The sequence below is a fragment of the Gorilla gorilla genome, chromosome 2 (assembly GCF_029281585.2).
Source record: "Gorilla gorilla gorilla isolate KB3781 chromosome 2, NHGRI_mGorGor1-v2.1_pri, whole genome shotgun sequence".
Taxonomy (NCBI): Eukaryota; Metazoa; Chordata; class Mammalia; order Primates; family Hominidae; genus Gorilla; species Gorilla gorilla.
Window position 1 is genome coordinate 77,828,685 of NC_086017.1, and position 1,033,562 is coordinate 78,862,246.

The 1,033,562-nt window shown below is 38.7% G+C and overlaps 3 protein-coding genes, 3 long non-coding RNA genes and 2 pseudogenes across 11 annotated transcripts; 5 read left to right on the plus strand and 3 right to left on the minus strand.

Moving 5' to 3' along the window:
- The first annotated feature begins 44,039 nt into the window (after positions 1–44,039).
- On the plus strand, positions 44,040–587,503 carry TAFA1 (TAFA chemokine like family member 1). 2 transcript variants are annotated; one of them, XM_004035862.5, is made up of 5 exons: positions 44,040–44,494; positions 46,418–46,538; positions 459,050–459,190; positions 580,648–580,772; positions 586,368–587,503. In XM_004035862.5, exons 2-5 carry the CDS (start codon positions 46,421–46,423, stop codon positions 586,383–586,385), a joined length of 402 nt encoding a protein of 133 aa, XP_004035910.1. In that variant the 5' UTR covers positions 44,040–44,494; positions 46,418–46,420; the 3' UTR covers positions 586,386–587,503. The 2 variants fall into 2 exon arrangements, with proteins under 2 accessions (XP_004035910.1, XP_018878421.1); XM_019022876.4 differs by having other exon boundaries at positions 44,104–44,494; positions 459,053–459,190.
- Positions 185,777–186,567, plus strand: LOC101129256 (COP9 signalosome complex subunit 8-like). The gene has a single exon (XM_055383412.2). The coding sequence runs from the start codon at positions 185,810–185,812 to the stop codon at positions 186,437–186,439; it is 630 nt and encodes a 209-aa protein (XP_055239387.2). The 5' UTR covers positions 185,777–185,809; the 3' UTR covers positions 186,440–186,567.
- Positions 287,172–291,517, plus strand: LOC134758061 (uncharacterized). 2 transcript variants are annotated; one of them, XR_010132867.1, is made up of 4 exons: positions 287,172–287,431; positions 287,915–288,052; positions 288,288–288,360; positions 291,347–291,517. It is a non-coding gene; the product is annotated as an uncharacterized lncRNA (long non-coding RNA). The 2 variants fall into 2 exon arrangements; XR_010132866.1 differs by having other exon boundaries at positions 287,172–288,052.
- Positions 587,504–675,642: 88,139 nt separating the features above from the next.
- On the minus strand, positions 675,643–676,210 carry LOC101130210 (large ribosomal subunit protein uL10-like; annotated as a pseudogene).
- Positions 676,211–695,749: 19,539 nt separating this feature from the next.
- Positions 695,750–696,638, plus strand: LOC109026108 (large ribosomal subunit protein uL6-like; annotated as a pseudogene).
- Positions 696,639–699,608: 2,970 nt separating this feature from the next.
- Positions 699,609–703,872, minus strand: LOC129532312 (uncharacterized). Its single transcript, XR_008677995.1, has 3 exons — positions 703,807–703,872; positions 701,159–701,290; positions 699,609–699,634 (listed from the first exon to the last, which is right to left on the minus strand). It is a non-coding gene; the product is annotated as an uncharacterized lncRNA (long non-coding RNA).
- Positions 703,873–788,712: 84,840 nt separating this feature from the next.
- Positions 788,713–991,513, minus strand: TAFA4 (TAFA chemokine like family member 4). 4 transcript variants are annotated; one of them, XM_019023142.4, is made up of 6 exons: positions 991,285–991,513; positions 944,171–944,306; positions 939,728–939,843; positions 810,086–810,241; positions 796,332–796,456; positions 788,713–790,351 (listed from the first exon to the last, which is right to left on the minus strand). In XM_019023142.4, the coding sequence occupies exons 2-6, from the start codon at positions 944,182–944,184 to the stop codon at positions 790,340–790,342; spliced, it is 423 nt and encodes a 140-aa protein (XP_018878687.1). In that variant the 5' UTR covers positions 944,185–944,306; positions 991,285–991,513; the 3' UTR covers positions 788,713–790,339. The 4 variants fall into 4 exon arrangements, with proteins under 4 accessions (XP_018878687.1, XP_055239338.1, XP_018878686.1 ...); XM_055383363.2 differs by having other exon boundaries at positions 796,373–796,456; positions 991,203–991,513; XM_019023141.4 differs by having other exon boundaries at positions 991,203–991,513.
- On the plus strand, positions 815,715–828,468 carry LOC109026171 (uncharacterized). Its single transcript, XR_002005127.2, has 3 exons — positions 815,715–815,783; positions 826,266–826,340; positions 828,120–828,468. It is a non-coding gene; the product is annotated as an uncharacterized lncRNA (long non-coding RNA).
- Positions 991,514–1,033,562: the final 42,049 nt, after the last annotated feature.

A 1,033,562-nucleotide genomic window follows, 5' to 3' on the forward strand; every position in this document is an offset into this window, starting at 1 on the left:
ATTCAGGATATAGGCATGGGCAAAGACTTCATGATGAAAACCCTAAAAGCAATTGTAACAAAAGCCAAAATTAACAAATGGGATATAATTAAACTAAAGAGCTTCTGCACAGCAAAGAAACTAGCATCAGAGTGATCAGGCAACATACAGAATGGGAGAAAATGTTTGCAATCTACCCATCTGACAAAGGTCTAATATCCAGAATCTACAAGGAACTTAAACAAATTTACAAGAAAAAAGTAACCCCATCAAAAAGAGGGCAAAGGATATGAACAGAAACTTCTCAAAAGGAGAGATTTATCCAGCCAACAAACATGAAAAAAAGCTCAACATCACTGATCACTAAAGAAATGCAAATCAAAGCCACAATGAGATACCATCTCACACCAGTCAAAATGCGATTATTAAAAAGTCAAGAAACAATAGATGCTGGCGAGGCTGTGGAGAAATAGTAATGGTTTTACACTGTTGGTGGGAGTGTAAATTAGTTCAACCATTGTGGAAGACAATGTGGTGATTCCTCAAGGATCTAGAACCAGAAATACCATTTGACCCAGCAATCCCATTACTGGGTATGTACCCAAAGGAATATAAATCATTCTACTATGAAGTCACATGCACGTGTATGTTCATTGCAGCACTGTTTACAATAGCAAAGACATGGAACCAACCCAAATGCCCATCAATTATAGACTGGATAAAGAAAATGTGGCACATATACACCATGGAATACTATATAGCCCTAAAGAAGAATGAGCTCATGTCCTTTGCAGGGACATGGATGAAGCTGGAGGCCATCATCCTCAGCAAACTAACACAGGCACAGAAGACCAGGAACCTCATGTTCTCACTCATAAGTGGGAGTTGAACAGAGAACACATGGACACAGGGAGGGGAACAAAAAACACCAGGGCCTGTCAGGGGGTGGAGAGCAAGGCGAAGTAGAGCATTAGGACAAATAGCTAATGCATGCAGGGCTTAAAACCTAGATGATGGTTGATAGATGCAGCAAACCACCATAGCACATATATACCGATGTAATAAACCTGTATGTTCTACATACGTATCCGGAACTTAAAGTAAAATAAAAACAAACACACAAAAACAATCCGATCCTGTCATTTGCATCAATGTGGATGGGACTGGAGGTCATTACGTTAAATGAAATAGGCCAGGCATGGAAAGACAAACTTTGCATACTCTCACTTATTGTGGGAGGTAAAAATTAAAACAATTGAACTCATGGAGATAGGGAGTAAAGGGATGATTCCCAGCGCCTGGGACAGGTAGTGGTGGTGCTTGGTGGGGGGAATGGGGATGGTTAATGGTTACAAAAACATAGTTAGAAAGAATGAATAAGATCTCATATTTGATAGCACAACAGCGTGACTATAGTCAATAATAATTTAATTATATATTTAAAAATAACTAAAAGAGTATAACAGGATTGTTTGTCACACAAAGGATCAATGCTCAAGTTGATGGATACCCCCATTTGCCCTGATGTAATTTTTATGTACTGAATGACTATCAAAATAACTCATGTATACACTTACTATGTATCCGAATTTTTTTTAATTTAAAATATTATTAGACACAAAAATCATTTACTGAAAGTAAATCTCAACTCACTAGGAAGATATAATTCTAAATATGTATGTACTTTATGAAATAGTCTCAACCTACATAAAGCAAAAATTGCTACAACTACAGAAAGAATCTGACAAATCTAACTTCACAGTAGGAGATTTACAGAACTTCATGCTTTACTGAAAAGTCTGTCAGTTATCCATCTCATTAGAATTGCCTGTTTTGTTAATCTTTTTAATAGTGCTGATTCCTTAAAATGGGCTGAGTCTTTCTCTTTGGCCTAGATCATGGTAAGATTTTATGAAATTATCACATTGGTTTAAGAAGAATGTGGCTTAGCTAGTTGATAGGCACAAGACATAACTCTAAACATGTATGTACTTCAAAAAATAGTCTTCTATAGATTCAGGCTTATTAATTATATCATTCAAACTTTGTAAAACTTAGCTTTATAAATTTCTTTTTTCAAACCAAGAAAACACCAGATTTTGATGGCTTTATAGGATATTCTACAAAACTTGATGGAACAAATCATTGCAATTTTATAAAAATTCTTTCACAAGATACAAAAAAGGGACACTATCACATAATTTCATTCTATGATCCAAAATGGAAATAAGAAGTGATCTTACTCATAAATATAAATGCAAAGATATTACCCCAAATATTAGAAAAATAAAATTCAGCAATCTGTTTTAGAAAAATAAAGTTCAGCAATCTGCACAAAGGGTAATGTGCCAAAACTAAGCTGAATTTATTCCAAAAATTCACAAGTGAGTTAAAGTTTATTCATGTAATTTCCACATTAATGTATTTAAGGATTAAAACAACATGATTTCAACAGATGTCAGACAAGCACTTAACAAACTCCACATTTATTTGTGATGAAACTTTTAGCAAATTATGAATAAAAGGAAATTTCTTTAATCTATTAAAGAGTACCAAAAAACTCCTACAGTAAACATAATTCTTAATAGTAAAACATTAAAAGTATTATCTTTAAAACTTCAAACAAGGCAAGGATGCTTATTTTTACTACTGCTATCCAACATTATGGTGCAGGTCCCAGCCAGTGCAGCATGGAAAGAAAGAGGAAAAAATGTAAAATATGGAAAGGAAAAAAACCATGCTTTTATCATTTTTTTGGCATGTGATTGTCCATACAGAAAATTGAAAGATCTCTCTCTCTCTCTCTCTCTCTCTCTCCCTATATATATATATATACACATATATAAGATATATACATAGTAGATATATATATATGTATTTCTATAAAATGTAGATATCTATATATATACATGTATATATCTATATATATGTCAAAATAATAGAGGGTAGAGAGGTGGATGGTTGTAACACCAGCAGTCCAAAATTGCATTTATATACACTAACCAAAAATTTATGAAACATAATTTTGAGAAGGTAATATTATATTAGCAGCAAAGTATGTATGGTACTTAGGAATAAATTTAGCAGTAAATGTGCAAAACGTGGAGAAATATAGTACTTTATTACTTTATTTAAAAATATAAACAATAAAAATTATTATTTTATGAATACAAAGGCTTAATACTGTAAAGATATTAATTCTTCCCTGTTGATCTAGAGATTAAATGAATTTTTAATCACAATCCAGACATTTAAGACATGATTTATAAGCTGATTTTATATTTTAATGGAAGATCAAATGACCAGGAATAGTCAAGAGACTTCTGAAAAAACAAAACAAAACAAAACAAAGGGAGGAAGGTGAAAGGTCTAGCTTTACCACATAAGAACAACTATAATAAAGTTACAATAATTTGCCCAGAATAGTGTGGTAGGCAAATTGGCCATTGAAACAGACTCAAGATCCTAAAAAGAAATCCACACTTATAAGGCGCCTTAATATGTGATGGTTGCTTTGTGAATTAATAAAAGAAAAATGAACATTTTAGTAAGCGGTATTGGAAAAATGTATTATCCCAAAACAAACAAAAAATCCCAAACAATAAAATCAATAAAATTAAATCCCTGCCTCACATCCATAAGCAAAGTCAGTATCTGATAAATTAAAAACATTTAAATGTGAAGACAAGTCTTTAAAACTTCATAAGGTAATATACAGGGTACCTTCACAGCTTTAAGATGTAAAAAATTTTTACAACACAAAAATTCCTAACCATCGTATTTGTTTTCTGTGGCTGCTATAACAAATTACCACAAACTAGGTGGCTTACAACGTAGAAATTTCTTCTCTCACATTTCAGGAGGCTGCAAGTCAGAGGTCATGGTGTCAGCAGGCTCATGCTCCCTCTGAATATCTAGGGAAGTCCTTCCTTGCCTCTGCAGCTTCTGGTGTTTGCTGGCAGTCTTTAGCATTCCTTGGCTTACAGCCGCACCATTCCAATGTCTTCTTTCTTTGTCACATGGCTGTCTTCCCTGTGTCTCCTCTGTCTCTGTGTCTGAATTTCTCTCTTCTTATAACAGAACAACAGTGTTTTGATTTGGGGTCCACCCTAATCCCGTGTGACCTGTATCAACCCTATTCCAAATAAGGTCACATCCACGGATTCTGGTGGACATGAATTTTGGGGGGACACTATTCAAACTAGTATAAGCATTGTATTAGTTTGTTTTTATGCTGCTAATAAAGACCTACCCGAGACTGGGAAGAAAAAGAGGTTTAATTGGACTGATAGTTCCACATGGATGGGGAGGACTCACAATTATGGTGGGAGGAAAAATGCACTTTTTACATGACAGTGGCAAGAGAAAATGAGGAAGATGGAAAAGCAGAAACACCTGATAAAACCATCAGGTCTCATGAGACTTATTCACTACCATAAGAACAGTATGGGGGACACTGCCCCCATGATTCGAATTATTTCCCACTAGGTCCCTCCCACAACATGTGGGAATTATGGGAGTACAATTCAAGATGAGATTTGGGTGGTGACACAGAGCCAAACCATATCAACCATTAAGGAAAAGATTGACAAATTCTTTCGCTATTTACCATGAAGAGAATAAAAAGACAAGCCATAAACTGAGAGAAAATATTAATGCTATATATATATAATGAAAAAATTTATGTGAATATACTGTATAAACAGACACATAACTGATATGACTCAATAAGGAAGATAATGCAATAGGAAAATTGGCAAGGGTCATCAGCAAGCAGTTCACAGAAGAGAAAACATGTTTGATGAATTACCTTATGAAAATGTGCTAAGCCTTTGTGGTAAGCAGAGAAATGGAAACTAAGAATACAATAAAATATTTTTTTACTTTCCTTAAATTATGGAGTCTGACAATAACAAGGATGGCTGAAGATTTAGCATAATGGGAAATCTCATGCATTACTAGTGGATTGTTCATAGAAGCATTACTTATGATGGCAAAACATTAAAAGCAAACCAACATTCATTGGTAAGATAACTGATGTATTGCGATATATTCATTAACTGTACTATTTTTACACACAAATAAAAAATAAATTAACTGTAGATACAAGTGACAGCACAGTTGAGCAAAACTATTTGATACAGACATGTATGATCAATCTATCCTTAACAAAAAGCAAGAGAATGACAAATATAAAATTCAAGATAGTGGTTACCTTCAGCGAGGAGTCAGGAAGTTGAGCCAGAGAAGGATCATGTGAGGATATTGGTAATAGTCTAGTTCTTTGGTGGTAGATTTTTATGTGTTTATTTTATTAGGCATTACCATGTGGATGTGTGCTATGAATGGTTGTGTATAGCAAATATTCCATGATATAAATAAAAAATATATTTTAAATGTCATGATATGGGAACCCAGATATATTCAACACTCTGAAACTAGCCCCATTTTAATTGCAGTATTGATGAACAAGGATTTAAGTCGTCAATAGAATGTACTGACAAAACTTGTGCTCAAATCTGGACTCGACCATTGACTAACTGTGGGATATTGGTAAATTTTCTTAACTTCTCTTTGCTTTGGTTTTCTCATCTATAAAACTAGGATAAAAATGGACCTTGCTTTACAGGGTTGTTATGAAAATCGTATAAAACAATGGGGATAAAGTTCTTCATAACAATTGCTTGAACACGCAGTAAGCACCTAGTGAATGTGATGTATGTAGATTAGACAGAGGCCTGAAATGTACTTAGGCAAGTGCTCTCTTGCCCATCTGTCATTGCCCTGAAAAGGCCTTGCTCCCAGGTAGCTGCTGCCCCTTTTGCCTGGGTTCTAGAATGAACACACATGAGCCCAGCCCGCACTGAGGATCTAAGCCCAAGTGAGCTTGCAGTTTGAAACAGAGCTGCCTGCCTGAGCCCAGACTCAATTAACAAATCCCCAGCTGATATGCTGGTTGAAAAATTGAGAATAAATAATTGTGTTAAGCCTATGAGTCTTAGAGCATTTTGTTTATAAAAGTAGTTGACCAATACATGAGCTGCTATTATTGTTATAATAATTATTGTTTATATTAAAGATAACAAAGATAGTTGCTCTTGGGTCTGCAATGTTTATCTCATGCCCACTGGTTGTAAATAAACTGATTGTTTAATGCCTCAAAACATGGAGAACTTTCCATTTCTATCTTGAGCAACTGCCATAAGCATAAATGGCTTACTCACATCAGCTTCATCCCTCCCATATCTCCAGAACACACTGGCTTGTATCAGCTCTGCTTCAGCACACACTGCCATTGTGAAAAAGACCTGAGCACAGAGGAGAGACACGCTATCCCTAGTTTAGTGGAGTCAGTTGTGTAACTTGATGTTCAACATCAATATTATGAATGCCTCTTTTTGTTGTTAGAACACTGTACAGTCCATAAACCACTCATTCACCTATTGTCCTATTGATCTGCACTGCAATCTTCCCGATAGCCATGGTCAGGATTATGCTGCCTCCTGTGTAATAAAAAGCCCTAATCTTTCAGCAGTTATAGTGACTTGCCAAAGGCCACAAAGCTTGTACAGTACAAAAGGACTCAAATCTACAACTTCTAATGCCAAACCCTGGCTTACTTTCACTGCCTCATGGATGCCTCTTAATGCTCACAATTTTCTTTCTCAAGAATAGACAATTTTCAATGAATTGGGTCACCAACAGTTTGGGCCAGTCTCTTATGTGACCCTGGTGTCACAGGAAATGTGCTACCACATACATAGCGGCATTCTGTCATTCCTCTGTCAGACGCTGGAACTCATACAAATACACAAATTCTAAAACATTGACAGTGGCTTCTGGAACTCTTAGTCTTTGCTGGTTTCTCAAACTGTTTTTGGTTAGAAGATTCGAAGGTTGGGGAGCAGATGGAGTAGGGACAGATCCTTATCTAAGGTACTTGGAAATATCTGAACCCAAACTATCCAATGCATTAATACAAGATTACAGAATCAAGAAACCAAGGCCTGTTTCCATAGACTCGTTTGTAAATTCAGATATCATGTGAAATAAATTGACAAATGAATTTAATGTGTTTTCTTTAAAACTTCTGCACAACCAGTAAGAACGTAAGGGAAGCTTTCCAAAGTATTGCCTCGGTTTATGACACAAGATGTCCTTGTGTGTAAAATTCTTTTAAATAGTTGCCTAGATTTTTAATAATACACTTTATTTTTATCAAATAAAGCTGTGAGTTTCTGAACACTTCCTCTTTGGGAGAAAACTGGGTTCAATAATTTAGCATCGGAGTAAAGCACTGGGCATTTGTCTGTCTGGGTTATAATCTCAATTCCACCACCTACTGGTTCTGTGACTTCGGACAAGATGCCTCAGATTTCTAAACCCCAAGTTTCTCATCTATAAATTGGGACAATTAATAAGACTTTTCTCATAGGTTTTTATGAGGATTAAACTAGGCAATTCATATACAGTGCTTAGAAAAACAGCTGGTATAGTTGAAGGTCAAATCCTAGCAATTTAGTAGTAATTGTTCCTCAAATTATTAGGAATTAGCTGGATATGATTTTTGGCAGGTGATTTCATTTTTGTCATTGCTTCATCAGAGCGCTATAGTGTGTTTATTGCTTTATCTGAGTATTATGTGATGGTTAAAGAAGTTGTGCTTAAATCAGATTTTTGAGGTTTCAGACTGCATGGGCAAGAAACAGAACATTTTTAGGCTCTAGTGTCTTATTTTAAAAAAATACTGAAAAATAAGAGCATCCACCCCATAGTATCATTCATAAGGTAAAGTGAGAAAATGGATGGCAAGCCCTTAGAAGAACGCCTGGAACACGCAAATTCCATAGTGACAAAACAACAGCAAGGGAGTTAGAATAAAGACCCAAAGTCTGTTATCTTTGTCTCCATTGGTCTCAAGGTGTTGACTTTGTAAACCTCTAACAAGAATATTTTAAACTCAAGTCTGTGACATCTTTGTGCTGTTAGTTGCCAGTCCCTGGGTTGTCAGTCTCTGGCTTGTGTTGGGTTGCTCCACCTGCCTTTGGCTTTGGGCCCTTTCTCCCTAAAGGGGCATGTTTGGAGCTGAGCCAGAGTCCATATACTCACAGTGGGCACCACAGCTCACAGCTGCTGCCAGTGTGTTGCCCGGAACACACTCTCCTTGAGAGAGCTTCTCCAAGTTGTCATCCCAGTAGTGTTTGGAGTAGAAGATGTCCCTTTTTCCAGCATTAGGCTACATTTCTGACAATTCCAAAAACCCATTTCCGCACAGCCCTGGTGCCAGCCCAGCCAGAATTTATCAACTCCAATCCCTTATCCATTCCTGCAATACTTCTATCTTTCACCCCAGGCTGTAAAAATCCAGGCCTATCCATATTTAAAGGTCTAGTCAGAACATTTCTTGCTTCACAGCTAATCAGAAATTCTCTCTTTTATTGAAACCTCTCATCACACTTAAAAAAGAATAAATCTAAGCTCTCTGTCATGACCTGAAAGTCTTTTTCTGCCTCTCTGATTCTGTTTCCTTCTTCATGTGTGTTCTTCAGTCACACAAATCCTTTGTATGTTCTTTGGACTTTCCAAGTTCATTATCAAGTATAGCATTTGCTGTTTACCATGCTTGGAAAACTTGCTTCCAAAATCATCGCTTGGTTGGGTGTATTTTTTTCAGTTTTGAATCCTTTCCCCTCCATCAAACAACAACAACAACAACAACAACAACAGCACAACTCACTTTCCAGTCAATCTTGACTGGGGTTCTTGACTAGGGGTGCTGCCCCCACCCTCAACTGGGGGACATTAGGCAATCTCTGGAGACATTCTTAATTTTCACAACAACATAGTACTAGAAGCACTATCAAGAGCAATTAGACAAGAAAAATAAATGAAGATATCTAAATTGGAAAAGAAAAAGTAAAATTGTCTCTATTTGCAGATGACATGATCCTATATATAGAAAACCCCAAAGACTCCACCAAAAAACTTCTATATCTAATAAATGAATTCATTAAAGTTGTGAAACATAAAATCAACATACAAAAAAATCCATGACATTTCTATTTGCAAATATCAACCTACCTGAAAAAGAAATCAAGAAACACTCCCATCACTCCCATTTATGATAGTATCAAAAAGACTTCAAAATAAATTTAACTAAGGAGATGAAAGACCTATAAACTGGATACTATAAAACATTGATGTCGTTGTTGTTTTAAATCAACAATATATACTCTCTGCTTTACCTTGACTAATAAAGATAAACCTTTTTAAAAAGCTTTAAAAAAACTAGTTAATTCAGATTTTTCTCTCATGAACTTATGCGTGACTTTACTCTCACCAAGGATGAATGCTAACTACAATTTACTTCTTTAGCTGTATGCTTTTCCAAAATTCTTTAAACACTTTCTAGCATATTCTAACATAAAATCATATATTCTTACTTGGAAGAACACTTTGTATTTGTGATAAACCAGTCTAGAATAAATGAATTGTTATTAATCCAACTAATGACAGTAACTAATTAATTCACCTGTTTTTTCTAACAATTTCCTGATAAAATGTTTTCTTATCTGTTTTTTAACACAAATGTTGATATAATGATTTACTATGATAATATAGTTAACACAACTTTTTCCTTGTATATATTTTTTTATACCTCCTGGAAATATAAACCTATGTTCTTCATGCTTATCTCCTTTATCTCTTGACAATTTTTTAGAACCAAAGACCTGATTTTGGTGACTAAGTGAAATAAAAAGAAACCATTAAGCAAATTTAATAATAATAATAATTATTATTATTGCTCACTGCAACCTCTCCCTCCTGGGTTCAAGGGATTCTCCTGGCTCAGCCTCCCAAATAGCTGGGACAGGCATGTGCCACCATGCCTGGCTAATTTTTGTATTTTTAATAGAGACGGGGTTTCACCATGTTGGCCAGGCTGGTCTCAAACTCCTGATCTCAGGTGATCTGCCCACCTTGGCCTTCTAAAGTGCTGGGATTACACGTGTGAGACACCGTGTCCAGCCAAATTTAATATTATGTAACTGTTGGTGATTCTACTTTTAATCATTTTATAATTTACTTATTTAGGCAAAGTCCTATTTTTTAGAAATCTTTTCCTATAGAAATGTTTTTAATATAGATTTTAGTTCAAAAAGAGCAACAATGCTGACAATATAATCATCATCAACATTAACTCAATAGCAATTATAGTTACCATTCCTTATGTCACATCCTTCTCTACAAATTCAATGAAAATATTTTATTTAATCCTCAGAACAACAGTGGAGAGAAGACAGGACAATTTGGAGAAAATGAGATATATGAATTTTAAGTGACTTATGCAAACTAAGGCTTGATCCTAGGCCTTCTGTCTCTGCCAAGTATTCCTTTCCTCCCTTGCGCAATCCCAACACTTGTGGAACCCAAACTTATCACCTGTAACAAGCATTAATTTCTATACAAACTGGAGATACCTCATTGAACAATTCTTGAGTCTCAAAAGAGAAGTAAATCTATGATTTTCATGGATTAACCTATTGTTGTATCTTAGGCTTTAGTCACAGTTTTGCTATACCTAGATTTTTGCTATCCAACATGGTAGTCACTAATTACATGTGGCTGTTGAGCACTTGAAATGTGAGTAGTCTGAATTGAGATGTGGTGTAAGTATCAAATACATACTGGATTTCAAAAACTTAGTATAAGAAGAAGAATGTACTAAAAATCTTCTGTACAGCAAAGAAAACAGTCAACAGAGGAAGTGAAAATCCATGGAATGGGAGAATACATTTGTAAACCATGTGTCTGATAATGAGCTAATATCAAAAATATGTAGGGAACTTAATTAAGCAACTCAATAGCAAGCAAACAAATAATTTGATTATAATGGACAAGGGACCTGCATAGTCATTTCTCAAAAGGAGACATACAAGTGGCCAAAAAGTATATGAAAAAATATTCAACATCACTAATCACCAGAGAAATGCAAATCAAAATCACAACTGTTAGAATGGCTATTATCAAAATGGCAAAAGTTAACAAGGGGTGCTGAGGTTGTAAAGAAAAGGAAACCCTTGCATACTGTTGTTGGGAATGTAAATTACTATAGCACTTATGGAAAACAATATGGAGGTTTCTCAAAAACTTAAAAATAGAACTATCATATTATACAGCAATCCCACTACTGGGTATACATCCAAAGGAAATGAAATCAGTATGCCAAAGAGATACCTGCACTCCCATGTTCATTAAAGCATTTTTCACAATAGCCAAAGTATGGAATCAACCTAAGTGTCTATCAGTGGATGAATGGCTAAAGAAAATGTGGTACACATACACAATGGAATACTCTTCAACCATACAAAAGAAGGAAATTCTGTCATCTGTGACAACATAAATGAACCTGGAGGACATTAGGTTAAGTGAAATAACCTAGCACAGAAAGACAAATATCACGTGATCTCACTTGTATATGGAATCTAAAAAAGTTGAGCTCATAGAAGCAGACAGTAGAATGGTGGTCACCAGGTTGGAGGGTGAGATTACGGAGATGTTGGTTAAAGAATAAAAAGTTCCAGTAAGATAGGAGGAATAAGTTCAAGAGATCTGTTGTATAACATGGTGACTACAGTTAATAGCAATGTATTTCATCTTTGCAAATCACTGAGATAGTAGATTTTGTGTTCTCACCACAAAAAATAAGTATGTGAGGTAATGCTTATGTTAATTAGTATGATTTAGCCATTCCATAACATATACAAACATTTCAAAACATCATGTTGTACAGAATAAACATACAATTTTTATTTCTCAGTTATAAATTAACTTATTTTATTTATTTATTTATTTATTTTTATTTTTTGAGATGGAGTCTTGCTCTGTTGCCCAGGCTGGAGTGCTGTGGTGAGATCTTGGCTCACTTCAACCTCTGCCTCCTAAGTTCAAGTGATTTTCCTGCTTCAGCCTCCCAAGTAGTTGGGACTATAGGCGCATGACACCACATTTGGCTAATTTTTGTATTTTTAGTAGAGATGAGATTTCACCATATTGGCCAAGCTGGTCTGGAACTCCGGGCCTCAAGTGATCTGCTCACCTCTGCCTCCCAAAGTGCTAGGATTACAGGTTCACAGGTGTGAACCACCGTGCCCAGCCAAGTAATTAATTTTTAAAAAGGAATGTAAAATATCTCTTTAATAATTTGTAATATTCATTATACATGGAAATGAAAATATTTGGGATGTAATGTGTTTAACATACCATTATAACTAATTTTACCTGTTTTTAAACATTCTTATAATGTGGGTTACTAGAGAATATGGAATAATATACATGGTTCACATGCATGCCTCACATTCTGTTTTTATTCAACAGCTCTGTCCTAGAGTTTTTAATCTTTCTTGGGCGTAGTTCCTGATTTTACTCTTTATTTAATATGTTTTCCCTTTCAAAATGATTGAAACTTTTCTGCCAGTACTTAAGCCTCATTATCACATAATCATGTGTTTATTTCCTATATTTGGCACTTGACACTTTAATCTAGACCCTGTTATGCTAAACACATAACTTAAAAAATTTTATAAGACCTTTTTAGATATTCAAAATTACTTTCAAGTTAGAATTTCAAGTGTATTCTTAAGAAAAAGAAAAGGACAAAGTATAAAGGCAGAGGGAGAGGGCATAGCACAAGTCAATTTTATCCTGCAGGGAGAGCACTTAAAGTAAAATTTTATCGAATAATTACACTGGGAAATTCTGCTTGAGTTTCCCCATGTACTGTGTGCCTATGTGTGTGTATTAGAGTCTTTCAAGGATCAGATGAGTTAATAAGCATAAAACACATAGAACAGTGTTTGCCATTGAATAAACAACAAATATTAGCTTTTATTTTATTATAAGAATAATACCTCACAGATCAATATATTTCCAAATGATCTATGGCCACAATAGAACTTAATAGCTAATATGGGAGTGATTATTAATAAAAGACAGTTGTAACATAGAAATAATAAATATTTGAAGTGATGCTTGCCCTAAATCCTCTGATGCTTGCCCTAAATCCTCGGAGTTGAACATTGCACATATGCACGTAACAAATTATCACATGGACCCCATAACTAGGTACAAATATGTATCACTAAAAAATAAAATAAAATAATATTCTCCGCATCCCATCAGTCACTCTCCCCTATCTGCCTTACCCAACTTCACAGCCCTTTCCCCCACCTGACATGTTTCTATACATTTGTTTGTCATTGGTCTGCCCACCAGAATGTAAGCTGCCTGAGGGCAGGATCTTTGTTTGGCTTCTTGTTGAATCCTCTGAGCCTAGAATAACACCTGACAGAGTAGGTAGTCCCATAGGGGTCTGTTAAATAAACTGTGGACAAATAAAAAAATGTTTAAAGAGAGTTGTAGAAACATATTTCAATGCAATTCTCTCTTTCTGTATCCTTTCACTTAACTATCCCTTCAATTTTACAACCATGCACTTTATATTTCTATTGTTCTTAGTATTGCAAAATTGTACCACTGAAGGGGAAATAATACAGTATTATCTAGTCAAACTTCCTTACTTAACAGATGAAAAAGATGCCACCCAAAGAAGTTAAGTAACAGGTCTTGTTCTAAAATAGTTATTTAAGAGATGGAAGAGTGATAGTGGCATTTTATCAAGCAATTGCCATCAGCCAGCACTATATACAAGCTTTGAAGACAGTATCTCATTTAGTCCCCATAACAAGTGATTAAGAGAAATACTGCTTCTTCTTGCATGACACAAGTGGGAAAATGGAAACTGGAAGGGATTGGGTTAGTTGTCTAAGGTTGCACATCAGGCAGGCTAAGAGTTGGGGTATAAACTGGAGTTTGATTCCAAAGTTGTGGGCTTCACACTGTGTTTTTGCTGTTTTTCTTACTAGTTTTGTTTTGTTTTTAAAGTAAAGTGATACAATAAGGGAATTACAAAGTAACCGTTCAGCCTCTCTTTTGGTTAGTCTTGGATGAATGTGAATTGAAGGCGTCTGTCAGATCTAGACTCTCTTTGTTAGCAAATGCCAAGAAGGAAAGGAGGCAGCCCATTTCATGGTTATAAAGCCCAGAGCAAAGACCCCAGGGAGGCCCTTGATGTGTTCAGTTTCAGTGGGAATAAACATAAAGGATGAGGAATTAACTGAGTTATGACGGACAAAATATACAGACACTCTTCCTTGAGGGACATGTAAATTGATTCAAGGAGCAAACAGGGAGAGTATGTGAAATGGACTGTAAAAATGACTCTGTGCTTCTTCTCTGTCTAGAGATATCAGAGATTAACTTTTCTCTCACAACAGAATCATCAAGTTATCAAACACATTTAAGAGTCTTTATTCTGACAGAACCAGTGTTAATAAATTAAAATAACTTTAAAATTGGGTAAAAGAAAGTTGAAATTATGTAATTGCTTGTTCATTGAATGAAAAAAATGATTTCTTATTTATTATTAAGCTGTTTTAAAGTTTGTCTTAAGTAATTTACCTAAAGTAGTATGAGATCTATGGGGCTTAATGTTTTGAACAGTGAAATTTGATTTGGAAATGATATGAATTCCGTGGATCTTTCTTGCTGGAAAATAAAACACTCACAAACATATAAATCACCCAACCCTAAACTGAGGGAGATAGAGGTAAAATGGAAGATGAACGAAGTTTATTCAAACCCAAATATTGTTTCTAAATTACTGGATAATATAGTTCCAGAAAATTCACATGAAAAAAGGCCACTCCTGGTAAGAATGAGTATATTAATTTCCTGTTGTTATTGTAACAAATTACCCCAAATTTAGTGGTATAAAAAAAGGACTGGTTCTATTACAGTTCTGTATACCAGAAGTCTCACTCTAAAAATCAAGATGCCAACAGGGCTACGTTCCTTCTGGAGGCTTCAGAGGATAATCTATTTCCTTGAGGTTGCCAGCTTCTGGAGGCTGCCTGCATTCCATGTCTTCTGGCCCCTTCCTCTACCTTAAAGGCCAGCAGAATAGCATCTTCAAATCTCTCCCTCTAACTTTCACACTGTCTTCTGCCTTCCTTTTCCATTTATCAGAACCTGGAGGCAGTCATCCTTCATCTCAAAGTCACAATCTCTTTGTGCTGTCTTCTCTGTGTTCAACTTTTCCCCATTCTTTTCTTCCCAGGTCCTCTGTCATCAAGTCTTGGTAGTCACAGGTCCTGCTTTAGACTAACATTGTTCTCATTTCTATAACTTACCATTTTATTGGACTCAATTATCACCTAAGAGGCATTCTTCAGCAGGAAACACATTTATCTGAGATAAAGTAAGTTTTGTCATCTGTCCTCTTGAGACTTTGGTTATTTTACAATCTTGCAACAACGCTGCTAGATCCTTCTTCTGCATGATAGTTGTGTGTCATCACTGGTATTGTTCCTTCCAGCCTGTCCATCAAATTTCTATTATTCAGAATTACCTGGCTTAATTCTAGTTCTCCACTTCCATTTTGGCATGTGTATAGATGCCTACAATATCTGTGTGCATACAGATACACATCATATCTTGGATGCCTACTGATGCTCACAATATATGGGTATGTGTATATACACATATATACACATACGTATATATGCATATAACTATATGTAATTCATGGATGTAAATATTTAGCAAGAACACACTCACTTAAGAGAAGAATAGTATCCAGTACTTGTGCTGTATGTTCAGAAAGATTTGAAGATGAATTACATGGAACCAGCTATGATGGAATTATGTAGATAGTTTCCTCAAAAGAGGACCATTTTCTGTGTATAAATACTAAACTTTGGTCTCTGGGACCCAGACATGTCTCACTGAAAGAAGGTAAATCTTATTACAAAATAATGGGAATGTTTAATCACCAGGAGTCAGCTCGTAGAAGAACTGCTGTCTTCTGTTTAAATGAATCATGACTGGTGAGTTAATGGTAGACGCTAAACGTTATTTTACCACATATTTTATCACTTAATATAAACCACATTGTGAAAGAAATAAGCCTATCAGCATTATATTCAGACCGAATAAATGGTAATCTTTCCCAGTGAAGTTTGGTAAATAATTTAATAAATCTTCTACTAGAATCTCATGAAATTTCAAGTAAACCAGTAGACTTTCAGTTTAGCTGTTTAGTACTCATAATGAATCCTTAATGTCTAACAGCATCTACTGTTTACATTTGCCTGATGTCTCTAAAACATTATGAGATGAAACGATTTTTTTCTGTTCCTTGGTGTATGGCTGTCATAGAATTAAAGTGTTTCATGAATTTCATATTTGAGTGAATGACTTCCATTCTTCAGCCTCTTGTGGGAAAGAAGAAATAGGTGGCGCTTCATTTAATAGTATACTGTCTTGTCTAGATTGAATTTGTTACGAATTGCATGGTTCTCAATTGTACTCTCATGCATCCTTAAAACAAACCACAAATTCTGTGGGACTCATATTTTGTTCTTTGCTGAACACTAAGAGTATATAAATGATGATTTAAGGGCCATGTAACTGAAGTTGGTATAAGGCTACAAACAGTATGTTAATTTTCCTTAGTAACATAAAAGAAAGCTTGTTTTGAATATCCTTAAAAGTTTAATAAGAGTTCCTTTCAAGGCACTATAGAAATGCAGCTCCACAGAAAAATAAGTATGTATCCATTAGCTTTTGCTAAAATGTACCCAGATTTCCAATTACAAAATTCTTGTAAAGCCAATGATTTCCTCCTTTCAGAATCACTTAAAACAAGTGGGAAGAATTATATTGTTATTCAAACAGGGAACATTTGTGTATATAGAATGGATTTCCGTCTAAACTTAGGAGATTGCCAAACTTAAAAATTATTCCATTTGAACGCTTTGGAAAATTTAACAGGAGTCAAAAGAGCACAGAGGAGGGAGTTAACTGGCTGAGCTCTGTGGATCAATTGATCAATAACCTTTTCTGTGAACTCAGATCACCAGGTTCATTCAGCAAATCTCTACTGAGGTCCTATTAGGGCTAGACTTTGTTCTGGGTACTAAGGATGCAATACTGGCCATGTTAGATAATGTCTCTGACTCAGTGGTATTTACCTTCTTCTGCTGAAGAAACAGACAACACTCATAAATAAACACTCATAAGTAAATTGACATGTAATATACTGTTAGATGATTACTTTTAAGTGCTACCAGGAAAAATAAAACAAGGGTAGGGCTGGAAATGATAGGAGTGTGACTGAATTGCCCTGGGTTTAATTTTCCTCACAAGCTTTGTTATTTCAATGAGCATGAGAGTTTAAAGCAGCTTCTAAAAATACGTAAGGTACAGAATAATTACATAAATATTAGAGGGAGTTTGATATAAGGTTAGAAAAAACGATTACATTCCAGGGTTAAATTCAATCACAGACCTATAGACTTTAAAGTCTGGTATAGTTGCTAGAAAGAGGTCGTAGACTTGACCCTAAACCTCCTATAAGCCAAAGCAAAAAGGAGTATCCGACTGTTTAAGACTGGCTATGTCTAAAACATGGATACTGTGGAGGTGTTTATGAGAGGAACATTTTGCCTAAACAGAGACCTAGAATGATTTTCCTGTATGGAGCAGATAACATGAGATAGAGTGAGTGACTCTTCGATGCCCCTCAAAGAAGTTCGGCAGTTCATCACTTAAGACTAGATCAACAAAAGCAATTAAAGATCTACTGTCTCTTCAGAATTGTTTATGTTCTCTTGGTTGGTCTTACTTTTTTGTGTATGCTGTGGGGAGATGTCCTAGACCCTTTTGAGAATTTAATGAAAGCCATGGCCCTTATCCCTAGAAAAATCCAATTATATATGTCCACCTATAATTTGACATACTGCATCAGGGGTATCAACGAGGCTGTGAAGACCACGCAAAAGTCCTAAGATGTCCATTCCCTCTTACTATACTATCATAAAAATACAGAAACATGTTTTTCACACAATCCTCCCTAAATATTCGTGTGACTGTATTCTTCTTAAGTAATGAGTTGCAAAGAATTCACTGTTGTAGGCACTAATTATTTTTTTAAAAAGCAAAATCTCATGTGCAAATATTTTTTGGCCAGTTGTTAACAGAACCATATGCTTTAAAAATCAAAGCCACCTAAGAAAAATTAAGGGACTAAACAAGACACTAGCATCTCTGAAAGTATGTTAATACGCTGGACAAGCCAACTCATATCACATCCAAGTCCATCAGCATTTATGTCTACAATTTCTAGCTGTCTACTTTTCCTTTCTCTTCTATTTTATTCAATACTTTTGTAGTTTTAAGTAACATAGAAAAGATTTTTTGCGACAGCGTGTATGTCTGTTTCTCAGTATGATTTTATATCTTAGAAAATTAACTTAGCTACCTAACTAATAGAGTGAAATTGAAAACAGTTTCACAAAACCTCTTTAGTTAAGCCATAACTGAAACTCAAATCACGGAGACATATACCAAGAACAGAGAAGAAAGTAGTAATAATCTAGGTGGATAAATATTTTAATTGCCAGGTATCAGTTTTTTACAGTTTGGTTGGCATCATTAAGAAGATTTCATGTAATTTCACCTACCAGGACTCCTTTTACCACACCCACAACATTTACCCACTTAGCCTAAACAAAATTAAATAAATTAGAATAAAAATGCTTGTTGTGACACTATATAACTTTACGCATTATTTTTCAGCAGTTTCTTTTCCATTCTCTTCTTGTTTCTCCATTCTCTCTACCTTGGCATTCAAAACCTTTATTGGAAGCTGAGAGAGCAGAGGTTATGGGAGTCATTAGTTACCACGAAAGAGAAGTGAAGTCTCTGCATGAGGCACACACATCTTTGGTGTCCAAGTGGTTCTGAAGTCATGAATTGCAAACACCTGCCTCTGTTTTAGAGCCCTGCAATGGTGACACCTAGCAGGAGAGAAAAATTCTCTTTTAAGAAATAATTCCCTTTAATGTGAATTTCTTTTCAGACACATGTCCACAAACACTTGTTTTTTATGAGTGGATCTTGTGACATAGAGTAGGTGTGTTTCTTGAAAGTTCAATAGCCATGAGACCTTTCTAACTTGAGTTTTGTTTACCCAGGGAATTTAATTAGATTTTCAGAAAATTTTTTATTTGTGACTTGCTGGTGTACTGATCATTGTTTAAGAGAATCATAAAGCCAGCATATGGTGAAAGACTTATGTATGTATGTATAAATTTAATGTAAAATATTTCTGAAAAGTATAGTGTTATATCCAAATAGTTCTTTAGTTGGCAGCACTAAATGAGATAACTCTATGTGTATTTCTGCTGAGAAAGCAGATTTTTCATTTGGACCCTCTCTAATCCTGAAAAAGTACACTTATTTTTTTCTTACTAAATTGAGATTGTTCTCCTTTTCTGTTGTCATTATATGTTAAATAAAGGAGTTGAAGAATTGGTGGGGGTGAGGGTGGGGAGAGAATCATAAACCATAATGAAATAAGTATATCCTTAAGGCTACTGGTCCAGGAATATTCTCTAGGGTTGCCCATGTGTGAAGCAGCTTGTGGCAAATCAATGCCTGAGATTCAAGGTGTCTTCTCTACGACTTTTTGTTTGAGCATGTATTTGGAACATAGTGTTTGTTCTCTTGGTATAGTAAAGTGTTATGACTTAATCTGTCCAATCATTAGTTTGATTGTCATAAAATGGGGATAAAAATATTGCCTGTGGCATTAAGTGGTGGCAAGACCCAATGAAGGATGCACGCAAAACACACGGTACAGGGTTGTTGCTCAACGTCAGCGCCCAACAGTGCTGGCTGTCATGATATGGTGATGATAGCTTTTCTCTCTCAATTGGAAAAGGCATAGATTTCTCTTTGTACCTAAGTTCTCATGCTTTGAAGAATAGCGTCCTTTCTCAGTGATGACCTTCAATTTTACATACATAATTTAGCAGATTTTATTTGTGTGTGTATGTGGTCTACCTGGATTACACACCAGCTGCTGATGTGTTGGAGGGTTCCTATGATGGTAAGGTCATCCCACATCAAATGCCCCCAGTATCTTTCTGCTCTTCTGCCTCAAGACTTCTTCCCAAGCCATGAGTAGTGTTCATATGCAAAGAAGATAATACCCGGGGTGAATCCCAATCACTGGAGGATGAGAGTCTATGGATAAATGTCCCAGTCTCTGGCTTTTGAAGGGACCATTCTGAAACACGTTCATTATGGTTCTTAGACATTCCCCAGTGGGAATGAGCCTAGTTGCTTATAGTCATCACCAGTTCAGTGATGCAGCTGTCTTGGCTTTTTCTCCTTCCTTCCCTCCTGCCACCCAGAATTATCTCTCAAATAAATTACTCTAGACTTTCAGATCTTTGTGAAGGAATCCAACTTGATATGAAGAACATAACCAATATTATCACTCAAATCATCACATATATTCTCTCCAAAATTGGTGAAAATTCATCCAGACATTTTTCATGTGATGCAGTAACAGTAGACAAGCTGACAGAAGTCTAATTTTATTTATATAGCCAATCCATAAACCTAAATACTGTCCCTTGAAATTATTTATGGGCCTCTGCATGTCAAATGTATTGTTAGTAAAACAAAAACAAAAAGAAAAAAGGCCACTTAGATATCCTAAGGGTGCTTACTACTTAATCCTTTTAATCTTTCCATGGAAGAAAAAAAAATCCTATTTATAGTGTCAATTATATCCTCACTTGTCTATTTTTTAGTTTAGGGCATTGGGACAACTCCTGTGATTCATGATCACTTCTGTTCATCATTTCAATGCAAGTGATCAGAAATAAAGAGTATCTTGATTTAGAGTTTAAAAGGTCAAATTACAGTTGTCTAAGACCCGTCAGGAAAACCAGTTTGTGTTGTTTTATTAGCATTTTTATTATATCCCATGCCTGTCTTTCTGTCTGTCTATCTTGGTCTATTATAAACACTTAACTTTTTTCTTTTAGGGGCATGCATAAGGTTAGTATTAGGTTGCTGCAAAAATTATTGCGGTTTTTGCCATTGAAAGTAACGGCAAAAACCGCAATAACTTTTGCACCAACCTAATAGTTATTTTTCAGAGAGAAAACTAATTAAGATGAGGACTCATGTGACCTGATACTCTCCTTATGGACATTTAGCATGCAACAATAATCCCTGAAGGGATAAATCTTAACCAATATGACTTTAATCATGCAAACTAATAAATAGCTTTCAGGTTGGATTGAGCTAGAAGACATGTTGATTTGGTCCACATAGTGATAACAATGTTTCACATTTGAATTGCTCGTGATTTAAAGATCCAGGTGTTTTAGGCTGGGCGCGGTGGCTCACACCTGTAATCCTAGCACTTTGGGAGGCTGAGGCAGGCAGATCACAAGGTCAGGAGTTCGAGACCAGCCAGGCCAACATGGTAAAACCCCATCTCTACTAAAAATACAAAAATTAGCTGGGCGTGGTGGCGCGAGTCTGTAGTGCCAGCTACGCGGGAAGCTGAGGCAGGAGAATTGCTTGAACCTGGGAGGTGGAGGTTGCAGTGAGCTGAGATTGCATCATTGCACTCTAGCTCTGGACGACAGAGCAAGACTCTATCTCAAGAGAAAAAAGAAATCCAGGTGTTTTAAATACCAACAACAACAATGAGTATTTTGAGCTTCTGAAATGGATTGTGTAACAAACCTGGGTCTCTATTCTTGCATTGCATGCATAGCACAGCCTGGAGCTGAGTACCAGTTGCTTTTTATTTGGAGGTTGCCACTACCCTCTCCTAGCTTGAACCTTCTTGGTCCTTGGCTTTGTTTTCTTTGCCTTTTACCTGCTTCACTCATTGATGCTACTAACCTAGCCTCAAAAGGAATTTGAATTTTAATCTCAGTGTTAATATCCTAGAAGACGTGCATTAAAATAACTTTCCTCTTTTAAAGCCAAAATAAATATAGGGCAAAATGGTACAATTTAAATTAGTTAATTCTTGAATTTACTGAGCCCTTCATGACTTGATCCAAATAAAAGTGAAGGGTCCAAACTCCCTTAGTTTACTGATGTGGAAACTGAGAAACAGAGAAGTTTTTTTTTTTTTTCTGAAACACAATATTTGTACATTGTTATAGGATATATTTGATATGTCTTTACATGCATAGACTGTACAATGATCCAGTCAGGGTATGTAGGGTATTTATCACTTCAAGTATTTATCATTTCTATGTTTTGTGAATCTTTTGAGTATTCTCTTTTAGCTATTTTGAAATATACAATACTTCCTTGTTAATGATAGTCACCCTATGCTGCTATCAAACATTAAAAATTACTCCTTCTAACTATATATTTGTAGCTATTAATCAACCTCTGTTTTTCACCCCCCACCCATACACCCTTCACAGCCTCTGGTATCTATCATTCTACTCTCTACCTCCATGAGATCAACTTAGAGAAATTAAGTTTTGCTTATAGTCACATCACTAATGATACAGTATGTCTGTTCTGAAGTGGTCTAAGTAAGACTTGGAAGATGCTTCACTTTTTATGTTGAAGTAGAAAGGTCCTAAGCTATGTCTTCCATGAAGATTTTGGTTATTTAAACAAAATATCCTTTTTTTGAAAAACTAAGGTATTTGTAAAACCCAAATTATAAAATTTTGAATTCCTTTCAAACAGGCAAGACCTAAAACCATGATGTTTTTGAATGGATCTGAGTAGATTTTATGAGCATATTGCCAAGATGATAGATCAATGGGAAGGTGGGAGCACACACAGAATGAAAGGGAAATGTAATAGAAATCAAATACTTTCAAAAAGCTTGAATGCATTGTTCTCTTCTAAATATCCCTTTTCCTGTCATTATTAATCTTGGTATTTTGCTTTATTCTTCATATTTGGGAATTTCTTCTACTGTGAGAACTGGGTTTTATATAAAAAGATAATATATATTCTATTTTAGGACCTTCTTAAAGGTCACCCTGTGAATGATCTGAGAACTTTACCAGAGCATGCGCATTAGAGTCCTCATTAGCTACTCAAACAAAAGCTCTTAAAATTCACGGGATTCTGAGTTGGTGTGAGGGTGGAATGAAAAGACCCTTTTTTTCCCCTTCAAAAGCAAGCCAGGCAATCAACTCCAGGGGATGCCTACAGGGCCCATTAAAAATTTCAAGATGTGACATGAGCTTGATTGCAAAATTGGCGACACATGGAGGGGAAGCCAGTGAGCCTCAGAAGCAATATAATGCCTATGAAGTAAATGTTCTTCTCTAAGCATGCCAAGCTTTCAAGGCACCAGGGAAGTCAAATCTCTTATTTACATATTTGTTTTCTGTGAACAAACCCAATTGCTCCTCCCTGCTCCCGAAATACTCTGGGTCACAGGCAACGCATACTTGCTCATGTCTACTTTTTAGTAGATCCTTCACATTATGCACTTTTTGTTGCAATAATCTCACAACTCGACTGTGCCTCCACTCTTCACCCCTTACAGTATATTCTCAACCCAAATAGTTTCCTGCTGAAAAGGAAGTCACATTGTGTTGCTCCTCTGCTCTAACCCTCAGAAATATTTTAGCCAACTCAGAACAAAGGCCTACGCCCTTAGGATGGCCTTCAGCAGTGGTTCCCAAAGTGTGGTCCCTGGATCTGCAAGATCAGTATCCCCTGGGAAGCTGTTAGACATGCATTGTCTCAGGCCCTGCCCCAGATCTGCTGAACCAGAAACACTGAGGGTGAGCTGAGCCCAGAAATCAGTATTTTAACAAGTCACCCGGGTAATTATGATGCCGAGTTTCAGTTTGAACACTGCTGTGTTAGAAGACCATTGGTATTTGTGTCACATTTACCCTTTCGCTTCATTGACTGCTCTTCTTCTCACACTACCCCAGCCACTCTGACCTCTGTGCTCAGTACATGCCTACCTCAGGGACTTAGGATTTTTTATTCCCTCTCCCCCAGATAGCTACATGCTCTGAAGTCTCTTGTCCCTGAATAATGATGTCTCTGCTCATACACCTGTTTGTTCATTCATTTATTCAACAAATATTTGCATATCTAAATGTTGGGCTCTAGGCTACAAGCTTGGGTTGTAAGACTAGGTCTCTGAACTTTGGGTATTTGCACTGTAAAAATGGGTTAAATATAAGCGATGACCATTGCATCACAGCCATTCTTTTGATTTGGCAAGGACTGCTTGAGTTATTTTTGTACCTACCCTCACCAACTTCAGGTCTTTTCTCAGATGCCATCCTCACAGATGAGGCCTCCTTGCCCACTATATTAAGCTTCCTAGGGCTGCTGTTACAAGTGCCACCAACCACGGGTCTTAGGAAACAAGAGATATTTCTTCTCCCACAGTTCTGAAGGCTAGAAAAATCCAGGTGCCAGCAGGGCTGTACTCCCTCTGAGACTCTAGGTAGAATCCTTCCTTTCCTCTTCCTAGCTTCTGGTGACAGCCAGACATCCTTGGTGTTCCTTGGCTTGTCTCTGTATCCTTCTAGTCTCTGCCTCTGTTGTCGTGGTGCTCTCCCAGTGTGTCTTCACCCTATCTTCTTAGAAGGACACCAGTCATTTTGGTTTCAGAGCCCACTCTACTCCAGTATAGCCTTATCGTAGCTAGCTACATCTTCAACAAATCTGTTTCCAAATATCACATTCTGAGGCACTGGAAAATAGGATGTCAATAAACGTTTTCTTAATGGGGGCGCACATGTAACCTATAATTCCCACCCTATTTAAAATTGTACCTTGCCCTCCGCGTGGCATACCCCGCTTCTTCTGTGTTCTGTTTCTCTTCTTGCTGCTTGTGACCTCCCAACACACTCTATGTTTTACTTCTCCATTTGGCTTCCTGTCAGGCTCCCTCCACTGGAATTTAAATTTCATAAGGGCCAGGATTCTTGTCCCTTTCATTTTCATACCCACAAAATCCATAGCTTTTAGAATATACCTGGCACACAGTGGCTCCATATATATTTGTTGAATGAATGAAAATGATAGATCACTAACAATATCATTTAGTTGTTCAGAAGTCTGATTAATTTAAAGCACAAAAAGCACTCTCTATTTTTTAATTTTTTATTTTTTATGCCCGGGAGGCTAAGTACAGAGAGAGTATTATGACGGTGCCACCTGAGAAAAGTTAAATTTATTCTAAAATAAATGGTAAGCTTCTTGGTGGAAGGGGTTTTCTTTTTTTGTTGGTTTTTTTTTTTTTTTTTTTTTTTTTTTTCTTGAGACGGAGTCTGGCTCTGTCGCCCAGGCTGGAGTGCGGTGGTGCAATCTCGGCTCACTGCAAGCTCCGCCTCCCGAGTTCATGCCATTCTCCTGCCTCAGCCTCCTGAGTAGCTGGGACTACAGGCGCCCACCACCACGCCTGGCTAATTTTTTTGGGTTTTTAATAGAGACGGGGTTTCACCGTGTTAGCCAGGATGGTCTCGAGCACCTGACCCCGTGATCCACCTGCCTCTGCCTCCCAAAGTGCTGGGATTACAGGCGTGAGCCACCACGCTGGACGGACTTTCTATCAGGGAAAGACCCAAGGGAAGTTTTGTTTCTGGGGATATTTACGGATAACTGAACTGGCACCCAGGGATCAGGAAAGAACTGGTATCAGAAGTATCATTGGTCAAAGCAAGACAGAGTAAAAGGCTCTCCCATTGCAGTTTCTTGTCCCTGGGTAATGAAGTCTCTGTTCATACACTTGTTCATTTATTCAACAAATATGTGTATATCTAAATGTTGAACTCTGCGCTACAAGCTTGGGATATAAGACTAGGTCTGTGATCTTCTGGAATTTCCCCGGTAGAAAGAGGTTCAATATAAGTGACGATAGCCACTCTTCATTTGGCAAGGACTGCTTGAACTATCTCTGTACCTACCCCAAAGAGAATCAGCTTCTTTTTACCCAGTCTAGGCACAAAATAATACAGATATTTAGTGGCCAAGTGGGAAGTCACCAAAACGGAGGACTGGATTGGAATTTCAAAGGTAAGTCTGCTATTGATCAGTAAGGATGCTAGAGTCAGTGCTCAAGCATCCTGCTGAGCCATGGAATTAAATGAAGGTGCTGTTTAGTGAAGGTTAGAAGCTTATACCCAAGTTTGCATTTCTGTTCTGCTATTTATGAGACGTATGACTTCGGAAAAGGTACCTAACCTATCTGAGGCTGTTTTCTCATCTATAAAATAGCATTAATCTTTCAGTATTGTGTGATTAACACAGATAAAAAATATAAGGTTTAGCACAGTGGGAGGTCCACAGTAAGCACTCAATAAGTTGGTATTCAAGAGAAACATAAATCCAGATGGTATACTTAAGAGTTTGGTGGATCTTGGCTTCTCTTTCAGGGCATCATGGGACAGAAAAAAATGGAGTTATGAAAACAATGTGAGCCAGATTCTGGAAATGGGAACACCCACACAAATCAAGAGGCAGACAATGGTGTCAGGAACATAGGAAAAATTGCAAACTTCTCATGTATTTATTTTTAGGGAGGTTGCCTACGTTTTATCAGTTATGAATCTCGGATGGCAAATTTAAGGCAAGTTTCATAAAACACTTTGGGAAAGTTAACCATAATATTAAAGCATGAGGTTTCATCCCAGTATTGTTAAAATTAGGCAGAATGGCTTGGGAGGCCGTTCTCTTTAGCAGCTCGCTTAACCATGCTGCTTAGAAAAGATGGCAGTGAATTGAAACTGAAAGGCAAACTGTGCTCTCACCATCTGTCTTGAAAGAAGTATGATATGGTTGTCATTCAGACTGTTTGGAAGGGAAAACCATTTATAAGTTTCTCCAGCCCTGGATTGAGCACTCTGGACAGAGTTGGATCCAAACTATAAAAAAATTCTTCCTAAGGTTATTTCCAAGGCTTCCATTTCAATAGCAATGCTTTCATAATCAGGCTTAAGCCATCCATTGACTTAAATTACTTTATGAGACTGGATTAATTAAAATGCTCAAGATAAGAAAACCCCATCTATCTCCCTTTCCTACTTATCCTGTTCTTCCCCCACGGATCATCAAAATTTGGATAGTGTGTTGAGGGCTACTCAAATTGTCAGGAAATAACAATTGTGATTAACATGATGGCTTTAGAAAAGTTGCATCTGTAGCGACAATCAGATTTTACACTGGGAGAACAATTGCACATGATTAAAAATTCTGCACCTACACAAACAAAGTGTCATTTTCTAGAGCAAAGATGTCCTTGTACTTTAGAGACTGAGACAAGGAAGGAATGAAGTCCACATCCCCTCCTGCCCCCTTTGCTAGACTCTTCAGCATGCTGTCAAGGTATCAGTTTGCTGGCCCACTTCTGACTAAACAGAAGGATCTTTTCATACAGGTAAGGTATTTCATATGCATTTTTCCACTCTGGAAACACGAGCGGTGGCCTCTTTAGGTCAGATATATAGGTCTACATTATGGATGGCACACAGTGCCTGCTTTTATAAGCTGATTACCGATCTGTCCTTGCTTACCCTAGAGCAGAGAAGATGTTCAATCCAAATAAGCATCTTTCAGCTAAATGACCTTTGCTCAGCCTTACTCTCTTTAGAACTTCACCTGTCTACAGCACTGGATGAAACTAGGTTTAATATCTATTCAGTCATTCCTTAAGCATTAGATGTTTACATTTCAAGCAATACAGAATAATTCTGCTTTGTTGCTAGTACTGGGGGTGGGGGAGATACTATTTTATGAGGATAAATAACTTGACTTAGAATATTTCTACCTTTTGTAACAGTGTGCTGTATTTTAAGTTCAAATGAAACGTTTTATAGACTCATCACAGCTGGTGGCTGGAAGTGACTATTGGGCAATCACTCCATACCATCCTCTTCTTAAAAATTACAAGCTTAATTGTCCTACCCATGGTTCCTAAGTGGAGAATCATAAGCCACAGAATTAAGAAAAATGTTTAACAAGTGGCCCAGTGGGAGAAGAATAGAGTTCTTTAAAGAATGACTAGGAGAGAAGGTCTTTCTATGTGGTACCTGAAAGACAATTTCAAGCCCCTACGAATAAGTAGTATTATTATTGCTTTTACTATATATTAGGCACGATGCTGTAAGGTACCTGGAAGAAGAAGATAAACATTTTTTGGGAGCTTTGAGGACAGTTTCTATCCTGTGGAATTGAGTACTTCTCATTAGCAAAATTGTAGGCCAAATTTCTTCCTCTCAGTCTTCTCTTTTAGATCCTCCCAGGCCAGTTTTGGAGCACCTGCCCACCCCTACCCTCAACTGCATTTCGTGGAATCCATTTTTTGCTACAGGCATCATTTACCTCTCCCCGTGCCAGCAGCTCCTGGCCGCCTTTCCCCTGTTTGTATGTCTTGCTCCTGTTTCTAAATCTGTTCACCATTAACATCTTCATGGAGTTTATCTTATTTGTTGAATGAGACACTGTTTGTTTTAGTGAATGTAATTTGACTGAAAGAATTCCAGTTAAGGTAGAAATGTGGTTGCTGATAGGACCCGGAGAAATTTCATAGAAATCAGGGGCAGGAAATACTATAATGCCTGGGCCTTGTGGGAGACAGAACTGGAAAATGAGTCTGGATTTAAACAGGTCTGGGAGCCTCAACAGACATGGAGTCCACTGGCTTCATTCGAATGCTTTGTCATCATTATGCTTCTGTAGGCTTTTATGTGTCCTTCATTTTGGGCCCTGCAACCAACCCATCCACTGTCTTACAATCCCAAATCCAAATTCCTTGGAAGCAAATCCACTGGACTGCCTCATCTTTTCCCATTATTTCCCAGGTCATCAAACAGCCCATCAGATGCACTTGGGTCGAGCTGCATTGAGGGGAGAGTAAGAAGGAAGAGTCTCACACAGACACACACACACACAGACACAGATACACACACACACATACACACACACACACACGGAGCATCCAAGGCTGTGGCCTCTGACAGATAGTTTGAGAAAGGGGAGTGGTGTATCCTCTAATATAAGGTCTTAAGATAAGATAAAGGCCCGGGGACCTTTATGGAATAGCTAATATGTTATCTCAGCAAAGTAGTGTTTGAAAGGGAGTAAAGAGCTAAGGTTGATTTTCACTTATATTCAAATCGTATTGAAACATCATCTCCTATTTTTCCCAGGGTCAATTCCTGACAGCAGTTTGAAAGTAGAAGACTTAATACACATATTCTTATGTGTGTGTGTGTGTGTGTGTGTGTGTCGAGAGAAAGCATATGGACACTATTGCAGCGACAACAGAAGAGAAAGTAGTATGGACTTTTCGTGCTAGAGGAGATTTTAGAGATCTGCCGGCCCAACCCACACATTTTACACATGAAGAAATCCGCACTCATAAAATTTAGATGGCTAACTTAAGGGTGTACAGCTATTAAGTGGCAGAACAGAGACTCGGATCTCAGATCTCAGGCAGAACAAAGCTCAGATCCCCAATCCATTGAGCTTCACAACCCAGCTCTATTATATTTTTGTCTCCAGAAAGAAAGTCTTTATTATTAGGTTGGTGCAAAAGTAATTGCGGTTTTTACCATTAAAACTGCAAAAACTGCAATTACTTGTGCACTGACCTATAATTGAAGCAAGCCCAAATATATATCATGCTTTGTCACTGCATGATTGCTTATTATCTTTTAGTTCTCACCTCAAAGGTTAGTACCCCAAAGGGCTGCTTGACCACTACCTACAGTCATTTCCACTCCTTGTTCCCCAGGTTTTCCATGATACCATTCTTTTCTTACATTCAGGTCACATGCCCCAATCTTTAATCACCTTGTGCATTTGTGTCCTCATTTTACTCTTCCAGTAAAATATGAGGCTCCATGAAGGTAAAGATTGTTTCTCTTCTTCATGTCTGCATCCCTAGCTCCTGTAATCATGCCCAGCATATTGTAGGAGCACCTAAATAAACAGTCATGCCTGTGTACATTTAATACATATGAATATTAAAATAATAAGTGGTTGGAGAGAACACATAAAATCTTCTTGGCTGTATATACTTCCTAATTACTGACAGCATACACAGTTTAATATCTCTGTGCTATTACATTTCTCTAAAGATCCCCATATATTTTTGTGTGCTGTGTCATAATTTCAAGCTAAAACAAAACCTGGAATTCATAGCAAAGGGAACCAGCAACATCTGATTGAGATGTGATTTTACCTGTGTGGGTGTATTCCACATAACTGTGAGTGTGCTCATAACAGAGAGTAACTTGGCTTAGAGATGCTGCATCCCAAATATCCTCTTTGTTTGTGACTCTTACTTTGTCCTGTCACTTTGTTTGTGACTTGTGACTTTGTCCTGTGACTCTGACGGTAAGAATTGTTCATTCTTATTTCTGGCTCTTGGCAGCCTACAGATGCTTCCTGTTAGTGCTCCTGGCAGGTTACTGATGGGGCCTGTTGTTTATTGCCCTATCTATCAAGTCCTATTTATTTTTAAAATAAACTTTAAGTATACTGTAAACTCCCTTCACAAACAAATTTTTCCTCCTCTTTTACACTTGACAAGCCTCTAAAAGGAATAGTAACTCTGTCTCATAAATATTTGAACCTGAACCTTTTAGGAAAGAAGTATACTTAAGCTACTCAAAAGCAGGAAAGGTCTCTTTCTGAAACCTCCCTTCTAACTACTCACTTCTCTCTTCCTCTTCAATCTCTCTCTCACTTTTTTTTTGCATTATCTTATCCCAACTTTTATACTGCTCCCTTATCCCACTGCAGACCCAATTCTCTGGTCAAAACTGCTGTCCATATCTTTATTAAGTATTGCTTATATAATGTAAATGTCTTTATTAAAAATATTAAAGGGCTTACTATTTCCAAGCTCATCAAACCCAAGTGTTTTACATCTCTTGCTTAGTCCTACATCACGTAAATTTACTATTTTATTCAATCATCTAACACAAAGCTGATGAGAAAAGACGTTGACATGGTAAAACAAAACAAAAAATGTCTTGGGGTTTAGATTCATACTGACTTGGGTTCAATTTTAACACTACTACTTATTAACTGACAGCCTTGAGGAAGTCTCCTAACTTCTCTTACTATGCTTTCTCATTGGAAAAGTGAACACTAATAATACCCATTTGAGTACAGATTCATGGTTGTGATAATTAATTTGAGGTGTCAACTTGATTGGATTAAGGAATACTTTGGAAGCTGGAAAGTATTACTTCTGGTTGTGTCTGTGAGGCTTCCAGAGGAGACTGGTGCATGAATCAGTGGACTGAGTGGGGAAGATCCACCCTCAATGTGGGTGGGCACTATCCAATTGGCTGGGGGCCCAGATAGAACAAAAAAGGAGAGAAAAAGATTTCCTTTCTGTCTCTCCTAGAGCTAGGACATTCTTCTCCTCCTGTCCTTGGACATCAGAACCCCAGGCTCTCCAGCCTTTGGACTTCAGGACTTACACAAGCAACCTGCTGGGTTCTTAGGCCTTTGGCCTTGTACTGAGACTTACACCATCAGCTTCCCTGGTCCTGAGACTTTTGGACTTGGATTGAGCCACGCTACTGGCATCCTAGGATCTCCAGCTTGTAGACAGCCTGTCGTGGGACTTCACAGCCTCCATAACTATGTGAGCCAATTTCCCTAATAAATCTCCTCATATGTCTATCTATGTCTATATCTATACCTATATCTATATCATCTATCTATATCTATAAACTATCAATATATCTATATCCTATTGGTTCTGTTTCTCTGGAGAACCCTGACTAATGCCCTGGCATTCTCTAAATATTTACAGCTTTTGTCTTTCTAAGCACATGGTAGCATTACATTCCACCAGTACTTTTCAGTTTAGGAATGGTTAAATGATTTGTTTTGACTAATGAAATGTGAGTGGAAGGGATGTGTTTCACTAGTGGACAGACATTTTTAGAGACAGTGTGTGATTTACAATGGTCCCTTCCCCCAATGAGGCAAATATGAAAACATATGGAGAAAGCTTTCATTATCCTGGGATCTTGGCTGTTTACAATAGGCAAATCCTCCTATTGACCCCCACTGGATATGCAGCATGAGCTATTGGGGTTGCTTGTTATTACAGCAAACATTTTTGTATCCTAACTGAAACATCTATTTGGCAAGGTTGTTTGGAGGATGAGTGACAATATACTTAGAGAGGCAACACAGTGCCACTATGCAGTCAATCAATGGTATCTGTCATCATCAGGAACGTTATCATTGTTAGCATTGTTATTTTGTTAGATTTATTTCTATCCTGCGTTTTGTCTTTATTCCCATTATCTTATTGTGCTTTAATGTTTACATTTCTTGCCCTTCACTAAATTATAAAATCTTTGAGAAGGACGGCATACTTCATGTGCCCTCAGTCAGGAATAACCCATTAGATATGGTATCCATTCCAACAATTTTACTGTTGTAGCCTGAATGCAAGTATACATAAATACATAAACAAATGGGCATGTTTGTATTCCAGTAAAACTTAATTTATAAAAACAGAAGGCAAACCATAGTCTGTAACCTTCATTTAGACTCTTCTTATCCTTCTCCCTCCTTCTCTCGCTCCATCTTCAACTTTCTTTTGTGGGTATGATTGTATTCTCTGCTTCCCCAGGTAACCTTTTTCCTCAAATATAAAAGTAGCCACCACTATAAAGGAAGTAAATCCCCTCCTCCCCTGTGTTCTTCCTTTGGTAATGTGCCCACACTTGAGCCAATCTCTGCTGACAGAGCATGGGAATTCCTGAGTGGTCAGGCTTGAGTCATGTGACCAACCTGATGATCAGAGAATGGTCTGTGATTGATGAATCTTTCGAAGCCATCAGGGGTGCAGATGGAAGAAAGTAAGATGCCTGGTAGACACAACAGGGGGCTTCTTACAAGCTCGTTTCTCCTACACATGCAGAGAAATAAGAAAGAACCTAGTTCACAGGACCATCCTTAACAAATATATATTGGGTAGTAGGTTTGATACTTCATAGCCAATTTCCCTGGATATTCTTCAAAGGCTTCCTGTGGGATCTGCAAACAAAAGCGTTAGCTTGTATTTCTGATGGATTGGTTGTGAGAGGTAGGAAATACAGCAAATGAAGAAACGAAGAAGACTCTTAAGTTTCTGGCCGAAGCGCCTGGGTGAGTGGAGGTACCATATATTTAGATGGTTAGAATTCATTTCCTAAACTGTAAGGCAGAAGCAGCAATATGGATACTCCCCAGTTGGCTTGTAAGTATTTTCCAATGATCTGGGAAAACGTACCAAACTTTACAAAAGCTAATAAACAAAGTAATATAATGTTACATGAGTCAGGACTCCCTGGAAACTATCCAAATTCCTCTCTGTAATATGGGGGAATGCCTGAAAATTCCTAATGTGAAATACCATACTACAGGGGGAAAAATAAACACCTTATTCTTGCTATTCCTGGCCACATAAGGTCTGTGTAAAGGGCTTTACTGGCTGCCGTAGATATGTGTTGGGCACTCAAAAACTGAGTCAGTTTAGTATACCAGTACATCTTCTATTTTTACTTTGCTCAGAAAATCTGATGAAATTATACAAATCCCTGAAATCTAATATTTTTATGTGATAAGATTGTGTAAGAGGAGGGGGTGGAAGAGAAGTTTGGAAAATGTGGTAACAGATGGCAAGTGGGCTCAGGCACATAGCGTTCCTATATATAGGGGAGGGGACAATCTGGTTAATCAAGGGGAGGGGGAGCACTTTCAAATTTAGAGTCAAGTATTTTATATATTCAGCAACATCATTTAGTGAAGCAGCCTAGCCGGGTAGAATTTTTAATTTTTTTCTTGGTTGGGGGTGAGCTGTGTGATATATATTTTCAACAGTTTTCCATATTCTTTCATGATGTCTACATTTAACAATCAAATTGTATCTATAAGTTTTGGGTGTGTCTGTTGAGAGAGGGCTGAGACTATATATTTCTAGAGAGAGTTCATTCCAAGGAAATTTACATTTCAAAAATTAGGGTCATTACAACTAATTTAACAAGAATGGAAAATTAAAGTGAATGTTCACAATGAAGATGTCTTTATAGTTCAGTAGAATGAGCAGTGAGCTGGCAATGAGGACACTTGAGTTCCAGGCCCAGCTCTAGGTAATACAGTCCCAGGTAGACTGTGTTGCCTTACACAAAGCACTTCAGCTCTTTGAATCTTAGTCTGTTTATTTTTAAACTGAGAGTCCAGATTAAATTATCTATAGGATAATCTTGGTTTTATATTTCCATTGTTATAGGCTGTGTTAGTGCTCAGTTAGTTAGAATGCTTTTGATTCCAAGTAACAACAGAAAGCCCAACTGAAGCTGTCTTAATTCATCACAGGGAAAGCCTAGTGTTGAGTGGACTTTCGGATTGGTTTGATTCAAAAAAGGACAATTCCCCAGCTTGTTTACTCTTCTTTCCAGGGTGTCGGCCTCATCCTGACAGGTTGGTGGCTCTTCAGGATCTGAAAATATCAGTTAATGACTCCTGGTTAATGTCATGCTTTTTTATACAACTCTGGATGAAAAGAGAAAATCACTTTCTGAGGCTGTCTTAGACAAGTGAGGAAATGTCTTTTAGAAGATCCCTGAAAACTTGTCCTTGCATGACTTTGGCCCAAACTGACTTTTGTTCACATCTGTGATCATGTCAAGGGAATGGGGCTACCGTGAACTATAGGAAAGACTTCTGGAACCAGCGGTTAGCTTGGCAGGGAGATTGTGGTTACGTAAGTGAAAATCAAGAAGGATCATAAGTAATGGAAGCAACCATGAAATCTACCAAACATGGCTTTGAACACTTAAGTTTCATATGATCTACACAGTTAAATATGAACTAGAAAAAAAAACAAATTAATGAAATGGAGGTTTTATATGGTAGCTATTATCGTACCAAGCACATAGTAAGCATTCAACAAAGATGTCTACCTTAGGCTAACCTTAAATCTGTTAAACACGGAGAACATATCTCTCAGTTGGCAACTAAATAACAAGAAATTGCAGGTATTTGGGGGGTTGTCATAGTGACCAGAGGCCTTCTGCTGTACATTTTTGTTTTAATGCAGTGGTTTTCAAACTTGGTTGCAAATTGGAACCACTTAGGGAGCTTTGAAAAACGCTATTGCTTGAGTCCCATCTCCAGAGTTCCTGATTTGATTGATCTGGGTGGGGGCCAGGGCATTTAGAGTTTTAAAAACTCTCCAGATTATTGTAACTTACTGCCAAGATTGAGGATTTCTGGCTTAGGGACTCCAAACATGAGCATGCATGTGAGGTGTGTTCTCATCCCCTCTTCCCTTGAACTCCCTTTTATAATTCTCTTTTTCTCTACTCTAAACTTGTAACTGTTAGATTCTTCTCCCTGAGCTGGGACTCCCAGAGATACCACATGTTCTCCATTACACTATGACAAAAACCTGAATGTGAGGGTGGAAACCAAGAGTAGGGAAGGCGTACTGTCAATAGGGTGTGTTAGAAGAAGGGGACAAAGGGGTGGAGAAAAGAAGAAGTGATGCAAAAAGCATTTTCCTCTGGCACTAGGATGAGGTTGGAGATGCACATTTAGGCACTCTCAGACTCAGATTCCCACACAAACACCCATACACATACAGACACATCATCTGAAATTCTTCCCAGCCTCCTCCCTGCTCAGCCCACTGCCAACCGCTTGCTTAGAATCTTGCTGCAAATTCATAAAACACCTAAGACATGAATAAATGAGAAGTGACTGTGTATTCATTCATTCACACATTCATGTATTCATATGTTCTATAAATATTGATTAGGCACCTACTATGTGCCAGGTACATTGCCAGATGGTGAGTGAACAGTGATAAATAAAACAGGAGCTTATAGCACATTAAAGTCCTTAAATCTGGAAAGGGTTTGGAGTGTATGAAGCAGGGAAATGATTATCTTCTTCACCAGTAATTAAGTTCTAGTCTCCGTACCTCATTTGTTGAGTGAGTCCTTGGTAAACGAATGACTGCCCAAATGAATTAGTGAGAAAAGACCAGAGTGACTGGAGCATGGTGCATGTGCAGGTGTTTAGGGAAAAGTGGAATAATATTAGGTTGGAAATAGGTGTGGATATCAGTACATGCTGGATCTAGTTTTTTAAAAATCAGACATTATATTATGTGTATTGGGAAATAATTACATATTTTCAAGAAAGGAGTGATATGGTCGGAGAAAGTATCCCTGAAATCAGGGGGGATAAAGAAAGGGCTATCTGGGAAAATAATAAAATAGAAAAATGTTTCTGAAAGAGAGAACAGAATGTGCAAAAGCTTTGAGTCCAGAATGGTATAATATGGCTGGGTGTGGTGAGTCATGCCTGCAATCCCAGCACTTTGGGAAGCCAAGGTGGGCAGATCACTTGAGGCCAGGAGTTCGAGACCAGCCTGGCCAACATGATGAAACCCCATCTCTACTAAAAATACAAAAATTAGCCGGGTGTGATGGTCTGTGCCTGTAATCCCAGCTATTCAGGAGGCTGAGGGACGAGAATTCCCTGAACTTGGGAGGCAGAGGTTGCAGTGAGCCAAGGTCACTGCACTTCAGCTTGGGCAACAGAGCTAAACTCCACCTCAAAAAAAAAAAAAAAGAAAAAAAAAAGAAAAAAAAGAATGGTATAATATGTTTGAGGAGCTGAAAGGCACTATGTTACTTTGCCTAATTATATGGACATAAAAGATAGTCTAGTGGAGAGACAATAATAGAGAAATATGGCACAGAACAATAGATGCTACAGCAAGTGCAGTTGACAGAATCTATGGGAGTGTAGAGGAGGGGTCTCTAACTTAGACTTGGGAGGCCAAGAGAAACTCAATAGAGAATGACATCAAGAACCTAATCTGGAAAAGCAAGCTGAGTTAGGAAAAAGGAAGGGGAAGGGAAATGGTAGGTAGAAATGAAAGACAGTGCAAGGATTTTTCAAATAGAAAGAATGTTTCAATAGAATTCTATACTTTTGCACATTCAAAGGTATAGAGAAGTGAGAAAACATCTTACAATTCTGGGCAAAATGTTAATTACACCAAATAAATCAAATTTAATTTTAAAACTTTATAGAGATTTATGGTATACCAGATACACTGATATGCATCTAACAATGATCTTTTGAAGCAGGTATCAGTGAGGTAACTTACGTGAAGTTACATAGAATCCAACAGCTAGTAAGAGGTAGAGCTGAAATAGACTCAAGCAGTTTGACTCCAGAGTTCATTATCTCATTCCTGCTGTTAGATTGCCTCTCTGACTACATTAAAAAATAAATAAATAAAAGGAGAAAGACCCAAAGAGATATAGATTAAAATATATATATTTCTATTTTCCTGTGTTTTCTACTATTTCTGGAAATTGTCTAGTTCACATAATTAAAAACTCAAGCCAGACAAAAGAGAATAATCAGCTATATTAACAGTAAGCCAAAGACTTCTATTCTTCAGAAATTTACTTAAAGGCAAATCAGATATAAACCTAGGAAGTCAAGAAAAGTTAATAGGACTTAAGCCCACACCAAGAAAATAAGATATATGTATGATTACTTTTTTTTTGTAGTTAACCACTGACACTATGTAGGATCCTATAGAAAAAGAAAGGCATTCCTGTTTTTAATTTTTTGTTTCATGTAGTAAAAGATTTACTACCACAAAAGTAAAATCAACCACAATTAACAAGCAGTGAATGGATGTTGAATATTTCAAGAAACAAAAGTACAATACTTTAGATTGGTTAAGTGGATTAAGAGCACCATTAGAGGACTGACATGAAAAATGTGATATTTTGAGGGAAAGTATAATAAAATATAAAAAATACAATGAAAAATCATAAAACATAAAAAACATATATTAAACAAAAAAATTAAACAAAAAAAACCATATATTAAATTACAATTTTTTTTAAAAAACAACAGCACCAAATAGGCATGTTTGGAAAAGTGTTAGAAGTATGTACACTTAAATGTGAATACTGGTAACATTTGTGTGATAGATTATAGATGACTTTTAAAATTTTTAGTTTAGATCTTATCTACCTTTTAACATGTGAATACATTGTTTTATAAGTAGGAAGAAATTATAAAACATATCAAAATCCTTTAGTCCTAAAAGTACATGTGAAAGCTTTGCTAGCCTTAGTCAACATTATTATGCCCTCAATATTCATTCTCCTTTTCCATTATCCTAATTCTCCTTTAAGTCCCACCCTCCCCCACTGCATTCATCTCTTTTGGGGGATGCTCTCCTGAGTTAGGGATGTGGCATGTACTGTAGTTCTAAGCCCAACAATGTGATCTTTCCCCCTGGTGAAGGTCACTGGCTTAAGGAGGGGCAAGTGACCCAAGTTAAACTAATGAGGCATGACAAGTAGTTTGCTGGAGGAAGCTAGGAATAAATAATCCTTGCTCATGTGAGAAAAACCCAAAACAATCCTTTCTCTTGTTCCTATGTGGATGAGGAAGCACGTAGCCCAGGCAGCCATTGGCAGCCATGTTTCAGCCATGAGGAGACACCTGCCTTAGAATGAATAGAAATCCTGGAAGGCAGAGAGAGTTGGAAATAAGCTAGTTCTTTCATGGGTTAGTGGAATTGCTGATCAAACCCACCTGCAAGTTAGTGCCGCCTGTGGGCTATCAACCCATAGGAAACCATACATCTTCTTTATTATTTACTCCAGTTTGAATTTTGTGTATGCATGTTTGTTTTCCTGTTAATTGTAACCAAACACATCCTACTTCTTTCTTTCTATGCTATTTTCATCCTGGAAGGTTACTATCAGGTAATTAAAGATCTTTCTTCTAGCTTACTAAAAATTATTCAAAATCACAGGTTTTATTTTCCTTGACCTGGCTGGTGTATTCTAGAATTGTGCTGTCCAATACAGTAGCTATCAACCAAATGTGGCTATTTAAATTTAAAATAGTTAAAATTAAATAGAATTAAAAATTCAGTTTCTTGGTTGCACTTGTGACATTTCAAATGCTTAATAGCTACATGTCAATAGTGGCTACCATATTAGCCAGCAGAAATAAAGAACATCTTCAACACTGCAGAAAGTTCTACTGAATAGTGCTCTCTCTCTCTCTCTCTCTCTCTCTCTCTCTCATTCTCTCCATCCCTCTCTCTCTCTCTCTCTCTGTGTGTGTGTGTGTGTATGTGTGTGTCTACGTTGGAGGGAGGGGAAGCATACAAAAGAGCAACATTAGATTGGGAAAGTTGTGTTCTAACATCATCTATGCTAGTTAATTTACCACGTTCCCTTGAGTAAGCCTCTTCCCCTTTCTTAGGTCTTCATCTTTCTTCTAAAAGTAAGAGGCTAGTCTAGAAGATTTTGGGGGTCTCTTCTAGGTCCAATATACTGAAATTTTAAGTGCTTTCTTTTGACTTTTAACATCTGTAAACTTTTTTTATTCTCCAGGGATCAGCTGTGAGCTCTACCATCAGATCATATTGGATATCAAATATTGAGAACCAGGGTAGAAAATTCAGGACAGTTTCATTTTTTTTTCTTCTAGCAAAAAAAATCCAACACAAATTTAGTGGCAAGTTGGCATTGTTTTAAATGGTGTACAGGCCAGTTTCCTTTACTTAGTGTCATTGCAATAGACTAACACAGGACAAGGTGGTCACCCTTATTTCTTTCCTTTCTGTTTTTTTTTTGAGATCGAGTTTCTCATCACTCAGGCTGGAGTGCAATGGTGATCTCAGCTCACTGCAACCTCTGCCTCCGGGGTTCAAGCAATTCTCCTGTTTCAGCCTCCTGAGTAGTTGGGATTACAGGCACCTGCCACCATACCTAGCTAATTTTCATATTTTTAGTAGAGACAGGGTTTCACCATGTTTTCCAGGCTTGTCTTGAACTCCTGACCTCAGGCCATGCGCCCGCTTCGGCCTCCCAAAGTGCTGGGATTCTAGGCGTGAGCCACCGTGCCTGGTCAAAGCTACTTATTTCTGTAAAGGCAGCTCATTATGCATGCTATCCTGATGGTGAATTAGTATTTTATTTTTGATTCATTTATTATTATTCATTTAGTCATTCAAGCATTTTATTGTCTACTATATACCAGGCAGTATGTTAGACTCTGAAGTTGCAGCAGTGACCAATATGCGTGTCCTCCGTGCCGTCATGGTGATTCTTGTAAGGAGATAAAGCAGGCATTAAACAAATAATTCCAGAAATAGCTATTAACACTTGTATTTAAGATTCTAGAGGTGCTGTAACAAGGGATATAAGGGGACATAGCACAATGACCTGATCTTGTCTGGAGTACTAGAGAAGGCTTTGGAAAGAAAGTTTCTCCATCCTATTCAAGGATCCAAGAGAAGAGTCTAGTAGAAGCCAAGAATTAGAACATTTGTAAGAGATGAGGCTAGAGAAGTAGGTGGGTCAGTTCATGCAGAGCCTTGTCAACCATGGACATAAGATTTGGACTTTATTTTAAATGCAATGGGAAACTATTGAAAGGTTTTTAAGTAACGGGAGTGACATAATCATCATGTGTCTTAAATATGCTCCCTCAAGATGCAGAGTCGGGGAGACACAGGTGGGAGGTACATACTCCAAGACAAGTATACTTGCTATAGTTCAGGTAAAAGATGATGGTAGCCTGGATGAGGGTAGTTGAATGGAGAGGGAGAAAGTGGATGGATTTGAGGCATAAACAGGAAGTAGAATTAATAGGTGGTAGTGACTGATTGGATGCAGAAGTTTATGGGGAGGGACATGGCCAGAAGTGTCTTCATTTCTGGCTTAAACTATTGTGTTGTTGAATGGCCATTGGAATTGAGTAGCTTTGGGGGATCTGATATTAAATCAGCTATGGATTTGAAAGTTTTATAAACCAAAAAAACATATTATTGTTTTTATTATTGCCAAAGCAATCATTTTCATGACCTTTATATGCTTCTGATATATGTTCATATCCTTGCAAAAAAAAAGAGACTACTTTGTTCCTATAAAAATATATATGTATTGCTTTGATTAGAGAAAAGGAGGTGAAGCTGGTGGGATTTCAACTTTCTCTCAGTCCTAAAAGGAGAATAAAGAATAAAGAAATGAGAAGCGTAAGAACAAAAGAAATGACCTTATTCTTTCTTTTTCTTCTGCCTGGAAGACAGACAAGATAAGCAATGAGGAATTATAGTTGATAAAGTAATTGTAGAGATAGGCTGCTGGAGGCGAAAAATGAGACTCCTACATGAAGGTTATCTTTTTTTCCAGCCTAAGAAAAATCTTGTCTCCCATTTTCTTTTTCTTACAGTTACTGAAAATTCTGCCTTACGGATCCAGATTCGAGTTATAGTATTGAATATTGCCAGTTTGATAGAAAATGATTTAGCCTCTTTTTCCAACTGTGTGCATTCCTTGTTGCTACTAAGGATTTTTATTCTTTCTTAAGCAGTAGTTGGGTTTTATTTTGTTGTGTGTTTTTTTTTTTTTTGGTTGCTGCTTTTGTTTGTTTGGTGTTTACCTTGTGAATGCTTTGTATTTTTAAGACATAGTTGTGATTATTGATGTGTATAATGCTCTCCTCATGGCCTAGTGCAGTGCATGGAACATAAAAATTCAATTAATAAGTGAATTACAAGATAAAGTTTTCATCAGTCAGTATAGACTAGATGATGCTGCAATAACAAATAACTCTTAAGTTGCAATTGCTTAAACAAAAAACTATTTCTTATTCACTAGGTAGATCCATTAAGGATTGGTAGGGGAAGAGGAGGCCTCTGCTCAAGGACTGAGGCTGATAGTGCAACTTGTCCCTACTTCAAAGGCAAGAAGAGATCTGAGGGTGTCACTTCAGCAATTAAATGCTCTATTGCTTGCGGAAATGACATCAGTTCTAATGACACCTCATTGGCTGAACCTTATGGCATACCCAACCCTAAAGGGATCAGGAAGTGCAATCCTATCATGGTCAGAAGGTGGAAAGGCTCAACTTCTCTGAAAAAATGTGAGAGTAGTTTTGCTTTGAGTTGGGAGAATACACTAAATGGCCTCAAAGATCAATATATGTTGATTCTTACATTATTAGGACAAATGATCATTGGCTGCAATGCAATGGACTGCAAGGTATTTGGAAGAAAAAAATAGAACTATGCTAATATTCTTGCTTCATTACATGCATTTAGAATGATAGTTAAGGTGAGTCTTTATTCCAGTATTTTTTTCTTAATTTTCAGCAATGCCTATCTGAATGCCTTGAATGTAATCCATTAGGTGGTCGATTAAATTGAATTATGGAAGTAACTATCTTGACCCTTATTTTAATCTCTAGAAATGAAAAACATAATGGTTACAGGTTTTCAAAATAGTAGCCTTTATTAGCAAAGGTGAACTTCCTTTTAATTTTAATTCATTAGCATAGCAAAACCACAACCAACAACAATCACGGGGCAAAAGCTATCTTGTATACTTCTATATTTCAAATGCCTGGTGTAATATGTACCTCTAGAAAGAATGAATAATCATTTTTTGAGACTATCTTAATGTTAAAGAAATAAGAAAATATAATCGTTATTTTTTTTGGATTTTTTTTCCATTAAATATTTTATCCCACTGTTTAAGAATGCACTCTTGAGCCAAATCATTTGGGCTTGAAATCTGCTCTGTCTTTTACTACCACACAACCTTGTGCACGTTCTTTAACCTTCCTGTCTCCTCTCACATTCCCCATCTGTGAAACAGAGATAATAATAATAATACTTATCTTATGGGGTTGGTAAAAAGAATTAAATTAGACTTTACAAGACATACTATAGAATGTGCTAGCATCTGGTGAAGGTTTGATAAACATTACCTGCTGCCACTGCTGTTATTATTTTTTTATCTTGATGCTGTACAGTCAGTGTAAACTTTCTGTACATACTCATGAACAACAATAATGAGGCACAGATGTAAAACACGCAACACCAACTAGAACTTTGACATTTTTAACTAATTTTTAACTGTGAGATTAATATTTACTATTACTTAGAAATCTGTTTAGAGGTAAGATTTAGTGAACAGTTGTTATGTTACAAAGAGCTATTATGTGTGTTTTGTGCAATGTGAAAGACCAATTGGCAAGATTGACAAGTCTGAAGGATCCCTAACTCTCTCACTGTGTGTAACATGAGAAAACAGAATCACTTGCAAAGATGTGCAGCAGCACTGGACCTTCTTTATTGTGCCTCTGAAAGGCAAGAGAGTATTCTGGGGAATTTCAAAATGTTTCCAAGGAAGGAATATTATGAGAACTACCTTGATTTTGAAAACACCATAAAAGACTAGACAGTATCATCTATAACAGTGGGGATCTCATCAATCACGTTTTCTGCTTTGTTCCCAGGCACCTAACACATAGTAGGTGCTTTATAAGTGATTTGTGAAATAACTGAGGGTATTTCAGAGAATTATTACCAGCACAATCTATAAATGAAAACTAGGTCATCTTGGATTCATCATTGAAATTTAGGCAAAATTATACTGTATTTCTGAAGAAGAAAGGGTTCAAACCATGGTAAGAGAAACAAGATGTTGAACTTCTGAGTGTTTTCCCTCCCCACCCCAGCATGTTATTCGAAGGAGAGGAAAAATTTTTAAAAAAAGAGCTGTGAGCATATTTCTTCTTTTAGTGCTGAAAATAACATATTTTTGTTTATTAAACATGTTCAAAAAGTTCAGAAGGTTTTTATTGGACTTATGCATATACGCATCTATGTCCTATTCCAGATAAATTCTAGTCTCCTATTTAACTGCTGAAACAACCAGCAGACCTAAATTAGTATAAACCTGACAATATTTGTGGTTAACTTACTGGTAAAAAGAACATTAAGAGGTAAGAAACGGCTTATATTTCACTTTCCCATTTACTGTTAGAAGTCTAACTCCCACTAATACTATCAGTATTTTGCAGAATGCTTTTTTCTTGTTTCTCCTTCCCTCTTTACTCTTTTGTTAAATCAATGGTATCAGTAGGACTTCTAACGTAATAAATCAGGCAATATAATGTTAAAGCGCTGCTTGAGTTGTTGAAGAGTTAGTGGGCAGATATTACAATTCACTGTAGCTGTAATAGAGGGTAATGTCACTTTAAGACATGTGATACTTTAGAGCGGAGGGATGTATTGAAACAGACTACTGCTACTTACAGCACCGTATAGCAGCCCTGCTCCTACATTTTGCTGCCTTACTCTGCCCCGAATGCACTGGAGTGGGGATGGTCCATCGGCAACTATAAACTGATTCTCATCAGGAAACTGCACATTATCTCCCCATCACTTCAAAGGTCTCGTCAGGCAGAGGTGACGCCAGGAGATGATTTAAAGGTGAAAATGACAAGGTTTCCACCCCTCAAACCTTGGCTCCTTTTCTGACAATACAGTCTGAATGAACCCGATGTCTTTTTTTTACTGTGGAAATAGGATCGGAAGAGAGTAACATTTTTTTTTTTTTAATCCTGATAAAGAAGATTGTTGGGAAGCTCTTTGAAAAAAAATTTTAAATTGTGGCACAGATGGATTTTAAAAAGTGTTAGATCTTTCCAATGAACACTAATAGAGTACTCTGCTCTTGGCTGGATTTTTCAGGTAAGAAGCATCTTTAAGGGTTTAAGATTCAGAAAGCAGATCTGAAACATATCCAGGCGTATCTAGAGAACTGTGCAAGGCTGAATGCTTTATTTGGGGAAGACACTTAATAACATTGAGACAACCCCTTGGTAAAGGAGCAAGCAGTGAGAGTGACATGCAGGAGGTTTGGAAGTAATGCAGAGAATTTAAAAAAGTTAAATTAAAAAATATATATTGCAAGCATAAAGTCACAGTAATCCTTTTGAGTGGTAGGATCTATATGGGTGAAGAAATGAGCAAGAGAAAGCAGTCATTGAAAAACTATTAAGTTTTGGTTGTGGCAGGATTTTTTTTTCAAGTTTGGATGAATTTCCAGTACATTTTAACTGCAATTCACAAGCAGTAAATACATCCACAGTCACCTCTGTTTTGTCTTTCTGTAATTTGCAGGGTATTCTGAAAAAGTCCCCAAATACATTCATTTTAGGTTTCACAGGAGGGGTGTTGCTATTTATTTCCACTGAAGAGAATGCATGTTTGTTATCCCAATAGTTCTGAAAACAATAAGGCAAAGTATGTTGTATACAAAAGTAAACAGTGGGCAGTGAAACTAATTAGAAAGTGAATGCTCCATGTGAATCACAGACTTAGGCATGAATAGCACCAAGATGTTGAAAATAATGTTTTCCTGCTTTGCACTTAATTATAGTTGTCACCATTTGTCTATTATAGTCCTAAAATCCTTCCAAGACTGCATCTCTCTGCTAAAATCCACAAATTAGCGTGCATTATGTGCATACATATGATGTATATTTTTGTTTTCTGAACATCAGTTTTTAATAAAGAACCAATTTTCATGAATAAAGAAGCCAGGCTGGGAGGTTACTAGCACATTTTCAACGTATAGTTGAGATTTTTGAAGGGTATGATTTGACAGTGAAAAGGAAAAGAAAGAAAGAAATCTTCTTCCAAAGCCCTCTCTGCCTAACAGAAAAGCATACAGTTAACTGGATTCTTGTGTAGAAAATGCTTCCCTATCACTGGCTGAGTAAGGACGGTGCTTCAAGTTTGATTAATTTGGCAATATTAAATGCAGCATAAGGTGTTGTTTGAGAAATTGGACAATATATAGCGCAGCTGAGCCTTTGTAGTTCCTAAGATCCTCGTAGGTGCAGATAAGACTGTCAAAGTTTCAGCACCCGAGAAAAGGTACATATTCATCCATAAATATATATGCCACCTGTATATGCATATTCATCAATGATATACAACAAAAGCTACAATGGAATCTTACGAGGCTAAGCAATATTGCAAATTATGGCTTGCTCTAGGATAGAAGCATAGGTGTTGCATCTGAAACTCATTCTGGCTAAACACAATCCCTTCTGATTCTTAGGTCCAGTCAAAAGGATCGGTTCTATCAGGAGATTACAACATGCCTCTGAGAAATGATTACTTAGTTTAGAAGACAGCATTGCAATTAAAAATTCATGACTGTAGAATTAAAAAAAAAAAAAGAACCCACTCTTTCCTTCCAGGCTTATGTCAGACTTGCAATGAAGTTAGAATGAACAGGAGGAGTCTGCAGCTTTTCAGTGCCTGGGATAACTATAGTTTAAAGATCATTGTGTAAAATAGGATTTTTAGTCAGCATGCATTGTTTTAAACTGACTAACTGACAGTCTAAAACTTTATTTTTGCATTTTGCCAATCCTTGGAGTTTTGTTTTGCAGAATTAAGAAAAAAATGAATGTATGATCATCTGAAAAGGGCTTTCCCTCAATCCCACTTCATGGCATGACCTCTGCTGGATCATTAGTTCTAGCCAGAGAAGTAGCAAAGGAACATGACGTCTGAGACCTCCCTTCCCTCATCAGTGGGGCTGACTGAGCTGGGGGCTTGAAGCCGGAGGTAACCTTTCCTGTCGAATGTTCTCTTTAGAGAATGGCAATGGTCTCTGCGATGTCCTGGGTCCTGTATTTGTGGATAAGTGCTTGTGCAATGCTACTCTGCCATGGATCCCTTCAGCACACTTTCCAGCAGCATCACCTGCACAGACCAGGTAAGTCAGGAGCTGGCTCCACTGCAGCCTCCTCCAGTCTTACCACTATTTCCTTAACAGATGGTTGAATGCAAGTGACATAAAGTGCTACAGTGTGGGCAGCTTGCCTTTGAATTCCAAGACATATTGTTGGCTGGATGCTTTGGGGGAAGGGGAGTGTGCCAAAATGTCTTGGAGGTATTTCTATTAATTTCTCAGAAAAGGTGTGTTTTTCTAAGTGTCACCCCACCTGCTTCTACACACCTTGAAAAGTAGAAATCATCTGTTTTTGGATGCTTTGGCCAATAGCAGAATATTCTGCAAAAGGTGGAATAACTTTCAAGACTTGAGGATTTTACCTACTATAATCTTGGTCTGTATGTGGCTAAGAATTTTGTGGGGGCATAGTCCCCAGACTAACTTTGGAAGCAAGTTGTCAGTGAAAAAGAAATTAAAAAGTAACTTACTATTTCTTGTCTGGTTTAATGTGCCTTCTTTCCTTTCTCCCTTCCTTCACTTTCTGTTCTTCCGGTATGCTCAGTGGCATTTTTCCCTCTCTTTTGGCAGTTTCAGGGACGAAGTCCCTCCCACCTGATTTTTGTTTTGTTTTGTTTTGTTTTTCCTATATTGAATTTTTAGTTCCGGACGCATTTTGCTTTCTTCCTCTTAATGTTCAAGGTATATTTCTCACCCTTCCACGGCCTCGCTCTTCATTCTGGATTTTGCTCTCCTTCTTTGCCTCTCCAGCTTTCTCATTACAGTCCCTCCCAGCTCGATTGTCCTTACCATCCCCGGTTCTTGGAAAAATTTCCTTCCATTTTCTGTTCAGTATCAGCCTTCGCATCCTTCTACTACCCACCCCGCCTTCACCCTCCACCCCACCTCCCTCCCTCCCCTCCCTTCCTCTCCCGCGACGGTCAAGTTTGTTCTCTGGGGACCAGTTGCGCGCCCAAGTTTCTGATGCTCAGTTCTGAAGTGCTCCCAGCCCTCCACCCGCCTCTCCAAATCCCATCAATGGCCTCCTCCCCCCATCCGTCGAGCTTCCTCCTGCTGCGCGGTCCAGCGTCTACGCCCTCGCCTTTCCCTGGCTCCTCAGTCGGCCTGGACACCGATACTAGGCTCTTCTGTACAGCCCTCCAGCAATACCTTCCGGGGCCCCGCTTGCTGCCTCCTGGGGCTCAGCTTCCCTGCTGGGGGCAGGCATGTCAGAGCGCGGATGCAGCCCAGGGTCCTCCCGCGCGCCTGCACCAGGCTGCAGCGAGCGCGCAAGCCTGCTGGGTGCTGGAACTCGGGCCGCCCCGGGAGAAGCGGGAGGGGGGGGTTGGCTTGTGCTGGGGGCTGAGGCTGGGGGCTGTTTCTGGGCCCTGCCACCCTGTTTCCCCAAGCCCTGGTCTGAGAGAGAAGGCGAGGGGGCGCTGGTGCCCCTGCAGGTGGGCAGGGAAACCGCCCTCTTCAGAACGCGCTTGTATTTCTGCATCCTGTGTCCTGAGCCTGGCGCGGGAACCGCCACTCAAACCCTCAGTGCAGCCGAGATGGAGGGAAAACAAAAGTGAATTTGAGATTCCCACATTACCTCCAATCACTTAATCACAATTTGTTCTGGCACAAATGTCTTTCACTTGTTACATGGTCATAAATAATAAACAGTGCGGAACATCTGCGTTCGTTGTGATGCTCAAGAATAAGAATTCATAATAAGAACAACTATTACGTGTATGTTTTAGGCAGGGCTCTGAGGATTAGTTCACACTGTTCAGTTTAATCCTTATGCAAGTGGGTGTAATTTCTCCCCTTTCGCCCAGGAAACAGAAGCTGTGAAAGGTTAGGTAGCTTGTCTGAGGCCACACAGGGAATAGCTGCCATTGGAAGTCAAATCAGCATGATTCACCGCCAGAGCCTGTGTCCTCAGGAGGCGAAAATGCCTCTCGGTGCACCGAGTGACCATGCCAAATAGCTTCTTTGAGGAAGTGTGAGCCCCTTCATATAATTTTTGAAAACTTTCTTTATGTCAATACTTGGTCCAATCTGAACTGCACACCCATTCTGAGAGGTGGCCATGGCAGAACTAGTGAGTGGCACGTGGTTGAGGGGGGAAGGCAGGGCTCGGGGCTGGCCACCTGAGTCTCTGTCACTTAAGGTTAGTGACATAACCTTGGGCAACTGACTTTTCTGCTCTCATTCCCCATTTATAGATATGGTGGTGGTGGAGGTGAGGTGGGGTGTAAATATAATAAAAATAACTTTGAATAAGTCTTTTGTAAGCTGTAAAGTTCTTCACAAATATCGGGAATTACTGATGTCCCCCCTTAATAGACTGTAAACCCACAAGCCAGGGATGTTTGGTGAATAAAGTTTTGCTGTTCACACAGCTAATAATCCACATAGCCAAGGCAACAACTCTTTTTTTTCTCTTGCTATTGTTTTGTTAACCATGTGGTACATGGCTAGAATATACTACCAATGCTATGTGCCTTATTTTACTCTGTGCGTATAATCATGAAATAGATACAGTACCATTTGTAACAAGCTTTCACATAGTTGTCTCTGTTAATCAGTGAATATATGGAGTTTTTCGTTGGGGGTTATGTATAATAAGTAAACTTACGTCTTTATAGGGCTTATTATTAAAATACCATATTTTAAAACTGAGAATCACATATTAGGTTCTGGCTGAAATTAAACTCAATCTTTGTTTTCTCCATTTTCTTCCTTAGAATTTGTGTCTTATCAACCAATGCGTGGTTGATCTGTGTGTCAAATACCCCAAGAAACTGCAGCACTGAAACCAATTTTGACCCCAAGTGCTAATACATCTGAGACCCATTTCAGCTTTATTGTTGAAATGAAGAAACTATAAATATCCCTTCCTAGATGCAAAATGATTAAAATGATATTAAACTTAACATCCAATAGTTCTATGTAATACATTTATTCAACTTTCCTTGGTTTTTGACAATAGCTGCAAAGATTAAAGTGATAGATCTTGGTCATAGCCATATTCTAGATTATTCCAGTGAGACTCTTTAATACAATCTTTTGATTTTAAGAATAAAAATATGCTTTTATTTTGGATGAGAGTTGTGACGTTTTCCCTTGTAGGTCTTAAATCTCCAGGGACACTAATGAAATGTGTATAAAAACAAGATAGAAATCAGGGCCAGTTATCTGTGACAATCCACCCCCAAATGAACAAATAAATAAATAAATTGCTGGATAAATGAGCAAAAAGGAAAAACATAATCTCATTTTCTCAAATCGGTTAAAACAAGTGACATGATGAGAAAAAAATGAGACACCCGCAGACCCTGAGCTCTGCCACATTTGCCTAAGCTTGAAAAATCACCTCTTTCATAAAGCAAGAGCAGGCAGACTCCGCGTGCATACCAAGTATCTGGGAAATGTGGAAAATGACAAATCTTTCACTCAGAGCCTTGAATGGAAGGAGAGTGAAAGCTTTACAGCTGATTCCTCACCTGCTTAGGAATGGCTCCCCCCAATCCCCTCCTTCTGTTCCCCAGCCTCTTACGGGCACTTTGGCTGTTCCTTGCATGGTGATATTGATGGTATTCAGACAGCAAACAGCCAATTTCAGTCTCTCAAGAAATAATCCACTACACTGACAGATGAGTGGAATTTGACGTGATGTCCCTCTCGTTCAGATTGCCTCACCTGGATGGCACCAGCCAGCCAGGGTCCTTTAGGGGAAATGGTTAGAGACTTGGGCCAATTTCTGCTGTCATAACATGAAATCGAGACCATGTTTTTGTGAGGCCGTGAATTTGTGATTTGTCTTCTCAATGCAGTGGGTTTGTACACAAACAGAATGAGAATATGTTAACTAGAAAACTGACTGATTTTAATGTATTCATCTGCAGTCCCTAACTACTTCCTATTTTTCATATTTATAGTATTAGGAATGCACCATTTATTTTCAGTTACTCACTATTTAAGGAAGATTAAAACAGTCAATCAAATGAAAGTGAATTTTAAAATTACACCAATGAGTAAAATGTGCTGTAGATTAACAGATTTGTAATTTCAATAATTTAATATTTGGCTGGATCAAGTTTTTATTTGGGGAATGATGTAGGAAATTACCCTAACAACTTGAAGAATACTTGCGCTTCTTTTTTATTTTTCATTATAAAGCTATAGACAGGACATTTAGTTGTAAAAAGACACACTAAAAAATGAAAACTCAAAAGTGGTGTTCAATTGTTTCAGGTAATTATAAAATAGACACCTCAACTCTTTATAATCACCAGGTTTTTTTGTGTAACGGGTAAAAAAAGATTGAATGGTTTTTGCCAATTGTAATTTTCTGTTTTAGGATGAGATTTTCCCCTTGTGGATATATGAATTAGGACAGCAATTTTGATAGTTACTTAATTTTGAATGTGTGTGTGTGGGGGTGGTGGTGGGGGGGGGGGTTGGTGTCCTTGAAACTTAGTAAAATATAAATCATCTCAAAATTATTTAGCAAGAAAAGATCCTTGGGATTCTTCAGTAATTTTAAATTATATAGATAAATTACATGAGACAAGAAGTTTTAAAGTGCCTAATGAATCATTTATTCCTGAGTCACTGCTATTTTATCGACAGGGGTGTACGGAAATGATATATAAAAAGATTACTCTGAATAGAGTTGTCTGTGTAATTTATACTTGACCTGATTTAAAGCTATATTAAGCAAACTATGTGTGTTAGATATATTCATTTTTGCCTTGATTATTACATACTGAACATCACCTTCCATTTTAAAGTATGATATTTTTGTTAAAATATTAAAAAGCATTTTTGTATGCCTTATACTTATTTTTACCTTACTATTCAATATTACTTTATTGAAAGCTGCTCTAAGAATATGCAGTAGAATACCAGAGTACATTACAATAAAGGGTTGTTTTATAACTGTAATATAAAAGAAATAGTGGGAACAACTATGGTAGCATATTGGCTCTTTAAGAATGCGTACCAGTGCTAGGCTGCTAAATATAGCGAATTGGCCTAAGGATTGGAGCAGACAGGTTGTTACTCGTGCAAGCTGGTGCTTAGTGATAATCCATCGATCATCTGATTGATCATATTGACCTCATCGCAGAGTCAGGGTGCAGCTATTGATATTTGATCAGACCCTATAATATCAAAGCCAAGTAGAGATGCAAATAAATATTTCCTGCTGATCTTATGAACTTATAAGAAAATTATTACAATGCTATAAAAACTCTTACTTACGTAAGCTGAAACCTATGGTTTCAACTCCTAGTTAGGGAAAATAGATGTTATACCACACTGCAAACAAAAATATTTAGAAATGGCAAAAATGAAGATTAGCCTTTAATTGTTAATTTCTTAAAGTTTACTTAAGAAGTCAATTTGAACTCTTTTAAACATTCTTTCAATTTTAAACTTTGTGAGAAAGTATCAAAGCTTAACTGGATAAACTGGCATGCCATTTTTGATAACAATTTAGTAACATCTCCCAAAATGTAAAATGTGCAAATTCTGACACTTCCATTTCCAGGTGCTTATACTAAGAAAATTATTAGACAAATGTGAAAAGATGTATGTTATGCTGTAGTTATTGCAACAATGGTTTTAATGGCAAAAAATTGGAGAGGAGTTTCATCTCCGTCAAAAGGGGATTGGTAAAATAAATCATAGCACATCCACACAATGGGATTTGATGTAGCCATTACAAGGGATGAGAATATGTCTATCTACCCATGAGGAAAAATGCCCATGTTACATTGCTGAGTGGAGAAAACAAGGAACAGAATACTCTGCTTCAAAATAATTTTGGAGAGAAGAATCATATTTGCACATACATAAAAATGTCAAAAAGGATATAAACATCCTTTCTACAGTGGTAGTTAAATCTGGTGAGAAGACTAGAATGACTTGAACTTTTAACTTCCTATAATTTTTATTTTTTGGATTCATTTTTGGAATGAACATATATTGCTTTTTATCAAAAAGCTTAAAATATTAGTGAGAGAGTTTCAATGGTAAAATTAGAAAGATACCAAACCATGTTTCCAGTTTAAGAAAAAAGAAGGGAGAATAAGTAGGAAAATATCATGAAGCCCTTTTCCTTTTAAGGGTCTTAATCCAGTAAAATGTCTAGGCCAGCATTTCAGCATTATACTTCATGAAACACTGTCTTCTCAAGATACTCCTTGGACAAAAGTGTCCACTGTTTGTTATGTTTTCCTCCTGGAGATTTGCAGTGCTTGTAAGTATATGAAAGTTCTGGAAAGATTTGCATGTAAGAAATCTGATTTTGTTTAACTAAAATTTTCCAGACACTTTTTGTTTGGACAGCATCTACCATACCTATTCAGATTACATGCCTTGAGAAGCATGGGCCAAGATAATTCTGGAATCCTCTGTTGTTCATCTTTTTATCTCTCACTTCTACTGAGTTGACACATACTAGGTTCTCAGAAAATACTTGTTTAATTACTAAGGAAAGGAGGAATGAAGATTTTGGTGGAATCTTAAACTGTTCCTTAGTTGTTACTACTTGTGTGTGAGTGTGTGTGTACATACGGATGTATGTGCATTTTTGTGTGTGTGTTTATAATTTCGAGATTTCTCAAATGGAGAGTGTCATAAACATTGTATTGTCAGCATAACATACATGTATTATGTGTGTATCTTTATGTAGATATTTGAGTCTATTCAATTTTGACAGCTACTCCATTCAAAATAATTCAAAGACTATACTTACAAATGTAGTAAAAAATTAAATCCCTAAGGTTTTCAGTCACAGGTTTGGGGATTTTTCTCCTCTATAAGTTTAGAAAAGATTATAGGAGTTGTCTTGAGGGACTGAAGAGGAGGCTTCACTTGGCAAATAGGGAAAGGACTTTTACTTTCCAAATCTTTTGATATCAAGAGAAAAAGTCACTTTGCCTTTGTAGCAGAGAGAAAATAACACCAGACAAGCACTTTTTCCTTTCTTGGGGAATAAAGAGAAGAAGAATTTTGTTTAAAATTTGTATAACCTAATTGAATTCCCCAAAGATAATACCCTCAAAGCACTTAGGGAACTCTGTTGGCCCATTATTTCTTTCTCTTTTCCCAACTTCATATAATAAAGGTCCAAAAAAGAAAAGAAAAATGATATTATCACAGGGTTTCTCCAAGAAGAGGATAGGAATGCTGAGGGATCTGCCTATTCATTAAGCAGATCTTTCTTTAACGCAGGGAAGGAGGCAAACCAAGCTGTTCTCTGAGTCTGCAAGGGAGGAAGACCTCGCACATCCTTAGGTGTGGCATTGTTCTACTGATGTAATTACCAGCATTTACCTTTACTATGCAGTTACTAGACCTTCTTTTCTAGGTGGGCTTTCATATCACACAAGAATAAATCCAAGCTGAATCTGTATACATTCAGAGGACTTTTCTTATTTTCCACTTTTGTGGATGAAGAATGGACCAATTGACTCACATACTTTCAAGTGAATACAGAATGTCAGCTCCTAGATTTAGATAAGCTAATACACAGGCAGGGGGTAAAGCACCTCATTGTTCCTGAAATTAACAGTATACTGCATTAGGATCAGCAGGCCAGCAGGTCTTACTTCTCATTGAATTAATATTGGGTATGTATTCAATAATTATTTATTGATCAACCTAGCTTTAGCCGAGTGAGAACTTTACACTCTTTAAAATTCAAAAAGTGGTAGAAAAACATCACATTAAGCCTTTTTAAAAAATATCAAATGGTAATGAGGAAAGAGCACCAGAGTAGGAGTCAGAGGCTGGAGCTTTCAAGATCTCCTTTAAGTTGTCAAATTGCAAAGCTCCAGATGAGAGGGCGGGAAGGAATTCAACAATTTTCATGTTGTACCTGGTAGCTCCAAGAGGGGGATCCCTGTGTTCCATAAACAGTGAAGTATATTCTGCCAAATAAGTTTTAAACTACCCAAGGAACTGGTTTATTAACTTTATCTATTTGACATAGCAGGATTCAAAATTACCTTTTCTTATGTAAAAAAGCATTCTGCTAAAACTATTTGAAAACTTTGTGGATGATTTCATAGGTAGGCAAAGCAAACACCATCATGGACCAGGCAGGTGACAAAATGATGGGTCAGATATTAGGAAATGCTGAATATTGCAAGGCAAGCCAGAAATCTAAAAATTGATGTGTAATTTTCTTACCTTGGGAATGTCAGGTGGGCCAAATAAATCAAGACTGATGGCTCTATCCTACCTGCAGGCTGTCAGTGCATAACCTCAGACAAGACTACCTCCAACTCTAACATTTTATGATTTCTAATGATTTTATCAAATATCTTTATGCAAGCAGAGTAGAGAGAGAAGCGAGGGAAGTGGAATCAAAAGGGGATGTTCTGTGCACATGTGTTTTGACCTACTTTAAAAATATGCCCATGGTGTAGTCCTATACTGAGTTGTACCCAGCAGACTAAAACACTGTGTCTGTAAGCTAAATGGTATTACTGGGGCTCTGGTAAACAGCTTTGATATAATGAAGACAATAGTCGATTCAATAGCCTCATTAGAATCTCAGCTAAAAATCAATTAATTTTCTTTCTTTCTTTTTTCTTTCTTTCTTTTTTTTTTTTTTGAGACATAGTTTTGCTCTTGTTGCCTAGGCTGGAGTGCAATGGCACGCTCTCGGCTCACTGCAACCTCTGCCTCCCAGGTTCAAGCGATTCTCATGCCTTAGCCTCCTGAGTAGCTGGGACTACAGGCACATGCCACCACGCCCAGCTAATTTTTATATTTTTAGTAGAGACGAGGGTTTCACCATGTTGGCCAGGCTGGTCTCAAACCTCTGACCTCAGGTGATCCGCCCACTTAGGCCTCCCAACGTGCTGGGATTATAGGCGTGAGCCACCATGCCCAGCCTAATTTTCTTCTTGATTATGGTTGGGAAAAAATAGTAATCAGCAAATCTAGTAAAACAGAAGCATCAAGCAGCATAGAGATGCATATCTTAATTTAATACTTTATGAAAATTCTCCATATCTAGTCTGCAGCCCACTAGTGAGTTATAAATTTATCTTGAAACCCAAGGTTCTCTTTTGGGAAAATGATTTATGATATCATATATATTCATTTTGTCTATGAATAAAGGCTACTTATTAGTAAAACAACTGAGTTATCATTTTGCTATAAATTACATGTTAACTAATGTTTACTGAACTTCCTTAATTCAGTATTCTTTAACTGGCTGCCAGCTCTTGGAAACATTGCAAAGTTTCTGTATGCAAAGAATTAGAATTCATGCAATGTGGAGAAGGATAATTTGTTATCAGTGTGTCATGAGTATTGTCTTGAGTTGTTAGTGATTTTCAATTGCTGTGGTCCTTGTTTTTTAATTATAAATTAGTAGTGGTTTAGTTTCATCATTATCAATTAAGTTTGCTGTGGATGATTGGGTTAACCCTGTAGTCTGTAATGATGGATATTTACATATTTTGGATTTTAAATTTGCTGAAGACTAGACTTTAAGACATTGCTTAATTGTGGTTCAGAAAATATTTTATCTATATTCCTATTGCTAAAACATGTATAGTCATATGCTGCATAACGATGAATGGCTTATACCACAGTGGTCCCATAAGATTATAACACCATATTTTTACCATACCTTTTCTAGGTTTAGTTAGGCTTTTTAAACTTTTGCTTTAGGTTCAGAGGTACATATGCAGGTTTGTTATATAGGTAAACTCGTGTCATGGGGTTTGTTGTACAGATTATTTCATCACTTAGGTACTAGAGTTAGGTTTAAATACACAAATACTTATCGTTGTGCTACAATTTCCTACAACATTCAGTACCCTAATGTGCTATACAGCTTGTAGCTTAGGAGCAATAATCTATATCATATAGCCTAGGTGGGTACTAGTCTATCTCATCTAGGTCTGTGTAAGTACACTCTGATGTTCACACAATGACAAAATCACCTAATGATGTATTTCTCAGAACATATCCCTGTTGTTAAGCAATACATGACTGTATTTGTAATTATCTTAAAATTTGCTTGTATGGTGATGTATGGCGACATTGTTGGTGACGTTCACTGCCTGCAAACCTCTGCAACATATTCTCATGACCCATAATATTTATCTTTTATTTTTTGGTTCATAGGGCATCATTTTATAATATAAGAGCATGTTAACAGGTCTTTCTTATTGTATGAAAAATAATTTGTGATTCATACAAATTTCCTTCTAAGTATTTATTACTTAAGCACTTTTCCACTGGAAAGTGAAGACAGGAATTAGATATTTCAACTACTGAGTGTGCTGTGGTCAAGGAAAGTTTGAACACCACTGTTCTATAGAGAAATGGTAACTAGAGGTCAGCCCTTTATAAAAATTGTGACTTTAAAAATATGTGGCATAGCAAAAAGTATAAATAAATCAATAAATCCCCTATTCTGAAATAAAATGATAAGGTATAAGACATGAGTACATGTCACTTGGAAGCTTCCCGGATGGGGGTCTTATTAAAATGAATTGGTTTTGTAGCTTTTTACATCTCTTTATCTGATGAACATGCAAGATGCCACCTACTGAACAGGTGCTTGAGAATCTAGGTCACTGGGTGAACATTTGTAGGGCAACACTTTTGACAGTTGCTTGCAGGATTGTTTAGAAGTAAGAGCAAATTTATGGCATGCATGTTGCCAATCTCCAGACTTCTATCTATCACCAGCTTAGGTTAATCAGTCACAGCAGTTGCTCCCACAGAGCCTAGATGTGATTTTAGAATCTTTTTCAATCTTTCTCCAGGCACTCCCTGTCAACTGATTGACACTGGCATGCAAGTTGAGAGTCATTGACCATCCCTTATGTGGGTTAATTTGCTAACCATCTTCAGAGTATCTCTTCTATCCAAAAAATGTGTGCCATGAAGTTTTTTTCATTAAAAAAGAAGAAAATGACCTAAGTTTAATTAAATCAAATTTGAATTTAAAGAGCCACATGGGTCCAATAGCTACTGTTTAAGATAGTGCAGCTATCTTAGTTGACAGTTCTGTCAACTTCTGAGAGTTGAAAAACTTACTTTGTATTACCTCCAGAAAGTTTTGAGTCCTCGCCTGATTCTTCTCTAACTCTGTGTCTAAGATGCAAAGCTGCTTGTGTTATGGGTCATAACTGAATAGGGTACTATGTAATCATAAAGCAGGAAGCAATTCATTCTGAGCAGAGAAGATTTGGGAAGCCCTCATAAAGGAGGTGATTTTGTGTTGGACTTTGAAGGTTGGGTAGGAAGTCAGCTAGAAGGAACAGAATGGTGGTTTATTTAACACAAAGGAACAGAACAAGTAAAGACTTAGAGACAGGTAAGGGTAAAAGGATGGGGTAGCAGACCTTGATGGCTAGAGGCCCTGCACTAGTTAGAGAAACTTTTGTATCATTCCAATTGAAGGGAAAACAAGATTTTATTTCTTAATTACTTAGTTTTACAATCTCAAGGCTGCCTTGTCAGTGTACACTGATGATCACAGATGGAGATGGATGGAAAGAGCCCCAGTGTCACGATGAGAGTCTCTATGGAACACAAGTCAGCCAATTATCAAAGACGTGGCAACCATATTCTGGCCAGACTCTCTGAGCCCTGTGGGGCCTTTCACACCTTTGAATTATTGTTATCTTTGTGCAATGAAAGACAAGATGTGTCATAACTGTTGATTTCAAACATCTGGTTATTGTATTAAAGGAAGCTGCATAACTCTAACTCAAACCTAAGATAGTAATTATTTTTAACTTACAACAAACTTAATATTTATATCCAACAAATGGTTTATTGCACCTCCTAGGGGCGGAGGACTACAGTTACCTAGTAGTAATAGAAATGACACTTTACTATAGTCCCTGGTTTAACTTTGATTTCCCTACCACATCACAAGCTATGTGAGGGTAAGGAACCCAGCAGTCTGACAATGCCTGAAACAGTGTGGCACACAGTGAGGGCCAAATAAATACTTGCTAAATGAAGGAACGATCTTAAGCATTTGATATTTTAGTTAAACCTCACAATATCCTCATGAGGTAGAGCATCTTCCCATTTTTCTAATCACAAAAATGTAAAAGAATATGTTAATGGATTTGTTTAAGGTCACCTAGCTTGGGAGGGCAAGTTGGGAGTTTTGCCAGCTTCTGAATAATGGCTCGATTTACTGAGTGCTTGCTGTATACAAGCCTTAACATGGGATGTTTCTTATGATATGACATTTGGTCTGAACCAAAACCCTACGTAGATGGTACTGTTATTCCCATTTGTACAAAACATTGCAAAATGTGCTTAATAAGTATAAACATAAAAGGAAAACTTAGGTTGTGTAACAATTCTCAGTCAGGTTTCCATTACAAACAAGTACTACTTTTAGGAATATCAGCAATCTACTCTTGGTCAATTGAAATTAAATAACAAATTTCTATGTTGAGGAGCATTGTTCTACATTAGCCAGGCATCTGTTTCTTGGGCAGTTAGCTTGTTGTATATCATGTAATAGTTTTGAGTACTGCAGCTGAATAATGCTTGATTCGTAATTTCCCTATGCATACAGGCCTGGCTGAAAGCATGGTTTTTTCCTTTCTGGATTAACAGTGCCTAATTTTCAAGCATTTTTTACAGAGTTATTGTTTCCCAATAAATTCTTTTAGACTCCATAGACCCTTTTGTGCCCCAGTCAGGGAAGCAGCAGCATAGGATAAATCTACATTTATTAGACTTGCTCTTAGTGTAGATTTTTTGGTTTACTTAAAATGAAGTTATAAATCATTCACACTGGAAAAGAATGCTCTCCAACTGCAATTTAACTTTTTCATAAGATTGTTTGGCATTTATCATGTTGAGACTTTATAAATTATCTAGAATATTGTATAATGGGTTGACCTTTCTGGTAAGTGATTTGATCATTTGCAGCAGTGTCTTTTTGCTAAAATATACAATATGCTGTCTTTCAAATAAAACTTGCTAGACCCATAGCCTAATAACATGTTAGGTAGAAATTGCCTATATAATCAGACCTGAAATTTCCCTTTCCAATTCTTGTCATCATCAAAAACAAACAACAACAACAACAACAAAAACAACACCCCTCTGTTCCAAAGATAGCCCCCGGCCAGTGATGGCAAATTCCTGACACACAGCCCATTCTTCCTATGATTTTGCTCTAGCAGACATTGCTGATCAATTACTATATGCTTTGTGTTTGAACCCAGATTCAACCTCTGAATCCTTCCAAGCACAGTATAGTTCTCCAGTCATTGAGTAATTAAATGAGACAGGAATAAATTCAGAAACAACCAGAATAACTCCTCTTGGAAGAATCATCATCCAGCACTACTATATGTCACATACTGGGCTAAGTGCCCTACATGGACTTACTTGTTTTGTTTTGAGATGAAACATGTTGTCTGTTCCTGGGACAGGCTGTTCTTTTATGCAATTCAGTTGTCCCATCAAAATGGGCCACGTAGCATCTACTTACATCTTTGGAAATTGGGCAAAGAGTTGATTTGCTTGCAGGTCTTTTACCTGCCTTCACCCTCTTTGCTACCAGTGACTCTGGGTCTGAGGAGTCTGCAGGGACAGGGGAAACTTGGTATACTAGGCCAACCGGGAGTTTACATCCCATCTCTATCATTATTACACTTATTTGCTCCAAGCGTGGGCAAGTCAGTGTAACTTTCTCTGCCTCACCCATAGAGTGGGGTTTTATAAAATCCCTACCTTGCCAGCTTAAGTAAGACATAGTGATAATGTGTATTCTGTAAGAAATAGAGACAATGTTTGTCCTACACTTGCCATATAGTAGGTGTTTAGGACATGATATCTTCTTATATTTTATGTAAATATGTGAATGTCAGAGCAAGGATGGAGGCGATAAACTGCCTACTACTAACCTGTATGCTGATAATATTTTATTATATGAAAAGATGCACATAGAAGTTTTACAACTTGGACTTATTTACTCACCTATTATCACACCTGAGTCTTCTGATAATAAAATCCATGTACTCATCACAGTACATGATATAGATTTTTATGGTTAATCTCTACTATGGAATACATAATAGTTGGCCACATGTTCTAAGTCAATATAAACAGGTCAATGCTTATTGTATCCTTCCTTCCAAAAGTACATTGTGTATGTAATTACAGGTGGAGGTGGTCTAGTTAAGAAGTTTAGTGGTGTCTGACCGGGAGCAGTGGCTCACACCTGTAATCCCAGCACTTTGGGAGGCTGATGAGGGTGGATCACCTGAGGTCAGGAGTTTGGGACCAGCCTGGCCAACATGGTGAAACCCCATCTCTACTAAAAATACAAAAATCAGCCAGACATGGTGGCATGTGCCTGTAATCCCAGCTACTCGGGAGGCTGAGATGGGAGAATTGCTTGAACCTGGGAGGCAGAGGCTTCAGTGAGCCAAGATCGTGCCACTGCACTCCAGCCTAGTCAACAGAACAAGACCCTGTCTCAAAAAAAAAAAAAAAAAAAAAAGTAGTTTAGTGGTGTCTGGTGTCTGTGTGGTGTCACTAATAGGGAAGTTTGATTAATTAATGAAGATACCTGACCAATAACTCCGTAAAGGGAAATAATCCAAAAGTTAGCACTGGTGTTTTGTGACCCTCAGACTGGATTATAATCATGCTATAATTCTATTAAAAGAGCTACTAGTCAGCTGAAATCTTACAGTGTGTATCCACACTTCTTGGGATGTTTGTTTCTTTTCAATAATTGTGTTGTTCTTACAATAATCCATCACCCTTTTATTATAGGATTCAGTCACTAAAGGAAGAAATCCAGGCATATTCTAATAAACACAATGGTAGCTAAATGTCCATCCCAAGGTATCATATGTGTGTTTCATCTATACTGCTGTATGTACCCTGTATTTTCTACTCTGAATACAAAATGACATCTATGTGTATTAAGAATTACAGAACTAACAAGGTGTGTAATATTTTGAGTTCTAGCAAGAAAGAAAAGAAGAAGGAAAAAAAGAAGTTATCAATAGTCAGTATCTTATGATTTAAGACTCCAGGGAATGTGAGCTAGTGTGAGAGAGTATCCTATATAGTTAAAACCATGGATTAAAGACATTATAAGATGATGGTAAATTTGCAATTAGTGTTTCAGGGTCTCCTAAGAATTTGTACACAACAGGCACTAGCTCTCTACTGAAGAGGGCAAAAACCATATAGAAGCCTTACCAAGTGCTTTGATCAAACTTTATTATCTTTTTTTACTGTCCTCATTAACATACTTCAAAAACGCTGTTAAGTATTTCTGGCAAGCAGAGCATCAGAGTAATTTTACAGTAGTGTAAAGGATTTATTAATTATAATCTTTTCATGAGTCTATTTATATTCAATTGTGACATTAATAGGTTGCCAAAACAAACTAGATTTAATTGTATTTAATTAAATTGTTGAAAATCAGTAAGGGTAGTTTAGTATTATTGTAAGCAGAAAACCCTATTGATGTACTTGTTTATGTGAATAGGATCTGGTGTAAAGTTCTTTCTACAGGATACAGTATTATTCATCAACAGGAAACAATATAAAAATGCTAATTCAAGAAAGTTGTCATCGTAGTAGAACATTTGGAGGCAGAAGCATCAGATGGTATTTCTAAACTTATATCCAGTGTTAGGTAAATGAAGTGGGGTTCCTGACAGGACAGACATTCTTGTCTTTTTACTATGGCCCCTGGGTAGCTCCAATACTATCTGTCCATCCTTCTTTCCTTTCTTGGAGGGGCTGTTGGTGGGGGGAAGGGTCTAAGACACAGGTCAAAGTTTCAGTGAAAAGTAGTGCTTCAAATATCACCTGAAGAAGTAGGAATGGGTTATGCCAAGAGTAAGGGATGGAATTTGAGTAGCGAAGAATTCTAGGCAAAGTAACTAACATTGTCTTTAGTCAGGAGGCAGAATGTGAGAAAACCAGAATTAGAGAAAATCAGAAGAATATAAGGGAAAATGCATTGGTTTATCATGAATTAATGCATGTAAATGCATTGAGGGTAGGAGAAGACAAAGTGGAAGCTGGCTTTGAAAAAAATAGCACTTTTCTCCTTCAATTATGTCTAAGATTTTTATATATATATATAATATATAATATATTATATATTATATATAATATATAATATATTATATATTATATATAATATATAATATATTATATATTATATATAATATATAATATATTATATATTATATATATAATATATACAATATATTATATATTATATATATTATATATATAATATATAATTATATAATTATATAATATAATTATATAATATATATAATATATATAAAGACAGCATATATTATTATATATTATATATTATATATATATAAAATTAAGATTTGTATTAAGTGTTTACTATGTGCCTGCCCCTGTGCTAATCATTCTATATTATTTCATTAATCCTTATATTTACCACTGTGAGAAAGTTACTCTTGTTTTTTCTTTTTTTACTTTGTACCAGTGAAGGAAATCAGGCTCAGAGAGGTTAAATAACTTGTTCAAAGTGCACAGTTAGTAAGTGGTAAAGCCAGTATTTGAACTGGGGTAACCTGATTCCAGATCCTATGCTGTTATAGACTACAACACAGAAATTTTCTCTGCCAGTATCATTAGTTTTGTTTGTGATGGACAGCGTTAAGATGGAAGTAAATGTGTGTCAGGATATGCTAGGTGATGCTATGGTAACCAATCAGCCCCATATCTTTATGCATACTTCTTTCTTGCTCATGCCACTGTCTGTCAAGGTTGACTGGGGGCTGTGCTCTACATTGTCTTCAATCCAGAATTCAGAGCAGCATCTTTTTGAAACAGTGTTGTTCACCATGGCAGAAAAAGGAGAGTTTTGTAGGTTCAACATCAAATAAATGCCTTGACTTGGAAGTAACTTGCATCACAACTCACTGGCTAGACTTTGTCGTATGGCTTAATCCGGTAGCAAGGGGCCATGAAGTACAGTTCTACCATGTTCCCAGAAGGCAGACAGCAAGAGCTATTTGTTGAACAGCATTCATGATATGGCCACAAAATACCTTAGTGGTTAGAAAATGATATTTTCTTTGTGATGGTACTCTTTCATTCTTAGATATCCAAGCTTAGATATCTTAGCTTATTTCAGTATTTGTTGAATACTGAAATATCCAATGTTGTATCAGTTTACTCAGTCTATAAAGAAGGCAAAAGTGTAGATTTGAGAAGGGAATAATCCGGTGTGTGAATCAAAAAAATAACATGACATCAAGCTTATTTTGTTTTATTTACATATAGCTGACTTTTGAATGAATTGTCATATGGCCCAACTCCTCATTTAAGTAAAAATGAAGCAAACCTTTGAGGCTATGGAAATTTCTTTCCTTTTCTCCATCAAATCTCTTCACCATAGCAAATACCTAAGGGTCTTGCTTGCTTACTCTCTCCTGCCCTCTCTCCACCTTCTCATTTGTGAATCTAATCTGTGAACTGATTCCCAGTTTTAAGAAGAATTGCCACCTTGGAATAAAAGGTCAAAGCATTCAATACTACACTGTCTGGAATGCTGCTGTTTGCTTCAGATGAAACTTTTATAGAGCATATTCAGTAAGTAGGTGATATTTTTATATTATCCTAAGTATTTTTTATTCTCCTTATTTTTACTTCCAGAACTGTATCATTTTTAGTAATAAATCAGTTATGGATCAAATGCATCCATTTGTCATGGATGAATGCCTATACATGCCTTGATGATGACAGGAAACAAAACCTTGTAAGGGTGGATGCTGGCTTTGGAAGAAAAAGATTAATGAAGCTGGGAAAACAGTGATAGCAGGGGACATTGCAATTTTAGGTGTTAAATGACTTATTTTCAAACCCTACGAGTATGGCAATATTTTTCCTCTCCCCCTTCCTTTAATTAAACATTCTTGTAGTGCAGAGTGACCCCAGCTGAAGAAAAATTGTGTTAGGGAAAGTTAGGCTTCCTAAGCGCTGTTATTTAATAAACCATTTTTCTTATTAGCTAAAATATTTGCCTTGATGGGCAGAGTACATTGTGAGGCCAAAATAAGAGAAGAAAAAATGGGAAGGCTAGCCTGGTTTACCAATACTTCTGTGTCACAAACGTCATTACCAAGTGCTGCTTTCTTGTTGATGGTTCAGGAAGATGGCATTTACGTATCAGGTTTAGTTTTGTGAAACTTGGCTTTAATCTCTGACCTCCCATCCCTTAGGGGCAGAATAAGGCTGAGGCAATTATTCTGTCAAGATTTTAAAGGACTCTCTAGACCATCTCCTTAATGCACACACACACACACACACACACACACACACACAATTATACATTGTTAAGGTATTTAACAATCATATTTCGGAAATAAAGAGTTGGAAGTTGCCTTAGCAACCATGAAGACTGTGCTTTCATTGGACACTTCATTTGCCTCAAAACCTCCTCTGTCAAGTGGTTGTTGATTTACTGGTTGGATTTTCTGCCATATTGTTTTGGGGCATACTGAAATTGGGGATGACTCCTTTCTCTGGCCTGGGCAAAATGTTTTTAATTATAAAACAGATCTTCCCTATTCCCCATACCTCTTCCATCCATACCTTTCTTCATTGCAGTGAATAGCAACTCCATCTTTTCCATTCCTCACTCACATCGAAAACCTAGGAATTGCCAACTACTGTCTTCAGATTTTACATTCCATTCTTCTCAGATTTTACATTAAATTTATTGGAAAAGCTATCTTTCTCTAACTTCATGATATATTCAGACTCCAACCACTTCCCACCACCTCTATTGCTGTCACCCTGGGCCGAGCCACAACTTCCTCTAGGTGGATTATAGGGGAAGCCTAGGGTGGTCTCTTGCTTTCACCTTTGCCACAGTCTATATTCTACAATCTATATTTTTCACACAGCAGGCAGGTGGTGAGGTTAAAAAGTTAGTCAGGTCTTGTCAGTCATCTGTTCCAAACCCACACACAGTGGTTTCATTATTTCAGGGTAAGAGTCAAAGTCCTTGCAAAGGGCCCTAATAATATGCCCTCAGCTTTTACCCCCATTATCTCCACAGCATCTTCTCCTACTTCACTCTTCTTTGCTCACTCTCCTTTATCCACAATGGGCTCCTTGCTGGCCCTTCAAAGATAGGCACACATCTGTATTCTTTGGCTCTTTCTCTGTTTGGAATGCTCTTCCCCAGATGTCTACGTGATATACGTTCTCCCTGCTCCAAGTCTCTGCTCAGATATCACCTCCTCTGTGAGGTCTTCCCTTACCACTTTATTGATTTTAATTTCACCCTCATCTCAGAACTGCACATCTCCATTCTCCTGGTCTATTTTTGCAGTAGCATTTGCTGCCTTTCACCTTACTATAACTCACTTACTTATCAAACTTGTTGTCTCCCTCCACAAGAATGTAAGTTCCACAAACGCAGGGATTGTCATCAGTTTTGATCCCTGATATGTCAGAGGGCAAAAAGAAGGCTCTTAATAAATATTTGCTGACTAAATGAATGAATAAATAAAAGAAAAATGTCAGGACCACATGAGATAGAGACCATTCCTTTTATTTCCTATCAAATCTAACATAAGTATTTACATAATTCCTCCACAGCCTTCAGCTCTTTGCTAAAAATGAAATTCTTCCCTTGCTTCAGAGGCCCTGGTCCCCTGAACTGCATGACTCTTTGGTTATGGGAGTGAGGGCAGGGGTTGGCCTACAGACAAATCCTTGTGAAGATGGGGTGACTGGTCCAGCAGCGGGGGAATGAAAGATCTTTGCTGCTAAGGCTGATATTATGGCCAATGGAGAAATTCCATCCCCACCGGGAGGGTCCATTTTCTCCCAATCGCCTAACAGAAATCCAAATGGCAAGTTACTATGATTTTCAAACACAGAAGAATTTTATAGAGAGACTTTTCAGATTTAAATATCCTTTTCTTCTGATGTAATAATAATACCCAAAACTTATGGAGCCTTTATCATGTACCGTGCCCTATCCTAAGCACTGCGACCCACACCCATGTATATACATCTGTATATATTATTTAACCCTGACAATGACCTGAGGAGGTAGGAACTTTTATTATCCCAGTTTTTCAGATGAGGAGATAGAAACTCAAAGTAAATTTCCCAAAGTCTCACAGCTAGTAAAGGACAGAGCTAGGATTCAAACCCAGGCAGTCTCAGTCTGCAGTCTGTGCTCCTAACTACTGTCCTGTATGTTCACTTCTATGTACCTTGTTTCTGAAAAAGAGTACACAGTTACCTCAGGAGGTTGTATTAATTCATTCTTGCATTGCTATAAAGAAATATCTGAGCCTGGATAATTTATATAGGAAAGAGTTTTAATTGGTTCAGGGTTCTGCAGGCTATATAGGAAGCACAGTGGTTTCTGCTTCTGGGGAGGCCCCAGGAAGCTTCCAATCATGGCAGAAGGCAAAGGGGAAGCAGGCATTTCACATGGCTGGAGTGGGAGGAAGAGAGAGAGGGGGGAGGTGGCACACACTTTTAAAGAATCCAAAACTGACTATCATGACAATGGTACCAAGCAGGGATGGTATTAAACCACGAGAAACCACCTGCATGATCCAGTCACCTCCCACCAGGCCCCACCTGCAACACTGGGAATTGCAATTGAATATGAGATTAACGTGGGACTTCATGGTGGGCCCTTTTCTGAGAGTCTTCTCTAAGACATGAGAGGTTTACTGCCTTTTGAGGTAGACTATTTCAATACTGGAGAGTTGAAATTAGACTTTTCTCCCAATATTTAGCAGAATCCTGAGGACACTGGGGCTAGGGAAGATGTGGATTGTTTCTATTTTTGTGGCAGGTTGCAGAGCCAGCCATCTCTCAGTGAAGAGCCATTTAGTTGCAAAGGCAGTTCCTATGTTATTCCTGGACTGTCCCTTTTCCAGGCTAATTGTTTGTCATTGGAAATGGCTCAGCTGTGGCCTAAGACATGGCTGGCATTTGTGGAACCCCGATATTTATTTGAACAACTCAAGGTCACAATAGGCAGCTGTATCAGCCCTGCCAACTTGGATTGAATCTGCCATCAGTGAAAACCCCCAGGTCTATTTCACACATGCCACCGTGAAGTCACATCTCCTTGTCTCTGTTTTCACAGCTTGCTATTTGATCCTAAGTGTGGACTTTAAATTTGTCTCTGTTATTTTCTATCATGTTAGATTTCAATCTTCCTTCCGTCTTCTTGGAAACTTTGAAAATGTCATTTCTGTCATCTCATATATTAACTAGGGTTCTCAGCTTAATGTTTTTGAATGAATAAAGAAACCTACAAGTTAACACTTAATAAATTAATTCCCAAACATGAATTGAGGATTCCATGTTCCAGGAATGATGATATCATGCTAACGTTTCATCGCTTTGTGAACTGAAGAGGGTTTTTGGCTTCTTACATATGTAACCTAAGAGATGGAAATCCCAAGAAAAATATTTGGAAAGATAGACACTCTGGGATAGTTTATTCTACAGCAGTATAGTTCAATAGAAATATGATGGACTTGGGGAGGCTGAGGCGGGTGGACCACTTGAGGCCAGGAGTTCAAGACCAGCCTGGCCAACATGGTGAAACCCCGTCTCTACAAAAAATACAAAAATTAGCCAGGTGTGGTGGCACATGCCTGTAATCCCAGCTACCCAGGAAGGTGAGGCAGGAGAATCGCTTGAGCCTGAAAGGTGGAGGTTGCAATGAGCCAACATCATGCCACTGCACTCCAGCCTGGGTGACAGAGCGAGACTCTGTCTCAAAAAACAAACAAAACAAAACAAAACAAAAAAGTATTTATATATAGCTGCATCTATAATTTAAAATTTTCTAGCTAGCCACATATAAAGAAGTTGAACAAAAAGATGAAAATAATTTAAATATTATTTTTAACCCAAAATACTTTATTGGTCTTCTATGACTGCTGTAACAAGTTACCACAAACTGGGTGGCTTAAAGCAATAGAAATTTTTTCTCTCATGGTTCTGGAGAACAGAAATCCCAGACATGAAATCAAGGTGTCAGCAGGGCTACGCTCCCATGGGAGGCTCTAGAGAAAAATCCCTTCTTTGCTTCTTCCAGATTCTTGTGGATGCTGACTTGTGGATTGACTTGTGGCTGCCATATCACTCCAATCTTGGCCTCCATTGTCATGTTACCTGTTCATCTTCTGTCTGTCAAATCTCCCTCAGCCTCACTTTTTTTTTTTTAAATTTTTTTTTTTTATTTTTTTGAGATAGGGTTTCACTCTGTTGCCCAGGCGGGAATGCAGTGACACAATCATGTCTCACTGCAGGCTGAAACTCCCCAGGCTCGGGTGATTCTTTCTCCACAGCCTCCTGAGTAGCTGAGACTACAAGCTCATGCCATCACACCTGGCTGATGTTTGTATTTTTTGTAGAGATGGGGTTTTGCCATTTGCCCAGGCTGTTCTCAAACTCCTGAGCTGAAGCTATCCACTTACCTTGGATTTCTCAAAGTGCTGGGATTAGACGCATGAGCCACCATGACCAGCTAGCCTCACTCTTAACAGAAAACTTGTCATTGGATTTAAGGCCACCTAGATAATCAAAGGTAAGCTCCTTCTCTCAAGATTCTCTATCACATTTTTTTTAACCACATAAGGTAATATTCACTTGTTTACCATATAAGGTAGTACTGATAAGTTCTAGGGATTAGGACATGGACACATCTTTCTGGAGGCTATCAGCCCACTACAATTATGTCTACATGTAATCAGTATAAAGAATTATTAATGAGATAGTTTACTTTTTTTTCTGTAACAAGTCTTTGAAATCTGGTGTGTGTTTAACACTGACAGCACATCTCAATTCAGATGCTCGATTTTTCTTGAAAATACTTGATCTGCGTTTAGATTTTATAAAATGTACAGTTATAAACATTGATTAACATACTTGAGTTGTTTCAATCTTATTTAAAAGTGTTCCAGTAAGTAAATCAAACATCAGTTCTAAAATTTAAGTTAAATAAATCAGTAAAAATTAAAAATTCATTTCTTTAGTCTCACTAGCCACATTTCAAGTGAAGCCTGGGACGTCCTTGTACAGTGGCCAGTGGCTACTGTCTTATACTCTGCCATGATGCAAATGTAAAGCCCACTTCAATTATAGCATATGAACTATAATACATAAAGTAGCGGATGTACTCTTACGTAATAATGCCTAGACTTTAAGTAGCATTAAGTTTGGTAATTTATTCTGAAAGTATTTTGAATGCCCTCAGGAGCCAAGACCTGTAAATATGGCAATAAACAAAATCAACATGGTCTCAACCTCATGGGGTTTTCTGTCTGAATGCACGTTAGTTTCGTTACCTTGCCTAAGCCTCAGCTGTCAGAAATTGGTATGGGACGATAGTTAAGAAAACCACTGGGCAAATATATCTGAAAATGCCTGGGTAAGAAGCCTGCTTAGTCTGTAGAGATCCTATGATCAGAACCTCAGTAGAACCTGGTGTTCAACCTTCTGTCAAGTGTAAGCTGAATTCCCATCTAAATAACTTTTCTTCAGGATATTAACTTGATGTTTTGTAAGATGAAGAAATTAGAGAATATACTTAAAATATCATGAGAATAAAGATAAATGGAAATAAAATGGATGACATTATTAATAATGGCAAACAGTAATATCACAACAGTAAAACACATTATAAAAATAAAACCAGTTCATGCTTTAAAAATTTTTCTTTTCACCAGCACACACGTGATGGATTTTTTTTTTTTTCTACTTTAAGTTCTGAGATACCTGTGCAGAATGTGCAGGTTTGTTACATAAGTATATATATATGTGCTGTGGTGGTTTCCTGCACCCATCAACCCGTCATCTACATTAGGTATTTCTTCTAATGCTATCCTTCCCCTAACCCCCCACCAGCCGACAGGCCCCAGTGTGTGATGTTCCCCTCCTTGTGTCCATGTATTCTCATTGTTCAACTCCCACTTATGAGTGAGAACATGCAGTGTTTGGTTTTCTGTTCCTGTGTTAGTTTGCTGAGAATGATGGTTTCCAGCTTCATCCATGTCCCTGCAAAGGACATGAACTCATCTATTTTTATGGCTGCATAGTATTCCATGGTGTATGTGTACCACATTTTCTTTACCCAGTCTATCATTGGTGGGCATTTGGGTTGGTTCCAAGTCTTTGCTATTGTGAACAGTGCTGCAGTAAACCTGTGTGTATGTGTCTTTATAGTAGAATGATTTATAACCCTTTGGGTATATACTCCACTTGATGGAATTTTAAGCCATCTATCTATCTCTCATACAATATATTTTGCCTGAGAGGTTTCCCAGATAAGATGCTGTTGGTTTGCTCCTTGTAGCAATGTACCCTTAGGAATAGAAAGGATGTCCCCTTTTTAGTGGTTTTAGAGAGACCACAAGTCAGCTTACTTACTACTTTACAAGAGTTTAGACTCATTACCAGAAAGAATTGTACCAACAAAAAAGAAATATCATGGATTTTGAGATGATCAAGCTTCTAAAATATGTTGCTACTCTTTGGCTATTATACATCAGTTTCAAGTTTTGGGATTGTTTCCTATGTTAACTTAGCAGTTCTTATTCAGAATCAATTCTCAGCCAATTTTTAGAAAACAAAAATCCTTATGGAAGAGAAGAGACCTGAAGGTTTGAGTCGATAATGTTTTAATACAATCATTATTATAAAAAGATAAATATTCAGTATGGATTGGGGCCTGAATTTATTTGTATTGAGAAATTGATGTTGAATTCATTTCCTTATGGGGCATCTGGTGACCAATCTTATATCCCATCTGGGTTCTTATTTCATTCTACAAACATTTATGTGGGGTGCTGTGCTAGCACTTACAGGTGCCAAAGGAGAAGATGAATCAAAGGATACTTTATCGCAAAGCACTCGGAAATAGTGGGCAGTGCTTATAAATGAAAAATAATATAAGGCAAGAAGTATGTGCTGAGTAAAGGTGTGAGGAAGAAGAAAGAATAATCATTCCAATCTAGAAGGACTGGGAAAGACCTCGTTTGTGGAGGAGATGGCGGGGAGAAAGATGAAAATCATCACTTCCATTTGCTGAAATGTTCCTATGTGGCAGGCTTGCCATAAATCCCAAAGCCTAGCAGAGTGGCCGGTAATTAAAAAGGATGATTAATACATGAAACAAGCAAGTTTAAAAATTTTGTTTAAAAAATTTTAGGCTTCATTGTGTGAACATCCATCCCAAAATAACCCAGACATACACTATTTGTCAGAAGGTTGGATTGGATGACTTGTATCTTCTATTATTTTTTCCATGGCTTCATTTTCTGTTCAAATCTAGATATTGCTTGAATCATATCCCATTGTGATAAACCAAGCCAGAATCATTGGGACACGTTTTTTAATAGTTAATCTGTAAATTGTACAGATTTGAATCTTCTTATAGTTTTTCCTTCTCTAAGCTGCAGTGTTTACCTATTTACGTATTGAGTGCACTGACATCTCAGTCTTGACATTTTTATATTCTCTGAGATTTCTTTGCATTTTTAATCTTAAATCTTAAATGTCATGTAGGTACCTTCATGTTTTTTTCAGACCATTTTGGTTTTTGGCTGCTTGATCTTTGAGAACTAAGTAACAGCTTATCTGGTCTGTATGAGATTCATTAGTTGAAGCTCTCAAAAGACTTGTTTTTTTAAAACAATGCCTTAAAATATAGACAAACATTTTCTCTAGATGAGCAAGTGTACTAAAGTATGGAGAAGAAATGTGAAAGAAATGTACTAAAATTATCAAATGTTGGTATATTTAGTCTACCCTTGTTTTGATTTCATCACTTCTCTCCTCTTTCCCTCTGACTCTCATGCCATATAAATTCTGGGCATCCAGCCCTCACCCAGAGCTCATTTCAACTCACTCACATATCCAAAAGAAACACCACTGTGATGGCAAAAATTTTAGAAGAAAGTAGGACTTTGTTGACAGACTCTTGTAGAGGTAGTGCAAAAAGAATTACATCCTAGAACACAGAGTGAGAATTTGCTGAAATTCTCCTGTCCATATCTCAGTCTGTGTCATCTTCCATGTTCATCCAGACTCCAAACCACTCCTTTCCCACTGCCTGGTTCCACTTCCCTTCCCACTCCTCCTTCTCTCTGGCTCTGCTTTTTCCCTCGCAGACTCCTGTGTCTGTTTCCTTCAGTGGAACCTCAAGCCGTTTCTTGTACAGAAATCATTTCATCTTGAGCTTCACCCTCATATCATCCTGTCCAGGAAAACAAAAGGATCTTCCTTAGGACCTACAGAGCTAAGAGTCTGGGGGAAAGTCAAAATGTGTGAACTAATGATTTGCTCTTGTGCTTTTCAGTTCTTTTCAATTCTTTTCAGTACTTGCTTCCTACTCCTGCTCAACTTGTTTCTTCTTGTCACCTCCCAATTCCTCATTCTCTTCCTTCCTATGTATGATATCCTTTCATTTCCCCCAAAATTAAGTCAGAAGCAAGAACATTTATATATAAATGGTTGAAGGAAAATATATATACTCAACAGTCACTTAGGAAGGTAATACCTAGTTGTGAAACACAATAAAGAAAAAGTGGTCAAATTGCCTTCAATTTTCCACAGAAATAGATAACATCTCTTGTAATTTTCCACGTTTTTCCATCGACCTAGTTGCTATTTCATTGTATAAAAGTGAGCACTCGTATTTTTCTGTACCTGAGCTTTCATACTCACTTCCTTTTCTGCCAACTTGCTCAGCTGTTTCGATCTTCACCTTCTGTCTGTCCTCACAGTCGGGGATTATACTTTGACTTTCAACACCTGACATATCTGGAACATTCTACCTCAAAAAAGTCATTTATCTTTATATCCTTTAGGAGCATTGGATTATAAAGGTTGTACTTTTTCATTTTATTTTGTATGTTTTTTAAGGGCATTCACAATGCAAGCATTTAGCTTCTGACATTGATATTTTCTTTGCATTATGCTAGACATTTATCTTTTAAACAAGAACATTCTCCATCCAATTTCAATACCTCCTCTGAGAGCATTGTACTTTTATATGCATGTAAGCCAATGAGATATGACAAATATCAGTTTGTGATTTGCTGGATTAAGTCATGCTAGATATTTACTTATTAAGGAATAGATAGAATGAAAAAACTTAGCATATGAAGTATTTTTTAAAGCAGACAGTATTTCTTCTTTTCTGTAGGAAGAGGAACTGGAATATATGTTTTCCCTATCAAAAAATCCTTATTAGAGGACATCATTATCTGCTTATAAATGCTGGAAATACAATTTACAACCTCCTTTGTATCAAACATGATGAACAAATAGACACATCATTTGATATCCCATATCACCTTTCACTTAGGAGTTTGGTGTACTTTTCAGATCAGTTCATTTGGAAGAAATATGGACAGGTTACAGGATCACTGTGAAATAAATGAGAGCATAATCACACTGTAAGGAAGCAAAGCTGTATAGACCGGAGCAAAGATCTTCATTGTGAAATCGCTCTTCACCTTTGACCTACAAACTAGAGACAGTGGTGTCTTCTGCAGGTACAACATTGCCTACTTGCTACCCATAACCACCTCCAGTGTCCATGACCTAATTTATAGATTAAGCTAAATAAATAGTACCTTGGACTTGTGAAAGAAAATATGACCCATGTGATTTTAGCATGAAAGGAGACTGAGAGCCCCTGGAATGCTTCCTTTACTTGCTATAGGATGCTGTTAACTACGATGATAATGACAAATGTAAACATAACAGCTAACATGAGACACTTATTCTGTGCCAGGCACTACTCTAGTCTCCTTGTTTGTATAAATTCATTTGATCCTCACCATAAACCTATAACGTACTACCATTACTAACTTCATTTTACTTAAGAGGAACCTGCAGCACAGCTCTTCATAACTTGCCCAGTAGTGTCACACACTTAGCAAGTAAGGGAGAAGGATTTGAGCCCAAGCAGTCTGATTTCAGACTTCATACTCTTCAATGTTAGCTTAAATGGACTGTATTATGACCTAGCTTTCAGCAGGAAGCATAAACCAGTGTCTTTACAAAATGCTGATTTCTGCTTTAGTACTTGTCTTCCTTTGAGTGGACAGTGAAGAAATTGCTATTGCCCTTTCATGTCCTTGCTTGGTGAGGAGGAACATTTTCTGTTCCACAGTGTAGGGACTCTTCTGTCCTTGTCTACCTGACAGTTTGGAGGAGAAAGATACTGGGAACACTATAGATTGGGGAGGACAGGAATTCTGAGATGAATTTTGGGCTGGACACATGTGCTGGTAAATGTGATACTATTTTAGAAAGGGGAAATTTTAAAATTTCACACTCCAAACCAGATATATTATCTATTGGTTATTGGTTATGCATTCATCCTTATATAGTGGTGCCCAGTTGGGTGGCATCTTAGGGCTTGCTCACAAATTCTTCTAATTTCCACCTGAAGATCCTGGCTTTGGGTCACCTGCCCAATATTTACAGATAGGGCTGCTCATCCAGTGGACTTTTATATTTCCCCTACTTTACCATGTCACCACTTTGGCCTTTTAAAAAAGTCAATAATTGTAATTTATTTCCCAGATCTTGCCTCATCTCAGATTTATTTTTAAGAAACAAAGCACCCCTCTGATTTATGATCTATAATTAGACTTTTATTTCCAGAGATCTGTGGGCCAGGCCAGCCTGTGGTCCTATCAGCTCAATGACTGCTGTTTCTCACACGCAATGTTGAGGCATCTCTCACTCAGCACAAACCTATTTTGCTAATAGTCATATACTCCGTCTTCTCAAACCCAAGGTTCTGTGTATATTCCCTCATACTTTTCCTTAGGTTGATTAAATATTTAATATATTTGGTTAAAAAAACCTCTCCATTTTTAGTATATCATTAATACTAACTTATTTTATAACATTATACATGATTATTATCTGTTTAAGATCTCACCTTCTATTTCCAAGTATCTCATCTAAAAAATTCCGATTAGAATGGCAAAAATAAAAAAATTCCTGACAATGCCAAGTGCTAACGAGGATGTGAAACAATTGTATGGGAACAAAAAATGACACAAGCACTTCAGAAAACTGGAAGTTTCTTATCAAATTAAACATACATTTACTTTACGATGCAGAAATCCCACTTCTGAGTATTCGCCCAAAAGAAATGCAACTTATGTTCACACAAAAAACGTGTGTGAATATTAATAGAAGCGCTATTCAATCACGGAACTGAAGACACTCCAAATGTCCTTTAATGGGTTGGATAGATAAACAAACTGGTGCAGCCACGCAATGTAATGGCAATAAAATGGAACAAACTACAGAAACATGCAGCAACAGGGCCGAATCTCAATTGCATTAGTGCTGAGTGAAAGCAGCCAGACAAAAAACCACATGATTCCACTTATGTGCATTCTGGAAAAGGCAAAAAAGGGATAGAAAACTGATTAGTGGTGTCCAGGGGCTAAGGTTGAGGGTAGGCATTGACTACAAAGAGTCAGTTTAAGGAAATTCTGGTGGGAAGGTGAAGGAAATGCTCCACATGTTGGGATACTGGCTGTAGTTACATGGCTGTGAATTTGTTGAAACTCATGAAACAGTTCACCAAAAAGAAGGAATTTTACAGCCAGGCACGGTGTCTCACGCCAGTAATTCTAGCACTTTGGGAGGCCGAGGTGGGCGGATCACAAGGTCAGCAGTTCTAGACTACTCTGACCAAAATGGTGAAACCCCATCTCTACTAAAAATACAAAAGTTAGCCATGCATGGTGGTGCGCACCTGTAATCCCAGCTACTCAGGAGGCTGAGGCAGGAGAATCGCTTGAACCCGGAAGGTGGAGGTTGCAGTGAGCCAAGACTGTGCCACTGCACTCCAGCCTTGGCGACAGAGCGAGACTCTGTCAAAAAAAAAAAAAAAAAAAGGAATTTTACTGTAAGTAAATTTTAAAATAGTGAATAAAATATACAACAAAAAGATCCCCTGGCATCATTTATAAGTTGATTGCATGTTTTGCCTAAAGTCGTAGAGCCTGTCACTTCTCTTTCAAGTTGAGGAAAACTCTCTCTGAGCCCACCAATTCCTGGATGTCAAGTTTGGCTACAGGTGACCTTCAGAGAAGGCTTGGTAAATCCATGTGAGGTTAGACTAGTTGCACAATTACTGGTGAAGGTGGGTCCCTTAACTCTCTCCTATTTATCTATCTGCCCTGCCCCCAAATCTTGGCCACTTTCTAATAAATATTACAGCTTGAAGGCTACTCTGTGGATCTCCAAAGAGATACTGACTTCAAGGGCAATTCCTCTCATTTCGTTGCCAGTATGGTTCCAGGAGCCCAGAACACTTAATAGTAAAGCCATTTCTTCAAATAAGGAAAACCTTGTCTTAGCCATTCTGAGATCAATGGGATTTTGAATACTTTCTTGCCACATTGATATTCATTTGTTTTTTCATTTGTACAATCATTCACTTATTGAGCACTTATCTAACACTTATTAAATGCTAAGTCCCTCACCAGGAACTAATTCCTGCTCTCTGAAACCCATAGTCTAGTGGAGCAGACAAATACGTGATTGTTAGCTGTCTCACGATAATTGCAGCCATGACATAGAGCTATGAGGAGACATAGCTTTGGAGAGGTCAGGGAAGAATGTAGAAATAATGGTAGCTGTGCTAAGTCTTGAAGAATGAGTGCACTTGTTTCCAGGCGGAGAAGGGTAGGAGAAGGGTGCTCCAGACAGAAGAAAGAACAAGTAGAAAGGCAATGGGCATGAACGAGCACAGTGTGTCTAGAGAAACTTGAGGAGTGCAGAACTGCAGGTGGGTGACCTATGAAGGGGCTTTTGTCTGGAGATGACGCCAAAGAGGCAAGGACCAGATGTGCAGGGCCTTGTGTATCATGTCGAAGAATTTGTACTTCTATCTTAGAAGCCTGTAATGAAGCATCCACAAACCATGGGTCCTATATGACCCTCCCCAAGCCCACAGTCTTGCTTCAGGTGGAAATATTAGAAAGTTACCTTCTTGTTGCTGCTTTTAAAAAATGTCTAGGTGTTAATATTTTATGTCTAAACTACAGTTTCCATTTTTTTCCAATGACATTCTTTTACTCAATAAAGTAGGCAATCCATTTTGGAAGAAATACAGTTCAGTAAAATGACTTTCAGTTTTAGTGGAAAAAAAATCAGCCTATAAATATTTTAATCTTTTCTTCTGGTATGTGGAAGGGGTCTTTCTCAGTGGTTTCTGCAGGGAAGAGAAACAGTAAGATTTGCATTTTAGAGAGATCACTCCAGAGGCAATGTGGAGAGAGAAGGTCTCTGGCAAGATGCATTCTACTGCTCTGAAGGCCCAATTTAAGCAAATCCTTTTAAAGCATCTTTTGGCCAGACAGGACAACAGGAAGAAAACATATTTTCACGGCATGCCATTTTATGCAAGTGGGAATGCAATCCAAAGAAAATTGTGTGCGTGCTCTCTCTCTCTGAAACAGAGAAATGAAGAAAAGAAAGACAAAGAAAACCACGAGACACCTTTCCATAGATTGCATAAAAGCCTGATGGTATTTAAATTATTATATTGTAAATGATTCTCTGCTGATTGTACCATTAACAGACCACAGATAGAAGCATTAGGAAATCACAGGGCGATGCTGAATTTTGTCTACAGTATGTGTAGTTTAATGGACTGTCTTGCCTTGTAGAATTCTTTATCGTATTTTATCATAATTTTAATGACTCTCATTGTTATATTTCAGAACAATGAGTCTGAAAAATCTTCCTTATGATTTTTTAGTGAGTCGCTTTGGGAAGGTGATGACCAAGAAGAAAGTTGGAAAAATTGAGACAGATTATCAAAACCTTTAGAAAGTCAAGATTTTGTGTTCCAGGAATCTTTAGTCAATGTTGGTGGGAAGGTGTAGTTTCAGGGTAACCAATCAGGAATTCTGTATCGAGGTCAGTGTAACAGTTTGTCCAGTGCTTTGCAGAACCTGTCTTCTTTCCTGGACAGTAAGCTGTCTGAGGCTGGAAGCCACGTTCCTCTCTGCTCACAGCTGAATCCACAGTACATGGCACAGAGCCCGAACTCTAGCAGGAGCTCAGTGAATGTCAAGTGGGTGTATAAATGATGCCTGCATGGCTGCAGTATTAATCTATAGAATCTAGGGTTCAGGGTAGTCACATTTGCTGAATTATAAGCAGTTTAAAGTAGAAGCTATTGTTTAAAAAAAAACTTTAAAAAAACTATGCAGGGGTCAATACTCGTCAGAAAAGCAATGACATTAAAAGTAGGAAGATAAACAACAACCCTAATTTCTTAGAGATGTTTAGCCAAGGTGTTTTTGAATTCATTTCACTACAAAGAGATCATTGCTGTTACTATTTCATTATGTAACCTCTCATCTTGTTTACAATGCATAACTCTATGTGAGCGTTTATTTTCATAAAAAGGGATGCTATTGTATGTTCAGTTCAGTAGCCTATTTTTTCTACTAATCTATCACCCATATCTGCGTTTTAACTCATATGTGACTTTCACTGTACATGATCCTGCTTCAGTATCTTCCTTCTCTAGTACACTATAAACTCCAAGTGGGCAGGGGCTGTGTCTCTCTTGTCCTCTGTCTACATCCAAGCCCTGCCATCTGCTGGTCCCCATATCAGCACTAGTTGATCGATGGCTACTGTTTTGTTTGTATTAATTGCATAGTTTCTTATTCTCTGAATATAGCATAATTCATTTGCTTAATCTTCTATTGTTGAAATCTTAGACTTTAAAAAATGTTTTTCTCCAGGGTATTCATAGATGATTTTATTAATCATATTAATCTTAGCAATTATGCATATTTCTAATTGTTTTAGTAATTATTATAGAATAATACATGAATATAATCACCATATAAAAGTGGAAACCTTATGGATAAGGGACAAGTACTCTTTAACAATCAACTTTCTGTGCAAGGAGAGTCATAATAATCAGTTTGAGTCTTTTTAGGTCATTTCTAGGCTTTTATATAATATATATGCACTAAGAAAATGTATGCTATTGTACATGTGTATATTTTATACAATTGATATTATGTCATTCTTATTATTCTACACATTTCTCTCCAGTCAAAGATTGTGTAGCATTTCATCTTATAGATCTCCTATGATAGACAATCTCTTATATTTCTTACTATTTTAAACCATGAACAGCCGCATTACCCCAGATGCAGACCTTGAAACAAGGATTTCAGTCAGGTAGTTTACTTGGAGGTCATTGATGATCTCCGGAGATACAAGTGGGCAAATGAGACAGGGAAGGGAAAGCAACCAATACGTGTTGCTTCCATAAGTGAGTTGCTGATGCAGACAACTGAGACTCAGTTTTGCTGGGGCTTTCTGGGGGACTGTGAAGGACATACCTCAGAGAAGTCCCATTGGAGGGGTGAATAAACCAGGGTATTAACCCGCCAACTCCAGCACATTGGCTGGGGATGCTCCCAGGGCTAATCACTCCATACATTTCTGATCTGCCCTGTGGGTGGGCCAAACACATCCCTGCATTTATGTTCATAGAAAGTCCTCCAGCAGTCACAGACATGCACAGTAGGAAGCTGCTGGTATGTGGAACGACGCCTTCTGATAGGATATGGACAAGACATTGAGGGCATCTGCTATAACATTGTTTTGTGTTTATGGCTATATTTTAATAAATATTTTGGGGATGATATTCAGATTATTCTTTTAACATTTGTAACTGGACCTTACATCTTGGCTTGCCGTGTTTCTTGAGAAAAACACTATTGCAAGGCAATCTTACTCACCTGCTCCATCGTTCAGTCACTTGAAACTGCTCCTACTCCCTTTAAGCCTCCCCTCCTGCTGAGCCAGCCAATCACCTTAACACTCTCTTACTGTCCCATAAACAAAAGAAGTCTGTCTCTCTGTAACCTTCTCTCAAGGGAGGGTCACTACTCCTATAGGTGGGGTTCAACTGAGTACAGTCAAGAAACCTAGTCTCTGATTTAATGACTCTGAAGCTCTAATGTAAACTCTGTGTCCAAGAAAGTGCCTATATTAATACTGACTAAAGAGAATGTAATTTTTCCTGGTGCTCTGGTGGTGGGACTAATGATCTACACTTATTTCGAGAAGGTTGTTATGGTTTCCTCTAGTCCAGTGGCTCAGGAGGTGTGGTCATCATACCAGCAGCATCAACATCACCTGGAACCTGTTAGAGTCGCACATTCCTGATTCCTTCCTTCCCCTTTCTGCCAGACCTACTAATTCAAATTCTCTGGAAGTGAGACCCAGCAATCTGTTTAAAAAAGCCATTCAGGAGATTTTGATGAACACTAATGTTTGAGAATCACTGTTCTAGTCTTTTATAATTTACATTTATCCCAATTATTTTGTTCAACCAATTTTTACAAAATAAAAAGTTTTGAGCAAAGTAGTAAATTCCTTTCCATTTCAAAACTTTTTTTCTTTAATAACACATACATTGCCAATGAAGATTCCAGTGCTCTCAGTCCCTGCACATTCATGGATTATGCAACTCTAAGATACGTAACATTGTTTTGAAAATTGCATTAAGACAGTGCCTCTCTTCTGCCAAACATCAAAGATTATTGCAAATGTACACATTAATTATCGTATTTGCAATTAATATGGCTAATAATTATAAAGGCATGTGCCTTGCTGTAAATAAAGACATAATCCAAAAACAACAAAAAAAATCCCTTTTATTCCAGTTGCTCTTCCTCCACCTTGTATGATTGTTTACATTCCCGAAAGACTCTGTGTTGAGATTCTTTTACATAAACATATCCTTCTTGCATGTAAAATGACCTGATTAGAAATAATGGAACCAACAAATTTGGGTTACCAAAATTCAGTTTTTGTACTTTCCAAGAGTTTACGCATGGATTAAAGTTAGAGGACACACATATATGCCGTTGAGTTGCAATGGAAACATTCTTACTGAGAACAGTATGCCAATCATATAGCCTATTTCATGCGTCTTTGCTCCATCCCTGTAAAGGACAGATTTTTTTTTTTCTCCCATTTTCCTGATAGGGATAACTCAAAGTGGAGAAGCTTAGAAACTGAACCTGGGTTGAAAAGGTTTGGAAACTAATACTTTGTTCATTTTTTCCATTCAGGTATTGAAAACTCTTTATTGAGTGTCTACTATGTTAGGCATTGTGCTAGGTGCTGGAGCTGTGTGGAGAAACGGGACAGTCAGCCAGAGCTTTCGGTCTAGAATGGGCAAAAGCTATGTTCTCTAGGACTTTTCCCACTATAAACCAGAGTTTTCTCAATTTCTTCACCTGTGATTCGAATGTATTTTATCTACAGTAAAAGATAAAATTTGAGTTATGCTGGTGAAGGAAGGGCATAGAGGACCCAGCAAGGTATGGCTTGTGGAACACAGTTCTTTATTTCCTATTTGATCTCTTGGTTCTTCACATACCATGGCTTGAAAATCATGGACCTAGAGTAGAGATTGCAAACATATCTTACAAAGAGCTTTGGCTGGACACCATCAGTGCTGTTATCATATCGTTCAACAATTTTGCATTATTTGCCAATAGTTTTAAAATATAAAAAAATCCAGATTTTCTACTTTAGTGGGAAAATTGACAGACCTGGCCACAATGAGCCTTCTTTTTCTCATAACTGACCTCCATTCTTCATAGACTCCTCACCCCTCCACTTTCAGTTTTTTCCTACCCTAATTTGCATTACCTGCCTTGAGCCTGTAGGGTACTGTATTTATAGACACAACTTTATATTTGGGAAACTAAACAATATAGAATTTCCCCAGTGTTTGAGACCATAATAATTCTTTACATTTGTCTAGTGATTACATCCTTGTGCATTATACCTAGCAGATATTGTTTTCAATTTTGATCAATGAAAACATTAAACTTTATATATTGCTGGGCATGGTGGCTCATGCCTGTAATCCCAGCACTTTGGGAGGCCAAGGTGGATGGTCAGGAGTTCAAGACCAGCTTGACCAACATGGTGTAGCCCTGTCTCTACTAAATTCAAAAAATTAGCTTGGTGTGGTGGCACATGCCTGTAATCCCAGCTACTTGGGAGGCTGAGGCAGGAGAATCTCTTGAACCTGGGAGGTGGAGGTTGCAGTGAGCCAAGATTGTGCCATTGCACTCCAGACTGGGCAACAAAAGCAAAACTCCATCTCAAACACACAAATAAAAACTTTATGTATTATATTTAAATAGAGCACCAACTATAGCTGTGCGTAGTCTATGTGTTTATGCGCTAATTTTCATGACATATCTTAGAATGGTAGTATTTTTGCTACTGTTTTATAGTTGACAGGCACAGAGGCTGGTGACTCCAGTTCAGTTCCTCAAACCTTCAAGCACACATTAATTTTCATTTTAATCACCATTTAAATTGTGCCATTCTTTTTTTTTTTTTTTTTTTTTTTTTTTTGAGACGGGGTCTTGCTCTGTAACCCAGGCTGGAGTGCAGTGGCACGGTCTCGGCTCACTGCAACCTCTGCCTCACGGGTTCAAGCAATTCTGCCTCAGCCTCGCAAGTAGTTGGGATTACAGGTGCCTGCCACCATGCTCGGCTAATTTTTGTATTTTTAGTAGAGACGGGGTTTCACCATGTTAGCCTGGCTGGTCCTCAGGTGATCTGCCTGCCTCGGCCTCCCAAAGTGCTGGGATTACAGGTGTGAGCCACTGTGCCCAGCCTATATTATGCCATTCTGAGTTTGTATGTTAACAGAAAGAGAGTACACTGCTTTATGTAAAAAACTGACAGGTGCTTGCCTTTTGCTTCACTCTTTGTTGAGTGATTCTGGTGCTACTTACTTAAAGTAGAAAGTGGTGATACTGGAAGGAGAAAAGGGACTGTTAAAATTGTCTTTGCAATAATTTATTATTTTTGTTCTTTATAAGCCACCTAGGTCCCCTGAGCCTCTGAGTTTTTCTATAAGGGATGGAAGAAGACTTGTTTTAAAAAAATAATTGAAAGATTAACTTGCTTAATTAATTTCCTTTAAAAGTAAAGAACTATGCAAATAGAATAAGGAATACTGCTCAGTTTCAAAGAAATTGCTCACGAATCTTTATTTTTAGCTATATATATATATATATATATATATATATATATATATATATATATGACATGTATTTTCAAGATAGATGATTAAAAGATCAGCCAGACCAAAACACATAATCATTTAGTCTATTTCAGAAACTAATTTCACTTAATATATATCAGAATTCTTCAAAGTAGTTCAATTTTGCTTTTGCTACTGAAGAAAAAATCTGAAGGCACACATGAGAAATAAAGAAGTGAGTCCATTATTCATAGAATTTTCTATGAGTTCTTTTTCTCTGGCATCTAAAAGTGAGGCTGGACTTTTGCCTTTTTTCCCTCTGAATTCTAAAAGAGGCTAAGGCTGCTTGCAGGATTTAAACATTTTTTCTCTCCTAGATTTCTTTCTTCCCAGGTCATTTTCCAGGCTCTTGGATGTTGCTTGCCAGAGTCAAAACCTGCCTGTGTTGTTGCTGAAGGCATTTATTTTGAAGTGGGCTATTTCTAGGAATGCATGTAGGAGTCTTCAAGAAAAATTCATTTCTGTTTTTTTTTAACGTATTTTTTATTATACTTTAATTTCTAGGGTACATGTGCACAATGTGCAGGTTTGTTACATATGTATACATGTAAAAAATAAAAAGAAAGAAAAATTCATTTCTGTTTTCTGACCTAGAACCCCCTACCCATTATCCCAGCCAACCTTTTCCACTCAGACAAAAAGGCTAGGAAAATCACAGTCCTCAATTTTAGGATTCTACTCTTTGAAGACCCAAGTCTGGTACCATGTTTCACAAACATACTGTGTCCTTAGATTTGGATGGGAACCCTTTCTATTACTTCGTTCTTTTGTTCCTTCATTCTTCTTTCCTAATTCAACTTCTCTCCTAGTTCAGACTCTTAAAGGATTATGAACTTCTCCCTTGCAGGACTTACTGCAATTATAGTGTTACATTTATTTTTAACTCTTCAATTAATATCTTGCTTTTATCTCTGGCATTTTAACTCAATGATGATAGGGACTTTTGTTCTTTTATGGTTTGTCACTGAAACCCTAGTGCCTTACAAAATGATGATTACATATCTGTTGAGTGAAAACGTGGTAAGCAGCTTGTGTTGTCCATTTTTATGGCTCTTTGTTTTGCTCAGAAAAAAGTCTGAACTTTCTGCAGTGACCTAAGAGGCCCTGGATAATCCTGCCTCCAGTCACCTCCCTGACTTCACCTCCTGCTGCTTTCCCTCTTGGCTGTTTCACTCCAGCCTGGGCCTGGGTTCTCCCATGGTTTAAGGAAACAGATATATTCTCTTCATTCAAGACACTGAAAACGATTTCATCGTTTTACATTGATATATTGACATTGATAGTCAAATAGGAGATGAAAGTAGAGAGAGAGAAAGTGTGCTACTAAAGAATGAACATGGAATTTTAGAATTTTAGAATTGGGCCAGAATTCAAATTATGGTCCAGCCACTTGCTAGGTGTTAGACCTTGGGCAAGTTTCAAAATTTTTCTGGGTCTCTTCTCCCAGTCTTTAAGATGGGAATGATAATACTGTTGTTGCAGAAATGTTGTGAGGATTGGACATAAAGTGGCAAAATTACTGACATAGAGAAGTTACTTGATAGTAGTTATTATCACATGTTCATCGTAATTGTATGAATCGTCTATTGCTGTGTGGAAAGATACCCACAGGAACTCAGGGCTTAAATAGTAGCATTTTCCTTTTCTGCAGGCTTCTGTGGGTTGACTGGGGGCACCTCAGCTGATCTCAGCTGGCTCACTTATACAACTAGGAGTGTGCTGATCTTGGCTGGGAGTTTCTGCTGCGAGTCGTGGGGCCAGTTAGCTGAGGTCTGGGTCTGCTCCTTGTGTCTCATTCTCTGGCCTAGGTAGAAGGGCATTAGCTATCCAAATGGAGCTCTTCTCATGGCAATGGCAGAGGAGCAATAGGGGAAAAATAATACAAGAGACCTCTTAAGACCTAGGCTTGAAACTGGCACAATGTACCTATCCCTATAATCCATCGGCCAAATAAAGTCGTATGTGCGAGTCCAATGTTTAGAGGTGGGGCATTACATTTTCTTTGTTAGATAGACTACAAAGGTATCCGGCAAAAGATAAGAATACAGGAAGAGCTGAAGGACTGGGACCAATAATGTAATCCACCATAGTTAGTATTATAGAAAATTAGATACATAGTCAGGAAATCTGGGCTCTTCTGCCTTTACCACAAATTGTGCGGCCTTGGGAAGCTCCTCCTGTAAGCCTTGGTTTCAACATCTGTAGAATGATGAGATTCTGCTACTAGATGTATGGCCAATGGGCTTGGTCTTGAGACTTGAGTCCTAGTATGGAGTGACTGGGAATAGTCACCTTGCATTTTTAAGGACAAATATGGTACTGGGCTTGATTGATTATGTCTAGCGTGGGCACTGGGGAAGGGAGTGGTGGCACAGATGATGTGTATGTATTATTCTGTGACTAGATGGTTTCTTTAGTCCTTTTCCACTCTTTAATCATTCATTTCGTTATTTTTCAAGTTTTATTCCATTTTGAAAATTAACAAAGGGAACATTCTTAGGCTGAGGACACTTTGTACTTTTGAAAAGACTTTATTCATAAGTGACTATGAGCTGTAAATAATCTGAAGTAGCATTCTAGTGATATTGTCATAAATTAATACTAAAGTTTTGGGAATTAGCTTAGTGACATGTTTTAATTAATTTGCCCCCCTGGAAGTATCTTTCCCCTAATAGGTTTACAGCTCCTCTTAGATTTACAGTAATTCCTTCATTTTTCTCTTATCTCCATTATTTATGTAAGCCATATTCCCACTGAGGATACTTACTTTTGCAACTGCAGTGTTGGATGGAATATAGTGATTCTGGCAGCGGTTTTCAGGATTTGAAACAAATCCATTTTTTAATTTAGTTTCTGTACTACATGAAAAATCGGAACACAGGTCTAGATGATTTTTTTTGTATTGCTGCCTATATTGATAAGGTTATATTTAGGTGACTCTGATTGTAGGAATATAAAATAATTTATCCTTAAAGCAAAGACATAGTTAACCAGACTTCTAAATGTATTATTATTTCATTAATTCCAGAAAATACTTAATTTCAACTTTATTAAAGAATTTTTCCATGATGAATACACTCTCTCACAATTGTGCTGCTAAGTTTGCAATGGTACATTTTCAACTTTTTAAACAAATGGTTGGCTGTAGGAATCCCAGAAATAAATCAGCAAAATTGTCCAGTTAGGGTCCAACTGTCTTATTGTTAAGATCAATGTTTGATAAGTTGATTCTTTGATGATAAATATTGATTGAGTGCTTACTGAGTTCAAGCATCATGATAAGGGTCATTCATGGATTATCTCATTTAATTCACATAACACTTTATATGGTGGGTAGGCCAACTGAACTTATAAGTAGATAGAGATTTGGAGAGGTTAAGTAACTTATTTGGCTAGACAGTCAGCTATTGATAGAGTTAGGACTTGAACACAGCCTCCAGTCATCCCCAGAGACCTAGCTCTACATCCTGAATGGTACTGTACATGCTGCTGTACTGTGTCTAAGATAAGGTTAAACCTGATGATATTAGTTTATCCTGGCAAGTATTATAGTATCACATAAGGCATATTGATTTTTTAAAAAACCAAGTATGTACCTCTTGCATCAGAAGTTGTTAGAAATATGCAAGCACTGTGTTTAATATTTGAATAAAGCTTTTGCTTCATTCATTATCTTAATGTGATATCTATGAAAAACTGTTTTAATATTGAAAGTAGTCGAGCTTTATCTGCTCAACTGTTCTCATCCCCATGAGGGTAGGCAAGCTACAGATGCTACACATATTATCTTTATAAAGCACCGACAGTGAGAGCAGTTTTTCTTTCTTTAGACAAGTCTAGGATCTTATGTGGGGACAATAGCACATCTTTCAGCTTGGGAAACTTTTATACAGATTCAAAATATCCTTCTTCAGATGTTGACGTAGACCCACATACCTGGCCCCAGATATGAAATAATTCTGGAACAACCTTCCAGTTGAAATAAAGCTCACATAAAATATGAGAAAAATGCATAAATTCAAGAAGGGGCTCACCACAAAGGGATGGCATAGCAGCCAACTGAATTTTCACAGAAGGGAAAGTTTATTTTATATGGGTAGCAGCCACTTTTGATGAAGATGGGAAGCCCTCACCTCTGAAATGAACCAGAATTAATGGGATCTATTCTTTCTTTTGGAAATGCCACATAATTTCACTGGATCCAGCTGTCAAGGAGAAACACCCTTCTCTGTTAACAGTTGAGTGGATTGATTACACTATTTGGCTATAAGGAATAGAGACTCAAGTTATTGTAAGTAATGAAGGGGAGGGATATATTGGCAATATTTACATCTATGGAACCCAGGAGCACAACAACCTGACCTGAAGAAGACACCTGCCAATATAATCACCCAATAGACACAACAACTTTTGCCATTAAAAGTAATGGCAAAAATCACAATTACTTTTGCACCAACCTAATAGATATGATAGCTGTAGATACTTCAGAAATTTCAGAAGCTTCTGACTCCATCACTCTCCTACGAGAGAGGGAGACTCAATCACTGCAAGGGCCTTCCAGGTTATGCGAATGGATGAAGTTGGCCACATGCTTGTAAGGGATGATGCTTAGAGCTGCAGTAACCATCTTCTGAGCAAGAGGAGGAACCCAAGCTTAACTGCAGAGAAATCAACCAAGAGCCTAGACATCATGGAATCCTGAAGGTAACAAACCCCAGAACTGCCTGTTTCCTTTCTTCCTGCTTTATGAAATGTAAGTGCTGTTAGTTGAGTACTCTGTTTCTGACAAGTGGAATCATTCTTATACTCCCTCTGCAAATCATTAATATTAAACAATATAATATCTATGATTATAAGTATGTATTAGGGAAAATAGACATATGTGGGCTTCATGAATATTGAAGATGGGCTTATGGCAGAGCTGTCACGTATAGTTGGAGGGATATTTTCAAATTAGAAAAAATTTGTGGGTACGTAGTAGGTAAATATATTCATGGGGTACATGAGATATTTTGATATGGGCATACAATGCATAATAATCACATCAGGATAAATGAGGCATCTATCACCACAAACATTTATTCTTTGTGTTACAAATAATCCAATTATACCCTTTAATTATTTTCAAATATGTAATATATTATTCTCAACTGTTGTTATTCTGTTGTACTGTCAAACACTAGATCTTATTCATTTTCCCTTTCCATATTTTTGTACACATCAACTATCCCTAGTTTCCCCTTCTCCCCCCACTAGCCTTCCCAGCCTCTGGTAATCATCATTCTACTCTCTATCTCCATTAAATCAATTGTTTTAATTTTTTCAGCTCCCACAAATAAGTGAGAATATGTGAAGTTTGTCTTTCTTTGCCTGGCTTATTTCATTTAACATAATAACCTCCCATTCCATTGATGTTGCTGCAAATGACAAAATCTCATTCTTTTTAATGGCTGAATAGTACTCTATTGTGCATATGTACCACATTTTAAAACATCTATTCATCTGTTGATGTACACTGACGTTTCTCTCAAATCTTGGCTATTGTGAATAATGGTGCAGTTAACATGGATGTGCAGATATCTCTTTGATATACTGGTTTCTTTTCTTTGGGGCATATACCTAGCAGTGGGATTACTGAATCATACGGAAGCTCTATTTTTAGTTTTTTGTGGAACCCCTGAGCTGTTCTCCATAGTGATTGTGCTAATTTACATTATAGCTGGGCACATTTTTTACTGCACATTTCTAGGGGGATACCAATCATAGCCTACAATGTATAACTATATGCAGTGGCCTTGGCTTGATTACTCACTTTCTCTAAGACTGCTGAAGTTCTTAGAAATTTCCTTTTTTACAACTCATAGGCTATTAAAAGGAAATAAACTCTAAATCTTTGCCTACGGTGTCTAGAGTGTCTATTGAAGAAAGGCTTTTCTCCTTGGGGAGCAGCTCTTGCTCAGCCACCAGGTATCTATGTGACAGGCAGAATGATTTCAGTGCCTCTCATTGTATGAGGATTGTGGGCTGCAGACGAAGAATTATGGTAGCTGTCTATCAATCAAGTGTGTGGGCTTTTTTAATCCCTAAAGAAAAGAGAGTGATTATTTGTTTGTTTTCCAACACTGAAGAGGAGAAGAAATGTGATTTGTGTTGCTGGGCACACATGAATTCTGCATCTCAGTAATGGAACCTGGACAGAATTGTACTACTATCAGGCCTGGGGAAATGGTAGCCCTGATAGGTTACTTGGAGTTGGAGGGAATATTTCCCAGTTGAGGCTGGTAGTGGAGCACAAGCAAAGGAAGTGTACAGATGTTAATTTCTATGACTGGAGAGAGGAAAGTTTCCCTCTGTCCCTCTCACTTGTCTGGCAACACAGAAATTGACTGCCATCATAACAGAAGCTCTGTCCTTTTTAGGTGTTGAGGGGAAGGAGCAGGGAGAGAGCATTTTCTGCATATTTTTTTTCCACCCTCAAATGGCTTTCATCCCACTCTGAATAAACTCCCAAAGATGGTGTTCATGATTATGTGTTTATCCTGCTTTGTAGAGAAAGGGGAACAGTAATACTCAGATACTCCCATAAATGGCTGTTCTGTGGGAGTGGTTTGGATAAGAATGTGGACTCTGGAGCTAGATGTCCTGGCTCACATCTCCAATTACTAGTTTTGTGACTTTGTGCAGGTTACATAACCTCTCTGGGCCTTAGTTTTCTTGCCTGTAAAAATGGTGTATCGTAGTTTTAATTCCCTCAGAAACAGACTCTGAAACAAGAATTCAACTATAAATAGTTCCTTTGGAAGGTGATGCCAGGAAACATAGATTGGAAAGTGAGGAATTACAGTAGGGAAGAAGGAAAAACCATTGAAGGATGTATTAGCAAACCAGTTACCACTGTGAGGACGTGGGTACTCAAGAGAGTATAGAAGAGCCCCTGTGCAATGTATCACCCTCAGAGTCTTTGAAGGCTGCATATGGGCCATTTACGTTATGGCACTTGCCACTTGTCCTGTGTTTGCATCCAATGTGCTCATAAGGCGAGGAAATAGTCCTCAGGGTGTAGAAGTGAATGCTGAGGGGATTTGGCTGGGGATTTGGGCTGGGCACCACCATCGTCTGCTATGGCACGTAATGATACTTCACTGAGTTATTGGGAAGATTAAATGAGTTTGCTGATAGGAATGTGTACAAAAATACCTGAAATATAGTAAGCCCTACCTCTGTGCTGGCTGCCTTTCCTATTGTCCTCAGCAGAGCCTTATGGGTAAGAGCCTCGATCCCAAATAGGGCTGGATTCAAGTTCTGGCTCTGCCACTTACCATTTAATGGGCCAGATTTTCAGCTTCTAAAGCAAGGGTCAGCCATTGACTAACTTTTCCTGTAAAAGTCCAGAGAATAATTATATGTCATCTTAGCCAGCCCTGCTGTCATGACTGCTCAACTTACCTTTTTAGTGTGAAAGCAACCCAAGACAATATGTAAATGAATGGTTGTGGCTGCTTTCCAGTAAAACTTGATTTGCTAAAACAGGTGGTGGGCTGGATTTGACCCACCAGCCATTGTTTGGCCCATAAGCCAAAGTATCTTTTCCTTTACAGCCGCATAATGTGAGAACAAACAGTGTTTACTTCTCCGCATAGATACTAAAAGTACAGTCTATGTCAACCTGCCTGGTATTGTATCTCAGCTTGATGACTTTCTACTTTGGCAACTATATGCACACATTTATTATTGTTAACCATCAGTTTTCTCATCTGTAAAATAGGGATGATAAATATACCTGGCTCATAGGGTTGTTGGGGGAGATGGACTGCATAGGCTAATCCATATGCTAGGCTTAGAGTATGTGGATTACAGAAGAAGTGAATGAATGTTTCTATTATATTCATTTCAATTTCTACTATTATTGTGCTTTCTTCCTGGCAGAACTCACTGCAATTCTATTGGAGAGAAGACAACAGAATAGTTCTTAAGATTCTTACTAAGAATCAGATCTGGCAGAGATATTTACTAGTTAAAATTGAATAACCTATTAGAACTGCATGGATTCAGATCAGTGGTTATTAACCAGGGGCAATTTTGCCACCTAGGGGATATTTGACAAAGTCTAGGAGGTTCTTTGGATTGTCCTAACTAGGGAAGAGTGGGCTACTGGCATGTCATGGGTAGAGGTCCGTAAAATCTAAAAATCCTTTAATACAGGACAGTTCTGTACAATAAAGGCTTACCTGGCTCAAAATGACATTAGTTTTCAGGTTAAGAAACTCTCGTTTTGCTTGTATATATCACTTCTGAACTTTTACCCTCTAATATATGGCACTGTTTATATCGTAGTATTTCACATGATTTGCAAATTATCATCATGATTTCTCTGACTCACAGGCTTTGAAAAGATGTATGGAAATATTTTGTCAAGATAAGTCAATTTAGGTGAGAATTTTTTTTTTAACACCACTATCATTTAAAAAATACACCAGGTAGCTAGCTGACAAAACTACATAATTAATTTTCTTCTAAAATAATTTTAAATGTTGGAGAGTCTTTTTAAGAATACAAATGACATTCTTTGCATTCTATAATTTCTATGAATATAGGACAATTTGAGAAGATAAAGGACAGACTCCAGAATTCCTCATCTTTGTTGTAATTTAAGGAAGTCTTTTTTTCCATAAGTTACTAAGGTGTCTCTGTCAATGAAAAGTGTGCAAAGCTATTATTTACACCTGTTTGACTCTCAATATTATGACTTCATGATTTTTGAAATGGAATATCCCCATTCAAAAGGCTTTCTGTACTGAATTTCACCACACTGGAGTGATTGTTAATAGCTCTTTGCTGTCAAGAAACCACCATGACCTCTTCTTTCTCTTATTTTCTAAGTATTGAGATCTTCTCTCAACTTGAGAGATGAATTTGCTAGAGAACTTTTATTAAACAATGGCCCTAAACAGGCCATCTGCATCAAACCATCCCTTCTCAATGGCACTCTTTTTTGTTTTGGTACTCAAATTTCACCTAGACATCCCCAGGTTCCTGTGACTACTCTGAGTCCTCCAATGTCCTCACAATGTTTTTAAATCCTCCTCTAGCCCATGTGGAACTTTGGACTCATTAAAGAAAGAAATCCACTGAGAAGATATATCTCATAAACTAGGACACAGAACTCTGATTGGGAGCTCTTGATCAGCGAACAACTTACACTCTTACTTGGCATTTCTGAAAGTTTTATACTGTAGCTAGGTTTGTCCCCTGGCTTTACATCCTATTTGGACATCTTCATTCACTTTATTTGTTAATTCATTTGTTCATTTCTTCACTCACCAGCAAATATTTATTGTTTCCATTATGTGCCTGGCACGATATTGAATAAGACAACATCCTCTATCTGACTCACTTATGAATATTGTGTCTAGTGTTAAGGGATAATTTTCAAAAAGGTAAAATCATGACTCCCACAAATACAACATGAACACATGTCAAAGATTTATGTGACTTACTAATTAATAAGGGGAACAGGAAGAGTTTATAATTGGTTCAAATGATAACTGGATTTACAAAGATTTATAATCTCTACTGGACAATATTCATTTTCACTGCCGCAAGCAGGAATAATTTGCCTTGCATTGGACAGGAAATGTTTACTTCACTGACACCATCAGCAATTTAACTTCTTTCTCCTGAAAGACAATCAAAAGTGTGTGTGTACCCAGTGAAATCAGATTACCCCTGGAGTATCTGTTAAACTTCATCCAGCATTCTATAGCAGTCATTTCTGGTCCATTTCAAAGTCTTCACGACGTTTTCTAACACTGGCACAGACAATTTTCAAATATGAACATTGCAGATATGATGAGTGCAATGGCAGAAATAAAGTAGTGTGTTGGGAAACAGAGTAGTTGGTGGGGGTGGGGACTTCTTTAGATGGAGGAGCCAAGGAGAACTCCCCTGATGATTTTTTAGTTTTACTCCCCATAGGTTGCCTATTTAAATCTTAACAGATGTGATAAAGACCTTAATCTACATGTGACAAATGTTGGCATTTAAGTCATGAGCATGAACTACCTGTAGAGTCTGATGGTACTTTTTCTAGTGGGAATGGAAACAAAATCAGGTCTACCTACTAGATACTCTCTTTACATTTCTCCTCCAAAACCTTGGCATCTGTATTTTAATGTATCTATTTACTTTTATGCAGGCGATGGAATCTGCCTCTGCTCTTCATTTTGATAACATTGCATTTCACAGTAATTTGTGGGATGTAGAGACACTCAAATGGCAAATTAAGCTTCCAGCAAAGCAGAGCCACAAAAAAATGAGAAATTGGTTCCTTGGAAAATAGTTTTAGATTTTATTTTATTATTTTTTAGAGATAGGGTCTCGCTCTGTCACCTAGGCTGAAGTGCAGTGATGCAATCATAGCTCACTGCAGCCTTGAACTTCCGGGCTCAAGCCATCCTCCTGCCTCAGCCTCCCAAGTAGCTCAGACTATAAGCAAGCACCATCTCACTTGGCTAATTTTAAAATTTTTTTGTAGAGATGAGGTCTTACTATATTGCCCAGGCTGATCTTGAACTTCCAGCCTCAAGTGATCCTCCTACCTTGGCTTCTCAAAGCACTGGGATTACAAGCATGAGCCACCATGACTGACCTATTTTTACATTTTAAAAAGTATCATAATAGCCATCAGAGAAATCACAAGTTTTCTGGACTCCCCTTCACAGATATGAAGTTTTAATTTTTATTTGCACTTGCAATTGGCAAACTATGTTGCTATAGTTTGGATGCTTGTCCCTTCCAAATTTCACATTGAAATGTGATCCCCAGTGTTGGAAGATGAGGCCTAGTGGGAGGGGCTTGGGTCATGGAGATGGACCTCTTGTGAGTAGATGAATGTCTTCCCTTTGGGAGCCAGGGGTCAGGGGAGTAGGGGGGGTAGTGAGTGAGTTCCCACTCTATTAGTTCCCACCATAGCTAGCTGTTAAAAGGAGCCTGGCACCTCCCCTCCTCTCTGTCCATGTGATCTCTTCACTCCAGCTCCCCTTCACCTTCTGTTGTGAGTGGAAGCAGCCTGAGGCCCTTATTAGATGCCCAATCTTCTAGGCAACATAACTACAAGCCAAATAAACCTTTTTCTTTATAAATTATATATTTCTTTATAAATACCCAGACTTAGGTATTCCTTTATAGCAATACAAAATAGACTAAGAAGACATGTGGCCTGTGGACCAAATCTGATGTGCTGTTTTTGTGAATAAAGTTTTCTTGAGACACAGGTACACTCATTCATTACATATTGTCCATGGCTGCTTTCACACTACAACAGCAGAGGTGAATAGTCATAGCACATACTGTATGGCCTACAAGGCCTAAACTGTTTACTATCTGGTGCTTTACAGGCAAAGCTTTGCCAACCTCTGAGTTTAATTGATTGGGGTTAATATTATTAATTCATTTTTTTATTCATCTATTTAACAGACAGTTAACAAGTAGCTACCATTTGCCAGACACTATTTTAAGATCTAAGGTTATAGCACTAGTTACGTTATTAGACAAGTTGATGATCCTCAATTTCTTAATCTAGTACTACATATGTTTATCTTTTATTTATTTGGGGTAGACTATGCTCTGAAGTTTTTATAATGAGATATGTACCTCTATGCCTTGGTTTAGGGTCTCCCACAAGCAGACCTTCAGGCAGTTGTTTTGGTGGAAGCATCTTATTTGGATGGTAAGAAAACACGACCAGGAGTGGGGAAGTATGAAAGGAAAGGGAGGGCAGTCAAAAAAGAGTTAATTACCAAGCCACTTGCCATAGTACGCGATAGAAACTTAATCCCCTGAAGAAACTCTGGGAAATCTGTAAAGCACACAACTCAGAAACACCTCACCTAAGGGCTGAGGAGCAGAGGAATTTATAATCCAACTCTTAAGTGTCATCGGTAGATACTCATGTGTGTGTATGTGTGCGGGGGGCAAGAGGTGGGGTGGTTTGATTCTTTGTTTGCCTTGTATGGTGAGTGCCTCCATATCAATAAACTCCATTACCCAGCACTATATTTTGCTCCCTTCCCCTACCCCAAGGGTACAGAACTCTCAAAGTTCACTGCCACACCTGTTTTCCTAGTTTCGGTAGCTACCTATTAACCAGAACTTGAAACACGGTTATTAAATAATTCTTTACTTCTTGAAGCAGAGTAAGTGCTTCCTTACTCAAGCCACGTTAGAACGTGGGGACAGATCTTGAGGAAGGCAAGTATCATCTCCCAAGGCTGCCTCCTAGGTGAAGCTTCTGCTTGGTCTCCCAGCAAGGAAAGGATGCTATATTCTAAGAATAAGATGTAGATAACTTCTGAAGTCTCAGAGGGTTAAGGAGAATCTGAGAGTTCAAGAGTCTGGAGTGCATTTACCCAGATGTCCCTCTCCCTGGACATATCTCAGGGTTTCCCATCTTCTTTATCTATGCTCTGCCTTAGAATGTTGGCTGGGGCTGTTGCTTCAACACTCTAGACAGATCTCTCACATCAGGTCCTAGCCCCGATTTTCAGCCTGATCTTTTCTCTGCCTGCAGAAGATGAGAGTCTCTTTAAATGATGCCGGAGAGGCCTCTGGCTTTCCATACTGAACCCTGGGTTGGTGTTCAGCTCACTTGAGCCTGTCATTTTCTTCTTTCAGCTCATTGATGGTACTTGGCCCAACTATCCAATTCCACAATCTTTCAAATGGCCAATGCCACCCTATCTCTCAAGTGCTAGAGAAATTGCATAAGCTAGTGCATCCTCTTCCAGCTGTGACCCATCCCAATTCAATCTTAGGTAAGAGTCTCAGCAGTTATGATTTCATAGCACACCATTCCACTCGTGACTAGCAATGGTAATTTTGTTGCCATTTTGCTAGTTTCTAGCTGCAAAGACCAATTCTAGAGATTTGTTTCCTAGGACCACTTTGAGTTCCAGCCTAAGTTCTCAGGTTTTAGTACTGAAAGTCACACATCCTGAAAAGCTACAAGTTCTAGGCAAATTTGAAATGCTTTTCCTAGGACTGTCTTGGTTTTAAAATTGCAAGTCCCATGTCCCAGGAACACCCTCTGTCCTTACCAAACCAGATGGGTGGTCACCCAAGTTTCAACTGTGTAATTACTCCAGAATTAGATCCTGAGATAGATCCAGGTTTATTTTGGAGATGCAAAACGCTTTAATATGATACAGTGAAGATAAGACAGCCAATCAATCAAAGAAACATTATTAAGCCAGATATCACAGTGAGCAACCAGAGCTTAATCCCATGGGAAACTCCGGGAAATAGGGCAAAACACATGCTTCAGAAATTTCCCAGTAGAGAAGCAAGGGTGTGGGAGATTTACATGCCAATTTCTGAGAGTCATTGGCGAAGGGCTACTCCTACAGGGTTTTAAATTCCAGGCACTTTCAGCCTGCTGGCCATGAATAGTATGGTTTGATTGTAGTTCCAAGAAAAAAAGCAAATTCTGGCTTAAGTATGCAGACATTGGCAGCAGGAATTTGGTGGGAGACACTGAGGGGTCTGGATGAGACGAGTAGGGAAAATTAGCATTTGTTACTGCTCATCCCTTGCAATACCCAGATCCATTTGTGACCCATGTTAAGTTGACATCATCATAGTAAGGGAGTGGCTGACTGGTCACGACTTATTACAGGAGTTTTTATGGGAAAAGCTACAATTCTGCCCATCATCTCTCTTCTCTAACACACGTTTTAGGTTCCTCTGCCCTTGGCCAGCAATTCGATTTCCCCAGTGAGGGCAGAGCATCCTCTCCTGAACCCGAATCAATGTATATTTCACCCTCTTGAATTGGGAGCCAGGAATAGAAACTCATAGTTTGTAGATTTGGCAGTGTGATAATTCAAATGCTGTCTAATGGTCCATAGTTAGAGATATTTCAGTTATCTATGTTATGGGGCCGAATCTCATCACTTGAAACTGAACTCCTGTATTCACCCTAGGCCAGCTCCTTCTCATCAGTGTTGAAAAGAGGTGATCCTATGTATTTTCTTCATCCCTCTATTGCACATCACATTAATCATTTTACTGCATTAATGAGACAATATCAATTTCAATCCTTCATTTAAATATGGAACTTCATCTCAGGAAATATGCTAAGGTGGAAGCAATCTGCTTCCTTTCCCTTTTTATACATTAGAAACAATTTTTTAATTGTAATTTTATAACTTGGTCATTGCAGTGTGTGATATGCAAAATAAGGGCTCTCCCTAAAGATGTGCATATCCCAATCCACAGAACCTGTGAATGGGTTACACAGCAAAAGGGACTTTGCAGGTGTTTTTAAATTAAGGATCTTGGTATGGGAAGATTATCCTGGACTACCTGAGTGGATTCAATGTAATTACAAGAATTCTTGTAAGTGGAAGATACAGCCTCCAGTGAGAGTCAGAAAAGGAAATGTGACGACAGAAGCAGTGGGTGGAATGATGCAATGGTTGGTTTGAAGACAGAGGAAGTGGTCATGAACCAAGTGATGTGGGTGGCTTCTAGAAGCTGGAGAAGGCAAACAATGGATTCTCCCCTAGAACCTTCAGAAGGAGTGCAGCCCTGCTGACACCTTAATTTAAGCCACCTGAAATGCATTTCAGACTTCTGATCTCACTGCAAGGTAATACATTTTTGTATTTTAAACCACTAAGTTCATGGTAGTTTGCTACTGCAGCAATAAGAAACTAATCACAGGTGTAAAGGATGACAATCATCTTTGCAGCTGAAGTGGAAGCAGTGATGTCTCTACTTCTGCTGGAACTATAGTATAGATGCTGATAATCTAGTTAGTGAAATCAAGTTCACAGCTCTATCACTTACTCACTATGTGGCCTTGAGAAAGTTATGCAACAACTTTAAGGCTTGGTTTCCTCATCTGTAAGATGGGGGAAATAAAGATTTGTATCTTATATTGTTGTTATAAGCATTGAGCAAGATAATTTAGAAAATGCATTTAAGAGAGTTCTCAGTACATAATAACAGCTCAAAAACATTGACTATTATTGCAACATAACAATAATGATCTTTATTTTGTGATGATCTCAGTTTATAAGGTGTTCTCACATATTGGTGTTTAAGCTTGAATCAATTCTGTAAGATCGTTTTCCCCTTCTCTCTCTTACCATTTCCCAGATAGACACATAGAGTCCTGGGGAAGATAATGAATGTTCACAAGATCTCTGAGTTATTAATAGACATAGCTGAGATTGACTTCTCAGTTTTTCACTCCTGAGTCAATTTTGAAAATATAATAAGTTTCTAAATTCCAGAGGTAAAGAAAAAAATGTTCTTAAAACAATACACAAAGCCACACACATTTAGTAATGTCTCTCAGAAAACAACTGGCTGCTGCTTGTTGAACAGAGTTGTATATTGATACCTGTTTTCAGACGTGTAAAAGCTATAGTTTTATTATTTTTAAATGAATAGTCCATAGAAAAAGGCTTGTATAATGTTTTCTATGGCTGCTGTATCTTTGGGTTCAGTCCATAACTATTTACAAAGATGAGCTCTGGTGGCAAGGCAAAAAAGGGTTGTAAATTGGGAGGTTTCAGGATCAGAAGCCCCCCAGTGATTGCTGAAGATGAGACCAAACTGTGGAGATATTTGCTATTATATATAAAATTCCCACATGATAATGAGTAATAAGTTATTTTTTCTATCACTTTCATGGTATAAATGATATCAAAGCACTTTCTTTACTGACTCTTCAAACTTTCTCCAGGAGCTGAGAAGACATATTGGAGAAAATTTGTGTGAACAGCCTGGAGAAGAAGACCATACAATTGGAGGACTATGACTTATATGTCATTTATAATAATAGTAGCAATAGCAAATGCTCGTTGGGTGCATGGAAAGTGCCAGGCACAGCGCTAATCACACACTAATCACACACATGCACGCACACACACACACACACACACACCAGAAATGTTATATATATATATATATGAAACATTTGTTCCTTATAACAACCCTGGAAAGTAGATTCTATTATTTGAATGCGTATATGAGGAAACTGAGACAGAAAGGCTAAGTAACCTCCTCAAGGTCACAGAGTTAGTAAATGGCAGAGATGGGAATTGAGCTCAGGGAGCCAGGCTGCAGAGCCTATATTCTACCCACTAATAAGCTACCCTGGAAGGAATAGTACACATCTCTGAGAGAGCAGAACACAGGACAGGTGGGTTTTGAGAGCAAGAGGGGGAATGCTGGGTAGAGAGTGCAGATGCAGGTAAGGGACCACAGCAGTATCTTGACCTCTACAGTAAGAAAGGGTCACTCAGTGTGTGTCTGCACAATGACAGAGGGGCCTGGGATATAGGGAGCCGATAATGAATAGTCTTTATCTAGTCCACAGTTTAGCCAAGGGCCAGCCCTAGCTAAATGAATTAAAGAATCAGAGAAAATAAGATCTTTTGTAAAAGCGTGCTTGTTTGATTTACTGACTCATTTGGGAATTATTAACCCAAGTGCCAGGGTGGAGTGAGCATAATTGTTTTTACTTAGAAGAGCACCTGAGCCTAAATTGCTGGGTGCAAATAAATCTATTCCTGGGAGGCAGCTGGGGAGCCCCCGCAGGCTTGTTCCTGGCCTCCTCCTCTGGGGGCTAGAGGAGCCAGCTAAGCACACGGCATTCTTTTGGCTGAAGTGAGCATTTACTCCTGAATGCTAAAGGGGCTTGCTCCATGTATAATCAAGGCTCACTGAAGGAAAAAAAAAACACACACACACACACAAAAAAAACTGGGAAGGAAATTTATTTTTGATGCCTCCATATTGTTCTCTGACTTATGTGCCTCATCACCTCAAAAGTCCACCATTGCAACTGTGTGTGTGTGTGTGTGTGTGTGTGTGTGTCTTTCAGAATCTCCCTTTTACCTCTGGGGATGTCAACTTCCTAAATTGCCAGTGCCCTCACAATTTTTCACAATCCCTGTCTTCCTCAGCCTTCTCCTGTGGCACCACCTCCACACAGCAGCTTCAATTACATGGTTTCCATGGGCAGAAACAAGCAAAGGCAGACACTGGCCATAAAACTGACTGATGCAACTTCAAGTTAGCCTGGGGCAGATATTTTTAAAGAACATTGTTTTAGGCCATAACACTTTACCTTGAAGGAGTGAAACTAGGCCGGTAGAATTTCAGGCAGAGAAGCGGACAGGTGTGTGGACTATTCTAGACCAGCAAATGAGATGGTGTGTCCTTCTCCAGAAATCCTTGCATCATGTTTTTACAGTAAGCTTCTTGTTTGCTTATGCATAACATTACTCTGGCCCCTGTGAATGTGGAGAAACTGGCCTCCATGTCTCTTGGGTCAGTCTCTGTTGAGCTGTGGGTCTTTGTCATGGATGTCAGGTACATATACCTTAGAGAAAAGATAAAAGAGTTGGAGGGGTGGGCTTGAGAGAGGCTGTATAATTTTATTGAGCAATATTTCTTCTTTAAATGGGCTTGTGGATAATTCAATTAGCTGGCTTTTGATTGCTCTTGTTAGTGGTTAGGCTCTATATAATGAAAATGTGGATTTGTTCAAGTCTCACCATCACAAACCAGCTTGTCAGGATGGATGATTCAACAGATCCACAGTGGGTGTGACATAGGTTCAAGTGTGTACTGACCATATTCCTCTTTAGCGTGTGTGTACTCTCTTTCTTGCTGGCTCTCTCTGGATCTCTTTCTCAGCTTTGTTTGGAGATGGAGCTAACAGTTGTAGAAAATAAATATCTGCCTAAACCGAGTGGACAGCAGCCAATGAGAATACTGTGAAACTTCCCTGTGGAAAGCTCCATGACATGGCATGTGCAAGTCTGTCTCTCTCATTGATGCTATATGCAGATGGTATATATCAGCTAGAAGACTTTGAAAAGGAGATTTATTAAGTGTCGGTTGAGAGTTGTGTTTTCATCTTGATTATGAAAATGATATATAATTTTAGAAACAATTATGGTGCTTGATAAATTTCTCTGTTTGTATAAACTTCCCATTTCAGGAATTCTACATGTAATTCAGTCTGTGTGTCCTGAGAGAAGTCCTGAGAAAGGAGACCGAGTGCATTCAGCATGCTAGAATGATTTCTCCATGAGAACAGGTTAAAAGGCATAGTGGGAATCAGTGCAGGGATACAAGATCTGAGTAGGAATGGCATATACATCCTCAGAATTAAAGAGGGTACAGGCAGGATGAAAATACACTTGTTTATCACATCACTGAAAGCTGGGAAGGGGAATTGCTTAAAGCTTGAAAGCAGTGATTTAAGACCAGAATCACAGGTGCATTTTGCATAGGTCATAAGCACTATTGATCATGTGCAGTGTCTTGAAAGGGAAGTAGATTCCAAAAAAGAGCAGATATGTACATGAAGAATAAAACTGTAGTTGACGATTAAAGGTACATTATGAACATTCAAGAAATATCTCTATTTTTGAGGATGAGGTCATCTTTCTCCACAAAACACCCTTCAGGAAAGGAGGGGGAGGTTGAACCACTGGTGCAGCATGGTTTCTCTTTTTTTTGTGTGCCCTGAATATATCACATTTATCCCTCATCAAAGAGAAATTTTTCTTTTTATTGGGAAATGTAGAAGTGATACCTCAAACGATACGGTTTTTGTTTCCAAAGACATGGTAGGGGGTTCAATGCTTCCAAAAAACATATACTAGATGTAAGTATATGGTATTTTATTTTAGATGCTATCAGTTGATCTTTTGCTACTACATTTCTAACAGCCAAAACCTCTTAGTGACTATCACCTATTTTTTTCTTTAATAATCTTATTTTTGTGTAGACTAAGTGGTCTCAAACCAAGCTATTTCTGGGGTTGGGAGGAGGTAGGTAATATAGACTATCAAGGTGAATGAAGGGCACCGCAACAGGGGATGGTGAGTACTGCAGGAAATTGGAGCTCCTATGCTTTTGTTAAGGGAGACTTCTGCTACTCAGTTTCAACCAGTAGTTGCCATATGGGGCTTCAGGCCCAATATTGTGATCCTAGGCAAATCTTTCAAAGAGATGCCACAAACATGGTCAAATAAGCAAAGTTTTTTTGTCATTTAAAATAATGCGCAGGCCCTGAAAGACTAGTTCATGACTTCTGGAGAATAATTTATTCTTGGGAAAGTGAACACCAAACAAATAAACAGCAAGAACAAAGCATGAACGAAACAAAAAGCAGGTTCTTGACCAAACCAATGAAAATAAAATCAACAAGGAATTGTGACTTCCTATACATATGCATGACCCTAGGGTTTTTCCAATGGAAAAATCTAAACCATAAGTTGAAATTCCTATTCTCTGCTAGCTGCACATCAAGAGTGGAGACAAATATTTCAGTTTGAAGTAGTAGGGGAGGATTCATAGAAGAGGTAATATTTGAATTATGAGTTGAAATTTGGATGTGGCTTGGTTAAGAGATAACCATAACGCAGAAGCAGTCCTCATGGGTTGAATGAAGGGAAGAAATGCTCCATGGTGGGGAAAGTTACCAATTCCTTTGCTGGGGAAATAGTAACACCAAAAGCTCTCAAAAGCAATTAGCTAAAAGCACTAGTTTTTGACAGTCTTCAGTGGCAGTCTTAAGTCTGAACTTTATCGTCTAACAGGTGGTTGCCAACTCAAATGCCCACAGGGGCCAGACACGTAACCTAAAAAGAAAAATGATTTTGGAGAATGGGACACTGTATCCAGATTTAAAAAACAGGCTCAGCTCCAGTGGATCCTTGCCACGTAGAAATGCAGCACCAGCATTGCCTATGAGAAGTTCGAAATCTGGGTTTTTATTTGCAAGTTAGAATTTTAAAATGTTGGCAGCAAATTCACATTAAAAAGGAAAAGTGTGAATCAAAGCTTATTTGAAATCCCATATGTAAAATAAACTCAGGGCTGCGGGTGATGAGTGCTGGAATTACCCAGGCCCCAGTCATTGAGCTACATGCTTTCCCTTCTTGAGCTAACAGTGGGTCTCATCTTAGAGAACGTTTTAAATACTACTGCTACTGGTAATAAGAAACCATTAAAGATGCAATAAATTTGGCATGCACCATAATTATACATATGTTTTAGAAAAAAAGTTTGCACATGGACAAGAAGTATAAAATGAAAATAGTTTTTGAAAGCAAAAATATTTTTAAAAGGTTACATTTCATAATTATAATGTAAAATTTAAGTTAGGGAAACATTGATTAAAAATATCTTTCTAGAGTCTTGTGACTTTGCCACCAATAGAAATCTCAGGTATTTTTATACTGCTGAAATGCAGATGGCTTGAAAAATCACTTAGGGTTCTTACTAGAGGTATTTTGAAATTACAGTCATTATTCAGACCTGCAGACCTGCAGTCAGATTATGTTCTTTAATGCATTAATAAAGAAGCATACATCTTATTATATCACACATTTTTAAAATGTTATTTCATTATAATTAGTTTTCTTTTTAATCCTTTACTTTATTTTAAAAGGGATGCATAGGCTTCACTGGACCACTAAAGGAGTCCATGGCACAAGAAAAGTTAGGAAGGCTGTTCGGAACCAGTGTAGCAGTAAATAAAAAGATTACCCACTCTGGCGATGCCAGAATTGCTTTTCTTTCCGAAGATTTCCTACCCCCAGGTAGGACTTTTTACCTTTCCAATGTGAGTTTCCTGTGGCTTACAGGAATTCAGCTGAAATCCTACATTGCTCTGCAACAGAATAAAAAACAAAACTTAATAAGTTGACAACTTAAAGAAAAATAAATTCAAATATGTAAAAGCAAAATAGGGGAGAACCGGCAGAATGCTGCTGTGTAGCAAACCCAAGTGGAGGGGTAAAAACATGATGAGGTGGGAAAGGAAGACGGCCAACCTGGATCACGTGAAAAACCAGCTGGGAGGACATGTTCTCCGAAAAAAGTAATGGGGATAGTTGATGAGGAGTCAGGAGGACTCTCTAGGCTCTTTTAGGAAAAATATCTTCTGAAGCATATTTTTTTTATTACCTGAACAGTGATGAAAGGACAAAGTTTCAATTTCCTAGGGAAATGCACTGGCTGTGACCAAATTAGTCCAGAATTTGCTATTATTTAAATGCAGTTTCTTGTATTTATTAAAATGAAGTGACTGTCATATTAAAATTGAAAACGAGCAGTTGCACATGCAAATTATTTCTAAAGTTCAACTGCTGCTAAATGAGACGCGGTGCTCCTAAACTTAGAAATGCTTAACATAAATTATGACCTAATTAACATTTGCATGGTAATCCGGACTTCCTACAGCTTATTCTGCTAATTAACACATGATAAATGAGCATATATTAATATTTTATTGTAACATAACTTGTCCAAGAAAGCTTCTTAACTCCTCAGAAAATATTTTGTGTTTTGTGTAATTTTTTTTGCCATTTTCTGCTTGAGAAGTATCCTATTGTGGTTTATGCCATTGTATAATATTAATGATAAAGTTGTCTTGTGTTGTAAATTTAATAAGATCAGCAAAGATGCAAGCTCTAGGAATCTTTTATCTTCATTTAAACTCTTTTCTTTATTCTTTCTGGGGAATATCAGCATTTTTGAGAAAAAAATAAACTAATTGCCTTGATATGTACATCTTAGCTAATTATCACTTTCCATGGTTGGTTGCCTCCCAGAGCTATGGGTTCATGAGTAAAGGTAGATCCATCAAGAAGAGCAAAATCATTTATAAGGCTATAGATTTTAAGCTTTGTAAGTGGTTTCATTTTGACTGTATATTCAGTTCGTGTCATCTGTTATCTAAATTGTAACAGCCCTCAAATTAGGGAGATCAGAACACTTCTACCTCTACAATAGACAGAGAGCGACTAACTATGTATGTCTATTATAACTTTAATTTTTATTGGGGCACAGCTTCTCAGTTTTGATTTGCTCTCCTGGTATATTGCAGGGGTTTTTGTTTGTTTTAATTTGTTTTACTTGGGATTTTCCAAGGATGACTGCAGAATACATTTTTATCTGATCACATAAATCAGAGTCTGTGATCTTTGAGGTCTGGGAGATTTTCTCAACTAGAATGAGAGCATCTTGCTATGATGGGCAATGTATTGGGTGTTTTGCAAGCACATTACAAGGGCACGTAATGAACGACTGAGAGGGTCCCAGTGTCTTCCCCTTTATGTTTAAAGAAACCCTTGAGGTTATTGAGCACTTTCCTGATGAATGCTTGAATCCTGTTCACAGCCTTCCAAACCTATTTCTATCAATGCGTTTTGACTTAGAACTCACAAGGGAGCCAGTGAAAGTGCTGGAGAGTACAAATTGTGAGTGGAGACATAGATGAATTTGTATATGTGTGTATATATACATAGGTAGATATAGAGATGACATATACATATGTGTATATACATAGATGTTTGTGTGTATGTGTATATACATATATATATATATACACACACACATTACATATGCCTCTATTGATCAATCTATCTATCTCTTTATTTTTATTAGCTAAAAATTGAAAATAACCCAAATGTTCATTGACAGGTAGATAGAGAAATAAATTGTGATATATCCATACAATAGGATGCTCACCAATAAAAACTAACGAACTATTGAAATGTGCAAAAACATGGATAAATGTCAAAATCATTATGCCAGACAAAAATATGTACATACTGTATGGTTTCACTTACATAAATGTGTAGAAAATACAAACAATAGTGATAGGAAGCAGATCAGTAGTTACTTGGGAGGGGGTTGGATAGAGATTATAAAGCAGCAGGCAGAAATTCTCTTGATTGTAGTGATGGTTTCACAGGTGAATGCATATGTCAAAATTTATCAAATCATACATGAAATATTTACATTTTATTATATATCAATAAAGCCGTATGTGTCATATATGTATGTACACATTTCTGTGTTGGTGAGTGTATTGTTTGTGTACTCTTTTTTTTGCCAACAAAGAATTCGTTGCATGAGAGCAGATAAGTTTATCTTTGGTCCAGTGCTATATTCCATCTTCTAGAATGTGCTTGGCACATAGTAGGAGCTTGATAAATATTTAGGAAATAAATAAATGCAAAGAAGGGATATACACCCCTCTGTAGATATATGTAAGCACTATGCTTCTGCTTTTAAATATGTGTCAGTCTAAAGAACATCACATCTTTTTCTCTATCTGAATGGTGCAGGAATGGTATATATCTCAGACGGTTCTAGAAAATATAAAATAATTTCAGGTTGCAAAGAACTGAGCAGTACCCAGGTTATACAGAATAACCAGGTAGAAGGAGAATTCTACTGTAGGTTGAGATACAGTAGATTAGCCAAATATTTCATGAGACGAGCTGACCATGAAGACATAATTTCTGATTTTCACAAGAGGAAACCTTCAGGTGATTCTGGGAATTATGGTAAGATTATAAAAGGCATCAAGAGGTAACAAAAAGCTGAGGCAGGATAACCTGGGACTAAGATCTGCTGAATTCAGGACAGAGAGGAAGATATACAAAATAGCTGGGAAGAACGTGAGGAGGGAACTCTGGGGTTTTTATAAGCTGATGCCTCTATTTCTCTGTCAGGGTGGGAGAGTGACAGATTTCCATAAGGCACAGGGGTTTTTAGGGGCAATTAAATAAAAATAGTCAATGCTGTAAAGTCTTTGACATGGTATCAAGCAAGATGGCCAACTCCATGTAGTCATAAACTTTCTCATTGGATTTGATTTTGGGCGACTGGCGTAGAGCCAGGCAGTAGGCTCTAACTGTCTCCATAATATTGGCCAGGATTCAAGTTGGAGGTCAACAATGAGATTAGTTTTCCTCAAATTAACCCCAAATCTACTTCCTTGTGACATCTACATTTTGGTCCTTGTTTTGCATTCCATGGCTATCCTAAATATGCCTAACGTAAGGATTTGCCTCTTTAATTGTCCCAGAGCATTTTTACGATCTTCTTAATCTTCTCCAGGTTAAACACTCCCATTCCTTCATCATTTTTTCATTAAATATATTCATAGTTTCTCACCAACTTTTCTGTTATTCACTCCATCATTTATTACTTCCCCAATGACCACAATAAACTGACTTTCTATTAAAAGTTTAATGTCCTTTTTCCTCCAGGAGTGGAGGCTCCATGAGAGTGAGGAATGTGGTTATTGTGTTTATTTAGTACATGGCTTGAGAGGTAATACAAGCACTTAGTTTTAGGAACTAGCATGCTCCTGCACGTGGTAGGCATTTACTATTTATTTGTAGAGGGAGTGGTTTTACAGGATTATTTTTACTGTGTTGTTATTGCAAGTTTTGAATTTGCATCCATTTTAACTGTAAATTGCTAAGCATTATGACCATCCGGTAGCCAACTTTTCTTCCTTCCTTCCTTCCTTCTATTCTTCCTTTTTCCTTTCCTTTCCTTCCATCCTTCCTTCCTTTATTCCCTCTTTCCTTCAATTCAACAAACATTTACTGATTGCCTATTCTTTGCTCAATCTAATGACACGATGTTGAATGAGACCCTGTCCCTACTGTCCAGGAGTAGTAGAAAGATTCATAAACAATTATAATAAGGAACAATACTTATTCTAATGAAGGAACTAGGAAATGCTTTACAAAAAAAAAAAAAAACAAAAAACAAAAACAAGACAAAAAAAAATGTTACTGTCGGCCTCCATAACACTTCTTGTTGCTTCTTTTGACATTTGCCATCCTTGCAATTCTCCACATGGCAGTAATGTCTTCAGCAACTCAAGAAAATAAGTCATAGCAGATCACCTGGCTTTGGGCATTGTTGACTAGAGATTAGGAATTAATACATGCTAAGCAAACACTTTTAACTTAAAAAAAGTTTCAAACTGACCATTAGATGAAAGATAAGTTAAATAACTGGTTTCAATAAGTGATACATATAAAATAAGACATACAGAAAGAGCAAGATTTCGAAGCTATGGGATATTATATTTAAGATGTCATTTTGTCTATCAAGGACTTTAATGCATTCCTCATGGGGTTAACTTTACTGTAGATCTTCTTTTCCAGAATAAGATACTTATTTCTAGCTCAGACGGATTTCTCTTGTTTATATTAGCTGGCTATTTCTGCTTTTCTGAGGCTTGAGACTTCATAGTATAACAGTGCTGATGGCTTTAAGCTTTTAAATCTTTAATCACCCTAATTCCTGTACTTGGGGTCATATTACTTAAGTAGGCGCCACTATCCTCAGGAATAGAACTGCTAAAATAAAAATATATCTGTATTTTTTCTTCCCCTGTGGTTTACCTAAGACAAACCCGAGAGAACATGGAACCGGAAAGCACAAACTTCTTATTTCCTTCAAAATTATTCTTTGACTGATCACAAAAGACCTCATGTGTTATGGTTCTAGTAGCGTGGTTTGTCATCTCTCTTCTACTTTTTTTCTTAGTAAATAGAAAATTCATTAGATCTTGTTTAGTCTTGTTCCTTTGTATCAGACAGTAATAACGATGGCCATAAAAACAACAGGGGCTAACATTTTGGAGCACTTATTATGTGAGAATTTGCGGACTAAGTACCATACATGCATTATCTGATTTAATCCCCATATTATTGTATGTTCATAGACTCTAATACAAAGGTTGTCAGTAACACAGGTTCCTGTGCTCTGCCCTTTGAGAGTTTAATTCAAGAGATCTGGGGGAGGTGCAGAGCTATGCATTTTTGGATGGTTTTAAGAAAAGGAGTAGCTGCAGTTTTTAATACATATGCTGGAACGTTGTAATGAAAGTGTTGCTAAGACTGGACTTCGGAAAATAATGGTTTGTATGCACCATAATGGATAAATCTCTGAGATGGTGTATTAGTCTATTTTCACACTGCTGATAAAGACATACCTGAGACTGGGTAATTTATACAGCAGAAAGGGTTTAAGGAACTTAGAGTTCCATGTGGCTGGGGAGGCCTTACAATCATGGCAGAAGCCAAGGAGGAACAAGTCACATTTTATGTGGATGGTGGCAGGCAAAGAGAGAGCTTGCGCAGGGAAACTCCCCCTTATAGAACCATCATATTTCGTAAGACTTATTTACTATCATGAGAACAGCACGGGAAAGACCTGCTCCCATGATTCAACCACCTCCCACTGGGTCCCTCCCACAACACAAGGGACTTGTGGGAGATACAGTTCAAGAGGACATTTGGGTGGGGACACAGCCAAACCATATCATTCCACCCCTCACCCCTCCCAAACTTCATCCTCACATTTCAAAACCAGCCATGCCTTCCCTCACAGTCTTAACTCATTTCGGCATTAACTCAAAAGTTCACAGTCCAAAGTCTCATCTGAGACAAGGCAAGTCCCTTCTGCCTATGAGCCTGTAAAATCAAAAGCAAGTTAGTTACTTCCTAGATACAATGAGGTTGTAGGCATTGGGTAAATACAGCCATTCCAAATGGTAGTAATTGGCCAAAACATAGGGGCTACAGGCCCCATGTAAGTCCAAAATACAGCAGGGCAGTCAAATCTTAAAGCTCCAAAATGATCTCCTTTGAATCCATGTCTCACATCGAGGTCACACTGATGCAAGAGGTGGGTTCCCATGGTCTTGGGCAGCTCCACCTCTGTGCCTTTGCAGGGTATGGTCTCCCTCCTGGCTTCTTTCACGGGCTGGCATTGAGTGTCTATGGCTTTTCCAGGTGCATGGTGCAAGGTGTCAGTGGCTCTACCATTCTGGGGACTGGGGGATGATTGCCATCTTCTCACAGATTCACTAAGCAGTGCCCCAGCAGAGACTCTGTGTGGGGGCTCTAACCCTACATTTCCCTTCCACACTGCATTAGCAGAGGTTCTCCATGACGGTCCCACCCTTACAGCAAACTTCTACCTGAATATCCAGGCATTTCTATACATCTTCTGAAATCTAGATGAGGTCCCCAAACCTCAGTTCTTGATGTCTGTGCAACTGCAGGCTCAACATCACATGGAAGCTGCTAAGACTTGGGACTTGCACCCTCTGAAGCCACAGCCCGAGCTATACCTTGGCCCATTTTAGCTGCAGTTGGAACAGCTGGGATGCAGGGCACCAAATCCCTAGGCTGCACACAGCAGGGGGCCCCTTGGCCAAGCCTAGGAAACCATCTTTTCCGCCTAGGCCAGTGATGGGAGGGGCTGTGATGGGAGGGGCTGCCATGAAGACCTCTGACATGCCCTGGAGACATTTTCCCCATTGTCTTGGGGATTAACATTCGGCTCCTAGTTACTTATGTAAATTTCTGCAGCCAGCTTGAATTTCTCCTCAGAGAATGAGATTTTCTTTTCTATTGCATTGTCAGGCTACACATTTTCTGAACTTTTATGCTCTGTTTCCCTTATAAAACTGAATGCCTTTAACAGCACCCAAGTCACCTCTTGAATGTTTTGCTGCTTAGAAATTTCTTCCTCCAGATACCCTAAATCATCTCTCTCAAGTTCAAAGTTCCACAAATCTCTAGGGCATGGGCAAAATGCCACCAGTCTCTTTGCTAAAATGTACCAAGTATCACCTTCTCCAGTTCCCCACAAGTTCTTCATTTCCATCTGATAACACCTTGGTCAGGATTTCATTGTCCATATCATTATCAGCATTTTGTTCAAAGCCATTCAACAAGTCTCTGGGGAGTTCCAAACTTCCCCACATTTTCTTGTCTTTTTCTGACCCCTCCAAACTGTTCCAGCCTCTGTTTGTTAACCAGTTCCAAATTCACTTCCACATTTTCAGGTACCTTTTCAGCAGTCCCCCATTCTCCTTGTCCCAATTTACTGTATTAGTCCATTTTTATACTGCTGAGACATGCCCAAGACTGAGTAATTTATACAGGAAAAAGGATTTAATGAACTTACAGTCCCATGTGGCTGAGGAGGCCTCTCAATCATGGCGGAAGCCAAGGAGGAGGAAGTCATACCTTATGTGGATGGCAGCAGGCAAAGAGAGAGCTTGTGCAGGGAAACGCCCCCTTACAGATGATATCTTGTGAGACTTTTTCACTATCATGAGAACAGCCTGGGAAAGACCTGCCCCCATGATTCAACAACCTCCCACCAGGTCCCTCCCAAACATGAGAATTGTGGGAGAGACAATTCAAGATGAGATTTGGGTGGGGACACAGCCAAACTATATCGGATGGAAATCACATCATCAGTGGGGAGAATGGGGTGATGGAGGGAAATCAGGGAAGGCTCACTGGAAGAGGTGTGGTATAGGAGTTTGAAACAGAACTCTGGAGCCAGGGAGCTCCAGCTCTTGTGCCAGCTCTGCCACTTGCTAGTTGTGCCACTTAGCATTTCTGTGCCTCAGTTTCCCCTCTGTATTAGGCTGTTCTTGCATTGCTACCAAGAAACACCAGAGGCTGGATAATTTATAAAGAAAAAAGATTTAATTGGCTCATGGTTCTGCAGACTTTACAGGAATCATGGTGATGGCAACTGCTTGGCTTCTGGGGAGGCCTCAGGAAGATTTTATTAACGGCAGAAGGCAAAGCGAGGAAGAGGCACATCACATGGTGAAATGACCAGATCTTAGGAGAACTCACTCGCTATCACAAAGATAGCACCAAGCCATGAGGGATCCGCCCCCATGTCCCAAACACCTCCCACCTGACCCCACCTCCAGTATTGGGAATTACAATTAGACATAAAATTTGGGTAAGGACAAATATCTAAACTATATCACCATCTATAAAATGAGAATAGCAATAGTATTTTATGCATATAGTCACTGCAATAATTAAATAGACCAATGCCTGTAATTTGCTTAGAACACTTCCAGGAACATTGTTAAGAGTGGTTTAATATTTTCTCTCTTTATATTTTTGTGGTTGGAGGATGTAATCCTTGAACTGAGGCTTACAGGGTGAGGAAGAGTCAGCCTAGTGAAGGACCAGATGTGGCAATAGCAGGTAGCCTCTGCGGCAGAGCAGATATCATGAGCAACAGCACAGATACGAGAAGCAGCCTCGTGTGGCTTGAGTGTGAAGTACGGGAAGTGAGGTTAGAGAAGTAGGTAGAGGTCAGGTTGTGAAGGTCCTTGAGTTTTATATCGTGAATTTTAAAGTGATGGAGAACCATTCCCAGGAGTTACAGAGGGTGGTGTTTTAGTTGTTTCCAGGGTAGAAATGTGGAAAATGGATTTGGGAAAAATAAGACCAGAGACAGGGTGACAAGTAAAGCAGACCTGCAGGAGTCCAGGTGACAGATGGGGAAGAGATAGGACAAGGATAGAAAGGATAGCCAAGAAACATTTAGGAGATAAAATAGGCACGTCCTGATTTTAAAGGGAGAGGTTAGGAAGAAGAGAGGGACGAAGAGCCAGGTTTCTGTTTTGGAATTAGGTGAATGGTGACACCACAGAGATAAAGCAGAATGGAGTTTTTACAGATTTAGTGAGTTCAGTTTTGGGCTGTGGAGTTTGTGACAACTGTGGGCTGTCCCCAGAGGGATGCCTACAGGCAGTTGGACATTATGGATCTGAAGTTTAGTGACTGGTTTTGTCTGAAGCTTGAAACACGTGATCTAGTAGAAACGAAAGCTCTGGGTAAACTGAAAAGAACACTACAAACATAAAGCATTCAGATCAGTGTTATTCGGTTCTTGTAGTCTTCAGCATTAATTAGTTTGTTAGAATACAAAGAACTCCAATGAAATTTACCTAAAAAGGAACAATGTACTCTTCCCCTGGCTCATTAGAAGGATTTCTGAAGAGAAAATTCTGTGTGCAATGACATGCATTTAAATTCCAGGCTTCCAAAGAAAATTTCAAGACAGGCTATCCTTATTCTTGGTTAATTAGAACATAAGTAGATAAACCAGCAGAAGAGACCTCCTTTGGGTAGGCTTTTCTGTTTTTTTGGGTTTCTTGGAGGATTACTTCTACCTAGGGCTTTGCTATACGAAGGTATTTTTATAGATTTACTGAACATAAGAGTTAGAGGCAACCTGATCTTACATGTTAGAAAGAAGAAATCCCTCGAGGTTGAGTGATTTACTCCAGGTTTCATCTTCAACACATGGCAGAGCCAGGCCCTAGCAAAGGTCCGCTGGACTAGAGCAATGGGCTTCTTCAGTGTTCTATGCTGATTCTTATTCTGCAGCATTAACAAATATATCCCCCACCTCCTAACTCTTTCTTTTTCCTCTTTATCTTGCTAAAGGGAACATAAACATAAGAATAAATATAGCACTATGAGGGTGGCCATGTTGTCTGGGAAAACTTTCCTCACCAGGACATAGCCTATTACTCTCAAGCTGTCCAATAAGGTTTAGTTGGAAAATTCTGTTGGGATTAAACTGTTTCCATATTTAAAAGATAAGTATTGCATCTCTATACACAATATTTTTTTTTCTCCAATGTATATTAGTTATACTGGTGGTGAGAATAGCACAGCAGTTGTAGTAGCAGCAGCCACAGCAGTGGTAGGAGTAGCTACAGTAGAAAGGCAGGGGTGGAGGTAGTAATGATGATGGTGATGGTGATGATGATATGTGTTTAGTGAGTGCTTAGAGCAGTGGTCTCCAACATTTTTGGCACCAGGAACAGGTTTTGTGGAAGACAGTTTTTCCAAGACCTGGGGTAGGTGGGGGGTATGGTTTCAGGATGATTCAAGCACATTACATTTATTGTGCACTTTATGTCTATTATTATTACATTATAATGTATAATGAATAATTATTAACTCACCATAATGTAGAATCAGTGGGAGGCCTGAGCTTGCTTTCCTGCAACTAGACAGTCCCATCTGTGGGTGATGGGAGACAGTGACAGATCATCAGGCATTAGATTCTCATAAGGATTGCACAATCTAGATCTCACACCTATGCAGTTCACAATAGAGTTCTTGCTCCTATGAGAATTTAATACCGCCACTGATCTGACAGGAGGTGGAGCTCAGGGCTTAATGTGAGTGACAGGGAGCTGCTGTAAATACAGACGAAAATTCACTTGCTCGCCTGCTGCTTACCTCCTACTGTGTGGTCCAGTTCCTGATAGGCTGTGGACTGGTACTTGTCCGTGGTCTGGGGATTGGGAACCCCTGCCTTAGAGGCTGTATAGAAGCTTAACAGAAAACTCTGATGCTCAAGTTCAAATTCCTGAGGTTGTATCCCAGTGTAACTATTTCCTGCTCTATGACCTTGGGCAAATATTAAACTTCTTGAAGTCTCAATTTCCTCATCAATAAAAAGAAGGAAAACAAAAGTGCCTACAGCAAAGGGATATGATGACACTAAAATGAAAAAGAAAAAAGTATATAAGGCTTCTGACAAAATTTGTAACCCTGACTGCGAGAGAGATTTGATTATTTACCTCCATTTTGCATATTAGGAAACAGAGACTCAGGGAGATGAAATAATCTCGAAGTCTATTTTATGGCAGAGCTGAAATTCATATCAGGTCTATCTGACTCTTGAGCTTGTCTCATAACCACCATATACATTTTCTTTGGATAAATTGCTTCAATTTTGAATCCTGAAAATTACTTCTTGAGTCTTGAAAAACAAGCTATTTAGGTCATTTTTGTGTTTGCCATTCCAGGATAGTTGTCAACATACAGAATGTTGCATTTCTGAATTCTCTGAAATTGTTGCAACAAGATGTTTCCATTGTAAAGAGTAGTCCTTTGGATCATGGATGATTAACCTTCCCCATGAACCTGGCAGGTGACGAAAGTGTACCTTTGGCTTGCAAGACTGAGGACCAGACAAAGTAGAATCACAGAAGACAGAGCCAGGGCCAATAGACACTGTTAGTGGAAAAGTGTCTGAAACTATAACTTTTGCCTATTTCTTTTGTATACAATATTGCATTGAGACTGGCCAGAGGTGGTGCCTACTTTGTACTGGTGGCATAGTGATTGCCTGACCTTCTGTATAGATATACTATTGGCACCAGGGGTAAAATAAGCTGCCTTTTGCCTTTCCATTGAAGCCTGTGACCTCTGAGATTCTGACTCTTACTCCTAGGCTAATAGACTATTTGTCACCTTCAGTGAGTTTCCTTCCCCTTTGTTCCTTTTCTATAAGCTGATTCAGAAACCAACTTGTAGTTTGTGATAAGAATATTGAAAACCTTACTATGATATTACATTCAACCCCACAAAGAAATTTTACTTCAGTGGAATTATAATGAATTGCTTTCATTTTACACCATTTTAAATCCCAATGACTTTAACAAGGGGGCTGTTGAAAGTAAATGCCACTTTATTACATATTGTGAAGAAGCAGCAATTAAGATGTTGTCTAAGTTAGTCAACTTTCTAACTTAGAATTTCCCAAGTGTCTCAAGTGGGTAGAAAAATGAAGCCAATGTCAACACTACTGGTGATGGACCAAGAACGACTATCTTTTTTTCTTTCCTTTTTTTTTTTTTTCCTTGGACAAGGTTTTGCTCTGTCACCCAGGCTAGAGTACAGTGGTACAATCTTGGCTCACTGCAGCTTTGACCTTCCAGGCTCAGGCCATCCTCCTTCCTCAGCCTCCCTACTGGCTGGGACTACAGGCACATGCCACCATGCCTAGCTAAGTTTTGCATTTTTCGTAGAGATGGGGTTTCACCATGTTTCCCAGGCTGGTCTTGAACTCCTGGGCTCAAGCAATCCTGCTGCCTTAGTCTCTCAAAGTGCTGGGATTACAGGCATTAGCCTCTGTGCCTGGCTGATCCACTATCTTTCATAGGAAAAAGAAATCCATCCCAATCATTTAGGAAAAATCTCCATCAGCAGAATCAAGTGAGCATCACAGAAATGTGATTTTTGTTGGGTTGTTCCACTGTTATTTAAGCATTCTTGGTGAAAGCTGAATGGAAAAGCAAGGACCTGAACCCAGTGTTTTTACTTGTGGTGTAGTAGTCTTTGAAGATGAGAGTCTGATAAAAGAGAATTCTAAAGTAGCCCACACAGAAGTCAACAAGCCAATAGGGGTTTTTCCATTGTTCCTACTTCTTTTTTTTTTTTGAATGTTTGTTTGTTTGTTTGTTTTAAATTATACTTTAAGTTTTAGGGTACATGTGCACATTGTGCAGGTTAGTTACATATGTATACATGTGCCACGCTGGTGTGCTGCACCCACTAACTCGTCATCTAGCATTAGGTATATCTCCCAGTGCTATCCCTCCCCCCTCCCCCCACCCCCCACCAGTCCCCACAGTGTGATATTCCCCTTCCTGTGTCCATGTGATCTCATTGTTCAATTCCCACCTATGAGTGAGAATATGCAGTGTTTGGTTTTTTGTTCTTGCGATAGTTTACTGAGAATGATGATTTCCAATTTCATCCATGTCCCTACAAAGGACATGAACTCATCATTTTTTATGGCTGTATGGTATTCCATGGTGTATATGTTCCACATTTTCTTAATCCAGGCTATCATTGTTGGACATTTGGGTTGGTTCCAAGTCTTTGCTATTGTGAATAATGCCGCAATAAACATACATGTGCATGTCTTTATAGCAGCATGATTTATAGTCCTTTGGGTATAGTCCTTATACCCAGTAATGGGATGGCTGGGTCAAATGGTATTTCCAGTCCTAGATCCCTGAGGAATCGCCACACTGACTTCCACAAGGGTTGAACTAGTTTACAGTCCCACCAACACTGTCAAAGTGTTCCTATTTCTCCACATCCTCTCCAGCACCTATTGTTTCCTGACTTTTTAATGATTGCCATTCTAACTGGTGTGAGATGGTATCTCATTGTGGTTTTGATTTGCATTTCTCTGATGGCCAGTGATGGTGAGCATTTTTTCATGTGCTTTTTGGCTGCATAAATGTCTTCTTTTGAGAAGTGTCTGTTCATGCCCTTTGCCCACTTTTTGATGGGGTTGTTTGTTTTTTTCTTGTAAATTTGTTTGAGTTCACTGTAGATTCTGGATATTAGCCCTTTGTCAGATGAGTAGGTTGCAAAAATTTTCTCCCATTTTGTAGGTTGCCTATTCACTCTGATGGTAGTTTCTTTTGCTGTGCAGAAGCTCTTTAGTTTAATTAGGTCCCATTTGTCAATTTTGTCTTTTGTTGCCATTGCTTTTGGTGTTTTAGACATGAAGTCCTCGCCCATGCCTATGCCCTGAATGGTAACGCCTAGGTTTTCTTCTAGGGTTTTTATGGTTTTAGGTCTAACGTATAAGTCTTTAATCCATCTTGAATTGATTTTTGTATAAGGTGTAAGGAAGAGATCCAGTTTCAGCTTTCTACATATGGCTAGCCAGTTTTCCCAGCACCATTTATTAAATAGGGAATCCTTTCCCCATTGCTTGTTTTTCTCAGGTTTGTCAAAGATCAGATAGTTGTAGATATGCGGTGTTATTTCTGAGGGCTCTGTTCTGTTCCATTGATCTGTATCTCTGTTTTGGTACCAGTACCATGCTGTTTTGGTTACTGTAGCCTTGTAGTATAGTTTGAAGTCAGGTAGCGTGATGCCTCCAGTTTTGTTCTTTTGGCTTAAGATTGACTTGGCGATGTGGGCTCTTTTTTGGTTCCATATGAACTTTAAAGTAGTTTTTTTCCAATTCTGTGAAGAAAGTCATTGGTAGCTTGATGGGGATGGCATTGAATCTATAAATTACCTTGGGCAGTATGGCCATTTTCACGATATTGATTCTTCCTACCCATGAGCATGGAATGTTCTTCCATTTCTTTGTATCCTCTTTTATTTCCTTGAGCAGTGGTTTGTAGTTCTCCTTGAAGAGGTCCTTCACATCCCTTGTAAGTTGGATTCCTAGGTATTTTATTCTCTTTGAAGCAATTGTGAATGGGAGTTCACTCATGATTTGGCTCTCTGTTTGTCTGTTATTGGTGTATAAGAATGCTTGTGATTTTTGTACATTGATTTTGTATCCTGAGACTTTGCTGAAGTTGCTTATCAGCTTAAGGAGATTTTGGGCTGAGACAATGGGGTTTTCTAGATATACAATCATGTCATCTGCAAAAAGGGACAATTTGACTTCCTCTTTTCCTAATTGAATACCCTTTATCTCCTTCTCCTGTCTGATTGCCCTGGCCAGAACTTCCAACATTATGTTGAATAGGAGTGGTGAGAGAGGGCATCCCTGTCTTGTGCCAGTTTTCAAAGGGAATGCTTCCAGTTTTTGCCCATTCGGTATGATATTGGCTGTGGGTTTGTCATAGATAGCTCTTATTATTTTGAAATACATCCCATCAATACCTAATTTATTGAAAGTTTTTAGCATGAAGGGTTGTTGAATTTTGTCAAAGGCTTTTTCTGCATCTGTTGAGATAATCATGTGGTTTTTGTCTTTGGTTCTGTTTATATGCTGGATTACATTTATTGATTTGCATATATTGAACCAGCCTTGCATCCCAGGGATGAAGCCCACTTGGTCATGGTGGATAAGCTTTTTGATGTGCTGCTGGATTCGTTTTGCCAGTATTTTATTGAGGATTTTTGCATCAATGTTCATCAAGGATATTGGTCTAAAATTCTCTTTTTTTGTTGTGTCTCTGCCTGGCTTTGGTATCAGAATGATGCTGGCCTCATAAAATGAGTTAGGGAGGATTCCCTCTTTCTCTGTTGATTGGAATAGTTTCAGAAGGAATGGTACCCGTTCCTCCTTGTACCTCTGGTAGAATTCGGCTGTAAATCCATCTGGTCCTGGACTCTTTTTGGTTGGTAAGCTATTGATTATTGCCACAATTTCAGATCCTGTTATTAGTCTATTCACAGATTCAACTTCTTCCTGGTTTAGTCTTGGGAGAGTGTATGTGTCCAGGAATTTATCCATTTCTTCTAGATTTTCTAGTTTATTTGCGTAGAGGTGTTTGTAGTATTCTCTGACGGTAGTTTGTATTTCTGTGGGATTGGTGGTGATATCCCATTTATCATTTTTTATTGCGTCTATTTGATTCTTCTCTCTTTTTTTCTTTATTAGTCTTGCTAGCGGTCTATCAATTTTGTTGATCCTTTCAAAAAACCAGCTCCTGGATTCATTAATTTTTTGAAGGGTTTTTTGTGTCTCTATTTCCTTCAGTTCTGCTCTGATTTTAGTTATTTCTTGCCTTCTGCTAGCTTTTGAATGTGTTTGCTCTTGCTTTTCTAGTTCTTTTAATTGTGATGTTAGGGTGTCAATTTTGGATCTTTCCTGCTTTCTCTTGTGGGCATTTAGTGCTATAAATTTCCCTCTACACACTGCTTTGAGTGCGTCCCAGAGATTCTGGTATGTTGGGTCTTTGTTCTCGTTGGTTTCAAAGAACATCTTTATTTCTGCCTTCATTTCGTTATGTACCCAGTAGTCATTCAGGAGCAGGTTGTTCAGTTTCCATGTAGTTGAGTGGTTTTGGGTGAGATTCTTAATCATGAGTTCTAGTTTGATTGCACTGTGGTCTGAGAGATAGTTTGTTATAATTTCTGTTCTTTTACATTTGCTGAGGAGAGCTTTACTTCCAAGTATGTGGTCAATTTTGGAATAGGTGTCGTGTGATGCTGAAAAAAATGTATATTCTGTTGATTTGAGGTGGAGAGTTCTGTAGATGTCTATTAGGTCCTCTTGGTGCAGAGCTGAGTTCAATTCCTGGGTATCCTTGTTGACTTTCTGTCTCGTTGATCTGTCTAATGTTGACAGTGGGGTGTTAAAGTCTCCCATTATTAATGTGTGGGAGTCTAAGTCTCTTTGTAGGTCACTCAGGACTTGCTTTATGAATCTTGGTGCTCCTGTATTGGGTGCATATATATTTAGGATAGTTAGCTCTTCTTGTTGAATTGATCCCTTTACCATTATGTAATGGCCTTCTTTGTCTCTTTTGATCTTTGTTGGTTTAAAGTCTGTTTTATCAGAGACTAGGATTGCAACCCCTGCCTTTTTTTGTTTTCCATTGGCTTGGTAGATCTTCCTCCATCCTTTTATTTTGAGCCTGTGTGTCTCTGCACATGAGATGCGTTTCCTGAATACAGCACACTGATGGGTCTTGACTCTTTATCCAATTTGCCAGTCTGTGTCTTTTAATTGGAGCATTTAGTCCATTTACATTTAAAGTTAATATTGTTATGTGTGAATTTGATCCTGTCATTATCATGTTAGCTGGTTATTTTGCTCGTTAGTTTATGCAGTTTCTTCCTAGTCTCGATGGTCTTTACATTTTGGCATGATTTTGCAGCGGCTGGTACCGGTTGTTCCTTTCCATGTTTAGTGCTTCCTTCAGGAGCTCTTTTAGGGCAGGCCTGGTGGTGACAAAATCTCTCAGCATTTGCTTGTCTGTAAAGCATTTTATTTCTCCTTCGCTTATGAAGCTTAGTTTGGCTGGATATGAAATTCTGGGTTGAAAATTCTTTTCTTTAAGAATGTTGAATATTGGCCCCCACTCTCTTCTGGCTTGTAGGGTTTCTGCCGAGAGATCCGCTGTTAGTCTGATGGCTTCCCTTTGAGGGTAACCGGACCTTTCTCTCTGGCTGCCCTTAACATTTTTTCCTTCATTTCAACTTTGGTGAATCTGACAATTATGTGTCTTGGAGTTGCTCTTCTCGAGGAGTATCTTTGTGGCGTTCTCTGTATTTCCTGAATCTGAACGTTGGCCTACCTTGCTAGATTGGGGAAGTTCTCCTGGATAATATCCTGCAGAGTGTTTTCCAACTTGGTTCCATTCTCCCCATCACTTTCAGGTACACCAATCAGACATAGATTTGGTCTTTTCACATAGTCCCATATTTCTTGGAGGCTTTGCTCATTTCTTTTTATTCTTTTTTCTCTAAACTTCCCTTCTTGCTTCATTTCATTCATTTCATCTTCCATCACTGATACCCTTTCGTCCAGTTGATCGCATCGGCTCCTGAGGCTTCTGCATTCTTCACGTAGTTCTCGAGCCTTGGTTTTCAGCTCCATCAGCTCCTTTAAGCACTTCTCTGTATTGGTTATTCTAGTTATACATTCTTCTAAATTTTTTTCAAAGTTTTCAACTTCTTTGCCTTTGGTTTGAATGTCCTCCTGTAGCTCAGAGTAATTTGATCGTCTGAAGCCTTCTTCTCTCAGCTCGTCAAAGTCATTCTCCATCCAGCTTTGTTCTGTTGCTGGTGAGGAACTGCATTCCTTTGGAGGAGGAGAAGCACTCTGCTTTTTAGAGTTTCCAGTTTTTCTGTTCTGTTTTTTCCCCATCTTTGTGGTTTTATCTACTTTTGGTCTTTGATAATGGTGATGTACAGATGGGTTTTTGGTGTGGATGTCCTTTCTGTTTGTTAGTTTTCCTTCTAACAGACAGGATCCTCAGTTGCAGGTCTGTTGGAATACCCTGCTGTGTGAGTTGTCAGTGTGCCCCTGTTGCGGGGGTGCCTCCCAGTTAGGCTGCTCGGGGGTCAGGGGTCAGGGACCCACTTGAGGAGGCAGTCTGCCCGTTCTTAGATCTCCAGCTGCGTACTGGGAGAACCACTGCTCTCATCAAAGCTGTCAGACAGGGACATTTAAGTCTGCAGAGGTTACTGCTGTCTTTTTGTTTGTCTGTGCCCTGCCCCCAGAGGTGGAGCCTACAGAGGCAGGCAAGCCTCCTTGAGCTGTGGTGGGCTCCACCTAGTTCGAGCTTCAGGGCTGCTTTGTTTACCTAAGCAAGCCTGGGCAATGGTGGGCGCCCCTCCCCCAGCCTCGCTGCCACCTTGCAGTTTGATCTCAGACTGCTGTGCTAGCAATCAGCGAGACTCCGTGGGCGTAGGACCCTCCGAGCCAGGTGCGGGATATAATCTCGTGGTGCGCTGTTTTTTAAGCCCGTCGGAAAAGCGCAGTATTCGGGTGGGAGTGACCCAATTTTCCAGTTGCCGTCCGTCACCCCTTTGTTTGACTCGGAAAGGGAACTCCCTGACCCCTTGCGCTTCTCAAGTGAGGCAATGCCTTGCCCTGCTTCGGCTCGCGCACAGTGCGTGCACCCACTGACCTGCGCCCACTGTCTGGCACTCCCTAGTGAGATGAACCCGGTACCTCAGATGGAAATGCAGAAATCACCGTCTTCTGCGTCGCTCACGCTGGGAGCTGTAGACTGGAGCTGTTCCTATTCGGCCATCTTGGCTCCTGCCCCCTGTTCCTACTTCCTAATTAATTTATTCCTCATTTTTTTCCTGAAGCAATTTATAGAAACCTTAAATATAAGAGGCACATCAGCATAGGGTTATAAGTCTGAATTTTGCTGTCTGACAGACATGAGGTCAGGTCCTAAAATATAACATTTTCTAGCTTTGTGACATCAAACAAATTATTAATCTCTCAAAGTCTTGTTTCCACAACTGTAAAATGGACAAATGCGTAGTACTTAAATTATTTTGGTTGTTTGAGCACTGAAAGAGTTTAAGTTAGTACCAAAGCAATTGCTATGCTGTTGCTGTTGATCATGATGATAACGATGATGATGATGAGTTTAGTTTTATATTGTGTTATAATACTTTGTTTATGTCTGCCTGTCACACTATACAGTGAGGGCCTTGAAGGGAGGAATGATTTGTATTTATGTTGTGTCTTTCAGAGACTGACACAGTTTCAGCTACTTTGGAGGCATCTAAAAATGTAAGACTAAATGGAAGGAAGTGGAGCTTCGGAGCTATCGAGTCCTGGTTGTCATTACTAATTATGCTGTTTGACATTGAGAAAGTCATTGCCTTCTTGGTTTATCCACTTCTCCATATACAAGGAGGAAGTATTCTACCTACCCTTTAGGGATGCTATAAGAATGTATTTAACATTTAATTGCAAATTGTACCTTAATTTGTGAAGGATTAATATTTAATATTAATGAAGTTCACAGCCTTCCATTTCACTCCTTTCTTTGTAGTTGCAAAGTACTCACCAGCATAATGGAGCCCGAATGGAAAAATGTGAGGGCTAGGTCTTATGTCATGCACATATCAAATGAGAGAGAGCTTCTAAAATCAGAGAAGGGCTCTATCCAGAAACAAAATACATTCTGGGCAGTAAGGAAATTAACTGAGACTATCAACTGCACCAAACCTTCAGCCCCAACCTATTAACTTCTAAGTAGTTAAATATTTTAGGTGATAATCACTTTTGCCTTTGTTTGAATTATCTGAATTTTAATTGCCTGTTTTCTATAGATTTTATGTGAAAAACATTTCAAGTAAAATAATACATTAAAAGGACGAGGGAAGAACACCACGAAGTGATCATTATGTGTGAACACTGAGATTATAGATGATTTCTTTGTTCTTCCTTATTCCAAACTTGGTTTAATTTAGCTCATTTAGTGGCATGGAACAGAGTCATTCAGACCAGCACAAGTGCATGGATGTTTATGGTCACTAGGCCGATGGGCTCTCTTGACAACCTGTGAACAGGCATTCTGACACCATTGTGGCTCATGGGAAATGGAGTTAAATGGGAAGCATCACTGCAGATCTGAGCAGTAGAAGATCCTGTATGCTCTGGCAATTCCCAGCTTCAGCTACTTTCTTGGTCTTGACTTCTTCTGGCATCTTTTCTTGCTTCTGGTCCGTTACCAACTAGCTGACATTCAGCCTTGATATTTTTTTTTCTCTCCCTCAGCTTCTGATTTTTCATGATCACTGCTTCTTCATAAGTGCAGTACATTCTCCACATATCTTGTTAGTGTCCCTCCCGACCTGTATATTACCACAGGAACCTCTTTTTTCTTTGCATGCATTCAAATTCAGACATCACTGCAAAGACTCTTCTTTCCATATTTCCCTATTTAAATGTCAGAGAGTGAAAATCTTAATGGCTCAGCTCATTCCTCTGTAAGCAATGCTATTCATGCCAGTATACCACGTGGGCTCCTGGCCAGCTAATTGGCTGGGTACCCTCAGTTCTGGAGGTGACCAAACACGTGATGTGATGGGTATAATACATGGCAGTCTAGGGCCATCCCTAAGTAAGGACTATGAGCTGGGAAATTTCCCTGATCGAGGAATATAGGTGTGGCAGGCACCTCTTTAGTGGAGTTGTTATGTTATTTTTATATGTGTAAAATATATATTTAGCACTGGAAATAGATTATTAGAAGAATTTTTTTCACATCCAGCTTAGAAAAGATAATAATTTCTCTTTATGTATGTCTTTGTTATATCAGTAGCTCTTTTCTGCCACATTTTTATGCTGCTGTGCCTTTCTTATATTATACCTTGTGCTTGGAAGATCAGTCCAAAAAATTTCTCTGCCAGGATGCTTCCAAAATTCAGGTTTCACCTCTAACTCTTAGTCTTGTTTCCTTTAAAAAATTAGTCCCCGGCTGGACATGGTGGCTCACGCCTGTAATCGCAGCAGTTTAGGAGACTGAGGCTGGTGGATCACCTGAGGTCAGGAGTTTGAGACCAGCCTGGCTAACATGGTGAAACCCCATCTCTACTAAAACATACAAAATTAGCTGGGCGCGGTGGCAGGTGGCTGTAATCCCAGCTACTTGGGAGGCTCAGGCAGGAGAATCGCTTGAAGCCGGGAGGTGGAGGTTGCAGCGAGCCGAGATAGCGCCACTGCACTCCAGCCTGGGAGACAGAGCAAGACTCCGTCTAAAAAAAACAAAAAAACAAAAAGTAGCCCCCATACTTCAGTGGGAATCGGCTGCGTTCTCTCGTATACTCTTTACTCTTTAGTTCTTTGTACTTTTGTTGCAGCACTTTGAAATATCTGTCCTTATGTTAGAGTCACTGCTGTATGTACTTTCCTCCCCATTGTAATGTGAACTCCAGGTCATAAAAATTTTGTCTCGTTATCCATGCATCAGTAGCACACTATAAACATGTGGGTTCAAATGAAACACTTTGGGGTTACAATATAGAAATGATAAAATGGACTCACAATAGGATTTCTCACCTACTGTGAGTCAGGGACTTTCTCACTTAACCCTTTTTATAATTCCTGAGAGTAAGGCATTGCTATCTTTATTTTATAAATAGTGGATAATAAGTCTAAAGTCAGTAACCATAAAGGGATTCTGTGGTTAAAGAAATCTGGAGACATTCAATTAAAGAAAGCTAACAGTTTTCTCTCCAACAGGACTTATCAAGGCCTTAATTGTGAAACACTCATTAGAAACCCCTAAGCATACAGAGTATGCAACATTTCCTAACTTATTTGATTATGATTACATATTTTGAGGAATAACTTGCAGGGTTAGTGCACAAAGGAGCACATTTTGAGCATGCCAAGGTGAATAATAATGCCTGAATTAGAGTGGGCATTTCAGTGATTCTCCTGGAGGTTAAATGTTACTGTAATATCAAACATGACAGTTTCTTGGTACATTGTCAAATATGGCTCTTGATGGTTATCATCACTCCTGATCTTCATAAGAGACTGAAGATCAACCTGCTGCCTTCCATAGAGCTTTGAAGTGGCTTTTATTTGTTTTTGATTTTTATCCACTCCAAAGAGTATATCTGCGTATTCCAATAATCCAAGTTCCTGTCACAAATTTAGAAATCACAGGAACTACCTAGCCACTCAGAGAGTAGGGAAAGGATATTCTTTAGCTGAGTGGGTTTTCAATCAGCTCCCTCAAAGTATACTCCCTTAGTATTCTTCTGAAGCGTTTCCCCAAATCTCTTTCCACAGTTCATGTAGTGAATCTGCAACACAATGTCCAGCCATGCCTGAACAGGTGTGCCCAACATGGAAGGTTCTAGCCACAGGTCTGGATCTTTATTGCAGAAGCTGAACACTCAGTAATTTTGGTGTTTTAGAAAGTCAACATCTGACGCTCGATGAGCCCACGATTCTCCCCTCTGCCCTGAAGGAATTGTCTCTGTTTACATGAGGTACAGCCCATTTGTAAATATTAATACTAAAATGGGCAGTTATTAACCAAGCATCTGGAAGTGGAGAATTACCTGATGTTCTGATGTGAGTAGTGGTCTATGAGGTAAACCACCTAAGGTCACTTCCTTTCCTTTCTCAAAGTAGACTAGGGTCACAGACACTTCCAGCATATTTTCCAGGTTATTGAGGGCATTTGGTCATTGAGCTTATCCAGTAAAGTGTCTAACCAGGGTCAGGTGTCAGTAACTGTGTAGAGTGCAGGGTATCTTTAGGGCTTCTTGGAGATGCAAGTGAATTTCTGGGCAGTCCTTTACAATTTGCAGAAGTTCTCTTCTTTCTCTTTGTCCTCTGATTTCAGCAGCATGTGTATTTTGTATGTCTCAATTGTCTGAGTTTTGGAAGCATCTCTGATTGTTGCATGTTAAAACAGCATTCTTACTTTGCATTTTCACTTATTCTTATAAACTTCTTATAGAACTGTATAAAAAACATTTTGACTATAATTTTTCCTTCTAATTTTAAAATCTATATCTGAATTACTGGGATATTTTAAAAGTATATTTATTCTATAATGAGAATGAAGGGAAAGGAAGATGAAATACCAAAACTTACCTTTAATGTAGTCTAAATGGTGATAGCAGCTTTTGCCAATAATAATGATTTTGAAATTGTCAGAGTTGTGGCCACACATCCTATTGTGATATAAACCTATTTTCCCAGACAGTGGACTAGTAGAGAGGCATTCTTTATGCTAACAGATAACAAAAGACTTTAGGTAGTGTTCTCTTAAATCATTTACAAAAAGAATCTTTCCCCTTGATCAGGACCATTGAGGTTAACATAGGATGTTAGAGCATTATTCTCCTTGCAACATCGTTTTATCAAAATGAAAAGGGTCTTCAACAAGACACCCCGCAAATCCCAAGACAATAATTACATTCTTGGGACTGGAAATCTTGCATGTTTGCAGACATTTTAGAGTTTGGCATTTGTGGCTTTTTGCACACTATGAAATATTTATGCATTGTTCAAATAACCTTGCTTAGTTACCATTGGATACCTACTGTTGTACAGGAATTGCATTTAGAAAGGAATAGAATCTGATTTATAAAATCTATAAAGCTCTCATACTCAGCTACTTCAGTAGAAATCCTTTTGAGACAATAGTTGAAAATGCTGGGAAATAGATGTTAATTTGGTTTGGGAAGTTTTTTGTTGGTGGTGGTAGTGAAAGAAAATAATTACTATCAATATTTTCACTCTCAGTTAGAGGACACGAGGTTGCCAATGAAATTTGACTATCTGTACCAGACATTTAAAAAATAATAATTAATGTTGATACAAGTAATTAATTTTATTAACACAAAAATATATACAAATAGATTATTTATAACTACCACCTACAGAAAACATTTTAGAAAATGTCCTCAGGATTTTTGTCTTTCTTCCCTCCCTTCCTTCCTCCCTCCCTCCCTCCGTCCTTCCTTCCTTCCTTCCTTCTTTCCTTCCTTCCTTCCATTCTTCCTTCTTCCTTCCCTCTCTCCCTCCCACCCTTCTTTCCTTTCTTCCGTTTGTCCATATATCCATCCATCCTTGTATTTAAAACATAGCATTATATTAAACATTAACTTTTCATAACCAACTTTTTAAATGAAGCAACATACTTTGAATGTTTTCCATACCAATAAATATACCTCTACTTTATGAGAATTTTATTTCATTTTGTGAATGTCCCCTGAATTATATATACAATCTCTTACTATTGGAATTTATATATTTAAAAAAATTTTTTCTATTATAGGCATTTCTGTATAAACATTATTTACTTATTTATTTATTCATTCAATAAACATTTATTGAGCTGATACTATGTGCCAGGTTCTGGGACTACAACCATGTTAGACACAGCTCATGTTTTTGTCTTTCTGTACTACTATGATAAATAAATAAAACAAGATCATTTACATTTAGTTTGAAGTAACAACATTTATTTTTGCTGTGACAGTCTTTATCATCAGTGAGAAGGTTAACACAGCTGGCTATTACTTCCCAAGGCTATTAAAATATTTTACATAAATAATACCATAATGTGGACTTGGAAATAATAATATGTACTCACAAAGCATCCATAGCCTATATTAATTTAGCTGAAAAATAATATAGCAATCATACTGTCAGACTGCCTCCACAGCCACAGTAAATTGGTGCTATCAGGCTCAGAATTTATTTTTTCATAGATTTTGGTTTTATTGATCATTTGTGGTTTTGACACATATAGAGGTTTCCGCTCAGAGCAACCAGGAAGGTGGAAACAGTGTGATATCACGTATAAAGCACTGGCTGAGAGCCAGGGATTTTCAGTATGAAACCAAGTTCAACTAATTATTAGCTACTTGACCTTTGGAGGTCATCAAATATTCCAAAGCTTCGGTTTCCTGCTCTGAAAATGAGAGCACAGTGCTGGATAATTTCTTAGTTTCTGTCAGTCTAGCAATTTTGAACCTGTGCGTTTTTCATTGTTTTTACTGGAAGTTAACAGTGAAATGGTCAAGGACCCTGTTATGAATATTGATTCCATCTGTCAAAGCCAAGCTGAGAGGTAGGGATGGCAAAACAACAAATACAATGAGAGCTCTGAGCCAAGGAGTGATTTGATATATAAAATTATAAAAGATTATCTTCACTATATGTGTTTGAATTCACTGTAGAAAGTCAAATGCAGAAGTGGAAAGACCAGCTGGAAGGCTATTACAGTTGACAAGGTGAGAGATTGTAGCAGTCTCACTGGAGATGGTGAGAAACGGCCACATTCTGGCTCTATGTAATGGTAGAGCTGATCGGACATGCTGGTAACTAGGATGTAGTGGGAGAGGGAAGGAGATGTTCAATATAACTCTACAGTTTTTGGCCCAATCAACTGGTTATATGGTAGCTGCCATTCACTGAGTGGAGTGTCCTGAGGTTTTCATGAGGATGAGTGGGGGAGGAGAGTCAACATTTAGGTTTTGCATGTGCTATGCTTGAGGCACCTGTTAGACATACAACTGGAAATGTTTGAATATGAAGCTGGATATGTGAGCCTGAAACTCAAGAGAAAGTTCAGGGCTACCAATTTAAATTTGGGAGTTCTCAGTATTGGCTAAGTGATCGTAAGGCAATTAATCTTGATATGCCTGAATTTACTTATTTGTAAAATTGAGGTAATACTTTTTGTGAAGTTTAAATGATATAATATGAATTTTATAAAATTTTCAGCACACTGGCTGTTATGTAGCAAGTAGATAATAAACATTAGCTGTTCCTCTTCATTACAATGATGGAAGTATAGGTGGACAGATTGGTGATTAATTAGTTAATAAACATGAACACTCTTTAAATCTAATTCAGAGGTTTGGACCGTCTTGGAAAAGACAGAAAATAAGTTTATCTGGTTTCAGTGTAGGGTATAAGAGAGAAGGCAAATACTAGACATTTATTTATATTAGTAGTTGGATGCATGCGGGTTATTAATTACACCTTCCAGGGAAACCCAAGCCATGAATTCCAGGGGAATATTATCATGGTTGACTCTGCCAACTCCAATCTTTGTGGTTGAAATGTGGTCCTGACCCCTCTTGCCTAGATGGAAATGTTAACTAGAAAAGCCTGTGTAGTTCCTGAGGCACTCAGAGAGAATCCTTTTTAATAATTCAGCCATCTGTATTTAGCTGGTCCCTCAATGTCTGGGCTAGGTCTTGTTAGGAATAAAGGATAAAATATTAAAGGGACAAATGTAAACAACACTGGCTTGAATTACAATTTCTAGTTTGAAAACATGTTCATGACTCACAGAGCTATTATACTTGTGATCTCTGAGAATGAAATTGGCTGGCTGACCTCCTAAGATTCCCTCTTAAACACGAAGTGAATATTTCACTATAATGACCAAGACTTTGCAGTTGAGGTTAGCAGCTTGAGCCCTTCTACTCACTAAGAATTCCTTCATTCGTTCAATCACCAAAGACGTGAAGAGCAATTAATGTGAGCCAGGCATCCAAATAGCTGAGAATTTCAGTGTTTTTGGAGTGGTGACAGCTGAGTTGTCATTGGTTAATAACCCAAGAGTGTTCTCTCCAACACATAAAACAAACAAATTCCTGCAAGATATGTTTCTGTCTTTTAGAATCAAACATTTATTTTGAGATGCTTACAGATTCACATGCACTTGTACAAAATAATATAGCGAGATCACGTGTACCCTTTACTCAGTTTCCTCTAATGGTACCATCCTGTAAAACTGTAGTATAATATCATGACCAGGATACTAACAATTCATTTTTACATTAAGATTTGGTATCATTAGAATTATAAATGTCAGATTGGAAACCACAACTCAAAACCACAAGACATGCAAAGACATCTTAGCCAGTGCTGTTTTTCCTGCTTTGTACCCCATGTTGTTCCCCTCCACCTGTGACTCTGTGGTTCTGGATAGGCATTCTGCATGTCTAGTGGTGTTTTGTGCCTCTCATTGGGGACATTCAGCTCATCAGTGATTCTTTGTTCAATGTTGACTGTCCTTTGTGACTATAACCTCAGAGAGCAAAAATTATACCTGCTATTTACTACTGTTTTTATGGAATCTGGCAAAGTGTCTGGCACTCAAAGAGGCTGGATGACTTTTACTTGGGTGAGAGAATCAATTAATCTGCCCAGCTGAGAGAAGTGCATTTCTGAAAGACGGGTCAGAGACAACCAGGAAGTTAGTGGTAATGCGGCTGAAAATCAATGTTAGTAAGACTTTTGCTTCTTTGAATCCAAATCTGTTATCTTCAGAAAGATTCCCAGCTAACAAAACAACCGAAATATTTATGTGTTCAGACACATGGGAAAAATATTATTTTTTAAAACAATCCAATCTGAGCTAAGTATTAGGAAAGCACTGAAATGTCTTGAAATCAAGTCTGAAGAAATAATCTGCTTCAGAATAGCTTTCTTGATGAGGAACACTTTTTCGTTGTCTAATGTTGTTCTAATCAGCTGGACAATCTTAGCTGAATGATTTACCCTATAAAATGACAATATAAGTTAGTATTTCCCTAAACCTTTCTTTTCATCACCAAGGACACCTACAGACTTCTCTCTGGGGATAATGGAACATTGAAAATTGGGCATTTTAAATAGGTTGGCAGTTATCTGAAACAAGTAGTCTAATAAAGAAGTGTGCCCTTATGGCTAGCCCTGAGAACAAATGGTATATCTTAAAGTTAGTATGTTTATTGTTTTTTCCATTGAAAAGTTTGGCTTTTTGGAGCACGAAATAGCTGGCTGACTTTCTATCCATTCTCACTTCTCCAGTGCTTTAAATCATAATATTTAACTTAATTATCAGTATCTGACTTGAGACCTTCCAAGACTCCTCAGTCTGCCAGGTGCTTTGTTTCTTGGCACTGAAAAGTCACTTGGTACAAAATAATGAGCAAGGCAAACATGGTATCTGACTTTATAGAGCTTATTTTCTAATATAAGGAACAGATCAAAATCAAGCAAGCAGATCAATGAATTATATACTCATTAATTTTGATAAACCACTACAAATGAATGAATGAATGAGCAAACTGAGGATGAAAAAAGCAGCCCTGAGAGGCAGGAGCCAGCCTCACACATGCAGTGGCCCATGTTCACCTGGCTAACCCAAACGATTTCACAGAACATCAATATCACACAAGACCACGATGAGATGCTGGGATCGAGACAAGAACTCTAATCATTTAAGAACACAGACAAAAGCATAAACATTTTCCAGACCACAAAAAATGACCAAGTATCTCCTATAACAGTTTGAATGACTGCTGGTTTCCTTAACAGTTTTCACCTTGTCCTGTGTTTTCATCTCCTAAGTAAGAATTATTAAGATACCCAGTCACAGAATTATCCCAGCTTCTAGACAACATCCAGTTCAAAGCAATGTCCCATTTCCTGGAATTATCTCCCAAATCACAAAACATAAGCCCAAATTCTGTAATAAGCCCTCTCTAATACCCAACTCACCTCAGTCCCAATGGCATCAGCTCTCCCTCATTGCAGCAAGTGAATAAACCCAACATTGTTCAAATTAAGGTGCATTTTTATTGGTATTTGGCTTGAGAGCATTAATGAATGAAACACACACCTTTTTTTTTTCTGATGCCTAAAGACTTTATCCCTGATTGAACTGCTGATTCTAGATTTGGGATAAAACCTGACAAAATGTAAATATACCTGAAGAGGAAAATAGCTCAGTCAACAGTGACTTGTTATAGAGAAAAAGTCAGAAAGATCTAGAAGCCTAAGTGGTATTTAGAGAAAAAGGTTCTGAGAAGGTGGAGGTCAGCACATATTCTTACATGCTTTGGGTGAAGGACGACTCCTTGGGAAGAAGCTATGAAGAACAGATACCAGTGTGGGGAGAGATTTCAACTTTTCAAGAAGAGTTTTAGACCAGTGATAAATGGACAAGAAAATAGGAAGGAAAGTGAGTCATGTTCTGCCAGTAAATTCCTCCTTCCATCTCAGGTAAATCTTTCATGGGGCTTATTAACCAGTTTTCATTAAAGAGTTTATAGGTACATTAGCAGGCAAAAGAACACTTCTTTCCAACAAACAGCTCTCAGAAGTCATAAACAGAAACTCCTAATATCTGGACACCCACCAGAATAGCAATCGCACTCCCCAAATGTACCAAAATAAAATCAGCAGCCTCCATGTGCATACAGAAGAAGGCAGGATAAATCATAATGGCTGAGTTAGTATCCCTTTAACCCAGAGACCAAGATGTACACACTACAACTCCGTTAGCTTTATTGTCTCTGCTGAACAAGGCTGGCTGGGAAAAACTTAATTTTAAGTATTTTATTACCTGCTAGTTTTAAACAGTCTCTTTCAGGTTAGCTCAGTTTCTTTTGGATACATAATCAGTCAGATTAATAAATGAAATTCACTTTATGTATGTTTATTTCCTCTCAAAAGTCTTCCCTGTCCTTCCTCAAAATCCTGGGTGGCATTAAACAAAGAAAAAAGCTTTCGTGTACTCTCAGTGATGGAGGAAAGAATGCTGGAGTGAGCGGTAGCTGGACTGTTACCTGGGCTCTTCTTGGCCTTCATTGAGTTTAATTCTTGTCCGGCCTGGTCACTGAGCCTCTTTCTGTATATGTCTCTCAAATTCACAGCTGATGAATGTGTTCTTCCCACCTAGGCTTTCCTTCCTACTTCCTCTTTCCTGTCCCATAACTTGGTCTAATTTCACTACCTTTGGGTCTGAGCCATGATGATGTTAAACTAGTTTCCATCCCCCTTATTTCAGCTCTGAGGAAGACCTTAAAAACTTCCCTAGCACACCCATGGCAGGCCCTTCTTGGTTCTTAAATTTCTACTACTATTTATTGTGCCTAAGAGATCCCAGAAACTTTTAGATCTTTCTTATATTATCCCAATCATCCCAATCTTTGCAGCACTGTGGTGGGATCTGGGGAGGTAGGTCAGTCTAATGGGTCACTTTCTGTCTGACTATGTGATGTGGCCATTTGTATTCTTCTGCAGCTGCTCCAGGTCAGAAGGTTGCACATTGCTAGTTGCATTCCCTCAGAGCTATAGGGGGAAAGCTGCTTATGGCATCCCATATCAATATATCTTGTGTTTTTATTACTCCCCCTGAGGATTGGCTACCAAAGTTGGATAAAGGTTGATGAAAACTAAGAATCCAAGTTTCTTATCACCTAGAAGCATTCTCTGTTTCCCCCTTAAATGAGAACTTACAGTATATTCTATCCTGAGTTTCCTCTACCCATGGCATATAGAAAAACCTCATAGATATAGTCACCAGGCCTGTGTCTTGATATGGAAAGGAAGTTTTTGCAATTTACATATATTTTTCTCTTTTTGACAATGCCTGACTGTCAAAACTATTTTCATGTTATGGACTCAAAATAAATCTAATCTGACAGTCAACATGTGTAAGGATTTTGTTATTGTAGAGGATGCCTGTTCTTTCTCTCAGGTGCTGAAACCCATTAGAGTGGGGGGTGGATGCCTAGGATACTGTGATTTAAGATGAATGAAAAATATAAAAAATATACCAGTTTAACATTTTCAAAAATATGATACCTAAAAAAACTCTAATTCCATCCATCATGATTTCCAACTTTGGTGGGTTTGTGGGTGTTGTTATTCTTCATCTTCTCTGAGCCAAAGAATCCTTCTCTGGCATCCTAAGTAATTTGTTTATTTATTGACTTTGTTACTTACTGTCTCACTTCCTCAATTAGAAGATGAGGTCCACAGGCAGGGCTCTTAGTCTATTATATTCCCGGAGGTATCTCCAGTTCCTGGAACACAGTAGGGACTTGTAACTATCTGTTAAAGGAAGGAATAAAAGAAACAGACTTTCCTATGTGCATTTTATGACAAATATTAAGAAAGTCAGATTTTGTTTGTATCTGAGAAAGTGGATTGTTAATAATATTTGCTGAAGAATGCTTAGAAAGTATCAATTAGGTGCTGAGGTTACAGTAGGGAACAGACATACTGAGCCAGTTCTCATGGAAGGATAGAAGGAGAGAGATCAATTTTTCTAATCCTAGCTCGGGCAAGTTATTTAACCCCCATGAGCCTCAGTATTCTCAAGTGTAAAATAGAGATATGGCCACCTACCCTATAGTGTTGTACTTATATCACAAGTACTGAGTGGATGTTAGTGTTCTTGCTGCTTCACTATCACAGGTGTTAACCTATAGGGTGATGTGAAATGTCAGAGAAGAGAAGGGAGAAAAAAGAAATTGAACACAAACTTGGTCCTCTATCATAACTGGAAGTTGCTTTAGCTCCTGTTGGTCATTTTTCTCTGATTAACAAGGAGTCATCTTATAGAATAACTGTTGGTAGTTCCAGAGAATTACTCCTATGGCAGACTATACAAGGTCACCCATCATGGAAATGGCCTGTGACCCTCTCAGAGGCCCTTAAGTGGCTTGATTTCAGGCAGGCAGCATTCTGGTTCTTTGTCTTCAAGCCAGAGAGATCTGATTGGCTTTTTTTCAAAGTGGGTTTACAGCTCCCTGGACACTCCTGTTCTTCCCACGTTTGATATAGCTCTTAGGTTCTAACCTCTGCCACTTACAAGTTCTCTCATTTCTGACATCCCATGAGATGCAATCCTTTGATCTTGATATCAGTTGAAATGGAAATATCTCTGAGTTTCATTTAAGTGGTGTCATTTAAAAAAACAGTTTTTATCAATTCAAAGAATGCTATTCGGAAATATTTTTGCAAAGAGATACCCTTGCTTCGTGCTATTCAAGCCTGTAGGCACTCAGACATAAAAAGCTTTCTATGCTGGTCCTGGAATATTGGGTTTTAATGTAATAGGTTTAATGTCTTATTGTTAAAATCAGGACCCACTTTCCATGGTGTTACGTCTTTATGCCGCAGAGATTTCACCCAAAAATTCTCATGATAGCCCTCACAGATTTTAAGAAATATTTAGCTTACCAAAACATGGGCTGAGGAAATATTTGTAAGACATGGTCCTCACCCTTAATCAGATTATCTGGTGATGATAATGATGATGGTGGTGATGATAGTGATGATAATAAAAGTAACAACCCTACTAATTGGTAACATTTATTGAGCACTTACTTACTGTGTCATCTCAGACACTGTGTTAAGCACTTTCCATGCATTAATTAGTTAATTTTAAGGAAGTATGTTTAACTTTAGTTGTTTATTTTTATTGATGCATAATATTTGTGTATATTTATTGGGTACACATAGTATTTTGTTACATGCATAGAATGTGTCATGATCAAGTTATGGTAGATAGGCTATCCATCACCAGAAGCATTTATCATTTCTATGTGTCGGGAACATTTCAAAACCTCTATTCTAGCTATTTTGAGATATGCAATACATTGTTTTTAACTGTTCTGTCTAACTGTGTTTGTACCCAATTAACCAACTTCTTTCCATTCTCCCCCTCCCACTCACACACACTTTCCATTCTACTGTCATTCTACTCTCTATCATTCTACTCTCTACCTCCTTGAGATTAAATTTTTTAGCTCTCACATATGAGTGAGAACATGCAATATTTGTCTTTCTGTGCCTGGCTTGTTTTACTTAACATAATGACCTCCAGTTCCATTCCCATTGCTTCACATGACAGGATTTCATTCTTTTTTATGGTCAAATAGTATTCCATTGTATATATGTACCACATTTTCTTTATTCATTCATCCATTGGTGGACACTTAGGTTGATTCCATATCTTTGCCATCCACATATTAATTAATTTAATCCTGGCAAAATTGCCCATGAATGAATGTTCTCATTTTACAGATCAGGAAACTGGTGTCAGAGAGGCTAAATGCCTTGCCAAGATAGTAGAGCTGACTTCAGAGAATTTCCTTTATTAAGAATGCTTTGGATACATCATCTTATTTTGTTCTTTCAACAATCCTGTAAGGTAGGAGCATTAGCTACATTTTTCCAGCTGGGGAAACTAAGGCTCGGAGAAGTTAGGTAACTTCTCCAAAGTCAGACAGCTTGTATTCACAGCCAAGCTGGGATATAGGACAACAAAGCCTGTACTCTTAAATTACAGGCTAAGTTAACACCTATTATAGAGGCATGATATCTAACAAGAAAGACATTGTCATTAACATGGAGTATGTCTAGATCATACACAAATACACATGCACACACACCCTGCACCTTAAGAGAATTAGAATCGCAAAGCACTTTTATATAGCTTAGAAGTGAGAGTTTGAGAAAGTTATTCTCAGAGGTAATGGTGGAAAGCAATCAGATAGATTGGAGAGTTTTTGAAAACACCTAATTGCCATCCAGCAGGTGTATACCCCTAGGCACCTTCAGCAGGTAAAATGGTATCTGGGGCCTGATTGAATATTTCTTTCACTAGGTGTTCCTTTCTGTCTACATTGTGCTTCTGTGAGCTGAGAGATTTAATAACAGATGCTCTGGGATGGTTCCTAAGCAAAAGAATTGTCTTTTGTCACTGTAGATGCATTTTCCGACCTTGTGTTCAACCATGAATATATCATAAGAGAAATGATCGCCTGACACACAAGCAATGGGAAGTGTAACCTGGGGTTGGGTTTCACGTGATTGTAATTACAGAATCTCAGCTTCATTAACATAGGTTTTTATACATGAAACTTTTTTTCTCATAGTAGCCCTTATTTGAAATGAACACCTTTCAGCTTCAAGGCCACAACAATTATGTTCAGGTTGAAGAGCAGTTTGTTTCTACTTATGTGAGAGTAAACAAAACAAGTTATTGTCTCTGTTTTCCTTCCCCATTTGTGTTTGGTTCTGTGTTTGCTGCATGGCACACCAATACTAAACACTTCTCATTTGTCGTAAAGTGAGCATTGGATGAAATGGCTCTATGCATAATATGGGTTTGTATTCTGTTGTCTCAAAGCAGTTATTTAGTGTTTTGAATCCATGTCGATTTAATGATCTTATTCATTCAATAAGATATGAGAGGAAGGAAGGCAACCATGTCCCCTGCCTGTATGTGGCTTATAGTCTGGCAGAAGGGTAAGGCAGGATATTTTGTCTATCTTGTTCACTGCTATGCCCAGTGCGTGCCTGGGACTTAGTGCTCAATAAATACTTGTTGAATGAGTGTATGCACAATAAAATAGATTAAGAGCTATGAAAGAAGGATTACTAGAGGACCATGGAAATGTACAGTGCTGGACTGATTTCCCGCAGGGAAGGGAATAAAGAGTTGAGGCAGACGCTCTCAGAAAGAGAATTCCCACAGCATGGCACAATAAAATATGGCCTCCATTGTCACGTAAATAAGAGTATAGATCCTACTTCCACATTTGCCAGGCCTGAAAGTGTTGGCAGGTTATTCCTCCCAAGCCTCAGGTTTCTCAAATGTGAAATAGAAAATTATGCATATGATGCTCTTGTTAGTGACCAGCACATGATGGACAGTCAATACCTGTAGCTACTGTTGACTGCAAAGAACCTGTTGTGGTCTCACTGTGCAGAATTATGTTATTCCTTTCAAATGAAACTTGCGGTAGATTCAGTGTTTTAACAGAATCGTGATGGAAGTCAATAATTGAATGCATCAAATGGGGGAAAAAAAGCACAACCTCTCAACTCGAGATATTTTAAGGTGTGACTGTTTTTTTTTTTTTTTTAAATGTTTCTGTTACATGCATCTAAATGACTGGTGTCTTCTTAAGAAGAGCAGAATTTTCTATTATGCTGTGCCACTTCTGTCTTTTGACTTGGGGGAAGTTGCTAGATCTCCCAGAGGTTCAGTTTCCAAAACCATAAAATGGAAAGAATAAAAGTAAATATATAAAGGCATTAACTTCTATATCTTAGTGAGTTTTTACTAGGCCTGTGTCTGCCTAGGGTCTTCTTTTTTGATTCATCTATTCACCAAATATTTAGTGGCCTCTGGTGATATGCAATGCATTGTGCCAGTTAAATGATGACATATCTGCTTGGAGGAGCAAAAGATAGGGTGGTGGGCGGAGATGGACTTATGCAAATTATTCCAATGGAGGGTAGTAAGTGCTATGGTAGAGGGAGATACAAATGCTATGAGCATATTACTAATAGCCAAAGCAATCCTAAGCAAAAAGAACAAGGAGGTATCACATTACCCAACTTCAAACTCTACTACAATGTTGCAGTAACTGGTACAACATGGTATGGGTACAAAAACAGATGTATAGACCAATGGAACAGAATACAGAACACAGAAATAAAGCTGCGCACCTACAACCATCTGATCTTCACCAAAGCAGACAAAAATAAGCCCTGGAGAAAATGACTGCCTATTCAATAGATGGTGCTGGGGTAGTTGGCAAACCTCATGCAGAGGGATAAAACTGAACTCCTACTTCTCACCATATACAAAAATTAACCCAAGATGAATTAAAGACTTAAATTTAGGACCTCAAACTGTAAAAATCCTATAAGAAAACTTAGGAAATAGCATTCCGGATATCAACCTTGGGAAAGAATTTACGACTAAGTTCTCAAAAGCAATTGTAGCAAAAATAAAAATTGACAAGTGGGACTCAATTAAACTAAAGAGCTTCTGCACAGCAAAAGAAAATATCAATAGAGTAAACAGATAACCTACAGAATGGGATAAAGTATTCACAAACTATGAATCTGAGGAAGGTCTAATATCCAGAATCTATCAGGAACTTAATTCAATAAGCAAAACCAAAATGACCCCGTTTAAAAGTGGGAAAAGGACATGAACAGACACTTCTCAAAAGAAGACATACAAATTGTCAACAAATATATGAAAAAAATGCTCAATATCACTAATCGTCAGAGAAATGTGAATCAAAATCACAATAAGCTACCATCTCACACCAATCAGAATGGCTATTATTAAAAAGTCAAAAACAACAGGTGCTGGTGAGTCTGTGGAGAACACTTATACACTCTTGGTGGGAAAATAAATTTGTTCAGCCACAGTGGAATGCTGTTTGGCAATTTCTCAAAGAACTAAAAACAGAGCTACCATTCAACCCAACAATCCCATTACTAGCTATAGACCCAAAGGAAGACAAATTGTTCTATGAAAAAGACACATGCACGTGTATGTTCATTGCAGCACTATTCACAATAGCAAAGACATATAATCAACATAGGTACCCATCAAGAATGGATTGGACAAAGAAAATTTGGTACATACACACCATGGAATACTACACAGCCATAAGAAAGAATGAAACCATGCCCTTTTCAGCAACATACATGCAGCTGGAGGCCACTGTCCTGAGCAAAATTAACACAGAAACAGAAAAGCAAATATCACATATTTTCACCTATAAGTGGGAGCTAAACATTAGGTACACATGGACATAAAGGTGGAAATAATAGACACTGGGGACAACTAGAAAGGGGAGGGAGGGAGAGGGACAAGGGCTGAAAATCTACCTATTGAGTAATATGCTTACTACCTAGATGATGGGATCAATCAGACCCAAACCTCAGCATCACTCAATATACCCAGGAAACAAACCTCCACGTACAATCCCTGAATATAAATTAAAAATTGAATTAAAAAAGCAAAAAAACCCAAAAGCTATAAACATGGAGAAAGGTCAGGCACAGTGGTTCATGCCTGTAATCCCAGCACTTAGGGAGGCTGAGGCAGGCAGATCATTTAAGGTTAGGAGTTCAAGACCAGCCTGGCCAACATGGTCAAACCCCGTCTCTACTAAAAATACAAAAATTAGCCGGGCATGGTGGCAGGGCCTGTAATGCTGGCTACTCGGGAGGCTGAGGCAGGACAATTGCTTGAACTTGAGAGGTGGAGGTTGCAGTGGGCCAAGAGCACTCCAGCCTGGGCAACAGAGGGTGTTGGTTTAGCATGGGACTGTCATGGTCACCGGATTGGTCTTTTGCTTTCTGAATCTCAATTCCAAATTTAGTGTCTGATACTGCTTGTCAATACGTCTTTCATGCATGTTTAGACTCCACTCAGCTCAATTCCATTCTAAGCACTCTTTTGTCATTTATCATTCAATGATTCCAGCTATCTATTGACCCAATATAGATCTATTAATCAATAAAGGCATATTTCCTGATATCTCTTTCAATAATTCAATAAAGGGATATTTTTTGAACATACCTTGTGTTTCAGATACTCTGCTCTGAAATCAGGAATGAATGAGATTTCATCCCTCTTCTTAAGAATCCTCCAGCCTAGGAAATGATGTAGGAAAGATACCCATTACGATAGCACAAGACAAAACATGATAAAGCCATCAGCAGGAACAAAAGGCGGGAAAACAATATATGTTGGCACACCTAGCCAGCATCGCATGTTTAGTTACCTGTTCATTCACTTTAGCCACTAGAGGTTTAGACACCTGTTTTGTTTTGTTTCGTTTTGGTGGGAGGTTGATTTCATTTAATTTTTATTTTAAGTTCAAGAGTACATGTGCAGGTTTGTTCCATAGGTAAACTTGTGTCATGGGGGTTTGTAGTAGAGAATATTTCATCACCCAGGTATTGAGCCTAGTACCCATTAGTTATTTTTCCTGATCATCTCCTTCTTCCCACCCTCCATCCTCTGATACGGACCCCTATTTTAGATATGGGAAATGGGAGAGGTCAGGCCCTCAAGGTAGGTGTGATTTCAAAGGCTTGAAGGTGTGATTTCTTTTTTTATTTTTATTTTTATTTTATTTTATATTTCTAAAATTTTATTATTATTAAATTTTAAGTTTTAGGGTACATGTGCACAACGTGCAGGTTTGTTACATATGTATACATGTGCCATGTTGGTGTGCTGCACCCATTAACTCATCATTTAGCATTAGGAACAAACCCAAATGTCCAACAATGATAGACTGGATTAAGAAAATGTGGCACATATATACCACGGAATACTATGCAGCCATAAAAAATGATGAGTTCATGTCCTTTGTAGGGACATGGATGAAGGTGTGATTTCAAAGGCTTTGAATGACAAGTCAAAAAGTTATTCAGAAGGAATAGCCTTCCATGTTTTGAAGAGGAAAGAGGAGCGCACAAGCAGTACTAAAAAGCAATACTTCCCATGTCTTGTGAGAAGACTGAGGCTGAGAAATGCAATGGAGAACTGAGACCATTGCTAGGTTCTATTGGAGATGGTTTCTCTTGGGAAGACTTCAGGTATTTTAGAGTGGAGTCATGTCATGGAGTGCTCTCCAAAAACTGGCAAATTCCTCCTATATCCAAGCAGAAATTTTCTTTACTTTTGGACAACTCCTGATGCTTGTGTGACCAGTTACTCCTTAAGCACATTTTTTGAGACCCATATTAACACAGATCTCAAAGTGGATGGTTACAGATAGAGAAAATTGCATGAAGAATGCTAAGTAGGTCTAGATTCTTCAAGGTGCGGTAGGGTCAGACCAATTTTTTAATCAAGTGTCTTGTCAAAAATAAAAATGCATTATAGATTTTGTTTCATTTTTTACAAGAATAAAGGTGAAGGTGTTAGAGTAGCTGATACCTTTTTGACATTTTGACTCTGGAAGTTATTATGCCTTTAGATTCAGTGGAAATGCTTCCTTTATTTCCTCTTATGCTAATTCATTTTAGGTAGAAACGTCAAGGTTGGCCTAATATGAGAGGCTGATGGCATCTCTTAACGTTTAAAAGTCTGTTAACTCTCCTACTATGAAAGTTCTAAAACCCCTGTCCAATTCTTTAAATACTCTGACTAAGATTTAAAAGCCTACTTTTTTACTACCATTTAATTATCTACTTCCCAGGTAACTGTGATATTACAATTTTGCAACTTTCTGTAGCTCTCTGTCCAACCATTCAATTATGTATATAGCAAGATTTTTACCCTACCATAATTAATAGAGGAACCAAGTAGAAACATTAATGTGAGTTAACCATTAAAATGCATAGAAGGCTGGCTCTCATTTTTTTTCCCATACTGAATTCCTGGAGTTTTACCCAGGGGTGAGGCTCAGGTCAGCACTCCTATAAAAACTTGTTGAACTTGCTGTTATATATTATGATTATTATAAGTTTATTGGTACATTTCTAAGTAGATAGGAAAAAGATGCCTGAACTTGCAGGTTATCTCTGCTTTTAACTTATTTTTACCATTGGCCAGGAGGCAAGTTATATAACCTCTTGGATTCTTAGATTTCTCTTCAATTAGTTACAGTCTGTACCACCTTTAGACCAGGCCAACTAGCCCTGGCACAAGGTCTTGGGCTTAAGCGTCCAGCTCTGGCTTTCTTGTGGTTGTGCTCCTATGAACTAAGAATGCTTGGGCCAAGGGCTGTGTCCATCCAGAACCAGTGTCCTCCTACCCAAATCATGTTCTGGGTACCGGAGACCCTAGGATTCTCAGCATAAGTGGCCCTGAATCTGTTTCCAGTTTCTTTTTTCCCTGAGTTTATTCGCTTAAGGTCAGAGAAGAATGCTGGGGGTGTGCATGCATGCATGGAGTGACCAACGACTACCCATTACCCAAGTTTGGAGATAAAGGGCTCTGGTGTCCAAAGTCATGTGTTCTGTTCCCTGCAGTGCAGGCTGGAGCCAGAGGTGAGGATGAGGGGAAGTGGGTTCAGAAGTTTCAATCTGTACTCTTGCTTCAGGCCCTGTGAGTGTTGAGGCAGATTTGCTTAGAACTGTTAATTCCCACCCTTTAGGAGAAAGTGCAGGGGAATTAGCTGCAGGCTGCAGGAAGGGCTGCCCCAACATATTTGAGGAGGAAGTGTTGTGTGGTAAGTGTGGTTAAAGATTTCCTTGTTTTTAAACATGCTTATTAATTATATGTCACAATAATTCCAGCCTTAGCCGTTCATTCCTAAGTTTAGACATTAAATTTTTGTTAAAATATGAATAATTATTAAAGGGGAAAATACATCTTTATTATTCAGCAGTACCAATTAACATATTTGTATGCATTTGTTTTATTAGCCAGTCACCTACCAATGCTCAGAGGAAAAGCCACAAGATTAGTATAATTCACTCATGTTGAATTAATAAGTGTCTGGAAGAGTATCAGAATTCCCTGAATCTGCTAAGCTTTTAAGCTTCAGCACTCTAATTGTCATCACCACCACTACAACCATCACCAGCACCAGCATCATCATCATCAAAATAATTAAATACCAGTAGCTAATACTCACTGAGCATTTGTTATGTGCCAGGCTCTGTCCTAAACACCTTAGATGGATCATAACCTTCAGTTCTCATTGAACCTGTGAAGTGGGTACTTTTATTACCTCATCACACAGATGATAAAAAAATGATGCACAGAGAATACAAATGATTTTCTCGAATCTCAGAGTTCCTACCTGTGAAGGTAGCATCAGGATTTGAACCCAGGTCTTCAGACAGCTTCTTCCCATTGACTTAAGTTTCCCACTTTATTTGCATGTGTCTTTCATCAGCCTGATTTACTAACTCATCCTTTATGTGTCTCCAGTGCATCACAGGAATTTAAAGTGTAATGTTAGATCATCTTGTGTATAATAATTAGTATTTATTGCTCTTATTATAATAACTCTCACATTCTGTACTCATGGCTACTTTATACTAGTCTGATTCTGGTCATTAAGAGGCAGAGAGGATTAAAAAAACTCAGATTAATATGGGTCTGTTGTGTTTATTTAGCTAACTACTAGGGTGATGAACTTAGATAAAATAATTACAAGGACAATTGTCTAAGAATTCTTACAACATTCAATTAAGTCTTTATTATCTTTTCAAGTGTATGATAAAATATAGAAATTTTAAATGTGGAAAATATATGTAAAAATTGTAAAATATATTAACAGAAAAATTTATTACTTTTTATTTATATAAAAACAATATTTGATTACTTTTATTGTGGTTAAAAATATCACATTCCTAGAATATATATAGTCTGCTTTAAATGGAATATATTGTCATTAAATTTTATTTATTTTTAAACAAATTACATTCAAATGAATTTTCTCTTTTTTGAGGGAGTGGAACTAAAGATCTGTAACTCTACACCAGGAATTGGCAAACTATAGCCTGGAAGCCAACTCTGGCCCAGAGCCTTTTATAAAGTTTTATTTATAAATAAATAAATGAAGTTTTATTTGAAGATGACCAAGCTCATTTGTTTACACGTTGTTTATGGCTGCTTTTGTACCATAACAGCAGAGTTGAATAGTTGTGATAGAGACCTTAGGGCATGCAAAGACTGAAATATTTACTATCTATCCTTTGTGGGAAAAAGTAGTTTGATGACACCTCCTCTAAACTATGTGTCTGTAGTAGTCTGCTTTTGCATTGCAATAAAAGAATACCTGAGACTGGGTAATTTATAAAGAAAAGAGGTTTATTTTGAGTCACGGTTCTGCAGGCTGTACAGGAAGCATGGTGCTGGCATCTGCATCTGGTTAAGGCCTCAGGAAGATTCCAGTCATGGTGGAAGCAAAGGGAGACCTGATGTATCATATGGTGAGAGCAGGAGCAAGAGAGAGCAAGGAGGTGCCTCACTCTTTTAAACAACCAGATCTCATGTGAATCTTCATAGGACGAGAACTCATTACTGTGAGAACAACACCAAGCCATTTATGAGGCACCTGCCCCATGATCCAAATACCTCCCACCAGACTCCACCTCCAACATTGGGGATCACATTTCAACATGAGATTTGGTGGGGACATTCAAAATATATCAGTGTCAAAACTAAAATATTGGTTGGCACACATTCCAGTAGTACCATAGAGTCCGCTAACATTTGAGACTTTGCAAATGGACAGAAACACAGTCGTGTCAAAATAATTTTTAGACTCTAAAATGTTCAGCCAGTTAAACAAACATGTTTTATTTTATTGTTACCAGAATTTGAAAAGTATCACAAAATCAAGGTGAGGTTATCTTAATCCTATGACTGCTCTTTAAGCAAACAATATGTTTTTCAAAATTGACCAAATAAAGCAAAAGAGATGAAAAACAACAACAACCATAGAAGGTATTGTGACGAAACACAGAATCAAGTATTTACTTTGTTTAATCTAAAGCAGAATTAAAATGGGAGAAGATAAATACCAAATTTCACGTGAGAAATACCTATTTTCTGCTAAGTAAACTTATTAAAAAAATACAGTCACACTTTTTTGCCACTAACAGAGGATCATTTGCAGAGGCTTGTCTCTATGTCTCTATTAAGGGGATACAGTGATGTTTTCCTACCTTGATTAGATTATTCAATAATTTCTTTGCAAGAGATTTCAGCTGCCTGCCTATGTAAACCAGGCCTAATCTATCAGGTATTCACAGGTTAATCCCTTAAAGACTTGTGGACAGGATATGTCAGAAACTGGTGTTGGCTTGAGAGACAGCCTACTGTAGGTAATGCAAGTGTTGCTTGGTAAATTTGATGAGCCTAATTCAACCACAATTTTCAATATCTAATATTTTATTCCCAGGTATGCTTGTTTAAAAGAAATTTTGAAATGCCAAAAGAAAGCCCTTCTATCTAACTTTCACACACAAAAATCACATGGTGATAAACACAAAAGTAGATTTCAAAAATGTTACTGGGACAATTTGGAATTCATATGCAAAAAAAAAGAACGAACGAAACCACAAACAAATACTTTAGCCATACTTCACATCATATACAAAGATTAACTTGAAATATATAAAATACTAAATATAAAATTAGAACTATGAAACTTTTAGGAAAGTGCTATCCAAGTGGAACACTGAACAGTCATGGAAGTGATCAGTGGCTGTTCTGTCCAGTGCAGTAGCCACCAGCCAAAGAGGCTATTGAGCCCTTGAAATGTGGTTAGTATAATTGAGGAACTAAAGTTTTAATTTAATTTGATTTGATTTAATTTAAATTTAAGGCACCATTTGTGACTGGTGATTGTTGTGTTGGACATCAGAGTTTTAGAAGAAATTATAGCTAATACATATTTGTAACTTGAGTAAGGCAACGATTTCTTAGGGTGAAAAAGAACAAACAATGAAAGATGAAAGATAAATTAAGCTTTATGAATACAAAAATCTTACGCTTTATAAAATACACTGTTAAGAAAGTGAAAAGGCAAGTCAATGGACTGGGAGAAAATGCTTACAATGAAATATCTGCTAAAGGATTTGTATTCAGAATTTACAAAACATTATCAGAATGCAATACTAAGAAAACCAAATGGGCAAATGATTTGAACATATACCTCAATAAAAAAATACAGAAAAAGGCAACTACACCCAAGAAAAAGTGTTCAACATCATTAGTCATTAGGGAAACTCAAATTAAAACTGCAAGATATAACATTATACCTCTAAAAGAATGGCTAAAATAAAGGGGAAAACCCCTAAACAACGTCAAATGCTGGCTAGTATGTGGAGCAGCTGAAACTCTCATACGTTGTTGGTAGGAATGCAAAGTGTCAAAACACCTTTGAAAAAGACTTTGGCAGTTTCTTATAAAGTAAAATACAGATTTACCATTATTACTAGCATTGTGCTGCAGCCAAACATTACCAGTTCATAGGAGCCAATCATGCACATCTATTTCTAACTCCACATTCAGTGATGCCATGTTGGGAGACTGAAATGGGTTAGAGTAGGAATATTTACACTGCAGGAACTGGCAAATGCTACAAATCAGAGACTGTTTTGGGGAAAGGGGAAGAGTCAACTATTAAATGTTTACCAGTAAAGCAATCCATATGGTCCAGCAATTCTAGTCCTAGTGAAATGAAAACATATTCATCCAGATACATGTACATTAATGTTAATAGCAGTTTCATTCATACTTGCCCCAAACTGGAAACAATGGAAATGTTTATTAACTGGTGAATGGATAAACAAATTGTATTACATTTATAAATGAAATATTGCTCAGCAACAAAATATAATGAACTACTGATATATGCAAAAGCACACACTCTCTTTCCTTTAAAAATAAAAGCACAAACATGAATGAAGCTAAATCTTTTCTTTGGGATCTGGTTCTACAGTATTTTCTTCTAATGTTTTCAATTGTCACAATTGTTTGGACCTGAAAGGTACTTCTGAACTGCCAAGCGAGCTATAGTTGCTATTAGTCCATCAAATGAATTTTAGAGATATGTCATATCTTTTATGAGACTAAAGAGCTTAGAATTCTCCCTCTCAATTAAGTTTCCAGGAGTGGCTGCATTTAATATGATTTCTGATACTCTGACATAGCACCAATTAACAGAGTCTAGTTTTAAATCCAAATTCAAAGAGCAAATGTCTTTTAGTACATAATTTAATGTCTATTCCAATTTACCACTTGTGTTTTTATTGATTTTACAGAGGCCCTTGGATGGTTCTGCCCTAGTCATTAGGGTACTAATTCTGTTAAATACTTGTTAAGAACTAAATTACCTACTCAGGCCAAACCCTGGTGATTCAATGCTATAATGTATGGGTGAGGAAGTGCAGAAAATGACAGGCTGATTGGATTTTGTTTTTCTAATCACATTATGTTCTAATATTTCTGACCAGGTTGTTTAAGGATTTTATAAAAATCACCTTTTACAGAAGTCACCTTTCACCTTTCATTATTGTATAACTTTATGAGAGAGATGTGTCAAATGGTATATAATAGCTTATTATTTTTGTCCTCTAAAGTGTTTATTTCATGTCAAAAAAGTAGAAACTTGTTAGATAAGAGCTGTGAGAACTCCTTTTGAATGCAACAAACTAGTTGAACTGAATTGTATTAAATATTATTTTTCTAATGCATCAATGGTCCCAAGACAAAAAAAAAGACAAAAATGTTTGTTTACATGAAGTAACTTTTCTCTATGAAATATTCAATGTAATAAAGCCAAGATAGTAGGAAAGATGTTTTATTTGAAGGTGTGTGTGTGTGTGTGTGTGTGCGCGTGTGTGTGTGTATAAAGTGGAATTAAGCATTATGACACACTCTAGCCACTGGCTACTGTGCCTACGGTATTAGGCTTGGGATTCCACAACATTTGTTGGTGAATGCCTTGGTATTAAGGTTCCTGGAAATCATTGCCAAACTAGACATGAAAAAATTAATCTAGAGAGCATGAAGCTTGACAAGCACATTAGTAATTTTTAACATCTGGAGAATACTGTCATTGCTGATTAGATGAAGGTATAAAAATATACCTAAATGAAATGTTCAAAACAAAATAGAATATGATTTTTAAAATTTCTGAGTAGCTGTTGTCTTTTATTATTATAAAAACATAGTATGTAAATGAAATACTAAAAACAGAGATCTAGAAGTAGAAAATAATAATATTTAACCAATCCCATTCCACTCTGTAGAGGTGACTTATACATATATATGTATATACAGAGAGATTTTAAAAATAAAAATTCTATCATATTGTCATATACTACACATTTTTTTCAATTGCTAATTTATCATTAACTTCTTCCATGAAAATACCTACAGATCTTCCTCAAGGCTGCATATAATGAAGCTCTAAATGTACTTAGCCAAAGCCCTGTTAATGAATAAAGTTTTTCTCTATTATGGTGTGCATTGTTGACTCGATTACTTGCTTGCTTCTGTGACAGTCCCTTTGGATAGGTTAGAAGCAGATTTTTGAGTTGAAAAGAAAAAAAGGTGTTTTCTTGAGAAGGAAATTGCATTATATTAAATTGGAGATTTGGAGTGAAGGCCATAGGAAGGCTGATGATTTATGTGTAAGATCCAGTGCTGTGTGTTCTCCATTTCAGCAATGTGGCATCATTGTGCGACATACTTTCATGTGTTATCTGTTCATATTGACTTGATTTTTTAATCAATTATGCCATTTTCAGGCACACTTCTTTAAATTGGAAAAAAAATATTTTCAGGTTATCTTTGAAGTTTAATTGCATGGAATAAAAAGAATATCAAAGTGGCAAATGCTATGTAAAAAATTAAATAGAGTAATGCACAAGAGCATTGGTAAAGGAGGAAGACTTTAGCTGAAATGATGAGTGAAGGCCTCTTAGAAGAGGTAATATTCCAGGAGAAACTGCATGACCAAGAGGAGGCTGCTCCTCTTGATTTATGAAGAAAGAGATTTACTAAGAAAATTGTTGTTGTTGTTGTTGTTTTTCAGATAAAGGAAACTATGAGTACAAATAAACTAAGGAAGGAACTAATTTGGTTTATTCATAGAACAAAAGTTATTTCAGTATGTCTAGAGAGAATGGTAGAGGCCAAACCGTGGAATGCCTTGAGTACCAGAATAAGAAGTCTGATGTTAGAAAAACAAAGTACTTCAAGTTCAATTGGAAGCTGTTAGAGACTTTTAAACTGCAGAGCCTCATAATATGATTCATGTGATTATGTGGCCAATTTTTATTATTTTTTCTTTTTTTCTTCAACTTTTAAGTTCTGGGATACATGTGCAGCATGTGCAGGTTTGCTACATAGGTAAACGTGTGCCATGGGGGTTTGCTGCACAGATCCACCCATCACCTTGTATTAAGCCCAGCATCCATTAGCTATTCTTTGCGATGATCTCCCCCAACTCCTCCCTCCAACAGGCTCCAGTGGGTGTTGTTTCCCCTACCATGTGTCCATGTGTTCTCATGGTTCAGCTCCCACTTAAGTGACAACACGTGGTGTTTGTTTTTCTGTTCCTGTTTTAGTTTGATCAGGATAATGGCTTCCAGCTCCTTCCATGTCTCTGCAAAGAACATGAGCTCATTCCTTTTTATGGCTGCATAGTAGTCCATGATGTATATGTACCACATTTTCTTTATCCAGTCTATCATTGATGGGCATTTGGGCTGATTTCATGTTTCTTCTATTGTGAATAGTGCTGCAATGAACATACACATCCATGTATCTTTATAATAGAATGATTTATATTCATTCCTTTGGGTATATACCCAGTATAGGATTGCTGGGTCAAATAGTATTTCTGCCTCCAGATATTCGAGGAATCGTATGTGGTTAATTTTAAACATTTGTTTAGTGAATGGATTAAGAAAGCCAAGAGTGGAAACCAGGAGGCAAGGTAGGACAATATTTAGGTCACACAATGCAGACTGAGAGCCATCATGCATTAAGAATGTATTCTGGAGGTAGGACCAGGAGGACTTGGTGATGAATTGCATGTACAATGTGGAAGAAAGAGATAAACTATGGCTATCTTCCTATCTAAAAGAGGCTGTTCTTTGGCATAAAAGTAATTTTGATAGCTCATAGTGCTTGGAAAATGAAAAAAAACTTGGAGTCCAGAGCCTACCATTGGTGGGTTCTATTATAAACCCTTTCTGCTTTGGTCTGGGATCCTGAAAGGTGGGTGGTTCCCTGGGAACAAGGATGAACCAAAGGTAAAGCAGACATCACAAAGACTTCATCACAGTAAGAGTTGTTTGAATGCCCCGCTCCTCCCAAATCTCAATCTCTAACACTAGAATTAATGTGATCTTGAGCTGCTAGGGCATAGCTGCCAAGCTGAAACAAAATGATAATCTTTCCTATAGAAATATAGGCTACCACTACAGATCAAATTGTTTTTTACAAGCAACATTTAAAATAAAATTTCCAAAACATAATCAAAGATAACCAGGTATAATATGCGGCTATTTCCTAGACCATATTTTGGGTAGGTGCGATCTACTAGTAGCTGACTTTTCAACCGAAATAATGGAAGCCAAAAGAACAATGAACTGATATTTTCAATGTTCCAAAAGAAAGAAAGCTGCCAACCATGAATTCTATGCCCAATAATAATAACCTTCAAAAAGGAGGGCAAAATAAATATATATATAGATGAAGAGTGAGTGATTTTTGACAATAATACCCAAAGTAAAAACTAAAGAAAGATCTTACAAACAGAAAAAGAATGTTCCCAGAGAGAAACTTAAAGAATTAAGAAGGGATTCAGAGTAAAATGGTAAATTAATTATGAATATAAATGACATAGGAGAATTAAAATATATAATACTTACAGCATAAACATCAGATTAATTGTGCAAAAGTGTTCTAAGTTTCTTGAAATTCTGAGGAAGAGGGTAAAAATAAAAACACTAATCATCATTAGATTATGCTAAGCTAAGAAAATATGTTTTAATCTTTAGGATAACAAATAAAATAATTTCAAAAAGTGTATTATAATTCTTAAAAAGAATAGTAGGAATAAATAATCCATGATACAAACATGAGAGAGAGAGAGAGAGAGAGAGAAGAAATGTAGGGCAGGACAAATTCTTGGTAGATTGTTAGGACATTAGTAGTATTCTTAGTAGATTGTTTACAAATACATTAATAATTGCATTAAATGCCCCAATTAAAAGCCAGTTATTTTTCAGATAGTTATTTCACTAAAAGAATAGGAAAAGATACTCCATAAAAACACTAACTGTTGGGTAATCAACGTCTGTTGCCTATTATCAGGAGTAGAAGTTCAAGCACTTCTGTCCATTGCATCTTGGTATCACAGTCACCAATGAAAATAACACAGTGAAGCACTGGATGAAAAAAAAATGCTTTACTCATATAGAGAAGAGACAGAGCAAGGCAAGCTTTAACAGTGGGCATCTGTTCCCTGTGGTCAGTGGGCCCCTCCCAACAAAACTCAAAAAAGGAATTACAGGACAGGACAATTATAGGACTGTCTAACTCATGAGTGTAGACGTAGAAATTCTAAACAAATAATTAGCGAATCGAATTCAGCTATGCATCCTGCTGAATGAGCTTATTCAGAAATTCAAAGTTGTTTAATGTTTCTTAATTTTTAAGGGTAATGTGCCACATTAATGGAATAAAAGAAGAAAATCATTTCAATTAATACAGAAAAAGTGTTTGATAAAATTCTTTCAGAGTTTAAAAGTTCTTACTAATCAACAAGAGAATTTCTTTAATCTAATACATTATATTGGCCAAAACCATAAATAGATATTATATTTAATGGTTAAATATTGACCCCCTCCCCATTCCCTTAGAGTCTGGGACTAACAAAAGATGCCTGCTATAAACATTATTTTTTAATGTTGTATCCTTGGCCCTAGATAGTTCAGTAATGCAAGAAAAAAATAAGGATTGGCAATGAAGAAATAATACATTCTTGACTGACAGATGTTAAAATAATTAATAGGTGATATTAGCAAGGTTGCTGAATAGGTAAATATAAAAATCAATTAAATTCCTATATGCCAAAAATAAACAGAAAAAAATGAATTAAAAATACCATTTATAATATTATCAAAATAATCAAATACTAAGAATACAATTATAAAAGATATGGAATGTTCCTATCAATAAAATGACAAAACATCATTTAAAGAAATGAAAAAGACCTAAACATAAATATATATTATATTCATAGACTGGAAGAAATTTAATCTTAAAGTTATCAATTATCCTCAAATTAATTTTTTAGATTACTTTTTATACTCAATGTTGGGTGTCAGTAACTTGACAGGTAGAATTTTAGAAATTGGTGAGCTGATTCTAAAATGTATATGGAAATACAAAGCCCTATTAATCAAGACACTCTTGAAAATCAACAATAAGCTGAGAGCAATTTTTCCCACCAGATCCCAAGATTTATTTGAACACTACAGTAACTAAGGCAGTGTTATGTTATTATGAGGACAGGCAAAGATTGCTATAGAACAGAATGGATTTCTGCAATAAACACGTACACATAAGGACACTTGATTCAAGAGAATGGTGGTGCTGCAGAGAAGTAGGAAAGTGATGATCTTTTCCATAAACGGTGCTGGGAAAATTGGAAACCCACATGGAAAAAGCAAACTTCACACCTGACTCACACCATATACAAAAATCAAATCCAGGTGAATCGAATACTTACATGTGAAAGGTAATACAGTAAATGATTGAAAATAAAATATGGGAGAATATAAGCTTGGATAGAGGAAGATTTTAATAAATAGGACTCAATATTATTCATTAATATTAATATCAACACATTTAGATACATTAAAACCTCTCTTCATTAAACGATTTCATAACGAAAATAGAAAGGTTCTCACGGCATGGAAGAAATATGAAATGCAAATAATCATCAAAAGGTTTGTATAAAGACCCTATGCAAGGTTCCTACAAAGTATTAAGAAAAAAAGAAACTCAATAGAAAAGCGGTTTGTAGATTAGTTGCAGTAGTGGCCCTGGCCATTCATTTCCTCCTTTATCCATACTTTTTGTGACTTTGCAGTAACTCTCATCACAAGGTAGAGTCTTGTGTAATTTGCTTTGGCCAGTAAAATGCAGCAGAAGTGACAGCGTGATAGTTTGGGGTGTAGTTTATTTTTTTATTTTTTTATTTTTTTTATGAGACAGAGTCTCACTCCGCCAACCAGGCTGGAGTGCAGTGGCACAGTCTCGGCTCACTGCAACCTCCGCCTCCTGGATTCAAACAATTATCATGTCTCAGCCTCCTGAGTAGCTGGAATTACAGGCACCCGCCACCATGCCCAACTAATTTTTGTATTTTTAGTAGAGACAGGGTTTCACCATGTTGGCCAGGCTGGTCTGGTACAGATCTCTCCGTGCCCTTAGATCTCTTGGATCCCAGATAGCCTACAGGAGGATGTAGGAGACGTGGCCTTGTCTTCCCCACAGCCCCATCCTAAACTGGCCAATTGCCAGACATGTGAGTGAGGCCATCCTAGACCATCCAGCCCCCATTCAGCCTGTATATGCCCCACAGACCAGTCACAATTAGCTAAACCTAGCCTAGAGCAGAAGAACTATGAGCTAAATAATGCTTATTGTTTTACATTACTAAGTTGTAGAATAGTTTGTCACTCAGCAACAGCTAAATGATAAAAATAGGCAAGGGTCTTAAAATAAGTTACTTCACAAAGGAACATATACAAGAGCCAATAAACTTATGAGATGATGCTCAATCTCATTGATCCTTAGGGAAACAAAAGTTCAATGAGATCGCTACCAGAATAGCTAAAATTAAAGCCTAACAATACCAAGTGCTAAAAACGATATGAGCAACTTCGATTTTTACATGATGCTAGTAAGAGTGTAAATTGGTATGAAACACTGACAAATACTTGCATTAGCTAATACAATTGAAAATGCAAACATTTTACAGACTAGCAATTTCAAATCTAGCTATGTGCATTTGTATACTAAGAAATATATATGAGTGTTCATATCAGTATTATTTATAATAGCCCTAAACTTAACACAACTTAAATGTCCATCAATTGTAAAATGGATAGTGATATACTCATATAATGGAATCCTATTCAACAGTGAAAAGGAAAAATTACAGTTAATTTTTCACTCACATGGTGAATATTGGGCAACAGAAGTCAGATTTAAAGAATGCATACTATATTATTCCAATTATATAATGCTTCAAAATAAACAAGGCAAGTAAGGCAAAAATAAACAGTAACATAATTTATAGTTCATAGAAGACAAATGTATGAAGAAAAACAAGGAAGTGGTAAGTAAAAATGTCAGAACCCCTGGTTACATTTAGAAGGGAAAGAGGAGATTATAATTGGGAAGGGACAACCAGGAGCCTTCTGGAACACTGGCAAAGTTTTATTTCTTTCCTTGAGTGGCAGTTACATGACAGTTTGCTATACGGTAATTAATTAGTTAGTGCACTTATGTTTTACGCACTTACTGTTAGCATGGTATATTCTATAATGAAACTGTTAAAGAGAGAGAGGCATCATGGGAGTTCAAGAGTGGCATTTGTGAATCTGTTGCTTACAACCCAATCAGCCCATTATTGCTTCCCGGATGATACCGCCACTATGTCATCTGTGAAGCAAAAAAATGGGTTGGCCAGGTAAGCGTTAAATCCTTCTTTATCATTTTGGGGTGTTAAGTGTAAAAGTAGAATGCTAGTACAATAGTTCTGGCATACAGACCAAATAATGAGCCCTAGGATTAGTGAAAAATGACTATTCTCACAATCATTTAATGTCTGTCATTTAATGGGACAGACATTTAATGACTGTCCCATTAGTCATTTAATGGGACAGGTTGAGGTTTTGATGTGATTTTGAGTAGCAACCCACATTAGCTAAGGTGCTCCTTAGAGTGCTTTGTTCCTTGCTCCCTGAACGGTCAGTCATGCCGGAGGTGTGGCCCTGTCTCTCAGTTTTGCAGACCGGTCAGCAGAAAACACAGCAGAATGCTAACCAGGAGATGCCTACACCTTATTGGTTTATTCCCATGTGCTGCTCCCCATCCTATTTTTTGTGTGTGTGACAAGACGATTGTTTATCTAATTCAAAGCCTGCTCAATGTAACTAGGGATGAATTAGAATTGCTTGTAATCCTTGTGTAACACATGTCCTGTTGTCACCACAAAACATTTCTGTAAAAATAAAATTTGGGGATGAACCACCCTCTAGTAATGATATGGAAGACCACCCTCCAATAAAAATATGTTAATGTGGGCTGGGCACGGTGGCTCACGCCTGTAATCCCAGCACTTTGGGAGGCCGAGGTGGGCGGATCACGAGGTCAGGAGAGCGAGACCATCCTGGCTAACAGGATGAAACCCCGTCTCTACTAAAAATACAAAAATTAGCCTGGCATGGTGGCGGGCGCCTGTAGTTCCAGCTACTCGGGAGGCTGAGGCAGGAGAACGGCATGAACCCAGGAGACGGAGCTTGCAGTGAGCCGAGATCGCGCCACGGCACTCCAGCCTGGGCGACAAAGCAAGATGCCGTCGCAAAAACAAACAAACAAACAAACAAAAAAATGTAAATCTGAGAAATCCTTAAAGATTAACATGATATTTATATTATACACATAAGGAAATTTTATTTGGGTTTCTTATATAAATAAAGTGTAAGTATCTCAATCAGCCATGCTACTTATAATGCACATATATGTTGGCCTTTGTATATTGAAGAAGCTAATTTATTTGTAGATCATTCATTCAACTTCGCTATTTCTCTGTTATTCTTTCAATGAAATTAACATTAACAATCTAATTATTCCCAACCATAGTTATAGAAACAAAGGTTGTTTGACCAGAGGTCTCACCTGGAGAACTTTTTAAAAAGTAATGCTCCCCAAGCTCTACCCTAGTTTCAGGTCATCAAAATTTGTCAATATCGCATGATACTGTTTTGTTTACCGATTTATCTTTGTCTGCTTGCCCCCTCATCTCTGCTAAAATATAAGCTTCATGAAAACAAGGACCTCCGGACCTAGTTCACCCTTGTCTTCCAAGGCACAGAACAAAGGTTGGCAACTATGACCTTTGGGCCAAATCCAGCCCACCTGCCTGGGTTTGTAAACAAAGTTGTATTGGAACACAGCATTGCCCATTGATTTACTTACTGTCTATGGCTGCTTTCATGCCACCATGCAAGTTGAGTAGTTGGTGACAGAGACCATCTGGCCTGCAAAACCTAAAATATTTACTGTCTGCCCCTTTACAGAAACCACGTGCTGATCTCTGATTTAGAAAATGGCTAGCGTAGAGTGGGCTCTCTACATGTGTTGAATGTTGAATGAATGAAATAATCATTTATTAGTGCCTCTCAGCAGCTCTCTTTTGCGCAGATAAGTTTCTTTTTCCATGTTATCCTTAATTAATTGTTTTATTACACTGTGGTCTCTTCTTGGAAACTTACTCCCCTCATTGCATTATTAAGTGCCCTTCATTTTCCCCTGGAGCCGGTCTGGGGTTTTGGTTATGCTAAAGTACAATGAGATATGGGAAGATATGAATCAATTTACGCGAAACTTCTCAGGAGCACATTAATTACATACTATGAGATTTTTTCCCAAGCTCTCTTTCATTCTCAGAGGAGTGGCAACAGTGTATCAGATTACAAGTTAAATGGAAAGCCAAGTTAATAAGGATGGGATGTGGTATATTAGAGTAGCGGGTATGATTTGCTATAATCCCCAACTGAATTTAATGATAGGTTATCAGCATTCAGGGATGAAGTACACTATCTTTCAATAGATAGCAAAAGCACAGTGAACTATTTCTACGTTTTTAATCCCGTTAACTCTCTATATAACCTTGGGCAGTGGGCCACTTCTGCAAATGATAGTTTCACAGTCTCTTCTTTAGTAACCAGAAAAATCTGGGTTAGGTGATGTTTATAGTTTATCGTAATTATATTGCTTTATAAATAGGGAACACAATAACAAATAGCCCGAAAGTATAGTGGAATCACAGCTTAATGTAAGTGTTATGTCTTAAAAATTTTCATTAATTTATAATGAAAGTTTTCATATAGTTAAAATTACCTTTGATCTTTATTTATGTGGCCAATACATTTTTTAAAATTGTGGTAAAATATGCACAGCATACAATTTACTACCATAACCATTTTTGAATGTACAGTTCACTAGTGTTAATTATATTCCCACTGTTGTGTGACCAATCTCCTGAGCTTGTCATCTTGCAAAACTGAAACTCTAGACCAGTGGTCCCCAACCTTCCTGGCACCAGGAACTGGTTTTGTTGAAAACAATTTTTTTCATGGACCGAGGGTGGGATGGTTTCAGGATGATTCAAGCGCATTACATTTATTGTGCACTTTATATTTCTATTATTATTACAATGTAATATATAATGAAATAATTATACAACTCACCATAATGTAGAATCAGTGGGAGCCCTGAGCTTGTTTTCCTGCAACTAGAGAGTCCCATCTGAAGGTGATGAAAGACAGTGACAGATCATCAGGCATTAGATTCTCAAGGAGCACACAACCTAGATCCCTCGCATGCGCAGTTCATAATAGGGTTCTCACTACCATAAGAATCTAATACTGCCACTGATCTCACAGGAGGTGGAGCTCAGGCTGTAATGCAAACCATGGGGAGCAGCTATAAATACAGATGAAGCTTCCCTTGCTCACCTGCCGCTCACCTCCTGCTGTATGGCCCGGTTCCTAACAGGTAACGGACTGGTACTGGTCTGTGACCCAGGGGTTAGGGACCCCTGCTCTATACCTTTCAACAACTCTCTATTTCCTCCTCTCTCCCAACCCCTGGCAACCACCATGCTACCTTCTGTTTCTATACATTCGACTACTGTAGACACTTCAAATAACTAGAATCATGCGGTATTTGTCTTTTTTGTGACTGACTTATTTCACGTAGCATAATGTACTCAAGATTCATCCATGTTGTTACATATAGCAAGATTTCCTTCCTTTTTTAGGCTGAATGATACACCATTGTGTGTATATAATGCATTTTACTTATCCATTCATCTGTTGATAGACATTTGGGTCACTTCCATCTGTGCATTATTGTGAATAATGCAGCTATGAACACAGATGTATAAATATTTTTTGAGATGCTGCTTTAATTCTTTTCGGTATATACACAGAAATGGAATTGCCAAATCGTATGGTAATTCTATTTTTAATTTTTTGAGGAATCACCATATTGTTTTCCACAGGGGCAACGTCATTTTTCATCCCCACCAACAGTGTACAAATGACACAATTTTTCCACATCCTTGCCAAAACTTATTTTCTGTTTTTTGTGTTTTTTTTGATAGTAGCCATACATATAAGGTAGTATCTCATTATGATTTTGATTTGCATTTCCATAATGATTACTAACATTGAGCATCTTTTCATGTGCTTATTGGCCATTTGTGTATCTTCTTTGGAGAAACATGTGTTCAAGTCTTTGCCTAATCTTTAATCAAGCTGTTTGGTTTTGTTGTTGCTGTTGTTGAACATTACGAGTATTTTATATATTCTGTCTATTAACTCTTTATCAGATACATGATTTACAAATATTTTCTCCCATTCCATACATTGCCTTTCCACTCTTGATTTTTTTCCTTTGGTACATATAAGTTTTTAATTTTGATGTAGTCTAATTTATCTACTTTTGCTTTTGTTGCTTGTGCTCTTGGTGTCATATCCAAGAAATCATTGCTAAAATCCAATGTCAAGAAGATTTCCCCTATTCTTTCTTCTGAGCTTTTAAGTTTAAGTCTTTGATCCACTTTTAATTAGTTTTTGTATATGGTATATGGTAAGTGTCCAACTTCGTTTTTTTTTTTTCTTTTTGCGTGTGGATATCCAGTTTTCTCAACACTATTTTTGGAATAGTTTGTTCTTTTCACATTGAATGATCTTGCACCCTTGTCAAAAATCATTTGAGCAGATATGTGAGGGCTTATTTCTGAGTGCTCTAATTTGTTCTATTGGTCTATATATCCATCTTTATGCCAGTACCACACTGTTTTTACCACTGTAGTTGTATAGTAATTAGTTTGAAACTAGGAAGTGTGGGACCGTCAACCTTTTTCCTCTTTTTCAAGATTGTTTTGGCTATTTGGGTTACCCATACATACCCTAGTGTCTTGCAACTCTATAAAGTAAATTTTAGGTATACTCCATACTCAAGTTTGAGAACTATTAACCTAGGTTAAAGTAAGGGGAAAAAAGGAGCATCCATATGCAAATGTCTGCTAGGTGTTTTCAGTCCATTCTTCCTTTAAGAGAACTATGAAATCCTTAAAAGTCAGAGCAGGGTAGGATGTGGGAGAGCAGTAAAAAATACTCAAGTGGTCCTGCTTACCTGCAAGATTTTGTCATTCGGTTTTCATAGTAAGCCTCCATATTTCATTTTCTTTCTTTCTTTCTTTTTTTTGAGACAGAGTCTCATTCTGTTGCCCAGGTTGGAGTGCACTGGTGCAATCTCAGTTCACTACAACCTCTGCTTCCTGGGTTCAAGTGATTCTCATGCCTCAGCCTCCCAAGTAGTTGGGATTACAGGTGTACAGCACTGCACCTGGCTAACTTTTACATTTTTAGTAGAGACGGAGTTTTGCCATGTTGGCCAGGCTGGTCTCGAACTCCTGATCTCAAGTGATCCACCCACCTCAGCTTCCCAAATTGCTGGGATTTCAGGTGTGAGCCACTGCACGTGGCCAACCTCTATATTTCTATGTAAATCTCTTGCTGTAGTGACAGGGTTACAGAGATGATACAGCCTCATCTTACCTGTGGTGAGGTTCACAAACTTAAAGAAAAGGGCCACATGAAGAGAAAGCACTACCTAACTTCATGTTTCTGTGCAACAGATATTTATTGTGTGCCTGCTGTTTTATGAAAGTTTATGGAAGAAGCATGTTTTCTCATGAGTCTTTGGGGATCGTTATTAGAAACCTATGGTAGGGGATCTCCTCAGGGGATTTCATTCTCCTAAAAAAATAAAGAGAACTGTCTGAAATACTAAAGGCATTAATATATTTTTCCCAGGTACCTATCACCTTTAGGAATGTGATGATTATTTCCAGTTTTTATGGACACATACCTGAGGAGGCTAATTAAAGACCATTTAAGAACTTCATACATGACTTAGATGGAGGCCTAAATCACAAATTCAATTCCTGTTTGGAATCAATAGTCTCTTCTTGCTTACAGTCGCTTTTTGTCTCAGCTCATGTCCATTACTGAGTCATCAGTATTGGGATGAAAAGCCAAAATATAGATTTCTCCAAGGAAAAGTATATTTTATTTCTCTTTACTCATAATGTTTCAGTGCAGGCTGAAAAATGCTTTTTTATAATGCATCTTATTCTAATTATTCACAGAACACATTTTAATTTAGACTTCTCAAATGTTGTACATTAATTGTGTGTGGTGTGTGTGTGTGTGTGTGTGTGTGTGTGTGTGTGTGTGTGTATACTATGTATATACTCCTAACCAGAGCTCCTATGAGTTAACTCAAGTCATTCTGGCTCAATAATTTTTAAATGATAGAGAGAAAATAAGACAATTTCCCTGTGTTTTTGAAAACCCTGGCAGAACTCATTATTCTGTGTCACTGGATCTTTCACATACACAAGCTTATTTTTGGTGTTCCAAGAAATCTGAAGTTCACTAACAAGGTTTTTGAAGAACACTCTTGAACTGAATGTACAGGCTGTAGTTGAATAAGAACAGAGTGTGTTTGGAGTGCAAATGAACCAGCTGGGATACTAAATTCTCATCGTGTCCCTAATTCAATAACATGAGTTTTTCTAATTCTTTTAAAATTATGTAGTGTTCATGGCTGAATATAAAAATACTAGTATATAAATGTACATAATTTACTATTTTGTTCAACATCATACCTTTGTCATCTAGATCTATCAAAACGTAGCATACACTGCCATTTATATCAATTGACAATGAATTCAAAGGGGGGTGTCCATCCCTTCCAAAGTTTAAGTGTGGTTCTTACTTAAAGTATCTGTAATTTTGCAGGCATCCTGGAATGAGTTCTGTAATGTTGCTGGGAGGAGGGAAGATTAATTGCAGGATGTTTATAACTATATTGAGGTATTTTGCATTCATTAATAATGCCAACTAATGTTTATAGAACACTCAATATACTCTCAAAACCAAGCACTCTGCTAGGCCCTTCATTGTATTGTTCTTTTACATTCACAGCTATCTCATGAGGTCGGTACTCTTTTTAACTCCATTTTACCAAGAAACAAATGGAGCTCTGAATCTGGGATTCAAACCTCATTCTGTCTAACTCAAGAGTCAAATTTTCATGATACTCTTCTCTGTCTAGGTCTCTGATATGACTGTTCTTTATATTTTTTTAATTCTGAGGCTTTCTATGTAATTTAACTTTCCTAATGATTTTGAGGATTTCCCATTCCAGCATATGGCCAGCATTTCATGTTCCCATTGGCAATGATACCAACACTAGGAGAAGTGACCCCTGCAATGTACAAATTTCAAAATGTTTATAAACACACTTGACCAGAAGAATGTTTTATCTTCTGTGTAATGCCAGTTATCAAACATTAAATAATCACATGTGTCCTAGAGGAAGTGAAGATTGAAAAAGAATCGCAAATGAAGACAATAGAATGAAAAGATTATATGGATCTAGATGTAAATGTGCAACTTAAGCAATCCACATGACAGGAACACTTAATCCTGTATCAGGAGAGAAAATGAGTTAAATATGAATTTAGGACCATATCCTAATGAAATTCAATGTCAAGATAAACCTAATAGTCTGTCATTGGCATACTTTACATTTGTTTTGTAAAAGGCAAAGCCTGAAAAAAAAGCAAGTTGCTTATAATCCCATAAATAGAACTTGAAATAAATAAGAAATTTATTTTTATATGAAAATTTCAGTTGCTTTTACCATAACTTGCTTCATGTCATTTCTGTATATGTGTGTATATATATATATGTATGTGTGTGTATGTGTGTGTGTATGTGTGTATTATACACCAGATTTTTACATTTTCATATGTGCATCTGTATTTTACATCTATATATATTAAATATGTATATGTTTTACACACACACATACACCATGTTTTCATGACTCATTAGGGAGAGGTGGCTAACCTACTAGAAAGAGCAGTAAAGAAAAAAAAAACCCTTTTTTTTCAAAAATCTGTCTGTAGATTTCTTCCTTCCTCCCTTCCTCCCTTCCTTCTTTTCCTCCCTACCCCAGACATTTCTTGCACAAACGTTTCCTCTTGCCTTAGGAAAATGCATGATTTCTCTCTTGATGACACTCCATCAAGCTCCTTCTTAGGTTCACATCCTTAGATGCTAAGATGCATTGTGAGTGCAGAAGAGTGGAGGAAAGTAGAGGCACTCACCAGGGAGAAGGGGCGACAGGAGCAGAGACTGGGCTGTTGCCTTCGGCATAGCATTTAAGGGCTTGGCAAAGGGTCCACTTGGTTTACATATTTCCCAAAGTACCTGGGGAGGAGGGATGTTGTCCAGTAAAAACACACGGATGAAGGACACTGAAGAGGAACATAGAGAGAATGGAAAACAGTCATTTCCTCTTGCGCAACTTTGCCCCAATGTAGAGGAGTCCTGCCTGAGATAACATAGAACTTTCCCTACTATATTGCCCAAGGAGACATATTTGCAGTGTTTGCAGTGACATGGGGTTGACATGTTTGCAGTGATCTCCAGTCTGGTAAGACTTTTTCACTTTTCTGAAAAGAGATGGTCTGCCCTTGATAGTTTTCATTAAATGGTGGAATCTATTTCATTCAGCATGATTTCATCTCTTCCCAGTTAACACAGTGGCTTGGTCTAAAGTTGCCTTTAGTAACCAACTGGTTTAACATTGTGTCCATGGGAAGTATTTCTAAATCCATGTGATTGTTCACCTGAATATGGTTTCAGATTGAATAATAAACTGGTTATTTGTCCCACTGCAATAAGCCACTTTTGCTTTCTGTAACCAGATGCTCTAGGAGGATATCTACCCTGATTTTATACTCTGACAAAGAACAACACTTTTTTTTCCAAAAAAAAAAAGCTTTCTTTTAATTCACTAGAAACTTTAGCTATCACTGTCCTTCAGTAATCTTGGGTTTTTAAAAAAGCTTCCTCAGGTCAGACCATTGGACTATGTTAGGTGTGAGGGTCTGGAGTCCTTTTAATGTTGAAATTTTTGAAGCGTTTGCTGATTTGATTATCTGTGTTAGCCTTCATGTATAGAGAGCTTGAGGGTTTCTTTTTTTTATTTGAAGTAAGTTAATGTTGCCTTCAGCTTAATTAATGAAAGTTTTAAATGTGCTGGCTGTAAGCCTTGTCACTCGATGGTAACAGGGATTTTATAATTATTGGGGGATAAAACATGACAGAAGCTTCTTCTATTTTCTTTCTGTCTGGTCTCACTGTTCTCAGCAGTTGATGCAGCTTTTTGTCACTCTGTACTTTCTGAGAAAACTTCCCAGCTAATATGGGAGTTATCAGATAACTTTACATGGTCTTCCTAGAGATGTCTGTATGTGGCCCATAAGGATGCTCAGTGGGTTACAATGTCTCTGAGACTGTATATAAAATTGTGTGATATGTGAATTTGTGAGGGAAGCCTACTCATAGCATTTTGTTCATTCTTAAATGGAATCATGAACATCTAAGTTAATAGTTTGGGCTCTTCCCATGCAAGTGTATGGTAGTGGGGAGAAATAATGATAATAGCCAGTGCTCTACTATGTTATTTCCACAGTGTCTTAAACACTGTACTATGGAATTTACACATATTATCTAATTAATTAGGCACTCTTTTGTGCCCATGTTGCAGAGAAGGAAACCAGTGCCTGGAGAATTTATGTGAGTCAGGATTTGAACCAAGTCAGTCTAGGTCCAGAGCCTGTGCTCCTAGCCCCTTGAGTGAACAGAGGTTCTGAAATCTGCTCATTCACTACCCACCTGTGACATGTCACTGTCCAAAAGGCAGAACTTCTGCTGTCTTAGAGCTTCTGTAAGTATGGGTAAGGGGGTAAAAATAAGGGGAGGCAGGTTAGAGTTGGGGTTTCCTTGGATAAGCTCTGCATTTTCTTTCAGTTTTGGAATAGAAGCAAACCAAATCATCATCCACTTGGCGTTGACCGAGACTCTTGTAATACCTGAATGTGCTCGAAATAGACATGAAAAGGATGCATATACTTGGAAGGTGGAAGAAATGCTCAGGTTTTCCTTTAGACCTAGAGGAGTAGAATGTAGTGAGCACAGAATCTGGATTCTGAGTTCATAGGTTTGAATCTTTATCCTGCATCCCACTGTCTGTTTCACCCTGGGTGAATTTCAGCACAGTACTTCTCTGTGCCTTAGTTGCCTTGTCTGTAAAGTTGGACTGATAATAATGGTACTTACGTTACTGAATTATTGTGAGGATGAAAAGGGCTGATATTCATAAAGCACTTAGAAGAGAGCCTGGTATGTAGCAAGAGCTACCTGTGCTGCTATTGTGAATTTTGCTATTATTATTATTACAAGTGCTACTGCTGCTTGTTGTTTTGAAAACTAACATTTAAAACTCTTCAAAAAGCGAAAGTGAATCTCACCACCAAATCTGTTTATTTGGTTTGTGGCTATGAGCTGAATGATATTCTAAATACACTGGTGAGAGACATGGCCCCTGCCTGGGGCCATTGTAATATCTGAGATGTGCAAGCCCTTTGTCTTATTAAGCTCACGTATGGAATCCTAGCATGGGGCCAGTCACTGAAAGCCCTGGAAGCAGGCTTAAATGCTTGTTAAAAGAATGATTGTGACTGTCTCTGGTGTCCTACATCACATCCCCTCAGCTTACCCCTCATTTTAGCCACTGCTGTGGTGGGCAGTGCTGTGGCAGCTCAGACTCACCTTATACATGTAGTGCCTGCCTCGGGGTTACTTCAATTATCTTTCTGCTTCAAGGCCTTTTTCAACACTGACTGAGTGTGCTTAGCCTGTGTGTAAGGGCAGCCCCAACGCAACCTTCACCAATGGAGATAAAGACTGGTAGGTAAATTATGCAGCCCCTCATCCTCCAGGTAGATGATTCTAGAAAGTGTTCCGCATGCTTCTCAGTGGCTCTGTGGATTCTCAGGAACCCCTGACGCCTGCAACAGAGGCCTTCAAAACACATCCATTAATTGATTTTGAACCTTAATTGTATCACTCTCTCTGCTCCTTCACTCCTGTCTCCTATAATCACCTTTCAGGTCCTTGTCTCAGGCTCTGGTTTCTGGGGACCCAAAGTAAGACATAAACTGCTCCAAAACCCTACTGATCAAACTGATGTCTTTGTGCAAATCTACTGTAAACTCCATTTGTCCTGTTCCATGCTGCCTCCCCAGAGCCTACCACAGCATCTGGCCACCCATAAGCATTGGCAAATGCTAGCTGAATGATGGAGTCCATGAGTGAATTAATAAACATGCTTCCTGGAACTTGATAATGAGAAGATCAGTAGGGTACTGCTCAATTGTACTTACTAAATGTGGCACCAGCAATGTGGTAAAGGATGTCAAAATCTTCCTTGGAGGGCTCTTATATCTTGCCAGTTTACATCTATCTTTGGTCCTGGCAAGTATTCAGTTTTCCCCCAAAATCTTGAAGAGAAAAAGTTGGCAAATTTGTTGATTCTCTATCTTTTCAAAAATGTGTATATTCCAAACATATAAATGTTTTATAAGTCAGCTACACTCATTGATCCTGTTATGGGCCCACCCCAGGTTTGGATAATAGATGAGGGTGAACTATTTGGTACACACCTTTCAAGAGGGAGCTTATGGAAAGATGCACAGTTAACATTACATCATGGGGCAATATTTGGGCACAATAAGGGAAGCTGGTATCAGAGGCACATCATGTTAGGTGGACATTCAATTGGCCACACATTTTACTTGCAAACATAACAACACAACAGGCCTCCTAGGCTGATTTGAGAATGTGGGATGCTCTTTCAATGTGTGGACACATACCCACTTTCAGTACACAAAGGTGATCTGCATGAACTCTTCAAGGCAATGGGTTCATAATTTCATCTTTTCTAGAGGAAAAGACTTAAGGTTTGGAGCATTTAATCTGCAGAATCTGATGAACTCAAGGTTTCCAGATACTGATTGAGAACAATTGATGTTACTATGTAGCCTGAAAAGATAAAATGCATACACTAGAGCTTCACTGCCAGAACAATTAGTGGAAACTGCAAACTCATGAGTAATCTTAGCTGACTTTTCACTCAATCAGAGCACAAGCAAAATTCACCAATCCAAATTATGGAGTTCCTGAGCAAGTCTGCCTCCTCTTGGTCACTGAAAAGGAGGGGGAGGTCTGTATAGATAAACTTTAAAAAGAGAATGAGTCTTGTTTAATGACTAATAATAAAATGTTAAGGTCATTGGCAATGTGTGAGAGAGAGAAAATGGACAAAGGGCAGAATATTTTAATTAAACTATCTAAAAGAGACTAAAGTGAACAGCACTAATGACTCAACCTTGCTGCCAGTAAAGCTTTTGTCTAATATCTTGCTAGCTTTCAAGCTGTTTTTGGTTATAATATTGTAATGTTGTTTGATTATAATGTTGTATAATACATTGAGTAGGTCTTGAAGATTTTGGCTAATGGGTTTGGGTGAAACATGGCACGGCTGCTGTTGTTGTGGACAAAGGTGACAGTGATCATGATGGTAGTGGTGGTAGTGATGGTAGTAGTGGATGATGGTGGAGGTGTTGGTATTGATGGTAGTGGTGGTGGTTATGATGGTAGTGGTGGTGGTGATCTTGGTGGTGGTTATGATGGTAGTCACGCTGGTGATCTTAGTGGTGGTGGTTATGATGGTAGTGGTGTAATGATGGTAGTGGTGGTGGTGATGTTGGTGGTGGTGATGGTAATGATGGTGGTGATGATGGTAGTGCTGGTGATGATAGTGGTGGTGGTGATGATGGTAGCGATGTGGTAATGGTAGTGGTGGTGATGATGGTAGTGATGGTGATGCTGATGACAGTGGTGGTGGTGGTGTGATGATGGTAGTGGTGGTGATGCTGATGGCAGTGGTGGTGGTGGTGATGATGGTGGTGGTGGTGGTGGTGGTGATGGTAGTGGTGGTGATGCTGATGACAGTGGTGGTGGTGGTGGTGGTGATGATGGTAGCGGTGGTGATGCTGATGGCAGTGGTGATGGTGGTGGTGGTGATGCTGATGGCAGTGGTGATGATGGTGGTGGCAATGCTGATGGCAGTGGTGGTGGTGATGCTGATGGTAGTGGTGGTGGTGGTGGTGATGGTAGTGGTGGTGATGCTGATGGCAGTGGTGGTGGTGGTGGTGGTGATGATGGTAGCGGTGGTGATGGTGGTGGTGGTGATGCTGATGGCAGTGGTCGTGGTGATGCTGATGGCAGTGGTGGTGGTGGTGGTGATGGTAGTGGTGGTGATGCTGATGGCAGTGGTGGTGGTGGTGGTGATGGTAGTGGTGGTGATGCTGATGGCAGTGGTGGTGGTGGTGGTGGTGATGATGGTAGCGGTGGTGATGCTGATGGCAGTGGTGATGGTGGTGGTGATGCTGATGGCAGTGGTGGTGGTGGTGATGATGGTGGTGGTGATGCTGATGGCAGTGGTGGTGGTGGTGATGCTTATGGCACTGGTTGTGGTGGTGGTGATGCTTATGGCACTGGTAGTGGTGGTGGTGATGCTAATGGCAGTGGTGATCGTGGTGGTGATGATGATGATATTGGTAGTAATAATGATAACTAGTGTTTATTGTGGTTCGGAAGCTCTACCTCTCCTTGAGTCCTCATAAACAGTCACTGATGTAGGGTAGGTATCATTATTATCATAATTGCTATTCAGGTTTTAAAACTGAAAGAACAAGCTTATAGGGGTCACACCATTAATGATCAGTGGAGCCAAGACTCAGACTCAGGCAGGCTTTCTCCAGAGGCTACACACTTAACTCCATGTAGTCTTTGTACTAATCTAACATCCTGCATCCCATTTTAAACTCATCATGATTAGAGGCCATCCAAATTCAGTTCTAAGCAAGACCATACATCCCACTGCTAAGGGACTTTAGAGTGTGATAAATAGGAAATTGTTCACAGATCCTGAGGTTAATGGCTATGAGGCAGGACTCCAACCACAACTTTATTAGCCAGGCAACAATTTCATTAAGTAGACAAGTAACTCACAAGGGGACTATGAACAAGCTGATGTTGTGTTTTAAAGGTCAAAAACTGATTTCCTGTAGATTTAACTAAGGCAAGAATAAGGTGTGATTTTAAATCAGAAGCTTGATTTGTAGTTAGAGCAGACTTCCCCACCAAAACATGCATAACTGTTGTATCTGATTGTCTGCCAAATTGTTATGATTGGTCCTCTCTGCTCTTCTCCCCACCTGATGCAATGTGGATATGCTCTGTGGAGAGGAAATATTTGGTACTTAAAGCAGGACTCTGGGAATCATTTAGCCATCAGCAACTAAGTCCTTATGTCTCCCTGGGATTCCAATTTTTCTCTTATTACTCAGGCTCAGCGAGTTAACTCCAAACTGAGTGCTTCCAGGAAACAAAGAAGAAAGAGAGAAAAGGAAGCCTTTACTCAAAACTGATTTCTAGAACAAGGTAGTGCTCCTAGATGAAATGAAAATTTCAGCTTTTATCCTCTGTCATTTAAACTGGACTAGATGTAAAATTACCTCAGTAGGTCATTTCTCTAAAAAAAAATCCCAACTTCTACAAATGATATTATACAAAGTGACAAGCTAGTCTAAACATTTCATAGGGGCTCCCCACTTGTCAGGAGTTGGGCCAAGTACTTGACTGGTGTTGTCCCATTTAATACTCATGACAAATCTAAGGGCGAGTGGGGCAGGAGGGGGATTGTTGTCTTCTGTCTGGTACAGATAAGTTAGCCAGAAATCAGAGAGGTTAAGCAGTTTGCCTTACATCAGACAGCTGGTAAGTGGTAAAGCCAGGATGTAAACCTTGTGACTGTCTTGTCTGTTCTCCGCTGCTACTTGCGGTTCGAATTAGAATAGAAGCCACACTAGTTGAAGGAATGCTACACCCAATCCCAGCATTTAAAAAGAGCTGTATTGTATAAAGGTTAGAAGTACACTTTTTGGTTACACATCTGTTGGATGAACTACTGCAAGATACTCAATCTCTTCAAGCTCCAGTTTTCTCATCTGTTAAATGGGGATCATCATTACTACCTCACAGGTTTCTTGTGTAGGTTGAGGGAGAAAACATCTCCAAGGTGTCTTTCATAAGCATCCCTTTCCATTTTATTCTGAGACCAATGTGTTATGTCTTGGACCTAGGCAAGATGCTGGTTCCATAACATGATAATTGTTCTTCAAGCATGGATAATTGTAAGTTACATATTATAACATATTATATATATATATATATTTTCCTTGATGGAAAATTTTCAATTTTAAAATTCAAAAGCCCTTGTGAAAGATCTCCTGGTGTGTCTCAATAATAGTGTTTCTCATCTCTGTAATACAGTGTTTGACATACTGGGTTCCATGGGAATTGTAACCACATGGCCTGAAAGAAAAAAGTTCCTTCTTGAAGTAAGTTTGAGAAATATAGCAGACTTGTTTTCCTTGTTCCTTTCCTTGTTATTTTCTTATTCATTGAAGACTCTCATATATGTTAGCTCATTAAAGGCTCTGATAAGTCCTGCAATATAGAAGCCTATATGTGTCTTTGACTATAAAACACTAATTTTCACACTTCTTTGAGCAAAATTTTATACACAGGTTTCAGTTTGGAAACTGGCACAAAGCCTTAAAGGCTTTTATTTTATTTAATACTAATTAATTAACTTCCCATGACAACCCTGCCAGGAAAACAGGGCAGGCATTGCCCTGGAATGAAGAGCCCAAAGGGTATCCGTGAAGGTAAAGAATTAGTGGACAGCATTGCAGCCATTCATTTAAGAAGCTAGGGCTGGAAGAAAACTACCTAAAATTATTTTTTGAATTGCTTTTTAACATAACCCATTAACTTTTTAATTATTTAATTCCAAGAATTTTAGGCACTAGAGCAGTTTGCTACGGACATTTGGGGCAGTGGAGCCTTTGGGTAAAAGGCAAATGTGGTTCTTTCTCCAAGATACAGCTCTAACCCTTTCATTTATTTCCATTTTTGCTGCTACCACACTCAACCAAACCTCCCAGGCTTCCACAGCAGTCTCCCAATTAGTTTCCTGTTTCTCATCTAATTCCATTGAATACCATTTCTCCACCCAGTAATCAAATTACTCTCCACAGCACAGCACCGTGCTCCCTTTCTTACAACCTTCTAAAAGCTTCTCTTTTCTTAGAATAAAATGCCAAGTTTGTGCCACTGCCTGCAAAGCCCTTTCTGTCTGGTTCTTTTCCACTTCTCCAACTTTTTTCTCATCTTACGTTCCCCTCCTACTACATTCCAGTTACATTTCCCTTCCTCGAGCACATCAGACTATTTTCTGCCTCAGGACCTTTGCACCTCTGGATCCATCTGCATGAAAGCCTCCCTTCTCACCATCAATTTGTAGGAATGGCTCCTTCCCATCCTGGACACCTTTGCTCAAATATTACCTTTCCGTTAGCTACCTCCCTGTCCTCCCTGGCTAGAGTCTCCTTATCCTTTTCTAGCTCATTGCACTGTCTCTTTCCTTGTTATTTTCTTGTTCATTCATTGGTGGGTGTGTCTGTGGTCTGCCTGCCCGGTGTCAAAGACAAGCTCCACGAAAACGGGGAGCTTTTTCGACTCCACCATTTCATCCTTAGTAACTGGGTAATGCATGGCATATAGTGGGCTCTTATTAAATATTTTAGGAAATAAGCACATAAGGAATGAGTGAATTGGTGAGTTATGTTCTCCCAGAGAGATTGCCTGCACCATATATAACTAGTCATGCATGTGACCTTTGAAACCATAGCTAGTAATGGCTATTTTTTGCACTTATCAGTGACTCTATTATAATTCCTCTCAGATCCCATATTTTCCCACGATCTGGGTAATGTGTAATACCCTCTTGCCATAATCATCTCTGAACACACAGACACACACACACGCATGCGCACACACACATAAGAGGAGAGCTGGGCTCTAAGGTGCTGTCAGAGCTGTTTAAGCTGGCCAATTAGTTGGCTTTTGTTCTCCCCAGAGGGAGGAAGAGCACCGTTTAATTACCTTCAAGTATTACCCTTCCTGCATCCTTATTTTTATTTTTAGACTCCCCACTGCCATGCTTCAGCTCTTCTTCAAACTGCTACTGTCCTTACTAGTGCTGCTCCCAAGTAGATTAAGCAAAGTTTTTAGCTGTTGCTGTGAGCTCTTACATCCACAAAGAATAAGCCCAGACCTTAGCTACTGAGCAGGCAGAGTCGGATGCTCTGTGAGCCCTGCTGCAGAGGGGCTGGGCTGCATACAGCCATCAGCGTTCAAGGCTCATGCCTTACAATCACTGTAGTATCCTGGCTAGAGTTCAGCTTTTAGAGCCCAAGAGCCTCGCTGGGAATCCTGGCTCTGCCATTTAGCAGACGTAGAATGGGGTATATTGCTTAGTTTCTGTGTCTCAGCTTTTTTACCTGTGAAATAGGAATGATCATATAAACTCCCTATTTTTTTAACCTTTTTTTTATTATTATGCTTTAAGTTCTGGGATACATGTACAGAACGTGCAGGTTTGTTACATAGGTATACACGTGCCATGGTGGTTTGCTGCACTCGTCAACCCGTCATCTACATTAGGTATTCCTCCTAATGCTATCCCTCCTCTAGCCCCTCATCCCCCGGACAGACCCAAGTGTGTGATGTTCCTCTCCCTGTGTCCATGTGTTTTCATTGTTCAACTTCCACTTATGAGTGAGAACAAGTGGTGTTTGGTTTTCTGTTCCTGTGTTAGTTTGCCGAGAATGATGGTTTCCAGCTTCATCCATGTCCCTGCAAAGGACATGAACTCATCGTTTTTATGGCTGCATAGTATTCCGTGGTGTATATGTACCACATTTTCTTTATCCAGTATATCATTGATGGACATTTGGGTTGGTTCCAAGTCTTTGCTATTGTGAACAGTGCTGCAATAAACATATGTGTGCATGTGTCTTTGTAGTAGAATGATTTATAATCCTTTGAGTATACCCAGTAATGGGATTGCTGGGTCAAATGGTATTTCTGGTTCTAGATCCTTGAGGAATCACCACACTGTCTTCCACAATGGTTGAACTAATTTACACTCCCACCAACAGTGTAAAGTGTTCCTATTTCTCCACATCCTCTCCAGCATCTGTTGTTTCCTATTTCTTAATGATCACCATTCTAACTGGCGTGAGATGGTATCTCACTGTGGTTTTGATTTGCATTTCTCTAATGACCAGTGATGATGAGCTTTTTTTCATATATTTGTTGGTGGCATAAATGTCTTCTTTTGAGAAGTGTCTGTTCATATTCTTCGCCCACTTTTTGATGGGGTCATTTGTTTTTTTCTTGTAAATTTGTTTAAGTTCTTTGTAGATTCTGGATATTAGCCCTTTTTCTGATGGATAGATTAGAAAACTTTTCTCCCATTCTGTAGGTCACCTGTTCACGCTGATGATAATTTATTTTGCTGTGCAGAAGCTCTTTAGTTTAATTAGATCCCATTTGTCAATTTTAGATTTTGTTGCCATTGCTTTTGGTGTTTTAGTCTTTGCTCATGCCTATGTCCTGAATGGTATTGCCTAGGTTTTCTGCTAGGGTTTTTATAGTTTTAGGTCTCATGTGTAAGCCTTTAATCCATCTTGAGTTAATTTTTGTACAAGGTGTAAGGAAGGGGTCCAGTTTCAGTTTTCTGCATATGGCTGCCACTTTTCCCAACACCATTTATGAAACAGGGAATCCTTCCCCCTTGCTTTTTTTTTGTCAGGTTTGTCAAAGATCAGATGGTTGCAGATGTATGTTGTTAGTTCTGAGGCCTCTGTTCTGTTCCATTGGTCTATATATCTCTTTTGGTACCAGTACCATGCTGTTTTGGTTACTGTAAACTTGTAGTATAGTTTGAAGTCAGGTAGCATGATGCCTCCAGCTTTGTTCCTTTTGCTTACAATTATGTTGGCTATATGGGCTCTTTTTTGGTTCCGTATGAAATTTAAAGTAGCTTTTTCTAGTTCTGTGAAGAAAGTCAATGGTAGCTTGATGGGGATAGCATTGAATCTATACATTACTTTGGGCAGTATGGCCATTTTCACAATATTTATTCTTCTGATCCATGAACATGGAATGTTTTTCCATTTGTTTGTGTCCTGTCTTATTTCCTCGAGCAGTGGTTTGTAGTTCTACTTGAAGAGGTCCTTCACATCCCTTGTAAGTTGGATTCCTAGGTATTTTATTCTCTTTTTAGCAATTGTGAATGGGAGTTCACTCATGATTTGGCTCTCTGTTTGCCTATTATTGGTGTATAGGAATGCTTTTGGTTTTTGCACATTGATTTTGTATCCAAACCCCAAAGGCAAACAACCAAACTGCCCTCACTAACAAAAGCTTGCTAGATATTAGGGAGCATGGCAGTCCATGGATGCCAAAGTGGCAGAGGACACAGTCTTTGCCCTCAAAAACCTTAGAAACTTGCCGAGGGGACATAATATCCATATGAAAAAGGGTAGTTCTAAGTAAAGATACAATTAATTGGACAGAGAGTTAAAGAAAGAGGGACTCACAAAAGATGAAGATATTTCTGAGGTCATAATGGTCAGGACTGGACCCTTGAAAAGTGTGGGAGTTGGACTGGACCTCAGAGTAGAGATAGGATTCAGCTGAAATGACAAGTGTGATGACAACTGGAAAAAAAAAAATGAGAAAAAAAAAAACAATGATTGATTGATTGGAGTCCTTGGCTAGAGAGGAAAGCCTTCTAGAATGGCCTGTGCAAAAGGGAAGAGTGAATATGCAAAGTGGGCACAAGAGTGGAAGGGAGATTGGAGATTTGATAGTGAATGGATTCAATGTTCTGAAGGTGAACAAGGACACAGTGAGTTCTGAAAGGAAAGGAGGTTAAATCAGGAGACCAACACTCAAGTCACATTCAAATTCTTAATAGGATAAGTTTCTAAAAGTACTGCCTGCGTGTGTGTGTGTATACATATTATATATATACACGTACATATGGTTGTTTCTTTGCCAACTGTAATTATTTAAAGATCCATATAGCTCCTTTGTTAGCCACTGACATTTAGACAGAGAAATTTAATTTTGGGTTCTTGCTTTCTTCAGGTTGAGGAACGGTTGGTTCTTACTGTCAGTCAGTGTCAGTGGCCTGCTGGAATCTGTCCAGGATACGTTTTCTTATAGTTAGAATATTTAAGTTGGGTTTAGCTTTAAAAAAAGCTGACATCCAGAAAGTTAGACTTTGCTCAGTGCTTCTTCTAAAATGGCCACTGTGTCAAGTAAACAAATACCTATCAACTCCATGCTATTTGTCTGGAAAAATTCTAGATGCTGGGGAGATATTAAAAGGAAATATAAGAGATAGGGTCTCTAGCCTCCAGGAGGTTACTGTCATTGGGAAGGTAAGGACATGAATCAGTTCCCTTTTCTTTCTTATTCAAACAATATGTAAGTTTCTGTTGAAACTAGTTTTGGCTTCATTTGAAAGAAACCCCAAATAATAGTGGCTTAAATAAGATAGAAGTTAATTTTTCTTTTACATAACATGATGCTTGAACTTCAAGCACTGTCTTTAGGCATGCAAAATTTCTTAGTATGTGATTTCTATCTTCTGGCTTGCTTTGTGATTATGACTTATTGCTCATTTTTCAGCCATTGGTGGCTAGGGAGGTGGTGTTCTAGATTGGAAGAACAAGGCAGGGGGAGAAGCAAAAAGGTCTCATTTCAGCCAAGTAAGACTCTTTTAAAAAGCTTTGCTGAATTACTTACATTCCACTGGCCACACATATCTGTAAGAGAGCCTGGAAAATGCAGTTTTTTTTAACTGGGCACGTTGCCACCTGTTAGTAAAGAGAAGGGAAAATCGATTTCGGGTAGTCATCAAACAACATCTACTGTAATACATCTCCAGGGTAGCTAGCTCTGGCCAAACAAAGCCTATAATTTCTTCTTTGACATTGTCCCAGGACTCAGTGGTAGGGCAGGCACATGCTTTGCATATCTGAGATCCTGCATTTGAATTTGGGAATTTCCTGATTTCCAGGCAGCATGGAAAAAGAAGCACACACTCTAGAGTCTACAAGACCCAGGTTCAAACCCCCAGGTTGGCTCTAGCACAATAGAATTAACTTGACAAGTTGCATAGCAGCTCCAAGCCTCTATTTTCTTGCTTGTAAACCACCATCTCATAGAGTTGCTTTGAGGATTAACGAAAATACCTAGCCTTGTGCTTGTAATACAATAGATGCTTAAGAAATATCAGTGGTATTTTTTGTATGCTCAAAGTTGGAAGTTGATCCTTTAAGGATTAAACCATTTTGGCTTTCTGAACAGCAGTTTGTTTAAACAGCTGTTACTGAATGACAATAGCCATTTTTTCATTTCTTTTAATTTATCAAAATTTCCCTTTTTCTTTTACATTTAAACAATGGTAGATATGATGCCAGATGTATGTTTCACACACATTTGGGGGGAGGTGAATCTTATGTGCATATAAATGTATTTCTTTTCATTAAAACCGGGGAAATTTTGCTGAAGTCTAATGAACAAGCCTAAATTTACTTACATATTCTTAAATAGTTCTCAGCCAGCAGAGAAAAACAGATTGAATTTCAGAAAGATTGACTTGCACATATTCTTCTGATTTTGACTCATAGCTCATTTCAAGAATGAGGGCAAATAGAATAGTTTTCTTTTTATCAGTCAATTACCAGTCAAAATTCTTCTGATTTTGACTGATAGCCTAGTTTCAAGAATGAGGGCAAACTAAGGCAACACATGATAGACCTATATTTCCTTCACACTGGCAGAGGTCAGGAGTCAGAATTCTATAAGTTTAAACCAATATAAGCAACCCGAAAACAGAAATGCTATATAGGAGGAGGAAAGGCTTTCAACAAAGCATTGTCATTAGGGTTCGGTTAAATATGGCACCCTGTGCATGCATTTGAAATATACATTGACTTAAATGCAAATAGTCAGGCTGAAGCTCTGCTGTAAAGTAAAGGTACACCCACAAAAGGACAGAGCCTTTTCTGGAGACCAGCAGAAATGTGGTTGTATTTATATTAGTGGGGACAGAAATTATGATCGCTCTGGGGCCGCTGCAGCCTTTCTGCTGACAAGTTGCATGCCACTGTTCCGTAGTGACTGTTCTTTACCTGGAAAGGCTTCTCCATGGCAACCCCTTCACAGGGCGCACTCGTTGCTTCTCTCTTTTTAAAATGAACACATTGGGAAGGAAGTGGAATATGTGTGTTTGAGTTCCTAAATGGAAAAAGGGAGGGAGTAACAGACACCAGGGAAAGCGCAGAAGATTTTTTTTTCCTTTTGCTTAATTTACCTCCTACTTCCATGGATATGGGTCAAAAAGAAGTGATTAAAATTCACTCTGTGCATTGGATTCTCTCTTCCATCAGTGTACATCTTGGAGAGACATGGTTTGGATCAATTAATCTGTATTGCAGTTGATACCAAGTTTTAGCCCAGTGGTTTGCTGCAATTTCAAAGGATACTTCAGTGTTCTTTTTACCTATTCATTAAGGACTGTCATCAGCCACTCAGACCCAAAGGATTTGGCTGAGGGAAAAATCTCAGAATAATTTTTCAAGAATATAAGTTTTTAAAAGAGAAGACTGAAAGCACCAGAATGATTTTCCTATTATGTCTGAGGAATATTGTTTTCTAAACTCTTTGCTCAAGATCCAGAAATAGGAGTACTTTATGGGAAAAATCTCTCTCCTGTTCTCACGGAATAAGTTAAGAGACTCCTCTAAACAGAAAAACAAAGCAAAACAAAAAAACCTCAAGCATTCAGTCACTTCAAACTATTTCATATAGATGTCCTGCTTTTTTTTTCTTTTCGTTCCCAAAGGTTCTATTTTTTGTTGTTCTTTCAATTTTATAATTAAAGAGCAAGCCTTGACAAGTGTTGACCTCCCTTCAATGTTTTGGCTTTCTTAAATAATTTATCCCATTGGATTATATTCAGAAAATGAGAGTTTGTCTTTAAGCTGAGAAAGTATGTTCTAAATTGCAGCATACCTGTGAGTAACAGCAGCAGTAAGAAGTGGGACCGTGCAATACTGCATGATAGAAAGTTCTAGAAACTTGATAGGTTCCTGGAGTACAGAAAACACAAATGAAACTAAGACTAGTAAATGTATAGATGCAGAGGTTTTCCCACTCTGAAATCTTACCTCTAGGTTTGAGTGAAGTAGAAACAGATGAAAGGAAAGATGCCTATCACACAAGTCATTGCCTTCATGTGGACGTCCTTTGAACCTGTGGTAGTGTTGGTCAGCTGTGGCCAGAAAGTGAACCATAAACAGTAAATCACAAGAGGCCTGTAAGGAAAGGCCCAAATAGGTCATCTTCACATCTGGCTGGCACTTAAACTTGATCTTTTCCCCATAAAAACTGTTGAGAGAAAAATAGCAATGTTATGCTAGTAGCCCTAAAGCACTAAAGATGTCCAGATCCATGCCTTGCTACTCCACAGTTACCTTTATGAAAAGTATTTTCTTATAGCCGAATATCCCAATTCTTTGTTACTACACATGACTAATCTTCGCTACTATTAAAAAAAAAAAAGTGGATTCAATGAGTAGATATTTACTTCCCGAAAATTAGGGCAAAGAATTTGAAAACGCCTAGTGGAATATATTTGTATATACCTAAGGTGAGAAAGCAGCCCATTAGGTCTCTTCCTACTTAACAATCATTGAGAGTTTCATAGTAGAGACATTTGCTGCTCAGTGAATATCCATGTTTTCCCCCATATTCTTCAGCCTCTCTGGAGTTGAGCAGAGCCATGTGATAAGAAGTGGCCAAGAGTAGAACTGATGTGCTATTTGTAGGCTGAAGCATTTAAGAGCTAGTGCAAGATCCCTTCAGATTTTAGGTGCCTCACCACGAGAAACATGTTGACATGGTGGAGCAACAAGGTAAAAGTCACCAGGAGCACTGCAATGAATACAGAGCTCTAGGAAAGTAACATATTGTACATCGGGTTTTGTGGCTTATGTTTAGTCAAAGATTCTGGGATTGTCTGTTACCACAGCACAGCTTCTTCTATCCTGACTAATAAACACGAAATGTTTGTTATCAAGGCTGATTTTCTTTAGCCATTTTGTTTAGTTTATGTAAAAGGTGGTGGAGCAATTTTTAAAACTGTGAGCTTTGGAATTAAGCAGAGATGGATTAGAATCCTAACTCCACCACTTACGAGCTGATGGAACATGAGACAAGTTATTTACTATCTTGGCCTCTGTTTCCTCATGTATAAGATGGAAACTCCGTCTACATGAGCAGTTTATATAAAATAACTAGTATAAAGCACTTAGCACAGAACTGAGCACATGGTGTGTATTCACTAATACTGGAAGTTGCCCTTGATGTTTGCTACTATTGATAGTTGGTTTTCATAACAGTAAGGTTGCCTTTAGTAAGGGACTAAATCATTACAAGTCTTTTCAGGGTAGAGTTAGGATATGTTTGACATTACTGGAAGTTGCCAGGAGTAGTGAAACTGAGGCTCTATAGGCCTCTGTCAAAGGGAGCAACTAAGAATGAACCAGCATATTGACAGTTCCTCTGCTTCGTTAATTACTGCCCTTGAGTGTGACCATGTAGAAACAGGCAGATTGTTTTTGTCCTATATCTTAGATGTGCCTTTGGAATTCTGGAAACACCAACATACTCTAATTAAGAAAATTCCATTAGGAAATGAATTTCTACTGCATTGTTATATCCATCATTATATACATAATATTTATTTATGTTATCTCTTGCAAACATTGACATACCAAATATCAGATCAATTAACTTTAGAAAGTAATTGTGTATTTAAATAGCAGTAAGAGGAGAAATACACACCACTGGAAGTTAGAGTTGGGAATAGGTTCCGTAGAGTGAACACTGTTTCAATAATATGTAGGAATGAATAATTCCCCACCTAACACCAATGTAATAATGTCTGTAAGCATTGCTTTTCTCTGTATAATTTGCCAAGAATTCAATGGAAAACAAGTAACATTATGGGGAAATATTGATTCACTTTGGGCACAGTGGGTCTTGTTATAATAAAGAAAGAGTCTGTGGCCATTTCTTTCCTTATTCTCTTCTTAAAAAAAAGAAGTAAATATATGGAATTGCTAATTATAATTGGGACACTTAGATTGCTTCCTTTTATAGAATGAACTAGGAGATTTCTTGGGCCTCAGCAATTTTTTCATGACTTGAATACCCTAAGGGCATGAAAAAGTTAAGATCATGTAATTATGCCAGCTTTAGTTTTTGCATTTTGATTAAGCCTTGAGTTTGTTACAGGAATCCCAAGCAATCAATAACAAGCCTCATCTTACTTATCTGAACTCATCTCCTGCTCTATTTCAACCCATGTCAATGTGGGAAACTGAGAATACAGTGGTTAAGAGTATAAGTTGTTTATTATTGGCTGGCTCTATGGCTTACTAGCTGTATGTGATATTGGGTAATGTCAAAGAACCTGTTTTGTTATCGGCAAAATGGAGATAATAATAGTACCTCATGGAGTGGTTGTTAAGACTAAATGAAATACTGGAGTGAGATTCTAAATATGTCAATAAATAGTAGATGTCACCCAAGTTGGCTTTCCTGTGGTTCGATGCAAGTTTCACTCTTGCATCTCAAACTGCAGTGAAGAATACATAGTGGGTTAATTGAGGTGGCCTCAGTTAATATGAGGTTTTAGCCTGTCATATCATCTATTCACAGCCTACGTGGGAGGGTAATTTGGTGACAACAGCACTTGACGTTGGTTATCAAAGTTGATTCAGAAAATACAGCAGGCTTTGGGGCCAATGCCTTTCTTCACTTACTGCATATAAAGGTGATCTGCTCCCAAAACTCCGAAGGAAGAAGCTTGGGCAGTTTTTCAGAGGTGGCTGAGTATGATGCTCTCTTACTAGAATCTGAAAACAAACCTCCTCCTCTGGAAAGATTAAGCTACTGCATTTTCCAATGAGGAATCATACGTTTTCCTCCTCAGTCATCTTGGATGATATCCTCTACATTTGGACTATACGTTTCTAAAAGAGGAAGTGCATGTATTACCAACTCTTCTCCCAGTGCAAACATTTTTTGAGTGCCTACCCTGCATGAGTCCTGGGCTGAGCACTTTCCTGCCACTTACTTGACTTCCAACTTTGGTCAAGTTCCTAAACTTCTTGTGCCACCATTTGTAAAATGAAGGTAATGATGGCTACCTCATGGAGTTGGGTATGAGAATTCAGTGCATTAAAGCACATAAAGCACTAAGACTAGGACACATTGAAGGTGCTCAGTGGCAATAGTCAGTATTAACCTTGTCTCTAATTTATAGAAGAGCAAATGGTCTCATGGGAGTTGAATAATTTGCCCAGGGCTTTACAGCCCACTATACCTACCTTCAAAATCTTGGCATTTAGCCCCTTTACTGCCCTGCTGCTTCCTATCATTCACTCTATACAACTAAGAATCCCAGGTGCTCTGCTGTCTTTAAAACCATGTATAATTTGTTAAAGTGACTTCAATGAGCTTAAAAAGAAACGTACCAAACCTGAGTTAGAGAACGACATGGCAGAAATTTTCTAGAATGAATACAAATTTCTGCTTGCCTATGAGGTTGTCAGACTGAATTTATACTTAAAGTACTGTACCTAAGCTAGTCTCCCCTTCTGGCATTAATAACCTCAGCTCTTTGGAGTCTAAGAATAACCAAACAGGTGCCACGGGTCAATGGTGGACAGCAGCTTGTGAGAATCTACTTTTCTCATGTAGTCAAACTGCTGCACAAGAAATAAGCAACATTTATGTGGCCCCTATGTCTAAGGTGGACACTTCTTTAATGAGATGTATATACCTCACAAGAATCTCCTTTCAGCCCAGCTATACATAATATACTCACAGTTCCAGGCCTTGTTCGCCTCAATTCCATAATCATCCTCATTATATGACAGGAGAGAAAGAAGTAGACAAACCCTTTATTAAGAGAGAGAACTCAGGTCGTCAGCAAGTGCAGTGGATGCTTCTGTTTTTGCCTAACTGACTTCTGTCTCTCCTTTTATTGATAACTCCTCTGCCCTTACAATCTACCCAGTTCTGGTGGGATGCCCACGGCCCAACTAGACACACGACCTAGGCCTGATCAAATCAGACTAAATCCTAATACCTATACCAGAGTTATTGAGAAAGATAAGTTTTGGTCTGCTGCCCTTGACAGTGAAAGGATGTAGGCTTGGAGCTCCTCAGGGCCACTGCTTCAGGGAACCTTGCTGACAGTGAAGCCAACACAGAAGAAAGCAAGGCCAAACACTGAAAGAGATAGAGTCCTGATTCTTCCTTTTGAATAATTGGATACCACCTGGCTTGAAGCTTTCCACTGTGCTTCTCATCTCTGATGAGGGTTGACAGGTGTCTTCCTATTTATTCCTTAAGGCAGCTTTGATTGACTTCAGTCATCTGCCACTGAAAAGAACCAGTTCAGCAAATTTTATCCTCATTCTAAGATGTTCTCCCTCCCAGGTCACTTTTAGCTTCTTGTGAGCACTTGGCATGTTGTGAATCTCCATCAGTAATCTCTGAAGAATCTGAAGTTACCAAACTCCTTGACTTTTGGTTTCTGCCCTTTTACCTCTAGCTTAGCGGAGTTACCTAGATCCCACATGGCATATTGGGGAAAGATAAAAAAGAATAGAGATTATCTCCAGGGTAGTTTTGTTCCATACATGAGGAAATGCTAATAACTAATGAAAAAAATTGCTTTGTTTCTCATTCAAGCTTCTCTAAATATCCAAAGGAAAATGTTAATATAAATCTCTATTGCATATGGGAAAAGTGAAACTTGGAGAAGTTAAAGTGCCCAAGATCACACAGTTAGTAGCTGGTATAACTAGGATTCAAAACCATGCGTCTTATTTGCATGTGATGGAAAGGCAAGCTGGGAACCTGCAACCTTCTGCATTTGAGGACGCCTTTCATCCAAACCCCCTGTGCTTTAGTGTGGCGCCCAGAGCTCCTCCTTCAATTCTGTTTCCATGGTGCACTGTGCATGTGCAGTCCTTGAACGTTCTTGCATTTGCTGGGGGTGGGAAGCCTTTCTCTAGATCTCAGCTTCAGATGCTGCCCACCCAGCCATCTGTGGCAACAGATTTGTGTGTTATCAATTAAAGTCTAAAGGAAGTTGGCAAAACCTCCTACTCTAACAGGGTGGGCTAAAGAAGTTCCTGTTAAAACAGAAATGGATTGTGTCTATGATAGTGGTAGTTGGTAGCTTTCCAAGAGCACTTTAAATACACCCCATGCCTTGAATTGCTCAGCTCTGAATCTCTAAGATATTCCTCTCAGAGGCAGCTCATTTCCATGGAGTGGACCGGTGCATAATTAAACAGGGTTGCCCTTCTGGAAAGCAAAGCAACATTCACAATTTGGAGAATCTGCTCCTGTGATTTTCACTTTGCGACTCACGTGGGAAATCGTTATTTATTTATTTTTTTAGTGTACAAAATTTTCATATATGTAACATGTCGTGCCCCACTTACAGTCACAAAAACTTCTTGGTTTCAATTGCTCTGGAAGACTCTTTAAGATGCCTCACCTAGGGAACTCCAAAATATCAAGTACACAAAATGGCCTTTAAGTTCAAGACAGAAAATCTCAAGTACATATTCCTTATTTAGTGAAAATCCATCTTGCTATTTTTACATAACTAGATGACTTAAAGTTTTAGATAGAGAAATATAAAACATTTTAAATACCCACTATGTGCTATTCCCTGTGGTAGGTCCTGGAAGAATAGAGATTAACCATATATACTTTCTACCCTCATGGCACTTACTGTCTAATAGCTAAGTAGGGATTTATGACAGTCGGGCCACACATACAAAAAATGGGTACTACATTGGCTTATGAAGAATTATGATTCTGAATCATAAGCAATTTAGTCCCATTACAGGATAGGCCCTTGTATTCTTAAACATCACATTATCCATCCTTCTACTAACACTCTGACAGCAATATACAAAGCACAATCGTCTCCCTTTCTCTCTTTTGCAAAATTTATCAACTTCAGCATATTTACTTTGGGGCCAGATAATTCCTTGTCGTGGGGACTGTTGTGTCCATTGTAGGGTTCTTAACATCATACTTGGCCTCAACCTACCAGATGCCAGTTATGACATCCCCAGTTATGACAACCAGAAGAGTCTTCGGACATGGCCAAGTGTTCCTTGGGTGGGGAAGAGAGTGGGAAAAATAACCCCTGGTTGAGAGCCACTGAGCCAAACCAAGAGTAACAGTAGTTGTTTTACAGATTCCCTAAAATAGAATGAATCTTGTTTTAAATTAATAGAGAAAGATGAGTCATTCCTGGAGACAAAGGAATGCACTAAATGACCTCCTAAGATCCCTGCCGATCCTAGAATTCCAGGGTACTTTTACCCATAACCTAGTTTGGTTCCTCTGTGTCCCTGTCCCTGTGGACCCTCATGACTGTGCCTGACAGGCAGCTGCATATCCAACATGCCCTTTATGTCAGCAGGAACCCTGGAGCAGTCTTTTTTTTTTTTCTTTCTTTTTTAAAGTACTTTTTGAGAAAACTTGGCAGAAACATTCTTTTTGAAAGAGGAAAAAAAGAAAACCCAAAAAACAAATTTAAGGGCTGTGGGAAAATAACTTTCTGTGCTCCTAGGTACCAGAACCGACCATTTGTTAGTATCGAGCGTCTGCTAAAGTGTGAAAAATTCTTGGAAGGCATTTTCTAAATTTTGTTATTGTTGTTTTATCCATTTATTTCTAGGAGCCCTTTCCTTTGCTGTATGTTGCCTGTCCATGTTGGGCTGGCCAACTGAGGTATGCACTGTCTTTTATTTTGAAGAACATACTATTTATCTGATGGTTGGGAAGGTGGCCGTACTGAAGTATAAGGAGCCCAGCATTTGAATGTTTTAAGACCTGACTTTTAATCTTATGACCATCACTTCCTGACTTTGAGATCTCAGGACTTCTGTGCTTTAATTCGTACTTAAAAAATGTGGATGGTAAAACTCTCCACTGAACAGCTGTGGGGACAAAACAAGATGGTAGCTATTTGTAGATTTCAAAATTGCTATGAAAATTATTTGTTAATATGATTGGACATTGTAATCATGTGGCAAATATTTGTTTCCCCATTGGCTACTTATGTAGAGTTTATTTAAAATTAGGCAAAACTAAGAATATGTTTCCTGGCCACACCTTTTATATCAATCTCTCTTCAAATGCGATTCCTGGACTCTTCTTTAATTTCCCACTTCAATAGTCCATCTTACAATTTTTTAACCTAGTTTTTCTGTAGTAAAAGTGCAGTTTTCAGAGTTCAACTTAGGGTCAAATCCCAGCTTCTGCTTCTTTTAACTCCAAACTCTTTGACTTTTAACCTGAGCACAATGTCTTTTACATTTACATTCCATTTCCTCATCAAAAAATTGGGGATAGTAATAGGTCATATCTTAGAGAGTTGTTGTGATGATAATATAAAATAATGACTATAAAGTGGCATCAAGATGCCTAGGCCCGGAGACCGGCTGTGAAGATGCCAGTGGCGGTGATGGCAGAAAGCACCTTTAGTTTCAAAAAGTTGCTGGATCAGTGCGAGAACCAGGAGCTCGAGGCCCCTGGAGGAATTGCTACACCCCCAGTGTATGGTCAGCGTCTAGCTTTATGTTTGCTCCATAATGACATGAATAATGCAAGATATCTTTGGAAAAGAATACCACCTGCTACAAAATCTGCAAATTCTGAACTTGGGGGAATTTGGTCAGTAGGACGAAGAATCTGGCAGAGAGATTTCCCTGGGATCGATACAACCATCAACGCTCACCAGTGGTCTGAGACAGTCCAGCCAATTATGGAAGCACTTAGAGATGCAACAAGGAGACACGCCTTTGCCCTGGTCTCTCAAGCATATACTTCAATCATCACTGATGATTTTGCAGCTTTTGTTGGACTTCCTATAGAAGAGGCTGTGAAAGGCTTATTAGAACAAGGATGGCAAGTTGATTCCACCACAAGAATGGTTCTGCCCAGAAAGCCAGTTGCAGGGGCCCTGGATATTTCCTTTAACAAGTTTATTCCCTTATCAGAGCCTGCTCCACTTCCCCCAATACCCAATGAACAGCAGTTAGCCAGACTGACGGATTATGTGGCTTTCCTTGAAAACTGATTTATCACTCTGAGTTCAAGATTCATCTTCAGGATCCTGTATACTGACAAATATAGAAATGTAAAGTTTGTATTTTCAATTTATTGGATGGCTTAAGCACCTCAGCATTCCTTACTATGTGATAAAATACATATAGAATAAAAAGAAAAAAGATGCCTAGGCCCTATGAAGTACACAAAAAGTATTAACTTGTACTGATAAAGCTGAATTCATTAAAGCTCCTGGACAAAATTGACGTAAAAAGCCTTCATCTTTCAAAGGGTATAGCCTCCATTTTGAAACAATTTCTTTGGTTTACACAACCCGGGGGACATGGTCCACCTCATGTTCTCTATCACTGCCCTCCCTGTCCCTCAAGCTTGTGCAACCACAACCCTGGATTTTATCAGTTTTTTCCATAGAATGTTAAAGATTTTCTACAGAAGGAACCTCTGTTGATACATTGGTAGAAGTTTCCTCAAAGTCAGAATGATGGAACTTTGGAAGAGCTTGAGAAAAACTGGGGTATTAGAGCACTGCTTCTTAAACTTTAACATGCGTATGACTGCCTTGGAATCCTGTCAAAATGCAGATTCTGGTTGAGTGGGTCTAAGATGGGGGACCCTGAGATTCTGCCATTCCTAACAAGCTCTCAGGGGTTCTGTTGAGGCTGGCGTAGGGACCACACTTTGTGTAGCAAGGTGTAGATGAGGAAGTTTGTCTTTATCTCATCTATCTTTAGATGCCGTCTTTCTCCTTAAGAGGTGCCTTTGACTCTTGATAAAGCTTAGATCCCACCAAAACATTCCTCCTCCTCTCCCAGCGTTCAGAGGCTAGTGTGGAACAAGAATCTCAGGAGATGTTCAACACCCAAAGGACTGTGGAATAAAAATAAGTTTGCCAAACACCATAAACCATAGTTCCCCATCTTGGAGACCCACATAATGCATGGATGTATTAAAGGCTCTGAAAAGTCCTGCTATTTTTTAAAAAACATGTTTCTTATGGTTTACTCTAGATTTCCCCTATAAGTAATCTACAAATATCTTAAGACTAGATCAGAATCTCATGGGTGGAACCCAGATTTCTGTAGTTCTTTAACTCTCCCCGGGTGATCCCAATTTATAACTGAGGTTGAGAGGTCTGCCAGGGTAAGCATAGGAAATTCTAACAGAACACACTTGGGGAAAATCCTACAGCTAAAATAGCTCATCTAATAACATTGTTTATTAGATGCTAAAGGTGATAATTTCTGAAGTGGTAAGCCTACATTTATACAACAGATTTGTTATTTGAAAAGACTTAAATGGCTTAAATCGGCTGGAAATTTGGAGATGCTGGAGCTGATAGATTTAGTGGAAAGAGAGAATAAGGACTTTAAAATACCTCTTGTGTGTGTATATATATGTGTGTGTGTGTGTGTGTGTGTGTGTGTATGTATATATATTCTATATATAATGATGTGTTGACATCTTAAAAAGAAACAAAAACTTTCTAGTTGGGGAGAGACTGCCTGTCCTAGAGATAATTGGTTCTTAGTGGACTCAGCCAGGAGCATACCCTTGTTATGGAAACTAAGTAATCCTGAGCCATACCTCCTTAACCTGGCCCATATACCCAGAAGGCAACACTCCTCTGCTTTAACCACTCCAGGGCCAGGTATCAGGCAACTAGGAGCCACTCTTATAGTTTAGAGCCAGCCAAATTATCCAAAAGAGTTGATCTTCAATAGTTTACCCACCCCTGCCTTTCCCAATAAAACTCCAAAAAAGGCTGCAAAATATCCCCACCTCCCAACTTTCTGCTCCTGCCTCTGCCTCTTGTCCAGCCTAGTGTCTCTCCCATGTGGCCTCATGCAACATGCCATGCCTTCAATCTCTAGGGCCTCTTAATATGTTAAGCTTGCTTTCCTGAGCCTCCCCTGTCTCCTCTAGTGGCCCCACCTGATTGACCGTCACATGAAAGAATATGAAACACTCCTCAAAACCACCCATGGCATTGAATGCATGTCTCTATCTGTGTCTACCACAGGCTCCAACCAGAGACAATTTTCTTGAAACACTTGAAAGATTTGAAGGCAAAACATTTTTTTTTGTAGCTCTATTGAACATGAATTCCATCCCTGGCTCTTTCTTCCGCTTAATGATAGGCTTTGAGCAAAGACATTGAACTTCTCTAGATTTCCTGATCCTTGTGTATAAAACAGGGCTCACACCTGCCCTGCCTACCTTTCAGACTTATTGTAAGCATTAAATGTGGCAGAGAAAACACACTTGGTAAAATGATGTGCCAAACACATATAAAATATAACATTATCTTTATTGTTGTGAGAGAAAAATGTTGCCTCAATTTCTGAGAAATAAATCAATTGTTTGGTGCCTTTGATTATATGCTACAGAAATTTGAGAAAAAGCAGGACTCTGCTTCTGCCAATGTTCTTGTCTTTGACCTCTGCTCAGAGTCTCAGTGCTAATTGGTTCTGTGTAGAAGAGGCAGGAGAAACTTTGTTACCTAGTTTGTCTAATTAATAGCCACAGATCAATTTGCTTGTCATTTTTTCTCTCATAGATTACTTGTTGTTTTTTGACTAATGGGTCCTATCTGAAGATGGCTACATATTGTGCCACAAATTTATCCTACCACTGGTAAACATATGACCTTTTGAGCTATTTGACGTAGCATAGCAGTCTGTATTTTGCAAGAAGCCTTATGTATTTAACCTCCTTCTCTCATATCATTTTGCATGAATGTATTCTGCCTGCAGAGGCCCTTATAAATGGGCAATAAGCTTTGACATGTGTTCAGATCAGTTTGGCTCAGAAAGTTTATTTTAAATTTACTATACATTTTCATTGTCTTGTCTTCCAAAATTTCAGTGATGGTAATTGTAACAGTTAACACCAGGCCCTTGATCTCATCTGTGCAATGACAGGTGTTTGAGAAAGTTCGTTCTGGGGAATGTCAGAGAGAATTCAGAAAAGCGTTTGGCCTGTGTCTCTGTAGCTTCTCAGCGCTGTCTCTGTCACATTCCATGCTGTGTTCAGCCTTCCTCCCAACTCCGGCAGCTTTCCAAAGCAGCCTCCTGATTCATCCTCATCAAGCAGCAGAGAAGCCCAGGTGCAGCTCTGCTCAGCCTTCTTTGGGGAGGCAGAGCTAAGGGTTATCCCTCCAAGGCACAGGACATCCCTTCATACAGGGATTTTTTATCAAGATTAAATTTATTCAAGTACAAGATGCTTTGTAAAAATCCAGTCTCCAATAATATCTACATCACTCTGAAATGGAATATAGAATAACAAAATGAATTTCTTTTTCAAAGAAGTGATAAGCCTGCCTTGGAATGTATACATAAAAGAAATTTTTAAATGATTAGCAATATTATTTTATTCTGCCTATTTGAGATACAACTGCTGCTATTATTATGTCTACTACTGACTGTAATACTGAGTGTGCCTGGAAGTAAGTTAAGCTGTTTGCACGCATTATCTCATTCCATCCTCCTGATGACCATATGTAGTAAGCAACGTTTTTTACCCTCAACTTATGGTTAAGAAAACTGAAGCTTGGAGATATTAATAGTTAAATTTTCCCTAAGTGCTTACTTGGGGTGAGCCATTACACTAGTCACTTTATGTGTATGAGGTCAATTAGTCTTAATTAACTAAAGTAAATATAGAAACTCTGTTAGTCACTAAGGCTATCCCATTTCACAGATAAATAAATTGAAATGAAGGCATAAGGTCTGTCTTAGTCTATTTTGTGTTGCTATAAAAGAATACCCGAGACTGGGCAATTTATAAAGAAAAAAAGCTTATTTGGCTCACAGTTCTGCAGAATGTACAAGAAGCATGGCACCAACATCTGCTTCTGATGAGGGTCTCAAGGAGCTTCCACTCATGGCTGAAGACAAAGGGGATCCAGTGTGTGGAGGCAAAGGGGATCCAGTGTGTGGAGACAGAGATCCCATGGCAAGAGAGGAAGTAAGAGAGAGGGGTGTCAGGCTGTAGTTTACAGCCAGCTGTTGTGGGAATGAATAGAGCAAGAACTCATTCATTACAACAAGGATGGTACCAAGCCCGCCAGGAGGGATTTGTCCCCATGACCCAAACACCTCGGATTAGACTCCACCTCCAGCTTTGGGATAAAATTTCAACATGATATTTGGGAGGACAAACTTCAAAACTTTAGCAGAGTCTTGAGAAACTTACCTCAGGATTCTAGATTTAGGAAGCAATGTCAAAAGAAGACCTAGCACGTGTGTTTCTAAAGGTTGTGTGCAAACTTTCTTCTATTGACAAGGAAATAGAAGTTAGAGGCATAGGACATGGAGCTGGGGGCTGGGTTGTCTGCAATACTTTCTTCCTTTATCTTAAGGTCCACCTCCACCTGAAAAGCTGTATTTATTTCATTTGAGATACTGCATAGGTAGTGAAGCAAGGTCTCTTGTGCTGAGAGGCAAATACTGTAATCATCTGCATGACTTGATTCTTTATTTCAGTAATATGAAAATTGTCAAATTATGGATGAATTATGGATGCTACAGATACCTGTAATTTGCTGCTGCAGTTTCGTAAACACATGCAGCTGCCTTTAATTTTGTTTTACCAGTCATGTAATTCATTAACACACACCTGCAGTTTCCTAAGATACAAAGACGAATGAAGCTGGTTTGCAGTTCCCACTCTTTGTGTTTCCTACACTTCTCTGTTTAATCGCCACACTCAGAGGTCGAGTAATTGGTTAAAAATAAATGCATCTCAAGGAGGAGCCTTGTGATTATCCTTGAAGAACATGCTCAAATTCCCACCTCAGCCATTGACTTAAATCATTGTTTTATCAGCCAAAGCCCAGGGCAGTTTGGAAATTAAGAAATTTGTAGAATTGATTTTCACTTTTTGCAACTGTTATGGCAACAAAGGCAAATCATTAAAAAATGGATTTTGGAGATAGCTGTTGGAGACTCCTTAACATGAGAGCCATGACTGGTACTAGTGGGTTCTTGCTGCTTCACCGAAAGGAATGTTAACCAAGGCCTCATCTGAGAAATGAGGTGTTACAAGATGGTACTGGCAGAAAGTACTTCTTTTAACCCTTCATTTACTTCTTTCTTTCTTTCCCGCCTATTGAAATTGATGAGCTAGGTTATTTCTGATTGCTTCCTCTCCTCACTGTCATGTCTGTAAAAAATTTTAAAATGTTTCTTTTCAGAAAAAAAAATCCTCATTTTTGCCAGCTTTTAAAAAACAAGATCTTCGGTAAAACCATAATAAGAAATAATAGTAATAGCTACTTTTGTTGAGCATCAGCCCTATGGCTAGCACTTTATTAAGAGTGTTGCACAGTCATTTTGTTGAGTCCTCAACACAACCTAATAACATTGGCTTTATTTTCCTCAATTTATACACTAGAAACTAGAATCTAAAAAACTAAGTGACTTGCTGACATGGGGCCTCTATGACTTAAACTCAGGATGGCCATCCTTCAAAAGTTGTATTTCACATAACAATGCCACATAGACTTATACCTCATACAGCTATCCTCTTGATTCCCTCTACACCTTTCACCATTAACATTCTCCTTTGTATACCCATAACTGTTACACAAGCTGCAACATATTTTGTAATACTATGCCAGTTCCATTGCCTTACTCACTTATGTATTTAAGCTATTGTTATTTAATGTACAAAAATGTTCAGTGTGAAGGCTAAAATTATATTGACAATGTCCTAAGTGGCTTTAGGCAAGATTATAAAGTAAGGTAGGCAGCTTTTCTTGGTATTTTCCTGTCCTTTGTATACCAGAACATTTATTAGGCTAAATATCTTAGTTTGCTGTGTGTTGCTATAATAGAATACACCAGACTTAGTAATTCATAAAGAAAAGAAATTTCTTGCTCACAGTTCTGGAGGCTGGGAAGTCCAGTATCAAGGTTCCAGGCAAGGGAGGGCCTTTGTGCTGAGTCATACCATGGTGGAAGGTAGAAGGGCAAAAAAGCTTGAGAACTGAGAAAAGGGAACCAAACTCACGATTTTCATCAGCAACTGACTCCAGCAATAACTAACTCACACCTAAGATAATTAACCCCCTTCTGTGATAATGACATTGATTCATTTATAAGGACAGATCCCTTATGATGTAATCACCATAATCAACACCGTTGCATTAGGGATTAAGTTTCCATCACATGAACTTTGGGGAACACATTCAAACTATGGAACTGAGGAATATAGCCTGCTTCCCCTGTTCTACACCAAAACTTATACATTCTATGTCTCATTGCTACAAAATCTTATATGCTACTGGATTCTAATTAGCAATGATTAGCTTATCTGAGAAGCTCATTCATGTAAATGAATTACCAATAGACATCATTTAATGGAGTTTTACTACATGATAGGCACTGTGGTAAATTCTTTATAAACATTATCTTACAAAGCCCTCTATGATGGCATTATCTTCATTTATAAGTTAGGGAGTTGAGGGACACAAAGATTAAGAAATTTGCCCAAAGAATAATTTTGTAGGCCTTAGAAGCAGGATTTGAAATTCATTTCTATATGACTCAGAGCCCTGAGTTCTGATCTTTTTGCCACAGCACTGTTTCTGAAAGTGTGTCTACCTGCATCAGAATCACCTAGGCTGTTTGTTGAGAATGCTGGTTTGTGGAACGTTCAAAAGACCTGCTAAGTCAGATTCTTTGGGTGCAGAGCTCAGGAATCTGCATTTTTTTTTTGCAGTTTTCCCAAACCTCCCAGACATCTATATAATTTTTAGTCATGTAAAAAGCTTATGACTTTTTGACAAGTTCCATAAGAAGTAAACACAGTGATAGTGCTGTAAAACCCTGGTGCAAGTCAGTGAGCAAGACAATTTTGACAGTCCAAAGTCAAAGATGACTGAATATACCACAGAAATCTGACCCTAATGCTGTCGGTTAAATTCAGTCCCATAATATGAAGACTTGATGCTTTTCGAGAAACCCAAATCAAAGTAGCTGAAGCTCAAAAGGCCATTAATTGCTCTTTTAAAATACAGCTAGATCTAGGTGCTCGACCATAATCATCACCGATACTTTTCTCTTCATGTTTTGGTTCACCTCTCCTCTGTGTTGGCTTTATTCTTAAGTAGCACTTCCAAAGTGGTGATGAGGTGGCCCCCACCATCTCCAGGCTTATATTCTGCCAGGTTTAAATTCCCAATGGAAAGAGTTCATCTTTCAGTGTAATTCCTTGAGAAGTCCTAGGGACTTGGGCCTGGGTAACTCCTCTCCGAACCAAGCAGAAATCAGCAGGGTGGCATGCCCTGGGCAAACTTGAATCTTTTCCAAAGTCTTGAAACTAGAGAGAGGAGGGAATGGAGAGTGGGACCAGCTGCTTATAAGCCACATGAACTGAGAGTAAGGGAGGCTTGGTCCCCAAAGGGAAGTTGAGTCTTAATAGTACAAGGAGAGGGAATGGATGTTGGGCAGACAAATCAATGAATGTCCTTCTCACTCATGAATGGACAAAATGAGTTACTCTTTTTGCTCATAGTCAAGCTATCATTTTCCCCTAGGTGACTATTGGTAGCATAATTTTCTCAGCAAATATTTTTAAATGATACAAAATCTAACACGATCCAGTGCTCAACCAGGTGTATCTATATATAGATCCAATAGCAAACTATTCACATCAGACCCAATTAGTGGAGTTAATAAAATTTATTTCCCAGATGCTTCAAATCACTGAAATGAATAAAGTTGTTTGTGACAGGTCACAGGACACTTTCAAGGACCAGTTAAAAAGTGCTGCAGTTTGGAGAGAGCTCTGAGGTCATGATTAGAAGCTGAGAAGGTGGTAGATGAGAGAGTGGAAAGAATAGGAATTTTGCTGGGAAAGCTGAAAGATGTGGATAGAAATGAGGATGTTTCTGAGCTGTCATTTGCAAAGCTCTCCTATGGCTTTGAAGGTCTTTGGAATTGAGCTCTCACAGACTCGTTTTATTTTATTTGTTCATGTTTTACTTATTGTAAACTGCCAGGAATTAGCATCACTTGTATTTGCAGAGAGAACTTCATGGGTTGGTTAAGATTCTTGTTTCCATCTGATGAATCCATGGTGTTCTCATGGCTAAGAGACAGCCACTCCAACCTTGACATTTTCCTTGAGCGAGAGAACCCTGTCATATGACTCCCCTGAATTAGTCATCAGAACAATCCATGGTAAGAAATACTTGCCTTTTTTCATTGCTATTGCCTACATGTTGCTTAGATTGCTGCGTGAAAAGTTCAGTTTTTATAATAAGAAAGCTATGCACAAACTTAAGTGTGAGTTTCCTTATATTCTGTTCCCCTTCAATCACTTTAATTCTGTTTTCTAACTCCCATCCTTTAGGGTTGATGAAAAATCCTATGTCAGGCCTTTTATTAGTAAGAGTAATTAATGCTAGCCAGCTTAATGAACAGCATCCAATTCTTAGTGGTTTAATAGCAAATTAATTTCTTAGTGTTGCCATTGTCTGATTGCTTATTTGGCAGGTGACTTTTCATTTGGTGTTCAGGGATCCTGGATCTGTCCATTTCTTTTTGCCAGTATTTTCTAAAACATCCTAAGATAACCCTCCTTCATCCTCTGCATCCAGTCAGCTAATAAGCAAAAAGAAAGAGCATGGCACATCACCTGAAGGGTTTTAGAGACCTAGAAATTGTCTACATCACTTTTTCCCATAATCCATTGGCCAGATCTACCTGCAAGATCCACCTGCAAGATCCCACCTTTACTGCAGGGAAAACTGATAAATGTAATTTCCCAGTGTACCTAAGCAGGAAAGTGGGTTTGGTGAGCATTCAGCCACCTCCTGCTACAATTATTACTGGGGCTTCCTTTTGCTTCTAGATTATAGTAAAATCTAGGGAACTTAGTTGCAAAGTGGAGCCTCTTTAGCTTATAATATTGCAGCTGGCAATCCTCTTGTTCCAAACTCCTGTTTCCTTGAGGCTCATGTGTCTCTTCTTTCATCCCCACATGGGAGTCCAGAGACCAGGTCCGCCTTTCTTAGAGAAGCCATATAGCCATCTGCTCAGTGTTCTTGCTAATACTCTAGGCTTTGCCAGGGAACACATGTGACTTTCCCTGTTCTGGGGGCCCTGCCTTGGGGGTAGTTCTCCTCTCCCTCAACTTGAACTTTTGTCATTTTCTTAAGTACACACACACACCCCACACTTCTATTCTCCCCAGTGCCCTTGGGACATTGTTTAACTTCTATTTTCTGCCCCCCACCAAACATAATGGAGGAAGAGAGCATAGAAAGGCTTGGCTACCATTCTGCAATGAAGATAGGGAAAAATACCAAGAGAAAAATACAAATCATAATTTTAAAATTTTGCCATAAATAAAAGTTGAGATGCATTGATTATATTGATTACTTATATCGGGGTTATGCCTTATCAACAACCCAGTTAATCAACAAACCAGTTACATCAGGCCCATGCCTTATCAACAAACCAGTCCTATGAGTTAAGTAACATTTCTCCCATTTTAAGATGTGGAAACTGAGACTTGAGTAAATTGTATTACTCATCTCTGGGCATACTCCTCATTAGGTGGCATTCATGACAAGAACCCACGTACAGCAGACTCCAAATCCTGGGTCATTAGCCAGTGCGTGACTCTGCAGTGCCTGGTCAGTGGGGAAGCTATAACTATGACAGTCTCAGTAGAAGGCTTGTCAACCCCCAGAACTGTGCAGCCTTAGCAGACAGGGATAGCACATTCGCATTTACCAAGCCTTTACCTTATGTCAGGTATTATGTTAGTCAGTTTGTAGATTCTGTCTTGCTTACTTTTTCCAGCATTAATATCATCCCTAACTTACAGATGAGGGTATGGAAGTTGAGTGAGGATATCACCTGCCCCGTTATTTCAGATGGAGCCATGTCTCAAACCCTAATCCCTGTGACTCCTTAGTTCACACTCTGTTCCACTCTCTTATGCCTTGTAGAAGTCCTGTCACTGTGTGGCCCAAAGGGAAGTGATTGTCCCTTGTGATCTATGAGCATCATAGCCACCCCTTTTAAAAGTCTTGGGCCACAAGTTGGAAATTAACAAATCATTCCATCCATAAAGGGAAAATGGAAAGTGCTTCACATGATACGTGAAGATTGAGTATGATCCAAACCTGAAGAAAATACTGATGGAAATCTTATTCATAATAATTTCTCTTCATTTCTTGTAAACCTCCATTATATCCCAGTTTCATGAAGTAATTGCAGGGTGTCAAACTTGAACAGCTTAAAGTTATATAATTAATTGCATTCAGCTTCAGTTACAATTACTAATTGATCCAAGCCTGCCAGCATAGCACCTGGCAGCAGTCAGGAACACAACAGCGGTTGCAGGCAGGTGGTTGCAATAATTAGGTTACTACTTTTTTTCCATCTTCGAGTACCAGGTGGTCCAAACCCCAGGGTCAAGCAGACTGTATTTGGCCCAAGGGTACCATTTCTGACATCTGAGTTCTTTTGAAGAAACTAAGTGCAGTGGCAGAATATACTAGCCCGGAACATGGTAAAAAAGCACAAGCACCAAACTGGGCTTACTGCAGCAGAATCAGGGAGGGAGGATCCAGCATCCTGAATAAGGTCTGGAGAAAGGGACAGACTCTTAAACCAGCAGTCAGGATATTTCTGAGATTTTGGCTTTCAGGCTAGCCCTTCTAACCAGGTATCTGGGAAATAAAAAGGAATGAGGATCCAAAAGCAGGCATGCAATCTAAATTTGTAAGCGACGCTGCCTGGTAGTCATAAGCATCAGATTGGAAATCAGGTAGAAGTTCTTGTTTGTCTGCTTGGTTGTTTTATTTTCTCCTGGGTCTGCTTCTTATTAAGTGAGATTTTAGGCAAACTACATGACTTTGCTAGGCCTCAGTTTCCTCATCTGCAAAATAGGAACAGATACTGTGGCTGCTGTGCCCACTAAATGAGTAAATGCATAAACATTGCTCAGCACATATTTGTAGGGCAATAAAATGATCCATTAATGTTAACCTGTTTTATCTGTATTGTATCTAGAAGGGAAAACAGTTCAGTGACCTACATTTTGAATTGGGTATTTAACAATGAATATAACTTTGAAATGATGAACAGAATCATTTTCATCTTTATAATATTAATAATAACTAATTTACTGAGTATGTGTTCTGTGCCAGGGAAAATAATAAGTCTTGTACTAGCTTTAATTAATGCCATCCTTATCTTTAATGTTGATATTAATATCCCTATTTTATAGATGAAAAACTGAGGCACAAAGAGGTTATGTTACTTCTCTGAGAGGAAATGAGGAAGATGAGTTAGAACTCAGATATCCTAATTCTGTCGCCAATAACCACTGTGCTTTACTGCCTTTATAAGCCCTGGGGAAAATGTTCTCACGTTCTTTCTGACAATATTAACAAACTTTTATATTTTAATGCCAGATTATCCTAGCCCAGCTCTTGTATTTTAGTTCAGATTGACTTAAACAATAACCGTGATATAGAAAACATGTTTGGAGCATATTCAGAAAGCTGGGAAAGCTATTATTATTATTATTTGTTACATTTATTTTTTATTTCATTGCTTTTCTCTATTTTTGTTTGCTGTCTTTGTGCTTACAACATGCTCTTGAGCATCCTGTAGAAATTCATGCTGAGGTCAATGTTAAGCGGCAGGTAGGAAACTTTTATAGGTCCATGATCTTAAATCAGAAAGCAGAACATTGCCAAGAGATATTAAAAATAATTGCAATAAAGATGATCACAGCTCTATCAAGAACATCTGATAAGTAAGCTTGTTATTTACTGGAAACTCATTTCTCCCAGCTGCTGTAAAGAGGAGGGGAAAAAGCCTTGCCTTTCTTGGAAGGCACAGGAGCAAACAGGAAAAAAAATACAGTTTTATTTTTAAACAGTTTTGAGTCTTTTCTGGAGATGTTTTCTAATCAATAGAAAAGACTAAGAAATCTTATGGTCTCATCTCCCAGGTTTTATGTTTCCCATTTATTTAACCAAGATAATAAAAACTCATATGTGGTCTCTTTAGTCATTCCCAAACAGGGCTGGCTTCTTCAGTTTATCTCCAAATAGCTCTGGCTACAAATTTCATTTCAGAACTGTTGTTAGCATTATCAACTGCTAGGTGGATAGACAGATATCACCTTTGGTTTTATTATTAACAAAAATAAGTCTACTTGGTTTGAAGGACTTGAGTTATAATAATGAAAAACTGTGTCTTGGTTTTTGGCTTATGAGGAAAAGCTGTGAGGTCTGGCCAACTTTCACATTTGAGTGCCTTTACTCTCAATCTATTCCCTCAGTCTTGGATTTAACAATCTATTCCCTCAGTCTAAGATCAATAGCTTTCTCTTAGAATGAGCGGAAATTAAAATCTGTGATGAGGCTTCACCCAACCCCCTTACAAAATCTGCCCCTGGAAAGCAACCCAAATATTGAGGCCCAGTCCAATGGCTCTGCTCGCCTTTTATTCGCCTGACAGTCCCAGATTGAGAGGAAATGGCCTTCAGATTTTGGCAAATCTTTTACACTGGCATTCATATTGTTGAAATTTCTCAGCCACATTTCCGATTCAGAAGTGCCTCCCCACTCTGTGATGTGGGTCCAGGCAGCTAGCTTCCCAGCAAGCTTTGGGAATCCCTACTTTCTTATTCATAACTCTGCAAGCAATGAATGTGTGCAGCATACGGTATAGTGAAAGGGCATTGCAGGTAGGGGCTGGTTTCAAATTCAACTTGTAAGGTGTAAGTTGTATGACTTGCTTATGAAGCTGATATACATTTCTCTTTATTGAATCTTGATGACATAGATACCAGATACATTGTGGCCATTTTTCATGTCAGCTTGGAGATGTCTGTGAGGTCTCATCAATCAAAAAGTCTTACCCAGTCAAGTTTTCAGGGTTAGGAAACGTTAGTCTTTATTCAGCTGAATATAAGGTACAGTCATTGGCTAGAATAGAGGGCTGTGCCATATGCAGAATACATCATTAAATGCTAGAGTTGTACTCTGAGAGGAGAAGGCCTCACTTTGTGATGACCTTAACATTTTTTGGATCCTTTGCCATTTGCATATTTCTTCTTTCTTTTACAAATATATGCCCTTGATTTCATGTAATTTAATTGAAATAAATGCAAGCTACAGCATCATATATGTATTTTGTGACAGAGGGCATTTTGCATATACTGAAGTAAAGAGAAATTTTTGTAGTTTGAATAGGGAAAATCTGCACCTCATATCAAAGTTAGACAAAGAAGATGGTGACTGAAGGAAGAAATGAAATCCCAAATGCTGGGGAAGGGCATGGCTTTTGTTCAATCTCCTATTCATTCAATATGCAATTACTGAATGCCAACCACATTACAAGCATTGTTCAGTTTGCTGGGGGCTGAGATAAGAAGGGTATGAATTTTAGTTTCGAAGAGCTCACAGTCTTGTCTTGAGAAAGAAAGGTTTGACAGACAGAAGGAAAGCCATGTGACTTGAAAGAACATGGGGAGGACTGGATAGAAGATGACAGCACACCACCTGCAGGGGTGAGGAGCCCCATTCTGAGATCAGGAGAGCTGATTCAAATCCCCTCATCGCCTGATTAGCAGTGAAATCCTATGCAAAATGCCTGAGTTGTTTCTTTATGTGAAAATGAGGCAGCTGGACCATGAGCCTATTAAAATTCCGCAAATTGTGCTCCTTGAAAAAAATAGTTCTTCGTGGTATTAACGGGAGACTTTGAGAGGCAAAACATGCCAGAACGTCTGTGGTCAAACAATTTAAGAAATTATTAGCAACACTTTCTGTAATTGAGTATCCCCATTTTTCTAAGAAAAGAGAATGAATTACTATTTTTTAAATTATTTTTTGTTCTTTTCTCTTCTCCACTTCCCCCTGCTCCCCTCTTCCTACTTAGTTTTTTAGAGATGCAAATAATAGCCTTTTACTTCCTCTTCACTGGACACTTCCTACAGGGCAAATTCCAGAACAGAACTCTCAACCACCAGGAGGTTGCCCCGAGAGATAACAGTTGATTTACAACCTTAAGTATGCCCACTACAAACTTTCTCCCACCTGGAAAGTTTTTGGCCACCATTAAAACCTATTTATGCCCATGAAGATACCAGCTCAGCTGCTCAGTAGATAAGGCACCAAACTAGCACATGGACCACCCCCACCTGCTCATTTCTATCACTATATAGTCGCCCCTTTTAAAATCATCCTCTTTCTGCTGCAAAATCGAAGCAGTCTTCTTAAGGGAAGAAGGCTGTACTTCTTCCCCTTAGCTAGCTTTGGAATAAAAAGTCACTTTTCTTTATACCAGACCTGGCTCTTGTTAATTGGACTCTGCAAGCATCAAGTGACCAAACCTGTGTTTAGATTACATTTCCTCTAATAGGCAGAGTGAATAAGTGTATAGTAGAAATGGAAAGCTCTTGGGCTTCTGCAAGGTCGGTGGTATCTTTACTTTATAGTGAGGGAAACTGTGACTGGAATAAATGAAGTAACTTGCCAGATAGCTAAGACAGCTAATTGTAGGGCCTCATAGAGCAGGAGTAAGTGTCCATTTTTTATAAAGGTACCAATAGTAAATATTTAAGGTTTTGTTGGCCATATATTCTTTGTTCTGTTGCAGCCACTCAACTCTGCAATGTAATATGAAAGAAGCCATAGATTATATTGTAAATGATGGACGTGGCTGTGTTTCAATAAAACTTTATTTGCAAAATCAGGCAGTGACTGGCTTTAGCAAGAGAGCCTTAGTGTGCCAACTCTTATAGTAGAGCATAATGGGCTTTGGAGTCAAACCGCCCATAAGATAATATCCCCAGATATGTCTTTTTCTGGCTAAGTGACTCTTCAGAAGATATTTAATCTCCCTATTCATCAGTTTCACATCTATAATGTGGGCATAATAATAGTATCCACCTCAGAGTTGTGAGAATTAAGTGTAACATCTCCAAAACAATTATAATAGCACCTAGCACTTAATCAATTCTTGTTTCATTAGCCATTTTTGGTAATACTCAGCAATTAATCAATTTCCCTACCATCACATAGTTATTAAAAAGTGGGGACAGGATTTCCATTCAGAGGGTCAGGGTCTGGAGCCTGTGCTTTTATCTGAACTCTACCTCCAATGCCCTCTCAGAGCTGGAGGCGAAAGGGTTTATGTCAGGTCTGGCTAACCGCAGAGCCCATGCTGCCTTGTCACAACTGGCCTTTCTGACCATACACTCAATGGATAATGGTCCACACACTCAATGATCACAGTGTGTAGATTTCAAGTGGGTCAAAATGCAAATACCCAGGGCGTTAAGTGTGTGGGTCACTATCCATTTAGATCCACATCTTAAAAGAAATCAGGACCATGCCTTTAATTGCTTTTGTTTGAAACTCTACATAACTATATTTACTATACATATATGTAATGCTATGATAATACTTTGATGTCAACACAATCTAAGTGTATTTCTCTGGATCTGTTAGGAAGCTACAAAAACAATGTTTACCTCTATCCCAAGGACATAAATTTTCCCATAGAAGGTATAATGCTATGATATGCTGAACCAAAAAAATTAGGCTTAAGATTAGGGATACTCACTATATGTAAATCTGTACTTAATCCTAAATTTTCTAGTTTCGAATTTCATCTGTGTACTTAACCTCCACTTCTACCACTGGATTTATGTTCTATTTTAAGAGGGTACAGTGGGGGTTCTCAAAGAGTAGTCTCCAAATTGGCAGTATCAGTATCTCTTGAAAATGATAAGAGATGTTAGACCTTGGGCCCCACCTCGGACCTGCTCGATTAGAAACTCTAGGGCCCAGAATTTGGTGATGGAATCCAGCAATGTAGGAGTTGTGTAAATCATTTTATAATATTTCTATCACTTGTATAGCACCTTACATTTTTCCAAAATACTTAAAAATATAATTCATTTTCAGCTTCAAAATAATCTTTAAGGTAGGCAGGATAGTAGGATGGAAATAAATGTTTGCTTATATCATTTTGCTAGTGAGAAAACTAGACAAGCATAGATCTTGATAGCAAAGCTAAGATTTCAGACTCAAACCCCATTTTGTTATTATTTTGAGTTCATATTTTTCCTCAAGCTGGGCCTTGTTTACTTATATTTAGTCTTATTGGCATGGAGACTTGATCATTTCTCCTTGATTAGTGTTCCCTGGTACCTTTTGGGTTTTACCTTCAGATTCATAATTATTAATTCTCTAGACCATGGGTCAGCAAAACTGCCCCACCACCAGTTTTCGCAAACTTTTTTTTGAAACACAGCCATGCTCATTTCTTTTTTATCAGCTGTGAGTGGCTGCTTTTACACTACAGCAGCAGAGCTGAAGAGTTGCAACAGAGGTTGTAGAGCCTATAGGTCACAAATTCTCTACTCTTTGGCTCTTTATAGAAAACATTTGCCAATTGCTGGTCTAGAAGCAATAGATTTCTCACATAAAGCCTGATAATAAATAGCAGAAGAGGGCCATTCAGTTTCCTAACTTTGACTTCAGGATCAAAGGCTCCTCAACTCTTCTTTGCACGTATTTCTCAGTGGTCTAGACCAGTGGTCCTCAACTTTTTGGCACCAGGAACTGGTTTTGTAGAAGAAAATTTTTCCACAGATGGGGTTGGGGGATGGTTTCAGGATGAAACTGTTCCACTTCAGATCATCAGGCATTAGTTAGATTCTCATAAAGAGTGTGCAGCCTTGATTGCTCACATGCACAGTTCACAATAGGGTTCAGGCTCCTATAAGAATGTAATGCGCGGCTGATCTGACATGAGGCAGAGCTCAGGCAGTCATGCTTACTTGCCTGCCGCTCACCTCCATGGACCAGTGCCTGTCTATGGCCCAGGGGTTGGGGACCCCTGGTCTGGACCACCCTGCTCATTAAGACTATAATTTTTTTCTACCATAACTGGTAAAACTAAGTTTACTCTCTCGCTCCTTCCCCTATGGCTCAATAGTGTGGACTTTATTATGACTATTAAATTATCTCAATTAAGTATTTTCTGGGAGTCCATTAACTGTGTGTTTGCCAATCTGACATAATAAAATTCTGAAAACACTTCAGGTGAAATATTTTAAGCCCAGACAAGAGGCAGAAAAGCAAATATAATATACTCTTGCCTCTCTGATTATGTTATCTGGAAAACCTAAAGTGCTTTCTAGTGCACTCTATGTCCAGACTCAGAAAGAGGAATGACAAAATTTTTAGATAAATTGGTTTGTGAAATATTTATGTGCACTTTAGTGGCATAGACAGGAGGTAATCTGTTTTGTATTGAATCAGCTTGGGACAGAAAAAAAAAGCACAATGTTAATGAGATTTTTTAAAACCACTTTTAAATTCATGTTGGCAAAAGACAAATAGTCAAGACTTTTAATTTCTATAAACTTAACAACTAGAGAACAAATAAAGCTTTATTAAATAAAAGTAAGTAGCTTTTCTTTCAAGGGCATAACAATTTATTTTTCTTTCTATGTAATCTTCCAAAGGACTACTCTTTTCTACATATTAATCATCCTTTTCCAGTGTGTTAGTTTGATTTTAACTAAGTACTGACAATGGTGAAAAATCACAGGGTGGCTCCAGCTTAGTACACTGGGTTAAGCCTGTGGTCTGGGAGTTAGCCAACATTATTTCCCTATAAGATATGCAATGTCCTTGCTGTATTACCTTTGGCCAATACTTGCTGTCTCCATTTCATCCACTGGTTCCACCCATATGTAGACATTAAACTGATTTTAGTGTCTGATGAAGTTGATGCTGCACTTTGAATGTGTTAGTTATTCTAGAAAAGTAGAGTAAAGGCTGAGTCCACCCTTAAGTCAAGACTTCAACCTTTGATTTCATTGATCTTCCCAAACGACGGTCAGATATGTTTGTGCTCCCATAGTGTTATGATGCTCCCATAGTTTTTTATACTTATTTATCTCTATCATGGCACAATTCACCCTGGACTGAAATTACTAGCTGTTTTGTTTGTATTCCCTTTTAAACTATGACATTTTTAAGGGTAGAAGCTGGATTTTGTTCATTACAGTATCCTAAGTACCTGGTTTGCCATCAGTACTAAATAACTTTCTGATGGATGAACTAATTAAAGAGACTTAATTTTTAACTAATAAACTGGAAGATCTACTAGAAGGATGGGAAGGAGCATGTAAGTAGACCGTGTAACCAGTCAAACTCTGCCAGGGAACTTGCTAAAGAACACACTTCCAGGACAAAAAGAAACTAAATCCCATCTAGACTTTTGCAGTTTAAACTCTTAGGTCTATAAATTGTGTAATCTCTTCAAAATTTTCTGAGCTGATCCTATATCCCAGTCTTCCCATTTGTGCAAAAACCCTCTTTCTGCTGACCACTGGCAAAATGCTTTAGCTTGGATTGCTGAATGTGTTTTTTTAACAGATATGCTAATCTCAGGAATGATGCATTTCAGCTCTAGCATCATTAAAATAATATCCCATTGCCATTCTGCAGTTCACTGCTGAGTCAGCACGTTTATTACAATCTCTCTCTTCCCGGGTTCCTAATTTGGCCATAAAAATTCACTCAGAGTAGAAACTTCACTTAAGTCTTGCCTCTGAATGGTATTTTTTCAAACAGAATCTCAAAGTAAGCTGTTTAATGTACATGAACTATTGTGGAATTCACACACACTCAAGTAGAATTCTGAAAAGGGCCTTTAAGGTGTTGTAACTTATGCTATCACCTGAAATACTGACACTTCATAGTGGTGTCATCAGGCAAGTTTTGAATAAATCCTTTTTTTCCCCCTTGGGTAATTGCCCTGGGTGTGTTCTGTAGAATATTCCCAGTTTTTGTAAACTCGACAAATTTTCATTTTTGCAGAATCTTTTCTTTTTCATTGCATTCTCCCTCCCATTTTTTATGCACCTTTGCTTTTACCCAGCTTTTGCCTCATGATCTCATCTACCACATTTGTTCCTTTTGCAACGTGTGTGTGTGTGTGTGTAGGAGGTAGTTACACGGGGAAATTAAAATCCAGTTCTTAGGGTTAGCTCTCAAGTTTTCACATATGATTACCCACTTTGTGGATTATCTATGATGTATTTTTCCTGCAATTCTACTTCCCCAATCCACTTGGAATGTAACCGAATTTATTCCTTTCTCTCATTCCAATACTCATTTAGTGGCTGTATAAACACCTCTGCATATCCTCTGAGATATATCATTTTAAGAATGTATTTCTCCCACCCCAACTCCCTAAAATATATTTAAATCCAATTACTTAAATGCTGTTATGTATATGCCTGTATTTTGAAGTCCATGAATCCTCTTCCTTCTATGTTGTGAATAAACAAAGAATAGCTGTTCATACATGAACTCTTTGCACAGTTGTTTAAGAAGGATAAAGTTCAGGCCAAGGGACAGCAACCCAAAAGAGAATCTGAAAATAAATGATAGCTCAGAAGTCCATGATGTTTTGTGCATGGAGAACTATCAACTGCTGGAATTTTAGAATCTCACCTTCTATCTGATGAGTGACTCTCTGTATCAACATCTCTAACAATGAAAAATGTTAGTAAATTTGCAACAATCTCTGTGGCATAAGGTGGGAACTCCCAAAACCTTTTCTTTCACCAGCAAAACTGCCTAATAAGCAACTCCCATGCACACAGATTCTGTCCCCTCCCAATTCTGTCTGAAGCCCTATATTTAGAGAAAGATTTCTTAGGGTTACACTTTGGTTTTGTCTCAGGAGAAATAATTGTCTAACATAGTTACCCAGCTTTTGAATATGAAGTGTATAGAAGCAGCTACAATAATAAGCTTAGATAATTTAATTCATTCCAGAACATTTGCTACATACCAGCTATTTTGCTCTACTCTGCAGATATAAAAGGCAAAGAAGGTATGGCTTCTACTCTCAAATTGCCTAACGTCCGTGTTGAAAAGCATAATTAACTAGCATCCTAGAGTAGAATTTAGTATTAAGGTAAAGGCTATTTATTTAACAAATATTTATTCATCAAGTGCTTTCTGTGTGCCAGGCACATTTCTAAGGCTGTGGGAATACAGTGATGAACTAAACAGACAAAACCCTCCCCTCTTGTCTAAAAGGAAAGATGGACAATACATGAGTAGTTAAGCTTAGAAGGCAAGTGGCTTCGTTTTGCTCACTGCTATATCCCCAGCATCTACTGCGGTGCCTGGCACATAGTATACACTCAAATATTTAGGAATGTGAATCAAATTAATCTAGTACAATATTTCCATATTTTAAATGGTCATGGAGGACTGAGAAGGGAATAGTTCATTCTGGCTACAAGAGCTAGAAAACTCCAGCCCAACCTTGAACGGTCTATAGGAAATTGAAAAGTGATGTGAGTAGACATAGCAATACCAGATCGAAGATAGAAAATTCTGCGCAAAGTCATAGAGGTATGAAAGGCATAGCACATTGCCAATACTGAAATTCAGTGTGGCCAGAGACCGGAGACTGAACAAGTAGGCTGAAACTTCATTGTTAAGGTCTTATTTGCAGGGACAAGATTTTGCTATCCTATGGACAATGGGGATACCTAAAAGTTTTAATCGTAGTGGGCCTTAAACCCATCTGCATTTCAGGTTCCCCCTTTCCTGAGCTACTTTTCTCCCCGTAGCTCTTTGTGTCTTCCTCCTTCCTATTAGTGCTTTCTTTTTCCTCTCACTTGTCAGGCAGTCTATCTTGCAATTATATTATCATGCGTTTGAGGCTCTTTCAGACTAGTCCCTTACAATGAGCAGAGTTAAGTCCTCTTTCCCCCTTATTTAGACAGTAACTAAATCATTTGCCATTTTGACACCCCTAGAAAGGTAAAGCTACCTCTGCAACAGCCAATGGGGTGTGTTGCACAGTGGATAAGAAGCCTGCAGCACAATTCGTACCATAAAGGAAGCCGGCAGAGTCTGACTCTTCACATTAAAAATTAACAGTGTGCAATATACAGCAAAGCCTGCCACACTCCTCCCTTGTGAAGCGCATAATGGGAGAGCACCCCTCCCTGGAGGATGGGAAGGGAACATTTTCGTACAGAGGTGCCAATTTAATCATCAGAAGAAAGTTCTGCTAATCGAATGGAGGGCAGAACTCTCAGGAAGAGGCTGGAGGTTTAATTGCCCATTTGTGAGTCCTGGAATCCCCTTATAGGCTTGTATAAGGGCCAGGGGAAGTACATCTGCCGTGAAGCCTTACCCAGTAGACATGCAGTAAATATCTTCTGAATGATAAATAGGATCAAGGATGTAAACTGGCCACCTCTGGCAGATGCTTCAGCAGTAAGAATATTCTCAATATTGTTGGTGGAGGCTTTAAGGTTTATAAAGGTTTTGCAAACGCTGCCTCTTTTCGTCTTTAGCACTATTCAGCACAAAACAGGAATTTTCACTATTTTTCAAATGAGCCTCAGGGAGGTTAAATGAGTCTCCCAAGGTCACTTGGCTGGTTAGTGTTGTGGTTGGGACATAAACTCAGGTTTGCTGGTGGGATGTTTCCTTTATGCTCTGAAAACGTAGCTCCCATACAGTAATACTCCAGTTCTCAAAGTTTTGTCAGATGACTGCTTCAGAATCACTGCATAAGAGTTAAAAATGCGGCCGAGCGCGGTGGCTCACGCCTGTAATCCCAGCACTTTGGGAGGCTGAGGCGGGCAGATCACGAGGTCAGGAGATGGAGACCATCCTGGCTAACATGGTGAAACCCCCGTCTCTGCTAAAAATACAAAAAATTGCCGGGCGTGGCGGCGTGCGCCTGTAGTCCCAGCTACTCGGGAGGCTGAGGCAGGAGAATGGCCTGGACCTGGGAGGCGGAGCTTGTAGTGAGCCGAGATCAAGCCACTGCATTCCAGCCTGGGTAACAGAGCGAGACTCCATCTAAAAAAAAAAAAAAAAAAAAAAAAAGAAAAAAAAGTTAAAAATGCAGAGATGGGGGCCTCAATCGATCAACCACACTACGTAGTAAGGAATCTGCATTTTTAAGGAATCTGCATTTTTAACAAGGGCACCAGGGACAAACAAGTTTGAGAACCACTGTACCAAAGAACACCTAACACAGGTTGAAATAGTTTAATAAAAGTTACAGAAGTCTAAATTACTCCCAAGATAGGGTGGAGGCTGCAGTGAGCCAAGATTGCATCACTGTACTCCAGCCTGTGCAACAGAGACATTGTCCCCCTACACCCAAAATATTAAATAAATAAATAAATAATTCCCAGGACAAAGCTTAAAAACAGGAGAACCCACGTGTTTTTTTTAAGAATCTGTGAAGACAACTTTGCACCTAAATGTAAAAGTCACTTTCAATGTCATTGTCCTGTGGTGGTGTCCTCTATTTGTTAATCAGTTTTGACTTCAAAATTTCCCATTTTTAGGGGCCACTGATAATTATATGAGTTTTGAAACTTTGGGTCTATTTATTTGTCCTAATAAGCTTCTTTTCAGATACTAAAAAAAAAAAAAAAAAAAAAAAAAAAAAAAGAAGGCTTGATTTGTTTTGCTCAACAGCAAATCACAGGAACCACTATCTCTTATGTTGGGTTCTATTCTTTCTAGCCCAGTGGCAATTACTGTAATTACAGTGAAACTTGATGAATAAATGTGTCTCTATGAATTTTAAAAATCTGAATATGTGCTATGAATCAAGTTCAACAGACTTAGTAATGATGGTGCAAATCATTCACTGAAATGTCAGAATGTGTATTTAGTAACCACATGTTAATTCTCCCTTGTATATTTACACATATGCCAGCTTTTAAAGCAAGTATTAATAATTGATAGCGATATAACTTTACATTTCTGAAAATAGTCATAATGTAGACCTCGACTGGTTATAAATAATGTCTTCTTAATTCTATTCCAGTCTAGGAGTTGAAATCCAGAAATGACTGTCTTTTCTTTAGATCCTGGTAGCAAATTATAATTGTGATGAATGCATTCTTGTACCAATGGTTTAGCTAAAAATTATTCCTGATTATTTTGGAGTTGTGTTGCTTGCCATGAGGTTGCAAGTCTATTTCTACACAAGGGGTCTAAATTTGCTTTTGACCTCAGCAATTCAAATGTGCATATTTTCTTTTTTATCTTAAGAATTTATTGGGACTAAAAAATAGACAATTGCTTTTTGATTTCTTATTTATAGCGAGGAGTCCCTCTCAGCCCAAAGTCGCTGTTCTGGAAGCTGGATGCAATTTCTACCTTCTCTGAACTTTTGAAGTATATTGTCTTTCTTTCATTTATAACACATCAGCTATCTATAGTAGTATTTTTGTTATTGGAATGCATGCCATTTCCTCTGGAAATAAATTTGCTATTCTTTAAGGAATGGTCATATTTATAAGTTTTTATATTCTAAACAGGGTCTTAGACAAAATAGATACTGTAGTAGTTAGCCTCCAGGATGTTCCCAAACGATTTATGTCTCCATATATCTGTGCCCCTCCCACACTGAATCAAGGCTGGTCTTGTATGACTGATTGAATATGCCAAATGTGATGATGTGCAACTTTCAAAGCTAAGTCATAAAAGGCACTGGAGCCTCTTCCTTACTCTCTTGGATCACTTGCTCTGGAGGGTACGGGCTGCTATGTCATGATGGCATTCAACCCTTTGATGATACCCAAGTTGAGAGGAACTGAGGCCCTTGAATAAAAGCTAGTGCCAAACTGCCAGCTCTGTGATTGAATCACCTTGGAAGTGAATCTTCTAGACCTAGTCAATATCTGATTACAAATGAGGAAACCTGAACTGGAGTCTCCTAACCAAACAAATTCTACTTCCTTTCCCACAGAAACCACGCAGCAATAGCTGCTTGATCACATATCCCTGAACATCTTATTTAGTAGATAGAACTTTATGTCCAACAAATGATAATCATTGCTTTAAGCTCATAAGTCTTAAGGAAGTTCATTACTCTGCAATAAATAATGAATGTAGAATTCTATGGCTAAAGGCAAGATTATAACAAATGAAAGTTCAAAATATTTGATGCACACCAAACTTCATGACAATGAATCTGTATCTCACTCTGTGGGTGATGTGAATATTTTTAGAGAAAAGTTACTTTTTAACTATGCATTACAAGAATAGTATATGGGTGAGGTAGAGAAAGGCAACTTCAATTTGGAGCAAATGTTTAAAAGATTGATGGCTGGGTGCCTTCAGCAGCTGGCCAGAAGATTTGATGTCCTTGTAATGACAAAGTTTGTTACTTACAGAAGAGGTAGAGAGATATTGGCAGTTTAGAAAGACCTTTCAAGAAACCCTTCCAGAATGATAGAATAAGTACTCCCCAAAATCTGCTTCTCCATAAAGGCAATGAGAACACTTGCAAAAGTCCTCAAATGTAAATTTCTAGAGCTCTGGAAATTAACTAAAGGCTTATAACAGTCTAAGGAGCACTTATTCAGAAAAAACATGAGTATCAGTAAGAAGAGCAAGATTTACGGAATTTTAGTGTGCCTTATTTTCATCACCCTGTCCTCAAATCTGCAGTATCCTTGAAAACCAATAGACTCACAACCGTGGTACTTGTTAGAAACCAACAGTCTAGCAGCCACTCAAGGGAAAAACAGTTTTGGGGCTCCCCAAAAGCCCTCTTCCCAGAAAATTTTTACTATTTTACTTATCCAGTGGCTCCCTATAAATGCCCAAAGTCCAGGGCTTGTTTTTATACAATCTGACTGAAATTTCTCTGTGCAAACAGCCCTATCCCCAGGGTGTTTTCCAAAAATAATCAATTGCAGTTGTTTAATGTTGCAGCTTTCTGAAGCAGCTGTACAAGTGGCATAAAAGGAGGCTGACCAAAATATTTTAAAGGAAAAACTGGGATATGAGATATCCATAGAGGCAGTTGAAATTCTCCAATATATTTCTGGGAATCCAGAAGGCAACATGCATGTGCAGGGCTGTGCTTATCCCCAGAAATAAACCGAAAATGCCCCAAGCTTTAATCTCTGACTGGCATTGAGGCTCAGCAAAGAGTAGGAAGTGAAGGCTAGGGCAGAGCTGTAAACTACCAGAGCATTGGAGGCATGCTCATAAACACACAGCCCCTCAACAGAGGCTGGGGGACTTATTGATTCAAGTCATTTAAGGAAATATTTGTTCAGTCACTGCCTGATCACTAAGCCAGTTAAGCAGAGATATAGAGACTTCTATGGATACAGGCTACACACACACACACACACACACACGTACACACACAAATATATACTTTACAGAATTCATCCAGGAAACTCATTAAGCCAACAAGCAGCAACAGCCAAAACAAGAACGAATAGCAACAATAAGCCCTGGGGAAGTATGATAGGCAGAATAATGCTCTCCCCAAAAGAAGCCCATGTGTTAATCCCTAGAACTTGTAAATTTATGTTACACGTTACATGGCAAGGAGGAATTCTGGTTGCTAGCAGCTGGATTTTAAATAGCAATATCATCTTGGATTATCTAGATGGGCCCAATGTAATCACAAAGGTTCTTTAAATGTGGAAGAGGGAGGTAAAAGAGTTAGTGTTGGAGTGATACAATGGGAGGAAGACTGAAATAGTCATTAATGACTTAGAAGATAGAATGGGCTGTGAGTGAAGGAAGGTAGACAGCCTCTAGAAGCTGGAAGACAAGAAAATAGATTGTTCTATAAAGCCTCCAGAAAGAAATGCAGTCCTTCTGACATAATATTAGCCTAGTGAGACACATTTTAGACTTATAATGAGCAGAACTTCAAAATAATAAATTTGTGTTGTTTTAAGTTACTAAATTTTGGTGATTTGTTTCACAGCAATAGAAATGTAATAAGGGGTGAAGGAGGATCTGATTTTCAGAGCGTCCAGATTATATATTTTAAAAGTCCACTACCAAAAAAGAAACATATGGCCCGTACACAGGAAAAGAAGCCAATCAATAGAAGCTATCTCTCAGGAAGATGTATGTTGGACTTACTATACAAAGACTTTAAGCAATTACAAATATGTTTAAGGGACTAAAATTACCTCTAAAGAATTGTGGAGAGTATGACAGCAATGTCTTGCCAAATACAAATTGTCAATAAAGAGACACTAAAAAGAGCCAAATACAGATTCTAGAGTTGAAAATTACAAAAACTGTAATGAAAAAAAAATCAATGGCAAATCAAGTAGCTACTGGAGGGGACGAAAGAAGAAAAACATTAACAAACTTAAAGATAGGTCAATTGAGATTGTCCAGTTCAAGCAAAATGAAGAAAACAAAATGAGGAAAAATGAACAGAACAATGTGTGTGTTTAAACCTTAGGATCCCATCAAGTGTACCATTATATAGATGACTGAGTCTAGAAGGAGAGAAGAGAGAGAAAGGGGAAGAAAAAAATTTGAAGAAATAATAGTCTAAGTCTTCCCAAATTTGATGACAAATATTAATCTACAGATTGAAGCAGTTCAATGAATTCCAACTAAGATAAACTCAATAAAACTCACACCTATATAAGTCATAGCCAAACTGTTGAAGAACAAAGACAGAATCTTGAGAGCAACAGAGAAACATGACTTATCACATGCAAAGGCTCCCCAATAAGACTAACAGATGACTTTTCACCAGAAATTATGGAGGCTAGGCATATGAAAAGATGCTCAATATCATTAAACCTTAGGGAAAGGCAAATCAAAACCACACTGCAATACTACTTCATACCTCCTAAAACGCTAAAACAAAAAAGTGACAACTGTTGATAAGGATGGAGAGGAACTGGAACCCTCATGCATACATACATTGCTGGTGGGATTATAAAAGGTTGCAGAAACTTTAGAGAACAGTTAAGTAGTTCCTCAAAATGTTAAACATAGCATTGCCATGTGATCCAGAGATTCCACTGCTAGGTATATGCCAAAAAGCCTTGAAAATGTTTACAGCAGCATAATTCATAATAGCCAAAAAGTGGAAACAACCCTAGTGTCCCTCAGCTGCTGAATCAATAAATAAAATAAGTTATATATACAAGAGACTATTACTCAGCTATAAAAAAGAATGACATACCGATACATGCTACAACACAGATAAGCATTGGAAACTTTATGTTGAATGAATAAAGGCAGTCACCAAAGGCTGCATAATAGATTATTTATTTATAAAAATATGTTCAGGATGGGTAAATCTGTAGAGACATCAATGGATTAGTATTTTCAGGAACTGATAGTAGGGAGGAATAGAGAGTGACTGCTATGCAAATTGACAGGGGTTTCTCTTTAGGGTGGTAAAATGTTCTAAAATTACATATTAGAGATGGTTGCACAACTCTGAATATACTCAAAGGCACAGCTCTTTTGCAACATGAGGGTATTACTTTTAGGGAAAATCTGAGGATTTTTTTTTAAGGAAAAATGGAGGGTTAGCTCAAGAGCTATAGTCCTTGAGCTCAGTACAAAAAAGTATCCCATAAGCCACAGTATGTGACTAATGGTTATGTAAAAAAGCTACATTCCATGACTAATGATTCCAATTCCTACACTGAAAAAAAATCAAAGAAAACACAAGAAACATGAGATACTGTTATTAAGCTTAGCGGGTTTACTTGAAATATGTACATTACTCAAATGTACTAAGATGTAAAAACTGCCACAGAAACATGAAGAGGCTGCTTAAGAGCCCTATATAAATAAATATATATTCTGTCATATTTAATGGATGAATTACAACTCTAACTTGTCAGAAAACACATACATTTCTGGGTGTGAGCTGCCACTCAAGTTTTTGCAAAGTGGCTCTTGAATGATTTGTGTGATTCACAACTTTGACATTATGTCTGATGAAATGTCAGTGATACAGCCACACATACACGAATTGGAATTCTAGATTTTAAATATGTAAGGGGACATATATTTATATGAGGGGCCTATTTTAAAAACTTCAAACACTTAAGAAACTTGAAGAATTCAAGACTCATTTTCCTATGAGAGTACATTTATAGAATGGGGCGTGGAGACCGACAAGTCTTCACTCTCATATTGCTTATTGTCTTCTCAGTATTAACTCTGATATTTCTCAGGATCCTTGTAAATAAGCAACATGGTGTATTGTGTTGGTTTTTTGCCTTCCTTTATAATGTTTTTAGAGCCCTTCCCTTCCCTTCATTTTTAAAGTCATTGTTTTTTTCAGAAGCTTTTTGGTTTTTGAAACAGCAGTAGAACTGCCACTTAAACAATGTTCAAATAACAGGGTTATAGGATATTTAATTAAAAAAATATATATTTCTAACTTGCAAGAAAATGCATATTTTGGGACATGAATCTATCACCCAACGTATTTTAAAAGTGGTTATCGAATGTTATAAAAACAGTGCAATGATAACTAAAACCTCTCATAGAAGTTTTATTCCAAATAAACAATGACTTGGACTAGCAGTTTGTGAGAAATGCAAAAAAGGCCCCATTCCAGACCTACAGAATCAAAATCTGAATTTTAACTGGATTGTGCTTTATAGGTGCATTATATTTTGAAAAGCATTGGTTTGCATGGAACTGAAAAATGGTGGTTGCTATTTTGGTTTAAAAGATAAGTGTGGTCCATTGCAATAGAGGAAATAAGTAAATTGATATGGTTTTGCTGTGTCCCTGCTCAGATCTCGTCTTGGAGTCCCACATGTTGTAGGAGGGACCCACTGGGAGGTAACTAAATCATGGGGGCAGGTCTTTCCTGCCACCAAGAAGACAGAAAAATGTGGGAAAGTTTGGAACTTCCTGGAGACTTGTTGAATGACTTTGACAAAAATGTTGATAGTGACATGAACAATAAGGTCCAGGCTGAGGCAGTCTCCGGTGGAGATGAGGAACTTGTTGGGAACTGGAGCAAAGGTGACATTTGTTATGTTTTAGCAGAGACTGGCAGCATTTTGCCCCTGCCCTAGAGATTTGTGGAACTTTGAACTTAAGAGAGATGATTTAGTGTATCTGGCGGAAGAAATTTCTAAGCAGCAAAGCATTCAAGAGGTGACTTGGGTATTGTTAAAGGCATTCAGTTTTATAAGGGAAGCAGAGCATGAAAGTTGGAAAATTTGTAGCCTAACAATGCGATAGAAAAGAAAATGCCATTTTCTGAGGAGAAATTCAAGCCTGCTGCAGAAATTTGCATAAGTAACAAGGAACCCAATGTTATTGCCTAACACAATGGGGAAAATCTCCCCAGGGCATGTCAGAGGTCTTCATGGCTGCCCCTCCCATCACAGGCCCAGAGGCCTAGGAGGAAAAAGTGAGCCAAACCCAGGGTTCTCCATGCTGTGTGCAGCCTAGGGACTTGATGCCCTGCAGCCCAGCTGCTCCAGCCATGGCTGAAAGGGGCCAATGAAGAGCTCAGGTCATGGCTTCAGGGGGTGCCAGCTTCAAGCCTTGGCAGCTTCCCCAAGGTGCTGAGCTTGCAAGTGCACAGAAATCAAGAATGAAGGTTTGGGAACCTCTGCCTAGATTTCCTAGTGTAGATGTATGGAAACACCTGGATATCCAGGCAGAAGTTTGCTGCAGGCACAGGGCCCTCATGGAGAACCTCTGCTAGGGCAGTATGGAAGGGAAATGTGAGGTTGGAGCCCCAACACAGAGTCCCTACTGGGGCACTGCCTAGTGGAGCTGTGAGAAGAGGGCCACTGTCCTCTAGACCTCAGAATGGTAGGTCCACTGACAGCTTGCACCATACACCTGGAAAAGCCTCAGACACTCAATTCTAGCCCATGAAAGCAGCCAGGAGGAAGCTGTACCCTGCACAACCACAAGGGCGGAGTTGTCCAAGACTATGGGAACGCACCTCTTGCATCAGTGTGACCTGCCTGTGAGACATGGATTCAAAGGAGATCATTTTGGAGCTTTAAGATTCGTCTGCCCTGCTGGATTTTGTGCTTGCATGGGGCCTGTAGCCTCTTTGTTTTGGCCAATATCTCCCATTTGGAATGGTTGTATTTACCCACTGCCTGTTTACCCACTGTATCTAGAAAATAACTCACCTGTTTTTGATTTTACAGGCTCATAGGTGGAAGGGAATTGCCTTGTCTCGGATAAGACTTTGGATTGTGGGCTTTTGAGTTAATTCTGAAATGAGTTAAGACTTTGGGGGATGGTTGGGAAGGCATGATTGTTTTTGAAATGTAAGAACATGAGATTTGGAGGGGCCAGGGGTGGAATGATATGGCTTGGCTATGTCCCCACCCAAGTATCATCTTGAATTCCCACATGTGGTGGGAGGGACCCAGTGGGAGGTAATTGAATCATGAGGGCAGGTCTTTCCCATGTTGTTCTTGTGATAGTGAATGTGTCTCGCAAGACCTGGTGATTTTAAAATGGGAGTATCCCTGCACAAGCTTTTTCTTTGCCTGCACCATCCACGTAGGATGTGAGTTGCTCCTCTTTCCCTTCTGCCATGATTGTGAGACCTCCCCAGCCATGTGGAACTGTACATTCATTGAACCTTTTTTTCTTCCCAGTCTCAGGTACGTCTTTATCAGCAGCATGAAAATGGACTAATACATGAATGTAAATACAGTTTACAGGCAGGATGCCGCGGCTCATGCCTACAATCCCAGCACTTTGGGAGGTCAAGGTGGGAGAATTGTTTGAGGCCAGGAGTTTGAGACAAGCCTGGGCAACATATTGAGACCCTGTTTCTACAAAAATTGAAAAAACTAGGTGAGCATGGTGTCAGGTCTCTGTGGTCCTAGCTATTTGGGAGGCTGAGGCAAGAGGATTGCTTGAGCCCAGGAGTTCCACCTCACAGTGAGCTATGATCGCACCACTGCACTCCAGCCTGGGTGACAGAGTGAGACTCCACCAAGTAAATAATAAAGTTTACAGATCATTTAGTCTCCCCTATAATTTTGATAAAGCTTTTTAATTGACAGGATTTGCATTAGTTCAAATACTTCCCATAGTGGGAAGTGCTATTACCATTTTGATATCATACTCATTAAAATTTGCATAATTCATGTTGCATGCACATACACATACATATTTACCACTTCTCCATTCCCACTAAATCCTGACCAATGTGTTTGTTCATTTAGACAATGCCCCTCCTGGGACACCCAGGCCACATAAAATAGCAAAGAGTTCATTAGAATGGTGTCACCAGCATAGCTATAATTAAGGCTACATCAGCAATTTTGGGGCTTAAAACTCCATTGTAAAGTTGTACACTGGGATGAAACTCAGCACAAAAGCTCAACCTGGGAGTAGATTGTTTACTAGTTCTGGGAGGAATGTGGGGGGAAATTGATTCAGTTGTTTATGATTCACTATATTGCTCATCTGGTTCTTGGTGGCATTTGAATTAAGATGTTTTATAGACTGGTGATCATCGAGAACTGGTATTTTCACTGAAGTCTTCATAGACCTTACTGAAACTGTAAATATTACAGAATCTCAGATGGTGTCAACTGTTTATATTCTATGAATGAGGACAAATATGCATAGGGATGCAATTAAAAGAGAAAAGGAGTAATTCTAATTAGGTAGAATTGGTAACATATTTCATCAAAGTAGGACGCAGAAAATTCCTTAGTTGCCCATATATTTCTGCTAAGTAGACACCAAGGCACGCACCCTCAAATTTGCTCTGGGATATTTAATTGGTAAATCAACATTAATGATCAGAGAAGTTTAGAACCAGCTCTTTTAGAAAACTGAGATTCACACTTGACTTCTCTTAGTTGTAGCTACAGAGCTCATGGCTAAAGGGAAAACCTCACTAATGAAAAAAGTCCTGGAATTCTGTGCTTCTTCAGCTTCTTCACTACTACCTTGCTCTTTTGAAGAGAGAAACTTGTCATCCTGAGACTTCTAGCTGTAGTAATCAGGAATATAATAGGAGTAAGCTCCTATTATATTCAATTTGTGATTAGATATATTGTCATCTTGGGTACAAGTTTAAATGTGGTTTTAGGCAGTTATCTAAAATGTAGTCCCAATCTAAATAATTAGAAACTCCTAATTTACCACACGGGCTTAACTATTAATGGTGAATGTAATAGTTGCAAGCTGGAAGTCTTGAGGAAGACAGAACCAAGTTCAAATGCTCTTCCTACTCCTTTTATAATCTGTCTTGGCTTTGGGCACATGACTTAATACCCATGACCTTCAGTTTCTCCTTCTAAACTCTGATGGTAATAATAGTAGATATTTCAGAGGATGGTTACCAAATTAAAAACATAACCCTGGGCTGGGTGTGGTGGCTCACGCCTGTAATCCCAGCCTTTGGGAGTCCGAGGCAGGCAGATCACAAGGTCAGGAGATCGAGACCACCCTGGCTAACATGGTGAAACCCCGTCTCTACTAAAAATACAAAAAATTAGCCTGGTGTGATGGTGGGCGCCTATAGTCCCAGCTACTCGGGAGGCTGAGGCAGGAGAATGGCGTGAACCTGGGAGGTGGAGCTTGCAGTGAGTCGAGATGGCACCACTGCACTCCAGCCTGGGTGAGAGTGCGAGACTCCGTCCCAAAAAAAAAAAAAAAAAAAATACATAACCGTGCAAAGCACCATACGTGGTATATGGTAGCTATTTATTATGTTAAGTTGTGTGATGGCCTAACCAAAATGTATTTTCAAGTTGTCATCTATTTCCTCATTCATTCACTCATACAACACATACTTATCAGTTGCTTCCACTGTGCCAGACATGCTGATTCAATGCTGGAAATAATAGTGAGCAGGGTTGGCATAATCCCTTTCTTATTATTTAATATTGTAGTGGAAGGAACAGACCAAAAAAGTTAACAAAGAAGTAAAATGATCATGATTTTTTATAGGTGTTAGGAATGAAGCAAGCAAGGGGTTAAGATGGAAATTAATAATGGAGAGATGGGTATGAGAATTAATTCAGATTGTTCAGGGAAGGCATCCAGGAGGAGGTATGTATAAAGCTGTTACCTAACTGACAAACAGGCCGGAAAAAAAGCTCAGGAAAGACACTCCAGGCTAAAAGAGAAACAGATATATATGCCCTGGGGCGGAAATACCTTGGCATGCACAAGGATCTGAAAGACAGCTACTTGGCTGGACCACAAGGAAGGTAAGGTAGAATAATGAGATTAGCTGGGAAAAGGAGAAATGGACAAAGTAGCACAAAGCTTTGTTATCCACATAAGGAGTTTAGATTCAATTCAGAGAATAGTGAGATCCCTAGAAGAGATGATGTAATGAGGTACACTGTTTAAGGAGGTGCTTCCAGCTGGTGGTGGAGAATGGCTTGAAGAAAGTCAATAGTATCTCTCTGAGCTTACTTATGTATCAAAGGGGAAATCCCCAAACACACATGTCTGGGGCTATTTTGTAGCCAGTGAATTCTGTGATAAACTCGGAGATATTATATGTTTTTACTGTTAACGTATCAAGGAGGAGAGAAGGTGGTGCTAAGAACACACTTATTTGATGAATAAGAGTAGTTTTTTTATGGCAGAACCACTCAAGACTACATAATTGCTATTTTGAAACACACATCAGCATTCATAATTTCATTAGGTTATAACTTACTTCCAGGAAAACTATATTTTATGTCAACTCATCTTCCCTGAACAGAAACCCTACTTTTGGCATTTTTAAAATTTAAAATTCTAGGACATATACCAGATCAGCATATTTCTTTGATTTTTTCCCTCTGTATGTAGAAAATATTTTTAGGCTTTACAACCCTATATTACTAAACAACCTTCAGAACTTAACTTAAGTGCACAAGTATTACAGAATGAAAGTGGAATTCTGATCCTCATTAGGATTTTAAAATTTGGATCATGTTGTTCCTGCTCATTTTGTTCATCTTTCCATTTTTCCTCCTTTAACATTGGCCTGCATTTTTAAAGAAAATGAAGTTGTAAAAATTGAACTAGGAGTTTTCTTTTTCTGTACTCCTTGTGTTTGTAAATTATTAAATAATAATGTAATAACAAGCACTTATCTAGTGATTTATTAAAGAACCTCTTGTTTGCAACTCCAGCCCTGGAGAACACTGAAAATGTTTGTAAAGTTTCCAAAGTAACATCAGCTAATCTGCCTCTTCTTGATGTAACCGCACAATGCTAGAATTTTTCACTTATTAATTATCAAATAAATGAATTGGATAATAGACATGTGAAGTAGAAAATAGTTTCTTTTGGATTGTCAAATAAGGTGACTTTGCTTGAATGCATGCTCCTGAAATTTGGGAGGACAGTCTTCCCATCTGTCCTTCATTTACCTGACCCCATTTATTTGTATGTATGCTTGTGTGAATGCAAATAAATTATTAATTATGCTTAAACTCTATGAACAAATCAGCCAGTGTACACCAAATTTTAACACTTGCATAAGATTCTTTCCTGCCTATAACACATAATTTTATTATTATTATTATTTGAGAGGGAGTCTTACTCTGTCACCCAGGCTGGAGTGCAGTGGCACCATCTGGGCTCACTGCAACCTCCACCTCCCAGTTTCAAGTAATTCTTCTGCCTTAGCCTCCCACGTAGCTGGGACTACAGGCGTGCGCCACCACACCTGGCTAGTTTTTTTTTGTATTTTTAGTAGAGAGAGTCTTTCACATGTTGGCCAGGCTGGTCTCGAACTCCCAACCTCAGGTTATCCACCTGCTTTGGCCACTTAGAGTGCTAGGATTACAAGTGTGAGCCACCACATCCAGCCTGTTTTATTTATATATGTCAGACTCATGTTGAGCTGGGTTTTCAGATTGTGAGGTGAAATGACAGAGGAATTAGATAACTAGTAACAAGAGATAAAGGATACTGAACGAGAACAGCATCACACCTGCAGGCAATTTTTGTTTGATTAGCCCATATTGTCCCAACATAAGAAGTTCAGATGATTTATCGTAAATACTGGGATTTATGGTTTCTTTTGAAAAATCAGCCAGTTGACAAAAGTCAGTAGGAGCTGAGTGGTGTCTGTCCCTTCTAGAGAAGATAGATACTTCCTAGTTTGCCCCAGTCCCTACAACCCCTTATTTTTCTTGGCAACTGACATGCTTCAGTCATTTACAATTCTTCCCTGGCCTCTGCAGCCCTTTATGTGTGTGGTCACCAGAATAGCAACATCACCTATGTGGTAGGCAGCTTCTAATATGACCCCTGATGATCCTCTCCTCCTAGTTTTCATGACCTTCTGTATCCCCTCTCTCTCTGTGTGGGCTAGGCCTAGTGACTTTATTCTGGAAAAAACAACCACAGAATACAGCAAAAACGAAGTGATGTGCCTTCTGAGATTGGGTTATAAAAGGTGGTGACTTCCATTTTGCTGGCACTCTTGGTCTTCCCTTCTCTAGCCTAGCTGGTTTTCATGAAACAAGCTGCAATGCTGCATAAACACACAAAGTACGGACGAGAAGGCCACCTCTGGCCAACGGTCAGCAAAAACCTTGGGCCCTTGGTCCAACAAATTACAAGGAACTGAACCCTGCCAACAAGCACATGAGTGAGTAGATCCTTCTCCAGTTAAGCTTTGAGATGAGACCATAACTGTCGCTGTCATCTTGATTGCAGCCTGGTGAGAGACTCAATCAGGTGGGGCTGGCTAGTGGGGACCCAGCCAAATTGTGCCCCAACTCCTGATCTATAGAAACTGTGTGTTGTTTTAAGCTGCTGAAATTTAGAGTAATTTGTTATGCAACAGTAGGTAAATAATATAACTTACTCCAGAGAAAGATGGTGCACTGACTAGAACATACAAAAAAAAAAAAAAAAAAAAAAAAAACTTCCTTAGAATTATGTAAGTCAAGGCAGTAAATTTTTCTGTTCCAGTGAATATAGTTTTGGTCTAATAACTGATGTTGGAGGTACTCAGTAACTATGAAGTAAATTCAGGGTAACCAGTGGTGAGTTAGCTGTTGTGAGAGACTGTTATACTGATAATGTTGCTAATAGGGTAATTATTATTTTTTATGCACTGTTTGGATTTATCTTTTAAAAATTCCCTTCATATGTGGTTCCAAATATTCTGATTATCTAAAGTATGTCTTAGATACAAAAGTGTTAGAAACTATTGATCAAGACAAGTTCCCAGAATACTAGACTCCTAACGGAGATGACTGGAAATGGCTTAGACATCTGTTGTGGGCTCTCTTAGCACACATCGAAAGGAAAAGAGTGGAGGTTGCAACTCTTTCATCTGTAAAATAGGGTGAAATCTAAGTTATGAAAGAAGCAGAGCAGAGCTAAAACATTGTCTTAAAGATCTGGATGTCATTCCTTACTTTTAAACTACATGATAAATACAGTTTACAGGCTGGGGATGGTAGTTCATGCCTGTAATCCCAGCACTTCGGGAGGCTAAGGCAGGAGGATCACTTGAGCTGGGGAGCTTGAGACCAGCCTGGGCAACATAGTGAGACCCCATCTCTACACAAAGTAAAAAACATTAGCTGGGTGTGGGTGGCACACGCTTGCGGTCATAGCTACTGGTGAGGCCGAGGCAAGAAGATCACTTGATCCCAGGAGGTCAAGGCTGCAGTGAGCCATGATTAAACCACTGTACTCCAGCCTGGGTGACAGAGTGAGACCCTGTCTCAAACATAAATGAATTCATAAATAGACAGACAGACAAACAGTGTAACCCTTAGTGGATTTCTCAGTGTTACATTACCAGGTGGAAAATTGGATACTATTCATTTCTTTATTCAGCAAGCTTTGTAAAAGCCCCAGTGTTGTGCTGTGTATTGTTCTCAGTATGGAGATAAAAATGAATGAGATGTATAGTGTGATGCATGGTGCCGTCAGCTTCTGGGGTGGTGACATTTACATACAAGGCAGTCGTATTTCATTCAAAACTACTAACAGTTTAACATCCAAATATCAGAAATGGGAATTAGAAATTATTGTACCAGGTTCTTGCTTCAACTGGTACTTCTGTTATTACTAATTTATCTGATCCTATAGAATACAGAATTTATCACATTCACATGAACAACATCCAACACCCTTTTAAAGTACTTGTCAACATACACACATTTTAATGTGAGTTTTAACATAATGTCTTACAGCCCTTAAGTCATTTCTGTATATAAACCTTGTATTCTTGTAAACCCTATGTAAAACATATTGCTTTATGCACTATACACATTTGTTAGCAATTTCAGCCAATTTAGTTTATTATTTAGTGATAACGTCATGTTTTATGGATGCTGTTTATATTTTATGCATATGGTGGTGATAAGAATAGGTTGGATTGCATTGAAAATATAATAAAAAGAAATATAATTTGTGTCTAGGTTCCAGAGGTTCATAGATAAAATGTTGAAACAAATCATCAAAGTCATGTATCTATTTCAGTTGGTTCAACCAACCCTCCCAAATAATTATCCTATCAGAAAATTCTTGCACTACTCAATACATTTGACCTGAGCAGTATGTGTGTAGTTTTATCATCAATCAATAGTATACCTGCCCCGTTGCTTTGGGTGAAATGGTGGTTTGAGAGGGCTTTAATTCTTCAAAAGATCCATTGACTAGTTTTGCCCAAGTTCATCTTTTAAAGTTATCCCAGGACCACTTATTGTGCATCAAGTATGAGAAGTGGAGCAAAGGTTAATGATTCTTAATTGGACTTCATTAAGTGATAATATAAGATCTCGAGCTCCTCATTATGCCCCAGGATTGGACAGCAACATCATAACATCAGGAAATAATGAACTAGAAGTCATGCGTTGTCATGCATTGGAACACTCTAGCAACTTATTATGTTTCAGATACATTGTCTTTAGTGAGGTATAAAAGTGAGGTGCATATTAATAGCTTGATGAAGTTCCCATTTTAAGACAAAGTATATTTTTGATGCAATAAAGACTTTGATTGGAACTATTATGATCAGAAGACTATTGGATCCTGTATATCTTTTCTTATTATTTATTAGCTGCCCTCAACTGTGAGAAGGTTATTGGATCATTTCACAGCTTATGCAGTCTAATTGAAACACAGAATTTTGTTCATGCATCACTTTTGAATTTAGGGACTGTTCATTCTTTCATTACCTGTGTGGTGATTTCCAACCCACTTTGGTAATACAAGGGATTGTGATAGCATATTTGCCCCTAAGCACATTCTGTTTAGATCAGAGTCAGTTCTATAGTTGTCATTTGCTCTGAGAATGGGAATCAATGCATACAAAACAGTAGTAACTGTAGTTAACATGTCAGGGAAAATGAATGCACAGATGTGTACTATATAATGCCATGTGCTTCAGAGATAACCACAATGAGGGATGAAAGCTAACCTTGGTCTTCTGTAATGCAAAGCTAATATATTCAAAAAGATATTTCCCTTCATTACGATTTAATGTAATTGTTCCTAATCTGTAACCTGAACAAAAAACTCAAATGTCTTATCCAAACACTAACATTAAGCTGCTTTTCTCCAGGATATCGATATGACACTTTACATTCATATGCCTCAGAGAGGAACTGGACATCAAAAAGTGTCATACATGCTGTATTCTCCCTGAAATTTGCTGTGAATTTCTGTGAATAAGGAATCAAATGATTAGGTTGACACTAACATTTATAATAATTCAGATGATTGACAGAGGATGGATATGGTAATGAAATAGATCACCTCCACAAGTTACATGACAGCGATTTCAAAGCATTCTAAGTCCTACCTGAAAGCAAATATCAGGTTTGATAAACCTTGCGGGGCTGGAGGCTTAGAAAATTATTAGAGTCTGTATTTGGAAACACTGTGGCTAGAAGGTATACCAACATATTTTCTACATTTATGATGATAAGTGCTGTGTGCATGTGTGTGTGTAAAAGCAGAAGGAAAGAGAGCTGATTTTTATTCTCTGTAAGGATAAAAATTATTATTTTTTGCCCCAGAAAACAGTCTGAAATGCTACATAGGTATTTTTTGGCATGTCTCTTCTATCCCTAAAGCAGGACTATTGATTAGCTCCAATATATACTGGGAACACGAAAGCTCCCATTTGCTAACAAAAGGAGGTGTTGAACGAATATTAGGTTTGATTAAATGAGCAAAGGTTAACTACTCACTCATGTGAAATTGCTCTAGAGAAAGAAAGATATCAGGCCCAAAGAATGTTGACTGCCATATGTATAGACTTAATATTTTTCATAGTGGCCTGTGGACCACAATTTTACTTGTTAAAAATGTTCACTCTTCAACCCAATGTGATGAAGCAGATTCCTATGGGCCGAGACATGGGAAAGTGTGTTCTGCAAAAACACCCGGGATGTTATTCTACATCCTTCACTTGAACAATCACTGGTATACATTCAATTTCTCATTTGAAATGCTGTTTTTCTTCATTCAATTTAAATCAATAAATATTTAACCCTGTTATATGTCAGGAACTCTGCCAAGACAATTGTCTAAAAGCCTCTGTTCTCATGACGCTCCTAGGCTATCAGAGAAGACAGACATCTGAGCAAGCACTAAGTGGAGATGTGTAGCCAGAGGAACCAGTCCGCATGGGAGACAGCAAGAAGGGTATTCCTGAGGAAGTGACATTTAAAGGGACCCTGGAAGGATGAGTAGGAGCCAGTAAAGTGAGGGTAAGAAGGGAAAGAGAAGGGAAAGGACGTTTCCAAATAGAGCAAATCACATTTGGGGAGCCAACATCAATAAAGAAGAATGGACTTGAAATACAGAAGCCTTAATGGCAGGAAAAGAGAGTAGAAGTTTGTGGTATGTAAGGAGGTAGAAGGGACTGGAACCTCAAGGATGCTATAAGGCTGTGTTTTCCAGTCTTTGGTATTTTCATAACATTTTAATGGTTTGCTCCACCAGATTACAGCTTGTACTGTTATTTCCTTAATTTGTTGCATTAAATCTATTCACTTCTTGTCTTAAATGAATTTATTTTAAAATAAAACTTTGTATCGCTATGTAAATGCAACCACAGTATCATCTAACCTTAGTAGAAAGTCACCTTTAAAATGGAATATTACAGGTGCAGTGGCTCACGCCTGTAATCCCAGCACTTTGGGAGGCCAAGCCAGATAGCTCACTTGAGCTCAGGAGTTCCAGACCAGCCTGGGCAACATAAAGAAACTTCGTCTCTACAGAAAAAATACAAAAACTAGCCAGGTGTGGTGGCGCCTGCCTTTAGTCCCAGCTACTCAGGAGGTTGAGATGGGAGGATCCCTTGAACCCAGGAAGTCGAGGCTACAGTGAACCATGATTGCACTTCAACCTGGGTAACAGTGAGAACCTGTCTCAAATAAATAAATAAATAAATAAATAAATAGGAAACAAAATGAATTTGTTAAATCCTAACTCATTGTTGTTTTCATTAGAAGATGCTGAGCATGAAGTCTGCTTCTTGTCAAAAAGGGAGGTGAGCAGTGTTAGGAGGTAAAGTCCTCCATGCTACTAGCAACATGAGGCTTTCTCCTTGGAAAGAAAGCTGGAAAAAACAACTTTCTCATTGTGCAACTCAGAGATGTTTATTGCCTTAGCTCCCCCTTTGGTGTGCTAGCGAATATCATCTTGAGGGTCTTTTATAATACATTTCTACTCTTTGGGAATAATTGTTATTAATCATGAGGATTTTGAGTTTTGTTGCCAGGGCAATTACAAACCAGTGGATAACTTCTAAACAGGTCCTGGTGTGCTTCCCTAACCCTTTCCACAGAAGTACCCAGAACAGCCTGAAACCAGAGCAGTAAGTTGAAAATGCCTCCGAGTTCCCATGGTCTCTTTTAAGCATTCCAATGTGATGTTGTACTCCAAAGCATAACACAACCCCTCTCTCATTGTAATGATAGATCATTGAATGAAACCTATGTTTTACTAAGACGTGAGAACTGAAGTTAGACTTTTGTTTTTTTCCCTTTTCTTTCACCATTGTATGCCTCATCTCTTGTACTGGGACAGACACGTTGTAGTTGTATGATTAATATATGAGAAGAATGTTTATCTCATCCCCACCTGGAGATAAGATTATTGTTGATTCTTCTGTAGGTATCTCTACCTGTCTACTTACCGTCCTTTATCCAGGGACCCAACCTGCCTGGGCTTTCCTTCCTCCCCACCTCCCTCTCATTAATTCATTCATCAAACATTGGTGTGTGCCTGGCTCTTTAGTAAGTGCTCAGGATGCATTGAATTGCTCCAGGCTGCTGAGGAAGCTCAAGCTTTTGGGATGGCCTTTAATTTCTCACCTTGCTAGGTGATGTCCCTTCAAAACATACCAAGGGCCTAGCCCACATATGATTCTTCTGAAAATCATCTGTCCTTCTTATCTCTGTGGGTAATTAGCAGTTTCTTGAGAATGTGTGAAGTTTGTGGGAAAAAAAAAGCCAGTTTGCTTTTCTTAGATATCCATCCCATCTTTAAGTTTATATTCCTAGTTTCAAGCCAAACTTTCAGGAAATTAGGAGTACCTTGTCAATAATGAAGTCTTGAAATCTGAGTAAATTCATTTTACCTGTTATTATTTGGTGTGGATAAAAAATAAAACATGAATATTGTCTTTTATGTGTCTCCTCCATGCAAAATTTGACATCACCTTCTGTTTATAAGCAGCCTCTCATTATCTTTTTGTGTTTAGGGGAGTATAGCATATAAAAAAAGAAGTGTACAAATATAATGTATTACTTAATGGATTATGACAAAGTGAACATAAAAAAATAAAGAAATGAAACATTATCAGACTTAGATGGCTTTCTCATGCCCCTTCTAATCACCTTCACCCCTGGCCAAAGGTATGATTCTATTTAACTCTAGAGATTAGCTTTGTCTATTTTTGAACTTTCTGTGGTGGGCTGATACACTCATTGTGGCTTCACTTGTTCAACAGCAGGTTTGTGAAATTGATTATGTTGGGTGATACAGCTCATCATTGCATGGTATGATTACAAGACAAATTTTAGAAATCCTCTGTAATACTGGTTTTCAATTTGGGGCTATTACAAGTAACAATGCCATGAACTTTCTTATATGTGTTTTGGGAGCATGTGTCATGCATTTCTCTTAAGCACATACCTGGGAGTGGGATTTTGGATCATCATATGCAAAGCAGTGTTTAGTTTTAGTAGAAAATGCCAAGCAGTTTTCTAACACATTACACAGCTTATACTTATCCCAGAAGCAATGTATGATAATCTTTTTGGTCTTAAATTCTTGCCAGTGCTTGGTTCTGTCAGTCCTTTTAATTTTGGCCATTTTAGTGAGTATTATGGTAGCATTGTGGCTTTAATTTGCATTTTGTTAATTACTAATGAAGTTGAGCAATTGTTTGTGTGATTATTTGCCATTGGGATATTCTGTTTAATAAAGTTTCTGTTTCCATTTCTTGCCTATTTTTCTATTGGGTTGTCTAGCTTTGTCTTATAGATTTGTATAAGTTATTTTATATTCTGAATATAAGACCTTGTTATCTCTGTTCCATATTCTATTCTGTGGATTGCCTATTCATATTCTTGAGGATGTTTATTTCGTTCCTTGCTTTTGAAATGAATAGAAGTTTTAATTTTAATGTAATTAAATTTCTAAGTGCTATTTGCATTCTGTTTAGGAAATTCTAAATTAGAGAACACTAAATTCCATACTGCGTAACTTTTTTGGACATTGATAGGAATAAGTTTGCAAGGTTGATTCCACCACATCACTTGCTAAGTTTGCTATTTTAAATAGTCATTTGGCTTTAATACAGAATTTTAAAATGGATGATTTTCTCTTTGCATCTATTCTGCATGTCTTAAAGGTTTTTTTCTATTTCTTAGCTATTTTTCTAAATGTTTTGCTGTACAGACATTTGAAAGTAGTTATCTCTCTAAATTATATATATATGTATATAATGTATGTGTATATATATATATATATATATATATATATATATATATAGGGAGAGAGAGTACCATCAGAAACTAGCATCTAGTTTTACTTTTATGTATCTATAACAATTTGAAACTAATATCTCTTATATCTATGTTGTGTTTACAGAACCAGCCTTGGCTTTTGCAGTTCAGTCTTTGTGTTTCCATTAGGCCATTAAGTGTCTTAGAGAGAGAGGAAAATTGTTTTTTTAAACTCTGAATTCCATGCTGTTTTGCACTAAGGACAGAACCATGGTAGGGAACAATGACTTTTGATGCTGACCAACATTTTATGTGATGCTTCTTTTGATTAATTTTTATCATCCAGAATAGTGGAGATTTTTTTTGTTGTTTTTTTGTTCGTTTGTTTGTTTGTTTTGGAGCTTTCTGTTTCCTTCATGGATGCAAGGCCAGGTGTGCACTTTGAATGGGGAAGACTTGTGACCATGCTTGTGTCTTCATAGGTCCAGACTGGTCAGCAGTTTTAGATGGTCAGACTTTCCAATTGGAGGTACACTAATGATTATGTTCTCAGGGACTGATTTGCACCAAATAAAATCCTTGGAGTGTGACCCAAAATTTTGGAAGGTAAAATCATAGAGTGGAAGTTCTGTGAAGGTGAGGACTAATGTTGTTCATCATCGTATTCCCATGGCTGGGCACATGGTAGATGCTCAGTAGGTGTTGGCTTATTGAAAGAGAGGAAGACTGATATATTGAGTGCAATAACCAGCACTTTCCATTTCATCCTTGGCTGTTTCCATTCAGTAGACTCACCTACATGCCTCTGTTTTATAGTACAAGAAATCCAGCCCTAGAAAGCAACTTTTGTTAAATGTTGCTTCAGACTGATCTTTACTACCATTCAACCCTGTCCTTGTCCTTATTTCCATTTTTTAAATTTTTGGCTCTGTACTCCCTGCTTAAATGTCAGCTCTGGGGTTGGCAAGCCATTTTAGCTACCTTTTGTGCACATACCAAATATGCCTGCCCTCTCAGATCTCTGCCCATCATCTTGATTTCATGGCCTCATTGAGACCTTCCCACTTCCAGCTCTGGGCCTTTAGAAGTTCACACCCTGGGCCAATGACTGGTACTCTGTCAAGAAAGGGGAGCAAGATGAGAAGTATAGTGGGTAAGTTCTCAGTTCAGATAAAAATGGCCTGAATCAAAGCTTGTCTATTTAATTTGAACTATTTAAAGTCTCTGAGCCTCAGTTTCTTCATTTCTAAAATGAGGATAGTAATTATACCTTCCTCATAGGCTGCTTCAAATATAAAATGAGATCATGCAGGAGAAGGGTCTGGCATTATGCCTGGCCCAAAAGAAGCTGCCGTTAATACTGCTGTTGTCACTGCTGGAATTCTTATTGTCACCATTGATATTATTAGTCATCGACGTGGGGGAATTTCTCCTAGTGTGTTAGTGAACTTTGAAGACCCAGTTACAGAGATTGCTTGGTGAGGATAAATTAGAACAAAGGAAGCTGGCAAGCCTCATAGATATTTATATCAAGCTACTGTGGTTGAATGAATTGTCTTTCTTCACTTGAGGGTAATTCTGTCAAAAGAACTGCTATCAGTCATGTGAAATCAGCCTGATCTCTTTCTTGAGTGGTGTCAGAAAGAGATACTAACGAATTCTAACATTTTGTCATTCTTTTTTTCCTTCAGGATTCATTGTCAGTCACCAAAACTTCTTTTATGTCTACATTACCCTGTAGTGAAAGAGATGATTAATTAGGTCACAGCTTATCTTGCTTTCACTCATTACAGCCTAGCAGTCTTTCTGATGCTGGGAGCCTGGCTATACTTCTGGATAAGTTTAAGATGATAGCAACATGTCACTGGGAACACATTTTTAAGTGTTTCTTGAAAATAGTTCCACACACCCATTTGAACTTGACTTTCATTTTTCATTTTATTTGTTTTCTGAATACAAAATATTGAAGTAGGAAAAGTACCCTTTTAGAGTCCATCACCTCATTGCTCTGTTTCTGACAATGTGTTTTTTAGACCATTAACCTCAGGGTCATTTGGAATCTGGGTAAAATGTAAATCCCAGGCAGTTCCTCAGTCTTCCTGTTTTTGCTCTGTGTCAGTGGGAACACTTATGTTTTCAGCAGGTGCCCATGGGATTCTGCTGCACATTAAATTTGAGATCCATAGCCTTAGTTTCTTATGGCGGTAAATAAAGGTATGTGTTTTGGGAGGAGTTTGTGAGAACAGAATAGGAAATACACCATGTGGGCTGTTAAGTTTTTTTTCTTAAAATATCTTTATGAACCATGGAAAGATACATTTTTCATTTATTCCTAGTTAACTATATATCTTGAGCTTGTCCAAGCAAAGTAATGTGAACTTCCAATGAGACTAGAGTATGAATTAAATAAAAAAGTATCTATCCTGAGGCACAATTTTAACAAATACCTCTCACCCCACATTGATTTCCTAGTCATTTTGGATACTGCCTACATTGTACTACTTATGTTTTAAAAACCTTAAGACTCATCTGCGTAGCTTGTGAAATTCAGATATTTGGATTCAGCTGGTCTCGGGTGGGGACTTAAAATAAACCCTACATGAAATCCCCATGTGAAGAGATGGGAGAGGTGAATGCTGTTTTATGATGAGTCTACTGTGTGTCTATCTTGATTTTGTTTTGTTCTGTCTTTCCATTTTTAAATTCTGTGGTAAACACATTATAATATATATTTTTTTCTTCGTGGTACTTTTTCCTCTGATATTCCTCATATGGAATCCTCAACAACAAGGCAGAAAGTTGAGTGTGTACTCAGAGTAGTACATATTAATTTAGAGCTTAAAGGCATTTCCTGCAGGACATGTAGGACTATTCAGCATGGCGGTATTTATTAAGCCGGTTCAAGCAATGGAAAAACGTAACTATGGTCAGAGTGAAGCTAATTATCTTCATAGGTAAACTGAAGCTGAAACTTGTGGCACACTAACGATGCTAAGCTAAAAGTGTATCCAATTATTTTTGTCTTTCTTAATGTCTCTATTGGTTTGGCTTTAGTACATACCTGTAGGATTGATGAATTGAAATATTTGAGGAAATGCTTATGGATAGGTCAAATTGGACTGTGTTCATCAGCTCATCCTAACTCTATAGTTGCCACAAACTTTTTATCACAGCAAAGAGAGTAGAATCAAAGAAAGGGAGAGAAGACTTTTTTAAAAAAGGGCCACTGCTCATCTTAAGGTTACAACATATTAGGTAAACTTGGTTTCATATAGATTTTGTACAAATACAAGCCCATAAGCCACATGATAATGGGCACCTGATTTTCACTGTGGGTAATTCTGGAGGCCTGATTGATATAGTCATTACCTAAGACGTGATTTGATGGTGTTTTCGTAAACTCTTCAATGTCACTCAATCACTTCAACGTCATTCAATCAATGTTGAATAAATTATTCACTTTCTTTGCTTCAACCATTCTTAGGTGAGTTCTAAGTATAGGATCTCTTTCTATATTCTTGGTTTATCTGCTTTTGCTTTGGTTTCCCTTTCCTTTCTAAAGTCCCGCCTACATATATCATCAGCTTTAGTTCCTAAGTGCTTCTTGTCTTTTCAGCTATAAGAGCACTATTCGCTCTAGTCCAACAACTATTTACTGAGTAACTACTATGTACCAGATCCAGGTGCTGTAAGGGACCGAGTGATACAGCTTTTGCTCTCATGGAGATTATGACAATTAAAACTAAACAGGAATGATTAAAATTATGATAAATGAGGTCTTTTCCCCTCTCTTGCCCTGTAATTCTCTCCAAAATGGTGCATTTGGCAAAAGGTTGAAGACTAGGTCACTCCAAGATAAAGTTCTACCTCCTTGACCACCTGGCCTCCATGTCTCCATTATGTGGTCGTGGCATCTGCCAGTGTGTTACGAATGAAAACAGATGAGAAACTGAATGTGTCTGATGGGAATACCGCAAGTTGCTCATTGAGCACCATTATGATGTGCCTTCATCATCCCATTGAATGGAATCTGAATTTGACAGGAGCATCTCTAGAGAGCTGTATAGTTCACAAACAAAACCTAAAAAGTTAAGAGAAATGGAATGCAGTTTTTCTTGTGCTATCCTTATTTTATATATCAGTATCCTTTCTGTTGAATAATAATCATTTCTCCATTGATCTTGAAATAGTTCACATCCTGCAATTTCTTTATGTTAAATCATTAGTATTAAAAAATAAAATAAAATTTTAATCAATGATTTAGTAGGGAAATAAAAGGGACACTCCAAGCATATAGCAAGGGGTGTTATCTAGTCTAAAGAAGTAAAAGAAGTAGGCTTGGAGGGTGTGATGGATCAGCTGAGACCTGAAACTTGACTAGGAATTTACTCAGGAATGGAAGAGGCTATAATATAGTTCAGAATAGGGAAGAGAGTGTGGAAATGTGTCCATAGAGGCACAGGAGGGCTGAAAAGGAAAACGTACAAAGTAAAGTTGAGGTTGTCTCTATTTGAGCCCAATGGTGGGCATGGACAGATATGGTAGTCTCCTTAAACCTTAAGAAGATGCTGAGCTCCATCCTAAGAGGATGAAAAAAATCACTGAAGTGTTTTAAGTATGAGGAATTAGTCACAGTACCTGCCTCTTCTTCCTAAATAAAAAATAAGCTCCAAAGTAAGTTGGGATAGCAGAAAAGTTGGAAAAATCTTAATTATACATACCATGCTGCTAACTGTGGTATTTAGGGAATGGAATCTAGTAGGAGAGAGATTTTATTTTAGGTACTTTTCTACTATTCAAACATGGATTATTTTGTAATAAAAAGGTATTTTAATGTAAGTTTAAGAGATAATAAAGCATTGTCCCCTAACTGTAACATTTTTACCAAAAATGTCAAGAAAAGGAAGAAGTTCAATAGAATTCACAGAAATAATACTTATCTAAAGCAACTGCCTTTGAAACTTAAAACAGCAAACAACAAGAAAACAGAAAAGTCAGATGTCTCCTTCCAGTGTCTCCCCTTTTCATGTATTGATACTCAATAGTTTCTTGCATTCTCAACAACAGAGAATTGAACACAGTTTTGTTTGTTAAGTTTGCTGCATTTTTGAGTGTAGCTTCCATCATCATTTTGAAGAAAACATCTTTCCTTAAGCAAAAATGTTTCTGAAATTATTATGCAAATCAATAGGAAAATACAATTTTCTTAGAGAAATTCTGTTTTTCACATTTTTCAGGTTTAAAAAGCCTAGGCTTTAAAGTGGATTGCAAAAAAAAAAAAAAAAAAATGAACAGGTCTCTTCTGTATCTATCATATATGGTAGCTGTGTTAGTCAGGTTTCTGCCGCCCTAATACCGTGTAACAAACAACCCTCAAACCCAGTTTCTTACAACTGCAAACATTTGTAGGTTTGTGGGTTTGCAGTTCAGTTGTGGTCTTGCTGACCTTGGCTGAATTTGGCTGAGCAAAGTTATATTTTTAAGCTTTAGGCCTAGATGTATTTAGGCTTTTGTCAGGTTCAAGTCCACTTCATGTGTCTTTGTTCTGAGACTTGGGCTGAAAGACTAATGACTCTCTGGGGCATGCTTTTCCCACAGCAAAGGGCAGAAACTCAACAGGACTGGTGAAATGTTACAATACTCTTAAAATTATGGCTTAGAACTGGAACACAGTCATTTCTGCCCACTGATCAAAGCAAGTAGAATGGCCAGCCTCAAAGTCAATGGGGTAGGAATGCATACTGTCCCTCCACAGGAGGAGTCACTACCAAGCCAAATGACAAAGGGCATGCACAGTTCTACCCTGGGGAGAAAGTGAGGCATTAAGAGCAGCATTTCTATCTACCTTGGTGGCTGAAGTATGATCAAATGGAACTCTCCATTGTTTTCCCCACGTAGATTTTTCCGGTGTGCAAGATTGGAATTCCATAGCCACTGAGAACAAATTAAAAAGATGAGACTAACCAGACAATTTTCTTTACAAATATGCTGATGGGATCTTCTGATGACAATTGATTCAACATCAATTGCTATGCAATCGTTATGAAAGCTATACTGTACTAAAAAAATTTAACTAAGTAATATGGAAGCAATATTTTTGTTGTTGTTGTTGTTGGCAGGGAGTACATAATATCTATGTAAGAAATAATGTACCTTCAGACTTCCAGCCTCTAGAATTGTGAAAGAATCCATTTCTGTTGTAAGCCACCCCGTTTGTGGTAATTTGTTATGGCAGCCATAGCAAACTAATACATTAGCTTTGCAACTTAGGACAAAATACTTCAAAGTAAGAAGTCTTAGTTTCCTTATCTTTAAAATGGCAGTGATGTCAGTAGCTGTCTCATGGGGTTGGTGTGAGGTTTTGTTGGTAAAGTGTGTAACATACAGACTGGCATATAGGAAGTGTTCCCTACAGGTGAGTGAGCATCATCATCGTCATTATCAGTACTAACTAGTAATAGTTGTCTTCTCCCACATTTCTCTGTAGTAGTCAGTTTTTCGGTATGCCCATTTAATTTCCTGTAATCCTGTTTAAAGTGGATATAACCCTTACATGCCCATCCATGTCTGGGTCCTCACATGCTGCTTCAGTGTTCTTTTCATATCAGAGGCTAAATGTATGCTTGAAGAGGTTGTGACTATAGCCTTAAATAGCCCAGAGCATTTGGAAATGTTCTTTCAAGCCTTACTCTAATTTTGGGTTTGCCTTGTAATATATGTGCATTTGTTTAAATATAAAAATGGATGTTTAAATTACTACTTAAAATGCTTAATTTCTTTCTAAATCCTCAAGGGATAAGTCTGTGCCCCAGGAAAATACAACATAAGGCTTCTTGTGCCTTTACACTACCCCTACCCCTGGTAGACTGCCACAGACTTCTGGGATTATTGGCATCCTAGATTAACAGTTTGAGTTTGAGGACTTCTTGTATATAGGTGCTTATGATCATGTCTTATCTGAAATTCGACATTATGACCATTCTGTCTCTAAACATCAGTACCTCTAGACCAGTGGTTCTACACCAGAGGTAACTGCCCCACCGAAAGGACATTTGGCAAAATCCAGAGGCATTTTTGGCTGTCACAACCTGTTTTGCTCCTTGGCATCTGGTGGGTGGAGACCAGGGATGCTGTTCAGTGTACTACCAGGTCCAGGAAAGACACCCATAGCAGAAAGTTATTCAGCCCAACTTGTCCACCATGTTAAGGCTGAGAAATCCTGTTTTCAGCCATCCCTAGTATGATCACGCTGTGTTTGAATATATCAGGCCACAGAGATTTCTACTTTTCATTAGGGTTCTTATAATATAATATTTTCTTTTTTCTTTTTTCTTCTGTCTTTCCACACAGATCCATATCATGTATGTCTTTGTATTTCCTTTAACTCTCAGCAATCACCCTGGAAAGTAGTAGGTTCTTGAAAAAATGTTTATGGATGGAATCTACTGCTGTGAAAATGTCTTGGACCCATGTCACTTATAATGTACATATCTAAAAATATTTTCTCTCTTCTTCTGGTCTCAATAGCATCAGAAATGTATAGAGTTTTAGAGACAGCTGGGCTTTTAGAAAATGGGCCACAGGTCACAAAGCTGAGGTTTTGAGAAATAATCCTCATCTAAGGACAGGTATATATTAAGTGGATACTGGTCTAGAATCAGGGTCCTGGTTCTGCCCTTTGCATCTGTGTATAAGCAGCTCCCATCTGGCCTTGACTTTCTTCTGTTCACGTAACTTGTAACTTTCCCCTAAGTCTTCAAAAGTGGTAAAATGGAAATAGTATGTTCATACCAATGGGCAATTTGCATTTAGTTCATTGTTCTGTGTCTCCAGTTCTCCTGGAAGCATTTTCTAATGGTCTCAGATTTTCTAGATTTTTCTGACCACATACTGACCAAATCTAGCAATCAATCAATCAATCTATCTATCTATAAATTAGTCAATTTTGGTGATACTTATGTGGGATCTATATTTGTTCTGATTCACCTGCTTTCCAGTGTGCACTCAGCATTCTTTTAGTTGAGGAAATGCAGTTCAAATTACTATAAGGAAAAATAAAGGGAAATTTATTGCCTAAATATTTTCAAAGCCCCAGAGTATTGCATATAGGGAGAAAAATGATGTTGTCATATTTCTGCCTCTCATTCTTAACTCCTGCTCTATTTTTCTGTGTTATATTTCATTTGTGATTGGAACCAAGGCTCAAACTGCTGTTGTTAGTGCTCCCTGCCCCTGTCCATCTCACAGACTGGCTCTTTCACTATGCAGAAAAGATGGCCACCATCCATGCCTGCTGAGTGACCATGCCCCATAGCTTCTTTAGAACAGTCCTAGGAAGAATTTTAATTGGACCTGTTTAGCTCATTTACCAACGACTGAACTAATCACTTTGGCCAAAGGAATTGGATTATTTGATCAGAGCCAACCACATCCTTCTGGCCATTGAAAGTGAAGATAGTCTCTGCCAACTGCAAGGAATGGATTTCACAGAAGAAAGAGGTATTTTGTTACCAGGATAATGTGTGAGAAGACATCCTGGACAAGAAAATATAGTAGAACTCCAATATATTAGATGACGTATCACAGCCTCAACATGTGTCACTTTCTTCTAGAAGGCCTAGAATCATGCTTTAGACATGCTCTAAACCCTAACAGTAATTGGTAAATATATATAATCACCAACTGAAGTAAATGTGTAATAATTTACTATGTTAAGTATTGCCAATACAGGTTTATTTAGAAAGATTTGCCAGCTTTCTTTTATTTAGAATGATTTGCCCGTAAATAGAACATTTATACTGTGCTAAAATATGTATTCCCTGAGTATATCATATTGCTTTTTAAAATAAAATGATGAAATGAAAGAGAAATAAGTGGGTATGGTATGGAGTATTTGCCTTTATAAGATCACGTGTATCTTTTAGAATTACTTGATTTTTACCTGGCAAGTTTTATGACAGTTCAATCAGAAGGACAAGCTCCTATGGGGTTCGGGAAATGCAATGAAAATTCCACCAGGCAACATTCAGAATTCAGGACCACGGTGGCTGTATTCTCCATATCAGTGGCAACATCTAATTATAAAGAAAGAAATGTCAATGCCTTTTTTTTTAATTGCTGGCTGGTGGTTGTATTAAATCTAACCTTAGTTGACAGGGACTACTCAAAATTCTCTCCTACAGAAATGTACAATGGAGCAAAGCATGAATATATCTTTGTCAAAACAGCAAGCAGGAGCCCTTGTTTAAAAACTTAACAAAAGTACCTTCAGGCTCAGGCTCTGATGATACACTTAGTTCCAAATTCACTGGTGAGAAAAAGCATTTGGAAAGCTAAGATCTGTGAGGTATATAGTGTTATTTGTCACTCTGCGTTTAATTGTTCCTGTATATAGGTGGGTTGGAAGTTTCTAAGACTTGAATTGTATGTAGTTAAATATAATGTAACTCTGGTCCTGCTAGAATGTAAGTTCTGTAGGTGCAGATATTTTTGTCTGTTATGTTTACTACTGTACCCTTTTACTGTATGTAAAAGTTGTTCAGTAAATACTCATTTAATGAATGAATGAATTGGGATATTAGTCATTAAAAATGAAAATCTCAATTTCTAAAGTTTTGCCTTTTCCAGAAAGTCTTATAATTGAAATCATACAATGTGGAGCATTTTCAGACTGACTTCTTTCACTTAATAATATGCATTTAAGTTTTATCCATGTCTGTTTAGAGCTTGATAGTTTATTTCTTTTTAGCGCATAATAATATTCCATTGTCTGGATGTATCTTAGTTTTATCTATTCACCTACTGAACAACATCTTCATTGCTTCCAAATTTTGGTAATTATGAATAAAATTACTGTAAATGTGTGTGCAAATTTTTGTGTGGACATTAGTTTCAAATCCTTTGGGTAAATATCAAGGAACACAATTGGTGAATCTTATGGTGAGAGTATGTTTAGTTTTGTCAAAAACCACCAGTCTTCAAAAGTGTCTGTAATATTTTGCATTCCCACCAGCAATGATTAAGAGTTCCTGTTGTTCCAAACATCCTCACCCAGCATTTAGTGTTGTCAGTGTTCTGAATTTTGGCCATTCTAATAGATGTGTAGTAATATCTCATTTTTTTTAATTTGCATTTTTCTGATGACATATGATCTGGAGCATCTTTTCATATGCTTATTTATAATTTCTATGCCTTCTTTGGTGATATTTTGTTAAGGTCTTTGGTCCACTTTTTAATCAGGTTGTTGATTTTTTATTGTTTAAAGAGTTTGTTTTACATTTTGAGTAACAGTCCTTTATCAGATATGCCTCTACAAATATTTTCACCAATTCTGTGGTTTGTCTTTTCATTCTCTTGATATTGTCTTTCAGAGAACAGACATTTTTAATTTTAATGAAACCCAACTTATCAATTTTTTCTTTTATGGAGCATACCTTTGCTGTCATATCTGAAAAGTATTCATCAAACCCAAGGTCATCTAGAATTTCTTTTATGTTATCTTCTAGGATTTTTATAGTTTTGCATTTTGCATTTAGGTCCGTAATCAATTTTGAGCTAATTTTTGGAAGAGTGTGAAGTCTGTGCCTTGATTGATTGATTTTGCACATAAATGTCCAGTTGTTTCAATCTTATTTGTTAACAACACTGTCTTTCTCTATTGTATTTCCTTTGTTCATTGTTAAAGATCAGTTGACTATATCTATTTCTGGGTTCTCTGTTCTGTCTCAATGATTTATTTGTCTATTCTTTTTACCAATACCACACTGTCTTGGTTACTATAACTTTACGGTAAGTCTTGAAAGCAGATAGTGTCAGTCTTTCGACTTTATTTTTCTCCTTCAATGTTGTGTTGGCTATTCTGACTCTTTTGCCTCTCCATATAAGCTTCAGAATCAATTTGTCAATATCTACAAAATAATTTTCTGGGATTTTGACTGGGATTGCATTGAAATTATAGATCAAGCTGGGAACACCTGACATCTTGACAATATTAAGTCCTCTTTTCCATGAATATGGAATTTTTCTCCATTTTTTTAGTTCTTTAACGTCTTTCAACAGAATTTTAAAGTTTTCCTCATATAAAGATATTTTGTGAGATTTGTACTAAGTATTTCATTTTGGGGGATGCTAATGTAAATGGTATTGTGTTTTTAATTTCAAATTACACCTGTTTGTTGCTGGTATATAGGAAAGTGATTGACTTTTGCATATTAAACTTGTATCATGTAACCTTTCTATAATCCCTTATTAATTCCAGGTGTGTTTTTCAGTTAAATCTTTTGGATTTTCTACATAATCATGCCATTTGAGAACAAAGAGTTTTATTTCTTTTTTTTATTTTATTTTATTTTATTTTTTTTAATTATACTTTAAGTTTTAGGGTACATGTGCGGAAGTCAGTGTGGCGATTCCTCAGGGATCTAGAACTAGAAATACCATTTGACCCAGCCATCCCATTACTGGGTATATACCCAAAGGACTATAAAGAGTTTTATTTCTTCCTTCTCAATCAGTATACTTTGCTTTTCTTGTCTTATTCCATTAGCTAGGACTTCCAGTATGAACATTGAAAAGGAGTGGTGAGAGGCGACACCCTTGCATTGTTTTTGATCTTAGTGGGAAAGCTTCTAGTTTCTCATCACTAAATATAATGTGAGCTGTAGGTGTTTTGTACATTTTAAAATCAATTTCTAGTTTACTAAGTGTTTAATCATAAATGGGTGTTGGATTTTGTTGAATGCTTTTTCTGCATCTACTCATATGATCACGTGATTTTTCTTTAGCTTGTGGATATGATAAATTATACTAATTGATTTTCAAATATTGAATCAGCATTGCGTACTTTGGATAAATCCCTCTTGATTATAGTGCATAATTCTTTTTATACATTGAATTTGATTGGATAATTTCTTGTTGAGGATTTTTGCCTCTAAGTTCATGAGAGATATTGGTCTGTAGATTTGTTTTCTTGTAATGTCTTTGTCTGGTTTTGTATTTGGGTGGTGCTGGCCTTATTAAATGAGTTAAGAAGTATTTCTTCAGCTTTTGTCTTCTAAAAGAGATTGTAAAGAACTGATATAACTTCTTCCTTAAACGTTTGATAGAATTCACCGGTGAACCCATTGACACCTGGTGCTTTCTGTTAGGGAAGTTATTAATGATTGTGTCAATTGCTTTAATAGATTTCGGCCTATTTAGAATGTCTGTGTCTTCATATGCAAGTTTTGGCAGAGTGTGTCTTCCAAAGAATTGGCCTGTTTCATCTGTTATTAAATTTGTGAGCATTGAGTTGTACACAATCTTCCTTTATTATACTTTCAATGTACATGGGATCTGTAGCATGTACTAATATTAAAAATGAAAGGACATCATTTTTAATATTAGTAGTTTGTATCCATTCTCTCTCTCTTCTTTTTTTTAAAATTAGCCTGGCTAGAGGATTATCATTTTAATTATCTTTTCAAAGAATCAGCTTTTGATTGAATTGATTTTTCTCTACTGATTTCATGTTTTTAATGTTACTGATTTCTGCTTTAATGTTTATTATCTCTTTTCTGTTGCTTACTTGGGTTTAATTTGCTCTCCTTTTTCTCATTTACTAAGGTAGAAGCTTAGATAATTGATTTTAGATCTTTTAAAATTTTCTAATATATACATTCAATATATGCATTCAATGCTGTAAACTTCTCTCTTATGTCTGCTTTGACTGTATTCCAACAATTTTGGTAAGTTGTGTTTTTGTTTTCATTCATTTTATTTAGTTCCAAATATTTTAAAATTTATCTTGAGATTTCTTCTTTGATCCCTGTATTATTTAGGAATGTATTGTTTAATCTCCATGTATTTTGGGATTTTCTAGTTATCTTTCTGTTATCAAATTTTAGTTTAATTTCATTGTGATCTGAGAGCAGACTTTTTATAATTTATATTTTAAAAAATGTGTTATAGTATATTCTATGACCTAGCATGTGGCGTATCTTTGTGAGTGTTTCATGTGAGTTGGAGAAGAATGTGTGTTCTGCTGTTGTTGGATGAAGAAATCTATAGACGCGAATTTTTTCTGGTTCACTTGTGGTGGTGGTGAATTCAACTATGTCCTTTCTGATTTTCTGCCTGCTGGATCTATTCATTTCTAATGTTGAAGTCTCCAACCATAATAATGGATTCATCTATTTCTCTTTGCAGTTCTGTCAGTTTTTGCTTAATGTATTTTGATGCTCTGTTATTAGGCACATAGATAAAGATTATTATGTCTTCTTGGAGAATTGACTTCTTTATCATTGTGCAATGTCTCTCTTTATCCTTGGTAACTTTCATGCATTGTATTCTGCCCTGTCTGAAATAATATAGCCACTGTCTTAGTTTATTTTATGTTTCTATAACAGAATACCTGACACTAGGTAATTTATAAAGAAAACAGGTTTATTTAGCTCATGGATCTACAAGATGGGAAGTACAAGAAGCATAGCAGCAGCATCTGCTGGCTTTGGGTGAGGGCTTTCTGTGTAGAAGTTTTTTGTGCTGTGCCATAACACGATGGAGAAGGTCAGTGGGGAAGCTGACACATAGGAAGAGGCAAAACCCAAGAGGCATCCTGGCTCTGTAAACCCACTCTTATGGGAAATCATTCATTCCTGTGAGAATTAATCCAGTCTCACCAGAAGGAGAACTCAATCACTACTGCAAAAACAGCACCAAGTCAGCCATGAAAGCAGAAGCCTCATGACCCAAACACTTCCCACTAAGTCCCATCTCCTAACACCACCTCATTGGGGATCAAATTTCAACAAAGTTTTGGTGAAGACAAAACAAACCATATCCAGACCACAGCAGTCACACCCACTTTCTTTTAAATAATATTAGCGTAGTATATTTTTCTCCATTTATTTTTAATCTGTGGGTATCTGTATATTTACAGTTGGTTTCTTGTAGACAACATCTAGTTGGGCCTTGTTTTTTATCCACTCTGACAATCCCTGTCTTTTGATTGGTATACTTAGACCATTGTTGCTCAAAGTGATTGTTGGTATACTTTCATTAATATGTACCATATTTGTTACTATTTCTAGTTATTGTTTATGTTCTTTGTTCCTATTTTTGTCTGTGACTCTTTTTCTGCCTTGTGGTTTTAATCGTACATATTTTATAATTCAATTCTCTCTCCTTTCTTTAGCATGCTATACTAAAGACTTATTTTATAACTTATTTAGTGGTTATACTCCTTTTTTCACTTATTTAGTGGTTATTCTAGAGTTTGCAATACACATTCACAATTAATCAAGCCAAATTTTAAATAACAATATACTACTTTATGGGTACTGTGAATAACTTACAATAACAAAACAATACTAATTTCTTCCTCCCATTCCTTCTATCATTTCTCTAGTGAAATTTACTTATATATAAGCAAAAATAAGTATTAGATATCCTATATATGGTAATATGAGCATATGTAATTGATATGTTGTTACTTTTATTTTGAACAAATTGTTTTCTGTTAAATCAATGAAGAATGAAAAAAACAAAAATCTTCATTTTACCCTCACTTAGTTTTTCTTCAATCCTTGTCTTTTTTTAATAGATCTTTTTAAATAGAGTTTCTGACCCATATTTCTTCTCTCTAAAGAACTTTTAACACTTCTTTAAGGCATGTTTGCTGACTAATTCTCTCAGTTTGTGGTTGAGAAAAACTTTATTTCTTCTTCACTTTAAAGAATAATTTTGCAGACTAAAAAAATCTACACTTCTGTTTTTTCTTTCAACCCTTCAAATATTTCATTTTTCTCTCTTTTTTGCTTGTGTAGTTTCTGAAGGGAAGTTGGTATAATTCTTATCTTTGCTCCTCTGCAGGTAAGGTGTCTTTTCCTTCTAACTTCTTTCACGACTTTATCTTTCCTTTTCTGTAGTTTGAAAATGATGTGCCTAGGTGTAGGCATTTTTTTCTTTTCTTTTTAATTCTGCTTGGTGTTTTCTGACCTTCCTGGATCTGTGGTTTGGTGTCTGACATTAATTTGAATGAAATTTGCAGTCATTTTCTGTTTGTTAATTCCAGCATTCCTGACATGTCTGTTTCTGATGCTTGCTCTGACTTTTCAAACTATGCGTTTTGTCTTTTAGTATGCCTTGTAATTTTTGCTTGCAAACCAGACATTATGTACTGGGTAAAAGGAACTGCTGTAAAAAGATCTTAATAAGGTGGTGGCAAAGTGTGAGAAGAGGGGAAGTGTCCTATGATTGGGCTTCAGGATTTTAGTAAGCCTATGCTCTGTACTGTGAACTTCATCTTTTTCAGTTTTTTTCCTTCCCCCTTGGGTGATTAGAGTGAGCTGGAATTGGTATTTATCTTTTCTCACATGGAAAACTTGAGCTGACTGAAGTTGGGTACTGTCCTTTCCCCATGTCAGTTAGGCTCTGATAAAACCCCATCAAGTTAGGCTCTAGGTAATGAGTTTCTCCTAATGGTATACTTGGTTAAGAACATAGTGCTCTGGTATATTTCAAAATGGTTGCTTTTCTCCCTCTCCTGGTTGGAAGCACCAGGAGATTTTTCTCCAATATTCACTGTGAGAACCTGGTTGAGTTCCTGGAGGTTAAAGTCACAAAAATGTCAAAGGCCCCCCCAACCCCCATGACTGCGTCCCCTTGTAGTTTTTAGCTCTCAGACTTGTCTACACCAACCCTTCAGCAATTCATTGATTACAGTAAAGGTTTTCCTACCTCCACTTGTTGCTGGGGAGGTTTTTGCCCTGGTATATTGTGATTCTCTGTATCCACCTATCTGTCTTTCCAATTTTGGGGACAGGATTTTGCCCTGTGACCTCATCTGTTTTATGGACCTAAAATTAGTTTGTGATTTTTCCATTCATTCAGCTTTTTACTTGTTGTTTGGGTGAAGTGGCAACTTCCAAGCTTCTAAGATGTGGAACATGAATCCAGAAGTCTCTTTCCATTTTTCATTTCTACTCTCCTTTGGGCTGGCTTCATTCTTAGGAACTTTTCATCTGGTAGCAGAAATGATCATGGGAAAGCCCCCACTTACACTGGCCTTTTGGTTAGCAACCCCAGAAAAATTAGTTTAACCTTCCAACCCCTTTGTCCACAGAATTTCCAAAAGTGATTGATTGTTCTTCTTTGATGATGTGCTCAGCTATGGACCAATAGTTGTGTCCTGAGGGAGGGAGGGAGGGAGGGAGGGAGGGAGGGAGGGAGGGAGGGAAGGGATTTTTTTATAGATAGTTCTGAATCACGTGCCTTTGCAGAGGCCAAGAAGGCATAAGCAGGATTGGCAGCCCATGGGACTCATATGGAGTGAAAAGGGGGCTAATCCCAAAAGAAAGGAGAGATTAAAAGCAACAACCACAAATGTTCAAATATTCACTATATTCTATCTAACAGGCTTCCCATATAGAGCTCTAACTTATTTTAATGGTGAAATTTTTCCACTCCCTTTATGGGGAAACTGAAATTCTCAAGGCTGAAGTGATTTGCTCAAGGTCATCCAGCGAGTTAATGACTAATCTATGAAATAACAAAGATATACAGTTACCTAGTCTACAGCCTGTTCTCACTGTATCATTTGGCCTCCCAGATGTCCTATAAACCCACTTCCTTTTTTTCCCTTTTACTTCAAGCATAACTATTCCCATTTAGTAAATCATATCCTATTATAGAATTATAAAGTAGATTGGCCAATTGCAGATCTACATACAGTGTAAAACTGACCTTGTATGTAATGTGTTGGAATTCCATAACCCAGGTAAGCCGGAGAAAATGAACCATGACTTTTAATAGCACTGCACCACAAGGATTATGTGAGGATTTCTTTTCATGTATTCTATAAGACAAAGGTGATTTTTAGGCATCACACCTTTCCAGAGATGATTTAAATTCATTCAATAACAAGGGTTTGTGCTTTATGAGCTGAAACTCTTAGTCGATAAACCCATTGGAAATCATTACAAGCACTGAGGTCCTGGTTATGTCCATTTCAGAACCTCTCTTAACAGTGTCTCTTGTGCAGCCAGTATACACGGTGATATTCTAGATCTTGTCCTCACAACTTTATGAAGAAGAAAATGACTATGAGGGGATATGAGGAATGAAAAAGAACATAGGGCCAGGTGTCCATTAGGACTCTGTGACCCTAAGGAAGGCACAAATTCTCTCGGTCCCACTTTCCACATTGGTGAAATGTGGATATTTAGAGCTCAAAAGCTGAGAGATTCTGACAGTATTTGATAGCTATGTTACTACAATGCAAGAAAAGTGGACTGAGCACGACCTTCAACTCCTGAAGACTAGAAAATGTCCCTAGATGATCTTTCCTTCAACTACTACATTTGTTTGCAATTGGCATGAATTTCCATAGAAATAGACTATTAATAAAGTACAAATAAGTAGAAGCGGTGTCCCAGAAAACCAACACTGTCATTCACCTAAGGATAGAAGAAGGAAAAAGAACAATTAGTCACAAAATTGGTCTTCTTTACACTAATATGACAATATATTAGGTAGCAAAATATTAACATAAAAAATGGAAAAGTTAAATTTTATATGGATTTTCTCTTCAGTTAACTGAGCTTTCAGGAGATGTGCTAAAATATTCAGTGGTTATAATGCATTAGAATTTATTGCAGTAGAAATGAAAGTATAGTCACCATGACATAGTCACCCCCGATTAAAGACATAACCTAAAATTCCTTTATCATTCCATGTGTCATGTGGAGATTAAAATGATTTTTAAGGGTTTTTATTCTTTATTGTGTGCTTTATTTTAAAAACCACAGATTTACACATAAAAAACCAGCAGTCTTTGGTGAATGCTAAAGAATTTGGGGGTAGGTTTTAAACTATGTCAATATTATGAAATAGTTTGAAAGAGATATATTATGTATTTATTAAGGGGATAGAATGATGGCCGATTTGAATTTACTTCTATATCAATGTAGACAATGTGATACTTTGTCAGAAAAAAAAGAATATGTAGAATAACAGCCATTGGCAAACAGATAATAGCATGTTGACAGCCTTAAAATGAGATAGATGTTTTCTTTTTTCTCTCTTTAATATGTCTCTGATTTGTCATAAAATACTATAAAATATTGTCACCTACATGGTGATATTGTTGCTCATGTTTTATAAAAAATATAATAATTCCCAAATGATATTATTGAGGGCTCTTTCAGTTATGGATATAAAAATCAATTTAAACGGCTTAAGTAAAAAAGAGGATTTACTGACACCCATATGAGAATAAAAAATAATGATGTCATGGCTTCAGGTACAGTTGGATTCATTTACTCAATGTCACCATAAATTACACTTTCTCTCTGAGCTCTGCTCTCCTTTGGATTGATCATATCTGGCAAAATATTTCTGTGTGCAGACAAGAGAGCGACCCCTAACTTCTGATTCACATTCTATCATCTTAATTACCTTAAGCACAAGATAACTTTTTTCCAAGTGCTTCCAAGCAAAATGTTGTAGTTGTACCTCATTGGACTAACTTGGACTGCATGCCCAGTTACCCTAGCCCAGAGAAAGAAATATGCTGATTGGCTAGACCTAGTCACATGATCTCCACAGATGCTAGGAGCTGAGGTTAATCACCCCCACAGCACAGTGATGAAGAGTAAAAATGACCTGACACTCCCCAAAGTGATAAGGTGTTTTTACCAAGAAGGTGGTGTAATTCAACATCAAAAAGTTCCAGAAATATTATATATGTAGTTAACTAAATGTTTGAAGTCAGAGTTAATAATATCAACTTGCCTGATAGGGACTACCCTGAATATTATCAAATTGAATGATGAATAGTTTTTAGAAAGCAGCATTTTTCAGCCCTATGTTAGCAAAAAATGGAAATACTGCTTTCTATTGACTGATACGGAGTGACATTTTGGTAACCAAGACCCATAAAGTTACTGTTTTCTGAAATTTTCTTATTCTTGAAGCAGAGCCTCAAGATCCTACACATTATGCTTTTTAAGTGTTTTCCAGATTAAATGATATCAAAATATCATAGTTAATTGGTGCTATTTTTATAGACCATCAGAAAAATTCATAAAAGTGAAAAATATGACCACATGTTACCTGTGTAGTAGAGTATTGTCTAACCACTGGATTTACTATTTTTAAAATTTTATTAGTGAAGTGAGAAACTTCACAGAGTAGACAGTGATCATGAATGTGTCACGTCAGTTTGCAGAGCCCCACCTCAGACTTACACAATCCGAAACTCTGAGGGTAAGTCTAGCAGTCACTGTTTAATCAAGCCTACCACAGGATTCTGATGCATACTAAGATTTAAGAACTACCAAATGAGCATTGACACACAGTTTGTTGTCAACAATTTTACAGCAATAAAAATTTCATTAAAATATCTATTCTGATAGTACTTGCACTAGTAATAGTAGTTGTAGTAATTACTAATGTTTATTAATCCCTTACTATATGTCAGGCACTGCATATCTCAGTTGATGACCACAACTCTAGAAGTTAGATGCCCTTGTTATTCCCATTTTTTGAAAGAGAAAATTGAGGATGAAAACAAAGTGCTTAGTCAAGGCCACACAGTAAATAAAGAATGCTTCCTTTTATTAATCACCAGTCTCATTCTATAATTTTGGCACTTGGAAAAGTACCTTCTGCAGGTAGCAATGGAGTAACAATAGACTCAGAGACTTAGAAACAGGAAGACCCTTCACTGTTTTGCTTTATATTCGTTTGAATGTAAACCCTGTCCGTTTATATTTTTCATTGTGTGAAAAAAAAGAAGATGAGATTATTTTTTAAAAACCTTACAGTATTTTTCTTGATAAGATGTAATCGCTGCTGTATGAAGGATATGGACGTTTGGAAGTTATTCCTTCCTTCTGCCTATGATCCATGCACCAGTACAAACCTGTTCATTTTATTTCAATAGCATGCAGCATCAGTAGAGTCCATTGTGCGTTTATAGGCTTAGAGCTCGTCATGTTGATTGGAGTAGTGTTTTAGCCAGGTTCCTATTTCTTTCAGCTAAGTAGTTACAGCAAGCTGTAACTTCATCCGACAAGCCTGGACACAGCTTTTCCTTTTGGCCCCAAGAAACTTCTGGGATGCATCTTCTGTGTATGTAGGGTCCCACCAGATTTAACAAAAGAAATGACTCATTTTTCCACCACTGCATTTTTGTAGTCTGGCTTATGTCACCAATCAGGACAAGGCTACTCAATCTGGCTTCTTCCATTAAGGGACTGGCTCTAACATAGAGCCTCTGGTTTTTGAACCAAACTCAGATCCAGCAAGGCCTCATTCTCATTTTGGCAAGAAAGTAGGTCCAGTTGGCCTGAACAATATTTTAACCTCTATCTTTTCAGGGCCCCAGGGATTTCATCTCCCCACAGGAAAAAAAGGACCAAGCCAGGCCTTCTGGTTGTTTGCATATGCCTGTAGCTCAGGCTGCCCTGCTGTGCAGAATTTCCTCCAAGTTGTATGCCTGGGTGGTAGGCATGGATCTAAGATGCCCCCAAGGTTCTCACTACTTAGTGTGCTCTGAATAAGCGCCTCCTCTTGAGTGTGTGCAGGCCTGGCCTAATTAGGTGAGCCCTTTAAAAAACAGGTGTAATGGAAGAGACAAAATGTCTAAGAAATTCCACACTGCAGAGATGTCCTCTCTTTTGCCTTGGAGGAACAACTGCCATTTCATGGATGGGGCCACATGGAAAGGGCCTGCGAGTAACCTCTGGGTGCCAAGAGGGAAACCCACCCAATGACTAGCAAAAAAATGGGATGATTGGCCATACACTGCAAGGAAATGAATTCTGCCAGCAACCTGAGGGGTTCAGAAGCACATCTTCACCTAGTCAGTCAAGCCTCCACATGAGAACACAGCCAGCTGACAGATTAATTTCAGCCCTGTGAGACCTTGAGCAGAGGACCCAGCTGAAACATGCCAGCCTCCTGATACACAGAAACAGTGCAGTGACAAATTTGTGTTGTTTTAAGCCACTAGATCTGTGGTGATTTTTTAGTTCAGCAATAGAAAACTAATACAGCCTGGAACATGCCTAACCTTCCATGCAGAATATTACATTATACAGCAGTAATTTCCAAGACTGTTAGATACAAAATGGATAATGTGGCTCTATAACAAATGGAAAGCAACATAGAAATGTTGTGATTCTCGTAGACAATTAAGTTAAGAGGGTAGCATATCGTATTATTATTGTCCCTTCTTGCTTCTTAACCAGTTTATTTGCTGTCTCCCACATGCATTATTACATTATATGTGTTCTCAGCAGTTTCAGCCTGTGATTTTGTGGCTTCCAATGTGTTTAGACATTGATTCAAAATTGCAGTCATAGGTTTTGCTTTTTTAAATTGTTAAAATGCTATCATTCTATCAACAAATACTACAACATTCCTAAAACTTTTTTTCATTATATTGTTCATGTTTGCTGTTAAGTTAGGGAACTTATTTTTTTCTCATTTTGTAATACAAATACAGCTATAATAAGAAGCATAAATCCCACACAATTTATATATACTTCATTGTCTCAGATTGAAAATCAAAAATACATAGTTCAAATCTATAGATGTGGAGCCCATAGTAGCTGAAATTGTGGGCCTATATTTTAAACTCATCAGCATCACTTTTAATTTTTTTTCCTAAACACAGTTAAACATGGTCCGAAAGTGCCAAACTCCATCACAATTTTTTTCCCCTTTTTCCTGGCCCGGGTTTGTAATGAGCTTGTGTTTGGGAAGAAGAGAAAAGGAGAAAATAATTGGAACTGTCTCTCCTGTTACCACTAACTCCTGTTTTTGAAGGTTTTTCTATTATTTAACACCTTCTATTTGTTTTACCTTAGAAGCGTGATTCAGTTATCAAAACCTGAAGAAAATGAAATCTAACTTATAAGGCTTCATCATAAATATGGTGACTCAAGTCAGGGAAAACCAAGCTGTCTGAAGGCCTGGTTTTTAGATTTTCTTCTGAAATGAAAGTTGGCCCTACAGATGCCTCTGGGGACCATCCTGACAGACCAGGTATTCTCACCATGGTTATCACTGTGAATACACATAAGCTCTTGTGATCAAGGGCTTTGCTAGCTGCTCATCTATTAGGTAAAGTCTGGTGGGTATAGACTTGGGACTTACTACCAAAGGGATCATATCCTCCAGGATTACCTGACTCACTGAATCATCTCAAAGTTCCAATGTTTACCCTTCAGTCTAGCATAATGAAGGGAATCTGTTTTGATGTGCAATACACAATGTCTCAATTTCTCAGAGCTGAGAAAGACTGTAAATATTCAACAGTCTTTTGCCTAACACGTGTACCCATTCTTCCCAAGCTCTATTCAGTGAGCCACCCTACAGTTGCTGCTACTACTGATGCAGCTCCTGCTGCTAGTTAACCTTTTTGTAATGTTTACTATGTTCCACACACTTGGAGGTAGTATATTGGTTATCTATTACCACATAACATATAACCTCCAAAACTGAGCAGCTAAAACAAGATTGATGATCTCACACAGTTTCCAGTACTGGCTTTATTGGGTGGTTCCAGCTGTGGTCATTGTCTCATGATGTTGTAATTCAAATATTGCCTGTGGCTACAGGCATCTGTAAGCTTTATGGGACTGGAGGACCCAGTGCTAAGACAACCCACACACATAACTTGCAAGCAGATGCTGGCTATTGAAAGGAGACCTTTGTCACTTATCATTTGGACTTCTTTATGGGGTTGCTAGAGTCTCTTCACAACTTGGCAGCTAGCCTCCCCCAAGCAAGTGATCCAAGAGAGAACAAGGCAGCCTTAGCTGTGTATTTTATGTCCTAGCCTCGAAGTCATGCACCATCATTTCTACAATATCTTATCGGCTATGCAGGTTAGTTTCATTCAGTGTGGGGGAAGACTGCACAAGGGCATGAATACCAGGTGGCAATAATCACTGGTGCCCATCTTGGAGGCTCCAATATGTAGGTATAACACATAATTTATACTTACAAAGTGTATTTTCTATATGCTATTCTCAACTATTAAATCATTTTCCTGGTGTGAAGGATATATTTAAGAGAGAAGATTCTAAACATACTGACTAATGCCTTCATTTTCATAATGATTCCGTCTGAATTTGGATATTTGAAAATATTTACTGACATTCTACCATCTGCTAGTCACCCTTCTGGGTACCAAAAATACTGTGGTGATTGAGACAGACAGAATGACAGCCCTCATGAAGCATATAGTCTAGAGTGGAGAAACTCTGTTTTAGTCCATTTGTGTTGCTATAAAGAAATACTTGAGACTGGGTAATTTATAAAGAAAAGAGGTTTATTTGGCTCACAGTTCTCCAGGCTGCATAAGCAGCATGGTGCTGGCATCTGGTGAAGGCCTCAGGCTGCTTCCACTCATGGCACAAAGCGAAGGGAGCTGGTGTGTGCAGAGATCCATAAAGAGAGGTGAGGCAAGAGAGAGATAAGAAAGTTGCCAGGCTCTTTTTAACAACCACCTTTTATGGGAACTAACAGAGCAAGAACTCTGGCCGTTGTTCACAGTGAGGATAGCACCAAGCCGTTTATGAGGAATCCACCCTCATGATCAACAACTCTCTTTAGGTCCCACCTCCAACAGTGGGAATGACATTTTAACATTAGGCTTGGAGGGTCAAATATCCAAACTATAGCAAACTCTAATCAAGTAAATAGACTGCCATGAGCTTCATAATAAAGATAAAAGCATTGAGATGGAAAATAAGTGGTAAGTGGAGGTTACCTAGGATAGGGTAGCCACAGTGGGCTTTCCTGAAGAGACAGCATTTGACCCAAGGACAACAGCCTGAGTATGAGCCTGTAATATGAAGACGGGAAGCTGCTTGGGGAGGGGAGGGGCAAATCAGACCAGGAAAGAGACTGGTCTGTTCAAGAGCCGAAAAAAAAAAAATTAGTGTGGCTGAAGCAAAGTGGAGAGGAGAGGGGTAAGAGATGAGATTGTAATGAGAGAAAAAGGCCAGATCACATAGTGCTCTGTGAGTCACTTCTAAATTTAATGGCAGCCATTGAGAAGTTTTTAGTAGAGAAGCAGCATGATATTCTTTGTGTTTTGGGATGCTCAGTCTTGCTATTAGTTAGAAAATAGAGGGTCAGTTTCAGCTGCTATTATCTTTGTTCCACTTTTTGTCTCCTTATAGGTCCAGATGACTTTGGCTTTCAAATGAGACATCTTCCCCCTGCAATGAGCAGTCACTTTTCTTTCCTCCCACTAAACATTATTAAAACCATGAATCACTCATACAGTATAAGTGTGTATCCGTTCACCTATTTATTACATTTTCTCAGCTTTTATCCCCTTTCAGAATTGTAGTTTACCTGAAATTCCTTTTCTTGGTGTTATCCATACAATATGCCAATCAGTTTTTTAAAAGTATGTCTAAATAAGGCCAGCCAAGGTGAAAAGTTGAGGCAATGGTGGTCAGAGTTAGAGAAAGGGGATGGTTGCCATGGAGTTATTCATCCCTGACCCATGTGCAATCTTTACTTGGTGCTGCACTGACACACTCAGCTATGTGGTTGAATCACACACTAAACTGCTGGGTGGGATTGTAGCCCACTGTCCCAGCCAAAGGGGGAAAAGTCATCTTTAGAAACTCTCGGGATATGCCACATTCCCTCTCGTTAACCCTCCTCTGGGCCCAGCTAACTTAACTTACAAATGGTGGTATTTTTTTTAAAAAAAATCATTTTAGAGAGAGTAAAAACATAACACAGGTAGTAAGGTTATTAGCTCCTCTGCACTTCAACAGAAGTCAGTACTTGATTCTGTTGGATGATATAATCGGTTACGACACTTTGTTGCCAGTAAAAAAGAAACCAACTCCAGCTAATGTAAGTGGAAACTGAATTTATTGGATGACTACCAAGAGACTTGAAAAATTGAAGGAAATGTTGGAAAAATAACTTTAAAAGGGAAAAATCAAACTGTGTCCATAATTTAAGACATAGCACCCAGATCTAGCTCATAGTCTCTTCAAGTTGTCACTTCTGGAATGAGTGAATGTCATCATTATTTTCTTGTTGTCTTTTTTCCCTTTTGCATCCTTCTGCTTAATATTAAAAATCTCAAAAGAGAGCTCATTGATCTAGCTTGGTTGTATGTAGTTAAGAGAAGTAATATCCCAGGAGGAAATCAGAGTGCTATTACCAAAAGTGATACCTTCCCTTTACTTTCATGTGTTCTTTCCCCAAGCTCCCTGTGGAGTCAGGGGGTAGGCCCTGGAGTATATGAAAGATATTAGATCTTCGGAGAAATGTCATCAAGCCTGTGTGGATTCCTTGAATTCCACACCCAGCCAGGAAGATGCGCAACTTACGTGTTCCAAGTAATTTTATCAGTATATTACAATAAGTCACATGCCACATCTTTCTGCATAATGACCTCCAGTTTAGTAACTGCACTCACGGTAAATGTCTGTGATCAGAAAGTTTACCCAGCTTAGAACTTCTTACCGTTGTAGCCAGTGGGAAAGTTCTGCTTAAAGCCAGTAGAGCCTTTAGCACATTCTTCCAATATTGAATCAATTCGAGCTTGACTTTCATAAAAAGTTATTTGATTTTTGCCTGCCTTAACCTCAGATGGTTATTATACGCACAAAAAAAGACTATATAAAGAAGAGTTAACTACAAAGTAGGCAATATTGTTCCCAATATTACCTATGTATATATGTGTCTACTGCAGTGTGCCACTGGGCTGTGTCAAAGCTGTTTCTCAGTTAATTTTGAGTACCCTAGTAAAACACATTAGTATTGGTTTCTTGGATTTGCTTGTTAGAAGGAATGGATCAGCTGCGATATTGGTCTTTTCCTTGACATACATCAACAACTCTTGACACTCAACATGGTCCAAATGCTTTGTCTGTCCTTTTCATGCTTTCTAGTTGTTGTAGAATTCAGGCATTTCCTTAATTTGCCAAGCACACTTGAAACAATGTTATTTCCTTATTAAACCAATCAGGAATTGATCTCTGAGTATAGAAGCTGTGATGCTTTGATACTCCTGGCCACATGGCATAGATATAGCTTTTAATATAGTCTTCTAAAATTCTCCCATTCAATTTCTTAGGTACTATAAGGCCTTTCCCTTTGCACAAAATTTGGTGTGATTAAGTTCTGGCCCCCTAACTCTGTGATTTCTATTGGTTGGAGGAGCATAGTGTTCGAGAGCTCAGGTTCCTGGTTCAGAGAGACCAGAGTTCACACTCTCATGCCGTTTCTTTCTCACTGTGTGACTTTGAGCAAGTTCCTTAATTTTTCTGGGCCTCTATTTCCTGGTTTTCAGATAAATATAATAATAATAAATGAGGTTAAGTAGGATATTATGTGCTAAATTCTTGATTCTGTGTCTAACACAAAGAGCTCACAAAATGTTAACATTTATCATCAGCAACTGCCCTTTCAAACTACCTCCTCTTACATATACTGTATTTGGTTATGTATTACATTCAAAGGAGAATTTATTGTCCCTGTTTTTTAAATAATACACGTCAATTTTTTTTAAGTGGGAAGAAAAGAGAGACCCCAGTGAGTGAGTGGGGAGTTCCCTACAATCTTAGTCCAAGTGTCTTAATAAGAAAGAAAGTTGCACTTTTGCTTAGAGGTTGTATATACTGTTGCTGATCTGTGAAATGAAGGACACTCAGATTTCTGCATTATTTAATCATATCAATATAAAGCTCCATAAAACTACTTTAAATTCAATGAAGCATCATTAGCTCAGTATGCTAAGGAGGTTTCACTATGAATTTATGCGGTTATAACTGAAATCAAAACCTGACATAATGTATATGCCTAAGAGGAATAACAAGAACAATAATAATAAATAGATCATATTCAATATACGCCAAGCACTTTCCATGCATGATTCTATTTAATCTTCACACTAAGCAGTGTGGTGCTTAAGAAGCATAAAAATGTGGTGAGAGTACAGGATTTGGAGGTCAGACAATCTAAGCTGAAATTTAGGCTATGTGGCCTTGGCCCAGTTAACCTTCACGTCCCAATTTTGCCATCTGAAAAAATAAAGGATATAATTTCTGAAAAATGGAGGGTTAGAGAAAATCTAGGTAATCTTGCTTGGATTTGGTGACAAGTCTTTAGATACAACACCTAAAACATGACCCATGAAAGAAAATATCAATAAACTAGACTTCATTAAAAATTACAGACTTCTGCTCTGTGAAAGATATTGTTAAGAGAATGAAAAGACAAGCCATGACTGGGGAGAAAATATGTGCAAAATACATTTCTGATAAGGGACAATGAGCCATTAGAATGGCAAAAATCTTAAAAACTGGCAATACCAAATGCTGACAAGAATGTGGAACAACAGGAACTCATTGTTGATGGAAATAAAGAATAGTATAGCTACTTTAGAAGACAGTTCGGCAGTTTCTTACAAAGCTAAACATAATCTTACCCTATGATCCAGCAGTCACACTCCTAGCTATTTACCCAACTGATTCGAAAGCCTATGTCCACACAATAACCCTCACACATATGTTCATAGTGGCTTTATTCATAAGCATCCCAAACTGTAAACAACCAAGATGTCCTTCAATCAGTGAATTGATAAACAAACTGTGGTACATTCATCCAATGGAATATTATTCAGCCAAAAAGATAAATGAGCTATCAAGCCATAGAGAGACATGGAGGAAACTTAAATGCATGTTACTAAGTAAAAGAAGCCAATCTGAAAAGGCCACCTACTATATTATTCCAACCACAAAACATTCTGGAAAAGGCAAAACTTCAGAGAAAGTAAAAAGATTAGTGGTTGCCAGAAGTTCAGGAGGAGGCAAGGTTGAATAGGTGGAGCAGAGAAGATTTTTTTAAAGCAGAAAAACTTCTCTGTACGATAGTCTAATTGTGGACACATGACAAAACGCATTTGTCAAAACCCATTGAACTTGAATGCACGTACAATGGACCTTAATGTATGCAGATTTTAAAAAACCGATTTCAAGAACAGGGGAATCCCAGATGAATGCAGAATATGACTAAAAATCCTAATTCTATTAAAATATATAAAACACCTTCACTGAAGGCAGTGGGGGAAAACAATGCTGACTTTAGTAATTTTGGAAATGTGTAGTCTGTAAAATTAAAGGAAAATAAGACTGTGCGTAAGCACTGAGATTGGGTTGATAAAGTTGTATTCCACAAAAGCATGGGTTAAATGTGTATATATGTGGGATTGTTATACACGTATATTTCCTTGACATAGCAGTGAGCACACTTAGTGCCCAGATCATAGTTTCCAATAATATTACTCAATTGAAAAGACCAGAGATTTTTGGAAAATTGGATAATTCTAGGAATGGGACAGGAAATATACAAGATGAGCCTGGAGCATCTTGTAGCACCAGTAAGCAAGAAAAGGCTCAAAAAAGACATCACTCCATAATCGCAGAGTCAAAGGGACACGGGAACTAACTGAAGAGCTCCCAAGAGCCAGCACTGGAGCAATGAGCAACAAAATGAATAAAGTGATATGGGATTATAAGCCAAAGTACAAAATAAATATCCATTGGCTTTATTGATATAAAGAAATGATCGAATAAATAAATGGAGGAGAAAAGACAAATGTACCATGCAGGAGAATTCCACATAATTTAGATTGAAAATCTACCCTCAAGCAGGGAGAGCACAACTCTCTGCTCTTTAAGTATGAATTCTGCATTGTGACTTTCTTCCGAAGTGTAAAGGATGGAAAAGTGGGTGAGGGGAAGAATAACTTTCCAATAGAGAAACCTGGCAAAGATTACCGCAGCCAAGTTAACACAAACAAAAGTAATTGCAGTTTTCACCATTATTCTTAATGTAATTTATTAATTGCTTTTAATGGCAAAAACTGCAATTTCTTTTGCACCAACGTAATATTATCTACCCTTGATATAATGAAATAAAAATCATACTTTATCTCTGTGGTCTTCCTCCCCCAAACCCATAATCCCAGTCTAATTATGGAAAAAATCAGATAAATATAAATTGAGCAATGTTCTATAAATTATCTGACCAGTACTTCTCAAAACTATCAAGGTCATAAAAAACAAGAAAAAGTTTGAGAAACTGTCATAGCCAAGAAGACTAAAGAGACAGATGGCTCAATCATCCTGGATGGATGGGATCCTAGAACAGGGGAATAAAACAGGACATTAAGTTAAAACTAAGGCAATCTGAATAAAGCATGGACTTTATTTAGTTAATAATGTATTGAAATTGAATCATTAATTGCAACAAGTGTACCATACTAATACTAATGTAAGACATTAATAATAGAGGAAATTGCTGTGTGGGGATATAGGAACTCTGTACTCTTCATAATTTTTCTATAAATCTAATACTGCTCTAAAATATTTTATTAAATTTGAGGGTTGGTATGACAATTAAGATAACGTGTTTTTCAAACCCTTTATGTGTATTGATTTATTTCATTCTTACAAAGACAATCTGAGATAGCACACTTACTATCTCATTTAGCTTTCACAGTAAATTTATTTTTTCTTGCCTAATATGTTAGATTTTATTATCATCATTATTATTATTGAAGGGTATTTAGATTTGAATAAAATAAATACCTTTAAAGGTTTAGAGGAACCTCTGAAATTATATACTAAATGCCATATGCTGTGTGCCTTCCTGGGAAGAGCATCTGAAGCACTTCTCATGTCTTCAGATCTTTATGACAAATGGATCTTTACACAATATGTTTCCTGGAGATTTAATTGGCATCCCACACGATTTGATGTTTCAATTTTCCAGGATTAATTCAATGTAGAAAATTCCAGCCTCTCAGGTCACAGTTACAGAAATTCGATGAAAGGTTCCAAGATTTTCATTTCTTTGTATTTAAATAGATGTTGATTTCAGATTTTTTTTCTCAACATCGACTGGCAAACAGCTTTAAGATGTAAATGATGCTCTAAAGTCTCCATTTTTATAGCATGTTTTGATGTAATGATGTACTTAGAAGGATCAAATGTAATTTCTTAATATATAGGTTAATTAATTACAGCTTTTAAAAGAAAGTATATTCTTATTCTTGATAATCCAGATTTCTAGCTTGTGATTGATTCCCAGGTCACGGTGTGGGGATGAGGAATGAGTCGATGGGGCATCAGTCTCACAGTCATCACCACTCCATTGTGTCTTTATATCTCATATCTTTATGTCTGTTTGTATTTCATACCTGGTCCTATAGGTATCCAGTCTATGAAAGTTAATACCAGTAACTGCTACCTTCAAATACTGGAAAAACATCCAGACAGAAGAAAGGTAGAGCTTCTTCTCTGGAATGCCGGAGAACAAAACTTGTAAGAAAGATCAAAATTTGCATTGAGTTAAATTTCTGCTTAATTAACCTGAGAAACACATTGACTTGTGAGGTGATGAGATCATTCCTTGCTACCACCCATGTAGAGAAGAGTCTGGACTTGAGTTAAGCTGAATAAATGGCCACTGAATTTCCATCAAGCTCTGAGAGACCATAGTGTTGTTTCTTGTTTCTTTGATAACTTTAGTTTCTTACTATCCGTGACCATCACAAATGTAACTTCATTTCATCTTAGCTCTGAATGTGAAATCCTTTTGAGTGTCCTTGACATTGCTGAAGGATTTCTAAATAGTACTACTCAATTCCTAAGCATTCTTTTTTTTTGAAATTATTTTAAACCAAGATGTTCTCTAAAAGGATTTATAACTTACCATTAGAAATCCTCTTCATTGCTTTTTAGCCTTTTAGGATTTTGTAGGGATTACTAAGGGGATTTCTTTTTATCACTAGGGAAAGATGGCTACAGCTACTATATCTTAAAAAAAATAAATCTTAGGCATAGCTTGACAGTGAGAAATGCATTTATATTCCCATCCAGAACAGTTTCCTTATAACCCAAAGACACTTTTTAAAAGTATTTTAATTTGACAAAAACTATAACAAAATAAAACCTAGAGCAGTTAGATCTACTTTTGTATATAGTTTACTAACATAAACATTATTGAACTGAATATCAAAATATAGTTTAGAACTCACAGTGCTTAAGAAGTCATGTTTTAGCACTCTGTTACCCTATCTTTTGGCCTTTTCCAATAGCAGTTGTGTGTAAACACAGGTGTCTTTATAAACTCTCACTCTAGTTTGGCCTCTACATCCAGGCCCATCCAATCAGCTTTCTTGCTGGCTGTTGGCCAGGGGTCACTCTCAGCTTCTAGAGGCAGCACTCAAGGGGCCCCCTTTTCTCACATAGGGCTGTTTGCTTTCTTCCAGGCCTTCCAGAGAACATGTCTCTGATGCTTCACCTTTTAAACATTTCACCTGATTGACATTTATCCAGGATAATCTTGCTTTTCATTAACTCAAAGTCAACTGATTGGTAACCTAATCAAGGGAATGATATCTCATTATAATCACTTTTGCTGCCCACACTCAAGGGAAAGAGATTTTACAGGGTGTATACACCCAAGTTCAGAAACCTTGGGAGCATCTTAAATTCTGCCTGTCCTGGATGGGTACCAAGTTTGTCTCAGCACTGGTTATATGTTTGCAGATTATAGTTTGTTGCCAGAAAAAAATAGGAGACCTTATCCATATTAGGCCAATAAAAACAATTGCTAGACAATAATCAGTAATCAATACAAAAGAAGGTTTTGTCCTCTCCAATCCTTTGAGGTTTTAATATGATAAATTGGTTTATAAGCTTCATAGGTCCCCAATTAATTGTGTAAGTTGAAATATGAACTGTAGAGCATGGATTAGACCTTTGAAACAAAACGTTCTTAATTAGAAAAGAATGTCACTTAGCTTCTAAATTCATTTGGTTCATTAACTCAAGATGTGAAATTTATATGATCACTGGGATAGATGTCCTCAAATAGTTTTTAATTTTGTAACAAAGATATATAAAGACTGTCTGCAAAACAAGGCTGAATGAAGCCAGTTCTAAAGTGAGCTCTTACGGAACTTAGATGAGAAAGTGATTAATTCAAGCTGAATAAAATCTCACAGATAAGGGGGCATTTATGCTGAGCCTGGAATAAAAGCAGACTCACAACTTTAGCACATATTACAACTTTAGTGTGCAGTTCTTTTAATTTGTCTACAATTAATATGGTCTTATTTCTCCCTAAGTTCTTTAGACCTACTCATTAGTGAAGAGAAAAAAAAAAAAACTACTGATGGATGTCCATTCCGATTTACAGCTCTGTCCAATCTGTCAGTTCAAACAATTTCTTTTGAAGGAGTTTACTATCTTATACAAAATGATCAGTATCTCAGATTTCCATCACCACCTCCAAGATACTCTTCAAAATGCCATCAGGTGTGTGGGTAAAGGAGTATGGCTCTCTCAGTCTCTGTGGAGAAGATAGATTGTGGTCGTTGGGTCACAGTGTTCTTTGGCTCCTGTTCACTAAGTAATATTCCTTCATCATTTTCTTGCTGCACTGCTGTCTCTAAGGGTCACTCACAGTAGTCTTGAGTAGATCTCTTTCAGCATCCCTCGGTGCATGGTGCTCCCTATCAGACTCATCCTCAGATTGTCCCCACTGGCACCACAGATGCCTCTGAGGATTGGCTGTGATCTCCAGCAAGACCTGGCTGAACTGGGTTGCTTTATGTTCCTAGAAACAGAATGATCTTACTTCTGTTACAGCACCCCTGTAGAAGCCTCCAACCACATCCTTAGCAGCTTCAAGTCCCACGGGTCACACAAGTGTAGCTCAGGGAAGTAAAGCCTCAAGACTTCCCTCTGGCCACTCCTCTGCTTCACCATGGCCTCCCACTGGTGCAGGAAGTGGCCTGTAGACCATTTTGGTCCAGTAACAAATACTCTTTTGTTGACTTCAGTACTACTGTTGTTCATCTAATTAACTTTTCTTACTGGACTTTGACCTAGGATAAAGAAAACTGGGACCCAATTTTGCTCTTCTTCCCTTCTCTTTTCTCCTTCCCATTATTTCTTAGGGTCTAAAAAGGGGGGATGGGTTTGCCCCTATTCCTCCTCTTATCTGGATCTTCCTTACATATAACTCTGTGATAAGAGAGTAGATTGGCTCTTGATATATTAAATGAGAAATGCAACAACTTAGATAATATTTTCTTAAGCAAATAGGGTGGTTTGTAAGGTGCCTGTTTTGCAACAATATCATTTTTTTAAATGTCACAAACAAAAAGTTACCTTTCTCCCAATATTGTTTCTGTTCCTAAATTCCTAATATTCCCCCTCTTTCACCCTCAAACAGATGGATACACTAGAACAACTGGGGTAAAATTTCCAAAAAGTCAGAAAGTGAAAAGAGAAAAAGCATTTTTATGTTTTGAAAATCATTTCAAACAAGGTTCAACAGTATTGCAACTAGCAGGGTATCTAGGTAGATAGAATAGAATGAGCAAATGTACTGTGCGGGAGATTCTCAATGAATATGATCTATAATAAATATGATTTGATTGTGCTATTTGATTCTTTTAATCCCTTCAGAGACACCACTAACAATCACATTTTGCAAAATAATTTGAACACAAAAATTGGATACTTATTTGTGAAATAGAATGAAAATCCATGGTGTATTTGTTGAACACTGAAATATAATAGGGAATGGCACCTGGAAGGTGTTTTGGGGTCAACTGTGGAGAGCTTACTCCCTCAAGATGAATGACTGTTGGATCTGAGCAGACCAAAAATCCTCTAACTTTTTCATTTTATTATACTTTCATAATTCTATTGAGGATGAGAGGAGTAGAAGAGAAAGCCTGACTTATTTATGATCGTGGTTCTGATTTACAAGTTAAAAGTTAACACATGCAATGCCACCCATTTTTAGAAGAACAAAACCAAGCCTAAAAAACAGCTGACGTAGTTTGTCTTGCCCTTTAGTGCAAACTTCATCTGATGTCATTGCCGTTAGGTTATTGTTCCTTTCACAGGATGAATTTTATGCCAGACAGGAAAGCACTATATTGTCCTTCCTATTTCCTCCCCTGATATATCTTTATTTGCAGAGTTAAAAGTAAGGAAATAAGAATTGGTCTTTTACCTGCTTGTCTCTGACATTTTCTGAGTTGTATGAAGAGTGAGACCATTTTTCTTCATATATCCACCTCCTCTTGCCTTCAGGGTTACTAGCTTAGTTATGTTTCTACTTGGCAGGTATTCAATGTCTATTTGATCAATAAATTTGGTTGAATTAACTTCTCAAGTTTATTTGTACAGGATCTTTATTCCATCTCAATGTGGCAGATTAAACATATTTTCTAATGGAGGATCATTGACCATACCTCTTAATATGTCTGTTTTTGGGGAGGGTGGAGAGTATTGTTTTTATTATTATTATTATTTTTTATTTATTTGTTTATTTTGAGATGGAGTCTCACTCTGTCACCAGGCTGGAATGCTGTGGTGTGATTTTGGCTCACAGGTTCAAGCGATTCTCCTGTCTCAACCTCCCAAGTAGCTGGGATTACAGGCGCCTGCCACTATACCCAGTTAATTTTTGTGTTTTTAATAGAGATGGGGTTTTACCATCTTGGCCAGGCTGGTCTCGAACTCCTGACCTCAAGCGATCCACCCACCTTAGCCTCCCAAAGTGCTAGTGCTGGGATGATAGACATGAGCCACTGTGCCTGGCCAGTATTGTTTTTTAAAATATCACTTTCTATTGAACATTCTTCATTATGGCATTTTTTTTCCCCCACAAATATGACAATGCTTTGAGGCTTGATTTCTTTTTTGGAAGAAAGCAAGTCTTTCAGAGCCAAGTTTGGTGACTTAGGTAGGTATTCAGGGTGGGTGAACATCTTTCCTGTCAAAATAATCAGTGTGATTTCCTTGAGGGCCTATTAAATGATTATTTAGACACTTCCAACATACTTAAGGTTGAGATCGCTTATTAAGCCTCTCAATATTTCCGCTTATACTTGAAAGGAAATCTCTGCCAATAAGCAAGCTGGAGCTGTCGTTCAAAATCGTCTTTCAATAAATGAGCACTTACTATGTTTCAGATTCTATGTTAAATACTTTATATACACCGTGTTATTCAATAGTATCATTCAATGTTTACAACCAAGGTAACTAAGTCATAGAAATAAAACTAACTTAAAACAATTTCTAATTTTTTTCAGAGTATGTGTGTATGTATATATATATGTATGTGTCTACACCTACATGTACATAAGCCTGTTAGGCCCATTTTTTTTTTATCATCACCATGTCCTTCTAATAAAAATGTAAGCCTTCCCAGAATTTTACCTACAGAGAGGCATAATATGCAACTGTGGGAAACCCTCCAAGCCTTGGAAGTCAAACACTTAGCAACTCAAGGAATTATTCCCCATGTTCATTGTTGGGATAAGGAATGTTAGACAAGTGGCAGGGTCTTTTCAGTAGTGGCTATGTATTCAGGGCCATGATGAATGCTGATCAGGACAAAAGTAATTTATGGCACACCTGAAGTTATTAGCAATCTTGGGCTGAAATCTGTGACTGATCAATGCCTTCTGGGAATCACCATGCTTTAATTTCTGCAGTTAAAACTGAATGAAATGCTATACAGCCATGTTTATGTGACTACTTCAACATCAAGTATATGAATTTGACTAAACCTTAATCCAGATTTTTTGTTTATCTAGAATGCAGTTAATGAGAATAAAATTTATTGAGCCCAGATTTTATAGCCAACAACCATGCAAGTAGTGGGAAACTGCTAGTATTTGGTGAGGGTGGGTTATTTCTTCCTCCCTGACCGATGTTTTCTGGTTTGCTTCTCACAGTCAACATAAAATGTAAAATATTTTAGAAAGATTTAAATGCATGTATGAATTGTCTTTGGTAAATAAAGGTAAATGTAGGCAAATTTAAGACATCCTTATAAGATAGAATTAAGACTAAGAGGAGTACTGACATGCCCTTCAAGTGGGTGTCTTCCACCTCAGAACTCTGACCTTTCCCCTCCATACACCTGCTGATTTAGCTTTTCTTCAAGGATAAGGGGTTACACTGATCTGTCCGCTCTGTAGGGCCCAGGCTCAGACAGAGGAAAACATAGTCAATTAATAAATTTTAATTCTCTGTTTGTAAAATTTTTGCAACCTATGCCGAAGGGCTTCTAATCTCATCTTAGTCTCTGTGGCAAACTTTTTGGCTTTCCAGAAATCCAGAAATTAGAGGTTTATTAACCTGGAGAATTGTGTTTGTTTCCTGAAAGCTTTCTAGCCTGTGGCCTTTCATTTGAGGGACCATACACAGTTGGTAGCAAAGGTCACTGGACAGAGAGGCTAGTGATCAGAGTCACCCTCCTGGTTGAAGCTCATAGGCTCTCATTTATGGCAGTTCCTTTCATTGCTCTGGGCCTCAGTTTCCCCATCTTTTAAATTAGGCATTTACACCAAACAACTTCTAAAATACTTTTAGCTCATATAAATAGTCAATAAGAGCAAAAGGAGATTCTAGACTTTTAGTTGGGGAGGGGGTTACGAGCCAGGAGGTGTGGGCCTGTGATTGCCTCCCTTGCTGTTTGACTTTTCCAAAACCTTTGGCTTGTGGCACTTTTTATTTTTATTTTTATTTATTTATTTATTTTTTTGAGATGGAGTCTCGCTGTGTCACCTAGGCTGGAGTACAGTGGTGGGATCTCAGCTCACTGCAACCTCTGCCTCCCGGGTTCAAGCAATTCTTCTGCCTCAGCCTCCCGAGTAGCTGGGACTACAGGTGCACACCATCAGGCATGGCTAATTTTTAGTAGAGACAGGGGTTTCACCATGTTGGCCAGGCTGGTCTTGAACTCCTGACCTCATGATCCACCTGCCTCGGCCTCTCAAAGTGCTTGGATTACAGGCATGAGCCACCACACCTGGCTGGCTCATGGCACTTTATTACTTGTTTCAGTGTTAGTTTATTTCCCTGAGTTTAAGCCTAGTGTACTCTCATGTCAAGAGGAGACATGAATGGGAAGTTTTCAACAACCTGCAATGTCTAATCGGAACTTGTGCCCATTTATTCATAGCAACTTTTATAGGGTCATCTATTTAAAATAAATTTACCCACACCAAAGGAATCCATAGAGAGCAACAGTCAAAATAAATTACCTAATAATTCCTGCCTGTGGTGGAAATATGGTGCCACAGAAGGAAGGCCAGCTGGCAACCTTGGAGAGGTCATGTCTCCTCTCATCTTGTCTGCCCTCTCTACCACAAGGTGTGGATACTGATAGTCATAGGAAATACGTATTTCCTGAGCACTTACTATGTGCCAGGCCCTGAATCAAGTACCCAGCATGCAGAGTAGGTAGCCAGAGTGGAGTCAGACTCCTCAGGTTCAAGTGCTGTCTCTATTATTTACTTATTATGAAATGTCAGGCAAGGTATTTCACTTCTCTAAGCTTGAATTTCCACATCTTAAATTCTTCTTTGTCTTTATTCTTACTTGGAAAATTGTGTAATCTTGAGCATGTTTTTTGAAGTCTCTGAGCCTCAGATAACCTATCTGTGAAAATGAAGCAATAACAATATCTCTATCTCAGGTTTGCTGTCAGCATCAAAAAAAAATCCATATGAAAACACTTTGAAAACCATCAATATGGAGAGATAAGATTTTGTTATACATAAATTTATAGCCTGTAGTTGAGACATGATGTTAAAGAGTCATATTTCACAAAACAGAATATTCCTGCAGCATGCAGTCATTAGCAGAATTGAAATTCAGGTCCAATTTTCAGAGTTCAGTTTACTTGTTCAAAGAAAGACCGACTGATTGATGGAAAAGTGTTGTGATTTTCTCAGTCTCAAGGGTCTGCCTTTCCCACTGTTCCTTAGAGCTTGATCAGACAATTAAAAACAAGGGGTCAGGGTATAACTGAAAATAAAATGATTTTGTGCCATATGCCAATGCTATTCACTCATGGGCAGGCTGATATGCTCCAAAGTGTCTGATATGCTTTCATGCCTATTAACAAAGGGAGAGAAACAACCATATTATCACAATCATAGGTTTTCCACCACTGTGCTTCATGTTCAAATGAATGACTCTCATGTTTCTTAGGGACATCATTTTATATGCATATGTGAATTATCAACTCAAAATATTTACTTGCCCTCCTCTCCGCTCCACTCTCACATACTCCCATGTCTGTCATGCCTTTTGGTGAAGTTCCAATATAGGAGACACAAGCGGTTAATGAAAATAAAACTTGAGATAAATTCTCCTTGGCCTCAAGGACCTAATCTGAATGGGGAGAGGCAGCCTCATCATTGCTTGCCCTCCTCTTCTTCATATTAATGTTCATTGTGTAACACATTTTACAAGGTACTTTCATGTATATTATACTACTTAAGACTCTCAACCACCCTGAGATGTAGGCAGAGCATGAATTATTAGCTTTCTTTTGAAGTCAGACAAATGAAAGCTCAGAAGTGATTTGGCTCAAGACAGAGAACCAATAGTTCTCAGAGCCTGGTCACTTCCCAGCTGAGCCCCCATCCTGATGCCAGTGCTTTTTCTCCCTACCACATCTGCCAAGCACAAGCTTGGGAAGACAAAACTTACAAAAGGTAGCAACCAGCAATGAGCGCCACCAGGAAGCTGACTAGCAGTTCAGAGGACTAAAGGGTACGTAGCCTTGGCCGAGGGGTTGTGGGGCACATAAGAGAAGCTGATTTGGCCTCTGTCCTCTACAGAACATTTACTGTTATAAGGGAGCCCAGATGCACACAAATGAAACAATGAGCTGCTGAAAGCCAAGAGTCAAGCAGTCATTGTTACTGGGGTGGATTGATTAGTCCTTAAACATCTCAAAATGTCTGTTTTTTGTTTTTTAACACAAGGCAAATATTTCTAGCATATGCAAATATTCACATAAAAATTTGTATTTCTCGAATGTGGATTAGCTTGTATCCTAGCAATCTCTGTTTAGGTTTCCTCTAACAGGAATAGAACTAAAAATAAATCATATGTCGTTAGATAATCTCAGAGTACATCCATTAATTTCCCTTCCTGCTAAAAAGCAATGAAATTATGGTTTGCGCTGTGTTGAGAACATTACATGAAAAATGAGGAAAGGGAATCAAGACAGATTAGAACATAATTATGGGGGCTAGAATTCAGCCAGACCCTTCAAAGCCTTGCCAAGTTGGTGACATCCTATGTCCATCCTCTAGGTAAACCTGGAAGATGAGTACTTCAAACTCAAAATGCCACTTTCCATGTAGCAAGTCTCCATACAGGCATATTGGGGAAAAACTGAATCACAAAAGACCACAAAATGCAAAGGGAGAAATTAAGTGAAAGACTGAATAGAAGATGGAAAATATAATGCTGACCACTTATATATTATGGAATAGACTGTTGGCTTTTTTCTCCCAACTTTGGTCAGAGATATTAACTTTCTCTATACAGATCTGGCTTGAATCCGCGGTGAATTCCCAAACAGGGTGTGAATTTATCACTCAATATTGGGAGCATCTGGGGCTTTTCATTTTATTAAAATGATTTTTTTCCCACTACATATGCTCCATGGAGCAAGGTCTGTACATTATAAGTTAAAAGTGATTCCCCAGAAGGAAATCTTTTATCACTGGCCGTAACTTGGAGTGGAGCATGTACTTTATTTTGGAAGCTGCCTTGTAGAGAAAACAGCCAAGGGTGCAACTTGGAGACAGGTTGACAAGTGCATAAGTAGCTTGTAGCTGAGCCCTCAGGATGGAAAGATAGAACACAGGCTGTTTCGGCAGATGCATTTGAGGTTTGTTCATCTGTGAAAACTGGGAGAATGAAAGTACTTACTCATTGAGTTATCATGAAGAGTAAACAAGATAATGTATGGAAAGCATCATTACATCCCCTGGCATATTGTAAGCCCTCTACAAATACTGTTCTTTTTCCTAATTTTTATATTTTTGTTTATTAATTCGTTTTAGAGATGGGGTCTGGCTATGCTGCCCAGGCTGGAGTGAAGTGGCTTGTACAGGCAAGATTAAAGCCCATTGCAGCCTCGAATTCCTGGTCAAGCTATGCTCCCATCTCAGCTTCCCAAGTAGCTAGGACTGCAAGTGCAAGCCACCATACCTGGCAGACCTCTATAAATATCAACTGCTATGTCAGGCGTGATAATCAGGCTCAAAAATATTTCTGCAGAAAATACATTATTACTGTATATTTTCTGTTCTAGCAGTACCATCTGGCTGTGTACTTTTACTTGTTTCATTTACTCCTGCTCGACTGCTTAGTTATTGATTTGCTTACTTGTCCATCTCTCCTACTATACTATGAATGTTTCAAGAACTAGGTTTATTACCTGTTGTCTCTGTAGTCCTGGTGCCTAGCACAGAGTTTAGAATTTACTAGTTCTCAATATATGCAAGTTTAATGGACTTAAAAGCAACAATTCTTTGCCTCTTAGTAAAACCAGCTTTGGGAAATACGCCAAGACTGGAATAAAACCACATCTCATCTGGTGTTGAACTTGCAAGTGAAACAGATGAGAATGGCACCCTTCCTCCACCTATATTGAGCCCTTGCTCAAATACTTAAGGTTAAGTGAAGGCTGAAGGAAGAAATTTGGGAGAAAGCCGGAGAAAAAAGGGACACTGGGGGAGGGATTTAAAGAGCAAAGATTGCTCTTGAAGAATTCATTCTGCCCAAGATGGTTTTCCACTCACTTCTCTGATTCCCTGACCACCCACCATCTGCCCCCTCCAAATATGGCATCTGGCTCGACTTTTAAAAAACAGGAGGCTCCATTTTCATCAAATTCAAGAAATCTTGGCTATGGACTTGTGATTTTTGAACCAGATAGGCACAATAGTCTTAGCAGCATTTTGTGTTGGAGTAGATTTGGAAGTCATAGTGAGTATTTCCTCGCTGATTTTCTTCATTGGCAGTCAAGCAGATAACTAAGATCTGCTATTGCTCTTTCTCATGTTTTTACAACGTTCAAAAATAAGAATTTTACCTCTGTGAAATAAACATATATAAGAAATCCTTATATGCTAGGTGAAAAAGTAGAAATTCTTGCTAAGATATCTTATTCTAAAACAGAAAAAATACCTGCTGCTTTACTGTCTAAAATGTCATCGCTCAACCATTTTCACTGGTTTGTGGTTGAGATGGGATTTTAAAAATCCCAACATAATCAAAGTAGTAGCACAAGGCACTGTTTTGGGGTGGGCTTTTTTTTTGGCAAATGATGCAAAACACTTTTCTAATGTAGAAATGAGAACTGTGGAAACATAGGCTGGAACTGCAGCATGGCCAAGATGATTATAACATAGTTGACGTTTTCTTCACATGGTTAATCGTTACTTTTTCGTAGGTGGGAAGAAGAAATTAGACTAATTAAATTGTGATCATTGTCATATGAACAGCTCTCAATGTGCATTCATTGGAATGAAATATAGTTGTCAATTCTTTGATGTCAGACCTGTTTCGGATTCCAGTTTCTCTACTTACATGTGTAGTTTAACCCCCTCAAGGCTCAGTTTCTTCATCTATATAATGGAGAGCTATATAATGCTTGCCTCAAACAGCCGTTTATGACAAGTAAATGTGATGATGTATGTAAAATCCTTAGAATAGCACAGGACCTAGGACCTATGGTGATGGCTTAATAAGTAACTTTTTTTAATTTTTATTTTTTACTTTTATGGATACACAAGAGTTGTACATGTTCATGGGGTACATGGGATATTTTAGCACAAGCATGCAGTAAGTAAGGATCCAATCAGTATAATTGGGATATCCATCACCTCAAACATTTATGATTTCTTTGTGTTAGGAACATTCCAATTCTAGTCTTCTAGTTATTTTTAAATATACAATAAATTATTGTTAACTACAGTCACTCTATGTGCTACCAAACACTAGATCTTATTCCATCCAACTATATTTTTGTACCCGCAACAAACCTCTCTTTATCCCCCCTGCCACCCCCCCATGAACCTTCCCTGACTCTGATAACCGTCATTCTATTCTATATCTCCATGAGATCAATTTTTTTAATCCCACATATAAGTGAGAATGTTTGTCTTTCTGTGCCTGGCTTATTTCACTTAACACAATGTCCTCCAGTTCCATCCATGTTGTTGCAAAAGACAGGATTTCATTCTTTTTCATGGCTGAATAGTATTTCATTGTGTATATGTACCACATTTTCTTTATTCATTCATCTATTGATGGGCACTTAGGTTGATTTCATATTTTGACTCTTGTGAATAGTTCTGCAATAAACATGTGGGTGCAGATATCTCTTCAATATAGTGATTTTCCTTCCTTTGGATATACAATGAGCAATGGGCTTGCTGAATCATATACTACTTCTACTTTTAATTTTTTGAGGAACCTCCATACTGTTCTCCATAGTGATTGTGCTAATTTACATTGTCACCAACAGTGTATGAGGGTTCCTCTTTCTCCACATCCTTGTCAGCATCTGTTATTTATTGTCTTTTTGATAAAAGCCAACTTAACTGGGGTGAGACAATATCCCATTGTGGTTTTCATTTGCATTTATCTGATATTAGTGATGTTGAATATTTTTATATCTGTTGACCATTTGTATGTCTTCTTTTGAGAAATAAATGTTCAGATCTTTTGCCCATTTTTCAAACAGATAAATAACTATTTAATTATCATTCAATCATTATTTACTGAGTGCCTTCTTTAATCACTAGTCATATTTAGTGTATTTTTATCAAAGACAATGAAGGTTTTTATATGTTTACATTTTTTGTTTATTTAAATGCATGTGTATGTTCCTGTATTTATACAGGATATGCAAATTGAAAGGTCCATCCTTTCCACCAAGCATAGAGATACAAATTTTTGTACACATGTATTTTTTCTGACATTTTATTATAAACATTTAAATACTCAAAAAGGTAGAAAATTGAACAAATGAACAACTCATTACCAACACATAGCTTACACAATTAGCCTTTTATTATATTTGCTTTAACACATATCTGTCAATCTACCCATGCTTTAATCTATTTGATTTTTGCTAACAGCTTTATTGAGATATAATTTATATACCATAGAATCCACTTGTCTTAAAGGTAAAATTTAATGACTTTTAATAAATTTACAGAGGGTGCGGCCAAGTCCACACTCAGCTTTAGGGCCTTTCCATCATCCCAGAAAGGTTCCTCGTGCCCTTTTGCAATTACTGTCTCTTCTTAACCTTAGCCCAAGTAACTACTAATCTATTTTCTGTCTCTATAGACTGGAAAAGCCATACATTTTTTCCTTTTATTTTTAGTTGTGACCCTTAATAATTGTGCATATTTATACGACACAGAGTGATATTTTTGATGCAAGTGTACAGTATGCAGTGATAAATCAGGGTAATTTGCATATCTATCACGTCAGACATGTATCATTTCTTTGTGCTGTGAACATTCAAACTCTCTTCTAGATACTTGAAAATAAACAATAAATAATTATTCACTAAGGTCACCCTATACTACTATAGGACACTGAACTTATTCCTCCTATCTACTGTCATTTTGTATCTGTTAATCAACCTCTCCCTATCCTCCTCTCCCTGCTACTCTCACAAGCCTCTAATAACCACAATTCTACTCTCTACTTTTATGTGCTCAACTTTTTTAGCTCCCCCATATGAGTGAGAACATGTGGTATTTATCTTTCTGTGCCTGATGTATTTCACTTAACGTAATGTCCTCCATGCTCATATTGCCGCATGTGACAGGATTTTATTCTGTTTTATGTCTGAATGGTATTCCATTGTGTATCACATTTTGTTTATCCATTCATCTATTGATGAACACTTTGGTTGCTTCTCTATTTTGGCTATTGTGAATAGTGCTGAAATACACATGGGGGTGCAGATATTCAGTATACTGATTTTCTTTCCTTTGCATAAGTAACACAATAGCAGGATTGCTGGATCATATGGTAATTCTATTTTTAGTGGGGTTTTTTTTCTCTTTTTTTAGTAGCTATGTCACCCGGGCTGGAGTACAGTGGTACAACCATAACTCACCGTAGCCTCAAACTCCTGGATTCAAGTGATCCTCCTACCTTAGCTTCCCAAATAGCTAGCACTACAGGCACGCACTACCACACCTGGCTAATTTTTAATATTTGTAGAGATGAGGTCTCATTATGTTTCTCAGTCTGGTCTTGAACTCCTGGTCTTGAGTGATCCTCTCGGTTCGGCCCCTCAAAATGCTGGGATTACAGACATAAGCCACTGCACCTGGCCTATTTTTAGTTTTTTGAGGAATCTCCATACTGCTTTCCATAATGGCTCTACTAATTTACATTCCCACTAACAATGTATGAGTTCCCTTTTCTCTGCATCCTTGCCAGCATTTGTTAATTTTTGTCTTTTTGATAGTAGCTGTTCTAACTGGGATGAGATGATATCTAATTGTGGTTTTGATTTGCATTTCCCTGATAATTAGTGACAATGAGCATTTTTTTCATTTATTTGCTGGCCTTTTGTATATCTTTTTTGAGAAATTTCTATTCAGATACTTTGTCCATTTTTTAATGAGGTTATTTAATTTTTTTTATTTTTTGCTGTTGAGTTGCTTGTATATTTTGGATATTAGTTCCTTATTTGATAAATAGTTTGCAAATATCTTATCCCATTCTACAGCTTCTCTCTCTACTCTGTTGATTGTTTCCTTTATTGTACAAAAGCTTTTTAGTCTAATATAGTTTTTCAGTACCATTTATTAAAGAGAATGTTCTTTCCTCAATGTATGTTCTTGGTGCTTTTGTTGAAAATCAGTTGAAGTAAATACATGGATTTATTTCTGGGTTTTGTATTCTATTTCATTGGCCTATGTGTCTGTTTTTATACTAATGCCATGCTGTCTGGGTTACTATAGCTTTGAAGTCAGGTCGTGTGATACCTCCAGTTTTGTCCTTTTTGCTCAATGTTGCTTTGGCTATTCAGGGTATTTCATGGTTTTCTACAAATTTTAGGATTTTTTTTTCTATTTTTGTGAAAAATGTCATTGGTGTTTTGACAAGAATTGCATTGAATCTGTAGATTGAAAAAGCCATACATTCCTAAGCAGCATAATAATAATTCATGAGTGCTTTTATACTGGAACCTCCAGGATAAAGGTCTTGAAACTATCTATACCAGAAGGACCTTATTTTTTTAATGAAGCAAAGGTTATAGGGCTTACATACATCTTCTTGCATCTTTTTTGTCTTTGGTCTCACTCTAATTTTTAATGTCTAGAGCATTAAATAAATTCCCATTTTACTGACAAGAAAAAATGAGGGAAATATGAGGAAGAAGAAAAGACCGAAACTGGCAGAAAAGCAATGGTAATGGTGGAATTCAAGCCAGGAGGTCCCTGCTGTTCATCGCTGCTCACTGCTGAGTCTGGCTTTGCTGAATATCACTGTACCTCCACAAAACATAACGAGATGGAAGAATACATACAGATTATCCAGCAGCTGATATTTCTGTGGGTTATCAGCTGGGGTGGTGATTGCTTGAACAGATTCCCCACTATGGCATTTGAGAGTGAAATCAAAGAACAGCAGTGGCAGGTGTTTGGAAACTGCATTTGGAATTGGCCTCCTACAGAAAGAAGCTAGATACTGACTTCGTGGGTGATGAGAGAAGTCGACAGCATTCTCAGAGGGAAGTTGCTTCTATGCCAGCTTTCCAAGCACACAGATTTAGGTTTCTTTCACATTAAATCCCTGAAGATATATATAGGGCTTGAGGAGCGGGGAGCAACAGGGATGCCACCTTCATATGTTGAGTATCTCCTCTTTTGGAGATAAAACTGTCGATGCTAACCCAAAGGAGAGTATTTAGGATTCATCAACTCTGAGTGCAATGAAAGTATAAAAAAGCACCAGTTCTTCCAACATGATGTGCACCCACAGTTCCCATTTGTCTATTTCCAAAAAGATTGGTTTCTGAGTCATTCCCAAGTGACACTGCTCGACTTTTCACCTGGCTCACCAAAGCTCTGCTTGGCCTTTCAAGATAGAGTCGAGTCATCACTACCCACATTTTCACTCATTGGTTAGTTTCTCCCACATTTTATTCTCGGCCTTGGGAAGCAAAGAAACCAATGTCATTGGTGTTTGCTGTAAATATACATAGATTTCCTCTGATTACAAAGTCACTGAAAATCACATAAAGGCAAAGTGGCAGAGCAGGTGACTTTTGATTCAAACAATGTAGTTTGATATCTATTTGATAGAGCTTTCTGTGAATCCTTGGCAGTGTACATGCTCAATAGAGATCCTTGAATGAATTAGTGAGGAGCACAGATGAACTCCATTGTCTGTAATAAACGCTTGACTCATTCCTGACCCCTGCCCCCACCTTGTATGCATACATGTTTATATACACGTTTGCTGGAGTTCTGAAGGTATTGCTCTTAGAGGCCAATATGCATTTTCACCTCAGTTCAAGGTGAAGGGGCTATTTGCTGCTCTCTAAGGATCTTAACTATTTTATTTCCTCACATATGGCAACTTTGTGGAGAGACTTTGAGTTCAGCGAATTAGGTAGAAATCTTATTTTATTCTAACCGATGAATTTTTGTGAGTTAAACATCTCCACTCACCATATCTTACCACATCTCACACATTGGTTATGAAATCCATCTTAGAGATTATGACTAAATGAACTGGTGCTCTTCAGGAGGAATAATTTGTCTCTATTATATTGATAGCAGCCTTAACACCTACCAGTTATAAAATTCTGGGCGTGTTATTTAATTTTTTTTCAGCACCAGATGTCTCATATGCAAATAACATAGAATGATTCTAAGAAATAGGTGGTATTGTGGGGATTAAAAATTGCATTCTAGGTTCATACTTCGCTAAAATAAATAACAGCTTCTGGGAATGGAGAACTTTTGTTTGTATCGGCTCAATTTCTATTTCCAGTTTTCCCATAGAGTAGCTCATTTTTTTCTCTGGAGGGGTCATTATGATCTGGCTGGTGCTTATCCTACCCAATGCTCTGTAGATCAAGTATGGCTGGCCAATCAAGTGTTTTGTGACCCCTGGTAGTCCAGTGAGACTCAGACCTGGAACCTTGGTACATATATTGGTAAAAGGAAACTGTCTTTTTGCTGGACTTAAGACTGGCCGAGTGCAAACCTGGTGCTTCAAAGAATCACTTCACACATGAAAATTTCTTGAGAGTGAAAATAAAGCAGAAAAGAGTAGAACTGAGATATGGGAAAGAGAAAGATGAAATCTTCCTCACAAAGGTTGAGTATCTACGTGGCCAACTCTGAAATGAGCACCATTCTAGGACTTTTCCACCAAGAGGTGCTCTAAATATTCCTTATTTGTTTAAGCTGATTTGAGTTAGCTTTTGGTATCTGCAACTGGAAGTCGCCATTAACTTGTTTCTCATTAACGTAATTATTGAGAGTAGAACTACCACAACACTACCCACCTGGGCCAGTCTACCTTGTTATACAAAGTTGATGCTCAATAAAGGCAGAACACCAAAAGCCTCATATTTAAGTAGGACAGAACCAAGGAAAAGGGCCACTCATAATAAAGGTGGACATTCTGAGCCATTTCATTATTCACACCTCTAATTTCCCAAGGCATGCTAGGTAATACTCTAAGCTTTTTGTTAAACTCAAAAATTATTTTGGTTATAGCTGTATTTCAATGATTCATACTTTAAAAAATATATTTCCACAAGCCAGTGCATTCAAAATGAACTTATGAATTACTATCATTAGTGAGATTAAGAAATGGCATTCTCATATAGGCCAAATTACTTGGCTAAAGCCACTTAAACTCATTCCCTTTCGTTATTTTATAATGGACTTTGTGACAGAGTTATTCTAACAAGATGCACTGAAAGGAGGTACTAATGAACTGAACCTACTCAGGAGACAGACGTTCACTAACCAACTGCATGATGGGAAAAAATGAAAGGTTGAGGTTGTTGAAAATCTCTGTTAACCCGAATATTCCAATTGCAGTCTTTCATATTCAGAGTGTGTTAATATTTTTCATGGGAAAATGTATTTCTTAAAGTGGGCTTTAATTATTCTTGAAACTAAATATCCATTCGAATGTCCCTGCCTGGTCATATAAAAACAGCTTCATGGAAGGAAGTCATCACTGAAACTGCTTCCTCCAATTTCCCGGCTGAGTTATTTTGGCTGGAGTAGCACCTTCTCATGAGATCATAATCATGGAATCCTTTGTGGAGAATTATTGACAGCACATCAATAAGAGCTCATAAAACATGTGCTGGAATTAATGGGGCTTCAACAAAGATCTCAGACATGAATTAGCTGTTCTAATGAAAAATTAGATTATGTTTGCTAAACACTAAGACATTGAATAATATCTCAACATATGTAACGTTACAAGACAAGATATACAAGATACATCATTGTCTTAATCTGTTCAGGCTGCTATAACCAAATACCATAAACTGGGTGACTTGTAAACAACAGAAATGTATTTCTCAAGGTTCTGGGGACTGGCAAGTCCATGGTCAAAGCTCTGGCAGATTCAGTGTCTGGTGAAGGCCTGCCTTCTGGTTCACAGATGGTGTCTTCTCAATGTGATCTCGGTGGTGGAAGGAACAAGGCAACTCTCTGGGGCCTTTTCCATAAAGGCACTAGTCACATTTGTGAGGGCAGAGCTCTCATCACCTAATCACCTCCCCAAGGTTTCACCTTCTAATATAATCACCTTGGAAGTTAGGATTTCAACATATGAATTTGGAGGGGGTAGGGAGGGCTTGGGAGGACACAAACATTCAGACCATAGCAATAACATTCACTGCTGATGCTCAAGTAGATAGTTGACTCAGTTGGTTTTTAATGCTACGCACACATCAGGTACAAATGGATAACAAGGCATGTATGTATGAATGCATGTTTTCATGAATTTAACTCCTGGCATCCTGAGGGGGTGACACAACTTGGAGGCAGATTTTCTCAAAGTAACCAATGTATAATAGGGTTCTGAATTTTTTTTACCTATACACTTTTTGCCTTAAAATTTTATTGGTTTTTGTTCAATTACAAATATATTCCTTATTGTTAAAAAGTCAAAGTGTATTCAAAGATGTTGAATTGGTCAGAGCCCAATCACAAATGAAAAATCACATAGTAATCGGGATAGAAAGTTGCATACAAAGATTATGAACTGTAATAGGAGATTAGAGTATCAAGAGATTGACTGACTGACAAGAATTAAAGAGAACTTTACAAAATATCATAATAGCAGATATAAAGAGGCATCACTGAAACTGAGGGGTTAATTTGATCAGATGTGTCCGCCCTCCTTGCTTTTGGTCATTTGCTTTTTGTTAATTTTCTTTTCCTTTTTCCATGAAGGTGAAGGCCAGGGTAGCTGAAGTCCTCACCACTAAATGCTGAAACCTAACGTTCATTGGTCACTTTATGGATAACATTCATAGGCCACCATGGTAATGTTCGCTTCAGTTGCTTTTTCAGGAACTTGGGTCAGCTTCTGTCTAGTTCACACCCATTGAGACACAGCCCTTCAGCTGGGCCTGTACAAGTGTCCAAGAGGTGGTCTTTTGACATCAGAGGACTGGAAACACCACTACCATTAGGGCTGAGGTAGGGGACCCCAGGAAGAACCTTCCTCCCTCAGGCTGAGACCTGGACCTTGTGAGATTCCTCAGACCTTCTTGATTTTACCAGTTAATTTTCCTTATTGGCTACATGAACTGAATAAAGAAATTCGGGATTTTCTCTGAAGAATCGGCAATGTGATGCCAGAGGTAAGATCTGGAAGAAGCAGTTTACAGGTTTCCTTCAGCTAAATTGTGCAAAAACGAAACTTTAATTTTCCATGCATAGTATATTATATGACCTATATAGTCAGCTAATTTTGAAAATTTTATTTCCTGATGATGACAACTTGGTAGGGGATTAAATGGGACTGTTTAATCAAAAGCTGGCACAAAGTGGCTAAATACCAAAAGAAAGGGTGGAATTGTTTTGTTAATCCTTTCCTTTGCCAAATTGATGGCTGATGATTAAATATTTTGTAATATCTTAACAGAAACATGGACATTTCAGATAATCATAATATTTAAACTCACTTTTTTGCCTAGTTCTCTTCTCTCCATAGCCTCAATCAATGCATAATTATATAAGAGAACATTTACACCGAGTGAAAATGTCACCTTATTAATGAGTATTTAAACCCATAGTTTAAGGTTAGTTTGCTTTAGATCAATATTTAGGTTTGAAACTTGTGGAAACTAATGATCTATGGAATTCTTTGGGGGTGAAGGCTTTGAAACATATCCCACTTTTTTGATTTATGGATTTACTTGGGCTAATTTCTAAACAGGTATTCCCAGATGGAAATACTTTAGTGAAATATCACTTTTTGAATATTAAATTTTTACTGGAGAGTAATTTTGAGAAGCACAGATTTGAATCATGGTAGAGATGTGTGTATTTATACTTTTTAGACAAAATTAACTTTTATGTATACCTCAAATAGTAAGGAATCTTCTTAGTTTTCTCTGTCTTCCTTTTACCTCCCTTTTCATTTATCAAGAATTTAGTATTAATACGTGTATTATGGAAGAAAGTAAGAACTAACAATTATGACTGCATTGACTTGAGTTCATGTTACAAAGTTTATCAATAAGTTATTAGAACTCAGGAGCACTGAATTTAAATTCAGAAACTTATTTACAATTAATGTGCCTGAGTTTCTATTTATCAATTCATTCTGTTGAACTTCCACTTTATGGTAAAACAGATACAATTCTTTCTTCCTGAATATTTGGTAAGAGGATTTTTTTCCCAATATTTCACCCTTTATCCAGGACAGGCACCTGAAATTCTGTGTGAGCTACACCCCTAGCCTGACCCAGCCCCAAACAAAAACAGTCACCATGATGATGATATTACTAGCCTTTGAAGAAGGGTCTATGCTTATTGGATAGCTCTCAAGTCACACATAGATGATTTTAAGTAGTGCTTAGTTTAACTTCTAATCTCTTGAAGGCTTAGTTGCCAAAACAATTAGCAGGTTTAGTCAGGGAGAAGGAAGCAGTCCATCTGCTTCTTTTGTGCCACTGAGAGCAAACAGCCAACTTATCGACTGAATCCCTCAGACAATTAGTCAGAACCATTTGCAGCCCCCATGTCCCTGTAAAAACCTTGTTGACACATTTATAGATGAGAAGACAGATGGTTTCACTGGAAGTGAATTTGCCTTTTAAATATATAATAGCACCTTATAAATAAATGGTGTTTATACAGAATAGTGTAAAAGGCTTTCTTATACATTCTGAAATCTGATGTTCACAGGAGCTCTTTTGTAAAATAGGTGGTTTTACACATAAGGCAATAGAGTATTACAGAGGTAAAGTGATTACCCAAGCTTATATATGAGCTGGGATTGGAACCACCAGTCTTTTGACTGCCAATCCAGTGTTTTCTCTACTACATTTTTAGAAATGATGAAGAGAATGGGATGCTCTTAGATATTTTATGGCAAATGATCTAAGAATACTCATATCTTCTTCCCAACTATACCACTCCACTTTATGGTGTCCCCTTAGGAGACCAGTGAACAAGGAAAGCTGTTTAAGAAAGCACAGTAACATTGCATGTGTAACTAAGAATGTACAAAATAGCAGGTCAGAACTCTTGTAAACTGGAGGCAAAGAATGTCATCTAGCCAAATGCAAGACTCTTCCATCTCTCTTGAACACAAAGGGAAATCTCAAGCTGTTGTCATTGGTCAACTCCATAGGAGCACAAAAGAGGGCAGAGAAGAGAGCACCAGAAGATGTATGATTTAGAACATAGCGTAACCCTTCCTTTTTTAAAATCACTCCAGCTGCATAGAGAGAAGGAGCACCATGCACACCCTTGCATCAGGTTTATATGACCTTTGACTATACAGTGACCCTGCCCACTAGTAAACAGGAACCATTCTGTGACATAGACCTAGTATGTCCTAGCATCTGAACTGTTAAGTGTATATCACTCTCCTTTGGAAAGACACAGAGTGGACAGGGAGGAAGGAGAGAAGAATCTTGCTTCCTTCCCCTCCTTCAGAGGTCAGCATGCACTCTGAAGCGCTGTAATTTTTACAAAGTCTTTTCAAAAGAACTCATGTATATTCCTTTACTGATTTGTACTGTCAGGAAATAAGCAGACATACCTCCTTTTATCAGTCTAGGTTTTGCTGTACAGAGACAGAGAGCAACTTAACCATGGACACAGAATGGCAAGTAGCGTTAAGTAATTCTGTTTTGACCACACTTATTTCTGCCAAAGAAAGCTTTGAGATGATAAAATCAGCTCTAGTGTGGATATTTTGATATTTTTATTTGATTGAGATGGAGGAAAAACACCACTATAGATATAAATCATCACAGCATATTTTGGGCTTACCTATTTAAACTAAAGAATGAATTTTTTATGTCTTCACAGTGGTTAGGTCAGTTATCTGCGGTTATAAGAAAAAAATTAGGGTTGCAAAATAGTACTTATATTTTTCATAAAATTACAAATAAGAATAATTATTTCATACTAAAAGTTTTGGTACTTGACCTATTGGAAGGAGTATAAAATGAATAAAGTCTGTCTCTATTGCAGATTTAAATAGAAGGAAAAGAATGCAGCATTTGCTTGGTGATGTTCTGTATTACTTTTCCAGATACCCTGAGATTAGCCCAATTACCTTCTGGGGATGTTTTTGGACTAACAATACTATTTCCACAGGAGACTCAACATATGAAGAAACTGTTGAGAAGTCCAACTCTTCAAGACTTTTAAAAAATTTTGTTTTCAGCTTACAAATGAATCAGCGCAAAGAGAAATAGTACTTTAGAGTGAAAAACAACACAAATCCTGAACTCCAGCTAAGTGTGCTTTTCCTAGGCTGTATGAAGTCACTTCCCATGGTGCCTTGGGAGCAACATTGTTGCCTTTTAATTTCCTTTGAATTGGATCATCAGTTTTCCTTATGACTTTCTTAAGACAAATGACCCAGCTTTTCCTCCTCTTTTCCAGGCAATGGATAGATGGCTATGAATGGGCAGAGGAAAGGATGTGTCACAGGCACACTAGCATCCCATTTAATGCTTCATTCAAAGGTTTTATTTTTCATCCCCCATGGATGAAAACCCAAAAAGTCCATTTCACTTTGGAGCCAAAGCCAAAAGCAGGACTAACAGAAAGCGCAGGGTGTGAGAAAGACATAAAATCTGTAATTGGAAAATCTTGAAGTTTTGCAAATTATCTGAATAGTGCCACATAAAAATTTAATTCCAGAGATTTCGTTTTGCCCTTCTGTCGTGTTAATTTTGTTTTGTAAACTATTAGCTCTCAGCTTTGGCCTGACCAACACCTTGCCCTGCCTAAGTCTGCAGTAATATAGCCTAAAATCAGGTTAGTATACTAGCAAGATGTATATACTTTACACAGCTTCAGATGGGAGCTGGTAAGAGCTTTTTGTTGAAATGAATGAGCTTAGGAGATCCTCTGCAAAGGTTTAGTCCCTTCTCCTGCCCTGCTTGTGGCATTATCCTAAGTCCATCTATGACTCTGTGTTTAGGTAAGAACGTTTCTAATGAACCCTTCCAGTCTATTACATACACCAGAACTAATAAAGTACTCACTGATTCTTTTAAAAGTTTGCTCTGTTTAAATAAATATTCTTAGACTTTTCTTTGCACAGTCTAAACAATCCTTCTTTTCTTAAATATTAAAAATGTGACATATGAAGCAACCATGCCAACTGGTTACAAGTTCTAAATTAGCAGTGTCTAAATTAATGAGGTTTTACTGTATATTAAAGTATAATACATCTCTAGCACCTGTGCCAGATGAATTTTTGTTCCTAGCAATTAGATGTTATTTAATTACAGTTAGAGTCTCTAACATCACCTAGTTTAATTGCCATATTAAAAACTATTTTGAGAGTTGGTTTGCCTAACATCACAAATTTAGTTTGGGAACTGAAAATGCATTTATTTGTCCTACTTAAGTGTTATTGGTAAGAATTAAGTGCAGGCATATATTGTTATATAAACTGTCATTTTGATGTAGACTACATAGCATATCTGTGTGTGTGTTGTATGTAACACTTAGCATATGGTGACTCTTAAGTAATGATGTGAGACGTGTGTGTGTGTGTGCATTGGAAAAAGTGTGATGAAATAAACTACATTTTTTTATCTCCTATTTCCTAAGAAGCATTTTAAGTTGATATTTATCCTCTTGAACAGAGAGCAGAAAAAGATCAACTTATCCCTGATGGATTGTATGATTGTATGATTATTAGTCTTCCCTGGATTTTGGCTAAAAACTAGATTTGGGGGTGGTGATTGACACTGGATCATATATATTAATCATACCAGTGAGCTTTATCTTTCTTTAGTGATTTTTTTTTTTTTTTGAGACAAGGTCTTGTTCTGTCACCTAGGCTGTAATAATCTCCTTAACTTTTTATTTTTAAATAATTATAAATTCATAGGAAATTACAAAGAAATGTACCAGGATGTCTCATGTACTCTTTGCACAGCCTCCTCCAGTGTTAATTAACATCATGCATAATACCAGTATAATATCAAGGAATACCAGGAAACTGACATTGGTAAAATCTACAGAGCTTTTACAGTTTTTACCAGTTATACCTGTACTCATTTGCATGTGTGTATGTGTAGATCTATGCTCACATGGGTACCTTCATTAACCGTCCTCCAGAATTATGATATTTAATGTAACATTGTCACAGGGCTTCCTTAAGCTGTCTCTTCATAGCCATACCTACACCTCCTCACCCTCTGCCCCGCCCATCACAACTACTAATCTCTTCTCTGTCTCTATATCTCAAATACTATATAAATGAAATCATATCGTATATACCCTTTTGAGATTGGCTTTTTTCATGCAGCGTAATTTCCTTGAGGTTCATCCAAGTTGTGTGTATCAATAGTTCATTTCTTTTTAGAGCTGAGTAATATTTCAGAGTTATGGATGGACCACCGTTTGATTAGCCATTCACCCATTGAAGGACATTTGAGTAGTTTCCTGTTATTGACCATTATAAATAAAGAGACCATGGACATTCTGAGGAAAGTAAGTTTTAACTTCACTGAGAGAAATACCACAGTGTGCGATTTCTGGGTGGTATGGTAAGTCCATTTTTAGTTACTAAAGGAACTGCCAAACTATTTTCTAGAGTGACTGTACCATATTACAGTTCTAGCAGTTATGTATGAGCAATACAGCTTTTCTGCATCCTCACCAGCATTTGGTGTGATCACTCTTTTTCAGTTTGGTCATTCAGATATATGTGTAGTGAAGTCTCATTGTGGTTTGAATTTGCATTTTCCTAATGTCTACTGAAGTTGAACATCTTTTCATATGCTTGGTTGCCATAGAAATATCCTTTTCAGTGAAATGTCCATGTCTTTTACCTATTTTATAATTAGGTTGGATTTTGAGAGATCTTTATTCTAGGTGCAAGTCCATTGTCACATATGTGATTTGCAAATGTCTTCTTCCAAACTCTGGTTTCCCTTTTCATCCCCTTCACGGGGTCTTTTGCAGATCAAAAGTTTCTAATTTTGATGAGGTCCAACTTATCAATTTTTCCATTAATTGGTTGTTGTTTTGATGTCTAAGGACTCTTTGCCAAGTCCTAGATTTAGAAGATCTCCTATTTTTTTCTAGAGATTTTAGTGTTTTATCTTTTAGATTTATGACCATGATCCATTTTAGTTAATTTTCCTATAAGGTGTGAGATTTACGTTTATGCTTATTTCTTTTGCTTGTGGATACCCAATTGCTCCAGCACCATTTGTTAAAAAGATTATGTCTCCCCTATTGAATCAAAGAATGATTATTTTATTTTATTTTTTGTAAAGACAGAGTCTTGCTGTATTGCCCAGGCTGGTCTCAAACTCCCGGCCTCAAGAAATCCACCCACCTTGGTCTCCTAAAGCGTTGGTATTATAGATGTGAGCCACTCTCCCTAGCCAGCATGATTTATTTAAAGGTACATAGTCGTTAAATAAACTACATGTCCTGCATAAAAATAATTAGAAGTATTTGAGCACCTACCCTGTGCCAGGTATATTTCTAAGCACATTCCCTGCATTATTAACCGATTATTATTTGCAGAAAAAAATGCACGCAGGGTATTGTTATTATCAACATTTTAGAAATATGGAAGCTAGGTTTTGGAAAAATTAAGTGATTTGCCCAAAGTCATAAAGACAGTATGACACAAAGTAGAATCCGTGTCTGTCTGACTTGAAAGCCTATAATATGCTTAGTAATAAAATGTTTTCTTACCAAAGGAAGCTCAGAATTAAGGCTTTTCATCTATCAAGCCTTTATTTTGTTGTATAGTCAGGACCGATGACCTCTTTAGAAGACCCTTAAAAATACGTTGTTTCTATCTCAAGAACTCAGCTGGAGGTTTGGAGACTGGTTATGAAATTTGACCAGGCATTTGACATATTATCTATGTCCACTTTAAAAAATAAAATGGTAGTCTTCATCCTGAATCAGTTTTTGACAATACACTTTGTCGTGCCAGTAGTTACGGCCTGAGCATCTAGCACAGTTTTGCTCCCTTTTACTTGGTTTGTATTTCACAGAACTTCTTCCAAAGCTGTGTTGATTTTTAGCAAAGGTCATGTAGCTAAGGATGACTTTCTTTATTTATTGAGTCTCTAATTCTTTTTTAAAATCTTGATAAGCGATTTTCCCAGACATTAACCTGTAGTAATGTTTTCTTTGTGATTTTCATGTTACACCCTCAATTTACATATATTTCTGCTGTTCTACTTTTCATTTCATGGAGGCTTGCATAGATATGGATACTAAGACAAAGTGAACAAGAGGGTCACCTGATACCATATGTTCCTTGGAAGGGGATTGATAGCAGAGTTTTACCATAGTTCCATTTTCTTTCATAAACTTTTGATACTTTGGTCACCTTTAGCAAATAGAAAATCTCATGGATAGAGCAAAAATCAGAAGATGAATTGCCTTGCTTCCTCTACTGATTACTTGCTAAATGACCTTGAGCAGCTTCTAATTCTAAACCTGCCCATCCTGCAAGTACAGATCACAAAGGAAATAAATGTTTTGCTCTTGAGGATTAGCTTTTATTGTTTTCTTGTTTTGCGAAATGTATAAGCTGGTCTTTTGGAAGCAAGAGGAAATATGTTGGTCCTTTACAAGAGTCATAAGAGAGGGCTCATCTAGGACAGCCAGGGTAATAAAGCGGGTATGGTATAAGACACAGGCATGGGTAATAAAGTGACTCAAAACAGTCTCCAATAATGCAAGCTCCCTGAGGACAGGGATCTGTGTGTTTTGTTCCCTGCTCTATCTTCAGAGTCAACGACGATGTCTGGTACCATCCTCTGTCTGCTATTTCCATGCCTGTTTCCACATCTCCACGTGGAGCTTGTAAGGTAATGAAATGAACCTTGGAACTGTTGGCATCCGTTGCCTTCATTGTGTCCAAACAAACCTCCCAGGGGTCCCAACCATCCTGGGGAAACACACCTGAACCAAGAATAAAGAATCTCTAATAATCTTGTTCAATCTGCTTTCCGTCCTTTGGTCTCAATGTTTTTTCTATAAATTGAGAAGGTGGCCGGGCGCGGTGGTTCACGCCTGTATTCCCAGCACTTTGGGAGGCCGAGGCGGGTGGATCACAAAGTCAGGAGATGGAGACCATCCTGGCTAACACGGTGAAACCCCGTCTCTACTAAAAATACAAAAAATTAGCCGGGCGTGGTGGCGGGCGCCTGTAGTCCCAGCTACTCGGAAGGCTGAGGCAGGAGAATGGCGTGAACCCGGGAGGTGGAGCTTGCAGTGAGCCGAGATGGTGCCACCGCACTCCAGCCTGGGCGACAGAGCGGGACTCCATCTCAAAAAAAAAAAAAAAAAAAAAAAAAAAAAAAAAAAATTGAGAGGGTAACTACGGACTTCATTGGTCTATTGTTAATACAGAATGAGACGATACAGTGAAAGAACTCTCCAAATGACAAAGCACTATCTCCATATAAGAATATCGCTTCTGTTGCATCATAGTGAAGTAGTTCCACAGCTGTTTCTGCTCGGACTGACTGGTTCAAATCTCGGCTATACTGCCAGGATTTAAGACACTTTGAAAATGGGCAAAGCCTCATTTTTCCTAGGTCGAAAGGAGTTCAAGATTGGGTAAATCTGAGGATTCAGAAGGATGATAAATGTTAGAACATGGAATCAGGGTGCTTAGATTCTTGGTGCCTCAATTTCTCTGTCAGTTAAATGCCGTATGATCAAATGACTCTTTTCTCATTGGCTTGATGTGAGAAAGAAATGACTACATATAATAATCAGCAACATTCCTGGCACATAGTAAACATCGATGTATTACTATTAATACCTCCACCTACTCTATATACTGACTCTCTATCCTCCCTCTCTTCCTCCTTCCCTGGATCTTAAAAGATGAGTGTGATTAGAAACAAAATTTTGTTGTGATAAAGTCCACCTGAATGTTCCCTCAGATACTAACTAAATCTCTTTCACATGCAACCTTTGGACAAAAGTCTCTTCCTTTTTGCTAGGAATTTTCCCATTTTTTTCTCATTTCTTCTCCTCCTGCTTTAGGAAAGAAAAAAAAAAGCATATGCAAGAATTATTTTTTCTTCTCCCCAGATGTCACCAGCACTAACACCTGTCCTAGTTCCAGCTCTGGTGAACTTCAGCAGACCTGCTCAAGTGGACAGCATTAGGAACCTTGTCAGTTTTGCAGTGCTTTTTGCCTGAAGCCACCTCAGGTCCCTCATGCTGCAGGTATGCTGAGGGGCCTGGAGGTGACAGGCTGTTTTGCACCCAGGCACACTGAGGCCCGGGTGCTGCAGGGCTGTAAGGGTGGCCATACTTTACTCTCTCCCAACTCCACCACCTGTGTCATTTTTATTTGTACTTTATAAATCCTTTTCACTTTTGCAAGTTCCTTTTGGCCGCAATCTGAATGCAGTCCTGTATGGGATAAAGGAATATCATAAGTATATATTTTTTAAAACAGCAACACGATTCACGGCTCTGTTGCAGAATGTGAAGGAGCAAGTCTCTCAATTGGCTAACTGAATCAAGCTCTGGTGAGTATGTTGAGCTCTGAGCTCTCCTGAAGTTGGGCTCTGAGCCTGAATCAATTGGTCTGATCTCCCTTTCTCTTTATTTGTGTAGAAATGAGTAGGAGTTCTGTCTGTGTTAATAATGTAGGGTAATTTTGGAAAGGTAACTTAAATTTCCAGGCTATGGTTTATATTCATAAAGTAAAGATAATTTGAATATTGAACCACTGTTGGCTAAAAGGCAGAATTAGGTGTGACCTCACTTAGAGTACTTAGTTGCAGACTGTTGGGGGGAAAATTCTCATATTAAGGTTTAGACTTTGAGAATAGGGTGATTGTGAGCCTTCTGTACATAACTTTCAATACATGCTCATTAAAACCAAAAAAGCTAAATGATTCAAACACTAAAAATATTCATCATGTTAATTTCTCATAACCTTTATGCAGTGGCAATATTGCATAAATATTTGTTTGTAAAGTGTAAGGTCAGGGCTTATTTTATAATGCAAGAAATCCCCAGTTTGGTTAATACAAAACCTTAACAAGAACCAGTAAGTAGAAACACTTGATAAAGCTATATAATTGTAGATCATTAGTGGGGAAAAGACTTCAATTTGCCTTAGGCTTGATGTTTCTAGAAATAAAATTATTGAGAAAAGATTAAGGATGAGATAAACCATTTGGAGGAAAAGAAGATCATAAAGTGATAGAAACCAGATCTTAAAGTAAACATGTTATTACAGTTGACCTGATTGGTTGGAAGACAATGTACAGTAAATGCACCTGACAACAATAACTTAAGCATACCCTGAGAATGACCCTGTATGGCAGATGCACTTGAATGTGTGTTCAGAGCTGGGGAATCCGGGAATGGCAAACCTGGAGATGGGCTCCTTATCTTTGATAAACATCTGAGTCCTGAGTTTTGCGGGGTGGGTGGGGGGCGGGGGGCGGGGGGGTTGGGGGCTGGGGGTGGGGTAGGGAGGGTAGATGAAGTTTGCCAGGTGCAGGTCATTAGGGGAGGGTGTTAAGTAAAAATGCTGTATAAACTGCATGATGTTTGCAGGCAGTTGTAGTTTTCCTGTCCAGCCCACAGCCACTGGACTGTAGGAAGGCGAATATGTTGTCCAGCCCATTGCCATGGGACCATTTCCGTAATTAAGGCTGTTCTCCTGTCCAGCCCTCTGCCACAGAACTCTCTTCACGGTATGAAAACCCCTAATAAAACCCCAGATCTTATTTGCTGGCTCTGGGTCTCTTCTTCAGCCTCTTGAACCTGGTGCCTTCCCTACTGAAGGTAATAGGGGCTCAGCACAACAGATCACCCACACACAGGCCACCTGCCTTCAGAAACCCAATTCAAATGGTCATAAGCACCAAAAGAAACAGATTTGCTCAGGTGACTAAAATAACCCAGGAAATAATCAGATGGAGGAATGTGGATGTTATCCCCAGGATTTGATCTCCCCTAGTCCCTGACTCTGCCTTTCCCATGTTGCCCTCACTACCGGGCAGACCATTTCTACCATGTCAAGATCACTTTGGGAATTCCAGGCTTCAATTCCACTAGCTCAGCAATTCTACTTGGGAGAAAATGTCTTCCCCAGCTGTTTTAGTCACAGCTCTGACAACTCAGTCTCAGTACCTGGTTTGAGTCATAAGACATCACTGACAAAATCACAACTGTCAGGGCTTGAGATGTGTCATTTGTCGTATGTATCAAACACCATAAGAAGAGTGGTGTTTCCCCAGAGGAAATTGAGATTCTGTTATCAGTAAAAGGGGAATGGCTGCTCAGGAGGCAAAAAAAACTTGGGTACCCTCCACCACCCATCTACCAAATCTGAATTTGAAAGGCATAGGACAGCAGACAGTCAGGACTAAGAGCAAGTAGCACCAAGAAAGAAGAAAACTGAAAGGGAAAATCAGAAAGCCCTCCTGAGGTCCATTTCACCCACTCAGTCATAAAAGAGCAGAATTAAGTTAAGGCTGCTAAAAGTAGAGAAGGCACACCATTGACCCAATATGAAGCCCTGACAAGGAGATTTGTTGGGTTTTTTTGTGAGTACCCTCCTGAGCCAGAGGTGGAGTGTCTCCTCTTGGGTAGACAACTTTAGTGTGATTCATGTGTTTGAATCACACAGCCTCTGAAGGCCACGTGTCTAGAATAGCACCAAACAATGAAAAGTGGCTCTAGAAACATTTATTGTTCCTTCAGCTTTTTCTATCTCCCAAACCTATATTGAGACTAATTTATTAATGTTAAGTCATACGATAAATTCATTCTGGGAGGAAAAGCATTTCCAGGGAGTAACTATACGCTCTCATCACTTATAGCTTTGTCCCCGCCTCATCATCCAGGGCGATGATTTTAATCCAGACTTCTCCATGTACTAACTGTGGAACCCTGGGCAAAACTGGCTCTCAGTTTGCTTATCTTTCCAAAGGGGACAATAATAATACACCCTGCAGAGGTACACATGGCTGTTATTACTGTTTACGCATTTGGGCTTCATTTGGAGACAGTCTCAGAACTGATCTTATAGGGTAAGATTATAGAATGAGCTTATCATATAAGACATACTTGCTCATAGTATTCCAAGAAAGTGCAACACACCAATGCTTAATATTAGGAGTTTAGAAACTAAACTAGGAATCATATTACTCCTGGCTCAGCCTGGGCCCTTGAACTAACCTCCACCGCATATTTTGTCCTCATGGTGTCCCCACAGCAGCTATCCAGGCTTCCTAGGAATAACCCACAATACTCCCTATTCTCAAGAGACTAGCTCTTTTCCCAAAATCTTGATGTACTCAGTCAGCTAAGAGGTACCTTGCATGCTTTAAAATTCCCACCTAGTACTTATTTTTTTAGGTGACCAGTCTCTAGGGCAGAACAAAAATTACTTGAGCGGGGATTTAGACAGGGATCCCAAGAAAAAAAAAAATTAGCTAAATTGGGCAAGCCTAAATGATCTCTTAGTCATTTTTTTTTTTTTTTTTTTTTTAGCAATTTCCTTCTTCCCTGGAGCCTGATCCTGCAGGACAAGGATCTATTTTCAAGTCAATTACAATTCCTAAGGGATATAATTACCTACAAAATCAGCAAAGGAACCCTATTTCTCTTATGGTAATGTAATAGTAATTTTTAAAATAACTACAATACATATGATAGAAATGGCATTTGCTTTCTTTCAACTTTTCATTGCTTTTAGTTTCATACCATACCATTCCCAAATCTCCAACTTACCAGCAAGCAGTGATAGATGGCAGCCTGTAGATTATTGTTAATCAAGAAAAAAAAACAAATTATTAGTCTATTACACACCATTGTGGGTAATCTATTTCTCATTTGGTAACATTCAGAAGTCTCCTCAAGAACTCAGACAACAGACCCCTGAGAGTGTGAGTGGTGACAATGGATACAGACTCAGCTGCCCAGAAGCCTGTTCATAGTCTCAGACTCCAAATTCTAGGGCTCAACTCCAGTTCCCTGCCCACAGTTTGGCATTTCCTATCCTTTTTAGCTACTTAAAAAAAAGTTTGCTATGGCTATATGCTAAGTACTAAGACACATATTCTCATTTTATCTACATGACACTTCTCTGTTAGGAGTTACAATATTCCCTTCTTTTGTCATTTTCATTTCATTCATTCATTGCATGCCCACTCTAGACCAGGCAACAGCCTAGGTGCTATGGATATAGCAATGAAGAAAACAAAGATTTGCATTTCAGTGGAGGAGAAAGACAATATATGGAAGGAGAAAGTGAAGGAGAAAGAAGAGGGGAAGGAAGAGGAGACATCAGGGAGATGACATTTAAGCAGAGACCTAAAAGAAGGGATGTTGTGAGCTCAGGGAGAAAGTGTTTCAGGTGGAAGAACCATCATGTGCAAAGGTCCTGAGGCAGAAACAGTGCTTGTGAAGAACACAGCATGGCCTCTGTGAGTGAAATGTGCTGAGAGGGGTTGGAGGAATATGAGCTGATAGAGAGTGCCAAAGCCTTGGAGGGCAGGAAAAAACACTGGGTTTCTTTCTTTCGATCAGCCATATGTAGGTGCCAGGAAAGGAGTGATGTGATTTACCTGTGAGGAAACTGAAGCTAAAGGAATGTTAACTAACTCATCCATGTCACATATGTGGGAAGCCCCATCGTCGGGACTCACACTGGGGTCTATGCAGTTCCCAAGGCTCAGTCATTTATAATCACAGCCCAGCTTCTCAGTCACTTAACAGATAATTCCATGTATATGTGCTCTGTCATTGCCTTTATAAAGGCAATGAGATCTCTTTGAGATCTCTTCACTCATAATCTCAGTTGGCTTGTTTCTCATGTTCTTCCTTGATCCTAAATGTCAGCAAATCTCCCTCTCCAGTCACAGGTCCAATTAATTATCTCTTATGAAATTCACCAGATGTAACCCTTCTTTTCCATTGCTCCTGCTACTATTCAGGTTTCAAGTCTTGTCTCAAGTCTTGTCTGCTCTCACTTCCCAGGATTCCTGAACCCTCAATGATCCAATACTAGCCTACATGTTCAATTTCATTTCTCCTCATTCTCTCATGTCTCAAACTGGTCACCTTCAGACTATATTTTGACTATATGCTATTCTTAAAAAAATTACATCAAATTATATTGCTGATATCTCTTTAAAAAATTGAATCTGACAGTACTGGGCCCATGGTCCCACAAAGCTGAAGCTGGGTAGTGGCTGCCCATTTTGGATGGGGCAAGAGTTCTCCAGTTCTCCACAGTCTCCACCACTCTGTAAAATCAGACATCGTCAGGCATCTGTCTTATCATTGGAGGCATCTGTCTTATCATTGCAGGCACTGACACAGTTAAGAGTAGTGGCTATAAGTACTTTCTGGAGCCAAACTGCCTGGGTACCAATTCTGGCTCTACCACTTACTAAACTTATGTTATTGCCCAGCTACTTAAAATCTCTGTAGCTGCCCTGTAAAATTTAGGTGATATGGTTTGGCAGTGTCCCCACCCAAATCTCACTTTGAATTGTAGCTCCCATAATTCCTGTGTGTTGTGGAAGGGACCCAGTTGGAGGGAACTGAATCATGGGTGTAAGTCTTTCCTGTGCTGTTCTCATGATAGTGAATAAGTCTCATGAGCTCTGATCATTTTATAAAGGGGAAGTTCCCCTGCACAAACTCTCTTGCCAGGTGTCATGCAAGATGTGTCTTTGTTCTTCCTTCACCTTCTACCATGATTGGGAGGCCTCCCCAGCCATGTGGAACTGTGAGTCCATTAAACCTCTTTCCTTTATGAATTACCCACTCTTGGGTATGTGTTTATTAGCAGTGTGAGAACCGACTAATACAGTAGGTAATTATGATAACTACCTCATATTTCTGGTGTGATGGTTAAATGCACTAATACTTACAAAAGCATTTAGAAAAAATAGCTGGACATAGCACTCGATAAAGGTTACCTTTTGAGTTTGCTGTTTATAATTCCCACTGTATACCAGGTAAGCTGGTATACTTGGCAAAATGAACATGCCTTTTACAATCCCACCTCCTTGCCCTTGTGTACTTTAATCGTGCTTCCCAGATGGTTTTCCCAAATGGTCCAGTCTTTTGTGATCACAGAATCTTATCCACCTCTTAAGTAAGGCCTACTTAAAATCTCACCCATTTGTGAAACCATCACTGGCCACTCTGTATAGATATTGTTTCTCACTTCTTTCTATTTCTGTAGCTCTGATTTTGTGCACCACTTACTGCATACTCATCTACCCCTTTGCATTGCTGTTTAACTGTCTTACATTAATATTTTCTCTCTCCAACCAGACTGAAGAACCCTAATGGTGATGCACGGCAGGTGATGATTGGGTTATGTTTCAACTTTCTGGCAGATAGTTGGCAGCAATGCTAGATAGTACAATGATTATTTTCTGAATTCTCCTGGGGAGGATTTTATCATGACATTTTTCTTGGTCAATGATACTAAATTAGAAGGTTGGATATTTGTCTAATGAGTGCAATATTGAAACAGGTAGTATGTTTTAAATAACAAGGTTCTGGAGTTGAAACAGGTTTTGTGCCCCTTCTAATACAGGTTAATGCAGAATGAAGGTCATTATTGTGTGACGTTAGTTTCAGATTGAAGGTCATTATCATGTGGCAACTGGGTTTTGATTCAGTGCTTTCCTACTTTACAGAAGCTGCAAACATAATTGGCAAATCTGTAAAAATGACTACAGCATTAGTTTCTTTGGGTTTCTGAAAGTTATGCATGGAACTCTGTGTTTCTGTCTATCTGTCTGTCTGTCTGCCTGTCTATCTATCTACCTGTCTATGTATGTATGTATGTATGTATGTATGTATGTATGTATGTATCTCTCTATCTATCTATCTATCTATCTATCTATCTATCTATCTATCTATCTATCTAATCTGTCTATCCATTGAGAAATGAGTATACTTCCTACTGGGCATTGGTCTTCAACATGGATAAAACACAGAACATGAGAATTCAATATTAGAATATGGGACAAAGACAGTGAAATAATTACTGAGAAAAATATGAAAATCAATTTCATCAAAATTGAACCACCTAAGACGATTGTTAGTGGAAGTAAAGTAATTAGATGTGCTTTTTCATTAATGTCAGCTAATACCTACCTAAAATTTAGTGTAATTTCAGAAGACTTTTTTAAACCTGAAAGAAAGATACTTGTACCATCATTTGCATTAATCTCTGAAATGAAACACTTCCATATGGCTTTCATGGTGGGGAGGGGACTATAATTACTGAGGTCACTTTCTAAATAATACTACTGGAATCTATTCATATGGGAACCAAAGACATGCTGTGATGCCAAGTTATTTCCTCTGTGGAAATAAAGATAAAGGTAAGGTAAAGGAAGGGTAAAGATATATAGGAATATTACAGATGATCTCAGGATTTAGCAGTAGATCTACCACAATTAAGTCCCAGTTCTCTGAAAGTGACCTTCTAGGATGTTCATGTCTGACTCTACTGTAGTAAGGGCCATTGTATTATATAGGCAGAAGAGAGCAATGAGATTGTTTGATTGGTTAGAGAATGCTAAATTAATCCTGCCAGCAGTAAGCCAAACCCACAGTGCCAGCCTACACAGTACAATAAATAGAAAAGGTAATTTGACACTCTGCCCAAAAAACTAGCCTTGGAAGTAGCAGCCACTTGGCCTCATTGAAAAGTAGGGAGAAAATGAATTTTGTAATGAATTACTTGTCACTCAAAAGATATTTGGTTTACAACAGGAAATAAAAATCATTCTGAAGAGTGGCCATTTTGCCTAAAAGGAAGCAATACATCAAATAAGTGCTAGCAAAACAGATGAAGAGTATTCATTCATCTTTAGGTCATCTGCTGACCCAAACAATTACATTAAAGTGGAATGATTCAATCTGAGAAATGTGAATGGATAGAGAAGGAATAAAGAATATTCTTTAGTTCTCAAATAACTTTTTATTAAATATTATTCTTTCTCTTTTATTAGGTTTGGCTTACAAACCTATATTTTGTAAATCTTGTTTGTGTTCAATTTAGAAAAACATAATCCATTTACATTTATTGGTTCGGTTCTGATTGCAGTAATCATTAAATCTGGATAATGAAAAATATTCACCAACTCTTCAGTGTACCAAGGAAGTATTGAGAATTGAGAACTTTTTTTAAGGTCTTAGTGTAGAATCAGTAATCACCACTATTTTTCCTTCGATGTGACATTTATTGTAAAGGGACCTATATATCCCACTTTATTTCTGGGATTTGGAGCTAAATGTTGTCTCTATGTCCGTTCAGGTGATGCCAGGGTCAATGGCCACAGCATAGAGGATCACTAATAGAAAACCAAAGCCCATTCTTGAGACCTTTATAGGGTTTTTTAAAAATTTATTTGTTTGCCTGTTTGTTTTATGAAGGATAATGATTTATTTTTTAAGGGACCCTAGGCTTCTTAGGATTTTCTGTCTTCTGAAGATATTGACTAAAGTGTCCAAAGTGGGGATGGTTGGAGATGGGCTCCATCTCTCTGGCTAATAGGCAGTTAAGTCTGTAATACACTGATATTTCAGTGTTAACAAACACTTTTAATTAACAGAAGAGAGGCTAATGAATCAATTTACTGATAATTTGTGAATGAATTAATTTGTTAATCAATCTATTTACTAATAATTGTTTCCTTTCAGAATACTAACTCTGCTAGAGTATTTATCTTTGATAAATAGATACTATTTATCAAAGCCAGAAAAGCGCATTGAAATACTTTCCAAATATTAGATTCTAACATCAGATCAGATGGCTACTCTAAGCACCTTTCGATTGAGGCATTATAACATTCCTTTTAGGTGTGAGTAGAATAAAGGAATTTTTATTCCCACTTGATATTGGATGACTCTGGAGGGAGGTCCTAGTGCCTACTTACTGAGGAGTTTCCACAGTTGTAAATACACTTCCTCACCTCAAAAAGTCTTCCTTTAGCCACAGGGGAAATGCTGCTTTTTCAATACGAGGAGTTCTCTCAAACCAGAACTTCCTTAGCTCTGAGGTGTGTCATAGTGGTCAGAGCAGGTAGACTGGCTGGGAGACGAAGACCTTGATTAGGCTACCTAACAGGTTTGTGCCTTGGTTACCACATCTGTAAAGTGGGGATAATAATAGTACCTATCTCCACACATTGTAGTACAAAGTCACATTTTTAACAGTGCTTGATCCAGGATGTTACTCTCAGGTGCCCACCCTAAGAGAGAAAGGTGTCATTGAAAGAATTCCGTCTGTAAAATTATTCTGGGGTTTCTTAAATTCACATAGTCTTGTACATAGTTTAATGTACATGGCCTTGGCATTGTGTAAAATGTTATTTGGATACTCTGGAAGAGGAGGATAGCAAATTTGATTCTAGGGTTATAAGACTGGAGGGTTAATTATAATATAAATCAATCAGGTAATTGGGAGAAGATTGGAGGAAATTTGATATATGTTTACGTGTTTATCAAGTGATTGCATCTGCTTTTCACTCTCTGCTGCCACCATCTGGCCCCAAAACCTTTGTATGAGCCACAATAGTCACATCCCTGGGACATCTTTGTGCCCCCTCCAGTCTCTTTTCCACACGGCAGCCAGTATCATTTCTTATGATTCTCTACTAGTTCATGTCATTCCTACACTTGGCATCACTCATTAGTTGGACGATGGATAAACAGAAAGCATGAAGCTCTTGCCTCCTTTCCAGCTTCATCTCATATCTTCCCTCACTCGTAACGCTCTGCTTATGCCAGCCTTCTCTCTGGCCCTTGACTATATGGAGTTCTTTCCAGCCTCAGGGTATTTGCAACCTGCTGTTCTGCTACACAGGACATCTGCCATTCACACTTTCTATCTCTCACTCCTGCTCATCCCTTAGATCTCAGCTAAACATAACTTTCTTGGATGGCACTCCTTTAAAGCCCAGCCACCCGACCCCAGAATTTAAATTGGCCTCTCCCCATCCTTAATCTAATTTCCAACAGGGCATACTGACATTTTCCTTTGTGTAACTTATTATAATTTGTGGTGTCATGTTTTCTATATGCTTGTTTAACCTGTCTTCCCCAATAGACAGTTAACTTTATAAAGCCATGGACGGTGTCCATCTTTTTTTTTTTTTAAGTGCTGTACTCTGCCTCAGACAAGATGTGGTTGGTGCTTAATTAATAGTTGTTGAATCAATGATTACATCAACAAATGAACACTTAGTATGTGACAAGCACTGGGCTAAGTGCATAATACCCATGATTTTATTTAATCCTCACAATAACCTTTTGAGTTAATTATCATTAATGTCATTCACAAATGAGGAAATAACACTTCTTCATGCAGTCAGCTTAGAAGGGACTGTTACATCCTCTAAAAAGTGGCCAACCTTCCCCTAGAGTATGAGCTAGACTCAGTAACTTGCTTCCAAGGAATAGAGTGTGGAAACTGAAAAGATGGTAAAAATAGTAACCTCACAGTGGACAAACTTGGAAGACATTATCTTAACCAAGTGACCAAGTTTAATATATCCAATGATAAGTTATCATGTGCCCCCTGATTTCACCTCTGTGATTTTCTTCTCTAAAATTCATAACCCCAGCCTAACTGTAAGGAAACATCAGAAAAATTCAATTTCATGGACATTCCATAAAATATCTCTTCGAAACTCTCAAGGTCATGAAACAGAAGGAAAGAAAGATGTCATAGATTAGGAGGAGGCAATGTGTGATCCTGGAACAGAAAAGGACTAAAGTGAAAAAACTGGTAACATCCAAATACAGTTTAGTTAATAGTAATGTGTCAATGTTAATTTCTTAGTTTTGACAAATGTACTGTGGTTATATAAGGTGTTCATATTAGGAGAAGTTGGGTAAAAGGTATGGAAGGGCTCTCTGTAGTATCTTCGCAACTTTCTGTAAATCTAAAATATTTCAAAACATTTTCCTTTAAATGGCTACATTGGTTTGTAAACCAGGGCTGACCTTTAGTCAGCATACACTGGTGGTTGATGTATTCAAGTTGATGTAATATATTGGCTTCAATTGGTCAGGACTTGAGCATGGCATGTTGTTGACTGTATTAAGAATTACTAACTATGCTCCCTTTTTACAAAATTATGATCAACTTTCTATTCACTCAAAAGTATTTTTTAATAATTCTTTTCTCAGAAGAATAAGAAACTGTGTGACTTTAAGTCGTTCTATTTAACTGAGTGGTTGCCATGGTGAATCTAAGTGTTCAGAGAATAATTTCAAATCGAAACTCCAGCTAATGCTTATGCCACAGCAAAAGAAAGATCAGCTGTCAATGGTGTGGCTTCTCAGAGCCACATAACAAATATACCAATTTATGCCTAATATTGGAAATCTTCTAGTCCAACCTTACTGGGTACTTGTTGGAGTATCAGAAGAGGTTGAATATGTTTTTCCAGGTTCACTTTCTTCCTTGGGATGTCACAGAACTGAACTCTATCAGAAATATGCTAGGGCATGTTTTATTCTCTTCTGCATCTTCTGTCAGAAACAGCCAACAAGTGCCATTTTCAAGTCGCTACAGATCTCACCTAGACCCTTGGAAATATCAGATTCTGCTGGATTCTGATCAAGAGTGCCCACGCAGTAACTTAGAATCTGACCAGGATGCCAGGACTCACATCTAGCTCTTCCCAAAAGCACGCGTGGGCAGGGATTCTCAAATCATCTGGGGATGTCGATAAACCACAGATACTGACTCAGTGAGTGTGGGGTGAGGACTGACACTCTTAATTTCCAAAAGCTCCCAGGTGCCGCTGTGGGTCTTTGGGACTGCATTTTGAATGGAAAGGTGCTAGGGTATTTTTAATGACATCCTAACGAAATTATTCCGTTAGGGATTTAACTGTGTATTCCACAGCTTTACTTTCGTTTTCAATTTAACCTCTTTAGTTCAACAATTTAACACTTGTGGAACTCCACAAGTTAGGATGCAAAATGAACCAGAAAAGGGATTTAGTTTTAACTGAGATGTCCCTTCACAAGAAATTGATAGAAAAAGTGAATTTATTCTTTTTGCTTAGGAGTGACTTGGCGATGAGGGCTCTTTTTTGGTTCCATATGAACTTTAAAGTAGTTTTTTCCAATTCTGTGAAGAAAGGCATTGGTAGCTTGATGGGGATGGCATTGAATCCATAAATTACCTTGGGCAGTATGGCCATTTTCATGATATTGATTATTCCTACCCATGAGCATGGAATGTTCTTCCATTTGTTTGTATCCTCTTTTATTTCATTGAGCAGTGGTTTGTAGTTCTCCTTGAAGAGGTCCTTCACATCCCTTGTAAGTTGGATTCCTAGGTATTTTATTCTCTTTGAAGCAATTGTGAATGGGAGTTCACTCATGATTTGGCTCTCTGTTTGTCTGTTATTGGTGTATAAGAATGCTTGTGATTTTTGTACATTGATTTTGTATCCTGAGACTTTGCTGAAGTTGCTTATCAGCTTAAGGAGATTTTGGGCTGAGACAGTGGGGTTTTCTAGATATACAATCATGTCATCTGCAAACAGGGACAATTTGACTTCCTCTTTTCCTAACTGAATACCCTTTATTTCCTTCTCCTGTCTGATTGCCCTGGCCAGAACTTCCGACACTATGTTGAATAGGAGTGGTGAGAGAGGGCATCCCTGTCTTGTGCCAGTTTCCAAAGGGAATGCTTCCAGTTTTTGCCCATTCAATATGATGTTGGCTGTGGGTTTGTCATAGATAGCTCTTATTATTTTGAGATACATCCCATCAATATGTAATTTATTGAGAGTTTTTAGCATGAAGCGTTGTTGAATTTTGTCAAAGGCCTTTTCTGCATCTATTGAGATAATCATGTGGTTTTTGTCTTTGGTTCTGTTTATATGCTGGATTACATTTATTGATTTGCATATATTGAACCAGCCTTGCATCCCAGGGATGAAGCCCACTTGATCATGGTGGATAAGCTTTTTGATGTGCTGCTGAATTCGGTTTGCCAGTATTTTATTGAGGATTTTTGCATCAATATTCATCAAGGATATTGGTCTAAAATTCTCTTTTTTTGTTGTGTCTCTGCCAGGCTTTGGTATCAGGATGATGCCTGCCTCATAAAATGAGTTAGGGAGGATTCCCTCTTTTTCTATTGATTGGAATAGTTTCAGAAGGAAATCAAACTATACTACAAGGCTACAGTAACCAAAACAGCATGGTACTGGTACCAAAACAGAGATATAGACCAATGGAACAGAACAGAGCCCTCAGAAATAATGCTGCATATCTACAACTATCTGATCTTTGACAAACCTGACAAAAGCAAGAAATAGGGAAAGGATTCCCTATTTAATAAATGATGCTGGGAAAACTGGCTAGCCATATGTAGAAAGCTGAAATTGGATCCCTTCCTTACACCTTATACAAAAATCAATTCAAGATGGATTAAAGACTTACATGTTAGACCTAAAACCATAAAAATCCTAGAAGAAAACCTAGGCAATACCATTCAGGACATAGGCATGGGCAAGGACTTCATGTCTAAAACACCAAAAGCAATGGCAACAAAAGCCAAAATTGACAAATGGGATCTAATGAAACTAAAGAGCTTCTGCACAGCAAAAGAAACTACCATCAGAGTGAACAGGCAACTTACAGAATGGGAGAAAATTTTTGCAACCTACTCATCTGACAAAGGGCTAATATCCAGAATCTACAATGAACTCAAACAAATTTACAAGAAAAAAAAACCCATCAAAAAGTGGGCGAAGGAAATGAACAGACACTTCTCAAAAGAAGACATTTATGCATCCAAAAGACACATGAAAAAATGCTCATCATCACTGGCCATCAGAGAAATGCAAATCAAAACCACAGTGAGATACCATCTCACACCAGTTAGAATGGCAATCATTAAAAAGTCAGGAAAAAACAGGTGCTGGAGAGGATGTGGAGAAATAGGAACACTTTTACACTGTTGGTGGGACTGTAAACTAGTTCAACCATTGTGGAAGTCAGTGTGGCGATTCCTCAGGGATCTAGAACTAGAAATACCATTTGACCCAGCCATCCCATTACTGGGTATATACCTAAAGGATTATAAATCATGCTGCTATAAAGATACATGCACTTGTATGTTTATTGCGGCACTATTCATAATAGCAAAGTCTTGGAACCAACCCAAATGTCCAACAACGATAGACTGGATTAAGAAAATGTGGCACATATACACCATGGAATACTATGCAGCCATAAAAAATGATGAGTTCATGTCCTTTGTAGGGACATAGATGAAACTGGAGACCATCATTCTCAGCAAACTATCACAAGGACAAAAAACCAAACACCACATGTTCTCGCTCATAGGTGGGAATTGAACAATGAGAACACATGGATACAGGAAGGGGAACATCACACACCGGGAACGGTTGTGGGGTGGAGGGAGGGAGGAGGGATAGCATTAGGAGATATACTTAATGCTAAATGACGAGTTAATGGGTGCAGCACGCCAACATGGCACACGTATACATATGTAACAAACCTGCACATTGTGCACATGTACCCTAAAACTTAAAGTATAATAATAATAAAATTTAAAAAAAAAAGAAAGTGACACAAGTATGAGATAATTTGAAATAAAAAAAAAGAAAAAGTGAATTTATATCACCTACCTGCTAAAAGACTGACTTTTATAAAATGATTTATTTATTTAGGTAGAATCATTTGTGATCCATGTTGAGCAAGTCGGAGAAACGCTCTCTGCTCAATCTCCAAGTGAACTAAGGGCTTTGTCAACTTGACCAAAATACCGTCCAATTTAGGGACTGTTTCCATTTGCTAGATAAGCCTCTCAGAGTTTGTATTCTTGCTTTTTTCTCCCATTATGATTCACTAACTAGTGATTACCCAAACCCTAAGTCCTGGGTTTAGGATTTTTTTTTTTAATTTTCAGCTTTTATTTTAGATATGGAGGGTATATATATATATTTATATATATATATTTCATGGGTATATTGAACCCAGCCAGGTAGTGAGCATAGTATCCAATAGGCAGTTTTTCAACCCATGCCTCCTTCTTCCTTCCCCCTTTAGTAGTCCACCATATCTATTGTTCCTATGTTTATATCCATGTATGCTCAATGTTTAGCTCCCACTTATAAGTGAGAGCGTGCATTATTTGGTATTCTGTTCCTGGGTTAATTTGCTTGGAATAATGGCCTCCAGCTCCATCATGTTGCTGCAAAGGTCATGATTTCATTCTTTTTTACGGCTGTGTAGTATTCCATGGTATATATGTACCACATTTTCTTTATCCAATTCACCACTGATGGGCACCTAGGTTGATTCCATATCTTTGCTATTGTGAATATAGTGGTGATGAATATATGAGTGTGTGTGTCTTTTTAGCATAGTGACCTACATTCCTTTGTGTATATACCCAGTAATGGGGTTGTTGGGTCAAATAGTAGCTGTGAACACTTTTGGGACTGTGGTTAGGCCAGATGTCATGGTTCAAATGATGTTAGACATTAAATGTTGTATGCATTTTAAATCTTCAGATCTTATAAAGTTTTAATAATTTCTGTAGTTTTATTGAAAACATTGACATTGCTTATTTGAGTCATGGATTGTTATATCCATCTGGAAAGACAGTCACCCCTGATAGAACACAGCATTTTCTGTTAGTCAGCATAATACAGGTTTTTAGAGTATTACTCATGGGGTTGGAAGTTTGATTTTATTCAGAAATATTTTTAAGAGATGGTGTCTTACTATGATACCCAGGCTGGACTCAAACTCTTAGTCTCAATTCAGAGATTCTAACATCCCTCACATAGGGTTTTGAACCCTGAAAATTGGTAAAAGTATACTTCTATGGTATAAACCAATATATTATACCATGGAATTTCACTGTGATTTGCTAATACCTGACATACAATGTGCTGTTTAGTCTCTTGAATAGAGACTAGTCTCATCCTTATATTTTGTCATTTTTTTGTGGAACATACACAAAAATTCAAATTTTTCATATTCAAAATTTGACTATAATCCCACTTAGGTAGAACAGATACTTTAACCACACACACATACACACACACACACACACACACATACACACACATTTTGTAAGGGGATACTGAGGCCCAGGGACTTACTCACAGTCATGAAGTTATTGGCATTTGACTCTGGAAGGGATGATAGAGATTTCATCTTATGACCTCGCTTTACAGAACAAGTAATGAAGCTGAGAGAGGCTGGGCCACTTGCTCAAAGAGTTACAGCAAGTGAGTGGAGGGGCGGGGGGTGGTCAGGACTCAAAGTCACCTATCTTGTCTCTCAATCCAGGATACCATCCCCTGCCATTCTCTGTCTCAGGCCAGCACAGCACTGGGCACCCAGCATCCTTAGTCTATGGTCTAGGTCTTTTTATTACACTATAAACCTGTTTCATGTATCCAAGCACACAAGGTGATTTGGGGAATACCATATTTAGACAAACATTGATTTTGAAATTATTCATTTACTTTAATGCATATCAATATCTGTGTATCTTCTATTTACAAATGAGAATGATTTGCCAAATAACAGCTATATGGAATTTTATTTTTTTTAATATACTCATTTTGGTCAAAATAAAGTAGATTTGAGGCTGGGCACAGTGGCTCATGCCTGTAATCCCAGCACTTTGGGAGGCCGAGGTGGGCGGATCACTTGAGGCCAATATGGTGAAGCCCCATCTCTACTAAAAACACAAAAAATTAGCCGGGCATGGTGGTAGGCACCTGTAATCCCAGCGATTCGGGAGGCTGAGGCTTGAGAATCACTTGAACCCAGGAGGTGAAGTTTACAGTGAGCCAAGATTACACCACTGCACTCCAGCCTGGGCAACAAAGTGAGACTCTGACTCAAAAAATAAATAAATAAAGTAGATTGAAAAAATAAACAATAGTTCAGGTCGTTTGTGGAGATGGCAAATATTGGGCACACAGATTATTGAAGTTTGGAAACTGTCACCATACATCCCTAACATCTTTTACCTTTTCATCACCATTTATGTGTCTGCAAGACTTACTTGGCTGTGGTTCTTTTACAGTCGCTCCAGCCAATGAAATGGAAGCAACTGTGTGAAAACTACACCAGTTAACTTATAAAATTTCAATGACAGAGGATGGGTAGGTAGTGACTGCAAGAACACAATACATTCTGAGAAATGTTTCAATGTTATCATTTTAAAGTAAATCTTAGAATTCCTGTTAGTGTAGAAGTAAACTAGCATTACCTATTTTGAGCTTAACACAGTCAATGAAAGTCTTTATCAATGAAAGTCTTTATAGAAATTATATAGAATATAAATTTCTTTATAGAAATTATCTATATATAATTTCTATAAAGAAATTATAAAGACAGACCAAACTTTTGACAAAAATCTGCTTAAATTGCTTAAAACATATTTTAGTGATAGATAATTGTTTATTTCAAGACGTTCACAATTTGAGCAATTTAGTGTTGCATCTGAGAAGACAGAGATGGTCAGTTCTTTAAACAAATTTACTTAAAAAGATATGTTAAGATTTTATTGATAACTATTAAGATTGCTATAATAATATGTCTCTCCATATAGAATTCTCATATTTATGTGAAAATGTATGCAAAAATTGTGGCTTTTAATATATGAAATTTAAAAACTCATATACAATTTTGCTGGCAAAGCAAGATATGTGTTCAATTTAGTATCATTTCCATAATCCCAATTTTTATTTTCACCTCATCATGATTCTGTTAAACTTGGAAGCTCTTTTTAAAATAATTTCATCCAAAACCTTTTCTGAGGCTCTGATCCCTTAGATCTTGATCTCCTGTTTAATTTCCCTCAGCCATTAACAGGTGTGGATTTCATTTTCTTTGTCTTCCTTGCTAGGAAGTCTAACCACAGCATTCTCGCTATGTATCCCAAAGGGGCCTGGCCTGGCTGCTTTCTACATCAACCTAATATGTGAGGTCCTTTCATGTGAAAATGACTCTCCATCATCAGGGTCACCTCATTCATTCATTAAAGGTAATTTAGCACACTCACACAGCATCCTACCAAGACCAGCTTTTTGACTTTTGTCAAGGTTTATCCACATCACACTTGACATTCCTGGTGGGAATTTCTATGAATTCTGAAGCTTCAGAAAGATGTTTTGATATGTCCCACTAGGGGAAGGAACTTTTCCAGGGCACAGAGTGATATGAGGCCTGAACTAACTGGGTTCACCTCCAGGCCTAAGAAAGATGACATGAACCAGAAAAGCATGGCCTTACAGCTGGTTGGAAGGAGGCTGTCTTGCTGAGGCTCATTACAGAACTGGCCCAAGATAGTCAGATCCCTTCATTCCCCTGGCTGTGAACTGTTGCGTACTGCAGAAGCTGAGTCAGCCTTCTACATCTGGGCTGCAGGTGTAGCCCAGACATGGCTAATTAAAATGCCAGGCCTTAGTGGTATAGGGCTGTTTCTCTGGGGCACTTCACAGCTGTAGCATGTCATCCTAAAAGGTTTATGCCTGAAAGTAAAAGTTCAGAATATTAAGAAGAAAAAAAATTGTATAATCCCTGGAATGCTAATGTCTTGAGTTTCTAAATTGAACGGCACTGTCAGATTAGGCTCTATCAACATAGTCAGCAAGTTCTTATTCTTCTTGCCTGTGCCAGGCTGCTGCATGTCAGGACATAAAAGGTTCCCTTCATAGGCAAAAGAAAGCATCCGTGGTAAGGATACTATTAAGGAAAACTGGTCAGTGTTCAGGCTGACTTGAGACAGGAGTGGAATGTCATCTTTCTCATGTAGCGCACTTTGATTTACAGCCAGGATGGTCATTTAAGCTTTTACACACTGTAATAAAGGTGTCCCAGCAGTTGGTAGAGAATGAAGCTTGATCTTTGGCTTAAAAGAATGAGATTGAGATATAAAATACCTTTAATTGAAGAGATCTGTATCACAAGGGTTGTGAAGTTGAAGGTTTTATACGAAACATAACTGCTCTCTTTACCCAGAAGAGTAGATATAAACAGCCCGGTCCTAAGTAAATCTCTGACACCCCTTCACTACCATCCCGCATGATACTGACATTTGGTTTGTTTTTATGGTTTATAAGGGTTTTCACAAACAGAAACTCGTTTGATCTTTATACCTTTCTGGAAGATACAGTACTTTTATTCTCCCTTTACCAAGACTTGCTGCACATTTGAAATTCTGCATTTCTAGAACATAGGGCTGCAAACTATTTGATGTGGATTTAGGAGCATGGGGCATTCCAGGAGACACATAGTAAAAGGATCCAGGTGAGAGCAGAGGAAGACACAGTTCCCAGATGCTTGGCACATAGCGAGGATGGGAAAGGGAAGGCCAAAGAATCTGGCAGCTCTGGCTCAGCAGTTAACCTGTCTTCTGTGTTCCACCTCTCTAGAGGATGCTGCCCAACTCTCAGGGATAAGTATGTGGTTTTAATTGGCTTGTTATCATAATTTGAAGCTACGTGTCCTGCCTGACTAGTCTTTAATGAGGCACATCCACTCTTGGGCTCAGTCAAGCAAAAGAACCTTCTGTGGATTAATAGACTCCAGTTTCTCCTATGAATATTGCCAAAGGTACAGGGGGCTTTGGGTGCCAATAAAAACAGATTTCCCATTGATTGTCTTCCTGCATGCAAATAATCCTCCTCCCCAGGGAAACCATTAACAAGAGAGAGCTGAGTTTCTCCTCACAACAAGTCAAGTTTATTCCGACTCATTTGTGTAAACTGGTCTATAGGAACACACAGATAAGACTTGCTGTGTTAATTAGCCTCATCTAATCATTCCACACTGTGGACATACATCAAAACATCACATTGTACCCCCAAAATACAATCATTATTTGCCAATTTTAAAACATTTGTAAGAAACTTACTGAACCCATACTTGTATGCTAAGCCCTTAACAAGTATCATTTTACTCAAACAAAACTGTTCTACGTAGGTTCCATGGTTGTCACATCATTATCATTTCAGACAAGGAGACCAAACTCCAGAAGTTTTAGTAACTTATATAAGTTATATGGAAAATGAGGTGTGAAGCCAAAATGTGAGGTGCAGCTGTGGGAAACCAAGCCTGTGTACCTAGTGATCCCAAGAATTATCCCACCCTATAGATGGAAGTGCTTTTGATTGGTGCCTTGATTCAAGTAAATTTGTGCAGGGAATTTTTGGAGATTTTCCTTCATGAAAAGATAACTGATTATGTTGAGATTTCTCTGTTGAGTCTTGAAAGTTTTGTTCTATCCTGCACAGGTTATTTGAAGGATTCTTTTTTTTAATATTTAAGGGAATGAAAAGATATAAGCCTTATATGGATCTATGCATGTTGTAACTTTTCAAGTCTTATATGACTCTATGCATGTTGTAACTTTTCAGTTCTTCTTTTTCTTTTCCTGTAAGCACATTTTCTGTGACTCCTCTTATTTCTTCAAATAGGTAGTCCACAATGGGAAGACTACTCGCACACGATAAATCTCTGCTAGACAATCGTCAGATAATTTTAAGGCTGCTAGATGCTACTATAAATACGAACTGGCAAGGATAACTTAGTTCTGGAGTTTTTCTTAGTCATGAACTCATTAGAAGAGCTATAGTCTCTTGCCATTGACAGCCCAGAGAATGCATTTTCCTTGTTCTTTGTGTTGAAAAATTTCTGACTTTGTTTCAAAGAGGTGTTAAGAGGTGAGGCAAGTTTTCAGAATCATACTGTTAGTCTCTTTTATAACATCAGCTTCCAAAAATAAAGTTCTAAGGTATTTGACTGCCATTCTGAGTCCTCCTTATTCTGAAAGGATGACCAAAGTTTTGGCTCTGAGAGAGAATATTCTAAAAAAGGACAGCTACTTCAGGATATAAGAAAATAAGAGGAGAGAGAGCACCATTTCAGTTTAAAGGAGGAAAGACATATTTTAAGATATTGCTGAAACTTTGACATTTTGAGTTTTAGCAGATTCAAACAGGAGACCAAAAACGTGTGGCCCCCGTGACTCAACTCATTGTGGGTGTGGAGACATGGATGGGGGGAGCCAGGCAGTTCAATTGTCAGCTAAATATTAGAGTCCTTGAGATATTTTCTTCCTGTGATATTTGACCTCTTTTTGATGGGTATTATCATCATTTTTTCTCCCCCACTGGGAGAAAATATGGTGAAGGAAATGAAAGGTGAAAGGGATAGCAAAGAAAAGAATGGATGAATAGTGGGTAGAGACCAGGCACCCTGACACAGGGAAAACAGGGTCAAATGAAGCCCTTTGGTTTTCTTCCAGAAACCTAAAAATATCCACCTCTTGCCTGGTTGACATTTCCACTCTGCTTGCCTTATGCATGTGCTGTAGGGGCTGCTAATGTTGCTTAACTCACATGCTCCCTGCACTTTTCTGCTGTTAGAAAGAAACCAGTCAGTTGGGTAATCATGATAATTAAAAAAGATGTAAACTTTCAGAGTGGCTGACACAAACTCATTACACTAAGCTGTCTTGCCTGACTGAGCTAACATTAATTCCAATACCCCATTACATTCTGGCATGTAAGAATTTCTAACTAATGTGGATATTTCTTCCCTTCATTTCCTTACCCAACTCTTCCCTACCTTCCTTCATTCCTCCCTTCTTTCGTTCCCTTCTTTCTCATCTCTAACACATTCCCATTGATGCTGATGCTGCCTGTTCAAAGAACAAATTTTGCTGAACTGTTTCAGGCTAATTCTCCCAAATTGTAATGTGCATATAGATCATTTGAGGGTCTTATTAAAGATGCAGATTCTGGTTGGGTGCATTGGCTCACTCCTGTAATCCCAGTGCTTTGGGAGGCCATGGCAGGAGGATTGCTTGAGGCCGGGAGTTTGAGACCAGCCTGAGCAACAGAGTGAGACCCTATCTTTACAATTTCTTTTTTAAAACTAGCTAGGCATAGTGGCACATGCCTGTGGTCCCAGCTACTCCAGAAGCTAAGGTGGGAGGATCCCTTGAGCCAAGAGTTCAGGTTATAATGATGAGGTTACAATGAGCTATGATTGCACCACTGTACTCGAGCCTGGGGGATAGTGTGAGACCCAACTCTAAAAAATAAAAAATACAAATTCTGATTCAGTAGGTCTGAGGTGAGACCTGAGATTTTGCCTTTCTATGAGTGTTCCAGGTAATGCTGATGCTACTGACACCAGGGCAACACTTTGAGAAGTTTCAAGACAATGGTCCACACATTTCCAGTGGGATTAGAGATAATAACTTTTGGCCAGGAGTGATGGCTCATGCCTATAATCCCAGAACTTTGGGAGGCCAAGATAGGGGGATCACCAGAGGCCAGAAGTTTGAGACCAGCCTGAGCAAAATGGCAAGACCCTATTTAATTTTTTAAGAGAATTAAAAACAGGTAAAATTTTTAAAAAGAGAGAGAACCAGTTTTAATGCACAGCAACCAACCAATTTGAAGGATTCTTTTTTTAATATTTAAGGGAAGGAAAAGATACAAGCTTTATATGACTCTATGCATGTTGTAACTTTTCAGTTCTACCTTTTCTTTTCCTCTGAGTACACTTTCTGTGGTCGAACCTGTTACTCAGAAGTGCATTTGGTGAAACAATTTCTATGCCTACCTTGGAAAGTCTGTGCCCCTTTCTTCAGGCTAAAAGGCATGCTGCAGGAAACCACATCCAAATGTATTCCTCCCTTTCTTTGTGCCAAAGAGTTGGAGTTTCTTAGAACTCTAGATTTTGACGGAAGTAAATTTCAATATCTGCTCCATCACTATCTATACAAGTTCCGGCGCTAACTGATTGCGCCACTGGAGCTCCAGCTTCATCACTTTCTTAATCCCTCTAAGCCCCTGTTTAGAATGAGGTTGAAATGGTGGGTACCCAGTGGGGTTGTGGAGGGGCTTCTATGACAGATTATCAGAACATGGGGGTTTATAAATGCTAGCTTCTAATATTTTGAGATGACTCTTGTTGCATTTGGTGTGTTTGTGTCCAGAAGAAGACAGAGCATCCTCAAACCTCTTATGTTGCCTACACTTGAAGTTAGAAAATATTTGGTTTTATGTGGACCAAAAACCAGACCATTCTTATGTAAAATGTAAAGACTCATTGATGTTTTTATGCAGCATCGATTCCCCTGTCAGGGCAATCATTTGGGATTTGCTTATTGTTATGTGTAAAGAATTTATGAAAAGGACCAGGTTATCTGTGGACCCAGGATGAAAGTATAACCTGGGTCTACCAAAAGGCTCTTCCAAACTCAAGTACCCTTCCTTTTGGCTGGAGCTACCCTCATTAATTAGAGCTGATCCTGTGGATGAAGGAACAAGAGGGAAGGTCAAATATAACTTCATTTTCTAGAGGGTGTGCCTGACTGGCCCACTGGCAGCTATGGGATGTATTATGGATTAAACAGTAGACAAAAATCAAGCCTCAATTTAAAGTTTATTAATGAAGCACATGGGGGGCATTTAGCATGCATGAGCTTTTGTTTTTTAAGAAAGCTCAGAGAGTGATGAAAAGATAACAGTTTTTGTTTCCATTGAAGACTTCTTAAAAACATTGATTTTCCATCCATGTTAATCAAGAGTCTTTGTTGAAAATGATAGAAACCCAATCTAAACTGCTTAAGCCGAGAAAAATAGGTAAAATTTATTGGGTTAACTAACTGAAGTTTGCAAAGTTGTAGCTGATTTGGGACATGACAGGAGGCAAGGGGTCAAACAGCATCAAATTCTACCCCACCCTGCCCCTTCCCCCTTCCTCTCTTGGTGCTGCTTCCTCCTGGATTGGTTTTAAATTCAGAAAACATCTCTTTATGAGGGGGCAAGGATGACCATTAGCCACTCCTCCAGGCCTATTTTCCTCCAGGTCATTCATTCCAACAAAACACACAACTCCTGCTTCCCAGCCGGACCCACAGAAGCCCTAGGATCACATTTCATAGGCCTGGCTTTGCCTTACTCACACTCCATAACCAATCATACGGTCCAGGGGATGGAACTGTCTACCTCTAATTGGCCAGGCCTGGGCCACATCAGCCCCACTCAACCCATGTAACTGAGAATGCAACAAGGATGATTTCCCTAGTAAAACTGGGGTATTATTCCAAGAAGAAAGAAAGAATGTTGGGTGGGAAAAACAGCGATTTCTAAGAACCCAAAGGGAGTAAAATGACACATTCCTTAAAGAAACTTGGACAAGAGATAGAGAGTCCCAGGTTTTGCAACAAAGTTATGATGTTGAGAAACGTTTTCTGATGTTTGTCACAATCAGAAACGAGGTGTTTGTGTCGAATACCCTACAGTGTCCAAAGAGTTAATATTTCAGAGGATGGGAGTTGGGGAAACATTTGGATAACATCCACCTGTATTTCATCTCCCCCCTTCCATATTAGATTTTTCTCTCCTTGTCTCTTTTGTCTCTTTGTCTATCTCTCTCTCTCTCTCTCACACACACACACACATACACACACATTTAAATATATACAATGAGTTTATTCACCTCAGAAGCAGGGATGTGATACCAGCTGGAGGGTTTCACTAATATGATTGAAATATGGTTAAGTGATTTTCAAGTATACAGTGATTTGCACTGTGTAACTATAAATAGATTCTCAGGGGGAAATTCTCTTTCCCCAGTCCTATTGACTTATGGCAATGTATGTGGAGATCCAAGCCCTGAGCAGAGTGAAATATGACTTTGTATTGCAGTTGCTTTCTGCCAAAGATAAAAATCACTTTACATAAAAAGAGCCTTATTCCCACCAGGTGGAAAGCTGCTCTTTTGTAATAAAACACAATGCTCTGGAAAACCATGTTAGCTTCTGTGTGCTGCTGGAGCTTCATTTAGGGAGGCAGCGTAGTAGCAAGAGCTTAAAATGTGGGCATCCATCTGCCCTCAGCTTGTTCTCTTGCTTGGCCTTTTCTTTCCTTGGTGACCTTACCTGCTTAGCTTGTCAAACCCAAGCTTCCTTGTTTCTTCAATGATTTGACAAATTTACCTAAAGCATATGGGGTTATGAGGATTAAATAAGATAAAACACGTAACATGGGGCCTGGCATATCATAAAATCACTAAAGAATTGGTGATGGATGAATATATGGTTATTGAGTATAATGGGATGCAATAAATGGAACATAATGATTCAATGCAAGTTAGGGAAAACAGCACTTTGATTCTGTTTTTAAGAAACTGGACTTTTTAAAAAGAAAGGTATTAAGAATACCAGCAGTTTTTGTGACACTTGTGGTAATTCATCTGCCTGGGCGTAGTTTCCTCATCTATGAAAGAAAATATTCAAATAGGATCTAAAATTCTCAGGAAAACATTCCTGTGGATTTAGTTTTCATACATTGTAAGGACATCCTAAATGGTTTCAAGCCAAAGCTAACCTTAAAGTCAGGCCAAGCAATGAGCAGGTAGTGGCAGAAACTACTAAAACATTAAAATTGCATTTCTTTTAATACCTGTATCTTCATATAGTTAGAAACTGAGCTGGACAGTCAAAGCTTTGAATTCAAATCCCATTCTTTCTTTTTTCTTTTATTCTACATGAATGAACTGAGGGCCTGGCCTGGCCTGTTCTGTCCGTATCTCTATGCTATCCATGGGAGTTGTATTTTAATTGGTGGTGGTGGTGGTGGGGGGAATAAAAATATGTAACCCAAAATAAATAACTGCAAATTATGCCACAGGCTATGAAAAAAAGAAAGCAAGCAAGGAAACAAATATTAATACAAATGGCGCCAGCCTCATTTTCATATAGAAAGGATTCTATAAGCTAAGGTGTATGAGTAAAAGCCTTCAACCATGTGAAGGGGAAGAAGGAAAGCACTCCAAACAGAAGGGAAAGCAAGTGCAAAGCCCCTGGGGTAAGATGTATTTGAAGACTAAATGACCAGCATGGCTAAACTTTAGTAAGTCGGGGACAGTGGTAGAAGTTGCAGTTGGAGAAAGGAAGAGGCCAGATCACACATGGCCTTGTAATGTGTTGTCAGAGCTTGCATTGTCCTCTTTGTGTCTTGCAAAGGACACATTTAAAAAATAAAATGTTTTATCTTATTTCATCCTCATAACCCCATATGCTTTAGGTAAATTTGTCAAATCATTGAAGAAACAAGGAAGCTTGGGTTTGACAAGCTAAGCAGGTAAGATTACCAAGGTAAGAAAAGGCCAAGCAAGAGAACAACCTGAAGGCAGATGGATGCCCACATTTTAAGCTCTTGCTACTACTCTGCCTCCCTAAGAGTAATAGAAATTGTGATTTGAAACCACTCTTGCTTCTGTAAATAAACAAGAGACTATAAGAATGGAAGCTAGAAGATCAGTTAGGTATTTCTCAGAGAAATCCAGGGTAGAGACAACGGTGAGCTAAACTAGGTGGTAATAGTATAATGCACAGGAAGAAATATTCCAGTCTTATCCCTGGCTGTGTGACTGACACCAAATTCCTTTTTAAATCCGTAGGACTCAGTTTCACTGTCCGTAACATGAGCAGGTACAACACAACCTCTAAGGGACTCGTATGTCAACATTTTATTTTAATTTCTAAAAATCTCTAAGCCAGACCAACTCTTTTGTTAAATTCACATGGCTTTGATGCACTGATTTGCTCTTACCAGCTTTCTTGCCAGGCCCTACGGTAAAGATATGAGATTACCTGCCAAGAAATAAGAAATGAGTGCAAGTCTTATTAAGAACTGTGGGAGCTGGCTGGCCTTGAAATGGCATTATCTTTTCTGTTTTACACTTAGGGTGGTTTCAAAACAGTCTATTCAGTTGTGTACATGAATTTCCAATTCCAAAATCAAACTACAAATTTCATAAACCCAGATTCTGAATGTTAAGTTTCATTTTATGCTGTTTAGGATGATGGTTTTCATGAAGAAGGGCAAAAGATTAAAAAGAGCTACGATGAAAGTTTTATTAAATGAAGGATTCAAAAGAGAAAACTCTCCAAACCCCATCCAACATTTTTCTGTCTAGTGTTCAGAGAAAAATGGTAAATTAATAGAAAAGCAAAACAGTGTGGGATGCCAATACATTCAAGAAAAGCCAAAGTTCATTTCTGCCTGCAGATTCAAACACTGCTGGCAGATCAATGTGAGCTTCACAGTGTGGTTTGCAAAAATCTTTCTGCAGCTAATATCCTCAAGGACAAGATACAGCCTGCTTTGGCTACTCTTCAGAGTTTGCCTGAATTGCTGTGGGAAGCGATATTTTCCGCTGGGAGGACTTTGGAGCCTAGATAGTTATAGCACCCATAAATCAAATAATCAAGATTTCACAAAAGTAGTGAGGATTTTTGGTGTTTGTTCCCCCACCCACATGTAACTGTGTGGTGGGGGCTGCCTGTTTAGCATGTGTATCATTAGCCTTACTCAGAAGTCTAATGTGTGCTTTAATTTAATGAGATGCGACTGCTTGTGCATTCTCTCTCTCTGTTTCTCTTTCTTTCTTGTTTTGCTGTTTTCTCTAGAAATGATTCCATTACCAAAGGACACTATTTTCGTCATTTTGTTGTTGTTGCAAAATTAACATAGACCGTATACAATTTGCAAAACAGAAGCATGGTTTGGGTGGGACTGTGAAGTTAATATTTCTTGACATAGGCAGGCAAAAAAGATATAAGTTATATTACATGTTGTATTATATTTTATTTTTAAAAATTAGTTTTAAGTTTGCAGGATAAAGTTAATTGATATATATATATATTAATATGTATTTGCTGAGCACATCTAACGAAGAATTTATGGCAGGTACTGGGGTGATAGCAGTGAACTAGAAGGCAAGAGTCCTTCCTTTATAGGTCTAGGACTAAAAAAGGAGGTAAGCAAAATAAGCAAATAATTAAAATGTAATAAGTAATAAGTAATGTTGGGGAGAAATATGGAGGGCAATCTTTGTGGAGGAGTGAAAGATGTCATATTTAAAGATAACTGCCAAGGGGTAGGAATAGAGGAGCGATGTCCAAAGGCTTCAAAAGAATGTGTTCTGTTGAAGGTACAGAGCAAAACCAGTGTGTCTGGAAAGGAGAAAGAAGGAAAAGGGGCTTCAAGCAAGATCATGTGCATTGTCAGACTTCAGATCATCCAAGGCCTTGTAAGATTAGGGGACTTTTTTTTTTTTTTTTTGCATAAGTCATAAAGAAATCACTGTGGGGGAATCAAACACTAAACAGGTATGCAAGATAATTTCAGATAAAGTATATGAAACAACAATGGGGTAGAGCAAGTTTAGAGGAGACAATGATGAGGAATGTCCTCTCTGAGGAGGTGACATTTGAACGGAGACCTGAATGGGACAAAAGGGCTAGTGGAGAAGAGATCTGAAGAATGAGCATTTCAAGCATTAGAGTAAATAGGGCAAAAATCAGGAAGCAGGACTGTGCTGTTTGTTTAATACACAGAAAGAAAGAAACGGTTAACTGGAATTTGGACTCGGGACTTGAGTTCAAATTCAAAGTTGTTTATGCTGCCCCAAATGCGACTACCTAACTGAGCCTGCTGTTTGCTGAGGATTAAGGGCTTTCTCTGTTTCACTAGATGGTAAGTACCTGAGCATAGGGACCATGTCTTCCCACTTACTTCTGCAAACTTAGTATCTGGGCCCTGTCTAGTACCTGTTAGACTCTCAGTAAATATTCATTGAATGAAGACATCTCTACAATACCGTGACTGTATATCTACTGTTAAAATTCTAAGACTAGAAAAAAACAATTTAAATGTTGAAATTCAGTCAGCCAATTGGTAATTTAATAACCCAACTAAAAAAAAAAAAAACCCAGAAGACAAAATAGTCAAACCATTTCTAAGAGTAGCTGCAGACTAAATAACAAGAAAAGAAAAAAAATTATCTAAAGCAACGCTTCTTAACGTCAGTGCTATTAACATTTGGGGCTGAATAATTCTTGGTCATGGGCGCTGTCCTGAGCATTGTTTAGTGGCATCGTTAGTCGCTACTCACTGGTTACTGGTAGCATTCCCCTCTTGCGACAACCCAAAATGTCTGCAGACATTGCCGGATGGCCCTATTGAGAACACTGGTATGAAAGTATTAATGCCATGCCACTTTCTAAAATGTTGCAGAAGTTGTTGTGCCACCCAGTGGGTTTTCAGTTGATTTGTGTGCAAAGTTTTACCAAGAGGTATGATAAATATGTCCCCTGTGTTGAAATACTGTATATCGTACATGCATTCTTAGCAGAAAACAAAGTTGCTTAATATTTTATTATTTCTAATGGTTTCTGATGAGACATCCATCAATGTAAAAGAAACCAGTTTCTTTTAAGTTTTACTTTATAAATATGTAATATAATTGTAGAGTAAACCTCGTTTATCATCCTGATGGAGGATCAGACTAATATCTGTCTTGAGTTTTATCAGGATTTTATGCTATTTTTAAAATAGTTTGTGGAGGGAGGAGGAAAAGGTTTGATATGCAATATGTTAAAATCTGTAGAATAACACAGTTCCACTTCATCAAGCTGTACCATATAGCTTTCCTATACAGTTTTAATAATTTTAAAAATAACTTTTTTCTGATTTTAAATATTCAAAGAATATAGTCAAGTATACAAGAGGAAATTAAAATCATCTACAATCCCACAATTGAGAGATAAGTATGTACATTATTCTTTCATGGATTTATTTATTCCTCCATGAAATTATGTGCCAGGCACTGTGCTAAGGCTGGAAATACATGAGAACAAGATATATAAGTTATCTCCTTATATAAAACCTACTTGCATATATATTAGTGCATATATTAGAATGTGTATTCCACCTTTATTCATACCAGATTCATACCAGGACACCTAGATAGTTCAGTAATGCTTTGGCTGGCAATTGTTTGGCTGTCAGTGAAGAAACCTGAAAAACTTTAACTTAAACATTAAGGATATTATCTCATTTGCATAAGAAATTTGAAAGAGAGTCAACCAGGGCTGATGCTCTGAATTTATACTTCTATCGATTACTCAGGATCCTTCTGGCTTTCTATTGTGCCACTTCTAAGCATGGAACCATTGGTTCTAAGCTTGCAAAACAGCTTCTCCTTCTTAAGGTATTTGTCGAGGTTCCAGACTGGAAAAGGGGGAAAATCCAAAGAAAAAAAAAAGGCAGGTGCTCCCTGAATCTGAGCTCATAAAAGAGCTTTCTCCAAACTTAAGAGTTTTCTCAATAACATCCATTTATATGTTATTGTTTGGAACTATTTCACATGGACCCTAAGATGCAAAAGACAGAAAAAATAGAACAAACTTACATTGAGTTAAAAGTGATAGACAGCCTTCCAAAAACAGATGTAATCCTTGCCTCCTTCTCTGAGATAACAACTAAAGGTTTAGTATCAGACTTCTAGATTCTTGTCTAAGCGTAGAGAGATAGGCACAAAAGCATTGAGGTCATCTTTCCATCCGCATTAAAAGGGGATGATAGACATTTTCCTCTACTCAACAATATATCATGACAACTTTTCAGGTCAATACATTTAGCCATAAGTCATTTAGGAATAATTGTACAATAGTCCATGCTATGAGCAAATCACAATTACAAAACTGTCCCATCGTAACATAGATTCTCTCAAAATTATTGTTATTACAAATAAAGCCCAGTACATCTTTATACAGTATCCTTACACAAATGAGTGACTTTTTCTGTAGATAGGCTAGAAATAGAATTGCCAGGTCAATATATGTGAAGCATGTTTAAACATTCTAATGGGTACTCTCAATTGCCTTTCAAAAAGGCTGTAATTATTTACAGTCTCACCAACAGTAGCTGCGAGTTTCTTTCTCTCTTCATTCACACCGACAATGGATATTACCAGTCTTAAAAGACTGGTAATGTTTCCTAACTTTTCAGGCAATAATATGTCTCCAGATGGATTTATTTCCAAACTGTTTATATAAAGAATTTCACATACACTCAAAAGTAGAACAAATAATATAAACTAAGAATCCCACTACCCGTCACCCAGCTTCAATAATTACCAATATATTGCCACACTTGTTTTAGCTGCACAGAATTTAATCATTTTTCTATGTTTGCTACCATCCCTTTTTTATTTTGGAGGGAGGCAGGTTGTTGTTCATCTTTTACTTCTTATTCTAGTAAGAACTTTGATTTCCTCATAAGGCCTATGTATTTGTCTTAAAGCTCACAGCCATGCATCAAGTTTTCTGTCTAGTGCAGAGATAGTGCCATCACTTTCCCCTTCTGCGCCTGGGTAGATAGTATTAATTGATCAATATATCTTTTTGCTGTAAGCCCAGGTGTCCCCTTGCACCTTTTCTTAGCACAGTGCTTTATACCTGTGGATCTCAAACTTCAGCATACCTAAGAATCACCTGGAGAGCTTGTTAAAATACACATTCCCACACCCACCACCCCCATAGATTCTCATTCAGTAGGTCTGGGATGGGAACTAAGATTCTGTTCTACATTTCTAACAAGTTGCCAGATGACACAGATTCTGCCTATCCACACACCATGGTTTGTTAGCATTGTTCTAGACCAGTGCTTCCAAATTTTAATGTATATATGAATCACTGGAGATTGTGTTCCAATGCAGATTTTCATTCAGTAGGTCTGCTTCTGGCCCTGATATTTCGCTTCTCTAATAAGTTCCAGGTGATACTGCTGGATCATAGACTAAATTTGAGTATCAGGTCCTCAGTGGCCACTACTATGCAGAGTTGGTTGTGAAGTAAAATTAATCAGCCATGTCTAACCTAGAACGAAGGCCTTCCTTGACCTCGAAGTTTCCTAAATATCATTACATAGACTAGAACCAGGATAGCTAAAAAATATTCAACTGAGAAACTTTTCTTAAAACTTAGATTTCAAGTCTGTACAATGAGAAATTGTCCTTCATGAGAAATTTGGGGAGGGGTCCAGGAATCTATTCTTTATACAGTTCTTTAGCCAACCTTGGAGCCCAGGTAAGTGTGGTAGCCACTACTTTATGCTTCTTGGATGATGCACAGGTGTTCATTCTTGGATTCATCTGATCCCTCCCCTAATTATTAATCTTATCAAGATAAAAATGTTGACACTGACTTTTTACATGACTACATTAGATACTGTGGGTCATACAGAGATGAATTAGGGATAGATTCTACTTCTCTAGACCTGATAATCTGGTGAAAGAGATTGATGTAATAGTACATAGTCACTACTATAGGAAGTCAGAGCAGAAAACCTGTTTCATCTCCTTCTCGGTATCCTCCTTCCTGAAACTTAAATTAAAAACATTTGCTCAAGAGGAAATTTCCCATTTCAAATAGAAATCTCATAAAAGCGTAGAAATGCCAAGGAGATAGTTTTCTATGTAATATTAAGTCATAATATGGGCTTTGCTCTTGGGTGGCGTTCCCAGATACTAGCTAGGTTTGTAAGTATAACACAACATGTGCATTACACGGTACATATAACAGTGGGAAAATGAATGCCACCTAGAGAACCATAACTTTTGTCATTTCTTGACTTTGGAGAAATTTCAATTTGTAGCCTTAATGATATACAACTGTAGATTTTTCCATTTTAAGTAATGTGCTGATTGGAGTCTTGCATAGTGTTCTTATTTTCCCAAATTCTCATCCTATACAAAATTCCCAAATTCTTGTATTCCCAAATTATCATTTCTATACAGAATGTAAAAATTCTAATAAAGCTAATAGTGTAGGTCATATATTTACTGTCTGCTGAATGGGGCTGTTCACTCTCATTAAGATTCTGAAAGAAGCACTTGAGAAAACAGGATAATGGAAAAGAAAAAGCTGTAATCAAGCATAAAAGGACTTTTAAAAGGGGGAACTGAGACATCTTTCAACAGTGACCTTTATAACACTGATACTGGACTGAGACTATAATTGTCCATCACTCTTTTCAATGGTCAATACTCTGCTCACCACAACTCATTCTTTCAATACCATTGATCCGTTTAACAACCCTGGCTGGCAATCTCTCTTTGTAAGTTACAAAGTTAGTGGCATTCATTCTGCCTTGTTTGGTGGTTCGTTGTTAGGCAGTCTCAACATTGTATGTCTTGATGAGTGCAGTCTGGTAAGTGAATTAGGAAAATTTTCAGATGGTAAAGACCGCTTTTTAGGCAGGATATCATATGGTTAAAGGGAAGCATGGTATAAACCAGCGGCTTCACATCATTACAAAACAACCCTACCTCCACTTTTAAAGAAATTGACCATGCATTGAGTGGACTTTTGTTTTTTTTTCCCCCTTCTGCACAGTGGGATGATTAGAAAGATTTTGATTTGAAGGAGAACCCAAATTATATCACTTTCATGGATCTAAAAATTTGGGTCACGGGACTTCAGGGATTGGAGAGAATTGCAAAGATGGAGATGCAATTTGCTTAAGTTGTTCCAGAAATAGGAATCAAATGACAACAATAAAACTGCATTTACTCTCAGGATAATAACCAATTTCTTCAGATAAGTTCAGATCTTGGTTCTTCTCAACTTTGTGTTCTTAGGCAATTAGTCTTATCTTCTCTGACACCTAATCTCGCTACTTTTTAATGATTATAACACCAGTATCTATTTTAAAAAGTGTTTTAGAGAATTAAATGAGATAATATTTAATAAACAGTATTTATAATAGTGTTCTTTATGATGGTATGCAACTTATTTCTTATTCCTATGGAATATTCTTATGGAATAAGAAATCCATTAAATTTCTAATAAAATATTTTACAATAAGTTATCATTTTAATTTTTTATTTACATTGTTCCTTTTGATTCTTACAACAGCCCTGTACGATAGGCATGATAAATCTTTTAACTGAGGTTTTATAGATAAATAAATTAAGTCTCAAAAGGTTAAAGGGAAGAATGGATATAAACTGTCAGCCTCATACATTACAAAACGACTTAAAATTCCACAAAAAGAAAATACTATACCATGTTTTTTTTGAGATTATCTTTATACCATGTTAATATTTTATTTTCAGTGTTTTAAAAATCAGGACTGCTGAAAGCATGGTAGGATATCAAGCTCTAGAAGTAGTTATTTAAGATATTTTGATTTTGCTGGGCACCAGTTTCCACATTAACCTTTTTTTTTTTTTTTTTTGAGATGGAGTCTCACTCTGTTGCCCAGGCTGGAGTGCAGTGGTGTGATCTCGGCTCACTGCAACCTCCACTTCCCAGGTTCAAGTGATTCTCCTGCTTCAGCCTCCTGAGTAGTCGGGACTGCAGGTGCATCCCCACCATGCTCAGCTAATTTTTATATTTTTAGTAGAGACAGATTTCAGGCTGGTCTCAAACTCCCGACCTGAAGTGATCCACCTGCCTCGGTCTCCCAAAGTGCTGGGATTCCAGGTATGAGCCACCGCGTCTGGTCCCATGGGAAGTTTTTACATTGCTTGGGATACTTAAAAGAGTGGATGCATTTGTGGCACCATTATTCACTTTTTTGACTTCCTTATAATAAAGGATTGATATTTCTGATCCACAGAAGAGAGTGGAATCATTGTTTTAGTCCATTCTCACGCTGCTAATAAAGACTTACCTGAGACTGGGTTATTTATAAAGGAAAGAAGTTTAATTGACCCATAGTTCAGCATGGCTGGGGAGGCCTCAGGAAACTTACAATCATGGTGGAAGGGGGAGCAAACATGTCCTTCTTCACAAGGTGGCAGCAAGAGGAAGTGCTGAGCAAAAGGGAGAAAGGCCCCTTATAAAACCATCAGATCTCATGAGAATTCACTCACTATTACAAGAACAGCAGCATGGGGGTAACTGCCACCATGATTCCATTACCTCCCATTGGGTCCCTCCCATGACACATGGGGATTATGGGAACTATAAATCAAGATGAGATTTGGGTGGGGACACAGCCCAAACATCTCAATCACTTTGCTCTCTTTTCATTCTTGATGACGGTGATCATGGACAACAGGCATTGCACACTTACGACGGATCAGGCACTGTTCTGAGTACCTTGTGCATCCTTGTGCATAATCCTTCCAATGACCTTGTGGAGTTGTGACAGTAAATGTGTCATAAAAAAAATCTCTAAGTAACAGTAAAACACAGCCATTTGTGTATGACTTACTTCTTAATACAAAATTAAGAGCTTTCAAGGTTCCCCAGGCAATGTCATTTTAACTACCTTGCATTCTGATGCGTTCCCTTGAATGTGAGACAAGGAAGCACAGTTAGAGTAAACTCATGGAGTCCACACCTGGGTACAATCCAGGGAGTGTGTTCTGCTCCTTGGAGAACATCGTCTGAGTATCATAGCAAAATCAAGGCTGGGAAGGGCTATCCTAAAGCATCTTGTCTGTGAAGAGGGAAATTGCTGGCTTTCATTCTCTAGTGAATCAAGCCTGATGTATGCAGCAATTTTATGTTTAAGTCCCCCAACCTTTTATTTCAATGAGATGATCTGAAGTATATCAAATTCCAGGTTAATTGATTCCAGATCTGTTCTTGCTAAACTGTTGGTCAGCTGATCCATGAAAGGGGACTTGGAGCTTGTAATCAGATGAGCTGAGATTACTTTCTGGTCCTGAATTATACTAGGGTTTGGGGTACATATCTTAAATTTCTCTGAAACTCAGTTTTATTCATAATACAATAGGAATCCAAAGGAATCCTATTGCATAATATTTTACTTTATGGCTGATTTTGGAAGGTAACCTTCCTCATTGAAGCTGTGAATCTACTATATTTTTAAACTCTCAGAACAATAAAGAGATGTAATGTGCTTTATGATAATAGAGAATTGATACTTAAACCAAATAAGTAAACCCTGCACACAAGCAGGAATGCTTGAGGCCATTCTGCTATACTTCCTCACCCTAGAGGTTTGATAACTATCTTAAAATGCAAAGGGGGCAAGAGCCCTGAATCTGCATATGACTGCAGATTCAGTCTTATAGTCTGACTTTTCTTATAGTCTAACTAGCTGTTTCTCAAGCTTCAGTATGCATATGTATTACTGTTTTGGATTATACATCAAGTCAGGTATGGCCTAGTTTGAGGGCAATTAAAAAGATTTTTAAAGTAATTTATGCATACTTTTTATATCTCTAAATCTAATACATTCCTCATCATTCTTGTAAGATAAAACACCATGACTTTACTACATTCCTGGGTGCATCTTGGCCCTGAGCATTTGCAGTGAGCGCTCCTAAATGCCTCTAAGCATAAATTTCCTTTTCAGTAAAATGGAGTAATAACACCCACCTTGAAGTATTTTTGTGAGGACCTAATTAGATTCAAAATTATATCTACACAAAAGGTCTTAGCATATGCCTGGCATATTATAAGTATCTAGCAAACATTACTTCCCTTCCTAGCTATCCTACCTCACAACACATCCCACGGTACAAAGCAGGGATGGGTAATCATTCCTGCCTTTAAGAGCATGTGTCTGTTTTTATCAGCCCTCAACTTCCTTTTATACATTGCATGGCTGCATAATTGGCCAAATTTTCATTGATTAGTTGAATCCTCCTGGATAAATGGTTGTGCAGTTTTCACATCCCGTCAAGTTAAGTAAATGCCATAAGTAAAAGCATACATCAACTTTAACCAGAAGACAAGACCTGATATTTCCTGCAATGGAGAATGCCTGTTGCTCCTTATGATGTTATCTGCAGCTGACCAGGTTGTCATTAGGCTTTTGATATTGAATCTGCATAGATGTCCACCTTGGCCAAATTATTTTGAAAGACAGAAGAATTAAATGAGATTGGAATCTTTCTCTTTCTGTGTTTTTCATCCCTACTATCCTTAATTGAACTTCTATTGATGTCAGAAGATATCACTTTAAATAGTAGGCTCCTACTAATGTTTCAATGCTTCTGAAAGTTGTTGGGTTATTCTTAATTTTCTTGCATGGATTTGGGAATTAAAAATACATGCTATCACTGCAAATCCATCAGAATGGCCAAAATATAAAAGAATGATAATATTAAGTGTTGATGAGAATGTGGAACCAAGGGAACTCTTGTACGTTTTTGGTGAGAATGTCAAATGTTACAATGTTAAAAAAAACTTTTTGGCAATTTGTAATAAAATATATATCTTTCCTCTGACCCAGAAATTCTTTCACTAAGCATGTGTCTTCAAAAAGATTGTCCAATCATGCTTTTAGCAGCTTTCTTCACAGTAGCCAAAACTGGAAACTACCTAAGTGTCCATCAATAGGAGAATGGGTAGAAATGAACTGTGCTATGTTCATACAACAGAAAACTGCCCAGCAATAAAAAAGAGCAGGCCAGGCATGGTGATTCACACCTGTAAACTCAGCATTTTGGGAAGCTAAGGCAAGAGGATCATTTGAGGACAAGAGTTCAAGACTATCCTGGGCGACACAGTGAGAACCCCATCTCTCCCAAAAAAAATTTGCTTTAAATTAGCATATGTCTATAGTATGCTACTGCAATCCTAGCTACTGGGGAAGCTGAAGTAGGAGGATTGCTGAAGCCCAGTTTGTGATCAGCCTGGAAAACATAGTGAAACCCTGTATCTACAATTTTTATTTTAATTAGCCATGAACAATTAAAATAATAAAAATAATGGCACATGCATGTAGTCCTAGCTACTAGGGAGGCTGAGGTGGAAGGATCACTTGAGCCCAGGAGTTAGAGGCTGTAGTAAGCTATGATTGTGCCGCTGCACTCCAGCCCGGGTGATAGAGCCAGATCCTGCATGTAAAAAACAAACAAACAAATTGCAAATGCATTCAACATCATGGATGAAACTCAAAACACTATATTGAGTGAAAGAAGCAAGGCAAAAATAGTTATACTGTATAAGTCCATTGATATGAATTGCAAGAGTAGGCAAAGCCAATCTATGCTGGTAGAAGTCAGAATAGTATTTACTCTGAGAGTACCTGATGACTTGTAGGGACATAAAGGAACTTTCTGGGAGGGTGAAAGTGTTGTAAGTGTTGTAAATATTGATCTGGATGGTGCTTATATATAGATATGTAAAAATTCATGAAGATATACTTTTAAGATTTGTAGATTTTACTATATGTGCATATATGCCTCAAAAATTTCAAACAACATATATATATAGCAACATATATATATAGAAACATGTATTTACATAGCAACATTTATATATAGCAACTATATATATAGTGCTAGAATAGATTTATTAATATAAGGTAAGATGTACCACAGAAAATTAATGACTTTATATAAAAAACCTTCTGAATACCCAGTTTCTTCAGCAAATATGTGGCATGAGAAAGGGGAGTAAGAAGTAACTGTTACAGATTAAAAATGATTTGAGACATATCAATCACATGCAATTTATGTGGATTTCGTTTGGGTCCTGGTTTTTTTTTAAATGTGAAAAGATTTTTGAGTGTGATCATGCAATTGTCACTAAAGGTGAAATGATAAAAGTAATGAGATTTGCATTAAATATTTCAAACAACAATGTGAGAGCAAAGATATGAAGCAAGAATGGCCAATCATTGAATATACGGCCCAGATTTATGAATTAGGAGACTGAAACATTCAGCACAAAAATAGTAGACCAGGCCGGGTGCAGTGGCTCATGCCCATAATCCCAGCACTTTGGGAGGCTGAGGCAGGCAGATCACGAGGTCAAGAGATTGAGACCATCCTGGCCAACATGGTGAAACCCCGTCTCTACTAAAAATGCAAAAATTAGCTGGGCGTGGTGGTGTGCACCTGTAGTCCCAGCTACTCGGGAGGCTGAGGCAGGAGAATCGCTTGAACCTGGGAGGCGGATGCTGCAGTGGGCCAAGATTGCACCACTGCACTCCAGCCTGGTGACAGAGCAAGACTCCATCTAAAAAATAATCATCATCATCATCATAAAAAATTTTTAAAAATTTTAAAAATTAAAAATATTTTTTAAAAAATAGACCAGTATTAGGTGAGCTGAGGGGTGAGTTAATGAGTCTACGTTAGTCCATTGGGCTATCCAAGAGAAAAGTGTTGACTGTGTGAGACAGGAGCTCCTCACTGAAGTCTGGCGTGGAGAGAAAGATGTCAGGCTGTCTCTGAAGTTGCAGCTCTGAGTTTGAAAGAAATCAGATCAGGAAAATATTTGGAATGGGCAAAAGAGCTAGCAGAAGCCAAGACCCTCAACACTCAGAGAGTAGACAAAGGAACTAGAGACCCCGGAGGATGCAAAGAAGGATTAATAAGGAAGAATTGAGAGGAGGAAAAACACCCAAGAAAGTTAGGAATTGCAAAAACCATCTCTTGAATTTCATTCAACAAGTATTTTCTGAGTACCTGCTATGTAGGCACTGGAATTGAGTTATGGAGAGGTCATTGCTGACATCTTCCCGAGGCTGTCCCAGAGGAATATGAGGAGACAAGCACAAGGTTGTAGTAATAGAGAATAATCAAGATACAGAGTATTCACTCTAACTAGAAGGTTAAGAGAGAAAACCCGTACGGGAAATGTGAGAGAAAAACTCTCTATTATTTGTGCTGGTATAACAAAAGGAGACCACCTCAACAGGACAGCCAGGCCCCCTGACATCAAGCTGTTAACAGGGCCATCCTTGGTGCTGTACAATTGGAACAGAGGCTCATCGCACTTCCAGCAAGGGAAACACAGCAGTTGTGGGGCCCCCGCAGTCAGCCACAGCACAAAGAAAAATGCCAGAGAACAGTCAGTTCTCAGGCCTAGAATTAAAAGTGATGAGCTTTCATATTTCCTGGGGCTCTGCATGTCCAAGTGGAGACCCTATTTGCCAAGTCTCGGCCCTCAGTTAATTTACTTTCCTTTTGCTTTTCCTTACTCCTGAATTGAATTATCACCTTCCTGAAAAACCGCGTGTGTAATGGAAAAGCTGACACAAACCAAAGTAGAATATAGCAGCCCAAATGTGACTCCCATTATCGCCCTATTACATGAGGAACAGGCTGCTCTTTGCCCTTCATTCATCTCCTGCTAACTATGAAAACCTAGTCCAGCCGCTTTGTTTTAATGTCAGCTGTTCTGCTCTGACCTTTGCTGCTCCCTCACCCTCCTCCTTGAGAGAACAGATGAGTTCCATTTGGGGTTGAAGTTATTGTGCATGAAAATCACCGTAAGGGGCAATGAGATTTTTTTCTTTGCCTTCACAGGACAGGGAGAATTAAGCATCGCTCTCTGTCCCTTAAAGTCCAGAAGCGTGCATCTGGCACCCTGTGAGAACCTTCTCACCACACTCTTCAGTCCTACTGACCTCAGTTTTGCATCATTTCTCCTCCCAATGGCTTTAAAGGTACCTCCTGTTGCTTCCGTATGCATTTTAAGTGTTTTAAAAATGCATCTGAGGAAATTATTTTAACAGTGGATGTTTCCTGGCTTGCATTGCGCACTATATAAACTTCCAATTAGGGCTATTTATCCTTCCCTCCGTGATGCCCTGAAGCAAGGCCCATTTGTGAAATCTAATTATACCTCCTTATTTGCCTGGATTGAAGAACATTTTTAGATCTTTCAACAGGCTTACTTTTCAGGTCTGGAGGATTTTGCTTTTTGTTTTTGTTGGTGGGGGGGGGGCTTTTTGAAAAATTTTTTCTGAGTACCCTAAAATGATTAGATCCATTTTGTTTAATTTTTCTTAAATATCGATTTTCATAGGCCACTGTCCAGGAGCCATAGTAAATTCCTGTTAGCGAAGCGCTTTCCTTGGGTTCCGAAGCCTCCTTTGCTCTCAATTCTCATTACTTTGCTCTGTGGTCATGGGTGATCTCCCCTCTCTTTTCATGGCTGAGAGTTCACGGCTGTTTCTAATCCAGAATTAGCAGAAGTAGAAAAATCTGCTCCTTGCAGTAATAACTTTCCCGCATATGCTGCTGCTCACTCCGCAGTGCAAAACAGAGTGTGGTTCCAGGCCCACGTGGATCCCTGACATTGCCATAGGCGCAAAAAGAACATTTAGTTTTTTAAGCAGCTTTGCTAAGGTAAAGCTATCCTTGGGCTTGTATTTGTGTTGAATTCCAAGAAGTCAGTGAAAGCAGAAATGAGCCAAATAAAATGCAGAATGACTCCGGGAAACTTCCATTTCATTGGCTTAGCTTCCTGGAGAATTTGCCCATGGAAGATTATGTCGCCATTTGCACCAAGTTGGTGCAGCTGTTTGTCAAGCAAGGCTAGATTCCCTTTGTATTCTTACCTCGCCCACATTTTTAATGATGTCTATCCTCTATTTCTCATCCAGACATTTTTGCCTATTTGCTTTCAATGCTAATGTCTCTCTGTCCTGTTTCCAAATTAAATATCATACTTAAAATATTAATACCCCTTGTTCTTTGATTCTTTGTTTATTCGTCTTATGCAAAACATAACAGTGAGAACTCCATCTGTATTAAATGCTACTGTACGGGCAGATTCAATGACTTATTAATGACTGTTTTATGATATGGGAGAGCCAGGGCTTTATATAATCATGCAATTCTTATTCAAAAATGCTCTGCTAGTACTAGCCTGTAGGGAGAAAAAATTAAATATGCCTATCTTTTCAAAGATAAAAATGACTAGCTTTGTGAAGATCATTGTAGAAATAACTAAGTATTGAAACTAGGCCAAGTTACTTCAGTTTCCAAGGAGGTTAGCCCATGTCTTGAAGTATTTGAGTACATACATTTTTGTAACATTTATTGAAGTGAAAACCACATATCATAAATGTACAGCTCAATGAATTTTCACAAAGTATGTGACCACTGCCTGGTGAAGAAATAGTATATTTTTAAGGTGCCTGTTCATGTCTCTAAGCCATATTTATTAGTTTCTGCTTTTTAATACATAGGAATTGTTTATATACAGTCTTTACATATGTTGCATATGAATTTGCTGTTCATTATTTGTATTAACAAAAGCCCACTATATAGGTTTCACTTTCACTCTTCTAATGGTGTCTTTTGTTGACTATTAGTGCTCCATTTTAATGTGGTCCAACTTATGACTCTTTCCTCTATGGTTCATGTTTTTTGTGTCCTATTTTAAAATCTCTCCTTATCCCAAGGTCATAAAGATAGTCTCCATTATTATTTTGTAGAAGCATTACTACATTCATAATTAGAGCTACATCTGCCCAGAAACATATTTTGGTGTTAGTGTGAGAGTCACAGGAAGACACTGGAATATTCTTAGGAGAGGCTTATGGGCTAGCTGCTATTTTATAAAGACCTTCTTCTCTGACTGCTTTGTGGACCAAAGTTGAAGCAGGAGGAACATTTAGAATGTTCTGCTGCACTACTCCTGGTGAGAAATGATTATGGCTTGGATTTGAGTGAAATGGCAATGAGTAGTTGGATGTGATCTGTGTTTTAGAAACTGAGCCTTCAAATTTTGCAGATGAATAGAATGAGGAATGAGGGAAGAAGAGAAATTAAGGGTGTCTCCTTGCTTCTTAATTTCAGCAACTGGTTGAGTAATGGTACTGTTAATTAAGATGGAGCAGGCAAGAGATTTGTGGAGCAAACTGAATAATTCTGTTTGCTGAGGTTAATTTCAGATGAATCATTTAAGTGAAAATGAATGAATGGATGAGTAAACCAATGGACTTGTGTAATAAATAAGCAAGTAAGTGGTAGAACTAGGCACCCAGGTGCCTTGACTCTTATGCTTAAAATTAAGATTTTTATCCATTATACAAATATAACCCAGATAATATTCTGTTGAACTTTAGTTTCATAGTATCATGGAAAAATAAAGATTCCCTGGTCAAATAATTTGGCATATTTGATGTAACAACCCTCTTGATAATTTACTGTATATATTACTTATGTTTCTGAGAAATTCTGCAGGAAAAAATTACTTCTTTAGCTTTAATTAACCCGATATTTCTCAAATTTGTTTTTCCATAAAAGTGTTCTTAAAGGAAGACCTGCAAACATCACACAATACTAGTGTTAATGTTCTATGGAACAATCTTTGGGAAAAACTGTTATTCAATCTACTACCATGTTAACATGTAAAACACTACTCTTAAAATACACAAACAGTAATCATTATTCTTGTTCACATCTGTCTATTTCTGTAATTTTTATATGAGTAGTGAATGTCTTTTAACTACCCTTTCTCAAGGGCAGTTCCCCCATGTCATAATAATTGAAAATTAAGAAGTTACAGAGTCATAATGAAATTGTCCCCTTTGAACCTTTGTTGACTGAAGCTGCATATTAACCACATCCCATTCAGACTAGGAGTAACAAGAAATATTCTGAACCCCAGCTGCTGCAAGATAACAAGCTTTGACAGCTTCCTAATTACCTTACTATCCTATAGTTAAAAACACTTTAATACTATAGCAATTCTCTTCTCTTCACATAAGTCAAAAGATATATCTAATTTTCTCCTTAATTGATATCTATATTGCTGCTTTAAAAAGAATGCACTCCTCCAATATGTTTAACTGTTAATTTATAGCCTTTGATCTGAATGTGGGAAATAATTTTAAAAAGAAATTACTTGTTATCAACTGTGAATAGATAAATCTGAAAGCCTCAGCTCAAAGTGGATTTAATCCTTTTCTTAAAAAAAAAACCTCTTTTTTCCTCAAGATCTAACTTTCTATTTAATAAGTTCTTGCATGTTTTATTTCACTCTGCTAAGCTTTATTTTTTTTCACCTGTAGCATGGGGGAAAATAACAGCCTTAGTGTCACTGTGAACATCAAATAAAAATGATGCATGTAAAAGGATTAGAACAGGATCTGACCCATAGAAAATATTCAAGAAATGTTAGTTCTATCCACCTCAGTTATGAAGATTTTTGGATCTGACAGCAATATGGACTCAATATATAGGTGTTGAATCGAAATAACTTCAGCTCACATTAAAGTTTCCCTTATTACGTTAATAGAATAAGAGATATTTAGAGCTAGAGTCTCGGACGGTAAGATGTTGTCTAGGCCCAAACACAATTGGCAGTGCAGCTGTGAACAATTGATGGATCTAGAAGGCACTTTAGAAAATAATGTTATAGTATTTACGTATTTTTTTTTTTACATGCCCAGTGTTTTGCTAAACCCTTTACAGGAATGATCTCAGTTAATCCCCAAAGCAAGGTGAGTAGTATTGCAGATCCCATTTACAACAATATATTAGGTCTAGACTTACCCAAGACCAAAGACCTATTAAGTGGTGGAGGGAGATTTTGACCTAAGACTGTCTACATCCAGAACTTATACTCTTAACTACTCAACATACTACTGTTGACAGAATCTTGTGAAAACGAGTCATTGTATAAAAAAGGGAGTGAAGGCCAAAAAACGATCCACACGTTAAGGTAGTGCAGAATCAATATAACATAGAATGTTCATTCCCCACAAAAAAAAATCTGGATCATGTTAAAAAAATTTTCAAAGTATTTTGAATCAAAATGTTATTTATGTCCCTAAAACCACAAATCGTGCTAGACTGAATACTCCCTTCCAAATAAATGCATGCTTATTTAGAGAATCCTGGGTCACCTGCCATACAAGGGATAACAGAAATGAAATGCTTTGTCCTGTCTTTAAAATCTAATCATCCAGTGGGAGATAATACAGTATAAGGCATCTGATATTTTCTTTATAAATATCTGGAAGGTGGCTGCCAGAATTAGAGAATTTTACACCAATGTAGTAAAACATATATATAACCACAGTTTTAGCTAATACGGTTTCAGTTTTCACTGATGTCGTTTACTCTCTCATCACCATCTCCCCTCCTGGCCAAAAATCAACCTAGACATAAATTATGCTTTTCCCCTCACATATTGCATTAGATGTTATCTATACAGTTAAGCATATTTAGAACATTTAGTTTACCTACATATATATAATTCTTAGTAGCTGTGTCTTATCTACCTAGAGATCTAAGGAAGGACAAGGCATCTGTCCTCTTTTCCCAAACTATCTTCTTTATGGCTTTTCCTCTCAGTCTTCTTTTACTTATTTACCATACATACTCCCATTGCTTGAGCCCGACAGATCGAGGCTGCTGAGAGCTGTGATTGCACCACAGCACCCCAGCCTGAGCAACAGAGTGAGACTCTGTCGAAACAAAAACAAAAACAAAAAAACCCAAAACAAAAACAAAAAGACTTTTTAAGATTTTCATTTACATATGTTTTAGGTTTCATGTAAGTGTTTTCATAATCGTTTGCCTCTTTCCTTTCTTTTTCTTTTTAAAAGACAAGTTCTCACTCTATCGCCCAAGCTGGAGTGCAATGGCACAATCACAGCTCACCGCAGCCTCAAATTCCTGGGCTCAAGTGATCCTCCTGCCTCAACCTTCCAAGTAGCTGGGACTTCAGGTGCTATGCCACCACACCTGGCTAATTGTTTTGTTTTGTTTTGTTTTAACTTTTTGGTAGACAGGGTCTCGCTATGTTGCCCAGGCTGGTCTAGAAATTCTGGCTTCCAAGGATCCTCCTGTCTTGGCCTCCCAAAGTGCTGGGATTACAGGTGTGAGCCACTGTATCTGGCCTCTTTTCATTTTGATCCTGTGAGAGCTACTAGAAAAACAAACAAACAAACAAACAAAAACAATCATTTCCTTATTCTTATCCACAGGTTAGATTAAGAGGCATTTCATTGATTGCTTCCCTTCTATTCTCTCATGAATTTTCAAAAGCTACATATTCAATCCTGTACCTTTTTTAGACTGTTAGTATAAAAGGATGACTTTTTTTAAAAAAAAAATGCCTTAGGTTTGTACTAACAGCTACAACCTTCTAGCTGAAAAGTTCACTGGGAGATTTACCTCTGTAAACCAAAGGTGTTTAACCCTTCATAGTTGATGAGATGCTTTAATAGTATAATGAAAGTATAGATCCTCTCCCCAGGGAAAAATAATCATATGCTGGCAGCATGTTGAAATAGCATCAGGATCTTCACATGCTTTCTGACATTCACCCATGGACCTCAGATTAAGAATCTCTCTAGATGACGGGTTGATAGGTGCAGCAAACCACCATGGCACATGTATACCTCTGTAATAAAACTGCACATTCTGGACATGTATCCCAGAACTTAAAGTAAAATAAAAATAGAAAAAAAAATCACTGTTGTAGATCAACCCCATCAATTATCTTGGGGACTGAATTAAGTGTAATGGTTAATTAAGAGTGTGTACTCAGGATCAAATAAACAAGGACTCAAACCCTATTGTCACTTCTTTCTAGATATATGATCATAGGCAAACTGTATAACCAGTCCTGTGATTAATAGTAGCATCTGCATCCTTGGGTCTCTGTAAGAATTAATGAGATATTGCATAGATCAGGACTTAGCATGGTGCCTGGCACATGTGCTTGATCTATGCGAGCTATTGTTCTCTTCATAAAGCATTTGTATTTAATATCTTAGGTTTTTCAGCAGAAACAGAAGTCAGGGCAAAGAAGTTGGTCTTTGGAAACCTTTGGGGGAAATTGAAGAGCAATTTCCAGGTCGAGAACTGTGGCGAGAAAGGCCCTTTTGATTTCATTTTGAGGCCCACTGAGGGACTGCTCCCTCTATCCCTCTTGTGAAAGAGGTCAGGGAGAAAAGAGAACCTTGTCAAAAAACACAAAGAAGCAGAACTTGATCAAAGCACAGAGAATCTCTCTGCAAAGCTATTGATTAAGATTTAGGATTTTTTGTTCATTTGCTGTGAAATGCACTCAGAGGAACATTACTAAAACATACTCTCAGCAGTTAAAATTGCCTCTGATTTGATGTTTTCTTGAGTCCTTCTTTATTTTAGGGAATATTTTATAATATCCTTCACTGTCAAATTATGTAATAAACAACAACAATAATTCAAAATTTAATTTTCTATGCACAATTCTTCCATTGGTCAAGGAATCGAAAGGACAGTGTAATTCCGAACAACACTGCCCAATATAAGTAAAATGCAAGCCACATATGTTACTTTAAATTTTCATGTAGCCACATTTTAAAAAGTAAAAGAAAGTGAAATTACTTGCAATAATGTATTTTATCTAACCAAATATATCCCCAATATCATTTTAACATGTAATCGGTGTAAAAATTTATTAATGGGATATTTTGTATTTTTAATTTTATACCAACTCTTCAAATCCAATGTATCTATGACACTTTCAGTGTATCTATATTCTGACAATAAACGTTCAACAGTAAAAGTAAAATGCAGTTCTGCCAAAACAATTAAGTCACATTTAGAGAAAAAAATGTTTTATACTATTTCCATTTTTCAATTTACATTTAAATAAGATTAAAAATTCAGCTCCTGGGCCAGGCATGGTGGCTCACATCTATAATCTCAGCACTTTGGGAGGCTGAGATGGGCAAATGACTTGAGCCCAGGAGTTTGAGACCAGCCTGGGCATGATGAAAGCCCATCTCTACAAAAAAAAATTAGCTGGGCATGGTGGCACACACCTGTGGTCTCAGCTACTTGGGAGGCTGAGGTGAGTGGATCGTTTGAGCCTGGCAGGTTGAGGCTGCAGTGAGCCATGATCGCGCCACTTCACTCCAGCCTGGGCAACAGAGAGAGATCGTGTCTCAATTAAAAAAAGAAAAAATTTACTTCTTGAATCACACAGCCACATTTCATGTGTACAGTAGCCATAAATGGCCAATGGTTATATTAGGCAGCACCGGTTCACAGGGAAGAATCTGAATTTAGAGTCAGAAGCTCTAGGTGTGAACTTGCTTCTCCCATTTGCTCTCTGTCTTTGCACAATTCACTATGTTCTCTAAGCCTCAGTTTTGTCCCCTTCACTCAACCCCCTGAGCCCATATATTTGCTGTAACAGTTGAATGAGATAAAGTAAAGGGAAAGGGCCCAGAGAACTGTAAAATGAAATGTAAACATAAGGTATTTTAAATTTAATAATATGGAGAGAGTTAATTATTTAGGGATTTTGAATCAGATTCCACGACATTTGTGGAGGCAGAAGGAAATCATCTCCTTTAAGTATTGCCAATGATGATTATAAATCCTAAAGTTAGGATGCAGTGGGTTGGTAGCTTTTTAAAGCAATTCTTTTTCATACTTTGTTAGGAAAATCAGTGCTTTTATCTTGACTCTAAGTTCTAAGACCTATTTTTTCAGTTAAAAAAAAAGACTTTTTAAGTCTATTTAAAAAGTTTAATTGACAACACAGTCTTAGTGCTGTGTGTGTGTGTGTGCGTGTGTGTGTGTGTGCATTTGGAAAAGAAACACACAAAATTGTCAAGCCTATTTACCCTCACAGAGAAAGAAGGAAAGGAGAGAGACTTGTTTTGCTTCATTGACTTCACTGGTGTTTCAGTTTTGTTTTATTTTCTTTTTTGAGACGGGGTCTTTCTCTGTCACCCAGGCTGGAGTGCAGTGATGTCGTCATAACTCACTGCAGCCTCAAACTCCTAGGCACAAACAATCCTTCTGCCTAAGCCTCCCAAGTAACCAGGATTGCAAGCATGTGCCAGTATGCCTGGCTAATTTTCTTTCTATTTTTTGTAGAGACAGGGTCTTGCTATGTTGCCCAGGCTAGTCTCTAACTCCTGGCCTCAAGTGATCCTCTCTCCTTGGCCTCCTGTATTCCTGGCATTATAAGCATGAGCCTTCTGAGTAGCTGAGACCAGCTATGTTTCAGTTTTGAACAGAAAGATATGTATTATTTTTGAAATAAAAATCAGTATAGATGAAAACAAAATCATGTTATATAAGATAAAGAGCTTTGATTCTCTGTCGACAACAGATAAAGTTAATCTTCTTTGGAAAATGAGCACCATTATTATACATGAGAATTAATATAGATAAACGAATAAATCATGGCTACTTCTCATCAGGGATCCTTGCTCTAGAGAATTGCCTATGTGAGCTACAACTTTACCAAAGTCAACACCAGCAATCTGGACCGCCTACCCTCGTGACTTTTTGTTTGGGTTCATATTTGACATCCATATTGTTGTTTTTATCTACAGCCTTTTAAAACATGTGACTTGTCTCTCCACATGGTATCCTGTTGAATTTCAGTTTTAGCCTCTCAGGAGAATTACTGCCTGTTTGGTTGAATTGTTCCCAAGAGCCCCTTAAATGAATTTCTGTCACATATCCCTTGAAATCTCTATTTAGACCACATAATCTTAAACATACCCTTGGAATATGATACAAATTCATCTAGGTGTTTTCATGCTAAGCAGCCACAGAAGGATAGAATCAACTTAATATATTTAGATTATCCTTAAAAATAATACAAGGTATCAAGTGATTTTTAGGGGCTCAAAAAGATACTTACTCAAAAAAAAAAAAAAGATAATATATCCTGCGTAGGCCCTTAACAAACTGGCTTTTAGGTCTCTCTTGAAGTGACTAGTCTCTATGGATACACTTCCTGTTTCAACATACAAGCTACCCACTTGTGTGCCCTTATATTAATATACGTAATAATTATTGAAAGTGTACCATGTGCAGACACTGTGCTAGGTGCTTGGGTTACAGTGGTGAAAAGATACAGACATGGCTGCTACCCTTAACGAGCTTGTTATCATTGGGGAGACCTGTTCATCAAATAACCTAATGGAAAAATTAACAGTAGTAAATAGCACATAAAGGTGGGAAAAATGATGTTGGAGTGTTTGGGGAAAGTGGCCTAATTAGAGATGTCACAGAGGCTTCTATAATTGAACTGAAACCCAAAATATGAAAGAGTGTTAACCAGCCCATAGAAGAGAAGAAGGGTGGATCTTGCAGGTAGATGGAACAGCATGTTCTGAAACCCTGAGGTAGAAGGTAAAATAGGACATTCAAGGAGGTCAGAGCAAGCCCAGGTAGCTGGAGATTAGAAAATAAGCAGGTATGTAACACAGGGTGACGCTGAAGGGGTAGTAGGGTATCAGACCTTGCAAAACACAGTAGACCCTGTCACCAATGGTGATCTTTATTCTAAGTGAAACCAAAGTAAGTACCCATTTGATTAGGGTATTTCTCTTCATTGGCTAAGGTTGTAGGGACTACTTAAAGCATTAAAGTATCACTAGCCTATCTTTAATTTTCTACACAAGCCAACAGTTAGCATGGAACATTCCTAAGTCTTCAGAATAGCCACTCTCAATTCTGGGTCTTCACCCTGAGCCCCTGGGAAAATTTACAACAAATTTGATGACAGAGACACCACAGCTACCCCCAACCCCAATTCCTAGAGATTCTGACTCCACAGATCTAGGGTGGGACATAGCCATCTTTATCTTTTAAACATTCGGCTAGTGATTCTGACGGGCAATAATGTCTGGGAACTATTGCATTCAAAATTCAGTTTTGTGTATTCCTCTTTTAATGATAGATATTATCAACCTCAGTGAAGTAGATAATATTATTGGTCATTTTTGAAAATTATTTAATGAAGAGGAAAGTTTACAGCAAGATCTTCCTCTCCTGATATCAGTGGCATTTCTGATCATTCATTTTTTTTTTACATTTTTGGGGTCTTCTGTATTAAGAATATTTCTATATGTTCATATTCCTTCTTTTGCTTTCCTCCTTGTGAAATTTTCTTTGTAAGTTAATATTCTATTTATTTTGAAACTTAATTAGATCATTTATTACAACAAGCTCAGTAAGTCTAGCATTTTCCAATAGTGCTATATTTATCTTGTTTTTCACTCAATAAGAACTTACTGTGATATAATGCTTTCTTGCAATCGATTTAATGTATACTTTCTGAACACTTCAGAAGTAATATAACAGTGTTTCCCTCTCAGACAAAATTGTTTCCTTGCACTTGGAGATGTTTTCCCTGTCCATTAGTTCTTTTTCATCCATTAGGCAGAGGAAATGTCTGCACTTCCTTTCATCTTCCCCAGTAAGCCTGTGCCCTCAGTCCCTGATGAACACAGGGCAAGCTAATGACACCCCATCTTGGTAGCAGCCAGAGGTGGACACTACTTCTAGTGGAGCCACTTAGATATTTCTTGCAGGAGTTTGAACTAGGGATCCAACATATTGAATTAGTTGATTTGGACTATGGAAGTGAGGGTCCATGTAGGGGCTGAAGGGACTATAAATAACCATGGACAGGTGAATGTGTGTGTCATGCTGAGAAGCCATTTGGGGAGGGGACATCAAAAAAATGAAATGAAAGGGACAGAAAAAGGAGGACATTGAAAGGGTTTGCAGCAGTGATCAAAAAATCTTGTAGCTAAGGGAGTGGAATCGATAAAAGGAAGGACAAAAACACTTATATGGTTTAGCTGTGTCCCTACCCAAACTCTCATCTTGACTCATAATCCTCACAATCGCCATGTGTCAAGGGAGAGACCAGGTGGAGGTAATTGAATCATGGGGGTGTTTTCCCCTGTGCTCTTCTTGTGATAGTGAGTTCTCACAAGATCTGATGGTTTTATAATTGTTAGGTAGTTCCTCCAGTATTCATTCTCCTTCCTGCCACTTTTTGAAGAAGATCCCTTGCTTCCCCTTTGCCTTCCGCCATGATTGTAAGTTTCCTGAAGCCTCCCCAGCCATGATGAACTGTGAGTCAATTAAAGCTCTTTCCTTTATAAATTACCCAGTCTCAGGTATTTATTATAGCAGTGTGACAATGGTCTAATACAGTAAATTGGTACCTAGGTAGTGGGGAACTGCTAGAAAGATACCTGAAAATGTGGATGTGACTTTGGAACTGGGTAACAGGCAGAGAGGTTGGAACAGTTTGGAGGGCTCACAAGACAGGAAGATGTGGGAAAGTTTGGAACTTCCTAGAGTTTGTTGAATGGTTTTGACCAAAAATACTGATAGTGATATAAGCAATGAAGTCCAGGCTGAAGTGGTCTCAGATGGGAATGAGGAACTTCTTGGGAAGTGGAGCAAAGTTCCACATGTCCAGGATGGCACTTCCCACTCAGAGAATGCCTTTGGTCTCTCCCATTAGATTTTATTATGACCTCTTCATACAGAGCATTTCCAAAAGACAGCTAAGTTGCTCTGAAAAATAAACAAGATAAACTGCTCTAGCTATGCTTTAGCAAAGAGAAGGGCAGCATTTTGCCCCTGCTCTACAGATCTGTGAACTTTGAACTTGAGAGAGATGACTTAAGGTATCTAGCAGAAGAAATTTCTAACCAGCAAAGAGTTCAAGAGGTGACTTGGGTGCTCAGTTTTATGTATTCACAAAGAGATGGTTTGGAATTGGAACTAACGTTTAAAAGGGAAGCAGAACGTAAAAGCTTGGAAAATTTGCAACCTGACAATGCAATAGAAAGGAAAAACCCATTTTCTGAGGAGAAATTCAAGCTGGCTGCAGAAATTTGCGTAAGTAACCAGGAGCCAAATGTTAATCATCAAAACGATGGAGAAAATGTCTCCAGGCCATGTCAGTGGTCTTCACGGAAGTCCCTCCCATTACAGGCCTGGAGGCCTAGGAGGAAAAAATACTTCTGTGGACCAAGTCTAGGGCTTTGCTGCCTTGTGCAGTCTTGGGACTTGGTGTTCTGCATACCAGCTGTGGCTAAAAGGGGCCAATATACAGCTCAGACCACTGCTTCTGAGGGTGCAAGTCACAAGCCTTGGTGGCTTACATGTGTTGTTGGGCTTGTAGGTACACAAAAGTCAAGAATTGAGGTTTGGAAACCTCCGCCTAGATTTCAGAAGATGTATGGAACTGCCTACATGTCCAGGAGAAGTTTACTGCAGGGGCAGAACCCTCATGGAGAACCTCTGCTAAGGCAGTGTGGAAGGGAAATGTGGGGTGGGAACCCTCACTTAGAGTCCCCACTGGGGCACTGTCTAGTGGAGCTGAGAGAAGACGGCCACCATCCTCCAGACCCCAGAATGGTAGCTCCACTGATAGCTTACACCATGCACCTGGGAAAGTCATAGGTACTCAATGCCAGTCCATGAAAGCAGCCAGGAGGGGGACTTCACCCTACAAAGCCATGGAGACAGAGCTGCCTGAGGCTGTAGGAGCCCACCTCTTGTATAAGCATGACCTGGATGTGAGACATGGAGTCAAAGGAGATCATTTGGGGACTTTAATAATGACTGCCCAGGTGTAATTCAGACTGGCATGGAACCTGTAGCCCTTTTGTTTTGGCTGATTTCTCACATTAGCCAAATGTGAGAACAAATGGAACAAGAACATTTACCCAATGCCTCTACCCCCATTGTATCTTGGAAGTAACTAAATTGCATTTGATTTTGCAGATTCCTAGGTGGAAGGGAGACTTGTCTTATCTCAGATGAGGCTTTGGACTTGGACTTTTGGGTTAATGCTGGAATGAAGTTATACTTTGGGGGACTGTTGGGAAGGCATGATTGGTTTTGAAATGTGAGGACATGAGATTTGGGAGGGGTCAGGGCAGAATTCTATGGTTTGTCTGTGTCTCCACCCAAAATCTCATCTTGAATTGTAATCCCCATAATCATCACGTGTCAAGGGAGAGACCAGGTGGAGGTAATTGAATCATGGGTGCAGTTTCCTCCATGCTGTTCTTGAGATAGTGAGTTCTCACAAGATTTGATGGTTTTATAAGTGTTTTCTAGTTCCTCCTGCATTCATTTCCCTTCCTGCCACCTTGTGAAAAAGGTGCCTTGCTTCCCCTTCCACCATGATTGTAAGTTTCTTGAGGTCTCCCCAGCCATGCTAAATTGTAAGTCAATTAAACCTCTTTCCTTTATAAATTGCCCAGTCTGAGGTAGTTCTTAATAGCAATATGAGAACAGACTAATACAATAGGTCTATGGAATTTTATCACATACACAGAGACGTGTAACCACTAAACAAAATATTTAACACCTTTTGTAAAGGTAATACATTCACATGGTTTTAAAAAACAATATTTAAAAAATATTTAATGAAACATTTCAATCCTAACCCCACCCCCAATTTGTACTGTTCCCTGTCCCATTGTCACTTTTACTGTTTTCTTCTGTTGTCCTTCCATTAATTCTCCTTGAAAATACAAAGCAAAATTACCACATGTTATAAATTTCATCCTCCTTATGTAAAAGTTATCTCACTACATAAATTTTTCTGCACCTATCTTCATTTATCTTGTTGGAGATCATTTTATACCCTCACAAAATGAGCTTCCTAATTCTTTTTATAGGTGCATAGTATCCTGTTATATAAACCCTGCACCTTTAACTTGCTTGAGCAATCTTTGAGTGGTTTTTTAAACTTAGAAACTCAAGATACAATATGTCTCACAAAACAAGAGTCTCAGTAAAGCTCAAAAGAAGGTGTCCAAATGTGGACAGTAAACTCTGGCAAGTTTACCAGATGGTGAGGAGTAAAGTGGCCCCCTGTCTGGAACTGGGAAAAGTAAAGCAGAGCTAAAAGCAGAAAGTACATCTCTCTGCACTGAAAAGATGGATTTTTTTTTTAAGTCAAAGAGAAGAGCATCTGAACTATTTAAAATAATGAGGTCATAACTGAGTTAAAAACTAGCATTGGAGACTCAGCCAATACTCTAAAAACTGTCAGAAGTCTGTCAGATGACTGACAACTGGTGCTTATGTGGGAAAGCAAGAAAGAACATCATTTCACTGTCTAGACCAAGTTGAAAGATTGTGTTTCAGAATGATAGCATTGATTGAATGTATATATTTTGGGAATATATTTTGTTTTGGTAAGTTTATTCAGTTTTATGTTCTTAGTTTATTTATATTTGTATTCGTAGTTCATTGGTAGATTTATTCAGCTTTTTAGTCTTAGTTCATTTTATCCTAGTTCTTTTGTATTAATTACTCATTTTTATATCATGTTATTTTAGCTTTTGATAAAACGATGAAATATTATATAAGTATTTGATAAAATGATCACTACAGAAGATCAGGTGTTTTCTTTTGCCCTAATTTAGGAAGAGAGAAATATTTGTAGTTGGAATTTGAAAGGCCAAAGTAATAATTACATTAAATCTTAATTCATTAAATAAAACTACTAGAGATAGAGAGGTGTTTATTTCCAGGCCAGTCCAGTGACCTCTAACTGCTTTAGAGACTCCAACAGTTCCCGAGAAAGGCAGTTAAATTCAGTGACTATTTACTGACCATCTCTTATGTATTAAACACCATACACATGTCCAGAATGGCACTTCCCACTCAGAGAATGCCTTTGGTCTCTCTCATTCGAATTTATTATGACCTCTTCATACAGAACGTTTCCAACAGCTAAGCTACTCTGAAAAATAAACAGTTCATATGCTAATAGCTGGTAATGACAATGAACTCCCCCAGCTATTTGTCCATTGCCCATTTCTTTTCTTGTTAATCTTTCTTTTTTTTAAAATTTTGAATCTTTGTTCTCTTATTCATAAAAGTTCCAAGAGAATGGAGTACTTGTCTTTTCCATTGTTGTATCCTCAGCATCTAAGACAATGTCTGGTATGGAAGGTGCTAACTAAATACCTCTGGATGACTGGGACACAGGAAGCAGTCTCTCCTACAGGAAAGACCTCCTGGCCAGAAGTGTGGGAAACTGGAACGCTCATCCCCACTTTGACATTTGCTAACTATACAAACCAGCAAGGAAATCATTTTCCCTAAGCCTCAGTTTATGCATTGATAAAATGGGGCTAATTATAAAATAAAGTTCAAAATAAGGGTTCTAGAGCCAAAACACCTAAGTTCTATCCAAGTTCTACTACTAACTGTCCATGTGTGACCTTAGCCAACTTGAACCTCTGCGTCTCAGTTTTCTCATTTTTAAAATGGGAAAAATATTAGTAATCTACCTCATAGGATTGTTGTGATGACTACATATTTTTTTCAAAGAAGTATATGTCAAGGTGCCTGGTACATAAAAAATACTCAGTAAATATGACCCACTTCTATTATCAGCATTATTGTGAGAAATCAATGAGATGTCATGAATGAAATTACTTTTACTGTATAAAAAGCTACACAGATAAATATTTCCAGATTTCCACGTTACCCTGTCAAGGACAAACATTTGTCTTCTAGCAGGAGGCTTCTAGAACCACATTACTTTTAACCGAATTTATAGATATAATAAAGATCCTTCCAAATGATGGGATAGTGATAAAGGCAGATTTTACAAAGGAGGAGCTTTTTTTTGACCATAACATAACACTTCAAAAATTAGCCATTTACTCTGCCTAAAGAGGAAACAAAACAATGATTTTTGGTCCAATTGTCCTTGTTATGAAAATTCTTTTTTTTTTTTTTTTTGAGACAGAGTCTCACTCTGTCACCCAGGCTGGAGTGCAGTAGCGTGATCTCGGCTCACTGCAAACTCTGCCTCCCAGGTTCACGCCATTCTCCCGCCTCAGCCTCTCAGCCTCCCGAGTAGCTGGAACTACAGGCGCCCACCACCACGTCCAGCTAATTTTTTTGTATTTTTAGAAGAGACGGGGTTTCACTGTGTTAGCCGGGATAGTCTTGATCTCCTGACCTCGTGATCCGCCCGCCTTTGCCTCCCAAAGTGCTGGGATTACAGGCGTGAACCACTGTGCTCGGCCTGAAAACTTTTTAGAAGGATTAAAAATATGTCACAAAGAGGCAAGTTTATTAAAGGAAGCCACTGATTTGCTGACATGTATTTGAAAAGCAGTCAGGAAACCACAGCCCTTTTCCTTATCAAAAAAAATTTAAGAGAAAAATAAAAGCTTTTTATTTACTTGTGTTACACCGGAAATATACTCACTAGAATTTCAAATATTAGTACTGCACCCACCATACAGTGCTTGCTTAACAAAAGTAGACATTACATTAGTGGAAATTGAAGTGTAGTAATAGTTTTACCCACAAAGAGTAAGGCAGAGCTATTTGAAAATGATAGAAATCTGAAATTGGATATTTAAATGTGGGAAAATGAAGGTGTCTAAAAGCATGTGAAAGTATTCTAACCATATTTTCATCCTGTTGCATATTAAAATAGAAAATACACAATAGCTGTGTGATTTAAATGATATATGCCTGATATGAAAAAATGTAAAGGAGAAGGTTGCATACAGAAGAAATCATCCAAAATTCAAAATACTAGAGGGTTTTATTTGTTAAAGCCCAGGTTAATACAAACAAATTTGTAAAGTAGGTACAGTGAGAAACCTTCTTCGTAAAGTTTTCTTTATATTTGAACCTAGCAAAAGGTCTTTCTGGCTATCATTTTACCTTTCTAGTATGGCTATATTTTTCAGTATGGAAGATTTTTCTAAATAATCTGAATGAGGGGTGTGATTTGAATCTGTATCATGTTCTATGCCCACCTCCCATCTTGGGATATTGAGATGCTCAAAAAGTTTGCAGATGTTATTTTATTCCTGGAAGTTGTACTAATAAGTGATAGCCATTCCTATGGTACCTAGGAAATGAGATAAATTCTTTACCATTGTTTCCGACTATTATGTTCAAACAGCCACTGAAATATAATAGAAAGATACTTAATTACTTAGAGAAGCTAAAGAGTGATTTGGCAAGGTCAGAGTTTTAAAATGGAGAAATAAGCAAATAAAATTCTTTTTAATGCTAGTTAATTATTTGGTCAGTTGGTAAGAGGAAGTAAAAGTGAAGTTATCAAGGAAAATGTTGTCCAAGGAAGGTTTATATAGTTGTTTAGTTGGGTGTTTTCATTTTTCGTGTGTGTTTTAGTGGGCCAGGCAAAAGGTCACCCCAGTAGACCACATAGTAGCTGTTTTTATCAGGATAGCTCCATTTTACCTCTCCTCCTGCAAACTGCAGTAAAAATAGAATATGAAATAATGTATTAGTTCCCTAGGATGGCCAAAAACAAGTACCACAGATTGGGTGGCTTAGCACGACAAAAATCTACTTTCCTTAAGTTCTAGAAGCTGGAAGTCTAAAATCAGTGTGCCTGCAGTGTCTCTGGGTAGCATCCTTCCTTGTCTCTTTCTAGCTTCACCAATCCTCATTATTCCTTGTCTTTCAGGTACATAACTCTAGTTTCTCACTCTGTTGTCACATGGTGTTTTTCCCATATGTTTTTTTTTTTCCCCGATGTTTCCTTCTTACATAGCCACCAGTCATATTGGATTACAGCTCACCCTAATGACCTCATCTTAATACAATTATATTTTTAATAACACTATTTCCAAGTAAAGTAATATATAATATATGACTATATATAAATGGCTATATATATATGACTATATATGAGACTATATATGACTATATGACTATATATATATATATATATAGGTAGAAGGGGTTAGGACTTCAATTTATCTTTTGGGAAGACACAATTCAACCTATAAAGGCTTAGGGTAAGGGAGAATTCCTTGAAACGTAATTTTCTAGAGTAGTAATCATTTTAGATCTCTTTAGATCTCTGGGAATTATAGGGATACACTAGTAAATTTCCTAGCTAGAGTAAATAATTAAAAGATTCTCCAGTGGGGTGGGGGTGAGGGGATGGAAAGAAAGTGCCTTATACCTCTAGTGGGTTTTCAAGTATCACCAAGGGAAGAGGATATGTAATATGAATATTGAGAGGCATCAGTGAAGTTGTTAAGGACAAAAACTCAAGAGCCAAAAGGCTGGTTCACACCCTGCTCCACCACTTCCTAGCTGTGTGAACTGTGGCACATTATTTGGTGACTCCACACCTCATTTTCTTCATGTAAAATGGACATGATAACACTACAAGCCAGCTGTAAGTATTAAATGAGCAAATACAGCACCTAGAATAATACTTTGTATGGTGAGGCATAGATTTAAAATGTTTGAAAAGCAGTGAATTGGAGTAAGTTACTAATGAAAACCCTTTGGTGATTGAAAAGACAGAGGAGGAAAAAAATACAAAACCATGACTTCATGCAAGGGCTAGATATTTGAAACTGTTATTGCAGAGAAAATACAAACAAGGGAGCTTCAGATTCCAAAAGGAAGATCAGGTGTTAGGAGAATACTAGAGTTGGTTAAATGCTACCTGATAATTGTCTAGTGTGTGACCTTCATGGTCTTTACCCAGGTAGTTGTATTTCTTTAAACTTTTATTACATTATAGCTTTGTACCTCGTCTTTATTGGGTGGGATTTTTTTCCAGTGGGATTAGTGCCTAAGGGGAAATAACACGTCTCTCTTTGGGTTTGACCTTGCAAAAATTTAATTAAGTGACAGTAATTATCAGGCTGTTATTAACTTTGAAACATCTAAGGCTTGCATGCTACCCTAGAGGGTTTGTCTGAGTTTAGTTTTCACATATTCAGAAATATTCTTTTTAAACTCACATATACAGTTGTGCTTGTGTGTGTGTGTATATGTTTAAATTTACATGCTGTCAAAAATAGATTTTGACTGAACAGTTTCAATTTGGTCTTATACAAATTTGTTGAGTGTCCCCTCCGCCTCCACCTCCTGGATGGATCTAGATCTCCGAGGAGCTAAAGCTGGTCTCTGGAACTACATTATGTAAAAATCTGTCCCAACTACAGTCATTTGTCTCTGGGTCTTTGGACTGAGTTGTGGTCTCCGGTGGGTAAGCCACCTAGGTTGCTATCCATGGTGCTGAATCTCCCCTACACAGGAGCAGGGGTGGATCTTTCTCTAAAGTGTCCACATTCCTGTAACAGCCTCATACCATGTTTCCCCTGAGACCAATTATAGCTTAATTCTCATATTTCTAACGACTTTCTGACAAATACCTACATTTCTTTTCTATAAACTTTTACTAACATTTCAAAACATCAAAACCTGTAGTGTTTTTGACCATGATCTTTGACTCCAGCAAGGACTAGTCAAATATCAGATCCACCATATGACTCTGGAAATCCATGTAACTACCATTAGCTTCTGTTTGTTCATCAGTAAGGTGTGAATAATGATAATATTGTTGGGATAATGTATGTTAAGAATTTAATACATTGCCCTAGCACATAGCAGTGTGCCTAATCAGCATCACTAAATTTAGCTATTATTTCTCATTACACATTTTCTAAGACCAAAGTCCATTTTATAATACAATGATGAAAAAAGTTACTTAGAATGTTTATTTGTATCTCATTTTTCGAAAGTTGGAAAATATTTTATTAACTTAAATAAGAATTATTTGCTCAATCTTGGGATTCAAAATGAGAAAGAGATAGTTCAAATATATTTTTTCTAGCATCCCATTGCTGGTCTAGAGTGGTCTTATAGGTAAAGTAATCACCAGGTATATAAATACAGACTAGCTCCAAATTCTACACATCCAGCCATCTGATATTTGGATCAGTAACATCTACATTCAGCAGTAACACTTAACTACATACATGAATAATATGACATGTTAATTTTTTCAAACTTACTGTATATATGGCTTTGTCCAGTTCTTATTTGTGGTTTTATTAAAGATTTGCCTCTACTTTTTTTTGGAAACAATATTTATATTTTATCTCTACTATGTGTTTGTTACTTTCGTTTAGCTGCACAGGGCAAGGCACTTGAAAAAACTGTAGATTTAAAGTTCTCTAGACTCCTTTCTTGATTTAGCATATTAGTTTCATCTGGAGAGTTTAAGTATTCATGAGAAGGTGGGTTCCAAGAACTAGAAAGACATAAGGGGTGAGCTCCCTGTGAGAAGGTGAGCTGAGGTCAGGATTAGTTATATGTAAAGATGCATAAGAAATGGCTAATCAGTGTGCAAGAGACTCATAATTGCCCTTGTTACCTCACTGGTTTCTAATATGACTGTTTAAGCCTTCTTAAGTGTTCTAAAATTATTATATATTTTTAAGACGAAAATGCTCATTTTTACTATTGCCAAGTGTTGAATAAATATGTGTAATCACTCCCCAAAATGCCAAGCGTAGTAATAAATCGGGTGACATAATGAAAATTTTACTTCCTAATTTGAAAAGGAGCCTCAAAATGATGGAGCATTCATGTGCTAAAAACCTATGATTTATAAGCCAATAATATTGTATGAATTCAGAGGACCCCGGAAGGCTTTATACTGAAGGTAATTGTCTTATATACACTGCTTGACATCCAAAATTTCACTTTATCTGTTGCATTCTGTCTTCATTAAAATGCTATCACCCCTGGAGTGGTCATACTGTAAGCTATTGCTCTTTCATTTTAGTTTTATTAAAAGTTATTTGTATTCATTTTATAATAAATTAGAAACACTTTTGCTACTACTATTTCTTCCCTATACTACCTGTTACCTGTCTTAGTGAATTTGCTATCTCTTGTACAGATCTATTACCCAGAATAGATGGCTTAGTAAGTTGATGCCTTTATAACAAACAATTCAGAGGGACAAAAGCTTCTTTTAAGTACCACATGCTAACCAATTGCACCACTGGAGCCACAAAAAAAGGCTTCTTATTTACTACTTTGTTCATGTAAAACTACATAATGCACTTTATAGTCAACAATAGTGAGGTTGTTTTCATCATCCTCCTCCTTTACACTGGCATGGAAAATTTGTCATTCTCATCAAATGATTTCATCAGGAAGATAATGCTCATTTATTTTGATCATATGCTTACTAATGACACAGAGAAAGAGATGCTATTACAAAGTGGTGAATAGCTTGTCCCATCTCATACACACAAACACACACACTCACTCACTCACCTAAAAGTAGCAGGTAGTTGGAAAGCTTTGGTTTCACTGGAATAGTATCTTAATTTAATATTCTAGCCTACACAGCTTGAATGATCTTCTTCCTTCCTACTGCTCCAATCTTTATCACCTTGCTTCTCCAGTATGTTACCGTTATACCAGTTGCTTCACATCCCTAGAAGCCAAGCTGGTTCCTGCTTCAGAAACCTTACCCTTAATCTGGAATGCTCTCGTCACAGATCTGCACATTGCTAATTCTTCCTCATCACTTATATCTGAGCTCAAAAGTCTTCCTAATTCAAGGTTTACCTTACCCCTGGTACTCTGAATCCCACAACCCTGAAAGCTCTGTAAAAGTGCAATATTTGTCTATTCTGTTTACCACTGGATCCTTAGTCTAGAACATACAAAGCATACGATAGGTGTCCAAGACATATTTTCTGAATACAATAATGAATTATAAAATACAAAAGTGAAATAATAATCAATTATAATATGCCCAAAGATATCTAGTACCTTGAAGGGATAAGGAAGAAATAAGCTATAATAATTATTGTCACTTACTGAACACCTACAATAATCAAGGTATTATACCTCTTACCTCATTTAATACTAACACGAACTTTGTACCACAGCACTAATAAATAGCCAAGAGAAAATTTAACCCATGTCTATCCTATTACAAAGCCATGTAATTAGACATTGGGCACAAATATTGGAAGAAGCCCAGAATATTTACACTGAGAGACCCAAATACAGATTTACTTACTAGCACTTTTCTATTTGGATGCTGGAAATAGCTATTTGTGCATGAATAATTTTCTCAGGATTTGTATCATTTAGGATTTTGTTGACAGTGGCAGAAACTGCCACCTAAACTTACTTGAGCAAAAATATAAAATAAGTAAATGTATTGGCCCACAGAGTTGAACAGATGGGAAGGATGGCTTCAAAGGGGGCTCAACATGGTCCTCAAATCATGTCACCAGAACCCAGGTTCTCTCTTGATTTTCATACTTCACTTCCTTGGTGTTAATATGGCAGGATATTAGTTCTAGCAGCTGCAGGGATTATATATTCCTTTATGTCAGTGGGAAGGAGGAAGTTTGCTTCCCCAGTAGTAAAGACTACTGCCAGCCCACATGGCACTTTTGTGCAAATTGGAAAAGGTAACTCTCGAGGAAATTTCCAAAGTTAGTTTATGATCAATTTATCAATAATTATTGAAACTTATATAAGCTACTGTACAAAATTATAGAAATCATACTGTTAGAAGTAATATAGTAGAATATGTAAATTTTTAAGATTCAAGTACACTCATACTAGATGTTATGTAAAAATTTCATGTCTTTTTTTCAGGAAAACAAATTATGGTACTTTCAAAGCTTACTTGTACCAATAACCAAACCATAGACTTCACCACTTTTTCTAGTAGGAATGGAGATCTTAAGTAGTTTTTATTTAATTTTGAGAAGCAAAGGTCTCGGCTTCTCAATTACCAGTATCAACTAAGTCAAGTATACCCTAAATATTTTTAAATAAAAGTGTTTGTAATTTTTTCTGGTGAATTATTGCCATGAATATTTCAGTACTTCAACAAGAGATGTTCTAAATCTAAGAAAACTATGTATAAGTTTTAGTTCCTCATGTTCCTGATGTTCCCCCAGTATCACATGACTATATTCCTTGGTAAATTTCCAATTTATAGTTTATATTGTTGAAGTAGTTCATATTTGTAGTTCATATTCATATTCATTACCACTTTTCAAATTATATTTCATCTAAACATTATCATAAACTTGAATCTTAAAGGTGAAATATGTTAATGATAAATATAGTGAAGAAAGAAATTCATTTTAAAATGTAGTTCTCGATAATTTCTATGATCAATATAATCATGCTGTTTATATTTGAAATAATCATCCTGTTTATATTTGAAATGAGTCTAATATTTTCTATTCTAGAGAAGCCAATGTTAATGCTAAAAGATAGTGAAATTTATTTAGTTTCAATTATATGGTTTTTAAAATATTGCTTCATTTTTATTCAGAGAATTTTTTTTTAGTGCTGTCAACTGTTTACGTATGCTAAATTTTGGTTGCTTATTATATTAATCCATTTTCATGCTGCTGATAAAGACACACCCGAGCCTGGGCAATTTAAAAAGAAAGAGGTTTAATTGGACTTACAGGTCCACATGGCTGGGGAGGCCTTACAATCATGGTGGAAGGCAAGGAGGATCAAATCACAACTTATATGGATGGTGGAAGGCAAAAAGAGAGCTTGTGCAGGGAGACTTCCATTTTTAAAACCGTCAGATCTCATGAGACCCATTCACTATCAAGAGAACAACACAGGAGAGACCTACTCCCCACTGCCATGATTCAATCATGTCCCACTGGGTCCCTCCCACAAAACGTGGGAATTATGGGAGCTACAAGATGAGATTTGGGTGGGGACACAGAGCCAAACCATATCATTCTGCCCCTGGCCTCTCTCAAATTTCATATATTCACATTTCAAAACCAATCATGCCTTCCCAACAGTCTCCGAAAGTGTCAATTCATTTCAGCATTTACTCAAAAGTCCATAGTCCAAAGTCTTATCTGAGACAAGCCAACTCCCTTCCACCTATGAACCTGTAAAATCAAAAACAAGGTAGTTACTTCCTAGATACAATGGGGGTACAGGCATTGGATAAATACAACCATCCAAATGGGAGAAATTGGCCAAAACAAAGGGGCTACAAGCCCCATACAAATCCAAAATCCAGCAGGGCAGTCAAATCTTAAAGCTCCAAAATGATCTCCTTTGACTCCATGTCTCACATTCAGGTCACACTGATGCAAGAGGTGGGTTCCCATGGTCTTGGGCAGCTCCACCCCTGTGGCTTCACAGGATACAGCCTCCCTCCTGGCTGCTTTCAGAGACTGGTGTTGAGTGTCTCTGTGGCTTTTTCAGGTGCATAGTTCAAGCTGTTGGTGGATCTACCATTCTGGGGTCTGGAGGACGGTGGCCCTCTTCTCACACCTCCAGTAGGAGTGCCCCAGTAGGGACTCTGTGTGGAGCTGTGGCCCTACATTTCCCTTCCACACTACCCTAGCAGAGGTTCTCCATGAGGGGCCTGCCCCTGCAGCAAACTTCTGCCTAGGCATCCAGGCATTTCCATACATCTGAAATGTAGATGGAGGTTCCCAAACGCCAGTTATTGACTTCTGTGCCCTGACAGGCTCAACACCATGTGGAAGCTGCCAAGGCTTGCATCTTCCACCCTCTGAAGCCGTGACCTGAGTTCTACATTGGCCCCTTTCAGCCATGGCTGGAGCAGCTGTGATGCACAGCATCAAGTCCCTAGGCTGCACACAGCATGGGGATCCTGGGCCCAGCCCACAGAAACCACTTTTTCTGCCTAGGCCTTCGGGCCTGTGATAGGAGGGGCTGCCCTGGAGACATTTTTCTCATTGTCTTGAGGATTAACATTCGGCTTCTCATTACTTATGCAAAATTCTCCAGCAGGCTTGGATTTCTCCTCAGAAAATGGGATTTTCTTTTCTATCACATTGACAGACTGTAAATTTTCTGAACTTTTATGCTCTGCTTTCCTTATAAATCTGAATGCCTTTAATGGCACCCAAGTCACCTCTTGAATGCTTTGCTGCTTAGAAATTTTTTCCACCAGATAGCCTAAACCATCTCTCTCAAGTTCAAAGTTCCACAAATCTCTAGCTCAGGGACAAAATGCCACTAGTCTCTTTGCTAAAACATAGCAAGAGTCATCTTTACTTCAGTTCCCAACAAGTTCTTCATCTCCATCTGATACCACCTCATTCTGGACTTTATTGTTCATATCACTATGAGCATTTTGGGAAAAGCCATTCAGCAAGTCTCTAGGAAGTTCCAAACTTTCCCACATTTTCCTGTCTTATTCTGAGACCTCTAAACTGTTCCAACCTCTGCCTGTTACCCAGTTCGAAAGTCTCTTCCACATTTTCAGGTATCTTCATCAGCACCCCACTCATGGTAACAATTTATTGTATTAGTCCATTTTCATGCTGCTGATGAAGACATACCTGAGACTAGGTAATTTACAAAAGAAAGAGGTTTAATTTGACTTACAGTTCCACATGGCTGGGAAAGCCTCACAATTATGGTGGAAGACAAAAACAAGCAAGTCATATCTTACATGGGTGGTGGCAGGCAAAAAAGAGAGCTTGTGCAGGGAGACTCCGATTTTTAAAGTCGTCAGATCTCGTGAGACCCATACATTATCATGAGAAAAGAATGGAAAAGACTTGATCCCATGAATAATCATTTCCCACGTGGTCCTCCCACAACACATGGGAAATATGGGAGCTACAAGATGAGATTTGGGTGGGGACACAAAGCCAAACCATATTTCTCATCATGTTGCTTATAACATTAATGTTGCTTAAAACATTATACCAAATTAACAGTAAACAACTACATTTGAAAGCAAATAGTTTTGAAAGTGTAGCATTGTCTTGCATTCTAAAACCTATCTATTTAAACTCCCTACTTCAAATCATGGGCTATTTTTTGTCATGCTAGATGCTAGATAGGTGCAGTCTTGATTCTTAAACTTGTCTATCCCATGTCCAAGCATAATGATCTGCATATACCTTGTAAAAGAACAGTCTTTACTTTCATCTGTTTGAAAATTGTCCAAATGTGCTGATTTTCTTAGAACAACATATTTTAGCATCATCTACCCCCCCAAAGTTGTTCAAATAAATATGGAAACCATGTATGCTGGAGTTGATAAAGTTCTGATAAAATAAGAAAAAAGTCAAAATAATGAAGATGTATCAATATGAATTGTATCCCCTCAGATGTATTATCTTTCTGCAGTGTACACCTGGACAATGGTATGCACCTCTCCTGAAAAGAATACAGAAAATAAAAGCCCTAATCCTCACTCTCTTTGGCCCTAACTGGATGGAGTTGTGTTGTTTGCTTAAATCAATCACTACAACTGGAACTTGAATTATTCTGATGGCCCTTGCCTCACTCTCAGGCCCTGGAGTTAAAGTCAATTTCCATAGAAGCTAGAAGTGGAGAAATGTGTGTTTTAATTTTATTTTAAGAAGTGGGTATGAATATTAGCCTGCAGATATCAAATATCCCTTACATGTTTGATTATAAAAATAAGTAGAATTGTAAAAAGTAATCCTTTTTTTTCAACATTAATCCAAGAAACAATTTTCATGCCATTATTCTGCCTAAAAGTAAATATCTAAGTATATCCTTGAATAGGATTAAGATGGCTCCCATCGTTCTTGTTTATTTGGCTAGGCTTTAGGTTTTTGTTCAGTTAGTGTTTGGTTGTTGTTTTTCCTATGGTAGTCTATGAAAAATCTTTAGGAGGAAACCACCCTTTGTATTGAACACCTGGTCCAATTAGGTAGCGATAGTTGACCTGTGAATGCATAGGTAAGTGTACTTTTTCAAAAATAAAATTCGAATTGGAACACCTGTTCCTGTCCATAGAGTTAATCGTATGTTCAGAACTGAGGTTTATTTGGAGACTTATTCATAAAGGGATTTAATATCTGCCACTTTGCTGCGGAGTTACAGCAAAGTCATGCCACCAACACATAATCATTCCTGTCACTTCCTCAGTTCCCTACACACAGATTCTCCTGCTATTAATGTTCCACAGATTGTTGTCAAATATACATCATTAGATAAGATAAAAATGATTGACAAATTTTTCTTTTGATGGGATTGCTTTTTGACAAAGTATCACTATATAGTACACATATTTGTGTGTCTGCACATACGCAATATCATGATTTGTGATGGCTACTAGTCAATGAATAAGTCGCCTTTTCACTGATACTAGTGCTTCATTTGTAAGTGCATTTAGCAAGTGCTTTTACATTTGAAATCTTAAATATTCTTTTTAAATGTATAACCCGTGGTGAGAGATGCTCAGCCCAGCTTCCCCATCTTAATGAAACAGGAGGAGCTTCAGGACGAAAAAGATCACAAATTATGTTTAAAGGAATTTTCAGGTCCATAGTATGAGAAAGTTAGCTAAAGATTGACTTACCATAGTTATTCTTCGGTCATAAGATATTTATACACATATTGATATATTCTTATAAATATTATAATAATATTAATATTTATCACTATATAACATTGAATAAGACAAAAAGAAAATATATTAAGAAAATCATCAACTAGACACAAAATAAAGACTTTCTTCTCTGTTAAAGAGAACTTCAATAAATAAAGGCTCATGGAATATTCTCCTGTGGAAATCATGAAGAAACAGAGGCCCCAACAATTTTTCTAAGAAAGGTTAGCTCTTCTCTTCCTGGAAGATAGAATGCCAGTTCACATGCCCTTTTCCAGTCCCACTGAGCAATTAGATTTTATGCTTTCTGACTGGATATGGACAAAAGAGGAAAGTTATAGAACTTTCCAGTTAAATCAATTCCACAGAAAACTTGTCCGAGACGTGCTTAGTTACCAAGTACATGCTTGATTCTGTCATGTTCAGTTGTTGGTGTAGAAGGACATCATGTCCTCTCAGCTTGCTTTGGGAATGGCCATTCTACCTCCATTAAGTTGTGCATGGAAAGTGTTAATGGCTTTGCTGGGGCGCGGAAATAGTTTTGGAATTGAGCTAATGGTGTATTTCCCCACCTTCACACCCTAAAAATTGTCCTAAAGATACATTAGTCAGTTCACTTTATTCCTCCTATGGCATATGTGCCTAGCTTTAAAAATCAAGAATGTCACTAAAGTTCCTTATATAGTTCTTTATATAGACTTTTGACTATCCTAGAATCTGACAAATCAAATCATTTTAATGAAGCACAGCAAACATCTCATGTTGAAACAGCTGTAAGCACAATATGCAAATTATGTTTACTAGTAGCTTATGCTCCAGAGAAATAATCTTTATATGACTGCTTTATTATTTACAGTAGTTTTGAAATTTAATTTTTGTCAACATTGACAGATGTCTTCCATGTTAATACTTGGGCTGCTATATATGGAAAAGGCTAAACATATGCAGAGATTTCATGTTTGTGAGCTGATAATGTGGTTGACAAATGGGTTTAACAATATCCAGTCATTTCTGAGCAGTCGATGAAATTCACCTGAGGTCTGTGAAGAGGAAGGTCAGAGGAATATGAATGAAGAAAGAAGAAAGCAGTGGCTCTGGAGGGCCCTGCATATAATGAAAGCATGACAGAGGGTGATTAATTATATTTCAGAGCCAGATAATTCCCAGAGAATATGTGTGCACGATGAAAAATTTCTAACCTTTCCAGTTGTAATTAAATGGGGGATTCACTGGCCTAAGCTGAGTAAAGACTGTTTTGTTCCATAACTGTACGAATGCACATAATGAAATAGTTTATTTCAAATGTGCATTTTTTACTGCCTGAGTTGTGAAGTTGACAAAACTGGATAATACCCAGGGGGTGAGGAGGAGGTTCAGTCCACTGGGGAGGACTCCCTCCCTTAGAAATGAACTGGTTAAATAAATTTAGAATGGCTTGGAAAATTTACCTGTCCTAAAATATCTCAGGATATACCCTCAGGTAAAAAAAGGATATAGAAGTAATTCTTAACCAATACAGTTTCATGTAGCTTTAGATTTAAATCTTCTGCAGAATAATGTGTTTATAATGTTGTTTGGGCTTTTCATAATGTTCTGCCTTTTAGGTGCTAACTTGCAGTGGTCTGGGCTCTTTCTCTCTTTTTTCTTGGCATCTCCTTTCAGACAAAGAAAAGTAATGGGTCCAGAAAACATAATAAAAACCTTTTAGTTTTTATGAGCCGGTTTGAGTGAATTCTGAATTCATTAGATTCCCATTTTTATAACAAATATTTATTGACCACTTTGTACATGCCTGATGCTATACTAGGTACCAGGGGATTCATGCCAGACATACAACAGTGTCTGGCACATAGTAGGTCTCAGTGCATAGGTGTTGAATGAGTTGGTGAAGTTGAACTGTGTGTTAATATTTGAATTCAGTGGATTTGGTTACTTCTTCGTCTACTTTTCTAATATACGAAGAAAAAGTAGAGACAGCATAATGAATGAATATTTCTAAAGTGTTTTGGTTAATGACAAAAATAGCCCAATGCCTCCATTATTTCTGACTCTATTTTTTTCAATGCAATGAATTGCGTTCATTCACTTTTTTGATAGCAGAATATGAGCGACTCAGAACCAACTTAATATTTAGAATAGCTGGTACAGGATAAGACAAAAAGTAAGTCAAACTAAATACATATTAATTGAAGGGTCAATAATTTGGCAATGAGTTGTGGAAGGGAATGGCTATTGAGTATTAGGAAAAAGTGTTCCAATGCATCATTTAAAAGATTGTTGTTTTCTGGATATAATGATGGATATTATGTGTTTATAGGTCCTGCCTTTCCGAAGATTTTACAGAGACCCCTTTCTTCAAGTGAAAGGTTATCAACTGGTGGCTTAGTGAGAACAGATTAGAGTATGCTGCATTAACAAACAACTCCTATCTCAGTCACTTGCCACAACCAAGTTGCCACAACCATCTTACTTAGGCCATATGTCAGCTGTAGCTTTTCTCCACGTTGCCTTCCTTCCTAAATCTAAGGCTAAAGAACCAACTTTCATATAGAACATTGCCAGCCACTGCAACAGAAGGTAAAGAGACCTGGTGAGCTATGGGCTGGCTCTTAAAATGCCTATAAGGAAGTGACACACAACACTTCCACCCACATTCCATTGGTCAAAGAAAGTCATATGGTCACTCCTGAGATCACCAAGGAGAGGATGTATAGTCCTGCCATTGGGAGGGATACCCAGGGATGCAAACTCAAAGATTTGATAAGCTAGTAAATCACGCTATCATAATTGATTTTGTGAATTTCCCACCAGTGTATAGGAAATGCCTTTAAAAAGACTCTTGACAGAATCTCAGGGATGGAAGGCAGGACAGTCATGATGAAATCATTGAAAACTCCCTTCAGGCTAAAGTGTGCTTTGTTTTGCCTCCTGTCAGGTCCCCTGTACCTCTCATGGTCCCTGGAATATGCCAGATGCTTAATAATTATTGATTACAGGACCAGCTACATCATTCACAGGCCCAGTGCAAAATGAAAATGGGATGACTTTATTCAAAAAGTAGGGGGGAAAGTACAATTAAAGTTACTAAAATTAAAACTTCATTCTTTCTTCTGTAGTCTCTCTTCTGGATCTGTTGAGGTGGTTTTTATATTTGCTGTTTTTATTTATTATTTAATGTTGTACTTGTCCAGGTTTTAGAGACACTTGCTGATGAGTACAGATGTGAACAAGTGCCTGGGAGCCCATAAATTATCCTTCCCACGGCCTTGAAATCCAACGCTTTGCAATGTGTTTGGTACCAAACACATCAGAATCAGGGGTGGCCAAGTCGTCTGCCAAACTCACTGTGGTGCTGCCAGCTGGGGACAGGGATGACCCCTGTGGTGGTGGCTGTGCCCCACCCCAAAACAATGTAGGCACACACTCCCATCCCAAGCCCTTCCTGTGCTCTGATCCCCAGAGGGTAGCAGCAGTCACTGAGCAGGAACAGAGAGGAAGAGAACAATGTGGCACCAGTGAGTTGGAGGAGGCACTAGCTGCTGAGTGAGGCAGAGATGGGGAGGCTGACAGGGGTCCAGGGAACCATGTGTGTGGAAGCAGATGGCCAAGGACCCATCCCAGGTAGGTTTTATTCAAGGCATCATGGCGGACTGGTAGCCTATCAAAATCTGCAGGAGATATGAGACAAGACCATGTGTGAGCTAAGGTTCTGAGTCCTTGGCACATGCTCCATTGACTCATCAAACTTCACTTACAAAACAGAAACTATGATAAAACTCTAATAATTTCAACATGTTGACTACCGAACATTAAACACTAAGCCTGGGCTCCTCTGCAATTGCATTGGTCACAAGCACCTGAAGCCACCTTGAGTTGAGAATATGGATGAATGAAATATTCATTTTAATAGAATTATAATGTTCTGTTAGTTTTATAGTACATGTGTTGCCAACCAGTTTGTCAGTAAGATAGAAATTTACATACATGTACAGACACTCACACACTGAGACTGATTTAGCTCTCTGGTGATGAAACCGCCAATACCAAGGCAAATTGTGTCCTTCTAATGGTGACACACCTCGGCTCAAGGGATGGGATGCACCATATGCTTCTCCCTCTCCTGGCTATCAAGGATGGCCTCTTTGATGATTGAGTTTTATGGAAAATATTTGAATATCCTTGAAGTCATTATATGTAGAAATTGGAAGGCCCTAAATCTAAAGGAGGGTAATATGTTAGACAGACATTTATTAATAGAATCATAGATCCTTCAGGTATAAGGGATCTTTAAAGTCACCAAGCTTGAATGTCTTTCTGCTGAGGAATGGAAACCCACAGAGATGACAAAGCTTAGGTTGCACTGCAGTGCATTCCTACAGTCTTGACCAGAATCCAGCTCTCCTGGCCGTCCATCAAATCTTAAATTGTTTTGATTTCTTGTTATGTTTTTCTTCTTCTTTGAGTGTTTAAATTACTTTGTTTCCAGTCTTTATTACAAGGGATAGAAGAGGATAAATCTCTTATACTGTTTGAGAAAGTTGTGTTACATGAAAACATGAAACCTAGTTCTTTCCTTATGATTACTTAAAAGATTTTAAAGTAATCTGGTCTAAGTAGGCTTATTTACCTGAAAAATAATTGAATTTAAACCCTCTGAATCATGTCTTCTTCAATAAAAAAGCACTGCGTAATATACCTACTAATAAAAGAAATAGATCCCAATAGTTAAATTCATAACTAGAAACAGAATTCATAACACTAATAAACATCCATTTTTTAAAAAATTACCTTAATGCAGATAACTCAGAAGACAGCATTTTATTTAGAAATGATTCTTTCTCTTTCTCCTCTGCTGTCCTCAGCAAATATATTCCTTTCACAATGTACTTGAGGTATCTTGGGTCCTATTTGGCATATTAAGACTATAATTTGGTTCACCTTAAGGACATAAAAGAGATAGTTATAAAAATATTTAATCCCACAAAGAGATTTGATCCTTGGATATTACTTCTACACTAGTAGAATACAGTTCAGTGTGTGTGATGTTTAAAGCTAAAATTTGAATTACTTCAAACAAAATAGAGAACAGTCACAACCAAGGATAATGTAAGTGAGAAATACAAATCTCTAGAACAGCAATTCTCAACCAGGGGCTATTTTGCCCCCTTACTTCATCATTCCCCCACCCCAGGGACATTTGACAATAGCAGAGACATGGTTGTCATGACTGATGCTTGGTTGGGGGTGGCAGGGAAGAGGCTTACTGGCATCTAGTGGGTAGAAGCCAGGGATGCATCCTACATTACACAGAGCAATCCTCATCCCCATCAAATAATTATTGAGTCCAAAATATCAATACTGCAAAGTTGAGAAACCCTGCCCGAATGGCTTATTGCTCAAGTTTTGTCCAATGTTGTCACATGGATACACATTGCTGTTGTTTGCCATTGTTACCACTTAGGACTTTGACTAAGTTAAATTCATTGTTGGCTTTGTCCTTTAGGTAAAATCACTTTTTCATATCTCCATCCCAAAATGAATTCATCATGCTCAAAATTGATTGAGAAATAAATTTTTTTCTTTAAAGTTTAAAATACATGTTTTCATATTAGAAGCATTAAATACTTCACTCCAGTTTAGTATTCCAAAGATGGGGAAAACTAAGCCATGGTTTGAATCTACTTTATCTTACTGAGCTATTTAAATTCTTCATTATCATAGAAATAATTAGTTATTTTCATAGTAACACTAGAATGCTTGATAGCTTTGATAAAGCAAATGATGAGAATACTACTAAAACAGTGTTTCTCCTAAAATGATAGTTTTACCTGAATATTTTATGTGCAGTTTGAGTAAATATACAGTATGTTTACATATATATGTATATATATAATATTTACATTTAACCTTATTCACCATTTGAGGTGAGGGTAGAATATACTACTTATCAAGCCCCTTTTATTTTCCCAGTAAAATCCAAGTCGATTGAGAGATGGTATATGTTTTAAAAATGAAGATTAAAATAACATTTTGGCTTTCTTACTGGTAAAGCAGTTTAAGAACAAGGCTTTGGTTTGTGGCCACAACCTGGCTTCTTTGTATCTTCCCCTCCAAGTTGAATGGATGCAGGGCTGTGTCCTGAGTCTTCATGCTTTCAGATATACTCATCATCCTTGCCCTGCTCTGCTCTGGGCAAGGAGAGGCTGTCCACTGCAGACTGTACTTTCCAGGCTCTTGTGCCAGCTGGATCTAGCCAATGGGCTTCACTGATGGGAGATGGGAAGGTACTGGGAAAGGAGAAGCAGGGGTGTTTTTCCTTCTCTGTCATGTTATCTGCAGGAAGCCTATCTCCTCCTTGGTTCCTGATCCTGGCAGAAAGGCCTGTCATGATCCCACCTTCTACTGTTGGACTCTGGTACTTAGTCCCAGTAAACTTACCTGCCTGGGCTCTCCCTGTGACCCAGGGCCAGAGGTGGCTCCCTGTTACTGCTAACACCCATCTCTTTTTTGGCTTCAAAGCTCTTCTGTCACCTCTGTAGCCAGTTTCCTGATGAAAACCATGTTCCAAAGATTCTTCTTATTCTCATCTCAAACTCTAGATTGTGCCACAAGGCAGGAATTTGAGAAAGCATACACCCTGAGAATAGGCTGCACCCCAGAGGGAGCCAAAGCAGTGCTCCTGCTTACCTCTTTCTCCCCTGGTCTGCAGTCAGATAGACTCCCTCTTCCCAATGGGACAAAGAGAGAAGGTGCTAAGGAGGCGCTGGGCACGGTCTAGCCCTAATATCTCCTCCAGCAGAACAGAGTAGAAGTTTCCACTTTTCTTCTACATCGGGGGCCACACAGACTATATTACAGAATGGGCTTCAAGGCTGGACTGTCAGGGTTGAAATCGCTGATCTACCTCTTGCCAACTGTGTTATGTCAAGTCAATTACTCTCTCTTTACTTGAGTATCTTTTTCTCTCGAATAGGGGATAAATATGGCCTGCTTCCTGGGATTATTATGAGGTGGATGTAGTCTAATATACAAAAGCAATGAGAGCATTGCCTGGCACATGGGAAACCCTCTGTAACATTAGCTGCTATTATTATTATCCCTCTTGGTCATGCCCATAAAATGGGGATAATCATAGCCCCTACTTCAATAGCTTAGTTGTAAGATTTAATAAGCCTGTGTGCCATAGTAAAGGCTCAATAAATTAGCTGTTAGTATGGCCATCTCCTCTGGGGTGTCTTTAATTTTTATTTCCTTTGATGTTGGAGAGAAAGAAAGAGGGAAGTTAATAAATAAATGAAATTGTAAATATGTAAGAACCAAGTACTCAAGACCTTTCTTTTTCAGCTTTGGCTTTTCTAAGAGTCATTTGGTGAAAATGGCATATAATAATAAAACAAGTCTGAAATTTAAAATGCTAGGGCTTTTCAGGAAGCTGCATGCTGCGTGCTGCATGCTTGCTAAGTATTTGGCTAACAGGAAGCCATCATTGATCTCCCATTCTCTTTTCCTGACCACGTCCCTCCTCTCCCTACCTTCATCCATCCCCGTCACCTCCTCCCACCTTGCTTTCTAAGTTTTATTAGCTCTGTCAGCCCACTTCAGTCTCCATCTGGACTTTGAAGCAACGAAAACCACAGGAGGACAATAGTCTGCCATTTTAAAGGAAACAGCCAACCGAAATCTCTAAGGTTTCCTGAAAAGGCCCAAAATATGAATAATCACTTTCTTCTCTCTTCCATTAATATCACTCATAAAAGATATATTTCCACCTTAAAAGAAGTTCCCATGCATTTCAGCTCTATCCATTCCCAAAGACAAAGAGGTTTTTTCCCACAGCTGCATGTACACTAAAATTGTGCCAAAACCTTACTGTGCAATTTATAAATACAAAAGAATTTTACATACTTAAATTTTAAACCAAACTAGGCCTAATGGCAGAGGAGGCTAATTTCCTAATTTCCTGGGCCTGGGGCCATAAGCTCAAATTACATATACAAGTACAAATTTTCTCTGATCTTATATTATAGATATCTTTAAAGAAAGCATACATATTTTGCTTCAAGCTCCATAATTATTTTGACATAAAAATAGTATTTTAACATACTCATTAAATTATTTAAAGCTCAATCCTTAAGTAAAATTAATGCTTCTATAAGATTTTCTGGGTTTGTGCCCTTGACGTTTTATTCCTCTCAAAATCATCTATACCCTTAGGAAGACACATACTTCACTCAAGGAAGCCGGAGAGTCAAGTATGTTACTTAATTCTCACAATCCTAAGACGTCAGTGCAGTTGTATCCACTTTATTAGGAGATCCAATTTTGGAGAAGTTGCATGTCTTGCCCAACCAAGTTCAGACAAGTGTTAAAAGTCTTTCTCTGTGGCCAGGCACAGTGGCTCATATCTGTAATTCCAGCACTTTGGGAGGCCAAGGAGGGAGAATTGCCTGAGCCCAGGAGTTGGCTGCTACAAAGTCCCTTAAAGATGGTAATAGTCAGGGGCTGGGCGCTCATGCCTGTAATCCCAGCATTTTGGGAGGCCGAGGCAGGTGGATCACTTGAGCTCAGGACTTCAAGACCAGCCTGGCCAACATGGTGAAACCCCATTTCTACTAAAAATACAAAAATTAGCCGGGCGTGGTGGTGCATGCCTGTAATCCCAGCTACTCAGGAGGCTGAGACAGAAGAATCTCTTGAACCTTGGAGGCAGAGGTTGCAGTGAGCGAAGATCACACCACTGCACTCCAGCCTGGGGGACAGAGCAAGACTCTGTCTCAAAAAAGAAAAAGTATTTCTCTGAGTACCAGGACACTCCCACTACAGCACACACTATCCCTACCCCCAGGAAAATCAGGACCAGTTGTGGTCAATAATCATAATCACAATTGCTGAAAAGCGGTGCCATGGCTTATCTTAAAAGACGTTTTGAAAAATAAATCTTACATAAAATGCTAATGTAATTTTGCCATATATCATCTCACCTCAAACACTGGCTTTGGTATGACCAGGGCTGTCTGCCCTAGACCCAGGCGAACTAAACATATTACAGGGAGAACACTACCTCCTCCAGCTGAAATGAATCAGGATTTATGCAGCCACCTGTACAATACATTAGCTGCCGCCTGCAGACCTACCCAGCTGTGAACAATTCACTGAAATGAATAGATTCACGTGGCCAGAACTAGAGAACAGGTTGAGGAGTCAGGAAAGAGGAGCCAACACAAATGTAAAGGAAAGCTGAAGGGGAATTAGAAACCAAACCAAACCAAATAAAACATTGAGTTTTACGAGGAAAGGAAGCAACAGCATCTGAGTTAACTACAGGTCAGTGATTGACAATTCTCTGCCCAAAAGGTTTTGAATGGACTGTCCTCGTATGTGTAACTCTGTAATTTCAGCCTTCAAAATTATGATTTTTCAAGGCTAAAATGTGCATGGTAGTTTTAAGCTGAAAGGGGAGGAGGAAGAATAGCCAACAGTCAGATAGTGAACCAAATGATACAAATATTGTTTATTCCTTTAACCTGTGAGATTCATTAGAATTCATTTCTTGAAAAATAATTCTCTGAAGCAGTATGACATGAGGCAGTGTTTCCAAATGCTAGCAATGGACAGATTTACTATGAAACATATGGAACTTTAGCCTTGGAGTCCTCACTTGTACACGAGTTTTATGTTGTGTTCCAGGTTGGGAGGGCAAGCCAGATAGCAATCAGGAATAATCTGTCTACGTGTCTCTGGTAAAGTGCCTAAGGAAATACCAGAAGAAGGGCACCTATGTCTCCAAGACTCCAGGAATTGTTGCATTTCTTTCTTCATTCTCCATAAATACCAACTTTCCCACCTTATTTTTTATTTTTCTTAAAGAGCCTCCACCATCTCCAAATTGTAGTATATGCTTTCGATTTTCCAAAGCCCAGATTTCTTCCTGGCAGTGCTGGGCCATGACAAAGCTTTTGGCAGACCAAAATGAATTAAGGAAAATAAGGACAATATAGACTTTTTTTCATAAAGCTAAATTAATATTCACTACAGTTTGTGGATTGTGTTTGTTTTTGATATTTTTCTATGCCTTGTTGATAAATATAGCCTTGTTGATAAATATACTTTCTTTTAAAAGCCATGGCCATAGATGTTAGATGCTAATTTTAAATATTTATATATACACATCTTCTCATAATACAAAATATGTTTGAAAATTCTATGTCAGTACAGCCAAAAAGCCCCGAAGCATACTAGGAACACACTTGTAGTCAATAAATGTTGAATTTCTTGCTTGTAACAGAGAGGGAGGGAGCACACCTTGGAAGTGCAAGGAGTCACAGAAGGTGTGTGGGGAAGGATTTGTTGTAGGATTTGGCTTGTGACATAATTTGGAGAGGTTTCATGGTTTTGCCCTGAATTGAGTGCTCACAAAGTATTCGGTTGGTGCAAAAGTAATTGCATTTGTTGCCATTACGAAACACAAAGGTCACATAATTAGTATTCAGGAGGCTAAGAATTAAACCTAAATCATGGGTCCTCCCCCCATTAAAATGGCAAAACTGCAATTACTTTTGCACCAACTTGTAGAAATAATTCTAGATTGGATATCTTATTTTTATAAGTAGGTAGGACAAACGAAGTGGAGCTAAAGCAGTAATTAGCAAAGAAATAATGGTCCCTTTTTAGCCAGGAAAGGGATGGTTTGTTCCCTTTTGTAGTTTGGCTCATGTCTGTGTTATGGTCTATGCTCAGACGTGGTTAGAAAGTTGTCTCATTTTGCCAGTCTTTATCACAGTCACAGAGTGGCCTTGTCTAATGTGGGTGGGTATTCTATGAAATTGTTTGCATTCAGCAGAAGGGCATCATGGTCTACTGCCAGATCTGCTCCACACTGACACCAGTCAAGAGTGTGTCTGTCTCTCTCTCTTTAATTTATTCACAAAAATCACAGAAGTTTGGAAATCATTGCAATAGAAGAAGTAGTCTGAACTAGAGTGCCTGTTTGTCCCTTACTAGTTGTGTGACCCTAGAAGAAATATTTAACAGCACCAAGGCATCAGTGTCACCATTTGTAGAAAATTAAGCTGAACACATATCTTTCCCTGTAGAGCGATGTGGTTGGGAGCCTGAGTTAAGAGCCACATGATCTGGGTTTAATTCTTAGCCCCCCAAATACTAATTATGTGACCTTTGTGCTAGTTATTCAATCTCTTTCTCATCTGTAAACTAAGGGTGAATAGTATCTACATTTCAGAGTGTTGTGATGATTCAATTAGGCAACAGATGTGGAGATTTTAGAGCAGTGCCTGGCATGAGATAAATGCTCAGTGCATGTTTGTATCTATTATCATGATAGTCATTATGCTTATCACTCTATTAATTTTGCAACTATTATAGTCTATGTTCTGGCTATGTTACACAGGCATATCAAATAACTTCTTTTTACTTAGGTCTCATTTTCTATAAAATCAAGAGTAAACTTAGGAACAAACTAGAAAATTCCCCTCTAGGAGCTGAAATGGCTGTGGGCTTTGAGGTAAACAAGTTAAGATTTTAAGACCTGTAGTTGTGTTAATCATAATAGCCGGCACGTGTTAAATTCTTCATAAGCTTATTCAGTTCCCATAACTCTGTAAGAATCCCAGAGGCTCTTCTAAGCCCCCTTTTTAAGTGAGAAAGCTAGGATTTGAGAGAGGTTAATAATCTGCCCAATGGCGTGTGTCTTGCTAGTGATAAATCAGAGACTGGAACCCAGATCCCAAATTCTCAATCACTCCTTTGTGATTGGGAAGCTGTTACACAAGGGACTCATCACAGGGCAGCAGATGTAAACACTTTTTGATCTTAGCTATTTATAAATAAACTTGAAATAGAATACATTAGAATGTCTGAGAATTCAAACAAATGGCAATTTAAAGAAAATATTAGGACTTCGTGGAATTCACTGTGCTCCTAAGTCCCAAATGTTGTTTCCCTAAAGCTACGTATTTTCTTATTTTTACTTGACAAACAAGGAGTTAACATTTTCAGACTGATAGAAAATGCTGGGTTTCCTTTTTACTGATACTATTATTGAACAAAACCAACTTTTGACAAGTTCCTTGTGTCACATATTTGAAACTCAAATGTGTCTTCAGTTGTTTTAAATGACTGTTTACTGCAGCCTCTGGTTTGTGTCATTGACAATTATCTTTGGAAATTAAGCCTGGAAAGGGAGGAACTGTGACAGAATAAGCACCACTGGGAAATTGCTGGGTTCACTGGTCATATCTGTGCCTCATTGGTATTTCCCATTTAAGATATCATATGTTCACATCAGTCTTGGACATGTTGACCTGAGAGTTTGCTTGCAATTCACCCCTTCTGCTGTCCTGCAAAATCCTGCATTGTCCATGCTGTCTGTTAGCCATTGTGTTATCAGAATCTATGTGGCCATTTCATTATCAGAATTTGATATTTGAAAGAATACATACATTTTTCACCATAAAATAAAAAGAATGATCATGGCAGAAGGAAAGAAAATCAGAATATGAAAAGCCCTTATTATCAGGTAGACACAATACCACACTTATCTCTCAATATTATCTCATTTCAGCCTCATGGCTCTGAGAAATAAGAAATATTATCTCCTTTGAAAAGATAAATAAATAGGGGCTGAGAGATGTTATGTGACAAACCCAAAACCACAAAACAGAGTTTGGACATCTTTAAATAGAGAGTTCCAAATTCTAGGTTATAGATTAGATTGCTGAAATGGTTTGGCTGTGTCCCCACCCAAATCTCATTTTGAATTGTAGCTCCCGTAATTCCAAGTTGTTATGGGAGGGACCCAGTGGGAAGTAATTAAATCATGGGGGCAGTTCCTTCCTGTGCTATTCTAGTGATAGTGGATAAGTCTTACAAGATACGATGTTTTATAAGGGGAATTCCCCTGCACAAGCTCTCATGCCTGCCACCATGTAAGACATGTCTTGCTTCCCCTTCACCTTCCGTCATGATTGTGAGGCCTCCCCAGCCATGTGGAACTGTGAGTTCATTAAACCTCTTTCCTTTATAAATTATCAGTCTCAGGTATGTCTTTATTAGCATCAAGAGAGCAGAATATTACAAAATTTATCTCTTTCTCAGATGTATTTGGATATTAACCGGGAGACTATTTCAGAAATTTGAGGCCTATCATTTACAGTTCTAGCAGACTTTTGTAAAAATGTCTTTGTAAGAAACACATTTTTACAAAAACTTGAAAGTAAAATGGTTGTATAACTGAGGAGATACAACATGAGTGAAGTATGAGCTTTGATGTTAGACCAATCTGGGTTCAAGTACTAGATCACCACTTGCTAGCAGCATGAAACTGGTCAAAATATGAAACATCTCTGAGCTTCAATTCTTTTATCAGTAAAATTGAGCTAACAATATTAACTTCTTAGGCATGCTGAGAAGATTAGATGGGTCAATTCGTATAAATCCTTGGCTCAGTGCTGGGCACAAAGTGAGTACTCAACAAAGGGCATTAGTTGGGGTATTACTGCCCATTGCACAGTTCAGTATCATTTATTCATAATCAATTAACATGCATAAAAATCTCCAACATCTCATGGATGCTGAGTTGTTTTTATTAATGAAGGCTTTTCAAATGGATTATATGATTTAAAGCACGACATAGAGCTGCCTTACTTCACTATTAGTCTCCATAATGAAAAAAATATGGACCCAGGTGGTCTACAAACCAGACACTCTCCAAACCCTTGAGTTCTTACTGTAGCATTTTATAGTATGGAGAAAATTTTAATGGAGGCATCTGGGTATTGAGACTACTAATTGATTACATGCGTGTTAACTTTTTTTTAATATGGTACCTTCAAGGGCATATCTCCTGTTCAGCTTGGTTAACGTTGGCCTATGAATCTGTTGGTATAAAAACATGTTACATTTTGACACTGGCTAGGATCTAGGATCTCATTTTTCTCATTTTGCAAAACTGGAAAGCCAGCCTCATATTTTATATTTTCTACATGCCTGGTTTTCATGAATCAGCTGGTTGGTGATCAACTGGGATTTTGTGCTGCTCTCACAAATACATTCCCCAGTGCCTGGCTTGGGCTGTGTGGAGTGTTGAAATTACCAATTTCATAAAATTGCTTTTGATGTTGGGTAAGATGCTATTTTTATTGAACACAGCAATTGCCGTCCCAGTTTCAGAAGGACAGTCTCTTCTTCTTGATGATCCTATTTAGTTTCAGATTTGTGTTTGGGGAAAGTAGTTATTACACCGTTTTGAAGCCCCTTCAGCTAAAATTGCTGGGGAAAATGTCTGCTGGGCCGGGAAGCTAGTCTAAGCATTTCAGCTGTTTTCTGAGAGATGTTAACAAACATTTCAACCTTGGTGGATTATCACAATTTGCCTGCAGCATTTTCCAGGGATTTGCATAAACTAGCAGGCTAACGTGAGGCATAAATGTGTTACCTATTCATTTTTACTATGCAGTTTACTCTGGAATTCTCTTTGCCTGAGTATCAACTCACAAGTGGCACTGATTTCTGTATACTCTTTATTTTTTTATTCATTTTAAAAAATAAACTCTTTATATATAATAAATATGTATATGGCCTTGCATCTCTGAAGAGCAGAAACAGATGAACTTGAACTAGAAGTTAGAGCTTAATGGTAGCATACAATGATATGGAAGCTAAGAAGAAAGATGACTAGTGGTAAACTAAGAGGAGTGATTTAAAAAATGTCATGAAATAAAAATCAAATAGGAAGGCAAAAACAAAATGGCATCATGGTTCCAAGCCATGTACAAAATTGAAAAAAAAGTAACCCCATGATGTTACTAAGCACTGTGATTCTATCTGTGCCCTTATCTCTCCCAAGCCTCCTTAGAGAAGTAAACAGTCTTGCTTGTGGCCACTTTTTTTTTTTTTTTTTTTTAGGACAGAGTCTCACTCCGTCACCCAACCTCCGCCTCCCGGGTTCAAGCAATTCTTTTGCCTCAGCCTCCTGAGTAGCTGGGATTACAGGCACGCACAACCATGCCTGGCTACCTTTTTTTTTTTTTTTTTTTTTTTTGTATTTTTAGTAGAGATGGGGTTTCACCATGTTAGTCAGGCTGGCCTCGAACTCCTGACCTCGTGATCCACATGCCTTGGCCTCCCAAAGTGCTGGGATTACAGATGTGAGCCACCGCGCCCAGCCACTTGTGACCACTCTTAATGATAAATGTATCATTTTGGTGCCTATGTTTCCAAAGACTGCCCCTCAAGGATAATCTGTGCCAGCATATCTATTCAGTGCCAGTTCTGTCATGGGGTAAGTCTTTACTCAGTGTGGTGATGGTTAATGACATGTTAGAGATTGGCTTCCAAGTTCAGAGGCCACAGTTCTTGACTATCAGATCCCTTTTGCTCTCAAACAAGACTCTTGTGAATTTGTTGTTTTGCTTTGTTTTAATGCCCACAGTCTCATATGTTGACCATTGGCTTTCTACAAGCTCAAGGAACACATCTTCAATACTAGCTGCTGGTTAACCTTATACTTTGGAAGAGTTTTACATGTGTAAAGTTGGAAACAGGAGAGACAGAGGCAGCCTGTGGCTGTGTATGAATAATCTCTGACCTATCATGTTTATGAAGAAATTCTGTGCTGAGAGATAGAGAAACGGGAGGGTTTTCATACCTTATTAATTTAGAATTATATAAAAATTAATTCACCTGGTTCTGGGTTAAATTTTGCATTAGTCTTGGTTTTTTAAGTTAAAAATGACCAAACCCCAAGTCAAGCTGGCAAAATAAATACATAAGTACATACATACATGCACACATAAACTGAAGTACTCTTGTGTATCTAATTGCAGGGATAGCTGGGTCCAGGGGCTCAGAGAATATTAATAGATATGTGACTGTGTATCAGTACCACTTATATATGTGTGTTGGCCTAATTCTTACAGAAACTGGCTTTGTTCATGTATCATGGGCAAATGGTCAAAAGATGCTACGGGTTACATCGTCATAGTTCTAGATGCAAAGAAGTCTTTCTCTTCCAGGCTTCTTCTAAGAAACCTCACTTCAGATTCTGGTTCAGTTTGGGTTGCATGCCCTTTCCTGAAACCATCAATCTGGCCATGTGATTGAGTCCTGTATTAACCAAGCTGGTCCAGGTGCTTATTACTGCAACTGGAGAGTAAGGCTGGCTTCATCAAACCACATAAATGGATTACTTACTGTGTGGATTATTTCAATAACAAAGTCACACAAGGGGATCTGGAGAGCTATACCAGGTCCCCTTCATATGTTTTTACTTTGTCTTAAGTCTTATTTTGCTTTGAAATGCACATAATAGAAATGACAATTTATTGAGTTCTTGCTGTGCTTTATGTGTGTTATCACACTTAATCCCCAAAACAACCCTGGGATGCAAGGTATGTTATCAGTATTCACAATTTACAAGGGAAGAAATCAGAGCTTAGAGAAATTAAGTTGCCTTGGGTCACATAACTAGTAGGCAGTAGAACTGGGATTGGAATCAGATATAATAAACTACTAAGCTTCATGACTGTGTTTTATTCATTTATTTGGTTTGTGTAATTTTGGAAGTTTTTAGCTCTGAGATATTTACCTGAAAGACTGCCTTAATGGTCTTGGTCTATCTGGCTGTGACATTTTCTACTGTCAATAAATATTTGTATTGCCCTTACTAGATTTAAATACCTTGAAGACAGGGAATTTCATCTCTGTTTTTTTTCACAGTTTAAAAATAGTTCCATACCTACAAGAATTGAAAATAGGTGTTCAAACAAAAATTTTTACAGAATGTTCACAGCAGCACAATTCACAATAGCTAAAAGGTGAAACATAAAACAACAAATGTCCATCAGCTGATGAAGTATAACCAAAATGTGGTATATCCATGCAATGAAATATTATTCAATCTTAAAAATATTAAGTACTAGTACATGCTATAACATGGAAGAACCTAAAATGCATGATGGTAACTGAAAGAAGCTAAACACAAAGGTCACATATTGTATGATTCTATTTATATTAAATATCTTGAATGAGCAAATCTATTGAAGCAGGAAGTAAATAAATGGTTGCTAGGGTTATGGGGAGACAGGAATGGAGAGTGACTTCTTGAAGGGTACAAGTTCTCCTTTTGGCCTGAAGAAAATGTTCTCAAACTAGATAGTGGTGATGGTTTTGCAACACTGTGAATGTACTAAATGCCACTAAATTTCATTTTAAATGATGAATTTTATATTGTATAGTTCAGGCATATAGTAGGTACTTGAAAAATATTTAATAAATGAATGAATGCTAGTAAGATAATAGACTTTTTAAAAAATAAATAAGTTGGTTACTAGGACTCTACCATTACAAAGATGTTTATTGTAAAGATTTGAAGCCAAAATCATGCACCTTTTAGGAGGTTATTACAAAATTTGTGTGACTTGCATAGAATCACAAAAAGACTCTGAATAGCTAAAGCAATCTTGAGCAAGAACAACAGATATCACACTTCCTGATTGAAAATTATATTACAGAGCTACAGGTGTAAAACAGATACACAGACCAATGGAACAGAACAGAAAGGACAGAAGTAAACCCATTCATATATGGTAAATTAATTGTCAATAAAGGCACCAAGAATGAACAATGGGTAAAGGATAGTGTTTTCTTTTCTTTTCTTTTTCTTTTTTTTTTTTGAGACGGAGTCTCGCTCTTTCGCCCAGGCTGGAGTGCAGTGGCGCGATCTCGGCTCACTGCAAGCTCTGCCTCCCGGGTTCACACCATTCTCCTGCCTCAGCCTCCCGAGTAGCTGGGACTACAGGTGCCCACCACCGCGCCCTGCTAATTTTTTGTATTTTTAGTAGAGATGGGGTTTCACCGTGTTAGCCCAGATGGTCTCGATCTCCTGACCTCGTGATCCACCCACCTCGGCCTCCCAAAGTGCTGGGATTACAGGTGTGAGCCACCGCGCCCGGCCAAGGATAGTCTTTTCAATAAATGGTGTTAGGAAGCTGCATATCTGTATACAAAAAGAAAACAGAAAAGAAAGAAATTGGATCCATACATAGAAATGAATTCCAAATGGATTAAAGATCTAAATGTAAGATCTGAAACCATAAAACTCCTAGGAGAAAATATAGTAGAAAATCTTCACGGCATTTGTTTTGACAATAATTTTTTGGCCAAAAGCACAGGCAAAAAAATAAAAAGCAAAAATAAATAATTAGATTACATCAAACTAAAAAGTTGTTGCACAGCAAAGAAAACAGTCAACAAAATGAAAAGGCAACCTGAAGAATGAGAGAAAATATTTGCAAACCATGTATTGGACAAGGAGTTAATATTCAAAATATAAGAAACTCATGCAACTCAATAGCAACAACAAAATTTTTTAAATAAAAATTGGGCAAAGGACCTGAATTGACATTGTCCTAAAGAAGACATGCATATTAAATGGAGGAGACCAACAGGTATGTGGAAAGGTACTCAACATCACTCATCATGGATATAAATCAAAATCACTGTGATATCACCTCATACCTCTTAGAATGGCTGTTATCAAAAAGTCAAAAGATAATAAGTGTTGATGAGAATATGGAGAAAGAGAAACTCTTGAACACTGTAGGTGGGAATGTAAATTGGTAGAGCCATTATGGAAAACAGTATGGAAGTTCCTCAAGAAATTAAAAATAGAACACACAGCCAATAACCATATGAAAACGTGTTCAACATTGCTAATCATTTAGAGAAATGCAAATCAAAACCACAATGAAACACCATTTCACACCAATCAAAATAGCTATTCCTAAAAAGTCAAAAAATAACAGATGCTGGTGAGGTTGCAGAGAAAAGAGAACACTTATACACTGCTGGTAGAAATATAAATTAGTTTAGCCACTGTGGAAAGCAGTTTGACAATTTCTGAAAGAACTTAAAACAGAATTATCATTAGACTCAGAAATCCTATTCTTGGGTATATACTTAAAGGAATATAAATCATTCTGTCATAAAAGCACATACATGTGTATGTTTTTCACATCACCATTAATAGGAAAATCATGGAATCAACCTAAATGACCATCCGTAAACTTGATAAAGAAAATGTAAGTATACACCATGGAATACTACCGCACGTAGTGAGATGATATCCTTTGCAGCAATGTGGATGAAGCTAGAGAACTTTATCTTAAGCAAACTAACACAGAAACAGAAAACCAAATATTACATGTTCTCATAAGTAGGAGCTAAACACAGTACATATGAACACAAAGGAACATCAGACTAAGGGACCTACTTGAGTGTAGAGGGTGGGAGGAGGGTAATCAAAAAACTATTGGGTGCTATGCTTACTACCTGGGTGATGAAATAATCTGTACACCAAACCCCCGCGACACACAATCTACCTATATAAAAAACCTGCACTTGTACCCCGAATCTAAAATAACAGTTTTTTAAAAAATAGAACTAACATGTAATCTAACAATCCCATTTGTGGTTGTATAACCAAAGGAAATGAAATCAGTGAGTGAAAGAGAGATCTGCACTCCCATGTTCACTGCAGCATTACTCACAATAGCCAAGATACAGAATCACCCCAAGCGTTCATTAATGAATGAATGAAGAAATGGCATATTATTCAGCCTTACAAAAGCAGGAAATTCTGCCATCAATTACAACATGGATGAACCTGGAGGATGTTATTATAATGAAATAAGCCAGCCACAGCAAGACAAATATTGTGTGATTTCACTTACGTGTGGAATCTAAAGAAGTCAAACTCATAGAAACAAGTAAGACTATGGTTACCAGGATTTCAGGAGGTGGGAGAAATGGGGAGATCTTGGTCTAAGGGTACAAAACTTTCAGTTATAAGATGAAAAAGTTCAGGAGGCCCAATGTGCAACATGGAAACTATAGTTAATATACTGTATATTTGAAATTTGCCAAGAGAGTAGATGGTAAGCTTATGACACACATAAAATAATGCTATGAGGTGATGAACATGCTAATCAGCTTGATTGTGGTAATGATTTTGCTATGCATTTATACATAGAAAAAATGGTATGGGTAGGGCCATTTATACATGTTTTCCTTTCTTCGTTCTTCAAGATAGGAACAGAGAACATTCATTCTATTAGGCATAGTTCAAAGCAGTGCTGAGATACTCTATTTCTTTTGTTGTTGTTGTTGTTGTTACATTTGTCGATTTGTGAAACAGCTTTTGAACACGTTGAAGAAAATGCTAGGAGTTTATGAACAGTAGGGCAAGCTAGATCTTTCAAATATATCTACATTGGACAGTTACTTAAGCAATGTATAAGTCAGGATAGACTCTCAGTGTGTCTCAATCTTTATACAAATCATGTGGTGATGTTGTTAATATGCAGCCTCTGACTCACTAGTTCTGAGGCGTGACCTAAGATTCTGCATTTTTAACAATCTCTGAACTGATACCAGTGCTGCTTGATCAGGTACCACATTTTGATTTTTGCTGAGGTAGGAAATTCACCCTGAAATCCCAGCGTTTTGACACTCATGCTATATGTCTCACTCATGTTACATGTCTGAGGCAAGTCATTGAGACACATTGATATGGGTTCCTCAGGGACCCATATCAATGAAGGGTCTATCATCTTGCTGTTTGTTGTATCTTCTGAGGGGTAGGAAGAGAGAGGGTTGGAAAACAGAGCCCCAGCAATTAAATACTTGACTCCAAGGTGTCACATGTCACTTACATCACATTTCATTAGCCAGTAGTAGTCACAAGAGCATACCTAACTTCAAGGGAATAAAGAAATGTAATTCTGTGTATATTCTGAAGCAGAGCAGAACCATAGATTAGTGAACCTTAGTAACCTGTCAAGGTGATTGTGCATGGGGTTTTATCATGTGACCATGATGGTCATTCACAAGCTCCATGAGAAATGTGTTTGCATTATGGCTTTTGTTACATGCCTTTTATTTATAAGAACGTTTGGTATGATTTTTCTTTCTCCTCATAGGATAAGCTAATAATTCTTTTAGACTGATAGAATTTGCAGCTGAAAGGAATTATAGATGTTATCACCAATGCTTTTATTTAGTAAATGGAGAGTCAGAGGCATAAAAAATGATAAGCACTTTGCTTTCCAGGGACGAGAATATCATGTCTATTATTTAGTTATTTGGGCTTCAACTCTGAGTCTTTCTATGGTCCACTGCCCATTTTCCCTCTGGGAAATAGCAATGAATGAGTTATCCATACAGAGATCAACTTTTCCATACTCATGATTATACACATGATCTTACATAGAACTTTATACTCCTTTAAGTTTTAAAATAGTTGGATTAAAATGGGTTTCAGATGCTGAATAACTCAAATTTCTAGGCCATTCCAATGGTTTATGGAAACAGTGGGACAAATTTTTTTTTAATTGGAGAGGATATCCTATAAAATATAAGGCATGTTTTTATACACATGTACATAATGGTATCAGACACATATAATCATATCCCAACTTTGGTAGGTTGAGTTCACTTTTAAGAATTTCCATTAATTATAAAACTTACTGGATAAATAATGGATGATAGCAATAGCTAGAATGAACACCTAGTTGCTGCTGAATTATGTGCTGAAGTAAAAATGCCCTTAGAAAAGATGAAAATCTCACGATATTACTGGTGACATAGAAGATTTACTTATGGAAAACTTTCCTTTGTTGCTTTGTCAAGTTGTCATTTGTACACCTTCTTTGTGGTTCCCAGATCCCAGCACACTCCTTTCAACATTTGTTCTATACATCTCTTCCACCTTAATATACTGAGTTGGAAAAGTGGCAGGTTATTAAGAAAGAGGCGAGCCTTGGAGCCTGGCAAACCTGGGCTTGAAGCCCAGCACCACACTTTTGCCAGCTGTGAGGTGTTAGGTAAAACACTTCCTCTCTCTGATCATTGGCTTTCTAATTTGACAATAAAGAACATAATATCTACTTTGTCTAGTTGTTGTGGGGATTAGAAGCAATATATGTAAAAGGCACCTAGCAGAGGGTTCCTCTCATTGCATGCATTCCTTAAATGCTGACTATGATTATTATAAAGCCATGGGAACTGGGCTTCAGTATCTGAAAATCTTAATTCTGACATCCTTTCCTCAGTGACTTTGATCTCTAATTTTCATGCTTTTGGGATCCTCGTAACTGACTTTTCTGACACTACTTACCTCTGATGTGCTTTTATCATAAAAAAGCTAGGCTCAAGAATTATCTATATCTTATTTTTAAAGAAAATCCAGAAATCTGAATATCTATGTGAAATTTCCTCTTCTCCACCACCAAATCTGTGAGAAAACACATCTTTGGCCAAGAGCCAAAGTTTGTGACTTTCTATTAAGCGTAGTTTAATATTTTCCAAAGTATGATCTTCAAACTATCTGCTTGGAAGGTATGAGGATGAAAAGGAAAGTTACAATCATCATTGTAGGCTATTAAATCAGAATATCTGGGGTCTGGGGAGGATATGCGTTTTAAACAAGCTTTCCAGGTGATTCTATGTCCTATAATGTTTGATTATTTATTTATTTATTTATTGAGATGGAGTTTTGATCTGCCACCAGGCTGGAGTACTATGGCACGATCTCAGCTCAGTGCAACCTCTGTCTCCCAGATTCAAGCAATTCTCCTGCCTCAGGCTCCCAAATAGCTGGGATTACAGGCATGCACCACCATCCCTAGCTAATTTTCTTATTTTTAGTAGAGATGGGTTTTCACCATGTTGTCCAGGCTGGTCTCAAACTCCTGACCTCAGGTAATCCGCCCACCTTGGCCTCCCAAAGTGCTGGGATTACAGGCGTGAGCCACCGTGCCCGGCCTAATGTTTGACAATTTAGATTAGTTGGAGTATTACCCCCTTTTCGAGGCTTATTGAGGTATAGTTGGTGTATTAGTCTGTTCTCACACTTTTGTATAGCAAGAACTACCTGAGACTGGATAATGTATTTTTAAAAAGTGGTTTAATTGGCTCACGTTTCCACAGGCTATACAGGAAGCATGGCTGGGGTGTCCTCTGAAAACTTACAATTATGGCGAAGGCAAAGGGGAAGCAGCAAGTCCTATATGGCTGGAGGAGGAAGAAGAGAGAGAATGGGGCGGGGGGAGTGGGGGTGGTGCCACACATTTAAACAATCAGGTCTCATGAGACCTCACTTACTGTCAGGAGTAGAACAAGGGGGAAATCCTCCCCCATGATCCAATCACCTCCCACCAGGCCCCACCTCCAACACTGGGGATTACAACTGGACATGAGATTTGGGCAAGGACACAAACCCAAACGATATCAATTGGTGTACAAAAAAGTTTCTTTGGTATACAAAACTGCACATAATTGATGCATACTATTTGGTGAGTTTGGACACATGTATATACTCATGTTATCACCAAAATTCAGGTAATAAACATACCCATCACCTGCAAAAGCTTCCTGTGTCCCTGTGTTATTCTTTTTGTTTTTTGTTTTGTGTATATTTATGGTAAGAACACTTACTAGAAGATCTACCCTCTTAAATGTTTAAGTACTGCATTTCTTAAAGTAACTTTGAAACGGTGTCAGGAAGACACAGGGATGGGGCACATTGTGGCTTCTGAGGGAAACCCTAGGTATGTGAAGTGAGGTACACATCCACCTAAACTTCACATTCTTTTCCATTTGCCGATCTTCTCTCTTCCAGCTGAAAAAAGAGCAGTGTGGCATGCCTGAGACATTGAGTCCCCAACCAATTTCATTAATTCACTGAAGACCACATGGTTGAATTTTCTGATCACTTAGTGGGTTTCTGTCAAATTAGATTAGCTGGTGTTCAAGTGCAAAGCTTAAGGTTCTTTGGCTTGGAGTTCGTTTAAAGATGTAGGTATTTGTTTTTGCAGTACAAGGTTGTGTTGAAAACTCTTCTCCCTGATGAGCTCTGGACTACCTGCTATGGATCTTTCATGCCTGTTGTTAACAACACTTGGATGAGGCCATGCTTTAATTTTTACTTATGTAATGGAACTCATCCATCACATTTTACAGAGCCTTTTTGATATGGTCAGTGCTTATCGGTGTTCAAAAAATAAATCCCTGTTCCAAACCTGTGTTTAATTCCAAAGCAATTGCCTTTGGCTATGTTCTACAGTCAGTACTGAATACGTTGCCTTGCAGGTGGTTTTGTTTTATTAGTGGTTTCTGAGTTTAAACAAAAATATGCTTTGTTTGTCTTCTAGATTTCAGTTAGTATTCATGCCTCTGTTAACAGTGAATGTTCGATAAATGCTATCTAATAAAAATAACACAGATATCATTTTTTGAGCTTTTATTATGTGCCATATTCTGTGTTGAGCCCTTTATAATGAAGCATTTTGTGTTAAGGATTCTCAATTCATCCTTACCAGAAACTTGTGAATATTGTTGTCCTCTTTTTATAGATGGCAAAACAGGCTAGAGGGGTTTGAAATTATTGAGCCAGGATTCAAAACTTTGCTTTCTTATTCCAAACCTATATACAAGGTTGATTTACATAAACTATCATGAAGAAAGTTTTTAATAATTTCCACTTTAGCCTAACATCTAGTAACTGTATTAATCAGTTACTGCTACCATACTGCTGTATAACAAGTTAAACTAAAACTCACTGCCTTGAGACATTTGTTGTTTGCTTATGGGTTGGTGAGTTGTCTGGAGCTTGATCTAAGCAAGGCTTGGATTCATGCTGTAGATTGGATTCAAGTACAGGCCAAGTTTTTCCTTCTGAGGCTCAGGCTAAAGGGCAGCAGCCTCCTAGGGCATAGCCTTCTCATGGTCAGTAACAAGAAGACAAGAGAAACATGTAATACCTCTCAAGAATATGGACTAGAACAGGCAAACTGTCAATTTCACCTACATTAAATTAGCTAAAGCAAGTCACATGGCCAAAACCAATATCAGTGTGATGAGAAGTATGGAAATTAGTGTGAATGCTGAGAGCAGGGTAGGTATGTAAAGAACTGCAGCAGTGCTTACATCTACCATAGTCACCCTTCCTTTTCTTCTCATGGTCACTGAAATGTCATTGGATTCTGAGTGTGGCATTAAAAGAACTGAATTTTTCTACAAATTAAAACAAGATTTTACTTTTATGTCTCATTAAAGTTATAATTTCAGAACATATTTGCTATGTTAAACTTAGTGATAAAGATACAGAGACTTGTATGATTAGAGACATGGGCTCAGTATAGATTGTGATTACTGTTTATAAATGATTATGGCAATATAGATAGTAATAGCCAACCCAATGTGAGAGAGAAAGACAAAGTTAAGGTTCATTTATTTTTTGAAGACATTATATTAATATATGCTACATGAGAAACAGGCAATCTGTGTATTGAAAAAGTTTATTAAAAGCTCTTTTGATGCTTTATTTGGTAGAGCTGTGACGTACAATCCTTTTGTTCTAGATAGAACCACATTTTTGCAATGTGTACAACTCTACTTAAACATTGCCAGTGTTTTAGAATATGCTGTTGCCACTTTTGTCCTTAATGTAGATTTTTGAGGAAAGAAAACATCACTAAGATATTGCAATCTTTTTTCCCCACCTCTTTGCAGACTATGACTATGCCAGCCTCTAATCAGTGGTATGCTGGTAAACCATCTCTAAAAGAGAGGGGTGGAGGGGCTATGATTTGTACTGTTCACCGATTTGTAAGGTGTAAATATTCCCACCATGGCTGCTTTGGATTTGCCAATGGCTTAACAATCAGCTCACAAAATGCAGCTATGAGACAGCTCCCACAACCATCTTCTGATACGAATACTATTTGTTCCACCAAGGAGTTTCCTATCCTTTTTATTTTCTTCTAATTATTTTTTCATACTGCCTGAGTTTGTTCTCATACACCATCAAAACAATAAACTAAGCTTAAGTTATTCTCAAAAACTAGTATGAAAATACGGTGCTTTAAACTTTGAAAACAAGCCACTGTGTTTTTGACATACATGCAAAATGAGTATTCTACTGTAGAAGACAGCAGAGAATCCTAAAAGATCACAGCCTATCATTTGTTACATGTTCCTCATGGTATAAGAAAAGAAACTAAGCTTCTCTTTGAATTTAAATAGCCAAGGTTTCAGTGGACCAAAAGGCATCTCCTTCCCTGCCTTCTGATTCCATCTGAAATAAGCTACATGAAATCCATATAACTAAACTTTGTGGTTGCATTGGAGAATGTACTTAACAGGATCATATGTCAATATGTCATGTGAATGGAATGACTTTAAATATAGAAGGCATTTGAATGGTAGAAATAGTCTCTCTTTTGCCAAGTATTATGCAAAGCAATGAGACTGGGTAAAATTTCCTTTAAATAGACTCACCATCCCACTCTACTCCTTAGCAACTGACCTCTCCTCCTGGAGTTGACTGATGGGCACATATCCGGTGTATTTTCTTCTCCCATTTTTTTTCCTATGGATATTTCCTTGAACAGGAAAGCTCGATCATTTCTACCCTAGGCACATTAGATTCTTGGAGGGATTTCCAGGAGTAAGTACACATCCATCCTTTTCTCTAATTAATTCAAGTACTGAGCATTGATTGGGTCACATGCCCTGTCTTACATGTTGGGATGGATACAAAACTAAATTTAATTTTTTTAAAGCTACAATTTAATGAAGAGGACAGAAATCTGACCTGTATTCACATTTCCTTAATCTCAGGAAAAATTGAAGAGCAAATTGAGATCTGTGCTATGAATTCAGATAAAAGAAAACAGACTTACAGTGGAGACTTTGAGAGTCAGGGAAGCCTTCCTGGAAGAGATAGCATTAAGTCATGGGTAAGATGTTGATGTCTAAAAGTTAGGAAAGAGTGAGCTAGTTTTCCAGAATAAGAGAATAACCATCCAATGGGTTCACCTTGCCCACTACCTAGACAGAGCTGATGTATCAAGACAGGAGAATTGCAATGGACAAAGAGTAATTCACACAGAGGTGGCTGTGTGGGAGACCATAGTTTTATTAATACTCAAATCAGTCTGTCCAAGCATTCCAGGATTGGAGTTTTTAAGGACAATTTGGTGGTTAGGGGCTCAAGAAGTGGGGAGTACTGGTTGGTCGGGTTGGAGATGGAATCAAAGGGGGTCGAAGTGAGTTTTTCTTGCTGTCTTCTTTTCATAGGTGGGATCGCAGAACTGGTTAAGCCAGACAGCCTGTCTGGGTGGTGTCAGCTGGTGCACCCAGTGCAGGGTCTGCAAAATATCTCAAACACTGATCTTAGGTTTTACAATAGTGATGTTATTCCCACGAGCAATTTGGGGAGGTTCAAACTCTTGCAGCTAGAGGCTACATGGCTCCTAAACCATAATTTCTAATTTTGTAGTTAATTTGTTAGTCGTACAAAGGCAGACTGGTCCCCAGGAAAGAAGGGTGTTTTTTTCTGGGGGGGAAAGGGCTATTACCAATTTTGTTTCAGAATTTTCAGAGTTCAACTATAAACTACATTCCTTCTCAAGGTTAGTTCAGCCTCCGCCCAGGAATGAACAAAGACAGCTCCAAGGTTAGCAGAAAATGGAGTTTGTTAGGTCTGATCTCTTTCACTGTCATAATTTCCTGAGTTATAATTTTTGCAAAGTTGGTTTCAGGAGGAGTCACCGAAGTTAAGGTTAGAGATAGAGGACCACAGAGTATAAACCAAGCAATCTCAGTTATTCAGTTTGGCTGGAGCTTGATAGGGAAAATTGGGAGATGTGGAATGAAAGTTTAGCCTGAAAAGGCCTTGAGTACCAAGGTGGTTTTGGAACTAGTGGCGTTTTGAGTTGGTGGTTGAATGAAGGCTCGTTTGAAGAATGGGATCTTGGTGAAGAAACTGCATCATCAAATGGTTACCATCTTCCCCTTAAAGCTAGTTGAGCTATGAATGGATGGAAGGCTTCCACCCTTTTGACCAATTCTGAAAGCTGGGTGGCCTCCCTAGAAATGATCACTGACTCTGGCAAAAATAAGATAAAGGGAATAAACTTACAAAACAAAGGTACCCCTGTCCTCCAAAGCCTCCATAATGTATCAGCCCCATGTGAGATCCAAACCAGTTTGGAAGTAAATGTAAGAAAGTACTAGAAAATCTAAGATTTGCCATCTTGATGCAGAACAACAAAGTGCTTGTCCAGTTGACTTTTGTTTCTCTTGTCTCATCCTGCTTAGAACTGATGAGCTTCTGGGGAGTTTCTTTAATCAGCTCCGAAAGGCTGTGAACTTGTTTATTCCCATATCAGTGCAGCAAGATGGAGTCAGTTAAATTTAGCTTAAACATTAAGTACCATTCAAATACTTCTTTCTCTTAACTATACAAATCCTGCAGAAAATAAGATTTTCATGTCTTAATTGCGATACCTAAAGTGTCTTTTATTCTCAGCATGCTTGAGATAGCAAAGTAATTTTCGAGCTGAATGTGATTGTCTCAGACAGTCATGATTCAAATATTTAATCTAAAGGGAAAATTCCCAGAGTGCCTCTCTCATCATTTCTCAGTTCTATGGAGAATAAAAGCTTCAACTTTATATGATCAGATATTATTTCCATTATTGGTATTATGCTGTAGGCAAATATCCTTCAAGAGGCAAAGTCTACATCCCTTGTGCTTAGCGAGTTAGGAGTCACAGAGGCCCAATCTGGCCTTTACAATATGAGCTGCTGCTACCTTGTAATCTGTGGAGAATTTAATAACTATAATTTTACTTTATACAGCACAGCCTTTAAGATTTAATAGTAGGTTCTTCACACACACAAAGTATATTTTTCTCTTGTAAGGCCTTTTCTTATTCAAAGATCAAATTTCCTATAGGTTTAGTTGCTTTAACAAAGTGCCTGTCAGGTTGCACTTTGTAGGGGTGGGTGAGGATCTATAGATTGATTACCTGGGGAATTGGATGAAAGCAACTTTCTTAGCAACCCAATGGCATCATTTCAAGTTTTCTCATTACCCATTAAGAAGCAAATGTCCTAGGTTAATTGTCTTTTCTAAATTGCTGGCATTTTAATGTATCCCAAATAAATAATGTTACATCTCAAGCAGTTTTTCTCCAAGTATAAGTCTTCAGACCACCCATGTATAAATCTCCTGGTGAGATTAAAAATGCAGATTTCTGAGGTACCCCTAATCTTACTGAGTCAGAATTTCTGGGGATAGTTTACATTTTTAAAAAGACAATAATATGTGATTCTTATGTACACTAAAGTTTGAGACATACTGGTCTCTGTGCTTTGAAATTTCACTATTTAATTTTATTCTTACAAATGTTATGTATAATAGTAGTCTCTTCAGACTTGTAGGTAAAGATGATAAAGTAGAGATTGGCTTAAGTATGGGGTTCTCAAATTCCATGCTGAGGTACCCATGGATACTACAGTGATCCCACTGAACTTTGCAGGATATTTTTAAATTTCTGGGAAAATACAGTGATACTTGACATCTGTTGGGCAGCTACTAGTTCAAGGCAGTTCAGGTTCAAACTATATCTCTGTTGCACTTGTTGCCACATTTTTTTTTATGTTGTCCTGTTTGTGTAGCCGGGTTTGTAGTACTTGCTGTGAACAAAAGCTTGACCCATATGAAAATCAATATAGAACAAGAAAAAAGAATGCTGCTGTCCAATCTGATTCTGACATTTAAGAAGTGTGCAGCAATATTATTATCAATTTTTGAGACGGAGTTTTGCTCTTGTTGCCCAGGCCAGAGTGATATGTCATGATCTCGGCTCACCGCAACCTCTGCCTCCTGGGTTCAAGCGATTCTTCCGCCTCAGCCTCTCGAGTAGCTGGGATTACAGGCATGCGCCACTACGCCTGGTTAATTTTGTATTTTTAGTAGAGACAGGGTTTCTCCATGTTGATCAGGCTGGTCTTGAACTCCTGATCTCAGGTGATCTGCCCACCTGGGCCTCCCAAAGTGCTGGGATTACAGGCGTGGGCCACATAAGATTTTATTATATTTTTATAATATTTAATATATTCACATATGTGACATTTTATAATATCTCTCAAATAATGTATATTTTTTCAAACAGATGTTAAAGCATCAGAACATAAACATCTGTTAGGGTGTTTGAACTACTTAATAAATGGAAATATTAAGTGTTTTGGGGGCCTACTGTACACAGTGAAAAACTACTGGGACACTAAGGTACCACATGACATTACTAAAGTTTGGGAACCTCTGGTTTAAGTCATGAATTTGTGGAAGTAAATTATGAACCCAAGTCTACATGGCTCTAAATGCTATGTATATTGAATGATGCTTCTTAGATCATAATCTCATCAAGGAATTCCAGAGTACAGACGTGTGTGAGGACAGGCTTGGGTGTGAAATGCTGTTCAGGACTGCATCATTAACATAGGAGTTCATTATTCTCATTCTTCTAAAGTGGTCACATTGAACTGACTATCAAGTAACCTCGATTCTAGCCCTGACTTTGACCCCTAGCTGTGTGACTTTGGGTAGGTTACTTCTCTGTGTTTTAGGGTTTTAGCTGGGCTTGGCTACCTAACAACAGAGATAAGGAAGAGGGTAGTTATAAATATCTACACAGTCTTTAGCTGCCAGTCACTGTGCTAAGTGTTTTGTGTCATTGTTTTTATTATCAAATATCCTTGAGTTATTTTATTAGGTTCTTTTATTATTTCTATTTAATAGATAAGCAAACTGAGAAATAGAGAGTGAAGCTCTCTACCAGCCAGCTAACAGCTAGCACAGATTATCCAACACTGGAAATTATGCTCTTAATCACTGACTACAAAAGTTATAAATAAGTTTATTTTAGTTCTTTACAGTCTTCAAAATAGCTACAATTTAGGTAACAGAGTGAGGCCCTATCTCAAAAAAAAAAAAAAATCAAGGAAATCTAGTGCCTCATTCATATTTAGATCTCAGGAGATTGGCATCATATGGAGTGTAATAAACTGTCCACCTTCGCAGTCTACATCCTAGAAGAGATCACCATTTTGAACCAGACCAACTGTTAACCTCTGGAGACACCCTACTTCCTGCCAAATTCCCACAGATTGGTCACCAAAGCAGGAGGTCACAATGGATTGGAATGAAAGTGAGCAACTAGGGCCAGATCTAATCCTTACCTCGTTCAGGCAGAGAGGCCTAGAAGAAGAAATCAGAATCAAGGACCAGTGAGTGGCTGCTGTGTATTTCTCATCTGCCTGTAGCTATCATCCCTGCAGCCCTTCCTTCCATAACAGAATGCAATTTCCAAAGAAAACCAACGAATATAGAAATAGAGCTGCCCTTTTACACAGGAAAATCCTCTGACTCGAGGAAAATAGAAAAGGGGATTAACAGCACTCAGGGTGTAAGAAGTCGGGGAAAACGTGAGAAATCAGCAATCCGTTGATATGAACAGTAGAGTGACATTTAAGCTGGCCAAGGAGACCCAGGAGATCATGTTCAAGCATTTCTTTAAGGCAGAGAAATACCATCTCATTCAAGTCTTTGCTGTTGCCTGGAAAACACTCTTACAGCTAGAAATAATAATAATAAATAAAAAGGCCTTTGCAAAAAGTGTTGTGGAATAATGTTGGAATTTGTTTTTTAAATGAAGGTTTTGGAAAACCAGAGGTATCCCATTGAGAATTTATACCATATTTTTTGAGATGGGGATAGGAAAGGGTGGATGAAAAGATATACTGAGGATACTTGGTAATGAGATGCACATTCTCTTTTTTAGAGATAAAGATAGAAAAGATTGGCCGGAGAGAGAAGCTTGTTAACTTACAGGCCTGGCTCTACCAGCCAACTAACAGTCTGCTTAGAATTTTTCCAGAAGGAATGGCTGGCTACTTGGCAGCTCTTTTTTTTACACTGTTTCCTTGGGACCTCACTAGCTGCGTGTGGATCAGATTTGTCTAATTGAGAAGCCAAAATATTTAGAAGTACTAGAGGGATGGGCAGCCTACTCAGATGGAATTAAGTTTTGTGTGTGTGTTTGTTGTTGTTTTTGTTTGTTTTTGAAACAGGGTTTTACTTTGTTACCCAGGCTGTAGTGCAGTGGCATGATCATGGCTCACTGCAGCCTCAACCTCCTAAGCTCAGGTGATCCTCCCACCTCAGCCTCTCTTGAGTAGTTGGGACTACCAGTGTGCACCACCACACCCAGCTAATTTTTGTATTTTTGTAGAGATAGGGTTTCACCATGTTGCCCAGGCTGGTCTCAAACTCCTGGGCTCACGCAATCCACCCACCTCAGCCTCTCAAAGTGCTGACATTACAGGCAATCTTGTGTTAATATTCAGCAGCAGATGTGCTTATCTGGCATTTTCCTTCTCTGGGCCCCAAAATCTTGACCATTGTAGTCATAAAGTTCTCTACCAGCTCAAACATTTTAAAGCTACAGTATTTGGGAGTGTTCTTTAACTCATGGCCTTTATGGTGACAACAGAAGCATTGATTGAGAATGACTGCTAACATTTTTGAGGCTCTATCGTCTGACAACTGCTGTACACAGAACTTGCTGTAGGTTAAGTCCTTTAAGTGCCAAAGCAGACTTCAGAGGCTTCAAGCGACAAAGTGATTTGCACAAGTTTAAATTTTCTGTCTAGAGTTGTTCCATATTCTTCAATAATGAGATGTACCTGTGCTTCCCAACTTCTTTTTCTGATAGAAGACACAAGAAACAAAATGTTTTAGTACACTGGGGTGTATTTTACAAGCAAATAGCAGAGGCTAGAGGGCTGACAGAATCAGTATCATGACATATAACCTAAGTGACGCAAATGCCCAAGATCCTAAGATCTTTCTATGAGGGAACTAGTTCCATCCCTTTTCTCAGAAGGTTCTTTGCATTGGTCCAGCCTGTTTTCTCCACTGTGATCCCACATGTAGGATCTTGCTTTCGTCTTATGTCGCCTACTCTGGGATGACCAATTCTTGAATCATGGCCGTTATTATACATCGTTTTCATCTGGAATTCTCTTACTGCTTATACTTTTGCAGAAAGTGTGATTTTTGCTGTTGAGTTTCTGAATGATTTTGCTTCCCTTTAACATACTCTGCAAATACTAGTTGTCTGCTTTACCAGTTCACAGGGATGCCCTAAATGATGCTACAACACCTCTTTCCTCTCTCTCTTGCTATCCTCTCCCTTGCTTTCTCATTCTGGATTTACCAAGACTAGGTATTCTCCAGGGCAAAGGCAAGAGTTTTAAATTCTGTTATTGTTTGCAGGAAACTTCACTTTCTTCTCATCCAAGCTGGAAATGGTTCTCCTGTAGTGCAGCACCATAACACTTTCTGTATAACATAGTTATTTCCTAATGGATTTATTTATTTACTAATGGATCAGACAGTACATATTTTAGGTTCCACAGGTCATATGGTTTCTGTTGCAACTGTGCAACTCTGTCATTGCAACATGAAAGCAGCCATGGGCAGTATAAAAATGAATGACCATGGTTGTGTTCCAAAAGAACTTTATTTACAGTAACAGATATTAGACTGCATTTGGCCCATAGGGCCACTCTGATTCCAGCTCAGAAATCACTAGCTTTGCCTTTACTTATAAAGAGTAGAGGCAAGAGGTTACCTTTTAATCACATCATATATTCTAGCAACAGTCAACTACAATATGCCTTTTGGAAGGGTACACCTTTATTTTTATCCTTCTCTGCAACTTGTTCAGGATAATGTCTCTGAGCCGTTTTTCTCCTATTGGGTCTTTTCTCCTATTGGATTCTTTATCTCTCTCCATTTGAAATTCCTGGCTGCAAGGGTTTCAGGTGGGGACTAGTGTGGCATTATTGAAAGGCAACCAAAATCAGTGAGACTTAGTGCTAGTCCTGATGCTGCCATTTACTAACTCCCTGATGTTGATTCCTCAGAGCCTTTTCATACCTTATCTGTAAAGCAGACACTCCTCAAGGGGTTATTGAAAAGGTAAAAGTGCCACCCGCGGGAGCTTTTGACTTAGGCCCCTACTTCTTGCTACCTGTGTCATCTAGAGCAAGTTACTTAACTGCTCTATACCTCAGTGCCATTGCCTGTAAGATGAAATGAGACCTTGTAAAAATGAAATAACATAATGTATGTAAAAGTGCTCACTGCAGAGCTTTGCACACAGTAAGTCTATACTAACCAGTATTTGTATTTTTATGTATCATTATACTCATTTATCACTATACTTATGGACTGCTTCATAAATTCCAAGCCAGAGTGCACAGTCACATACAATGTCTAACCTTTTCTTCTACCATCAAATATATTTGGCCACTTAAATAAAAGAGCTTATTTCGTCTTACTCATATGCTTTCTTGAACTAGAAATTTCGGTGATAAAAAACCATTGCAAGCTACCTGAGACCTATTTTCCTAATTTTGTTCCTGTAGATACATTTCAGATGTTAGAGGAGGGAAGATTTAGGCTGTAAGATCCAATTCAGGCCTCCTGTTTCTCTCTGAGCTATTAATTAAACTTGATTCCTGAAACGCCAATAAATTGCAAAGGGCTTCCAACTTGCTACAGTTCTGTAATATTTCAATCAAAGTTTCTTTATGATCCTTGTTTTCTTCCCACGCTCCTCCACCCTAAGAATATCTGAAAGCAATTTTAAAAACTCAACATGCAATGTAAGAATGAATTACTGCAATCAGTCAAAGAGATCAGATTAGTTCATGAAAAGTAGCATGGTTGAAAAACTGCACTAGGAAGATCAAGGATTCATATTAAAGAGGGGGTTGGGGCAAAAGCAAAAGGAATGGCTTTCAATAATTTTAAAACATGGTTGATACAAGGTCTAGAAGCTTTTTGCTTCTAAAACAAACTGGATTTATTATGCTAAAACCTTGTTAGAAAGCTGATGCCAATCTCCTGCTTGTTTCTTTATAAGAGACTGATTTTTTTTTTCCTTTCTGGAAATTTCTCCAGAATCATTCCCTGTGGATTCAGAAAATTCTGCTATTTTCTAAGGACATCATAAAATTTGAGATCAATTCTCCTACCGGCTCTGTTATCTTGACTATCTCTTTTTTCAGGTTTTGGGGGGTTTTGGCTTGGAGTGTTTAAATCAGCATTTACCATCTTCAAATTCAAAGTCATCCGCGCCTACTTTTTTCTTCGTTTTCACAAGCAAAATGCTTTCTAATTGCTAAAAAATTTGTACCAGAAATCACAGCACATAAGTCCCCATTTTTCTGGACATGATATTCTCTTTTGAAAAGGTGTTACTGAAATAAAGATCCCTTAGAGACTACAGCAAAGACTAATAAAGGACGATAAAGTCCTACCGCACCCATATAGACAAGAGGAAGAGTTAACAGTAACAGATGTTTAGTTCTTCAGCATGTGTGTTTTATTTGGGCATAAAGTGTTTTTAAATTTTCAGCTGGCATTTTAAAATTTCATAGGAAAAAAAGTCTAGATAAGCAGCAACTTGTACCTGGAAAGAGCCAGATAGTAAATATTTTAGGCTTTGAGGCTTACAGGTCTCTATCACAAACACTTAACTCTGCCATCGTGGGGAGAAAGCAACCATAAGCAATATGCAAATGAATGGGGGTGTGGCTGTGTTTCAATAAAACTTTATTTGTAAAAGCAGGCAGGGGATCAGGTGTGGCCATTAGGTCTGATCTAGATTATCACCTTCCCTAGTGGGGATGTGGAAGGGAGCCCAGAAGATCAGCATCTCTGGGTCCATATTCACCATAATAGCCTTGAGCCAATTAACAACAGTTCTTTTTTCACACACAAGAACTGTATGGTTTGCCACAGTCCCCACTACTCCCTATGAACTCCCAATCCAGTTTACTTCAGTCGTTAGCAGTATTTATCTGGCCTCTGTATAATTTAGACTCTATAACTCTGATTTAAGGGTTGTAAATTGAACCGTGCATATGTATAGTTATTGCTATAAGTAGCAAATGTTATCTTAAAAACCCTGGTGGGCCAAAGTGTGGATAACAAGACTGCAGTAAGAAGGAAATTGGTACTCAGTGCCTCAATTGCCTTTGTTTGATGAAGCACTGCTTTAAGAGGCTATGCATATAATCCCTGCTCTAGAAGACCTGAGAGTTTAATGTTCTGCACAAATCCAAAAAAAAGCAAAATGTTGAGTATGTGTTATATACAATGAGAGATAAATGCTGTTCTTATTTAATTATGTTATGCCAGTATCTTATACACACTGTTCTTATTTAAATATCTTCTATCAAATAACAGAACAGAGTTTCTCAAAGGCTGGTCCTTGGACTATTTGCAGTAGAATTATGAGGGATAGGAAGGATACATGCTTATAGTTAGATTACAACTACAGATACCTAGGGCTACCACAGATTTCCTGAATTAGCCTTCTAGGATCTGCATTTTTAAAAAGTTCCAAGGTATTTCTTATACACTATAAAATTACAGAATTGCTCCTATAAAACAAGGACAGGTATTGTACTTCCTGTTTGTTTATTGGATGTAATTTAAATTCCTTTTTAACAGAAAAACAGCAGGATACATCTTCAGGATGGAGTCAATTACGTGTACGAACATACATTCCAGACACAATTAAGCATTGATGAAGAGGTTGTTTATCTGTGTCAGAAAGAGCTCCATGCTGGGTCTCCTAATAAGTAGTCGTGTGGCCGTGGACCAGCCACTTAACTGGTCTAGTCTCTATATTCTAATCTGAGGGCAGAAATGAGGGCATTGCTAAAAGGCCAAGACCCTTGTAGCTGGGAAACTGACTTTGAAATTCTATTAAAGAATTCCTATGCTGAAGCATATGGTACTGTCATACTTGATAAGTGAGATGGAAGGAAAATATTCCCTCCTAACAGGTGGATTACCTGTATTCCAGTAGAGTGGGGCTTCCCACCTTTGGATGCTCATTGACATCATACAGGGAGCTTTTTAAATTCCTGATGTCCAGGCCATGCTCCAGATCAACTGAATCCAAATTTCTGGTGCTAGAACCCAGGCATCAGTATTGTTAAAATTCCTTGGGTGTTTCTAATGTGCCACCCAGGTAAGAACAGCAGCACTAGAGCAATGGTAGCCAAAGTTACTTAATTAAAAGAGTAACCTGGGTTGCTTGTTGAAAGTGAAAGGTCTCAGTCCCTGTCCTGAACAATCCAATTCATTGAGCCTAGGATAGGTTCTGGAAATCTGTGTTTTTGATGAGCAACCAAGACGATTGTTGGAATCAGATAAATTGGGGTAAACACCACACCAGAGAATTTCTTAGTGTATTAAGCAGATTCAATGTAGTAGAGGGGTTTTTCTTCAACCCCCATAGGTTTGTAGTTAAAATGGACACCTGTTACAAAAGATAGATTAACAAGAGAAAAATAAAAGTTTATTAACATGTATGTTTTATATATACATGGGGGACACTCGGAGTAGCTCTCTAAGAGTGACTTTGAATTCCAGCTTATATAGCATCTTCAAAAAAGAACTATACAGTTTTAGAGAGTTGACAAGACAAAGGAAAAGAACTTTGAGTCTCTAGGGGTGGCAATTTAAGGGAGAAGACAAATAACTGGAAGAGAAAAGCTCTTATAATAGACAAGCTTGTTAATGTGGATTCCTCTGGTATCATTTCCAGGCTGATGAGGGTGTAAAGCTGTCTTCAGTGGTTAACTTTGTTCTCCCCAGCAGAGAGGGGGAAGTTTACCTTTGTGTTTGCAAAGTTCTGTCTTGTTTTTAGGCAAGCAGGGTGAGGTCAGAGAGCTATCCTACATCTGTTTCATCTTAATGGTCTTCAGCTCAACAGTCCTATTTGGGATTCCTATTTGGGATTCCTATTTGGGATTCCTATTTGGGGGCAGCATGTTCTATTCTTCCACACTGGAAAGCAGTGTGGAATGCTCTATTAAGAGCCTTAAGGAATAGAGATGTATAATAGAAATAAGAATACACAATTGTGGGAGATGCCAGGAAAGTAAGGGTCTCAAGGAGGTGGGAGATCTGAGAAAAGTCACTAACCACCCTCTTGAGCACTTGTAGGTAAACAAGTAGGAGCTTGCATAGGAATATGATATCAGGGAGGAAATACAGTTTCTCCTCAAGTCATAAATTTTTAGGTGGGACAGATCCCTGTAATAAAAGACAGATTAACAGGAAAAAACAAGCAGGTTTATTAACGCATGCAGTACACATCATGCAGGGGAAACCTCAGTGAAAGGTAATTGAAGGCAATGGCTTAGAACTCTAGCTCCTACGGCATCTTCAACAAAATAACAATAAATTCTAGGGAAGTGACAAGGCAAAGAAAGTAGTTTTAGGCTTCCAGAGGTGAAAAACTATGGAAAGGTAAATTTATAGAAGTAAACTAATGGAGTAAGGTTTGTTTGTAGATTCCTCTGGTGCCGTATCTGAGCTGATAAGAGTTTTCTCCAGTAAAGGAGAATTTATATTCCATCTGTCTGTAGAAAAGAAGGGAGGACAGAAAGCATTCTTCCTTTGTTTGCTGCTGCCTAGCTGTCTTTAGCTCAGCAATATTTATGTCAAAGAGACCTATTTGGCATGACATATTCTGGTTTCTGTCAGTAGGAAGGCAGATGCCACTGCCACAGTGGGATGGCAGAAGAAAACTGACAGAAGTGATGGAAGGCTGTTGTCCCATTGTCAGTGATAGGCCTGGGGACACTGGTGATTAGAGGCTCAGGAGTTGGGAAGAAGACCTGGAAGCAAAGCAAGGGAAAGTGAGGATGACCTAGAGCCCACATCTGTCATTTACCTCCTCTACCTATGATGACCTTCCCAGGGTATAGGGCTGCCTTTGGAGACTTCTGTTCTGACCAAATCTAAAACAGAATCAAAAAGCGAAGAAGCCAAATTGACCCACTATTAAACCACTATGCCAGGAAAATGGCTTTTTTGTTCTCCTAAAATTGGGCCTTTTAACAGATGAGATGACTCCCTTATCTGTCCTTAAATTGTGTTCACTGGAGAAAAAAGCACACTTCACAGATTTGTTGCTCTCCACTGGGCTGGAATTAAGTCATTTTATCCCCAACTCTGATTTTTCATTCAGTTGTCTCCTACCAGCTTTGTGTAACTGATCCAAGCATCAAGCACTAGTAGTCTTTGGTCCATCTTTGGACAAACAAGGAGTCTGTAGCTTTTGTTTCTTTGGTTGTCTCTGTTCCTAGAAGTCACATTGTGAAGATGGACTTGATTGTGTCTTTGTTTCTTAAGTAAAGCCTAATATAGCCTGTAAGCCATTTATAGGTGATTCTCACCTTATCAGTTTATGCTCAGCTGCACAAGGACATCATGTGATTATTGTGGTATGAGCACTCTAGTAGTAATTTTTATTTGGTGGGTTTGAGAAGTTTTTGATGCTTTAATGGACCGGGTGTTTCTGAACTAGGTTTGTGGACAAGTATATCATTTTGTATTCATAGCCACTATTTGCTATATAATCTGGCTGTTCATGCAACAATGGCTACAGGGAAGTAGGGAACAATAGAAGGAAAACTCTAAATATTCAGAAAAAGGCAGGAAACAGAAAAATCGAGCCTGAGGCAGACAACCAAGGAGCGAGGTCAGTAGGGAAGGAAGAGGAAGCATTCTTGTCAAAGGTCGCACAGTATTTCAGTCTCCTAACGTTTTAACATGTGTGATGAACTCTGCAAGCAAAATCCACCAGGCTTGCTTTATTCCACGTATGGGCTAAAAAAGAGTAAGCTCTATTATAATTCCAGAATTAATCAACCCTGGCCTGAGCAGTACAAAATGGAGTTTTTAGACAAAATGCTGCAACTAATTCATACAACTTTAAGCAAATTGTTTTTGATCTCTGGGCCTCAGCTTTCCCACCATTAAATGTGGTGCTTGGATTGGATTAGAGATTACATATTAGCAGCCAGTGGGTTCTCCCTATATATATACCTACTGACCCTCGAGTTTTGACTATAGGGGTTTTCGTTCATTTTTTAAAAAAACAAAAACAACAACAAAAACTAGACTTTACATTTTATTTGAATTTCATTTATTTTTCTAATTTTTTTTTTCTATCCCAATATTTAATGTAGGATACCACAATGCTTTTAGTACAGGGTGATTTCTTTTAATGGAATTGTCAATATTCAAAAAGTGAAATATTTCACATAAAAGATGTGGATTTCACACTTCCTTTGAAAGCTCAGGTGATCTGATGCGGATTTCACACTTCCCTTGACAGCTCAGAGAACAAAAGCCCTGTGTTTCCATCTAGCAGTGATAAGCTGGAGCTGAGATGCTACTGCTCTTTTAGGCATGACATATGCCTCCATTTTCCCCAATCTCCCCTACTCTCTATTGCCTCCCAGACAATGAGACCAAATGACAGCCACCATTACCATCACTTGTTACCTCCTCTTGCTATACAGTGAAGAGAATATGAAACATCTAGAAAAACAAATTGAGCAAGAGCAAATTTAAGGAAATAAAAATACACTTAAATAACTGACTTAGTTCATTCACGCTACTGTAACAAAATACCTTAGACTAGGTAATTAAAAAAGAACAAATTTATTTCTCACAGTACTGGAGGCTAGAAAGTCCAAGATCAAGGCACCAAGAGATTTAGTCTCTGCTGAGGGCTGCTGTCTGTTTCTCAGATAGTGCCTTGTTGCTGTGTCCTCCAGAGGGGAAGAATGCTGTGTCTTCACATGATGAAAGGGATGGAAGAGATAAACTTGTCCCCTCAAGCCGTTTTATAAGCCAGACATCCATTCAAGAGGGCAGAGCCTTTATGCCTGATTGCCTCCTAAAGGCCTCACCTCTCAATACTGTTGTATTGGGAATTAAGTTTCAGCATGAGCTTGGAGGGGACACAAACATTCAAATCATTATAAGCAATCCACTTCACTCATTTATATGGTCGTTCAGATCCCTGTGGAAATTTTGGTGTGAAATTTCTGGACAAGAGCACCTTTTCCATTTTTTTTCACTGTGGGCATATGGGAAGTGATGTTTGGTAGCCAGACCAGAGTTCTGCAAAAAACTGTGAGGGTCTTGCAGATGGGGTCTATCATGCTCTCTTCTTCAACCCTCTCTTACTGAGGGTAAGGGTTTTGGGCCCCAGACACTCAGTCAACATAGTCCTACTTTTGGGTTCTTTTATTTCCTCTAAGCCTGGGCTTGGGAAGCCAGGTTGCAGCACAATTAAGAATATGGGCTTTGAATTCAGACTACCCCATTTCAAATGGTAGCTTCCCCACTTCAGAGGCATGTGACTTCTGTTCAGTCACTTAACCTCCCTTTACCTCAGTTCCCTTTTCATAAAATTGGGCTAATAAATAGAACTGAGTCAGTAGGGTTGTTACGATAGATAAATGCACTAATATGTGTGAAGGGCTTAGACAATACCTGGCATGTAGTGAGTGCTTAGTGCATACTAATGATTATTACTACCACCATTATAGCATCACCCCAGTGTTTTAAAACCCCATAGTAGACTTATAAAAATCCCCCAATCCCAGACTGCGTCATAATTGTGAACATGGTAAAGAGCACTAGGGGATACAATTTCGTGAAATTGATTGAGCATACGTTATGTAGCTCCAGGGTAAAATACAGGCCAAGTAAGTAAAAGTTAGAGGGAAACAGATGTTAATGCAACATAAAGAAGGCTTTTCTTATGTTCAAAGCTAGAAAGCAATGAAGTGACTGCTTGTAAGGTGATGAGCAACCTGTCACTTATGGTGTTCAGGCAAAGACTGAATGATTGTAGCTAGGCAGGTTGTAGGGCAAACTGGTAGTCACAAACTACATATGACTATTTAAATTTGTTACTTAAAATTAAATAATTAAGTTCAAATCCTAGCTAAAAGAAATAAATATTTTAAAAATTGAAATGAAATTAGAAATTCAGCTCCTCAATTACAGTATCTACACTTGAAGTGCTGATAGCAATAGCCACAAGTGGCTAGCGGCTCCTTTATTAGACAACACAAATGTAGAACATTTCCATCACAATAGAAAGTTCTGCTGAACACCGTCATTATAGAGGGATGTCCTGCACTAGATTTCTGAATCCAGTATTTGGGTTGGAATAAAAAAACAAATTGATATACTGGGTGATATAGCACTTACCTGCAGACTCCATGATTTCAGGCTTATGCATGGCCCCAGGAAAAGCACTGTTCCTCAGCCTCAGTTTCCTCATATATATTATATGATTAAAACTTGTCCCTAAGGGTGGTTGTGAGTATAAAGGGATGAAGCTCAAGCTCAGCATGTAGCACAAGGCAGCGTACACGGATGCTTGGGTTCTTTCTTTCTATGAAAGGAAAGGAAACATGTAGAGTCAACAATCTCAGGTACAGTAAAACAGCCATTTTATGTAGCCTCCCAAAGAGCAAGATCTTTCCAAAATCAATAGCTACCCTAGCTACCATCAGTGAGCACTTAACCATGTACTGGGCTCTAAGCTAAACTCCTTACATGCAGTATCTGATTTAATTCCCGCCACCATCCTGTGAGATGGCTTCTCACACCAAAGATCCTAAAACTTACAGAGATTATATGATTTCCCAAGATTATAAAGGGCTGTATACAGAATTCAAATGCAGCTTCTTTTGACTCACGATGATTGCTACTTATAAAAATTGATATATATGGAATATTACATATTCATACACACATACATACATGCATACATACATATATTGTGCTAAACGCATGAATGCATCATCTCATTTAATCCTTATAGGTACTATGTGGGTGAAGAAGTTCTGAAAATTTAAATGCTTTGCTTAACAATTCCTACCCAGAAACTAGCACAGCTGGTATCTGGACCCAAGTCTCTTCTAGTACCACATGTTTAACAGCTGTGTTCCCAGGCTAGCATCCTTGTTTAGAAGACAGGTGAACAAAACCTTTAAGGTTGATGTCACTATGGCCTTTGTCATGCAGAGATAAAGATGCCATGTATGTGTTTTCTCTTGCCAATCACACTGTAAACTCCTTTAGACAAGGGTTGTATCTCCAACATTTATTTCTTCTAAGTCTCCAAGAACTGCACAGACTACATAGGATTCAATAACTATTTGCCTAATTAGAATAGAAGTAAATCTTCTCAGAAAACAGATTGACAAGAAATGTTTCTTATTTAGCAACTTACTTGAGTGGAACCTTGTCTATCTTCATGAAGAAAAGCAAGTATTCATTATGTATATATTTGTTATCACTTTAACCATTGATGGATGTCTGCAGTTAAGGTGGAAGGGTCTGTTTGTTCTCAGAAAAAAAAACTAGGATTAATAGCAAGGCCAAAAACACTTGATGTCAAATCTCTCAGAAAACCAAATAATTTTTTGGCTTGATTTGTTAGTTTTGGCTGCCGTTTAATTCCTGAAGAAGCTAGGATAATAGTTGTGTACTTTCAGGCCATTTCCACCCCTTCTATTGCGAAGATGGAGCTCCCCACACTAGTCAGTGTAGTGTTTCTCTGCTAGGCCAGCCAAGTAGAAAACTCCAATTAGCTGACAATTGGTTAAAGTGCTGCTGAGACTAGACACAGGGGGAGAAAATGGCTCTTGTCAACTATATTCTTTCCAAGAATTCTGATTCTTGTTATGTTGTGCAAAAGGCAGCCTAAGGGTGGACTGACAGGGCATTTTTATACCCCTTTTAGAGCTGTTAAGTGTCCCTGAGCTTGGAGATTCCCAATTACACCTGTTCAAGTTCCCTAGGAATTATGAGGAAGATGATCTGTTTTAGTTTAGATTTGGGATCTTGGAAATTGGAGAGAGAATTTTTCTTTAAAAGGTGATAGAATAATATCAGATTACAGAAGCCTTCAGATGTTACACAAAATGTTTAAATGTACTTTACATGTTGGTTCATGTGCCTTCTTGCTATTCTTACAAAAGTATTATGTATTCATTAAATGGATTATCAGCAGATTGTTTTGGTAGTATTTTCAGGGAACCAACATTCAACAAGGCTGTTTATTCTTATTATAGCAATAAAGCTAAAAGTCAAATTCTGCTCCCAGAATTACTGATAACAATTAGGTGTATGTATTTTCAGACATTTTTCTATGCTTATATGACTTTCTGTATACATAAATTTGAATTGTTTTTATTTAAAACACTGAATCATTCTAGTTCTATTGATTTTTATTATTTTTATGTCCTGGAGATCTTCCATGTCATCTTATTGATCTAATAATATTTACAATTATACCCAGTTTTATTATTGATGGCATACCATATGTCAAATTCTGTACTAAGATATTTACATCTCATTAACATTTCAACAAATCTGAGGCATTATTCCAGTTCTATCATTGTTTTCATCTAACAGGCAGGGAAACTGAAGCTTGAGAGGTCAAGCAACTTGCCCAAGAAAAACTAGTAACAGGTGGACTCTCTCAGACATTGTATAATATGGCTTCCCTTTTTAAATGGTTACATATTATTTCATCGTTTGCATGCCTCATTATCCCCACCTCCAAGGTAGACTGATTGTCTTTCCCCCATACCGCAAATCTATGGTCTATTCTCCTTCCCCATCCCTGCAGCTGCTCACAGCCCTCAGATGGAGTTTTTGCTGGTGAATAAATGCTGCCCTTCCTTTAAAATAAAACTTGTAGCCTTCAGGATGACAGAGCCTATGGCATGTATTAGTGATACCTTGCTGGTTCTTAGGTAAACATGTAGCATAATGGAGAAGATGATAATCCTTCTATGACCATTTTTGTAAACTGTTGTCACCAATTGAGTGATCTGAATTGATTTTCTGTTTCCAGACCTCAGTCTACCTAAGAAGTTTAATCCCACCTAAAACAATAATCATCCAACATGATTTAGAATTAATCAGGTATCATCTTCTGTCAAGGCTATGGCCAATCCGCCACTTTTTGTCCTGGGTCTCACCACTATAACAAAATGTCTTTTCCTTGCATGAATTTGTTTGACATCATAAGTTTTGTACCCAGAGCACTGTTGTCTACTCTTGGGCCAGATATCATATTATTTATGCTACCCTTCTCCATGGAGAAATTTCCTTTTTTATTGTTCACATATCATACTGCAAATACATGAAGTTCTTCCCGTATGCCCTATGGCAAAAGGTCAATATTCTTAAAATCATGTTAATCAAAAATTGCAGAACAGACTTCAGTAATGCTTGGGTTGGCCACTGTGATAGGCAGAATAATGATCCCGCCAATGATACCCCCACAATCCCTAGCACCTATGAATATGTTACCCTACAAGGCAAAAGGAAAATTAAGGTGGCAGATAGAATTAAGCCTGCTAATCAGTTGATTTTAAAATAGGGAGATTATCCTGAATTATCTAGCTTGGCCTAATACAAATACAAAGGGAGGCAGAAGAAAAGAATGCAGTGATACGCTGTGAGAAGAACTCAATCTGTCATTACTGGATTTGAAGATCAAGGAAGGGAGGCCATTCACCATGGAATGTGGGCAGTCTCTAAAAGCCAGAAAATTCAAGGAAATGAATTCTCCACTAGAGCTTCCAGGAAAGATCACAGCCCTCCTGACACCTTGAGTTTAACCCAGTGGGACCCATGTTAAACTTCTGAATTACAGAGCTGTAAAATAATAAATTAGTGTTGTTTCAGGCCACCAAGATTGTGATAAGTTGTTACAGCAGCAATAGGAAACTAAGCCACCAAATGCCCCTTCAAGAAGCTAAAGTTTATTTCAGTGTCAAAACAGAGGGCTTTTTCCATTAGACGAACCACTTTTCTAGTTTTATGAGGAACCATTTTGTAGAATCTATTAGTGAGGACCTTGATGTGAGACACATTGAATAAAACATGTATAAACTGAACACAAAAGTACAAGTCTGCTCCCCTATAAGATCTTATATGAAGTGGGGTCATGGGTTCACCATTCTGTTGGTGTACGTTTTTTAGACCCCCGCTTGTATTTATCAGGATCAATCAATGCCTCTCCATTATTTGCAGCTGTGATTGAAGTATGGTACAGATTTTCCCTCTTGAACGATAAAAGTACATAACCAACTCTGATGGCACTTCAGTTCCATGCCTCCTCATGCTAAATGTCGTGGTGATTTGACAGAGAATATTTACTCCACAGATCCTCATAGAGGTGCGTGACGTGTAGAGAATAGTTTGACTGCATCACTATTAGCATCCGTTTTGAGCAACCATTTGAGCATATGCAAGACTTTTATGATTAACAATTTAACCATTTAGTAGAATATAGGTGCTTATCCTCTCTAGGCTGTTTGCCTGGTTACAGCCATAATATAACATGTTATACATTGTGGTATTCCAGTACATATGTTGGCATAACTAAGTTTTCATCATAGAGCAAGATGCCAAATTCACTTTTCACCTGATATTTAGAGACAAGGGAATGATGAGTAGAAGGAAAAGGGCACAAACTGGAGTAGCGGCTACTCGGTGGTTATGTCATTTAGTATGGTTGTTGGGTTTTTTTTAAGTCACAAATCTGCTCACTCAGCAGATTGAAAATTTCAAGTTGGTACCATTAATATTGCCACAGTTAGTCATTTGAAATACTGTCTGTACATGTAAGTATGACATATGTTTCTATTTAAACTCACAGCTTGGCCTCCTGTGAAGATTCAACAATGCTAAAATCACTGAGTCATATGGAAATGCTCACATTTTATGCAGAAACAAAATCACTGTACTATACATTAGCATTTTGACAACATAATGCAGCCATGAAAAAAGTTTATGGTACTCTAATGAAAACTAGAAGTTATTAAAATCAGTTATTATTCATTGAATATTAAGCTGGTGAGAGGCTTTTAAATCACCAAGTTTAATATTCATAAGAAACACATGTTATGATTTTGGTCTTCTGTTATGACGATGGATAAATTGTGGTATAGTTTTATGCTAAAGAAATAATAAGGCAAAATGCACTTTTGCTGAAAACTTTAATTACTGTCATCTAAAGGATGACCTCACACTGGCCTTCAAGTATTAAAATAATTATTGTATAGGTGGGAAGTCAGAATCAATTGGCTGCATCACGAAGTGTTGAGCAAGAAAAAAAACAGCATTATAAAAAAGAATGAAATTGTGTCATGCAGCAACATGGATGGAACTGGAAGTTTTTATGTTAAGTGAAAAACCAAACACAGAAAGATAGATGCCATATGTTCTCACTCACAGGTAGGAGCTAAAAAAATTGATCTCATGGAGATAGACGATAGAATGATAGATATCAGAGGCTGAGAAAGGTGTGTGAGTGAGTACGGGTACAGAAAAAGGGAGGGTGGTTAGTGGGTACAAACATAGACAAAAAAGCGCCAATGTTCGATAGCAGAGTAGGGCGACTATAGTTAGCAACAATGCATTGCATATTTCAAAGTGGCTACAAGAGAGGACTTGAAGTGTTACGGGCACATAGAGATGGTAAATACTCAAAGTAATGGATAACCCCATATTCCTGATTTGATCATTACACATTATAGTCATGTAACAAATACATGTCCCCCCTAAGTGTGTAAAATATTTTATATCACTAAAAAAATTAAAATGGAAAACAAAGAAAAAAAAACAAGATTAAACTGTAACCCAACAGAACTGGGTAAGACATGAGAAAGAAAGCAAAGGAGAGAACCAACATTTCATGAGCATGTATTATTTGTAACCTTTTGTGTTAGGTGATTTTGCACATTATTTAAGTTACTTGTGACACAAAAATCTGTGAGATTTATCTTATGTCCATTTTACAGGTGGCACTGAATCTCTTGAGAGGGTAATGAATTTACTTGAGCTCACAAAGGCAGTGAGTTGCAGAGTTGTGTAAATCCAAAATCAATGATCTTTCTACTAACATGGTGTCACTCATCTATTAACCATTCCAACCAGTCCCCCACTTAGCACTAAATAATTTTGAAAACTAAAATGGCTGTCTAGTAGAGGGAGAAAATGTCTTTTACTTCTTTCTTTCAATGGAGAATCAAGCAATAAGGTTGGGTTGGGTTTTGTTGGTGTGGAGTTTATAAATTGAATTTATAAACTATACCTATGAATTTATAACATACCTATTATACACTTTCTCATTGTACAAACTGTGCCATGCTGGTTTCTGAGGAAGATGGAAACATGATTTGTGCTACAGGCCTAGAGGGACTGCAAGGTGTGTATTGGGCACAAGTCATAATCGGAGTCTATACTAAATGCTGTGAGAGTTAAAAGGAGATGTCATTATTAACTTTGCTCCTAGAGACTTGCAAAGCATTAACCACAGAGGTGGCATTTTGGCTGGGCTTTGAATGATAACATTCTCACGGACTGAAGAGGGAGAAATGGTATCTTAGATTCAGGAAACAGCATAGGCAAAAACTACAGAGAATCAAGCTATAATGTTGGGTTTGGTTTTATTGGTATGGGGTTTATGGACTTGATTTAATACATATCTATCGGACACCTTCTCAATGTATAAGCTTCTGAGCTGGTTTGTGTTTGGTTTGTTTGCCAAAAATAAATAAATAACAGGAGGTTAGGTTCCTTACAGGAATGGAGTGGAAATGCAGCTCAACCCTTCCTGCAGTGAATGTAAAGTCATAAGGAGTTTCTAAGAAGGGGCTACATAACAGCAAGCTGTCTGAGGGTTTTGGAAGGCAGAACCAAAAATCAGGGAGACAAGTGGTTGGTGGATGATATCACTCACCAGGAAAGAGATGATACAGTAGGGTCTACAAATGTGTGTAGTTCCAAACACATTTTACTCTGAAATTAAATGTGGGGCATGTCATGGTAGATAATGAGTAATAGAATGAGAATATAAACAGTTTTAAAGCACCTTAATCCCAAATTAGATTTCTTCTTTTTTTTTTTTAATGATGTAAGCCCTGTCTTGCGGGCTTTTTTTTTTTTTTTTTAATACATTTTAACTGTCCTGACTTTAAAATCGGTTGAATAAAACTTTTCTCTATTTTGGATGATATTGCCAATTACCTACTGGGGAATTCCTGATGTTACTCTTTCCACTAGTTTATGATTTCCACTCAATCCTTGGCTCATGTTATTACAAAGCCTGAGAGCTGGTATTGGAATGCATGCCTGGCACATGGTAGGTGTTCAACATTTGTTAATTTGGGAAGAGTGAGAAGGAAGAAATATTCGAGCTGGGCTCAGTGAATGAATGAGAGCGGCACACATGCAAATGAGAAGGAAGTGACTTTGAGGCAGAGAAAATGAACCACGATGGGTCCTGGGTTGCACCTTTCTGTCCTCTGTGCTAGGACCTGTGCTAAATGGCTTACATAAATTATTTTATTTAGTCTTTGGAGCAAATCTTATGAGGTAGAGTGTTCCCACTTGATAGATGAAAACACCAATGTTCAAAGAGGCTGAATGACTTTTCTAAGGCCTCCCAGCTAATACATGGAAAATGGGAATTCAAAGTCCGAAAGACATGCTTTTGATCTTTAGGGTATCTTGCCCTATCCAGAGAAAGCCCAAGGCATTTTTTAATTCTTCTAACCCTTTCCTGAGAAAATACAATTTGAAAGAAGCATAAATAAGAAAAACTTTTGCAATTTTAAAAATGCATCCTGCCTGATTTTCTTTAGAAGACTCATCCCGGTTCTTTTTAAAGAAGTAAATCATTATGCATTGGCTCATTTTCTTGCCTGGAATAACCAATGAAATCTCCCAATATATCCAAAAAGAAAGGCAAGTTATAGCTTTTTTCTTTATGAGTACGCAAACTAAAGACACAGGAAGCCTTGCGGGATTTCTCAAGGTTACTACATTGCGAACATAAGTTTTTACCCATTACCCTACTCTGCGGTGTCTCAGGGGTCACATTGTCTCTGTCTTCTTCAACATGCCATGAAAAACTGTTTCCAGCTGATGGATTTGGTGGCTTGAAAGCATGAGCTACTAGAGGTTAGGAATCTCAGAAATGAAGATTGCACAGTGTGTTTGAGAGTGATTGCTCACAGGAAAGAAGCTGAGAAATTTACCCTCTGGCACTGGGAGGAGTGACAACAGAAAGTGAAATCAGAATTAAGTGTAACTGAAGGCCTTGTTGCTATCTCCCACCTCAGCTTTAAGTCAGCACTTAGGATGGAAGGATATAGCTCTAAGAATATCCTGTAATATTTGTTTAAAATACAGATCCCTGGACTTCAATCCAGACTTGCTGAGTTAGGGCTTCCCAGGGAGAGGCCAGATAACTGGGCACTTACCAGGTACTTTTGGTGATTCCTCACAGGAAACTTTAGAAAACTACGATTCATGGCAGTTATTATTTACACTCCATAGCTTGGATACTGTGTTTGATTCAGGAGGCACATCTCCAAAATTCCAAAAAAGAAGTTAAAAAATGATAAAGAAGAGCACCGTAAAGAGAGATTTGGTACAAAAACTTAATTAAAGAGGGTAAAGATAATAAAGAGAAGGATGCATTTCAAGGGGAACATTTCTAGAGAAACGTATTTATCTTATAAACTTACGGACATCTAAGTTTAAAATGTATAAACATGAAAGTTTCTAGGGAAACTGAGATGTCTATCTAAGAAAAGCATAGACTATATATTCTTCAATTCTGTTTTTTTATTGTAAATTTGGGGTGAAGTTAACTGAAATAATTAACATAACTAACATTGAAGTACTCTTTCATATGTGCCAGGCAGAATTCTAAGAACTTTCCATATGTTAACTCTTCTGTTAACTTCTGAATCTTTCCAACAACCCTATGATATGAATATTATTTTTATCCTCATTTTATAAATGAAGAAACTGAGGCACAGAGAAGTTCAGTCCCTTATCAAAGGTCACACAGTCAGAAAGTGGCAAGGCAGGGATTTGAACCTAAACATCTGTCTGCAGAATCTCCACTGCACCCTTTATTTAAGGTGATAATCGGCTTGTCTGTAAGGGACCTTATGATTTTGACCTTGATCATGAAGCTGAAAGACTCCTTTATTGGAGAGGGGCACAGTTTGTTATAATAATAGTAGTTGTGTTTGTTGTAGCAGTTCATATACACTAAGCAAGCAATGTGATTAGCACTTCGTATACATTGTATAATGAATTACCCAGTAAGTATACTGAGGTCCATTTTGCAGATGGGAAAACTGAGCTTCTTACCTACGATCCTAAATAATTTTCATAAGATACACAGACAGTAAATGATAGATCTAGATCTTGAACATTTGTCTCTCTGACTGTAAAACCCATTTTCTGGCCACTCTACCTGCTGCTGCTTATGGAATCAATATTGGTACTCAGAGAAGTTGAAACCTGAAAGTTACATGTGACTTCTAATGAAAGGACCACAGCTAAAGATATTTATAGAACTTCCAAATTACAGATGCAGGTAAGAAATATGGTTTGGATGCTCCAACACTAGAATGTATAAGATATTTTGACAATGAGAAGGATGAGGAGTTAAGGAGGGAGAAGGGATGTTGACCCAAAAAATCAAGGATGTGAGTTACCACATAGGACACTTCAAATAAAGATGGGTGTATTAGTCCATTTTCATGCTGCTGATAAAGACATACCTGAGACTGGGTAATTGATAAAGAAAGAGATGTTTAACGGACTCACAGTTCTATGTGGCTGGGGAGTCCTCACAATCATGGTGGAAGGCGAAAGGCACATATTACATGATGGCAGCCAAGGGAGAATGAGTGCCAGGTGAAAGGGGTTTCCCCTTATAAAACCATCAGATCAGCCAGGAGTGGTGGCTCATGCCTTTACTCCCAGCACTTTGGGAGGCCGAGACGGGCGGATCACAAGGTCAGGAGTTCGAGACCAGCCAGCCAACATAGTGAAACCGTGTCTCTACTAAAAATACAAAAATTAGCTGGGCATGGTGGCATGTGCCTGTAGTCCCAGCTACTTGGGAGGCTGAGGCAGGAGAATCACTTGAACCCCAGGAGGCATAGGTTGCAGCAAGCCGAGATTGCACCACCACACTCCAGCCTGGGCAACAGAGCGAGACTCCATCTCAAAAAAAAAAAAAAAAAAAAAGAAACCATCAGATCTCATGAGACTTATTCACTACCATGAAAACCATATTGGGGAAACCGCCCCCATGATTCAGTTATCTCCCATGGGGTCCCTCCCACAACATATGGAAATTATGGGAGCTACAATTCAAGATGAGATTTGGGTGAGGACACAGCCCAATAATATCAATGGGTGAGTGTCCTTTCCAGTTTCCCTCTTGTCTGTAGCTGAGTCCAACAGAGAATTGTCACAGGATGAGTGTGAAGGAAAACAGCTTGAAATCTTGACTTTCAGAAAGAACAGAGGGCACAAGGATTCTTGTGTAAAGCAGCAATTCATAGTCCTCCTTTAACATCCTTACACCAAGTCCTTGTTTTCAAACCATTACACAATGTAGTGTTGATTCTTCTTAAGCATATATGTCTGCAATGGAGAAAGGGACTTCGCTGGGTGGAAATGTAAAGAACCGTGAAGTAGTGTAATGTAGTGGATACAAACATATATCATACCTTTCCTTACAGGCAGGCAATATGTGGCAGGGCTTCAAAACAGAGGTTTCAAGACCAGAGAGTTCAAATCCAGCTTTGGACTCAGGACAGGTTATTTAACTTTTCTAAGCATAAATTTTCTCTTCTATACACCAAAAAGAATGATTTTACTCATCTAGGTTTTGTGGGTTTTAAATGAATTAAATGATGTGTCCAGTGAAGTGCCTGATTTAACAGTATGTGCTCAATAAACAGAACTCACATTTATTATTAGAAGCAAGATTTAGAATGAAAAACCAGGAATCATATCTGTCTATCTAGAGCCTGATCATGTTCAAATGTGTTTGTATTCTGACCTGTCAATTCTGACACTCTGGACATTGACCCTGACTCAAAGTCTCCAGAACTCACTGTCCTTACCCCGCAGTTCTAAGTTAACCATAGTTTTCCTTACCCCTTAAGCAGGAATAGTGATCTTATTTAAGATCATTATAAGGTGCTGCATTCCCTTATGGGGTGGTTGTGAGAATGTAGTAGATTACTTCATGCAAAGCAATTTAGATGGTGCTAGCACATAAATGATGAGGTTGCCTATTTTTAAGACCCACGTGAAGCTTTAAGTGGGATGTTTCTGGCACAGAAGTCTCTTCAAGTGTAACGTAATCTACGGCCCTCATTGGAAATCAGAATTCTTGGAAATGACAGTGTCATTCTTCAGTAATCTCAACCTGTTTACCAGCTTCCTGCTTAACATGGTAAAGTTGCCTTATAAAATGTGTAAGGTCTCTTTAGGCTTTAATAATCTTGCAGTGGTGAGATTTAATGGGACGAAAGGAAACAAAGGTTAGGTCAAACGCACTTTCAAGTTGTTTAGTAACAACTTTCAGTGTCCATCAGCGGTCATATACCATGATTTTCCTCCACTGGGAGTCAAAGGTTAAACATGTCAAGAACCACACAAGTCACTTGTAAGCAAAGAGACAGGGCTGGAAAAGCTGTGATCATCAAAGTGATGTTCCTAATATCTGACGAAACTCATGTTGTGATTCAGTGGTACACCACTTCAGACACATTAGAATCGCCTGGAAAGATTTTAAAAATCTAGTCCAACCATAACCCAGACAAAATAAAAGGCTCTCTGTGGTAGGACCCATGCATCTGCTCACTTGTGTTGCCTGTTTGTTTGTTTGTTTGTTTGTTTGTTTGTTTTAAAACTCCCTGAGTGATTCTAATGTTAAGCCAAGGTTGAGAAGTGGGATATAAAAGTTCTAATAAGGCAGGTTCTAGGAAGGAGACAAAAAAATAAAGGACAACTGCTTGGGTGAAGGGAGTGGTTCTGTTGTTTGTATAACTAATGTTCAACATTAATGGCTCACTTAGCTGCTGCCCATATCTAGTGGTGAAACAAATTAACTCAAATGCAAACAGCTTATTTATATGTACATATTCCCATACATTTATTTGAATCCCCAGTGATACTCTAAAAGCTAATTACAATGAAAAATAAGCCATTCTACGTGTAAATATACATGCAATTCTGCCAGTTAATTGCCTGAAATTTTCATTTTGTTCACATTCCCAAGTGAAAAACCTCAGGATTTTTTGTCCTCAAGTAACAGACACTTGTGTAATCTTTAAAAGTGTGCTTCTCCTCACCATTGTCTCAATCAAATTTATGAGATGAAATAAACCCAATACATTAATGTTAGATTAATATATGTTTTCTCTGGTTAGTTTTTAAACAAGGGAGGTGCTGAGCAGTGTGGAATTTGATCCAATAAAGAGAATAGGTGTTTCTCAGTCCCTAGTGGGAGGTTTCACCTTTGGGGCCAGAATTTTAGTGACTTTATCACTAGACCGCAAAGTCATTTCTGATGGGCCTTGAAGCCCTTACATCTCTGTGGCCCATGTAGATAACATAGTCTAAGTAAAAAGAAATCCCATTACACAGAACATCATAAGGACAGCAGGGATGTCAGACTGTCCACTAACCAGAGGCCATCTTGAGTTTTTTTTTTTTTTTTTTACTGTTTTCTTTAATAGAAAAAGAAAACCATGATGATTCTACTTATCTCCCCTATTCCCTCCTTCATTTCCTCAATATTATTTTGTATTGACTTCTTTGCACAGGTATATGTGGGAAGGGGAACCCAAAATAAAAATCCATTTCATCTCTGCCACCAAAATCTCCACCAACTTACTTTATCTAAACCCAAGGGAAAGTGAAGGGCAACACATTTGTGGAGCAGTTACTATTCAGAAGCAAGGCAGCATCACACAAGAATGTATTCTGAATTCGTTGCTTATACCAGTATTTCTTTCCTGCTGTTTTCTCCGTGAATTAACTTGATAGTAGGTCCTGGACTAGTGGGTGGTGGGAGAATTATGAAAGCATCTGATAATCATAAAATTTATTATGTAGAATATATCAAAAATTTATGTAAATCACTATTTTGTTGCTTGATATGACCTTACGATATTGTCAAAATAGATAGCCTATGTTTTGCTATAGCAGGCACTTCACTTCTTTAAAACACATTTTATAATATCAACCTTTCATGCCTAGTTAGAAGAGAGATGTTCTGGAACACTTGTCTAGCACACAGTTATGTTGGTGCAGGCACACACACACACACACACCCAAAATAAATCTAATGTGTCTTGGATATAAATTGTTTTGTAATGAAAGGCTAACAAAGGCCACCAACCATTGTAATAGGTAAGATGAGCTTTTGACAAATCCTTGGATCAGAGTATCTTTTATAGTTGATATGAAGAAAAAGGTGATGCATTGGCTGGCATTATATATCAATACATTATTGCTGAAGTTTAAAAAATTTGCTAAAGTGAATTTTCAATTTATTCTTTGCAAAGAAATCAGGCCTACAATAAGGATATATGTATTTAAACAAATGATTGAAGTTAGCAAAATATTTATGAGGTCCACATCTTAAAATTGGTGCTATCAACCCTGTCACCCCATTGGTTGTTAGCCAATAGTAGTCACAGTTCAAAGATGATATTGTCCTATGTAGTTTCTGAATGATTGTTTTCCCTTAGCCAATTCCATTTTATAGCCGTTGTTCAATTTAAATCCCCCATTTCTTAGGGATTTGCCATCACTCACTCTCACATTGTTTTCAATTTCAATATAAATTGATGCTGCCTCTTGTGTTGTTTCTCCAAATACTCTTGTTAAACAAGATCTCCTGTTTTTAGAATGGTGTGCACATTTGCACATTCTATGAGAAAAAAACCAGGTTCCCTCTCAAAATATTTGCAAGTGCCACACCTTCAAAACACAAGACAGATCCTCCATTCAGACAATAGAAAAGACAACAAGACCACCCATGTGCTTGTAACACACTCAGGAAGCTGAATGCCTAAATGTATATTTGTTTTAAAATATAGATGATTGATCATTTCTTTAAAAATGTTTTGGGCCGGGTGAGGTGGCTCACGCCTGTAATCCCAGCACTTTGGGAGGCCGAGGCAGGCGGATCACGAGGTCAGGAGATTGAGACCATCCTGGCTAACACGGTGAAAACTCGTCTCTAATAAAAATTCAAAAAATTAGCCGGGGAACGTGGCAAGCGCCTGTAGTCCCAGCTACTCGGGAGGCTGAGACAGGAGAATGGCATGAACCCGGGAGGCGGAGGTTGCAGTGAGCCAAGGTCGCGCCACTGCATTCCAGCCTGGGCGACAAGCGAGACCCCGTCTCAAAAAAATAAAATAAAATAAAATAAAAAATATATATATACATACACACACACACACATATATATACACACATATGTGTATATATATATATGTATATATATACAAACACATGTGTATATATATATATGTATATATATACAAACACATATATATTTTGGAGCCTGAAGTTAACCAGAGTGAAATAGCTCAACTTTTACTGCAAAAACTCAAAATGAATTGTTAACTATTTAAGAAATGTTACAAGTAGGATGATGGAGTTCCTTTTTTAAGTGTGTGGGAAATTGAAAATCTTATGAGAATTAGAAGTTATCTTCATGAAACTACATATAAGAGCCACAAAAGTACTCCTAGACAATTGGAGAATGACTGTTCTCTTTGTTAAACTTCCTCGGGTGTTTCGTTGTTTGTTTTTTTTTTTAATTGTCTGGACTCATAATCCCTGAATAAGCTGGGGAGTGCCAGGGAATAATCTATAATCTTAATTAACTATGATCATGTGGTTGAATCAGTTTGAGAAGATATTTTGGGGTATAATCTTCTAGAACATTGCTTCGCCTTTTTTCTACATTTAACTGTTTTTGATTTGCTTCTAACTATAAAATTGAACTACCATAATAATCTAGAAATCACTGAACAAAATGCACAACAGGCCAAGCAAGTCAGAAATACTCTATTTTTCTTATTGACTCTTCTGTTAAGAAAAGATTGTAATTTTTCCCCCTCTCCCCATTGATGCAATGTAAATAAGCATGGGTCCACTCTTATTATAAAGAAAACTTCTCTGAGCCTCTGTTTTTTCATTGGTAAACTGCAGACGATTCTTATTTCTTTTTTTTATTTTTATTTTACTTTAAGTTCTGGAATACATGTGCAGAACGTGAAGGTTTGTTACATAAATATACATGTGTCGTGGTGGTTTGCCGCACCTATCAACCTGTCATCTCGGTTTTAAGCCCTGCATGCATTAGGTATTTGTCCTAATGCTCTCTCTCCCCTTGCCACCAACCCCCAACGGGCCCCAATGTGTGATGTTCCCCTCCCTGTGTCCATGTGTTCTTATTGTTTAACTCCCACTTATGAGCAAGAACATGAGGTGTTTGGTATTCTGTTCCTGTGTTAGTTTGATGAGAATGATGGTTTTCAGGTTCATCCATGTCCCTGCAAAGGACATGAATTCATTCTTTTTTATGGCTGCAGAGTATTCCATGATGTATATGTGCTACATTTTCTTTATCCAGTCTATCATTAATGGGGATTTGGGTTGGTTCCAAGACTTTGCTATTGTAAATAGTGCTGCAATAAATGGATTTTTGTGAAGTTAAAATGCGTGAAATCACCTAAGCTAGATGTTGCAACCTCAAATGCACACAGGATGCATAAAATTTAAAAATAAACAAAAGTGGCCAAGGTGGAGACAGAGAAGAGTGTTAGAGAATGTTGAGAACTGGTGAGCACACACTGTTTTTAATTGGGAATGGTGCTACTGGTCAGTGTCAGTACCAGCTAATTGCTCCCATGGGGACATGGTGATCCAATGTTGCTCAACCTGATATTTTTCGGAGAAACTAGAAATCTAGATTGTTATGTGAAATTCTATTGTGACTAATTTAACACTTCTGAACATCTCGATGTAGGCTAGTATCTAATGGGCCAAACTTCGAGATCTGCAGTCTAACACATAGAAAGTATTTGATAAAAGTGCCTCCTTATTTCTCCCACTTTTATCCAAACTTTTGGATAAATATTTAAGTTATTTAAGATGCCCCACAGGTTGAAAATAAGTGAACAAAGAATCATAGACATTAGTAGTTATTGGTTGGGTTTTGAAATACAATAAGGACAGAGATGACTATTTTTGTGGTCTGGCCAAACCCCCAGGAATCTCTGAAGAACATAGCCTTGCATTAGTTGGACTTCTCTGGCCCCTGATGGCAGTATGATGGTTTAGTGACAGCTGAAAATGTACACGCAAGTAAAGACAAGACTGTTGTGGACGTGGATCCAGACTTAAATGGAGAATAATCAGTCCCAGAAACTGACAGTATGGAAACCCAAACTCTGTGTAAATGAGCACTTTGATGAAGAGAGCCAGGTGGGTTTGAAGATGGACTACCAATCTTTGGTGTTCCTCTGGGCATGTGGTCAAAATGCCATTTTTACTAATTGTTAATCACATGACAAATAGCCTAGCATGCAACCTGCAGGTGATATGAATCTGTAGGTGAAGAAATTTCAGAGCATAATGCAGTATAGCCTTGTTTTCAGGAAGAAGCCAAAACTGAGCTGGAAAAACACAATTTGGGAAATAAACTGCAAAAACCCACATAAAAGAAAGTTTGAATTAATAAAATGAAATAGCAGAATCAATCAGACAGAAAACAATACATTTAGCACTAAGAAAAAAAATCAGCTATTTGGAAAAAAAAGTGAAAGCCACTAAAGAATAGCCCCAATAAGAAGCTAAGCCAAGGAATCTGCTGGAAAATACAAAACATATTTGAAGAACTGTCAAGGTTTATAAAGGAAGCCAGTGTACAAGGCCCCCAATCTGTCCTTGGGCAGACTTTCTACTGGGGATGGAAATGGATTCGTTTGGCCTCCACCTCAATGTGGAAAAAAATTGTTCCCAGAATATGTAAAGTTCACAGTCAATATATCTTTCTCTTTTAAATTACAAGTTTTTACTACCATTTGTTGAGTACCAGGATGTTGCCTACAACAAAGATTCACATCATAGCCTTGCAAATTGTGGCCAGCAGACAATTACCCACATGGTTAAATCCTCATACAGGTTGTGGAAGCATGAGGAAGAAAAGGTGTTCACAAATATTGCATTTAAAACGATGGTAAACAGGAAGGCCACTGCCTGTTCAGACAGGAACATTTGGGTGCCTCTACCTAGATGAGGTCTCCAAAGCCCAGGAAATTTGATCATCCATTACATTTGCTCTAGTACTCACTGAATTGTAAGCATCATGAAGACATATATACCGCTTTTTTTCCACTGGTGCAATTCCAGCCCCTAACACAGTGCCTGGCACATAGCAGGCACAGAGAAAATATTTGTGGGAGGAATGAATACATAAATAAGTTAATAAAGGAATTAAATCCAACAATTTGATTTGGCCTAATAATGGTACCTACTATATAAGGAACACCTACTAAGTGCCCAGCTTTTATGTTATTTCTTATTTTTTAATTCTATAAGGGAAGAAGAACATATATTTTTATTCTACAGAGAAAAAAAACTGAGGTTCAGAAATCATGAGTAACAAAATTAAAGTCACATGACTAGTAAGTGGCAAAAGTGAGATTTGAACATGTGGTTATTTAACCCTAAAAACATACTCTTTCATTATGCCATTCTGTTTAGCTTCATCCATATCAACTCAGGGAGAGGGACTCAAGTTGTTCAAAGAAACATAAGACTTAAATCCAGGTTATCTGCCCTACCCGCTTTGCCCTTTCTAAGGTACCCCATACCCTCTTTCTGCTTTGTTTTCCTCATTGAAGCCCTTGGCAAACAATATCTTTTGAGCATGTTTCACACAGCAGACACCAGCACGCTCTACGGTGTAATAAATGCTGATGTCAGAGCTACCATAAAAGACAGAAGTCATTTCATTTTACACCAAGATACGAGTCACCATCTGGAAGACCAGATACGCCAATCTTAATTTGAGACCAGATTTTCAAATCTAACTCCAATGTGAGGGAAATGCTTATCAGTATTCAAAGTGAAGACTTGGGTCACTCTGCCGAGCAAACATTCATTTTGTTAGGACTCCCTTTCATGAGCAAAAGTAAACGCATTCTGCAAACAGCTAGAGCTCCTTTCTGTATTAGTTCAGACTCTTGTTTGACAGGAATAGAAACTCACTTGGGCAAGAATACAACACAAGGAGGAAATTTATTATAAGGAAATACAATGTCTCCCGGAACCTGAGGGCAGGAATGCATCTGAGACTCAGAAATAGACCAAAGATGGTGTCACCCTCCTCTTTGCATCTCTACCCTGCAAATTAGCTTTCTCTGCTTCTCATCCCACATGGTGAAACGTAGCCACCCACAACTCCAGTGATTAAATGCTGCTATTTAAGAGACCAGTCAGATGCGTGTGAGAATTCTAAATCCACTTTGGTGCAGCTTGAGTCAGTTTCCCACTCCTGGCCAATCCACTGAGGTTTGGTAGGCAAGGGTCATATTTTATAAACATGATCATACTTTATATACACGGTGACCATATGGATGGAGCAGAGCTGAAAAGGGCTTGTCTCTGTAAAGAAGAAAGGAGTGAGGGGGAGTGAGTTCTGAGCAAGTTAACCACTCTCAATTGCCTTCTGTACTGTTATCTATATATACTGATACAAAGAAAAATAACTCTTCTGTGTACAATCAAATGCAAAGGTGGAATTTAAAGTGAGAGTTCACTAATTATAAAGGTTTTAACGGATTAATATTTAGGACAATAAATTGGCTCTTTGAGTACTCTACAATTCAGCATGTCTTGATGCACAAAATGACTTTTAAAACTCCTGTCACCATTCCATCATCTATAACCCCATCCCATGTATTTCTAAAAAGAACAATGCTATGCCAGCATCATGTTAAGCATTCATCTTATGATTTGGTATTGATGAAAGTCGCTTACTTCCAGGCCTCCTTGTTGTTAAGTTACTTTTTATGCTTTCTTGTGAGATGAATGTCTCCATCCCTGCTAAGAACTCCAGCTCAGCCTTTGCATATTATCTCAATGATCTCAGACACTTTATCTCTATACATTCTTTATGGATCGCATTACTTTCAACACCTCTTATCTCTTGCCTGCAAAATCATCCTCCAGTGCAAAAGTAAAAGAAGAGCATTATCTCCAACCACCTTTCTCTCTCGGTGATGGCTTCGTCAACTCTCCATAGGCTAATCACATTTCAGAATAGTGGTATTTGGGGATGAATTTATCTGGTGCTGATTTATCAAAACCAAATCTTTGTATAAGAAGATTCTCTTTTGGCATGATTCTACCAGATTTTTTTGTGTGTTCCCACCTGAACTGTAATTCTCCCAAACATAAGTAGCCTTCTAGCCTCATTTTTCTCTCTGCTTTTGGATCAGTGCTTGTCATCAAAGGCAAGAGATTGCTTTTGTTAGGAGCAGGACTGTTTTCTATTGTGTATCCCACTCCAGACAGTGGTGTTATCATTTGACAATATCTCTCAGGACTTTTTATTACCATGCAACTAACTTTTAAACCTATTTTGATTCAAACGTAGTCGATTAAAAACATTAAGTGCTGGCTTATCCAATAAAGCATATTCGGAGTCATTCAGAAAGTACATATTGGCATACTTACTCCACACAAGTCAGTGGGCAAAAAAGAATGGAGATGAATCAGATGTTGTCCCTGACCTTAAGGAAGTCGTGATCTATACATTTTGTATATAAATAAGCCCAATCAACTTTCATGCCTGGGAAAAGTCAATATCAGATTAACTTATAGATGATTTCCAAGGACTACTATGAGTCATTCTTTTCTTTGTTCAATTCAATTCATTAAAACAGATGTGAAGTCTGCTTTTTCATTCTTAACATCCTTATTTAACAGTAATAACTAATACTTTTTGAATGTTCTCTGTGTATCAGGCTCAGTGCTACGTAGTTTACATACACAAGTGATTCACATATGCAGCCAAGTTTGAGACCATTGCTATAGCCTATTTTTTGTATGTGCATATATAAATATCCCACAGAGGCTTCTAATGTACAATGGAGGAGAAAGAAAACCTCTGATTTTAGCTCTACTCCAGTCAAAAGTGAAAGAATCTCTAAAGAAGCAGCCAAAGTATTTATATATTTTTAAAGCCTTCGAAAGGCACAGCCAGGGAGTTTTTGAGAACCATTCTCCTAATTAAGTGATGTTTTTCATTGACCATCTACTCTGTTTTAAACTTTATCTATTGTTTGTCTTTGCACTAGTATTTGTTGTATCAGCCCATCTCCAAGGGTCTGCAAAACTGATCAGGATACAGGCCTTTTGAGCTCCAGGTCCTCAATGTTAATCAATTTTGTGATATTTCTGAGCTGAAAAGGGACATTTCATTGCAGTGTTTAAGTGGTTCAGTGTTTAATCTTGGAATCTAGTTATTTGGGATTCTATCCTAGTTCTTTTTTTTTTTAACTTTTATTTTAAGTTCAGGGGTACATGTGCAGGTTTGTTACATAGGGAAACTTGTGTCATGGGTTTTTTTTTTACAGATCATTTCGTCATCCAGGTATTAAGCCCAGTACCCATTAGTTAGTTTTCCTGATCTTCTCCGTCCTCCCACCATCTACCCTAAAGTAGGCCCCTGTGTGTGTTGTTCCCCTCATTGTGTCCATGTGTTCTCATCATTTAGCTCCCACTTGTAAGTGAGAACATTCAGTATTTGATTTTCTGTTCGTACGTTAGTTTGCTAAGAATAATGGCCTCCAACTCCATCCATGTCGCTACAAAGGACAGGATCTCATTCTTTTTTATAGCTGCATAGTATTCCATGGGGTACATGTACCACATTTTCTTTATCCAGTCTACCATGAGGGGCATTTAAGTTGATTCCATATCTCTGCTATTGGGAATAGTGCTGCAATGAACATATTTGTGCATGTGTCTTTGTGATAGAATAATTTATATTCCTTTGGGTATATACCCAGTGATATGGTTTGGCTCTGTGTCCCCACCCAAATCTCATATCTAATTGTAATTCCAACATGTTGAGGGAGGGAGGTGATTGGATCATGGGGGAGATTTTCCCCCATGCTATTCTCATGATAGTGAGTGAGTTCTCATGAGGTCTGATGGTTCTATAAGTGTTTGACAATTCCTTCTTCACATGCTCCTCTCTCTTCTACCACCTTGTGAAAAAGGTCCTTGGTTCCTCTTTGCCTTCCACCATGATTGTAAGTTTCCTGAGGTTTCCCCAGCCATATGGAACTGTGAGTCAATTAAACGTCTTTTCTTGCTGAATTACCCAGTCTCGGGTATTTCTTTATAGTAGTGTGAAAACAGACTAATACAGTAAAGTTGTACCACAGAGAGTTGGGTGCTGCTATAAAGATACTTGAAAATATGGAAGCACCTTTGGAACTGGGTAATGGGCAAAGGTTGGAACAGTTTGGAAGGCTCAGAAGAAGACAGTAGGATGTGGGAAGTTTGGAACTTCCTAGAGACTTGTTGAGTGGTTTTGACCAAAATGCTGATACTGATGTGGACAATGAAATCCAGACTGAGGTGGTGGTCTTAGATGGAGCTGAGGAACTTATCTGGCACTGGAGCAAAGGTCACTCTTGCTATGCTTTAGCAAAAAGACTGGCAGCATTCTGCCCTGTCCTAGAGATCTGTGGCACTTTTAACTTGAGAGAGATGATCTGAAATTGGAATTTATGTTTAAAAAGGAAGCAGAGCTAAAAGTTTGGAAAATTTGCAGCCTGATGATGCAATAGAAAAGAAAATCCCATTTTCTTGGTAGAAATTGAAGCTAGCTGCAGAAATTTGCATAACTAACAAGGATTTAATTGTTAATCGCCAACACAATGGGGAAAATGTCTCCAGGGCATGTCAGAGATCTTAGCAGCATCCCCTGCCATCACAGGCCTGGCAGCCTAAAAGTAACAAGTGGCCTCAAGGCCTAGGAGAAAAAAATGGTTTCGTGGTTTGGGTCCAGAGTCCTGTTGCTATGTGCAGCATCAGGATTTGGTGCCCTGCATCCCAGCTGCTCCAGCTCCAGCCATGGCTAAAAGGAGCCAAGGTACCACTCGGCCTGTTGCTTCAGAGGATGCAAGCCCCAACCTTTGGCAGCCTCCACGTGGTGATGGGCCTGTGGGTACACAGAAGAATTGAGGTTTGGGATCCTCTGCCTAGATTTCACAGGTTATATGAAAACGCCTGGATGTCCAGGCAGAAGTCTGCTTCAAGGGCAGGGCCCTCATGGAGAAAGTCTGCTGGGGTAGTGTGGAAGGGAAATGTGGGGTGTGAGCCCCCATACGGAGTCCCCACTAGGGCACTGCCTAGGGAGCTGTGAGAAGAGGGCCACCATCCTCTAGAACCCAGAATTGTAAATCCACCGACAGCTTGAACCATGTGCCTTGAAAAGCTGCAGGCAGTCAATGCTAGCCCATGAAAAGGCTGCCATGGCTGTGTGAGCTCACATCTTGCATCAACATGCCAAGAACATGAAACATGGAGTCAAAGGAGATGATTTTGGAGCTTTAAGATTTAATGACTGCCCTGCTGGATTGCAGATTTTCATGAGGCTTGTAACCCCTTTGTTTTGGCCAATTCCTCCCACTTGGAACAGGAGCATTTACCCAATGCCTGTAACCACATTGTATCTAGGAAGTAACTAATTTGCTTTTGATTTTTTAGGCTCATAAAATCAAGAATGGCAGAAGGGACTTGCCTTCTCTCGGATGAGACTTTGGACTGTGGATCTTCAAATTAATGCAGGAAGGAGTTAAGACTTTGAGGACTGTTGGGAAGGCATGATTGGTTTTGAAATGTGAAAAGACATGAGATTTGGGAGGGGCTAAGAGCAGGATGGTATGGTTTGGCTCTGTGTCCCCATGCAAATCTCATGTCAAATTGTAATTCCCACATGTTGAGGGAGAGAGGTGACTGGATCATGGGAGAGGTTTTCTCCATGCTGTTCTCATGATAGTGAGTTCTCATGAGATCTGATTGTTTCGTTTCATAAGCGAAGTGTTTGACAGTTCCTCTTTCACACACTCCTCTCTCTCTTGCCACCATGTGAAGAAGGTCCTTGCTTCCCCTTTGCCTTCTGCCACGTTTCTAAGTTTCCTAAGACCTCCCAGCCATGTGGAACTGTAAGTCAATTAAGCCTCTTTCCTTTTAAATTACCCAGTCTTGGGTATTTCTTTATAGCAGTGTGAAAACAGAATAATACACCCAGTAAAGAGATTGTTGGGTCAAATGTTATTTCTGTTTTCAGTTTTTTGAGGAATCACCACATTGTCTTCCACCATGGCTGAACAAATTTACACTCCCACCAACAGAGTATAAGCATTACTGTTGCTTCACAACCATGCCAGCATCTGTTATTTTTTGACTTTTTAATAATACCCATTCTGACTGGTGTGAGATGGTATTTCATGGTTTTGATTTCCCTTTCCCTAATGATCAGTGATGTTGAGCTTCTTTTCATATGATTGTTCACCACATGTATGTCTTCTTCTGAAAAATGTCTGTTAATGTCCTTTAATGGGATTGTTTTATTCTTGTAAATTTGTTTAAGTTCCTTACAGATGCTGGATATTAGACCATTGTCAGATGCACAGTTTGCAAATATTTTCTCCCATTCTGTAGGTTGCCTGTTTATTCTGCTGATACTATCTTTTGCTGTGCAGAAGCTCTTTAGTTTAATTAAATCTCTTTTGTCAACTTTTGCTTTTGGTGTAATTGCTTTTGGCATCTACATCATGAAATCTTTGCCTGTTCCTATGTCAAGAATGGTATTGCCAAGTCGTCTTCCAGGGTTTTTTAGAGGTTTGGGTTTTACACTTAAGTCTTTAATCTTAAATATAGGTTGTCTTCCAGGGTTTTTACAGTTTGGGTTTTTACATTTAAGTCTTTAATCCATTTTAAGTTGATTTTTTTTTTTTGAGTTTGTCTCCAAAGTTCTTTTTTTTTAAATTTTATTATTATTATACTTAAAGTTTTAGGGTACATGTGCACAACATGCAGGTTTGTTACATATGTATACACGTGCCGTGTTGGTGTGCTGCACCTCTTAACTCCTCATTTAGCATTAGGTATATCTCCTAATGCTATCCCTTCCCCCTCCCCCCACCCCACAACAGTCCCCAGTGTGTGATGTTCCCCTTCCCCTGTCCATGTGTTCTCATTGTTCAATTCCCACCTATGAGTGAGAACATGCGGTGTTTGGTTTTTCATCCTTGGCAATAGTTTTTTGAGAATGATGGTTTCCAGTTTCATCCATGTCCCTACAAAGGACATGAACTCATCCTTTTTTATGGCTGCATAGTATTCCATGGCGTATATGTGCCACATTTTCTTAATCCAATCTATCATTGTTGGACATTTGGGTTGGTTCCAAGACTTTGCTATTGTGAATACTGCCACAGTAAACATACGTGTGCATGTGTCTTTATAGCAGCATGATTTATAATCCTTTGGGTATATACCCGGTAACAGGATGACTGGGTCAAATGGCATTTCTAGTTCTAGATACCTGAGGAATCACCACACTGACTTCCACAATGGTTGAACTAGTTTACAGTCCCACCAACAGTGTAAAAGTGTTCCTATTTCTCCACATCCTCTCCAGCACCTGTTTTTTCCTGACTTTTTAATGATTGCCATTCTAACTGGTGTGTGATGGTATCTCACTGTGGTTTTGATTTGCATTTCTCTAATGGCCAGTGATGATGAGCATTTTTTCATGTGTTTTTTGGCTGCATAAATATCTTCTTTTGAGAAGTGTCTGTTCATATCCTTCACCCACGTTTTGATGGGTTTGTTTGTTTTTTTCTTGTAAATTGAGTTCATTGTAGATTCTGGATATTAGCCCTTTGTCAGATGAGTAGGTTGCAAAAATTTTCTCCCATTCTGTAGGTTGCCTGTTCACTCTGATGGTAGTTTCTTTTGCTGTGCAGAAGCTCTTTAGTTTAATTAGATCCCATTTGTCAATTTTGGCTTTTGTTGCCATTGCTTTTGGTGTTTTAGACATGAAGTCCTTGCCCATGCCTATGTCCTGAATGGTATTGCCTAGGTTTTCTTCTAGGGTTTTTATGGTTTTAGGTCTAACATGTACGTCTTTAATCCATCTTGAATTAATTTTTGTATAAGGTGTAAGGAAGGGATCCAGTTTCAGCTTTCTACATAAGGCTAGCCAGTTTTCCCAGCACCATTTATTAAATAGGGAATCCTTTCCCCATTGCTTGTTTTTGTCAGGTTTGTCAAAGATCAGATGGTTGTAGACATGTGGCATTATTTCTGAGGGCTCTGTTCTGTTCCATTGTTCTATATATCTGTTTTGGTACCAGTATCATGCTGTTTTGGTTACTGTAGCCTTGTAGTATAGTTTGAAGTCAGGTAGCGTGATGCCTCCAGGTTTGTTCTTTTGGCTTAGGATTGAGTTGGCGATGTGGGCTCTTTTTTGGTTCCATATGAACTTTACAGTAGTTTTTTCCAATTCTGTGAAGAAAGTCATTGGTAGCTTGATGGGGATGGCATTGAATCTATAAATTACCTTGGGCAGTATGGCCATTTTCATGATATTGATTCTTCCTACCCATGAGCATGGAATGTTCTTCCATTTCTTTGTATCCTCTTTTATGTCATTGAGCAGTGGTTTGTAGTTCTCCTTGAAGAGGTCCTTCACATCCCTTGTAAGTTGGATTCCTAGGTATTTTATTCTCTTTGAAGCAGTTGTGAATGGGAGTTCACTCATGATTTGGCTCTCTGTTTGTCTGTTGTTGGTGTATAAGAATGCTTGTGATTTTTGTACATTGATTTTGTATCCTGAGACTTTGCTGAAGTTGCTTATCAGCTTAAGGAGATTTTGGGCTGAGACAATGGGGTTTTCTAGATAAACAATCATGTCATCTGCAAACAGGGACAATTTGACTTCCTCTTTTCCTAATTGAATACCCTTTATTTCCTTCTCCTGCCTGATTGCCCTGGCCAGAACTTCCAACACTATGTTGAATAGGAGCGGTGAGAGAGGGCATCCCTGTCTTGTGCCAGTTTTCAAAGGGAATGATTTCAGTTTTTGCCCATTCAGTATGATATTGGCTGTGGGTTTGTCATAGATAGTTCTTATTATTTTGAAATATGTCCCATCAATACCTAATTTATTGAGAGTTTTTAGCACGAAGTGTTGTTGAATTTTGTCAAAGGCCTTTTCTGCCTTTCTATCTCTATTGAGATAATCATATGGTTTTTGTCTTTGGTTCTGTTTATATGCTGGATTACATTTATTGATTTGTGTGTGTTGAACCAGCCTTGCATCCCAGGGATGAAGCCCACTTGATCATGGTGGATAAGCTTTTTGATGTGCTGCTGGATTCGGTTTGCCAGTATTTTATTGAGGATTTTTGCATCAATGTTCATCAAGGATATTGGTCTAAAATTCTCCTTTTTGTTGTGTCTCTGCCAGGCTTTGGTATCAGGATGATGCTGGCCTCATAAAATGAGTTAGGGAGGATTCCCTCTTCTTCTGTTGATTGGAATAGTTTCAGAAGGAATGGTACCAGCTCCTCCTTGTACCTCTGTTTAAGTTGATTTTTGTATATAGTGTGAGGAACATGTCTAGTATCAATCTTCTGCTTATGGTTAGCCAGTTATCCCAGCACTATTTATTTAATAGGGAATCCTTTCCCTGTTGCTTGTTTTTGTCAGCTTTGTCAAAGATGAGATTATTATCATTATGGGGCCTTATTTCTGGGTTCTCTATTCTGTTCCATTTGTCTATGTCTCTGTTTTTGTAGTAGTACCATGCTGTTTTGCAGCCCTGTATTATAGTTTGAAGTCATGTAGCATGATGCCTCCAGCTTTGTTCTTTTTGCTTAGGATTGCCTTTTTGAGCTTTTTCATGGTCCCATATGAATTTTAAAATACTTTTTTCTAGTTCTGTGAAGAATGTCATTGGTAGTTTAATAGAAATAGCATTGAATCTACAAATTGCTTTGGACAGTATGGCCATTTTAATGATATTGAGTCTTCCTATACAAGAGTATGGAATGTTTTCCATTTGTTTGTGTCATTTCTGATCTTGTTGAGCAATGTTTTATAGTTCTTTTTGTAAAGATCTGTCACCTCTCTGGTTAGCTGTATTCCCAGTTATTTTATGTTGTGGCAGTTGTGAATGTGATTGTGTTCCTGGTTTGGCTTTCAGCTTGACTATTGTTAGTGTATAGGAATGCTAGTGATTTTTGTACATTGATTTTGTATCCTGAGACTTAGTCAAAGTTGTTTATTAGCTTAAGGAGCCTTTGGGCTGAGACTATAGGGTTTTCTACATATAGGATCATGTCATCGGCAGAGAGGGATAGTTTGACTTACTCTCTTTATTTCTTTCTGTTGTCTGATTTCACCAGCCAGAACTTCCAACACTATGTTGAATAGGAGTGGTCAGAGAGGGTATCCTTGTCTTTTGCGGGTTTTGAGGGGAAATGCTTCCAGCTTTTGCCCATTCAATATGATGTCAGCTGTGGGTTCGTCGTAGATGGCTCTTATTATTTTGAGTTATGTTCCTTCAATACCTAGTTTACTGAGAGTTTTTAACATGAAGCAATGTTGAATTTTATGAAAGCCTTTTCTGCATCTATTGAGATAATGTTTTTGTCTTTTGTTTTGTTTATGCGATGAATCACATTTATTATTTTGTGTCTGTTGAACAAACTTTGCATTCCAGGGGTGAAGCCTACTTGATCGGGTGGAGAAGCTCTTACGATGTGCTGCTGGATTCAGTTTGCTGGTGTTTTGTTAAGGATTTTTGCATTGATGTTCATCAAGGATATTGGCCTGAAGTTTTTTTGTTGTTGTCGTATCTCCGCCAGGTTTTGGCATCAGAATGATGCTTACCACATAGAATGAGGTAGGGAGGAGTCCCTCTTCAATTTTTGAAATAGTTTCATCAGGAATGGTATCAGCTCTTCTTTTTATATCTGGTAGTATTCAGCTGTGAAACCATCTGGTCCTGGGCTGTTTTTGGTTGGTAGGCCATTAATTACTGATTTAATTCAGAGCTCATTATTGGTCTATTCAGGGATTCAACTTCTTCCTGGTTCAGTCTTGGGAGGATGTATGTGTCCAGGAATTTATCCATTTCTTCTAGATTTTCTAGTTTATGTGCATAGAGGTATTCATAATATTTTCTGATGGTTGTTTGTATTTCTCTGGGGTCAGTGGTAATATATTCCCTTTTTCATTTCTGATTGTATTTATTTGGATCCTCTCTCTTTTCTTCTTTATTAGCCTAGCTAGTGGTAGAGGTATTTTATTAATTTTCTCAAAAAATGCCTCCTGTGTTCATTGATATTTTAAATGGCTTTTCATGTGTCAGTCTTCTTTAGTTCAGCTTATTTATTTCAGTTATTTCTTGTCTTCTGCTAGCTTTGGGATTGGTTTGCTCTTGGTTTCCTACTTTTTGTTGTGGTGTTGGGTTGTTAACTTGAGATCTTTCTTTTTGATATGGACTTTAAGTGCTCTAAATCTATCTTAACACTGCTTTAGCTGTGTCCCAGAGATTCTTGCGTGTTGTATCTTTGTTCTCATTGTTTTAAAAAACTTGATTTCTATCTTAATTTCATTATTTAACTGAAAGCCATTCAGAGCAGGTTATTCAATGTAAATGTACTTGTATGGTTTTGAGTGAATATCTTTGTTTTGATTTCTAATTTCATTGTGCTATGTTCAGAAAGATTGTTTATTGTGGTTTCAGTTCTTTTGCATTTGCTGAAAAGTGTTTTACTTACAATTATGTGATTGATTTTAGAGTAAGTACCATGTGACAATGAGAAGAATATATATTCTGTTGTTTTGGGGTAGAGAATTCTGTAGATGTTTATCAGTTCCATTTGGTACAGTGCTGAGTTCAAGTCCTGAATAACTTCGTGAATTTTCTACCTCAATAATCTATCTAATATTGTCATTGGGGTGTTAAAATCTCTTACTATTATTGTGTGGGAGTCTAAGTCTCTTCTAAGGTGTTCAAGAACTTTCTTTATGAATCTGAGTGCTTCTGCATTGAGTGTATATATATTTAGGATACTTAGGTCTTGTTGGATTCAACCCTTTACCATTATGTAATGCCCTTCTTTGTCTTTTTTCATCTTTATTGGTTTAAAATCTGTTTTGTCTAAAACAAGGATTGAAATCATTACTTTTTTTGTTTGTTTTTCATTGGCTTGTTGGATTATTCTGTGTCCCTTTATTTTGAACCTATGCGTGTTCTGGTTCTATAATTACTAACTGTGGGATCTTGGGTAAGATGGTTGCCCTTTCTTAGCCTCGCATTCCTCATCTGTTAACTGGAGGTAATAATAGAGCCTACCTCACTGGGTTTTCGCCCCTGAGGATTACATGAGATAATGTAGCATCTAGACTATTACGAGGAAGATGGAAAGAACTGTTTTCAAGTTGTTTCCCATAGGTGAGATAAACTTTCACTTATTTTGAAAACTTTTCCAATGACTGTGTAAACAACATGGCATTTCCCCAGCATAAATCCTGATCAAAGACTGAAGTACTTGCTAAACCAGGTTATTAGCAGATAATAGTTAGTGTCAGAGTAAGTGGCTAAGAAAACAAGACTTCAAAACCTGAAGACCTAAATTTGAATCCTTGCTTTTCATCATATTAGCTGTGGGATTTTGAGAGGGCACTTAAAGTCTCTGGGCCTGTTTTATCTTTTTTTTTAAAAGGATACACTATTCGTTTTTGCCTTGAAAGTTGTTATAAAGACTGAATAAATCCGCATGAAGCACTTAGTGCAATATGTGGCATGTTGTAGTCAATCTCAAGTGTTTGCTGTGACTAGATTTATTCATAATGTTATTGTTAAACATATCTAGAAACCATTACAAACTATAGCCTGTAGGCCAAACTTTACTTGCTTCCTTTTTTTTTAAGTAGTTTCCTACTGGAACACAGTCACACTTACTCATTTACAAATTATTTGTCTTTTCAAATTTTTTTATTTGAAATACAATCGTACATATTTATGAGGTATATAGTAATGTTTCGATACATATAGCATGCAGTGAGCAAATCAGGGTAATTAGCATATCCATCATCTTGAACATTGATTATTTCTTAGTGTTGGGAGCATTGAGTATCCTTTTTCTAGTTATCTGAAACTGTATAATATATTAGTGTTAACTCTGGCCATCCTACAGTGCTAAAAGTTGGCTGCTTTTGTGTTACAAGTAGCCACAGAGTTCACATGGCCCCCAGAGCCTAATACTTTCACTATCTGGTCCTTCACAGAAAAACTTTGCTGACTTGCTATGAACAAGACATTGTGCCAGATTTATTCTCCACACCATGAATAATATTTTTTCGGTAACACCAGATAGATACTGTTGTTATCCTTATTTTTTATATGAGGAAACAAAGACTCAGATTTACCACTTAAAATATCCAAAGTCATACAACTAACAAATGACACAGCTGGAATTTGAAGCACTTTTATATGACACTACAATTCACAATCGTAATCATATCACATTTTTTAGATTAGGTTAGGTTGTTCTCTGGTGATGTGTAGTGACTGAGGTGGTTATGAGTTTTTTTTTTTTTTTTTTAGTTGTCTCTAGTATCCTATGTAGATAGCATGGAGAGCGCATATTTGAAAAGTCCACATTTGGGTCAATCATTTCCATTTTGCAAGTGTTAAGAACTCATCTAGGGTGCTATGCACATGATCTAGCCTGACAATCCTGGAGGAGACTGGCCTAGCTACAGATAGGTTTTTCTACTACCATCTTTTTTGACAACTATCCTTCCCTTCCCTGGAGAGAACTGTTTCCCTTCACCAAGAATGCTGGCTCCAGAAGGCCAGCTGTGTAGCTGATGAATTAGTTTTGTAGACTATTGCTTTCTTTTCTGTTGGCCTCTTGGGTGTCTGCTCTGTAGCTAGTAGGTGTGAAGCTTATAGAAATGTGTGTAGCTGCAGCTTTGCCTGCCAGAAGCTTATTTTCTTTGAGACAATACCATTTCCCTTTGATTCATTTTTGAAATATATTATATGCATAAGAATTAGGTCCTAGGAACAATTTCCCACGAGATCAATTTGCAAGACTCTTTAGTTTAGAAAGAAAGATCATTCTCTTGTGTGTATTGGTTTGATATGGAAATACATATACTTGCCCTACATCTAGATTGCTAGTGTGCTCAGAATTTTCTTTATAAAGTTCAAAATTAAATCCATACACTCTGTGCCTAATTTTTTTTTTTTTTTTTTTTTTTTTTGGTGTCTGCATGCAGACACTTTCTTAAGGATGAAGCCCTTAAGCACAAGAAGAGCGTGATGGAACAAATCTCAAATCTACAGCTTCAAAAATCTGTCTTTGTTGTTGGCTGAAAGCAGGACTAAAAGTTCTGGTGACTATAAATCCAGACATTGTACTTTCAGTGGTAATTAGGTTTCTCACAGATCTGACATTCTCTGTGCTAGACTCAAAATGGCAGTCTATAGCTCAGTTTGCAAAAGGGGACTATTTTAAGACACTAAGGAAAAGATAATTGGAGTTCTCCAGTTACACATAAGCCTCTCCTTAAGGTCATTGGTTAAATGTAATGTTCGTGGAGCCTAGGGTATTTATTTATTTTTTACATTAAATAGTGCCACTCAGGCGATTTTTATTCATGCTATTCTGTGCCATGGAAATGTTTTATCTCAACAGAGGATTGTGGTATGAGTTTACTCCATGTTCAACCTTCAACAAGCATTTACTAGTAAATAATTCTGAGCCAGGCATTATGATGGGTGCTGGGGAAATAGAGGCATGATGATGTATTAGATTGATTTATTTTCCCAGATTTTCTGTTTCCTTTAGTGAGTCGTTTTTCTGCTCTCACTCAGGACATAATTTGAAAGGCAATTCTCCGCTGTAGTCAAGGATTCCCCATATGAGGTCCATCAGTAGTACATGTAGACTCTAACAAGGATACAAAAAACTTTTTTTCCCCCTTCATGGTGGAGGAACTCAGGTTACTTTCTGAGACCACAGCCTTGGAAGTTTATTTATAATATGCACTTCATTCAGCTCTAGGTTTTTGTGAAAAACAATTATTATTGTGTTTAACAAAAGTATCTAAACCATTTCTGACTATATCATTAAAACTAATTCCTGAGATTCAAAGTGGAACTTCCCTATTCCCCTAAAATAACTCATGTTACTTTATGAATGAATGTTAAGCCTTAATTCCATAATAGGCATATTCTATATAGTTTGAAAAGGCATATTCAGTATTTCAATATGTCATTTTTAGAAACCACGTAAAATTCCTCTTGTTTTAACTAACATTAGAAAAAGTTAGGGTCAGAGAAATCATGGCAGCTGGAGATATGCAGAAAAATAACAATTTTTACCAGAGGGTTTTAGGGGACATGGCATTGACTGGGCACGTTAGAATCACTAGATATGAACTATATGTTTATAAAAAGGTAGTATAGATCTAAAGAAAAAAAGATTGCATTCATTAAATTTCATTTGCTTTAGGTAAAAAATTTTTATGAATAAAGCTCCAAAGCACATTAGCAAATTTAGTAACTATATTACACAGAGGCCTCAATGTGCATTCACTGTCAATTTAGGCCTTTCTATTTTTTTAAACATTATTGCTCTAAGCCTATTTTCATCTATATTTTTGCATTTTTTCTCTAATATATCATAACTAACGTTTGTCTCTGTGATTTTCCATTTTTGCTGTATTCAGCTCATTTTGCCACCTATGACTTTTTTTTATCTAACCACCAGCATCCTTTTTATTTGCTTTTCCCAACAAATTCCCACATCTGCAGAGTTAGATGGAGTGCTAACAGGATCTTTGTTTTGTCAGACGCTTTCGGCCTATATTCCAAAACTCTGAAACTGACAACTCTACTGAAATGAATCATTCTTAAAAAAGACATTCTACTTTTTAAATAATTTATAGCCATCTGATTTCTTTTGAATGTAAACTTCAGGGTCAGAAGGGACCTTTCGGATGGTGTTTTTAAACCTTAATAATTAGCCAACGTTTCTATCATAATAGAATAGAGATCTCCATGTGATTAGCCATTAATACTTCAGCTTTACTTTGAAATCTGTTTCTTACAAGATTAAGTTGTAATTTTCACTTAATTTATACTTTTTGAGTGAACTTTTTTTTTTTACAATGAAAGTAAGAAAAGTACCTCTGACCATGGGTTAAAGGTCAAATTACTATTTAATTAAAATAAAACTGTGGGTTTGCTAAGTAGTACATTGTCCACGTTTATAAGGAGAGTTCTGTATTTTCGAAGTTCATCCATGTAGGTTGATATTTAGGGAAACATACCTGGACAGTCTTTATTCTGCATCGGGGGGACTTTGTATATGTAAAACCATGACATGCTTGGCCTTGATTTATAAATGATCGCATGTCAACTTAAATATAATATGTATTTGACAGGGCTTTCTAGGCTCACATTTTTTACCAGAGGAAACACTGGCCATACACAAAAAGCTTTCATCAGCCTGGCCTCTTTGTGACTAAAAATATTGTATTCATTTCTTACATTATCTTTAATAACTGTCCCATTTTTTCTATTATGAATAAGGCATTTAATATCTTTGTATGCATAACTTCGTAAACTTTTGCAAGAATATCAATAGAAAAGATTTTAAGAATTGATATTACTGGGTCAAAGGGTATGTCCATTGAAATATTAGTAAATACTGCCAAATTATATTCTTTTAAAAAGTATCTATTGGTTGATTCCCGGGCAAGATGGCCAAATAGGAACAGCTCCAGTCTGCAGTTCCCAGCAACAACAACAGAGAAGGCGGGTGATTTCTGCATTTCTAACTGAGGTACCTGGCTGATCGCACTGGGACTGGTTAGACAGTGGGCGCAACCCACAGAGGGTGAGCAGAAGCTGGGTGGGGTGTCACCCCACCCAGGAAGTGTAAGGGGTCGAGAAACTCCCTCCCCTAGCCGAGGGAAGCAATGAGGGACTGTGCTGTGCGGGATGGTGCTATCCAGCCCAGATACTAAGCTTTTCCCAAAGTCTTTGCAACCCACAGGCCAGATTTGCTTGAAACACCACCAGGCCCTGGGTTTCAAGCACAAAATTGGGCAGCCATATGGGCAGACACTGAGCTAGCTGCAGGACTTTTTCTTGTACCCCAGTGGTGCCTGGAATGCCAGTGACAACTGTTCACTCCCCTGGAAAGGGGGGTGAACAAGGGAGGTGAGTGGTCTTGCTCAGCAGACCCTACCCCCATGGAACTCAACAAGCTAAGGTCCACTGGCTTGAAATTCTCACGGCCAGCACAGCAGTCTGAAGTCAACCTGGGATGCTCAAGCTTGGTGAGGGAAGGGGCGTCCACCATTACTGAGGCTTGAGTACAGGGTTTTCCCCTCACAATGTAAACAAAGCCGCTGGGAAGTTCAGACTGGGCAGAGCTCACCACAGAACCACAAAGCTACTGTAGCCAGACTGCATCTCTAGATTCCTCATCTCTGGGCAGGTCGTCTCTGAAAGAAAGGGAGAAACCCCAGTCAGGGACTTATATATAAAACTCCCATCTCCCTGGGACAGAGCACCTATGGGAAGGGGCGGCTGTGGGGACAGCTTCAGCAGACTTAAACATTCCTGCCTGCCAGCTCAGAAGAAAGCAGCAGATCTCTCAGCACAGCACTTGAGCTCTGCTAAGGGACAGACTGCCTCTTCAAGTGGGTTCCTGACCCCCATGCCTTCTGATGGGGAGACACCTCCCAGCAGGGGTTGACAGATGCCTTATACAGGAGAGGCAGCGGGCATCTGGCAGGTGCCCCTGTGGGACAAAGCTTCCAGAAGAAGGAGCAGGCAGCAATCTTTGCTGTTTTGCAACCTCTGCTGGTGATACTCAGGCAAACAGGGTCTGGAGTGGACCTCCAGCAAACTCCAGCAGATCTGCAGAAGAGGGATCTGACTGACTGTTAGAAGAAAAACTAGCAAACAGAAAGCAATACCGTCAACATTGCGAAAAGGATGGCCATGCAAAAACTCCATCTGAAGGTCACCAAAATCAAAGACCAAAGGTCAGTAAATAAACGAAGAAGGGGAAAAAGCAGCACAAAAAGGCTGAAAATTCCAAAACCCAGAACACCTCTTTTCCTCCAAAGGATCACAACTCCTGGCCAGCAAGGGAACAAAACTGGACTGAGAATGAGTTTGATGAATTGACGGAAGTAGGCTTCAGAAGGTGGGTAATAACAAAATCCTCTGAGCTAAAGGAACATGTTGTAACCCACTGCAAGGAAGCTAAGAACCTTGATAAAAGGTTACAGGAACTGCTAACTAGAATAACCAGTTTAGAGAAGAACATAAATGACCTGATGGGGCTGAAAAACACAGCATGAGAACTTCGTGAAGCATATACAAGTGTCAATAGGCAAATCAATCAAGTGGAGGAAAGGATATTAGAGATTGAAGATCAACTTAATGAAATAAAGCATGAAGACAAGATTAGAGAAAAAAGAGAATGAAAAGGAATGAACTAAGCCTCCAAGAAACATGGGACTATGTGAAAAGACCAGACCTATGTTTGGTGTACCTGAAAGTGACAGGGAGAATGGAACCAAGTTGGAAAATACTCTTCAGGATATTATCCAGGAGAACTTCCCCAACCTAGCAAGACAGGCCAACATTCAAATTCAGGAAATGCAGAGAACACCCCAAAGATAATCCTCAAGAAAAGCAACCATAAGACACATAATCGTCAGATTCACCATGGTTGAAATGAAGGAAAAAATGTTAAGGACAGCTGGAGAGAAAGGTCGGGTTACCCACAAAGGGAAGCCCATCAGACTAACAGTGGATCTCTCTGCAGAAACCCTGTAAGCCCGAAGAAAGTGGGGTCCAATATTCGACATTCTTGAAGAAAATAATTTTCAACTCAGAATTTCATATCCAGCCAAACTAAGCTTTATAAGTGAAGGAGAAGTAAAATCCTTTACAAACAAGCAAATGCTGAGGGATTTTGTCACCACCAGGCCTGCCATACAAGAGCTCCTGAGGAAGCACTAAATATGGAAAGGAAAAATCAGTACCAGCCACTGCAAAAGCATATCAAAATGTAAAGACCATCAACACTATGAAGAAACTGCATCAACTAATGGGCAAAATAACCAGCTAGAATCATAATGACAGGATCAAATTCACACATAACAATATTAACCTTAAATGTAAATGGGTTAAATGCCCCAATTAAAAGGCACAGACTGGCAAATTGGATAAAGAGTCAACACCCATCAGTGTGCTGTATTCAGGAGTCCCATCTCATGTGCAAAGACACACATTGGCTCAAAATAAAGGGAGGGAGGAATATTTAGGAAAGCAAAAAAAAAAAAAAAAAAGTAGGGATTGCAGTCCTAGTCTCTGATAAAGCAGAATTTAAACCAACAAAGACAAAAAAGACAAAGAAGGATATTACATAATGGTAAAGGATTAATGCAACAAGAAGAGCTAACTATCCTAAATAAATATGCATCCAATACAGGAGCACTCAGATTCATAAAGCAAGTCCTTAGAGACCTACAAAGAGACTTAGACTCCCACACAATAATGGAGGGAGACTTTAATACCCCACTGTCAATATCAGACAGATCAACGAGACAGAAAATTAACAAGGATATTCAGGACTTGAACTCAGCTCTGGACCAAGCAGAACTAATAGACATCTACAGAACTCTCCATCTCAAATCAACAGAATATACATTCTTCTCAGCACCATATTGCACTTATTCTAAAATTGGCCACATACTTGGAAATAAAACACTCCTCAGCAAATGCAAAAGAACGGAAATCATAAGTCTCTCAGACCACAGTGCAATCGAATTAGAACTCACGATTAAGGAACTCACTCAAAACCACCCAACTACGTGGAAACTGAACAACCTGCTCCTGAATGATTGCTAAGTAAATAACGAAATGAAGGCAGAAATAAATAAGTTCTTTGAAACCAATGAAAACAAGGACACAACGTACCTGAATCTCTGGGACACAGCTAAAGCAGTGTTTAGAGGGAAATTTATAGCACTAAATGCCCACATGAGAAAGTGGGAGAGATCTAAAATCGACACCCTAACATCACAATTAAAAGAACTAGAGAAGCAAGAGCAAACAAATTCACAAGCTGTCAGAAGACAAAAAATAATGAAGGTCAGAACAGAACTGAAGGAGATAGAGAGATGAAAAATCCTCCAAAAAATCAATGAGTCCGGGAGCTGGTTTTTGAAAATAGTAACAAAATAGACCACTAGCCAGACTAATAAGAACAGAGGGAAGAATCAAATAGACACACACACAGAGAAAAAAAAAGATAAAGGGGATATCACCACTGATACCACAGAAATACAAACTATCATCAGATAATACTATAGACAACTGTACACAAATAAACTGGAAAATCTAGAAGAAATGGATAAATTCCTGGACACATACACCCTCCCAAGACTAAATCAGGAAGAAGTCAAATCCCTGAATAGACCAATAGCAAGTTCTCAAATAAAGGCAGTAATTAATAGCCTACCAATGGAAAAAAAAAAAGCCAGGATTAGACAGATTCATAGCCAAATTCTACCAGACGTACAAAGAGAAGCTGGTACCATTCCTTCAAAAACTATTTCAAACAACAGAAAAAGACGCACTCCTCCCTAACTTATTTTATGAGGCAAGCATCATCCTGATACCAAAACCTGGCAGAGACACAATGAAAAAAAGAAAATTTCAGGGCAATATCCCTGATGAACATCAATGCAAAAATCCTCTATAATATACTGACAGACCAAATCCATCAGCACATTAAAAAGCTTATCCAGCACGATCAAGTCAGCTTCATCCCGAGGATGCAAAGCTGGTTCAACATATGCAAATCAATAAATATAATCCATCACAGAAACAGAATCAATGACAAAAATTACATGATTATCTCAATAGATGCAAAAAAGGCCTTTGATAAAATTCAACACCTCTTCATGCTAAAAACACTCAATAAACTGGGTATTGATGGAATGTATCTCAAAATAATAAGAGCTATTTATGACAAAACCACAGCCAATATCATACAGAATGGGCAAAAGCTGGAAGCATTCCCTTTGAAAACTGGCACAAGACAAGGATGCCCTCTCTCACCACTCCTATTCAACATAGGATTGGAAGTTCTAGCCAGGGCAATCAGTCAAGAGAAAGAAATATGCATTTAGAAAACCACATTGTCTCAGCCCAAAAACTCCTTAAGCCAATAAGCAACTTCAGCAAAGTCTCAGGATACAAAATCAATGTGGAAAAATCACAAGCATTCCTGTACACCAATAATAGACAAACAGAGCCAATTCATGAGTAAACTCCCATTCACAATTGCTGCAAAGAGAATAAAATACCTAGGAATACAACTTACAAGGTGTGTGAAGGACTTCTTCAGGGAGAACTACAAACCACTGCTCAAGGAAATAAGAGAGGACACAAACAAATAGAAAAACATTCCATGCTCATGGATAGGAAGAATCAATATCATGAAAATGGCCATGCTCCCCAAAATAATTTATAGATTCAATGCTACCCCAATCAAACTACCATTGACTTTCTTCACAGAATAAGAAAAAAAACTACTTTAAATTTCATATGGAACCAAAAAGGAGCCCATAAAACCAAGACAATCCTAAGCAAAAAGAACAAAATTGGAGGCATCATGCTACCTGACTTCAAACCATACTGCAAGACTACAGTAATCAAAACAGCATGGTACTGGTACCAAAACAGATATATAGACCAATGGAACAGAACAGAGGCCTCAGAAATAACACCACACATCTACAAGTATCTGATCTTCCACAAACAAAAACAAGCAATGGGGAAAGAATTCCCTATTTAATAAATGGTGTTGGGAAAACTGGCTAGCCATATGCAGAAAACTGAAACTGGACCTCTTCCTTACACTTTATACAAAAAATAACTCATGGTAGATTAAAGATTTAGATGTAAGCCCTAAAACCATAAAAACTCTAGAAGAAAACCTAGGCAAATACCATTCAGGATATACGCACTGGCAAAGACTTCATGACTAAACACCAAAAGCAATTGCAACAAAAGCCAAAATTGACAAATGGGATCTAATTAAATCAAAGAGCTCTGCCCATCAGAAGAAACTATCATCTGAGTGAACAGGCAACCTACCGAATGGGAGAAAATTTTTGCAATATATTCATCTGACAAAGGGCTAATATTCAGAATCTACAAGGAACTTAAATTTGCAAGAAGAAAACTAACAACCCCATCAAAAATGGCCAAAGTATATGAACAAACACTTTTCAAAAGAAGACATTTATGCAGCCAACAAACATATGAAAAAAACACTCATCACTGGTCGATAGAGAATTGCAAATTAAAAGCACAGTGAGATACCATCTCAACCAGTTAGAATGGGAATTATTAAAAAGTCAGGAAACAACAGATGCTGGAGAGGATGTGGAGAAATAGGAACGCTTTTACACTGTTGGTGAGAGTGTAAATTAGTTCAACCATTGTGGAAGATGGTGTGGCAATTCCTCAAGAATCTAGGACTAGAAATACCATTTGACCCAGCAATCCCATTACTGGGTATATACCCAAAGGATTATAAATCATAAATCATTGTACTATAAAGACACATGCACACATACGTTTACTGCAGTACTGTTCACAAGAGCAAAGACTTGCTAACAACCCAAATGTCCATCAATGATAGACGGGATAAAGAAAATGTGGCACATATACACCATGGAATACTATGCAGCCATAAAAAAGAATGAGTTTATGTCCTTCGCAGGGACATGGATGAAGCTGGAAACCATCATTCTCAGCAAACTAACACAGGAACAGAAAACCAAACACTGCATATTCTCACTCATAAGTGAGAGTTGAACGATTAGAACATATGGGCTCAGGGATGGGTATATCACACACTGCGGCCTGTTGGAGGATGGCGGGTAAGGGAGGGATAGTATTAGGAGAAATACCTAATGTAGACGACAGGTTGATGGGTGCAGCAAACCACCATGGCACATGTATACCTGTGTAACAAACTTACATGTATCCCAGAACTTAAAGTATAATAACAATAATAATAATAAAATATCTATTGGCATTCTCCCCAATTGTGTTTGAGAGTGTCTGTGTCTGCATACCTTCACCAACTTTGATATTAGCATTCTTTATAATTTTTGCCAAACTGGGGGAAAATGTTTGTAGATTTACTTTATATTTCCTTATTATTTTGTGAGGACTTTTGATTTTGGTCATTCGGTTTTTGTTTATTTTAGAGTAAAAACCCTGTTGAGATGAGGATTTTATAAATCAGAATTCTAGTGTTTGCTTCATTTTAAGACAAATTTTAAAAATTGAAATGTAATATATATTGAGAAAAACAGACAAGTCATGAATGAACAGCTCAGTGGATTTCCATTAACTGAACTCACCCATGATACCATAACTCACATCAAGAGCTAGAATGTTACCAGCAATCCAGAAGTATCCCTGGTGTCCCTTCTCTGTCTCCACTACCTTTCCCAAGGTAGCTACTGTCCTAACTTCTAGCACTACAGGTTACTCTTGTCTTTAAAAACAAAACAAAAAAGAACCTTTTATTTAAATGGGCTTCTATACTGTATCTTCTTCGGTGACTGGCTGCTTTCATTGACTGTTTTGCATATAGCAGTAGATGGTTCCTTCTCATTGCTGTACAGTACTGTACTGTAGAAACATATCACAATTTAGTTTTGCTATTGATAAACATCACAGTTACTTCCAATTTGGGACTATAATCAACAAAACTGCCATGGACATTTCTGCATACTTCTTCAATGGATGTATTTGTTATTCTTGGGCATATGCCTAGTAGAAGGATAATGTAAAATTTATCCATACATAAAGTTATCCAAACCTTCCAAAAAAGTTTAAACAATTCTATTAAAATGCTGCTTTCATCATGTTATTTTACCTGTTAAAATCTTTTAAGAACTACTCAGTGTCCTCTGAATAGAATAAGAACATTTTTAAATGAATTTTAAGGTCCACTATGAATTTACAACTGATTGTCTTTCACCCTTTCCCTTGCTCTCATCCTCAATGGCATCTTCCTTCATTTTGACCCCAGCACTCCAATCTCCAGCCATACTTAGTTGTTTGCCATTTTGTTTGGAGGAAAAATCTTAGTATTAACCATGAAAGACTTAAACAAAACTATGGAGGAAAAAAAGGAGAAAGGTGCTGTTTCTCTAAGACTGTTCTCGTGAGGATCTTCCATTTTCTTTCTTTTTTTTAAATTTATTGTTTTACTTTAAGTTCCGAGTACATGTACAGAACATGTAGGTTTGTTACATAGGTATGCATGTGCCATGGTCGGTTGCTGCACCCATCAACCCGTCACCTAGGTTTTAAATCCCGCATGCGTTAGGTATTTGTCCTAAAGCTGTCCCTCCCCTTGCCCCCTACCCGCCAACAGGCCCTGGTGTGTGATGTTCCCCTTCCTGTGTCCATGTGTCCTCACTCTTCAACTTCCACTTGTGAGTGAGAACATGCGGTGTTTGGTTTTCTGTTCCTGTGTTAGTTTGCTGAGAATGATGGTTTCCAGCTTCATCCATGTCCCTGCAAAGGACATAAACTCATTCTTTTTTTTTATGGCTGGATAGTATTCCATGGTGTATATGTGCCACATTTTCTTTATCCAGTCTATCATTGATGGACATTTGGGTTGTTTGCAAGTCTTTGGTATTGTGAACAGTGCCACAGTATGCATATGTCTTTATAATAGAATGAGTTATAATCCTTTGAGTATATACCCAGTAATGGGATTGCTGGGTGAAATGGTATTTCTTGTTCTAGATCCTTGAAGAATTGCCACACTGTCTTCCACAATGGTTGAACTAATTTATACTCCCACCAACCCACCAACAGTGTAAAAGTGTTCCTATTTCTCCACATCCTTTCCAGCATCTGTTGTTTCCTGATGATAATTTATTTTGCTGTGCAGAAGCTCTTCAGTTTAATTAGATCAATATTTCAATTTTGGCTTTTGTTACAATTGCTTTTGGTGTTTTAGTCATGAAATATTTTCCCATGCCTATGTCCTGAATGGTATCAATATCATGAAAATGGCCATACTTTCCAAAGTAATTTACAAATTCAGTATTATTCCCATCAGGCTACTATTGACTTTCTTCACAGAACTAGAAAAAGCTACTTAAATTTCATATGGAATGAAAAAAAGAGCCCGTATAGCCAAGACAATCCTAAACAAAAAGAACAAAGCTGGAGGCATCACACTACCTGACTTCAAACTATGCTACAAGGCTAAAGTAACCAAAACAGCGTGGTACTGGTACCAAAACAAATATATAGACCAATGGAAATGAACAAAGGCATCGGAAATAACACCATACATCTACAACTATCTGATCTTCCACAAACCTGACAAAAACAAGCACTGGAGAAATAACACCACACATCTCCAACTATCTCATCTTCCACAAACCTGACAAAAACAAGCAATGGGGAAAGGATTCCCTGTTTAATAAATGGTGCTGGGAAAACTGGCTAGCCATATGCAGAAAACTGAAACTTGACCCCTTCCTTACACCTTATACAAAAATTGACTCAAAATAGATTAAAGACTTAAATGTAAAACCTAAAACCATAAAAACCCTAGAAGGATCTTCCATTTTCACAAATACTGTCTGGAGCTAGCATCCCTTCAAATGTCTTTCCTGCATTATTGACTGCAGTAGAAGTGGAGTATAAAGCAACTGGGCCTCCCCAATTGCTTTAGATCCCATGTCAATCTCATTAACCTGAATATAGTTTACTGTGAAGAAGAAAACTTTAACCTTAGGTTGAAATTTATGTATTTTTTCCCTAGCTGTTCCTTGACGTTATTTCATTATGAACATTAACTTACGTAAATGTTTCTTCAGGGAACTGAAACTTCAGTAACTATATTCTGTTCTTCAGATTATCAGTCATAAAATGTCTGCTGGCAAATTGACATCTAATCAAAGAAGAATGTTCATTTTCTTGCAGACTTCTCACTGCAGAGTCACTCATTCTTTATTTACAACTTATCTAAAGGAAGAAGTTTATATTCTAAAAATTGCATTCTTTTAAATAAAGTAGAAAAATTTCTCTCTCATTTAGTCTAGCCGACTTAACATCCAAATTACTCTATTTCCACACATTGCTTCTACATTGATCAAATGACAATTAATCAATATTTTTTGGCCATAAAAATGTTAAGTTCTAATTTACGTAACTTTAGAGTTGAACTAGATTATTCATGACAGTCAATATAATCAAAACATCAAAAGTGATAATAACTACGAAGTTTTACAATCCAAGTCCGGCTATACTGAGCAGTTCATATTACTCCATTTCTTTTTCATGATTATCTTATGAAGAAGGTGTGCATTTTACAAAGCTCAAAGAGTTTAAGAAATGTATCCATTTTACATGGTTTATAAGCAGTAGGGCTGGGATTTGAACCCCTGTTTGAGAGATTGCTGAGCCCAGGAGATTTCACTGTAGTATTAATATTTTGCCAATTATTTCATTTCTCTGTTATTTGGGATTTCTTTACAACAGAGGCTCAACCATCCAGTTGACTAAGAATCAGTTCAATTAACAGTTTAACTATCAATTGCTAGGAATCAATGATGGTGAGTTATTTGGACTTCACCTTCAGTAGAAGTCTCAGAAAATCTGTATCTAATTGATTCTCTTTCCCAATTGCTCTCAGTAAATTTAAAGATATTCAACAATTCTTGCAGGACCATAATTCATGTTAGCATAATAAAATTCCAATAATTTCATAATAATGGATATATATTAATAACAATAGTAATAAAAACGACTACCCAGTTTGAGTGGTTACTGTGTTCTAGGCACTGTGCTAAATGCTTTATGCACATTTTTCTTATTCAGTCCTCATATCTACTCAATGAGGTACATAGTTGGAACACTAAAACTTAATTCTAAATGAAGCAAATAAAAGGAGGACCATCTATTGACATGCAGAAACAAAAATTACAGAGGTAGAGCTGGCAGCATTGGATCTAGTGCTCAAAGGTGTCACAAGGTCTGGGTTCATCTATACCGCCTCTCTGCACTGGTCTCCATGTCAGCTCAATCTCGACTCACACAGGATCTCTCCAAAGGTGAGCTCACATTTTCAAGTTCAACAGAAATAAAGCTGCTTTTTACCCAATGTTTCCACACAGCCCAGGTCTAGTCTGACTTAACCAGCTTGGATGACAAGCCTATCCTTAAACCATTCACTGTTGCTGGGAAAAGACTATGCTGTTTGGCCAGGTCACAATCCCACTCCTGGAGCCGTTGTTCATTTGCACTGCATTGACTGAAAATGGGCTAGGGGTGGTCACTCTACAAAGGAAACCAGGTGTGCTGTTACCAAAAGAGGGAATGAGACATAGGCAAGCAGGAACAGTGGATTTCATCTACATATAGTAATAGTCATCATTATTCACATTTTACAGATAAGTAAATTAAGGTTCAAGAAGTTTCATTTGTTGAGATTCACCAGTTATAAAATACAATGACAGTATTCCAGCCAATGACACTCAGAGTAATTACAAAACTATAGTGCATTCCTAGCAACTAAGTCTATACATACAATGAAGATTCTCAAGAGAGCTTTATTGCTTATCCTGCTTATTCCAGCCCTGATAAGGAACCATCAGCATTTGAACCCCAGTAATCCTCCCAACTATAAGGAGAACAGAGTCATATTCAGGCTGAGTGAAGTAGAAACTGCTAAATTCTATTCCTCTCTAAACAATCAGATTCTTTAAGAGACAAATCTGTTTTTATATTTGTATAAATCTTATATATACTGTTGATTCATAGAAGATGTTATTGGTAACGACTCAACTATCAAACTTAGTGGACATTTATACATGGAAATTACCTAATTAATTCCTAACTACACACTTGAGGGGAAAATACACTAGGTGGTAATGAGAAAACAGACAAGAGAAGCAGTGACTATGTCGGGAATGTGCAGTCTTCCTAGATGGCCTCAGCAGACTTTCATTTTTATACCATTGATGAGAACTGTGTCAGGTGTTCAACATCCACAGCTGTGAATAGGACAGAAAAATATTTTTGAATGTGTGGGCAAATTGCTGTTCTAGCCATACAGAAAAAGGAGAGAATGAATATTGTGTTGGCAACAGCAATTTCCACAGCCAGGCATTGTGCTGGACACTTGGGATAAGCCGATCAGTGAAAGCAGGCATGACCACCGACTCGTGGAGTTTTCACTTCTTGGTAGAGGCAGACAATGTATTTCACAAACACATATAAAATTGCAGTTGTGAATGTGCTGAAGTGGAGGAAGTCATGAGCCCAGGATGATAAAGGGGGACGTGTCACAGACCCAATCAGGAGGTTAAGGAGGGCTTCCTTGAGGAGGTGACACTGGAGCTAGGGTGGTGTCTCAGTCAACTTTAGCATTTGCAGAGTTCTTCTTGTAACAAATCCACAAGTAAAGAGATAACTAAAGAGAATTTTCCTGATGCTTTGAATACACTTGTACCTCATGGCTCTTTGTACTGTGAATCGCAGAAAATCTCATTCAAACTCAATCAAGAGAAAAAGGCATTGACTGGCTAAAGTTCAGTGCCCTGCTTCAGGCACAGTGGCATCAAATAATACTAACATAGTGTCAGGAGGTGCTCCACCTCTCTACTCAGTGTCCCTCTGGGTTGACTCCATTCTCCTACAGGCTTTTCCATCATGGTGCTTAGATAGTGGCAATCTCTAGACTTACGTCTTTTTATCAGTAACACTTAGAGGAAAACAATCTACTACTTCCCCAAGAATAAATGTTCTGCATTTGGATCTCTTTGTGTGTAGCTTGGACCAGGTACCAGCCCTTGTTAACAACCACTTGGTCACTAGAGATGTCATTATCTTCATTACCAGTCTTCAGTCTTGTGCCCTTTCTCGGAGCAGGGGGTGAAATCAGCACCTCCCAAACTCCATGAACTGAAAATGGGGAAGAGAGGCCACTGGCTCCCCTAGAAGAAAGAAAAAGCAGTCTTCAGTAAAAGTAGGACTGTTTGCTGGGGAGGCAGAAAGAACAGGTGTCTGCTACAGAGTAGAAATAACTAATAACATTAATAACTGCTACAGCTAGCAATAGCAATAATACTAAGAACAAACACTTATTTTAAAAGTGTTTCTTATTATAATTTCCCCATAAAAACTCATTCTACATTCTTGGCCTGTCAAGAATTTAGCCAGCCTGCTTTGCCATAGCTACATAACCCAGAAGACAAAACTAGCTCTGCAGTTTGAAATTAGTGAGCATGAGATTTCCAGAGAGCAGGATTTCCAGTATAACTAATTCCCTTCCCTCCACCCCGAAGCTCACCTTGAATGCACTGGTGCTCATTCATTCATGCAAACTTGTCTCTGCTGGTGCTGACATGCCTGGAGAGGATCTATTAAGGGAAGCTCATTTCAAGCACAGATGGTCCCAGGTAGCTTAGCCTCTGCCTGGTGGCCAGACTAAGTTAATTCAGATGGTCTTAGACTTCTGATCACATCCGTGCAGCCAGAGAGGAAAAGAAAAACTTATTTATCATCTTGATAAACAGCCTCTTTCAATGTCTGCGGATGCCGTGTGTAACTCGGTAGAGTCAAATACTATTAAATTGTCATCACTGTCAAAAAGAGGAGTAATAAATTTTTCTACCTGAGTCATAGTTAACGACATCTACAATGTGCAACACAAATCAGAATTACTGTTTGCCTTCTTTTCTCCTAAATGTGTGTTTTCTGATCTCTCTGGCTGTAGATGTGAGGCACAGCCCTCAAAATATAAATAAATATATACTTTTGTTATTACCTCTCAGCTAAACCAATAAAATATCCAGATGACAAGGGCCAGACTCTTGGCTTGGATGAGGTATGCATGCACAGGCAAAAGCTAAGCAGAAGTACCTCATTCTAGTTCTGCATGGAAGACATGGATTTGAAAGACTGTATTTCACTGAGTGAAGGCCTTGGAAATGGCTCCACCCAATAGTTATTTGTAAACATATTTGCAGAAGCTACTTAAATACTGTTAAGGGTGGAAGGCATCTCTTTTGCTGTCATGATCTTAAAGAATAATACAGTCATCTGTCCCATAACAATGTTTCAGTTAATGACAGACCTATAAGATAACATGGTATAATACCATATTTTTACTGTACCTTTTCTATGTCTAGATAGATTTAGATACACAAGTACTTATTATGTTATAGCTGCCTACAGTATGCAGTACAATAATAGCATGCTGTACTGGTTTGTAGCCTAGAAGTAATAGGCTATACTATCTAGCCTAGGTGTGTAGTAGGCTATACCACCTAGGTTTGTGTAAGTGTCCTCTATGAATTAGCACAATGATGAAATCACTTAATGACATATTTATTAGAAGTTACCTTGTCATTAAGTGAGGCATGACTGTGTAGTAGACTGTATAGTGGGCTTTGTTAAGCTTCAGCATCAACCTCCAAATCTCATGGGCTTCAAACAGCAAAAGTTTATTGCTTGATCATACAACAAGCCCCTTGTGATTTATCATTGTGGCTGTGTTTGCAGGAGTTACTCAGGGACTAGAACTTCTGGAGCAGGCACCGTCTAAAACAGGGGTTGGCAAACTGGCCTGTAGGCCAAATCTGGTGCACTGTCTGATTTTTATGATCCACAAGCTAAAAATGATCTTCACCTTTGAAATGGCTGGAAATTGTGACACATAAAAATCACACAAATTCAAGTTTCAATTTCCATAAATATTATTGACATACAGCTACACTAACTTGTTTATGTATCATTTGAGGCTGCATTTGTGATATAACAGCAAAGTTTGGTAGTTGCTCCAGAGACCACGTGGCCCACAAAGCTGAAAATGTTTATTATCTGGATGTTTATGGAAAAAGTTTGTTGATCCTTGATCTGAAATACCACTGGCTGCCACACCAGCAGGAAGAGAGCCCTGGAAGGTCTTGCACAGGCAATTAAAAGCTTGGCTTGGTAGTGATATGTCAAGTCTGTTAATACCCAGTTGACTAAAAACAGTCAATGCCTCCTCCTCCCACAAGGGGATCAGTAACTACCATAAGCCCAGGAAGAGGAGACAGTCAGTGGCATCCCTAATGGCTCCTCCAGCTAATACTAATAATAGCAACAGTATCAGAGCAAACACATTGCTCCTGTACTCCCACACTCTTCCAAGTGCTTTCCCTGTGTTTACTCATTCATCCTCATAACAACCTCATGATGAAAGTATTATAGTACTATTTTCCCCATTTTACAGATGAGGAGACTAAGAAAAGAAAGCTTGTATGATTTTCCTGAGATAAATCCAGCTAATAAAGGGTGGAAGCAGTTGAAACGCAGTCAATGACCCCAAAATTCAATCTCAAACACTGTGCTCTCAACCATCCTACCAATCACAGACCTGCTGAGATTTAAAAGAATGCCATTCATTGATGCTGTAGAGACAACTTCTTCACAAAATCCTCAATTATGGAATATGCTAGACATAAGCAAAACACTAATTTAGTGTCTGTATAACAGATTTCTAAAACATTTAACAGTTTATTTAGGAGGTGGTTAGTAAGTGGTCCATAGATGAAAGTAAAATCTAACATCTATGTAGTTGTGGGCAGTTCTCCTATAGGACCAAAAAAAGAGAAAGGGCTGGGTGTGGTGGCTCATGCCTATAATCTCAGCACTTTGGGAGGCCGAAGTGGGCAGATCATGAGGTCAGGAGTTCAAGACAGCCTGGCCAACATAGTGAAATCCCGTCTCTACTAAAAACAGAAAAATTAGCCAGGCGTGGTGGCAGGTGCCTGTAATCCCAGCTACTTGGGAGGCTGAAGAAGGAGGGTCGCTTGAACCCAGGAGGCAGAGTTTGCAGTAAGCTGAGATTGTGCCACTGCACTCCAGCCCAGGTGACAGTGAGAGACTCTGCTTCAAAAAGATAAAAAAAAAAAGGATGGGTGGATTTGCAGTTTGAGATCAGTTTATGGCTCAGCAAGAGGACCAACTGACAGGCATCTGGCCCTAAAGTGGACAGTATTTTACAGCCACTTCTTCCTTGAGTATCTCAGGTTTTGTCTTGATCTTTTCATCTTCACTTCTTTTTTTTTTTTTTTTTTTTTTTTTTTTGAGACGGAGTCTCGCTCTGTCGCCCAGGCTGGAGTGCAGTGGCGCGATCTCGGCTCACTGCAAGCTCCGCCTCCTGGGTTCACGCCATTCTCCTGCCTCAGCCTCCCGAGTAGCTGGGACTACAGGCGCCCGCCACAACGCCCGGCTAATTTTTAGTATTTTTAGTAGAGACGGGGTTTCACCGTGTTAGCCAGGATGGTCTCGATCTCCTGACCTCGTGATCCACCCGCCTCGGCCTCCCAAAGTGCTGGGATTACAGGCGTGAGCCACCGCGCCCGGCCTTCATCTTCACTTCTAAGCCAACTCAAAAATGTTGTTCCATTTTTTCCATTGGAAAAAAATTCCTATGGCATTTTTTTCATTTACCTGGAGAAAAGAAATATCATAAAATAGTTATGGTTTAGAAGTGATGGATTCAGAGTCATCATATTGCAGTGTCTGCTTTTTTTTTTGTTGACTGTACCTTTATATCTTCATAAAGGAGTTTGTTTGTAATCACCACCCATGTTCATTTTAACATCCATTACACTTATCTGTGAACAATAATGGAAGAATCTCATTTTAAGAGAATAAAAAGAAGTTAATGATTATTGTTGGGCTTCTTTCTCAGTATGTATTCCTGCGTGTATATCATTAAATAAATGTTATAAAGAAACATAGAACAAAAATGAATAAAGAGGTAGGAGTAGACAAGTCAGGCCAGGCACAGTGGCTCAAAGCTGTAATTCCAGCACTTTGGGAGGCTGAGGTGGGAGGATCACTTGAGAATGGGAGGATTGCTTGAACCTAGGAGATCGAGACCAGCATGGTTTGTAACCTAGGAGTAATAAATAGGGAGTACAAAGGGAGACGCCCATCTCTACAAAAATACAAATCAAAACATTAGCCAAGCATAGTGGCATGTTCTTGCAGTTCCAGCTACATGGGAGGCTGAGGTGGGAGGATCAGTTGAGCCTGGGAGGCCAAGGCTGTAGTGAGCTGTGATCATCCCACTGCACTCCAACCTAGGCAATGGAGTGAGACCCTATCTCAAAAAAAAAAAAAAAAAAAAAAGAGTAGACAAAGTGAGTAAGCAATGGAAAGAACACATTAGGCCCCCCACCATTGCAGGAAGAGCTCAGAAATTTGGGGTCTTTGCAACCTGGAACCTAAAAGGCAAATGACTCCATTTTCCAGCATTTCAGAATTCTACCCTTTCATCCTCCTCCAGTGTTGCCTTTGAAATTGGGTTTCAATTTTTATATTAATAACAAGGAGAATGGCAGCCCTTATTTATAGTATACCTACTATGTGCTGCTCGATTTATTAATTACTTTTCATATACAATCTCTAATGCTTACAGTATCCATTAAATTTAGGCATTTTGCTTACAGGGACGAGGGCTTAGAGGTTACAACTTGCTCCAAATTCATCCAGCTAGTAACCAAAGTGATGTTAATTATTCAAAATTATATTCGATATTAGTATATTCAATTTTTTATGTCAGTGTTTAATATAATTTTAGAAAAATTAGTACAGCCAGAGGAGTTATTCATGTAAAATAGCATGGCCTATGTCTGTTCTGGAAATTGTTTCCATGTTATTCTCAGCCCTAAAGGATAGCACTGGTGAAGGAAAGCCTAATCAACTATTGCCTAGCTGGTTCATTGGTCTTGGTTTAAGAATAGGGTCAAGGGAGATCCGAAGGGGATTTAAGTCAAGAATATTGCACCCTAGAATGAATGTAAACATAGCTATTTTTCTAAGCCTTATTTCATTTCAATTCTTGTCCTAATCATAGTAGAATACAACTTATTCATTTTAGATGTTGGCTCAGGGAAGCTGTGATTCAGTTTCCAGAGACTAATATTGACATCCAGGGTGAATGCCCCACTTTGAGGAAGAAACTTCCCCTTCAGTTGTTTCATTTCTGAGATTGCATTAATTTGGAATGCATTGAAGGAAAGTCTACATCAAGCAAGCAAATTTGAGGACAGAGAATAGAAAAGTGGAGATATATCCTCAGCCTTATTTTAACAAAAATTTGAAGGCAGATCTAACAGTAGCCCAAAGGCAGTCTGATGTCCAATCCATTACATGAGTTCCCTTTCCTCATGCTCTCTGATGCATCCTTGTTGGGAAAGAGTAAAAGTTCCACAATATGTAAAGAGCAGTAAGGAATCAAGTGTGTTCTTGTAACCTCATTGGTGCACCTTTGGGTGAAATGTATTTCCATGGGGGTAGACCAGTTGCTAAAAGTTATTTCTGCAGTAGAGTTTCAACATATCCAACGTATAAGCCATTTTCTTCTTTTAAAAATTGAAGAAATCTAGTGAGTGGGTGTTCAGTTGATTGTGGTAGTATCTTACTTTTAGCAATTTTATTTCAGGGAGATAATGATGCCTAAATGCAGTTTCTCCGTGATTAGCCTGGAATCAGAGTAGAGAGGTAAGAGTGAGGAGTAGTCCATACTGGTGAAAAAAGGGAAAAAAATAAGAGTTATATTTTTCCCACCAATAATTCTGACCTGGTCAAAGATGATAATTTCAATAGTATTAGGAATATCAGAGTAAATTTTCATGCCTACTCTGAACCAGGTATTATTATAATCACTTTGCCTGTATTTATTTAATTCTTATACCTGTTAAGTATAAGAATTATTGCAATCCAGGGCATTCATCCTGGATGTCAGTGTTAGTCTCTGGAAACTGAATCACAGCATGAATGCCCTTCAGCTTCCCTGAGCTAACAACTAAAATAAACAAGTTGTATTCTACTGTGATTAGGACAAGAATTGAAATGAAATAATGCTTAGAAAAATAGCTATAATATGTCTACTGTTCACTATAGGATGCAATATTCTTGATCTAAATCCCCTTTGGATATCCCTCAACCCTATTCTTAAACCAAGACCGTTCACCCAGCTAGGTAATAATGTAGTTCTTAAAACAACCCTGTAAAGTTGATGCTGTCATCCACATTCTACAGATGAGAATCTTGAAATATAGAATGGAAAATAATAGGAAGCAGCAGACCCAGGACTTGAGTCTCAGCAGCCTGGCTCTGGAATCTGTGATCCTATCCATTATGTTACCCTGCCTCAAACATTGTTGTCCTGCCCAGAATTTCTTCCTTTTTCCTACTTTTTTCCTTTACATACCCGAGGACCCTGGGAGAGAAAGGATGGGAATTTGTTTAATCTCAAGCATAAACAAATCAAGCAGCTATTTTGCCCTCCTCAACCAAAACATGCTTAAAGATCCATTAGTGTCTCTCTTGTCAATGATTTACAGACAAAGACACTCAGATCTTCTTTCCAGTCCATTGGGTCAATAAAGCATTTTTAACACAGTCTTAAATATGCATTTCTGACATCCACTATGATGAATTCCAAAAAAGGTACTTATACAACCCTGGTCAAAAAGTGACTCTGAAAAAAATTTGTGATTTTTCTTACATATCACAGCTTTTAAAGAAAGGAACCATTTGTAATAAAGTGGAAATGCAAGGATTCTAATAATCATGTCCATCTTAACTTTCTTTAAATATGGTTTATTCATTTTCTCCAAAAGTTGCCTTTGGCTGTAAGCATATATCCTGGCCTATTAATGAGAACTGGAGTTTCCTCATAGTTACTTTTAATTGCTATTTCATTTTAAAGCTATTTCACTTAGAGTAAAAAGCTTTACCTTTGTTAAGTTTTGACTTTATCCCAAACCAAAATCCCAAGTTGATTTCTCTAGAAGGTATATTGGAAGTTCTCATCTTTGCAAAAGCTACACTTATCATTCAAATTCATCTTTGTGAACATATCCACATAATGGATATTCAGAAAAGGTTCCCAAAAAAGGATTAATTTATATATTCTGTCTTTCTTCTTCTACCGTTTCCTTCCTATTTTCCTTTTCTTTCCCTTTACATTCCACATATTCTTCCCTCCCTCTCTTTCTTTCCTTCCTTCTTTCCTTTCATTATTCAGTCATTTAATCATTTAGTAAATGTGTGACTGCCCACTATTATTCCAGGCACAAGAGATAAAGAATTAAACAAGATGTGGTTCCCCTGCCAGCGTGGAGTGCCCAGCCAAACAGGCTAGACAACAAGCCCATAATTCCAGTTGGGAGTTAGGCTGAAAAAGAAAAGTTCAGCTTGCTAAGAGAACATATAATGGGGGTCAAAAGTGAGTCTTTGAGGAAAAGTTTCATTCAACAACTATTTACGTGCCAAACAAGTGCCAGATTTCAAGCTTAGTACTGGAATAGTGGTAAAACAGAAAAAAATTGTTGTCCTTCCTCCTTATAGGAAAAGCAAGACATTATTTTTTAAAAATCAAAATCATGCACACTATAAATATTATTGTACAAGAATTATGTAGGAGATGTAGGCTCATACACAGGAGAATATAACTCACAGTATGGTTCAGGAAGGCCACCACAGCAATACCCACACACATGTACATGTACAGGGCTTAGGCTTATATTCCCTGTCTTTTTATTTTTGAAGCAATTCTCTCTATTCCAATTTACACTCCCCCCTTAGCATCTTTTCTTCTTTCCTGGAAAGTCTGCTGTTGTGATAATTTTAAGTTGTCTGGCTATGCTTGTTCTTGGACATGAAACCACTGATAGATATGGTTTGGCACTATGTCCCCACCCAAATCACATCTCGAATTGTAATCCCCACATGTCAAGAGAGGGACCTGGTTGGAGGTGATTGGATCATGAGGGTGGTTTCCCCATGCTGTTCTCATGATGGTGGGGGAGTTCTCATAAAATCTGATGATTTTAAAGGTGGTCGTTTCCCGTGCACTCTCTCCTGCCACATTTTTAAGAAGGTACTTGCTTTCTCTTCACACTCTACTATGATTGTAAGTTTCCGGAGGCCTCCCAAGTCATGCAGAACTGTGAGTCAGTTAAACCTCTTTTATTTATAAATTACGCAGTCTCAGGTAGTATCTTTATAGCAGTGTGAAAACAGACTAATACAATCACCAACAGCAAAAGATACTACTGAATGTCCAATTCCCTGGCAGATGAAAAGGACTGGACATTAGCAAGTTACCATAGGTGTCCTTTCAAAAAATTTGACCCAGTTTGTAGCCCAGAGTGATCCAGTTGGTTGGTATGAGCTATTTCTATTAAATATCAGATCTGGGGGCAAACCCTGACTTACAATGCCAGTTGTCAAGCTTTTAGTCATCTGTCTGCCAGTCATTCCTAACCTCTTCTTCCCTTTCCATCATGACACATAATTGTCACCAGTGGGGACCCTTTTAAAAGAAACATTATCCTTCGCAATTTATCTTCCTTGTTTCCTCACTTGTACAGGTCAAGACAGTGATGCATTGAGCTGGGAAGGAGGCATCCATTGCTAGGAGCATATTGGACTTGGCATTTTTTTAACTTCTCCAGCTCAGAGTTGCTGCTGCCGGAAATAATCTTGAAATGCTATCTTCTTCTCTTTTTTGGATATTAGAAACTGTCTTTTCCTGTTAAAAATAGGTTTGATAATGTATTCAGGGCTCTAACAAACCCAAGAGAAAAGAGCAGATGGGAAACTAGAGAGATGCCCCATGGAGATTTTTTTTGCAGGGGCCCTTCCCCTTAACACCAGGGTCAACATGGGCAAAAGGAATGAGAAGAAACGCCACTGTTTTGAAGATTTGTGGCAGAAAGAGAACTGGGAAGCAGAGTACATTTAACACATCTAACTTTTCCAGATCGGTGTGCATTAGCCAGATAATTACGGCATTTACCTCCTAGTTGGAAAGAACAATGGGATCCCTTATAATGCTAGATTTAGGGTTTTGGGCTAATTTTATAGATATTTTAGATATATGTTTTCTGCAGATTAACTGATAACAGAAACAATAATCTGGAAAATCTGAGTAGTACCAACAACCTCCGTACTAGCCTGTTCTTTATTCTATATCCTCTGCCATTAGATAATAGGTTACTTCATCTGTCTTGTTTTTTAGATCTACAGATCCTGGGTGAAATCCAAACAAGAGACCATTTTCCATAAGCAAAAAAAAAAAAAAAAGAAGGAAGCTGCATTTTCTAAGGAAGCACTTAGATGACCTAGCTTTGAGAAACCATAGATCATCTTGAAATCATTTTGACTTGGATTGAGATGAAATTTAGAAATGGATAGGCATTGACACCAAGGAAAAGTCTGAAAGATATTTGCATGACAAATATTATCATTCTGAAATAACCTTGGCAGTTAAGTTTGAAAGGATAGTTCACAAGGTAAACCTTAAAATGCAAATACATTGGATTAAAATGGACATTTCCTAATTTCCAGAAAGGGTATGACAAACTTAACTCTTCCCTTTCATTGGGAGAAACTCTGGGGGAACATTTTGGTTTCCTTTCTCTTTTTCCAAGAAGCCAGCTGATGGGGACAATAGATAAGTAAAACCTTTTTGTCTGAGGGAGTCTTGAAAAATTTTATCTCTGGGTTATAATAGGAATTTTATGTCATTTTATGTCCTTATAGAATTTGATAACCTTCTCACTGTATCATGGGTGGGCCAAAGTAAAGGTGGGCTCTTGATGTAGCCAAAAAGTAAAAAACACATAGGAATGGGGGAAGGTGTGTATTTTACAAGCATACTATACTCTGTGTATATACTCTGCTATACCAAAGGCATACACCCTTCTCGGTTAGGTTCCATATTATTTGATCATGCAAAAATCCATGGCAGATTTGTTATTCATTTTTCACTTTGTTCAATCATCTACCCATCTAAATGTAATGTGATATCTTTGATGGGACCCTGAAACAGGGAAGTATATTATGTAAAAGCTAAAAGAATCTGAATAAAGCCTAGCCTTTAGTTAATAATGTATCAATCAAATATTTGTCATTTAATACTACCTTTAGATAGCTGATAATCACTTAAGTATGATTGATTTCACTTTTTCCTTAGCAGAAAAATCTCTGTGAAGAATAGATCGTTATACCAAATTTTAAAAATAGAATATCTCCTTTCTTAGAGTAGAGGTAACTGAGCCCCCTTGGATAATCCATAAAGTCCCACAAAATGTGTCTTTAGAGCAAAGTTATGTAAGTGTGGCTTTTCCTGCCAAAGATCTAAAAATTTTGCTTTTTCAATACAAGCCCAGGCTTCCATGGGCAGGATAGACTGAAAGAGTAAATAGCTCCGTTTGACTGTCTGCTAGGTCTGTTACAATGTAAACTTTGGGAATGAGATTTGGGTATGATGGGACAATCAGAGCTTCCAACTGTTGGGGTCCTGTGGGGTTCCACTGTGTCCACCAAGACCTATTTCTGGGCTCTGCACCAGTGTACCTGAGCAGCGTGTGTGATTGAGGCCATAGTTCAACTTGTCAAAACCAAAGAGCCTGTTACTTAGAGCAACACCTTCCTGGCCTCCTGTGTGTAAATCCACCATCTGTGAGCCTAAGGAAGATATGGCCTGGGGTCATTGACTTTATATACAAGTCTTTGATGAAAATGGAGCATTCGTCATTTCCCAGTTACCATGCTCTTCTTCCTTTTTCAAAGAAATGACAGCATGTATGTCAGCGTGGGACAGGGGAAAGAGCACTGTATATGGGGTGAGGGTCTGGGTTCTGGTCTCAATGCTGTTGGCTCCTTGCTAGGTAAAACATGGGCAAGTTTCTTTTTTTTTCTGTTGCATTTTAAATTTGGATATATATTCTTTTATTATTATTATTATACTTTAAGTTCTAGGGTACATGTGCACAACGTGCAGGTTTGTTACATATGTATACATGTGCCATGTTGGTGTGCTGCACCTGTTAGCTCGTCATTTACATTAGGTATATTTCCTAATGCTATCCCTCCCCGCAACCCCCACTCCACAACAGGCCCTGGTGTGTGATGTTCCCCACCCTGTGTCCAAGTGTTCTCATTGTTCAATTCTCACCTATGAGTGAGAACATGCTGTGTTTGGTTTTATGTCCTTGTGATAGTTTGCTCAGAATGATAGTTTCCAGCTTCATTCATGTCCCTACAAAGGACATGAACTCATCCTTTTTTATGGCTGCATAGTATTCCATGGTGTATATGTGTATATGTGCCACATTTTCTTAATCCAGTCTATCATTGATGGACATTTGGGTTGGTTCCAAGTCTTTGTTATTGTGAATAGTGCCGCAATAAACATACGTGTGCATGTGTCTTTATAGCAGCAGGATTTATAGTCCTTTGAGTATATACCCAGTAAGGGGATGGCTGGGTCAAATGGTATTTCTAGTTCTAGATCCCTGAGGAATCGCCACACTGACTTCCACAATGGTTGATCTAGTTTACAGTCCCACCAACAGTGTAAAAGTGTTCCTATTTCTCCACATCCTCTCCAGCACCTGTTGTTTCCTGACTTTTTAATGATCGCCATTCTAACTGGTGTGAGATGGTATCTCATTGTGTTTTTGATTTGCATTTCTCTGATGGCCAGTGATGAGGAGCATTTTTTCATGTGTCTGTTGGCTACATAAATGTCTTCTTTTGAGAAGTGTCTATTCATATCCTTTGCCCCCTTTTTGATAGGGTTGTTTGATTTTTTCTTGTAAATTTGTTTAAGTTCTTTGTAGATTCTGGATATTAGCTTTGTCAGATGGGTAGATTGTAAAATTTTTCTCCCATTCTGTAGGTTGAAACATGGGCAAGTTTCTAAGTCACTCTTGGTCTCATTTGCTTCTCCTGTAAAATAAAGATTTGTGATGTGTTTATTATGGTGTTGGGCACATAGGAAAAACTCAATAAATGATTAATTTCTTTAATATTATTATTATTACCATTGGTTGCATGGCTATATTGCTTGCTGTAAGTCTGTATCATCTCTAGAAAATGGAAATAACAATAGTTCTATCTCCATGTTTCAACTACTTTGGAAATTAAATGAAATATATGTTAAAAGCACATTTTAAACCTTGATAATAATATGTGAGACATTGTTGAATACATAAAACAATAAGAATCCATGTTCTGGAAGAGTTTGATTTCCAATGGGACACACAGACAATAATGTCATCAGAAAATTATATACTGTGTTTGAAAGTTACAGGTGTTGGGGGCAGGGGGGTGAGGGGACATAAAGCAAGGGAGCTCATGAGTGCTTGCTAAGGGGAGTATGATTTATTTTAAGTAGACAGGTCAAGTGTGCCTCTGATTAAGTGACATTTGAGCAATGATGGAGTGGGGAGTGGATGAGCCAGAGATCTGTTGGGAGCGTGTCTCAGGTGATACAGTGACCCTCATGGGGTACATGCCTGGGGTGCTCATGCAGTAACCGTCAAAGTGACCAGTGTCCATGGAGGAAAGTCAAGGAGAGAGAGAGTCATAACAAATCGGCTGGGTGTGGTGGCTCACACCAGTAATCCCAGCACTCTGGGAGGCCGAGACAGGTGGATCACCTGAGGTCGGGAGTTCGAGACCATCCTGACCAACATGGAGAAACCCTGTCTCTACTAAAAATACAAAAAAATTAGCCAGTCATGGTGGTGCATACCTGTAATCCCAGCTACTTGGGAGGCTGAGGCAAGAGAATCACTTGAACCCGGGAGGCAGAGGTTGCAGTGAACCGAGATTGCACCATTGCACTTCAGCCTGGGCAACAGCAGTGAAACGCCATCTCAAAACAAGCAAACAAACAAAACAAATAAGGTCAGAGTCACAACTAGGGGAGGAGGGGTGGCTCAGATATTTAACCTTGATAACCTTTCTAAGCCAAGTGTCAAACATTTTCTTGGAAGTTTTTCAACCATAAGGAACAACCACTTGTGAAAAGATGCAAAAAGCATGAGTTTTGGGATCTAGTAGACTGGGGTCACACTTATGTGATTCTGGGCAAGTTATTCAACCCCTCTGAGCCTCAGCTTCTCATGTGTAAAGTGGGGACAATACCTTGTAAAGTTGCTGGAATGTGTATAATTAATACAGCATCCAGCACCCAAATCAGAGCTCCAGAAATGGCAGTGAGCTCCAAGAGTAGCAGAGAACCATTCCTTTGGCTCTTTGACAACAGTGCCATGAGGGACAGGCTTTGGACCTTCAGTGCCCACCTTGTTGTCAGTATTATTTAACTCAGTGCAGTAACTCAGGCAATCTGGCATGTCTGTCATTGTGTCCGTTGACTTGACTGTAAATCAAATGAGATTCAAAATACATCCTGAGAGCTTTCATGTGCCTTGTGCCATTTTCAATCATAAATATTGCTCCACTCTTGTATTAGAGCCAAGAGGTGACTTTAAAATTAGTGGCATTTTTGTGAAGTGTCGAACTAGCTATTACTGACTTGACGGAGGGTATTTGTAGCTGACAATTATAAGCTAAAGTGACATGATTGCAGGTGTCTGAGTTAAAGAGTGTAATATATGATTAGCCCTATTCCATTAACTTGAATCCCAGTGTCGTGCATGGGGAGATAGTAAGGCACTCTTCCATGAGCAAGTTGCAGCCTTCTTTCTTCTAGTCAGTGTTTTGCACGAGCCATTTATTTCTTTTCCTTCGCTACCTTGTACTTCTCCAACTCCTTCTGCATATAGCTTACCAAGGTGGTTGCCCTAGAGAAATACCTGTACCATACCAGTCCTTTGTTCCAAAAATTCCCATTCATTGCTGTGAGGAAACAAGTGACAACCTTGACCCCAGTCAAGCTTACAGTTTGGCTGGGGCACAGACATGAACAACTAAACACAGGAAATGTGTAGGGTGCTAATAGAATGAACAAAGGTGGAAGTGAGGAGCATTCTCTAAGGAACTGACCTTTGAGTTGAGCTCTAAGGAGAGTTAACTGGCAAAATCATTTGTGTTGGAGTGAGGAGGTTGGAGGGATGGGAGGTAGGAGTGAGTATTCCAGGAGAAACCATATTTTCAATCCCTCTAAGACAGAAAATATGTTATTTATATATTTGTTGGCACCAAAGATATAAATTTATACCTTTGTTGGCACCTACAAAGATATAAATAATATCCAGTCACTCTGGTATTCTTATTATAGGAAGTATATGCAGACTCTTTACCATATGTCAGGCTCGGCACTAACCCCTTTACATGTGTTCTCTCTGTTTATACTCACACAACCCTGTGATACACATGTTATTATTATTCCCATTTTACAGATGAGGAAACTAAGGCATTCAGTAAATGACAGAGCTGAGATTCAAACTAAAAGAGGCTGATATGAAAGCCTGAACTCTTCCCTCCTATGGAGAGAAACATAATTAGTCTACTCAAAATCAGAGACTCTTGCGTTTGTTTCATGTTAGGCCAGGGTTTCTCAACATCTTCACAATATCGATCTTTTGAGCCAGATCATTCTTTCTATGGGAGGCCATCCTGGGCATTATGGGATGTTTAACATAGCCCTGCTTCCTACCTGAAAGATGCCAGTAGCTGTGTGCTCCAACTAGTGATGACAATCAGAAATATCTCCAAACTGCCCAGCTATTATTATGGGGGAGGGAGCAACATCACACCCCACCACCACTGCACTGAGGATCTCTGCATTACACAGTTTTCAGAGAGCAGGATGAAAGGATGAAGCTGTGTCTTAAGTCTTCTCTCCTTCCTTTCTCCCTCCTTTTCTTTTTCACAATGTTTTCTAAATGTCCATATGTATCCTCTATGTACAGCGGATGTATTCTCATCCATATAGTTTATCACACAGTAATTTGAATATAGGGGTTGCTTAGCAAATGCTTGGTGAATTTTTGCCAACTTCATCCTAAATGCCAAGAATCCTAAATGGTCTGGGTCTATTCTGAACTCCAAATTTGATGTTGAGAATGTTGATTCCTGGTTTCTGGTCACTTGGTGTATCTTTTGCGTGTCCCTAGAGATCTGACTTAGCTGATTTAGCTGATTTCTGGCGAAAGACCCACTTGGATGCTTATCAGCCTTTATGCAGAGCCGGCAGTTCACCTGCTAAGAACCTAGTGGAGAGTGACATACATTAGTTTGCCAATAAATTCTGATGAATGCATGGATGAGTTGTTACAGTTAAGTCAAGCTATATGACCAGGCCTGCAATTTGAGACATTGTTTAAAGCACCTACCCATTTTCTCCAGCAATTATTTCTTTCATTTGCGGATGAAGTCTAGATTTGGGAAATATGTCCCGAATAGATTTTCTATTTAGCCACCCTTGAGAGTAGGCAGGCAATGGAAGGAAGAGCTGATTTCTGGGCAGTTTTTCTGGCACTGTAGCTTCTGTATCACTGGAGTGTCACTTGTCAATAGAGCTCAGAGAATCTTAAATGTGATGATAACACAAAAGATGGCTCCCAAAATATGCATTTAAATCAGGCAGCATCTTTATTGGGTGTGTTAGTTCCAGGCATTCATTGCTTTATTGCCTGTCAATACCTACAGGCCAGAATTGCCACATCTTGAGGGCTATCCATTGGTATTCTTTGTTGGTTTGGAAGTATAGCACTGTCCTCTCCGTGGTTACACATAGTAGAAGAGAGTCCTGTTGTAATTGTATTTCATGGAAACTGTTTCTATAATTTTAATTACTTTCCTCAACCCCGCTACATGCACTCCCAGGGGCTCAAATAGTCACTGAGTTATTTCTAATCAGTGTCCCTGTTCTTTCTCTCTTGCCAGAAGGAGGGACGTGTGAAGTGATAGCAGCACACCGATGTTGTAACAAGAATCGCATTGAGGAGCGGTCACAAACAGTAAAGTGTTCCTGTCTACCTGGAAAAGTGGCTGGAACAACAAGAAACCGGCCTTCTTGCGTCGATGGTAGGTACCTGGTTTTACCTCTTGAAAAGCTCACATGGCATTCACTATACTTAATGTAATTTCTTGTTTTATCTAATATGGTTCCAGATAATGAACAAGGTGCATCCGAAGTGTTAGAAAGTTATACAATTGCCAGCCTCAGCAGAGTTTAAATTCTTTTTTCTCTGGTGCTATTATTTGAATGTTTTTTCCCCAAAAAATTGATGTTGAAATTTGCTTGCCATTGCAGCATTGAGAGGTGGGACCTTTGAGATGTGATTGGGCTGTGAGCAAATGTATTAGTCCATTCTCACACTGCTATAAGGAAAAACCTGAGACTGGGTAATTTATAAAGAAAAGAGGTTTAATTGGCTCCTGGATGCACAGGCTGTACAGGAAGCATGGCTACGGAGGCCCCAGGAAACTTTCAATCATGGGAGAAAGTGAAGGAGAAGCAAGCAAGTCTTACATGGCCAGGAAAGGAGGAAGAGAGCCAAGGGGGAGGTACTACACAATTTTAAACAACCAGATCTTGTGAGAACTCTCTCACTATCATAAGAACAGCAAGGGGGAAGTCTGCCTCCATGAGCCAGTCACCTCTCACCAGGCCCCTGTTCCAACACTGGGGATTACAATTTGACATGAGATTTGGACAGGGACATAAATCCAAATCATATCAAGGAGCCTGCTCTTATCGGTGGAATTAATGCTAATATAAAAGGGTAAGTGTATACTTCTCTTGCACCCTTGCCTTTCTGCCTTTCATCATGTGATGATGTGGCAAGAAGACCCTTACCTGATGCCTTGATCTTGTACTTCCCAGCCTTTAGTACTGTGAACTGATAAATTTCTATTCATTATAAATTACTCAGTCTCAGATATTCCATTATAGCAGCACAAAATGAACTAAAACTTCCAGGTTCTGGTGTTTCAAATATCTTTATTTTTAATTTTTTTACAGCAAATTAGAGTAAAGGGATTTTTTTCAGGTCAAGAAACATGAAGGTCCAGCTCATTTGGGAAATGATTTTGGACTGAGGCTATAGAGAATGATGATGGTGATAATGATAATAAATATTTTCATGCGCGTCCATGTGAAGATACCACCAAACAGGCTTTGTGTGAGCAATAAAGCTTTTAATCACCTGGGTGCAGGTGATCCGAAAAGATAGTCAGCGAAGGGTGAGGCCATTTTATAGGATTTGGGTAGATAAAGGAAAATTACAGTCAAAGGGGAGTTGTTCTCTGGCGGGCAGAGTGGGGGTCGCAAGGTGCTCAGTTGGGGAGATTTTTGAGCCAGGATGAGCCAGGAAAAGGACTTTCACAAGGTAATGTCATCACTTAAGGCAAGGACCGGCCTTTTTCACTTCTTTTGTGGTGGAATATCATCAGTTAAGGCAAGGACCGGCCATTTACACTTCTTTTGTGGTGGATTGTCATCAGTTAAGGCGGGGCAGGGCATATTCACTTCTTTTGTGATTCTTCAGTTACTTCAGGCCATCTGGGTGTATACGTGCAAGTCACAGGGGATGTGATGGCTTGGCTTGGGCTCAGAGGCCTGACAAATATAACAATACCTAACATTCATTCAACACATATTTAATGAGCACTTACTGTATTCCAGATACCACTCTGGGTGCTCCAGAAAAACTGATGAACAAACAGAATTGTCCTGAGTCCTCAGTATGGATCAAACCCTGTGCTAAACACTTCTCATGCATTATTTTATTTAATCCTTCCAACAATTCTACAAAGCAGTATATTTTTTCTCTATTGTGATATAACAAATCCCAAAACTTAACAGCTTAAAACAGAAAACATTATGTCACAGTTTCTGTGTGTCACAAATTAAACTTACGAGGTTCTGGCTTAGAGTATCTCATGTGGTTGCAGTCAAGATCTGAAGGTTTGACTGATATGGCAGAACGGTTTTAAGATGGCTTGTTCACATGGCTGTTGGGAGGTGGTCTTGTTTCCTCGCCTCGTGAACCTCTCAAAAAAAACTTGATGTCCTCACAACGTGGTAGCTGGCTTCCCTCAAAGTGAGTAATCTAATAAAACAATACAGAAGCCTTTATATGTCACCTCAGAAGTTACACTTTGTTATTTTCACAATATCCTACAGGTTATACCCACTAGCCCCTATTCATTGTGGTGGTAGACAGCAAGGGCTGGAAGACCAGCAGTCAGGGATCATTGTGGGGCACCATGGAAGCTGGTTACCATAAGGAGATACATTTTTATCTACCATTTTCAACATGTAGAAACCGAGGCTTGGAAGGGTTGAATAGTGTTCCATTCATCCCATGGTTGATAAGCCCTGGCTTGAATGACTCTTCAGCCCAGCATAACGGACTCTAATACCAAATTCAGACCACTACCTTTAAGACAATCTTGTATGTTACTGTCAAACAATGAGTCCAAGGTGAAAAGGGACTATAAATCTCTCCTCCCATCTTTATGTTTCATAATTTAGAGCTGGGTGTAAGTTGATTTTCAAATCCTTTATTTAAGAAATCAGGAGGAGGACTCAAAGAAATGAGTCACTTGCTTAGTTCACGTAACAGGACATTGAACCTGAATCCCTTGGCTTGGTGTTCATTGTGCTTCCTCTAGATATAGATAAGGAAGGACAACTTCTAGATCGATTCATGTTATGTATTTTCATTGTGGGTCAGTAGGTGGTTAGAAAGAGAAACACACTCAAGCTAGGCTAAGTAAAGAGGAAGTATTTTAAGAAAATAAAGGAATCTCGGTGAACCAATTAAAGGAAATTCAGCCAAACCTCGTGGAATTCGTAAATTCTTCAGGCAGCTGTCATCTCATTTTCCTTGTTCATGGAACATACTATCTCTGATCTCGTTTACCTAATTCTCTCCTATGTAGACTGTCTCTCTTCAAGATTTTTATTTTTACCTTCTCATAAATTAGAGAATGATATAAGGCTTTTACTTTCATGGTACTGATTCTAATCTCTCTCAGCATGATTGTATTGCTTCAGGGCATGAATATATTTGACTCAGTTTCTGTGTCTTAATACATTATCTGAGAAGACAAGATGTGATTGGCCCAGCTTAGGCCAATGTGTCAACCTTTGCCCAACTATTCACAGCCAGAGGAGCAAGCTTATGTGGCATATACAGCTGTCAATTATATGCCATGCGAAGGTCAAGCTATTTTATTTTTATTTTTTAGAGACAGGATCTTGCTCTGTCACCCAGGTGGTGTGCCATGGCACCATCATAGCTTACTGCAGCCTCAAACTCCCAGGTTCAAGCAACCATTCTCCCTCAACCTAATTTTTCTTTTATTTTCCGTAAAGATGAGGTCGTGCTACATAGCCTAGGCTTGTCTCAAACTCCTGGGCTCAAGCAACCCTCCTGCCTAGGCCTACCAAGGTGCTAGGATTACAGGCATGAGCCGCCACACCTGGCCGGGTCAAACTGTTTTTTAAAGGATGTTAAAAAGTCAAGTTTGGGGATACACTGGGACTAGTTCTCAACTGGGGCAATTTCTCCCAGGGATCATTTGGTAATGTCTGGAGATATTTGGGTCTACGCATTTGTCACAACAAGGGAGCTGCTACTGATACCTAGTGGGTACAGGCCATGAATCCTATTGAACATCCTGCAATGCACAGGACAACCCCTGAGCCCCCGAATCCCCACAACAAAGAATTCTCCAGCTCAAAATGTCAATGGTGCTGAGGTTGAAAAACTAGCACTATGATTATTTACTTACTCTACACTACAGTCAACACAGTGAGCACCTCTAATGCAGGGAAGGCAGGCAGTTAGATGAGTAAAGCTATTTCCCTCTCTCTTAAAGAAGAAACTCTTGGCCCTAGAAGCCAATAAGCATTATAAAACAAAACCATGATGGTTTCTCATGTTCTTTGCCAAAGAAAGCCTTGAAGCCGTTAACTATAAATCTTCATTTTGTTTCCAGTTCATTTTTATCTCTAATGATCTAGAAATAGAATTGCCTTTAGGATTTGGATACAAAACACAAAGTGCAATGCATTGCTTATGCTGACAGAGGGGGATATGGTATCTAGCCCTAAGATTTGTAAGAAGTTAAGCCACATAACAGTAATATTTTTATCTCAGGAAAACTTTGTTCGACTTTGGGAACTCTGAACCCTTTGGTGTGGTTGGTTCAAACAAAAGGGCTATCCTTTCTGCATTCCAGGCAAAAGTCAATAAAGTATTGAGTGTTCTTTATTCTCATGTTGATTTTTTATATTTTTGGTAACATTCTACTCCAAAATCCTTCAATCCATTGGCATGTATGGGCAAGTCTATTGTGTTGCTATGATCAAAATTGTTTTGGTGGCCTAGATCTCTAAATGAAAATTAAATATAAAGTTTGACTATAAATTAAAATTTCAGTGTAGTTATTCACATCATGGAGTGAGAAATTTGATATACCTGGATGGAATCACAGCTGTACCTATTACTGATAGAATGACATTTTTGATAGAATGACATTTGCTTTCTAACCTCAGCTTCCTCGTCTTTATTTTTGATAGAGTGACATTTGCTTCCTAAGCTCAGTTTGCTCATCTGTAAAATAGGGATTATAGACATTTCTACTTTTTAAGATTGTGCTGAGGATTAAGAAAATCTTCTATATAATGTTTTTTGCACAATGTCTGACTCCCGTCAGAGGCTCACTAAATGATAATATCTGTTTTCTATCTCACTAGTAAATGTGGATAATGCTTAGAGAGAAACTTTTTTTATGAGTTTTGTTTCATATTAATTGAATACGGTGGAATTTTAGCCATCATCTTTTCTTAGAAATGCTTCCAACTAATTATCCTGGATATTACTAATACTGGTAAGTCATCTTCAGGAATGCATGTTTATAATAGGAATTTTGAAAATTTCGGAGATACATCCATGCACTAAAATCACCCATGATATCATTGCCCAGGGACTATTACTACATTGTAAGATAACATATTAATATATGTCCTTCCAGTCTTAGCCCACTACTAAAAAGCAAACTCACATTGTAGGTATTTTATTGAACTAAAATGCTGTAGCAAAGTTTTATGGATGGCTTGTTTCACTTAATATATGATGACCATTTCCCAAGTGAATATATATTCTTCAAAAACTTATTGTTAATAGTTATATGGGTTTTTCAGAGGTGGATACACCACCATTTATTTAACTATCCTCTCCACTTTATGGCGTTTACAGAGTTTCTTGCAATCTCAGTTCCCTAAGAATAGACAGGCATCAACTTCTCTGCGTGACAGCAGTTGGTAATTTATACACCACGTTTGTCCTAAACATATTCTGTCTTATGCAGTGAATTTCCCATGGTAAGTGTTCCAATTGCTCTTATTTGCCTTCCTCTGAAATTTCAGGTCAGTTGCCTTTTACAGTGTTTTCAAAAACAAGAGAATAGCTATCATTTTAAAAGAAGCATATATTGGATTGCTTTAAGGTTGAGAATCTGAGAGCAGATTATTTAAAAAGCAACAGAAAATTTGCGGTAAAACCTTAGCAGCTTATTCAAGAGTATAATATATATTTGGAGAAAATTTTAAGTGGTGATCTTTTATTTCAAAAATGATATTCTATTTTCTAATAATTGAAAACACCAAATTACACACTTGCCAAATTAAGTTATGAAGTAGTCATTTATAAATACTTATAAAAGCATTATATCCTTGAACCTGTGCCTAGCACTATTCTGAAGGAATGTAAGTCATTATACCCTAATTAGTAATTAATCTATAACCCAAAATGGAAGTGGGGAGCATGCTACTCAATATCTTTAGTTGAGAACAACTAAAAGTATTACCTACAGCCTTTCATTAATTTCCAAGTACTTCTCAGGGACTAAAAGTTAAAATCAAATAAAGACTCATAAACAAGAGGTTGATGACTCAAAACACATCTATTTATTTGAGAACAATTTTTCCAAGCAAATGATATAAAACAAACAAAAATAAATTTCTGGAGGGCTTATGAAGTTATGTTCTATGATTCTGATTAATCTACAATGGCATGAAAATAGTATCAATCTCAAAGTTGTAAAAATAATGGAACATAATTAATACCAGTAATAATAATAAAAATAATGTTTACCATTTTTTAAGGCTTATTATGTGCCACTGTCACAACTACTCTAAGTCTATACACTTATTTAATTCTAACTCTAACCCTATAAGGTGTGTCCTCCTATTATTTCCATTTTATTCGCCAGGAAACTGAGGATCAGAGAGATTTGGTGACTGACTCAAAAATCACATAGCCAGTCATGGCATAGCCAGAAGGTCAGCCTGGGCTGTCTTCAGGGCTCATCATTCATCAAGCATAGGCAAACTCTTAACTAACATGAACACAAGTTATATTCCAAGGGCATTCTTATAAGATGCAAAATATCTGGGTGAGAGGGAAGTAAACCCAACCATGTGGATACTTACAGAAACACTCAGTTCATTGGGCAATACCTGCCCCTTTTTTTTCTACATCATAAAGATGATTACACTTTCATTGTTATGGAGCAATTAGAAGCAGTTCTTTCAGTGCTTTTATTTTTATAGAATGATAGAAGCTTCATTGTTTAAGGCATAGTGGGAGTGGTAAAATTTTCGTGTAGTTTTCTCTATTTAGGATTTTATTGTCTTGTAATTTTTATCTGTTTCTAACATGGACAAATATGGGGGGTGGGGGGCATTTAACTAGTTGTTAGTAGGGGAGGTCCTTTAATCCCTTGTGGATTTTAGCATCACTGTAATTAAGAAAAAGTCTCTATGATAAGTTCATAAGTCTTTCTTCTCATTCCATGTAAATTATGACCATTTCGATGACTGATTGATTACTAGCAACCTTCACCTGGTGTTCTTGCCTTCTTATACTGGATCACCAGCAAGAGAAAGTGTTAACAAAAAGGCCAGGTTACATCAGAAAACTTTCTTTCACGGCAGTGAAAACCCAAGTTTAAAACAAAACAAAACAAACAAACAAAAAAACCCTTTAGTTAATACAATGAAAAAGTCATCCTGCTATTTCTGTGAAGAAACAAAACTTACAACATAGCAGAACATTTTGCTCCTGGCTCATCCTACTTAGTCCCCAAGATAAGTGCAAATGAGACAGAGAAGACATGCATAAAGACTTAGACCCAGGAAAACAGACTGACAGAGAAGGAGATGAGACAGACCAGACAGTGAGAGAAAGAAACATACAAAGCATATGAGAAAGAGAGGGTCAGAGATTAAGGGTAGTAAAAGAGAGTAGTTAATAAATAAATGCTTAGAAGGAACATTAATACATCTATCCATAAAATGGCTTGATTCATTTTCCCCAAGAACTGTTTGTATTCAGTCTTACAGTTTATAACTATTTTTTAACAAAATAAAATTTAACAGATGTAACTTTAATTTTTTTTTCAAGTGGCATTATATGAGATTCTAGAACAAGAACTTCTGCAAAAATTCCTTCTGGTGATTGCTCCTGGGAAAAAGTCATGATACAATTTTCTTGACCACATACCATCATATTTCCTAGAGACAGCCATGGTAGAGAAAAAGGTTTGATAATTGAAGGAAGTTTGAAATTCAGCAACAGTTTTTCATAGGATAACATGAGATATATGTGAGAAGGATTATGTATGATAGCCTCTGCTTAGCCTTCCAAAACATGATAGTGTATTAAAGGCTCTGAGAAGTTCTGTAGACAAGTAGCTTATTAAACTTGAACACAATATTTCCCAAACTTTTTAGAACCTTTTTAACTGTAACATTTATTTATCTCCTCTAGTCCCCAGAATTCCATGCAATAGACTTGGGGCCATGATGCTGTAGAGTCTGTGGACTATGATTTGTTTTTTAGGAATGTCTTTCAAGTCTTCCGAGTTAATGGATAGTGTGATGCCCGAAGATAGCTAAGTGTTTCCTAAGACTGGCTGGCCAGACAGTACACAACTGAGCCTATACTGATGTGATTTATAGTATCTCAGTGACATGTCGGGCTCAACTGCAGCTTGGAAATCATCTAGAGAGCTTCCAGAGCAAGCATAGTATGAAAAAGCCTAAGCCCCTATTTATATTCACAAATATTAAATGTTTTAGGGGACAGAGAAGATGACCTATTTTGGTTCTGCCATTTGTTACTTGTCATCCACACACAATGAAATACTGAGATAATGAATTGCTGTGGTGGATCAGGGATGCATGCCACAAAGGCTGGCTCTGGTTCCTTCATTACTGTCTCTGTTTGAAACTTGCTTTGTTCTTTTTAAACACACCAAAGCTTGTTTAGTAGATGGAATGCTGAACACATTTGACTTTATCAGAAGACATTTATAAAGGGAAATTCAATTGTTCTTATTAGAAGAGGATCTTGCATAACATCTTTAGTGAAGTGATGGCATTTTCAGGCATGCTTTCTGAATCCTATGCAAATCCTCCTTGAAACAGCATTTAGTCCCCAACTTGGCTCCTAAGCATGTACAGGTGTGTGAGGGATGCAAGTCTGCATTCATAAGAGGAATGAGAGGATGAATGTACAAGAACTGTCAACGCTTTTTATACTGCCTAATAAAAGATAGGTGTCTACATTTGTTCCTCCTAACAAAGACAACTGGAATTCAGTCATCATATGTATCTATCCAATAGCAGATGTTGTCATCTTTCTGTTTGTTTGTTTTCCAGTTTAGAGCAGCAGTTGCCAGTTGCCAGCCCACTGGCAAAAACCATTCTCAGACCTGTTCCTGAGGTCAGCAGAGTATTGAAAAAATTGACTTTGCATGCCTTTAAATGGGACACTCCAGTTTCCCACAAGGCTCACTCTTTCATGTTATTGCACTAGGCTCTGACAGGTTGATGTTCCTGCCTGGTCCTTAAAGACAATGGAATATGTGGTAACTAGCTCATACAGTCGTTTCCTACTAATTTCAAGTGAATAAACTAATTTTGAATGAATTATTTTTTCTAAAAAATTAATTTTGTAGAAAAAATATACTCTTTAATCAAAGTAATATATATAATCTGTTGTCAATATAAATGTATGCATATATTCCATAATAGAAATATACATCAAAACATCACATTGTACCCGATAATTACTTATCAATTAAAAATTTTTACAAAAGAAATGTATCTGTATAAACCTAACAAAGAAAGGATAAAAATTAAAGTAATTCTTCATTTTTTTCTTTCTCACTAATCCTCTCACATCGTAATTGCCAGAGGAAATTATCCTTGTCATATTTCTACACATCCTTACAGAAAATATTTGGGTACATGCAGGCCTACAGGTATAGACATATAAAACTTTATAAATAAAAATGATATTATATTGTACAGACTGCTCTGAACCTAAATTTTTTAGCGCAGGGAAATAAGTAGTTCACTGAAAGAAACAAAAATGGCTGGTAAACATGGAAAAAATGCTTACCGTCACTCACATGAAGAAATGTACATTAAACACTGAACTACAGTGTTTCATCAATCAAATAGGCAGAGATGAAAAGTTTGGTAATATCCAGACTTAAGGAAGAAAGACAAAAAAATTACGTTTAAATCATACTCAGTGATAAACGGCTTACAAACTCAATTAGTTAGCCACTCTTCTCTATGGGGTTCACCAACAAAGAAGATGATAAATAGGAAATTATGTGATGAGACTGGCTGTTTCGGGAACATAATACAAATTATGTGCATTATAATTGCAATGACTTTAACAACATCTCTTGAATGTTTAATTCTCTGCATTTTCTCAACAGGATCAGATTCATGACTGTGGGTATCATCTAAGAAATATTTCAAGAATTTTGGTGTTATTTTAATGTGAAAACTATATATAAAATTAGATTTAATGCATATACTTGGATTAATGTAGCAAGTCTCATTGTAAAGCCCATCTATATAGCCACTTAAGAGAAGCAAAATTCTCTGTATAAACATCTGTCATGATGTGTATGTCATGTGTGTGTGAGAGAGAGATAGGTCATGGCACAGTACACCCAAAATCCTTGTCAGTTACCTAACTGCCATAAACTTGTTTACACATAACCTCAAATTCACAAAGAAATTTCCCCAAAGTAGCCCCCAAGTCATTGGTTTTCATTTATCTCTAGAGAGCTCAGGTGTTTTCAAAGAACTGGTCTTCTCTGATATGATAGCACTTTTCATCCTTTCTTTTTCCAGAAAGTGGGAAAAATGTTGTTCTAAATCTAAGGAGTCAGCTCCTCATCTCTTTAGCTGGGCTCCAGCCTAGATAAGGCAGGATTCTAGGGTCCTGTGTTATTAATGTGCTGTCCATATGAATAACTAGCAAATCTTGTGAATTATTTCACACTTCTAGGAAAATCTATAACCCTGTCCTTCTGCAACAACACTGGAAGCTGCCAAGGATGTGGTACATTGCTATGTGGAAGAATCTGGTAACTTTATATAAGGAAGTAGTAAAACTTGTATCCCCTTCTGGGACCTGTATATAAACTTATACAGATGAGTAATATTTTAAAAAATTAATGATATATATGTTCCTCCATCCTCTGAAGCTCCTTGAATTTTTGAAAACCTACCACCCCCCCATACAAGTTCAAACAACAAGATATGAATTACCCATTGATAAAGTTTGGCTGTGTCCCCACCCAAATCTCATCTTGAATTGTAGCTCCCAGAATCCCCACATGTCATGGGAGGGACCCAGTTGGAGGTAACTGAATAATGGTGGCAGGTTTTCCCATGCTGTTCTTGTGATAGTGAATAAGTCTCATGAGATCTGATGGTTTTATAAAGGGCAATTCCCCTGCATATGTTCTCTTGCTGCCACCATGTAATTTGTGCCATTGCTCCTCTTTTGCCTTCTGCCAGGGTTATGAGCCGTCCTCAGCCATGTGAAACTACGAGTCCATTATACCTCTTTCATTTATACATTACCCAGTCTTGGGTATTTCTTTATAGGACTATGAAAATGGACTAATGCACCCACTAACCAGAGAAGAGATACCCAAACATGTGGAGTTTAAATTCAAAACCTGTTAAGGTATTCAGATTTAAAATTGAAGAATGAGTATTTTCCTGTTACCCATACTGTTGAGAGCAGAGGGAGAGGAGGAAGGAAGGACCACATAGGTAGCAGGAATGTGGCCTACTAGAGTAAAGGCCATCTGTGACTAGTACCAGAGAGATGTGACTTTACCTAAAGATCCATATCTCCAGCCTCCAGCCAAGAGAACACTGTACTTGACAGCTCACTACACTTTGTTCCAGCCATTTTATTAGCTGCCTTCAAGTGAAGACCATCCATTAACAGCAGCTAGATATTGCACATTGATTTTCCAACCAAAGTCATAAACACAGGCATCCTTCGACCTCCTTAGCCTCCTACCCTGCATAGGTGACCCCCAGGAAACGAGAGGAGAAACCTGGTTTCCTAGATGGGTGGAGTAGTCATAGGAAGGAAATCTTATGCACGAACTCTGTAAGAACAGATGGGTTTGAGATCACCAACTGACCTAGGACATTGGTGGAACACTCTCACCCTCCCCATTTCACCTGTTTCGTTTATGAAATGAAAAGCAAGTCCAATAATATCTGATATTACTTGGTATTTTCATTATTGCATCATTTTAATAATTGAGGGTAAAATTTATTGGACTATCAATTTATATTACTTAGGCTTATAAAATGATTGGGCAGTTAACTAGACACTCATTCAAAGGAAGGTCACATCCTTTAAATTTAGAGTGACCTGTACATGCTAACTTAGAAGTCGTCATTCATGGTCTCCTTTGGTGCCTACACACTAATTTTGCTTTATGCCGGACGCCTCTTCTCATCAATGTCTCCCGGGTACAAGAAACCTAAACCTTCTCAATAGAGGTTCAAGTAAAAAGGGAAGTTATTGTAAGAATATACTTGGGGTCATGGAATTCAAGAGCAGAGATTGCTCTACAGCATGCCTTGAGGCATCTGAAACTGAAATACTGATTTCAGCAGGCAGCCCATCTGTGTTCCCCACAGCTCTTTCTCATGGGAGATGTTGCCTTTCATCTTGGGCTCATTCTGGATATTTGCCTCGTTCTCTTTTCTTTACAAACCAGGGAGGTTAAGTCTGTCCATGTCACCTGGCAATGATCTTCTCAACTAAATGGAACACTACTTAGAGTAGTAGCCTAAAACTGGTAATTTTACTGGTTTGTAGTTACTGAGTTCTTACTGTGTGCCAGACTCTGTGTATTGAATTTATTACTTATATCATCCTTATAATAGCCTTATAAGATAGGTACTATTATTCCCACTTTACAAGGGAAGAACCTGATGCCTTAGAGAAGTTATATCATTTCTTCCAGGACATGGTAGGGATAGATATGGGACCCCATGTGGGAACTGCTGGAAATAATGGGCAGAAGACAGGATCAGAAGCAAGGGTAGGAAAGATTCAGAGTACCAGTTCACTTCTTATATTTGCTCTCTAGGAGAACAATAACACCATTCAGTCACACTAGCCTCCTGATTAAGCTCTTCCTTCAACATACACACCATCATCATTCCTGTTCCACATGTTTACATTCCAAATCCATCCATTTCTCCTCATTCCCGAATTTCAAGACTGCCATTATCTAGACTCATATCTCAACACTTGTTAATCCATCTGATTAAAATGCATCCTCAAAACCCCTTCTTCATACCATCTGACTCTTCATTACTCAACTTAGATCATCAATTCCAGAGGTCCTTCCTGAAGCCGCTATGCCTAAGTTAATAATGCCCACCTGTAAGTCCTTGGAACAGCCTGTATAACATTTCTCATAACTCACTGTAATGTACTATAATCTTTGTTGACTTGTTATCTCCTTTGCTAGAGAGACTTACTCACTCATTCATTCATTCAGCAATTATTTTTGGAGTATTGACTATGTGCCAGGAATTATGCCAAATACTTAATCACATAATGCTGAACAAAGACAGCCCCTTGCTGTCATGGAACCTACAGACCAGCAGGAGAGACAGACCATGATCTAATCATACCTAAACATATACAAGTAAACCACACATTCAGAAGGAAAAGAATTCTGTCCTTGGAGAGGATTCAATAATGAGGAATATAAAGGAGATTGGGGAGCTAAGAAGACTTCTGTGAAGACGTGACAGGAAGCCTGAAATGTGAGGTACAGCTCAAGCTAGTGGGTGAGCAGCATTGCAGGCATAGAAGAGAGCATGCAGAAAAGCCATGGGTTTTAATCAAAAAGTTGAGAGAAAGCCATGGTGGTGGAAGCCCATAGGACAATGAAATTGCATGAGACAGAAGGCTGAAAAGTTAGATACGGCCAAACAAGAAGTAACAATAAATAGTGTAGTAATTAAGCTGTGTTTCTTTATTACCTAACATAGTTCTTAAAACTGAGTCATGCTAGTCATGTACTTAGAGGGGGCAATAAAGGAATCTGCAGTGGGAAATTGCGTAAATTAGTCAACTTAGAATTTTGTGAGTGAGGAGACAGTATTGAGAGCCCTCTATAGAGACAAACATCTCCTATGAAGTGTCTGACAACAGATTTCAAAACCTCTATACTAACACTTCAGACAATGCCAAAGTAAAGCAAGTCAAATTGTCTTTTTGATATTACCAGCCTCCACACATGTTGTTACCCACACAGGGTTGCTGTCACCTGAATGTCTCACTCACTCTCTACTCCCAACCGCTCACACTGCTACAAAGAGTCCTCACAACTGCACACACATAGCAAACAAACAAAACCTTTGGATGGAAATTTTAAATCACTGCTCTTTTCAATTCTGCTTACTGTCTGAAGCAATCTTAAGATACTGTATTAACTAGGAGATTCTTTATACGGGGGAAGCGCATCTGGGTAAAGGGCTTCTCATTTGGGGTTTATTTTAACTACAGGCTCATGTCAATTTATTTTTCTCCTGATTGGCACTTAAGTTATTCAACTCCGATTTATTTCTTTATGGATTGACAACACCATGTTGTATGTAGCTCCCTCCCCAACCCCCTACAAAAGCCTCTATAACACCTATACCAAAAGACGCCTGACCAACCTTCCATGAAATCTGGGGTAGTATAGTGTTGTAAAAATTCAAATGCAGGTGTTATAAGTCTATTTTGTGAAGAAAGAGATGATGGAGAAATGGCTGTTTCTCACATTACCAAGTCCTGCTCCCTTTAAAATCTTCAAGCACATAAGTGTGAGAAACAATGTAATAAAACCACATTCACACTATAGAAATTACCTATTGCCCTTAGCAGCCCTTATGCAAGAATTATAACAACTACAGGGACTGAGCGTTGTTGAGGACTGGCACTGTGTCTCGTATCCTACTGAAAATGTTACCAACATTATGATACCTAATCTTCATAACAACGCATGAGATGGGTACTATTGTTATTATCCCCATTTTAATGATAAGGAAACTGGGGCTCAAGATGATAAGGGGCTTGCCCGGGGTCACATAGCTACCAGGTTGGAGAGTCAAGATTCAACCTCAGCAATCTGATAGTATTACTCATGAAAGATTTTAAGATTGCATTCATTCTCAAACAGACAAATGGAAATTTGTTATGGTAATATAGAAACACTGTGACTTGGAACACACAGAGGCTTGAATTTCAACCCTAATTCTGCCACTGATTAGTCACGTTGTAGCAGGATGAGTCGCAGACAAAACTCCTCAGACACGAATTAAAGAAGGAAGAGGTTTTTTATTTGGCTGGGAGCGTCGGCAGACTCGTGTCTTAAGAGCCGAGCTCCCTGAAAAAGAAATTCCTAGCCCTTTTAAGGGCTTACAACTCTAAGGGGTCCTCATGAAAGGGTCATAATAGATCAAGTAAGCGTGAGGAACATGACTGGGGGCTACATACATCAGCTAACAAAACAAAAAATTTTACAATGCTTTCTCATACAATATCTGGAATTTACAGGTAACACCAGTAGTTTTGGTCAGGGGTTAATATTATTATTATTATTTTAACCACCAGGGCCGGGTGGTGGTGCCAAGGTCATCTAGCTATTTATCTTACTTCTGTTTCTTTCCAACTTTTTGCTTTCTCCCTTTTCTCCTGTCTTATAAACTAGGGAAAAGGGGAGGTTGGGGAGAAGCTGGGAAGGACAACAGGAGAAGTGGTGGTCTCATTTCATAACGTGTCCTTAAATGTATTACCCTCTTGGAACCACAGTCTCTTTTTCTGTAAAAAGGAAATGAAAAGAATATAGCATGGAAGAGTTGAAGGGAATACTAAACAAGAAAATTCATATAAACGACAAATGTGTAATCCAATCTCCATGCATATTGTGAGCCCTCAATTATATTAGCAATAATGCACTCAGAAAATGTATTAAATTTATATTTTCATTAATAAGTGCATTTCTAGAGCTTAAGATAAGAAATCATGCAATTTTGATTGTAATGCCTTTACTTGTGCACCTTTTCCTCATTTGATTACCTCCAACCATAAAACAAGACTTTCAAGTCTCCAGAAATGTGTGCAGAGAAACAAAAAGAAGCTGGTCATGACATAGAAAAGTCTGTATCCCATCAGGCATGATAAGAGGAGACAAGCTGAATGCGACATGCCGTGTTTTCATTCAGAAGTGAAGATACTGAGGACATCTTCTAATCCCAGTCCAAGTAAGAGAAGACACTCATTTTCCAAGCTCCCATTGGTACTCACAGTACCTCTGGAAATGAAATATCTCATATGCATGATGGAATTAAGGAACTAGGAGTGTGCATTTCACTGAAGATGGGGCACATTAGGTACAGGTTGACTTACCCCTGACTTTGGTCTTCTCTTAGCCTTCACACAAGAGCTGCCTTTCTCTTCTCACTATAGAGACTCCCTAGGTTACTTCATTCATTCTCATGGCTTCAGAGACCCAAATAGCTCCCAAGTCTATGCACCTAGCCTAATCCGTTCTTCCAAACTCTAGGTCATTTTGTTCATGTAGTTATTAGACATCTCCGTTTGGATTTCTCAAAGACACCTCAAATTCAATATGCTCAAAAGGGAGCACACATTTCCACCAGTCTGCTTACTTGAGCATGGTTTCAGCATCACTCAACAGCATTTGCATTTACTCTTTATTCAAGCCAGCCTCTTGGGAAACATCTTTGCCTTTCTTCACTTCCTCATGGCCCATGTCTATTTTGTCATCAGACCTCCTTAGTTCCTCTGACTAATTCTCTTTCATCTTTTCCCTTCTTTCCATCTCAATTTCTATCCAATAACCAAGCTGAAGCCATTATCACCTTTTCACCTTGATTACTGAAGGATCTTCATTCTTATTGCCTGAAGTCTTTATCATACACAGCCTCCAAAAACTAATCTAAGTCCTCCTGTTGTTGGCTACTGTACATCTTGTTCTTCCCTCTTTGGAACACAAATTCCCACTTTAAATTACATTTTAATACTATCTTTATTTCTGTACAACAAATGCTGCATGAAGGCAAAGTTCATGAACGTCTTGTTCACAGCTGCATGCCAGTGCCCAGCACAATGCCTGGTACAGATGCTCAAATAATTCATGCTTTTTGTACTTATGTAGTGGGACAAGATCAAATCAAAGATGGATTTATGTTCCAATTCCAGCTCTACTATAATCCTAAGTTTAAGTTCCCAAATCTGAAAACAGGAATTACAAGAACTTAACTTCACAATGTAATTTGAGAATTATTTAAGAAATGCATGTAGAGCACTTAGCACAGAATTAGTTCTGAATAAGTATGAGTTCTAACAATTGAAAGGATTGATGTGAGATACAGATTTGGTGGGCCATCTCTTGAACACTTCACTGTTAAAATGGAGAAATGAAGACAGCACAGGAACAATTCCCAGACTTACACTTGAGCATTGTTTATGTGTAAAGGACATTCTTTTGTCCTGAGTGTATCACAGACTCAATTGACTATCTCTACTCTAAGTTTTCTGTAAAAGAATATCAGAGAAAAGTTGAAGTCCTTGTACTTGGTGGAACCAGTCAAAAACCTGATGTTTTTAATGTTATAGAGGCTACAATAATCTCTACCAACAAAACTGAATTGGCAATGAACTCTTCTAAGCATTTGTATCATCTGAAATCAATAAACTTAAGTTTTTATGTTGTTTTACTTTTGAGTTGCTAGTGTTATGTGAAGTGGTAACTTGAGATTGGTGTGGACTAAGTTTTTGCAGCAATTAAAGGACTGTTCTGAGGAAGGCTCAACAATTTCCTATGTACTTCTGTCTAAATACAGCCTCTTCTAGCAATGAGCTTGTTACAAGCAGTAGAAGAAAATGTAAATATTTTCTTGGCTGCTATTTACAAGAAACTGAATATAAACAGATTCAACCATAGAACCTTATTAGATACCATACCTAAGAAGTCTGTTTTACAGTACATTGAAGAGCCTTTGCCCCCTTCTTTGTGTTCATGTGCTGTGAATTTTTTTCTTCCATTTTGATACAAAAACAAAGAAGATCTCAAGCAGAAATTTGTTCTATCTACGACTTTTTCTAATGTTCCTAGAGGGCACAAAACACATATCAGGATGAATTTACACATAACTTGTGACCAAAGGTAGAATTACTCAATATACTACATGATTATTCTGATGGGAAAACACTACAAATGGCTTTTCCAGCCTGCTGACTGACTGACAGAATTTTGGTATACATTTCAGAGTTAACACCATTTGTCTAAAACTAGTCATTTTTGAGGACTTCATTTTGCATTTTCTGTGGAATTCAAGAGAAACATGTCTAATACTACCTCCTGTCGAAACCAAAAATCATACATGAAAGGCCCAAGAAAATGCCAAATCAGAAGATTCATTCTGCAAATACTTACTAACCCTCTCTAATACTGAGCATCAGATAGAGTGACCAATAGGACATGATTTCTGCTTCAATGATTATAAAGTTCAGGGGAGATGACAGGCAAATTGGTGATTGCAAAGTTGTGTGATGTGTGCTGTGATGGAGATGAGCCCAGAGTGCTCTGAGAGCAGAGGTTAGGGTGTTAAATGATGGAAGCGGGAGGGTGTTCTAGATGGCTTCTCATCAGAACTAACATCCAGTCTGGGACTCTAAGTGACTAGGTAAGAGGATGGGATCGAATGTCCATGGCAGAAACAATGGCATGTGCAAAAGCCCAGCATCAACAAGAAGGATCCTAATGAATCCAAGGAGCTGCAAGAAGTTCAATGTGCCTGGGTAGAGAAGGGTGTGGGATGGGTCTGGAAAGAAGTGAGACTGGAAATCTCATTAGGAATGAGCTCATGCAGCAGCCTGGTAGCCATGGTGGATATTGAAACTGCCCAAGAGCAGTGGAATCAGGCACTAAAGGGTTTTGTGTCAATGAATGTTATGGTTAGATCTGTTTGGGTGTCTCACTACATAGCACAGGAATTAAATTGTTTCTAGTATAATTGCTATTCATTGCACTTAGAGCCCAAATTTCTAACCAATACAGACAATAAACCCAAGAAATGTCAGAAAGGAAACAGGTCCATTCTGATTTTTAGGTCAATGCTCTGATATTTAGGATAACAAAGTTACATCACAGTTTTGCTGGCAAAAACTAGAGTGGAGATTATGAAAGAAGAAGTATCTCCCATAGGAAATGTTGGCGTCTTAGCCACATGACTGTGAATGCATGCTTTTGGTTTTGCATCAAGGATCATTATGGCAAGGGGAGTGTTCATTCTACTTATGCAGAAAAAGTAAGAAGGACTGAGAATAACATATCTTAACCATGTAAAAATAGGCCCTTCATATCAGGGAAATTAAAGAGTACGATTAACCTCCTGCCAGACTACATGTTAGACTCACCTAGGGAGGTTCTTTAAAATATCAATGGCTTGGCCACACCCCTAGATATTTTTACTTGATTGAGCTGAAGCAGGGCCTAGACATTTGCATTTTTTAAAAGCTCCATGAGGGATACTAAGGGATAACCAGAGTTGAGAACCAAAGCTGTAGTGGTTAAGAGCATGGGCTGGGGAATAAGGTAGAGTGGACTGAAATTCTGGCTCTTGCTGAAAACAAAATTATTTCTGTTCTTTTAATTTCTAATTTATAAACCTTCCATGTGGCATTAAAGGTGACTTATATAGATATTTCCAGTACAACCAGATAAAGTGTAATGTAGACATGAAGGGAATTCAACTCTTATGCCCTGCCCTTAGTTTCTTCATTTGTAAGGTGGCCATAACAGTATCTACCTTATATGATCTACGCAAGCTTTGAACATGTTAATAAGTAAAAAGATTTATAAGTACCTGGCATATAAGTGTTTGATAGATGTAAGCTATTGTTCTTAACTCAGGTGAAGCTCATAGGAGAAACAGGACAGAGAGGAGAGAAATCACAAAGCATGTTTCAAAGGCACCAATTAGTTTGGCTGAGGCCTCAGGGAGTAATAGGTAAAAAATTTACAAAGTCAAGTTGGGGCCAAATTGCTCTCTTGAGCTCCAGGCTAATGTTGAAATTTGAGCAAGTGTTCATTAATTGGTCATCTAATAATGTAGTCCCCAAGCAGGTGAGACCAGCAGGTGTATATTGTACAAAATAGAATAAATTTAAGGATTGCTCAGAGTTCATTCCAAAACTTGGGCTCTGATTTGAATTGAACCCAAATGTGGAACCAACAGATGTCTCTGTGGAAAGTTGTGATTAAATCAACATAGAGCTTCACAAATGAATAGCGAGTCACTGGTTATGAATAACCCCTGGCACTCAGGAAGGCAGATGCCTTTCCTGGTGACACCTTGGCTCTTGTTAACAGATACAGCCAGCTCCACTTCTGTTGTCCAGATTTTGCCCACTTTATTAGAAAACTCTAAATAGTGCTGAAAACTGTTTCTGTTCTTTCTCTTTTTATTTATAAATATTTTATAAAAGAGCAAATGTAACTTACATGGACGAATCCCACACAGCAATGTAAACATAAAATGTAATATAGACATGAAAGAAGTAAGAAGACAGGGGAAATGAGGATGAGAAGTTTAAAAGAAAGCTGGGAGGAAACTGAGAGAAGGTCACGCAATCCTATAAATATGCCACCAATGCATCGCAAGTTTGGCTGTAAGCCTTCTAACAGGCAATGCAAAGAGGGAAACAAGATTGGTTACAAGATTTAGAATGTTCCCAGCTTAATCCAGGCTGTTGCTTAATAGCACAATAACATTGTGCTATTCTTGGCACAATGTTAAAGAGAAATATGTCCAGGTCTACATAAAGAGAATATAGTTTAAAACAGTTGTATTAGTCCATTTTCTGTTGCTTATAAGAGAATATCTGCATCTGGTTAATTTATAAATAAAATTATTTCTTACAGTTTTGGAGGCTGACAAGCCTAAGGCCAAGGGGCTGCATCTCGTAAGGGCCTTCTCCTTGGAGTGACTCTGTAAAGTCCCAAGGCAACACAGGGCATAACATGGCAAGGGGACGGAATATGCCACCTCAATTCTCTCTTTCTCTTCTTATAAAGCCACCAGTTTCACTCTCATGAAAACCCATGAATCCATTAAGGAATTCACTCATTAAGAAATGAATTCATTGATAAGGGCAGAGTCCTTATGACCCAATTACCCCTTAAAGGCCCCACCTGTCAATATTGCCACACTGGGGATTAAGTTTTAACATAAGTTTTGGAGGGTACAAATTTTCAAACCATGGCATTCTACCCCTGGCCTCCCAAAACTCATATCCTTCTCATATACAAATATATTCATTTCAACTCCATAGCCCTAAAGTCTTAACTTGTTCTAGCACCAACTCAAAAGTCCGTCTACTTTTTTGTGAAATCAAAACAAGGCATCTACTTCCAAGACACATGGTGGGAGAGACATAGGGTACACATTCCCATTCCAAAATGGAGAAATAGGCTAGAAGAAAGGAGTAACAGGCCCCAAGCAAGTCCAAAACCCAAGAGCAGACATTAAGTAATATGACTCCAGAGTAGCCATGTGCAGTGGCTCATGCCTGTAATAGCAGCACTTTGGGAGATGGAGCTGGGCAGATTGCTTGAGCCCAGGAGTTTGAGACCAGCCTGAGCAACAGACAAAACCCTGTCTCTACTAAAAATACAAAAATTCATTGGGTCTGGTGGCACATGTCAATAGCCCCAACTACTTGGGAGGCTAAGGTGGGAGTTGTGCTTGAGCCCAGAGTGGGAGGTTACAGTGAGCCAGGATTGTATCACTGCACTCCAGCCCAGGAAACAGAGTGAGACCTTGTCTCAGAAAAAAAGACTCCAGAATAACAGAATAATCTCCTCTGGCTCCATATCTGCATTTTCTGCACACCAGTTGTGGTTGGGCCCCCAAGGCCTTGGGCAGTCCCACCCCTGTGGCTTGGCTGGACTCAGTCTACCCAGCTCACTTAGGGTTGCATTGCACACTGTTATCTCTACAGTTATGGGGTCTTGGTGTTAGTCCCACTCCCATGGCTCCATTAGGCATTGTTCTGGTGGGGATTCTCTGGAGCACCTTCAACCCACCTTTCCACTCAGCATTGCTCTAGAGGAAGTTCTCTGTGGTGGCTCCACCCCAGTGATAAGTCTCTGCCTTGCCCTCAGGTTGTCTGACATATTCTTTGAAATCTAGGTGAAGGCTGCCATGCTTCCATAGCTCTTGTTTTCTGCAAGCCTGCAGAATTAGCACCACTTTGGTCACACCAAAGTTTATGGCTTGCATCTTCTGGGGAGTGGGTTTCATCTCAATTAAGGCCACTTGAGCCACAGCTAGGATGGCCACAAATTGCTGTACCAGGGTTCTGGGAGCAAAGTGTCGTGGTATCCCTGAGCAGCGAGCCCATGTAGAGAGTGTCAGGCCTGTCACCTGAAATCATTCTGCCTTCCTAGCCCCCTGGGCCTGTGATGGGAGCAGCAGCCTCAAAGATCTATAAAATGCCTTTGGGATCTTTCTTCCATTGTCTTGTGGAATAATACTTGGCTCCCTTCTATCCATGCTAATCTCTTTAGCAAACAGTCACTGGGCTACACCGTTGGTTTTTCTCTCCTGAACATGCTTTTTCACTTTTTACATGGCCAGGCTGAGAGTTTTCCAAATCTTTCTACTCTTCTTTCCTTTTATTTATAAATTCTGTCTTCAAATTATTCTTTTTCTCCCAAATCTCAGTGTAAGTGGACAAATGTAACCATGAAACTTCTATATTTTGCATAGAAATTTCTTCTGCCACATACCCTAGTATATCACTCTTGAGTTTGGCCTTCTACCAAGCTTTATTAGTCAGGGTTCTCTAGAGGGACAGAAGTAATAGAATATATATATATATATATGAGTTTATCAAGCAGTATTAACTCACACAATCACAAGGCCTTACAACAGGCCATCTGCAGGCCAAGGAGCTAGGAAGCCAATCTGAGTCCCAAAGTTGAAGAACTTGGAATCCAATGTTTGAGGGCAGGAAGTATACAGCATGGGAGAAAGAGGTAGGCTGGAAGGCTAAACCAGTCTAGTCTCCTCAGGTTCTTCTGCCTGCTTTTATTCTGGCTGTGCTGGTAGCTGATTACATTGTGAATGCTCAGATTAAGGGTGGGTCTGCCTTTACCAGCCCACTGACTCAAATGTTAATCTCCTTTGGCAACACCCTCATAGACACACCCAGGATCAATACTTTGCATCCTTCAATCCAATCAAGATGACACTCATTATTAACAATCACAAGTCCATTCCTTGTCAACTTGAATGCATATACAACTCCTGAGACCATACATAATCTTCAAATAAAGACAATAATAAGATCATAATTATGCCTAACATAATACAACTTCCTTTGAACAACTGGAATTGCACCAATCCCCAACTCAAATGCTATTACATAAAGTTAACAACACTTAAATGCCGATATGAAATTGGTATGGTTTAGCTGTGTCCCCCCCCCAAATCTCATCTCAAATTGTAACCCCCACAATTCCCACATGGCATGGGAGGAACTGGGTGGGAGGTGATTGAGTTATGGGGGCAGATCTTTCCTGCACTGTTCTCATGATAGTGAATGAGTCTCACAAGATCTGATGGTTTTAAACACAGAAGTTTCCCTGCACAAGCTCTCTTCTCTTGTCTGTCACCATGTGAAACATGCCTTTCACCTCCCACCATGATTGTGAGGCCTCCCCAGCCACACAGAACTGTAAGTCCATTAAACCTCTTTCTTTTGTAAATTGCCCAATCTTGGATATGTCTTTATCAGCAGCATGAAAATGGACTAATACAGAAGTCAATAAATCTTAGGTCACATGATAAAGGAAAAAGGAAACAAAATGAAGATTTTTTATAGCACAAGTGTATACATGCACAAACATGTTTTTAACAAAAGGAGGAGGAAATATGACAATTACAGCCCACGTTTCTGCAACTGGTCACGTGGTCATAGCTGGTATTAATGACTACTTTCTTCTACTACCCATTGTGTATTCCCTTTGCCTTCAGCAAATGCCTCAAGAGGTCATGAATTTTTCCTGTTAGAGTGACCCAAACCTTCATTCCTGAAGGGTCTGGGCCATTTGTAGTCCTGCCTGGATTGGACTGTTGTAGTTTCCCATTGACCTTAGTCACAAGGAATGGTAATACTAAGATCTCTTGTATTCCACACATACTCTTCCTTACCTCCACTGTGGAATAGTAGACTAATTTTATCTTGATAATACAGGTCAGTCACCCCAGCCAACACTGAAACCCCCTTCTTAGCCTGTTGACTTAAAGGTAGGAGGAGCCCAAAGTGTCCAGGTGGCAATCTTAACTTCCAATTTAATGGAATCATTGTTGTGTCTCCTGGTGGCAGTGTTCCTCCCTCTGGAACTATATCTGACTAAAATTAAGGGATCTTCTACCTCAGTAAAATTTCTAGGGGTCCAGTGGTGTTGGGTCTGTCGAGATATTCTTTCTAAGGTAAAGAATAAGTTGCTGCATTTGGCCACCCTTACAACCAAGAAAGAAACACGAGGCCTATTTGGGCCTATTTGGACTTTGGAGGAAACATATTCCTCATTTGGGTGTGTTACTGTAGCCCATTTATCGAGTGACCTGAAAGACTGCCAGTTTTGAGTGAGGTCCAGAACAAGAGAAGGCTCTGCAACAGGTGCAGACTGCTTTGTAAGCTGCTCTGCCACTTGGGCTATATGAACCAGCAGATCCAATGGTGCTCGAGGTGTCAGTGGCAGATAGTGATGCTGTTTGGAGCCTCTGGCAAGCCCCCATAGGTGAATCACAGCAAAGGCCTCCAAGATTTTAGAGCAAAGCCCTGCCATCTTCTGCAGATTACTACTCTCCTTTTGAGAGATAGCTCTTGGCCTGTTACTGGGCTTTGGTGGAAACTGAACGTTTAACTATGGGTCATCAACTCACCATGCAACCTGAACTGCCTATCATGAACTGGGTACTTTCTGACCCATCTAGCCATAAAGTGGGTTGTGCACACCAGCATTCCATCATCAAATAGAAGTGATATATACATGATCAGGCTCGAGAAGGTCCTGAAGGCACAAGTAAGTTACATCAGGAAGTGTCTCAAATGCCCATGGTCTCCACCTCTGCCACCCTGCCTTTTCTCCCCCAGCCTGAACTGAGGGTCTCATGAGGAGTTCCCTATGATCAGTTGACAGAGGAAGAGAAGACTAGGGCCTGGTTCACAGGTGGTTCTGCATGATATGCAGGCACCATCTGAAAGTGGACAGCTGCAGCACTACAGCCCCTTTCTAGGACATCCCTGAAGGACAACAGTGAAGGGATATCTTCCCAGTGGGCAGAACTTTGAGCAGTGTACCTGGTTGTGCACTTTACATGGAAGGATAAATGGCCAGATGTGTGATTATATACTGATACATGGGCTGTAGCCTAGTCTTCCTGTTTTCTTAGCCCTCACCAGAATCCTGCTCCTCCAAATTCTTCCAGCCTCTGCCCATTATGCAGTTGCAAAGCTGCTTCCACATTTTCAGGTATTCATGATCACCACCACCGCACTCCTTATATCAATTTTTTTAATTAGTCCATTTTCTGTTGCTTATAACAGAATCCCTGAAACTGAGCAATTATTAAAGAAAAGGAATTTATTTCTTACAGTTTTGGACACCCAGGAGCTAGCTGCATCTGGAGAGGGCTTTCTTGCTGGTGGGGACTTGGACCAGAATCCCAGCGTGGCAAAGGGTATTACATGGCAAAGGGGCTAAGCTAATATGCTTGCTCAGGTCTCTCTTCCTCTTCTTCTAAGGCCATCCATTCCCCTCCAATGACAACTCATTTATCCACGAGGTGATTAATTCATTCATAAGGGCAGAGCACTCATGTGACTCAGTCATCTCTTGAAGGCCCCACCTCTCAATACTGTTAAGTTGTAGCATGAGTTTTGGAGGAGACATTCAAACTATAGCAATACTAATATTCTTATCACATTTCAGTAACCCAGTAGAGTATATGACACGTAGTGGCTACTAGTGAGTGAATGAAGGAAAAAAGAAAGAGGAAGACAGAGGGAGGCAGGGAGGAAAGGGAGGAGAAGAAATATATACTCTAAATCTACAAAATGTATGGGATGCTTTGCTAACAATAAGGTAGTATACACAAAATGGCTCAATGTAGCCATCAGCACTCAACTAGTCTGACTGAAACCAGAAATGGATTTTAGTGCCTGCAGAAAAGAATAGATCAAATATCTCACAGGCAATCTTTACTATAAACTGTTTCTCTCCATCAGATAGCTGATAAGGATTGAGGGTCAGTAATTTCATGTTGTAGTCCTATATACCTCCACATTCTTGATTCACTGGCTTAATGCAATAGATATTTACTTCTCATTCACGTAAAAATTGATTCAGGTGTAGGGGTAGCTCTCCTCCATGTGGTGATACAGGAAACCTCTGAATCACCTCTGTATCGTGGCTCTGTTATATGTGACTACAAAAGGCATCCACATCAAGTGGCAGAGAGTAGAGAAGGCCCATCTACTTCGTAATTACCTTGGCTCGGAAATGACTCAGATTACATACACTCAAATTCCATTGGTAAGGGGTTCCACCTTGTTGCAAGGGGCCTGAAAATTGCAGTCCTGGGTAAGACAGCCTCTTCCTGGTAACATCCTTCCTCTAAGAAGCACAAGCACAGAACCCTGGAAGGCAGCTACCTTTTTCCCTCACTATTCTTATATCTGGCCACCAAATATCTGTGCCTACTTTTCTCAAAAAAGAGACAGCCCTAAGTTCTACCCTTCAAGCATCTAGCTCACAGTCTAGGATCTCCAGGTCACGAATAGTTTCTCCATCAGGTCTGTATTAGTTTGTTTTCACGCTGCTGATAAATACACACCAGAGACTGGGCAATTTACAAAAAAAAAAAAAAAAAAAAAAGAGGTTTCTTGGACTTACAGTTCCATGTGGCTGGGGAAGCCTCGCAATCATGGTGGAAAGTGAAAGCCATGTCTCACATTACGGCAGACAAGGAGAGAGTTTGTGCAGGGGCTCTCATTTTTAAAACAATCAGATCTCCTGAGGCTCATTCACTATCACAAGAACAGTGCAGGAAAGACCCGACCCCATAATTCAATCACCATTCACCAGGTTTCTCCCATGATACATGGGAATTGTGGGAGTCACATATCAAGATGATATTTGGGTGGGGACACAGCCAAACCATATCAAGGTCTAAATGAGATTCCTCCTCATAGTCTGACCTTCCTATAAACCACAACATGAGTCATCTCTCCCTCACCGCATCCCAAATACAAAACATATAGGTGTTGTGTCAGGAGCAGAATAACTGCAATTTTAAAACTCCCTTTCAGAGAAGGGAAGAAAGGAAAAGAAGCAGTGATCACCATTTCCTAACAAAGTGAGAACCTGCCAGGCAGGCATTGTAAAGATCCCCACTTGGGAGAGGCCCTTTGTCCATTTCCTCCATGCCGTGTCTCTACCGCCTCGGCAGGTTTTCTTTTTCATCATCCTCTATGGCCTCATCTGAAGGGAGTGTCAGGCAGTGTGCCCACCTTGGAGCTCCATAGCTCTCATAACCTACTTCTTTATACAAATTTGGAAGTCCAAGGGTTGCTGTAGCCTCAAACAGTGAAATACGTTTTTTAAAAAAATGAGTGCTAGTCTTTTGGGTAAAATAGTTCTCTCAAGTACTCAGAAAGTCCCTAGTCTTTCTTTCTCCCATAACTTATACCTACCAGTGATCACATCCAATGTTATTCCCTAGAGTCCTCAAGTCTTCTTTCTTTTCTCTGTCACTCTCGTGTGACAAGCATTATTTTCCCACATATCATTGTCCAGGTGAAGTCACAATACCTCACCTAACTGAAGGGACCCTGGGAATTGTAGCTCTTGTCTGAGCTTTCCAGTAACAATGCTACACCATGTAAGGAAGTACAAATCTTGGGTGAATAGTTAATCATTGTACTATAGCTCCCTAAGAATATTTGGAGGAATATGGGTATTCCATATGCATGTAATATAAAATGCTGCTGCTAGCTCTTCTTTTAAATACAGTGGCTCTCAGGGTCAAGTGTGGTGGCTTATGTCTGTAATCTCAGCACTTTGGGAGGCCAAGTCAGGAGTATTACTTAAGGCCAGGAGTTTGAGACCAGCCTGGGCAACACAGCGAGACCTTGTTTCTACAAAAAAAAAATATATATATATATATATATATAATAAATTAATAAATAAATGCAGTGGATCTGGATTTAAATCCCAGCTTCTCCATTTATAACTTCTATGATCTCAAGCGTTTCTCTATTCCTTCTGAATGCCACATTTTGTTATCTACAAAATATTGGTACCTGTACTTACTTCACAGGGTTGTTTAATTAAATTACATATTTATTTAACTGATCAATGATGGTTGAGTAATTCAAAAAGAATATGGACAGTTATCTTGAGAATAGAGCCCATATCTGTGTTCAGTTTTTGTTATAACCCAAAGATAATTAAATAAAACTTAGACATGCTGATATTTACATCTCTAAGACATTTCATACTTTATAAACTTTGCATTTTGAGCATTTTATTTTCTTTGCTGCAGAATTAGCTGGTTTACTGTGACATCTGCTTAGCAGATTATGTATAGTACCTTTTCTATTTCTGCCATTTTTATTTTTGCATTTTGGGAAAGTGATAACGACCACTCCAATTTAGTTGGAAGAAAGCCTTCTGATTGCACAGTGTTTGATCCAAATTTGTGTAGTGGTAGGACGTGCACTTTTGTAGAATTCAGCACTGAAGGATTATCTACTTTACAAGAATATTGTTTTAATTAGTCGACAAATGAGCAAATGATTTATGCAATGAAGTATGGGCAAACTAATTTTCTCTGAAGAATTCTCCATAGATATTTATATTGAACAAATATATAAATACTGATGCAGTTGCAGACACTGAAATTAACATTCAGCATGAAAATTTTTTGAAATGAGTTCCAGCTGTAAACTGACTAGGAGGGAATTCTTCTATTTGGATAAGATTTAAGACCCCTTGGCCTAAATCGGTGGCTCTCCAGTATTAGCATGCATCAGAATCACCTAGAGGGTTTATTTAAACAGATGATTGGGCCTCATCTTCAAAGTTTCTTCAGAGGTCTAGGGCAGGGATGAAAAATTTGCATTTCTAAACAATTTCCAAATGCTGCTGCTGTACTTGAGAACACATTCTGAGAACCACAGCCTAAAGCAGAAGTTGGGAGAAATACATTTTGCATACCCAATCTGGCCTACCATTTGTTGTTGTTGTTGTTGTTGTTTGTTTGTTAGTTTGATTTGTTTCCTAAGAGATGGGATTTCACTCTTTGCCCAGGCTGGAATGCAGTGGTACAATCACAGCTCACTGCAGCCTCCTACTCCAGGGTACAAGTAATTCTTCCTCTTTAGTCTCCAAAGCAGCTGGGACCGCAGACACATACCACTATAGCCAGCTAATTTTTCTTTTTAATTTTTTGTAGTGATGGGGTCTTGCTATGTTGCTCAGGCTGTTCTCAAACTTCTGGCCTCAGGACGTCCTCCCACCTCAGCCTTCCAAAGTGTTGGGATTATAGACATGAGCCACTATGCCTGGCCTGTTTTTACACATAAAGTTTTACTGTAATACAGCCTTCTTTATTTATGCATTATCTATAGCTGCTTTCACACTATGACAGCAGGAATAAATAGTCACAATGGAGACCATATGGCCTGCAAAGTCAAAAATACTTAATATCTGTTCCTTTACAGAAAAAGTTTGCTGATCCCGAGATAAAGAATAGGGAGGTGAGTGTGGAAGAAGACAGCAAGAGTCCTGGCCCCCTCCCTTCTATCTGAGCCTCACATAAATTCCCTTCATTACCTTGAGTTAGATATTAGCAGGAGTTTGCCAGCAGCATATTCAATTATAAGGACAAATCATTTATATATGCCTGTCATTAAATAATAAAAATTAAAGGTAATTGAATTACCCACTTCAGTACCCAGTTTATTCTAGATGGATAGAAGGCTTACGTCTAAAAAGAATCATAAAATCAGCTTTCTTCTCAAACTTATGGCTTCTAGAAAAGACATACAGGTTAACTTTCCCTTTTGAGGTGACAAAGAAGCTCCATCAATTTGATGAATTGTTCACTGCATGTCCAGTTAATTAGACACACTCTCTCATCTGCATCCAAAGCAAGAAACTGAAACAAAGTGTCTATGGCATAGAACCAAATAATCTGAATACAATCACTACTTAATGAGGTCATCTTCAGTGGAGTGGAGTAGTCAGAATGGACAGATCTGTATCAATCCAGTGACTTCTTGGCTTTGATCACTGTGGTTTACCTTAGGGGCACTAATTATCCATCCATTGCATTTCTGAGTTTTCCAACAGTGAAAGTTGGAGAATCAGATTCTCTTTCATAATGTTGGGTCAGTTGCTGTCACCATTTGGAAAAGATATTTTTAAAGGATTTGTATAATCTTGGAATGATGCCCCATATTTTAAAAGTGGGTAAAGAAAAGTGAGCTAGCATTTGTTAAATATCCATACGTGTGCCATGTATTATTGTAGGCACTTATGTTTATCAGCTCCAACACACACAGTGCAGCCTCCTAAGATTAGTGGTAAGATTATTCTATTTTATGGAGAGGAAAACAGAGATGTAGAAAACTAAAAGAACTTTCTCGAGTTCATCTCACTATTGAGTGCTAGAACCAGGATTGACTGGTTGTCAGTCATTGACTGGCTGTCTAAAAACCAAACTGTTGGCTACTCCATTCTGTCCACTGCAGTTCCCCCCACTAAATTTGCTAGATTTGATAACTCAATTCACCCACTATGCATTACTTGCTCAGGATCCACTCATTCCCCCAGTGAACTCTTGTCTGCTCTACAGAAATTGTCCTTGTTCCAGAACCATTGCTCCAAAACTCTCCAGTTTCTGATCTGATCATTAACAAGCCAAAGGTTTATTCCAAAGCTCTAGACAACAGTTAGATGGGTGTGGATGGTAGTTGAAAATTTTAAAAAATATACATTTGCATAGAGTAGTGTAACTAAAAACCATAGGAAACAAACCCAGACTCATGAACTGAATAATGCCAAGGCTGGCAAATAATTTTCATCTCTTGAGTGAACTGTGAACACTTATTAGTAGCTGCTGCAAGCCTGTGTGAGGAAGTATTCTGAAGCAATGTTCTGCCTAGGAAAGCTATATTCTGTTCTTAGGAAAGAATGCTGTAAGCAGTAAACAAAAGAATCAACATGTACAGCACGACTTGCCAGATATGGATCTAAACACTTTATTAAGTTGGTTAATCCTGCAATAATCCTATAAGATAGGTACAAAGGAGAGAAATAAAGCATCAAGGTTAAATAATTTACCCACACCGCACATTCAGTATTATTAAGTGGCAGAGCTGAGAAGTGAGCTCGGGAATTCTGCTGCAGTTGGTGGAGGGTGTGAGCAGTTCTGCCAGAGAGCAGTAGGGTGTGTGAGAGACATTTGCATCCCTGGGGTCATCTCCTAGTAAAAGGACAAAATGAGGAGGAGTTCTCAGGGCTTCTTAATCTGTTTTGTGCCATGGAGCCCTTAACAGTGTTATAAGGTCCACAGACACCTTCTGAGGATAATGTTTTTAAATGCATAAAGCAAAAATATAAGGCAACTAATAACATCAATTATATTGAAATCTGATTTTCAAAATATTTTTAGATGTAAATTTGTGAGACAGTAATATGCATACTTCTTTATTAATACAGTAAATAACAAGATCCGTCAGTGATTCTAATAGAAACCAGAGTTTTAAAATAATGAAGAGCATAAACAATGTTTCAATGACTCTATTAATACGATGACTGTACTGTTAAATAAAAATCTTTGTGATTTCTATTTGTGACAAAGTCACAGGTACTGCTAATTCAAGGGTAATTTGTTGCATTCTTTCATAATTGAAGGAGATGCTAAATTGCAGTTAAAGATTAATGAAAGGAAAGAGGTGATTTTTTTTTTTTCTATTTAAGGCCACAGACCCTGTGGGTCTATCCACTGAAACTTCAAAGTACATTGAGTACTTCAACTGCTAATGTTGTAAGAGGAAAACTGGATATGAAAGGCAGTAGAAAGAAATTTAATAACTTCTCTGTAATTGTGTAACCTGAATAAGTCAGCTAACATCTCTGGGTTTTCATTTTCTCACTGTAAAATGGGACTAAACCTCTCTTATTAGACTGATGCAGAGAAGAAAAAATAATAATCTAGTTGGAATGACATTATGGGCTATAAAACACTGTGTTAATTCTAAGAGATCTTAATAACTGTTAGAGAAGCAGCCACAAGTTAGTATCAGAATTTGAGCTGCCTGTTACTCAGCTTTCATTAGTGCTGTTTAAAAAAAACACAGCTTCATTGGCTGCCTACTGTGTGTCCACACTAGATTTATTTCCATGCTACGGTACAAATACAACCTTCAAGGAGATTGGAGTCTGCTGTGGGAAAAACAGATACATCTCCACAAAATAGTGAAGTACAGTGAAAGAGAAATGCACAGAAAAGATGCAGGGAAGGCTTCCTGCAGGAGGCGGTGTACCAAGCCTTGAGGGTTGAGTAGGAATTAGGCAAAGAAAGAAGTATTGATGTTACAGCTACAGGGAACAGCATCATACAGAGCACAGAAGTAAGATATGGGCTTTGTATGCAGGAAATGAGAGTCATTTCATCATTTCCAAAACATGAAGTACCAAAGATGAAAAGGGAGAGGTAAGGGTGAGAACAGAGAAGGTCCTAGCTGCTTTGTTAGAGAATGTAGGCAGTATTTTACAGAGGATGCAAGACCCTAATGCCTTCTAAGTAGGTGATTTACATGATCAAACTTATGTTTTAGAAAGAAATTGCAAATTGGTGACCTAGAAAAATCTAATTTACATATGTGTTGGCCCAATATGTTGAATTTCTTCTTCCTATATTTAAAAATAAGAAGACTACCCTCTCTCCAAAAAAACACAAAGATCTAATATCTCTGAGTCCATATTGCACATGGCATCTAAGTAATGATGTCTCATTTGGAGCAGACATGGGCTCTTCAGGTGGCTAATCTCCCCACTTCCTGTTTCCTTGCCAATGCTGAGCCCACATGAGTGTGGCCATTTATCATCAAGCTTAAAGCACATTTTTCTTATGGTGAAGATATATTTCTTTGTATTCATGTCTACATGAGTACAGAGTACTTTTGGTAAAAGTGGGAAAGTGAATAAACAAAAGGTCTACATGCTTCAAGAAAAACGGAAAAGATATTTCCTTCCTTACTCTAGCCTGCTCTTCTCACTCACAGGACCTGCCTGGAGCTGGACATTGTGTTTGCAGCCCCTTTTGCCAGGCACAGCACAGGCTGCCAGACTCATGGAAAATGGGTTTTTTGGGACAGAACTGGAGGCAGGTAGAACAGTTAGATGATTGCCATGATCCACACAAGGAATGATAAGAGTGGGAGTTAAAATTGTAGTCCTGAGGATGGAAAGAAGGGATGCAGTCAAACAATCCGCTGGAGACAATATAACCATGGGATTCATGATTCATTAGCTTTGAGGATAATAGAGGAAAAGAGTGATTTGCCTACTTTCTAGTTTGTACTTGGAGGCTGTTTATGATTCATTCAACTAAAAGAGTAGGAAAGGAAAGGCAGATTTAGGATGAGGAGAATGGAATCTGTTGTGGACATGTTGAGCTGGAGATAAAGTTGGGACATATAGTAGCAATGTTTAACAGAAAATTGGATTTATGAGCCTGAAAACAAAGAGGTCTGAGTTACAAGTTTGAATTTAACTAGTGAGCCTCAGTCTGTTGGTAAGTGAAGCCATGAAAGTGAATTCTACCACTCAAGGAGAGCTTGAGGCTCAAGAATGGCTCATGGGCAGGTGCCCAGGCAACAGTGTATTTTAAGGATCAGATCCCATAAAAAGGACCCTCCAAACACCACTGCACAAGACTGAAAAGAATCCAGAGATGAAGGTGTTATGGAGACCAAGGAAGTAGATTTTTAAGAAGCATTAAATGCAATAAAATATGAAGAAAAGGGGGTCCCAACATTTTGGAAATTTGAAATGTATAGTTGCTCTTAGTGAATTTCAGTAGAGTTATAAGGACAACACCAGATCCTAATTACATATAACACTTACTACATGACTCTAGTAATGTAGTCATGTCTGTAGTCATGTAGCAAGTGTTATGTAATTATGATCTGATGTTGTGCTTATATCTCTACTGCAACTAAACTCCCTTTACATTGTAACTCATTTGAAACTACAATCTTATGAGATTGGCACCTTGGTTATCCCCATTTTACAATGAGGAAACTGAACAAAAATGAAGTTACATTACTTTCCTGAAGAAACACAGCAAATAAGTGATGGAATTAAAGTTTCAAATTCAGGCAGTTTAGCTCCAGAGTCCAGGCTCTTGACTTCATTACTATGAAACTATCTTTTCATATTGCAGTGAGTAACAAATAGGGTAGCCCAGTTTATGCCCGTTGTCCCAATATCCAGGCTATGAAGCAGTCATTTTCCAGATTTAGATAAAAAATTACATCTGACCACCTCACTCATGCAATGTATGGACAATAGGAAAATAAATATTGTAAGCCTAGACAGTTCTTTTTGCCATAGTGTCTCATAATTTGTAAGTCCTCAATAAATGTCTGTTAAATTAATGCATCAGAAATGTTCATTATGAGAGCAGTTGACTGATATCCAGAGGGTAAAGACTAGAGCATATTAATAAGACTGAAGGGAGGTTGTCAGTAGAGGAGGAACTTGAAGGAATGCAAGACAAAGTAAACGACTAATTTAGTGATGTTTCGAAAGAGGGAGAAAGAGATGGTGCTGGAGACAGTCCTGCATCACAAAGGAAAAAAAGGCTATTAGGCCTTTTCCTTGAAGTCATATCCCCATATCCCTGTCATCTTCCCCTTCCATCTGTACATTCAAAAATATTCTGAGCACAAAAGAGGTTGATTTGGGGGGGAAAAAAAAGTGTAACAGTGAAAACAGAAGTGGGATTTGTATAGGTATAATGACATGAGAAGACACTGGACAGAAAGTCAACAAGACCAAACTGACAGATGAGACTCTCTCCACATCATAGGGATCAGAGCCGTCCGTCTGTTAAGAATGAAAGAGTTGTGTGGGCTGGAGGGGGAGAGGTGGTGATATGAAATGGGTCATTCCAAAATGAGACAGGGAGTTAGCTGATACTAAAAGGATTAAAGGTCAGTTCTGATGGCCTAACTTAAGTGGGAGACCATACATTTAATGTGACAAGCAAGTTTTGTGCTGTTCTGCATGGAGGTTTTCCTGGACACTGTGATGACAGGATGGAACCGTGAAGGAATCTGGATGGATTTCTGAGGGAGGTGTTCAGATGATCACCCAGCATAGAAGGAAAGGCCAAGAGAGGGGAGGATGGCTGGGAGAAAACAAAAGGACCAAGGGCCTGAATGCTTCCATGATGGTGAAGAGTAAGGAAGGAAAGAAGGAGGGCCTGAGAAGGCCTGACGGACATGCGGTTGTGGTCTAAAAGGAGAATTTCGTTTTAAGGAGCCACATTGCTTTCTTATGCACTGTACTTTCATTAGAACATGTCGGCTGGGCGCCGTGGCTCACATCTGTAATCCCTGCACTTTGGGAGGCCGAGGTGGGTGGATCACCTGAGGTCAGGAGTTCAAGACCAGCCTGACCAACATGGTGAAACCACATCTCTACTAAAAATACAACAATTAGCTGGACGTGGTTGCAGCAACCTGTGGTCCTAGCTACTTGGGAGGCTGAGACAGGAGAATCACGTGAACCCAGGAGGAGGAGGTTGCAGTAAGCTGAGATCACGCCACTACACTCCAGCCTGGGCGACAAAGCAAAACTCTGTCTCAAAAAAAAAAAAAAAATACTAGCAAACAAAGAACCTGGTAAGAACATGTCTACTACTATGCTTACTCAGCCATGGAAAATGCCCTATATTGTGTCAAGCAGCCATGTGAGTTTGAATTCTATACCAAAATGAACACGTGGAATCATGTGCCCCAGTCAAAGAGGATGTCTTTGTTTTCTATCAGGGAGGCATCCAGGGCATGTGTGAAATTGATTGTAAATCATTTGTGTTGTTTTCTAGATATTGAACATGCCCATTTAACATATTTAATGTGTTTCTGACATTTACAAAGTGTCTGGCAAGCTTTGGACAATCATTATTTAAGGCATTTTTACTGAAAGTACCCCTGAGTAGTTCCTAAACACTGTATTCTTTTTCAGTCGATTCTGAATATCCCTGAAGAGGGAATTGTAAATGTTGAAAACTGCAGTTGTCAATCATGGGCTCATCTACTCGCCTCTTTGAATGATAATATAAATTCATTTGAAACACTACAGTGTTGCTAGATACTTGGGGCTTTTTTCCTTGCTGCTATAGAATTGCTTTATTTCAGTAAGATTCAAAAAATGAATTAATCTCCAGAGACATAAGCGCTTACTAACCTTGAGAGTTACCCAACTCCAGATTTTTGAATTCTTTTTAAGAATGATGGGGTTTGAGTAGGTCAGAGGTAGTGCCCCAAACCCTCTGTCTTGACAAGAGAGCCATTGCAGACTCCTTTCACCCTTGTTTAATTTGTGCTGGGGACTGACAGGTCCTATATTAGGATGTGAAAATGTCTGCAATCAGAAAATACAGCATGTTTCCAAAATGACAAAAATGATGCATGTTCTAAATGCAATTCTTCTTCAAGTCACTTTTCATTCCTGTTCTGATCAAAATGCAAGCTGTAACACTATCCTCAGCAAGTCTGGAGGCTTCTGGATGCCCCAAACGAGGAGGATGGCATATATATGGGCTTGAACCACCAGGTGAGTGGAGGTATGCAGTGGTTTTGTAGATGGAAAATGCGAATACAAATCTCTTTGTTCTTAATTATATTTGATACATTCTCTGCATAGAATATCAATTCTATCTAATGAGAAAATGTACAGCTAGGCCATTTGGCAATGGGCAACAGATTCTGTGTAAGCATCTGGCAAAGGAATAATTTGACAAATAGCAATATGCCAAAATTGTGTTAGATAATTTTTGAGGAACTATTTGTCAGGGTGAATGCTCATTTTATTCCTGGGATGTTATTCATCAACGCCATGATTTAAATGACAATTAGCTACAAGGTTTACATTGCAGTTGAGCTGTTCATATTTCCCATAATCCTCTGCATGCATATTCTTTATTGATAAAGATGCAGTAACTTCTAGGGCCTCTCACCTTGACACTCTGCTGGAAATCTGAACTTCACTCTCGGGTGAATCTGTGTAAATAAAGGCTTAAGGAGAAGGACTGAAATGAGAAATTAATTCTTTGCACATCCCGTGGAAGTTGAAGCAGGTTAACAGATGTTCTGTACCAATGGGTCACCTACAGCAACTTGTAAATTTATAGCACTGACTGCAATTGTGTTGTTAAATGAAGATTCTGCAACTTCACAATATGAGAACCTACAGTAGTTGACACAGGAATTATAAAAGAATAGTGGCAGCTTTTCTAGGCTCTCCAGCATTATTTCTATAAGAAATACAGGATCATCATATGTACTAAGTCCCTTAAATATTCTTCCCAGTCTTTGAATTCTTCTTCCTTTTACCCCATCTATTCAGTTGCTTCTACTGAACTTGATTTTACTAGCATTTTGAGCCCCATTGTCCCCACTCTATTCCCCAGCCTATCACATCCCAGCTGGCCTCGATGTCCTTCCTTCCCACTCTCAGATTTTAGGGTCAGCTATCTCAAACAGCCTTGTACAAGAACTGTGAATTTGGAAGCCCATATCTATAGTTCTCCACTGTATCCTGTTTGATATAACCCACCGCTCTGGATTAATAGAGGAATCCCTTACCTCTATGCCTACTCCTGAGTTTCTAAGAAGGGTTGGAAATCTTGAGCCATTTGGACACTATGTAAGGACCAGTTCTTCCATCCTCATCTGAGCTCTTAGTGACAAGTTTTTGTTACTGTTGTTGCTGGTCCATAACAGCTGCTCTTTCAGATCTTCCTTTCCTTCCTTGAGCCTCCACACCCACACTTATTCTTCTATTCTTCATTACAAGTTGCATAAGAATTACCAAAAATGTTCACTTAAAATGCTATGTCCCTAAGGCCAACCCCCAGCTATTCTGATTCAGTAGGCTAGGGTGGCATCCAGGAATCTGCATTTTTTGTTTGTTTTCACTTTTTTAATTGACAAATAAATGTATACAGTTGACTCCTGACCAACACAGGGTTAGGAGCACCAATCCCCTAGACAGTCAAAAATCCATCTATAACTTTTGACTCCCCCAAAACTTAACTACTAATAGCCCACTGTTGACTGGAAGCCTCACTGATAACATAAACCATCGATAACATGTATTTTGCATATTATATGTATATTATACACTGTATTCTTACAATCAAGTAAACTAGAGAAAATAAAATATTATTAAAGTCATAAGAAAGAGAAAATATATTTATTATTCATTAAGTGGAAATGGATCATCATAAAATTCTTCATTCTCCTTATCTTCATATTGACTAGGCTGAGGAGGAGGAAGAAGATGAAGGCTTGGTCTTGCTGTCTCAGGGGTAGAAAAGGCAGAGGCAGTTGGAGGAGGTGGAATGGGGAGGCTGGAGAGGCAGGCATACTTGATGTAACTTTACAGAAATGCATCATAATATTTGTCTGATGATTTTGCTTTTTCATTTCTCTAAAAATGTTTCTATATAGAACCAATTCTCTACCCACCATTTGCTTTAGTTTTGGTACCCACGTTATAAAAGAAGTCAAAGCAGTCTTCAATAATTGGAATGCTTCTGCCAGACTGTCCAAGGTCAATTTGTTTTCTGACACTGCTTCTCCATCTTCTTCCTCATCATCAGGTTTCGATGCATTCATCTCCATCAATTTGTCTTCTATTCATTCCTCTGGTCTGGTGTGCATTAGCTCTTGAGTTTCTTCAAGATCCGTATCCTAAAACCCTTCATCCCCCAATTTTTTTTGCCATATACATGATCATTTTCAAGATTTTCTTGATTGGCCCTGTCATGAATTCTGTGAAGTCATGTACAATATCTGGATACATTATACATTCTCCAGCGGGAATTTATTGTTCCAGGATTGATGGCTTTCACAGCTTTTTCTGTAACACCAATGGCATCTTCAATGGTGTAATCCTTCCAGACTTTCACAGTGTTCTCTCTCAGGGTTCTCCTACATAGCACTGACAAACTTTTTATAGAGTGTCACGCTTAAGGAGCCTTTTAAAAGTCCTTATGACTCCCTTATATAAAGGTTGAATTAAATACATGGTGTTTGGGAGCAAGTAGATTACTTGATGCCTTCAGTGTTGAACTAATAATGGGGTTCTGGGTAGCCAGGAGCATTGTCCAATATTAGAAGAACTTTAAAAGGCAATTATTTACTAGCAAGGTAGTTCCTGACTTCAGGGACAAAGCATCAATGGAGCCAATTCAGATAAAAAGGATTCTTGTTGTGCAGGCCTTCTTGCACAACAAAAAGCCTGGAAATTGGTATTTATCTTTTCCCTTCAAGACTCAGGGGTTAGCAACTTTATATATAAGGGCAATCTTGATATAAACCCAACTGCGTTTGCGCAAAACAACACAGTTAGCTTCCTGGCTTAAATCCTGGTGCTTGCTTCTGTTCCTTGCCAATAAATGTCCTTTGTGGCATTTTTTCCCCTGGAATAGGACACTTTCATCTTCATTTAAAATCTCTTCAGGCAGATGCTTTTTCTCCTCAAAAATTTGTTTAACAGCATCTGAGAATTGGTCTGCGGCCTCTTGGTTAGCAGAAGTTGCTTCTCCTGTTATCTTGACATATTTTAAGCCAAACCTCTTTTTAAAACTATTAAACCATCCTTTGCTGCCATTAATTTCTCCAGGTTTAGATCTTTCACCTTCCTTTTGTTTTAAGCTGTCAGGTAATGACTTCTGTTTTTCTCAAATCACATTGGAGTCTATGGGTATGGCTTTCTCATAGCAATCTTGCACCCATATAAAAGCTTCATTTCAATATGATATGAAAAGGTATTTTGCAAAAAATGCAAGTTTTTGTGCCTGCTGGCATAGTTGCAGCTACAGCTTCCCACTTTTCTTTTTTTACAATGGTCCTTAAGCTGGATTCATTTTATCTTGAAATGATAGGCAACTGCAGCTGCAGACCTCAATCAAGCAATTCAACTTTTTCTTGTAATGTCATGAATTTTCTCTGTTTCCTAGGAACACTTCAACCATCACTAGTGGCACCTCGTATGGGTCCCATGGTGTTATCCAAGGTTTATGATACTGCGCTAAGCATGATGAAAAATTCAGAAGAACCATGAGAGATCACTTTTTACTGCAGTATGCAATTTACTGGAGAGATGTACTGTTCACTTGGAGATAATTAGAGTCACATGGCATTTTAAGTAGGTACTTGTAACACTTCAACTCACTGCAATAGCAACTGGAGGGGGCTACAAAATTATATGGTAGTATACTATGTGCTACAGTTAATTTTATGCAGTTAGGATTAATAGTGCATGTTTATCTTGGTTTATATTCTCTCAACTGTGAATGGCTCCATGTATGGCCTGTAAGTGTGTGTGTGTGTAAATTTTAATAAATTTTAACTTTTTATAATAGATTTATGCATATATTATGGTTGTAAATGATGAAATAGACTACTCTCTAAATATATGTTATGCATTCATGACATACCTAACTTTCTTAACATTTTTGCTATTTCTAGGCTACGTAGTTCATCTGCTAGTTTTTCAAATTGTCACATGTCTAAAAAATTTTTTTGAATACATTTATTTTTAAAAACCTACACAAGTGGACCTGCACTGTTCAAATTCATGTTGCTCAAGGGCCAACTGTATATCAACTACAACATGTTGTTTTAAAAAACATAAACATTGTGAATGTCTAATTGAGCTAATATATGCATTACCTCACATATTTATCACTCTTTATGGTGAGAACACCTGAAATTTACTCTCTTAGCAATTTTCAAAAATATAATACATTGTCATTAACTATAATCAACATGTTGTATGATAGATCTCTTCAATTTCTAACTGAAATTTTTTATCCTTTCATCAGCATCTTCCCAGTCCCCTCCTTCTCCAAGCTCCTGGTAACTACCATTCTACTTTCTGCTTCTATGTGTTCAGCTTTTTTAGAGTCCACATATAAATGAGATCCAAGATGTTTTAACAAACATCTTGTGATTCTGATGACATTGTCCCATAGACCATGATTTGAAATACTTTGAAATAGTTTACCCTATCACTCATGGGTAAGCTCATGGGATGAATCCATTAGACATTTTAATTATCTGGCGATATGGTCTGGATTTATGGCCCCACCCAAATCTCATGTTGAATTATAGCCCCCAGTGCTGAGAAGAGGCTTGGTGGGGAGTCACTGGATCATGGAGGTGGATTTTCCCTTTGCTGTTCTCACGATGGTAAGAGAGTTCTCATGAGAACTGGTTGTTTAAAAGTATGTAGCACCTCCCCCTTCTCTCTATATTTCCCCTTCTCCAGCCATGTAGGACATGCCTGCTTCCACTTTACCTTCCACCATGATTGCAAGTTTCCTGAGGCCTCCACAGCCATGCTTCCTGTACAGTCTGTGGAGCTATACACCAATTAAACCTCATTATAAACTACCCAGTCTCAGGTAGTTTTTTTATATCATGCAAGAACTAACACATCTGGTCTTATTCTACTACAGGAGCATTTTATGAATTAGTACATGGACATTTGATAAGCCAGAATTGCAGCTTGTTTTTCATGAGAACCATATACCTGTTCATTGTTTTATAATTTCTAAGAGGGCTCAGGAAAATTAAGCGGTCTATCCAAAGTCATCAACTCAGAATCCAGTACTAAGACACAGGAATCTGATTCTAAGTTTATTAGTCATCGCACTTTTCCCAAAGTGGCTCTATAGATTCTCAACAGGAAATAAATAACATGTTGGCAACTACTGTTATGACATTTCCAGATGTCTTATGTACAAACATTCCATATGAAGGTCACTTTGAACTGCTGGGGAAACAATCTTTCATGCTTGGAGTAGAGACATTTTTAAACAGTGCTTCCCACTTTTTTTTTTTTTTAACTGTATCACTACTTCTGTAAGAAAGGGCAAACCTGAATGTAAATCCAGTTATACTTAGTAATATCTGGGGCAGGTTCCCTGGGAAACAGACTCTAAAACAGATTTACTTTCAGGAGGTTTATTGAGTAACGACTTCAGGATCAACATCTGTGGGAGAGGCAGGGCAAGGAAGCAGCAATCTGCAGAAAAAGGAGCTGAATTGTGGTACAGTCATTGCAAAGCATTAGCCTTGTTCTCACAGCGAGAGTTCTTCAGAGTTTTTCTCCTTTAGGCAAAGAAGCAGCCATTCTCTCCCCACATTTGCCCGTCATTGAGTGCAGGGTGCTCCCTGGGAAGGGGGTACCATTTTGGGCAAGGAAGTGCTCATCAGCTGAGGGCAATTCCCATTGCAGGAGCTGAGGGAATGAGTGTCTTGTCCTGAGAGGGGAGTGGGGAGGATCAGGTGGCACCCCACAACATCCATTACAAGTAATAATTTCCTTAACCTGTAGGACAATAAGCAATAACACTATTTTTAAAAATAGTAGACAGGTTTTATAACATTAAGAGCACTTGAAGTTATTGGAAAAATTCTTCCCGTACTTTGATCTTGAGTTCAGAAGCTATATCTTAGAGAGAAATAAATAAAAATTTTTTAGTGACTCATTTTAAAGAAATGCTATTTTTGTTCTGTTTTTTAATGCACTAGAAGAAATAAGTAATGATTCAAACTAAACTGTTCATTTTGTAAAATACAAGTTCTGAGAATTGAATAAATATAACTAAATTCTAACTGTGAGGACAAAATAAATGAAACTAATTCTAGTTTTATGGGAGCTGAATGAAAGTATTTGCAGTTGATAGAAAGTATTATCTCATCTTTGAAACAAATGATAAAATCAATACAAAGAGCTCATTGCCACCTTTTCCCTAATTCCCTATTTACCCATATAAGACTTTCACTTTAAGATGTCCCAGTCAAATACTCATGAATATCATCCCCAGTGAAAGAAAAGAAATTGATAAACAAAGGTAAACGTCTCATTTGTAATCAGAGATACCTGAAGCTCTAGAAACTATAATAAAGATGTTGTGCTTTTTACCCTTAAACTTGGGTTGTGCTTTTTATATTTGTTCAGATTCACAAAGTAATTAACGACTCTTTACTTAGGTAGATCATGAGGGAAACGTGTTAAGGCCGTTTATTGAGGCTTGAGAGATGGACAACTGCATATCATCTCTGAAAGAATTACTTTATGGTTGTTCCTTCAATCTCCCAGTATGGCTAAGAAATAGCTTTTCTTGGTCTCAGAAGGAAAGGAAAAATGAGGCTTTAAAAAAAAAAATGCCTTCTCTCCCAACAGCAAAAATTTAGCTGAAAATTGGCTATAGGTGGCATTAGTGAAGTTAAAAAAGGGATGGGACAAAATATACCCATCTCTTCAAATCTCAGAATTCCAGATTTGGAAGGAAACTTTAGAGCATCCTGTTCCATCCTAGACCATCTGATAAATCCAGGTCCTCTCGTCTTACCTCACGGAAGATGTCAATACAAGGATGGCAGGAGATTTTGTTTTTTTCTTCAGCATCCACTACCTAGGGTCTGGTTCCTTCAGTATAAAGGATTTTTATTTTTTTAATACTGCCACTCAGGTCCAGGGGAGAGACAGACTTTTAGCATAATATGGTATAGGGTACATGCTAGCAGGAACATAACTATCCTAATAAAATCAATTGAACCATATTTTTAAGTATTGAATTCAGAAGTAAGATCTCTATGAGCACATCCTCCTCCTCTTCTCTGTGTTATAGATTCAGAGCATCTCTCGCTCCTTCCTAAGAGTAGAACCCAGAGAAACAGAGAGTGAATATTCACCTACATAGATGCCAGAGATGAGAAAAGGCAGTACCTGGAGTGGCTCGTTAACACACAGGTTGCCTCCTGCCTCCCATCAGCAAAGGTTCTGATCCCATAGACCTGGGCTAGGGCCCACTAATTTGTATTTCAAACAAGTTCTCAGGTGATGCTGATGCTGCTAGTCTGGGGATCACACATAGGGAACCCCATTAGACTAGAACTTTTCCTTCAAATTTTAAAAAATATATTTAAGAAAAGAAATATATCTTAAAATGAAATCTTCCCCCAGAAACAGCTAAAGAAGATCAGATCTTAGTGCCCAAGATAGGGCAGATAAGATTCCAAATAACCTGGCCATAGCCAGGTGTGGTGGCTCATGCCTGTAATCCCAGCACTTTGGGAGGCTGAGGTGGGTGGATCACCTGAAGTCAGGAGTTTGATACCAGCTTGACCAACATAGTTAAACCTCGACTCTAATGAAAATACAAAAATTAGCTGGGCGTTGTGATGCATGTTTGTAATCCCAGCTACTCAGGAGGCTGAGGCATGAAAATCACTCGAACCCAGGAAATGTAGGTTGCAAGGAGCCAAGATTGCGCCACTGCACCCCAGCCTTGGTGATAGAGTGAGACTCTGCCAAAAAACAAACAAACAAACAAACAAACAAACAAACAAACAAACCTGGCCAGGATATCCTGAAGGAACCCAGGCCAATGAAAGTGCACATATATATATATATATATATATATATATATATATATATATATATATATATATGTATATATCCATCCCATCTAGAGATTTTTAGCTAGTTGGACCTGGCTATGTGATCCAATTATTTTTCCCCTAGCAGCATCCAATCTGTTCTCAGCCGCTCTGGCTGTTCTCACTGAATCTTAGTAGAGGTGACAGATTGAAGAGGGACTAAAGCTTTCAATTAGTATACCACCCTTGCCATATTTCTATGTTCCTTTCATAAGGAAACTCTAGTGTTAGGCAGAACCCAAGCCTACAACAACATATCACCATGATGTCAGTAAGAATGAAACCCTGTCTCAGTTATGTTCATCTGTCCTCAAGCAGAAGACAGTTGCCTGTAGTCCCAGTTGTCTTTCCTGTAGAAGGCAATTCTGGCTGCTCTGTCCTAGGACTCAGGACAAGACCATAGACATGTCCATCTCCACTGATTTTCTGATACTCCACCCTGTGACTTATGCCCAGTTTTCTGGTAGCACTTTCGGCTGTTAATATATAATGGGTTAAATACCTTTGGAGAAAAGAAACAGTCACTCCTGGAGCTGTTGTCTGGGTTGCAACAAAGATGTTTATTTAGGAAAAGTGGGGGGAAAATCAAACTATGCAGGAATAATGCAGTTAGTGATTGTGAGGCATTGATAAAAACAGAATACATTTTCACTGTTAAAAGTTACACTTTGGAAAACTCTGGAAAATTCTCAGTACAATGGCAGATAAAAAAGACAAAAAGCTTAGAAGATTTTTGGTTTTTTATTTGTATTTTGCTGTATTTTGAGTATTCCTAAATATAAATCTACACTTATGTTTTTCAAAATATATAATTAAAAAGAAATAAAATTTGGCAAACATAATAGATAACTGATATGGTTTGCCTGTGTCCCCACCCAAATCTCATCTTGTAGCTCCCATAATTGCTACATGGCGCGGGATGGACCTGGTGAGGGGTAATCGAATCATGGGGGCAAGTCTTTCCTGTGCTGTTCTCATGATAGTGAGTAAGTCTCATGAGATCTGATGGTTTCATAAATGGGAGTTCCTCTGCACATGCCCTCTTGCCTGCCACCATGTAAGACGTGAATTTGCTCCTCACTCACCTTTCGCCATTATTGTGAGGCCTCACTAGCCATGTGGAACTGTGAGTCAATTAAACCTCTTTCCTTTACAAATTATGCTGTACTGACTATGTCTTTATTAGCAGTGTGAGAAAAGACTAATATAGTAACTGATTCCAGATAAATTCTTTAGAAAATAAGATGTTCTAGTTCCTTTTCATTACTGTATATCTGATTACTACTAGTTTTGTCTTAAGTCATATCATCAGGATAGTTCCTTGTCATAGAGTAAACTGATAATTTTAGGCTTACCTAATGTGCTGTTTTATGTTACGTGGAATTATCTCCTTTGATAGTAACCAGGCTTTTTCCAGATTTAATTATGACATATATCAGAGACTTCATTGCCTGACAAGCACAATGAAATTCCATGGAATATACATATTTTAGCTGTCATTGGTAGGAAAAGCTTCCTTTTTGTTATGAGTGTGATATGTTTACCATTTAGTGAATTCCACAATTGGCAAGTAGTAAGGTAAACAAAACAACTCTCAAGGCTTGCTATTTTCAATTTAAGTGGCCTCTTTAAAAATGTAGATTGGGCAACTCATATAGGCAAATGTTGTCACTCTCTACAGGGACCTTGTGTGATCCCTAGTTCTTAGTTATTTGGTTGCTTGTGATTATTATAATTGTAGCTGAAAGGGCATCATAGAGTTTTCTAGCACATGGGTGGTGGGGGCATAGATTTCTATCCAAGTGGACACATTGATAGAGTCAGCCAGTAAATTAGCAGCAGCAGAACACCATTAAATTTTAAACTTAATTGCTGTATCCTCTTAATCTCTATGGATATAATCAATAGATGTCAGAAAAAAGTTAAAGAAATTATTTATCGAGCATCTCTTTCCTGGAGCATAGTGGAAAAACCACTGTTTCGTTTCAGAACTGATTTAAACAACTTGCAATTCAGATGCTGTCACTTATAAGGTTTTCATCAAAAAGTTTTATTTTATTCAGTTTTTTCATTAGCCCTTTTTTTGACAAGCATATTGGAATTATCATTGTGTAATCAGTTTGATTTTCTCTCAGGATCGGCCCCCACCTATCCTTGCCTTTTGAATTGTGTAACTTCTCTACTCCATCTTTGTTACTTATAAACTCCCTTTCCATGTCCACAATGAATCTTGATCCATGTCCTGTGTTCCAAATTTTCATAGAAAAGAAAAGCTCCATGTAAATAGTCAGCATGTCCACATACCCAAAAAGAAGATTTGCTAGTTGATGTTGGGTGTCATGTTGGGTGAAGTCAAAATCTTATGACAGTTTTTTGTTTTTTTATAAATTTGGAAGGAGGATGGTATTCAAGTTTTATTCTCCGTGTTCCATATCTGCTGAATTATGGACCATAGCATTCAGAGGCAATTACATAGCCTCCTGAACAGCCATCTTGAGTAAAATGGAGACGGTAATAAAAAATAATTTTTAAGTCAGGTTTAGACAAATTCAGTGAGCTACATGGATTGAAATCTACTCATTAAATGAATGGATAACTTTTTACATTATTTTCAAAATAACTGTTTTATAGGACCCTTTATAGATTTGAATCAACATACTGTTGATGAGGTAGGATGTTATTTCATTTTTATAGACAAAGGAACATTGATTTTATGCCATTGTCTTTAGCCAAGCAGGGAAGAATACTTCCAGCATAGCCCAACTTTCTGTTCATCAGCTGAGCATCTACCATGTACCAGAGACTGGTCTATTTGCTGAGCTTTGTAGACAAAGAAAACAGACAAAACCCTGGCTCTCTTTTAGCTTGCAGTCTAGTGGGGATAGGACAGTGAATGAAAATGCAAAAAGAATATAAATGCCTTCCTAAGATAATTTCAAATAGTGAAATTACAATGAGGAAAACAAAACCAGGTAAAGAGAGAGTTGGAATGGAGGGAGCTCCTTTAGATTGAATGGCCAGAGAAGGTCTCTCAGAGAAGATACTTGGAATGGACAAGGAGGATCCCATCTGGTAAAGTTTTGTGGGGAGCGATGACAGCAGGTTCAGAATCTCCAAGGTGAAAATGAGTCCATAACTCTTGGAAAACCATCAGAAGCCCCTTCTGGTTGGAGCAGTGAAAGGAGACGGTGGCATGAGATGTAGAACTGAGGAAAGCCAGGGTCACATAGTGCAGGGTCTTGTAGAGGACAGTCAAAACTGTGGATATTTTCATCTAGGCAATGGCATATTTTTGGTGGGTTTTAAGCAATGGTAGTGACATTATATGATTTGTTTAAAAAGTAATGTAGCCAATGCCTGCTGTTGGAGAATAAACTGAAGGTAGGAGGGTGGATGAAAGGCAGGGTAGTAGTAAAATATCCTTCCTCTCTACCCTTTCATTCTGTAGTTCCATATGTTTAGAATAAGCATGACACTGCATGACTTGCTAAGTGCCAAAGGAGAGAAGAAATCAGAGATACTTTAACTGCTGAGGCAGATACTGTTTCCCCCTTCTTCCTTAATCTATAGAATTCTGATTTTATTTGGGCAGCAGCATACTTAGAGAAGGACAGTCCATTCTCTAGCCTGGGAGATGAGTCATGAAGTCCTAAACCGTACGAAATAATTCCAATCCCCTTTGCTAGTGATTGGCTTAGGTATAGGCATGTGGCTTTGTTCTAGATACTAAAGAAGAAATTTCTTTTCTGGGTGGATGGGAGGGGAGAGGAGCAGAGATCAGTGATAAAGATCAGTAAATGTTATTACCTCTTGATAAAAATAGAGATAACAGAGATCCTCTTTCCTCTTTGTGCCTTGAATACTACTGGGAACAACTAGCTTTGCAGCAGATACCTTGTAACCATATAGTGACCAAACTCAACATGCTAAAGATCGCAGATTAGAAAGATAGAAAGAATCTGCGTCTATTGAGCATCAAAACTATATAACCATCTATGACTAGACAGCTGTAGGTGTCTAAAGAGTATAAGTCATTATTAATTTGGATGTTCCATTACTTGCAGCCAAATGCATTCTAATTAATACATCTGTGTGTAAATTTGCTAGGTCCTGTCCAGTTCTTCATAATTGAAAAGTGAAAGAAGCAATGAAATCCAAAGTAGCTGTGAGTGAAATAACTTAGAAATTTATTTCTGAAGTTAAAGTCTAGATGCAGATATTTCAGAACTAGAATGGTGGGTCTTCTATCTTGCTCTCCTGCTGGTGAAATCTGTTCCAAAGTTAACTCACTGGACAAGGTGGCCACTTCGTCTCTAGCCACAGGTCCATATTCTAACCATCAGGAAAGAGAAAAGACAGAGAAGCATATGGCCTCTGAAGGACAACCATTCTACTTATATCCATTTGCTCTTAGCCACATGAACATTCCTAACTGAAAAATGTTGTCTGTTTGCTAGGAAATTATGTATACAACAAAAACTTGGGGAATAAGTTACCAAAAGAAGATAATACACTAGGCAGGGGAGTAAGGGGTGGGATACGGGAGGGAATTGCAGGCAGCCTGTCTTCCACACACAACTGTAACAAAAGACCATTGGATATCTGCCTATTGAGAACTGACTGTATTGTATAATTGTTATGGTAGATGTTATCATTTGTTGAGTGTGTCAGGCTTTGTACTTGAACTTGTTGCTAAATATTGCACTTATTCTTCTACTTCTGGGCACATGATAGGCTTATGCATTTCCTGGCACTCTTGAGGTTGGGCTGGGTATGAGTGGTGGTGGCATACTTCACTTCTCGGTAAAGCATTATTTATTAATTTGTGGCCATACAGGGAGTTTCTCCTCTGCCACAGTAGCTGGCAATGTTGCAGATAGTGGCTGATCTGTTGCTCTAATTTCCAGAGTATCAACAAAAATGAAATGGAGCAGAATTCCCAGCTAATCTACAGTGGGCATAGAAGTGAGAAATAAACCTTTGTTTTAAGCCTCTGAGGTCAGAAGATTGTTTATTCTGATGGTGTGACTCAGCCTGTCTTGACTGATACAATACATGTATTTTCTCTTAAATTATAGCAATACTAAAATGTAAATGTTGCCATCTCCACTTTTCAAGTGTTCAGAGAAGGTTAACGACCTGCCAAAGCCCATACCCCTTGAAGCACTGGGTCCTGTATGAACATCCCTTGAAACACTGGGTCCCAGCATAAAATCTTGAGCCCTCCCAGTTATCCACACTCCCATCCTAATGTTGAACTGCTTATATCCTAATGATAAACACTGTTTTCAAGTCCTCTCGGACCCTAATAGCCCCTGATTTCAACATTTTTATTTTAACATTAGCTCATTGACCAAGGGGCAGTCATACTAAGACCATGGTTTATCGGAGGAACCACCCCTGATATTTCAACGTAGGTTCTTTTCTATTTTCCCTAAGTGTCAGCCGGTCCGAGAAATAAAGGGAAAGAGCACAAAAGAGAGAAATTTTAAAGCTGGGTGTCGGAGGGAGACATCGCATGTCAGCAGGTTCCGTGATGCCCCATGAGCAGTAAAACCAGCAAGTTTTTATTAGCCAATTTTCAAAGGGGAGGGAGTGTATGAATAGGAATGCATTATTTTCCCAGGGCTGTTAATTATTAATATTCCTTACTGGGGAAAGAATTCAGTGATATTTCTCTTACCTGTTTTCGGTAATAAGAGAAATATGGCTCTGTCCTGCCCGGCCCACAGGCAGCCAGACTTTTAAGGTTATCTCCCTTGTTCCCTGAAAATCGCTGTTATCCTGTTTTTAAGGTGCCCAGATTTCATATTGTTCAAACACACATGCTTTACGAACAATTTGTGCAGTTAATGCAGTCAACACAGGGTCCTGAGGCGACATACATCCTCAGCTTAAGAAGATGACAGGATTAAGAGATTAAAGTAAAGACAGGCATAGGAAATTATAAGAGTATTGATTGGGGAAGTGATAAATGTCCATGAAATCTTCACAATTTATGTTCTTCTGTCATGGCTTCAGCAGGTCCCTCCATTCGGGGTCCCTGACTTCCCACAACAATGGTTATGGGTAGATGATGTTAAAGAAGAAATTATTCAGTGATGCTTGTCAAAGGTGGTAAGGAAGATTTTATTCAAGGGGGGCCCTGATGATAGATGTGAAGACCACTGCAATGGGGTCTTGGACTCAACTTCAAATGTAGCATGGGAATTTACAGCCAAGGAGCAGTGTGAGGTCAGCAGATAGAAAATTACAAAGAGGAAACACCAGGGGTAAGGGGAGATTCTGGCTAAACTGGTTTAACAGGATTCTTGCTGAAGGCAGACCAGGTTCCTCAGACATAACCTAGGAGATGCTAGAGGATGAGAAACCTGGTTTCAAGGGTGAGCAGATTTCAAGGGCAGGGGGTTCTGGTTAAACTGATTTATGCTAAAATGGGAAAATGCAGAGACAAACATGGAAATCCAAAAGTCAGGTCCAGTTGAAAAAAGAGTTCAGGGGAGCCTGAGTAGAGTTTGATCAATGACAGAATGTTTTTCAGTGAATGTTCCAGAAACTAGATAAAGTTGTGAACATTATAGTAAACATTTAATAGGCAGCCTCTGTCTTTTAAAAGTAAAAATAACCATGTACTTTACTGTGATGTCAAGATATGATTATCTAGTACTTAAATTCTCTTAAATTTTCTTTCAGGGCACAAATCACATGTACTTTGACAGGGCCCTGATACATATAAAAACAAAAACAAAACAGAAAACCAAGAGATAATGATAGGTTTTGAACTTTCTGACTATTTTAAGGATATGCATCTAACAAATTTAAGCTTCTCATTTCAAAATGAAAGTAACACAGTATAATTGTGTTATTCACACCATAATATTAGAAGGTTAAAAAATGTTAATTGATGGTACCTAGACTTGAGAGGTGGTGCTCTGAAAATGGCATAGAGGTTGAAATATGTATGAAGAACATACTTTTCTTTCAATCCTATGTGTGCCTCTGAGAATATACAAAACTTTATTTGACAGTATCATCAAAAGATGTCATTGAAGTTCTTTGAATTTGTGAGACGTGAACCAAATTACTCTCCTGGTCCCTCAGTGACAGGCTTTGCTTCCTGCATTTACTGTTTTCCCTAGCAGATCACCCACACTGCTAGGCTGGGCCAAGGAAAGAAGACAGAGATGAAACCCAAATCGGTCACACTGACCACTTGTTCAAGAGTATAGCCCAAGAGGGCTCTGAAACCAGTGGATAGAATGAAGTTTTGAGATTATCCATGGATTTCAATTACGGTATTTGTGCTCTCTGAGACCCCCATTACTATCAATAGTTGAGAGTTGGAAATATTGTTGAGATTTTTGAGATTTATGGGATTTCTTCACTGGGTAGCTACATCCAACTTGAAGCCCACATTATCAGCACTTTTCTATTATCTGCAAATCTAGTTTCTAAGAAAGACGTATGTTTGCTGTCTGCATGACTTTAGAAACTGCCAACTCATCAAAAGCTACACCATTTTTAGTAAGAAATAAATTCCACGAGGTGTCAAATTATTCCTTGTCAAAGTGGTTGGTTCATTGGAAAGTCCAGAAGAAAAGAAAGAAAAAGAAAAGAGTAATACATCTCAATGGTTCAAACTGAAGCACCTTTCCAAGCAATTGCTAAGATCAGTGCTGGCAAAGGCTTAAAAGGTCAGAGAGAAGAACACATTTGGAGTATTTTTATGGTTTTTAAAATACCATTAAAATAATGAAAATTAACATTTAAAACATTTTATAAATATAAATGTATATAAAATAAAAGAATATTTAATAAAATATTAAAATGCTAGTATCCTAGTAGTATAGGATATTGGAAGAAGAAATTTGACAAGGAGCACTCAGGAGACATCATTGCTGTCCAGTGGGAAGTAGGCATGTGAAAAGTATAATTCATCTCCCATTTGTTGCTCACTTTCAAGACTGGCTCTCTTATTTTCTCTTTTGAAAAGTCAGAGAGGGCTGGGCGCAGTGGCTCACACCTGTAATTCCAGCACTTTGGGAGGCCAAGGCGGGTGGATCACGAGGTCAGGAGATCGAGACCATCCTGGCTAACAAGGTGAAACCCCGTCTCTACTAAAAATACAAAAATTAGCTGGGCGTGGTGGCGGGTGCCTGTAGTCCCAGCTACTCAGGAGGCTGAGGCAGGAGAATGGCATGAACCCGGGAGGCGGAGCTTGCAGTGAGCCGAGATAGCACCACTGCACTCCAGCCTGGGCAAGAGAGTGAGACTCTGTCTCAAAAAAAAAAAGGAAAAGTCAGAGAGAGAGATTCTTTGAGACACTGGAAGCTCCACTGGCCTACTGGGCCAGACCACTGGCTTTGATTTAGATAACTTGTATTCAAATTCTGATTCTGGTATGTATTAATTACACAACCTTGTACCAGTGATGGGCTGTCTAAGCTTCAGTTTTCTTATCTGCAAAATGGAGATAACAACAGAATCTATAGGGACACTGAAGGATTGAACTTTAAAAGCACATCTACAGCTCTACTTAAGAACATGATGGAAGTAATTGTTTAGTATCTTGACTGTGGTGGTGATACAGTTTGGCTGTGTCCCCATCCAAATCTCACCTTGAATTATAATCATCCTCATGTGTCAAGGGCAGGCCAGGTGAAGATAATTGAATCATGGGGACAGTTTCTCCTATACTGTTCTCATGGTAGTGAATAAGTCTCACAAAATATGATGGTTTCATAAAGGGGAGTTTTCCTGCACAAGCTCTCTTGCCTGCTGCCATGCAAGACATGACTTTGATCCTTATTCACCTTCTGCCATGATTGGGAAGCCTCCCCAGCCATGTGGAACTGTGAGTCAATTAAACCTCTTTTCTTTATAAATTACCCAGTCTTAGGTATCTCTTTATTAGCAGCATGAGAACAGACTAATACAGTAAACTGGTACTGGTAGAGTGGGGTGCTGCTCTAAAGATACCCCAAAATGTGGAAGCTAATTTGGAACTGGGTAACAGGCAGAGGTTGGAACAGTTTAGAGGACTCAGAAGAAGACAGAAAAATGTGGGAAAGTCTGGAACTTCCTAGAGACTTGTTGAATGTCTTTGCATAAAATGCTGATAGTGATATGGACAATAAAGTTCAGGAGATGAGGAAATTGTTGGGAACTGGAGCAAAGGTGGCTCTTGCTATGTTTTAGCAAAGACACTAGTGGCATTTTGCCCCTGCCCTAGAGATTTGTGGAACTTTGAACTTGAGGGAGTTAATTTAGGGCATCTGGCAAAAGAAATTTCTAAGCAGCAATGCATTCAAGAGGTGATTTAGGTGCTCTTAAAAGCATTCTGTTTTAAAAGGGAAACAGAGCATAAAAGTTTGGAAAATTTGCAGCCTGATGATGCAATAGAAAAGCCCATTTTCTAAGGAGAAATTCAAGATGGCTGTGGAAATTTGCATAAGTAACGAGGAGTCGAATGTTAATCACCAAGGCAAAGGGGAAAATATCTCCAGGTCATGTCTGAGACCCTTGGCAGCCCCTACCACCACAGACCTGGAAGCCTAGGAGGGAAAAATGTTTCCTGGCCTGGATCCAGGGCTCCCCATCTGTGTGCCACCTCAGGACTTGGTGCCCTGCATCCAAGACTCTCCAGCCATGGCTAAACGGGGCCAACGTACAGCTTAGGCCATGGCTTCAGAGGTTGCAAGTCCAAGCCTTGGCAGCTTCCATGTGGTATTGAGCCTGCAGGTGCACAGAAGTCAAGAATTGAGATTTGGGGACCTCCACCTAGATTTCAGAGGATGTATGGAAATGTCTGAATGTCCAGGCAGAAGTTTGCTGCAGGGGCAGGGCCCTCATGGAGAACCTCTGCTAGGGCAGTGCAGAAGGGAAGTATGAGGTACGAGCCCCCACACAGAGTCCCCACTGGGGTACTGCCTAGTGGGGCTGTGAGAAGAGGGCTAACCATCCTTCAGACCCCAAAATGGTAGATCCACTGATAACTTGCACCATGCACCTAGAAAAGCCACAGACACTCAACATCAGTCTGTGAAAGCATCCAGGAGGGGAGCTGCACCCTGAAAAACCACAGGGGTGGAGCTGCCCAAGGCCATGGGAGGCCACTTCTTGTATCAGCATGCCCTGGATGTGAGAACTTGGAGTCCGACGTTCAAGGGCAAGAAGCATCCAGCATGAGAGAAAGACGGAGGCCAGAAGACTTAGCCAGTCCAGTGTTTCTATGACTCTCTGCCTGCTTTTATCCTAGCCATGCTGGCTGCTGATTAGATGGTGCCCACCCAGATTGAGGGTGGATCTGTGTCTCCCAGTTCACTGACACAAATATTAATCTCCTTTGGTGACACCCTCACAGACACACCAAGGAACAATACTTTGCATCCTTCAATCCTATCAAGTTGACATTCAATATTAACCATCACAGTGTATGCAAAGCACTGAGACTTGGGACTGTTAAGGACAAAAACTCTGGAGCCCTATCTGAGTGTACCCCCATTGTATCTAGGAAGTAACTAACTTGCTTTTGATTTTACAGCCTCATAGGTGGAAGCGACTTGCCTACTCTCAGATGAGACTTTGCACTGTGGGCTTTTGAGTTAATGCTGAAATGAGCTAAGACTTTAGGGGATTGTTGAGAAGCCATGACTGGTTTTGAAATGTGAGGACATGAGATTTGGGGGGGACTAGTGACAGAATGATATGGTTTGACTGTGTCCCCACCCAAATCTAATCTTGAATTGTAATAATCCCCACATGTCAAGGGTGGGGTCAAGTATAGATAATTGAATCATGGGGGTGGTTTTCCCCATACTGTTCTCATGATACTGAATAAGTCTCACAAGGTCTGATGGTTTTATAAATGGGAGTTTCCCCATACAAACTCTCTTGCCTGCCACCATGTAAGAAGTCACTTTGCTCCCCATTAGCCTTCAGCCATGATTGTGAGGCCTCCCCAGCCATGTGGACCTGTGAGTCAATTAAGCCTCTTTCCTTTATAAATTACCCAGTCCTGTGTATGTCTTTATTAACAGCATAAGAATGGACTAATACAGGTGGTATACACACAAGCCTTCTACATGTGACAAAGTTGTTTAGAACTAAATACACACACAGAGAGAAACACACACACACAAATACACATAAAATGGGGGAAATTTGAACAAGATAAGTAGATTATATCAATATCTATATATCTATAGATATATATCTATATACTGGTTGTGATATTGTAGTTTAGCAAAATGTTATTATGGAAATAAACTGGATAAAGGGTATATAGGAGTTCTTTCTATTATTTTTTGCAATTGCATGTAAATACATAATTATCTCAATTAAAAAATAAAATGCCTATAAATCAGTTAGCTCAATGTGTGGAATATCACATATGCCTAATAAGTGATAGCAACTTTTTGGAGAAGTGTCTACTTGTCTAATAAGTTACTTTGACTAATGAAGAATAAGGAATGGCACATCATTCAAGCTTTGAGCAGAAATATAGAAGGCACTCTAGACATTTTGATTAGCTAAACATTTAACACAGGAATGACAGGCTTACATGACTGGCATGAGGGCTAAGGTGGGAGGAGTGAGGAAATTTTTAGGAGATTACTTTCAAGAAATCTCGAAGTAATTGCCAACAAGTTGGAGTCAATGATCCCAGCTGCTTTCAAGATCAAAGTGATTGATTTTCAGAGGAAGCCACAAATCATGAGGAAAAGCACTGCCCATTACCTCAGCTACTTAGGAATCTTCGGTAGCTCAGGGAAACTGTTAACGTGAACCAGAGAATAATGGCATGTATTTCCCTTCCACCTTCCAAACTTCACTCAGGTGCCTCTCACTCACTGTAGCTAGGGAATCTATGAGGAATAGGATTCTAGGATATACAGTGGTAAGCTTCTTCCCATTGACCTAGAGGAAATGGGGAGGGTATGATGATTGATTACAGTGATTATTATGATGTGAATTGATGACAGACAATCCACGACAGATAGAAAGTGAAGAATATTTTGCCTTGCCTCTAGTTGCATAACTTGCTACATGGGATTCTTGTCTTAACTTTCCAGTCTATTTTTTTTAAGTTTATAGTACTCATCACCAGACACCAAAAATCTAGTGGTCTTACTAGTGGGTAGCATTATTTCCATCATGAAACTTGCTGCCAGACAGCAGCAGCCTTGTTGTTTGGTTTGCATCCTTCCCAACCAGAATTGGTCAAAGGTAGAATGATTACCTGAGATACCAAGCCTCAGGTCTCTGCAGTTGTCTGCCCTCATAGGCCCAGTGCAGGCAAGTAATGTCATGCAAAGGAAATGTTTTTCCAAGTCTTGATCACTTGGCTTTCTAGTGTGCTTTGTGCTCAGAAAAGACTCCAGAAAGGCCTTTCCTATTTAAGGTAGCATGCTCACTCCCCATCTCTAGTTATTCCATTAACTAGCTTTGTTGTTGAATATAATCTCCAAGAGGGGTGTAACCTTTGCTAACCTTTTCTACACTATATCCCCAGGGCCTAATAGTGCCTGAAACATGGAAAGTGCTAGATAAACATTTGTTGAATGAAGAAAGTTTTCAAGGAGATAAAGGTCAACATGAGCAAAGTGAATTAGCTCAGAATCTAGTATTAAGTGTGTATCTGCAAGAAAATATATCACCCCAAGTAAATAAAAAGCCAAGCTATCCTACTTCTTGACTACAGTTTAACTATCAAATAATTTCCTAGAGACTTTACAGAACTGTTGTCTAACATCATAATACTAGTATGTTATTATTGGTCCCATATACAGACAATGAAACCAAAATTGAGTAAATCAAAGTTACTAAGATTACTCAGCATATAAGTCTGTATGTTTCCAGAGCCTTTATTTTCACCACTATACCAGGCTTCTTCATTTCTCTAAAGGGGCTAGAAACAGGGGTTGAAATAGGAATGAAACACTTGTCCATTCATCCATTCGAGAATCTGAAGCTTTGCCTGGAGGCCGATTTCCACACCTGTGCCCCATTACTAAGAGCTATGGTGAGTTGGCTCTACCATCCGTCAGAACTTGATTCAAAAGCTTTGGAAGTTGTCTGGTAGAATCTAGCAGAGTCAAACTCACTAAGGTATGAACTCAATGTGCAGACTTGGTCTCCAGTAACCTGAAATAGTTCAATGCAGTGGTTGTCAAAAGAACCAAGTTTACATGAGAGTATAGCAGGTGCTGCATCTTGGTTTTATAAATCGTTGGAAATTATCTCTCTAACTATATTCCCAACCATTTCTATTACTTCTCATGGAAAGCAAATTCAAACAGGGGTCATACCTGAAAAGGCATACAAGAAATTAAGACAAAGTGAGCCACATAAATCATCACTAATATATGGTTTCTAGTATAGGAGGAAATATAGCACAAGAGAGAAGCAATGAAAATGACAAAGATAACTTCGACTACTAGGACAAAGTTCTTGTTTGTCACATTAGAGTGGCTTTTTTTTTTTCAGAGTGGTTGTGTTTTTCCTATTTTATATTACAAAAGTGGAGAGATCCTCACAGCTGAGATGAGATGTGCTGAACTGATTAGCTAAGGTCCTACTTCTTTATCAAAGAAGTTCTGGTTCTTTGAGTTCACCATTGATGATAAAATTGAAAATCTCTCTTGCTCAGGGTCAGATGTGAAACGATTCCTGGTCCCAATCTCCAGAGTCACTCTTTAAATGCTGGCTTCTAATTTTTTTTAATCTCTTTTTAAAATTATTATTATTATACTTTAACTTTTAGGGTACATGTGCACAATGTGCAGGTTTGTTACATATGTATACATGTGTCATGTTGGTGTGCTGCACTTATTAACTCATCATTTAGCATTAGGTATATCTCGTTATGCTATCCCTCCCCCCTCCCCCCACCCCACAACAGTCCCTGTGTGTGATGTTCCCCTTCCTGTCTCCATGTGTTCTCATTGTTCAATTCCCACCTATGAGTGAGAACATGCGGTGTTTGGTTTTTTGTCCTTGTGATAGTTTGCTCAGAATGATGGTTTCCAGCTTCATCCGTGTCCCTACAAAGGACATGAGCTCATCATTTTTTATGGCTGCATAGTATTCCATGGTGTATATGTGCCACATTTTCTTAATCCAGTCTATCATTGTTGGACATTTGGGTTGGTTCCAAGTCTTTGCTATTGTGAATAGTGCCACAGTAAATATACGTGTGCATGTGTCTTTATAGCAGCATGATTTTATAGTCCTTTGGGTATATACGCAGTAATGGGATGGCTGGGTCAAATGGTATTTCTAGTTCTAGATCCCTGAGGAATCGCCACACTGGCTTCCACAATGGTTGAACTAGTTTACAGTCCCACCAACAGTGTAAAAGTGTTCCTATTTCTCCACATCCTCTCCAGCACCTGTTGTTTCCTGACTTTTTAATGATCGCCATTCTAACCGGTGTGAGATGGTATCTCATTGTGGTTTTAATTTGCTTTTCTCTGATGGCCAGTGATGAGGAGCATTTTTTCATGTGTTTTTTGGCTGCATAAATGTCTTCTTTTGAGAAGTGTCTATTCATGTCCTTCGCCCACTTTTTGATGGGATTGTTTGTTTTTTTCTTGTAAATTTGTTTGAGTTCATTGTAGATTCTGGATATTAGCCCTTTGTCAGATGAGTACATTGCAAAAATTTCAGGACATAGGCATGGGCAAGGACTTCATGTCTAAAACACCAAAAGCAATGGCAACAAAAGCCAAAACTGGCAAATAGGATCTAATTAAACTAAAGAGCTTCTGCACAGCAAAAGAAACTACCATCAGAGTGAACAGGCAACCTACAGAATGGGAGAAAATTTTTGCTGGCTTCTAATTTTAAAGGGCCTGACCTTAAGCTGTTAAGTTTGAGATAGCCACAGTCTTCAGAAACCTGCAGCCATTCAACACAGTGAGAAAAGTGCTCGGGACCTGTCCTGTTTAGTACAAAGGTTATGAAAGGGAAGCATGGAACTCAACTAGTCTTTAAAAATGCAGAGATGACATTGGGGATTTTGAGGTGATATACAAACGTGTGAAGAATTCCAGTTTAACGACCTGAAATTTTACATCTATTTTTACATATCTGAAAGTGTAGAGTAATAATGAATAGTTTCACATGATTAAAGAAGCCTAATAATTGTCATTTTTCAAGTTGACTTAAGGTGGCTTCATAGATATCTATAGCTTATTCAGTAGTTGTGGCTAAAAGATATGCTGTGACCTGGGGCCACACCTAAATTAACCCTGAGGATTATTTTCTAATACCCATCCTTTTACATTCATAGGATTTGTTACCAGGATCCAAGTTTTTTTTAAAGGATATATAGAACCCATTTGTAACCAGAAAATTTTTATACCAATATTAGTTATAACTATTAGTGTTTTATACCAATATTACAGTTATTAGTAATAGGATGAAATGAGTACATTCTATCATAATGGCTAATTTTTATTATTTTGATCAATGTATAACATAAATATTAAAAGGCTGCTGGAATTTACACAAGGTAAATACACCCATGTATCCAGCACTCAGATGAAGAAACAGAACATGATCAACATCTCAGAGACCCCCATGTGTCTCCTTTCAACTGCTGCATTCCCCCAAGGATATCTATCCCGACTTCAACTGCTACATTCCCCCAAGGGTATCCATCCTGACTTCTAACACCATATATTAGTTTTGGTTCTTTTTGAACTATAAATTATACAACACAATTATATGTTTTATATATATAGTATATACTCTTTTGTATATTTTAACATAATTTGTTTATGAGATTCATCCATATTGTTGCATATAATAGTTATTTCTTTTCCTTCTCATTACTATATAGAATTCCACAGAATGAATGTACATTTTTAAAATTTACTCTACTTTTGATGGGCATTCAAATAGATTCCAGCTTGGGACTATTATAAATAGTGCTTTTAAAAAAAAATTCTTTTTTGAGATGGAGCTTTCCTTTTGTCGCCCAGGCTGGAGTGAAGAGGTGCAATCTCAGCTAACTGCAACCTCCACCTCCCAGGTTTAAGTGATTCTCTTGCCTCAGCCTCCCAAGTAGCGGGGATTATAGGCATGTGCCACCATGCTTGGCTAATTTTTTTGTGTGTGTTTGTAGTAGAGATGGGGTTTCACTATGTTGGTCAGGCTGGTCTCAACCTCCTGTCCTCAAGTCATCTGCCCACCTTAGCCTCCCAAAGTGCTGGGATTACAGGCGTAAACAGTGTTCTTATAGACATTCTTTATGTATCTTTTGGCAAACATATATAAGTATTTCTGTTGGATATAAGCCTAACAGTGGAATTTCTGAAAATATATATTTTTTCAGCTTTAGAAGATATAGCTAGTTTTCCAAAGAGGTTCTACCAATACTTGGTATTATCAAGTGTAGGCTTTGAAAAATATATATTATTGGATATATAGAGGTAACTCATTGTCATTTTAACTTGAGTTTTAGAATTTGAGTTTAGAATGAGAGGCATGGATCATCAGTAACACGGAAATAGTTCCACTAATGGCTTGGAAATCATACACCTATTCATGAGAGATTTGGAGCTTGTGCTTTGTCCGGCAGAAAAGGGGAAAGTGTTTTAAATCATGGGGTGAAATTTACAGCAAAAAGGACTATCAGAGATCAAGACTGAAGTTGGTCCTTGGAGGTATGGGCAGACGTATTCCTTGTGATTCCTGAATTCTCATAGGTAACAACAGCAGCATTTGCTGTCTCATTAGGTATTCCCAATTTTGCCACTCTCTTTGTTTAACAAATTGGAACATGGTATGGCAAGTTGACAGAGTTGAGAAGAATTCTCAGTGATGTGCTCAAGGCACCTGTGCATATTTATGTGGTCTGCTCATGGTCCTCAGCAAGAAAGTCAGCAGGCCCTTTCTAAATGAGAGATCTGGAAGACTTTCAGCAATCTGTTTGAGATAAAACATCTAACAGCATCTATGACATAAAGTAGAAATAAGAAAAAAAAACAAGTAAAAATTACTTTCAGTAAGGCTTAGAGTCTGCAAAATATGGGACCCTGTCTCAATGAATATTTATTCACCTTCCATAAGAAGCTAAAAGCTGAAATAGTGACTCTTCCCTTACATGCTGGAATCATTTCTGTGCCATCGTAGTTTATTAGCTATAAAATATGAATAATAAGTTTTTGTAGATTGAGCCTATCAATTCTAAGATATTATTGCAAGTGGTCCTCAACTTCTGTTCCACTTTGAAACAACTAGCAATTTATAAAATTTCACATAAGAACAACCTGAACTATAACATGTGAGTGTACAAGAAATCAAAAAATGTTATTTAAATGAATAAATGATTATTTGAAAAAGGCATGTATTGTATATGGAAATACCCAATTCTATATTTCTATATTATTAAAGACTCCAAAAATTAAATCAATTTTATGAAATATTGAAATATCTTTTAGAAGTCACATATACATTTTTATGTTGTATATGTGTGTATATATATATACATAAAAATATATATCTGTAGGCCAGGCGCAGTGGCTCATGCCTGTCATCAGTACTTTAGGAGGCCGAGGCAAGTGGATCACGAGGTCAAGAGATTGAGACCATCCTGGCCAACATAGTGAAACCCCATCTCTACTAAAAATACAAAAATTAACTGGGCATGGTGACGCGCGCCTGTAGTCCCAGCCACTTAGGAGGCTGAGGCAGGAGAATCACTTGAACCCAGGAGGTGGAGGTTGCAGTGAGCCGAGATTGTGCCACTGCACTCCAGCCTGGTGACAAAGTGAGACTCCATCTCAAAAAAAAAAAAAATATATATATATATATATATGTCTGTACCCTATAAACTGTAGCTCCATACACACATATACACTAATATATTGTCTGTACATATATGTGAATACACATATTTCCACTCTGTATAAATAACAGCTTTAGACATTGTTTACATCTTGCTTTTTCTCACTTCTTAGATCTTACAGCTCTTTCAGTGTCCTAAATGCAAGACTTCCAGAGATCAATGTCAGCATGTCTCTCTTATTTTATGAAATGGCTACATGAGTTTACATTATAGGCATCTACCATGATTCAGTTGAACAGTCTTTTCTTGATGGACCTTTTGTTATTTTGCTATTTTCTTCCTATTAAAGCAATGCTGGGATAAACACAATACTTGATATATTTATATAACATGAGACTATATTTGTAGGATAGATTCTGGAAAATGTACATGCTCAATCAGAAGGGCTATGTGAATTCTGAAGGTATTTCCAACATTTTTCACGCTCTTTTCTCTGCAGGAGGCTGTGATACCAGCTTCATTCAAATCGTAGGGACTAAGAAGAGGGGAGGCATAATTAAATCAGTACAAGGAGTAATGGATGGTTCATAGGCCAGAAAAATAAACATATATACATACATGCACACATACACATTCATACTCATACACACGCATACACACACACACACAAACACACACATCACCACATTAGGGAGAAGCCCTCATTTTCAGCTGTGACATTAGCTAACATGGTTTGAGACAAGTCTTTCACTTCTCTAAGCTTGGATTCTCTCATTTGCATAATGAAATACGTGGCCTAAAGCATTGGCTCTCAAAGTGTGGTTCCATGCAAATAACATCAGTAAGATGTGGAAACTTTTTAGAAATATAAATTCTTGGGGTTGGCTGGGCGCAGTGGCTCACATCTGTAATCCCAGCACTTTGGGAGTCCAGGGCAGGTGGATCACAAGCTCAGGAAATCGAGACCATCCTGGCTAACACAGTGAAACCCCATCTCTACTAAAAATACAAAAAAAAAAAAAAAAAAATTAGCCAGGCGTGTTGGCACTCACCTGTAATCCCAGCTACTCGGGAGGCTGAGGCAGGAGAATCGCTTGAACCTGGGAGGCGGAGGTTGCAGTGAGACAAGATTGTGCCATTGCACTCCAGCCTGGGTGACAGAGCGAGACTTGGTCTCAAAAAACACAAAAAAAAGAAAAAGAAATGTAAATTCTTAGGGTCTACTCAGGACCAACTGAATCAGAAAGTCTGTGAGTGCGGTACGGTAATCTCTGTTATAACAGTGTCTTCTAGGTCATTCTGAAGCATATTAAGACTAGAGAACCACTGAACTAAATGATCTGTAATATCCCTTCTAGTATTTTATGAACCTGTCAAATCCTCAGAACCCTAGGTGTCTGTTTCCTTCTTTTTAGACTATAAACTCTTTGAGAGCAAAGAGTAGGCCAGAAATCCAGTTGTCAGTGGCTATTCTTTCATACAGCAAATAATGAAAGCGTGAGTACTATAGGAATCCCTGTAAGTTTGGTCACTTTATAAACTGATATGGTTTGGCTGTGTCCCCACCCAAGTCTCATCTTGAATTGTAGCTCCCATAATTCCCATATGTTGTGGGAAGGACCCAGTGAGAGATAATTGAATTATAGGGGCAGTTTCCCCTATACTGTTCTCGTGGTAGTGAATAAGTCTAAGGAGATAGGATGGTTTTATAAGGGGCAACCCGTTTTGCTTGGTTCTCTCGTTCTCTCTTCCCTGCCATCATGTAAGATGTGACTTGCTCCTCCTTGCCTTCCGCCATGATTGTGAGGCCTTCCCAGCCATGTGGAACTGTGAATCCATTAAACCTCTTTTCTTTATAAATTACTCAGACTCAGGTATGTCTTTATCAGCAGTGTGAAAACAAACTAATACAAAAACTACCATGTTTTTGAACATACATTGTTGACTTTCAATATCTCTCTTACTGCTGGATTTGAGACTTGATTCTCTGACAACAAAGCCATGAGCTCTTTATTCAACTCTTGACTGTTATCTGACTTCTGATGTTATCTGGCACCATCAGGGAGATCAACTGAGACCTTACTATGACAATGGATTGGGGGTCTATAAACAGTGAGTGTTTTAATCTATTAAGTGTCTGAAGAGTATTACCACAAACAAGTGGTGTCTTGCTCAAACTGCTAAAACTTATACAGACCTTCATTCTCAGAGTCACTCATCTTAGGATCTAAAAGAGTGTTAGAAGAATTGGATGACGTTATATACCTCTTTTGGCTTTCATGACAACACACCCTTTAGAGGCAGAGTTTCATTCCGAGCTAAATTCTACCCTAACTCACTACATATCCTTGAACAGCTTGCTTAGCCTTACTGAAACTCTTTCTTTATCTCTAAAATTAGACTATTACCTTACCTCCAGGGGTATTGAGAGACTCTAATTTGTTAATTTATATAAAGCAGATTACACAATTCCTAGCACATAGGCAAATATCAATATGTCGTAGCTTTTTTAATTGGTCTAAGTTTTTGATCAATAATTTAGAGATTTGTCTCTAAATCACTGATTCAGAGAGAGCATTTCTTAATATCAATTCCTTCATTATTTTCCTACTACCATGCCCCAGAGTGTTTGACTCATTCCTCTTCATTTCACACTGAAACACAGTAATGGTCTTCTAGTTGCAGTCTTCTCAAATTCACCCTACTAGAGTAATTCTCCCAAGACACAACTTTTACACAGAATCTGTTACTCAAGAAAAGAGATCCAAAAGACAGCATACATTCTTTTTTTTTTTTTCTGAGTCGGAGTCTCGCTCTGTCGCCCAGGCTGGAGTGCAGTGGCGCGATCTTGACTCACTGCAAGCTCTGCCTCCCGGGTTCATGCCAGTGTCCTGCCTCAGCCTCCTGAGTAGCTGGGACTACAGGCACCTGCCACCATGCCTGGCTAATTTTTTGTATTTTTAGTAGAGACGGGGTTTAACCGTTTTAGCCAGGATGGTCTAGATCTGACCTCGTGATCTGCCCGCCTCGGCCTCCCAAAGTGCTGGGATTACAGGTGTGAAATTCTTAAACATTTATTCTGCATTTACTGGGCTCCTCCTGTATATCAGGCACTGTATTTGGATATTGTAGACACCAAGAAGAAAAGAAGCTGGAAGCCTCTGCAAAAGAGAAGCAAGTTAACCAATGATTACCACATGGGGTTGGCAGTGCTGACACAGAGGAAAGACCAGGGAGATGAGAATGGGTGTAGAAATCACCTAGAAAAGTAACAAAGTTGTCAGTGAAAACTTGCAAAAGGGGATAACATTTCCCCTAGGTCTTAAAGGATGAGGTAGCAGGTATCCATGAGTTTTGCCACACAGCTTTCATTTCCTGCTTTTCCTGGTTTAAAAGTCCTGATTTTCCTCAAGAAGATTAATTCCTCTACTCTCTTCCTTTTGGTAGAACTGTCTACGGACTTCACCCAGCAGGCTGACATTAACATAGTTCTGAGCCAATTTAAACAACACATTCTTGTAGCCAGGGTGATGGATTCAGGCCTTTCGGAGCTCCTGGAAGCCTTATTGCCACCACAAGTAGAAAATCTGCCTGAGATTTGAGCTAACATTAGGGGAAGAACAGAGCAATAGAGAGAAAGAAACTAGACTGTGTTCACATAGTTTAAGCCTCTGGTCCTGGAAGTGCCTAAAGTTAGTCCTGTCCCTGGACTGTTTAATTAGTGGAGCCACTAAATTCAACTGCTTTCTTAAGCCAGTTGGGGTCAGTTCTATTGTTTCTTGCAATCAACATAGGTCTTTGCCAGACATAGGGAAGACAGATATTCCCAACTAAGGAATCAGCAAATAAAAAGGCATGCCCTTGAAATAAAAAGGTGCATCCAGGCCTCAGCAAGTAGTCTAGCTCACCTATGCCACAGAATGGGAGTAAGGAAGTAACCCAGCACACACTGGAGACAAAGAAGGCCCAACTCATAAGGATCTTGCATAACTTTAAAAAATAGATATACATGTCAGGGGTCAACAAACATTTTCTGTAAAGAACAGACATTTCTGGCTTTGTTGACCAAGAGTCTACATATGGTCTCTTTCAAAGCTATTCAACTGTAGTCTTGTAGCAGGGAATTAATCATAGACAATATGTACCCGGATCTATATAATGCTTCATGGATTATAAAACCCATTTACATCTTCTTCATTAATCCATTCAGCAAATATTTACTGAACACTCATTATGTGCTCAGTTGTAGCCTCTGATTAAGAAGTTATATTTAGCTCACCCACTACCCTGCTTTAGAGGGATTTTTGTCCCAGTTGGCATGGGCAGAATGGGAGAAGAAGACAAAATACAAACGAGCAGCAGGATAATTTCAGAGAATGCTAGTTGCAATAAAGAAGGGTAGACAGGGAGATGTGGTTGGAGGAGTCAGGGGTTTATTTTACCTAGGGTGGTTTGAAAAATACCTCCCTGAAACAGATTCTGTGGGGCTGATATAGGTAAACGTGTGGGAGAGAAGCCTTCAGAGCAGAGGGAACAGCAAGAGCTAAGACTTTAAGAGGATAATGCCTTTCACATGTTTAAAAAACAGGCAAAGGGCCAGTGTCACTGGAGCCCGAAGTTTATAGAAGGAAACAATAGGAGGTTGAGGCCAAGTCACTTATAGCTCTTTAGACTGAGGTATGAAGCTTGATTTTATGCCTTGGGAAGCCGCGGAAGGATTTTAAGCTAGGGAGAAACACAGTCTGATACATACATTTTACAATAACACTGTCCAATGACAATACAATGTGAATCACACATGTGACTCTACATTTTCTAGTAGCCACATTCAAAAGAAAAAAGACACAAGTAAACTTAATTTTCATACTGCTTTACTCCAAATGCATCCAAATTATTGTCATTTCAACATGTAATCAATATAAAAATTATTAATGAGCTATTTTACATTCTTTCTTCTTTGTACTAAATCTTAAAATTCAGTGTATATTTTAGACTTATAGCGTATCTCATTTGGAACCAGCCACCTTTCCAGGGCTCAGAAGGCACTCTGCCTAGTGGCTACCATGTTGAACAGCATGGTTTTAGAAAGATCACTGTGACTACTGAGTAGGGAATGGAATATCTAGAGCAAGAGTGGAAGCAAGGGAAACAGTTATTGGCTATTGCAGCGGTCTAGGTGAAAGGGGATGAGCCAGGGTAAGAGTAGCAGAGAGGAATTAATTTGGGATGTGTCATAGAGGTAAGATGCAATGCATTGGATTGGTGGGTGAGGTGAAAAAAGGAACGGAAGATGAGTTCTGGAGGTTGGCATGAGCAACTAGGTTGTTGGTTCTATTTTCTGAATGATCAAAGCCTAGGAGAGAAAGAAGCTGGGCAGAAGAAGAATGAGGAGTTTGGGTTTAGATATATCAAGTTCAAGATGCCTATTAAGCAACCAGGAAGGCAGTTAAATGGAGTGATTCTGTCCCAAGGATCCATCATTAATCTTAGAGGCAGAAGTCATTTCTCATATTTCAAAATCTTTGAAAAAGCAAGTTTTAATCTTCATACACTTGGCCCACATTCTCCCCTTCTACTTACTCCTCTCCCTTTTTCTAAAGAGATTGATTTCACTTTCCATGAGATGCTACAGTATTTTCAGTTTAAATAGAAACTTCAAATAAATTGGATTTAAAATCTTCTCAGGGAAAAGGGAAACAATTTGCTTGCTGGGGTTTAATTTCAAGGCAAGAATCATAATCAAGGCTATTTTAACCCATCCTTTGATTACCTTCATGGCAACACATGCTCTTGCAGAGATAGGAAGATTATTGGAATTTTAAGGAGGTGGATGTGGCTGTATCTACACACAAAGTAGCAATGAAAAGGTTCATGGGTTGCAGTCTCCAGCCTCTGGGGCCTCTAATCCACCCAGAACAAATAACTGTCTTTTCTCTTAACAATTGCCACAGCTACAGGCTACATAATCTCTCTTGGTGGTCAACTGCACTACCTTATCACACACAAGGGTAAATGTTGTCAACTTGCCAGCTGGCTTTGCCAGATGTCTAACTGATTCCAGCCATTTGTTTTCAAAACAACCCGCTTGTTGTGCTAAGTTGCTCTACCCCAACCCACACTACATGTGTTAACAGTGGCCTAAATAAATCTGTGTTTTTGTCGTACTTTGCCACTGGCTTACTTAGAGAATTAGGAAAAGTCCATCATTTTTTGCCTCTGCTGACAAAGTCAGAATTTAGATGAGTGTACCTGATGAAACTTTTCTGAGCCACTCTTTATGCAATATTGAAACCCAGGTTTACTCACCGTATTTATCAGAAAGCATCTAAGATATTTCAATTCTTCTCTTTCCTTTGACACTCCAATAAATGTAAGCAAATTTTAGTTACCATAAAAGGCTTTGCATATACCTGATAAAGAATTCTATATTCAGTCAATTAAATTCAAATGCCCAGTTATTTATACCAATAGATGATTCAGACCCTCTTACTGGCTACTTGCCTGATGGTAGTTCACCACTGATTCGCACCTTGAATTATAATTTCTAGGAAATTTTAAATACTAAAATGTACATTTTGCTATAGTAAAAAGCCAGTAAGCATTTAAGAGGAAAGTTTGGGATCATTGACTATCTCTCCAGTCACTGCTTTTAAACATTTAATCTGTAATTCACTGAAGGTCAGTAAAATGGAGACCTGTCCTTCACTGATAATTTTCTTTATTTTTTAAAAATGTGTTCTCACTATCACCTAGGCTGGAGTGCAGTGGTGTGATCATGGTTCACTGCAGCTTCGACCTCCTGGGCTCAAGCAGCTCCTGAGTGAGTAGCCTCCATTCCTGGCTAATTTTTTTATTTTTATTTTATTTTATTTTATTTTATTTTATTTTGGTAGAGATAGGGTCTCAATAAGTTGCCCAGGCTGATCTCAAACTTCCGGGCTCAAGCCATCCTCAGCCTCCCAAAGTGCTGAGATTACAGATGTGGGCCACCATGCCTGGCCCGATAAATTCTTATTAAACAGATTTCAGCAGCCTGAACAACTAGTTACTAAATTTAAAAAAGCCATATACAGGATTGTTTTTGCTTTGCCTGCTTATCTGGCCGCTCGCTGTGGTCTGAAACATGACCATGTTCACAAATTCAGGCCGTCTACCTGGACCTTGGTCGTTCCCATTTGCAGCACCTGATCTGTACCATGCCTCCAACATGAGAAAAGCTTAGACTTTGAACACAAACAGAAATGGGTTCAAATCTCAGCCTTACCAGTTGCTAGCTCTGTGATTTGTGGAACACTTTTTGATCTAAGACGGTTTCCTCATCTATAAAATGATGATGATAACTCATCTTTCTCACAGGGTAGTTGAAAGAGATAATGCATTGTACTCACCAATACAAGACATATAGCAAAGCATTTCATAATGACGACCTCCGGGTCTGCGAAAAGAACTCTTGTTTGATGGTGTCAATGCAGCATTAATTATCATTAAAAAGGTAAGCATTCAGTTAATTACCCGGATGTCTTGATATCTGGGCACATACACAACTGAGCTACCCACTTCTCATTCAATATCTTAGCATTTTGTCCTAATCAGTGTTTTCTACATTTCGGGGGCAGTTTGGTATCACCCTATGTGTTATTGGTATGCTCACTTTTAAAACAATTTAAAACCATGTAAAATGTGAGTTTATTGTGATGTTTCATTGCCAGTAAGTTTTGACAACAAAATAAAGATAAAATGAAATAAAATACCAGAAATAACAGTAATTTTATCCTTTGAGATCCAATGAATCCAAGCCAGATCATTCTTAAACTTATGAAAAGATGGGAAATGTTATGATGGTCCAGAGAGCGTTTGAAACATCAGAATTTAATTGCAAACAAATAAGAGAGAATGTCAATTGTCTAGAAATGTGACTTAATCCAAAATATTATGTCAGGGAAGGTTTGTGGAAACTTGATAGTACTTGATAGCAAAATTCGGATGGTTCTAATTACAGTCAGAAACCAGCATCATCTTTTTTATAACACACTGTAAATTTCTTTTATTATTTAAAAGCTCTAGATTTGACAAAAGAAAAGAATAGCCAAGTTCATCATCTCTTAATTTTTCACAGCAAGTTAATTATATTTTATGATTCATAAGTCATCGCATATTTGTAAAGATGGAAGTGTGTGTTTATTTCCACAAATGTTAAAATTTCTATGACTGTTGGCCAGGCGTAGTAGCTTACACCTGTAATCCCAGCACTTTGGGAGGCCGAGGTGGGCGGATCACAAGGTCAGGAGATCGAGACCATCCTGGCTAACACGGTGAAACCCTGTCTCTACTAAAAATACAGAAAAAAAAATTAGCTGGGCGTGGTGGCAGGTGCCTGTAGTCCCAGCTACTCGGGAGGGTGAGGCAGGAGAATGGTGTGAACCTGGGAGGTGGAGCTTGCAGTGAGCCGAGATCGCGCCACTGCACTCCAGCCTGGGGGACAGAGCGAAACTCTGTCTCAAAAAAAAAAAAAAAAAAAAAAAAAAAAAAAATTCTGTGAGTGTTAAACTGTTCTCTGTACCAAAAAAAAAAAAAAAAGTGAAGTGATAAATTACACATTCATCGTATTGAAACATTTAGAGTGTTGTAGATGTTTTTGCTTGTTCTTTTTATTGGCATGTATTGGAGGGTTTCACAGAAAGAAGCCGCTATGTGATCTGGCATCTACAGGTTGCAGTAAGTAGCACAAATTTCTTCTTTACAGATGCCCCCACATAGCAATAAGCATAGTGTCAGTAGAGACAGATATAACCATATTTCAGCACCTACTAGTATGCGTATGTATTAGCCAGGGTTCTCTAGAAGGACAGAACTAATAGGATAGATGGATATATAAAGGGAGTTTATTAAGGAGTATTGACTCACACAATCACAAGGTTATGTCCCACAATAGGCCATCTGCAAGCTGAGGAACAAGGAAGCCAGTCAGAGTCCCAAAGCTGAAGAACTTGGAGTCCGATGTTCAAGGGCAGGAAGCATGCAGCATGGGAGAAAGATGTAGGCCTGAAAATTAGGCCAGTCTAATATTTTCACGTTCTTCTGTCTGCTTTTATTCTAGCCACACTGGCAGCTGATTAGATGGTGCCCACTCAGATTGAGGGTGGGTCTACCTTCAGTCCACTGACTCAAATGTTAATCTTCTTTTGCAACATCCTCAGGGGAACAATACTTTGCATCCTTCAATACAATCAAGTTGACACGCAATATTAACCATCACAGTGTACAAAAAGCACTGAGACTTGGGACTCTTAAGGACCAAAACTCTGGAGTCCTATTTGGGTTCAAGTCCAGGATCTGCTTTTGATCTTGAGAAAATTCCTCAAATTCCCTAGGCTTCAATTTTTCCATCTGCATAATGGCAATAAGATACCTGCACCACAGGGTTTTGTAAATATTAAATGAGATGATAAATAGAAGATTATTAGTGTACAGCCTGCAATATGATGAGTGCTCAATATATGGCGTTATTGTCTCATTTTTATTAGTAGTGGCATTAAAGCTGTTGATTGATTGTGTTATTCTGGGAAAGCTGTTTAATTTTTCTGTGCCTCATTTTCCTCATCTCTAAAATGGAATCACCTCATAGGGTTATTATGAGGATTAAGTGAACATGTGGCTCTGTTATAACTGGCACTACCAACAGAACCGACATTTATTATGCACTTACAGATCTGACAGGCTCTGAGCTAAGTGCTTTATTTTCAGAATCTCATTTAATCCTGACAACTTTCATATTATTATCCTCATTTGGAACATAAGAAAAATTGAGCTAATGTCACAAGTCACATAGCTAGTAAGGCAGAAGAGTTGCAGTTTTTAACTCATGCATATCCAACTCAAAGGCTTTGCTTTTCATCATTTTGTCATAATACCAGGATTTGCAGACTCAGATTGCTTTGCACCTAGGAAGGTAAATGTAATGAATAAAAATGGGAACTATAGCAACTTAGGAGAAGCTTGCCTCATGCAAAAGGAGTAGCGAATACCTATCATCACCATGAAGGAATGAGGAGCCAATGCTACCAGTTCTATGGTCTACCAAGAAAAGTCTGAAAGCCATATTTTGATATGAAATCTTTTCATTATTAAATGTTTACAGCTAATTCAATTTAATTTTTAAGCACTGTGATGACCAAATAAAATATATCTGTAGGCCAAACTCTGTTTGCAAGTTGATTTTCAATGTCCACTCTGTATTGGTCTCTAGAAAAGCATTTCCCATGCTGTGGTCCGTAGACCCCCGGTGTTTTTCTATGACTCATTTAGGGTCGTGTTCAAAATTATTTTCAGAAAATAATAAAACATTCTTCTTTTTCACTGTGTTGACATTTGCATTAATGCTACAAAAGCGATGATAAGTAGTACTGCTGTTTCCTTAGCACAAAATCTAGGCAGTGGCACCAAAATATACTAGTAGCCATTGTTTTATTTGCTGCCATATGCACATGGCAAAATAAAAGAATGGCCATTTTCTTAAAAATGTTATTAAGAAACCAGTGAAAAGTTATTAATTTTATTTAATCTAAACTCTTGAGCACATGTAATATTTCATGTGACAAAATGGAAAGTACATATATTGTGATTGTGAATCAAATGGCAAGCTGGATGAGCCACCTTTTTTACTTAAATGAAAAATTGACAAACTATGGTTATTCAGACTTGGTATTTTGCAACCCTTTTGTGAAACAAAACAAAATAAAAAGTGAGACTGTCACTTCCAAGGAAAATAACCAATAGCATTTGTTGCCAATGATAGAGCTCAAGCTTTCAAGTGAAAAATTCAAATTTTGGGAAATTTTAGCTTGACAGATTTCCAATACTTATGGACTTTTCTGATGTTATTGGTAGTGATATTTAAAAACCACTACTTTTATTAGACAGTGAAATATTTCAACATTTCAAAAGTCTGCTTAATTCAGTGAACCAATATTTTCCAGTGAATAGTTCATCATATTACAAAATCTTGCATGGATATAAGACCACTCACAGGGAAAGACAGACCAGTGGATTTTCAGGTAGCCATTGATAAGGTTTCAGAGAAATATTGCAACTAAATTTTAAGAAACTACTATGTTTTGAGCTTTTAATACCAAAGAAAAATATCCATGATTATCTTAAAAGACTGTTATAATCCTATCATATTATCATATAATATAATATTTCCCCGTTTTCCCTCTGCATATCTATGTAAGGGCAAATTTTCTTTATATGCTTCAAGCAAGACAACATATCATAAAAGTTTGGATACAGAAGCATAAAGTGAAACTAATACTTTCTTCTATTAAGCTAGACATTTAAGAGATTTAAAAATCATAAAATAAGCCACTCTTCTTGCTAACTTTTTTTGTTTTGGAAAATACAGTTATTTTTCTTTAAAATATGCCATTTACATTAACATGTGAGGTTTATTGTTAAATAAATTTTAAAATATTTTTAATTTTTCACTTTTAATTTCTAATGCAGTAAATATCAACAGATATCAATAGATGAACAAAGTTATTTAGAATCCTCTACAATTTTTTCTTTTTTTTCTTTTTTTTGGGAGGGGGACAGGGTCTTACTCTGTCAACCCAGGCTGGAGTGCACTAATGCAATTACAGATCACTACAGCCTGACCTCCCAGGCTCAAGCAATCCTCCCACCTCAACCCCCTGAGTTGCTGGAACTATGGCTGTACACTGCCACACCCAGCTAAGTTTTGTACTTTTTATAGAGATGGGATTTTATCCTCTCGCCCAGGCTGGTCTTAAACTCCTGGGCTCAAGCGATCCTCCTGCCTCGGCCTTCTAAAGTGCTAGGATTACAGGCATGACCCACTGCAGCTGGCCTCCTCCACAATTTTTAAGAGTAGAAAGGGATCCAGCCATCCCATTACTGGTATATACCCAAAGGATTATAAAACATGCTGCTGTAAAGACACATGCACACGTATGTTTATTGTGGCACTATTCACAATAGCAAAGACTTGGAACCAACCCAAATGTCCAACAATGATAGACTGGATTAAGAAAATGTGGCACATATACACCATGGAATACTATGCAGCCATAAAAAATGATGAGTTCATGTCCTTTGCAGGGACATGGATGAAGCTGGACACCATCATTCTCAGCAAACTATCACAGGGACAAAAAACCAAACACCGCATGTTCTCACTCATAGGTGGGAATTGAACAATGAGAACACATGGACACAGGAAGGGGAACATCACACACTGGGGCCTGTTGTGGGGTAGGGGAACGGGGGAGGGGTAGCATTAGGAGATATACCTAATGTAAATGACAAGTAAATAAGTGCAGCACACCAACATGGCACATGTATACATATGTAACTAACCTGCACATTGTGCACATGTACCCTGAAACTTAAAGTATAATAAATAAATAAATGAAAAATAAAAAAATTTTAAAAAAGAGTGGAAAGGGATCCTAAAACGAAATTGTCTGATAACCACTACTCTGCAATAGTGCTACCCAACGTCATGTTTATGGATGGACACTGTCAGCACAACATGGGAAATAGTTAAAAATATAATTTCTCAGCCCCTACTCTAGACCTACCAAATCAGAATCTCTGCCTGTGTGTCCCAGAAATCTGCATCTTAACAAGACTTCCAGATAATTCTGAAGCCCACCAAAGATAGAGGAGCTCTGTCCTACATCAAACTGTATCGATCACCTACCTCAAGAGTAAAAAACATTTAAGAATATGCCCTCGATTTATATGTACTTATTTACTTAGTCTACATACAAGCAGTTCTGTACTTATATATTATGATCAGCACATAAAAAATTAAAACATGCACCAAAAAAATAGAAATTAGCGGATAAGATATTTGCTGTTGTGTACAATGCACCTGTATATGGAGACTGGTCCATGTGGTTCCCTGGTTATAATTGCATTGCTCCATAAAAGGATTAAAAACGCTGTAGAAACTCCCTTTCCCACTGTGATTAAGTCTTGATAAATTAAGCAGCATTGCCTTCTTATGGACCCATTCTATTTCAACCAGTGGTTGTTTTTGTTTGTTTGTTTGTTTTGCATCAAGTACTTTCCAAAATACTCAGTGGAGGCTTTGGTATCACTGAGACTTTCTTTTATAAAAGTTAAGGCAGCAAAGCCTAGGGAAACCAGACTTCAGAGAGAATTTCTGAGTGAGCTGTTTCTCTGATATTCTCCATTCCCTCATTTCTCCCTGAATTCATCTGATCTCTCTATGAGTGAAAGAAGAAACCAATGAATGAATCAGAAAGGAGTGCTTGCCCAACTTCTCTGTTGTTTTATTGTAGTGTTTGATTCATGACTTTATGGATGAGTTTTTAATGCTGAAGTTTCAAGATAAGTATCTCTGGAGTTTGATAGTTTGCTTGCAGTGTTTCTATATTTATTTTGTAGAAAAAACAGAAGATCAAGAATAAGCAAGGTTTTGTAGTTCTTTTTTCTTCTTCTTGGAAGGAAAAGCTTTAAAAAAACGACTGTGGGAAGACATTTTCACCTTCAAAATCTCTGTGAGTTCAGCATTAAAGGAGAAAGCACTTGATTAAGCCATGTAAAAGGTCTATTTCCTACATTAGTCTGATCAGAAGGATGAGCTGGGGCAGTTTTTGAATATACAGATTTCTTGGCTCCATCCAAGATGTACTAAATATAATCTTTAGGGAAAAGAACCAGAAAATTCTTTTTTCTTATTTTTTATTGTAAAATACACATACCATAATACTTACCATCTTAGCCATTTTTAAGTGTACAGTTTAGTAGCATTAAGTACATTCATATTGTTGTGCAAATCATCTCCAGAACTCTTCTCATCTTGCAATAGTAAATATCCATACTTATTAAACAACAACTCCCCTTTTCTCCCTCTTCCTCGTCTCAGCAACTACCATTCTACTTCTGTCTCCATGAACTTGACTACTGAAAGTAGTCAAATATAAGCAGAATCATACTGTATTTATCATTGTATGTCTGGCTTATTTCACTTAGCATAAAGTCCTCAAGGTATATCTATGTTGTGGCATGGGTTGGAATTTCCTTTTTAAAGCTAAATAATATTTTATTGTATATATACACTACATTTTGTTTTTCCATTCATTGTTGATGGACACTTGGGTTGCTACTACCTTGTGGCTACTGTAAATAATGCTGCTATGCACATGGGTGCACAAATATCTCTTAGAATCCCTGCTTTAAATTTGTTTGGATGTATTCCCAGAATTGAAATTGCTGGATCGTACAGTAATTTTATTTTTAATTCTTTGAGGAACCTCCATAACTGTTTTCCACAGCAGGTGTCCTACTTTACATTCACACCAACAGTGAACAAGGGTTTCAATTTCTATACATCCTCACCAACACTTGTTATTTATTTTTTATAGTAGCCATCCTAATGGATGTAAGAGGAAATTTGGTTTTTTAAACAAATAGCTTAGGTGATTTCTATGATCAAGCACATTCTAGACAATGAATGATCAGAAAATTTAAAAAGAAATTGAAGGCTGATGAAACATTACTTTTATAAGTTCATGACATTTTCCTGCCCCATTCCCTGGAGGCTTCATGCACAGCGGGGTGAGATGGCATCTGGAATTTGTATTGACCCTTTCCCAGAAGTGCCAAATGGTGTGTTGATTTGGAGCTTCCACTTCGGAATCTGATAACCAGGATTTTATTCAGTCTCTGATCTTACTTGCTGTGCTTGCTGTATAATCATGGTCTTCACCTTTCTAAGTTTGAGTTTCTTGAAAATTAGGACTAATTATATCAATTTCCCAGGGTTGTTTGTAAGGATTAAACATAACACCACACCTGAAGTTTGTTTATTTAATTGTTTTTGAGACAGAGTCTCGCTCTATCACCCAAGCTGGCATGCAGTGGCACAATCTTGGCTCACTGCAACCTCCACCTCCTGGACTCAAGTGATTCTCCTGCCTCAGCCTCCCGAGTAGCTGGGATTACAGGTGCACATCACCAGACCTGGCTAATTGGTATAAGTTTTAGACCTGTTACTTAAAACCTTGGTGATCAGGATCTTAACATTGATAAGCCCATTTTCTTCTCTGTAAAATAGGGATAGTAACAAGAACTGTCTGGTTCCTAGTCTGCTAGTTGATATCCGGTATCATTCTCCTCTTTTTTCTCTGTAGGATAACCCAGATGTTATGCTGAGTATCAAATTTCACAGCTGAAAAATATATATCCCAATCTCCCTCACAGGCAGGTGTGGTCTGAAAGTTCTAGATCTTAATAAGCCTCCCAGAGAACTTTCCTCCTGCCTATCATTTGCTGGTAAAAATACAGATGTGAAGACTCCAAAGTCATCTTGGTTCATGTAGTACTCTTGAAAATGGAAGTCACACATGATGAATTAATTCCTAATGATACCTCACAAGCTCTGAGCTGATTACTTTTTATCATTTTCTTTACAAGAAAATTAAACTATTTTTAAGCCCCTGTTATTTCTGCACTAACAGCTTAAGGCAATTCCTAATTGACACACTACCTCATAGGGTTATTATAAGGATAAGATTAGATAAAACATACAATGCACTTAAAATAGTGCCTGGCACAAATAATGTGCTTTAAAAATGATCAATTTTGTTTAAACTTGGCTTGGATTCCATAGGACTTTAACAAAAAGATCAGGCTGAAAGTCTAGATTCTTCTCTGTACTGTGGACAACGTGGTTATCAATGAGATTAAGAGACAACTAGAGTAAAAAAAAAGAAAAGAGAAGAAAACAATAGAAGCTCTATTAACTGACCTCTAACCAATACAACAGGTTAACTGATGTTCTCCATTCTGTATATAAAAATCCCAGTGGACACCCACAACACAGGCTTCAGGCTTGTAGGACACTTTCTAGTTCATCTGAGCACTTTTGTTCTCAGCAGTTGAGCTGTATACTTAGTAACATTTGGTGCTTCCAAACCTATTTGTGCCTGTAGCACTTACTATTGAAATACATAATTTAATTAAATATTATATAAAGGAATGGAATACGAGTTGGAGAAGAAAAAGTTAAATCTGAAGGTTAGATAAAAAGAGCAACTTTTTTTCTCTGTTTTGCAGGTTGGCAAAATCATTTAAAAACAGTTGGAAGTATTATATGTTCTGCATTAAGTTGTCATTTTACTTAAAAACTAGGCATCGAAGATGATGCATAATAAATTTAGTGTATGCAAGAATGACTGCTTGGGACCTCAATATATGAATTCTTAATCCAAGGAAAGTCCTTGGCCTTACATTTAAAAGTCAGCAAATAAGGGTACGTTTCATTGATTTTAGTTAGACTGAAATGTATACAAGATGCGTGGATCAACTTGTCATTTATTGCTTCCACTGAGTTTTCCAACTAACCTACCAACTACCTTTCTTGATCATTTTGAATGATCCACAGTCCACACTGCTGCAGGCGTGGCCCGAGGACAGGTATCTAAAGCAACTCAGGTTTGATTGTGAGGGTGGAGAAAGACACATGCTCTCCAGGCTCACATGTGGATCAAGAAAGAAAGGAAACCAAGAAAGGAATTTACATCAAAGCAAGTTAGGCAATGCCAAACAAACTTCCTTCACAGGCTTAAAAGGAAAAGTGATCTGTGCAGATAGTGATTTAAGAAGCGTCCTTTGAAGTGCTTCTGTTTATTCTGCAGGATTTTCTCACTTGCCTCTTGAAATAACGATGATAGTGAACCTTCTTTCCCTGAAGAAAAAAAAAAAAAAAAAAAAAAAAAAAAAAAAGACAAACAACAGACCTTCTCAAATCAAATATCACTGTGTCTGTGGTTTGGCTAAAGGATACCAAAAGTTGTTCCCCAGTGAGACGTGCAAGGAGGGTAGCAAGGCCTACCCTTTTACCCAGAAAGATCAGCGTTAATGAGAATCAGTTGTAAATGTGAATAAATTAGGAAAACAGCCAGGATGTTGTGGTAGATAGTTGCCAAGATGGCCTTCCAGAAGATGCTGTTTCTAATATTGAGTAGTTGAGTGTAATTCCTCTCCCCTTCAACCTGGGCTGTCCTGAGTGCTTCCTTGACCGATAAAATATTAGAGAAGTCTGAACTTCCAAGACTAGGTCGTATGAAATCTTGCAGCTTCCTTTAGTATCTTGCAATGGTCCCTATGGGCTGTTTCTTGTCAAAAGCTAGTCTCAATGCTCTGAGAAGCCCAAGCTACCTGGAGAGGTTACGTGTAGGTTCTCCAGTTAACAAACTTAATGGGCTTTCAGGCAACAGCAGCATCAACTGCCAGTCCTACAAGTAAGCCATCTTGGATGTGTCCATCCAGCCCAGTTGAACCTTTAGATGACCAAAGATGAAATCAAGATACTGTGTTGTTTTGAGCCACCTAATTTTGAGTGAAAGATAACTGGAACAGATGTTGTCAAGCACAGTGGTTAAGAATATGGGACCCAAGTGTCAAGACTGGGTTGATGTGAGTCCTGGCTCTGCCGTTATTATGCATGTAAATTTAGACAGTTCCTTAACCCTTCTGTGTCATTTTCTTCTCTATGGTGGGGGTGATACCATTACCTATCTCATGGGGTGGTCCTTAGGACAACATACGATTATACTGCATATAAATAATATAACATACAGTAAGATTCTATCCCCACAACACCATCATCATCATCATTACTATTACCATCAACGCTACTACTACTGCTATTGTTACTTCTTGTCAGCTTTTAGTAGAGAGAGAGACCTCTGAATTGCCTTCATGAAAAAGCCCAGTGGATAAACGAAAATGGCCACTTGGTACAGTGCTTAGAATGATGCCTTGTACATTGTAAGTGTTTGGCATGTACTAGACATGATTATAATACCACCTTTTTTCTGATCATCAATGTCCTTGGCTAAACTATTTCAGTACTCTACCAGCTAATCATGCTTTCAAGATATGTTCTAGATGCTTTATCATCTCTAAGGCAGTGGTTCTAAGAATTAACCCAACTTTAATTCTTTAACATATGTCCACTCATTCATTAATGCATTCTGGTTAGTAGGCCACTGGAATGTCAGCAACATGGCAGACATTATGATAGATACTAGCAATATGGCAAGGCTGGTAGGAAGATATTTAAAAAGTAATTGTTAGAAGAGCAAGACACACCTATGACTGTGCACATTACAATAATCTAATGTGGTCTGAGATTGAGAGGTATCAAGAAACTGTTTCCTAGCCAAGCTAAGACCTAAAGGAAGGATGAGTAGAAATACGTCAGTTGGGAGGGTGGAAGGGTGGGAGGTTGGTAATGTGCCTGGCAGAAGAATCAGCCTGAGCAAATGTCCTAAGCTAGGAAACAGCCTGGTTCCTTCCAGGAAACAAAAGTAGACAGAGTGTGCTGAATGGGAAATGAGCTTGCAAGGAGCCTGAAATGACAAGTGGAGTACTCACAAAGGACCTTCCACAATCAGAGGAGGATCCTGACTTTATCCTATTTGGATATATAATAAAGTCTTTGCAGTAGGGGAATGACACAGGCAGAATGGTTTTGTGTTTGTTCATTTGTTTCTTAGTACAGCTTTGACTGCTGTGCATAGAAATAGCTGTAGCCCAGGAGGAAGAGGATAATAGCTTGCCCTTGGGAGTGATGGCATGGATAGAGAAAAATGCTCAGCAGTCATTGCTACAGGAAAATTATCTCCACCTGGTAACCCACTAATTGAACTTTTTCCAAAGGATCCACTGGGATCTGATGCTACTCTGGGGAGAATAGGTGACTTCCATTACCAACCCCTTGCTTGATACTAAGCACGTTCTTTACCAGTGTAGCTTGAGGCACTTGGTATTGTCAAATAGTTAAGAGATTCCAGATCAGAGTTTGATCCTAGCTGGGCAATTACTGGTTGTTGTATAACCTTTTGCTTCTTTTTCCTCATCTGTCAAATGGGCATAAGGATAGTGTCTACCTCATGAAGTTGCAATGAGGATGAAAAGTATGAAAAGTATTTATAATAGCACCTGGAATGGAGAAAGTCCTCAATAATTATTATATTATTTTGTAATAATTTAATCCACACATATGTATTGAGCCAGGCACTGGGGATGCAAAGATGAATTAGTCAATGTCCCCACTCTCAAAGATACAACTAGGAGGCAGGGTTATAAATCACAGAGATTAAACGTAAGCTGGGGGCTAAGAACAATGCCACAGCCGTGCAAAATATGAATACCAAATTAGAAAAGCATATTGTGGCTAAGTGGGTCTGAGTGGCTGCATTTCCTTAAAGCAGAGAAATTTATTATTTTAAGGAAAAAAGACCATGTCTGACCTTGGCTGAAAACATGGTAATTACAGAGCCCAAGATGTCACTGAAAATGCAAGACAGCTTGAGGGCACAAAGACAGTTTTCCTTCGAAGGCTGATTCAAGTAGAGGATTAGAAAAAGCCTATTTGGGATTATAAAAATTCCTCCCAAAGCCATTTGGTGGCTTTTTTTTTTTTTTGAGAGAGAGAGAGAAAACTATTTTAGTGGCCACCATGTAGAAAGAAACATTTGAAGTAATTCTTGTGTATAGAGGGTTGGCTGCCAGCGTGATTGACTAAAATGGTCTTCAGGGACTTTCATGAGTAAAGGAGATATATTTTTTAACACTTACTGGAAAATGGAGCTTTGAAAGCCTGTCTCCAGCAAAAGGGATTTTTGACATGTATAGGCTGGGGCCTAGAAGTAAATTTTCTCTCTCCTACTTTTGCAACAGTCTTTTCCCTTTATCCTGGTAGAAACTAAGTAGTCAACTTCTTGTCATTAAAATGGAACTGGAGAAATCATCGAAGAGATACGATTTTTCCTTACTCTTTTAAAGCAGCCTAGGTATTAAAATATCTTCTGAGATCTGTGCAGAATTTTCATTTATACTAAACAACTCATTTTGTTTGTCAGGGACAAACTAATATGAATAACAAATATCTAGGGTAGAATTTTTCATAGAAACTCTTTATATGTTAAAAGAAAAAAAAAGCTACTTACTGCTTATTGATGCATTGAAATCATTCTTAAGGCCTGCCATTGCCAAAATGGCAGACTGAACCGAACCTTGAATTCTTAGTAGAGAGGGTATTTTTGGTTTTTGTTTTGTTTATTGTTTGGAGCTAGCTTGCTTGTTTGTTTTCTTTCTTTCTGTCTTCCTTTCTTTTTTTTTTTTGAGAAGACATTCTACAAACTAAAATTTCTGAATTCACATTTTAAATGTAGATCATAAATATCTTCAATTTAACCATGAAAAGGTAAGCTAAAATAGACTTTATTTTATATATGTATTTATCTTATGGGTGAGGACCAGGCTGTGAGCCAGTGTGCGGTGAGTGAACCCCACCAAAAACACATTTTAAAGTTCTAGTAGAACTAAGGTATTATTTGATAAAACCCCATTACTTTTATAGTAGCAGAAATAAACGTATGAATAGTGGAGGTGATTATTCTAATATCTCACAGGTAGTTATTAGAAGCAAAGGGCAGTTTTGAAAATGTATGTCTGTCAAGATTCTCTTGGTTATCAGTGACAGAAAACCCAATTCAAACTGGATTTTTTTTTCTTTTCCTTTTTTTTTTTTAAGAAGCAGGAAGGAGTTGTAGTCTTATATTCAAGTAAAGTCCAGGGATAAAGCTTATTAGTGAGGGAAGCAGACTGCAAGTACAGGATAATAAACCACAGGTTTTCTTAAGGCATAGCCTCAAATGATGCCATCTGTGCTCAGTTTCCATCCCATTCTATCCCATCTTTTGGTTGTGCCTTCTACTATGTTGGCTTCCTTCCTAGGCTCTTTGACATGGCTCTAAACAACTCCAAGCTCACATTTTTTCTGGGTTTGAGTGCCAATGGAGGAAATCTGTCTCTTTAGGTGAGTCATGGGATCAGCTTGGTTTGGGTTAATGGGCTTGGCTTAAGTCATGTTGTGTTCTAAACCAGTGCTTTTCAAACTCTCCATCATGAAGGACCTTTTTATTCTTCTTAAAAAATACCCAATCTGTCATGGGCCGATACTTTTGTAAAATACAATAAAAATGAATTAGCATGAAAATAAAATGAAAGGACATAAAATATAAGCCCAAATTCTTTGTTATTAGACTTCTCAGACATAAAATTGCCCTGCCCAATTGTTATAAAAGCTTCTTAATGTCTGTACTTGTTACAGACCAGCAATAACAAACAGATAATCACCCTTTGAGGAGCAGTACTCTAAATTAGGAGTCAGCAAGCAACAATCCACTGACTAAGTCTGGTCCACCACTAGTTTTTAATAAAGTTTTATTGTAACTTAGTCACACCCATTTGTTTATATATCATCTACGCTGCTTTTGTGATGTCATGACAGAATTGAGTAGATGTGACAACGAGTATGTGACCTACAAGGCTGAAATATTTATTATCTGGTCTTTTATGGAAAAAAAAATTTTGCCAATTCCTACCCTAAGCAATCACTGTGACCAGAAGATCATGATTTATGATTAATCAAGATGAAGGCACACCCCCACTTCAGAAGCTCATGAACAGAGAGTAGAAACTAGATAATTCTCCAAAGGAAATTGAGATTCAGCTATCAAAAGATGGGGAAAATGGGTCAGGCACTGTGGCTCACACCTGTAATCCCAGCACTTTGGGAGCCTGAGGCGGGTGAATCACTTAAGACCAACCTGGCCAACATGTTAAAATCCTGAATCTACTAAAAATACAAAAAAAAATTAGCCAGGCATGGTGGCAAGCGCCTATAGTCCCAGCTACTTGGAAGGCTGAGGCACGAGAATCACTTGAATCCAGGAGGAAGAGGTCGCAGTGAGCTGAGATCATGACACTGCACCCCAGCCTGTGTAGCAGAGTGAGACCCTGTCTGCAAAAAAAAAAAAAAAAAAAAAAGGGAAAATGTTTTAGGGAACCAAAAATCTGTAAATACCTAGTTCCAAACTTAGATCTTTTTACTCTTAATTCTCTCATCTTTTGCTGACTCTATTGAAAATTGAATTACTCTATAAAATGAATACTGCAAAGTCAAAACATGCCTTAAATGAATGCAGGTCATAACCAAGGCTTGACAGAATTTGTCATCTCAAATCCTTTGAGGAAAAAAGCCACGGAATATGCAAAGCAATAAATAAATAATTTGAAAATGTTATTAAAATAAGAGAATTGATAATACCTACCATGAGAGTGTATAAAATAATCATACTTATAAAATACTTACTTAACTCTACTTTCCAGCAATGGAAATGAAAACTATTTGGAAATTATATTTGTTTACCAAATATTTAATCAATATATACCATGAATATCTAAACACTGTGCTAAATGCAGGAACCACAAGAGTGATGAGAGTGGACAGGTAAGTTGCAGAGAGTTGGAAGGATAGACAAAACTGTAGTCAGTGGATAATTTACAAACTGCAGGTTATAATTAGGCTATTATTTGACCATAGCCAAAAGGAGAAGAAATAGAAATTAGTAATGGGGGAATGAATCTCTTTTAGCAAGGACAGTATCCAGGAGAAAGTGATATTGAAACCATGTCCCATAAGAAAGAGGAGGAGCAACTAGCCAACAGAAGTGTAGTTTGGACACAGCGTAGAGACGTGTAGTGTGGACATGCATAGGAAAAGCAGGTGCCGCGGCCATCTGGCAGGAAAATCTTGATCTCCTCCAGGAAAGAAAATCAAAGTAAGCTAGAAGAAAAATAATCCAAACTATTTGGGAGGTTAGAAACCCAATCATTCAAGCTGGGCCTTAGTACATGGAAATTCTTTACTGATTTGGCAAAGTGAGAAAACCTTGAAGGGCTTTTAAGCAAGTGGAGGACGTAGTTTGATTTACTTTTTATAATACTATTTTTGCTCTCTTATATTAAATAAGTAATAATCATGATATAATGGTTGCTTCATAGCAAGGGCATCATTCTAAGCAATTTAAACATATTAAGTTACTTAATCTTCATAGCAACCCTATAATTAATTCTATTTTACAGATAAGGTTTATAATTACTCTTTTTATTGCTTACTCAGAAAATTAAATTTGAGCCTTCTTGTGCTTTAGAACACACAGAAAAAAAAAAAAGACTTTCACCAAACACAAATTAGTTATTTATGAAACCTCAGCTACCATGCCCAAATATGCTATTTTGGGCATTAATATCCTGATTATTTCAGACCATTGATGGATTACTAAAAATTGACAAACTGGGTAGAAACTGATTATGTTTCTGGAAACATAGATGAATGTAGACAGTCATACTAATAATCACAGACAATAGACACCATGTCAATACTACCAATATAGCAGATTATGAGAAATTAGAGTTATTTCAGAGAGGACCCAGTTATTTTTTCTGCTTGCCTACCCCTCCCTGATTCTCCCCAGCCCCATGTACTTTGATCTGCCACATTCACCTTCACCCTCCCAAGTAAAACAGCTCCTTCTTAATACTCTGAGACACAATATGCAAAGAGCTATGGCATCATCTATAACAGTTTTGACCAGGTCTGAAGATTTTCCCCACAAAAGACACAAAACCAAGCAGTATTCTAAGATTCTAAAGTATTGAAGACATGTATTCAGACCAACACTCTTACACAAATGTTCACAGCAGCACTATTCATAATCCCCAAAAGGTGGAAACAGCCCAAATGCCCATCAGCGGGGGAATAGGTAAACAAAATGTGATGTATCCATGTAATGGAATATTATTCTGCCATAAAAAGGAATGATGTATAGCCCAAGTATCCCCACTCCAAAAATCCATAATCTGGCCTACTCTGAAGTTTGAAGTGTTTTGAGTGCCAGCATGACAGCACAAGTGGAAAGTTCCATACTTGATCTCATGTGACAGGTCAAGTGAGTCAAAATGCAGATGAACAACACACATAGATTATTTAGTGTCCCCAAGGGAAAAATAAAATTACCTTCAGGCTGTGTATAAGGTGCACATAAAACATGCATAGGTTTTGTGTTTGGATTTAGGTCCCATCCCCACAGTATCTCATTATGTATGTACAAGTATTGCAAAACCCAAAAAAACCTGAAATCTGTAACACTTCTTGTTACAAGCATTTCAAATAAGGGATACTTAGCCTGCACTAAAATGAATGAACTTGAAAAACCTGCTATGTGAATGAAGCCAGGTGCAAAAGGCCACATATTGTGTGATTCCACTTATATGAAATGTCCAGAATAGGTAAATCCATAGAGATAGAAAGCAAACTAGAGGTCAGTAGGGGCTGTGAGGAGAGGAAAATGATGATGCTTAATTCGAAGAGGGTTTCCTTTTGGGATCCTGAAAATGTTCTGGAATTAACTTGTGGCAATGATTTGACATTGTGAATATACTCAAAGCCACTGATTTGTACACTTTAAAATACTTGAAGTCATGAGTTTTAGTTATGTGAATTTTACCGAATCGTTTTTTGAAAAATCATTCCTAGTAGGGAGGCCTTTCTGATGAAAACCTATTAAGTTTCCATTTCTCCAGGAAAGGGCATCATTTTCTAATAATATTTTGGAAAGAGAGTTAATGAAACAGCATTCATATATTTACTTTTATATTTGAACAAAATGCTTAATGCTAAGAGAATGATTAAGTAAAAAGATGATGATAATTATCATGACAATTACCTTGATCATCATCATTATATTATCATAATCATATAATTTGCATAAACTTGGGAACCACAGAAATAATTAATCCAATGTACACAAACTGAATTTTAGTGCATACCTAATTGACTGCTTTTTTGGAGGATTATATATTTTTAAAGCATAATATATGTGGTGAAGGGACAAGAAAAATGTTAATAATCACATTTTAGTCTCATTTATGTATAACCAAATATAAAGCAAAGGGTAAATATTTCCAGCCTTGGAGTTTGTACATCCCCTTAGTCTGTCGTAAACATTATTCCATAAGGATCTTTCTTTCCCATAAAACCTAGTCCCTCTTGCCCAGCTCTCTGAGTTGAGCCACAGAGAAACTGCTTGCTAGGCCTTTGTGTTGAAAGCCAGCAGGGCCCCTTAGCTGCCATCCTAACATGAATTGCTCCAAGCACAAATTGTTCCCAGAGCAAGCAGTATGCATTTGCCTGCCACGGCACCATGAGGGGTCTCCCTAGTCTCTGGCATGCATTCCTGGAGCATCTTAACTAGGGCTGATACCATGATCCAAGCATGACAGCCACATTGTTCCTGCATTGTCTGCCACTGGGGCTTTAAATTGATTTGATTAGTTTCACCTGGTCCACACAGGCACACAATTGTAAGAGATCTGCAGCTATCCCTGTCATGTCACTATGTATCAAGTGTCCTCATATCTGACTCAGCCCCTTAACATAGAAAAGGAATCCTTTACCAAATCAAAATTGTACCTCATCTTTTTCTTATCCCCTCACCACAAATTTACCATCCAACCCCTTAACAGTTAAGCTAATGAGCTTTAAAATTTTCCCCATCTGCGGCAACAAAAATATCAATGTTCAGTAAAAGTAAAAGTCTTTCCAAAAGTAGTGGGGCCAGGTTTCAACCTGTGCTATGGTACACAGGTGTAACATGACCCTTTCAAAGGGATCAAAGTATGATCAAGAATGCAAGTTATTCCTGCTAAAAGTGAGGAGGATATCTACTCAGAAACAAGTTTATAAGAAAAGGTTGTCAGATTGTAACATTTGTGGGCATGCAGAACGGTAAGAACTGAGTGTGTCTTGTTGCGAGTAGGGGGTGAGAAGTATGGCAGCCTATTAAGCATACACCAAAGATCAAAGCATGTTTGCTGAAATGTGCAAGAGCTACCTCCTGAGTATGTAAAACTGCAGCCAGGTCAGTAAATGGTTCTATTCAAACAGGCACAAGGTTTCGGAGTGGATAACCATAACCAAGTGGATAATAATAAGTAACTGTGGAGAGAGAAACATTTTACACTTTTCAAGTGTTCAACCTAACACAAAAAGTTACAAACTACTGTCCTGGGAATAGTCACATATGATGCAAGCTGTATTCTTCTAAAGTCTTTAGCTTTTTCTCTTTTAACAGTTTCTCTCACGCTCATTGACATTTTGAGCATGGTTGTAACCTTATAATCATATTATGCAAGTTTAAGGGTCACATTTTAAATTCATCTCTGTCACTTTATATTACTTTTCTATTTCTGAAAACCAAATTACACAAATCTAGCACTTAAAACAACACACATTAGTAACTCAAAATGTTTGTGTGTCAGAAGTTCAGGAATGTCCTAGCTGAGTCCTCCTCTCAATGTCTTACCAGGGTGCAATCAGTGCCAGCTGGGCTGTGTTCTCATCTGGAGGCTTAACTATGGAAGATTCCATTTCCAAGCTCCTTCAGGCTGTCGGCAGAAATTATTTCCTTGCAGATGTATGACTGGGGACCCAGCTTATCCCTGGCTGCCAGATGGAGCCTGCTCAAGGTCCTAGAAGCTACTTGCAATTCCCTGCCACATGACCCTTCCCACAGGCAGTTTGCAACACAGTGGTTTGCTTCTTCAAGGCCAGCAAGAAAATCTCTTTAGTCTACCCAGAAGGAGTCTTATACAATAAAACAATCGTGGGAGTGGCATTCCCATCACCAGTGCCATATTCTATTTCTTTTTTTTATTATTATTATACTTTAAGTTCTGGGATACTTGTACAGAACATGCAGGTTTGTTAAATAGATATACACGTGCCATGGTGGTTTGCTGCACCCATCAACCCGTCATCTACATTAGGTTATTTCTCCTAATGCTATCCCTCCCCTACCTCCCCACCTCCTGATAGGCCCCAGTGCATGATGTTCCCCCCTCTGTGTCCATGTGTTCTCATTTTTCAACTCCCATTTATGAGTGAGAACATCTGGTGTTTGGTTTTCTGTTCTTGTGTTAGTTTGCTGAGAATGATAGTTTCCAGCTTCATCCATGTACCTGCAAAGGACATGAACTCATCCTTTTTTATAGCTGCATAGTATTCCATGGTGTATATAGGCCACATTTTCTTTATCCAGTCTATCATTGATGGACATTTGGGTTGGTTCCAAGTCTTTGCTACTGTGAACACAGTGGCATTCCTATCACCAGTGCCACATTCTATTTCTTAAAACTGACTCACAGGTCCTGCCCATACTTAAGCAGAGATGACCCAAGGATATAAATCATTAGGGGTCACCTTAGGGTGTGTTCAACACACACACACACACACACACAGAGCAAATATGCTTTATCAATTTACACTCCAGGTTTGTTACCAGGATCTGAAAGCTGGTGGAAACACTGTGTGGGCATAATCAGGGCAACGCTGTGCTCCACTGGTATGCATTTGTTATGGTCTGATTGGTCAAAATATTAGTCATTGAAGCCTCATAACTCAAGGTGAAATAACTGCTCTAGCATTGAGAAAATGTTAAATATATTTTAACATATTTCATAGAAGGCATTTTTCCTGGTTGCTCTAGCTTAGTACCTAACAATGCCCATTTCAACAAATTTGTCAGATGAAATGTTCCCCAAAATGCCCTTCTTTTCAAAATGACTAAAATATACCCTTTCATTTCATTTAAATTATTCTCAAAGGCAGCCACAGTGCAAATGAATCAGAAATACATATTCTGTGGCAATAGAATATTCTACATTATTTTTCTGGGCTGGAAGGGTGTTTATTATGGCCTCACGCAAAGTCTGTGATGCAGGAAGGTCTTCGATATTTTAAGTTCTGGGCCATGCATAGCAAATTCATAGCTTTCCTGCTGCCGTTCTGTCCTTCTCACCAGGGCAGACATTGATAATCAATCACAGTACTCTTGCTCGTGAAATCTAGACACAGCTTCAGAACCTTAAACACCATGCCTTAGGCAGCCACTAGCAATGGCTGGATTAGAACTTGAATTAAAGCCTGTTGGCCAGCCCTTGGATAGCCAGTTAGCTTATTTTACCATAGAGCCACCACTGGGCCCTAAAACTAAACTAAAGATGAAATTATCTGCTCAAAAGCAAATAGAAAACATAGACTAATGGAGAACCATGATGAGACAGGATAGGGAAAGAGATCCCTACTACTGAGACAAAAAATTTAAAAGGTTATATTAAAATATTATTTATTTATATGGAAAAAATGAAATATATTATTATGCTTTTAAAATTATATAACATGATTACCAGGTTGTCAGATCAGGGCAAAAACAGTTGATTAAAACTAGCGTCTAGAATTCTTCACCCCTTCTCCCCTTTGTAGTACCTTCTACCTATACTTAAGCTGTGTTTGCAATGAAGAAACAGGTATTGTTCTATTAAATGATTATGGAGCTCACAAGATTTTTAGGCTCTAAAGTTGTTATATTTTCAATAAGTCTTGGTCTTGGGAAGCATCATAGTGTGATAAAGACATCTTTGAGTCAGACACTTAGATTCTTAGCATATCTCACTGTATGATTTTATGTACACCTCTTAACCAACCCAGACCCATTTCTCCACATGCAACATGGCAGTGAAGATAAAATACAAAAACTGCACAACCCCTATTGTGCTTGGGATGATGGTGATAGTATATAACCTAAGTAATGAGAAAGTGTTTTGACCTCACAAGAAACATGATGTCATGTTATTACAAAGTAGTGTTTATTTAGATGTCAGTTCTCCTTTGCAAGATATACCAAAAAATCTAAACACGTGTATTTGCCAGCCCATGCTGCCATAACAAAATAACCATAGACTGGGCAGCTTACACGCAGGAATTATGTTGTCACAGTTCTGGAGGTTAGAAGTCCAAGTTAAGGTTCCAGCCCATTCCATTTATGATGAGGGCTCTCTTCTTGGCTAGCAGATGTCCATCTTCTCACTATGGCTTCACATGGCCTTTCCTTGGCGTATGCAGTAAGGTGGAAGTGGAACTTTCTGATGTGTTTTCTTATAAGGACACTTATCCTGTCAGATCAGGGCCCCACCCATATGATCTTTTTTTTTAACCTTAATTACTTGCTTACTCCAAATGCTGCCAGATTGGTGATTAGGGCTTTCACATGCGAATTTCAAGGGGACATAAACATGCAGTCCATAACTACCTGAAAAAAATCTTAGCGTTCAGAAAGACATCTTAGGTTTGCCCTAAATCTTTTACAACAGTTATTGAACTTTCACTGGGTGTCAAACTCTTCGTTATCTTATTTATTCTTCTTAGCAACTCTATGCTGTGGATACTGTTAGTTTTCCTACTTTCTAGATGTTTAGGAAGGTCAAGCATCTTGTCCAGTGATCACATAACTCATGAAGTAACCATTAATTCGTTCAACAAAGATTTTTGGCTCCTTCTCTGTGCTAAAAACAATCCTACATATCTGAGATGCATGCACAAATAAGGCAGAAAAAGATCTTCATCCTTGAGAAACTTACATTCTTATGGGGGAAATCAGACAAAAATAACACCAATAGACATAATATATACAAAATCAGGAAATTACAGTGCATGAAAAAATATAGTAGATTAAGGTAGATTCGTAGTGTTGGAAGAAGTAGAGGCAAGTAACAACATTAAATAAAGTGGTATAGATAGAGTTCATAGGGCAAGTAAGAGTTCAGTGATCACTAGAAGAAGATGAGAAGGCTGGCCAAGTAAATGCATGAGGGAAGAGAATTGAGACAACAGAAGGAAGAAGAGCAGAGGCCCAAAGATAGCATCATGGTGTGGGTGTGTTCGAGAAACAGCAATGAGGCCAAGAGTCAAATTCTGGTCTGCCTAACCCAAGAGTCCAACTTGGTAATTGCTGTCACATTGGACTCCAAGTGTTGATGCACCATTGTCAATCTCCAGTCTCTATGATAAGGAAGGAAAATTAATATGCATTGAGCACTTGGTAAATGTCAGGCACAGTGCTAGGTACTTTATATGTATTATTGGTTGTCACTTTGATTACCAAAGTTGCCTGGGGAAATTCTGTGTGGGTTGGTCCCATGGGGAAAGAAAGAATGTATCAAGTTAATTAATGAAATGTCATCAGCACATGTGGTCTCATTAGAGTTCGTTTCATGTCCATCCTACCCTGCGTCAAGGTAGAGAAAAAAGCAGCTGTGTAGGTCATTGAAGGACACTGACAAGATTTCCCTCATGGTCTTGTCTGTGTGTATCTCCTTTGCAGGCCTGTCTCCTGAGATGCAAAATTCCACTCTTCCACTAGGTTAGGCCATTATCAAGACAAAACTAATTCTTAATTTTTCAGGAACAACAAAAAAGATTCAAAATACTATCTGGATTTTCATGTAAATCAATGTGAAAATAGATAAGCTTATGGGCAAGGACTAGTAGAAGCCATGAAAAAAATGGAAGACTTTTTGAAGCATCACTGTTATAATCCCAATTATTTTTAAAACCCAAAGCCTCTTGAAAGGGTAACATATCCTGTCATTACCAGCCATTACCAGCTATGTAAAGGTAATTTATTAGTTTGATCCTTTTCAGATACCAGAACTCTCTCTGTTTGGAGAGAATGACACAAGAAGAGCAAAGGAAAGTCCCCAGAACAGACACTGCCAGGGAGCAGAGGATGGGAAATACCTCACAGGGAAATAGTTTCCTGAAAGGGAGAATGAAAAGGGGCTGAAGGGAACTGGATCAATTTTGCTGAGGCAACTGGCTCCAGAGTGGGCTATTACCACTAGTTTATGCCCTCTCGACTCAAGCTAAGAAAGACTCATGTTATATGTAACTTCCCAATTTTAAGTCCCCATTGTCTCAGGATAAAGTTCAATGCCATTATCATGGCTTATCAGATCCTTAATGGTCTGTCCCCATCTCTTTGCTCCATGCTTCCTCTCGGGTTCAGGCATTTGCAAAGGCTCATCCCTCTCCCTGCAGTGCTCTTTCCCACCCTGCTTTGCATCACTGTCCACTAACATAAATCTTCCTTAATCACTCTCCTAGGCAGAGTCTGTTACCCCTCACCTCTGCTACCTTAGTATCCATTGCTGTCTTTGCAATAGGACATATTATACTCAACCATAATTTCCTGTTAACTTGGCCGTCTCCCCATTAGAGCAACTCAAGGGAAGGGAATGGACAGGGCTTTGGCCATCACTGTATGTCCATTGCTTAAAGGACAGAAAGTAGACATTTCAGAGGTGAGGATTCAGGCCCAATCATACCATCTTGAACTACAGGAAGCACAATGTTAACTCTCCCATCTCCTGAAGAGTAGCCTGCATCCCTTTTAAACCAGGGAGCCACTGTGCATGGTTGACTGGGTACAGTATCACATTTCCCAGTTGCATGTTTTGGGGCAAAAGCCTGAGCTGTAAGTCTCGGCTGCCTATGTAGCCAACAGTCCACACAGTATTGCTAAATAGGTTATATTGCATCTAAAACTTAGAATTTACACTCTTTTTAGGATAAACTGAGACTTAAAAAAGTTGAGTGAGTCAAATGGGTGACACAGTTAATTAACAACAGAGGGCAGATGTACACTGGGGAATTTTGACTCCCAATTCAATTTCTCCCCACTGTATCTTTTGCATAGTAAAGGTAAAATGAATAAAACAAAAATAAAAATGCAAGAAGGTGACAGGTTTATTGGGTTCTGCAAAAAAATGTAACAGGAAGACATAGGCAAGTTAATTTTCTTGTTTGGCTACCAGGTAAATGTAAGTTAGAAATGTGTCCTCTGATATAAACCAGCTCATTACATTCCTAAAGATTTTACACGTTTTGATTTCTGTCTGTTCTTGCTTATTCAAAAGCACAGGAGAAAGGTCAGATATCTATTGTATTGATTTTCCAGAGTATATATTAAGAAGACTCAAATGCAAATGTACCTCTCAACTATGCTAGCTATTTTCTTGTCCCTGAAAGGGGAAAAAACTCATGAGAACTTTTGCGATTGTATTTTATTTGCTTTGCCCATTCAAGATTACACCCATTGCTGTTTTTTAAACAAACGTATAGTATAAATATCTGGGTAGCAGTAAATACGGAAATAAGGCTCAGCCTTGGTGTGATGAATTTAAACATGAAGTAATAGGTATGAAAACAAATGTGCAAATACTACTATTAGCAGACATAGTTGCCATAAGTGTTATTAACTTAATTATTTTCATAGCTTCAGTAGATTTCTAATCATATATTTCTACTAGCAGACAAGTTGAAATAATTTATTTCCTCTAGATCTTGGTTAGAATTACACTGGAGAAGGTAACTATTTTTCTTATATCAAAACGATAAAAACCTAAACTGTATTGAATTGAGACAATCCGGTGTGAACTGAGTAAATACCATGAGGTTTTCATGCCTTAAAATGATTCAAAGGTATATCTTACTTTAAATAACTACATATTAAAAGCAATTTGGTTGAAAAGTAGTTTAAAATTTTAACATAATATAATTAAATATAGATTAATAGTCACCAGGCTTATGATAGTTGAACGTTTTCCTGGTAGTCTTAGTTACCACAGATAAACTTAATTTCCTGATTGTAAATCTCTTTATTACAACTGTCAACATCATTTACTTATTCGAACTAAAATCAAATATGTTATTTTAAAATTATAGTAGATAAGTATAAGTAATACACAATATTTAATTAAATACTTGTTGCATACCTGGAATTGTTCTGCATAGTATAAGTGATGATAATGGCCATCATTATCATCACCAATAACATAGATAGCACTTACATATGACAAGTCCTCTTCTAAGGTCTTTCTATATTAACTCATTTCATATATCATTACCTCAACAACCCTATGAGATAAGAACATTATGATTATCCCTATCTAATAAAAAGGGCACCAAGGTTTACAGAAGTTAAATCACTTGATCAAGGTCCCTTAAACCTAGATCTCAACGACTCCAGTGATAAAGTTCTTAACCACTTCACTTGCTTAAATGCTTCACGTGATGCACGGAGGAGTGTACCAACTACTAGACTTATCGATTTACTTACTAAGTTCAATCTGTGTTTTTCATCATTTAGTGGACTTTTGTATTTGCTTCCCACAATATAGAACTGAGATGCTTCCAAAATATTACTCTAAAAAATAGTAGGCATTAACTTAAAAGTAGAAACTATTTTTTCAACACAAAGAATAATGAGCCTTTTAAAGTAATGTACTTTTAAAAGAAAACAGATGCTGGTATTATTAGCTGTCTGCAATTTTCTCTACCTGCCACAAAAAATACAGATACACTCCTGTTACCATCTTGCATATGTACTGATTGAAGTTCACGCAATGGCCTGTGGAAGGTCCAGAGCCAAGAGAATTAGCTAATAATTTTTACTTCATTCTGTGCTCCTGACACAATATAAAGAGCATGTTATCTTACTTAATCAGCACAACATTGCTGCTAGGTGGGTTTTATTCCTTCATTTTATGAGAAAAGAGGGTAAAAGAGTTCTGGGTGGTTTTTTGTTGGTTTTTTGTTTGTTTGTTTGTTTTTAATGTCCAGGACCTTATAACTACTAAGTGACTAAAAGTAGGATTTAAGTTAACAAAAAAAAACCTGTTTCTTCTGGTGTCAGAACTCATGATCTTGATTACGTTGTTACATGAACTATTAATTTAAACCTTGAGAAAGTCCTCTTTAGAAAAAAATTCACCTTTGGAGAACTTTGTCCATCTCCACCTTTGTACATTTTTCAAAGCACCAGTGTTCTCTCAGGCAATTTCAACAACCGTGCAAAGTGGGTGGTTCTACATGTCATGGATGGAGGTCCATGTTGTGTGTGGTAGACTCACTTTACAGATGAGAATCTGAGGCTCATTAACATGATGTGATTATCTGGAGTTCTCACCAATATCGATGGCAAACATGGTATCAATGCCCAGGTTTTTTTACGATTCCATTCCACTTTTCATCCACAGGTGCCTCCAGAGTGGTGAACATAAGACATGAAAGGAAGTGAAAGTCAGATCTTCTAACTCTTTTAGGAGTGGTGGGAGTGAAGGAGTAGTGGGTTTGTGCCAAGTGATGGCTAACAAATGCCATGCAGATAGAATGATCTGGTATACCAGATCACCACTGTCCAATAGTACTTTCTGTAGGGATGGAAATGTTCCATTCTGTACCATTCAATATGGTAGCCACTAGCCATATGTGGCTGTTTTGCACTTGAAATGTAGCTGGTATGACTGAGAAGGAACTTTAATTTTATTTAGTTTTAATTAATTTAAATTTAAATATCCACATGTGGCTAGTAGTTATCTTATTTGACAGCAATAGTGTTAGCTTTTTTAGCATCAACCTCAGAAGTCATGTCCATATCTTTTCTGTGGATGTAGACCACTACCTATTTCATAAAGCCTGATGTGTTCAAATAAGTCCCTCCAAACTGTGAGCCCTAACATGGTTTTACTTGCCTATTTCCTATTGCTTCGAGAAACACTAACTCATTTAATTTAAAAAACAAAAAAGACTATAAAGCAGGACAGGTATTACTTCCATTTTACAGATAAAGAAAGTAAAACTCAGGTCATCAGAGTAACTTGCCCACTGAGACATAAGCTGATAGTTTTGACTACTATACTATTCTGCTTATTTATTTTTTCTCAAGTAGCTTTTGATCAAACTATACAGTTTTTCTTTCTGTTTAGGAATTGTCTTAGTTTTTTCAGGGTACCATAACAAAATACCCAATGGGGTGGCTTATAAACAACGTCTATTTCTCACAGGTGTGGAAGCTGGAAAGTTAAAGATCAAGGTGCTTTGCAGATTTAGTGTCTGGTGAGGGCCACTTCCGCACAGGTGGCTGTCTTCTCTAACTTTACATGGCAAAAGGGGTGAGGAATCTCTCTGGGATCTCTTTTATAAGAGCACTAATCCCATTTGTGAGGGCTCCATCCTTATGTCAAAAGGCCCTCCTCCTAACACTATCACTTTGGAGGTTAGGAATTCAATGTATGAATTCTGGGGGGACATAAACATCAGTCCATTGCAGAAGTATATTTGGAAAGATTAAAATGGCCTTTGAACTGAGAGCCCTTCTATATAGATATGGCAAAATATTTTTAAATGTGGTCCTTAAGCTTATCTTGTTCTTTTTGCATACCTCCAACTTTGAAACAGTGCCTTTGACATGAATTACAAATATGCGTAGGTATATAAATATGTATGTGTAGAGAGCCTTCCTTTCATTGTTTGTAACCATTTACTTCTCATTTTACTTTTCTCCCCCAGTATGGCTTTTCTTGGTTTAAATTCTTTCAGGAGCAAGAAACGCCATTCAACTGATTTAAACAAAAAGTTTTCTGGCCATGAAATATAAGGCCGAGGCAATGACTGACTTCAGACATCACTATCTCTCTCTCCATCTTTCTATTCTGTTTTCTTCTACATTGGGTTCCATCTCAAACAAGCTGTGTCTCAGTAGTAGTAAAAATGCTACCAACAGGCCTAGTTTTATATCACACCAGGGTACCACCCAGCAATGAAAAAAAAAACCTTTTTTCCCAATATCATTAGAAAAAATCCTGGAATTGAAAATTATTGGTTGGCTTAGGTCACAAGCCTATTTCTGAATCAGTCACTGTGGCCAAAGAGATTGTTCCAGTTTTTAGTTGTATATGACAGCCCCAAAATTAGTAGTTTGAAACAATAGCCATTTTATTACATCTCATGTTTTTATTGGTAGCAATTTGGATAAGGTTTGGCAGGATGATTCTTCAGAATAAACATGAGATGTAATAAAATGGCTATTGTTTCAAACTACTCATGGACAGAGGTCCATGGTGTTCAGCTGGTGACTGAATTGGTTGTGAAAGTTCAAAATGGCTCATTTACCTTGGCTTGAAGGAGACAGCTGGAAGGCTGGGATCAGCTGGGATGATCAACTGTAGCATCTGCATGTGCACTTCCCAGTATGGTATTCTCTGGTCTATTGGATTGTTTTATAGGCTGGCTCAGGACTCCCAGAAATAAGAGTCTAAAAAGCGTGGGTGGAAGCTGCAAAACATTTTATGACTTACCTTAAGAAATCCTAGAATGTTACTTGGGTTACATTCATTTGTTCAAGCAAGTAACTAGAGCCAGCCCAGCTTCAGCAGGAGAGGAATCATACTTCTCAAGGAGAGGCATAGCTATTTGTTTTTTCCAACAGTGTTTCAGCCAGAAAGAGATGGATGATCTGATTGGACCAGCCTGGACATGTGGCCACCTCTGTTTCCAGGGAGTATGGTTAGCTCCACCTAAAGCATCTGACTAACATCTTTCCTTTGGGGAGAGTAGCTCTCCAAAGGAAAATTAAAGTATTGTTCCCAGAAGAGAAGGGAGCAGATGCTAGGTATGTAGAAACAAGAGCTATGTGACAAATTGATGTTGACATCACCAAGCCTCATATAATAATTCTAACAAGCATTATTATGAAATCAAAAAAGATATCAAAGTGTGGGGTCCATAAAAGCCTGAACCTTAAACCTTGCCATTCACTAGCTTGGGCTAATTAAAATCTGAACCTTACCTTCCTTATCTGTAAAATGTGGATAATAATGATCTTCTTCCCAGGATTGCTGCAAGCATTGGATGGAGTTAATACACTTAGGAGCTATACACTTAGGGTTTACTCAACAATTATCCCCTTTTTTTTCTTATGAAACCTCTTAAACTGTGAACACAAGCTCCTCTTGAAATTAGCACCCCCTCTTAGAGCCACCTGAAGCATAGTAGCCTAAGAAGTTTCAAATGTGTAGAAACCAAGCATTTTTTTGCAGGCTGCACTGGCCCTTACTTCCGAAATGCAATTTACATTTTCACTTTGACCAGTAAAAGCAGATATATTGGTCTCTGTTCACATGAGAGAGTACCTCTATGCATCTTTGCAGTGACATACTTTCCTATTTCATCTTTGAAATTCATTTCTCTCACAATCCAAAGCAGTCAAGGTCACTGGTCCTTTAAGAATATTGTAGGTTGCTCAACCCATCTTGATAATGGAATTTAGGGCTGAATTTAGCTTTTTCTCCTTTATTGGTCATCACTGATAAAACTTGATTGCTTAATATTTTTTCCTGAGCATCCAGGTGCTGAAAGCTGTGTTCCAAATTCAGCGATTAACTGTGTCTTAAGATACTAGATTGATGACTTCTCAGTCTGGTGCTTTTCATCAAGGGGACAGTGTGGAAACTGAGCTGTCCTTCAAGAAATGTTAACCTTGGTTTGTACATTTTTTAATGTGAATGCCAACTGAAAAAGTTAGGCTACATATGTTGCAGTTCCTTCATATTTTATAGTTTCCTTTGTGTATATTTTCAATTAATGTGCTTAGTTCTTGAATTGGATCTAAATAAAAGTGATCTTGGATTGAAAGCTATCAGGATATTGTCTGGCATTAAGGAGAGCACTGGTTCTTTCTCTCTCCTGCTGCTAGAAGAGGCAATAAAAGAACAGGAGAGGAAGGGAATGTTGCATTGTGTTCAGTGCGTAGGGGTCATACCACTGCTAAATAAAATCATTTGAGATAATAGTACAGGTGACACCAAATAGCAACTGAAGTACAGAGTAAATAAATTGTTCCTTCTTTTTTTTTGAGATGGAGTCTTGCTCTGTTACCCAGGCTGGAGTGCAATGGAGCATCTCAGCTCTCTGCAACCTCCACGTCCTGGGTTCAAGCCATTCTCCTGCCTCAGTCTCCCGAGTAGCTGGGACTACAGGCATGCGCCACCAGACCTAGATAATTTTTGTATTTTTAATAGAGATAGGGTTTCACCACGCTGGCCAGACTGGTCTCAAACTCCTGACCTCAAGTGATCCGCCCACCTCGGCCTCCCAAAGTGCTGGGATTACAGACGTGAGCCACCGCGCCTGGCCAATTGTTCCTGTTTCCATTTCCTTCTATCCTTTTGCTACATTGAAGGAGAAAATCTCAATTTAGTATTATCATGTCTTCAACACCTCTCAAAAATATATTCATCTCCAACTTTTTAAAAGAAACTGAGGATTTCACCTTAGGAAGACAATAGTGTCTAACTATAATCAGTAATCTTTTTATTGTTGTATTTATTTTTATATTGACCGCAGAGAATGTAATACCAGTTTTCCACTTATAGTAAGGTAATAATGTTTCCTTTTTACATAAATTCATTGAATTAAAAGAATCAGTTCCTAAAAGTGACACCCTTTGTTTTAGAACTCAGATGGAGCTCTTTTAGTCATGGCCTTATGTAGTGCGTTTCACCCTGGCTGCTTGTTTATAAACCAAGACTACCCAGTTTGTTTGGTGACCTGGGTGTAGGGAAAGCCGTGCAAATGTGTAGTCAAGTGGTCTGTAATAAGATGAGCGATACAAATGCTGAACAAGCCTCCTCTGGGCAGCATCTGATAGATTTCTGTACTGAAGAAAATATTTGATGAGGACAGACCCCTTAATCCTGTCAAATGAACTAGTTCATTTTCAGTTCCATCTATGAAATTATACTCCACAAAAGCAGAACTATGGCCCAGGAGGAGACAGTCATCTGACAGAGAAACAGCATTGCTGAGATGAGATAGAACTTGCTCTGGATCAAAAGTGATCATTTCTATTATTCTCATGGTATCTTTGATTTGTCACAGCAATTGCATTTGTATAAGGCCTAGTTAATTAAGACTGTGGACTGTGATCAAATTTAAGCAGCACAGTTCCTAAAATATACCCAGCCTTATCTGCTCCCACTTGCTGATAAACACACACACACACACACACACACACACACACACTCACACACACTCGCACACTTTTGCTCCAGAAATGCTGAACTAATAGTTGCCAGAATACAACATTCTAACTCATACCTCTGGGTCATGCACAAGCATTACTTCCACTGAGATTCCCCTTCTCTACTTTACTGCCTTTGCAAATTCCTACTGATCCTTTAGCACTCATTGCAGACATCCCTTTTTCAACCTCCTCTCAACTCTGGATTAGATCCTGCATCTTACTAGCTGTGTGAGCGTGGGCATGTTATGTAGCCTCGTTTTGATTGGTTTCCTCCTCTCTAAAATGAGATAATAGTAGTGCCCACATCCAAGATTATTATGAGGATTAAATTATGGAATGAATACAATTTTTTTGGCACAGAGCCTGATCCACAGCCAATTCTCCCTAAATTCTCCCTATGATTTCAAAGTATTATTTATTTTGTCATTGCCCTGACTACATTGATTGCAATTAAATAGTGTCCTTTATTAAGCTGATAGTTTTTTAAGGATATGCACTGAAATTTATTAAATTTGTCCTCAGCCTCAACATATTTAGGAATATAACATATTTATATTTAATTGAACTGCATTGAATTGCATCTGGATGAGGGCAGCTGATGGTTACTGATTACTAATTACTGATGATTACTTTTATAATAACAATAACAACAGCAAGTTTATGGAGCACTTACTTTGAACTAGGCATTCAGGGAATCAAAGTCCCCAAACCAACTAATTGGCTGTTTCATTCACATCTGAACCCATCACTGAGATAAGGGGAATGGAACATGTAGAGGGGTTAAGACAAGGTCCCATGACCACATGGTTTGAGAGAGTGAGTGAAGGTTGTTTCCCCAAAGATAAACCCAAGTACCACAACCAGAGGGACAAAAATTGGGATTACTGCTGGGGAGACCAAAATGTCAGATGAGTACAACACTGGTTTCAGAGTAATTTTTATTTGTCCATAAAGCCTGCCTCTTGGATCATTCCAGGGCAACAACTTAGCAGTTAATTTAAGTGATAAGATTAAAGTTTATTTTAAATATCAATGATTTTTCCTCCATTCCCAAACAGAATGAGTTGATACATTAGTTTATATATATCAAGGTGGTTGAGCTTGTTGGTCTATAATACAATATGTAAAAGGCTAATTAGAATATTGCTACTGTGGTCTGAATGTGTGTATCTCCCCCACCCTCAATTCGTGTGTTAAAACCTAATCACCAATGTGATGATATTAGAAGACGAGGGCCTCATGTGAGTGGAATCCTCATGAATGAAATTAGTGTCCCTATAAAAGAGACTCCAGTGAACTACTTTGTCTCTTTCTGCCATGTAAGAATACAATGAGAAGACATCATCTATAAACAAGGAGGCTGGCCCTCACAAGACAAAGAATTGGCCATTGCCTTGATCTTGGACTTCCCAGCCTCCAGAATTGTGAAAAATAAATTTCTGTCCTATATAAGGTACCCAGTTTATATTATTTTGTTATAATATCCCAAATGGACAAAGCCAATTGTTAATGATTACCTCATAGTTTTGTATCAACTACTTTGCCTAGTATGATGCATTTCATAAATAAATTCGTATGTATGTGCTATAGGCTACCTTATCCAGTTCAGGCTGCTGTAACAAAGTACTATAGACTGGGTGGGCTTATAAACAACAGAAACATATTTCTGACAGTTCTGGAGGCTAGAAGTCTGAGACCAAGTTGCCAGCATGGCCAGGTTCTGGTGAGGGCCCTCTTCTGGGTTGTATACTCTTGGCTTCTAATTGTATCCTCACATGGCAGAAAGCAGAGTGAGGTTTCTCAGGGACCCTTTTATGTGGGCACTAATTCCATCCATGAGGGCTCCACTTTCATGACCGAATTACCTCCCAAACACCCTATCTCCTAACACCATCATGTTGCAGGTTAGGATTTCAACATACGATTTTGGGAGGACACAAACATTTAGTTCATAACATGAGCTTACATATTACCTTTCTGAATTGAGGGGGAATGTTATTCAAGAAGAGTTTCATAATGAGATGAAATGAAAGGAAGTAATTTGGGTGTATTCCTTCTTGTAGGAAGGGGATCGTATGACCAACAAAATCCTAAAACACAAAACCGTTTGCCTATACTCAGAATGTTGCACTGGTGATTGTTTTTTTTCTTTGGGAAAAGTTGTCGTCTCAGAAAGTAAAATGAAAATGGTTTTTGAGCTTGGCATTTGGGCTACAGCCAACTTGAAAATTCAGAGCATGAGAAAAATTTTTTTCTTTAGACCTGTCTTCTCCACAAATTATATTCACGAAGATTTTCAGACTCTGTCCCTGTGGCTCAGGCTCAGGTAGAGATAGATTTCAGCCTGCCACAGGTAGGACAGAAAATGATTTTAAAAGAACAATAAATAAATATTAGAAGCCTTTTCTTTAGTTGCTATTTTTTCCCTTTTTCTTTTGATGGCTGATGTTCAGTTTTCTCCCAATTTCTTTCTTGTGCTACAGCAAGCCTCGAAAAATACTTCACTATAAGAGCAATTTCTAAATGCTCTCGTCTTCTTGCAGAAATCATGTCAGAAACATCCAAATGAATCTTAATAGTTGAGTAAAATTGAATTTGGCTTCTCTAGGCCATAACAGTTTGTATTACTCCATTGTGAGCAGATCTGGATTATAATTAAGAAAACCCAACATTACCACTGACACGGAAGTATGCTAGGAAAATGACTAATTTACATAGATCTATGCCAGTTCTGGAACTTCTGCAACTGGCATGCTATGAGGGACAGTGTGATCGTGCATGTAAAGTGAAGAGACACATGATAAGGACAGAAATCTACTCTCAGGATTATCTATTAGTCAACTAAATTTTTTAATATTAATGCAAAATCTCATTCTTCAGTAATTGTTAATATTCGATACTAAATGGCTAGAAAATAGCAGCAATCTGGCTTTGGTGCAGTCAAACACCTGGATTCATTCAATCATTTAGTTATTCCACAAATATTTATTGAGCACCTTCAGTGTAGCATAGGATTGTGCTAGGTGGCAAGTAGCAGAATGCCCAACTGAAGCAGCTTTGACAATAAGAATTGATTTTTTCCTGCATAACAGAAAGTATGGAGGTATTGGTTTTTGACATAAGTGCCAGCCTTGCAGCAATTTTCCTGAACTGTCTTTTATGATGGCTATTGTAGCTGCAGCTGTCATATACGCATTTCAGACTGTGTAAGTAGGTGACTTAAGGACCAGGCCAGCAGTGACTTTGTCTTTTCAGCAGGAAATCAAGACTTTTCCAGAGCGCCCTCACCAGCAGATCTTTGCTTGATCTCATAGACCAGAATCGTATCATATGCCCAAACTCAGCTACCAGGAAAGCTAGTAAAGCAATTATTTTGAAGTTCCACTGCTGGAGTGGGAAGTATCAAGGGAGAAGGAGTTGGGAATGGCTTTTCTGTAGCCAATTTACAATGCTGGTCACAATTTCTATGTGCCAGGCACTCTGCTTGGTGCATTAAACACACAACTGGAAATGTACAATCGCTGGCCTCACGAAGCGTACAGCTTAGTGGAGAGATAGATGAAGAAACATTTAAAATACATGAGGAAATAGGAGCACAATACCATAGAAGCCTAAAAGAAGGAAGACTTAAGTTTGGTTGAGTGTGGAATTGATCAAGAAATTTGTACAGTATCAAAGTATACCTTGCAGACAGTTATTTGGCATGTGGTTTATTTATTCCTCATGCAAATGATTTTCTTGTATTTGAGAAAGTCAGTGGTAAACTAAATCAAGTAACAATGACACAGAACTCATAAGGGATAGGGAAGGAAAAAACCTATAGACAGTTTGGGAAAAGTGAAATTTGTTTGCTTATGTTGTGGCAGAAACATAGAAGTGAGTCTGGGCTTTTCTGTATTTTTTTTTTTTTTTTTTTTTTTTTTTTTTTTGGAGATAGGGTCTCACTCTGTTACGTAGGCTGGAGTGCAGTGGCATGATCATGATTCACTGCAGCCTCAAATGATCCTCCTGCCTCAGCCTCCTGAGTAGCAACAACAGGAGCACACCACCGAGCCCAGCTAATTTTTTATTTTCTATTTTTCATAGATGGGGTCTCGCTTTGTTGCTCAGGGTGGTCTCCAACTCCTGGCTTCAAGCAATCCTCTCACCTCAGCTTCCCAAAGTACTTGGATTCCAGGTGTGAGCCACCAAAATATCAAAAACTTTTCAGTTATTTATGGATTTTTCTAGAATATCCTGAGATTTTAGCTGTGGATTGAATATGATAGGCTGATTTTGTGTAATGTCTTCCAGTGTCTTTCTGTCTAACTTGGTGAGATCTGATATAAATCATTTCCTCACTACAAATTCTCAATGAGAACACATATTTGGATTGAGATTGTAAGATGTCAAAAGTCTCTACTCGATGGGCCAGTGGAAGGAGAGCAGTTCCAGTGGTGTTAGCAACATACATAAATGTGCAGAGAAATGATAGGGAAAGGTTCAGGGAGCTAGATGGCCATTCCGATTTACTGAAGCAGAAAAAGAAAGGCTTCCAAGTCTTTTTCTAGTCAATTGGACTGGTGCTTCAGAGGCAGCGCCTAAGTCAGGCTCTGAGTACATAAAAGGCTCTTGAGGCCAGGTACAGAGGCTCATGCCTATAATCCCAGCACTTTGGGAGGCCTAGGTGGGCAGATCACTTGAGACCAGGAGTTCGAGACCAGCCTGGCCAACATGGTGAAACCCCGTTTCTACTAAAAATACAAAAATTAGCCAGGCATGGCAGTGCGTGCCTGTAATCCCAGTTACTCTGGAGGCTGAGGCAGGAGAACTGCTTGAACTCAGGAGGTGGAGTTTGCAGTAAGCCGAGATCATACCACTGTACTCCAGCCTGGGCGACTTTGGGAGGCTGAGGTGGGCAGGTCACTTGAGGTCAGGAGTTCAAGACCAGCCTGGCCAACATGGTGAAACCCCAACTCTACTAAAAATACAAAAATTGGCCAGGTGTGATGGTGTGCACCTGTGATCTCAGCTACTCAGGAGGCTGAGGCAGGAGAATTGCTTGAACCCGGGAGGCGGAGGTTGCACTGAGCTGAGATCATGCCATTGCACTCCAGCCTGGGCAACAAGAGCGAGACTCCGTCTCAAAAAAAAATAAATAAATAAAGCACTTGAAAGAAGTGTATGTGTGTCTATGGGATGAGTGAATGGAATGCCAGGGATGATAGGGAGTGGCAGGGACTATGGCAAACTGGAGAACATGAACCCCACCCAAAGGAGAAAACACTGCTCAGTTGTTTTTATAAACATGCAGCCCCAGTGTTGCTAGTCTTCCTATTTTTCCCAGAAACCTAACATTTGAACTTTAATGTAAAATCTCCTAATTTGAATATTGGTGATTAATTTCAATTATTAAAAGTACTGTGTAGAGAGAAAAAAAGAATCCACACTTCAGTTTAAGCACATAAGCTGCCAATTTTTGACCTTCGTGTTAAATAAATGTTTTGTAATTTCTTAGGATCAATTTGACTGGAGAACAGGACATCTCCTTTAATCAGGAAAGTGAGTAGTCAATGATCAAGAAGCCATGAAAAAATGCCCTGTCATCAATTGCTTGATTCTTACATCAGTGCTTTTAGAAGCAAAAACTCATAAATATAGTATCTGAATTTGATTAAAATAAAATATCCCCCAAAATATATATACTAAAATAACACTCTTAATAACTATTCAGTATAATAGATCATTTTCATATTCCTAGTGTTTTGCTATTTAAGTGTATTATGGAAAAGATTGTTTTTATTTTTCTTTTCAAAGGCCTAGGTTTTCTTTGCATGTACTCTTGCTTCCCAGTAAATCCAAGGGGAAAATGCATTTATAGATTGGGGTTTGTTGTTTTGGATTTAGGTGCAGAATACCCAACATTTTATGTCATTTTTTTCCAAACTTCTGTCAGTCTCATACCATCTTCCTATTTCGTGCTATACCATGGTGTACATTGTCTTTATCATTACTTGCTTGATGCTTTTCTTTAAATTTACCTAAATGTATTCATCTTAAAAAGATATTTTCTGACTACTTTCCCATTGCCTTTTGTTGTATAACAAATCTCCATACACTGAATGACTTAAAGGAACAAAAATGTACCATTTCTCACGATTCTGTGTGTTGCCTGGGTGGTTTCTTCTGGTCTGGGCTGGCTCCATTGGACCTGGAATCAGGGTGGCCTCTGTCACATGTCTGATGATTGGCAGGTTGATGATGCCAGGAGGACCTCAGCTGGGGTAGCTACTCTCTGCTCCACATGACTTTTCAGCATGGTCACGATAGGGTTCTAAAGAGCAGTAAGCCCCAATACAAGCACCTTCAAATCTCTTCTTGTCTCTTGCTTGCTAACCTTTTATTGGATGAAAAAATCATATAACCAAACCCAGATAGAAGGGCTGGCAAAATAGACTCTACTTCTTAATGTAAGGACAGGCAAAGTCAGTGCACAGAGGCAGGTGTAGAAGAGGAAGCATTTGTAATTGTTCTTACAATCAGAAAATAGAAATTTAGTATTACCTGACATAAAGAGGCAGTACATTTAGAAAATAAAATCAAAATGAATTGGCATTATTAAACCACTATTGCTAGAAAAGTAAGGTTTTAAGCTACCACAGATTCCCCATCTCCCAGGATCCTGAGCCCTCAGATTGGGAAGTACTTTTCTATGTTTCTAGGTTTTTGTTTTTTTTTTTTTTTTTTTTTTTGAGACTGAGTCTCCCTCTGTCGCCCAGGCTGGAGTGCAGTGGTGCGATCTCGGCTCACTGCAAGCTCTGCCTCCCGGGTTCACGCCATTCTCCGGCCTCAGCCTCCCGAGTAGCTGGGACTACAGGCGCCCGCCACCACCCCCGGCTAATTTTTTGTATTTTTAGTAGAGACAGGATTTCACAGTGTTAGCCAGGATGGTCTGGATCTCCCGACCTCGTGATCCGCCCGCCTCAGCCTCCCAAAGTGCTGGGATTACAGGCGTGAGCCAACGCGCCCGGCCGTTTCTAGGTTTTATTCTTGAACTTTGGGTATGTGTTCCACTTGACTTTCAATTTAGCTAAATATATAGCCATAAATACAGTCAAAAGTGTATGGGATGTGCGGCTCAAGGCAGTAGAACTAAGATGTTGAACTTTTTGCAAACAGATCCATTTGAAACATTGCTGCATGTATATTCCTCGTCTCCTTTGATTATTTTTTTAGCTTTCTTAATGCCATCACTGACACGAACAAAATGAATTTCGAAGCGTCAGTATGGAATTTTATTTTTTACCCATGTTTGTTGGCAGTTGGCAGATTCATTCTGGTTTAGCGGGTTTGATATTAGTGAAATTACATATTTCAAAATATAAGAATCCTTATATCATCCTTCATTTTCTCATCTGCTTTAAAACTCATAGGTGAAGGCTCTGCTATGCTTTTATGTAGTTCAGTCTGCCTATTTTAAGTAGTGCTGAGCATAGAGCAGATGGTCTATAAATATTTTTTCTGATAGGTGAAGCTAAATTCTTCCAAATAGTCCAGACAATTCCACAAAAATAACCATGCTAGTTGTGTGGTATTGTATAGGAAAACAAAGCTGTTGATTGTTGTTTTCCACTTTTTAAGAGGTGAAGGTCAAAGGCATATTCCAGAGATATTGGGAAGTTCTTGCCAAATGACTGAAGTAATCAACTATCAAATTATTTTGCCATTTCAAATATAGACACACATCAAATTAGTTTCAAGAGTGCTCTATGATTAAGGAGTCCATATTTCATCTTCACATGAGAGTCTAGTTATGTTTTTTGAAGTTAATTACAGCAAACCTGAAGATATCAGTCTCCCCTAGAGACTGCAAGAGCACAATGGTATTATATCATGTTATTCTCTCTCTCTTTTTTTTTTTAATCAAACACCTGTATTAACACATTCTCAAGTGTCTGTGAGCCAGGCAAATAGTGGTGAGAACCACAAGCTTTTCATCCAGACCTTAGTCCTCCTGAGTTTTCCATGTTCTCAGTTGTGATTCACTCAGCCACCTATGACAGCTTAATAAAATAAGAGAAACAATGTATTTCCTTTGATTCCCTAGGATTTGGCTTCTAAGGCAATAGGTGAGTTCAGAGTTAGAGACACTTCTCTCCTAGTTGGTATCAATTTGTATAGATCTGAAGCGGCCTAAGAGGTTTTGCATGCTCTGTAGTTTCTCCCTTGTCTAAAGTTTCCATCAATGCCAAGAGCATCTCCCTGGGAGTTTGAACTTCCCTTTAATCTAATCCATTTAGAAAATGACTCACAATTCATTGAATAAAGTAGAGAAAATTGATAACTTTTCATTAGTCTGACAAAGTCTTTTTCAGTGCTGGCATCTAAAATGTGTTCTCTATTTAAATTTTATTTATATCAATCTTCTCTAGTGGGAGTAAGATTAAAATGAAAGACCTTACAATCAGTGTACAACTTTCCCATTACTGCCAAAATTGTGAGCACTAGTTTTGCAAATGAACTCAATACCAGGAATTTTCTGAGCATAATTTAATATTTGGGATCAACTGCACAGTGGAATCAACCAAAAGTGATATTTTAATACTTCAATAACTATAAAAATGATTACATATAAAAAGAGGAAAGAGTACTTAACTGACATTATTTGATCATGGTAAATTTGTAGCAATTCCAGCAAAAACTATATTATAGAGTCTAATAGTACTCTCATAAAGTACTTTTTAAAACTGGGGAAATGTTTGTATATAAACACATTCCTTCAAAGAGCCATTTCTAAAGTTTAAAAAAAATACCAAAGTGTAAAAGTATGCCTCTGCCAAATGGAATCATGAGTGATAATTTTTTTATAATGATCCATATGCTTTAAATGTTAGAAAAGAATATGTATTACTTTCAGAATTAGAAAAAAAAGGTTTTTTAAGTTGGCAAAATAAGATACATAAAAAACATTTGTTCTTCAACAAAATTGCAAATTACTATCCACTGTAAATAAACTTTAGGGTCACTCTTAAATAATTTGAAGGTAGAATGTTAAATTTTAAGATACAAGTTATATACAGTAAGACATGTATTTAATAAGCATGATTCCTTGTGTTCCTTGCTAACCATTTATTAAAAATTATTTTTCTACACAGATGCAAAGTCATGTAAAGCTGAATTCTAAAATAAAACCATCTATTTAGTGAAAGCAAGACCAACATTCAGGATTTGATTTACAAATAGAATCAGGGATAAAGTTACCACAAATTAAAAGTATAGAATAAGCCAGGGACTCCAGGACTGGTATGCAGCCTAAGACAAAGAGTATTATTAGTGGCAGGAATTAGGAGAGCTTCCTTGAATTGCAAAAGGTCTCTGAAAATTCCTTGTCACCAGAGCATACAGCTTTTTTCAAAATAGGACATGTACCCCTGTGTTCCAATAAGACAGCTTAGAGTAGCCCATAACAAGTAAAAGATTTCTAATTGTTTTGTGTTTTATTTTAAAATTCATGTCAAGGTAGACTTTTATATCATAATATATACTTACTTGTTTTAATACAAAAACCGTTTTGTTAATTACTTAATGGTTAAATTACTTCATCAATGAGGAGTCTTCTTATGGTCACACTCTGAGAATTATATCCACTAGTTCTTTTCTCTGATAGCATGCTGTATCTTTTTATGCATCACAACTTGTCAATATATATTGTCTGGTCTTTATATTCGGTGCAGAGTTCCAAAAAGAGACTGTATGCTGCTTTAGAGTGGGAACTGTGTGTCTTGATTTTATGTCCAGCACTGCAGTAAATGATTAACTTTTGAATGAATAAAAAATAACTTTTGTCTCAAATACCTTTAAAAAAAATCTACCGACTGAAGGAAATTATACCATATTTAACTTGTGACTTTCAATCCTGCCTATTTCACAATCCATATCCTCCCCTCTACCCTCACCAAGATAAGATTGTCTGTTCGAAAAGCACTACAATAGAATTTGTAGAGGGAATGCAATCCTAATCAATCTTATCATCAGCCCTTAACTTCATGTATGTCTTTGAAATATAATGTAGATCCTCTAAAGAAATACAATTTGACCTGTAAAAAATGATCATATGCACTTCAGAATTAGTATAATCTTGCATTAAAGATAAGGCATTAACCCTGTATGAAGGTGAGGGGATGGATGCATACAGAGCTGGATAATAAACACATGGATAAATAATAGTGATAACTGCCACATGCTGAGTATAAAGTTTATTAGGCATTATGGTAAGTGCCTTATCTAAAATTCACAATAACCAGTTGTGACTTTTAACTTCATCTACAACTGAGAAAACTTAATCTTGAGCTAAGCAATTTTCCAAAGTTATACTATTACAAAGTGGTAGAACTAAAATTCAAACCCGGGTCCCTCTATCACATACCCAAGAGTTTAGAGTCTTAGTCAATACATAATGTCTCAAAATTGGATCCTATCCTTAAATATGTGCTCATAGAAAAGCGAAGTTTGAAATAACTGCAGGGAAGGTTATCCAATGCCTTTAATTTCCTGTTTGCTTTGATAAAGACAATAACACACTGGGAGTCACTACAGGTCTTTTGAAGAAAAGAGTTGTAACAGCTGTTCCAACAACCAGTGCAAAAAGGGAGGCTGGAGAGCTGTCCCATCCCTACAGTGGAGTTCTAGCCATTGCTTTAAATTGCATGACAGGTTGCACAAAAGTAAGTCTGGAGATTTGTCTTGATTGATGTACTTATAACCTACTTCTGGGAACATGAATGCAATCATATGTTCAACCATTTAATTTATGCTCAAACTCTCATAAGTCATAGAAGCAAGCTGAGAGTTTGGCATATCGAAGAATAATGTTTTACTCTAACTTAGTGAATAATTGCCTTTTTGGTTTGGCATGATTTTATTCTTTAGAGTAATAAAATTGATGATGCCAATGAAGATAATGATAGCTAATATTTATTGAAGATTTACTGAATGCCCAGTACTCCGCTAAGTACTTCGAATGTACTTTCTCATGTAATCCTCACAACCCTTTGATATAGGCACTATTTTTTTTCTCTTTTTGTTTCATTGTCTTTATTCATTCATAAGTTGGAAATCCATCTTGACCTACCCCATGCCACTCAAAGATTAGTATAGTATTAATCCTACTGTTAAGGAGTTCACTGCCTAGTACAAGTAGGCAAACAGATGAGTCCAGTGTGATTGGAGAGAAAGCTAAGAAGACCGAGTTACTGGTTGAAGTGTTCCTCTGTTATTCCTAAAATTGCCTTCAACCCTGCCCTTCTTCACAATTCTAGTGCAAGCATCTAAAATCAGGAGCTTATCTTTTCTCTTTGAGTTTAGTGACTCTTAACTAGCATTTCATCTGCTCCTTCTTCCATCTTACACACTACACCAATGCATCTTCCCCTACCAACCCTTTAATCATATCTTCCCTTTGCTCATGGAATCTAGATTCACCATTCTCTTAAAAAAAAAAAAAAAAAAGAACACAACCTGCTTGCTTTCAAGAACTTCCATAGTCTTATTAAGCCTTTGTCTTAGTCTGCTTGTGTTACTATAAAAGAATACTGCAGGCTGGGTAATTTATATATAAAAAATATTTATTTGGCTCACAGTTCTGCTGGCTGGAAGACTGGGCATCTGGTGAAAGCTTCAGGCTGCCACCACTCATGGCAGAAGGTGAAGGGGAGCTGTGTGTGCAGAGACCACATGGCAGAGAGGAAGAAAGGGAGAGAGGAAAGGTGCCAGGCTCCTTTAAACAACCAGCTCTCGTGGGAACTAAGAGAGTGAGAATTCACTCACCCTCCCCTGTAGGGGAATTGACCTGTTCATGAGAGACCCACCCCATAACTCAAATGCCTTCCATTAGGCCCCATTTCTAACATTGGAGATCAAATTTCTACATGAACTCTGGAGAGGACAAACATCCAAACTACAGCAGGTTTTCTCCTTTTATTCCCCAACCTGAGCCTGCTCTATTAACACAACATATTTACTAGGTGAAGAGCACTTTGCTCATTTATACTTCTTTCCTGTAATTTATGACAAAATGCCAGTAACCTGTATTGAGAAACTCTGATCTAAACTGTCATCTTTGAGGACAGGACTATGTCATGTTCTTTATTTTATCACTCTTGGTAAAGCAGGTAATGTTTTGATAAACATTTGCTGGATTTGATTATCTACTGAAACAGTAGAAAGGGACTGCAGTTCTTAGTCAATATAATGTTTATTTATTGTTTTTATTAAGCCCATTGCTTATTAGTATCTTGCTATAGTTCCATGGCAAAATGCCTCATGAGTGAACAACAACCATAATGAAAAACAGATTTCTGCTCTATTTAGGATTTATACTGAAATAAAGGATTGATTCTCCTTTTACAGCCTCTCTTTTGCTCTATAGCAATATGACCTAGTATAAGGGAGAAATCAAGACTCATGATTAAAGAAGCTTTAGTGATTTTAAGAATCTCTCAAAGAAAGATGAACATTCTGGAAAGAGTTGAAGATCAAATATTTTCCTAAGCATGGCAAATTCACAGAGCAAGTCCTAGAACCCCAGGGTTAAAAGGGACCTTAAAGATCTTCTTTCATAATCACTTCAGATAAGAGAAGCTGGTTTTGGTGGCTGATATTTGATTAACTCAGTTCTAGGGGATAAAAAGTCCTCGGAGAAGTTATGCATCTACCTCACAAGTTTCTCATGGCTTCGAAAATGGTTCACTTGTGGGAATTTCTATTAAAATACTGTAACTAGTGAAATCAAGTAATGCGTAGCTCAGATCAAAAAAAAAAGTGTGATAAGTTGGCTCTTGCTTGAATTTTTTTTAAAGCTAACTTAATTTTACAAGAATCTAAATGTTTTTGTTTTCTGCAAGTATTTGTGTTTGATATGAAATTTATTTTTGATAGTAATACAACATACAGAATCCATGGACTCATGGGCTCAAAAGCCAATATATTTTTTTAATTCTATGAATGCTGAATACAAAACTAGAAGGCACTGAATTAGCATTATAATGATTAACAACAACAACAACAACAAAACAAAGCAAAACAAAAAACATGGATTTGGTGGTGAAGCATGCTGGGGTTTAAGTGTTAATTCCTGCACTTCTTACCTGTGTAAGCTTGGGAAAGTTACTTAGTCTCTCCGGGCTTCAGTTTCATCACTTTTAAAATGGGTTAGTGATAATACCTACTTTACATGGTTGTTAACAGCAGCGTATCCATGTGGGTCTGCAGCAGCCTCAGATTCTGCCTCCTCAGAAGAAAGAATTTGACCGAATGACTTAAAGCAGAGGGAGAGAACAAGGCAAGTTTTAGAGCAGAGGTGAAAGTTTATTTAGAAGTTTAGAGCAGGAATGAAAGCAAGTAAAGCACACTTGAAAGAGGGACAAGCGGGTGACTTGAGAGATCCAAGTGCACAGTTTGACCTTTGACTTGGGGTTTTATAAGTTGGCTTACTTCTGGGTGGTTGTGTCCCATCTCCCCTGATTCTTCCTTTAGGGGGGCTGTCCACATGTGTAGTGACCCGCCAGCACTTGGGAAGTTGTGCACATGCTCATTTGAGGCATTTTTCCCTTATCAGTTGAGTGTTCCTAGAGGAAGGTCAGTTAAACTCCATCATTTTGCTTCTTAGAGCACGTGCTTGAACCTACTCATCCAATTCCTGAGATCTTACGGGGAAGCTGCTGATCACAGCTTCAGATGTTTTCTATCTGTTGGGAGACTGCCTTTCCCTGGCGCTGGTTGTGACCAATTATTATTTTAGAGAGACAGTTTAACAACAACCACCTGACCATCAACTGATGGTTGCCAGGCATTCCTGGTGGGGGGCCCTCTCCTGCCCTGCTCATGTCAACCTAACTACCTGCTCTAACAGAGTTACTGCAAAGACTGAGGTAATACATTTAAAATACCTAACAGAGAAACACATAGGAGCACTCAATAAATGTTAATTATCCTTTTTATTATTGCATTGACTATCTTAATTCAAAATATTTAAGAATTATTTATCTTTATATTTTTCTTATGCAGGGGTGAGGAGAATTTTCTTCTCTCTGAACGTCCAAATCTGTCTGTTAAAATGAATGGACAATAGATCCACAGAGGAGAAAGTATGCAAATTTATTAACATGTACATAGACATGGGAGTCCCACAAATGTGAGACCCCTAAAGAGCTGGATGACTGAAAATTTTATAGCACTCTGAGGTTATAGAAAGAATAGGGGCTTGGGTCTTCTCAGGAGGAGGAGGGGAGGTGGTGTCACTGGTTATGGGAAAATGGCAGAGGCAAAACCTGGCAAATAAAGGCTGCCTTCTTATGCAGATAAAAGCCCCTCAGGTATCTGGGAGCACTCTCAGAAAGAATAAATGGTAGGCTGTGGTAAAAGTTTCTCTGTCAGACTTTAAAAGTGTCAGACATTGAGTCTTTTTTTTGGAGGGGGGATGGAGGGTGGGCAGTGCTCAGAGAAAACCCATTTGCATCCACTCTTCACTAATGTAGATTTCTCGTTTAGATACAAATCATCCCCACAAAACACAGCATTTCAGAGCCATTTCTGTGTCTACAGCCCCTCTGAGTAGCCATCTCAAAATATACCAAAGAAGTAGTTGGGGAGGGTGCATATTTGGGTTTCCATCACTTACCATAAGTATCTCCATGAGACAAAATTGTAAAAACAGTTAACTAGCATTGATATTAGCTCATTTTATTGAATCTAGTGGATCAATTCTCTTTCAATAGCCTGAAGGTTTTTAGGTAGCTTTCAGTTTGGGTGAAGAGGAGGCAATTTTGAAATTCTCTCATGGTAAATTTTTTTTAAATTGCAGAAAAAAATGAGTTTATGAAAAAATTATGTTTAGAGAATGTAGCTTTGTAAAGCAAAATAATAATAACAATAATAATAATAATAAAAGTCTGAGATAGGTCTCAATCAATTTGGAGGTTTATTTTGCCAATGATGAGGACACACCTGGGAAAAAGAGACACCAGTCACCATAGGACTGTGGCCTGCACTTTTTCCAAAGAGGGTTTCGAGGGCTTCAGTATTTAAAGGGGAAAAGTGGGCAGGGTGGTAAGGAGAACAAAAAAAAAAAAAAAAGAAGGCAGGTATGTAGTAAGGTGAGCGGTCGCATCCTTATGATGCTGTATTAGTCCATTTTCACACTGCTGATAAAGACATACATAGGACTGGGTAATTTATAAAGAAGAAGAGGCTTAATGGACTCACAGTTCCATGTGGCTGGAGAGGCCTCACAATCATGGCGGAAGGTGAAAAGCACATCTTATTTGGTGCTAGACAAGAAAGAATGAGAATCAAGCAAAAGGGGAAATCCCTTATAAAACCATGAGATCTCATGAGACTTACTTCAATGAGAACAGTATGGGGGAAACCGCCCCCATGATTCAATTATCTCCCACAGGGTCCCTCCCATAACACATGGGAATTATGGGACCTGTGATTCCAAATGAGATTTGGGTGGGCACACAGCTAAACCATATCAGAGGCTTTAGTGAGTGATTACTAAATCTACATGTTGCATGTGAAAGGAGCAGGCAGAGGAACAGTAAAGTATGGATTCGCCTTGTGCTTTCAGTAAAACTGCATTTTACATGAGATAAAGTAAACATAGAGCAGAGGAAGAAGTCTAATATGCATTTGTCTTGAGGTGGGGAGAGGATCGATTTCTACTCCTGTCTTTGTCCTGTACCTGTGAAGATAAGCTGTTAATTTACATTGTCAGAGTGACTGAGACCATGCAGAGAGACATGTGGCCTTCTATCTTGCACTTATCTGTTTAGAAACGAAGGATTTGTGTTTGTGTGACTCAGTTCGCAAGCTTAACTTTTCCCTTTGGCATAGTGAGTTTGTGGTCCTGAGATTTTATTTTCCTTTCACACCTTGACCTGGAATATAAAAGGATATATATGAAGATGGCCATGTAACGTGTCAATCAGAAACAAAATTGGTCTAATGACATCTTCAGAAAGGCAACACCGTGAAGAAAACTAAAATATTTTACCCGTATATATATGTCTTTGACATACTTTGAGATGGTTGTTCAGAGGGCTTATAAACAGAAGTAGCCCTCAAATCTGTCTCTAGCGGAGACGATTTGCATCTGTAGAGGAAAAAAAAGTGAACTAAAGAACAGATGCAAACAGCTTTTCTCTGAAGCCCCCACCTTGTCAGTATTTAGAAAAGATTGACTGAGGGTCTGACACCTGGCTGTTCTCTCTGAGGGCTGCTACCTGAGAAGTTTCATCTGCATAACAGGACCACCTTTGCTAGCCAAATTTCTCTTTGCCTTTTTCCATAACCTGTTCCAAAAGCCCCTATTCTTTCTGTAAGCTCAAGATGGCATAAAAACATCGATAATCTTGCCTTTCTTTGAATTTTTATATTTTGAATGATTCTTTTGCACATGTGTGCACATAATTTGTATGCCTTTTTTTCCTGTTAATGTTTATTTTTATTTTGTTTTATAGACTCAAATTAGCAAATCTGCAGGTTTAAACTTCTCTACAACTGGAAGAATGAATTGGATTCTAGTAAGCCAAAGGGTAAAGCAAATCACCCAACTCTATTTAGAAGAGGCAACTCTAATGTGAATTTTTAGATATTATAACAGGTCTGAGGACGTTTTTCTTCCTAGAAAGCCTCTTCTTTTCCCCCTATGAACCAGTGGATCTTTACAACCTTGAATTAAAGGTGATGCATGGGTTTGGAGATTTATTTTTTCCCTAATGTCTACATTTTCATTTAGGAGGTATTAATGCTTAAGACAAAAGGAAACTGCTTTGTTGACTTGCAACAAAGTAGATCAGCTCCAAGAGGGCAGAGAGCAGCCTGAAGGAGAAGGAGGAACAGGGCTTAGAAGGAGGCAACAACAACAACAAAAAAAAATGCAAAAAGCTGACCCCACTGGCGGATGTGCATTATTCGCTAGCTTCTGTGAAAAAAGGGTGACAAAATGCTAAGTTGAAGGATTGTTGGGAAAGGCAATTTCTTCTCATGCTAAGATCAAAGGGTTTCCATTCTTGATGGTTTAGATTCAGGGCAACAATATTGAAATATTAGGTGGGGTTTAAGTGGATAAGCATCAGAAATGGTAGTAAATGTAACTGGACTGTTTCTGATTAAGTGCTCACCCAAAGGAAACTTCAGATTATAGGTTTTCAATAAACACTGGCAAACCTTGATTTGTATCTTATGTAACTGGAAGTTTTACAATTTATTTTTGTTCCCTTTCAATAGTGTATGTTTTTCTTGCTTCTCTTATGTATTATTGTCATCTGTTCATTCACATAAATAAGTACTTTTACCCATGACAAGAATCTTCCTTTACTTCCTTTACTTCATGCCCAGATACAGAGCACTGCCATCAAAAAGAAAAAAAAAAAAAACAACTTTAAACTCTCAATCATTCTATACCCTGTGGAGGATTTGTGTCTTCTATTCAAACTCTGTTTTACCATAATATTACGTTGTCTTACATATGAATACAGCTATTTAGAAGATTTTACCACCTATGCTTGCTGGCCATATCCAGTGGAATTGCATCATACATACTTTGGTCTGGTCCACATATAAGGCAAAAATTAAATATGGCAAAATTACCCTTGAGAAGTTTCTTAAATTGACAATATAATAGAGTAGACATGACTTTGCATATAGAATTCTACTGTCGACCTAAAGGGAAGAACCTGAAGCACAAAATGTAATTTGAAGAGTTTATTTGAACCAAAATAAGGATAGCTGCCTGGAAGACTCAGACCATAGTAATCTTGGATATGAGCTCTACTGGCCATAGTTAAAAGCAGGTTTTTAAAGGGGGAAAAATGGGGATGGGGGAAAGTTTTTGTTAGGAATTCTCATTGGTTTACAGAAATAACATTCATTAGTGATTGGCTATCCATTGTTAAGCTATAGGGCATGGGATATGGTGTCCACTGAGGCATTATTAGGTTAATGCATAGCTATTTGCAGCAATTGCAAGCCATCTCCTTAGATGAATGTGTGTCTCAAAAGAGAGGAAGCAGGGTGTGATTGCTGTCTCATTTTACACCTCCCTGGGCCTAATAATTTGAAAAGGCTCACATTCCTCCCATAAAAGTTCTTTTCTTTCCTCACTACATAATAATTTTATTCAAAGTAAAGATTGAGGAACACTGAATTCTAAAGAAGGGGAAGACAGAAGTAAGAAAAGCATAGAAGGAAAGCCTAAGGGCAGAGAGATGTCTGGATGGTTAAACCATTCTGCTTTTAAGTCAGCAATCTCATCCCTCTAGTGAATACTGGATAGAGAGAGAATTTTAATGTGCTCCTGCTTTGCTTCAGGGTCTACTCTATCCCGTTTTAATGTTAATCCTCTGTGACATTATCATATGTCATTTGGCTTCTTGGTGTTGTGAGACTTAAACGTCATGGTGGAGAGCATCTTTGGAACATGGGGGATGGCGGGGAATGAGTAAAGAATGAGGGTTCTTATCCCGTGTAAAAACAGCCAACCAGAAAGCATCGTGAGACAAACACCTGGCTGACATTTTGAGGATTCTGAATGGGAAATGCCCGGGTGGATTTGGGAAGAGCTAACACAGGGAGGAGCTGCAGAAATGACTGGTGCTTGTGTAGAAATCATTTTTCAATTAAGGCATTAAGGGAAATATAGAGTTTCTTGATTTGCATTGAGTGAATCTAGTCACTGGTTTTACAACATTTTGTTATCAGAAAATGTGTGCTGTAAATATTTAATACATACACTAAATTCATTGCCAGCTTCCTATTGTGGTCATTCTTGATATTCCCCTGAAAATTAGGGCTGCTTTATCAGAGGCTCAACTTTTGATAGTTCCCCCCACATCATTTTAAACATATTAAAAGGTAACCACAACTCATATCAACTATACTCTCGATGGTAAGGATATATTTTTATCTAATATTACTCTTGACTTTTATTTTGCAACTTTTCTTTTGTACTTTCAGTCAATTCATGTTTTCTATGCCAGGCCTTTGAAATTCTTCAAGGCCCTAGGCTAGGCGATAAACCCTAATGCTTGGTGGATAAATTTGCCTTTCTGAGAAGAATGCCTCAGTCATTCTGAAGAGTATTGAGGCATTTGTCCCGTTCATTGAATAGAAATAGTGCAAGATCTGTGCTCTACAAAAGCTAAGAGCACGAAAGTTCCTGAAGACCCAAAAATTAAGCGTAGGGGGCAAAGAAAAACTTCTCCTTCATCTTCTGAAATTTTGATGAAAAATCAATGGGCAAAAGGCAGATTAATAAAAGAAAAGGCATACAAATTTATTAATGTGTACATGAGGGAGAATCACAGTGATTACACTAACCCCCTAATGGCATATACAAACTTACATACCATCTTGAAACTACATAAAGAATGGGGACTCAGTGCATGGCCCAAAACAGGTTATGATGGTAAATCAGGTTATATGGCAAGACAGGTTAGGGAAGGGAGAGAAAAGGAGGCCTGGCTAGCAACGTTGGTCTCACAGGTAGCAGCCCTCAGAGAAAATAGCTGGTAAATATTTCTTTTAGGCCTTTAAAAGTGTCAGACTCTCAGTTAATTTTTCCTAGACTGGACAATGGGGGCTTCAGAGAAAGCCTGGTTGTATCAGTGCAGATTTTCTTTATAGATACAAATCTCCCACATGAAAGAAAACTTTGCTGGGCTACTTCTGTTTGCTGACTCTCTGAACAGCCATCTCACACTATGTCAAAGAAGTGTATTTTGGAATAAAATATTTTTATTTCCTTCATAAGTCTTCCTCTTCCATATGCATTCAGCATAAAAACAAAAAGATTGTTTTAATTGCCTGTGGGTTCTTCCTGTCCACTGTACAGACAAAAACTAATTCACTGAGACCATGATTTTGCAGTAAAGAAAGAGTTTAATTAACACAAGGCTGGTCACGTGGGAAACTTTGAGTTGTCACTCAAATTAGTCTCCCTGAAATCTTCGAGGTTAGGATTTTTCAAGGGTAGTTTGGCGGGCGGGGGGGCTAGGGAATGGGGAATGTTGATTGGGGTTGAAATGATAGAGGTGTGGCAAACAGTTCTCATGTGCTAAGTCAGCCTCCAGGTGGGGGCCACAGGACTGGTTGGGTCCTGAGTGTGTGGGTCTCAGTGGAGTCGGTTGCTGGAATGCAAAAGTCTGAAAAATATCTCAGTCAATTTTCGGTTCTACAATAGTGATATTATCTACAGGAATAATTGGAAAAGTTACAAATCTCACAGCCTCCAGAACAATAGCTGATTATCATTTAACTACTTCTATATCTTAAGAGAATTCAGCCCCCTCTCATAGTCCTAACTTTGTGGCCTTTCATTAGTTTTACAAAGGCAGTTTACTTTTGGGAAGGGTTGTTATTATCCTTGCTTTAAGTTTAAACTAAATTCCTCCCAAAGTTAGCTTAGCCTATGCCCAGGAATGACCAAAGATAGCTTGGATGTTAGAAGCAAGATGGAGTCAGCTGTGTTAGGTTTCTCTTACTGTCATAATTTTGAAAAGGCAGTCTCAATCCCCAACAAAAATGCTGCTTGATGAAACCAGTCCACATGATTATATTTGCATTATAAGGCATATAAATTAAAATCTTATTTTTTTTAATAGAGCTTTCTTAGCTAGTCATGGAGGATTAAAGAGGACTTAGTGTGCTTCCAAGAACATGAAAATCTGCAGAGGGACACAACGTCAGTGTTCAGGTTGTTTGGATGAATTGCAAACACAGTTGTTTCCTGTTTCTGCACAGCCTCCATAGTGATTGGGAAATGGTGGTGTGAGATGGAGCCTTGCCTAGAAGGAGAAGAATGTAAGACACTCCCTGACAATTCTGGATGGATGTGTGCAACAGGCAACAAAATTAAGACCACGAGAGTAAGTGCACTTATTTCAAATGTATTTTGCATGTTACTGACTGTACTATTTGAGTTTGTGCTGTGCAAACAGCATCCACAGAAGCTTTGCACAGGAGAGAAGATTCTCCTGTGACAGAAAGCATTCTGAACTATGCAGATCAGTGTCCATCCGTGAATGAGACGTTAGAGATTGAACTTGACTTTCCCACACTGAGCAGTTTAGTGTTTCTGTCACAGACTCATAAATTAAATTGGGTTTCCAGCCAGAGTGGAGAGGAATCATGAGGTAATTATTTAGATAATTCATCCAACATCTATAGTGCTCAGAATGATAATCAAATGAACTTCCTCCCTAATTCATCCAGATGGTTTGCTGAAAGGGTCTGCTTTTAAGTACACCTACAGAAGCCATTTTCTAATGTTCTTTAAAAGAGTTCTGTGATGATCCTTCAGAGAACTGAAAAGGGTTTTGGGGAGTGAATACATCATTCTTTGATTTCTTTGGTTAAATCAGGAGTGATCTTCTAAATAAATAACAACCTTCAGGGTGGGGTAATCCAACCCATCAGAATTGATGCCCTGATGCTGGAGCAGGGCAGAAAGGCCCAGCTAGCTAGATATTAACCCTGTAGTTACTGGACAGCCTTGGAATCCTAAAGGGGACAGGGGTGGGAGATGCTCCGGATGCTTAAGATAGTAATTATATATCCACTAATAAAAAAGTATGTCTATTTGACAAGTGTGGTCATATGTATGTGTACCAATTGAGTATCAGCCCTGTTTCTCTCTCTCTTTGTCTCTGTGTGTGTGGGGGGGGGGGAGTGGGTGGGTGTGTGTGTGCATGTGTGTGGCGGGGGGAGGGGGTGCATGCCTGTGTGTGTTTTAATTTACAGGAATTTTTTTTGAGAGAGGGGGGTCTCGCTCTGTTGCCCAGGCTGGAGTGAAGTGGTGTGATTATAGCCCACTGCAGCATCTAACTCCTAGCGTCAAGCTATCTTCCTGCTTCAGTCTCCCAAAATGCTGGGATTACAGGCCTGATCCACCATACCCAGCCTGTGGAGCATTTTTTAAAGCAAGCTCCATCGGTTACAAATCCTAGTATGCTGAAGTTTTATTCTACCAAAGGTCTGATGTATTTGAAAGGATGTCTCTGTTTCCCACCCCTTATTATTAATCTTGACTTACTCTTTCTTCTCAGCCTCACTTTTTCAATAAATAAAATTGGTTCTTGCGTCTTTGTGATGCAGAAGACAAAACTAATGCTACATAATACTATATAAAACTTATTTTTCACATATAAAATAGGTGAAAACATCTTGTGTATCAAATTTCCTTGCCTTTTTTGACCCCGTTGACCAGTAGTAAATGGCTATACATTTCTGGCTTGCGACCAGGAGGAACCTCTGAACCACCCTAGCTTGCTAACATGCATCTGTCTGTGCCTGAGTAGCTTAATGTGGATTATCCTGTTTCATTTTAATGAAACACCTACAGAAGACATTATTCAGAAATAAGCCTGGTTCATGCAACTTATCCACAGAAACCATTTTAATTAACTAGTGGAAGGTGGGAAATCAGGTTTCCCTTTGGTTACCTTTTGCCTAAAAATGATTCTTCCCAATAATTTGAAGTTGCCCTCACAAATTGGTTTGTTTTAAGCTGTTCTGAATTATGGCCAGTATGATTGGAATCTAACCACCTTTGTTTTAAACACATTGCTGATATATTTCCTGCCAAATCTCTTTTCTCTATTCTAAAGAACTGATTGCCTTTTACTGAAGGCAAGTCTTATTCTCATGGTGTCTCCACACCTGAAACACAGTAAAGAAAAATAATTCAAGTCAAGATTTAAATATGTGAAATTCCAAGAGTACCAACTAGGAGACTTTTTGGAAGATAGAATATAAAACAAACAAAACAAAAAAACAGAAACATAAATTGTTAATGCTACTTTTTTGAGACCAATGTAACTTTCTTTTATTTGGCCTCTGTAGAGTACATTTTAAAACTATCAGGCATGTTGCAGATGCACCCTAGACATTTTCCGACAACACAGGAGTATTGTGCAGGATCTGATCACGGTACCAGAGACTGGAACACACCATTTGCTACCTCCCTGGGTGGGCTGAATTCAACTCAAGCAGTTGAATGGATGAGATAAACAAATTGCCATTGCAGTCGGTTTGAAAGCAGAGGATGTACCTGTTCTGACGTATACATCCTTTTCAAGCAAGGAAATAGGAGGCTACTCTACAGCCATGTGAGCTGCACATCAGTCAGCTGAGTATTCTCAAGTCTGTCCTTAGAAAAGGAAAGAGAAGACACTGGAAAAGCTGTACTTTTTAAACCTTCAGAGGACTCAAATGCTCTTACTGACATATGTCCTCCCTCCTCCCTCCTTCTCAAGAAATTTGCAATGAAATAAGCACTTTTAAACACAAGGAGCATCAACTAAGTCCAGACGATGTGTACAGGAACCATCTATTCTGTGTAGATGGTGTGTCAACGCCAGTCCTTAGATCATGTGCTCTGAAAATATGTTTTGTATTAATTTTTCTTCTACACCTTATGTATTCTTCTCCATCAGAACACAAATATGCTTACTCACTTCAAATATTGATTCTAACAATTTAACTTTAAGAATGGTTTAATTCACAGATGTACTTTAATTTTTATGAGTCACATGTTTTCATTGTTCTGCTGTTATCAATGAGGTAAAAAAAAAAAGAAATCTACCTCTTTCGTTCTTTTTTGTGTGAGAATAATTCAAAGACAGTTCACTCAGGATAAAAATAAAGTTGGGGAAACACACTCAGATTGTTAATAGCAGCTGAGAGTTTCCTTCATACTGTTATTTTAAAAGTAACTTCAATATAAAGATAATCCAGGGAAAGGTTCCTGGGACTTCGTTCTCTTTCCTATAAAAGACTGTTCCAAACCTTCATCTTTTGTAGGTTACTTCCAAAATAATCATCCTGAACAAAATTCTCTTCGAAATGTGGTTAAATAACGTTTCAAAGTCTGATCTAATTTAAAACTTTATGGTGTTCTTTTTTTAAGGAAGGTGAAGAGTAGAAATGTGGTGGTTCATCTAAACCACCAGACACCCCAGAACCTCTGGAGTAGCCCAGGTAACAGGCCACAGTCTAAAGAAAAACCTCAGGAACAATGGATCTGAGTGATATTATTACCCCAGAAGGAAGGAGAAAATATAGGTGGAATTAGGCAAAGCCTTTTCTTTCAGGAGATTTGGAATAACTTTTTAAGAGAGGAAGACTCCTGGATGCCACCCTATATAAAGGAAGTATTCACCTTGAAAGGTTTTCCAAGACCCAGCTTGGAGTAGAATAAATCTGGCAACACACACACTTCTGGGGAGAATCTCAGTACATCTGGGTGAAGTTTCATGGCCAAATTATTCCTCTGCGTCTGCTTGATCATTGCTTCAATTGCTTTATTAAATCGCTTTGTTGGTACTTAGGAGCAAGACTAACCAACCAAAATATTGACTAGAGATTTTATTCTTGCAGTTTTAGACACCTATTTATTTATGTCTTTTCTTTAAACTATATCAAATACGTAAGTTTGAAAGTTGGGGAGGCTCTATCCCATGTATTCAGATACATGTCTATACCTTTTATATTCAGGAACAATGGCTTAATTTAGAAAGACAGACTTCCCCTCAGAGATGTAAAAATGAAAAGTATCTGAGACAGGTCTTACTCAATTTAGAAAGTTTATTTGGCCAAGGTTATGAATGCATGACCTAGAGGTAGGTCTGTGTCTTTCTCCAGAGATGATTCTGAGGGTTTTAATATTTAAAGGGAAAAGGGTGGATATTGGGGAAAGAAGCAAATTTTTAAAGGTGTGGGTAGATAAGAGACAAATGGTGGTTACATTCTTTTGGTCTTTGACCAGCCTTTCACCAAATACACCATTTACATGTGGGAAGGGGGTAGAGGAAGAGCCACTTAGGCCTTCATGTAGCTCAGTTAATCTATATTTTTACGACAGAGGACGCAATCAGATATACGTTTGTCTCAGGTGAGCAGGGGGATGACTTAGAGTTCTGTCCTTTGTCCTGCACCTGAAAAAATAAGCTATCAATTTACATTGCCAGGGTAAAATTCAACAGAAAGGTTTTAGGGTAAAGATCTGGGACCCACAAGGAATTTCCCTGTGGTAAAACTGTGAGGGACGTATGTGGCTTTTGAAAAATCTTTGTAGCTATATTATTTAGGAATAAAATGAGAGGCAGGTTTGCCTGACATCATTCTCAGCTTGAATTTCCCTTTGGCTTAGTGATTTTGGAGTCCCTAGATTTACTTGCCTTTCAAAGACAAAATAAGTTATTTGACAATGGTGGAATAATTTCAGCTAAAAACTGAATGTCAGTTACTTGGTGGCAGGAAGAGGAAGAGGAGGAAATGAGGAGAAAATCAGTCACTGGAAAAGACAAATTAACAGGTTAAAATAGCAGAACATAATCTGGTGTAATATCTTGGGACGTAGCAAACCACGCTGGATTTGCTTCATTCCAATATGTGAATGTCTCTCAGACTAGTGAGAAAATCAACAGTTAGTACACAATGTAAAGTCAAGTTTTATTCCCTAAAACGAGGAGGTAGAAGACCCCAGATTGCACAATTAACCACTATAGCCATCTTGTCAAATCAGTGTTTTCTGTAACTGGCCCAACACACATCCACCTGCCTAACTCTAAAATCCTTAAATGGACTTCTACCTCTAGCCTCAGAACACTCAACTTCTAAAACTATAAAGAAGTAAGAGATAATAAAGAAAAATGCCATATTTCCTGGAACTCTAGAGTAGAGGCTTCAACTCTATTAGAATTGTTATTTATGCTTGAAGTTAGTAGTTCTCTGTACATGCGTCCTTTTGAATATTTGAGCCTTTGATACCCTATTCAAGTGGATTAAAAGACATCTACAGCAACAGAAATGTAATCTTGATTGCCCTTGAACACTGTGTCGTTGAGTGCAACAGTTTCTCACCTTGCACAGGAACAGTTTCTCATCGGTGTGTTCCTACACAGATGTGGTCTAACCTTGACAATGACCTCACCTCATGCCAGCCCTCTATATCTTACAACAGGCCAACTTCACAAGACCATGGAATAACTTACCCAGTTCAAATTTTCATCAGATAGACACAGGACTGATTACATAACATGCAAGGCCAGGTGCAAAATGAAAGTGCAGGGCCCTTGTTTAAAAATTATTAATAATCTCAAGATGGCAACAGAAGAACATTAAACCAAGCAGGAGGCTCTTTCCAGGATAGGGCCTTGTGCAACTTCATAGGTCACATGCCTAGGAAACCAGTCCTGGATAGGCATTGCTCCAGGAGTCTCACTCCTCGGGAGTGACATCATTAATTTATTGCATTGATAAAAATATGGTGGCCTATCAATATGATTTGATCGCCATTTGAAAATGACTGCTCTAAACTTTAAGATTTTTGACTACAGATCCCCTGAAAAAAAGCAACATCCTAAAGATTCAAGGTGTCCTCATTTTCTACGTAATCACATTTCTTTGTGCCTTCATTTTGCACTGTTCTCCCTGAAATGTCTGTCTTTCTTTGGTTTCAGATTCACCCAAGAACCTAACAGAAGCATTTTTGGTAGTAAAGGAAAACCAACCCTCTGGAAAATACATTTTGAGAATCTCAAACATCTCACATATATACAAGCCAAATGGATTTCTTACTTGCACTTTGACTGGCTACCAGATAATCACAGTGCGTTTACTGTGTGTAACGAAATATCCTACAGTGAGAAGACACAGCGTTTTGGCAACACCATGGAAAGTGGGCTTAAAAAAGGGTTTTCTCAGTGAAATTTTTGGGCATCATGAAGAACGATCAACTATCTTCTAATTTGAATCTATAGTTACTTTGTACCATTTGAAATATATGTATATATATATAATATTTTGAAATATTATCTATTCTCTTCAAGAAATGAACAGTACCACAGTTTGAGACGGCTGGTGTACCCCTTTGAGTTTTGGATGTTTTGTCTGTTTTGCTTTGTTTTGTTAGTCATTTCTTTTTCTAACGGCAAGGAAGATATGTGCCCTTTTGAGAATTCAAGATGGCACTGACACGGGAAGGCCAGCTACAGGTGGACTCCTGGAATTTGAGGCATCATAATGATACTGAATCAAGAACTTCCTTCTGCTTCTACCACATGGCCCAAGGAAGCACATCGTCCTGTTTTATTGCTTTCTACCCTGTGCAATATTAGCATGCAAGCTTGGCTTACATAATCATACTTTATATTCAATTGATATATAATAACCGTTCTAACCTCTTCCAGGAAAATATTTTTAGAACTACTAGCTTTTCCACTTAGAAGAAAATGAGGATTCTTAAGGGAGCCACTCCACCATGCTATTAAGACTCTGGCAGAGTTATGGGTAGGATATGGATCCCTACATGAATAAGTCCTGTAAATACAATGTCTTAAGGCTTTGTATAGCTGTCCTAGACTGCAGAAATGTCCTCTGATTAAATCCAAAGTCTGGCATCGTTAACTACATAGTGCTGTAGCAACAAGTCTTATCATGGCATCTCTTTCTATGTTTGGTTTGCTTTTTCCAAGAGTATTCAGATCTCCTCTTGTGAGATAGGAAGGCTGTGAAAACAATTAGATTTCAAGATGATCTATGTGACCAAATGTTGGACAGCCCTATTAAAGTGGTAAACAGCTTCTTTCTAAACCTACTTGTCTTCTTTATTTTGCCATTTATTTTTACTGAATCAACCTTAACCAAATCCAGAGAATGCACTGCTCAGATACTCATAGTCAGCCAGAGCTTCTCCCATAAGGTCTTTGTTTCCATTGTGGCTACTATTTACAATGTTAATATTTTGAAAATCAGAACTCCATTACTATAACTGCAGTGTCCTCAGTCAGCAAGCCGAAATGTCAGATGCCGTTATTGGGCTTTCGCAGCGGTTACTGGAATAATAGATATGGGGCTAACCCCACCAAAAAATGATCTTCTTTTTTTGAGAGTTACTCAGCTAATGCTTATAAGAAGGAAATATCTACTTAAGTTCTAGTTTTCCTGGAGATAGCATAATCATACTTTCCGTTCCAATCATCTTGTAAGTGTATCCTTTTTCTGCAAAATATATTCTCTGGAATGAATATTGTTATGGTTTCTTATTAGGTTAGTAGCACATTGGGTCCCATAGTCTCAACTTTTAAATTTAAATCTCAGGTCAAATTCAGAGGCTCCCCCATCTCTACCAAGATAGCCTGAAGTCTGATTGAACATACAAACACTCTAACCAGATAAACTGATTCTGCATCTTGAAGGCCTATAAAAGCATCCAGAGACAGAAATAGAATCGTGACTGCAAAATCTAGGCTTCTCAAATGCTTTCACAAAATATTTGCCAGAAGGTAGCATAAAGTTCACACCAGAAAATCAGAATATTTTGAATTTATGATCCAGATGCAAAATATGAAGAAAAAAACTTCTATAATCAAGTATATTTGGGAAAGTTTTTTAAACAAAATAGAGATATTTACTGGGGGAATTGTCAGAGGCTTTAATAAACCAAAAGGCACTGTGTGTCTTTAAGAAAGACTAGAAGAGGAGAAGTCAAGTAAGAAACCTCTAGTTGGTCACATGGCTAATGGAGCACACATGCCCTGCATAATGGGAAACTGTAAGAAATTGCTTCTATGTGAGGATATAATCACTGCAGTGTTATATCTTCAGTTTTTCAAAAGAACCAGAAATCTAGATTTTACATAAAATTTTCTATCATGCCTAAAGTGAGATGAACTAATTCGATGTTTTAAATGATGCCAGCAGTAGTATTGCCCCAAATTCTCTGAACATGTGGACTTTACTATTAGTGTTTCCTAGGATACTCTTTTAAAAGCATTGATCCTAAATGAAAATCCAATGGGAAGAAAGAGGGCTATTCTCTTTTGTATGGCCTCATACGTGCAGACACTTCTCATAACTGACAAGATGTCGTGGTCACAGCTTTTCCTTTTCTGTAACCAGAGCCTTTAAGTCAATGAAGGGGCTGCTCTAGAGGTCCACATCTGTTCATTCATTTCCCATCGGTCAATTCATGCTAGTCTTTCATGAAAAGACCTGGAGAAAAAAATCACAACAGAATCAGGAAACCATCCAATAAGACAGTGCAAATATTTGTAAATGTCGTCAAATTCAATTTGGATTTATCCAAGTCCCTTACACAAATGTGTGAACCATCAAATTGTGTTTAAATTTAACTTGCTCCAGTTTGGGGAATTCAGTAGCTACCATCTGCCTATTGAATCTGCACATTTATGGTGTAAAAACTTATATCACGTATTTCTGGTAATAAAGAGCTCTGTGTGGTATGACTAATATTGATTTTGAGCTTGTGCATCCAGGACGATGAATAATGTTATAACATAATTAGAGTAAATGCAAAGAATTTTATCCAGAGCCCTTCTCTTAGTAAAAAAGTGAAAATGTAGCTTATTTCATAAGATTAAGATTTTCAAATAGTGTAAATCTTATTTGTTGACATTTTGGGGTGATTAGATTAATCTATTAATGGACTAGGCAAGCACATTGAGAAGTTTACTACTTGGCTTTTTTACATTGTAGAAAGATGAAGAAAGTTTTCACCAAGACACAATTCAACATGTTTTTTTGATCAAATTGAGTATAACTTTCACAAAGCAATACAGTGGTTTTATAATACAGTATATTATACCACCTTGCCATTGTCACTGATACAGTAAGTTATGGAAGGCATAAAAATTGTTTATCTAAGGAGATCCACCACATTCTTCACCTGCACAAGGCACACACTGCTTCCCTGGGAGGTTAAATATCATGTCATAATATGACTTTTTCTTTTAATTAAGCTTGACAGCCCCATTTCAAAAGCTATTAGAGTTTTCTTGACAAAGAAGTGTGTCATATCTTTTTGTGAGCTGTCTACCTTCTAAATAAAAGACTGCGTGTTTAGTGAATTGTAGGGCTTGAGCCATCTCCAGCTAGTTTATAAATACAAGAAAACATGATAAAAGGCACTACTCTGGAATGTGAGAACTCAGTACTAGTGGGAGCAGTAATGGAATCTAATTTCATACTACCCATGGGAATAATACAAAAGTGATGAAATAGAATCAGGTTCACACTTTAAATTAAAGACGAGGCCATTAATTGTACATACACTCCTCTTACTATATACCCTATTAAAGGTTTAGAGATTTGAGGTTGAATAGGTCAGGATTGTTTTTTCCTTGTAAAAGAGCTCAGGGCACATCAATGGATGTCATGACATGCTCACATCATTGGTACACAAGTGGCTCTCATTTGTTTATTTACTTAGGTAGTTTGCTTCATTTTCAAAAAGTTTAAGCTCTCATTCTGGTAGCTAGTTACATCATTAAAAGAAATAATAATTGGTTACCAAATATGAAAGCCAGGATCCCAGCCCTAACTGACTTTGATAGACCAGGCAATGTTTATCCAGCCCCGATTCCCACCTGCTTAGAGAAGCTATAACCCAAGAATAGACTGACATGCTATGAAGAAAACTTGCAGCCAAATTTTCCATAAGACAGTGTATTGCAGCCATTAGGCCATGGCACATGGATATTGGCCATAGATCATGGAATGGGTTGGAAATGGCTTCTTCAGAAAGACTGTGAATAATTTTTTTTTTTTTTTTTTTTTTTTGAGACAGAGTCTTGTTCTGTCACCAGGCTGAAGTGCAGTGGCGCAATCTCGGCTTACTGTACCCTCTGCCTCCTGGGTTCAAGCAATTCTCCTGCCTCAACCTCCTGAGTAGCTGGGACTACAGGTGTGCGACACCACGCCCAGCTAATTGTTGTACTTTTAGTAGAGACAAGATTTCACCATGTTGGCCAGGATTGTCTCAATCTCTTGACCTTGTGATCTGCCTGCCTTGGCCTCCCAAAGTGCTGGGATTACAGGCATGAGCCACCACGCCCAGCTGACTGTGAATACATTTTTAAAGGCATTATAATTGGTTCAAGGGTAGTTCTCAAACATGGCCTAAAAGGCACATAAGCCTACAGAAGCTAGCCAGGTAACAAAAGTTAGTTAAGCAGGGCCACCTACAGTGCCTAAAATACCAAGATGAAGGTAGAAACCCTGGCACATTGCAGGGCACTAGTAGCCAGAATTTGATCTCAGCCTATTGTTGCCATGCATGGCACCATGCTTAATGCTGCTCATTAAGGAGCCATATGTCCACATTCTTCTGACTTATTTTTAGGACTATCCAGAAATTCAGATGCTGGTATATGAATGTGGACAAAAACAAACTCAAAATATTTTTCCTCTGCTCCCACACCATACAACAATCAACACAGAAGACTTCTGTGACCAGATATGTGGGAGTTTTTCCCCGTACACCAAGCAAGCTATTCTGCAGTGAATACCAGCTGGATGTCCTCTAATTCAATTCCATTATGACACATCTACCTGGAGATAATGTCGCATCCCACAGGTTGAAGGGTCAGTCCCACAAGACTGGCCTCCATTTTTGATGCCAGTCACAGCCCCAAGTTGTTTTACCTGTGCTTCTGACTGACTGGCTACAAACTGAGGATCCCACAACCCCCTCCTTGGGTTCTATTAATTTGCTAAAGTGACTGATAGAATGCAGGGAAACACTTACTTTTATTTACCTATTAATTATAAAGGATAGTACAGAAGATATAGATGAAAAGATGCATAGTATGAAGTATAGGAATGGGTATTGAGCTTCCATGCCCTCCCTGAGCACACTACCCTCCAGGACCTCCACGTGTTCGGCTGTCCAGGATCTCTCCAAACCATGTCCTTCTGGGTTTTTATGGAGGCTTCTTTACATAGGCGTGATTGACAAAATCACTGGCCATTGGTAATCAGGTCAACCTTCAGCTCCTGTCCCCTCCCTAGATGTTTTGGGTGGGGCTGAAGTCCCAACCCTCTAATCCTGCCTTGGATCTAATCTTTTAGGATAGATGGTCCTTCCGGAGACCAGCCCCTATCCTAAAGCTAACTAGAAGCAGCCAGCCATCATCAGTCAGCTCATTAGCATATAAAAAGACATCACTTGGAAATTCTAAGGAGTTTAAGAGTTGTATGCCAGGGAACCATGTTGAAAACCAAAAATATATTTCACAATATCACAATATGAAATGTCCAAATCTCATATATTTATAACCCATTGGAATTTTGTTAAATCTGGCCCAAAATTATATTATTCTCATATATTTGCATTTTCATGGGATTCCTCTGGTGGTAGAAAAAGTGGCAGAAAAGGCTAGTTTGCAGGCAATTACACACAACCTACAGCCTGTCTTACCTATGCCACTGAGGATGCTGTGGGCACATCAGTTGTCGTCTACTGCGTGAAATGTCAAGGTTGCAAAAAGGAGCCAACCTCTCTGCTAGAATGGAGTAAAATTATTGCATTTCCATGAGCTCCAACTTTGGGGTAACCAAGCTAGTCGAGGAGCAAACATTGGGGACCAAAAGGAAGCAGTATAAGGTTGCCAGAGCCTACCAGTTAGTGCAAAAAGTCCTGAGATGCTTGTACATCTACTCAATGCTAGGTACTGGCTGCCCAATAAAAATGGCCTCCCCCTCTGATTCTATGTTGAGTCACATAAAATCATTTCATGACTCCTGCTGCTGTCTACATTCATACCTGGACTCCATGTGAGTTCTTGCTGTGTTTGGATCCTAATCTGACTCCTCCCGAGATGGCTATACTGAGAAGTTTTCAAGGTTTCTCACCCCCTCCCCTACCGCTCATCTCACCACTATGACATTTTCTCCTCTCTTCTCCCCTTTACATCTCACACCTAAAAGGCACTGTGTGTATTGAAAAGAACTCCTCCGAGATTCAAGTCCTTGCCTTCCATTTAAAAATTCAACCCAGAAAAGCTTGCAACCTCTCTCCCAGAGTTTTTGCATGTAAAATGGAAATCATTATACAAGACTTAAAGGTTATGGGAGGATTAGAGAAATGGAGAAAGTGGGAATGTTATACAAATATAAAGCAGTAGATAAGCAATGGTTATTCCCAGAGAACTGTTACTGTGTTATTCTCAAATTACTAAGGTGTCACCTAGGTGCTCCCTGTGTCTCTGCTCGCTCCACTCAAGACAGACAAACTTAGCAAAAATAACCAAAATTTTATTTCATATTCCTTTTCTAGAAAGCTGGAAGACTAGACAGATGCTTGCTCAACTTTGTAGAATTCTCCATCTGCTAGACAGTGTTTTTAAGCCACTGTAAAATGCTGGTATAACCCACACTTGAGTGACACCATTGACATAAGCAAGTAATAGCGTGTTGGAGAATGCACCCTGCTGGTGTCCAGAGTGTTAATTCAGAAGTTGAGTTGCTAATGACTTGCGCCATCTGGTGTGTAAGACCATGATCAGCAACTATACACAATGCCATGGCCAGGCCACTCTTTCCCTCACACTCAGCCCCTTTGTCATTCAGGCTAACTGTCCAAGCAGATTCACACATAACCCTGCATACTGCAGAGGTGTGACCTTTCATGCCCTCTCTTACACCCACCTCACTGGTAAAGACTTTTTTTTGTTCATTAATTCACTTATTCATTCAATAAACAAATATCTGCTGAGTTCTTACTATGTGTTAGGAACACTACTAGATACGGGGGGTGACTTCAGAGCTTACGTTGTTCTAGAGGAAACAGACAAAAACAAAAGTAAACAAATAATTAAAAATCATGATACAAAAGAAATTCAGAGCAAGCCAAGGAAGTAAACAATGGGAGGGAAATGCTACCTTTAGGTAAGATGACCATGGAACATCTCCTGGAGGAGGTGGCATTTAGCTGAGAACTAGAGGATAGCAAGATACAACCATGCAGAGAGCTGAAGGGGAGTGGGAATGAACCAGTGGGGGTGTTTCAAGTGAACAAATTAGTATGTGCCACTGCCCTAGCCAAGGAAGAACTCAGTGTGTTTGTGAAACTTACAGAAAGTCTCTTCAGTTTGATTTGAAAGCAGAGTAATTGAGAGCAAAGTGGCATGAGACTGGGGAAGTAACCTTGAAGTCAGATTATGGGGCCATGTAGGGCATGATAAAGAGTGTGGGTTTTATCTGAATTGTAGCAGGAAGCCATGAAAAAGGATTTTTAAGCCAAGAGTGACACAATCTGATTTATACTTACAGCAGATGCTGTTGGTGTCTATCCATATTCTGTCCTTGTTCCCTTATACGTGCAGGGCAAACCAGATATGTCAGGGAATTAGGAGAGCAACCATTGACAAATAAGACTGATATATAAATTTCCAGCTCCCTTGCTCCCAGGTGGGCAACACTGAGGTATGCTCCACATCAGGGCTACCCAGTGGAACTTTCTGCAATGTGAAGATATTCTGTATCTGAGCTATCCAATGTGGTAGCCAACTGGCACGTGGAACTATTGAGCACTTGAAATGTGGCAGTTGCAATGCAGAAACTGATTTTTAGTTTTATTTAATTTTAAATGTTTAATTAACCTAAAATTATATTTAGAAAGCCACATTCATCCAGTGGCTATCATATTGTACTGCACAGTTCTCTTCAGCATTTAAGAATTCCCAAATAAGACTGAGCGCAAGTTACCCAAAGCTGCAGCCTGCCCATAAACACACACTTTATTGGCTTTCCTTAATTTCCTGTCTTATGTCCTTACTTCCTTATCAGTACTTCCTGCTTCATCTTTCAAATAAAATCCTAAGGCAGCTTTTAAGATGACAACTCTGGTTTCAAAATGGAGAACAGATTGAAGGGCACCCAAGTAAACTGAGAGGACCAGTAAGGATGTTTTTGTGGTATTTAGTAATGCACGTGGAAGACTTACCATGTCAAAGCCAAAGGACAGAGCAGTGAATAATACTATTCCTTTCATGGAGGAGATGATGACTTAGATTCAAGCCTCAGCTATATCAATCAGTTGCCATTCAGTGGACCGAACTATCTAAGCCCATCTTGATAAACAAGAATAAGACTATGCTGAGTCTTTTAGAGGTTATTCATAGAGAGAAAGCTTTCATTTCATCTGATTCAGTCTACTCCCATGAGACCTAGCCTCACTGTCAGTGAACAAAGTTCAAATTGAATTATGAATGAGAAGTTTTCAAATTTTTCTTTTAGTCCGAGTATCTTCTTTTACTGAATGTTAAAGAAAACATAGCATCCCAGTAAATGCATTGGGTTAAAAGAGTCCTAATTTTTAGTCCTAACTGAGGGAGTCACTTAAATTTCTCAAATCAGTTCTTAGAACTGGCATCCTATGCAGGCAAGAGCAAATGAGAACAATGAGAAAATATGGTAAGATAGCTAAAGAAACAGTTTGGAATTTTAAAAGACATTGGCAAAAGATTTAGCAAAAGCAAACCATCAAGAAGGACTATATATAAGAATGACAGAAACCTGGAAGAACATACTAAGGAAAGTTAAATTCCCCCAGTGACTTATGGCTTCCCAAAAATGCTAAGAGCAACCTAAAGAGCTTTTTGTAGTTAAGTTCAAAGCAAGAAAAACAAGGAAGGGACAAACCTACTGCCTGAATCCAATAATGTGTAGGTGATAGAGAATTCAGATTTTTCTCAAGCAACTATGTTGTTTCCGCTAAAATGCCTGGAAGAAATAGTGTCAAGAGAAAAATAAACCCAAGATAGGGGAAGAGATTTATAAGACAGCATGTTGCTCTCCTCAATGATTGAATTACCCAGGATGCATGACAGAGGGAAAGGGAAAGCCCTGATTCGTACCATCTATTGATTCCTGTGGTGTAAATCCTCTCACTACAGCTGGTTTCAAGATACCAGTGTGGAGTTGGGAAGAGATGTACACAGCTGGCTCTCACAAGCCAGTAAGAGCCAGGTCCTGTATATCACTCCCTGTGTAAGAACTACATTCCTAAAACCAGAAAGAAAGAAAAAAAAAAAATATCGAAATATTGCCACATCAATGCTAAGGAATTTTGAGGCACCAAGGAGAGGTGCCAGAAGTTAGAATCAGTTAAGTATAGTTATAATTATTTTTAAAAATAAGTAGATTCTGAAAACTGTGGACTAGTGACCCTGAGGTGTATTCTAGAATGTATCTTTAAGTGAATTTTTATGAATAATTAGGGAAACAGTAATCACTAGAGACCAGCTTGAGTTCACTGAGAAAAAAATCATGTCAGACACCTTTTCCATTGGCCTCATTGTTTAGTCTGAGGGATTAAGTTTTTAAATGATGGACGTAATACATCTAGAATTTAGGAAAGTTCAAGTCCAGACCAGAGATTGGCAAACTGGCTCTTACATTAAATCTGGCCTGCTGACTTTTTAAAAATAAAGTTTTATTCTAACACAACCGTTTGTTGCATACTGGCTATATAGCTGCTTTTGCACAAAGATATTAGTAGAATGGCTGCAACGGAGACTTTAAGGCTCTAAAAGCATAAAATATTTACTATCTGATCCATTATAAAAAAAAGTTTGCTGACACCTGGCCTATTATGGAGAAGTCTGGATGTTAGTAAAACGTTGTGTAGGTTCATAATCTTAATGAATAGCCATATTTAAATGTTTTTAATTCATGGACTAATCACATGATGGAGAAAGATTTCTCATAGCAGAATCCTGGGTTCTGTCCTGACTATGTCTTATGCAATGTTTTACTATCAACTATGTGAAAGAGGGCATTGGCATGGCATGCAGACCAATTTTGCAGGTGATCTACGTTCAAAATGGCCATTGACTACCTTGCATGGTTGAAGCAAGTTCAAGTAAATTAGACAAGCAGACCAAAGCAGCTGTGATGATTAGAAACAGTGTAAGAACACAGTGTTCAGATTCATGGAAAAACAGTAAGTGGATCAAGAACGAGAGCTGCATTTAAGTAATTAAAGGTCTGTCATTTAGAAAAGGAATTTAATTAATTTTTAAAGAGTGCATGGAATTTATAGCCAAACACATTTCAGTTTAATATAAGAATGAACCACCCAGCAGACTTTCTTTGGTAGGTAGTGAGTTTCTTGTTATTGATGGTGTTCAAACATAGACTGGAAGAACCGTTAGGAATGTTGTAGAAGGATTCATGCCTATACAGTCTTTTCTTTCCCAGAATTTGTGGTTCTCTGAGCCTGTTTCATTATCTGTATAATGAAAATGAAATTAGAGATACTCTCTAATGCCAGATTCTTTTGACACAATGAATTCTAGATTCAGAAGAGCAGCTCATACCATCTATAAGGAGGTTGCTTTGTTCAGAGATACAGATATCCCTTAACTGTCTGACAGCATTGCTTACTGGCAAAAACAGGGTGATTTTTTTTTTTCTTTTTTTCTTTTCTTTTTCTTTTTTCTTTTTTTTTTTTTAACCAATTTCAATGTCATCTGTTTCTTCAGAGTAAGTAAGCCACTCGAGGCAAGCCAGCTCCATCTCTAATTAGTCAGTTACATCAGTAATAGGATGATAATGGAAAGGACTTGGAGTCATAGGAATTTTATAATAAACCAATGGCCTCTTTTATGGAGACTGGCAGAAAGACTTCAGAGATGTTCAATCAGATATAACTATAACTGCAAAGATGAACCTGCCAAGAGTTTGATAACAGGGAAGCAGACCAAATACAAATAGGTGAGATATAAATTGGCCAAAACTATAAAATGGTTGAAGGCATGAATTGGTTCAAAAATGTAAAATTGAATAAGTAACTTAATATTTTAGCCAGAGATCTCGCCACTACCTTTACAGATAATGCTTTATCAGATTTGTAGATATCATCTAATTATATACTAGCTTTATAAAGCAATAACATATGAGTTAAGGGATATGCAATTAATGAAAATTCATCTAGACAAAAATCTCTCAACTCTGTTTTGCATTCCAGCTTTAACATGCTATTTAAAATCTCAACAATCTTTTCAGCAACATCTAAAAAGAAGACACCAGATTTTTTTTGTCTCATTACAAATTTTGTGTTTCTTACGTCAGGGAAAATTTTTAAATAGGAATAGTAACCTCCAACTCAAAGGTGCAGTGGCCATTGTTAATTAATTTGTCATTGTGGCAAATTTGCAGAGTTCAACAGAAATATGCAAATCACTTGTCTCAAATACCCTGAGGAGCTAAACAATGCCTATGTGCATACAAATACTACTGAAGAAATGTGTAGCCTATGTCAGAGGGACAGTTCTCACAAAGATAATCTCACCACAGTCTTGCCCTAATACAGTGATTGTCAACTTTACAAAATCTAATACTGCCTTTTGATAACAGATATTTTCTGATATCGCCTTACTCTCTCAAAATGAAATTAATGAATAGTATAACATCCCTATATATATGTAATTCAGAAAAATCAGTGTAACTCTCAAATGTGAGATAAAGGAGAAATATAAGGAAATCTGTTTTAAAATGTTTGTTTTAATTTGTAAATAGTCTGGCACATAATGCCAGAAGACATAATGATACAGAGTTGTGTACATATTTATAATGAATAAGTATTAGATTTAAGGGAAGTAAATTTACCTAGGTACAGTTGCCATATTATGTTTTATATTTTAAAATACAAGCTAAGTAAAAATATGTGTGCACATGGGTGTAGGTGTGTAGATATAAACTGGAGAATACAACATTGTAAATAAAAACAAGTTGTTTTATTGATGATTCAAATCCACAAGCCAGGCTACTGTTGCTGACATGATTTTTCTAAAATGATAACTGATTCTTAGTAAAATTTAGAACAAAAGAGTACAGTCTTTCCCCCACTTACATGATAGTTGCATTCCTGGGTAATTTTAACATAAATCAAAATAATGCCAATGCAAGCATCCATCAATTGACAAATAGATAAAAGACACTAGGACATATTCATATGATAAAATATTACTCAAGCATAAGAAGGGATGAAATATTGATACATATTACAACATGGATGAATCTTGAAAACCTTATGCTAAGTGAAAGAAGCTAGACTCAAAAGGTCACATATTATATGATTCCATTTATATGAAATGTCTGGAATAGGTAAATCTATAGAGACAGAAGTAATTTAATTTCTGAGGGCTAGAGAGAAGGGGGACATGAAGGAGTGACTTCTAATTGGAGATTAAAATGTTCTGGAATTAGATACTGGTAATCGTTGTACAATCTTATGAATATACTGAAAACCACCAAATTATAGACCACTTAAAAAGAGTAAATTTTATGGAATGTTAATTATGTCTGAAGTTTTAAAAATTACTTTTTATAAACTGAGTTCATTTCTGGGCTTATATCATTATGAGCAGGTTTTTCACTTACATTAATATTCAATGAGACATTAACAATTCAGTGGGACAACAATTCTTCTTTGAGCAGAAATACATCGTACACTTCAGGACATATAGCACTTCTCCCAGCCTACCACATAGTAGCAGCATCCCACAACTGCTGTAACAACCAAGAAATCATTGCACAAATTTCCATGTGGCCCTCAAAGATATTTTTAGATTTAGGTATTGTGCCTGTTGAGAACCATGGCCCTAGCAGCATGCATGCAAATATAACCAAAATGTATAAATAGTTTGTAGTGCAATTCCCTGGATTTCTAAACTGACAAATAGCCACGACTTTTCACCCCTTAGAGACCACTTCAAGGACTGTCCTAGTTGTGTGATTTGGTCCCCTCACCTGTCTATCTGTCATATTTCATCCCAACTTTTAAGATAGCAGTGTGGCATGTTTTTCTGTGCAGTAATCTGTGCAATATTTGCAGGATTCTGAGTTATTTTCCTAAATAAATATGACTAGGATGTGCAGTATTTTTGAGAATTTGCAATATCCCTTAAGGTTCAAAAATATGTTTCTCAAAGAGGAAAGGTTCAGCAATGTGCTTCAAGGCAGAGGATAAAAACACAAAAAAGATTCCAAGCTAGATGTTTTCCTGTTTCTCAAATATTTAATTTTTTATTTTTCATTTAAAACAGTAGGTAAGGGCCAGGCATGGTGGCTCACGCCTGTAATCCCAGCACTTTGGGAGGCCAAGGTGGGTGGATCACCTGAGGTCAGGAGTTCAAGACCAGCCTGGTCAACATGGTGAAACCCCATCTCTACTAAAAATACAAAAATTATCCAGGCTTGGTGGCGAGCACCTGTAATCCCAGCTACTCTGGAGGCTGAGGCAGGAGAATCCCTTGAACCTGGGAGGTGGAGGTTGCAGTGAGCCAGATGGCTCCATTGCACTCCAGCCTGGGCAACAAGATTGAAACTTTGTCTCAAACAAACAAATAGCAGCTAAGAGGGCCTCAAGGCATGGAAAGGGCTTCAAATGCGAAACCTAGTAGCAGAGTGCTTGCAGAATTATAGAAGCACTACGGACTACTGGTGTCACCAAAAACAGCAAACAATCTTTCCAGTTTTTATTTTCAGTAATTGGCCCCTTCCAAGTACTGAAGACTTAAAACAAGGATCTAAGTCAGTGATTCTGAAACCAAGTTTTGGCATACACAGGGATGTCTCTAATGGTTTCAAGGAAAATCTAAAATTCTTAAAATACTTCTTTTTTTTTCCAAAATAAAATATCTCCCCAGAGTATCCTAGAAGACGTGGGTAATGCAGCGCAGACTTTCACAAAGTTGATATCCCAGCCTGCTGGCCACTGGCTGATATCACTGCAAGAATGCCTTCTGTAACCTCCTGTGAATCACTTTTACTTGTGGGATGGGATTTTAATGAAACAATCATTAAGTTTAAACATTGACCATGGTCCCAAAGAGAGAGGAAAGGAATGTATTTTATTCAAAAATGTCATTCTTTATTCTAAACATCGAGTGAAGATTTTAAAATCCCATAGTAGGATTAGAGACATGTCTTGTATTTTTCTATGATAATTCCATTTGACCTCTTAACAGAAGCACTGTGAATTCTACAACTGGAAATAAAAACTCCTTTTTGTTGAATATTTTAATCTGAACATACAATTAATTCTCTCTTTGAATAAAATGAAGTCTAGCCTTCAAGTTGACCACTCAGCTTTTCACACTGGTTTAAGCTTATATCTAAAAAGAATAATAGATTCGGGTCAGATTGAGCACACTATTAAAGAAACTCAAGATAGACTAAAAGTCTATTTTGGGGATAATCTTTCAGTGGGAATAAAATTGGTGGTCATTATGTTGGTTTTTATAACTTCTGAGATTTTTTACAGATTTTAATGACATTTGAAATGTGTGTCTGTGAGAGAGAGAGAGAGAGAAAGAGAGAGAGAGATGGATTTTACTGAGGCAGCTTTAAAGTTTTATGGGTTTCAAAGTTGACTGATCCCAACATAATTTAATAATCTGTAGAAAAGTGACTCATTTAGGCTTTCACTCTGCCCTATCTGCTATTAGAACTGCCAGCTCCCAGGCCAAAACCCCTGAACATGCAGGAGGATCCCTATGTTCATTACCATCGTTTCATGCTGGAACTCTTTTGCTTCATGTTTTTTAACTTTTTATTATGGAAAATATCACATATAAAAGTAGACAGAATGACAATGTCATGAAAAGAGACAACCAGACATTATGTGCTTCTTGATGGAAATACACATCTCCACCTATAAAGAAGTCTTGCCTAAAAAAAACAAAGAACAGATCAAATACAATGTAAATCTGATCAAGCCTTTAGATCTAACTACTAACTTACAGAAAATTCAAGAGACAGAAGAACATTTTAGACAACACCATGGAGATGTTATCAACAAAATGCAGACTTTGGGGAAACTTTACAGAACAGAGAAAATCTAAATTTTCAAACTTAAAAGTAGATAGAATTGTGTAATAACTCTTCTGTACTCATCACTCAGTTTCAACAAGTGCTAGTACATGGCCCATCTTGTTTCATCCATATACCCACCCAGTTCCCAACCCCAGATTATTTTAAAGCGAATTATATCTTCTGTAAATATATCACACTGTATCTGTAAAAAATAAGCCATTTTCCTCAAATTTAACCATAATACAATTATCAAAACAAATAAAAAATTAACAATACATTATTAATACTATCAACTACCAAGTCAGTGATATTTCCCATGGTCTACTGTCTTACAATTTTTCAGTAAATTGCTTGAGTCCAAATAAGTTCCATATATTATAATTGATTGATATGTCTCTTAATGTCCATTTTAATTTATGTTTCCTTTCTGCCTTTCTTTTTTTCTTCTTTGAAAAAATTTTTAAGAAGTAAATTGTCTCTGCTCTCTGAAGTTTTCCCAAAGTCTTCATTTTGTTGATAACATCCCATGGTGTTGTTTAAAATGTTCCTCTGTCTCTTGAATTTTCTATAAATTAGTAGTTAAATCTAAAGGCTTGATCAGATTTACATTGTATTTTTTTGTTCTTTGTTTTTTCGAGTGAGACGTCATAGGTGGAGATGTGTATTTCCTTGTAGAGGCACATAATGTCTGGTTGTCTCTTTTCATGACATTATCAGCCATTGATGACAACTTCTCAGATACACTAGTATTTTAGCAGTTACAAAGGATGATATTTTAAATTTTATCATTCTTCCTTTGTTTGTTAGCTGAATACTTCTCTAAAGAGAAATTTTCTCACATAGTTATCCAGAGGTATGGATTTTATAAGAAGGCATGATAAATGCTTGATTCTCTTGGTTTATCAGCTTTCAAAATATGGAATTTTTTCACCAGCAACCTTGAAAGAAGCTAACGAATTTTTTAGTATGATAATGACTTTATGGAAGTAAACATATTTGATGTGTTTCTCTTCTTTGCAAGTATTATCCTTACTGATGCTCAAATTGCCCCATCTTCAGCCAACTGAAACTTACTGAGGTCTTGCCAAGGACTTTTAAAAGAAAACTACAAAAAAAATTCCGGTAGAAATTTCAAGGTCTTCCTGAGCAGCACATTAAAAACTCCCTTCCTTTGTAGAGTCCTTTACAGAGTACAAATGCTCTATCATTTTATTTGGTCATCTCCAAAGTAAAAACAACATTGGCGGTCAGCTCTCGGGCGATAGATGGTGGTGTCCACATAGCCCAGATAATTGAAGCCACTCTGCCTGTGTCACCAGGGCTTCTTGATAGTAAAGCTGTGATGAGATATCAGGTCCAATTTCAGGGCTCTTAACATTGTATCTTAATAAAGCTAAGCCACATTTTCCTCATGCTTATTATTTTTTATTATTCCTTTATACTTGAGAACAATCTTAGGCACTTGCTAGGTACTTGACAAAACAAATGTGGAATGACAAGAACATTGATACCCCTTCCTGTAGAACATTTTCATGCCACAGGCTACCATGGTGAATTATGTATTATGTTATATTTTCTCTTGTTTGGAACCCAGTACATAAAGCTCAACAAAAAGTCCATTCTCCAGGATGGAGAAAGATTAAGAAAGTGTTGCAAGTCAGCATTTTACAGACAGAAAATTTTATTTTAACAAACTCTAGTCAGTTGTTTGAGCAAATGTACCAAGAAGGTGAAAGAAAAGAGTTTTTAAATGATTCTTTTTTCAGACAATCTTTTCCTGAAAAAGATTAGGAACTTTGATATGTGTCTTACCACTGTTGGACATTTGGCTCTAACCCAATAAACTAGATCTTTTTCCTGCTGGATGGAGACATAAAATGAGCATAATATCTCAAGCATATTTCAAGTAGATTAGCTGCAATTGGAGTGTTCAAAATGGTCAAATGCTCTGAAACCATTAGCTTCTTTCCTCCATCACCATTCCTATTACATTGTAGGGTTCAATGCGATTGGGAGTAAGTGGGAATTTGCTGAAGAGTAAAGCAGTGATTTTGTTCTCCAAGCAAGGTAACAGCATTTACATAATAAGATGAAATAAAACATTTCACCTAATGACTGTTTAAAGAAACAATTGACTAAAAAAATAATAAGCATGATTCAAATTAACATCAAGGCAAAAGTATTTTAGCAAAAGAATAACAGATGCCAATAACCTCTTTCTACATTTGTTTCCTCTTACTAAAGCTGGTGCCTTCTAATAGAAAGGGGCCTCTGGTTTGTGCTACAAGAAATTAAGTTGATACCACAACAATATGAAACATCTGAATGAAAAGCTAAAATTGAAATCAGCCAGGTTGTAACAGATGTCTTGATGCACAAATGTCTTACACCAAAAGTCTAGATCATAGGTTAGAAAGTATTTTCTGCAAAGGAATAGATAGTAATTATTTTAGGCTTTGCAGGAAACTACTGAACTCTGCCATCAATATGTAAAAGAGCCATACACAATACATAAACAAACAGACAGGGCTGTATTCTGATACAACTTAATTACAAAATTGTTTACAAAAACAAGCAGCAAGCCGGATTTGGTGTAGGAGCCATAGTTTGCAGACCTCCAATATGGATGATAGCAGAAGAGTGTACTTTCATCTGAGAATTTGGCACTTAGTTGCAGGGTGAGAGTAAAGGTGCAGACTATAGAATATTTTTTTAAAGAACTGGGCTACCTAAGGGGCCACAGCTCAAATTTCTAAGGGCTAAAGAATTTCAGTTCCATGAGAAATGTAGGTGCATATGAGACATTTGGAAGGGGTAGAGCTGTAGCTAAGCAGAAAGAACCCAGTGTCAAAGAATCCTGTTACTCAGATGCACCTGATTGTCACCATGTGGAAATGTACAGGATCACCATCTCCACTAATTTTTCTATGAAATCTTCCTATTTCTAGATGCTGGAAAATAATGGAAAATTTTTAAGACAATGTACAGACATACTGAAACAAATCTCAGGACATCCAGAAAAGTACCTAGGAGGCACATAGTAGGTTCTTAGTATGTTGGAAGAGAATATGGGTGGGAAGGAACAAGAAAGGGAGGGAATGAGGCTGAGAAGGAGAAAAGGGAAAAAGAAAAAAGAAAAGGAGACAGCAAAAACCATTCCCTAAACAACAGTTTTTAAACTCTGGGCAAGAGGTTACACGCTAGTCATTCATATTTGGTAACAGCTCTAGCCTGATGACATAGTATGTGTTAGAAGAGAGGAGATGTTTTATATTTGTTTAACCAAAATGATAAGTGCTGTTTTCAACCTAATAGAAATGAAATAAATTGAAGTCCAAGATGGTGAAAGAAGAAATCTCTATTTTTATTCATTGCCCCCACTGTGGGACACAGGACAATTGTTCATCTTTAGCCTCAGCACATCTATACTAATATTCTTTTGCATGAGATCAGCTGGGGAGCTTTGTAAAAATGCCCGAGTCCCAAACCCCAGAGATTCTGACTTAATGGGTACACTGTGAGGCCTAGACTTCAATATTTCTTTTTAAAGTGTCATATGTCATTCTAAAGCACAGCCAAGCCAGAGAACCACTATTCTAAACTAAGCATACACAGTGTTAGGATTTGGATTTAGGAAGAGTAGACAACACAGAATTCCTTCAGATTGCTGTTAAGTGACATAGCCAGTAAGGATATGTTTTGGAACTGAATCATGCAGAAAGTTCAACAGTCAACCACAATGACACCCCCTAACCCTTCCCCAAAGGATAACCTGACCCATGTCTCAGATCAGAGGTTGGCGACTGCCTGCTTTTGTATGGCCTCTGAGGTAAGAATATTTTTTATATGTTTAAATTATTGGGAAACATTTTTTAAAAGAATACAGTTAGTGACATGTCAAAATTCTATAAAATTGTAATGTCAGTGTCTATACATAAAGTTTTATTGGAACACTGCCAAGTGCACTCATTTATGTATTATCTATGGTTGCCTTCACTCTGCAATGGCAGAGTTAAATAATTACAACAGGGACTGTGAGTCCCACAGAGCCCCAAATATTTACTATCTGTTTTTTTTTTTTTTTTTTTTTACAGAAAAGGTTTGCCAACCCATGTTTTAGAGGAAGACTAACAAATATAACAAGCAACTTTGATGTCTCAGTAGGTTAACCCAACAAATGTTTATTTCCCCCCGCCATGTAACACTGACACAGGTTCCTTCCATCTGGCTCCAAAATTCTTAACCTCTTTCTGCCTTGGGTACTGGGCAGTCTGGTGTAGTCTGTCAATACTTTTGCACAGTAGTAGTTTTAAAATGCATAAAATAAAACTCATGGGATTTAAAGAAAATTATATTAAAACTCAGTGATCAAACTATTTAAAAACAAATTTAATATGTAGTAATATACATGCTTCATTATTAAAGTATTAAATAACAAAACCTAGCAGCAAGTTTCATAACTATCATAATTTTTAAGGAGTCTTGAGGGTAAAAATACTTTGAAATATCCACAACAACTATAATGGGATATGAAAAATCTGTAATTTCTCTAGGTGACAAAGTCATAGGTACTTGTAATAGCATGGTGGTGATTTGCCTACATTCATAATACAAGGAAGTGCTAAAATCAAGTTAGAGCCTCCTGAAAATACAGATGTAGAATTTTGTAACCAAGCTTAGAAAATGGTTGAAATCCTTGAATTTTATCCATAGACTAAGGGGTCCTTGGATTCCAAGCTAAAAATACCTGAGAGGTTTCTACATTTCAGGGCCTATGAAACCTTCCACGAAGCCTCTGCTTCCTATCAGCAAGCAAAGAAGAGAGAGCAAGCTCAGAGGACCACTCCAGAGATGTTAAAGAACAGGCTTGGAAGTGGTATAAAGTACAACTGCCCACATTCCACTGAGCAGAACTCTGGCTTATGGCCCCACCTAACTGTAGGGAAAGCTGGTTTAAAAAAAAAAAAAGTCCAATTGTATACCTCGAAGGGAAAAGAGATAGCTTGCTGAATGCCCATTCAGTGCCAACTATAACCTCCTCTCCAGGGTACTGCTCTCCAGAAAGCTATGGGAAGCCATATAAGTTGGCTCAAGCCGCCAATAAGAACACCAAAGCCTAAGTAGCTTAAGCAACAGACATTTACTTTCTCACAGTTCCAGAGGCTGGGAAGTCCAAGATTAAGGTGCTGGCCAATTTGTTATCTCTCAAGGGCTTTCTTCCTGGCAGGTCGATGACTGCTTTCTCACTCTGTCCACATATGGCAGAGAGAAAGAGAAAGAGCACACACAGTCACCCTGGGGGCTAGGTCTTCAACATATGAATTTGGGGGGAATACAATTCAATCCATGGCAGAAGCCATGTTGAGTTCTTCTTTAATAATTAGAGAAGGGAAGATGTTTTGTTCAGAGTCTTCCTAGTTGCTTGATCCCAATATGGTAAACAGTTCACATTTTTCCATTTTCATGTTTTATCCTGAAGCAACAGAGCATTACATTAATTGACTTGTCTTATTAATTCAGTAAGCTGCTTCCAGGATGAAATGCTTAGCTATGTTTGTTTGTTTTGGGCCCTTTTTTGGTTATTGGGTGAAAGCTTCAAGGCTTAAACCACTCTGATGTTTTTCACAATCACTGAAAAATTTTGTGCACTGGTGAAGATTCACCACATTTGGAATGACTTCAAACTTCTAGTTTCTCAATATATTATAATTTAATTCACACTTTTTAGTATGATAAGAAAATATTGAGTGGTTCACATATTGTAGTAGGATATTTGCTCATAGTTAGAGCTGTGTTTTAGCATTTATTGTGAATGGCATTCAATGCAGTTAAATGTGATAGCCTTAAATAAAGTCAAAATAAACAACCACGTAACAATAACAACTCTACCCGAAAACAGTGAAATGTGGGCTTCACATACTTTTTTCAAATTTATTTTTTAATTGACATAAAAATTATGTATACGTATTATGTACAACATGAGGTATTGGAGTATCTATATACACATTGTGGAATGGCTAAATCTAGCTTATTAACAAATGAATTACTTCTTATCATTATTTTTGTGGTGAGAACTCTTAAAATCCACTTTATTAGCACTTTTCAAGAATACAATATATTGTCATTAACTATAGTCACTGCATTATACAATAGATCTCCGAAATTATTCCTCCTATCTAGCTATAAGTGTATATATAGCCCTTGACCAACATTTCCCTACCCCACTTCCTCCTAACCACCCCAGCCGCTGGTAGACACCACTCTGCTCTCTAATTCTATGAGATCAACTATTTCAGATTCTGCTTATGAATGAAATCATGCAGTATTTATCCCTCCGTACTTGGCTTAATTCACTTAATACTATGTCCCCCAGGTTCATCCATGTTGTCACAAATGATAGAATTGCCTTCTCTTTAAATGGCTGAATAGTACTCCATTATGTATGTATACAACATATTTTATTTAACCATTTGTCTGTTGTTGGACACTTAAGTTGATTCCAAATCTTGGCTATTGTGAATAGTGCTGCAATAAACATGGGAGTTCAGCTATCTCTTCAACATACTGATTTCATATCCTTTGGATACATACCCAGTAGTGGGATTGCTGGATCACACAGTAGTTCTATTTTTAATTTTTTGAGGAACCTCTATACTGTTTTCCATAATGGAAGTACATTCTCACCAACAGTGCACAAGTGTTCCCTTTTTTCCACATCCTTGTCAACACCAGTTATCTTCTATCTTTTTATAATAGCCACTTTTCAGGAGTGAGGGAATATTTCACTGTTGTTTTGATTTGCATTTCCCTGATGATGGCTGATGTGGAGCATTTTTTCATATAACTGTTGGCCATTTGTATGTCTTCTTTTGAGAAATGTCTACGCATTTTTTTTCTCCTTTTCAAATCAGGTTTTTTTTTTCTTGCTATTGAGTTGTTTGAGTTCCTTTTAGATTCTGGATATTATTAACTCTGTACCAGATGTATAGATTCTAAGTATTTTCCCCCATTCTGTAAGTTGTCTCTTCACTCTGTTGATTATTTCCTTTGTTGTGCAGAAACCAACAAAGGATTTTTAATTTCTTTAGGTTTAATTTTTTGTGTGTTTTTAATTTTTCTAATGGTGTTTTTTAATGTAATCCCATTTGTCTAATTCTGCTTTTGTTGCCTGTGATTTTTAGGTCATAACCAGAAAATAATTGTCCACATCACAAGTGTCATGGAGATTTTATCCTATGTTTTCTTTGAGTAGTTTCATAGATTTGGGACTTAAATTGAAATCTTTAACCCATTTTGAATTGATTTTTGTATATGGTAAGAGATAAAGGTTTAATTTCATTTTTCTACATGTAGATATCCAGTTTTCCCAACACAATTTACTGACTTGACTGTCTCTTCACCATGATGTGTTCTTGGCACCTTTGTCAAAAATCTGTTGGTTGTGAATGTATTAGTTTATTTCCGGGCTCACTATTATGTTCCACTTGCCTATGTGTCTGTTTTTATGCTAGTGCCATGTTGTTTTGGTTACTATAGGTTTGCAGTATATTTTGAATTCAGGTAGTATAATGTCTCCAGCTTTGTTCTTTTTGCTCAAGATTGCTTTTGCTATTCAGGGTCTTTTTTTGTTGTTGTTCCATATAAATTTTAGAATTGTTTTTTCTATTTCTGTGAAGAATGTCATTGGTATTTTAATAGGGATGGCATTAAATATGTACATCGCTTTGGATAGTATAGACATTTTAACAATGTTAATTCATGCAATCTATAAGCATGTGATATCTTTCCATTTATTTGTGCCTTTAATTTCTTTCATCAATGTTTTATAATTTTCGGTATAGAGCTCTTTCTCCTCCTTTGATAATTTATTCCTAAGAATTTTATTTTTTGTAACTATTATAAATGTTTTCTTGACTTTTTTTTTTTTTTTTTTTTTTGACAGTGTCTTACTTTTTAACCCAGGCTGGAGGGCACTAGCGCAATCATAGTTCGCTGCTGCCTCGCACTTTGGGGCTCAAGGGATCCTCCTACATCAGCCTACCAAGTAGCTGAGACGACAGGTGCACACCACCATGCTTGGCTAATTTTTTTTCTATTTTTTGTAGATATAGGGCCTCACCATCTTGCCCAGTTTGGTCTCGAACTCCTGAGCTCAAGTGATCCTCCCACCTCAGCCTTTCAAAGCACTGGGATTACAGGCATAAGTCACCATGCCTTACCTTGAAGTCTTTTTTAGAGAGTTCACTGTTAGTGTATAGAAATGTTGATTTGTGTTTGTTGACTTTGTATCCTGCAACTTCACCGAATTTGTTTATCAGTTCTCATGGCTTTTTAATAGAATCTGTTGGGTTTTCTATGTATAGATCAAGTCATCTCCAAATATGGACAATTTAACTTCCTCCCTTCCAATTTGGTTGCCTTTTATTTCTTTCATTTTCTTAATTGCTTTGGCTAAAACTTCCAGTATTATAATGAATACAAGTGGCAAGAGTGGTCATCCTTGTCTTGTTTCAGATTTTAGAGGAAAACTTTCAACTTTTCCCTGTTCTGTGTAATGTTGGCCATGAGTTTGTCAAATATGGCCTTTATTTGTGTTGAGACACATTCTTTCTATACTTAATTTGTTGAGAGTTTCTATAATGAAGGATTGTTATATTTTGTGAAATCATTTTTTACACCTATTGAAATGATCATATGTTTTTTGTTCTTCATTCTTTTAATGTGACGTATCATGTTTATAGATTTGTGTATGTTGAACCACCCTTGCATCCTTGAAAGGAATCTCACTTCATCATGGTGAATGATCTTTTCAATGCACTATTGAATTCTGTTCGCTGGTATTTTGTTTAGGATTTTTACATCTATGTTTGTTAGGGATATTAGACTATAGTTTTGTTGTAGTTGTTGTTGTGTCTTAGTCTAGTTTTGGTATCAGGGTAATGATGGCCTTGCAAAATGAGTTTGGTAATATTCCTACCTCTTCAATTTTTTGAAGAGTTTTAGAAAAATTAGTACTTCTTCTTTAAATGTTTGGTAGAAATCAGCAGTGAAGCCATCAAGTCTTGGGCTTTTTTTGTTGGGAGACTTTTTATTACTGATGCAATGTCTTTACTCATTATTGGTCTGTTCAGATTTTCTGTTTCTTCATAATTCAATCTTTGTAGATTGTACATGTCAGAAATTTATCTATTGCTTTTAGATTATCCAATTTTTGGCATATAATTGTTCATAATAGTCTCTTATCCTTTGTATTTCTGTGATATCAATTATAATCTCTCCTTTTTATCTATTTGATTTATTTGAGTCTTTTTTCTTAGTCTAGCCAAAGTGTTGTCAATTTTGTGTATTTTTTCAAAACACCAACTCTTTGTTTCACTGATATTTTCTATTGTTTTTCTGGTCTCTTCAGTTTACTTCTGTTCTGTTCTTTATTATTTCTTTCCTTCTACTAATTTGGGTTTTGGTTTGTTTTTGCTTTTCTTGTTCCTTGAGGGTTATCAGGTTATTTATTTGAGATCTTTCTACTTTTTTGGTGTGGGCATTTATTGCTGTAAACTTACCTCTTAGAACTGCTTTTGCTGTATCCCATTGGTTTTGGTATGTTATGTTTCCATTTTCATTTGTTTCAAGGAATGTTTAAATTTTTTAATTGCCCCATTTGTTGTTCAGTAGCATGTTGTTTAATTTCCATGTATGTGTGAATTTTTTAAACTCCTTCTTTTATTGATTTCTAGTTCTATTCCATTGTGATCAGAAAATATACTTGACAGTAATATGATTTCAATATTTTAGGTTTATTATGACGTTTTGTGGCCTAACATATGATCTGTCCTAGAGAATGTTCCATGTGCAGTTGAAAAGAATGTGTATTCTGCTGCTGTTAGATAGAGCGTTCCGTACATGTTTGTTAAGTTCATTTGGTCTAAACTGTAATTTAAGTCCATTGTTTTCTTGTTGATTTTCTGTCTGGGTGATCTGTCATTGATGAAAGTGAGGTGTTGAAATGCCCTGGTATTACTGTATGGGAGTCTACCTCTTCCTTCAGATCTATTAATATTTGCTTCCTCTATTTCAGTACTCTAACGTTGGATACTTGTATATTTACAATTGTTATATCTTCTTGTTAAATTGACCTCTTTATCATTATATAATGACCTTCTTTGACTCTTATAGGTTTTGACTTATGTTCTATTTTATATCCAATTTAAGTGTAACTATTCCTCCTCTCTCTTGGTTTCCATTTACATGGAATATCTTTTTCTATCCCTTTACTTTTAGGCTATGTGTGTCCTTCCTATGTAGGCAGCATATACTTGAGTCTCGTTTTGTAAAATTTATCCAGCCATGCTTTGTCTTTTAATTGGATAATTTAATCCATGTACATTCAAGGTAATTATTTGTAGGTAAGGACTTAGTATTGCCATTTTTTTCATTGTTTTCTAGTTGTTTTGCAGATACTTTCCACCTTTCTTCCTCTCTTTGTAGTTCAGTGATTTTCTGTAGTAGTATGTTTTGATGCCTTGCTTTCTATTTTTTGTGTATCTATTGTAGGATTTTGCTTTCTGATTATCATGAGTCTTACAAAAACGTCTTTTAACAGATTGTTTTGAGCTGAAAACGATTTAATTTTAAATGCAAAAAGCCCCTCTGAGGCAAGATTGCCAACTAGACACAGCCAGAGGGATCCTCTGCCACTGAAGGACTGGAACATCAGGAGGACTGGTGCACTCTTAGCAGATTTCAGAGGGAAGGCAGTGAGACTGGACAGAGGGAAGACATAGATGCTGGGCTGAAGGGGGAAAATGCTAGAAACCATACATGAAGCTACCATACCCCCAGATTCATTCTTGGCCACCAGTAACTCCTGGGGAAGGGGTGAGATGAATGGGCAAGAAGCAACCCACTCTTACCAAAGGCCTCTGGAATACACGCAGGAGGACACCCCATGACCCCCACAGACGCTTGAGTTGGCAGGGAGACCTGCTTAGAGAAATGGTAGGGGCAGAACTACAGCCAGAGTGGAGCCCAGAGGGTTTGGTGCAGGAGCATCTGTAGTGTAGCACAGCCAGGAACGGCCAACCCACTAGGCTTAACTTGCTCCCATAAGAGATTTTAGCCCTAGGGGGAACTGTCAGACCTGAACTCTGCAGGATGGTCTTGCCTCGGAGATGGGGCCACTCCAACCCAAGCAACCCTCAATTTACTGACCCCAGCCTGGCCACTCTTGCTTGCAGTACAGTCTCATCTGTCCAGGAAATACCTCCTAGGGGCCCACATTATAGCTCTTGTACTGGTAGATCACACCTGACAACAGAGACCTGCAGCAGAGTGGCCCCTACAGACACACACCAGCCTGCCCATGCCCTCCCCCAACTGCAGCCTCCCTCATGCTGCTTTACCTGCATGCACTCACCCACAGCCATTCCCCAAATTTCTGTGATGGTGAGTGTGTGCAGAGGCAGACCTTGCCTCCCCTTTCCCACTAGCATGCATGGCACATGCTCCCTGACACACCACTGCTGCTGGTGTGAGTGCATACTCTCATCGGCCACACATCACCATTGCTATTAGAGTGTTGGTGCCCAGAGCTCACCAGCCCCACACACACCAGCACCCCACACCTGCCAGCCCCCAACCCCACAGTGACACTACCACCTGCCCAAAAATAGTCGTGGAGAACAGTAGACCCACCCCCATCCTGAGAAGCCACTGCCACCTGCATAAATGCACACAGAGGGCTCACACAGTCCTGCATCCACCAGTACCCCACCACTGTGTTAACACCACCATCAGCATGAACACACAGACACCACTGGGGGCCCCTGTCACTCCATGCTGTACTGCCACCACCACTGCTATGAATGTCTGCATGGAGGCCAGCAGCCCAGCACCTGCTAGCGCCCTGCCACAGCTGACAAGTGTGCACCCTGCCATGCTCCCACTGCCACTGCTGCTGACACATACAAATGAGGATGGATCCCACAGCCAGCACACTATGAAACACTTTGGCTGGCACCACCCATTGGAGTATTGTGACTGGCAGGCTGGGAGCACCTCAGCCCTTCCAGTGCAACAGGTTCCTAACCTCAAGGAACCAGAGAACAAAGCTGGGGCCCAATACCAGTCCCCCAGATTTACAGTATGCATTCCAGGAATCCTAAGCTGAGTCTTGGTCCCCTAAAATCTTCCAGAAATGAAGCCAGTCAACTGAAACCACCTTATACCACAATCAAACCTCCAAGGTCACCAAATAGGATAAAAGAAAAATAACCTATCCAAAGGATGACAACTTCAAAGATTGAAGGAACATCAGCCCACAGAGATGAGAAAGAAACAGGACAAGAACTCTACCAACTCAAAAAGCCAGAGTGCCTTCTTTCCTCCAAATGATGATATAGTTCTCCAGCAAGGGTTCTTAACCAGGCTGCAATGTCTAAAATGACAGAAATAGAATTCAGAATATGGATGGGAAGGAAGATTATCGAAGTTCAGGAGAACATCAAAACTCAATCCAAGGAAGCTAAGAAACACAATAAAGTACTACAGGAGCTGACAGACAAAATAGCCAGTATAGAAAAGAATGTAACAAACCTGATAGAGCTGCAAAACACACTACAAGAATTTTACAATGCAGTTGCAAGTATTAATAGAAAAATCAACCAAGTTGAGGAAAGAATCTCAGAGCTTGAAGACTACCTGTATGAAATAAGACATTAGACGAGAATAAAGTATAAAAGAAATAAAGTGAACAAAATCTCCAAAAAATGTGAGATTATTTAAAAGACCAAATCTATGACTCAGTGGTATCCCTGAAAGAGATGGGGAGAATGGAAGCAATGTGGAAAATGTATTTCGGGATATCATCCATGAGAACTTCACCAACCTAGCTAAGAGGCCAAAATTCAAATTCAAGAAATGCAGAGAACCCCTACAAGATAATTCACAAGAAGATCACCTCAAGACGCATAATCTTCAGATTCTGCAAGGTCAGAATGAAAGAAAAAATTTTGAAAGCAGCTACAGAAAAAGGACAGGTCACCTACAAAGGGAAGCCCAACAGACTTAACAGTGGGCCTCTCAGCAGAAACCCTGCAAGCCAGAAGAGATTGGGGGCCTATATTCAACCTTCTTAAAGAAAAGAAATTCCAACCAAGAATTTCATATCCAGCCAAACTAAGCTTCATAAGTGAAGGAGAAATAAGATCCTTTCCTTTTCTTTTTTTTCTTTTTTTTTTTTTTTGAGATGGAGTCTCGCTCTGTTGCCCAGGCTGGAGTGCAGTGACATGATCTCGGCTCACTGCAAGCTCTGCCTCCCGAGTTCACACCATTTCTCCTGCCTCAGCCTCCCTAGTAGCTGGGACTACAGGTGCCCACCACCACGCCTGGCTAATTTTTTTTGTATTTTTTAGTAGAGACGGGTTTTCACCATGTTAGCCAGGATGGTCTTGATCTCCTGACCTCATGATCCACCCGCTTCGGCCTCCCAAAGTGCTGGGATTACAGGCGTGAGCCACCGCGCCTGGCCAAGATCCTTTTCAGACAAAGAAATGCTGAGGGAATTTGTTACCAACAAACCTGCCTTAAAAGAGCTCCTGAAAGAAGCACTACATATATAAAGGAAACAGCATTAGCAGCCACTACAAAAACACACTGAGCTACACAGACCAATGACACTATAAAGTAACCACACAAGCAAGTCTGCATAATAACCAGCTAACAACATTACAACAGGATCAGTTCCACACATATCAATACTAACCTTGAATCTAAGTGAGCTAAATGCCCTCAATTAAAAGGCACAGAATGGCAAGTTGAATAAAGAAGCACAACCCATTGGTATGCTATTTTCAAGAGGCCCATCTTACATGAAGTGACATACATAGCCTCAAAATAAAGGGATGAAGAAAAATGTATCAAGAAAATGGAAAACAGAAAAAAACAGGAGTTGTAATCCTAGTTTTTGATGAAACAGACCTTAAACCAACAAAAGTCGAAAAAGACAAAGAAGGGCATTACATAATGGTAGATGGTTCAATTCAACAAGATCTAACTAACCTAAATATATATGCATCCAACACAGGAGCACTCAGATTCATACATAAGATTTTAGCGACCTTCAAAGAGACTTAGACTCTCACACTATAACAGTAGGAGGCTTCAACACCCCACTTACACTATTAAATACATCATCAATGCAGAAAATTAACAGGACATTTAGGACCTGAACTCAGCACTCAACCAAATGAATGTGATAGACGTCTACAGAACACGCCACTAGAAAAACAACAGAACATATATTCTTCTCATCGCCACATGGCACATAATCTAAAATCAACCACACAATTGGACATTAAAAACATCTTCAGCAGACACAAAATAAATGAAATCATACCAATCATTCTCTCAGACCACAGTGCAATAAAATTAGAAATCAAGACTAAGAAAATGACTCAAAACCATACATTTATATGCAAATTAAACAACCTGCTCCTGAATGGCTTTTGGGCAAATAATGAAATTAAGGCAGAAATCAATTTCTTTGAAACTAGTAACAGCAAAGATCCAAAATACCAGAATCTCTGGAACACAGCTAACACAATGTTAAAGTGGGCATTTACAGTACTAAATGTCCACATTGGACAGATCATGAGGTCAGGAATTCAAGACCAGCCTGGCCAACATGTTGAAACCCCATCTCTACTAAAAATACAAAAATTAGCTGGGCATGATGGTACATTCCTGTATTCCCAGCTACTCAGGAGGCTGAGGCAGTAGAATTGCTTGAACCAGGACCTGGGAGGTGGAGGTTGCAGTGAGCCGAGATCATGCCACTGCACTCCAGCCTGGGCTATAGAGTGAGACTCTGTCAAAAAAAAAAAAAAAAAAAAAAAAGGACCAGAAATATCTCAAAATAACAACCTAATATTACAACTAAAAGAACTAGTGATGCAAGAGCCATCCAACCCCAAAGCTAGCAGAAGACAAGAAATAACAAAAATCAGAGCTGAACTGAAAGAGACTGAGACATAAGAAAACCATTCAAAAGATCAACAAATTCAGAAGCTGGTTTTTTGAAAAATAAAATAAAATAAAATAGACCACTAGCTAGACTAACACAGGACAAAAGAGAGAAGATTCAAATAAACACAATTATAACTGGTAAAGGGAACGTTACCCCAACCCCATAGAAATATAAATAACCATCAGAAGCTACTAGGAACACCTCTATGAACACAAACTAGAAAATCTATAAGAAATGGACACAGACACCTTCCCAAGACTAATCCAGGAATAAATTGAATCCATGAATAGACCAATAATGACATGCAAAATTGAATCAGTCTACCAAGCAAAAAAAGCTCAGAATTAATTCACAGCCAAATTCTACCAGATGTATAAAGAAGGACTTGGTACCATTCCTACTGAAACTAAGCAAAAAAATTGAGGAGGGACTCCTCCCTAACTCATTTTACAAGGCCAACATCATCCTGATATCAAACCTGGCAGAGACACAACAAAAAAAGAAAACCTCAGGCCAATATTCCTGATGAACACTGATGCAAAAATACGCAACAATATACTGACAAACTGACTCCAGCAGCACATCAAAAAGATAATCCAATATGATCAAGTAGGCTTCATTCCTGGGATGCTGGTTCAACATATGCAAATTACAAATGTGATTCATCATATAAACAGAACTAAAGACAAAAACCCCATGATTATCTTAATAGGTGAAGAAATGGCTTTTGATAAAATTCAACATCCCTTCATGCTAAAAACTCTCAATAAACTAGGTATTGATGGAACATACCTCAAAATAATGAGATCCATCTATTACAAACCTACAGCCAACATCATACTGAATGGACAAAAGCTACAATCATTCCCCTTGAAAACTAGCACAAGACAAGGGTGCCCACTCTCACCACTCTTATCCAACATAGTATTGGAAGTCCTGGCCAGGGCAATCAGGAATAGGAAAGAATTAAAGGCATCCAATAGTAAGAGAGGGGGTTGAACTATTTCTGTTTGCAGACAGCATTATTTTATATCTAGAAAAACCCATAGCCTCGATCCAAAAGCTGCTTCTGCTAATAAGCAACTTCAACAGTTTCAGGATACAAAATCAACATAAAAAAGACTAGCATTCCTGTACGCCAACAACAGCCAAGCTGAGAGCCAAATCAGGAATTCAATCCCATTCATAGTTGCCACAAAAAGAAAAAAATGCCTAGGAATATAGCTAACCAGGGAGGCGAAAGACCTCTACAATGAGAATTACAAAACACTGCTCAAAGAAATCAGAGATGACACAAACAAATGAAAAAACCTTCCATGCTTATGGATAGGAAGAATCAGTATCATTAAAATGGTTATACTGCCCAAAGCAATGCTATTCCTATCAAATTACTAATGACATTCTTCACAGAACTATGAAAAATATTTAAAATTTATATGGAACCTGAATAGAGCCCAAATAGCCAAGGCAACCCTAAGCAAAAGGAAAAAAAATAGGGGCATCATGTTACCGGACTTCAAAGTATACTACAGAACTACAGTAACTGAAACAGAATGGTAAATAGACAACAGAAACAGATACATAGACCAATGGAACAAAACAGAACAGAGAACCCAGAAATAAGGACACACACTTACACTTATTTGATCTTCAACAAAGCTGACAAAAATAAGCAATAAGGAAAGGAGTCCCTATTCAATAAATGGTGCTAGGATAACTGGCTACCCATATGAAGAAGATTGAAACTGGACTCTTTCCTTTCACCATATACAAAAATTAACTCAAGATGGATTAAAGACTTAAATGTAAAACCCAAAACTATAAAAACCCTAGAAGAAAATCTAGGCAATACTAGTCAGGATGTGGGCAGGAGCAAAGATTTTGTGATGAAAACATCAAAAACAATAGCAACAAAAGCAAAAATTGACAAGTGGGATCCAATTAAACTAAACAGCTCTGCACAGCAAAAGAAACTATCATTGGAATGAACAGACAACCTATAGAATGGAAAAACATTTTGCAGTCTATTCATCTGACAAAGGTCTAATACCCAGAATCTAAGAAACTTAAACAAATTTATAAGAATAAAACAACCCATTAAAAAGTGGCCAAAGGACATGAACAGCCACTTATCAAAATAAGACATACATATGGCCAACAAGCATATGAAAAAAGAAAAGCTCAATGTTACTGATCATTAGAGAAATGCAAATCAAAACCACAATGAAATACTATGTCATGTCAGTCAGAATAGCTATTGTTAAAAAGTCAAAAAATAGCAGATGCCGGCAAGGTTGCAGAGAAAAAGGTATGCTTATACACTGTTGGTGGGAGTGTAAATTAGTTCAAGCATTGTAAAAAGCAATGTGGCAGTTCCTCAAAGTGCTAAAACAGAACTACAATTTGACCTAGAAATCCCACTACTAGGTATATACCTAAAAGAATATAAATCATTCTATCATAAAGATGCATGCAAGCATATGTTCCTTGCAACACTATTCACAATAGCAAGGGCATGGAATCAACCTAAATGCCCATCAATGGTAGACTGGATATAGAAAATGTAGTACATGTATACCATAGAATACTATGCAGCATAAAAAAAATGAGATCATGTCTTTTATGGGAACACGGTTGGAGCTGGAGACCATTATCCTCAGCAAACTAATGCAGGAATAGAAAACCAAATACTACATGCTCTCACTTACAAGTGTGAGCTAAATAATAAGAACACACGGACACAAGAGGGGAACAGCAGACACTGGGGCCTACTTGAGGGTGGAGGGTGGAGGGATGGAGAGGATCAGAAAAAATAACTATTGAGTACTGGGCTTAGTATCCGGGTAATAAAATAATCTGTACAACAAACCCCCATGACATAAGTTTATATAAAAGACCTATACATGTACCCCTGAACCTAAAATAAAAGTTTTTTTTAAAAACATCCCAATTATCTTAAAAAACCCTCTCCCTTTTTTACTCTCCCCCTATATTTTGAATTTTTGATGTCATAATTTACACATTTTAATACTGCATATCTCTAAAATTATTGTAGTTATCATTTTTAATAGTTTGCTCTTTTAACCTTTATATTAGAGATATAAATAAATTACAGATCACCATTATAATATTAGAGTATTCTAAATTTGACTGTGTACTTACTTTTGCCAGTAGGTTTTATACTTTCAGATGTTTTTATGTTAATAGTGTCCTTTTCTTACAGCTCGAACAACTTCTTTTGGCATTTCTTTTAAGACAGGTCTGGTGGTAGTGAACTCCCTCAGCTTTTGTTTGTCTGGGAAAGTCTTTATCTCCCCTTCATTTCTGGTGGATAGCTTTGCGGGATACAGCATCCTTGCTTGGCATTTATTTCTCTTCAACACTTTGAATATATCATCCCACTGGTCTGTAAGGTTTCTGCTATGTAGTCTGCTTCTAGGCATATTGGATGTCCCTTGTATGTTATTTTCTTCGTTTATCTTCCTGCTTTCAGGCTCCTTTTTTCGTCTTCAAGCTTTGACAGTTTGATTATAATATGTCATGGGGTACAATATGCCTTGGGGTAGGAGTAGTCTTATTTGATTTGAATCAGGTTTTTGACCTTTCTTTACCTGAACATTTATTTTTCTCCAGATTTTGAAGGTTTTCTGCTATAGCTTCTTTAAATAAATTTTCTACCCCCTTTGTCTTTCTCTATTTCCTTTTTAACTCAAAATAACTCAGACCTTTGCTTTTTTGATGCTGCCGCATAAATCCTGTAAGCTTTCTTTATTCCCTTTCATTCATTTTTCTTTTTTCTCCTATAACTGTGTATTTTCATCAACCTGTCTATAAGTTCACAGATTCTTCTGCTTAATTAATTCTGCTCTAGATGCTTTCTATTGCATTTTTCATTTTGTTTATTGTATCTTCAAGCTCCAGAATTTCAGTTTAATTTTTTTTATTATTTCAGTCTCTCTGGTAAATTGTTCAGTGTGGTCATTTACTGTTTTCCTAATTTTGTTTAATTGTTTCTCTGTAGTTTATTGAAGTTTGCTGGGCTTCATTAAAATAGTATTTTTAATCTTTGTCAAGTGGTTCATACGTTTCCATCTTTTTGGGGTTGGTCACTGGAACTTTATTTTGTCACTTTGATATTGGTCTTTGTTTTGTTTTGTTTTTTCTTGTTTCTCTGATTGTTCTTGATTCTTGTGGTCATGCATAGGTGTCTGCACATTGAAGAAGTACTTATTTCTGTCTTCACAGTTTGGCTTTGTCTGGGAATGCCCTTCACAGAATGCCTGTGATTGCAGAGATTCTGGGTAGGTCTCTAGCATGTTTGCTAAGTCTGTGATCACTGCAACTGGGCTAGGGAGTACCCTAAGCCCAGAACTGCTGTGGTTGGCACAATGCTGAGTTGGAATTGTCTGGCTGCTGAGGCTGGCTTGGCATGTGGCACAGCCAAAGTCTACAGCTGCTGAGGCCTGCCTGCTGCCGAAGTCTTTCTGAGATCCAGGGCCATTGTAGTCAGCCAGCTGTGGTACAGGCCAGAGATGGAATCCATTTCACAGGGACTATGGGTTCCCACCTGACACTGGGGCTCAGTCCAGGGTATAAGACTGCATTTAGGGACGATGAGGGTCTGCCTGGTGCTGGGTTTTTCTGTGGTAGTCTCAGTGTTGGGGACCAAGGCAAAGTTCGATGTTCACTTTCCTCTCTTTCTCCTAAGGGAATGGTATCTCTCTGTGTGCCGTGTTGCCTGGGATTGGGGAAAAGATGACACAGGTAATATAAAGCTGTTCCTTCTACCCTCTTCAGTGTGTTTATTATGCTATAGCCATATAGCTCTTGTAAAGGTATTTTTGTGTGTGGATAGTTGTTTAAGTGGATGCTTTTGTAGGACAATGATTGCTGGAGAATTCTATTCTGCCATCCTGCTCTGTCCTTTGCAATATTTTTTGAAAATCAGATTAGGTAATAAATTTAGTAGAAAGTGAAATCTTCTACATATATGGGGCAGAGAGGGAGAAGAATCTAGGTATTTAAGAGAATGAAATCTTGCAAGAATTAAAATAAATTTCAATAGTAACTTTTAAAGGACTTCTCAGACTTAAATTGTTGCTTTTCTTTTCCCTAAAACCCTTTGGTATAGGACCAGAATAGAACGTACAGATGGGTGCCTAAGGTGTGTTTTTAATGAGATTTATATTGATGATGATAAATATGCTATTTTATGAAAACACATGGGATAGGTACTAAAGCATGGCAAGGGGTGTTTTAAACAATTATTAGCAATTTAGATAGTAATCTCAAGGAAAATTTAAAATTTATGCTTTTATTATTGTATAAAAAGGATTTAAAGGCAAAAATGAAGACAGTGTCATCTCTCTACAAGGACACAGATGTGCATGTGTTTTCTTTTGCTTCTTTGTAAAGAGGTCATTAAACAGTAGATTTTTGCAAACTCCAAAAAGGTTTAAAATGCTTATTCTACAAAAAAGTTTGACATATTGAGCCTGAAAAGCAACTAATTCCTAGACAAGTGGGTTTAATATGAATAAATATTTGTGGCTCAATGCTCACTTAAGCTTGTTACAAAATGTGGAAGTAACTAAATATTATTGCAAGTTTTGCTGTGGTGTATTACAGTAAAGCCTCATGCAAACCAAAGATGAATACATTAGGTAAAATAATTTTAAGTCCATGAAATTGATTTTATTAACAAGTTTTTCAGTACTAATATTATGAAAATTGATAATAATGAAAAATATGAAGTCAGTACCTTGGACTTTCAATCTTATAGGACATGCCTTAGGGCTTCTTCTGTTAGCTCTGAAACTTCACAAACTACTTACTTGCCTCTACACAAAACATAGCAAAAAAATTGGAAATATGTGAGTCCATGTATTCATTCATTCATTTGAACATTCAGTTATTCATTTATTTAAAATCCATTCATGGTTGGGTGCAGTGGCTCATGCCTATAATCCCAGCACTTTGGGAGGCTGAGGCCTCTATGGTGGATATGTGCCACATTTTCTTAATCTAGTCTATCATTGATGGACATTTGTGTTGGTTCCAAGTCTTTGCTATTGTGAATAGTGCCACAATAAACATATATGTGCATGTGTCTGTATAGTAGCATATAGGAGGATCACGAGGTCAGGAGATCGAGACTATCCCGGCTAACACAGTGAAACCCTGTCTACTAAACAAAAAAAATTAGCTGGGCATGAGGGCGGATGCCTGTAATCCCAGCTACTCTGGAGGCTGAGGCAGAAGAATCATTTGAACCCAGGAGGTTGCAGTGAGCTGAGATCATGTCACTGCACTCCAGTCTGGGTGACAGGGCGAGACTCCTGTCTCAAAAAGAAAAAAAAAAATCCATTCATTCAACAAATATTTCTTGAATACCTCCTACTTATCAGGTTTTTTCCCAATTTGTTTTTTTTCCCAAGTTTTTTATTATTCTTATACTTTAAGTTCTAGGGTACATGTGCACAAAGTGCAGGTTTGTTACATAGGTGTACATATGCCATGTTGGTTTGCTGCACCCATCAACTCGTCATTTACATTAGGTATTTCTCTTAATGCTATCCCTCCCACTGCACCCCATCCCACGACATGCCCCTGTGCGTGATATTCCTCACCCTGTGTCCAAGTGTTCTCATTGTTCAATTCCCACCTATGAGTGAGAACATGCAGTGTTTGGTTTTCTGTCCTTGTGATACTTTGCTGAGAATGATGGTTTCCAGCTTCATCCATGTCCCTGAAAAGGACATGAACCCATCCTTTTTTATGGCTGCATAGTATTCCATAGTGTATATGTGCCACATTTTCTTAATCCAGTCTATCATTGATGGACATTTGGCTTGGTTCCAAGTCTTTGCTATTGTGAATAGTGCCACAATAAACATACATGAGCATGTGTCTTTATAGTAGCATGATTTATAATCCCTTGGGTATATACCCAGTAATGGGATGGCTGGGTCAAATGGTATTTCTCATTCTAGATCCTTGAGGAGTCACCACACTGTCTTCCACAATGGTTGAACTAATTTACACTCCCACCAACAGTATAAAAGCGTTCCTATTTCTCCACATCCTCTCCAGCATCTGTTGTTTCCTGACTTTTTAATGATCGTCATTCTAACTGGCATGAGATGGTATCTCATTATGGTTTTGATTTGCTTTCTTTGATGACCCATGATGATGAGTATTTTTTTCCTTCATTCTACGTCCGTTGGCTGCATAAATGTCTTCTTTTGAGAAGTGTCTGTTCGTATCCTTTGTTTACTTTTTGATGGGGTTGTTTGTTTTTTCTTATAAATTTGTTTAAGTTCTTTCTAGATTCTGGATATTAGCCCTTTGTCAGATGGATAGATTGCAAAAATTTTTACCCATTCTGTAGGTTGCCTGTTCACTGTGATGGTAGTTTCTTTTGCTGTGCAGAAGCTCTTTAGTTTAATTAGATCCCATTGTCTATTTTGGCTTTTGTTGCCATTGCTTTTGGTGTTTTAGTCATGAAGTCTTTTCCCATACCTATGTCCTGAATGGTATTGCTTAAGTTTTCTTCTAGGGTTTTTAGGTTTGTAGGTCTTACATTTAAATCTTTAATCCATCTTGAATTAACTTTTGTATAAGGTGTAAGGAAGGGACACAGTTTCAGCTTTCTATGTATGGCTAGCCAGATTTCCCAGTACCATTTGTTAAACAGGGAATTCTTTCCCGATTTCTTGTTTTTTTCAGGTTTGTCGAAGATCAGATGGTTGTAGATGTGTGATGTTATTTCTGAGGTCTCTGTTCTGTTCCATTGGTCTATATATCTGTTTTGGCTCCAGTACCATGCTGTTTTGGTTACTGTAGGCTTGTAGTATAGTTTGAAGTCAGGTAGCGTGATGCGTCCAGCTTTGTTCTTTTGGCTTAGGATTGACTTGGCGATGCAGGCTCTTTTTTGGTTCCATATGAACTTTAAAGTAGTTTTTTCCAATTCTATGAAGAAAGTCATTGGTAGCTTGATGGGGACAGCATCGAATCTATAAATTACCTTGGGCAGTATGGCTATTTTCACGATATTGATTCTTCCTATCCATGAGTGTGGAACGTTCTTCCATTTGTTTGTGTCCTCTTTTATTTTGTTGAGCAGTGGTTTGTAGTTCTCCTTGAAGACGTTTTTCACATCCCTTGTTAGTTGGATTTCTAGGTGTCTTATTCTCTTTGAAGCAATTGTGAATGGGAATTCACTCATGATTTGGCTCTCTGTTTGTCTGTTAATGGTGTGTAGGAATGCTTGTGATTTTTGCACATTGATTTTGTATCATGAGACTTTGCTGAAGTTGCTTATCAGCTTAAGGAGATTTTCGGCTGAGACGATGGGGTTTTCTAAACAGATAAGCATGTCATCCACAAACAGAGACAGTTTGATTTCCTCTTTTCCTAATTGAATACCCTTTGTTTCTTTCCCTTCCTAGATTGCCCTGGCCAGAACTTCCAACACTATGTTGAATAGGAGTGGTAAGAGAGGGCATCGTTATCTTGTGCCGGTTTTCAGAGGGAATGCTTCCAGTTTTTGCCCAGTCAGTATAATATCGGCTGTGGGTTTGTCATAAATAACTCTTATTATTTTGAGATATGTTCCATCAATACCTAGTTTATTGAGAGTTTTTAGCATGAAGGGCTGTTGAATTTTGTCAAAGGCCTTTTCTGCATCTATTGAGATAATCATGTGGTTTTTGTCATTGGTTCTGTTTATGTGATGGATTACATTTATTGATTTGCATATGTTGAACCATCCTTGCATCCCAGAGATGAAGCTGACTTGATCATGGTGGATAAGCTTTTTGATATGCTGCTGGAGTCGGTTTGCCAGTATTTTATCAAGGATTTTAACATCAACGTTCATCAGGGATATTGGCCTGAAGTTCTCTTTTTTTGTTGTGTCTCTGCCAGGTTTTGGTATCAGGATGCTGCTGGCCTCATAAAATGAGTTAGGGAGGATTCCCTCTTTTTTGGTTGATTGGAATAGTTTCAGAAGGAATGGGACCAGCTCCTTTTTGTACCTATGGTAGAATTCGGCTGTGAATCCATCTGGTCCTGGACTTTTTTTGGCTAGTAGGCTATTAATTATTGCCTCAATTTCTGAGACTGTTATTGGTCTATTCAGAGACTCAACTTCTTTATGGTTTAGTCTTGGGGGGGGTGTATGTATGCAGGAATTTATCCATTTCTTCTAGATTTTCTGGTTTATTTGTGTACAGGTGTTTATAATATTCTCTGATGGTAATTTGTATTTCTGTGAGATCAGTGGTGATATACTCTTTATCATTTTTTATTGCATCTATTTGATTCTTCTCCCTTTTCTTCTTTATTAGTCTTGCTAGCAGTCTATTTTGTTGATCTTTTCAAAAAACAAGCTCCTAGATTCATTGATGTTTTGAAGGGTTTTTTGTGTCTCTATCTCCTTCAGTTCTGCTCTGATCTTAGTTATCTCTTGCCTTCTGCTAGCTTTTGAATTTGTTTGCTCTTGCTTCTCGAGTTGTTTTAATTGCAATGTTAGAGTGTCAATTTTAGATCCTTTCTGCTTTCTCTTGTGGGCATTTAGTGCTATAAATTTCCCTCTACACACTGCTTTAAATGTGTCCCAGAGATTCTAGTATGTTGTGTCTTTGTTCTCATTGGTTTCAAAGAACATCTTTATTCTTCCTTCATTTTGTTATTTACCTAGTAGTCATTCAGGAGCAGGTTATTCAGTTTCCATGCAGTTGTGTGGTTTTGAGTGGGTTACTTAATCCTGAGTTCTAATTTGATTGCACTGTGCTCTGAGAAACAGTTTGTTGTGATTTCTATTCTTTTACATTTGCTGAGGAGTGCTTTACTTCCAATTATGTGGTCCATTTTAGAATAAATGTGATGTGGTGCTGAGAAGAGTGTATATTCTATTGATTTGGGGTGGAGAGTTCTGTAGATGTCTGTTGGGTCCTCTTGGTGCAGAGCTGAGTTCAAGTTCTGAATATCTTTGTTAATCTTCTGTCTCATTGATCTGTCTAATATTGACAGTGGGGTGTTAAAGTCTCCCATTATTATTGTATGGGAGTCTAAGTCTCTTTGTAGGTCTCTAAGGACTTGCTTTATGAACCTCGTTGCTCCTGTATTGGGTGCATATATATTTAGGATAGTTAGCTCTTCTTGTTTAATTGATCCCTTTACCATTATGTAATGGCTTTCTTTGTCTCTTTTGTTCTTTGTTGGTTTAAAGTCTGTTTTATCAGAGCCTAGGATCGCAACCCCTGCTTTTTTTTTTTTTTTTTTTTTTGCTTTCCATTTGCTTGATAGATCTTCCTCCATCCCTTTATTTTGAGCCTATATGTGTCTCTCCATGTGAGATGGGTCTCCTGAATATAGCACACTGATGGGTCTTGACTCTTTATCCAATTCGCCCGTCTTGTGTCTTTTAATTGGGGCTTTAGCCCATTTACATTTAAGGTTAATATTGTTATGTGTGAATTTGATCCTGGCATTATGATGTTCGCTGGTTATTTTGCCCATTAACTGATGCAGTTTCTTCCTAGCATTGATGGTCTTTACAATTTGGCATGTTTTAGCAGTGGCTGCTACCAGTTGTCCCTCTCTATGTTTAGTGCTTCCTTCAGGAGCTCTTGTAAGGCAGGCCTGGTGGTGATAAAATCTCTCAGCATTTGCTTGTCTGTAAAGAATTTTATTTCTCCTTCACTTATGAAGCTTAGTTTGGCTGGATATGAAATTCTGGGTTGGAAATTCTTTTCTTTAAGAATGTTGAATATTGACCTCCAGTCTCTTCTGGATTGTAGGGTTTCTGCCAAGAGATCCACTGTTAGTCTGATGGGCTTCCCTTTGTGGGTAACCCGACCTTTCTCTCTGGCTGCCCTTAACATTTTTTCCCTCATTTCAACCATGGTGAATCTGACAATTATTTGTCTTGGGGTTACTCTTCTCAAGGAGTATCTTTGTGGTATTCTCTGTATTTCCTGAATTTGAATGTTGGACTGCCTTGCTAGGTTGGGGAAGTTCTCCTGGATAATATCCTGAAGAGTGTTTTCCAACTTGGTTCCATTCTTCCTGCCACTTTCAGGTACACCAGTCAAACGTACATTTGGTCTTTTCACATAGTCCCATATTTCTTGGATGCTTTGTTCGTTTCTTTTTACCCTTTTTTCTCTAATCTTGTCTTCTCACTTTATTTCATTAATTTGGTCTTCAATCACTGATATCTGTTCTTCCACTTGATCGAATCAGCTATTGAAGATTTTGCATGCGTCATGAAGTTCTCATGCCATGGTTTTCAGCTTCATCAGGTCATTTAATGTCTTCTCTACACTGTTTATTCTAGTTAGCCATTTGTCTAACTTTTTTCAAGGTTTTTAGCTTCCTTGTGATGGGTTAGAACATGCTCCTTTAGCTCAGAGAAGTTTATTATTACCGACCTTCTGAAGCTTACTTCTGTCAACTCATCAAAGTCATTCTTCATCCAGTTTTTTTCCATTGCTGGTGAGGAGCTGCAATCCTTTGGAGGAGAAGAGGCACTCCGGTTTCTACAATTATCAGCTTTTCTGCTCTAGTTTCTCCCCATCTTTGTGGTTTTATCTACCTTTGGTCTTTGATGTTGGTGACCTACAGATGAGGTTTTGATGTGGATGTCCTCTTTGTTGATGTTGAAGCTATTTCTTTCTGTTTATTAGTTTTTCTTCTAACAGTCAGGTCCCTCAGCTGCAGGTCTGTTGGAGTTTGCTGAGGTCCACTCCAGACCCTGTTTGCCTGGGTATCACCAGTGGAGGCTGCAGAACAGCAAATATTGCTGCCTGATCCTTCCTCTGGAAGCTTCGTCCCACAGGGGCACCCGCCTGTACGAGGTGTCTGTCAGCCCCTACTGGGAGGTGTCTCCCAGTTAGACTACACAGGGGTCAGGTACCCACTTGAGGAGGTAGTCTGTCCATTCTCAGAGCTCAAACACCATGCTGGGAGAACCACTGCTCTATTCCAAGCTGTCAGACAGGGACATTTAAGTCTGCAGAAGTTGTCTGCTGCCTTTTGTTCAGCTAAGCCCTGCCCACAGAGATGGAGTCTATAGAGGCAGTAGGCCTTGCTGAGCTGAGGTGGGCTCTGCTCAGTCTGGGCTTCCTGGCTGCTTTGTTTACCTACTTAAGCCTCAGCAATGGCGGACACCCCTCCCCCTGCCAGGCTGCAGCCTTGCAGGTCGATTTCAGACTGCTGCACTATCAGTGAGCAAGGCTCCGTGGGTGTGGGACCTGCTGAGCTAGGCACGGGAGAGAATCTCCTGGTGTGCCAGTTGCTAAGACCATGGGAAAAGTGCAGTATTTGGGCAGAAGTGTACCAGTTTTCCAAGTACAGTCTGTCACAGCTTCCCTTTGCTAGGAAAGGGAAATCCCCCAACCCCTTATGCTTCCCGGGTGAGGTAATGCCCCGCCTTGCTTCAGCTCACCCTCTGTGGGCTACACCCACTGCCCAACCAGTCCCAATGAGATGAACCAGGTACCTCAGTTGGAAATGCAGAAATCACCTGTCTTCTGCTTCAATCATGCTAGGAGCTACAAATCATAGCTGTTACTATTCAGCCACCTTAGAATGAAAAAAAAAACTCCTAATTTCTTTTTACCCATAAATTTAAGGAATACACATCCTGAAAACATAATTCAAACCTCATCAATCATTTTGAAATTTAAAATAATTCAATAATATTTTAAAAATTCAAAATAGTTTTAAAGCATCTAAAGGCAAAAACTAGTCTTCCTCATTCTTCCCAATGTCATTGCCTTTGCCATAACTAAAAAAATATCTGGATCAGGAGTCAATAACCTGAAGGACCAAAGGCTGGATTTTGTTTTTGCACATTATGTCAAATAAATTTTTCTTTTTACATTTAAAAGGGTTGTTTTAAAAAGAAGAAAAATAAGATATTCAACAGAGACCAACATGTGGCCTACGAAGCCTAAAATATTTATAGTCTGGCCCTTTACAGAAAACAATTTTGATCACTGGTATAGACTTCTAGACCCTTTTCTAGGTATGCATCTATACACACACACACATACAGAAATCTATAGTTTGTTTTTTGATTTGTTTATAGTTGTAAGATTTTATTTGTTCATTGTCCTGTGAGGTGCTTTACTTAATAGTGTATTTGTATATATGTATATAGCATATTTGTAGATAGTCTCATGTCAGTATTTTTTTTTTTTGAGATGGAGTCTCACTCTGTCACCAGACTGGAGTGCAGTGGCACAATTTTGGCTCACTGCAACCTCCGACTCCCTGGTTCAAGTGATTCTCCTGCCTCAGCCTCCCGAGCAGCTAGGATTATGGGTGTACACCACCACGTTCAGCTAATTTTTGTATTTTTAGTAGAGATGGGGTTTCACCATGTTGGCCAGACTGGTTTCAATCTCCTGACCTTGTGATCTGCCCACCTCGGCCTCCCAAAGTGCTGGGATTACAGGCATGAGCCACTGCACCCGGCCTCATGTATTTTTACGTCAACTGCTTATTTTTTACCTCCTAAGTAGCAGTTTATACATATGGTTCCTGCCTCTATAAAGCCATTGCCCCTCCCCACTTTGGAGCAACATCTTCTCTGAAAAATCTTCCACACACATTTTCGGTTTAGTTCTCAGCTGTGTGCCTCTGTCTTCCATTTTAAATATTCTTCCATTCATTTATTCTTTCTAAAAATATTTATTGGCACATACTATGTGCCAGGTACTCTTCTAGACCCTGAAGATTCAGCGGTTTAAAAAAAAAAAAAAAAGACCAAAATTCCTGCCCTTGTAGAGCTTACTTTCTAGTAGGAGAAACAGATGACAAATAGAATTATTAATAATACATGAAATGTAACTGGAGGCAAAGAAAGGCAATATGAAGTGACAGTTGGTAAGGGTTGAAATTTTAGGTCAGGTGTCATACATAGCCTCAGTGAGAAAGTGACTTCTGAGAAAAGATCCTGAGGAAATGAGGGTGCTAGCCATTAGAATATCTGAGGGAGAACACTATGGACATGTGCAAAGGTCTCAAGGTACATGCATGCCTGGTGAACCTGAGGAAGACAAAAGATAGCAGGAAGATCAACATGGCAGAAGCAGAGTGAATGAGGAAAAGAGTAGTGGAAAGGGAAGTTAGAAAGGGAAGGAGGACCCACAGTTTATGGGACCGGTGGATTACATTAAGGACTTTGGTTTTTACTCCAAGTAAGGGATGAGAACCTTGGGAGGATATTGAGTAGAAGAGTGATATGATCTGATTTCCTTTCAATAAAATCACTCTGGCTGCTTTGTTGAAAATAGATCAAAGGGGCAGAAGGACATAAGTAGATGCAGCTAGACAAGTTAGGAAGTTGTGATGGCAATACAGGTGAGACATGATGGTGGCCCAGAAGAGAGGGGTGGACATAGAAGGAGTAAGAAATGGACACTATAAAAAGTACACAAGAGGGGAAAGCCACTCTTGAGATTGAGGCATACTGATCAATAGGTAACTCCCTCTTGTTTCAAAAGTGATGAAAATGTGTTACAAGTAGAACCTTCAGATTTCAGGGAATGGCCGAGGTCAGCCTAGCAAATAAATCTTAGTGTCTGAGATCAACCTTACATGGAACAAACACCCTTAAGGTAAGGGTTCATTCATTATTTTAAGATCAAGGCCATGTTATCATGAAGTGTCATCTTTAAAGTTTAGTTGTAGGTCTCACTGTAAAACCAGTCAAGCTGGGAGAAGAAAATTACATTTCTCTTTGCAACTGCTCCAAGAAAGAGTCCAATCATACCTGCATTTTTAAACAGAAAAATAGAGAGTCTGAGTCTAGGCCAAAGAACAAAGAAGTTTCCAGAGAGCAGGGATTTTTGGCAGCAGACGTGAGGTGAGTGAGAACAGACCCTAAGGAAACAACCAGCTGTGGTCATACCAGGCTCTTTGTCAGTCCCCTGGGGGCTGATTTTTCATCAGACTGGGACAGCTGTACTGGTCACTCAGGAGTCTTGTTGACTCCCTGCAGCTATCAATGGAGGCCATATATCGGTATCTCTCTGCTTCTCAAATGAGAGAAGCATTGTTCTTTTCTTTATCCCTGCAAATCCCAGAAAATTGAGGTGAGGTCTAGAGACTTGAAATGCCTTCTCAGAGGCATAGTGCCAGGGATTAGTTCTAATTCAAGAGTCTCAGAGACAGTGAGACAGGGGATGGAAAAGAAGAGGAGAGAATCTGAAACGCAGATGGTCTTATGACTTTGTTAAAGCTTTCCCTACCTTTACATCGTAATTATGTTGGATATGCAAACTGGGATTTGCATATGCTAAGGTATATAAAATCATTATTTCTTTAATGAGACACACAGTGAGTTTGGAAGATGTCAGGACAATGTTGTTTAATTCCTGGCTCCAAGGAAAAGAGGAAGCCCAAGATATGTTTCAACCTTTGAGAGAAAAAAACTCTACTACTAATACTGTTATATTGATTGGTTCTTTTGATGACAAATGGCAGGAAAATGATAAAAACTGACTCAAAATAGAATGTATTGGCTCATCTAGCTGTAAAATCTAAAAATGGACCCATGGCATAATCAAGACATTTACACACTGGGCATAGCAGATTCCAGGGGGCTCAGATGATAGTGGTTGCCTTTCTTTCTCTAATTTTCCATTCTACTTCCAATATGTGTTGGACTCATTTTATTCTCCTGTCATGTAATTGGAAAGATGACAACCAGAAGTCCCATGTATACATCATTTTTCTTATAATTTGTTATCCAAACATAAGAGGATACACCTCCATAGTTCCAGCAGAAAGGTCCAAAGAGAACTTTGGCTTATCTACATTAAATATCTATTGCCACACCAGTCGCTGCAGCCAGAGGGGTGGGGTTTGTTAGCTAGAACTGGATTACATGCTCATCCTTGGGCTCAGGGAGCAAGAGCAGCCACCCACGAAACCATTCAGAAAGTGGGAGGGATAATTCTCCAAAGAAAGTAGAATTAAGGAGATAAAAATATATGTCCGCTATAATCATATTTCTTGTTTCTAGGAGGAACATATCTTCTTAGAATACCCACATTTTTGTGTTTCCAAACAATGTATGTGTACATATTAGTAGCATCACTTTCAAGCTAATATTTTAAACTTCGTATTGAAGTGTAGTATGCATACAAACACATAGATAACTCCACATTCATCAGGGTACAGTTTGATGAATTATGTGGTAGTATTACATTTCTTCTCATAAGGTTGAGAAGTGTTTCCTGTCTTCAAAAACAGCTATACAGGCTATAGCTTAAAGGAGACAATAGTTTGGTGGAAATATATGGATGAAATATTCAAGAAGGTAGATTTGAGGAGCAGGGCAACGGGAACTAAATGTCTGCAGCTCATGGACTATCAAAGCTTAAAGGCAAGCTGGTCCTGTAACTTACCAAGCATGGTTTTCCACCAGTTGTGTTTGGCTTTGGGTCTAGCTCATGTATGACAGTCCTGGTCACCAAGTATTTATTGAGATGAACCATTGGCTTAATAAAAGAAAAGCTCCAGGCAACTGGTTATCTACAGGTGTATGGGGAAATGCTACCAAGCAACTAAGTCTGTTCCGGTGTGGCCAGCTTACATGTCCATCATATAGTAGTACCTACATACCTGTGGTTTTGCTTTCTATGGTCTAAAAATATTAAATGAAAAAATTCCAGAAATAAACAATTCATAGGTTTTCAATCATGTACCACTCTGAGTAGCGTGATGAAATCTCATTGTCTCACTCTGTCCTTCCTGGGACATGAGTTCCCCTTTGTCCAGTTTCTCCATGCTATATCCCTACCTGCCCATTAGTCATTGACATTATTCACTCCCAACATCCAATAATTGACATCGTCATGGCTCAGTGATCCAGGATCACCTAAAATAAATGATCCTCCTTCTGACATATCATCAGAAGGTCAATAGTAGCCTAACGCTCCATCACAATGCCTATGTCATTCACCTCACTTCATCTCATCACATAGGCATTGTGTCATCTCACATCATCACAAGAAGGGTGACTACAGTACAATAAGATATTTCGGGAGAGAGACCACATTAACATAGCTTTTATTACAGTATATTGTTATAATTGTTCTATTTTATTATTATTTATTGTTGTTAATCTCTTAGTGGGCCTAATTTTTAAATTAAACTTTATCATAGTTGTGTATGTATAGGAAAAAATATAGTATATCTGGGTTTTGTATGATATGTGATTTCAGGAATCCACTAGGGATGTTGAAATGTATCCCCAGCACGTTAGTGGGGATTACTATACACATATCATTAGATGGCTTCATCCAGCTCTTTTATTATTAACTAGGGTCTTAGGAGCGCTTTCTTACTGTTAGTCTAGAGATTAATTTCCCACTCCAATGTGGTGGATATCTCAGTTTTGCCCCTCTATGTCTACTCACCACCCATCTCTGCCTCAAGACTGACTTGTGTGTATGACGTCATCAGGTTTCCTTACTTTCTGGCTGTCATTTGGGTTCAGCCAATGGAGAACATGTGTAGGAAATTAGAAGGAGGGAGACAAGGGAAGTCAAGGTATTAATTTCCCAGGTCCCTCCTGTAGGGCTGCCTTGAGATATAATGGACCAAATGCTGTCTATTAGCTAACTCTTGACTAGAGAAGTTAACATTTCCCAGCTCTCGAAGTCCATAATTCCATATTTCTCCTTTTGTCCCCTATTTATTTATTTTTCATCTTATCCTACCTGTTTCAGTTTTAGGCATCACAAGTGTCTTCCCTTGCCTTTGAAGTCACCCCTCAATTTCTTTTGGTCTCATGTTATCAACCTCAGATTCCTTTTTATTTTTATTTTTATTTTAAGTTCTGGGGTACATATGCAGGACGTGCAGGTTTGTTACAGAGGTAAATGTGTGTCATGATGGTTTGCTTCACCTGTCAACCCATCACCTAGGTATTAAGCCCAGCATACATTATCTATTTTTCCTAATTCTCTCCCTCCCCCCACCTTACTCCCTGACAGGCCCCAGTATGTAATCAACCCCAGATTCTAGAATGTCTTTTCTTGTTCTGATATCTGGGATGTGGATATTTTTTATGTTCAAGGGTATGTAACTGAAGGTGTGCTAATCTCCTTAATAATCTCTTATAAAGGATGTTTCATATGATTATCACTACCTGAAGTCTTCCTTCAATCTCCTATCTCATCCACTCCACAAAAAGTACCAGAGTTGATATCACAACATCTTCTGCACCCAGCAAGGCATGTGTTTTCTCTGATGCCATTTTAGAAAGCAAAAGCTTATTATATTTATTTCTGATACCAAGACAAACAAATCTTTGACATCAGCAACAGTTATGATAGGGTTCATTTCTACCCAACAAACTTAACTGGCTGTATTTTTAGAATGCCAACATCCACAGCGCTTCACTGGCTTATGAATGGCTATTAGTTCATCTGTCGAATGGAGAGGAGGGCATAAATTCATAGCAATAAAGACATTCGGTGGTTAAATAGTCTCTAGCATATGTGACTGCTAGATTGAAGAATGAACTTGCAGAGAAACTATTATACTGGAAACTTGCTCTGGTACAGTTCAAGAAGAAATAACATTAATAGATAGAGTGAGAGTACTTTATGGGGCCTAATTTAGTCTCTAAGGACCCAAGGACCTCATTAGTATATGACTTCACTTATGAAATGGCTTGGAAGAGACAGAAGTGAAAAATTACACGGTAGGTAAAACAATAACCCCTGGCATCAGAAAGACTTGGACTTGAATCCTCTCTCTGCTCCTTGCTAGTTAGTTGACCTTGGGTTAGCCACTTAACCTTTTTAAGTACACATTCTCTTCTGTCTCTTGGGTCTAATAATATACCGAGGTATAAGATTCTTGGGGTCATTAAATTAGATAACCTTTGAAAAGCAGTTATTACAGTGCCAGACACAAACTAAGCACTCAAGAAATACTTGCATTTTGTTTCTGAAGCTAGGGTCTGAAATATATGTCTGCTATAATCATGTTTCTAAATTCTAGGAGGAACATATCTTCTTAGAATACCCCTATTTTTGTGTTTCCAAACTATACATGTGTACATATTGGTAGCATCACTTTCAAGCTAATATTTTAAACTTCTTATTGAAATGTAATATGTATACATACACACAGATAACTGCACATTTATCAGTGTGCAGCTTGATGAATTATGTGGTAGTATTACATTTCTTCTCATAAGGTTAAAAAGTGTTTCCCATGTTCAAAAACAGCTATATAGGCTAGCATAAAGGAGACAATAGTTTGGTGGAAATGTATTGTTTCTTTAGATAGGGTCCTATTTTATTTCTGAAGATAGGGTCTTGCTCCATCACTCAGGTTGGAGTGCAGTGGCATGATCATAGTTCATTGTAGCCTCGAAACCCCAGGCTCCAGTGATCCTTCTGCCTCAGTCTCCCATGTAGCTGGGACGAAAGACGGGAACCACTGCACCTAGCCCAATACGTTAATTTAGATAATGGAATTTTGATAATAATGATCACTTGCAAGACCAATGGGTATTTAACATTATTTCCCTCAAACAAGCTTCTCCATCCCTAGACTCTTTATGAACAAAAGAGCCATGTCTCTAAATACCCAAGTTCATCATGGCTCTCACTCTTTTAAAGATTGCTCTTGCCTTTCTAGTCAACAGAGTAGAGTTTAAACTCCTTAAAATAGTATATAAGGTATTCACAACTTGTTCCAGTCTCACCTCTTCAGTCTCATATCTGGCTTCTTTGCATCCTCCATGTCTTACTGCCGCCAGAGCAAAATTTTAACTGTACGCCACCTGGTCATAATATCATGCCGTGCATACACTCTTCCTTTTGCCTGGAATGTCCCTGTGGAGCCCTCAAGGCTCTGGCCAAGGGTCACCTTATTAGCTTATATTTATTAAGTGCGTGTTGTGTGCCCAGCATGGTGATGATCAGCACTCTATGATGTAGTATTATTCAGCACAAGAAGGAATCTAAGGCTTGGCAAAATGGAGCTCAACAAAGTGATACACATTCAAGGATTTATGTTCATGAAGTGGCAGAGAAATCAAGGTGCTCTGGCTCCAAAGTTGCTATATTCATTTCCTATCAAGCTGTGACAAATCATCACAAATGTAGTATCTTAAAACGACACAAACCTATTATCTTACAGTTCTAAAAGTCAGAAGTCCAAAATGAATTATACTGGGCTATAATAAAGGTGCTGGCAAGGCTGCCTTCCTTCTGGAGTTCTAGGGGATAATCTGTTTTCTTGACTTTTCCAGCTGCTAGAGGCTGCCCACATTCCTTCACTCATGGCCCTTTCCTCTACTTCCAAAGCCAGCAGCATTGCATCTCAAATGTTTCTTTTTCTTTCTGTCATTCCTTCTCCCACCCTCTTCCTTTCCCTTCCTTTCTCTTCCTCTCTATGACTTTGCTTCCATCATCAGATCTCCTTCTCTGACTTTGACCTTCTTGCCTCCCTCTTATAAGGATGTGTGTTATTACCTTGGGCCCGCCTGGATAATTCAAGATAATCCCAGTGTTCTTAATATATTTACATCTGCAAAGTCCTTTTCACCATGTAAGGTAACATATTCACAAATTCCCAGGATTGGGACACTGATCTCTTTGAGGAGTCTACTGCAGTAATTCTCTTGACTTCTATATTATTTTGTCAACTTTCTCTGGGAAAGTTGCCTTCTCTAAATTTTCCATGAAAATTTCCACAGACAAGTAGCTACCCGTTTCCTTGGATTCCTCCCATAGCTCTTTATTCATATTTCTTTCGTACTCACCATATTGTACTGAAATTAATACTTCATATTTCTGGCTCCCCCCAGTTGAATGGGAGCTCCTCTGGGGCAAAACTCTTCAGCACCCAGCCTAGAACAGGAATTCACAGGCAGCATTTACTGAAAGCTGGGTAGACAAGTGGATGGATGGAAGGATGAAATGTGTAAAAATCATGGTCATCCCTAAGATGATGGCCTTAATAGCCATTTTAAACAAATACATTAATTTAGCCAAAAAGATGTTACCAAAGTTTATACATGTCAGGAGTGAACACTGTTCTGCAAGAAGTGAGCATGACTCTTCCTGTTGATGCTTGATTTCTTAATTCAGGCAAGACTCAGATGCTATCTGCCTACTAACTGCTGGGCCCAAGGGTCATAAAGATAAATTACAGTCTTACCACTGAGTAACTGACATTTTTAAGCGCAGACATATATGAACTCAACAATTATACAATAGTAATATATGCTACTCTCACATCTGGGAGAACCATTTGTCAGGTCTTGTTGGAAGCCACACAGACTCTTTGCAAAACCGTGCTTCTGTTAAAGAGAGAGAGAAAGAAACAGAGTGGGGTGGGGAAGGGAGGAAGAGAGAGAAACCTGTGTTGTTAGTGTTTCTGAGGAGGCAGAGTCTCTTAGTTATTAAAGACACTCATTATAAAGCCAGGGACTTGGGATGAAGCCCCATCTCTGCCATACAGAGGTCATATGGTTTGAATGACCTAACTCAATCTCAAACTCTTCCTCAGGGATTATGAGCTCACCTGTCCTATAGAGATTTGTGAGAAGTAGATAAGAAAATGTTTTAAAAGAGCTCAATATAACACCTAACGTATTCTTTGCATCCAAGAAATGCTAAATATAATTATTATTTTTGACAACTATTTGCCTTTCTGGATATCAGCAACAACCCATTTCTTAATGTGACATAATAATATTTCAAAATATTAATTGAAGTACTACTTACTACCTCCCAGTGTAGCTGCTCACCATCCATCTTTGACACCCAAATGGATGAACACGTATTGCAGAAGAGACAGTCCACAGCTAAGTGTGACATCCTTTGCCTCCAAATGGACAAACAGGTAAAAAAAAATGTTTTCTTCCTGCCCCAAGACTCTACAAAAGATCCTCTGAGCTGCAGATGGGCAAAAGAATTTAGATTAGAAGAGAAAAGACACAGTACCAGGGTGACTTATTCTATCATCTCTCCCTGGAATAAATCCTATGATGGAGAGGGAAAACTGCCTCACAATGGCTTTTAAATTGGGAACCTAATAATAGAAAGGATTGGACCTCTGTCTATTCTGTTTCAATTTATGGTCATTGGTAGTCATATAGAGCTGGGAGTAAGGGGTTAGGGAAGAGTAATTCTGCAACTCCTGTGGTGCTCCTAGAGTTGAGGGACAACAATCAACCCTATAGGAAAGACCTGGAAGGACTGAAATTGGGCTGAAAAATCTGAATAAGCCTGGATAAAGGACCTGGAGGGTGGAGAATAACCTAAGGACCTGATTATCAAAGCTAGGGCAAAATCTTGAATATCTCAGAGGGCAGAGCAGCTAAAAGTCAATGGCCATAAGCCATGAAGGTCAAGTGCCAGCATAGAAAGGGTAGCACACTCAAGATTCATATAAGACGAATTACATATTTAAAAACTCTAGCAAAGGACCAAGATCTGGATTTGGCTCCTCAGTGGCATTGCAGAAATTGTCTTAGTCCTGAGGCATTTAAAATCAGGACTGAATTAGAGGGAAGAAGAAAATCTCAAGATGGCTTGTGCGATCTTCTGAATGGTAATGAGTTTAAACCCAGAAGTAGCTTCATGAAAATCTCTAGACTGGACTGAAAAAATCCTCAAAAAAAAAAAAAAACTGAATTAACTCTTCTCTCAGAGGGGACCAATGAGTCAAAACATCAAAGAGTTTTGTAGAAGTAAAGTTAATTTTTGCACAACTTAGATTGTCACTTAAGGTTCACAACCCATCAACATTTGCCTTTCTCATTCTCTCCAGCTGTATATGGGCAATTTCACTGAATTAATCACACTTGTGACAACTGTGTTTAGAAGCACTTGAGTTGCATTTTGTATTAAGTATATTCCATTAGTGGGGCCATGGGTACTGAGTTACTGAAAAGATTAGCTGCAGGGTTGTGAGATTTAATATATAGTTCTTGCTTAGGGAAGTATGACAAGTTGCATCTGCTAAATTAATTGCCATTTGCTCAGGTAATACCCCTCAGATGGGGATAGCTATGAAGGAACAGAAAAGGAGAATGAGGAGTTGAGAATAACAATTCTTCGTGTGCTGACTTGGGATCTAGGAGAAAGCTTCTGGAAATAAAAGTGGTTAGTGTCAAACAAGAGTTGGCAAAGTTTGTCTGTAGAGGACCAGATAGTAAATATTTTAGGCTTTGTGAGCCGTAAGGTCTTTGTTGCAACTATTTTACTTCAATGTTAGAGCATGAAAATGGCCATATACAATACATAAAGGAGCATGGCCAGGTTCCAATAAAACTTTTTTACAAAGAATCATCAGCAGCTGGATTTGGCCCATAGGGCCACAGTCTCCCAACCTCTGGTCTAGCTCATCTGCACTAAAGAAGATCTGTCTGTTCATTAGACATAACATCTGGTGCCCAAAATTTGGGTATGCAGATATACTTGCCTGATGACAATGTGGCAGAGATGGGCAATGTTGGCATTGTTGGTTTTGTTTTCTGGGCTACTTGGGATCTATTTCTCTTGACATCCTTTGGTCCACACACTTTTTCTTGAGCTGGACTCTGGGCCCTATGGGAAGAGAGTGTGATCTAAATCTAACCAATGGTCACACTAATCCCCCTAGCCACAGTGACTGGTGCAGAGATAGGACGTGGTCCCAACTTGTCCAATCAGGATAAGGTGTGCATCATGTTCAACCAGGAAGAATCTCCCAGCAGTAGACCCGAGACAAAGATTTCAGTGTACATGGTTTATTTGAGAAGTGATCCCAGGAAATGTGATAGAGAAGGAAGAAGAAAGGCCAGCCAATAAAGCATGTGTTACCATCAAGTAAGTTACAACTGAGGGGATTGTAGCTTAATCCTTCTGGGAAACTCTGAGAGCCCGTGTAGAACAGGAGCCTCAGAGTTAGCCTGACACAAGAGTGGAAACTAACTCTTGTCAGTCATTGGTAGAGGGCTGCTCCTAGGAGTGTTAATTCCCTGATACTTCTGGTCTGCCCTGAGCATTAGCAGAGTAAATGTTTTAGCCACTGAAGGATGACTTCAGGCAAAGACATACAGACGCTAGGTTTTGAAAGTCAGGGCCCACTGCACTAAAAAAGAGTCCAAAAGGGGTTGTGGGTGGGATAGCTACCGCATTTGCTACACTGAATTTGGTTAGTCTCCCTATTGGAGCTCTGAAGAAACTAGGGGCTTATTTGACTCAGGTTGAGTCTCTGAATCATACTGTGACTGAAGTAATCCCATAGACATTTTAGTTACATGCACAAACAAATTTTCTTTTTGTTTAAACCAGTTTGAGTCAAGTTTCTTACCCTACAGATCCACAAAGACTAAATAAAGCACATAGGAAATTGGAATTTATTTTCTACTGGTATTGATTCATCATACAATCTGATAAATATTTTAGAATATATACAATTTCTGTATGTATATAAGAACTCATATATAAAATGTATTTGATCTACATCTTACATCTATATCATCCATATCTGTGTCTACACCTATATCTGTATATAGGCATGTGGAAAGAGGTACAAAAATATGTTTGTTCTTAATCATGCACAGATAGTTAAATAAGAATATAAACGAGGGTCTCAGGAAAAGGCAGTCAGATCCCCACAATCTTTCCATTTATCCACAACATGCAAGCCATGAATATCTGCTTTGGTGAAGCAAAGCAATTGTGCATTGCCCGGCAGACTCTCAGGAGCTGTTTAATAAAAAAGACAAATGTCTATTTCTCATGAGAACTTATTTTTGTCCACAACCTCTGTGCTTGAGGTTTATCTCTTTTTTTCATTCTTCCCACTCTTATTTGCTAAAAGGAAATAAAGTATTAGAGGTGAGATGGTATGGACAAATAGAAGGGGATCAGAAGATAATAAGACGAGGAAAATCAAATGTAGTCATTTCAGAGAAAGTCAAAGAGTCAAGGGAGTGAGCAAAGGGTGGCACATGCTTATAAGAATGGGAGAGGTGTCAAAAAAAAGATTAAAAGACAAAATTCCAATGCCTAAAGAATGTGCTCCCCCCTTTTTTTGTCCTCTGAGGAAATAAAACATATTTCTATTATAGTTTTGTTCAGAAGGCTATTTCAATCAATGCCATTCTATGCTGATACATGCTTACATGGGCTAGATAAACATATGAAACCCTTGTGAATCTTGGATCCATGTGGTTCAGTCTATGGCATCTTATTCAAGAGGCACAGTTCAACAGTCTAGAAATAGATTAAGATGAATTCCTTGCATTCATTCAACATTTCCGTTGAACATTTTCTATGCCAGCCACTATTCTAGGGACTAGTGATTCAATAATGAACAAATGAAACAAAAGCACGATCTCGCAGAGTTTACATTGAATGGGGAAGCACAGATGATAAACAAAATAAATAAAATGTATGATAACTAAGATAGTGATAGCTGATATGGAGGAAAACAGCAGGAAAGAATACTTGGGATGGGGAGCTTCTTTGAGATGGTGACTTTTGATCAAAAACCTGAAGGAGGTAAGGGACTGAGTCGTGCAGACATCTGAGGGCAGAATATGTCAGACAGGGAACAGGAAGTGCAAAAGCCCTAAGGTGGGAGGGTGCTAGGCCTGGGGGGTGCTCAGAACTGCAAAAAGGCCGGTATGAGTCTCGAGCAGCAGTCAGCAAACGTTTTCTGTAAAGGACCAGATAGTAGAAGATTTTCAGCTTTGAGGGCCATATAGTCTCCATCACAACAACTCAGCCCTACCAGTAGGGTATGAAAGCAGCTGGACAATACGTAAATGAATGGGCGAGACTGCTCCAATCAAACTTTATTTACAAAATCAGGCTGTATGCCTATGGGCCATAGTTTGTAGACCCCTGGACTAAAGGAATGAACAGGGAATAATAAGGGCTGAAGATGCAGGGTGTTATACATCATTGTAACCACCTTAGTTTTGTTTTGTTTTGAAGACAGGGTCTCGCTCTGTCACCCAGACCGGAATGCAGTGGCACAATCGCAGCTCACTACAGCCACAACCTCCCAGGTTCAAGTGATCCTCCCACCTCAGCCTCCTGAGTAACTGGGTCCACAGGTATGTGCTACCACACGCAGCTATTTTTTTTTTTTTTTGGCAAAATAGGGTCTTACTTTGTTGCCAGACTAGTTCTGAACTGGGCTCAAGCAATCCTCCGGCCTTGGATGCCCAAAGTGCTGGGATTACAGGCAAGAGCCACCATGCCCAATGACTTTGTGTATTAGTCTGGGTTCTCCAGAGAAACACAACCAGAAGGGTGTGTGTGTGTGTATGTGCATAAAATGAGAAATTGGCTCACATGACTGGGGCCAACAAGTCCAGAAATCTGCAGTCAGCAAGCTAGAGAACCAGAAGAGTTCACCATGTAGTTCTAGTCCATGTCCTGAGAACCAGAAAAGCTCTACTCCAAAAGCCAAGAAAAGCTGATGTTTCAGTTTAAGTCTTAACCCAGGAAAACATAAATGTCCCAGCTCAAACATAGTCAGAAAGGAGGAATTGTCTCTTCTTTCTTGGAGGGTTAGCCTTTTTGGCCCATTCAGGCCTTCAAAACTGATTGGATGAGGCCCACCCACATTAGCAAGGGCAATCGACTTTACTCAGTCTACTGATTTAAAGGTAAAACCTAGCCAAAAATGTCCTCACAGACACATCCAATGTAATATTTGACCAAATATCTAGGTACCTCATGGGCCAGTCAAGGTAATACATAATTATTTTTTCACCAACAAGTAAACATTGTTTATATTTGTGATGTACAGCATAATATTTTGATATATATATATACATTGTTGAATGGCTAAATCAAGCTATTTCATATATGCATTCCCTCACATACTTATTTTTGGTGACAGGTATGTGGTTGTAAGTATGTAAATTGGCAGTGAGAACACTTAACATCTACTCTCTTAGCAATTTTCATATGCAATACATTGTTATTAACTGTAGTCACCGTGATGTACGATAGATCTTTCTTATTCCTTCTAATGGAAACTTTGTGTCCTTCGGTCAACATCTCTCCAATTTTCCCACCTTCTAGCCTCTGATGACCACCATTATACTCTGTTTCAATTAGTTTGACTTTTTAGATTCCACATATAACTGAGGTAATGGGTATTTGTCTTTTTGTGCCTGGCTCATTTCAGTTAACATAATGTCCTCCAGGTTCATCCATGTTGTCTCAAATGACAGGATTTCCTTCTTTTTGAAGGCTGAATAAGTATAAGTACTCTGTTGTATGTATGTGCCACATGTTGTTTATCCATTCATCCATTGATGGACAGTCGATTTCCTATTGTGTTAGATCATTTTTGAATTGTTATAAAGAAATACCTGAGGCTGGGTAATTTATCAAGAAAAGAGGCTCACAGTCCTGTAGGCTGTACAAGCATAGCAACAACATCTGCTCAGCTTTTGATGAGGGCCTCATGAAGTCTACAATCCTGGCAGAAGGTGAAGTGGGAGCATGCATGCACATCACATGGCAAAAGGCAAAGCAAGAGAGAAGGAGGAGGTCCTAGACTTTCAAACAGCCAGCTCTCATGTGAACTAACTGAGCAAGAACCCACTTATTGCTGAGGCGATGGTACTAAATCATTCATGAAAGAACCGCCCCATGATCCAGTTACCTCCCATCAAGTCTCATCTTCAACATTGAAAATCACATTTCAACATGAGATTTGGAGGGGACAAACATGCAAATAATATCACCTATCTTAGCTATTGTGAATAATACTGCAGTGACCATTGGAATTCAGATATCAACTTGACACACTGATTTCATATACTTAGAATATATTCCCAGTAGCAGTATTGCTGGATTATATGATAGCTCTATTTTTAATTTTTGAGGATCCTCCATATGGTTTTCCATAATAGCTGCAAGAATTTACATTCGCACTAATAGTGTACAAAGCTTCCCTTTTCTCCCCAACCTCGCCAGCACTTGTCATCTTTCATCTTTTTTATAATAGCTATTCTAACAAGTATGAGTTGACATCTCATTGTTTTAATTTGCATATATCTGATGATTAGTGATACTGAGCATTTTTTAAATATACCTCTTGGCCATTTGTATGTCTTTTGAGAAAAGCCTATTCAGATCCTTCACCCATTTTTTAATTGGCTGATTTGTTTTCTTACTATTGAGTTGTTTGAGTTCCTTATATAATTTGGATATCATCAGACCTGAAGGAGTCATGTCTACAAGGACGATGGCCATCTGAATGAAACCTGCTATTCCAGGGCCTTGGACTCTCATAATAACTATAGCAGTATTAGAGTAGCATGTGGGGAGAGAGAATCCCAAGAGTGGAGTAGAGGCTAGGAAGCAAAATTGTTATAGAAATAAGCCTGGGAGGTGCCCAGATGGCTGAATAGAAACAGCCACAGTCAGAGGCTCCCAATAAGAAGAATGAAAACAGCAAGTGAATCCTGCATCAGCAACTGAAGTATCCAGGTTCTCTCACTGGGACTGACTAGGTGGTTGGCGTGACCCACGGAGATCAAGGTAAAACAAGGTGCAGCGAAGGCCACCTGGGAGCCACATGGCACAAGGAGAACTCCCACCCCCAGCCAAGGGAGGTGGTGAGTGATTGTGCTACCCCACGCAGGAAACCATGCTTTTTTCCATGGATCTGTGCAACCCATGGATCAGATCCCCTCATGAGCCCACACTACTGCAGTCTTGGGTCCCAAGCACAGAGCTGTGCAGATTCTCGGTGACCGCTTGACTGGAGACTGCCTAAGACTACCAAGTTCCTGGGGGGAGGGGCAGCCACCATTACTGCAGCTCCAGTATCCAGTTTTCCCCTGCTGGTGCTGGAGAGACTGAGCAGTTTGGACCCAGGAGGAACTTCCCACAGCACAGCACAGTGGCTGTAGCAGATTGTGGCCAGATTGCCTCTTTAAGCTGGATCTGGACCCATCCTTCCTCACTGGGTGGGGCCTCCCTGTGGTAATTTCAGCAAGTCCAGCCAGGGGTTTACAGACAGAACTCTGTTCTCCCTGGGACGGAGTCACTGGAAGCAGGGCAGCCGCAGTCTTCATGGATCAGTGGACTTAGTCTTTCCCACTGATGGCTCTGAGGAACCTGGGAATTCTGAACCAGTGGGATTACTCCCAGCACAGTGCTCCTCTGACACCAAGGGGCAGCAAGTGTGCTTCATTAAGCAGGTCCCCGACCCCATGCATCCTGACTGGGTGAGACTCCCCCACAGGGGTCACCAGAAAACCTACAAGCCAGAAGAAATTAGGGGCCAATATTCAACATTCTTAAAGAAAAGAATTTCCAATCCAGAATTTCATTTCTGGCCAAACTAAGCTTCATTGGCAAAGGAGAAATAAAATTCTTTTCAGATAACCAAATGCTGAGGGAATTTGTCACCACCAGGCCTGCCTTGCAAAAGATCCCAAAGGAAGCACTAAGTATAAAAAGGAAAAACCATTACCAGTCACTACAAAAACACACTGAAGTACAAAGACCAATGAAACTATGAAGCAACTACATCAAGTCAGCAAAATAATCAGCTAAAATCATGATGACAGGATCAAATTCATACATAACAATATTAACCTTAAATGTAAATGAGCCAATTAAAAGACACAGAATGGCAAGCTGGATAAAGAATCAAGACTCATTGGTGTGCTGTATTCAAGAAACCCATCTCACATGCAAAGACACACATAGGCTCAAAATAAAGGGATGGAAGAAAATTTACCAAGCAAATGGAAAGCAGAAAAAAGCAGGGGTTGTAATCCTAGTTTCTGACAAAAGAGATTTTAAACCAACAAAGATTTTAAAAAAGACAAGGAAGGGCATTACATAATGGTAAAGGAGTTCATTCCAAAAGAAGAGCTAGCTATCCTAAATATATATGCACCCAATAGAGGAGCACCCAGATTCATAAAACAAGTTCTTAAAGACCTGAAAAGAGATGTACACTCCTACACAATAATAGTGGGAGATTCTAACACCCCACTGTCAATATTAAACAGATCATTGAGACAGAAAATTTGCAAGGATATTCAGGACTTGAACTCAGCTCTAGATCAAGTGGACCTGATAGATATCTACAGAACTCTTGACCCAAAAACAACAGAATATACATTTCTTCTCAGCAACACACAACACATACTCTAAAATAGATCACATAATTGGATGTAAAACACTCCTGAACAAATGCAAAAAAACACTGGTATCATAACAAACAGTCTCACAGACAACAATGCAATCAAATTAGAACTCAAGATCAAAAAACTCACTCAAAACCACACAACTACATGGAAATTGAACAACTTGCTCCTGAATTGCTCCTGGGTCAATAAAAAAATTAAGGCAGATATCAAGTTCTTTGAAACCAGTGAGAACAAAGAACAACAGAGACACAAAAAACCCTTCAAAAAATCAATAAATCCAGAAGCCCATTTTTTGAAAAAATTTATAAAATATAGACCACTAGCTAGGTTAATAAAGAAGAAAAGAGAAGAATCAAATAGACACAATAAGAAATGATAAAGGGGATATCACCACTGATACCACAGAAATGCAAGCAACCATAAGAGAATACTCTAAACACCTCTACACAAGTAAACTAGAAAATCTAGAAGAAATGGATAAATTCCTGGACACATACACCCTCCCAAGACTGAATCGGGAAGAAGTTGAATCCCTGAATAGACCAATAAAACAAGTTCTGAAATTGAGGCAGTAATAAATAGCCTACCATCCAAGAAAAGCCCAGGACCAGGGAGATTTTCAGCTGAATTCTACCAGAGTTATTAAAAGAAGCTGGTAACATTTCTTCTGGAACTATTCCAAACAATTCAAAAGGAGGGACTCATCCCTAACTCATTTTATGAAACCAGCATCATCCTGATACCAAAACCTGGCAGAGCTACAAAAAAAAAAAAAAAAAAAAGAGAAGAAAACGAAAACTTCAGGCCAATATCCCTGATGAACATTGATGCAAAAGTTCTCAGTAAAATACTGGCAAACCAAATCCAGCAGCACATGAAAAAGTATATCCACATGATCAACTCAGCTTTATTCCCAGGATGCAAGGCTGGTTCAACATATGCAAATCTAGAAACATAATTCATATAAACAGAGCTAAAGACAAAAACCACTTGATTACCTCAACAGATGCAGAGAAGGCCTTTGATAAAATTCAACATCCCTTCATGTTAAAAACTCTCAATAAACTAAGTATTGATGGAACATACCTTAAAATAATGAGTCATTTATGACATACCCACAACCAATTTCATACTGAATGGGCAAAAAATAGAAGCATTCCCCTTGAAAACTGGCAAAAGACAAGGATGCCCTCTCTCACCATTCCCATTCTTTTTTTTTTTTTTCAAGATGGAGTCTTGCTCTGTCACTCAGGCTGGAGTGCAATGTGCAATCTAGGCTCACTGCAACCCCTGCCTCCTGGGTTCAAGCAATTCTCCTTCCTCAGCCTCCCAAGTAGCTGGGATTACAGTTGCACACCACCATGCCTGGCTAATTTTTTGTATTTTTAGTAGACATGGAATTTCAACATGTTGGTCTGGCTGGTCTCGAACTCCTGACCTCATGATGTGCCCACCTCAGCCTCCCAAAGTGCTGGGATTACAGCCTCCAAGGCAATCAGGCAAGATAAAAAAATAAAGGGTACTCAAATAGGAAGGGAGAAGTCAAACTGTCTCTGTCTGCTGATGATATAATCCTTTAGAAAACCCCATCATCTCAGCCCAAAAGCTTCTTAAGCTGATAAGCAAATTCAACAGTCTCAGGATACAAAATCAATGTGCAAAAATCGCAAGCACTCCCATACACCAACAGCAGACAAGCAGAGAGCCAAATCATAAATGAACTCCCATTCACAATTGCTACAAAGAGAATAAAATACCAAGGAATGCAGCTAACAAGAGAAGTGAAGGGCCTCTTCAAGGAGAACTACAAACTACTGCTCAAGGAAATCAGAGAGGACACAAACAAATGGAAAAACATTCCATGATCATGGATACGAAGAAATAATATCATAGAAATGGCCATACTGACCAAAGTAATTTATAGATTCAACACTATTCCCATTAAACTACCATTCACATTCTTTACAGAATTAGAAAAAACTACTTTAAAATTCATATGGGACCAAAAAAGGAGCCCATATAGCCAAGACAATACTGAGAAAAAAGAACACAGGTGAAGGCATCATGCTACCCAACTTCAAACTATACTACAAGGCTACAGTAACCAAAACAGCATGGTACTGACACAAAAGCAGACACATAGACCAAGGAAACAGAACAGAGAACTCAGAAATAAGACTGCACATCTACAACCATCTGATATTTGACAAACCTGACAGAAGCAAGCAACGGGGAAAGGATTCCTTATTTAATAAATGGTGCTGGGAAAACTGGCTAGCCATAGGCAGAAAATTGAAAGTGGACCTCTTCCTTACATCTCTTACAAAAATTAACTCAAGATGGATTAAAGATTTAAATGTAAAACCCAAAACTATGAAAACCCCAAAAGAAAATCTAGGCAATACCTTTCAGGACATGGGCAAAGGCAAAGGTTTCCTGATGAAAATGTCAAAAGCAATTGTAACAAAAGCAAAAATTGACATATGTGATCTAATTAATCTAAAGAGCTTCTGCACAACAAAAGAAACTATTAGAGTAAACAGATAACCTACAAAATTGGAGAAAATTTTTGCAATCTATCCATCTGACAGAAGTCTAGTATCCAGAATCTACAAGGAACTTAAACAAATTTACAAGAAAAAAAAACCCATTAGTGGTAAAAGGACATGAATGGCCACTTATCAAAAGAAGACATTTATGTGGCCAAGAAACATGAAAAAAGCTTAACATCACTGATCATTAGAGAAATGCAAATCAAAACCACAATGAGATACCATCTCACACCAGTCAGAATGGTGATTATTAAAAAGTCAAGAAACAACAGATGCTGGCAAGGCTGTGGAGAAATAGGAATGTTTTGACACTGTTGGTGGGAATGCGAATTAGTTCAACCATTGTAGAAGACAGTGTGGTAATTCCTCAAAGACCTGGAACCAGAAATGCCATTTGATCCAGAATATTAGTCTGCTCTCACACTGCTGATAAAGACATACCTAAGGCTGGGCAATTTATGAAGGAAAGAGGTTTAATTGACTCACAGTTTCACATGGCTGGGGAGGCCTCACAATCATGGTGGAAGGCAAGGAGGAGCAAAGTCACTTCTTACATGGATGGTGGCAGTCAAGAGAGTTTGTGTAGGGGAACTCCCCCTTATAAAACCATCAGATCTCATGAGACTTATTCACTCTCATGAGAACAGCATGAGAAAGACCCAGGCCCATGATTCAATTACCTCCCACAAGGTCCCTCCCACAAAATGTGGGAATTGTGGGAGCTACAATTCAAGATGACATTTGTGTGAGGACACAATCAAACCATTCTGCCCCTGCCCCCCCCAAATCTCATGTCCTCACATTTCAAAACCAATCATGCCTTCCCAACAATCCCCCAAATTATTAACTCATTTCAGCACTTATTCAAAAGTCCATAGTCCAAAGTCTCATCTGAGACAAGTCAAGTCCCTTCCACCTATGAGCCTGTGAAATCAAAATCAATTTAGTTACTTCCTAGATGCAATGGGGGCACAGGCATTGGGTAAATACAGACATTCCAAATGGGAGAAACTTGCCAAAACAAAGGGGCTACAGGCCCTGTGCAAATCCAAAATCCAGTGGGGCAGTTAAATCTTAAAGTTCCATAATAATCTCCTTTGACTGCATGTCTCACATCCAGGTCACGATGATGCAAGAGGTGGGTTCCCATGGTCTTGGGCAGCTCTGGTCCTGTGGCTTTGCAGGGTACAACCTCCCTCCCAGCTGTTTTCATGAGCTGGCATTGAGTGTCTATAGTTTTCCAGGTGCATGGTGCAAGCTGTTGGTGGATCTACCATTCTGGGGTCTGGAGGGTGATGGCTGTCTTTTCACAGCTCCACTAGACAGTGCTCCAGTGGGAACTCTGTGTGAGGACTTCAACCCAACATATCCCTTCCACACTGCCCTAGCAGAGTTTCTCCATGAGAGCCCTGTCTCTGCAGCAAACTTCTGCCTGGCCATCCAGGCATTCCCATACGTCCTCTGAAATCAAGGTGGAGGTTCCCAAATCTCAATTCTTGAGTTCTGTGCACTGGCAGGCTCAACACCATGTGGAAGCTGCTAAGGCTTAGGGCTTGCACCCTCTGAAGCAACAGCCCAAGCTGTACTTTGGCCCCTTTTAGACGTGGCTAGAGCAGCTGGGATGCAGGGTACCAATTCCCTAGGCTGCACACAGCATGGGGGCCTTGGGTCTGGCCCACGAAACCATTTTTTCCTCCTAGGCCTCTAGGCCTGTGTGGGAGGGGCTACTGCAAAGATCTTTGACATGCCCTAGAGACATTTTTCCCATTGTCTTGGTGATTAACATTTGGTTCCTCATTACTTATGCAAATTTATGCAGCTGGCTTAAATTTCTCCTCAGAAAATGGGTTTTTCCTTTTCTATCACATCATCAGGCTGCAAATTTTCCAAACGTTTATGCTCTGTTTCCCTTTTAAAACTGAATGCTTTTAACAGCACCCAAGTCACTTCTTGAATGCTTTGCTGCTTAGAAATTTCTTCTACCAGGTACCATAAATCATCTCCCTCAAGTTCAAAGTTTCACAAGTCTCTAGGGCAGGGGCAAAATCCCACGAGTCTCTTTGCTGAAACATAGCAAGAGTCAGTCATCATTACTCCAGTTCCCAGCAAGTTCCTCATCTCCATCGGAGACTACCTCAGCCTGGATTTCATTGTCCATATCATTATCAGCATTTTGGTCAAAGCCATTCAATTAGTCTCTAGGAAGTTCCAAATTTTCCCACATTTTTCTTTCTTCTTCTGAGCCTTCCAAACTGTTCCAACCTCTGCCTGCTAACCAGTTCCAAAGTCGCTTCCACATTTTTGGGTATCTTTACAGCAGCACCCCACTCTACCAGTAACAATTTACTGTATTAGTCTGTTCTCACACTGCTAATAAAGACATACCTGACACTGGGTAGTTTATAAAGGAAAGAGGTTTAATTGACTCACAGTTCCACATGGCTGAGGAGGCCTCACAATCATGGTGGAAGGCAAGAAGGAGCAAAGCCACATCTTACATGGACAGCAGTAGTCAAGAGAGCTTGTGTAGGGGAACTCCCCCTTACAAAACCATCAGATCTCATGAGACTTATTACTCCCATGAGAACAGCACAGGAAAGACCTGCCTCCGTGATTCAATTACCTCCCACCAGTTGCCTCCCATAACACATGGGAATTGTGAATGCTACAATTCAAGATGAGATTTGTGTGGGACACAGCCAAACCATATCACCCAGCAATCCCATTACTAGATATATATCCAAAGGAATATAAATTATTCAATTCTAAAGATACATGCATGTGTATGTTCATTGTGGCACTATTCATGATAGCAAAGACATGAAATCAACCCAAATGCCCATCAGTGATAGACTGAATTAAGAAAATTAGGTACATATACAACATGGAATGCTATGCAGCCATGAAAAGGAACGAGATCATGTCCATTATAGGGACATGGATGGAGCTGGAAGCCAATATCCTCAGCAAACCAGCACAGGAAGAGAAAACCAAACACCGCATGTTCTCACTTATAATTGGGAGCTGAACAATGAGAACACATGGACACTGGGAGGGGAACAACTCACATTGGGGCCTGTCAGGGTTGGGGACAGAGGGAGGGAGAGCATCAGGATAAATATTTAATGCATACTGTGCTTACTACCTAGGTGATGAGTTGATAGGTGCAGCAAACCATCATGGCACATCATGGCAAATGTTTACCTAGGTAGCGAATCTGCACATCCTGCACATGTATCCTGGAACTTAAAATAAAAATAAATGTACAGATATAGATATAGGATGTTAACCCCTTATCAAATGTACATTTTACAAATATATGCTTCCCAATCCACAGGTTGTCTCTTCACTTGTCGCTATTTCCTTTGCTGTGCAGCTTTTTAGTCTAGTGTAATCCCATTTGTCCATCTTGACACATAAAATTAAGCATCACATTTTGCACAGGATTGGGAGCTATAGAAGGGTTTTGCGCAGCAAAATGACATAATCTGCTTTACATGTTAACTATATCACTGTGGCATGAGTACTAAGGCAGAGGCAGAAAAACCAGCAAGTACCTATTTCAATATTGCAGGCAAAGGTAATGGTGATTTCAGCAAGGTAATAGCAATAAGAGTGATGAGAAATGATCAGATTCTACTTGTTTATTTGACAATAGCAACTGACTAAGTTTTCTGATTATGTGGATATGACTGTGGGAGAAAAATTCCAGTAAAGTGGACTCTAACATTTTGTCCTGAGCAACTTAAAGGATCAAGCTGCCCCCAGCTGAGATAGGAAAGATGTTGAGTAAAGCTGATTTGGGCAAAGTTTAGGAATTCAGTCTTGGATGGATTGTGTTAAAATGCTATCCAAGTGGCAATGTAGAGCAGGCAGTTGCATATACTTGTCTGAAACTCAAAGGGAGTGGTCTATTCTTTACTCAAATTCATACGATAATTCAAGAGATCCAACTCAAAACTTTCAACATTTACTGTATTTCCGTTGCTCTTCTCTACACCAGCAACTCACTGGTGCTCTTTCTTGCCATGACCCATCCCCTTTTTATTCTCTGCACACCCATCCTCTCTCTTCTCCATGTCTTCATCGTGGAGACCAACTGAACCTCTCACCTTGTCACTCTTCCCCACCTGTGACCCCCCTGGGTCTGCCCTTCTTTGCCGTTTGCCAGATCTGCACCCCTGGGCCCACTGGCTGAGTGAGAGCAAGCAGTGGATTACTAGGAGAGGGGAGGAGAAGAGAATTGGGGCAGGAAATTATGCATTCTCTTGGGATCCTATGAGGCTGGGTGAAACCTATAGATTTTGTTATGGTAAATAATAGCCATAATAATGTATATATGTATGTATGCCAATTGGGGGGGCTAAAATTCATATTTCAATGCCTATTTAAGAGAATCCTAGAATTTTAGAATTTTAACAACTCTGAAAGTTTAAAGATCATCTTGTCCCACCCTATCACTTAAATATGAAAAAAGAAAACAAGATCAATAGCAGTGAACTAATTTGTCTGAGCTTCACTTTTTTCCAGTAATTTCAGGATTCTCTGCTAATCAACATATCAATGTCATGGGGTATATAGAGATATGTCTAATCAGACTAATTTGTGGAACATCTACGATATGTAGCACTATAAAAAGTACTCTATATTCACTATTTCACTGAATCCTCAACTCTATGAGGTAGCCAAAATTGGTCTACTTTTATGAATAAGTATCCAGGGGGCTCAGAGAGATTAAGTGAGTAGCCCTGGGTCACACAGCTAGGCAATGACTAAGCCAGGATTAAAAATTATCTAAGTCTGATGCCCTTCCCTGTACATGGCTACCTCTCTCTAATGAAAAATTATGTGTGTTGAAGTGAGGGTCAGGGTTCAGGAATAGCCACATTAGGTGGTAATTCATTCTCTGAATCTGTTTTGGTCTGCTGAGGACATGCTTGGCTATCCCAGAGATTGAACTGGCATACTTCATAAGCACTGACTTTCTCTGAATGACCTGGCTTTGTCTTCATTCATAGGCTGGTTATTTCATTTCCTTTGTGCAAGAATTTGTGTGTTCTATAGTCCCAAGTGGGAGCAGTTGTGGAAGTAAGACAGATAAAATACCCACCCTATCTCAAAACAAGAGAGAAAAAATCACACGTGGGGAAAGAGCATGCAAACTCTACTAGCCAAAACTATTACAACACAAAAATCAATTACAAACAGAAATTTGACATGAACAAGTGTCAGGAACTTGTGACAACCATACAAAGCAGTCATTGTGTCCCAGTGTAAGATAAACTAACTATGCTTAATCAAGAGAAGACACAAACGACAGATCTGCTTCTCTTACCAGTTACTGTGTTATATTTTCCAGGCATATAATTTATTTAAACTGAATTCTAAAATATCCTTCTACAGAGGATTGGGAAAGGAGTTTTACCTTCATACCAAGGATAATTTGCTAGAAGGAAAATAGGGATTGGTAATGGAGCTACCCAGGGACACAGACTTTTATTTTTAATTTAGCAGATGCTAGATTCATGTGTTCACTCATTGCTCCTTCTGTCTTGTGTGCTGTACTCAAAAAAACCTTCCCTCCTATTGGTAAATATACTTCCTTCTTCAAGGCAAGCAGAAAAGCAAGGAAAATGCATGCAAATAAAAAAAAAGAATCTTTGAATCCGTTAGCCTGGTGTTTTCATTTTGGTTGAAACATTGTGTGGCATTCATTGGTTGTGCCCTCACCTTTGCTACATTTTCACTTAGAAACTTTGGATAAAGAATATGCAGTAATTGTCAACATGGCATATTTCAACTTCTAAGTGATAATGGAGTGAGATTTCTCAACCTTGGCACTATTGACATTTTCCACGGGGTAATTCTTCGTTGTGGGGGCTGTTCTGTGTATCACAAGATGTTTAGCAGCATCCCTGGCCTCTACCCACTAGATGCCAGGAGCACCCTCCCCCAGTCACAACAATCAACAATATTTCCAGGGAAAGAGCTGATTCTATGGCTGGGGAAGGAATATGCAAAATGAGCCTAGTGCTTCTTGTGGTGTTGGAAAGAAAGGAAGTTATCAAAACACGCACACACACACACACACACACACACACACACACACACAAAGGTAGGCCTATGTCAAAGGCACACGGGAGCCAACTGAAAGCATTCCCAGTGGCCAAACCTAAAATAATTTGAGCAATAAAATTAGTAAGGTAGGATTGAATTATAATCCAAAGTATAAAATAAATATTCATGAGGATATAAATAAATGAGTAATTAATTAAATAGGGACAATAGACAAATCTCCTGTGCAGACAAATTCCAAATAATGTATGTAGATATTCAGCCTTCAAGGAGATGGTGTGGAATTCTCTACTCTTTAAGTGTGGGCTGTGCATAGTGACTTCTATCCAAAGAGTACAGTATGGAAAGGAATCAAAAAAGGAACTTTGCCACGGAGAAACTTGACAAACACGATCTCAGCCACATGATCAAGGTCAACATCAACAGTGATAGGTCATATTCGACAATATGTACCCATGAAATGATGCGATGAGAATGGCACTTTATCTCTGTGGTCTTTTTTCCAAGACCATAGCCATAGTCTGATCATGAGAAAAGCATCAAACAAATCCAAATCAAGGGACGTTCTCCAAAATAGTTGACTAGTACTCCTCAAAACTGCCAAGGTCATCAAAAAAAAAAAAGAAAGAAAAGGAAAGGCCGGGTGTGGTGGCTCACACCTGTACTCTCAGCACTTTGGGAGGCCAAGCAGGCGAATCCCTTGAAGTCAGGAGTTCGAGACCAGCCTGACCAACATGGTGAAATCCCGTCTCTACAAAATACAAAAATTAGCCAGGCACTTTGGCGCATGCCTATAATCCCAGCTACTTGGGAGGCTGAGACATGAGAATCACTTGAACCCAGGAGGCAGAGGTTTCAGTGAGCCAAGATCCTGTCACTGCACCCCAGCCTGGGCAACAGAGCTAGACTCTGTCTCAAAAACAAAAAACAAAAACGAACAAGGAAATTCTGAGAAGCTGTCATGGCTAAGAGGAGCCTATGGAGACAGATGAACATTGTGTATGTCCTGCATGGGATCCTAGAAAACAGACATCGAGTAAAAGCTAAAGAAATTTGAATAAAGAAGAAAACGTATTTAAGAATAGTGTATGAATATTGGTTCATTGTTATAAACCTACCATACTAATTCTTCCCATGGGAGATGTTAATAATAGGGCAAACATAGTGTGAGATATATGGGAACTGGCTGTAATATCTTCACAACTTCTCTGTAAATCTAAAACTGTTCTACAATAAAAAGATAATTTAAAAATTGTCTCCAGATACCACAAATGTCCCCTGGGAAGCAAAAGTACCCCCAGTTGAGAACGACTGCTGTAGAATATCTGGGTTCAAGTCTCACTTCTACCGCTTTCTTTCCTGTGTGGCCTTAGACAAATTCCATAATATCTCTGAGCCTCTGAAAAATGAAGAGAATAATAATGCCTACTACAGAGAACTGGTGTGAGGATTCAGCGACGTAATGTAAAGTGCAGACTGGCACTTAAAAAGCACTTGATAAATGTCAGCCATGGTAACTCTATCCACGGTAATTATTAGTATTAATTCACTTCGTATGAATGATGCGCTGCTGACACATTCTCAGTTGTTCCTATCCTGTCAGGCCCCAGAAAATATATATATATTTCCCAGGCACTTTGAGTTTAGACAAATGTCTCTTCTTACCTTGAAGAACAGAATGTGCCTTTTAGAAAATGACAGACTCTCCCGGAACCTGTGGCCTTTCCGGGAAAAGCCCAAACAATGATCGACGGTGGCATTTACTGCACTGAGATGAGACAGCCAAGCCGGCCTACATCACATTTACTCTGGTTAGGCTCATTGATTGAATCCCATTGGTGAGGAAGGCAGTGCAATGGCAGAATTGGAAGTTGAAGCCATCTGTCTGGGTAGGAAACAAGGGTCAGGGAAGTGACAAAAGTGGGCTTTGTTCCATGAGGAGTCAGCCGCTGATGCTGGATCATTTGTAGTGAATCACGCCTGGGAAAAGTTTCCAAACTACCCTTTGTCTGTTCGATATTGGGGCTTTTTAGTCATTTAACCCCCTACTTTACAGCAGCCAGGCCTCACAGCTGACTAGATATAAAGACCTCTGCTTTTACGGAGTTAGGGCTAAAGGAAAATGCAAAATGCCACCATACAATTATATAATATATATACTTTTTTTTTTAATTGAGAGATAACATTGTAAGTTTTTGGAGGTTTTCTTTTGTTTTGTTTGAGACATGAGAACACCAACCAGGGACCAAATGGATACCTTATCCCAGGGATTCCCCAACTCCCGGGCCATGGACAGTAGTGGCTCACAAACCTTACTGTGAACTGTGCATGTGAGGGAACTAGGCTGTGCACTCCTTAGGAGAATCTAACTAATGCCTGATGACCTGAGGTGGAACAGTTTCATCCTGAAACCACCATCACATCCCCTCCCTTCACCTTCCATGGAAAAAATTGTCTTGCACAAAGCCAGTCCCTATTCCCAAAAAGGTTGGGGACTGCTGCCTTATCCCCTTGGAACTGAAGTCAGGAGAAAAGTAGAATCTGTTCTATCATACCCCTGCATTCAGTTACTGAAGACTAATTTGAAGGGCCAAGTGTTGAGAACAGTTCAGTCCAAGCAATCTTTGTGGGAGGGGTTGCTGGAAAGCAGCTGAACTCCAAGAGAGCGTTTGGGTAGAATGTAGACCCCAAACCCCAAGACAGACAGACTTATAAGGCTTCAGGGGATCAGCTATGTGCTGCTGTATTAATCTCTGGCTTCTTAGATGACCTTTCCCCTTGGACCTTGACCTCTGAAGTCCTGACTTGATCTCACTTTCCTTGGCTTCATTCATTCATTCAAGAAATAATTATTAAGTGCCTACTATGTGTCTAGGCAGTAGGGATGCAGTGGTGAAACAAGCCAGCTGGCCTTCTAAAGGTAGGAAACAAAGAAAGAAACAAACAAATGAATAAACAAGATAGCCTCAATAATGAGCACTATAATCAATTAGAGTCAGGGAACAGAAAGTAACTAGATTTAAGATCAACTCTACACAAAGGGGAGATGGTGAGGTAAGCATCTCTGAGGAGATGGCATTGGAGATGATAAAGGTAGAGATGGAGCCAAACATGCAAGAATCTGTAGAAAGTATCATCCAAGCAGTGACAAAAGCCAATGCAAAGTTCCTGAACTGGGGATTTTCTTGATGGCTTCTTGCTCTTGACTTTTGTGTGCCTTATCCAGATCATTTTCTTTCTATTTAGGGAAGTATTTTAGACTCTAACTGCATGGACCATTCATTCATCAGTTTATGCATTCATGCACTCATTTATTAAGCACCTACTTCCTCCCAGGCAGTAGGAATAAAATAGTAAAGTAGTAGGTACTTAATACAGGTATAAGTCCCATCCTCTTGGAATTTAGAGAGTACAGAGATGATCCTTAAAGCATTCCAGTGCTTGATGCACCAAATGACATTATCTCAGAAGGAGGTCTTGGACCCCCTACCTTGGGCAGCTTATCCATTTAGAGAGGATGGAATCCCAAAGCCTGACTGCAGATAGATGCTGGGAAACAGCTGGAAATTTAGTGGCAGAACTTGGCTTCAAATCCTTATTCTGCCGCTGACAAGCTGTGGGACTTCGCCAAAGTCACTTAGCCTCTCTGAGCCTCAGTCTTTTCATCTCTAAAATGCCTTATGTTATGACACTTGGCTGTAAAATCTAGCCCAGAGCCCAGCACATTTCAGGCTCTCCATAAATGTTTAAGGTGACATTTGCCCCATTTTTGCTGGTTTTTTGAGCTGTTTTCCTGAGAGACCAAAGCTATATGAACTATATTAGGAAGAAATAGAGGTTTTTAGTTAACCTAGTTTTTAATCTGATTTCTACAAAGAGACTATGTATACCTTAAAATCCAAATGGGATATTTTGCCCAAAGTTACCCATTCTATTTTCTATATTAATGCATTCATTCTCAACAGAGCTTGAAGTTAAGCCCCCTTCCCAAGACCTGGATTATCCAGTTGCCTCTGTAATAATGTTAAATAATTGTGTAGTATTTACTTGGGTGGGGTATAAGAAACTGCTGCCAGTCTTCTCACACCTTAGATGGGGAATGCAATGGACTGTCAAAGTAAAATTCATGCAAATATCCTAGAAATGCCATTTCTTACCCTTTGGCAGTAACCAGCTCATCTAGGAAAATGGAATTGATCAGTGTTGAATTATGTCATACTCGCTATGGTCTATAAAATATGGAAACCAGAAACTACTGTGTAATGTTACCCCACAGCATTAAACCACTTCTCAGAGCAGTTAAGCTCTAATTATGAAAGGAAACAGATGTTGCCAGTTCTCATCTCTCACAATTCCCACATCTGTCAAGGCCCTCCTCCATGGGTTAGAGTGGGGAGATCCTCAGGGGAGAATTGGCCATTGGGTTTCTCAATCACCTCCTGGAATTAGGATCAGTAGTAGAAACAGAGAGGTGTTTTATGAAGGTCAATTTCTAGTTACCTCATGCACCAGCCCTTAACTGACAGCAGGGAGCAACACTTCAGATTTGTACCAAGGCCCCTGGAGTTACTCAGCTGTATTAAACTATTAGGAGGAAGAATGAAAATCGAAATAGATCGCATCCATTTGAGGTGGGCTGCTCAAAATGCGTTCACTGGGAGTGTTAAATTCAATATAGATGACAAGGTCGGATGAGATCCACTGCCTCATCCCAAGCAGCTTAATGTTCAGCTGCTCACCACAGGATATTACTGCACACTTCATTAGATTATACTTCTAACCTGAAACAATAACTGTTAAATTCCAAACTACATCGTAGTCTTGGAGATCGTTCCTCAGAGGTACCTTAACCTTGGGACGGGTAGCTGAATGGGAATCGATTTGTCGTCTTCTAAAACTTGCTAGAGCTAAGAGTTCACAAATTGACACTCACACAACATATTCTGAATTCGACAGTGGTTTAAACTTAGCTACAGACTTGTACAGTTCTGTGCCTGGCCAAAATTGCTGCAGCCCTTTAAAATATTACTTTGGAATAACATGCACAAATAGGATACTGCTCTCACTGTGGAAGGTTGTTTACATTAAAATTATGGCTGCCTTGTGACCCTGTGGCCAAATTTGTCATCGGCTAACTTTGGCCAAAATTCATATTTACCTGCACCATTTTGAGGTCACGAAGTTTAACCTGACCAGTGAGAATATGACCACAAATTCTCAACCCGTTCAATTCTGTTTCACCTTCATCTTTCTGCTGCTTTGTTCGTACAGGCTGGGGTGTTATGTTCCATGATCAATCTTGTGCTTTCCTAAAGTGACAACATCTTACCTAGACATTATTTTTTACCTCCCTACACTTCAAGGTATCATCTGTCTTACAGACAAATGAAATGTTTTCATGATGACAAGTAGCACTCAGTCTTTGCTTCAAAGGATGGATTTGTTCATTCATTTAGTAAGTATCAGTTGAGTGTCTACTATGTGTCAGGTATTGTTTTAGGGACTGGGCTACTGTGATAATCCTGAGGGGATCTTTAGAACTCACCTGCTACTGGAGCTCAGACACAAGAAACAAGTAAACAAAAACACCTATTTCAGAGAGTGAATAGAGCAATGAAGGAAGTAAGGAAATTGTAGGGCATACAATTAGACAAGGTAACCATTGAATATCTTTTCAAGAGGTGGCACTTGTACAGAGATCTGAAAAGACTTGGGGGAAGAATATTCCAGACAGGTGGAACAGCAAATGTAAGCCTCTGAAGCAGGAATAAAGGTGGTTGGTTAGAAAAACAGAGAGTCCAGCGTAAAAAGATGAGAACTAAGGAGTAGACAGGGCAAGATTCTGTGGGACATGCTTGGTCGGTCCAGGTCAGGAATTGGGGTTTTATTTTCTGAGTGATGGGAAATTATCACAAGGCTTTAGTAGAAGAAGGATATGACCTGGTTTAACTTTCTTAAAGGTTATATTTTGGCTAATCTGTAGTGAATAGATCTATAACATTTTGTCTAAAATATAATCACTTTAGAGAATTGAGTTATGGGGATTAGATAGTTCTCAGTCTAAATCCCAGCTCTACCATTTAGTAGCTCACCCTGTGCAAGTTATTTAATTTCTAGCTTTATAACTTACAGGGGCCAAATGGGCATGAAAATACCTGCCTCCCTAAATCAGGTCATATACACTTGAGACACATAGTAAATCCACAATATATGGTAAGGTTATTTATTCATTCACTCATTTTTTTTTTTTTTACATGTTTGTCTATTCAACAGATGTGTATTCAACCACTGGTATTCTGCCCCTTCAAAGTCCAGCATGCAGCAGTTTTTTCGTCTTCTTTTGTTAGCTGCATATTATTCTTCATTATTTTGGAGCATTTGATTTGTTATCATCACTCCCCCAATATGGCTCCATTGTCTGGAGAAACACCCAGGGTCCTTGGTCTCACCCCAAGAAAATTAGCAACACGGACACAAGTGGAGTGGTTTAAGGAGCGGAAAGTTTAATAGGAAAGAAAGGAGAAAACAGCTCCCCCATACAGAGGGAAGAGGGCTCCGAATGGAAAACCCCACATGCAGCAGAAATCAGTAGGTTCTATTGGGAGGCTAGAAGACATGGTGTCTGATTTGCATAGGGCCCAGAGGATTGGTTTGACCAGGCATGTCATTCACGTAGCCTGAGAGCAAACTGGCCCTCCCACCCTAGCCTTTTAACATGCCTGGCTGGCCGCCATGTTGTCCTGCACAGTTGGCCTCTACCTGGCTGGTGGCCACGATGTCTTCCACTAGTGGCAACAAAGAAAAAGTGGTAGGAACCTCCACATTGGGTGGATCGGGCTTTTAACCTCCACATTGGGTGGAGCGGGCATGTCAATGCTTGCGGATCTGGTTTTTCAAGCCGCTTTCTGTTAGAAAAGAAATGTTTTCATGGGTGCTTTTTATTAAAAGAAAAAGCTTTAGAGAGGACTGTTTTACCCGCTCTATCCGTCTAATTTTTTTTATTAACTCCTGTAATGCCCCCAAAACATTTTATTCTATTTATTTATTTATTTTGAGACAGAGTCTTACTCTGTTGCCCAGGCTGGAGTGCAATGGCTCAATCTCGGCTCACTGCAACCTCCACCTCCCAGGTTCAAGGGATCCTCCTACCTCTGCCTCCCAAGTAGCTGGGAGTACAGGCATCCATGCCTGGCTAATTTTTGTATTTTTAGTAGAGACGAGGTTTCACCATATTGGCCAGGCTGGTCTTGAACTCCTGACCTCAGGTGATCCGCCCACATGGGCCTCCCCAAGTGCTGGGGTTAGGGGTGTGAGCCACTGTGCCCTGACCCTGCAACTTTTTAATATGAGGATGTTCCCAGTTTGCTATTTCTCAGATATTTTTGTGCTTCCTTGAATCCCTAAACCCTCCTGAGAACCTGAAATGAGCACATAAATCCGAGATTCTCATTCGTTTGGTAAATACTGACCTTCTCTCCCCACAGCATGTGAAGGATAAGGTTTTATGATGCTAAATTAGTGGTTCTCAATATGTAAAATACCAGAAATGTTGACCATACATTAAAGCAATGAAGAGATTGAAACCAATAAACAAGCCTAATAATTACAGTACAATTCTATTACAAGAGGATAATGCTTCACAGTGTCTACCAAAAGAATCATAGTTTTAAATGCTGTTGATTGTCCTTCAACCAAATGCAGACCTTTTCAGAAGAGTTTACTTCCCTGACTAAGCTCTCTAATACTCATAAGGCAAAGTTCTTAAATATTCCACAAAACATACGCTTTTTTCCTTGATGATAACTTGATATCATGATTAGCCTCTTCTCCCTGTCAGCACATTTTCTCTGTTCTGCAGGGTTTCATGAGCCTCACTCAGCACAACCTGATGCCTGACAGAAATCATCATAATAATATGTACTCTCAGTTGTAACAAAAAAAACTGTACACATCAATCAATAGTTAAATACATTCGAAGGATACATGGCACACCAGTAAAACTGAGACATCCCTTTTGAGAACCACTAAAGTAAGGAGTGTCACCAGACACCTGATAATTTGTTTCAAACAGCAATAATTGCTCCTGGAATAGTACCACATAGACTGTGATATTGTTACTGCACAAAATCCCCAGCCTAGTATTTGGTCAAAATTTTGCAAAGTCAAAAGACACTCTGATATTTCCTGAGAACTGTCTATGTCCTAAGTAATTGTGTCCAGAGAGGTTTGTGACTTACAGAAAGATCTCCCAAAATGAGACTTCTTGCAAATGTAAACTAATGAACACCTCCTAGAGCTCTAATGGCAGCTCAGAGCCTGACAAAATAAAGTATGAAGTTTAATAAAGTCCTATGAACGTACTTCCAGATGCCACTCTGTTCTTCCAGTGAAATTCCTGACAGCATGTTCGGCAAATGTTCCCTGAAGTGACCATGAGGCCAGCATGTAAAATAGCAATGCAGTGCGGAAATGGGAAGCTGCTGATATCTAGCAGCCAGGCTGAACTGAGACCCTGTATTTTGATATCCATTTTGATCTATTCTCGGAAAATATCACTTGAAAGTACCATTCACATACTCCTTCTTCAGTCGTCTTGAGGAGACTGATATGGCATGTTCAGGGGCATCCTCCTTTGTCCATCTATTGGTTAAACTTTCTAAGAGTTGTTCTAATATTTGTAGCAAAAAAAAAAAGCATTTGCTGAGAAATTATAGCCAGTGATTCACCTGAATTCTCTTTTTTTTCTCAACGATTCTGTGAAGTAAATACCATTATTTTTTAATTTTAAAAATGTTTCATTTGTTCAATAATAAATTAACCTTAACTTCTTGTAACTTTTTTCCTTTATTGATTTTTTATTTTTTTAAGTTTTTGACTCTTTTGTAATAACATTTAGCTTAATACACAAAAAATGCATAGTTGTACGAAAATGTCTTTATATTTTTAGTTTTTTTTAATTTTTAAAATTAATTTTTTTATTACAATAGCTTTTGGGGAAACAGGTGGTATTTGGTTACATGAATAAGTTCTTTTTTTTTTTTTTTTAAACAATCTTGCTCTGTCACCCAGGCTGGAGTGCAGTGGCACAATCTCAGCTCACTGCAACCTCTGCCTCCTGGGTTCAAGCAGCTCTCTCATGCCTCAGCCTCCCAAGTAGCAGGAACTACAGGAGTGCACCACCATGCCTGGCTAATTTTTTGTATTTTTAGTAGGGACAGGGTTTCACCATGTAGGCTGGTCTTGAACTCCTGACCCCAAGTGATCTGCCTGCCTTGACCTCCCAAAGTGCTGGGATTACAGGTGTGACCCATCATGCCTGGCCACATGAATAAGTTCTTTAGTGGTGATTTGTGAGATTTTGGTGCACCCAACACCCAAGCAGTATATGCTGTACCCAATTTGTAGTCTTTTATCCCTCACCTGCCCCACCCTTAGTCCCCTGAGTCCCCAGAGTCCATTGTATCATTCTTATGCCTTTACGTCCTCATACCTTAGCTCGCACTTATGAGTGAGAACACATGATGTTTGGTTTTCCATTCCAGAGTTACTTCACTTAGTATAATGGTCTCCAATTCCATCCAGGTTGCCGTGAATGCCATTATTTCATTTCTTTTTGTGGCTGAGTAATATTCCATGGTGCGTGTGTGTGTGTGTATATATATATATATATGTATATATGTATGTATATATGTACATACATATAAAAGTATATATTTTCTTTATCCATTTGTTGATTAATGGGCATTTGGGCTAGTTCCATATTTTTGCAGTTGTGAATTGTGCTGCTGTAAACATGCATGTGCAAGTACCTTTTTCGTATAATGACTTACTTTCCTCTGGCTAGATACCCTGTAGTAAGACTGCTGGATCAAATAGATGGCAGTTCTATTTTTAGTTCTTTAAGGAATCCCCACACTGCTTTCCATAGTGGTTGTACTAGTTTACATTCCTACCAGCAGCGTAAAAGTGTTCCCTTTTCACAGTATCCACACCAACATCTATTATTTTTTGATTTTTTTATTATGGCCATTCTTGCAGTAGTAAGGTGGTATCACATTGTGGCTTTGATTTGCGTTTCCCTGATCATTAATGATGTTGAGCATTTTTTTCATATGTTTCTTGGCTATTTGTATATCTTCTTTTGAGAATTGTCTATTCATGGCCTTAGACCACTTTTCTATGGGATCGTTTGTTTTTTTTCTTGCTGATTTGTTTGAGTTCCTTGTAGATTCTGTATATTAGTCCTTTGTCAGATATATAGATTGCAAAGATTTTCTCCTACTAAGTAGGTTGTCTGTTGACGCAGCTGATTATTTCTGTTGCTGTGCAGAAGCTTTTTTCTTTAATTAAGTGCCATCTGTTTATCTTTGTTTTCATTGCATTTCCTTTTGGGTTCTTGGTCATGAAGTCTTTGTCTAGGTCTATGTCTAGAAGGATTTTTCTGATTTTATCTTCTAGAATTTTTATGCTTTCAGGTATTAGATTTAAGTCCTTAATCCATCTTGAGGTGTTTTTTGTATAAGGTTACAGATGAGGATCCAGTATCATTTTCCTATATGTGGCTTGCCAATTATCCCAGCACCATTTGTTGAATAGGATATTCTTTCCTTACTTTATGTTTTTGTTTGCTTTGTCAAAGATCATTTGACTTTATTTCTGTGTTCTCTATTCTGTTCCATTGGTCTATGTGCCTATTTTTATGCCAGTGCCATGCTGTTATGGTGACCATGAGTTTATAGTATAGTTTGAAGTCAAGTAATGTGATGCCTCCAGATTTGTTCTTTTCGCTTAGTCTTGCTTTGGCTATGTGGGCTCTTTTCTGGTTCCATATGAATTTTAAGATTGTATTTTCTAGTTCTGTGAAGAATGATGTTGGCACTTTGATGGGAATTGCATTGCATTTGTAGAGTGCTTTTGTCAATATGGTCATTTTCACAATATTGATTCTAGCCATCCATAAGTATGGAATACGCTTCCATTTGTGTCATCTATGATTTCTTTCAGCAGTGTTTTGTTGTTTTCCTTGTAGAGGTCTTTCACCTTCTTGGTTAGGTATATTTCTCAGTTTTTTGTTTGTTTGTTTGTTTTTTGCTTTTTTTATTTTGCAGCTATTGTAAAAGGGGTTGATTTCTTAATTTGATTCTCAGCTTGGCTGCTGTTGGTTTATAGCAGAGCTACTGATTTGTGTAGATTAATTTTGTATTCTGAAATTTTGCTGAATTTATTCATCAGTTCTAGGAGCTTTTTGGAGGAGCCTTTAGAGTTTTCTAGGAATACAATCATATCATCAGCAAACAGCAACAGTTTGACTTCTTCTATACCAGTTTGGATGCCCTTTATTTTTTTCTCTTGTCTGATTGCTCTGGCTAGGATTTCCAGTACTATGTTCTATAGAAGTGGTAAGAATGGACATTCTTGTCTTGTCCCAGTTCCTAGGGGTAATGCTTTCAACTTTTCCCCATTCAGTATTATATTGGCTGTGGGTTTGTCATAGATGGCTTTTATTACATTAAGTTATGTCCCTTTTATGCCGATTTTGCTGAGGATTTTAACCATAAAGGACTGGATTTTGTCAAATGCTTTTTCTGCATCTATTGAGATGATTATGTGATTTTTATTTTTAATTCTGTTTATGTGGTCTATCACATTTATTGACTTGTGTGTGTTAAGCCATCGGTGCATCCCTGGTATAAAATCCACTTGATCGTGGTGGATTATCTTTTTGATATGCTGTTGAATTCAATTTGCTAGTATTTTGTTGAGGATATTTGCATCTATATTCATCAGGGATATTGGTCTGTAGTTTTCTTTTTTTATTATGTTCTTTCCTGGTTTGGGGATTAGGGTGATACTGACTTCATAGAATAATTTTGGGAGGATTTTCTCTTTTCTATCTTGGGGAATAGTGTCAATAGTATTGCTACCAATTCTTCTTTGTATGTCTGATAGAATTCAGCTGTGAATCCTTCTGATTCTGGATTTTTTTTGGTGGGGGGGGGGGTTGGCAATTTTTTTTATTACCATTTCAATCTTGCTGCACCTTATTTGTCTGTTCAAAGTTTCTATTTCTTCCTGGTTTAATCTAAGATGGGTGTATATTTCCAGGAATTTATCCATCTCCTCTAGGTTTTCTAGTTTGTACATGCAAAGGTGTTCATAGTAGACTTGAATGATCTTTTGTATTTCTGTGGTATCAGCCGTAATATCGCCTGTTTTGTTTCTAATTGAGCTTATTTGGATCTTCTCTCTTCTTTTTTTGGTTAATCTTGCTAATGGTCGATCAATTTTATTTACCTTTTCAAAGAAAAAGGTTTTTGTTTCATTTACTTTTTGTACTTTTTTTGTTTTAATTTCATTTAATTCTGCTCTGATATTTGTTATTTCTTTTCTTCTGCTGTGTTAGGGTGTGGTTTGTTTTTGTTTCTCTAGTTCCTTGAGGTTTGACCTTAGATTGTCTGTTTGTGCTCTTTCAGACTTTTTGATGTAGGCATTTAAGGCTGTGAACTTTCCTTTTAACACCACCTTTCCTGTATCGCAGAGGTTTTGATAGGTTTTGTCACTGTTATTGTTCTGCTGAAAGAATTTTTAAATTCCCAATAATCATTCAGGAGCATGTTATTTAATTTCCATGTATTTGCATGGTTTTGAGGGTTCCTTCTGGAGTTGATTCCAAATTTTATTCCACTGTTGTCTGAGAGAGTACTGATATAATTTCAGTTTTCTTAAATGTATTGAGACTTGTTTTGTGGCCTATCACGTGGTCTGTCTTGGAGAAAGTTCCATGTGCTGATGAATAGAGTGTATATTCTTCATTTGTTGGGTAGAATGTTCTGTAAATATCTGTTAAGTCCATTTGTTCTAGGGTACAGTTTAAATCCATTGTTTCTCTGTTGAGTTTTTGTCTTTATGACCTGTCTAGTGTTGTCAGTGGAATATTGAAGTTTCACACTAATATTGTGTTGACATCCATCCCATTTCTTAAGTCTAATAGTAACTGTTTTGTAAATCTGGAAGCTCCGATGTTAGGTGTATATATATTTAGGATTGTGATATTTTTCCTGTTGGACTAGTCTTTTTATCATTATATAATATCCATCTTTGTCTTTTTTAACTGATGTTGCTTTAAAGTTTGTTTTGTCTTATATAAGAATAGCTACTTCTGCCTCTTTTTGGTGTCCATTCGCATGGAATATCTTTTTCCACTCTTTAAGTTTATGTGAGTCTTTATGTGTTAGGTGATTCTTTTGAAGACAGCATATACTTAGTTGGTGAACTTTTATCCATTCTGCCATTCTATGTCTTTTAAGTGGAACATTTCGTTTATTTACATTCAATGTTAGTACTGAGATGTGAGGTACTATTCTATTCATCATGCTACTTGTTGCCTGAAAACCTTGAGGATTTTTTTATTGCGTTTTTGTTTTATAGGTCCTGTGAGATTTATGCTTTAAACAGGTTCTATTTTCGTGTATTTCAAAGATTTTTTCAAGATTTAGAGCTCCTTTTAGCAGTTCTTGTAGTGCTGACATGGTACTGGCGAATTCTCTCAGCATTTGTTTATCTGAAAAAGACTATCTTTCCTTGATTTATGAAGCTTAGTTTCACTGGATACAAAATTCTTGGCTGATAATTGTTTTGTTTAAGGAGGCTGAAGATAGGACCCCAGTGCTTTCTAGCTTGTAGGGTTTCTGCTGAGAAATCTGCTGTTAATCTGATAGGTTTTCCTTTATAGGTTACCAGGTGCTTTTGCCTCATAGCTCTTAAGATTCTCTCCTTTGTTTTGACTTTAGATAACTTGATGACTATGTGCCTAGGCGATGACCTTTTTGTAATAAATTTCTGAGGTGTTCTTTGAGCTTCTTTTATTTGGATGTCTAGATTTCTGGCAAGGCCGAGGACATTTTCCTTGATTATTCCCTCAAATATGTTTTTCAGTAAATACCATTATTAAACCAGTTTTATCAATACGGAAACTGAGGCATAGAGAGGTTAAGCAACTTATCTCAAGTTATCAGTGCTCTGTTTTGGAGCTAGGAATTCAGTCACAGAAATGAAGAAGTGTTAAGTTTTTCACATTCTGATGGTTAACCTTTATTCTGCATTTGCCTATGTGTCATGTGTTGGCTCTAGAGAAATCAACTATGGCCACCAGAGCCCAGATCTGGCAACAAAAGTAAAACTTAATAGAAAAACATCAAGTCACTGCCTTGGGAAAGGATGCTTATTTAGCAGCCTGGAAAAGAACTTAACTGGCTAAACAGAGTTTTGTCCTTTTGTCCTCTAAAACTCTCCCATGGTGTATCTGGATGTCCTCACTGGGATAGCATAAACTATTGATCCCAATTTCTTTAGCTCTCTGCAGTGGAGTTATATGTCCACACCTCTTCTATGGCCTTCTGGTAGTTGTGATGTATTTTCCAGCCCTTGACTGTGTGTTTGGACATACAACCTGTTTTAACAGTGGGCTGTTAGTGAACATGATATGAGCATACAGTTGAATTGTGCTTTCAGGGTTGGGCTTGCCCTCTTGCATGAAAAGGGCATGCTGAAGCTAGCTTCTGCCCTTTCAGCTTGAGCAGTAGAATGTTCTGAGCCCAACCAAAAGGCTAGAGCCAAGCCCAGCTGACCCACAGGTAGAAGCAGAGCTGCTCAGGTGATCACAGCCTACATCAGCTAAGTCACTGACCCAAGTGCATGATAACAAGCGGTTGTTGTTTGAAGCCACTAAGCTAAGGGGTAATTTGTTACATGGCATTCTTGTGGCTATTGCTAACCAGTACACTGTGACAAACACAAACTAGAGGTTCTTTTTCAGTTTCTGTGTAAACTCTTTGGTTGTATCTCAGTCCTCTCCTCCTGAACTTGCTGGGTCACCTAACATAGTATCAACAGTTCCACTGCTTGCCAGGAAAGTTTCAAGTCCTGGACTGTTTAGCTCAGTGATTCTTAGTGCAGACCCTTCATTTGGTTGGAAGAGAAAAGACAGGTGTTAGAGTCAGTGTGTAAAGTAGAAGTTATGACTGATCAAAAACACCCTTGAAGAGCTTGCAAATTATCCCCGAAGTTCAGAGTCATGATTTTGTGTTTACAGCTCTGCAAATGTATGCTTATCCCAGTTTAAGAAACCCCAAAGAAAGAAACAAAAACAGGGTCTCTATGCAGATACCTGGACTTTCAAACTCATCTGCTTTTAACATAATTAGAAAATTCCTAGCAGTGAGTCAGAAATATGTGAAAACTCTAAACATTCTCTATGTGCTCAGAGTTTGTACCATTTTTCCATTAAGACCTCTAACCTTAACCTGTTTGAGGATTTGATAGAGTAGGATCTGATTGCAGAGGACAGGTCTGGAAAAAGCTTAGGTCTAAATTCAGTTTGTAGATTAAATGTGTTCATGGCCACCTTCACCATAATTAATTTTTTAAAACTTTTTTTCAATAGTTGTAGGGATACAAGTGGTTTTTGGTTAAATTTTAGACTAAAATTTTTGTGTACTCACCACTTGACTAGAGTACATTGTACCCAATATGTAGTTTTATTATCCTTCACTCCTCTCCCACCCTCCCATCCTCTGAATCTCCAAAGTCCATTGTATCACTCTATATGCCTTTGCATACCCATAGCTTAGCCCCCACTTATAATTGAGAACATATGGTATTTAGTTTTCCATTCTTGAGTTACTTCACTTAGAAGAATGGCCTCTAGCTCCATCCAAGTTGCTGCAAAAGACATTATTTTATTCTTTGTTATGGCTGAGGAGTATTCCATGTTATGTGTGTATATATGTATACATTATATATATGTATTATATGTGTGTATTATATATAATTATATATAATACGTGTATTATATATAATTATATATAATACGTGTATTATATATAATTATATATAATATGTGTATTATATATAATTATATATAATATGTGTATTATATATAATTATATATAATATGTGTATTATATATAATTATATATAATATGTGTATTATATATAATTATATATAATATGTGTATTATATAATATGTGTATTATATATAATTATATATAATATGTGTATTATATTTATATATAATATGTGTATTATATTTATATGTAATATGTGTATTATATATAATTATATATATAATATGTGTATTATATATAATTATATATATAATATGTGTATTATATATAATTATATATATAATATGTGTATTATATATAATTATATATATAATATGTGTATTATATATAATTATATATATAATATGTGTATTATATATAATTATATATATAATATGTGTATTATATTATATATAATATATTATATATTATATAATATATAATACACATATATAATATGTGTATTATATATAATTATATATAATATGTGTATTATATACAATTATATATGTAATATGTGTATTATATGTAATTATATATATAATATGTGTATTATATGTAATTATATATATAATATGTGTATTATATGTAATTATATATATAATATGTGTATTATATGTAATTATATATATGTGTATTATATATACATAATATTGTCTTTATCCACTCACCAACTGATGGACACTTAGGTTGGTTTTGTATCTTTGTAATGACCACCATAATTCCTACTTTACCTGCTAAACCCAGAACAACTTCAAATATAAGCAAAATAATTCTCCTTTATATTTCCTGTACTCTCACATTGTCCTCAGTGCTTCATCTCAGATACTAAGCTGTGGGCTAGGAAGGTAGACACATGAAAAATATATCGTGAGAGACTTAAACTTTGCCTCAGCCTACAGAATAACCATACTGGGCAATTATATCCTCTAGTCTGTGGAAGAACCATTAAAATAAATAAATTAATTAAAAAACAACCTGTCCCAAGCAAGTATCTGTGGGAGGGAAATTAGGTCCCGTGTGATCTTATGCCATCACAGTATGATGCTTCCACCTTCTGTGGCAGATGCACAGTGCAATTAAATTTCTCTTAAAGCTATATTTATTCCATTTAAAAACCTGAATTTTTACTGAGGTTATGTTCTTTCTACTTTTTTGGTGTTCAAACTATTTTTTAAAACTAGAAGACAAAGGCAGGCATGTGTGTGTGTGTGTGTGTGTGTGTGTGTGTGTGTGTGTGTGTGTGCTTGGTGTGCAAGTGTGATGGATTTTTTATGACCTATTGTGACATGTAGAAATTTGGATGTCCAAATTCTATCTTGGTCATTTACTAGTTCATGAAACTTAAACACCATGAGAGATTTCATGAGAGATTTCATTCACTTAGACAGTTAAACGGCCTGCAGCAAATTGGTTAGCCAATGGAACTCAAAATCTTTCCACTGGGAACCCCTGTCCCCAGAATGGAGGGGTAAACTTTCCAAAAGAAATGATAATTTCTCACATTTACAACCCTGTCATCTACTTTAAACTTTTTCACAAGCTAGGAGAAAGACAGGGTATAAGTTATTAGAATTTTATAGTTGATGGATTAAGTCTCAGAGTGATTAAGTCCCACCTCAGTGCCAGAATTAGAATTTGAAACCAGACCTTCTACTTCAGTTTCAAATCTCTTTCTACTAGAGTGTTATAATATCTACTTTGGCAAACTGCAAAGGCTGACCTTCTTTGTTGACCAAGAAGATTGCTTAAATATACAAGTTTCTCCTGCCCTAAAAGTCACTCTGTAGTCTGAGATGCAACTAATTAAAATTCCACCGTTAGGCTTTTTAGAATACTATTTCTGCCTTCTAGAATTCTGCTTTTCGAAGCATAGACCAAAAGCCACCACCTCCATGAAGCCTTTTCTGAGTCCGTCTCTTCCACCCAGACAGATATAATTTATTTGTGCTCTGAATGCCCCATTGGGCTTGGTGTTTCCTCTTGGGGCAAGTAGGTGCTGGGTCTCTATGCACCTACTACTAGATTGCAAACATCCCACTATGTTTTCTACTTTTAGCACCATTCCTCTTTTCTTTTGCCAACACATCACAATTCAGATTCATTTTAGCTTTAAACAGGAAACAAAATCAAAGCTCCCTCACTCTCTTAGCAAAACATGGTTATTCCGTTTGCCCTGAGCAAGTTCCATCTACCCTCACATAAGTCCTGGAAATCAGGGAGGACAGAAAAATAAGGCCACCATGAAAGAGTTATTGAGATCCTTCTTGACACCCTAGCTTGATGAAATGTAAAGACTGTAGACTGAGATGTACCTGGGTTTGAATCCCACTCCCTCATCATTCTAGTTAAATAAATTTGGCCAAATCACTGACCTTCTCTTCACCTCCATTTCCTCATCTGTGCAAGAGTCAATGTATATGATGGAACTTTTATGCCTGACACATTGGAGGCACTCAATTAAATGGTAGCACCTTATTGTTCTGGTATTGCTGCTACTTTTGCTGATATTCTTACTAACATTCTTACTGGCTCATACTCCCCCTGAGGAAACATTAGCTCTTGTCCACAATGCCCTTTGTACTCATAGCCGTCTTTGTCTCCTATCCTTTTCAGATCACTCCATGGGGCCACCAGCAGGTTTCCTCATGCAATATATAAATAGCGAATATTGGAACCAGAGTATTAATTTAGCCTAGACTTTGTTCCAGCCTTCCCACTGGCCTGCCTTGTAGATGGATGAACTGGAGCAGAAATAAGGAAGCAATGTTCTTTCTTCATATCACACACCTAAGGGATTTTTTTTTTAGTCTTCTGAGAACATCAAATTCTACCTCGAGCTCAAAGTAACTCTCAATAAGAGAAATCATTCATGGGAAACAGGGGAAGGCGCTGAACTTCAAAGCCAAACTGAATCGCAGCTGGTACCCCCTGCAACTCTCAAGAATAGGAAAGCAGCAGTCGGAAAAACTAGAATGGAGTGCTATGGGGTGGGGGCGAGGATGAACAACCACTCTGGCATTTAAATAACATTGACAGCTTAAACTCAAGCCATCATTTCAAGAAAATTCCAACATAAGGTGAAGTAGTTTAAAGTGTAAAAAGTTGACTCTTCTGCAGAGGCAACTTTTTATATTTTACTTGTCATTCTCATATGAAACCTGCAAGTCCATGTTAAGAAACTGTTGCCTGGAAATCGGAAGTGTTAAAGATGATCGACAAAGTTACCTTACAGGGAAGTCTGAGCCAAAGCCGGCTTTTTAATTTTATTTTATTTCTCCTATTTGTCTTGTAGGTGCATTAAGAATAGACTGCTTGCTCATAAATGTAACTGATTATTTGGCTGGTTATGTAGCAGTTGCTATTTTGAACTCCTTCTGAGTTTCTGGCTTTCTGGTAGGAAGTTTAATAGCTCATTAAATGGTATACCCTCTCATTTTTATCCAGCCTCACTTTCTGCTGTTTTAATATGTGCTGAGGAATTTGGAGATGTACCCTCATTTGAACAAATAATGCTGGATAAAGAGCCATGCTCAGCCCCGAACACAGTAAAGTTTTTTAATAATGTAAATTCGAGTTCATAGTGAGTATTGAAACACAGCTATATAGTTTCCAAACTTACGTCAGATCTCGTTTAATCTTCACGAGGTAGAAAAGTATTCATTCATTACAAAATACTTCCTACAAAGTGCCAGGCATTGTGTTCAATGTTGTGTCTGCAATTCTAGATAGCATCATTTCTCTATGTTTAAATGAGGAACCTGGTTTCAGCAAGATTAAGTGACTTGGCCAAGGTCACAGGAGTGAGCAAAAGACCCAGTTCCTCTGATTCAGATCCCACGTTCGTTTCCACAGAATAAACATATAGCTGAAAGGAGCTTTAGAGATCATATCAATGTTTTTACTTTATATATGAGAAAAATAAGCATTCAGGCCTAAGTTTACACTGTGTATACACATGTACACATAGTGAAATGGGGATGGGAACTCAAGTCCCACAACACTTAGTGTATTGTCTTACACAAAAGGATACTTTAAGATTAACTTATTGTATATTTTTAGGTCATCTCTGAAGTCTACTTTCTTCTCTGAAGTACATGCTCCAAAATTTCTTCAAGTACATCCCCTCAGGGCACCTTAGAATATAAGAGAAACATTCTGACCAAATTTGTCTCCATCTTGACCTCAGGCACTTTAGTCTGTGTTGAAACTTCTTTTTATTTTTTTAAGAGAAGTCTTTATTTACTTGTTTTGAAAAAAAAAAGCTGGCTAAGTTGGTTGCTTTTTGGTGATCAATGAGACCAAACTCCATATCCTTGTCCAACTCTCGATTCCTCCTTGGTTCAACCTTGGCTGAACTGTGGCCACAGTAGGAGCAGCAGTGATAGCAGAGGTCACACGGGCAGCAGCCACAAGGCAGGTAGATCAGCCAAGAAGGTCTTGACCTTTTCAGCAAGTGGGAAGGTGCAATCATTCTCCACAGACAAAGCCAGGACTTCTTTGTACGCATTGATGATAAAATGGGGTACTGATGCAACAGCTGGGTAACCAATCTGCAAACACTGGCACCATGCAGACACCCTGGAAGAGAGGATGCAGAGTGTCCCCTGTGATGTAAAGCACTTCAGGGATGTAGATGCTGCCATTGTCAGACACTTGCTTGATGATCCGCCAAGGAATAGGGGAGATGTTCAGCCGTATGGCTTCACTGGCTCCCACTTTGTCTCCAGTCTCAATGAGCTGCACATCCCTTACGATTTCAACGATGCCCCTGGAGATTTTAGTGGTGATGCCTAACGCCTGGAAGAACACCTGGTCCCAGCATGGTGTTCTGGGCACAGAGACTTCACATGGGGCAGTGGCACCAGCATTGGTGGTAGCTGGCATCTTATTGGCCAGCAGTGTGTCCCTGAACTCAGAACATAATGAACATGACCCAACTGACAGCTCCAACTGGTCCATCAACTAAGAATTTTGCCTCTCTCCTGTCTGCAGGCATAGTCAACTTCTAAAAACGCAAATTGCGTTGGTGGTTTCCCACTGCATTTAGAAGGAAATGCTGGGTCTGGTCCTGCAGGGTGCTTCAATGTGAGCTTCTTTGCCTGCTTGTCCGGCCTCATCTTGTTCCTCTCTCTCTCTCCCTCATGACCATTTGGCCATGCTGGTCTGCTTTTAGTTCTGGAATGTCTCAAGTTCTTTCCTGCCTTAGCACATGCTGTGCTTTCCTTTGTACTGGTCTTCCCATCTCTTTACTTAGCAAACTCCTCCTTATCCTTCAGAGTCTCAGAAGAAATGTCCCTTCCTCAGAAAGGCTCTCTCTAATTCCATTCTCAACCAGGTCTCTCTTTTTGCTTCCTTATAGCCCATTTACCTTTCATGACACTTATATACATTTGTCATCCCATATTTATTTGTGTAATTGGCTATTTAATGAGCTCTGATGGAAGAAGGGACTATGTCTATTATTTTCACCACTTTGCCTGGCACATGATAGTGGCTTAGTAAATATTTACTGGATGCGTACATTAATGGCATCTAGTGAATCCTTTAAAATCTAGTCATTAACGTGTCTGTTCTGGCCTGTGTTTAGATCTCCGGAAAGCCAACACTTGTCTTATTTATCTTTGCTGTTCCCACAATACCTCATGTGGTCCCCAACACAAAACAAATGTTTGGTAGTGTTTATAGAAGAGCCATCTCATGAAGGAATACAATTCAATATTATTGTTGATCCCAAGGAACAGATCGTCAACAGAGGCCGTAAGCATCCTCAATCCAACTAGAAAAAATCTCTACCATCCTGCCCGCCTGCCTTGTTAAACAGGCTAATGTGCCTTTGCAGCTTTGTTGAGTTTCCACTTGTTTAAAGCTGTGTTGGTGAAGTTATTTTAATGCAGGTATCATTAGTTTGAAAAAGCTCTTAGCCCCTTCACAGAAGTCTTGAAAAATATCAGCAGCCTAACTGATGGTGCCATCCATGGAGACTGGATAGCTTATGACAGTTAAATTAAACATAAATCAAGGAGGAAAAGAGAATAAAAGTGACCTTCTGGCCACCAGTAATCATCCTTCTGGCCACTAGTCTTTATCCTCTGGAGGATAACTTTGCTACTGCAGTTTTAAATCTAGAAATATAAATGGATTGTTGGTAGGAGGAGTGGTAATATCCTGAAGGAATTGGTACCGTTTTTGTACCAGGAGATCCTACCTGCTTTCCCAATCACCCCTCTACAAAAAGAGCTTGAGGAAGTAGTGCATACAATGGATTGAAGCTGAATGAATCAAAATACCAATGGACTGTTAGGTAGATTTGTGCCTGCTACACTACTAGAGGACTGCACTCTCTGGCAAGCTGAGCTGAAGTGTCCCCCCATAGGTTGGTCTTTGGGTGTGGGCCATAGACCAGCAACATCTGTATCACCTGAGAACTTGTTAAAAATGCAGAATCTGTGGCTTCCAAACCTACTGAGTCAGAATCTCTATTTTAACAAAAACCCCTCAGTGACTGTATGCACATTTATTTTGGAAGCAAGATAAAGAAGAGAGAGGAGCAGAGCGAGAGCTACAGCCAACCGTTATGTCTAATGAATCCTATGCACCACCCTTTGCCTTCTAGTCAGTATCGTTTAGAAAGAGACCATTATCATGGCAGAACTTTAAGGTATTTTATCTTCCCATGTGGTATACCCCAAGTCATGAGAGTCAAGCAAAATCCCAGGTCCTGGCTGACTCAGAGAGAAAGACTTTCACAAGAATTTCATGAACTCCAAAATGATAACAAGTAACAAACTTGCTCTCACTAATTTCAGCCAAAAGCTGTAAATACTCACATCCCTAAGACAGAATGACTGGAGGCAGAGAACTGAGGAAGCTTAGCATTTAATATGTCAAAAGATATAAGAATAAACTCTTTGGTAACCTATAATAAAAACAACAATATAAATTCCTAGACAAGAAAAAAGTTTATTTTATCTATACCTATAGCCTTGCTTACAGTGGTCTGGAACTGGGTTTCTGGGCTGAAGATATGAATGACAGAGAAAACAAAACTTAATTATCTGGGAGGAAAAGGAAAACAAGAAAATTCACCATGCCATTGTCTGACTATTACATGGAATCTGGTTTTGAAGACTTAAGATGAATATTAGGGAAAGAACTGTAGATTTAGAACCTGTTTTATTTCATTCATTCAAAGTCTATTTTAACATTGAACTTAAAGAGTTTCAATGCTATACCTCAATATCATATGTATAACCTCTTAATTTGCAGTGACCCCATACAATAGTAAATTTTCTATAAAGTATTCCAAAATCTGACCAATAAAATTAGTATTCCCTTTTTCTTGGGAAGAGTAACAGAGTAATAAAGAGAGATAACAATTTCTGTATGAAATGCAGCCTCATGCAGGCAGGCTTAAAAGGGAAAATGAATCTCAAAGGGCATTGCAGAGGGGCATGTGTGCATGGAAAAGAAAAATTACATGTGAGACTGAGGCCATAGGGGAGTGTCTGTTGACTTCAGACCTCTGAGAAATTTTTCAGACTCCTCAGAACAGCTTTAACTCTGTTCCCCAAGCAGAGGAGAAAATAATGTCTTTTAAATATATTTTCATAGAGTAGCATCCTTTATTATTATTTTTTTTTTATTATTTTTTTTTTTGAGGTGGAGTCTTGTTCTGTCGCCAGGCTGGAATGAAATGGCACAATATCGGCTCACTGCAACCTCCGCCTCCCAGGTTCAAGTGATTCTCCTGCCTCAGCCTCCCGAGTAGCTGGGACTACAGGTGCGCACCACCATGCCCAGCTAATTTTTGTATTTTTAGTAGAGACGGCATTTCACCATGTTGGCCAGGATGATCTCGATCTCCTGACCTCGTGATCTGCCTGTCTCAGCCTTCCAAAGTGCTGGGATTACAAGCATGAGCCACCGCACCCGGCCCCTTTATTATTTTTAATGTATTTTTTTCTCCCACTACAGTGAGGAGTTACCCAGTAGAGATTCCCACCAACACACACATACACACAAAGGATCCTTCCACGTAGATACATGAATTTCCATTGTCCTAGTTAGCATAGTTTCATCTTCTATTAAGGTTTTCAAGGCAGGGTCTTAAATCCTGACTTGGAGCCTTAAGGAGCAGTAAAAACATTAAACATGGAGTTGTTTTTCCTCAAAATTCAACTGTGAAATATTTAAATCCTGAAAAAAGGGGGGAAAAAAGAACTTTTGTGAATTTTAATCTCATGGTGTTGCTAGCATATGGGCAACTACAGAAATAAGACAATGACTTGTTTCAAAAGAAATCTGATTTTTGATAGACTTAAATATTCTCTGCCCACACCATCCCAGCTGTCTGCTGGGTTGATTGGTCAGTTCATACTGGGGTTTATGGGATTAAGATTGTTTTAACAAAAGCTATGAGTTTTTTTTAATTTAAAAAAATGTTTTTAAGCTATGCTTATATAGTGATCAGACATATGTGTCCTTATATGATTTTAAGAATTACCCTCCAAAGTATGCAGACAAAATACAATTGATTTTGTTTACAGATGAGGAAATTGAGGCTCAGTGGAGTTAAGTGATGTGCCCAGAGTAGTATATCTGGAACGATAATCCAGGCCTCCTGACTCTTACACCTATTATTCAGTTTTATAATACAAAACTGCCTCATCTGCTTCTAGGAAAAGAGCATTTCTCTGAATTCCATATCATGTATTGATGTCCCATTGTCCTGATGAATAGCCTCTAACTTTGTTCTGTCAATACTAATCTCCTTCTTTTACTATAAGCAGTTAAAAGTAGCCATGCAGCAGCCTGAATGTTTTCCTGCCTATATATTTCTTCCACCAAATATTCTTGTTCCTCATTCTTAAATTCTGCCTTCCATAAAGCCCTAGGGCATGGACACAATGCAGCTAAGTTCTTTACAACAGAATAACAAGGATGGCCTTTAGTCCAGTTTCCAATGTCTTGATCTTCATTTCCATCTAAGAACTCATCAGAATGGCCTTTACTGTTCATATTTCTGTCAACATTCTGGTGACACAAATTAAGTAATCTCTAAGAAGTTTCAGACTTTTCCTAGTCTATCCTTCTCCTGAGTCCTCACCAGAATCACTCATAACATTCTGTTTATGAAAATTCAGGCTTTTTCTAGCTTGTTCTTCCAAAGTCTTTCAACCTCTACCAGTTACCTAGTTCTCAAGCTAATTCTACATTTTCAAGTATCTGCTGTACTAACAACCACACTTCTTGGTACCAGTTTTCTGTCTTAGTCCTTTTCTGTTTCTATAACAGAATACCTGAGACTGGGTAATTTATAATGAACAGAAATTTATTTGGCTCATGATTCTGGAGACTGGGAAATCCAAAAGCATGGCACCAGCATCTGTGAGGGCCTTCTTGCTGTGCCATAACGTGGCATAGGGCATCACATGGTGAGAAAGCAAGTGAGTGCAGGTCAGCTTAAGTGACTTCTTTTTATAAAGTCAACAGTCCTATCATGAGGGCCCTACCCTAAAGACTTTGTCTCATCCTAATTACCTCACAAAGGCTCCACAACCAATCAACATATAACTGTGGGGATTATGTTTTATTTATTTATTTATTTATTTATTTTTGAGACAGAATTTCACTGATCTCGGCTCACTGCAACCTCTGCCTCCCAGGTTCAAGCGATTCTCCTTCCTCAGCCTCCTGAGTAGCTGGGATTACAGGTGCCTGCCACCATGCCCAGCTAATTTTTTGTATTTTTAGTAGGGATGGGGTTTTGCCATGTTGGGCAGGCTGGTCTTGAACTCCTGACCTCAGGTGATCTACCTGCCTCGGCCCTCCACCGTGCTGGGACTACAGGCGTGAGCCATCATGCCTTGCCAGGATTATGTTTTCTACACATGAAATTTGAGGAACACATTTAAACCATAGTACCCTCATTTGAATTATTTCAGAATTTTTTGGTTTACAGTATATTTGAGTTCTCTTTAGCCACCCATTTGATTGACCAGATTTAAACATTCTTTAATGCAAATATTCATGAAAGCCTATTTAAGGGACATATGGATGTGTACATGAAACCCATATCTCAACCCCTCCTCTCCCCTCTTATCATGACCCCAAGATAGAACACACTCAAGATAGACAAGGCTCTCAGTCTGGAGTTCCTTCCCCTTTCTGAACCATTGACTTGGTTCCCTATATTTTCCATCCAAGGGAGAGCCAAAGGTGTATCATTGGTTCTTAGGGCCCTACTCTAATGGCTGGTTATAAAGCCAAAGATGCAGCCACAATCTATTCCAGGGCTCAGAATTTAAGGTATCTCTCCCTACTTCTCTCCATTGGAAAAGAACTAGCTTTTCATAAATCCCAACCGAAATCATTTTATCAGAATCTGAAGGGTTTATTGCTCACTGGATTTTTTTTCCAGTCAGCATATAATATTAATGCATCAATTCTTTCATCTTAATTAAGGAGACACATTTAATAAATCACAATGATCATCTGGTTCTTTTCTATTGACCAATACAAAGTTGCAGATTGATATGTAATATAGAGCTAAGACACAATTGCTACCTCTATATTGCACATTAGCCCTATTTTGGTTTATTATTCCAGCTGTCAAAGATAATCACAAACAACTTAAAGAATTACCTCCTACAAATCTTCCACCTATCTCAAGACTAGCATTCCTTTCAGGTGAATTTTCTTTTTTTTAAGTTAGAGCTTTTTTTTAAATTATGGTGACTACAGATAAAAGCAATATATTATATTTTTAGTTTCTTTTTCCTCTCCAACTTTTGAAAGTCTCTGCTTTGGGGCAGAAACTATGGGGTTTTCTAGATATAAAATCATATTGTTCATGAAGAGAGGTAATTTGACTTCCTTTCTTCCTATTTTGATGCCTTTTATTTCTTTCTCTTGCCTGATTGCCCTGGCTAGGATTTCCAGTACTATGTTGAATAGGAGTGGTGAGAACAGGCATCCTTGTCTTGTTACAGTTCTCAAGGAGAATGCTTCTAGCTTTTGCCCATTCGGTATGCTCTTGGCTGTGGATTTATAATAGATGACTCATTATTTTGAAGTAGTTTCCTTCGATGCCTGGTTTGTTGAGGATTTTTAACAAGAAGGGATATTGAATTTTATCAAAAAGCCCTTCTTGTGTCTATTGAGATGATCATATGATTTTGTTTTTAGTTCTGTTTATGTGATGAATCACATTTATTGATTTACACATGCTGAGCCAACCTTGCGTCCCAGGAATAAAACCTACTTGATTGTGTTTGATTAGCTTTTTGATGTGCTGCTGGATTCGGTTTGCTAGTGTTTTGTTGAGGATTTTTGCATCCATGTTCGTGAGGGATATTGACCTGAAGTTTTCTATTTCTGTTATGTCCCTGCCAGGTTTTGGTATCAGAATGATGCTGGCCTCATAGAGTAGAATGAGCTGGGGTGGAGTTCCTCTTTCTCAATTTGCTGGATTAGTTTTAATAGGATTTATACCAGCTCTTTACACATCTGGTATAATTCAGCTGTGAATCTGTCTGGTCCAGGGCTTTTCCTGGTTCGTAGGCTTTTTATTACTGATTCAATTTCAAAACTCATTATTGGTCTCTTCAGGCTTTTTAATTTCTTCCTGATTCAATCTTGGGAGGTTGTATGTTTCCAGGAATTTACCCATCTCTTGTAGGTTTTCTAGTTTGTCTGCATAAAGGTGTTTGTAGTAGTCTCTGAGTATTTTTTGTATTTCTGTGAGGTCAGTAGAAATGTCCCCTTTGTCATTTCTAATTGTGTTTATTTGGATCTTCTCTCTTTTTTCTTTATTAGTCTAGCCAGCAGCCTATTAGTCCTCTTCTTTCAAAAACCAAACTCTTGGTTTCATTGATCATTGGTGTCATTTTTTTGCTTCTCAATTTCATTCAGTTCAGCTTTGATTTTGCTTATTTCTTTTCTTCTGCTGTCTTTGGGGTTGGTTTGCTCTTGTTTTTCTAGTTCCTCTAGGTGTGATATTAGGTTGTTAATTTGAGATCTTTCTAATTTTGGATGTGAACATTTAATGCTATAAACTTTCCTCTTAAGATTGCTTTACATGTGTCTCAGAGATTCTGGTATATTATAGCTTAGTTCTCATTAGTTTCAAAGAATTTCTTGATTTCCCCCCTAATTTCATTGTCTACACAAAAGTCATTCAGGAGCAGGCTGTTTAATTTCCATGTAATTGTATGGTTTTGAGAGATCATCTTAGTATTAATTTCTGTTTTTATTGTGCTGTGGTCCAAGAATGTGTTTCTTATGATTTGGAGTATTTTTTAGTTTGTTGAGAATTGTTTTATGGGTGAGTGTCTGGTTGATTTTAGAGTGCATGCCACATGAGAAGAGAAGAACATATATTGTATAGATGTCTTTTACACCCATTTGGTCAAGTGTCGAGTTTAAGTCCCAAATATATTTGTTAGTTTTCTGCTTCCATGATCTGTCTAATACTGTCATTGCGATGTTGAGGTCCCCCACTATTATTGTGTGGTTATCTAAGTTACCTCATAGGTATGTAAGAACTTGTTTTATGAATCTAGGTGATCCAGTGTCTGACTGTATTGTGAAATTCTTATAGTGAGTTATTTAGCTCTACCAGATCAGTTTGGTTGAGCTCTTGTTTCATTTTATTGGATTCCTTAGATTCCTTGGATTGGGTTTCAACTTTCTCCTGAATCTCAACGATCTTTGTTACTATCCAGATACTGAATTCTATGTCTGTCATTTCAGCCGTTTCAGCCTGGTTAAGAACCGTTGCTGAAGAGCTAGTGTGATTGTTTGGAGGTAAGAAGACACTCTGACTTTTTGAGTTGCCAGAGTTCTTGAGCTGGTTATTTCTCATCTGTGTGGGCTGATGTTCCTTTAGTATTTGACGTTGCTGTCCTTCGGATGGGTTTTTTTTTTGCTTTTGTATTCTTCAGTGCCCTTGAGGGTTTGACCCAGGTGACTGGCTTTGTTCCTGGATTTTTTCAGGGTGCCAGGACTCAGCTCACCACTCCTAGGCTGTGTGCTCTAACCCTGGAGGGTTGGTACCAAGCCTACAGCTTTACTCTCTGGCCCCTCGAGGTTAAGCACCTGCTGTGTTGGAGGGGCTGAGGTGTTCCCACTCCACGGGTAAAAATGCTCTGATGGGGTGCCGGCAAAAGCACTTCATTTGGGTGGTGGCAGCAGGGTCCATGCTCATGTGCATGTATGCCGGCAGTAGTGGGGTGGTAGAGACCACATGCATGTGCTCACTCCAGCAGCATTGATGTGGTGGTGTCTGTGTGCATATGCTGGTGGCAACAGTGGTGTGGGAGGGTGTGTACACACCAGCAAATGTGGGGTGGTGGCATCCATATGCACACATGTACTGTACACCTGCACTGGCAGGGGCAGGGCAGCAGTGGTGAGGTTCACGTGTGCACTGGCGGCAATAGCGTGGTGAGGTCCACACATGCTGGCAAAGCAGTGGGAGGAGGCTGTGGGCAAGTGCACATCCTCTGGGGCCCATCTACTGAAGCTCTCTGACAGTTAGGCGGGGACTACTAGCAAAGAATCTATGGTGATGGCTACCAGAAAGTGCATCCAAGGCTGCGCTGCAAGCAGATACAGCCAGGCAGGGACCACAGGAGAGGCCAACAAACAGGGGGCTCCTCAGATCAGACTGGTCCTGTCCCACAGGCAAGACCACCCTGCTTTGTCTAGGTCCAAGAGTCAACAAAAGCCAAAGCCACCTAGAGGAGCATGGCGAGCCTTGGGGTATGACATCCCTGGCCATGCTCCGCTGTAGCCATTCCCACGCCAAACCCTCTGGGGTCCACACAGGCTAGAGTTCTGTCCCTGCCACCTCTCCAAGCAGCTGTCCCTGTCAGCTCAAATGTTCATGGGGGTCATAGGGTCTCCTGCAGCTAGGATTCTGAAGATCCATGGTGAGAGTAGGCCACTCCTTGCCTATTTAACTCACTCCTTCCCCAGGAGCCACTGAAGGCCAGGAATAAGTCCTGGTACTCAGCAGTCCTGTACAGGGTTCCTACCTTACTCCCCCTGCAGCTCAGGGTTTGCATCCTCCCTCCGTCTATTTTCAATGCCTTCCTTCCGAAGGTCTGCTCAGAGTGTGCCAGTGTTCTCTATCTGGTCTTTTTGTGGGAGATGTTCTTCCTGCCTGCATATAGTTGGCCATCTTGACTCTTCTCCCTGAAAATTTATAACAGAGTGGATTTTAAGTGTTATGGCCTAGAAATAGGAGGCATGGCATGCCAAGCAGGCCATGTAAGGAAACCTCAGGAAGCCTCAGTGTGGTCAGAAGACAGAGTAGCAGAAACAAGGGCGCTTTCAGGTAAATTTTAAAGAGACAATTCTGGTACTAAGCTGTAGCAACAGCATTCATTACCAAAGTGCATTTTCTTGTTCATGGAATCACTCAATGCTTGGCACAAACTGCCATTTTTTCAGTCATTCAACAAATCTTTACTGTGTGACTACTCTGTGCCAGGCACTATTTTAAGATAGATAGATAGAATATATATATATATAAGTCTATTAAACCTCTTTTTCTTTATAAATTTACATATATATATATATAAACTCTTTCTTTGGAAGAGTTTATAGTCTAGCTAGAGAGAGAGATAAATATATCAATATTCATTGTTAAATTGGAGTAGGAATAAATGACTAAATAAAGCAGTGATTGGAAGCAGGAAGTGTTGGGGAGTGAGGCTGGGAATTGCAATTTTATATATGATGGTCATGGGAGGCCAAATGGAGAAGGAAATGGTGTGAGCAAAGACCAAAAAGACATACAGATATGTAGGGAAAGAGCAATCCAGGCAGAGAAGTTAGGAAGTGCAGAGTTCCTGAGGCTAGAGAATGCTTGGTGAGTTTTACAAATAAGGAGAGGACAATGAAGTGGCTGGGGAGGAATCAGTGTATTGTAGAGCAGTAGTGGACAGACGAGGTCAGAGTGGAGCTCAGGATCATACCATGTAAAGTTCTGACAGGCATCAAAAAGTCTTTGAGTTTGTGTCTGGATGAGATGTGAACTACTAAAAGATTTGAGTGGAGGAATTACATGGTCTATCTTAATTTTAGGAGAATCACTCTTGTGCCCATGTGTTCATGTAACAAACACTTATTGAGCATATACTTAGCATCAAGCTTGATGCCAGGAATTGGGGACACAAAGTTAAACAAAATTTGGCTTCTTCTTTCAGTTCACGGAATCTGCTGCAGCTATTTATACAGGTTGCTCTGAAAATGAGTTAAATGTCTTATTTAATTCAGTACATGGGCAAGGACCATGGGTTGTGAATGAGTGAGGCCATAGTTTTATTCCCCTGCTGAGTGCCTCAGCCATTCCCATGTATTGCCTTCTGTTTGCTTGGTGCCAAGCCCATTTTTCACAGGCTCATCCATTACTTTCCCTAATCTGACTAATAATTTCTTTCTTATGGCTGAATCAAGGCTGGTATATATTCAAGTTAAAAGTGTTTTGTATTAAAATGTATTTCATCAGATTTCAAAAAGCCAAGTTCTCTCTGTAAAGAGAAATGCAAATTATCCAAAGGAATCTTATGATCATTTGCAACTGTGCATTGCTTTATTGAGGAGCATGCAAGTAAGGAATCCTAAAATCATTTCCGCTTCCCCTCCACACTCTCTCCAAGTTGGCAATTAAATCAGTATATGTGAATCTTGAGGCAGAATGAATGTTCTCAGGCCAATTTGGGGGTAAATTATCTGGTAAAAGAAACCAAAACCAGCCTCCCTAATAACTTCCATAACACAAAGTCACTTTTTACTGTTACTGTGTCTGTGACATAATTTACAAAATTCCCTTTTGCCAAGAGGGGACTAAGTGGGCATGCTCTTCATACCCAGGTTATTAGTCGGCTTTTGCTATACAGCAAGCTATCACTAAGTCTCAGCAGCACACAGTAATCAGCAATTATCTCTGTTCAAGTTGGGCAGCTGAGCTGGTGTCTCTGCTTCGGGGTGTGGGTTGTGCTCAAATGTACTGAGGCCCAGACTGAAGAACTGGAGCATGTTCCTCTCACTGTAGACATTAGAAGCTCCCAGTACAGTGAGTTGAAAGGTGTCCCCAGACCCTACAAAATGTTCTAACCCCTTGATATGGTTTGGCTGTGTCCCCACCCAAATCTCATCTTGAATTTTAGCTTCCCCAATTCCCAAGTGTGGTGGGAAGGACCCGGTGGGAGGTAATTGAATCATAGGGGTGGGTCTTTCCTATGCTTTTCTTGTGATAGTGAATAAGTCTCATGAAATCTGATGGTTTTATAAAGAGGAGTTTCCCTGCACATGCTCTCTCTTCCCTGCCACTGTGTAAGATGTGACTTGCTCCTCCTTGCCTTCCACCATGATTGTGAGGCCTCCCCAGACATGTGGAACTATGAGTCAATTAAACCTCTTTTCTTCATAAATTACCCAGCCTTTGGTATGTCTTTATCAGTAGGGTGAATATGGACTAATACACCTTTTGAACCTGTAAATGTGATCTTATTTAGGAAAAAAAGTCTTCTATAGGTTGAATGTTTGTTTCCCCCCAAATTCATATGTTGAAGCCCTAACCCTCAATATGATAGTATTTGGAGGCAGGGCCTTTGGGAGGTAATAAGGTTTAGATGAGGGTGGAGCTTCCATGATGGTATTGGTGCCATTTTAAGAAGAGGGAGAGACATCAGCGCTCTCTCTCTCTCTCTCTCTCTCTCTCTCTCTTCAACTATGTGAGGCTATGGCAAGAAGATGGCCATCTGCAAACCAGGAAGAGGGTCTTCGCAAGACATGGCATCTGCTAGCACCTTGATCTTGAACTTTTCAGCCTCCGGAAGTGTGAAAAATAAATATCTGTTGTTTAAGTCACCAAGTCTATGGTATTTCATCATAGCAGCCCAAGCTAACTAAGACGGTGTCTTTGTAAATGTAATTAAGTCCAGGATCTTAAGATGAGATAATCATTTGCAATCTATGTGGGTAATATATCCAATGACCAAGTAAGGGTTCTTATAAGATACAGAAGAGAAGATGGTACAAGGAGGCTGTGGAAAGATAAAGACAGAGATTAGAATTAGGCAAGCACAAGCCAAGGAACACACTTTGCAGGGAGAACAGCTTTGTTGACCTCTTGACTTTGGACTTCTGGCCTCCAGAACAGTGAAAGAATTTCAGTTATTTTATACCATCAAGTTTGCTGTAATTTGTTACAGCAACCACAGAAAACCAATACACAGAGGGATGAATAGAAACATATGAAGATCATACAACATAAGCTTGGAATCCAGACACTGTCCCTTCTACCTACCTTCCATTAGCCAAAACCTGTCACCAGGACAAGCCCAGTACCCATGAAGCTGGGATGTACACTACTCCTATGGAGGTCAGGGAGGAGTGAAAGCAAGAGATTTTTTGCTGAATAATAATCTACCATACTTTGTTTTGTTTCTTTGGTAGCATTTGCTCACTAGGTCTTCCTTCCAAATCTAGGATTCCAGAAGGCAGCTCAGAACTTACCTGGGGATTTCTGTACATAGAAACCAGTGTTCTAAGATAAAAGGATGATGGATGAGTCACAGGAAGTTCAGTGCATATGAGCCAAGTTCCCAAAGAGGAAATGGTAATGATCTCTAAGCCTCAGCTAGCCTCCCGTCACTGCACAGATCTCCAACACTTTAGATACAAAAGATACACCATGCAAATACACCACTCCTAAAGCACTGGCCCTGAATGCTATGCTCTTTGATCCTGGTGAGCTGAGCTGAAAGTTGCTAAGAGGACTGTTTTCTAACCTCTTTCCTTTTGACTCATTTTTTTTAGAATGGGCCTTGGACCACCTGTATTGGAATTACTTAGGGTGTGATATGGTTTGGCTGTGTCCCCACCCAAATCTCATCTTGTTTTGTAGCTCCCATAATTCCCACATGTTGTTGGAGGGACCTGGTGGGAGATAATTGAATCATGGAGGTAGTTTCTCTCCTACTGTTCTCATGGCAGTGAATAAGTCTCATGAGATCTGATGGTTTTATAAGGGGAAATCCCTTTCACTTGGTCCTTATTCTCTCTTGACTTCTGCCATATAAGATGTGCCTCGGCCGGGTGCAGTGGCTCACGTCCGTAATGTCAGCACTTTGGGAGGCCAAGGTGGGCGGATCATGAGGTCAGGAGATCGAGACCATCCTGGCTAACACAGTGAAATCTCGTCTCTACTAAAAATGCAAAAAAAAAAATTAGCCGGGCATGGTGGCGGACACCTGTAGTCCCAGCTACTCAGGAGGCTGAGGCAGGAGAATGGCATCAACCCAGGAGGCAGAGCTTGCAGTGAGCAGAGATCGTGCCACTACACTTTAGCCTGTGCGACAAAGCAAGACTCCATCAAAAAAAAAAAAAAAAGATGTGCCTCTTGCCTTCTGCCATGATTGTGAGGCCTCCTCAGGCACGTGAAACTGTGAGTCTATTAAACCTCTTTTTTCTTTATAAATTACACAGTCTCAAGCATGTCTTTATTAGTATCATGAAAGTGGACTAATACAGGGTGCTTCTTACAAATGCAAGTTTTTCAATCTACTGCTCACCCCCTGAATCAGAATCTCTGGCAATTTTAACACACATCTCAGAGAATTTTGATGCACACTAATGTAAACATCACTGTTGTTTCTCAAACTTTATACTATCTTGTATATATCACCAGCACCCATTAGCAGATGTGAGTGATCCTGTACTTTCTGGGAATATGGGTTCACCATCCTAAGTCTCTGTGATAGGAAATTTCCTTTAACTCTAGTGTTTTCTCTCTCAAGTTCATGAATATTAACCTTCTATTCTACATTGTGTTTGCTCCATTGAAGGCAAATATTTTCCCCTAGACTTTTGGTTAAATTGAGGCTTAACAGTTTTTTTTTGTTTATTTTATTATTGTTATATTTTAAGTTTTAGGGTACACGCGCACAATGTGCAGGTTAGTTACATATGTATACATGTGCCATGCTGGTGTGCTGCACCCATTAACTCGTCACTTAGCATTAGGTATATCTCCTAATGCTATCCCTCCCCCCTCCCCCCATGCCACAACAGTCCCCAGAGTGTGATGCTCCCCTTCCTGTGTCCATGTGTTCTCATTGTTCAATTTCCACCTATGAGTGAGAACATGTGGTGTTTGGTTTTTTGTCCTTGCGATAGTTTACTGAGAATGATGGTTTCCAATTTCATCCATGTCCCTACAAAGGACATGAACTCATCATTTTTTATGGCTGCATAGTATTCCATGGTGTATATGTGCCACACTTCCTTAATCCAGTCTATCATTGTTGGACATTTGGGTCGGTTTCAAGTCTTTCCTATTGTGAATAGTGCCACAATAAACATACGTGTGCATGTGTCTTTATAGCAATGTGATTTATAGTCTTTTGGGTATATACCCAGTAATGGGATGGCTATATAAACAGAACCAAAGACAAAAACCACATGATTATCTCAATAGATGCAGAAAAGGCCTTTGACAAAATTCAACAACCTTCATGCTAAAAACTCTCAATAAATTCGGTATTGATGGGACGTATCTCAATATAATAAGAGCTATCTATGACAAACCCACAGCCAATATCATACTGAATGGGCAAAAACTGGAAGCATTCCCTTTGAAAACTGGCACAAGACAGGGATGCCCTCTCTCACCACTCCTATTCAACACAGTGTTGGGAGGCTTAACAGTTTTGCTGAGCCAGCAGCTTTGTGCATTGCTCACCATGCCATTCTTCACAGCCTTCTATGTCTTCACCCTGATGCTGGATCACTCTGGTGTTGAGGAGGGCACACATGGGGAGGAGTTCTTCAGAGTCTCTTTTCCAGAGAAATCTAGATATGCTCATGCAAAAAGTACTTGGTATTTATTTTTGAGGGCCTCACAACCCCTGTGAAGCTTTTTGAGGGCTCCTAGGTGAGGAGGCCTTAGTCTAAAGTTTACAGCAGTGTAGCTAGATGATTCATTTCTATAATGAAAACAATAATAAAGTGATAACTAACATTTACTGAGCACTTACCACATGCCAGGCACTGGTCTAAACTTCTTACCTGCTTTATCTCATTTCACCCTCGTACTGCCCTGAGGAGTAGGTATCGTTATTAACTCCATTTTATAGTTGGGAAACACAGGCCTTTGAGAGGCCATATAGCTAGCCCCAGTTCAATAACCTTTCTCTCAGGCCACATGCTGATTTTGCTCACACCTCCTAGAGTTCCCCTTGCTGAAGACTAAAGTAAAATTACCTGGCCTATTGTCAAACCATACAGATCACCTTAACTTTTCCCCTGAAAGAAGGGGACTCCGGAGAAATAATCAGTAGCCTTGAATACTCTTTGGCTTGACCCATGGGCATCTCGTGGCCATGTCTTACATGTACATTGCTTATCTGTTCATTTTCCTGCACACTATTTACTATTTACCTGTTCATTATTTTAACACAAAATTGAGTCTCCAGTGTCCAATGGGGTGACCACCAGTATACAATACATTCATGGTGATAAGAGCAATGAGGAAAATTAGGCAAGTTTAGGAAAAAGAGAGTGTTGAGGTTGGCAGTAACATTTGAAATAAGATAGGTGCAATGGTTTGGATATTTGACTCTCCAAACCTCATGTTGAAATTTGATCCCCAATATAGGAAGAGAGGCTTAATGGGAGGTATTTGGGTCATGGGGTGAAGCCCTCATGAAGAGATAAATATCCTCCTTGGCGGGGTCGGGAGGGGATGAGTGAGTTCTCACTCTGTTAGTTCCTGCAACAGCTGGTTGTTAATGTTTTTCCCATTTGCCCCGAGAATACTTGCAGGTGGTGCTTGCGGCTGCCGCATTTACCCCAAAATAACTTTGCCACAAAATATTTCACATTTGTTATTATGTTCACATCACTTTAGTAAATAGACTTTGGAAACAAAAGACATCATTCTATTTATAGCATTCTGTTTTTAGTAGTGGTATTTCCATTTACAAAATACAGTAATTCTCAATGGCTGAAAATGTCAAATCCTAGAAAACATAGCATGCCAATGATGTTAACATCATTCTTGAACAGTTGCTGGCTGAAGATTCATTGCATGAATCCAATGTTTCTGAAATAGACAATTCTGATCATTCAGATGATCGTGATATTAGTTATTATACATAACTACAAGAACAGTTTCTATATTTTATTTTCACATTGAAAATCAGTCAGATTTACTTCAGCCACAAAGAGTGTGTTTATGTAAAATTAAATGTGTGCTGGCAGTGGGCTGCACATTTTATTTTTCTAAACAGGAAAAGGGTTAAAAAGAGCCTGGAGTCTCCCTGCTTGCTCTCTTGCCTCCTCTCTCACCCTGTGATCTCTGCACACGCTGGCTCCCCTTTCTCTGAAACTCCCACCAGGAGCTGATGCTAGTGCCATGCTTCTTGTACAGCCTGCAGAACCATGACTCAAATAAACCTCTTTTCTTTGTAAATTACCCAGCCTTAGGTATTCCTTTACAGCAACACTAAATGGACTAAGACAGTAGAGAAGGTCCTTTTGATAAATTGACACTTGAGCAGAGACCTGAAGGAAGTCAGGAGAGAGCCATGAGGATAATCAGGAACAAGGTTTTCAGCCAGAGGGAAGAGGAAGTGCAAGGCAAGAGCAAAGAGTTCAGCTTGGAGGTCCCACATGAAGTGATTAGTGAGGGGGAGATATAGCAGATGACATCTGAGAACATGGGGAAGGTGGGGACAGGTTGCATAGGTCCTTATGGCAAGGACTCTAGATTTCATTAGAAACCATCGGAGGACAAAAGCAGGAGAGAGACATGATAAAACTCATCTTTGTCAAGAATTACTGAGATGTTGCACAGAGGACACACTATGGAGAGTACAGGTGAAAGCAAGGAAAAAAGTAAGAACAAGAGTTTGAACTTCTTGTGTTCCTTTGGCATCTGACCCCCTCCTCAGGAAAATGTTTTCAAGTGTAAAAAAAATACACAGGATTGTGAAGGAAACAATTATACAAAATGCAGTTAGCAAAATGTTAAAAGAAAACTGCCATTTAGGAAAATACATGTCTCTTCATGAATTTATTAAATAACAGAATCTAGTGGTAAATCCACCGTAATTTCCAAAACATGATGAGCACAAATATTTTTCAAGATACTTTCAATATCTGTAATGTATAATTTTTTTTATGATTTTTATTGGTAACAAGTCACAGATTCTACTTATAGCACTGTGGTTTGCTACAGATAGGCATAATTGGAGAAAATGCTCAATTTTAGTTAAAAGCTAGTGAAAATGAAGTGCTTTTTTCAGCCAAGTTCAAAGGACCCCCTGAATTTTATGCATGGACCCAGGTTATAGACCCCTGAGTTAGAATGCTGTTGTAATATTCCAGGTAGGAGATGTTTCATGGCTTAGGTTATGGTAGGCTTAATGTGATTTAGAGAGCAGTGAGGGAAATCCAATTCATTCTCATGTACAGTGGCTACTTTTTCAAAAAATCAAATTCCCAAGGCACAGATTCTCTGTCCAAATCCTATTTAGTCCTGAATAACCTTATGTAATAAATTATATATTATATCATATTATATATATCATATAGCTATATTATATGTAATATAATATTATGTATAATATAATTATATATAATTTATATATAAAATATAATTTTATATATATATATATATATATTTAGTGGTGGCCTTGTGAGTTAATTGACGGCTAGGTAGTATTTTGTTTTTCTACCATTATCCCCACAATGCCTGGAACAGTTGTTATACTGTTTTAAAGTGGAATTTAGACACTGCTTCCAGTCCTGGCTATGTAACTTTTGAAAACTTGTTTGCCCTTCCTATAAAATGAGGGTAGTAAAATGCATTCTCCAGGAATACCAGTGCATAAATAACTAACAAAACTTAAGTATGGTTTGGCCAAGAAGGTTCAGCAGCAGAGTGCTGTAATAGTGCTGCAGTTCATTAGTGATGTCTGTTACGGCCATGAGCACCACACATTCCCCATCCTTAAGCTGGATGGTTTAGTCTGTTCAGATAGAGGGATGTTAGGAAATGCTGTCTTGAGAGGACTTGCGGGGTAGGTCTGACTCTGACAGGACAAAGACCCCCATAAATGTAAAAAAGATAGTGTGAAAATGACCTGATAAAACCATTAGCTTGCCCAGAACTTTATTCATATGTTAATCTTACCTTAAATCTTACATAAAAACATATTGTATCATTCTTACTGATACTAAGCCATCTTGGCTTTATGTTCAGAGAATGTATGCTTATTCCAATTCCCTTACCTCCAAATTTTTGTCCCTGGAGATTAAATGTAACTGGGGAAAGGGCAATTTTCTTTGCTGTCTACTGGGCCATTGGTGATTTTTGTTATAAAATGTCATTCTCTCTACCAAGTTTCTACTTTTTACAGTTTAAAATGGGCAAATGATCCATGCTCAGGAAGGAATAAAAAAGGCCAGGATCTATTGGGAAGCTTGACATACCCTTAACAATAACACTGCTACGAGGCATTAGTACTATAGTTTATAAATAATTCATTGATCACATGGCTTTGAATAGTTCCGTCAAACACCACTAGAAGAGGTGGCAAATTATTCTTCAACACAATCATTTGTTTTCATCCATGAAAAATAGTATGCTTTAGTACCATGGCAAATAAGGATTGAAACTCCAGCCAGGCAATCTGTTAGAAGAAATTTGTTGATCAAAATCTCTGGCATACTTTGTGCAATTGCCTCTTTTGTGCCACCACTGCATGAAGTCAATGTCCCTGTTAATTTTATTAATTTGTAGGTTTGGCAGTCAACCTCAGAAGTGGTTCTAAAATTCTACATCAGGCTCAGCGAAATGTTTTCACAAAACCCTAACAAAAGCATAGTTGGAATCAGAGTGTATAGAAAGTCAGCTGTTAGCTGTTTGAGATAAACAGTTATTTTAACATGTTTGGTTTGGTGTATGTCTTTTCATCTGATTGCTATAGAAATAAAAATTTAATTAGAGATTAGATAGATGGATAGATGGATGGATAGATACATGTATGATAGATATTGGATAGAGAAGTGAAGCTTGAAAAGAGAAAACGTTCTATTTATCTTTGAATAACATGAAAATGCAACATACAAAATATCTCTAAATATATCTTAGTCTATTGGTCTCACTTTCCATATAATGTGATGAACGAAGTTAGAGCAAAGTTCAGGAAGATTACATGAACAAAAGGGATTTCCTCCTGAGTCTTATCCAAACAACCACGTGGTTAGACACTAAATCAATGGGAGCACTTTGTATGGGCTGAAGGTTGCCAGCTTAGCATGATGGGAATGAACTAAAAGAAGCTGAAAAGTAACTGGAACTAAGAATTCACTACTCTCTCTCCTAAGTGTGTGCCTGTACATAACCCTACTACAATTTCAAGTCAGTTTCCTTTGAGTCAAAAGCCAGTGTGTCTCTTTGCTGCATCTATTACAAGAATGAAGGCCATTCTCAGCAATCTGAATGCCGACATTCCAGAAAACATGGACATCACTCTGAAGAGATGCACAGTTAACTATGAAGAGCTTCAGAGAAACCCTGCAGAGGAACTTCAGTCACATCAGTGTAGAACTCAGTCTCCTCAGAAAGCAAAAGAAGCAGCTCCAGGTTGGCAAATAGTGGGGAAATAGAAAGGAACTGGCTACCATTTGCACTATTTGTAGTCAGGTACAAAACATGATCAAGGGTCTTATACTGGACATACATTAAAAAATGTCTGTGTATACTCACTCACTCCCCCATCAATGTTGTTATCCAGGAGAATGGGTCTCTTGTTGAAATCCAAAATTTCTTGGGTGAAAAACACATCTGCAGGGTCTGGATGAGGCCAAGTGTTGCTTGTTCAGTATCTCAAGCCCAGAAAGATGAGTTAATCCTTTTTTTTTTTTTTTTGAGATGGAATCTTGCTCTGTCACCCAGGCTGGAGTGCAGTGGTGGAATCTCGGCTCACTGCAAGCTCCACCTCCAGGGTTCGTGCCATTCTCCTGCCTCAGGCTCCCGGGTAGCTGGGACTACAGGCGCCCACCACCACGCCTGGCCAATTTTTTGTATTTTTAGTAGAGACGAGGTTTCACCGTGTTAACCAGGATGGTCTGGATCTCCTGACCTCGTGATCCGCCCACCTTGGCCTCCCAAAGTGCTGGGATTGCAGGCATGAGCCACCACGCCCGGCTAGGTAAGTTAACCCTTGAAGTAAACGTTTAACTTGTTTCAAATTCAATTGCTTTGATTGAACAAATCACAACAGTTAAAAACAAGGCTATCAGAAAATTTGGGGATGGTATCTATGTCACCAAAAACAGAACAGTTTTGCAGTCTGGTGAATAAGATCTAAGAGTCGTCCAGCTACAGAAACAAGATACTAGATAATTCCTAAGACCTATTTGCAATATTTTAATGATGCAATAAAAGGCCTCTATTCACCTTGGGGGTTGAGGGCAGGGAAAGTCAGTATGAGTCCCTTGTCTTCCAGAATCCTAATCATGTTGGATGCAGTATCATATTGCACCTGGGCCATCAGACTTAAATGAAAAGGATCCAGGCTATGATCTTGAGTCAGCTATTGTGTAACCTCCAATGAGTCACTCTACCTCTCTTGGCATCCATTGTGTATTCTGAAAATGAGGCAGTTGGATGAGAGAATCTACTGGGTGCATTTTAGCTCTGAGAATGGGGTGATATACAAAGAGGGGAAGAGCATGGATTTTCATCAAGCCCTTCACTTAAATAGCTTTGTCTAGGAGGTTCTTAGCTTCTTTAAGCCTCAGTTTTCTTATCTAAAAAATTGAGTTAATTATAGTGTCTAACTTGCAAGGAGATAATTTGGGTAGATCACTTAGATATATCCTAAAAGGTAGTATATATCCAATAAATAATAGCTGATATTCTTTGTGTTGCTATTGTTGTTTTGCAATAACGGCTGTGGTTTTAAACGTTTTAAGCCAAAAGATGTTATGGGGAGAATTTAAGTAGGAGGCCAGTTACATAGAAAGAAGGCTATGTATTGGTGAACCGAAGTCATGCCACATGGTGGTTTACATGACCTTGGGCCAACTCTATAAATTATGGAATATAGGTAGACCATATTACTTATTCTTCTTTGTGGCAGTACTTTTTATGTTTTTAGTAATGGAAGGCAAAGCGATGTCGGAAAAAAAGCAGGAATTAAACATTTTTTTAAAATCTTATCTCTATTGACAGAAAGATTTATAAATCACCTAAAAGGTTTTCATCTGTTGAACTTCTTTAAAATGAAAATTACTAATCAGGAACCTGTCTACTCTACATGTTCACTTCTCAAATCTATATTCATCCATTTCTGAACTCTTGAAAAATTGTGAGGTAGCAGAATGAGATGGCAGAAATATCCACAAATTCCAATGGAATGAGAACATACTATGTGTGGGCTTCAGAGACCTGTGCTAAAGGAAACGTACCCCCAGGCACTCTCATTATTATTTCTGATTTGAGACAACAACCTGAATGTCCTGGATGAGGAAACCAACCTCAGAAAGAGGGGACAGGCCAAATTTTCTAAAAACAGGTTATAAATATGAAATGGGTTTCATGAGCCCACGAGTTATGGAATACTAAAGTTAGTACCTGGAATTAAAGGTCTGACACTTTTTCTGTGGGGCACTTGTGTGTTCAAGAGGTGCTTTATATAGGAAATGAAAGAGATGAGACAGGGAATGCAGGATTTTATCAAGATGTGTTGCTTTGCAGAAAAGTGGTTTAGTTGTTTGGGCCTATGAGAAATTGTTGTCAGTATACAGGGTAAGGTTTACTTCAACCACTGTGACAGACCAATCCATCTGGTTTTTATGTAGCCTTAAACAACATACATGCCTGAATATGAGGTAAGTTGTTTTCTCCAAAGCTCACCATTCAGAGAATAGGGAATCATCTTACATGCAAGTCTTTACAAAGTTTTTTCAATTACTTTACTTTGAAAAACCAAATGTAATTTAGGGAAAACCTCACCTGAAAGATGCTCAGTCAATTCTAGTTTAAGATACTTGTGGAGAGAGGCTCCTAAACATAATTGATTTCTTACATTTATTTTTTGCTTTTCTTTATATACAGATTAAGTATTTATTTCTGGAGAGATGATCCTCACAATTACAAAAGTTCAGTGTTATAAATGGGTCTTTTAAATATCTCTTTGAAATAAAATAAAGTAGGCAGTGGCATTGGAGAAATCATAAATGTAATCATTGCAGATTTGGGTGGGGGGGGGGAAATGTCCTAATGTTACATGATAAATACTTGTAGCTTGTAGGATAAAATATCCAAAACAAGCAAAATACCTGGATTCCCAAAGGACTGCATGTTAAACTAAGATACGATGCTCTAGAAATCATATGTTCTAGAGAAGTGTCAGGTGACCCAAAGTCATTCTAATGATGACAAAGACACAGAGAATGACTCGGTGGAATGGTCCAGATGAAAGCCTGATTAGAGTGCTTTCCAGATAGACAGGAAGTAAAGAAGTGGAAAAAGGGAATATGAGGAATTCTTCAGTTTTGCTCTAAAGGAGGGGCGTGGGAAATATAGGGTTGTAGCTTGAAGATTTTAGCTTTGGGGGAAAACATTTCAGAGAGGGAAATAATTTTAGCATGATTATAAACTGATTGGATGATCCTGTAAAGAGTGAAAAAACAATGACACAAAAAGAAAAGTGGAAGATTACAGAAGGAAAGTCCTAGGGAGGGTGAGAGGGAACACCCTCCAGGGCATAGGTCGGGGGCACATATGAAAAGGGGCCATTTATTCCATGTGCCAGATGGGAAGGAATATCAATGGGCACAGATGCAGGTGGGTGGTTGATTTGGTGGTGAAAATAGGAGGGAACTGTTTTCTGACGGCTCCACTATTTTCAATGAAATAAGAAGTGAGTCATCTTCTGAGAGTGGGAAAACAGATCTTGACCTTCTAACACCAGAAGCACCATCATTTATTCCTCTGCAGTCATCCATCCACTCCATTCTCTGAATGTGTGGATTTTTAAATGCTTGTGATTGGCCATTTCCCACTTTCCTTCCCTTTGCCAATAGTTGCATCCCACTGGTTCTGTGTCTAGGTCTCCCTGATTTCTTCTGGGTTGTTCATTTTTTAAAGCAAGCTCATCCTCTCAGCAATGTGGCATGCCTCACAACCACACCATTTCTTCACACCCGAATCAGCTTTCCTTCAATTCTCACAGCCCATTGATTTAGCTCCTTTTTCCACTTGCTGGGGTGGGTTTTTTTTTTTTTATTCTGCTTTTGTCAGGCTGTATTTGTGACTAACCAATGTGTGCCTTCCTGTTCAAATCCCGAGTCCTGCAGGAAAAAAAAAATGTGATTCCAAGTAAGACGGTTTAGTTAGAAAAATAATTTGTTCAGCTCTTTGAATACGTTTGCCATCACTGGAGGACACTGATAATTGTTTCAGTTATTGTTTTCAGGGATCCTAAACTGCTTGAATCCTGAAATACTACTCTAAGCAGTAGAATGTGTGTCCAGTGACAGGTCAGCAGTCATCTTCCATTGAATATTCATCCCAAGAATTCTCTGCACACACGAAAAATAGATTCACCATCATGATGGGAAACCTTAGAGATCCCCAGGGCTCCTTACATGGCAGGACAGCCCAGGCTCTGGACTCAACTGTCTGGCTTTGAATCTTGGCTCCACTATGCTCTGCCCATTGTGCAAGTATTTAACCATTCTGTGCCTCAGTTTTGTTATCTCTAAAATGGGGAGAGTAATATTCTCCAGCTTCATAGAGTTGTGGTGATAATCAATCAACTGCATTAATGTGCCTAATGTCTTCAACATACTTTCTGGAAAGAAGGGAAGTGTTTAGTCAGTTGTAGCTGCTAATTTTAGGTCAAAAGCCCTAAGAAATTTTTATAGAGATAAAATACTTAACTTTACTCATGTTAAACTTACTGGGCCATAAAAACCATTTATTACCTAGTACATATTAATTCTTAATATAGTTGTTCCACAGAATCTACTTGATATGGTTTGGCTCTGTTGTCCCCACCCAAATCTCATCTTGAATTGTAATCCCCATAATCTCCACATGTCAAGGGAGAGGCGTGGTGGGAGGTGACTGGATCATGGGGGTGGTTTCCCCCATGCTGTTCGTGATAGTGAGTTCTCACAAAATCTGATGGTTTTGTAAGTGTTTCATAGTTCCTTCTTCACACTCCACTCTCTCTTACCTGCCACCATGTAAGACGTGCCTGCTTCCCCTTCTGCCATGAGTGGAAGTTTCCTGAGGCCTCCCTAGCCATATGGAACTGTGAGTCAACTAAATCTCCTTTCTTTATTAATTACCCAGTCTCAGGCATTTATTTATAGTTGTGTGAAAATGGACTAATACACCACTGCTGGTATAGTTTCCTAGGGCTGCTATTTTTAAAAAAGTACCACAAACTGTCAAAACAATGAAGATCTAACCTCTCATAGTTCTGGAAGCTGGAAGTTTAAAATCAAGGTGTTGGCCAGGTGCAGTGGCTCACATCTGTCATCCCAGCACTTTGGGAAGCCAAGGCATGCAGATCACTTGAGCTGAGGAGTTCAAGACTAGCCTAGGGTACATACAGAAATCCTATCGCTACAAAAAATACAAAAATTAGCCAGATGTGGTGGCATCTGCCTGTGGTCCCAGCTACTCAGGGGAGGCAGGAAGATCATCTGAGACCAGGAGGACAAGGCTGCAATGAGCTGTAATCATGCCACTGCCCTCCAGTCTGGGCAACAGAGAAAGACCTCATCTTTTAAAAAACAGGTAATGGCAGGGCTATCTCTTTCTGAAGGCTCTAGACGTGGAGGATCCTTCTTGCCTCTTCCTACCCTGTTGTAGTTGCCAGCAATCTTTGGTGTTCCTTTGATTTGCAGCTGCAAATTTGCATCACTCCAGTCTCTGCCTCCATCTTCAAATGGCCTTCTTCTCCATGTCTCCTTTGGTCTTCAACTCTTTCTCACCTTATAGAGATACCAGTTGTTGGATTTAGGACCTGCCCTAATCCAGTATGATCTCATTTCAACCTGCTTACATCTGCAAAGACTGTATTTCCAAATAAGGTTGTTGATACAGTTTGGATCTGTGTCCCCACCCAAATCTCATGTTTACTTGTGATCCCCAGTGTTGGAGGTGGGCCTGGTGGGAGGTGATTGAATCGTGGGGGCAGAGTTCTCATGAATGGTTTAGCACCATCCTCCCTTGATACTGTATAGTGAGTGAGTTAGCACAAGATCTGGTTGTTTAAAAGTGTGTAGCACCTACCCCCCCTCTCTCTCTTCCTCCTGCTCTGGCCATATGAAGTGCTGGCTCCTCCTTCACCTTCTGCCATGATTGTATGTTTCCTGCAGACTCTCCAGAAGCTGAGCAAATGCTGCCATGCTTCCTGTACTACCTGTGGAACTGTGAGCCAAGCAAACCTTTTTTCTTTATAAATTACCCAGTCTCAGGTATTTATAGCAAAGTGAGAATGGACTAATACAGTCGTATGCACAGGTACCAAGGATTAGGATTTGAATATATCTTTTTTGGGGACATAAGTGCATATGAAACAAACACTGGGCCAAGTGTGGTGGCTCATACCTGTAATCCCAGAACTTTGGGAAGCTGAGGCAGGCAGATCACTTGAGGTCAGGAGTTTGAGACCAGCCTGGCCAACATGGTGAAACCCCGTCTCACACTAAAAGTACAAAAATTAGCCAGGCATTGTGGCAGGTGCCTACAGTTCCAGCTACTGGGGAGGCTGAGGCAAGAGAATGACTTGAACCTGGGAGGCAGAGGTTGCAGTTAGCTAGGATCACATCACTGCACTCCAGCCTGGGCAACAGAGCAAGACTTCATCTCAAAAACAAACAAACAAACAAAAAGAAACAAAACAAATACTTCCAATCATACTTTATTTGTCCCAAATCACTTCCTCCCCATTAACTATAATCTACTGTAGTATTACTTGTCCGACTTGGTGACTAATGCCTTTTGTGAACTGTCTGAATGGGTCTGGGATGGGATAAGTATAAAAATGGAAATAAAGTTTTCAGAACCTTCCATTGCAATTTGAAATTGCCATAATATCCAAGCATGTATTCCATTGACTTACCTTGTTTAAAAGGGAAAGGACTGCTTTGGATGTTGTCTAACTCATCCGATGAGTCACATGTGGCATGAGCTGCATATTGGTCATACCACAGATTGGAAAGTTTTGTAACTTTGGTCACCATGCATCATCTGAGATGCACTGATGTGGCTGACCAGCTGTGAATGGTCAAAAATGGAGAAAAAGTTTGCCACTTCCCATTTTTTTGATAATTATCTACATAAACCCCATTCACTGCTCCAATCTTTGGGTCCTAAACAAAGAAATGTTATTATTTCTGCTAAATAATTGTTCTAGCTAATATAAAAATTCTCCCATTTCCTTTTGAAGAACACAGTCTAGATATTCAGTAAAACATTTCAGAGAACAGGATTTGTTCTTTGTTTGCAAACAACTTTGCAATTCTGTAGTCATTGACTGCTTTGTTTCAAGACACAAGCCATATCAATTAGCATTTTAAATGCCTTTGGTTACATAAAAGAAGTAGTTCTTCTAAAAGAGAAAAATGGAGTTCATTACGTTTCTTTGTTATTTCTGCCTGCTGAATACATTTGCTATTGATGACACTGTGTACTTTCCTGAACTTCCCACTTAAACCTCCAAATTTTTGTGCATCTCAGAAAAGATATTAACTATTCACAAAAACTGTTGTTTTGGAAAATTTCTTTCTACAAAGGAAAAAAAAACACTGTTTAACTCATAATCAGTAATTAGTCTAAGAAGCAAAAGCAGTATCAAATTCTGATACAAGCTTGCTTTTTTTGGATTGGTTGTATGTTGGACTCAAGTTTGTGTAACAATTGTTTGGGTTTCTTTTGTCATTTTGTTTTGGTTTTAGTTTTTAATTTTGTTTGGCTTTTTAACAAAAGTAATGTTTTTTGAGTATACCTGAACACAAAAAAGGGATCAGTAGGCACAGGGGCCTATTTGAGGGTGGAGGGTGAAAGTAGAGTGAGGACTGGAAAACTACCTTTGCCATCCAGGTACTGATGACTGCCTGGGTGGCAGAGTTATCTGTACACAAAACCCCAGTGACATGCAACTTACCCATGTAACAAATCTGCATATGTCACCCCTTGAACCTCAAATAAAAGTTGGAAAGGAAAAAAAATCATGTTTTGACTAAACATTAGCTAAAAACAAATATACATGTCAAACTATACAAAAGAATATATCATAAAAGGCATTACTCTTCACACCCTAGTACCGTAACTCACCCTCCCTGCTATCAGTTTGTTAGGTGTCCTTTTAGAAAGATTCTCGGCATATACATGTGTATGTGTGCATAAGTATGTATACATATCCATAAAACCTTAACAATCTAAAGCATCCTGTGCCTGCCATTCCCGACATAGCTAAGAGTTCGCCTTGGAGCTAGTTTTATACCATGTTGTGGCAGTCTTCCAAGATGGCCCCCAGCCATCTGGCTGACTTCTTCCTGGTATTCATGCCTCTATGTAGTCCCCCCTCCCACATGAATAGGGCTGCTCAGCACACCAATAGAATACTACAGGAATGACAGTGTGATTACCAAGGTGAAGTCATAAAAGGCACTGTGGCTTCCTCCTTCCTCTTCCTCAGATCACTCACAAGATCAACTGCCATGTTTTAAGGACACTTAAGTAGCTCCATGGAAAGGCAAGGAACTGGGGCCTCCCATCAATGACTATGTAAGGGAGTCATTTTGGAAATTCATCTTCCAGCTCCAATAAGATTTCAGACCACTGCAGCCCCAACCAACATCTTATCTACGGCATTATGAGAGACCTCAATCAAGATCCACTCAGCTAACTTGCTCCCAATTCCTGACCAGAAAAAGAGATAGTAAATGTTAATTGCTGTAAGCCACTAAGTTTGGGGGGGGGGGTAATTTTAGATAACCAATATATGTTATTTATATTATTTATTGCCAGGGCTAAGATGCTGCAGCAAATAACACTCTGAAAATTTACTGATTTAAATAAGATTCTTTCCCATAAAATAGTTTATCGATGTGACGTTCAGGATGCCAGGAAAGCTCTGCTCCATACAGTCTTTCAGGGGCCCAGTTTCCTCCCATCTTGTGTTCACTATCCCCTAAGGTATTGTCATCATCTGTAAGATCAAAGCTGGGTTGCTATCCTATCTGTATTCCAGCTCACAGAAAGGAGAAAACAAGGAAATTCAAGGAAAGAAACTTTCTTATGAAGAAAGTAAAATGAAAAATGCATCCATTTCATTTAGGGAAATATTAATCACATCATCACCTGATATGATTTGGCTGTGTCCCCACCAAATCTCACCTCGAATTGTAATAATCCCCGTATGTCAAGGGCAGGGCCGGGTATTAGATAACTGGATCACGGGGGCAGTTTCTCCCATACTGTTCTTGTGGTATTGAATGATTCTCATGAAATCTGATGGGTTTTTTTTTTTCTTTTTTTTTTTTTTATTATACTTTAAGTTTTAGGGTACATGTGCACATTGTGCAGGTTAGTTACATATGTATACATGTGCCATGCTGGTGCGCTGCACCCACTAACTCGTCATCTAGCATTAGGTATATCTCCCAATGCTATACCTCCCCCCTCCCCCCACCCCACAACAGTCCCCAGAGTGTGATATTCCCCTTCCTGTGTCCATGTGATCTCATTGTTCAATTCCCACCTATGAGTGAGAATATGCGGTGTTTGGTTTTTTGTTCTTGCGATAGTTTACTGAGAATGATGGTTTCCAATTTCATCCATGTCCCTACAAAGGACATGAACTCATCATTTTTTATGGCTGCATAGTATTCCATGGTGTATATGTGCCACATTTTCCTAATCCAGTCTATCATTGTTGGACATTTGGGTTGGTTCCAAGTCTTTGCTATTGTGAATAATGCCGCAATAAACATACGTGTGCATGTGTCTTTATAGCAGCATGATTTATAGTCCTTTGGGTATATACCCAGTAATGGGATTGCTGGGTCAAATGGTATTTCTAGTTCTAGATCCCTGAGGAATCGCCACACTGACTTCCACAATGGTTGAACTAGTTTACAGTCCCACCAACAGTGTAAAAGTGTTCCTATTTCTCCACATCCTCTCCAGCACCTGTTGTTTCCTGACTTTTTAATGATTGCCATTCTAACTGGTGTGAGATGATATCTCATAGTGGTTTTGATTTGCATTTCTCTGATGGCCAGTGATGATGAGCATTTTTTCATGTGTTTTTTGGCTGCATAAATGTCTTCTTTTGAGAAGTGTCTGTTCATACCCTTCGCCCACTTTTTGATGGGGTTGTTTGTTTTTTTCTTGTAAATTTGTTTGAGTTCATTGTAGATTCTGGATATTAGCCCTTTGTCAGATGAGTAGGTTGCGAAAATTTTCTCCCACGTTGTAGGTTGCCTGTTCACTCTGATGGTAGTTTCTTTTGCTGTGCAGAAGCTCTTTAGTTTAATTACATCCCATTTGTCAATTTTGTCTTTTGTTGCCATTGCTTTTGGTGTTTTGGACATGAAGTCCTTGCCCACGTCTATGTCCTGAATGGTAATGCCTAGGTTTTCTTCTAGGGTTTTTATGGTTTTAGGTCTAACGTTTAAATCTTTAATCCATCTTGAATTGATTTTTGTATAAGGTGTAAGGAAGGGATCCAGTTTCAGCTTTCTACATATGGCTAGCCAGTTTTCCCAGCACCATTTATTAAATAGGGAATCCTTTCCCCATTGCTTGTTTTTCTCAGGTTTGTCAAAGATCAGATAGTTGTAGGTATGCGGCGTTATTTCTGAGGGCTCTGTTCTGTTCCATTGATCTATATCTCTGTTTTGGTACCAGTACCATGCTGTTTTGGTTACTGTAGCCTTGTAGTATAGTTTGAAGTCAGGTAGTGTGATGCCTCCAGCTTTGTTCTTTTGGCTTAGGATTGACTTGGCGATGCGGGCTCTTTTTTGGTTCCATATGAACTTTAAAGTAGTTTTTTCCAATTCTGTGAAGAAAGTCATTGGTAGCTTGATGGGGATGGCATTGAATCTGTAAATGACCTTGGGCAGTATGGCCATTTTCACGATATTGATTCTTCCTACCCATGAGCATGGAATGTTCTTCCATTTGTTTGTATCCTCTTTTATTTCCTTGAGCAGTGGTTTGTAGTTCTCCTTGAAGAGGTCCTTCACATCCCTTGTAAGTTGGATTCCTAGGTATTTTATTCTCTTTGAAGCAATTGTGAATGGGAGTTCACTCATGATTTGGCTCTCTGTTTGTCTGTTGTTGGTGTATAAGAATGCTTGTGATTTTTGTACATTGATTTTGTATCCTGAGACTTTGCTGAAGTTGCTTATCAGCTTAAGGAGATTTTGGGCTGAGACAATGGGGTTTTCTAGATAAACAATCATGTCGTCTGCAAACAGGGACAATTTGACTTCCTCTTTTCCTAATTGAATACCCTTTATTTCCTTCTCCTGCCTGATTGCCCTGGCCAGAACTTCCAACACTGTTGAATAGGAGCGGTGAGAGAGGGCATCCCTGTCTTGTGCCAGTTTTCAAAGGGAATACTTCCAGTTTTTGCCCATTCAGTATGATATTGGCTGTGGGTTTGTCATAGATAGCTCTTATTATTTTGAGATATGTCCCATCAATACCTAATTTATTGAGAGTTTTTAGCATGAAGGGTTGTTGAATTTTGTCAAAGGCTTTTTCTGCATCTATTGAGATAATCATGTGGTTTTTGTCTTTGGCTCTGTTTATATGCTGGATTACATTTATTGATTTGCATATATTGAACCAGCCTTGCATCCCAGGGATGAAGCCCACTTGATCATGGTGGATAAGCTTTTTGATGTGCTGCTGGATTCGGTTTGCCAGTATTTTATTGAGGATTTTTGCATCAATGTTCATCAAGGATATTGGTCTAAAATTCTCTTTTTTGGTTGTGTCTCTGCCCGGCTTTGGTATCAGAATGATGCTGGCCTCATAAAATGAGTTAGGGAGGATTCCCTCTTTTTCTATTGATTGGAATAGTTTCAGAAGGAATGGTACCAGTTCCTCCTTGTACCTCTGGTAGAATTCAGCTGTGAATCCATCTGGTCCTGGACTCTTTTTGGTTGGTAACCTATTGATTATTGCCACAATTTCAGCTCCTGTTATTGGTCTATTCAGAGATTCAACTTCTTCCTGGTTTAGTCTTGGGAGAGTGTATGTGTCGAGGAATGTATCCATTTCTTCTAGATTTTCTAGTTTATTTGCGTAGAGGTGTTTGTAGTATTCTCTGATGGTAGTTTGTATTTCTGTGGGATCGGTGGTGATATCCCCTTTATCATTTTTTATTGTGTCTATTGAGCAATGAGCAAAATCACCAGCTAACATCATAATGACAGGATCAAATTCACACATAACAATATTGACTTTAAATGTAAATGGACTAAATTCTCCAATTAAAAGACACAGACTGGCAAGTTGGATAAAGAGTCAAGACCCATCAGTGTGCTGTATTCAGGAAACCCATCTCACGTGCAGAGACACACATAGGCTCAAAATAAAAGGATGGAGGAAGATCTACCAAGCAAATGGAAAACAAAAAAAGGCAGGGGTTGCAATCCTAGTCTCTGATAAAACAGACTTTAAACCAACAAAGATCAAAAGAGACAAAGAAGGCCATTACATAATGGTAAAGGGATCAATTCAACAAGCGGAGCTAACTATCCTAAATATATATGCACCCAATACAGGAGCACCCAGATTCATAAAGCAAGTCCTGAGTGACCTACAAAGAGACTTAGACTCCCACACATTAATAATGGGAGACTTTAACACCCCACTGTCAACATTAGACAGATCAACGAGACAGAAAGTCAACAAGGATACCCAGGAATTGAACTCAGCTCTGCACCAAGCGGACCTAATAGACATCTACAGAACTCTCCACCCCAAATCAACAGAATATACATTTTTTTCAGCACCACACCACACCTATTCCAAAATTGACCACATACTTGGAAGTAAAGCTCTCCTCAGCAAATGTAAAAGAACAGAAATTATAACAAACTATCTCTCAGACCACAGTGCAATCACACTAGAACTCAGGATTAAAAATCTCACTCAAAGCCGCTCAACTACATGGAAACTGAACAACCTGCTCCTGAATGACTACTGGGTACATAACAAAATGAAGGAAGAAATAAAGATGTTCTTTGAAACCAACGAGAACAAAGGCACAACATACCAGAATCTCTGGGATGCATTCAAAGCAGTGTGTAGAGGGAAATTTATAGCACTAAATGCCCACAAGAGAAAGCAGGAAAGATCCAAAATTGACACCCTAACATCACAATTAAAAGAACTAGAAAAGCAAGAGCAAACACATTCAAAAGCTAGCAGAAGGCAAGAAATAACTAAAATCAGAGCAGAACTGAAGGAAATAGAGACACAAAAAACCCTTCAAAAAATCAATGAATCCAGGAGCTGGTTTTTTGAAAGGATCAACAAAATTGATAGACCGCTAGCAAGACTAATAAAGAAAAAAAGAGAGAAGAATCAAATAGACACAATAAAAAATGATAAATCTGATGGTTTTATGAAAGGGAGTTCTTCTGTACATGCTCTTTTGCCTGCCGCCATGTAAGAGGTGACCTTGCTCTTCATTTGTCTTCCGCTATGATTCGCCTCCCCAGCCATGTGGAACTGTGAATCCATTAAACCTCTTTCCTTTATAAATTACCCAGTCTCAGGTATGTCTTTATTAGCAGCATGGGAATGGACTCATACAACATCCTAGCTGCATAGAGAGCTGGGAAGTAACTTATCTAACTGGCCAGCCATATACCCAATAAAAAGGGGAAAATTAATTTTATTAGGACCACCATTTTTCCCCATAACTTTGTAAGTATTCTTTTGTTTTAATGTATATATTTAGCCAATCACTAAATGATGGCTACCAGATATAGGGCTCCTTAAGCCATGGTAACAAATTACTCTGAGAAGGAATAAGGAGAAGAAAAGTCAACCTCCACACCACAGCTGTGGGAAATCTACACAAAATGCTCATCATACACCATTTAGATGCTCATGGCTTTGGAGGTGAGAGAGAAAAAGTCCCATATCTGGTCACAAAAATTGGATTCTATGACAGGAGTGTACAGTGTAAAAGTCAAAATGACATGTGCCACAATTTCTCAGTGAATATTCTTTGAACTCAAAATGTGTTGTGTGTAAACTCTAGAGGCTGAGTTTGGTTCTTTAACTGTGGCTCTTGGACCAACACCATCAGCATCACCTGGGAACTTGGAAATACAAATTCTTGGGCCCCATCCCAGACCTACATGATTAGAGACCCTGGGGTTGGGGCCCAGCCTTGTGCTTCTTAACAAACTCTCCAGGGGAATTTATTGCTTGCCAAAGTCTGAGAACCACCAATCTGAAGACTGAAAGCAGCATATGTCACTTACTAGCTGTGTAACTTTGAATGAGTAACCTAAATTCTTTGCCTTAACTTCTTCATCTGGGAAACAGGGAAAGTCATACTATTTGTTAGATGAGCAAGTGCTAAAATGTGTTAAGTGCCCTTAAAAGTGCCTGGCATATGGTGAGCACTCAAAAAAAAAAAAAATCCCAGATAGTGTTGCTATTGTTGTTATCTTTATCTTCCTAACATGATTTCACCAGTTTGTGGTCTAATGTGAGGTTATGTCTTTGATATGCAAATGATAATTGTGACACACAGTGGTTCCTACCGAGAGAATGCCTTCCTTCCCCTTCCTGAGGTTGTTCCTCCTACTAATCACACTAAAGCCCCAAGAATGTTTCCTAAGTTCTGGCGGTCAATGACACCAGCAGCCGCCAGACTGATGAGCACTTTACATATCAAAATGTATGACAAGCCCACACGAATATTAACCAGAAACACAAGTCCAGCCCAAATGGCCAAACGTTCCAAGTACTTTTTTATTTTGAGTGCTTGCTTGTATCCAGAAGCATGTTAGGTGCTGGAGTATCAGGTATGTAACAAGAATTCCCAGCACCAGGCAGGGTCAGCCCAAGAGACTGGGAGACTGGGCAAGTTAGGGGGCAGAAGTGCTTTGACCCTCTGTTAGAGGGCACCAGGCCTGGCTGGCAAATCTTCAAGCACTCAGCACCACAGTGTGTGTATGTGTGTGTGTGTGTGTGTGTGTGTGTGTGTGGATATATATATATCCACTCTCACATCACCTCCTTCATTTATTTGCTCCCATTTCACCCACACACAGTGATATGTCTCAGCTATTTGTTTCCTGACCCTGAGGCCTTTTACAGTAAAGGCCTTCCACCTGTTTAACTCAGGTGCCCTCTAAATGGAGCAACAATCAGCCCTTGCTGGCTTGAGCTGTTCCCACCAGGGCCTCCTCCCCAAGGGGCTGACCTCAGGTGCAATGTATACAGAAAGCAAACTGCAATCCTTCCTTTTACCCAAGGCCCTGCCTGCAGGGAAGCATTTTTTCTCCTTGCTGCGACAGTGAATTGGAGATTTGTGGACACTCCTGTGCTGCACGGTAAGGATGCCTGTTGCCTAAACAATTACGTGGAATTCAGCAATGAGTTCCCTTTATACCCAGTCGTCATTAGGGCTATGGCTACTGCTTTAAGACTCTGAGATTTTTTTTTGCATAAAGATTGGTTGCACTGCCAGGTTTTTTTTGAAGTCTCTATTTTTCATAGTGCTCTGTAGCCATGTAAGCAGGAAGAGAGAAAATGTATCTTGAGCATATGATATTCACTTAATAAGTGAGAAGAATGGAGCAGAACCCCACTAGAGCACAGCTAGGATTCTGAAAGGAGTCAGACATGTCTCCTGGAATAATTCCTATCCCGAATTATATCCCGAATTTGCTGTGTTCAGGCAAAAGCCAGCTCTGGCCACAGCACTGGCTGTAACAAGGCATCTCATCATGTTATAAAATTGGGAGAATATGTTGTTTCTCTCTCCAATATCTATTTAATCCCACCCAAAATCAGGTTTCTGATTTCTCTTTGCAGAATTCATCCCTCAGCCCTTCTCAGCCGTGTATTTTAACCTCACATCTTTACTTCCAGAGTTTCTGATTGGCTTAAGCCATTCCTCCCCAGGCCTTGGGTCACAGAAGAGCACCTGAGCAATCAGAACCAATAAGATACTGTAAACAGCCTAGCGGAGAAGCTGTGTTCCCAGGAAAAGAGGGACCCTTGCTTTCTCAACCCCTAAAACATGTGGTGTGGGGAAATGGAATACAGTGCTGCTACTGAAATACTGCAGCCATTCTAGAGGACAAGGCAAATGCAGAGCCCAAAGCTGAAGAAAACTCTACAGATGTCAGAACAAAGAGATGGAGGGCAATTTGGACATAGGTAATACAGATACCTTTGAATCAAGCCTCACCTGACATATCCTATTCTCTGGGCCAGTGGTTTCCCATGTGAGGACCAGCAGAGTCAGCTTTACCTGAGAACTTGTCGGAAATGGAAATTTTTTGGTCCCTACTCTAGACTTCCTGAAACAGAACTCTGTGCATGGGGTCTGTAGGGTAAACGCTCTTGACAGTAATAACTTAAGCATACCCTTAGAATGACCCTGTATGTCAGATGCACCTAAATGTGTGTTCCAAGCTAGGGAATCCAGGAGTGGCCAACCTGGAGATTTGTTCCTTGTCTATGAGGAAGATCTGAGCCTCCAGCCTGTCCCATGGAACATGGACCATACAGGGGATAGAGGCCCTGAGTTTGGGGGTAAATGAAGGTAGCCAGGTGGAGGTTGTTAGTGGGAGGGTGTTAAGTGAAAATCCTATGTAAACTGCATGATATTTGTAAGTGGTTGTGATTTTCCTGCTGAGCCCGTCGCCACTGGGCTGTGAGGTCATGTGATCCAGCCTGCCACCGCTGGACTATTTTCGTAATTAAGTCAGTTCTCCTGTCCAGCCCACTGTCACTGGACTCTCTTCCTGGTATGGAAACCCCTAATCTCATTTGCTGGCTCTGAGTCTCTTCTTTAGCCTCTTGAACCTCGTGCTTCCCTACTGAAGTTAATAGGGGGTTGGCACAACAGGACTCAGCAATCTGCATTGTAACAAGCCCTCCGGGTAATTATGGTTACCCTAAAGTTTGAGAACTGCTGTTGTTAACTATACAGTAAGTTGACAGAAAATCAGCTGTTTTAAGTATCAATATTCTAGAGTTTTTAGTACCATGTATCCATTTCTTTCTTAGTAAAACCAGTCTGAACTTGGTTTGTGTGTTTCTCTTACCAGCTTCAATCTTTTTGTTCTAACACTTGATAGAAAATTAGATGAGTTATCTTAATTATAATCCTTCCCTACATCACGCTGGCTTATCTGATGAGGAGATCTGTTCCTTAGGACATCTTTATGAAGGACACAAACTGAGCAAGGATATTTTGTGTACAAACTCCTCATTGTGGAGATGAGAAAACCAAGTGCCTTCCTGTAAGGTCTCCTGACTGGCTAAAATACTTCTGGTCTGGTTCTTTCTCCCATTCTTGGCAGCCCATGATGCTGAGTGATTAGATCAGCAGGTGAAAGAGGTGGGCAAACCTGGGTTTGAACCCTGACTCTGCTACACTCTAGCTGTAAGACACAGGGCATGTCATTTCAAGCTTGTGTGCCTCAGTTTCCTCATTTGTAAAATGGTGAAACAGCACTACTTACTTCAGGTGGCTGATGTAAGAATTCACACCATTCCAGTGAAAATGTGTATGGAAAGAATGAAGGGCTTAGTAAATGCTCAATAAATTGTATAGTAAGAATATTGTCAAATTCATCAGATCATTGCCTCTGCCCTACTGCCTGTAAAATGCAGTCTACACAAAGCAGACTGCATTGAGCATGTTATTTAGGAGAAGCAGTAACTCAGTCATGCACTGAATCCAGCCTGCTTATTTCCAAGGACCCTCTGAATTACCTTCGCCTCACACCTGAACTAGAGCATCTTATAGGGTCAGCATTATAAGGTAATCTCACACTTCAGTTTCCTGTGAGAAGCTGTGTTTCTCAGCCACATCCTCCCCGTTAAGGCCTCCTTTTTTCTTAAGGGGGTGATACTGCTGTTGCTAAGTTGTTTTAATCACCATCAGAACAATGAAAAGGTTTAGTAATTCTTAATAAAGAACAGCTCTTCTAGAATCAGTGACTGTCTCATTCATTTCCAACCATGCTTAATTTTTGACTGTTCCCTCTTAGCCATTTAATAAGAAATTTGACTTCCTACCTTCTCTCAGGCATCCAGGTGGGTGGTATGCTTCCTTGGAAGGAGAACCACCATACAAAGTCTGGCAATATTTTTGCAGTCTCAATTATCTGGCCTTGCTCTAGATAATGTAACTGGTCTTTCAGCATGGCCATGACTTGAGTGACACACCAGTGGCACTTTTGTGATAGATGTTAAATGGAGTAGAATTGTGGCAGGCCAGGTCTCACTCATGCAGGGCTCCATAACAACTGTTTCAGTACTGACTGAGTGGTTAAGTTAAATATTGAAAGCCGGTGCCCTTATACAAAGGCTGGAATGTAACAAAATCCCACCAAGAGTTTTGCCTAGGCCTTTCCTGGGCCTTAAAGCACGACAAAATAACGAAGGAATTCTTAACAGGACCCATTTAGGAGTAAACAAGTTTTATTGTGGGTCTGAAGAAACTCCCCAGGCCTCCACAAACAAGTTTATTGGGGGTCTGAAGGAATTCCCCAAACCTCTATAATTTAGCAGGAGACAAGATAAGGATAATTACCCCAGCACCTGGACCTATTTAGAGTAAGCAAATTTACTGAGGCTCCAGAGGAAAAGGTCTTCAGGACTCAGACCTTAGTTATAGATTAAAAGAAGTTAATCACTTACGTCTTTAGATAAATGCACACTTACATGTAGATGTATAGCTTAGAAGGTATATAAGCTCTGGAAAACTTCATAATTTTGAGTTGGTCTGGTGATAATTTCCAGGCCTTCTCCCTGTAACCAGTTACAGAAATAAAAACTCTCTTCCTCCTCAGTTCATCAGCATCTCATTACTGGGCCACAAGAAATAGCAGCCCAACCCTCAGTTTGGTCCAGGAACAGAATCTTATAGCCAAATGACATAAAATGGCTCTTGGGTTCAAACCCCAGCTTTGCCACTTAATACCTGTGTGATTTGTGCAAGATATTTAGCCCTTAAGCTCTTTCCCAGCCCATGAGGGAAGTGAAAGGGCCGTAAAGGATAAATGTTCAACCTGTCTGAAAATTAATACTTATGCTTGGGAGCAGCACATCTGGTAACCTGGGCACTGGGAGAGGTGATGATTATGATCATCACTCATCAGTCACCCACTCATCACCCACCCACTCATCAGTCACCCATCCACCCACTGCGCCTGTATAAAAGCCCTTATATATTTTTTTCTGGTCCTTCAGTGCTTTAGTTTATCCATTTATAAAATAAAGTAATGGAATCAACACATAGAATTATTATAATTATTGAATGAGTTAATGCTTATAAAACCCTTAAATATGAATCATAATGAATAATATTTGCCATTTACTAAGAACTTACTTTGTGCCAGACTTTATGCTAAGCACTTTACCTATAACAGCTAAATAAGATTGCTAATATTAATGATGGCAATAATAATATATGCAACAGGCAGTATACTAAGTATTCTGTCAAATCTCACAACATCTTTATTAGGGAGGTTCTATTATAATCCCCATTTTGCAGATGAATAAACTGAGACACAACAAGTTAAGTCTCCTGAGAAAGCAAGTAAGTGACAGAGCTGGGATTCATATTCAGTCATCTCCGATACTATGTCCCAACATCTCAATTGCCCACCAACTCAAAATCACATAAAAGAATGATGTCAGTGTTCAAATTTTCTAGAATCATAGGATAGATCAAAAACATTGATATCATTTCTTCCTCTCAGAAAAATGATTCCAAATGGGAGCTATATGATTGGAGAGTTTTGTTTTTTTGTTGTTGTTGTTTTTTGTTTTTTGTTCTTTTCAGAGAGGGAATCCTGCTCTGTCACCCAGGCTGGAGTGCAGCAGCGTGATCTCAGCTCACTGCAAGCTCCGCCTCCCAGGTTCACACCATTCTCCTGCCTCAGCCTCCCGAGTAGCTGGGACTGCAGGCACCCGCCACCACACCCAGCTAATTTTTGTATTTTTAGTAGAGACAGGGTTTCACTGTGTTAGCCAGGATGGTCTTGATTTCCTGACCTCGTGATCCGCCCGCCTCAGTCTCCCAAAGTAGAGGGATTACAGGCGTGAACCACCACGCCCAGCCTGTGTGGAGAGTTTTAAAAGCTCACAATTGGCTGTATGGCCAGCCCTATGTGCTCTATGAAAACGAGGGATTATTTCCAAAGTGAAAAGCTGTAATAGTAATAGGTTTTAAAAACTGTAGAGTCAGCATCTTGCAGAAGATACTCAACTGGGTAATTTTTTTAAAAAATGGAGGCTTTTATAACATCCAATTATATGACAAGTGAGTTACATTTAAAGGCATTGAAAAAATTATTCCAAATACGAACTGAACAGTGTTATCAACTTTAATTAGTCCTCGTATTAAGCTCTTTCCAAGCCCATGAGGGAGGCAAAGGAGCTATAAAGGATAAGCAATGCATCCCATCTGAAACGGTACTTCCAACTCGGAGCAGCATGTTTGGTAACCAGGTCACTGGAGGAGGGTGATGATCATGACCGCCACTCATCAGCCAATCCACCCCATGACGATTTTATGTATATCATGCATTACTGCTAGCCACCATGAATATTACATAGTACTATAATTGCTTGAGCGTCCATAGTACATACCAAGCCAAACCTTACATTAATCCTCTACCCCGAGAATCCAAAATTCTCCGTGCCACCTGTCGCACCCTATCCTAAAGTAAGGTCAGCTAAATAAGCTATCGGGTGGATGTGGGTACAGTGTTAGATTGAGGTAATATCATTTATGGAGGAGGGGCACTTTGTGAAGTGGGCCCCATTTCTCTTGTCCTTTCGTACTGGGAGAAATGTAGAACAGGTAGAAACCGACCTGGATTGCTCCGGTCTGAACTCAGATCACGTACCGCCCATCCGCTGCACCTGTGTAAAGCCCTTATGTTTTTTTCTGGTTCTTGGTAAAGTGATTTAGTTGGGCCCTTATTAATCTCATTTTACAAATGAGGAAACTGAACCAAGGAGATAGTAAGCAATTTGCCCAGGGTTCCTATTTCTTGGGAAGGGGGCTAAACTGGGGTTCATACTGAGGTCTGTGTACTGGAAAGCCAACGTGCTTTTCATTATATCATGTTGACACTCTAAAAACACAAGTGAAAAAATACAGCTCAGTTATGAAGAAATAACTTTTATTTTCTTTCTACAATGTCACCTATAGGTAGGGATGTAAGTTTTTTAGAGGTGGGAACAAACTGAAGTCTTGCTATCATGGAAATACATATAAAAAGGTAGAGTATGGCAAATCCCTCCTAGGTACTAAGTCGAAGTGTTTGCGTATTTATCTTTATATGGTAGTGTTTTATGCCAACCTGGTACAAAGTACATGCTCCATAGATGTTCACTCAATTGGCTTGATTTTTTTCTTCTAGTTCCCAAATCACTTAGGTGGAGCCAAATGCATTTTAAGTTCATTGAACCCTGGTAGAGTGTCTGGTAGTTTTTGGTACCCATTTTACCCTCCAAAACACAATGGTAACCATGTAGATGCTCAAATAATGCAATAAACATATCTCTCACAGAGAATCTGTTATAGTGACCTTCAAATTCAGCATCAGCATTTTGGGGGACTGTGAAGAACAAAGTTGGATGTTGACAAGGATCTAGACCACAATGGTAGCTGTATTCTTAGAAATTTTGACTGAGCAGGATTGAGGGAATACAGATTACAGATTCATATTCTTAAAGCAAGACCCCATTGAGTTCTAATCCATATACAGAAAGAAAAAATAATGAAAGCCCACCAAAATAGCTCAACTCTCCAGTCTTCTTGGAATCTTGAGATTATTATAATTATTGTATTCACCTTTACATGGAATTAGCTTAGAAGCTTGACCAAGTGGCCAGGAGCTTTTTTAAGAGAACTATCTTTCTTTGAGATTGGGGATGTTATTTTATTTTGATTTTCCAGAGCTGATTTTTATTTTTCTTTGGTCACAGAGTTCTAGTAATATAAAGGAGTTTGGGGAGAAAGTATCTCAGAAAACAGGGATAGGCTATAGATTCTTCTAGCAGGGAAAGGGCACTCTGGTAGGGAAAATAATGGTTCCCCAAAGATGTTCATGTTCTAACCCCTGAAACCTGTAAATGTGTTATCTTTAGATGGCAAAGGGGATTTTGCAAGTGTGATTCTGTTAAGCACATCCTGAATTACTTGGGTGGGCCCAATATCATCACAAGGATCCTTGTAAGAGAGAGGTAGTCATGTTCTAGAGCAGCAGTCCTCAACCTTTTTGGCACCAGGGACCAGTTTCATGGAAGGCAATTTTTCCATGGGCCTGGGTAGGAGGATGGTTTGGGGATGATTCAAGCACATTACATGTATTGTGCACTTTATTTCTATTGTTATTAAACTATAATATATAATGAAATAGTTATAGAACTCGCCATAATGTAGAATGAATGGGAGCCCTGAGCTTGTTTTCCTACAACTAGAGGGTCCCATCTAGGGGTGATGGGAGACAGCGACAAATCATCAGGCATTAGATTCTCATACGGAGCACAAAACCTAGATCCATCACATACACAGTTCACAATAGGGTTCACGCTCCTCTGAGAATCTAATGCCACCACTGATATGACAGGAGGCAGAGTTCAGGCGGTAATGCAAGCAATGGGGAGTGACTGTAAATAGAAATGACGCTTCACTCCCTCACCCACCCCTCACCTCCTGCTGTGTGGCCTGGTTCCTAACAAACCATGAACCAGTACCAGTCCATGGCCTGGGGATTGGGGACTCCTGTTCTATAGAGTCGGAGAAGGAGATGTGATGGAAACAGAGGTGAGTGATGAAATGGCTCCTCCGAAAAAATGGAAGAGATCTACAAGCCAAGAAATGCAGGCAACTAGATTCCTCAGCTTTCTAGAAGCTGAGAATGGTGGGTAACAGATGTTCCCCTAGAGTTCAGAGAAGGGATGTATTGACACTTCTCACCTCTGGAAATGTAAGATAATAAATTTGTATTGTTTAAGCCATCTAGTTTGCAGTCATTTGTCATAGTAGCAATAGGAAGCTAACACAAGGACTAAGTTCCTGAGCAGCAGCTTCTGCCAAAGACAGAAATATTTCTTATATGAGTCTAAGAAAATATTCTACCTGCTTAGAAGTCTGAGTATCACCTTTGGCTACTTGTGATTTACTTTAAGGTCTTTCAGCCTCAGCACTATGAACATTTTGGGTCAGATAATTCTTTATCGTGGGGCTGTTCTGTGCATTGTAGGATATTCAGCAGCACCTCTGGCCTCTGCCCACTAGATGCCAGGATCACCTCCCCCACCCCCAACAGCTGTGATAACCAAAATTGTCTCCAGATATTGCCAAATGTGCCCTATTTGAAGGAAGGGCAGCAAAATTGCTCCCAGGCTGAGAACTATTGCTCCAGTATGATCATATCCTCCTTGATTATAAAATTTCTGATGACAGTGAGCAAGCCATCTTTCTCCCACGATCCTAATTCATAAATTAGCCAAACCCTGAGACACACAAAATATGCTTTAGTCAGTGTCATTTTACTGCTCAATTATGAGGCAAAAAATCCTTGCCTCAAGATTAGATGGAATAATCTCATGGCTTGTACCAAGAGATCAGACAGGATTTATTTCTGGATGAAACTCAGCTGATAACCCAAGGCAAGTTATTAATCTGCTCAGCCCAGCCAGCTAGTGCCTCATGCCTGTTACTCTCAGTAGATACCAAATAAAACATTATATCAAATTGAGTGGGATAGCTTCTTGCCTCCCTTCCTTATTTGGATAATTTAACTGGGGATCTTATTCATAATTATTACTGCATCAAAAATTGCAAGATGTTTTAGAATGAAATGCAGTGAAGCATGGGTAGAAGGGAAGGATGAGTTCTGTGACTTCCCTGGTTCCAAGATATGGGTGTTATTGGGCATGGGCGCAAAAGCAGCCTCTATAAGCCAAGTTTTTCCTTCTCTGAGTTAATGTGCCAGCCAAAGGATGCCTACATTCAAAAGAATGAGAAAGAGAGAGAGATTCCAGCTCACTTTCCAAAACAAACTCTTATTTTGGCGTGAATAGGTTTGGCAAAGAGAGACATTGCAGGCAGGAAGGCAGGCAGAACTGGGGAAAGGATAAGAGAATAAATGACCATGAGTTAAGATTATCTAGGATGGAAGGCTAGGATGATGTTATGGAGTGAATGTTTGTATGCCCCAAAATTCATATCTTGTTACCCTAACCCCCAGTGTGTTATTTGAAGGTGGGACCTATGGGAGGTAATTAAATTTAAATGAGATCATGAGGGCAGGTCCTCCATGATGGGATTAGTGTTCTTGTAAGAGAAGGAACAGACCAGACAGAGCGCACTCACTCTCTGCCATTCAAAGACATAGTAAGAAGGTGGCTATCTGCAAACCAGGAAGAGAGCCCTCACCCAGACCCCAACCATGCTGGTACCTTGACCTTGGACTTCCCATCCTCCAGAACTGTGAGACATAAATGTGTGTGGCTTAAAGCCACCCTGTCTATGGTATGCTCTTATAGCAACACAAACTAACAGATGAGCAACCAAACCACAGAAATTATATCAAAAGGTAGAAAGATACTAACACATTTGAGCATCAGGGAGTGACCTCCCTCATCAGCACCACAAACACAAGACCTCTATATAAAATCAGTTTTTTGAGTTATATAAACATGAAAATAATGTGCTAGGTTGAAGACAGGGGCTAGATTCTTACTAGCTATGTGAACATAGACAGGTTTCTTTGTTGTTTTACTCTTTGTTTGTTCAAATATTAAAATGGCAATAATAATACCTGCCTTGAAATAATATAAGAAAAGAATAAATCATACATATATGACATATATGAAAGTACTAGGTGTAAAGGGAAGTCAGTTCCCCTCCTATTCCCAAGTCCCCTCCCATTTAACCTCACCCTAGTCAGTTTAAAATAAGTCAAATCTGAATGTTCCAGGTTTAACTAGTCCGTGAGCATAAATGAAGACATGTGAACATTTATGCCTCATCTAGATAAATCACCAGCCCTTACGTACTCGAGTATGAAGACTAATCCTTGCAGGTGTCTCCTTGTGGTAAATATCTACAAACACTGGTTTTGTAAACCCACCTTCCAGCCCTTATTCTTCTAGTAAGAGCATCTTGGTTCTCCTTTGAGAAATCACCTCTTTTCTATGCCAGTGGGGGCCATTGATACCCCATCTCATACATACACACACACCTGACTCCAGGAGAGAATAGTTCCTTGGGTCTGGCCAATGAATTTCTTAACCAATACCCGCCCCAGACCGAAGTGAATCCATCTCAGAAATCTCAGCAATAGTTAGAACTACTGGGGAGGGAGAAGCTCACTTTCTGCTGGGATTTGTGGTTGCACATGTAGTATAATCCCAGAGCTCTCAGGGACCACCAGGATGAGAAGGCCTGTATGAAACTAAAAGTCACTGCAGAAGAAAGCAGAGGTAAGAGATGGAGAGAGACAGTACAACAATTCCCCTGGATTCAGCTATTCCTGAAGCTAGTAGGTCCCTTGACTTCTTAGGGATGTGAGTCATAAATCCCTTTATGTTTAAGCCAGAATAATTAGGTGTCTCTTACTCCCTACAGACAGACTCCTGATAAACATACCCTCCCTTAAGTCTTTCTGAAAATTGCCTTGGGGTGAAATTACCTGTGTGTATGAATTAGATTTCCCAGCCAGATATTCTGTAGCTGCTGTCAAATGCCATCTGAACCATCCCAGGACTAATTTGTTTGGTAGGTGTACGGAAGGCCACGCTGCCACCATCATTTGCATACACCTAGGAGTCTGATCACAGCCATTGTCTCGGAGCTAACTGTAAAGTTGTTTCACTGTCAGCCAAACAAGAAACAATGCCTCAGTCCTCCTGAAACTATTGGAACTAAGCCATCCCTTCATAATAGACAGGGATACTCCTTCCCCATTTCTTGTGATACTGAGTGAGGAATTCAGGGAGAATCTAATTTTATCCAGCTGCAAAAGTTCCAGCTGTTAACTTGCTGCTTGAAGTCCCCCAAACATGAAACATTCAGGGCTAACTCACTCTCTCCCTTTTACCCTAGCCATTTTCTCTTCCAGAAGGCTCAGCCAGCACTTTTACTAAAATAGCACTGGACCAGTTTTTTCTAATCAGAGAAGTAAAAGAGAAACAGTAGGCAGGAAAAGAAAGCCAGGGAGGTTTAAGTATAAGTGTAGGGTCTGAATGATCTGTTGTCATGATTTGTGGCAACACAGCATTTAGAAAGGAATGTCACTAATGAGAGGTTTCATTTTATTCACAAATTTTTTCCTGATGTGAAAAACTGTGACTTTCTTTTGCTAGTTAACTGCAAAATAAACTTTGGAAAACATATTCATAGGAATAATGAATCACTTGGGTACTGACCTAATCCATGGCATCGAGATCAGTGCAGATATTTAGGAATTAGTAATATATTTGGATACATGATTGACACACCAGTCTTGCCTTTTTGTATATCTACTTTTCTGTGAGAAGATCTCCTCACAGAAATCATACTGAGCCATTTTGGCAGTATGTCTTACTTGGGTATATCTTTTGTTAATTTCTCTACATTTCAATTAAAAAATATTCCATGAGTGTGTAACCATTATTTGAAAATGTCTGCAATGAAGAAGGAAATAATTTAAAGATGGGTTAGACCAAGATGCCTGTAATATTGTAAAACATATTTAGTCTTTGTCCCCATTTCCTGGCATACAACTCGTACAATTTTTGGAGTCTTCAAACTGATGTGTTTTTTTTTTGTATGCTAATATTTTGACTGATGGGTTGCAGTCCCCTAGGTAGCTTTAGGATGGGAGCTGGTCACCAAAAGACCAAGGCAAGATTAGGGGGAAGGGAACGGGGCCCAAAGGTTAAGTTGATCACTAACGGGCAATGGTTTAATCAATCATGCCTATGTAATGAAGTCTCCTTGAAAGCCCAAAAGGACTAGGTTCAGAGAGCTTCTGGATGGCTTAACACATGGAGGCTGCTTGAGGGTGGTGAGCTAGGGGGGACCTGAAAGCTCGGCACCTCCTCCCTCATATGCACTCCTCATCTGTATCCTTTGCAATACCCTTTATAATAAACCAGTAAGTTTAACTGTTTCCCCGAATTCTGTGAGCTGCTCTAGGAAATTAATTAAGCCCAAGGAAAGAACCTTGATTTATAGGCAGTTGGTCAGAAGCACAGGTTAAATAACCTGGAGCTTGTGATTGGCATCAGAAGTGTGGGGCAGTCTTGGGGACTAAGTCCTCAACTTGTGATATTCTGACACTGTCTACCTGGAGATAGTGTCAGAATTGAATTGAATTAGAGAACACCCAGCTAGTATCTCCTGCAAAATTGCTTCCTTGCTTGCTTGGTGTGTAGGGGAAAAAAAAGCCCCCACATCTGGTCACAGAAGTCTTCTGTGTTGATTGTTGAGATAATGGGAAAAGCACTTTGGTTTGGTTTTTATTCCAATATTCTCAATGCCTTAATAATTTTCTGCTTAAATAATTCCAGCAACATTATTACTCTGTCACTGTTAAACCTGTAGGAGCTCAGAGAGTTTGGAATGCTACTTTTGAAATGAAAACATAAAGTGGATTAGATAATGAGCTATATTCTTTCTTAACACCACCTAGTTTTGAAATTAATAACCTGTTAAGGAATCTGCCATGTGTCTAGAAACAATAGACTTCACTGGATCCTTTTTTTCTAAATCACTTGCTGTTTTTCCCAAGGCTTCTTCCAAAGGATTCAAAGCTATCTCTTCCTTCCTCCAAGCTAAATAAAAATGTAGGACTGGGACAGTCCTGTCCTATCAGCCTATGTCTCTTGAAATGTACATGTCCCAAGTTCAAGAAAAAACAACCAATGGCAACCATAAACCAACTAGAATGTCTCTGTGCCCCATTTTCAAATCCCAAGAGAATGTGATGGCCAGTGTTGAGCCAGGGGTCCACCTCCGGTCCAATTAGCTCAGCCAGAGCAGTGACACTATGGATGAGAAACATTGTCATTAATAGCCACAGGGTTATTTTGGAGGTAACTCAGATTCACAGATGGCAGCTTAAAAGAAAAGCGTATTTGTGATTCCAAATTCAAACCAAAGCCCACCCCCCACCTTCTTTCTCTTCTATGCTCCATTGCCATCATTAGCTAATTATAGCCACAAAGCCTACCCCTCTGAATCCTTGCCTGGAGAAAACTTGTTTCTCTTTAAATGGAGCTCAGCCAACAGTTGCTTGTTCTCATGTAAATTTCATACAAACAGGCCCTGAAACTTAAAAGGCTATCTTTAAACCCCATTAAATAACACAGTTCCTTAGCAGGAATTTCTCTTGGGAAGGGATGTCTTCTATTCAAATGCTATGTTATGACAAGCATGACAGACTTGATGGGGATCTGTTCTGATTCATGACATTGCATAAATTGGGTTAGGTGGAATGTGTGCCTGCGTTCTAAGAAAAGCTCCTCGGGGCCTCAGCCCTATTATTTTTGTTAATAGCTCTGAATTATGACTATCTCCTCCTAGGAATGATACACCCCATTTCCACACTGGGAGCATCATGGAATCTATGTAATACATGATTCCTTACCAGCAAAGCCAAGTGGCCTGCACACATTAAAAACTAATTTACAGTTTTACTTCTTCCTCTCCTTCTCTTCTTCCCCTAGGCCAGAGTTGGCCTGCCTCACCACCAGAACTTCAGTTTCTCCCTAAAGTGATGAGGTCCCTGCTGGTTCCAATTTAACTTTTACCAAAGGGAGGAACTCTAGAATGGATTCTGATCCACACTGTATTCCTCAAACTCGATTCACAGGCAACATTTCTTTAGGGGCAAAGGTTTAACTTGTGCATGTTTTCATCATTATTGGTTATTATCAGAAGTAAAAAATTGGCTCTTTGAGACCATTTTGTGCATACTACAAATTCTTAGCTATAAGGCAAATCCAGCTCCTTGTGTTATATTCAAGGAAATTTGAAACAGGACATAGTTTGTTGGAAGTTTTACAATCCACTCAAACAGACTTAAGGAAATAAGAATTTGTTGACTTTTATGAATGAAAATTCCAGCTCCTCCCTCCCATCTGCCCCCATGCAAAGTTAGATCTAAAGATTTGAACATCACTGGGACTCAGTTTCTCTCCACCACTTAGTTCTGTTTTCCTTAGTGTTGGCTTCACTCTCAGGCAGCTTCCTGTAGCCAGTAAAGATGCCTGGCAGCTACAGGATCACATTTTCCAAACATTAAGCCAAGAGAAAGGAAGATCTTCTTCTCCAGTAAATCCAATAAAATCCCATAATTTCTACAGGCTTAGTTTCAGTCACTGGGGTGAAAAGACCAAGGCACTCTGATTGGCCAAACCTAGCTCATAGGTCTGTCATTAGAGCCGGAAAGTGAGATCAACCTACCTGAACTACAGTGCGCGATGCAAGAGATAAGGTCTTCTCCAAAGGAAAAGCAAGATGCTGTCATAAAAATAAAGGGCAGCATGAACAGCAAAGCCCATTTGCAATATGTGTTGGTCTGCTTAAGCTGCCATAACAAAATACTACAGACTGGTGGCTTAAGCGATGGAAATTTACTTTCCCACAGTTTGAGGCAAGAAGATCAAGGTGACAGGGGGCTTGGTTTCTAGGGAGGTCTCTGTTCCTGGTTTGCAGATGGCTCCCTTCTCATTGTGTCCTCATATGGCCTCTTTCCTGTGTGCACACACTCTTGAGGTCTCTTCCTCTTTCTTATAAGGAAAACAGTCCTATCAGCTAGGACCCCACCTTTATGACCTCATTTAACTTTAATTACCTCCTTCAAGGCCCCATCTTCAAATACAGTCCTATTACAGGTTATGGCTTCAACTTATGCACCTTAGGGGAAAAAATTAAGTTCATAAATAGAATGAATAAGTGATATAACAATTAAGGTCATAAAATTAAATAGAATAAATAAGTGATATAATCCAGGTAATAATTAAAAGCAGGGCTGAGGCTGGAAGTCGCATCATAACTCCTAAAACAATGTTCTCTTTGCCTTATTACCTTTTGATCTCCCTCTGTAAATCTTTGACAAGCTTCTTGTTTGGAGCTAGGGATCAGAAGCTGTCCAGGACAGAAAATGAGCCTAGTCCAAGGTTCTCAACTTCACCACTATTGGCATTTAGGGCCAGACAAATCTTTATTCTTGGGAGATGTGCCGTGCATTGTAGGTTGTTTGGCAGCATCCTACCCACCAGATGCCAGCAGCACACCCTTTCCACCCCCACTCTCCCCAAGTGTGAACAATCAAAAATGTCTCCAGACATTGCCAAATGTCACCTGGGGAGTAAAATAGCCCTAGTTTCAAAACCATTGGCCTAGTTATTTGAGTGTCTTATCTATTATTGGTTTACTACAAAATAGCCATTCAGTATTCTGTCGCTCGGATTGCTACTACAAGAAATCCTTGTGCATAAGAATAAATTAGATTCTCAGGGCCCAATTCCAGAGACTATAATTAAGTAGTCATATGTGAAGCCAAAAAATATGCATTTTTGTAAGTCTTTTGAAACCAAGCTTCAAAAAGTACTACTGGTCATTTTATCACTAGTTCCTTCATTCAAGACGTGATTTACTGAGTGTGTACTGTGCCAAGAGTAGTCCTCAAAGCTGGTACACAAAATCACATCTTTCAAAGAGCTTTCATACTGGAGGAGAAGACAGACAAGAAACATAATAAATAAGTAACAAATAAGTGACAAACCTAATTGGAAGAAGGGATTGCCAAGAGCAGGAATAAAGTAAATTTGTAAATAGAGTAGATGGAGTTAACCTCAATGATGGAGTCACATATGAGCAGATACCTGGAGGATTTGAGGAAGTGTGCCATGCATGTTAACTGGGGGAAGAGCATGTCAGAGAGAAAATAGCCCATGAAAAGGCCCTGAGGTGGATGTCCGCCTAACTTATTCAAGGAGTAGCAAGAAGATGACATGACTGAGTGAGGTAGAGTGAGCAAGAGGAAGAGGAAGATGAGTTGAGAGCTGAGAGGTAATGAGGGCCACGTCATGCAAAATATTATCTAAAATTATCAGGACTTCATACAATGAGGAGCCAGGAAAGAGTTCTGAGCAGAGGCACGACATGATTTAACTGTGTCTGGTTGCTGTATTTAGAATACTCAATGGGAGGAAATGAGAAAAAAGAGACCAGTTAGGTGATTATTAGAATTGGCAACAAGGAATTCGTTGGTGACATTGCTGGAAGTAGTTTCAGTGGAGTCTGGAGGAACACCTGAAAAAACTTGTTGAATAAGTTCGGGGAGAATGTGGAGACCATTAGCATAGATCATTCTTAGAGGAGGTTTGTAAAAGCAGAGCAGATAAAGGAAGCTTTAGCTGGAGGGAGCAATGGAATCAAGGAAGATTGTTTAAAGGTGGCAGAGAGTGCAACGTGTTCTACACAGCTGGGAACAATGCAGTAGAGGAGCCAGAATTGATGATGTAGGGGGAAGAAAGCAGGGAATTAACTGCAGGAGCAGTGTTTTTGAGCAGAGAGGATGGGCTCTTATACACAAGGGAGAGTGTTGCCTTTGGGGAGAAATGTGGCTGTTTCCCCTACGGTGACAAGAAGGAAGACACAGCTATAGACACACCTGCTGAAAGGTAAGTGGTTGTAGAGATGGGAGTTTGTGGAAGTTCTCTTGTTATTGCTTTAATTGTCTCTGAAGGAAACAGCAAAGTCACCAAAGAATGATGAGCAGAAGGAGATGTTAGCATTTTGAGAAGGGAGGAGGTGTCAGGAAGCATGTGGGAGACTGAACCGATGTGTTAATAATGCCAAGCAGCACGGCTGAACACCAGAAGGTGGGTCAGAGGATAGGAAAATGATGTGATCAAAGCATTTCTGCAGTGTGTGTCTTGGGAGACTACCAGCAGAATGAAGTTGCCAGCACTAGACGTTGTTTTAAGGAATGTGTTTAGGACAGACAGACAGGAAGGATGCTAAATCACTGAGTCTTGGGCAGCCTAAGAGAATAGTGGGGAGGACAAACCTAGGCTGGGAGAATTGAGAGGCACTCGAGAAAAATGTTTGACCCGAGTTTGATATGGCTCTTGGGCTAGTTCTTAGTCCTCTGGTAAATAGGTCTTTTACTTCTCACTCTCACCCCACAAGGGTTTTCTTGGGGGAAGACTGCGAGAAGGTCTTTGATAGCCATTGAACCTCTTTGAAGAACAGCTACCATAAATTACCAAATGGTGGTCTAGCATTCATACCAGCAGAGTTGGGAAAACGTGTCCTTTAAAGTTGAGATAGGCTGGGCCCAGTGGCTCACACCTGTAATCCCAGCACTTTGGGAGGCTGAGGCAGGCAGATCACTTGAGCTCAGGAGTTTGAGACAAACCCAACATGGCAAAACCCTGTCTCGACCAAAAATATAAGAAATTAGCCAGGCATGGTAGTGCATGCCTGTCGTCCTGGCTACTGAGGAGGTTGAGGTGGGAGGATCGCTTGAGCCTGGGAGGCAGAGGTTGCAGTGAGCCAAAATCACACCACTGCACTCCAGCCGGGGTGACAGAGTATCTCAAAAAAATAAAGTGGGGATGCTTGTAATATAGTGACTAATATATGTTGAATAACACAGAAGTGAATATTTCCTTCAGCAAATAAAATCAGATGGAAATGCATTTTTCCAAAACTATAATTTTCAGAAGAGCACTGAGCCATCCGCTCCTCACCATCCTTGCATAAATGAAGGCCCAACAGGATCAATTAAGCTCATTTGTTGACACAGCCTATTAAAATACCTCCAGGCCTCTAGGAAAAAAAAAAAAATGAGCCCAGAATGCACTGTGCGCAAAGCGAAAACTGATGGAGGAAAATAGATTAGCAAACGAAACTGAATCTGAGAGGCAAGACTAGAGGTTGAAAGGACTTAATTTGAAAATTGTATATAATTTTAGCATAAAATTGTGCTAAAAAGAGGGCTGCCATTCTGTGTGTTCACTTATGTGCTTTTTAAAAAGTACTTTTCTTAGTTCACACCTTATAATGCATATGTCTAAATAAGTATTGTTTCCTTCAAAATAGTTGTCTTTGAAGTTTGGCCCTTGTTCTAGCAATGTTCACAGGAGGTGCTGCCAGAACTCATGGAGCATCCTTTTGCACATGCCGGTATTATCCCATTTCCATCTGGGAGGATTTAACTTTCGTAAGAAGCCACAGGTTGTTTAGAATCAAAGCTTCCAAATAACACGGCTGATCCAGATAAGCGATTTGGGTTTCTAACAAGAAGAGGCCTGATTTTCCAATGTGGCATGTAAATTTACAGACAATTTGCAAAGTTGAGATGAGAGGAGAATCATTTCAAAGACGGGCTATATCACTAGAATATACTTGTAACCGCCTACAAGTAAATTTTCCCTAATTAGAAATAGCTTTATATTCTTCTACTTATTATCAACAATTTATACAGACAAAAACTGTATTTAATCCCACTGCCAAGAAGTACCTATGACTGATATTTTTGTATATTTTTTAAAGTTTGCTTGTACTTACAGAGTTTGAAATGCTGAGAATTTGAGGAGGAATGGGATTATCCTATATAACAATGTTATTTTGTCATTTACTTAAATGGGTATCGTTCTGTATCAAATATGGAATCATTTTTAATGGCTGCTTGGTATCATGTTGTAGAAGCGTTTCATAATTTATTTAACCAGCCCCCTCCTCATGGGCATATATGCGACATTCACTTTTTTGCTATTATCAATAGCAAAACTATGCATGTTGTTGTCATTCACAATTCTCTTATTTACAGAAAGGCCTGAACTTGTTCTTCCCACTTCCTAATCCTCCCCCAGTCTTTCTCTTGAGTTAATATGCTTTTGAAGGATGTCTAACTTATGGAGTTTCCATGGTCATCATTTTTTGAACCACAAAGAAAGGCAAAGTTCAAATAAGAATGTTCTACTCCATCGCTGCTCCTGATGTAGATGCTAGGGATCCTGATCTTAATGTTGTTCTGTTGGCCAGGAGAGGACAAATTCAATTATTGCCTGTTGGCTAGACCACAGCTCTAGGCAGCCATCCCCATGGGAACCCAGAGGACAAAATGAACATTCAGTTATAGGTCACTGTGTGATGCCGCAGTGCTCTCAGCTCACATAATATGGTGATACAGTCAGTCAGAGAAGGAATAGAGGGACCTATTTATGAATTATCTAATCCATCCTCTGCATTCTATAAGCATGATGGCCAAGTTCCGGGAAGGTGAAGTTGCCTGCCCAAGGTTGTATGGCCACCTGGGAGACAATGTAAAGCCCCACATCATTGAACAGGAGATCCAGAGTTACACCTTGACCGGACCTTCTGGGACCCTAAAACTGCATTCTATGAGCACCTGAGTCAAACTAATTAGTTAAAATGGGGTCATAATACCTATGTCAGATGATGGTGGTGAAATTCATGAAACGGTAAGTTCTCAACACAGTTATTTTCCAGAATTAGTAAAAGAGTAGCATAGTATTAGTAGTAGTGTTATTGTTGTCATTGTAGCTATTACCATTGTGGCTATGTGGTAGCAATGGTAGTTGTTATTGCATTGAAAGAGCAGTTGTAGAGAAGAGGTTTGTAGTGGTAATAGCAGTTCTTCTAGTAGAAATAGGCATTGTTTTGTGGTGGTGTTGGTGTTGCAGTTGCCATAGCTGTTACAGCGATAGCTGCTGACATGGTAGAATTCAGGCAGAAGGAAGGCAAGATGAGTATTTCCTTTATTTTACCTATCTTACTAAAGCTCCTAATTCATTATTTTGAACCCCAGGTAAAAGGCAGAATTCAGTCTGAGATGTACACATCCTTGTGTGCTTCTATGAGGATCCTAATCCTCATTGTTTCCTGTGATGCAAGAAAGCACAAAGTCATCTACTTCTAGTTCACACCACAGCCTCATTTGCCTCTGACCCCAGGGGAACTCAATTGTTTGGTTAAAGCTATAGGAGTGGCCAAATGTTTAAATACTGAAGTAAATATAATGTTTATCACAGTCACGTTTTTAATTTCTTTTTTCTACTTGCTTTCTTGACAAAATGAGTTCCTTTTGCTAAGTGTGTGGCTTTAAAATTTTAATGGAGAGGGAGAAGAGAAATGTGTCTATGTGTAGGCAATCACAATTCTCATGAATATAACAAGTGGATCCTATCCAAGGTTACTACATCTTCAAATCTTGTGTATGGATTTATTCATCGACTCCCTACAGGATTAACGGGAATCACACTGATAAATTACAACCCATAACATTTTTTTCAAATTAAGGGCCAGACATCCACTAGGGATGCTCCAAATCAAATTAATTTTTTTTCCTATGTTCATATTCAGATATTCTGAAAAAGAAAATAATTATCTAACCTTACAAGAAGGCCTGCAGAACCAGCAAGCAACCCTTTCTGTTGGAATGCTCTATCTAGTCTGTGCTTCCTTCAGTTCATCTGAAGGTCATTTTAAAAATTCAACATCCAAAATGGTCTTAAGAAATAGCCATGATTTACACGATGGTGCGAATGTTTATTTAATGCATGTTATGTGCCCCACACAGTGCTAGGGGTCTTCCCTTATGCTGTTGCATCAACCTATGAGACTGGTTCAATGAGAAGGTACCATTGGCATCTGGTGGGTGGAAATCAGGGATGCTCCTAAACACCCTACCATGCTCAGGACAGCTCCCACAATAAAGAATTATTCGGCTCAACACGTCAACAGTACTGAAGGGGAGAAATATAGAATTAGTCTTCCTTTTTATTTAACTGTTCATTCCTTCATTTATCACACATTTACTGAGCACCCATAAATGTGTGATTTCCCCACATATATATACAGAATATTTCTCTTTGCAATAAGGAACTCTGAGTATATACACTGTTTTTCAAAAGGTAGCTCAGGTATTATCTATAATACAATCCCCAGGAGTGCTTCAAAAATGCAGATTCCTGGGGCCCACCCCACAGCTCCTGAGCTAAAAATCTCTCAGGATAAGGCCCAAGAGATTGCACTCAATTTTTCTCCATTTTAAAATTTAAAAAGTCTGAACTATTAAAAATGCAACATATTTATGACATACCATATAGGCCATTTTAATAAGACAATATAAACAATGATATGGAATATTTGAAAATTTTAAAATAAACTAAATGCACAAAGAATATTTAATTGACTTTTATTCTACCAAGTTTCACAGATGTTAAGTTATTTAACACACACAACAACCCTCTTGAGTAAATAAATATTGCTCATATTGCTCATATTAATACCGGTTCAGATAAGCAGCACTGATATCCAAGTTAGCTGAAGACCCACCACTTACAGGGGCTGAGGAACTTGGGCAGGTTCACATGGCTGGGATGTGGCAGAATCAGGACCCAAAGCCCACAGAAACTGCAGTATCCACACTTCCCAACATAATGGGAAACCTGCCAAATTTCTCTGTCCCTTTCATCTCTCCCAGATCCCGCTGTCCACAGTTATCCTGTCTCTTCTTGTTCTCAGCAGGTACCCACCCAGAGACCCCTCCCCAGCCCTGTGCCAGCTGCCCAAGGTGGCCAGCCTCGAGTCGGGCTCTTTATTTGAATCCTAGTTAGATTTCCAATTCATCTGTTAGAAGTGGAGATAAATTAATATTTCTAAATGTTCACAAAAGGAGAAATTGCTACAGTTTACAAACTATACCTGACTCTGATCTAAAAATGATATAACCTAAAGAAAGGCTCAGTTCTGAATGTCTGAAGGCACGTGTGTGTATGAGAGAGCACCCAAAACTGTTCCTCTAATTCATTCCCCAGGTGATCCTAACACTCGCAGAGTTTGAGGCTCACTTTTTCAGGAGGTAAGAGAAATCATATAAATTACAACATAACCAGCCAAATATTCAAATAGATAAAGTGCTATTTAAATTCAATTTAGCGTTAAAGCTTAATCCTTCCACTATGTGAAATTTCTTTGGCTACCCCACAATGCAACGATCTCTTAAAATATTCATAAAACATAATTGTTCACTAATTGTTTCTGAGAATAGGGTTTTCCTTTTCCATCTAGATGTAATCCCTTAGAGTACCATGGCTTCGTATTTCCTGGTGTGTCTCTGGGGTCTACCAAAGGCTCAGTCAGCCAGGATTGTGGCCTGACTATTGAATGGCACGGGGCGGGGAAGCAACACAGAATCTATGAAAAAAAAATCAATTTTTCTCAACACTAAGGTAAACAGTGGGCTGGTGTCTATCTAAACATGAGTTCCAGGTGGACCCTGGCCCTCTTCCCTTAAATCTATTAGTCCAATCCTAGTATTTAAAAAGTCCTTTTATTTAAGTGGATTTTCCCCCTTTTGAGAGTTTGTCAAAGCAAAAAATAGCAGAACAGATCACCAATTTCTTCAGTGATAGAAGATTTACTGGCATATCAATCCTGTTCTCATCTGCCATGATGAAGATCCCAGCTGCTCAGAACACCCCCTCTGACAAAATTCTCCATCACTGTCATATGTGGCCCAACAATGAACCTTCCTAGACTGCTTGAGAAGCAGAGGAGACTTGCTCCCTAGGGAACACGTGGATTTTTGTGTCTGCCCCAGTCAGTTGTTTTGTGGGGTCGGTTTTGGAGAATTGGCTCTGGTTGCTCAAATGGTTCCAGAACCATAGAATACAAATACCAGTGACACTGGAAGAGGATATGTAAGGTATTATTTTAGAATAATTCAATATTTTACTATGTTTTAGTTTTTTACCTATTGCACAACCCGAATCACTAAATCACCTCTCAAACAATTTTAAGACAACAACTTTTGCTGTCATCAACCGAGCTCCCCAGCCCCGCCTGATACACCATGTATAAGATTTGAGTGTGCAAATGCAATGCAAACTAAACAATTATGGGTGTGGTACACATGCAATAAAGAACCCAACCAAGTCACCCATTTCCATTTTTTGAAGTGCCTACAGCTACAGTTCTTGGAACTGATGAAATGTTCAGACACTAATATACTTTTTGTCACAGTAATGAGGTGAAAAAAAGAAAATAGAAAGTGATACAAAAGGCCAGGTTTTATTACAAATTTCTTTATGGCAGTTTGGTTAGATTTAGAAACATTTCATTAAGTGATATGCAGCCAGAGTCCATGATGTGTAAAAGGACGAACAATTTTCCAAAGCAAATACAGGTTCTTTCCCTTTCTTGTCTACTCTGGCACCCAAATACTAACACTTTGTCTCCTGTGGCTGGTGGATCCAATTGGAATGACAAAATAAGAAAATTATTCCATTTGGAAATTCGTTTTTGGTATTGATCAGTAGAACCAAATACTGAGTAGCATTAGGAGTAATTTTTTAGATGGTTAAAATAAATGGTAACTTGGGGTAAACAACTTAGGAGAAGACATGATGCATGAGGCACGTCGGCCAAAGTTACAAAAGGAAATTGACTTGGATCTTGTTTAGGCCTCTAGACATGATCCCAAGGTAGAGGTTTTGCTAGAAATGAAATAATACTAAAAAACGTAGTCCTTTAGGGCAAACTTTGGGTTTGATCGACAAATGTTTATTTCAGTTTTACAAGCACTGCCCAGATGCCTGTGTTGCTATATTGGGTAAAACCTTGCTTGAAACTATCAGGCAGGCATATATGTCTTCTTGAAGTCCCTTCCAGGCTAGTGAGAGCTCCAGCTGATATAAGCCACAGGAAAAGGACTTAGGAATGACTCTTGATCTTTCAATGCAGCAAGGAGAATTGAACAAACTACTTCTTTCAGGCTTGTAAAGAAAAATGTCCTCACTTTATCTTTGACCTTCTGATATTTCTCAGTTTTACTATACTTCTTTATTTGTTGTTTATACTCATGAGATTTCAAGCAATTTGTGAATAGCTGTCAAATGAGAGGAGCTGAAATCTTGGAAATTACCATCTAGGGGCTAAAATACAAGAATGGTATTACTGAACAAAATGCAAAACTTACATACAGATGGAATATTACTTTTTATGAATCAAGGCATCAAGCAAGTCAGGATTAAGTGGAAGGAAATGTCTTTGAAATAACAGTATTTGTGATTTATTCTCATCTGTTATATTTCAAGCAATTATCTTTGAGGTAAAAAACTAAAAAGATTTTAATCTGTTTTTTGAAGTTCATCCCCATCAAATTAGGCAGAATATATATACGGAGCTTCTTGCTGTCAGGACTAGGCTCCAGCAGTTATTTAAAAATTAATAGCAACTGCCTTTGTAATATTTCACTTTTTGACAGACGTCACCATTTACTGATTCCTGAGAAGCTTATAATTGTTCTAATTCTCTAAGGAACCAGCTTTATGTGCCAGCAAACTATTTGCCTCCATTTAAGATCAAAAAGGAAAATCGAGACTTTATCTTAACAGGGTCATTTTTAGGTAAAATATGTAATGTATGCAAAATGTCTTACACACATGGGTAATTATTAAGGCATTAAATGGTAGCAATTAAAAGTTGAGCTCTGGAATAAGTTAGACTTATTCTATTTACTATTAAACTTACTCTATTTACTAAATAGTCTATTTACTATTTGAGCAAGTTTTGTATCCCTTACAGCCTCAGTTTTCTGATCAGTAACATGGGAATAATAACACTGATCTTATGAAGTTGTAGGTAATAAAAAGTGCCTAGAACACAAATAAGTAAATTTTTATTACTATTGTTCTCCTATTTCAAGAATATTTTACTTCTGATAAAGAAAAGGGGACAAAGTTACTGAGCACCTAAGTATCAAACTACATAATATGTATTATATATCTATTCCATTCATGCCTTTATAATAGGGGTTGTGGTCCTCTTTGCAGACGGGAACAATGAAAAGCAGAGGTTAGATAAATATCATGGTCTCACAGCTATTCTCTAGTCAAGTCAGGATTTGAACTAATGTTTGGACCCCACAACCCTAGGATCTTATTCACTATTGTGCACTGATACGTGTTCAGTGGCACTCTGGAAAGGAAACAGTGACAGGGACTGAGGAAATCAGGGCCTGGAGAGGCTACATAACTTTCACAGGACCAACCAGTGACAACACGAAGACTGATTCCAGCCTTCTGACTCCTGCCGGGGCCTGCTTCCTCTGTATTCAAAGCTAGTAATAACAGGCCAAGTCCATCTTGCACTCCATATCTCCTGCCTCTTCTTGCATGGTATGATTCAACTAGATCATTTCCCTCCCTTACCAACCCCCCTCCCTGCAAAGATGGCTAATTCTAAATTTGGAACACCAAACCTGTCTTATATGAATTATCAAATATTTAGCTCTTCTAAATGACTTTTTCTATTTTATTGAGGCTCTTTTATTGACGTGCTACATAGCAGGTTCAATTATCATATAATTGAAGAAACCTATTCCAGTAATATTAACATTGTACTATTTAATAATTAGCATTTTACTGTAGATTCACACAATGAATGCTGGATCTACATGACCTCTTCCTGTACCTGTCAGACATCACGTCTTACTTTTTACCCCCTCACATGTTCATTCCACTCCAGTCAGGCTGGCTCCTTGCTCTTACCTGTATTCCTTCTTATTCTTATCCATGTCTTAGAGCCTTGGCACTAACTTCGACCTGAGATGTTTCTCCCCCAGATAGCCTTATAGGAATCCTGTTGGACCTCTGGGCTTTTGCTTAAATGTCAACTCCTCATCAGTAAGGGCACACCTAACCCCACTTTTTAAAATTGACTGCTACTAAACTTTTGATCTTCCTTCTCTCGCTTTTATGCCTCTTTAACCACCTTCTAAAATATGTAATTAGGCTTATAGCTTATGGCCTATCTTGCCTGGCTAGAATGTAATCTCAATAAGGGCCAGAAAGAAGTTACAAGGACAAGAATCTTTGCATTTTATTCTTTAGTGAAACCAAGCCCTTAGAAGGGTGGCTAGACTACTTATTTGGCAAATGAGTGAATGACTTCTAGTTAAAATTCATGCTTTTCTGATTTTATTGGAGATTAAGTATTCAGACAATGACCAACTTTTTCATCCAGGGAGACCAGATTCTTCAGTGAGACTCAATAGTTACTTCTTTATATATCCCACTCCAATGATGCCATCAACTCCCATCCCTAACAGTGGCTCACAACAGCCATGTTTCGCTTCAGCAGGGCCTAATCACTTAGCACGATGTGTCACTGTTCCGGAGAATAATATTATTTGGGAGTCTTCTTCAGTTTTAATAAAGAACACTATTGATCTTTCTGTATATTTATCTTTTATCTAACCACACAATGCAAATCTGCATCTGTTCTAATAATTTTTAAGTTGATTTTCTTGCATTTTAGGATAGAAAACAATTTATTGTATAGAAGTTATCTTTTCTGCTAGACTGTCATTTATTTTTTGTGTTGTTGCATTGACTAAGACATCTAGTGCAACACTGAATAATAGCAATAAAATACTAGGCATCAGTAACTTTTTTCCTGACTGTAAAAGCTGCATTTCTCATGTTTCCTTATAAAAGATTATCTATGCTCATAAAATTGATTTTACTCATTGTTTTACTGAGAATTCTATTTAAAGTACTATATGTGGAATTCAATCAAATCCCTTTCTAGCCTCTAGATATATAAAATCTTTTTTTTCTTCCTTTTCCCAGAGGTTAGCAAAACCCACTCTTGTTTTAATAATGTTATATTGAAACACAGCCTCACCCATTTATTTACATATTACCTAACACTACTTTGGGGCCACAATGAAAGAACTGAATACTTACAACAGAGATTGCTTTTGCACAGGGCCTAGCATATTCATTGGCCTTTTACAGAAAAAAGTTTTTTGACCCTTCTTTTAGCCTATTTATATACATATGAGATTAATAAAACTACAAGTGTTCAACTATTCTGATCCTGCTTTAGTATAAAACTACAATGTTAATTGTAGCAAAAGTTAATTCTTTGAATACTTTGCTGAATTCATTCAATATTTTCTTTTGGATTTTTAAACTGTTAGGAGACTGGTCCATAATTTTTCAGTACTATTTATAGGTTTTGGAATTAGTTTTGTTACTTTGATAAGAATAAATTGGGAAGGTTTCCATCTGTAATTGGTTAGCTCAGGTTGCCATAACAAACTGCCACAGACTGGGTGGCTTAAACAACAAATTTATTTCTCACACATCTGGAGGCTGGAAAGTCCAAGGTCTAGGTGCAGGCTGATTCCGTTTCTGGAGAAGGCTTTCTTCCCAGCTTGTAGACGGCTGCTTCCTTATTGTATCTTCATGTGGCAGCAAGAAAAAGAGAGCCCTCTGTCTCTTATTTAAAGTCACTAATCCTACTGGATTAGGGCCATACCCTTAGGACTTGATTTAATCTTAATTACCTCTGAAAGATCCTGTCTCCAAATACACTCACACTGAAGATTAGGACTTCAACATATGAAGTGGGAGAAAAACAAAATTAGTCGATAGCATCATCCTCACACATGCTCTAAAACATATTAAGTAGTTTTGTAGACTCAGCAACATAATATTTTTCTCCTGCTCCTTTGTAGGGCATAGATCTGTTCTACCATTTTCAACTTACTTTGTGAATATGCTGATCATGAATCTATTTTAAATATTTATCTCAATCATTTCTTTAATTTAGATTTTTAAATAGACATGAGCTTTATACAGCATTTTTTATAATTTAAAAATCTTTTCCAGATATACCAGTAAGTTCTTTCTCATTCCAAAGTTGTCTTGTCTTTTTTGTAATTCAAACTAGCAAAAATCTATTTTTTTGTCCTTTTACGTATATCCAGCTCTCACAGTTTTCTCTCAAATCTCCATTTTTGATTTTCAATTAATTCTTTAATCTTAATTCTTTCAAACTCCTTGCCAGTTGTTTTATTCTTTTTATATTACTGAACGGAATGTTTATTTGTTGCTATTTTTTCCTTTTCAGTGGAACTGTTGAAGACTAGAATTTTTTCTTTTGAAGATTTCTATTCCTGCACACTATACACTTTAAGTACAAGTCTTATTAACAATACTTTCCAAAGGTCTGTGATTTCACTGTTGAAATGGCTGTACTTTTCATGTTACCTGTAAATGATGACTCTTTGACCTAAGGTTCATTAGGTTTCAAGATTCATTAGAAGGTTTCATTTTCAATAGGTTAAACTTTTACTATGTTACCCTTAAATGTGTCTTGTACTGCTTCTGCTTCAGGGACTTTTTGGAAATTTTCTATTGTCTCTTTGAGTATAGTACCCCTATTTTTCTCTGTGCAGACTCAAGGGGCAGGTCTCTACAGACCACCAAGACAATGACTCTTCTCATTCTCCATCCAAATGCTTTCTTGCAGTGATGGTTGTTTGTAGGAATATAAGAGAATGTCTTTACGGCTACTTAACATTTTATCTCCGGTTGTAATTGAGCCAGTGTGGGGGAAACATATGTGAAATAACCAGCAATACTCAGTTACACAGACTTAATATAACCTCTCTGTAAACTCAAGTTCTTTGTATGCAGCCCAAAGACCTCCCCAACTTATCTCAATGTGTGGGTTACTCAACTTCTAATTACTGGCAATAAGAATTTGATTCATGCTAGTTTTGATTTCTTTTCTACATAACTTGCTGTGAATTTTCTTAAAATGTTATCATTATCACAAAGCATGGGCCATTTCAAGGGCAACTGAGAATGGAATATATACACATGTCAGTGTTTGGTGAAACTCTCTACTTGGTCAAATATCAGCTGTGCTCCTGGCTTCTACTGCTTTCCTACCATTGAAAATATTTGGCAATTTTCTTGGCATCATCTCACTATTTTCTCACTTTTCCTATAAGGTCTTATATTTTTTCAAAAAGAAATTTACCACTTATTTTAGAATGCTATTTTTTCCACATTTATTGAGGTATAATTGACAAATAAAAATAGTGTGTATTTAAGGTTTGCAACATAATATTTTGATATACATATACATTGAGAAATGATTAACAAAATTAACCTATCAAAATATTAATCACCTCACAATCACCTCTTTTTTGGCAGTAAAAATACTTAAAATTTATTCTCAGCAAATTACAAAGATTGAATACATTTTTTAAATTAAACTTTTTAAGTTCTCACATACATGTGCAGAATATACAGAGTTGTTACATAGGTATACACATGCCATAGTGGTTTGCTGCACCCATCAACCTGTCATCTACATTAGGTATTTCTCCTAATGCTATCCCTCCCCTAGCTCCCTACCCACCGACAGGCTCTGGTGTGTGATGTTCCCCTCTGTGCGTCCATCTCTTCTCATTGTTCAACTCCCACCTGTGAGTGAGAACATGTGGTGTTTGGTTTTCTGTTCTTGTGTTAGTTTGCTGAGAATGTTGGTTTCCAGCTTCATCCATGTCCCTGCAAAGGATGCAAAATCATCCTTTTTTATGGCTGCATAGTATTCCATGGTGTGTATGTGCCACATTTTCTTTATCCAGTCTATCATTGATGGGCATTTGAGTTGTTTCTAAGTCTTTGCTATTGTGAACAGTGTTGCAATAAACATACGTGTGCATGTGTCTTTATAGTAGAATGATTTATAATTATTTGGGTATATACCCAGTAACGGAATTGCTGGGTCAAATGGTATTTCTAGCTCTAGATCCTTGAGGAATCACCACACTGTCTTCCACAATGGTTGAACTAATTTACACTCCCACCAACAGTTTAAAAGCATTCCCATTTCTCCACAACCTCTCCAGCATCTGTTGTTTCCTGACCTTTTAATCATGGCCATTCTAACTGGTGTGAGATGGTATCTCATTGTGGTTTTGATTTGTATTTCTCTAATGACCAGTGATGATGAGCTTTCTTTTTATATATGTTTGTTGGCCAATGTCTTTTGAGAAGTGTCTGTTTATATCTGTTGCCCACTTTTTGATGAGGTTTTTTTTTCTGGTAAATTTGTTTAAGTTCCTTGTAGATTCTGGATATTAGCCTTTTGACAGATGGATAGATTGTAAAAATTTTCTCCCATTCTGTAGGTTGCCTGTTCACTCTGATGAAAGTTTCTTTTGCTATGCAGAAGTTCTTTAGTTTCATTACATCCAATTTGTCAATTTTTGCTTTTGTTGCCATTGCTTTTGGTGTTTTAGTCATGAAGTCTTTGCCCATGCCTATGTCCTGAATGATTGCCTTGGATTTCTTCTAGGGTTATTATGGCTTAAGTCTTATGTTTAAGTCTTTAATCCATCTTGAGTTAATTTTTGTATAAGGTGTAAGGAAGGGGTCCAGTTTCAGTTTTCTGCATATGGCTAGCCAGTTTTCCCAACACCATTTATTAAATAGAGAATCCTTTCCCCATTGCTTGTTTTTGTCAGGTTTCTCAAAGATCAGAAGGTTGTAGATATGTGTTATTTCTGAGGCCTCTGTTCTGTTCCATTAGCCTACATGTCTGTTTTGGTACCAGTACCATGCTTTTTTGGTTACTGTAGCCTTGTAGTATAGTTTGAAGTCAGGTAGCGAGATGCCTCCAGCTTTGTTCTTTTTGCTTAGGATTGTCTTGGCTGTATGGGCTCTGTTTTGGTTCCATATGAAATTTAAAGTTGTTTTTTCTAATTCTGTGAGGAAAGTCAATGGCAGCTTGATGGGGATAGTGATGAATTTATAAATTACTTTTGGCAGTATGATGATTTTCTTGATATTGATTCTTCCTATCCATGAGCATGGAATGTTTTTCCATTTGTTTGTGTCCTCTCTTATTTCCTTGGGCAGTGGTTTGTAGTTCTCCTTGAAGAGATCCTTCACATCCCTTATAACTTGTATTCCTAGGTATTTTATTCTCTTTGTAGCAATTGTGAATGGGAGTTCACTCATGATTTGGCTCTCTGTTTGTCTGTTATTCGTATATAGAAATGCTTGCAATTTTTGCACATTAATTTTGTATCCTCAGACTTTGAGCATTTAGTCCATTTATATTTAAGGTTAATACTATGATGTGTGAATTTGATCCTGTCATTAGGATGCTAGCTAGTTATTTTGCCCATTAGTTGATGCAGTTTCTTCATAGTGTCGATGGTCTTTACAATTTGGTATGTTTTGCAGTGGCTGGTACTGGTTTTTCCTTTCCATATTTAGTGCTTCCTTCAGGAGCTCTCATAACGCAGTCCTAGTGGTGACAAAATCCCTCAGCATTTGCTTGTCTGTAAAGGACTTTATTTCTCCTTCACTTATGAATCTCAGTTTGGCTGGATATGAAATCCTGGGTTGAAAATTATTTTCTTTAAGAATGTTGAATATTGGCCTTCACTCTCCTCTGGCTTGTAGGTTTTCTGCAGAGATATCTGCTGTTAGTCTGACGGCCTTCCCTTTGTGGGTAACCCGACCTTTCTCTCTGGCTGCCCTTAACATTTTTTCCTTCATTTTGACCTTGGTGAATCTGATGATTATGTGTCTCGGGGTTGCTCTTCTCAAGGAGTATCTTTGTGGTGGTTTCTGTATTTCCTGAATTTGAATGTTGGCCCACCTTGCTAGGTTAGGGAAGTTCTCCTGGATAATATACTGAAGAGTGTTTTCCAACTTGATTCCATTCTCCTTGTCATTTTCTGGTACACCAATCAAATGTGTATTTGGTCTTTTCACATAGTCCCATATTTCTTGGAGGCTTTGTTCCTTCCTTTTCATTCTTTTTTCTCTAATATTGTCTTCACACTTTATTTCTGTAAGTTGATCTTTGATCTCTGATATCCTTTTCTCTGCTTGATCAATTCAGCTATTGATACTTGTGTATGCCTCATGAAATACTTATGCTGTGTTTTTCAGCTCCATCAGGTCATTTATGTTCTTCTTTAAACTGATTATTCTAGTTAGCAATGACTCTAGCCTTTTTTCAAGGTTCTTAGCTTCCTTACATTGGGTTAAAACATTCTCCTTTAGCTCAGAGGAGTTTGTTGTTATTATCCACCTTCTGAAGCCTACTTCTGTCAGTTTGTCAAACTTATTCTCCATCCAGTTTTGTTACCTTGCTGGCGATGAGTTGTGATCCTTTGGAGGAGAAGAAGCGTTCTGGTTTTTGGAATTCTCAGCATTTTTGCACTGTTTTATTTTTTCTTTTTTTTTTTTCATCTTCATGGATTTATCTACATTTGGTCTTTGATGTTGGTGTTCTCCAGATGGGGTTTTTGTGTGGATGTCCTTTTTGTTGATGATAATGATATTCCTTTCTGTTTGGTAGTTTTCCTTCTAATAGTCAGACCCCTCTGCTGCAGGTTTGCTGGAGCTTGCTGGAGGACCCTCCAGACCCTTTTTGCCTGGGTATCCCCAGCAGAGGCTGCAGAACAGCAAAGATTGCTGACTGTTCCTTCCTCTGGAAGCTTTGTCTCAGAGGGGCATCTTCCAGATGCAGCCAGAACTCTCCTGTATGAGGTGTCTGTCAACCCCTGCTGGGATGTTTCTCCCTGTCAGGAAGCATGGGGGTCAGGGACCCACTTGAGGAGGCTGTCTGTCCCTTAGCAGAGCTCAAGCACTGTGCTGGGGGATCCACTGTCCTCTTCAGAGTCAGCAGGCAGGAGCATTTAAGTCTGCTGAAGCTGTGCCCACCACCATCCTTTCCCCCAGTTGCCCTGTCCCAGGGAGATGGGAGTTTTACCTATAAGCACCTGACTGGGGCTGCTGCCTTTCTTTCAGGGATGGCCTGCCCAGAGAGGAAGGATCTAGAGAGGCAGTCTGACTACAGCAGCTTTGCCTAGCTGTGGTGGGCTCCGCCCAGTTTGAACATCCAGGCCGGTTTGTTTACACTGTGAGGGAAAAACCACTTAACTCAAGCCTCAGTAATGGTGGACACCCCTCCCCACAACAAGCTCCAGCATCCCAGGTCAACTTCAGACTGCAGTACTAGCAGTGAGAATTTCACAACAGTGGATCATAGCTTGCTGGGCTCTGTGCGGGTAAGATCCACTGAGCTAGACCACTTGGCTCCTTGGCTTCAGCCCCCTTTCCAGGGGAGTGAACGGTTCTGTCTCACTGGCATTCCAGGTGCCACTGGGGTATGAAAAAAAAACTCCTGCAGCCAGCTCGGTGTCGGCCCAAATGACTGCTCACTTTTGTGCTTGGAACACAGGGTGTAGGCATCCGAGGGAATCTCGTGGTATGTGGGTTGTGAAGACCATGGGAAAAGCATAGTATCTGGGCCAGAATGCACTGTTCCTCACAGCACAGTCCCTCGCAACTTCCCTTGGCTAGCAGAAGGAGTTCCCCAACCCCTTACATTTCCCGGGTGAGGCAACGCCACACCCTGCTTCTGCTCACCCTCCCTGGGCTGCTGTACCCACTGTCTAACCAGTACCAGTGAGATGAGCCAGGTACCTCAGTTGGAAATGCAGAAATTACCCACCTTCTGCATTGATTGTGCTGGGAGCTGCAGACTGGAGCTGTTCCTATTCAGCCATCTTGCCAGCCTCACAGATTTAATAAGTTTTTATTAACTATTGTCATTCACACTGTACATCAGTTCTCCAAAAAGGATTTATGGCTTTTTTTCCCCTGGCTAGGACTTCCAGTACCATGTTTAATACTGGACATCCTTCTGTGAGCATTTAGTTTTTTATCTTTATTATGTTTGTGCTAGTATTTTTTAAATTTATTTTTGTCATGTAAAATACATATTTAATGTAAAAGTTACCTCTTTAACTCTTTATGTGTACAGACCAGTGGCATTAGATATAGTCACAATATTGTATAACCATTACCACTATCTCTATCCAGAACTTTTTTGCTATCCCAAACATAAACTCTGTACCCATCAAATAATAATTCCCCATCTGTCCCTCCCCCCAGACCCTGGTAAACTCTAACTTTCTGTGTCTTTGGATTTGCCTGTTGTAAGTGTCTCAAATAAGTGGAATCATACAATATTTGTCCTTTTGTGTTTAGCTTATTTCACTGAACTTGATAATTTCAAGGTTCATTCATGTAGTAGCACATATCAGAATTTGTTTTCTTGTTATAGCTGAATACCATTCCATTGTATAGATATACCACATTTTGTTTATCCATTCACCTGTTGATGGACATTTGAGTTGGTACCACCTTTTGGCAATTGTGAATAATCCTGCTATGAACATTTATGTACAAATATCTGTTCAAGTTCCTGCTTTCATTTCTTTTGTGTGTATACCTGGAGTAGAATTGCTGGATCATATGGTAATTGTATGGGAATAGAATGGTAATTCTTTATTTAAGGTTTTGTGGAACCACCAAACTGCCACTAAGCAGTGGCACCATTTTACACTCTCAACAGCAATGCTCAAGGGTTCCAGTTTCCCTATATCTCACCAATACTTATTTTCCAGTTTTTTATAATAGCCTTCATAATGAGTGTGAAGTGATATCTCACTGTGATTTTGATTTTGACATTCCCTAATGATCAATAATGTTGAAAATATTATGTCTTATTAGTTATTTGTATAGATTATTTGGAGAGGTACCTATTGAAGTCTTCTGCTCATTTTTTTAATTGTGTGGTTGTTGAGTCATAGAATATTCTGGATATTAATCACTTATCAGGTAATATTTCCAAGTATTTTCTCCCATTCTTTGAATTCCCTTTTCACATTCTTGTTGGTGTTCTTTGATGCACAGAAACATTACATTTTGATGAAGTCCTATTTATTTCTTTGCTTTTTTGTTGCTATTTATTTATCTATTTGTGCTTTTGGTGTCACGTTTTTAAAAATCAGTGCCAAATCTAATGTGATGAAGATTTTCTGCTATGTGTTCTTCTAAGAGTTTTATAGTTGTAGCTATTTTGATTCCTTTTGAGTTCATTTTTGTATATGGCATAAAGGTCCAACTTCATTATTTTGCATGCAGATATCCAGTTTTCCCAGTATTGTTTGTTGAAAAGACAAGTCCTGGGCTGGGCATGGTGGCTCATACCTGTAATCCCAGCACTTTGGGGAGGCCAAGGCAGGTGGATCACTTGAGACCAGGAGTTCCAGACCAGCCTGGCCAACATGGCAAAACCCCATCTACTTGTGAGGCTGAGGCAGGAGAATCACTTGAACCTGGGAGGTAGAAGTTGCAGTGAGCTGAGATCGCACCACTGCACTCCAGCCTGGGTGATAGAGACTCCGTCTCAAAAAAAAAAAAAAAAAAATCAATGAGCCATAATTATGAGGGTTTATTGCTGGGCTGTTTTTTCCCTTTAGTCTGTGCCTTATGCCAATACCACACTGTTTCGGTTAGTATACTTTTGTGGTATAGTTTAATATCAGGGAGTATGATGTCTCCAACTCTGTTCTTTTTCAAGATTGTTTTGGTCATTGGGAGTTTCTAGAGATTACATATGAATTTTAGGATGCATTTTTTTTTTCTTTTCTGTAAAAAACTCCATTGTGATTTTGATAAGACTTGCATTGAATTGGTAGATTTCTTTGGGTAATATTGTCATCTTAACAATATTCTTCCAAATCATAAACATAGAATGTCTTTCCACCTAATTATATCATCTTTAGTTTTTCTAGCAGTTTATAATTGTCAGTGTACAGATCTTTTGTCTCCACAGTTAACTTATTCCTAAGTATTTTATTCTTTTTGATGCTACTGTAAAAAGATTGTTTTCTTAGTTTCTTATTTGGATTGTTCATTGCTAGTGTATAGAAATGCAACTTATTTGTGTGAATTGATTTTGTACCCTGCAACGTTGCTGAATTCATTTAATGGTTCTAAAAGTTTTTTGTGGAATCCTTAGGGTTTCCTATGGATAAAATCATGTCATCTGAAAGCAGAGATAATTTTACTATTTCCTTTTCAATATGTATGCCCTTTTATCTAATTGCTCTGACTAAACTTCTTGTACTATATTGAATAGAAGTGGCAAAAGCGACACTTCTCTTCCTCCTTATCTTAGAGGAAAAATTTTCACGCTTTCAACATTGAGTATAATGTTAGGTGTGATTTTTTCATATATAGCCCTTATCATATTGAGGAAGTTCCCTTCTATTTCTAGTGTATTGAGTATTTTTATCATGAAAGGGTGTTAAATTTTGTCAAATGATTTTTCTGTTAATGGAGATGATTCTGTTTTTTTTGTTTGTTTGTTTGTTTTTAACAGAATCTCGCTCTGTCGCCCAGGCTGGAGTGCAGTCGTGCAATCTTGGCTCACTGCAAGCTCCGCCTCCCGGGTTCACGCCATTCTTCTGCCTCAGCCTCCCAGGTAGCTGGGAATACAGGCACCCGCCACCATGCCCGGCTAATTTTTTTTTTGTATTTTTTAGTAGAGATGGGGTTTCACCATGTTAGCCAGGATGGTCTTGATCTCCTGACCTCGTGATCCACCCGCCTCAGCCTCCCAAAGTGCTGGGATTACAGGCGTGAGCCACTGCACCCGGCCTGTTACTTTTTTCTTCCTTCTGTTCATGTGACGTATTACATTTATCATTTTTTGTATGCTGAATTATCCATGTATCCCAGAAATGAATCTCACTCTTGACATCCTGCTGAATTCAGGTTGCTAGTATTTTTGAGGATTTTTACATTAAGTGATATTAAGGGATATTAGTCTGTAGAGTTTTTTTCTTCTTGTAGTATTTTTGTGCCGTATTGATAACAGGGTATTTCTGGCCTCACAAAAAGAACTGGAAAGTGCTTCCTCCTCTTCCACATTTTGTGGGGGAGAATTTAAGAAAGATTGGCGTTAGTTCTTTCTTAATTGTCGGTAGAAGTCAAGAGTGAAGCCATCCAGTCTTCGGTTTTTCTTTGCTGAGAAGATTTTTATTCAGTTATTTTAAAGGTTACATATCTATTCGGATTTTCTATTTTTTTATTAGTCAGTTTTGGTAGTTTGTGTCTTTCTAGGAATATGCTCATCTCATCTAGATTATTTAGTTTTTTAGTGTAAAATTGTTCATTGTATTCTCTTTTCATCCTTTTTTTTAAAAAAGAGTCTCACTCTGTCACTGCAGGTGGAGTGCAGTGGTGCAACCAGAGCTCTCTGTAGCCTCAAACTCCTGGGCTCGAGCATCCACCCACCTCAGACTTTCAAGTAGCTGGGACTATTGGCACATGACACCATGCCAAGCTAATTAAAAAAAAAAAAAATTAGAGGTAGAGTCTTGCTATGTTGCCCAGGCTAGCCTAATCCTTTTTATTTCTGTAAAATCAGTAAGAATGCCTCTACTTTCATTTCTGATTTTAGTAATTCTAAGATTTTTCTCTTTTTCTGTCAGTCTAGTTAAAGGTTTTTAAATTTTGTTGATCTTTTCAGATAACTAACACTTTGTTTCCTTGATTTTTCTGTTGTTTTTCTCTTCTCTAGTTTATGTCCACTCTTATCTTTCTATTTTTTTTTCCTTTTGCTACCTTTAGGTCTACTTTGCTCTTCTTTTTCTAGTTCCTAAGGTGTACAGTTTATTGATTTGAGATATTTTTTAAAGTATACATTCGCAGCTCTAAACCTCCCTCTTGGTGTTGCTTTTGCTGCATCCTGTTAGCTTTGGTTTATTGTGTTTCATTTAAATTCATCTCTAAGTATTTTCTAGTTTCCCTTGTGATCTCTTCTTTGACCCAGTGGTTATTTTAAGAGCTTTTTTTTTTCCATAATTCCCTTTACCAGGTTGAAGGAATTTTCTTCACTAGCTGGCTTGCTAAGAGTTTTTATAATTGATGGGCATCGAATCATGTCCAGATATATTTTTCCATGCATCAAGATGACCATTCTTCTTTATACTAGTAATACAACGATTTACATTAAATGATTTTTAAATGTTAAACCAATCTTCAGTTCCTGGGGTTAAACCAATCTTGAGTTCCTCGGGTCAATCCAAGATGGTGGCTGCTAGCCACGTATAGGTATTGAGCCTTTAAAATACAGTCTTTTTTGAGATGTGCTATAAGTGGAAGATATACTCTAGATTTATAAGATTTATTATTAAAAAATGTAAAATACCTCATAATTTTTACATTGATTACTGAAATAAAATTTTGGCTCTATTGGGTTAAACAAAATTATTAAAGTTAACATCACCTGTTAAACTCTAAATATGGCTTATAGCACATTTAAAATTATATATGTGACTCATGTCTGTGTCTCTCATAATATTGGTCAAAATATATTATTTTTTACGTACGTCTAGATTTAATAATATTTTGTTGAAGATTTTTGTGTCTTTTAGTTTTCTTTTAAGGTCTTTTTCTGGTTTTATTATTAGGCTGGTGCTGGACTCAGGGTGGGAAGGGTTCGTTATTCCTTTATCTTCAATGGAGTCTTTATAGGGTTGGTATTATTTCTTCATTAATTTCATGATAACACTAAACAATAAAACTGGGCCTGCAGTATGTTTATAGAATGTCTCTAATAGAGAACTATTTCAAGTTGTATATTTCATGTTAAGTTAGTTTTGGTAGTTTGCATCTTTCAAAGTATTTGTCCATTTCTTCTATGTTAACAAGTTTATTAAAATAAAATTGTTTATAACATTGCATCGCTATTCATTTAATAATGTAGGATTTGTAATTCCTTCTATGGGTAATTCATGCTTTGTTTCATCAGCATCAGTCTGACTAGAGATTTATCAATTTTATTATTTCATTCAAAGAACAGTCTTTGATTTCATTGCTTCTTCTCTGTTGTTTGCTGGTTTTCCACATAATTGGTGTCCCCTTTTATCTTAATTACTCTCTTCATTCTACTTATTTTGGGTTTTATTTCATCTTCACTTTACACTTTCCCTGGTGATGGAGGCCTTTAGAGTTCTAGACTGTCATGGAGAGTCTCCTAATCAGAATCTCCAATGTGTATGTTTCCGTGGGCTCTCACTTCTCCCTGAGAGCCTTTTAAAGTTAAACTTGAAAAGACCAGCAAATACCCTCAGAGCATAGCTTCTATTCCCTGTTTAATTCTCTGCCTTTTCAGTTTTTCTTCCATTTTTGGCTTACTAATGTCTTACTATTCTGTTTGTTGTTTTTAAGAAGACTTATTTGATCATTTATCTAGCGCTTGTTGTTTTTCCATGGGAGGATTTGTATGTAAAAGCTAGCTTCCCATTACAAAAGCTGGAGTCCCTCGTAGCATTTCCATTTTGTAGGGCCATTGTCTCAAAGCCATTGGTGTCTTTTTCATTCCCTTCTCATATTCCACCAGAACGTTGACCATTTGCTAGTTTCAGAACATAGAAGAATACGATGTTGAATTCACTCCCATGTCTTACATATTCATTTTACTCCTTTTAATAATATTTGTATTTCTTGAGAGACTATAAGTAGACTGTAATATTTTATTTTGTTTTTATGATTCTAAAAGTAATAACCCTTGAACATACTTTTTAAAGAATGAAGAGAGAGGCACGGTGGTTCATGCCTGCAATCCAAGCACTTTGGGAGGCCAAGGTGGGCAGATCACTTGAGGTCAGGAGTTCGAGACCAGCCTGGCAAACATGGCAAAACCCTGTCTCTACTAAAAATACAAAATTTTCTGGGCATGGTGGCAGGTGCCTGTAATCCCAGCTACTCATGAGGCTGAGGCAGGAGAATCACTTGAACCCAGGAGGCGGATGTTGCAATGAGCTGAGATTGCGCCACTGCACTCCAGCCTGCACTCACTGCACTCACTCCACAGAGTGAGACTCTGTCTTTAAAAAAAAAAAAAAAAAAAAAAGGTACCTATAGCTCTTCAACCTAAAGATAACTGCAATGAATAAGTTGCCGTATTCTCTGCCAACAGTTTTCCATGTAAATAGGTATAGACAGAAGGGCTAACCAAGTGACTTTGTTTAAAAGAAATATTATGTATCTGCACTGTCCAAGATGGTCACTGCTAGCCACATATAGCTATTGAGCCTTTAAAATATAGTCTTTTTTGAGATATGCTATGAGAGGAAGATATACTCTAGATTTATAAGATTTATTATTAAGAACTGTAAAATACTTCATAATTTTTATGTTGATTACTGAAATAAAATTTTGGCTCTATTGGGTTAAACAAAGTAAATTATTAAAATTAACATCACCTATTAACTCTAAATGTGGCTTCTAGCACATTTAAAATTACATATGTGGGCCAGGCGCAGTGACTCACTCCTATAATCCCAGCACTTTGGCAGGCCAAGGTGGGCAGATCACGAGGTCAGGAGATCAAGACCATCCTGGCTAACACAGTGTAACCCCATCTCTACTAAAAATACAAAGAATTAGCTGGGCGTGGTGGTGGGCACCTGTAATCCCAGCTACTCGGGAGGCTGAGGCAGGAGAATGGCGTGAACCTGGGAAGTGGAGCTTGCAGTGAGCGGAGATCACGCCACTGTGTTACAACCTGGGCAACAGCGAGACTCTGTCTCAAAAAAAAAAAAAATTACATGTGTGACTCATGTCTGTGTCTCTCATAATATTTCTATTAGATAGTGCTAATATATGCTATTTTATATTCTTTTTTCAGTCAACATTAGCTCAGGCACTTTGTGCATACCACAAATAATTCTTCAAGATTACTATTTTAATAGTTATTCAACTTAAATCATTTAGGGATACTATACATTGTAGCATCTAGAAACTGTGTGTGTGTGTATGTATGTGTGTACGCGTGTGTGTCTGTGTATGAGACACTTAGTTTTTCTTTTTTGTTGTTGTTGTTGTTATTGTTGAGACAAAAAGTTGATTCTCATGCTTCAAGTGATTCTCATGCTTCAGCCTCCCCAGTAGCTGGGATTGCAGGTATGCACCTCCACCCCCAGATAATTTTTGTTTTGCTTTTTTTTAAAAAAAAAAAAAAAAAAAGCAGAGATGAGGTTTCACCATGTTGACCAGGCTGGTCTCAAACTGCTGGCCTCAAATGATCTGCCCATCTCAGCCTCCCAAAGTTCTGGGATTACAGGCATGAGCCACCGTGCCGGCCAATACTTAGTTTTTCTTGCTGTAAAAATTAGTTTCTACTCCTCAGTTATTCAGCAAAAATTTGATGACTTTGTGTTCCTTGTTCATTTGTTTCTTTCCTCATTTCTTCGTTTTTTTCTCTTCCTCCTTTTATCCATTTACCAAATATTGTTGAGGGCCCTGATAGTCTATAGGTAGTATAACATAATGATTTAGCATAATTGCCTCTGACCAGACTGTCTGGGTTCAAATCCTTGCTCTTGACTTAGCAGCTCTTATTACTTCAGGCAGGTTACTTAACCTCTCAGTTATTGAGTTTCTCAGTGACAATATAAAGATTATATTAGGTTGGTGCAAAAATAATTGCAGTTTTTGCCATTGAAAGTAATGAAAGAAGCTGCAATTACATTTGCACCAATAATAGTCGTAGTTACTTCATATGATGTTGTAAGTAATAAAAAGGATTTTATCAACACATTTTGAGCAAGGCCTAGCACATCTTCAGTTCCATGTACGTTATTATCAGTGTTTGCCACCTACTAACAGTCCAGCAGGGAAGGCAGGCACTAGATAAGTTATTGTAAATATGCTCAGTATCATGAAAGGACAATCTTTGAAAGTTAGACCAATGAATAAAGAAGTGTTCATTCCTCTCAGGTAGTTCAGTCTGCTAGGGGAGAAAGACATGAAAATAAATCATCTTAATACAGCAGGCTGAATGCTAACAGGGACTATGTTCAAAATACTGTAGCAAATAGGAAAGAGGGGCTGGCTGCTCCTGGTGGCTTCTAGAGGCAGTATTCTCTGGGCTGAGTCTGGAGGATTGGCTTTTGCTTTTAACTCCAGTCATTTGATTACATGTGTAGATTCATAGAAGACGTTAATATCAGTCTGCAAAATAAAATGCTTCGTGTTTTCATAAGTATATTAGGAGTTGATTTGCATCAGCTGGCTACATTTTATACAGAGAGCAGATTCCATCAGTATTTTCATGTGGTGATTCTTAGAATGGAGACACAGAAGGTATTTCAGCAAACAAAGGAATGTCTTTCACAATAGAAGTGTAAACAGAATGCCAATTCAGTTCAGAGATGACTTTCTCCTTTTGAAGATGCCTGTTGTCAAGCAAAATACAAAATACACTAAGAATAAAAGATGCCAAATTTTATCAAATGAAGCAGGAAGCCTTTCCCTTAAACTAAAAGATGTAAACAGTGAGCAAAAGAGAGCTGTCAGGAGTTTAAAAATAAGTTTGATTTTTAAATTTCTTTGCTTTTAAAATGGGAAATGATAATGACTGAACTTCATGAAAATACTACTTAGTTAAATTATCCAATCTAAGTATAATGCTGAGGTGACTTTATGTGTTTCTAACTCTTTTTCCTAGTGGTAAGAACTACACTTAAAACTGCCTTTATTCAATCAAGCCTTGGATCTGATAAGTTAATAGTCAATTTGCTTGGCAAAAGCAATTTGATTAAATGCTTCTCTTTGTGCTGGAAAAAATATTGAATTGGAAAGTTTGCCTAAAGTCATTTGTTGGCTGGGCATGATGGCTCATGCCTGTAATCCTAGCACTTTGGGAGGCGGAGGCCAGCTGATCACCTGAGGTCAGGAGTTCAAGAACAGTCTGGCCAATTTGGTTAAACCCCACCTCTACTAAAAATACAAAAATTAGCCAGGCCTGGTGGTGGGCACCTGTAGTCCCAGCTACTTGAGAGGCTAAGGTAGGAGAATCACTTGAACCCGGGAGGCAGAGGTTGCCATGAGCTGAGATCATGGCACTGCACCCCAGCCTGGGTGACAGAGTGAGACTCCATCTCAAAAAAAAAAAGTCACTTGTCCTTGGTTTTCCTTTCTTCACACCATGTCTATCTAATAAGTTAATGAGTAGTAGCAAACCTTAAATAGAAGGAATGCCTATGAATGAATGGCATGAAGATTTTTAGTCAACACTTGTAATACAGTGTATCTTTCCCATTGTTTTGTCATTCAATTAATACCAATGAGGTTTTATTTGTTTTCCTTCACCTTCTCACTGGGAAGCCAAGATGTTTGTAAATCCAGATTAGTGATGATAGCAGTGAACTATACCTGCCCATAAATCTATTTGTGCTAGTGTATTTTGACAAGCAAAATGTATATCCAACTCCCACTGTACATATTTCTTTTTTCCCCAAATTTATAGCAATACCAAAAAGGATGCAGCAAGGGACATACTTATTCTATATGTTTTTGTGCTTGTATTTTCTTTGTAGATTCATTTCTAATTTAATTATACTCCCTGCTTTGCCATGATTTGTGTATGATTATAGCTAGTTTGTCTTTGGATATATAATTCTATCTGCATAAAATATGCTGATTAATATAGGCTAATATGTTTCAAATTAAAAATCTGTGTTCTTTAAAACTATTTAATATGTTGAAGAAACTTTTAACACAATTGCTGATTGGGACACACAAATTTCTCTTAAGGCAGTGCTGAGTGATAAAACATAAGGTACATGTGTATAATTTGTGAAACTATATCACCAAGGGATTCTGTGTTGATTTCATGTCTCTCTCAACTTCATGAAACTAAAAGAAAGGTCCGGTCCAATACTTTTCAATAAAGAGTGAATTTTCCTCCAGGGAACATTTGGCAATATACGGAGACAATTTGGTAGTTACAACTAAGAGTGGGTGCCAATAGTGGGTAGAGGCCAGGGATGCTGCTAAACATTCTACAGTACACAGGGCAGCTCCCTTCTCTAACAGAGAATTATCTGGCCCAAAATGTCAATATTGCCAAGATTGGGAAACCTTGGTCTAATCTGGTGAATGTAAAGCCCTTTCATATCCTTTGGTGTGGACATCTATGTTTCTCTAGCTATATTAGCCCTTGTCACAGCTACCCAAGCAACATCTCTCCTGCTTAATTGATAAGTGAATACCTCAATACTTCTCTAGCTTTAACTAAATAAATTAGCAGTGGTCCTGAAAAATTGAGTTGACTGAGCTAATCCGATCTGCACCATCACAGGCACACATGCACACACACGTACATCCCCTCACTCTGTGTACGCCAGCATAGAAGCTGTCTCTCTCACATATATCTAGGCAGCCCAAAAATTGCAATAGTTATTCTGACTTGAAGACAGTATGCCCTGCCATGTTGGTTCTTTGTGGCTTTTTCATGAACCCAATGAGAGAAGCAGTGGTGAATAGGGAAAGTTCAGTGGCACCACTGTGAGTAGTCACTTTCTTTCCAAGCTAGCTGTGATTTTTGCCAAGTCTAAGCTCTTGTGTGCCCTGGCTTTGAACACCCTTTTCAATGTAGTTGCTGTGGAGATGAGTGGATATGTGTTTACTTTCAATAGGCCTGCTGTTTTGGCCTACCATTCCCAGTGGTTTGCAGGACAGAGAAAATGATACTGAATAATACAAATCGAGTAATTCTGTGTTCCAGAGACTAATTCTGCAGACTGTGCCAGACACATCTTCCTTTACAGGTATGGGAAATGTATGAGTATTTTCCTTTGAAAAGCTCAAAGGAGCTGATGAGGATTTACATTGTAGGTGTTCAGAGAGCCAAATTTCAAGAGGAAAGAAAGATGTCATAGGGCCTGTCTCTATTCACTCAAATACCTTAATTTCTACTCCTGGATGTCAGTCATTCAATATGTAATTACCAAGTATTTACAGCATGCAAAGCATTCATGTGGAACTATTAATAGAAGGAAGAACACAATATAACTTCTTGTGATTGAATTCCTCAGAAAGTTTGGGAAATAGGTGAAATGATCTTGCACAAGAGTGAACTCAAGGCAGGAGGAAAGTCATAAGTAACTGAACTCAGACATGGACTTATAATCTTTTTAACATAGCTTAGCAAGTGATCATAACCAGTCCATGGAAGATGGTACCTGAGGTGAACTCTGTTTGCCGTCTTTGGGCTGTGGACTCTAAGAAGTCACAGTGGTTTGAAGAGAACATACAAGTAAGTAGATGGGATTTTCATAGCAAGAAGGATATTTCTAGTACAGCAGGGACACAATTAAATCATAGTGATAGGAAAGTATTTGGAGAAGATTACAGAGGCATGTGAGCAGGGATCTGAGGTCTCATGAAGTAAGACTGTCAGACCACTGGTTTCGGGGGGGAAAAGGGAAGAATGTAGTGTTAGAATTATGTACCTTTACCCCTTCTTTCTTATTCTCAGCATTCTGAAATTCTCCTCCTCTTCACCTTCTTTTTCCACTTTTCTTTCCTCTCATTTTTTAACTCTGCCTTTCTGATATCATTCATCACTAAGACGGTTGACAAGAGGAATTTAATAATAAAGAGGCCTCCCCTCTTCTTGCTAAAACAATTTGACCCCCTTATGGTTCTATAATTTATTACCAATTCCAGCATTCTGCAAATGCAATTTTTAATGGGCTTAAGTGATATCAGGTCTTAGTGCATTGATAATAATTATAATGATGGTAAATATTCATAGCTGACATTTAGTGGGTGCACCCCGTATTCTAGGCATATATACATAACTTCAATTCATCTTCAGAACAACTCTTTGATGATAGATACCATTAATGTTCCCTTTTGCAGAAGAGAATTATGGAACTTGCCCAAGATCATTCAGTTAGGAAGTCATGGAGCTGCTAGGCTCTGAAGTTCATGTTGTGAATAATGATGCTACTCACCCTGTAGAGAAAAATATTAGAATAAAACCAATTTATTGGGATGAGAAATAACTGAGGTATTTAAAGAACACTGAGAAATTAAAGTCTAATGTGGGAGGAAGCCATGGAAATAGGTGGAGGAATTTGTGTATTTTCCTAGTCATGTCCTCAGTTCTGGGAGAAGGAGGGAAGCTATAAATTTGCTGGATGAAAGAAACACTCCCATTGTCCTGTATGGATCAGTGTGGGAAAGACTTGACTGACAGTTAGGAGATGAGTAAACAGCTGGGGACAAATGGGCTGGTGCAGCCACAGAGTCTACTGTTGGTTTGGGGCACATTATTGTTTCTGAATACCTCTTTGTTCCAGATGTGATCCACTTGTCACGAATACATGGCCACTCACCCTTTCTCTTCCAAAAGCCTTGAAAAATATATTAGTCTGTTCCTGTACCATCGTTGTGACTCATTAAATACCTCTTACTGGAGACATATGTATGCCTTCATTTCCCTCGGTGCAAGAAACATGCAGAAAAAGCAAAGTCATTCACACCTTCCCTGGCAGTCAGAGTTGTTAGTAGATATTGTTTGTCAAGATTTTCTTCATTGCTGCTAATGCACACATCATCACAGTTTGAATTACTCCGTGAACCTTCCTGATGTCTAGAAGTCAGCCACTCTTACTGTTAGGAGAGTTTACTCTGTCAACAGGACAGCTACATTACCAAGTCTAATTACACATTTTTTTAAAAAAGGAAAAATGTCCACATATCAAGTGGAAGTAGAAGTCAGGTATAACAGGGTAGACAGGCTTTTTAATTAAATAATGTCAGTTACCTTTTGCCGTCAGCTCATAGTTTAATTCAAGCACTCTTGTTATAAGAACACTGGGTCAAGAATCCATCCTCTGGAGTGCTAGGGAATACAATCATTCCTGTCCAGCTCCAGCCAGATTCTGTTTGGAGGCCATTCCCATTGCTTTAATTAGGGGAAAAAAAATAATATTGTAAATTCATAGCATGTCACTCTTCATTTCTGTACAATCCATCACACTCTGAGCGTGTGTATGGCAGCTCTTTTTAATAAAGGATTTTGCAGAGTACCTGCTGTGGCAAAAATACTTTGTCATCTTTGCTAGCTCCAGGAGTCCTAGCATTATGTCATGTTTGACTCCAAAAAATATTATTATAAGCCCTGGAATTAGAAACCCAACAATGGAACTAGCTGATTTCAATTGCCCGTGAAGCTATCATATTTTGAGAAATAAAACTTGGTAAGTTTTCATTTTAATCAAAAACTATAACAGGACCAGGGTTGCTTGTCTGAAATGGATAATTTCCACATTTCTGGATGCTATCAGATAATGGCTCTCTCATCCGTGAATTAATTATAAAACTAGAAATACTCTCAGAATATCAAGTTGTATCCCCCATACTTTCTTTTAAAGATTACTTTATGTTTCATCAACTTGGAGCTCAAAAGAGGGAATTGAAGGGCGCTCAAGAGCCAATTCTTAAAAGATCTCATAAGCTGTGGCACCTGGGAAGGTCATCAGGGGCTTGTTATGTCCCAGCCATCACCTTAGGATAACTGGCTCATGGAGAAGTTCCAAGCTATAGGAATAGAAACAAGAAAAACATTTTCCTAATAATATCATTCAAGGAGCACATGTCAAGCCTCCCCCACTCTTTCCCAGCCAAGGAACAGCCCCCTTTGTATTGTAGCCCAATTCCATGAGGTTTAGGTGCTTTCTACTTATTCCAATTGTTTCTTTTGGATTTTGAGATTCAATCCTGTTTGCTTTTAAATGTCATTGTTTTTCCCTCTCTACCATGTTAATGCCCAGTCCTAAATCTCACCACCATTAAGAGAGAATCAGTCTCCTCTCCCCTACCTGGGGTGCATGAGGGGAGTAGTAGCACCACTCACCAGTTTTAGGAGTGAGCTTCCTGGAGGACTGTCTCTAGACGCCAGGGAGAGAGAGTACCTCTCACCTCATGCCCCTGGGGGAAGTAGAGGTAATAGCTCTTCTTGCACATTTCTCTTATTAATAGGGTGGCAAGGTCAAGTTGGAGAGAAGGGACTAGTCCTTCTTCAGTGGTACCTTTAAGCAAGCATTGCCAGAAATGGCTGCCATTTTCACTGAGACTAGCACATAGTGTATTTCCAGTTTCTTCCTTGGCTGTTGGTCTTACCCACAATTCTGGGACAACAAGGACAGCCTCCTGGCTACTGACCATCCTCCAGGTTCTTCATGTATGCTCTGCTTAGCAAATTAATAATGCTCTGAACTAAGCTTGTCATCTCAATGATATGGTTCTTATTTTTGTCCCCACCCAAATCTCATGTTGAATTGTAATCCCCAGCATTGGAAGCGTGGCCTGGTGGGAGGTGACTGGATCATGGAAGTGGATTTCCCCCTTGCTGTTCTAGTAACAGTGAGTGAGTTCTCACGAGATCTGGTTGTTTAAAAGTGTGTAACACTTCCCCCTTGTCTCTCTCCCTCCTGCTTTGGCCATGTGAAGACATGCCTGCTTCCCCTTTGTGTTCTGCCATGATTGAAAGTTTCCTGAGGCCTCCCAGCCATGCTACCTGTACAGCCTGCAGAACCATGAGCCAATTAAACCTCTTTTATTCATCAATTACCCAGTCTCAGTATTTCTTTACAGCAGTGTGAGAATAGACTAATATACCCCATTTGACAGATGCGCCATTTGGGGAGGTAGCATATCATAGCAGTTAAATGGGCAAAGCAGCATCAGACATGAGTTCAGGTTGTAGGCTCTGAAAATCCAACTGCTTAAGAGATTCAGGAGTCAGATGTGGGTTTGGTCTACCACTGACCTTCCCCTCATGCTCTGTGCACTGATTCTTAACTCTGGCTTCTCTGCTTCCTTCCAGGCCTCTCTCAGGTCTAAAGCTTCCTCACATAAACCCTAGGACTCCCAGAGGTCCTGTTAATTTCCCAGATCCAAGCCTTTGCTGAGGTTGCTCAGCCCCCTTAAAAGCTCTTCCTTCCTCATCCTTCATGCAAATCTCCCTTATGAAATTTAATCCTTAAGGTATTTAGCAAGTAATTATTTAGTGACTACATTGAACAGTGAGGATAGCCTGGATTTTGCTGCAGTAGCAAACAAATCTGAAATGTAAGTTGCTGACACACAGGTTATTTCACACTCAAATAATACGCCTATTAAAGCAACTGGTGGCTCTCTTCTATGTCTTTCTTACTTAGAAACACAAGCCTCCAGCATCCACAGCAGTTCTGGCCAATAGGTCTTTCTGTAATGATGGAAATGGCCTATATCTGCACTGCCCAAAATGGTACCCGCTAGTCACAGGTGGCAATTGAGTATTTCAAATGCAGCTAATGTGACTGAGGAACTGAATTTTTACTTTATTTAATTTTAGTTAGTATAAATATCAATAATCAAAATTTGGCCACTGGCTACTATACTGAACAAGGCAGATTCAGAACATCATGTGTTGCTAGGCCAGGGAGAGAGAAGCATGGACATTTATATACTGATGCTAAAAATCTTCTACCCAGAAGTAATAATCATCATGCCCTTTCACATTCAATGGGTGAAAGTAAATCATGTGTCCATATGGAGCTTCCACGGGTCAAGTAGAGCAGTCCTACCTTGATCTCATAGAAGGAGAATAAAAAGTCTCAGTAAGTAGCTTTAATGAATTACACACCACCCACTGTTCAGGGTTCTACATATTAAGTGTGAAATAAAATAGACCTGCATCCTGCCCTCAAGGAGCTTAGAGTCTAATAGGGAAGGAAGGGTGGAGACGATCATTAAAAATACACAAATATATGACAGCAAACCTTTAAGGCAGAAAAACTCTTTTGGAAATCAAGGCTTGTAGTTTAAATAGGGAATTAGGAAAGACTTCTATGAAAATGTGATCTAAATAATGAGAATGAAGGTGGTACAGAGTGAGGCAAAGGATATTCCAGACAAAAGCATGTGTGAAGGCTCCAGATTTGGGAAGCACCTGGTGGTATCTTCTGGGTAGTAAAGGAAGGCCCTGCTGGATGGAGTGTAGACCTAGGGAGAAGAATGGCACAGTGAATGCAGGCAGAGCAAGGGCCAAGTCATATGCAACCCTGTGAGCTCTGGTGGGAGTGTAGAGATGGCTCTCATCAAAGGGAAGCCATTAGAAAGTTTGATGCAAGGAGAAACATGATTTCATGCACAGTGTTGAAAAATCACCCCAGCTGCTGCCTGGACAAGGGTTTGGAGAGGATAACAGAGAAGTGGGAAAGCCTTTCCTCTGGGAAGTCTCCTATATTCTATTGCTGCGACTACGACAATCTTCGTGGCTTAAAACAACACCCATTTATGACCTCACAGTTTCCATGGGTGGGGAGTCCCAGTACAGTGTCACTAAGTCCTCTGCTCAGGGTCTCACTAGGCTGCAATTCAGGCATTGGCCAAGCTGCACACGTTCCTGGAGCTCAGGGTTTTCTTCCAAGCACATGTGGTTGTTGGCAGAATTCAGTTCTTTTTGGTTATGGGATTGAGGTCCCGGTTTTCTTAATGGGTGTCAGCTGGGGGTCATTCTCAGCGCCCACAGTTTCTTGCTGTGTAGCCCTCTAGCAGCATGGCAGTTCTTTGAGATCGGCAAGAAAATCAGTCTCTTCTGAACAAGTTGATCTGCTTTTAAGGGTTTTCATCTGATTATTCAGACCCGCCTAGGATAATCTCCCTTTTGACTAACTCAAGACAAACTGAATTGAGGGCAGCCACGGTGGCTCTTGCCTATAATCCCAGCACTTTGGAGGTCAAGCTGGACAGATTGCCTGAGCCCAGGAATTCAATACCAGCCTGGGAAAAACAGTAAAACCCTGTCTCTACAAAAAATACAAAAGTTAGCAAGGCATGGTGGTATGTGCTTGTAGTCCCTGCTACTCAGGAGGCTGAGGCAGAAGGATTGCTTGAGCTCACAGCCAAGATCATGCCACTGCACTCTCGCCTGAGTGACAGAGCAAGACCCTTTCTCAAAAAAACAAAAAACTGAATGGAGACGTTAATCACATTTGCAAAATCCCCTCACCTTTGCCATATAACCTGATCATGGGAGTGATGTTGTATTTACAGGTCCTGCTCCTGCCCAAGGGGAGGGGATTACAAAGCCTGAGCACCAAGGGACAGGAAATCCAGGGACCACCTTAGAATTCTGCCTACCCAATGCCATTCAAGACATAGGCAAAGGCAAGGATTTCATGAAGACATCAAAAGCAATTGCAACAAAAGCAAAAATTGACAAATGGGATCTTATTAAAGAGCTTCTGCAGAGCAAAATAAACTATCAACAGAGTGAATAGACAACCTACAGAATGGGAAACCACTTTTGCAATCTGTCCATCTGACAAAGGTCTAATATTCAGCATCTATAAAGAACTTAAATTTACAAGAAAAAAACAACCCCATTAAAAAGTAAGCAAAAGACATGAACAGACACTTGTCAAAAGAAGACGTTCGGCCGGGCGTGGTGGCTCATGCCTATAATCCCAGCACTTTGGGAGGCGAAGGTGGGCGGATCATGAGGTCAGGAGTTTGAGACCAGCCTGGCCAACATAGTGAAACCCTGTCTCTACTAAAAATACAAAAAAAAAAATTAGCCGGGCATGGTGGTGGGTACCTGTAGTCCCAGTTACTTGGGAGGCTGAGGCAGGAGAATCACTTGAACCCGGGAGGTGGAGGTTGCAGTGAGCTGAAATCACGCCACTGCATTCCAGCCTGAGTGACAGATCATGCAGCCAACAAACATATGAGGAAAAGCTCAACATCACTGATCATTAGAGAAATGCAAGTCAAAACCACAATGAGATACCACCTGACACCAGTCAGAATGGCCATTTTCAAAAAATCAAAGCAACAGATGCTGGCGAGGTTATGGAGAAAGACACACTTTTATGCTGTTTCTGGGAGTATAAATTAGTTCAACCATCGTGAAAGACAGTGTGCGTCCAAGGCCTAGAGGCAGAAATATCATTTGACCTAGGAATCCTATTATTGGGTATATACCCAAAAGAACATAAATCATTCTATTGTAAAGATCCATGCACACATATGTTCATTGCAGCACTATTCACAATAGTAAAGACATGGAATCAACCTAAAAGTCCATCAGTGATAGATTAAATAAAGAAATGTAGTACATATATACCATGGAATACTATGCAGCCATGAAAAGGAATGAGATCATGTCCTTTGCAGGGACATAGATGGAGATGGAAGCCATTATCCTCAGCAAGCTAACACGGCAACAGAAAATCAAACACAGTATGTTGTCACTGATAAGTGGGAGCTGAATGGTGAGAATATATGGACACAGGGAGAGGAACAACACACACTGGGGCCTGTTAGAGAGTGGGTGGTGGGAGGAAGAAGAGCATCAAGAAGAATGGCTAATGGATGCTGGGCTTAATACCGAGATGATGGGATGATCTATGCAGCTAATCACCATGGTACGTGTTTACCTATGTAGCAAACCTGCCTGGACACCCTGCACATATATCCCTGAACTTAAAAGCTGGAAAAAAAAAAAAAAAAGAATTCTGCCTTTGCTTGAACCTGGGAGGCAGAGGTTGCAGTGAGCCGAGACTGTGCCACTGCACTCCAACCTGGGCAGCAGACCAATACCCCATCTCAAAAAAAAAAAGAATTCTGCATGCCACAGCTTTTTTGGCTTTCCCAGCTCACATAGCATTTGACCTCCTAGAACCTTCCACAACAGTTATTATCTGTACTCGAGGGAAGAATGAACCAGAAGTAGGCAACTCTTGCCCTTAAGAACCAGTTGATTCGTGTGAGCCACAATCTATCATTTTCTGACAATTCAATTTGGGCATATATTCAGTTCTGAGAGCCTAATTCAGGCTGCCCAGATTCACAAAAGACTGGTCAGGGAGCCAGAGGGACATAACTATTTTTTGGCACTAAGTATAGCTGCCAGACAGACCAGAACCATTGTGTTGACTGAGGAAACTACAGGAAATATTTATAGAGGGTTTTGGAATCAGAGACAGGGTTCAGTATGGTTGAGTCCCTTAACCATTCACAGCCTCAGTTTCTTCATCTTTAAATTGGAGATCATTTTAATCATCTGCACAGTGTTATTTGTGAGGAATAAATGAGATAACATATGTCAAACCATTAACACAGAGTCTGGTACCTAATACGCTTGCAACAACAGTAACTGCTATTATTCTTATCCTCCTCACCAGTCACAGCCAGAGTTAGATAAATACTTGTTGCTGTAACACAGCTGAAGGCAGGCAGCTTGGGAAGCTGTCCAGATTTTCTCCCAAGAGGGCTCCAGAGCTGAAGAAAACAAGCTCACCAGTGTGTCACTAAGCCACTCTGGGCCATCATTTCTGAGTCTCTTAAACTGAGATAACCTCCCCGTCTGCTTTCCCTTACTGGAGAAGTTTGTGGCAGCAATTCAAGGCTCTTAGAAGAAACGTGCCATAGGGTAATAATATAGTGATAAATACCTTACATCCATGTCTCTTGTCTCTTCCCAGGGCATAAAGGTGTTCTTGCAGCTCTTACTAAGATGTCTTGGTAACAGAACCTTCCTGAGCAATCTATCATTCCATTACTTTATAGCCTGGATTTGATTATTTATTCATTTAGACTCTGCTACAAACTGCTTCATACCACTGAGCAGCCACTAATCAATTAACGCTCGGTTTTTTCTGTTGTCACACCTGCATGTTGGAATGGCCACAGTTTCCCTGCCCTGGACCTCTGAAATCTCAGGAGTGTTCTTGGAATCTTGAAGCCTTGGTACTTGCCAAATATTTTCTAACACATAGTTTCATGTATTCTCAGCCAAACATGATATATCTTAGGATGCTCTTTTATAATTGATTTGCAGGGATTTGCTCTGAACCCAGATGTGACTCATTTGAATCCGTGTATCAGATTGTGTTTAGGATGAGAATATTATGCTGTGTCTGTTTCATTATATGTCAAATGTCAATATTAAAGTTTCCAGTAACACAGACGTGACTCGTAAAGAAAATGGGAAAGTATTTTCATATCTGTGTTTCAGAACTGAAGACATTAAAAAAGAAAGAATTATTTCTTGAAAATAAACACATCATGGATTGGTAGTTTTGAATCTCTGTAATATGAATAAAGTTTATAAAATCAAATTACATTGCTGAAATTATGCAGAGGAAATATCCCAAAAGAGCACAGAGGATAATATTGATAAAAACAACTCTCTTAATAAATCACACTGACAAAAAACATTCACGTGGACCAGAGGTTGGCAAATATGGTCCCGGCCGCTGCCTATTTTTGTAAATAAAGTTTTACTGGCTCACTGTCACACTCAATTGTCTACACATTAGCCATGGCTGTTTTCTCACTATAAGTGGAGAGTTGAGCCATTGTGATAGAGACTATATCACCCACAAAGCCTAAAATATTATTTGGTGTTTTGCCAATTAACTTTCCTGGACCCTGATCTAGAACATTAGTTTTTAAATTACCTTTTTAAAGACAAATACAAAATACATTAAGAATGTTGCTAAACACCAGGCACATTGGCTCACACCTGTAGTCCCAGCACTTTGTGACGCCAAGGCAGAAGAATCTCATGAGCCCAGGAGCTCCAGTCCAGCCTCGGCAACATAGGGAGAGCCCATCTCTACATAAAAGTAAATAATTAGTTGGGCATTGTGGTATGTGCCTGTGGTCTCAGCTGCTTGGGAGGCTGAAGTAGGAGAATTTCTTGAGCCCAGGAAATTGAGCCTGCAGTGAGCCATGATCATGCCATTGAACTTTAGCCTGGTGACAGAGCAATACTCTCTCTCTCTCTCATCTATATATATGATTAACAGAAGGAAATTTGGGGAATTCACAAATATGTGGACCTTAAACACTATACTTCTAACTAACCAAGAGGTTAAAAAAATCACAAGGAAATTAGAAAATACTTTGAGAAGAAGGAAATGAAAACACAGCATACCAAAACTTATGGGCTACAACTAATGTAGTCCTCAAAGGGAAATTTATAGCAACAAATACCAATAAGTTTTTTAAAGTTCTCAAATCAATAAACTTCATGTTATAAGTTAAGATGCTAGAAAAAAAGATCAAGCTAAACTCAGTGCAACCAAAGAAAGAATCATGATTAGAGCTAAAATAAGTGAAATAGAAAATAGAAAAAATATAGAGGCATTTAATGAAATCAAAAGTTGGTTCTTGGAAAAGATTAACTAGAACATTGAAAAACACTTGGTTTAACAAAAAAATAAAAGACTCAACTTATTGAAATAGGGACTGTTACTGTGAAACTTACAGAAGTAACAAGGTAAAGGGCTTTACCAAACTTATTTGGTTTGATATAATCTCATTTATCTATTTTTACTTTTATTGCCGTGGTTTTGAGGTATTTTCCATAAAATCTTTGCCCACACCAATATCCTGAAACATTTCCCCTGTTTTCTTCTAGTAATTTCACAGTTTCAAGTCCTATGTTTAAGTCTTTAACCCATTTGGAGTTGATTTTTGTATATGGTAAGTGATAGGAGCCTAGTTTAATTTTTCTGCACATAGATATCCAGTTTTCCCAGCAATATTTATTGAAGAGACCGTCATTTCCCGAATGAATTTTCTTGGTGCCACTGTCAACAATCAGTGGGCTATAAATATGTAGATTTATTTCTGAGTTCTGTATTCTGTTCCACTGGCCTATGTGCCTATTTCTATGCAAGTACCATACTGTTTTGGTTACTTTAGTATATTTTGAAGTTTGTTATGTGATGTCTCTAGCTTTGTTCTTTTTGCTCAGGATTGCTTTGGCTATTAAGGACCTTTTGCAGTGCCATACAAATTTTAGGATTGTTTTTCTATTTCTGTGAAGAATCTAACTGGTATTTTCATCAGATTGCATTGAGTCTTTAGATTGCTTTTGTTAGCATGGTCATTTTCACAATATTCTTCCCATTTATGAACATGGGATGTCTTTCCATTTTTTGTGTCCTCTTCAATTTCTTTTGTCAGCATTTTATAGTTTTCCTCATAGAAATCTTGCTCCTTGGAGAATTCCTAGGTATTTTATTATTTTTTTGTAGCTATTGTAAATGGCACTGCTCTTCTCATTTCATTTTCCACTAGTTCGTTGTTGGTATAGAGAAATGCTACTAAATTTTGCATGTTGATTTTGTATCCTGCAACTTTACTGCATTTTTTTAATCAGTTCTTAGAGTTTTTGGTGAGGTCTTTGGGGTTTCTATATTTAAGATCATGTCATTTACAGACAGAGACCATTTGACTTTCTCCTTTCCTATTTGAATGTATTTTATTCCTTTCTCTTGTGAAACTGCTCTGACTGGGGCTTCAGTACTCTGTTAAATATAAATAGCAAGAGTGGGCATCCTTTTCTTGTTCCAGATCTTAGAGGAAAAGCTTTCAACTTTTCCCCATTTAGTATGATGTTGGCAGTGCTCTGTCATATATGGCATTTAATATTCCTTCTATACCTAACTTCTTGAGAGCTTTTATCATAAAGGGATGTTGCATTTTATCAAATGCTTTTTCTGCATCCATTGAGGGGCTCATGGGGTTTTTGTTTTTAATTCTGTTTATGTGGTGAATCATATTTAGGGATTTACATATGTCAAACCATCCTTGCATTCCAGGGATAAATCCCACTTGACCACGGTGAATGATCTTTTTAATGTGCTGCTTGATTTCATTTGCTCATATTTTATTAAGAACTTTTGCATCTGTGTTCATCAGAGATATTGGCCTGACATTTTCTTTTTTGTTGTGTCCTTGTCTGGTTTGGGTGTCAAGTAATGCTGGCCTCATGGAATGGATTTGGAAGAATTCCCTCCTCTTCAATTTTCTGGAAGATATCTATTTGGCATACTGATTTCCTTTCAATATATACCCAGTAGTGAGATTGCCGTATCATATGTTTTCTTTTTAATATTTTAAGGAATAGTCATACTGTTTTTTTTAAGCATCCATGCTTATCTTACAGCACTATTCACAATAACAAAGATATGGAATCAACTTAAGTGTACATCAACAAATGAATGGATAAGAAAAATGTGTGTTTGTGTGTGTGTGTGTGGTGAAATATCATTCAGGATAAAAAAGAAGAAAATCCTTTAATTTGCAGCAACATGAATCAACCCAGAGGACATTATGTTAAGTCAAGTAAGCCAGGCACAGAAAGTCAAACATCATATGATCTTACTCATACATGGAATCTAAAAAAAATTGATCTAATAGAAATAGAAAGTAGAATGGTGGTTACCAGAGACTGGGAGTGGAAGGTTTGGGGAGCATAGGGAGGCATTGGTTAACAGGGACAGTGTTACAGTTAATTAGGAAGATAAATTTTGGGTTTCTATTGCACAGTAGAGTGACTAGAGTTAATATTGCATATTTCAAACTAGCTAGAAGACAGGATTTTCCATGTTTTTACCATACACACAAAAAAAGATAAATATTTGAGGTGATAGAGATGTTAAATATGCTGATTTGATCATTACACAATATATACATGTATCAAAACATCACACTATGCTTCATAAATATGTACAATAGCATTTTGTGTCAAGCAAAAATAAAACTAAAAAAGTGTAAATTTTGATCACCTTCAATTAGGCAGTGGTTTCTTAGATATGACACCTAAAGCCAAACATCAACAACAAAAAATAGGTAAGTTGAACTTTACCAAAATTAAAAATTGTACACATCAAAGGACAATATTGAGAGAGTGCAAAGACAGCCCACAAAATGGGAGAAAATATTTGCAAATCACATATCTGATAAGACTTTAATATCCAGAATATATAAAGGACACTTATATGTCAACAATAAAAAGACAACCAAATTTTAAAATAGACAAACTATTTGAATAGACATTTCTCCGAAGAAAATATACAAATGGCCAATAGACATATGAAAATGTACTTACATCCTTAGTCATTAGAGAAATGCAAATAAAATCAGTGAGATACCACTTCACACTCACTAGGAGAGCTATGATTTTAAAAAATTAAAATGAGGATATGGAGAAATTGGAACCCTAATACATTGCTAGTGAGAATGTAAAATGGTGCAGGTATTTTGGAAAACATCTGGCAATTTCTCAAAAAGTTAAAAATAGATTTAGCATATGATTTAGCCATTCAAATATTAGGTATATGCCCAAGAGAATTGAAAACATTGCACAAAAATTTTGTGTATCACACAAAAATTTGTGTGAATACACATTCATAGCAGCATCATTTATAATAGTCAAAAACTGGAAACGACCCAAAAGTCGGTCAACTAATGGGTGGATAAACAAAATCTGGTATAGCCATACAATGGAATATACTAATAAATCAGCCATAAAAAGAATGAAGTGCTAATACATTCTGCAACATGGATGAACCTAGAAAATACTGCTAAGTGAAAGAAACTTAACACAAAGGACCACATATTGTATGATCCCACTTATATAAATTGTTCAGAATAGGCAAACCTATAGAGGCAGAAAGTATATTAGTGAAAAAGTATATTAGAGGGGAATGTGGCATGACTCTAAGTGGGCATGAGGTTTCATCCTAGAATGACCAAAATGTTCCGTAATTAGATAGTGGTGGTGGTTACAGAAATTTCTGAATATTTTTTTTAAAAAAACACACTGAATGGTGTATTTTAAAAGAATAAATTTTACGGTAATGGAATTACATCACAGTAGACAGGAAAACAAAACAAAAGTAGGTTGTTTATCAGAACCAAAACCCTCACTGTTCATTTTTCCAAGAATTCCATTTCAAGAATTTGATGTCCTTTCCCCTTTCTCCTAAACATTTTTCTTCTTGGCTACTCACTAGGCAACATAATAAAATCCTGTGGAAAACTTCCACTCCTGGGAAGATGGAACATATGTACTTTTCCTTATTTCTCCCAATAAGTACAAATAAAAACTCTAAACAAATATGATAAAAGTCTGAGAGGTAGAAGAAGGCAGACTAGCAAGGAAGTTCAGGATCCAGGGAACAACTTGATAATGAATTCCCTGGGTTTGCTTTCTGCCTCAGCAAACCCAGGGGTGCTTTCTGGGTGCTGCTTTCTGGGTGCTGAAGAAACTGGCAACCTAGGAACACCAATGGTCATAAACAGGGAAATCTCTAGGCCTACATGCTTTCACTAGAGAAGACTACCAAAAGAATTGTTTAAAGAAAAATTAACACCAACTCTAAACAATCTCTCCAGAAAACAGCATAGAAGGGAACACTTTTCAATTCATTCTATAAAGCTAGCATTCTTTAATAACAAGCCAGACTAAGACAATACAAAACAGGGAAACTACACACCAGTATACACACAAAGTCCTTAACAAAATACTTACAAACAGAATTCAGTAATATAGGTCAAGTGTACCTATATTACAGATCACGCCTGTAATCCCAGCACTTTGGGAGGCTGAGGTGGGTGAATCATTTGAGGTCAGGAGTTCGAGACCAGCCTGGCCAACATGGTGAAACCCCATCTCTACTTAAAAAAAAAAAAAATAGCTGGGCATGGTGGTACACACCTGTAGTCCCAGATACTTGGGAGGCTGAGGCAGGAGAATCACCTAAACCCAGGAGGTGGAGGTTGCAGTGAGCTGAGATCGTGCCACTGCACCCCAGACTGGGTGACAGAGGGAGACTGTGTCTCAAAAAAAAGAAAAAATCAGTAAAATATAAAAAGAAATATACATCATGACAAAATGACTTTATGCCAGGGATGCAAGGTTCTTAGAATATTCAAATATCAATAATATGAGTCATCCCATTAACAGGTTAAAGAAGAAACATGACAAGATCATTTAATTATTGCAGGAGAAAGCACTTGACAACATTCAACACCTATTCTAACTAAAAATACTCAGAAGAATAGAAATAGAGGTGGACTTTTTCAATGTGATAAAAAGCACCTATAAAAAAACCCTACAGCTCACATTAAACGTAATGGTAAAAGATTAAGTGCTTTCCCCCTAAATCAGAAACAAGGCAAGAATGACTCCTCTCACCAGCCTTATTTAAAATAGAACTAAAAGTTTTAGCCAGTGCAACAAGGAAAGAAAAGAAAAGGCACACATATCAGAAAGGAAGAAATAAAACTGCTTTTTTCCTACTTCATATATAGAAAATCCCGAGGAACCTATGAAAAGCAACCTCCTAGAACTTACAAATGAGTTCAATAAAGCCTCAAGGTACATGCTAAACATACAAAATCAATTGTATGTCTATACACTAGCAGTGAGCACATAAAAATTAAAAATAAGATACCACTCAAAATTACTCCAAAAATATTAAATACTCAGGTATAAATCTATCCAACCTATGTATGCTGAAAACTACACAATGCTGGGTGAAAGCAATCAAATATCTAAATAAATGGAGAAATATTCCATGATCATGGATTAGAAAATACAATTTAGTAAACATTAATTATCTTAAAATTATTCTAGGATTACTCAACCTAAATAAGGTTTAAAAATTTATATCAAAATCCTAGCAATAATTTTTGTAGACATAGGCAAAACTATTTTAAAACTTATTTGGAAAGGCAAAATAGAATCACAAAAATAATTCTTAAAAAATGAAGGAATCACTATCAATTTCAATATTTATTATATAGTAATCATGTCTGCATGTTTGACAGAGGGGTAGACACATAGATAAATGGAACAGAATAGAGAACTCAGAGCCACAAACAAGCATGGCAAACTGATTTTTGACCATGGAATAAAAGCAATTCAACGAAGGAAGGGTAGTGTTTTCAACAGATGGTATTGGAGCAATTGGACATCCATAGGCAAAAAATGAACTTCAACTTAAACCTGACATGTTATACAAATAGATTTAAATGTAAAACTATAAAATGTACAGGAATAAAACGGGAGAATGTCTTCAGGACCAGGGGCTTGATGAAAAGTTGTTAGACATGACACAAAAAGCATAATCTATCAAAGAAAAACATAGATAAATTAGACCTCATCAAAATTTAAAACTTTTGCTCTGTGAAAGATTAGTAAAGATAAGACGTGTCTGGGGAAAAAATGCAAACCACATAGCTCACAAATGATTCATAACTAGAATATATAAAGAGCTCTCAGAACTCAAAATCAAAAACATACACTGATAAAGGACTTGTAAGGATGTGGAGAAAGCAGATCACATATACTTTGCTAGCGGAATGAAAAATGGCCCAGCCACTCTCAAAAAGCTTGGCCACTAAAAACACAAACAAACAAACTGAAAATACACTTAGATGTCACAGCAGTTGTACTTCTGGGCATTTATCCCAGAGAAATGAAAACCATGTTTGCACAAAACCTGGACATGATTGTTCACAGCAGCCTTACTTATAATAGCCAAAACTGGAAGCAAAGAAAATGTGCCTCAGTAGGTAAATGGCTAAGCAAAAACTCTGTGGCACATACATACCATGGAATGCTACTTAGCAATCAAGAGGAATGAACTATTGACATGTGCCACTTAGACGGATCTCAGGGCATTTTGCTGAGTTTTTAGGGAGATGGAAAAGAGAGTAGTGGTTGTTAAGGGTTGGTTAGCAATGGTGGGTGGCAGGGATGGCGGTGTGACTGTAAAGGGCTTAACATAAGGGAGAATTTTGTAGTAATGGAACAGTTCTGTATGTAAAACTATATACTCACATTGTATCAAGGCCAAATTCCTGGTTTTGATATTACGCTACTGTTACGTTGGATGTAACCAGTTAGCTGAGTGAAAGGTACAGAGATCTATCTCTCTGTACTATCTTTGTAACTTCCCATAATTATTTCAAAATAAAAAGTTAAATCCAAGGGAAAACCATTCATCCTGTTGGGAATAGATTTTAAATATGCTATTTTATTAACAAGTTTATTATTTAAAGAGTCAACTCTCCTGAGGATAATCTGCCTACCCTTCAAAATACCTCAGATTATAATAGACAAAATGTATGTTTCTTTCAGTGTCTTGGGGCTATCTAGGCAATGATAGTTCAGATACAGTTGGAGGATGAAAACAGGAAAATGGAACCTGATGCCCTGTAGTATCCTAACCTCCCATTAGATGAGCACAGATATATTCTGAATGACTGGATCAATTTACCTGTGGAATACATCTGATTTATAAAGGCATCTCTAGCAATTGATCTGCACCAAATCACAGATATCCCAAAGAGCAGAAGAAAACAAAAGGAAACAAAGAGAAACTTTCTTGTTTCCTGGCCCTTCCTATTTTTTAATGTGAACTAAAGAGTTGATATTGCTTCCACTTGTTCATTGCAAGACTAAAACAGCTCTAATATTGCAAATGATCAAATGTCTAATTATATCATTAGGCACTTTTAACAACAAAGGCTTTACTTTGATTCAGTAAATCAATATGCCCTAGGGTTCTCCCAAAGAGATGCCATAAAATGAGCTTGGTTTTATAATTTGTCCTTTTAATATCTATATTTTATTCAAAATACAGTCATTAGAACTGATTTGATAATGCTCATGATAGCACAATTCTTACTATATTTCTGACAAACAGACCTTTTCAGATGGAAACTTAAAGGGAGTTCTCCTTTGTCAGAGAAAGGTTGTAAGAAAGTAGAATGAAGACATTTATTGAAAAATCCATATGGTTTCAAGCCTCCTTAGGAGATCAAATGGAAGATACTTCTTTTTTTCCTCTCAGCCTTTGATTTTGTGATTGCATCTCTGGACCATTGCATGGAGTAGTGGTCCAGTATTAAGAGACATGAGTCTGTAACCCAGGGAAATTTGGACCAACCAACAAAATCCTGTGTTTGGAAGTCAGATCAGAAAATAGTTATCACATGCATAGCCAAAACCAGAAGAAGTATTCCACCAGGGGCTGCTTGCCCCTCCTTTTAGCCATAAAAAAACAACCTTCTTCTATCTAATAGCATCCTGTTGCCTCCTATTTTCTGCTGAGAGGATGTCTTGGCAATTGGGATAATGTTCCATTAAACTCCAGGACACATACTTCCTCATTTTAGCAGTCTTGCTGACTGTACTTTATATAATGTCTCACTGCTGAAATCAATTAGTGTCTTATCAAATTTTTAGTTAAGTAATTCTCATTTAAATCTGTTTACTTTCTAAGAACTCATATTCCAAGTTCTGGACAGTCTTGTGTAATTACAAATTTTATTATAGCATTAGAGTCTAAATCTCCTTTTGACTTCTACTATCACTAGCCTGATAAGGCTTTATTTTTACATTGCCTTCTCTGGGGATTTTTGTTCAATCTGTAAGGCCTTGAAAATGAATTGTGGTTGCTGACATTACTATTTACTAACATTTACTCTCAAATTGCAAATCTCTGGGAGAGACAAAGTAGAAACATGACAAGTGGTATGAATTCCAACTCTAACTAACACTTACTATCTGTGTCTTCGGCATGGCTTTTGAATTTTTCTAAGACTCAGATTTTCATCTGGGAAATACTGGTGAAATATTGTGTTGTGCCTTGTTTATAGTGGGTGCTCAGTAAACATTGGTTTTCTCTCTGTCATGATTTCTGCACAGTGAAGTCAAAGATGTCTCAGGCCTACACTGAAACCTGGAATGTGGGAGAACAGAGGAAAAGGTAACAGATAAATTCTGATGAATACACAAATCTCTTTCCACATATTCTGATACATGGAATCTCTGGGTTGGCAAGACTTACATATGAGAGATCAAGTGGAAAGAGTGAGTTATAATCTCAGAGAGTTTTGACAGTCAAACAGAATGGCATTTCTAGCTCTCTGGGTTGTTCTTCCTCCTCAAGAGAAATACTTCAGTCCAAGCTAGGATGACCAGGTAAGCCAAGGGAGTATCTCAAGGGAGTTCAGTTGGAGATTAAATATACTGGTGAACCTCTTTCAAAGAGAGACAGTTTAAACAAGGAAATTAAACCCGTTTTGTTTGTACCAGAGAGACTGTAATTTACAGAGATGCCTGACATGAGGACGTTAATGCCATTGAAGAACTGATTACTTACATTTCCCAAGAGAAGAGAGCATACCATGCCATGCAAGGCCACAGTGGGAGCATCAAGCTTTGGTCAGGAGACAGAAGCAGGAATGAGAAAAAAAACAAGACCAGAGCTTTCATTGGGATTTCTTCAACAGCAAGGCAAGCCAGGGTAAATAGTTTAGTATTGGCTAGTTTGAATAACAAACAGGCTTAGAGAGAGAAAAAAAAAAAAAACAGTCTATGTTAGACAAGCTTTGTTCAGACGTGAGTTACAGTGCTATTGGCCATGAGTACAATGCTAATGAATCAACAATAATGTATGAAATAAGGTGCCTTTAAACAAAAACACACATAAAACAAGGTTATGTATTGATTGGTTGAAAATATTCTGACCAGAGGCTGGTAGGAAACTTACCCTGTATTTCCCCTAGGAGGCTTGATTCAGTATTCATTAATATAGTGTTTGTGGCAACATTATAAAACATAACAAGAATTGATTGTACAATTCTGGTGAGGATGCAGAGTAACTGGATCTCTCACACATTGCAGGTGGGAATGTAGAATGGTATAACAACTCTGAAAAAGTTTGGCAACTCATTTTATCACGTTAAAGATACATTTACCATACAAGCCAATGATTGCACTTTGGGGTGTTTACCCCCAGAGACAAGAAAACTTACTTACATGCGCTCTTCAAATGGTAGGTTTCTGCTTGTTGCTAAATTTGGGAAGTTTGAGGCCATTTTTTTTTCCAAGTTAATATTCTATTTCTTCTTGTGGGACTCAAAGGACATGAATGTTAGATCTTTTGTTACTGTCTCACAAGTCCCAGAGGCTCAGTTCATCTTATTTCCATCTATTTTTTTTTCCTCAATTGTTCAGACTGGATGTTTTCTAGTGGTCTATCTTTAAATTCACAGATTCCTTGCTATTTCATCTCGTTTCTGCTATTAAACCCATCCAGTGAGGTTTTTAATTTTGTTTTTATTTATTATATTTTTCATTTCAAAAATTTCATTTGGTTCTTTGTATTTTTATTTTATTGTGCACTCTATTTTTACATTTGTTTCAAGAGCATTTGTAATTGCTTCCTGGAGCATTTTTATCATAGCTGTTTTAAAATTTTTATCTAAACACCCCAACATCTGTGTCATCTCAGTTTGGCATCTGTCAATCACATTTTTATATGATTTTGGATTGTCCTATTTCTTAATATAATGAGTAATTTTGGGCTGTATTCTAGATATTTTGAATATTACATTGTCAGACTGATTCCTACGTAAAGCTATTTTGGCAGCTAGTCAACCATGTAAGCTCAAGATGCACGTCCAGCTCACTTTTGTGGCTCATGATTCAAATGTCAATCTAGTTAAGTCTGCAGTTCTGCTGTTGAGGTTAGTGACACTTGTGTACCAACCTAGATGACAGGAGTATACCCTATCGTCTCTTTAGCAATGGCTAGAGTGGGGAAGGCAGGGGCAGTCATTACTGCAGGGGATAGAAGACAGGGTTTTATGCACTGACACAGCTGGAGATGGGGAGTCATCTTGTTCCTGCAGAGGAGATGGATTTACAATTCTGCCCACCAGCTCCAGAGAGCAAGGGTGCTTCCTCATATCTGTGGTGTCTTGGGAGGTGAGTAACAGGAAGGTGGAAGTCAGAGTTGACCTACAGGCTCTATGTAGGAAGGATACAGCCTCACATGCAGAGCAAAGAGATGGAAGAAAGAAAGGGTTCCACCCACAAATGCTACTGCTGCAACACCTGTTGTGGCGGAGGGTAGGTGTAGTTTTTTTCATGGTGTTTACCTCAAGAACAGACAGATGTTCATTAAAGGCTTCTGGACTATTACGTTGCACTTTTCTCAGTTCTTTGGGCAAGAGAAAACAGGGTTTTTCTTTTTTGGGGGTACTTTTTTGTCTGCATCTACTGATACTGCTGAGTTTCAGGTCTCTCTAGTGCCCAAGCTGAGATATATAGGAGATAAGAAAAAAAGAGAAAAGAAAACAAAACCCAGGGCCTCATTCAGTTCCAACAACCCAAGGCAGTCTGCTTTTCCTCCACCTTTTGGAGTCCTCTGCTGGGTAACTTAACGTATTTCATCCAGGGACCTTGGTTGTAATTAGCAGAAGGAGTAAAATAGAATTCACTTTGCCTAGAACCGGAAGTACAACCAATTCCTTTGGGATGGCTATTAAGGATTTCTGATTCTTTGGTCTTTTGAACAATACTGATTCATATTCTTGCACATAGCACTTGGCCTCTTAACTCCTTGAGATAAATTCCTGCAGGTAGAAATCTTGAAGTCATACGTAATACGTGTGATGTAACACTGTACCCCTGTAATTCTTGCTAGATATTATCTTTCTGTTTAATACTGGCCAAGCTGATACATGAAAGACTGTTCAGTCTGGATTACTCATCAAGAACTGCAAGCCTCTAGCCTTTTTCTGTTTCTTCTGTGTACTATTAATACCATTTGTTCACTCTTCTTTCTTCAACTTTTAAGTTCTGGAATATATGGGCAGGATGTGCAGGTTTGTTACATAAATAAACATGTGCCATGGTGGTTTGCTGTACAGATCAACCCATCACCTAGGTATTAAGCCCAGCATCCATTAACTATTCTTCCTAATGGACTCTTTCCCACTGCCCCACCCCCAACAGGCCCCAGTGTGTGTCGTTTCCCCTTCCATGTGTCCATGTGTTCTCATTGTTTAGCTACCACTTATACATGAGAACATGCAGTATTTGATTTTCTGTTTCTGTGTTTGTTTCCTGAGGATAAGACCTTCCAGCTCCAACCATGTCCCTGCAAAGGACATGATCTCATTCCTTTTTATGGCTGTATAGTATTCCATGGTGTATATGTACCGCTTTTCTTTATTCAGTCTATCATTGATAAACATTTGGGTTGATTTCATGTCTTTGCTATTGTGAATAGTGCTGCAATGAACATATGCATGTGTGTATCTTTATAATAGAATGATTTATATTCCTTTGGTTATGTAACCAGTAACAGGATTGCTGGGTCAAATGGTATTTCTGCCTCTAAGTCTTTGAGGAATTGCCACACTGTCTTTCACAATGATTGAACTAATTTACACTCCCACCAACAGTGTAAAAGTGTTCCTTTTTCTCTACAACCTCACCAGCATGTGTTGTTTCTTGACTTTTTAATAATTGCCATGCTGAATGGTGTGAGATGGTATCTCAATGTAGTTTTGATTTCCATTTCTCTAATGATCAGTGATATTGAGCTTTTTTTTCATATGTTTGTTGCCTGCATGAAGTCTTCTTTTGAGAAGTGTCTGTTCATGTCCTTTGCCCACTGTTGAGTGAGGTTGTTTTTTTCTTTTAAGTTTCTTGTAGACTTGGGATATTAGACATTTTTCAAATGAATAGGTTGCAAAATTTTTTCCCATTCTGTAAGTCATCTGTTAACTCTGATAGTTTCTTTTGCTGTGCAAAACTCTTTAGTTTAATTTGTCAGTTTTTTCTTTTGTTGCGATTGCCTTTCATGTTTTCATCGTGAAATCTTTGCCTGTGCCTATGTCTTGAATGTTATTGCCTAGATTTTCTTCTAGGGTTTTTATAGTTTTGGGTTTTACATTTAAGTCTTTAATCCATCTTGAGTTAACTTTTGCATAAGGTGTAAGGAAGGGGTGCACTTTCAATTTTCTGCATATGGCTAGTCAGTTCTCCCAGCACCATTTGTTAAATAGAGAATTCTTTCCCCATTGCATGTTTTTGTCTGGTTTGTCAAAGATGAGGTGGTTGTAGGTGTGCAGTCTTATTTCTGAGTTCTCTATTCTGTTCCGTTGGTCTATGTGTCTATTTTTGTACCAGCACCATGCTGTTTTGGTTACTGTAGCCTTGTAGTATAGTTTGAAATTGGGTAGCAGGATGCCTCCAGCTTTTTTTTTCCTTAGGATTTTAAAATAGTTTCTTCTAATTCTGTGAAAAATGTCAATGGTAGTTTAATGGGAATAGCATTGAATCTATAAATTACTTTGGGCAATATGACCATTTTCACAATATTGATTCTTCCTATCCGTGAGCATGGAATGTTTTTCCTTTTGTTTGTGTTCTCTTTGATTTCTTTGAGAGTGGTTTGTAGTTCTCCTTGAAGAGGTCCTTTACTTCCCTTTTTAGTTGTATTCCTAGGTATTTTATTCTTTTTGTGGCAATTGTGAATGGGAGTTCCTTCATGATTTGGTACTCTGCTTGCCTGTTGTTAGTATATAGGAAGGCTAGCAATTTTTTGCACATTGATTTTGTATACCAAGACTTTGTTGAAGTTGCTTATCAGCTTAAGAATCTTTTGGGTTGAGATGATGGGGTTTTCTAGATAGAGGATCATGTCATCTGCAAACAGAGACATTTTGACTTCCTCTCTTCCTATTTGAATACCCATTATTTCTTTCTCTTTCCTGATTGCCCTGGCCAGAACTTCCAATACTATGTTGAATAGGTGTGGTGAGAGAGGGCATCCTTGTCTTGTGCTGGTTCTCAAGGGAAATGCTTCCAGGTTTGTTCATTCAGTATGATATCAGCCATGGGTTTGTCATATATGGGTTTACTATTTTGAGGTATGTTCCCTCAATACCTAGTTTATTGAGAGTTTTTAACATAAAGGGATGTTGAATTTTGTCAAAGGCCTTTTCTGCATCTATTGAGATAATTATGTCATTTTTGCCCTTAGTTCTGTTTTTATGATGAATCACATTTATTGATTTGCATATGTTGAACCAACCTTGCATCCCAGGGATGAAGCCAACTTGATTGTAGTGGATAAGCTTTTTGGTGGACCGCTAGATTTGGTTTGCAAAATTTTATTGAGGATTTTTGCATTGATGTTTATCAGGGATACTGGCCTGAAGTATTTTTCTGTTGTTGTATCTCTGCCAGGTTTTGGTCTCAGGATAATGCTGGCCTCATAAAATGAGTTAGGGAGGGGTCCCTCCTTTTCAATTTTTTAGAATAGTTTCAGGAGGAATGGTACTAGCTCTTCTTTGTACCTCTGGTAGAATTCAGCTGTAAATCTGTCTGGTCCTGGGCTGTTTTTTGGTTGGTAGGCTATTTATTACTGCCTCAATTTCAGAACTTTTTACTGGTCTATTTAGGGATTCTATTCCTTTCTGGTTCAGTCTTGAGAGGGTGTAGGTGTCCAGGAATTTATCCGTGTCTTCTAGATTTTTTAGTTTATGTGCATAGACATGTTTATAGTATTCTCTGATGGTTGTTTGTATTTCTGTGGGGTCAATAGTGATATCCTTCTTATCATTTCTGATTGAGTCACTTTGATTCTTCCCTCTTTTCTTTTTTATTAATCTAGCTAGAAGTCTATTTTATTTTTTCAAAAAACCAGCTCCTGGATTCGTTGGTTTTTTGAAGGGTTTTTCATGTCCCTGTCTCCTTCATTTCCACTCTGATCTTGATTATTTCTTGTCTTCTGCTAGCTTTAGAGTTTGCTTCCTCTTGGTTCTCCCGTTCTTTTAGTTGTGATGTTAGGGTGTCAATTTGAGATTGTTCTAGCTTTTTGATGTGTGCATTTAGTGCTATAAATTTCACTCTTAACACTGCTTTAGCTGCATCCCAAAAAGACTGGTACATTGTCTCTTTGTTCTCATTGGCTTCAAATAACTTCTGGATTTCTGCCTTACTTTTATTATTTACCCAGGAGTTATTCAGGAGCAGGTTGTTCAAGTTCCATGTAATCGTGTGGTTTTGAGTGAGTTTCTTAATCTTGGGTTTTAAGTTGATTGTGCTTTGTGGTCTGAGAGACTGTTACGATTTCAGATCTTTTGCATTTGCTGAGGAGTGTTTTACTTATGATTATGTGATCAATTTTAGAGTAAGTGCTGTGTGGTGATGAGAAGAATGTATATTCTGTTGTCTGGGGATGGAGAGTTCTGTAGATATCTATCAGGTCTGTTTGATCCAGAGCTGAGTTCAGGTCCTGTGAATATCTGTGCATTTTCTTTTCTCAATCTAACATTTTCACTGAGGTGTCAAAGTCTGCCACTATTATTGTGTGGGAGTCTAAGTCTCTTTAAAGGTCTCTGAGAACTTGTTTTATGAGTCTGGTTGCTCCTGTATTGGGTGCATACGTATTTAGCATAGTTAGCTGCTCTTGTTGAATTAAATGCTGTACCATTATAATAATGCCCTTTCTTGTCTTTTTTGATTTTTGTTGGTTTAAAGTCTGTTTTATTAGAAACTAGAATTGTAACTCCTGCTTTTTTCTGTTTTCCATTTGTTTGGTGAATTTTCCTCCATCCCTTTATTTGGGCCTATGTGTGTCTGCACGTGAGATGAGTCTCTTGAAGACAGCATACCAATGGGGCTTGACAGTATCCAGCTTGCCATTCTGTGTCTTTTAATTGGGGCATTTAGTCCATTTATATTTAAGGTTCATAATGTTATGTGTGAATTTGATCCTGCCATCATGATGCTAGCTGGTTATTTTGCATGCTTGTTTATGTGGTTGCTTCATAGTGTTACTGGTCTGTGTACTTCAGTCTGCTTTTTTAGTGGCTGGTAATGGTTTTTTCTTTCCATATTTAGTGCTTCCTTTGGGAGCTCTTGTAAGGCAGGCCTGCTGGTAATACATTCCCTTAGGATTTGCTTGTCAGAAAAGGATCTTCTCCTTCGCTTATGAAGGTTAGTTTGGCTGGATATTAAATTCTGGGTTGGAAATCCTTTTCTTTAAGAATGTTGAATATTGACCCCCAATCTCAACTGACTTGTAGGGTTTCTGCTGGGAGGTCCACTGTTAGTCTGATGGGTTTCCCTTTGTAGTTGACCTGACCTTTCTCTCTGGCTGCCCTTAACATTTTTTCCTTCATTTTGACCTTGGAGAATCTGAAGATTATGTGCCTTAGGATTGATCTTCTCACTGACTATCTTACTGGAGTTCTCTGGATTTCCTGAATTTCAATGTTGGTCTATCTTGCTAGGTTGGGGAAGTTCTCTTGGATGATATACTGAAGTATGTTTTCCAACTTGGCCCCATTCTCCCCATCTCTTTCAGGTAGCCCAGTCAGTCATAGGTTCAGTCTTTTTACATAATCCCGTATTTATTTCAGGTTTTGTAATTCCTTTTCATTCTTTTTTCTCTATTCTTCTCTGCCTGTCTTATTCCAGAAAGATAGTCTTCAAGCTCTGAGATTCTTTCCTCCACTTGGTCTATTCAGCTGTTAATAGTTGTGGTTGCATTGTGAAGTTCTCATATTGTGTTTTTCAGCTCCATCAGGTCATTTATGCTTCTCCCTAAACTGGCTATTCTGGTTATTGGCTCCTGTAATGTTTTACCATGATTCTTAGCTTCTTTGCATTGGGCTACAACATGCTCCTTTAGCTCAGTGAAGTTTATTATTACCTACCTCGTTAAGCCTACTTGTCAATCATCCATTTCAGCAGCCTCAGCCCAGTTCAGTTCCCTTGCTGGAGAGGTGTTGTGGTCATTTGGAGAAGAGGCAGTCTGGCTTTTTGAGTTTTCAGCATTTTTGCATTCTTTCTCATCTTTGTGGGCTTATCTACCTTTGATCTTTGAGGTTGCTGAACTTCAAATGGGGTTTTGTGGGGTCTTTTTTGTTAATGTTGTTGTTTGTTTGTTTTAACAGTCAAGTCACTCTTCTGTAGGGCTGCTGCAGTTTGCTGGGGGTTCACTCCAGCCCATAGTTGCCTTGGTCCCTCCCATATCTGGAGGTATCACCAGTGAAGGCTGCAAAACAGCAAAGATGGTAGACTGTTCCTTCCTCTGGGAGCACCATTCCAGGGGGGCACCGACCTAATGCCAGCCAGAACATTCCTGTAGGAGGTGTGTGGAGACCCCGTTAGGATGTCTCACCCAGATAGGAGAAATGGGATCAGAGACTCACTTAAAGAAGCAGTCTGGCTGCTCCTTGGCAGAGCAGGTGCCTTACACTGACCACCCGGCCTCCTCAGAGATAGGAACCTAGAAAGATTAAGTCTGCTAACCACAGACATAGTGGATGCCCCTCTCCCCTGGGAGCAGCAGCACCAGGGAATGATGAGAGTTCTGTCCCTAGAACCCTGGCTGCAGTTGTTGAAATTCCCACCAGGACACCCCTCCCAGTGAGGAGAGATGGATTGGTGTCCCACTTAAAGAAGCAGACTGGCCATGATCAGACACAGTAGCTGTGCTTTGTTGTGGGGAATTCCTCCTGGTCGCTAGTACTGGCAGGCTACAGCAGCCAACTGGAACAGCAGATATGGCAGCTGCCTCTCCCCCGGGAACTCCATCCATCTCAGGCCATTTCCAGCCTGCCACTGCTGGCCAGCTGGAATTCCAAGCCAGTGAGTCTTATGAGGTGCCATGGGTGGGGGCCCACAGAATGAGACTGCTTGGCTCCCTGGATTCAGCCCCTTGCCTAGGAAAATGCACAGGATCTCCTGCCTTGCTGGAATTCCTGGGGCTGGACTATGCAAAACTCCCGGGTTTCCCTAAATGACCCAGTGAGCAGGTAGGCAGCCACTCCATCAGGACTCTGCATAGCTCTGTGCTTTGGACCCAAGGCCCTGGTGATGTAGGCTCATGAAAGGATCTCCTGATCCACTGGTTGCAAAGATCCATAGGAAAAGCATGGTTTCCCAGGAAGGGTCATGCAGTTACTAACCACCTCATTTGGCTGGGGGTGGGGGTTCCCCTGGCTCTTTGCCACTTATGGGTGGACCATCACCCTACCCTGCTTTTCCTCACTCTCCATGGGTTGAGCCATCCTCCTAGTCAGTTCCAATGTGAGAACCTAGATACCTCAGGTGCAGAATTCACTCACTGTTTTGTGAGCGCCGTAGATTGCAGCTGCTTCTAATCAGCCATCTCGGCCTCTCTCCTGTTCACTTTTCTATTGAGATGTTCATCTTTTCCTTACTGATGTGTAAAAGCTTTCCATATATGAATATCAGTATTTTTTCTGCCATATAGGCTATTAATACTATTCCTAGTTTGAGTTTAGTTTGATTTATGTGATTGTGTCATGTACAAAGTTTTGTTTTTTATGTAGTCAAATCTATCAATTTTTACACATTAGCTATTGGGCAGATCTTCCTTCCAAGCCCTGTTCTGAACCCGAATCGTTCCCTACTCTCTTCTGTCCCCTTTTTGTGTTTGAGATGTCAAAAGGGAAGAGAAAAACCAACATAGCTCTTTTTAAAGAAGAGGAATGGAGTAACACATGAGAAAGGTCTTCAAGATTACTTTTTCCTAATCTTTTTTGTAAAATAAGAGCCCTCCAAAAACCCATGCAAATCCCTGACTACTTCGCTCACTCTGACCTAAGCCAAATGCATACATGGCCAAATCAGAGCCATCTGCATTGACTTTCCACAGGCAAAATCCATTTCCCTTGGGAACATCAGACACAGCATCTTTCACAGATTCCCTGCTCGGTTCCTACTCCTTGTCTGTGCTCTAGTAGTGAATCAGGAAAGACAGTGAAATAGCATATGGCAGCATCAAATACCAGTTTTTCAGACTTTGACAGTTTCAAGAGTTGTTGCTAGCTTTTTCTCAAGCAGAAACCTGGTGGTTTTACCTTAGTTTCTTTGCTGTGACACTCAGAATCAGTTTCGGTCCTCTGTCAGATACATAGCACTCATAAATATTTAAATATTCCAAAGTGTTGCCCTGATTCCTACTTCAACCCATGCCCCCACTGAGCTGACCTAAGCATTCCACTCTATTGACTTGTGTGTGAGAAACTATGGATTATTTCTTATGTTTTCTTTTCAGTTATTGCAGTGCTAAAATAGCAAGGTCATGATTTTATTTTCTATGCTGTCTGTGAATGGCCTATAAAACAGTGAGCACTGAACTTAATACATGTAACAAAGCAATGGTGAAGATGCAATTCAAAGAGAAGGCAGAGAAGTTCAGAGACCCAACTGAACTTCTGAGAATAGTATTTCAGACTTGGAAGTAAAAGACCAAAGTTTATTTGCTTGTGTCCATTTCTTGATCATTAATTATAGTTATTCAATTAATAATTCAGTGTCCTGAACTATTTTGATAACTTCTCATTAAGAGAATCAAAGCTGATAATTAAGGAATGAGTCAGAGACCTCATCCACAGAGAGCAAGGGCCCAAATGAACAACATAAAACATGCACACTTTTACATTCCTAACATGTAAGTGGGCTATGAATATTGATAGTACTGAATAGGAGAGACGAAAGTATGAGCTTGCAGAGCCCTGCTTTCTTCATAGCCAAAAATCAACACTACAAAGATGCCCAACATGCTTCAGTAACTGTTCATCAATTATTTACTGGGCTCTTTCGTTCTAAGTTTCTGTTTACAAGATTACTTTGTAACTTGAAATGATTGTTTCCCCTCATATGGCTGCTGAATGGGGCTTGAGTTTTTTACAAGATGAACCTGAAGGAATGTGTGTGTGTGTGTGTGTGTGTGTGTGTGTCTGTGTGTGTCTGTCTGTCATCTGTCATCTCATGTTTCAGATCAAATCGGGATAACCGCTGTTCTGCATCTTTCTTTCCAGTGGTGCTCTGATGTCCACCAGATAGGTATTAAAGGCCAAGGCATTTACTTGTCCATGAAGAAAGCACAAGAGTTTTTCAACATTCTGCCAAATTGACAGCTAAGGGCAACAGGAAGCAATGCTTCTCGAGTGTTTGAGTTTGTCCCTTCTTTACTTGCTCAAATTTCTGACTTGGAAACAAGGAAAAAACATGAAACGATCTAGTCTTACCTGTTGACAATTTTCTATCAGCTGCACGCACTTAAACCTCAAGCCCCAGTTTTCAGGCAAGGCTTTTTGGTTTTTCTTTTGGCAGGAAATGACTAATTGGACTACAAGTTATTCATAAATGATACACAACTTTATTAAGAGCTGATTACAGTCCATGGGCATTTGTAAATTCAACCAACTGTGGATCAAAAATACTTGGGGGGAAAAAAAGATGGTTGTGTCTATACTGAACATGTCCAAACCTTTTTTCCTGTCATTATTCCCTAAATACAGTATGATGACAATTTATATAGGATGTGCATTGTATTCGGTAGTATAAGTAACCTAGGGATGACTTAAAGTTTATGGGAGGATGTGCGTAGGTTACATGCAGATACTATGCCAGTTTGTTCAGGCTAGACTGCTTCACTAAATGGTGAAGTTAGTCAACATACTAGCATTGGATTTATCCTGGGTCAGTGTGTCCCTAATAATGCACAAAGAATTTTGTACAGAAGCATTTTCCAGTTTATCTGTGAAATAGGCATTTTTGGTATGGTGTTTCCATTGCCACTTGCAGGAGTCAATGCTCAACCTTGTATACACAACAACAAGTTCTTGCAAAAATTCAAACGAAAGAAGCTGGCCAAGTAGTGATGGTGGTGGACGAGGGAGTATATATAGACCCATAAAAGGGGCAGCTTCTCCTCTGCATCCAATAGTGTCGATGTGAGATAACATAGGCTGTTCAATATTGCCACATCTGCTTGTTTAAGCAACCTTGGAAATCCACATAACATATGCTAGATTGTATCTGCTCTTGTAATCAAGTGCAGGCTTAGCTGTTCACCACTTATAAAACCAATAACAAGGATGAAGTGTAGTGAAAGGAAAGTGATTCTATTTCCAGAGCTAGCTGTGGGGAAAACAGCCAGCTCACCCTTTCCAGAACCACTTCAAACTTTCGGCTGGGGAGAAGGGCTTAAAGAGGGAACTTGGAATGGGAGGCATGGGGGAATGGTGCTGAATACAAGGTCCACGTGTCTTCTTCTGGTGGCTATCTAGAACTATTGTCTACCAGGAGCATGGGCGGCTGTCATCTTAAAATGGCTGGGGTGTGGACTAACCCTTGACATTACCCTTGAGGTAATGTCTGGAATTGTGCAGCTGGGTCTCCATGCTTGGTCTGTCTCAACATTAGCCCCTGGAACTTCTAAGTAAGCACATAATTAGATAAAAGCATACAGTTAGATAAATGTGCATGGGGGAAAGAAGGAGTGCATAGTGGGAAAGGGAAGGGAATGGAGTTTCAAAGTATGTTTTGAGGCTATATTTTAAGACTAAGGAAAAGTTTCTACAGTTTATTTTGGGCTTACATCTTGAGACTGGAAAGAAAGGAGGGGAAAGAAGTTTAAAAGTGCATTTTCAAGCTAGACTGCTCAGTTACACTCTCAGGTAGCCTCTGGCATGAGGAGGGGCTGGTGATCTGCCAATGAGCACAGTGGTATATGTAACTTACAGGCAGCTTATAGTCCAAGACCAACTACAGAGCAGTTTAATATTTTTAATGTTGTTCCTGGCCAGGTTTCCTTTAAATAAATCTTTTAAAATACAAATATTCTTTTAAACTCAAGCAGAAATTCTGTTATGATTATTTTACCCATTTTTTAAATTTTAAATTTTTTTTATTATACTTTGTTTTAGGGTACATGTGCACAATGTGCAGGTTTGTTACATATGTATACATGTGCCATGTTGGAGTGCTGCACCCATTAACTCATCATTTACATTAGGAATATCTCTGAATGCTTTCCCTCCCCCCTCTCCCCACCCCACAACAGGCCCCGGGGTGTGATGTTCCCCTTCCTGTGTCCAAGTGTTCTCATTGTTCAATTCCCACCTATGAGTGAGAACATGCAGTGTTTGGTTTTTTGTCCTTGTGATAGTTTGCTTAGAATGATGGTTTCCAGCTTCATCCATGTCCCTACAAAGGACATGAACTCATCATTTTTTATGGCTGCATAGTATTCCATGGTATATATGTGACACATTTTCTTAATCCAGTCTATCATTGTTGGACATTTGGGTTGGTTCCAAGTCTCTGCTGTTGTGAATAGTGACACAATAAATATACGTGTGCATGTGTCTTTATAGCAGCATGATTTATACTCCTTTGGGTATATACCCAGTAATGGGATGGCTGGGTCAAATGGTATTTCCAGATCTAGATCCCTGAGGAATCACCACACTGACTTCCACAATGGTTGAACTAGTTTACAGTCCCACCAGCAGTGTAAAAGTGTTCCTATTTCTCCACATCCTCTCCAGCACCTGTTGTTTCCTGACTTTTTAATGATTGCCATTCTAACTGGTGTGAGATGGTATCTCATTGTGGTTTTGATTTGCATTTCTCTGATGGCCAGTGATGATGAGCATTTTTTCATGTGTGTTTTGGCTGCATAAATGTCTTCTTTTGAGAAGTGTCTGTTCATATCCTTTGCCCACTTGTTGATGGGGCGGGTTGTTTGTTTCTTGTAAATTTGCTTGAGTTCTTTGTAGATTCTGGATATTAGCCCTTTGTCAGATGAGTAGATTACAAAAATTTTCTCCCATTCTGTAAGTTGCCTGTTCACTCTGATGGTTGTTTCTTATGCTGTGCAGAAGCTCTTTAGTTTAATGAGATCCCATTTGTCAATTTTGGCTTTTGTTGCCATTGCTTTGGTGTTTTAGACATGAAGTCCTTGCCCATGCCTATGTCCTGAATGGTATTGCCTAGGTTTTCTTCTAGGGTTTTTATGGTTTTAGGTCTAACGTTTAAGTCTTTAATCCATCTTGAATTAATTTTTGTATAAGGTGTAAGGAAGGCATCCATTTTTTAAAAAATGGGTAGCAACATGATATTCTTCATCAGTTTGTTGACACTGGGATAGTGGCAAAGAGCACAGGTGCTGGATGCAAACAGAATCTGGCTACAGATTTAAGGCTAGTCCATCACCCGGACACCTAGAATACAGAATAGTATTTTAAAAGTACTCTCAGAGAAAAATAAATCTAGAACTTTCTGTATCTTATCATGACCCTCATTGTATAATTTCCAGTAATAACTCCCTGTGTGAGTTTGGGTTGGTCTAATATCTTGTAGGTCTTAAATTCTCCTCTATGAAATGGAAATACTCATAAAGATCACCCAAATTGAGTAGAAAAATAGGTTTGTAGAGGGATAGAGAATTTTGCCAATAACTCTGAACAGTCTTGTAGAGCCTCCTTAAATGTAATTTATTAACAGAGTTCCACCTTTCCAATGTGGAAATGAAGGCAAAGGGGTACATGGTTTGGAGCAGCACATCCGGACATGAGGGAGAGAGAGAAAAATCTAGGTACTGTTCCTTTACGGAGACTTTTGCTATGTCCACACACATACAAGCAGCAAAGGTTTCTCAGGTGTTGAGACTACATGTGCCAGTCAGAGTCCTAACATGTTGTGACCAACAGCCTCAAAACTGTCCTGGTATGTTTGTTTGTTTTAAATTCTGCAAAAATACCAAAAATTCTCATACCTATTTCCCTACAGGAAAGGAATGGGAATGATAACATTAAAATACTTCCCAAAGCAAGCCCCATTTCAAGCCTTACTTTTGAAGTAAAAAAGTACACTTTGAAACAATGGATGAAATGGCAGCTTTGAGGCCTGCCATTTTCCCCAATGGACCACTGATTCCCTGGAAGTGGTTTACTCACCAGAGATGTACCTTAAGGTGAAGTACTGTCAAGTCACTGTTTCATGTACCATAAAATTTCCATATATATATATATATATAATATTTATATATATATTTAAATATATATATTTGTATATATATTTAAATACATAGTTAAATATTATATATATATATATTTAACTCAATACTAAAGGGAGCAAAGTATGCATAAAACATCATGAGTGTGCCTAAGCTTAATGCTACATAGGTTTGGGAGAAGAAACTAAGCTACCCAAATGTATGTGCCAACTTTGCCATATAGTTCAACATCCCCAAAGTGAAGTGTTATTTTTAAAAGGAGTTTTTCACGTTTAAAATGTGCAAGCCTAGGTAGGATGTTAACACAAAGTCTTAAGGCATATAATAATCACAAAAACATGTATGCCATCAGAAGGATGAATTTTTTTACTTATTCATATGATCATAACAAATTTAGTAAGCATCTAGTCAAATTCAAAAATTTAGCCAACAAATCTTTCCATTCCCTCTGCAAGAATAAAATCAAATAACTGTTAGGCTATAAACCACATTAAAGTATTTATTTTCCCCCCACAAATGTGAAAGGACAGGGATAAGTAACTTGGTGCATAAACTATGTTTTTGGCATTTCTTAATATATAATACAGTAGTATGTACTTAATAACATTATACATTTAAAATCTGGGTCAGTCATTCTTCATCTGTCTCATATGTTTCCACATGACAGCATTTGAGAATATGTGGAGACAGACATGTCTGCTGCAAAATCATTAAGCCAATCAGGACTCAGATTTTAAAGAAATAAGATGGCTAACACAGAAGTCACAGAAGTAGGGAAACAGCTAAGTTAAGAAGAACTCATTTACAGTCTAAAAATTCAGCACTGAAAGACTCCTGTCTCGGAGTTAAAATCTTTTCATATAATTGGCATAAAATTGATCTAAGAAATAACCCTTGATCTAAATTGAGATTGTTTTATATTTTAAATGATTTACCTACATGACTACACAAAAGCTGTAAAAATTCCAACAAGTTTTATAAATATGTTCTGATAGAGCTTTGGTTATAAAATACCGGAATTGATATGCTTCCTTAGCACTCAGTAAAATGGTACATTTAAAATGGTACATTGAAGTTAAAACGCTCTCATTTTATCTCTGCTAACTGGACAATGGAAAGCAAAAAAAAATTAAAGGTAAAAATACAATGCACACACAATAATCCAACTATGTCCTTCTATTCTTCAAGGGTTATAAAATAAACGTTCTTTACCAGGTAATCAGTTGTTCTCTAGCAGTAATTTTCTTCACCAGCTAATCTACATCTGCAAATATGTTTTGCCAAAATCTCTTTAGACCCCTTTAAAACCACTTTAATACAAGGACAAAAGGAAAAATTCAAAAAAAGGAAAAGTTCAAAAGAGGAACAGAATGAGGACCCTTTGGAACATACATCCAAGTTCTTTCTTTTGTAAAAGCAGAAAGAAAGTGAAGAATGAACATGCCCTTAGTGGTGATCCATTTTGAAGACTCTGATTTGCTCTTCTCGGATTTTGGAGGTATGCTCCTTGGGAATCCAGATAGGATGTCAAATGTGTGGTGGCTTGTGGTTATAATTCAATGAAATAAAATCACGAAGCAGAGAGGGCTGGGCCAGTTAAGTGACTGCCACCTCTCACAGCTCACATATACAAATATGAAGTTGCTGAAATCCTAGACAATTTTCTGCAAAGGGGCCAGGATGGGAATCCAAGCAAAAGAGCTCCGCCTCCTGCTGCCCCTCCAGGATTGAAGCACACCTCTCTGTTCGCTACCGCGTTACCTAAAACAAATCAAAATAAGGGAACATTCAACACTCCATACCCACCGAAATAACCATTCCTGCCCCCGAGACCAATAAGGTCCTGACTGTGAATACTTTATCAGTTTGTACATTTACCTATAACCGACCTCACCAAATCAACCGTTCAAATTCTGCTTTGCAGCCTAAAAGCAAGAAATATAAAGAATACATGCACAAAGACTTCCATAAGAGGGTATTATGCAGTCTGGCTTTGTATTTGTGAGGTTATAAAAATCCCATCTGATTAGGTACACTCATCGCCCATCAGTTCATGCATGCTGAGCATGCTTTGTTAATGGCACTAAAATTTTTTCAAATAAATGGTTGATTAAAATCATTGCATGTCAAGATAAAAATGTTGCCTTTTTTATGTTATTTTTTATGCAGTTAACTTTCACTTTTGAAAATAGGTGATTTTATAAAACTGCTGTATTATCTATTAAAAAGGTAGTGGAAAAGGTAGTGGTTGTATTTTTCAGACATCCAGGCTGAGTGCTTATGATCTAAGAAAACAGAACAGCAGTTTCTATAGTTGATTGGTCATGTAAGAAATTTTACATGTTAGTCAATATACCAGCTCAGGTGGAAAAAAAAGCATAAGACTTTAACATGCCTACACCACAAAAATATTTTTTCAAAGCAAATTATTTGATAGTATAGTCACCATACCCAGGCTTTAGACCCAATCAGCTATGTATGCAAACCTCAGCGTTGCTATTAACTGACATCTGGCCTTTATGTATTCAACAATATTACTCCCCTTTTGTTTGTGCTGGGTAACTACAGCAAACTAAACAAAAACCTTGCCCCCATGGAGCTTAGCTTCTAGTGCAGGGACTGGAAAACGTTTACTGGAAAGGACTCAATATGGTAAATATTTTCAGCTCTGCAGGCCATACAGTCACTATAGCAACTACTTAACTCTGCCTTTATTTCATTCACAAAAGTAGCCACAGACAATAAATAAATGAATGGGCATTGCTTTGTTCCAGACTTTATGTATAGATGGTAAAATCTGAATTTCATATAATCTTCATGCATTCTGAAATATTCTGTTTTTGATTTTTTCCAACTTCTTAAAAATGTAAAACCCAGTCTTAGCTCATGGCCCAAACAAAAGCAGGCCAATGGCTGGATTTGGCCTGTAAGCCACAGTTTGCTGATCCCTATTCCAGAGGAAGAGGTTGGACAAACAGGTAAAATTCATAATATGGGAAACGGAGAAAAGTAAGGTAGTATAATAGAGGAAAGAAAGGTTGAGGCAGGGAGGGCAGAGAGCCGCTCTTCTATACAGGATGTCAAGGAAGGTTGAAGGAGAGGAAGAGCTAAATGCAAGGACTTTGGCCTTTTTCTGAGGTTCAAGGAAGAGATGAGGAATGCATGGCAAGACTGAACTGTCAACTTAGAGTTGTGACAAACAGAACAAAGATGTAAGAGAAAGAGGAATCAAGGACAATTCCAAGATCTTTGGCTTGAGCAACTGAATGATGGAGTTGGCCATGTTCTGTGATGGGGTAGATTGTCTCTCTTTGCCTTAGTTTCTTCATCTGCAAAATAGAGATAATAGTACCTACCCCCGTCAGTTGTAGCAAAGAGAAAATAAAATATGTGACTTGAATGACACAGCCCAGTGGTTGACACATGGTTCGTACTCAGGGAATGGAGGCTATTGTGATGTTAGCTCTTTCTGGATCTATCACTCTACATCCGGGATGTAATTGTCAAAAGCATCTTCTTTGAGGCAACTTATTCCCTATTCTTTGAGGCAACTTATTCCCTATGCCCAGCTCATTTTGGACAACTTCACTGAAGTTGGATGATAAAATGCTCTCAGACTTATTTTCCTTTAAAATTATTATTGTACTGATTACCTGTGGAAGATTCATTGCTACTTCTGAATTTTGATGGATACAAGGCTACTAAGATGCCAATATTAGCTCTACTCCCATTCATCAGGGTACCCTGAGCATTTCAAGTCTGACTATAGAGATCAGGGAAGACAAAACTTGAGGGTAAAGGAGTCATCTGAGCTGGACATTAAAAGACAAGTGGAATTTTAGATGGGGAAGTCGATAAAGGAGGCAGCAATGGTAAGGGGAAATACATGGCCTGTACAATGATTGGCAGTGAAGGCCCATTTAAGATGCTTATAATCTTTATTTTGCATCAGTTTCCAATGGGGATCCATTGATATTCTCTCAACAGGGAGGGAATCTGGGCAGGGAGTTTACCTTTGATGCAGAGAAAGCAAGGTATAAGCCAATTAAAGGTGAGAACAGATAGAGAGCTCAGTTAGACTAATGGTTCCCTCATACTGCCTGTTGATCACAATCACCCTAAGAACAACTTTTTTAAAAGCGTGGTTTTCTAAGCCCTATCCCAGACTTACTATACCAGAATATCCTAGAGGTAGAGTTCAAAACTGTGTTTTTTACACGTTCCCATGATAGCATTAAATTATTATTATATTGACAATGACCCATGGTGATGGCCCAAGAGACAGGCAGATTAGAGAGCCATTTGAGGAAGATATTGAAGACAAAACTGTTGCTTCCATTCTGTACAAGTTTTCCAATATGAAATATTGGGAATATTTAGACAATAGAAACTTTGAAAAACAAAATGAAGTAAAAGAATCAAGTAGGAAGTTTGCAAAGAGCTACTGAAATATACTATTCTCTAAAGCAGCTTTTCAACCTTCATACTATTGACATTTGGGGTCGAATAATTGTTGTAGAAGCTGTCTGTGCTTTGTAGGATGTTTAGTAGCATCCCTGGCCTCTACCCACAAGATGCCAGTAGCATCCTCACAATGTGTGATGACCAGAAATATCCGAGACATTGCCAAATGTCTACTCAGGGGCAAAATTGCCTCTGGTTGAGAACTGCTACTCTAAAGACATAGCTTTTCACCCTTAGTAGAGGATTCAAAAATAAGAACATTAAAAAGTCTAAAATGTCTTAAGATTCAAAGTGATTTGCTTCTGCTCACAAACAAGATACGGCAAATGCTTGGCTTCGTTGCTAAGAAGATATCATACTCTTGTTAGAAGGCTTAAAATGGCAACCCCAGATAGTAAAAAACTCTTTAGCTCACTGAATGCAGCAAAACCCAGATTTCAATTATGAAAAAAAAAATTAAGGCAGGTCCACAGAGAGAGTCATATTTTCCCAAAAGAAGCAGTAGCTGCATACCCTCTAGAGACACTGAAAACTATGTCGGCAGAGTAAACTCAGTGCCAACATTTTATACCTGGAAAAGATGACTAGTTAGGGAATTATCCTCTCTCTTTTCATATCTTCATCTAAAGCTATTAATATTCAAGTTAACTGCCAACTATTTTCATATTTGCATTTAAATGGAAAATAAAATTCTGACATAGCTGGCTTACTGGAGACCATCTTACTTTAGCTGTTCTGTGTTTTGATGCTGCTGTGCATGAACTATTTAAAGAAAATGGAAACTATACAGTTTAGTTAATACGTCCTCTAGGGAGACAATTGCTCTGCTTTTCCAGGACCTCTGTCTTACTTGTGGTGTAAGGTCAGTAACAATTTTAAGAAAAAGATACTACTGGAAACTAGTCACAGATCCACAAATGAATTTACTCTATGTGCGTAAGATCCATAAAAGACATAAAATGTTTTATGCAGTTCAAGTCACACTGACTTGGATTAATAAAGGAAACAAAGTTTTATGACTTCAAGATTATTCTCAAGTGACATATCACTAAAAAAGCAGCCCAAGTATCATGATGGCTTGGGGAACTGTATTATCTTTCTACAACTTTTCAAAGTGCTAAATGAAATGTCACTACCATTGAGGATTTAGCTACAGCAAACTTACATTCCCAGCACAGAGCCAAAATGCCCCTAAAGGTTTGCTTCCTGCAAATGCCTTTTCTAACTACACATAAATAGAGAGCCGTTCTACCAAGAGAACTACAGTTGGCTTTTGCTCATGATCTTGTTTTATATTTATATATAAAAATCAATACAAATATAATCTTCCAAAATATTATTCCTTAGCCTACAAGAAATATGATGAAAGAAAATTTTTATCACTGATGGATGTAATACCCTAATTCATGGGTTACTCCAAGATTTTCACTTAGGAAGGAATTAGGAAAAAATAGCTGAAATGGGACAAGGGAAAGATAGGAAAATTATCTTAAGGCAGGGTTTGCTTAGCAAGCACGCTGAGTCAATATAGCATGGAAATTTATTGGGAATGGCTTAGAATGATACGAGTGTTGACCTCCTTGCACCACCAATAAATGACTCCATGGACTTCTGCTGCTCTGGATATAAAAGCAGATATCACATTGTTATCCCAGTCATCTCAGTATCACTAACAAGGATAAGTTAGTTGACAACAGCAATTGATGTTGAAAATGGTCTGGTTTTACCTAGAGAATCAACCGACAACTATTCCACTGATAATCTGGGGTATAATATCAGCTAAAGTTCCCATTTAAAATGTATTGTAGAATCATATTTTCTAATATTTTGTTTTAGACTTAATATCTTTATATTTTAATATATTTTACAAAATCTTAATGTAAAAGTTCAAGTTCACACTTAGAAGGAGAACTGGCCTGTTTTTGACCTCCATGGCTGAAGATGAATTACTAAAACACTTAAGAGTTCTCATTCAAAGTATTCATAAAGGGGACAACATAAGAAAGGCAAGAAGCCATTCACTGTATGTACTTCCTAAGGGATCAAAGCTCAATAGCAATGAGAACCAAAGAGTCACTCCATTCCAGTATGTCCAGCTCTAATGATCTTAGAATGACCTTGGTCATGTCATTTTTCCTTCAAGAAATAGTTACCAAGGCATTCAGCTGGCTCTGGGACTAGCAGGGAAAGCAAAAACAAAGCCAGGGCCCAACATCAAAGCTCTCCCACCAGACAGAAAGCTCTAGGTATTAAGCAAAATATGGATAGCAATCTATGTAAAATGTAACCATAATAAATGCTCAGAGATACAGGGAGCCTGAATTCAATCAGGAAAGAAGTCCCTGAAAAAATGATGATTAGCCAGAAAAGAAAGGAGGGAAACATATTCTATGAAGAGGGAACAGCCCATGCAAAAGGACCAGGGTAAGAGGGACTGACAGACAAAAGGCCAGGATGTTTAGAGCAGCAAGAAGGAAGCGGAGGTGGTTTGGCCATGTTACTCATTAAGGACCAGGCAGAGGCTAGTGGACCAATCACCAGAGGGTGCCAGTGGAATATTTTGAGGTGGACTAGCTTAGAGGATGTGCATTTTACAAAATTATTGTAGTCACTGTGTAGGGACCAGACTGGAAGGCAGCAGTCCAGCAGTCTAGATTCATCTCCATATGAGATGGCAGATTGGACAAGAGGAGTAAGCACAGTGTTGAAGAATCATGGAAAAGTTGGGTAGTAAAAATCCTAAGGACAATGTAACCAGCTGAACATAGGAAGAAGGTAGGTTTCTGGCTGGAGGACTGGGTAGACAATGGTGTTCTTCAGCAACAGTGAGAATTGAAAAGAGGACCACTTGGGGAGAAAAGTGTTGGCTTCTAAGTCTTGAATAAGAATCTCCAGCCATTAAATCTCCTTTAAAGCAATAGGTATTTCTACTTGAGTAAATCATCTGGATGTGGATTCTTGTCATGGTGTTTTGATACATTGGCCTGTTGACTCTGAAACTTTTACTTTAAATCGGGCTTGTGAAGAAGCTGAAATGAATTTAGTAGCCCTGCCTAAAATAATGAATTCTCCCACCAAATCACTGTTCTATAAAATCTGACACACAGAATGATGCCGGGAAATGCGCTTTTCAAAAAGGCCAAAGCCGTAAGGTAGCACTGCCCAAGCAGGTTTATTAACACATAATAATGTGTTCTTGATGGCAGAATAAAATCAAGGGGAGAAAGCCCCACAGTTGATAACTTGTAAATTGTAGTTGCACTTCGTCTATACTTGCCTTCGTAGTTTTGACTTTATTGCCACTGCTACAGGACCAACCTGAGTAATCTGGCAGCACTTTACAATCCTCTCCTTCCAAACACGGATTCATGTGACACCACCATTTCTGAATCACAATGGAAGCTGGAAAACAAAGGCCAAATAATATTTGTGACACTGTTTCTTCCTCCAAAGATGGACAAAATAAAACTCAATACAGAGTAGTACACTGAGTTCAAAGATTGCTATTAAATTTACTGTTGGTAAATTGAAGGAATCCAATCAGGCATATACTCTACAAAATATTTCATTTTTTTATTAAAAATTTTAAAAGCAACAGATGTTGGTGACAACACAGAGAAAAGGGAATGCTTATACACTGTTGCTGTGAAGGTAAATTAGTACAACCTCTATGGAAAACAGTATGGAGATTTCTCAAAGAACTAAAAATCAACCACTCAATCCAGCAATCCCACCCCTGGCTATCTACCCAAAGGAAAAGAGACTGTTATATCAAAAAGACACCTGCACTCATATGTTTATCGCAGCACTAGTAATAAATAGCAAAGTCATGGAATCAACATGTGTCCATCAATGGAGGACTGGATAAAGAAAATGTGGTATAGATATGCTATCAAATACTACTGAGCCACAGAAGAGAATGAAATCCTGTCTTTTACAGCAGCATGGATGGAACTGGAGGTCATTATCTTAAGTGAAATAATCCAGAAACAAAGTCAAAAGTCAGTCATTTTCTCACTTATAAATGAGAGCTGAATAATGTGTACACAGAGACACAGAGTCATGGAACAACAGAAATTGGAGACTTGGAAGGGTGGGAAGGACGAGAAGTTACTTAAGGGGTACAAAGTACACTATTTGGGTGATGGCTACACTAAAAGCCCAGACTTCACCACTATGTACCCTTAAATTTATACAAATATAAAACAGATCACTTTTGCAGTGGACTGCCCAATTGTAAAATATAGCTGGTGAGATCTCAGGGTTTGTGGTGGGCTTGCCTGGGTTTGAATCTGACTGTGCCATTGTCTAGATTACACTAGTTCTCGGACTTCTCTTAGTGTCAGTTTCTTCATTTGAAAAGTAGATCCTCACCCCAGGATGTTAAGAGGATAAAGTTAATCCACGTGTGAAAGTCTTTGCTGACTTTGAGCCAGTCACAATAGTCTCAGAAAAAGTCAGCTGTTAATATGGGCATCATCTTTGATTGCAGGTTACAATGGTATTGCAACTGGTTCTTAAGTTTGATGCTGTCAATAGGAAAAACTAAAAGCACTAAAAATTTCCATCATACATGGTATTCATCTCTCCATGCCATTCTAGTGAGTGGACAGCAACCACCTGAAGTCAATTACAAGAAGCCACAGGAACATGGGAGGGCCTGGCATTCCTTCACCTTTTCATATGCCTGTTAGTCATTTGTATGTCTTCCTTGGAAAAATATCAATTCAGCTCCTTTTCCTTTTTAATTAGGGTATTAATTTTTGGCAATTGAGCAGGTAGGTTTCTTTTATATTTTGGATCTTAACTCCTTATCAGATATATGGCTTGCAAATATTTTCTACCATTCTCTAGGCTGCTTTTTCATTTGATGTAGTCCCAGTTGTTTATTTTTGCTTTTGTTGCCTGTACTTTTGGTGTCATAACCAAAACATCTAAGACCAATATCAAGGACCTTTTTCCCTATGTTTTCTTCTAGGAGTTTCATAGTTTCATTTCACAGATTACATTTACATCCTTTTCAAGTTAACTTTTCCATGTGGTTTAAGTCACAGGTCTAACTTCATTCTTTTGCATGGGAATATCTAATTTTCCCAGCACCCTTTATTGAAGAGACTATCCTTTCCCCACTGTGTAGTCTTGTCACCCTGTCAACGACTAGTCAACTATAAATGCATGGATTTATTTCTGAGTTGTCTATTCTGTTCCATGGGTCTACATGTCTATTTTTATGCCAGTGCCATACTGTTTTGATAACTATAGCTTTGTAATATAATTTGAATCGGGCTGTGTGCTTCCAACTCTGTTCTTCTTTTTCAAAATTGCTTTAGCTATTTGGGGTCTTTTGTGGTTCTATATGAATTTTAGGACTGTTTTTCTATATTTGTGGAAAATGCCACTGGAATTTTGTTAGGGATTGTATCTGTAGATTGCTTTGGAGAGTATGGACATTTTAACAATATTTTTCCAATCCACGAACACAGGATATTGTTCTGTTTCTTTCATTAATGTCTTACAGTTTTTAGTGTACTGATTTTTTTACCTCCTTGGTTAAATTGATTCTTAAGTGTTTTATATTTTTTGATGCTATCATAAAAATAGGATTGTTTCCTTAATTTCTTGGATTGTTCATTGCTAGAGAAATGCAACTGAGTTTTGGATGTAGATTTTGTATTCTGCAGCTTTACTGAATTTATTAGTACCTGGTATTTAAAGAAGAACTTGGCCGGGTGCCGTGACTCATGCCTGTAATCCCAGCACTTTGGGAGGTCCAGGCAGGCAGATCATGAGGTCAGGAGATCGAGACCATCCTGGATAACAATGTGAAACCCCATCTGTACTAAAAATAAAAAAAAAGCCAGGCGTGGTGGCGGGTGCCTGTAATCCCAAGCTACTTAGGAGGCTGACGCAGGAGAATGGTGTGAACCCGGGAGGTGGAGCTTGCAGTGAGCTGAGATCACACCAGTGCATTCCAGCCTGGGTGACAGAGCAAGACTCCATCGTCTCAAAAAAAAAATAAAAATAAAAAACTCTCCACTTTCTCTTCCAAAGAATCGAAGAAGAGAGAACACTTCCAAACTCATTTAATAACGCCAGCATTACCTTCATGCCAAAGCCAGATTAGGACACTACAAAAAAGAAAATTATAGGCCAATATCCTTGATAAACATAGATCAAAAATCCTCAACAAAACATTAGCAAACTGAATTGAACGTCACATTAAGAGGATCCTCCACTATGATTAAATGGGATTTATCCTTGGACTGCAAGAATGCTTAATCAATAAATGTAATACACCACATTAACAGAATGAAGGATAAAAATCATATGGTCATCTCCTGCAGAAAAATCATTTGACCAAATTCAACATCCCTTTATGATAAAAACTCTCAACAAAGATAATTTTATACAGAAGGAATGTACTTCAACATAATAAAGGTCATATACGACAAGACATGGATATCTACGCTCACCATTTCTATTCAATAGAGTACCAAAAGTCTTAGAGCAAGCAGGCAATAAAAAAGGTACTTAAATTAGAGAGGAAGAAGTTAAATTTTCTCTGCAGGCAACATAGTCTTATATATAGGAAGCCCTGAAGACTTTCCTGATAGGTTTGACTCAAACTATGCTGCCTGTGAAGTCAGAAACTCTAGTTCAAACAAAGCTTTACAAATCCTAACAGCTACTTTTTATTGAGGGCCAGGCACCCTGCTAATTTCCTTCCTGCATTTTCTAATTTAAACCTCACTACAAACCTGAGGTTAAAAATTATTTTTCAGGGCAGGGAGGTGAGGGATAAAAGACTACACATGAGGTACAGTGTATACTGCTCAGGTGAGGGGTGCACCAATATCTCAAATTACCACTAAAGAACTTACCCATGTAATAGAAAACCACTTGTTCCCCAAAACCTTTTGAAATACAAAATATTTTTAAAAACATTATCCTGTACTTCATCAAAATGAAAAAACTGAGGTCCAGGGGCCTTAAGTGACTAGGGCAAGGTCACAGAGTCTGAAAACAGTCAAACAAGCTCTTGAAGAGAGGCAGTCTAATGCTAGAGCCCAAGTGCTAACACTTATATTCATACCTCCCTCCCTTATGCATCTACTAGATACTAGAAACAAATCCTTGTATGGAAGGAGGCAGCCAGTGCCTTCAAACAGTTCCCCAGACAAACACTATGTGGCATGATGAGAGCACAGGACAATTTCATTATCCACTGAAGGGGCCAGACATTGTAGAATCTTCTCCACAAGTGGCCACATTGTCCCTGATTCTGGCCGAATATACTGAGCTACTATCTAGTGATATCCATCAAAACAAATAGTACCTAAGTCAGGTGGATTTGTGATCTAGCGTAACCACTTGTTATTTAAATCAGGCATTGCCAACACCAAGAAAGGAATCTAGCCAAATTGGTTATTTATTGTGCCAGAGACTGCTACTAAACTGGGATGGATGTACATAGCAGGTAAAGCCTAATAAAGTTATATTCTTGGCCAGGCATGGTGCCTCACACCTGTAATCCCAGCACTTTGGAAGGCCTAGGCGGGCAGATCACTTGAGGTCAAGAGTTCAAGACCAGCCTGGCCAACGTGATGAAACCCCGCCTCTACTAAAAATGCAAAAATTCACCGGGCATGGTGGTGTGCACCTGTAGTTCCAGCTACTCTGAGGCAGAAGAATCACTTGAGCCCGGGAGGCAGAGGTTGCAGTGAGCCGAGATCGCGCCACTGCACTCCAGCCTGGGTGACAGAGCAAGACTCTGTCTCAAAAAAAAAAAAAAAGTTATATTCTTTGCAGCCTCAAATATCATAACAATTTCCCCTTGCAACTTCATGGAGCTGTGTCACTTTCAAAGCACTTCTACTTACTGTTCCTCTTTTGATTGTCCCAACAACCTTCAGAAGCCAGAAAGGGGAGCCAGATGGTACCACAAATAAAAACCAGAGCTTCCCTCAGAGTTAGTCAAGGGGTGGAGGGTGGTACTAGAATCTAGATTTTCTTCTTCTCTATCCAGTAGTCTTTCTACTGTATCACAATTTACAATAATATTTTAGATTAGGAAGTACTACATAGAGTTTTACTATACTCATAGTGTTGACCACTCATTCTTGTCTGAATACCACAGATTGGTTCCAAGTGGATATAAAAATAAATAAGAGATGGCCCCCAGACCTCAATTTAAAATGCCATCTGCAGGACTAGAAAAGTTACATAAATGTTGACAGAGCTTAGTTGTATTTACATAGAATTAGAGCTCAATTTAAAATACTTTGTCTTCAAAACTCTTCCTCAGACTAACTTTCTTCCACTCAGGAGTGAGAACCCGTGTACTTTGGAAAGGTTTCAGAGTTTCATGAAAGATTCAAAAGCAGTCTTGACAGGTGGCCAGAGGTCCACAACTGAAGACAGGAGCGACAGTGACGGTTCCACCTGGAAGCCAGCAGACGCATGTGGCTGAAGTGAGAGATGGTCAGGGAAGCCCTGGACACCCAGATTAGGAGGGTGTCTGGGAAGGAACCATTAGGGGCTCTCGAGGAAAATTCAAGATTAGACTTGGGTCTCTCAGCAGCAGACAGCCAGGGAAGGAGTCTGAGCCAAGTAGTGCAATAAGGTAGACAAAACTGGGTGCCAGAAGAGTTTGAGAAGAACGAACTCTAAAACAGAAGAGCAACTGAGGTGGGAGTGAAGTGAGAAATTGCGGAATAAATTCCCTGCAGAGAAAAACAATGAATCAGATAATCTCAACCTTTCAGCAGATAAATGCCAGCCAGCACTTACTTACTGAACCCATGGGGACACAAGGTACTTCTGATGCCAAAACCTAGAAAAGGAGATGGAGGGGGAAATAAAAATGACAGATCCGGATGTATATCACAGAACACTATGCCACTTCTTAACTACAGGAAAAAAAATCAGCATTCACCTAGTGTTTAGGGATTTAAATAAAAAAATTTAAAAAGGAAACCTGAAAGACCGAGACAGAACTCTTATGAGATTATCTACCAGGTTTTTCGTTTAATTGGAAAATATGGAGTGATGCTTTCTTCTAAAAACAGATTTGCCTCAGATTCCTTAAAATAGCAAGCTGCCCTGAAATGTAAAGGAGTCCTATTTGCAAATATATATATTTTCCCATCTCACAGAAGAATACATTGTGAGGTGCCCCTGTTCGTCAAAGTGTTACCCATGATGGACTTTCTTTGTGAAAGGCTTTATGGCAAGTGCTCTCTCAGAATTGACAGACGTAGAAGGAAACACCACAATAATCAAAAGACACATTGCAAATTCCGTTATGAGTTAAGGATTGACTAAAAACTGACAGCAAGGGTAAGAACCCACCGAGGGCTCGACCTGACAGAGAATAAGGTGATTAAACAGCCAGGAAATTTAAGCTTTGAGTGCACCTTCAGCCTCACTAGCAGGGACAAAGGACTCAGAAGTAGGATTTTATTAAAGTTACTGGTGAGAACATCTGCCCACTTTACTGAGCCTTGTCTCCACAGGAAAATAAGTTTGTAGGAGGCATAGATATTTTTTTCCTGTTACAAAATATCATAATACACTTTAAATGAGAAAGTGTCTTGTCACTTCTATTTTTAAAATAAAATTCGTTTAAAAGCCCCATGCTTCCTGACTTACGAAAACACATAATACCCCTATCTTCAAGCTGCCAACCTGTAATGAATTTCCAGTTTTATGCAGAAAGAAAGAAAAAAATAAAAAGACAGTGAAGACCTCCCTGGTTTTGTGGTAGCAACTGCTATATTCTATAATGCTGTTGTCGAGGTGAAAATTTCATGTGATAATTAGCTGTTTTGCTTCTGGTACATTTTCCTTACTCTCTATTGTATAAAATGAGTTTTATTTTGTATTCTTTTCCCAAATAAACATCACTCGGTTAAACAGAACACAATTATGTATTCATACAGTTACTTAGATAAGCCAGACTTCAAATTATAATAACCAAGAACATGCTCACTTTTCCTTTTCATGAGTTGGATTCTTACTTGCTGATTTAGTTTAGCTGTATTTACATGGTGTGATGGTTAATATTAAGTGTCAACTTGATTGGATTAAAGGATGCAAAGTATTGTTCCTGGGTATGCCTGTGAGGGTGTTGCCAAAGGAGATTAACATTTGAGTTAGTAGACAAGGAAAGGCAGACCCACCCTTAATCTGGGTGGGCACTATCTAATCACCTGCCAGCACAGCTAGGATAAAAGCAGGCAGAGGAGCAGATCTTTCTCCCGTGCTGGATGCTTCCTGCCCTCAAACATTAGACTCCAAGTTCTTCAGCTTTTGGACTCTTGGAGTTACACCAGTGGTTTCCCAGGGGCTCTGGGCTCTCAGGCCTTCAGCCGTGGGCTGAAGGCTGCACTGTTGGCTTCCCTACTTTTGAGGTTTTGGGTCTAGGACTGGCTTCCCAGCTCCTCAGCTTACAGACAGCCACTTGTGGGAATTCACCTTGTTACTGTGTGAGTTAATACTCCTAATAAACTCCCCTTCATATATACATCTATCCTATTAGTCCTGTCCCTCTAGAGAACCCTAATACACATGGTGAAAGATATTCTAAAGAAAAATGTATGTTTCTACTGCAACTATGAACAGAAAAATTAAGAAAACATCTTCCTAGAATATATGCTTTATAGAATATGCTCCAAGATTTTAACACTTTGTGTCTTCAGTTATTTCAATCATATTATTTCAAGACTCTGTGTTCTTTAAAAATTAAGCCATTAACTTTTATATTTCTTGTTAAGAAAAGAAGCCATACCAACTTGACCCAGCTAACAGGCATAAGAGCAGTAGTTAGAGCACTAACCATTTTTTACAAGGAATCTTACTTGTTCACACATTCTGCAAGTAACACAATATTGTTAGTTCCACAAAGTACACAGAGTACTGAGTCAGTGCATGAGTACACATACACTGATCTTTTGGAATCTACGTTTGTCCTCTCTACTACAAGCAGACCCACACAAGCATATCCACATACACTGGGAACCTCTAAGTCAGGGTTTCTCAACCTCAATGTCATTGACATTTGGACCTTGTTAATTCTTTATCGTGGCGGTCAATCCTGTGCATTGTAAGATGTAAGGCAGCACTTCTGGCCTCTACATGCTAGACACCAGTAGCACCCTCTCCCAGCTGTCTTGAGACAATGTCAAATATCCCCAAGGGGGCAAAATCGCCCCTGGTTGAGAAACTGATCTACAGTTTGAAGGCATACTAACTCAAAATGAGAGGTTGTGCTAGTTCATCAGACCTGCTCAAAGCTCTTACTTAGGAAAATAATTCTAATCCATGATAAACACCATGCCACCTCTATTTTATGTCTTCCTTCCTGCCCCTACCATGGGCAATTCCATGAATTTAAAGTTTTTGCACACCCACTTGTGAGTTTTCTTTCTCTCTCAAACACACATACTGATATGGTTTGGCTCTGCCCCCACCCAAATCTCATCTTGAATTGTAGCTCATACAAGCCCCACGTTTCATGGGAGGACCTGGTGCAAGGTATTTGAATCATGGGGGTGGGTTTTTTTTCCCATGCTGTTCTTGTGATAGTGAATAAATCTCAGAAGATCTGATGGTTTTATAAAGGGCAGTTCCCCTGCACACACTCTCCTGCCTGCTGCCATGTAAGACATGCCTTTGTTCCTCCTTCACCTTACACCACGATTGTGAGGCCTCCCCAGCCACGTGAAACTGTGAGTCCGTTAAACCTCTTTTGCTTTATAAATTACCCATTCTCGGGTATGTCTTTATTAGCAGCGTGAGACTAATACACACACATGCATACTCGCACACACAAATCCTGACTGATTGTGAGCTCACCACGAAACCTGTGCTGACGAGGTGACCTGTCAAATTTAGGCATCACATTTTTCCTTCTCCGGAATCTTACAGTGCTTTACATAAACTTTGTTCATAATACTTCATACTCTTTCTTATTGGCATACTCTCTTAAAACGCAAATTCCCAGAAGGCAGGAATTAAATCCTAAAATTTGATTTATTCTAAGGCCTCTCACATCAAGGGTCCTTTTACCTTTCCAAGCCAGACCAACCTACATCTAGTTCCCGAGTTAGCCCCACTCACTCTCATATGCTTTGTGCTGCCTTGTTCCCTAATTAACTCCCTCCACCATCATATCCTTCTACCTACTAAATTCAGACTCATTGCTTCTCAAGGGGCAGCATCCCTGACCACCTCTCTGTTCTCCCTTTGAGTCCTTCATTAATAAAAGTTTGTTTCTCTGAACTAGTAAACTCTGAGTTCCTTGAAACCAGGACCTGAGTCTCCTTATCATGCTTCCATCTGGTATCTAGGGCAGGTGAGGCACAAAGGTGCCAAATTAAAATGATGAATGAACCAACATATGCAATATACATATCCTCCCAACTCCCAAAGTGTTTTGGCAAAATCCTCTCTGTCATTCATGTGTCTGCACTGAGAAAAATATGTTTTAAGTGGAAGGAGAACAAGCCCAGTGAAAACACATTGTAAAGACAGACCCTATGTCTCATCACACAGCCCATAAAGCCATGAAAGTTGTCTGCAGTCCACACAGTAACTCTCCTTAACTAAATGAATTGACATCTTGAAAAAGTGGGCCGGTTGCAGTGGCTCATGCCTGTAATCCCAGCACTTTGGGAGGCCAAGGCGGGTGGATCACGAAGTCAGGAGATCAAGACCATCCTGGCTAACATGGGGAGACCCCATCTCTACTAAAAATACAAAAAAATTAGCCAGGCATGGTGGCATGCACCTGTAGTCCCAGCTACTCGGGAGACTGACACAGGAGAATCACTTGAACCCGGGAGGCGGAGGTTGCCGTGAGCAGAGAGCACGCCACTGCACTCCAGCCTGGGCGAAAAAGCGAGACTCCATCTCATAAAAAAAAAAAAAAAAAGTGATGATAGAAATTGGGGCATCAAAAAATTTTTTAAATAGCTTTGAAAAGTAACTACTTTCCATTTCTGAGCTTTTGTTTTATTAATCTTTTAAACCCAATATTTAGAAACCATTTTGACAAAATAAAATTCCTTGTACTACACATTTGTCTCATTTTATCATAAAACCATTCAGCATTATCTCTATAGAGCAGTATTTTGATAAATGTGTAGAATATAGTTTCCACCCTAAAACAGACCTGTATATGCCAGCCGAAGATTCACAAAGAAGAATGCTTACCAGCTGAATAGCTGTCTGTTTCAGGACCCAAGTAACCACAGTCTCACAATCAAATAATTCCCTGTCCCATCTCCCAAATCCCTAATGTATATTAAAGACCCACTTCAATAACTCAGGGGAGGTTTTGTAAGTTAATTATAATAAAAAAGTTTGGCAGAAGGGGAACAGCTAATTATTTTCCCTGTTTATATAATATAATCTATGGTTTTATAGAAAAGCAATGAAAACACTAGATAATTATCTGTGGTGTGGATTAACAGAAATGCAAAAGGATATTCCAGTTTCTATGTCGGCATTAATTAGTGCCCCATGCCAACATCTTCTTGCCTTTGTTTTAATTTAAATGTAAATTCAGGTAAATTTTATATTTTAGATCCTTTCTATTCTTATAGACAAATAAGATAAGAGGAACATATCAGCAGAGAATAGGTCTTCTCACATTCCAATTAGGGCATGATACTGCATAATTATTATGGGATAAAGATTAAGCAGGTAAAGCTAAAAAGCCCTAATGGAAACATATTCAGATAAGGAAGAGATCAAAGAGAGATGAAATCAGACATACATCCCAACCAAAGCTTAAACTTCTGTGACTTTGATCCAATAAACATTTATTGAACACCGACTGTTTGCCAGACAATGTTAGGTATAGGAGACACAAGTTGAAAGACACAATCTCACCTTTCAGGGTATTGGCACTCTCTGACCACAAATGTTACACTCAAGTTACATGTTTACATCAAGCATAACCTGCACTTTCCAATGTGAAGCTTTAAGCCACAAGTCCCTATTAAATCTAAATTTACACTAGCCGCATTTCAAATGCTCCATAGCCATGGGTGGCTAATGGCTACTAGCCACACTGGACATATATATCATCACATATAGATATCTATCTACACAGGTTATGTCCATAAATATATAGAGAGGGAACATGTGCATCATCACAGAACATTTTAGTAGACAGCACTGCATAGACTCTGCTCAGATGCTCCAGGACTGGTCCGTATCACTGATCCTGTGACACTAGGGAAACCATTTAGTTAACCTGAGAGTCTGTTTGTTTTGCCATAAACACAATCAAAATGTCCATCAGTAAAGGAATGGTGGCCAGGTGTAATGGCTCACACCTGTAATCCCCACACTTTGGGAGGCAGAGGTAGGAGGATTGCTTGAGCCCAGGAGTTCAAGGCAGCAGTGAGTTATGATCATGCCACTGCACTCCAACCTAGATGACAGAGCAAGACCCTATCATTATTTTTAAAAGAGAAGATGAATGGCTAAATAATTATGGCCTATCCATACATGGAATGCTATGGAGCAATTGAAAACACCCAGTTAGATCAATATGTACCAGCACAAAGATTTCTGCAACCTAATACTGATAGGAATAAAGCAGGATGAGTGAAATATCCAATGTGATAGCATTTGTGTAAAACACACACTCATACTGAAATCTACCACTGTTTTCTACAAACCTATCTCCAAATACACAAATATACAGAAAAATATATTGACCAAACAGATAAATGTAGTTACTTCTAGGGTGGTGGCCAAAGGGGATTTGCCCATACATAAAATTTAAAACAAGATAGTTTGCAGTAAGGTATTCACATTTTCTTTACTAAGATAAAGATACTAATAGTCATCACTGCCCTATCAGTACTTTTTAGGTACCAATAAAAGTGCTTTGAATATTGTAAAACATTATTCTGGGTTAGACAATATAAAAAGAGTTTGTTAGAAGACATTTAAGGCCTACAGAGGCAAGCAAACATATTGTCTGTAGAGAGCAATCTGTGATTAGCAAAGTCCATTCTCCACTGTACTAAAAGTTGTTCGTGGGCCAGCCAATGGGGAAAGATGAAAGTAAGAGACCACATCCCTATCCACAAGCTGTTTACATACTAACTGGAAGGCATACGTTTTTACAATAACATGGGATAAATGTCATGAACTGGAAGTCCAGGGTGATGCAAGAACTTACAAGAGATTTGAAAGGAGAATAAGAAGAATTAAGCAGACCAGGTGTGTCTCATGGGGAGGAGGGCAATGATTCAGGCAATGGATATAAATTAGTAATGTGCAGAAATGAAAAGAAATGGGAAGAACTCTGGATTGCCTAGGGTAGGGTACTTGAAAGAGAACTGAGACACAGATCTTGCAGGGCTCGGCAAGCCATGGTAAAGAACTCCTGGAGTTTATCTTAAAGACAGTGGGAAGCCACTAAAGTGTGGTTTTCAGTATGGGAGTGACATAATCCATTCTGTTTGTGTAGATCATTCTGGGTACAGGACTGAAAGTGGAAGGAGAGGTGTGGCACACTCAGCAAGATCTAAGGGTGGCCCCTAGACTGTGGACGTAGCAGTGGGGATGGAGAAAAGTGGGCTGATTTGAGAGACAGCCGGGAGAAAGAATGGTTGCGATGTGATTTGGATTCAATTAATAGAGATGATAAACACATTAGACTTCCCCAGCTGGAGATATACAGACTCAGCATATTTCTTTCAAATGCCATTTTTTAAATGTTAAAGATCTTCATCTTTTTTTTATAGGTTGACAGTCCTTTATCAATAATCCCCAAATCCAAAAAGCTTTGGAAATTGAAAGGTTTTCTGTAAGATGACAGCAAAACCTAACTTGAATTAACATGAAGTTCTTTATCCAGCCTTATCCCATGCTGCATGAATATTCATACATTTCACTGCAGATATAGTAATATTTCTATGATTATGGGGTGCAAGGGAGAGTACAGTAGGTCTGTAAGGTAATAGATGGTATATTTGCTATGTTACCCACATAAAATATGAGCAAAGTCTGAATTCAGCAACACATTTGGCCCCCAAAGTTTCTGATAAAGAACTGTAGGTGGAAAATTTCCACTTTCACTTTCCTGTTTTAAAGGTGGCTCAGATGGTGCTGATATATACCACTATAACCACAGAGCCCATATAGTTGTGTATGTCTATATGTGTGTTTGGTAGGGGGAATGGGATGCAGGTAAATCAGCCGTTCTTGTTCACTGTGCAATATGGTCTGGAGTTAAGAATGTGTGTGTGTTTTAACTGCTGACCTTTAGACATGCATCAAATGAGACTAGAAATGTTCATTTTCAGGGAGGTTTCGTGACACTGCAGAGCAACTGCTGCAGGACTAACCCCATGTATTTGTTCCCCTGGGGACTGACACTTGTTTCTAACACGGCATCTGCTGGAAGAAGCCAGGGGTATCAAAAGAAATCAATCCCAGGCCTCCACCTACAACCATCAACATTCATATATATTTTTTAACTATTGGCACAGCACTCTGCTAGGGGATTTGGAGATTACAAATGAATGACACATGATTCCAAACTATTCCCAGGGAAGTTGTTCCAAAGAGACTGTCCTATAAATGTCTGTTAAAATGATAAACTAGAAATAAAAGACAGGATACTAACCTATAACACCAGGCATGAAGTGAGAAAGTCATGCTGCTAATTTTGAGTACAGAGTATGAGGAAGGAGAACAGGGCATCAGTGGAAACAACTGCTTTGGTGAGTGAGATTTGGAGACAGGTGGGTAAAAGGAATTGAAGCACATCTTCCCAACTGCCCTATAATATAACTCCCCATTGGTACCCCTTGTGGGACATTATTGAAGGCATATCTTACCATCAAGACATTTTTGGAGTTGTATTTATGTACATTTTTGGATTGACACTGATCTCAAAGCAACCCTAGGTTTCTTTGGGTTGCAAAGACAGTAAAGTAGGGAAATTCCTGGTGGGTTTTGGCCTTTTTGAAATACCAGAGATGCTGACCAGAGAGGTCTTACCTTCAACACAAGAAGGTTGAGCCCGAGTTGTGCCCGCCACCTGTCCCGGGAAGCAAGAGCACTTGACCGTTTGTGACCGCTCTTCTATGCGGTTCTTATTGCAGCACCTGTGCACAGCGACCACCTCACAGGTCCCTTGCTTGATTTGGTGGTGACCTAGTTGGTAATGGGGGAGAAAAACAAACCCAGTGCTGTTAGAAGGAAATGACACCACCAAAACCAAAATGATGCTATGATGACATTTTCCAACTTCCTGTGCTATGCTTATGAGTCTTTGTAACATTTTATTTTGATAACATATTATTTCAAATTTATATAAAGGTGGTGAGAAGAGTGCAAAAAGCTTCTGTGAACCTGTGGTAGGCAGAAATGAGGCCTCCAGGATCCTCAACCCCTGGGGTCACACTCATGGTTATGACACATTAATTACATGATAAAAGAGATTATGCAGATGTGACTGAGATTGATAGAGTTTTTGTTGTTTTTTTTTTTTTTTTGAGAGAGAATCTCACTCTGTCACTGAGATTGGAGTGCAGTGGCACGATCTCAGCTCATTGCAACCTCTACCTCCTGGATTCAAGCGATTTTCCTGCCTCAGCCTCCCGAGTAACTGGGATTACAGGTGTGTGCCACCATGCCCAGGTAATTTTTATATTTTTAGTAGAGACAGGGTTTCACAATGTTGGCCAAACTGGTCTCGAACGCCTGACCTCAAGTGATCTGCCTGCCTCAGCCTCCCAAAGTGCTGGAATTATAGGTGTGAGCCACCATGACTGGCCAACTGGTTGATTTTAAGAGAGGGAGCGTAGCCTCGATTATCCAGATCAGGCCATTCAGGGCTCAAATGAGCCCTGAAAAGCAGACAGATGAAGAGCTCCAGGTGCCATTGCTGGCTTGAAGATGGAGGGGCCACATGTCAAGGAAATGGAGATCTCAGTCCTACAACCTCAAGAACTGCCAATAACCAGAGTGAGCCTGGATGCTGATTCTTCCCCAGAGCCTCCCCATAAAGGAATGCAGCCTGCTGATACCTTGAATTTAACCCAATGGTGAGACGCTGAGCAGAGAATCCAGCCAGGCAGTGCTAGACTTCTGACCTGCAGAAACATGGGGCTAAATGTGTGGTACTTTGTTATTAGTTGGCAATTGCTGTTGTAACAGACTTCACCCAGGTTCACCAGTTAATATGTGGCCCCATTTGCTTTATCATTCACTCTCTCATGTTTTTCTAAGGCATTTGAGAGTAAATTTCAGACGTGATGCCCCTTTACCCCTAACTACTTCACTGTGTATTTTCTAAAAACAAAGACATAAGGTTACATAATGATTAAAGATAGAAAATCTGACATGATATAATGCTACTATGTAATGTACAGTCTATATTCAAATTTTGCCAATGTCCCAATAATGCCTTTTATAGCTATTTTCCCCCTGCTCAGAATCCAACCAAGGTGCATGCATTGCATTCAGTTGTCACATTTCATTAGCCTACTTTATTCAGAAACTCCTCCTCAGTCTTTCTTTCTTGACCTTGACATTTTTCAAGAGTTACATGCCAATTATTTTGCAGAATGTCCCTCAGCTTGGATTTGTGTGATGCTTCCTCTTGATTGGATTCAAGCAATGCATTTTTAGCAGACTGTCCCAGAAGTGATTCTATATTCTTAGTGCATCATATCAGGAAACACCTAATGTCCTTTCATCCCATTATCAGTGCTACTACCTTTAATTAAATGGTTAGGATGGTATCTGTCAGGCTTCTCCATTGTAAAAGTATTATTTTTCACTTTATATTAGTAAGCATTTTGAGGGAGATATATTAGTGAGACTATGAATATATCCCATTCCTTATCAAACTGTCACCTACTAGTTTTAGTACCCATTGATGATTTCCACCTGAATCAATTATCAATATGATAGCTGTAAAACTGATTCTATGTTAATGTTCAAATCATCCCATATGTGGGGAGGAGGAGACCCTTCAAATTGTCCCAGATCTAGGCAGGAGGAGCTGTGTCATATTCTCATCATTCTTTGAGAACTTACTAACCTTCTGACCCTCAAGATGTTCCAGACTTACCTGGTATTTTCCCTGCCCCCATAATTTCTTCAAGAATCCTTGATGACTTTTTGTGGGGCATCCGACTTAGAAACCCGAATCTCAATGTGTAGGTTTACTCATCACAACTAGGGAGTGATTCAGGCCCTTTCAGCAAGTAGGTCAAGGAAGTATGTGTGCAGGTACACCGACATCTCCGATTCCAATCTAGCACCACAGTTTCCTGCTACTCTCCCAACAACTCTCTATTTATATCTCCCATCACCAACCACCTGAATTCCATCATCCTGTGATAAAGTAGTTTCTGTATTGCACATGTACTTAAGGGTAATTTACATTGGAATCCATTTATCAGGAGTCTTTTGTTAGAACAACAGAAACTGATTTGAGCTAACTTAATGCAAAGAAACTTTACTGGAAGATCAGGAGTTTGTAGAACAAAGAGTGAATGTAGCTAACCATAAGTGGAACTACTCTCATGGCTCGACCTGAGTGAGTAATTCCACTCTGAACCTGCCATTCTGCTCCATGTGTCAGTTCTAGGAAAGGGTGCATCTGACTGGCATGGCTTAGGTCACATGTCAACTGTGGCTGCCACCCTCTAAGATGCTCCCCTGTCATCCCCACCACCAAGTATTCACACGTTTGTGCAGCCCCTTCCCACATGGTACCAGGGTTGGTCTATATGACCAAAAGCATGCAGCAGATGTGCTGGTTTGTCAAGTCCAAAATTAGGTGGCTGTCATCTACAGGCCCTCAGATCACTCACTCGGGGGAAACCCTGGCATGAGCAGCCCTACAGACAGGCCCAGGTGGTAAGAAACTGAAGTGTCCTGACAACAGCCGAGTCAGTAAACTTGCAAACAGACTCCTTGTGCAGGCCCCTCCCACATTAAACCAGAGTTGGTCTGTGTGACAACAGCATACCACAGCAGAAGTGATGGTTTGCCATGTACACGATTAGGTGATAAGATAATGGCACGCTCACTCACATGTTCATCATCTGTCCTGGGGAAACCATGTTGTGAGCAGCCCTATGCAGAGGCCTACATAGCCAGGAACTACAGTCTAGTGCCATTGGTCACATGGATAAGCGTGGAAGTGGATCCTACAGCCCCAGCCAACAGCATAACTACACTCTCATGGGAAATCCTGAGCCAGAACCACCCAGCTAAGCCACTCCCAGATTCCTGATGTGCAGAAGCTGTGTGTGAGATAATAATGTCTGTTGATTGTTTTAGGTTTCCAAGATTTGGGGTAATTTGTTACACAGCAGTGGATAACTAATACATCAACTCTGGCTATACCCAGCTGGGGAGACTTACCTTTGCTCTGACAAAAATAACATAAACAAGACTGTAGAGGTTCTGTTCAGAAATTATTAAGGAAAGACAACTTTTTCAAGTACCCTCAAGTGTGTTCATGATTTTCAGATACATCCATTTACATATAAATTGTTGTGTGAATTGTAAGCAATTTCATCTACTCATTAAAAGAGGTTTCCCTGAGGATTCCCACTGGTTACTGCTTTGCTTGGTTTCTGTTGATGCATGTGTTTCAAAATAAAACCAATTTAAAAATATTCCATGATTCAGACTTTTTATCCATAAAGACAGGCTTTCCAAACAATAACCTCGATATTATTCTGAATGTTTTCTGGACCATCCCTGACATGCCATCTTCAACATCGATGGCAGGAAAATTCAATTACTGGTGAGAACAAATGCTAAGGCGAAGTTTCATTTGAAAAATGCACAGACAGAACCAGTACCCAGAGAATCAAACTACCAGCAAGAGAGAAAGTTTTCAATCTACTACTTAAGAAAGCATGAATATGGAGAAGTGATTTAAATGATAAACCTAATTAAATGTTCATAACAAGAGCGTTGATTTCCCATAGGTAGTTGTATACAATTGTAAAATTAAATAAATAGTAATTATAATGTCAGTAAAGTAGTATGAAACTTTAGCACTGAGTGAGCAGAAAAGTAAGGGCTGGGAAAGGTTGGACGGGAGATCCTGTCTTTGGTTTCCAAATGCAAATCAGCAACTTTCAGTCAAACATTCCCTGACAGCTAATGACTAGCCATGAGCAGGGGCCAGGATGATTCTTTCACAGTTACCTCTCAGGAAATGTCCTCCCATTGGTCATTGTCTCAGTCTGCTTGGGCTGCCATAACAAAATACCATAGACTGGGTGGCTGAAACAACAGAAAGGTATTTTCTCACAGCTCTGGAGACAGAGTCCAAACTTAAGATGTCAGCCTGTTCAATTCTTGGTGAGCGCTCTCCTCCTGGCTTGCAGTCACCTTCTTGCTGTGTCCTCACATGGAGGACAGAACAAGCTCTGGTGTCTCTTCCTCTTTTTATAAGGACACCAGTCCTGTCAGATTAAGGCCATGCCCTTAAATGACCTCATTTACTCTTTATCACCACCTCACAGGCCCTCTCTCCAAATATAATCACATTTGGGGTTAGGACTTCAGCATACGAATTTTGAGAGGATACATTCAGTCCATAACAAACCATCATGCCTTGGTTAGATTACTAAATGACCCTTGAGAGTCTGTAATGAAAGCAGCTTTAAACCCCACTAAGAAAATGAAAAATATATGTGTCAGCAACTTCTTGGAGCAGTCAAGAAATGATCTGGATGTTCAGTAATGCTATGATTTACTTAGAACTCTGTTGCTATATAACCATCCACAAGTACAAATGGATTATTTTCTATTCAAACTGAGAACTGGGCCACAGTGCCCTGAATTATCAGCTTGCCTGATCCAGAATTTTAATTATTTATACAGCACCAACTCTTGTATTTCACTGATTTTAAGATACATATTTTTTTCACCTTCTAACACATCAGGAGGTGACATAACTAATAGCACCTTACAATTATAATTGACACTGCTTTTCCTTCTTAGGAATACACATTATAGTGTTATATCTCACAACTGATGGCATCTTAGATTTGATAAAATATAGGTTTTAGGTCCTGTTTGAATTTTTTTTGTTGTTACAAATATCCTGTGCAATCTTATAAAAATGCTATGGGGTAGGTACTGTTTTTTACTCCGATTTTATCTTTAAGAAAATGTACAGAAATTAACTAATTCACCCAGGGCCTCATAAGTAGATATTGAGAAGAGGTGAGATTCAAACCAAAAGAAGGAAAGGTTCCCCTCTTGCTTTATAGCTTGTATTTTACCAAGTAGAGCCAAAAATGGCATCTCCACCTCAGCAAGTCATGGGACATAGCTCAGTTTCCCACTGACCACATCTTTTTCAATTTGATGACAGTGTTTGTGTGATTCCATACAGTATTTTTAGAAATTTGTGTATTGGTGACAGTGGACAACTGATGTGGTTTGACTGTGTCCCCACCCAAATCTCATCTTGAATCGAAGCTCCCACGATTCCCACATGTCATGGGAGGGACCTGATGGGAGGTAACTGACTCATGGGCATATGTCTTTCCCATGCTGTTCTTGTGATAGTGAATAAGTCTCATGAGATCTGATGGTTTTATAAAGGGGAGTTCCCCTGCACACACTCTTGCCTGCTGCCACGTTAAGACGTGACTTTTCTCCTCCTTCGCCTTCTGCCATGATTGTGAGGCCTCCCCAGCCTTGTGGAACTGTGAGTCCATTAAACCTCTTTTCCTTTATAAATTACCTAGTTTCCTTTATAAATTACTATGTCTTTATTAGCAGCATAAGAATGAACTAATACAACTATGATCTTTGAATAAGGATATATTTTTATTTCTTTGTAATTTCCTGGCACAGGAGGTAGGTACTCGGCAACAGGTACTTAAAGTTGCTCAAAGCCTGATGGCAGAAAATAAGGATCCAGTGTGAATGGCGCATAGAAATTGCTGCTTATAATGGTTTGAGCAGCTCATGTTATAACATTGTATTAGTTAAGGTTCTCCAGAGAAATAGGACCAATTGGATGTACACATGGAGAAAAAGAGAAGTATTTTAAGGAATTGTCCCATGCAATTATGGTAGTAGGCAAGTCCTAAGATCTGCAGTCTGCAAGATGGGGACTCAGGAGAGCCATCTGTCTAGTTTCAGTCCAAGTCCAAAGGCCTGAGAACCAGGAGAGCCAATGGTGTCATTCCCATCTGAAGGTCAGCAGTCTTAAGACGCAGCAAAAGCCAGTGTTTCAGTTCAAGTCTGAAGGCAGGAAAAGACTTATATCCCAGCTCAAAGGCAGTCAGGCAGGAAGAATTCTCTCTTACTCAGGGGTAGAGCAGCCTTTTTATTCTATTCAGGTCCTCAGCAGATTGGATGAGGCCCACCTACATTTGAAAGGGCCATCTGTTTTACTCAATCCATTGATTCAAATGTTAATCTCATCCAGAAACATCCTCCCAGATACACTGGGAATAATTTTTACCAAGTATCTGGGTACCTCATGGCCCAGTCAAGATAACACAGAAAAGTAACCATCACAGATGTCTTACAACCATGTATGACATACAGTATTGTAGGATGGGAGAAAAATGAAAGCTGAAACACAAGAAACTAGCAGCTCTTGTTATAAACTTAATTCTCTAAAAAGGTACAGGGGGGATGCCGTGTTCAATAAGCCTGGTACCAGAGAGTGGCCACTTCAAGTAAATTCACTTAAAACAAAGATGAATTTTTCCTCTAAAACAGCAGGGGAACATAATGGTGTGGCGATCCATCTTGAAAACTGAAGCTAAATATTGAGAACATAACATGAGGCCCCTGCAATAAGTGAGAAGTTGCAGATGAAACTTCTCATATGGAGTTTACTTTAAGTTTTGAAGTGTGAATTGGAGCAGGCAAGACTGCGTTATCCAGAAATGGGGCTGCTCCTAGGAGGGAAACTGGACAAAGCAAAAAACAAAACACCGTCCCCTTCATGCTGTTAATCCTTTCAGTGGCTAAGCTACTTCCCTTCTGGCTTTGTCTGGGTGGGCAGATGGGGGGTAGATGGGTAGGTACTTATTTCTATTTATTTTACCAACTCTTATGTACAGCATACTATGTGCCAGAGACTGTTCTTGGTGCTTTTTGAGACATATTTTTTAAGTGGGGAAACTTGAAACTGTTACTCGATTCCTTTCCACACTTCTGAAATTGCAATCGGGTTGCATATTTTCTGTTCAAAAAAGAAGACTTAAAATACTGGCAGGGCTGTAACATGTGAGATGCCTGTTTCCTCGTTCACCAGAATAGTTGATGTAGACACCATTAAAAGTGTTATGATAATCCTTACAACAAAAATTGATTGCTTCAGGACTGCTATAGAGGATGGATTAACTTTATCTGAAGAATAAATAGCTTAAATACATATCATTTTTTTCTTATTAAATATACTTTTAAGAAAAGTTTCAAACAATAGAAAAAATACCCATTTGTCCCAGTGCAGACAGGGCTTTTCTATCGTGAAAGGGATAAAATACAAAATCACATCTGCAATAGAAGTTCTTCAGCTGAAACTACTTGAAAGCTAATAGAGACACAGAAAGCATCCGATTAGGGAGACTTCCTTTATGCTATTATTTCCCTTGCATCCTTCTCCTTTTGTTGAAATCCTTTTTCCCCTTCCTCCTCCTGCCCAGCACTAGAAAATACAGTCTCAAAGAGAAGTCTCACACTCCACTGATCTTCTTAGAAGGCATCTGTTTGATTTGAGTGTGGTTTTCTGTATGGCATTTTCAGCCTATCTCTCCACGGGAGCAGAACAGAGGAAAGAGAAGGCTAAATACAAGATTTCATGAAATGAAAGCAGAAAATGAGGCCACAGATAGTGGCTTCCCTTGGCGAACATGCCCAGTATTCCTAGTTGCAGTTCTCTAGTAATTGTCAACTTTCTTCTCCTATCCCTATCCCAACTTGGCTTTTAATCAAGAAGGAAGACATCGCAGTGTAGAAGACGATAGTAGCTATTTGATGGACAAACTTGGTAGTTTAGTTGTGAAGACAAATATCCACTGAGGCCTTACTATGTGCCAGGGCCTCTGCCAGGTGTTGAGGATAGGACAGGAGAAGAGAGAGACACCTGTGGTCTCAACAAGTAGAGATGCCAAATGGAATCATCTGACTGTTCTCCTAAGATGGAAGTGGATTTATCGTTACCTGCTGGTAACAAAAGACAGGGTATTGAACTTAAGAGTCAAAAGAACTGAGCTGGATGGAATACTAGCTTCCAGACTTAGGTAATTTGATTAAGCCTCTCAATCTTGTATTTTACATGTGTAAGTAGTACATGACAATTATGAAGTTTAAATAAAGTGCTTAAAGAACACAGTGAACTACTTGAAACACTGCAGATACTGAATAAATGCCTTTTGGCTTTTATTACATATTTATTCAATAATTATTTGCTAAATATTTACTCTTTGACAAGCACATGCTAATATAACACTGAACAAAATGAGCAAAAAAAAATCATCTTCCTTGAAGATCTTTCATATTTTAGTGACAGGAAAAACACAAAGCAAGAAAGGTGCAATTTAAAATAGGAAGAGCCTAAGAAACTAACATTTGAGTACTGAGTGAGACAGTAAAGCTGTTGAAAAGATAAAAGCCTTGCAAAATCTGAGGGGAAATGCCCTTGTGACTAGAGCTGTGTCAGAGCAGAAACAATAAGGAGATGATGCCAGAAAGATAATGAAAGGTGTGTGGGTGATTACATCGGCCCCATGGATCACTATAGAGGCTTGGGCTTTTACTCAAAGTGGGCTGAGAAGCCACTGGATATTTTGAGCTTATAATGACTTAATGTGACATATATTTTAAAAGAATCTACTGTGATCAGAGCAGATTAAAGAGGGGCAAGGATGGAAGAAGCAGAGACACCAGCTCCTGCCACAGTAATCCCTGGAAAGCTGGTGGTGGCTTGGACCAATGTGGTAGCAGTGGAGGTAGGAAGAAGAGGTTGGATTCTGGAAGTAGAGGCTTCTAGATGTGGAGATTCTGGATGTTAAGAGGCTAACTCCAAAGTTTCGGGTTTGAACAAGAAGAATGGAGTCGTCCCTTAAATAAACCAGAGAAAACAAGGAGCTTGGTTGTTAAATTTCATATCTTAAATAGACACGTAACTGAGAGAAGTCCAGATATTTAAGTCTGGAGTTCAAGAGAGAAATCTGGCTTTAGGAAAGACATTTGCTCATTATTGGCATATGTATCTAGTATTAAAGCCATGAGACTAGATAAAATCCCAGAGGGAAAAACTGTAGCTAGAGGATAAAGAAAAAGATTACCTCTATGTTAAGAGCTGGGAAAGCCATTGGTGGCCTTAATTAAAAAAAAAAAAAATGTGGCAGAAGAATGGAGGTAAATCTTGATTGGAATGGGTTGGAGAGAGAGCAGAACTGAGAAATTGTAGACAATAACTATAATGACTATTTGAGAAATGGTGTTATCAAGGGAAGGAGAGAAATGAGAATGCCACCAATAGGATATACAGATGTTAGCCGGGATTTTTAAGATGTGGGAAATTACAACATATGTGTATGCTATGCGGGAAAATCTCATAGAGATGTCTGAATAAGTAGAAGGAGATGGGTAGAGCATCAAAGGAAAGGCTTTATAGGAGCATAGATGGCTCATTTACAGTCTTCCTCTCCCCAGTTTTTGATACAGCTGATGGTCTATTTGCAGGGTATGGTTTTTGCTATGCACTTCTTAAATTCATCAGAATAAAGTATGCCTTGCCCACATAAAACTAGTCCCCACTCAACACCAGGTGCTGTCCTGTTAAGTCTGTCTATCTCTCAGTGACTGTCTAAAATATCCTATGATGCAAATATTACAAAAGATGAAGAATCTCATGAAGTCAATAAAAGTGATGTTGGGGCCGGGCACAGTGGCTCACGCCTGTAATCTCAGCACTGTGGGAGACTGAGGCAGGCAGATCACTTGAGGCCAGGGATTCAAGACAAGCCTGGCCAACATCGCAAAACCCGTCCCTGCTAAAATTATGAAAATTAGCCGGGTGTGGTGGCACATGCCTGAAATCCCAGCTACTCAGGTGGCTAAGGCATGAGAATCACTTCAACCCAGGAGGCGGAGGTTGCAGGGAGCCGAGATCATGCGACTGCACTCCTGCCTGGGCAACAGAGCGAGACTCCTTTTTTTCCTTTTTCTTTTTGAGACACAGTGATGTTTGAGAGGTGCTTGAACACCATTCATAGCTATTAACTGAGAATTTGGCAGATTTGGGTCAACAATTGAAGATGAGAAAGTCAACTGAAATATTCAAAAGAGAGTGATTTAAGTAGCAAAGGCCTAAAGAGAGACCTTTAGGAAAATTGGTGAAGCTCTTGAATGCTTTTGTGAACATCCATGATCATGTGGCAAAAGGCAATTGTAAAATGGAGGATGATATATTAGACTATATTATATTATTTCCCCTGAAAAGCCATGTAGCAAAATCCAGTCTAAGAATTATATCCCAGCTCTCTTTCCCTTTTCCACTCAGAGCCTTCTTCCTACACCCAAAAGATATAATGTATTTCCTAACTTTAATATATTTCAAGGAAAATTTCTCATCTGCTTGGAACACTCTGTCTTTGTGAGATTAACTATTATTGTTCGATTCTAATAGATATTACAAGAAAAGTTATTCAATGGGTCAAAAATCAACACAAAAAAATACTATATTCTAACCAACATTCCTCAGTCACTTACCTTACTTTTTAAGATATCTAAAAACCTCCCAAGCTCATCACTTCTAATAAGTCTTAAAATTTGTCTTCCCTTACTATTCAAAACACTACCTTTTCTAAGGACTTTCCTTTTGTCAGTTTTCTTAATCAGAAGTCTACTATCTGTTTACCACTTTTTTTCTAATAATATCATAGATTTGAAGGTTCATAATATCTCAAGATGATAAACACCATGGAATAAATGCTCTGAGGGGATCTCATCATTAGGTAAACCTTGGTCTTTAGTATGTATGACAGACTACACACACACACACACACACACACACACACACACACACACACAAGTATGCATACACATGAACTAGAAATAGCTCCCTCTTTATAAGAGTTAGTTGATTTAAATAAATAACATATACTTTCAAATGTTATACTGAGATACAACTTACTTCTTAGTGAACCTAATCCACTTATATTTTGTAAATATTCCATCAAACTGTGTTATGAACGGTACTGAATTTGTCCCCTACAAATTCATATGTTGAAACCCTAGCCCTCAGTAGGATTGTATTTGGAGATAGAGCTTTAGTGGGGTAATTAAGGTTAAATAGGTCATAAAGGTGGGGTCCTAATCTGATAGCACAAGTGTCCTCAGGGGAAGAGACATCAGAGAGCTCATTCTTCCCCATACCCACACAGAGAAAGAGGCTATGTGAAAACATAGCAAAAAGACAACCGTCTGCAAGCTAGGAAGAGAGCCCCCACCAGAAACTGAATTGCCAGAGGTCCAAGATCAACAACTTCTTGAAGTTGTCAGACTTCTAGCCTCTAGAACTATAATAAAATAAATTTATTTTGTTTAAGCTGTCCAGACTGTGGTATTTGTAGAAGCCCCCACTGACTAATACACTGTCACTTAGTAATTATAACTTCATAGGCTGAAAAAAGGTGAAATGCTTCGTATTAGGGAGTATCACAGTGGAAAAATAATTGAGCAAAACAAATCACTCGTGTTTCTGAAGAGTCTCTCTCTGCGTGCTTATATATGTAGTAAATTGGCTTTTTAGCCCAATTCATTGTAGATCACTGGGAAATATCATGACTCTCATCCCTGTTGCAATGGACTGTACTGGGCACTCCAGTTCCTGTTTGTCTGGCTCTGGTTTTACTATTGCCTAGTGCTTGTAAAGGTTTCAAACTCAGCAGGGCCACCAGTGGAGAGGAAATCAAATGAAGTGGCTCCCCATGCTCAGTCCATCACAATGAGTACCTTGCTTCTGAGAGAACATAGTTGCAAAGACACAGAAAAGAATGCAAAAAACTCTCCATTTGGAGGCAGTTGACAAGCAGGGCACTGACACTGCCCTTCACTGGCATCCTCCCTCTACCCTAATCATCCCCCTTTCCCAGCATCCCTGAAAAAGCAGAGTGACAGCCAAGTGTGTGGTTAACCAAAAGACAAAGAAGCCAGAAGGAGCAGTGAAATTGCTTGTGTTCAGTTTCAAAGAACTGTTAAAAAAAAACTATATATATCATATTTAGAATAAAGCCAAATGGAGAGTTAGAAGATAAAAATAAACAAAAGGACTTGTTTTAGTCCTTATAAGTCCTTTTCAATATGTGCATTTGTGATTTCAGCAACATTTCATCCACAGTTGGATAGATTTCTTATTTGTTCTTCTACTAAATTTGTATGCAGGACCATCTCGTGAACAAAAATAAATAAATCTCTGTATGTATAATGTAGAAATTGGTGATAAGTTTCTACTTGTACATTTTAAATATAAAAAGTATATTTGTATTGTTAACATCTTCCCTTAGGAAATTTTGTTCTATTTTAGCCCTAAGTGAAATAGGCTCCAGCAATAAGCTGCATTTTTTTATCATAACCTAAACAATATTTTAGGTGTTAAACTCTCTTACAAATGCTATTTTTGTTTACACACTATACATGTCATTAAGTATCTAAGTCCAGAATTAAAATATGAGAATGCTACTCTCATGTGGCACCATGAATCTCTCCTTAATAGCACTTATCAGTACCAGATTTCAATTGATTTTTAAATTTCTAATTCTAATTAAAGATGGCAGAGTAACCACCTGTGTGTATCTTCTCTCTTTCCTAAGACCCCACTAAAACCAAAGAAAAGGAAAACATAAGATCTGAACTCAGAAGAGCAAAGTACAGAAGTGGACACATCAGCTGTTGACAGACATTTAATAGCCTTTTGGAGGATGGAAAGCAGGTGGATTAGGAGTGACTGACTGAGACAGGCAGAAGTGGATACTGAGGGGAAGAGACTGACTCACTTTAAAGGACCTCAATAGGTGCTTCAATGCATGGGGCTGACAGCAAGAGGCTAAGCTGACCATCAGTGTACTCAAAAATAAGTCCATTAGTCACCATTCCCATCCATATTCAGAGAGTCCATGCTTCCATAAAAAAAGGTACAATGCTGGGAGAAAGTCTCCAATATGAAAGAGACCAAAATAAATAAACAGAAAAGACAGAACTAGAGAATGGAGAATCAGTGACAAGGAACAGAAAAGCACCTAAACATACCAATAATAGTAGTACTACTCAAAAAGGAGAGAAAGAGAAGGAGAAAGAGATAATGATTAGCACTTACAATATGCCAGGTACCTAAAGTTTATATGTACTTCCTCATGAGTTTTATATATGTGAAATCAAATAGAGAATGAATACACTCACCTGCACACATACACACACATATATAATCTCATTAAGTCTTTGATAATAGGGACAGTAAGGGAACAAGACAAAGTTTCATAAGGTCATCGTCAAATACTCTTAAAAAAAAATACCACACATCAAATCCAGGTAATAAGGATCCTCAAACAATGCTGTTAACCTTTCTGCTATGATACTTCTCAGAGAGACATATGTACAGATAATACAAATGCTATGATAAAAAAAAATCAATCAGACAATAATACAAAAGCATTCTTAAATTTTTTAATAGCTAAAATCAATTTTTCCTAAAAAAACTCAGAAAATTCCAAAAGCAAAGATAAAGAGATGAAAATTATGAAAGCAAACAGAAAATAGTTAGAGAAACAATCCAGATGTCCCTGAATCCTATTTCAGAGATAAAGAACAACTACAAAAAGCAGAGTAAAGATACCACCAAAGAAACAATACATATCCAAGATCAGAAAGACTTGAATTCAGTTAGTGCCCAGAAACACGGGATGAAGAGCAGACCTACACCAAGGTGTTTCCTCATGGAATTCAAATTTTTTGGGATAACAAAAAGAAAATTGTGAGAGCTTTGAAAAGCCAAGGGAAACAAATATTTACATGTGGAAAAAGAAATAAAACAATTTTATTATACTTTTCAAAAGTAACACTGTATGCTAAAAACCAATGGACTCATGCTTTTAAAAGTCTGAAAAAGATTTCCACACCCAACAAAACTATCAATAAAGCATGAGACTTAGCAAATATATCAGATCCTGCCTAAAAACGTTTATTTTTTTGTTTTTAATATTTTATTTATTTCAATAGCTTTTGGAGTACAAATGGTTGTTGGTTACATGGATGAATTGTATAGTGGTGAAGTCTAAGATTTTAGTGCACCTGTCACCCAAGTACTGTACTCAAAACTTTTATTTTCATTAATACAATTATTTAAGAATTTACCAGAGGATATGCTATAGCAAAATAAAAGGGTAGAGTTAGAGATATGGGGCCCAGGAATCAAGGAATCCAATTCAAAAGAGTAGCGAAAGGAGGCCCCAGACTCAGTTTTTCAACTAGCCAGTATAGAAGAGAAAGCCGGAATAGAAAAGAAAGCCAGAATGGAAATGATCTCGGGAACAATAGGAAATTTCATAAAATGCATAAGCTACAAACATTTACACATGCAAATAAAGCAGTTAGAAACAGAAAAACTATCCAAGAAAGGAAACACTATATATTAACAAGAGGTTATTAGTAAAATCTAAAGTTGATGTATCAATAAATTGCAATGTATAAATATTGATTAGAAATATGGTGTTAATATATAAGATATAAAAAGAGAGCAGTAATTGCAACTGAACAGTGGAATTTGGGACACAGAAAGATGAGGGAGTTAATTTTTCAAATATATACCAGCATAATTATGATAAATCTGATTATATATTTCAAAACCTAACCAGACAGATGATTTTCAAGCCATAGTATCTTACATTCATAGGTAAGTCCTTATATGTATACATACAAATATATATATATATATATTTCCACATATCACACATACATATGTGCACACACATATATGCATACACGTACAAGAATTGATTCCTTTGCATTTGATAAATATTTCTAAAAATCTATAAATTTTCTATCCTTAGTACTTTTTTTCCTATACTGCTAAGGTTATTTTCAGGTTAAAAAAAAATCAAATCTTTATTTGCTACATTTTTTCAGATTTACTTAAGCAGCCAAACACCCACATGCACACACAACTTGTTATAAGAATACTGACTAACAATTGTTAAAACTTCCAAAATATAAGATCCCCAAAGCACAGGCAAGAAAAGCAAAAATAGATAAATAGGATTACATCTAACTAAAGGGCTTCTATGTAACAAAGGAAACAATCAGAGTGAAGAGATGACCACAGAATGGGAGAAAATATTTGCAAACCATACATCTGATAAGGGGTAAGATCCAGAATATATAAGAAACTCAACTCAATAGTAAAAAAGGCAAATAATCCATTGAAAAATGGGCAAAAGACCTAAATAGACATTTCTCAAAAGATGACATACAAATGGCCAACAGGTATATGAAAAAATGCTCAACATCACTAATCATCAGGGAAATGAAAGCCACAATGAGACATCACCTTACTCCAGTTAGAATGCCTATTATCAAAAAGACAAAAAATAACAAATGCATGGATGTGGAGAAAATGGAGTGGTTATACACTGTCAGTGGGAATGCAAACTAGTACAGCCATTATGGAAACCAGTATGGAGGTTCCTCAAAAAATTAAAAATAGAAGACTATCTCATGTTCTAGCAATCTCACTACCTGGTATGTATCCAAAAGAAATAAAATCATATGCCAAAAAAATAGTTGCAGTGTTTATTGCAATAGCATGAAGAATCAAGATATGAAATCAACCTAAGTGTCCATCAGTGGATGAACGGGTAAATAAAATATCGTATATATACACAATGGCATACTATTGGGTCATTTAAAAAAGTGAAATCCTGTCATTGGTGACAACATGGACGAATCTGGAAGACATTATGTTAAATGAAATAAACCAGGCACAGAAAGACAAATCTTGCATGATCTGACTCATATGTGCAATCTAACCATGCTGAACCCATAACAGTAGAACAGTGGGAACCAGAGCTAAGAATAGGAGAGGAGAGAAGGAGATGGGGAAGAGATTCGTCAATGGCTACAAAGTTACAGTTAGAGACAAGGAATAAATTCTGGTGTTCCATTGCAGGGGTCCCCAACCTCCTCTGAGCCATCAACAGGTACCAGTTTGTGGCCTGTTAGGAACTGGGCTGCACAGCAGGAGGTAAGTGGCAGACAAGTGCTTCATCTGTATTTATAGCTGCTCCCCATTGCTTGCATTACTGCCTGAGCGCTGCCTCCTGTAAACTGCACATGGGAGGGATCTAGGTTGCACGCTCCTTATGAGAATCTAATGCCTGATGATCTGTCACTGTCTCCAATCACTCCCAGATGGGACCAGCTAGTTGCTGGAAAACAAGCTCAGGGCTCTCACTGATTCTACCTTATGGTGACTTATATAATTATTTCATTATATAGTACAATGTAATAATAATAGAAATAAAGTGCACAATAAATGTAATGTGCTTCAGGCATTCCCCAAACCATCCTCCCATCCCAGTGCATGGAAAAATCAAGTTTGATTAAACCAGTCCCTGGTGCCAAAAAGGGTGGGGACCACTGTTCTACTGAACAGTAGGGTGACTATGATTAACAGTAGTGTATATTTCAAAATAGCTGGAAGAAAAGATTTTGAGCATTTTTACTACAAGGAAATAATAAATGCATGAGGTGGTGGATACGCTACCATACCCAGATTTGATTTTTACACAATGTATACATGTAGCGAAACATCACACTGTACCCCATAAATATGTACAATTATTGTGTGTTAGTAAAAACCAAAAAATTCCCAAAAACAAATGCAGAAATCCCACCGAGTAGCATCCTCATAATATTTAATTAATTAACAATCTTTTCTTGCACACCATCTCTTAGGCTGTAAGCTCTGTAAGGGCAGGGAACACAACTCCTTTATTTGTGGATGGATCCCTGTAGTAAACAATCAGTAAGTTCTTTTCGAATTCAGGAATTAATCTTTTTAATCCTCTTTTTCATACATGGCTTACACTAACACAGAAAACAACTGCCATGTAAAACCTCTATCAATGGCCACAGAACTGCCAGAGGTACCTTACTATCATTGAAATTCCAGGAAAAATATCCCTCCATAGGACTATGCTCAACCTCCAAGCCAGTCAGGAAATCAGATCCATGAAAAAAAAAAAAAATCTAAATATAATCCCATCCAAAAGCTAAATTTGTTACATCCCAGATTTTGGGTTGTGGGTTCATTTTTGTTTTCTGTTTGTTTTTAATACAATTCTTGGGAAAAACACTTTGTCAAAAATATCTCCCTCCTAAAAACATGACTGCTTTAGGAATGATGCCAAAATTGGGTCAGTTGTAGGGGTTATGCATCTTACATGCTGTTATAAGGGTAGAAAAGTTTGTGACAGCTTAGGACAGGTTGATGATAGCATGTTTTGAAATGCCCAGAGAGTCTAGCAGGAAATACCATTGCTGATAACAGTGATTATCTGTGAGGAATGAGACTGAGGAGAAAATTTCTGAAATAAGCAAAGGCTGGTTTTATAAAAATAAAAGCAATTATAAAAATGGAAATAAAGCAGAAGCTCTCTTAACCAGTGCTCTAAAACACCAGTTTTCAAACTAGGGTATGTGAACCCCTAGAAATATACAAGGAATTTCCAAGGGATAGATCCACAGCCAGTTTTTAAGGAATCAATCTCCAGATTATCCTTCATACATTTTTAAAAATTGGGATGATGATGGAGGCACATGCCGGCTCTCAAGACCCACCTCACCTTCTCCCACTTTATAAAGAAAATATTTTTTTGTGCAACTCATCTCTTACTGATACAGGAGGAGGGCAGGGAAGTGCCAGGTAGAGAAGGGTGGGGTCCCGGCGAGGGCTCCACCCTCGGGCCTGCGCCCACGGACCTAAATGAAGACAGGCATTTCTGTTTTTGTGCCCAAAAAGTTGCCTTTTGGCCTGCCACACTCCCATCCTGTTCCCGTAAAAGCCTGAGATCTAGAGGGCACACACACAAGCGGCTGGACATCAAGAGGAGCAGGACACACCAGCAGACACCGGCAGACCAACAACAGCAGAACGACTCGGACGCCAAGGCGAGTTTGGCTAGGGGCGGTTGAAGAAGAGTCCAGCCCCTGGGTGGCCTGTGTCCAGGGAAAAATCACCTTCTCACTCCATCCCCCTTCTGACTCCCCATCCATCTCACTGAGAGCTACCTCCACCACTCAATAAAACCTTGCACTCATCCTCCAAGCCCACGTGTGACCTGATTTTTCTGGTACACTAGGGCAAGAACCCTGGGATACAGAAAGCCCTCTGTCCTTGTGATAAGGCAGAATGTGTAATTGAGCTGGTTAACACAAGCTGCCTGCAGACAGAAAAGTTGAAAGAACATACTGTAACACACATCCACTGGGGCTTCGGGAATCGCAGACATGACACCCCTAGACACTGCCATGGGACTGGAGCCCAAAAAGTGCTCCCCATGGCCTCTGTATCTGCCCATCTGCATGCTCCCCTTTGGGGTTTGAGCAGCGGGGCACTGAAAATATGAGCCACACCCTGTCGCACTTCCTGCGAGGGCGATAAGGGAACACTCCCTTCTCATTACTATGGAACTAGGAGTAAACATTTCCAGATTAAAACCCAACAAAAACAGTTTGAAATTCGTATTATCAAAAGTACCATCCCTCCAAATTTATTTCATTAAAAGATGAAATTCCAGTAAAATTTTACTAATGCAGAAGTTTAGATGTCAAATTAAAATGTGCAAACGGATTCAGAGGTGTGAAGACCACTAACCACACAACGCCTTTCTAGAATATTCTAAAAGAATGCCACAGCATAATGAATGCTCTCACATAGGAAGAGCAAGAGGTGAGCTTCATATTCACCAAAATTGTGTGTTACCAAACCTGCTTACATCATTTGCAGTAGCTGGAATTATGCAACCTAACTGAATATTGTGTAACCAAGAGAATTGCTTCTTCAAAAAGAAATCCAAATGCTTGGTAAGACTCAAAAGCAAATTGTAAAAAAAATGCAACCAAATGAGGAATGGGCAAAATGAGTATAAAAGGGAGGGATAAAGATTTTTTTTTTTAATTCTGTAAGGCTTCACAAGTGTCTAAGGCCTACACCTCATTTTAACCAGAAAACTTGAAATTCAGGGATGACATAAAATAGATGAGCTTTATGGAAGCAAGACCACATGGAATTCAGATTTTCAATCCACGTTCAACGAAGAGCCTTGATCATACATCAAATGATTGGTAAATGAGTTCATTTATGGGTATTAAGTTCAAATAAAATATTAAGGCATGTGTGATGGTTAATTTCGGGTGTCTACTAGATATTAAGGAATACTTAAAAAGTTGGTAAATTATTACTTCTGGGTGTTTCTGTGAGGACATTTCCAGAGGGACCTGGCATGTGAGTCAGTGGACTGAGTAGGGAAGAGCTATCATTAAGGTGGGTGAGTGCCATCCAATTAGCTGGAGGCCCAGATAGAACAAAAAGGCAAAAGAAAGGTGAATTCTCTCCCTCACTCTCCTTGATCTGGGACACTCATCTTCTCCTGCCTATAGATCAGAACTCCAGGCTGTCTGGTCTTTGGACTCTGGGGACTTAACACTAGCAGCCTTCAGCCTTGGACTGAGAGTTACACCATTGGCTTCCCTGGTTCCAAGGCATAGCTTCACGCTGGGGCAGGCCATCAGAAAGACCAAGCACAGGATTAGAGGGTTGGAACTTCCAGTGTCTGGATGGGTAGAGGGAGGGGAGCTGGACTTGGACTGAGGCATGCTACCAGCATCCCAGGGTTTCCAGCTTGCACACTGCCTGTCATTTCTTAGCCTCCATCATCACATGAGCCAGTTCCCCTAATAATCCCCTCTCATCCATCCATCCATCCATCAATCCATCCATCCATCCATTCACTCATCCTATTGGTTCTGTCTCTCTGGAGAACTCTGAATAACACTGCATGTTTCATCTTTTTAAAACAATAATTCCTTCTCCAAATGACTTTTTCTGTTAATCAGACAACTAATGATCTCAATCATCTATATGAGAGAGCATCTATTAAAATTAAAAGTCATGATTAACTCCAGCTCAGTCATTCTCAAAAAGGTCCCATATAATAGGGAATATTATAAGCAGCCGGAATTATGCAACCTAATTGAATATTGTGTAAATATTCAAGACTGACCCCACTTTAGATGTCAGGCCATCTGCACTTCTGACCAACTTGACTACAAATTCAGGGGTTCCCCCAAGTCCCTCAGCTTTGATAATTCACTAGAATGACTCATCGAACTCAGCAAAGCTCTATATGTATAGTTTCAATTTTATTATAAAACATACACATCAGGCAAGGTCTAGAAGGGTCCTAGATGTGAAGTGTCCATGCCCTGTCCCCTTGGATTCAGGGTACAACACCCTCCTGAAACATCAATGTGTTCACCAATCAGGAAGTTCCACCAAGCTTTGGTGTCCAAAGTTTTTATCAGGATTTCAATACTTAGGCATGATTGATTATATCACTGGCCATGTAACTAAACCCAATCTCCAGCTCCCCTCCTCTACCCATGCAGACACTGGAAGTTCCATCCCTCTAACCCTGTGCTTGGTGTTTCTGATGACCTGCCCCCACCTGAAGCTATGTAAGGATATGACTCACTGAGTCACCTTAGTGGCATATCAAAGGCACTCCTATCACCCAGCAAATTCCAAGGGTTTTCAAAGCTCTGTCCCAGGAACCAGACACATTATTTATTATGCCACATCAGGTAAATTAAAATGGTGGAATGGTGACTATTTAGTTAAATTTCTAATAAAATTTTGGTTTAACAGATGAAGATTAAGAGCAGAGGCACTTGAGAAGGACAGGGAAACAAGGAATAATGTGCGATGAAAACAGCAATAAAAAAACTTATAGCAAGCGTGAGACTTACTCAAGCAGTAACCAACAGCCTAGGATCAGAACCGTATCGTCAACATGTTTGTCCAAAGAGTAGTTTTCATTCAGAAACAAAGCCTCTGGAGCGAGACACCAAACAGAAATGGACCTTCCTTCTTCCTCCAGGAGATGAACTACAGCAGTCAAGCTAGGCTTGGGGGTAGACATTAGAGAGGCTAACAATAAAAATAGGGATCTTCTCCCAAGCTCCAGTCCTAGGAGAGGTGGCAATACTTGGAAAGGTAACCTCTGGAAGTAGTTTACTCCTGGAAATACCTGCTAAGATCAATAGCAACAAAACCCTGGAATTTATAAACAAGGCCAAATGTTTATAGTATAATGTTAATACTACTGAATTATTTCATTCTGTTGCAAGCATTAGATAGATGGAAATTACCCCATACTTCTGTAAGAGACTACATTTTATTGACTATTTAATACACATTATCTCCTTTGAAATGGCTCTTGAACCGGAGGGAAAGATAAGACCATGAATACAGAGGCACTGCTTGTGGAAAGGAAAATTCTCTCCACTCTCTAGTCTCAAGCAACATCAGAAAGAAAACCAAGAAATACAGTTAAATGGAATATCAGTAAATGTTGAGCATTCCACCTGAATCTTGCCTTTTACTTTTTAATAGCACATATGAGAGAAGCAGTAGAGCAAAGATGAATTAATCAACAAATGGTATTGGGTCAACTAGTAGCCACTTGGAAAGAAATAAATTTGAATTTATATAAAATGCTATATATCAAAATACACTCCAGGTGAAACAAGAATTTTAATGTAAAATAATAAACTGTAAATGCACTATGAGAAAACATGAGAGATCCTCTTTTCATTCTTTCATTTAGTAGTAAGAAAGCCCTTTCTAATCAAAACATGAAATCAGAGGCATAGGGGAAGAAAACTGTAAGTGACTCTGTGAAAAGGAAATTGTGTAGCTAAAATTTATAAAAATAAAAATAAAGTCAAAACATAGGAGGAGGCTCTATACTTGTTCTCGGGATACTAAAAAGCTGCAAAAAAGAAAGCTATTCCCATCATAACAACAAAGGCTAGATAATGTACAAAATCTTAACTATCTTTAGACCCTCAGAAAGTAACAAAGAATGAGTGAAGTAAATTCCAAAGGATGTGAGGATGTTAACTGACATTTGTCAGACCAGGGGAAGAAACGGTAGCTGCTATACAGGCAGACAATCAGAAAACAACTCAGATTTTAGCTATTTGTTAAAGGCCTTATGTGAGCTGGGAGCCTCTGACACAATAGGATTTGGGGGAATTTGTACTCACTCTTTTCCAATTTCCTCCACTGGGTGCTCATGAGAAAGCTTGGGGACGGTGCAAGAGAAGACAGAGAGAGACTCACTAGGCAGTGTAGGTTTAGACTGGGGATAAGCTGTCACTGTGAAATAGGCACAAAACACAATGCTGGGGAGAGTAATGTGGCAGGAAACCTGTTCCCTCCCCAAACCACCTTACCGCTACACATACAAGGGAAAATTCAGCTGCCATGGAGAGAGTAGGAGCATTGAGAAAGCCCCACCCTTGGAAGCAGAAGAGCCAAGAAACAGTATCCCTGTTCCCAACTCAAGTATTGAACTTATTCACAAGCAACTCCAGCCTACCTTTGGGGAGGGGACAAGAGCAAAGAGAGAGACTTCTTCCATGTTGCAGGGTGTTCAGGGTTTGCTCAAAGCTGAGGGTGAAGCAGGAAATCTTAAAAATGTACTCTGGTAATACAGGTCCCATATTGACCACAAGTAGCAACACTCCAGAGCTGAAGGCAAGGGAAGGCTGTGGGGACCCGGGCAATGATAGCAACAGCCAAAGACAAATCCAGCTTAACTGCTGGCTAGATTGACCCAACTTCTGGCCTGATAGCAGAAGAGATAGGCCTGTTCCCTGTCATAAATCATAAATAATATTTACTTCAGTATCCTGTTCCACACATACTGTCCAGCAGTCAATAAAAAATGATGAGATTCACACAAGAAAGCAAGAAAAAATGACCCAGAAGACAATGGAGCAAGATCTTTGAAGTACTAAGAGGGAAAAAGCAAACAACTGTCAACCCAAAATTTTATGTTTAAAAATGAAGGCAAAACATAGTACAAAAATTAAAGTAGAATTTCAAAAAGTATTCAAAAATGGCAAAGTAACAGAGGAATGGAGGGACATAAAAAGAGAGGCAGCAAGCAGAAAACAAAAAAATAAGCCAGTAGACTCAAACCTAAACATAATAATAATTATAATCCATGGTAACAAACTAAATAATTCAATTAAAAGGTAGAGACCATCAGAATAGACAAAAACAAGACCCAAATATATGCTATCTATAAGAGGTTCACTGTGAGAAACAGGAAAATTAAAAGTAAATGGATGAAAGAAAGATACACCATACAGAAAGTAAGCATAAAATGACTGGAATCACTATATTAGTAGTAGATAAAACACAGTTCCAAACAAAAGGCATTATCATGGATAAAGAGGAACATTTCATTATAACAAAAGGGTCAGTTTAACAGGAAGATATAGAAAGCCTGAAAGTGTATGCTGTAAAGCTTTAAAATATGTGAAACAAAAGTGTTGGAACTAAAGGGACAAAGAGACCATTCTACATCCATAGTTTGAGATTCCCCCTTCTCTCTGCAACTAATAGAAATAACTAGACAATATTAACAACACCACCATCAAACACAGCAGAACTGTCAACCAGCTGGACTTAATTACTATTTATGGAACAGTACAACTGACAACATGAGAATACACATTATTTTCAGCACGTGGTAAGTTTATCAGAATAGACCATATTGTGGACCATGTCGTAAGTCTCAGTAAATTTAAAACTATTAAAATCACAAAAAAACATGATATCTAAACACAATTTAATTAAATTAGAAACCAATAATAAGAAAATCAGAAAAACCATTTGGAAATTCAGCAACAAATTACTAAATAATCATCAAGTCAAAGAAGAAATAGCAAAACAAATTATAATATATTTTGGTGTGTATGATAATTTTTTAAAAGGCAAAATGAAAACCTTCTTGGACTAACAAAAGCTAAATAAATTATTGTCAGCAACTCAGCACAATAAGAAATAATAAAGACATTTCTTCAGGCAGAGCAGAAGGAATATGACACTGCATGGACATTTCAATATATATATAAGGAAATAATGAGTGCTGGAAATTATAAAAATATGAAAGATATTTTTCTTATTTTTAATCTCTTCATACTATAACTCACTGTCTAAAGCAAAATAATAATACACTATGGAATTTAAAGCAGTAGATAGAGGCATGAAACAAAAGCACACTGCGGGAACATATTTATGATATACATAAGGCAGTATATTATTTGAAGGTAGACTGTGAGACAAATGACATATTTTAAGCTTCAGGGTAGCACTGTCCAAGAAAACATTCTGTGTAGATAAAAATGTGCCATATTTATACTGTCCAATATGGTAGCCACTAGCCAAATGTGGATACTGCACACTTGAAATGTCATTAGATTACCTAAGGATATGAAATTTCAAGCATTTAACTGTAAATTAATTAAAAATTTAAATTTAAGCAGCTACACAGGGATAGTGCCTGCCTTACTGGATAGTAAAGCCCAAGAATAACCATTTTTAAAGAAAGTACAATTAGGAGGTATAGATAATTAGTAATAATGGTGGGAAAATGGAATCATAAAAACTACTCAATTCAAGAAAAGGCAGGAAAACAAATTAAGAATATATAAAAGTAGGAAACAAATAGTAATATGCAACAGTCATGTGCTACATAATAATGTATCTGTCGATGACAGACCACATAGACAATGGTGGAAGTATGAGGTTATAATACTGTATCTTTTCTATGTTTAGAGATACAAATACTTACCATTGTGTACAACTGCCTACAGTAATCAGTACCATAACATGCTGTCCAGGTTTGTAACTTAGAAGCAATAGCCCATACCATATAACCTAGGTGTGTAGTAGTCAATAACATCTAGGTTTATGTAACTATATGATATGTGCACAATGACAAAATTACCTAACAATATCTTTCTTAGAAAGCATCTCCATTGTTAAGCAACACATGACTGTAGATTTCAATTTACCCATATCAAAAATTATGTTAAATGTAAATCATTTACACACACTAATTAGAAAGGCAGAGATTTTGGAATGAATAAGCAACAAAACCCAACTATTTGCTGTCTATAAGAAACCCACTTTAACTATAAAGATATACATTAATCAAAAGCAAAAGAATGAAAAATATATACCATGCAATCACTCATACAGGTAACTTTGAATGGCTACATTAATATTAAATTACAAAGTAAACGTCAGAAAAGATTATTACTAGAAGTAAAATCAGGAACTTCATAATCATAAAGAGGTCAATATACATCAAGATAACAACATAATCCTAAACAGGAATGTATCTAATACCAGAGTTTCAAAATACACAGAGCAAAAACTCATGGAACTAAAAGAAATAGACAAGCACGCAATTATAGTTGGAGACTGATATGGTTTGGTTGTGCCCTCACCCAAATCTCATCTTGAATTCCAATGTATTATGGGAGGGACCCAGTGGGAGGTAATTGAATCATGGGGGTATGTCTTTCCCATGCTGTTCTCATGACAGTGAATAAGTTTTACAATATCTGATGGTTTTAAAAAGAGGTGTTCCCCTGCACAAGCTCTCTCTCATTCTCTCTTTGCCTGCTGCCATCCAAGTAAGACGGGACTTGCTCCTCCTTGCCTTCTGCCATGATTGTGAGGCTTCCCCAGCCACGTGGAACTGTAAATCCAATTGAACCTCTTTCTTTTATAAATTGCCCAGTCTCAGGTATATCTTTAGCAGCAGCATGAAAACAGGCTAATACAATAAATTGGTACCAGTAGAGTGGGTGTTGCTGAAAAGATACCCAAAAACGTGGAAGTGACATTGGAACTAGGTAACAGGCAGAGGTTGGAACAGTTTGGAGGGCTCAGAAGAAGACAGGAAAATGTGGAAAAGTTTGGAATTTCCTAAAGACTTGTTGAATGGCTTTGCCCAAAATGCTGATAGTGATATGGACAATAAAGTCCAGGTTGAGGTGGTCTCAGATGAGATGAAGAACTTGTCAGGAACTAGAGGAAAAGTTACTCTTGTTATGTTTTAGCAAAGAGAGTGGCAGCGTTTTGCCCCACCCTAGAAATCTGTGGAACTTCGAACTTGAGAGAGATGATTTAGTGTATCTACTGGAAGAAATTTCTAAGAAGCAAAGCATTAAGGAGGTGACTTGGGTGTTCTTAAAGGCATTCAGGTTTAAAAGGGAAACAGCATAAACGTTTGGAAAATTTGTAGCCTGAAAATGAGATAGAAAAGAAAATCCCATTTTCTGAGGAAAAATTCAAGCCAGTTATAGAAATTTGCATAAGTAACGAGGAACCGAATGTTAATCACCAAGACAATGGGAAAATGTCTCCAGGGCATGACAGAGACCTTTGTGGCAGCCCCTCCCATCACAGGCCTGGAGGTTTAGGAGGAAAAAATGGTTTCATGAGCTGGGCCCAGGGTCCCTCTGCTGTGTGCATCTAGGGACTTAGTGCCCTGCATCCCAACTGCTCCAGCCATGACTAAAAGGGGCCAAGGTACAGCTGGGCTGTTGCTTCAGAGGGTTGAAGCCCCATGCCTTGGCAGCTTCCACATGAAGTTGAACCTGCAGGTGTACACAAGTCAAGAATTGAGGTTTGAGAACTTCTGCCTAGATTTCAGAGGAGGTATGGAAACGCCTGGATGCCCAGGCAGAAGTTTGCTGCAGGGGTGGGGCCCTCATGGAGAATCTCTGCTAGGACAGTGAAGAAGGGAAATGTGGGGTTGGAGCCCCCACACAGAGCCACCTAGTGGAGCTATGAGAGAGAATGGTAGATCCACCAACAGCTTGCACCGTGCTCCTGGAAAAGCTGCAGACAATGCCAGCCCATGAAAGCAGCTGAGAGGAGGGCTACACCCTAAAAAGCCACAGAGGAGGAGCTGCCCAAGGCTGGGGGAGCCCACCTCTTGCATCAGCATGACCTTGATGTGAGACATGGAGTCAAAGGATTTCATTTTGGAGCTTTCAGATTTGACTGCCCCACTGAATTTAGGACTTGCATGGGGCCTGTAGCCACTTTGTTTTGGCCAATTTCTCCCATTTGGAATGACTATATTTACCCAATGCATGTACCCCCATTGTATATAGGAAGTAACTAACTTGCTTTTGATTTTACAGGCTCATAGGCAGAAAGGACTTGCCTTGTCTCAGATGAGACAATGGACTGTGAACTTTTGAGTTAATGCTGAAGTGAGTTAAGACTTTAGGAGACTATTGGGAAGGCAAGATTGGTTTTGAAATGTGAGGACATGAGAATTGCAGGGGGGCCAGAGGTGGAATGATATAGTTTGGTTGTTTCTTACCCATATCTCATCTTGAATTCCCATATAGTGTGGGAGGGACCCTGTGGGAGGTAATTGAATCATGAGGGCAGGTCTTTCCTATGCTGTTCTTGTGATAGTGAATAAGTCTCACGAGATCTGATGGTTTTAAAAAGAGGCATTCCCTGCACAAGCTCTCTCATTCTCTCTTTGCCTGCTGCCATCAATGTAAAATGGGACTTACTCATCCTTGCCTTCCACCATGATTGTGAGGCTTCCTCAGCCACATGGAACTGTAAATCTAATTCATACTCTTTCTTTTGTAAATTGCCCATTCTCAGGTATGTCTTTATCAGCAGCATGAAAACAGACTAATACAGAGACCTTAAAACTTGACTCTCAGTAATTGATAAAACAAGTAAACAAATAATCAGCAACTGGCTGGTATTTATGGAAAAAGTATGCCCAAAAGCATCAGAATACATATTTTTAGTACAATATGGAATATTCATCAAGTCAGATCATATTCTAGGACATAAAAAAAAAACCTTAAAAACCTAAAAGGCATACCTGGTAGGTTCTTTATCTACAAAGGATTTACACTAAAAGTAAATAAAAGAATAGTATTTGGAAAAATTCAAACTATTGAAAAGTAAACAATACATTCCTAAATAATTCATGGCTCAAAGGAGAAATCATAAAAGTATTTTAGAATATGTTTTAATACAATGAAAATAAACATAGATTACATATCAAAATGTGTGAGACATATCTAAAGCAGTGACCAAGGGAAATTTACAAAAATAGATCCTTATATTCAAAAACAAGAGAGGTCCTAAGTCAAAAATGTAAGATTCCATATAACTTAAAACTATATAAAGAAGAGCAAATTAAATCCAAAGCAAAAAATGGAAAAAAATAACATCAGCATGAAGCAATGAAAGAGAAAAGAGAAAAATAATTAAAAACAACTAATGAAACAAGTCTGCTCTTCAAAAGGCCAGTTAAATTGATAAATCTCCCCAAATTAATCAAGAACAAAAGAGAAAAAATATGTATTACCAATATTAATAACAAAAAGGGAAACATCACTACAGATTATATTGATAATAAAAGGAAAAATAGTATATTATGAGCAACTTCATGCCAATAAGTTTGATAACTTATTTGAAAAATTCCTGAAAAACTACGAAAGCTCATTCCAAAAGATACTGACAATATGAGTATCTCTATATCAAATAAATTAAAATTATACTGTAAAATCTTCCCACAATGAAAACCACATGTCTAAAGACTTCATTGCTGAATTTTTCCTAACATTTAAAGAAGAATTAATATAAATTCTACACAAACTCTTCCAGAAAAAAGAATAGGAGGGAACACTTACTACCTCATTTTATGTGGCCAGCATTACTCTGATATGAAAACCAAAGACATTAAAAATAAAGAAAATTACAGACAAATATCTCACATAAAATAGATGCAAAAATCCTTTTAAACACTAGCAAATCAGTAAGAACTAAAACCACAAAAGTCTTAGAAAAAAGTATGGGGGTCAATCTTCATGACTTTCGATTTAGCAATGAATTCTTAGATGTTACACCAAAACACAAGCAAAGAAACAAAACAAATAAGTAAACTGAACTTCATCAAAATTTAAAACTTTAAGTATCAAAGAATACTTTCGAGAGTAGAAAAACAACAGCGAAAATGGGAGAAAATATCTGGAAAATCTATATCTGATAAGGGTCTAGTATCCAGAATACATCAAAAACTCTTACAACTCAACAAAAGAAAAAAGGACAAACAACCCAACTTATAAAGGCTTGAATAGATATTTCTCCAAAGAAGATACCAAATGGTCGAGAAGCATATGAAAAGATGCTCAATATCATCAGTCTTTAGGAAAATGCAAATCAAAACCACAATGAGATACCACTTCACACCCAAGAGGATGGCTGTAAGCAGGAAAACATAAGTGTTGGCAAAGATATGGAGAAATTGGAAACTTCATACATTTCTGATGGGGATGTAAAATGGTGCAAAACAGATGTTCAAACAAAAACTTATACACAAATGTTTATGGAGGAATTACTCAAAATAGCCAAAAGGTGAATACAACCCAAATGTCTATCAATGGATGAATGAATAAATAAAATGTGACATATTCATACAATAAATTATCCAGTGATTGAAAAAAAATTGAGTACTGATACATGCTACAACATGAATGAACCTTAAAAACATGATCCTAAGTGAAAAAAGAAAAAAGATAGACAAAAAGGCCACATGCTGTACAATTCCATTTGTATGAAATGACCAAGACAGGCAAATCCCTAGAGCAGAAAGCAAACTAGTGATTGCCAGGGCTAAGGAGAGGGAAGGGGTATGGGGAGTAGCAGTTTAAAGCATATGAGATTTCCCTTTGGGGTCATGAAGACAGTCTGGAACTAGACAGTCATGATGGTTGTACAACATTGTGAGTGTACTAAGTACCACTGAATTGAACACCTTAAAGTTGTTTTAAAAATGTGTATTTTACAACAATAAAAAAGCAAATCAATTCCAGCAGTATATAAAAATAATGATATGTAATGACCAAGTAAGGTTTATCCAAGGAATGCAGTTGATTTAATGTTAAAAATAGATCAATGTAACTCACCAATATGACCATGTCAGTAGATGCAGAAAAAATATTTGACAAAATTCAACATCCATTCATAAGAAATAAAATTCTCAGAAAACTAGAAATAGAAGGAAATCTCTTCAACCTAATAAAAGGCACATACAGAAAACCTATAGCAAACATACACAACTATGAAGATCAAATGCATTCCCCCTAAGACTGGGAACAAAGCAGGAATATTTGCTCTCACCACTTCCATTCAACATTGAACTAGAGGTCCTAGCCAGTGAAAATTAGGCAAGAAAAAGAAATAAAAAGCAAATAAACCTATTTCTATTTGCAGATTACATGGTCATTCATGTAGAAAATGCAAAACAAAGGCAGACAGTCTCAGAACCAGATAGGCAAGCACAGATGAGCTTCATCCAGCCTGGGGGCCTCAGCACTGTGACCAAAGACCAAACTGAGATGAGGAGAGGCCTTCCAAGAATAAATTTAGGAAAACAAGAAAAATATATTTGTAAACACTGAGGACTTTTCTCAAAGAAAATGGAAAGGGGACAGTGATCCAAAAAAATGATGGCTCTGTCTGTTTCAGAGTTTCCCACCTAATTTTTTTGGCTCTCCAGAAGGCTCCAGAGTTTGCAAGATAAACTTCAAAGAAAAATCACAGAGAAAGAGAGAGAGAGAGAAAGAAAGAAAGAAAGAAAGAAAGAAAGAAAGAAAGAAAGAAAGAAAGAAAAAGAGATGGACTGAATAGACACCAAAGTAACAGGTGTGATTGTCACTAAATAAAAAGATTGTTGAGACTTCAGTTTTCTTCTTTTTGCTTTTCAGGTTTTCCCAAGTTTATTTTTATAATGACCCTGTTTACTCTTGCAATAAACATTTGTCTTAAATGGAAAAAAAAGGTCAAAACACAAATGACAAATTAGGGAAAAGATGTGCAACAAGACAGATACAGCTATGTTCTTCAATACATAAAGAGTTTTAAAAATCAATTAAGAAAAGGTTAAGAATCCAAAGGGTCACGCGTTAACAGAAACACAGATTGCTTGTCATCATATGAAAAGATGCTCAACCTCACTAATAATTAAAGAAGCAAAAATTAAAATAATTCTGAATGGCAATTTTGAAAAGCTTTATGATTCAAAGTATTAAGAGAGATGATGAGGGGAAGTCACAGCTTTTCATGTAAATGGCTATATTGTGAAAATATTGCAATAAAATACTAGTGTGTCCGGAATTGGTGGGTTCTTGGTCTCACTGACTTCAAGAATGAAGCTGCGGACCCTCACGGTGAGTGTTACAGCTCTTAAGGTGGCGCGTCTGGAGTTTGTTGCTTCTGATGTTCAGATGTGTTTGGAGTTTCTTCCTTCTGGTGGGTTCACGGTCTCGCTGGCTTAGGGGTAAAGCTGGCTCAGGAGTGAAGCTGCGGACCTTTGAAGTGAGTGTTACAGCTCTTAAGGCGGTGCCTCTGGAGTTGTTCGTTCCTCCCGGTGGGTTCGTGGTCTCGCTGGCTTCAGGAGTGAAGCTGCAGACCTTTGCGGTGAGTGTTACAGCTCATAAAGGCAGTGTGGACCCAAAGAGTGAGCAGCAGCAAGACTTATTGCAAAGAGCAAAAGAACAAAGTTTCCACAGGGTGGAAGGGGACCCTAGCGGGTTGCCACTACTGGCTCAGACAGCCTGTTTTTAGTCTCTTATCTGGCCCCACCCACATCCTGCTGATTGGTAGAGCCCAGTGGTTCTGTTTTGACAGGGCGCTGATTGGTGCGTTTACAACCCCTGAGCTAGACACAAAGGTTCTCCACGTCCCCACCAGATTAGCTAGATACAGAGTGTGGTCCCAGAGGTTCTCCAAGTCCCCACCAGAGTAGCTAGATACAGAGTGTCGATTGGTGCATTCAGAAACCCTGAGCTAGACACAGGGTGCTGATTGGTGTGTTTACAAACCTTGAGCTAGATACAGAGTGCCCATGTGTGTATTTACAGTCCCTGACCTAGACATAAAGGTGCTCCAAGTTCCCACCAGAATAGCTACAAAGTGTCGACTGGTGCATTCACAAACCCTGAGCTAGACACAGGGTGCTGATTGGTGTGTTTACAAACATTGAGCTAGATACAGAGTGCCGATTGATGTATTTACAATCCCCTAGCTAGACATAAAGGTTCTCCAAGTCCCCACCAGTCAGGAGCCCAGCCGCCTTCACCCAGTGGATCTCGCACTGGGGCTGCAGGTGGAGCTGCCTGTCAGTCCCGCGCCATGTGCCCACACTCCTCAGCCCTTGGGTGGTCGATGGGACTGGGCGCCTGGAGCAGGGGGCTGCGCTCCCGTCGGGGAGGCGGGGGCTGCGCTCTCGTCGGGGAGGCTCGGGCTGCACAGGAGCCCACGGAGGAGCAGGAGAAGGCTCAGGCATGGCGGGCTGCGGGTCCCGAGCCCTGCCCCGCGGGAAGGCAGCTAAGGCCCGGCGAGAAATGGAGCACAGCAGCTGCTGGCCCAGGTGCTAAGCCCCTCACTGCCCAGGGCCGGCCGGCCGCTCCGAATGCGGGGCCCACCAAGCCCACGCCCACCTGGAACTCGCGCTAGCCCACAAGCACCACGTGCAGCCCCAGTTCCCGTCCGCGCCTCTCCCTCCATACCTCCCCGCAAGCTGAGGGAGACGGCTCCGGCCTTGGCCAGTCCAGAAAGGGGCTCCCACAGTGCAGCGGCGGGCTGAAGGGCTCCTCAAGTGCCGCCAAAGTGGGAGCCCAGGCAGAGGAGGCGCCGAGAGTGAGCGAGAGTGAGCAAGGGCTGTGAGGACTGCCAGCACGCTGTCATCTCTCACTAGGGCACTTTTCTTAAGAGGCATCTAAATGTTAAATGCACACACTCTTTAACTTAGCAATTCTACTTCTAGACATTTGTTCTACAGATGTATTTGCAAACATACACAATGATCATGTACATGGCTGTTCAGTACTCTTTCAAAATACCAACAACTGGCAACAACCCATAAGTCCATCAATAGGGGACTGGTTAAATAAACTACGTTAAGTCCCCACAATGCAGGAAGGTGATCTATATGGCTTGATATCTAGAATTAAATTAATAAAGCAAATTGCTGGATGACATGGAGAGCATTCTCTACTTTGTGTTTTTTTAAAAAAGTAGATATAAGTTTAGAAAAGTACTGGAGGACACCAGGGCACATGTTTATCCATATAACAAACCTGCACATCCTGCACATGTATCCTGGAACTTAAAATTAAATTTTAAAAAAAGAAAATTACTGGAGGAAACACAAGAAAATAGTTAACTATGAGGCCAGGTGAGGTGGCATGTGCTTACAGTACCAGCTACCCAGGAGGCTGAGATGGGAGGATCAGGTGAGCCCAAGAGTTTGAGGCTGCAGTGTGTTACAATCACACCTATGAGTAAACACTGCAGAACAGCCACTGCATTCCAGACTGGGCAACATAGTGAGACTCCATCTCTTCAAAGAAGGAAAGAGTTAGCTATGGTTACCTCTAATAGCTAAATGTTTATATAGACTTTCTACTGTTTGAAATCTTACCACATATAAGTATTAGCTTTTATAATCACTTAATCTTAATAATGTACTGTATGTTGGTTTTCTACTTTGTAAAATGGTAATAATTATCTAGCTCATCTCAGAAGGTAATTGTGAATACCAAATGAGAAAATACAGATGCATGAAAGTGATTTGTAAGCTTTATATGGGTGATCCACAAACTGCATATAAGTTAGGTATTATTGCTAATCATGATTATTTTTTCAGCTACAGGAAATCATTTTATGACTCAGGATTTACAATGGGTAGGTCTGAGAAAATTTTAATTTACTGGGGAAGGATAAATGTGAAATAAAGGCTAAGAACATTGCTACAAAATGTATTTGTGCAAGAAGGTTCTTGTCTTGTTTTGCCTTTAAGGACAGACGAGAAAAAATAAAAAGAGTCAGGAAAAAATATACAAAGCTCATGCAGAAAGTTATTTCTGTGCTAAATAAAAATGTAATCCTATATAACATTTTTAGGTCCTTAAAAATGAAGATATAAAACCTCACATGAAGTTCCACAGGAGCCTCATAATTAAAGAAGAGTCAAATGAGGCCAAGGTGATCCAAAGAGAAATATGTCCCCTCCATGCTGAGTGAATTTTAAACAGGTGTTTGCAGGTATCAATAAAGCTAATGTTAAGGGGAAACAGAAAAACAACCAGACCTAAGAGTATTCAGTGGAGACTGAAATTGCAACAAACTAACCCCCTACACTCACTATTAAAAGCTCATTAACTCCCAGCTGTTCATCCATTAGGCTGAGAAGAAGAAAAAGCACATGCCCTCGCTGTCACATATCTATACCAGAGGTTTTCATCTCATAAAGGGGAAAGAGAGGGGAGATAAGGAGAAGATAACAATCATAATTATATCACCAGGCTGTGGAGAAAGCTGTGCTAAATATAATAAGCCTCTCAGGCAATAAAGTCAGATGAATGTCCGAAGTCTGCCATTGTAAAGAAGAAAGAAGGGAGGAGGGCGAATGTCCATCGGCATCATGGGACTCGTCCTTGAGCCACTTACAAATCGGAGCCCCTTGGCTCATCTCACCAGGTCACATCTGATCTACACCACAAGCAGCAACACTTGCAAATAAAATTATTTTCTCCTAGTCATTCACTATGGTACAGTCCCTGACTGCATCAAATTAAACAAAAGAAGGCATAAAGAATACAAATCAAATTTAAAGCAATCTATGCACAAACCATTATTTTCCTTAAAGAATGATGGATTGGAGCTGCACGTTGTGTAATAAAGCTTCTAGACGAGCACTCAAAACTAGCAACTTGTAACCCGATTCCAACCCACAGGTGTTTCATTTGGCTCAAGGCTCTGAAAATGTTTTAGTTGTTAGTACTTAAAAATCAAGAGATGTAACTCAATCCTCTCTCTCCAGTGTGTCCGGCAAAATTGGAAGATTGCAATGCTAGCTGTGCATTTGCATATTTCTGTAAGAGGTAAGACTAGTTCCTTTAGGTATTTGAGGGTTTTGATCCATTATAGCCCCAGAAGAGTACACATTTAAAAATAAAATAGAGCTTTCTCTACATAAATCTTGCACAGTGGTGTGTAACACGTGGCTACACTTTCTCACCTCATTTTCATGGCAGTATCTCTATAGCTCCAGCCTCAATCATCTGACTGTATTCCTTACCACCTTCTCCCTCATTACCCTGGCCACACTACTGCTGCTCCTCAAACATGCCAATCACCTCTGCCTCAGGACAGCTGCCCTCACTGTCCCCTCACTTGGAACATTCTTACCCCAGATATCATCGGGCTGGCTCCTTCATCTTCTTTGAATCTTTACTCCAACATTTCCTTTTTCGGAGAGGTCATCTCTGACTATGCTATTTAAAAGCACAAGTCTTTGCTGTGCAGAAACTTTTAGTTTGATGCAGTTTCCACTCATTTACTTTTTGCTTTTGTTGCCAGTGTTTTGGTGTCATGGCCAAAAAATCATTGACAAGACCAACATCATTGAGCTTTTCACCTATGTTTTCCTCTAGGAGTTTTATAGTTTTAGGCGTTGTGTTTACATATTTTTTTTTTAAGAGACAGGGTCTCACTTCATCACCCAAGCTGGAGTGCAGTGGCATCATCATAGATCACTGCAGCCTCCAACTCCTGGGCTCAAGCCATGCTCCTAGTTCAGCTTCCCAAGTAGCTGGGACTACAGGCACATGCCACCATACCTGGCTAAATTTTTATTTTATTTTATTTTATTTTTGTAGAGACAGGATCTCACTATGTCACTCAGCTGGTCTTGAACTCCTGGGCTCAAGCTATCCTCCTACCCTGGCCTTCCAAGGCTCTGGGATTATATATAGGTGGGAGCCATCACACCCAGCCATGTTTAAACCTTTAATCCATTTGGGCCTGGTGTGGTGGCTCACGCCTGTAATCCCAGCACTTTGGGAGGCTGAGGTGGGTGGATCACGAGGTCAGGAGACCAAGGCCATCCTGGCTAACATGGTGAAACCCCATCTCTACTAAAAATACAAAAAATTAGCCAGGCATGGTGGCAGGTGCCTGTAGTCCCAGCTACTAGGGAGGCTGAGGCAGGAGAATGGTGTGAACCTGGGAGGCAGAGCTTACAGTGAGCTGGGATCGCGCCACTGCACTCCAGCCTGGGCAACAGAGTGAGACTCCGTCTCAAAAAAAAAAAAAAAAAAATCTTTAATCCATTTGGAGTTGAGTTGATTTTTGTCAAGCACTAGTTGACCACATATTCCAGGGTTTATTTCTGGGCTTTCTAGTCTGCTGGCTTATGCACTTCTTTTTATGCCTGTATCATACTGTTTTAATGACAAAGTTTGCTAAGAGAGTAGATCTTAAATATTCTTACCACACACATACACACACAGGTAACAATGTGAGGTGATAGATATGTTAATTAGCTCAACTGCGGTAATCATTTCACAATGTATATGTATATCAAAATATCACATTAGACACCTTAAATATATGTAATTTTTATTTGTCAATTGTGCCTTAATAAAGCTGGGGGAGCACATCTCTGACCCCAGCTTTATTTTTCCCCATAGAATTCATGACATATTATGCTTTATTTGCTTATTTACTGTCTATCCCCCTACACATGATGCTCAAGAGGGCAAAAAAAAATTTCTGATTCGTTCACTGCCATGTAATTAGTTTCAACTAGTGCCTGACACGCAGTAGCCACTGTAAAAATATCCATCGGATGAATTAACTTTGTTTCTCATCAGAAAACAAAAGAAATGCACACATTTAACACATACCCACACACATCAATAAAACCGTGGTAACCTCTCACCTCTAAAATGAGGATATAATTCACTGGCAATAGACTTGCCCTACAAGAAATGCTAAAGGATATTCTTCAGGCTGAAGGGAAACCACATCAGAGGGAAACTTGAAGGAAGAAAATCAATGAAGGAAGAACAACAAAAATTGTTAATATCTGGGTAAATATAGTCTATTTTTCACCTCAAGTTCTTAAAAACATGTATAACTGTTGAAAGCAAAAATTATAACATTTTCGAATAGAGTTTTCAATATATGTAGATGTAATATATATAATTATCATATAAAGGGAGGAGGATAAAGAGATGTATATGCTTGTGAGGCTTCTACGTTTTGCTAAGTGTCAAAATATTAACTCTAATGTAGACTTTGAAAGATCAGATATGTACATTTTAAGCCCTAGAGCAATCACTAAAAAAGAAAAAAAAGAAGCATAAAAAAGTCAATAAATAAATTGAAATGAAATACTAAAAATTATTCAAATAAAAGAAAGCAGGAAATGGGAACAAAGAAGCAAAAGGCAAAGGTGACAAACAGAAAACAATAAAATGGTAAACCTAAGTCAAAATATTTCAATAATTACATTAAATGTAAATGATCTATGCATACAAATTAAAAGAGAGATTATCAGATTAGATAAAGTGAGAATACTCATAATTTAACAAAATAAATGGGGAAAAAGGACCATGCTGAGTATACTCAAATGAGTCATGTTATACAGTAAATTCTCAGGTAGAAGGTCAGCATCATATTCATATGGATATGAGAATCCCCTAAATGACTACTGCAAATGACCTCAAATCAGACATTTGTGCAGAGGCATCCCAACCAGGGAACAAAGTGGTACAACGGCATAGTAACAAAGGAAAATGTGCCAACTGGGGAGAACAGAGGAGCAGTGAGGAGTGAAAGGACCTCTCCTACCTTTTGTACCACCCTTAGCACTAATGAAGGAAGGAAGCAAGTCTCAGGAACCCTACTTTGGCCATTTTTGCTCTCTGGCCCACTTCCTCAACATACTTATTTCCTTTCAAAGTATTTATGGCAACCCCCAATGTGTGTAGTAGGTCAGTGGAAGGATAAGGCAAACATGGATGGATGCAAACTCTTATAAGCACATGTGACCAAAAGGAAGAAACATGGTAAAGAACTAAAACAAAGTCATGGAAGATAGAGTCATCTTTCTCCTATGGACTGATCTCAAGCCACCTGGTCCACAAAAGGGAACCAACTTAAGTATCTGACCACACATGGCCCTGGGGCACTAGTCACACTGTCCATGCTCTCTGCACAACACAAGTATTAGAAGTTGAATTGTGTCCCATCAGAACATATGTTTAAGTCCTAATCCCTGTAAATGTGACCTTATTTGGAAATAAGATCTTTCTATGTGTAATCAAGTTAAGATGAAGTCTAATCTAACATGCTGGTGTCCTTGTAAGAAGAGGAAAATGTCATGTGAAGACAGAGGCAGAGAGTATGACAATGGAGGCCGAGATTGAAGTGCTCCAACTCAAGCCAAGGAATGCCTGGGGCTACCAAATGCTGGAAGACGCAACAAGGATCCTCCTCTAAAGGATTCTGAGGGAGCGTAGCCCTGCCAACACCCTGATTTTAGACTTCTAGTCTCCAGAACTGTGAGAGAATAAACGTTTATTGTCTTAAGCCACCCAGCTGTAGCACTTTGTTATGGCATCCTTAGGAAGCTAATGCAGCAGAGGACTATATTTCTCTTTATAACATATCATCACTTAAAGACAAAGAAAATAAGAAAATAAATGAATTTGTTTCTGTCAGGAAGCCCAAGAAATAAACCATACTGTGCCTCACTCTCTTGTCATGAAGCAGAGATCTCAAACTTCAAAGACTACAAGGTAAATAAGAAAGGCAGCTATGTAACCTAGTAGGACACAGAAGCAAAAGGGAGCCCTGTCCCAGAGGAGCAGCAGCTTTTCAGTTCTAGATATGCGAAACTTTTGTTAGAAACTAGAAATTAGAACCTTGATGTGGTATTTCCAGAATCTAAAACACAGCACAGTGGGCCATACCTGGCCCACAGGACACCAGTTTATAATCCCTGCTCTCAGGCGTACTCCTGTACCCTAAGGCAGAGATTTAGATTCTAAAAAAAAACTCTGAGACTGTCAGAAAATTCAGAGGACTTTCAACATGTAATGGCCTACTAATGGATTTCATTAGTTTTCTAGTTTTTCTCAAATTATTAAACAATCTAATTGTTCTTAGAAACATGCCATCAACACCCATCTTTGCAAGCTCATTTCGCTCATTCGCAAAATGAAAGGCTGAACTAATACCATATTATTAAATAGTACTTACCAAGAACAAGAGGTTAGCAGACTAAAAAGTCCTTTCATCATTAGTGGAGGGAAATCATCAACTATTAATCTTATTTCTATTTTTTGGTTGAGAAAATTAGCTATGATTATACATATAGACTCACCCATTGACAATCATGTTCTCCCTCACTGAGTCAATGAAAATTTTTGGAAGAGAGAGAGGTGATGTCTCAAACTTGGAGGGACATACTATGATTTCATAGTCTGGGATATGACCTAGGTGTTCCGATTTTTAAAAGCTTCCCCAGTATCTTAGCATGCCGCACAGTTTGCAAACCTCCACAGTAGACAAAAAAAGAAGAAATTTTTCTAACATTAGGATAGTATTCTTTCTCTATTTCAGATACAAAATATGACACACACATACTCCAAAGATAAACCCCTCAAAGCTCTCAAAGTTTCAGAACAGATTGATTTATTCTATCTCTTGCCCTGCTGTTCATTGACAAAAATCTTCTGTGTTCCCAAATTGGTCTGCAGTTGCACATGTAATTTTGTAATTATTGTTCATGCAGCAATAATTTTCATCTAAGATCTTTTCAAATTAACTAGATTAAAAGAATGCCACTTATGAACAAAATACATTCTGAAGATAGGAACAACTTTGCTTCCATTCCTAATGAAACTCAGACCTTTCATCTTAAATTCAAGCAAAATCTCAAGCACTAAAATGAGTTTGATACTTTCATATTTCTATTAAATTGATGGCCATCTACACTAAGGTAAAAAGCCTTCTTATTCTCTTCATGATCCTTATACCGCTGTGCTACTGCTTCCATGAGATCAAGGAGTTATGTTGTCTCTTAATGGTGGGATTACATTTTTCCTATATTTCTGCTTTTATTATTCTTGAGTTCGCAAAGCATCTCAATTTTGGCAGGCAAATATAGGCAGTTAATCACTCTCTGATTTCAGGGACATAGAAACTGATTTATCCAAATGTACCCTGGGAGATGGATCTTTGAGTGAGATTGTCTAATTCCATTCAGAAAAAAAGAAGATGGTTCACTGGCATGAGCCCAACATTTACTAAATAGAAAAGGAGAATGGAATATTGTTTTCAAATTCCACCAAGCAGACTGAAAAATTAAAAGAATATATGGACAATAACTGCACTCAGACGGCTATTGCTCTATTGAAAACACCCTCCATTTTAATTGTTTGCTTGTAATTCATTTCAGGGTTTGGTTTTGCAGCAAACTGCTTCAGATAAGCAATCCTATTTGGTGGTTCATAGCTAGGCAGCCCAATTTGGAAATCCAATTGCCGCTTATGCAATAATTAGTCAGAAAGCTAAATTGCAAAAATGGCATTTTAACTTTGAGCTTATATTTGAGCAACAGAACATTAAAAACACTTAGTATGAATCAATGCTCTCTCCTGTAACAGTTAACTGAACTTCATGAAGAGTAACAATTACGATCTCTTGTGAAAGGAATGAGTGAAACTTTGAACTGGTTTTTTTAAAAAGGAGCTGCCATTTTTATTGCTGTGCTTGAGTTACGGACTTTAAAAACTGCTTCATGCATGCAAGTTTAATTCACCCTGTAACAATGAATCAAATGTAGGTGCAGAAAGAGGAATTACATAGAGATAAAGCGAAATTCAGAAAATGCCATCCCTTTACCTGCCGGTCTATATAATAACTCAAGATGTAACCTTACTGTGTTTAATGGTGTAATCAAAAAATGTGTCAAGACACTGGAATTTTGAAGCTGTTCCACGTACAACACATCCCTGATGACTCATTTAAAAGTGGACAGGTTGTCAGAATCGATGCGACATAAACATCTTCTATTCCCTGAGGAGCTTTGAGAATCCTAACCTGTATAAACCCTGATTTTTTTCAAACTCCTCTCTTTAGAATAAAAGGATATGATTGAAAATTCTAATATCTTTTTGCCAAGCTTTGGTAGATACATGAGAATTTATTTTGCCATTGATGAGAACATGGAATTCATGTTTTAAGGAGTCACTGTCCATGAACCCAAGCTAAGGAAAGATTACTCCAATTAATTTGTGTCACTTTTTTCCCCTCTACTTATCCTTCCTGAAGAACTAATCATTAACATGGGGAGGTTTGTTTTCTACTCTGGCTGTTTTCATTTCTCCTGTCATAATTTAAAAAGCCACAGGGTAAATAAAGATCATTGTATTTCACTCATGTTAAATACATGCTGCATTATTACAAAGTAATCTAACACCCGGCTTTAAAGTCCCTTACTTTCAAATAAATATAAACAACAGGGACAGCTCTAGCCTTCAGAAGACTTTCTCTCCTCCCCCGCACCATTCACAGCAGCTCAGCTCTCCCCTCTCCTTAGCACTTTCATATCGTTTCTATTTTCTGTGACTCCCTCTTTTCACCATATTGCTTTCAAAATTCCACACTGTGTAGTGATCTCACTAGTGAACGGCTATACCTACCTGCAGATGCCACAGTTGGCATCCCTGCCTGCAGCCCAATAAGCCAAGAAGACATCTCTGTCGATCATTTTGGTGGGGTAAAATATATACACTCCATACCTCAGAAAGCATGATGCAGCACCATTATCTAATATGATCCAACAATTCTGATTCCCTTTATTATTTTTAATAGCCATCCTATTAATACCACTAATGCAGAGAGATAAGTCATAGGAATTGCTCCCATCAAAAAGACAAACAGAAAAAAAAAATACAGCTGTTGCAGAACCAAGAGTAGATATAGATGAAAAAACATACCCTACCAAGTGTTAGAAAGCCTAAACTAAGCCTGTTTTTGAATCAGATTTGTGTCTCAATAAACACACACACACACACACACACACACACACACACACACACAGTCTTTTTGTCCTCAGCACACAGGGTCTGAGAGATAAATAATACTTTATATGCTTGTAAAATAAAGGACAGATTCCATAGTTATTTAGATAAATTAGAGATTATTTTGTGCTGGGAGTTCAGCAGGAAAGACTCAAAGAGGTGAAGATCTTAGCTAGGTCTTAAAGAGATTCAGATACTGATAACACAGAGGGTACAACGCATTCTAGATGGAGACAGCTTTGACAATTGTTAGTTTGGGGCCATTCAGTATCCATTACCCTCAATGCTAGTAACACATCCAATTTCCCTTTAATAAAACACCCTTCCGCCATTCTCAATCTTCTGGTTTACATGAGGCCCTACATTCCAGCTTCAGCTACAGATCATATGACCCCAACCTAAGATGGCCAACGCCTTGCATTTACCCCTAGCCACAACCACTGATTTAGTCACAAGTTATTGACTCAAGCTTACCCAAGCAAGACCCCAGTTAGGGCTAACTCAGGGTGTTCTGCCATATTGACCAGAGTTCATTGCTCTATCCTGCTAAACCAAAATTTACAAGGATGTAATGCTTGAGCTACTGTCATCATCTTGCCACCACATGGAACCCAAAAATAAATACAAAATACAGAGGAAAGTAGAGGCAAAAGATAAAGAAAAACTGAATCCTCGAGCTACTGTTCGAAGCTCAAGCCCATTTGGTGAGGCCATGTTTTCCTGGATGGTGTTGGTGCTTGCGGATGTTCGTTAGTGTCTGAGCATTGAAGGGTTAGTTATTTAATGTAGTCTTTGCTGTCTGAGTTTGTTTGTACCTGTCCTCTTTTGGGAAGACATTCCAGGTATTCAAACAGATGTGGGTGTTGTGATCTAAGCCATATCTGCATTATGGGGCACCCCAAGCCCAGTAACACCGTGATTCTTGCACACTTGTAAAGTACCACGTTGGTGGTCTTGGAGAAGAGCTGGAAGAATTCTCTGGATTACCAAGCAGAGACTATTGTTCTCTTCCCTTACTTTCTCCCAAATAAACGGAGTCTCTCTCTGTGCTGAGCTGCTTGGAGCTAGGGGTGGGGTGACACAAGCACCCCTGTGGCCATCACCACTGGACTGCACTGGGTTGCTAAAAACTCAGGGCAAGTTCTATAGACCCTAAATAAACCACTTGCTGGTTGCAGTGGGCATATATAACAATGATTAGGAAATAAAGCAATAAATGAAAAATTAGTGACAAACTGTAGAATAACAAACACCTGATTATAAGGTTCAGATTTAAAGAAATTATACACTACTACAGTATATATAATTCTAATATAGACAATATCTCTCCACTTTTAAAGGACAAAAGAAATCCTTTGGCCTTAGGAACCAAAAAGACACGGTGCAACTATAAATATACTGGAATTATACATTCCAAAAGAATGTGGCATGGTTGCTACTCACTATTTTAAAAATCTATATATGTAACTCTAAATGGATCAAAAACCTAAATGTAAGACCTAAAACTATAAACTCTTAGAAGAAACAGGGAAAAGCTTCATGACATTAGATTTGGCAGTGATTTCTTGGATATGACCAAAAGCATAAGCAACAAAAGAAAAAATAAATTGAACTACATCAAAGTTTAAAATTTCCATGCATCAAAAGACATAACTAACAGCTTGAAAAAGCAACCCACAGTTTGAGAGGAAGTATTTGCAAATCATGTCTCTGATAAGAGGTTAATATCCAGAATATATAAAGAATCCCTATAACTCAAAGACAAGGAATCAAACACCCCAATTTAAAAATGGCCAAAGGACTAGAATAGACATTTCTCCAAATATATACAAGTGGCCAACAAGCACATGAAAAGATGCTCAACATCACTAATCACAAGGGAAATGCAAGTCAATACCACAAACAAAAACCTGCTCCCTTTCATTACAATGACTACTATCAAAAAAAAGTAAATAAATAAAATAGAAAATAGCAAGTGTTGTTGAGGATGTGGAGAAAACAGAACCTTTGTGCACTGCTGGCAGAAATGTAAAATGGTACAACTACTGTAGAAAACAATACGGCATTTCCTTAAAAAAGTAAAAACAGAATTACCACATGATCTGGTAATCCCACTTCTGGATATATATCCAAAAGAATTGAAGTCAAGGACCTGAACAGGTATTTGTACAGCCGTATTCATAGTGATATTATTGCAATAGCCAAAAGACAGAAGCAACCCAAATGCCCATCAACCAATGAATGAATAAACAAAATGTGGTATGTACATACACTGGAATGTCATTCAGGCTTAAAAAGGAAGACAGGGCCAGGTGTGGTGGCTCACACTTGTAATCCCAGCACTTTGGGAGGCCGAGGTGGGTGGATCACGAGGTCAGGAGATCGAGACCATCCTGGCTAACATGTTGAAACCCTGTCTCAACTAAAAATACAAAAAATTAGCCAGGCATGGTGGCACACACCTGTAGTCCCAGCTACTTGGGAGGCTGAGGCAGGAGAATCACTTGAACCTGGGAGACAGAGGTTGCAGTGAGCTGAGATCATGCCACTACACTCCAGCCTGGGCAACAGAGTGAGACTCCATCTCAAAAAAAAAAAAAAAAAGGAAGGCAGTTCTGACACATGCTACAACATGGAAGAACATGAGGATATTATCTAAGTGAAATAAGCTGGTCACAAAAAGAAAAATACCATATGAGGTACCTAGAGTAGTCAAATTCATAAAGACAGAAAGTAGAACAGTGGTTGTCAGAGGCTGAGGGTGACGAATACCATCACCCTCAGTTATTGTTTAATGGGTACAGAGTTTCAGCTTTGTAAAATGAAGAGTACTTCATGGATGGATCCATAGCACAGCGACGTGAGTATACATAAAGCCACCAAACTATACACTTAAAAATTGGGAAAATGGTAAATTCTATGCTTTGTGCATTTCACTACAATTTTTTAAATGTTTAATGAAATAGGTGATGAATGAACAACATATTTCTCAAAAAGGATATAATATAGGTATATCTTCATCCAGCTGTCATTCACCATCAAGGATTTCATCACACAGTATCTCACAAGAAAAACCCAGACGATCCTGTTTTTATTAAAAGGTGGCATGGCAATATTCTTTCCTCTTTTATGATACCTAGGTACCAAAATTTACTTGATGCAATTGGTAAATGGAGATATGCTGAAGTCAGGTGGTGTGTACAAAGGTGAATGGAGGGGAAGAGATAATGCAGAAATGAAAAATATTCACCCAATTTATCATGTTAATTGGTGTTTATAAATCTAAAAATATAAGGGTCTTGTAATTATGGAGCAAAGAAAATGGATTCCTCTCTTCAACAAAATTATGAGCCATCAATTTTTTCAAAAGTATGATGTTTTGACAGTATAAGTGCAAACAAAATTAAAATAACCAGAAGTAATAAGTAGAACCTATTAGAAATGTATCTGGAATCTGGACTTAATTTTTATAAGAGGGATATGTTCCAGCTTCATGCATGGCAGCTGTTGAACATTTAGTTGCATTCAAGGGACATTGCACATTTGGGGTTTGCACACCCTCAAGAGCACAAAAATATAAAATCATTTGTTGTTTAGATTCATATAAATGTGTGAATAACAGCTTGGGATATAATTCATATACCATACAATTAAGTCAAAGTGTACAATTCAGTGGTTTATGATATATTCGGAGTTGAGCTATGTTTGAATTCTTGTTAAAACTTGTAAAACTGTTTTTTACTAAAATAAAACTACATACAAGATAAAACCATCAACTAACTTTTTTAAGAGAAGCAGAACTAGTAAAATTGAGTCATACAAAATTTAAAAGGAACAAGAAAAAATAAAATATGCAAATTTAAATTTCAGTGTGGTCATTGCAATTAAGTTTAAATATGTCACTGGTAAATTAAGATGAAAAGGAGACTGCAATCTGTTTTATTGTAGCCCTGGTTTGTTTTATGTTAAAAGACAGAAATACCTTGAAAAATGCTTTACTTTCTAGGTGACAGGGAGCCACTGAAGAGTTTTTGAGCAGCAAAGTATCAGGAGTTTCTGGTAGACAGAATAATGTCCCCCCTCCCTCAAGATGTTCACATCCTAATTCCCAGAATCTTATGAATGTGTTATCTTACCTGGTATCTTAGTCCATTCAGGCTGCTGTAACAATATATCATAATTTGAGTGGCTTATAAACAACAAACATTTATTTCTTACAGTTCTGGAGGTTGGGAAGTCCAAGATCAACGTGTCTGCAGAGGCCCTGATTCCTGGTCCTGGAACAAAGTCCTCTCTCTGTCCTCATGTGGTGGAAGAGACTAGCTCTGCAGTCTCTTTCATAAGGGTACTCATCCCACTGATGAGGCCCCTGCCCTCATGACCGAATCACCTCCCAAAGACCCCACCTCTTAATACCACCACCTTGGGGGTTAGGATTTCAACACATGAATTTTGAGGGGTCCACAAACATTCAGACCATAGCACCTGGTAAAAGAGGCTTTGCAGTTGTGATTAAATCAAGGAGCCGAAAATGGGGAAGCTATCCCTGGTTAGCCACGTGGTCCCAATTTAATCCCATAGCTCCTTATAGGAAGAGGCAGGAGGATCAGTCAGGAAGAAGGCAATGTGACAAAGGAAGCAGAAGGAGAAAAGGCAAAGTGATGAGAGGCCACGTGCGAAGGAATGAAGATAGCCTCTAGAAGCTGAAAGGGGCAAAGAGATCGTGTCTCCCCTAGAGCAGGTGTCTCCAACCCCTGGGCCATGGACCGGTGCCTGTCTGTGGCTTGTTAGGAACCAGGCTGCACAGCAGGAGGTAAGTAGCCAGTGAGTGAGCAAAGCTTCATCTGTATTTACAGCCACTCCCCATCACTCACATTACAGCCTGAGCTCCGCCTCCTGTCAGATGAGCAGCAGCATTAGATTCTCATGGAAGTGTGAATCCTATTGTGAACCGCACATGTGGGGGATCTAGGTTGCCGCTCCTTATGAGAATCTAATGCCTAATGATTTGTTACTGTCTCCCATTGCCCCCAAATGGGACTAATTGCAGGAAGATAAGCTCAAGACTCTTACTGATTCTGCATTATGGTGAGTTGTATAATTATTTCATTATATATTACAACATAATAACAGAAATAAAGTGCACAATAAATGTAATGCACTTGAATTATCCCAAAACCATCCTTCCATTCCCCAGTCCATGAAAAAAATGTCTTTCACAAAACTAGTCTCTGGTGCCAAAAATGTTGGGAACCACTGCCCTAGAGCATCCAGAAGGAACCAGCCCTGCCAATACTCCAGCACTATGAGATGATAAATTTGTGTTGTTTTGAGCAACTCAGTTTGTGATCATCTGTTACAACAGCAGTAGGAAATTAATACAGAATAACAGTGCTGACCCTGAACCCCAGTGAGCACAACAACAATCTGAGTATAAAACACATTTTCTTACAGGGATTCTATCCCAGTCACTTACAGAATCAAACTTGTCAAAACAGATAGAAACATGGAGTGGACCTTACCCAGCCCCTCAATTTTGCTTATGAAGAAAACTGAGCCACAGAGTGGCCAAGCAACTGCCCCAACTTAGAGAGTGTGAGTTCTCTGCCTTCCTGTCCACACTCACCTCCCCAGCTGGTCTGCTCCACACTTGCTTCTCAGCTCGCCAGGGACTGGCACCAGAATGGGGAGACCACTCTTGAAGAATTTCATAAAGGCACATTTGAAAGCTTGTCAAAACTTAGGAGAAAAGAAAGTCAAGTTCTTCTACGGGTGCATATTCCACAAATTTAATAAGAACCAAAGCACGTGAAGAACTGAGCTGGAATCTTTATTAACAAGACAGGGAACTGAAAATGAGGCTAAGGAAAAGGCAAAGCTATGAGATCAAATGATGGGACATCAGCTTTGTCACCAAAGCTGTGGGCAAGAGGCAGGAATTTGAGAAGAGAGAAGATGCCACCCCTTTGACTGCTGCAAAGCTAATTAGGCTTTCAAGTGTTGAATGGCCAAGAGATGCCTGGATGAAAAAGCCCATCATTAACTTGCATAACTCCCTCCAGACTCCAGAATTTCACAGCCAGACTTCTTCTGGATTTAAATCCCAAGAAAGTTTACCCACCATGCCAGGGCTATTTGTTTTATTTTTATAGAGATAAAAGATTTAATAAATATTGCTTTTCTGATGGTCATAGACATGTAGGTTTCCAAGTGAAACTCTCATCCATGTCCCCCTGGGCCAAAATATCAGAAGGGATTACTGTTTTGCTGATGCATTCCTGTTTTATTCTGTCTTTGTCTAACTGGCCATCATAGCTTTGAACTAGCTCTAGAATCCCTGTGAATTTTGCTACGGCCTTTGGGGGAAATATATAGGTCCAGGTTAAGAACCACCCAAATCTCTTTTCCACCGGATGGCTCTTCAGTGGCTTACATAAAAAGCTGGGATTAAGTAGCTTCTCAGTTCTTAAAGCATTTCCACACACAGCACAAATTGCAGTGGTGCTTTTCTTACTACAAATATCTGTTGACACAACATGAATGTGACCCAGAAAGGCATTTTTACCTACTACACATCTATCGTGGCAATTCATTTAGGTCTTATCACCATAATCTGGCTCAAGGGTTAGTGAACCTTTTCTTAAAAGACCGAACAGTAAATATTTTAGGCTTTAGAGACCAAACTGCAAAATCAAGGCTGTTATATTGGTACAATCATTTTAAAAATGACCACTTAAAAATGTCAAGATTATTCTCAGCTCATGTGCCCTACAAAAAGATACAGTGGGCCAGATTTGACCAAAGTTTACCAACCTCTGATCAAGATAATTAAGAAAGCCTATTTATAGGTGGAAAAAAAATCCATTAACTTGAATTTTGAACTTGTCCCCTAATCATTCAAATAATTTACACAAAATTCGATGTATTTTTTTTCCAGAATCCAGCAATCTACAGTGTGGCACAAGATGCAAGCCAGCCACTCGTATCTTCAGATTTTTCTTCCAAGTAAATGCAGCAAAGGAATATTAATACACATCTACGTTCACAAAGTTTTTCAAAATAACAAAATGGAGGTTACATTAAATTTTTACTCTGTTACAAAATAATAATGGTGGTATTAAGCAATAGGAAAAACTATTCTAATTGATATCACCAGTTAGCTAACTTTCATATGCAGTTTTGCCATCTCCAATTGACATTTTATAAATGGTATCTTTTTCTAAGTGTTCCATTTTGATTCATACCAATCTGTTGGCATTACACACAAACTGGAAGAAAATATGGAGCATTCTAATTCAAGTATCCTAATTTACATGCTAAATCAGAAGGTCAAAATCAATCTGTCATCTTTAGAACCTTGATCATTGGCCCAGAAATAAAAGGTAGCATGTTGATTTCTTTAGGGGGCGGGGGGTTGGCAGGAAGGATAATTGTTAAAAAAAAAAAAAAAGTACCAAGTTTCAACATGAGTTTAGAACACCAAAATTTAGTGCACTAGAAGATAAATACTATGAGAAGTGCTTTGGTATGGTGAGTATGGCTTTGTTGAAGTTGAAAATTGTTCTTCATTCTCTGATAGTAGTTGAGCGGCAGATGGCCTGAAGTTATCATAAATATGTAAGCCCTAGAAGTACTCTGCTTTGAAGAGCAGCCAAAACACAATAGTGCTGAACAACACAGAGCACACAGAGAACTGTCTGACACATATAGAGAAATAAGAATCTTTCCACCGCACAGTAACATTTCTAAGCATAGAACATCCGAGAAATCACCTTAGCTTCTCCATGTAGAATTAATGCATATAGCAACCCCGTTTTTTAAAGGTTATGTGGTTAGGAAGTTGGCTTTTCAATTAAATTACCACATTTTCACAATATAGGACTTGAAGTGGAGCTTTGAGTGCTTTCTTCTTTGGCAATTTGCTGTCAAAATCCAAGCTTACGGGGATGCTGAGCTGTACAATGCAAGAGAGAACTCTAAGAAACTAGCTTTTTTCCCCTTGTTCCCTTCTTCCTAATTCAGTACCGGAAATGCCATCCAAAATGATCTCTACTGAAAATGTCCCTCGTTGCCAAATTACAAACGTAGCTCATTTTCTATCCACTGCAGCCAGTTATAATATTTTGTAGTTACCAGGCTTCAGTAAATAAATACATGTGAGAGCCATCTATCTATTTGTTAATGCTTATTATGTTCTGTGCTAGATAATGAGAAATAAATAGATGAATAATTTAAAGACAACAATTCCTCTTTCTGTGTGTTTCTACAGAATGGGTTTGAAACTGTTGCCTGGTTCCACTTGCTCCTTCAAATGGGAAGAGGGAGATTTGATTTGATTGGTGAAATGACAAGAGTCCGACATCCACTGGTCCTTAATTCTGTCCTGGGCAAGGCTGATTTATTCCCAGTTACTGTGTTTATGTGGCCTTGCTTTGTTCAAGGGACATGATGAAAGCCATGATCAGACATGATCGTTCATAGGGGCCTGTTTTGCCATGTGTAAGTCCCAAGGAGAAAACTCAAGGCAGGGAGGGAAGTACTAAGAAATCCATCTAGGCTCAAGGGTTGATTCTCGTTCTCTAACCCAGTTTTACCAGTGGTGAAACTGAAGTTTTGATTCCTCTCTGACCCTGTGTTTGTTTTTCAATAGCTTCAGTAAGTGGGAAAAAGAAAAACAGGGATGTGACTCACTGTCTTCCTAAAGCCCTACCAAATAAGATTCCTGCCCTCAAGAGGCTCAGGGCCTGTAAGGGTCTCTACATCTCTGATTCTTTTTTTTTTTTTTTTTTTTTTTTTTTGTGAGACAGAGTCTTGCTCTGTCACCTAGGCTGGAAGGCAGTGGTGTGATCTCGGCTCACGGCAACCTCCACCTCACAGGTTCAAGTGATTCTCTTGCCTGGGATTACAGGCATGTGCCACCACACCTGGCTAATTTTTGTATTTTTAGTAGACATGGGGTTTCTCCATGTTGGCTAGGCTGGTCTCGAACTCCTGACCTCAGGTGATCCACCTGCCTCAGCCTCCCAAAGTGCTAGGATTATAGGTGTGAGCCATCATGCCCAGTCTATTTTTCAAACTTTATATAATTAAACCATAGTAAGAAACAAGGTGTAGCCCACCGCTCCAGGAAACATCATGAATTCAATTCAACCCCTTAAGGAAAATATAAAAATAAATCACCAATCCACACTTTTAAAGCATCTCTGAATAAATCACTATATAAAAGGTATCAGTTACACATAAAACAACATAAACCACTGCTCAATGAAATAAAAGAGGATACAAACAAATGGAAGAACATTCCATGCTCATGGGTAGGAAAAATCAATATCGTGAAAATGGTCATACTGCCCAAGGTAATTTATAGATTCAATGCCATCCCCATCAAACTACCAATGACTTTCTTCACAGAATTGGAAAAAACTACTTTAAAGTTCATACGGAACCAAAAAAGAGCCCGCATCCCCAAGTCAATCCTAAGCCAAAAGAACAAAGCTGGAGGCAGCATCACGCTACCTGACTTCAAACTATACTACAAGCCTATAGTAAGCAAAACAGCATGGTGCTGCTACCAAAACAGAGATATAGATCAATGGAAGAGAACAGAGGCCTCAGAAATAATGCCTCATATCTACAACTATCTGATCTTTGACAAACCTGACAAAAACAAGCAATAGGGAAAGGATTCTCTATTTAATAAATGGTGCTGGGAAACCTGGCTAGCCATGTGCAGAAAGCTGAAACTGGATCCCTTCCTTACACCTTATACAAAAATTAATTCAAGATGGATTAAAGACTTACATGTTAGACCTAAAACCATAAAAACCCTGGAAGAAAACCTAGGCAATACCATTCAGGACATAGGCATGGGCAAGGACTTCATGTCTAAACCACCAAAAGCAATGGCAACAAAAGCCAAAATTGACAAATGGGATCTAATGAAACTAAAGAGCTTCTGCACAGCAAAAGAAACTACCATCAGGGTGAACAGGCAACCTACAAAATGGGAGAAAATTTTCACAACCTACTCATCTGACAAAGGGCTAATATCCAGAATCTACAATGAACTCCAACAAATTTACAAGAAAAAAACAAACAACCCCATCAAAAAGCGGGCAAAGGATATGAACAGACACTTCTCAAAAGAAGACATTTACGCAGCCAAAAAACACATGAAAAAATGCTCATCATCACTGGCCATCAGAGAAATGGAAATCAAAACCACAATGAGATACCATCTCACACCAGTTAGAATGGCGATCATTAAAAAGTCAGGAAACAACAGATGCTGGAGAGGATGTGGAGAAATAGGAACACTTTTACACTGTTGGTGGGACTGCAAACTAGTTCAACCATTGTGGAAGTCAGTGTGGCGATTCCTCAAGAATCTAGAACTAGAAATACCATTTGACCCAGCAATCCCATTACTGGGTATATACCCAAAGGACTATAAAATCATGCTGCTATAAAGACACATGCACACATATGTTTATTGCAGCACTATTCACAAAAGCAAAGACTTGGAACCAACCCAAATGTCCAACAACGATAGACTGGATTAAGAAAATGTGTCACATATACACCATGGAATACTATGCAGTCATAAAAAATGGTGAGTTCATGTCCTTTGTAGGGACATGGATGAAACTGGAAACCATCATTCTCAGCAAACTATCACAAGGACAAAAAACCAAACACTGCATGTTCTCACTCATAGGTGGGAATTGAACAATGAGGACACATGGACACAGGAAGGGGAACATCACACTCTGGGGACTGTTGTGGGGTGGGGGGAGGAGAGGGGGATAGCATTAGGAGATATACCTAATGCTAAATGACGAGTTTGTGGGTGCAGCATACCAACATGACACATGTATACATACGTAACAAACCTGCACATTGTGCACATGTACCCTAAAACTTAAAGTATAATAATAACAAAATTTTTTTTAAAAAGTACAAAACCCAGAGAAGAAAAAAATAAAAATAAAAAAATAAATTATCAGAAAATAACTCAAAAACAACAATTTGAGTACAAAAGGTGGGTCTTGAATTTGTGTGACTTTAAGTACCTGACAACATTGTGAACACTGTAAAAAGCAATATGCCAAGGACTTGGGCAGTATTTCATTTTATAGTTTATGCCTCAGTAGTCAGGAAACAGAAAAAAAAAAAATAATACTTTCCCCGAAGTCTGTGACATGGCATTTTCTTGTTAAGTAAGGAGAAAAAGTAGTTTTCCTCAAATTTACTAGTAGGTAGAAGAAAACAGTCTTTTAGCAGTTTCCACACATTCTAATTGCCTGCTTTAAAAACTGTCAAAAGCAACAAACAAGAAAAATGTTTTAATTCAAATGACATTTCTGAGGAAGTACAAGTAAGCCCAAGCCATTTAGTTTATCATTCTATGTTACATATTTATGTCATATATTATATACTCTATTGTTAAGCCTTTTGTAATAAAAGTTTTTACCCTAACTCTTTTACATACAAGAGTTGGCCAAGAGTATATAAGATAGCAATGATACACAAATGTCACCAACATTCATTCAATAGTTGTTTACTGTTATGGACTAAATCTTTACATCCCCCACAATTCATATGTTGAAACCCCAGCCCCTGCAATATGATGGTGGTAGAAGGTAGGACTTCTGGGAGGTAATTAGAATTAGATGAGGTCATGAGGATAGAGTCCTCATGAATGCAATCAGTGCCCTTATAGGAGTCATGATTGAACTTGCTTTCCCTTCTCTACTCTCTACCATGAGAAAAAAACAAGAAGTCTGCAGTCTGCCACCTAAAATCTGACCATGCTAGAACCCTAATCTTGGCTTCCAGCCTCCAGAACTGTGAGAAATGAATTTCTGTCAAGCCACTCGGTATATGGTATTCTGTTACAGCAGCCTGAAAGGACTAAGGCATTTGCTGAGCGCTAACATGTACCAGAAACTAGTCTAGGAGCTGGAAATAGGAGAATGAACCAAATGAAGTCCTGCCAATGCACTTCTACTTTGCTGATGAACATGAATAACTAAGCATATCAGACATGTCCAGCATGAAGCATGCTAACTCCTTTTCTCTGCAATCCTGCCCCTGTTTGCCTCAGCTGAATGGTCTAGGGCAGCTAATCCACAGGCTGGCTAGTGACTTGAATCATGGGCCTGAAATTTCAAAAACAAAATCAAAACAAAACCTCACCATGTTGGGTTTATCCTCTTCCAGTGCTTAGAATTTGAACAAAGATTACCAAAAGACAAAGGCAATTAGCAATAGAAGCTGAAGCTGATAGTTCATGTCTGTCTATCTCTAGGGAGGACAGTGAGGCCTTGTTAAGGCATATGCAAGCTGATATTACCACGCAGTGGAAGCAATGATGAAGAACAATAATTCCCAAATCCAAGCCAGACTGGCCACAAGTAGATATTTTTGAAACATGGGGCATTGTAGCTTGTCACAAGAATTGGGTAGACAATGACATTTGATATCTTACAATGCTCCTGGAGTCCTGCAAAATGAAGAATCATCCCAAAATCTTCACTACTCTTAATGACCTGCAGGGCATTCACACAGGCAAAAACACACTTGTAATTATAAAAGCTTAGAGCCTTGACTTGACTTTGCACCTGAATACAAAGTATGTTTATATAGTGTTAGAAATCACTGTCTATTAAAGTTAGGAGTGCCATTATGTCAATCCAGAGAGAGTTGTTTTGTTCAGAGCTTTATCTAGAGACACTCACCATTTCATGTAGCTGCATCACCTACATAAGATTGCTGTGTATTAAGTTCACCAACCTAACACACCTTTGCTGAGCTGCATTTGAAGCTGTGTCATTCACAAAGATTTGACATATAATTGCAAGTATCTGGTAACAACAATATGTCCTCTGGTGTTGTCATGCCGGAGCATCTACCTATTGAGCTACAGATTATTGTATGTGTCTTCTTTTGTGTCTCCCTTATAATACAGTAGAGCATTATATTGGAAGGGTGTTTAACATATGCATATAGATTATATTATGTGTAAAATTTAGCACAGAACAGTAAAGGAAGTGCTACAAAATGTTTATTAGAAAAAAATGGGGTGGGGTTTGATGAAGTTGAAAATCACTGAGATAGAAAAGAAAAGAAAGGGGTTAAGTTACTAGTCAGAGTAGAGAGGAAGGAACACACAGGAAAGCAGAGTCTCACAAGACAGAATTGTTCACATACGTGAGCAAGCCCCTAAAAATGACCCTTCCATCGGCAGTTTCCAGCTGGTCCTGGGCCCTCAACATTCCCACCTGAGTCCAGCCATTGGAAAGCATCCTTTGTCTCCTGTCTCATCACCTCTCTAATCCATCCTTCTATCATAAGAGTTGTCCTAGAATGAAGCAGTACTAATGTCTTCATCTTATGCAAAAGCTTTCCAAATTTCCAAATTATCTTCAAGTGTTGATTATCTAGACCCAACCTACCTTAAAAAAATAATCTACTGCCTTCTTAAACCCTCTGAATGAGCCACCATAGCCTACTTTTTTCCCTAATATGTTATGAGCAGTCCCAAATTCTATCTTCATACCTTTGACTTCTCTGATTTCCCCATGACAAATTCCATTCTTATCTCTAAAACTCTAAACTCTAGACTTTCCTTTATGGTTCAGTTCAATTTCCACATACACACACCCTTAGTGAGCATTTCTTCCTCTAAAAACCTAGAGATAACAATTAAGTGTGGCACAGCAGTCAGAATAGGTTAAGTTACACTGCAATAACAAAAAAGCCCAAAATATCAGTGGCTCACAACAAGGGTTTACTTCTGACTTAATGTCAAATGTCTACTGAAAATGAGCCATGTTTCTGGCTCCATGTCATCCTCATTCTAGTACACAAATCAAGGGAGTAGGCTTTACCTGGAACATTGCTGCTTATCATGACAGTAGGAAAAGAACATAGAAACCCCTACTAACTTTACACTTTTGTCCAGGAGGTACACATGTCATTTCCACTCAGATTTCATTGGTTAAAGCAACTCACATGATCAAACATGTCAATGAGGCAGAGAAGGGAGGAGCAACAAATATTTTCAAATAAAATTAAAATCTGTAATAATCAAATCAACTTCATAGTTAACAACTGCTTCCAAGGAATGCCCTTATACCCTAGAACACAGTGCAAGTTTCACGGTTAGCAACAATCCATTTACAGGTATTCTACTCAAATATGATGATAGAAGTGAGCTTACACATTTTAAAGTACAGATCAAAACACTGAAAGCACAGAATGAATCAAAATAAATGTTTCATTGAAGCCACCAGTTTTTAAATTTGGTTTACCAATGCAATGAAATTCCAGTATAACAAAATAACTTGAACATTAAAGTTCACTGTAACAGTATGGGAATAGTTACTTGTCTAGAAATATAATTTGTTGCCAATATGATTTGTTTGTGATTTTTTTAGTTTTGAAATATGCAAATTTTAAAGTGAAATCTAAAATATTATTAATGTCTCCAATATGTTGATTTTTTTTTTTTTTTGCTGTGCAGAAGTTCTCTAGTTTGATGTAATCTCCTTTTTCTATTTTTGCTTTTGTTGCCAGTGCTCTGGGATCACAGCCAAAAAAAAATTATTGCCCAGATCAATGTCATAAAGCTTTTCCCTGTTTTTTCTTCTAGCAGTTTTATGGTTTCATAGTCTTATCTTTAACTGCATTTTGAGTTGATTTTTGTACATGGTGTGAGACGAGAATCTAATTTCATCCTTCTGCATGCAGATATCCAGTTCTCCCAGCACCATTTATTGAGAGATTGCCCTTTCCCCACTGTGTGTTGGCATTGTGTTTTGGCACGTTTGTCAAAAATCAATGGTCCGGAAATGTGTGGATTTATTTCTGGGCACTTTATTCTGTCCCCTTGGTTTATGTATCTGTTTTTATGCCAGTACCAGGTTGTTTAATTACTTGCTTGTAGCAGATTTTCAAATCGGGTAACAGATTTTCTAATCATGATGCCTCTGGCTTTGTTCTTTTTGTTCAAGATTGCTTTGACTATTCAGGGTCTTTTGTGGTTCCACATGAATTTTAGAATTTTTTTTTCCTACCTCTATAAAAAATGTGATTGGAATTTTGATAAGGAATGCATGGAATCTGTACATTGCTTTGGGTAATGTGGACAGTTAAACAATAGTAATTCTGGAGCTGTTCCTATTCGGCCATCTTGGCTCCGGTCTACAGCTCCCAGCATGACAGACACAGAAGATGGGTGAATTCTGCATTTCCAACTGAGGTAATGGGTTCATCTCACTGGGGAGTGTTGGAAAGTGAGTGCAAGACAGTGGGTGCAGTGCACCGAGCATGAGCCGAAGCAGGGCAAGACATCACCTCACCTGGGAAGCACAAGGCATCAGGGAATTCCCTTTCCTAGTCAAAGAAAGGGTTGACAGATGGCATCTGGAAAATCGGGTCACTCCCACCCTAATAATGCACTTTTCCAACGGTCTTAGCAAATGGCAGACCAGGAGATTATATCCTGCACCTGGCTCGGAGGGTCCTATGCCCACAGAGCCTCGCTCATTGCTAGCACAGCAGTCTGAGATCAAACTGCAAGGCAGCAGTGAGGCGGGGGGAGGGGCACCCACCATTGCCAAGGCTTGAGTAGGTAAACAAAGCGGCCAGGAAGCTCGAACTGGGTGGAGCCCACCGCAGCTCAAGGAGGACTGTCTGCCTCTGTAGACTCCACCTCTGGGGGCAGGGCATAGCCAAACAAAAGGCAGCAGAAAACTCTGCAGACTTAAATGTCCCTGTCTCACAGCTTTGAAGAGAGTAGTGGTTCTCCCAGCACACAGCTGGAGATCTGAGAACGGACAGACTGCCTCCTCAAGTGGGTCCCTGATTCCCGAGGAGCCTAACTGGGAGGCAACCCCCAGTAGGGGCAGACTGACATCTCACACGGCTGGGTACTCCTCTGAGACAAACCTTCCAGAGGAACGATCAGGCTGCAACCTTTGCTGTTCACCAATATCCACTGTTCTGCAGCCTCCGCTGCTGATACCCAGGCAAACAGGGTCTGGAGTGGACCTCTAGCAAACTCCAACAGACCTGCAGCTGAGGGTCCTGACTGTTAGAAGGAAAACTAAGAAACAGAAAGGACATCCACACCAAAACCCCATCTGTACGTCACCATCATCAAAGACCAAAGGGTATATAATACCACAAACATGGGGGAAAAAACAGAGCAGAAAAACTGGAAACTCTAAAAATCAGAGTGCCTCTCCTCCTCCAAAGGAACGCAGCTCCTCACCAGCAATGGAGCAAAGCTGGACAGAGAATGACTTTGACAAGTTGAGAGAAGAAGGCTTCAGATGATCAAACTACTCCAAGCTAAAGGAGTAAGTTCGAACCCATGGCAAAGAAGTTAAAAACCTTGAAAACAAAATTAGACAAATGGATAACTAGAATAACCAATGCAGAGAAGTCCTTAAAGGACCTGATGGAGCTGAAAACCATGGCACGAGAACTACATGATGAATGCACAAGCCTCAGTAGCCAATTCAGTCAACTGGAAGAAAGGGTATCAGTGATGGAAGATCAAAAGAATGAAATGAAGCGAGAAGAGAAGTTTAAAGAAAAAAGAATAAAAAGAAATGAACAAAGCCTCCAAGAAATATGGGACTATGTGAAAAGACCAAATCTATGTCTGATTGGTGTATCTGAAAGTGACGGGGAGAATGGAACCAAGTTGGAAAACACTCTGCAGGATATTATCCAGGAGAACTTCCCCAATCTACCAAGGCAGGTCAACATTCAAATTCAGGAAATACAGAGAACAACACAAAGATACTCCTCAAGACGGGCAACCCCAAGACACATAATTGCCACATTCACCAAGGTTGAAATGAAAGAAAAAATGTTAAGGGCAGCCAGAGAGAAAGGTCGGGTTACCCGCAAAGGGAAGCCCATCAGACTAACAGCTGATCTCTCAGCAGAAACTCTACAAGCCAGAAGAGAGTGGGGACCAATATTCAACATTCTTAAAGAAAAGAATTTTCAACCCAGAATTTCATATCCAGCCAAACTAAGCTTCGTAAGTGAAGGAGAAATAAAATCCTTTACAGACAAGCAAATGCTGAGAGATTCTGTCACCACCAGGCCTGTGCTAAAAGAGCTCCTGAAAGAAGCACTAAACATGGAAAGGAACAACCGCTACCAGCCACTGCAAAAACATGCCAACTTGTAAAGACCATTGAGGCAAGGAAGAAACTGCATCAACTAACGAGCAAAATAACTAGCTAACATCATAATGACAGGATCAAATTCACACATAACAATATTAACCTTAAATGTGAATGGGCTAAATGCGCCAATTAAAAGGCACAGACTGGCAAATTGGATCAAGAGTCAAGACCCATCAGTGTGCTGTATTCAGGAAACCCATCTCACATGCAGAGACACATATAGGCTCAAAATAAAAGGATGGAGGAAGATCTACCAAGCAAATGGAAAACAAAAAAAGGCAGGGGTTGCAATCCTAGTCTCTGATAAAACAGATTTTAAACCAACAAAAATAAGAAGAGACAAAGAAGGCCATTACATAATGGTAAAGGGATCAATTTAACAAGAAGAGCTAACTATCCTAAATATATATGCACCCAATGCAGGAGCACCCAGATTCATAAAGCAAGTCCTTAGAGACCTAGAAAGAGATTTAGACTGCCACACAATAATAATGGGAGACTTTAACACCCGGCTGTCAACAGTATACAGATCAACAAGACTGAAAGTTAACAAGGATATCCAGGAATTGAACTCAGCTCTGCACCAAACAGACCTAATAGACATCTACAGAACTCTCCACCCCAAATCAACAGAATATACATTCTTTTCAGCACCACACCACACCTATTCCAAAATTGACCACGTAGTTGGAAGTAAAGTACTCCTCAGCAAATGTAAAAGAACAGAAATTATAACAAACTGTCTCTCAGACCACAGTGCAATCAAACTAGAACTCAGGATTCAGAATCTCACTCAAAACCGCTCAACTACCTGGAAACTGAACAACCTGCTCCTGAGTGACTACTGGGTACATAACGAAATGAAGGCAGAAATGAAGATGTTCTTTGAAACCAACGAGAACAAAGACACAACATACCAGAATCTCTGGGACACATTCAAAGCAGTGTGTAGAGGGAAATTCATAGCACTAAATGCCCACAAGAGAAAGCAGGAAAGATCTAAAATTGACACCCTAACATCACAATTAAAAGAACTAGAGAAGCAAGAGCAAACACATTCAAAAGCTAGCAGAAGGCAAAAAATAACTAAGATGAGAGCAGAACTGAAGGAGATAGAGACACAGAGAACCCTTCAAAAACTCAATGAATCCAGGAGCTGGTTTTTTGAAAAGATCAACAAAATTGATAGACCACTAGCAAGACTAATAAGAAAAGAGAGAAGAATCAAATAGACACAATGAAAAATGATAACAGGATACCACCACCGATCCCACAGAAATACAAACTACCATCAGAGAATACTATAAACACCTCTACGCAAATAACCTAGAAAATCTAGAAGAAGTGGATAAATTCCTGGACACATACACCCTCCCAAGACTAAACCAGGAAGAAGTTGAATGTCTGAATAGACCAACAACAAGGCTCTGAAATTGAGGCAATAATTAATAGCTTACCAACCAAAAAAAGTCCAGGACCAGATGGATTCACAGCCGAATTCTACCAGAGGTACAAGGAGGAACTGGTACCATTCCTTCTGAAACTATTCCAATCAATAGAAAAAGAGGGAATCCTCCCTAACTCATTTTATGAGGCCAGCATCATCCTGATACCAAAGCCTGGCAGAGACACAACAAAAAAAGAGAATTTTAGACCAATATCCCTGATGAACATCGATGCAAAAATCCTCAATAAAATACTGGCAAACCGAATCCAGCAGCACATCAAAAACCTTATCCACCATGATCAAGTGGGCTTCATCCCTGGGATGCAAGGCTGGTTCAACATTCGCAAATCAATAAATGTAATCCAGCATATAAACAGAACCAAAGACAAAAACCACATGATTATCTCAATAGATGCAGAAAAGGCCTTTGACAAAATTCAACAACCCTTCACGCTAAAAACTCTCAATAAATTAGGTATTGATGGGATGTATTTCAAAATAATAACAGCTATCTATGACAAACCCACAGCCAATATCATACTGAATGGGCAAAAATGGGAAGCATTCCCTTTGAAAACTGGCACAAGACAGGGATGCCCTCTCTCACCACTCCTGGTCAACATAGTGTTGGAAGTTCTGGCCAGGGCAATCAGGCAGGAGAAGGAAATAAAGGGTATTCAATTAGGAAAACAGGAAGTCAAATTGTCCCTGTTTGCAGATGACATAATTGTATATCTAGAAAACCCCATCGTCTCAGCCCCAAATCTCCTTAAGCTGATAAGCAACTTCAGCAAAGTCTCAGGATACAAAATCAGTGTGCAAAAATCACAAGCATTCTTATACACCAATAACAGACAAACAGACAGCCAAATCATGAGTGAACTCCCATTCACAATTGCCTCAAAGAGAATAAAATACCTAGGAATCCAACTTACAAGGAATGTGAAGGACCTCTTCAAGGAGAACTACAAACCACTGCTCAATGAAATAAAAGAGGATACAAACAAATGGAAGAACATTCCATGCTCATGGGTAGAAAGAATCAGTATCGTGAAAATGGCCATACTGCCCAAGGTAATTTATAGATTCAACGCCATCCCCATCAAGCTACCAATGACTTTCTTCACAGAAGTGGAAAAAACTACTTTAAAGTTCATATGGAACCCAAAAACAGCCCGCATTGCCAAGTTAATCCTAAGCCAAAAGAACAAAGCTGGAGGCATCACACTACCTGACTTCAGACTATACTACAAGGCTACACTAACCAAAACAGTATGGTACTGGTACCAAAACAGAGATATAGACCAATGGAACAGAACAGAGGCCTCAGAAATAATGCCACATATCTATAACTATCTGATCTTTGACAAACCTGACAATAACAAGAAATGGGGAAAGGACTATATTTAATAAATGGTGCTGGGAAACCTGGCTAGCCATATGTAGAAAGCTGAAACTGGATCCCTTCCTTACACCTTATACAAAAATTAATTCAGGATGGATTAAAGACTTAAATGTTAGATCTAAAACCATAAAAACCCTAGAAGAAAACCTAGGCAATACCATTCAGGACATAGGCATGGGCAAGGACTTCATGTCTGAAACACCAAAAGCAATGGCAACAAAAGCCAAAATTGACAAATGGGATCTCATTAAACTAAAGAGCTTCTGCACAGCAAAAGAAACTACCATCAGAGTGAACAGGCAACCTACAGAATGGGAGAAAATTTTTGCAATCTACTCATCTGACAAAGGGCTAATATCCAGAATCTACAATGGACTCAAACAAATTTACAAGAAAAAAACAAACAACCCCATCAAAAAGTGGGCAAAGGATATGAACAGACACTTCTCAAAAGAAGACATTTATGCAGCCAAAAGACACATGAAAAAATGGTCATTATCACTGGCCATCAGAGAAATGCAAATAAAAACCACAACGAGATGCCATCTCACACCAGTTAGAATGGCAATCATTAAAAAGTCAGGAAACGGCCGGGCGCGGTGGCTCACGCCTGTAATCCCAGCACTTTGGGAGGCCGAGGCGGGTGGATCACGAGGTCAGGAGATCAAGACCATCCTGGCTAACACAGTGAAACCCCGTCTCTACTAAAAAATACAAAAAATTAGCCAGGCGTGGTGGCAGGCGCCTGTAGTCCCAGCTACGCGGGAGGCTGAGGCAGGAGAATGGCGTGAACCCGGCAGGCGGAGCTTGCAGTGAGCCGAGATCGTGCCACTGCACTCCAGCCTGGGCGACAGAGCGAGACTCCGTCTCAAAAAAAAAAAAAGTCAGGAAACAACAGGTGCTGGAGAGGATGTGGAGAAATAGGAACACTTTTACACTGTTGGTGGGACTGTAAACTAGTTCAACTATTGTGGAAGTCAGTGTGGCGATTCCTCAAGAATCTAGAACTAGAAATACCATTTGACCCAGCAATCCCATTACTGGGTATATACCCAAAGGACTATAAAATCATGCTGCTATAAAGACACATGCACACATATGTTTATTGTGGCACTATTCACAATACCAAAGACTTTGAACCAACCCAAATGTCCAACAATGATAGACTGGATTAAGAAAATGTGGCACATATACACCATGGAATACTATACAGCCATAAAAAAGGATGCGTTCATGTCCCTTGTAGGGACATGGATGTAGCTGGAAACCATCATTCTCAGCAAACTATCACAAGGACAAAAAACCAAACACCACATGTTCTAACTCATAGGTGGGACTTGAACAATGAGAACACATGGACACAGGAAGGGGAACATCACACACCGAGGCCTGTTGTGGAGTGGGGGGAGGGAGGAGGGATAGCATTAGGAGATATACCTAATGTTAAGTGACGAGTTAATGGGTGCAGCACACCAACATGGCACATGTATACATATGTAACAAACCTGCACGTTGTGCACAGGTACCCTAAAACTTAATGTATAATAAAAAAAAATAGTAATTCTTCCAATCCATGAGCATGGGATAGCTTTCCATTTATTTGCCACTTCTTCAAATTCTTTCATCAGTGTTTTGTAGTTTCCAGCTGAAAAATCTTTTATGTACTTGAGTAAATTTATTCTTACATATTTTTTGTAGCTACTATAAATGGGATTGTTTTCTTGATTTCTTTTCAGATGTGTTGCTACTGTACAGAAATGCTGATTTTTGTATGTTGATTTTGATTATGCAACTTTACTGAATTCATTTATTAGTTCTAATAGTTTTTATGGAATCCTCAGGGTTTTTCATATGTAATATCATGTGATCTGCCAACAGAGACCATTTAACTTCTTCCTTTCTGACTTGGGTACCTTTTACAGGCATATCTCTGAGATATTGCAAGTTCAGTTTCAGACCACCAGAATAGAGCAAATGTTGCAAGAAAGCAAGTTACACAGTTTTTATTTCCCAGTGCATATAAAAGTTATGTTTATATTCTACTGTAGTCTATTCAATAACTTTATGTCTAAAACACTTAATTGAAAAATACATTATTGCTAAAAAATGCTAACAATCATTTGAGCCTTCAATATGTCATAATCTTTATGCCGGTGGAAGGTCTTGCCTTGATATTGGTGGCTGCTGACTGATCAAAGTTGTGGTTGCCAAAGGTTGGGGTGGCTGTGGCAATTTCTTAAAGTAAGACAATAATGAGGTTTGATGCATCAATTAACTCTTTCATGAAAGATTTCTCTGTAGCATGTGATGCTGTTTGAAAACATCCACAGAACTTTCAAAACTGAAGTCAATTCTCTCAAACCCTGCGTTTTATCAAATAAATTTATGTAATATGCTAAATCCTTTATTGTCATTTCAACAATGTTCACAGAATCTTCACAAAATTCCATCTCAGGAAACTACTTTCTTTGTTCATCCATAAGAAGCAACCCCTCATCCGCCAATTTTATCATAAGATTACAGAAATTCAGTAACATCTTCAGACTCGACTTCTAATTCTCTTGCTATTTCTACTACATCTGTAGTTACTTCCTCCACGGAAGTCTCAAATTCCTCATAGTCATCCATGAGAGCTGGAATCAACTTCCTGCCAACTCCTGTTAATGTTGATCTTTTGACCTCCTCCCATAAATCATGAATGTTCTTAGTGGTATCTAGAATGGTGAATCATTTCCAGAAGGTTTTCAATTTCCTTTGGCTAGATCCATCAGAGAAAATAACTATATAAAGCAGCTATAATGCTAGGAAATGTATTTCTTAAGTAATAAGACTTGTAAGTTGAAATTATTCCTTGGTCCATGGACTGCAGAATGGTTGTTGTGTTAGCAGGCATGAAAACAACATTAATCTCCTTGTACATCTCCATCAGGCCTGTTGGGTGACCAGGTGCATTGTCAATGAGCAGTAATATTTGAAAAGGAATCTCTTTTTTTTCTGGGCAGTAGTTCTCAACAATGGCCTTAAAATACTCAGAAAACCATACTATAAAGATATGTGCTGTCATCCTGGCTCTACTCATAGGCAGAGTAGACTTAGCGTAACTCTGAGGGCCCTAGGATTTTCAGGGTTGTAAATGAGCACTGGGTTCAACTTAAAGTCACCTGCATTTGCCTCTAACAAGAGAGTCAGCCTGTTCTTTGAAGCTTTGGAGCCTACCAGTGACTACTTTCTAGCTAGGAAAGTCCTAGATGGCATTTTCTTCCAATAGAAATCTGTTTTGTCTCCCTTGAAAATCTGTTGTGTAGTGTAGCCACTTTCATCAATGATCTTAGCTAGATCTTCTGGATAACTTCCTGCAGCTTCTATATCAGCACTTGCTACTTCATCCTGCAGTTTTCATGTTATGGAAATGGCTTCTTTCTTTAATCCTCAAACCTCTGCTACCTTCCAACTTCTCTTCTGGAGCTTCCTCACCTACCTTCAGCCTTCAAAGAACTTAAGAGAGTTAGGGGTTTGCTTTGGATTAAGCATGTTACTAGAGTGTTGAGGCTGGTTTGATCTATCCAGATTAAACTTTCTCCATATCTTCAATAAGGCTGTTTTGCTTCAAAAAGAAATCATTCATATGTTCACTGGTATGGCACTGTTAATTTCCTTCAAGAATTTTTCCCTTGCATCCACAACTTCACTGTTTGGTGCAAGAGGCCTAGCTTTCAGCATATCCCAGCATATTTCAAAATGCCTTTCTCACTAAGCTTTATCACCTGTAGCTTTTGATTCAAAAGGAGACACATGTGACTCTTCCTTTCACTTGAAGACTTAGGAGCCAATGTAGGGTTATCAATTGGCCTAATTGTAATATTATTGTGTCTCAGGGAATAGGAAGGCCTAAGGAGGGTGAGAGAGATGGGAGAATGGCTGGTCAGTGGAGTAATCAGAATACACACAATACTTACCAAATAAGTTCACCATCTTACCTGGGCACAGTGCATGGTGTACCCCAAAACAATTACAATAGTAATATCAAAGATCACTGATCACAGATCACCATAACAGATAATCATAATAATGAAAAGTTTGAAATATTATGAGAATTATCCAAATGGGACATAGATACATGAAATAAGCACATGCTGCTGGGAAAATGGCACTGATAGACTTGCTGGACATAGGGTTGCCACAAAACTTTAATTTGTAAAAATTGCAATATCTAGGCTGGGTGTGGTGGCTCATATGCTTATAATCCCAGCATTTTGGGAGGCCAAGGCAGGTGGATCACTCAAAGTCAGGAGCTCAAGATCAGCCTGGGCAACATGGCAAAAGCCCATCTCTACAAAAACTGCAAAAATCAGCTGGCATGGTGACACAAACCTGCAGTCCCAGCTATCTGAAGGCTGAGGTGGGAGAACCACTTGAGCCTGGAGGCGGAGGTTGCAGTGAGCTGAAATTGCACTACTGCACACCTGCCTGGGTGACAGAGTGAGACCCTGTCTTTAATTAAAAAAAAAAAAAAAAAAAAAAAAAAAAAAGCATCTGCAAAGCACAACAAAGCAAAGTGCAACAAAACAAGGATGCCTGTGTTTCTCTGTCTTGTCTAACTGCTCTGTCTACAACTCCAGTATTATGTTGAGTGAAAGAGGTAAGTGTGGGCCTCCTTATCTTGTTTCTAATCTTAGAGGAAAAGCTTTCAACCTTTCACCATTGAGTTTGGGTATTTGTCATCTATGGCCTCTATTGTTCTGAGGGAAGAGACAACTAATGGATTCTATTTGCAAACTAAGAACCAGACAGGGAGCTAATAACCAAAATATATAAGAACTCAAACAACTCAATAGTAAGAAAACCTATAAGCCTGATATTTTTAAACAGGCAAAGGACCTGAATAGATATTTCTCATATAAATGGCTGACAAGTCATTCTCACCATCATTAATCATCACAGAAATGTAAATTAAAGCCACAGTGAGATATCCCTTCACACCAGTTAGGACGGCTATTATCAAAAAGACAAACGCTAAGTGTTGGTGAGGATGCAGAGAAAAGGGAACGCTTGCACACTGTTGGTGGGGATGTAAATTAATAAAGCCATTATGGAAAACAGTACGACATTCCTTTGACAAAATTAAAAATAGAACTACCATGATTTAGCCATCCCACTACCAGATATGCATCCAAAGAATATGAAACCAGTATGTCAGAGAGATACCTGTACTCCCACATTCATTGCAGCACTATTCACAATAACCAAGATATGAAATCAACCTAAGTGTACATAAATGAATGAAGGAATAAAGAAAATGTGGCATACATACACAATGCAATACTATTCAGCCTTACAAAAGAAGAAAATCATGTCATTTGAAACAACACAGATGAACCTGGAGGACATTATGTTAAGTGAAATAAGTCAGGCACAAAAAGACAAATATTGTATGACCTCACTTACTTGTGGAATCTAAAAATGTTGAACTCATAGAAACAGGGAGTAAAATGGAGCTTGCCAGAGGTTGAGGGATAAGATATTTGTCAAATGACATAAAATTTCAGGGAGAATAAGATCAAGTGATCTACTGCACATCATGGTGGCTACAGTTAATAACGATATATTACAGACTTAAAAATTGCTAGGCTGGGCACAGTAGCTCACGCCTGCAATCTCAGCACTTTGGGAGGTTGAGGCAGGGGAATTTGAGATCAGGAGTTCGAGAGCAGCCTGAACAACATAGTGAAACCTCATCCTACCAAAAAAAAATAAAAAATTAGCTGGGCATGATGGCATGTGCCTATAATTCCATCTACTTGGAAGGATTACTTGAACCTAGGAGGTCAAGGCTGCAGTGAGCCATGATAGCACCACCGTACTCCAACCTGGGCAACAGAACAAGACCGTGTTTCAAAAAAGAAAAAGAAAATTGCTAAGAGAAATGATGTTAAGTGTTCTCATCACAAAAAAATGTTAAGTATGTGAGGGAATACCTACGTTACATAGCTTGATTTAGCCACTCCACAATGTATAGCTATATCAAAACATCATTTGTACACCATAAATACCTATGACTTTTACTTGTCAATTTAAAAAACTATTGAAGTCTCATGTTATGCACAAAATTTTAAAAATGTAAATACACCATAATTTTAAAAAATGCAAAGAATTTTATTTCAAAATTGGTAAACCAAAGGAATTACAAACTGTGTTTATGCTGTACCACAAGGTGGTACCAAATGATGTAGTGTACAAATACCCACGGACTTAGTAGTATGGAAATGGATTCTGTAAATCATTTTAGTCACTATTGTGCTGTGTGTTTTAACAGCCAATACTCCCAGGTTAAAATCTTTTACAAATTCTATAATAATGTCATCCATACATTCAGTGATGCTGAAAAACATAACCAAAAATCAATAACTTTTGAACCACTGCCAAAATATACCATGCTGTTAATTTCAGTGCGGACTCACAGCTATTAGAGATAATCCTAAGATATAAACACAGCATCAAAACAACAATAATATATGATGGCTGTAGATTTATACACTATGTAGACAACCTCCCTGTTTTTTTTTTTTTTTAAGAGAAAACAAGTCCTGAATGATACGCTTTGTGAATTATATGAGTTCTTCAAGGCACTACCTTGGCAATAAACACCACTGCTACCCTGAATTTTCAACCTTGCCATAAAGAGTGAAGCCTGAAGGGTGCATTCCCAATTACCATACTTCTTTCAGGTGTTTTACCCTTATGTTACTTTTTATTCAAAGAAAAATGAGAAAATATTGACGTATTTAAACCATGATAAGTACCTAGCAGCTCTCTGTCTTCTATTTAAAGATTGTGCTGCCAAATCCATCACTTAAAAAGGTATTTGCAAATGCTTCTCCAGTAATTCTGCGATGGAAACCGCCTGTGGAAAATCTCTACCGGTATTAATTTTGCAATCCTATTGAGCCTCATGTTAACAAAATAAAAACGTATTATGCTTGCTCTTTTTATATGGCAGGTGTGGACAGCTGTGAAGAGCTACTTGTTTACTTGTGGCTGCCACTGCTGTCTTTCTAAATTATTCAGTGAAAACAAATATTGACTTTTTAAAAAAAATGTAACCCAAACAGTGAATGGGATATAAAATGTTATTGAGTCAAAACAATTTAACGAGCCTTTGGATGCCTACTATGTGCAATGCCATAAGCCAGATATAAGCCTAAAACTTTCACCAAATGAGCTATTTGATATGCTCTCCAATAAGCTACTCTATTATGAACTCTGATTGAAGCTCAGTTGTGTGTCCTGCTGAGTGACAATGGCCAGCACAATCTACTTGGCCTTTTTTCTTATTCACTCCTGGACAAGAAATTTGACTTATCCAGTCTTTTTTATCCAAAATTACCTCCAAGAGGCAACAATGCTAAAATTCTTTTTTTTTTTTCTCTCTGAGATGAAGTCACACTTTGTCACCCAGGCTAAAGTGCAGGGGTGCAATCATAGCTCATTGCAGCCTTGACCTCCCTGGGCTTAAGTGATCCTCCCACCTCAGCCTCCCGAGTAGCTTGGACCACCGATGAGTGCCACCATGCCCAGTTAATTTTTGTCTTTTGTAGAGATGGAGTTTAACCATGTTTCAGGGAGGCTGGTTTCCAACTCCTGAACTCAAGCCATCCACCCGCCTCAGCCTCCCAAAGTGCCAGGATTGTAGGCATGAGCCACTGCACCTGGCTGCTAAAATTCTTGTCATGCCATTTCTTTCATTGTGTTAATGCTTTCTAAGACGGAATTAATTTTACCTTCACCACTCTCAATTCTACTCTAAAATTGTTTATTTGCTAACTCGTCTATCCTGATAAGTCTGCTTTACAAATAACATTCCAAACTATGAAGCCCAAATAAACTCAGTTGGGTTTAAAAGAATGGCTTTGGCATTTCCCAAATGAATAGGAGCAGTCATTTCCTCTTCCTAACAGTCCTATTGCCCTTTCAACCCCTAATGATTTATAGAATACCAACCTTGACTCTTAATATAAGTATCAAGATCTTCAGGTTTCACCATGATTTCTGGTGGTCTTTTCACAATGCCCCTGCCCAGGATTCAAACCTGAGGTCTTCAGGCTTGAAGGGGTCCACAGAATTTGGGGAAATGGGGTGCTGAACTTGGATGAGATAAAAAATTACATCTTTATTCCATTAACCTCCAACAAAATCTAACATTTCTTTCAACGATGAATACAAGCACTAAAATGCAGTAGTATTAGCAGTACCCACAAACTTGTCATCAAAAGAAATCGAATACATTCTTCATCTCACATCTCAGTTATTGCAGATATGTTGAAGTGTCATTGAATGCTCATCACTACTTCAAATTATGGTAGTTTTGAGGCCTGCTACAAGATTTTTTTAATTTTTTTATTTTTAGTTCTGGGGTACATGTGCAGGACGTACAGGTTTGTTACATAGGTAAACACGTGCCCTGGTGGTTCACTACACCTATCAACCCATCACCTAGGTATTAAGCCCAGTATACATTAGCTAATTTTCCTAATGCTATCACTCCCCAAACCCCACCCTCCAACAGGCCCCAGTGTATGTTGTTCCCCTCCCTGTGTCCATGTGTTCTCATTGTTCAGCTCCCACTTATAAGTGAGGACATGCAGTGTTTGGCTTTCTGTTCCTGTGTTAGTTTGCTGAGGATAATGGCTTCCAGCTTCATTCACGTCCCTACAAAGGACATTATCTTGTTCCTTTTTATGGCTGCATAGTATGCCCACCAATGATAGACTGTATAAGGAAAATGTGGTACATATACAAGATCTTTTTAAATGTGTTAATAAAGTACAAATATTACTCTATCACACTTGTATTTAATATCTGATCATTTTATTTCAATATAATTGGTCTCTTCTGTCCTATGTCTGATTTTATTTTATAAACATAATTATGAAAAGGGTCGATCAGCTTCACCATCCTGCCAAAGGGATCCATGACTCAGAGAAAGAACCCCAGTGGTATGCCACAGTGATCATGCCCAAGTACCAGGAAGGAAGCTGAAAGCTGGAGAGGCTAAATAACTGCCCTAAGTTATTTTTTAAAAAATCGTAACAACAACATAGATCATTTGTGAATACTTCCTATAATTTTTTCTATTACTGCTATAACAAGTTACCACAAATTTAGTGGCTTAAAAATGATGTAAATTTATGATGGTTCTGCATGTCACAAGTCCAAAATGGGTTTAACTGGGCTAACCTCAAGGTGTCCACAGGGCTGCCTGCCTTCTGGAGGCCCTAAGGGAAAATTATTTCTTCGCCTTTCCCAGCTTCTGAAAAAGGCTGCCCGTGTTGCTTGGCTGTGGCCCCGTTCCATCGTAAAAGTACATCACTCTGACCTCTGTTTCCATCATCATATCTCCTCTCTGATTCCACCTCTCCTGCCTCCTCCTTTCATGTAAAAGGACCTTGGTGATGACAGTGTGTCCATTTACAGAATCTAGGATCATTTCCCCATCTCAAGATCCTTCATTACATCTGCAAAGCCCTTTTCACCATGTAAGGTAAACATGCTCATAGGTTCCAAGGATTCGAATGTGCATCTCCTTAAGGGACCATTATTCTGCCTACCACACACTAAATACCAGAAATTCAGCTTTATGTGACACAGAATGCAACGTTTTTGTGTGTCATCAGGCTCACAGATGACAGTTTTGAAGCTCTGACTTCAGAATTCAAGGTCATGCAGGCAGCAAGGGGCAGAACTAGGATTCAGTCGTTTTAGCTACCTGACTCTAATGGCAGCTACTTTTAAGTACCTACTATGAATCGGGCATTTTACGCGTACGGGATTTTCTTACCCTTTAATTTCTCAACTCGCTGTCCGATGCTTGCTTGGTCAACTCTCACTTACCTCTTGGGTGCAAAGTTTAATGCTTTTTTAATTTTTATTAAGTTCTGGGGCACATGTACAGGACATGCAGGTTTGTTACATAGGTAAACATGTGCCACGGTGGTTTGCTGCACAGACCATCCCATCACCTAAGTATTAAGCCCAACATGCATTTGCTATTTTTCTTGAGGGTTTCCCTCTCCCTCCTGCCTGACAGGCCCCAGCACGTGATGTTCCCCTCCCTGTGTCCATCTCTTCTCATTGTTCAGCTCCCACTTATAAGTGAGAACATGCAGTGTTTGGTTTTTCTGTTCCTGTGTTAGTTTGCTGAGGATAATGACCTCCAGCTCCATCCACATCCCTGCAAAGGACATGATCTCAGTCCTTTTTATGCTGCTAAGTATTCCATAATGTATATGTACTACATTTTCTTTATCCAGTCTATCATCGATGGGCATTTGGGTTGACTCCAATCTCATTCCTGGGTATACACCCAAAGGAATATAAATTATTCTATTATAAAGATACATGCACCTGTACGTTCATTACAGCACTATTACAAAAGCAAAGTAACAGTTTCTTTAATGGCTTTCTGGGGCCTTCACTAGAGTGTGTGCAGTCACTGAATTTTATTTTTATTTATCCAGTATTAACCTTACCTTAATGAACACATTTCAGGATAGGGAGAATAAAAAGGAGAGGCTCACTGAGCAGTTTCTTTACTCTTCAACAAACCTAGTCTCCAGCATAACTCATAAGAATGAAAATGAAACCTTTGAAAGGACAGCTTTTCCCTATCTATGAGGCCTTCCAAAGCATATCTCAGGTCAAATCTGTGACCATTCTGCCCTTCTATGCAAGGCTCCATCTTGGATTCTATTGAAGACACAAAAAGGTGTCTATCCCTCCTCTCAAACAGTTTATAACCTAAGGGATGTGAAGAGGGAATAAGTAAAACTTCATCAGTTCAAACATGATTCAGGCAGAGAGCAACACTGTCAGTTACCCAGGCCAAAGGTCAACATCACAACGAGGTTTTTCATAACAAAAGAAGCCAAACTAGGAGCACCCTCACAACAAGCAAGGATGCTGCAGAGCTCTAGAGAATGAAGTGAGTTTTGCAAGGTGAGGGAGGGCTGTTAAGCATTAAATAAAAATTAAAAAGCACAGATGCTGGAAATCATGGCATAGGGCAGGAAAGTTTTATTTGCTCTGAAGGGAGAAGGTGCCCTAAGAACACTGGACCTGCAGTCGGAAGGCCCAGATTTGAGAAGCCACCTCTGCCACTACCTATGTAACCATAGCTATTTGATTACACCAAGATTTCTCATGCATAAAAAGGGATAATAAGAAGGTTTACTCAGGGCCGGCCACGGTGGCTCATGCCTGTAATCCCAACACTTTGGGAGGCCAAGGCAGGCAGATCATGAGGTCAGCCGATCGAGACCATCCTGGCTAACACGGTGAAACCTGTCTCTACTAAAAATACAAAAAAATTGGCCGGGCATGGTGGCGGGAGCCTGTAGTCCCAGCTGCTTGGGAGGCTGAGGCAGGAGAATGGGGTGAACCCGGGAGGCAGAGCTTGCAGTGAGCCGAGATCGCATCACTGCACTCCAGCCTGGGCAACAGAGCGAGACTCTACCTCAAAAAAAAAAAAAAGAAGGTTAACTCAGAAAGATATTATGCGAAATAAGTAAAATAATGTAAGTGAGCATGCATAAATGTTCCTCTGAATTTGAGGGTAGAATAGTAGGCAGAAAGGATTACCTGGCAAGGAAGGGAAAGAGGAGGCACAAAATAGTATTATAAACAATGGAAGGAGGCTCAAGAATGAGGAGAACCCACATTCCTTCTGAAACTTTAATACCCTTCTACTCCAACCTCTTTCTTACTCAGGAATATTATAACAATCAGATATGAGAAGAAATAACAGGTCTTCTATAATTTCAAAAAATTTCTGTATTTTTATTATACTTTAAGTTCTAGGGTACATGTGCACAACATGCAGGCTTTTTACATAGGTATACATATGCCATGTTGGTTTGCTGCACCCACCAACTCCTCATTTACATTAGGTATTTCTCCTAATGCTATCCCTCCCCCAGCCCCCCACCCCCCAACAGGCCCCTGTGTGTAATGTTCCTCTCTCTGTGTCCATGTGTTCTCATTATTCAACTCCCACTTATAACTGAGAATATGTGGTGTTTGGTTTTCTGTCCTTGTGATATTTTGCTGAGAATTATGGTTTCCAGCTTCATCCATGTCCCTGCAAAAAACATGAACTCATCCTTTTTTATGGCTGCATAGTATTCCATGGTGTGTATGTGCCACATTTTCTTTATCCAGTCTATTATTGATGGACATTTGGGTTGGTTCCAAGTCTTTGCTATTATTAATAGTGCCACAAGAAACGTATGTGTGCATGTGTCTTTATAGTAGAATTATTTATAATCCTTTGGGTATATACACAGTAATGGGACTGCTGGGTCAAATGGTATTTCTGGTTCTAGATCCTTGAGGAATTGCCACACTGTCTTCCACAATGGTTGACTAATTTACAATCCCGCCAACAGTGTAAGAGCCTTCATATTTCTCCACATCCTCTCCAGCATCTGTTCTTTCCTGACTTTTTAATGATCGCCATTCTAACTGGTGTGAGATGGTATCTCATTGTGGTTTTGATTTGCATTTCTCTAATGGCCAGTGATGATGAGCCTTTTTTCATATGTTTGTTGGCTGCATAAATGTCTTTTTTTGAGAAGTGTCTGTTCATATCCTTTGCCCACTTTTTAACGGGGTTGTTTTTTTCTTTTAAATTTGTTTAAGTTCTTTGTAGATTCTGGATATTAGCCCTTGTCAGATAAGTAGATTGCAAAAATGTTCTCCCATTCTGTAGGTTGCCTGTTCACTCTGATGATAGTTTCTTTTCCTGTGCAGAAGCTCTTTGGTTTAATTAGATCCCATTTGTCAAGTTTGGCTTTTGTTGCCATTGCTTTTGGTGTTTTAGTCATGAAGTCCTTGCCCATGCCTATGTCCTGAATGGTATTGCCTGGGTTTTCTTCTAGGGTTTTTGTGCTTTCAGGTCTTCCATTTAAGTCTTTAATCCATCTTGAGTTAATTTTTGTGTAAGGTGTAAGAAAGGGATAGTTTCAGCTTTCTACATATGGCTAGCCAGTTTTCACACCACCATTTATTAAATAGGGAATCCTTTCCCGATTTCTTGTTATTGTCAGGTTTGTCAAAGATCAGATGGTTGTGGATGCGTGGTGTTATTTCTGAGGCCTCTGTTCTGTTCCATTGGTCTATATCTCTGTTTTGGTACCAGTACCATGCTGTTTGGGTTACTGTAGCCTTGTAGTATAGTTTGAAGTCAGGTAGCATAATGCTTCCAGCTTTGTTCTTTTGGCTTAGAATTGTCTTGCCTATACAGGGTCTTTTTTGGTTCCACATGAACTTTAAAGTATTTTTTTCCAATTCTGTGAAGTAAGTCAGTGGTAGCTTGATGGGAATAGCACTGAATCTATAAATTACCTTGGGCAGTATGGCCATTTCCACGATAAGGATTCTTCCTATCCGTGAGCATGGAATGTTCTTCCATTTGTTTGGGTCCTCTTTTATTTCACTGAGCAATGGTTTGTAGTTATCTTTGAAGAGGTCCTTCACATCCCTTGTAATTTGGATTCCTAGGTATTTTATTCTCTTTGAGGCAATTGTGAATGGGAGTTCACTCATGATTTGGCTCTCTGTTTGTCTATTATTGGTGTACAGGAATGCTTGTGATTTTTGCACATTGATTTTGTATCCTGAGACTCTGCTGAAGTTGCTTATCAGCTTAAGGAGATTTTGGGCTGAGACGATGGGGTTTTCTAAATATACAATCATGTCATGTGCAAACAGAGACAATTTGACTTCCTCTTTTCCTAATTGAATATGCTTTATTTCTTTCTCTGGCCTGATTGCCCTGGCCAGAACCTCCAATACTATGTTGACTAGGAGTGGTGAGAGAGGGCATCCATGTCCTGTGCCAATTTTCAAGGGGAATGCTTCCACATTTTGCCCATTCAGCATGATATTGGCTGTATGATATTGTGATTGGCTTCACAGAATTGGAAAAAACTACTTTAAAGTTCATATGGAACCAAAAAAGAGCCTGTATAGCCAGGACAATTCTAAGCAAAAAGAACAAAGCTGGAGGCATCATGCTACCTGACTTCAAACTATACTACAAGGCTACAGTAACCAAAACAGCATGGTACTGGTACCAAAACAGATATATAGACCAATGGAACAGAACAGAGGCCTCAGAAATAACACCACACATCCACAACCATCTGATCTTTGACAAACCTGACAAAAAAACAAGAAATGGGGAAAAGATTCCCTATTTAATAAATGGTGGTGTGAAAATAGCTCTTATCATTTTGAGATACGTTCCATCAATACCTGGTTTATTGAGAGTTTTTAGCATGAAAGGCTGTTGAATTTTGTCAAAGGCCTTTTCTGCATCTATTGAAACAATCATGTGGTTTTTGTCATCGGTTCTGTTTATGTGATGGATTATGTTTATTGATTTGCGTACGTTGAAGCAGCCTTGCATCCCAGGGATGAAGCCAACTTGATCTGGTGGATAAGTTTCTTGATGTGCTGCTGGATTCGGTTTGCCAATATTTTATGGCGGATTTTCGCATCAATGTTCATCAGGGATATTGGTATAAAATTCTCTTTTTCTGTTGGGTCTCTGCCAGGCTTTGGTATCAGGATGATGCTGGCCTCAAAAAATTAGTTAGGGAGGATTCCCTCTTTTTCTATTGATTGAAATAGTTTCAGAAGGAATGGTACCTGGTCATCTTTGTACCTCTGGTAGAATTCAGCTTGAATCTGTCTGGTCCTGGACTTTTTTTGGTTGGTAGGCTATTAATTATTGCCTCAATTTCAGAGCCTGTTGTTGGTCTATTCAGAGATTCAACTTCTTCCTGGTTTAGTCTTGGGAGGGTGTATGTGTCCAGGAATTTATCCATTTCTTCTAGATTTTCTAGTTTATTTGCATAGAGGTGTTTATAGTATTCTCTGATGGTAGTTTGTGTTTCTGTGGTATCAGTGGTGATATCCCTTTTTTCATGTTTTATTGCATCTACTTGATTCTTCTCTGTTTTCTTCTTTATTAGTCTTGCTAACGGTCTATCAATTTTGTAGATCTTTTCAAAAACCAGCTCCTGGATTCATTGATTATTTGAAGGTTTTTTTTGTGTCTCTGTCTCATTCAGTTCTGCCCTCATCTTAGTTATTTTTTGCCTTCTGCTAGCTTTTGAACGTGTTTGCTCTTGCTTCTCTAGTTCTTTTAATTGTGATGTTAGGGTGTCAATTTTAGATCTTTCCTGCTTTCTCTTGTGGGCATTTAGTGCTATGAATTTCCCTCAACATACTGCTATAAATGTGTCCCAGAGATTCTGGTACATTGTGTCTTTGTTCTCATTGGTTTCAAAGAATATCTTTATTTCTGCCTTCATTTCGTTATTTACCCAGTAGTCATTCAGGAGCAGGTTGTTCACTTTCCATGTAGTTGTGCAGTTTTGAGTGAGTTTTTTAATCCTGAGTTCTAATTTGATCGCACTGTGGTCTGAGAGACAGTTTGTTGTGATTTCTGTTCTTTTACATTTGCTGAAGAGTGTTTTGCTTCCAATTATGTGGTCACTTTTAGAATAAGTGAGATGTAGTGCTGAGAAGAATGTATATTCCATTGATTTGGGGTGGAGAGTTCTGTAGAGGTCTATTAGGTCTGCTTGGTCCAGAGCTGAGTTCATGTCTTGAATATCCTTGTTAATTTTCTGTCTCGTTGATCTGTCTAATATTGACAGTGAGGTGTTAAAGTCTCCCATTATTATTGTGTGGGAGTCTAAGTCTCTTTGTAGGTCTCTAAGGACTTGCTTTATGAATCTGGGTGTTCCTGTATTGGGTGCATATATATTTAGGATAGTTAGCTCTTCTTGTTGAATAGATCCCTTTACCATCTTGTAATGGCCTTATTTGTCTCTTCTTATCTTTGTTGGTTTATAGTCTGTTTTATCAGAGACCAGGATTGCAACCCCTGTTTTTTTCTGCTTTCCATTTGCGGTAGATCTTCCTCCACCTCTTTATTTTGAGCCTATGTGTGTCTTTAATAGAGATTAGTCTCCTGAATACAGCACACCAATGGGTCTTGACTCTTTATCCAATTTGCCAGTCTGTGTCTTTTAATTGGGGCCTTTAGCCCATTTACATTTAAGGTTAATATTGTTATGTGTGAATTTGATCCTGTCATTATGATGCTAGCTGGTAATTTCATCCGTTAATTGATGCAGCTTCTTCACAGTGTCGATGGTCTTTACTATTCGGCATGTTTTTGCAGTGGCTGGTACCGGTTGTCCCTTTCCATGTTTAGTGCTTCCTTCAGGAGCTCTTGTAAGGCAAGCCTGGTGGTGATAAAATCTCTCAGCATTTGCTTGTCTGTAAAGGATTTTATTTCTCCTTCACTTATGAAGCTTAGTTTGGCTGGATGTGAAATTCTGGGTTGGAAATTCTTTTAAGAATGTTGAATATTGGCCCCCACTCTCTTCTGGATTGTAGGGTTTCTGCAATCAGATCTGCTGTTAGTCTGACGGGCTTCCCTTTGTGGGTAACCCGACCTTTCTCTCTGGCTGCCCTTAACATTTTTTCCTTCATTTCAACCTTGGTGAATCTGGCAATTATGTGTCTTGGGGTTGCCCGTCTTGAGGAGTATCTTTGTGTTGTTCTCTGTATTTCCTGAATTTGAATGTGGCCTGTCTTGCTAGGTTGGGGAAGTTCTCCTGGATAATATCCTGAAGAGTGTTTTCCAGCTTGGTTCCATTCTCCCCATCACTTTCAGGTACACCAATCAAATGTAGATTTGTTTTTCTCACATAGTCCCATATTTCTTGGAGTCTTTGTTCATTTCTTTTCACTCTTTTTTAATCTTGTCTTCTCACTTTATTTCATTAATTTCATCTTCAATCACTGATATCCTTTCTTCTGCTTGATCAAATTGGCTACTGAAGCTTGTGTATGCTTCACAAAGCTCTTGTACTGTGGTTTTCACCTCCATCAGGTCATTTAAGCTCTTCTCTACACTGGTTATTCCAGTTAGCCATTTGTCTAACCTTTTCTCAAGGTTTTTAGCTTCCTTGTGATGGGTTAGAACATGCTCCTTTAGCTTGGAGAGCTTGTTATTACCCACCTTCTGAAGCCGACTTCTGTCAACTTGTCAAACTCATTCTCTGTCCAGTTTTGTTCCCTTGCTGGTGAGGAGCTGTGTTCCTTTGGAGGAGAAGAGGTGTTCTGGTTTTTGGAATTTTCAGCCTCTCTGCTCTGGTTTCTCCCCATCTTTGTGGTTTTATCTACCTTTGGTCTTTGATGTTGGTGACCTACAGATGGGGTTTGGGTATGGATGTCCTTTTTTGTTGATGTTGATGCTATTCCTTTCTGTTTGTTAGTTTTCCTTCTAAGAGAGAAGCCCCTCAACTGCAGATCTGTTGGAGTTTGCTGGAGGTCCACTCCAGACCGTGTTTGCCTGGGTATCACCAGCAGAGGCTGCAGAAAAGCAAATATTGCTACCTGATCCTTCCTCTGGAAGCTTCATCCCAGAGGGGCACCCACCTGTATGAGGATCTGTCAGCCCCTACTGGGAGGTGTCTCCCAGTCAGGCTACATGGGGGTCAGGGACCCACTTGAGGAGGCAGTCTGTCCATTATCAGAGTTTGAACGCCATGCTGGGAGAAACACTGCTCTCTTCAGAGCTGTCAGGCAGTGACATTTAAGTCTGCAGAAGCTGTCTGCTGCCTTTTGTTCAGATATGCCCTGCCCCCAGAGGTGGAATCTAGAGAGGCAGTAGGCCTTGCTGAGCTGCAGTGGGCTCTGCCCAGTTCAAGCTTCCCTGACACTTTGTTTACTCTGTGAACATAAAACCGCCTACTCAAGCCTCAGCAAGGGTGGACGCCCCTTCCCCCGCCCATCTCCAGCATCCCAGGTCAATCTCAGACTGCTGTGCTACCAGCGAGCAAGGCTCCATGGGCATGGGACGTGCCAAGCCAGGCACAGGAGGGAATCTCCTGGTCTGCCTGTTGCAAAGACCATGGGAAAAGCATAGTATTTGGGCAGAGTGTACCGTTCCTCCAGGTATAGTCACTCACAGCTTCCCTTGGCTAGGAAAGGGAAATCCCCCAACCCCTTGCACCTGAGTGAGGCAACACCCCACCCTGCTTAAGCTTGCCTTCTGTGGGCTGCATCCACTATCCAACCAGTGCCACTGATACCTCAGTTGGAAATGCAGAAATCACCCATCTTCTGTGTCAATCTCGCTGGAAGCTATAGACCGGAGCTGTTCCTATTCAGCCATCTCGGAAGCGACTATAAAAAATTTCTATTTTAAAGAAAGTTACCTATTCCTCAAAGCACCACAGAATGCAGATTCAGTGAACGTACAGCCAGAGTCTAGAATCTTCCATGCATGAAAATGGAGTTTATGTGAAATACAACATTTAACTTTATTGTAGCATGTCTGAGGAGCTCCAATAAAAGGACCAATATAAAAATTATTTTGACTACCTAAAGCATTTAGGCACTTAGGGATAACAGGTAAAAAAAAACAAGTTTTTCTAAAAATAAGTCCAATAAGAATGAACAGTCAATAGTCTTTTTTAACTTAAATAGCATGTAAATAGTTAATTTGGTTGGAAGAATCATTTTCTTTTTATAACTTTAAATAGAAGTTTTTCTTAACTGACATCCACTCTTAGCACCCTATCCACAACAAACACTTTCATGGATAAGTTTTAAAAATGAATAAATGAACTGATCACCCCTTTCAGTTTATTGTATCATAATATAGCAGAGGAACATGAGGCCAGTGTCAAAGGCATACTATGCTCTTACCACTCCAAGTTAGAAGATCTTAGGAAATTGCTCTAAGTTTCAGTTGCCTCAACTGTAAAATGTTGACCAAAATGTGAAGATTCAGTGAAACAATTAGTGTAAAGCCCCTAACACTCAGTTGGAGGGGAGAGGCAGACACATATTCCCAACTCTTCATGCTCCATTAGCCAGAGTTGATGCTCACCCTGACTTCTCTCCCCAAACCTCAGGAGCCCCTCCGTAAAGTAAGAGGAATGACTTACATAACTGGTTGATTGGCAAGTTTGGAGAAAAGGAACCTAGCATTCAAAGATCATTCCCTGGTAGGATCCCTTTTAGGGTCTGCCTACTTGAGCAGAGGCTAACATATTGATCTGTTCTGTTCCATGTAGTAAAGAACCTACCCTGCTAAGGACATCCTGAAAATAACTGCTTTAGCCATGCCTGGTAGAACGACCAAGTCCACTTTCCCACATACCCAAAGCCATAGTCTCTACTCCTCCTATTATCAATTATACAGCTGAAATTTCAGCTATCTATATAACTTTTTTGTTAATTTATCTGTTGGTTGTAAACTCAGATATGGAAAAGAGTGTCATTTACTGTGCTCATAAAACCCAAACAATCGATACAAAATACTAACAGCTATTACTATCATCATCATCATCACCATCTTCTGTATCCTCCTACTTGATCTTTACCATCTTATGTCTTTTTTGACATCTCCATTTGGACAGCTAATAGGCATTTCAACTCAACATATCCCAAATCAAACTTCTGATTTCCTCTTTCACCTCCCACACCTATTCCTCCCATACACCTCCTCATCTCAGAAGCAACAACCCCTTCTTTCTGGCTGCTCAAGCCAAAAAGACGGGCATCCTCCTTGATTCCCCTCTTTCTCTTACACTCTCCATCCCATCTGTCAGCAGAATGGCACTGGCTCCATTTCACAACATTTTCACAGTCTACTCCATTCTTACTGCCTCTGCTGCTATTCCCTTTTTCCAACCCACCCTCACTTCCTGACAGGATTACTTTCAAAACCTCCCAATGAGTCTCTGTTTCTGCTCTTGCCCTCCTATGTAAAGTGTAGGTCAGATTATGTCTCCCTCTGCTCAAAACCCTCTAATATATGGTCATCCTACTCAGGATAGAAGCCAAAATCTTCACAATGGCCTACACATGCCGGGGTGGGAAGTGCAGTATTCACTCCACTTAACACTCTGGCCTTATCACCTACTCCTTTCCCTCCTCTCTCATGGCCTCTGCACCTGCTGTGTCCTCCACCTGGAACACCTGGCCCCCAGTTATCTTTAGTTTTTATCCAGATAGCATCTGCTTAGTAAGGCCTTCCCTGGTGACCTTATTTGAAATAGCAAACTCCCCTACAACCACCTTGCTCCCTCAATTCCTTGACTCTGTGTTATTTTTCTCCTCAGAACTAATCACCATCTGACATTTACTTTTTTCTCTTTGTTCACTGTCTGCCTCCACTCACTATCACTAAGAGCTCCTTGAGGGCAAAATGTTTCCGCAGAAAAAGAACAGTATGTACCTGATGCACAGTCAGTATTCAAATATTTGCTGAATGAATGAACGATGTAGAAGTATATGATAAAAACAAATGCATTTCTTCCTTGTTAGCTGGCTTCTAGAAGGCATAATAAATAATACATGCCATGAATAAATAAACCCCAAAATTGTAAAGTTATGATTTCTCCATCTAAGGTAAACTAGTCAGGCTAGTTGCTCAAGTGGAGCAGAGATAGATGTTTTTGTGAAAATTTTCACTGCAAAGCCCAGATGCCATGTGGCTGTCTAACATGCATACAAAGTAAAGTACAAAGTTGTGCAGCTTACAGGTGACATAATTAGGTCACTGGGGGCAAGAATGCTTAGAAATGATGAAGAAATCTGTAAGACTTCTCAAATGAGTCTTTGTGTAGCTGCAGCAGATGTGCTTTCTTAGTTCCCAAGCATCAAATGCCAACTTCAGCCTTTCTGCAGCCTCCTTCCTCTAGATAATTTCACTTCAGGGCTGCCATTTTACTTGTCATCTTCACATATCCCTCTTTAAAATTATGTGTGATGTTTCAAACACACCTACCAAATTGCCCTTTCACTTTGTGTTGAACAACTGTGTGCAAATTACAGTGTATTTTCTCATTATATGCAATATTATTACAAAGAAACCTACCCCAGCTAGGTCTGTGGATTTCAGTTTTTAAATCTCATGAAGTATTCTAAAATGAGAAACTACAGAGAAGAAAGAAGAAGGTATAATACCCAATCTCCCACTTCGGGCCCCTTATGTTTTCTGGTGGGTGATGTAAGAATTGAATATTGGTTCTGTTTTGGAGGAACTCCCCATCACAAGGAGATGGGGTTTTTGCTGGATTCTCTTGCCTCTGGAATAATCCTGAATTCCGCCAGTCACCAGGACTGTTTGCCAAACCACAGCTTTACTCCAAATGCTGAGAAGAGAGTGGTGGCTCAAAATTAACAGGGGATAATAGCTGTTTGAAACCACAAGTAACATTTATGTCCCTACAAATGGTACTTATCAAACAGTTAAGTGAACTGCTGACTATGAAGAAGCCTGTGTGTAGGAAAGTCTGGCTTCTAGAACTTCCTCTAAGGGTCACTAAACTGTATCATTGGTTATATTACTTTACTCTGAAATCTTTTTGTATAAAAATGCTATTAGTAGAAGTCAGAAATCATAAAATAACCATTCATTCAATATATGTTTATTAAGCACCTACTATATTCCAGGAACTCTTATAGGTAGTAGAAATCCAGAGAGAGCTAAACATAAAAATCGTTGTTCTCATGGAAGTTACATTTCAATAGTCTTTCAACAGAAAATTTATTTACAATAGTAAGATTTATTACTAATTTGGAACCCACTTTGTATAGCGAGAAAACACTCAGATTGGAGTCCAGGGGTCAGGGTTCAAGTCTTGACTATGCTACCAGGGTTCAAGTCTTGACTACGCTTGCTCCCAGATCTTTAGTTTTGTGTATTCTCCTAGGATTTGAATGAATGAAATAAAGTACCCAGAAAATTACCTGTCATGTGGAAAATGATTGATAACTCTGAGAACAGTGATGATAATCGGTATGGTTCTCTAACACAGGAATTGACAAATTATGGCCCACAGGCCAAATCCAACTGGCCATTTGTTTGAGTAAATAAAGTGTGACTGGGACACAAGCACACCCATTCATTTATGTATCATCTGCGGCTGCTTTTGCACTACAGTGGCAGAGTTGAATAATTGCAACAGAGGCTGTATGGCCCTCAAAGCCTAACAATTTTACTATGTGACCCCTTGAAGAAATAAAATTTACCAACTCTGGCTCTAATCTCTTGATATGCTAAATGATGTCCAAGAACAGGCATCATCAGCATCACCCAGCTGGCCTGTTGGAACTGCAGAATCTGAGGCCCCACTCCAGACCTGAATCAGAATCAATATTTTAACAAGATACCCAGGTGTGACACCTATGATCTCTGGAAGCCCAAGAAACACTGCCACAAAGTGTGCCCATGAGGACGTAAGTGATCTTGCTCTACTACACCAATATGGTCAATTTCAGCCCTCCCCTTCCTTCCACTCCAGCCAATAGCTAAGTTCAGAATGATGATTGTTTTCCAACTTAGTAAACATCAGAATCACATATGGAGCTTTCTAAAAATATAAACTCCTGGCACCCGCCCCCCCATCCAGTGATTCTGATTCAATGAATCAGAGGTGGGGGTCAAAGATTCCACATTTTTAAAACAAATACCCAAAGGAAATTCAAACACAAGTGACCCTAGGATATCACTTTAGAAATATTATTTTTAAAAAGTACACTTATATATACTCTAGGATTGGGACAAAAGTTAAGAAATATTCTGCATGTTCATCATTATCAATGTTTTTCTTTTGGATATATAAAATATCAATGGGAGATTTGTCAGCAATAGTTTATATTAATGACTTTTTTGTTTTGGTTTGTGTTTTTTTTAGTTCAGGATCTGTTTTTTATTATTTAATTCTTTTTTAATTGAAAAATTCAACTGTATCTATGGTATACAACATTATGTTTTGAAAAATGTATACATCGTGGAATCTCTAAATCAAGCTAATTAACATATGTATCGCCTCACATACTTATCATTTTGTGATGAGAACACTTAAAATCTACTCTCAGCAATTTTCAAGTATGCAATATATTATTAATAACTATAGTCACTGTATGACTATAGTTAATATAGTCACAACTATGTTGTATTAGGTTGGTGCAAAAGTATTGCAGTTTTTACCATAGAAAGTAACAGCAAAAAACCCAATAACTTTTGCGCCAACCTAATAAAATAGCTCTATTGAACTCATTCTTCCTGTCTAACTGAAATTTTGTACAGTAATGATTCATGGTGCCTCCATGGCTAGATGTTAATTAAGTGTGCTAACTGAGCTACCAAAAATACTTTACCACAATTATTATTTTTAATGTCAAGAATACATTTGTATGTTTTCATTTCCTTATTCAAGAAATTATTGAACACCAAATGTTTTTGAAGCATCATTCTAGACAGAGCAAGGATCTAAGAAATAAAAAATAACCCTTGTAGAATACAAAATTGAGTGGCCCAAGCAGCATTCTCATTCATTTGACAAGTATTTCATGAGAACCTGCTCAACAGCCAGGCACTGTTCTAGGTCAGGGGTCAGCAGACATTTTCTGTGAAGGGCCAGACAGTAAATATTTTAGGGTTTGCAGGCCATGTATAGTTTTTGTCACATATTATTCTCTCAGGTTTTTTACCCCTTTGTTAACCCTTTAAAAAGGTAAAAATCATTCTTCATTCTCAGTTATGAAAAAGACAAACCATAGGCCAGATTAAGCCTGTGGATCATAGTTTGCCAATCCCTATTCAGGGTGACAGGGACACAGCAGGGAATAAAACAGACAAAAGTCCCTGCCTGCCAGGCGCAGTGGCTCATGCCTCTAATCCCAGCAACTTTGGGAGGCCAAGGCAGGTAGATCGCTTGAGCCCAGGAGTTTGAGACCAGCCTGGGCAACATGGTGAAACCCCGTCTCCACAAAAAAAGACAAAAATTAGCCAGGTATGGTGATGCGCACCTGTAGTCCCAGCTACCCAGGAGGCTGAGGTGGGAGAATCACTTGAGCCTAGGAGGTGGAGGCTTCAATGAGCCATGATTATGCCACTGCACTCCAGCCTGGGAGACAGAGCAAGACCTTGTCTCAAAGAAGAACAACAACAACAAAAATTCCCTGCCTATGTGGAGATTATATTCTAGCAGAGGGACACATATAATAAGAAAATAAATGCTGTAAAATGGGGAGCAATTGTGTCCTACAAAGGAAAATAGTAAGGGCATAAAAAATGATAGGAGAGAACTTTTAATAGAGGGTAGCCAAAGAAGGTGACATTTAAGCAAAGACCTGAATGAAGTGAGTAACCGAGTACTCTGGTTTCAGATACAGCAAGACTTTCTCAAGTTACATTATTATATGGGGAATAGTGTTAACACCATTTGAGCACATTAGAAATAATGTCCAAAACAACAACAATGAACAAACAAAAGTAATTCACAATAAAATGGCCTGCAGTTCCCCAAATATTGTAGTCAAGGCAGGTATGACCCTCTGACTACATGATGTAAATGAGAAAGATTCCAATAGGTACTGGAAAAGTCAGCATCTTCTCAAACTTCACTAACACCCGGATGCAATTCACAACCTTTTCACACTGAGAAACGTAAACCTGTCTCTTAAAAAATCATTCAAATTCCTCTTTTCCCTGACATATGGCCTGGAGCTCTGCTTTCCAACCTCTTCTTAATCCATTAGAGGAGTTAACTTTGAGATGAGTTGATCCTTCACTACAGAAGTTTGTTGCAAAGGAGGTGCTGGGTCTCTGAGGATACAGCTAAAGGGGAAAGCGTAACGAGAGCAACTTGGGAAACTGGCTAGAAATTTCCGAGGTAGGACAGAGCAGTTGCTGGAGTAGGAACAGAGGCACTGGGCCAGGAGGAAAATGGGAGATACCCTTGCTGGGCCTATCATGGAAATGAAGCACTAGCCACAGACAGATTTAATACACAGGCAGAAAGCTTTAGAGAGAAATGTGGCTGTCTTACGCCCTCCTCTTAACCTACCTTGGGTTCCAGGGAGAAGCTGTCTATGCCACTGTCTTCTCTCCAAACAGATGCCTTTGTTCCCTCAGACTAAAGTCACCAGAAAAGATGGAGATGGTGAGACTCAAGGACCCCATGGCAAATGGGGCTATATCAGTGAGCATTCCCTGGACAGAAATCAAGGCGTTGGCACTTTTGGTTGGTTGGTTGAATGACTGAATGACTGACTGATTTATGACACGGTCTCACATTGTTGCTCAGGCTTTAGTGCAGTGGTGCAAACACAGCTCACTGCAGCCCCGACCTCCTGGGTTTAAGTGATCCCCTCACCTCAGCCCCCCCATGTAACTGGGACCACAGGCATGTGCCACCATGCCCAACTAATTTTTGTATTTTTTGTAGAGATACATTTCACCATGTTGCCCAGGCTAGTCTCGAACTTCTGAGCTCAAGCAATCTACCCACCTCAGCCTCCCAAATTGCTGGGACTGCAGGCATGAGCCACAATGCCCGGCCCACTTACTAGTTTTAGAAAAATCATTTGTAAGTAGTCTCCCTGAAAAATACTTAAGAAATACAAACACGTGCCTTTAGAAGGTAAATAAAAACTCTTATGTTGTTTCCTTCAATACCCAAAGACAGAAGCTGGCTGATGACATTCACATATATAGAATATAGCCATGGAGGAGGAATAAAGCCCTGGCCCCTCCCATATGGAAAAAGTACAGTTCCACAGCTGGTTTAGCAGTAAACTCTCTTCATGCATGGGGAACCCTTAGTGATTTGTCCTTGGGTAGCACCATGTCTGCCAAAGACCACACTGGGCTTACTGCGCTTGCCCATGGCTAGACTAACCAAGCACTCTTGCTTCAGCTACTATTATTTTCTGTAATACTGAACTAAATGGAGTTTCTTTCTAACCCTGGACTTACCCTATCTCACATTCTGTACCTCTGCTACCAATACGATAGCACTATAATCTGTGCAAAAATCTAACATCATTAAAAGGCTTCCATCTTTCCTCTACAAGGCTAAATAGAAGGTGATATTAAAGAATAAAATCCACACACATTCTCCACAAAACTTTTAATTTGCATTAAGTCCCTGTGGTTTCACAATTGGCTGGCACTGTTCTTACCTTCTTTCCTGACAGGACAAGGCCACCTGCCCCACAACTAAATCACAATGCGTGACTATCACCCTACACAATTCATACACTGTCACCTCCAGTTGATTTACTAGAGGGGTTTAAGAGGAACTTTTTTTTCTGATTTTTTTTTTAATTATACTTTAAGTTCTGGGATGCATGTGCAATTTGTTACATAGGTTTACACGTGCCATGGTGGTTTGCTGCACCCATGAACCCATCATCTATATTAGATATTTCTCCAATACTATCCCTCCCCTACCCCCAACCCCCTGACAGGCCCTTGTGTGTGATGTTCCCCTCCCTGTGTCCATGTGTTCTCATTGTTCAACTCCCACTTATGAGTGAGAACATGCAGTGTTTGGTTATTCGTCCTTGTGATATTTTGCTGAGAATGATGGTTTCCAGCTTCATCCATATCCCTGCAAAGGACATGAACTCATCCATTTTTATGGCTGCATAGTATTCCATGGTGTATATGTGCCATATTTTCTTAATCCAGTCTATCATTGATGAGTATTTGGGTTGGTTCCAAGTCTTTGCTATTGTGAATAGTGCCACAAGAAACATACGTGTGCATGTGTCCTTACAGTAGAATGATTTATAATCCTTTGGGTATATACACAGTAATGAGATCGCTGGGTCAAATGGTATTTCTGGTTCTAGATCCTTGAGGAATTGCCACACTGTCTTCCACAGTAGTTGAACTAATTTACACTCCCACCAACAGTGTAAAAGCCTTCCTATTTCTCCACATCCTCTCCAGCATCTGTTGTTTCCTGACTTTTTAATGATCACCATTCTAACTGGTAGGAGATGGTACCTCATTGTGGTTTTGATGTGCATTTCTCTAATGGCCAGTAATGATGAGCTTTTTTTCATAAGTTTGCTGGCCACATCAATGTCTTCTTTTGAGAAGTGTCTGTACATATCCTTCACCCACTCTTTGATGGAGTTGTTTTATTCTTGTAAATTTGTTTAAGCTCTTTGTGGATTCTGGATATTAGCCCTTTGTCAGATGGATAGATTGCAAAAATTTTCTCCCATTCTGTAGGTTGCCTATTCACTCTGATCATAGTTTCTTTTCCTGTGCAGAAGCTTTTTAGTTTATTTAGATCCGATTTGTCTATTTTGGCTTTTGTTGCCACTGCTTTTGGTGTTTTAGCCATGAATTCTTTGTCCATGCCTATGTCCTGAATAGTATTGCCTAGGTTTTCTTCTAGGGTTTTTATGGTTTTAGGTCTTATGTTTAAGTCTTTAATCCATCTTGAGTTAATTTTTGTGTAAAGTGTAAGAAAGGGGTCCAGTTTCAGTTTTCTCCATATGGCTAGCCAGTTCTCCCAACACCATTTATTAAATAGGGAATCCTTTCCCCACTGCTTATTTTTGTCAAGTTTGTCAAAGATCAGATGGTTTGGCGTTATTTCTGAGGCCTCTGTTCTGTTTCATTGGTCTATGTATCTGTTTTGGTACCAGTACCATGCTGTTTTGGTTACTGTAGCCTCGGAGTGTAGTTTGAAGTCAGGTAGCATGATGCCTCTAGCTTCGTTCTTTTCACTTAGGATTGTCTTGGCTATATGGGCTCTTTTTCAGTTCCATATAAAATTTCAAGTACTTTTTTCTAATTCTGTGAAGAAAGTCAATGGTGGTTTGTTGGGGATAGCATTGAATCTATAATTACTTTCGGCAGTATGGCCATTTTCACAATATTGATTCTTCCTATCCATGAGCATGGAATGTTTTTCCATTTGTGTCCTCACTTACTTCCTTGAGCAGTGGTTTGTAGTTCCCCATGAAGATGTCCTTCACATCCCTTGTAAGTTATATTCCTAGGTATTTTATTCCCTTTGAGGCAATTGTGAATGGGAGTTCACTCATGATTTGGCTCTCTATTATTGGTGTACAGGAATGCTTGTGATTTTTGCACATTGATTTTGTATCCTGAGACTCTGCTGAAGTTGCTTATCAGCTTAAGGAGATTTTGGGCTGAGACGATGGGGTTTTCTAAATATACAATCATGTCATGTGCAAACAGAGACAATTTGACTTCCTCTTTTCCTAAATGAATATGCTTTATTTCTTTCTCTGGCCTGATTGTCCTGGCCAGAACCTCCAATACTATGTTGACTAGGAGTGGTGAGAGAGGGCATCCATGTCCTGTGCCAATTTTCAAGGGGAATGCTTCCACATTTTGCCCATTCAGCATGATATTGGCTGTGGGTCTGTCATAAATAGCTCTTATTATTTTGAGATACGTTCCATCAATATAGTTTACTGAGAGTTTTTAGCAGGAAGTGCTGTTGAATTTTATCAAAGGCCTTTTCTGCATCTATTGAAATAATCATGTGGTTTTTGTCATTGGTTCTGTTTAAGTGATGGATTACAGTTATTTATTTGCATATGTTGAATCAGCCTTGCATCCCAGGGATGAAGCCAACTTGATTGTGGTGAATTAGCTTTTTGATGTGCTGCTGGATTTGGTTTGCCAGTATTTTATTGAGGATTTTCACATTGGTGTCCATCAGGGATAATGGCCTGAAATTTTCTTTTTTTGTTGTGTCTCTGCCAGGTTTTGGTATCAGGATGATACTGGCCTCATGAAATGAGTTAGGGAGGAGTCCCTCTTTTTCTATTTTTTGGAATAATTTCAGAAGGAATGGTATCAGCTCCTCTTTGTACCTCTGGTAGAATTTGGCAGTGAATCCATCTGGTCCTGAGCTTTTTTTGGTTGGTAGGTTATTAATTCCTGCCTCAATTTCAGAACTTGTTATTGGTCTATTCAGGGATTCGACTTCTTCCTGGTTTAGTCTTGGGAGGGTGTATGTGTCCAGGAATTTATCCATTTCTTCTAGATTTTCTAGTTTATTTGCATAGAGGTGTTTATAGTATTCTCTGATGGTAGTTTATATTTCTGTGGGATCAGTGGTGATATCCCCTCTATCACTTTTTATTGTGTCTATTTGATTCTTCCCTCTTTTCTTCTTTATTAGTCTGGCTAGTAGTCTATCTATTTTGTTAATCTTTAAAAAAAAACAGCTCCTAGATTCATTACTTTTTTGAAGGGTTTTTCATGTCTCTATCTCCTTCAGTTCTGTTCTGATCTTAGTTATTTCTTGCCTTCTGCTAGCTTTTGAAGGTGTTTGCTCTTGCTTCTCTAGTTCTTTTAACTGTGATGTTAGGTGTTGATTTTAGATCTTTCCTACTTTCCCCTGTGGGCACTTAGTGGTATAAATTTCCCTCTGAACATCGCTTTAGCTGCGTCCCAGAGATTCTGGAATGTTGTGTCTTTGTTCTCATCGGTTTCAAATAACTTGTTCATTTCTGCCTTAATTTTGTTATTTACCCAGTAGTGATTCAAGAGCAGGCTGTTCAGTTTCCATGCATTTGCGTGGTTTTGAGTGGGTTTCTTAATCCTGAGTTCTAATTTGATTGCACTGTGGTCTGAGAGAATGTTTGTTATGATTTCTATTCTTTTGCATTTACTGAGGAGTGTTTCACTTCCAATTGTGTGATCAATTTTAGAATAAGTGCGATGTGGTGCTGAGAAGAATGTGTAGTCTGCTGATTTGGGGAGGAGAGTTCTGTAGAGATCTACTAGGTCTGCTTGGTCCAGAGCTGAGTTCAAGTTCTGAATATCCTTGTTAATTTTGTCTCGTTAATCTAAATTGACAGTGGGGTGTTAAAGTCTCCCACTGTTATTGTGTGGGAGTCTAAGTCTCTTTGTAGGTCTCTAAGAACTGCTTTATGGATCTGGGTGTTCCTGCAGTGGGTTCATATATATTTAGGATAATTAGCTTTTCTTGTTGCATTGATCCCTTTACCATTATGTAATGCCCTTGTCTTTTTTTTATCTTTGTTGGTTTAAAGTCTGTTTTATCAGAGACTAGTATTGCAACTCCTACTTTTTTTTTGCTTTCCATTTATTTGGTAAGCATTTTTCCACTCCTTTATTTTGAGCCTATTTTGAGCCTTTGAACCTTTGCACATGAGATGAGTCTCCTGAATACAGCACACCAATGGGTCTTGACTCTTTATCCAATTTGCCAGTCTTTGTCTTTTAATTGGGGCCTTTAGCCCATTTACATTTAAGGTTAATATTGTTATGTGTGAATTTGATCCTGTCATTATGATGCTAGCTGGTTATTTTGCCCATTAGTTGATGCAGTTTCTTCATAGTGCCAATGGTCTTTACAATTTGGCATGTTTATGCAGTGGCTGGTACCAGTTTTTCCTTTCCATGTTTAGTGCTTCCTTCAGGAGCTCTTATAAGGCAGGCCTGGTGGTGATAAAATCTCTCAGCATTTGCTTGTCTGTAAAGGATTTCATTTCTCCTTCACTTATGAAGCTTAGTTTGGCTGGATGTGAAATTCTGGATTGAAAATTATTTTAAGGATGTTGAATATTGGCCCCCACTCTTTTCTGGATTGTAGGGTTTCTGCTGAGAGATCTGCTGTTAGTCTGATGGTCTTCCCTTTGTGGGTAACCCAACCTTTCTCTCTGGATGCCCTTAACACTTTTTCCTTCATTTCAACCTTGGTGAATCTGGCAATTGCGTGTCTTGGGGTTGGTCGTCTTGAGGAGTATCTTTGTGGTGTTCTCTGTATTTCCTGAATTTGAACGTGGCCTGTCTTGCTAGGTTGGGGAAGTTCTCCTGGATAATATTCTGAAGAGTGTTTTCCAGCTTGGTTCCATTCGCCCTGTCACTTTCAGGTACACCAATCCAACGTAGATTTGTTCTTCTCACATAGTCCCATATTTCTTGGAGGCTTTGTTCATCCCTTTTCACTCTTTTTCCTCTAATCTTGTCTTCATGCTCTATTTCATTAATTTGATCTTCAATCTCTGATATCCTTTCTTCTGCTTGATTGATTCAGCTATTGATACTTGTGTACGCTTTAGGAAGTTCTTGTGCTGTGTTTTTCAGCTCCATCAGGTCATTTATGTTCTTCTCCAAACTGGTTATTCTAGTTAGCAATTCATCTAACCTTTTTTCAAGGTTCTTAGTTTTCCTAGCATTGTGTTAGAACATGCTCCTTTAGCTCGGAGGCGTCTGTTATTGCCCATCTTCTGAGGCCTACTTCTGTCAATTCGTCAAACTCATTCTCCATCCAGTTTTGTTCCGTTGCTGGCAAGGAGTTGTGATCTGTTGAAAGAGAAGAGGCATTCTGGTTTTTGGAATTTTCAGCCTTTTTGCCCTGGTTTTTTCCTCATCTTCGTGGATTTATCTACTGTTGGTCTTTGATGTTCATGACCTTTGGTTGGGCTTTCTGTGTGGATGTCCTTTTTGTTGATGTTGATGCTATTGCTTTCTGTTTGTTAGTTTTCCTTCTAACAGTCAGGCCCCTCTGCTGCAGGTCTGCTGGAATTTGCTGGAGGTCCACTCCAGACCCTGTTTGCCTGGGTATCACCAGTGGAGGCTGCAGAACAGCAAAGATTGCTGCCTGTTCCTTCCTCTGGAAGCTTCATCCCAGAGGGGCACTCGCCAGATGCCAGCCGGAGCTCTCCTGCATGAGATGTCTGTCGACCCCTGCTGGGAGGTGTCTCTCAGTCAGGAGGCATGGGGGTCAGGGACCCAGTTGAGGAGGCAGTCTGTTCCTTAGCAAAGCTCAAGCACTGTGCTGGTAGATCTGCTGCTCTCTTCAGAGCCAGCAGGCAGGAAAGTTTAAATCTGCTGAAGCTGTGCCCACAGCCGTCCCTTCCCCCAGGTGATCTGTCCCAGGAAGATGGGAGTTTTATCTATAAGCCCCTGACTTGGTCTGCTGCCTTTCTTTCAGAGATGTCCTGCCCAGAGAGGAGGAATCTAGAGAGTAAGTCTGCTTACAGTGGCTTTTCTGAGCTGCAGTGGGCTCCACCCAGTTTGAACATCCAGGCCACTTTGTTTACACTGTTAGGGGAAAACCACCTACTCAAGCCTCAGTAATGACGGATGCCCCTCCTGCCACCAAGCTTGAGCATCCCAGGTCAACTTCAGACTGCTGTGCTGGCAGCAAGAATTTCAAGCCAGTGGATTTTAGCTTGCTGGGCTTTGTCGGGGCGGGATCCACTGAACTAGACCACTTAGCCCCGTTTCCAGGGTAGTGAATGGTTCTCTCTCACTGATGTTCCAGGTGCCACTGGAATACGGAAAAAAAACTCCTGCAGTTAGCTCGGTGTCTACCCAAAGGGCTGCCCAGTTTGTGCTTGAAACCCAGGGCCCTGGTGGCATAGGCACCCGAGGGAATCTCCTGGTCTGCAGGTTGAGAAGACCATGGGAAAAGCACAGTATCTGGGCCAGAGTGCACTATCCAAGAGGAACTTTTTTTAAAGGGCACCAGTTACAAATTAGCAGATTTGAACACGGTAAGGTGTGAAACCACTTGGTCATAAAATCCATGGAAATTTCTCAGGTGTATAGCATGTTTTAGAAACATTTACCACCCTTGTGGATAATCCCTGCTTTGAACATGCCCTCCAAAGGTTAAGTGAAATAAATCCATGCAGAATTCATTCATTAAACATTTTCAAGTTTCTACTTTGCGTCAAGACCTAATGCTAGGAACAGCTCTCAAAAAGATAAATATTACTGCTGCTAACAGCTATCACTTTTGTAGCATTTACTATATCCACTTTACATACAATAATGCATTTAATCCTCATAAATGTATTAAAAGGTAGATGCTAGTATTATCTTCATTTTATAGTTGAGGAGTTTCCACAGCTATTAAATAGCAGAACCAAGCCTGGAATACAGAGTCTGACTCCAGTGCCTGCAACATTAACTGTCACACTATACCACCTGGCAACACCTGTGAGAATCTATCTTCTCCATACTTAAGTAGAACACACACGAAATTAACCTGTCCAGCATTTCCTGATGTCCTACCTCATACATGGCTCTAAGGCTAGGCATGGGATGAGAGACAATGAATCAGAGAGTGTCTTCTCTGCTCTCAGATAGCTAAATATCAACGAATAAAAAATGATGGTCTTGCTTTTATTTTTTAGTTCTTTAGACACAAGATATAACTGGAGTTTCCTGTGACCTATATGCCTTTTTCCCCAGGAAGGAGGTATTCTTAAATCAATACAGTAAAAACTTTCAGCAGCCTTTTCAACCTACTTTACAGCCTTTCCAGGGACCATGGTTGATCAACTCACCTTGGTGGCAATGATACCATGCACTTGGATTAAAGGTATAAATGGACAAGCATATTTAATATCATTACTTTCTTCCCAGTAGTCCCCATGCCCTTTTAACATCTCCCACATCCAGTACCAGTGGCTCAGACAGTAATTTCTGTTGCCAACTCCAGAGAGCAATAGAAATCTGTCCTGCACCACTTCCTACCCCAAAATAAAGTCCCTAGCCCCTCTGCCATGTCCTGCGGCATGACCATCTTGGAGTGGGAAGATGCACAGCTCGTGGTGCATGCAAAGTGACAGGCTGTCTCCTTTCCACCTCATTAGCTCGCCCAACAAAAATCAACTTGATTCTTTGGAATGCTTCGCCAAGGAGAATGCTAACTTTAAAAAAAAAAAATGTACCTAGCAAGAAAAATAAACACACTCCTCTGAAATTTCTCCCTAAAATAAATAGATTTCCTACACCTAGCATAAGCTATCCTTCTAGAATGGAATAAAAAAATTCTTCCTGATAAAAATACAATGATAAATATAGAGTTTTCCATGATCTATTTTTCTTTGGCTCTTCCAGCAGTAAGATCCTTGCCTAATAACACATATTTCCTTCTTCTCAGATCTCTTAAACTCTTTTTGTCCAGTAGATTGATGTAAAAGGTGGTAACTCATTGTGCCATATTTAAGATCGACACAAATTCTTCTATGCTTCTCTGATGAAGACATGAGGTCTATACCCCCTTCCTTTGAATCTGAATGGGCTCTGTGAAAGTTTTGATTAATACAATATGGCAGACATGACACTGTGCCCATTTATCGCCCAGGCTTCATGAGATAACAGGTTCCAATTCCTGGCTCTGGAATGCTTGTTCTTGAATCTTGAGCCACTAACAAGAAGTACAGTCACCCTGCTGGAGAGACTCTGTGAGAGGCCCTGAGACTACACAGATCAGCAGAGGCACCCAGCTGAGCCCAGCATTCCGGCTGTCCTTGACAAGGTAGCAGAAATATGAGTAAAGCCATCTTGGACCTTTCGGACTAGCCCAGGTGTCAGCTGACTATCACCAAGCAACCCAGTCCCTGTGGAGAACCACCACCTAACCAGGTCTGCCAGAATTCCCAATCTATAATCATGACATATAATACAACATTAAGTCATGAAGTTTTGGAGTGGTTGCTTACATAGCAATGAAACACTGAACACCAGCCCTTTCACAAAACCCCAGCCTTCATTCATACTGTATCTTACTCAGTTTCTTCTCTCACAAAGGATCCATTACTGAAAGTTCATTCAAGTTCAACAGCCCTCAACAGGTTCCTCTAATCGCATGCCAGCCCCATTCTTCAGTCCTTCAAAGGATTTTTTTTCTTGCAGTTTTATTGAGGTATAATTGACAGTAAAACTGTATAAATTTGAGACGTACAACATGATGATTTGATAAAGGTACATATTGAGAAATGATTACCACAGTCAAGGTTTTTGGCTTGCCAGTTGCCATTTACCATTGAGTTGCAAAATTGCCTCTTTTCCCATGAAACAACCGGAATCTATACCCTCCTCTTCCTCAAATACTACCTGACGCACAAAGCGCTCTTAAACCTTCAAATAAATGCAACTCATTTATACTAAACACTCAGGGGTAGGTATCATACAACAGTAATATTGCCTAAGGTAGGGAATTGAGGACTCCAGGCATTGTTTCAGTTACTCATTTCTTTTCATTCATTCAACAGTAACTACCAAGCACCCACAATGTACACACCACTGTTCTCAGGACAAGGGACACAGCAGGTAAATAAAATATAGCCCCTATCCCCATGGAGTATATGTCTTAGTGAGGGACAAAACAGACAATAAGTAAAATAAAAACATGAAAAATTCAAATTATGGTATTTCTGCTTCTAGATCTTAGAGGAATCACAATACTGTCTTCCACAATGGTTGAACTAATCTACACTCCCACCAACAGTGTAAAAGCATTCCTGTATCTCTGTAACCTCATTCACCGGCATCCGTTTCTTGACTTTTTAATAATTGCCATTCTGACTGGTGTGAGATATTATCTCATTGCAGTTTTGATTTGCACTTCTCTAATGATCAGTGATGTCAAGCTTTTTTTCATGTTTGTTAGCTGCATGAATGCTTTCTTTTGAGAAGTGTTCGTGTCCTTTGCCCATTTTTATCAGGGTTTTTTTTCTTGTATATTTATTTAAGTTCCTTGTAGATTCTGGGTATCAGACCTTTGACAGATGGACAGACTGCAAAAATTTTCTCTCACTCTGTAGGTTGCCTGTTCACTCTGATGATAGTTTCTTTTTCTGTGCAGGAGCTTTTTAGTTTAAATAGATCCCATTTGTCAATTTTTGCTTTTATAGCCATTGCTTTTGGTAATTTTGTCATGAAATCTTTGCCCATGCCTATGTACTGAATGGTATTGTGTAGACTGGGTATATGCTCAAGGGAATATAAATCATTCTATTACATAGATATATGTACCCATATGTTCACTGCAGCACTATTCACAATAGCAAAAACATGGAATCAACCCCAATGTCCACCAATGATAGACTGGATAAAGAAAATGTGGTATGTATACACCATGGAATACTATGCAACCATAAAGAGGAATGAGATCATGTCCTTTACAGGGACATGGATGGAGCTGGAAGCCATTATCCTCAGCAAACTAATTCAGGAACAGAAAACCAAACACATGTTCTCACTTATAAGTGGGAGCTAAACAATGAAATTACATGGACATAGGGAGGGGAACAACACACACTAGAACCTGTCGGGGGGTGCAGTGTAGGGAGGGAGAACATTAGGAAAAATAGCTAATGCATGCTAGACTTAATACCTAGGTGATGGGTTGATAGGTGCAGCAAACCACCATGGCACACATTTACCTATGCCTGCAGATGTACCCCAGAACTTAAAATAAAATTAATAAACATAAATTCAAATTATGCTACTATAAAGGACAGAGCATGGTGACCATAGAAACTGGGTGAAAAGAGAGAGATATTTTAGCCAGGAAAGACCTCCTTAAGTAAAATGAAGTTTTTATATACTTGCTAGGCAAACATTATCATCTCAAATCTATCAATATGCACTCTCCCAGCCATAGATTGCACAACTTGCCATTACCTGATAGCTAATAGGATTAGAAACTGGAATTTCAGAACTCACTGAAAGGTTATAGTAGGTAGGAAAGAATCAAAGGAAGACAAGACCAGAGGAGGAAACAAAATGGGAGAGAGATCAATGAGGCTGTATCCTGGGATGGTGGTACCAGAAATGTAGCGAAACGAACTGTGGAGACAATATCGACATCAGATCTATAGGACAAGGGTGAGCAAAAGTTAGCTCGCCTCAGATGACCAGGAGGGCTCCTTAAAAGTACAGATTCCTGGACTCCCACCAAGAGACTCTGACTCTATCTGTCTGGGTGGGAGCCCAGGAATATGTGTTTCAACAGCTCCGCAGTGATTCTGATGCAAGTGGCCAAAGACCACACTTTAAGAGTCCTACCTGAAGTCTTAACAACTGATAGGTGATGAAGATGAGAAGAAATGAAGAGTCCACACTGACTCTTGCATCTCAAGACTGAGGGAGGCCAATACAGAAAGAAGGAGATCTGTAGGAGCAAAGTTTGGAGAGAGAGGACTCTTTTGTGCCATGTAATGCTAGGAGGGACCATGCATCTAAAGGAGGAGTGACTGACAGAATTAATGAGTTTGGAGGATAAACTGAGCCTGGGACTTTCTTCTCCCTCTTTGGGCTTGCATTCCCAGAACATATTCATATTTGGTCAGTTCTGAGCCAGCTGGGGCCTATTCCTGTGTGGAGGCCTGTGGCTGCCTAGCTCTGCCAGCAACTAGGTATAAAAGTCCACCAAATTTCAGAGAGAAGCATTAGCGAGGCTCCTTGGCTGCAAACCTAAAGGCAGCCTGTTTCAACAGTGCGTAAGGTGATATACTCACCTCCACCTGCCTGACTCCATGACTGTCTCAACCAACTCAGGGGATGGAGAACCCAGGGTAGGGGGTGTAATTTACCAGGCCTCCCAAAACCCCAGTTAAAAGTTTTGAGTTGAATTGGCCAAGTTTAGCTTCAGCATAAAAGTCAATACAAACCCATGATCAATTTCTTTTCCAATTTACTAGCCTTAAATCCTTAGTCATTGAAATTCACTAAAAAAGTTCCCAAACATTATTATGTCACCCTTATCTTAGCATAGTCACCTACTAAAAATAAAATAATACATAAATAAAGCAAACCAATGACACTGAAACCCTGGGATCCTGTGAGCACTGGAAAAAGAAAAAAGAAAAGAAAAAGAAAATCTACCTCATCTTACCTCATCTCATATTCAAGATCAGACTAGTTAATCCTTTTGGATTTAAAATCCTACATGTTTCCCAATAGTGTTCTGAAGTAATTCCTCCTTAATAAACTCTTCTCTCTTCTCAGGAAAACTGAGGGTTCTTAAACAAGAAATGCAAAGGTTCAATTGTGATTCACTTGAATCATTTGCAAGAACAGAGTAATAAAGTACAAAGCAATGATTCCTGAATAAGTAAATTATACTTTATGATGTCAGATAGATATAAACTTAGAGTGTCACAATGTTTACATCTTTATTAGCTTTAATTACTATTATTATCTACTATAGAGTTAAGGAAAAAAAACTTTTTTTTCTCTGCTAGTATTCTAAAAATAAATCTTCAAGTGTTAATAGACATGAGTCAGTTGTGTTTTGAATATGGGAAAGTGTGACTCCGTAATATCTATCTCCCTTCCCTAACCTTCAAATCTATTTTAAGTAATATTTTAAATGCATGGTTTATCATTTTTGATTAATTTTCCCCAAAATGCCTACCTTTCCTCCTCTCTGCCTACTGGTAGAGACTTGTTCTTAAAACCCAGGCAAGTCCCATGTCTCTTTTGAAGAAGGTCTGGGAAGGAGGAGAGGATGGGTCTCTCCCTGCCCTGGGTCACTCTCTTTGCTAATTCCTATCCTACTTCTCATTTATACAATACAGTTAGCACCCTTCTACATTTTCCTCCAGTGTCTTACCATCTGTTTTCCATAATATGCCCCCTTTACTAATTATTCATTTCAATGTAATAAATATTTACTGATTGTCTGCTAGAGGCAAAGAAAGGCACAACAAGGTAGCTAAGGGCAGGTAAGAAGGCCCCAGGTTGGAGGCATTCTGGATCCTCCACTTACTATCTGTGTGACTTTCGGCTAGCCGTTCAACTGCTGTGTCTCAGTTGTTACTATTTTTTTTTTTTTTTTTTTTTTTTTTTTTTGAGACGGAGTCTCGCTCTGTCGCCCAGGCTGGAGTGCAGTGGCACGATCTCGGCTCACTGCAAGCTCCGCCTCCCGGGTTCACGCCATTCTCCTGCCTCAGCCTCCCGCGTAGCTGGGACTACAGGCGCCCGCCACCACGCCCGGCTAATTTTTTGTATTTTTTAGTAGAGACGGGGTTTCACTGTGTTAGCCAGGATGGTCTCGATCTCCTGACCTCGTGATCCGCCCGCCTCGGCCTCCCAAAGTGCAGTTGTTACTATTATTGCTAAGCATATTCCTGGGCTCAGAGCATACAGAAATAAACAGGGCATGATGCCTGTCATATTTTCAAACTCATTCAGTGATTTAGCAAATATTTACTGAGCACCTATTATGTATGAAGCACAGGGAATATAATTAGGAAAATCCTCTTTCAATGAGAAACTAATAAATGAAAATATAATTATTTTCATTGGAAAAATAAATGAAAATATAATTATTTTCATTGGAAAAATAAATGAAAATATAATAGGATGTCATATAATTATGATTTATATCAAGAATTATAAAGCAGGAGTATGGGAGAGTGACTTGGTGGAAGAGGAGACACCTGAAGAGATGACATTTACATTTAAGGCAAGTTCTCAATGGAATGGAGGAATGACCATGAAAGAGGGCTCCAGGTGGAGGGAACACAGTCCTGAGACGAGAATGTTCTCTGACAGCAAGAAGGCTCGTGTGGCTGAAACAAGGTGAACAAGAAGAGAATGGCAGAAGACATCAGGGATAGAGCCAGGACTCAGGCTGCACAGGGCCTTGGAGGTCATGGAAATGACTACGGACTTTATTCTAAGGACTATGGGAGCCACTAGAGGATTGCAAGCAGGGGAGGTGACATGATCAGCTATGTGGAAAATGTTCTAGATTCATATACATTTTCACTAATGGTCAAAAGGCCGTGTGTTCACAGCTGCTCTTGTGAGTTATCTGAGCTCCTTTCTGGGCAAGCACCAAGTCTTAAGAGTCTTGAAATGTCATACAGTTCCACAGAATAAAGAACAAATATATGGTTAAAGCCTTACCAATTGGATGAGTGGCCTTAGCCTCTCATTTGACTTGGTTTTGTTTTCGTTATTTTTTTTTTTTAAATCACCAAGCACCCTCTAATACATTCTTCTCTCTGGTTGTGTATTTTATTAGTTTTTTTAATTTGTTTGTTTCTTTACCTAACCAATTTGCAAAGACAGTTGAACAGTAATTCTACCTTCACAGAGGTGTGCTTTCCAACAACCTTACGCTTCTGGAAAACAGACTTGAAAAACAGAAAAGAAATATTTTACTGAGATCTCCAAAAATCAATCACAACTTCCAAACACAAAGCCTCTATATTTTACTTGTACCTGTCTGGATACACAGCAGTTCACTCTTAGTTAACATATAATTCTAACACCCTTGGTTCCAAACCCACAGCAGAGTAAAAATCATAATAGGGGACAGTGGAACTCTTAGGGGCCAGAACAATGACAATGATAAATAACAAATGACTGTATGAAAGCTAAGTAAGAAATAAAAAATGTAAGTCACAACAGAACTATGCTGGCTTATACAACTCAACTCAAAACTAAATGTTTCTAAAGTAACCAACACCAAAGAGTTCAATTATGTTCTGTATCTTCTAATTTACAAAAAAGAAAAAATACAATCTAGATTACTTCTATGCAAAGTGGTTAAAATCAGCAAAGTTTTGGTATATAGTAAGAACACCTTGATTTATTCTTGTACTTTATACATAATGGGAAGACAATTTGGTTTCGATAATGAAGCCAGATAAATTGCTAACATAGAACATATGTCAGGGGGTCAACTTTTCATTTAATTCCACAACTGTTATAAGAATGTACTTTCAAACATTCTGTATAATAGTAAAAATTTAGCAAACCCAAAATGCCCATCAAGAGAATAAGGGTTAAATGCATTACAGTACACACACACTATGGAAAAACAGCCGCTGCTGAAAAGAATGAAACTGATAAACATGTACTGACGTAGCGTTTGATCCCTAAGACAAACTGATAAGTAGGGGGGAAAAAAAGTTGTAGAACAATATCTAGAGTAGACGTCATGTATCTTTTTTTTTTTTTTCTCCCATGTCTACTTCTTTCTACACAGACACAGCAACCATCCGATTTCTCAATCTTTTCCCCACCTTTCCCCCTTTTCTATTCCACAAAACCGCCATTGTCATCATGGCCCGTTCTCAATGAGCTGTTGGGTACACCTCCCAGACGGGGTGGTGGCCGGGCAGAGGGGCTCCTCACTTCCCAGTAGGGGCGGCCGGGCAGAGGCGCCCCTCACCTCCCGGACAGGGCGGCTGGCCGGGCAGGGGGCTGACCCCCCCACCTCCCTCCCGGATGGGGCAGCTGGCCTGGCGGAGGCTGACCCCCACCTCCCTCCCGGAAGGGGTGGCTGCCGGGCAGAGACGCTCCTCACTTCCCAGACGGGGTGGCAGCTGGGCGGAGGGGCTCCTCACTGCTCAGACGGGGCGGCTGCCGGGAGAAGGGGCTCCTCACTTCTCAGATGGGGCGGTTGCCGGGCGGAGGGTCTCCTCACTTCTCAGACGGGGCGGCCAGGCAAAGAGGCTCCTCACCTCCCAGACGGGGTCGCGGCCGGGCAGAGGCGCTCCTCACATCCCAGAAGGGGCGGCGGGGCAGAGGCACTCCCCACATCTCAGACGATGGGCGGCCGGGCAGAGATGCTCCTCACTTCCTAGATGGGATGGTGGCCGGGAAGAGGCGCTCCTCACTTCCTAGGTGGGATGGCGGCCGGGCAGAGACTCTCCTCACTTTCCAGACTGGGCAGCCAGGCAGAGGGGCTCCTCACATCCCAGATGATGGGCGGCCAGGCAGAGACGCTCCTCACTTCCCAGACGGGGTGGTGGCCGGGCAGAGGCTGCAATCTCGGCACTTTGGGGAGCCAAGGCAGGCGGCTGGGAGGTGGAGGTTGTAGCAAGCCGAGATCACGCCACTGCACTCCAGCCTGGGCACCATTGAGCACTGAGTGAACCAGACTCCGTCTGTAATCCCGGCACCTCGGGAGGCCGAGGCTGGCGGATCACTCGCGGTTAGGAGCTGGAGACCGGCCCGGCCAACACAGTGAAACCCCTTCTCCACCAAAAAAATACGAAAACCAGTCAGGCGCAGCGGCGCGCACCTGCAATCGCAGGCACTCGGCAGGCTGAGGCAGGAGAATCAGGCAGGGAGGTTGCAGTGAGCTGAGATGGCAGCAGCACAGTCCAGCTTTGGCTGGGCATCAGAGGGAGACCGTGAAAAGAGAGGGAGAGGGAGACCGTGGGGAGAGGGAGAGGGAGAGGGGGAACGACGTCATGTATCTTAAAAGAGAGACTTCTATATGTGTATATACGTGTATATAAATTCACTGAAAATGACTGAGTAGACAAACAGACACAGGTAAATGCCAACCCAACATCCCTTCTCCCCATCTTCACTGCAAGCAGAAACATGATTCGTTCCAAAGTGGTCAAGTAACCCTGTTCTGACCACTGAATGCCCTCAGCTTTCACTGGGCCTGACTTCCACAAAGCTACCATTTTCCTGACAGAAAGAGCCAAGCTCACTGCCGTGTACCTGTTTTCCTTTGCCCTTTCCTGTCTTTCTTTCTGGAATGCAGACACGATATTTAAAACTAAAGAGCTGTGTTCCCACCACAACAAAAGTCTCAAACTAAGATGGTGAGGCAGAAAAGAAGATTGAGTGTGGATCCTTAATATTTGTACCAGTTCTGGACTACCCGTCCAGAGCTGGTACAACTACCCTCACCCAGACTCCGTGGTGTAAGGAAAAAACATGCTGATTTGGTTAAACTACTCAGTTGATTCCATGCAGATGAACACAACCCTAATTGATTAACAATCCAAACAGGGTAGTGGTTACCCCTGAGGAGAAAACTAGGTAGGAGCATGGCGGGAGAGGAAGATTGAGAGGTCTAAGGCAGCTTTCTCTACTTTCTAAAATGTTTTAAAATAAGAATGCTTTATTATTTGTGTCATTTTTAAATTAATAAAGTAGGCATGCCATTCTGAAATTCCACGTCTAAATGGCACAAAAGCGTAAGATAGGCACCACAGTTGCTTATACAACATTACTCTCCAAAGATTATATTCCCAAACATTTTACCTATTCCCTCTTAGAAAAGACTTCCAGAGTCTTTCAGTCTTCATCTTGGCATATATTTTTAACCCATTAGGCAGCCTCTTGCGGTAACTTCAGCAGGCTCCATATGTACAACAACCTTCACGTGATCTTTAAATTAGCTCCATAATAGTGATAATGAGGCAGAAACCTTGAGATAAAAAGCAGATATTACAGGTTCCACTTTCACTTCTAGCACTAATGATTACATGGAAAGTCACTCAACCCAAGTTATAGCTTCCACATTCATATGGAAGGAATAACAACAAGAATTATACCTCACTCCTACTCAGGGACATGCAGGTAGGAACCACAACACAGAAACAAAACCTATCGCTGGAGCAGCACTGTTGTATGGAGGGGAAGGATAAAGCTTTGGAAGAAAATGGGTACACCTGGAATCCAAGCTCCACCATCTGCTGGCTGGGTGACCTTGAGTTACACACAGAATGGGTCTGAGCCTCAACATAACCATGACAGGATAATAGAACAGACCTCCAGGATCAAGGATAAAGTCAAATGGGACAACACGCAGGGTAGAGGATTTGACCCAGTGCCTGTTAATAATACTAAAATAATAATTACTATTAAACTTGTCATGTTTAAAACACTTTTCTTGAATTAAATTTCCTGAGCATTCTTGTTATCCTTATATGTTCGAAATGTGGCAATCAGATTCCCTTTCAAAACAGCATTTAACGATTTCTCCCAATTTGTGCAAACTGCCAAATGTTGTCATGTAGGCTTTCTGAAAACATGCAGCTATCTGGGTGGCACAAATGTTAAATACTGCAGCATGTCTAAAGGACAATAGTTCCTCTTAATAAGGGACTATCATGGCCTGTTGATTGGCTAAGTACATTAAGCACACATGGAGCACTGCAAACATAGAAAAACAATGCCTGTATCCTAGAGGATGGAGATAATTTGAAAAGAAGATAAAAAGGAAATAATGCTAGGTGTTAGGTAATGAGGACCAATGGATGGCAACTTTTGATCACCCAGAAAATGCTCTTAATTGCCATCAAAATGATTACAAATCATTGAAATTACAATCAGCTTTTTAAAACCATGAATACTTTACTAATTTATCATTATCTAAAGATACATGTAGAAATACATTGTGAAATGTAAATACATATACATATATTAAAGTGTTATTAATTTTCCTTGAATGTTACAAGTCCTGAGATGAAGACCACTCTGACATAGCACTGGCCATCACAAACGTAATTTGCTCCAAAGTGTTCAAGACTGTTCCGACCAATGAATGTAAGCACATTTCACTGGGCATGGCTTTAGCACTCAATAGCTTTGGAAACTAACATCATTCAAAACAAAAAAACAAAAAGAAAAAAAAAAACAAAGAAAAGAGGAGGTGGGAGAAACCCACATTACCTGAAGAAATACAACATATTAAGCTCTGATCCTAGTTAAGAGAGGTTGTAATGCCTAGAGCAGGCCAATTGACCTCCATCTCATCCCATCATTCAGTAATTTAAATCTGATTTCTGGTTCTCCATCTGCTTATCAAACATCAAGTCTCCAAGGAGAGTGGCCCTGCTTTTCCTCCCCTCTGTGGACTGTCAGATGCCACTCACTTCAGCAATCAGTATGGCAGTGTCGCCATCTTTCCAGGTTGAGCCAAGGAGCCAGCACTTAAGTCATCTGATTCATCGCTTCTCCACCTTTTGGCTAAGAACAAGTGAAGTCATGTGATTCACTCGTAAGAAAGAAGGCTCACTCATGAGCAAATGCATCGTGGAAATGCATGGCATCCTTTCTACATGCACCATCCCCTCAAGTCTCTCTGCTATGAAAAACATCAAGAACAGAATAGTATCCATCAGCTTACACAACTTCTCTTTTGTAGTTATTAATGCTGGAATGCAGATTAATAACACCGTTAACGCAGTGTACCTCCTATTTTAATGAATGTCTATGTAAAGCAAAATGTTACTTGCTTTTCCCAATTGATGGGAAAAGGAAGAGGAATCATCACTTTACTTACCAATTTTCCTTTTTGACCAATTGAAAATTTTTTTTCAACCAAATATAAAAATATTTGACAGGTTAGCATGTACTAGGTACTATTCCAAGTGACGTGTGTGTGTGTGTGTGTGTGTGTGTGTGTGTGTGTTTAAGGCATATGCATTCACATAGATGCAAGTGGAATTCTCACAGCAACCACATAAAAATGTAGGTACACTGTTGTCCCCTTTTAACTGAGGAAACTAGTGTTCAGAGAGGTTAAGCAACCTGTGTAAGGTCACACAGCTAGTCTGTGCAGAACCAGCACTTGATCCCTGGCTATTTTGACCCTAGAGCCCAAACTCTTAACCACTGTGTTCTAAGGTGACAAAGAAACTTGAAATTTGAAATATAATCTAATTATTTTTATCTTCATTCTGGAATATCTGAGTCAAAGGTCTCAAATTCACTTGCAGTTTCAAGGGGTCAATGTAAATGAGAGAGACAGGCCTGAGGGTGACATAGAGAATGAAAAATGTCCCATCTGCAAGAGTTGGGGTGGGGAGCTGGGGGGCAGCCAGAAGCCAGCTGCAGTGGACTGCTACAAAAAAAAAGAAATAATCTGTTATTATTTCAGTGTTGTGCCAATTTAGGATTATTATGTCAAATCTTGTGATTTTCACACAATGCAACCAATTCAAAAAACAGTTATTAAACATAATCTGAGCCAAACAAAACATATCTGTGGGCCTACATTACCTATCAGCCACCACTTTGAGAGCTTTGCTTCAACCCAGGCCTTGAACAAATTTTCTGTGGAAAAATTATGTATCACTGACAATAAATAATTGGTAATATTCACATTTCATTGCAAATATCTGCTTGAGCAGCTCTGAAAAACTTGAATCCCTTCCTCCCCCTGAGACACTTAACCTGTTTCTTAATTCATGTCTTCTTGCTGCGAAGTTTTCCTTTGGTCAGGTAGAAAATGACCTTGCTAGTTCTGTTTATTGTTTAACAGAACTCAGTCTCAAAATCCCTGTCATAATCCATAATAAAATAGAGAGGGCAAAACTTAATCAGCTGTAAATATACAGTAGTTAGCATTCACCGCAAAATGCTAATAATATTTCGAGAATGCCATTTCTCTTCTGGCCTTTTGACCAAGTTGGTTAATGGACTGAGACTTGGGAAATAATGGAAATAATTTAGGCTGAGAACTTCTCAGCCATGCATCAACCTTGAACTGAATGCCATGCAGGGAAAGCAGCACTAAGGCTGTGGCCCGGGTTTGGCAAGGAGAGCTCACCAACCAGTATGGACACACAGAATGCTAACAAAAGGAGGAACCAGTGTTTCAAACACAAATAATGAATATCCACCAATTGCATGCCTAGCAAGAGGTTTTCTTAGAATACTACAAAATTAAAATTGTATGGCTAATATTTAGGTAAGATCCTCGAATCCTGTGGTTTTAAAGAATTTTCTGCAAGACAGTTCAACTCTCAGTAACATGTACTCCATTGTACCTGTGACTTTTAGGAAGTGGGACCTTTCCTGAACATCTTATACTGGGGAGTTGGCCTTAGGACCTAAGGTCCCAACTTAGTGTTGGAGCTTTTTAACCTAAGATATTGTTAATTATAACTGTCAAATTACAATTTGACAGAGTCAATTTGTAATTGTTTATCGATTTCCTTTTCCCTTGAAATAGTTCCTGGTAACCTGCTGAAATGTTCCCATTATTGTGTCATTAGTGTATCAATTTCTCTGAAAACAAAGTAAACTGATGAGGCGAAAGCTTGTTCCACATGGCACCTACGTAATGAACAGAAGGGTTTATTCACTTAATTATTAGTTATGAATATCAAGGGCACTATTGTCACTCTTTAGGTTTTCACCTATAAAACATTAAAAATCTAGCATACAAATGAATGTATTTGCTAAGAAAACATTTAAAACCACAGTGGACTCTGAAATATCCACCCACCAAGCTACTGGGTAACTTGGATGATGCAGCTATAATAATCTATGTTAGGTAGTGCTCCTTTTCTTCTCTCTCTCTGTTGAACTATCTACAGTAGGATGTTGGTAAATGGTCTTTTAAAAATAAAAACTCTGGATTAAAAGGAAAACTGAATCCCTTCTATATTTTTGTTACTAACAAATAATGCTTTTGTAAATTTGAATGGGAAACCACTTATATGTATTGCTACTGGGTTGCAGTTATGTTTTTGAGCTTAATTTAAAATACACTACTCAAAAATTTCATGGAAGATGAATTCCAAGAATCAAAAAAAATGCATTTCAAAGCTAAAAATAAAAATTAAATGAAGATTTTAAAATAAAAATAAATAATAGTTCAAGTCCACATTACTTCTTTAACACGTAGGTCCCTAACCCAATAAGCTAAATCACATCATCACTGGGCTGTGACCCTAAAACTAAGTGAAGCAGAGAAATTATTTTCTAAAATACTTGCCTTTAAATTTCTTCCTTTCAAAGAAGAAATCTCACACACAGTTTCTGGGACTCTAAAGTGGAATGGTCACTGTGGTCAGCCATCTGTTAGCATTTTGTGATGTTAAATATGCACCCCCCACACCGCCCCCAGGACTCAGCAATCCTTCCCATCTGTGCATCCCAGGAAAATTCCTGAACAGTTTCCTAAAGGGACACTTACATGGATGATCACCAAAGCATTTTTGTTGTTGCCATTGTTTCCATTTGTCTTTCTCTCGGGGGCAGTGGGGAGCTGAAGCAACCTAAGTGTCCATTGCTAAGGGAATCCAGAAGTTACCCGCGATGAGTGTTCACTGTGAAGTATTCTGCAGCAACTGGAATCTTAGTACATCCTTCACTACCAAAAACTAACTTGGAAAAACCTTCCCACTTGTATATGAAAAGCTGAGATGACAGGCTGCAGGAAAAACTACTTTAGGAAAGAAAAATGTCCTGTTTGATTCAATATTCTCTCATTCAGTTAGTTTTCGTTTTTTAATCTTCTTTTGCCAGGCATCTTATGAAACAAAACTAAGACACCTGCCCCTAACCTTTAGAAACTCTTGTCCAGGAAGGGAGACAGACACAAATTATTTTCTTCACATAATATTATAATAAAGACCACAAAAGATGCATGGACCCATGTAGTCAAAGCACCCAAGGTGCTGCCTGTGCCAGAGGACACAGAGAAAGGACGACATGGTTGAATTCACCCCAGAGCAGAGTGAGCCAACCCCCCCAAGCCCAGCTCAACACCGTCAGATAAAAATACCACAGCCGTGGAAGACTTCAAACATTCACTTACTTTTCACTCCACAAGCAGGGAGAAACGGGCAGTAGAAGGCAGTGGAAAATCAAGCCTCCTGTAACCTGTCATTGGATTCTCAATGGCTGGAAATGCACACTGAGAAGACGAATGTGGGTAATGGACATGTGATTTACTAGACATAGTGTTGGGGAGAGGGGATATTGCCACAAAACCTTCAATAACATATCCCCACATCATTCACGTGCAAGCTCCAGGTCCCCACACTGCAATATTATGCAATTTGTTCCACATCTGCCTCCTGCTGACCATATTTTCCTCTTCTCCCTTTTTTCCAGCCACATAGGTAAGCTGGTGAACTTGAGGTTATGACAGGACAGCTTCCCAAGTGACCACCACATGCTTTTCCTGTGGGGAAATAGTTTTCCGATGATGCCACTAGATGTCTGGGCCACCACCGACACTTAACAAGTTAGGGGACTTGCTAAAGGCAGGTAGGCTAAGATTTCCTGCAAACGCTCACAGCAATTCTTCATTTTTTTATGCCATGGTGAAACCTATGAACTTCTTCTCCAAACACATATTGTAAGTGCATAAAACAAAATTCATAGGACTGAAAAGGAAATTGGTTACATTAAAATACTCCAAGTTAAGAATCTAAGCAATTTATAAATGCCACTTATAGGGTGATTGCGGGTAGACAGATGTGTTGCTGTTCATGCCAACAAGCATTTAGCAGCATACCACATAATGGTTCTCATGAGGATGTCTCTTTTTAGCCTATTTAACCTGCTTATTAACATGTTCCTGAGCATTTCCAGTTTAGCACATAACATAGGATAGTCATAGACAGAGATTCCTCTTCTACCCCTTCAGGAAGGCCTGAACTACAAATGTATTTCCAGTAGTGATGTGCACCACTCTACCACCCTTGCCAATTTCTGAGCTATCAACAGCATGATTGAGCAGGGTGAGGACCACTGTCAAGGGCCTGGGAGCAGAGTCAAGTCATTTAAACCCCCTTGGGCTGGTACCATCTGAGATGTCTGGAAACTGACATCTATCTCAGTGCTACTAAAACCACCACTAGCCACAACTGCTGAGCAATTTGTTACATCATGGCCTCATTCAGCCTCCAAGCTTAAAACAATTTTCACACACACACACACACACACACACACACAATCATTTTGCTGGAGGTTCCCCAGCTAAAATGAGTAAGAATACATTTTACTAGTAAGAATAAAGTTCAAGAGCCAGGCGCAGTGGCTCATGCCTGTAATTCCAGCACTGGGGGACTCCAAGGCTGACCAATCGCTTGAGAGCAGGAGTTCAAAACCAGACTGGGGAACATAGCAAAACCCCATCTCTACAAAAAAAAAAAAAAAAAATTAGCCAGACATGGTGGTACGTGCCCATAGTCCCAGCTAGCTACACAACAGGCTCAGGTGGGAGGATCACTTGAGCCCGGGAAGGTGGGGGTTGCAGTGAGCTATGATCATACCACTGCACTCCAGCCTCCTAGGTGACAGAGTGAGACCCTGTCTCAAAAAAAAGATAGAAAAATAAGATAAAGCTCACAGTATATTTCCAGTAAGAAAGTAGTTGCATTCTTAAACACCGATTTCAAAAATGCATAAATGATACAGCACTGATAGGAAGTCATAAGTCCTTTTAAGTCTATTTGTATTTTTTCCATCAAAATGCCATCAACACATGCTTGGAAAATGAGAAATGTATAGACAAGAGACACTTTATCCAATCCAGTCAATTATTCATCCCAAGATGGACATGAGGACTCTTAAGAATCTGCCCCATCCCTAATAGTCCAAAGTCTACATGCTGTGAACTTAAAACTTCATCTAACAGCTGTAAAAACTGAGACCAAGAGAGTAAACAATTTGTTGTAGTAATTTTTCATAGTCTACACAACTATTGTGGAAGAAGTGCCAATCTTCCAGCTTCTGGGTTGATATTATTATTCAGAGCTGCACAGATGTGATCTGTTTAAAATATTCTTATCTGAAAAGCTCTATGGCTGAAATTATTACACCCTTTATTTTAATTCACTAATTCAAACTAATTAGTCTGGGAATACCAATCTGACTTATTAAAATGCCTAAGGCATTTTAAAATAAATCTATTACTTCCAAGTATTCTCAGCAAATTCACCTAAGTAACAAGAGAACAATGTATAATGAGCAATTTTTTACCTACTAAAAATGCATTACGTTTTATATACAAAAATTAACTCAAAATGGATCACAGTCCTAAATATAAAGCCAAAAACTAAAAACTGTCTCAAAGAAAACAGAAAACAACCTGTGTGATCTTGGATTGGGACAAATATTTCTAAGACACCGAAAGTAAAATACATAAAAGAACAAACTAGTATATTGGACTTTATCAAAATAAAAACTTCTGCTCCTCAAAAAACATTGTTAAGAGAGTGAAAAGATAAGCCACATACTGGGAGAAAATATTTGCAATTTGGTTATTTGATAAAGGAATTATATCAAGAATATAAAAAGATCTCACAAAACTCAATACTGAGAAAACAAACAATGTGACTTTAAAAAGTGGCCAAATAATTTGAACACACTTCACCAAAGAAGATAGACAGGTGAAAAGCAAATGAAAGATGTGCAACATTATTATCCATTAGGTTCATGCAAATTAAATCTGCAATATGATATCACCACACACCTACTAAAAATGGCTAAAATTAAAGATACAGACAATACTTAGTGCTGTCAAGAATATGAAGGAACTGAAACTCTCATTCACTGCTGGTGAACACGCATCGGTACATCATTTTAAAAATGTTTAACAGTTTCTTAAAAGTCAAACATACACCTACCATATGAAGCAGCCATTCTTCTCCCAAGGTAGTTACCAAAGAAAAATGAAACCATATGTCTGTGTAACACTTGTACGAAATGTTCACAGCAGCTTTATTTGTAATAGCCAAAGTTAGAAAAACTCCAAGTGTCTATAAACAAGTGAATGGATAAACAATGTCTGGCATATAATGGAATACTACTCAGCAATAAGAAGAAATGAGCTTGTGTGTCAACTTAAAATGTTTTAGTTAAAAAAAGAACCCATACATATGTAGCAACATGGAAGAATCATAGAACAATTATGCAGAAAGAAACCAGATGAAAGAGATGATGATCCCACAAACAAAATTCTAGAAAATGCAAACTCATCTACAGTGATCAAAAAAAAAAAAAAAAAAAAAAAAAAAATCTGTGGTTGCCTAGGGATGGTGGGAAGGAAAGAGGAGCTGATTACAAAAGAGTATAAGGAAACTTTTGGGGTGAAGGGTTTATTCATTACTTTTATTATTAAGATGGTTTCATGGGTGTAAATAGGTTAAAATTTAACAAATTGTACACTTTCAAATTTGTGCAGTTTTTTTTATGTCAGTTATACCTTACTTAATAGAGCTGTTAAAAAACAAAAATAAAATATGTGCATTGACAATGGCAGAAGCAATCTGGCTTCATTCTACTCCACAAGAAACCAAAAACAAATATTCAGCACTCAGATTACCACCAGTAATATCCCACAACTTATTTTTTTTTTTAATTTTTCTTTAAACACTGGCTTTCTCTATGTTGCCCAGTGATACGGTTTGGCTTTGTCCCCACCCAAATCTCATCCTGAATTGTAGCTCCCATAATCCCCATGTGTCATGGGGAGGACCTGATGGAAGGCAATTGAATCATGGGGCCAGGTTTTTCCCTGTACTGTTTTCACAATAGTGAGTAAGTCTCACGAGATCTAATGATTTTATAAAGGGCAGTTTCCTGGCACATCTCTTTTGCCTGCCACCATGTAAAACATGCCTTTTCTCCTCCTTTGCCTTCTGCCATGATTGTGAGGCCTCCCCAGTCATGTGGAACTGTGAGTTGATTAAACCTCTTTTTCTTTATAAATTACCCTGTCTTGGGTATTTCTTCATAGCAGTATGAAAATGGATGAATACACTCAGTCTGGAATGCAGTGGCTACACATAGACATAATCATAGTGTGCTGCTGCTTCAAACTCCGGTCCTCAAGTGATCCTCCTGCCTCAGCTTCCAAAGTAGCTGGAACTATAGGCACCTACCACATCAGCTAGAGCTCAAATTTGAGGCTGAGATGTTCCCTGAAACCACAGACAGGTGAAAAACTCCAGACAGATGGTAAGAGAAATGGACTTTTCTATCTGCAATGCACCTCCCTCAAATCTGCCAGGCACCATGTGCAAAAAAATTCACCTAGATTTATGATTTCTACACTGGAAAAAAGTGAGACTGAGGTGGACAGCCAGCTTCCAAACCATCTTGGGTTCTTGTTCAGGGAAACCATTCCTGCTTCAACCCACAGGAAACACAGCAAGTGCCGGTAGGGAGAAAATCCCCTGAGGGTGCTAGAAACAAACAGAGGATGTAAGACTAGCAACCTCAGCTCACAAAACTCAGCCCTTTATCTTAGCCAAAAAAGATGCCAAACTAGAGTGGTTGTTCAGCAGCACCACACTGTAGAAGGCACATTCCACAGTTCTTCTGGGCATGAACCCCTAGCCATACTTCTCACATGGCAGGATATCCCCATTGGGACCCACACTCCCATTTCAAGACTGGCAGAGCTCTGAACCTTAGTGAGAGTAGAGGCAAATCTGGGCTTAAGGCACCATCTAGTGCCAAAAAGGAAGCAGCAATCTAGGATTAAGGGAACTCAACAGGCAACTGCAAAGAACCTCTAAGCAAACATACCCCAGAAAGACCAAAACAAGCCAGGGAGCAAAGACAGAAATAAATAATTAACTCTTCCATACAAAGCAATAGACATATATTCACAAGAAATAACAGCAAACAAGGAACCATGAACTCCCTAAGCAGACAAAACAAGCAGCCAGGGATGAACCCTAATGAGATGGTGATGTGTGAGCTCTCAGATCAAGGATTCAAAATAGCAGTTCTAAAAAAAATAAAAACTCTGCAAACTCACAAAAAAAAAACTCAGAAGTGTATCAGATGAACAATAACAACAACAAAAAACAAATCCTGGAACTGAGAAATACATGTGTTGGACCGCAAGATGCTTTAGAAGTTCTCAATAGCAGAATGAATAAAACCAGAAAAAAGTCTGTGAGCTCAAAAGCAGGCTATTTGAAAATATACAGTCAGAATAGAAAAAATAAAAAAAGAATGAAAAGGAACAAAGGACACCTACAGAATATGAGGAATTACCTCAAAAGAACAAATCTAAGAATCACTGGTGTCTAAGAGGGAATTGAGAAAGAGCAAGGGGTAGTAGAAACCTTATTCAGAGAGATAATAACAGAAAATTTTCCAAACCTAGAGCAAGATATAAATATCCAGGTACAAGGATGTCAGAGATCACCAAATACAACCAACCCAAATAAGACTACCAGAAAAGCATATAATAATCAAACTCTCAAAGGTCAAGGAAAAAGAGAGGATCCTAAAAGCAACATGAGGAAAGCAGCTAATAACATATTGAGAAGCTCTGAATTGTCTGGCAACAGACTTCTCAATGGAAACCACACAGGCCAGGAAAGATGGGACAACATATTCAAACTGCTAAAGAAAAAAACCATAAGCCAAGAATACTGCACCCAGAAAAGCTTTCTTTCAAACATGAAGGACAGATAAAGTCTTTCCCAGACAAACAAGAGCTGGGGGAATTCAGCACTACTAGACTTGTCTTACAAGAAATGCTAAATGGAGTTCTTCAATCTGAAAGAAAATAACAGTAATGTGCAAAAAGAAAACATTTGAAGGTAACAAACTAACTGCTAAAGTAAGTACACAGATAAATTCAAAATATCCTAATACTGTAATTACAGTGTGTAACCCACTCATGCCACTAATGTGAAAACTAAAAGACAAATCTATCAAAAATAACAATGACAACAGCAACTTATTAGGGATAGGCAATATTAAAAGATGAAAATTGAGACAACAAAAAGTCAAAATGTGGAAGGGATGAAGTTAAAGTGCAGAGTTTTTGTTTTTCATTTGTTGGTTTCTTTTCTTTGTAATCACTTATCGTTTATTAAAAATAACTTGTTATATCTATAAGAAGTTTTCTGTAAGCCTCATGGTAACCCCTGCGAGGCAAAAACCTATAATAGATACAATAACAATGAAAAGCAACAAATTAAAACATATTACCAGAGAAAAAAAATCACATAGCCACAGAGGAAGAAGACAGTAACAAAGGAAAAAAGAGAGGAGTTACAAAACAACCAGAAAATAACAATATGACAGTGGTAAGTACTTACATATCCAATAACAACCTTGAATGTAAATTGACTAAATTCTCCAATTAAAAGACATAGAGTGGCTGAGTAGATTTTTTAAAAACACAACCCAGCTATAAGCTGCCTACAAGAAATTCACTTCACCTATAAAGACACACACAGAGTGAAAGTGAAAGGAGGGAAAGCTATTCCATGCAAATGGAAATGAGAAAAGAGCAGGAGTAGCTAACCTTATACCAGTTATAGGCTTCAAGTCAAAGGCTGTAAAAGAGACAAAGAAGTTCACTATATAATGATAAAGGGGTGAATTCAGCAAGAGGATATAACAACTGTAAATATATATGCACCCAACACCATAGAACCCAAACACATAAAGCAAACATTAACAGATCTAAAGAGAGAGAGACTAATAATAGTAGAGGACTTCAACACCCCCCTCCCCGCAGTAATGTACAGATCATCCAGACAGAAAAATCAACAAAGAAACATCAGAGTTAAACTACACTCTAGACAAAATGGACCTGACATTTACAGAACATTTCATCCAGCTGCTGCAAAATACACCTTCTTCTCATCAGCATATAGAACATTCTCCAAGACAGGTCACATGTTGGGTGACAAAACAAGTCTCAACAAATTCAAAAAACTAAAAATGATATCAAGTATTTTTTTCTGACCACATTGGAATAAAAGTAGAAATCAGTAATAAGAACTCTGGAAACTATACAAGCACATGGAAATTAAACAACATGTTCTTAAATGATCAATGGGAAAATGAAGCAATTAAGAAGGAAATTTAAAAATTCATGAAAGGAATGAAAATGTAAACAAACATCCCAAAATCTATGGGATACAGAAAAAGCAGCATTAAAAGTGAAGATTATAGCAATAAATGCCTACTTCAAAAGAGTAGAACAATTTCAAATAAATAATGATACATCTCAGGAAACTAGAAGAGAACCAACCAAATCCAAAATTAGTAGAAGGAATGAAGTAATACCAGAGCAGAAATAATGAAATTGAAACTTTAAAAAATACAAAAGATTAACAAAAAGTTGTTTTTTTGAAAAGATAAAAAAATTGAAAAACCTTTAGCTAGACTAAGAATAAAAAGAGGGAAGACCCAAATAAATATAATCAGAAAGAAAAAAAAGAAGACATAACAACTGATACCACAGAAATTCAATGGATCATCAACAGCTATATGCCAACAAATTGGAAAAGCTAAAAGAAATGAATACATTCCTGGACACATACAACCTGCCAAGATTAAACCAGGAAGAAATAGAAAACTCAAACAGATCAATAACAAATAATGAGATTAAGGCAGTCATAAAGCATCTCCCATCAAAGAAAAGCCCAGGAAATGATGGCTTCACTGCTGAATTCCACCAAATATTTAAAGAACTACTTATAACACCAATTATACTCAAACTATTCAAAAAAATGAAGAAGAGGTAATATGTGCAAATTCACTCTACAAGGCCAGTATTGCCCTTACACCAAAACCAGATAAGGACACAATGAAAAGAAAACTACAAGCCAATATCCCTGATGAACACAGATGTAAATGTCCTCAACAAAACACTGGAAAACAAATTCAATGACACAATAAAAAGATCATTCACCATGATCAAATAATCAATGTCATCCCAGGGATGCAAAGATGGTTCAACATATGCAAATCAATAAACATGATACATCAGATTAACAGAATCAAGGGCAAAAACCATACGATCATTTCAACAGATGTTTTAAAAGCATTCAACACAATTCAACATTCTTTTATGATAAAAACTCTCAACAAATTGGGTACAGAAGGAACATACCTCAAAACAAAAACAGCCATATGTAACAAACCCACAGCTAACATACTGCTTGGGGGAAAATTGAAAGACATTTCTCTAAGATCTGGAATAAGACAAGGATGCACAAATTTACCACTTTTTTTCAACATAACATTTGAAGTTCTAGCCACAGCAATTAGACAAGAGAAAGAAATAAAGGGCATCCAAATTGGAAAGGAAGAAGACAAATCATTCTTGTTCATAGATGACATGACATTACATTTAGAAAAGCCTAAAGATTCCAGCAAAAAACACTAAGAACTGATAAGTGAATTCAGTAAAGTTGCAGGATACAAAATTAACATACAAAAATCCATAGCATTTATATGCAAAGAATCTGAAAAAGTAATCAAGGCACCAATATCATTTACAATAGACACAAAGAATATAAAATACCTAGAAATAAATTAAATCAGAGATGCAAAAAATCTCTACAAAGAAAACTATTAAACATTGATGAAAGTCAATGAAGAAGACACACAAAAAAAGAAACATGCCCATACTCATGGGTTAGAAGAATTAATATTGTTAAAATGTCAATACTACCCAAAGTGGTCTATAGATTCAATGCAATCTCTATCAAAAACCAGTAACATTCTTCACAAAACTTGAAAAAACAATGCTAAAATTCATGTGGAGCCATAAAAGACCCAAAATAACCAAAACAATCCGAACCGGACAAAAAGAACAAAGCTGGAGGCGTCACACTACTTGACTTCAAAATATACTACAAAGCCATAGTAATTAAAACAGCATGATACTAGCATAAAAACAGACACATAGAGCAGCGGAACAGAATACAGAACCCAGAAATAAATCCACACATTTACAGCCAACTCATTTTTTTTATTTTTATTTTACTTTAAAGTTCTGGGATACATGTGCAGAATGTGCAGGTTTGTTACACAGGTATACATGTGCCATGGTGGTTTGCTGCATCTATCAGCCAACCATCTAGGTTTTAAGCCCTGCATGCATTAGGTATTTGTCCTAATACTCTCCCTCCCCTTGCTCCCCACCTGACAGGCCCTGATGTGTGATGTTTCCCTTCCTGTATCAATGTGTTCTCATTGTTCAACTCCCACTTATGAGTGAGAACACGCGGTGTTTGGTTTTCTGTTCCTGTGTTAGTTTGCTGAGAATGATGGTTTCCAGCTTCATCCATGTCCCTGCAAAGGACATGAACTCATTCTTTTTTATGGCTGCATAGTATTCCATGGTGTATACATGCCACATTTTCTTTATCCAGTCTATCACTGATGGGTATTTGGGTTGGTTCCAAAATCTCATGCCAGTTAGAATGGCGATCATTAAAAAGTCAGGAAACAACAGATGCGGTAGAGGATGTGGAGAAATAGGAATGCTTTTACACTGTTGGTGGGAGTGTAAATTAGTTCAACTATTGTGGAAGACAGTGTGGCAATTCCTCAAGGAGCTAGAACCAGAAATACCATTTGACCCAGCAATCCCATTACTGAGTGTATACCCAAATGATTATAAATCATTCTACTATAAAGACACATGCACACGAATGTTTATTGCAGCACTATTTACAATACCAACTCATTTTTGACAAAGACACCAAGAACCTATATTGGGGAAAGGACAGTCTCTTCAAAAAATGGTGCTGGGAAAACTGAAAAACCATATGCAGAAGAACAAAGCTAGACCCCTATCTCTCACTATATACAAAAATCAAATCAAAATGGAGTAAAGACTTAAGTCTAACACCTGAAACTATGAAACTATTAGAAGCAAAAACTGGGGAAATGCTTCAAGACATTGGTCTGGGCAAAAATTTTTTTAGTAAGACTTCGAAAGCACAGGTCACAAAAGCAAAAATTTTCTGCATTGCAAAGGAAGCAATCGGCAAAGTGAAAAGATAACCTATGAAAAGGCCAAAAATATTTGCAAACTATCCATCCAACAATCAATTAATAAGCAGCATATATAAGGAACTCAAACAACTTAACAGCAAAAAATAAAAACGATCCAGTTTTAAAATGGGCAAAAGAGTTGAATAAACATTTCTCAAAAGAAGACATACAAATGACCAACAGGTATATGAAAAAATGCTAAGCATCACTAATCAACAGGGAAATGCAAGTCAAAACCACAATGAGATATCATCTCACCCCAGTCAAAATGGTTTTTATCAAAAAGACAAAAAATAACAGATGCTGGCAAGAATGTGGAGAAAGGAGAACACTCATACATCATTGGGGGAATGTAGATTAGTACAGCCACTATGGAAAACAGTATAGTGGTCCTTCAAAAACTAAAAATAAAAGGACCAAATGATCCAGCAATCCCACTGCTGGATATCTATCCAAAAGAAAGGAAACCAGAATATCAAGGAGATAACTATACTCCCATGTTTATTGCAGCCATATTTACAGCAGCCAAGATATGGGAACAACGTAAGTGTCCATCACTGGATGAATGGATAAAGCAAGTGTGGTACATATATATAATGGAATATTATTCAGTCATAAAAAAGAATAAAACCCTGTCATTTGCAGCAATATGGATGTAACTGAAGGTCATTATGTTAACTGACATAAGCCAGGCACAGAATAAATACTGCATGCTCTCATTCATATGTGAGAGCTTACAGAAGTAGATTTCATACTGGTAGAAAGTTGATTGGTGGTTACCAGGGGCTAGGAACGGTTGGGAGGAGGGAGAGATGAACAGAGGTTAATAGTTAAAAAAATGCAGTTAGAGAGAAGAAATATGAGGTAGTGTTCAATAGTATGGTACGGTAACTATAGTTAACAATAATTTAGTTTTAGTTCAAAATAGCTAGAGAAGAGGAATCACAATATTCCCAACATAAAGAAAGGGTGAACGTTTGGGGTGATCAATGTTGCAGCTGTCCTGGTTTGATCATTACACATTGTATATATGTATCAAAATATCACATGTACCCCAAAGATATGCACAACTATTATGTAGCAATAATAAATAAGAGAATGCATTAAATTCCAGACATAATACCAAGCTCTTTAGATAAATTGTCTCATTTCATGTCACAGAAATACTTTTAGGTAGGGGATGTTGTGATACTCACTTCCAGGAAGAAGAAACTGAGGCTCAGGGAGATTAAATAACTTTGCCCAGGGTCACATAGGTAGGACTTTGCAGAGAGAAGGCACAAGCATTTTGACTTCATGTTAAATAAATGCTTCCCAAAGCACTTGACGATTTTTTAAGATAACGTGAACAGCTCCTTGGTAAATATATTTACACCATTTATTTGCTTAGCAAATCCCTTTTCATAGACAGCATGGGTAAATATCAGCCGTATCATCTCAAGGCTGATCTTTCATCACGCATTCCATTACAAATTCTAAAATTAGTAGGGTTCAAACTCAGGTCTCAGTGACTTATAGAAACAATCCAGGTTCTGATGTGTCACACACCTATGAGGCATGAATCAGGCTCATTAGAAAACAAATTCCAGATCAGTACAACATAAGGTAGGAGAGGCTAACAACCTTGCTCTCACCTGGAGAGATCAAACAATGTCATACTTGTTTTCCAGGAGAAGACAAATAGAAACAGACACAGACACACACACAACAGACAGACACACGCAGACATACATACACACACACACACACACACACACACACACACTCACACCCTGGGCCAGAAAAATGCTGACCTAGCCATTCTGTGAATGTTTCCAATTTCTAGATGGTATCCTGAAAGCAACTAACTAGACAAGTAGTACATATTAATAGCTGCTCTCTCCCTTTCAATGTGGGTATTATTTCCTATTGGATATGTTTAGCCGGCAACAGCTCAAACATATAGACTATGCATAGTTAGAAATCACTGTCCTCCACGGGTAACACTTACTTGAAAAGCCTTAAAATGACCACAGGACACTCGCAGGGAGGGCAGAAAACAGCAACATGTTCACATGTTCATTTCTCTAGCTCAAATCCAACCAGCCTTTGAAAGTGCCACTTGAAAGACAAGCCTCCCACTATTTCTTGCAAATGCTTTCTAAACAACAAATAAGACTTTCCAGAGCAAAGGAGACTTTTCCAAAATCTGTAACTGTTTGTCTTTGGGGAAGAAGACACACCTCTTGACTCCTTTACGCACAACCAAGTTTGGATTGCTGAAATCTCCCACACCCTTGGATGGCTGTTATTTATTCCCAACCCTTTCCCAGGTAGCTGTGCAATGTCAGTGATGAGCTACTGAAAAATTGCCTGCTGCTAACAACACTGTTGCTATTCACTTCTTTCATTTCATGCCTATATTATATTTTTCCTGAAACAAATTTCTCTTTTGTTCCCTCTCTGCTTCTAGGATCCCATTACCCAATCCCCAACAGCTAAGAAAAAAACAGAGCCCAGCTGGAGACACCCAACAACCTCAGGCCCTTCTAACCCTGTCGGACTTAGTTATAGTTCTTATCTGATTTCAGGCATACCCTAAAATATAAGCATTGATGGTACTTGGCCTTAGTAGTCAAATTGTTTTTAACTCTTGCAAACACAGTCTTCTCACAATCAATCCTTTGTAATGGGTTTTTAAATGTCCCTTCAAAAATATTATTTCCAGTGTTCTATTCTGAGACTACCATATGGACCAAAATATTTAAAGCATCCAAGCAACACCTAGGAAAACACAAAACGTCATTTTTCTTCCTGCCCCGTCTCTACCCCTGCTGTTTCTTTTTACCAATGATTTTATTTTCCTTATATGGAACAAATGATTCCAATTTCCTCGTATAGCACCGGCATACAGATGAGGTATTGACCTGTAGCTTTTTAAACCCCAAATTGTAGGCCTTGTTTAGATGAGTCTAAGGCCATGGATTGAAAGAAGAAAAAGGGAAGTTTCTTCTCAAGGGTAAGGAGAATCTTTTCCCAAACTACCCGAGGAACTCTTCAAAGACAGTTGCCTGTTCTGCCCTAAAGACTCAAAGAGGGAAGGGTGAAAATGCCTGCTCTGCCAAGTAGGATGGCTCACAAGCTCATTTGAGGAACTGAAATTCTTTACTCCCGTCAGTAATACAACCCTTTCTTTCCACACACACACACACACACACACACACACACACACACACACACACACAAAGGATGTAAAGCATGCTCATTTGTCAGACATTTCGCAAAGCTGAACTTGCCAGTGGCACTGGGACTTGAACTTGCAGCTGAGGAGGTGAGAAGAAGCCAAATATGAACACTGCATATAAAGCCAAACAGTATGAAATCTACTTCTGTAAGCTCTCACATATGAATGAGAGCATGCAGTATTTATTCTGTGCCTGGCTTATGTCAGTTAACATAATGACCTTCAGTTACATCCATATTGCTGCAAATGACAGGATTTTATTGTTTTTTATGACTGAATAATATTCCATTATATATATGTACCACATTTGCTTTATCCATTCATCCAGTGATGGACACTTACATTGTTCCCATATCTTGGCTGCTGTAAATATGGCTGCAATAAACATGGGAGTATAGTTATCTCCTTGATATTCTGGTTTCCTTTCTTTTGGATAGATATCCAGCAGTGGGATTGCTGGATCATAATGGTCCTTTTATTTTTAGTTTTTGAAGGACCACTATACTGTTATATGCAGTGTTCATATAATATAATATAACTGTTTCCTTCTTATTAAAAGCTGAGCCCATCAAGATGGCACTGAAGAAATATAATATGGGGTACAAGGGAGGCTAGTAGAATCCCTCACGATGGAAGCTTTTAGCATTCAAAAAGCTGAGCTGGTACAAAATGAGTATTTTCACAGTCCTTCCCAAGAGGTGGAAATGGAGGTCACCTTGACAGGGTGACACCTCTCCTCAGCCTAACCGTGTCATAGCAAGACTGAAATGGAGACTCATCACCACTCACATCAAACTGTACCTTGATAGGAGCTAGAGTCAAACTTTCAGTTTTTTTTTTTTTTAACTTCTGAATCATTTGTTCTCATCTTTGGCTGCAGGTCTGAGTAATCAATAGTACGGTTGTTAAATAATACAGGTGCCTGCACTCTACTTTGTAAGGGTCAGATGGAATCTAGCTGCAGTGGGCCCTCTGTGTTTTTAGTGCAAAAACTCCCCAGGGAGAGAGTAAAGTAACCGCTATCTTATGGATGCCTTTTTCCATTGCTACCAAAACATAGACCCTTTAAACCATTCCACAGTCTTTTCTTTTTCTTGCTCATAAAATAGCGTAGGCTATTGTGGAGTTGCCTGCATAGCAATACATCCATAGATTTACTGAAATAACCATTCACTGGAAGTGGGACAGGAAGAACGAAGATGGAGAAAAGTACCGGAGAAACCATATTAAAACGGTATCGTCAGGTTTCACTTACCCCAGTGGGTAAGTGCTCATTATTGATCAAAATAAGTTTGCTAGTGGGTAACTTTAAGACTTAATGGTTGATATCACATGCATAAACACACACACACTGTCAAATTACTTTTGCCACTTCCCTCTCCCTAAAAATATGCTCTTGCAGAGAATAATAGCATAAGCTATTCATCAGGAAACAGAACTCTTCCCCATTCTTTATTACTTGAGGTTACGAATCCCACTTACCTGGTACTTTTTCTAAATTTAGTAGTCATTTGTTTAAAAAAAAAAAAAGAGAGAGAGAGAGAGAACTAAATAACTAAATAAAACATAAATTAAGTGAAATAAAGAGAGATAAAACAATGTGCTCTATGACTGACCCATGAAAATTAAAATAACCCATAATTCCAATCTTTAAAAAAGCAACATTAAGACCTAACTCATTATTAGTTCATGGTACTTATCATAGTAGGCTCTAACCACATGTGGCTATTGAGCACTTGAAACGTGGCTAGGGTCACATGTTAAAATGGTAATATTTTGAATATATTGGGTTAAATGAAATGTGTTAGTAAAATTAATTTCCTCTGTTGCCTTTTACTTTTTTCAGCGCAGCTTTATAACATGCAAAATTACATGTGGCTCTATTTAGCTATGATAAGCCTTGCCTACCCCCTAGTGTCAGAACTTAGGCAATGCAGGCAAATCATTTTTCAAACTCATCTGCGTTAAGTACAATTCATTTCTGCCGGCAAAGTACAAATAGCCGCCTGTACATACAATTTTATCATTTTCACAAATGCTATCTCAAATTTAAGCCTCAGAGAGACTCCTGTAGTAGATGTTATATGCCCCACTCTGTTAGTATTTTTGAAATTACCAGGTTTATTGTAGAAAATTAGAAGTAAAACAGCGTATGCTATTTAGTCAAGAGTATTTGCAGGGTTCCTATAAATTTCCGCCATCATAGGGGACAGAAAACATGGGATCAAACTTGGATGCAACAACTGCTCTTCAAAAAATTTACCCTAAGTTAAAAATAACATAAATCACCAAAACACACAATCACAACATGAATATTTTGCATAATCATTTATAACAGGAAAAAAAACAGAAAACCTAAATTTCCATAAATTTGAACAGTACGGAACCTCTACAAAACAGATAACATTCAAAAGAAGAAGACAGGTCTAAATAAGGATAACTAGCATTTGAGCACTCACTAAGCAAACACAGTTCTCAGCATTTCCCAGGTATTAATTGATTCCTTATTATAACCGTGAGGTTTATTTTTTATTATTTTTATAATTCTCATTTTACATAGAAAGAGGCTGAGTCCCGAAGAGGTTTCATAACTTGCCCAAGAATGAAAAAAGAACTGAAGCAAAACTGAAGCTCGTGCTGCTTCCTCTGCCATGAGTAATAAAATCGTTTGTCTGGGGCCGGGCGCAGTGGCTCAGGCCTGTAATCCCAGCACTTTGGGAGGCCGAGGTGGGTGGATCACTTGAGGTCAGGAGTTCGAGACCAGCCTGGATAACATGGTGAAAGCGCACCTCTACTAAAAATACAAAAATTAGCTGGGCGCTGTGGTAGGTGCCTATAACCCCAGCTACTCAGGAGGCTGAGGCAAGAGAATCTCTTGAACCTGGGAGGCAGAGGTTGCAGTGAGCCGAGACTGCGCCACTACACTCCAGCATAAGTGACAGACGGAGACTCCATCTCAAAAAATTAATTGGTTAATTAAAATAAAATAAAATCTTTTGTCTCTGACCCAAGCATGTCATGCCTTCTGCCCAGCATCCACGAAACTATGACCAGCTAACCTGTTAGCTTGCAAGGAGGGTAAAAGCTCAGACCCTTCACAATTCTTGACATCTCACTACTTCCCAATCACTGAGACATACTCTCTACAGCAGATTTAGGTCAAGGCCAGCAAATAAAAGGGCTCTCAACACCCTTCTGGGTCACTCTGTTCTCCAGCTTGTTGAAGCCTTTCTCTCCTTAAGGTTGAGCTGAAACCTCAGTCTTCATAGAGCAACTTTCTTCGCCACAGTCAGCTTACTAGAACAATGAAAAAACAAGCCTTTTTCTCTTATGCATGAGAGATCTTCAAACCCTGAAGGCTCTGACCACATCTACCTACCCATGCTCACAGTCTTCAGCCGTTCCTGGAATGCGAACCTTTCCACACTCATTCTAGATGCCTCCAAATGTGAAAACAGCTGCCATTTATGGAATGTTTACTATGTGCTAATCCCTTCACCTATTTTCCTTATTTAGTTATCCCAATAACTCCAAATAAAATAGGCATGGATATCATTCCATTTTTACAGATGATAAAACAGGTTCAGAGAGGTTAAGTGGCCTGGAAAAGGCCACACAGCCAGGATGTACCAGAACCAGAATTAGGTTTGACTTTAGACCCCCCAACATTTGATTTCCTTTCCTGCCTCATTTCCAGGTGTGCCCCAGTTTTTCCAGGGGCTTTATGCCAACAGATTTTATTAAATAGTCACCAAGCACCACAGCATTTTGTGGAATTGAAATAGTGCAGTCCAGGTTATATTCAAAGTTCTCTAGGGAAATGGAACTATTAAAATGAACGTATAAATCAATAGCACCCAAGTTCTCAACTTTCTCAGCTCCATCAGAAAACTAGCTATGACTCCATCTTTAAAGGACAAAAATCTGAATTTTTGAAGTCTCCTAGTATTCACAGGAATAAATCTTAAAGTTGTAAGATGCTTTGTGTCCCAACTACTCATGTCTATACCAGATGAAATTTCTAGGAAGATCCCTAAATCTTTAATTCCACAGGAGTTGAGTTTCCGAAACTTCCTTCCAGAAGGCATCTTTCCACTGCACAAAACATATTTGCTACCCTCTTGTGGGGAAATGATGCACTGCTTACAGCCAAAAAAAAAAAAAGGAACAAAAGGACAAATTGCTAGCTGAAGAAATAACAAGAGTTACCCTGGCCTCCTTTTAAAAGAAACGAACCTGCCAATTGGCCCCTTCACCTTTTCTACAGCTTGAAGCTACACAGTCCTATATGTGTACGTGATCTCCTGCTCAATTATCATGGAAAATAGACTTTAAAAACAACAAAAGCCGTCTTTTGTGTTTTTTAGTTGCTTAAAAATACTACCTCTGGATTCTGTGGAAATGTATTAATGCCATTTGTCTTCAAGAAAGAGTCTCACCACCCAACCTGTGAAAATAGGGTGGGTTTTCATTTTGGTTTTTTTAATGCTTAAACTAAAATTACATCTCTGATACACACCTACCATAACACCCATCTCCCAAAACTGGGGGGAGATTCCCACCTTCCTTCTGTGTCTCTTAGCCAGGTAGGTGGAGACAGGGTTGTAAAATACCTCCTTGTTTACACACAGCAATCAACATCCACTCTTCTAATCCAAGCCATAAAAAGCATCCAACTTCTAACTAGGGTTTCCTAGTGCCACCATTTCTTTAATTGGCCAGCACTAACCATGAAGCCCATGGGACAGTGCCAGGAGCCTCTCTGGACACTCAGACACAGCCGTTTGCGGGTAACACTCTGCAACTTGCTCCTGCTGTCAGACTTCCTATAATATACCCACAGTAGAGTGAAAATCTGACCAGAGTTTCTCAGGATCTCGGTGCACTGCCCCAATTAATTCTGGTGATCCTGAGTTCTCCATCAGCTGAGCACTAAACTGGGACAAAAATGACACATGGACATTGCAAGGATCATGGACTTTCATTCCCTGAAGATCATTAGAGAAAATTTATAGCATGAATGGGAGTGGGTGGTAATCCCACTGAAATGCTTCACCTGTCAACTAATCTGACTCTTAAACTCCACTCAAGAAGAGAGATAAGATTGAGCACCTCAAACACTATCCTCGTGAACAAACTCATAAAAATAGGCACAGCACAATAACCAACTAGCTGTGGGCACTTCACAGCAGCCAAATGGTATTGATTTTATGCTGATTTGCTGAAACTTCAATCATTATTTTTCTCATCTTCTTGGAACCGTCACTTGAGGAGGGAAAATTGAGTTGTGTGAGATTTTAAAAATTATCTTGAGCCTTAAATTATGACTAACCTTAAAACATCAGAATAACGAAGTGGAAAGTATGACATGTTATATATTTGGTGGTAACAATATCTCATGAAGTTTCTATACACAAGACCTTTGGAGACAGAATTTATAATTCTGACCCATACGTGATTTAGGGTTCAGGCATCACTCTTTCCCAAAGAAGTCAAAACATTTCTGGCACTGCCATGCCTCAGATTACCAAAGCTGAGAGAGTAAATTAATTGACAAGTCCATTGACACATATGAATTATTCAGGAAAACACAATTTACTGGGGAGTTTCCACTGTGTCACTTTAAATGTTGATGTAAGAAAGAAAGGACAGAAACACACACACAAAAACACACAAACTGATCGGTAGCTGACGGTTTTGATCTCGCTGTTAAAAATCAGCAATGCAGAGATATGAGTTTCACTAGAAGTTATCAGAATGACTGCCTCTAAATCTTTAGACAACACCCACTTTAAGTCCCTTAGGAAAGTTACCACAGCTTTTTCTCTTTTCTTTTTTTAAAAAATCATGTAGCATATTTTCTCCACATCTCTCAAAAAGATCTTAAATTATCTGACTATTCCCTTCACTAAAGCCCTATAAGTGTTAGTTTAAGTTTATCATAAAGATGTTCTACTTCTAAGGAAGCTGCAGGAGTGGATGGATGGAAGGGCAGATGGACTGACATGTATGCACACACACACACGCCAACCACACAAATTGCTGATGGTTTTCTGGGATTCCTTGAGAAAAACTGCTATAAAAATAAAAGTGTGCCCAAGAAAACAAAAGTTTTTAGAAGCCTGAAAAATATTTTTAAAGGACTCTTAAAGCACTAAACCATTAAACTGTGTTACTCCGCCATATTTCATGCTTCCTCTAGTTATTTACACACCATCAGAAGCTCACATCAGTTATCTGTGTCTAAAATGTGGACTCTGACATTTGGAGGGGTTTTATTATCTCAGCAGTGCATAATGAGCTTAAAGGGCTTACCTGCATGTCCCCGGAGGTGCTGGCTTGAGGCGGACATCAGCTTACAGCACACCATTAACACGTAGGCTAGAAAGAGCCAGTGCGACAGCAACACTGACTTAGCACAGACTCTCATCCTGGAGGAAAAGCAGGGCTGGAGTCAGTGAGGGCTGAGGAAGGCCAGACTCCCTGGCAAGCACCATCCTAGGAAGGCGGGAGAAAGCAGGGGCAGATCCCTGGAGCTGGAATTCCTTTCTCCCAAGAAAACAGAAGACCAATCAAACCTTATTTGCACTGAGCATTAACTAAATTTTCAATAAAAACCTTTGATAATTAAGAGTTTTCCAAGTTAGCACTATGCATCAGTGAGAAGCTTATTTATGAATCTGCAAGTTGTTGCTTGAGTTACCCTAATAGAGCATGGGGATTTTATTCTATTTTATACCGTGAGATGTAAAAGCAACACACTAGAGCCAGATCCAAATAAAATATATATGGTTTCTGGATCTGAAAGAATCCATGGAGATTTTGCACATGTGGTCCACGAACTTTCTCCTGGTTTCTCTGACTGTACACTAAGGCTTTCTGGTCTGGAAGACTAGGTTCATAGTTGATTAAACCAATCTCAACTCCTCCTTTGGGGAGAAGTATGGGCAAATACAGGTGAATATAAAATAAATTTAACTTTGTATGATGGACAGTATCAAAACAGTTGCTCAAAGACAATTCAGTTCACATGACAATTCAGTTGCATGGTCTATTCTAAAACAAAAGAGTAAAAAAAGGAAGATATCAAAAACATTATTCCCAGCTGCCTAATTTTCTGCCATTTTATAACATCAGAAGGGAATTAAGTAGATAGAACTTGATTAACTTTTTTTGTTTGCTTTTTTTATATTAACTTTTGAAGCAAAACTCACTGCATTTGGCATCTGAAATTCCGGTGATAATAGGTTCTTCCTCACACATGCCTCATGGCATCTATTATTACCACAATGGATCAAAGAAACCCCCGTTTAATATATGCAAATGTATACACACTTATGGGCCGACAATAAAAACATGGTACCTGAGTTTGGCTTCTTGCCTGAGTCACACTATAGGCAAGACCCCTAAGGAAGTCCTATAAGGAAGCATCTCCAGCTCCCAGCAACCTAGCAGTGCCTCTACGAAAGTCCCAGTCTCCTACTCCACGAAAACACATCAAAGCCTCAGGGGAACTGAATGCCCACACCATACGCCGAGACACACACGTATTCTGCTGCCAACATTCTCTCTCGGTGACCTCTCACAATTCTGTCAAATAGATCTTGTTAAAAGGTGTATTGCTCATTGATTTGAGATTTGGTCTGCTTTTTAAGTAGCCAGGCCAATCATGTTTGAAGAACTTGGTGTTAAAGGTAACAAAAAGCACTGGCTTCTTTTTGCCCTTTTAAACTGTTTCAAAGTGGTTTTAAACGGCTATGTTGGGTAATTTGCAATGCAGCAATAGAAAATTAATCTTTCATTTATGTGATGCCTTGAAATTGTCCCTTTTGGGGCCACTAATTATGACAAATTGGAAGCCAGGGTATCTGATCCAGCCTGCAAATGTGTTTTGTTTGATCTGTGCTTTAAAAAAAAAAGAAATAAATTGAATTGGTTGCCAACACATACAATGTCCAGATTGCAAATCAGAATCCAGATTCTCTTGAAAAATTATTCCTGGCATCCCTGGGCTCACATTTCCACATGGGAGTAACAGGCTGCCATGGTCGCAGCTGCCCCTAGAAGGGTCTCCACAGTCCCTCCCACTAGTCAGTACCTTGGGCCCAACCAGCCCAACTCATTTACATGTGGCCATTTGAACTTCTGATCCTTGGGTAAGAGGAATAAGCCTTTGTAACAAATAGATTGATAGCTGATACTGGGGTAATAACTGGAATTTTAAAACATTATGTGTGAGACAGAGTGTTACATTAACAAAAAAAAATCATCCAATACCGGAATTTGAGCCTCTGGACTTCCCCCAAATTATGTGATTGATAATAGCATCTAGAACTCAGGTAAGATCCACGTATTATTTTCTTTGCCACCTTTCAAGCTGTTTCTAGAGTTTCTGTCCCCTTCATGTGTGTACACTGAGGTGGAGATGGAAGGCATGCTTTGAGAAACGAAAGGCCCCTCAAAGCAGAGAGGCTCCATGTTTCTGTGTAAGTTTACAATGTTAGCAACGTCTGAAGCAAATTACCAAACATAGAAGTTTAAAACAACAATCTATAGCCATACTACCCTCAACCCACCTGATCTCAGAAGCTAAGCAGGGTCGGGCCTAGTTAGTGCTTGGACAGGAGCAGTGTGAAACAACACCGATATAGTATCTCACAGTTTCTATAAGTCAGGAGTCTGGCATGTTCTGGCTGGGTTTTCTGCTCAGAAACTCACAGGCTAAAATCAAGGTGTCAGCTGGGTGTGTCCTCATCTGGAGGCTCAACTGGGGAAGGATCACTTCCAAGTGCTCTCAGGTTGTTGGCAAAAGCCATTTTCCTGGGACTCTCTGTATTCCCCTTATTCTTGCTATCGACCAGGAACTGCTCTCAAGCCCTTCATGTCTTTGCCACATGGCCCCTGCACATGCTCCTTCATGGTTTGAATCTCTTCCTCCAGGAAAGGCTCAGTCCCCTTTTAGGGCTTATCTGATTAGGTCAGCCCCACCCAGGATAGTCTCTCTTTTGATTAACTAAATTCAGTGTATGTGAAACCTTAAAAACACCTGTGAAATCCCTTCATCTATTCCTTACAGGTGTAATTTAATCAAAGATGTGAAACTCATCAAAACCACAATGCCACCCACACTCAAAGGAAAGCAATTAAAATATTTAAAATAATGTCCCACTGTTGGCAATAATTGAATGCAATATCTCTAATACAAAGAGAAAGAGTTTAACCTGATAAAACCATAAATTGATCGATAATTTGATCATGTGTGTCAAACGTTTACAATCCAGCAGATCACTTATAGGATTTAACCCTAAAGAAATAACCAGCAATGTATGGGACTTTTTTTAGTGTTTATACTATTAAAAATGATCTGGCCATGCATGGTGGCTCATGCCTGTAATCCCAGCACACTGGGAGACCGAGGTGGAAGGAATGCTTGAGGCCAGGAATTCAAGGCAGGAGTGAGCTATGATTATACCACCACACTCCAGCCTGAGCAAAGAGTGAGACCCTGTCTCAAAAAAAGAAGGCAGGGAGGCAGGGAGGCAGGGAGGCAGGGAGGCAGGGAGGCAGGGAGGGAAAGACAAAAAAAATGATGATCCAAATGTTTAACAGTATGAGACTGGTTAAACAAATTATGACACAGCCACAAGATGGGATGTTCTTCAGTAATGAAAGTGATATTATAAAATGAAAATAAACAAGTTTATTAAAAAGAAACAAAAGTTTATTTTAAATATATGAATTATATGACAGCCTGGGCCTGTTTTGCCTTCAGATCCATTCCTCCCACTTCCCCTATATTGAGGGCTAGAGGGCCCTCTAGGCTGCATTTCCCAGGCTCCCAGGTCAGCTGGTTACTGGCTGGGTTCAGTCAAGGAAAGGCAACAGCTGGAGCCTGGAGAATAGGAAAAGGGATAGGCCAGGACATTTCTCCTTTCCTTCTCTGTCTTTGGCAGGATCTGTGGGGTGGCCATCTCTCCACCATGGCTCCAGTTCCTGCCAGAAGGGCCCACTGTGGTTCTAGCTTCCACTCTAGTTTCCTTCTTCTAGGCACTGCCTCCCCACGGTCTAACTGCTTCCATGGTTCCCAGCCAGGGGATGGCAGTGGCTTCCTGTGTATCTTCTGCTCAGTTTCTCTGACTCTCCCATCATATGTATAACCAGTCTCCTGAATTCACTTCCCACTGGACAAAAATGGAAGTTGGAGATAATTCATTCCCAAGACATGCAATTTACCCAAGCTCACAGAGCAGTGAAAAAGCCAGCAGAATGGTTTCTGTTTTCCTGGTTGGATTCCAACAACAAATGCCTTAAATCAAAAGTCTCAAGGGCACACATTCCAAATCCTGGGCAATGATCCCTAATCTATCTTCTTTTTACGTGGACAATTCTATGTAACAAGTTGCTGGATTAGTAGCAACTCTAAAACAAGTATTCACTTAACAATAGCTCAACAACCATCCCCCCAGAGAAATGCCAGGGCAGAGTGGTAGGGGTGGGGCCAGAAAGCTATTCAGCAATAGATTTGTATTTCCTCATTTTTTCCCCTACTGAATAAACCAAAGTACTATTTTGCAAACTGAAATAATTTTCATTTCACAGATGAAAGCTAAAATGAAAAAATCAACATTTCCCCAAATTCCCAAAAAGTGTAAAAGCAGGCTTCTAAAAAGGATCATCAACTCCAGGATACTCACTTTTGCTAAATTCTCAATACTTTGTAAAGATATCATGTCCAGGCGAACGTTAAAATAATCTTACCTTGGGGACCTCATAAGATGTGGTTCTAGTCAAACACAATTATTCCAGGATATATTTCAGAGTGACTCCAAATTCCCATCTGTTGCTAGAACCAATCATTTCTGCCGTTCCAAAAAATTATCGTAGCTCAGAAGACCTATGTTAAAAAGGCCAAAAAAAAGGAATCAATTAGCATTTTAATGTTAAAATGAAACTAATTTCCAGTAGCAAAATAATGGTTTTTAACCATGACACATGCAGTTTCAGGCAAGTGGCAGACAGCCAAACATATCCATAGTTGTAAGGTGTCCTACTGTTAGGGAGGAAAAGATATAGAATTCTACAGTCATTAACTAGCCACATATTAGTTAACACCATATAGTTGTAAAGAACTTTCTGCGGCAGGAAGGGTATTCAAAATTTAACAGAGGGTCCCAAATCATTTGAAATGCACAAATTTCACTCTCCCATTTCATTGACCATCAGGAAAAATGGAAGTTGGAGATAATGCATTCCCAAGACATGCAATTTGCCCAAGCCCATGGAGCAGTGGAAAAGCCAGCACGAAGATCTGAATTCTTGGATTTGTGTGACATAAGCCTGAAGATGATGCTAGACAATCTATGAGGTTGCTTTTTGAAAAAATATTAATAGGACACCAAGAGAAAAAGTGTTTCCAATATAATCCACCATACCAAAATATAAAGAACACTTGTGAATACTGTAGTTGACACTCCCTCAATGCATAAACCTAAAAGGATTTTTCTACTTAGTGAACACATTTGTAAAAGGACTCAGATGACCCTAAAGCAAAGACATCTTAAGAAAAAAACAGAACATGAAACTATACCATTTGTAACGATGCTAAGTTAAATACATCCCTCCCAGTGGTAAAGATCAGAGAAAAATTATGATATGTGTTAATAAATATTCAAGTTGCAAATATAACATAAAATGATTTTTGAAATGCAGTCTAATTACTTTAGAATCCTGTAGAACCAATTAAGAATCCACCACCAAGCACAACTGAGATTTTTCTCTTAGATAACCCAAAGATAATTCCACAAGTTTGATTAGAGAACACTTTCGGTGATAAATTTGAAGACTCACCACTTTGGGGCTGCATGTAAGAGAGTATGGGCCTTGAGTAATTAGTTCAACAAGAGAGAAATGGCTTTAAATATCTGTATAAACATGAGTTGCTCAGAAAAAAACAACTTGAAAATGTTCATCTCCCAGATCCTCCAACTTTATTAAGTATGTTTGTCCTTACGTCCACCCAACGGCATGATGTGACCTTCTGCTATCAGAAAGAACTACACAATATAATTTATCAGAACCCATCATAATGAACTCCCCACATATTGGAAACCAAAATGACCTTTCCTGGCTAATATTTATCTTATTTTCTTCACACAAAAGGAACCACTGGGTATTCTTTTTTCAATTCATTAAAAAAATAGATCCATCAGTGGAAAGTAATGGGATCTAACAGTTCATATGCCAGACAAGAAGCCAGGAGTTTAATTTTAGGCTGAGCAGTAACTCATTCAGTCATATTTTCCCAGAGTGTACCTGAGGCACTTACTTGAAAGAATTAACTCTTTCTTGTCATGTCTTAGTCTGTTTTCTGCTGCTGTAACAGAACAGAAATTGAGTAATTTACCAAGAAATTTATTTCTCACAGTTCTAGGGGCTAGGAAGTCCAATAGCACAAAGGCAATTAAATTTCAACATGAGTTTTGGAGGAGACATTCAAGCCACAACATTCCACCTCTGGCCTCCCAAAACTCATGTTCTTCTTACATACAAAATATATTCATTCCATCTCAATAGCCCAAAAGCATCAATTCAAAAGCCCAATGTCCAGAGTTCCATCTAAATCAGATATGAGACTCAAGATTCATCCCACCTCAAATGTCCTCCAGCTGTGAGCCTATAAAATCAAAACAAGTTATCTACTTCCAAAACACAATGATAGAACAGGCATAAAACAGACATTCCCATTCCAAAAGGGAGAAATAGAAAAAGAAAAGAAGTTACTGGTTCTCAGTATGTCCAAAACCCAACAAGTAAAACAACATCAAGTCTTAAAGCTGGAGAATAATGTCCTTTGGCTCTGTACGTCCTGCATCCTGGACATGCTACAGCAGGAATTAGGTTGCCAATGCCAAGGGCAGCCCTGCCCCTGTGGCTTTGCTGGACCTGATCCACTCAGCAGCTCTCTTGGGTTGGAGTCTTATGCCTGCAGCTCTCCCAGGCTGGAGTTGTACACCGGCAGCTCTACATTTTGGGAGTCTCTGAGGTAGCCTCGCTCCCATGACTGCCCTCTAGTACATGCTCTCTGTGGTGGCTCCTTCCTTGTAACAAGTTTCTGCCAGGACCCCAGACTGTCTGATACATCCTTTGGAATCTATGTGGAGGTGACTATGGCCCCAAGGCTCATGCACTCTGAACTTCCACAGGATCAGACCATGTGGACACCATCAAGGCATACCACTTGTGCCCTCTGAAGCTCTGGCACTAGCTGTACCTGGGCCTGCTTGAGGGGTGCTGCATTGGAATTTGGGGAGAATTCCAAGGCTGCATAGGGCATTGAATGCTGAGGTCCCACAGGTACCCCTCTTGAAATCTTGCCCTCGAGGTGCTAGCTTGCCTGAAAGATCTCTGAAATATCATCAGGGTAATTTTCTCATTGTCTCGAACAGCAAGCACCTGGCTCCATTCCAGCTGTATCAATCATTTTAGCAATCTCTTTTGCCTGATCACACCCTTAGTATTCTCTCCCAAATATGCTGTTTTATTCTTCACATGGCCAGGCAGAGAGTCTTCCAAATCTTTCTGTTCTGCTTCCCCTTTAATTGTAAATTCTGCCTTTAAATAATTTCTCTATTCACTCATTTTACTGTAAGCACCCAAAAGAAGCCATGCAGCACCTTGAACACTCTCCTGCCACATATCCTAGATCATTGCTCTTAAATTCCATCTTCTAATGGAATCTTATAAAACACTTCCATCTTCTAAAACCTTAGTGCATGGACGCAATTCAGCCAAATTCTTTACCATGTTAAAACAAGGATTGCCTTTACTCTGGTTTCCAATACATGTTTCTCATTTCTGCTTGAGACTTCATCAGAATGGCCCTTACCGTCCATATTTCTAACAACATTCTGATCACAACCTCTTAAGTGATCTCTAAGAAGTCTCAGACTTTCCCTACAGCTATTCTCTTCTGAGCCCTCACCAGAGCCACCCTTAACACTCCATTCACAGCAATACAGTTTTTCAGCATTTACTTCAAAACCGTTCCAGCCTCTACCCATTACCCAACTCCAAAGCTACTTCCACGTTTTCAAGTATTTGTTATAGCAATAACCCCATTCTCTGTACCAATTTTTTGCCTTAGTCTGTTTTCTGCTGCTGTAACAGAATACCTGAAACTGAAACAGAATACCTTTAAAAAAATCTATTTCTCATAGTTCCAGAACTGGGAAGTCTAATATCAAGGTGCCAGCATCTGGTGAGGGCCTTCTTGCTACATTATCCCATGGCAGAAGATGGAAGGGAAAGAGTGCTCAAGAGAGTGAGAAAGGGCTGAACTTGCTTGTATAACAACCCACTCTCACAATAAGGAACACAGCCCTCGAGATAATGACATTAATACATTCATGAGGGTGGAGGCCTTACGACCTAATCCACCTCTTCATAATCCTACCTCTTAATACCATCACAATGACAATTAAATTTCAACATGAGTTTTGGAAGGCACATTTAAACCAAACTGTGTCACTTCTAACTTCAGTACATTCAAGATCAATAACTTTGTGCATGGCACCAAAAGAAAGCATTTACTTGCAATCATTTTATTCCTCTGTTGTTCCCAACTATAACACAGTCCTATCAGTCTGCTTCAAAAGTCATTTGTTTTTAAAGAGTCTCAGTGTTTTCAATGATGAAAGACATTGCCCATATCTAGACTAAAAAAATTTTTTTAGAACATGTCTGGTCATTCTCGGAATGAACTAAAAAGATGGTAGATGCTGGGCTGCATTTTTCACCTTCTGCCTGATGTGTGGGTATTATGTGGAGACAGTTACTGATTTACTACAAAAGAGCAGAAAGCCTATTTATGTCTCCCAGTACCAAGAAACTTTGAGGTTCCCAGGCAGAAGAGCCCATTCTTCAGATGTTTAATTTATTTCCATGTTACACAAGAAAGAATTCTACCTACACTTGATTTCTTATCAAGGAAAATAGAGAGGCTGTGCCTTCCTCGTCTGTTGATCTACTTGCCTCCATTATTGGTGAGGTGAATTCCCTCAGAGAACTATTCTTTCAGAATACAGTCATTCACTTGTAGATGAGCACCTTCAGAATACCTCTTCGGTCTGCTACACCCACCTCACTCCACATGTGAATCTGCAGGGCATCACATTTCCCCCATCTTTTCACTCTAAAGCTCTACGATGATGAAATACCAGTTCCTCTTAAAATTGAAAGACACACTGACCTTAAACCTGGATCTAACTATGAGGAAAATCAGATGAACTCAAAGATGAGCAACATCCTGCAACATAATTTCTCTGCATTCCTAAATAGTATCAAGGTCATGAAAGACAAAAAAAATTAAAATAACCATGAGAATTGTCTCAAATAAAGGCAAGAAACATGGCAACCAAATGCAACTGTGATCTTACATTGGATCTTGGACCAGGAAAAAATAGTCATTCTCAGAATGAACTGTACGCCCACACAAAAACAAGGACACATATACGTAGCCATAAAGGACATTATTGAGAAAATCAACAGTATCTGAATATAGCCTGTAGATTGCATTACAGTGTTCTATCAACATTAAATTTCCTCATTTTGATCCTCATACTGTAGTTAAGAAACAAAATGCGCTTGTTATTAAATACATCCTGAAATATTTAAGAATAAAGAGGCAAATGCCTCCCATTTATTTTCAAATGACTTTAAGAAGACATGGGCGGGAAGAAGTCAAGAGGAAAGAGAGAGAGAGAAGAGCAGGATAGAGGGAACGAAGAAGAGAGAGGGAATTAATGAATGCAAAAACTAATAAGCAAAAGATAAGCAATTGGTGAATCAGGGCACAAGGTATATGGGAATTCTTTGTACTCTTCTATGAACTTTTCATTAAGTTGGAAATTATACCAAATTAAGACATTACATACGTACTTAAAAGCCTTCAGTTTATAAAATATACTAAAATGATTGAGAGCTTATTGCCAATTCTAAGCAATAAGGGGAGTGAAACTTTGAATGTTCTGGTTAATTCAACTCTCTGAGCATTCATCCAAGCCTCCAGAGAAGGTTTATTTGTTTTTATTTTAAAAACACTGACATAGCGCCTGCTAGGAACCATGCACTTGTTAGTCATTTTAAAATATAAACTCACTTTAAAAGAAGGATTTATTTACATCACGATATGGCATAGGTAGAAGTGGCTTGTCCAAGCTCACTTAGCTAGTAAGTGGCTGAGCCAAGATTCTAATTTATGCTGTCTGGTACCAAGGTACCTACAGTTTCAGTTCTAGTAAAAGTATTTCCAAAAAATACCAGTCCCTTTTCATGCTTTAGTAAACAGGAGGAAAATAAATCTGTCTTTCTTCAGGACTTGAAGACATTGGCCATCAATCTGACATTAAAAATTCTGTCTGTGGCTGAATTTGTGTAGACAATTGGACTGAATTTGTTAGCAGATGCTCGGATTGTGCCTATGATGGGTTACATTAATGCCTAAATAAATATTGCCTCATCTCTGAAAAGCTAGTGAAAAACAGTAGCACACGCTTCTCATTTGCTACAGATTTATTAAAGGCTTACTAATGTCATTTCCCAAATTAAGACCAAGTATGCAAGAATTATATACAGCTTGAGTGCCTTCACCACCATTTTTTTAAACAGATGGAAAACAGCTGCACTTCTGAATAGAACTCTCTAAAACGTTTCAGTGAAGATATACCAGAGCCAGAACATCATACATGAAGGCTAAATTACTTCGGTTGATTTCTATGAAGGAATTCAGCACCAAAACATTAAAAATGGATTTTTGTCTGTGCATCCACTCAAACTCATCTCCTAACACATTTGAATTCAAAAGCATTTTTGCAACAGTACACAGCAAAACAGAATCTGCTTAATAACAAACAAATAGCCCAAGCGCTACTAAACCACACTGCCCTCTTCCGCCTGCCCACTCACCAGGGAAACCTCCAAGCGCATCTTGCATCACCTCCAGAGTGAGGAGGTTTGGATAATTAGCTATTTCCAGACTCACCATCAGTTCATCTCTGACCTCCCGGGCTGGGATCTACCGGGATAGCCTGGTGCCTTCTGTACTCAGCCCCTTGGGTACTAGGTCACAAGTAGGAATAATTTTTTCAGCTAATGATGTAAGAGGTGACACCCTAAAGAGTTTAGACATTGTGGTAAATCATTTTTCCACACTAATTTCCACCCAGACAGAAGATGATGGAAGTGAGAAATGTTTCAGAAAGCAGCAATCTGGGTTTGGGGAGTAACTAGAGGGTTTTATGAGTGGAAGGGTAGGGATGGGGGGAGACTATCCCACTAAGTGATGTCTTTCCATTCTGGGATAATCAATAGAAATCTCGAAGCAGAACTTGCCTATATAAAACCATTCATCATTTCTCTAGACAGAAATGAGGTAAGATGTTTCCATTTCCAGTTGCTTAAATAACACAATCACATTGAATTGTCTTTAGAAATCTGCAAACAGCTTTTCCACCAAAGCATGCACAATGAAATGTAACTTCTCTCTTGACAAATATATCCTGAAATAAGGCAGGTATTAATGATCTTCTTATATTAAAGAGTGTACTGATGAAAGTAAACGTGCTTAACAGGTTACCAACGTTTATGTGAATATATTTCAAGCACTGATACACGGCAGAACCTCCACTGAGCCATCATTTATAATTACCACATATGTGGAATTACTTTTGTAATTTAGAGAATGTTCATTGTTACATGTTAAAGCAGACATGTTTTTCCACCAATATGTGGTATATACCTGTCATAAATTGCTTTTTATTGCTTCCTTAAAAACATCAGTGAAGAATTTACTACTGAACCATTTTACAACATGCTAAAGTATGTCGTAAATGAGCCATTAAAGACAATAACTGTCTATTAAATATTAAAGAATTTTATAAATGGCATTTTAATTTCAAGTGTTACCAATACCATCTCATCTAAATTAGGTGGTAGAGAGTTGTTTTAGCAGAGTGAGAAGCTTTGAGGGGGGTGGATGATGACAAATCAGTTAATGGGTACGATGTACATTAATCAGGTGATGGATACACTAAAAGCACTGCCTTGACCACTACACAATCTATACATGTAACAAAACTGTACATATGCCCATAAATATGTACAAAGAAAGAAATAAGATTCTTCTCCCATTTTTAAAAAAGGCTCTTCTAGTCAGAGATGATTTAAATAAATAGACATGCTATGTTTATATATGGTTTACACTCTGTCACTTTAAGAACTGAGAAATTCCTTAAAACCACACAGCATCTTCATTTAAGTGCACTGATAAATTCCTTCCTAATGGATATATGGTCAAACCACGCATTTCGTTAATGAAGAAAAACTCTAGCCTTCAAGTGACCGTGAAGTAAAAAGTACAAAAGCAATCACTGGTAAGTAATAATGGATAATTGAGATCCGGTATACATAAAACTGAAAACTTAGCTGGCAAGTTACATAAAATAAAATGCGCTCACCAAAATCAGCAGCACCCAGCATGGCTCCACAGCTTGTTGTCCAAGTGAAATTGCCCAGGTCTGGGGCTGAACAAATGTTAACGGTAATGACAATTTAGCCATAAATCTCTCAAGGCCCAATTATCCTTACAGCAGAGGGTTTCTTTCTTTTAATTAGACCACTTTTTAATTGGAAATTTTCCTCTCATTTCTCATTTTTCAAATATTCAAAACAGAATGTCTAAGGATTTTATTTAACATAATCAATAGCCAACATAAATTTTGGAGATTATCTACAAGTTGCCAAGTACTTGAATTTTATCTGAAAAGTTTTTACATGATAGGATCTAACTTCTACATAAAAAATATTTGTAAACATTAAATAACGGGTCTTCTAATACTATCATCATTACTATGGGCAAGTGAGAGTCTATTTACTTATAACCAGAATGTAAAGTTCTTGAGGGGAGGATAATGTCTTATTTCTCTTCTACCCCAACTGCTAGTATAATATCTTGCATACCATGGAAGTTAAATATGTTTTGTTAATAAATGAATAAATGTAAGCCCCCAGTTTCACTCCCAAATGAATGGTCATTTAATCTCTATGCTTCCCAAATTCCTCATCTGTAAACAAATACAGTTTAATCGGATGATCTCCAAGGTGCCTTCCAGCTGTAACAATAACTCGCAGAGCATTTTAGGAAAAGTACAGTGTGATTTAGCTACTGTTAACAAACAGCTCATGGACATATATACACAGTAAATTCAGCCATGAGTGGATTACATGGCAAGACAAAGCCCGTCGCAGACAATATTGGCCTTTCTAATCTGTTAGTGGGATAAAGGCTTCTTAAAAGCTTAATCTAAACCTGTATTACAGTTCAACCTTAAAATCATCTTTTGTTTGACAATGGTGCCCTCCTGTGGACAAAACAAGGAAATCTTTTGACTATGCTAACATTTTTAACTGGTTTATAATATGTATGTTTTTGTTATAAAAATTACACCTTTAAATTTTTAGTAAAGCCATATTTATAAATAGAATGCAAACTATCCTTAAATAAACAAAAGATATAATTTAAATAACACTATCACACTAAATAGTATTACCAAAAGAAAAAGTTAAATCAAAATATACTAACAGCTTCTAAATAAAATGGTAATTATTTCTATGGAATACTACACATAATAAATGCAGGCTTAATAGGATTCAGTATTTGTTGGTTCTTCCTGTTACTTGTTACTTTTTTTTTTTTTTGAGACAGAGTCTCACTCTGTCACCCAGGTTGGAGTGCAGTGGCACAATCAGGGGTCACTGCGTCCTTCATCTCCGGGACTCATGTGATCCTCCCACCTCAGCTTCCCGGGTAGCTGGGATGATAGGCATGCATCCCCATGCCTGGCTCATTTTTTGTATTTTTAGTAGAGACAGGGTTTTGCCACGTTGCCCAGGCTGGTCTCGAACTCCTGGGCTCAAGCGATCCTCCTGCCTTGGGCTCCCAAAGTACTGGCGTGAGCCACCACGCCTGGCCATGTTACTTCTATAACACAAGTCTATGCTACAAACTATCAAAGGTCCTAAGCTATTTAAAGATGTTCAAACATCCAGCCTGTGTGTACTGAAAGTAGACTCAGCGCTGGCATTATACTGGGACATGCTGGGGGAAATTAAGAAGACTGATTCTTGTCAATTCAAGACAAATCTAACTGGAAAAGACAAAAACACACAAGGAGCAGCCAACAGAGTAGGCCATTCAATATTTGGCAGTGTGTTTTAGCATAATGAAAACGAAGACTTCAACCATGTGAAAAAGGGTAAGATCACTGGGGACTGCTGTAATCCAGGAAAACTTCCTGGAAGAGGCAACAGCACAGAACAGTAAAAGTAAAGATGGAAAGGAGTAAAAGAAGTTTGAGGGTGTTTTTGGTTTTGTTTTGTTGTTTTTTTTTTTTTTTTTTTTTGTAACGGAGTTTCACTCTTGTTGCCCAGGCTGGAGTGCAATGGCGTGGTCTCCACTCACTGCAACAACCACCTCCCAGGTTCAAGCAATTCTCCTGCCTCAGCCTCCCAAGTAGCTGGGATTACAGGTGCATACCACCATGCTGGGCTAATTTTTTTTTTTCTTTTATATGGAGTCTCACTCTATCGCCCAGGCTCGGCTTACTGCAACCTCTGCCTCCTGGGTTCAAGCAATTCTCCTGCCTCAGCCTCCTGAGTAGCTGGGATTACAGGCGCCCGCCACCATGCCCAGCTAACTTTTGTATTTTTGGTAGAGATGGCATTTCACCATGTTGGCCAAGCTGGTCTCAAACTTCTGACCTCAGGTGATCTGCCTGCCTCAGCCTCCAAAAGTGCTGGGATTACAGGCGTCAGCCACTGCGCCCAGCCTTAATTTTTGTATTTTTAGTAGAGATGAGGTTTCACCATGTTGGCCAGGCTGGTCGTGAACTCCTGACTCCAGGTGATCCGCCCACCTTGGCCTCCCAAAGTGCTGGGATTACAAGTGTGAGCCACCGTGCCCAGCTGTTTTTGGTTTTGTTTGTTGTTCTTTAGGACAGAAAAGGTCTGTATATGTGCATGGGTTTGTTTTGTTTTGATTTGATTAGGTGGGGGAAGTGGAAGAGCCACTAAAGGAAACCACAGAACTCATGTAGAGAAAAGAGAAGGGGAGATACAGTGGGTAGGGGGAATTAGCTATGCACAGGGAAGTTAGACAGAAGAGCTAGCACAGCCTCCATGCTCTATTTCTGTGTTCAATGGGTCACCTCTGCATGATTAATTCAACAAGGATTTTTTTTTAATCAACTCTCTGTGCCAGAGCCTGTGCTGAGTACTGGACACAGAGGGTAGACAAGATCTCCAGTGTCCTGGAGCTTGCATTATAGCATGTGGGGACAAACAGGTAAACAAGCATAAATAAGGTTAACTGTGGACTGACAGAAGCATTACAGAGAAAACAAAAGTGAACAATGTGATGGAGACTAGCTGAGCTTGGAGGAAAAGAGGTTAGCTACTTGGAGTGGGTGTTCAGGGATGGCCTGGCCTCACTGAGAAGGTGACTGTGACATCATGGTGAATTACATAATGTGACCTTCCAAGGGAAGCATATTCCAGGTAAATAGACAGCACAAAGGGCCTGAAGCTAAAATAAGCTTGGTGTGTTCAGGAGCGGAGAGGTAGCTAGGGCGGCCAGAGGGGAGTAAGCAAGGCAAAGAGAGGTAGGAGGTAATGTTAGGTAGCAGGTGATGGCAGAGAGGTATCCAGGGACAGCCCAGGCAGAAGCTTGTAGGCCACAGTGTGCTGTTAGAATTTTATTCCAAATGTGGTATAAAAGTTTTAAGCAGGAGAGAAACAGGAGATGGTTTAGGTTTTCACAAGTCCCCTCCAGCTACTGGGTAGAGAATGTCCTGATGTGGGGGCAGGATCAGAAACAGGGAGTCTACTGCAGCCATCCAAGCAAGTGATGGTGATGGCTTGGAGCAGGATGGTGACAACACAGCCCCAGAAAAACTGATCTTCCAAGGCCAAAAGTAGCACCGAGCACACAACAGGTTCTCAATAAATCTGTGAATGAATGAATGCTTGAGTAAGTGAGCAAAATGTTATTACCAGTCTTGCAATATGCCTTTGGTTTTTTAACCTCTCTCTAGAGCTGGTGTCCTGTCTCATGGGCAAATACAACAAATACTGACATAGATGGCCTCAAGAGAAGAAAAAGTGGCAAAACACCTTACTGACTGCTTGTTCGCAGACTAAGGTTGTGACGAGAAGTACCAGAGAATGAATTTGGCCAGCTATCTGGAGAGGAAGGTACCTGTGAAGCCCAGGTCTCTAAATGGGGTCCTCTCACATCCCTGCTGGGTATCTCAGACACTCCATGTGGGAGCAAACTACCATATGGGAGAAAACTACCGAACTAACTATAAGGTCCAAGTTTCAATAATACTCATTTTTATCTTATGGACACTGTACTTCATACAATCTGTTGTTTTTGTTTAGTTTTGTTTTTATTGAGACGAAGTCTCAGTCTGTCACCCAGGCTGGAGTACAGTGGCACGATCTTGGCTCCCTGCAACCTCCACCTCCACGTTTAAGTGATTCTCCTGCCTCAGCCTCCCGAGTAGCTGGGACTACAGGCACACACCACCATGCCTGGCTAACTTATGTATTTTAGTAGAGATGGGGTTTTGCCATGTTGGCCAGGCTGGTCTCGAACTCATGACCTCAAGTGATCTGCCCGCCTCGACCTCCCAAAGTGCTGGGATTACAGGTGTGAGCCACCACACCTGGCCTAATCTATTGTTTTTTACTCTTCACTTTGGCTACTAGGAAGCTGACAGCCAAACTTATAGTTCATCTTCAGTAAGTGAACAGGACCTTTCACCATGCCTTTTATATGTTAATCTTATGCTTAATTTTGCATATCCTTATTTTTGGCCAGGTACGGTGGCTCATGCCTGTAATCCTAGCACTTTGGGAGGCCAAGGAGGGCAGATCACCTGAGATCAGGAGGTTGAGACCAGTCTGACCAACATGGTGAAACCCCATCTCTACTAAAAATACAAAAATTAGCCGGGCATGGTGGTACATGCCTGTAATCCCAGCTACTTGGGAGGCTGAGGCAGAAGAATTGCTTGAACCCAGGAGGCAGAGGTTGCAGTGAGCTGAGATCATGCCATTGCACTCCATTCTGGGCAACAAAAGCGAAACTCCATCTCAAAAAAAAAAAAAAACTTATTTTTCCCTTTATCTCTCATTTCAATGATTATTCTTAAAGTCACTCTCAAATCTGTTTTGATGAAGACATACACAAATAAATGAATATATCAACAAGACACCACACACTAACTGGTCCAAAGTTCAGATTGTCCTAAGAGTCTCTTCATTGACTCTCCTTTTCTTTACCCAACCTACTTGCCAGAACAAAACTCAAAACTTCCCCCTTGACATGGTTACCTCAGGTGAAAGCATTCTTTCCAAATGAAAAATGTTACCCAGACTGTACATCACAGGAAGTCACAGACAACAGATCACGTTGGGATTCATTGACCGATTTCCTGGTAGACAGCAAGGTTGTAAGGGAATGAGACAAAGGACTGGTCAGGTTTGGTTTAAGGTAAATACAAATGGGAGGAACAAGGTCCAGGACATGTAGCACAGGGAAGTGAGTGCAATCAGGAGAGCTGGAGAAGGACAAGGTGAAAAGGGGGTGAGATGGGAAGGGACCCCAAGGAGATACATTTTATAGCTTGAGCAAAGGTCAGTCTTGACCAGCAGTGATTCACAACCAGTCGCTTCATCTGAGATTAAAATCAACTTGTTATGTATGATCCAAGAATCCGGAAAAGTTTTCACAGGCCCTAGAAAATATTGAAAGGCATATCTGATTGTTTTGCCCTCGTGTTTAAGTCAAGAGAAGAGAATCAAATAATCTGTTATAATGATAATGATTTAGCATATGTGGGCCAGGCCCTGTGGCTCATGCCTGTAATCCCAGCACTTTGGGAGGCCAAGGTGGGCGGATCACCTGAGGTCAGGAGACCAGCCCGGCCAACATAGTGAAAACCCATCTCTACTAAAAATACAAAATTAGCCAGGCATAGTGGCATGCGCCTATACTCCCAGCTACTAGGGAAGCCAAGGCAGGAGAATGGCTTGAACCTGGGAGGCAGAGGTTGCAGTGAGCCAAGATCGTGCCACTGCACTCAAACCTGGGTGACAGAATGAGATTCCATCTCAAAAAAATAAAAAATAATAATTTAGCAGATGTGTACTCTGGGTCAAATATTGGACCAATCAAGCACTTTATCGCTCACCTTGTTGAATCCTTAGAATAACCCTGTAAGGAAGTCTGTTTTGTTTTGTTTACATCTCTGTTTAACAGGGGAGAAAATAAGTAAACCTGTTTACTTACCCAAGTATACAATATTAGTGGTAGACTCAGGATTCCAAACTAGGCTGGGAGATTCCACTACCTGGGAAGAAAACGGAGTGTTGACCAGAAAAAAACTTGAGAAAACAAGAAGGGGAATTGAAGTAGGGTAGTAAGTGGTCAGCCAAGACCTTCCGAAGACTGAAGTTTGGACACTACAGAAAACCCAACTCAGAGTATTTCTCGGGTTGAGGATGCAGTTGTTAAAGATGGAGTCTTCCCAACACTGGCCATAGTTGCGTAGGAAATACATCACAAAAATTTCAGCCACATATCTACTTTTTCATGTGTAAACTTTATGAAATAAATGAAATACCTTTAAAATATTTCCAATGAAAATTTAGCATCCAAACTGAGATACTAAGTGTAAAATACACACCAAATCTTAAAGCCTTAGTAGAAAAAAGAACTACCTCATTAATAATTTTTAATATTCCATGTAGAAATATTATTTTAGACATAGCCAGCTAAATAAAATATAATATGAAAATTAAACATAAAATTCAGGCACACTGGTATAACCAAAAGTGGTTTTCCACAGACAATAATATACCCTGGATTTTTTTTTTCTTCATTTCAAAAAAAGTTTTGGCATTTACGGAAGGCTTCTTAAACTTCTTCCATGGTTTGACATCATTGACTCACATAAAGGCCTAGGAAGCCATTCCTCCTATTCAGGATCTAAAAAAGCAGCAGCTCACATTTATAATGCATTACAACCAGAACTTGAGGCCTAAGAAATTTCTATGTCGAGTCCACAGTTTCAAACACAAATTCACTCATCAAGGCTTTGTTCAGCATCAGGGAAACATCCTGGCAGCAAGTATACCTATATAAGGAAATATTAGGTCACGATCCCGTAACTCCAACACACAAGAGATGCACCACACACTTTAGGAGACTTCCAAAGCAGAAAAACACAAGAGACTAGGGAGAATGACCTCTCTTCCTAGTTTATGCCTTCAAGGTATTAAATGTACTATTCATCTCCAAAAGAAGAAATGCATATAAAAACTCAGATCACCATAATATGCAGTGTAACATAAAAATTAATATCTGGAAAGCAAATTTATTTTCACCACCTAAAAGACATTTAACCTTTAATTAAAATAATAGGCCTGGCATGGTAGCTCACACCTGTAATCCTAGCACTTTTAGAGGCTGAGGCAGGGGACTGCCTGAGCTCAGGAGTTCAAGACCAGCCTGGGCAACATGGCAAAACCCCGTCTCTACACACACACAAAAAAAAACCCCACAAAAATTAGCTGGGTGTGGTGATCCCAGGTACTGGGGAGGCTAAGACATGAGAATCACTTGAACCTGGGAAGCACAGGTTGCAGTAAGCCGAGATTGCACCACTGTACTTCAGCTTGGGTGACAGAGCGAGACTCTCTCTTAATAATAATAATAATAATAATAACAATAATAATAATAAAGCTGCCTGGAAACCATTAATTCCAAAGTAACTTTGGTAACTGGGGCCAGAAGGAACAGAAGCAATATAATTCCAATAGTATCCAGCTTTTTCCAGCCTTCCTGCCACAGAGTCTTTGCACATGGCAGTCCTTCTGTTCAGAGGCAAACACATTCTTCTGTCCTCCACTAAGTTAACTCCTACTCATCCTTCATATCTCAGGGCAAATATTACTGCCTCAGAGAAGCACTCTCTACTCACTAGCTAAAATCCCAAATTTTAGTCTTTTCTTCTTGGTACTCTCTAGAACTGCCTTTTTATACTCACGTGAGAATTCCCTATCAGAATGGAGCTCTGTGAGGGCAAAGATCAGGCCTCTTCTCTCAGTATTGTTTCTCATCTCTAGCCATTAACAGAGCAAGTTCAAAGCACTCAACAAATACTTGCTGAATCAATGAATGAATTTGAACACCTAAACTTAATCAGGCTATCCAATTTCCTTTACCTAATAAATTTGGTTTTGCAATCACAGTTTCCACCTTGCAGTGAAATTTCTAACCAAAGATACTTTCCTAGACATTGACCCAATTCACAACTACTGCTTTCACTAAGGAACATCCCCAGCCCCCATCAAACCTTCTAAGAAAGGGCAGGGCAGCATGGTTTGCTATGTAGTTCAGCCACCCATGGCTAATTCAAGCCAAGCCAAGGGAAGTTTCCTCTTCCTGCAACTTAGAATTGAGAATGAGAAACAGCTAATAATTCCAGAATTAGCTGTCAAGGGAGAAATATATAAATTTAGGAGGTATGAGGTGGCCAGCTTTCCCTCATCCATGCAGGGGGTACAAAGAAAGCCAGACTTCACAGAGACAAGAGTGACACAGATGCACACAAAACAGAAATAAGACTAGAAGAGGATGATCCAGGTCCCTGAAGGTCATTCTATTTTTAGTTCCAAGACTTTCCTTGGCCTGCCTTTGTGCCTTCCCTTGAATTCCTCAAGAACTCCTACAGCTATTTCACTTAAAAAAAAAAATTCTTATCTTTGCTTGGCCTCGCTGGAGTTCTGTAATGATCTAAATAGAATTAGCCCATTTCATAGATAGGAAGAAATGAGCCCCCAGAAATTACCTTCCCAAAGTTACAAAGCTAATTAGTTGTAGAGCTGGGCTTTATACCCAAGCCTTCTGAGACAAGGGAAACTCTGTCTACGCTACCCAATTAGTAGCTACTAACCACACATGACTATTTAAATTTAAATTTAACTAGGTAAAATTTAAAATCAAGTTCATCAGTTCCAGGAACGATATATCAAGTGCTCAATAGCTCCATATGGTAATATTGTCATATTGGACAGTACCGTTCTAGAACATCTATTTCTACTATTGCAGAAAGTTATATTGAATAGCACTAGATCCTTGAAGGATAAGCCCTCTCTATTTGTAAAATCTGAAACAAACTGCAAAAGCCGACTTTGGCTGATACCAAACACAGTGGAACACACTGGAAGGAGGGCAGATCTTGCCAACCCAAGGCTTGGGTTCTTGTCCTCACTGTTTACATCCTTTCAGTGGGCAAATCATTAGACCTCTCTGAACCTCAAGCTCTTTATCTGAAAATAGATTTGGAAATAACTACCTGGGTCACTCCAATGTTCAAATGAGGCATGGTATAGTGAAGGACTCTGTAAATTGCACCTGTACCAACAATAGTTGTTATCATTAATAACAGCAGCAGTTAAAATCATTTCTAGAGCCTATATAAGAACTCTGCTGTAAGAATTTTCAATGCATTAACTCATTTAATCCCCTCTAATGTACTTTGAGGCAGTTGCTATCAGTATCCCCATTTTACAAAGAAGGATATGTGGAGGCAGAGAGGTGATGTGATTTGTCCAAGGTCAGCTACCAAGTGGCAAAGCTAGAATATGAACCCAGGTTCCCAAGTCTGCCCTCTTAACCATCGGGCAACTCTGTCTTTCTAAGATCTCAAAGCGGGTATTCCACAATCAATGCATTCACTCCTCCCTCTCCTTTACCCATACCACCATTTTCTTTCAGATAATACCTATATCATTCACTTTTTTTTTTTGGAGACAGGATCTTGTTCTGTTGCTCAGGCTGGAGTGCAGTGGCATGATCATGGCTCACTGCAGCCTTGAACTCCCAGGACCAAGTGATTCTCCCATCTCAGCCTCCAGAATAGCTGAGACTACAGGCACATGCTACCATGCCTGAAAAACTTTTGCATTTTTTGTAAAGACATGGTTTCACCATGTTTCCCAGGCTGGTCTCGAATTCCTGGGCTCAAGCAATCCACCTACCACAGGCTCCCAAAGTGCTAGGATTACAGACATGAGCCACTGTGTCCAGCCTCATTCGTATTTTGTATGCACACTCTAGTTACAACCTTGTCTTTTTGTCTTCCTCTTTTAACATGTTTCCCTTATATGTATATATTTTTGTACATGGGTATGAGAAACAACCAGAACCTTATCAGACATGAAAACACTTGACATCCAAACAAGAAGCAGGCCTGTTCATCCTACAACATTATGCAAAGTAGCAATCAGCAAACAGATCCTGCTTGAGAAAACCTGACAACCCAAGTTAGTAAAATCACTTTCCAAAGTATTTTCAATCTAATAAGTAATTTCAGACATCACCGGTTCTCCCAATCAATGGCCATTTCTATAATAGATGAAAGGAACTGAAAAAATAAAAAAAAATCAGGGACAGGACTCTGGAGAGCATCCCAGCACCCTCCCTCTTCTTGTTAACATTTATCTGTCCTGTAACAATGGCAGGCACAGTGCTAGCCAATGCTTTTACTCAACCAATGTCTTCCTTCCTAGCATCTCTTGGTAGTCAGAAGCTGGAGCGAAGGGTCACCCACCCACCTAGAAAACAGGAGCTTCAGCATAGGCTATAAAGCAACTGCCAGCCTCGAGAATGGGATTCTGAACCTGGGGTCCTTGCACAGAATCAGGGGTCCATAAACTGGGATGAGAAAAAAAAATGACGTCTTAATATTTATGAGCCTCTATTTGAAATTCATCTGTTCCTTCAATTATAAATGTCAGCAACAAACCATTTAGCAGTTCCTATGACTTGGCCGCAAATAGAAATCATAGGTACTTTCAAATCTCATTAAAGTTTATCAGCAAGACCTCAAAATGTGTGTCCATCAACAACCTCATAATTATATGTAGTTAACGGGCTTGCTTGAAGATCATGTTGTTAAATGAATACAGAAGCACACATATTCTATATCATAAAATGTTTTAATGTTTTGATCATTACATTTCCATATAATGGCTTCCTTTGAAATCCAATGAATTTTGTTTAACGTGGGTTTTTTAAACTTTCATTTTAGGTTCAGAAGTGTATGCACAGGTTTGTTATATAAGTGGATTGTGTGTCACAGGGGTTTGGTGTACAGATTATTTCATCACCCTGTTTTATGTGTTTTTAAAACATTATTATGAGACAGGATCCACTGGCTTCATCAAACTCCCAAAGGGACCGATGGCACAGGAAAGGTTCAGGACTCTCCATCCTTGGAGGTGACAAAACTATACCTTTGATGTGCAATATCACAGCTGCCTCCTCCCTCTTTCCTCCTTTCCATCCCATGTGAGCCTAACCTATAACCCATTAATCCTTCCAGAAGTTGGAAAGAAAACTGACAGATGATGCAATGACTTCTGTATAAGGCATACACCAGTCACAAAAGCACCAAAAAACTGTTGCAGAATGGTTTTTAGAAAGTTAAAAAAAAAAAAACAATTTGCCATGTATAGAAAGCTCCATCGTTTCAAGTGCCTCTTGCAACCACTATCCTATAATGTATTCCAACTTGCTACTGTAGAAATGGCCTCATTATCCCCACAGAGGTCCTTCAGAAAGCCTATTTCAAAGCAAGCACCTCTGAAAGTTAGCCCACAATCTAAAAGCCTGTGCTATAAATACGCATGCCCTGGGAAAGCAACAGCAAGCTTGATTCCATGATTGCATCTTTAAGAAGGAAACCGGGAGAGCCATAGTCTAGCGAGTTGCTCAGTAAAGAGCTGTGAGAAAAAGGAGATGACGTTTCTAAGATATTTAGGATGACAGGTGTCAGAAGTCCACAGACAAAGAGATCTTTGTCATTATGAAAGATAAAATGCGTAAGCAGGCAAATAATAGTAAAGAGGTTCATAAAAGTTTCCCAATTTATATTGCAAGTGTCTACGCAGGCTATGACAAAGGACAGGCAACAACGAAGTGAAATTATCAATATGAATGGGGTCTTAGGGGAGGTTTTCCCCAAAGCAGAGCCTGGGACAAGGACTTAACACAAGAATGCATGATCAAGACTGCTGATATGAGCAACGGAAGCTGGATGCCACCAGGGGCTCCCAAGAATCATAGAGATGCTCCCAGAATCATCCACCGAAGGACAGGAGGTGAGGCCATTTATTTATCAACTCCTCACTTCTGCTGACTCAGGGGCATTAACTTCCAGGTTAATGGCAGTTAACTCATGGGCTACTTTTGCTGGTCCACCAGTGCCCTGGGGAATGCCCAGTGAGGAAGGTGGCAAGAGAATTGGTGAATGCTAGGGATGGGAACTGGCCTTGCAGCTGTGGCCAAAATCAGTGGAGGCTGAGGAGATGTAACATGAGGTAACACAGGTGGCTGCTACCCATAACCAAATGCGGAATGTAAGCTTTTTTTCCTCTATAGCAGCTCCCCCTGCATTAAATTTTAAAATCCATCCACTCTCCAAATATTTTTGAGCCCCAACTATGTGCTACACACTACCTCCAGACACTGGGACACCACAATGACCAAGCCAGGCAAGATTTCTGCCTTTTTTTTTTTTTTTTTTTTTTTTTGTGAGACAGTCTTGCTCTGTCACCAGGCTAGAGTGCAAGTGGTGCGATCTCGGCTCACTGCAACCTCCGCCTCCCGCCTCCCAGGTTAAAGCAATTCTCCTGCCTCAGCTTCCCAAGTAGTTGGGACTACTGGCACTTGCCACTACACCTAGCTAAGTTTTTGTATTTTAGTAGAGATGGGGTTTCACCACGTTGGCCAGGATGGTATCGATCTCCTGACCTCATGATCCGCCCGCCTCGGCCTCCCAAAGTATTTGGATTACAGGTGTGAGCCACTGTGCCCGGCCGGTCTCTGCTTTCATACTCCTTAAATTCATAAAAAATTAATATGTCAGATATTGATTTTAAAATTAGATCAAAGAAAGAGTGATGAGGAAAGGGAAGCACACAGAGAGGATAATTTAGCAAGGGGAGTCAGGGATTGTCATTTTCAGTTGGAGCCTGAATGACAAGGAGGAGACAGACCAGGGACATGTGGAAGAAAAGCATTTAAGCAGTGGGAACAGCATGTTCAAAGGCCCTGAGGTGTAAAGATCACTAGTCAGTGCAATCTCCCACAAGGTAGGGAGAAGGGAACATCTGTTATAAAAAGGAGTTTTCACTGGTCAGGGGATAAACGTACCATGGAAATTTATTTTCAGATGGTGATAAGATCTGTACAAGAAAAAGGGTCCTCTCCTGGAGCAGGCTTCCAAGCAAGCCAAAGCTTTTGTTGCTTTCTTTGTTTCTTGCTAAACTGCCATCCACGGATCACTGAACGTGAAGTTTCACTGTGTTAACTGGGCCTAAACCGAAGTGAAAATCCCAAACTGCCTGAGTCCCAGGGCATTTGGGAAAGGTAAAAGCAAAAGTAAACAATAAAGTAAATTCCCATCTGAGGAAGAAAAGGAGCAAGTGGGAATGCATAGACATGAAGTGAAATAATGTTGTATGTACACAGCAGGTCAGATGTGGAAGTAGGATGTGGAGTAGACATTCTTCAAAGGAAGAAGTGTCGTCCCTCAAAATGGCAAAGCTGGCACTGCCTCTCTGTCTCTTGTTCATGTCCTGGGTGATGATACATTGATTGGCGTAACAGAAAATCAGGTATTGATTACACATGTCCCTCCCTGGGCATTAGAATTGAAGATCTTGCCAGTTGACTGCTTTTTAATTTCAATTATTTGGGGTCTTTTAATCTTGAGGGACTCAGTATGCAAATAATAATAGCTACTATGAGACAGCTTTTATTTAGCACTAACGATGTACCAAATACTATGTTGAAAACTTGTTTACATTAGTTCATTTGAATCTTGCAACAGCCTTCTGAGACAGGGACTCCCTAAGAGACAGAGAGGTTAATAATTTGGGAAAGGTTGCAAAACTGATAGCTAGGTAAGCTGGGATTTAAACCTGTGAGGGTCTGGCTCCAGAGTCCTTCTCTTATCAACAGCTCTAGGACTTTGTTAAATCAGTGTCAACCAGAGAGTGGACTTTCCATGGCGCTGGTGTTTTAAAGGTGCTGCCTTTAAAACTTGCCTGTATGTAGACAGCACCCTTTATCTTGTACAGAACTCACTGTCAACTGGGCCGGGCATGGTGGCTCATTCCTGTAATCTCAGCACTTTGGGAGGCCGAGGCGGGTGGATCACCTGAGTGTGGGAGTTTGAGAGCAGCCTGGGCAACATGGAGAAACCCTATCTCTTCCAAAAATACAAAATATTAGCTGGGCATGGTGGCACATACCTGTGGTCTCAGTTACTTGGGAGGCTGAGGTGGGAAGATCACATGAGCCCGGGAGGTGGAGGCTGCAGTGAGCCAAGATTGCACCACTGCACTGCAACCTGGGTGACAAAAGTGAGAGCCCGTCTCAAAAAAAAAAAAAAAAAAAAAAGCCGGGTGTGGAAGGGGAGAAAGAACTCATTGCTGTCTAAAAACCAGTTTCCATGGTACATTACACCCATCATGAAAAGGTTTCAATAACGTGATTTTAGCCAAGAGGGAGGGAAGCAAAAAAGCAAGGGAGAGAAGATTTAGAGAAATTGATTCTCTGCTAATATCCAAAGTAGCCAAAGAAATTAATGCTTGTTGTCCAAAGAGAAGGTGGAGGCAAAGATATGCACCAACTGTCATTCTCAGTAGAATAGCTTTGTTTCTAGCCAGCTCTTTAAAGTCCCCTGCTTTGGAGAATGCCTGGATCCTCATATGGAAACTCTTCAGCTGCTGATACAAGTGTCAGGAAGGCAAAAGGCTAGAATGAGCTGAGCCCGGCAGAAAATGCAAAGAGCTACAAAAGGGCTATTTTTGTTATGCTCAGGGCAAGGAGAACAACAAGACGACATAGGTCTGACGCCTGGAGAGGGTGGTGTGATACTAACAGTGACAGCAAGTGCAATTACTCAGCCTCCAGTCTGCATCTGTGTTCCCTCAAGATAGAGGAGATGCTTTCCATAGAGGGGAGAGGGGACACTGTTTCAGGGAAGTGAGATCCAAAACAAGGTACCACGATTGTCAGAGTGCCTGCCCTCTCTCAGTAAGTCTGAAGCTCCTGGCCCTGATGAATTAAAGCCCAGGCTACTCATGGCATGAAGTCTGAAGTAGCCACAACATCGATGGTAAACTCTAAAGAATCCAGGAGAATAGGAGATGTACCAGCGAATAAAAAGGAATAAAAATACAAGTTGTGCCAATCACATATCAGTAAGCATCATGCCAATCCCAGACAGACTGCTGTAATGCATTATTAACAAGGGGGACAGGGTGAACACTCAATGCAGCAACGATTACTTGGAATCAGCATGGATTCGCTAAAAATAATTCATACCAGACAATGCTCATTCCATTTTTTCATACTCACTGAAGCTGGTGATCAAGAGATTACTATGGTTATAAAATCTGGAATTCAGCAAGGCATTCTGACTAGGTTTTTCATATAACTGACTCCAATGCAGAAATATTTTAAAATGTAGACTGGACGTAATGAAAATAGGTAGACTAAATAACCCTCTAAAAGTACTGATTAACCATATCTACATCAATTTAGAATGTCCCTCTTAGAGACTCCCTAAGAGACAGAGAGGTTAATATTTCGGGAAAGGTTACAAAGCTGATAAGTAGGGAAGCTGGGATTTAAACCTGTGAGGGTCTGCCTCCAGAGTCCTTCTCTTAACAACAGCTCCAGGGCTTTGTTAAATCAGCCCTAATCTCTAGTGGGAAGCCACAAGGCTCTATCCAGAGCCTGTCCTATTCACGTTCTTATCAATAACTCAGATGGCGATATTGCCATCATTCCACTAAATTTGGGAATGACCTGAAGCTAAGAAGGGAAACAGCCACTCTAAAAAATCAGAAGCAAAACTGAAAAAAAAAAAAAAAATCCATCAAGGTGCCCAATTAACTGAAAGTAAGATGGAATTCTCCAGAGGTAAATGCAAAACATTAAGCATGAGTTTAAAACTATAAGTGGACAAACAGTGGAGAGAAGAAACACTGCTCTCCGCATGGAAAACGACTGCACATAAAATGTCTTGATGGTAAATTCAAGATGAGTAAGTCATACAGTATGGTTAGTAAAAACATTCATCTTATATTTCATTAACAAAAGTATACTACTCAAAACTACAGAAGGGCTAGTTCAGTTATACTCCGAAGTAGCTAGACCAGAATCAACAATATCCTATTTTTCAGTTCCATTTAATAAGCATGACAACAATCCAGGGTTCATTCAGCATCCATGGCCCAGATGGTCAAAGGGCCAGACCAGCCCCATCTGACAGCACTTCCCACCACAAAGAAACATTCTCTATCTCCAGTGCAGTAGTCACTACCCACATGTAGCTACTGAGCTCCTGATATGTAACTAGTGTAGCTGAGGAACTGAATTTTTAGTTTTGTTTAATTCTAATTCATTTAAATTTATGTATCTGCTTGTAGCTTGGGGCTACCAAGTCAGGCTGCACAGCTCTAGACAACGCCATATGCCAAATGGTGGAAGTAACTCAAAGGATGGCAAACCCAAAAAAAAAAAAAAAGGGATTTGGGGACAAAATGACAACACAATTTAGTATCTGAAGTTCTGTCTTGTGGAAGAGGAATTAGAAATATTGTTTGCAACCCACCGGGCAGAATTAGGACTTAGAGAAATTACAGTAAGAGAATATCCATGGTGCTGAAGAAGTAACAGCTTAACAGTTACAACAATATCAATTCTATGAGGGCAGGACCTGTCGTCACCATACTCACCACCTAGCACCTAACACAGTGCCTGGCACCAAGTAGTCCCTCAGTAAATATATCTACTGAATGAGTGAATGGCTCAATCAACCCATGAAATAGGAAACTGTCCAAATGGAAAATAAATACCTCAAAAGACTATGAATTCCCCCCCTCCCCAATCTGGAGGAGCCCCAAGGAGCTGGCTGACAACTTGCTAGGGATACTATTGAAGATCCAGGCTCCACCAAAAGGTAGCTGGACTAAATGGCTTTTAAGTGCTTTCCAGATCTGCTAAAAGCCTTTTGCCTCTACTATCAGATGGGACTGGGTTCAAATCCTGACATGTAATTCACATGACTGTGTTACTTATCTAATGCTGCATAATGGATTATATGCACTTAGTGACTTCAAGTAATACACATTTGTTATCTCACAGTTTCTTTGGGTCGGAAGTCTGCATGTGGCTTATCTAGATGCTTTGTTTAGGGTCTCAAGAAGCTGCACTCAAGGCACTGGGAAGGCCTGCTTTCTCACCTGGAGGCTTGGGGGAGGAAGACTTCCATACTCACAGGGTTGTCGGCAGTATTCAGTCCTTCATCCTTGTGACTGTAGGACTGAGAGCTTCCGGGGTTTTTGCTGGTTCTAAGCCAGAGGTTAAGCTGTTCCTAAAGGTCACCTGCAGTCCTTTACCACATAGGCATCCCCAACACACACATTCACTTCTTCAAGCCATCATAGAGTCTCTAGAGCTAGGCAGCTAGCAAGGCAGAGTTTTACATAACATAATCATAGAAGTGACATCCTATCACCTTTGCTGTATTCTATTGGTTAGAAGCAAGTCAGGTTCCACCCATCTCAAGGGGAGGTGATTATACAAATGTGAGAACACTCAGATGTGGGGATCATAGGGGCCCACCCTGGTATCTGTCTGTGACAGGGACCTTAGCAAGTCACTTAACACACTCCAGCTTCTCATCTATAAAAATGAGGCAACCAATAGTACAGTGGAATCATGATAGGCACTCTTAATATGCAAACTCACTTTAGGATGTAACCAGAGTCAGGTCTGTCTCCACAATAGCATTGAAACCTCACAACAACAAATATAGTAAGATAGATTTAGGTTAAAGAGGCTTAAGATTAAAAGAGAGGCGAGCCAACCCTTTAAGCCAGAGATATACTTAAGAATTCTCAAGCCATCATCCACTCTATAGAACTTTGATAGAAGCAGAATTCATTCAACATTCATTTATTCAACAAATTTGAATGCCCAGACTTCTGCACGTAGACATTCCTTTTGTTCCTTCCTGTGGACTAGCTCAGCAATTCTCAAACTTTAGGACTAAGAATTGTTCTGCAGGGTTGTACACAAAAATATTTTATGGGATTTTGCAGGGAGTTATTCTGACTATATATGATTTTTCTTTGCATAGTTCAGCACCAAATCTCATGTGCAATCAGATTCCATTGTACCAACCTCATGGGTTTGTTCTAATAAAACATCAATAAAAGGTTAACATAATGCTTGGTACTTAATTAAGTGCTTGATAAATATCAACTCTTACCTCCTATTAAACTACAAAGCATGTAAAAAAGATATGATAGATTTTGCCTGAAATATTAGTTCATTTTAATTTTGCATTCTCCAAAAGAGGGTCAAACTTTGAATTTTTCTCTTCTGCTGAATTTACATTTCAATAACTGTAGCCCCAAAACATGTGAAGGGCACTGTTCACATTCAAACAGCTCGCTGCTGAAAGCAAAGACACTGCTGACGTCTGGGAGGACAGCAATTATGCCAAGCCAATCGATAAAATGAACTGTAAAGATGAATCCTCCATGATCCATTTTTTTCCTATAAAAGACTGCATTTGGAGACTTAACAGCTTTCCCTCATGTTTCTATCATCTTCTCATAAGGCAAAGACAAAATATCAACCACAGAAAGGTGCTGTCCAATTAGAATCAAATGTTCTTTTCCAAGAGATTTACATTCCCTGTGTATTTTGATGGAAAGGACACTAACAAAGACTTATGTGTCAAGCACTGTGCTCAACAAGGTCCCATGCTAGCTCATTTACACCTCACACACCCCAGGTGATGGGTATGATCAACTCAGATAGAGAAATGGAAGCTGTGAGAGAGGTTAAATGATTTGCTCAAGGCCACACAAATCGCCCAAACCAATCATTTGTTCAAAAAATATTTGAGTCTTCTATGGGCTGGACACCACCAGCCACTTCATGGCTTATACCTAAATCAGAGAACAAATCAGGAAGGGAGACACAAAAATACAAGTTCACCTGTAACCTTGAGTTAGCAGGGAGGGGATAAGGAGGGAAAACTGCTTAATTTAAGTCGGTATGTCAGAAACGGTCAAACAAAAATAAAATGCCACAAACCTTCCTAGGAAGGGTGTGCATATGTTTGGGTGTGCGTCAGCCAGTGGGGCTGCCAGGGCTCAAAGCTCTTATTAGTGGTAATATGTTTCCGACCCACACGGAGGGCTCTAGTGCCAAGATCATCAGCCCAAGCGCTGGGAAATCATTTCAATTCTCCACACCTCACCTCCGAAGCATCACTCCCCTCATAAGCCCCCTTGGATCAATGCTTCATCCTCTGCATTCCAGTGAATCACTGATCCTTCTCCATTCTTTGGGTCCGAGCTCACAGAATATTTCCCGTACTTTGGTTCTGTTTTTCACCTGACACCACCCCCCAACTCACTGGGAGAGTCATTCTGTTATTTTCCCCATTGTCTGTATCCCACGAAAGAGGAGCCCACTCCTAAAGGGGAATATGAGCCAGTTTTGCTTTTCTACACCTGCCGGGGCCCCTTTAATCATGAAACCACAGGGAAGACCTGAAAACCAAAATCCCCCTTCCACTTTTACCAGTCTCATCTAATCTGGGTCTTTTTATTTGCTTGCAGAATAGTACATCAAAAGAAAGATTGGGGAGAAGAGGGAAATAGCCATGATTAAAAGACTGCTGCAGCTCAAGGACAGAACCAAAATGTTAGATGCCTGACTTCACTACTGGCCGCTAATTAAATGCAAAACAGGAGCATTAATTTGAAATGGGATGAGCCACACTATATTGGGTTTTTATTTTTTGCTGCAAAATGAGCCCCCCCTTGGCTCCCTCCCCGATCCTGCCGTGTTTTCGCAGTGTTGGGGACCAGATGAGCGAGCGAGCGGCATGCCGTTAATCAAGTCTTACTCATCTGTGTGTGCCGCTGCATTCAAAGAGAATTAATAACGGGCTTAGCTGAAAACCGGGAGGACCAAGGTGCTGCTGGCTCCTGTTCAAGTGCTCCCAGATTCGTGGCTGTTCTTTTAAGCCCCAAGAGATCAAACTCAGTTTTACTTCTGTGATAGCTTGAAAATTGCAAAGCCCCAAGAATACCCTCTCTGGGGCTTCCGAAAACCACTGGAGAGCAACAAAGTCAAAAGAAAAAAACTGAGTTTTCTAGTATTTTCCTCTAGGTGGATGTTAATAAAAAGTAAGATATAGATTTTACTCTAAGGCTCAAGGTATTTACCCAGATTCCTGAATAGAGCACGGCTGCTGGAAGAAGTGTTACTGAAGGTGATGTGGGGGTAGGAATTCTGCCCCAAAATATTTCCCCAACTGGGTTATACTATTAGAGATCAATTCTTTGGGGTTATTTAGGAAATGCCTGTCCTAGAGGAATTAACACAAAAAGACTTTAGCTGCTAATTCATTTAAACTGCCCTAATTACTTATATGAATAACCACCAAAATAAATAATGAATGCAATGGCTGCTTCTGCCTAATGAAAACTTCCTGTGTCAAAACACTGTGCTGTGTGCTGTACATGCATCTTCCATCTAATCCTCACCTGTTATTTTCTTCCTTTTACAGAGGATACCTGAAAGAGCTAAGATTTTTTGCCCAGGGTTGCACAGATAGGACTCAAGCCAAGATTTAAATCCAGGAGAGTGACTCCAGAGCCAGTTTTCTAAAGGCCACCCAGTTCCACCTCCTTGTATACCCAGTGGCTGGGCGGAGTTGCAAAATAAAGCTGGCCATCAGGGAACAGAAAGGAGGGCATGGAGGAGGTGGTACCGCCAGCTAGGGCAGCAAAGTGCCCAAGAAGAAGGGGAAAGATGTGATGGAAGGGGCAGGGAAAGGCTGCCAAAGACAAAATGTGTTTTATTTAGCAGAATGGTTAAAAGCAGAGCCTTTGAAGCTGGACCACCTGGGTTCCAATGGCAGTTCGAGTCGTGAGCTGCTGGTATTCAATTTACAGTGCTGTTTGTTCCTTGCTTGCCCTCTCTCCAGCATGCAAGTCCTACAGAATGAGAACCATTTGGAGAAATTATCTGTTACTAATCTGATCAATGTCTGAAAGACAGTCTCAATTAGAGAGAGAGAGAGAGAGAAAGAAATTCGAGCTCTAGAACTCACTAGGTGTGACCCTGGCAAAATACCTCATCATTCTATACCTCAGTTTCCTCACCTATAAAACGAAGACAATAATCCTACCCATCCCAATTAAGTGTGTTAATACATCTAAAGGATTTTAAATAGTGCTTGGCATAAAATAAGTGCTATATATGTGGTAGCTATGTTTTCTTTTAATTATCAATTCTAGCAAAAAGTAGTCCTGACTCCAACAGTCTGAAAAAAACAAGGAAGTGCAACAAAAATGAGTGCTTACATCTGCCAAAAACATGTATGAGAGTGTTCACAGAAGCTTTATTTCCCTAGCCAAAACCTAGGGGAAAAAAATAGATGTTCAACACTAGAATAAAGTAGCCTATTCTTACAATGAAATACTATGCAACAATGAAGAAGAACTACTGTTACAGGTAACAGCAGACACAGAGTTGGGCAAAAAACTTAGGGAAGAGTATAAACTATATATTTCCATTTATAAGAAGCTGTCAAAGAGAAAAAAGTAAGTTCTACGGGTAGTGGTGTGTATGACTAGGAGGGTTACAAAGGACCCATCTGGGTGCTGGAAATTCTGCATGCTATGTGAGTTGTGGTTTCATGACTATGTACCTATGTGAACATTCACTAAGCTCTAGTAATTAAGATTTGGACACTTTATTGTAAATTGCACCTCAAGTTTTTTAATTAGCAAAAGGTATTAAATCAGTATATGTGATGTGACCTTATGTGTAAAGTTAGTAACTAAGAGTTTTAAAGTCTATTTAAATTGTGATGCATCCGTGATGCATTTCATCAATTAAGCTACAACATCAAACTCGTTATTAAGATGAGACCAAATATGTCTACTTCAATTAGCATATTTAATAAATAATGCAGTAAAAAAAACAATGGAAGCGGTGTGCAAATTAGTGACGTTTGGACTTCACTGGACTATGGAGAAGTGGGCACACAGTCCTTTATTCCAGCAGGGATCAACAAACTTTGTCCATGGGCCAAATCCAGCCCACTGCATGGTTTTGTACACCCTGTAAACTGAGAATCGTGTTGACCTTCCCAAATGGTTGGGGGGAAAATAGAATAGTATTTATTGATACATGAAAGTTAAATAAAATTCATATTTCAGTATTCATAAAATGTATTATAACATAGTCATGCAACATTCATTTACATACCATCCCAGGCTTTTTCCCACTATAACAGTAGCTATAACAGAGTTCATGGGGCCACAAAGTATAAATATTTACTACATAGCCATTTATAGAAAAAGTTTGTCAACCCCTGCTGCTCAAATGGATACCTTTCATCATTGTCAGTGATGCGGTCCCATGAAGTCACCTCCCTGTTCTAATTCTTTCGTACTAAGAGGCTATTCTCAAATACCCACCATGATTAACTCCTTGGCTCCAAATTCTGAAGCCCAGTGAGTGCCCAAGCTCTGAGTTCTTAGGACAAGCTCTGGCCCAATGGCAACTAGAACACTATTACAAGATCTTTGCCAAAAAAGACAATACAATTACAAACTATCACAAGCAAACATTATGAGTTAGTCTCTTGTACCACACTGAAAAAGCGTCCTTTTTTTCTGGAATTTTTACTGTGCTCTCAAGTTAGTTCTTGCTTTAAAACCAACCAACTGTAGAGTCCTCTTCTATGTTTTCAAGTCATTACTGCATCTTTAAAGTAGAAACATTTAGGGTCATTGTTGGAAATGTACAGACAGAAAATAATTGGGCTGCTAATTAGGTGATAAGAAAATTTAACTCTCAAAATGGTGATGGAAGATGAATTTTCCCACCCCTGAACTTTCAATAGGCTTCAGAATTTGGAGCCAAGAAGTTAATCACGGTGGGTATTTGACAATAGCCTCTTAGTAAGAAAGAATTAGAACAGGGAGGTGACTTTATGGGACCGCATTTTTTCCTCCACATGGGAATATCCTTCCTCCTGTCTCCATTGTAGCTAAATCTCCCTAACTAAACTGATAGTTCACTGAATATGAAATCCATATTAGAATTAATAATCATACCCAGCCCACCACTTTGTGCAAAACGGGCACTTAAGATACATATGAAGTGAAGAAAAATTTATAAGAGAAATTTCTATCTCCATTCAATAAATATGGAATTGACCAAGATATGCTGAATTTATCTGCTCATCTCCTTAGACTTTAAGTGACTATTTTTCTATCTGCAAAGGCAATAACTATTTTTGACAGACAAGTTCAAAACCTACCAGTGTGAATGTGTACTTTTGGAAATAGGGTAAATACCTTACAATTGTGAGAAATTCTTTCTTATGGAATGCTGTTTAAGAAAAGTTGTGAGGTTCCCACTGACTCCATCTAATGTTAATCATTTATGAAATACTGTGGTTCAGAGCTCAGCAATTGAAGTCATTTCAGGCAGTAAATATAAGTTTCCTGTCCAAACATATCAAACGGATAAGACTTCAATTTATTTGAGAATAAGTTGTAACTCACTTCAATATTGGCAATTTGGAGGATTCTCTGATGGCTTTTAATAGCCTTGACAGTTTTCTTCTTCTTGCCCCGAAACCACTGAGTATCTCTCCATTTGATCCTTCCCAGAAATGGCCCTCAGTATCTATCTTCGTAGTATCCATCCCTCCAATTCCAAATCCGTTGTGTGGTTTCCTTTCCCATCACTCGGATTTTACAGAACTCAAGTTAGATCTACATGTAACTCGAAGTATTCTGGATTTACAGATTATTACCTCATTAAAACTAGGTCGCAACTTCATTTATGACTGCATTCTGCCTGTATCATTTCACCCCACATGTAACAATGCCCTAGAAAATAAAAGCTTTGATACAAAAATGTTGTTCTTTTTGCAAAAATTAAGCCTAGTGGTAGAACGGTCAAGGCAGGTACTTCAGCACCACAGAATCACCAGGGCCTCAGGCAGCTTCTGTCTTTCTGTTCTGCCTTTTTCCCTTCTGCCTCTTATCCTCAAGGTCACTTCATAGCCCAAAATAGCTGTTGGAGAACCAACTATTACATCACATTCCAGGACTTAGAAAGGAGGAAGATCCAGAAAGGGCTCTACCCCTGGATTTTAGAAGACTCACTAGAAATAACCACCCAAAACTCCTATATATATCTCCTATGGCTACCCTGGTGCAAGAGAGTCTGTAAAACATAGTCCTGATTCTGTACAGCCTGTGTCTTACTAGAAATCAGGGTTCCAATTACTAAGGAAGGGGGAAGAATAGATGTGACGTACGTAGCTAGCATCTCTTCCACCCTGTATTGCATATATCCATTTTGTATAGATGGACCGCCAACAATTAAATAATTGAAAGAAATGTAGAAATGTCTCCAGCATGGGCCCTTTCATCACCTAAGGGAATCTTCCAGAAGATTCCACCCCAACCTCTTGGAGGGCAACTTTCACCCCTAGTGAAGAAACACTGATGTACTTCTCAGATTGGACATGGGGGTGTATTGCATATTTCCTCATCAGCTTAACGTAATGACAGATTTCAGATATAAACAGCACCTCAACTGCACTTACTATGAGACTGTGGTGGTTCTACGGTTTGAGTTTTTAGGGCTTTAAAATCTCACAGGTGTTTCTACATCATCCAAGCCCAAAGCAGAATCAGAGACCTCCGCCCCTGTGTGTCGGTGTGGAACAGACTGAAAGTTCCCAGGAACGACTGGGCATGGTGGCTCACACCCGTAAGCCCAGCACTTTGGGAGGCCGAGGCAGGCAGATCACGAGGTCAGGAGTTCGAGACCAGCCTGACCAATATGGTGAAACCCCATCTCTACTACAAATACAAAAAATTAGCCGGGCGTGGGGGCACATTCCTGTAATCCCAGCTACTCGGGAGGCTGAGGCAGGAGAATCACTTGAACTCGAGAGGCAGAGGTTGCAGTGAGCTGAGATCGCGCCACTGCACTCCAGCCTGGGCGACAGAGCGAGATTCTGTCTCAAAAAAACAAAACAAAACAAAAAGAAAGTTCCCAGGAACAATGGTATTTACCTAGAACCAAGTGGGAAGGTAGAAACCTAAGCTCTGAATTCAACACTTCTGAGTTTTCACTCTGACACCCAGTTTATGGACGATCAGGACAAGTTGGTAGATGGCAACGTGGCTTCTGGCAGATCTTTAGGAATAATGATAATGTGCGTTTATACAATGAGCTGTAGTTTTCAAAGTATTTTCACATAGTCATCAATTGGAAACTCCCATCAGTACTTTATAGCAGGCCAGATCGTTGTAGCTTTGAGTAGGTTAGGGATTTATTACTTAAGGTTTTCTCTCATGAGACAACATTTGAGACTTAAATAATGAGAGGAAGCCAGACACACATACACACACACACACACACACACACACACACACACATATTTCACATTCCAGGGAAAGGAAATCAGGTACAGAGCCACCGAACAAGGAAGGAACACATTCACTGTATGGTAAGAAATGAGAGATGGTCAGTGTGGTTACCTCAGAGGAAGGGGGAGAGGTCGCAAATGACACTGGAGAAAAAATCAGCGCACTGTCAACCGTCATCCTCTGACCCTACTTCTAATATAACTTTTGCTTGTCCTACCTCCAGATAGATTTTCAACATGGGAATCTTATCCATCTTCTGCCTCTGTCATCCTCACTCAATCTACTTCTAAAAATGTCTTTCAAGAAACGAAAAAGAAGCTGTTGTTTTCACTGCAAGCTATGTCTAATTTTAAAATATATACAAAATTCCTAAATTATAAAACTTCATTTGATTTTTATTTGCTCCAGACAGGGTCTTGCTCTGTCACCCAAGCGGGAATGCACTGGTGCAATCACGGGTCACTGCAGCCTTGACCTCCTTGGTTCAAGCAATCCTCCCATCTCAGCCACCTAAGTAGCTGGCACTACATGCATGCATCTAACCATGCCTGCTTAATTTTTGTATTTTTTTGTACAGACAGGGTTTCACCATGTTGCCCAGATTGGTCTCGAACTCCTGGGCTCAAGAAATCTGCCCACTTTGGCCTCCCAAAGTGCTGGGATCACAGGTGTGAGCCACCATGCCCAGCCTCTTCCATTTGCTTTAAAACCAGATTTTTATAAACTTTCTGTAACCAGCACTTTCAAATTGCAATTCACTTTGTGTGTTTTTTAAAAATACCATATACACAGACATATACAGCATCCTATTTCCTGTATACCAAGAGTAAACCTTCAAAATATCCCTCTGTAAGAACGAAATTCCAAACCCCTGCCATAGGATTCACACTTAGTAGGCCTTCAATTCTGTCAGCTTCCCTGCAGCTTCCCAAGTCCACTGCTTCAACCAGTTAGGAAAAACAATTTTTAAAAAACATCTTGGCATCCATCAACCAGCATTTTCAAGGGCAAGAAAACAGCAGCGCCCAAGGAGCTGTCTGAGGTGCTTAAGGTTAATGGCTGTATTTACATAGCCATCAATTCACTTTACAAAGAACTGCCCCAGTAGGACTGTGCAGCTCCAGCAGGCAGCCCCCGTCAGGACAGAGCAGACAGGAGTCTCTAAACAAGGAGGAAAATGCCTGATAAATCTTAATGACATCGTCTTGTTTTCATTCACTTACTTATCACCTTATTTTCAGCTCAAGAGTCTTGAGCCCCTGATTGAACAAAATAGACTACACTTCCATTTCTCCATGAGTCACTCTCTCAAACTTTTTGGGACTGTAGTAAATTACAATGGCCTTACCTTTTATGATGATGCATACCTTGCACCAGCGCTGTCCGATCGGGCAGCCACTACACATACATGGCTATTTAAGTTTAAAGCTAAATTAATTAAAATTAAAGAAAATTTAAAATTTGCTTCTTGAGTCACATTAACCACATTTCAAGTACTCAAAAGTGACATGTTGCTTAGTGGCTCTCACGGTGAACAGCAAGAAGTCTGGAACATTTCCACCATCAGAGGGAAGGTCTATTGAAACATACAGGAATTTGTAAGATTCTACTTACAGATTTTATTGATAATGTCTAGGACTTGACCTGTTCTGGAGTTAACATATCTTAATTCCAAGAGAACATAATGATAAGAGACTTTCTGCAGTCCCCACGTTTTCTAGACACATTCCCAAGCCACTAGTGCATTGGTGTTTTTAATGCTCTAAAACACACCCTCTGACCAGGCAATTACACTTCTACCCTAGAAAAATGCAAACACATGGGTACCAAGAGACTGTAATTATGAGAAGGCTTTAAACAGTAAACACCACATCTCAGTTAACACCATATATGACTTTGTTCAAGAATGGTATCATCATACTCTCTGTAGTAGAAAAAACTGGGAAAAATCTGAATGCCCATCTGTAGGGAAACAGCTAAATAAAATGCAGTACATTCATAGTGGAACACTATATGGTAGTTAAAGGAATGAGTGAGACCTGTGTATGTATAAATGTGGATAATCTCCAAGACACCAGTAAGCAAAAAAATACAAACTATAGAATCAGATGTATAAAATGACACTACTTAAGTGAAAAAATTCACACACAAGACTGTATATTTAGTAACCACACATAACTAACATAAATAGCAAAGTTTAATATATTTTGATATTTTCACATTATACTTTTTAAAAAAAGTTAAATGCCAAATATGCTTCCTATTTCTGTTGATTAGTTGGCATTGATACAAATCAACTTCAAATGATAAGAGAGAATCTACCAGGTCTTCATCAGTCCATTCTTCCTGCTCATGTTTGGATTTCTTTGAAACATAATGTATACTAAATATTTTAAATATGTGCAGAAGCCCCAACTCTTCATAGTATCTGAGAAGGGAGAGATAGAAATGGGTTGTAGAGAGAGTTAGAAGTGATTTTTACTTTTTCTCTAATTTTTTTTTTTTTTTTTTTTTACAACTTGTGTATTCCCTGCAGGGGTTCTACAAAGTCACTGTGACCCTGTATTATGACCAGTGGCACCACTATCCCCTACAATGCAGCCTAAGTGGCTGTAATAACACTAAGCAGCCATTCCCAGCCAGCAGACAGTACCACCCACACATGCCATGTTCTACAGTAAATCAAAGACCATGGTTTTCTAAAAGTAGATATTGTTCTTAAAAAAAATTAGGACAATTTTGTTGTTTGGATGCTTCTGCTGTTTAGTCTTCCACAGAAGCCATCTCCAGCAGGGCCTTCGTCTGCCACTCAACTTGGAAACCTCATCTTCTAACTGTCTGGGGTTGAGTGCTGGGGGGACAAAGGCCAAAAGGGTCGGCAGCCAGGGAGGAGAACTGTAGCATCTTGACAGTTGGGCAGAGATGACCAACGTGAAAACCTGCCGAGGGGACAACAGTGACTGATGGGTCCTAAGGAAGTATTAGTACAAACCTAGTCACACACAACACCCTGCTGCCCGCAAGAGGGGATCGCAGTTCCACAAACCAGCTATGTAATTAAAACACAGCTCTGGAGACGAAAGAGGTTAAATGTCTCTGACCCAGTCCATCCGCTCTGCTTGTTGGTTGCCAATTCTAACCTTCCTGCCAACACCCACACATTTCTATAGCTCAGATTATCTCCAAAATATTTCACAAACTTCCAATTTTTTTAAACAAGTGAAGAAAAAAAAGCAAGCTCTTTACATGTGTTTTCTTATTCAAAAGAGACTTCAGTTTGCAAACTTTTAATTTATTTAGACAGTGCAAGACAAAGTGAAATCCACTGAAGGCTTTTCATTTAAGCAAACGCAGAAGATAATTTATTCCTCCAAGTGGCAGGAGAAAGCAATAAGCCAGGCATCTGTGCAAAACTTTCCATACCCCCTCAAGTCCTATAACTCTGTCTGCAACTCCATCTTCTGGTCCTGACTAAATCTTCGATTATTCCCAGAACGGATGAAATCTTAAATCCACATCAGCTTTTAACATCTGCTGAGTCTTAACTATACAGGAACAAAAACGGAATTCCTGTATGTCACCTGCCGATAGGATTACAATTTAAATCAGACTCAAAAGTATATGGAAATCGAAGCCTTGTTTTTTCCTAGTCCAATGTAGACATCAGTCAGATGACGGAAGTTGGCAATAGGCTGGTTACATGCTACGTACAGCAAACCTGCCTCAACATCCATTTAAACAACTATGCAATTCTTATTTTAAAAGGCCTCAACTACAGAAAACACATCTTATGCTCTAAAAGAAACGTCAAGACATTATCAAAATCAGTTTCTCAGGCACAACACTGATCCAACGAACATTTAATTTGTACTTTTGGTTCAGTAATTTAAATCAACCTTCTGAATCATACTATTTAGACAAGCTTACCAACATATGACAAAATGGGAAACTCTCAACCTAATCAAAACAACCTTATTTTTATAAAAATCTCTGTATTAAAATTTTTAAACTCTGAAAAATGTATTGTGTAAGAAAGTGTTATACAAAGTGTGGTCCAAAGCTTGGAAGCATCAGCACCTCATGGGAGCCTGCTGGAAACAGAAATTCACAGGCCTCATCCCAGACTTATTGAATCACAAACTCTTGAGGTGAGGCCAGAGAATCTGTTTTAACAAGCCTTCCAGGTGCTCCAGCATTGGTCTAAAGGATAATATTAGGAATGTCAAGAATACTGGAATTTGGGGACCGGTATACCAAACAAGATCGATCATGTAAAATCTATTTTTAAAATCCAACAAAATTCAGAATTTGCAGAGGACCAAAAAAAAAAAATTTGCAATCAGCATAAACCCTATATTCATCTCCCTTCCTTCCTTACTTCTAAGTAAATGAGGATCATGAAACTTACATATGGATATAGTCAATTGCTTGTAAGTTCATGTCTATTTATGCTGTGGTTCAGAAATATTTGCACATCAAACCAGAATCTGAGTTTACACTTGGGATCCTGAGTCTTTTGTAAATGTGAAAAGAGTAAACTTGGAATCAAAATGTCTTGAAGAAACAGTTTTCTAGGAATCCTGCCAGTCCTTTTTCTCAGGATGACCATAACTTTCAGTCTTGAGGAATTTTTTCCTTTCCTGATTAATACTTCATAGGAAGATTAGTATATTTTGTACCTGTGTACATCAGGACAAGCTGGCTCATGACTTTTCCCCTACTACTGAGAACACCAGAGCTTGGTGCTCCATTGTAAAAGGATTAACTAACATGCTAGGCCAGTATCAATGGCAGAGCTTACTGGCACTGTCTGCTCCCCCAACTCACCCATGAGGAACATGGTTCTAACCATTGCCATTTTCCTTTAAAATAGCAAAGAAACCTGGCAAATAAACTACACACATCTGACTCAGGATTCCATGAGGCCCAGCTCTCCCACTCCCCTTCCCCATACAGGCTTATTTCTGGGTCTTTAGAATCAAATTAGAACACCCTGTCAGACACCTATTTGTGCAAACGTTAATTTCAAGTATATTTAAATGTCTTCACATCTTGCTATTGCTCATCACATCAAGCAGAGCTGCTTCCACTGTGTAATCACAATAATGAATAAACATGGGGTGCTTAGAAAGGACTGAGGCACCACAAAACTGATCAATTGTTAATTCTATAAAGTGACTAAACGTGCCTTCCTTTGTAATAACTCCATCAAGCTGTGTTTTGGGTGGGAAGGATGCCCACGTCCTCTGCCTACTGTCTCTGTAAAACAAAAATGCAATCATCAGTCAGATCCTACCTAAGGCTTATCTTAATCTTGATTATTTCCTCATATTGTCTCAACCCACCTCTCCCCAGCAACTCCAACGAGAAGCAAAAATTGTCATGGCATTTAAAAAACCATGGGCTGCATGATTATTAATTGACAAAGGATTTGAGGCAGCACTAATATTAACAGCCTCAATAGCCACAGTGTGTATTTATTGCCTGTTATTATTTTGATAAAATACCAATTTCACAATGAACATCTGACCTACAGGGACTCCAGATCTCAGTGAAATTCCTTTGTGTGGCAGGAGGAGGACTGTTAGAGCTTCTCCTTCGGGTAAACACACTTGTTATTTACCTCTTCTTCCCAACCACGCCTGGGCCATATGCATGAGGAGTTTGTCCAACCTTTCCTGAGTTCAAAGAATGAATAATCTACTAAGAGTTGTGTCTCTGGACCACACTGCTTGGGTTCAAACTGCGTCTTTGCCACAAACTACCAGTGTGGCTTCCACCCTGAGTGCTTCATTTTTCTAATGCAAAGAAGGGAGATGATTGATTGTGTCTACCTTGTAGGACTTCAGGAGAATTAAATCAGCACAAAAATATTCTTAGTACGGTAAAATGGCACAGCTACCATAGAAAAACAGCATGGTGGTTCCTCAAAAAATTAAACACAGAATTATCATCCAATCCAGCAACTCCACTTCTGGGTATAGACTCAAAAGAACTAAAGGCAGAACTAAAAGCATCTTGAACAGATGTTTGTATACCTATGTTAATAGCAGCATGACGTGCAATAGCCAAAAGGTGGAAAAAAACACATGTCCATTGAAGGACAAATAAAAAATAAAGTGTGGGCTATACATGCAATGGATTATTCAGCCTTAAAAAGGAAATTCTGACACATGCTACAACATGGATGAACCTTGAAGACATTATGCTAAGTGAGATAAGACAGACACAAAAGAACGAATAATGTATGTCTCCATTTATATAAGGTACCTAGAGGAGTGAAACTCAGAGAGACAGGAAGTAGAAAGGTGGTTGTCAGGAACTAGAAGGAGGAAATGGGAAATTCATGTTTCATGGGTACAGAGTTCAGTTTTGCACCACGAAAAGGGTTCTGTGGATGGAATGGGCAATGGTAGCTTAACAATGTGAATGTACTTAACGCCACTGAAATGTACACTTGAAAACGATTAAAATGATACATTTTATGTTTTTTACCCAAACTGAAACAAAAATGCTTAGTATAACACCCAGCAACATCCTTACTCAACAAATGATAACTGTTGTTACTATTATCATTTTTTTAAAGCTCAACAAGGCAAATATTAACAAACATTCTCTAACGTAAAAATGGCCAGCATCCAGAGAAAGCTCTGATGAAAGAGACACTTGCTAACTAAGGTTCAGTTCCATTTGAACATCTCCTTACCCACTCCCCACTGCCTCTCTAACCCCCACTGGTAGGTACTCCTTGACCTTCATGGGGATGTTTAAATGTTAACCAATGAGTTTTCTACATCTCCTCAGCTGCATATCAGCACCTAAGCTTTGAGGTGGGGGAAATTCCGCATACAAGGAGAATGAGATTGGTACCAAGGGGCAGACTCACAGCCATCCTCTGGCTTGCTTAATGGAGTTCCGTGCTTCTAAGCAGACCTAGAGTCTGCAAAGAGCAGGACAGAGTGCAAAGAAGATGTGAGGTTTTTGTCCTGGGAGGACTGAGCCCATGGTAACCAATTTTATGGCTCTTTTGATTTGTGTCCATTGATATCTCTGTGTGTGCGTGTGTGTGAGTGTGTGTTGAGAAGGAATTAATCCAAAAATATAGATGAAGAAAGCTGCGACTCTGATGTGAAGCCGAGTTGCATAATCAGTTCTGAAGGCAGAGAAAAGGTAACAGATGTTTACATTACAATCTGGCTCCTACTGGAAGAGCTGCCAAATGATTTAAATAGTAACAAAGATTACTATTCCAGTGATTTGTTGCCCCCAACGATACATATAGAGAAGAATTCACCCCAGTAATTTTTTCTTTGGATGGCCTTAATTAAACATCGCACTGTACAAAATATTTATGGCTTCCAAACTACTTAAAATCTTAAACTAGACACCACTTTAAAAGGTAGAATTGAAGGACTTACTCCATTACTGACATATGAAACTTGATGTCTGGTAAACAGGATGCATTACAAAGAAACTCAAAATCCCTTTTAACTTTTGGATGTTTTATGACTAATATTAAGATAAATTTTTAGGTAGAATAACATATAGCCATGAAAAAGAATGACATATAGCTCTCTTCGCTGATTTGTCATCCTTCCTGGAATCACTCCAGAGCACATCTGGGTCTCATGTAAAATGATCACCAAAACGTAGGAGGTCTCTACAGGCAAGGAATGTCGGCCTCCTTCCCTAGCCACAGGTTCATCAAAAGCCCTCTAATGGGCCTTTGCTGAGTAAACAAAGCAGGACACAGATCATATGATGTATGAACCCCGTTATTCAAAATTGTCAGGTCTAAGCCGGGCACAGTGGCTCATGCCTGTAATCCCAGTACTTCGGGAGGCGGAGGCAGCCAGATTACTTGAGGTCAGGAGTTCCAGACCAGCCTGGTCAACATGGTGAAACCCCCGTCTCTACTAAAAATACAAAAATTAGCCAGGCATGGTGGTGCACGCCTGTACTCCCAGCTACTCAGGAGGCTGAGGCAGAATTGCTTGAACCCAAGAGGGGGAGGTTGCAGTGAGCTGAGATCATGCCACTGCACTCCAGCCTGGGCGACAGAGACTCTGTCTCCCAAAAAAAAAAAAAAATCAGGTCTAAATATATGTGAATAAAAGCAGCAGGAGGGAATTGGAAATAGGTTTATCGAAGTTTAAAAAGTAATTGTCTCTGGGTGGCAAAATTGGGTGGGTTTCTTTTTTTTTAACTTTCCTTTTATATTTTTCTGCAATGTTTGAATTTTTCTACCCCAGGTATGTAGTATTTTTATAAATTAAGAAAAGAAATTTTCAAAACAGAAGCCTAGGGTGATGAAAAGAACTGTGGCCTATGCATCAAGATACTTGGGTTCCCCGACAGAAATAAAGAGCTGCGGACATTGGATAAGACACTTTTCACTACTCTGGACCTTAAAAGTTGCCATTAGAGCAGAGTTTCTCAACTGCAGCATTCCTGACATTTTGAATCAAATAATTCTTTGCGGCCAGGTGTGGTGGCTCAGGCCTGTAATCCCAGCACTTTGGGAGGCTGAAGCGGGCAGATCACCTGAGGTCAGAAGTTTGAAACTAGCCTGGCCAACGTGGTGAAACCCGTCTCTATAAAAATACAAAGATTAGCCAGGCATGGTGGCAGGTGCCTGTAATCCCAGCTACTAAGGAGTCTGAGGTGAGAGAATCGCTTGAACCTGGAAGGTGGAGGTTGCAGTGAGCCAAGATTCCGCCATTGCACTCCAGCCTGGGTGACAGAGCAAGAATCCGTCTCAAAAAAATAAATAAATAAAAAATAATAATTCTTTGCTGTGGGAGCTGCCCTGTGCACAACAGGATGTTTATTTAGCCAATATTCCTGCCCTCTACCCACGAGACACTTCTCTCCCATACCATCCTGCCCCAAATTGTAACAATCAAAAAATGGCTCCAGACATTGCCAAAACTCCTCTGGGGAGCAAAATTGCCCCCCATTGGAGCAATTTTAAGTTTCCCCTGCAATTCGTGGTCTGTAAGTTTCTTCCTTGCTGAAAACCTTTGTTAATTTTTAGAAGCTGTATTTAAAGTCTGTGGTTTTAGGCCCAATGATTCCCAGGTTAGTAACTACAGTGTACCGCAGACTTATCAATATTTTCATCACACTAGAGAAAAGGATGAAATGGAAATGAAGAAAATCAAGAAATAAAACTACTAATTTTCAGAGAAAACTTTAGAACACATGGCACAGATGTGAAACTAAAAGAATCCAAACAGACACAGTGGTCATTAAAAAAAATGAATAAATAATAACTCTAGCTTTTGACAGCATCACCTTTTGTTAACGTAACTGAAATACTGTAGAATGTTCTATTGCTTTCTAGTTTAAAATGAACTTACAGCACTAGCAAAGCCAACAGAGTAGTTTGTGTGTACTGCCATATTTTTATCTTTTTAAAAAAAGCTTAGTGTTTTCTCTTTGCTTCATAAGAAATACAAGGATAACCAGGCACAGTAGCTCATGCCTGTAGTGTCAACAGTTTGAGAGGCTGAGACAGGAGGGTTGCTTTAGCCCAGGAGTTCGACACCAGCCTGGGGAACATGCTGAGACTCTGTCTCTAGAAAAAATAACAAATTAGCTGGGCATGATGGTACACACCTGTAGTTCTAGCTACTCAGGAGGCTGAGGCAGAAGGATTGCTTTAGCTCAGGAGGTCAAGTTTGCAGAGAGCTATGATCACACCACTGCACTCCAGCCTGGGTAACAGAGACACCATCTCAAAAAAAAAGAAAAAGAAAAAAGAAACACAACGATATCGTCCTATTTTTCCAAAAAGGATATTTTACTCTTCTGGACTAACAATACCACAATCTCATAAAAGGAAACAAATTACCCATGTCTTTATTATCTTTCTAAATGGTGTCTTGTCATTTTATTAACAAGAACTCCCTAATATTTGATGCTACCATACTTCTGAATTAAAATTATTTATGCTTGTGTTAATGATTTGCTACTCTAAGATCCTGACAGCTTTTGAATTAAAAAGAATGACTAAAAAAGATTCAATGTTGCCTTAGATTCATAACTCTGAAAATCAGTAGCTCATCCATATAAAGAAAGCCATCTAGTAACCAGAATGTTTCCATAACATCAACACTCTACAGCTGGCACATACTGAGTGTTCAACAAATGTGGAGTACCATTATCATTATTCACAACCATGCCAGAAAATAATGTTATACCAAATTATTGGCTACTACTGGCTTTTATAGCAACTAAAAGGCACTAAGTATGAAAGGGCAGCCTATCGCTTAATAGAATGATATTCTGAGTTCTTTCACAAATAAACCATAAATCATTATCTTAAACTGCCTGACCATCATTTTAACATCCATGTCTTTCCATGTGTTCAGTTAGGTTCATATTGAGTCACGCTGCCCAATCCTCTTCCATCGCCAGCTCCCCTTTAAACCTTTCATTTATAACTGTGGATACTGTCGCAGCTACTAGGAAGTAACCCAAGCTAGCTGGTGTATACAGCTGTCCAATCCTTGAGGTGGGCTCAACAGCATGGTAGTCCAGCAAACTGATGGTGCAAGAAGCCAATGTGGCCCTCCTCTGCAGAGACAGCCAAGGGAAGGGGTCCCACCACATCACAGGAGTCATTCTCTCCCAGTCTTCATTGGAAAGTGCACTGGGCTAGGAATTAGGACTCCGGGATTCTAATCCCAGGTTTTTTAAATAACATACTAGATCCAAGGTACGACAACACCTCCTACCCCTGATCTTCTAGAAAGGTGAAATCTGAGGTACTTTCTAGATTTCAAATTCTTTGAGCGTTTCCTTAAACCAGATTTTACAATTAAGTTTATTTAAAAAAAAAGAGAGCCCTTTTGACTGACTGAAGGGAAATGAATTGAATAGCAACTGTAGAACAGGAAGAATTTCTCTTATTTTTCAGCAGATATCAAATAGATGGGAAGTCAAGGTCAATTTTATCTTATGAGAGGTGGGTTACAGGAGGTCACAAATTGAGTGAGGCATTACAAAGTGCAGTGCCATACTACAGCTTAAGTCTCTAAGTCAGGGCTGCCATACCATACTTAAGTCTCGAAGTCAGGGCTGTCTAGGTTCTGATATGGCTTTTAGAAATAGCATTTTCAAAACAAATAATTATGAAGTGATTAATGTGGCCAAGATCACTTCACCAATACCTTTGTGGATATCTTTGTTTCCTATTGCCTGAATCCTGAATCTTGTTTCCTATTGCCTCAATCCCCCACCCTCAATCCTGAATCTTGACAAATTAGGATAAACACACTGTATGGCCTCCCAATCATTTATGATTGATTGGCTTCAGGACTTCAAGTCATCTTGCTAATCCTGAGTGATTTAATAGCCAACACCTGAAGAAATGAACTCATGTACTCAAATTAGCCCATCACCTACAAGGCTATCTCTAGGACAAAAAATAAAAGCAAAATATTAGTCCATTTACTATGATGCCTTTACATATTTGTAAAGAAACAGAGCCAGAACCCAGGGTGAAAAACTCCCAAAGAGGAAGAAAGCATAAGGGGGAAAATCTACTTACGTAAATTCTAAAAAGATCTATAAAACTGCAATCTGAGAATTTTATTATTAAGCTAAGCCTCTTAGTATAGAAATACCCAAAACTCTCAAACTGGGCAGCTAATGGAGAGTTAGAAAGTGCCAAAAAGACTTCCTTCTTTCCCTTATTCATCACAGGCAATATAGAATCACTTGCTCAATATGATAATGTGACTTTTGTCAATGCATGTTCAAATCAGATCAAGGATTGGCTGCTGATGATGTCATATCCAATGGTTAATCCCCAGTGAATGCAGTTTTAATATCACATGCATCAACATGCCATTTACATAGCAAAGTATTATATTAAGTGTAACAATAAATGAGTGGTGCAGAAAAAAGCAGCTATTAGGAAAAGGCTATGTACCACTGAAAAGGAGGTGGTAGCGGGTAGCAAAGGAGTTTCTTCTTTTTCTTTTTTAATTACTAAATGGAACTAGGTCAAACAATACACATGTCTAAAAAGATCAGAAAATGAATATTGAAATTCAAGTGACCTAGAACATTCTAGTACTAGAAATATAAAAATGGTTGCCTTCAATGAAAAATATCCAATAATCAAGCAGAGATATTTGTAGGGGTTTTTGTATGTGCTAAGGGAACAAGTAATACAATTAAAGTCATTCAAAGATAGAGAAATTGGCAGCCACTGCTTTTCTGGACAGGGCAACTTACTTATCTTTAGCAGGGAAAAGAGGCCAAGTCAAATTGTGACTTGAAGCCTTATAATGAATTTTAAAGTGTCAAAGGGCAGTTAAGATGGTACTGAGGGATGAAAGCGAAGTCACGCAAAGCAGAACAATGAGACAGAAGAACTTAGGAAGGGAACCTTGAAATACGGCTTTCTGCTATGAGAATATTGATTAAGAAATGTCCGTGCATATGAAGAAAGCTTCTTCCACAAATGAGCCATGCCAACTCACTCGGTCATTTTGGGAGGACACAAGTCATCATTAGTCATAATGATTCTGAAAACTGCTCTCACACTACCTTATTAAGGCCTGTATTTCCCATCTAGAGGAAGTGTTGGGCTTTCACACTGATATGACTATAAACTTAGCAGAAATTCTTCTCACTATAAAACCCAGGCGAGCTATTGAAGAATTCTTCAAGTCATACATTTGTTCTCAGTGACTGAGTGGAAACACGAATTATATTGCAAAATGGCTGTTCCTAAATTATTTTAGCCTTTAAAAAAATCCAAGGCCTTCCTGAACTGGGCTCAGACACAAACTGCCCCCACCTCTTCCCTCCTCAGCGAGTGTTCTAGAGGGGGCCAAACGAAGATGTGTGTGATTAGGAAGCTAAGCCATCAATGTGCACAAGTTTGGGTGACCGAGTCTGCAGGTGGCAGCTACGGGTTATGGTGGACAAGCTTTATGCCAAGGATATTAGAGACAGAAACAGACCAAGGCTTCGAAGGCGCCCATCCCCACACACGGGGATCGCCTGTCACATCACATCAACCTTGCTTGTCTCAGAGGAAAGACCATTGAAAAGTTAAAAGGGAAAAGAGTTCAGGGATAAAGACGTTAAACCAAAGGGGAGGTCCCTGAATCTCGGTGACGGGGGATGGGCACCAGGCTAGGTCTCGGCGAGTCCGTGAACCCGTGCATGTACATACTGCTTAGGAGCTGATTCACAGCTTTACTAAGGCTCCGTGGAGCCCCTAAACGTTAAATGATGCTGATTCGAGAAGAAAACGCACCAGCGGCACTGTGTCTGGCTTGGGCAGCCTCACCAGGTGCAGGAGATCAAGCTTTCCAGTTCCAATCCTCCCCCGAGCTCCTTGCGTAGGGTCAAGGATGCGCTCTCTTCTAGGAGCGGATTAACAGGGCAAAGAGGGAAAACGAGCGAAAGAAATGTAGAGATGCCACCTTGGTGGGCAAATCTGAGATGCCTCCCGCGGAAAGAGACGCAACTTCCAGACCCGCTCCAGTTCTCCACTTGGGCGGGAAGCTTTGCGCTCCCAGCTGGAAGACGCCTCCCGAGCGCTCGCTGCGCCCTTCAAGCAAGATCCTAGCAACCAGAGCTTCAGGGTGGGGGTTGGGGGCGGGGGGACGCTGACCGGCTCCCACCTGCTTGCTCCTAGAAAGATCCTAGCTCAGATTAAAGGGATGAAGAGCTAAGGTCGACTTGTCCAGAAAAGAGCTCACGGTGAGTTCACCACCCCCTATACCAATTCATCCAGTGGCCTCATCCGCATCAGCAGAGCACCCCCGGGGATTCTGTCAGACATGAACCCCGAAACTGGAAGCGGCCGCTACCTCTCTCCAGCCACACATCCTTACTTCGGAGTGCCGCTTCCAACTTCGGGTTGCACGCCAACCTCAGCACAGGCACTCTCCCCAGCGCCCCAGAGAGCCGGGAGGAGGGGAGCTGCACCGAGCTGAGTTAACTCGGTACCAGCCGAGAGGCAGCGGCTGCCCACGAGACAGCACCTAAATACAGGGTCCAAATCCACCCCCACCCCATCCCCTCGCCCCTCCTTATCCCTTCCAACCCTTCTTACTCGACTAGAGCCGGCATCCAAGTCGGACCGGCGCGTCCGGAACTAGGCACTGATCGCCGCACCGGAGCCCGAGGACGCTCACCGTGCCGCCTCCCCGCGGGAGCCCCGGGAGCGGCCCATCACCTCTGCAGCCTCGCCAGGAGAAGAAAAGTTCCCACGTCTCTACCAGGAAAAGCCCGAAGCTCCTGCGGAAGAAGCCTGAAGCTGCTGCTGCTGGAGAAGCGGCAGCTGAGGCAGGACTCCCGATGTTTGCCCGCAGCCGCGCGCGCAGTCGGTGCGCCCCGTCCAGGGCGGCGCGCAGCTAGCAGTGCGGGGCCGAGCCCAGCTAGCGCGCTGACCAGGAGGGGCCGGGCCCGCCGCGGAACGCGCTGATTGGCCGGGCCGCCCGGCTGCTCCTGTCCCTGCCTGGCCCCGCGGTCCACGTGGGCCGTACTTCTCCCCGCCCCGCACCCCTGCTCAGGCGGCGCGCCCCCACTGCCGGCCTCCAGGCGCCTCTCCCGAGCGCCTCGCTGTGGCCACCACTCCGCAGGTGCTAAGCAAAAGGTATTCTTCCTGAATACCTGAGAGTCGCGTTGAGCTCCGCATAAGGAAGAGGGATTTAGGGTTCGGCTCTCAGTCGAAACCATTCTCCACGCAGGACCCAAAGCGGTTTGCAAGCAGGATTTCTTAGCCACCCTGTGCAGTAGCACATTCATGAACTAATCTGGCTTCGCGTGTAATGTGCTTGTATGAGAGAAGAGAAAACTCGGCCCACGTATCAATACCTAAATACTTTTCTTTTTTAATGTATAAAACACAGCTGGGGCCGGGCGCGGTGGCTCACGCCTGTGATCCCAGCACTTTGGGAGGCTGAGGCGGGTGGATCATGAGGTCGGGAGATCGAGACCATCCTGGCTAACACGGTGAAACCCCGTCTCTACTAAAAATACAAAAATTAGCCAGGCGTGGTGGCGGGTGCTTGTAGTCCCAGCTACTCGGGAGGCTGAGGCAGGAGAATGGCGTGAACCGGAGAGGCGGAGCTTGCAGTGAGCCGAGATCGCACCACTGCACTCCAGCCTGGGCGACAGAGCGAGACTTCGTCTCAAAAAAAAAAAAAAAAAAAAAAAAATACAGCTAAGACTTCTTTGACTCCCTCCTCCCACCCCATCCCTAGTCATGCCCTCCACTCTTCCGCAAGTGAAGTAACTGATAATCAGTGTCACTTAATGGTATTCATTTTACTGGGATTACTTCATCTGATCTCTATTTTATAGATGAGATAACTGAAGCACAGAGAAGTTAAATCGTTTACTGAAGATTACACAGGTAACTAGTAAATCCATGCTCTTTAGTATGCAAAGCATGGCGTCGTAGAGCGGTCCCTTGAGAACACTTTAGAACTGCAGACTTTCAGGCCCCACCCCAGAACTAGAATCTTCATTTTAACAAGATGCCCAAGTGGCTGGTGCATGCATAAAGTTAGAAAACGTTGCTCTGTACCACTATGCTGCTCACTGTCATTGGCTTGGCTTATCATCTTCTGGTCCTTTTACTCTGCATTGACATACAATTATATGTGCCATCCTACCCCTGCTGCACTCCAAAGTATGTTCACCCTTCTCTGACTCTACACCTTGAACTAACCTATGGCAGGCCTTCTGCTTCTGTTCCCCGTACCACACATACCATAGCACATTTTACTTGTTAAACAGTTTCAATCTCTTATTCTCTTATTATTAAAATGGGGGTTCTACATTCAAAGGCAATTTGTTATCAAGATGTCACCAGTTTAAGAGAGAATTCAAGCTTTGGAGATAGGGGCTTGATCTTTGAGATTTCCTTTAAAGACTAGCATTGAAGTTCTGTGACGGCCAAGGGGAGATCCAAGCAAAACCTGAAATAGCATGCCAGGAGATTTCAGAGCTCTTTCTCAACAGCATTCATTCATTCATTCACTCAGCAAAACTGAGGGCCTACTCTGTGTCAGGCGCTGTAACAAGTGCTGGTACATAGAGAAGGAAACACAACAGTGAATAGTTCCTGAGTTCATGGAACTTATCTTCTAGTAGGGAGAGATGGGCAATTAACATGACAAATAAGTGAATTACAGAGTTTGATAGAAAGTGGTCAGTGTTATAGAGAGAAAGAAAGTAACAGAAAAGAAGGTGAGTACTTGGGAGATGGTGGTTTTAAGAATAGTAGTTAGGCTAGTTCCCACTGAGAAGGTATTATCTGAACCAAGACTTGGAAGAAGTGAGGGAGCAAGTCATTTAGAAGAACAAGTGCACATTCATTTGTTCACCAAATATTTGTTGCTTCCATACTGTGTGACAAACATGGTTCTGGCAAAGATCTGCATGTTTACTTAAGCCCTGTTTTTCATGTCTCCAATTTTCCTGCACTGGGGGTTTCTTGTCCTGGTGAGGAAAAACAAAACGTAAGCAATTGTGTTTGGCTCAACCAAATACCATGTTCTTCCATCCTGGATGTTCAGTACTATTAGGGGTTCAACTTTGTCTCCCTAAAATTTATATGTTTAACTCATAACCCCCAGTACCACAGAATGTGACATTATTTGGAGATATGGTCTTTATGGAATTAAATTAAATGAGGTCTTTAGAATGAGCCCGAATCCAGTATGACTGTGTCCTTATAAAATGGGGAAATTCGGAGACAGACATGCACACAGGAAGAACACCATGTAAAAATAGGGCAGAGATGGAGTGATACTTCCACAAGCTAAGGAATGCCAAAGATTGCCAGCAAACCACCAAGGGAGAAAAGAGGCATGGAACAAATTCTTTGCAGCCCTCAGAAGGAACCAACCCTGCTAACACCTTAACCTTGGACTTCTAGCCTCCAGAACTGTAAGACAAGAAATTTCTGTTGTTTAAGCCACCTAGTTTGTGGTATTTGTGTGGCAGCCCTAGCAAATTCATACAAGCATAAAAGTGTGTTTGTTTCTAAAGTAAGATAGTACAGTTAAGGGACTCATCTGTAAGTTTCCAATGACCTGATGTCTCTTGTGCAGTAGCAAGAAGCCAGAATGATCTGATAAATTGAGATTTACTAACCAAATCACTACAAAAAAGGCAAGCTATATTAAAAAAAAAAAGAAATAGCCACTAAGCCCCAATTATCCAATTGTTTCCTCATTCAGCTATTTATCAAGTGCCCGCTGTGAGCCAGGCTCTAGGATATGGTGACAAACAAGGCACATGTGACTTGCGTGTATTCTTGTGGGGAAGGTTGGACAGTAAATAATTCAACAAATATATGAATAAGGTAATTTCAGAGCAGAATAAGTGCTAAAAGAAAATAAAAGAAGGCTAGAGCGTTAGAAGGATATGAGGATGGGTTTAATTTAGATTGGCTGCCTAGAGAAGGTCCCTATGAGGTAGTGACATTTGAGTCAAGACCTAACTGACAAAAAGCCATCCAAGCGAATATCTGGGCAAAAATTGTTCCAGGCAGAGACAGTAGTTCCTCTTATAAGAAAACATTCCTGTCATTCATTCGGTAACATTCTTTCTCTCTCTCTTTGCGACCCATTTTGCATCCTTTGAGGTTGTGTAAAATCAATCAACATCTGTTTCCTAAAAATGGGGTCAAATGATTTATTTTCTTATGTAAGAACCTGTGAAGGTCACGCCAACAGTATTTTGCACACACCACACATTCACAAAACACCCCTGGATGTGCCTCTGTATTTGTTGGTAGTGACACCACGTGACTTGGACATTGTGTTTACTTTCCTCATTTGTATAACATCCAGAACACTACTGGCATGTCCTGGTGCTTCATCAATACGTGCTGATGACTGACTATGCCTGAAAGGAACGTCCTGACTCTCCTGGGCCTGTTTTAAAAATCCTCTTGTTTCTAGCGAAGCTTCAGTTTTAAAAATTTGCAACACAATTTTGCACTTAGTAATTTTTCTGAGGCGACTAATAAGAATGATAGCTAACTTAATTGGAGGCTTGTGTGTGGCTCACTATACTAAGTACTTCACACGGATTATCATCTTTATAATCCATGTAAATATAAGTAAAGGTAAACACAAGGTAAATTCTCTTATTATAATCTCCATGTTACAGATGAGAAAACTGACACTCCAAAAAGGCTAATATGCCCATGGTTGAAACCACCTTTAAATGGCCGACTTATGCCTTGAAACAGTCTCGCTTACTGTCAGCTCTGTGTTCGAGTGGTTGAACAGTGAAACAAGTGAAGAAAGAACAGAGAAAAAGCAAAAAGCCTCTGTCTGGGTACGCATGGACATACTATGTAGAATAATAGGCATTGAAGACTACAAAATGTGGGAGGGTGGGAGCGGGGTGAGGGCTAAAAAATTCCCTGTTGGGTACAGTGTTCACTATTCAAGTGATGGGTACATGACAAGCCCAGACTTCACCACCATGCAACATGTCCATGTAAGAAACCTGCCCTCGTGCCTCCTAAATATATAAAAATAAATTTAAATGTTTTTAAAGCATCTGTCTATTCCTTTACATTTGTCTTTGAAATTTTCAAAGCACCGTTTTCTAACTTTTTTTTATTTACCCCAGCCTTCTAGCTTTCTAGTACACTTTTCTGGCAGGATATTTGCTTTGTTTTCCCTTGCTTCAAACTAGGAACTGCAGGGACTTTATAAATGAAATAACTGATATATATAATTTTTTTTTTGTTTTCAGCCTGTCTATTCTTCAACACCCTCTAAGGAAATGTAAGTCCAGCTTCTTAGCACTCAGCCTACTTTGACAGACATCCTATCTCATACATTGACAGTGTCCCAACACTAAGGGGTCCCTCCCCTTATTCAAATAGTAAAGAACATCACGTCCCTTGCCAGACCAAATGCTATACACAATTTTGCAATACCAGCTCTGGCCCGCTTTACACAGATACTAATAGATCCTCCTGCCTGAGAGTGAACATCTAAAAATGGCTTCGGCCAGTCTTTGTGAATAACTTTCTATTCTCGTGGCTTCCCCACAGTCCTGATCAGGGAAAAAGCCCAGAGAACTTGCAACAGTGAAATGATGTCAGGCTTCTCTTGTTGGATCCTGGATTCCCTCACCTTGCCCAGGAAGTGGGTAGCCGTTTTAGCCGTTAAATGACTTCCTGCCTTGGATGGCTTGGTCAGACTTGTTTTAGACTTCTGGAACTCAGACAAGGTGTCTGGATATTTGCTTTGGAAGGCTCAGGTGGGTTTCACTATCATTCCCTTTGCTGACCACAACTGCTTCAATAATTTACACCCTGGAAAAGATCAGCACTTCAGGGCAAATTAGCATAAGAAGGATTTATGAAACCACAGTGGGAGGTCACTTTTAGAAATCATACAAGAGCTGTTGCACAGAGCAATACAAGCTAGGTTCCAAGCAGGACCAACCACAGATAGAATCATCAAAGAAATAATGCTCCTTTTGGTACCCTCTCTTCTGTCCATCCCTTCCACTCCAGCGTCTCCCAATATGGTCGTATAGCACTCAGCTACACAGAAGGCTGGTGATATCATTCATTACTTTATTTTCATTGATTCTTTTGCTAATTTGTTTAAACATTATGTTTGTTAAAGAGATACTTGTACACCCACATTCATAGCAACATTACTTTTTGGAAAGAAGCAACCCAAGTGTCCATCAATAGATGAACAAATAAAACGTGATATATACATGCATGCAATGGAATGTAATTCAACCTTTAAAAGGAGGGCTATTCTGACACACGATGCAAAATGGATGAACCTTGGAGACATCATGCTAAGTGAGATATGCCATTCACAAAAAGACAAATACTGTATGATTTCATTTATGTGAGGTACTGAGACTAGTCAAATGTATAAAGACAGAAAGTGGAATCATGTGACTCATGCCTATAATCCCAGCACTTCAGGAAGCCAATGCAGGAGGATCGCTTGAGCCCTGGAGTTCTAAACTAGCCTGGGTAACATAGTGGGACCCCATCTCTACAGAAAACAATTTAAAAACTTAGCCAGGCATGGCGGTGCTCATCTATAGTTCCAGCTACTTGGGAGGCTGAGGTGGGAGTATTGTTTGAGCCCAGGAGGTCGAGGCTGCAGTGAGCCATGATCATGCTACTGTACTACAGCCTGGGTGACAGTGAGACCTTGTCTCAAAGAAGAAAAAAGAAAGTATAATGGTGGTTGCCAGGGGCTAGAGCAGGGGTGTCCAATCTTGGCTTCCCTGGGCCACATTGGAAAAAGAAGAATTGTCTTGGGCCACCCATAAAATACACTAACACTAATGATAGCTGATGGACTTTTTAAAAAATCACAGAAACATCTCCTAATGTTTTAAGAAAGTTAACAAATTTGTGTTGGGCCACATTCAAAGCCATCCTGGGCCATATGCGGCCCACAGGCCACGGGTTGGATGAGTTTGGATTAGAGGAAGGGAAGAATGGAAAGTTAGTGTTTAATGGGTATAGTTTCCATTTTGCAAGATGAAGAATTCAGGGATGGATGAAGTGATGGTAACCCAATAGTTTGAATGTACTTAATGGCACTGAACTGTACACTTAAAAATCATTAAGCTGGTACATTTTATTACTAAGTGCATTTCACCACAATTTAAAATAACTTTTAAAAACTAATGGAAGTTCTTGTAAATGTCTAAAATATCAAATTTTTAAAGCTGAAAATGGAGATGTGATTCAATTTGTATCACAAATTACCAAACTTAGACTAAACATATTTTGGTCAAAAAAATTTTTTAATTTTATTTGCGTGTGCTAGATATTGTATGAGGTACTTGAGATACAGTTGTAAAAGAAAAATCCATAATCCTAGACCTCAAAGAACTTACAAATATATACCGCAATGACCTGGATGAGACTCTTTATTCAGCTCATACCTTCCTCCTCCAACAAATATTTAATGAGTGCCAACTATGTGCCAGTCTCTCTGCTACCTATGAGCCCACATTAGTGAACAAGGTAGATACAGATTGCACTCTCACAGGACTACCAGTCTAGCAAGGAAAAAAGATAATAAACAAAAAATTATTGTTTCCCTAGGCCAGGGTGTTGTGGCCTACGCCTGTAATTCTAGCAATATGGGAGGCCGAGGCGGGCAGATCACTTGAGGTCAGGAGTTTGAGACTAGCCTGGCCAACATGATGAAACCCCATCTCTATTTTAAAAATACAAAAATTAGCCAGGCATGGTGGTGTGTGCCTGTAGTCCCAGTTACTCAGGAGGCTGAGGCAGGAGAATCCCTTGAACCCAGGAAGCAGAGGTTGCAATGAGTCAAGATTGAGCCACTGCATTCCAGCCTGGGCAACAGAGTGAGACTCCATCTCAAGAAAAAAGAAAGAAAGAAAGAAAGAAAGAAAGAAAGAAAGAAAGAAAGAAAGAAAGAAAGAAAGAAAGAAAGAAAGAAAGAAAGAAATTATTTTTTCTCTAACCTCTATCTGCTCCATCAAAATTTACTGGTTCTCTGTACCTTCACCTTGTAGACTGTAACAGGTGACCGTATCAAATCTGCTAATCATTTCCAGATATAAATAAAGTTTCTAACTGTTATCCCTCCCACATTTGTAGCATGTCTGTGTGGTAACACAAGAAACAATATATTTACCCATTATTCTCCAAAATATGGTTTTTATTCCACAGAAGGGTTGCAAAATGACTTTACCTGAAATGCAAAAGAATTTTTTAATAGTTTTCATTGTTTTAATGTACATCAGGAAAAAGTTAAGTGAGAATATCAAACCTGTGGTTTCATGGATATTGCTATTTGGAATGAGGCTAAATTCAAAGGTGATTCCAATTAAAGAAAAATATATGGATAATAATTTAAGTAAATGGTAAAATTGGAAAGGTGGGGCATAACACAATCAGAAGGGGGCTGAGATTTACGAAAATAGGAGTGACTCCATTGGCAGAAATGGCCGATGAGAATGCTATTCTAAAGAAACACAGGATTTGTAGTGCCTTCATATTCCACCATGGGCCTAGCCTGATTCCATCCTTAATGTTCTCTTCTCTCTCTAGCTCTGCAACCCTAAGGGGCAGCCACTTTGCCTCACGCTGAATGATGATGTATACTGAGAATTTCTTAATTCCCTGTTCACCAACTCAGCTTCCCCCGAAACGACTCAATCTAGTGAGGATGGTGGCAAAAATGGGCTGACAGTTAAATATCTTTGGAACTTGGGTTCTGAGCATGCTGAGTTTGTGTCTTGCAAGTTGATATTGTGACAAAATAAAGGTGGAAAGAGAAACCATGCTGGTGGTCATTACCTGTCCTATCTAATCTCCTAGAATTCTAATGCAAAGTTTTGGAGAAAACAGAAAAATAAGAGTTGGGCTTTATTCCAGTTTTTTTTTCTAACTATCATATTCTAACACATGCAACAAAAACCACATGCCATTTGACTTTTATTTTTGGACTTGAGTTTTTTGCCTCTACCTTGGAGCAACATTATTTTGTAAAAGGTCATGAATGTTAAAGTAGGACTTAAGAGGCTTCACTTGGACATCTGACATTTGAAATACTCTCAATCAGGGACTTTCTCATCAGGGAAGCTAAATCTATCCATAGACCTCAAATCCCATGGATTTCAAGCTGGATGCAGTACTAGACATTTGCCTGCCTGCCAAGCATCTCCCGAGAAAGTGTCCTAGCCAAAACCCTTGATTGCAGGTGACAGAAACCCAACACAACTGGCATAGGCAAAAAGGGACAGCTATCTGCTCACATAGCTGAGAAGTTCCAGAAGTGTGGTTGGATATTAGTACTCAGGGAAGGAATGTATGTGTATGTATAATTTCCCCATCTCTTGGCTTTTTTTTTTCTTTTTTTATTGTTGGCCTCATTCTCTTACCAAGAAGAGGCTACGTCCAAAAAGCAAAGGAAATGTTATTCAATAATCCCAAGCTATTCCCTTCCAGCCATGTGACCCTAAAGGCAACAAGAATTCTCCTCTGACTTCAGTTTTTTAAAAATCTAGCCCAGCTTGTTTCACAAGTCTATGCCCATGCCCAGGTTGGGCAAGGGGGGGCGGTGGTGAATGGCAGCCCCACTATCGTTACATGGTTATAAATTCCTAGAAAAGAAGGAACATTGGACAATGCTCACTAGTGTCCATTGCGGGAATCTGCCCTACCCACTGCCCTGACTGAACAACTAACCATGTTCCGTATTACCCAACCCACGTGGCAAAAGCTAAATAAATTATGTTTGAGGTCCTAAACCAGGTACAATTCACCTATCCAGCGCCTCTGATTTGTGTGACCTGGCTGGAAAAGTGGCATGAGCCAAACCGACTTTTCTTCCTGGAATTTGAAAATGGGGGCCCTAGAGACTGAGTCATTTGGTTGGGGCAGTTGAACTAAATGTCATAATAAAGTAGAAGACATGACAGACAATTATGGACGATGTGCAATTGAAGCTATGAAGAAGCCAGTCTACAGAGTTGGAGATCTGAGACCACAGCAACTCTAAAAGAGATATTCAGGAAGTAGCTGACTCAGTTTACTGGGAGCTTCAGTGCTTGAAAATTTTGTGTTTGAGTAGAATATCTAGGTAAGAAAAGGCTAATATATTTAGTGATTTTACCCACATTGTCTTATTTTCTCTTTGTAGTAACTCCATTAGAAGGTATTTATTTTCTCCATTTTTACCAATGAATAAACTGAGGCTCAGAGAACATATTTGATGTTTCTTAGTGTGACTTGTTTCAAGCTAGAAAGTCTCTAAGTCAAGAATGCTTTTCCCCTACTCCAAGTTGCCTCAGAACCTTGAGTGGTAGAGATCTGGGCTGGAGACGTGGATTTGGAAATCATCTGCTTAGATGCTTAGAGGTACTCATTGCAGCCACAGAGGGAAATGAGGCTGTCAACTGAAAGTACACAGTTACGGAATTACTGTGATAGCCTCATCTACTGGGCACTCACTCTGTGCAAGGCTCTACACATTATATACTAGTAATGACTAATTGTATGTGTTGAATTAACTGGGCCACAGCATGCCCAGATATCTGGTTAAACATAATGTCTGGGTACGTCTGTGAAGGTATTTCTGAAAGAGATTGATATCTGAATAGGTAAACTAAGTAAAAAACAGACGGCCCTCCCCAACGAGAAAGGGCATTACCCAATTCATTGAGGCCCTGAATAGAACAAAAAGGCAGAAAAAGTTTGAATTCACTCTCTGGCTGACTGTTTGAGCTGGGACATCGATATTCTCCTGCCTTCAGCACTCCTGGTTCTCAGGTTTTTAGATTTGGATTGGAATCTACACCATCAGCTATAGAGCTCTCAGTGTTTTGAGCTACACCCCTGGCTTTCCTGAGTCTCCAGCTTGCAGATGGCAGATCATGGAGTCTCAGCTTCTGTAACTGCATGAGCCAATTACCTTAAAAAAATCTCAGGTTTGTTATATATATAAATAATGTATATTTATATATAATATATATTAATAATGTATATTTATATATAATATATATTAATAATGTATATTTATATATAATATATATTTATATTTACTTTTATATAATTTGTATTTAAATTTATTTTTATATAATTTATATTTATTTATATAAGCTATACTTATAATTTATATATATAATTTATATTCATATTTATTTCTATATATATCCTATTGGTTCTGTTTCTCTGAAGAACGCTGACTACTATAGTATTCTATCAACAGAAGCAAGATTGAGGTAGAGTTTACAGAGGTTCACAGTGACCATGCTTCTAGGTGTCATGAGATGGAAGGAACCTCAAGCAGTTTGTGTTCTAGGATTTGGTCATTTTCCTGCCATGCTCACTTTCCATTACCCTCATAGTATGCCTGGTCTGAAAAATTCAATCTGCCTTAACCATTTGAATCTCTAAACAAACCTTGCAAATTAATACAAGTCTGAAGGACCAGGCTGAAGAGAACAAGACGGGACCTGGAGAATATCAAAAAGTGGGTATCAGCTGGGCGCCATACCTCATGCCTGTATTCTCAACATTTTGGGAGGCCTAGGCAAGAGGATTGCTTGAGGCCAGCAATTGGGAAGACCAGCCTGGGAAAAATAATGAGACCCTGTCTTTACAAGAAATTTAAAAATTAGCCAGGCGTCATGGCAGGCACCTGTAGTTCCAGCTACTCAGGAGGCTAAAGCAGGAGGATAAGTTTAGCCCGGGAGTTTGAGGCTGCCATGAGCTATGATTGGGCAACTGTAGTCTAGCCTGGATGACAGAGTGAGACCTTATCTCTTTAAAAAAAAAAAAGTGGGTATCAGGTTGAATATGGCGACATCCCAAAGTGACACTCCCACCCAGTCTTGATAAACAAGGTTCCAAATTGAGTTAATTTTGCCCCTAGCAAATTCAAAACATTCTAGCATTTTCATAAGATTTTTAACAAAAACAAAAAAGTAATGTGTGATTCATTATGTCAGCATTTTATTTTTTAAGGTTATTAGAACACACTGACATACATTTTAAAAAATAAATAAATGCACTGAGATGATTTTTTAAATATTCCCTTGTACTTCCTTTTGCTCCATGCCCCTTCTTTCCTTCTTGCATTCAACAAATTGCAGCAGCTAAACAGTATGCTTACAGCCCTAGGGAAAAAAATACCAAAGCAAAACTCTGAGAACAAAGAGACAAAGCCATGGCTTATGAGTTTCAAAATAGGCTGCTGAAACCCACACCAGAGATAATAGTTTTGAAAGGGTTTCTGAGCCCCAGAAGCCAGGCTTTTGAATATCAAAAAGCCACAGCACACCCTGAACAATAGATTGGGGAAAATAGCCTCCCCTCTAGCTTTAGACTAGGTACAGACTCCATGGGCTGAGTGCAAGAGAAGACAGTTCGAAGAGAAGAAAGTCAGGTAGGGGTGAGCGTTACCTGGGAGACCACTTTGGACAAATCTCCCTTAGCCTTCAGCCCTTGTTCATGAGACCAACAACAGAGGTCTGACCTAGGAAGAAGTGCTCAGGGTTCTCAACCTCAGCACTATTGACATTTTGGCCAGATAATTATTTACTGTGGGAGGCTTCCCTGTGCACTGTAGGGTGTTTAGCAGTATCCCTGGTCTCTTCCCACTAGACACCAATAGCATTTCACAGTTGTGACAAGCAAAAATAGCTCTAAACATTGCCAAACCTTCGCTGGGGGTGGGGATGGGGCTCAAAACTAGCCCCAGTTGGGAATCAATGAGACATAGATATATATTACACGCATACATGTATATCTTTCTAATAAAAAAGTTATATGTGCTTTATACAGAAAACTTCAAAAATGCAGAAAATCCCCCTCAAAATAAAAAGTCAACCATGCTTCATCCACTCAGAGCTAATCATTAATGTTTTATCTATTTCCATTTTTTCCTATATATTTTATTTCAACAAACTAAAAGTTGGGGTTATATAATAAAATACTGTTTCATATTCTGCAATTTTTTGCAGATTACATGTCGTGAAACTTCATAGAGGTATAGTTTTCCTTACTATAGCCATAACATAATCTATTTTGCCAATCTGTTATTGTTGGATATTTAGATTACTCCCTACATTGCACCATCATTGGTAATGTTTTGATGAATATCTTCATATATTTCTTTGATTGTTTTATTACAAAAAATTTCTGATGTTGGGGTTTGGATCTGTAATATTTACTATCTCAGTGGTGTAAGTCATAGTTTTCTGACTTAACATACACATTTTATTTCTCTAGTGCTTTTAACTTTCCACAGTACTTTCCACCTTACCAAACATGCAGGGCAGCTACCAATTGTCCCCATTTTACTGATGAGAAAACTGATGTCATAGAAGTTAGACGACTTGCCTATGGCAACACAATTATTTTACAAGAATGCTAAAACCCATCTTGCTTGAGTCCTGGGCTTTTTGCTATTAGTGCTTACTTTGGCAGCATGTATACCACCAAAATTGACATAATCCAGAGAAAGAAGATTAGTATAGTATGCCCCCTACTCACAAATGACATGCAAATTTGTGAGCACTGTGGTGTTAAGAAAATTTTAAATTATGAGTCCTATTTCTAAGTACAATTTTCTATAAATTTCAGAGGTCCCAAAATGTAATCAAAGCTATGGACCTCAGATGGGTGAATCTACCAGTTCCCAGGAAAAATTCCACAACCAATCTTGTCTCCAAATGCTGGTTTGGAGGGTTACCATCTAAAGTGCTAATTCCAACATCTGCTTCTTTCTTATTCCTAAAGCCAAATGAAGTTGGCACAGTCTGTTTTTACTTCCAGCTTCCCTCTAATACAGATTTATTACCAATTAATTTCTTATCGAGGAAAAACAATCTCATCATAAGTATTTTAGATAATGACATCTAAGTATTTTATATTGCTTTAAGTCTGAACAGTTAGAATAGAGTGCATCCAATGTTCATTACCTCTTAATGCTTGCATTCTTTTTTCACGTTTTGATTCACCAAAAAAAAAAGAAAGAAAGAAAATGCTACCCACTGCTTTGACTATTTTTTAAGTTTAATGAGATTAAATAAATTCTGGGGAGGGGGGAGAAGAGTACAGCTTACTAATGTTTTAAGTGGTTTATGGAAATATTCCTACCATGGGCACAATTTTAAACCAAAGCCAGCTTCTGCAGTGCTATTGAAGGCTAATGAATGCCTTAATAACACACAGAGGAAAATGTGATGAGTTGATTAGATACAGACATATTCTAGACCTCTGAAATATAGTTAGAAAAACAACTCAATTGTACTCAGAGACAGAACTCACGACAAACAATTATCTTAACTTCCTAGTGATCCATTTCACCACCCATTAATAATAAGTGATCTTCTTGGCAGTGTATGCTGAGGTAATTGACACTGATTTGAGGTTTAGACTTTAAAGCTCCAGATAAACCTTGAACCAATTCCTCTCAGTTATAATAAAACTTGGAAAATTTAGAACATCATATAACTTTTCTATTTCCTAGAACCTAGTTGTTGCCAATCCTTCTTTCAGTTAATTAAAATTCTTTTGCAGGGATATACTTTTTAAAAATGAATTGTTCGACATACTCTTCTGGAAATTTTATTTTTCTTTTCCCAGTTGCCTATGTAGTCTTTGGAATGGTCCTGTATGTCTGTGTGTGTGTGTGTGTGTGTGTGTGTGTGTGTGTGTGTAAGATTGTTACTTTCAAATAGACTTGCTTTCTAGTCATTAGACATCCAATTATAGAAGTATATATTACATAAAGCTGAAATAAACAGTGTTTTTTAGAGTCTGGCAAATTCCAATAGGGTTGTTATTTGATCTTTGGAGTCTTGAGCAATGGGATACAGGAGATGTCACACTGCTTGGACAAAGAAGGCAAATATCAGATAACAGAGGCCATCTGAACACATAGGCAGTTAGGGAGCTCTCAAAGAATGTGAAGGACAAGTAGACAGAAAAAAACATGCAGAGCAACAGTAAAAAGTTGTTTTAAAAAAACTCATAGATGGAACAGGCATGGCAGCTCATGCCTGTAATCCCAGCACTTTGGGAGGCTGAGGTGGGCAGATCACTTGAGGTCAGGAGTTCTAGACTACGCTGGCCAACAGGAAGAAACCTCAGCTCTACTGAAAAAAAGAAAAAATACAAAAAATTAGCTGGGCTTGGGGGTGGGTGCCTGTGGTTCCAGCTACTCAGGAGGCTGAGGCAGGAGAATTGCTTGAACCTGGGAGACAGAGGCTGCAGTGAGCCAAGACCACACCACTGCACTCCAGCCTGGGCGAAAGAGTGAGACTCCATCTCAAAAAAAAAGATACATTCTCCAACATAGATGAGTCTTGAAAACGTTTTGCTCAATGAAATAAGCCAATCACAAAGGACTACATATTGTGTGATTTCATTTCTATGAAATATCCAGAATAAGCAAATCTACAGAGAGAGGAAAGACACTAGTAGCCAGCAGATGGGGAAAGGAGACTGAAGAGTGACTGCTTATTACAGTTTCTTAATATACATAGGGTTTCTTTTTGGGGTGAAGACAATTTTCTAAAATTAAGTAGAGATGATGGCTGCACAACTCTGTCAATATATTGAAGCCACTGAACTGTACACTTTAAAGGGGGTGAATTTTATGGTATGTGAATTATATCTCAGTAAAGTTGTTTTAAAAAAAAAGGCAGAGACAGAATTAAAAAGTTAGAATAAAAGAACCAAGAGCCTGAGACAGACATAGGATTCCATCATTAAAAGAAGCTTTTTTCTCACTGGTTTAAGTTGGCTAATGAGGTTTCCAGACAACTTTGATGTGACTAATTGGAAATTTTTTAAAAAGCAAGTTAAAATCAACATTTGGCTTGTGCCAGCCAGATTCAGCAAATATTGTCCAGGCACCTACTATGCACTAGCCACCTAAAATACGAAGAGATCATGGCCCTTTTGGAGTGATAAGCTTTTAACTAAAAAGTAAAATATTTTCGGCTGGGCACAGTGGCTCATGCCTGTAATCCCAGCACTTCGGGAAGCCAAGGTGGGAGGATCAGTCGAACCCAGGAGTTTGAGACCAGCCTGGGCAACATAATGAGATCCTGCCTCTAGAAAAAATTTTAAAATTATGCACAGAGGGAGAATCACTCAAGTCCAGGAGGTCTAGGCTACAGTGAGCTGTGATCATGCCAGTGAGCTCCAGCCTGTGCAACAGAGTGAGATTCTGTCTCAGAAAAAAAAAAACCTAGAATATTTTTGAAACAAAGGAAGTACACATACTAAGAATGAGTTTTTTAAGTGATGAAATTATGAGTATTTTTTTCCAGTAGTCTAGAATATAATGACTTTTGTATTATAAAGAAGAGGAAATACATTTTTAAAGGAAAAAGTATTACAGTGTGATATAATAAATGCTCTATGAAAGCACACAGGAAGGAGAAAGAAGTTGGACCTGAGGAAGGAAGGTCAGAGAAAGCCTGATAGGCAATTATTTGATATTAACCCCAAGAGATGGGAATCATAGGCTTGAAAAGGACTGAGGATGTTCCTCCATCCTTCAAGCCCCAGCCCTGACCCCAGCCCCTCTCCAGGGAACTGAGAGGCTGCAGCTGCATGCTCACGTCCAGGGAAATGTCCTCCCTTCTCTGTGGCCTCCACCCATGATCAGGGCCTCCCTTTTGCTTCAGTAAGGGCAGGAAGACTGGTAACAAATAAAAAGTCATTAGGAAGGAGTTCACTTCTGGGTTTGGGCCAGCGGGTACCACTTCAGACTCTTATTGTTGCCAAAGCACATAATATGGCAAGACAATTGCTCTATCGCTGCAGAAGTTAGTGTCAGGGGCTTTACTATTAATGCCCACACAGCATGTGACCAACAGGTAGAGAAAAGCCTCTGTCAGTTCAATTACTCTGAAGGAGAGAGGGTCACCTTTCCAAAGCTGATGCAGAGTTCATTTTTCACGGTGAGCTGTGTTCATCACGGCAGCTCTGATCCCATCCTCCTTTGCAGTTCTTGTGGTTATCCCAGCCTTCTCTGATGGAACAAAAGAAGATGGCAAAAACTACACTGGCTCAAACCCATGGGCCATCCCCTCATACATTCTGAGTATGTCACAGGGAGGAAGTCTACTATGATAACATAGCACAGGTTTTGGAGTTAGGCATCGGGATTTGAATCCTGGCTCAATTGACTCAGCTTTGGAAAAGTTATTCCAGCTCTCTGGTGCTTCCTGTCTTCCTCTATAAAGTGGGAATAGTATTAAAACTTCCCTCATAGGGTGGATGAAAAATATACATACAATCACCTGGCACCAAAGGTAATGAACAAATTTAAAGTCACTTTTATCAGTTTTTGGGGTTTTTTTTGTGTGTGTATGTGTGAGATGGAGTCTCAGTCTGTCATCAGGCTGAAGTGTAGTGGCACGATCTTGGCTCACCGCAGCCTCCACCTCCCGGGCTCAAGCAATTCTCCTGCCTCAGCCTCCTGAGTAATTGAGACTACAGGTGTGTGCCACCACGCCCAGCTAATTTTTGTATTTTTAGTAGAGACAGGGTTTCACCATGTTGGCCAGGATGGTCTCAATCTCTTGAGCTCATGATCCACCCACCTCAGCCTCCCAAAGTGCTGGGATTACAGACATGAGCCATCGCGCCCGGCCTTATTAGTTTTTCTAATGAGAGACTTCCTATAGCAATGTCTATACAAGTTTAACAACATTACCTATGAATTCTATCACTTTTCTTCCTTATTTAGCTAATGAATATATATTTGTGTACATATATACAATATACATAAATATATACATATATATGTGTGTGTATATATATATTAGTCCATTCTCACACTGCTGTAAAGAACTACCTGAGACTGGGTAATTCATAAAGAAAAAGGGTTTAATTAACTCACAGTTCTGCAAGCTGTACAGGAAGCATGGCTGGAAGGCCTCAGGAAACTTAAACTCATGGTGGAAGATGAAGGTGAAGCAATTACCTCTTACCATGGCAGAAGAGGAAAGGGAGAGTGTGTGAAGGGGGAGGTGTTATACACTTTTAAACCAGATCTAGTGAGAACTCACTCACTATCATGAGAACAGCAAGGGGTAAATCTGCCCTCATGATGTAGACACCTCCCATCAGATCCCTCCCCCAACACTGAGAAGTACAACAGGACATGAGATTTGGGTGAGGACATAGAGCCAAGCCATATCAACATACATATCTATATCTATATGTTATCTCTTTTGTTAGAATTGTCTTGGTTGCAAATAACAGAAATTCAATGTTACTGGCTTAGAGACTCTCCCAAAAATAAGAGAATATTTATTGATTCACATATATGAAAACCCAGGGCAGTTTAGTTTCAAGCACAGCCATATCCTGTTACCCAAATAATACCATCACAAACTGGTCTCTCTTCAGGTTTTAATCTTTGTTTTTCTGTGTGGTTAAAATGAGTTAACATACATAACATGCTTAAAATAGTGCTTAGCTCATAATAAGCACTCTATAAATATTTGCTACTATTATTTCATTTAATCCTCCCCACCATCCTATGAAGCATGTACTGTTATTATTCTATTTTTACAGATACAGAAACTGAGGTGATACAGCTATTCAGTAATGGAGCTGGGCCAGGCAGTCTGATTCTGAAGGCTTTTCTTGACCAATTCTCCAACCATCTCCTCACTGGGCTAGAAAGGAAGGTTGAGCCTTGATTGGAAAGGGCTAGGAAACACAACCCCTAAAGGACAGATTCTTTAAAAAGAAAGCATTCAAGCAAGAAAGCCTGGGCCCTTTGCACCCTGAAGGGTAGGTACCATCCTCTCAAATCCGTTTTTTTTTCTTTTTGAAAGTGAAAATAAGTTTCTACTTTTACAATTCATGCATGAATCCTATTAATCCTTCACAAAGGCAGTTTTACCCCCTCAAAAATTCCAGAGACAGGGCCGGGCATGGTGGCTCACACCTGTAATCCTTTGGGAGGCCGAGGCGGGTGGATCACTTGAGGTCAAGAGTTCCAGACCAGCCTGGCCAACATGGTGAAACCTCATCTCTACTAAAAATACAAAAATTAGCTGGGTGTGGTGGCAGGCACCTGTAATCCCAGCTACTCAGGAGGCTGAAGCAGGAGAATCACTTGAATCCAGGAGGCAGAGGTTGTAGTGAGCTGAGATCATGCCATTACACTCCAGCCTGGGTGACAGAGCAAAAACTCCGTCTCAAGGAAAAAAAAAAAGAAAAAAATATCCAGAGACAGGAAGTAATTGGAATATGGGTCCTTGAATTGGTTATTCTTCATTGACAACTCCATCTCCCAACTCTATGCTCTTGCCTGTGCTTCTGCTTGGCTCTCTGTCCTCTGGAGCTGATGGACTGAACCTCTAGATTCCCTCACCCCTGGTTTCTAATTGGGTTTGGCCAATGAGGTGTCTTCTTTTGTGGCTTCAGGCCCACAGGTGGTGATAGCTTCCCATGATTTCTAACCCCTAAGGGCTTCACTGCCCCTTCCTGGTTTTCTTCACTCAAGCCATGCCTTTGCAAAGAGCCCCTTTGCATCATTCTCTTCCACTAAAATCTTAGAGTTTGCCATCAGTTTCCAGGCCTACATCATGGCTGTTGTGGGCCCTTGGCACTCCTACTTACATGACTTCCTTCCTCTATAAAAAAGCTATTGAAAATAAAAAATAAAAAAAGAACTTTTTAAAGCTATTGAAAATTATATTTTATGATTCTGTTGATATAAAGACATGTCATCCAGACTGGATTATAATCATTTTTTTTCCAATTTCAAAAGAAATTAAAATATTCCATGGGCCCTAGGCACTGCGCCTACTGTGCCTAATGGAGAAGTTGGCTCCAGTTATTTTCTACAGGAGGCCATTCTAATGGATGCATCCTCTTCAACCCACAGGCCTAACTGACAGAAAATGAACAGGAGCTCCCTGGAAGGTGGGTTACTATCAAGTTAAAATCATGATCCTTGGATCAAATTTCCCAAACAGCCTGTTTCCATTATAGTGAGCTCAGCATCCTTGTCCCTAAGTAGATCCTATTTCCAAGTCACAGCTATGATGACAAGATAATAGAAAAAAATGGTGTATCTACTGTTGAATTAATGCCTAATTCATTTACTACTCACCACATTCCAGTGATGGGAGGCACAACGATCACATAGTTCATTAATAATTCTCCATTTCCTCTATGTAAATATATCACTCTATACCTGGGAAGGAGAGAACATTTTCCATATGTTCTCTGCTCAGAAAGATCCTTTTTTTTTTTTTTAAGAAAGATCACATTTTTGCTCCTGGTTGAAATTTGTTTTGTTTTTAAAGGAGATCTGAGAAGTTTTTGAATGACGAATACTGCCTTTAATTGGCAATTTGTTAAGTATCGATAATACTGAAGGTTATATTTAAGATTCTATTTGTTCACCTGGCCCTCAGTCTGTGGCCGTCTCATAGACCAGGCAGAAAGTAATGGAAAATGTGAAATTACACTGGGAAGAAGACAAAGCTAGACAGCAGAAGTACTTTTAAATCTAAAATCAGCAGTTATTGATTTTCTGTTGGAGGTAAACATCTCATACTCTACCCAAATGTGGGACTGATGCTACTTCAGATTGTTTCTTTGCCTTTTTAGAAACTTCATTTCTAATTGCAAGTTAATGCCGAATTTAAATCTCTAAGCCCCTGAATTTTTCTGCACTTCTTCCCAGTTGGTTCTCTGATTGACTGGAGGAATGAGGAGGTTCTGCAAAGGACAAGGGAAGCTGAGAGTTTGCCCCTCAGCACCCTAAATATCAACCATAAAACTAATGAACTGTGGCAACTGAATTGTCTAAGTTCGTTCCAAATTATGTCTTGGTAAAGTTCATCTTTGTTTTCAATTATCATCCTGGAATCACAAATGTCGAATCCAGGGTGCAGCTTCTCAGTTCTTTGAGTCTTGTTTGCATTCTTCTTACCATTAAGCCTATGTAGTGGGTATGTTGTGGCCCACTGCACTGGATACCCAAGGCAATGGGTACAAGTCCTCTTCTTAAAAACATCAACTTCTTTTTAAAGGAACAAATCTGAAACAGTCTCTGAAAAAAATTGCCGTGATTCAATTAATCTGCATTTTTGACATGTTGCTAAGGATCGTGTTTTTAAGTATATCCTCTGTAACTCTTCATAACCCAGTTATAAATCTTTTTTTCTTCATTCTCTTATGACTACATAACATTTACCCTGACAAGTTTATAAAGAATATTGAGGTTGATACTTGCTGGTCTTAGTAGAAATTAATCAAAATCCATCTGTTCCCTTCTCAGCCTGGACATTTTCATTACAACTAAACCAGGGATTATAGGATTCTTACATCTTCTTTCTTTCCCTACACAGTTCAGTTGATTTAGAAACAATGATTAAAGCTGCTTACTTTAAGGAAGATTGTTTCCAATCTTCCCTTCTTGCAAGGCAGAGAAAGATGAAAGCGTCTCGATCCTGAAATATTTATATCTAAGACTGGAAATCTGTATCAGAGGCATGACGAATGATTACAACCAAAGACTTTTTTATTGTAAAGTCATATTTCTTATCTTTACACTTTCACTTTCCTTACAAGTTTGAGGAAATAAATGCCAAATTCATTCACTGCCCCCCACCTCAAGTAGATAGATTTTCTACCTTTATTTAATTCTAAGTCCAGTGTGACATAATAAAGAGACATGCAGAGAAAGATTACCTTTCTGACACTAACTATTTATAGGGATAAATATCAGTTATCCTTATGTGGCCTTAGAATGACTGCTTTCAAAGGAATGGAGAACACAAATTAGGGGGAATGAATGTAAGCCTCCCACAAGGGGATACCTTGATCTGGGATTGAAGAAATCTTAAGAATTAGAAGTGATTACTATAGAGTAATTCTAGGTTTACCCAGCCTCAGACAGGTGCTCTAATTAACTATTCTCATTCTTCTTCTTTTTTTCTATCTAGTTTTCATGCTTTTTTCTCCTCTCATGCCCTTATAATTGAGGTAAAATGCTCAGATGAGCATTGACAAATGTATACACCCATGCAACCACACCCCAGTCGGGATCTAGAACATTCCGTACTCAATTTTGGGGGAGCTGTTTTTAAAAATGAGTATTATTACAGTCCTCTGCTAGTAGGAATGAACTCCTCTCTAAATACCAGAAAAAAAATAAAATAAAACCGAAGGACTGTGAGTTGGTCCCCTACGGAGCCAAATGCTGTTTGAAACCAATCTGTGTCATGGGCCTTTTAACAACATAACAAAAAGAGGAACTGATCTTGACCAGCAGGCAAAGGGGTTGGCGTCGTGGCCCAAACATCAGATTAGAAACACAATGATTCCCTGGGACTGGACACTAAATCCTGGCAGACAACGCAGCCTTTCATCTTCTAAAATGGATAAATTGAATGAAGCAAGGCCAATTCTGGGCCAAGCTGTTGGATGAGATTTTTTTTTTTAAGTTCCTAACTGTTCTACATAGACATTAAAACGTCCATTACAGCAGACCTAGAAATTGTCCTTCTGTCCTTGACATTTCCTCCTTCCTCACTTGTTCCTTTGCAACAGGAAGCCAGCTATTTGCCTTAGTTCCTAGCTCTCTGTTCACTGCACCTCAGGGGTGCTTCCTTTTACGGCAGGATCCCCCTAGATAAAAGGAAAATTATAAACACTCATCCTTAGAAATTTGGAAGGGAATATATATACAGCCTAAGGAGTGCAAAAGGCCCTGCACTTCATTCAGCTATCGCTGCTCAGGGACTCTAAGTACAAAAATAAAGATGAACTGGCTAGAAAGTATAATAAAGGGAGCTGAATTACGGGGAGTTGTTTTTGTTTTTCAGCCAGAGTTCTGTAGTGGGAAGTTTTATCATCACTGTATTGTGATACCACAGTGGACTGAAGGATCTCTGAAGCCAGGCTATTTGGGTTCAAGTCCTGACCCTGCCACAACTCTGATACATGACTTGGAACAAACTATTTATTTTTCTGTGTTTTTCTTTTCACTTCTGTAATGTGGACAGTAATAATACCTAGCTCAAGGGTCAATGAACTTATTCTGTAAAACGCCATACACGAAATACCTTAGGCTTTGCAGGCCATGGGCTCAGTGGCAACTGCTCAGCTCCATCTCGTAGCATGAAGAAGCCACAGGCAATATGTAAGCCAATGGGTGTGGACATGTCCCAATCAAACTTGCTGAATAGACTCTGACATTTGAATCTCATATCATATTCACTTGTCAAGAAATATCCTTGTTTTGACCTTTTTCTCAACCACTTAAAAATGTAAACAATATTCTTAGCTCGCAGGCTGTACAAAAACAAGTAGTAGCCACATTTGGCCATTGGGCCATATCAAGCTGGTCAACTCCTGACGTAGTCTGCAAGTTTGAGTATAACACATGTAAGGCTCTTAGATAAGTGCCTGACGCAACATAAGGACTACTTCCATGTTGTTATTTATTATTATCATCTAGCGGACCATGATGAAAGCTACACTCTCCAGAGATCTGGTATCAGTATTATTTCCCAGAAAGTCAACTTTATGGGCTTCTAGTTTTGAGAAAAAGAGATGGAGGTCCTAAGAGAGAAAATGATCTTAGTGTCTTCCTCCAATATCTAAGAAAGATAGAGTGAACACTCTCCCCAGATATGGATCCAACATACAGAGTATGCCATTGTATAGATCTCATCATTTGGGGAATGATTTTTTAAAGCCATTGCTGTCCATTTTTGCACATTAAATCCCACAAAGAGATTTATTTACAACATTAAATCATTTCTTTGTGCTGCCTGGCTACATTTTTAACTATTAAAATATTCATCACACACTCTAAGGACCTAATGCCAAGTGTTTTATGACCTTTTAAAGGATGGCTTCTTTAAAAAATCACCTTCAAATGTGGATGTCAGTTTCCAAGTGGGGCTAAGGAAGAGCAGCCTATTGTCAAATATCAAGGGGATAAACAAGAGATCATTGCCCATAAAAATACCACCAGAGATGGGCTGATCAAACAGAAATGTACGTAATGTGTAAAGCTGTGGATTAGGGAGGTAGGGATGGGAAGTGAGGAGGAGTTTGGGGCAAAATTTGTTTGCTCTTTAGAATGAGAAACACACTCGACTGTCCACAGCAATGGTTCTCAATAGAGGGCAATTTGGGGCCCTAGGAGACATTTGGCAATGTCTGTAGACATTTTTGATTGTCGGGGGTTACTGCTGGAATCTAGTGGTTAGAGGTCAGAGATGCTGCTAAACAACTTGCAATGCACAGCACAGCCTCCACAAGAGGGAATTATCTGGCCCAAAATGGTCAATAGTGCCAAAGTAGAAAAATCTTATAGACTCAGGAACTACCACGGCTGACCCCCACCTCACGCCTGACTTTATTTTGCTGTTACTTCGAATTTGCTATTACAGGCATGAGTCAAACAACTAAAGATAAACACTAGAAAGCATCCCTCACTACGTTCCTCTGAAGGATCACAATTCAATTTGAACTCTCCATCCACCCACTTTTTCAAATGCATCATGATGGAAAAATTGCAAGATTGGTGTTCATTTAAACTACACAAATTAATTCAATTACCCTGAAGAAAACTAGTACCAGATCACCAGATTGCTGAGCAACTGATGCTAATTTTATAATTCAATTTACTAATGAGGTAATGTGACAAATGTTTAAAAGCTAGTCATCTGTAGCTAGAACCAAGTCATCCAAGGAAGTTCGTACCTGCTGTGTATTTGGATACAAATCTCCTTGTTCTTGACCAAAATGAATCTGTTCAATTTCCTCAAGTAAATAAAGTTCTTTGGACCAACACAAGGTGAAAGAAGAGGTGAAAATGAACTTCCATTCTTCTGCAAAGAATCAAAATACTAAATAAGCAGAAAACACTAATGAAAAGCTTCTGAAACAACTTATGGAGAGTTAAAATGACTCTGATTAATCTTAACTTAAAATTATAAATACGCTAATTAATTTTGTATATTTAACACTGTTTTAAAACTTCATCAGTTTAAAACTTTCGTTTTATAATGAAATTCTATTTATTCTATTTAAATTAAACTTAAATATTTAAACTTAAAATGTAGAGTGCTTTACAATTCTATTTAAATTCATCTATATTTGTAGAGTGCTTTATAATTTATGAAGTGCATTCACATATATTATCTCACTTGAGCCCTAAAATAATTCTGAGAAGCAGGGATGACACGTATTATTATCCTTGATTTACAGATGGAAACACAGGTTTGAATACATCATATAGGTCTTTTGGGCTTAACAGAGGACTCTACTGATGCTATAATGTTTTACAAAATTGGATTACGAGGGAATATGGTACAAACAACTGTTTCTCTTCTCTATTGCTGAGTAAACAACCCGACACTCAGTGATTTAAAACAACAAACATTTTGTTGTGTTTCACAACTTAGTGGGGCATGAATTCAGGCAGAGCTCCGATAAGCAATTCTTGTGCTCCATATGGCAACTGTTGACTGGGACCACAGGAATTGCTCTGTGGTGTTCAGCTGGTAGCTGGTTTGGAGGGTCAAGACAGCTTTACTCACACATCTGGTGCCCTGGTGAGACAGCTGGAAGGCTAGGCTCGGTTGGGTCTCTCTCTGTCTACATGGGTCCAAGGGCCACACAGTCTCTCCAGCAGGGTAGTCAGATTTCTCAATGGCGGTTCAGGCACCAACAGCAAATACTCCAAACAACAGGAATGAGAAGCTGCCAGTCTTTTGATGCCTGAGCCTGGGTACTGGCCCAGGGTCACTTCTGCCATACTGAATTGGCGAAAGCATCCGTGGAGCCCTCCAAGAATTAAGACGTGGGAGGGCAAGAAATACACTCCACCTTGTAGGTGGAAAGAATGTCAAGAAATTTATGGCTATCTTTAATATGCCACTTGACCTTAAGAATCTCTTCCAACTCAAATATCCAATGATAGCCCAATGATATTGGTTTCTTCCCTGACCTTGGGAATGATTCTTCTCAAAAAAAAAAAAAAAAAGCTTATACCAGGGGAAAGTCCAAACCAGAGAGGGCTGATGTAAGCAGTGCTCGGCACCTGTGTGTTCATCTGTATTCTTCGTTGATTTACTGCTGTCTTTGATCCTGTCCACTCCTGTGGCTTCGGCTACCATTTCTATGCCCACGACATTCATTCTCCTGAGCTCCCAGACTGAGTTCACCAGAAATATTCATTTGGATACCTCACAGGCACCTCAAATTCAGCACATCCCAAATGGAACTTGCCATCTTTCCTTCCAAACCTGCCTGTCTTTTGCCTTTGCTATCTCAGCAAGCTATGCAACCATCCACCATGTTTCCCAAATCTGTACCCTGAGTAGCATCCTTATCTCCTACTTCTCCCTCACCCTCTGCAGCCAACTGATAACAAAGGCCTATCAATTCTAACTGCTATTATCTACCGCATTATTCTGTCCTCGCTGTCACTCTTCTGCTTCATGGACTTCTACACTCTTCTCCTTACTATTTCCCCTACAGTCCAGAGTGACCTTTCTCAAATCCAAATATGATTATGTTGCTTCCCATTTTAGTTGGAAGGCATACTGTTGAGGATAAAATCTAAACTCCTTAATGTGATTTATAAGTGTTGTTCTTGTGTGATTTGATTTAAAGACACCAAATGCCCTCCTGCCCCACACATTTCTCTCCCTAGCATTGCCAATAAAATGTCCATATTATCCATTCCTTCTAGTTAAGGCACCTGAAGTCCTTGTTAATTGCAAATGGTATCTGAGAGGCATGGCCCCAGTTAACCCGTTAGCAGCCATTAAATTTTTTATGCCATTCATGAAAGTATCCTCTGTGGCTATTCAGTCCTTTTGAAACTGGTCATAGGATAGATAAGTTTTCAAAAAAGGCAAGGGTTGTCTAAGTTAGTGTCTGGAGCCATTTCTGATATATTCAAATAAAAATAACTTGCTGGTGAACATAAAATATACAAGCATCTGGAAAGATTCTGTATTGTGAAATTATTCTGTATGTCATTTTTTGATGAAGAATTAAAAAGTTATTGATATCAGTAAAAAAAGAAAAAAGAAGAAGAAAGAGGTGGCCAGTGGCCAGTGTAAACAGCCATTTAGGATCCAAAATTTCAAAATAATTTAGCCAGTTTCATTTGATAAGATTAGCATAATAGAGTACCAATTAAATCCCCCCAAAACTAAATTCCAAAGGATGACTTAAATTTATCGGTCACATATAAATTTGTGATATCAATCATTTCTGGAAATGAGGGATCCATCAGGCAAGACTTAAAAATTGTTTCCATATATAGCTCAACTTCTCCATTATAGTAGTATTTATTACTATGATAGAATTTGACCTTTAATAGAATTTAACATTTGTGAAACCCAAGTTCTGTCTCTTCCTCGTCAATCTTCCACTGATGTTTCACTTCCCCAAGTTCTTATCCTATTGCCTAGAAGCAGAGCACTGACAAGTGACCACCACCATCAGTCACTCATGTCCTTACTCTCCCCCATGCCTGAACGTTGGCTGTCTGCACTGATGCTCCTTCATCATGTATATCTTACTTCACCCATCTTTTTCAAATACATCTGCCACATTTTCCATCTTCATCTCCCCCGGAAGCTTCTTAAGCCCCCACATCTTTTTTTTTCAGGCTTGAAATTTTTGATACTTTGCTTTTTATTTTTAATTTCAATAGTTCTTGAAGAACAAGTGATGTTTGGTTGCATGGAAAAGTTCTTTAGTGGTGATTTCTGTGATGTTGGTGCATCTGTCACCCAAGCAGTGTACACTGTACCTAAAGTGTAGTCTTTTATCCCTCACCCCCATCCTGCCCTTCCCCCTGAGTCCCCAAAGTCCATTGTATCATCCTTATGCCTTTGCATCCTCATAGCTTAGCTCCTACTTATAAGCAAGAACATACGATGTTTGGTTTTCCATTTCTGAGTTACTTCACTTAGAATAATGGTCTCCAACTCCAACCAGGTTTCTGTGAATGCCATTATATTGTTCATTTTTATGGTTAAGCCCCTACATCTTATTATTCCACTTTTCAATTCTCCTGTGTCATTTACCTATAAAATCTGAATTCCAATGATGATAATGGCAATGATGATTATTTAGATTATTTAAATTTTTTCATCACTTTGATGTTATGTTATCTTGAACTATCTCCTATAATCCTTGTATCACCACTATGATGTCTCAGTATCTCATTTACAGAACAGGAAACTGAGACTTAGAGAAGTCAAATGATTTTTCTGAGGTTCTATAATTAATCATGTTTTCCAAAGATATTCTGATAAGGCTGGATCAGAAAACTAAACTGGGATCAATCTGTCAAAATCACCTTTTTATACACTAAAATATTTATGAATAAAATGATATGTCATTGAGAATTTCCTTCAAAATAATCCAGTGCAGGAGGGAGTGGAGTATAGATAAAATAAGAGTGACCATATATTGATGACTTGTGAGTGAGTGATGGGTATGTCGGCGCCCATTGTACTATTCACTCTACTTTTGCGTATCTTGGAAGCTAACCATATAAAAAGGTTTTGGGATTTTTTTGTTTGGTTTTGTTTTGAGATAGAATCTCATTCTATCACCCAGGCTGGAGTGCAGTGGTGCAATCATGGCTCAGTGCAGCCTTGACTTCTTGGGCCCGTGGATCCTCCCTGCTCAGCCTCCTGAGTAGCTGGGACTATAGTCATGCCAACATGCCCGGCTAATTTTTTCATATTTTTTGTAGAGATGGGGTTTTGCCACGTTTCCCAGGCTGGTCTCGAACTCCTGGGCTCAAGCAATCTGCCCACTTTGACCTCCCAAAGTGTTGGGATTACAAGTGCAATCCACTGTGCCTGGCCCCTAAAAAGGTTTTTTAATGTCATCTTTTTTATGCAATTACAAACAATCCAAGTCCACTGATCAGTATTGCTATTCAATGTTTGTAGATAATTTTAAAAATGTTTCATTATGTGTCTAGGTTATAAATATCTAACATAAGAAGAGCACTCCAGCTTTAAATACAAAGGTCCCATTTTTGTCACACAAGTTTTTTTTTTCCTAAACCTCTGTAATATGCATTGCGTACTTATCTTAGTGGAAGAAACAATTACCCAAGCACTGTGTCCAACTGCATGGTGTTATCTTTTAATTAACCTGTGTAGCCCTTTTTACTTAACCTAGTTTGAGAAGTGACAGCCACTGAGCTGTCTAAATAAATGTACGCCACTGCTCTTTTATTTGATCTATTCAATCAAAAACAATAGTTCCTGATGTGTGGTCCAGCCCTGTAGAGCTAGATATACTTTCTATTCAGTCATGATCCTTGTCTTGTACATCAGCATTGAAACTTGCCTTGCTAACCAGAGTATTTAGAATTGTTTCAATATAGGAAACTAGATTGATCCCATATGTGAAATCTTTTCCATATTTCACACAATATTTTGTGTAAAAGCTATTCTGCTACTCTGCGTCCATCAACTTAGAATATCCAGTGAATAAGGGGGGGGGGGGGTAATTGGATGCTCACATATCTGCTGAGGGGTTAGATTAAAAGTGCCACATTGGCTGGGTGTAGTGGCTCACGCCTGTAATCCCAACACTTTGGGAGGCCAAGGCGAGAGGAACACCTGACATCAGGAGGTCGAGAGCAGTCTGACCGACATGGTGAAACCCCATCTCTACTAAAAATATAAAAATTAGCCAGGCATGGTGGTGCATGCCTGTAGTCTCAGCTACTCAGGAGGCTGAGGCAGGAGAATCACTTGGACCCGGGAAGTAGAGATTGCAGTAAGCTGAGATCACACCACTGCACTCCAACCTAAGTGACAGAGTGAGACTCTCTCTCTCAAAAAAAAAAAAAAAAAAAAAAAAAAAGTGCCACATTTCTGGATGGAAATTTAAATTTATCAATATGTGATCAAATCCCTAAGAGTGTGCATGCCCTGGAACCCAGTAGTGCCATATCTAGGAATTTATCCTAAGGAAGTAACTGGACAGATGCACAAAGGTTTTTATGCAAGGATATTGAGGGCAGTGTTTTTTTTAATAGTAAATAGAAAGAATCTAACTGTCCAACAATATGGGATTGGCTTAATGAAATTATCCACAGAAATTTAAAATGTTGATGCAAATAATTGTATGGTAGTGGAGAGGTATTCATTAAATCCTGTTAGTAAACAGGTTATCCACAATATGCATTTAATGAATATATTATTACACATATACACAAATACACACCCACATATATATAGCCTCACATGAAAGAAGTTACCTCTACATACATATATGTGTGTAAAATTTGTGTAAATGTATGTGTTTAAGGGAGTGTTGTGGAGGGGTGTGTGTGCACAGCTTAGGTCTGGATGGAGAAATATGGTATCCTTTAGGTGATTTTTTTTCTAGCAGTATTTTTATATATTTCTATAATGGAATACTACTACAAGTAGTAGCTACACACAAAATAAAAAGGAACAAAAATAACAGATAAACCCTATTCTGTCTAAATGTGTTTCAAGTGTTCAGATAAAAGGCAAGTGAAACAACCTAGAGAAGATGTAAAAAACCTTTTGGGAGCATTGTTTCAATAAAGAAAAGCCTTTCCATATTAATTATTGAGTAGAAATGATGGAAAAGGTAATGGGGAAAGAAGCAGAGAGGAGTGAAGAGTCACCCTGCAATTGGTGATAATTTCCCAAGCTGAGCCTGGGAGTTACAAGTGAGATGTGCTCCCCTCACCAACCAAACCAGTGAAATATTATAGCACATTTTTCTCTCCCTTTTTTGGAGTGCCAGAGTTTTTTGGAGTTCCTGTAACAGACCAGGTTTTATTTGCTGATCCTTAACAGAAATTATTTTAAGGTAGGTCTTCCTAAACTATGGCCCAGGGAGTGGGGGGTTCAATGTCTTGCCCAAGGTCATATAGCAGGCAGTCTGTGAGCTGAGATGCCCTTCACCAACGGCATGCCCTGAGATGCCATTCGGGGCTCTCCATTTGCAAAGAGAAGAAGGACCCATGAAAGTGCAAAGAAAGTCATTGTCACTATTACAGTGACCAAGACAACACCTTGGTAATGTCTGGATAGAATTCTCTGAAAAATGGGGACAGGCTGAGTTGTACAGGCAGCAACTGAGGGACATTTTTAGGAACCAGAAGTAAGCATTTGTGATTCTAAATTATTCAGGCTAGATATTTACAATGAGCAATTTAGCTTCAGGCCAATATTAACTTCCGTTCCTATTGCTATCAGATTAATTGCATTTTGTTGCTTTTTCTAAATACAGGTCAAATCAGGAAACCTATAATTCAGCAGTTAGTCATTAAAGTAGCAGTGGATCTGCAACTGTGTTATCTGAAGCCCTTCTAAAAAATAAAATAAAAATCCAGGGCTTCTTATTTTGGTCTAATAAACAGAGCATTAATAACAAGCAACTAGGATATTCTTCCTAGGATGAAATATGTCTAAATTGAAAAAGCCTTCAGATAAAAGAAATCAAGGCAAATAAACAAAAGATGACTGAAAGAAGTTGGATAAATTTGCATCTTAAATAATGCATCTATAGAATCATAGAAAATACAGTTGCAAATTGTCATTTCAAGATTATACAAACCATTTTATACATTTTATATACATAGTAGGTACAAAAATAAGTTGGACTTAAAGTGGAGTTAGTATTATCTGACACATTTCAAATACTTAAGTACTAAAACGTCATATTTCCTATGCATTACAGAAATTATATGAAAATGTATATATGTGTGTATGTGTGTATCTCTCTTCATTTTTCATTGTTCTTCATGATCTCATGCCTTTACATGCAGCTAATATCAAGTACAGTTTCACAGCAAATCAATGAAACACAGTTTACATCAAATGACCAGAGAGTTGTCAATTTTTAAAAATCCCAGCCTCTCTTGTGGATTGCTGACTTCAAAGACATGCATTAAGATTATTAAGCAAGTAATGATTGATTTATTACATAACATTAAGAAATGTTTTCTTTGAAGCACAAATTAAAAGGTCATGGATGCCCAGATTTTTCTTCAGGTTGATAGTTAAAAATGCAGAATAGATAATATTGCTGGCTATGAAGGACACATGAAGGGGATTTGAAGTAACTCTCCTTTCTGGGCAATATTTTAATGAAACGCTTAATATTCTGCAGTGGATTAATGAGGCAGTTCTCTATTTTCAAACAATGGATGAACAATTAGGACCCAATCCTGAGAACAAATTGGTGTCGCTGTTATTTTGTGATGGTATATAAAATGACCATTGCTGCAGCAACAAGGTATTATTTAACAGGAATGAAAATAACCATTTACATCAAGCATTTCAGCAGAGATATTCCGGAAAAAAAAAAATGTGGCAGCTGCTGTTCCTAGAAATAAAGCTGACATTTTCGGATGAAAGCAAACAGCTGAAACCTAAACATGCTTTGTGCCGTGTTCAGAAGTCACCCGAAATGCATGCCAACGTGCTAAACACTCCCCATAAAGCCAGCAAGCTGTGGAATTTCTCACTCTGGTCTCAAAACACTCAGGGGAGAAGAGATGGGTGCAGATCTTTGAAGAGGTCAGATTTGAGAATGAACAGAATTAATTAGCCACATGAGAGTAAGGAAACCATACATCAAGTGTGGGAAAAGTTATCTACATATGGAGATTAACTGGGAAAAATTGATCTTCCAACCAAACTCAAAGTCCAATCCAAGACTGCTCTAAACACCTGCATGTCCTAAATAATCAGGAACTATATTGCTCAGCAAGCTTGCATAACAATGTAAACAGAATAATAAATTGTCTCTGATTTTTCCAGTGCATTGTTATGGAAAATGAGGATGAAAATTCTACAGGTGGTCAATGAGAATAAACTATGTTTTACGCCCAAGAGTCAAATAAAAATCAGGGACTTTTCCCATACTTCTGTGAATTGTAATATATATTTACCTCAATGTCATCCCTGAGGAATATTCTTTCTAATTCTACGTCTCACACCTCTAGTCTTTTCTTCCCAGGTGCAAAGTTATTTTGCTTGCTAGTTGAGATAAGTTCTATAATTTAGTTCCCCCCCTCTTCCTCCCCCCAAAAAAAGACTATAGGACTAAATTGATAGGATGAAATGATAGGTTTAAAGAATAATTCATTATACCATCAAGATCTTGGCATGCTGATAGCTGAAAAGACTACTTTGAGCTGTCAGTTCTAAAGCACATATTTTTTCATTGTCTGACATGCCAAGTGCTTGATAGAATAATGAATTGTTCCCATTGACATCACCATCGCACGTAACTCTTGGGCTCCATGCAGCATTTTTCAGGGGTGATGAATAACATCAAGGAGGATGAGGGCAGGCTCAGGGACTGCTGAAGAGGAGGACGGTGGTTTAGGGATGGAGGGAAGAATGGAGGCAAGGTCAGAGGTATCATTAAGGTCAGACACGACTGTGGTGCATGTGATAACACCTCATAATTAAAAACGTATCATTCCAACTGGGCGCTGGTGGCTCATGCCTATAATCCCAGCGCTTTGGGAGGCCAAAGCAGGTGGATCACTTGAGCTCAGGAGTTCAAGACTGGCCTGGGCTGTGGTGAAATCCCTTCTCTACCAAAAATACAAAAAATTAGCTGCACATGGTGGCGTGTGCCTGTTGTATTCCCAGCTGGTGAGGTGGAAGAATGGCTTCAGCCCAGGAGGCAGAGGTTGCAGTGAGCCAAGATCATGCCACTGCACTCCAGCCTGGGCAACAGAATGAGACCCCATCTTAAAAAAGAAAAACAAGAAAACATACAATTCCACATTCACATTTCGACATAATTGCAACGAAACACCATCCAAGAATTCTGCCTTTTTACGTGGGAAAGGTTTGGGGTTTGATTTTTTTCTGGCTTGGAAGCTATTTGCTGCTACTGCACTCAACTCAGAAGCCCAGCTCCCCTGGCTCAGAGATAAGAAAGACAAAAAGAAGGTACTCATATCAAAGCCATGGGGCCATTTCCCTTAGAATGGGTCATATACACATACCCAAGTTATACTCTGCTCCTAAAGCATGATCATCCTTCTCTGCATCTCCAGGGTAGGCCAAATCTGAACCACTGTAGCCAAGGGAATGTCTCCTGAAGGCTGTAAGACCCACTGAGCAAACTTGTCCAGAGCCCCTAGTAACATTAAGAACTGGAGCTACAAAATGCTTAATACTGACAGAAGTCACAATCCACAGAGCTAGGCATTAATGCATTAGGCACTTACCATTTGTGTAAATAACTTTTTTTCCTGCATTTAAAAGGCAGTCTTGGACCTTCATTAAGACTCTGGTTTCCTCTAGGCAATACCATTCAGGACATAGGCATAGGCAAGGACTTCATAACTAAAACACCAAAAGCAATGGCAACAAAAGCCAAAATAGACAAATGGGATCTAATTAAACTAAAAAGCTTCTGCACAGCAAAAGAAACTACCTAATCAGAGTGAACAGGCAACCTACAGAATGGGAGAAAATTTTTGCAATCTACCCATCTGACAAAGGGCTAATATCCAGAATCTACAAAGAACTTAAACAAATGTACAAGAAAAAATCAAACAACCCCATCAAAAAGCGGGCAAAGGATGTGAACAGACACTTCTCAAAAAAAGACATTTATGCAGCCAACAGACACATGAAAAAATGCTAATCATCACTGATCATCAGACAAATGCAAATCAAAACCACAATGAGATACCATCTCACACCAGTTAGAATGGCGATCATTAAAAAGTCAGGAAACAACAGATGCTGGAGAGGATATGGAGAAATGGGAATGCTTTTACACTGTTGGTGGGAGTGTAAACTAGTGCAACCATTGTGGAAGTCAGTGTGGCGATTCCTCAGGGATCTAGAACTAGAAATACCATTTGACCCAGCCATCCCATTACTGGGTATATACCCAAAGGATTATAAATCATGCTGCTATAAAGACACAGGCACATGTGTGTTTATTGCGGCACTATTCACAATAGCAAAGACTTGGAACTAACCCAAATGTCCATCAATGATAGACTGGATTAAGAAAATGTGGCACTTATACACTATGGAATGCTATGCAGCCATAAAAAAGGATGAGTTCATGTCCTTTGCAGGGACATGGACACAGCTGGAAACCATCATTCTGAGCAAAGTATCACAAGGACAGAAAACCAAACACCGCATGTTCTCACTTATAGATGGGAATTGAACAATGAGAACACTTGGACACAGGGTGGGGAACATCACGCACTGGGGCCTGTCATGGGGTGGGGGGCAGGGGAAGGGATAGCATTAGGAGAAATACCTAATGTAAATGACGAGTTAATGGGTGCAGCAAACCAACATGGCACATGTATACCTATGTAACAAACCTGCACGTTGTCCACATGTACCCTGGAACTTAAAATATAATTACAAAAAAAAAAAAGACTCTGGTTTCCAGGTAGGGCCTTCTCTGGTTTCCAGGTAGGGGCTTTCTGTACCACATTCACCCGAGTAGTGAGTATTATAGTAATAACACCTGCTTCAGGAGTTCCCCTCCCCCTCCACTAAACAGCAATTAATTTTCTTAATTTTGTTATTTCAAAAAAAAAAAAGGCAGTTTTCGTTTCCCCTCTCTTGGTAGTCATTTTCCTACTATAATTGAAAACACTGGATTATGTGAGTCTTTCTTTCTGTCTCAGCCCATCTCTAAATACAAGTAGATGAATAATCCCCCCACTAACACGGGGTTAAGAACACATGCATTTTATATAAAGACTTTAGGATAAGGCACAGAAGAACCATTTTTCCATCAGAGCCACGAAGTGGCTATTTTATATAACATGAGTTCACATGTGTGCGTATATTTGCACACATCCACATTTAATTTGTCATTTCATCATAGACTTGATGAGCAGAAGTCTAGACAAGATAGTTAGAGCTCAGATAACGTGTCCAAACTACTCACTGAAAAGCTGAGAATGCTGAGGCCTGGGGAGGAAGGTTGGCAGACAGAGCCTTTTTAGTTAGTGAAGTTCTCAGATGATGTTGATAAAACTACCACAAGGCAAAAGTTCCAGTCCTGCAGCCCTGGAGCATCTGCCAGTTTTCCCAGGGGGGCATCATTTGCCATCTGCTCTCACCCTTCCCACTGAGGGTCTACCTCTCAGACTGTCAACCCATTACAGGGCCAAACATTCTGGGGTTGTAGACCTCCGTGGCCATTGGCATCATGGCATCTCAGATTAAAGTTTGGCACCTACACAAAGGTTTCTCTGGGGTACATGGGCACATGGCCTTGGCTTCCTATATGTCTGCATCTTCTTCCTGCTCTTCCTCCTCTCCCTGCTGCCTTACTGTTTATTGAGGCCTTGCCAGATGCCAGGCATTAATTGTGCTTTCTTACATTTCCCTGGGAAGAAGCTCCGCTGACTACTCTACCCCTCAGTCTAAAGCATTTCTCCTGGTCAGGAACATTGTTGAGTTTAGCCTAGACTGGGCATGATGGCTCACACCTGTAATCCCAGCACTTTGGGAGGTCGAGGCAGGCAGATGGCTTGAGTCCAGAAGTTCAAGACCAGCCTGGGCGACGTGGTGAAACCACATCTCCACCAAAACAGAAAATAAATTAGCCGGGCTTGGTGGCACATGCCTGTAGTACCAGCTACTTGGGAGACTGAGATGGGAGATCACGTGAGCCCAGGAGGTAGAGGCTTCAGTGAGCAGTGATCGTGCCACTGTACTCCAGCCTGGGTGACACAGGGAGACCCTGTCTGAAAAAAAAAGTTTAGTCTAAAGCTGCCATCTCATGTATTTAAAGTTCAGCCTAAAGGTTTCTACGTAGATGGGAAACTGTATCCTAGATGGAGGTGTAAACAAATTGTAGCCTACTCTTGTGCCAATCACAGGGGCAATCGAAGGGGGCCAACTGTTCAAACCATGGTAAAACAAGGCAAACACCAGGCTGTAACTAATCTGGCTGTTTCTTTACCTCACTTTGGCTTTCTGTCTATCACTTTCCTTTTTCTGTCCATAAATCTTCCCCCATGTGGCTGCACTGGAGTCTCTCTGAGCCTACTGTGGCTCCGGAGACTGCCTGATTCCCGAATGTCCTTTGCTCAATTAAACTCTGTTACATTTAATGTGGCTAAGGTTTGCCTTTTAGCAACATGCTCTTTCCCTTCAGGGTACTTCTCTCCCGTTATCCTTACATACTCTCACTTGTGTGATTACCTGACTAATATCAGTCTCCCCTATTCCTTACCATTGTGTTCTCAGCAGAGTGCCTCATACCTGGAATGAACAAATAGCTCCTCACAACCACCTGATGAGGTTGGGTCCCTTAATACCCTCCATTTACAGATGAGAAAGCTGAGGCTCATCCGAACTTATGTGGTTTGCCTTAGGTGTACATGTAAAAAGTAGCAGCACGGGGTGCATTTGAGGCCAGAGCCTATACTTTCACCCGTCTCCCACACTGCCACTCCTCATGAGTCTGCAAAACCCCTCTAATTTCTGTCAAGATGTCATCTGCATGCACTTGCCAAACATCACTACCTTATGGAAGACTCTCGGTGGATGTCAAGATGTCTCAATGGGTGAAGCGGGTGTTATCTTCAGGCTAACTTGGGTTCTCTTCCAAGGGTCAGGCACAGATCCCAACAGAGCAAATCCAAATTCTGCTACGATGTCTTACCACAGGGGTCTTCACTTGGACAAGATGTTGTTACCTAAGAAGCAACTAGTCAAGTCATTTCTGCAGGATTCCTGGCTGATGGGTGCTATCAAGTTCCAACAGGAAAGCAGACTTTTACACCACAGACTTTTAAATGCTATTAGAATTAAAAAGAAGGAGGAGGAAGAAAGGAAGAAGAAGGAGAAGAAAGACAAAGAGAAGGAGAGCATATTTCCCAGCTATGGCCCTTTTCACTACTTTAAAAGCAAAACCATCAAAGAATGGGCACCTTTCTATGGGTATGACTTTTATCCCCTTGTCCTCTAGATTTATTGCTTGCACCACGTAGCTTCCACCATAAAACTCTTCTTTCCAATAGACTGCTATCTGAATAGCAAGAGCAAGACTCTCCAGTAACATATAATCTAGTAAAAAGTAAATATGATAGAATAACAAAGCGATTTCTGAAGGCGATTTATTTGCATAGAGATACCTGAGAGGGAAAACCAAAATTCCATCTCAGAATCCGGTAATAATGTAGTATGAGATGCTCCATCATCACATCTTACTTCTAATTTTACAGAAAAGCAGTTGTAGCAACTGGAGGAAAACCTCTCAGTCTCATTTCTGCAAGGTGAACCATAAACACTCCTAAAAGCCTCATGTGTAAACTCTCTCCCAGCACATTGCTGAATATCACTTGAATATTTGAAAAACGATATGTAGACAAAGATATTTTTCTAGAGGATTTACATTTTTCCATCAATGTAGAATTGCCCTTGCTGTGAATAAGTACTTGCTTTCTTTTCTCCCCATTTTCCACGTGCCTTAAGGGTTTGAAGGGTTGCTATGGACGATGTTTACTTGTTTCCTTAGTTTTCTATTTTCCTCCTCATCCTGCCTTATTTTAGCTGGCTTTCAAATGTTAATCCTGGCCTTTCCCTTCCTCGCCTTAGGTCTGTTCAATGTGTCCCTAGTACTACTCTCATTTCACTAGTCACCTGCTTCACTAGTCACGTGTCTATACCACTTTAACTTCGGGTTTTCTTCTGGGACTTGCAACAGTCACCTTAAACTTCATCCCCTACCTGCTGATTCCTCATCCAATGGCCTTATATCAAACTGGCCTGATTTTGCTGCCACCTTTACTTAACACTGTGCCCGACTTGGATTTCCACCCAAGACAGGAGACACTTCAGCTGAATTGTGTCCTTGCCATTTACTCTCCAGATTTCTCTGGAAACTACAATTACTTTTTACCTACTCTTGTCCTGCTGATTGAATGACCTCAGCTTGAGAGGCAACAACACAGTGATGTAACTGGCTGGCATTCAACTTGGATTAAGACAACAAAGGTCTAAATCCCTCAACCTTAGTTTGCTTGCACCTCCATGGTGTAGTATGGGGAGAATAATACCTGCAGTGTTGGCATTGCTGTAGCAGTGAAGTTCTTCCAGATTGTAAGGATGAGCTAATCCAATCCATAACCTAAATGTACTAGCAGCTTCATGGATAACTGGAAAGTGACTCATAATTGTACCCCATAGAGGAGGAGCCCCAGTAGCTCAGATCTGGTGTCTTTGTCCCAGGAACTTTGGCATTCTCTTTGCACCTCACCTTCAAATGTCCCCAGCAGAATGGCTCTGGATGGGTCATTTATTTACCGTTTATCTCACAGCCTCTTGATTGAATAGACTTTGGCTCAGCTGTTGATTCCTGGGCCAATTAACAAGAACCAGGTATCACAGTTGATTTAACTCAACAAATAAGATGCAACTGACCAGAACAACTGCATGGTGAAGGCACTGCCTGGTCCCCCTTTCCCCAGAAGGCGGCTTTAGCCATGGCAAATGCTTAGGGTAGCCTGCCTGGAGTGGGATTCTTGCAACACCAATCCTCATACCTCTTGAAGAAAAGATTCCATGGTCAAATAAACTTGCATACAGTGCATATGACATCTTCCTGTTTAGAGATTCACAATGCACATACATCAAAGGTGCTGAGAAGTCCTGCAATAAACTTGCTTTAAATTGACTTAAGGAAGCATTTATCAAATAACTATTTATATATTTAGAGACCGAGTCTCGCTCTGTTGCCAGGCTGCAGTGCAGTGGTGGGATCTCAGCTCACTGCAACCTCTGCCTCCCAAGTTCAAGCGATTTTCCTGCCTCAGCCTCCCAAGTGGTTGGGACTACAGGTGTATGCCACCATGCCCAGCTAATTTTTGTATTTTTAGTAGAGACGGGGTTTCACCATGTTGGCCAGGATGGTCTCGATCTCTTGACCTCGTGATCAGCCTGCCTCAGCCTCCCAAAGTGCTGGGATTACAGGCATGCGCCACCACGCCCAGCTGTAACCCATTTTTCGTGGAACATCTTATGGACACTCAGTGGAAGATACTTTGGCAAATTCTGGCTTAGACCTCATGAACTGTCTATTGCCACCAGCTTCATCAGTGTCTCCAGAACAGCAGTTCCCAACCCCTGTACATCAGAACCACCTGGGGACATTTAACAAAATATAATCAGCCAGACTGTGCCGCTAGGTATTCTGATTTACTTGGTCTGAGGAGAGGTCTGGAGATCAGAATTTAAATGCTCCCCAGGTATTAGACCTTTAAATAATAACTCTATATGTTATAGTACAATAATAGCATTTACTAAACATGTTTTGTGCCAGGCACTAAATAAGTGTGACATTATTCTTTTATTTTATCCTTATATGAACGCTGCCTAATGTATATTACCACCAATCTACAAGTAAGAAAATATAACCGAGAAGACCAACGTAAAGAAATTTGCTCTGAAGAAGAACTGAAGAGTTCATGTGCCATCTATAGATCCTAAATAGAGCTAGAGTCTTCATCAAATTCTCTACCAAGTCAAAAAGAATGCATTCCCCTAAGCAGCTGCTGTCACTAGAAATAATCTTCTGGGGACCAAGTGCTCTTCCCCCAAGATGATCAGGAGATACTATACAGGATCCAGCTATTGGCGGCAGCTAAGCAATTCCACACTTAAACCTGAAAACGGTCCGTTATCATTTTCCCACCTTCCCTCAAATCAGGAATAACAAAATCCATCACACTCAGAAGCAAGGCCTTACTCCTAACACTCGGGTGCCTGGAATCTACAATGAGATTCAGACACGGGCTTCAGACCACCCAAGAGGCCATTTGGAAGGGCTTGACTGCCACCTTGTGGTCCTGTGCACTACCAGCCAAGGCGAGGGCACACAGCCAGGGAGAAACAAACCGTGAGCAAACTGCTCTAACCCACTTCTTCTGTTTTGACAAGAATGGTTATAACATCTTTTGACATGCCCCAGTAAGCTGAAAGAGAACAAGGTATTAAAGTATTCTGGCAACAGCCCTTGCTTGGGAGTAGGTTATTTTAAACAATTGCTTTCTCCAGGGCAATCATACCTGAGTTGATTTGTGTATATGCTCCTAGTTTAGAAAAAGCAAGTTATTTTCCATATTTTCTCTCTACTGACTAGGTTTCAAAAAAGAACTATTTTGGGCCAAGAGTGGAGGCTCACACCTGTAATCCAAGCATTTTGGGAGGCTGAGACCAGAGGATCTCTTAAGCTCAGAGTTTGAGACCAGCTTGGGCAACATAGTGAGACTCTATCTCAACAAAATATGAAAAATTATCCGGGCCTGGTGGTGCATGCCTGTAGTCCCAGCTAGTTAGGAAGCTGAGGCAGGAAGATCACTTGAGCCCGAGAGTTTGAGGCTACGGTGACCTATGATTGCGCTGCTGCTCTGCAAACTGGGTGACAGAGACAGACCTGTCGGAAAACAAACTAAAAAACAAAACAAAAAATTCGTTTTTTAACGGCAAGAAAAGGCCCACCTCCAGGACTGTTTTTTCCATGTTCTATGTCCCCCAACTAATTTCTCCTTTCTCTTTCCCTTCCTTCTTCTTTCCCTCCCTTCCTTCCTTCCTCCCTGTCTTCCTCCCCGACCTCCTTCCTTCCTGCATTACATGTAAACATCCCTATCTAACTCAAAATTCCTTCGCCAAGAAAGCCCTATATCCAATCCTTCTGCTACTGGCTGTGTGACTTTGGGCAAGTTCCTTAACCTCTATTTAAACATCTTAGAACGGTTTTTACATTTTTAAAAGATTGCAGGAGGAGGGCAGCAAATAATAATATGCAGCAGAGACCATATGTGGCCCACAAAGCCTAAAATATTCAGTCAGCAGTACACGGTATCAACTATAAGTATTCTTTAAAAATAGACATTCAATCTGAATCTTAAGGAGACTTTAGATCCAACTTTCAGTTGACAGGAAGCAGAAGGGAGAGTAAGACAAGCCTAACGGCACCTCGGCACCACCTCACCCGCTAGTGAATGTGCCGCTGAGATCCCCTTCAGACTGAAGCACTCAGTCCCCAGATTGCTTGAAATTTGGCTGCTGATGGGTCACAGCTGAGCTCCTCACCAGGCCTTGCCCTCAGCTGAAGGGAGTGGCCTTGCTAAGGCCCCACCCCTCTCTGGGATGGCCCCTATTTGAACTTACGTGCATTTCTTGCCTCATTTGGGGACCTCACTGAAAGGTCACTCCAGCTCTACAGCACCCCGCTGAGGCCTCACCTGGCATTGCCCCTCAATTTCTCCCTCTGCCCAAGCCTGGACCCCTTACATCCTCACAGGTGTTGATCGTGAGAACCTTCCCCCCCAAAAACTATCTGCATTCAAATCTCCATCCCAGAATCTGTTTTCCTAAGACATCCCTCCACACCCTATTCTCAGCGTAACAGCTAGAGTTAGCGTGTTAGAGATAAGGCAGGTCTTTGCTACTTTACTCAGATCCCTTCAATGGCTTCCATCTCATCAGAACCTTGCCATCTACACCCTTGTTGCATTATCTCGACTTTGCCTCCTACTCCTCTGCCCTTGATCACACCAGCCCCACTGGCTTCCTTGCTGTTCCTCAAACACACCAGGCATGCTTCCGCCTTGGGGTCTTTGCACATGTTCTTCTAGCTTCTTGTAATGCTCCTTGTCCAGTTATCTGCATAACTCCATCCCTCACCTCCTTCTAGTCTTGAGTCAATGAAGGCTTCCCTGACCCCCTACTTAAGTGTGCAGGACTCCACCCCACCCCAGACTCCACATCCCTTTCTTTGGTTTTCTCCATAACATGTATCAGGATGGGGCACACTGTACATCTTATTGATGTTATTTAATGTCTGTCTCCACCAGAATGTAAGTTCCATTATGTTGTTTAATGTCTGTCTCCATCAGAA

What these genes read in the sequence shown, in the direction of transcription:
- TAFA1 (XM_004035862.5), top strand. Translation starts at nt 46,421, where the DNA reads ATGGCAATGGTCTCTGCGATGTCCTGGGTCCTGTATTTGTGGATAAGT. An exon ending in GCATCACCTGCACAGACCAG is followed by an intron (nt 46,539 to 459,049) that starts GTAAGTCAGGAG and finishes CTCTCTTGCCAG; the next exon opens with AAGGAGGGACGTGTGAAGTG. An exon ending in CCGGCCTTCTTGCGTCGATG is followed by an intron (nt 459,191 to 580,647) that starts GTAGGTACCTGG and finishes GTTTCTGCACAG; the next exon opens with CCTCCATAGTGATTGGGAAA.
- LOC101129256 (XM_055383412.2), top strand. Translation starts at nt 185,810, where the DNA reads ATGCCAGTGGCGGTGATGGCAGAAAGCACCTTTAGTTTCAAAAAGTTG.
- TAFA4 (XM_055383363.2), bottom strand. An exon ending in GCACCTCCGGGGACATGCAG is followed by an intron (nt 810,242 to 939,727) that starts GTAAGCCCTTTA and finishes ATTACCAACTAG; the next exon opens with GTCACCACCAAATCAAGCAA. An exon ending in AGTGCTGCCAGATTACTCAG is followed by an intron (nt 790,352 to 796,372) that starts GTTGGTCCTGTA and finishes GATTTGTTTTAG; the next exon opens with GTAACGCGGTAGCGAACAGA.